The 819273-nt window shown below is 34.9% G+C and overlaps 3 protein-coding genes across 18 annotated transcripts in view; 1 reads left to right on the top strand and 2 right to left on the bottom strand.

Annotated features, from left to right (window-relative positions):
• Nucleotides 1-2743, bottom strand: part of SRSF11 (serine and arginine rich splicing factor 11) — a 42926-nt gene extending 40183 nt beyond the window's left edge. For 3 of the 7 annotated variants that reach the window (XM_082686455.1, XM_082686457.1, XM_082686460.1), the window contains exon 1: nt 2651-2730. The gene's annotated coding sequence lies outside the window, so the exon portion shown is untranslated. Of the gene's footprint in view, nt 1-2650 lie in introns of all 7 variants that reach the window. The other 4 variants (XM_082686449.1, XM_082686459.1, XM_082686456.1 and 1 more) reach the window with 3 other exon arrangements.
• A 68-nt stretch (nt 2744-2811) lies between these two features.
• LRRC40 (leucine rich repeat containing 40) lies at nt 2812-59961 on the top strand. 7 transcript variants are annotated; one of them, XR_014300097.1, is made up of 17 exons: nt 2835-3035; nt 17113-17294; nt 18363-18436; nt 21103-21232; nt 24526-24649; nt 27922-28064; nt 29477-29649; nt 30923-31010; nt 31128-31173; nt 36919-37027; nt 40273-40380; nt 42691-42801; nt 45902-45979; nt 48263-48448; nt 50672-50784; nt 57419-57494; nt 59404-59961. XR_014300097.1 is itself a non-coding variant. In XM_082688816.1 (16 exons), exons 1-15 carry the CDS (start codon nt 2888-2890, stop codon nt 50775-50777), a joined length of 1806 nt encoding a protein of 601 aa, XP_082544942.1. In that variant the 5' UTR covers nt 2835-2887; the 3' UTR covers nt 50778-50784; nt 57419-59961. The 7 variants fall into 7 exon arrangements, 4 of the variants coding, with proteins under 4 accessions (XP_082544941.1, XP_082544942.1, XP_082544943.1 ...); XR_014300098.1 differs by having other exon boundaries at nt 58940-59961; XR_014300099.1 differs by having other exon boundaries at nt 57419-59078.
• A 7270-nt stretch (nt 59962-67231) lies between these two features.
• LRRC7 (leucine rich repeat containing 7) lies at nt 67232-775674 on the bottom strand. Of its 4 annotated transcripts, XM_082688811.1 has the most exons (29): nt 775666-775674; nt 637190-637231; nt 493945-494042; nt 399812-400014; nt 358657-358774; nt 342359-342437; nt 328874-328963; nt 325807-325863; nt 257049-257112; nt 209400-209474; nt 202869-203013; nt 197046-197118; nt 184742-184871; nt 183563-183678; nt 178174-178243; nt 175910-176009; nt 173340-173464; nt 171104-171352; nt 166073-166273; nt 157575-157686; nt 157182-157362; nt 153821-155501; nt 149803-149943; nt 141353-141472; nt 116438-116659; nt 105695-105787; nt 87007-87081; nt 71871-71961; nt 67232-69986 (listed from the first exon to the last, which is right to left on the bottom strand). In XM_082688811.1, exons 3-29 carry the CDS (start codon nt 494039-494041, stop codon nt 69865-69867), a joined length of 4830 nt encoding a protein of 1609 aa, XP_082544937.1. In that variant the 5' UTR covers nt 494042; nt 637190-637231; nt 775666-775674; the 3' UTR covers nt 67232-69864. The 4 variants fall into 4 exon arrangements, with proteins under 4 accessions (XP_082544937.1, XP_082544938.1, XP_082544940.1 ...); XM_082688812.1 differs by lacking the exons at nt 67232-69986; nt 637190-637231; nt 775666-775674 and adding an exon at nt 617906-617919 and having other exon boundaries at nt 71874-71961; nt 87007-87064; XM_082688814.1 differs by lacking the exons at nt 67232-69986; nt 71871-71961; nt 87007-87081; ... (18 more) ...; nt 637190-637231; nt 775666-775674 and adding exons at nt 291213-292416; nt 456600-456675; nt 618120-619293.
• Between the last annotated feature and the right edge of the window lie 43599 nt (nt 775675-819273).

Raw genomic sequence — 819273 nt, 5'->3', positions numbered from 1 at the left:
TGGGATCATGACCTGAGCTGAAGGCAGAGGCTTAACCCACTGAGCCACCCGGTACCCCACATAGCAATGTTCTTAAGAGTAATATGGACATGTTTGAAAATGTCTTATTAAATTGTAATGGTAGAGGTAAGCCACTCTATCTTACTTTGACAATAGTTTCCGTTATGAAACAGAACAGCATTTTTTGGCTGATGTAATTCTTAGGCTCATATATTTTTTCCTTTTTTCACTTTTTTTTTTTTTAATTTGGCAAAGAAGATAGACCAGGGAAACCTTTCATTACTTTAACAAAATGAATATAATAAATTGTAGCTAGGCAAATTCTGTTACAAAAGGTAATTACACAGTAGACTCCAGTCACTGCACAGGAGTCATCCACTTCATGTTATTTCAAAAATCCATTTTTTAAAAGATTTTATTTATTTATTTGACAGACAGAGATCAGAGGTAGGTAGGGAGGCAGGCACGGAGTGCAGGGGAAGCAGGCTCCCTGCTGAGCAGAGAGCCCCATGTGGGGCTCGATCCCAGGACCCTGAGATCATGACCTGAGCCGAAGGCAGAGGCTTAACCCATTGAGCCACCCAGGCGCCCCTGAAAACTCCATTTTTTTTTTAAAAGCAAGTATTTTTGCTATGCTCAACTTAAAAAAGGGTTGGGTTTTTTGTTTGCAATGCATTCTTCCTAAAGTAATAAAATTGATACAAAGTGTTAAGTCCCACAAATATAAGTATATATAACTATACTCTCTCATTAAAGAAGCTCAATTCAAGTTGCTTAATCTGTATTTGCTACACAGGTATATACAATGTACTATGGATATATACTAGTAAAATTTTTTATATATGTCAGTGTGTATCTATTGAAGTTTACCACAAGTATACAGTCACTTGGATCTTCAGAATTCTTTTGCCATTAAACAGAATTATGCATCTCTTATACAAAATACAGCAATGTTTACTAAAATTACATGCCAATACAAAATATTTAACTTCAAGTAGAAGCACAATAAATGAAAATATTATACCTAGCACGTTATTTTTAAAAATATTGAACTAAAAAAAGAATCAATGATGGGGGAGAGGTGGCTACTGTAAACTTTTATACTTGAGCAGTTCCTCCTCCAAAGGTAGGCTGTTGCGTCCTACAAAAGAGGAAAAGTTTTTTCTCTAAAAAAACCCAAAAAAGCCCCTCTTTTAAAGCATAGCTGAAGTGTCCCTTAAAGTGGTTTTAGGAATAAGGCACTGAAAGTGATGAAGTAAGAGCCAATAGGTAAATCATGATTAACAACACTTTGGAGACCTAGGTTCATATTCTTGCCTAAATCACTTACAGAAAATTGTGACTTTCATTCAGCAAGTTCCTTAATCCCTTTCAGCCTCAATTTTTTCACCTGCAAAATTGGTTATTGTGCTGAATAAGAGATAGCTAAGGAGGTATTATCAGCACTGAGCTTGTCACTTACAGCTGTCACTTACAGCTCAGGAAGGTGACAATAATCATTACTGTCAAGATAAACTTGGGGTGGGAAGGAGGCCTATTAGTGGTCTTGCAAAAACTAGGGTCCTTGCGTTAAAACCCACTCTTCTTGCTTGGTAGTATAACTACTGGTACTTTTCTGCTATTCATTTTTAGTGTAAAGAACTCTAAAGAACCAAGAAGTAAAAACGAGAGGGGGTTAAAAACCGAATTTTACAGGTAGCAAGAACCTGGACTCAGGCAAAACTCTGCTGAGTTTGTCAGTGGGCCATCATCCTATCCTACTGATCCCCAAGTTAATGGAAGATTAGGAGCATATTTCCCGGTATATGCTTCTGAAACAGAATCACTTCAACACAGTACAGAAGATGATGAGTTCCTAATTATTTGTTGAATGAATCAATACAGGTGTACATTTCAGACAGAAACTAACTATCCAGGAATACCGACAATACTGAACAAAATTTTCATTTTCTATCCTGGAGCCCCTTTCCTCATGAAGCACTCAATATTTAAAGCTCTATCTTCACTTATTAAAACAAAACAAAACAAACAAATGAGATAGGAATTACTCCTAAATTCACGAAAAAGAAGTAAGCTTTAAAAACGGCCGAACCAACTCCGAAAGTTAGTCACGTGGCTGGTCAGATACAGAAGCAGCTGGAATTCGAACTCACATTTGGGCTTCACAGTCCAAGCTGTTTTCGCTACACTAAAGTTTGCATCTCCACCTGTCTCTGTAAACTGTCACTATAGCGGAGAGAACATTCATCATTAAGCTTTCCTTTTTCTCCTCTGATGCCAGCCCTTCCATTTCACACTCCCTCCTAATCTGGGCTACAAACTAAATACAACAGCAGGCAAGGCGAACTAATTCTAGGAGTCCGGGTGTACGCGCGAAGAACCGAAATCCGTTTTATTTGTTACACCGGACGAAGGTCCCCGCGCCACCTCCAGAAGCGACAAACACAACACTAGGGTCCGCAGAGGCTTCAGACCGCGCCCAGGTCTCAAGTTTTAGTCAAGGCCCACGTTCAGGCCAAGCGAGGAGAGAAGGTTACCCTTCCCTGACACCGTCGTCAAGGCGGGAGCGCAGAAGAGAAGGTTGGAGTTGCAATAACAGTACAAACAATAAACCCTCAGAACCCCTCTTCAGCCCGTTAAACGCACTTACTTGAGTGAAGTAATTGCAAGACACAAGGCAGGCACTGGCAACGGGAAGGGCTCCTCTACCCTCCACCCCAGGCACTGGCGGTGACGACATCGGGACCGCGCCGCCAAGAGCGAAGGCCCGGCTCAAGGCCACGAGCACAGCGCACGGCGCGCGCTCACGGCAGGGGCGGGGTAGCACGCCGGCGCCACCTTTAAACGTCACGTGCGGCGCTCTGCTTCTGGACTCCAAGGTTTGAACATGTCGCTCAAGGGAGTGGCGGAGAAGAATACCCGAGCGGGTTTTAGAGCTGAGAGGAGAGAGGTCGATGCTGCAGTACCTCAGGGGCTGTTAAAGGCAGCGAGGAAGAGCGGCCAGTTAAACCTGTCGGGTCGGAATCTCAGTGAAGGTAAGATCCAGAGTTACGACCAGATTGCGCTATTAGAAAGCACTTGCCCCTGCCAAGCTCCCTTTCCTTGGCCTGCTTCTGACATCTTTGCCACAGTCTCCTAGCCAGGACCCTCGGGCTCTAATTGAGGCACCCACCATATTCCCACTGGTCAGGTCAGGCCCGTTCAGTTCCTACTTTTTCTCAGGAATAATGAGCATATTTCCTAGATTGAGGATCTAGATAGATGCCATACAAAATCAATTTGGGACCATCCTCAGAAACCTAGTAAAGATCAGCAAGCACCTGTGTACCATGAATGAATAGTAGCCAGATGCACTTGTGATTGTCTCTTGTGTAAGGGAGGAAGTGGGAAGTGGGAAGAGAATATAGCATTCTTCCTGTAATGTTTTTCTCTACTTAAATTCAGGTTTGAGGGGCGGCTGGGTGGCTCAGTGGGTTAAAGCCTCTGCCTTTGGCTCAGGTCGTGATCTCAGGGTCCTGGGATTGAGCCCCGCATCGGGGAGCCTGCTTCCCTCCCCCACTCTCTCTCTGCCCGCCTCTTTGCCTACTTGTGATCTCTGTGTGTCAAATAAATAAATAAAATCTTAAAAAAAAATAAATTCAGGTTTTAGGCTATTTGGGATTGAAACCTTCCATTTCCGTTTTAATGATTGCTTTTTTTATTGTGTCATGTATAGAGTGGACCAAGCAAATACTTTCAGAACAAATCAAGGGGTATATGACATTAAATCTCTGCTCTACTTGGAAAAGCTTTTAATCAAAGGAAACATAAATATCTTAAAGCTACAGCTTTACATACACATTTGTTTTTCGCAGAGCCTGGAACATTTTCCTTGCTACCTGACTAGGGCTTTTTGCTTCCTGTAGGACTCTGCTCAAAGGTCACACTTCCTAACTTGCCCTAATCAATAAATATCATTGCTAACACTATGGTTGGTTGGTTTTTGTTTTTACATGTTTAATTTTTAAATAGCATTTCACTATCAGAATTTATATTATATATTTGTTTATTGTCTTACGTACTCTCCCACTAGAATATTGGTTTCATGAAATCAAGGAGCTTTCTGTTACTCATTGTTGTATCACTAACAACCAAAACAGTTCTTGGTTCGTAATAGATTCTTATTCAATGTTTGTGGAAGGAATAAGTGAGTGAATGAATCTTTCCAAATACTAAGTGCTGTACTAGAATGTACTTTTTATTGGACCCAGATGATTTTGTCTATTAAAAGTTTAAGGGAGCAAATGAATTTTGACTCTTCACTCCATGTTGACATGACCAGGGCTATTTAGGCTATCATTGTATAAGCAGAGCCTACCACAATACCAAAACATATTAGGTACTCAAAAAATTATGTTGAATGAGTGGATGTATAGTATTTCATAGAGGAGAAAACTATAAATGGGAGAAGCACATGGTATTTGTAACTTATAAATCAAAAAGAAGTCCTTGTTACCATAATGTAGAAGATGTTTATCTAGCTATAGCCTTCAACAGCCCTTGTCATTCAACCTTTGACACCCAAACCACTGTAATTCTGAACCATGTATAGCCCCTTATGGAGCCATGCTCTTTATCTGCACATCTTTGCTTATGTAACTTTGAGATGCTTAATCTCACTGTACCTTATTTTCTCATTTATAATGTGGTAGTGATAATAGGGCCTATTAAGGTTTAATTACCAAGTACACAAAGTACTTAGTACATAAAAAGTGCACAGTAAAAATTGTTACCATTTTTATTGCTATCACTGTAAACATTGTAATAGCTTCCTAAATACTTTCCTGGATTTCTTTAAGTCTCACACTCTAAATCAGTGTCATTACCAAGAGTTATCTTTCTAAAACCTGGATCTTATTATGTCACTCACATTTAATGACTCCCCATATATCACAAGATTCAGTATAAAATTCTTAGTGCAACATACAAAAACCTTTTGAAATCTTGTCCTTCAGTATTTACAAGGCCCTCCTATCTTTTCTCAGAATCCTATACTTTAACAACAATAACAGTAATGAAAAATTCTTTTCCCCGAACAACTAACCATTTAAAACGATGTTTAGATTGTAGAACAACAGTCTTTTTAGAATAGTTTTAGGTTTCCAGAAAATTGAACAGATAGTACAGGGTTCCCATATACGCCCTTACTCCAGCTTATGGTTTCTCCTTTATTAACACCTTACATTAATGTAGTGTACTTGTTACATACAGTTGATGAGCTAATACTGATACATTAGTATTAATTAAAAACCATAGTTCACATTACTGTTCACTCTTGGTATTGTACAATTCTGTGAGTTTTGAGAAATGCATAATGTCCTGTATCCACCATTATGGTGTTCTATAGAACAATTTTACTGCCCTAAAAATCCTCTGAACTCTACCTATTCGTTGTGGCAAGACTGATAGCCACCAATCTTTTTGCTCCTATAGTTTCGTCTTTCCCCAAATACCATATAATTGGAATCGCATAATATGTAACTTTTTTGACTGGCTTTTTTCACTAAGTATTCATTTAAGCTTCCTCCGTGTCTTTTTGTGGCTTGATAACTCATTTCTTTTTTATCACTGAATATTCTATGGTTTGGATGTACCATTTTATCCATTTACTTTTTGAAGGACATGTTTGTTTTTTCTAGTTATTGGCACTTATGCATAAAAGCTGCTCTTGGTGCTCAGGTTTTTGTGTGGGTATAATTTTCAATTTTCAACTAATTAGGAGTGCCATTGCTGGATCACATGGTAAGGCTACACTTAGCTTTATAGGAAGTTGCCAGACTGTCTTCCAGAGTGAGTGTACCATTTTGCACTCTCAATAACAATGAATGTTGTTCCACATCCTTGCCAATATTTGGTGTTATCAAGTTTTTAGAGTTTAGCTATTCCAATAGTATGTAGTCTTATCTTAATGTTGTTTTAGTTTCCTATTCCCTAATGACATATGATGTGGAATATCTTTTCATAAGCTTGTTTGCCATCTGTTTATTTTATTTGGTGTGGTGCCCGTTTAAATCTTTTGTCCATTTTTAAATTGCGTTGTTTGTTTTCTTACTTTTTAGCATGGTTGTCCTTCATCTTTTTATGCTGCATATCTCTGTTCAGTAATTTAGGGTTCAATGACTAAGTGATGCATAGAAGGCCAGTGGCCTGTTATTTAGGATTTTTTAAAGTCTGTGTTATATGACGTATAGATGAAAGCTATGTAAGTGTTTATGTTTTTTGACATAAAGTAATTGTAGAAAATTGATCACTATTTTCTGATAAACTTTTACTAACTTGTCCCTTTTACTGGTATACACATTGTTATACTTCTAAAAATATACTCATTTTTAAAAAAGTCTTCCTAGGGTGACTGGGTGGTTCAGTTGGTTAAGCATCTGACTCCTAATTTCTGCTCAGGTCATGATCTCAGGGTCCTGAGATAAACCCCACATTGGGCTCCACAATGGGCGTGGAGCTTGCTAAAGATTATCTTTCTCCCTCTGCCCTTCACCCTGACCCCCTGCTTGTACTCACACACACACACACTCTCTCTCTGTAGCTCCAAATAAATAAATAAAAATAAAAAAGTCTTGTTATTTTTATTATCTCCAAATGTTATTACCATATAATTATGAATTATATACAAAAGCAGTGATCAAACATGGCTTCTTTGTGATTGCTTACAATATGTAAGATCATGAGATATTTTATATGAAAGATATGAGATAATAAATATGAAAGTGTTTGAATACTGTGGGGAGTTACAGATACTTATTTAAATTGCATTTGTTATATACCTTCTATGTTTCGTCCAGATATTGTGAAGAAGTAAATTAACACTTCAAACAATTTATAGTCACATAGGCATTTTAATATGTTTTATTCAGATCTATTTATCAAGAATTGCACGTTAAACAAATTTTTGTGTTGTACTCCAGGTCTTTCTTCCTGCCATATTTATGCAGCAATTTAAAATTGCTCATGTCCGTTATTTCTATATTGGAAAAATAGAACCTGGGTTTTAATTTTGATGTATGTAACCCAAAGCAGTTAAAATTCTGTTTATTCTTTCTCTTAGATGGTGGCCTTCTTGAATTGATTCTTCTTAGTGGAAGCTCTAAGAGTAGTGAGACATTTTATTACCCTAATAGGGTGTTAACTGTACACAGTAATTTTTACCTGTAACGGAAATGAATACTTTTGACAGCTTTTAGTACCATTTCTTTTGATAGGCCATAGTTCTTTTATGAAAATACCCATTTATCGTTTTCTTCTTTATAAAAGCATTGTGTCTATTATAGGAAAAGTATAATCTATAGAAAGCATAAAAAGGGAAAATAGTCATTCAGGGTTAGTCTCTATTGATATTTTGAAGTTCTTCTTCTAAAGTTTTTTGTGTGAATATAAATTGCCTTTTTTTTTTTTTAAACAAACTTAGAATTGTATTGAGTTCTGCTGGACTCCTGTTGGAACATTTTTTGGTGTCACTTGAATAATCTGATTATTCTTAATGACTTTAATATTTTAATAATTTACTAAAATGTTCAAATATTGTTGGTAGTTTTTTTAAGTTATCATTCTTAAGTGTCAGTTCTGTAACTTCCTGATAAAGGTGTGCTGAAACAAAATAGCTGTTAATAACCAACTTCAAAGAAGAATATTAGAAACATTCTGGAAATTTTTGAATGAAAGCTCCTTTTCTGAGCAAGTATACAGAAATATGTCATTGCTTGGTTTAGTATAGATACTGTAGCTTTTTTGATGGGCCAGGTAAAAGAAAGATGGAGTTGATAAGGTGGTATTGATTGTTGCCTTGTGGTTACATGACATTGGTAGGATAGTGGTGTAGAAAATGTTTTTGGGTGATACATCAAAAATTCAATGAAAGTAAAAGGTGCCAGAGTTTGTAACAAAAGAATGCTGTAAATTTTAAAGGAAACCACATGATTGAACTGACAAGAATATTGGTAAGAGGATACTTTTCTAAACCAATTAAATTTGTTTGGAAACCATATTATTTGAAAGGGAAATATGGGTAGAAGCTTATCCCTTATTTTGCAGAGAGCAGTTTGGTTTGTTTCCGTTTGTGGAATTAATAAATAGGTCTAGGGCTTCTAGGCCTCAAGATGTCATGCCATCTGTTTTAAGGTACTGAGAGTTTGCCTTTTTCAAAAAAGTGTGTGAAGTTTGTTATGACACAGTAAAAAGTGTAACATGACCGTATATTTCCCAAGTTTTAAATAACCATCCTTAAATCTGTATTAACTGTGTTCTGCTTTACTATTTAGCTTAACGCTATTTTGACTACTAGTTGTCTTAATTGAATTTAATTGTATGAGCAGCTAATAATAATTAACCGAAGTATCAGATTTTAATAATAATTTCAGATAAAGGGACGCATGGGTGGCTCAGTGGGTTAAAGCCTCTGCCTTCGGCTCAGGTCACGACCCCGGGGTCCTGGGATCAAGCCCTGCATTGGGCTCTCTGCTCAGTGGGGAGCCTGCTTCCTCCTCTCTCTCTGCTTGCTTCTCTGTTTCTTGTGATCTCTGTCTGTCAAATGAATAAATAAAATCTTAAAAAAATAATTTCAGAAAGAAACTATTGAGTGGATCATCCAAATAAGCTATTCTGGAACATTCTTAGAAATGAAAACAAGAGGAAAGTGTTTTAATCTGTATACAATGACAGAATCTTGAGGTAAACATTTGGTTTTTAGTATACTGAAATCCAGGGAAATCTGCTTGTTTGGATTATGAAACAAGGAACTAGGTGGTTAATTGAAAGTACCATTCCTATTTCTTTGTCTCTTAAAATAGTTCTGAACTTCATTGTTTCAGTCTCTTGAGAAGTATATCTCAAGTTACTATCAGTGCCAAAATTTGTTTAATAAATTAGTGCCGAACTTAAACTTATGTTTATATTAATATGTTTACCTAGTTGCATTTTAGTATGCTTTCTTAGGTAGGAAAGGATGGGAGCATTAGTTGAGTGAATGCCATCTGTCATGGATACTGTCACAGAAAAAATACAGATTGAGAAGAATGGAATTATAGTTTCAATGAGTTTTATCTTCACTGTAAAACTGAATATACCCTCAAATTAAAATACAAATTTAAACTTGTTTTTCTCTTAAAGTGATTAGTAAAAAAATGTTTCCTTTTTTATATGTTAAGCATTGTTTCGTATTGTTGGTATTTTTTTTTTTTTTTAAACAGTATCCTGCTGGACTTCAAGAGAGAACAGTTCTCTTCATACATTCTAATATAACAATGACTCAGGTGTTCTAAAACATAAAGATACTCAAGCTGAAACTGAGTTAATGCTTTCTATATAACTATTCGATTTTACTGTGGTGTTATGTGTGGGTATGTGTATGACTGTATTTGTTTCTTATTGAACTTTAAAGATAGTCTGAAAATGGCACTGCAGTATTGTGAATAGTCAGTAGGGGATTCTTTCTTTAATGTAAAGGGGCCATTGGTTGCCACGAATAAACTACTGTGAGAAATTTGGAATGTTTATCAGTGAGCTTTCCCTGATCTCTTGCAAAGTGCTAGTCCTAACTGGTTGATTCTTGTAAAATCCTCATAATTGGGTAAAGGGTTTAGTGAATGGCATTTGTAGGATAAGCTGATATTAAAATATTATTCTGCACCTAGCAAAAGACTTTTTGTATTACTATTGCTGTATCCTAGCATTTAAGTTACTGCGGGGCTCTCTCATTTAATCAACAAGGAAATTGGTAACCAGAGATGTTGGATTACTGGCCAATTTGATTAGTTGCACAGTTTAAACCAAAGCTTAGTTCTCTCTTTGGTCAGTGATACATCCAGGATGTTATCATGTGTATCATAGTTTAACATATTTACAAGCTTTTAGAAGATGGAATCTACGTATATGAGTATATAGACCTTAACAGGAATAATTATGGTTTTCCACCTTAAGGAAATAGCATACACTATGGGTGATCATTATATACATGAAATTGTTCAAAACTGTCCAAAAAGATTTCTCTAACCTTCTTTTATTCTTCCATGTAAAAACCATTTTAAACTTTTAAAAAAAATTTCTTCTCTGTTTCTAACTGTACCTGCCTCTAAGTGCCTTCCCCATATTAGCCACCAGTTCTCTGGCATTAATCCATCAGTAGTCCCTATTTCTATAATTAACTATTATCAGTGAGTAATATGCCCCCCAAAATATGCAAAGAGATCTTTTCCCAGTCTTTGTTAATGGCCATTCTGTTCATTGTGGAAGCCTCTAGTCATGTATGGCTACCTAAATGTTAATTAACCAAAATTAAATAAAATTGAAAATTATGTTCTTCGGTCACCTTAGCCACATTTTAAGTGTTCAATAGCTGTATGCAGCTAGTGGCTACCATATTGAATAGTGCAGCGTATAGGATATTTCCATCATTGCAGAAAGTTGTATCGAGTAGTACTGTTTGTGACAATTAACATCTTGTGAGAAATATATTTATCTGTGTATGTAGGTGTATATATGTGTGTGTATTTATGCATGTATATACCTTGATATATATGTATATATACATACACCTATGTGAATGAATATATGCACACATAAGATTGCCTTGATACATTACATCATGTTTATCTTATTTTGAGTTAACCTTATTGGGATATGATTTACAAACAATGTGTGCATCCATTTTAAGTGTACCATTTGGTGAGTTTTGATGTATATATATGCGTACACACACACACACACATTTACACATACATAAAATTGTGTAATCACTACCACAATAAAAAGTATAGAGTATTTCCAACACTCAAAAAGTTCCCTTAAGCCCCTTTTTTGTCAGTCAACCCTCACTGCTAATTCTACACAATCAGTGATCTGCTTTTGTCAATACAGATTAGCTGCTTCTAGAATTTCATTTAAACGGAATTACACATTTGCAATTTTTGTTTTGTTTTAGGCTTCTCTTGCTTAGTATGTTTTCTCAGGTTCCTCCATGTTGTTTGTATCAGTATATTTTTTTATTGTTGAGTGATAGTCCATTGTATGTATGTGTGTATGTGTTTGTGTGTATATGTACATATATATGTATATATACATACATATATATACACCTCAATTTTTTATCCATTCACCTGTTGATCAGCATTTGATTTGCTTCTAGTTTTTGGCTGTTATGAGTAAAACTACCATGAGTTTTCAAGTACAGTTTTTGTGTAGACGTATGTTATCATTCCTGGTAAGTTACAAACCTGAGAATAGAATTGCTTGACATATAGTAGTAAGTGTATATTTAAGTTTATAAGAATTTACCCAACTTTTTGCTCCTAGTAAATAAGAGATTCAGTTGCTCTAGATTATTACCAACAGTTTGTATTGTCAGTCTTTTTGATACTAGCCATTCTTGTACTTGTGTTGTAGTGCCTACCTCCTTATAGTTTTATTTACATTTCCTTAATGACTCATGATGTTGAGCATCTTTTTCAACTATTCATTGGCTATTTGTATATCTTCTACCAAGTGCTCAGATTTTTTTGTCTCTTTTTAAGTTGGGTTATTTGTATTTAAGTTGTAAGACCTTTTATGTTTTGGGATAGAAGTATTCAGATATCTATCTCTATCGATATCTAATATATTTTTGTGGTCTGAGGATTAATGATTTTTTTTTAAAGATTTTATTTATTTATTTGACAGAGAGAAATCACAAGTACACTGAAAGGCAGGCAGAGAGAGAGAGAGAGAGGGAAGCAGGCTCCCTGCTGAGCAGAGAGTCCGACGCGGGACTCGATCCCAGGACCCTGAGATCATGACCTGAGCCGAAGGCAGCAGCTTAACCCACTGAGCCACCCAGGCATCCCCCCCCCTTTTTTTTTTTAAAGATTTATTTATTTGTCAGAGAGAGAGCGAGTGAAAGCGAGCACAGGCAGACACAGTGGAAGGCAGAGTCAGAGGGAGAAGCAGGCTCCCTGCGGGGCAAGGAGCCCGATGTGGGACTCAATCCCAGGACGCTGGGATCATGACCTGAGCTGAAGGCAGCTGCTTAACCAACTGAGCCACCCAGGTGTCCCGAGGATTAATGATTTCTTTAGAAAAACAGAAGTTTTCAGTTTTGAGGAAGTCCAACTTATTATCTTTTCTTTTGGGATTTGTACTTTTTCTGTACTAAGAAATTTTATCCATCCAGGAGCTGTGAAGATTTTCTCCTCTGCTTTCTCTTAGAATTTTTATAGTTTTGTCTTTCACGTTTAAGACTATCATCTATTTTAAGTTAAGGTTAGAGTGTGTCATAAGGTAAAGGTTGAAGTTCTTTTTTTATCTATATGAATTTACAGTTCCAGTGCCATTTGTTGAAGAAGACTTTTTCTTATTAAGTTGGCATTTCTGTTGAAAATTGGTTGATAATATATTATTGCATGGAATTTTCCTGAACTCATTTTTTCTATTGATTTATATATCCTTAATATTAATACACTGTCTTGACAAGTTTTATAGTTAAGACTTTAAATCAATTATCGTTAAGTTCTGCAACTTTTCTCTACTGTTTCAAAAATTAATTTATTTTAGTTTTTGCATTTTGATAATACATTTTAGAATCAGCTTGTTAATTTCTGTAGCAGCACCATCTGCGAGTTTGATTATGACTGTGCTGAATCTGTAAGTCACCTTGGGGAGAAGTGACAACTTAAATTAGTTTATAATTTGGTATATTTGTCTGCTCATCTAGACCTTCTCTAAATTTTCACAGCAGTATTTTTTATTTTCATACCACAGATTTTGCATTGATTTGTCAAGCTTAGCCCCGAGTATTTCCTGGTTTTAGATGCTGTATCTTAAGAATCTTTAAGCATCTAAAAGTTTTTCATTTATTGATTGCTAATACCTAGAAGCACAATTGATTTTTGTATATTAACCTTGAATTCTGTGGAATCTCGAAACCCATTCCAAGAATTTTCTTATAGGTTCCTTAGGATTTTCTACATAGATGATCATGTTTTCTACTAATAGAGATGGTTTTACTTTTTCCTTTCCAATCTGAATGCCATTTATTTTCTTTCCTTATTGCATTGGTCAGGACCCAGAGTAGAATTCTGAAGTTGTGATAATGGGCATCCATGTCTTAAGAAGACACTGAGAGAAAGCACCTAGTTTTTACCATTATGTATGATGTTAGTTGTATGCTTTTCATAGAAACCTGCTATCAGGCCAAAAGAATTCCCTTCAATACTTAGTTTTTTGAGAGTTTTTATCTTGTTTGTCAGTTTTTTTTTTTTTTTGCATTTCTTGAGAATCATTGTTTCTTTTTTCTGTTAATATGATAGATCTCATTGATCTTTAGATGTTAAAACACTCCTGTATTCTTGATGTAATTACCACTTGGTTGTGATGTATTTTTTATATGTAGGTAATTTGTTAAGGAATTTTGGGTCTGTAATCATTAGGGAGTTTGGCTTGTAGCTTTTTTCTTTTTCTTTCTTTTTTCTTTTTCTTTTAATGTCTTTGGTTTTGGTATCGTGGTAATGCTGGCTTTATAAAATGAGATAGAGATTGTTCTTTCCTCCATTTTCTGAAAGAGTCTGTGTAGAATTAGTATCATTTCTACTCCAAATGTCTGTTAGAATTCACCAGAGAAGTCATCTGGTTCTGGAGTTTTCTTTGTTTAAGTATGTTTTAAATATTTAAATGGCAATATTTAAAATAGCAAATTCAATTTCTTTAATAGATGCAAGGCTACTCAGATTTCATATTGTTGTTGTGGATTTTTCCCCCATTTCAGGGAATTTGTTCATTTTATTTAAGCTATTGAGTTTATAGATGTGACGTTGTTTATAATAGTCTCTTCCTTTAAACATCTATAGGATCTAAGGTGATATTTCAATTTTCAAAGAACCAGGTATTGGTTTAATTGCTTTTTATCTATTCTGTTTCATGGATTTCCCCTCTTTATTTCTTTGCTTTTGTTTACTTTGTGTTTAATTTCTTCTTTTTCTAGTTTGTGATTGTAGCTTATATCATTATAAAATGATATAAGGCAAGACTGGACTTGAGTTGATAATTGTTATAGGTGGGTGGTGGATAATGGAGTGTACTTCATTATACTGTTCTTTAAATTTATGTATATATTTGACTTTTTATATAATATTTTAAATATTACATAAAGTAAATGAAGGACACTTGGGTGGCTCAGTTGGTTAAGTGTCCAAATCTTAAGATTTCTTATTTATTTATTTATTTGCCAGTGATAGAGGGAGAGAGAGCGAGCAAGCACAGACAGACAGAGAGGCACGCAGAGGCAGAGGGAGAAGCAGACTCCCTGCCGAGCAAGGAGCCCGATGTGGGACTCGATCCCAGGACGCTGGGATCATGACCTCAGCCGAAGGCAGCTGCTTAACCAACTGAGCCACCCAGGCGTCCCAAGTGTCCAAATCTTGATCTCAGGTCTTGATCTCAGGATTGTGTTCAAGCCCTATGTCGGCCTCCATGCCGGATGTGGAGCCAAATAGATAAATAAATTACCTGACTACATCGTAATTTTTGTCACATTTATATGCCTATTGACATTTATCTTTACCTGATAGTATCTGTTTTATGCATTGGTAAGCTATTTTAAGGATAACTCTAAAGAATTCCTCTATAATTAGGACTTTTTGTAACTTTTAGTGGTTCTTTCTGTTTTTGGGTAGGAGAAGAAAAGTGATATAAATCTTGATGCTCTAAGCTCTTGAAGAAATTGGGATACCTCACAAACAGTAATGGGGAAAAGAAAGAGCAGTATGTCAGTATTTCTGGAAAAGCAAATTGATTACATGTTCAGGAACACTGGAGTATCAACCTTGATAGTTCCCACAAGGACAAATTTTGCTAACAGAAAAATCTGAAATAATGATAACATTGTAACATTCATTTAGTGTAGTTGACAGGTAACAGATATTTTCATTATGTTGTCTGTAAATTTCTTGTGCTCCTTGCCTTCATCCCCACCAAAATTTGTTATTACATTGCTTATTAATTATAATCATCTTAATGTACCTCTATATAGGTATCAGAGAAAAATAGATGCACAAATGCTCTATATATTTTCTTAGGAGTAGAGTTGTACATATCATATAGTTTCTTCTGCCTTTTTGTGTGTGTTTTGTATTGTTTTGTCTTGCCTCTTTTTTTGTTCTGTAAATGTTTGTTGGTAACTAAACCTGGATGGCTCATTGGTAACTTAAAAAAAATTTTTCTCAAGAGTAACACTGATATTTAGTCAAATACATGAACATCCCCATTTATATGGACTCTTTTGGTGTCAATAAATTCACATTCTAATCTGAGTTGATTTGTCATTTCTTATTCTTACTCAACCATCTATACCTATATACCAAAATAATAATAATAATAATAATAATAATGGTAGCAGTAGTAATAGTAATAGTAGTAACAGTGGCACATTTTATGGTGCTTTTGCTCTCAAAAAAGTTGGGGAGAGTGAATTCTTTTTATTTTTCTTTGCTTTAAAAATAAGCCATAATCCACAAACAGAAAAATGAATGGGCTTATATTCTATAATATTCATAGTAGCTAGATTCATTTGTAAAAGTATAAAGTGACTACCTAACCAGAGAGAAGGGGTAGGAGAGGGATCTTTTCTTTCATTATAATATGAATATAGACACTCCATTTTTTTGAAGGAGCGTAAGTCTCCTGGATTTCAGAAACTCTGCTTTGCTTCTATAAAACTATTATATCAGATTATTAATCCTGAATTATACTTCAGTGTCCTGAACTTGAAACTTAGACAACATCTTTCCATTTAGTCGCATTCTGAAATCTTCATCAGTGACTGCAGGATATAATCAATTGTTGCCTTGATGAAAGTTCTTATCTACTACTGTATAGTCCTACTTTTATGCAGGAATGAAGGACCCCCCCCCCTTTTTTGGTAAGATTTTATTTATTTGAGAGAATGAGAGAGAGAGCACAAGTGGGTCTGGGTAGGAGCAGGCAGAGGGAGAGGGAGAAGCAGGCTCCCCACTGAGCAGGGAGCCTGATGTGGGGCTCAGTCCCAGTACTCAGGGATCATGACCTGAGCTGAAGACAGAGGCAACTGAGCCCCCCAGGTGCCCTGGAATGAGGGACTTTAAAATAGTTTTGGTGTAACACTATAGCAAGTTAATACCTTCTGGAGTTTCAAATTTTTTAGTGGTGAACTTGGACTCTCCCTGTTCAACATATATGGTCTTATTTGCTATGTTTAAGAAGTTATTGTGTTTGCTGCAGTAGAATTCACATGATGTTGTGTGATGGAGTAAGAAATAAAATTGTATGTTGGGTAAAATAGCAGCTACCAGAATTAGTTATGCCTTCCAGATGTCCACTGAGAGTCAAGGCAATATAGCAATGCAGGTGTTTGAATCCTGTTTCTGCTACCTAATAGCTATGTAGCCCTGGGTAAATTCTGTGCCCATTTTTCTTGTCTATAAAATGAGAAGAATAATAGCATCTATGTCACAGAAATATTATGAATTTTAAATGAGTATGTTGGAAAATTACCTCTTACTTATTAGTTATTACTATTACCAGTGCTTTCTCAGACACTATATACTCCTGTTGTAAAACTCATGACATCCTCTTATAAATGTTGATTTTCATGCTTTTATTGTGTTAGCATAATGGTAAAGTCTCTTCCTTATTGTCTTATATATCTACTACAATGTGCTATAAAGAGTATGTGTATAGTAAATATAGCCGAATGACAATAAAATGGCTCAGGTTGTGATCTCAGGGTCCTGGGATCAAGTCCCATATTGGGCTTCTTGCTCAGCAGGGATCCTGCTTTTCCTTCTCCTTCTGCCTGACCCTTGCCCTTCTTGTGCTCTTTCTCTCTCTCTGACAAATAAATAAAATCTTCAAAAAAATATGTAAGATTTAATATATAAAATACATACTCTGTTTTTTAATAAAATCAACTTCGGATGTAAATTATTGCTTTTTGAATTGTTAAAAAGTTTTACTGTCTCAGAAAATGCTTTTCAATAGATAAATTGAATGGCTATTATAGAAGTATGTCACTTAGTATGTCATTTCTTTTCTTTCTTCTTGGTGTGGTGGTGATGGAAATAGTACCTCAGTGTGTCTGGAGAATAAATGTGGATATTCCTGAGGAAGCTAATCAGAATCTTTCATTCAGTACTACTGAGCGATGGTGGGAGCAGACGGATTTGACCAAACTAATCATATCCAACAATAAACTTCAGTCACTTACAGATGACCTACGACTCCTGCCTGCACTCACTGTTCTTGATGTAAGTTAATGGATACGAATATGGGTCATTAGTTAAAGAGACTCTGAAGGTAAATTTAGGCTTTGATAAGCAGAAAATGTGTTTAATTAAGCAGAAAATGCAAGGAAGAATAAATTATTGATAGGCAGAGCCTAATGGTTAAGAGTGCACTTATAGAACATCAGGTTTGCAATTCTGACTATGTCACTTGATAGCTCTGTGATCTTGGGAAAGTTACTTCATTGTACTTCAGTTTCCACATCTATAAACCAGGACTGACACTACTTATTTTTAAAAATTGTTATTAGAATTTAGTGCAGTATTACATGCCAACAATCCATATTTGCTGTTGCTCATCTTTTTTTTTTTTATTGCTATTATTTTCCTCTTCATTATTCTAGACATTAAAGCAGTACTTGAACTTACTTTTTTTTTTAAACTTCAATACTGACTTAAATTATTGAACTTAACTTTTTGTGTGTTTATTCAAGGGCAATTTTTTAGTGTCATTGCCATGTTATACAGTAAAGCATGAGTAGTTTATTGCACAGTCTCTGGAGTTTGGATGTACTTTACTTAGTAACATCAGAAATCTTTCAATTCATGTCAAAAAGTGTTAGATCTGGTCAAATTTCTAGAGAAGATTTTTATTTTCTTCATTTACAAAATGCATGGATTGGCTTAGATGTTCTCTAAGGTTCCTTGTATCTTGAAAATAATATGAGAACATAATAGAGGTCCCCCCTCCTCTTGTTTTTTTTTTTTTTTTTGATATATGTTGACATGAATCATACCATCAAGTGCTAATTGTTTCTAACCCTCTCATCTCTCATGTAAGACTGAGATTCTGCTCAGTGATTTTAATTGTAATATCTAAAATTGATGACTTACCATTTCATGATTTTTGAACAGGAGTTTAGTCAACTTCAAATGCCTTTTCTTCTTCTGTACATAGAATAAATTAATACTCCAACTATGCTATTGAATTAGAATAATAGAATTATTGTTGGAAAGCTTTGTACAATGGCAAACTCATATGTGGTTAATTATAAGACTAAGATAATTGAAATTTTTTTAAAAACATTTTAGATACATGATAACCAGCTGACATCCCTTCCTTCTGCTATAAGAGAGTTAGAAAATCTTCAGAAACTTAATGTCAGGTAAAAATTAAGCTTATTTAATTTCAATATTGCTAATATAAGAGTATAAATCTAATATCCTTTAATATTTGTTTTAATACTAGAAAATATTTTTGTATTATCTCAGGAAGTAGTAAAAACAGTGTAAGATTTTTTTTTTTAATTTTAAGATTTTATGTATTTATTTGAGAGAAAGAGTGAGATAGAGAGCAGGGGAGAGGGGTAGAGGGGGGAAACAAAATCCCCACTGAGCCGGGACCTTGACGTGGGACTTGATCCCATGACCTGGGATCATGACCTGAGCCAAAGGCAGATGCTTAACTGACTGAACCACCCAGGCACCCCACAGTAAGAAATTTAAATTTTCTCAGATTATTTTTGTTTTAGAATTGCCTGCATGTTTTTCTGATTATACAAATGTAAAGCCAGTTGATTTTTAAAGTCCTTTTTGTTTTATTTATTTATTTCATTTTTAAAAAGATTTTATTTAGTTAGTTGAGAGGGAGACTGTGAGAGAGAAAGCATGAGTGTGCAGGGGCCAGAGAGAGAGACAGGCAGACTCCCTGTTGAGCAGGGCTCCTGAGGACCTGGGGCTCAATACCAGGACCCTGGGATAATTACCTGAGGCAAAGGCTGATGCTTAACTAACTGAACCACCCAGGCATCCTCTTTTTGTTTTATGTTTATGTAACAATTTTTACTGGTTATTTTAGTAACCTTTTATTGATATCTCAGGTTTTAAGTTACTTTGATATTTAAAAAACATCTCGGTTAAGCAATAGGAAAAAATTGGAAATAATTCTTTCATTAATGATGAAAAATGTCATGGTTTTAGTATTAGTAGCTTTTAAACTTTTCTGAGGATTCCTGGAGTTCTACAGATATGCTTCTGGCACTTGTTGATAGGTATTTTGGAAGCCAGGTGGCTAAAACTGGCTAACTTTGTTTGCCCTTCAATATACACCTAGACTTCCAAGAAATAATAAATACCTTAGATACATTTTATATATACAGATTAGGGGAAAGGGATTTGGGAAGATTTCATTTAGGAGATAAAAAGGTTTATTAAGTGTTCAAAACATGTTTTGAAAAACTGGTTTATAAAATTGGTAAGGTTACAGATCTACATCAGTGTTCTGTGATTAAGTCAGTTGCTTTGAGGGAGAACGTTTCCTTTAGTTAGAGTTTTCATCTGTTGAAAAAATTACCACAAATCAGCAAAAATATCTATACATAAAAGCTGCTAATCGTTTAGAGCTACATCAGAACCTTTTCCCCATACAAGTCCAAAGCATGGGTGTGACCTGCAAAGGCAAGAATGGGTAGGGTTGAGAGAATATGTGAGGAAGCATGGATTAGGTATGGCTTTAGCTTTAGCTTCCAGCACTTCAGACTATTAAGCTTTAGGGTGGACTTCCCAGCTATTTCAGTTGGGAAACAAATGGAGGAGATATGTAGCTAGGATTGCATCTCTGCCCAACTACATTCCTGTGAAATCTACGAAGATTTCAATTAGGTGACCAACAATAATAACCAATTTTTATCATTTTTTTTAGTGTTTTTTATTTATTTAATTGACAGAGAGAGAGATCACAAGCAGACAGAGAGGCAGGCAGGGTGTGGGGGAAGCAGGCTCCCCACTGAACAGAGAGCCCGATGCGGGGCTTGATCCCAGGACCCTGAGATCATGACCTAAGCTGAAGGCAGAGGCTTAACCCACTGAGACTCCCTGGTTCCCCTAGTGTTTTTTATTTATTTTAGATGACATCTTTTGGTATTTTTGTTTCAGCTAGTTTTATTTTTATGTAATTTAAGGTTATTTTTACCCCATTATATTTCTTATTCCACCCTGTTATTTGTTAAGTAATTGTAGATGGCATGAAAATAGAATGGAATTCCTGAGTGAATAGTTGAGATAAATCTGGGAACAAATTAAATCAGGTCATCTCTTAATTATTAGGGAATGTATCATCTTCAGTGACTTGGGTCTTCTAAAACAATAAACTGAGTATCTCTACAGAAAGACTGAGCTGAAAAATTAAGACTAAGTACAAAGAGTGGAGTTGCGTATTATATTTAGCTGGACATACCAGGCCCTTTAACAGAAATAGCTATTTTTGTCTCGAGTGCTAGTTTAAAAACATAATCCCCCACAGAAGCTGTTACTCCACTGTAATGTATATGTGCCCATATCTGTGTCAGAATCCTAAAATTCAGATACAGGGGCGCTTGGGTAGCTCAGTTGGTTAAGTGTCTTAGGCTTAGGTGATGATCTCGGGGTCCTGGGGTCCTGGGATCGAGTCCTGCTTCGGGCTCCCTGCTTAGTGGTGAGCCTGCTTCTCCTCTCCCTCTGCCCCTTCCCCAACTTGTGCTCTCGTGAGCACTCTCTCTCTCTCTCAAATAAATAAAATCTTTAAAGTAAAATAAAATAAAATTCAGATACAATATAAAAAATTAAAATTTATGATTTGGTTAAAACTTTTGTTCTTTTATTTTCTTTGAAACTCTCAATTTGATTACTTTAGATGACTATAATCTTAATGAGCTATATGTGAAGTTTGATAACTTTTTAGAACTAGTAACCATATTTCATTTTTATAAATGAGCCCATGTATTGGTTAGCAAAAATACCTTTACAAATATTTATTATTACCAAATTACTTAGCATTTATTTTATCAATCAATAGCCATAACAAACTGCAAATACTACCTGAAGAAATTACAAAGCTAAGAAACCTGAAAGGCCTATATCTCCAGCATAATGAACTAACTTGCATACCAGAGGGATTTGAACAACTTTTCAATTTAGAAGATTTGGTAAGTTGTGATTTTCCAATTTTTATATAATTTGGGGCTGATGTGATTTTTCCTCAGGCTGAGAAATTGGATGTATGATTGAAATCATGAAAAACATGGACAACTGGTTATATGACTAGATTCTCAGAAACTGCATTTCAATAAGATTGCTAAATTAGTAATTGTTAAATTTGTTTTTCCTATTTTTTCTTATAAAATCATGTCAGGTTTTAATAAAGAATAGAGTGTGGGAAGGGGGTGATAAGGAATGGCTGATATTCAGAGGATTTTATGGCTTTGCAAAATAGGGAAAATGTGTCTTTAGCATACAAATTCCCATTTCTATACCCGTTCCTTCTTTATTGTCCCTATAACCCTCCTGTCCTTTGAATGTCCAAACAGTCCCTTTAATGCCTGCCTTTTCTTCCCTATTTTTCAAAATGTCCACCTTACCTTGCAAATTTTCATTCCATTTATGTCACATCCAGAATGGAGATAACCATAAAGCAAAAGAGAGATTATTATTTTTTTTAAAGATTTTATTTATTTATGTGACAGAGAGAGAGATCACAAATAGACAGCACAGCAAGTAGAGGGAGAGGAGGAAGCAGGCTCCCCACTGAACAGAGAGCTAGATGCGGGGCTCAATCCCAGGACCCTGAGATCATGACCTGAGCCGAAGGCAGAGGCTCAACCCACTGAGCCCTGGCAGCCCAAAATAGATTTTATTTTAAGAGTAATGAAAATAATAAGCACTTTGCTTTGTACTTTACATATAGCAAGGTACATAGTTTTATCCCCTAATTCAGATATGGAACTACAGTTTATTTAAAAAAAAAAAAAAGTACCTTATCTGAAGCCATGTAATCTAATAGATAATGAATTCAGGATTTTAAAATAAGTCGGTTTGACTCCAAAGTGTATCCCTTTTTTTCTCCTACTGTACCCCTGAAGGAGTAAGATTCCACTAAAATATTCGATCTGAAAGACTAGCTAGATTAGATTAGTTGTTCTGATATATAATCTATACTGCACATAGTTATTTCCTCTTACATTCTTATTGTTTTCCCTATTACATGTTTTCAGAAACTAATGTCACTTTAGTCAAAGTTTATTTCTCATTAAAGGGGAAATTAATTATTTTACCTCCTTTTTCCCCTATAAATACATCTTTCTTGGTATTTCTTTCATCCGTTCTAGTGTTTGAAATCAACATATATAACTTTCCTTAACTGTCCTTTAGTACCTGTCTTTGTCTTTCAATGTGAGCAGATTGGAAATATGGTTTGGAAAGTTAAAGACATAGGTAGATAAGATGAGTGGCTAAGGAAAGGGCCATCAGATTTTTTTATATTCTAATGGTAAAAGATAACAATTGGTATATTAAAAAAAGAAGAGTATTTAGAAAGAAGATCTAATAAACTATAGCAGTTCTCAGTTATTTCCTTTTCATGGGTTCTTAGATAGTCATTTGCATAATGAAAGGATAGTTCAGTTCAAAATTGTGTTCTTAGGGACTCAGTATCCCAATCATAAATGTAAGCAAAAGTACATTTTATTTTAAGAGTAATGAAAATAATAAGCACTTTGCTTTGTACTTTACATATAGCAAGGTACATAGTTTTATCCCCTAATTCAGATATGGAACTACAGTTTATTAAAAAAAAAAAAAAAAGTACCTTATCTGAAGCCAGATATATAGACATTAGAAATATAAGCATGTTTAATAATTTAAGCTAGTAATTTTCCTTAAATGTATATAAAAACTGCTTATCAATGATACTAAATATTTATTGAAGAAATGACAGCATAAATACTGATTAATTTATGTATAATGTACTTATATTTAATTTAATTATTAGCCACAATAATTAAATGTTTAAATTTATTAGTAATTTTGTTGATTTGGGTTCTCTAAAAGATCTTAAGAATTTGTGAATTAATATCTTCTGTATCAAAAACTTTTAAAAGTTTTTTATTTTGAAATAATTCTAGATTTGCAAAAATGTTAAGAGATTACAGAGAGTTACTGTATACTCTTCACCTAGCTTTTCTTAATTTGATATTTTACATACCCATGGGACATTTGAAAAACTAAGAAATTAATATTGATACAGTATTACTAACTGCAGTATAGATTTTATTAAGATTTTCCCAGCTTTTCCACTAATGTCCTTTTTTTTTGTTCCAGGATCCAATCCAGAATACTACATTGCATTTAGTGTCAGTAATTTTTGATATTACAAAATATTTATTCAGTAGTAATCTGTTCATTCTTAGTGTTTAGAGTATTGGCGTTGTAGATTGTTGTTTCCTGTTGTTGATTATGATATGTTATTTTGTGTTATTTATAATTGTAGCCGTGTTTTATAAAGAATAGCTGATCTAGAGTTTTATTTTTTTCTGTCTTCTTAATTGACTTAGAGAATGTAACTGTTTAATGTTAGGCTAAATGAGTCTTCAGAGAACAAGTTCCCTTAAGTCATTTTTTTTTTTTTTAAATTCATTATTACAACTGGCCCTACCTAACAGTTTGCTGATAGCTAGTGGAGTACTTACCCCTAATTCAGATGTCATAAGAGTTATTTGTCTTTTAAACAGAGTCTCAAAAAATGTTCTCTTCAAAACTGTGTTTATGTTTTAAAGAAACAGAAACAATGACTTAAAAAAACAGGTATAGACACTAATTAGGCAAGCTTAAATGAAGGAAAAGCAGAAAGTAAACTTCTGGACTTAGTCAAAGCAGACTTGCTGAGGTCGGCGGAAGAACCAAGAGGGAATATATTTTTCCTTAAAAATTAAAACATCTATTTTCTCAGGTTTATTTTTTTTTCTTTGATTTTTTTTCTCTTGCAATGGCATTTTTCATTTCCTACTACTGTTTACCTAATCAGTTTGCCTAATTTATCCTATGTACTCAATAAATATCAGATGGACAGATAGATTTTTTTAATTGAAAACATGATACATGATATAGCATGACTTAGTAATAACAGAAACCTTTATGTAAAGTATTTCTGAAGTTAGAATTAATTCTGATTCCTTTGTGCTCCATTACTGGGCACATGGTCTGAGGTCATGAATGACAGACATCTTGTGAAATTGTCAGTGGATGAGAGTTATAAAAATTACCACCTCTAAAATAGTCTTTGTGTTGTAATCTCCTCAAACCCTCGAATCTCTTTGAGGGAGCAATTATTTATTAATTTATTTATTGATCGATATATATATATATTATTTATCAATGATTTATTGATAAATAAATTGATTTATTGATGGATGGATGGATTGATTGATTCATTGTCTTTCTAAAGGATATTTCCAACAATCGTCTTACAACTGTTCCTGCTAGTTTTTCTTCTCTCTCCAGTCTGGTGCGACTTAATCTTTCCAGCAATCAACTGAAGAGTTTGCCAGCAGAAATAAGTGGAATGAAAAGTAAATCTTCTCTATTTTAAAATATACATGAATGTGAAGTTGGTGCAACTTATACTTAGAAAAGTAAATTTTAATATTGTTAGTTACAGGGAAGTAAAATAATAGATTTTATGTGGGTAAAGCAAATAATAGCAAATAGTAAGATTTTCTCCAGACCATTATTGTCTAGCTTAACTTTCTAAACAGTTATTACCAAAAGCATATTTTGGCATATCAAAAAGAGGAAAATAAAATATAATTATAAATTATGGTAAAATTATATACTGGAGATATTGATTAAGGTTTTGAGCTGTGTTATCTGTTCATTTATTCGACAATCACTAAGAGGTTATTCCCCTCTAATTGGTGATTCTACTTGTGGTTTTGTTATAGCTGTAGCTTCCTCATGGTCCATAAGTAATGACGCCAGGAGATAGTCTAGTTTTGCCCAAATGGTCAATCATTTTTTAAAAAAGAAAAGGTTAAAATTGTGGTTCTATTGAAGTTTACCATTGAACTATTGTATTTAACATATTCTAGAACTAATATTAAGGGATAAAGAAATTGAAGGCACATTTCAGTACCTTTTAAATAATTATAATTCATTACCTCAGAATTCTTGATTTAGAGGGCAAGATCATTTTTTTGTAAAGGCAAACTGCTATTTCTTGGTTGATGAGCATTCTGTATATCAGCTAACCACTATTTACTTTATCTGGTCTTTTCTGCTAATCATGTATAAGCCCTCTTCATTTTTTTTTTTTTTTTAAAGATTTTTTATTTATTTGCCAGGGAGAGATCACAAGTAGGCAGAGAGGCAGGCAGAGAGAGAGAGAGGAGGAAGCAGGCTCCCTGCTGAGCAGAGAGCCTGATGCGGGACTCGATCCCAGGACCCTGAGATCATGACCTGAGCCGAAGGCAGCGGCTTAACCCACTGAGCCACCCAGGCGCCCCAGCCCTCTTCATTTTTTTAAACCTCCTTCTTGTGGAGGTTATAGGAGTGATTTTGTATAGTTGATTACAGAACATTTTGAGATAAATTTGTAAGATTGTGCTGTTTTATTTTAGATTAGTAGTCATTTGTCATTTGTAATAGGAGTGCATATGTTAAATCTTCCATAAATCGAGTTGATATTTTAGGGAAGCCTTTACTTAGGATACCGGTAATTAAGACTTTGCTCATATTTGCCATTTTTCAATACAGGTAATAAAAAATAGAACTAAACATAAAATATGTTACCTTAGTATGTAAGAAGCTTGAAATTTTTTTTCATAATTTGGATGAACATATCTTGAGAGATGGGAAAAGAGGGAAATCAATAGGAAAGTACTTTGAATTTATAGCAGTTTTTCCAATATATTATATAATTAATGATCAGATGCTTTCTTCCTTTAGCCATGACAATGATAACCATGACTTTTAAACTATGACCAGTAGGACATTTAGTTGTTACTTCGCTCTTAATTACTGGACCCTAAGAACAATATCTAACATTTGTGTGGTTCTTGGGAACTCAAATGCTTTTACGTATATTGTTTTGCCATCACAAAGTTGTGATGTTAGGGGAATGTAAATTAGGGGAATGAGTATTTTTTACATTTCAAAGGTTCATAAACCTAGGCTTAGAAATTATGTTATATATCATAGAGCCATGGCTGGAATCACAACAGTTCTGTAAGAGCTTGAATCCTTTTACTCCATCCCTGTTGTTCTTTCCACTATGCACTGCTTATATTCTCAGTCAGTACTCTTAAATGCAAAAACAAACAATTATAAAAATTTAGTGTCTAACTTTTAAAACTTTCTTTATAGAATTTACTGGATTTGGGTGAATCACATTGTGACTTTAAAATTTTTTTAATTTTATTGTTATTTTTAAAAATTATATTTATTTGAGAGAGAGAGAGCACAAGCAGGGGAAAAGTAGAGGCAGAAAGAGAAGCAGACTCCTCAGTGAGCAGGGAGCCCATACGGGGCTTGAACCCAGGATCACAACCCAAGCTGAAGGCAGACATTTAACTGACTAAACCACCCAGACCTCCAACTGTGACATTTTTAAAAATGCTGTAGCCAACTAATACATAAATTATTACAGTATTTGTTGAAAGTAGTGCTATTATATTTGTTTTGAAAGCAGTTAGCTTCTTTAAAAGCAGTCTAAGGCAATATCAACTCAGTCTTGCATTATGTTAAAATAGGCTCAAAGTACAGCAAAAAAGTTGTAAAAGGTATATCACCTATTCAGACCAAAGGGTGGAGAATGAATTGTGGAAAATTTATGGTGGCTACTGTAAGTGGAAGAATCTGTGATATATATTAGGGAAAAAGCAGCTTACTGAATTTTTAAGGGAAAGAAGACCTTTACATCTTTCTATTTTTGTTTTCTTAATATGCTTTTTTAAGAAAGAAAGATCCGGGAGGTAAGAGAGATTCTGCAAGTAAGAACATCCTTGTTGAGCTATAGTATGTATTCTTGTTCATAGTGTTAGCTAAGATGTTAGAGAAAGCCTGTAATTTAAACAAAAATAGGTAAAGAAAGAAAGAAGACAGGGAGGGACAAAGAGGCCATGTGGATAGATGGAGGAATAGGATGACAAACATAGAAATCCAAGGCTTTTTGACAGAAAGTCAACTGGCCAAATTTAAATACATGAATCTAAGCTACTACTAGCCATTCATATAGCTAGTATGCATCCATGTCTATCTTTAACTACCTTAAGCTTTTTCTTTTTAAAGATGTGGAATTACTGGGTTGCTGGGTGGCTTAGTTGGTTGAGTGGCTGACTCTTGATTTTGGCTTAGGTCATGATCTCAGGGTTATGAGACTGAGCCCTGTCTGTGTCAGGCTCCCTGTGGAATCTGTTTGAGATTTTCTCTCTCCCTCTCCCTCTGTCCCTCCCCCTGCTCCTGCTCTCTCTCTAAATAAAATATTTTAAAAAATGCATAATTACTGAGGGAAGTAATATCTCATAGTTTGTAGTTTGTATATTTTAGAATACCTTAACAGAGTACTGAAGTATTTTGTTTTTTACCATTACAAAGATGATTTGGACTATTATTAAACATCATTTTAATGTCACATCTGTTTAGTTATAATTAAATATAAAAGCAATCTCAGTTTGTTTATTTCATTCGGGGTATTGTGGATTCTTGATTATTATAGTAGTATACAGTGGCATGGGTTTGTAATTCTTCATGATGATGTACACGTTCTTTGAATGTATATACAATTATAGACCAATATTTTTCTTTTTATTAAAGAATTTTCATTTTCACTTATTATATATTATAGAATTAAAGCATTTGGATTGTAACTCAAATCTCTTAGAAACGGTACCTCCTGAATTGGCTAACATGGAGTCACTAGAATTGCTTTATTTGCGGAGGAATAAATTACGTTTTCTACCAGAATTTCCTTCTTGCAGATTATTAAAGGTAATATTTAGATGATTATTAAATAACTATATATTTTCCAAAAGTTAATTATGAAAATGAAATTTTTACATTGGGAATATGTATTAGTTATAGTGCTATGTTTTTTGTATATTTTTCAGAATTTTAGTATGACTAAATACATTAATGGTATTGCTAGCACTAGTTTTTTTTTTTTTAAGAAATAATCAACTTAAATATAAGAATTTGTCTATTTCATCTGGGGAGTTGTATATAACTGGAGAAGTTGATGATGAGGCTGACATAGTGTGGTGGAGCCATACTGTAGGACACCCGGAGTACTAGGAAGGAATACGCATCTAACTCTGTTTAAGTTGCCACCTTTTATGTTTACCTGATCATTATTGGGTCTGTTTAAAATTAATTACTTTCTTTTGGTTTTAAATAGATAGCATTGTCTTCTAAATTTAACATGTTTTGTTTTCCTTCATGTATACTTTATGTATTAGAGTTAAAAGGGCTTCTCAAACAGAATGGTGGCAATGATAAAAGGAACTGAAAAAGTGATTTAATTAAAGATTAGTTATACATCTGATAATTATAGATTCCATTAGTGGGAGATCACAGTATTTAAATATCACTAATGAGGGACACCTGTGTAGCTCAGTTTAAGTGTCCGACTCTTGGTTTCTGCTCAGGTCATGATCTCAGGGTTATGAGATGGAGCCCTGTGTCAGGCTCCCTGCTGAGCATGGAGTCTGCTGGAGATGCTTTCTCCCTTTCCCTCTGCCTCTGACCTGCTCACTTGCTATCTCTCTCTCTAAAGTAAACAAAGAACTCTTTTAAAAAAAACCACTAATGAAAATGTTGAATAACAACAAACTGTAACTTTTTATGCTCATTCTGACTTATTTTAAAACTTTAAATTTTTTATCAGCATGGTTCTTGGATGTGTATTTTTATTATTCTGTAAATGTAACTACTAAATCATTTCTCTGCTTTGGTTTGTAAACTTGGAACTTTCTACCAGATTAAATCTTTAATTATTTTTTAAATTATCAGAAAATCCTTGAAAATGTTCTGTTTTTACCATTTTTAAAAAAATTTATTTGACAGACAGAGATCACAAGTAGGCAGAGAGGCAGGCAGAGAGAGAAGAGGAACAGGCTCCCTGCCTAGCAGAGAGCCTGATGTGGGGCTCAATTCCGAGACCCTGGGATCATGACCTGAGCCTAAGGCAGAGGCTTTAACTCACTGAGCCACCCAGGCGCCCCTGTTTTTACCATTTTTAACTTTGAATTAGCTTACTTGTAATTGATAACTTAGGCACATTAGTAATTAGAAACTTATGTTTTTCCCATGTATTTTTCAGTGATTTGAAATTAAGACTTCAATTTTATTTTTATTATCTATTGAGTATAGAAATACATAATGAGTCATCTTTGGTTTTGTAGGAATTACATGTAGGTGAAAACCAGATTGAAATATTAGGGCCAGAACATCTTAAGCATCTGAATTCTATCCTTGTGCTAGACCTGCGGGATAATAAGTTAAAATCTGTTCCAGATGAGATTACACTGCTACAGTCTTTGGAGAGACTTGACCTAAGTAACAATGATATTAGTAGGTAAGTTTAAAGATCAAAGGAATAAAATATCATACCTGCATTTGCTTATAATTCATAAGTTAATAAGTTATTTAAGATTTGTAAAATACATGTAGAGATCTTTTTTCTCAATTGAATTCACTAAACATTTATTGAACACTTATCATATGCAGACTTAAAAAGAATGGTTAGGGTTGGTCCTTGGCATCAAGCTTAAAATGCTAATAGAATCAGATATACTTACAGGTTTCTCTAATCTACTTAGAGCATAAACTAGGAAGTCAGGGTTTTTACCTGTTTCGTTCACTGGTCTATCTCTAACTCTTAGATCAGTGTCTGGGTATATAAAGGGTACCTGATAAATATTTGTTGAATTAAATGAATGTAAAGCCATGGGAGAGATAGAAAATACTTTGAAGGCGTTAAGGAAATATAGGAATCAGCAATTTATTGAGAGGATCAGGGCAAATTTTGTGGAAGAGAAAATGTTCTTCAATGATCATTAGGACTGGGACTAGGATGAGGCAAGTTAAGTGCTTAGAGCACAGAATTTAAGAGCACCTTCACCTTCAGGGTCATGCCTCACTCTAGTCCCCCCATATGATCTTTAGAGGATGACCATGATTTTAAAGTGCATACGTACGGTGGTCAGAATGATTTACTTGGTGGGACAAAACTACACAAAGAAAATCTTGAAAGTTCAGAACTGAATTTAGGGCTTGAAAGGTAAATTGAGGCCGTATAGAAAAGGACCTTAAAATGCCTGTGAAGAGTAAGTTTTCATTCTTTAAGAGATGGGAAGCTCCTGAAAGATTAAGACAGAAGCAATTTGATTATAATGTCATTAAAAAATAAATTGGTATTGTGCATTGATCATAATGTTTGTAGGATGGGAGTGCTTTTGTACACGGGAAATAGTATTAGATTATTAGGGAAGAATTTCATTTGCTTACTTGAAGGATGAAATCAAAACATTTAGTATCCTTGAGTATGGCTGTCTTGAATCACTGATTCATTCAAATTTACTTTTTACAATTTTTTAGCAAATGTTTTGTAGCTCACCTTTTTTTTTTTTTTAAGCAATCACAATATGACAATTTCAGAACAAATCTGTTTTTTTCTCTGACGTGTTCAGCATTTATTTCAAGGGGAGATATATTAGACCTATGTTACTTGAGCTCTCTTTGACACTATTATGTATAGTTTCTTATATGTTGTTGTTTTAGAGTCAACTGTTGGTTGAATTATACTTACTCTTCATGTTTTCCCTGAAATTGATTTAATCTTTTTGTAGTCTACCCTGTTCATTGGGAAAACTTCATTTGAAATTTCTGGCACTAGAAGGAAATCCTTTAAGAACCATACGAAGAGAAATTATAAATGTAAGCATATTTGGAATTCAGTTCTGATTTTTAAATTTGAAATTCAGATATGCCTGTTGGTCTCTGAAACTGCAAGGTATGTGTTGGTGAACATGTGTCTTCTCTCTACCTTTTCAGAAAGGAACCCAAGAAGTCTTAAAATATCTGCGAAGCAAGATTAAAGGTACTTTTCTATTTTTTCCTCTATTTTGAAGGATAATATGAAAGGCAGCGAAGTGCTAACAGTACATAAATTTACATGTATTTTGGGTGTAAATAATTAGAGGAAATAGTCCCTGGCAGGTGTGGTTCTAATTATGAATCCATATTGGTCATAAATATGCTAGAGTTATAAACATATCCTTAAATTCACAATAATAATGATTTATCCTTAATTTCTTTGATTTGTCACAGTGTATCAATTGGAAAATTCAACAAAGATTCAATAAGCATCCTAGTGCTTTAACTTTGAAAAAGCAAAAAACTTGACTTTTATAATATAGTATATGAATGCTATTGACTAAGAAGTATATTAATAGTTACTTGAGGGGTGCCTAGGTGGCACAGTGGGTTAAGCCTCTGCCTTCGGCTCGGGTCGGGTCATGATCTCAGGGTCCTCGGATTGAGCCCCGCATTGGGCTCTCTGTTCAGCGGGGAGCCTGCTTCCCTCTCTCTCTGCCTGCCTCTCTGCCTACTTGTGATCTCTGTCTGTCAAATAAATAAATAAAATCTTAAAAAAAAAAATAGTTACTTGAATATCTGCTTCATGCATAGTTTTGCTATATTCTAACAAGTGTAAAGATAAAACACATTTTCCAGGGTATATTAATTTAGCATGAATGTGTACCAAAAGAGAAAATGATACTATACATTTAATTTTTATTTATCTATCTATTTGTTGATTTATTTTTAAAGATTTTATTTTTATCTGAGACAGAGAGAGGGAGAGCACAAGCAGAGGGAGCAGAAAGCTCCTCTCTGAGCAAGGAGCCCTATGTAGGACTTGATCCCAAGACCCTGGGATCATGACCTGAGCTGAAGGCATATGCTTAACTGACTGAGCCACCCAGTCATCCCATATACATTTAATTTTTAATGCTTCACTAAAATTGTACTATATCCCAATTTTTATTTTATGCATATCATTGTAGGATACACTAGAGGATTAAAGAAAAGTGAGCTATACTAGTGTATTGCTGCATAACAAACACTCTACAACTTAGTGGCTAAATACTGCAACTGTTAATTTAGCTCGTGACTTTGTTGGTTATACACAGCCTAACCTAGCACTGTATTGCCAATCAGTGTATGTAACATGAATAAGATAATTATATATTTCAGCAATGTTCATTTTCTTCCTTGACCTTCAAATCAAGTAACATAATTTTCTAAGACTCTTATTTCCTGCCAATCAAGGAGTTTCCTTTCTTTTCTAGGTATGCTTTCTCTTTCAGAAAAATTTAATTATTCTGATATGAATCAGTTAGAAGTCATATCAGAATAATCAAAAAAATTTTTAAAGACTGAATTTTTTCAGAGTAGATTTAGGTTTACAACGAAATTGAGAGGAAGGTACAGATATTTCCCATATATCCTCTGCCCCCACACACGCATAGCGTCCCTCATTTATCAACATCATTTATCTGAATGGTACATTCTTTACCAAAGATGAACCTACATCGACACATCGTAATCATAGCCCATAGTTAACCTTGGAGTTCACTCTTGTTGTAATATAGTCTATGGATTTGGACAATTGATAGGTATTCCCCATTGTAGTATCATACAATGTATTTTCACTGCCCTAAAAATCTTCTGTGATATGCCTGTTTATCCTCTTATCCCCTCTATCACCACGTATCTGGCAACAATTTCCAGAACATCATGTAATTGGAATCTTTCAGATAGACTTCTTTCCCTTTGTAGTATGCACTTAAGTGTTTTCCGTGCTTTTCATGGCTTGATAGTTCATTTTTCTTTAGCACTGAATAACCTGTTGTCTGGATGTACTACAGTTTATTTATTCACCCCACTAAAGCAAATGTTGGTTGCTTCCAAGTTTTGGCAATTATGAATAAAGCTATTCTTTTTTGCATGTGGATTTCCTGATGTTTTAGCACCATTTATGGAAGAGACCATCTTTACTCCATTGTATTATTGCCTTTGTTTCTTTGTTAAAAATGAGTTGACTGTATTTATGGGCTCTCCGTTCTGTTCTGTTGATCTATTTGTTCTTTTGGCAATTTGACACTGTCTCAATTTCAGTAGCTTTATAGTAAGTCTTTAAGTTGGATAGTGTCAGTCTTCCAACTTTGTTCTCTAATCAATATTGTGTTGGCTATTTTGAGTCTTTTGCTGCTTTTTGTAAATTTTAGAATCAGTTTGTCACCATCCACAAAATAATTTGCTGGGATTTTGACTGGGATTGCATTGAATTTATAGATCAAGTAGGAAAGAAGGGACATCTTCGCAATATTGAGAACTTTTATCCATGAATACTGTCTCTCCATTTATGTAGTGCTTTGATTCATTCATCAGAGTTTTGTAACTTTCCTCATAGAGTTTTTAATACATATTTTGTCATATTTATATGTAAGTATTTCATTTGGGGGGATACTAATATAATTAGTATTATATTTTTAATTTCAGGTTCTACTTTTTATTGATAGAAAGGAAAGCAATTTCTTTATTTGTTTTTAAAAGATTTTATTTATTTATTTGACAGAGACACAGAGAGAGAGAGCGAGGGAACACAAACAGAGGGAGTGGGAGAGAGAGAAGCAGGCTTTCTGCTGAGCAGGGAGTCCAATGCAGGGGTCGATCCCAGGACCCTGGGATCATGACCTGAGCCAAAGGCAGAAGACACTTAACCACTGAGCCACTCAGGTGCCCCAGAAAGCAATTTATTTTTATATATTGACCTTGTATCCTGCAACTTTACATAATCACTTACTCGTTTCGGGAGGTTTTTCTTGTCACATCTTTTCGACTTTCTACCTATGATCATGTCATCTGAGAACAAAGACTATTTTTTGTCCTCCTTCCCAATTTATATACTTTTTATTTCATTTCCTTACTGTATTGCATTAGCAAGGACATTTCAGTATGATGTTCAGAAAGAATGGTAAGAGGAGGTCTTAGGTGGAAAGCTTCAAGTTTCTTATTAAGTATGATGTGAATTGTAGGTTTTTTGTAGATACCTTTTATTAAGTTGAGAAAGTACTCCTCTATTCCTAGTTTGCTGAGCGTTTTTAATCATAAAGGAGTGTTGGTGTTTGTCAGATGTTTTTTATGCATCTACTGATGTGATAATATACTTTTCTTTTTTTATCCTATTGTTGTGAAGCATTACATGATTGATTTTTGAATGCTGAACTAGACTTATATACCTGGGTTAAATCCCACTTAGTCACCAGTGTATAACTTTTAAATACTTTTTAATATTCAATTTGCTAGTATTTTATTAAGGAATTTTGCATATATGTTCATGAGACATCCTTTGCCCAGTATTTATTTTTTTTTAATCTTTTTATTATTGAGTTATAGTAATTCTTTATGTATTCCGGATAGAAATGTCTTGTCAGAAGATGGGATCAGGAGGGAGACAAACCATAAGAAACGCCTAATCTCACAAACAAACTGAAGGTTGCTGTGGCAGGGGTAGGGAGAGGGTGACAGGGCTATGGACATTGAGGAGGGTATGTGATATGGTGAGTGCTGTGAAATGTGTAAGTCTGATGATTCACAGACCTCTACCCCTGTGTTTTCCGTGTTGAGTTTAATATGTTAATAAAAGTAACTAATAAAAAAAAGAAATACCTTGTCAGATACATGATTTGTAAATATCTTCCAGTATTTTGTGGGTTTGATTTTTCATTACTTGGTGGTGTCCTTTGAAATACAAAAGTTTTTTTTTATCTTTTAATTTTGATGAGGTCAATTTATTTTTTTCCTTTTCTTTTTTGCTTATGCTTTTGGCTTTATGTCTAAAAATCCTTTGCAAAAACCTATTTTATGAAAATTGTTTCCTATAGTTTCTTCTGAATTTTATACTTTTGCTCTTATATTTAAGAACTTGGTTAATTTTGAGTTGTTTTTTATATATGGTATGAGATAAAGATCCAATTTAATTCTGCATGTGGCTATCCAGTTTCCTTGCACCATTTGTTGAAAATGCTATTCTTTTCTCACTGAATGGTTTTGTCATTTTTGTTGAAAATCAGTTGACCAGAAATACAAGGTTCATTCTGGACTCTCAATTTTATTCCATTGATCTGTATTTCTATCCTGTGCCAGTACTACAGTCTCTTGATTACCATTGATTTATAGTAAGTTTTGAAATTGGGAAGGGTAAATCCTTTATTCTTTTTTCTCAGTCTTGTTTTAGCTATTTTGTGTTTCTTGCAATCCCACATGAATTTTAGAATCAGTTTGTTGATTTCTACAAAAAGTCAGCTAGGATTCTGATACGGCTTACATTGAATCTGTAGATCAATTTAGGGAATATTGCCAACTTGTGTTTTTAAATTAAAAAGTCAGTAAATTTACATGGAGAAAAAATTCAACCAATATACAAGGATATATAATGAAAACGAAATCTGTCTCTTGCATAGTCCCCTCCCAATGGATTATGGACTTCCTGTTTATATTCTTGATGCTGATTATTAAAAGTGGCTCTTTGGAAAGTAGTGCGAATAGTCTATGTCAATATGTTGTCAATGCGTCTACACATATATTTAAAAACTAAAGCTGGGTTTTGTTGCTGGTTTAATGTTGCCTATCTGCTGATGTAACTTGGCAATATATATTACATCTCTTTAAAATGATGTAACCAAAATGCAAGTGTACTTCTAAATACTAAAGCATTTGCTTAATACTAATAAATACCTTGATGTCTTTTATTTCTCTTTGATACTGTCTTTTATTCTCTGCTCTTTCTGTGAACAAAATATCCATATGATATTTGCATTAGAACTACGAGCTTAATGATTATTGATTATTGAATAATTAATGAGCTCCATGCAAGAGAGATATACTTCATAGTATTCAACAAATGTTCATTAAATGCCTACTGGGCTGAAGCAAGATCAGAGATATTACTAACTGTTTTATGTTCTTTTGGTATGCCTTATGCTGTTAACATATGATGAATGCTAGGACTATTTAATTTTCTTCACATTGTTAAAAATTAATATTTTTTTTTTTTTTTTACTTCTGTCTAGATAGTTTGAAGTCTCTTTTGCCAAAAAGTCACAAAGCCATTTCTTTTTGATGTGTATGAATTGCTTTGTTCTTTATATACCATATAGTGGCAGAGTTAAACAGTCTTTGGAAACTAGTAAGAGGTGTGTGAGTAGGCATGTATGTTAGGAAATACCTATTGAAAATAAAGTCTTGCAATTGCTTAAAAAAAAAAAAACCCTCTTAACATAAATAATGTACCAAAAGCTTACCTGATTATGTAAATCCCTCAGTTTCAAGTGATCAAGGATAATCAGTTGCCATATGTCCTAATTTAGAAGATCAGTATATACCTATTTTGTAGACATTTGTGGGAAGTAATATTTTTCCTTTGTTAATAAATTCCTTCTAATAGACCATAATATTTTTCTTAAGAGGAAGGTTTAGTGTCATTGTTTCTTCTGAGAGATTGTAGTTGTTCTTTGAAGGTTCTTTTCTACTCCTAAATTTTCTTGGTGGGATTTATTAAAAGATTTTAAAGCCATATTGTAGTAATTTTATCTATTTTCTGTTAATTAAATACTAAATTCTAGACCTAGATTTGAGTTATTAGAAATAAAGTATATGACTAAAGGCATTCTTACCAGTAACGTATAGAAATCATGTATTCCATTTTTATATATTTCCAAGAATTTGTAAATGACTTTATAAAATGTATATTCGATTCACATAACTTTTCTCTTGCCAGATGATGGACCAAGCCAAAGTGATCCTGTTATTGAGACTGCCATGACACTACCAAGTGAATCCAGAGTCAATGTACACGCTATCGTCACATTAAAAATATTAGACTATAGGTATGTAATTTTCTCAAACACTACAAAACATATAGAAAACTTTGAGAAATAATCCTTCACATAAAAGGAAAGTTGGTGAGGAAGAATTCATCAGAGTATATTTGCACTTAGATTAATAGCAAGTGATGCAAAAACAGTGATGAGATAAAAGCATATTAAAAGTCAGTGAACTTAAATACCATTCCTTCAGTGATTTATATTTATTATGCTTAAGAGATAGATGTTTATTAATATTGACATTTTTATAATAACATTTTGTTATAAAAAATAAGATAAAAGTACTGTTTGGTAGTAAAGTTTTTTGACTCAGTAAACAGTATCAAGAGAGGATTTTATATTGGGAAAGACTCTACTAGTCAATAAGAAATTAATATCAGTTAGTTAATGAAGACCTTAAGCAGGCAAAGCTTGAGAGGTTGTACCCCATTAATACATCTAAGCCAAGTAATATGCCATAATAATATTATACTCTAGTACATACGTATTAAACCTGAAACAGTTGCTATATTGGTGTATAAGTTGATATAAAAGTCTAAAAATGTTTATATTATGGAAATGTATTTGATTGAGGAAAGAAGATACCTATGCAAATATTGTTAAGTATTCTTTCAGTACTATCTAGGCAACAATGATAAAATTAACCAATGCTGTCAAACCTTCTACAGTGATTGGTTCATGTCTGGATATTGTAATGAAAATACAGACTAAAGTTCAAGTCAGATGACCAGAGTTATTCAGTTATCTAACAGTAAGCATTGGTGTCTGGCCTCTTTTTCTTACTGTGTCAGTAGGAACCACTGACCTTCTCAAAGGTCAGGATACAGTTTCTAGTTCAGATCTATTGGTCTAACACTCTTTGATGTATGTAGAAATCCCTGATCTAAGCCAGCTTCCTTCTTAGACACTGTAACACAAGATGTACTCTTCCATATTTATATTTGTATCCCTCTTTTCTCATAGCATAGCATGGTAGCTTAGCATGCTTCTCTTCCACATAATATACCCATTTATTAATAGATATTTTTGGAACCTACTAGGTTTCAAATCCTATGCTAGGTGTCATAATACACCAAATGATGATGAGACAGACTTGATTCTTGCCTTAGAATTTTTTTTTCTCTGCCTTCATTCCCTCATTCCTGAATGGAAACGATTTATTGTGTCTGTGTTCTGTGCTGGACAATGTACTAGGTATTTTGCACATGCTGTTGCTTTTAATCTTCCAAACAATCTATAAAGTAATATTGATACAATTTTATTTGAGATAGCAGTTCCCACTTTTTAAAGTCACAAATATCAGGGCGCCTGGCTGGCTCAGGTGTTAAGCGTCTGCCTTCAGCTCAGGTCCTGGGCAGGCTCAAGTCATGATCCCAGGGTCCTGGGATTGGGCCCCACATCAGGCTTCCGGCTCTGCAGGAAGCCTGCTTCTCCCTTTCCCACTCCCTCTGCTTGTGTTCCCTCTCTTGCTGTGTGTCTCTCTCTCAAATAAATAAATAATATCTTAAAAAAAAAAATAAAAACAAAGCCATAGATATCACAAAAGTGTTTTAAAGATAGCACTGAAGACCATACATCTTATATTGTTTTGATTCTAAATTTATTATAATTTATTTTCCTCAGAGACTTTAATTGAAAAGTATTCCATTTAAAATATAAATTATTCCCAATATCAAAGCATAAATGCTTTCAACTAAGCTTTTTTGAAAGAGTGTAATCTTCAGTGTTCGATTACAATAAATCAGTTCCCCATGATTTGAGCATTTCTGATTAAAAAGATAAAAATCTTATTGACACATAGAAGATAGGGCCGTACAGCAGAAGTAGAAGGTATAAAAACTGAAATTTAGGCTGTCTTTTTACCTATCTGTATTATAGTGCCTTTCTTACAGGTTTCTCTATATTGGACTTTATATGTAATAATTATTTTCTTATTCATAAAGTCATTAATTTGGCATTCCATCAACAGTATTTCTAAGTGGATGATGTATTAGGTATTGAAAATTATAAAAGAAGAACGTGGGGACAAATGGCTAATTATAACATCAACAAATTGTTAAATCTGCAAATGTCAGAGTACTACTCTACTTTCATTTAAGATTAATTGTATGCTTTATTGAAAATCTTATTGAAAAGGAAATTTATTGGGCGCCTGGGTGGCTCAGTGGGTTAAGCCGCTGCCTTCGGCTCAGGTCATGATCTCAGGGTCCTGGGATCGAATCCCGCATCGGGCTCTCCGCTCAGTGGGGAGCCTGCTTCCTCCTCTCTCGCTCTGCCTGCCTCTCTGCCTACTTGTGATCTCTCTCTGTCAAATAAATAAATAAAATCTTAAAAAAAAAAAAAAGGAAAGGAAATTTATTTACATTTATATTTGCAAAAGGTCTGGCCCACATAACAATCAATAGTTCTTGAGATTCTAATTTCACAGAACTGAGGTTAAAAGAAAGTAAATTTTAAAAAAGCTCCTTAATGGTAAAACCAGGAATGGTTTACTCTAAGGCCACTACCCTGTCTACCTTGTCACATGCTTAAAGATAGAGAAGTTGCTCAGAAACTGTTTAGTATAATGTTGAACTTTTATTTTTTAATTTGTATTTATTTTTTTAAAGGTTTTATTTATTTTACAGAGACAGAGAGAGCACAAGCAGGAGGAATAGCAGAGGGAGAAGGAGAAGAGGCTCCCTTCTGAGCAGAGAGGCCAATGTGGGGCTCGATCCCAGGATTCTGGGATCATGACCTGAGCCAAAGGCAGATACTTAAGTGATTGAGCCACCCAGGTGCCACAGTGTTGAACTTTTAGAAATGATTGTTACCTTGCAGCAAGTTAACTGTATAGCTACATAAAGTTGGCAAATAGTCCCTGAGAAAAGGGATGGCAACAGCTTTAAAATTATAGATTAGTTCTATTCTGAGGTAGAGGAATCCATTACTAATTACTGTCCATTACTATGTGATTTCTAAACATCTTGGACTCTGAAGATATATCTAATTTTATTCACACGTGAGTATGTGAATGCTCAGAAGGTATGGTACAATGTACTGTGATACAATATGTTGTCTGAATTCTTAATGGTGAATATTTTGTGAGTTTGTAGGTTTTTGTGGCATTCTTCTTCAATGTTCTTCATAAGCAACTGCCTTCTGCGTTGAAAACACAAAATCTTTAAGGGCCTTTAAAAGTGAAAAGTAATAATCATATCTTTCTGGACTACTAAGGATGATGCTTTTTTAAACCACTTTTCATTTAGTGATAAACAAACAACTTTAATTCCTGATGAAGTATTTGATGCAGTGAAAAGCAACATTATCACTTCTGTTAACTTCAGTAAGAATCAGCTATGTGAAATTCCTAAAAGGTGAGAATCGTTCATGATGTCATTGCTGTTAAGTTGTGACTCATTTCAGTTGTGTTTGTATCTCAGTGACACGAATAATGATTTTTCATGTTTTTTTAATTTAAAACATATGTAGGGTTTTTTTCATTATTGATATTTGAGGGATTTAACAAGTTAGAATTAAGTATTCTCTGAGACATTAACATCAGTTCTGAGAGGTATATAAGTTTTTTAAAATTTGATTTCTTTTCCTTTTATATTTTAAACATGGAAAATAGGTATTAGAATTATTAAAAGTATAAATTTTTCCATGTAATGAAATACTAGAGGAAAAGTTTTAAGATACTATCCAAAGCCAGGTACATGTGGATTAATAGGAGTTTTTATTTTGGGCTGTATGTTAATGAATTGCTAAGCCACTGAATTTTTCACTGATAGTAAAAGCAATAAAAAACAGATAATCCTGTGAATATTTTCCTCCTAGAAAAGGATTCTTTACTATCAAATACTAGAAGTCATGTGCATTGTACTTGTACTGTTCAATATGTCTTTGTTGATATTAGTTATGGCAAATCTTTAGGTTATGAGAGAAAATAAGTTTAGTATGATATGGAACTTTTAAAATGATTGTTATCTTGCAGTAAACTATATACCCAAAGAAAGCTGACAAGTAAAGCAACATTAGGGCAGACAGAATAGATAAAGAACTTGAACAATGGACTCAATTGCTTCTATCTGTAACCCAGATCAGTGAGCTTTGTGGCTTTCAACAGGCTAACTAGCTGCTCTTAGTTTCCCTACCTATGATGTAAAGATACTAGAGTACATATTTTATGAGAATTAAATTAAATGACAATATCCACACAGAGCATTTAACCAGTACCTGCACTTAGTAAGCACTTAAGTACTTAAAAAAAAAAAAAAAGGTGATTGGGAATATAAAATTTGACTGTCAAAAACATTTTTTCGATGTTTAAAATTTTTAAATAAACAAAATTTAACTTGCTTTCTGTTTTGCAGGGCCTAGTTTGGAGAATATAGATCTTAAAAGTAAAATAACTTTGAGATTCCATAGCAAAAAGAGATCTATTTCATCTCCTCTCTTGTTTAAAGGACTCTGAGAATACTTGATAGAAGAACTGAACAGTTAGATTTGCTCTCAGGATACGTTTGCCTGGGGGATCCTGGGTCAAAACTGGGAATGAAGATGGAAGGAGTTAAAACACATCACCTTATTACTTACTTTTTCATTTTACCTTAACCTGGTAATTCATATGCAAAACAATATGGTATTCTGTTACTCCATATTTCATCATATTTTTGGCAATTTAGATGACCAAAGAGAGATAGTAAGGACATAACTTGATTTAGAGAGTTTCTGAGTAATTTTCCTTTAATTTTTTTTTCACAAGTCATACATTTCCTTATATGATTTCCTGATTGTGAAAATAATACTTACTCATAAAATTTTGGACAAAATCAAGGGACAGATCTTTTGTAGTCCTATTGCTATTCATGGCATGTTTTATTTCAAACTGTTTCCCCTTTAGAATTATATTTACAATTTGTATCTTAACTGGTTTATTTGTCCTAAGTGTTTTCCTATGTTGTAAACAATATTTTTAAAATATTGTTTATATTACAATATACAATATATATAATGTACTATATACTACAAGTTGATTATGGCAATAAATAAAACAAAACATACTGGTTTTTTTCAACCAGATTTCCAGAAGAATTACCTAAAGGAGTATGGCTCTCAATACATATATCAAAAAACTTTCCAAAAAAGTTTTATCAGTTACATATCCAAACTCATCTTTCTTTAGCACAGCAGTTGATAGTCTTTCTTTCATATGGTTTCATTTCTTGGCAAATCATATCTAACATTTCTTGTTCTTTTAGTTAATAACATGCTTTAAAATCACTAAGGTTGAGTAGACTTACTTAGCAATAGTTAAGTCTTCTCTTTAAGTCTTTGACTTAAGTTGTTTAGTCATGACACTTACCAAACCTAGGAATTAACTTAGTATTCTCTTGAAGTCATGATTAATCTAATGATAATTTGGACAAAAAATACTATACTTTAATAATGTTGACATATCATAGTTAAAAAACTTTCTGAAGTACTCAGATACAGAGAATATTATACTAAAAAAAACCTATTATAGAATACAAACTGATTGAAATTGTGAGAAAAGTAAAAGTTATAGAAAATCTTAACTTGCAAAAATAATATAGGATTTTTTCCTCCTATTGTTTGCTTGTAGTTTTGAAGGTCTGACAGTGAATTCAAGAGCTAACATTTTTAAATTACTTTTGTTTCAGAATTGTGGAACTGAAAGAAATGGTTTCTGATGTCAATCTCAGTTTTAATAAGCTTTCCTTTATATCCTTGGAATTATGTATGCTTCAAAAATTGACTTTTTTAGATCTCAGGTATTTATTGATGTTACTGCTTCACTTTTTCATTATAACTTGTCTTTGAGTTTTGCCTAACATTTACTGTTCCCTCATATTTCCTAAGTAAGTGTGGAAATTACTCTTTAGTTTATTAATTACGTCTTAGGACAAATCTAAAATTAAGCATTTAGGAAAGCTTTTAATCAAGTATCTGTCATTTGTAGGCAGTTTGTAAGTTAAATAAGAAATAATTCTTTAAAATAGTAGAGCATATTAACACATTCTTTAAATTCATGCTTAAGCAAAATTACAAATAACCCATGGAAAATGTTTGTTTCCTGTTTTTCCTTTTCTGAAAATAAATAGCATAAAACTGTCAAAAATCCTGTGCTAGCATAGAGGATAGCACGGCTTCTCTTAAGAAGAACCTATTTGGGGCTCCTGGGTGGCTCAGTGGGTTAAGCCGCTGCCTTCGGCTCAGGTCATGATCTCAGGGTGCTGGGATCGAGTCCCGCGTCCGGCTCTCTGCTCAGCAGGGAGCCTGCTTCCTTCTCTCTCTCTCTCTCTGCCTGCCTCTCAGTGTACTTGTAATTTCTCTCTGTCAAATAAATAAATAAAATCTTAAAAAAAAAAAAAAAGAAGAAGAACCTATTTGGGGCGCCTGGGTGGCTCAGTGGGTTAAGCCACTGCCTTTGGCTCAGGTCATGATCTCAGGGTCCTGGGATCGAGTCCCACATGGGGCTCTCTGCTCAGCAGGGAGCCTGCTTCCTCCTCTCTCTCTCTCTGCCTGCCTCTCCGACTACTTGTGATTTCTCTCTGTCAAATAAATAAATAAGATCTTAAAAAAAAAAAAAAAAGAAGAACCTATTTGGTTTCAAAATATTACAGTAAACATTCAAGGTCAGAAAGAAAGAAAAAGACCCCGAAGACTGACAACAAAAGGGAAGAAACTTTAACACTCTGCAGAAGTAATAGGAAGTTTAATTAAAAATGTCCTAAGTTCAAGTGACAGGACCAGAATTGCCACAGTTCTTAGAGGGTAATAATAAATGACTCAGAGGTAGATAGTCAAATATTTATTTGTTTGGGCTTTAAGTCTTTATTTGTAAGCTATAGCTCTATTATCTCCACTTCCTACTCATGTATAATTACTAGGTGTGCTTTTAGTTTATTTCAGCGGTAGTTCTTCTTGATCTGCTCAAGCAATAGGTAAATAACAATAAGCTGAATTATATCTGAGGATTTTTCTACCTATAGACGCTTTTTAATTTTTTTTGGCTTTTGGGATTAAAGCAAATCTACTAATACTCTGCTCCTTTTAAATGTAGAATTGCTTCTGTTTTGGGGTGGCAGTTACACTGGCAAAGCAGTGTAAAACCATATTGTAGGTCAGTATTAATGGAGAGGAGAGAATGGATTAATGCACTCATTACTGCTCTCTTTATTTTTGTCCCATTCTTTAGGGGGTGTGTGTGTATGCCATTGTTTATAGTTTTAGGTTTCTAAGTGAGTAATGTACACTTTTGTTTATTTTATTTTATTTTTTTTTTAATTTATTTGACAGAGAGGGAGAGAGCACAAGTAGGGGAGTAGCAGAGGGAGAGGGAGAAGCAGGCTCCCCACTGAGCAGAGAGCCTGATGCACGGCTTGATCCCAGGACCCTGAGATCATGACCTGAGCCGAAGGGAGTCGCTCTACTGACTGAGCCACCCCGGCGTTTCTAACGTACACTTTTTTCCTGATACCAGTAGATATATAAGACTCTAGGGAAAGGATAGAAACCAGCAGTAGGGTATTTGGTACAGCTTAATAAAGACATTAGCTGTACAGGGAAAAGAAAAAAACATAGGTGTAGAAAGTATGACTAACATATTAGTAGGCTTGACTTCTGAACACAAAAATATTTAGAGAAAATTACCCAGTTGTAAGAGGTAATAACTGTCTAGTTGAATATAATTTTCTCACAATATTTTCTATTATAAGTAATTAAATAGGCTCTAGAATCCTTCCGCCTTCTTGTTGTTAACCTTTCTTTTAACATTGTTCCCAGATCCTTCTAACAATAAATGAGATTCTGTTTACACCCATGCTTCATTCTAAGAATCTTAAAAAATACATGCATTGGGCAAATTGAAATTTTAAACTTAGGGGAGAAATGGACTTACTTAATATCTGCAGTAGAAAGCCCCAAATTTCTAAATATATAGAATCGTATCACTTCCCTCTTTTATTATTTTTTTCCATAAAATTTTACAGTTCTGCTTAGAGTAGAATTTCATGTCTGTATGCAAGATACATGTATTAAACACCAATCAAATATTTGTGGAATCAAACAATGTGGCATGATTTCAAGGGCCCTATCTGTGAGACATATTTCTGAGATCAGTTTGAAAGAAATAGTAATTAGTTCACAATGTTTTGCCCTATTAAATGTATTACTAAAGAGTTGGTTGCTTTATAGGTTGTGTATTGTCTGCCTTTTTTTTTAAATTTTAAAGATTTTATTTATTTATTTGACAGATAGAGATCACAAGTAGACAGAGAGGCAGGCAGAGAGAGAGGAGGGAGCAGGTTCCCCGCCGAGCAGAGAGCCGGACACAGGGCTCCATCCCTGGACCCTGGGATCATGACCTGAGCCAAAGGCAGAGGCTTTTAACCCACTGAGCCACGCAGGCGCCCTATAGGTTGTGTATTGGTATTAGGATTTGGCACACTAATCAAATAACTGAGGCAGTTGACTGATTCAGAATTCTCAGGACTCAGCCTTAATGAGATCAGATCAAGGACCAACAGAGCTATGTAATTTTTTTGTCTGATCAACACTTTATTTTTTAAGATTTTTAAAATTTTTTTATTTTTTAGGATTTTATTTATTTACTTTGAGAGACAGCATGCATCAGAGAGAGAGTACCACCGGAGGGAAGGGGCAGAGGGAGAGGGAGAAGCAGACTCCCTGATGAGCAGGGAGCCTGATGCGTTGTGAGACTCGATCTCAGGACCCTGGGATCATGACCTGAGCCAAAGACAAATGTTGAACCAATTGAGTCACCCAGGCACCCTGATCAACACTTTAATTATAAATTAAAATTATACGTATTTTCAAACTTTGTAAATCATCTTTTTCTTTTCAATTTAGGAACAATTTTTTAAATTCTTTGCCTGAAGAAATGGAATCACTGATAAGACTACAAACAATTAATCTATCCTTTAACAGGTGAGAGGCAGAACAGACTAATCTATGACTAAGGATTTTTATGTAGAGAATTTGAAGGACTTAGAGAATACACCTAAAAGAGCCAAATAAAAAAGCCCCATGTGTTTACTTTATTTAAATATCCAGGTTTATTTTCACAGCTGATATCCAGTAGACTTTTTGTTCCTTTTAACAATTTTAAGAAACTTGTAGCCAAATAGGAAGACAGATATGTAAATAAGTAATGAGGATTGCTGTAGTGAAAATGTTGTGCATAGGTAAAAGTGTTTCCTGAGATTGCCTGAAGGCAGAGGAGACAGCATTGCAACTAAGACTTAAAAATGCGGTATCAGCCAGACACTCAGGAACAGGGCATCCCGGGCGGAGCAACTGGTGTGTACTAAGGCACAAACATAAGAGCATGGTGTGTTTGGGACAGCTCAAGAAGTTTTCTATGGCTTGGGCTATAAAGGAGGTGGGGAATAAAGGAACAGGAAGAACAAATGAATTTGGGCATGTGAGCAGTAGTGAGTCCTGTCAGAGCTTTGTATGCCAACTGATAGATTTTATTCCTCAGTCTGAAGATGCTGCTAATAATTAGGAGTCCCTAGTATTTATTTGGGACTTATTAATCTGCTGACACAGGACTAAGTGCATATATTATCTCATTTAATCCTCACAAAATGTGGTTTTCTATCATTATGAGGATTAGAAGTTAAGGAAATCATCCTGAGTGTCTATAAAATTTCTCCATGTATGTATTTTTCCTTAGTTCGCTTTTACTTCTTGTGAGACAGGATTACTACCAGTATATTAAGTAAATATTAGATATTTATGTTTTGCTAAGGTTCATATAAATACAACATTATAGATCTGGGGTTTGAGCCCTGGTGGCTTGCCTCCAGTGGTTGGGCTCTTAACAACTATATCATTTGTTTTGTATAATGCACTTTGATTCTGGTAACAATCTAAATATTAATAGCTAACGTTTGTTTACTGTATTCCAGTTGAAATATAATCATTCAGTTCTTATAACAAGTGTGTAAGTTTAGTACCATTATTATTCCTCATTTGCAGTTAAGGAAGCTAAGGCAGAGTGATGTGTCTAAAATATTGCCTATCTAAATTTCTATTCTGTCTGCTTCATTATTGCTAGTGATTTTTCAAGTGTAGGTTATATCATTGTTGTCATTATTTAAAAATATATACACTTCTCAGATCTCTGCTAATTTTTATTTGCGAACTGAACTGTCAGTTCTCTGTTGGTCTAGTGAGTGGTCAATCACATTGTCAAGTAATGTCTTAGGGAAGATAGCAAAAGCTAACCCTAACTTCTGTGTCAGCAGGTGAGCTACATCTTTTTGAATTACCTTATTCATGCATTGGTGGGAAGAAGAGGAAGGACTGCTTTGGGGCAGTGTGGTCCCTCTGTACTCCTAGTTATTAACTCTCCAGTCACTCTGGAACTTCAGAGCTGTCTTGAATTTATGCTTGCTACTGATTTTATCTATTTATCTTTCCTCCCTTCTTCCTTCCTCTCTTCTTCCCTCCCTCCTTTCTTCTTTCTTTCCTTTCTTCCTTCTACATCAAGGCAGCAAAAGAAGGGCAGTATAGGAAAGTAAAAAGGCCACAGCTATAAATCTCTCCTTCAGCTCATCCCTGGTCTTTTCTAGTCCGTACCACAGTTCATCTCACACTGAAACCATGCCAGCCTCTGTCCCCCAAAGATCCTCAGTAATGTTGCATTAATTGCTGATACTGCTCTGAGAGCAGTCAGCCTTCCCTTCTTTTTTGTGACATCTTCAGTCTTGCTTTGGATGAGCAAGCAGCAGTCCATGTTAGTCATCTTTTCACAAACCAAAAATGCACACATTTTGAAGCTTCCATCAACGTAAAATACAACTTTCTAATATTTACTTAATATATTGGTAGTAATTCTGTTTCATAAGAAGTAAAAGCAAACTAAGGAAGAATACCTGCATGGGGACATTTTATATAGAATCTCAGGAGGATTTCCTTGTCTATTAAATGTGAAAAGAAAAATATAGGAGAATTTACTCTAACCTTTTGTTGCATTTGCACAATTAATAGAAAATGTTACAAGTCTATGTAGTTAACATATATTTCAAGGTTTCTAAAATCAGTTTATTTTCTTAAAATTTGAATACAACACTTAAACCAAATATAAAATAAATTACCCTAAAGGAAACTATATCATGGTATCAAACTTAAGATCATCTATTTGAAGGAATGATTTTTGCCTTCATCCCAATATAGTTAGGTATTCTGTTCATATTTTAATAGGTTCAAAATACTACCTGAAGTTCTGTATCACATCCCCACACTTGAAACAATTTTGATTAGTAACAATCAGGTTGGATCTGTAGACCCTCAGAAAATGAAGGCAATGGAAAATCTGATGACATTGGATCTTCAAAATAATGACCTCCTACAAATTCCACCAGAGCTTGGTAATTGTGTGACCTTAAGGTAACTACACCATTCTACTAAGTGTTTCCATTTATTTGATCAATTCATAAGTTGTTTCTTTTCTCTTGTTGAGGTACTCTCACATTAAAGTTGAATTAAAAAATTTAATGTTGTGTTAAAAATAACAGGTAGCAAAATCCAGAATCCCAATTCCATTTTTCAAGTTTTACCAAATAATATATTTTCAAGTTTTGTTTGTATAGTATAATATATGTATACATACAATAACTGCTTTTGGATACTTTTGTCATCACTGTGTATGTGTATAACTTGAAACTCCACTGCAAAAAAATGTCAGGGAAATATAAACTCCCCAGTTATGCATACAAAGTTTTTAAAAATCTGATTACAGACTATCACCATTTATTTCAAGGCCAGCATGGTCTTTCTTATTCTTTCCGTTGACTGTTACCTTAGCCTCAAATGCCTCTACCCTGCTTTTATCAGTTATCATCCTAAATATCATCTTTGAAAACCTTCCCTCTTCTCCAAGCAGAGTTAGTCCCTCCATCTGATTTTCCATCCTGCTTTGTTTGGACTCATTTGTATCATTTCTTTTTCCTCCTTTAGAAAAGAGTTGTTGTGCCTAGAACACAGAAAGCACTCAATAAGTGCTTGTTAAACGGATATAAAGAGAGTTTAAGATGTTGATAGAAAGCCAAGTACTTAAGCAGAATGTGTCAAAAGGAATTTAATTATTGAAAACTATATATGAGGGGCATACTTTACTAGGGCAGCACTGACATCTGCTTTGGTGCCTCATATTAGTGAATTTTAAGAGGCAAATACAGTTTGTTCTTGTTATTTGCAGTAGTTATATTTTATAAAGTTTTAGTGAATACTGAACCATTATTGCTAGGGGAAGTATAAAGTTAGGCTCTTTCGAGATTCTGATCACCTTTCATGAACTAGTCAATATGGAACCTTGTTAAATGTGTTTTTCTATATTTCATATTATTTATTCATTAACATTAAACTATGGCCAAACAACACTATAATTCATGTCTGAATGAAGCTTGTCTGGTATATATGTTTTCTCAGAAAGGCACACAACAGCCTTCTTGCGTTTAGGAAAAGTAGACAACACTTCAGCACTACACTTGCAGGCCGTTTTAAACAGTGACATCACCAACACAAAGTACAAAAATGCAAAAACTGTTCCATGACTAAGTAGACCACAGAAAGGACACTTGATTACAGTGGGAGAACTGACACAAGAAGGGAGATATCACCTTTCTGACCTCAGCTGAGAATGTGCCAAGTGATTGACTCAAATTTTTTGCTCTGTGCATATCCAAAAATGACCTCGAAAGTGCCCTGTGTATTGATTTTGGGGTTAATAATAATTTTTAGTGGAAGGCAAATTAGCACATACGGAGGCTGTGAATAATGAGGATTGACTGTAATTCATTCCTTTTTATAAATTAAGAAAATCAACCTTCAAAAGAATCCCCACAGCCCATGGAAATATTGAAGATATCATTTAGATCTGTTGTATAATATGGTATGAATCCTTTGGCTTTTGTTGATACAAACACTTACATTATTAAAAATTAAAATAAAAGTCTCTTTATCTTATAATTTATTTTACTAATTTTATAAAGAAACAAGTCAACCAGTCCTCAAATATTAATTGAACCTCATTTTAGAACATGCAAATAGATTTTCTGTGTGTATCTGGTCAAGGGAGGTAGAGAGCAGGGATTTGTCAGTGTTTGCCATGGTGGAGGGGGCATATTTTGATTACATTATAGCCCTTGGTATACTGATAAATATGCTCATTCTAGTGTATAAATATAATTCGACCATGTATTGTATGGTCATTATAAGATTGAGGAGAAGATGGGTAAAATGGTGGCTCACAGCTCCTCAGTTTAACAGCGGGATGATCTTGGGACATGTCTATCTGTCTTCTCTGAACTTATATTTCCTTATCTACTAAATAGGAATATCAGTGGTGTCTACATCCATAGGATTGTTAAGATAATTGAGAGAGTCAGTGAATATAAATTACTCAACACAATATCTTTCCTATAACAAGTATTCAATTAATGTGGTTTGAATTATTATTGTAGTTCTAATTCCAACTATTGAAATGCTTTGATTTGAAAAGGGACAAATAGAGAAAAATACACAGATTTAATTATAAAATTGCAAATGAAATTAGAAGAAAAGCCTCCCTAATGGAAAATGTTATAATTCTTAATTCTCTCTTTTGTCTAGAACACTACTACTAGATGGAAATCCATTCCGTGTTCCTCGAGCAGCCATATTAATGAAAGGAACAGCTGCTATTCTGGAATATTTGAGAGACCGGATTCCTACTTAAATTGAGAGTTGGTTTTATATCTTGGTTATGTTAATTCTTAGATTTCTTACATTGATAAATAACATTTTTCTAAGGTATTGTGCATTCGTAATGATGATAGCCACATACAGTGTTCATGCATTTATTCTGAAAGTTTTGCATAAGATTTATCCTACTTTCATTCCTTATAAGATAGGAAACAGTTTCTTCAGAAGTGGATTTTTATTTAAGTTAGTTTGATATTTTTATAATGATAAAGCATTTTTGTAGAAGTGGGATTTTTCCCACCTTTTCTGTTTGTGTTACATTTAATGTGACCAGTTGATTTGAATATGATAATCTAATTTCTACCTTTTTGTTAGATAGAAAATTGAATTGAATTTTATTTAAAACTGTTCTTTGGCATTTTAAAAAAAAAGGCTTTTCCTTACCCATGATAAGACTTCTGTGATTTGGTTGGTCTTGGTATAAGTTTTAAATTAACAGTCACTATCTTTTTGTTTTAATCTAGTTGCTTTTGTTTTAATCTAGTTGAAATTTTCTTGTCTAGCCTTTTCCCCACATTTTATGAAACCATTTTTTCATAATTTCTAATGTAACAGAAATGTTACATGTGGTGTAGTTATTGGTAGAGGAAGCAGTAAAAGTATTGTTTAAATTACTCTCACAGTTTTGAATTTAAAACTTGACAAGTTTTTATAAAATAATTTCTTACTCTTAAGTTTCCATACAGTTACCTACTACTTGTAGATTTAAGAAATTTGAAGGAGTTGGATCTGCATATTTTTCCTTCAGAGTGCATTTAAAATACCTTTTGTTCTTCTTTACAAAAGTACTGAAGAACTTATTTTAATTCTATAAATATCAGCAACAAAAAATAACTAATAACATATACCATATAGAAATCTTTGAAATTTCTTAGTAACTTACTAAGCAGATATTTGTTTACATTATCTACTCTGTTGGTGTGTTCTAATCCAGATTTGTGCTTTTTTTTTTTTTTTTTTTTAATTTCCAGGGCCTTACTTTTCAAATTTACTTCTAATCTTCATATAAGACTAAACTTGTAGTCATATGGAAACTTTCTAAAGGGGAATTTACTACAGGTTAACTTAATTTAATAAAAAGAAAATAGAAATATTTCTGTTTACACCAAAAATGTCAGAGGTAGGCTGATCAGTCATTATAAAACTTACCATGTGATTCTGTTAAGTAGCCCATCAGTAGAGTGTATGTTAATTTATATAGATAGGTAGGTAGCTAGCTTTTGGGTGATTGAAGCATGCTCATATGATGAAAAAGTGCATTGCTAATAAAAATACAACATGTTTATAATATTTCCAGTATTGATTATAATGGTTGTTTTGGCTTAAAAAAAAAAAAAAAAACCTTTTCATACTACAACTCTGTTGCTAAGAAATCTGCTTCAATATTAAACAAAAGACACTTTACAATAAGGTGACATTTTATTATTTATACAATAAAGAGACTTTTATGTTATTCAAAACACATTTTTAAATACTGAAAAAGTTGAGTACACCAAAGCCGAAAAATGGCTCTGCTATACACTGCACAGCATTATTTTAGTCCCTGTATTTTGTATCTGTACAGAAAGCATCTTCAAAATGCATTCTAATCACATTGTACACCTTTACCAATTAGTGTCAATACATAAAATAAACTGGAGAGTACAGCTTGCATTTGCAAATTAACTGACAAAGTAATTAATTTCACTGATTCAGTAAATTTAAAATATAGATTCATAGGACTCCTTTGCACATAAAATGAAGCAGCTTTCAAGGTCATTATGGTGTCATACTGCAAAAAAAACCATTAAGTACATTCACAATCTATGTTAATAAAGTAGTAAATATGTCTTCATTCAGTTTTTATTTACATCAATATGTAGTTCAACTAAAAAGTACTGTTAATTGTGATACATTTTTTTAGCACATACAAAAATGACAACTTTTTATATATAATTGAAGCTCAAAATCACAATTATCTCAAAATATTAATTACAATACAGCCATTTCAATTAAACATGTCATGATTTAATTTTTTTTATAAAATGGTAAAATTTTTTACTAAAGTAAGCAATTTATTTTGAATTGGCTAGAGTTCAACCATGTAGAAAACCTTAAATGTTAAGAGTTGTTTCTTGCCCCCTCCCTCCCAAATTTGTATACAGCCACCTAGGCTAGCAAAGAGACAGAAAAGGCCCCAATTTATAAAGATTAAGCCTCTTTTGCTATACTGCTGTGGCTTGTTGTTTCTTCCATAAAAGCTTTACAAGGGGAGTGTCAATAAACTATGCAATGAAATGCATGCATTAATATACAGTATGTCTATGTAAAATGTTAGTGTTTACCAGTGCACATTAAAATGTTCACAAAGACTGCAAAAGAAGTCATAGAGTAGCATTTATAAGATATACCAGTTGCAAACTGTGAACGTGAAAACTACTTGATAACATAATGAAATTTCTTTGAGAACAGATCCCAATTCAAGTTCTTTCTCTGGCTAAAGGAGTTCTAGTTACTTGGCCTTAAGATGTCACTGTTGTCCTGCACATATGGTAGTGAAGTCAGATGTTGAAAAAGAATGAGTCTAGAAGACTGTCTTCATCTTACTAAAATAGTGGCCCGATGTTGCATCACTACATAGGAATTTTTCTTTAAGAAGAGTGAAATATTTCACTGACTGAATTATATGATCTCAAAGGAAAAATGGATAATTTGTATGTATGCATATGGGTTTAGCATATGAAAAATATTAATATAAATAGGTGGAATTAGAACGTCTTTACACAGGAATAAAAAGATTGAGTTTGCCCCCCCCAATAGCTAAGATCCAAAGTAATTAATTGTCAGTTACTTTAGGAATGAAAGAACAATTTTCATGGATACTTAAAAAGTCTAAAAACCTAGTACCTAATATCCTTTTACTTATAATTCTTTATAGACCAATTAAAAATCTATCACTGTCTATTTAGAATTGCTGCTCTTAATACTTCTTCTCTGAGTAGAAAGAGACCATATTTCATATTATGGTTTACTTATATACAGCTGAGGGGGCTGCTGTTGGATGGTTAAAAAGTGGGGAAAAATGAAACTACAGCACCAACAACCTTACTTTTATAAGGTTATTGGAGGTGGTCTTTGAAATTTATAAACAATTTAGTAGATTCACCTCTGATTTTTTAACTAGGAAAAAATTACTCCTTATATGAAGACAATGCCATTGTCCTTAAGCTTCCTTTAGTCCCTTCTACACACTGAGTCCAAAAAGAAACTTGACTGGCTTTGAGACAAAAATATCCAGCTTATCTGCCTATCAGTTATCTTTTTCTTCATTCCAAACAGAAAACAGTAAGGCTAGCGCTTTCAAGGAGAAAAATGCAGTTGAGGATGTTATAGGAAAATACCTAAACATCAGAAAGCAGTATAAAACGTTTATTGCATTCCATTGACACTAGGTGTCATCAAAGCTAAAACCAAATTTTCTAGAGTAAAACTTAACATACAACATTACTCACTGCCCTGAACAGATGTCTTTTCCACATTCAAGACCAATGAGAGTCCTCTGAGTGGAAAGACTCTACAAGTATTGAATATAACATTTATTTTGGCATTACATTCTGAAAATAAATTACCATTCTAACAAGTAGGGGAACTGCTTTATGTTGTATCTGCCTGAGACTTGCAACTTGTTTTTTCTATGGACTTTCCAAAAAATTACATAAGATTTCCTGACTAAATAGATGTTCTTTAGTAGAGCACTGGGGAAGGGGAAGAGAGACGGGAAGATACAAAGAAATATTATGTGATTTCTTTTGTCCATTCATCAAATGCTTTCCTTTAACTACCATAAAAGTTGACCTGCATACCTGGGCATTATTTAATCTCATTATCTTACCTGTGCAAAACAAGTGTGCAAAGAAAAACAGCTATATACCTGTGTCTATACGAGACACAAAACCTGAGTCACAATAAAAAGTTTTTAATATAAGAAAACTTTTCTTAATGTAGGAAAATAATCTTTAAAGGGCCAAAAATACCTTTGTACAATATAATCAGCTGACTTTAAAACTTCGGTGTGCTTAAAGATCACATATTTTTTTAAGACCCAATGAAAAAAAGAAACCGTTACATTTGATCATTCATTTTCTCAACTAGAGATACCCACATTTTTATTTCTAACATCTATTTTCATTCCCCTGAATTCATTAACTTTAAAAAAAAAAAGCACATTCAGCATGTGTTTAATTTCTGATGAACAGTTCCTGATTTTTTTTCTAAGTTCTGAGGACATAGGAGATTTGGGGTTGCTAGGCATATAACTTACTGCCAAGCCACAGTGGAATTCTAGAATTCAAAATAAAATATATAATCTGTTACTAAGGGAAAGATTCCTTGGAAAAATATTTTGTAAATGGAGTTGGGCCAAAGTCTGCAGAAAGCTATTCACTCATTTGCAGGTTCCCTTTCTGCAGATAGTTAACTCAAAAACTCCTTTTTTCACTATGCTCCATTTCCTTCACGTTTGGTAGGTTTCTTACCTTTTCCGTACTTGAACCCTGAATTGTCCCAACTGTAGCCACATTTGAGCCACCACTTCCAAGGTTTCCTTTGCTTCTCTACATCTTTGTTATCTCTTCCTCTTCCTCAGGAGCTCAGTTCTCTAGGATGACTCCTTGCCTTCCCCTCATGTGCCACCTAACTAGTCATTGGGAGAAATCTGTTTAGTTGTCTCCTGTTGTTCTAAAATGAGACACCCGATTTAAGGCCCCATTTGGGACCTACTTATTCCCTGGGCTGTATACATCTCAGATGCATAGGATCTGAGGATAGAGGATAGTTTATAGAAAATTGAGTGCAAGTTGCTTCTCCTGTGTTGCCTCCAAATAGCCATTGCCATTAGTTAAACATTTCTATCTGTAAGTCACTGACAGAAGAGGACGCCATCTGAATAAAAAAGTTCAGTCCTGGCATCTGTAGTTGGGTAGGAGGGTGCTTCGAATACTTGAATCAAAAGGTGAAGGGATTCTGGGCAGTGGGCCTGGTTTGAGAATAGGGTGGGAAAGATCATCAGTGGGGTAGGGGTTTCAAGGCATTAGTCTAGGGAACCATAGGCTCTCTCTGCCTTTTCATACAACACTTGCCTGAGGATCACTAGGAGGATTTTGTATTGTACAGAAGGCTAAAAGCAGAGTCACACTTTCTCTGCCAATAGACCCGTTACCATGGGAACCAATGCAGAAAAATGAACATATGACAAGAAGCTGAGGATTAAATGTGGAGAAAATTGATAGGGAGTTGGTTTCTACATGGCAATTTGATCTTCAGAGATTTAAAGAAATAGGATGTTCCTTGTGTGGTCTGACCAATGAAAATGGACAAAATGACTTGCTGGTAGCTGGTCCTGGAGGCTGAAATGTGGGGAATGTGGAGAGAAAGCAGTAAGCATGTTGTAGTTTGGATAAGGGGAGCTCAATAAAATCCAGTGCCATCTGGTGAGGTTCAATTCCTCAGCCCAAATGTCAGGTTAACTATATAATCAGAGCTGCCCTTTGAAAGGCAGACAGACTGCTGTTTCAAATTCTCTTCTCACCCTTCCAAAGCCAGGACACTTCACCTGACAAAAGTATTGCAGGCCTAATATATTATTGCTTGAAACATTTTCCCAAACATTAAAAAAAAAAACCCACAACTTTAAATTTGTGGTTCCCTTCCCCCAACAAGCAGCTACTGTAAGTAGCCTAGAATTTAAATTAGTTTTTAATTAAGGAAATAATTATTTCACTTCACCTGAGACAAGTCCTCTCTGTGTATACTCCTCTGTTATTCTGGAGTTGATAATAAACTGATTAAACCAGACTCTAGGATTCCAAGGCACTCTGTAACAAAGACTTGGAAGTTTCAGCAAGACTTGAAGTTTCAGCCTAATCTGAGAAAGGCAGACCTGCACATTGTACTTTTAGAGCTCTAGCGCAACTGCACCATCCTGTCCCAAGCTTCCCAAAAGGCTGTTCTCTGAAATCCTGTGAGTAAACCTCATTTCTGTGACTTAAGCTTTTGGCCCATATTTAAATGCAATTGTCCTGAGGAGATGAAGGGAAGTCACACTCTAGATGATTTGATCCTACCTGGAGAGTTAGGTACTACTTTCAAAAGTAGTAGGGACACCCTTTCCCTGACTCACCCTCCTAACACACACAAAAACTAGAAACAACACCAGTCAGGAAGTAGGAGACAAACCGTTATTGGATAGTGGTCTTTAGGGTACATCTAATTGCATATGATCTGGATAAAATAAGCTCTTTGTGCTTAGTACACTGGACATAGATTTCACTAGAAATGCTTATTGCTTTCTCACTAGTGATTTGCTATTCTATTTGTTTGAGTTTCTTACTGAAGACTTTGATAATCCCAACAATGATATCTAAAATGCCAAAAGCCCATTAATTTCTGTTTTTCCAAGAGTGCTTGGAGAATTCTGAAATCCATAAAAATGCCTGAAGTTTCCTCCACTTGCAGAGTTTGGAGGCAAACTTGATAAACAGAGATTTGAGTACAGTGGTCTAGCTTATGCTAAAATAACTTTTGATAAATATTCCAGTGAATTTCAGGATTTGAGACTTATATGGTTGGCTTTTGCAGAGAGGAAGCAATATAATAACCTGACATGGGACTAATCTTTAAAGCCACATGAAAGACTGCTTTATACTAGGGACAGGTAAGTGCATCTCTTTCTGAGGGAAGTAAAGCACAGTAGGGTCTTCACAAGTTATGCCTTAGAATTTGATATATGATAAATAAGACACTGCTTCTTTTCATTTCTGATATGGTCTCCAAAATCAGGTAGCAGATGCCTGGAGGAAGACTAATTGGTGTGTATTAAGCTAAAGAATGATTAGCTTCTTTGTGACTTTGTACTGGTCTTGGACAGAGTTGAGTTCCTCCTGGCTGGGAGGCCCCCTGACACAATTGTATTTAATAGTTTTACCACATCCGTTCATTCTTCACACAAGAATTTAAAACTGTTGTAACACGTGTCATGATGTATTGAGAATTTAAATTTGATTCCTTCAGTTTTTTTAGTCAATTTGGTTTCTCCTTTCAGTTTTCTTTGAGGTGTGTGATTCCCTGCTTTATCATGTACCCTAAGGAGTTAGAGACATAACTTTCATAGAGTTTTCTCTAGTTTAGCAGACAGTTCAGCACATAGTTCACAAAAGAACCAATCTTGGCACTATTAGGAAGTTTATTGCTTTCAGCTCTCACAAGAATTTGGAAATACAAAAGCTGACTTAATGAGTGGAATTATGATGTCTGCATAGTAGGAATGTGGTAAGTCTAGAGTTCAGGTCCCGACTGTAGTTAATAAAATTGTATTAAATAGTGGAGATTCGCTAAAAGGATAGATTTTGGGTGCTCTCACCACACATGCATGCACACACACACACACACACACAAACACAAACATAAAAGGTAACTGTGAGGAGATGAGCTAATTATCTTGAGTAGTAATAATTGCACTAATGTACTTATATATCGAATCCTCATGTTGTACACCTTAAGTATACACAATTTTATTAAAAAAAAAAAAACTAAAAAACAAGGGCATCACACCCCATAGCTGTTAAGTAAACATTTCCATTTAATAGTGCAAAAAAAAAAAGAAAAAAAAAGATGGCTTTTTCATGTTGGCCATTGAATATATATATAGATATTGGGCTTTTCCCAGTAGTTTTCAACTTCATGTCCAGCAATATGCCCAAAGTGGTACTTGAGGGTCAGGAGCCCACTGGTTAAGTACTGAAGAAGCACAGTCTCATTTTCAGCTGTAAGCATGCTTCACAATTCCTTGCAAATTGTTTTAATAAACTTACATTTTCTAATTTGATGCACAGAGACACTAAATGGCTCCAAGGGAAAAGCCAGTACTTCATCTGGCAACCTATTTTCCAGACCATGGTTGAACTGCCATACTTTCTGAACTCATCTTTATTATACAGTTGTTTCACTTCTAGGCTAATTCTAACCTGAGTTTAAAAAAAAAAAAAAAAAGCCTTAATTAAAACCTCAAAGAACAAACAAAAACGCTGGGATTTTGTTCGATGTAAAACGTATCTGCTATTTCTATTGCAAGTGTCATTCCTGGTGATATTTTTCCCTCAGAATAATTTACGGGAATTTAGATGGCTACTGCTTCCTAGTGCTTAGAGGTGTTGCCCTGTGGAATTGCAGACAGTGAAGGATCTGGGATAAGCTCCATGGGCACCTCCACTCTCTCTCTGGACGGCATGCGTGAGACTTGGTCTGTATCTGCATACTTCCAGGCACTCTTTGATGTTTTACTTCCTAAAAAATTTTATTACAAGTGCTGCTCAGGTTGCTTTACTTACCGAACTCTAATGGGTCCTGTTCTGTTCATAAACACAAAGCATCCTTCTAACAGTGGGGCGCTTGCTAACAGTAAAGAGTGTGATTTTTCCTTGTCTGTAAGTGCATATGTATTTAGAATATCTAAGTTCACCAGAATTATGTGCATTTTTCTTGTGTTTAAAATACAAATGAATTATTTTAGAGCAAAGTTTCTTGAAACACCAAAGATTCACTGTTCTATTCTCTCCTTTCCTCAGATTGATCTCTTTAAGCGGCACAGTAGACCTTTGTTGGTAAGCTTCAGTGCTCTCCCTCCAGAAAGAAGGAGATGCCCTTCAGCCCCTCTGACTGGCCCTTACAAGATAATCCCCTGGAAGGACAAAGCCAAGTGAAAGTGGAAGGTCAACTCAATTAGCGTAGTGACGATTCCTCCCTGCTATGGAACATTGTAGATGAGGACTACAGTTATTTCTATTCCCATTGTCACCTGAGACATTGTCCCTTCTTGGAAAAGAACATACATGTGGGACAGGAGCCTGCCTTCCTAAGGGAATAGAAAACTTCCACACCCACATTATAAAAACAGTAAAACTTAATGGGTGTTTGGGTGGCTCAGTTGGTTAAGCATCCAACTCTTGATTTTGGCTTAGGTCATGATTTGAGGGTCTTGGGATCTAGCCCCACATCAGGCTCTGAGCTCAGTGGGGAGTCTGCTTGAGATTCTCTCCCTCCTCTCGTGCCCTTCCATCCCCAGTCCTCTTTTTCTCTTTTGCTCTCTAAAATAAATTTAAAAATAAATAAATAAAAACAATAAAGCTGAAAGGAAACAATTTGCCATCTTATTAGACTAAGAGAGAAAGTGATAATACGTTGTTCTTTGTTCTCCCCTCATATTTTATACCTACACAGCATGTATTAGATTTTCTGTGTCTGTCTCCCCACTACACTGTTTCTTGAGAGGGGGGACCGTGGCTTACTTCTGTCTCCTACTGTTCTCAAAATCCCTTGCTCATTAATAATTTTGATTAAATTGGATGGTACAGCAAGACAAGGATAAATGGTTTCAATTACTGATAACTTTTTAAAAGGATAAGCACAGAGATTGGCTAGAGAGCAACTCTCAGGATGGTCCAGAGGAAGACCTGGGTGAGAATGCTTAAAGAGCTCTCTAAGCTAGCTCTGTTCTAGCCCACACATAGGCCTGGATGTATCCTCTCAGTATGGGTACATATTGGAGGGGGGGTGGTAAACATGCTGGAAGTATTTATGGAAAGTTTAAAAAAGAAAAGAAGAAATTATAGTATTTTAACTTAGAGTAGTTTATGATGATCTAGGTCCCTAGATCACAGGGATAGTCACTATCATTTTTCAGAAATAAGCAAAAACCTAAAAATAAAAAAAAAAAAAGTGACTGACGTGTGTGTGTGTGTGTGTGTGTGTGTGTGTGTGTGTGTTTAAGAGACAGAGTCCCAAGTTTGAATTTCTCTGGGAAATGGTGACAAACCTATATTTGTGATGTTTGCCAGCAACTTTCATGTTTTTAAAAAGAATGTATCTACCATAGTGATGACCTTCTAGAGAAATCTGTCTTGATCATAACAAGACTATGTGATTCTATCAAGTGCAAAATAATTATTGCTAAGTTGAACGACACCACAAGTATGGCTGAAGAATTGTGTTCAAAGGTCAATCCCCAAAGAAGGTTGAATGAATTTCTTAAGAAAGAGCACACTAAATTTGTGGTTCCTGATCGTGGGGCTAGAAGGAAATGGTTTCCTTTGGAGGAAAACACCAGAGGATTTAATAGTTTCACATAGACTTCAGAAAAGAAGAACATGTTTTCCTTTTATTTTTGCTTGGGGTTGGAAGAAGAAAAGATAAATGGTTGGAAGAGAAACACCATGAACCCACAAATACATAGGGCTTTGATGGAATTAACAAAGGAGAGTCCCAAACAAGGGTGCTGGCTAAGCTGTGAGGGTGGGGATATAATTAGCTTAGAAGAAGTAAACAGTAACATCTGGCTTTTAAAACTATGATCCAGCCATCAGAGGCCCTTGCAGTTCCAAATATTTAAGAACCAAAATAGCTTGAGGACACATCACCCAAACTGCCAGAGGCTCTCTACCTCCAGTACCTAGACATTCTGACTGAAAGAAGGGAGGAGGCGAAGATTTTAAACCACCCTTTGAATCTGATTATCACTTTATGAGATATCTTTTGCAACACATTCCTTAATTTATATTTAGGTAAAATATGATTATGCTAATTACATAGTTAAAATGAAAAATTAGGAGTTGATATTAGATGCTTATCATTGCCAGATGTCATCTGGAAGTAAAGCCACACACAGATAGACACATATTCAGACTCGACTAGTTGTAGAATTATGTAAGGAAGCCTGTGCTAGGCACATTTAAATCCCAATGTTTAAGTTTTAAAGAGCTCATTTAAAAATATGTATTGTAAATAATTTATAGCAGCTTATCTTTCACATATTTAGAATGAGCATATCTGAAGGAAGCTTGGTTAAAATAACGGCAGATAGGCACAAAATATTTGAAAATCAAAAGCAAATTAGAGGACTAATAAAATGGCAGGTGTAATAACCTGAACAATTGGGAATATCAAAACTAAATCACACATTTCACCAAGGCTTAGAGAGCAGTCAGTCTCTCTCTCTCTTTCTCTCCCCTTATGATTGGGTCTCTCTATGACTGGGATACAACCAGAGAGGTTTAGTCAAAAAATATAGAAACTACTTAAAATACGGCCAAAGCTCTTACTGTATTGTCTTACATTGTTTAAACCTAAAGGGTTGTTTCAAATTAATTATCTCAATAGAGTATAGAAATGGATGTTAACAGTTTTATCAACAGTTGATTAACAGTTATTCACAGTTACATCAGCAAAACAGGTATGAGAATGGACTGTCCAGTGTGTGTGGTCATCCAGGCTACAGAATTGCCAAGACAAGGAAATAAAATAGGGATATAAGGGCTCCATCTAGTGGCGGCTTTTCCTAAGTGCAGATATGTCCTAAAAAGTGTGTGGCTCTGTCCAACTGTAGATGAGGATAGTATATATCAGATTTAAGCCCTGCAATTGAAATGGAGGGTCTTATTGGGATGAAACACATGTTTTGTCGCTTTATCAGGACGGGTTACCGAGTTAAGAAGCAGCCTCTTCTCTGGAGGAAATTAAAAATAACATTAGTTCTTTCCAGAAGGTAGACAGATGAGCCAGATCCTCTCAAGGTCATTTTTTGTTTTATGATAGAGCAATAATTTTCCTCATTTCCCCCCAGAATTTACCTATGGCTATATTATTTGATATTAGCCTTTATTTCAGAAAACTACCTGGTTGTTTTTTTTTAAATGGGATAACTTTAGTGGGTGATTTTCCTTATACTGTGAAGTTGCATGTCTAAAAAATTATTCACTACATTATGAAAGTAGTTTCTGAAAATAAATAGCAGTGAAATGAAATGTGATTCTACTATATGTCTTATTTTTCATTTTGAATTCTTTCTACTTCTAGAAGAGTGGGAGGGAGGCCAGAAACCAAGGAGGAGAGGGAAAGATAGGGAGTTCTGGGGCTGTCTGAAGGACAGCTTATTAGAGGGTGTGTCTGAATCTGAGTCTCATTTCTGTCTTCCAGTTTCTCCCTGTCAGCCCTTTATCTCCCTTCTTTTCCCCTTTTTGAGTTCTTCTCTAATAACTTACTAATTTCTCTTGAAGGAATTTCTCTAGAAACCCAGCCCTCAAGTCTACTCTCACTCTTATATCCTAAAATACCCTTACTTAAAGTACTCTTACTATTCTGAAATATTCTTACTACTCTAAAATGTTACTCTCTCAACTAATAATTTGTTTTTCATTTTTCACTTCAGTTGGTTTAACAGACCGTGACATTCTGTCCATCTGTAAATATATAAACACTGGGCTATAAGACCCAAGTGTAGACCTCTGGAGAATTTGAGGCACCATACTCTTAAAATGATGATGAAAGTTTCCTTCAAGGTATACTTATGGCTTCTAGAATTTTAAAAATCCTGAAAAGAAGCCATCATCAGCCAGCCTGCAAGCTCTCTTCATGTAAAGAGATAGCAAATTCCCTTCACACAAAGAAATGAAAAAAAAAAAAAAAAGAAAGAAAGGCAGATGGAGTAATTAATATTATTTGTGTAAGCATAATAGTAGATGAGAAATGGATTTAAGTTTGGGAATATTTCACTAAATTCTGTAGTCAATGTGCTTTGCAACTGAAATAGAAAAATATGGGAAATATTTCTGAGAGAAAGCTAAAGAAATGCTTTACTTGCAAGGAAATCAAAATCCTATCAGGTAGTAAAGGAGCTGTGGTTAAGAGCAGACCAACCCAGGGTTTTCCCCTCTTACACACTGTTTCGTTTTTTTCGGGACTAGATTCCCCTCTTTCCCTCCTATAATGGAAGTATCCAGTGAAGTTACTGCTAATGACAGTATAAATAGTTTTCTCTCTACTTTGATATCAATAGACAAGATTCTGACCTCTGTAACAGTTTGGCAGGTGGCATGTGGTTTTATCAAGTAATCCAGATTTTCTGTGATCTATCTAAGTACTTATCATATTAATGCTACAGCTTTCTGCAGCTTTTCTTGATAATTTTGGCTGGAGTACATGACATTTTCACTTTAGGGATACAGGTGGTGGAGTCTGTCCATGAAAAGATGCCAAAATGCAATGTGTAAACATTGTCAGACTGAACTACAGCCAAAGGCCTGCGGACAGACTCTTCCTTATTCTAGAAGAGGCAGCATGAAGCAGAACTTTAGGTAAAAAATAGGATTGGGGACTCCCTCTTCCCAACTACCTTTCCCTAACCCCATTCCCAACCCAACTCTCTTTACCATTCCTCATGCTTCCAAATTTAAAAAAAATAGCTTGCACAAAGTAATCTACCAAGTCACAATGGACAGGTGGAAGAACCTTAAAAAGGGTCTACAACCAGATCTAACCATACACTTTTGTCTTCTCAGTTCACAGAGTCACATCACCTCTCTAGGCTTTGGGCCTCCGAGAAATGAAGGAACTGGGTTTGATTATCTCTAAGATGCCTTTAAGGTCAAAACCATGGCTCTGTAAATTCAAACTCACGCATCCACTTCTCTGAAATATTTCTGGAACCTATATGCATGACTTTTACCAAGATGAGAAGTAAAATCCAAACAAATCAAAAGGATAGATGTTATGTATTCCAATTCAATTAAAAAAAAAAGCCACTTGTTAAACTTTTTGGACAGTGTTCAGGTCCTTAGAAAACATAAAAGAGAAATTAAACACAGTTGCTGATGCACAGCAGAAGAGCCCAAAAGGTCTTAGAAGAAATACTGAGGAGGGAAGGAGAATTAGATTAAAAGGGAAAATTAAAAAAAAAAAATTAATTAAAAAACGGGCATAGTGAACGAACTAAGAAAGTGAAATGGCTTAAGATTGTGCAGACTGGACACCAACTTCCCATTGGATTCAATATTTATAGTGTTTATGTGCTAGGCCTGTCATCCATTTCATCATTGTGTAAACATTTATTGAGCACCTACCATGACAGGCACTAATGATACATGGTGAGCAAAACCAGATGTGCCCTCTGGAAGCTCTTGTGTCTAGAATACCTCTTTGAAGTATTGTCTGATCCTCTCAAGGAGTATATAGTTGATAGGAGAGAAAGCACAAATACCAAATAGCTATGACCTTTGGTGGAACGTGGTAAGTACTATAAAATTTACCAAAAAATAATACGACTTATTATCATAAGAGAAATTTCTTCCAGGTAAGATTAGGGAAAGCTTTATGGTGGTGGTCATGCTTGAGCTGGACTCTGAAGGCTGCGTCTAATTTTGATGCTTTAGAAAGGGGATGGGGAGAGGAAGACATTACAGTGGAGGGACCACTGTGGGCAAAAGCAGAGGTTGAAAAGCACAGGGAATACTCAGGGAAGTTTAAGGATTTCTAGGTGTCGAAAACACTGATTATGTATAGACAGAGTGAAGAAAAAATAAGCAGTTCCCAGATTCAGAGGAATCAAGCTTTCCTTGGAAGAATGAAGGGATGCCTGCAGTTTGTAAATATGTATGACCCAACATGCAAACAAGTGTTTTCATGGGATGGGATAAACAGCATGCAGTGAGAATGCCCTTCACCCCACCAAGGGAAGTGAAGTAAATAAACAGGAAATGCAGCTGGTGAAATGCAGCTGGTGAACTGATTGCATTTCTGAGTGCCTCATTCTAATACTGGATCTTGAGGACTCCCAAGCTCCCTGTTAATCTATAAGAGACAGAGGTCATAGGAACAACTCTTTGGGGTGGCAGCACAGAAGAACCTCTTCAATCCAGCAGTCCATGCCTTTTAACGTCCTACCTTCCTCCTCTTTCCCCCGACATGTCAGGAGCCTATAGATAGACACAGGGCTGGGCCAGGCAGAACACCACCACTTTTCATCGTGTTCTCTCTCTTCTTTAGAACAAACCAACTGGCAAAATTCTCTTCTACAGATTCAAAGGAATCTGTGGTTGCTACTTACTCTGTCCAGTAAGTCTCCACTCTTGCCACTTCTAGCCTATCAAATATTGCCCTACACCTTGGTGAACGTTGATAATGGCCTCCCAAAGGCCCTAAGACCCAGTATGGAGAACTTAGCTCCCAATGGAATAGCCACCCTCAAACCCAGAAGAGATTTGTCTAGATAACGATGCTACTTCCTTTTGCAATACATGGGCCGAGAGCAGCAACAAAGGGACTCACCACATTGCCTTGTACTGCCTTTTTTTCTGGAAGCTCTCTCATCTTCCCATTTGATTGTGAGACTCTGTGCAGAGGAGATCATGTCATGCAGAGCCTGGTATATACTTGATGCTCAACAAATATTTATAAACATTGCACTTACTGTTTCCATCATATTCTTCAATAAAATGCCCCCAAATGTTTTGAATTTTGAGTGACATACCTTAATCCTCTGAGATTCAGCTATAGGAATTGTTTCCCTGTGGAGGAAATATGGAGTTTTCTGGTGAGAATAAAAGTCTCTGTACTAGGATATTTTACTCCAGGTATAGAGAGACCTGACTGTAGGCTGCTAACTCCTGTTATTTTAAAGACGGGGGGGGGGGGGTAAAAATAGAAACAAACCTGGCACAACTAATACAACTGTGCAACACTGGTAGTTTTAAGAAGAAAATGTATCTACTTTTCAAACTAGAGAAAGATTGGATGATTTATTTAACTTTTTCCTCAGTAATCATCCCCACATAGGTTGTAAGTTATGCTGGGTTTGAATATAGTATTTGTAAAAGTTCGACCCATGGCTTTTTCTTTGGGCCCGGCTCACACTGGTTCCAACACCAGACTAAGAAGAGTCACAGGGTTTCAGTGCTTTCTACATAAACACTGCCTGGATTTCATAATCTTCCACTCTTTGAGGCGCTGCTATTAACAAAATTAGGCCAAGAAAAGGTGTTTTGGAGCATAGTCTGGGGAGATACCAGGACAGCTGCAGAGATACCCTTCTCTTTGTGCCTGTCTTACATCCAGCCCTATTTCTCATCCTGCTTCACGCTCAGTGGGTCGTTACAAAGTGTGAGCTCACTGCCCTAGAACAAAATCCACTAGGGAAACCCTAGCAGATGGAGTAATGCTTCTAAACCTTCTAAAGCTGGAAGCAGTGAATTATTTCCCTCCCCTCTGTTTTTCCTCTTTACTTCCCCTAGAACTGCTCTCAGGAAAGATTATGATAATCACATGTTAAGAATCCAGAGGAATTCAACATTCCTAGGTTTTCGTTTATTCTTTTTAATCAAAAGCTGAGTGTATCTTTCCCCTCCATAGATCAGAAATCTCTGAATTCTCCAAAGTAGAAGTTGTGCAATTTATACCCTCATAGGGGCATGTTTCCAAACCATTCTCTTGTAGACAGTGTCAAAGGTGAGGAAGATTGGAACATTTCCCAGTAACAATCAGCTGACAGGCTTAGAGTTGTCAATACAGCAAGAGTCAACATTTTAAAAACAGAAGTGGAACCATGGTTCTGTTAAGGCATTGCCCCCCCCCCCCCCGCACACAAGGTTGGTTTGTCGTCAGAGACATAAATGCGCCACCTTTGCACCTGGGTTAATGCTACCACTCAAGTTCCTTGGTCATCTAAGGAAGTTCTTCCCAAACTGGAAGCTGGAACCATGCGTAGATACTCAAAGGTCTCCAGACAATTAGTACTCTAAGGGGGCCTCTTATCCTTATGTCAGCAGCCATCCTCTGCCTTTGGAACATCATAGCGAGTCAGAGGGACAGGCCTATAGCAGCTACAGCAGCAATGACGAGAGGTCAGTTTTGCATACAAGAAATGGAAATGCCCCCAGAAGGTTCAGAACGCAGCTGCACCAGTCGACTGAATCTGCTTTGAGTTCTGTACAGTGGGGGGTTTCAGAAAACACATTCCCTGGGTAGTTTAGATCAAATGAAACTGAAGGGATGCACAGGGGAGCGGACACCGATGGTCTCCTATAATGGTGCTTTCTAGAGTACACGTCTGTTTTTCCCCAGCCCATATTCTAGTTTTTTGCTATCGTATATACCTGGGCGACAGTCTAACTGAGTGATGGGGCAATATTCTGGGGCAAGGCAGGATGCTTTTCATAATGGGAAGCAGTTATATTGCTAAGGAACATAGTTCATGCAGGTGATCTAAAATCTGGAGATTCCCACCCCCCTCAACCCCCAATTCCCAGATGATCCGTTAACTACAACCATAAGATAGGGTGCATCATCAACCCAGTGTTTGAACATTTTATTGAGCCTCAGAAAAATTTAGCATTTCTGTAAGAGGAACTTTCCTGGAAACTCAACCCTGCTTTTCTTGATACTAGATAAAGGACCCATCTTCTGAACTGACTGGATTTCCTTATTTGCATAACTTTTTACTGACCCAATGTTTCAGCAAGCCCGCTGTTTGGTCAGTATTTCAAGAATCAGTCAAACACATTGCCTGATTGAATTTACCAAAGGCTTAGAGCAGTGGTCCTGTACCAGCATGCCCGTTTATCTGATTATGGTGTATTGTTACCTCTTGATAACAGCAGATTCATCAGAATAGACATTCTTGATCTGGGTGCCAGTGAGGGGGCAGGAATTGACCGAGCACAGCATTAAAAGCCAATGAAAAGACAAGGTGACAAACACACTATATTTTCCAAATATTTAAATTTTGGTGGAGGTCTTTGATTTGATGATTTATGGTAAAATGTTTTTCTTGCTCCCTTCATCTAATCATTCTGGCAAATCAAATACTTTCACTTAATATTTGAAGGTGTAAATCTAATTTCTTCATTTTCCTCTCTTTGGGTATACTATCTCTTTAGTTCACCCACGGAAAGATATTTCAGTCCTATTTCTTAAATAAGCAATTATATTAGTAATATGTGTGCAGTCATCTTTCAGATTAAAAACAAATTAATGCTGATTTGTCATCCTCTCTGTAAAACTGCTTTCATCTTGAAAGTGGTAATCCAATGTAAGACCCAGAAACAACTAGGATTGTTTGATGTTTTTATGCAATTAAGAGTTTTAATGAACCGAGACACACATATTTTATAGGTTTCAATGAGCAATCAATTAGCATGATGTAAATATCAGTATGTTATACTGATTTTGAGTATTCCTTGTCAAAAGTACACTTATATTTTGAAATTATTCTCTTTGTTAAAGTGAGTTATATTGTCTAGAAGGTGGAAATTATTGTAAGAGATCTTTTGTGGCAATGTATTTTTAAGCCATATAAAGTTTTAAAAATTGACCACGAATGTCTATTTGGCTTTGCAAAATCTGCAGGAATTCTACCAGTACTTTTCGCTCCTTGTTCTTTCCACCCTTATCTTTCCCATTCTCCTTCCTTGTGTCTTACTGATTCACCAGATTGAGATCGCTTCCTCAGCAGAAAGATCTCAGTAAAAATCAAAGACCAAGAGGCAAATCTATTGGAATCATCATGAATTTCACTCCTTTGTTGTCGTCGTTTTTCTTTTTTAAAAAGGCACACCTTTAACTTTATTTCCCCTTTTCTTTCTTTCTTTCTTTCTTTCTTTCTTTCTTTCTTTCTTTCTTTCTTTCTTTTGGTGGGAAGGGGTGGTTAACATAAACCAGATTCTTATTTCAGGGAGCAAAGCCAATGACTCCAAAAGTCAATACTCAGAAATTAATGTATTTTTGGTTTTGGTCGCCTATGGAATAAATTAGATTTTTTAACCCCTCGAGTAATTAGTAATTTTTTTTTCAATCAATCTAAAAAAAATGTCTCTTTTCATTATTACCTGCCTTTTCTCAGTATGCAGCATGGCAGAACAATTGACAATGAGGTGCTTTGAAACATCATATTTCTTTTCCAGTGGGTCAGGAACCCCATTTCTTTTCCTCATTTCCTGTAGAACAGTAAGGATGAGAGCCCTGGGCCAGGACAATGGTGTCCCATCAGGAGTGGAAGAGGTGTTTACTATGATCCTTGTAGCTCTGTGCCTCAGAAGCCTCTCCTGGAGCCCTGGGTCGATGGGGAGACCTGACATAAGAGATGAGACTTGGGTGGTCCTCTGTCTGACTCTTCTTCGACCTCTCCCAGAACAGATTAAACAGAACTGATGGGATGAGTTGAGATGCTTCATTGCCAACACTACACCCAGGAGTTTGTTTTTCTTTTAAGTGATCTTGTGAGGCCAGTGGGGGCCTCCATCTTGATTAATGATGATCATCCTATAATAGCAGCTAGAAACCGTGGTACCATGGTTTGGTGTCAGTTTTTGACAAAGGAAATTAGGCTCTGAAAGACATTTCTCATCAGAAACTGTTGATATATTAAAATGCATTTAAAACTTACTTCTGGGAAACGTATTAAATAGGCCAATCATTTAATCATTTGCTAAATGTCAAACCCTATAAAATCATGGTATAATGTCACCCTGACGTAAAGCAACATCAAAATTAGTGCATCATCTATAAAGTGAAGTATCATTTGCCTTCAAGTGACAAATTCTATTGCCAAAAAATACCACTGTACTTCTAATAAGTGACACTCATTTTAATAGACCCTACAAAAATACAGTATTTTCAATGTCCCCATAAAACAGTTAACTTACAAATATTACTCTCAGAGCTTTGGTGACACCAGTACATGATACTATTGTGAAAATCCTAATAGAATACTTGAAACACTACCATGTAAACTAAATCCATTATACATACATCTATATATACATATATATATATATATGTATATATATATGGCTATGTGGAAATATGAGAGCATGCATACAACCAACTCTGGGAAATTATTCTGGAATTTCAAATTAATATTTTAATCAAATTAATGACTAATATAAAAAAGAAATATTTTTAAAGGATTATAAAATGAATTTTGATTATTTATAGAGGAAACAATTCTAATGTAAAAATAACAAATTCTCTATTAACTATGCTTGTCTTTCTCTCAATAAGAGAACCCAGGATTATACTTTGAAACATTTTTGGAAAAAAAGTATTTTCTCTATTTTTGCCCACACAAAACAGGCACTGAAATTAATAATACAGGTAGACCACAGCTCTGAGAAATTATATTTGAAGTTTCATTTTTAAATGCCAAAGTTTTTTAATCATCCACCATAACTTTCTAACAACGATCTTCCTTAATGATAAATTTTATCAATCTCCAAAACTCATTTTAAATTATTTAAAAGTAGCAAATTAGATAAAGCAACACACAAATAAATTCCACATTTACAAGTAAAGAAATCACATGGGCTCCACTTTATAATCAACATAAACTTGAAAGAAATTAAGCAATATCTTTCCTGCCACCCATCATTCACTGCTTAAATTTGTGGTGAAAAAGATTTTTCTGTAATGACCTTTAGTCTGTTTCTTAACTCTTTGTGTGTATTGTAATTAGCTAAAGGCATTGAACAAATTAGTTTGTCCTATTTTTATTCCGGTCCCAGAGATAAATGGCTAATTTATGAAATATTTCACTCTGTGTTATGAGAATTTAGCAAATGAATATGGAACCAAATATAAACACTTTATACCATATGTACAGTTACTTTCATAAGGCATTATCATGTAATTTTTATTGAAAAAGATTCAATATAGTAAAGTCTTATTTTAAGATATAGTTTCTTTCTCAATCCGAGATGTTTAGTTTATGAAAATATTGTTTTTCTCTATATTCTTTTTGTATATATGCCAACATATACCTGTGCTAGAAATATTTTATGGGAATTACAATTCTTTATATTTGTATTTTCTATATAAAGGCATATACAACTTTGAGGCAGTGTTTCTGATGGAGAGCAGAATTCGTAAAGAGCTTGTATGTGCTTCCGTGCTCCGAAATTATATGAAATCCACTTCGAGAAGAAACTTATTTGATTAAAAAAACAAAACAAAAACAAAAACAAAACTGCACCAATGCACAGCCGGAGGCTGACAAGTAAAACTAATACATAACCACATGAACATCATATTTATATAGTTAACATTTTTAAGGATGATCAGTGCTAACATATAATATTATACATTTGGCACTAATGTTTGCCATTGGTCCAGCAAATGGCAAAATTTGTTTCTATGTATAAATTTATTTTTGAACATTAGGTCTGGCTAGACGTATCTTCACTATTTATAAAAAATATTTAGACAGTAAGCTCACGTTGAATAACTAGGTCTACTGTATTCTGGAAACTCTTCAGTAGTAATACAGCTTTTTCATGTTCCATATGTACAAAACTATGTCCATTTGCCTGTAAACACACAAATAAAACAGGGCAATCAATGCAAGATACTTGTTTGTAATCTCATCATTTTTTCTAATCCTAAGATTAAAGGGACTCTTGAGCAGCCAAAAACTATTGGTTTTCAAAATTCATAATAGAATTATAACTATGGAAACAGCTAATTAATTTCACCCACCTTTGATTCAGTTTATTAACTCAACAATTATTTAACAAGCTTCTAGTACTTCCTAACTAAGACTGTCCTGGGCACTGTACTAATCATAGAGATGCCCTGGTGAATAACAGATAGATACATTTTGAAATATGGCAGTTGTTCTGTGGTCATTCTTTTGATTTGTCTTGTATGTACAGATACTTAGTTGAGATGTTTTGGAAGTGTCCACCGGACTGGACCATTGCCTTCTTGCTATATAATTACTGAAAAGAATAATCCCATCAGCAAGGTTAAATATTTCACTCATGACACACATGGTTGCACACTTAGGGTCTTATTAGATCTTATTTTGGCTCATTGAAAAGTTCTTAGTTTATACATTTTTATATTTTTTTAAATTCTTTAAAAAAAAAGGTTTTATTTATTTATTTGGGGGAGAGAGAGAGGGAAAGAGAGAGAAAGCACAATCAAGGAGACGGACAGAGAGAGAAGCAAGCTCCCTGCTGAGCAAGGAGTCCAATGCAAGGCTCCATCCAGGACCCTGGGAACATGACTCGAGCCAAAGGCAGATGCTTAACTGACTGAACCACCCAGGCACCCCTACATTTTTTTTTTTTTTAATTTTTAAATTTTTTTAAAAAGATTTTATTTATTTATTTGACAGACAGAGATTACAAGTAGGCAGAGAGGCAGGCAGAGAGGAGGAAGCAGGCTCCCTGCTGAGCAGAGAGCTCGATGCAGGCTGGATCCCAGGACACTGGGGATCATGACCTGAGCCGAAGGTAGAGGCTTTAACCCACTGAGCCACCCAGGCGCCCCACCCCTATATATATATATATTTTTTAAGATTTTATTTATCTATTTGACAGAGAGATCACAAGTAGGCAGAGAAGCAGGCAGAGAGAGGGGGAAGCAGGCTCCCCACCGAGCAGAGAGCCCAATACGGGGCTCGATCCCAGGACCCTGGGACCATGACCTGAGCCGAAGGCAGAGTTCTTAACCCACTGAGCCACCCAGGCGTCCCCACCCCTACAATTTTATATTAAAGAGATAATTTTTATTTCCCCCATTGCTAAATGCAAATATATTCATTATTTATACCGGTGGTTCTCAATGGCATCCAATATACCTAAGATATCCATCCCTCAGAGGTGAAGCACACTGATATTAGTAACAGTGAAAATGCCTGTCATCTTCTAGTTAAGAATCATCAGTCTAAGCATTCAAAATCCATTTTAAACACAGTTAGGCTAAGGTTAAAATTTTGGGATTCAACTGGTTAGTATTCGACTCTTCACGTGCTTTTCTGCTGTGAGTGCTCTTTTTTTTCCTGTATTAAATTACAGCTTCTCTTGATTGGAATGATTTCTACTATTAATGTATAAAGAAGTGGATCCCATAAAACTTGACTGTCATTAAGGCCCAAATAAAACACAACCTTACAGAAACTTGGTAGGAATAATTCTTGGAAACTCCATGACTAACAATTATGTAAGTTTTCCTCGCATCTGGGACTCCGTTGTTTTCGAAGAGTCAGCCAAACTGACTAGGTGGCAAAGTACCGATAACAGAGCCAGTTAATTGGTTGATGTTTTCAGTTTTCAAATGACTGATACTAATTTGGGGAACCTATTGCCTTTGTTGTTTTACTTTTTTAATGCTTTCTTAAAATATGGTTAATATTTCAAATAACCACTTTAGATATTTCACTGCCTTTGGCTTTTTAAAATTTAAAACAACAGATCACAGTACTGTGTAGTCTTTATAACTTAGATGAAAGTCACCTGACACATTATATTTTATCAGTAGTTTGTTAAAATTGGTTGACTAATTATATGATTAAAAAAAAGGAGGTCCTAAAATACTGCATTTCTTAAACCTCAATACATCTAACAGGGAAAATACAAGGACACAGAAATGTAAAACCATGAAAGCCCATATTACTAGAAGTATACATTTGTTTGTTTGTTTTAAAGATTTTATTTATTTATTTGACAGACACAGCTAGAGAGGGAACAGAAGCAGTGGGTGTGGGAGAGAGAGAAGCAGGCTTCCCACGGAGCAGGGAGACCGATATGGGGCTTGATGTGGGGCTCAATCCCAGGACCTCAGGATCGTGACCTGAGCTGAAGGCAGACACTTAACGACGCCCCCAAATTTATTTTGAATAGAAGAACCTCCTTCTCTCTCCTAACCTCCCTCCTCTCTCTAAATATATTTATCTCCTTTAATGTATATATTAACATTTAATTAATGGAAATGCTTATCATATTAGCATCAGCTGTTTGGGTGGCAGGAAATTATAGTTGGGTAGAACTTTGGGTTTGTTCCACAGCCCACATTTCTTGCTTCAGTTGTAGTTAAAACCAGAGAATTGGATTCCATGTGATGTTATTTCTAGTCAGATGAAGATGTGGGATAGAGAACACAGCATATGGTGCATTCTTCTTTTTATTCTCAATCTGTATCTGACATCAGGAAAATAGCAAAATTGGGTGAAATGTATGCTTCTTCCACTGTATTTTTGAGGAATATACTAACTGCCTTAATGTCCCCAATTTGACCAAAAGACATACCTGAGTTGAGAATTAAATTTATTTATTTATGTATTTACTTACTTATTTTAAGCAAGCTCAATGCCCAATGTGGGGCCGGAACTCACAACCCAGAGAGCAAGAGTTGCATGCTGTACTGACTGAGCCAGCCAGGTGCTCCTAAATTTAATTTTAATAATGGAATTCTTAAATGTCCTTAATAATAACTTTGTGAATGCTCAGATTTCTCTATCGGAAGACTCAAAACCTAGAGTTGCAATGAACTCCAGACCCACCAAGAATTTTCAGGGAATTGTTTAAAATTTCAGTATCTTAGTGTTTCAGAGAAAAGGAATTCTCTAGGTTTGGAGGTCATGAATGGTATATTGTCCACCATTAGACCTCACCATTCCTGGTTTTAGGAACTACGAGTCCCAAAATAATATCAATTTTAAGAGCACAAGTGAAAGAGAGCCCAGATAGCAAATTAATCACGGCTGTTAATTTTGAATGATACTTTTATCAAAAGGTCTTCAAAAAAGGGTGTTTTACTTCTATCATTTTTTTCCTTTTTTTTTTTTCAATCAAAAACGCCTGTTATATTAACTGTGCTCAAGGCGTTGTGCCTGGCACTGGGGATAGGAATAAGAAAGAGATGAGACAGGGAACGCTTCCCTTAAAGAAGTAACCATCCAGAAGGGGAAATTAGCCATGGACATAATGTAAAATAATGTAGAAAATGCCTTACCCATAGAAGGCACTCAACATCTGGATTATCACCAGAAGAGATAAAAAAAAGTACTAGGGTAGCTCAGTGGAACAGAAAGGGAAGAGGGAAAATTTTCAGGGACCCGATTTCTCTGAGGTGAATTAGAAGAGTTTTCCCCATACTCACACCTGGCAAGAGTGTGGTTAACGAAAGGGCCACAATCTTGTCTCACTCAAGCCTAGAGCCTCCTCCAGCTCTAGACATGTGAACAGTTGGCTCTTTCAAGTAAATTCTTCAACAATCGTGTAAGGAAAATAATTTTAAGATGATCTCAGTATGAAATCATTTTTATGAGAATTTAAAAATAAAATTATCAGTGAACTTAGACCCTAGGCTTTAGCATAGGAAAGAACCATAAAAATAAGCTAATGTGTGTGTGTGTTGGTGGGGGGGTTGATGAAAGCTGGGGTTAGTTTGTAGATTATTTTCTTCAAAATGATTATTTTCTTCAAAATGAAGAGAGATAGCCCAATATGTGAAATATTTAAACAAAACTTCTCTGGAGAGATAGAAAGAGGCAGTAAGAGAGTGAGAGAATGAGAGAGTGAGAGCAAGGATATTCTAGGCTAATGCTCTTATTTTGTCAGTGAAAGAGCTACACCTCAGAGAGGCCAAGCCACCTGACTAAGGCCACACATCCAGGGCTGAATAATCTGACACCGTAATATTTGTGCTTAATATTTCTTTCAATACTTCACTAAAATAAGAAGACCACTGTTGCTTCCATTGATCTGAACTGACATTTCATTGATTATGATAAAATAATGACCATTTCCCCCTTAAAGTTGTTGCTATATCATCTCCTGACATAATTTGTTCTTTACAGAGATTGCAAAACCTTAATTCTCATTCAGATTCCTCTCAGGATTAACATAAGTCATTCCAAAAATACTGGTAGAAATAACATTTGGTCCTAAATTAGAATCTCCAGAAATGCTGAACCTCTCATTCTTATTATAGTGTTAACTCTGGCTTAATTGGGTTTTTGTAGCCATATGTGAGCTTTCTCTCTCAAAAGTGGAAAGACTAAGTCAAGCTATCTGCTAGGACAGTGCCAGGAAAGTTGGGAGGAAATGGATTAAAAAAGGAGAAAACTTTTAGGGTAGAATCTATAAATTTGGCATTTAATTGAACAAGGGTAGAAGAAACAAACGAATCAGATTGTGATATCATTAACGGAAAATGGAAACAAAGTAATAGCTTCGTTGGGAAGACAATGGGGTTTGTGGCCATGGCAATGCATGCAAAGGAAATGTTGATCATATATTTAGAAACAAGAGACTGGAGTTCAGGAAGGAGGTCAGGGTGGCAGCATTAGCAACAGAGGTTAGGCTTTACTGTGGTATTCACCACAGGGAATGCTGAGAGATTTATCAGAAGATAAATTTAAAAGGGAGCATTGTGAAAGAAGGGAAATCAAACCAGGGGAGTGGGATGGGGTTGCAGCTTGTGACATTTAGAGCAAAGCTGAAAGATAGCATTTGCTGTTGCCCTGGGCATCTAGGAAAATCTGCCTGAGGTAAGAGGGCCTAATCCTTCCTGCAGAAGGATGGCAGAAAGCTGGCTCCAACTCAGTGGCCTAATTGAAGAACAAGATCTCAGGGGACAGAGGCACGGAGGGGAGAAAACAGGACAGAGGGGCTCCTGGGAGATCCAGACAGAAGGATAACAGGGAAGAGTGAGCAGGAAGGGGATCATGGTACTGTGCTCACAAAAGCTGCAGAAAATCCAAGAGAATCAAATCTTTTCCAGTGGCCCCAATGAACCCTAGCTTGCTGCAGCAGAGAGGGGAAAAAAAAAAAAAAAACAGGGAAAAGATAAAGCTTGCTGAAGTCTGGCTTTGTATCTGGCTCAGTTTCCAATAAAACTGGCTTCAAGATGTTCTGAACCACCGTCCGGGCTCTGATTCAAGGCTAGAAAGATCCAGCGTATAAACTAGCTTTAATATCGCTTTAAACCATCAGCTTTTAGTTTTCATACTTTGTAGTGACAAATGAGAGTTCTACACTTGGAGACTCAAGTGCAAAGCCGATTTCCCAGAAGGAAATAAGCAGGTTGATAACTTAGATCACTGAGTCAAATAAACATCAGGGCTCTACCGGTAATTTTAGTCCCCAGAAATATCTGGTATCTAAAAACCAGAGCTTTCGGAAACCTCAAGACGCTTATTTAAAACGCCACAACTAGGGACTATCTGGGAATGTCTTCAAATAACAGGAGAACTCTGAAAGATCAGAAAGCACGTTATCTTAGCAAGTTTATTAAAGATTAAGTGGGTTAATATATGCAAAGGCATACATCGGAACCTCCAACTGGTCTGGCACACTTTGCCTGACACACTACGAACCAGTGAAATAAACCCACTACTAATTAAATATTACTTCACTATTACTTTCTTGAGTTTTCATTAAGTCACAAGAATAGAAGGACAAAATGTCATATGGGACCACCTTTTTCTTGTTTAGTTAACCCTATTTTTTTTTTTTAAAGATGAAAATGTGAGGATCGGAGATAATACATGAAGTATCCAGGCTCACAGAGCTAGTGACTAGGTGGGCATTTATGTTACAGTAGTCAGCTCAGTAACTTGGCAATCCGTTTCATTGGATGTTGTGAGATTGTTAATGAATGTTTTAGGTTCACTAAATGAATTGAATTTTTAATATGAATTGAGTCATTTCTTGACATGGAACATTGGGTTAGGCCTGTTGCGGGGGGAAACAATGACATAAGGGGTTGGAAGAAGGGTTTGAATGAAAGGAGATAAAATTTCAGTTCAAGAGAACCTTCTTTTTCCATTGTTAGGACTGAAGAGCAAAGGGAATTTATATTGTTGAAATGAATTTTGCTATCTGGCTCACATCTTGGATAATTCAGACAGGAAATCAGAAAATTACGTTACTATGTTTGTGTAGAGATTTTCCAATTAAAATGAATATGAGAAGAATCATAATATTTCACCTAGTAGTATTTTGTGGTTGTCTTATGTGTGTGAATGGAAAAAGAGCTGAGGAAGTAGAGGTTACTACTAGGCAATATTTTTGAGGGCAGGTTATAAATCCAATGATGCTTTCAAAAGTAAATGTAGGGGCGCCTGGGTGGCTCAGTCGGTGGGTCTGCCTTTGGCTCAGGTCAGGATCTCAGGGTCCTGGGATCAAGCCCCATACTGGACTCCCTGCTCATTGGAGAGTCTGCTTGTCCCTCTCCCTTAGCCCCTGCTCATGTGCTCTTTCTCTCGCTCACTCTTTCTGTCAAATAAATAAATAAATAAAGATCTTTAAAACATTTTTAAAAAAGAAAAGAAAATGTGTATAATCTACGTTTGTGCATTTGATATTTTGAATATATGAGTATTATAAATGCAAAAGATAATTTGAAGAATCAATGCTAAATTAATGAAACTTTAAAATACATTGTCAAAGTTGGTCACATATATGTTTTATATAAACACAGTCTATTATAATAAATGTGTGCACTTTAGGGGAAATAGCAATTTAATGAAAAATGAGAAATAAATGAAATGGCTTATTAAGTTAAAATGAAGTTAATAAGAAAAAAATTCGGGTAGGAAAAGATATTCTGAAAGTTTTATGCTTCGAGAATATATAACTAATGGGCTTGGCTTTAGCTGATTTGAAAGTATAAAGGAACATTTTATTGTATAATCTTGCTATTGTTTCTAGGAGATATCCTGCCTTTTTAAAATTCCACTTGACATTGGTGCCATAAAATGTTTTTTAGTTGTCCCTTTGCATGATTTAGACATGGAAAGATGGAAAGTTAATGAAAATCATATTTACAATTAAAACAAAAAGTAGAGCCTTGCAATTATGGCCCATCAGTTTACTGTAAAGCCTACTTGGTTTTTGGATTCCATCCTCTTGTTCCTTCCAAGATTTATCTTTGATTTCCTTCTGGTAACTGTTTTGTTAAATGGGTAAATTATAGATGTTTATACTACAGAAATTCTACAGAGGATGCTGTAATTCTCCCAGGAATTTTGTTGTATCCTTATTATTCAAAGTTTTAACTTTAAAAACTAATTGCTAAGAAGGCTTGGCCACAGGGTTGGTGGTATTTTCCAGTAAGGAGGACAGCATGACTCCTTTAGAATCCAAAAAACAAATGGTATTAGGGACTAGGTGAGTGATTCTTGGTTGATTGAAACTCACCCTCAGGACAAACATTTAAAAGGGGCAGTATACATGTATTTTGTACATAGATATACATTAGTACATTAACATCTCTAAAAGACTATAACTCTTGGAATGAGGGAAAACTAAAAAATACAGCAATCGTTTTAGAGCTACAAGGGCAAGCCTTCTTGGTGTTTGATCCTGATAGCCAGACATTATGAGGAACAGTGGGAATCTTAAATAATCATAATTATGTTTCACATTAGCTACCTGGAATTCAGTCTCATTTCAGAGTTTTAATCTGATAGAGTACTCTCATTAAATACTGGCATATATTTGGAGCTGAAAATACTGCATAATCAATACTACCTTGACTTTAAGCCAAGTCATTTGAAAAATTTTCCTTTCTATCAAAAATCTGAACTATAGACCTTAAATTCTTGGAGAGTTCCCATGAAAAATTTACATTGCACTTCTTAAATGTGAGAAAGGTTGAAGTCTTAATGGCTTTTACTGAAGTATTTAAAAAACTTCATAGAATTAAGCATAAATAAGAATTTTTCTTTTATCTTAAGTGCACACACGTACTGCAGTTTGAATGTTTCATGAATTCTGGCTCAAAAAAAGACATGGAAAACTCGAATAGACTCAACTACAGACTTTGTCAATTATTTGTTTAGGAATTTGGGCAAGGAACTGGTAATAAGTAGTAATTCTGAAGACATTTACTTATTATTTATCTGGTCTGATTTTAGAATGCCCGTTTTCTTCTTATCAAGTGTGTTGAATGAACATGTCTAACAAATGAATTCCCTACCTTGGTTTGCAAAGCAATTCCCTGACAAGCTATACTTTATTTCTTTTTAAAGAAATAGAAACTGTAAAATGAACAGAACTGCAAAATGAATCTCTCATTTTCAGGAGGCTTGTGTAGCCCTGTTGGTCTCTGTGGGGTAGAGCACTCACTCTTAAAAGAGGACAGACTGGAAGTTGCTTTTATTAAATGTTGAAGTCATCTTCTTTCCTTTCTTCTTCATTCATTTTCTGCTCAGATAATTTTGGGCATGTCTACTTCCTGGGCTAGGTTAGGTAAAGCCCGGGACTTAGCTATAGTCTATTACATTGTTCACATTGCTTGGCACAGTACTCCCTACACAATGGGCATTTAATACATGTTTTCCAAATATGTAAATAGAAAATCTGATGCATATGATGCTATCAATCAAATTTGTTCCACTGGAATCAGTACTGTATAATGTAAGAAGCTCAAAGAAGTCATTTAGCCTCTGTCAATAGTAGATATTTTGCAGAATTGTTGCCTGATATAAATGGCACAATATAGTGCTTAATTGTTATTTTTATTTCAGCCAAATTATGGAAGTTAGAGCCAGTCTAATGAACTTAACTTGTTCTTATTGGTTTTCCTGTTTTACTTACTCTATATAATATTCCTGCTTTGATTCACAATATGTAAATTAAACGCAATCTTTTATTAATTTACTGAACTGAATTTCATAAATTGAATGAGATATGTAGTGAAACTCTGGCATATAAAACCATACACATTTTTAAAAAATTATTTATTGTCTTCTAATCAAATTGTATTAAAAATCTTATTCTTCAAATGTATTATATCATTAAAAGCAATAATTTCTCTGAACATTAAGAATTATGTGATTACTGACCCTTTCCCCCAACCTTTTCCCCAACCTCTCTGATGTTTTTGATTTTCAACCACCAAGTAAGATCAACTAAAGAAAAGTGTTAACTCATTTGACTTTGTTGGAAAATGCTTTAATGAAATTTCCAAATAGCTTAAGTTCATTTTTTTAAGGGTCCCATACTTCATTTTAACCATAACAAAAATTTCTCACTTAAGTTTTTGTAGCATTTTTGGGAGAAATTTTTAAAAATTCAGAGACATGAATATACTCTAACCCATTCCAGATGACTCATGATGATAATTATGAACATGAACACTGTGGGATAAAGCCGTGGGCCCAGTTAGAAGCTTCTGTAAGAAACATTTCCCAAAGTGTATTCTGTGGAGGTAGTTAGTTAATGTTCGTAAAGAGGGCTGTATGGTTAAATATTTTGGGACATGTAAGTTTGTAAGATTTCTCAGGTTCTGAAATTCATAATACATTGTGAAATCCTGAAACAAGGGATAGAATCTGAGATGGGTCTGAAACTTCTTTGAGTAAGGAACTCCTTTTGAAAAGATACTATAAGGGGTGCCATTGGGAAACACTCTATAGTCTATACTGAATGACTCTGCTGTACTCTTTGAATTTTGGTTCTATCTTTTAAAGGAAGGAAGTTTCTCTCTCTTCTTGGACAATGAAACTGTTAGCTATGACTTTTGCTTCTGGCTATGTGCCTGGATCCAGAGGCTTTCCCCTTTGTGGTCTGGAAAGCGAGGTAAGACATTCTAAGTATGAAATAAAGTCTTCTTTTTGAGTGAAAGGTATGAAATTTAGTGCATGGACTTTGTGACATTAATTATGGCTTCTCGGAAGCTCTTTGCTTTGAGATTGTTGAAGAAATAAACTTTAGCTAAGTAAGAAAATACTGTTAGCAGCTCACCACACCTACTGGTCATTTGAAGAAGCACAGAACTTCCATTCAGACAAGGAAGGCTTGATCCGGTGGCCAAATACAGACACAGTACTCTGTCTCTGTATATAGTAGATTTAGGCCTCTGCGGATGTTTTAGTTAGACTTTAGGGAAGGCTACACTTCTCACATTCTCAGCCTTGAAAGCTGTGTCTTAGTACCTCCTCCCCAAGCCCTCTGCAGGTTTCAGTTCTCCACCTCAGGGCAAAACCTTTTCTTTTTTTTTATGCCTGTGGTCTCCCTCTCCAGTATTCTCTCTTTGAACTCCACACTAGCTCATTCTGACAGAAGTCTCTCCCCTCTGCTCCTGAACACTGCTGCCAGGTTCACCCAGTTAGTCCTTCTGCTCATCCTCCTTTTTCTTCTCTGTTAAGCCTGGAGTAACTCCTGCTCCATCAAGAGTAAACTCTCTTGATAAGGCACTCTGAGCCAACAACCTACAAACGGCTGACTAAAATTTCAGACACGTATTCATTCAGAGTGGGTTCTTGATTTGTCTATATGAATTGTAGAACCAGGTTTTTTTAAGACTAGAAAAAAAGGGGAAATACCTGATTTGTTCGAATTACATCTCTTTGATTATTCTATTTCGGTATCTTAGAGATTTAAGATGAGGAATATATTTTGGAAAACACTTAAAATTATGGTACAGTAGAAGAGACTCTGAAATGATCTTCAATTAGGTATGATATTAGTATACCTTATATGAGAAAACTGTTTTGATAACTGGTAAAACCTGGATGTTATTGACAAGTATTTATAAATTATTTACTTTTGTTTTTCCTGCCAAATTAGCTTCCTGTCCAAGGGAAGGGGTGGGCAGGTAAATGAAGAGGATAGGGTTTGACTACAGTGATATAATAGAATATTATATGTATAAATATGATATGTAACATAATGTGTAATGTACTTACAAATGAGTGTTAGGCTATAACTCTGAACCATGTTAACTATCAAGTATAATAAATTCCTATTATCCAGTCTATTCATCTTTTCAACAGAGTAACGATAATTAATAGATTTTCTGTATTTTAATATATTTTGATATTAAAATGCATAATAAATTAGATTGAATTGTTTAATTGGAAAGAACATTAGAAAAAAACTTTGATGTTAAACCAACAAAATTACCACTTCAAAAATGGTCAAATATTGGCAAATTCACATGGTTCAATCTAATAACATTTTTTTTATAATGCATGTGCTCACATTTGTTCTCTCTCACCCCTGTGTGCTTTGACTTTGTGGAGAAGGTGGGTGGGGCTGGGAGGGATTAGTTTTCCCAGCCTCATGGCTAGCTCCTCCTCCAAAGTGTCTTAAAGCAACATGACTCGCTAAACACAGTAGGTCATATGAATATATTCATTAATTATAGTGTATTTATTCTGGGAAAATGAACAGTAAAAGGATGGAAACATCATGTGAATATGTCTTAATTAAGATTATCTTTTTTAAAACTAACTCATAATTTTAATTTAAGCTTTCTGTTTGAATGATATTTATAAAGTGATTTGTGAAAAATAAAAGTCCTTAAAGTGTATATGTGATTATTTGATTGTTTGAGAACATAATATTTTTTTCCATTTTTATGTCTCTCTTTCTTATTGATACTCTACTGTTAGATTATTCAATTTATTCTTGAACTTGTAATTTTTCAGTGTTCCAAGATCCATTGTTTATGCACCATACCCAGTGCTCCATGCAATACCTGCCTTCCTTAATACCCACACCAGGCTCACCAAACGCCCACTTCCTCCCCTCCAAAACCCTCAGTTTGTTTCTCAGAGTCCACAGTCTCTGATGGTTTGTCTCCCTTTCTGATTTTCCCCAACTCACTTTTCCTCTCCATCATGATCTCTTAAAAAAGAAAAAAGATTATCTCTTAATGCACACCTCTTTATGTAATTCCAGTAACATGTTCATGATCCCATAACAGAATAAGAAGAGATAGTGGGTAAAAAGAGTTATAGACAAAGAAAGAGAAAGCTCTTCTATAATAAATTAGGGGCTTGGGGGAGATTTGGGAAAAGTGTATCTTTTTTTTCTATTTGCTACTGGGTTAGATCAAACCCGGCAACTGCCATCACTTAGGAGGCTCATTCATTGCGGGGCGGGGGTGGGGGTGGGGGTTGTTGTTGTTATTGTTGTAGTTGTTTATTTCTTTGTTCCTTTTACCTTGATTTTCTAGGCTGCTACATTGTCATCAAAGCTAGTAAACAAATTTGCTCCAGGGATAACATATTTTAAGGATCTTCTAAATGAGAGGCAACTCATTTTTTCCAGTGTTCTTTAAACAAAGAGCCAATAGCTTTATAGACAAAAATATAATTTGCCCTCTTAACATCTGATGCTGACAATGATTTCAGTTTAGAATTAGCCATTCTTATCTCTTTCAGAAAGTATAATTAGCCACTTGTGCTTTTTAACTAGTATGAGTGAAACTGTAAATATAGTAATTTGTCTGATTACGGTTATGTGCTTTTTTCTTTTGCTGAAAATGGACTTTGATTTTATTGTACTAGATACAAATGAGTTCTAGAGCAAAAATAAAGTGCTACACCTTTTGTAGTCATTTGTGGAGTGAAGAGCCAACCCAGGTGCAGCTCTCCTGCAGTTTTGTGGTTTTTACAGATTGAGTTTATAATTCCTTCCTACTTCTTGCATTAGGAATTGATTTCTCGGTGCGCTTTGCCATTGCTGTATACCTCTTAGGGACTAGAAATACTCAACCCTCATGTCCCCCCATGAAATCCTTCTAGAATTGCACAGTCAGGAAAGAGTATTCTAACCCTGCAACTAGACACTAACTGAATTCTCATTTCCCTTCTCCAGGATATCTATATTCATCTATACTGATTATCTATCTATCATCTATCACTTGTCTATAGATATATGGATATATAACATTTTAACATATAACATATACATTTAACATTCATATATATATATATACACATATTATTCACATATATACACATGTGTATGTATGTGCGTGTGTGTGTGTATACATATATATATAAATATTTATATATATATTTAATTTATATAATATTTAATTTATTATATATATATATATATAAATATATATAAATATTTTCTGAATCCGAGAGAAAAACCTTTCTTTTGCCAACTCTGTCATGGATGAAGGCTACTCCCAAACTGTCTCAAGCTATGGAAGGCCTCTCTAACCGGTATGGCATTCAAATAGATCAGAGATCTGAGATTAACTGGCTACATTTTTTTTCAGACTCAGAGGTTCAAAATAACTTCTTTGAAATTCAGTAGAGGAAAAGACTATCCACTTCTTCTGCTAAACAACAGCATTTACCAAGTGTTAGAGAACTACATTGTGAATTTATTCTTGACTGTTTTTCATGGAAATTTATAGAATTATTGAACAGTTGAATTTTGAAGCTGAGGGGACATCAGTTAATATAATGTAATATAATATAATATAATATAATATAATATAATATAATATAATATAAACCACAGTTCATTTACACAAATAATTGTGAGTCCTATAGACATGATATAAAATGCTTAAGATCAGAGAGCTAGCTAGGAAGTAAAAAATATAGAACTTCCATAACCAAATGGTAAAAATAAATTCAGAATATTTTATGTGTCTTTTATGTTTCAAGATTTTAACTCTAAAGATCAACTGCTGGCTTGGTCTTCTGCCTGCATGGAATGGACTCAAATCTGCTGGATGCTATTTCTATTGTGACATTATCACTGGTTCAGGCAACCTGTGGTCTTCAGAGAATTATTATTTTTGAAAACTTGAGTTTTCATGATCTTCCTAGTTCATTTAAAATATTTCTGAGAATAAAATATTAAGGCTATATATATAATATATAAAAATACATAATTATATAGGATTTCTACTTCTCTAGGACTTTTTGAAAGTGTTCAGTAAATAAAAGATAGAATATCTCCTTAGAGCTGAGTTGTGTGGGGTCCTTGCATTGTTGTAACTGTTTGTAGTTTAACAAGAAGGTTCCTTTCCCACATGTCCTATCTTCTCAATGTCCCTATATCTTCAATATATTATGTGGAACCATTTCATAATTGCTTCAGTGGTTAAATATCTAAAATTTCAGATAGTTCCACTTAGTTATATAGTGGATAATTTCAGGGTAATAAGTCAAAACACTGAATCTTAAATAAACTGAAGATACTTAAGGGCCTTTCTCTGGAATGTAGGAAATGACTAAGCAGAAGTGAATTCAGAGAGAATAAAAACAGCAAAATGGTTACACCAAGAATTTTCTTAACTGTTTTCTGGAGTGACCCTTTTCTGTTACATAGAGCTTTAAGTTAGAAAGTCCTTTCCATCAGACAGTACATTTTAATAAGTCACCTTATATTTGGTAAACATCTGTTCAAGTATTTAAGAAGGGGGAGTAGGGGCATACAACCATGCATTTCACAGTATTCAAACTGTAATAAGCTTACTGTTGAGAAATTAAATATGGATGAGTCCCTTCCTCATCCAAAGTCACACAGATACCCTGGTTTAGTACTCCAATACTCTTATTTATACTTGATAGCTCTGCATAGATCTTGTATGTTTCAGTTCTTCTTGTATCACCAAAAACCCCAGTATTCATATAAACAAAAATACACAGAACATCTACCATGTGCCAAAAACTGAAATAGACAGGATTATATCAGATTGACTTTGCTTCTGATTTGCTTCTCAACCGCCCAAAATAAAGGCAAATAAGAAATGTGAAAAGGACTTACTTCCAATCATTTAATTCAAGTTACTCTATAACGTGGGTACATATTTGTTTTAGTGTGGCAGTTGAAAACGGTGCTTCTTGTCTCTCTTACCTGAAGGATCTTATCGCCAGGCTGCAGCAGGTTGGATGCTGGTCCATCAGGCTGAACCCTAGTAACAAAGATACCCTATAAGTCAGAAGTAACAGAGGTTAGGATTGTATCATCAAGAACTAGGCCTAGTTAAAAAATTTCTCATTCACATAGAAAACAATGAAAACAGACTAAAAACAGTTTCCACATATAAGCTTCAAAGATTTTTATAGTATTTTAAGCAGCGCACCACTCTTCAAGTCAAGTTTAAGAACAGTAACATCTTTACTTGCATAACAAAAGCTGATCTTGTTTTTTAAAGTACATTTATGATTTATAAAGTAATCTCATGGCATAGTCTTAATTTCTTTCTTAAATAATTTGAAACATGGCATTACACCATCTTTTATATAATTCCGAAATCATCCTAAGTTATTCTTCATTGAAAATGTCTTCTATTTGACAGGTTGTAAGTTAAGTGTACACTTTAAAAACCTTATCAGATTACATACAGATGCTATTTTATTTTAATCAGTATTACTTTGTATATTACTGGTAATTTTAATATAAAATATATCTGAACAAATTAAACATAAGAAAATTCCAATATGCAATTTAAACATAATGTTTCTGCCAATGTAGTTACAGAATCCTGAAACTGATTAATTTAGTTAATAAAAAAGTCAAATTAATTTTGTTGCCCATGTATATAAAGCAAACATTTATTGAATGCCTACCATATGCTAGGGCTTGATTACTAGTGTTACAGAGATACACAGAATATAATTTTTGGCTTCAGTGAGCTCATAATATAGTAGAAGAAAAGTCAAGAAACCAACAGTTATGAAATATTAAAAATATAAATAATTTACATAATAGAATGTATTAAATAATAAAGATGATATCTCAATACAGTTGACATTATTTTTTTTTCGTTCCTAAATAAGTATTAATAGAATAGAAAATAATATTGTAATGTCATTGCCTGTTATTTAGGGAATCATCTTATTTGTTGATTTGTAAACTTAATAACTCTCACTTAAACCCATTAACCTTATGCACGTGTATTTGAATGGTTTAACAAGAAGGCCCTAGTTGAAATACTTCTATGTGTGTTTTCATTTAGCATTTCAGATCTTTTTGAAAGTTATTAATTTACAGATGTTGAATGATTTTTATCTTTCTGATTTTAATCTGTTTTCCTTCCCATTTAAAGATGAAACTATTGACAGCCATTAAAATCCTTAGAAAACTGTGTAACTTTTAACCAGCAATTCAACTTCTAGAAATTAGCTTAAGGACATAACTAGACAAGTTGCAACATTCATTTACTAATATTTCATCATAGTATTATTTGTAATAATAAAAGTTACAAACCACACTTAAAAGTCTAATAACAGAGAACTGATTAAATAAATTACAGTAAAGTCACACAATAATATGATATGTGATCATTAAAAATGAAGTTCTAGGTGGCAGCTACAAAAGTATACTAGTCCTTAGTGAAACAAGGAAGTTATAAAACATTATACCCTACGATTCTATTACTATGTTATCATAGTATTTTTGCTGAAACATGTTTATATACATATTTGTGTAAAGAGTATATTCCTAAATATTAGCAGTGGTTATACTGGGTAATGAGACTTCTTTGTATACATGCATATATGTATGTATACATACATACACATACATACATACATATATATACATATGTTTTTTTCCTTTTTGCTTTCTGTCTTTTCTAATTTTTCTACAATGATTATGTACTACTTTTAGCCTTAAGAAAATAATAAAAACTAAAAAAATTTTAGGTTAACAGTGTCACTATTCAGATCATGTTCAGCTTGTTAATTTTGTCTATTCACTTGTACAAATGGTCAATTCAAAAGGAATAAGAAAACAGGTTATTTGGAAAGGACAGCAACATAAGGAATGATGGTGAATCCACCAGACCAGGGAATGGCACTGGTTATGAAAACAAAAACAATCCCTATGGCCCTTTACACACATAACACTCATTCTATCCGTCCAGAAGACTGTATGTGCTTGGTCCTCCTGGCAGACCCCCCCTTTCCTATTGGGTCTCCATACAACAGACAGAATGCCACTGTTGCTCAAAATAAGCCACTACATCTCTGGGTGGTAGAGGTGAAGTTGTTCTGACTATTTATCCCAGCAGTCAACATCTGGGCTACCTAGTTAATATTGACTGCTTTTCTCCAGCTTATTCTGCAAGAACCATTTTAATAATGTTTGTATGAATCCAGACCATAGGAGCTAAATTATGATCGTGTCTACAATGCTTGGAGGAACGGGTAATGCTCCACAACCTGACTGCTGGAAGAATATGAGTGTACTGTATGTGGCAGGTTTAATTTCATCCATCACAAAGCTCTGTGGGATTCAATCTCTGTTCTGAAGGCTTGTTTTCTTGTTGTTGTTTTTAAAGGTTTATTTATTCCGGAGAGAGAGAGAGGGAGCAAGCATGGAGCTGGGGAGAGGGAGAGAGAAAATCTCAAGCAGACTTCCTGCCGAGTGTGGAGCCTGATGTGGGGCTGGATCCCATGACTCTGAGGTCATGACCTTAGCCAAAATCAAGAGTTGGGTGTTTAACCAACTGAGCCACCCAGGCGCCCCCTGAAGACTTGATCTGAAGCTACTCTTAGGACGGCCTGAGTCTTCCAAAGCATTTATTGCTGCTTTCTAAAGCTTTAATATTTCTTTTTCAATCAATACATTTCATCAACTAAGAAACTGCTACTGCCCCTTGGTATAGTTTTTTTTTTTTTTCTATATTTATACAGATATACAGCTATATCTTATCAGGCAGCAAACTGCCACTTTAGTCAAAGCAGATAGCAACGAGTGTTACATTTGATAAGGGTCTGTGGCATTCATAATTTGTGGAGGTGGAATGCTTCCCAAAAGACTGCCTGCAAAGGCCAGTGCCCTGATTTTTCACTGTATTTGTGTATATAAATACAGCCATATGAGAAAAATAACTCAACCCATTTTGTGGTATCTCTTATGGTGAATATTGATGACTTTGGTACAGTTTTGGAAAAGCTCGTTGTAGTAATGTACCAATCTCCCTTTTAATAAATTCATTTTATTGTGAGACTTCAAAAAATACTTTGGCCCTGATGACGGAATTCGGTAAAGAATGAGATTATTTGTATTCTGAATGTTAGAACAGTAACTTCCCACTGTTTGGTAAAAAGCCATCATGTATGTTATCAAAGATCTATATCATGGCATCTGGTCAGTTGTATAGCTCTGCTGCAAGACTTAAAGTATGCTCAATTTCTGTAACATTTGGTTGAGTGCTAAATGTGGGACAAATAACCACATGATATGTTCAAAACAAGAGAAACAACACATACACCTAAGCTTATAGCAAAACCATTTTGCCCAAGGAAAGAAAATGCTTCAGTAACTCTTTTTCAGCAAGGAGGTATATATTTTCTGCTGCTGTCAAGTTATCACAAATTTAGTTGCTTAAAACATCACAAATTTATTATCTTAGTTCTGTAGGTTAGAAGTCCAAAACCAGTTCTACTGGGCTGAAACAAAGGTGCTGGCAGGGTTGCATTATTTTCTGGAATCTCTAGGGGAAAATCTGTTTCCTTGCTTTTCCCAACTTCTAGTAAATGTCCACATTCCTTGGCACATAGTCCCCCTTTTCCATCTTCACAGCCGGCAACTGTGTAACTCTCTGACCGTTCTTCTATATTCACATTTCCTTCTGACCATAGCCAAGAAAGATTCTCTATCTCTAAGGACCTGTGTGATTAGATTTGGCCCACTGGATCCAGGATAATCTCCTCATCTCAAAGTCCGTAATTTAAACTCACCTGCAAAGTCCCTTTTGCCATGTAATGTAACATATTCACAGGTTCTAGGCATTAGGATGTGGCGATCTTTGGCAAAGGGGCATTTTTTTCTGGGTGTATAAGAAGCAAGAGCATAGCTCTGGAATTAGTCTGTGTTCCTCACTTAAAAACTGGGCAAGTTAATTAACTTTTGTGTACTTAACTTTCCCTCATCAGTAAAATGGGTATAGTAAAGGCACATACCTCATAGTTAATACATTGAGTAAATATATACAAAAAAATACTTAGAACAGTAGATGGCATTCAGTGTAGCAACAATAAATGTTATCATATTTATTGAAAGTTGAGCTACAATCCAAGGTCTTTATCTTTAGTAAAACCCATATCGAAAGTTTCTGAGTCTCTAACAGTTTCATATTTATTGTCTGGAAATATTCAATCTGGAATATATTGAAAGGCCAACATTTGTTATCTTTCTCTCGAATGCCCAGCAGATAAAAGGATTTGCATGTCCTATTTAGGAAAGATGATGGGAAGATGGCTGGGAAGTCTACTGTTTCATCTGTGGTTTTCTAGTGGTGGCTGTTAGTGGTAACCGTTCTAATTATTGTTCTCTCTCAGCAGTGGACATGGGTCCCAACTAGAGGGCTTTCTGATAGTTCTTAGTAACTTTCAGGGGCTACTTCCTTCGGTAGCTCGAAGTCAGGATCAGTTGCGCTTTACAGTAATAGCTGCTACAATCTAGTTTTGGCATCTCTGAGTATATTTTTTAATGTCTGACATCTCATAATCAGCACAATCGTTTATCCCTAGCACCACCTCTAGAGAGCATCCCACAACAGAGCAACAAAATATATGCTGCAACCTTTTCCAAAGAATATATGTTTGCTTTCCTCAGACACCAATACCTGGGTGTGCTTGAGTCAGACACAGCCCCCCTGGACCATGCATTACAGTTGGACCCACACAAGTTTGCACCAACGCTAATCTAGAGAGGGCTGGCCAGGTGTTGCTAAGAGGCAGGACCTTTTGCCATTTCATTTTTCTTCCCCATTTTTTTTTTTTTTTAGAAACAGTTTTTATGCAAGTCCCAAATAGTTTTGTTTTCTTAAAAGTATCCAGACTAGGTTCTTAAGAAAGTTTTACTTTTCACAAGTAATTTTAAAAAGTAGTGAGTATGGGAGGTTTTTCATAGTGTTAAGATCTGATCTTGTCTAACTGGTTACCCAGTCTATACACCTCTAGAGGTAAACTTTAATGGACTCAGAAAGTTAATCTACAAGGCCAACGTTTCTAACTTTAGAGGAGAAAGGAACTTTCTATGGCTTTTTAATGATGAAGGTGAATGAGTGTGACAGTCTCAGCTATTGTAAATGTAGACCCCAAAATAGAACTTGTCTTAAGGGAACTGCAACTTCAATTTATGAAATATGTTTTTCTTTAAAATTCTGCAAAATCCTGGCTCTAGCTTATGCTAAGAAATTGGTTTCTAGGAAGGCCATATCTCAAATAAAAATTGTATACTGTTACCATTACAATTCAGAACACATTGGTTAAATATTATAGAATATAGTATTTTATGCTTTCATATAATTATGAAAGTTCAAAAGTGTTTCTGGAGAAAAAACTGACTCATAAAGAACAAACACAGCTATAGATTGAATAGATTTTAAAGGTTTTTTTTTGTTTGTTTGTTTCTTTTGTTTTGTTTTGGGTTTTTACTTTCTGCCAAAAGTGTGCAAATAATTTGTTTTTTCATGAACCTATGATGTGGCTTATGGAAGCAGAATTGGATCTATGTAATAGAATGCATTTACTTAACTGTTGTGATTAGTAGAAGACTTGACACATCAAGGATATAAAGGTATTATCAATAGTTCTCCTCTCTATGAATCAGAAATGTGATAAAAAATATTTTAAGATTAATTGATGACACTTTGGAAAACAGTGTGGAGATTCCCTAAGAAATTAAAAATAGAGCTACCCTAAGACCCTGCAATTGCACTACTGGGTATTTACCCCAAAGATTCAGATGCAGTGAAAAGAAGGGCCATCTGTACCCCAATGTTCATAGCCGCAATGGCCACAATCACCAAACTACGAAAAGAGCCACTATGTTCTTCAACAGATGAATAGATAGAGAAGATATGGTCCATATATACAATGGAGTATTATGGCTCCATCAGAAAGGATGAATACTCAACTTTTGTATCAACATGGACAGGTCTGGAGGAGATTATGTGGAGTGAAATAAGTCAAGCAAAGAAAGTCAATATCATATGGTTTCACTTACTTGTGGAACATAAGGAATAACATGGAGACATTAGGAGAAGGAAAGGAAAAGTGAATTGGGGAAAATCAGAGGGAGAGAAGAACCATAAGAAACCGTGAACTCTGAGAAACAAACTGAGGATTTTGGAGGGGAGTGGGGTGGGGTGTTGGGTGAGCCTGGTGGTGGGTATTAAGGAGGGCACGTATTGCACGGAGCACTGGATGTGATGCATAAACAAATGAATCTTGGAATACTGAAAAAATAAAATAAAAATTAAAAAAAAGATTAATTGCTAAGTGTCAAATCTTAGGCTTTGAACAGTTTGCTACCTTAACAACTGAGGAATCTATATGTAGCAAAAGAAGATATTTATCCATGGCCATTAGAAACCAAAGGAGAGTGGGGAGGGAGGGAGGAAGAAAAAGGGATATTAGCAGTGACCATGATGCTTCTGTGTATTAATGAGCTTTAGTCAACAAAGCAATGAAATGTAAAATCCATAAGCAATGAACAGAAATAATTGTTTAGAAGCCTAGGAAATCTGACCATCAAAAGACAGAAATATAAATATGCTACAACTGACCAAAGTCCTCTAAAATTTCTCAAAAATCTTATGCACAGATGTTTAAAGGAATAACATATAGTGTATATATTTATTTATTAAACTCTCTTTCACGCATTTTTAAATAATGTAAACATTAAAAAAGAAATCACCTGGCTACATTTGTAAAAAAAATTTATTAACAATTCACTGGAGCCACAAGAAGACTGGTAAAACTCATAGAAATTGACTTACACGATTGCAAATACCTTAATGGCAATATAATGGACATGGTTTTTTTTTTTTAATTAATATATAGTGTATTATTTCCTTCAGGGGTACAGGTCTGTGAATCATCAGTCTTACACAATTCACAGCACTTGCCCATAGCATATACCCTCTCCAATGTCCATAACCCAGCTACCCTAACCTCCCCTCCAACCCTCTACAGCAACCCTCAGAGTTTGTTTCCTGAGATTAAGAGTCTCTTATTGTCTCCCTCCAGATCCCATCTTGTTTCATTTTTTTAACAGCCATGATCTTAATGGATGAACTATAAGTTTTTCAGGCTTGCATCCTTCTTTTAGGTCATTTTAAAGGTTTGTTTAGTAGCCAAATTAAAAAAAAAAAAAATATATATATATATATATATATATATATATATATACCCACACAAAAATATATGTATTTATATACATAAAATATATAAATATATATATAAACACCATTGTAGAAATAAGTATATATACTATACATATATAATGTTTAGTAGTTAAATAACATAAACATAATATATAGTTTTCAAGATACTGCTTTCTGACTTGCTAAAAGTATCCAAAAAGTAAGCTGTTTATTCCCCTTTACTTGAGATTCCTGTAAGAAATGACAAATTGACTACTAGAATAATTTTTATAGTTTCATGCCGACATAATGCACTATTCTTTTTGGGGGAAAATTTGAATGTAAGGGCTAAAATTATGTTTGGCTTTGGTTACCTTATCATTATAACTTTTCTTTTATTAATTGCTCCAGTACTCCAAGTATTAACAAAAAATGAAACATCTCTGGGATGTCTGTCCATTATGACTGAAAGTACCTTTGTCTCCTATTCATTTCTTAATGAAATTCTTTTCTTTTTATTTTATTTATTTTTTTAAAAGATTTTATTTATTTATTTGACAGACAGAGATCACAAGTAGGCAGAGAGGCAGGCAGAGAGAGAGAGGAGGAAGCAGGCTCCCTGCTGAGCAGAGAGCCTGATGTGGGGCTTGATCCCAGGACCCCGAGATCATGATCTGAGCCAAAGGCAGAGGCTTTAACCCACTGAGCCACCCAGGTGCCCCTCTTAATGAAATGCCTGAACTGAATAAAATTTTCTTTCATTTGATTTTCACATTTTCCCTTAAAGGCAAATGCTCGCACTCCTTTACATATTGTGTTTTCAGATTTCTGCCTCTTTGGAAAAAAATTTTAAAAATTCCATTTCCTTTATTTCATGAATGCTTTAAAGCCTATATTTAATATGCCACCTCAAGCGGTAGTGAATTTTTGGATTGCTGAGCTTGAACCGTTTACTGATTCTGTTAGAGCCCTTCGAACAGAGGGTTTTCTTTTCAGCTTCATATATAGCATAAAGAGTGGAAACTATTAGAAACAGGAGTAGGGGACTATAGGTGGCTGTGGATTCTTCTTTGTAGCAATGCCCAAAATAGTACTGGTAATCAGCTTCCTGGTTATCATCACTGCAGGCTTCTTTAAAGCCTCTACAATGGTATAATTTTTTACTCTATTTCAAAATAATGAACTTCAAAGTGAAGGATTCAGTGAAAACTTTTTGTCATTTATGCTGAAATAAGGTTTTTGAAGTGAAGAATTATTTTGTGGAAGCTAGATTGAGTCAAACTATGATTCCTTTAGACTTAGGTTTTGGTTTTATTTAATGGCTAACACATCGTTGTGTAGTTAGACCATGCTAGAAGTATTGCTCAGAGGTGGCAGGGAACTCAGAGGTCAAAATGGCCAGTGATAAATGCCCAGAAGGCACATAGTTTTGAATTCCTAATACACTGACCTATGACGTGGCTCTTAGGCCAAGGCTGTGCATTGGCTGTATAGTGGGGAATGACAAAGATGGTAGGTTTGTTTGTTTGTTTTTCCCACTTTGGAGATGCTCTGTTCATCCGTTATTTGAAATTTTATAGTGGCAATGTTTTCATTTATTATCTGTGTAACGTTTTAACAAGTGTAAGTTAAGGAAAAAGGACTTTGCTGTTGTAGACATTTGAGACTAAGAATGTGGTACAGTTTCACAGGATGATGACTGATGTCACCCCGAGTAAATGCACTGAGACAGCCATGCGGCTGATGAATGGAAGGGAAGCTGTTCACACTCAGTCAGAAGGCACATAAGAATAAGTGGTTCTTGATTCTGTGTCTCTTTGACCACTAACATTTTATAGTTCAGAGATGGAGTCCTTCAGAGGACTGAAGCCACCCCAGCTGGAGTGTCAGACAAAAACCAAACATACTATGGAGTCTTTCTTGCAGTAAAAGAACAAGTCAGTCTTCCCAAGTCTATATTATCTCACTAAATATGCCATTCAGAGTCACGATAGAAACATTTTTTTTTTTTTTTTTTTTGGTCAAGGAGGAAATAGAGTAAACATGATTTTCCTTAGTCAGAGACTTTGGTATACTTCAGTAAACAAAGAGACAAAGGAAAGTAAGATAGGATTCTTCTTTAATCACCTTAATGTTTAGTTCCACACTAAAAGAGGTTGCTTCATACCTCCTGTTAATGCGTGTCTTTGGGGGTTCAATGACAGTACCTTGTTATGGAAATGTCATTTATATATGGTGATGGGGTACGATCAATGAGGTTTCAAATATAGGAAGTAGTTTTCTACTCCATTATACTCAAGACAGTAGAATTAGTTACTAAGACCATGTACAGCTGTACTAATTATATTGTAAAGGTGACAGGCAATTAAACAAATGCATATTTGCAGAAGCAATTATCATATGATCTCACTGATATGAGGAATTTGAGAAGCAAGACAGAGGATCATAGGGGAAGGGAAGGAAAAATGAAACAAGACAAAACCAGAGAGGGAGCCAAACCATAAGGGACTCAATCTCAGGAAACTGAGTGTTGCTGGAGGGAAGGGAAGTCGGAGGGATAGGGTGGCTCAGGCACGGACACTTGGGAGGGTATGTGCTATGGTGGGCATTGTGAGTTATGTGAGACTGATGAATCACAGACCTGTACCCCTGAAATAAATAATACATTATATGTTAATAAAAACAAAACAAAACATGCATATTTGCAATTTTGTGCTCATATAATAACCCTTAACTGTTATTATCTACTCACTGCTTAATCTAATTCTGGCTTTATTTAAATAATAATTTAAGTAATAAAAATAAATAATTATTTAAATAAAATATATTTTAAATATATTATTCTAGTCAATTTCTAATATAAAATATTTTAATATTTAAATTTAATATTAAATTTAAATATACATTAATATATTACAACTCAAATAATAATTTAAATAATAATAAATAATAACTAAATAATTAAATAAAACTATTATATACTTAAAATACTTAAAATATTTTAGTCAATTTTTTATTCTTAAAAAATAACACACTGTAAATTCTGATCTACAACTTAATTTTCTGGCTTAGTTCTTAAACTTTCAGTTAAGTTGTCTTAGTTTCTCCTGGAAATCTATTCTCATCTGTCTGTGGCTTTCTCCTGATTTATTAGAAGGATCTTAGGGAGAATTGAAGTCAGAATTTGCAGAACTTAAGAATCAGCTCTTTAAGTTTACATGATTTCTTCACACACCCAAAGAGAAAACTAAGGGTGTTAACTCTGAACTTCCCTGTTCCTTCTGATCTAGTTTTGCAAACGTTTTCTTTAGTTACCGAAGAACACAGATTTGTGTTCTGGGACTCTATTTGTAGAATACAGCAGTGTCTTTTTTTGTAAGAAAAAATATTATTCAGAAAAAAGACAAGGATTTGAAAGCAGATTTAAATGGGTCTCACTGCAAAAAGCCTGACATAGTCAATTTCTGGGTCCATACTGAAATACCGGTTGCTTTGGCGATCTCAGTTAGATACCGTGGTTGAAAGCATGCAGGTTCTAGGCAGTGCCTCTCCTAGATGCAAGCATGTTGGAATCTCTAGTACTAAGGGGCTTTCAGTTTGAAAGATGAAAAAAATCTACTGTTTTCATGATAGTATAATAGACACTTTTGGGGACCTACCCAGATTCTCTTTATCAAATTGGTGTTCTTATCCTACAGGTGTTCCTGATGGCTCATATCTGACACTTCTCTTGAAAATTACCATCAGCTAGAGCCTACTTACTGTGAAATGCTTGGCAGGTTATACCATCGCCTCTTCTCTGGGAATAACTACATCCAATCCCTGATACTGGGGCACACAAGGCTGTTTTCTTCTTCAAGGTGAGACATCTAGTGGAACTACTCATCTCCCTGAGCACTGTGCCATCACAATTCCCGGGTCTTTGGCCAGTTTCTTCCTCGCCCTCGGGCCTTTCTTTAAGATTTCACTGGAGAACAGCTCTTCCATTAATTGCTTGTATACAAGCAATCCCCATCTCGAGTTTTGCCTCAAGGGAAACCAACTTTAGACAAATGCAAACTACAAAAGTTAAAGCTCTGCAGTATCTTCTTGCTTGGTGGGGATATGTAGAGTCTATTATTTTGCTTACCAGTGATTCTTTGGAGGTCAGAGTCAGCAAAGAATAACTTTGGGGTTGGAATGGAGGAAAAGTGGATGATACTGTTTTTAAATACATATTTTTGAGACATATCTCAAATATTATGTGGGTAGAAAACATTTAGATAGTATTGCTACAGGCAGAGACCTAGTAACTATTCCTTTTTATTTATTTTCTGTTTTATTTCTCATAACATTTCCAAGAATTCTAGTAGGTTTCTAAGCTTTTCAAGCAAGAAAAGAGAAATACTGTGAGACCCTGGAATACCACTTAAATAATGTTGGAGTAACTTTATAAATGGAAAAAAGACTTCACACTTTCCAAATATATGTTTGACCCTTAGTAATTAACTTTCTTTCATTGATGGGTCTGTCAATTCTTGTTAGTTATCACAGGTATTATTTATGAATTAATTTTACATGCTTTCATATTTTGATTGAGAAGTGTCTGGCACTTTTCCAGTAAATAGTAGCAAACTTGGACATCTCTAAATCTTTTCCCACACCATTTTCTGCCTGAATATTTTATTTACTTTATTCCTTACTAAATGGCTAAAATGATGCAGCAGATGGAAAATAAATAATGTACAACTCTAGCAACCAGTACAACTACTAATGTAGTAGCTATGTACTTGGGCTTTAATTTTACTGATTGTTATAAAATATCATAAAGTGATAGCAATCTTAATTCCAGTGATTTTTCTAAATCTATTGTTGAATTAAAACTTTCCAATCAATGTTCTTATTTAATGTGGTTCTTTTTAATTGCCTTATATTTTTCACATATATACCCCAGTGATATTTTTGGGAAGAACCAAGCCTGTGTTGAGTTTTATTATATTCTTTCAGAAGTGGAATCCATGTCTTGTCTCTTTATATTATAATGTCTCAAAGCTACATTGTTCTATTGGATAAAGCACAGTGCCATGCCTTTAGAAAGTTTCATTTAAGTGAAATACCTGTAGGAATCCTACTGATAGGAGACTACTTTTCTATCAATATTTCTGAATAGATTCAAGCTTTTTCCAACACAAAGAACAGAATATGGAAAAATACACTTTTTATTTTAAAAAAATTTCACTTTTAATGTCCTCAAAGTGGCGCTCTGGACCTCAAATTACAATTTGACTAAGATACAGCCAAAATAATCAGTTATGTTGTAAAATAATTTATGCTTGGTATTTATTTTAAAAAATTTAGTTTTATATCTGGGGACCTGAGTAGCTCAGCCAATTAGGAGTCCAAAGTCTTGATTTTGGCTTAGGTCATGATCTCAGGGTTGTGATACCCAGCCCTGCCTTGGGTTCCATGCTGGAGCCTGCTTAAAATTCTTTCTCTTCTTCTCCCTCTGCCCCCCACCCCACACACATATCTTCACAAAAAGAAAGAAAATAAAAAGATTAGAAAATAAAATTTGGTTTTATATCTAAAAAAAAAAGACGATTTAATCCTTCCTTAGTCCAAAATGCAGTATGTAAACAGAATTATTTCTATCCCTTGCTCCTGACTGTTACTTTCACATAATTTGTTGAGTCTTCAAATTACTTTGCGTTACATAATCACTTGAAGTAGAATTAAGGATCGGACAGGTATATAAGTTATAGTATAAAGTTAATTTCTAAATCTAGAAAATAAATCATATGTATCTGGTAGATGTACAAAATAAAGGAAATGTGTTACATGCAGTTTAATAATTATGCAGTAAATATAAATCATATGCTGTGTGGCGTTCTAGACAAATGTGTTTGCTATTCTTGATTTTTATATCTATGAAGAACACATGACAAGAAATAGACATGTCGCATGTACTTTTTTGTAAGTTAAAAACATATCTTCTGCCAATTACCCAATGGCACAAGGCTGAGCAAACCTGGAAGATTATTCCTGTGCTTTTCTAACAACACTGCCAAGCGTCCTCTGGCTGTTATGATTCCTGGGTAAAGGTATCAAGGAAATGCTTTGATTCCCAACATCTAGTCCTTCTTCTCTTGATATTAATCATATACAACATATAAACTTTTATTTGATGCAATACCCATCTCCACACAAAGAAAAAGTCCCATTGTTTTTCTAGGTGAGAAAGTAAGGGTGTAAAGATGTTTAAGTCCTGTCTGCAGGCTGTTCTGGCATCTGGAGTCAATCTTTTAGAAGTCATATCGTATAAAATAGAGTAAGGTATTCTAAATTCCAGGGCATTTACTTAGGGTTTATTGGCAGTTATATTTTACATTTGCCATGATTCTAGTATTTTTCCTGTGCTAGGGATTTTACCTGTACTGAAGGCAAAGATGCTTAAAAATTTTAAGAACATGGATTTATTCTCCTATCATTTCTGTGTCTACATGCAGATTGGTCAAATCAGGAAAAATATGGCATCTGCTGAATGTAGTTATTATGTTCAAACTGTGGAGAATTGGTGATTGTTCAGGCCCATTGCCCCAGTAGGTATATTTCCTGATGTCCAGTGTTTTGAGGATATCCATAGCATGGATTTTATTTTGATATTATGACTAGATAATTGTTCATGGGACTGTTCAGTACTGTACTTTTAGAGTATATAGGGAAAGGGTGTATGAGTTTTCTTTGATATCTTTTTTTTTTAAAGATTTTACCCATCTTTTGACAGAGAGAGAGAGAGAGTTCACAAGAAGAGGGAGAGGCAGGCAGAGGGAGAGGGAGAAATAGGCTCCCTAGAGAGCAGGGGACCCAATGTGGGGCTTGATCCAAGATCATGACCTGAGCCAAAGGCAGAAGCTCAACCAACTGAGCCACCCAGGTGCCCCTTTTTTATATCTTTAAGCTTTAGGAGCTTAGTCTTTTCTCCTTAAATGAGACAAGGAGGGTTATCAGTCTCTGAAAGATGAGCTATGTGAATGCATCATTAAAAATCCACTCATCTTCAGGGTCTTGGGCTGACTTTTGAAGTCACTACAATAACATGGTATCAGTCATCCATTTAATCCAGTCTCTTCTTTCTAACAACATGGGCTGGAAATTGCATTGCTTAATTATTTGAATTTAGTAAACATGGATTATTATTCCATGAACATTTAAAAATGGGCAAAGATTTTGTGGTTTATTCCATTGGCAAAATCACAACTATAATGATACCTTAGTCCAAAAGTTATGAAATTGCTTAGTAATCCACTGTGTACAGTGCTGTTCTAATTATCTAGATTCAATAGAGAATACATGCTGACTTCCAAGGACTTGTTGAAACAAATATCTAGACTATGACTAATTAGAGGATTTTGTAATACTTTCAATATTAGAATATCATATTAGTCTCAACTCTACAGGGTATAAATTTATCATGTGGCTCTTCTGCTAAGTGGCATTTGCAGATAGAGGCGTACATCAGAGTGTTTATTAAGAGAAGAGGATTTAGAGTCAGATCAATTTGTGTTCAAATCTTGCCTGCCACAGATCACCTAAATGACCTTGGACAAGTTAATTAACCCCTCTGGGCCTCAGCAAAATGAGGGATAGTAATACTCAACTAACACAAGTTGTTATGAAGATCAGATAAGCATGTAAAGAGCCTAATAGAGTGACCAGCACATTATAGACACTCAATAAAAGGCTATTATCTTTATTACTGTTATTATTATCATCAGATATGTTAGATTAAAATCTTTCATCTCTCTCTAGCATATGGTTTTCCTGACAGCAATGTTTCCTATGATAATAGAACAGATCATGGCTTCCAACCACTTTATTGGAGGGCAGAAGCAAGCATTACATAGGACCATATTCTTCTGGTTCTCTGTCATTTTCCCTTTCCAAGTATGTAAAAGCAGTTTTCCCCTGGCAGTGAACCCAAAATAATGAACTCCATGGCAAGTGAATAGGTCTGTTCAATTATTAAACCTTGTTCTGTCAATGACATAAGCTGCAGGACTATGTTCCATCAATATAGTCCCAGAAGACCATATTCAATTAGGACAACCTCCGAGTCTTTGAGAGTAGTTAAGTTTGTAAGACCAGATGCTGTTAGAAGCTCTCAAAGTCCAGTATAAAACAGTCCCCATGTCTGGCTTAATCCTGACTTCCCTCTAAAGTCTCAGTTAACTTTTGGACTGTCTTAAGTGTTTTCTGCATAATCTCATGCTACCCCAGAATTTAAATGGGAACTTCTGCCAGATGAATGATACAACTCACTTTTGCCTCATACCCAGACTCCCAGCCTTTTAGGATGACTACTTTGTACTTCATGTTTTCTCTGTCTGACGACATAGCAGGTAATCAGTTTGGGATCCTATCTCACAATGGTCCTTGGCATTTGGTGAAATGGTGGTTCTCATCAATCATAATGAAGAGGATGGGATAAATCTACTGGCTACTTTATATATAAAGTCCTGAATGCCTCAAAGACATTCAGTTATCTAGAATTTTACAAAGCATTCGAACATTCATGAGCAGTACGTAAAATAATATAGTGTGCTTCTGAGAATATAGTAACCCATGAGTTGTTTGTTGGAAGAGAATATGTATCATATTAAAGTTTAAGCTTTTGCTTGACTGGGACTCCTTATAAAACATCCAACTCTGACTCAGATAGTATCTGTTCATTTTAAAAATCTGTTTAATTTGGTTTTTCTCACCCTCAGCTGTAAATTAGCCAACTCATGAAAAAACAAAAAACAAAAAACAGTCTCTTTTTCAGCAGTGGAAAGAGGAGTATTTTTAAAGTTCATTTTTATTTTCTTCCTTTTTGGCAATTTTGGTTAGTTTAGGTACCGGATTCTACTCTAAATTTTATGCAATGGCTAAATGAATGGGACATGGGGCTAAAGAAATGCAACTGAATTTCCAAGAGATTAATCCCTTTCCTTGTGAGTGAATTGAGTTCTTGTAATAATTGTCAAACCCAAGGTCTTCAGATCCTCTGTACACTTTTAACTAAATATCCACCCTATGTTTGCCATTACATCAAAAGTGGTCAATCAATTAAGAGCAATCTTTAGAGTCTTCTGCAGATTTGCAATTTTTAATTACTCTCATCAATATTGCAATAATAGAGATTCACTTTTTAGATTGTGAAGTGTGTTTTAGAGAGTAATCAGGTGAAGGAAAGTGCTTTTGAGGGGAAATCTTTCAGTGGACACATCATCAATTCAAGCTTCATATCTATTGCATTTAAGCAAAAGAGCAAATTATAATATCATAGAAACAGTTCAGTCTCACTAGAGTCATTAAAATGTTACAAATGTGAAATTAAGTTAATAGTTCTAAAACATTCATATTTGTCAGAGTGGAAGAATTACAGGCAATAATTTTAAAACCTTCTATTTATTATCTCCTTGAGTTGAAAATAGCAGCAGAAAAGCAGTAGCATTCAGACTTCTTGACTATTTAGCAATCTGTTCATTCTTAGTTTAAACATTTATTATCCTGTGCCTTCCAAAAATAAAATGAAAAGTTGTATTTGCTGGTGAGAAAGGAGAGAAAACATGTCTTTTGGATTTTAACTATCTTAAGAATGATATGATTATTAACTTCTCATTGAAAGAACTTGGTGGAGAAAATGTGACACTGGAGAAAAAGAGAAGGGTCAAGATGAATAAAACATAATGATTTGAGGCTTTTAAAAATACCATCATATATTTCTGATAATTTTGAATTTTCATACTTTTTGTCTTAAACTATACTGATAATTTGTTTAAAATTAAATAAACACTTGATCCTACAAAACCATGAATACTTTAATTCTACTATATCAATGGTTATCTTCAACATCATTTCAAAATAGAAAGACACTAGTCATTTATGAATAGACATTGCTAACTGGCATTCCCCTAATTATGTAAGGCTGCCTCATGCACATTTCTTTGTAGAATAGCTGCTCCAACCAACCAGCTGACCAAAGGTATTTCCATCTATAGCCACTGGGGATTTCTTTCTAGTCCCTACCCTCTAAATATGTATGGTGTGAAAAATTCTACCTTCTAGTCCGCTCTTCTTCTTTTCCAAAAAGGAAAGGAAGAAGGGCATAAAGAATGTGAGAAAACAAGAATATTGGGAAGAAGTAGAGGAAAATAAGGGATTAAAGGCTCTGTTTCAAGTTTTAGAAATCTCCAGAGTAGGGACACCCACGTGTTTTCAGAATGAGGTTTCATGATCAGAAATTGATGTGTGGGTTATTTTTTATAATAGTGATAAATTGAAAGAATCTGTCCCAGGTTGTAATTCAAAAGTAAATTGAGAACCTGTGGAGGTTTTACTCATATCTAATTTCTGTCTTTTTTCATTATCCCAAAGTTTTGCGATGTCACTTCATACAAATACATTTGATGAGGTCAAAAGCATACAGTTTCAATTATTATCAAATTATAATTACTAATTGATTCAAAGCTGAGAGCATTAAACACTGATGGTAGCAGGGTAGGTTATAAAGCTCGGGATAAATTTTTTTAAATAAAAAAGTCAGGTAGTCCAGGTCCACAGTGGGATCAGACAGGCCAGATGTCAGTATGGGCACATGTTGGGTGTTCAGCGTGGAGGTGGTGGTGACCTTTTACCCATGGTTTGAGAAACAGGTAAGCATGAGAGGATGCCTTTAATTATCTGCCATGGCTAACTTTGATTTTCCCATAGAATGTTTGTTTTCTGTGGTCTTTCAGTTCTATACTTCTACTAGTGAAATATTTTATCAACATAATTACTTAAAGAGATTTCAGTCAGCTGGCCCTGGCAATAAAGCATTATTTAATCATTCTGTTACCATGAGGAAACATTTTCCCGGATAACTGATCTACAAGGAAACTTTTGGAAACAACTTGTTATAAATTGCATATATAGTTTTCTTTATTTTTTGTGTGTGTTTCTTTTTTTTTTTTTTAATGTTGATTCCCATTTTATTTTTTTCAATTTATTTATTTTCAGAAAAACATATTCATTATTTTTTCACCACACCCAGTGCTTCATGCAATCCGTGCCCTCTATAATACCCACCACCTGGTACCCCAACCTCCCACACCCCCGCCACTTCAAACCCCTCAGATTGTTTTTCGGACTATAGTTTTCTTTAAAAATATATACGATTATGAGCAAAACAAAAAGCAAAAAAACCAAAAACAAACAACTTTCCTTTGAAAGAGAATGCTGATTTTTTCCCTCCTATTCTTAGGATTTGTCAAGCACTGCAGTGAATTTTTTCCCGTGTGCTGAAAGTGTATCTGATTGGCTTCATAATTAACTATTTTATTAAGGCCCAGTACGTTTTTTTTCTGACCTTTTTTTTCTGCAGTAAAAGACAGTGTTTTTCTAATTAAAACCATCAATAAGAAAGTCACTTCTTACCTTGTCAGAAGGTTTAAATGGATTTCCTTGTCCGCTAATTCCACCACTGATACTAAATCCAAGGCCAGGATTTTTTTCTATTCTCACACAAAACTATATAAAAAAAAATACAAAAAAGTGATCAAATATATATGAAAGCTAAATATTTTCAAATAACTGCCTCACAGTAGAAAAGATCCACATTTCACTTTAAGTTCCCAAGGTTAGTCTATATTATCTCAGTACACAAAAGACAAAGTACTTAGTGCTTCTTTAGGCATAAGTCGTGACTGAAATAACCTGAAATTACCTGGGCAAGCAAATATTACTACTTACTCATTATTGTGGGTAGAAATGCACTTTGATTAGCAGTTTTTAAAAAATGAAAAGCTATCATTATAACAATAATAAAATTATGCGTTATTTCAGTTACCTACTTTAAATGCACATATATTCTGACCAAGTAGAAGAGACCGTATGAATAACTGAAAGAAAATTTGCAAATGTTCAGTGAGGGAAAATATGGCTGTTTAAATAAGTTGCTACTGCTTGCTAGGAGAGTAGCACAATTTATCTCCTTGGTAGGTGATTCTGTTGTTTGGAAATAGCAGGGTTCTTATTTTAAGAAAGGGGAGAACTTTTTTTTTTTAAAAGATTATTTATTTATTTATTTATTAGACAGAGAGAGATCACAAGTAGACAGAGAGGCAGGCAGAGAGAGAGAGAGGAGGAAGCAGGCTCCCTGCTGAGCAGAGAGCCCCATGTGGGACTCGATCCCAGGACCCTGAGATCATGACCTGAGCTGAAGGCAGCAGCTTAACCCACTGAGCCACCCAGGCGCCCAGGGGAGAAGTTTTGATCAGAGCTCAAGTGAGGGTGGAACAGTGAGAAAATGAAATATCCAGTAATAGAAGTTTTGAGTTTGTCACCAGCTCCTGGAGAGGCAGTTAGAAGCCTTGGAAGACAGAGAACACTGAAAACAGAAAGAGGTCAAGACTATGGAGAAACAGACAAGGAATAGTTAAGGATTTAGGACTGTGAGGGCTAATATTCTAGTATTCAGTGCTGTATTATCTCCCCAAACCCTAAACCATCGTTGAAAATCTGTTAAACACAAGAGCCTTGTGCGTTAAGACCGATGGGGAAGCGACGGCACGGGAGTAGGTCCAGGTCACACTAAGGCTGTAGTATAGACGAAGCTATTATAAGAGTGAACGCAGATCAAGAATTCAGCAGAAGGGAAGTCATTGCCAGGAATGATCTGGAGAGATGATAACAAACCTAGGAATACGCTTTTTTTTCCCCCTAAGATTTTATTTATTTGTCAGCGAAAAAGAGAGAGAGAAAGAGAGTGTGTGCACGAATGCACAAGCAGGGGGTAGTGGCAGGCAGAGGGAGAAGCAAGCTTCCTTCCCACTGAGCAAGAAGCCTGATGGGAAATTCTATCCCAAGGCCCTGGAATCATGACCTGAGCCAAAGACAGACTCAACTGACTGAGTCACCCAGGTGCCCCCAAACCTAGGAATTGTTGATGATCCTGAGCTGGGATATGTATGAGGGCCATGGTGAAAATGCTAGCTTTCCAGGTAAAGGAGGATGGGGTGACCTGAGATGATTCAAAGACTTGGGACTCTAGTGGGTGCAGACATTTTGGTTACAGAAAGAAAGAAAGAAAAAAAGAAAGAAAAGAGAAAAGAAGGGAAAAGAAAAGAAAGAAAAAAGGAAGGAAAGAAAGAAAGATTTTTAAACTTTTAGGTACAGAATAAATACTGGAACTAGGTGAACCATGTCTTTCCAGAGATTAGCAGGCCAAAGATTAATAAGGAGTTAAGAAAAATAATCTAAAGAAATACATTCACATATATTTTGTATTTATATAAACATATACTGAGAAAGTTCTTAAAGGTGATTGTAGATGTTTGCTTTCTTAGGTAGCGTAATGTCTTCCCCAGCAATCTTGCTTAGTTAGACTATTACTTTCCTTGTGGACAAATGTAAATGTCTAGATGCTCTCTATATTTTCATTTTCAAGATACCTTTAATCCCTACCTTTAGATAGTCCAAGGCAAATTTGAGTACTGTTCCTGGCTTAATTAGCATATATTAAGAGTCACTGGGAACTGGATTAATTAGGTTTGGCCACTTAATGAGACTATCCTTAATTTACTGTCATATTTCTTAATAATAAATGTAATGTTTAACTATTACATAGTTCACTTGCAACACAAGGGCAAAACACTATCCACTAATGGGATTTTTATGGTAGAGTCTTTAATGAATAGTTCCTAAATTATGGGTAACTGCAATTACCATAAGTACTTTTCCATATTTTTATTTTAAAGATATGTTTAATTATAACTTTTCCTCTAATTGAGCTACGTTTGTTAAAACTAGTTATCATAGGGTAATAGCAACAACAGTTTATAATAGTTTTGTCCTTACATGGCTCACCATCTGTGGATATGAACATAAAATAGCTTGATATAGCTCAAAGGAATATTTTAGTTTTATTCAATATACCAATTTACCTTGTATCCTTTTTTGTTATTAGTGGTTAATTAGAAAATAGTAAGGAAGGAACTAATATGGTTTAAACATTTTACCTTTGTGCTTCCCCTACATGTTTCCAATTAAATTATTTGAAATTTGGGTTTTATCTTTCTAATGTGAAAATTTTATATTGCAAATGAAATATGTGGAAAGTATATACACTTCTGGTTTTCCCCAGGCCACTCTAAAACCTGAAAGGAAATGTATGCAACAGATTTTATTTACAAATTAAATTGCTGAGAGTACTTTTTAGTACTTCTCTTTCAAGGCACTGACTATATCTATTTTATATTATTGTCAATCTGGAAGGCACTACAAATCTAAGGGAAACAAATTTCGTATGTGCCAAGTATGTGAAGAACTGCCTCAATATATTTTTTAATAATAGAAATAATAAAGATGACACTGTGGTTTTATAAATGTGACAAACAACCCTAAATTCTGATCTGAAGCTAGACCGCCCTTGGGCATGCTATGGTATGGCTAATAGGTTGTGTTGTGATCGCTGTGTCCCATAAAGCATGTCACAAAGCGTATTCATCTCACATATAAGGAGTTCTACCTGCCTGGTAACAGGGCCATAAAATGTAAGAGGAGAGAATAGCTCACAGCCAAGAAGCAGTCAAAAACTAATGAGAATTATCAAAGAGGAAATGCAGTGTTCTAGCAAAAGGTCAGAACTAAGAGGCTAATAAATAGCTTATGTAATGAAAATCAGCATTTCAATGTTCTATTAAGATACTGATATCAAGGAATGAAGTTTCTGGCTGAATATACAAGTAATGGGCTGGAAGTCAAGGGTGTATTTGCTTCTTTGAGAGTCTGCTTCCATCATCTGACTTGACTTCATGCTTCTGGTCCGTGTCAATCTTGCTCTATTAAAATACTGAGTCTTATTTTAGAGAGGTCTACGATAAAATGGGTTGTTATGTAGCAGCGAGGCCCTGTGAAGTCATAACCTATAATCTCTTGAAGGTAGTAATATGGTCTTGCAATGCTCTACAACCTAGTGGCAAGAATAAAGGAAATGGTAGCTCTTGTGTGTACATGTGCACATACGAACAACTTACGTGTTTGTGTGTGTGAGTGTGTATGTGTTGGGAGGAATTGGGATTAGGATCAGAATTAGGGAATTGCACTGCAGAAAAATATTTGGTGGTGCTGTAATGAATTGATGTCCTATGATATGTTCTAATTATCATTATCTTTCCTAGGAGTGTGTGTAAAAGCTTTTAATGGATACCTTTGTTTTTGCTGTCCAAGATCCACTCATGCTAATTCTGGTAGCTATAACCTTAATTTCTCTCTGAATAACTCACCAACTTCTTTATTCTCAGCCTATATACTTTAGGTGAATCATGTTATCTAGGCCTCAAAAAAAACACTGTATTCCCTAGAAATGTGAATGTTTATAAGATGGGCAGGTAATCCAATCAAAAAGGAGTAATGAGATGCCCACTATGATTTCCAGGAAAGAGAATCTTGCTCACTCCTGCTAGTTTTAAAAACTACCATGAGGAGAAAGCCTTTTTTGAGACAGGAACCAACCCATAGAGAGGTCATGAGCCCACTTTAAGCCTCATCTGAAGCTTGCCCATTCCTGTAGTTTTAGCTTAGTATGTATTCATGCCCTCCTCCTTTTTTTTTTTTTTTTTTTTTTTTTTTTGCTTAAGTCTTATTAGGTTGAGTCACTTATAATCAAGAGGGCTACTTGGTAAAAATTCAAGGGGACACTTGCTTATTTGTTATAAAACAATTGGCTTTTCTTGTCTTTTACTTAAAAAAAAACAAAATATAGTTGGTTGTGGAAAATCTTTTTGGGAAGTGAAGTAGGCAGAATCTCAAAAATTCTGTACTGATTGAAATTCAAGGTGAGGTTTTGATCTACTAGAGGGTTGTTAATTGTTGAAGCATCAAGAAGGAACTTTATCATCAAGTATATTAAGCTTCTGAGGCCATTTCTGTGCCTGACTCCGGAGAGTATTACCAGAGAGTATTACTGAAGACGTATCCACATCCACATGGATTTTTATGCAAGTAGGACACTTGGATCACCTGTATTAATCATATCTATTATGTTATCTCTTCATTGACATTCTAGGGCAATGGCTGACACATGGTTAGCACTCAACTTTTATTTTTTAACTATGTGCATATATGACAAAAGATACTTTCAAATATGCTTTGTCAAACGTATATAATGGCTCCTTCTTAAAATATGTCACAAGCTGTTAGAAGGTATGCCAGTTGTTCAATGGCATGCTCCAATTATGTAATTAACTGCTTGGAAAAACCATTATGGCTTTGAAAATGAAAATTGTTATAGAAATCATTATTAACACCTTTATTCCCCAAATATTTACTGATTTCCTACTAAGAGCCAGGTACCTTGTCAGACAGATAAAATATCCTTGCTGTCATGGAACTTACATTCTAATGAGAAGACATATTAAACATGTAAACAAGAAGTAATTTCAGATAGTGAGATGAACTGTGAAAAAAATAAAGCAAAAAAGGTAGTAGAGAGTGGTGGATCAGAAGAGTGGAGCTGTTTTAGGAAGAATAGCCAAGAAATGATATTTCAAATACTCAAGTGACATTTTAGCAGAAATACAAATAATGTAAAGGATCATGCAACAGTTAAAAAGAAACACAAGAAAACTGCCATCCCAGAAAGTCAATGATTTTAAATGCCCTGAAGGTAGATGGGTCTTTATAAGATCAAGAAACAACAAGATGGCATAAGGGTAAATGTATAGATCTATGAAATAAAATTGAGAGTCTAGAAATAAACCCCAAAATTTATGGCCAGTAGATCTTCAACAAAAAGTCCAAGGTAATTCACTGAAGAAAGAATAGCTTTTTCAACAAATGGTACAGGGACAACTGGATATCCACATACAAAATAATGACTTTTATTCCCATCTCACACCATACACAAAAATGAACTCAAACTAAATCAGAGACTGAAATGTAAGAGTGAAAACTACAAAACTCAAAGAAGAAATACAAGAGTAAGTCTCTATGATCTTCAATTAGGTGATGATTTCTTAGATATGAAACCAAGTATGATAAAATGATTGATTGATTTTATAAAAATTAAAAACTCTGATGCTTCAAAGGAGACTACCAAGAATTTGAAAAGACAACTCAAGGAATGGGAAAAAAAATATTTGCAAATAATATATATGATTAGGGTCTTATATCCAGAATATATGAACAACCCTTAAAGTTCAGAAATTGAAAACCCAAATAACTTAATTAAAGAATGGGCTGGAGCACTGGGTGGCTCAGTCAGATAAGCGTCTGACTCTTGGTTTCAGCTCAGGTCATGATCTCAGGGTTGTAAGATTGAGCCCTGCATTGGGCTCTCTGCTCAGTGTGGAGTCTGCTACAGATTCTATTCCCCTCTCCCTCTTCCTCCTGCTCTTTCTCTCTCTCTCTCTCTCAAATAAATGAACAAGTACTTTTAAAAAAATATAAAAAATGGGTGAAAATTTTTAATAGACATTTATCCGAAGAAGACATATGAATGGCTAATAAATGCATGAAAAGGCACTCAACATCATTAATTATTGAAAAAATGTACATTAAAATCATTATGACATACTAAGACAGACAATAAATAATGGTAAGACTGTGAAGAAATTAGATACCTCATTGCTGGTGGGAACGTAATATGTGGCATCCACCATAGGCAGAGGTTTAGAAGCTTCTCAAAATTACAAATATAATTACCATTTTACCAAGCAATTTCATTCATAAGTAACTACCCCTCCAAAAAAACCTACCCCCCCAAAAAACTACCATTTCACAGACTTGTATATGAATGTTCATAGCAATATTATTCATAATGGCCGTGAAGTGGAAATAATCCAAAAGTACATAAACTGATGGATAAACACTTTGTGGTATATCCATATCATGGAATGTTATTTGGCAATGCAAAGGAATGAATTAGTAATACATTCTACACTTAGCACATTATGTTAATTGAAATTAGTCCAGAAAACCCTCACATATTGTATAATCTCATTTATATTAAATACACAGGAGAGGCAAATGTATAGAGACACAAAGTAGATGAGCCATTGTCTAGGGCTGGGGGAAATGAAGGGAAGGGAGTATGGAAAGTTACTGTTATTGAATACAAAGTTTCTTTTTAGAATAATGAATCTGTTTAAATATTACATTATGGTTGCATAATATGGTGCACATTCCCATTAACATAACTTTTATAACAGTGTATTGTTATAATTGTTCTATTTTGTTGTTTGTTATTGTGGTTAATCTCTTACCATGCTTAATTTATAAATTAAACTTTATCATAGTTTTGTGTGTATGGGAAAAATAGCATACAGAGAGTTCCATATTATCCATGGTTTTCAGGCGTTCACTGGGGGAATTGGAACACATCCCCTGTGAATCGGTGGGGGAGGGCTACTGTGTATCCTATACATAGTATAACAGACACTAACTGCCCTTTCTTTTCTTAGTTTCATTCAGACTTCTTTTCCTTAAATTAAAAATGTATTTTTTGTAATTGGATATTTTTTCAACTATAGCACTGCAATAAGTGATTATTTTTTTTTTTAATTTACAATCTCCCAACTTTAATAGAAATTAGTGTGCTTCGTCATGCTGTGTAATCTCTCTGTACTATGTTTATAATGTCTCTTTGCACTTAAAAATTGTGAACAATTTAGTTTTTTTCCATATTGTACAGATCTTCCTTGACTTACAATGGGATTCTAGGCCAACAAACCCAACATATCTTGAAAATATTATAAGTCAAAAATGTTTTGAATACACCTAACTTACTGAACACCATAGCTTAGCCTAGCCCAATTTATATGTGCTCAGAACACTTACATTAGCCTGCAGTCGGACCAAATCATCTAATGCAAAACCCATTCTATACTAAAGTGTGGAGTATCTCATGAAATTTATTGAATGCTGTACTAAAAGTGAGAAACAAAATGGTGGCAAGGGTACAGGACTATTAAATTTGAAGTACAGTTTTTTACTGAATGTGTCTTGCCTTTGCACCATCGTTAAGTTTAAAAATCTTAGTGAAACCATTGTAAGCTGGGAAATGTATGTACTTGACCAAATTAACATTGTTGTGATCATTGAAGAAAACTCTGTTTTCCTCTTTATGGCTCTTTTGTTGCAGCACTAGAAATGCCTTATTAAAATAGCATGTCTATAAAAAATAAAAATTAAAAAAATATATATATATACTTTAAAAAAAAAAAATAGCATGTCTTGATTTAAATGACTGAGCCCATATTAGAAATTTTTCAGTGACTTCCTTGGTCTTTGCACTTCAGTCACTACTCTATAATTTTCATTTGAAACTGTATAGCTTTAAATATTTCTTTAGTGCTCCGTATTGCGTGCAGCACTGGGTGTGGTGCCTAAACAATGAATCTTGGAACACTGAAAAAATAAAATTAAATAAAAATATAATAAAATAAAATATTTTAAATATTCTTATCTATTTTTTCCTTGTTAAATGTGGGATAAAAGTCTTTAATGTGTGGATGCACACACATATCAAGAGGTTTGTTTTTAAAAGAAATATAACTTAGAAAAGTAAAAAATACAGGCAATATTTTCATCATGAGAGTGATATTCAGAAACTTTTTCAGGCTCTCTCTCTCTTTTGTTTTATTTTGCTTTACTTGCTTTTCTATTTGAAGATTAGGGAAGTTGGGACTGATAACCGTGAAGTTTCCTCTGATATTTAAATTCTTAAAATGTTGTATTTCTACTTCTGTTGCCTATGTCTATACTCACAGAGCCGGACTTAACTGTGTGTGTGTGTGTGTGTGTGTGTGTGTGTGTATAGAATTGTATCATTTGGACTCTTAAAAAACTTTCTGAATTTTGTTTGTGGGTGGTAATGTTCTCATTTTATAAGGAGGAAAACAGAACCCCCAAAAGAGTTAAAGACTCAGCCAGGGTCACACAACTTCACATGAGAGTCAAAATCCAAATTCTGAGACCCAGGTATTCTCTTTCTTGAGTGCTACAGAGCTAAATGGAAAAGTGGGGAAGTTATGAGGGGGTGGGGAAGAGAGATGAAAAAAAAACCAGAGTGGAAGTTGGTGATGATGTGCTGGGAGATGTTTGGGGGCTGCCTGGGGGTAGGGAAGAGCTTGGTTTATAGTGTTTGTCAATTTCCCTGATGTAATTTTGCCCACACTCTCATTCTACTGTGTGGGGTCGCTGAAGGTGGAGTTGGGAGGAAAAACACACGGTCATGGGCCAGTGTGAATCTAGCACGCCACGCGTGGCGGACAAATGTTACCCTGAACTGTGAAAAAATGTTGAGAAAATGTCTTCAGATTCGTAACTCTGGAGAATGGGTGGCAGAGTTTGCAGACTAGTACTCATTCTTTAAAGGCTCCTTAGGCTTTCACATGGTCTCTCCAAAGTGCTTTCTGCTTTGGTATCTGTCTCTTCCACAAATATAAATGTACTTCATCATGGATTATACATTTGCAAAAGAGAAAAACCAAGTTAATGTCAGTTATTTTTAGCAAATTATGAACAAGTTATGAATCAAATTAGTGATAATAACAATATATTCTTATTCACTTGGCAAATTTTTACCTCAGCATTCCAAAGCATTTCAGCCTGAAACCAAGGCAGGAAAAAAAACTGGGAAGCTGAGAAGAATTTACTTAAGTCCCTTCCTTAACACAGCCATTGAACGTTCCAGTTTTTACCTCTCAGATTGAAAGGCACCTGATGTTGCAGCTGTGGACCAAAACACCTGTCAGCGATAAGTATGTAAACTTTAGAATTTAGTAATCCTTTCATTAGTCAAACTATACAATTGATGTATTTTTAGAAATAATGTAAAAAAGGCCCTTAAATTTAGAGTGCTCAAACCTACTGTTCAAAGTAGGTGAAACAGAGGGCATTGATCTCAGTGGATTTTTCGATGTAGCTTCTAATAGGAATCATGAAATCCAAGAGCTTCACTGAGGTTGTGATATTTTGGGGGGAGGGAATATGAACAATCTTTAACCTTTTAGGTGCCTGTAGTAAAACATAATTTAAAACTTTACTAACTTTAAAGACTATTTGGAGAGTTAAAAGCCTTATATCATTACCTGATTAAAGGCACCTGTCTGATTTCTTTATCTTAAATCCAATACTCAACCTAGATCAAGGTAGGACAAGAAAAAAGTTGTCTTCAATCCATCTCAAGTCTGAGAATGATTAATACCTAATCTAAGCCTCAAGAAGGGTATTAAGAAGTAAAGGCAATGTTTAGAGCAGCTGGAATCCAAATAATAAATGGCTCTTAACAGTGTGAAAGAAAAAACTGGAGAATGATAATGTCTGAGATGTTCAGAAAATAAGGCAGGGTGATATCTGAAGCTTTGAGTAGCCAATACTAAGGCGAAATCTTTATTAACCATATTAAGGTGTTAGTGAAGTCAGTAGGAGCTTTGCCCAGTTATCTGAAGAATGAAATAAGAGAAATTAATTTTATGGGAGTATTAAGATCTTAATGCCTATTTTCTAAGCATAATATAAACCAATAGATAAGACTCTATTCAGTGTTCTGGTTCTAAGGAAGAAAACATTCTATAATGGAAAAGTAAATCCCAATTTTAGATAGGTCGGGAGAGCAGCAATTTTTTTTTTTTTTTTCCTACAGGGTACTTATCAGTGGTTTTTGGATCATTTCAGAAGTGTTTCCCTTTTAACTGTTCTTTATCACTTTCTTCAAGCAAAGCTTTAACTTTGTCCTATTCAATAACCAAAAGATAGGATTTTTCAAAAAGGTTCTCACCAATAGTTTACTTTTTACACTGTGAGTTTCACCAGAGGCCTTGGTAAACATGCCTAATCCACTGAAGCTCTGTATCATTCAAAAGCCAAGCTACAGCACTAAATTAGAGTTGAAAGTGGATAGGAGAAGGGATAGGATATACAAGAAAAAAACTTTCAAATTCATCAGTTTCTCCTTATGTGAAGTGGGCATTTTACCAACTATCAGTTTTTATATCTTGTAGTGCTTAACCACTGAAAATAATGGTAAAACCCCTAGAAAGAGTTCTCCACTCCATTCAACATGGTGGCAACATTAATTTGTCCCAGACTGCCTTAGTGAGGGAAGGTAAACCACGGATCCACTGGATTTCCCTGAACATTTCCTGAAAATTCATCAACAATCATAACTCTTCTCACCTGCTCCGGATAGCCATCCATACTCCTTTGCCCTTTAGTTTGAATTAAGCACCGTCCAGGCTGAGGTCCCCGGGTGGCCTGTGAAGAGGGGATCTGAATAGGCAATGGTGACTGAAATTGCTGGATGGTCACTTTGTTTATATTTCCCTCATATGGCTGCTGCTCCCGGCTACGGTGCTGAAGGCTTTGGGACCCCATCAAAGTCTGGATGTGGCTGCCTGCCTGTGGAGAAGATAATTTGTCAGACAAAGATTCGTGGTGTTGAAAGGATGTGATTAAAGTCAAACACACGTACAGAATACCTATCTGGTAAAGTGGCATCACTTGGGCTCTCAGCCACTGCTGGAAAGGATAATGAAAAAACAGTAAGGGTCTGCCTACTGTGGTTTGTGAAAATGTTAATACTGGAGCAAGGTTGCATTAAATACATTCGTAGTCATCTAGTGTCTTGTCAAAGATTATTTTATCCCCCATTTTAAGGAAGCAAAAATCTCTCCGAAAAATCTCAAGAACAAAAAGAAGTCACAGCTTAAAAATAAAGTGGAGTTCTACCTGGCGTTTTATTTTGACTAAAAGCAGGGAGAGAGATATAATATAGAAAACATCAGAGGGAGAATGATAGAGGCTGGATCCTGATTCTGAAGCAAAAGAATCAAAGTGTGCATTTTCCTTTATGTCAAAGGTGCAAAATGAGGTCGTTCAGGTGAGGTTAACCAATATCCATTCATGTTCTGCATTATTAGATCAAGAGTATGGTTTATGGAATCTTTAAGTCACATTGAAAATGAACCATGTGGTAAACTCCTATGAGAATCTGTAGTTCCTGGAGGCACAGATGTGGAAGGGTCTTCCAGGTGAGGTCTGTATGTAGATCATCCCACTGTGAGCTTTCAGAGACATTCATGAGTATCTCATTGAAAGGAACGATGACCATTTCTCACTCCTTAAGGGTGGCTGTCGGAGGGAGAGGGCATGCTCACTATGTCTTCCATCTTCAAATGCTATGGTGTGCACCACTGTTCCTTACTCACTCTGATTTTCTCAGCTTTGTCTTATCATCGTTTTTTTGAGTCATTCTACTTGATATCTTTTCCACCACACAAGTGGTTCTGCTTGTGGACTGGTAACCCACAACATGCCTTTTATAATTATGGATGGTTTAACATGGAGGTCTCACACGGGAAGTAAATGATTATTAATACTTTTAAACACTTATTCCACTGCTGTGCTTCGTATTCTACCTATTACTACAGAAGTGTCAGAGGGGTTACTTCTTACATTCATTTTCTTTCTTGTTGATCTTTTAAGGGTAGATCATTTGGAATTCAAAACTGAATTTCACCTTTGAATTCATTAGCTAGGAAAGCCTGTGAATTTTGCTATTTGTAACAAATTTGTAATTCATTACCTAGGAAAGTCTGACTAATCATGATTTCTGATTAAAAATTCAGATTGGAGGAATAAAGGAAAAATTATTAAACATGCATTCAAGGAACAGATTCATTTGAATTTTTAAAAGCTCTTTAAAAAGAGCAACATTAAGAGAAATAAGGAAATGACAGTGATCATGGAAAATCATTTGCAGAAGATGGGAGGCATAATGGTTCCAAACAAGAGGTGATTTCAGTGAAGAAAATATTTAAAATTATTATTTGGCAATTCATATGGGAAAGTAAACAACCATTTGATTATATTTTTAGATGCCCAACTGGCTGTCTTGTTATCATGTAAATGTTTACATTCAGAAATAGTAAAGATATTTCAGTCATGAGAAATTGGAGGAAAAGATGCAAAAAAAAAAAAAAAAAAAAGAGTCAGACTATCCCAGCACAATGTGAAAATAATGATCAATCCAACACTACCCAACACAATTAACCAGCAATGGCAAGGCTATAATATCATAAACACAACTAAGATAACTTCATAAAGGACTAATGTACATTTCTTTATTGCATCTATGCCTTTTTCAGAAATCTAAATGAAAGGAGGTGTTGCAACTTTGAGGGCTGTTCTAGATGGTCAAGTTTTTCCCCTTAGTTTGATTCTCTTCAACCTCCATGGAATCTCATGTTCTCTTGTTTGGTAGGAGAGAAACACCATGATAACTGTGTGACATTTTGAGCTGCTATACTCTGAATGAACTTACTAGCATGCTAAGTCATAGTTGGAGACAATGACTTCTTAGAGTCTGAAATGCTGACAGTGGAGGCTGACTAAAACTGACTAGCCTGGCTATGGAACAATAAGTTAATTTACATTTCAACCTGTTTGTTACCTTCACTGGCATAATACTGATGGGTCTTCAGTCAGTGCTTGAGCCAGTGTACAAAAGGAAGACCAGCAGTGTAATTGAAAGTGATCATGTAGACAAGCAAAGAATTGTTAACATTCAGAAAAAATTAGAGGGATCCAGAACATGGATACATAGTCTACATGAGAAAATTAATAAGGAACACTTAACAATCTCTTCATTGATTAGATTATTCAGGTAATGGTATATCCAAGGGTGAAAAACTGTTTGCATATATTATGTAACTATTATAGCCTGTAGACTTATTTTTCTGGTTTAGTTTTCCCTTCTGATGAGACAGTTGGAGCCCAGAAATATGCTTTGATTTGGAACTCCTTGAAGGCAAGTAGCATATCCTACTTAACATCTTTAATGATGAGTGCAATAACTGGCATTTAATAATGGCTACTATCGAATACTGTGCCAAATAATGTGCTAAACAATGTGCTAATAAAACTTACCTTACATATATTACCTCCTTTAGTCCTTACAACAGTATTAGAGGTTAACTATTATGAATTATTATTGTCCGATTTTACTAATGAGGAAACAAAGGCTTCTAGAAGTTAAATAGCTTTCCCAAGTAGTTTTCACTACTGGTAAACTGACAGGATGAGGACTTGAACCAAGGCTGTCTAACGATGAAAGATCATGCTCTTCCCACCCCCTCCATCTTTTTTTTAAATTATTTACGGTTAGCCAACATAGAGTACATCATTAGTTTTGAAAGATCATAGGCTTAAACACAAAATGATACTGCAATCCCCTAATCACCAAATCGACTCTCTCTCCCAATAGGTGAACTGTGAATTGAAAAGAAACCATGAAAAGAACAAAAGAATCAAATTGTAGGATATATTACATTTCTTTAGCAGCTCTTTAATTTGCCAAAGGGCCATTCCTACTTATTGAATTAGATCTGTTATCTATTTTAGATCCTATGGGTGTGACACAGATCATTATAGTTAAACAAATAAGTGTATTTAGTAATTTTCCCACAATTATGAAGTGACAAAGCTCATGTTCTCAGATAGTTTGATAAAACATCAAGTGGGCATGGAAGGAATGTGCTGTAAAATGATTCTGTTTGCAGTACTGTTTTTTCACTCTGTATTGGGATTACAGGCTGTACTGAATGGGGATGGGGGGTGACAGCTGTAGAAAGCCAAGAATTAACACTAAATTTTGCATGAAGTTAAGCAAACATAAATGACACAAGACATCTAAAGGGACAGTTATGGTGTTGGAGGGACTGTAAAGGGGAAGTGGTTTTTTGTTTTTGTTTTTGTTTTTGATTGGCACAAAAGTTTAAGAAAGGTAATGAGGATGCTCATGATGAAGTACAAAGGGCTAATGAAAATGTTGAAAATGTCAGAGACTGGATTTGTTCAAGCAGAGGGTTAGCTTTGAGAACACTGACTCATACTGAAGGGGAATTTGAACGTAAAGGTTTCTGTAAAGACTGTGCTACACATTTTGAATGATAAAATGAAATAGAGAAGATCTGACATTTGTTTTGAACTTTCAAGGGGAGGTTGGACAAAATAACATGTATTTGAGAGGAATAGTGATGAAATATAGTGTTTTCAAGTTGACCCAAAACCATACTGTCAAAATTTACAGAGAAAAACTCCAATATCCATAGGACCCAAGAAAACATCAATGTCAACATCACAGAAAAGAAATATTGATTTGATACCAAAGGGCACTGTTCATGCAAAATTCAGCCCACAGCTAATCAGGCTTATTATGTAGAAATTTAAAGTGTTTGGGAAGTTTTATATAATAGAAAAGAAATGACTTTCTTACTATAAAATACTTTGGTTCACACTATTCTCTTAGAAAAGACTGTTAGACTGAGAAGTATATTACCCAATATGGTCATCTGTTTTACTAGCCATCTTGGGTCTTTAACCACTTGAGGTTGCTTCCAAAAATCAAACGTAGTTTCAAAGGAGGAGAGTTTATGCCAATGAGAATATTCAAATGACACAACTCATTCTCTCAAATTAGAGTTCCATAGAGTTCAAAAAATGTTTGGGAGCAGTGTCAACAATACAGAATTACATACAAAGGATAACTCAGTAACTAATTTCAAGGAACCAGTGACACTCATTTAAATGAATCAGTTTCAGTAATTTTGTAAAGAAACAACAATAACAACAAAACAGTCCCATTATATTCTTTTTATACCATGTGTTCTATAGTGACCTTTTTTTAGAAAGCAGGTTAAGTTTTTAAAAATATAGACAGTTGGATTTTTGATTTTAGGTAGATGGAGTAGACATACTAGTTCCTATTCCCTGCAAGAACAACTAAAACCTTGGATATTTTATGTAAACAAATATAAGAAAGCTCTGGAAAGAAGACAGAAGAAAGTAGATCAACTCAGATATGGAGACCAAGTAACAGCATGGCAGCGAATCTCTTAGGTTTTATTTTTGGGTCATATATCCCAGACTTGGAGCTGGGAAGTAGGCAACTTCAAAATGCCAACAGATGCAGAAGAGACAAGCTCCAACAGTATCTTTCTCTCTTTATCCAAGGGACCAGAAAAGGGACAGCCTAGAAAAACAAGACTTTAGACAATGACTATTCTCTTATAACCAAACATCATGGAAAAAACTGTGGCCTCATCCTGACAATGCCAGCAAGAGTCAAGTGTGGACCATAGACTTCTACTTTTATAAAGGTGTAACAAAGCACACTCCTGCCTAGGTAGTGTCCAAGAAGGCCAAGTTAGATACCACTGCATTCATTCCCATCTGCCTGTAGCAAGTCTTCCCTCACTCCAAAGATGTCAATGGAGATCACACAAGGAGCCTGGGCTTCCATACCCACCCATCAGTAGTGAGGCAGCCCTCTACCTTAGCAATAGTATGATTAGAGAAGTCCTAGTATGATGGAGTCAGGACCTTCTCCATCAACCAGTGAGGCTACCCCCACTGTATCATTGGAGACCATCTGGGGAGATGGAAATTCCATTCTTGCCTAGCAAAAACAAGAAGACGTTGCCTTAAGTGTCAACGAAGACTGAATGGGAAAATTGGACTTCTCCCTACCTGGCCAGAATGAGGCAGTGACCCATTCTCCTCCAACTGGAGTGGTATTAGAAGAAGCCAGCTAAAACAGAAGGTTTAATACAATCCAGATTTTATAACATTATATGAAAATGTCCAGGTTTCAGTCATACCAAGGACCAGGAAAATGTCAAACTGAATGGAAAAAGATAATCAGGAAATACAAACACTGAGAAGACAGAGATGTTAGCATTATCTGACAAAGATTTTAAAGTAGCCATTAAAAAAATGTTTTGATGAAGAATTATGCATGTGCTTAAAACAAATGAAAAAGATAGAAATGCAGCCAAAAATATAAATTCTCAGCAAAGAAATAGAAGATACTAAGAAGAAACAAATGGCAATTTTAGAGCTGGAAAATACAGTAAATGAAAAATCCAGTGGAAGGGTTAACAGAAGAATGCAGAGAGGAAAGGAGACAATAGGGCAATAGCAATTATCATGTCTGAATTACAGAGGTCAAAATACACTGAAAAAAAAAAAAAAAAAGAACAGAGTATTAGGGACCTATGAGACCATACAAAACTTCTGACAATCATATTATCAAAAAGAGAGAAGAAAGAGAATGGGGGTGAAAATTAAATGAAGAGATAATTGCTGAAAAATTCTGAAATTTGTCAGAAGACAAAAACCTATAGATTTAAGAAGCAGAGAGACTAACATTACACAGATTAAACCCAAAGAAAACCATGCATAGACACATTGTAATTAAACTTCTGAAAACTAAAGAAAAAGAAAAATATCTTAAAGGTAGCCTGAAAAAAATGACATCTTACCAGAGAAGAACAATTCAAATGACAGTGGATGTCTCATCAAAAACCATGGAGAAAGGAAAGAAGTGGCACAGTATTTCAAGTGCTGAAGGAAAAGAACTGTCAATCTAAAATTCTATCCCAATGAGAATGTTCTTCAGGAATGAAAAGGGAATTGAGACATTCTTAGATGAAGACAAATGAAGAAAATTTGTCACCGCCATACCTATCCTAAAATAATAGCTAAAGGAAGTTCTCTAAAAAAATGGAAATAATAAAAGAAAGAAGATGGAGTAGAACTTCAGGAAGGAACTTTAGGAAGGAAGAAAGAACATGGCAAACAAACACATGGGTAAATATAATGCATTTTATCTTCTTGAGTTTTCAGAAATATGTGTGATAATTGAAGTAAAACTATGGCACTATCTGAGGTGGTCCTAAATGTATGTAGAAGAAATGTCTGAGACAATTATAAATAGAGAAGGGTGAAGTGATGTAAAGAGTGATAAAGTTTCTACATTTCACTTGAACCCTTAAGTGATGAAACTAGCAGACCCTTGTAATTTATGTATATTCAATGTAATAGCAGGAGCAACAATTTAAAAAGCAACACAAAGAGATTTGTTAGGAACACTATACATAAATAAAAATGAAATTCTAAAAAATAACACACAGGAAACAGGTAAGAGAGAAAACAAAAGAGAGGAGCAAAACAGAGAGAGAGAGAGAATAGAAAAGAGCAAAAAAAATACATTAAAACTTAAACTGGGGGTCATGGGGGGAAGGGAGGTAAAAATGATACAAGATGGGACAGGGGAGGGAAACAAACCATAAGAGACTCTTAATGTCAGGTAACAAACTGAGGGTTGCTGGTGGGTGGTGGGGGAGGTAGGGGGTGGCTGGGTTATGGACAACTGGAGACGGTATGTGCTATGATGAGTGCTGTGAATTGTGTAAGACTGAGGATTCACAGACCTGTACCCCTGAAGCAAATAACACATTATATGTTAATAAAAACAAAACAAAACAAAAACTTAAACCTTAATGTGTCAGTTCTTAAGTTAAATGCAAGGAGACTGAATGCACAAATTAAAAGACAGATCTTGGCAGAGGGGATTAAAAAATATTACTCAATTATATGCAGAGTATAGAAACTATATGTAGATATTACTTCAGATATAGCAATAGAGGCAGATAACAAGTAAAAGGATTAAAAACATACACCATGCAAATATTAATTAGGGAAAAGAGAAGAGGCTGTATTAATACTAGACAAAGTCAATTTCAGAACAGTAATTATACTAAAGATAAAGAGAGATCTTATGTTATGAGAACATCAGTCCACTGAGAGGATACAGTAATCTTAAATGTGTACACAACAGACAACAGAGCTGCAACTGTGGAGAGCAAAATTGATCGAACTTACAGAGAAATAAACAATTATAGTTGGAGATTTTAACACTCTTCTCTCAACAATTGATAGAACTACACTAAAAATCAGTGAGAAAATAAAAGAATTCAATAATACCATCAACTAACCAGAACTAATGATCATTTATAGGACATTCTACCTGACAGCAGCAGAATACACAGTATCTTACATTCCCATAGAATATTTACTAAGAATATGCCATGAACCAGAGAACAAATCTGAATAAATTTAAAAGAATTGAAATAACACAATGAATTCTCCAACCACAATAGGATCAAACTAAAAGCCAATGACAGAAAAATAAAACTATCTGAATACTTGGAAACTAAACAGTGCAGTTCTAAATAATCCATGGGTCAAAGAAGTCTCAAGAGAAATAATACATTGAACTGAACATAAATGAAAACAGAGCACATTAAAAATTTGTGGAACACAACTAAAGCAGTGCTGAGAGGGAAATCTATCACCCTAAATGCATGTATTAGAAAAGAAGAAGTTTCAAATCAATAATTAAGATCCTGCATCAAGAGTCTAGGGAAAGAAAAGCTAAATGAATCCAAAGCAAGTAGAAGGAAGGATATAATAAAAAGAATAGAAATTAATGAAATGGAAAGTGAATAACAGATAAAATAGATGAGAAAATGTGGTGCTTTGAAAAAAAATCTATAAAATTGACATGCTTCTACTAAGATTGCAAAAGAAAAAAAGAATACACAAATTACCAAAATTAAGAATTAAGAAGGGAATATGATTATAGATTGTGTAAACATCATGAGGCTAATATGGCAATACTACAAATAACTCTATACTCGTAAATTTGAAAATTCACATGAAATGGGTCACTTTCTCGAAACTCAAACTACCATAATTCGTCCAATATGAAATAGATAATTTCAACAGCCCTATAACTATCAAGATTGTAATCTATAATTTAAAAAATTAGGAAAGAAATCTCCAGGTCCAGATGATTACACTGGAGAGTTCTACCAAACATTTAGATGAGAATTAACACCAGGTCCCTGGGTTGCATAGCCTGCTAAGCTTCAGGCTCTGTTCAGTTGGGAGTCTGTTTGAGATTCTCTCTCTTCCTCTCCCTCTTCCCCTCTCACTTGTGCACACATGTTCTCTCTCTGCCTCCCTAAAATAAATAAACAAATCTTAAAAAAATAATTAAACCAATTTTACACACTCTTTTCCAGAAAATGGAAAAGGAAGGGTCACTTCCCAAGTTATTTTATGAAAATACTGTTACTCCAATAACAATACCAGACAAGGATAGTACCAAAGAGAGAGAGAGAGAGAGAGGAAAAAGAAGAAAACTACAGACAAACAAGGATAAATGCAAAAATCCTTAACAAAATACTGGTAAAAGGAATTCAGCTATATAAAAAAAGAATTCTACACTGTGACCAAGTGGGCCTTATATCAGTGGTTGAAAGCTTGTTCTATATTTCAAAATCAACCAATGCAAAGCACCATATTAATGGGCTACAGAGGTAAAATCATGTGATGCCTATCATTGGAAGCAGAATAAATTTGACAAAATTCAGCACCCATTTATAATAAAACCCCCCAGAGACAGAGGGATGGAGGGGAACTTCCCCAGCTTGATAAAGAACATTAACAAAAAACATACAGCTAACATTATACTTAATGTTGTAAAACTGAATACTTCTGCCATAAGATGAAGGACACTCATAGATGTCCACACTCACCACTCTTTTTCAACATAGAGTTGGAGGTTCTAGTCAACAAGATAAGACAAGAAAAGGAAATAAAAGGCATACAGAATTGAAGAGGAAGAAATTAACTGTTTTGATTTGCAGATGACATGATTCTCTACATGTGAAAATCAGAAGAAGCAACAAAAATAAATTCCTAGAACAAACAAGTGAATTGAGCAAGTTTGCAGGATACAAGAGCAAATTATACCTATGTATGTTAGCAACAAATATGTGCTCATCATAATTTCAAGCGATACCATGTACAATCACTCAAAAAAAGTGAACTACTTAGGTGTAAATCAAATGAAGCCTGCACAGGACTTCTATGCTGAAAACTACACAATGCTGATGAACGATATCAAAGAAGATTTAAATAAATGAACACATACTTGTGGATTGGAAGACTTAACATAGTAAAGATGTCATTCTCTCCAAATCAATACACAGGTTAAACAAATTCTGGTAAAAATCCCAGCAAGATTTTTTATGTACCTGGATAAGATTATTCTAAAATTTATACTGAAAGGCAATGAAACTAGAATAACTATAATGACTTTGGGAAAGAAGAAGAAAACAGGAAGAATAAGACTATCTGATTTCAAGATTATTATAGTTATAGTAATCAGAACTGTGTGGCACTGGCAGAGGGACAGACAGATTGATAAATGGAATAGTTCAGAGAGCCTATAAATAGACTCACAAAAATCTGCCCAAATGATTTTTGGCAAAGGTGCAAAAACAATTCAGTAGAGGAAAGAGCCTTTTCAACAAATGGTGCTGGCTCACGTGGACATCCATCGGCAAAATTAATGAAACTTGACCTATATCTCACACCTGATATATATAAAAATTAGCTCAAAATAGATCACAGACTTAAATGTAAAACACTGAGAATGAAACACAAACCACAGAGTTTAAGAAAAGATTGGCTGGTCACATAACTGACAAAAATAGTATTAGGAATAAAGAACTCTCAGAAGGCAGAAGTAAGAGACTAAATTATCCATTTGGAATAATGTCAAAAGGTATGAAGAAACATTTCACCCAAGACAACAGAGACAGCAGCTAATAAGCACATGGAAAGATGTTCAATGTCATTAGCTGTTAGAAGACTTAAAATTAATACCACAAAGAACTATCACTACACACCTATCAGACAGCCTAAATAAAACATAGTGACAGCAACGAATGTTGACGATGATGAGGATGGACTAGATCGCTCAGAGGCTGCTGCAGGAAACAGGAAATGGTAGAATCACTCTGGAAACATATTTGGCAGTCTCTTCAAAAATTAAATATGCGAGTGCCATATGATTCAGCAGTTACATTTCTGGACGTTTATCCTAGAGATGTAAGACTTACATTCAATCAAAAACCTGTCCATGAATGTTTAGACCACTTTTCTTCATAACAGCCCCAAACTGGAAACAGCCCAGGTTTCCTTCGGTGTGTGAATGGTTAAACAAACGGATGCATCCTTACCATAATACACTCATCAGCAATAAAAAGGAAGAAACTATTAACACACACACGATGACGGGGAATGAATCTTCAGGGAATTATGCTGAGTAAGAAAGCTAATCCCCTAGAATTACATACTGTAGGATTCCATTTGTATGGCATTCTTAAAATGACAAAATTATAGAAATGGAGGGTTGTAGAAATGCCAGAAGTTAATTTAAAAAGTAATAGAGGCAGTGCAGATAACACACACAATCTTTGGAGTCGGATGACTCGGCTTTATTTCTCGCTCTATCCCTTTTTAGTTATGCAATCTTCTGCAAGTTACCTAAGCCCCCTCTGCTTATCATATGAAAGTGATAATGACAAGTGCTTCACAGAATATTCTGAAGATTTAAGGTAACATAATAAATTGAGCATATTGCTTGGTACATAGTAAGTACTCAATAATTGCACTGAGAATAAAAAATTCTCTGCTAAGGAAAGGTCTGATTGTTCTTTGAACATAGCAGTAAATAATCATCCAAGAAAACTCTTTTTTAAACCTGTTACAATTAATTAATGACAATTTGCATGAGAAATTGCTCCTGAAAGTTAGCCAATCAGCAATAGTCTCTTTCAAATAACTATGCTTCACCAGTTCAAGGTCAATGAACCCCTAAATATTCCAACTTTTGAAAATCCAGCAATCCTAGAACTCTAGGCTTACCTAGACTCCAATTTACTGAGATTGTGTCTTACAAGTTATTTGTTAGCAAGCTGTAAGTCATGCATTTTGCTTCAAATATTGAAAAATGACCTCTTTTATGGAGGCGTACAACATACACAAATTTAAAAAACACAATTCTGTCATAAGTAGAGATGATACTACTCACTCTTCACTAATATGGCTAGTATTTTAAGTTGAGGTGATTCACCTTCATTTTTTTCCCTTAGACACCTCCATCCCCATTCTTTATATGATTTCAAGAAAGTGTACAGGTGAAGAGTGCAGCCTGTGTTCATATAGTAATTCAGAAGGGATACTAACTAAGTTATGACCTTGGTCTCATTAACAGGCTATTGTTAGGAATAACATTAAGTGAAAATTTACCTTGCCATAATTAACTCTGTGTTAATTGTTGACAATGATGTCAGAGTTTTTTCTAAAATAATAAATGTCATAATATCTACCAATAATTAAATACATATGACAGGCACTGTGATAAGTATTTTATATCACCATCTTAATTTTTAGAACCATTCTAGAAGGTACGCATCAATGTCCTTTCTTCCCTAAGATGGAAACTCAACAGCAAAGCTTAAAATTCACGGGGTGCCTGCGTGGCTCAGTGGTTTAAAGCCTGGTCATGATCCCAGGGTCCTGGGATCCAGCCCCTCATCTGGCTCTCTGCTCAGCAGGGAGCCTGCTTCCTTCTCTCTCTGCCTGCTTCTCTGCAGAACTGTGATCTCTGTCTGTCAAATAAATAAATAAAATTTAAAAAAAAATAAAAGCTTAAAATTCCTAAGGGCCAGTTAAAGAAAGTTAAGCTCACAGTTTCTTTTGCACTCCTGACAAAAAGAGAGAGAGAGAAAGAGTACAAGTTCTTAAAAAGACAGATCTCCCCCCCCCCCCACACACACAGGTTAGTGCATAGCTTAGTTTTTATGCTTTAGTGTAATTGTCATTTTCCAGTGATTGATTCAATATTCAGTGCAGTTTTGTCACTTTTACCTGTGGTTTTTGGTGACAGGATTTAGGTTATTTTTTGGAAGATGGAGACAATATTAAACAGGAAGTGGTGGCTGAAATCTTAGATGATATAATTAGGAAGTTTGACAGGCTAAATCACTGAGAAACAAAATTAACAAAATGAACTAAATTCAACATGATGGAAGAATCCGTAGGTAGTTTTTGGTCCTGCTTAGGGCTCCTGATTCTGTTCCTTCTGAGATTCACAAAAGTAAAGAATTTGTAAATGTGTCAGATTAAAGAAAATGAAGATTTAGTAAACATTTGCATTTAAGAATAACTAATATACTGCTGGGTCAAGAAAAACAAGTTGAAGAGGACTCAAAATTCATTTTTAAGCACATCACTGGTGCCAGAGTTTCTTTCTTTCTTCTGAACAAGGAACAGAAGAAACAGTACCAACTTGTGGCAAAAAGTCCTAGCTAACTATATACCAGATATATTCCTGATATTGAGGGTTACTTACTATTTCAACAGGGCTTTGTTATAATGTTTTCTAAATTTTTTTGGTTGAGTGGAGTGGGAGGGATATAGTAAGAGTATAACATAGTGATTAGACCAGGCTCTAGAAGACGACATTACTGGGCTCCAGTTTTGCGTTCCTCAATTCTATGCCTTGTTTTGAAGATGATATGAGAATGTCTTGTTAAGAATGTCTATGTTAAGCATCATGATACAGTCCACCGTGTATTAGAGATAATTGTTCTACGATCATGATAACCAAACTATTAAGCTTCGATAACCAAATGTGATAACCAAACTATTTTTCCTTCTCTCTTTCTCTCTCCTTTTTAATATTCAGTTAGGGCAGTTCTGACGCCAAAAATCTATGTTCTCCCATTTGGGCATTAGGGGGCAACTTGGAACGGGGCTCTGAAGCTTAAAAGAAAGGAGGCAGGAAGATGTTCTTTCCTCTGCCCTGAGGACTGTGTGACATTACATTCTGCCAGCACAGTGCAAAATTTTGGGAGGGGCGTTACTCAAAATATTCATTGACAAAGTTTTTTAGAGTAAAAAACCGGTCATATACTCCAGTGCTCCAAATGACAGATAAAAAGGGCAGTAAGGCCTTTCCCTTCAGTGCATGGGCCTTAGGATGAGAGCTGGCTGATGTGTGCAGACAATCGTTTCCTGCTTATTGAAGCTCATAAGCATATTCTCTTATGATTAAATGTCAGTTTATAAAACACAGCTATGAAACTGGAAATTATTAACCAAATGGAAAAACAACAAAGGATCCATAATAGCAAAAATGATGACATTGGAGCTACCTGACATTTTCAGCCTACATTTTGTTTTGTGATGGTGCTAACTTACACATTCTTGAAATAAAATAAAAGAAAGATGTTAATAGTAACAACAAAAAATTGACAATTATTCCTTTCACCCTTAAGACTTCTAAGAAACTTTAGATAGTAGACTAAATCAGACAAAAACCAAGTGGCAAGAAATGGTGGAATCTTAGTATTTTGATATCTTCTATTTGGCAATAATCCTTGATCATCTGCCAGGTGTCATGTTGTTTAGGTCTTCAAATTACATACAGTCATGGACATTTTTATCACATTGGGTTAATTTTGCACTTTTCTTTTGCTTTTATATTTCTTTTAAAATGAAGACAGTATAAATCTTATTGAGTTATTTCAATTTTCTGAAGTAGAACAGTCATTTGTCTGAAAGAACACCTATGTCAGGATTTTAAGAAATAAATAGTTTTAGCCTGCTATTCTATTGTTTTATTTTTATTTTATTTTTTTTTAAAGATTTTATTTATTTATTTGACAGAGAGAGATCACAAGTAGACAGAGAGGCAGGCAGAGAGAGAGAAGGAAGCAGGCTCCCCGCTGAGCAGAGAGCCCGACGCAGGACTTGATCCCAGGACCCTGAGATCACGACCTGAGCCGAAGGCAGCGGCTTAACCCACTGAGCCACCCAGGCGCCCCTATTCTATTGTTTTAATTTGTGGCAAGGTATTTTTTTTTTCCTCCTTTACTTCTGACTTAATAGTCATTTGATAGACACTCTTTGGGTTTGCACTTTAATTGAGGAAATAATTTAGGGTCAATCCGGATGAGAACAATCTCCTGATTTTATGACAGTGATGTTGTGATGTCTTTCACTACTGGACACAGCTGTATTGTGGTACTGATATTAGGAGATAGAGGGATGTACTCTGGAAGTTAAAGAACTAATGCTGTTTGAGTAAAAGAATTTTAAAAAGCGACTGTGAAACTGAACACTATTTTATTCAACTGTCACTTTTGCTTTAAGTTAGAGACTTTTTTCCATTCACATTTCCACAACCTCCTATCTGCATTATTTTTGAGAACAAACTTCATTCCATAATAGTAATATAGTAAGTTTTAAAAATCTGAGTTAAATAGTACTAAAATTAATTGATTAAAAATACATCATCTGGGGCACCTGGGTGGCTCAGTGGGTTAAGCCTCTGCCTTTGGCTCAGGTCATGATCTTAGGGTCCTGGGATCGAGCCCTGCATCGGCTCTCTACTCAGCGGGGAGCCTGCTTCCCTCTCTGTCTCTGTCTGCTTTTCTGCCTACTTGTGATCTCCCTCTGTCAAATAAATAAAATCTTTAAAAAAAAAAAACATGACAACTAGTTCAGAATTAATCTGAAAGCTCTTAAAATGTTTTTTTTAAAATACATCATCCTGTTTGCATTAATAAAATATATATTTGAAATGGGTCATTAAATAGAGAAAATTATGTCATTGATTTCTTCAAATCCTTCCTGATTCAGGTGTTACCAAGGACATGGTACTGCATCTGGTGCATGCCCTTTTCATGAAATTTTTGATTTCCTACAGGCCACATACTCTTGCTTTGACAATTAGTTATTGTTTAACAAGCAAATCTTTATATTTATTTCGGCTTCTTTCTCTTATAAGAATAATTCACAATTATGGGGGCATTGGATCTCATAGGATATATTCATTCTTATTTCTCTAATTTAGGGAAAGACATGGCCACATTGGTTTACTGGAAAAGGTAACATGTTAGTCAATCAATAAGCTGGGTTTTAAAAGAGTCCATCTGAATAACAGTTCTGATTCTGGTGACATAAAAGGAGTGCAATGTGAAATTCTCAAGGCTAGATTTGAGCCCTTAGCTTACAACTCCTATTATTGCTCTTTGGATTGGCGTATGTATTTTAACTTAACCTCTAGTAGTTCATTTTTATCTTGTTCTGGAAAAATAACTAATAGTTATGCCATTAAGACCATGTTGAGACTATTCTAGTAGAGAAAGAATATATGTTTTAAGCAGGGGAAGATAGTGAATGTTCTCAATACAGTCACTAAATATAAGCATCAGAAATTTCAAAGAGCCTCCAGGGAGTAATTGGTGGATGCCTAAAAATATTATCACAAATTGCTACCTAGCCACAAAAGCCATAGAAGAGATAATTTTTACCTACCTACTTCTACTCATCACCCCTTTTAACCTGGAAGGATATTTATGTGAGGGTGGCAATGTGTGCCTCCTAGGCAACTGGTATGTTGCTTAAAACTTGTTTTACAATCAAAGGGTAAAATTAATGAGTGGCTACTTACTGTTTATGCAAATAATAAAATAATAAGTTTCAAATTATTTCTGGACACCAAAACTCTAAGAAAAGCAGGGTTGCATTACTGTAGATCTGACAGTCATTTTCAGGGTCCTGCTAGGGATAAAGGTTCATATATTTGGTATCTTCCCACTGTTCCCCTCTCCTTTTTATAATTTAAAAATCTGTAATTGTATGACTTCATCAATTTGCCCTTTCAATGACTCAATTCTTGTTTGGGCAGAGCTCACTGACAGTAGATGGGTTTGGCTGCTACTTCTTCCTGAAGCTCAGCAGCCCTGTGGAAGACTGCCATCACCGTGGATATCACTGCAGTCTTCACATTGCTCAATACAGAGCCCTAAGTGACGCCACTGCCAGTGAAGGAGACAGGAAGAGGATGAGGGAAGCAAGGAGAGTCTCAACCTACCAGGTGACTCAGAAAGACCTTTTCCTAATGTTCAGAAAAATGTTTGGAGTTCAAAATGTCTATATAAAGGAGTCCAATCTGTTCTTGAGTTTCAGTGATGGCTCAGTCTACCAAAAAAATTGAAGAAAAATTTACTCTGACCAGTACAAAATTTGCTTCTAGCAGAGGAGAAAAAATGAGGACTGGGAAAGAGAAGCAAAAAAGTGGGAGCCAGGATTGTGCTTGGCATTACTCACAGTGATTGGGAAAGTTGTTCTCATTTGCTTATGGACTGATGAAGTCAAGGCATTGCTCCTGGAGGTTCTTCACTGTCAATAATGTACATTGCTTTGGGAGGGAAAAAATACAAAGTCTCAGGCAAAACCTACTCTACCTGATATATTTCTTTCTGTATAAAAGGAGAGTTTAGCTAAAGAATTGACAATTACTAAGGTTTCAGAATTTTTTTTTTTCATTTCAGTTTTATTTTAGACTAGAACAGATATTTCTGACTCTGACATAGTTGATGGAAATGAGAAACATTTCTATTTCTCCTTATCTTATTATCCCTTATATGCAAGGTTTACTGGGTTGATCTTCCTGTTTCTTCCACATCTTGACTGGCTCTCTCTCTCTCTCTCTCTTTAAAGATTTATTTATTTGGGAGAGAGAGAAAGGGAGATCGCACAAGTGGGAATGTAGAAGGAGAGGGAGAGAGAATCTCAAGTAGGCTCCATGCTGAGCACAGAGCCTGTGAGGCTTCATCCCAGGACCCTGAGATCTTGACCTGAGCCAAAACCAAAAGTCAGATGTTTAGCTAACTGTGCCACGCAAGCATACGTTGACTCGCTCTTTTACAGTGTAGATCCCACTCTACTTTCTGCCATCCCTACTTTTTCCAGTATTTAAATATTCAACTTTCTTATCTATTCTAGACTTTCCACTCTTTCCATGTAAGCAAGCTATATCCACTCTCTCCCTTGCATTTGATATAGGGGATTCCAACAGCACTATGTGTCTCAGCAAAATTACAAAAGCCAAGAATTGTTGTTATTTTTATTTTTGTTCCATATATATATAGAGTGTGGGTAGCAATATTTGCTTTTAATACAAAAGGTCTGGAGCAAGTTACTTGTTAATGACTACAACTTTTAATGGTTATATGATTTAAATAAGATATTTGTGGCATAACACTAGGATGCTTTTATTTAAATTACTAAATATAATAGGTTAATTTTCATATGTCACATTTTAAAATGTCTACTTCTTATTTAAAAATGATCAATTTATTCTCACTTTTTTGAAAAGTTCTTTTTGAATAGTTTGACTTTTGTTACCAAATGAAAAACCAGTTCTAATAGAAATTTGATTCAGTTTTTTTGTTGTCGTTGTTCTTTGGTGGGGGCAGGGGAGGGGCAGTAGGAGAGGGAGAGAGAATCTTTTTTTTTTTTTTTTTAAAGATTTTATTTTATTTATTTATTTGACAGGCAGAGAGGCAGGCAGAGAGAGAGGAAGGGAAGCAGGCCCCCCTGCCGAGCAGAGAGCCCGACACGGGGCTCAGTCCCAGGACCCTGGGATGATGACCCAAGCCAAAGGCAGAGGCTTTAACCCACTGAGCCATCCAGGTGCCCCGAGAGAGAGAATCTGAAGCAGGCCCTGAGATCATGACCTGAGCCAAAATTGAGTTGGATGCTTAACCAAATGAGCCACCCAGGTGCTCCTAATTTAGTTGTTTTAAAACAAAAATTATATCTTGACCATATGGTCAACAGCAACACAACATGAGATTTTCAGAAGGTATTTTGAATCTTTTCTTTCTAAATATGTATAGAAAGAAATGGTAAAATATACTAAGATATAGGAGAAATGCCAAAATTAAAATAAGGAATGAGTATTCCTTCACAGAAACTTAATTAAATAACTTTTTAATAATTCATATGATCTGAAAAGCAAAAATTTCAGTTTGGGAGCCTGGGAAAGAAAGGATAAAAAGGACATGAAAATGATCAAAAAGCCCATATAATTCCTCTTACATTTATTTAAGTTTCTCCTAATGAGTTCCTGGGCATGCCTCAGAGATGACAAGCAGCTGGCAATCATGAAACCCTTAATGGCTGGGCTGGCATTGTAGAGGGGAGAAAATCACGGGCAGATTCAGCATGAGGGTAAAGTTTGTGAGCCAAGACTAAATTAGCTGCATTTTTATGATTTTCTTTTCAACTGTGTCCATTCTGATGTTGACCCTTGATACCGATCTTTATTATCCTAGCTGCCAAGTCATTATCTATTTAACCTAGGAAAACAGACACATGGGGAGCGAAGAGTCGCTAAAACTAAAAGAGACTTTTGAATGTCTAGTCTTTACATATAAAAAAAATTTTCAGATTTAATATCAGTAGGATTTTAAAGTTTCTTGGTTATCCTTTTCAGGAGGAAATGTTTTAAGTTTCATTTGTTTTAATACGCTGCTTTAGCCTTTTTGCTGCAATGCTTTTCTGCTCCAGCATTGTTTTATCCTTCAGTTTTATATCTCTCAGGGATATTCAACCTTAAGACTCTCCACATTTTTTTTAAGACTCTCAATATTCTCAAAAGAGTTTGTCATTTCAGAACTAAGAAAAACAACCTTGTCATTCCTATGGAAGGATTCTGCCAAATCAGGGTATAATGTCTGAATTTATTTTTTATTATTTTTTATTTTTCTTTGAAGATTTTATTTATTTATTTGAGATACAAAGAAAGAGAGAGAGAGAGAGAGAGAAACAGAGTAAGAGCAGGGGGAGGAGCAGAGGGAGAGGGAGAAACAGACTCCTGCCTGAGCCGGAGGTGGGGGCTCGATCCCAGGACCTTGAGATCATGACCTGAATGGAAGGCAGGAGCTTAACCAACTGAGCCTCCCAGGTACCCCTAATGTCTGACTTTAAAATGAAAATTTTTTCACTTATGTTTTATACTATGACCTTCCTACTATTTTTTCTTATGTGTAGGAGAGTAATCTAAAATATTTAGTCACCTGTGAAATCTTGGCAAGTAATCTAACCTAAACTCCATGTCTCTGAGAAATTCAGTTTCTTCATACAATGGATGAAAATAATAGTACTTATAGGATATGGTTGTCATAGGAATTAGATGAAGAAATACATGAAAACATCTATGCCTGACACAGAGTAATATTTAATATATGGTACATAATAGTTCTTATGAAGGATGATTTATGCAGTTCTTATGTAGGGTGACTGCAGCATAATCCCAGAGACTACAGCAGTTAATGCAGAGATGTGGTGGGAGTCTAACATACAAATGCTCCTGAAACCACTGTTGTTTTCAGCCACTGAAGAGTTTTTAATAACAACTCTTAAAGTGCTTGAGTAGTACGACTTGGAATTCAGAGGGAGATTTACATAGCTGTGACATGTTCTTCTAGTAATGACTCCCAGACTTTTTGAATTAATGGACATTTAGAATTTGAGATTTTGGACACTGACAGGGCAAGAGAGAATTGAAAACTACCACCTACTATTACATCATCAAAAAATAAGTCACTTAAATTCCACCTCTTGCCACTCAGAAAAAAAGAAAATGAACAAACCAAAAAACCAACTCAGGATTTAACACACTCAACATTAGCCACGCTCAGGTACTCAGGACAAAAACAGGCAATAAAGAACAAAATTTTTCTGGTTGATGATCTTTGTCTAATTATTTTGTGTGTCTAAAAAATTTTATGTGTTGGAGAGTACCCAAATCTGTGCTCCTTTAGTGCCTGGAGTACTTATAGGCATACCCATGAGTACTACCAATATTGGATCAACAAAAGAGCTATGATAACCAGAACAGAGAGCCACAGTTCAATCAAAATCTTTCTAAAACTGTGTTTCCCACCAAATCTCTGAAGCATCACAGTGGTTTCTGAGCACAGCAGTATCACAGCACTAATGTCGCACAGTTGGAGTATCACAGTAGTAACAGAGGTGTATCTCTAGGCATAGCAATAACATGAAAAAAAGTTTAATACAGAGACTTTAAGAAATACACTCAAATGGAACTGGCTAAGACTTCTTCACTACTTATTCTCTTTTGATTTCCTATTCTATTTGTAGTTCAATTTTTAATTTTCCATTCTCAGTCTGTCTAGCTTAATGACTACTCACTTCAACTGCAAAAGTAATATTGATTTTTAAAAACATTCATTGTATAATGAAATATAAAACCAATAAATAAGAGTATAATTTTCATAGCTATCTCAGTAAATTCTGCAGCACAGACTAATAATTCCATTATCATTTTCATTTTTTAAGTTTGCTTTTCACTAAATATTAACTTACTATATTCAATTATTATATAATAAAAAACTATATTTGAAAATTTAGAGCATTCTTTCTATTTTCTACTCTGTATGATAATAGGTGAACATCTGTATGTTCTACAGTCTCATATTTTAGACCAAAGAGCCATAACTTGGGGGTAGTCTGAAAATGCACATCATGATAGTAAGAAGAAGATACAAATGAGCTTATATATGAAAGACATGCTATGTATTTCATATTTGACAAGACATATAAAAATTATGAAGTTCTCAGATAGATTAAGCAATTATTTAGTCTTCAATAAGATCAACAACCTCACAAGTGTTTAATCAATACAGGATTGCATGGGGTTCTTAAAGTAAATAGAGAAGCAAACAAATGATCATTATGATTTGTATTAATGATATGATTAAACATAATATTAGGGAGTTTGAAGATAGATTTCAGATAAAATGGATATATGGAGGATAATGTAAACACCTGTTAATTCCACTTAGAGTAATAAGTGAATGAATCTTCTTCTTTTATGGGAATATTATAGTAGAACTTTGCAACTATGCAAGTGGATATAGTTCCTGCCTTTGGTCAGGCAACCTCCCCTCGACTCTGATAGGTATTCCTTCAACTGTCTGCCATCACATTCATCCTCTTATCTTTCCTCATTAATAAGTAGATTCCCCTCCTTTCTTCTCTGAGATTTTCAATTTTCTCTTCATCAATAGCTTCTCATCAGTCTTCAAATATGATCAGGAGTCTGTCATTTTAAATATTCTTTCTGGCTTCCTTACATCCTTTTTTAGATTTACTATAATTGTCTCATTCCTTCCAAGTGGAAGCTCCTTTCTTGAGTTTTTTAGGTTTCTATGTTTATCTGCTCCTTAATGTAAGTTCCAATGGATTCCACTCCATCAGTTAAGTAAACTGCTTTTGCCAAGGCCACCTATGACCTCTATGTTTCTCAATCCAAAGAGCCTTTAGTCATACTTACCTTGCTTGATTTTTTTCACATCATGTGAACTGCTGACCACTCCTTCCTTAAAACATTTCCTTCTAGTTTTTTAGTGGTCATTGGAGTTGAGGGCCCTATATATTCTACTCCAACTGATTAGTCAAAGCCAATAATATAATTCCATAGACTTGCTAGGGATAGGAAGTCCTTAGTTGTTTTGGATCAGTGAGATATAAGAAGAGGTTTGTTGAGAGATTTAGGGTTGAAATGTTCCTCTTGTAACAGACAGCTATTGGGAATTTGGTTCTCTCCCTCGATGGATTTGAAAACAGAAGCTTGTATCTCCAATTGTCATTGGCAGCCAACATAAAATAATGAGAGAAACCAATTTTAGGATAAAACCAACAGTATGATTATGAGTGGAGAGGGAAAAAAGCCCTAAGTATTTAGATTATAAAACTGAAGACTAGATCTGAGGCTTACTCTAGATATTGATAATCAGCTAAGTATTTAACATTCAAGGCTATTTCCCTTGAATTTCCTATAACTCGTGTCAGAAAGAACCCTACTGGTAAAATCTTTAGTTATTCCTTTCCTGTTCCTCCTAAGAACATCCTTTAAATGTTGGTGTTCCATGGAGTTCTGTGTCACCTTTCTGTCTCACTCACAGCTAATTATGACATGTATCTGATAATTACTAGGTTTGTATCTTCAGCTAAGATTTCTCTTCTGAACTTCAGATAAATATATCCAAATAAGCAGTAAACATTATCTCAGATACTCTACATAGACCTCAAATCAACACATTAAAACTTAAGTTAACCTCCCCTCCTCCACTTCTACCTATCACTCTTTTTGTACTTCCAATCTCAGTGCATGGCACAATATCAATCCCTTGTCCAAATTAGAAACCTGTGTATCAATCATGGGACTTATATCTATCTCCTATATCCTATGTCCAGCCAATCACAACATCATGTTGGCTCACCTTTGAAGAAGATATTGAATCTATGCATTTCTTGTCACCACCCATTGCTTCCATTTACTCTCCCCTGTATTACAAAAGAACTTTCCTAACTGGTTCCATCACCTTCAGTCTTTATCCTCTACAATTCATTCTCTGTAAAGCTATCAAAGTGTTATTTAAATGAAAATTTAATCTTGGCTTTCCCCTGTTTAAAACACTTCACTGTTCTTCTTATTTCCTTCAGAATAAAATGCAGCATGATCAAACTTCTATTTATCCTCCAGCCTTATTTCACATCACTCCTCTCAACTTCCTTTAGTTTCTTTACGGAACAGGTGCCCTTTCCAGATTCTTTCATAGCGCTAGATCCCAACTTCATAGCACTAATCACACTACATTATGTTTATCTTCTATGCTTAATATTGCCCAATAGGCAGATTAATAACGTGTAATACATGCAAATCAGGTCATTAACAAACATTTTAGGTAAAATAATGTGATAGGTAATATATATGTATATTTTAAAAAACATTGAAGGAGTCATCAAGAGGAAAATCATCACCTAGGTTACAAAGAAAGTATGTGATTATATATGCAAGTTATGAAACATAATTATAAAATAAACACTCATGTACTTAAGAACTAAATGTAAGAGCCACCATTCAATTTAAGAAATAAAACAGCAGCAAGAATAATACAAATTTCTTCCCTAATCCTACCTCCAGCCTCCCCTTCAGAGATAACCATAATGATAAATTTTGTTAACCATTCCCTTATAAAAATAGTTTTCTGACTCATGTACTTATGCCTAAACAATATATTTTTAGTTTTGCTTGTTTTTGAGATTTATAAATATGATAGTTTTGATGTGTTCCATCTTCTGAAACTTGTTTTTTGCTCAAATTATGTTTCGAAAGTTTATACACATTATCATAATTATGATTAACTGATTTTCATTGCTTTAAAATACTTTTCTGCATGAATAGCAGAGTTTTTTTTACAAACTTTCCTGGTGGTAGGCATTTGGGTTTTTCCAGTTTTCTACTATTATAAATATTACAAGTGTCTTGAATAGTATCTCAGGAGGGCAATTTTTGCATAGTAGGGTATGTTCATGTTCAGTTTTATAAGATAATTTGATACCAAACTGATTGTGCTTTTTATTCCTGTGAGAACTATAAAAAGGTTTCCATTGCTCTTATAGTTGCAAACAACCTACATTTTTCAGACTTCTTAATTTTTGTGACTAGTAGCTATAAAATAGCATCTTTTTTTTTTTTTTTGTATTTCTGATTGACAAAAGTATTTCGTTTTTATTTTTTTTTTATTTTTTTTATTTTTTACAAACATATATTTTTATCCCCAGGGGTACAGGTCTGTGAATCACCAGGTTTACACACTTCACAGCACTCACCAAAGCACATACCCTCCCCAATGTCCATAATCCCACCCCCTTCTAGTATTTCGTTTTTAAAAATGTTTATTTACTCTCCTAGTTCCCCTTGTATTTTACCATTCTTTTTAGTGTTGTATGTCTTTTGTTGTTGACTATATGAGTTTCCAAAAATATATTCTGGGATACCAATCCCTTGTCCCTCATATATGCTACAATTATCTTCCCAAGGTTGTGGCTTCTTTTCTTCCCTTCATGGTGATTTAATACATGATATTATAATTACCTACCTATCACTTAGCCTACCTCACTAGACTAAAAGGTCTTCAAGGTAAGACACCATCTTACTCATTTTTGTTTCCCAGTATCTAGCAAGTGCTCAACACATAGCTGAACACATACTGTTGCTCAGTAAGTATTTATTGAATGAATGATTGGATGAATGAACTGCTATGACTTTAAAAATGGTAAATCGAACTTTTTTTAGTCAAATTGCATTTTACACAAGTTGACTGCACCAGACCGCTACACTAAAGAGGATCAGAAGTATGCATTACCCACAGTCCTGTGCTTACACTTCAAAGGTGGGGCATCAGGAAGAGGTGACAGTATCTGCAGAGAGGTGGCAGGATGTTGCTTACAAAAATTTGTTACCAATTCTTAACATTTGGTAGTGTTCATTTCTAATCCTTTTTAATGCACTTACAGTTAACTGAACTCCCTATAGTGGGGTAATATTTAGCCTAAATTTATTACAAAATTAGAAATGATGTTAAGACACAAGATAGGGATTACATATTACAATGGATACGCAAGGTTCATGGTTTGTATCATTAATTTGAAATTGGTTACCTTTTTAGTAATGGTGTCCGGAGGTACATCCCGCCTCCCAAGAGGATAAGGATTCCATTGGCCACTAGGAGATACATCTTCTTGTCCATTGTCTAAAATGTTGCTTTGCTGGGACGGGGTCTATTGCGAAAATGGTATGGCATTTCTTTAGTGATGAAATAGACGTTTATCATAGTTTTCTGAAAAGAGTCCCTAGTGACTATGATAAAATTAATTTTGTTTAATTGCAGAAACACAATATATCCTGAACTGGAAGAATTGTTATACACTAATTACTCAGTAAGAATTCTAAATTGACAGCTTTTTGGAAGCAGTGAGAAATTCAATTAAAATAACCACCTTAGAGTTATTTACTGAATTTTAAAGAAAAGTTTAGGTTATTTACAGTACCTGAATAAAAAAATAATCAGAATAAAATTAACCAATTGTTAAAAAAACACAACATATAAAACTTGCTTAATTCAATTCTTTAGTATGATCTTACCATTTAGAATATAAACGGAAACAATATAATACATAGTATGTAGCTTTCAATATTTCAAACCATAACCTAAAACAGATTTTATAAGGCTGTACTGATTTTGGTAGAACATGCCTTGAACTAATCCAACATAGTATTAATACTAACATAGTGTAAGACTTATGGTACTATGACATTATCTACAGATTGCTTTTAGGGAAATATGAAAGGAACATAAAAAATATTGTGCTATTAGAATCACAGTATAAATAAATGACTTTTGATTTTAAATTTATTTATATAGATCATTTACGATTTAAAGTTTAAACTTTTCATATAGTTCTAGCTGATTTATTGCTTATTATTTTTAACAAATAATAATAATACCTGTCATTATTATTATTAATATTAAATACCAGGGAGGGCTCCATAGTCTGATCTGAGTAATAGCAAGTAATTATATACCATCAGAAAGACAGCCTCCAGTGGAGGATATAGTACTGGTATATTTTTCCTGTGGAAACAGATCAACTTTCCTGAAAGACTTTCTCCTCCCCTAACCTACAGGATATCCAGGTACTCCTTGATTTCCTGGGAAATTTTATATAGGTGGGAAATTCTGCCCAGTGTTTCCTATGCCATTTTCTGCCCATGGTTTGAAGTATCCCTATAGACAAATAAAGCCTAGTTAGAGGCTGAATGTACAGCTCTACTCTGTGTGAGGAATTGTCCAACCCCAAGATGGGAGAACTGGGCCATTCTCTTCACAACATGGCACAGATGGGCTGCTTGGCAGCCCTCATCTGTTACACAGAGTGGTCCTAGTTGTTTTTTTAAAAAACAATTATATAACCATGCAATCTGCATTCTGACTGCATGCATTTTTTAAAAAGAGATTTCTTAGAACTGTTTTAAAATAAGATTATGACACTAGATGAATTTTTCCTAAGGTCTAATGGATATCATGAAAAGTAAGGAGATAACTCAATTTTCTTCTTGTGGTTTGGCCATAAGAATTCCTTTTTCATGAGTCTATCAGAAAGTATGAAAAAAGAGAAAACAGGTACTGAATTGAAGCATGTGGGTTAGAGGAATGAATTCACTTGCGTTTGTTTAAGAAATTACATGTAGGTAACACGTTAAAACTACATACTACTTGAAATAAAACCAGATAACTATTTAATGTCTGTTTGTCTGTTGTTAAGCATTAATTTTCTAGTCTTTTCATTTTTCAGATTAAAACATTTGCATATGGCCACACACAATTTTTCTACATATTAAAATAAGACAAGTCAAATTATTAAAATTAAGCACTTAAAATATAAATTTTCAGCGTAAGCACTACTCACCGGTGTTTTTTGTTTGTTTGGTTTGGATTAAATTAATGATTTAAACTAATATCCATGTCTTTCTGGCTTGATTTCTTTGCCAGGGAAGTAGGATAATGAATGTATTCATCTGGTGAGGTGTGTGTGCAAAATCTATTTTTGAGAAGAGGACAGAATGTAACACAAGTATTTTTTTTTCCCTCCATATCATCCTCATCTCCTTCCTATTTCCTCCACTAGCCTTGCTTCACTTGCCTAGACAGGACTCCTAGTCACAGAGAGCAACTAAGGATTGCAGAACTCTTTCTGGTGTTTAAAAAAAAAAAAAATCCTTTAGTCAAAATCCTAATATCATTATGGTGTAGGCTCTTCCTTAGTTTAAGAATCAATCTTTCTCTTCTTAAAATTAGAACTAACAACCACACCGCTTCTACAGTACAGGGGTCAGAGGAAACATAAACATGCAGACACATGAAAAAAATACTTTCACTAGACAACAAAATTAAAAGAATTTCCTGAACGCAATTTCCTTTCTTCATTTCAAGAATGCTCTGGCCTTTTTGGTTTTCATTAGTGAGACTCCCTGGGGCTTAAGTTTGGAGAAATAAAAAAACCATGAAAACCATTTATTAACATAGGGTGGGGAGGTGGTCCAAAAAAACCCTATATAGTGGGTTCACATTCTGTCTCGAAAGATGTACAGCTATTTACAAAAAAATTATACTTTTGATAAAGTGCTACTGACTTGTATATAAATGCAGATGCTTTGTTGTTAAAATTCTATAAAGGATTAAAAGGAACAACTGAAAAATATAGAAAAAAGTAATGAAGCTATCACTGTTGAAATTTGTTATTGCAGAGATAATAAAACTGAGGTTCAGTTATTTACTCAAATATTTCTAGTACCACATTCTAGATATTTTCTTTAGATACTTTAAAATAGTAAGAATGTCTTCTTTTCTTTGGCATATATAACTAATTAAATATAAAAGACATGGAAAATCACCATAATGCACCATTTTCTCAGCTTCTAAATTCTGTAGGTCTTTAATGAACACCCACAGATTATGTTTGTTAAGAAATACACTAATGCTAAGGAGAAGTTTTGCTGAAGGGATACAGCCCCAGAAATGACTGTGGACTTTATAGATTTAACATTTATGTTTTTGACTACCATAAAGGATCACAAGTGTCTACTGGAAGAAGTAATTTCTAATTTTGCTGAGGCATAAATGTGAATGAAAATCTGTGATATATATGTGCATGTGTGTGAGTGTGTGCTTATGGTGTGAGTATGTGTGTATGTACAGGATTCACAAATATGAATAAATGAGCTTAGCAGATCTAGTAGTTTTGCTTTGGTTAGCTAATTAATGGGTGCACTGAATGCTTGAAAAATTATACTTACTGCATTTAGCTGGAAAAATTTTATGAGGGTGGTATTAACATTTGGCACTTTGCAAAGCTCTTGGGATATATGCCTTAAGAACTCAAAGATCTGTTTTGCTTAGTAATTGGCATATAGTTTACAAAAAGCATTACCATAGATTTAAAAATGTTTTAAAAATAATCTTCCTAAAAGTATTTCTCATGAAAATTATTATTAGATTATTCATTTTCTGCACATATTTAAAAAATAGGTATTAAAAATATACACCAAGTTTCAATATAAATGATTATGATGTCGAGGGGTTTATTCTGAAGGTCTCAATATAATGTTCAGATGAGTTTTTAAACCAGCATTTCATTGTCATCTTGAAAAAGCATCTGAATGAATACTAACATTATTATTTTGGTAATTTTAGCCATTGTCCATAAGGATTTATGTGAATTTACAGGCCGGAGGTGTTTTTTTTTTTTTTTTTTTTTCATAATTAGAAAGATAAGTGAATCTTTCTTGAGTGATAGGTAGCCAGTAATAAATGCAGCAGAATCAGCTATAGGCCTAAGTTGCCCCAAGGTGCCCACCCTTGAGATTAAGGTGAATAAATGCATATTAAATATTGTTACTATTTGATCCTGAGTCATCTACATAGATGTGGCAAGATAGGACATTAGAAATTTAAAAATAATTTAGGTGCACACATTTCTGTCCAAATTTTTCTAATCCAAAAGATAGTGGGATGAGTATCAACTAATAAAACAGATAGCAAGGCCATCTTCTTCCAGGCAAAATTCTATGAAAAGATTATTTAATACATACATTTCCATAATTTCCTGAAGTTGTAATTTATAATAGTGTCTATTTCAATAAGCCAGTAAGCAGTAAGTGCTATGGTATAATATTATGGTGGTAGAAGTTAAAAAGAAAGGAACAAAAAAAAAGTGTCACTTTCTCCAGCGTGTAAGAGATCACACTATACTGTCAGCCACACACCTGCAAGAGGGGATCTAGCAGAGGCCAGTGATTTCTTCCCCAGTCCCACTTGTCTCTGGGGCTGCAATAGCAGGAGTGATTAACTTGGGTTCACAATCTTTGACCTTTCACTGCCTTCAAGCGTATTTTTGATAATACCGAGTGCCCAGGAAATGCAAATGAATCTTAAAAAGCGTGAGGTAACTGTGAGCATTTATTAGGTTCTGTTAACTGAGAAAGCCCTGTATCTGTAGCACATGGGGAATGATTTGGGTCATGATAGGTTTTAGATCAGTTCATATACTCTACTGTGTAGTGTTTTCTCCATCCCATAAGATCTGTTTTTCTGGATTATTATGAAGATGATGTAAGATAATAATGTACATGAAAGAGCTCTATCAAAAATGATGAGTTATGTTCTCTGAAAATGTCAGGTTTTATAAATAGTTGAGAAGGCTTCGTTGTATGGTAAAAACAGCAGGAAACCTGGTGCCAAGCAGAGTCCGATTCAGATTCTACCTGCTACTACTTTTAGGTGCAAGGGTAACAATAGGAAGTTGGTAGAATGTAGGTAAATTCCTTTGTGTGACACATGAGCCTCAGTTTCCTGGTCTGTACAAGGGAGATAAATACTTCCGTTGAGGGTCTGTGAGGCTTGTGTGAAAAAACATATTTAAGGTACCTAATGGTACCAGGGACAGTGTAGATTCTTAATAAATCCTTGTCTTAATTCTCCTGGTGATATATTTATTCTACCGTTAATATGAGTTATAAAAATGGCAATTTGAATTGACATTTTACAATATTATATTTCTCTCTAATAACATAAAATTTCAAGGCAATAACTAAGCTCAATTACAACAGAACACATCCGAAGAAGCACATGGAACCATCAATAATGTCATAGAAAGTTGCCTTAAATGCTTTTTGGAGAGGCAGGAAATAAATGATAAATGAACGAGTGAATGAATAAATAAATGGATAGATAGAAAATAGTAATAATTTTATAATTTAATAATGATTTATACATGTTAAGTGTTTGGTTATAAGTACTACTAATTTTTTTTTAGGAAATTAGAATAAACATCAGTAAATAAAAAATTAAAGGAAATTAAATATTAAAATAACTGTGTTGTATATCTTGACATTTTGTTAATATGTTGCCTAAAATTACCATAGAACATGTAATTTACTGTTTATAGTATAGGAAGCCTATATGGAGCTTGTAATTCATTAAAAATGTACAAAACTTGACCTGGCATGTAATAAATATGAACAAATTAGAAATATTCAAAAACACAGAAAAATTTGGGAGTCCTCTCTCTTCATTTACATCAATATTCACTTTGTAAATAGAAGAACAGATTCTTCAGTCTTCATTTACAAACAACTATCTTTTTTAATTAGTTTATTATAAATTTGTTTAAAACATTTGAAAAAAAAAAAAAAACTAGATATGTTTGGTAACCAAACAGAAACTCAAAACAGAAAATAAGTAACACCCTCAGTTAGGACCGCAGTTAGTACAAATAGTGCCTTTCCGTCAGGTACCAATATGGAGGATGGGAAAGTTAGAATCACAGAAAGGTGCCCTTTCTGGGTACACAAGCTGCAAAAATAGCATCTCCGTGTGACAGAGAAAATACGAAAAACTGCCTCTCTTAATTGCAAGAGGTACGATTTGCCAAGCAGAGTATGGGAAAGGATGTGGACTTCAGCCCCTGAACATTCCCTGAGGAATCTCTGTAACTCCATTTCCATCACTTAACTGGTAATATGTGAAAATGTTAATTTAGGTTCCTCAGGACACCCAGAGGTATTTGCCACAGCACCTACCTAGAGATGGCTAGTATTGTCATTCAGAAATTTTATAAATAAAAAGAGCTCCCATATTTCCATGGAAGAATGAACAGTTTTATCAGTTTTATATACAGAAAATACTTCTTTATAAATTGATCTTACTTTATATTTTCAGTGCAATTCTCATGGCTAACAAGCATTTAGAGACCGCAAAGAAATCTTAAATTGCTGGTACAAATTTTTATTATCTTAAGTAGCAAGACAAAAATGTTGTAATAGGTTTTTATGCATTTGTAAGTCAAAGGAAAATAATTTTTGTCTCTGTCCTCTCCCAGTGAGGACTCGGGGAAATTGAACCTCACCATAAGACCTGTTAGCGATGGTCAGTGGAGCCAAGAAAGGAAAATTTTAAGAGAGGGTGACTCTAAAGCTTGGCAGAAAAAACAAAGACATTTTCAAATTAAAGCAGCTCTGCAGAAGAGCTGTCCCTGAGCACAAAGACGAGGGGGCAGAGAATTAGAGTGGAATCCATGGGAATAAGTAGAGTCTGGAGTATTCCTGAAACATCAAGCACCCAGTGCCCATACCTGACAAGGCTCTTACACTGGCAGCAGGATAGGAAAGTCGCCCCAGATGCCTAAAGCTGAAAGTTTATATGCTTTAAACTGGTAATTTAGGGTCATGTAATCTTTTAGGAGTAATGGAGCCAACTGTCCTGTCTATATTCCTTTTCCCTCCCTTGCTTTCTCTTCTCTCTCTCTCCACACTCCCTGCCTCGTGTGGATAACATATTGATGATAATTCATTTTAAGATGGAGTCTTTCAATACTCAAATTATTTTTGGCTTGCAATTTAATGTACCTTCCAAAGAGAATTCCTTTAGGTCATCTAACTGAGGAGGGTTGAAAAGTCTCTAAATATTAGAACTCTGTAATATTTCTGATATAGATTCTCTTAGAGCTATAGTAACAGTTAATGAATCTGTTCCCTTGGGTACCCCAAACAAGATCAGAAAGTTAATAGAGCAACATAGAGGCACCAAATTGATACTTGGGGAACAATTTAAACATTGAGAAACAGTTTCAAGTATATCACCATTTTTCAGGCACGGAATATATCCATATTGTTCTATAGATGGCTGCGTTTAATAGGGATAAACATTAGCAAAATAAGGGGCTTTCCATACAATTTCAAGGGGTGCAAACAACAATTCCTTCCTATCAAGATCTTGCTGATCTGCTCACTAAATTTTGAAATTCCATCCTATTAGTTTAAGGGCTTGGTTCCTATCAATTGCAAGCCCATCAGGAGAGGGGCCTAGTTAAATGGTGGGTGTCTTATCTATTCCTCCGTGCAAATCCAACGTTCTTCTTAACTTAGTTAGCCCCCCCCCCAACAACTGTGGGTGATGAAAAAGCTGTGAATATAGATGTCTCTTTGGTTTTATTCCTCTGTTGACACTATGAAGAAAACTAAAAAAGTTAGGGATTGTTATTAAGACTAATTTAACAATAAAACATGGATTTGAGGTCTTTGGCCTTCATTTTGCTGGGATGGGAATTCGTTCCTCATGTTCATTAATTTTATTATAAGAGAAGTTTTTGGAGGCTACTGTCACTCTGTTATCCCTACTTTGCATTGTTTTTCTTCATAAAACTTACTAGGCTAATGACTATATTAATAATATAGTCATAATGACATATTGCATGAAAATGACTCATTAGCCTCTAACAAGATATAACTAAGACAGAGGCGTTAGTCAATTTAAACAGGTAAAATGTGCATTCTCACTTTTGCCTGAATTAAACAGCAGAAATATTCCTTTGACAATGGAAATGTTTTGTCTTTCACTATATTTCATTTCAAATGAGCCTACAATTACATTGAAAGCCCTGTTAACGTGTTCCTTTTCCATTAGTCTAGGATGAGTAACAATTTGCTAGCTAAGCCATGAGGTTGTTTCTCATGTTTTATTTCTGTGTGATATTTTCCACAAAGACAATGGGCTAAAGAAGCATTTAGGAGTGCCAACCACTTCATTTCCATTGTAATTTAGGTCTCTATGTCTTTTCCAAAGGGATCAGCTGAAATTCAACAATAATTTCTAGCTCTGTTCTCAGAATGCATCAGCAAAGGAAGAGAGGGCTATCTCCAAAAACATTTTTAAAAATATACGTTTATAAATCTACACACACACAAAAGAAAGGAAAACAAAGAATAAAAGAAAAAGAAATGAGTAATAAGAAAATGAGCCTTAAAGCAACTCAAAAGCCATGTACCTGCTCAATCCAAAAAGCAAGCTGTTAAGCAGGAACCTGAGAATCATTCTAGCTCTCAATATTCGTTTAGCAGCTAAGAGTTTGGGCTCTACATTATTTGCCCTTGTGCTTTTTGGACTCGGGAGAGTCTATAAGCAGGGTTGTATGTACAGCCTAAACACATTAAGTGAACAAACAACATTAATTGGCTTTGGTATGCTGACACATGTAAGGCAGTCCATACTTACTTTCTGAAGAGGTAGTTCTTGTAGATCAAATTTAGACTTAGTCTGCAAGTTTAAAGTCATGCTTCTGCCTGCATGCATTGCTGAAATACCTCCATAGGGCAGCATGCCAAGGTTAACTGTGTTGTGTTTGTAAGCAGCATTCTGAGTAGAGGAAATAATCATGTGACAGGGTGTGAACACATGCTCAACAAACTGATTATTACATGAACATGTTTAAATTTATAACATTTAACTTTAAGCGGGCAAACAGTAACTTTCTTTTAAACATGCACTTGATCAGACAGAAGCATACAGTAAACAGTGTTAGTTATGCACATAATGAGTACCATCCAAAACTACAGAAAAGACAAAAAGCAAGGATACATTCTGTTTTACATTTGCTGCTAACTCAAGGGCATAGAACCTATCTCTCATATATCATGATTGTGGTGACGTTGGACAAATGTTCGCCTGTGGTAGTCTATTCATTAAAAAAAAAAATTCAAAGAGGGAGATCTTAATCAAATTTTGCCAGCTCCAGATCTCATGGTCTCTTTCACATTGTGAGTAAACACATACAAAAGACAGATACCAGCTTCTAATTCTGCCTTAAAACGAAGGCACTACAAGGTTAAAGCCAAAATCAGTGTCCATTATTGCTTGGCCTATCGACATAAATACAGCAACTCAGAAAAAGAGCTGGTCAAAAAAAGTCATTCAACCTGACTACTGGCTCACTGAATTTACTGATTAATTTAATTAAACCAGTCAAAAAAATGGCACGTGGATCCAAAGTTTCTGACTTTGTTTCTTAAAAACTACATTTTAAACTGGAGAAATTTCATAGTGATACTAAAGGAAGTATGATTTGAGCTGTTACGGTTATTTATCTAATATATCTAAGTACCTATAGAGCACTCTGGTGATATCTGAATTGTGGCTGTCTTTCAGCAGGTGCATCTCAGGTTACTCCAGGGATTGGAGAGCTAGTTAATTTTTCTTCTACAGAACTTCATTTAAATTAAAACATTTTGTATGTCCCGTCATCAAATAGTTTTCATTAGTACAATCTCCACTTTCCACCTTCCATAAAAAAAGTAGGAATTGACAGTATTTGGTCCCTTTAAGTAATTCGCTTATTTTGGGAAAAAAAAATTTACACAAATTAACTTAGTAAACTTTTAAAAACTGAGTGTTACTGAACAATAACAGCAGGCAGCTATTCTATTCTAAAGGCATTGTTTGCAAAATAATGATTTTTAGCATCAGTTTCCTTGAACTCAACTGAAAGACAATTATACTCCTGACGGTGTGCTGGTCTACCAATCAAACTTGTTATGGATCCTAGATTATTTCATCCAGTGATCTTTTATTGCCACCATGCCAAAGTTGGAAAGGACACCGGACATTTCAATCTAGCACTTAAATGATTCCTTAAGGTTTAAGATTATTCCAGGGTAGTGCCCTCTAAGCTCCTGTAGAAGGGTAGCAGTCTCGGACATACGCATTCATGTTTTAAATTCTCTCACAGTGGGACTCTGTTGTGGAACATGAGCCTTGAGGTTAAACTATGGCAGTATTCGGAGCTGCCTCTCCAAGGTCAACAGCAGGCAAGATCTTTAACCAACATTATCTTGGGTGGTTAAGCTTATCCAATGTCCAGTCCTCTGGGCATTTCTCTCTTATGAAGAACGGACAAAGGGCTTGTAGTTTTTAGTGTAACTATTTGATTTCCAGGTTTAAATCCTCAACTAAATTTCACTGGGAAGGAAACAGACCATATCTCCGGTGCAGTGTGACTTTGAACACTATGTTAAGAAGCACAGCTATGTCAAAACTATTCTTACATAAAAAGTCTTTGCTTCCGTACCCTGAATTAATCTTTTTGAGTAGCTGGGAAGTTCTAAGTAAGCTACAGCCTGAATAGCTCAGTCATGCACTTGAGAGGAGAAAAGAAATGTTACTTGGAGAAAGTAAGAGGACAAGCTTTCAGGATCTAGTGCCCTGAAGCAATACTGTCCGGTAACTTAATTTCTTGGAATTAAATAAGAAGCTATGGACTATACATTGAAATTGCTCTGGGAAATGAAAGACAGACTAAGAGAACTATAAATGAAGAGGGGAAGCATGGAAACTAACTGAAAAGGAAGATGTTGTCACAGTAATAGAAAACACACATGAGTTTACTTTTAGTTTTCTGGATCTGGGCCGGGCAGGGCTCGCAGACTTCTGCCAATCTAAATCCCCCTCCCTGGTCCTATTTTCCTCTCTCCAAATTCCTGCTCCAGCTAGAAGAGTAGCTCCAATCAAAGGAGAAGAACCATTATCTGGGAAACCAGTAAATACATGATGGTACCAAATGCTTAGCATTTTGTCTTCTTTTTCATGCTTTGTTTTCACTCACTCCTCTGTTGCCTCAAATTACTAGTCACGTACATATGCTCTGAAAAGCTTCTCATAACCTTTCTTGACTAGTTCATCTTACCCTGTTACGTATGGTCGTGTCTACACGAGGCCAGAGTTCCCAAACTGTACTGTATTATTTGGCCCCAAATATTTCCGCCCTCCAAGTTATCTGTCTACATGGAGGGTATAAGTTGAGGTAAGGCATGGTGACAACTGACCAGGTGTCTCCCACTGACAGCCAGTCATGAGGCTTTGATGAGGCTCCCTTCAATGGGACTGAGCACACCTATTTGAAACAGACATTCTGATGAAATAGTTTGCAAGGCAGAACCAATCTCCACATTGAAAAACTAACACCCACACCCACATTTGTTAGTTCACTTGTTCCTAAAAATAATTGTTTTCTTGTCATGTAGACACGACCTACAAACAATATAATTATTTAAAAAGACTATACCTGAAAACACAAAATTCAATATTAAGGAAATATATAATAAGTGCCGTGGCCTGTGCTTTTAGCAGGACACCAAATAAAATCATAAACTATTGAGCAAAACTTTCTAAAGGTATGTTATTACTCAGATCCCTGTTTCACACTAAGTATTTAAGCCCTAGAAAATGAGAGCCAAAGGCCCTATTGACAAAAAGGACCTTAAGGTTTCAAGGTCAATGCAGAGTACACAAGGCCCTCTACACCAAAGCCACAAAGTACATTCAACGATAAGGGTCAATTGATCATATTTCTAAAAAATGAAGTATCGGTCTCTTAAGGAGATATAAATAGGCAACAAAAAGTAATTCTAGGCTTTGAAACAAAATATATTTATATATATTTTTATCCTCCTCAAGCACTATGATTCCATGCTGTATTGTGACTCAGTCTGTAACTGAATTGGGATCAATTTTCTTTTTTTTTTGGTTGCAATATACACACTAATTTGTGCCTTTATAGTCTTCATAAAGACATCATCTATTTTTGTTGCCTATAGTATGCTTTGAATTTAAACATTTCTTTTTGTATAAAAATCAACATTCTAAGTGGCAGGATTTTTTTTTTTTTTATTAAGTCAAATAATGTGTAGGAGGGCATTCAATCTCTGCTTATTTTATTTTTCTGTTTCTTGCTGGGAAGATTATCGCTCATTAGAAGTAATAACTTTAGTAGTCCCATAGCAGTAACTGTATGCAAATTTTATAAACAAATTAGGCCTGACTTTATTATAAGTGAGTCTGTGCAGAAAGGGGCAAAATACTCACTTTTTATAGATTCAATAAAAATCATACTCTTTAGGTCGCTAGAGAACAGTTCTGTGTCCTAGGAGAGGCATTCCACCTTAATGGCTAGAAAGCAATTGAAGCACCATCCCACATAATCGAGTCAAATTCTTTCTTACTAACAATATTTAGGCTAGATTTGATAAATCATTCACCTACAGGTTATGGACTCTCGAAGAGCATTAAACAATATCCACGAGAAACTATTATGATCAATTTCCCCACAATAGCGAGAGAAATAAAATGCTGATCATCTATTCGTTCATGTAGTTCATGCTTCACTACATGTGCTTAGAAATGCCAATAAAGGAAAACTAAAGGCAGGAGGGATATTCTTACAGAGAAATGCCAGACATACCCTGTCTAACCTTCTAGCTTCTATATGTCTAAGCAGCTGTTGTCTCCAGTCTGCAGGCATTTTACCACAGCTCTCCTCTCCCTTCACAGGAGTGGGCCTCGTCTTTATATCACTGTTATCTGATGGCTTGTCACCATAGTTACCCAAGTTATAGTCAGATGGTATTTTTTCCAAAAGAGCTGCCATAGTAGGCCTAGCTGAAACTGGCCTGGTCTGGGAGGCACCGTAACTCTCTGTACTGTAGCTTCTTGCAGACAATGGCCTCCTCTGGGTAAGGTTTTTAACTGGAAAACTTCCCGCCTGAGCTTTCACTTCTTGATATGAAGGGTGTTCATCTTCATACCTGCCATTCCTTTTCAGGAACTGGGACTCAGTCACTGAAACGCTGCTTTGGCGATCCAGACCGCCCCTATATGGAGGTCTGCCGTACCTATCGCTCGGAGGCAGCTCATGAGGTTCACTGACCCTTCTAAACATGGCCATTTCTGTGGAGCTCGCCAGGGAGTCGGCTCTTCTCAGGAAGCCTGCCCTGGCACCTTGGCTTGCAAACTGGGCATTCACCACAGCATCCTCATTCACAGATGGCTGAGAAAATGAAAACATTTGCTCCATGGGTGGGTATCCTCTGTAAGCTCTAGGACTAACCAAATCCTTGGCGATGTTTTTGCCGGGCTGTTGCACGTACTCGGAATTGTGTTGAAAGGGGGGCGGTATCCTCTTTTCGGCTTTAACTTCCACTGCTCCTTGGGGATTGAAGCTTTGGTCAAACTGATAGACTTTTTTGGTCATGGACGCTTTTTGTTGCTGTGGCCCTTTACTACTTCCATAAGTGAGCATCTCATCATCCAGCATCGGCACTGACTGGCTTCGAGACATACTGGACATACCATGCTCCGGTCCCAACATTTTATCTGGCCGTTCATGACTTCCTAAGTGATCACTCCCAGTGGCATAGTTTTCTAATGGTATATTATACACCTTGTATGTACCAATGTCAATCTCATCGATACTCTGTGACTTTTTGAATTTATTGGACTTGATATCTTTCATGAGTGGGGAAAGCCTCTCTGTGCTTTTACTAATGGAAATAACACCTTTAGATGATTCTGGGCGGCAGTGGATCTGAGAAAAGACATTGCTAAGACTCCTGTTGGGATTGGAATCGTGATACTCCCATGGTACTCCTGGAGAAAAAGGACTAGGTATTTCAGCAGATTCTTTTATATGCTCTTTCCTTTCAGGCAATGGGCTGGTGGTGGGGGTTGTCTCTAATTTGGAAGGGAAAGCGGTCCTGTCTTCAAAAGGACTAGGGGTTCTGGTCCAATTCTGCCAAGGATTGGAAGGAGGCACTTCTGTTTCTGGCGTGTGTCTGTGTGTAGACTGCTCAAGTTCCAGGGGAACACCAACAATCCTATCCTGCCTAATCAAAGGCCTGCGTCCGTGAGAAGATGTGCTTCTAGATTTCGAACTTAAGAGAGGATTGTTGTTGGCATTCTCGCCTGTGGTCTCCTCTGCAACAAACCCTGTGTTATCATAATGTGAACCGTCAGTCCAGTTGTCAGTGAAGGCGTCGCTCATTGGCAGCCGGTCGGGACGCTGTGGTAGATTCCCTGGGGGAACAGCCTCCCGCTGGGTGAGCAATGGCTTTGAATCAAGAGGCTGTGGGAAAGATTGTGCAATCCTGTAAAGACAGTGGGAAGAAGAAATATGAAAACGAGGAAGAGCTGAGTCTTTGCCAGAAAGAGAACAAGCAGCCCAGAGTGCCACAATCCTTTATCGGATGTTTAACAGGTCATTCATCCATACCTCATTTACAATTAAGGTGCACTGTTATTTCATGTCCGCCCTCCCCAAATCCATCCCTTTACCTTGCTCTAATTTTTATTTTCCCCTTGTAATCATTACCTTATAACATAGTATATCATTTACTTACCTATTTTATTTATTGTGTATTGTGTGTCCTCTGCCCTCCGGAGGGCAGAGATTTATTTATTTATTTATTTTCTCTTCAGGCCTAGCATAGTACCTGGCACATAGTAGCTATTAAAATACATATTTGTGGGATGATTAAATGAATGAAAGAAATAGATAGGTTTTCAGTAATGGTCCTAACACTTGTTTGATAATTAGAATCGCCCGATTCTTGGTCCTCATTCCTGCAATTTCTGATTCAGTACTTTTCCAAACTATTACTGGTCAAGAGTACCTTTCCTATAAATACTTGATATAGCCCCTGAACCCAAACTGTCTTCAGGTTACATTTATTTGAAGGCCAGGTATTGAAAACACTGAATTCATTGTTTAGGGAACATGTTTTCCTAGAATATAAATTATATCATGACTTTTGGCCATTGGTTTGTTTACACCAGTGAGCACAGTGTTTCTAGAAGATGCTCATTTTTCTAGGCTTATTCTAAACTGTTTGCACACTAATAACATTAAATTATATATATATTTTTTTATCAGTGAGAGAAAGACTTTTAAGTGCTCTTGCTAATTAAAAACTAGTACATTTAGAAAGAACCTTCCAAAGCACCTCATTAATCTCAGCTTCTATCACAAATAATGAACTTACAAAGTGAAAGAGTTAAGATTTTTATGATGGGCACTGATAGGGAGAAATAGTTATCCATTAGTTACCAAAGAACATATTGCTAACAGTACTGATATTATCAATAAAATATGAGTGATAATCATTGACTATCTTTATCATATGATGATTTGTATTTGTTGCCTGTACTGTAAAACATAGCCACAAGGTAAAAAACAAGAGAATAAGAACTGGGTAATTACTACCTTATTGGGTCGCTTTATTGTGCTCTTTGGTTTTTGATTTTTATCTGTAAAATGGAAGTAAAATAAGGTAGGAACCATTTTGGAAAGAGTAAATACTTTTGCTTAGAACCTAACTTTTCCATGTGGTAAAAAAACAATGATGATGATGACAATGATGATGATGATAACAATGAAAATTTTACTGAATATTTACTTGTACTAGGCACACAACTGCTTTCCATGCATCTTAGTTTAATCCATTTGGGATAGTGAGATGCCCACGTGTGTCATAAATAAGTATTGGGCAAACAGGATTTTTGGTTTCTGATTTTTAAAATTCTGTTTCTTTTATCTCGACCTGATAATCTCTTACCAACTCTCCCTTAAACAAAGGTTTTGCTGTATAAAATGGATCCATCATCTCCTGGAAATCCCGGAGGGACTGTGTTTGCTTACCTGACCCATCCATCTGTCTTCTACACCATTCATGTGCTGAATATAATTCAAAAATTAAGATCCCATTTTTTTAAAAAAAGTTGTTGAAAGTAAGCACTTGGGAACAGAAAAAAGGGAATTCTAAACACACCTGTTACCCCATAAAGAATTATGTACTGCATCTTTAGCTGTTGTCTGCAAGGACCCCACTTTAACCCGCGTGTTAGAGGATCCTGAGGAAGCCTGGGAAGGCGAGTAGTCTGAGTAAGTGCCTGAGGAAACACTGTTATTCAGACAGTGAGTTTTGTCAACTTCAGACTCATCAGTTGATTCTGAAATGTAAAGGGGAAAATGTTATAATGCTATGAACATTGACAATAATGAACACAGAAAAGCAAGTATGAGAAACAGATAGTATAACAATGTTAGGAATATATATTTGTAAAATATTTCTATAGACTATGATGAATCATAAGTTACGACTGGAGATTAATCATGCACATGCATTTGTGGCACATTTTCCACATCAGGTTCGCAATGTTACCTTTTTTGTCCTTCCCTAGCAGAACAAGTTTGGGTGGGTACAGAGGGGTCTCAGCTAATGAAGGGTGAAGTTCCCCAATCCTCATTTCATTAGCTGGATGAACAAAAGAATCCTGAGAGATATAATAATATAGGACAAGGAAAGTAAACATTTAAACATTGGTTAACCAAGATGGCAGTATCTTTATTTGGCTCAGATTTAAAGACGGGGCTCTAGACTATAGGTCACCGTGGAGCGCTGGGAGAAGTGAGTCACATGTTTCTCTGAGGTAAGTACTAAAATGTTTTGTTTTTCTAATTTAAATGAGTCCATTTGTTCATCAGACATATTTTGAATGCCTTTTTATATGCCTGGCACTGTGCAAAGAACTGTAGAGTTTCCAAAGAAAGACAAAATGTCACCCATGTCCCTCGGAGACTTACCATCTAACTGGGGAGATGAGATACATCTGTATTAACACAGGACCGAATTATGATAAGCGGTATGTGAGTATATGATACATACATGCATATACATGTTATATTTATAAATGTAAGAATCTAAGGGGGAAGCTCCATTAAAAGTTCTAAGAGGAAAGTCCATCATGGACCAACTAAATTTCTTTTTATCCTCAGCTGTCCTCATGAACAATTGGGTCCTTTAAATCCCACTTTTATTGCCAGCCCCCTCTTAACTTCTGTTTCCCAAGTGATCTTATCCTCCATTTCTTTAGTTCTATGATGACTTCCTCCTAAGGTTTCTAGTTGTCTCGTGATTAATCTAGCTTGCTAAATCTTCATCTAAATCCATTCATTGAGTGTAATGAGCAACACAGGTACAAGAATGTAACTTTATAAAGACAAATGAACATGTTAAAAAAGCCCATGAATTTTAAACTTCTATAATCAAAATGATTATTTCCAGTTAACCAGATAGTGAGAGAGCACTGAGGGAGGTAAAATACCAAATTCCCACTTTCTTATGCCTATAAAAATGTCTTGTCTATGCCCATGGGGAGGTAGTGGTATAAATTTATGCATGGCAATTATCTTTATGTCTTTTTTACTTAAACTCAGGTTAATTTGAATTCAAAAAACTAACTTTCAGTATATTCTAGTTTTCTTATTAATTAGTACTTGTTAGTTTAAAACATTAAGGCAACATATTTAGAAATATTTTATTAAATCAACGGAAGAATATACTTGAGCACAAAAATATAGTAATGAAATGTGTCCTACCTTCTAACTAATTAATTACAAACAGAAAATCTTATTATATATTTTAATGTCCCACATAATGAGTGACAGGCTCACGTCTTTGGGTATTACAAATAGCCATTTCTTTAATTCCTGGCTTAAGTTCAATTTTTTGGTTTGGTTTTGGTTAGGTTTGTATAAGAATATTTGCCTGTGAAAAGCCTGGTTATATATATCTGATACTTGTTAATTATTTTAAAAAAATATTTCTAGTCGAACCTTTCATTTCCTACAAGTGAATTTTGAGACTCAGCAAGGTCAGGGTTATAGAGATAATTAGACCAGATCCAGCATAGAGGCTTCAATTCTCAGGTTTCTGTCCAATAACCTTCCCTTATATTGAGCTGTCTTCTAGTGAGCTCCACTGTGAGCACATTACAGACATTTAAAATCCCATTCCAGATTTGAAGAGAGGTAGGAAAGACAGAGGGATTGATGGAAATTCCAGAGATGAAGAGGGAAATCTGTTTTCATGGATTTTGAAAAGTATTTCAAGATATTATGATAAAGTTTTAAGGTGACAGAATAGAGGGTAAATGCCTTTACACATCTTTGTAGAAATTTATAAGTAGAAGCAGACACAAGTTTGAGAAAAGTCATAAAATATATTAAGGTTTATAAAAAAATATTCAATTACAAGGTGGCATATTTCTATTCCATTCCTGTTTTATCATTTATTAATCAGGTTATCTTGGGTAAGTCAGTGTACCTCTTTGTACCGTATTCAATTAGTCAATAAAATGAAGGTAATAGATGAAGGTAATAGATGGAATTAGTGCTATTTTCTGTCTAGTATTAAGTCTATGAATCTAAATATAACTTATTTGTTGAAATAATACTTTAAAAAGGAAATATTTTTATGATACCTGATACTGAAGGACAAGAATTTTGTTTTAGTCAACAAAAGAACTAAAAGAGCTATACAAGCATAGAAATGTAAATTAAAGGTTTCATTACTTTGTTTTCCTCATGATTTATACATTCAGTTTCCAAGTTATCTTGCATGTATGGATCAATTTTTCAAATTTGTTTCCCAAGACTGTGGCTGGAGCTTGTCGTGGTAGCTGTGATCTAACTCGGATCCAAGTCTCTTGCTCTGCTAAAGAATTTCTACTTTTAATCAAAAAGAGTGACTCTAGTGACTAGGAAGAGATGATGATATCAGCTAATCATGAGTTTGCACCTGTTCTCTAGAGTTCTGTAGCCCTCCACGTAGGAGGAGTAACACTACTGAAGCAAGAACAGTGGATTCTCACTAACCCAGTTAGACACTTATCTTCATGAGCAAAATGATAATAATGATGATGCTGATGTTGAAGATGATGATGCCATTAGTTATGGAGAATCTATAACATATCTGCTACTGCTCTACTATGTTCAACACTTAATCTGTATCCTCTCTGTTAATTACTTAATTGCTAACCTAGTTCTTTACTGTTATTTATCATTTTTAAGTTATTCATTATCATCATCTTTGTTTTACAGTTAAGGAATTGCAGGCTCAGAGAAGTAAAGTCATAATTCCAAGTCCCAAACTCAGTGAGCGGTAGAGCCAATATTTTAACTGAGATTTGTTCTAGTGGAAGACCTTCTGTGTGATACTACGTATGCTATATTGTCTACCCTAAGAAAAGCTCACCTTTCCTAATTGGACTTCACAGAACAGACAAGTTAACTGTCCAAAGAAGGAAACGAGTTGTTGATTTCATCTCTATAAATTCTTTTATAGAGACTGGAGGAGTTAAATTCATGTCGGAAAAGTGGGTGAAGCTTTTGGGGCTACTTCTATGGTGAAGGCAGTGGACGTTATTGGTCAGGAATCAAATATAATGAGGGTCCCATTTTAAGCACATTGAACCATATTTGCTTCTGGTAAGAAGACAGAAGAGGGGGGAAAGAAAAGGTACGATCTCTTTTTTCTTTAACCCATTGACCTTGTGAGTTCAAACTAAATCGCAGCTGTCACTGCTGTAGGGAAAGGGAACCTAAGGTAGAAGTGAGGTGGGGAACAAAACTTATGACTGAGCTTTCAAGAGTCTGGGTCTGGTATTAATAAAAGCATTTAAGGGGGCGTTTGGGTGGCTCAGTGGGTTAAAGCCTTTGCCTTTGGCTCAGGTCATGATCCCAGGGTCCTGGGATCGAGCCCTGCATCGGGCTTTCTGCTCGGCAGGGAGCCTGCTTTCTCCCCTCTCTCTCTGCCTGCCTCTCTGCCTACTTGTGATCTCTCTCTGTCAAATAAATAAATAAAATCTTAAAAAAAAATAAAAAAAATAAAAGCATTTAAGGACATTTACCCAATTAAAGGTAATTGACTACTCATTATTACCAGGAAATAGATGTGTTTCCTCTATAGAAAGAAATTGGGCAGAGTCTCCTAACAAAGGAAAAAGTTCAGAACCTTTATGAACATGGCGGACATAGTAAATAAGTAACCGGGGAGAAGTTTTCTGTAATGCAGAATAATGGCTCATAAAAGGGTTAAAGGCAGATGGGCAGGATTAGCACATCATTCTCTTGTGGAAGGGAAGTTCTTTGCCAAGAACTGTGCTTGCAGCTATGTAAAAATACTTGTTTTCATCTCTACAAAACTCTAAATGTTATTGTTACCTGCATTTTTAAAGATACACAAAGCAAAGCTCAGACAGTTTTCAATGACTTGTCAAGGTCACAAAATTGGTTAAAACATAGACTCAAGATTTGAATTAATGTCTCCTAGACTTGAATGCACTTCCTCTTGTTCCCAAACTGTGCTCCAAGGTACCTGTGATGCTGTTATTAATGCACAGGGGTGCATGAGTTGTTTTAAAAATTTGAGGGAAACAAAACAATACTTGAAATCAGTCAGACACTATATGAATTGGTGGCTCTCAGTTTCAGTATTAGAATGCACTTTCCTTTTGATGACAATCTTTGTGAAGTTGGGTTTTTGTGTTGCTGTGATCAAAAATCAAGTGCTATTTGAAAATCAATGTGAAACAGAATTGTAGTACCTGATATGATTCAAGGTTTGAGAAGATAAGTGGTGTCCCACAGGTGCACAAATTTCATTAATCAGTTTTGTTATTTAAACATGAAATAAAACTACTATTTTCCCTTTAAATTTATGTGCATTATTTTTCAAATGACCACTGAACAGGGCATAAATATGTATGAAGTTGCTCAAACCTAATACTTAATGAATGGAGCTGTTTGGTACTTTTTTGGTCCATGGTCCTTGCAACAAAATTACTAAGACACTAAGTATTTGTATACCAAGATTTTTAGAACCCCTAGCCTTTACTTATTTTAAGTCATAATTTATTTACCATACCATTCTCCTTCCTTTCTTCCTTCCTTCCTCTTTCCTTGCTTTCCTCACTCTCCTAATATTCTTCATCATGATGTTTTGCCTTTACTCATAATATTGTATTAATATATTAATATGGTAAATTGTTGTTTTTAAAATACATGCTATTCAACATATAGGTGATAAAATATAACCAGGTATGGCATTCAACACTCAATAATGATTAATTTGACAAAAACTTAAGAGAAATTGTTCTTCCCTCAATTAACTTCTAATTTGACAAAGAGACACGTTATCAGTATTACAACACTAGACTCTATCAGTTGTTCATGTACTCAGCAAATATTTATTGTGTCTGACTCTGTACTAGGCACTGTGTTACACACCAGAAAGACAATGATAGACAAGACATACCTGGTTCTTGCCCTCATGAAACTCAGTCTGAAGTTAATAAACAACATAATCATAAATGCTTTCATTATCTTTAACACGAATTAACAGGATGATGTGATAGAGGAATCAGAGGTTCTACTGACCATGGTGCTCAGGGAAGACCTTCCTGTTGAGGTCATCTTTAAACTCAAATTTGGAAAGATGCAGAAGTGCTAGTCCTATAAAAAGCTGGGTGCTAAAGACTGAATGGTTGTGTCCCCTCAAAATTCATAAGTTGAAACCTATATGATGTTATTTAGAAGTGGGACATTTGGGAGGTGATTAGGTCATGAGTGAAATTAGTGCTATTATAAGAGACCCTAGAAAGCTCCCTATCTCCTTTCAAAACTGTATGAGGTCAGAGAGAGAAGATGGTCATCTATAAATCAGGAAGTAGGTCTTTACTAGATGCTGAATCTGTTAGGACTTTGATCTTGGACTTCTTAGCCTCCAGAACTATGATAAATAAATGTTTTTCTTTATAAACCATGTAGTCTATGGTATTCTGTTATAGAAACCTGAATGGACTAAGACACTGGGAAAAGCAAATGTAAGCTTCATAAAACTTATATAAAGGAATATGGAGGTAGAAGACAACCTTCATACCTCCTTGTCCTGCTTATTCATATGCCCCTCCCCACTGTTTTCTTTGTCTAGCATAACACATACTAAAACTCTTGGCATAGGGTTGACAAATAGAAAGACATCAAGAAATGTTGATTTACTTTTCCTTTTCCTTTTCTCTGCTGCATTTATAATCTATTTACCTTGTTTATTCTTATCATTTTCTGCTTCTGGTTCTACTTACCTTATTCTTTTTTCCTTGGTTTTCCATATTTAACCATATGGATAAATGTATCATGCAATGTGTGATATTTTCTTCCACATTCTTGACAGTATGAACTAAATAATTACTTTAAAATGTCATACAAGTGCAAAACATACAATAAAATGCTTAATATACACTGATCAGCTGGACACTTGGCTATCTATGTTTATTTTATGTGGAAGTTGAAAATATGGAGTGTGGCCCCTTTATCTGGGTGAGCAATTCAAAAAGGGAGGATGATAAAAAAGCAACAGTTTCGCTTTATTCTAGGATGGATAAAAGCTGGGGAAAGAAGATCTAGAATCTCAATTTTAGAAAAAGTATTGAAATTACCAGTGAAATTTCTATTCAAGAGAAAAGGCCAGGAGAAGAAGAAAACTAAGAAAAGTTGGGGTAAATCACTGAAATAATTATAAAGCTTAAGACTGAGTTTCAATTAGATAGGAAACAAGTGTTTTTAAGAAGGGAAAATTAGATTTGGGTCTTAAAAAGATCATTATTAGGGAATGTTAACTGAACTGGACTGAATTAAAAATTCGTATTCTCTGGGGTACCTAGGTAGCTCAATCAGTTAAGCATCTGCCTTTGGCTCAGGTCATGATCTCAGGGTCCAGAAATTGAGTCCCTCATTGGGCTCTCTGCTCAGCAGGGAGTCTGCCTGTCCCTGTCTCTTTGTTCTTCCCCCTGATTGTGCTCTCTCTCACTCTTAAATAAATACCATCTTTAAAAAAACCAGTTTATTGACAAAGTAATGAGGGGGCTGGGGACAACGTGAGCCAAGAAGTTGACAGTTTTTATAATAATGCAGAACAGAATTGAGGGCCTGAGGAGGTTGAGGAGATACACTTAGATGAAAATACATAGATTTAGGTGACTGGAGAGGCAGTGAGTAGAGAGAAAGAAGGAAAAAGAAATCAAGATACCTTTCAATTTCTAACTCGAGTAAGCTAACAAATAATGGTGTTAGTTAGCAGAGATCAGGACTGGGCATATAGGAGCAGAAGCAAATTTGGGGAAGAAACATTAAATTTTATTTTGGATTTTTAAAGTTTTAAATGCTTTTGGAATAATTTTAAGATTTATTTTCTCTAGTAGGGTTATCACTAAATTTATGGCCCAAACCATCTTTTCCTTGCTTCACCTATCCTAACCCTGTATTAAGCAATTTTAGAATCTTCTTATTTAAAGTAAAATCACTCAATTTATGGGTTAAGCATGACCTCACAATCATTTTAATGTTAAACTGTGATTGCATGAGGTTTAAATATGAAGTGTAGTTGTAGTTAGTGTGTACCTCCTAAATGTCGGCTTTGTTCCTTTTTATAAAATTATTGCAGTATCTTAGAGATAAAAGAAAAGTCTGTTTCTCTTCTATCGCCTATCTCTGATATTTTAAAAGGAAAGAGTACAATAATACAATAATATTGATTTCATTCATGTCATTTGCTTATTTTGCAAAAACCCCCCTAAAAGTAGGGAAATGAGTATTTACCAAAGTTTTCCTCCCTGGATACCAAGCTGTAATCTTCTTTTCTGGGGCAGGCTGATCCCTCCACTGGCAGGTATTCACACCGTGCTTACTTTTGCTCAATCTTTTTTCCCTTTGTTTGGAATGACTTCCTCTCTTTCGACTTTAAAAGAAGCACCCCATTTTCAATATGCACTGCAACCTTAAATTGTTTCACACAACTTTTTAATTGAGTGGCAGTGATCAGGTCTCTTTCCAATTTCTTAAAGTACTATTATACGCTCCATCCCACAACTAATCACGCGATCGTAGTTCAGATACTGTGTTCTCTAATCACTGCATCTGTGGTAATTTTACTTGGCAAGGCTCTAAATTAGTTGGGGACTGTGTGCACATTTTATATTTCTTTTCTCTCTCTCACAGTGTTTAGCACAGTGCTAAATATACAGTTGGTGCTTAATCAGTGCAACAAATTGACGCTGTGAAATGCAGATTTGTAAAAGAGTTTCACGAACTTAGATTTTTGAGAAGTAGATATAGTTACTTCTAGATGTACTCATATCAGGTATGTCTCTAATGAAGATAAAAAGGTGATAACCAAATTAGCTGAAGAGTGGATGAGATAGTACAGAGGTGGCATAAATGTAGTTGAATTCTTTTCAGACCACACAAATGGGTAAGGATGAACATCTAGTTTATTCTAAAATATAGGAATTAAGTTTCACAAGGCTAGATCCAGAAAAGCTAAATTTCAAACTTATCTCCTCTTTGTCATGTTTACAGTAGTGTTTCTTATAAAAGTTTTAATCTAAACACAGAAACAAACAAAAAATGGCTCTAAATCTGATCGAGAATTTTACTGAGATTTGCAGAGTAAAAAAAAAAAAAAAAATCTTCATTTAGTCTTTTCTAATGACTCATACAATAAAAGTTTGGGGTAGCCAAAAGAGTATAGTGAAAATGATATAATGCACTTACTGGCAAGGCCTAGCTGAGTGAGCAAGTTATTCCTTCTGTGTGTATTGGAACTTTTGGAGCTGTATTAATAATTTCAGACCATGAGGGTGTCATTTATCTGTAATTGATTAAATGCAACCCTCATAGTTTGAAAAAGTAGAGAGACTCATTTGTATTTCAGGGGAATAAATGTACTTATCAGAGAAGATCTAATCAGTTAAAAAAACCATATAATTTAGTAATTCCAAAAAATCCAAACCACACTGGCAATTACCAATAACCTTGAAATACCTCCACTGTTATCTCCTTTGGGGCTACAGGCCACTTGTGTTCATATTTTTCTTTCACAGTTTGCTCCGTGTTAGCAGTTGGATTTGAATTCTCAACACGCACTCCATGGCTTGGCTTACCCACCAGATTTTGTACAGATTTTACCATATTCTTTAAATCCTCTGGGTAAGGAGTTGGATATCGTTTTAGGTTTATTTCAACCTAGAAGTTTATAAAAAGAAATTTAACATAAAAATACCTTCGGCAAACATGTTCATAAAACTATTCCATTTTATGTGCAGTAGTAAAACCAAATGCAATATAGTGAGTGTTGAGCTGGCTGAGAAAATGTAGAGCAGAGCACATAGTGTTCTTTGCAATTTTGCCCTCATGGGGCCTCTTCCCACCCTGCCACCTTCTAGATTAAAAACAATTTTGGGGTTATATTCTATCGTTAGACCTACCCTGCAGCTGGTTGCAATAGCAGTAGGTCAGATACATAAGTAACTGGTAATCCAAAGATTTTCAGTGTTCTATTAGGTGTTTTTACACTTTAGAAGCTGTTCCTTCCCTATCTTAATTATTTATTAGTAGTTATTTTCATGTTAAAGCTGTCTTTGGAATATCAACATAGATGATAAGAGAAGACCCCAAAAGATTTACAAGAAGAGTTTATCATGGATTAAAAAATGGGGAATTGACAGTATCTGCTACCAAATGTTCATTAGCTCTGTGTTAATTAGCATGTTATACCAAAAGGTCAGGCAGCTAAGTCTTGTAAATACCTAAAAAGAATAGGCTTCAGGGTGACTTTTACATTTAGCTTTTACCCTAATAAAGTGACATGCTTTGTGGGTAATGTCTTAAAATAAGAGGAAAATTAAAAATTGAGGAGATTTTCTAAGATATTCTAGATAAACATGTAAATTTTGGTTTATATTACCCAGTTATTTATTTCTAGTCTTGAATTCATTTTTGTTGTGTCAAGCAGACTTTAGGGAACATATATATTAACGATTATTCTTCACATTTAATTCAGAAAGAGAAAATATGAGACATTTCCATATAGAAAATCCCATTATCAGAATATTTAAAATTTCCTTAAATTGGAATAAATACAAATTATCCATGGCGAGTAAAAAAGAGTGGGAAGGAAAACAAGGAGCAGATTTATTTGTCCCGGCTTATTCCAACTGTCATATCTTTTTGCATCTGAGTAGAACCAACTTTACAAAATGGAATGGTTTATGTGATTGTGGTGACTATGTTTCTGTGGAAAGTGTGTCGGGGGGTAGGTTGAGAGGAAGGGAGAAGAAAGCAAATCTGAAGAAGGATGGAGGGGAATGAGAGGAAAGGAGAAAGTGGGGCGGGCATACACATACCACCCACCCACACCCATGTATTTCATGGGATGTAAGAAACTATGATGGTGGAATAGATCTGAGGATTATAAATATGAATTCAAACACTTTTGCTCATCTGCAGTTTTAACAAATCCACCAACTTTGTTATATTTATTCTTCCTTGTGGCTCATTTTCCATATCAAATACTGGGATTGGACTCCACATGATGACTTCTAACATTCCTTTCAGTATTATACATAAAAAATTCTTTTTCCAATAGCTTTTTGGAAAGTTGAGGAAAACCCAGATAATTTTACTAGTATAAGTACTGTTGTAGTCTTTTACACTTCCAAACAAATAAGAATGAAATTAATAATATATATAAATAAAGCTACCGTTTAAAAATATAACCCAAGAAAAAGTTAGAGTTCTCAGAAAAAAAAGTGTAAGTTGTTAAAATGTAATATAAATATAGCTCAGGGTACTTAATTTGTAAAGCATTCTTAAATAAACATAAAAAGAATGATATCCATGCTAGACAAAGTCCATTGGGATGCATGCATTCTTGGATCTGCTGTTTAAGTTGGTATTAGAAATGTTAATCACAGATTAAGTCTAATTTTAAATTACATTGTTGAACTCATTTAAAAGTACTTGATAGCAAAGGCCTAAAAGTCAAAAAACTACATTTAAAAAAATATAGATTGTGGAGTGGTATGGCTATAATGCCAATTAAGAACATCTTTTAATTTTTAATGACCAATGGTATATGAATGAAAAGTAATTTTCATGTAAGACAATAGATTAAAATTTTATGTACCTTAAAAAATACTCATTGCTAAAATTACACTTCTAAAGTGAATAATGTAATTTATTTTTTGTAGATGCTATGTCTCATCTGACACAGTGAGATGACTATATACTAATGGTCATAGTGCCAATATTTTCTGATTATTTTATAAGCATGTTAATATAATATTTTAGTCACATCATCAGAATATGTTTGGGTACTTTATCTCAGAAAAATATTTAAATTTAGAAACAGAAGCAGATTTGTCAGGCTAATGAAGCTTAAGCTTTAGAGCCTATCACCTGTGTATGCTTTTTCCATAGTCGTGTGAGGGGTCCTACTTTTTTATTTACATGATTATTTCATATTCTTTTCCTTAAAGAAGCCATTCTCTGAACTGTGGGAGTTTCAGGTCTTATAAAACTTGGATTTTTTTCCACCTAGACAACAAGCTCCTTGCTTCCCATTTACTAGTCTACCAACAGAACTTGCTGGACGTGGAGTCAGGAAACCTAAATCTAAGCCACAGATTTACCCCTGAGAAGCTGTCAACCACTAATTTTTCTGTCCAGTTTCTGTTCGTGTAAAATGGGAATGATAATATCTTTAGTTAATCTAGAACTAAAATGAGATAATAACTATGAAAATCTTGGAAATGTGTAAATTCTATACAGAGATTAGATACTATTTTCTAAAATCAGATTCTACTTAGGTATTTTTAAAATCTGAATTTTCTTGGCAGTTTATATTTTACTATATATAACATATATATATGAATGTGTATATATATATATGTGTGTGTGTGTGTATATACACACATATATATATATACACATATAAAACTCCATACTACCTGTAACAGTTTGGACTTTTTCCAGATTGCGTATAGCAACAACTATCATTTAGTCAGTATCTGCCATCTGCCAGGCACATGCAAAATGTTTAATAAAGATATTTAAATTATTAATAGTTATTTATATAATAAATAATTCTTATTTTATTGTTTATTGTTTACCATAGATTTGAATATAAATAAACTATAAATAATTATAATTATTAACATTCATTAAATATTTATAATTAATTATAATTAAATATAGTTTAAATTTTATAATCCATGGTAGCAGCTGTTCCTTTTCCCCTGGGAAAATATGGGCTCAGGCACTGAATAGGGCTCAGGCACTGTAAGTTCCTTGCCCAAAGTCCTACAACTCAGGTCTTTGACTCCAAAGCTTATGTTGTGTTACTCGGTTCAAGGCTATTCTCTGATATAAGTAAAGCACATATTTGTATAATCTTGTAGAAAAAAGTGTTGTGTAACTCTAAAATATAAATTTTATTGAGTTAAATAACAAGATAATTTCAAATTTTTAAGCAGTTATTTTATAATTTCTTCTTAAAAGAAACTATAATATTTTATAATTGTTATGTTTGTAAGCTCTGTAAAAGCACATTTTATACCCTTTTACAGATTGTTTTGCCTATGCCTTCCTACTTTTTAACTCTTATGCAATGCTTCAGAAATAAAAAAAATGACGATAATACAATATTATTAATACTTCAGTCATGCCCAAATAAAAGTAGTTTCTTTATATTTCTAAATACATAGACTAGAAATATTCTCTCATTCTAATATGGGATGGAGAAATAATGTAAATTCATTTATGGTATAAATAGGTGGGAAAAAACTGTCAATTGTTCTTATGATAATGTTGCATATATCACTCACCATAAAGTATTTGTTCATTTTACATATACATTTTATTAAAATGCAAGATTTTCATTGCAATGTTACTTCATTTTAATTTTAGAAAAATAGAAATGTTTCACAACATTCTATATATCTCAGATCTTTAAAAAAAAAAAAAAAGTGCAGTAAATGCAAATAGCAGCTGCAAGATGTTGGAGACTCCCAAAAGTTTAGCAATAGAAGAATTTGTGTTAATAGCTAGGGCATTTAGACATGGTATCTTGAATTCTCAAAGAACTGTGGTTTTCTTATATAATGATTAAATTCTTATTTGGTTTGACTATAAATTCCAGTAAGAGAAGTAATAGTTAATGCTTTGATTACTGATCATTAGGGATCTTATTCTGGGAATTAATCAGAACATTTTACATAGAAAGGAAGCCTATAGGAGTTTTAGTTAGGATTCTCAGCTGGCCTTATATTGCAGAAATAATATAAGACACAGAGTAACACTCTAGTCCATTGCATGTGGATGGTAAAGCTTACCAAAAATGTAGTGTCCTTTCTCATCCCATGAAGACATTTTTTTTTTCATTGAATTTTAAACACCCAACCCACTGAGATAAGGAAGCCCTATTTGCCACAACTCCCAAACCAATCTTCTCTTACAGGAATTGTCATCATCTGTGCCTTCAAATTGGAGGGAAATTGATGCTTTTCAACAATGTCCATCTTTGTGCTCAAAGTCCACTCAAAGCAAATTTCAATTCAAAGCTCATGCTATTTTAAGAATCAGGTTTTAGTTACTTAATCTCCCTCTGAATTGATAATACAAAAATGTGTGTGTGGTGTGGGGGCAATTTAGATTTTATCAATAGTGTCATCAACATTCTGCCCAACTATTGGTATTCCCACACTTTAAAGAAAAAGAAATCTTTAAAAATAAAAACATAAATAAAACTGAAGCACCCAAATAAAAAAATCATGCCATATATCCCACCATTAGGCACCTCATTATTGATGTTCCCTCCCCTCTGACTTGATCTTCCCACCCCATTGCCAATGTCAACGAACAAAAACTTAAACTGAGGTCAAACATTGGCAATTGGATGGTTCCTATAGGATCAACATTTCTTACCCCAAATCATGCAGAACATACCCCATAAAACCACTGTTCCAAGGTTGCCTCTACATGGGGGATTCTCCTACCCCAAACACCTAGGCCTACCTGTCTGCCACTTAGAGAGGGAAGAGTGGTGGATTGTGCTGCAACTGGCAATGGAGTACACATGCTCCTTTCCTGCTGGAGGCCACTTATACAACCCCATGCCAGCTGTGGGTCATTCTGGGGGACGGGCATATCTTGGATCTGCTGATCACACCTGGCCCATGGTGTGCAGCAATCGCCAGACAGTCTGGCAGGTTGGAGAGTAATCCCACGCTGGCCCCTTTCCCAGGGGGCTTGGCAGGGGTGATCCTGTGGGAGAAGGAATCTCCATTTTCTGGGAGAAAGAGGAGCACTGTAGCAATACTTTCACTTTATCATTTTTCTACTCTTGATATTTTTTTTCACTCTGGGTAATGCATTTAAAACAACCATCAAAAAATTAGTTCGAACTCTCTGTAATAAAACAGTACCAATATCATATGAAGCTAACGGGTCACAATTTTTTCACACAATGCAGCATTCACACTACACTATACGCTCTATAAGTAGGGCATTATACTCTAGTCCATTTGGAAGCTGATGGCATAGGTCAGTAGTTCCTTTCTTAATTTTATATAAATAAAAGGTAAAATGGTGTTAAATTTAATGTATATGTAATGAACCAGAAAAGTGTGATTGATTTGGTGTAAGATTTCTGTATATTCCATTCATCATGCTTCCATGATGATTTATTTAGAAGTTTGTTTGTGTTCTAATTTGTCCAATAGCCAATGGCATTGGAAATATTCAAATTAGTCAAAACCAAGTGTTTGAGGTTTTCGAAACAAATATTGTTTCACCAAAATATAAATAAATCAAATATAAATAAGTACAAAGAAAATTCAATCTAAAGTATAATGAGCCTACTCTGATTATAAACACACCTGACCACATAACACACAAACAGGGCTTCTAAATAACTGTTTGCATTTTATGTTTTCATTGACACATATACCAGAGTATATAAGAGTACTATTTTCTTGTTAGAGCCTTTGAATATGGATTTTTAGGAATAAGCATGTAGTTTTTGACATTCAGTGAGGTAAAAGAATGAATCAGAGGTCCAGTATAGAATGCATCATCCATTGGTTCTAGATTTAATGCACGAAATCTTAAAAGTAGAACTGAAATGCTGTAAGGGTCTTTGTTTATTTTTAGTTTGGCAATGCTATTTCTAGAAATTCACAAATTTAAAAAAAATGTTTCTTTGGTTATTAGATAGCATTAACCAAGCATCCAGAAACATTTTTTTAAACCCAAATCATTAACAAAACTATCATTTTGATTTGGGAATCCATTTTGGATTTTCCACAATGATGTAGAGGTAAGCCTTGTCAATACCTTACTGTCTAAATCTAATAAGGTTCCAGGGTGTGTTGGTTTAAGAAAAAAGTTTAGAAAATGTGGGAATGAGGGGACAGAAAAAACACATTACACCATCTAGATCTGTTAATAGGATGCACATACATTTACTTAGGCAATTAGTCACTCAGAATGAGAGCTGTTAGTATTCATGATAGAAAAGGTACACAAATATTGCTAGAAATGATTAGAGATTCAAGATGTTGCCATGATGACAATCTGATGATCTGATGATAAAATCTCTTTAAATATCGTTTAAATAATGAAAAAATATGGATTTTAAAGCTCCACTTTCTTACTTGACTTAGATTACTTCCAATAAAGGATTTTTAAAAAGATGTTTGAGGTGAAAAAATTGAGTATCACCTGCTATTAGGCACTTGCCTCCTTTAAAACTTGTTTTCTCATTTAAGAAAACTCATAAATTCTTCTCAGATACCCTAGAGACCTAAAATCTTTCGGAGATTTTAAAGCCAATATAACATATTAATCCACTGGCTCCTCCATAAATGTATATTTTGGTCCCATATGGTCTGCCTGGTGCCTTGCTTTGTGATTAAAAGAAAACAATTTCACTGTTTCAAAAATGTAATAAGGTTCGTAGGTAAAGCCTATCACCCAGATTAGTCTGTTTTGGTTTTCTCTCACCTTGAATCTCTTTCATGTTGTCACTCTGTAAGATGGGGTGGTATATCAAATTTGCTCATTCAGAATTGGGACATTCTGAAGGACACAATGCTTTTCAAATTACCATCATGCTCTAATGAAGGAGACACAAAGATGTATCTGACCTTTAAGCAGAGGTCACTCAATTTGTCCCAAAGTCTATTTTAATAATAACAATGGATAAACAAAAATAATGAGAGGAAAGAAGAAACAAAATGAAAAGTTTCACCTTAACTTTCCCAGCATTTTCGTCATCTTCCTTTTTTTCTTCAAATTCAAAGGCAACAGTCATGCGTTGTTGTCTCTGCTCTTCCCACAGTGTAGGGTTAAAGCTGTCACTGTCTGACTGGAAATCTACAGTTAGATTCCAAAGTATTATTGCTTTTTTTACATGAAGTGTTATTTATAGAGCTTAGTACACTATGCAAAAAATGGCAATAGGTACTGCAAACAAGTACAAAAATTTTTAAAAAGGGGAAAATAAAGAGAAAGAAAGAAGGAAATAAAGGAAAAAAGAAGGAAAGAAAGAGAAGAGAGGGAATAAAATACCCTTGATATTTGTTACGTGTTTTCTTACATCTTAATTCAAATTCAGCTTTCCTAAGTACACATAAATTATATACTGGGATTGGGAAGTTTTCTAGTGTGGAGAACAGGTTCTCCAAAGGATAATAATAATAATAATAAAAAGAGAGTTGGAATATACATTTTTAAAACATTATTTTTTAATCTTCACACTAGCACACCAGTAATAGTACTAATATATCCTCAGTTTGTTAATGAGAAAACTCTCGCTAGCTTTAAGAGATTTGCTCAAAGTTGTACAGCTTCTCTGGGTCAATGCACAATTCCGTTCCATGTCTGTGTGATTACAGAGCCTTTACCCACATTTGTAGCCACTAAATTCTATCAGGATTTTATAAAACATACTACATAACATTGGCTTTTCAGTAAAATGTGTGTGATTGCAAGCTTTTCTTTTTGGTGTGTGTATGCGGTTGTGGGGATAATGAAGGGGAGCTTGTTTTTAGGGTAACTTTAAAATTACAGTCTCAAAACTAGTCTAAATATGTCTCAACAAAGAAAATAAGTGGCTTATAAATCTTTATTTTATATCAAAATATAGGCTGATCGTAATATCTTCCTTACCAACATTAATTGTGAAGATCACATGAAAATGCAATACAAGTACTTAGTTTAGTCTAAATTCTTTCCCAAAAGATGAACTTTATCATGTATTTCCTTTTTTTGTTGCAAGGGATTCTGAAAATTCATTTATTATACTTCTGTCTGAAAAGCCAAAGGGTAACTTACTTAAAGTTCAAGAAATTTTTTATTACCACTCTTCTTTCCTCAAAGGAAAACAGAACAGAACATAAATCAGGCTAATTCCTTAACGTCATGACTTGCCTTACTAGATCTACCTTACTCCCTGCAATAAATGAGGAATTTAATCTACGAGACTGTATCTCAGAAATTACCAGGAAATCTGAGACTCTTTCCACTTTTTCTTACATTTAAAAAAATACTTTCATAATCTTAGGATACTAATATGAAAATATAAGTAAAGTTACATGAATAAAAACAATCCTTACTTAAGGTTTTTCTTATAGCATAAGTAGACATGGTGACTTCTCTTGTAAAAATTTAAAAGCTCAGTTTTACTGAAGACTGAAAAAAATATGAAAACAATCTACCCTTTTCCTACTTTTGTAAGTCAAAATTTGAATAAAATATTCTAAAGTATCCCCAAATGATTCACTTATATTTACAAGTCAAAGACTAAAGATGTTTAACATAATTATCCCTGAAAATAGATCCATAAACAATGGATTCTGGACACTGAAAAGAAATAAAATAAAATAAAATAAAATGAAAAAAAAAAAGTTGCTCTCATTCAAGTGAATTGGGTGGATTTAATCCATGGGTATATTAAAGTGGATCTACTCTTCTAAGAATTACCATTACTGTAAGACTAGAAAACACGTGTAGCTGCCTGTTCTGGCTTGGGCTAAGGAGCCTATTTGGAGTTCTAAATGGTAAAGGACAAACTTCCTTTAAAATTTTTGTGAAATTTGTCATCAGAAAGTATAGAAGATTGATTTTAAAAAAGGTTTAGATTTGCAATAACTATTCCTATCAGAGCTACTGACATCACTTAGAGAAACCAAACTTGGAAGAGAAAGAATGATCATTATTTTCAAGTCATCCCTTTATCGTTGACTGTTAACGTGAAATGATTTGGGGCCTGCAATCACTGGGCAAAATGTTTAAATTGTGTTCGTGAAATTGGTGAACACAGAAAATAAAAAGGTTTGTTGAACCTTCCTTAGGTCTGACTCTTAGCTCATTTCAGTTAGCTGGATACTCTAGTTAATGACCTAGTCTTGCAACCCACCAAGGGAAGTTGTTCCTAGAAATCAATATTTTCATGTAAGATATGAAAAGCGAGAGTTACATTTTTTGGATTCTTATTTAAAATAATATAGTTGATGTTGATTTTGTATTGCGCAACTTTAGTGAATTCTTTATCATTTCTAGTAGTTTTTGGTGGAGTCTTTCAAGTTTTCTATATAGGTTTCGTGTCTTCTGCAAATAGTGAAAGTTTGACTTCTTCCTTGCCAATTATGAAGATAAGATTCATGCTTAGGGTTAACCCCTGGATGATTTATATGTGCCATGTAATTATTTTTATAGCCTTGCCCATGGGCCAGGATTCCTGGACAGAGATCAGAATAAAATTAGTTCCTTTAATCCATAATTGTATAAGCATAGAAGAAATTTTTACTGACAATTTACCTTCATCACCACGAGGTTGCTGGGGAAACATGTAGTTAGTCAATACTCTTTGCTTTGTTTCTGGATGGGCTTCAGTTTGTAAAGGGATAAGAGCTTTGGACTAGAAGCAAAGAACACATAAATTAGAATAATAAGATAGCAAATATGAAGAATACTACTTTTATAGAAGATAATGGTCAATAGTCTGGCCTCAGTGAGCTGAATGAACAATTAAAAGAAAGACAAGGAAAAAAGTAGTCAAATAAGAAAGGATTTCATAAAACAAGACTATTGCTGAGGAATAATCTCAAATTCTAAGGTCTTCATATTGAGAGTTTCTTTTTCTCTAGAATACACTTGTACAAAACCTATTCATCTTCACTGGTAATGTCACTTTTAATCTTAAAGAGACCCAGATGTATTACATTAGTTCAACTAAGTAAGATTTTGGTGTGGTTCTATACGCTTGTTCATTTTCACAAGCTGTTGCCTTAAAAAGATAAAAGGAAATTGCTATCAAATTCATGCTTTTGCAAGATTATCTATGAGTTTAAATAGGTTAGAACATAAGCATTTTTTTTAAGAGAGATTTTTGTAACCAAAGACAGAGTCTGTGTAAAAATAAAAAGACCTGTAGTTTTTTATCTGCTATATCAACAATATATTTCTTATGGAGAGTAAGATTCCATTCTTTATTATTAATTTGATTTTAGAAATACTATCTGAAGGGTGTTTTAGAACTCTGATATTATACACTATGCATATTAATATACTACATATATAAATATACTGGAAATGAGGATATCTAATGTTCAAAAAATCCACTTATTTCATGACATTTATCAATAGGAGTGAAGCACAAAGGGGATTTGGGATACCAATTTGCCTCATGAAATGGAGTCAGAAACACATTAAGTCATTGTTCTAAATAAAAGTTAAATGATGCAGTCACTGTTCAGTTCATTCTCCCACAAGAATAATAAATCATGAAATTAGTGGATGTTTTTTCACAATGCAGGACTCTAGCATTGACTGCTCTATTAGCAGAGCTCACATTGAATCCAGAAATGACTTATTTATAATGATACATTAATGCCTTGAAAAATCTATAGTTCGGGACGCCTGGGTGGCTCAGTTGGTTGGACAATTGCTTCGGCTCAGGTCATGATCTCGGAGTCCCTGGATCGAGTCCTGCATCGGGCTCCCAGCTCCACGGGGAGTCTGCTTCTCTCTCTGCTCTTCTCCTCACTCATGCTCTCTCTCCCTGTCTCTCTCTCAAATAAATAAATAAAATCTTAAAAAAAAAATCTATAGGTCATTGATTAGATTTGAATTTGAATGACAACCTAATGTTTTTACTTAGCAGATGGAAGCAAGTGCTATAATGACTATAGGAGCACAAACATTATAGCGCTTACATTTTGTAGAGATTCATTTTATTTTTTCACAAAAAAAGCCCAACACCTAGAAGTCTGAACAATTCATTTACCAATAACGTTGATTTTATTTTCAGGAAATAATGATAAGAAACTAAATTCAAGATGATTTGTTTTTATTTGGCCATTCATATTTGGGGATAGATGTTTCAAAATTTAGGATTATAAGAAAAAAGTTAAAAAAGACCAATAAACTATGTCAAAATTTTCTATTGCCAGGTTTTTTTTCTGGTGGCAAATCAGATGTCTTCAACTGTTACTTGTTATTTTTCTTATGAAAATTATTCATTAACACTCAATTATGGATTCAATTATCATCTATTTTCCTGAGTATAAAAATAATATACAATCAATTTTACAGAAAGTACTCATAATATTTGCAAAAACTATCTGAAAACTTCTTGTATAAAGTTTTAGAATTAAGTTGATTATAATTAAAGTATGAAAAAAAAGGAACATGCAGGATAATAATTCCCTCTGTGGGGACTGCGTTAATGATTTCTTATCCTTTACCTTCAGAGGTATAATTAAAGAATGTCCCCTCAGGACACATATGTACTATCAAAAATAACAATGTATGAAAGTGATCATTTTGTGTATTAGATCTCTCAGAATGAAATAGATGCCAAATCAAAGTATTTAAAGATGGTGGGGATTATAGTACTGAATTTTCTGTAGCAATGAAATACATACTTCAATTGCTATCATTACAAAAATCTCTCTTCTAGAAGATAATCTGTATTTTGTAATAATTGTCAAGGGTATCTATTGGGAATAAGTTAGTAAGTCAAAGTTTCAATTATAGTTTATCTTAATAAATAAAATAAATCAGGTAATAAAATTTTTTACCTGATTGTCAGAAAGCCACAAAGCTGCAAGCTCTTTCAGTTTGGTAAATGAGAATGGTAAATTCTTCAATCTGCAAAAACAAGAAAATTCTAATAGCATGGGTGAAGGGGGATGTAGTTCATTTTTATGAAGAATTATTTTTAAAATAATGTAACATTCATTTCATTCTTCTGAGCAATCTTTACAACGTGAAAATTTTCTGCTTACAACCCTTTAAATGCTTCCTATCAGATCTAGGATAAAATCCAAAATTGTGGACATGCCCTGTCAAACCTTGTAAGATCTGACCCCTAAGGCCTCTTCAGAAACTTCTGCGACTTTTCCTGACTTAGTCTTCCCAGTGCCACTGATGGGCATTCTATCAGCCCACTAGGAAGATTAGCCAAACTACTGCCTGTCTGGAATACTCTTTCTCCCCGAGTTCACTAAGCTAAATCACACATATCCTTTAGCTCTCAGCTTAAATGTAATTCTCTCAAAGAGGCTTTTCCTGACTCTTTATTTAAATTACTTTCCCCAATGTAGTCTCAAAGCACCTTATATTTTCTCTAATGGAACATACTGTAGTTTGTAATTATGAATTTATTTTTGTGATTATCTTTTTTACTGGCTGATAGCCCCACAAAATTGTTACCTCCATGATGGGAAGGGGTTATGCCTGTCACATACTAAAGGTATCTACAGCTCCCAATGTTATTTTGACTCCCGGAATTGTGTCCTTTTGTTCTCTCGCGCTTTGTATATTGTGTAGTAAATATTCCAAGAGGAAATCTTAAAAAATGCATTTTGAGGTACCTGAAGTTTGGCATAAGCTTAGGTATTCAATTGAAATGATCTAGTTTTGGCTTCAGCCTTTGGAGGACCAAATCACCAAATGCCTACTTAACACATACTATCTGATATCCTTGAAAGTGTGCATGATGAATGAATTGTGATTACATAGGTTACCATAATAGCTACTCAGCAAAGTGCTAATACAACCAAAGCATGCTGATGGACTTATTGTTAATTTCTGCATGTTCACTTTTGAATATAGATACCCCCTTTAGAGAGAACTTGGAATAAAAATTTTCTTAAGTCTTTAATATGTTGGAACTCTTTCAGCCAACTGATTAGTACATGTATTTTGATAACAGAAATAAAAAATGTTATAATAATTAATAGGATTGTGGAAGTAATTTGATATGTAAAAGCTGCTAAACATTTTCAAATAATTTAATAAATATGAAAAGATATTGACAGCCAATACGAATGTCAACAGTGTGTATTAGCCAGAAAACTTTGGGAAGAACATAATAACCTCTCTGATCTCATAAATATTTATAAGAATATAAAGAGTAACTAGACTAACATATCGTAATTCTTTTTTTATAGAACAATTTGTTATATTAGTGTTTGTAGCATGAAAACAAATTACATAAAAACTGTTTGTAGTTGTTAGTTATTTAATTTCATTTAAGCCAGGAATTATGAAGTAAGGTACTACAGAAAGCATTTTTCACGTTGTATGGAGATGAATTATAGGCAGAATATAAATTCCACCACATCAAAATTACATGAGGGGGACCTCTATAGAATCATATGCAATAACATGTAAGATAAATCATCATCAATTCAGTTATAAACATAGAGCATAAAGGGCGCCTGGGTGGCTCAGTGGGTTAAGCTGCTGCCTTCGGCTCAGGTCATGATCTCAGGGTCCTGGGATCGAGTCCCATATTGGGCTCTCTGCTCAGCAGGGGGCCTGCTTCCCTTCCTCTCTATCTGCCTGCCTCTGTCTACTCGTGTTCTCTGTCTGTCAAATAAATGAATAAAATCTTTAAGAAAAAAAAATGAACATAGAGCATAAAGAAAAGAAATAAACTATTAGAGAAGGATGAGTTATCCTCATTTCTCCTTGCACTTCCAGTAACCTGCATTGAAAATTAGCCTTTGTTTAATATCACAAATGTGCAATAAATCGATCATAGGAACAATCTTGTAGTTGACAGTGCTAAGGCATAATTGTTCTTAAACTATACAAACTTTTAAAATCTATTCCATTCTAAGTATGAAATTGTGATAGTCAAGACATTTGGATAGCATTTCATATTTAATCTTTTATCCAGGCAGTTCTTTCTCTAATAGTAGTGTTCAATTTTGGCCTCCGCTTCGGCTAAATATTGATTTCTCACTCGAGGCTGAGATTCATGGATTAATTCATTAACTTAAAATATTAATTTGGCTCTACACTGTGTTCCAGTGACTGTACTAGGAGAAAACTTTAGCTAATATAACTGGCCTGATGAAATATTTTAAGTTCCTGATATTGTGAGATTCTCAATGTCTTACTCATATCTTTTATCCTAGCATCTAGCAACATGTCTGTCCCTTGGTAGTTACAGAAATATCTTTTATGTCTTGAATAAATAACTTCATTAGTAGCCCTCTACTTTCTTACACCATACCCCAAAATGAACTCAAAATGGATCAAAGACTTAAATGTGAGGCCTGAAACCATAAACCTCCTAGAAGAAAACAGTAATTTCCTTGACATCAGCCATAGAAACATTGTTCTAAATAGTTTCCTCAGGCAAGGGAAACAAAAACAAAATTAAACTATTGGGACTACACCAAAATAAAAAAAAAAACTTTTGCACAGTGAAGGAAACCATCAACAAAACAAAAAAGCAACCTGCTGAATGGAAGAAAATATTTGCAAATGATATACCTGATAAAGGGGTTAATATCCAAAATATATAAAGAATTTATACAACTCAACACCAAAAAACCAAATAGGCCAATTAAAAAATGGGCAGAGAAACTGAATAGTCATTTTTTTTTTTTTTACAAAGAAGGCATACAAAATGCCAACAGACATATGAAAATATGCTCAATATCATTCATCATCAGGGCTGCACATCAAAACTACAATGAGATATTACCTTATACCTGTCAGAATGGCTAGAATCAAAAAGGCATCATGAAATAATCAGTGTTGGTGAGGATGTGAAGAAAAAGCAACCCTGCTGCACTGTTGGTGGGAATGCAAACTGGTGCAGCTGCTGTGGAAAATGGTATGAGGTTTCCTTAAAAAATTAAAAATAGGGGCGCCTGGGTGGCTTAGTGGGTTAAAGCCTCTGCCTTCAGCTCATGTCATGATCCCAGGGTCCTGGGATCAAGCCCCACATTGGGCTCTCTGCTCAGCAGCGGGGAGCCTGCTTCCTCCTCTCTCCGCCTGTCTCTCTACCTACTTGTGATATCTGTCTGCCAAATAAATAAATAAAATCTTAAAAAAAATTAAAAATAAATATGCCATATGATCCAGTAATTCTACTACTGGATATCTACTCAAAGAAAATTAAAACTCTAATTAAAAAAGGTATATGTACCTCTACATTTATTGTAGCTTTATTTACTATATGTGCTGCCGAACTGAGCACTGTAGCTTTATTTACAATAACCAAGATATGGAAACAACCCAAGGGCCTATCCATAGATTAATGGATAAATATGATTATAATAAAGAAAATGTGTACATATACTGGACTATTACTCGGCTACAAAAAAGAATGAGCTCTTGATATTTGCCAGGTCCCACAAGGATGGACCATGGACCTAGAGGATATAATGTTAAGTGAAATAAGTTAGACAAATAAAGATAAATACCATATCATTCCACACATGTGTGGAATTGTAGAAACAAAGCAAGCAAAGGAAAAAAGAAACATTAAATAAAAAGACCTTTATATACAGAGACCAACCTTGTGGCTGCCAGAGGAGAGGCAGGTGAGGGGATGGGTGAAATACATAAAGGAGATTAAGATTACACTTATAGTGATGAGCACCAAGTAATGTATGGAATTATTGAATCAATATATTGTATACCTGATACTAATGTAACACTATATGTTAATTATACTTGAGTAAAAGGAATAAAAAATAACTTCACTTGTAGTACTTCTGATTTTGGGTCATTTTAAATATTTGATAAGCATATTTTCTATATCATCATGCAGATTATTAACAAATAAAAGTTGAGTGGACTGAGAATTTAAGAGACTTCTCTAACTAACTCATCATGCAAAACCTCCCTCCAGGTTAACAGTAATGGAGCTCAGTCCTATTGGGTATTGTAATGGAATCTACTGAGAATCCATTTCTTCTTATGATTTCTCCATGACCATATTTCCCAATTTTATTCATAGGAATATCAGTTAGCACATTTAAAAAATGTTTTGCTAAAAGTCAGCAACATTCAATGCATTTCCCTCATTTTTCTGTCTGGTAATCCAGTCAAAACAGGAGATAACTGTTGGTTTGATATGACTTACTCTTGTTTTACCAAGCTATGAATCTTCGTTGTCATCTTGATTTTAAAAATGAAAACCCAAACCTTTCAATAAAATGTTTTATTCCCTCACATGGGAATATTATTGAATTACTAAGTGAATAGTCTTTGAAAATCACATTATTATTAATATTTGTCTTAAACAAACAAATGAGAACTCATACACTTATCTTGAAACTTACAGAGTTGAATATTCTTAATGATTCCATAAAAAAGTTATCTTTGACTTTTATGTTGCAGGCTCTCAGTTTCTCGTTCTATCATTTGTCTGACTGAAACTTACTGAAAACAGAGTTCGTACATTCTAGTCTGTAGAATCACTTTGTCTACTTAGCAATTATCTTCAGTCAATATTAACTTTTTTTCCTTCCCTATTTGAGAACAATTGTGGAAACAAAGATGAATTCAGTTTTGCTCTTTCTTTTTGCCTCTCCACCACTATAACACCTTTGTCACAAGAAGGGCACCTATCTTTTTGGGGTTTTCTTTGCCCTATTCTGAACATGACTAAATAACCATTTGGTTGTCCTTAAAATGATGTACAAATTTTATGACTTTTGAGTATTACTTGGCAATATTCTTACTGGCATTCTGGTGGTGTTGACAATGCACTCATTGCCCCGTTAATTTACTGGAGACATAAATGTGTACATGAAAACATACACACACACACACACACACACATGCACGTGCGCATACATGATTCATACCTACATACATGATTTTAATTAATATGATTTATAACTTTTTATTATAACTTTTTTCAGGTCTTCATAATATGCTTTCTGCATATAGGAGGGTTTTGGTATATAAATTTGGTGTATAGATTTTATATAATTTAAACATACAACATACTAACTGATCTGAATTTACTCAAAAAATAAAATTTAGAAATATCAGTTTGTAAATAATTTGGTTTCTGTCATTTTCTCAATAAAACATTGATTTGCATCCTATATACTTCATAAGACACAGAAAATGTTTCTAAAATCATTAGTAATGAACAATGATTTGCTTTCAGTAAATAACTAATGTCATTTTGAAATGTTGCAGAAATACCTGTTGTCACTCAAATTTAAGACTCTTAGCTTCTGCATCTGTCCAATCTCTTCAGGAAGAAATTCCAGTTTATTGGAACGTAGAGACATAACTGTTACATTCTTACAGCTTCCAATCTGTGGGTAACAAAAGAAAGTAAATAAGGAAATACACAGTAAACGATTTTTGTACTAATTTTTAATATTAAAATAATTTATAGATTTCCTTATTACTTTTAAGATTCTCTTAAAACAATGAATACTGTTACACTGAAAAGAAATTAAAAAGACTCTCTTAATATGTCTACTGCTTTATTTTTTATAATCACTTTTTAAAAATATATGTATATATTATATATATTCCTTTAGATGTTAAGATAATATGTATCTCATTTTCTTTTGCATATTAGAAAGAAAGAATTTTCTTTATAATTTTATTGTTAGAATGCTCATTAGCTTCATTGTTTTCATTAATAACATTGTTTTTACACTACAACCAAGTGAATTCTAAGATATCTATGTTTCTAATGGATCACTCATTCACAAAAGATAAAATATTGTTGACATTTCCATGGCCAAGTTAGTTTTATTTTGTGTTACAATGATACTTGTCATGTTTATTTATAACTTTTTGCTCTAAAATAATGACATATTGACTACTGTTTCTCTTTATGGAAGTGGTTAGTAGAAAATATTAAATTGAAAATATACTTCGCATTTTGTTCTTGACATTAATAAGTAAAAATCCCACTTAGAAATAAAAACTAACAGAATCTTTCGGTGAATTCTAAAATAAAAATAATATTATCATGCCACATGATAGTTTAAAAAAGTTATTTACAGTAAAAGTCTTTCACTTCAGAAATGGAAATGTAATTATCTCAGAATTTATTATTACTGTTCTTAAAAGTGAAACATTTAAATTAAATTATTTGAAATTGTATTCCTTAGCATTGATTAACTTACAATATTTTATTACTTTTCTTTGCTAGTAATGTTTAAGTCAAATGGGTTTTCTGGGTCAAATATAAGAACTTAGCACTTATCATTTAAAAAAATAATTAACACATACATATGTAGATAATTCCTATACACATTGACAGCTCAATTCATGAATCTACATTGCCATTGCACTTATTAAGTCTTAATCCCAAAACATATTCGTTAAAAGTTAATTAACAGAAACAAGTTTATTCCTCACTTCTCGGGGTAATTCTGGAAGGAAATTCTCATCGACTGCTAACGTTCGAAGACTATGAAGGTAGCCAATAGTAGAAGGTAAAGACTCCAGTTCATTACAGCTACAGTCAAATTCTTCCAACAAAGATAAACTGAAAAGTTAAATACATTAGTTAGATATATTAAAAGGTGAAATGGTGAAAGAGCTTTTAAAAGACACATATCCAAGTTCACTGAACAAAAAAACCTTATTCATTTAGTGACAATAGTATCATATAAATTATTTTATCAGTTTAGCCAAGTGGTTCAATACCATTTAATGAGTGGTTCAATTTAGTAGAATAAATTTGGCTTATTTTTTCCCTTTCTAAATTCCCCTGCCATTTAACTGAGCCACTGAAAATGATACAAGGTTTTGTTTGTTTGTGTTAATACAACGGAAGCATCAGTTATAGCCTAATGTTCATAATGCATGTCCTTGGAATGGATGCATATAACTGGAATAGCAGAAATCTGTAGAGAGCAGGTCCACAAAAGGGAGGATAAAGGGGGCAAAATATTAACAACAAATCATTGATTAAATTTTAGGTATTTTACTAAGCATTTTAAAGATAAAAATAACTAATCTTTATCTTATAACAACAAAAAAATATTTATTTATTTATTTATTTGAGAGAGAGAACATGAGAGAGGTCAGCAGGAGAAGTAGACTCCCTGCTGAGCAGGAAAGCTCCATGTGGGACTCCATTCCCGGACTCCAGGATCATGACCTGAGCCGAAGTCAATTGCTTAACCAACTGAGCCACCCAGGCACTCAAGATAGTCACTATTTTTAAGCCCATTTTTACAGATAAGGAAATTGAAGCCTACAGAGGCTAAATAACTTGCCCAAGGGCAAACAAAGTAGGAAAGCTTGGACCCAAAATGCACACCGTGTGCCTCCACTGTATTTTCTTTCCTCTTAGCCAGTGCATCTGAAGCAGAGGCTATGGATAGGGCTCATTTCAGCCAGCAGATGTGTTTAGTTTGATTTACATAGAGGAGCAGATGGAGATAATCTCAAGAAGACTCTCCACTGAGTGCAGAGCCCGATGCGGGGCACAATATTATGACCCCGAGATCATGACCTGAGCCAAAACCAAGGGTCAGATGCTTAACCAAATAAACCACCTAGGCATCCCTATTATAATATTTTAAAAAGTGGTAAACTCTACATAATGACCCAGATGTTTGGTGCCTCTTGAAAGAGGGAAATCTGGTATTACCAGTCTGGTATTCTTCCATGATAAGCAACAGAAACAGAGTAATGGCTGCTGCCTTCACATCAACACAGTTCTTTAGCTGGTCACAATCCCTACTACTTCACATATGGCCAATTTTAACTCACATCTACAAACAGAAATTGTATAAATGCACATTCATGTTATCATCAAGAAACAAGACATTTCAATATCTGGTTTGAGATAGCTGGGAAAGAAAGACGGCCCGTCACTGAGGGAGCACTATCTGTAGTTAAGTTGTCATTGATACTGTTGTTAATATTATCACACTGTTATTACCATTCATATTATTGTTATTACTGTAACAGGAAGTGTGAGGATCTCGCTGTTGTAAAGGGAAGAATGAATTAGAGTTAGTAAGAGTTAGAGCTGTAGAATCAGCTTCCTATTTTTACATCTTGGAACTATCTGGCTGGAATGCAATTTATTCCCATCATTTAATTAATGAGTAAACAAAGAAATTAAGCATATGGGTTTTAAGTCAGTCGGAACGGATTTGTGCCCCAGCTCAGTCACTTACTAAGTGTGTTATCTTGGGTATCAAACAATAAAACAATGACCACAGCTCAAAAACTGAAGCTGATTTTATTTACCTGCCAGGCAAAGGAACATACTGGGGAAGAAATTCACTGAGTAGTGCTCTGATGGGGAAAAGTCAGTGCCAAAAGGAGAGTAATCACAGTGGAATACGCCCATTAAAGATTAAATATTTGCATTACAGATTGGGTGAATGAGTTCACAAGTCTGTGTACAGTTAAGTAAATCAAGTCTCATGCACCATGGGTCAGTTTGACCCTGACTAAGGTAACTCGTGGTTCCTGGTTCTTACCATCTTCAGCTGGTTAGAACCAGTTGCAGTGAAACACGGCATTCAGCTTTGAATAGTATCTCTTAAGCAAATGCTGCTTTAGTGAACAACTGTCCTTTTATATAGACAAGGCATGTAGCTTTTTCTCTGAGTCTTAGTTTCTTCACATTTGCAAAGAGGATACTAATAATTCCTGCTTCATGTAGTTGCTCTCAGTACTTTATGAAATACTGTTTAAGAATTTAGTACAAGACCCATCATAAAATACATGCTCAGGAAGTATTTTCCCTTTGTATCAGTGAACCCTGATAAATTCATTTCTAAATCCTCTGAGGCCCCATATGCAGGGGTGAGTATATTGCTGGGTGCCAGGTACGTATTGCTGTGTGTGTGTGTGTGTGTGTGTGTGTGTAGTGTGTGGTGTGGGCAGAAATCAATGTATGTGCGAAACCCAGTAATAGTTTATTTCTTAGAAAAAAAGTCTAGCCCAGTGCTTCACATATATAATGCACCAAAATTGAATAAACCATTTATCGATGGTTTAAGATTATGTACTCAGCAAAAGGTCATAAAACTACTGGAGACGTTTAAAAATAAAAATTTCAAATGCATGTTCAGAGGTAGAAGTCAAAGACTTAGTTCAAAATGTAATAAAGTTTTCTCATTTTTCCTTTCTTTTATAAAAACATTTTTAAAAATAAAAACATGTTTTGAGGTTAGTCTTGAGTCCCAGTTAAGCAGCCCTTATTTTGCATAGTTCTGATGTGAATGCATTTCAGTCATCATGGTTTCATTAGATAACATTATTCCCCCATCACCAAGCTCAAACTTCAGTATATTAACTGTGAGTAACTGCATAAAACGTAAACTTTGCTTTTAATTCTTGGGCTCACAAATCACTATGTAAATAACGGATGCACATCAGGTGATTCATCACATTCCCTCTTTCTAAGGCTGTCAGTGATTCGTCCCTAAACATCTGTCATTGGGTTCACACCACAAATAGTACATCATGTGGTTGTTTTTCCTTCTTGTCAATCAGTAGAGAGATACTATAGGTGCACTAATTTAATATTTATACTGTTGGAAAATGCTCTTGATCTCCCTAATTCTCTTGGTGATTTAAATGAAAATGTGAAAACTTAAATAACTTCATTGACGCTGCCAATGGACCAAGGAGTTATTTCAACTCTAAAGACCTGTTAGCTTACACAGACTTTGGAATAGGTTATCATTGCTACAGCTGGAGATCATATAATTTCTTTAGCTGAGTTGTGGAAAAAATATGACATAAAGTGTACAAATAAAAATATGCAAGCATCATGACAGGAAGTCCTGGCAAGTACTACGCATGCATTACAGCAGAAATTTTCACCACAACATAACTGCACAAACATAACTGGAGTTACAGAAGAGGCAGCTGACTGTGGGGATGCTGCCTGTCACTTGCAAAGGACCATACACATGCTCCTGGAGGAACTTAACAGCAAGCTTGTTGACGTAAATGAGGAAAGTGGTTGTAATGAAAAGGATGAAGATGTCTTAGAGAAAGTGACGCTGGTAATAAACTTCGCATTAAAGGAACTCTCAGGGATGTTTCATGACATGGAAAGCACAAAGGATGCTTCTTTAAGCTTAAAAAGACAATTCACCAATGTACAGGAACAATGTTCACTCTGAAATATGATTTACATGATGAAAAGAAGGCAAGTATGTTCAAAATAATCTTGATAACTTTTTTTTTTTTTACAAAAAGCCCACTTTAATTCTTGATGTTCATACTGTCTACAAAGACAGCAAACTAGACGAATATTAGTTTTACTATTTTTCCATTTCCTTATACACTTATAATCAACCCTAATAGTGTTTAATGTTTTAAAAAGGTTTTAAAGATCTTCGGACAGAACTATTATAGTTTTGCCTCTTGGATTATTTTTTTTTAAAAGACAGTATTTATTTATTTATTTATTTGACAGAGAGAGAGAGAGAAAGCACAAGCAGAGGGAGTGGAAGAGAAAAGGGGAGAGGGAGGGGAGGATGCAGGCTCCCTGCTGAGCAGAGAGTTGACCCATGGGTGCTCTATGGCAGGTGCTTAATTGACTGAGCCACCCAAGTGCCCCTCCCTCATTGATTAAGACTGTAGCATGATTTTAGCTTGAATGGTTGTTTTCACAGTCCTTCACCTCTGTGCAAAGTGAGAATTTCCTGCATTGAAATAGACAATGTTTTGACTGCACTATGGGCGTCCTCAAAGAATTTTACATCTGAAAGAATTTTACATCTTTGGGTTATAGAGAAAGCTAATAGATGCAAAATACACACTCTTCAAGGATCTCAGAAATTCAAAAGATTTAAACTCATAACATTCCAGCTGGCTTTGTTAATGGCAATCTTGTTAGGAATCACTTAAAGTATTTTACTACAGGATCCTTGGCAAAAACAGTTACATGACATTATTCAGATTATCACTGGCTTTCAAAAGATAGAGCAAAACAAGTGAAGTTGGTCACCACAGAAAGACAAGCACTGTATGATCTCACTTGTATGTGGAACCTAAAACAAAACGAAACAGCTCATAGATACAGGGAACAGATTGGTGCTTGCCAGAAGTGGGGATAGGGAACGGGAGAAATGGGTGAAATGTGGTCAAAAGGTGCAGACTTCCATTTACAAAATAAGTAAGTCATGTGGATATAACGTCCAGCATGGTGGCCATAGTTAGCAGGACTGTATGTATTGCATATTTTAAAGTTGTTAAGAGAATGGATCTTAGACATTCTCATCACAAGCAAAAAAATCAAACCTATGTATGGTGACGAATGCTACCAGACTTATCGTAGTCATCATGTCACAATATACACAAATATTGAATCATTATGGTGTATACCTGAAACTAATATGTTATGTCAGTGGTATCTTAATAAAAATACATTCATTTACTTTTTGCAAAAATAAGATAGACCTAAAGGTCCTCCTTTTTTTTTTTTATTTTTAAAGAATTGTTCTCAGGAGTCTATAATTGTATACATTAAAAGGAAAAACACACTGCAAAGAAAGTGTAAAAAACAGCACTTCCCAAACTTCAGAATGCCTATGAATCAGCAAGAGAACTTATTAAAATTCAAATTCAGAGTCAGCGTTGTGGTGGGCCTAGATCCTGCATTTTAAAAAAGTTCATAGGTGATTAAATTCTGCTGGTCCTAGGAATACACACTGAGTTAGTTGTAAGGCTTTAAATAAAGTCCCTGCAAATATTTCAAGAGTAGCATTTAAACACACAGACACACACACAAAATAGACTTGCTCATAAAATCTATATAAATATTACAAGAATTGTGTGCAGTAAAGCTTTGTCTTAGTTCACACATAAGTACAACTATTAAAGTAGGCTACTAAAGGTAGTAATGCTTGAAATTAAACAAAAATAATAGTATTGACTTAATTTTCTAAAAATACTCTCTACATTTTTCTCTAGTTTGGTCTTCATGAATTAGTTTTGTCTGGGAAGATATTATTGTATCATTAACCCTCAATTACCTACCTAATAAGTAAGAAAGATTATGAATATGTTACATGGATAATCTGTAATTTCACTTTAACATCATTCATGACTTTGAGAAACCATTAGATACTATTAAATGTTCTATTAACATAGATGCTAACAAACATAAAAACAAATGGATTTGGGCTTCACTTTCTTTGTTTAGTTTTAAGTCAATAGAAATAATGTAATTCAGTGGAAAATATTCAGACAGGCTAGGGTTCCAATTCTAGTGTAACCACTTAATAGCTGAGCAAATTTTGTTTATGATTAATTCTTGTTTTCCCATCTGTAAAATTGGTTGATAATGTCTAATGCTGATAGTTTCAAAGAAGATTAAATGTATGCTAAGCCTATGGTATATATATATATATATATATATATATATATATATATATATATATATATCACTTCAATAAAATGACCTGTTCTAAGGTGGAGGTACCCTGAAAAAAGATCTTTTTTTTTTTTTTAAAGATTTTATTTATTTATTTGAAAGAGATCACAAGTAGTCAGAGTGGCAGCCAGAAAAGAATGGGAAGCAAGCTCACCGCTAAGCAGAGAGCCTGATGCGGGGCTTGATCCCAGGACTCTGGGAGCATGACGTGAGCTGAAGGCAGAGACTTAACCCACTGAACCACCCAGGTGCACCTCAAAAAAAATCTTGAGTGATATTTCTGAAATATGTGAAAGTTATCCTGTGATATTTCCTTTTTTTTTTTAAGATTTTATTTATTTATTTGACAGAGAGAGATCACAAGTAGGCAGAAAGAGAGAGTGAGAGAGAGAGAGAGAGAGAGAGGGAGAGGAGGAAGCAGGCTCCCCACCGAGCAGAGAACCCAATGCGGGACTCAATCCCAGGACCCTAGGATTATGACCTGAGGCAAAGGCAGAGGCTTATCGCACTAAGCCACCCAGGCACCCCGATATTCCCTTTTTAAAATACATTGTTTCCTATAAACAAAACCTTCTAGTAGGTAAAATGTAAAACTACCTGCAACTGATTAGTAAGGCATTGGAGATGCCTTAATTTAAGATGATGTGTAGAATTTAATTGTATTTGTGAAGATTTAGTAGAAAGGGATATATAGGAATAACTTGGAGATACTGTGGGTTGGGTTCCAGATTACCAAAATAAAATTTATGTCACAATAAGGTGAGTAAATTGAATATTTTGTTTTTTACATAATATTTTGGTACATGTAAGTTATGTTTATAGTAAATTACAGTGTACTGTTAAGTGTACAATAGAATTATGTCTAAAAAATGTACATACCCTATTTATTTATTTATTTATTTATTTATGGCTATAAAATACTAACCATCATCCGAACTTTCAGCGAGTCATAGTTCTTTTTGCTGAGGGTCTTGCTTTGATGTTGATGGCAGCTGATGTTGATCAGGGTGATAGTTGCTGAAATTTTTGTAAAATTTCTTAAAATAAGACTACAGTGAAGTTTGCCATATCAGTTTACTCTCCCTTTCATGAACCATTTTTCTGTAACATATGATGCTGTTTGATAGCAGAACTTCTTTCAAAATTGGGGTCAGTCCTCTCACACCCTGCTGCTGCTGTATCAAATAAGTTTATGTAATATCCTTTGATGTCTTTTCAACAATCTTCACAGCATCTTCACCAGGAGTAGATTCCATCTCAAGAAACCAACCTCTTTCCTCATCCATAGAAAGCAACCCCTTAGTCACTGAATGTTTTATCATGAGAATGCAACAATTCAGTCATATCTTCAGGCTCCACTTCCAATTCTCTTGTGACCTCTACTACATTTACAGTTACTTCTCCACTGAAGTCTTGAACTCCTCAAAGTCATTCATGAGAGTTGCAATCAACTTCTTCCAAACTCCTATTAATCTTAGTATTTTGACCTCTTCCCATGAATAACAAATGTTCTTAATGGCATCTAGAATGATGAATCCTTTCCAGGAGGCTTTCAATTTACTTTTTGCAGATCTATCAGAAGCATAACTATCTATAGCAACTGTAACTTTACAAATTGTATTTCTTAAATCATAAGACTTAAAAGTAAAAAGGACTCTTGGATCCATGGGCTGCTGAATGGATGTTGTGTTAGCAGGCATGAAATCATCCATCTCATTGTACATCTCCATCAGAGCTCTTGGGTGAAAAGGTGCATTATCAATGAGTGAGCAGTAATATTTTGAAAAGAATCTTTCTAAGCAATAGGTCTCAACAGTGCGCTTAAAATATTCAGTCAATCATGTTGTGAATTTATGTGCTCTCAGCCATGTTTTGTTGTTCCATTTATAAGCACAGGCAGAGGAGATTTTAGCAAAATTCTTAAGGGTCCTAAGATTTTTGGAATGATAAATGAGCATTGGTTTCAACTTAAAATCACCAGCTTGGGGTGCCTGGGTGGTTCACTCAGTAAGCATCTAACTCTTCAGTTTGGATCAGGTCATGATCCTCTTGTTGAGGCATTGAGCCTTGCCTCAGTCTCCACACTGAGTGGGGAGTCTGCTTCTCTCTCTCCTTTCTGTCTCTCTCTCTCCCCTCACTCTGTGTGCATGTATGTGCCTGTGCTCATGTGCTTGTGTACTCTCTCTCAAGTACATCAATAAATCTTTAAAAAAATGAATAAAATCACAAGCTAAGTAGCCCCTAACAATAAAGCCAGCCTGTCTTTTGAAACTTTGAAGCCACACATTAGCTTCTATCTAGCTGTGAAAGTCCTAGGTGACATCTTCATTCAATAGAAGGCTGTTTCATCATTTTCACTGAAAATATGTTGTTTAGTGTAGCTGCCTTTATTAATTGTTATAGTTAGATCTTCTGGATAACTTATTGTAGCATCTACATCAGCACTTGCTGCTTTACCTTGCATGTTTATGCTATGGAAACAGCTTCTTTCCTTAAACCTCATGTAACAACCCTGCTAGCTTCCAAGTCTTCTTCTGCACCTTCCTCACCTCTCTCAGTCTTCAAAGAATTGAAGAGATTCTTGCTCTGGATTAGCCATTGTTGGGGCAGGGAATGTTGGTGCTGGTTTGATCTTCTAACCACACTATGAAAACTTTCTATGTATCAGCTATAAGACCGTTTTGTCTTCTTATCATTCATGTGCTCACTGGAGTAGCAGTTGTAATTCCCTTGAAGAACTTTTCTTTTGCATTCACAACTTGACTGTTCAGCACAAGAGGCCTAGCTTTTGGCCTGTCTTGGATTTTGACTTGCCTTCTTTGCTAAGCTAAATCATTCCCAGCTTTTGATTTAAAGTGTGAAATGTGCAACATTTTCTTTCACTTGAATACTTAGAGACTGATGAAGGGTTAGTATTTGGCTTAACTTCAATATTGTTGTGTCTCAGCAAATAGAGAAAGCCAAGGAAAGGGAGGAATATGGGCAAACAACTGGTTAGTAGATGAGTGGGAACAAATGACAATTACCGATAAATTGGCTGTCTTGCATAGAGGCAGTTCATGGTGCTCCTAAACAGTTACGGCCATAACATCAAAGATCGCTGATCACAGATCACCATAACAAATAGACTAATGATGAAAAAATCTGAATTATTGTGAGAATTACCAAAATGAGACATAGAGTCACAAAGTGAGAAAATGTTGGACAAATGGCACTGATAATGCTGCTCAGTACAAGGTTACCACAAACCTTCAATTTGTATAAAAAAAAAACCTCAGTATCTGTGAGGTACAATAAAATGAGGCATGTCTATAATAACTAAAGAAAGAGATATAAAATTTGTTTGGAACGGGCAAGTTGCTCAAACAGCTACTGCCTGAAAGCATCAGGATACCCCAGGAGTTAAGAGACCAAACTGCAGCCAGTCAGCTGGGATTAGAGTCTGGACTAGAACAATTACTAGTGGCAATATCCTTGTCAAGTGACTTAATTACTCTGTACCTTAGTTTCATCACTAGGCACAAGAGGGTGATATCGGTAGTTAACCATGTGTTATGAGGACTAAATACAGGTAAAACACTTAGAATGGGCCCATAATGAATGCTAAGTAACTTTGCAATTATCCTTATTTTCAGAGATTGTAAAATCAATTTCATTTAATGTAAGCCAAGAATCAAGTTTTAGACTCTACCCTTAATTTTGTCATTAATATTAGGTAAGTTGTTTGTGCTGCTTCTAAACAATGCAAGAAATTAACAAAATTGAAACAATTCTTTTCGGTAATGTTTACTCACTGAAACCACTCAGTTTTTGTTCTAAATCCTACAGGTGAAGATGAATTCACTCAAATCATGGTGGAAATTTGTTACCCATTAAACAACCATGTTGACTGATTTTGAACAGAGTTACCATCATTGTCAAGACAATATACTTTTCCTTTGACCCATTTTCCCATTCTTCCAAAGTAATTACTTATCTTTCCCTTCCTTTGGACTCTTTGGAAGTTAATTAGGTTGATTGAAAAGAATATCTGTAATTTTTTTTTATTATAGGAGAAAAATATCACCCAAATATAAAATTCTATTCAGTATTTTTTTAAAGTGAACATTTCTAAAATCTATGAGTAGAAAAAGCTTTGTTCATTGCAAAAGACCATAAAAAAGATTCTATATGCCTCAAGATAAGATTCTAATTTTTTTAACCAACCAAAATATAGAGACATTTATGTTGCATTTATAATTTGGCCACAACACATAAATGGTCACAGTCCTAAAATACCGAGGCAGGGAGTGCAGGAGAAAATAGGCAATAAAAGACAATGGCTTTTAAATGGAAATCATTGCTGGCAGAGGGAGAAGCAGGCTCCTTGCCAAGCAGAAAGCCCAATGCAGGGCTCTATCCCAGGACCCCAGGACCTCAGGACCCCAGGATCATGACCAGAACCAAAGGTAGTTACTTAACTGAAGGAGTCACCAGGGGCCATACGTGCAAATACAAAACATTTGTATTCAGGTGTTACCTTGAAGTAAGAATGTAAGTTAGACAATGGCTCTCATAATTTTACTATATAAAACATGATGTGATATAGAACAGATATCTTCAAAATTGGTTGGTCTTAGGACCCATTTGCTCTCTTAAAAATCCCTGGTAACTCAAAGAACATGTGTTTATATTTTTTATATTTATTGATATCACTATATTATAGATTAAAACAGGAGTTTTAAAAAACAATTAGTATCTATTAAATAATAATAGTAAACCTTTAACATGTTAATTAACATATCTTTATTCCAAGTAACCATATTTTTTCTAAAAAATATTTAGTGAAAAAGGTGACAGTTTTTATTTTTGTAAATCTCTTGAATATTTGGCTTAACAGATCTCTTCTTTGCTTATGTATTCGATCTGCTGTGACATATTGTTCTGACTGAATTATATATAACAAAATCCAGCCTCACATAGATATATAGTTGAAAAAAGAAGGAATATTTCAGTAGTTTTTTTTGATAATTGTGATTTTTTTCTTTGATATTACACCAAAACTCAACAACCACCAGTTTTTTAGGGGTAACTGCAATGTAGAATCTGAAATTATATCAATGAGTTTTCTTAATCTTCATACCAACACATTAAAATCAACCAGTCTATTTTGCATTTTGAATGGGTCTTTCACTCCTGTCTGATTTTGTAATTCATGCATTGGTCATTTGGAAATACTGCTTCACTGAGTTATATAGATTTTCAAGATGTTCACACATTTATAGCACAATATCAACAAATTACATTAATTTATATCACACCAGTCTTATCAGAAAAGCTTGTAAATAGTGGGAAGCTGTCAGGCTCACAGTGGCAGATAGGAATTTTCCAAAATTCCAATTTTTGCTTGATAGCTCAAATTTTACTGTGAGTGACAAATACTGTCAGTTGTTCTCCTTGAAGAGACAAGCTCACTTAGTTCATTTTCGGCAAAATGTCTGCCCCCAAAAACCCAAGTTTAAATAACCAGTTTGTTAATCCTTCTTCTTTTTCTTAAAAAGACTATTTTTTTTTTTTTTTAGAGCTGTTTAAGGATCACAGTAAAATTGAGAAGAAGGTACAGAGATTTCCCATACAATTCCCACTTGCTTCTTTCTGTCTTTCTGTTTGTTTATTTTTTTTCACCAGTTTTTGTTTTAGTTCATTCCTCTAACACTTCTCTTTCATTTTCTCTGAAACAATAATCAAAGGAAGGTAATGGCACTTAAAGAAATCTAAAAACATGAGCTTTATAATAAGATTCTTAACCTTTATCCCTGCAAGCCAGTAATCAACCTTGAATTGAATAGGCCCATTTATCTTTGATGAGTCATTTTCTTACTTTTAAAGGCAAATAACTTTATTTTTTAGAAATAACATTTACAGTACTATTTTATAGTACTACTACTATAAATAACAATCACTAAATATAATATATAAATCACTTATGGTATAATGATAACATATTATAAACTATAGGGCTTTATACAAACTGATTTGATTTCACAAGACACGTTCAAGTGAATTTTGAGTTGCTACTCAGTTAAAAACATCAAATTAATAGTATCTGGAAAATAACAGGCAATAACATAATTAATGATCTGGGTAACCCCTTTGCTTATGAAAGAGTCATAGCTATTTCTCATGATATTATATAGTGTCAATGCAATGTTCAGATAGAAAACTAAATTAAGATAAGAAATGTTTTGAAGTAAAAAGATTCAGCATATCCTTTTGTTTCTGGCTAAGAGGGGCTGACTGGTATGAAACTTTGGCACTTACTTTCCGATTGTGTTGGGTAGTATTGTAAGTTGATTGTCATCTACTTTTAGAGTTGTTAATTTTTTCAACAGTCCTAAAACAGAGAAGAAGCTTTATTAATACACAAGAACAGATCTCTGACAGGAAATACAATAAGAAAGAAAAGAATCACTTGTGATGACCATTTATCATGCCAACTGGCTACACTCTGCTTATATAAAGTTACAGCTATATTTGTGTGTAGTCTAATCTCGACTTTCCAGTTTTAAAAACTTCACTTGCATCAGTGGGAATTCAGGTTCATCAATGCAGACAAATAAACACAACATAGCGCTCCGCAGAAACGGAAGACAGCAACACTACCACATTTCCCTTATCTAGTATACCACAAATGGACCAGATGAAAATTTTTGAGCCAGCTGTGATTTAATATTTAATTAACTCCTAAGATAATAACTAACATCCCTGTTGTGATACAAATTAAAAACAAATCTGAAGTAAGCCTAATATCAACGAATGGGTATTGAAATATTGTGATGCAGCGGTTATAATTATGTACTTGGAAAATTACAACATATGACCTCATACTCTTTGCTACCATAAATCCTTGAGTTGGATCCACAGAAATCACAAAAACTTGCAATTTTAATATACAGAACAGAACTGGCCAAGAATCGAAGTTTCAACTATTTATATTTCACTGTCAGATTTACGCCTCCCATACCCTTACTGACTGCTCTATTCCTAGGGTTTTAATGAGTAATAGTCACAGAGTAATTGAAGACAGCTTCCTTTACCCAGCCATGATGTAGCATCAGTCTGGCTTAAATAGCCAAGGCCCAAGGACAAAGCGTGGTTAATTTTTGTTTTGCATTGGAAATATGCCTATATACTGTCGGTTACTTTTTTTGCAGAAAACTTGTATTCATGGATAGAGTGGATTCCATGGTCAAATGTGTTTGGGAAAAGCTAAATTAAACAACATTAAACATATCTCTTTAATGAAGTTTTTCTAGGACATTTTAATATATTAATGAAGCAATGTGACTTTCCAAAGTTATTGCGGAATGCCTGTGAGTGTGCGGCATACCTTGTACAGCCAGTGTTTTGTGAATAGGCTTTGAGAAGCACTGCCGTGGACCAAGCCCACCCACATCACGTATTCTGCAGATTCCTTAAAGTCATAGAGTAAGTCAGAATAGATCGGAAATAAAAAGCGATTATTGCACTTTAAATTTCAGTATGCTCAGTTACATATTCTGTAGAAGCACTCAGAATCTCTGCTCTAGTGGGGAGAAAGGTTCTCACTGTCAGACTGCTGTGAGAAAATATCTACAAAATATTGGAGCTTAATACATCAGCTTGTGCCCTCAGGATACAGCACAAAACAGCAGCACCTGGGAAAGAGGACAATTCTCACTGGGGTCATTTATCTCTGAAGTTTGCTCCCCCACTGCCATATTCATCTATGTTTCAAGGGTGACTGAATCACTTCAGCTTCGCTGGTATGTATGTAAGAAATATCAACCTTGGAAATAGAAAAGAGCTTGTTCGTCAATTGTGGCAAGAAAACAGGGGGTGATGGATTAGAGCTAAATTTTTTATGACTTGGTAGCCCTTATCAAGCTACTGCACCTGCCCACCAGTGAAGCTAGAGGAGGTTTGGCGGTCTCAATGTCACCTGATTGGGTTATAGGAGGTTTCGGGTGGGGTCGCAGATCACTGGGCAAATACCATGAAACTGAGTTGCTAGGTAGCCTTTAAGAGAATCACAGCACCAAAGTCTGAAAGTAGTGGTGAAAATCTTGAGGCATGCTAGAGACAAAAACCAAAAGGTTGATGCAACAGGGGTTTTTGAAGAATGGAGTGGTGGCTCTGTCACCCCCTGGAAGCTTCTGCAGCTTTACAGGTGGAAGCAAGTTGATTCCCTATGCTTAGCTCCATGTCCGTGGATTTAAAGGAAGTTTGTTCAGTTGTCGCTCACATATTCCATCCAAGGGAACGCTATGGAGAGATTGTGCAGCTTCTATAGGAATATGGTTGATCTTGGTGCAGAAATAGGGCATCAACCTTATCTTCATTGCTCATGACTTCTTCCAGCAGGTAACTCCTTTACTGCATTTCTATACCATATCTGTTTGGACTTTCTTCTACCCCAGCAGGAATCAAAGATATTCTATTCTCTTCCTTCCCTCTATTTGTGTCCTTCCTTAACTCCCTACCTCTTTATTCTATACTCCCAACGAAGGAGTATTGAAGGGCAAGAAAAATGAGGACTTTTACTATGATCTTTAGCTACTTATATAAAAATATAATAAGCAGCTATATATTAAATATTAATATGATTTGTTAGAGAAAATAGCTAGCATTTTCATGTTATTTACACACATATGATAGAATTCTGAAAGCCAAATAGCTGTGTGATCATGAAATTTAAGATTATAATAATTATTATATTATTATAATAGATGCCATGAGCACTTACTATGTGCCAGGTACTGTCCTAAGCTGTTTTAAACATATGAATCCATTTATTGCTGGAAATAACCCCATGATGCAGGTACTACTACTACCCTACTTAATAGATGAAGAAACTGAGCACAGAGAAATTAAGTAGCTGGTCTAAGTTCTCAAAGCTAGCAAGGTAGAAAATCCAGAATTTGAACACAGGTAATTTGACTACAAAACCTGTGTTCTTAACCACAAAGTGAGTATGATAAAGTATTTTGGAAAGTAAAAATAAATAAATAAATAAAAAGAATAATTTATATATATCTATATCTATCTATCTATCTATCTATCTATCTATATATATATATCTATATTAAAGCTCTATCTAGAAAAGGAAAAGAGCCCTTGTCATAGTCCTTGGAACCAGACAAGGAAAGGGACTCAGCACATAGGTTTTGTGGAGTGTATCACTCCATTCAAATACCTCGTAGTTGCAGAAGGACTAAAAGAGATGTGGAGGAAATAAAGATGTTAATTTTAGTTGCTATTTTTCTTAATTGATACTATGAAATTTCCTATCTTTTGTTCTCTTAAATGTTGGTGGTGCAATAATGTCCAAATAAAGAAGATAAGATGCAATTTCCCATCCAATCAGAATCAATGAATTATTTTAGGGCCTTAGAACACAGCTCTCAGTCTCTTATGCCAGATCTTTCTCTTGACCAAGAGGGGAATTTTTGGAGTAAAGTCAACCCATTCTACATGTATTATCAGGGATTCTGGAAGCTCTGCAGATGCATAAATGTAATTTTCAATGAAAGGTCAACAGGGCCCAAAGGTAGAGTCTGAGGCTGAATAAGTTGTTATAACAAAGTTACTTTCCTCATTTGAGAGCCATTCAGATTCTTAGTGACGGTGTTAAATACATAGTACTGCCTATCTATATCCTAGTCTGCTTTATGCCAACCAAATACCTAATCTTTTAGGTATAACATACCTAATGTTTTCTATCACCCATCCATGCTGTCTTCCCCAAAGCAGAAGGCTAATTTCCTAGTCTGCTTCCTTAAAGGAAGATATTTTAAACAAATACTTATATCATCTTTTATTTTACTATGGGCCATTTTCATTTCCAGGATTTCTAATTTTTTTTAATAGCCACCTATTCTTAGTCATAGTTCTTGTTTTTTGTATTTTACTAACATATAATGTATTATTAGCCCCACGGGTATAGGTCTGTGAATCGTCAGGCTTATATACTTCACAGCACTCACCATAGCACATACCCCCCCCCCAATGTCCATAAGCCATAGTTCTTGTTTTTGCTTTATAAGTTATTATTTTTAGGACCATTACTGTAACTTTTGTCTATTTGAGGATCTACATATACTTAAAAACCTTTTTTTTATACTGCTTGATGACTTTGGTTTTCTTCCTGGGTAAATTTTCCCATTTGAGTTTTTTGTTGTTGTTGCAACATTAGTTTTCCTTTGAGATTTCTGTTTGCATGCTCATTTGTGAGGGTGACTATTTTCTCCTTATCTGTGCTTACCCCTCCCTGTCTGGCAGTTGTGGGGTCACCTACCGCTGACACCAGGTTTCTGGAGTTCAGAACCAGGTCTCCTATTAGCAACACGGCACTCTCATCCCATGTGGGTAATGCAGATCCGATCTGATCACAATAGCTGTGACTTGCCACAGTTTTCAGCAGTGAATCTGTATCTGTTCTCATCAGTGTCAGCTCCACATACTAGTTGTAGATTGTTTCAGGCTCTCTTCACAGAAAAGGAGCTGCTGCCTCAGTTTCCTGTGCATTTTAATTCTCCTGCTATGCTTAAGGTACTCCCCGTCCCCTGCATGAATGGAACTCATAACACCACTGCTGATGTGGTCTGGAGCCCAACAAGTGTGGGGTCATTGCTCGATTTCCATTCTAGCTCAGGTTCGTGTAGATGTTTATTCTTCTTAAGCATAGCTAAATTATCTTCTTTGCTGAATATTTAAGGAACCCTTATTATAAACTAGACACAGTTCTTGGTACTGAGGAGGCAGGAAGGAACAAAAATATGTCCTTCAAATATAAATCATTTTTCTATTCTCATTATGTCTTTGAAGAGATATGGAGTGGTGATTGAGTGGGAGTCCAAGGCCTATAATTTGAGTGGTTATCTTAGCCAGAGAAGGTCATCTCTGTCTTCTTAATCCAAGGATGCACTTTTAACCATTATACTTCCTCACTTCTATGACATAAAAGCGTATTTCCTAACCTCATCTGATTATAAGTTTCATCAAAGATTTTAATAAAAACAAATCAGAGGGCCCATCACAAATGTACTGAATCAGAATTTTCAGAGAAAGAAACTGGAAATGTGTAAGTGTTCAATAAAGCTCTCAGGTAAGCACTACAATGGAATGATCTGGAAAAAATACTGTTATAAACTATGTGGTTACATAAAAAAAATTATCAATTAGAAAGAAAAAAAGCCTAGCCTGCTTTGTTAAAACTAGTATTTTCTATCAGCAATGAAAGAATGATGAAAGTGGAGACAATAAAATATTGAAAAAATTTGAAATACTGCCTTGTTTTCTTGCTCCCTTTCAATCAGAGTACCTAGGTTGTAACTTAATTTTCAGAGGCTTTAATAAGTTCCAGAATATATGACACATTGAATTCAAAGAGAGTTAAAAACTAATTTCTGAAGTTAAATAATTGGCTGATTACCCTCCTGAGTCCTCTCATAAATAATAGTAAGATGCCCATACAAAAAGATTTGCTCATTGTTAAATTAGAAGGAGTCTTTAGTTATTTTACTCATATAAAAATTTGTAACAAAAATGGATTGTGTGCTTGACATATATAACACACAAATTCTCTACTGTCATGAATCTTAACAGCATATAAGACAATGTATCTGTTTTAATAATAGAATCACAAAGAGATTTTTATATTTATTATACATCTTTATGTTATTTCTAGATTACAGCAGTATTATGATAGTATTGAAAATAGCGTATGGCAACACTCTGTGAATAGAAGCTAATTCTATGGTGATAAAAGGAGACATACATGGTTATCAAATTACTCTAGGTCTAAGAAATACACTTTTTATAATAACATTTTACAATTTAAAAAATATGAATTTTAAAAATATGTTAATTTGGTAAGGTCTTTTTAATGAGAACCTTCTTGAATTTGACAACTAGGGTTACCATTTCATTTCAAAATATTGGTAAAATACTATTATTACATCTTGAATAATGAATTTGATAATTTATTAATATCAGTCAGGCTAACAGTATATTCTCTATATCTACTAATAAACTAGGACTATGGCAAAAAAAGCAAATGATATATTTTATATAAACATTCATCACATAACAGAATATTCTCACCTATAGAGTCAGGCAACTGTTGCAACATGTTGGATGACAGTAAGAGGTCCTCAAGGGCTTCACATCCAGAAATGTCCATGTCAACTGTTTCTATTCTGTTTTTTGACATATCCAGGTATACCAACATCTTTAACTTCCCTATAGACTTGATAACATTGCATAAACTCAGGATTAGTTGAGAAACTTTCATAAGACATTCGAAAGTTATAAAAACCACAACACTGTAAAATTAATTTTAAAAGCAACTACAACAAGCATTGGCAAGAACATGGAGAAATTGCAATCCTCATACACTGCTAGCAGGAATTCAAATTGTACAGCCGCTTTGAAAAACAGTTTGCTAGTACCTCTAAACATTAAGCAGAGAGTTACCATATGACTGAGAAATCCCTCGGCATATCCTCAAGAACACATTATATGTTCACAAAAAAATGTAAATGTTTGAAGCGGAATTATTCACAACAGCCAAAAAACGGAAACAACCAAAATGCGCATCGATTGGTGAATGGATAAACAGAATGTGGTAGATCTACATGTTTTAATATTATTTTGCAATAAATGCAAATATGTGCTACAAAATGGATGAGCTTTGAAAACATAGTGGTGAAAGATGCCAATAGCAAAAACACCTGTTGTGTGATTCTATGTACATGAAATGTCCAGAACAGGCAAATCTATAGAGTAAGAAAGTAGATCAGGGTTGCTGGACATTGTGGGAAAGGGGACATGGAAGTGATTGTCAATGGCTTCAGGGTTTCTTCTGGAGATAATGGAACTGCTCTATAATAAGACTGTGGTGATGGCTAGACAATGTTAGTACACTAAAAACCACTGAACTGTATGTTTTAAATGGGTGAATTATGTGGTATCTCAACACAACAATCTCAAAGCTGCAGAAGAATAAATAAATAAATAAATAAAGATGGATTACCACCAAAACAACATATGTTGACATGTTGATTCTTACAATTTCAAATGCATAAGAAAGGTTTTAAATCATGATTTGGGGGACGCCTGGGTGGCTCAGTTGCTTGGACAACTGCCTTTGGCTCAGGTCATGATCCCGGAGTCCCGGGATCGAGTCCCGCATCGGGCTCCCAGCTGCATGGGGAGTCTGCTTCTCCCTCTGACCTTCTCCTCGCTCATGCTCTCTCTCACTGTCTCTCTCTCTCAAATAAATAAATAAAATCTTTAAAAAAAAATCATGATTTGGACATTATCCTACTAAAGAGATTCAATATTTTGTTCATTCACCAGTTCTTTTTGAGAGTCCACTGTGTCAGGGCTTGTGTTATACAGGGCTTGTGTTACACATGGAGAACAATCATGAACAAGTCAACTAAGTATGAGAAGAGACTCGTAATACAGACAAAGTCTTTATCCTACGGAGCTCAAAGTAGTGAAGGAAACTGTCAAATAAACTAAGTATAATACCCTATAATATATAAAAGAAAACAAAGCATGTAGAGAATGCCATGGACACACAGGGCTGCAAAATGCCTGGAAGAAAAATCTTGTCAAGGGGGTGCCTGGGTGGCAACAGTGGGTTCAAACCTCTGCCTTTGGCTCAGGTCATGATCCCAGAGTCCTAGAATCTAGCTCCGCATGGGGCTCTCTGCTCAGCGGGGAGCCTGCTTCCTCCTTTCTCTCTGCCTGCCTCTCTGCCTACTTGTGATCTCTCTGTCGAATAAATAAATAAAATCTTAAAAAAAAAAAGAAAAAAGAAAAATCTTGTCAAGAAAAGGAGAACCTGGAGTGCCTGGGTAGCTCAATCAGTTAAGCCACTGTCTTTGGCTCAGGTCATGATCCTGCTGTCTTTGGCTTAGGTCCTGGGATCTAGGCCCACATCGGGCTCCCTGCTCAGGGGAGAGAGCCTGCTTTTCCCTCTTCCTCTGCCTGCTGCTCTGCCTACTTGTGTGGGCGCTCTCTCTCTCTCTCTCCCCGCCCCGCTTCAAATAACTAATTAACTAAATAAGTAATCTAAAAAAAAAGGAAAGAAAAAAGGGGAACCTATACCTGGAAGAGAAAACAATATGTAAGTTCACAGCAAATGTGAAAAATCATGGCATGTTTGCTGAAGAGTGGGAAATTCAATTTGTAGGATTATAAGAACCTAGGCATTAAATGTCCTTCCTTACATGTTATGTAAGAAGATGTCAATTCTACCGTACAGGCAAGGAAAGCTGCTCAAGGTTTTTACGATGGAGAATGACACAATCAGATTTGTGCTCTAAAATATCAGCATCAGGGAACTGTGGAAGAAAGATTCTTTTGGGGAGTGGCAGAGACCTATCACAAGGATCCGGAAACATGTATCTGCGGACATGAGAAGGACCTGAACTAAGGCAGCAGAAGTGAGAATGAAAAGGGGATGGGCTCAAGAAAAATTTAGAAGTGGGGGAAATGGATGAGCAACCAATTACTGAGGACAGGGAGGAACAAACTCACACAGTACGGTAACAGGAGTAACAGGGGCTGCTTAGCTGGGAACAGGAGTCAGAACAAGATGAAAGTCCCCATTTTCATTTTCTTTCAGGGCATGTTTTGCAAACAAATGCCCTACACATATCTGTGTTCACTGGGTTATCTGTTCATCTAATCTACTGTGTATGCTTTAATATATTGTCTGTAATTATTTGACAATATAAATAAATAAACAAACTTACTACACACACAAGCACAACCTTTGCACTTGCACTACACACACAAGCACAACCTTTGCTAAGCACTTTATATATATTATTTGATTTAAGACTTCATATCCTTGCTACTCAGAATGTGTTTTGCAGACCAGCAGCGTTGGCACCACCTACACGCCTGTCAGGAATGTAGAATCTCAGACCTGTTCCAGACCTACTGACTCAGAGTCTGCACTTCAACACACATTATAGCTTAGTAAATTAAGTAATGGCATACACGTTCCTGGGAAACAGAGACAAAGAGAAGCTTATGAGAGAGTGTTCTTAGGATCAATGCCAGGGAAAGACATAGGGGAGAAAGGAAGCACGATTGGCAGATGAAGAAACTGAGATGATGTCTTGAGAAGTCTGCAGCTGGCCCTTTAAGACTCACGAAATTGGGATTGCCTCTCAGTTGTCCTGAGGAAAGGTGAGGAGCCAGACCTTTATCACTGGTCATTGGGTGGAAGTCTTAGGGAATAGGAATGTGACCCTGGGTAGGGAAGTTCTCTTCAGCTGGAAGAACTCCTGAGGAGGCTGGAGAGCTGCAAGTAGCATTCCCAGAAGCTTCAGAAATAGAGTCAGTTCTTCATTCCAGGAGGATGATGCATACCAGCATCTATTACAAGCAACTTTCCAAGGTTATCCCATCAATAAGGGGTGGAGCTACAATTCAAGCTCACTTTTCCCAGATTACAGACTACAAAGTCTGTTGATTATCTTGTCAGTTACTGAACTCTAACTCCCTAATAAACCCAGCACACATCGCTAGCCCTGCTCCCTTACTCCGTGTGGAGGCAGAGAATGTGAGCAGGGTCTTGGAGTAGATGAAGGGTTGCTAAGGTAGGAACTGAGTACTTTGGGTGACTAGGTCAGAGCTCTGAATTCCTCCCATGCCTGGAAATAAGTCACTTGGAAAGATACTGTCACGTCCCTAAGGAGCTATTATGTTACCATGGCTCATTCTTCTCTTCTGGCGAGCAAAAAAAGAATGATGTATGTGTTTGTGTGTGTGTGTTTCTTTTTTGTTGCTTTATCGTGAGAAAATATCTTTACCCCTTGAAAGCTCCTTCATTGTTATCTGCAGTACAACTCAATATTTTGGTGTAAAATTTCTAAACATCCTTTTTAGAAGCAAAATAACACTTTGGTGTTTATTTTTGAGTCTTTCTAAACCCTCACTTTCAAACCCTTATAAGGACAATAGTAATCTGGAGTGATAAAGGCTTTTGAAGTTCAATGTCTCAGAGTCCTTGAGGGGGATACTGAATCTTGCTCCAACACCCCTTGACAAAAAGGGGTCTATAAGTGAGCAGTAGACAGCAAATGAAAGGAATGCAAGCCGTCACAAACAAAAGAAGATACTGAAGTTTGTTTAAGAACAAACACAGGTTCAATGGGTTGTTTAGTGACATGTTGACTGATCTTAGAGGGACAGTCAAAAGACAGCTATGTAGAAGACTAATCTTTCATCATCTACTTGCTTCTCTGATTTATGAAAAACAGAGTAGCAAAATGATAGCTCAGGCCTCCAAAAGTATTTTGCACGTAATTTAAAATATTATGATACGTGAAGTAATAACAAGATGAACTTGCTTTTTTCCCCTGTGTCTTGTGACACTAAATATTTAGGAATGATCATTCTGTGAAACTGATAGACACGGGATAGCTAAAGCTTGCATTCGAGATTAGCTTTCAAGGACATGTGTTTCTAGGTACTTGCATAGCAACTATTTGCCAGCATAGACATTCAGAAAACTATGCCTCTTTATGGCAAGGAGGTGGGGGTATTCCCACAAGGAACAGAGCAAAATATGAAACTCAAGTGTACTAACTAAAATGAGAAATCTACTTTTATGGGGCACCTGGGTGGCTCAGTGGGTTAAAGCCTCTGCCTTCAGCTCTGGTCATGATCCCAGGATCCTGGGATCGAGCCCCGTATCGGGCTCTCTGCTCAGTGGGGAGCCTGCTTCCCCCTCTCTCTCTACCTGCCTCTCTGCCTACTTGTGATCTCTGTCAAAATAAATGAATAAAGTCTTAAAAAAAAATAAAATGAGAAATCTACTTTTAAAGTTGTGTATAAGGAAAATCTACTCTTGAAACAGACAAGTTAGGCAGCACTATCTGTTTCATGGACAGTTTGACCACCACTTTTCCATTTAGATAATAAGCTTACTAAAGAATTTGAGGTCTGAGCTGACTTTCAAGGTTGGATTTGGGGAATGTCATGACTATGAAAAGTAAGATGAATGTAATTCCCATTTTGCTTTCTGTTGATTCTAGAGCAGTGGCATTCTGGAACATCATATTGAACAACAGCTTCTGGTTCTGGTTTGAATTATCATCATCTATCCATAACATGGGGATGGTAATAAACCCTACTTTATAAGCTCATTATGAGGATTCAGTGAATAAATATTTGTAAAACACCTAGCATTTATCATGAGCTAGGCATTATCTAGGTGTTTTTGAATTAATAAATATGTCAAAGAGGCAGGTATAGACTTTTCCAACTAGACATACATTTTGATCCTCAGTGTCTGCATAGGGAATCGATAAGTGTCTTACCTGTATTGCCTCAGGATCTGTACATGCCTTGAATATGGCACAAATCAGACTCTACTATGTGTAGTGGAATCTATATCTATCTTTCCTGTTATGTGTGAGCTCCTCAAATAAATATATTCAAGGTCATTGATTATATTACCTTTGTAACCCTTTGTAACTAAACATTAGCTTAGTTTCTGGTTCATAGAGGTGTATTTATAAATAGTTTTTAAATAAATCAATATATAAGAGATGTGCATGCTGTTTTGTTTTGTATCCATGATAACAGTATAAATGTATTCTTTTGATAAGAGAAGAAAGCATTTTCTTCCTTAATCTTTTGCCAGATTTTCTCCTTTATGTGGCTTCATGCTTGTTCAAAAAAGAAAAACCTCTTGTTCTAGTTGCTTTCACAATCATTTTAAGGAATTTTTAATGTCGAGTCAAAAGAATTAAACTGGCTTTGACAACACACATCTAAATCTCAGTGGCTGAAGAGTTATTAAAAATCCAGCTGCCCTGTCTGCTTAGCCCAATGCAAGGGATTTGGAATTGGCTATTACCACCAGGAACACTGTGGCTGATGTGTGTGTGTGTATGTACATGCTTATTTGAGTGTATATTATGAGTGGCAAGAGGCAGTATTTCATGCAGCCATTCTTTCTCTAAATGGAAAAGGCAGGAACGTTCACACTCAATGAGTTGACTGGTAAACCTTCTACTTGGGAGGTATTACTGTCTATTAGTGTCTATTAGATATTACTGTCTATTAGATTGTCTATTAGTTGAAAAAAATGGACTCTAGTTTAATGGTCTATTTTTAACTTTTTGTAATTTCAAAAATTTAAATGTATTCTATTGGAAATTACCCAAACTGAGAGAAAGATTTTTATTTTGTGGAAGAGCACTAACAATATGAGCAGAAACAATTATCTAGTTACCTATAGGACTATGTTTGATTCTGTAAAAACAAGATTTGGATTTTATATGTAGCATTTTCTTTTCCCATATAGCAATATAAATTTCTCATCTTTTAAAACTCAGTATGTGGAGAGATGAATAATGGAATCCTGCGAGAACAAGAAAAATCTTTCATACATTATATATACCTACATCACTCACAGAAGGTATGTGGGGGATAAAAAAACCAACAAAAAAAAACCAACTAATGAAAAACACTTGGTGACCAAATAAATGTTTAACATTGAAAGGCAAACACTGAGATTTATAAATGAATATTATTATTAATTATAACTAATATATAACATAGATTCTAGACAACATGTCATAATAAAAACTTACATACCCCAGGTAGCACTTGTAATGCATTATTATCCATCCATAACTCTCTTAAATTTTGTATTTGATCCAGAACTTCAGGCTAGGAGAGAGATAGGGAGAAAGAGAACAAAATTAGTCTTTTCTTAGCACAATATAAGTGTAATTTCTTGAATCTGGAAACATTATTTGGGAATCTAATATTAATCCTCCAAGTAGTCCTAAATTTAACAGACCTCCATCTAAACTGGTAGTCCCTGAGGTAGTCAACCTAGAGCTGATCTGGAAACAATCAGAACAACAATCTGGAGGGAGACAAACCATAAGAGACTCTTAATCTCATGAAACAAACAGGTTTGCTTGGGGGAGTTGGGGTAGGGGTAGGGTGGTTGGGTTATGGACCTTGGGGAGGGTATGTACTCTGGTGAGTGCAGTGAAGTTTGTAAGCCTGATGATGTACCCCTGAAGCAAATAATACATTTTATGTTAATAAAAATAATGGATAAAAAAATTTTTAAAAATCGATTACTCTTTCTTAATACCCTATAATTATCATTTAGAGCATTTATTATAACCTAATTACTCAGTGTATTTGTCTTCATTAGAATATAAGCTTTTGAAGGGCAGAGCAATGTTTGTTTTTTAATTACTATTCCTCATCCCCATTGTTTACTATGGTACTTAGCATACAGTTTTTATTATGTGTGTGTAGTAGAACCTTACACACATACTCCGCATAGGGATTACGTTACCATGAAATGATGACAGTACGAATTAGACCCATTCATTTCTTATCCCTTCATTTACTCGGCAAATTATTATTATTGGTTGAATACTGGGGATGTCTCATATGTGAAAGACACAAGGCAGGATCCACAATTTTCAAATCTGGTTCCTGCCTTAAGGTAGCTGATGATATAATCAAGGAGACAAATACATACAAATAACTGAAACAGAAGGTAGCATATGGGAGAATAGAATAATGTAGAGAAGTTCAAAGAAAGGAGAGAGAGAATATGATCTAGGTATAACACACAGGGCATAATGAAAAATTCTAAGTCCCTAGATTGAAGTTGTCTCTAAATTCCAGCAAAATATATAGAGAGGATAAAGGAAACCGTTGCTACCAGCATCACCTCTTGATTTGTGATGAACTTTTTATGATTTCTCTCCAAAAATTTTCCCTTTAGGCTCCTTCAGGCCACCTGTGTCCCTTGAAGTTCATTCCTTTTTGTCACTTCAGGGAAGTGAGAATGCCTAAGCTAATTAGTGGGTTGTATTCAGTTGGCCCCAGGGGTTGGCTCAAGGATGGGAACAGGATCCATTCAGAGCAGATAAGAATCAAAGTTTCTTTCACTGAGACTTCAGGAGCAGAGACTCTTGTTCTTTTCTGCTGGATTAGAAACTGGAAGGGTACAGCCCTGGGAGCTTTGGGCATGAAAAGCAGGGAAAAGCCTGTTTGAGTTAAAAGATCCTGATAACATATTAGGCTGAAATTAAGCCACACCTAAAGTCAGGTGTTTTGTCTCTTTCAGTGGAAAAAAAAAATTATCACTAAAAAAAGATACAGCCATAGTCTAATAATATTTGAGACCTAGTTAGGAAAACCAGTGTATTTAATAGGATAATAGTGGAAAAGAATGGAATTATTCCTAAGTTATGATGAGAATATTGGTAATTGTCGGTTAGCAGAAGTTATATGCACACATCTTTGACACTTTCGGAAGGCTTCAGAGACTGCCAGGACTACTTTGGAGAGAGTCTCTGATGCCCTTAGACTGCAATTGCAATGGAATATGTTACTATTCTTTGGAGAAATTTCAGCTATAACAAGGATGAAAGGATAAGAAAGGTGTGATGTATATATATATACAATTGAATATTACACAGAGATTGAAAAATTGAGATCTTGCCATTTGCAATCATGCGGATGGAACTAGATAGTATTATGCTAAGCAAAATAAGTTAATCAGAGAAAGACAATTTTCATATGATCCCACTGATATTGTGGAGTTTAAGAAACAAGGTAGAGGATCATAGGGGAAAAGAGGAAAAAAATGAAACAAGATGAAACCAGAGAAAGAGACTCTTAATCATAGGAAACAAACTGAGGGCTGTTGGGGGGCAGGGTGGAGGGATTGGGTACCTGGGTGATGGACACAGGGGAAGATAAATAGTGTAATGAGCACTGGGTATTATATAAGACTGATGAATCAGACCTGTACCCCTGAAACAAATAATACATCATATGTTAATTAACTGAATTTAAATTTTAAAAAGTTAAAAAAAAAAATCTCTCAATAAACAGAAAAAAAACCAAGATCAAAATCTAAAGTTAGAGCATGGCATTCAGCTATAGACTCAGAGGCATGTGTGAATAAGTGTGGGAGATTTTTTTGTGTAGGAAAATATTCTTTTACTTAGATGAACTACTCTACCTGTATGTTAAGCTGGGCAAGAATGGAAAACCAATCAAGGTCGAAGCCCACTTTGATGTGCAGAGGCTTTGAGGCAGAGGGCTGGCTAGGAACAGTCAGGCTAGTTGGGAAATATCAGTCACATGGTGCAGATTTCCCTAAGCCTACATTCCGTGCAGACTTTAGAAAAAGAGTTTCATACTGTAACTTCAGTAGAACCTTATGCTTGTAATAAGATGGTCATTAATTTATAAATGTTGAACAATGAGCGTTATTTAAGATAACCTCGATTGTTCTGTGGTAACAAATTAATCCTGAAATCTCAGTGGCTTGCCGCCACATGGCTTACTTCCCACTCCCATTACATGTCCATTGTCCTGTGTTTCTGTCCCCAGAGCATTGTGTTGCCACCATCTCAAGACTTCCAGAAGAGTCAAAGCAGAGAAGAGAGTATAGAAAACCAGCCACTGCTCTTAAAGATCTCAGACTGGAAGTGACCCATATCATCTCTGCTTAGAGTCCCATGTCTAGAACTGTTTATAAGGCTGCAAACTAAGTTCAAGAAAGGTTGTGAAGTATAAGAGAAATTCATGGAATATTTGGTGAACATTACTGTCCATGCTACACAATGACATCATTAAAAAAAAAAAAAAAAAAGAATGACCAGAATGGATACAAAGTACTTTAATAATTTAGTTATCCCTTTATTCAGTAAATACTTACTAAATATCTCCTCAGTTCCAGGCATAACACTAGAGTCATAATGCCCTCTGCTCTCAAGAAACTCCTGTTCTATTTCTAAGGCAAACACAGAAAAAGTAAATACATCTTATTATGGAAATATAAAGAAAGGGGGACCTACATACTGTAGTAATGAGGAAGCCACATAAGTATTCATGGAGCCACATACATATTCATGAGAAGGGGTTGCTGAGTAGAGAGGAGAGGACAGGAAGCACATTTTAACAGAGGTGAGAAACAGCATGATGAATGAATGGCAACAGGCCGTTTGTTCTACTGAGTGTTAAGTTTGGAATAGAATGAATAGCAGAAAATGAGGCTAACAAAAGAGGGTGGGGTCTATGAAGTCCTTATATGTTGTAAAAGAGCTAGAACTTTATTTTACAGGTGAAAGAACATCACTATGCTATTGTTAATAGGAAGTGATTGTGGCAGATTGGTGTTTTATGTATATCTGTCCTGGAGGGAAAAAGAAAAGAAAAAAAAAAACTGGGAAACTTAATGGGGCTAGTAATGAAAGAGATAATGAGTATTAAAGAGAAGAAGTCGAATTAAGGAAACATTTAGAAGATGAAAACAGTAGGACTTTGTGCTTTGATATAGGGGTGAAAGTGGGGGTCATGGGTACCCCCCAATTTCCCAGCACCTGTGGTGCCGCCAATGGAGATGCAGGATATTGAGATAGAAACCGATATATGGGAGAGACTGAATTCAGTTTTGACCATGATTTAGCTTTAGGTCCCTATGGGACACCGGTGAAGATGTCCAGGAATTGGTTAACTATTAAAATCTGAAGCTAAGAGAATAGGTCCCAGCTGAGGATACAACTTAGGCATCTTTTGGGAGTCGAAACACATGAGGACAAGTTTCCTATGGAGGAATGGGGAGGAATCAGAGGTGCTGAGGGAGGAACCCTGGGGAACACTAACGTTTGAGAGCTAAAAACAGGAAGAGCAAACTCAGAAGGCAAGAAGGAATAGAGTCCAGGAGAGTAAGGGGTTATTAAAGTCCAATGAATAGTGTTGTATTAAGAATAAGGAAGTGTATAAGAGCATCATTTACAGCAGAGGTGTCCAGTGAATTAAGAGACTGAAGATGCCCACTCAATTTTGGAAACAGCAATATACTGATAACCTTAGCGATAGAAATCGAGGGACTAGGATGAAATCAAGGAAGTCAAGCTGGTAAGAAGACACTAGCAAAGAGGGTCAGATGAAAGACAGATAAAACGCTATAAAATTAATGGAGTAAATTCTAAGAGGTGACAAATAAGATGAAATTGATAACACAGGAAAAGGAGCAGGCCTTGAACAGAAGTAGGACACCTCTTTCACTGAGACTTAAGGGAAGATGTTAAGGATGATTGTAGGTGAGCTTGATGGGGGGAAGAGAAGAAGTAGAGAGAGGGCAGGTCTGAAAGTCTCAATGTTTCTTGATGAAGTAGAGAGGAAGGTAATCTGTTGAGCAGGAGAGGTCAAGACTTTTGTATATATAGAGCACTTGGGGAGAATGGTGCATACGCGTATAGTTTGAGAAGACTCATAGAGCAAGTTAAGGGCAATCAAAAGAGCTCTATCAATGGTAATTATTTAAAGTTTTTTGGGGACCAGGTGCAGGACTGATAGGCTAGGAAAAAACAGAAGAAGCAAGAGATTTCAGGTTTGCATGAGGTCAGCGAGCAGTGTAGTAGAAGAAAGGATTGAGAGAAGTAGGAGTGTGAAAAATTCTGAGAGCAGAATTTAAGAGTTTAAGATTTCAAGATTTCTGGATTGGTTCCAGGCAATGCCAGACTTGAAGCTCTGGGCAGTATGAAATGTTGGTGTGTGGGCAGGAGAGGATGCTGTGGAAACAAAAGGCCTTGTGTGGTCTCTAAAAATTTGGGTTGGCTCTCATGCACTGTATAATGTGCTCCCTTAGCTGTGTCAGAGAAGGTGGCAGATAAAGCTGACCAATTATACCTGTAAAATAGCTCTCACAGTGGGTTCTACTGGGAATCCTAGACTTCTATGACTACTTGAAAGGGATAACTAATGCTAACCTCTATATCTACTTTATTTCAAAGGTTCTCATTTAATTTGTTTAATAACACCATAAGGTAATAATAGTCCTACTTTATGGGTGAAGAATCTGATAATAATTTCCTGGGGGAAATGAGAATGATTTTATGAGGGTTGCATAACTACAGCTGGGATAGTTCCTCAGGTCTTCTGGCTCCAAAGATGACATCATGTTACAGCTTAAAACTGAAATTCTGAAATAACGAAGAATGCTGGTGATCACAGATGCCCAATAAAGAAAGTAAAGCATATGCTAGATTTAAAAAAAAGTTAATATTTTTATTACTGGATTTTATAATAAAATGTGCCACAGAAGAAATTTCAGCCAGTTCCTAATAATAGCAGAGAGAAAATAAATTGATTAGATCAATACATGACCTTGCTGAAACAAAATCTATAACGTGAAGATGATGAAATGGCATTTCACGATCAATAAACAATCTTAAGTGGATCTTTGAACTAAACTAAATGACTTACACCACCCAACCTTATACATAAATTGTCCTTTTTCATACTACAGATCTGCCTAGATTTATCATGGGGTTACATCCTTATAAACCCATCATAATTTGAAAATATATTTCAAAAATGCATTTAAAGCACCTAATCTATTGAGAATCACAGCTTAGCCTAGCCTACCTTAAACATGCTCAGAACACTTACATTAGCCTACAGTTGGGCAAAGCCATCTAACACAAAGCCTATTTTATAATAAAGTGCTAAATGTCTCTATTGAATACCATATTGAAAGCAAGACACAGAATGGTTGTAAATGTATCAGGTTGTTTACCCCGGTGATCCCCTCAGTGACTGGGAGCTGCGGGTCACTGTCACTGCCCAGCATGGCAAGAGATCATCCCCCTGCATATTGCTAGTGGTATGATCAAAATTCAAAATCTCAAGTCCAGTTTCTACTGAATGAGTACCATTTTTGTACTGTTATGAAGTTGAAAAATTGTATGTTGAAACTTTGTAAGTCAGGGACCATCTGTAATTAATTTCATAGCAATGTCAATTGTTTCCATTAAAAATGAATGGATTTACTCAAAATGGCTTCGGGTATTCAAATCTGGTGAAAGTGTGTGAGTTGAGGATTACAGATTAGCATATTCTTCTAAGGAAAACATTTTCAAATATCTTTTTAAGTCTCAAAAATATTCATATTTGCTTTCAGGCAACTATCCTTATTGAGATACTCTGAAATATAGAAAAATATTATGGTAGAAAAATTTCACTGCAAGAAGTAGGTCACATTCTAAGTAAACAATGGCCTAAGGGAACAGATAAGCAAATTATGATAAAATCATATGCTGGTATAGAACACAACAATAAAAGTGAATAATCTATATTTTTAAGTATGCTGATGGATAAATCTTGTGGACACATTGAATAAAATAGGTATAAAAATTCATATAGCACAAACTGATTTCTATAAATTACAAAATAGTGATATATATATATATATGTGTGTGTATATACATGCAGTTAAAATAGGAATATATGGCTTAGAAGCACATCAAATTCAAAGTTGTCATTGTGCTGTGATGGGAACAAGATTAGGACGGACAGCATAAAAGACTTCCATTTGATCTACAGTGTTTTATTTATTTCAAAAAAAGATTAAACTCAAATATAAAAAGTAGTTAATGTATTCATTTTGTTTAGTAGGAGTTTGATATATTTCTTTAAAATTTTATATTTTATAGCCTTATAAAATATGCATTTTAAAATATAAATACTTATAAATGGAGAAATATTTATATATTTTACAAAAATATCCTTAAAAAATTTTTTTTCCTCTCTTCCTCCATGATCCTCTGTTTTGTTTCTTAAAATCCACATATCAATGAGATCCTATGGAAATTATCTTTCTCTGATCAACTTATTTTTTTTTTTAAAGATTTTATTTATTTATTTGACAGAGAAATCACAAGCAGATGGAGAGGCAGGCAGAGAGAGAGAGAGAGGGAAGCAGGCTCCCTGCTGAGCAGAGAGCCCGATGCGGGACTCGATCCCAAGACCCTGAGATCATGACCTGAGCCGAAGGCAGCGGCTTAACCCAATGAGCCACCCAGGTGCCCTCTGATCAACTTATTTTGCTTAGCAGGTATACCTTTATATGTTTTCACTTTTTTTAAAAGTTAGAAAAATATCAGAAGAAACTAGATAAAAATGTTGATTTAAAAAATATCAATGGTGGGCTTATGAATAACTATATTTTCCTTCTTCACATTTTTTCTATAATTTCCAAATTTTCTATAGCATACAGGCACCACATTTAAATAATAAAAAATATTAGAGAACATTTTAGTCTTCCACATTTATACTCACCTAAACCACTTTAGAATTCTTTTTGAAGTGACCTTAATTTGATTAGTTAAAACGAGCTAAGAAAATGATTATATCAGTATTAACATAAATGGAACATATATTTTGCATGACTGCAACAAATTGCAATAACTCCTGTCATGTACACACAATTTTAGGCTGTTGCATGTGTGACTTTTATTCGACTAATTTGCATAATAGTTTGACTGTACTTAAACATCTATTAATTTTTTTCTTCTGAAAGGTTAAGAGAAATATAAACTGAAAAGTATAACATTTGTCACTTATTTAATTTTGTCAAAATTAAATTAAGAAACTTTAAAATTTTAAAATTTAGAAAAAGACTTTAGGGGGTCCCTTGGTTGCTGGGTCTGTTGGGCATCTGACTCTTGATCTCAACTCAGGTCTTGATCTCAGGGTCATGAGTTCAAGCCCCACACTGGGCTCCACACTGAGCGTGGAGCCTACTTAAACACAAATTAAAAAAAAATTAAATTTTAATTTTAAAATATAAATTTTAAGTGTCTTAATGTTGATGAGATGATCTGGTGATATAATAATAACTTGTTATGCCAGACACTGTGCAGAACTCGAAGGCAGTAGGATAGAATCTGTTTCAAAATGCAGATAAATAAAAGGCTTTTTTTCAAATTAACCAATGTAAAATACCAAATGCAATTCTGAAAAATTATATTTTCTAACCATAGTGATGCAATTATTATATTTCATTGACATATTTCGGTTACTACATTTTTTCTTAATTTTGAGATCATTGCTTAAAATTACTATTTTTTTATGTTTGCCTTCTTTGATAATCTTTAGAGTTTGCAATTTGCCAAGGAACCAAGATGACATTCTGAGAAACTTTCTCCCATTTCTCTTTACATTTTTTATTTAATAATACGCTTGGTGTACTACAGCCCTTTAGCTCTCATAACTGGGAAAATTTCCATTCATGTATTTCATAGTGCACAGTTGAAACCCTTTCTGATACACAAAATTGGATGATTAAAATTGTTCTGCTCTAATGATGAGCCTGCTTGTTCATTCTCTCAATTGTTCTGTCCTACATGCCTTGAGACCGTTTAACTTCTTTAGTTAATTTCTTGGGAGATGAAAAGTTTAGCTCCACAGTCGCAAAGATTATTTCCACTTTATGCTAGTTTATGTTTCCCAATTTTATTTCAGATGTCATTCCCACTAAAATGTTCATGTTTTAAAGCTTTATTTTTAATTTAATTACTGCAATCAGTTAACATTTAAGAAAGTATATTTATATTCTAGGAATTATCAAATGAATAAATAAACAGGTATTCTTAACAATTAATAATAAGATGCACTGCTGAGAAAATGTGATTAATTTATAATTAATTGAAACACTTTCAGCCATAAAGTTTAATGAATATTTTAATATGAATATGAATGTAATATATTCCATTTAAATACTCAGATGAGTATATTGATGGCACACAGGAAGAAAATCTACAGATGACATGATGTTGAGAGGGAGAGACAATATATGAAATGATTGAATTAGTGTTCAAAATGATCTGAAAATGTTAGAAGACTGGATAGCTCTAATCATGTGAAGTTTAATAGGGACAAATATAAAATCCTGCCATATGTCTCCCAAACCAATTATACACATGTAAATTAGAAGCAGAAGTAAATGTGAAGAAAATTGTGGATTTAAGTCAAGAGTAAGCTCAGTGTTGACTACTTCATTTCTTTATAGGTACATTCATTTAGTCAAGAAATACTACCTGCCCCATGCGAAGACACTACAGTGATCTCTGGGGATATGACTCGGAATGTGGAGGGCTGTTCCAAGATCGTTTCTGTCAGTATCCTGCTTCATATACAACCATGAGCCCACAGAAGGACTATAGTATTCTGTTCCCCTCTAGGTGTCCAAGTGTAAAGGTATCTTCAACAAAGCAGAGTGTATTCGGAATAAGCCATAGGAGAAATGGCAGAAATGATACAAACTGTTTAGACTGGAGAACAGAAGATGTAGGCATAAAAGATGCCCATCTGAGTATCTGAGGGGTGTTGTACAGAGAGGAGCTGGATTTCTCCTATCTTTATCCCCAGTTCAGAATTAGAATCAGTGAGGAAAGTTGCAGGAAGGTAGATGTAAGTCAGCATGATAAAAGAAGTGATTTTTCTCTCTAATTAGATCTAAAATGAAATAATCTAATTTCCAGAAGGAGAGAGTGACTCTTCTAACAGATGATCAAATAGCTCCCTAAGAAGATAAAATTAGTAAGAACAAAACAATAACAACAACAAAAGCTAACTTCTTTTGGTCACTTACTAAAACAAAGCACTTTTCAAGGTGCCTTTACTAAATTATTCTTACTGAATCTTGACACCTATCCAATGAAGTAAGCATGATTATTGGACAAGTAGTAAGCAGGGTGATTAAGAGCACAGTTTCAGGAGCTAGACAGAGTTCAGCTCAGGGTTTTGTTGACTATGTGCTATAAAATCATCGTTTGGGTTCCTTGTCTGTAATAGGTGAATGACAGTGGCTCATTAATGAGGATTAACTATATTCAAGTATTTAAATGCTTAGAACACTGACAAGTTTTAAGTGCTTGTGCTCAATGCTCAATGAATATTAGCTATTATCCCTACCTTACAGACAAGGGGATTTAAGCATAAAGACGAAAATCACTGTGCCCAAAATTTTATGACTAATATATACAGGGAAGACAAGAGCCTCATCTTGAAGGTTTGTTAGATGATGAATAAAGATCAAAAGGTGTATCCCAGAGAATAATGCTAAGTGGTTCATATCTAGCATGGTGCTACTTGGGCAAGGCAACTTTAAGATGAAAGTGCCAAAGGAAGAGATCAGATGCTCAAGAGAGACTTTAATTCATTCAACACATGTATTCCATCAGTATTTATTAAGCATCTATTTTGTACCAGGCACTGGAGAAACAGCAGTGAACAAAACAAGCCCTCACAGAGATTACATTCTGGTGTTGTGTATTTCCTGGGGTGAACCCCATAACACGTTAACAATTAGGTAAGGGAAGCAATTCTGATTACACGATTTCCATTTTTTTTTTATTTTTATTTTTTTAAAGATTTTTTATTTATCAATTTGACAGAGAGAAATCACAAGTAGATGGAGAGGCAGCCAGAGAGAGAGAGAGAGGGAAGCAGGCTCTCCGCTGAGCAGAGAGCCTGATGCGGGACTCGATCCCAGGACTCTGAGATCATGACCTGAGCCGAAGGCAGCGGCTTAACCCACTGAGCCACCCAGGCGCCCACGATTTCCATTTTAATGTACTATCCACTCCTGCACAGAGATTATAAGGTTGGATGATTTTGTCTGAATCTAAATTTGAGAGGGAAAATTGTGTAACACATACACACTTATCTCATAATTCAAACCGGTCTTCTTTCTAGCCTTCTCCAAAAAACCACATCCCCTTCCTTCCTCTGCCCTGTCTCTACACTGCAAACACTATGTCCACTCTTGCTTGAAACAAAGTTTTCCCGCTATTCAAAGGATATAAATTCCAGATTCCTTTACCATAGGATACAAAACAACTCTCAAGGGACCCTTTTCTTTCCCTACACCCTCATTCACACTTGAGCCTCAAGGAAAACCTAACCCTGCAGTTCCTAAAGGTATCATGCTTTATCTTGCGATCAGGTCTTGGCAAATGTTGTTCTCTAAGCCTGCTGATCTGATCATTGATTGAGTTAGGTATCCTTCCTTCCGTGTAGGGATTCCTTCTAGAGCATGTTTTATATTTTACTGTGAGCTCCTTGAAGCAGGGACTGAATCTTGTTTACCTTTGTATCTCCAGCTCTTTCCAAAATAATGTGCTAGTGCTTTACACATTTCATCTGAATTGAACAACATCACCAATCCTCATGCAGAACCAATCTCTTTATCTATTTCATTTCAGTAACTCACTCCCAAAACCCTGCTGAAACTATCAGCACAATTATCTGTACCAACTCTGAAATCTCAACTGCAACTATACCCCTGATGACCACCAGCGCCTAAACTTACAGTCTCTTATGTCAGTACCCTAGAACTCCCTGGAGCAGCTCCTGGTATGGCTGATATGCTGTGTCTACCTTCATTCATCTATCTTTCCTTCATTACTAAGCTGAGAGTCATGATTAACACTCCACCATTATAAATAGTTTCTTGCAAATATCACTCGGCAAATTTGTCCTCTTTCCTTTTGCCACATTCACCCAACCGAACTTAACCTGGGGTGAAGCCAACTTTCTGCCTTTTCTGCTACTGCACTGAGCTTTGTTTGGAAGAAATCACAAGCTGGCTGATTGTCTCACTTTAAATTCATGACAAATACCTGAAACGGGGACGGAATACTGCCAGACAACCATATTACTTTTCCTTGAGAAGTTGCTTTTCAACTGAGACGATTTCAGAGCTCTTCAATATTGTCAAAGATTGTATCCTCCTTTAACCCCAGTTCATAGCTTACCTTATTGTTCACTGAAACAAACAAGCAAGCAATCAGAGGAGGATTTGGTCCAAAGGTAATGAAGCTTAAACTTCAAGGCTCTCCCATGCATGTTGAGGCAAATTGGCAAAGGAATATATTGTAGAGACAATTGCTTAAGATTGCTCTGGTTTGCCACACAGACTTTCCCTCCATCATACTTCTTTGTGTATAATGGGGCACATTTGAGATCTGGCTTAGTTGAAATTGAGTTGGGGATACAATTTGGATGTAGCTCAATATGTTTATGTGTTTTGTAGTCACCTCTGTGGTTCTCTGGCGGTTTGAAAGGCATATTCCCTTCCTGCCCATTTGAGCTCTAAATCACATCTCTCCCATTTCTTCTTATCTTTGCAGGGATCCAAGCCTGGACTTAATTCTTTCCCACACACGTCAGTCTCTGTCTCCACTGGGCCATACAAACATGCCTCTCCAGCCTCTTCCAGTTACTTTCCAACTTGTTGCTCTTCCTCACAGAGCACCTTTAATTTTTTTAAAATATTTTATTTATTTAATTAGAGAGAGAGAGAGATAGCAAGAGAGAGCATGAGCAGCAGGGAGAGGGAGAATCAGGCTCCCTGCTGAACAGGGAGCTCAACATGGAATTCAGTGGGGCTCGATCTCAGATCCTGGGATCAGGACCTGAGCTAAAGGTAGGTGCTTAACTGAGCCACTCAGGTGCCCTCAGAGAGACTTTAGAAAAAGTTTGGTGTCTCTTTGCCTTTGCTCCCTTATCTCCCATTCACCCTTCAGGCCAATCTGAGATAACTGAAAACTGCTTTTGTGAAAGTCATCATGACCTCTACTTCGGAACTGGGGTCCCTAAAATATGGCTACATAAGTCAGACTTAGTACTTAGTTGTTAAAGTCAGATGATATAGGACAAATAGCAAACCAGGGAAGAAAAATAATATTAAATGTACAAATGGAGCTCAACTGGCTAAAGGAAATTTTATAGTTATAATTATTTTCAAGGCAGAAAAAAAACTGCAACTGCTAATGCAATTTTCAAATTCTAGAATCTTTAGGTGACATATAGGTGTTCTTAAATCAAATTATAATTACAGTAAATTGTTATACCTATTTTCCACGATATGCCTATTTTCTCTATGTCTTATTAATGTTTGAAGTGTTGACAATACATCCATACATTTTAGTTCCAACATATTCCATAATTTACATATTTTTAGGAGCTAATCTCTGAAAATACCTAGAGCTATTTTTATTTCTTTTGTATCAGATAGGTATCTTTCCAATATAGATATTTCACTGAATGAAAAACAAATCTGAGTTACTATATTTTATTTACCACCTTTGGCCAATCCCCTGATATGAATTAACTTACAATAGTGAGAATTTTTTTAAAGATTTATTTATTTTGCAAGAGGAAGTACATTTGAGTGGTGAGGGGAGAGGCAGAGGGAGAGGGAGAGAGAATTTCAAGTAGACTCTGTGCTGAGCACAGAGCCTAACGTGGGACTCAATCTCATGACCCTGAGATCACAACCTCAATCAAAACCAAAAGTGGGATGCCTAGCTGACTGCGCCACCCAGGTGCCCCACAGTGAGAAATGTTTTTAATGAACCTGCTAATCTGTATGTAACAATCTATTACATCATTACTCTTATTTTCTGTAGATACTGGAAAACTTCTTTTTGTCTTGGTTCTTCGTGATATCATTACTGGATTTTACTTAAATATAGTGAATGTTAGTTTATCTGGCAAACCCCAAACCTGAAATTTATTTAAACTTTTAGCTCTACCCTTGCTACTGTAAGCTTCTGGAGCAGGTCTTGAATCTTTGAATCCCTAACACTTAGCAGGGTGCCTGTTGCAAAATAGTCCACCAATGACCCTTGAATGTCATAAGGATATACTGCAAAACCGAAATACCTTCTTAATCTAAGACTACTTCTATTCAGAGTGTTTTCAGTGAAAATTGGTAATCAAAATCTGGTATAAATGATAATTATTAGTTCTCCATAAACTGTAGAATGACCAATTCCTTGAACAGAAAATAACAAATTGCTACTAATCTGCTGAACAGTAAGGGTTGTAGCAAATAAGAATCTGAACTCTCAAGTGTGTATGCATTATCTTTTACTGCTTGGAAGTCCATAAACAATAAGGAAGATCATTATGTTTTATGCCAGTGTCTTAAATTTGTTCAGTGGAAGTGAAGACCTGTATTAAAACTGTAAATCTTTTCACAGGAAGACCATTTTGTTGTGTTTTGTAGCAAGAGTAGTGCGTTAGAGGCAGACAAGAAAGGAGTGAAGACAAGACCCATTCATATTTGGGTTCCAAAACCATTCCGTCTTCAATTTATAACAGTTACAAAGTTCTGAAACTGAGTTGTAACCATTGTATCCTTACCACTTAGCCTAGTGGATGTTTAATAAATATTTGTTAAATGAAGACCAAGAGTAATTAGTATTATTGGTGGAAACCTTTACTCTTGCTGTGCTTTAATTTTCCCATTAGAGAAGTGGAAAACCTTATATTTATCCTGCTTTACTTCACTACATAGTAATGTTATGTAAATCAATCACATCTTGCATGTTACGCATCACGGGGTTTTAAACTACTTTTTCTTTTTTTTCTTAGAGAGAGAGGCTGGGGAGTGGCAAATGGAGAGAGAGAGAGAGATTGAGAGAGAGTGAGAGAATCCTAAGCAGGCTCCTTGCACGGTACAGTGACTGCCATGGAGCTTGATCTCACAACTCTGAGACTGTGACTTGAGTCAAAATCGAGAGTCAGATACTTAACTAACTGAGCCACCCAGGCATCCTTAAACTACATTTTGAGAACACAAATATTTAAAAACATTATTAGAATTCTATGGGTTATTTTAAGTAGAATTTGAGTTATTAATTATGCATATTAGTCCTTCATATATTAGTGTTTAGTTATTACTCCTGCATAATGTCATCTTCTACTTTTAGAATATATTCTGATATTTATTCTCTAAGTGTGCATTTAATATCAATTAAGAATCAGATCAGAAAACAAATGGTAGAAGAGTTGCTGGATATTTATAATATTTTTTCCATATCCCACATAAACAATATAAACTGATAAAGAAAATATGATATTTTACAACATCTATCCCTAAACATGGTTTCTGTAATACTTATTATCTAAGTAATAATACAAATAAACTAAACCTAGTAACTTATTCTACTTCTCATTATTAGTATTAAAACTTACACTATTTATTTATAAATACTCTAACTGGCCACTTCTGAAGGTTTAATAAATACTTATCAAGCACTCACTTCATCTCCAGCACCATGGTATGGAATATAGGAGCAGGTGCATGTGGGGGAGGGAAAACCAAAGAGTATTACAATATAATCTCAGACAAAATATAGATACAGGTTCAAGGAGAGAGATATAGGATCCCAAGATAAATACTGTGGTAAAAACAATAAGTAGTAAACAAAGCCAAAGAAAAAACAAAATGAACTGAGGAAAATATTAGTCTCCCTGACCAAACAATTTATAGGAACTAGTGAGAATATAAAGTCACTTATCTCTTTAGTCAGAGTTTAACATTTCAATTGTTTCCACACTTGTTCTAAAGCTCTTTAAAAGTCTCAGCTTAATCTTTCCTGCACAAATTCTATCATGTGAATTACACCATTAAATTATATATTTTTTTATTAGTTTTATACAACAATTGAATGAGCTGTTTGCCAGGGTATATTAAACTGTCAATACAGTTCTACATCAGTACACCCAAATTATTCTTATGGTACTGTGTTGATTCCTTTTATTAACCCCCATTTGAGGGCTAATTGCTACTATGTAATTTAGTAAAATTATAATATTTATTGGTGCAATCTACAGAGATCACAGCTATGTAATTTGAAATTACATGCTTGATTGTTTTGCTTGTCACTGTAAAAAATTGGTATGTTTTATTGGACAATTTTTTTTATATTACAAATGAGCAACGAGTTTTGAGGTTGTAATTCGAAACAATTTATATTGTATCAACTTTAAATAAGACAATTCCCTATCTTTATAATCTTGCCTACTATTTATAATTCTGGAACTCCTTAAGAGTTGTCATAACATACTTTCACCTTACCTACCCAGCTTTCCACCCACAGTTTTGTGAGTCCCTGTCCAACTATTCTGCAGTCACGTTGCACTCACCATGCTCCTTCCTGTCCCCTCTTCTGCCTAAAGTGTTTTTTCTTCCTTCTCTTTGCCTGGTTAATTTCTAATCATCCTTTAGATTTCAATTCAAGATCACTTCTTCAGGAAAATCTTTGGCCAAGTTCCATTATAGACTCCTCAACACTAGTCATGGATGGAATTTTATATGTGTGAGTGTACTTGATTATTTGTTTTCCGTACTAGACTATAAACTCCAGGAGGGCTGGTATAAACTTTGTTTTTACTTTACTTTTGTATATGAGAGTTTGATAGAGTGATCAATAAATGTATTCATCCCAAAGATATTTATTGACCACTTAACATATATCAAGCACTGTGCTTAGTGTGGGGGATATAACAGAGAAAAAAAATAAACTCATAGAGTTGCCTTCATTCATCAAAGAGTTGTTCAATGAATGAAGGAATGAATGATAACTTGTTGAAACAAATGATTCCATATCAACCTTTCTTCCATGTAAGGATGAATCTTTTAATTTGTATCATATGCATGGTGCTTTACTATTAACATTTTGTGTACAGCACCTTGCAAGTAGTAGACTGCTAATGACAATTTGCTGGATTGGCGAATGAGTTAATTTCCAAGTGGGTTCATTTTAGATACATAGTTGATGCTGGCTATGTTATAACACCAAAGGAATATATTTTAATTGCAAATTTATTATCCACTTAGTAACAAGTTAATCTTTTCTTCATGTGTGAACAAGAATGCTTTTTTAAAAATCTTGCTTTATCGTTATTATGATTATTCAATATTCAAATTCACTTGAACAAGTCAATAAGGGATTTCGCTAAAAATGTGAATTCCAATTAACATAATATGAAAAAAAAGTTGTCCAGACTTCAACTTGTAACATATGCTTTGGTCTATTTTTTTCTTTTTCATATGGAGTTGTGAACAGATGCTTGGGCAGGTTAGTTCTGTATTAAATCTTGTACTTCTGCACGTGTTATGGAGGTGGATGCTTGCCAAGTCAGCACTGTATCTCCCTTGTTGGTCATTAATCACATCAGAGCCACTTATTTTTGCTTTTATTAAATTAAAATGAAAATGAGAGTTCTGCTAACAAAGGTTGATTTTATAGAGTGGGGAGGCAGCCTCATCTTTCATTCCTCTGCCACAAGAACCTCTGCTCTTGTTAAAATAATCTAATCACCAACCCTCAGCATGCTTGTGTTTCCTCATCTCCGTCCATTCCTATGATCTTGTCAATCCTCTGGCTTGGATGCTCTCTTCCCTCCCCACCTATCCAAATCCAACTCATTCTTCAAAGCCCAGCAAGTCTTGTGTCTGATGGAAACTTCTAAAAATTATACCAATCATCAGGAATCCCATTAACATACACCAATCCACAGAGTTTGAGAATCTACTATGTTCAAATAGCTATGCCACAGACAGGAGAAACACAAACATTAACTATTTCCCTTATGATGCTATAGCTTAAGAGAGAAAATAAGTCATCATTCATTGAACAAATACTTATTAACTGCTAACCATTTTCAAATTTACTGTGAATAAGAATCGTTTAGAAGTTTGATAAAATTACAGACCTGAACTCCTGGGGATAAAAATATATTATATGTTTATAAAAAATAAAAAATTTTTTAAAAAGAGGAAAAAAAAAAGAATTTTGATAAAATGTAGATTCCTGGGTGTCTGACTCAGTGGGTTGAGCCTCTGCTTTCGGCTCGGGTCATGATCCCAGTGTCCTGGGATCAGGGTCCGCCTCGGGCTCTCTGCTCCTCAGGGAGGCTGCTTCCTGCTTTCTCTCTGCCTATCTCTCTGCCTACTTGTGATCTCTCTCTCTGTCAAATAAATAAATAAAACCTTAAAAAAAAATGTAGATTCCTTAGCTTCACGTGAAACCCACCGAATCAGAATTTCTAACAGTGTGATCTAGAAGTTAAGTTTTTAAATTTTTAAGTGTTGATGGTAATTTGAGAGTGCTTCTTTAATATACACTGCTTATACATAGAGGTTACTAAGATGAATGTACATATTGTCTGCCCTCAAGGAGCTCACATCCTAGTTAGGGCAGATGGTTAGTCACAATATAAATGAAAATTTTGTAACTATTACGTTAAAAAAAATAGAACAGGCTTGTGAAATGGTTTCAGAGACCAGAGAGGATAGAAAGAAGCAATAGTAGTGGATGCACTGCCACCACACGTTAGTCTCACTGGGTTCTGAGGGATTGAAAAGAAATCCTTTTTAGGGGCCATATTCACCAAGCACTGAGGGTGGGAGAAGGGAAGGCTTTGTATTGCTATCACGTGCCCACATAGACAGGGACGACTATAAGAAAGCAATGAGTGTAGTGGAGAGCACTTTATAGAGGAATTTACAAGAGGGAAAGATAATTTCTAGCTAGTAATATTGGGGAATTTTTGAGGAGGTGCTATATTTGAGCTGAGCCTTGAGGAAGGGTAAGATTTATAAACTGTAATATAGATATGGAGATGAGGGAAAGCAAGGATTTTCCAGAAGGAAGAAATAGTACAAGCAAGGAGAGAGAGGCAGGAAAGCAAGCTGCATGTAAGAAGAGCAAGCAGTTCATTTTGCCTTAGTGAAAGGTACAAGAAGGACAATTTTTATTTGTCTTGTAGTTTTAGATTTAAGAAAACATATTAGAAAGGAGAACTGGACCAGAGATCTTACAAAACCCTGGATGCTAGAACTCAGAGTAACATTTATTAATTAGATAACTCATCTGACAGTTAGCATATACTACTTTTTATGCTTTGTCTCCCAGGAAGCTTACTTTTCTTTCTTTCTTTTATTTTCCTTTTCTTTTTTTGAGAGAGAGACAAAAATGCCTGTGCACATGTGGGCATGCACACGAGCAGAGGGAAGAGAAGAGGTAGAGAAAGAATTTCCAAGCAGGCTCAACGCTCAGCACGGAGCACAACATGGGGCTCAATCTCAGGACCCTGAGATCACGACCTGAACCAAAACCAACAGTCAGTTGCTTAGCCGACAAAGCCACTCAGGTGTCCCAAGCTTATACTTTCCTTGAAGAAAGGAAAATGTTGCATACTTCTTATTAAGGACTTCAGAATGTAGTGCAATGCTTGGCACACAGCAGGAGTTCAAAAATCTTTCACTGACTGATTAAGAGTGATTGCTTTTGTCTCCACAAGAAGGCTTCCAGGGCACACAGGAGGATCAAGCACCACTGGGATTGTCTCTATTCTTTGGCACCACATAAGGCATATGAGGAGATTGTCACCATCAACAGTCACAGAGGTCATGCTAGGAGGATGTTGGAGGTGTCTAAACATGAATTATGACATTCTAGCCTACTGGTAACTTTATACAGATGCATGCTCCTTTTTGTTTTTTCTGCATCAACTATAAATATTTTCTTGAATTTGTATTTCTGTCTTATTAGCATAATATAAAAATGTGTTCATGGAATGAAAAAAGTACCTATTCTGTAAAAATGAATTGTTCTAATATTTTAAAAAGTAATATCTGATTGATGTAGCTTTATTTGGACTACATATTTAAGGAAGAAATGTTTTATTTTGTTTGGAGTTTTTTTTTGTTTTTGTTTTTTCAAAGTTAAAGAACTGGCTTTCAAATACTTCATTGATTTTTGACTACTGAAGAGGGTTAAAGAGGCTTCGTCCAGAAAAGCCATGATCCCTAATCCATCCTGTAACAAACACATATATCTAACACATTCAATAAATGCATTCAGACAAGTAGATACAGATTTACTGAAAACCTATCCCTTGTTTGAAAATGCTCTAGGTTCTGCAAAATACTGGTAAACAAAGGGGAAAAAATGCTCTGATTTTGTGAAACTTAAATGCTAGTAAGATATAGTAGTTTGGTTTAATTGTCCCACTAACAACAACAATAATAGAATAATAATAATTATTATATTGCATAATATCTTAAAGTTTGCAAGACTTTAATTTGTTGTGCTATTTTTCATAGCACTCTTCCCTTCTGATTCTATACATTCTCCTCATTTTTGTTTTTTTTTTTAAGATTTATTTATTTACTTGATAGAGATCACAAGTAGGCAGAGAGGCGGGGGGGGGGCAGGCTCCCTGCTGAGCAGAGAGCCCGATGCGGGGCTCAATCTCAGGACCCTGAGATCATGACTTGAGCCAAAGGCAGAGCCTTTAAGCCACTGAGCCACCCAGGCACCCCAATTCTCCTCTGTTTTTAAAAAAATCACTCAGTTTGCCCCTCAACCCTCCTCCCTTCTGTCAACCACAAATTTATTCTCTGTATTGGTGAGTATGGGTTTTGTTTTGTTTTTCTTTTAAGATTCAACATATAGGTAAAACCACACATTATTTATTTTTCTTTTGGACTTATTAAACTCACCATAATTCCTTCGAAGTCCAACCATTCTGTCACAAATGGCCAGATTGCATGCCTTTTTTTTTTTTTTTTATGGCTGAGTAGTGTTCCAGGGTATGTGTGTATGTGTGTGTGTGTACCATATCTCTATTATCCATTCATCTGTTGGACATTTAGGTTGTTTCCATATCTTGGCTATTGTAAATAATACTGCAGTGAAGACAGGGGTGCATATATCTTTTCAAATTAGCCTTTTCATTTTCTTCAGATAGATACCTAGAAGTGGAATTGCTGGATCATATAGTAGTTTGAATTTTTAACTTTCTGAGGAATCTTCATATTGTTTTCCACAGCGGTTGCACCGATTTCCCTTCCAATCAATGGTGGAATTTAACCGTTTAACCACATCCTCATCAAGACTTGTTATTTCTTGTCTTTTTGATAATAGTAATTTTGACAGGTATAAAGCGATGTAAATCTCATTGTGGTTCAACCCTCAGTCCTCAGCACAGATGCCATCCTTAATCCCCGTCACCTATTTCACCCACACCCCCACCAATCTCCCCTCTGGTAAGCATCAGTTTGTTCTCTATATGTAAGAGTATATTTCTTGGTTCTCTTCTGTTTTATTTTCCCCTATGATCATTTGTTTTGTTTCTTAAATTCCACTTGAGTAAAATCATATAGTATCTGTCTTTCTCTGACTGACTTATTTTTGCTTAGGAGAATTCTCTCTAGCTCCTCATCCCCCAAAGAAAGGCAACAGACTTGATTCTTTTACCCTCTTAACCACCTCAACCCTTTTCTGTCAGTTCTTTTTTTCTTAAACTCAACCTTTTGTTGCCTTCATTTCTTCCATCACCATTTCTTACTTCTGGTTATATAATCTGTTTCCTAAACGATTACAGTAATTTTCACGTATCATTGTTTTTCATCTGTTCTTATTGAAGTTCTAGGTCTTCTCAAAATTTCTGACACATAGTAGGCTATCGATAAAATATCATTGATTGAATGATTAATTCAACCTTCATATCAGAGGTAAATTGTAAAATTTAGACTTGCATATTGTAAATATTATAAATTGCTGACATGAATTATTTTCTTGATCCACAATTTTCAGGCTATCTCTCATTTATGAGCTGAATACCAGAGTATTTTTTTTTAAAGATTTTATTTATTTATTTGACAGACAGAGATCACAAGTAGGCAGAGAGGCAGGCAGAGAGAGAGAGAGAGAAAGAGGGAAGCAGGCTTCCTGCGGAGCAGAGAGCCCGATGCGGGGCTCGATCCCAGGACCCTGAGATCATGACCCGAGCCGAAGGCAGCAGCCCAAACCACTGAGCCACCCAGGCGCCCCTGAATACCAGAGTATTAAGCATGACATTCAAAGACTCCAGTCCTCCTGCTTCCGTTCATTTTTTCATGACATTCAAAGACTCCAGTGCTCCTGCTTTGGTTCATTTTTCTAACCTCACCTCCCTTTATCCTACAAAAGAATCTGTACTCCAGCCATATTTGACCACTTCAAGCTTTCCAAGCCTACTCTTCTCACATCTACCCTCCTGTAACTTTCATGAGGTGTCCTCTTGCCTTACTTACCTTTCAAGTCTTTCCTCACCTTGAACCTGTCTTCCTTCCAAAGTCACTCTTCAGTTATATTTTATAATCCATTTCTCCATCTATCTTTTATTTGCTAATTGTGGGGCTATCATTTGCACTTTCAAAATTTCTGAAAGGTAAATTTATGTTTTATTCATCTTTGTATTCTCAGTGCCTGCAGTGCCTGCATAAATACGGTGTAAATGTATGATGAATGAATAAACACAGTAAGTTGATGCAGATGTGAAAATAGGTTTTATCTCCCATCTCTCCCCACGTTCCACTAAAATGACAAAACGGAAACAAAACTGAAAACAAATGAAAGGGGAAAAAATGGTGCTGCAAGTAAACAGGGAAGGGTAAAAATAGGAAGAGAGAAACTTAGAGAAGTTTGTTGAAGATACAGAGTAGATTCAATTATATTTAAAAAAAAATTCAACACCAATCACCCGTGACTTAGTACAAACCAAAAGGGATCCCTCTGGGAACTCAGAATATCTTGGTTTCTCTAATGAGTTCCAAGTTTCTGTAAATTAGTACTGCTTTTGAGAGAGAAAATTTGCAGTACCTATTAAAATGAAACACATATAACCAAAGATCCAACAATTCTAAGAAGCCGTGTTTTGCGGATATTTGCATACATATATAAAGAGTTGGTCATTGCATTATTAAAATAGCAAAATAGTGGAAAAAAGATAGATGTCCATCAATAGGTTATAGATTAAATAATGTGATGCCTACTATAGGAAACCTTTAAAAGTATAAAAGTTGTACAATGCTCATTTTATTTTCTTCAGTGAAAAAAAATGTGTATGCTCATGCACCCTTGTGAATGAATAGACAAAGAAGAGGCAGGACAGGCCTTAAATTGTGTTTACCTCTGGGGAATGAGACTGTGAGGTTATTGAGGAGGAATTTTCTCTTTTTGCATTATATACCACTATATTAAGATCACTTTTGTAAATAAAGAGCAATATAAACAGTTTAACAATTTAAACAAAGAAAATTTCCAGATGTGAAATAATAGCAGGGGATGGGAGAGAAATAGGCCATTGTCAGTCCATAAGGAACAACTGAAGGACTTCAGGATACTTGGGGATTAGTACTTAGGGTTATTTCACTAGCTGGAACTGCTCATTAAAGATCTAACCACTTGCTTCTCATAGCTAACTTCAGGCTGGCACAGTCAAAACAACAGTGAAATTCCATATTGTGTCTATCTTTACCAATAATTCTTCCTCCACACCTTGCAGGCAAGTGCAGCTGTACACCCTAAGTATCCTCTGACAGTAGCTAGAAAAGAAGATGGGTTAAGGATTGCTCTGCAGACCTAGTAACTCAACTAAAGTATCTCATAACAGGTGGTGTCCTCAACATTATCTCAGTATGGGCAACAGACTTTGAATTGGAGGTTTATTACCTGAAGAAGGACCTTCTGCTGCAATATATCTTTCTTGAAGGCCCTAAGAGATATCTGCTTATTTGTCTACCTACTTGCTCACTTACCATAGCCAATATGTAGTATCTTGCTTGGAGTGAAGAAGGAGAGTGAAGAAGGGAAAGAGAAACAAAACTTCATGGGATAAATTATTTTACAGTGGAAGTGGTTTGGCTCTATGTTCATCTCTTGGGGAAGCACTGACCCTTGGCTGAGATAAGGGCAGTGAACTAATTAATGATTTATAATGTACTATTTAAAATTTGAAACTCCCCTGGTGGTACCCAGGGCTGATTTTTTTTTTTTTTTTAATTGGGGCTTATACCTGGCATCATCAGTTAGATAGCGTGGTTTGGCTACATGAAAAGAAGGGCACAAAAAGCACCACTGGAAACTTACAGGGAGTTTTCTTGAAACTAAGATTTATCATGTAAATCATGATGCTTTTATTTGGAGATGAAGCATATCCTTCCATGAATAAGAAGGATCTAGGGAAGCTGTGTTTGAAAGGTTCTTTGTCCCCTGATGTTTGTCAGCATTATCTTTCTACTGCTCTACTATATCATTTGCCTTTATTGAAAGTCTTATGTGCATATGCTCTGTGGAGACTTGCAAATCCTTTCAATTATCCAACATGTTGTAATATTTGCAAAAACAATGAATACAACATAGCTGTATTAGTTTTTCAATGCTGCATAACAACTTACTGAAAACTTCATAGCTTAAACCAGTATTCATTTATTAATTCTCAGTTCTGTAGGTCAAGAATCAGGGCATGGTGCGGTTGTGTGTTCTGTTTAAGGTCTCAAAAGCTAAAGTCGTGGTATTGACTAGCCTGCATTATCATCTGGAGCTTGGAGTCCTCTTTCAAGCTGATGCAGATGTGGCAAGATTCAGTTCCTTAGTGTTATAAGAGAAAGGTCCCTGTTTCCTTTCTTCCTGTCAACTATTTCCTTGCTGGGGTCACAGATCACAGAAGCTAGCTACATTCCTTGAAATATGGCTTCTTCCACTGGCCCTCTTATACTTTTAATCTCTTTAATTAAAAAAAGTCCATTCCCTTTTAATAATAACTTCATTAGGTTAGATCCACCCAGAATAATCTCTATTTAAGGTCAGCTGACTTGGAACTTTCATTATATCAGCAAAATCATTTCCTGGCAGTACTTCTATAGTGTTTGATTGAATAACTGGGAGAAGACATCTATATTCCAGAAGGTACAGATCTTGGGGATCATTTTGGAATTCTGCCTTTCATAATGGTCCCCAATTATTAATTGAATGTATTAATACAAACCACAAAGGAAAGTAGGAGACTGTTGGGAACTAGAATAATTCTATTATCTATTATATATATTTATAGTCATACTCCTTACTTTGGTAATCACATCTAGTCTCACAGTTTTAAATTATATATATGTTTATGTATATATGTGTTTGTGTATATATATATATGTACATATATATACATATATATATATATATATACACACTGACGTTTCTTAAATATATTTATCTGGCCTGAACTGTCTAGATTCATAGTTAACAGACTTCTTGACTTCCCCATTTGCATCTGTAATAAGAGTATTAAAATTCAGACTTTCAGAATAGAACTTTTTATCTTTCCCTTTAAAACTATATCTCTTTTCCTCAAAATTTCTAGCTGGGCTGACTGGTGAAGGTTTTCTCCTTTACAAAATTAGTCTGTGAAAAATGGGGAAAGGAGGGGTTTTCAAATGTTCAGACACCAAAACAAAGTGTCATGGAGCATTAAGAAATAGGGACTATAGCTCACACAAAGGAACAAAATAAGTTTCCCCAACTGATGCTAAATAAATGGGAATATATTAATTAACTGACAAAGAATTCAAAATAACCATCATAAAAATGCTCAGTGAGTTTAGGAGAATAAGATATGAGTAAAATAGATATTTCAAAAGAAAAAATATAATTAATATAAATATATAAAATATTATATATATGTAAAATGCAGAAATTTTTGGAGCTAGAGAATATAGTAACTATACACAGTAACTGAAAATTCTCTATAGGGTTTCAACAGCAGACTTGATCAAGCAGAAGAAAGCAGACTTGATCAAGGAGAAGAAAAGAAAAGTCATTTGAAATTATCCAATCAGAGGAGAAAAAGAAAAAAAAGCAAAAAACTGTGTAAAAGCTTAAGGGACCTATGGGATACCACAAAATATATTAATATATTCATTATGGGAATATCAGAAAAAGAATAAGAAAGAGGGCAGAAAGCATATTTAAGTAAGTAATGGTTGAAAACTTCCTAACTCTGGGGAAGGAAAAGGTCATACAAATTAAAGAAGACATTAAAGAAGAAATAAATGTCCAAATAAGATGAACTCAAAGAAATCAATACCCAGGCACCTTGTAATCAATGTATCTAGTCAAAGACAAAGAGAGAATTTTGAAAACAGCAAGAAGGAAGTGACTTGTCTCATATAAGATACATCTATCCATTTGACTGTAATGGATTTCTCAGAAGAACTTACAGACCAGAATAATGTGTGATGGTATAGTCAAAGTGCCAAAAGAAAAAAACTGCCAACTAAGAATACTGTATCTGGCAAAACTATGCCTCAAAAATGAAAGAGAAATAAAGACTTTACAAAAAAATAAAGTAGATAGAATTCAATACCTGCCTTACAGAAATCCCAAAAAGAGTCCTTTAAGTTGAAATGAAAAGATGCTAAACAACAACATAAAGCATACAAAAATATAAGAAATATATAGGTAAATGCAGAATACTGTAATTCTCTAACAGTAATGCTTAAACCACTGTTAATTCTGGTATGGAAGTTAAATGGCAAAAGCATAAAAAGTAATTAACTATAAAATACATTAATAGATACACAATATAAGATGTAATTTGTGACATCAATAACAAAGTATAGGGAGGGAAAATAAAAATGTAGTTTTCTTGTGTACAATTGAAATTAAGAGGTTATTAGTTTAACAAATTCTCACAATTATAAGATGGTTTTGTAAGCTTCATAGTAAAAACAAGAAAACACCTGTAGTATACACACACACACACACACAAAATGAATCAAAATATGTCACTACAAAAAAAATTAAAAAACACAAAGGAAGACCGCAAGAGGAAATAAGACAGAAGAACTACAAAGCAGACACAAAAAACTTAACAAAGTGGTAATAGTAAGTCATTCCTCATCAATAATTACTTTAAATGTAAGTGAATTAAACTTCCCAATCAAAAGACACAGAATCGTGGCTTTTGGGTTTGTTTTGGTTTTGCTTGGCTTTTTGACTGAATGGATATAAAAAACTAGGCCCGACTATATGCTGTCTACATAAGACTTATTTTGGATTTAAAGACACACATAGGCTAAAAGTGAACGAATGGGAGAAGATATTCCATACAAATGGTAACCAAAAGAAAATAGGGGCAATCATACATGTATCAGACAAAATAAACTTTAAATTAAATACTGCCAAGAGACAAATAAATAAGTTATATAATGATAAAAGGTTCATTCCACCAAGAAGATATCATAACTATAAATATATATGCACTCAATATCAGAAAATTTAAATGTATAAATAAAATATTGAATGAATTGAAGGCGGAAATAGAGGGTATTGTAATAATTGAGGATTTTAAAACCCTACTTTCACTAATGGATAGAACATCCAGACAGAAGATCAGTAAGGAAAGGACTTAGATAACACTATAGGCCAAATAGATCTACCAGGCATATAGAAACATTTCACCCAATAGCAGCAGAACCCATATTCTTCTCAAGTGCACATGAAACATTCTCTGAGATAGACCACATATGAGGCAACAAAACAAGTCTTAATAAATTGAAGAAGATTAAAATAACATCAAGTATGTTTTATGACCATATGGAATGAAACTAGAAATTGACAGCAGGAGGAATACTAGAAAATTCACAAGTAGGTGCAAGTTAAATAACACTCTGAACAACCTATGGGCCAGGGAGGAAATTAGAAAATATATGGAGACAAAAATGAAAACATAACATATCAAAACTCATGGGATGCAGCAAAAGTAGTAATATGATGGAATTTTATAGTGCTAAATACTCATATTAAAGTAAGAATAAAGATCTCATATGAACAACCTACCTTCACACCACAAAGAACTATAAAAAAGAAAACAAAGCCCAAAGTTAGCAAAAAGAAAGAATAATAAAAATTAAAGCAGAATTCAATGAAATAGAGAACTGAAAAATAATGGGAAAAATCAATGAAACTAAAAGTTGTTTTTCTGAAAGGATCAACAAATGGACATCTGTTTGACTACACTGAAAAAAAAAGAGAACAAATAAATAAACATGAAATGAAAGAAGAGACATTACAACAGATGTCACAGAAATAAAAACAGTTATAAGAGACTACTACGAACAAATAAACCCCAACACTTTGGATATTTCCTAGAAGAAATGGATAAATTCCTAGAAACATAAAAACTACCAAGACTGAATTATGAAGAGATAGAAAGACTGAACAGACCAATAACAAGTAAGGAGATTGAATCAGTAAACAAAAACTTCCAAAAACGAGGGGCGCCTGGGTGGCTCAGTGGATTAAGCCGCTGCCTTCGGCTCAGGTCATGATCTCAGGGTCCTGGGATCGGGTCCCGCATCGAGCTCTCTGCTCGGCGGGGAGCTTGCTTCCCTCTCTCTCTCTCTGGCTGCCTCTCTGTCTACTTGTGATTTCTCTCTGTCAAATAAATAAATCTTTAAAAAAAAAAAAAAAAAAAAACTTCCAAAAACGAAAATGCAGGATCAGAGAGTTTCACTGTTTAATTCTACCAAACATGTATAGAAGAATTAAACCAATCATTTTCAATCTCTCCAAAAGACTGAAAAAAAAAAGGAACACTCCAAACTCATTTACGAAACCAACATTACCCTGATGCCAAAACGAGGCAAAGTATACTGTCAGAAAAGAAAACCACAGGCCACTAGATGTGATGAACATAATTCAAAAAAATCCTCTACCAAATACTAGTTTAACTGAATTCAATAACACATTAAAAGAATGACAAACCATGACCATGTGGGATTTATCCCAAAGATCCAAGCATGTTTTTGCATATGAAAATCAATCAGTATGATACACCACTTTAGCATAACAAAGAATCAAATAAAATCATCTTAATAGATATAAAAAAGGCATTTACAAAATTCAACATCCTATTGTGATAAAAACAGTCAACAGACTAGGAATAAAAAGGAAGTATCTCAGCATAATAAAAGCCATATATGAAAAGCCCACACCTAACATTATATTCAATGGTGAAAAACTGAAACTTTTCTTCTAAGATCATGATCAAGGCAAGGAAGCCTGCTCTCACGAATTCTATTTAACATAGTACAGGAACTATTAGAGGATTGGCAAGAATAAGATTAAAAAGCATTCAAATCAGAAAGGAAGAAGTAAAATTATGTTTTCAGATGACATGATTTAGATGTAAGAAACCTGGACTTCATCAAAAAAACTGTTATGACAAAGAAACAAAATTGACAAAGTTGTAGATACATAATCAATATTCAAAAATAAGTCAAAGGGGGGCCTGGCGGGCTAAGTGATTATGGCATATGACTCTAGATCTTGGGGACTTGTGTTTAAGCCCAAGTTGGGCCTAGAGCTTACTGAAAAAAATAAAATCCTTTAAAAAAATTTGCATTTATTTACACTATCAATGAACTATCTGAAAAGGAAATTAGGAAATTAACCTCACTTAAAATTGAATCAAAATAAATAAAATACTTAGAAATAAACTTAACCAACATAGTGAGATACTTCTATATTGAAAACTCCAAATAAAATCTTTAAAAAAGAAAACAAAACAAAAACCCTCCAAAACAATGATAAAGGAAATTGAAGGCATAAATAAATGGAAAGACACCCTGTATTATTCATGGATAGCAAGACACAGTATTTTTTAAGTGCCCATATTAACCAAATTGATCTGGAGATTCAATGCAGTCACTATCAAAATCACAATGACATTTTTTACAGAAATATAGAAAGCAATTCTAAAATTTCTATGCAACCACAAATGATCCCAATAGCTAAGACAATCTTGAGAAAGAACAAAGTTGAAGGTCTTACACTTCCTGATCTCAAAACATGAAGCTACAGTAATTAAAACAGTAAGGTATTGGCATAAAGAGAGACATATAGACCAAGGGAACAGAATAGAGAGCCCAGAAATAAATCCACTCAAAAATTATTGTCAAAAAGTGCTTAACAATGTACAATGTGGAAAGGACAGTCTCTCCAACAGATGGTTTTGGGAAAACTGGATATCCACATGTAAAAGAGTGCAACTGAATGCTTAACTTATACTATACACAAAAATCAACTCAAAATGGATTAAAGACTTCAATGTTAGTCTTGAAACAATAAAATTCTTAAAAGAAAATATAGGATAAAAACTTCATGACATGGGTTTTGGCAATGATTTCTTGGATAGACTATCAAAAGCAGAGACAACAAAAGAAGAAACAAAGAAAAGGGAGTATATCCAAGTAACTGCACAGCTAAGAAATCAATCAACAGCGTAAAAAGGCAACCTAGGGAATGAAAATAAGTATTCACAAGTCACATATCTGTTAAAGAATTACTATTCAAAATATAGAAGGAATTCCTACAACCCAATTTGGAAAAATGACTCAATTAATATATGGGTAGAGAATTTGAATAGATATTTCTCCAAAGAAGACATATAAATGTCCAGCAAGTATATGAAAAGATGCTCAACATCACTAATTGTCAGGAAAATGCAAATGAAAAACACAAGGAGATCACCTCATATGTATTAAGATAGCCATTATCAACAAAACAAAAAAAAAATACAAATGTTGGTAAGGATATAGAGAAACTAGAACTCTCATGCACTGTTGGTGGCAATGTAAAATGGTGAAGGCACTATGGAATATGGAAAACAGCATGGAGGTGCCTTAAAAAATTAAAAAATAGAAAAGCTATATATATAATCCAGCAGTCCCACATATATATAGATATATCTATATATATCTATATATATATCTCAAAAAGAACTGAAATCTCTCAAAGATTTATTTGCAGACCGATGTTCATCTCAGCTCTACTCCTAATGGCCTAAATGTGGATAACATAAACGTCTATGGACAGATAAATGATAAGGAAAATGTGGTATATTTGGTATAAATATATATAGATATAGATATATAATATATATATTTATATAAATATTAATCAGCCTTAGAAAAAGGAAATTCTGTAATATGTGACAACGTGGATGAACTCTGAGGACATTATCCCATGTGAAGTAAGTCAGCCACAGAAGGACAAATACTACATGATTGTACTTCTATGAGTTATCTAAAATATTCAAGCCCGTAGAAGTGGGAAGTAGAATGGTGGTTTCCAGGGGGAAGAGTAATGGAGAGCTGCTGTGCACCAGATGCAAAGCTTCAGTTACACAAGATGAGAAAGTTCTAGAGATCTGCTGTACAACATTGTGCTTATACTTAATTATAAATATATAGTGAAATACAGTACTATATACTTAAAAATGTGTTAAGAGGGTAGGTAATATTATGTGCTTTTCCCCACAATTAAAAGACAAAAAGATCTGAAAAAATAAATAATCTGGCATCTGGTATAGTAGTCTATTGCAGTAGAAATTTTGTCTTTTAGTTGCTTAGGTCTCAATTCATGAAGTCATTATTAACTCCTACCCCTCTCATTCCTGACATCCAATCTGTCAACAAATGCTGTTGCTTCTACTTAGAGGCAGATGTACTTTAAAGTTAACGAGGTTCAAAGTTTCAGGTCTCTTATTTGCATGAACTCCTTCCCAGATCCTGGAAGGAAGCCTGGCAGTGTGTTCACCTGGCTACGTTTTGTACAATTTGGAAAATTGAGATTGTTTTCTTTTTTAAGATTTCAAAAATGGAAACATAATCCACATACCATAAATTTCACCTTTTTAGAATATAAAGTTAAGTGTTTTTTAGTATACTTACAAAGTTGTGCAACCTTAACAACTATCTAATTCTAGATCATTTTCTTCACCTCTCCCAAAAAACCCCATACTCAATCTCTCCACTTTCCCTTTCCCCTATACCCTGGAAACTATAAATCTATTTTCTGTTACTGAGGATTTTTCTATTCTGGACATTCCATATAGATGCAATCATATAATACATAGCCTTTTGTTTCTGGCTTCTTTCACATACCACACTGTTTTTAAGGTTCATCTAGATCAGTCCTTCATTTTTTTTTTTTCATTGACAAATATTCTGTTGTATGGGTAAACTGCATCATGTTTATCCATTTATTAGTTAATGGACATTGGATTTTTTCCACATTTTAGCTATTAAGAATATGCTGCTATGAATATTCACATATAAGGTTTTATGTGGACATGTGCTTTAAATTTTGGGGGGTAGTGTGGCTCAAGTGAATAATGGCTCCCTATAGATGTGCACATCCGAATCCCCAGAAACTGAATATGTTAACTTACATGGAAAAGGAGAATAGAGGTATGATTAATTCAAAGATCTTGAGATGGAGAGGATGGGTTATGCAAGCGGCCCAATATAGTCCCAAGTGTCCTTATAAGAAGGGAACTGGAAGACCAGAGAAGGCAAAAATGGAGATATGAAGACAGAAACAGAAACTGAAGTGGTGAAAGGAAGTGGTTATGGGCTCAGGAATACAGGTGGCTCCTAGAAGCTGGAAAAAGAGAGAATACTGATATTTCTCTAGCTCTTCCTGAAGGAACACAGCCTTAACAACACCTGCAGAACTTTAAAATAATAAATTTGTGTTGTATTAAGCAACTCAATTTTTCATAATTTGTTACAGTTGAATATTGGGAATCGTATGTTGGAACTTGGAAGTGGGTGACTGCCATAAGAAATAACCAAAAATGTAGAAGTGGCTTTGGAATTCGGCAGGCGACGGAAACTAGAAAAATTCTCACTATAAATTTGTGACTGAAAAACCTAGATTGCCTTGAACACAATGTTAGTGGAAGTATAGATGATAATAACTCTCTGCTAAGGAAGACTCTGAAGGAAGTGAAGGAAGAAAACATGGTTAAGAAAATCTGCATCATCTTAGAGAATACCTGAATCATCATGAAAAGATTGCTGGTAGCAACATGGACAGTCAAAACAATACTAGATGATAGCAAAGGAAATGAAAAATTGTGTTAACATGGGAAATGGAGGAAAAGGGGTCTTTGTTATATAATAGCTGAATTGTGTCATACAATTATGTGGAAAGCAGGGTTTGCAAAAGGTAAACTTAATTTTTAGCTGAAGAAATTTCCAAGCAAAGTTTTGAAGGTGTGTCCTGGTTTCTACCCGCTGATTACAGTAAAATGCAAGAAGAAAGAGATACACTTAAAGAATGGTTAAGCAAAAAGAAACCAGGATTTATGACAAATTCTCATCCTATCCAGATTACCAAAATTTTTTTAAAAAAAAGCTAAAATTAGATTCACTGCCAGGAAATAAAGCCAACGATGTGTCTGGGAAAACTTTTGCTAGTGCCTTATAAGTATTAAGAGGTCAGATCATTCATTCACTCATTCATTCACACAGAGGTTCTGAAGAGATTAGGTAGATGTCTCATGGAATCTGTCAGACATCTTAGAAGAAGCCAGGAGTAGAGATAGGATTATCCAAGGAAGATTTGTAAAGGAACTGCTTGTGCAGTGAAGAAATCGTCAAGATATATAAGAGAGACCCACAAGGTTCTTAAGACTATTGCATCAACAGAAATACTGCCAGCATGGGCTGGAAGGGCTAGAGAGAGGACAAAATGAGAGAAGACAGCAAGATCGTAAAATTCTAGAGGTAGGAAAACAGGTTGTTCAATCCACTTGACTGCAAAAACTTGTGCACCTTCCTGGAAAAGGAAGGATGACTCAAAGGGTGGAGTTGTAGGCACAGAGCAATAAATCTTGAACCCCAGATGTTATTCCCAGGCCTTGAAACCTAATGGAGTTTTCCTGGTTGAATTCTGAAATGGTTCTGAGGGTACGCTCCCTTTGTGTATGGGAATTCTATAACTGTTATCCTCTCCCTTTCTGTATGGGAATTCTATAACTGTTATCCCAAGCCTATTCCACAATTGTATTTTGGAAGCAGATGAACTGTCTTCTGGTTTCACAGGTCTACAGATGGAGAGGAGATTTGCTCCAGGATGGATTATACCCAGAACTCACCCATGCCTAATTTAGATGCTTTAGATGATGAAATTTAGGACTTCTGAACAGATGAGATTTAGATGAGATTTTGTACTTGAGTCAAGTTGTGATGGATGAGACTTCTGGGGTACTTGGGTTGGCTTGGGTGCAATTTCATGTGGGTCAGACATGAGTCTTTGAGAACAGAGGCCAGACTATAGTAACCTGAATAAAAGACTTTGAATGATGCCCGTGTCCTGATCCCCAGAATCTGTGAATGTGTTACTTTACATGGTAAAAGAGAATTTGTTTTTATGATTAACTTAAGGCTCTTGGGACAAAGAGATTTTCCTGGATTATTTGGGTGATCCCAATGTAATTGCAAAGGTTCTTATAAAAGGGAGGTGGGAGAGTCAGAGAAGGCAGAGAAAGAAATGTAATAATGGAAGCAATCAGAGTACGAGATGTATCATCTGATACAGAGAATGAAGTGATGTGAGAAAGGGGTCACTAGTGAGGGAAAGTAGGCAGCCTCTAGAAGATGCAAAAGACAAGGCACAGATTCTCTCATGAATCCTGGAAGAAAAAAAAGCCATGATGATATGCTGATTTTAAGACATCTGACCTCCAGAACTATAAAATAATAAATTTGTATTGTTTTAAGTCACTAAGGTTTGTGGTCATTTGTTACAATTCAACAGTAGGAAAGGGATACAGGTATATGCCTCGTTCTGGAATATATAGGTATATGCCTCATCCTGGAATAGTGGGTTGAAAGTAAAACACTTTAACTACAATTTCTATCTTGACTTTCCCTATGTTGTGGTTTTCTTCATGTCATGTCATGATAGAATGGCCACAGGTATTTTGGGGAGCTGAATACAAGGAAGTTGCCTAGGAATATAGGTTTGGTGGAATATATTTATATGATTTTCAATCTTGTTTGCGTATAGTTACCTTGTTCCTAGCTATCTGGGGTAGAAAACACTTCCAGTAATTCTCCTGCCATTGTGCAAACTCCCTTGACCATCATGACATGAAAATGCAGGGCTAGAAGACCTACTGAACATGAACATTCCCTTTGGTTCCCAGCACCAGAAGTGTGTTGGTGGAGGAGGAGGAACGTGCTTGAAACGTATGGAGCCAGAGGTTTTTCTAAATTTGGCAACAATCCTAAAATTTTATAAGGCATATCATTGAAAAATTGTAAAGCTGAAATGAATGTTTCTGAACTATCAGTAGTAGAAATCATGCTAAACATTGGATTATTTTTATTATCTTCATAGAAATTATAAGATATATGTAATGTGAAGACTGTCAAGGAGTATAAAGTCAAAGCATACGGAGAAAAAGAGCATTATAAATGTGATACTATGCTATTTTCCTGGACTTAATGATGTTTACAGCATTTGTTAGCTTTTTTATAATTTCATTAACTTCAGTTTTGTAATTTAAAATTCATCATTTCTTTTTCTATCATAATAAGCATTTCACTTTTTTTTTTTATAAAGAATTTGTTTACTTATTTGAGAGACAGTGAGAGAGAGCATGAGCGAGGAGAAGGTCAGAGAGAGAAGTAGACTCCCCATGGAGCTGGGAGCCCGATGCGGGACTCGGTCCTGGGACTCCAGGATCATGACCTGAGCCGAAGGCAGTCGTCCGACCAACTGAGCCACCCAGGCGTCCCAGCATTTCACTTTTGTAATTAATTATGTATTCCTAATTTTTGTATTACTTGTTGAATGGGAGTATCCCCAGTTTACAAATTCAGATCCTATTTCTGGTTATATCTTTCAGATTTACCCAGAAATCAACTCCTTGCCACCTCTGCTGCTACTACCTCAATCTAAGAGACGATTATTTCTTGCCTATATATTGCAATAGCTTTCTAATAGGTCTCTTGACTTCATCTTGCCCCATTTTCCATTTATTCTCAACACAGTGATCCTGGGAATGGAATAGAATGGAATTCATGAAACATATAATGTAACATGTACTGTAATATAATGCAATGTAATGTAATATACCTTAATATGTCAGACCACAGATTTTACTTGTTCAGAACCTTCCAAAGGGCTTCCATTTTACTCAGAATAAAATGCAAAACCCTTAAAACTTCTTATAGGATTCTTTCTACCCTTCCTTCACCTTTCATCTATTCTTCTAACTTACTCTATGCCACCCATTTTAGTCTTCTTTGCTGTTCACGTGTTAGTTTTTCTCTCATCCCTGGTGCTCATAATTTCTGTTTCCTCTGTCTAGAACTATCTTCCACCCAGATGTTTGCATGGTTCACTCCTTCATCTACTTTAGGTTTTTACTAAAGTGTCACCTTCTGAGTGAAGCTTCCCTACCTAACCTAACTAGCTACACCTTCCATCTATCTCTCCATCCTATCTATCTCTATCCATCCCCCTTTCCTTTATATGTCTCCTTGACGTTTTCATTGTCTTTTAGTTTTAGTTTATTGTGAGACCTGAAATCAAATATATTTTTTCTATTAATTCAATTTCAGATCATATGTTCAAATATTACCCTTTCAGCACATAAGGAAGGAAGAAGTAAATTTTAGTTTAATTACTTCAAATACAGTTTTTTGTTATTTTGGGGGTGATTCACAATCCCTATTCAAAACTCAAGAATATACTCTTGGGTATATGCCATGATTGCATAATACTTCTGTTTGTAAGCCTTGATTCTAAATGTATACTCCTATTTAATGTAGTTTGCCCTGGTTCAATTAGGAAATATTTCTTTTTTTCTTTAATTTCTCTGGTAGAAACTGTTGACAGAAACACCAGGATACTTGACTACATGGAGACATATGCCATTCTTAGAAAAATCTATTTATGGAAAGGCAAACAGAGCTAATTAATTTCAGTTATGGTACCTAGTCGTGATACTGCAGTAACGAGAAATGACAATGAGGGAAAAACTGCTTCCTTTGAAAACAGGCAAAGATGAGTTATTTTATTGCTAGGGAAGGGAAAGTCTGAAAGGAAGAAAAAGAGTTTCTTTATTTGCTTATATCACATTGGAGTTTGCTTATTAAAACCCTAAGTCAACAGCTGTTGTATTTATAAAAGGGGAGACCCCAATCTGATCGTCTTATGAAAAGAATCCTCCACAGTTATTTTCAGTCAGAAAATACATTTTAATTGAATGATTCATAGAGGACTCCTTTCAAATTCCAGACTTAGTGGAAAGAGTATTATTTACTTATTGATCACAGTGGTAAATTGTGTACTTTTGAGTTTCATAGAGAAACTCATTTGGAAGTTTGTCTCAGAGTGAATTGAAATGGATTTCTTAAAGGATATCTAATCGTAGAATGATTGTTTTTCAGGTAAACTAAAATATTTCTCCCACTTCTATTATTGTTTAGTTTGAATTAAAAATTTCCAGTTTATATAGATATGATTCTGATGATGAGAACTGACTGAACTGTTCACTTTTTAAAATCAAATGACTCATTCATTCACTCAGAAACATTTATCAATTTCCAGCTGGAAATTGGGGCTCCACTAAGTGCAGGAAAAACTATCCAGAGGAAATGATGCCGAAGTGGAGTCTGCAAAAGTAAACACTTATTTTATTTTATTTATTTATTTTCAGTATTTCTCTACGTTTGTTTTATTTTAAATGTGTAAACTCTTGCCTTTCAGCAGGGAACTCATTTTTCTCTTTCAACTTTGCAACTCTGAGGTTAACAACATTTCTATTTCAACAGGAGACTCTGTGTCAGGAACTGACAATTGGGTGGTCTGGAGAGAGACTTGGAGGCTAGAGGAAGAAGATGGGGCTGCTTCTTCTATTTAATTCCTGCTCATTTTAGCATTTCAGTAGCAACAATTCTCTCTGTGGTGACACTAAGGTTCAACAATAGCAACAGTCCTCAGTCTGTAGTTTTCCCACACACCTAGAACCAGCCTTACCATGGCCCCTCAGAGACATCAGTACCAGCCTCTTTACAGGTGTGAGTCCCGTACACTACCTTCTTCCATTTGATCCTTACCCTACAGGTGCTAGCTGCTTCCTACAATTATCACCTCTGTGATCCCTCAGTGTCCCCTTTCTGTCCTTTCAGTTTTCTAATCATGAGTTAACTGTTCTTTATATTAAATTTCCTTTTCTAAACAATTGATGTAGTTCCCTGACTGCGTCTTGACTGATGCAGAAATTGATGTGCCTCTTAAAAAAAAAAAAAAAGTTTCACTTCTCAAGTTTCTTTTGATATATTAATACCTCTGGCAATGCTTGTAATGAACATCTACAATCAACATCCTAAGTAATTTTACAAATGCAGGAGATGGAGGAGTTAATAATTAGGATGTATCAAATATTTTCCCTAAAAACATTTAGAAGATTGTAAATTGTATTGCGCTATTTTGTTCTTTTTAATATTTTATCTGAAAAAATAATTGACAAAACTTGATTAGTAGGTATAGCAAACCTATGCTGTAATTACTTATGAAGGAAATTGCTGGATATGCAAATATAGTGCTTGCCTCAGGTAAACATGCATCCTAGCTAATTAAAAATGAGCACAGCTTGGGCAAACTACGGAGGTGAAGCCAATGGCAGCTATGCTTTTAGTAGGGTGAGTTTAATTTAATTCTAGTCAATTTAAATTACAAGTTAAATCATTAGCTAAAGTACTGGATTATTTCAAATTTCTATGAAAACACATTTGTATTATTTATATTGTCCAAATAAATATTCAATTGTAGAAGACAAAGGGAGGTAGCTCAAAATGTACCACTTTGGCATATTTTGAACTAAAAGTTACTTAAGTGTGGGGCACCTGGGTGGCTCAGTGGATTAAAGCCTCTGCCTTCGGCTCAGGTCATGATCCCAGGGTCCTGGGATCAAGCCTGACATCGAGCCCCACATTGGGCTCCCTGCTTGGCGGGGAGCCTGCTTCCCCCACCCCCCAACTCTGCCTGCCTCTCTGCCTATTTGTAATCTGTCTGTCAAATAAATACATAAAATCTTAAAAAAAAAAAAAGTTACTTAAGTGTAAAAACACTCCAATTCCTATTTGTCTCTAGAAACCAGGAGATAAATCTCCTGTGAAAGGTACTCTCCCTATACCAAGAGGTAGAGACATTCTTGTTATCAGAGATAGGGAATTCAGAGCCAAGAAAGCTGTATAAACTAAGCTTGTATTTTTGCTAATTTACTATTTCAGCCTAGCTCAAATTCTGTTTAGAATTCCTTACTTACTGAAACCCCTAAACATAAGTGTTCTTTGTCTTGCCAATTTTATACAGATTTATTATCTTTTCTGTCTAAAAAGCATAAAAACTGCTTGCCTTGAGTCTCTTTGGGTTTCAATTTCACTATTGGGACTCTGTACACAGTCAATTAAATTTTTTCTTTTTCTCCTCCCGTTAATCTGTCTGATGTCAAATTAATTCTTAGACTAGCTGGAAGAATCTAGAAGGCTACGATAAAATCTTTCCACTCCATCAATATACAACTATTGACATTTCTTCTCTGTCTCCATTCTTTATTTATCTGTTTGAAATTTTTATTTAACCCTACAAATAAGGTGATAAAAATCAATAAAAAGAAGTCATTTTTAATATTGATATTAGAAATTCTTGCTTATGGTGATCTATAGCCTTAGTAAGTATTCAAAATGGTGATTTGCAGAGTACAGAATATTTTTCCAGCTTCTCTAAGACGTTTTATGAGATATCAGTCCTCTAATATAGTTCATAGTTAGCTGAATTTATGAAATGTTTTTATAAAGATGCTTGACACACTGTCTCAAATATTAGTTAGAATGATACTGCTCATTTCCTGATGAATTCCCTAGACTTTAAATGCAATCAGTCTTTGCATTATCTTTTAAAAATTAATTTTTATCGCATATATATATATATTACTCTTTAAGTATTTTTTATTACAAAAATTTAGGTGTTTGTTTTTTAAAATTCATGTTGTGTTCTTTAATCCAGAATGAATGGCCTATAATTTAGAAATGTTTCTGTCAGTAACTGGCACATTCACTAGTTCAAAGAGTTGACAATACTCTTAAAAATATCTAACTATCATACCTCAAGTTTTGGAAAATTAATACTGGATAATTTTAGGTAGAGAAGCAGAAAGATTTTTTTTAAGGAGATGACATAAATATCTCTTAAATTACCCCTTATCTTGTTACTTTTCCAAAAAAAGACCTTACTAAATAATTATTAAAATAGGATTTAATATGACATATATATGATATGTATGCATATATATATGTATGATATTAATATGATATGTATGATATCATACTCATATTCATATTTAGTCCAAATTCCAGATGAAGATACAGAACCCATAAATAAAAGGAAACATTTGAAGAGATAAGAACTGATAATTTTCTAAAATTGATGAAAAAAATTAACCCACAGATAATGAAAGCACACAAGAATAATGTATTAAAATCAAATACATGAGCATAGATTTTTTTAAAAATCCCAGAAAAGATTAAACTGAATGCAGTTTATATAGAAGGTCAGAATCATCAACATATCATGATTATGCTGCATTTCTTTCAGAGATGCAAAAGTGGTTTAACATTAGAAAACCTCTATATAAATAAAATTAAAAAGTATGGGAGAAGATATTTGCAAATGACATATCCAGCAAAGTGTTAGTATCCAAACTATATAAAGAACTGATGCAACTCAACACCCCAAAAACAAATAATCCAATTGGAAAATGGGCAGAGGGCTTGAATAGACATTTTCCCAAAGAAGATACACAGATGGCCAAGGGACACATGAAAAGATGTCCAATGTCACTTATCATCAAGGAAATGCAAACGAAAACCACTATGAGTTATCACCTTACAGCTGCCAGAATGACTAAAATGAAAAACACTAGGAACAAGTGTTGGTGAGGATGTGGAGAAAAAGGAGCCCTCTTGCACTACAGGTGGGAATGTAAGCTGGTGCAGCCACTTTGGAAAAGAGTATGGAGGTTCTTAAAAAGTTAAAAATAGACCTAAATTATGATCTTTCAAACATTACTGGATATTTACCTAAAAAACAAAAAACTGCTAATTCAGGTACATGCATCCCTGTATCTATTTCAGCATTATGTACAACAGCCAAATTATGGAAGCAGCCCAAGTGTCCATTGATAGAAGAATGGATAAAGATGTAGTATATATATGTGGAATATTATTCAACCATAAAAAAGAATGAAATCTCACCACTTGAAACTACATGGATAGCTCACAAGAGTATAATGCTAAGTGAAATAAGTCAGTCAGAGAAAGACAAATACTATATGATTTCACTCATATGTGGAATTTAAGAAACAAAACAAATGAACAAAGGGGAAAAAAGAGAGACAAACCAAGAAACAGACCCTTAACAAACTGATGAATAAACTGATGGTTGCCAGGAGGGGGGCGAATTGGGAGATGAGTGAAATAAGTGATGTGAATTAAAGAGCACACTTATGATGAGTGCTGACTAATATATAGAACTGCTAAATGACTGTATTGTACACTTGAAACTAGTAGAATATTGTATGTTTATTATACTGGAATTAAAATAAAAAACTTAATAAAAATAATAAAATGATACATATTAATATCTTAAAAATCCTCTATATAATTTACAGCATTAACAGATGAAGAAGAAAAAACATTATCATCAGAAAAAAATGTTACGGAGTTTGGCATCTTCTCATGATAAATTTTCTCAGTACTGCAGAAATAGGAAGGTACGATCTGGATTCAAGAGTATCTATGCAAAACTTATAGTAAAGAATATTCTTAATAACAAAATATTTAATGCATTCATATTAATATCATAAATCAGACAGTAACATTTGCTTCTAGTCAACTATTCTCAGATTATTTGATTACCTACACAGAAATCTCTAATCTATAGACCAATTATTTATATAAATAAGAGGGTTTAGATGGTAAGAAATATAAATTTAAAAAATTAAGTGGGTTACTATATACCTGCAATAAAACATTGGGACTATAAGTTTTGAAAATGTACATTTATAACTACAACAAAATGATGAAGTACTTAGAAATAAACTAAAAATGTATAAAGCCTTTTTTGAAGAAAATTTTAAAACTTCACTGAAAGATATTAAAATGGACAAATGGAGATATGTCATGCATAGAGACTCAATATCATAAAAATATCAATTCATCATAAATCAATGAAAATTAATTTATAGAATCAATAAATTTCTAATAAAATCCCAATGACATTTTTTCCCTTTTAAAGAACTTCATAAACTAAATCTAAAATTTATACAAAAACTAAGTGTCCAGATGCCCGAGTTGTAGAGATTTACTCTATCAAGTATCAGAAACATTGTGTTACTTAAGATGGTGTGATTTTGGCACCCAGATCATAAACTAACCAATGAAGCACGTAACCTTATGAATATATGGAAATCATATTTCGTTAAGAGGTTGCATTCATTCATGGGGAAAGGCAGGGCTGCTTATAAATGTTGCTTGGAAAACTATCTTTTCAGAAAAAAATAATACATTCGATGTAAAATAATTAAGCCCAGATGGAACTACACCTGACTATACATAATGAAACCTTCAGCCTTTTAGAAGAAAACATGTGAAAAGATCTATTTGACTTTGGGGAGGCAAGAACTTCTCAAGCAAGACACAAAATATGCTAGGCATAAAAAAAAAGTATGCATTTTATTACATTACAATTAAGAACCTCAGGTCATCATGAGACACCAAGAAGAAATGAAAAAGAAAACTGCAGAGACTGGGAGGAAGTATCTGTAGCACATATAACCAACAGCAGATTGGCATCTAGAGTATATAATAGATCTCGGTACATCTACAGGAAAATAGCATCCAATAGCAAAAATACATAAACGGGCATTTCACAGAAGTGGAAACACAAACTGCCACCAATATATGGAAAAAGCACCAGTCTCAGAAGGGATGAGGGATAGGCAGATTCTGGTCACAATGAGATGCTACTGTCAGCCATTATACTGGAAAAAATATGAAGGCTGACAATATAGTGTGGACGAAGATGTGGAACTTGGGGGCTCTTATACAGAGCTGGTAAATAAATACAACTGTTTTGAAAAAAAAAACACATTATTTTTCAAGTTGAATATGTGCACAATTAATGACTGGGAAATTCTACTTCTAAACATATGCCTTAGAGAAATTCTTATAGGAATATTTATAGTAGCAATGTAACAAAAAACTGGACAAAAATGATTGTGAAGAAAAAAGTAAATAAGTTGTAGTATAGTCATATTTTTAGAAAGCCTGAGAACAAGCAAAATGGAACTGCAATATTTAGACATACATATAAATGTAGGGTATGTTAAATGTAATTCAGGATCGTACTTGTCTCTGGGAATGAGGCAGAATTAGGTAAGAGCCTACAGGTAGCAGTATAGGACTGGTGATACTCTAGTTCATAAAAATACGGCAGTGGGTTCACAGAGACGCATTTTATTATGTTTTATATCTTAAACATATACTACATATATCATTTTATATGTATCACATTTGATATAATGAAATTTCAAACCTCTCTGCACTCTTTTCTCTTAAGTTTGAATTTCAATTCACTATTTATTTTTTGGGTTCTATTTGACAGTCTTCCTAATTCAGCTGCAGAGAAAACTTCTAAAACATAATGTTTGTAAAGAATTTATTTGAATTTTATCATCATGCATTAATATAAAATAGAATGCATCCTAGAATTCCAATTTGGTAAACAGAACTACCTCTATAAAAACACCTAGATATTATGCAGCAGTTACAGCGCAATTTCAAATCTCACTTCCCTGACCTCCCTCCACTCCAACAGCAGGAGATCAAGAAATCCGGCCTTTCCTGGGATCCTCCTCCCCAGTCATTCCTTTTAGGAGTGTTTTTGTGGCAGAGAGGTGTGTAGAGACCAGGAAACCTCCCACATTACAGAAGCTTCTGGTCCAGTGACAACCACTCTCTGTTTCCCTTCGCCGCTGCCAACCGTGTCACTCTCCATGCTGCTGCCAGCCGGCTAGAGGCCATGCCAGCCTCCATTGCGTGGCTGCACCCTGAGCACACACACACCACTTTGCAGTCCACTTTTGGCCTCCTCCTGGCTCAGCGCTTTTCTCTTTCTGGTTTGCAAAGAAGCTTTCTTGTTTTGTTTCTTAGAGCTGACACTTGATGAAGGTTCCCGTGATAGATTTTGGGGGCTCTGAGTGACACTTTCCTTATTATCCTTCAATACTGGGAGGGGATAGGGAAGGAAATGAGAGGCTGGGAGCTGGAAGTTGGGGCTTGATTATGGGGATGGTCATGTGTCCTACTGTTCCTGGATCCACCGATCCCTTCTTTCTCCAGGCTCTGCTGCTCAGTCGGCTTCGTTTTCCAGTATTCTCTCTCATGGTGATTTGCTCAGGGGCCTTCGTATTTCCACTACCAGTGCTTAATTGAATACGACTCTTAGTTCATTGGATAGATCTATATATACCTAAAATACACACCTATCACAGGGCTCCTGGGGCCCATAGCAACCACCGAATCTGTTTTAGGGTCCCTGACCATTCTATGATTTTGGAAAGCTTCTGATTATTCTGTGACAGTTAGAAGGCTGTCTACCCAGAGTTTTATAGAGGAGTTTTGAGAACTGATGCTACCCAATGCATCAACCTAATATTTCCCATCTCTGACCTGGCCCTGAATAATACTCATTTGAGCTAACCAAAAAGAAAATGGTGGTGGTAGGGGAAGAATATACCAAAAGTATCAATAACGGTTATAAGGGGAGAGATCATGGATGACTTTTAGTATAATTTTTACAATTTTTTTAAACTTTTTAAATTAAAAAAAAATGGACATGTGTTAATTTTATATTGACAAAAACAAGCCACAATAATAAAAAACCTCTGAGAATCCATCGTGTTCTCAGAACTTTGCCCAGTATTTTCTGGTGGTTACTGCTGTTAGAAATGTAAAATAATTCTCTCTGTTTAGAATCTTTCATTAAGACAGAGGCATCCTTAGGTAGATCTTTCTACTTCAAACCTAATTTAGGATATTTACATTGAGTCTCAAGCAATGAAACTTCTGTTCTTTTTATTAGACTTTCACCGTGTAAAATTTTTTGGGGACTTATTATCATCTTCTCCCCATATCTGTCTCTTCAGAATGTCACACAAAATGAATTCTCTAACAGTAATCTCCTAGGCGTTAATACCTAGTTACAGAATGGAACTTATCCCCTTCCGTACACATGACATTGTTTCTGGAGGCCTCTTATCAAAGCAAATTCTCTTATTTTCTTATTAAAAGTTGTTACTTTCAGAGAAACAATAGATAGTCCCACACATATGACTAATAAAAGCCAGACATCTGATTAAAGTGAATGACAGAAATGTGAAATTCCATAATTATACTCCCCAACTCTCCTCCCTGCTGCCAATGCCGAGTAACTCAGTATCATTGAATAAGTAGTCCAGGAACAAATAAAAAACTTTCTTCTTTTTCTTTTTTTTTTAAGAGACTTGCTTTGTGACTAGCATGGAATATTGGGAGTTCAAAAACAAACAAACAAAAAATGTTTCTCCTCAATGATGATTTCTTAGATACCATAAAGCATGAGTTATTATGTTTTTTAAGGTTATTTTTACTATGTCTGCTTTCAAAAATGTGTAAATATATCCTACTCATCTTTTTGGTTAACATATTTATAGATTTGATTTCCAAAGTCATATACCTGACAGAATCAAAATTCATAGAAATATATATTGAGTGTTTATTATAGATTCTATTGCATGGAATTTTCCCAAAAAGCCTATGAGCCCAATAGCTTTTGTACCCTTATTTTATTGAAGAGGACACTGAGGATAGAGAGTGAGCTATAGACCAACTGTACCTGGCTAGCTAGTGACAGAACTGAGAGTCAAACCTCAGTTGTCTGAATCCACGGTCCATGTTCTTATAACCACTAGACCTAGCTCCTGGGCAGATTGTAGCTTCTTAACAACTGATTTCTAAACTCCCAGTACAAAACAGTTTTGCCATAGCTATTCTCTACCCTTACCAATCTAACTACCTATATTATTAATAAGTGTCTACCTTAAAAAAGCCTGAGGTACATTGGATTATGTACTGAATCATTTTGCCCTCATATCCGTGTTGAGGTCACCTTGAAAACTGCCCTATAACAAAATTGAGTGCATCCAAAATAGGGCAAACCTGGTGGTATGATGTAACAGGAGGAAGGAGGCTCCAGAGTCCATTTTCCCTGGGCCTCAGTTTACACATCATGTGCACTCTCAGAGCCTGCATGTGGGCTACAGGGTCACTAATGTATTAAGTATCAAATTAAAGAGGTATCTTCACAACAGAAACTGGGGATGGATGACATGCCTGACGCTGGAGAGGAGACAAGATATAGACTAATAGATCTAACAGCCAATGACAGCTGAGTGGTGACACTGCCAGCAAGGGGGGAGCCGGCCGGTACTCATGGGGAGTAGTACATGAGCCCAAAGAACTGACTATGGTTTCAACATTCCAGATTTAACTTAAAGGGCAGGATCAGCTGCAGACATCAGGCCAGAGGCCAGCATGGCTGGCAGCACACTTCTGCAAGCCAGGCTGAGACCAGGGAGTCCCCTTTCTTCAGAAAGATGTATAGCCTCCTTTGTACATGCCTAAATTCCATGTTATGAACAGAGGCAAGGGAAGAAATGAAGATACATGACAGAATTGTTATGCAAAAAATATGAACACAACCCAAAGGGAACTTCTTAAATCAGACTATACTTTTAATTTCAGAAGAATAATTATCAGCTTTTACTCTCAAGGAACAGCTGATAGAGGCTTGGATAATAATGGCCAGATTAGTTATGGTCAAAGGCAAACACATCTTTGCACATTCAAGATGAAGTATGGATTATACCATGTACACTGGCATTTACTGAGAATCCCTTTTTTCCAGGCCCTGCACATGCATTATCTCATTTAGTTCTCACACAAACCCTCTAAAGGAGGAGCCATTATAATTTCCGTTTTAGAGAAATCGAAAAAGAGACTTTGAGAGGTTAAGTAATTTGCCTAAGGTCACATTATTAGCAACACAGCTGGGAGAGAATAGTTGATTACTTAATTAAATGTTTTAATTTAAAAATAGTTAAAATACATTTTAGATGAATTGCATTTCTAAAATTTGAAGATGTTCAAGAGGAGACTTCTGAATTATAAAGAGTCTACTTATGAAGGACTCTTTGCTTTCTAATTTGCATTTGAGATTTTGGTCTGCAGGCATATATTAAAGAAAACTTAAGCCTGAAAGGAGCAGTCAGAATTCTGTCAATTTTGGTGGCAACGAGATCGAAATATGTGTTCACTAGAAAGAAACTTTCAGTACAATTGTAAATAGAAGGTCTTTAACCCCTCTCCACTAAGGAATTCTCAAAGGCAGAAGTCTTCAAGGTATGAACTTCGAGTTAATCAAGTCTTTAACTCTTGTCCAACAACATAAAAGCTGTGTAAATTGGTGACCACTTTGAGCTCATTTCCATAAAGTTAACATGGCAACATGTCAAATAAGGGTTAAATGAGATAATATATGTGACATACTGAACTTGGTGCCTGCTCCTATCTGTCAATTTGCATCTGCTTACCTCGGCTGCTTCTCTCTCTTCCTCTCTTTTTTTTGTGAATCTAACACTCTCTAGTTCTCTATGGTTTATCATATAGTCAAACAATCACTTTATATCCCGGGTTTCATTTTATTTTTATATTTCAAAATGCAAATGTGCACTTGGATAATTCAATACCTGGGGTTATAGAGACAAAAGAAATAATCTCCTATAGCGTATTTATAAAGTTTAGAAAATGCATTCGCTTACCAGTTCACTGAATTCATTATTGCCTAGGTCAAGTCTTTCCAACTGGGCCAGTTTGTGCATTGACCTATAACAGATGGAGAAAAATACTATTGTCAGGCAGTCCATGACACATTGCTCCAAAAGACATTCCATCCACTCCCTGTCAGATTTACCTGGCTTTATAGTGCACAGAAATGGGAGTATTTTATAGAGAGGCATAAACTGCAAATACATAACAATATATGCAAACTGCCACCTGCTTTTCATATTTCCAACAGCCAATCTATGGTAGGAATACAGAGCTGGTTGCTTAAAACAAATCCAGAAAGCTTGTAAATATCTATACCAGTAGGAGGTATAAGGCAGGTCCACAACATCTACATTTTTCAGAATTTTCACAGATTTGGGAACCAATGGGTGAAACCAATTCTCAGCAAAGCATTCTAAAACCCCACAATGGGGCCTTCATTTTATCATCAATTTTGTCATTTTCTACTTCCCTAAATAAACTTCTGTTATAGACAGTTTCTTGGATTCATTGTCTCCTAAAGATTTTGGCTGGGATACATCTCTGTAAAACAGAAAACCTTTAGCAAGAGTTGGTGCCAAAATCAGAGGTACATTGGCCTGTGCCACATGTAATCAGCACTTTTTAAGCCATTCTCAAGTACAGCATACCATGTAAGAAAAGAGAGTGTTTTTCTGAGTTCCAAGATTTTTTTATCCTCCCACTAAGCAGAATGCTATCCTTAAGTCCTGACTATACAGAAATTCAGGAGGCATCACTGACTCAAACCTTGGAAATTTTAGTTCCTTTATCTTTAAAATGGCTACTGTAATTATTTCATAGTTTGTGTGTGTGTGTCTGTGTGTTTTTCAACATTAAAATACTATATAATACAGACACTGTCAGGCACTCAGAAACGCAAACCTGTGTGTACCCGTTGTTCATTCAGCAACTATTATTGAAAGATTATGCACCAGGTAATCTTCTGGAGTTTGGAGGACAGCAGTAAACAAACTCTTTACTCTTTACTCAAGAACAAAAACTCTTGCCCAAAGGGATTTCACATGGCATTGGTGGGAGAATTACAATAAATTACAAAAAATAATTAAGTGTAAGTACTAAAATAAGTATAATAGAATAATATATTAGAAGGTTATAAGTGCTATGGTGAAAACTTCATAGAAGAGAGAGATATGAAGAATGGATATGGGGGATTGTAATTTTTAATAGGCAGATCCAGCTAAGGCCTTATTAAGAAAATAAAATTTGAACCAGCTCCTACAGGAAATGAAAGAACATGCTAGTGCATAAACTTTAAAGCAGGAATTTGTTGCTTCTTTGAAGACATTCTAGAAGACTGTGTGGCTAAAGCAGAGTGAGAGATGGGGGGGAGTAAAGAGAGGATAATGAAGAGTTAGATGATATTTGGTCTTACAGCCCCACGTTAAGATGTAGGCTTTCATTTTGACTTAAGATGAAGGGTCACTAAAAGGTTTTGATCAAGGTTGTGACTGAAGTGACTTATTTTAAAAGGATATCTGTGATTGCGGTCTTGTAAATAGACTGAGAAGGACAAAAGTGGAAGGCAGGAGATCACATACAAGGCTAATGGAAGAAGCCAAATGAGAGGAAATAGTAGCTTGGAGAAGGGTGGTGGTAGTGAGGTGATGGGAAGTGGTTGGCTTCCGAACATATTTAAGATTAGAATTAAGTGTTCTGTTGCTGAAATGTCTGTGGGGAGTAGGAGAAAGTAAAGTCAAATATAACTAAAAGTGTGTTTTGTTCTGAGCAACTACAAGGACGAATGAAGGTGTAATTGATGGATAAGGGAGACAGAGTAGAACAGGATTTTGAGTAGATCAGAACTTTGTTTTAAATGTTTTCCACCCCACTGCCACACCTTGCCACAAACAAAAAAGGTAAATATTCGAGGTGATGGATGTGTTAATTAACCAGATGGGAGGACTCCTTCCAGTATATATGTATACATCAAATAATCACTGTGTAGACTTGGAATACCTTATACTTATTTGTCCATTATTCTTCAATAAAATTGAAGAAAAAATTTTTGAATTTGAGATTTCGATTGTTAAGTCAACCAGAGATGTCAAGCACGCAGTTATATACACACACCTAGAGTTCAGAGAAGTCCAGGGAAGAGAGATAATTTGAGTGTGGTTGGCAAAGAGACAGCATCACGTCTTAAGCGTCTGAGATGACTAAGTGTAGATGAGATCAGAATAGGTCTAACATGACATGAGGATGAACCAACAAAGAACACTGAGAAGTGACAAAGGACAATCAGAGGAAAAGCCAGAGGAGTGTGAAATATGTGAATCAAGTAAAGAAAGTGTTTCAAGGTGAAGCAAGTGACAAAAACTGCTGATAGATTTGAGAACTGACCACTTGACTTAATAACATGATGACTGATAGTCACTCTGGGAAGATCAATTTTCTGTTTGAAGCCTTTGCTAATGACATAAATATATTGATTTCCTATTATCTCTCAAATTTTAGGGTTATCAAGATGAAAAGTATTATTAATATTAACGAGTAGCTCATAATCTCGAGAGATATAGCTAAGACAATGGGTAATTTTTACCCAGTGGAATAAGTGTCATAGGAAGTATATGTGTAGGTTTCTAAAGAGCACAGGGAGAGGTACTTTCTCAGTGTTGGAAGTAAAAGTCTCCACTGACACCTCCTTTTGGAACACTGATCAGGCGATAAAATCAGAGGAGATGGTCTTTTTAGAAGGAAATATCAAAGGGGTGTGTTGAAAGAGATCATGGCCCATTTCAAGGAACTATAGGTTAGTAAAAACAATAAGAAGAATAGTAAGAAATAAGAAATAATATGTAGGCAGCAGTCTTATCATAAGGTCATCCATGTCAAGCCAGGGAGTGTGGTTTTAGCTTGAAGGCAATGGAAGACTTTAGAATGTAGATTGGAAGGATTTGTCAGATTTGTACTTTAGAAAGCTCACTCTGGCAGCTTCAAATGGTGTGAGAAATGGAGGGAGGATGTGCTAGGAAAGGGGCCCAATAAGACCGTCCTAAAAGGCATGTGGGCTATAACTGGGGCCAGAAAGAAGACAAAGGGAATATGGATGGCACTGTGGGCAATGAAAGGTGCTCGGCTGAAGACATAGCCTGGTAATGATGATGACTGACTGGGTGTGGGAGGTACAGGAGAGGAAGGAATTTAAAATAGTTTCGGATTGAATACGGGGAAGACTGGAATGGAATTAGAGCAAAGTGTGTGTGTGTGTGTGTGTGTGTGTGTGTGTGTGAGAGAGAGAGAGAGACAGAGAGAGAGAGAGAAAGTTGGGGGTAGAGGGAGAGAGCCCAGAGCTCAGGTAAAGGTCTCAACTGGAAATAAAAATTAAAAAATAAACAAAGGATATTTTTTGTCTAGTCCACCTGAAAATTATCCCTCTTTTTTTTAGTTCACATACCGTTTGCTTTCTTTTTCATGATTTACTTGATATTTACCACTTGCTTCCTTGAACTATCAGTTTTTTTCATATGTATATCCCTCCTTTCTCCACTCAGATCTTAAAATATGTTTCAAGGTGACCAGCAGGGCCTGTGTGTGACACTAGTCCAAAGATGGTTTTGAAACTGTGGCCACCATTGTAAGAAGAACATCGGTCTCACCTCTTGCCAGATCTCTACCACTGAATAGGGGCTTCCAGGAAAGGGGGTGATCGTGGTTGGGCCCCATGAAAAGAGATTTGGATTTTCTTATGAGCCTGGGAAAATCGAGGAATGGCAGATTCTTGCAAATCTTGCTCCTAGACCACACAGTCCAGTAAGAAAATGATGAGCACCAAAGCCTTGAGAGCCAATGTGAAGGAAGTAGCCATGTATGACATATGAATGAGAATCAATCAGAGGAGTAGCAGAGCCACTTGCATCAGATTTAACCATGTAGCCTTAGGCAACAAATATTCTAGTAAGAACCACCATGAGCTGAAGACCAAAGGCCTTTCCACAATTTCCTGGATTTATGAATTCAGTAGTTCTCACTGATCCCCAAGGAAAATATCACATAAGCCCGAGAATATTTTTTTTCCCCAGCTTTAGTGGTGGAAAACCAAGAAAAAATTAATTTTATTAAATAAAGAGATGGGGATGTCTTATACCTGAGTGTCCTAATAGTGACTTCTTAAATCATTCCTGGATTTCCAGGCCCCTAAACACTGTGATTATATTTATCAATATTTCTCATCTAAAACAGGGCCAGCTCAAATCTGGCACCTCTGTTTTTTTGTATGTAAAGATTTATTGGAACACAGCCATGCCCATTTGTTAGCATATTACCTATAGCTGTGTTTTTTTGTTTGTTTGTTTTTGCTTTTTTTTTTTTTTTTTTTTTTTTTTTTTTTTTTTTTTACCACAGCAGTGGAACTGAATAGTTGAGACAGAGATCACAAGGATCACAGAACCCAAAACATTTCCTATTTCTGAGGGCCAACTGGCACTCAGAATTGAACACTACTCTCTAGATGTGGGCTTATTAATACAATGTATTTTAAAAAAAGAAAACCTGTTATTTCTTATCTGTATCAGTGTAGTATAAGTTTGATTTCTGTTGTGAAATGATAGATAGCTGCTATGTCACTGCTAAGAATTTTTCTCTTCCTGTGCTACTTAGGCTACTACTTCTGAAACCCTCGGTTCAGAAATTCATACCTAGAAACCATTATCTTAAATGTATAACACAGTTTCCTACAATTCCTTTGCCATTCTTCTAAATGGGCAGTATTTTTCCTTTTTCCTTGTTGTGGAACAAAAAAAGACTTCCCCATGAGGTTTTTCTGAACTTTTCTTGAAGCTTATTTAAGTTTTGTTATGTAAAATAGCATTTTTTTAATCTTAATTTTATCTTGGTTTATTTTTCTGATCCTTGTTTCCATCAGTGTTTATTATTGTCACCAAAGTTTCCTTCCATTATTATGTTCTTCTATTTTTTAGTTGTCTTTTCAATACATGATTTCTTACATTTTATATCTTTAAAATGATTATACTCTTACTTCTGTTTTTTGAAGTTATCATTCAATATTAGTTCTTACATTTTTATACCTTTAAAATTGACTGCCTCTACCCACAAGATTTTAAACAGTCCATTACGGCCTACTGCTTTTCTTCTTCCTGTGGTAGTTGTTAAACTATAATTGTTCTGTCAAATTGTCCAACAAATGTTCCTTTTAGCTGAATATATGTAATGGGTTTTAAATTTCATCAGGATATAAACAAGTAAGAAGTTGTGAGAAAAAGAAAATAGAATCCATGGTATTTGGCATTAGTAGTTTCTTTGTTAGTCCTCATTCATTCACTTAACTTTGTCCTTCTTACGGCAGGCACCACGTGGACATTGGCGTCACCAAGATTTCTGTGAAGTTACAAAGATTTCTGGGATGAAGAGTTTCTCAACTTGGCACTACTAATATTTTGGACAGGTAAATTCTTTGATGTAGGGGCCTACTGTGTGCACTATAGAATAGTTTAGCACATCCTACACAGTCTCTACTCCAGAAAGACTTCTTTTCTAAATGGGGATAATCTTTTAAAGAATAATTAATTCAAAGTGTTGTAAGTGCTAAAGTAAAAATATGTATAGACTGCCATAGCTCAGAGGAAGGAACATCTAACAGTTCAGTAATTAGGGAAATTTTAAGGAGAGGTGACATTTCGGCTGGGTTTTAGAGCACTTTGCTATATGAATCATATATATTTACATATGTGAAAAAGAAACAATGAAAATACTAAACAATGAAAATCTAAAGCTGAGGTTCTGAGATTGTAGCTTAAATCCACAATATTAACATGTATCCTTGAAGGATATAAAAAATTTTGGTCCAAAGTGAAGAAACTCTATAAAAATTCCCTTTGCAGTTTGTTGCAGAAAACCCTATGTCCTACCCTCATGGCTGGACACAGGGACTTCTAGGATACAGCTATCTTGTGCATTGAGGGATGGTTAGCAGCATATCAGCAGCACCCTCTGCAGCTTTCACAACCAACATATTTCCACACATTGTCAAATGTTCCCTGGTTGGGAGGCAGGGTGAGGCTGGAGGGTGGGAATCGTCTCGAGGTGAGATCCACCATGTTAGGGGAATATTTCAAGTCTTTTATGTTCTCTTCTTACTGATTAGTAGGAGGGTGAGCATCTTATCTTCATTTGTTTCCTCCTTACTGCACCACTGGGTTCCCCTGTGGGCTGTCCCTAAGCAGTTCGAACCAGCCTGCTTGAGGGAGGCCCTCCTTTGACTATGCTCCTTCCTTACCATAAGTACCTGTGGGTCAAGGGGGAGCCTATCTCTCCATCCATTCCCTCAGGGAATCCAACTGGTGTCATTTCCCCTTACAAATGGCTGGCCTTGAAGACGTGATTGTCACCATAGATGAGAGAGAACAATGTTAGGACTCCGTCACAAGTTTGGGCCACATTCTCTACTGGTAATGCCAGCAATTTGATCTTCATTGGCCTGAATCAGATATCTTCTGATTATTTAGATTCATTTGTAAGTTCACCTAGGAATTTTAAGGGGCAACTTCCAAAGTAATTGGTTGTATTAAATAATGTTAACAAGCTATGGTCCTATTAAATAAATGAAAATTGTAGAAATGTTGAAATTTCTGTGATTGTTACTTTTATCATTGCTGTTTCTCTTGACTGTAATGTTCTTCGCCTAAATCTTCCAAAAGATGGTTCCTTTTCCTCAACTCTGCTTATTTGTTTTCTCCTCACAATAGTCCATTCCCCATTACTTAAAATAAAATCTCCTTTGTACCTTCACCTTCTATGTTATTTTTCTCTTAGCACTTACCACTGAAAATATTTAATTTATTATTTAATTAAATACTTTATTTTACTTAATTAAATGTTTAATACTAAAAATTAAAATCTTTTTTGTTTGCTTACTCATTATTTTTACCCTGCTAGATTAAAACTCCATGAAAGCAAGTAACTTGTCGGTCTTATTAGCAGCATAAATAGCTTTTCAATCAGGGCTGTTTAATGAAGACATTCACCCATGCATGAATGAAGGATTCTTTATCAGTGAGAGGTTTGAGTTCCAGAATATTTACAAAGACAAACCGCTCAATTTTTATCAGGTATCTACAATTAATTAACAGTTGCCAAGGAAGCAGCTACAATTAATTAACAGTTGCCAAGGAGATATTCTGATAGGTCTGTTTCAACAAATACCATAATGAACATACCTTAGCACCTTTATTATGAACTATGAATGATGATAAATACAGATAAAGCTGAGGTTCACAAGTCTCTGGATATGTAAATCTTGTGTTAAGTTGACTTAAGGACATTTCTAATAATAAGGGCGTTTTTGAAATTCAAATAATAAAAAATTATTTTGTGAAATATTTAGGTAAGTTTTTTGCACTTTTGAACATCTGAAACTTAAAAACAAAACTATAAATGTGGAGTACTTGAGGGCATGGAGTCTGGATTCGGACTACCTGGGTCTGTATCCTGATGCTACCATTCATTAGCTGTTTGATTTTGACACATTAAAGCACACATTTCCACTCAGTTCTCTCATTCTGTAATAATCCCTACTTCATAGAGTTGTGATGATTAAAATAGCTAATGTAGGAAAAGCACATAGATAGTGCCTGGTATGTGGTAAAAGCTCTATAAGAGTTAGCTATTAAAATAGGGAAGGTTTTCGGAGTTGGAAATAACTTAAGAGATTTTCTAGGTCAGGTTTTCTAAAGTTTTCTTAAGGATTTATAGATGTTGCATGATTTAAAAAAATTTTTGGATGTCCAGGACATTTTGGCAAAGCTTGCTAAAAATGTTAAATGGAATATATCTTGAAATCTGGGATGTGAAACCTCCAGGTTTTTCATAATTCCAGTAAAATTAATGGACAGTGTTATATTAGTTTCAGGTACACAATTAGTGATTTAACAATTCTATACATTACTCTGTGCTTGTCATAAGTCTACTCTTAATCCCCCTCTTCTATTTCATCCATCCCAACCCCTGCCTTTCCTCTGGTAACCTTGGTTTGTTTGGTACATTCAAGAGTCTGTTTTGTTTGCCTCTTTTTTTTTCCCCCTTTTGTTTCTTGAATTCTACATGCTAGTGAAATCATATGGTATTTGTCTTTCTCTGACTGATTTATTTCACTGATACCTCCAGTTTTGTTCTTTCTTCTTAAGATTATTTTAGCTATTTGAGGTCTTTTGTGGTTCCATACAAATTTCAAGATCATTTGTTCCACTTCTGTGAAAAATCCTATTGGTATGCTGATAGGGATTGCGTTAAATCTGTAGGTCACTTTGCGTAGTATGCACATTTTAACATTTGTTCTCTCAATCTATGAGCATGGAATATCCTTCCATTTGTTTATGCCATATTCAAATTCTTTCAATGTTTTTATAGTTTTCACTGTATGGATCTTTCACTTCCTTGGTTAAGTTTATTCCCAGATATTTTATTATTTCGGTGCAATTGTAAATGACATTGTTTTCTTAATTTCTCTTTCTGCTACCTCTTATAGTGTATAGAAATGCAACAGATTTCTGTATATTGTTTTTGTATCCTGTGACATTCCTGAAGTCATTTATCAATTCTAGTCATTTTTTGAAAACTTTAGGGCTTCCTATATATTATATCATGTCACCTGCAAATAGTAAAAATTTTATATCTTATTGGCAGTACTTCTCAGATGAAATGTACAAAGGTTCATTGTGATTCTCCAACAGATGCAACTAATTTAGACTTTTTCCTGTCTATGTGACCAAGGGACATTTATTTTTTTCTTTCCCACAGACTAGGAGCATACTTTGAAAAATTTCTTGTTGCAGATGATGGAATTGAATTCTTGTCCATGAAAACACAGGGCTAGGCATATTAAATAACTTATTTGAATATTTAAATGTGATCAGATCATCTTCATTTGTCTGCTTGAAATTCTGACCTGTTAGACTCTATACCTCAGCTCTCAATATTCACTTTAGGCTCTCTTTCCATTTCTCTGGACTGACTTACATATTTTCCTTAAAGACCACACTGTTTTTTGCCATTTGACCTTATGTTCCATAACTTCAGTAAAGGGATAGGCTCACTTCTCACTAGAGGAGAAATGGTGACTTATTCAAGGTCACATGGACAGTTAGTAAAATGGCTGACTAAGAATAATAGAGTCATTCTTTTCCCAGCACTGGGCAGTCATCTATATCTATATTTAGATTAACCATTGTTTAAATATGAATGTTTGTATGAAAAGCATGTCCTCTACAGGTCCCTATAGTCTCTGTTAAGGGCCAGCAAACTTTTTATGTAAAGGGCCAGAATGGAAGTGTTTCAGACTATATGATCTCTGCTTCAACTACTCATTTCCGCACTGTAGTGCAAAAGTAACAACAGATAATATGTTAACACATGGACATGGCTTTGTTTCAATAAAGCTTCATTTATAAAAAACAGGGATGCCAAATTTGGACCTTAAGCCACAGTTTCCCAACCGCAGGTCTATATTGCTCTTCACAAACTCACATATAGATGGTTTTATGGGTTTTCGATTTAATTCTGGTCCCTAAAAACAGTGAAGTTTTCAAACCCTTGAATGTAAATATGATAAATTAAATTAAGAACTGAGAATATTAGGGAATTTCCAATAGATAACTATTTATATTAATTAACTACTTGAAATTTTCATTTCTTAGTATATATGCTACTGGAATCCAGGGACATTTGTTCTTAAGACTGTCATTTTGGTTGCACTTATGAAAATTAAATCCTTACTAGCATGTTATTACTTTGTAAATTTACCTAATTGCAAATCTGGAAAAATATTCTAACTGAAGTGGAATTTTCCAATGATGGAAAATAATGTAATATCTTGGTGCATCTGCATACAGTGTATGATTTTCTTTTTATCAGATGCAGAGGTTTTATTTATTTAAATGTACAATTACCCCTGAAGCCACATAAAGTTGGCAGGACTATTGTTTCCCCATAAATTCCCAATGTAGTAACTTAGGTTTGCTGACTCTTGCAGAATTCGGCCAATTTTTGGCATGGATTTATGCATCCCAGCTTTTAACTTGTTTTTCAAATGTGCCCAAACACTCTGTCTAATTAGTGGCTATTCATGGCACAAGGATAGGAAAACTCCTCTCCGTTGTTCATGTCCAATGTTTCTCTCTTATTGAAATAGGAAAAGAAAATTACCTTTCCATTTTGCTTAATCTCTGTCTTATGTTTAGTGAACATTTGTATTTTACAATTTAGACCTGACAAGTTAGCAACAACATCACATTCTTCCCTTGTTTATGATTTCTTTTTAAATGACCCTCATATTAAAAATTTTTGAAAAAAATCATTCTTACAGGATAGGTACTAAACACTGGAAGGCCTAGGAATTGACATTCTTTAGAAAGGCAACTATGGGGGTGCCTGGGTGGCTCAATGGGTTAAGCGTCTGCCTTTGGCTCAGTCATGATCTCAGGGTCCTGGGATCGAGCCCCGCATCGGGCTCCCTGCTTGGAGGGAAGCCTGCTTCCCTCTCTCTCTCTCTGCCTGCCTCTCTGTCTATTTGTGATCTCTCTGTCAAATAAGTAAATAAATCTTAAAAAAAAAAAAAGAAATGCAACCATGGGCCCAACTTATTTTGAAGAAAGATAAAGTTATTATCTTTACAAAACAGGAAAAATTAAAATATAGTGTTTGATGGCAGATAAAACATAATTTCTATGATCAAATGTATTATATAAAAATTCTGCCTTAATTATTACTATACCTTAAACCAATGTCATAGCTATAAGTTTTATTGCTTCCCATCATTGCAATTCAACTTCCTCCTACGAATGAGAACAGCAAAATGCTAAACTGGCTTCCTGGAATTTTCCAGATGGATATGTAGCCAAACTAAACATCTATTACTTTGTCAAAGAATACTGGGAATACCATTTTTTAGACACATTTGTTAATAATTCTCATTTAGGATATTCTTCCCTGCAGTGTTTAAATTATTAGAATAAACATTTTAAATATGTAATTGACATAAAGCTGTCACATATTTTGAGCATTTCCTTTGGAAATATATTTTCCTTGTAAACATTGAACATTTAAAGGCTAATGTTGATTTTATGATGACTTATTGGAAAAATTCTTTCTTGTAATTACTTAATTCTATTTCAGTGCAGAACATGAAAGAGATTCTGTATGAAGAAATAGTCCCTTAAGTAGCATCTCAAGAGTACTTCTAGTTTGTACAGTAAGGTATACTTGTCCAGTAAAATAGATTAAAGTAAAAACTATAAGGACGGCAACTGGCTATATAGGACAAATTCTGCACTGTTCCTTTCAGTGAAAAGTTTGCTTAGGTAAAGGAGAGACCCACATTTCATTCTTCTTATTCTCTACAGTCTACTTGGACTTATAATCAGAACTAATCATTTATTCATTCTTTACATGTATTTTCTCACTGGCCCAAAATTATTGGGCATTCCTAACTCACGACAATGCAGAAAGATGTAATGTACTTGTAAGGTTTTTTTGAGCTCTTCGTGAGGGAAAGGCACCATATAAGCAAGAACTATGACAATTATCTCTGTGGATGGCCACCTGTTGGAACTGACACTTCTAGTTTGCACTGCCACAGTCCAATCAAAATGTTATGGAGAACAGAATCAGCTATGAGGGTGCTCATCTTCACTGCCATATAATTGCAGCCTGCATTGTAGGGTTATGAAGAGATTTTGAAGACTACTGAAAAAATACTTAGGAAGGCATTAGCTATTTTAACACTCTTAGAGATAACTGAGCAGGGAACAACAATGACACGTTCTTTGCCTAAGAGATTTCTTTAACACATACACATGTGTGTGTGCATGTGCATGCACGCGCGCACACACAACACACATACTATTCAGGCTCACAGTTTCCTGGCTATACTTCATAGAAAAATTAATCACTGGTTATACTGAATTTTCTAAATATTAATTCATGAATTTTTAAGAAAATTCATGTGCTTTTACATAAACTTGGCCTTAGTTTATTGATACCCTGATGTATAATATGGATGGCTGTAACCCTGTCATGAAGGTGTCAGAGAATTTGAACTTCAGAGGATAAAAGCCTTTGAAAATAATCTGCCAAGTTAGCCATGGCTGGCAATTAATCCCAAACAACTGTCATTATCCTCCTCCCTCTTCCTTGCCAGCAGTATCTGCTCTGCATCAGAGACTGGAAATGCCAGATAATCACTAGGCACACCTCCTATGAAGCTAGGAAATGAACACATGACTCAGTTTTGGCCATTAGCTCAGAAAGAGAAGGAGGAGAGATTATGGGGTTGATTGCTGAGGGAGATTCTGAGAAAAATATTCCTCCCTGATTTAAAAAAGAGAGCTGAAGGAGTAAGATGGTGAAGTGGGAGACCGAGTTATAATCAGAGCCCAGGAGTTCAGCTAGGTTACCAAACCATTCTGAACACCTACAAACTCAACAGGAGACTGAAGAGAAGAAGAGCAGCGATTCTAGAAACAGAAAATCAACCACTTTCCAGAAGGTAGGACGTGTGGAGAAGTGAATCCCAAGTGATGGGAAGATAGACTGTGAGGGGAGGGGCTGGCTCCCGGCAAGTGTTAGAGCAGCTGAGCACAAAATTGGAATTTTTAGAAGTTGGCTCTATTGAGGTACTTTGCTCCAGAGGCTAAGTGAGGGCTGGAGCCCTTGTGGGGACAGTATGGTCTCAGGACCCATGGGGACACAAAAAGACCAGGGGTGTCTGAGTGTGACAGAGCTCCCAGGTGTCAGACTGGGGAAGCTGGCTATAGACTCAGAGCTGAGCAGTGGGCTCTCAGCTCAGAGTGCGGATGGAAACCAGGGAGCTGGGAGGGATTGACTGCTTTTCTCTGAGGGCACACTGAGGAGTGGGGTCTGAGCATTTGCTTCCTATGGGGTGAGAGATTGGGAGGTCACCATTTTCATTCCCATCCTTCAAAGCTGTACAGAAAGTGTTCAGGGAACAAAAGCTACAGGGGAACCCAAGTAGATTATTTAGCCTGGCCCCTGGCAAGGGCAGTACAAGTCCACGTTGGGCAAAGACATTTGAAAATCACTGCAAAAGGCCCCTCCCCTAGAAGATCAACAAGAACACCCAGCCAAGACCAAGTTCACTAATCAATGAGATCTCCCATCAGAGAACTCCAGGGCTAGGGTAAAGCAACACACAGAATTCATGGCTTTTTCTCCCATGATTATTCACTCTTTCAAAGTTAAATTTTATAAATTTCATTTTTTTTCTTATCATATTTTTAAATTATTTCTCTTTCCTATTTTATATTTTTTAACTATTTTATCTTACCAATACCTTTTTGAAAATCTTTTTAAATTTTCATTGTTATAGTCATATTTTATGCTTTCATTGTATTTAACCTTATTTCTTGTATATATGTGGGGTTTTTTTCTTTCAAATTTTGAGATAAATGATACATAAGATGAAACAATAGTAGAATAATTGGGATCCCAGAAGAAAAAGGGGGAGTATATTGGAGCAAATTATAGCAGAGAAATTCCCTAATTTGGGTGAAGGGAAGAAGCATCAAAATCCAGGAGGCACAGGGAATCCCCCTCAAAATCAATAAAAATAGGTCCACACCCTGTGATCTAATGGTAAAACTTACAAGTCTCAGTGACAAAGAGAAAATCCTGAATGCAGCTTGGGACAAGAGGTGTGTAACATACAATAGGAGAAATATTAGATTGGCAATAGACTTACCCATGAGAACTGGCAGGCCAGAAAGAACTGGCATGATATATTCAGAGCATTAAATGAGAAAAAGCCAATAGTATACATAGCTAGGCTGTCATTGAAAATAGAATGAGAGATAAAAAGTTTCTAGGACCAACAAAAATTAAAAGAACTTGCAAATACCAAGCTAGCCCTACAGGAAATATTGAAAGAGGTCCTCTAAGCAAAGAGAGCCTAAAAGCAACAGACCAGAAAGGAACAGAGACAAAATTATACAATAACAGTCACCTTAAGGGCAATATAATGGCATTAAATTCATATCTTTCAATAGCTACCATGAAAACAAATGGGCTAACTGTCCCAATCAAAAGACACAGGGTATCAGAATGAATTGAAAAACAAGACCCATTAATATGTTTTCTACAAGAAACTCATTTTAGACCCAAACACATCCAGATTTGAAGTGAGGAGGTAGAAAACAATTTACCATGCTAATAGACATCAAAAGAAATCTGGGGTGACAATCCTTATAGCAGATAAATTAGATTTTAAGCCAAAGACTATAATAAGAGATGAGCAAAGACACTATATACCATACGTAAAGGGTCTGTCCAACAAGATCTAATAATTTTAAATATCTACACCCCTAACATGGGAGCAGCCAATTATGTAAGTGATTTAATAACAAAACCAAAGGAACACATCAACAATAATACAATAATAGTAGGTGACTTTAACACCCTCCCCACTGAAATGCACAGTCTTTGCAAAAGATCAACAAGGAAATAAAGGCCTTAAATGACACACTGGAAAAGATGGATATCATGGATACATTTGGAACATTCCATCCCAAAACAACAAAATACACATTCTTCTCTAGTGCACATGTAACATTCTCCAAAATAGATCACATCCTGGGTTACATATCAGGTCTCAACCAGTACCAAAAGATTGGGATCATTCCCTGCATATTTTCAGACCACATTGCTCCGAATCTAGAAGTCAGTTATAAGAGGAAGTTGGAAAAAACTCAAATCCATGGAGGCTAAAGAGCATACTACTAAAGAATGAAATTTAAAAAAAAAATATTTTAAGGAAATTAAAAAAATATTTTTTAAAAATCATGGAAACAAATGAAAATGAAAATGCAACCATTCAAAATCCTTGGGTCACAGCAAAGATGGTCCTGAGAAGAAAGTATATAGTAATACAAAGCTTTCTCAAAACCAAGTTCTCAAGTACACAACCTAATCCTATACCTAAAGGAGCTGGAGAAAGAACAACAAAGAAAGCCTAAACCCAGCAGGAGAAGAGAAATAATAAAGATGAGAGCAGTAATCAATGGATTAGAAACCAAAATAACAGTAGAACAAATCAACGAAACTAGGAGCTGGTTCTTTGAAAGAATTAATAAGATTGATAACCCCCTAGCCAGACATATCAAAAAGAAAAGAGAAAGGACCCCAATTAATAAAATCATGAATTGAAGAGAAGAGATCACAACCCACACCAAAGAAATACAATTATAAGAACATATTTAAGCAACTATACACCAGCAAACTGACAATCTGCAGGAAATGGATGCATTCCTAGAGACATTCAAACTACCAAAACTGAACCAGGAAGAAATAGAAAACCTGAACAGACGCACAACCAGTAAGGACATTGAAACAGTCCTCAAAAATCTCCCAACAAACAAGAGCGTAGGGCCAGATGGCTTCCAGAGGAATTCTACCAAACATTTAAAGAAGAATTAATACCTATTCTCCTGAAACCGTTCCTAAAAATGGAAATGGAAGGAAAACTTCCAAACTCATTTTATCAGGCCAGCATTACCTTGATCCCAAAACCAGATGCAGACTCCATCAAAAAGGAGAATTATAGTCCAATATCCTTGATCAACATGGATGCAGAAATTCTCAACAAAATACTAGCCAATAGGATCCAACAGTACATTAAAAGGATTATTCACCACGACCAAGTGGGATTTATTCCTGGGTTTCAAGGTTGATTCAACACTTGCAAATCAATCAGTGTGATACAATACATCAATAAAAGAAAGTACAAGAACCATATGATACTCTCAATGGATGATGAAAAAACATTTGACAAAGTACAGCATCCTTTCTGGATCAAACTTTTCACAGTGTAGGGATAGATGGTAAGTACCTCAATATCATCAAAGCCATCTATGAAAAACCCACAGCAAATATTATTCTCAATGGGGAAAAGCTAAGAACTTTCCCCCTGAGGTCAAGAACATGGCAGGCACGTCCACTATCACCCCTGTTATTTAACATATTACTAGAAGTCCAAGCCTCAGCAACCAGAAAACAAAAAGAAATAAAAGACATCTGAATCAGCAAAGAAGTCAAACTCTCACTCTTTGCAGATGATATGATACTTCATGTGGAAAACCCAAAAGGCTCTAGAACTGCTAGAACTCATACAGGAATTCAATAATGTGTTAGGATATAAAATCAATGCACAGAAGTCAGTTGCATTTCTCTACACTAATAGCAAGACAGAAGAAAGAGAAATTAAGGAGTTGATCCCATTTACAATTGCTCCCCAAGCCATAAGATGACTAGGAATAAACCTAACCGAAGGGGCAAAGAATCTATACTCAGAAAACTCTATAGTACTCATGAAAGAAATCAAGGAAGACACAAAGAAATGTAAAAATGTTCCATGCTCATGGATTGGAAGAATATTGTGAAAATGTCTGTGCTACTTAAAGCAATCTACACATTTAACACAATCCCTATCAAAATATCATCTATTTTTTTCAAAGAAATGGAACAAATAATCCTAACATTTATAACATTATATGGAACCAGAAAAGACCCTAAATAGCCAAAGGAATGTTGAAAAAGAAAACCAAAGTTGTAGCATCCCAATTCCAGACTTCAAGCTCTATTACAATGCTGTAAGCGTGACAGTGTAGTATGGTACTGGCACAGAAACAGATATATAGATCAATGGAACAGAATAGAGAGTCCAGAAATGGACCCTCAGCTCTATAGTCAACGAATCTTTGACAAAGCAGGAAAGAATATCCAATGGGAAAAAACAAACAAACAAACAAACAAAAAACAAAAAAACAAAACAAAACAGAAATCGTGTTGGGAAACAAATGACCAACAGATACATGAAAAAGTGTTCAACATCTCTCGGCATGAGGGAAATATATATCAAAACCACAGTGAGATACCACCTCACACCAGTTAGAATGGCTCAAATTAACAAGTCAGGAAATGCAGATATTGGCCAGGATGTGGAGAAAGGGGAACCCTCGTACACTCTTGGTGGGAATGCAAGCTGGTGCAGCCACTCTGGAAAACAGCTTGGAGGCTTCTCAAAAAGTTGAAAATAGAGCTCTTCTATAACCCAGCAATCACAGTACCAGATATTTACCCTAAAGATACAAATATAGTGATCTGAAGGAGCACATGCATCTGAATGTTTATAGCAGCAATGTCCACAATAGCCAAACTATGGAAAGAAACTAGATGTCAATCAACAGATGAATGGATAAAGAAGATGTGAGATATATATATATATAGAGAGAGAGAGAGGGAGGGGGAATACTATGCAGCCATCAAAAGAAATGAAATCTTCCCATTTGTAACAATGTGGATGGAGCTAAAGGGTATCATGCTAAGTGAAATAAGTCAATCAGAGAAAGATAATTATCATATGATCTCTCGGTTATGAGGAATTTGAGAGGCTGGTGGGGGTTTGTGCGGGGAAGGAGGGAAAAAAATAAAACAAGATAGGATCGGGAGGGAGACAAAACATAAGAGACTCTTAATCTCACAAAACAAACTGAGGGTTGCTGGGGTTGGGAGGTAGGGATAGGGTGGCTGAGTGTGGGCATGGGGGAGGGTATGTGCTACGGTGAGTGCTGTGAAATGTGTGAGCCTGATGATTCACAGAGCTGTACCCTTGGGACTAATAATACATTATATGTTAATAAAACATAAATAAAATAGAAGAGAGAGAGAGAGTCATGTGATTTTTTTTCCCCTGTCACTTTTATTCCTCTTTTTTTCATGGCTAGATAAGAACATGATGTCTAGAGCTGTAGCAGACCTTGTACAACCATATGATGTAACAAGTCCAAGGATGAAAGCCAGTGTGATGGGGAGAGCAGCACAGAAATATGCAAAAAGCCTAGGCGTTTGATAAAATCATTATTACTGAAACCAACTTCGGAGCTACTTACCTTGAAAATTTTTAATGAGCAACAATGGACTTACTATTCAAGGGGTCACTTTTACTTGGAATTTTGTTTCTTATAGCCAAAAGTGTACTTTCTACTACACTCATTCTACCATTTTAGTGTTTGCGGAATCAAGAGATAAATTACATTTTAAATAGTAGAAATAGAAAATAATTAAATTAAATTCTATTAAATAATAGAAATAGAAAATATAAAGGAAATAATGTGCATAGTTTTACATGTTGATCACTAAGGTTAAAAAAAAAAACCACTTCTACAAGTTATTCAGGGTTTATGGCAGTTGATGTTTTTCTTCCTGCATCTGACCTCAATACTCTAGTGTTTCAGTTTTACAATTTCACTTTTATAAAGTATTCTGTGTATTTTTGTGTGATGTCTGATGTTTATAATTTCTGCCTTTCAGGAGCCATGACTGTGATTCTACATATATTCCTTTCTTTCACTTTTTATTACTTTAAAGTTTTAGGACTCAGGTAAAGATGTTAATATTTTTCTAGTCTGTATTCCTCTTCTTTTTTATATTTATTATATCTTCAATGAAAATTACTCCATAAATAATTTTCTATAAGTTCATTTGCTCTTTAAAATAATGTGTGCCTCAGACTCAACTAGATATTTCTTCTTTGTAAAGTTATTGTTAGAGAGTCTTCCCTAAGCACGTGAATACTAAAACCTGTATTAGTGCTGTATTTTTTGGTAGTATCTGTCAATACAAAGAAGTAAAATCAAATTTTATTTAATAATTGGAATGATGCATGCTTTCAGCTGCATAGTAAACTTAAAATAGGAATTTGAGAACAAATTTCACTTAGGATGACTTTCTGGTTGGCCTTCACCAGGACTAATTATTCCCCCCACGGGTATAATTTGACATACAGATTATCACGCTAAAATAGGATTGTAATAGTCAGCACTTAGAAGTTGTGAAAGAAAGTATAATAGAATAGCTATCAGAAATAATGGACTACACACTAGAAATAACAATGGGTAATAAATCTCTTCTAAATGAGACCACTGTGAAATGTGCCTCATAATGGAAACTCATTTCAATCAAAGAACTGTAAAAGACACTGAAGTCTAACTGCATTACTTCTTTTGGTTAATTATACTTATCTAAAGTAAATCTAAATCTTGCTTTGAAATAGTCATAAGTTCAGCCAATGCTTCTCTACATACTCTCAATAACAATTATATTTCTGAACCTGAATTTTATGGAGGAAAGATTAACTTTTCATTAACATGATAAAACACTTAGCTAATTGTCCAAAGAAGAAGAAAGGCCTAATTCTTTATATCGTTCTTGTCATTGTGGAGAAAGTAAGTTTATTATCTAAACTCTTTACTTTTTTTTTTTTTAAGATTTTATTTATTTATTTGACGGACAGAGATCACAAGTACGCAGAGATGCAGGCAGAGAGAGAGTGGTGAAGCAGGCTCCCTGCTGAGCAGAGAGCCCGATGTGGGGCTTGATCCCAGGACCCTAAGATTATGACCTTGAGCCGAAGGCAGAGGCTTTAACCCACTGAGCCACCAAGGTGTCCCAACTCTTTACTTTTGTACTACACTGATACTTCACTTTACAAATGTTCTGTAAATTAAGGTTTTAAATTCATTAAGCAAATAATTCTTTAATAACAAATATCTACTGAGCACATATCAGATATTAGGCTAAGGCCTAGGGCTATGATGGGATTGTTGCCTTCATGTACCTCACAACCCAAAGGAATGATCATTAAAGGTTGTAATTATTTACATTAGTTATGTTATTATAAGCTACATTATTAGTTATACTATTAGTTAGAATTAGTTACATTATTATTAACAATAATAATACTGTGTTTTTATTATGTGTGTGAGAGTGATTCAAGGATTAACAAACACAATCACTGCCCTGATGAAGATTACAACCTCTCAGAAAATTCAGAAGTTAAATGATTATCAAATTAATATACTAATTTATTAAGCCTTGGATTCATGCCACCCAGAAGATGTGAGAAGGCTATGGGAACTTATGATTCAGAGCCCGATCTAGAGATAACCTCATGTCAGGTAATGCCAGAATTAGGGTTTAAGAGAAGAGTTTGCCAGATGAAGAAAGCAGAAAGGATATTCCAAGAAAAGAAGATAATGCTAGTATCAGTCAGTATAAACTTAGATGTTTAAAGTATTAGATGTGCTCTGAAATAGCAAAGTATTTTCTCAATAAAATTCTTTGTAACATGGAGGGGATCAAAGGAGTTCTTTGCTTTCTTAACTAATGCCCAAAGAAGAGACAGAAAGTTCTTTCGCAAGAGCAACTCACTCATACAGGTGACCTTTGAACAACATGGGTTTGAACTGTGATGTCGTACTTATGTGTGGATTTTTTTTTCTATAAATACAGTACAGCAATGTAAATGTATTTTCACTCATGATTTTCTTAATAACATTTTCTTCTAACTTACTTTATTGTAATGTATGCACAAAGTACATGTTAACTCACTATTTATGATATTGGTAAGGCTTCCAGTAAACATAGGCTATTCATAGGTAAGTTTTTGGACAATCAAAAGCTATATGAAGAGTTTCAGCACCTGGGGTGTTAGTTACCAAACCTCTACCTTGTAATTTGATATCACTTTGCCTTTGTAATTTATACATATTATAATCTACAGGCAAAATAAGCCTTTTATGGCATTCTAAGAATTAGGTTTTCTAATGGAGCCATTCTCTGTTAGATTTTGCTTTGTATGTCATAAGACTCAATTTGGTCCTTTTAGTGCATCTCAGAGGACTCCTCAGATTACAAAAAATGCATTTGGGAATAATTGCATTATACAAAGAGAAATTTTTAAATAAAGTGTTTGTTATGATTTCACTTCTTTAAAGATTATTGTTATTAAAGACTGTCATAATTTTTATAGACCACAAGCAAGAAACCCAAAGCTTTGTTTTGTATGAATCCCATATGAAGTAGCTCATGGGAAGCCGACCAATAGAAAATAATCGTTACAGGTCTATGTAAGGGATGTAATGCAATATGATGAGTTTAGTTAATAGTGCTCTCTGGTATATATGTAAGTTGTTAAGGGAGTAAATCCTAAAAGTTCTCATTACCTGGGAAAAGAGTTTTCTTTTTTTTCTCCTTCTTTTTATTGCTTCCATATTAGATGATGCATGCTAACTAAGTTCATTGTGATAATCATTTCATGATAGATTTAAATCAAACCATTATTTCAGATACCTTAAACTCACACAGTGATGAAGGCCAATTATATCTCAATACGACTGGAATAAAACTGAAGAAAAAGAGCTTATTATAAACATGAATTGTATTATATTCAAATAAAAAAGAAGTAAACTTGAAAAAATTTAGGTAAAGAAATTTGTCCTAGAACATCAGCAAATTACTAAGTAGAGTCTGTCAGAGCTCTCCCTCTCTCTGCTGTGTGAGGACACAGCAAGAAGGAGGCACCTGGGAGTCTGGAGGAGGGCCCTCTCAGGGAAAAAGAATCAGCCTGCACCTTGGTCTCGGATCTCCCAGCTTCCAGTACCATGAGAAATAAATTCCTGCTATATAGGGCACCCTGTCTAAGGTATTTTGTTACGGCAATGCAAGCTGACTAATACAATACCTAATAGTTGGAAATTATAGGCTTGAGTAATTTTTTAATTGGCAGACCAGCCTCTAGTGTTTTGGTAATTGCTGCTTGAAGAGTCCTGGTAGGAGGCAAAGCTTACCTACTGAGAAAGGAGAAGGCAGCCCTGACAGCTGACAGCTGGTAGCTAGCTGGGTTACTACCCACAGGCCATGTTATTTCCCTATTGATCACAAACAATTTCATGAACTATCAACTTCAGTGGAGGGCTCTTCATGGTCATGATGGAATAAAGCAAAAACAAGGTATCTACAAAATCATACCTGAATAAAGACAAAAGACAAAAGCAAAGACCTTCTACCTCCACTATTCTGAGAGGGATGACCACTTCCCCAAAAGCAGCTCCAGAAACTCTTCATTCCCCTGGTCTCACAGGGAATGAATCTTCAATAACCAAATGTCCCAATTTTAGAGAATTCCTAAACCCAAAGACAACCATGTTCTTGATCCTTTTCCAAAATCACCTATCCAGCTGTTTCTAACTCCCCCTCTCTGACATGCTCCATTGTTCTCCATGGTGTGCAGCCACTCTTGCTGCAACAATTAATAACCCTAAGGTTGGTGAGGAGGTTCATTCGGTGGTCTTCACCTGCTGGTTATTAAAATCCCTTCTGGAAGCCTCTAAGCTGGTTTTCAAGCCTTTTTGACATCAGTGAATTGGACACCTAGGGTAGGCAAGTCAGACACATGGGCTACTCCACAGTTGAAGCCTGTGGATAACATTATGGTGGGGCAGCAGCAGCAGCAGCAGCGGCAGCAAGAGAGGTGACAGCAACACCGATGGCAGGCCGCTAGTGCAGCAGCCCAGGACAGCACCCTGGGCCGGCAGAGGACCAGCATGGGCAACTTCATACATTTGGGACTGAAATAGAACTCTCCTATCACAGATGCTCTTCTAAGTTCCAGGCCAATTTTTTTTTTTTTAATTTACTGAACAGCACCATTAAATATACAACATGAGTTTACAGTTTATCGTACTGAACACAAAACTAGTCATATTCCCAGATCCCCACTATTTTCTGTTTATGTAGTTGATACTATGGAAATCAGAAACCCCTGACTAATTAGTCACTAAGGCTTATAGATTCTGTCTCTAAAATCTATTTCTTTTCATTTATAAAGTTACTGTTATAGGTCTGGTTCACAACTCTATTTACCTATGAGTTATTTCCATAGCTTCATTAACTGGTTATCATGTCTTCTATTGCGGTCTCCATAATCCACTCTCCACACAGAAATCACAGAATTTTTTTTAAATGCAAATCATATGATGCGTCATATAAAAACTCTTTGGTTCCCCTTTGCCAGAACAAAATTTCTTTGAGAATAAAAATTTACATGACACTAGAATGTCCAGAAATGCTCTTGAGTTAAGATTTCCAGGGCATGTCCAATTGAATATAGAACATAGAATGGAATGTGTATTGGTGTCCATACTTTTGTCTAACGGAGATCTTTTTTGGTTTCTATTCTAAGTAGAAAGTGACTTTGCTAAAAGGGATTTTAAAAACTCTTTGCCATTCCTGTACCATAGTGGCTCAGCATAGGCCGATTCTATGAAGCATTTATTCATCCATTGGACAAATATTTAGTAAGTATCTACTATGTATTAGTTCTTATTCGAAGACAAAAGAATATAACAAAGTAAAACAGATAAAATCTCTGCCCTCACCGAGCTACCACTTTAGTGGGGAGAGATGTATAAAGAGGAAATAGATACAAATATATAAATTATCATGGGGTGGTAAGTGCTATGAGGAAAATACAGCATGATGAGAATGAGTGAGAATATTTGGAGGGCTGCTATTTTGTAATAAAGTGTTCAAAGAAAGCCAATCTGAAGAGCTAACATTTCATCAAAGGTCAGAAAAAAATGAGGAAATATAATGACATAAAATAATATATATATAAATACAGAAATCTATACTGAACAAAAGCATGAGTCTGGAGTTAGACTGGAATCAACCATAAGCTCTGTGGTCTTGGGCAGGATATTTATCTTTTTGGTGCCTCAGTTTCCCTGTTTGTGAAATGGAAACCATGTGAATACCTGTATTGTTTGTGTGGTGCATCTTGAATAAGTTAGTAGATATAAAGTGTTTAGAGCCCACAGTGAATAATAATAGGACATATTACTATTTTGAAAAATGTATGCTAAAACAAAGAGTTGAATGAAGTTAGGAAGAAGGAAAAACTTTCAATATCACAGAATCAAATCAATAATTAGTAGATTATAAGGGAAGCAAAGCTTTTAGTAGAAGCCAATTAATGAAAACTCAGATGCTAAGCTTTGAGCAGGCGCCTAAAAATCCATTTATCCCATCATCCCAGTATTCATTGGATATCTATCCACCATGTTCCAAGCACCTTGCCAGGAAATGAAAGTGAGAAAGGTAGACATTATCTTTCCCCCCCAGGAAGTTTATACTATAACAAGAAAAATAATAAAACAAGCAATTATAGTAAAAGGAATAAAGGTAATGTTATAGGATGTACTCCTAGAGTATGAAACTGGAATAGGAGTAAGGGCTATGAAATTAAAAAAAAAAAAAAAAAAAAGACAAAAACAAGGATGCCCAAAAACATATAGAAAATCTTCTAGACTAAACCAAACTATTTCATTAACCTCACTTTTAACTTTTAATCCAAGTATAAGATACCTATAGAAAAATACATATCCAAAGTATAATGCTTACTGAATTTTTATACAGTGAAACTGTTGCCCATGTAATCAGTATCAGGATGAAGAAACAAAATATTCTAGAGTCCAAAAGCAGCCCCTCTCATGAACCCACTCTTTTAGTCACCATCTTACCTCCTCAAAGATAACCACTATCACACTTTCTGATAGCATAGCCTGTTGTATTCTACATAATGAAAACATATATTCTACATTCCTTGTGCCCAGCTTCTTTTCTTAAACATTCCTACAGAGACTTGTACAGACTATTCATAGCAGCCTACTTGTGATAGTCAAAAGCTGCAGGAAAACAATTCATATATCCATAGAGAGGTGAAGAAATAAAGCATAGTATACTTATACAAAGGAATACTATCAGTGACAAAAATTGATAAACATTACAATATGGACAAATAAAATAACTATGCTCCCAAAAGAAGCCAGAAAAAAAAAAAGAATATATTCTATGATTGCATTTATATAAAATTCTGGAAAATTCAAACTTAATCTGTAGTGAGAGAAAGCAGAATAGTATTTGTCCATGTGGGGAATCAGTGAGCAATGTCAGGAGGAAACTTTTGAGGGTGACGGACATGTTCGTTATCTTGATCACGGTGATGCTTCCACCGGCATAAATATTTCAAAACTTATCAAGGTGGGCATTTTAAGTATGCACAATTTATTGGATGCCAATTATATGTAAATGAAATTTTTTAAAAAGGAGATTTGGGTATTTTACAAACCAGTATCAGCAAAATCTTCCTGAATTCAATATGTATTTAAACCTCTAAAAAATACATCATCACATATTTCAAAACTTTAGTCTACTTTGGATGGATTCTACTCAGCTGTGCCAAGGCTTCTGATTTAGGCTGCCAGCATTCAAATCCTTCCCCCTCACCTTATCAGCATTGTGACATGGGGCAAGTTATTTCCTTATGTTTCAGTTTCCTTATTTATAATAGGGATAACAATAATACCTATTTTAAAGAGTTAATGTGAGGGCTGTATAAGTTAGCATATGTAAAGGGTTTAAAATTCAATAATTATTAGCAATTATATTATGTTTGAAAGTTAAGATTCTGGTAAAATTAAGTGGGTAGAATTCCTTGCAAAGTTGACTGAATTGAGCAGATTTCCTTTATGGATCTTACTCATCCACAGGCATACAACGACTTCTTCGAATAAGCTCTCTTCTACTTTTCAAATCTCATCTCAATCTCATCTCTTGAAATGCACAAGCTAATGCATCCCACCCAAAGTACATGAATTATGTACTTTACATAATTCATCAGTTTCTCTCTCATCTTTCTGCTTTTGCACATGACTTTTGTTTGGCTTAGAATATCTCTTTCAGAGAATCAAGAACTCATTGAGAGGACCAAATATATTTCTGAAATTCTCAACACATGGTATAGCTGTCACCACATTGTAAGTTCTTAACAAATGTTGGACAAGTTTCCCCTGATTCCAATTTTCATTCTTTTATTGAGTTTTCTGTCACTAATGTTAAATACACTGACTTCCTATCCTGTCCCCTAAGCTTAGTGTTGACTGAATGTACAATTTTGCACTTCTGATAGAATGACTAAATGATGAAGTTACAATGACAGTTTACAGATCTGCATCTCACTGGGTCCACATTTACTATTCTTTTTTAATCCTCGTTCCCCCCCAGTCTTCCTTTATAATTATAGGTGCCCACATAAGACTATTAATCAAAGCAGGCTGATAAAATTTTATTGTTTCTCTTTATTTTTTCCCTAAATTGCAAATGCATACCGATTATCTGCATCACAGAAAATGAGGGTTTGATTTTCAAGTATGAGAAATTTTGTATTAAGAAGAAAATTTAAGGGGCACCTAGGTGGCTCAGTGGGTTAAAGCCTCTGCTTTCTGATCCCAGCGTCCTGGGATGGAGCCCCACATCTGACTCTCTGCTCAGCGGGGAGCCTGCTTCCTCCTCTCTCTCTGCCTACTTGTGATCTCTGTTAAATAAATAGATAAATCTTAAAAAAAAGAAGAAGAAAATCTAAAAATTTTACAGAAAAACAAATGCCTTGACATGAGAAGCTACATAGTTTTTGTATTTATCATATCAAGGAATACTGAAAGTACATTGTTTAGTTAATTACTATATAGAAACATCCTGGGCTGCTTAACTGTATTTTATGGTAATTACTGTATAAAACAATTTATATTTCAAAGTTTTACCAGTTTGTGTGAAATCCTTCTCAAAGCATAAACTTAAAATAAAAATTATAATTCTAAATATTTGTCCTCAAGGGGAAACACAATATAAAATTAATATACATCAATAAATAGTATAAACTGACACAAAAATTAGTCCCTGCCTGTGGCACAGAGAATATTATTTATATGATAGTAAATAACATTAAAGTTCTTATTAGCTGAAAGGGAAATATTTTTTATGCCTTCCTTACAAGGCTAATGTACAGGTCAGAAAAACGTATTGTTAAAAGCATTTTTTAATAGGCTTTGAAAAATGTAAAGCACCTTAGCTGTATGATGTATTGCTACCTTTGCAATCTTGTATCTTTGGAAATGAAAAAAAAAAAAAAAAAGAAACCACATTTATTGAAAAGTTTGAAAAGATAAAATTGATAACTATGGACACTGAGCCATACAGCAAAGGTAAGATTATACAATAATCTTACATTATTACAAATAATCTGGCACTCTTATAACCTTATGAAATTCACTGATCATCTTCTTAAGGTATTATTTTGAGGACTGAACACAAAATGTACCCTGACGTACATTTCAAGACAATAAGCAATTCTTGTCATGTGTGACAAATATCTCTAATGTACTAGAAGTATTAATATAATTTGATTTCTAATCAAGTGCTGTGAAGGTAAACCAATCAAATGAGCAACATCAACATACATAATTTGAGGTTGCTAAAATATAATTTTGGCAGAACTATAATCTATAGGTAAATGGTAAAGATGGTATATTATGGAGTACTAGAGAGAGAAGTGGGTTTGAATGGAGGTTTATCAGAATGACATCAGTTTTCCCATTGGTAAAAGCGTGGGAACATACACCTTACACAGTTGTTACAAGGTTTAATGAAATCATATTTGTGGGTAAAGGATCTTGCATATCCTATAAGTAAATATTAGTTTCTCTTCATTGTCAAGGAATACATGCCCACTTGTAAGCTAAATCAATTTTGTGTAGGTTAATGTTTTATTAGAAGGGAAGATAGAGTTTGAGTTGTAACACAGATGACTTCATGCATCTTCAGGTCTATCAAAGCGCCAGATGCTCAGAAGAGATTTAAAAATAAGTATTGTACCATGTTTAAATACACCAATTGCTTATTTGTAGGATGTTGCATTACCATGTATTTTTTCGAGTTTTTAACTCCTGCCTTAAATCCCAACTGTTCCTTGTTACTCACATAGTCAAGAATCCTTTAATAGCAAGCAATTAGTCAGATCCCAATACCCCAGTGTACCTTTACACTTCTATTTCACTCTTCCTTTTGACTTATTTCAACGATCCGCAAAATCACGGCTTTCCTTATTCCGTAAATTGGGCTTTTCTCCATCTGTCATTTCCTCTGACTGGGAGCCTCTGCTTCCCCCCCACCCCCAACATCGGAAATGCAACTTTCCTTTTAAAGCCTAGATCAAATGTTCTCAAATCCGCCCTCCTTTCCTCCCAACAAAAGTAATCTTATTCTCTGTCTCTTTCTTTTTGTAAGTGGTACTTCCTTTCTTTCCTTTCTTCCTTCTTTCCTTCTTTAACCATCACTTGTGACCACTATGCTAGGTACCCTGGAGGATGGACTAAAACGCCAACCCTGTCCTCAAGAAACAATTAGAATATACAGAAGGAAAGGACATAAATAAATAACTAAAATCTAATGGGTTACAGAGGATGGAAGGATAGATGTGTAGGCTAATATAGGGGAAGAAGTGCTGGGTAAAGTCCCACAGCGTGCGCTCCTACAGTGCCACGTTCCCTCACCTCCAGCTTCCACAGGAAGCCCACAGGGGATTACAGTTCTCTTCTGATAACTTTTCTTTGAAAGAATCTTCCAGTGGTTGTTATCTTTTTCTCCTCTCAGAAAACAGAGGTGGAGGAAGAGGCTAAGTGGGCAAAGTGGAAGAAAAATAGAAAAAAATGTCCATCTTATCTCATTCCATTTCAATGAATCTCTTTCTCTCCCCAGCCCCAGAGTATGCAAATATTTGTCCAACAGCTCTGGACCTTTCCCAAAAGAACATCAACTACTTATGATTTAAGTATATGAATTAGTAGTTGATCTTTTCTCTTTCTAAGACCAGAGTTTGAGTTTTGCAGTTGGTAGATGCTCCTTATTACTCTAAAAGAAGGAAACCAACAACATTTAGGGTTCTGGATTGGTCTCATCCACTCTGGGCTAAGCCAGGAGACTCTAACTCTGTGATTTAGGGATTGAATCCCACTCCTTAATCTGGGATGGGTCCACAGGGTCTCTGGCCAGAGCCAAGAAGTCACTCTTCACCTCCAGAGACCACAATGTACCACAGAATCCCTCCAGCAGTGGGGTATGGCAGGGGTACTTCTGGCTTCCAGGGACACAAAGATGAAGTTTCCAGGAAGGGATTTTTTTTTTTTTTTTTTTTTTTGGTAGGTTCTCTGGAAAACTGTTTGTGTTGCTTTGTTCTGAGATTCCAATCTTGCTTTGTTCACTTGCTTCTTGGCCTGAAGCCAACCATGACATGAAACCTGGATATTCTTGTCAGGCTCTCCTACTGAGTTATTTCTTTGTTTCTGAGCTTGTCCTTCCTGGTACACCCAAGTGGTGGGCATATTCCAGTCAGCACTCAGTCTTTTTACTTTATCAGCTGTACTATAATCCTGTGATTTTTAAAAAAAATTTTTGATAATTAGTAGTCCATACAGGTAACTCCAAAACATGCTTTATGTTCAATCCTATAGCATAGCCAGATCAGCATGGCAGCCCTTCTCAGCTAGTGAGGTAAAGCTGGAAAGTAGACCCAGAGAATGTGCCAGAAGCCTTATCTTTCTACCCTTCCTTTGCAGAAAGAACTTTTAATTTTCTCAATACTTGGGTGGCCTCATCATGCCACCTACGTGTTTCTCCAACTGAACAAGAATTCTGAAACCAATCTTGCCTTCTCTAAAAAATTGGAGTTCTAATCTCGGTGTAACAATCGCATTTGTCCCAAGTGGTTTTCCAAGGAAAATACAGCTTGTTCTAGATTCACTTTTGAGCTTTTGTGCTTTAACTGCAGATGTCAGTCTGTCACGATTTCTTGGCTTTGTCTAAGGTATTGCATTCTTCAGGGAAGGGATTTTAACTCAGGAAACTAACAAAGCTTGTGATATCTATAGACACTAACAACCAAAGTCCTATTTACAAGTGTTTACAGTGTTTACAAACACCTGTTACAAATCTTTAAGATGGGGAGGAAACAGAAGTTCAAGATTAAGTCTTCAGCAAATCTTATTAAAATGTCTTGACATGTTTTCTTTTTTTCTTTTTTTTTTTTTTTAAAGATTTTATTTATTTATTTGACAGAGAGAAATCACAAGTAGGCAGAGAGGCAGGCAGAGAGAGAGAGAGAGGAGGAAGCAGGCTCCCTGCTGAGCAGAGAGCCCGATACGGGACTCGATCCCAGGACCCTGAGATCATGACCTGAGCCGAAGGCAGCGGCTTAACCACTGAGCCACCCAGGCGCCCAACATGTTTTCTTCTACTTTCACATTACTGTGCATTTCTGATACTTCCACCTTGACTGAATTGTCTTTTCGTGCCATTCTGTCCTCATCATCTTGGTCCCTCTCTCCTTTGTATCCTCTACACAGTGGCCAGGCTCACAGGACCTCCTTCTTATACCTCGTGTATTCCCAGTATTCACAGGCTCTTTGGGAGTGACATACTGCTGTTCTGTTTGTCTCATAACAATCGGATAGAAATCACAAAAGCATGATGTTAAGTGAAAGATGCCAGACACAAGAGACTACATACATGATTCCACTTACATGAAATGTTCAGAGAAGGGAATTTATAAAGACAGCAAACAGGTTATTGTTTGCTTGGGGCTGCTGTGGGAACTGATACCAAAATGAGGATAGGCTGTAAATGAGCACAAGGAATTTCTGGTGGGGGTGATGGAAATGTTCAAAACCGCAGTGTGTTGATGATCACGAAACTGTGCATTTACTAAAAAATTATTGAATTGTACACTTAAAATGGATGAGTTTTATGTTATGAAATATATACCTCAATAAGCTGGTGAGGGGGGGAAAAAAAAAGAATCTCCTGAGTGGCTTTTTTCTTTTTTTCTTTGCTTCCTTATAGGGGCAGCTACCTGTGAATTCTTACTTTCAGTTTATCCCATTATTCACAAATCTAAATTACCATTTCTCTGCTTAAAACTTTTTCATTAAAATGTTATCATTGCCCACAAAATAAAGTCTAACTATGGCATACAAGCCTCTTTGTGATTATCTCCTCTAACCTATCTTATGGCTATTCCTTCCTCATGCATACTACTTGCACATTTTTTTTTTTTTTACCACATAATACGTATTTAATTTACACAGATTCAACACTCAGACTTCAACAAAAAAATTATTAAAATTTTAAAAACTGATTATACATTTTCTTTTTTTTTTTAAATTTTTTATTTTTTATAAACATATATTTTTATCCCCAGGGGTACAGGTTTACACACTTCACAGCACTCACCAAAGCACATACCCTCCCCAATGTCCATAATCCCACCCCCTTCTCCCAAACCCCCTCCCCCCAGCAACCCTCAGTTTGTTTTGTGAGATTAAGAGTCACTTATGGTTTGTCTCCCTCCCAATCCCATTTTGTTTCATTTATTCTACTTGCACATTTAATCCTTTGATATATTCCTCTTCAAGTAAAACTCCCTTTCCTACTGCCCACTGTTTAAATTACAATTTATTGTCCAAAAAAATCCATTTCTAATCCATACATTTCTATAATCCCATGTAATATACTGTCTTGTATGTAATCCATTGCTTGTCTAGACTGTAATCTGCCTAACAACAGAGGGTCTGCTGTACTTGGTGTCTCTAATATTAGTCCCAAGTCTAATATTAGTCCAATATTAGGCACAGAGTAGGTCCTCTATAAACGTTAACTGAACTGAACTGAATTGAAAATTTGTATTCTCTGAGGTGCCTGGGTGGCTTAGTTGGTTAAGCATCTGACTTTGGCTCAGGTCATGATCCCAGGGTCCTGGGATAGGGTCTCGCATCAGTGGGGAGCCTGCTTCTCCCTCTCCTGCTGCTGCTCCCGCTGCTTGTGCTCTCTCTGTCTCTCTCAAATAAATAAATAAAATCTTTTTTAAAAAGTTTGTATTCTGGGACGCCTGGATGGCTCAGTTGGTTAAACGGCTGCCTTTGGCCCAGGTCATGATCCCGGCGTCCTGGGATCGAGTCCCACATCAGTCTCCTTGCTCAGCAGGGAGCCTGCTTCTCCCTCTGCCTCTGCCTGCCATTCTGTCTGCCTGTGCTCACTCACTCTCTCTGACCAATAAGTAAAATCTTTAAAAAAAAAAATTAAAAAAAAAAGTTTGTATTCTGTCCAAAATTTGCCCAAGCACAGTGGTGACTAAGAATTTGGGTTTCAAATGTTATATCCATATGTATCATACATCTGAAATCAAAGCAAGTTGTGTGTGGGAGGAGGAGGAGGCAATTATTGGTATGACAGATTTTTACTTCGGTGAGATTTGAGCAACTGTGTAGTCTGTACATCCGCAGGCTGTTCTAAACCACTTCTGTTCTGAACGTGTTATTTTTCACTGTAATGACATCCATTTGCTGTACTTTTGCCCTACTAATATTTGCTATTTGTGCCAGTAAATAAATATAAACTATCTGTCTTTATCCAGTTTATGTTAATTGCTAGTGGCAGAAGCAAGCAATATAAAATAACACAACATCTATAATGATTTCTTTACCTTTTGACTAAAAATTGATAGGAAAAATCATAGTTTTGTGACACAATTGAGATCTGCCTGTTTTGCTCCAGAAAAAACTGAATTGATTAAAAAGAAAATAGAAAATGGCAGAAATCTTAGTAAAATTTGATACAAACAGAAAAACAGGGATGGGAGAGTATATGAGATTCTTTATGAATTTGCAGGAAAATAGGAAGATGTACCTTATTTTCTGAGGTATTCCTAAGAGCCACAAAAATTTACCTTCACTTCAGGAGATGTCAAGAGGTTGAAGGACAATTCAGGCTGTTGCCTACATGGTAGTTCAGGTTTCTGGAAGTGTCACTTATCTCACAAGGTAGGAAAGAGCTGTATTGTACTCTGTAATCCGGAAAGTTGATAAGCACATATTGTGCTGCCTTCTTCTTAAAGGGTATGTTTTTGTTTTTATTATTAAGTACTTTTAAGTACTTAATAATAATAAGTACTTTTAGTCAAATTCTGGTTTAATACTAATATCCCACTACTCATGAATTTATAATCAGTATATTTTAAATGATTTCACAATAGAAAATTATTATTATTTCAAGAACTCCAAATGCTTATAAACACATGTTGTCCTTTTACTATTTTACCTAATTTAAAGATACCTATCTTGAGGCTAAACATTATTTAACTACAAAATGAACATATTTAATATTTTTGTTAAGTTGGTATGTGTGACTTCTCTTAGGAGAATATTAGAGCGACATAAACATTATGAATGAATTTATAATCATCTATACTTGTTGGAACATTAACAGTGATGAAGAGCACTAACAGTGGGCAAAAATGGACCAAGTGTTGTGTTCAGCGGTATTAGTTTAAATTTTTACTTTTGTAATCATTTTTGCTGATGCAGTTTTAAACCATTACAGTTTTGACAAGTTATTCAAGTTACTTGTTAATTTTTTCTCATTAAGAAAATTTCCTCCTGGGGCACCTGAGTGGCTCAGCGGGTTAAAGCCTCTGCCTTCGGCTCGGGTCATGATCGCAGGGTCCTGGGATCAAGCCCCCGCACTGGGCTCTCTGCTCAGCAGGGAGCCTACTTTCTCCTCTCTCTCTGCCTGCCTCTCTGCTAACTTGCGATCTCTATCTGTCAAATAAGTAAATAAATAAAATCTTTAAGAAAAAAAAAAGAAAATTTCCTCTATCCTACAAATACAAGCTTTCAACTGTAATTATCATAAGACCAGAAACTCAGCATGGCTTACTGCAGTAAGATCATGCCAACAAAATCATTATCCAACAGAACTACTGCACATTGCTGCAGATTTTAGTCGCAGCTTCATACGACTTTACAGTTTTAACAATGGAAAGTCCAGTTTCTCCCTCGGAACATAGTAGAGGCAGAACAGCAGCATTTCTTTAATCATTAAAGCTACTTTCATGAAGAATGTTTTAAAAATCTCTAAAATGGCATTTGAAGGACATGGTGTGAACCTGTTATAAACCTACGCTAAAGTAGCACAATTCACTTTACAGCAGAGTCAGAGATTTACTTTTGTATTCTTAGAAAAGCAGCATACCTTTCAAAATACAGTTTCTAGAGATAGAGGTAATATATATAAGAATGACAAAAGTTAATTAACATATGGCACACACAGCTAAAAGTAATGTTGTACAATTAAGTAGATTTATGAATTTTTACATACAGATCTTCATAAGTACTCATGAAAAAATCAGCATTCCCATCATTTTAACTAAAAGAAAAAAAATACTTTCATACATATTTGTGCTTTTAACAAAGGGCTAGCATTTTAGAACATAATTTTATTATTTTATATATTTTGTGTAATTAAAATACATTAAAATTAAAAGAGAATACAAATATTCAGAGAAGTGCATTTCAACTCTGTAGGGTAGGTTTTACAAAAAAAAAAAAAAAAATGGGAGTTTGTAATTTCCTAAATGACAAAATGGAATAAAAACAAAACAAAAATGAAGAACTATTAAGCTCAATGTTTCCTGCTCATGTGTGGTTAGAAAAGAACTTTCTAATTATATTTAATCAAGCAATAGTTACAATAGAAAGAGTATAAATTCTTTGTATCTTGCTTTGTTCCAAAAAACAAGTTAAGATGGGGTGAAGAATGAATATGTCGCACTGCACCAAGATGAAGCCCTCTGTAAGTTGAATTTCAAACTCTTCAAAATTTCAATAGGAAACCTAGCCCTACTTCTAAGTCATACATTTAAAGAGTTAAAAGAAAATGCACCCATTACATCGATTATTATTTATTTTGCAAAAGATCATTACAAAGACTCATTTTACATGCAAATTGAAATGCTATAAGTCATTGAACTGTACAGATAAAGCCAATGTGGTTAATTAACAAATGTGTTTACAGTAACAAAATTAACTGTTTCACATTAAATTAAATAAAATGAAAGGATACCAAAACCAAGCAATCACTGGCTTTTCATATTTTGACTTGGGGCTATCTGGGAATAATCTTTCACTTTTCAAAATAAGCTCACAATGGAACGTTTTTAGGAAGTACGGCAGAAAAACTGGGCAACCATATTCAGCCTCTGGAAAAGATAACTGACTAGAAAAGTTCTCCTTGTTAGAGCATTAGGATGGCTTCTAAAATGACCAATTATTCTGATCTATTAAAAAGCACTTATACAAAAATTATATGTGACAGCAGCTTTAGATTACAGATAATGAAATAAATTTGATAAAAATATGGTTAATAATGTTTTCTAAGACTGATAAAATTTTGTATTTACTGAAATTTAAGGCAACTGAACACACTTGTAAAAAAATCAAGTTTCTCTGTATTAGTCAGAAATGTCATTGTTAAAGTTTAACAAAGACCAAACATTTTGCATAAATCTAGGGAGTAAGAAGGCAGCCCCCATCAGCAGGTAGCACACCAAAAATGTTTGGTTTCAATAGTACAGTTTGGGAGAACTACCTCTACAAAGTCTATTCGTGCTGATGCTCCTGATGCTGCCATTTCTGGTGCCCGAAAAGCTGCTGCCTCCACATCCTCTGTTGTAGGTGTCACTCACTGTATAGTCTCAGGCGATTGGGCAAGGGGCACACTCTGGATCTTCAGATGCTAAGATGAGAAAAATCAATTTCAATGCCCAAAAGACGGAACTCCTAAGGCAGAAGGTGACTAAAATAATTACCAACTGGTCTACAGTACAGGGAAGGGGAATGTCTGTTTGTTTTAATGCAATTCCATAGAAATAGGTTTTAAACAAGATTTTTGTAAGGAGGTACAGCTCTAGAATTAGGAAGAATATTATGTAAGATAGAAACAAAATTAAACTGAGTGGAATTGGACCAGATAACTCAAAACATGTAAACTTCCTGAAAGGAGAAAGCAAAACATTCACATAAAGATAATTGAGGGTTATTTTCTCAAAAAAATCACCTGCTTAAACTTTCATTTCCAAGGTTATTTCTGCACATTTAAATTAACTCTCTTCAATAACAAGCATTATTGATGCATGCCCTTTAAGGCAGGATATAAATGCTCCCATTGGTATTTTACACCAAATTTCAGCATCTTTTTTTTTCTTTCTGAATATAAGACTTTATTATTATTACTTTTTAAAGATTTATTCACTCATCCCAGAGAGAGAGAGAGAGACAGAGAGAGAGAGAGAGAGCACATGGGAGTGAGAGCAGGGGTCGGAAGGGCAGAGGGAGAAGGGGAGAGAGAATTCTCAAACACACTCCTTGCCTAGTGGAAGCCCTATGTGGAGCTCTATCCCATGACCCCTTGACCCAGAGATCACAATCACAAGATCAGGATTTGGGCCAAACCAAGAGTCAGATGCTCAACCAACTGAGCTACCGTAACATGAAATTTCTTTCTCAAATAGATCAGTTTCCATAACACATAGAATAATTCAGCTTAATCTGTATAGTTTTTGAAAAAAGCTCTTATATGAGAAAATATTACTGAAGAAAAACCATTGAGAGATACATAAGGGGGATGACATGCTGTAGAAGATTACATTTTATAAAACCAATTTTGACTGGAAGAATGTTTTGGGTTGTAAAAAACAATCTTTCCTCCCAATTTTTAAATTAAATATTTAAACAGCAGATTTTTCCCAGTATGTTTTAATAAAAATATGTGTAATTTGTATCTTGAAGCATATTTGAAAAAATCATTGACTTGAATGCAAAATGATAAGTGCACATATTAGAACAAAATAATTTACAAAATATTTAGCATCTCTGAAGACACAGCAGTAGCACAAATTAATATACCATGGCTATTTTGAATTAAATCAGTAAAGTAACCATCTTTTTTTATCTAAAAAATGGCATTTTTATGACAGTCATTTACACAGCTTGTGCACCTGAATCCATTATATTTGATATACTGTAAAGGGACAAATGATCACAAATTATAATGACAGATACTTATTGAACATAATTTTTCAGCAGGAGCCATCCTGAATCAATTAATCATGCTATTACTCTGTTTCAATTTTGTTCTCCATTTTTTCCAGAAAAACCACTAATCACATTTCACTTAAGGACTTATACATATTTTATTTACAATTTTTGATGTTCTACATTTTTTCAAATTAATTAAATGCTTTACTAACACACAATGATTTAAAAATGGGATATGCTTAAAAAAAGCAAATTATAGCTTCTCAGACAAATGCAATTATAGTTATACATAATATTAAATGATAACTGAATAACTTAGCTACAATATAAATTTCTCTTTGCTCCATCTAAAGATACTTCTATATTTTCAATTAAAAAATAAAAATATAAAAAAAATATATAATTTTACATTATAATACTTTTATATACAACTGAATATAATGCACATTAATATTAAAGCATTTTGTCAGAAGGCAAGAAATAGAGTCCTCAAATCCATATAAATATTAAATATATTAGAGCAAATGTTCTAAAAGTTGAACAATTCCAGGCTTACAATAGGTAGATTAGGAATGCACATGAACTATTTGAAGAAAAATTACCTATCTGCATGTTTAATTGACAGGCAATACATACACAGTTCCTTTGTGAAGGTATTTTGTCTTACAGATTTTGTTAGAATTTTAGTTTCATTTACTTATTTTTTGGTGTAATATTAAGTAGTTACTTAAAAGAGGTGTTTATTTACAAATTGATATATCTATTTCACAGCACTAACTCTCCCAATGTATATTTATTAAATCCATATTCTTAACTTTAATGATATAAGAAAAATAACAGCATATGCAAATATTACAAAAATATTATATTTTATATTTTCTCCTGTATCTTATAAATTAGATGCAGATAATACTATGTAGCTCAAGTTGAAGATAATTGTGCACTTCATCTATTTTTCTTGGATAATTTGAAATATGCAACTGGATAGCTGTCAGATGCAAAACAATTAAATCTTAGTGTTTTGTCTCAGAGCTCTCTGCCTTATCATTTGACCTTCTCAAAGGGCATATAGATTACTCGAGAAGGAATTTGTGTAACAGAATAGTAATATAGCAGTCAGTATTCTCATTCCACTATTAAACCAGCTAAAATTCAATACCACCTGAAAGCTTAAAGTATTACAGCATACAATTTGCCTTTAAAGATAAGGCACAAGTACAAATCATTTCTTAAACATCAGAGGCGATCAATAGAGACATCTTTGGAATGGCAAGTAACATTTTATTCTTTAAATACATTAGATAAATTTTTCCAATCTATGTGTCATTTGCAGCATAAGCTTATTAAAACTTAAGGAATAAAGAATATACTTTCACTATAAAATGTAGTCATTTGACAAATAAGAAAATTTAAGTTGTATACATACTATTTGTATATGAAAGGTTGAACTAAATAAAATGCAATTGTGTGCAAGCTAAAACAAGTTTTTTGTTTTTGTTTTTGTTTTAATTTTTAAAATTTAAATTCAATTAATTAACATGTTATATATTATCAATTTCAGAGGTAGAGGTCAGTGATTCATCAGTCTCATATAACACACAGTGCTCATTCAACTTTTGAAACTCCTTTGTTCTAACATATACCTTATAATAGTTCAGAATATTTTATTGATATGCTAAGGTATTTCAAAGGAATTTAATAAATAAGTGGAAGGGTATTTTATCTCTGGTCTCCATGTGACTACAGAAGGTGTGTATTAAGAGCTATAAAAGGGAGGGAGTGACAAGATTTTGTTCGGTGAATTCAAGAAATACTATGAAGAGATAATCTATGATCTGAGTATTTTTCAATAGGATACTAGCATACAGTGAAAAAGAAGATATTCTAGGCAAAGGGAATTGCATGTATAAATATATAAAAACTTTAAAGCAAATAACTTAGAAATGGTGAGATCTTCTTTTATAAGGGAGCTTGATAAGGAGGGAATTGTTGGAATATGAAGCAGTTTATCCTAAGTCTTTAAATATTTATTTCTATACCCCATTCTTTTTGTTCAACCTAAAAATATATTTCTTTATCTATTCAGGTCAAATTCTTACTTCTGTACTTGATCCCAGGCCCTATCAACATTTTTTCTTTTTTTTTTTTAATTTTTTATTAGTTTTTTAATGTTACTGAAGATCTTCAAAAATCTTGTCAGCCCCCCCCTTTTTTTAAAATTTCTTTTCAGTGTAACAGAATTCATTGTTTTTGCACCAACCCAGTGCTCCATGCAATGCTTCCCCTCCATAATACCCACCACCTAGCTCCCCCAACCTCTCACTCCCCGCCCCTTCAAAACCCTCGGGTTGTTTTTCAGAGTCCATAGTCTCTCATGGTTCATCTCCCCTTCCAATTTTCCTCAACTCCCTTCTCCTCTCCATCTCCCCATGTCCTCCGTGTTATTTGTTACACATGAAAATATGTTCATCATCACTAGCCCTCAGGGAGATTCAAATTAAGACCACATTGAGATACCACCTTACACCAGTTAGAATGGCCAAATTAGCAAGACAGGAAACAACGTGTGTTGGAGAAGATGGGGAACTCTCTTACACTGTTGGTGGGAATGCAAGTTGGTGCAGCCACTTTGGAGAACAGTGTGGAGATTCTTTAAGAAATTAAAAATAGAGCTTCCCTATGACCCTGCAATTGCACTACTGGGTATTTACACCAAAGATGCAGATGGAGTGAAAAGAAGGGCCATCTGTACCCCAATGTTTAGAGCAGCAATGGCCACGGTCACCAAACTGTGGAAAAGAACCAAGATGCCCTTCAACGGACAAATGGATAAGGAAGATGTGGTCCATATACACTATGGAGTATTATGCCTCCATCAGAAAGGATGAATACCCAACTTTTGTGGCAACATGCTTTATGCTGAGTGAAATAAGTCAAGCAGAGAGAGTCAATTATCATATGGTTTCACCTATCAACATTTTCTAGGAAGGATCTGGATTCTTTTTTTTTTTTTTTGGAAGGATCTGGATTCTTAAGTTTTCTTCTCTTTCTTCAGTGTGGTTCTCTCTATTGGCACCTTATTGTGCCTAGCTCAAGTTAACATTTATTTCTTGTTTGCTGAACTAAAATTTACTGAGCAGCTACTTTGTTTCAAGCAATGTACTAAACATCAGAGAGCAAGATGAGCTGGTCTCTGTCTTCCTCTCTCCTCTTCTGAGAAAGGCAGTCTACCTTACTTCCTTACCAAACATTAAGTCATCAGCCCACTGCTCTAGATTTCTTGCCCCTCTCACTTAATGAAACTGCCTTGCTCTTAGGGAGCTCTTAGTTGTCCTAGTAGTTAGTCATGACAGTTTTGAAAATATAGAAAGCAATCTAGAACTGACTCCCACATCTGCTGCTGTCTGCTGACCTGACACTAGTTATTTGACTATTGGTTGAGTCATTTTCTTAATCTATAAAACAGACACAGTGACACTTAACACACTTTGCTGAGTAAAGCTCAAGATGAAATACAATGCATGCTTTACAGCTCTTTGCCCAGTGCCTGGCACATAAAAGTTCAAGGAACTGTTATTAGGTTCACAGTCCAAAAATCTTTCTAATTCCAAAACCAACAATTATTTCTCAGTCTTTATCTTTTTAGGATCTCTTTACTTTTTTTGCCTATTAATTATTCCCTTCAGGAAAGCATTTCCTTAAATTCTACAAAAGGCACTCTTCTGCTTCATTTCATGTGTTGCTGCCTCCTTCATGAGCTCATTTTTCTCTGTTCTGTAAATATTGTTTTTCTGTTCTAAGTCCATTGCTCTTATCACTTAATACACAGGATCTGCTCCCATAACATATGTACTAATGACGCCCAAACCTAGACTTCCAGTCCAATTTTCTTTGAGCTTCAGATTCCTATATTTAACTGTAATCTAGATAGAGAACTGAATCTTCCCACATTGAATTCATTGTTTCTCCTTTAAACCAGCTGCCCTCTCTGGATTTTTTTTAAATGGTCATTTACCTTCACTGACTTACATTAATAATTCTGCAGAACATTGTGATTTCTTACCTGGATTATTACAACAGCCTGTTAATCCATTCCTTCTTCCTGAAATTCATATTCCACATGGTTGCCAAAGGAAATTTAATCATGTCACCCTCTTATGAATTGAATTGCCCTCCAGATTCATATGTTGAAATCTTAATCCTCAGTACTTCATAAAGTGACTATATTTGGAAATAAGTTCTTTAAAGATATAATTAAGTTAAAGCGAGGTCACTAGAGTGGAACTTAACCCAGTATAACTGGTGTCTTTATAAGAAGAGGTGATTAGGATATAGATTCACAGAGGGAAAAAAATGTGAAGACATAGGGAAAAGATAGCTATTTACAAATCAAGAAGTGAGACCTCAGAATAAACCAATTCTGCTGAAACTTTGATTTTGGATTGCTAGCTTTCAGAATTGTGAGAAAATAAACTCATTACACTCATTTGTAACACTTTGTTATAATAGCCCAGCAAATGAATATACTACCCTGTGCATATTTCTTCAGTAGTTGTTCAAAGTGCATGGGATAGAATCTCAACTTAACAAGCCTCCACAGAGCTACTATTCCTTTCTATTTAGTTTCCTCTCTGACCAACTTGTGTCATCACATTATGCTTCGATAACCCTCCACCACTTATAGTTCCTTGCAAACACTGTGCTCTTTACCTTTGTACCTCTGCTACAAATTCTTTGTACCTCTATTACAAAGTACTTTTAATTCACCTTAATCAGGAAGCCATCCTTTACCCTGAGTTGATTTTTAAGTAATATATAAAGAAAAGTTGTAAAACATAGATACATAGAAAAAGGGGGGGGGAAATCACTATAACCTTTAACACTAATACGACCATTATAACTCTTTAATGCTTTTCCTTCCAGCCAGTTACACAATTGAGATTTTTACACAGCTGAGATTTCACTGTACAAGCAATTTGCATTCTGCTTATTTGATTTGATACTGTTTTTTGAGCATTTTCTATTATTTAAAAAAACATAATTTTAACGACTCTATAATATATTTTGGCATGTTGGTGCACCTTGATTAATCTAATCATTCTTCCACAACTAGAAATTCAGAAGTGATTATTGATTGCCCCAGGCTTGTTCATGAATTTTATGTTATGACTCCCAAAGTTTTAATTCTAGACTTCTCTCCTGGTCTTTGCATCTATGTATCAAAGATACATAGGACCTCATTACCAGAGCATTTTATCAAAACTTAGTCCAAAATGAAGCTCAGTATTTTTACCTGTTACCATTCCAACCCTTCCCATATCTCCCAAACCTCTTTGTACCTGTCTATTCACAATAATTTACCAAGTCTCCCAAACTAGCAGCCAGTGGGTCATCCTGACTTTTCTTTCCATCAGTCTTTCCTGATTCAAATTCAGTCATTTACTAAAGGGTTTTGACTCTGTCTCCTAAGTGTATCTGCGGCTTTCTTCTCCACTCCACTGTCATTGAAACTGGTTCACATGATCTCTAAGCAATTGAAATAGTCCCTAAATCTTCCCCTCAGTCCACAGACTCTTCAATTCTATCTTCCTCACATTAGCTTCATAACTTACACTGTAACTGTTAAAGTTGTCACTCCCTAGCTTAATTTTTCTTCAGTGGATCACTGAAAACCATGTTTTAACTGAGATGTTGAGTAAATAACTGAGTTATTTACTGAGATGTTGCCTTTTTTACTTTATAAATACTTTGGAATGCAAATGTGTTTTTTGCTTCCATGAGGATTAATTTTGAAAGGTTTTTAACTGCCCTATTGACTTCAGAGTGTGCTTGAGATTGATTTCAGTAAATTGTCCTGTATTCTAAACTTAAAAACAGATAAACCCATGCTCCAACTATTTCTCATGGCCCTGTAATAAGTGTTTTATACACAAATGCACACACACACATATATATTAGATTATTACTTATTTATGTGTTATTCATTCCTTTTTGCAACCCTCTGAGGAAATCAGCCTGACTTTTCCATATCAGTGTTTCTTAAAGAACTATATTGTGACTGTTTACCTAAATGTGTGTGTGCCTGACTCCATCCCTAAACTGGGAACTTGGGAAAACATACTATAAAAAGTAAAAATTGTTAAAAGATTTAACTATCTGCACTGTAGGTTCAAGGTAGGAAGAATATCAAAAGAGTAAGAGGAAACTGAAAAATAAGGACCTTGTACAAAATCATAATCAGAACTGAAATAAAATATTTTTTCATTTCTAAATTCTTTTGGCATGGGAACATATGGTAATTCTGTGAAGTTCTCTATAATGTACATCTTACTAAAATTGCTTATTTAAATCAATGTCCCGGGATGCCTGGGTGGCTCAGTGGGTTAAACCTCTGCCTTCGGCTCAGGTCATTCCAGCATCCTGGAATCGAGCCCTGCATCAGACTCTCTGCTTAGCAGAAAGCCTGCTTCCCCCTCCCTCTCTCTGCCTGCCCCTCTGCCTCCTTGTGATCTCTGTGTCAAATAAATAAATAAATAATCTTTAAACCAGTGTCCCAAAGGGCCTTAGAAAAAATGTGACTTATTTTTCCTACTCTGAGTATATACATATATATATATATATATATATATATATATATATATATATAAACTCCTCAAGGTTTAGTCAATTTGCAAACAAATTGGAAATTTGTTTGGAAAAACAATGAACATATTGCTAAAAACATTATTATCTTAAGAACAACTCATTAAATCACAAGCAATAATCAATAAAAGTACACATTCATCATCTCAAACATGGAACTTAATGAAGCCTTGATGGTAAGCAATAATTACCAAAGAAGTACTAATGCAGAACTGATATTCAGCACTAACAAATTAATTTTAAAGCTAATTGAAAAGAAAATTTTTTTGAATAATACCACTATTTTTAATAAATTTTTTATTATATTTTTTAAAGAATGTTCTGATGCATTCGTTATATGGGACACTTGGTTATATATATGTTCTTAAGGACTATAAGAATAAGTTTTGTAAAGAAGAAATGATGAGTAATCCTAAGAACCAATGAAGATCCATGACTGAAAATGTGGATGCCATCTGAGCCTAACCTCTAAGATTTATTAAATATACTTTGGGAGAATAAGATATATCTTTCAGATATCTAGTCTGCTGTGGTGTGTCACACATTGCTGGTTCTCCACAATCTCTCCAGTTTTTGCTCTACTTTGTGAAAATTGATAAAGGGAAACTTCACCAAAATGGGATAGAAAGGAAAGAGGGGGAGATAAAGGTGGACACCACTTAACAACAATTATGGCAGGAACTGTCAATTACCAGACCTCAGCAGAAGAATCATCAACTGGAAAGAATCACCAATTGCAATGCCCTCCTCCCTGGAAGGGAGGATGTACACTGCATCTCCTATAAGAAACTGACTACCTGGGTGGTTCAGTTGGTTGAATGTCCAGCTCCTGGTTTCAGTTCAGGTCATCTCATGGGTCATGAGACGGAGCTGGAGCCCATGTTGAGCTCCACACTCATCAGGGAGTCTGCTTGAGGATTCTCACCCTCTGCCTCTCCCCCTTGAGCATGCTCTCTCTTTCTCTCAAATAATAAATAAAAAAACTCTTAAAAAAAAAAAAGAAATTGACTACCATAATCACCCCTGGACTTAGGCTTTTCTCCAGTGGACTCATGCTCAAAACAGCCCCTTCCAAATTCCTCCTTCTTCTCCATTAAATAATATTCCTTGGCTTTGTTTGTTGGACTTGCCTAAGGTCTTGCCATCATTATGTGTCCTGATTTGAAATTCCCTGTTAATCCCAAATAAACCTATTTTTACTGGTAAATTTTTTTTTAAGGTTAAATAATGTCTAGACTCTACAGTTGTCCCAGGTCTGGCATAACAGCCCTGTCTCCCTTGAAAACCGCATATTCCATAAAGGACGTTTAGCTTTAATAGAGAGGAAGCAAGGAAAACATTCCATTTTCTCTCATTTTCTCCATCTGTTATTTTCTTTTTTTCAGATGCAGTGACTCAAAAAAATTTTTTTAAACACAGCAAATCTACTTTTTCCATTAGAATGCTCATCCACTTGGGCTCTTTCATTCCCCAATTTGAGGGTTAAAAATAACAACAGAACTAAAGCAAAAACATCTTGTTGAGTTTAACTTGGATTTCATTCTTTTGCCATTTGAGAATTTGCTATCTTAACAACGACAAATATACTCCTGATGAAAAGTTGGATGAGGTACATTTAGGCCAAGTTTTCCTCTCCAAACATTTAATCTCTCACTAAATATTCTTATCCACTTGCTGGTAATACCAGAGAGCTATATCTTAACTCATTATCACTGGTGAATCTAAAATTATCTTGGTCACAGGCTGGTTTTCAGGTCACTCTTGAAGCAACAGGTGCTTTGTTTAGTTGCTCTGTGTCTGATATTTATATAAAGAGAGCTCTCTTTGGTGATTCACTTTTCTGATGCTCTTGAGGTCTTTAACTCCTTGGCTATTGGAATCCAGTGGCTATTAGTGTTGACTCCAAAAAGTTCACTATGTCTCCATCCCATCACCTACTCTTAGTTCTTCCCTTTGACAGTTAGTGCCTGACACAGAGCACGTATTTAATGAGTGTTTGCTGAATGTTGGACAGATGTTTTGCAGGTGCTCAAATGACATCTCAACTAGGATCATGCGAGGTATGAAAGTACTTACACTGATGCTTAGGTAATCCACTTCAGGCAAGGGAAGTTGTTTTCTTTAGATTTGTTGGGGCAAAGGTGGAAGTAGTTCCTCTCTGCTAGGATGTTTTCAGGAGAATAACTAAAACCACCTCATTTTAATATTTTTGGTCTCTATTCATTCTGCCCCTAATGACTAACTAAAGCAAGTAACTCTGGTTACAAATAGATCCTGAAAGATTCGCAAAAATTATTTTATCTTTGTGTCCTCATACTCCTCTTCTCTAGAAAAAATAGTCAACTTCCCATGAACAGCAAAGCTTGTCATATATTTATTAGTAAGTATCAGCCTGCCTTGTATGTTATTTATTAGTCTAAATATTCGTTTCCCTAACATATAATATGGTATTGCTCAGGTATTCTATGTATCTAGTTTACAAAGAGATTGCAATCACACCTTTTCTTTGGTTACAAAGTCCCTCACCGAAGACCACAGGATGTTAATACCTTTTGTTTTAAGCAGTATTTCATTAGTGGTAGAAATTTTGCAAGCTGTCCTTCAGTCTGATGATGTAATTGCCATACTACCCTCTCTCCCAACACTTCAAATACATGACTCTAGATAGGTGATGTTTTTTCTTAATATCAACAAACATGGAATAAAATTAGTGAATAAATTACTGAGTGCTACATGGAAGATCCAAAATGGATTTCACTAGTCTTCTGTTGTGAACAATATACTTTTTACACACATTCTTAATAGTATATGTTTGAAGCTGTGTTGAATGTCATCCTAGGCTTTTATTTTTAATTTTGTCATGAGCCCATTCATCCAGCAATCATTCTATTTATTCTACACACATTGTACTGCTCTAAGTAGTGGAGAAGGAAATATGAAAGACATTCTGCCATAAAGGAAATCATAGACCTGTGAGGGAAATAAGCAAGTGAATCAACTATATATATATATATATATATACACCATAATCTTATATATAGGATATACTTTCAAATTTTATTTCTTTTTATTGTGAGAACATAGAAAAGGGATAGGTAAGAGAGTCAGAGTGGGTTCAGAAAAGGATTTCTATAGGAGTTTATATCCATTGAATTATAAAGGATAAGTAAACTAGTTAATCAAAGAGTAAAGAAAGCTATACTAGACTGATGAAATAATACACACAAAGGCCCAGAGATAAGAGTGTATAATTAAAAATGACAGGAGCATGGAGTGCTACCAGGGGGAAGAAATTGTGACAAGATAAAGGAGAGATAGTTGAGGGGCAGGTCATGAAGAGCTTTTACCTTAAAGAGGATAGATTTTTTTTTCCGTGAAGGTCATTGAAGTTATTAAGGATTTCAAGGTAGAAAAGGACTTAAGATTTGCACTTCAATTTTGGAAAAACAGAGTAGAGTGTGGCAAGAGTGGAGACAGGAAAATGGATGATTTTAATAGCTGAGGCATGAGATTAACAGTAACCTGAATTAAAGTAATAGTAATGGAGATTAAGAGAAGGAAGAACTTATTTGAAAATGACTACTCATAGTTGTAATTTTACATTGACTTGTGTGGTTATTTGATCAGTGATTGTCTCTTTTATTAAATATAACCTCCATGAGTACAAAGATAGGATATGGTTTTGCCCACCCTCAGGTCTCCTATGCATAACACAGTGCTTGACGAAAAGGTCTTAATAAGTATTTGTTGAATGAATTCTATAATGAGTAAATTCAAAAAGTACATTCATATTAAATATATACAATGAATTGGACAGTAAACTAGGCAGTGAGAATACAGTGATAAACAAACTAGGCAAGATTCCTATTCTCATGGAGAAATTTTAGAAAGGTAAGAATACGTAATATATAAGAGAATTTGCAATAGTAATCAGTGTTACCAAGAAATTAAAATAAGGTTTTAGGAAGTGCTACAGAGGGAGTGGCTACTTAAAATTAAAGGGTCATCAAAGACTTTTGGAGGAAGGACATTTGATTTAAGATTTAAATGATAAAAAGGAGGCAGCCACGGATGGATCTGGGGGCAGAGAGTTCCAGACAGAAGGAAATGAATAAGCGAATTAGACAGATTTGACAGAACTTGTTGACTGATTGAATGTGGGAGTAAGAAATAGGCCTAGGATGATTCACAGGATCTAGAAAATGTTATTTCTATTATTTCTAAATGAACTTGGGGATACTGGAAAAAGCATAGATAGTGATGTAAATGATGAGTTCATCACTGGAACTGTTGACTTTATGGTACCTGTGATGCACTGAAATATATAGATAATTCATATCTAAGATTCATTCTATGAAGAGGAAGAATACACACCATAACTCTCTAGAGGGTTCTTGCAATAGTGTTCTCTAGGTTGAATTCCTTATTTCACAGTATCTTCAGTTGATGACATTCATTGACAGTCTTCCCAATACCTCCTGCTGCTATTCAGGGCAAGGAGATGCACTTCTGTTTCAAAATTTTCTGTTAATGGTGTCATCCAAATACAGCAACACTGTTAATTATTGGTAAACTTTAGACAGGACTAATTATTTCCAGGCAGATCCGAACTCTGCCACTATACTCTTCACTAGAATATTCAATAATGTTTTAAAGTCTGCTTTCTTATAAAAATAGATTCCCTTCTGTTAAAAAAGGCCCAGATCTCTTGGTATTTCATCCAATACTTTTGCCTAGCAAAATAACCTGTATGTCTTATTTAAGGATCTACTACCACTTTTCATGTCCAACCTAGACTACACGGTTGAGTTCAGACCTGTGTTTCAAATACTGTCTTGGGCTATAGGTAGGTCCCATTGTGTGAGAGATGAGAAGGAGGAAAATTAGACTTTTTTTTTGCTGAGGATACTTTGTGGTTAATTTTGAAGGTGTTTAACTGACTAATGTTCATCCAAGGTACGAAATGTCCTTTGTATCAAACGTGCCAGAGATTGCCATTCTATATAAATACATAGACACTGGAACTTCACAAAGAAACATTATTTCAAAAGAGAAGGTTCAAACTCAAAGAATTTGATCTGATAAACCTGTCCTATTTGTCAGATAACTAAAAATGCCAGAAAACTAGATTATCTCATATAAATTCTAAGATTATTTTGTCCAATTGAAAGTCTTTGGAATTATAAGGAAAGATAGGTTAAACAAATTTTGAACTTCATTAATGGGTAATTTTTGGAGAAATAACATTTTCATGATATTAATCTTCCCATGAAAGAAATGACATATCTTTCCATTCATTTAGATCTTCTTTTATGACCTTTGATTAGGATTTTATAGTCTTCCTTCATAAGCATTATGCCTTTGTTGTTAAATTTATTCCTAAATATTACTTAATCTTACTTTCTATTGAAAATGGAATATTTATTTTGGTTTCTTTCATCTTTTTTTTTTCTAGAATGGAAAAATATTGATATTCCTATACTTATTTTTTTTCCAACCACGTTGAAAACTTTAGTAGTAGACTAGGGTTTAGGTTTGCTAAGTGTACATAAGTATGAATGTATGGTTAGCAAGTAATGTAACTGTTACTATTAGTTCTTCTAATTGATTTATGAGTAAGACAGCTCTACCTTTGAAACCTTATCTACCTTTAAGAGTTATACAATATTGGGCAAATTGTTCAACCTCCTTTTGTTTTATTTTCCTCATCTATAAAATGCAAACTGATAATGGTATCGATATTACTGTCATACTATTTGGATTAAATGTATCAATAATATAAAACACTTTTGTACAGTGCCTGACAGGTATAAAACCCTGAGAAATGTTGGATGTGACTAATACTATTGCTCATGAGGAATTCATAGGCAGAAAATCAGTTTTAAGTAACAACTATAAATTGTCCAGCAGTATTGCTTCTTAATAATATTTAAAGGGAGAATAAATATAAGATTTTAAATAGGTAAGCTAGAAGTTCTTGGATTCTTTTGGAGAGCAAGAGGTTCTCCAGGTAATATGGAAAAAATGATCCAAACCAAAAAAAATACAATGACAGCCAACCATTTAGCAAAACAGAATCTAACAAAGAATACATATTTCATTCAATGAACCTTCTCAAATTAAAAACTACAGCAGCAATGAAACAATCTAAAAAAACCTCTTATCAGAGAATCAATGTCTGCATGAAGAAAGAAAAATAAAAGAGAAATAGAATGGTGAATTAAATTTTGTGAACTGTGGGAAACATTGGAAAAAAGAAATGAGCTTGTAAGTTGACAATAGCTTATGACTACGAAATAAATACATTCAGTATAAATGTTTACTCACATCATTTAGCTCAATTTAATTTATTAATAAAAGAAGATTAATAGTTTCTTCAAATATTAACACATCTTATTGAAATATAATTCTCTAGGCAAGTTTTTTGTTGATTTAAAAATGGGTCAAAATTAATGCATTATATTTGTCAGTTTAGAAAATCTTTCTGTGTTGTTTTGGAGCCCTCGTTCCTTTCTCAACTTCGCTAGCTCTTAACAAAATCATTACATTTAAAGAAACACTGACAACATTTAAGTTTTTATAATTGAACTAAGAAATGCTTCTCCAAAAGTGATTAATTTACCTTGTCAAAAGAAAGAGACTTAATATAAGAATTTGTTAACCTTAAATTCCACCACAGGAAAAAAAAAAAAAGGAAGAAAAATTCCTGGCTCAACTTATAAAAAAAAACTTGTACTAAATGAAAAGAGAAGACAGAATATTCAGATTAGCTGTCATTTAATAGAATATTGGATTTGGGAATTATAATTAATATAATAATGACAGTTGTATACATATATAGTAAATCTACTATATAGATATGTAATATTAGTATAATATGTTAGAAAAGCTAAAGGATAAACTTTAATCTGGATAATGCAAGAATTACAATGGATTTGTTGTCTGCAAATTAAAAAGTATTTAAATTTCTCTGCATCTAATTGTTGGAAATGATCAAAAATCAATTCTGATACATTTACTAATGTAATTCTCATATACATAGACGTTACAAACTGAGACACTCTGTGCAGAAACATGCAATATTATGGGTTGTACATGAAGCAGTGGATTTGGGTTTGGGTTGACCCAGCAAATCTTTTTGGGGAGGGGGGACAGTGGAGCTTATTTTTCTTGTGAATAGTGACATTTATTTCCTGATCAGTTCCCTAGGGTTTAAAGTCACTTTATAGTTGCAAAAACCACTTCCTTAAACTTCATCCTTTCCAGATCTTTATAAAGTTTGCCCTTGATTGTTAGTGCCATTTTCTATTGTGCACTTGATTGGAATACAGATACAATCCAAGTTTAACCTTTCTCATTTCTGTGTTAAGGGGTCCTTTGTTGGATGTCAACATAGAAATTCAACTAAACTGAGTTTTGTGGGTACACTAAAAAAATTGTAGTCTCCCTATAAAAAAATAATAGTAAGTTATCTTCAAAGCTATAATGGAGCAGGATTATCATTTTAATAACTATTCTTTCTGTGTCACACAATCAGGAAAAGGGATCTTTGCTAAATGTTTTCCTTACTACCAGTGATCGTTTATTGAAATTGCATAATAGGAAGACTCACCAAGCGATAGTTGCAGTAGGAAAGAATTGGATTCTTTTTTTTAAGAATTGGATTCTGAAGTCAAACATACAGAACCATTTCTTAAATTTTCATAAATTTAAATGGATTATATTATGCAGAAGTTTGTGTTTTTTCTGTATTCTCTATAGGTTTTCTCACACTATAAGCTATGGTGGCATGCTTTGAGCATATTAAAAGATTCATGGAAACATTAAACAAGTCAGGAATAATTCAAAGCAATAACTATAAGAGTGTAACAATATCACACTATGTTTATGAAAGCATCCATAATATTTTTCCTTATTCATCCTTATGCATTTTTCCCTCTTTGAATAAGACTTTATTGCTTTTACTTGAATTAGAATATATTCAGAAGAAAAATTATCACTTGTTTCAGCAGGCATACCATCTTCTTTTGGTACTGGCTTGACTGACTCTATGTCTATCCTCTTATTGACAGAACTTATACCCCATTCCACCCACTGTCAGAGTCCCCAGTCAGGACAATATTCTGCCTGACATTCACTGCCATAATTACAAGAACATTTGATCAAGGCAAAAATAACATTTATATGTTAATCATTTGGCATGTTTGTGAAATGTTGATGGGGTTTTCATGTGCCACAGCATTCTAAGAACAACGTTTTTAAATTAGCCAGATATAATTCTAAATGAAGGTTTCGAATTTATTTCTATATGATTTTCATGATTTTATTTCAAGTAATGATTTCATTTTCAAGTAGTTACATTGTATTTTTAAGACAAAAAAAGTTTGAAAACATGATAGATCTTAAACCTGACATAAAACATGCTATTATATTTACTATCACTTAAGCACAGAAAACACAAAGAGAGCTGAATATTTAACCTTAAAAGTATCACAACAGGAGGTGCCTGGGTGGCTCAGTGGGTTAAGCCTCTGCCTTCAGCTCGGGTCATGATCTCAGGGTCCTGGGATTGAGTCTCACATGGGGCTCTATGCTCAGCAGGGAGCCTCTTCCTCCCCTCTCTCTCTCTCTCTGCCTGCCTCTCTGCCTACTTGTGATCTCTCTCTGTCAAATAAACAAATAAAATCTTAAAAAAGAAAGTATCACAACATGTATCAGTATTAGCAGTATGTAAGTCCACAGATCTTCATTATCCACCAAGTGAACCAAAAACAATAATTTGAAAATTTTCAAACATTATTTCTACAAATAAACACATCTTTCTTCAGTCACATTATTGACGCATAGATCTACTCAAGGAGTTGGTTGATTACTTTTTGGTCTGGGTGAGTTTGCAGGTGTCAGTATGAGACTATGAGACACATGCTGTCTGATTTGGAGTGTGGAGTATAGGGGAACACTGACAAATACTCTCTGGTTGTATTATGTTGTAGGTGTATCACTAGGGCTTCTGGTTCCAGGTTAAAATATGTGTTCTGTGAAAACAAATGACATTTGTTTCCTCGTTTATTTAACAATTACTGATCAGTTGTTCAACTACGTACCAGGAAGTGAACCTTACTGAAGAGGTTACTACAATAAATATAAAGATTCAGAGAAGAGTTCCCAAAGAACAAGAGGTCAGATAACTCAGGAAATGCAAAATGGACACTTGTGCCATAGCAATTTAGCAGAAATACCTTATGACTTGAGGTCAGTAGGCCAGAGGGGGTGATTTTATTATCAGTGCTTTGGCTTCCCGAGCAGTCATTACCCGGCTCCTGCTATGTGGCTACCACTGGGATGTACAACAGACCAAGCAGGAGCTGAATAGATAAACTTAGAATCCAGAAGCCCTGTTAGAGGATGAAAGGGAAAAGAAAAAAGAGAACACCAGGAATGATCCGGCATGGTAATACTGGTGTAGCTTAGGTGGGTATGGCTCCCTTCGCTCTGAATTTCTTTTTATCTTGAGCAAAGAATACTGTGATATTTGATTCCCTGTGATTCCTCGTTTATTTAACAATTACTGATCAGTTGTTCAACTACGTACCAGGAAGTGAACCTTACTGAAGAGGTTACTACAATAAATATAAAGATTCAGAGAAGAGTTCCCAAAGAACAAGAGGTCAGATAACTCAGGAAATGCAAAATGGACACTTGTGCCATAGCAAGTTTCTCTTGGCTTCATTTCTGTTCCTTCCTTCTGAAGCCTAAGAAGCACTTTCATTTAGTGTGCATCAACTATGTGCAAACACTACTGGTTATAGTATACATATTACATTATCTATAATGCCTAAGTACATGATACATATTCATTCTAATGGACACACATACTAAGTAATGAAAGAGATTTGAATTCATGTTTGCCCACTTTGAAGTCCAAGTCTCCTCCACTTGGCCACGGTGTTTTTCCTGTTCCTGAGAGTGAGTTAAGGAAAAAGAACCCAGATTTGATTTTGTAAACTTGAAAAAAAAAAAAATCATCAAGAGAACTTCTGGTTTTTTAAAAAAATGAGTATATTTTGAAAATTCACATTTGATTTTAAAAGATTTTTGATTTTACCATTAAAACTGTTGGAATAGCTCATCTAAAGCTACTTGTTTTTCAAAACAGTAATTTTAAAAAAAACATTTTATTTTTATTATAGAGAAAAAGCCTGAGTGGGGAGGAGGGGCAGAGGGAGAGGAAAAAGCAGATTCCCCAATGAGCAGGGAGCCTGATACGGGCTTGATCTGAGGACCCCAGGATCATGACCTGAGCCAAAAGTGATGCTTAACCAACTGAGCCACCCAGAGGCACTGCATTAATTATTGTTTAATGCATACTTATGAAGAAATAACTTTATTCTCTGTGAATTTACCAAGGATTTCTGGATTCTCACTGTACCGGGTCATCCCAAAAAAGATGGTTAAAAAATAGTTTATGATATATGAAAAAATTCATATTTTTATTTCATCTTCTTTGTCTGGTAATTACAGATTAAAAAGTCAGTATGTATTTCTATCTTAAAATACAGATGGAAAAAAGAAACAAACCAATGGAAGAAACTTAGGAGAGTTTATTATCCTTGTTACAATTATATCCAAAGTCTCAACTTATAAACAGGCTAGAGTTAAAACAAAACTATGTTGATTTACTCATTTAAAAATTTATTTTGCGGGTGGAATAGGGATAGCAAACATAATCAATTTATTTATTGGATTTTATATCATCTTTCCAAGGAAAGTTAAATGGAATACCTGCTAGGTTTTATAAAGAAGTAAACTTGATTTATAAACCAATATGGAATGTTAATCATTATATTTAATAAAGAATATACAAAATAATATGTAAATTACTGAATTACAACTGAAGAAAGAATTCCAGGTTTTTCATTGTTACTGTAAATGGTAACAGCTATCCATTGCTCAAATCAATTGAGTTTACATTTCTTATCTACTTTGTCCCAGTTTGCCAAGTTTTAGTTCAGCCTTCATCTTAGATTAGACTCTTTCAGCGTACTTCTTATGACAATTCAAATACTTATTTTAAATGCAAAATTTTCTATTAGGAATTATATATAAAAGAAAAAAATAGTTGGTAGTTCTATGCTCATGGATCAGAAGAATAAACATTGTTAAAATGTCTATACTGCCTAGAGTAATCTACACTTTCAATGCCATTCTGATCAAAATTCCACTGGCATTTTTCAAAGAGCTGGAGCAAACAATCCTAAAATTTGTATGGAATCAGAAGAGACCCCGAATTGATAAGGAAATGTTTAAAAAGAAAAACAAAACTGGGGGCATCATGTTGCCAGATTTCAAGCTTTACTCCAAAGTTGTGATCACCAAGACAGCATGCTACTGACACAAAAACAGACACATAGACCAGTGGAATAGAGTAGAGAGCCAGATAGGGACCCTCAATTCTATGGTCTAATAATCTTCAACAAAGCAGGAAAAAAATATATATAGTGGAAAAAAGATAGTCTCTTCAATAAATAGTGCTGGGAAAATTGGACAGCTATGTGTAGAAGAATGAAACTTAACCATTCTCTTACATCATACACAAAGATAAACTCGAAATGGATAAAAGACCTCAATGTGAGGCAGGAATCCATCAGAATCCTAGAGAAGAACATAGGTGGTAACTTCTTAATAATTCAAGTAGAAGACAATTCCATAAAAACATGGCTTGTTTTACAATGTCAGATAGATCACGAACCACCAAATAATGGTTCCTTCAACACAGCAATGGAATACACTGTGCTTCATCTATTAGTGGTTTTTGTTTTGTTTTTATTTTTCGTGATATCAGCTCTCTTCAAGGGGATGTGCAGTAGTTGCATTTGGGTATCATGCATGATTTAAAGATTTTATAAACACTGCATTTAGTAGGCCACTGAAACTTTGGTGAAATGTGTCTATCACAAATTATAATTGCATTTAAATATTCAGATACGAAATGTTTTAAATGGTTTGCTTTCCTGGCAATAACATTTGGCAATTTAGAAGAGGCCATATTGCCTCACAATACACTGTGCCTTCATTATTTCTTTCTTTAGAATACATTTTCATTTTACATAATGCTATGAAAATTCATTCCATAAAAAAGTATTATAATAAATTTTCTTATAAGGAAATACAATCAAAGAACATACTCAGAGTTGATATTTCTTTTTATTCCTTTTTTTAAAAAGTTTATTTATTTGGGAGAGAGAGTGAGAGAGAGAAAAAGCGTAAGAAGAGGAGGGTCAGAGGGAGTAGCAGACTCTGCTGAGTGGGGAACCTGATGTGGGACTGAATCCTGGGCTTCTGGGGTCATGACCTGAGCTGATGGCAGTCCTTTAATGGACTGAGCCTCCCAGGTGCCCCCCAGAGTTGATATTTATTTTTTCAGTAGAAATAAATAACGTATTACACTAACACAAGAAAATAAACTCCTTATATAACTAATAGTGTCAGTTTAAGCCATGTCTTTAAATTGCCATCATTTTTTAAAGGAACAAAAAAATAGCAATACCAATTTGACATCTGTAACACACTCTTTTTCAAGGCTAAGGATGGGTGGAATGATGAAAGGGTACACAAGCAAAATGAGAAAAAAGAAAAATAGTGTGCATTATGTGTGAGTTGTTTTCAATAATCAAGAGCCAGCCGCAATGTGCAGATTACTTAATAAAAAAACACTGCAGACATTAAGTTTCTATTCATTTCTGGTCCTTATAACCAATCCGGTATTCGCCAGGTGCCCACCAAGTGCCTGGCACCATTCTAGGCACTGAAGCACTCCTGTCTTAGACAAGTGCAATATAATGTGATAAAGGCTATTACAGAGGAATGTACACAATGCTATGGTAGCGAAGAGTAAGGAAAAACTACTTGTGCTTTAAGTGTTCAAAGATACTTGCTAGAAAAAGTGGCATAGGATTTTATTTTATTATTTTTTAAAAGATTTTATTGATTTCTTTGACAGAGAGACCCAGCAAGAGAGGGAACACAGCAGAGGAAGTGGGAGAGGAAGAAGCAGTTTCCTGCGGAGCAGGGAGCTGGATGCGGGGCTCAATCCCAGGACCCTGGGATCACGACCAGTGCCTAAGGCACACATTAATGACTAAGCCACACAGGTGCCCCTAGGATTGTATTTTAAAGATGAATTTTGATTGCATTTGAAAAAAGAGAAGAACAGATAAACATTCCCTTCTGTTTCACATCCTCGCCCACCTCTATTCTTTCTCTGAGATTCTGTAGTCCCTGATCCTCGACACTCTCCTATCATTAGCCGTAAATCCCCTTGCTTCTGTCCTCCTCCACTGGGAGTACCTGACAAAACCCAGTCAGATGTTTCCTGCTGTGCCTGCAGCAAAGTAACTGACTTTCTGAAGAAGACTGCTCAACCTTGCTGAATGGATTTCCTTCAAATATATAACTTTAAATTTCAAATGGACAGTCAACACCGCCAGATGATTCTATGACATCACCCTTGTATATTTGCTTTCCCATTCTATAAGCTAACTACCCTTTCACACTTTCTTGCATCCCCTCAAATCTCCAACATTTCCTATTCACTCTTAGGGGATAGCTTTTCTTCATATTTCATAGAAAAAATCAAAGCAGTTAATTGAGAATGTTCTTGTTTTTCTTTTCCCAAGCCAGCAATCTCTGTTTATATCCATTTTCTTTAGGACCTGTATGTTTCCACAATAGAAGGATTTTTGCTTTTGTAGCTACATCACTCACTTGTGCTCTCCATCCCATTCCCTCATCTCCTCAAGCATTTGGTCTTATAATTGTTTCTCTTCTCTCCTGCACCTTTGTTTTCTCTCTTTTTACTCTTTTTTACTTTTATTCTTTTTACTTTTTACTCTCTTTTTACTACATATTTGCAAATATGCTTTGACATTACCCATCTTAAAAATCCTTTCCATGACACCATATCTCAATCCAGTTACTGCTGGCTTTTTACTGTTCCATTCTGCAACTAAACTCCTTGAAGGAATTGTCTGTAATTGTCATCTCCTTTTGTTAATCCCTATTCTTTCCTAAACCACTCCAACGAGGCTTCACATAATGCATTACTGAAATAGCTCTTATCTATGATCTATATCTCGCTAATGCCAATGCTTAGTTTTCTATTCCAATTTTACTTGACCTCTAAGTGGTGATACAATTGACTTCTCTCTTCCTCTTTTAGACATCTGCGTACTTCTCGCATTTGATTTCCTTCTAAACTCTGGTTGTTCACTCTGAGGTTCTTTGGTAGGGTCATTTTCCATGCTTAAACTATAAAAGTTAAAGTGTTCGAGATTCAGTTCTGTGTTCTCCTCTCTTTTCTATTTCCTTGATTTTCTTTTCTATTTCTCTTTTCTCTTCCTTGATTACTTCAACCAGTGTCTGAATTTTAAATATTCTCATGCAATGAAAACTCTTATAGTTGCATCTCTGTCTTTCCAAGCATGTGATTTATGTACCCAACTGCCTACACTTGATTGTCTAATAGACATCTCAAACGTCCCACTGCCAATATCCAATTTCTGATTCCCTTTATCTGCTCCTCTTTGAATTTTCTCTGTATGAGAAAATTTTGCCACTATCCATCCTGTTAGTCAAACCCAATCTTTTGGAATTTTTCTTCATTCCTATTTTTTGCTCTGACCACAAATTCTTTCCATAAGTAAGGCTCTTTTCTCCAACAAATTTGACCATTCACCATTTTTACAGATATAATTCTAGACAAAGCCATCATTATTTTTTATCTTTCCTATTGCAATCATTTCTTAATTGGTGTCCTTCTTTCATTTTGTCCACCTAAAACCCCTTCTCTGAAGAACTGCCATACTTTGTAAAGTGTGATCTTTGTAAAGCTTCAGTCACATGTCTCTCTTGCTCAAATCCTCAAATGGCTTTCTATTTCAATTAGAATATAATCCTATTTTTTTTTAAGATTTTATTTATTTATTTGACAGACAGAGATCACAAGTAAGCAGAGAGGCAGGCCGGGGGTGGGGGTGGGGGTGGGCAGGCTCCCCGCTGAGCAGAGAGCCTGTTGTGGGACTATATCCCAGGACCCTGGGATCATGACCGGAGCCGAAGGCAGAGGCTTTAACCCACTGAGCCACCCAGGTGCCTCTATAATCCTAATTTTCAAACATGACTCATAAGGCACTTTATAATTTTGCTCCACCTGACTCTAATCTCATCTCATACTCCTTCACTCCGTGCTCACTATGTTCCAGCTACACTGGCTTTTTTATACTCAAGATACATTGGGTTTACTCCCATCACAAGTGCTTTTATGCCTGCTGGTTTGGTTTGTTTTTACTTTTCCTCTAGAACTTTGAATCATTTTCGTTATTCAAATTTAAGTACAAAATGCCACCTTTTTTTACAAAGGTCTTTCCCGACCAGCCTAACCAATAAACAAATAAAACAAAAACCCAAAAGCAACAATCCACCAATTAAATATAAATCCCCTAAACAGAAACACTTTCTATAAAAACATCCCATTTTCTTTAAAGCAGTTACTTATCTTATTTCTTACTTGTGTTGATTGTCTCCCTCCATCAGACTTGAAAGTATTGAAGAATAGAGAATCTATTGTTCATTTTCTCTATTACTCATTGTCATATCCTCTAGCACCTACAATAATGTCTGGCACATATTAGATACATGCGTATTTAATTAAGTTTATTTTTAAACTGACTTGTTCATTATATAAAGTGAGAACATACCAGTAAATGTGCAGAAGCACAAATCTGAAAGTCTTATTTAGAGACTTAAGCAGGGAGTGTTTCGAGGGAAGGTAGGGGTCAGACTGCAAAGGGTCTTGAATGCTATATTGAGTGGTTTGCATGTTACTGTGCAAGTAACAGAAAGCCAAAGGTTTTAAATTTTATGTTTTCCTCTAAATAGAGCCTTCAGGTATGAGATCTTACTTTCATAAAAATAAAGTATATATTTTAAAATGCATATCCACTTAGTTGGATATAATAATTAAAGAGATCATTTTTATGATTCTATTTAGGATAAGAAATGCCTTTTCTTTTGCTTCTGAAAATTTCATGATATATTCAATCAAAGTTTTCCCTTTTAGAAATTTGTTTAATTTAGAATTGTTTCATTGTAAACAGAAGAATCAATACTCTTCATAGCATTTTAACATAATTAAAACACATAAATTCATTCATTTATCTAAATTGCTACTGAACATTTCTTAGTGGAAAATGTATTCTTTTTTAAAAATTCATTTATTTATTTATTTAATTTAAAAAGATTTTTATTTATTTATTCAACAGACAGAGATCACAAGTAGGCAGAGAGGCACGCAGAGAGAGAAGAAGGGAAGCAGGCCCCCTGCTGAGCAGAGAGCCCCATGGGGGGCTCAATCCCAGCACCCTGGGATCACGACCGGAGCTGAAGGCAGAGGCTTTAACCCACTGAGCCACCCAGGTGCCCCCAAAAATTTATTTTAAAGAGAAAGCACACGCACATGAGTGGGAGAGGGACAGAGGGAGAACTCTCAAGCAGACTCTCCATTAAACTCAAAGCTCCATGCAATGCTTGATCTCAGGACCCATGAGATCTTGAACTGATCAGGAACCAAGAGTTAGACCTCAGCCAACTCAGCCAACTAGATGCTCCCCAAATGTATTATTCTTACCTTTTAACTCATGTAGCATAATATTTTCTATCTTATTTTTTTAGAACAAACATAAATCTGAATACTAATGCTCGGTAAGTAAGAGTCTTATCATTTTAACCTGATTTATTTTATTTCTAATCTTCCTTATAAAATTATAGGGCATTTATTTTATACCATGTAAGTTTATTAATTATGTGGTAAATGTTAACACAAGTCTTTTTAACATATTGAATAAAGTTTAAATATAAAGAAAAAATGAATATAAGTACATTTCTGTTAGATAAAGTTTTGGGATCTTTTTGAGGATAAGTAATATAAAACTAAATACAATGGAATACTAAGTTTGGAAAAGAAGAAATACTAATTATTAAAAGCCATAAAAGGACAACTAAAATCTTATATTACTAAAAAAAATATAAAACATACATTCAAGGGAGTTAATGTCATGAAGTTAATATCTTATGTGAATTTTTATTTTTAATATTGCTCAGGCACTGAACTTAAATGTCATAGAAACTGTAGAAGACAGTAACTCAGAAATATTTCTCTTGTGTCTGTTCAGCAGAAAATCAAGCTTTTTAAGGATCTATTTTGCATACTGAAAGACCTGAATTAACCCTGACTTGAGTAGGAGAGTGGAAACATAAAGAAAGCAAAAAAATCTATAAAGAGCTAGATACATTTCATCTGTCTTATTGGTCTTATCGAGACAACTATGGTTTGTTATTTACTCATCAAGGATCCACTTTAGATGTAAAAATCAAAACGCGGGTGACAAGGAAATCTTTTTAAAGGCTGGAGTAAAAGCTATCTCCCAAAGTTCAGTTTTGTTCTGCACTTACTAGAATACTGTAAAAGGGCCATAGCGAAGATCAATTCACTGGTACAATTTGAATGTCCCTTGTTGTTGTATGTCATTACAAAATTTGTAAATGGGAAAAAAAAGCATATTGCTTAGCATTGCTTACTTGATAGCTGGGCTATGGAATTGAAGCTTGTTTTTTTTTTTTTTTTTTTTTTAACATTTTATTTATTTATTTGACAGAGGGAGAGATATCCCAAGAAGGCAGGCAGAGAGAGAGGGAGAAGCAGGCTCCCCGCTGAGCAGACAGCCCAATGTGCGATGTGCATCTTAATCCCAGTACCCTGTGATCATGACCTGAGCCAAAGGCAGAGGCTTCACCCACTGAACCACCCAGGTGCCCCAGAATTGAAGCTTATTATAAGGTTTTTGAGTCAAACTATAATCAGATCAAAATTTCTGTGAAAACTTTGCCTTGGAAAATCTCTAGCAGATTTTCTAAGCAGAAATGCAGAATCTATGGCTAATTTCACAGTGAAAGTAATGGGAAAATTAGGGATGATTTGATTTGGAATTTTTCAGACAGAAAAGGGGAAGATTCCGAGAAATGCTTGGAAATACAAAGGTGCATTGTCTACTGGATGTAGCAGAGAGATCCTGTGGGATGGTAATGTTGAGAGTTAACGACATTAGAAATGTTGACTCCAAACCAAGAAAGGTCTTGACATATTTGTCTTCTGTAATCTGTGAGCAATCATGTGAGCTTTTAAATGACACGTATCATGGTGTGTTTTAGTAAGGAAGCACTAACAACAGGAGATGAATTCCAGTGGGGGAGATAAGAGGAAGAAGGAGTTATTGGAGGCTAAGTCAAGTAATACTAAGGACCTCAAGTTAGGCAGTGACAGAATGAAAGAAAGAGTTCTTGCGTGTGAAATAAGTTGATGGCCAGTGGATCTGGGGACAGTAAGACAGGAAAAAAAGGACTGAATTTTCTAATCTCTGTAATCAGGTGGATGGTATTGTTATTAGGCAGCATCTAATTAAAAAGCTGGGATTTCTGTTTTGGTTTGGTTGGTTTGGTTTGGCTTTGCTATCAAGTGATGCGTGGAAGAGAGAGATAAAGTTAATTTTGGTTTTGATATTGGTGAAAATTCCATTTCAGAACTGGCTATTAGAATGTGGAGTTGGAATTCATGTAAATATTTACAATTCACCACCACAGAGGTAATATCTGAGACCATAAGGATAGATCTTTTAGCTAGGTCTTTTGTGTCTTTGTGTATTTTTTTGGCCCAAGATTCTGAAACCAAGATCAATACTTGGCCTATGATGTTCAGAACATATCTTTAGGAAAGACACTACATTTATCCATAAAGCAAGAAGCAATCATCCATATTAAATGGCTTGAATTTGCAAATATGGATTTATAAGTACAGGAAGTCATAAATAGTGGATTTGTTCCTCATGGTGCTTTTTGAGAGTTTTGTTAATTTTTTTCTTGTGTCTTTTACCATTTGAGTTCAATTTACCCACTTTTAAAATTTTAGAAATCTTAAAAAGAAAAAAAGTCTTTAAGAATTAATAACTAAATATTTAAAGTTTTTATATACTTTATTAAAGTATATATACTTTATTTACTTATATATTTATATATATTTTTATATATTTATATACTTTATTAAATAATTTATATGAGTTCCATTATTGTACTGCTTGAAAAATAAGAAAGACATATTAATATCACATGTAATTTTTAAGAATTTGTTTTAAAGTAAATTTAAAAAAGCACTATTCCCTTTCTAATAAAGAGATTGTTATGACACAAAATAAAAAGTATATATTTTATGTATTTTTTAAATACACTCAACTTTTCTAAGTGCCATGATATAGCTACTTTTGTTTAAATATGTCTCTAGTTTTAAATGATCACAAGACTCATTGCATCAACTGTTTACCCAAAACATATTTTCCAGTTTAATGGAGGTAATGACCACTGAGCATTTTTTAAAAATGATGACTCTTAAGTTCTTAGAAGTTACATAATCCATAAACAACAAGCAGCAAGGGCTTGAACAGAAACCCAGGTTTGTCTGACTATAACATATATACCTATTACAGTACATATGGCTTTTCTTGGGTGAAATAGAACCACATATAGGCTAATTATTCTGTGAGAGACTAAGCCTCAAGCTCTTATGAAACTGAAGCCATACCACTTTCAACGTCACTATTATACCAGGTAGTTTTCATCTTTTAGTAAAGTTACTCATTAAGGATTAGAATGGCTGTTAATTGAAATACTCTGAAACACAAAAAATGATTTGGTTCCATGGTTTTATTTGCCCTTTGTGCCCTCTCCCTAGCTCTTGACTGGACTTGACATAACCTTAGCTAACCATAATATTCTAAATCTTAAATTTACATCAAGAGTATAAGGCTAAACAGAAGTACAGTTTAGTTCAGAAGACAGAGAGCTCACAGCCTTTCCTTTGGTAAATCTTGGAAAGTGTGCTTGATATTTAAGAAGGGACTCTTATAATTGCATTGCTATAATGTGTCATAATTTATAGAGTGCTTCTAAGTATAGAATGTCATAATTATTACTCATTTCATTTTATTTTAAAATACAAGAACAGGGGAGAAGAATAAAGAAAACACCTTGTTCTAAATGCAACTCTCTAAAGCCAGAGGTCACTAATATGGTTACCCTTGGTTTGTTAGCTTGTCATTATGTCACTTTTGATAAAGATCACCTGGAATGGGATGGTACCATGTGTTTAACAAAACAGCATGCCTTATAAATTGATACACATTCCTAATAGCATAAGGTAATATAATGATAAAAATACATTTTATATAATGATAAAATACATTTATTCATTTTATTATATTATATATATTATTATATATATTCATTTTATTATATAATATAATATAATATATTATATTTTATTTTAAAAATACATTTTATTCATTATATTATAGTCACAAAAACAGAGTTAATAAAACATCAAAAAGCTATTCTGTAAGCTGTGCCTGACAATGGAATTTTTTGTTACAATAGCACTAAGGAACCTATTGATGTATTTCATTGAAACAAGTTGTACAGTAATGCTAATTGAGATAATTTATTAAAAGCATACTGAAATGAGAATAGAAAATGATTTAGTCACACCTGTCCAGTCGGAAAACATATTATTTTATGACTATTTCTTCATTATTCTGACAGTGATAACTGTCAGTAAAATAGATAACAAAGGAAGAGACCTTTTAAAAGAGAAAATGTGACAAGTACATTATATTTTTCTAATCTGCCTGTAATCTTACTTAAAAAGAAAAATGAACATACATGACAACTGAAAACATGTATTTGCAAATGAATACAAATTTGACTGATAATTATAGAGTATTTATTACCATTCAGGTTGGAAAATACCATATATGGAGAAGCTTTATCCCTAAAATGTTCATTTTTAATAGAGTCATTTTAGTACATAAATAAAACTCTCCCCTTGTCCTCAATATATACATGTAGTTCAAGAATGACGCTGATCATTTTCTCCAAGGCAATAGTGTTTCTTTTTATTTGAAAAGGTTTTTTATCTTAAAACAGCTTTTTAAAATAAAGTTTTATGTTAAAACAATCATAAAATTTCAAGTTCCAAAGTATCATACCAAAAATTTTTCTGAACTACTTGAGAATAAATTGCAATCCTGGTACCCTATCATTTCCAAATATTTCAGTGTTTGTTTCCTACAGACAATAATATTCTCCAACCAAATCAAACCACAACTATCCAAATTAGGAAATTTGCATTGCTACTTGGCTACCATCTAATCCTTGGATTCCATGCAAGTGGACTGATTGTCCCAATAATTTTTAATAGAAAAAGAAACAATTCAGAATTACTGAAATAACCCTTTAGTCTTTTCTTGACTTTCCTAATCTAATGTCTCTCATTTAATAATGCTTTAATGTAGCTCTGGTTTTAATTTAGATTTATAACTCAAGGGATCTTCTGTCTTAGAGAGTTTCAGATAAGGTATATATTTCAATGCCATTTATGAATAGTTATATGTATGTTGTATGTGGGTCCTTAAGGCATTCTCACAGACATGGGGCATTTTTATTTAAAAATAAAACTTACCATTATCACTATTTATATGCTGTTAGATTACTTCCTAAATAATTCCTAAATTTCATTTCCTTTTTTTTTTTTTAAGATTTATTTATTTATATATAGAGAGAGGGAGATTGCATGGTAGGGAGGAGTAGAAGGAGACGGAGAGAGAGAGACTCTTTAGCAGATTCTGTGCTGAGATAGAATCCCATGCAGGACTCAATCTCACACCCTGAGATCATGACCTGAGCCAAAACCGAGAGTTGGATGTCTAACTGACGGAGCTAACCAGGCACCTCCTGAATTTCATTTAAATATACTGTTTTCTCCTCTCATTTTTATCTTATGAATATTATGTTTCTTGACTAAATGTATAACATTTTAATAGCAAAGGCAAAGAAATGTTACACTACTTTTGGAGTTTCTTTAGTTGTTATAAATATTAATTTCCTTAATTTGAAATTATTTTCCTCCCTTGATGTGCCTTAGCTATTATGTGTAACTTAAAACCACCAGAGGGAGCATGTGTGTGCGTGTGTATGCGTGTGTGTTTGTTACGTGTAGGTTTAAAGACCTAAGCTCAGCTATCAGCTATTGATAGACTCATCTGATTAAAATATTAGATATTTCTTATAATTTTCAACGGAGAAAAGTAATCAAGTGACACAAAATGTCCAGGTCATATAACAGATATTTCTAATTGTGAATCAATATATTGGCATTCTTATTTATTTATTATTAACTATTTACCAGATACTGTTTTGGGCACTGGAAACCCAGCAGTAGCCAAACAGAGAAAAAAAAGTCTTCGTAACAGAACTTGTGTTCTCCTGAGGAGATCACCTCCAAGTAAACAAAGAGTCAAAACAATTTAGAGAACCATAAATAATATGAACGAAATCAAAAGGAATAGTGGAATGGCATAAAGGCTAAGAAGGGACAAACTTATGTGATGTACTCTGAAGAGGTAAGATCTGAAGAAAGATATAAATCATAAGTAAAGTCGAGCCATGCAAAAATTTTTGGTGAGAGACTTCTAGATAGACAAATAGGTTGTGTAAAAACTCCCAAATGGGAAAAACTCATTTTTTTTGCTTCCCCTCAAAAAATGTAATTTAGGAGATAATTCTGCTATGAGGACAATTATACTGTGAAATCTAGAAGTTTACTTTTTGCTTATTTGTTTTTTTCAGATGTTCAATATCCTCAATTATTACACATAAGCAAGACCTACTGTTTCAGGGATTTTTAGGCAAATGTGTATCTGAGAAATTTAATTTTCTCACTCATTCATATACCTAGAAGAATGATCATAAAGAAACAGTTTATAATAGTAACTTGTATGTAGTAACAAAAAGAATTTGTCCTAGAATCTGCATATATCAAAATATGTTGTTATGTCAAAATATTAGTTTATTTAAAGGATACACATTTTAATGTAGGTTATATTATAATTCTTACACATTTTCACATTTTGCACAGATTGAGTTTTAAGACAAAATGAAAATAAGAGAAAATCACTGAGGATGCAATATAAAAACTGAGCATCTTGTTTATATCTCTAAGGAAAGCATGAGCTATCTCTTGTTGGAGAAATCATTACAAAACTAAAATTGTTGTTCCTAAAATGACATTTTTCCTTTATTTTCTTTGGAAGTAAAAAAAATAAAGGATAGTAGAAAGCTCTCACATTTCTCTTAGTTACGGGTTTAGATTGGTGATTAGAAGGTGTTATATTTAATATGTTGAAACGTTTATTTTTATTCAAGACAAAACTTTATGCAATTCTCATCATATAGACAGCAAAGCTAAAATATATTCTCTGTATTTTATTCATGGCCTTGGTTATTTAGATTATTGTCGATATGTTAAAAAATAGCAGACTAGATCAGATATAACTTTGAAAATGATTTTTTAAATGCAAAACTAAAATAACTATACAACTTATGCATGCATAACGGTTTGCCAAGGAGACCCAGTGCCATTTCTACACATCTCTACAATGTTTTTTAATGCCAGACATAGTTAATATAATTATTATATTATATGAACTATATATGTATTATAGTAAATAGCTATATATTATATATAATATATAACCATATATTATATAACTATATATGATATTAACTATATTATTATATTAACTATAAATATAATAGTTAATAGTCTAGTATTTTTATTCTGTTTGATAGTGTGCCACAATTTAAAATCCTACAGAATGCCCTTGCACCAGCTATGAGCATCATTACTCCTTACTATGAACTGTTAACACAACTACCTCATATTAAGTGCTTATTATCAATATATGGTCAGATTTTAATTTGTATTTAAAATTTCCATTTAGAAATAAACCTGACAATCTGTGTCAGATTTATTTTATACTTACATCAAAACTATTATTTGAAAACAGATGGGAAAGGATTTTCCTCCACATACTCATATTTTCTCCTTGATCTAAACGTATACATTTAGATGAAGGGGACAACTGTTCTTTTACTGTCTGCGATTTGGTTTCTACTTAGCCATATATCCATTCTATTTTAAATGTAGACATTTAAAGCATTACGGATGGCAATGTTAGCAACTAGCTGCATTTGCAGATTACTGCCAAACAAGTAACACTCTCAACCATTTTCTCATCATTGTTTACCCCCAACCTGGGAGAGGTGCCCTCCATTAGACCTATATTGTACAATGCTTTGGCTTAGAGAAAAGCTACTCAAAATTGCAGGGTGTACAGGTTTGGAGACATCTCTTCCTTTTCATGTTCTCTCTTTGTCTTCCACTTATGGGGGAATTAATAGATGTTTTATTTCTATATTTTTAAAATGAAATCATATCATTATTAAAACTTTAATATTGCATTGACAGAATTTTCATATATAATATCATATATGAATGTATTTTAAGGTTTGTATTGATATTTTGGTTAAAAAATCAGTGAAATTCAGTCTAGTTAGCTTAGGGAAAAGATGAAAAAAACTGAGTTTTGGTCCTGCAGTAGAAAGGTCTTAAAGTCCTGTTTATATGTTGGAAAATTAATCACCGTACATAACCTTCTGCAATACTGTAGGAAGGTAAAGATAGCAGTATAGTACTTTCAATAATTTAATTGTAACATATACAAGTCCTTTTGATTTATTTGGGTAAAAAATTCCCCATTTCAAATAATTTTTGACTTCCAAAAATGTTTTTTTCTGTACAAGACAAAATTCTATTATTAGACATGAATAAGGCAAGGCAGGATGAAACAAAGTATTTTGTTAAACTAAACATTGCATACAATTTGGAGGATTACTTTTCCCATAAAAATATCCTGTGCTTTTATATAAACCAAATTTTAAATAGACCAGTAAAAAAAATAGTTTGAAAGAATGTATAAAATTTCTGACAAACCATTTTGGATCTTTAGAAAAATTTTAATCACTTTTATGAAATGTTTTTTCATATTCTTGATTTAAAAATTGAAAGCTATCACAGTCCATAAATTAACTTGAAGAATTAGCAAGTGATTAGATTGAACCTTTTGAAACTGCTGATTGTTTTCAGCTATAAAAATGTCAGTTTCATAAGTTTCAATGCGGTAACTTCCTGGTGTGCATGTTCCGCTATGAGAAGAACCTTAAATGGATTCTGCCTGCATTGACTTGTAATTACACAGTTTTATAAAGCACAATATATTCTTACTTAATATTAATCTTATAGTGTACTGTGCTTTTCAGGCTCTAGGAAAAAACTGTAGAAAAATTAACTCAATCAAAATGGCTAAGCACAGCCAAAATAAAAATAGTCCTTTTTTTTCCTACTACTTAAAGTCACAATTTGAAATTTACAAAATACACAGTCACTTACTTTGGTAGAGTTTTCAAATGATTTTCTCTTAACTCCAAGATCCGCAATTTGACAAGTCTATAAAAGTGAATAAAAAAATTGCTTCTTAATATTTCTGTATAAAACAATATTCCTATGAGAAAGCCAGTAATCATTGCATTATCCAAACAACTATGTCTGAACTTTACATATCATGGTTACAGATTTTAAAGAATTATATATACAGATCAATTATAAGTAGGGTTGCATCAACATTGGACAATGACAAATACTGGTTTACTAAAAATAAAGATCATGCAAAGAGATCATTGGGTCCAAGTTCTAAATTTCATGTTTTATAAAAATATATACACTGTTGTTTAATTGTAGGTAACAGATTCCTTAATATCTACTTAATACTAGGTCCTGTGTTCACTGGAGTATGGCAATACTCTCCCTCAAGAGACTCTAAGTGAACCTGTAAAGCAAATAATATAGCACACTAGTTAAAAGCTTGAGCTTTGTGGTCAGATGAATCTGGGTGAAATCCAGACTGTCGTATTCTATTTCTGTGACTCTGGTGCATTAATCAAACCCTCCTATTTAGGTTCCTACATCTCACACTTACCAACCTGTTAAGCTCTATGGTGTGAGATACACTATTGTTAAAATGTCTATAACTGAGGTTTAAAATGTACTCTGTTGAGGTGACCGTTAGAACAACTGTTAGGGGTGCCTGGGTGGCTCAAAGATACTCAAAGTTAAGTATCTGCCTTCAGCTCAGGTCATAATCCCAGGGTCCTGGGATAGAGCCCCGCATTTGGCTCCCTGCTCAGGGGGCTGCTTCTCCCTTTCCCCCAGCTTATACCCTCTCTATCTCTTTCTCTCTCAAATAAATAAATAAAATCTTTTAACAAAGAACAAATATTAATTGGATTCTCTGAATTCTTGGTGTTTGGGGAATATTTCAGTATTTGAAGTATTTCTCCCACATTTACTTGGCTTTTAGATATTCATCTAGGTCTCTTCCTCTTTTCTTTAAGGTGTTTTGACTGCGACTAAGTTTCTAATTTAATTTTAAATTTAAAGTTTTTAATTTCTATATAAAAATGATTCAGTTATTCAGAGCATGAGTATATTGCTAGTAAAATGGGTTTCTTCAACATCAGTATGTCTCAACTCTTCTCAATATCTGTACTAGTATGAAGTTACTTTGTGACCTACTTTGGCTTTTAGGGGCACCAAATCTCACATTTTGGAAGGAAATTTAATAATTCTCCAGCTGAAGTTTAAAAATCTTTTTAGACTATAATAGGGCATGGTAGACTAAAGTAGACGTTAGTCTTTAAAGTAGACTTAAGTCTTAAAGTAGACTTTAGTAGACTAAAGTAGAGCATATCTTGGCAGACAATTTACACAGAATTAAATTCTAATTCCAAGTGGTTTTGGTACTATGTTTTCTGTTTGGCCAAATATCTCCCTTGACATTAGGACCACTAAAAGAGAACTGAGAAAAATTTAAGACAAAGAAGTATGGTCTAGGGTGATAAATATTCTCTGGTTTGATAATTCAAAAGATTCTGTATTGTCACAGTCAGTACCAAAAAAAAAAAAAATGACAGTTTATATGAACAAATGTTGAAGTGCCAATTCATTTAGAAACTTGGCAAATGCTCTTTTGAAGATCTGTGAATTTTAAAAACCGTCTAACTAGATGGTGTTCATATGTGGTATGATATCATGATCTGCAAAAGTAATGGAACTTGGGAAATGTTGATATATTCTCTGCATATAAAATGAGGCTGGTACATGTTAGACTTAATTATTCTACTGAGATCTTCATAACACCAACAGATAGGTATTGAGTTATTACCCAATTTATTCTTGGAACAATTTCAAAAGTGATCACTTAGAAAAATACAGTTGATGATAAATTTAAAATGTCTTAATTTTTAAGATGTATCTTTTATATATAAAAAATAGTTCATTGTAAAATACCTGGAAAATATTGAAAAATATGAAGATGAAAATAACAAGGCACCAGTCTTTTATCTCAATCATATATTATATTCAAATTGGTGAAATATAATTTATATATTTTATTATAATATGCTCCTAAACAGAACTTATCGGAATTAAAAAAATATTTCCCTAAACCAGATTATAAATTGACATACTATTATCATGGAGGTACCATAATATACTAAACTAATCTCCTGGACTGATTTGTGTTTCCACTTTTTTTCATATTGGAAATAATGACAAATATCCTTATTTATAAATCTTAGCGTAGTATCTGATAAGAATATCATACATTTCTAGAAATAAATTACAAAGGCAGTAGTTGTAAATATTTTCAAATCTTTTAAAGCATACTGTTATGCATGAAAGTCGTAACATTCTGAAATTCCATCAGCTATGTGAGACTACCTTTTTTCCTTGTACTGTATAAAGAATTTTTGTAATATGATAGAACATAAAGCTCTTTATCATTTTAATTCATATTATTTTTATTGTTTGTGAGGATAAACACTTCATGTATTCACTACCAGTATGTACATTTAATCAGGAATTCCTTGTGGATGTCATTTACTCATTTCTTTTCTAATGAGAACCTTATCTTACTCATTTGTAAGAGTTCTTTATATCTTAAGGATATAATTTGCTTCCATATATAGTGGAAATGTTTTCCCAGTTTATTGTTTTCCCTTAATTTAAAAATATTTTCTGATATTATTTTATTTTAAATGTTTTTATGTACTCAAGTCTATCTACCCACTTATTGTAATTTCCTTTGTTTCTAAACTATAGAGGTATTTCCCAACCCAAGAGCCATAAATATTCATGTGCATTTTTTCCAGATTACCTCTGACGTTATTTTTTGTATATTTAATTCTTCAATTCACCTGGAATTTATTTGATTATTAGTGACATGCAAAAACCAAATTTTACTTCATTTTGGAAAATGTTTCATGAAGTAACATTGTCTCACTTAATGAATAATAATGAGTCTTTAATCATAATTGTTACCTTTGAAGCCTCAACTACTAGCGCTGGTAACTACTCATCTAAAGTGAAATAAAATTTCATTTAAATTTTGTATTCTTACCTTCCAAAATTAGCTGGAAGAAATTCAAGAAAGGCGTCATTCAGGTAGAGCTGGGTCAGATTTAGAAGCTGCGTGAAGCCATCGGGGAGTCTAGAAAGGAGTTAAAGGTTTAGTCACTGCATCGATGTTGCCATAGAAACAGAACAAAAATATATATCTCTAAGGAGAGAAAATAGAAGTGTAATACATTTTTCAATTCTCCTTTGGTATCATAGTAATGGAAGAATTTATTGAGCATGTTGTTACAGCTTGAAAATTTTGCTTGTTTTTAAAATAAATGGCATTCATCCACCTCCACACTGTTCTCCTATGTGGAGATTTATGTCACAGCGACATCATCTCCTACTGTTGCCCTAACCTTATGCACACCAGTGAGATATTTTTTGTAGAAATTTCAAGTTGTATGCCATGTTTTGTAATTTTAAATTTAATATTCTTTCTCAACAGAATATTCATATTTATAGTCAGGCAAGGATATCTACTTACTCTTTCATGAAATCATTAACGTGTTTCTATACTTTTTGCAATGATGACTAAAACTACCCAAGAGGAAGGGATAAGTATTCTGACCCCCTAAGTGATAATTCATGTAAACTGCAATTCAAATTTGTTCAATTAATTTTCCACAAAAATGACCACGAACATTGAAACTCTGACTACACAGAACCCGAAATGCTTTGAGTCATTAAAAGAGTTGAAAGAAATATCCTTTGTGAAAATTTACAAGCTGGATGAAACAATTATTTGAAATATTTAAATATTTTTCACCAAAAAGATTTAACTCAATTTTCCTGGAGACTTATTAGAATATTTAAAATTTTCCTATAATTTAAACATTTTTAAATGCCTTTATCAGTGGTCTAGACACTACTATGTTCTTTTACAAAATACCCCTAAATAATGTTCAAATTTGTCTTCATCTCAAATTACAGCCTACCTCCCTCCTTGAGTTTACTGACAAAATTATTTAAAGACTTGCCTATACCCACTGCTCTTCATTACTCCTCAAGCCATTGTTTTCTGGCATCTATCCCAACTCTATTACTGAAACTGCACTCACCAAAGCCTCCAATGACCCCTTAAGTCCCAATTCCATTAACTCCATTTCATTTTGTATCCAGCACTGCCTAGTAACAGTTGTCACCAATGTTCTCTCTGTCTTGGTTTCTGGTACACCTTTTTCCTATTTCCCCACCTCCTTCTTCTGGGATACTGTGGTTTCTCTTCCTATGCCCAATCTTTTGTTATGAAAAGTTATATATCTAAAAGAGTACATGTGTATCTCACAAGCAGTACCTTGAAAGAACCTTTGAATGCCCTTCCCTAACCGCCTTATCCTATTTGTTCCTCAAATGCCTGAATGATGTTAATTATTCTGTTTTTTAGTTTTACTATACTCCACCTACTTCAATCCCTAAAGGAATGTGTGGTTTTTGCATGTTTTAAAATATTATATAAATCAAGTCACACAATGAATATTTTCCTGAAACTTACAAGTTAGTATTGAATTGTGAAATTCACCCATTTTGATGTCAATGACTGATCATCATAGTATTCCACTGTATGACTATACCACAATTTATTATTCTCCTTTTAATGAACATTACAGATGTTTTTATTTTATTATAAATGTTGTTTCTGTAAATATTTTTAAACATATGTCCTGGTGTATAAAGATTACTTAACTTATAGCCCTCATCATAAGAAATTAATGTCCCTCAGGAACAGCCCTCAACTAACGACTAAGCAAGATTATAAATACTTCAGCTCCTTCACCCATTATGTGTGCCACCACTTTGATACATGTTTTATACTGTTTCCCAGAGTTCCCCAGTGAGATTAAGGTCCAGTTGTCCATACTAATAAATAGTTGGATAACACACCCTTGATAAGAATTTCTTGAGACCATATCCTTGAGACCATATCCTAAATCTAGTGCTTACATTCTTTCTAAACACCCACTTCTGAGGAATCCAAACTAAACACAATTAATATTTCTTTACTTTGTACGAATTCTTTACACACTGTTAGGGTACTCTTCTATTGATTATTTGTTGCAAATATCTTGTTCCAGTTTGTTTTTTGAAGTTAGATTGTTTTTTATGGCTTCATAGAAGTTGTTTTCACAAATTTCCTTTAAACTGAGGTAGGATTCATGAAAATAGAAAAAGAGAAAGAAGGCAGAGGAATAATGTAGAGGTGAGAATTCACCTTAAGAGAGTAAGAGAAGATGAGTTCTGGAGAAAAATACTTTCTGTACCACAGTGTTGGGCATTAAGATTTGAGGATATCGGTAGGGGACAGGGTTTAGAGGACAGGGTTTAGAGGGTACTAAAAGCTTAACTCCAAGGTTTGAATTTTATCCTACAGAATTAAAAACAATTCTATGAGAGATTGTTGTTTTTCTCTAAGTTATCTTTTGTTGAAATATATTAGTTCATATCCTGAGAGTATAACAATTTTTATGATAATGGTCCAGATGTCCAACAGATTTCAATATACATTTAATTACTATCTTACCCTAACGTCCTTATGGTTCTTATACTCATTGGAAAGAAGGTATCATTTATGAATTTTAAAAAAGAAGATTAATACATGTAAAATGACAAGAATGTTAAAACCTTTGATCTAATAATTTACTTTAATGTGGTAGCTATTAATACATAAAAAAAGCTTTAAAATGCCAATTTCCTAGTTTTAAGGACAGTTGGAACTAGTCCAGCTTCCCTTAGTCTACTATTCTGCATATGTATGTACAGTAAATGGTATTATATAATACTACTTCTTTGATCAAAAATATATTTGTTTATTGCTGCTTCTCAGGCAAAGGCTTTTTCTTATGCTACAAGGAAATCTGGTTTCTTGTATAGAACACTTTAAGAATTTAAGAATTGGCCACACTGTACAGGCTCCAATTGTAAAATTGGACTGCTAAAAATAAGTTATATGAAAAACCAGAATGCAAAGTAAGATAGTTTTTTCAGTCTGGTAATAAACAAAGATGTGTTGACATTTTATATCAAACTTTTCTTATTTAAAAAAAAAAGATGTAGAATTAAAGTGCTTATTTATGCAATATGTTTTATTTAATACTATGTATATTTTTATTTCAATTCACTTCAACAGGAAATTATTGAATAGTTACTCTGTACTTATATTCAAAATTAGTATCTTCTTTCTCACTTTATCTACAGAATTCTACTCACAGATTTAGCAAAATTTTACCAATTCTTTTATATCAAACTGCTTATACCAAACACTGAAACCAATTGCTTTATACAAGTGTTAGGTATTTTTTATTCCAGGGATAAATTATAAATTGTTTGAAGACAATGAGTTTTTTTTTTTCAGTCCTAACTTTTATTTTAATTAATTTTTTATTTTTTATAAACATATATTTTTATCCCCAGGGGTACAGGTCTGTGAATCACTAGGTTTACACACTTCACAGCACTCACCCAAGCACATACCCTCCCCAATGTCCATAATCCCACCCCGAAGACAATGAGTTTTAAGAATGTCCTCAATGAGCTAGCACTATAGTCTAAAACACATTATTTAAAAAATAAATTTAGTAAGTATGCAAAAGAAAATCATTTCATTTATTTTTAACTTTATGGTACAATTTTGTAGCTTCTAATAAAGAAAATGGCCCCACTTATCAATATTACCATTTCTAGAGGAATTTACAAGGAGTAGTGAGGAAGATCCACCTATCTAGTAGCTATCTAACTATCTAGTAAGCTAGATAAACTTGATGAAGATGACAATCACAGGTTATCCTCCTCCAAGTTCTCCAGTGAAATCCAACATTTTACAGTAAGTTAAGGAGTTCTCAATAAGGAAATGATTTTACTATCCAAAAGTAATTGGTAAGGCTCCTGAGTGGTTCAGATGATTGGGCATCTACCTTGGGCACCAGTTGGTCGTGATCCCAGGGTCCTGGGAATGAGCCCTACATCATCACACTCCCTGTTCAGTGGGAAGCCTATTTCTCCCTCTCCCTCTACTGTTCCCCTTCTTTGTGCTCTCTTGTTGTCTTTCTGTCAAATAAATACATAAAATCTTAAAAGAAAGGAAAAGTAACTGATGGCTTTCCACATTTGACTGATCTAATAAAGAATTCAAAGAAGAAGTTCTTTATGTATATTGGCAAATAATTCACTAAAGAAACACATTCATTTTATTAATCACTTGAAGTCAAAAGGTATATTCAAACTACACAAAGAAAATATAATACAACAGACACCCATATATTGTAGTGATTGAGCATACAGGCATTGATGTTAGAAGACCTGGGTTTGAATTATAGTTCTTTCAACAGTTATCTCTGACCTTTATAAATCTTCGCAAGACTCAATTTCCTTATTTGTAAAATGATACTATTATCCACTTCCAGAGTTTCTTTAGTGATTAAATGATTATTTTTCCCATAGTAATGACAAACTCTACAAATTTTAAATGTATAAATTATAAAATTAATAATATTATAGAATATTTGGAATAAAAAGAGAAAAGAAAAATATTGCTCATAATTCTACTTTCTTAACACAACTCTCATTACCATCTCATGTATTTTAAATCTGGCTTCCAATTAAATGTTTTAACATCACTGCAAAATTGTATCATGTTTTACCCCTTTACTTTGTAATTATCTTTCAATTTTGCTGTATAATCAGAGTGACTACATTATCTATCATTCAAACTAGGACATTTTTGAGAATTAACAATGAGCTATTATTAATCATGTCACATCAAGAGGTTTAAACTGGGATGACTTGAGCAAATGGAGACATATGGTTACCCTATATATAATCTTTGTATCCATCCAGTGGGTGTGCCATAATTTATTAGCAATGTCATTATTATTATGCCTTAAAATGTCTCATATTTTCAAAATGTATCTTTTAATTTAAATCAAAATCAAATGTTTTTTTCAGAATTGGTGAATGGATCTCAGGAATTTCAATGCTATCTTCATGTGTTTCTATCTGTAAAAGGGTATGTAGATAATGTTTACCTACTTTATGAGGTTGTCGTAAAGATGAAAATGAGATAATGCATCTCAAAGTCTGAGACAAGATAGGCTCTCAGTAAATGCTGGCTCATGCTTTTCTCATTAAGTAGTTGTTTTCAATTTTATTATGATAATTTTCACTAATGACTTAGTTAAGGCATTCAGACTACAATAAAGTTCACATCTAAAACTAAAGCTAAGATGATAATACTCAGCACTATATCTATTATATAGAAGTCTACAAAGTAGTAAGTCATGAAGACTTATTTTGTCTTTGTAGACTACTTTGTAGACCTCTTAAGTCAAAGAAAATGAAGAGAAAAGCAAAAAAAAAAATGAAACACAAATATGGTTTTTTTGAAAAGAGCAATTAAATTGACAAATCTCTAGTCAGACTGATCAAGCAAAAAAAAAAAAGAAAAAAAAAAAGAAAATAGACACAAATTGTGGATGCTAGGAATGAAAGAGAGAGCACCATTGGAGAACACACAGATGTTAAAGGGTTGATAAAAGAACACTATAAAAAAAATTTGATGCCAGAACATTTGAAAATTATGAAGTGTACAAATTCTTGAAAATGACAGCTATCAAAGTTCACTCAAGAAAAAAGTTAATTCGAATAACCCTTCTGTTATTATGGAAATTGAATTAAAAACTTTCAAGAGAAGTCCAGGCTTGAGGGCTGCATTGGCAAATTCTACCCATACTTAAGGAGAAAATAATTCCAATTCTATACAAACTCTTATAGAAAATAGAAGGGAATGTCTCCCAACTATTTCTATGAGATTAGTTTTATTTTGTTACCAAAACCAGGCAAAGAAATTACAAGAAAAGAAATTTCAGACTAGTATGCTTCATGAATATAGACAGGAAAATCCTTTACAAAATATTAGCATATCATTAATTAATTTATTAAAAAATAATAGCCATTAATTTATTTTAAAAAGTAATACTTCTTGATCAAGTAGTGTTTATTCCTGGAATGCAAATTTGGATTAACATGAAAAAAACATTCAGTGTTATTCACCATATCATTATACTGAAAAAGAAAAACAAACAAACAGCATATCATCACGTCACTAGATGTTTGGGGAAAAAAAGAGCTTTGACAAAATTCAATATGTCAAATTAATAATAAAAGTTTCAGCAAACCAGATATCAAAGACATGGTGGATAGATTCCAAGGTGGCCTCTATGACTCTCACTTCCTGATGTTCATGACCTTGTATGATTTTCCTTTAAGTGTGAAAAGACTTCTGATTTACTTCTAATCAATGGAGTATGGAAAATATGAGATGTCACTCTCATAACTATATTACACAATACTGTCTTACTAGAATATTAACTCTACTCAGCTGCTGACATTAAAGAAGAAAGCTGCCACATTGTGAACTGCTTATGGAGAAGTCAACAAGGCTGGGAACTGTACCAACCTCTAGGATCCAAGTGTGGCCTTGAGCTAGGAGGCACCAAAAAGCTGGGCTCTCAACTGTATAATAGCAACTAAATGAATCTGCCAATAATCTCAGTTAAATTGAAAGTATATTCTGAAAAACAACTGAAAAAACAACAAGTAACAATCATATGTAATGGTGAAAGATTCAGTGCTTTCTCCCTAAGTTGGGAAAAAGGCAATGTCTCTTTTAACCTCTTCTATTCAGCATTGTACAGGAGGTCCTATCCAAGACAATAAAGAAAGAAAAGGAAATAAATAAAAGACACACAGATTGAAATGATGAAAAAAAAAAAAACCCCAAACCTGTTGACATTCAGAGGTGACATGATAGTCTACATAGGAAATCACCCCAAATCTAAAAAAATCTACTAAAATTAGTGAATTTAGTGAGATTGCAGAATATAGAGTCCATAAAGAAAAACTGGTTATATTTCTATATACTGACAATAAACAATTGAATAATGGAACAATCTTTTGCAATTGCACAAAAAAATGAAATATTTGGAATAATTTGAATCATATAAAAGATTCATATGTTCAAATCTACAAGGCATTGATAAAAGAAATTTTATTTTAAAATTTTTATTATAACTATTATTTTTTAAAGATTTCTACTTATTTAGTTGACAGAGAGCATAAGTAAGGCAGAGCAGCAGGCAGGGGAAGAGGGAGAAGCAGGCTCCCCACCTAGCAGAGAGGTGGAACAGAAAGCCTGACCTGAGGCGCAAACCCAGGACCCCAGGATCACGACCCAAGCTGAAGGCAGATGTCTAACCTACAGAGCCACACAGACACCCTGATAAAAGAAATTTTAAAATATCCAAGTAACTATAGAGATATACTATTCTCAGGAATAGGACTATTCAATATTTTTGAGATGTTAATTGTGCTCAAATTGATTTATAGATTCAATATAATTGCTATTAAAATTCCAGAATGATTTATTATTTTTGTAGATATTATCAAGCTGATTATAAAATTTATATGAAAAAGCAAAAGGTATAGATAGCCCAGGTAATTTTGATAAAGAAGAATAAAGTGCAAGGACTCACACTTCTTGATTGTATGAATTACCATAAAGCTATAGTAATATAGTAATAGTAGACAGTATGGAACTAATATAAGAACAGGCATATAGATTAATGTACAAAATGGGCAATTCAGAAATAGATCCAAACACTTGTGATCAATTGATTTACATAAAATAATACTCAGGTAATTTTATGAAGAAAGGATAATTTTTTCAACAAAAGGTAATGGTATAAATGGATAGCCAAATGCAAATAAACAAGCTAGCAAACAAGCCAGGGGGAGAGGCAGAGAAGAGAAGAACCAGTTTACTCTAGGCTGAGGACTGAGACTGATGCAGGGCTTGAACCTACCACCCTGAGATCATTACCTGAGCTGAAATCAAGAACCTGATGCTCAAGAGACTGAGCCACCTAGGCACCTCTAAAAATTAGCTTTAAATAGATCATAGACCTAAGTGTAAAGCCTAAGTTCCAGAGGAAAGCATAGAGAAAAATCTTTAAGACTATGAATTTAGCAAAGATCACTTATACAGGAAGAAGAAGCATAAACCAATATAATAATTTATGAATAGCTCTTCAACAAAATTAAAATCTTCCTCTTGGAAGTCACTGTTTTAAAAATAGAAGATAAGTCAGAGAATAGGAGTAATTATTTGCATACAAATAAAGGACATTTAGCCAGAATATATAAAGAATTTTTTTAAAGATTATTTATTTATTTGTGAGAGAACACAAACAGGGAGGAGGGACAGAGGGGAAAGGAGAAGCAGATTCCCCCACCGATCAGGGAGCCCAGTTGGGGGCTCAATTCACTTGATCCCAGGACCCCGGGATCATGATCTGAGCTGAAGGTAGAGGCTTAACCAACTGAGCCACCCAGGCATTCCTAAAACTCTTATAATTCAAAAATAATAAGGTAAAATAATAAAAATGAACAAGAGATGGGGGCACCTGGGTGGTGAAGCTGGTTAGGCATCTGAGTCTTAGTTTGCTTTCAGGTCATGATCGTGGAGTCATGAGATGAACCCTGTGTCAGGCTCCTTGTTGAGCATGGAGTTTGCTTGAGACCCTCCCTCTCCTTTTGCCCCTCCCTCTGGGTGTACACTCTAAAATAAATAAAATTAATTTAAAAAAAATGAAAACGAGACTTGAACATTTACTAAAAATGCAATAAAAATTGTAAATAAATACATGATAATGAAAACACGTTACCTGGATATTAAAGATGTAAATTAAAACCACAGTAAAATGCCACAATGAGGTACAACATCTGTTAGTGTGGGTGAAAATAGAAAACAACAACAACAACAATAAAAACCTGATAGCACCAAATTCTTTTTTTCTTTTTTAAGAATTTATTTATTCATTTGACAGAGAGCACAAGCAAGGGGAACAACAGAGGGAGTAGGAGAAGTAGACTTCCCAATGAACAGGGAGCCAGACTTGGGGCTCAATCTCAGGATCTCAGGATCACAACCTGAGTCGAAGGTAGACCCTGAACCAACTGAACCACCCAGGTCCCCTGATAATACCAAAATCTGACAAAGATGAGGAACAACAGAAACTCTAATAAATTTCTGATGGGAAAGACAATGGGACAGCTGTTTTTGAATAGGGTTTGGAAATTTCTTATAGGGTTAGACATATACACACTGTACTACCCAGTATACCACTCCTAAGGTTTTACCCAATAGAAAACATATGCTGATCAATGTGATAGAACAAATTAATAAGAGAAGAGAGAAGAACCACATGGTCCTCTCAATTGATGCAGAAAAAGCATTTGACAAAATCCAGCATCCGTTCCTGAATAAAACATTTCTAAGTATAGGGATAGAGGGAATATTCCTGAACTTCATAAAATCTGTCTATGAAAGACCCACAGCAAATATCATCCTGAATGGGAAAAAGCTTTCAGCCTTCCCTTTGAGATCAGGAACATGACAAGGATGTCCACTCTCACCACTCTTGTTCAACATAGTGTTAGAAGTCCTAGAAACAGCAATCAGAAAACAAAGAGAAATAAAAGGTATCCAAATTGGCAATGAAGAAGTCAAACTCTCTCTCTTCGCAGATGACATGATTCTTTATATGGAAAACCCAAAAGACTCCACCCCCAAACTACTAGAACTCATACAGCAATTCAGCAACGTGGCAGGATACAAAGTCAATGTACAGAAATCAGTGGCTTTCTTATACACTAACAATGAAAATACAGAAAGGGAAATTAGAGAATCGATTCCTTTTACTATAGCACCAAGAACCATAAGATACCTGGGAATAAACCTAACCAAAGAGGTAAAGGAACTAACTGTACTCGAGGAACTACAGAACACTCATGAAAGAAATTGAAGAAGGCACAAAAAGATGAAAGACCATTCCATGCTCTTGGATTGGAAGAATAAACATTGTTAAAATGTCTATACTGCCTAGAGCAATCTATACTTTTAATGCCATTCTGATAAAAATTCCACTAGTATTTTTCAAAGAGCTGGAGCAAATAATCCAAAAAATTGTATGGAATCAGAAAAGACCTCGAATTGATAAAGAAATGTTGAAAAACAAAAATAAAACTGGGGGCATCATGTTACCTGATTTCAAGCTTTATTACAAAGCTGTGATCATCAAGACAGCATGGTACTGGCATAAAAAGAGACACATAGACCAGTGGAACAGAGTAGAGAGCCCAGATATGCACCCTCAACTCTATGGTCAAATAATCTTCGACAAAACAGGAAAAAATATACAGTGGAAAAAAGACAATCTCTTCAATAAATGGTGCTGGGAAAACTGGACAGCTATATGTAGAAGAATGAAACTTGACCATTCTCTTACACCATACACAAAGATAAACTCAAAATGGATAAAAGACCTCAATGTGAGATAGGAATCCATCAGAATCCTAGAGGAGAACATAGGCAGTAACCTCTTCAATATCAGCCACAGCAACTTTTTTCAAGATATGTCTCCAAAGGCAAAGGAAACAAAAGCGAAGATGAACTTTTAGGACTTCATCAAGATCAAAAGCTTCTGCACAGCAAAGGAAATAGTCAACAAAACAAAGAGGTAACCCACGGAATGGGAGAAGGTATTTGCAAATGACAGTACAGACAAAAGGTTGATATCCAGGATCTATAAAGAACTCCTCAAACTCAACACACACAAAACAGACAATCGTATAAAAAAAAATGGGCAGAAGATATGAACAGACACTTCTCCAATGAAGACATACAAATGGCTATCAGACACATGAAAAAATGTTTATCATCACTAGCCATCAGGGAGATTCAAATTAAAACCATATTGAGATACCACCTTACACCAGTTAGAATGGCCAAAATTAGCAAGACAGGAAACAACATGTGTTGGAGAGGATATGGAGAAAGGGGAATTCTCTTACACTGTTGGGAATGCAAGTTGGTACAGCCACTTTGGAAAACAGTGTGGAGATTCCTCAAGAAATTAAAAATAGAGCTTCCCTATGACCCTGCAATTGCACTACTGGGTATTTACCCCAAAGGTACAGATGGAGTGAAAAGAAGGGCCATCTGTACCCCAATGTTTAGAGCAGCAATGGCCACGGTCGCCAAACTGTGGAAAAAACCAAGATGCCCTTCAACGGACAAATGGATAAGGAAGATGTGGTCCGTATACACTATGGAGTATTATGCCTCTATCAAAAGGATGAATACCCAACTTTTGTAGCAACATGGACGGGACTGGAAGAGATTATGCTGAGTGATATCAGTCAAGCAGAGAGAGTCAATTATCATATGGTTTCACTTATTTGTGGAGCATAACAAATATCATGGAGGACAGGGGAGTTAGAGAGGAGAAGGGAGTTAAGGGAAATTGGAAGGGGAAGTGAACCATGAGAGACTATGGACTCTGAAAAACAATCTGGGGGTTTTGAAGGGGCGGGGGGTGGGAGGTTGGGGGAACCAGGTGGTGGGCATTAAGAGAGGGCACAGATTACATGGAGCACTGGGTGTGGTGCAAAAACAATGAATACTGTTACGTTGAAAGAAATAAATTAAAAAAAATATGCTGACACAAACATCCTAAATGTCTATCAACTGATGAATAGATAAATAACTTATAGTATTTCTATACAATGGAATATTACCTAGAAATAAAAAGGAATGTAATACCACTTCTTCAACCAATGTGGATAAATCTCAAAATCACTGTGTTAAGTGAAAGAAGTTGGACACAACAGGATGATATTATTTATATGACATTTGGAAAAGCCAAAATCATAGAAATTAGAGAAATGGATGATTGAGCTGAGGGAACTTTTTGGGGAGATGGAAATAGTCTCTATCTTATTATAGTTGTGGTACACAACTGTATACATTTGTCAAAATTCACTAAGCCATATAGGTAAAAGGTAAATTTTACTATATACGAATTATATCTTAAAAACCCTTTAAAATTAGTATACAACTTAAATTGACTTTTTGTAATTTTTTATGAATTCCCAAACTACTTAATGCTTTTAATGTTAGACATTTTTTAATGAAACAAGTCATATTCATCTTTTAAAAAGCCAAAATATGGAAGGAGTTTAGAGATACAGCCACTAAAACTATAGTTTTGAAAAAGAATTCATTATCTGTCCTGGATTATGACTTCAGTCAAGCATATAGCTGTGGTCTTTATGTGAAAAGCTAGCAATGTCTATTTGTTGAGAGGACTGCATTCTAGATTAAGAGTTTTGGAAAATTCTTTTCACAATTTTTTTTTCTCTTCAATAATCTACTTTTGAGGTAGAAAATTTGTTCCCTTTCAAACACATTTTATTTCTTGATGTTCCACACTTTCTACCAAAGGCCATACGTTATTTTACAAACAATTCACTCTAAAGACCTCCATCTAAACTTTTATCTCCTTTTATAATCTGTTCCTAGTCTCACCTACAGCCTCTTCTCATGACCCTTAAAGAAACCATCCTCATTACTCCCTCTTCTCAACTATGTTGATGAAAAAATTTCCCTTCAAATTCCCTTTGATAAACTTCCTTTGTTCTTCTAAAAGACACTACTCATTAAATGCCTTTCCAGTGGGCTTCAGTTTCTCCCAGTCTCCCCAATTTAATATAAACCGATGACCTAAGTTTTTTCTCAAATCCTACTGTCAGTTTTTGTATAATTATAATGTCAGTCTTACTGAGCCTCATTATCTGCATCCCAATACCACTGATTTGCTTCAGCCTCTCCCAGATATTGCTGCTACTGTCCTTCCAGGTTTTATGTTCACTGCTATTGTTAAGTAAATTTAACTTACAAATTCATGACTTTGCCATTCACTCTGTTTTTTCTTGACCTATTTGATTGCACAGTGCACACTATGCCTATGACATAACCATAATTTACCAACATTGATTGATTCATGTTGGGTCTCATCTTCCCATGCCATTTCTCTACTAACAGATCATAAGCCACAAATGCCCCATTTCTGATCATAGCATCTTTACCATCCAAGTCGCGATTCTGTTTTCCTCATAGAACTGTGTTTTTGCTCTTTTCTGAACACAGATAGTCTCTTTTACTGGTCATAATTCATTTTTCAGCTAGAATTACATGATCAGCTATTTTCATGCACTTATCAATATCTCAAACTCTTGTACTCTCTTGAACTTTCATTAGATCCTTGATGTTAATTTTCCACCGTGATCATAACTAATAACAGTTTCTTTCATTTCAATGCTCTTTCATGGAATGTTGCCTGAGAACCAAAGGTGATGACATAGATTACTTCAAAGTAATGCAATCCTGTGCCAATTAGGCCTTCATCATTATTCAGCAGTGCTTTTAATCATCTTTTATTAAACTATTTTGATTATTTTCCTCATCATTCTATTAAATTGAATTTTAAATGAATCATTTAAAATTCATTTATTATGTGAAGTTCCTTTATCTGTGTACATTATTATCCAATGGAAACATAAATACAAGTAAAATATAAACACTCATACTCACTTAGAAATAGGATTGACACTGGCTTCAATAATTGTTAAACACTTACAACACTTAATGTTTTCTGGAAATTCTTGTACACCTAAAATTTAAAGAAAAAAAAAAAGCACATGAAAATGTCCCAGCAAAAACTCTTTAAACTATAGTTCTAATATTAAGAACAATTAATCAAAACTATGAACACAGTATAGATATCAATAAACCTTTAGGATAATCATTTAATTAAGCATAATAATGTAATAATATATTAGTGTTACATGATATATACACTTTAAATATACACTTTAAAATAAATTTTAATTTAAATAGTATTTTATCACAGTAATAAGAAATTGGATATAAAATTGAAGACAATTGTATATTTGGCATGAGATGGATCTTGGCTCTATACAAATTTAAAGCAATAAAAATAAGTATTTGGTCAGTAAGTGCTGCTACTAGGGGAAGGGGATATCAGATATAAAGAAATCAGAAAATAATTTTTTTCTTTTATTTTATAAGATGGGAAGATTGAAACATATGTGTGAGAAATATCTAAGGATATATCACAAAAAAACCAACAGATTCCCAAATTACTGTGGGTCTCTAACAAATTTTATGCAAGTCTTCCTTGTTGGCTGCATAGAGTGTTGTTCTGCATCTGCCTGAAAGAGTGAAGAGGTGAGCAGCTCATCTTGGGTCCTCTCTGGAGTGTCTGAGATAACCAGTCTGGCTCAGCGCCCTTGGAGAACTGCTCATCTGCTGTCAAAGTTTTGCTGTAGGCTATGTGATAGAAAACCATAGGTCTTTCTACAAAACTAGAAATCAGCAAGCCACAAACCTAGCCCAATAAATGTGAAGGTCAGAGAAATAAAAGATGTGGAGGATATTCCAACTGATATAAGTGAATCAATACAGTGGGCCCTAAAAAAGAAGAGAAGGCAGAAATATGAAGCTATTCTTATATGCCTGCAGTACTATGTGCTCTAAATTTTTGAAATGATTATTAAGGGTGTAAAAAATTTCCATAAGGTACTAGTCTTATTCACTGCTTCATATTTGACAAAAAGATAAGGAACATTTTGCAGTAGGTTTCTGTGGAATGTTTTAATGATAGATACACAAGAAAGAAAACCCTCCCATTGACCTAGACAACCATGTCCACAAAACCTTGAAGTGCAGTGAAGCAGTAGGAGGATGGTCAAACCAAGGTGGGTCACTTACCTACTGCAAATGATAGATATAAAAGATTACATGGGGATGTTTCTCATGCTTTTTCTCCCTACAAATTGAATGGGAAAAGCCAATTTTCTTTTTTAGAAAGACCATAATACCTAAAGATACCTTCATTAACTAGACTTTAACAAAATGGCAAAGAAGTCAATAATTCAATCCTTGAGATGTCCTCAACATTTTCCTTTAGTATTTATATTTACTTTGGATATCAACAACTAAGCGGGGAATAAGACTTCATTTACCCTTTAGCTTTTGCTGTTTGGTCACCAATTTGTGCTCATTGCATACTGGAGAACCTGGTGTCTTATCTCTACAGGTGCTTGCCTTGGGATAAATTTTCCTTAAATTATGTGTAAACCAAGACATAGAAATAGAAGCAAATTTAAAAATGATTTTAAGAAAAACACTGTAATTCTTTATCTTCTACTGAAAATGGAATTCCCTGTTGTGGTGAAAATACTACTAAATTACTTGTTTAAAAAAACTTTTATTAGTTGTTTGCAGTTCCAACTTAAAGTTTTTCAAAGAAGATTCTATTGAATTAAGGTGGAATCCCAACTTCACACTTACTGGCTTGGTAATCTAATGCAAGTCATTTAAATGTTCAATGTCTCAGTTTCCTACTCTGAAAATTGGTGATTATACAAATGGTTTCAAAGAGAGTTGTGAAAAGAACAGGGAGACAAAGCAGATTAAGTAATTGGCACAAAGTGCTTCATAAATGTTATCTATAATTATTAGAAATACAGTTGACCCTTGAACAGCACGGATTTGAACTGCAAATGTCCCCTTATCTATGGATTTTTTTCAATAGATATATGCAGTACCATAAATGTATTTTCTTTCTTAACATTTCTTTTCTCTCACCTATGTAGTTGTAAGAATACAGTATTAATATATTTAACACACAAAATATGTGTTAATCAGCTGTGTGTTTTTGATAAGGCTTCTAGTCAACAGTAGGCCATTAGTAGTTAAGTTTTGGGAGAGTATAAAGTTATATGTGACTTTTTGAGGGTGCAGGGGAATGGCCCCGCTTAACTCCAGTGCTAGTCAAGGGCTGCAGTAAATAGAAGTAGATTGTCTCAGTCAAGAAAGGAACCAAATACCCAAATGACCTGGCTTAAGGTACTACATCTATAAAATTTATCCACCTAAGAGAACAAAGCAAATAAATAGGAATTAGTATGCTTAATGACTATTCTAATATCTAATTAACATATCTTTGAGATAAATGCTCTAAAACTTTTTCAGGGGAACTTTACTATATGTACTATTATATGGGCCATAAGGTTTAGGAAAAGTTCTAGAGCATATCTTTAACTCATAGTTCAATCTAAACATGAAGAGGTAGTTTAGCAAAGAGTTAAATGCACAGATTGGAAGCATGACTGTATCTCAGTGCTGTTACTTAACTAGCCCTATAATCTCATGTGATATAATATTTGAGCATCACATATTCATTTCTTGTCTAATTCACAGGGTTGATCTGCGTATTAGATGGTAGAAAGGTAAAGCAATTAGTATCATGTCTGGCACTTGAAAGTACCTAATATATATTGGATAAAATTCATGTATTAATATGCCACAGTATAAAATAATTTAATTTTCTTAATAATCTTATGAGGAAGATATATTAGGCAATATTGTTTTAATTTTATGGATGAAGAACCATACATTAACAAAGATTAGGTAACATATAAATACCTAAAGGTGTTTATAGATGAGAATGGATATAGGAAGGGATTAATTCAATTTTTTAACACTACATCTTTTATTCTTTTTTATTTCATTATGTTCCTTCCTATTAAAATTAAGATAGATTTGGTTATAGAATCCACACCTTTATTAACAAGTCTTTGTGGCTGATCTGTCTGGTCCTCTGAAACACAATGTTTTCTATTTTAAAAAAAAGTTTATGTTTGTAACTAACACACACACACACACACACACACACACACAATTTTCTACCACGAACTTTGTTTTGATTTTCAAATGCATTCATCCAGAAATAGAGGGATACGTATCCTCCACTTTAACAATATACCTATTTCAACCATTTTTACTTGTGATAACTCTAGGAAATGAGGAGGTCAAGCATTTGTAGACCATTACAATTCAAGTTCTATTCCCTGGTTTTCAGTTGAGACAACACATAAACTTTCTAACACAGCCTGTGAGGAACTCTCTTCCAAGGGTATTAAGAGTTTACTTTCCCAACTCCCTGAAGGTTTAAGCTCATTATATTTAGACTAGATTCAAATCTTGGCTGAAAAACCAATGAGAACTGTGCTATATATATATAAATATATAATTACATGACAAAGTATAGTCAAAATGGTGTATTTAGATTTTAGATTTTAAAAGACTAGATTCACAAGAAATGGGCAGAAGACATGAACAGACATTTTTGCAAAGAAGGCATCCAGATGGCCCACAGACACATGAAAAAGTGCTCCATATCACTCGGCATCAGGGAAATACAAATCAAAACCATAATGAGATATCACCTCACACCAGTCAGAATGGCTAAAATTAACAAGTCAGGAAATGACAGATGCTGGTGAGGATGTGGAGAAAGGGGAACCCTCCTACACTGTTGGTGGGAATGCAAGCTGGTGCAACCACTCTGGAAAACAGCATGGAGGTTCCTCAAAATGTTGAAAATAGAACTACACTATGACCCAGCAATTGCACTATTGGGTATTTACCCTAAAGATACAAACGGAGTGATCTGAAGGGGCACGTGCACCCGAATGTTTATAGCAGCAATGTCTACAAAAGCCAGACTATGGAAAGAACCTTGATATCCTTCAACAGATGAATGGATAAAGAAGGTGTGGTATATATACACAATGGAATACTATGCAGCCATCAAAAGAAATGAAATCTTGCCATTTGCGACGACGTGGATGGAACTAGAGGGTATCATGCTTAGCAAAATAAGTCAATCAGAGAAAGACAACTCTCATATGATCTCCCTGATATGAGGAAGTGGTGATGCAACATGGGGGGTTAAGGGGGTAGGAGAAGAATAAATGAAACAAGATGGGATTGGGAGGGAGACAAACCATAAGTGACTCTTAATCTCACAAAACAAACTGAGGGCTGCTGGGGGGAGGGGGGTTGGGAGAAAGGGGTGGGGTTATGTACATTGGGGAGGGTATGTACTAAGGTGAGTGCTGTGAAGTGTGTAAACCTGGCGATTCACAGACTTGTACCCCTGGGGATAAAAATATATTATATGTTTATAAAAAATAAAAATTAAAACTAAAAAAAAAAAACTAGATTCAAACCTTGGCTGAAAAACCAATGACAGTGCTATATATATAATTATATAATTACATGGCAAAGTATAGTCAAAATGGTGTATTTAGATTTTTAAAATAGACTAAGTTCTATTCATAAAAAGTTGATGATACCAATAAATGTTTACTTGCTCAATGAAGACACTATGGTAATATTTTCACAATATGTTTACTTCAGTAACCATATCACAAGACCATCTTGAATATGTTCACAGAAATACCTTCAAATAAGAAATGACATTTCTGTATCCTGGAACTTAAAACAGAAACAAAACTTTTAGTGTAATGGAACCAATCAAAGTTGCATTAACAGAATATTAATAACTTGAAGTAAAAAAGATACGATTGACTACTTTATCTGATTGTTTTCTTTTTTTTAAAAGAAGTTAGATTAAATAAGTTCCTGCTCAACTTTCAATTATTCAAGAATTTATCCACTTTGTGGATTATTCATTCTTGTTCTCTTTCTTGTTTCCTCCATTTGATCATTACAAATCTCTGTCATTCTTGCAGAGGGTGTGCAGAAGAAGGGAAAGAGAATTCCCAAAACAATCAAATATGGATCTTTCCTGCTTAGCATGGGAGAAATTGAAAAATCACAGCTAAATTTAGAATATCTGGTTGTTTTTATTTGGACTATCTTATCTATTATTAATGCAGATTACTACCTTTTCACAGAATGATCTTAAGCCTATAAATATAATATAGATTTCAACCTTATTTAGTTATAAAAAAGATTATTGGTGTCAAAATAAAACAAAACTAAATTGTCATTAAAATTTTGGGTTAGACTTTAAGTTGGTTTTAAGTTGATATTAAAGAATGAATTCAAATGTTTTTCCCATGCAATAGATAAGTACAGAGTTGAAGCGAAGCAAACAATTTTGTCATTATCAAACATAGAGCCTAACAATAACAATAGCAACATTGATCCTTATGGTCATAAATGAAAGCCAAGCTGGAATGTGACATTTTTATAACATATAAACCATTTTTAACTTATTTTCTGAATATATTTATTTAATGTTATATTTTTTACCTGTCCTCATTCACTCCCTCACCTAAATCCTCAATATAAATATTGATAAAAAACACATATAAATTCTATCATTTGCATGAAAATTTATTCAACTATTTTAGTCCATGTCACTCTCTCCTCTTAATACCTAGTATTTTAGAGTACACTATGTCTGAAATTAAATATCACTAAGAAGTGAGACATGGTACTTCTTTGCAAGTTGAGTTGTCACTGCTTTACCATTTTATTATATATAGTTTTCTGATATTTGACTCACTAATTGTGATTATAATGTCCTCGAGAGAAAAGGGCCATTCATATATTTGACAAATATTTGAGTACCTACTCTGTTAGGAACTGTACTAAACATTGGGGACATGGCATGTAAAAAATGGATACATTCTCTTCATTTGCAGAGCTTTTATTCTAGCAAAAGAATTTGTACAATAAAACATGGAGAAAATTAATGTAAATATATAAAATTATATAGTATCTTAGCAATAAGGAATGCTATGGGAAAAGATTTAAGAGCAGAATGAAGAAGGATCAGAAACACCTGGGAATTTTTAAGTTAACTAGGGTGATTAGGGTAAGCCTCATTATTGATTAGGAAGATGGCATTTGAACAAGGACTTAAACAAGGTGAAAGAGATAAGATACAGATGTCTGGATGTCTGAGAGTGGAAGGTCAGAATATTCCAGGCACAAGGAATAGATAGTGAAGATGCTACGAGGCCTGAGTATGCCTAGTGTATTCTAGAAATAAGTAAGGAGACCAGAATGGTTAAAATATAGCAAAGAAGAGAAAGGTAGCAAAAAGTTAAGTCAGAGAGATAACAGGGGTGTGGATATGGGGGGTAAGATGAGAGTAGCTACACATATAGGGCTTCTCAAGCCATTGCAAGGACTTTGGTTCTTACTCTAAATGAAATATAGAAACACCGAAGGACATAAGGGTAATTTGGTCTGATTTATAGTTTAAGAGAATCATTCTGGTCCTTGAGTAGGGTGGCCTTTCTAGGAGGAAAGCCAACTGGAGGTTTCTGTAAGTAAAATATGAAAAGAGTTGATGGTGGCTTTCCACTGAGAGCAGTGGAAGGAATGATAAGTGAAAGGGAGCTGGATGTATTTTGAATGTAAGACCAATAGGATTTCCTGATAGATTAGATCTGGAGTATGAAAGAAAAAAGAGAATCAAGGATGACTCAGCTTTTTGGCCCAAGCAACTTGAATGAAGGGGTTCTCCTTAATTTAGATGGAAAAAGCAGTATGTGAAATAGGTATTGAAGAGAAGATAAAGAGTTCACTTTTGGACTTGTATAATTTGAGATGTCTGTTAGACTTCTAAGAGGGCATGTCAGGTAGGTATTTGTTTATGAACCTAGAGTTTAGGAGATAGGTCTGGACTGCAGGTCAAAATATTGGGGAGTCATTATTATATAGATAGTATTTAAACCATGGGACAAAATGTGAACACTAATTATGTAAGAGTGAAGAAAAGAGAACCAAGAACTGAGGCATGGAGGACTCCAAAATGAGGATAGGAAGAATCAGCATACAAGACTGAACAAAGTCAATCAGACAGATGGGTCAAAAAATAAGTGAGTATTGACTCCTAAAAGCCAAATGAAGTGAATGTGTCAAGCAGGAAGAAGTGATCAGTTGTTTGAAATTATGCTGATAGGTCAAATGAAATGATGGCCAAAAACTGACTGTGGATTTAATAATAAGAAGATCAGGGTGTCCCTGACTGGAATGATTTTGGAGGAGTAGTGGGCTTGAAGACTGGAATGGTCTAAGAGAAGATGATGGGAAAGAAACTGTAGATAGAGAATATAGACATTCCCACATAGACTTTGGCTACAAGGGGGAGGGGGATATTCAGGGAATAAGAGACAAGAAGCTTTCTTTAGAATGAAAAAAATAACAGCATGGGTGTATACTAATTAGGGTCAACAAGCAGAAAAGTAAATCTTAATGATGTAATAGAAAACAAGGAGAATTGCTGAAATGGTATCTATGGGTAGGAAGGAGAGGGTGATTATTCAGTGGAGAGACTGGCCTCAGAGAAGAACAGGAATATTTCATCTGTGCTAACAGGCAGGAGTCAGAGACTGTGGGTGCAGAGGCTTATAGATGGGTAACTATGATGGTAAGTGTCTGGGGGAGTTATCATCTGAGAGCTTTAATTTTTTTAGTAGAGTAGAATCAGTAGCCACAAAGATGGGAGAGAAGGCATGGTAGGAGTTTGAAGGCAGAGGAGAACAAATGAAATTATCACCAGAAGATGAAACTCAATGGACTAAGGAAATGTAACATGACATTGGGGAAGTGTGTTAAGTCTTCACTTCAGATTTTTGATCACAAATTTAAGTGACATCAGTCAATGTGTTTGAGTGGTTTTTCCAGATCCTTTTATTCAGCTGAATAAAATCCTTTGGATTCAGCCAGGTTTATCATTTCACTGAGCAAACAGATGGATATGAAAAGGGAAAGGGTATCAAGGGTATCATGTGATGAGTTACCACAGGATTCAAGCCATGCAAAAAGGGCAAAAGAAAAAAGACAAGCAAACAAGGCAAGGTTGGAACGATATGTCAGAATATTAATTGATTGGTGGTTCTGATAGGTTAAATGATTGGCATTGTATAAGAAAGTGATCTGAAAAGAGGATGGAGTTGGAGAATGAGATTCATCAGCTGACATTCAATTTCTTGATATTCCTGACAGTACCTTGATCAGACTAAGGAAAACAATGAAAACTCAGCAAGTGTTTATTAAATTGGATCTGATTATATTTTCACATCAATATTTGAGACAATGAACTAAAATATTTTAGAAATATGGAAAGAAATACTTGAATTTAGTACAGAGGCTTAAGATTTAAAAGTATCTCTTTCTAATCAAACATAATATAAAAGACTTCCTACAAATATCAAATTTTGAATGAGTTAGTGCTCTTTCAAATGCATTCAAATTTATGTTTATTACTTATAACTTTTGTATGAATCAGTACACATGATAATAGTTGTGGATAGTGCAGGTTGATAAGCTTATTTTCTGATTTCACAGATATCATCTGTCCAAATGGTTCATTCTGTGATATGTGTCATATGCTGATAAAAGACAAAAACAAAATGTTATTTCTTGTCTAAAATAAAGGAGGAAATACATTTATGAGATTTTGATGTTTTCATCTAATATTTATTTTCATTGTGACACTGATTTTTATAATTTTCTTTCAATTTTGAGAAAACAGGCAGGCTATTTGTATATCTAGTAAACTGGATTAGATTTAGGAGCAGAAAAAAATGGAATTTATTGAGAAAATGTTATAAGTACTTTGCTTTATTTCATCCTCGAAACAGTTTTTTAAAGTGGTTTATTACTCCCATTTAACTAATGGAAAAACTGAGCCTCAGAGGCTAGCCAGGATTTGAAACCAGTCCAACCTTATCCCAAATACTATCAAATCTTACCTCTGTTAAGCTGCCTCCATCAAAACTAGGATTTAAACTACTTTGAGGTATAAGTCCTAGCTACCCAAGATTGGCAGTGTAGGATTTGTAACAAAGCACTCTATGTTGCATTTGTTCCATACATACTCTCTAGGTCAAATACAAACAATCCCACCTTTCTGGAATTCTGAGTTTAGTGCACACTCAGGATTGACTATGCAGCATTTTTACATGGAGCATTGTAAATTGCATTTGTTCTTAATTACCTTCAGTCAAGTTTCAGATAGTATCAACTTCCTGAAACTGAATTGTAGTGGTCAGGAATAAAGTTCCTTATTTATGATTTTAATATATCTGCAACATGTGCTATAAGCCTAGTTCAGAATATTTGTGTTCTTTATATACTGCTCAACTGTTATTTATTACAGGGAAAAAACAGGGGCTACTCAAAATAGGCAAAGTTTAAGTATGAATAAATTATAATGATGTCTGATAATAGAAGGGGAGATGGGGAAAACTACAAAGTTAATAAAAGAATTCTTCATGTCTATCATTCTTATCATGTGTAGAGGTAAGCAGCTACACCTAATGAAAAATTTCAGTTAGACAGCCCATGATGACCTCAAGTCAACCTGGAAAGGTTAAGTTGCATTAATTATACCAATTTAAAGAACATAATGCAATATGAAACATTCTTGGAACAATTTCTAACCAGAATGATTAAAATAAAATACTTTGATATATAAAAGAATAAATTATGATATTATTTTGGAAAAATAGTTTGTGTATAAACCTACATTCCCCAAAGATATTTGATAAATGGGGCAATACTCTACTGAGTAGGAAGTCGTGGTTATAGGGAGATTTCAGAGGGACCAATCTATTGCATATGAGAAAGCCAAAAGCATTCAGCAATTAGGTTAGTTGGGATAAAATGTACAGGTCATTTACACCTTAAAAGAAAGAGAGAAAAAGCAAGAAAAATAAACAGACTGGAATGGTTTGCTTTACCTCTAATTGCTCTAGTGAAGAGAATCAAGAACTCAGTAGGAATGCATGCAAGGAGAATCTAAAGGTCTCCTACAAGACTCTGCCTACTTTACTGGCATTATAAAGAGAAAAACCGAAGGCAGGCAAGGTGATCAATAATCTGAGACAATCATACAATTGATTCTGCCTTAGGGATATGTCTGGCAAAAATTTTGAGAAGTCTTTGTGACCTTGACCAACAATGAGTTGATTCACAGAGAAATTAATCTGACTTAGACAAAGTGAATTAAAAAGTGATATATGTTTATAAAAAATAAAAAATTAATAAAGACTAAAAAAAAAAAAGTGATACCTGATTGCCTCTTCCTTTCTCTCTCTACTTCAGAAACAAACATTATGAAAAACACAACATTCATAATAGCAAAATAAGCTATTTAATAATCTTGCTTCATATTTGACCAATGAATTTTTCCTTCATTATTAATTGAGCACTTTATTAAGCACTTATGCCTGCATATTGATAGTGGCTATTGAAGATCTAGAAATAATGTATGGTGCAGCAGTTCTTGTTCTCAAGGAGTTTATACTGATGCTGGGAGGGAGTACAGAGTAGTAGAGAGAGGGCTCACATGCATCATTACCAGTTTGATTTTGTTCTCTTAGAATTTTCCAGGAGTTACAGAGACACAGAAGACAGGTTAATCACTCAGCTCAGAAAAGGGTCTGTTGCAACTTTGAAAAGTTATCAGTTCATGTGACAGAGCTCAGAACAGACCTCAGAAGAATGAGGGTGTGAGGGAAGTTCCTTTTTTTAAATTTATAGTTAGCTATATAATCAGATTGTAAACCCCATTTCCTGATGATTTAAGTGTTAGTTATACCTGTAAGCATTGCTTATTGATTTTATTTCTTGATGAAGACATCAAAAAACTAGTGAGAATTCCTGGCATGATTCTGAGAAGGTGGCAAGAAAACAGACCTGGTACTTGTTGCCATCATATCCTCTAATGGAAATACAGGGAGTCAATTCTCATTTTATTTCAACACTATAATCTTGGGTAAAAGTAGACTCTATAGAAAGGAAAGGTAGTCTTACAGTAAGGGACGAGCTAGTGATTTTCAGATAAATAACACATTAAGAGTGTTGTAAGGGAGCCATTTAATAGGGCAAAATACCAAGCTTTACTCTAAATAGAAGGTCTCATGATTTGCCAGACACAAAAGAGTATTTACTGTTAATTGATAACAACTGCGTGGTAACATTTTCTCCCCAGCTCACATAAGGTGACCCAAAATAGATTTCCGTAGGAATTTATATACGTACTACTAGAGTCTCTGTTTCTCTTATGCTCAATTTTTTAAAGATTTTATCATTTAATTGGTTACTCATATTTTCTTTTTCTAGTGTGTTTGAGAGAAACTCCCTTTCCTCACTGAATGTTGAGGATATTATCTTTTGTCACTGTTTTGCATGCATTTGGGGAAAGGGCGGAATAATTGGCAAGTCAGTAAAACACATAATAATGCCCTCAACTCTGATTGCCTTTCATTTTAACTAACAATAGTGATTTTGCCCACTATGATGCTGTTCAAATCTGTTCTTGTACAGAAATAAGTTTTAGATGATGAGAGAAAAATCACTTAATTGCTACAGAATTAAGAAGGGCTTTCATGTTAATTCATTTTCATTAAAGTTCTTAAATTACAGTATCAGTCTCTCTGAAGCAATGACAAATGAACAATCAGACTTAAAATTGAACCACTGCCTAATTAAACCTTATCATTCATTGTCTTGCTTTATCATATAAAACAATTTATTATGATTATGTATCAGCTTTACAAACAGGCATAGGCTATTATTCAGAGATCACAATATCATAAAATGCATGGATTTCTGATATATGGGATTTTTATTTTACTTTGAATTAAGATCTGAGGAATAAATGATAAAAGATCCATTGGCATGGAAGGTGACACATTTATCCATGGATTGCTGCAATGTTAACTTGGTAACGGAAAGACTTAAGAGAGGAAGGGTGATCTACATGCAGCATGAATGTTTCTTTACTTGTCTCTCTCTTCTTTCTGTCCCTTTCCCTTTTTGAATATGTACACATGTATCTTATGTAATTCTATACTGCAGTATTAGTAGATCCTTAGTGTATACTCAATAACCAGAGAATATGTAGTTTTAGTTTTTATTATAAACAAAAGGTAGTATTTTAAAAATTGACAATATACTTGGCCACAATGTGAAAGCCAATAAGTAAAGAGATCAGTATCATCAGACCATGTAGTCTACAATATAGATCAATAAACATCATGTGATGACTGAAAAAGCCCCTAATGTATTAGAATACAAAAATCAACTGAGTAAATTCTAAGAAAGTAGAAGTAGCATAATAAAAATTGCTGCAGTAGGAAGTGGAAAAGTAAAAATAACAATGGAAAATAAACCAACCCATACAGAGGCAAAAAGGTTTATTTGAAAGATTAGTAAAATAGAAAAACTTCTGATTGGATGGATGGTAAAAAAAAAAAAAATGGCATGAGCAAACAATACTAGAAACAGAAAGGGAGAAATAGGCACACATATGGTAGAGATTTATAAAATGTGAGAGAAGCCTATGGGCAATGCATGACAATACAATTGAATATCTAAATGATGGAATAGGTAATTTCCTAGGGAAGTATAATTTTTGAAAAAGTAACACAAAAGATATGAAGGTATAAAGATGGGTTAGAAAAAACTGTCATATGCAGAAAATATAATTTTATACATAAAAATTCAAAAGAATCTAGTGGTCATGTATTTAGCACCATGATTGAATGTAAGGTCAAGATATTAAAGTTAGTAACGTTTCTGGGTGCTAGGTGACTCAGTCGGCTAAGCACCTGCATTTGGCTCAGGTCATGATCTCAGGGTCCTGGGATCAAGCCCAGCATCGGCTCCCTTCTCCATGGGGAGTCTGCTTCTTCCTCCGCCTCTGTTCTGCCACGTGCTGTGCTCTCTCTCTCTCACACACACAAAAATAAACATTTTTTTTTTTAAAGTTAGTAATGTTTCCATATAACATCAACTAAAATTTTAAAAAGTACTTAAAAATGAACACAATATAAAACTAATAAACTACTTAGAAATAACTCTAACAAAATGTGTGCGTCTCTCTTGAAAGAAATCATAAAGCCTTGAAAGACACAAAATAAGACCTAGGTAAAGGTAAATAGCGTGCTCATAGATTACAACTAGTTCTCTCTGTGTAAAAAGGGTCAGGAAATATTTCTCAGAATAAATGACATCTTAAATGTCTTTTAAAGGTGCCGAAGACTCTAGCTGAGGAGGACAGCAATGGGGAGGAAGGAATATTTGGGGAAGAGAAAACAGTATTTTTCCTGTGTCACAAGTAATTAGGCTGATGCATTTGGGAACAAGAATTTGGTATAGCTGAGAATGAAATGGAAGGGGACATGAGTTGGTTAGAGTTGTGGTTAGAGAGGTAGAAGAATGTCATTCACACAAACTGTGTAGATAACTTTTCTGTACATAATAGTTCACTTAAATAAAAATTTTAATATAAAAGAGTATTTTTGAATTATGGGGGGAAAATGGTGAATCAAGATGTCGGGTGGCAGAAATGGATATGAAAAGTAAAGATTTGGGGCCACATGGACAATCAAGATCAGACTTAACCCCAGCCTCCAAGTGAATTAGTTTCATCATAAAAGGTCACTTATCAAATTCAAGCACATTTCAAGCAAATTTTTGCCTCGACTGACTAGTACTTGAGTGAGTCACTGCCACAAAATTAAACATTCTACTGTCAGTACCTAAATGCCAATATGGATTATATTCTCACATAACTTGACTTGTCCACCAGGACTATTCCAACCTTGTCAACTGTGATTCTAACACTGCACTTATTTTTTCCAATCTACTGTTTCTTCCCTTGACAGATTCCTAAAGGATGTATTATGTTCTTTAAGTGACTGTCTAGGTCTCTGCGACAGAATTCAGGGACAGCTTTCTTAGGTATAATTTTGTGAAATGACTGATGTGTCAAAATCTTTTGCTGTTTGTGTAACTTCTATCAATGGCTGATATATCATAATGTTCATCAAACCTTTTGTACTATACTAACTTTGCAGATTGCTTCACCATGTCTAGCACATCTTTTTGCATAGATATTTCCAGAATATAGAGATCATAAGCACAGCAAAAACTCCCTAAATAATATTCACAAGGACTTCTAAGGATGCTCATGGACTTCTTTCTGAATCAAAGAAGTGTAACTTGCAATTCATTTTCTGGCAATAAATTTCTTGGTGTAAGAGGCCCACTAGGAGACTATTATAAAGTAACATGTTTCTTAGGAGTTTGTGTTTATTATTTGGGGATGATTTTTTTTTTCTAATCCTCTTAAAAGAAACAGATGTTTATTTACTCAGAATACTCAGCTAAACCTGTCTGAAGACCAATGGATGTGTTATTTTTGGCAACGTGATATCGCTCAGAATTGTAATTTGAAAATAGAATTTGATATGTGAATGTATTTAAATAGGTAAGCAGCATAAGTCAGAAATATCTGTCCACACAAATATGTGGTCTATAAATCTATTCTTAAAATAAAGGTAGACAATGACATCTTTCAATGGGTCTAAATCTAGCTGCCATTATCTCTAAGTCAACACATGTTCCTCTTAGAATTGTCTTTCAGAAAACCCTCTATGTGGTAAGTTAGACTGGTGTAGAAAGATGTGTGTGTCCCTGTTTGTACTTTATTGTTTTCTTCAAATGAAATGTTCTCCTTTATTTGGATGCTACTGTGCCTCATTAAATTCCTCAAGCCATAGCCTTTATTGAACTATTCCCTAATAATAAAATAATATTGAAGTATAATTGATACATAAAGAACTACATGTATTTAATGTATACAACTTGATGACTTTGGACATATGCAAATACCAAAGATACCATCATCACAAATAAGATAATAGACATGTCTCAAACCTCCTAGGATTTCCTTCTGTCCCCTTACTATTTGTGTTTTTTTGTGATAAGAACACTGAACATGAAAATTTGCCCTCTTAACAAATTTAGATTTGCACAATATTGTATTGTTAACTATAGACACGATGTTGTAAAATGGATCTCTATAATTTACTTATCCAGCATAAATGAAATTTTATGCCCATTGAAAAACAACTTCCGTTTGTCCTGTCTAGGCTTAGGTATCATTTCTTAAGGGTAAATTTTCCCTAGCCACACCAAATGGATTTATTTCACTAGTATACATGGCATCCACTCTAATTGTTTATTTAATCATCCATAATTCCTTGTTTAATATCTAATGTATCTACTAGAATGTAAGTTTCATGAGGGCAGAGGTCTGTTTTCATGCCTATTCCTTTGGCACCAAACTTACTACCTGAAAAGTAACACACACATGTACACACACACACACACACACACACACACACACACACAGAGTTTAACCAACTTTTTTAAGAAGGGGTCATGTTTTATATCCTAATTGTGCCTAGACATAATCCTTTTTGATTAACCCTTATTCTAATAAAATGAAGAGACACATTCATTTGGAAGGAAATCAAGATTTATGAATATCTGAGGACACAGGAGACTCCCACAAACATTAAAAAGAAAATGTCATCCACAAGAATATCAACATCAGCATCAGCATTTAACAACATCACCACACATGTAAGTTTGGGTCAGAAATATAACAAACATTACTGAACACTTATTATTTTCTAGCCACTGCTCAAGACATTTGAGATAGATGTATCCATGACTAAAACAGAAAATTCCTCCTATTCAATAACAGAATTTACATCCTGAGGCAGGAGAAGACAGGCAATAACCATAATAAATAAGTAAATTCTGCAATACTGAGAAGATGGTCAGTGCTATGGGGAAAATAGAGCAGAGTAAGGGGAATTGGGAGTTCAGTTCCAAGTAGCATGAAAAGGTAGGTCTCATTGAACACATGGAAAAAATTTTTACTCTGATTATGAGGAAAATAAATAGTGTAAAGGTAATAAAATGTTCTAACAAAAGACTAAATCAAATATCTGAATACAGAGAGGAAAAAAGGCCTGAATGAGTCAGGGACTTTAAGTGGAAGGGAGAGAGATTTTCACTTTGGTTTATAGTTTAAGATTTAACTTTTCAACAAAATTAACTCTGAGTTACAATAAAATTGCATAAAAAGTATTATATCATTTACTAAGAGAAAACGAAGCATATTTTTAATTAAAAATTCAAGGTATTTAGAGATAAGATGAGAATCTTACCATTTTTACTGATGTCGAGTTCTTTAAGATTAACTAAACTAGCAATAGTGGTTGGCAGATTTGAAAGATCATTATCAGGAATACTTAGTTTTCTTAGAGCTTGACAGTTGAACAATTGCTGTAAAAGAAAATAATGATTAATTAGATCTCAATTTAGTTAAATCCATTCATACATAAACTCAGTAACAAAATCCAATTCACCATCTTTATAAATGTGGTAATAAAATGGCCACCTCCCATTTCCGTATTCTCAATTCTTTTCAGAATGCTTCACATACCATCTGCATGTTCATGCCTCACTATTCTCTGCCATTCAAATTCAAAACACAAAGTATTCTACTTTCCCCTTCTGTTTACTATTAATGTAAAATTTGCCCAATCCTACTGATTTTTTTTCTTTCAAATACTTTCTGGAGTTGTCACTTCCTTTCTATTCCCACAGCTACCACAATAACCCCAGTTCTTCACGTATCACTTCCATTTAATCAAGTTCAACAATTATTTATATAACATTCAAGAACTGCAATACAGCTGAATATGTGGGCTTATATTTCTTTTGTGTCCCTCTTCACTGCTTCAAGACTCCCTAGCAAATGAAACACTTAACTTTTGATATTGTTAAAAAAAATCACTAGCAATTGGTTCACTTCTGCCATCAGTCCAAAGTGTTAAAATAGGGAACGAGTCAAGTGTTGAACCAATGGTTCTCAAATCCAGCAGGGTTTTAATCATTGCTAAGTGGAGGTGCTTATTTAAAATGCGAATTCTTGGACTTGGTCCAAAGAAGTATTGACGAGGCGGATCTGGGATGGGAGTAAAAATCTGCAGTCCAGTGATTTAATTATTTTGATATATGTGTTTCCAGTATTTTGGGGGAATACTTTTTGGGGAAAAATGTTAGACTTTTTAGCTATGTCAATCTTATTTTAAATGCCCAAGACATAAACAGTTGGGACAGAATTTCTTATTCACTTCTGGAAAAATTATCTTAATGGGATCTTTTCTATTTGACATTTCTAATTCTATTTTGCTGATTTCCCATAGATAAAGTGTCTGGATCTATGACTGTGCAATTGGCTCACAGTACATTTAACAACCACTTGTTCTTTCATGTAATTCACTATTTATAGGCAAAAACAACGTAGTACACAGTTGTTATTTCTTAACTCATTAGTTTTCTAAAAAGTAGATTGTGCTTATTGTTTATTAAGATAAAATATACAACTTCTTGCTTTTGGTAAGCCATTTTGGCTCCTTACAAAGGTGACTTCCAAAACTTCACGTAATGCTAGAATTTCAACATGTTATACAGAAGTGTTGCTACCTTTTTTTAAAAAATAAAACCTAGAAAAGAGGACTTTGATGGATTGTTTTCACTAACTACTAAGTTTCCCTTTAAAAAATAGAAAAATAGATGTCTATATTTATTGTAGACATTAATTTAAAAGTTTTCTCAGTCTCTATAATTCTCTGAGAACCATTAGATCCACATGCAATGTGGTTAGTTATAGATTTATAGATTTTAAAAATTCAGTTGACTCATGACTGATGTTGGTAAGACACACTAACAACTCTTTGATCTGATTACTATAGCAATTTTTACAGAATTCAGACAAATAATTTTCAAAACCGTTTTTTTAAAATTCAAGTTTAACCATCTCAGCTAAATTCTCAATTTTATTCAAGAATTAATTATAGTTCCTGGTTTTGTCAAAGATTAATTGACCCTATAGTTGTGGGTTCCCTTTGGGGTGTTCTAGTCTGTTCCATTGATTTATGTGTCTGCTTTTGTGCCAGTACTATACTGTCTTGAAGACTACAACTTTGTAATATAACTGGAAGACCAGAATTGTGATGCTTCCACTTTTTCTCTTCTTTTTCAAGATTACTTTGGCTTTTTAGGGTCTTTTTTGCCTCTATACAAATGTTAGGATTGTTTGTTCTAGTTCTGTGAAAAACACTCTTGGTATTTTGACAGGGATTGCTTTAAATGTGTAGATTGCTTTCATTTTCAATTTCTTTCATCAGTGTTTTACAGTCTTCAGAGTAGAGATCTTTTACCTTTTGGGTTAGGCTTATTCGTAGATAACTTATGGTTTTTGTTGTAATTGTGAATGGGATCAATTCCTTGATTTCTCTTTCTGCTTCTTCATGATTGATGTATAGAAACACAACTGACTTTTGTATATTGATTTTGTATCCTGTGAATTTTCTGAATTTGTGTATCAGTTCTACCAATTTTTTGGTGGTGTCCTTTGGGTTTTCTTTAATGGAAAAGGTTTCTTCAACTAATGGTGTAGGGAAAACTGGACAGCAGCATGGGAAAAAATGAAGCAGGATAACTTTCTTACACTATACACAAAAGTAAATAAATTCAAAATGGATTAAAGATCTAAATGTAAGACAGGGAACCATTAAAATCCTAAAGGAGAACAGAGGCAATAACCTCTTTTACATTGGCCATAACAACTTCTTATTATATATGTCTCCTGAGGCAAGGGAAACAAAAGCAATAATATACTCTTGAGACTTTATCAAAATAAAAAGCTTCTGCACAGCAAAGGAAGCAATCAACAAAACTAAAAGGCAACCTTCAGAATGGGGAAGATATTTGCAAATGACATTATGTGATAAAGGGTTTGTATATAAAATATAATTAAAAAACTTAGTAAACTCAGCAACCCAAAACTAAATGATCCAGTTAAAAAATGGGCAGGAAAAAAAAAATAGGCAGAAGGCATAGATAAATACTTTTCCCAAAGAAAACATTCACATGACTAACAGACACATGAAAAGATGACCAACATCACTCATCATCAGGGAAATATAAATCAAAACTACAATGTGATATAGCCTCACACCAGTCAGAATGGCTAACAGCACAAGAAACACAGGTTTTGCAAGGATGTGGCAAAAGGGGGAAACCTCTTGCACAATTGCTGGTAATGCAAACTGTGCAGCCACTCTGGAAAACAGTAGGAGGTTCCTCAAAAAGTTAAAAATATAACCACCCTAGGATCTAGCAATTGCATTACTAAGCATTTACCCAAATGATAAAAAAATATTAATTTGTAGGGATACATGCAACCTGATGTTTGTAGTAGCATTATCAACAATAGTCAAATTATAAAAGGAGTCAAATATAAAAATGTCCTTTGATTGAAGAATGGATAAAGAAGATGCAATGTCTACACACACACACACACACACACACACACTATAATAATACCAGCCATCAAAAAGAATGAATTGAAATCTCGCCATTTGTAAATGATGTGGATGGAGCTGGAGACTATTATGCTAAGCAAAGTAAGTCAGTCAGAGAGAGACAAATACCATACGATTTGTGGAATTTAAGAAACAAAATAAATGAACATAGCATGGGGGAGGGGGAAGAGAGAAAGGGAAACCAAGAAACACACTCTTAATTATAGAGAACAAACTTATGGTTACTGGAAGGGAGGTAGGTGGGAGGATGGGTTAAATGGGTGATGGGGATTAAAGAAGGCACTTGTGATGAGCACTGGGTGTTGTATGTAAGTGATGAATCACTGATTTCTATATCTGAAACTAATTTACACTGTATGTTAACTAGCTGGAACTTAAATAAAAACTTGGAAAAAATGAAATTAAGGAAAAAGAACTAATAGAGATTTCTATATTCTCCTCCAATTTTATTTTATTTTATTTTTTTAAAGGATTTTATTTATTTATTTGGGAGAGTAAGAATGTGAGCATAAGGTGAGGGGAGGGGCATAGGGAGAGAGACAAATAGACTCCCCGCTGAGCGGGGACCCTGATACGGCCTTGATCCCAGGATACTGGGATCATGACCTTAACCAAAGGCAGACACTTAACTGACTGAACCATCCAGGCACCCCAATTCTTCTCCAATTTTAAATTAAGTTATTCAGCAACAAAAGGTATGGAAACTCCTGAACACCCTATTACATGGACAATCTAAGACTCCTGTGGTATAGAGGCTAAGAGCATGGCATTAGGAATCAGCTTGATGTGGGTTCAATTCCCATGCATCTAGTTATTATATTAGCTGTGTGATCTTGGGCAAGTTACCTAACGTCTCTGGACTTGTGAATTTCCTCACTTGTAAAAATGGGAAAAATAACATTCTCTAACTTGAAGGGTACTGGGATGATTCAATGGGTTATTTATTCATATTCAAATATCTCATCAGTTTTAAGTACTGCATTTTTTTCACATATTAACATCTTTGATATTAGGAATGACCCTTATAATCAAGAGCAAGTTATAATTTGGGGGGTTCCTGGGTGGCTCAGTTGGTTAAGTGTTCAACTTTTGGTTTCATCTCAGGTCATGATCTCAGGATTGTGAGATCAAGCCCCAAGTCCTGCTCTGTTCTCACCACAGAGTTCTCTTGAGATTCTCTCTCTCCTCTTCCTCTTTCCCTCCTTGTACCCTCTCTCTAAATAAACAAATAAAATCTTCAAAAAAAAAAAAAGCCATCAAAGATGGCTTTTAAGGAGTGTATCCTTTAAGGAATGCAAACTTTTAAGGAGTGTATCTTCCTTAGTGGTACAATAATGACCTGTCTTATAATCAGTAACCTTGGAATTAATGAAATGAATTACTTGTAAAAGTTTGGCACATAATGAGAACTAATAACTGTTGGCTATTCTGAATATTTATATACACAAATACAGAGGCATACCTATGCAGTAATCTATTTCTTATTTTTCTTTTTTAAAAATATTTTATTTATTTATTTGGCAGAGATAAAGACAGAAAGAGAACACAAGCAGGGAGAACGGCAGGCAGAGGCAGAGGGAGGATCAGGCTCCTTGATGAGCACAGAGCCCAATGCAGGTCTTGGTCCCAGGACCCCTGGGGCCATGACTTGAGCTGAAGTCAGGCACTCAAGAGCCCCTATATCTTATTTTTCTAGATGATGAGGTCTTTGAAGCTGGGAGTCAAGTCTAATTCATTTTGGCATTAACTTGTTTCACCTCTGCACGTGCCAAAGTGGCTAGCACCATATCTTGAACATAGTGTATGCTGCATAAGTATCTTTGGAAGTATACTTAGATAAGTCAAGGGAAAATGAGGACAGTGATAGATTCCAGCTGAGAGTGGTACTTCACTGAACTGGAAGTTTCATATAGGTAAACAATCTCAGTGGAATTTAAATTTCCTAAACAAAGCAGTGAACTTTGAATATGAGTCATGATGTCTAAAAATTGGCAAAGAAATTAAGAAAGCATTTTAATGATTCTTTCAAGATTCAAGCTTTGAATGAAAATGAAATAAAGAAAGATTATGAACTAGCTGTGATTCTTTCATATAGTACAAAACAGCAAATATAATTAATAGCTAATTAGAGTAAGACTGTTAATGGTAATGGTTATCCTGTCTTTCATTTGCTAATGATATTTCACATTTCAAAAACATCAAAACTATTTTGAGTCTTAAAATATTTTTGTACTGAGGTATTCTCTTTCTTGGGTGAAAGGAAATGATTTAACTCTGACAGAAATTGGTTTTAGAAGAGTATGCAATTTAAATTACCGACTCCAGAAAGCAATGGTTAGATATTTTCTAAGGAGCTGCCACAGAAGATAAAGGCCTGAGTGAGGAAAAAAAAACATATTTAGACCCCAAAATGTATATTCTAAGAGGTATATTATTCATTTATTCATGGAACCATGAGTTGATATTTGTTGCAAATGAGATACTATGCTAAGTGCAAGGGACAAAAAGTGAGTAAGACACAGCCACTGAGTTCAGATTGCTTACAGTTTAATATTTATACACTCAATTAATTGCAATGTGAAAAAAGATGCCATGAAGATAAATAACAGGTGTTATGTAAACACAAAATTAGGATATCTGCACCAAATGATGTGGAGGATAGTGGTGGGGTGGATTCATGAAGGTATACCTAGAAGGGGGGATTAAAAAATGAATCACCCAAGAGCAGGCAAAGTTAGACAGATGAAGGCTAAAGGGGGATAACTTTGTAACTTTCTGTAGCATATGAAGATACTCCCAACTCAAAAAATGTGTAACTTAATCTAGTTTCAGATGATTTGTTTTAAAGCACGAGGAGACTTGGATTTTGGAGTGAATACTCTAAGTCTACATTTACATGCATTTAAAACCTATTTAATGAATACCTATTGTATGCTATGGTCCATATTCCACGTTGAAATTAAAGACATCAAATGAGGGGCACTTGGGTGGCTCAGTTCATTAAGCATCTGACTCTTGTTTTGAGCTCATGCCATGATCTCAGGGTTGTGGGATTGAGCCCTGCATGGGGCTCTACTCTCAGCAGGAAGTATGCTTGAGATTTTCTCTCTTCCCCTTCTTCTGCCCCCTTCCCACCCATACACTCTCTCTCTCTTTAAAATAAATAAATCTTTAAAAAAGAAACATGAAATGATCCTGTCAAATTCTGGTTTTTAGTAGTATGGTGGACTAAATATTGAAAGAAAAACATTTTAGAGCAGCAAAGCTACACACACACACACACACACACACACACACGCGTGCACACACACACTCCTTGAATGCATAACTAAGCTTTGTCTGTAAAGTACAAAAATCCTCAAATCCCAGAATACCAAGAAAAGAAAATAATACATAGAGTTAACTAGGTCTACATTTAACTTTTGCTCTGGTGATATCTGTTGGTCTGAGGTGCCTGAAGTCTTAAATACTTTTGCAAACAGAGGAATGGAAAATTCCTTGGTGTCTGAACAGAGTGGGAGATTGGCTTATAGACCACTACAGTTAGACTTGGGATTGCCTAAGGGTGACATCCTCTGTGAGTGAAGTAGAAAAAAACAGTCCCTCAAAGAAGGTCATTGGAAAATGCATGCCTTTCTCAGTTTTGACTCTGTGTGAAGTGAGGAGAAATAAAGAAAAGAAAAAAAAAGAGGGAAGGGGAGAGAAAGAAAGAAAGAAAGAAAGGAAGGAAGAAAGAAAGGTAAAAAGAAAGGAAGGAAGGAAGAAAGAAAAAAAGGAAAGAGAAGACAGGGAGAGAGAAAGAGGAGGAAAAGAAAAAAATATAGGAAAGATAAAGAAGAAACAAATAAGGAAAGTAAAGTAAAGAAGGAAGGCCAGGAAGAAAGGAATGAAGGGAGGGGGGAAAGGGAAGGAAAGGAAAAGTGTACAAAAAAAGAAAAGGAAGAAATAAAAACAAAAACAGAAAGAAAGATAAAAATTAACCTCCTATGGCTTACCAACCACAGCCCATCTTCTTCCCCTGAGTTAAGAGTCTGGAATTCACAATATCTATAAGGCTCCCTAAAACCCAGTTCAGAGTTACAGGTGGTCCTGGATTACTATTGCCCCAAATGCCTGGTAAAAGTAAATACAGATCCTCTCTGAAGGAATGCTTTAAATTAAGACCTCAATGAATTCCCACAGACAAAATTCTAAGAAATATGGGATCATTTTTTTTAAAAATCACTAAATATATAATTAAATAATCAATTGAATGAGATGATGCTGAAAAACAAATAATCCTGCCTCTAATAATGTAGATGTTAGAATTATAAAATGTAAACTACAATTTATATGTATTTAATATGTTTAAAGAAATAAAAGTGTGATTTGAAAGCATGATGATAAAGAGAAGATTATCACAGAGAGGTCACAGATCAGAATAAACATTGCTAGAGAAGGCTATAGTGAACTAGTGTTAAGAAGAAATTAACTTAATTAAAAAACAAGGGGATAGAAAATAGAAAAGACTGATTACATGACATGAAGAACACAATAAGAAGAGCTTTTAAAATTTAAGTAAAACTTATTAGAGAAAAAGAGGGGTGGGGGGTGGGAGTTTGGGGTACTAGGTGGTGGGTATTATAAAGGGCACGAATTGCATGGAGCACTGGGTGTGGTGAAAAATAATGAATACTGTTATGCTGAAAATAAAAAATAAATTAAAAAAAAAAAAAAAAAAGAGAATGAGGTGCCTGAGGAATTCCAAATTTGTTCAGAGACCCTCATCTTGATTGATGACGCTCAAAAAAATCTAAATAAATTAAATGAAAGATAGCCTACATTTAGACTTATATGAATTTACAGAGTATCAAAGTCAATAGATCTTAAAAATTACCAAAGGAGAGATTACCTTCTAGAGATTGAGAATGAGAAAGACAGAAGATTTAACAATTAAAGCAATGACTCATTAGATGTTATTGATAAAGTACTAAGAGTAAATAATGTAATATTTGCAGCAATTTTTTAGAAAAAGGGCAAAATGATAGCATTTTTAGATAAAGACAAACTAAGTTTACTACCAAGATACTCTCATTAAAACAACTACCAAAAGATATATAAATTTTAAGATTTATTTATTTACTTGAGAGAGAGAGTGGGCAGGGGCAGGGGGCAGAGGGAGAGAGAAAGAGAGAAAATCTCAAGCAAACTCACCACTGAGCATACAGCCTGACTTGGGCTCAATCTCAAGACCCTGAGATCATGACCTCAGCCAAAACCAAAAGTGGGATGCTCAACTGACTGAGCCACCCAGGTGCCCCTCAAAAATATCTTTTAGGAAGAAGGCAAAGGACTCCAGCAGATACATTTGAGCTACAGGAGTAATAGCATTAAAATTTTTTTAAATTAAACAGGACACGTGGTTTAAAACCAAACAAACATTAGCTATATAAAATAATGAAAGGATTTCTAATTATAGTATTAAAAATCAATGTAGGTCAAAACAGTTTGATAGTCGCATAAAACAGACATTCAGATCAATGGAACAGAAGTGAAAACCTAGAAACAAACCCACTCATATACATTCAATGGATATTTGACAATGGAGCCAAGAAAAAAAAAAAAAGCAAAAAAGGTAGTCTTGTCAATAAATAATGATGGGAAAACTGGATATCCACATATAGAAGAATGAAATTAGACCCCTATCTTATACCATTTATAAAACTTAATTCAAGGTGGATTAAATACTTAAATGTAATATACAAAACTGTAGGACTAGTAAGAAAAACTAAACGTAGGTTAAAAAGCTCTTGACATTGTTTTTGGCAAAGACTTTTGTGACATGACATCAAAAGCACAACCAATAAAAACAAAAATAAACAAGTGAGACTACATCACACCAAAAAGTTTGTGCACAGAAAAAGAAATGATTTGCAAAATACAAAGTTAATCTATGGAATGAGAAAATATTTGCATACCATTTGTCAATTTCAATAGTAAACAAAAACAAAAACAAAAGCAAAAAAACAAAGCAAAACAAGAAGCAACCTTATTAAAAAATGGATAAAGGACTTGAACAGACACTTTTCCAAAGAGGACATACAAATGGTCTAACAGGTACATGAAAATATGCTTGACATCACTAATCATCAGAAAATGCAAAACAAAACCAAGCGACACATCACCCCACACCTGTCAGAATGGTTATTACCAGAAAGACAAAAACAAGTGTTGGCAAGGCTGTGGATAAAAGGGAACCCTGGCACTTTTGGTGGAATTGTAAACTGGTGCAGTCACTATGAAAAACAGCATGTAGATTTCTTAAGAAATTAAAAATAGAACTACCATAGGATTCAGCAATCCCACTTCTGGATATATATACAAAGGAAATGAAAACACCTGTTTCAAAGAGGTGCATGTTCATTGAAGCATTATTCACAATAGCCAAGGCATAGGAAACAACCCAAGTGTCCATCAACAGATGAATGAATGGTGTATGGTGTATATAAACATTTAGATAAAATGGAATGTTATTTAGTCATAAAAAAAAGGAAATCTTGCTTTTTATTACAATATGGTTTCACTTGAGGGCATTATACTAGGTGAAATAAGTCAGAGACAGAAAGACAAATATTGGATGATCTCAATTATATGTGACATCTAAAGAAGTTGAACTCAGAGAAAGAGAGAGTAGAATGGTGGTTGTCATGGACTGTGGGATGGAAGAAATGGGAAGATGTTGGCTAAAGGGTACAAATTCTCAACTATAAGATAAATAAGATCTGGAGATCTAATGCACAGCATGGTGACTATAATTATGAAAACTATATCATATACTTGAGAGTTATAAAGAAGGTAGGTCTTAAATGTTATTACCATGCACACATACATACACTCACATACTCACAACTCCTAATTATGTGAAGGGATGGAGATGTGGTACCTTACTGATACTTAATTACTTTATTGTGATAACTATTTTGCCGTATATGCATACATTTAGTCATCACACAATTTGTGTATGTTAGTAATAGCTCAATAAAGCTTGGTAGAACTAAAAAATCTGAACAACAAATGCATATGTATCAGGAAAAAGCTACATTAAGACAGCCATATGTTAAAAAACACTAGCTCACCAGGAATATATAAATCTGAACTTGTGTGCACCTACTATCATTATTTTTAGAACATTTAAAGAAAAATTTCATTTATCTACATGGAGGTAACATCATAACAAGGTATTTCAACAAATTTATCTCATAAATTGATTAAAAACAGACAGAAAGAAAAGCTATAGAAGAATTTATGGCAAGTAGATTTCCTGCTGGACACAGAATACTGAACTCAAGCATACATAGTACATTTTTTTAAAAAGTACATATGAAAAATTTGCAATTAACCACATACTAGACATAAAGAAAGTCTCAACAAATGTCAAAGAATTTGTAACAAAAAGACCAAATTCTTGGATCATAATGCAAGTTATAAATTATTCACCAAAAGATAACTTTAAAAGCTTTGTAAAAATTTAAATTTGATAAGTCATGGGTCAGAGGAGAAATCATACTGGAAATTATAAAATAACAGTAAGCAGTAATAAATTATTGCACATTAAAAATGGCAGGATATAGCTAGAGAAATTGGGAGTGATTTGTCACCTCAAGGGCTTACATTAAGAAAAAAATAGAAGGCCGAAATGAATGAGTTAAACATGCAGTTTAAGATGAGAGAAAAATTGGTAACAGAATGTAGAAAGGAAACAAAGATAAAAAAAAGAGTTCTTCACAACACATTTGTCTATGAAGGAAGGACAGAGATTCTGAAACAACCATACCAGGAACCCTTAAGCTAAGGAAGCCTGTATTTTGTGGGTCATTATATGCATCTTATGATTGTTTTGTCTTTTTAAATTTTTTTTATTGTGGAATGTGAATGTACAACTGTATATATAATATGTATGTCCTTTTAAAATTATGATGATAAAACAAAGACCCATATCCCTCAATCTAGCTAAACAAAGCTACTTTATGCCCCTCCCAGTCATGTCTTTTGGTTCCTACCTGACCCATCTTGAAGCAACCAATTTCTTGAATTTTATTTTGCTCATTCCCTCACTTTTATTTATATTTTTGCCACAGTGCCTACCAATCCTAAATATATATATTGTTAAGATTTGTCTGTTTATATGAATGGAATAATACTGTATGCTTTGTTCTGCAACTTGTTTTCTCATACAATATTGTGTTATCAACATTATTCCATGTTGAAGTATATCATCTATTTATTCATTTTTACCACTTTGTGCTTCATAAAACACAACTGTCTTATATATTCTACTCTTGATAGACTTTTGGGCCTTTTCCACTTTTTTTCTAATATAAGCAATATAAGAACATTCTTATATATGTCAGCTAGTGCACATGTACAGAAGTTTCTCTAAGGAGGTAGGCATATGCTCAAATTTACTAAGTAAGAGAACTTTTTTCCCAACGTACCTCTAACAATTTAAATTCCCACTAACAAAGATAAGAACTTTTATTTCTTCATACAAATTTCTAAACTTTGGTACTGTCAGACTATTTAATTTTTCCCCAATCTGTGGTATGTACCATGGTAACATATTTTACCTAATAATTAATAAAATTGAACATATTTCCTTGTTTTATTCATTTAAAAGAGCTCATCACATATTCTGGATACTGATTCTTTGCCAGTTCTCTCAATATATGGCTCATCTTTCCATTCTTTTTATGGTATCTCTTGATAAAAAGGCATTTATAGTAGTCAAATTTATCTCTCAGTTTTAATATGTACAGATGGCCTCCTACTTTTTTTCTCCCAAAAGTTTTAATGCTTTGACTTGACTCATTTGGAATTTATTTTTGAGAATGATGTGAAGTAAGGATCCATTCTTTTCCTTTTATAGATGACCAGTTATTCTAGCATCATTTTTAAAATAGTCCATTATTTCTCCACTGATTTACAAGACAAGTTCTGTTTGTATATCTGATTTCCACATAAAGGTTTCAGCCAGAATGTTAAAGGGTCTGAGTCAAGGCTTTATCCTACAGGAAGTGCTCTAGTTGTAATCTTTAATCATTTGAGTCAACTTTACAGTTGCTGTCTCCAGAAACACACACACACACACACACACACACACACACACACATTTGCATTCAATTTCGACAACTTGCAAATCACTAGAAGCCCATGCTTGGATTCGTGGAGCAGGTTAAGGACCTTGTAATAACGTAACATGTTATTTCCAAAAAAGCAGATGCAATTGGGTCCATCAGCTTTTTGTTTTCATCGTCTTTCTGCTCTCTTCAGGACAAAGCCCAAACTGTATTGTGGCTTTCAATGCCCTTCACCTCTCCAGTTTCTCCTCTGGTCATTCTCTGGTTCCTTGTCTCTTCCTCACGCCCTCCTCTCTACTGGCCTGCATCACATCTCCTGCCACACTCAGCAACTCCAGTTTCTGCACCCACCATACTCTGCCTTGTTTTTGCATAGCCAGGTCTTCAGCTGAAGCTTTTCTTCATCCTACCCCATCCTGCTTCCCCTCTATCCCATTTCTAAGATGAGGCTCTCCCATCTTTCGGGTCACAGCTTAAGACCAGTTGACTTGCTCCCCTTGTGTACTTTCATAACATTCTGTTACTTATTCCTATCAAAGCCCGGATGTCAGTGTTTTGGGACTGTTAGACTGTAAGCTTCTCTAGTTCTAATAGCATCTATAGGGTATCATGCAGTGCCTGACACATTGTCACCTTGTCTCCCTCTGTAAATCCCTTGTTCTTTCATGAATATTCTAATGCAGGGGAATTGCAAATAACAAGATAGTTCAGGCACCATTTCCTGTGCCTGTTATATAGATATTAAAATACATCATCTTTACTTCTAGATTTTAAAAAATATATTTTACAATATGTCATCCAGATTTTAAATTAGATTTTTAGATTTTAAATTTTATTTATTTATTTTTAAAAGATTTTATCCATGTACTTGAGAGAGAGAGAGTGAGAGAGAGAGAGCATGAGAGGGGAGAGGGTCAGAGGGAGAAACAGATTCCCTGCTGAGCAGGAAGCCCGATTCAGGACTCGATCCCAGGACTCCAGGATCACACCTGAGCAGAAGGCAGTTGCTCAACCAACTGAGCCACCGAGGCGCCCCTAGATTTTAGATTTTAAGCTATATTTTAAAATATATCATCTCTACTTCTTACAACAGTGTTGCATACATGGCATTATTCCTACTTTTCACATGAGAAAACTCAGGAGGCTAAATTTTATAATACCATAAACCTAGGAAGTGTTGAAGCCAGCACTCAGATTCAGTTCTGTCTGGTATAAAACCATTTCTACTGCAGTGCTCTGCTCCCTCCTCACCATCAGATATGTGTTTTGAAAAGATAACAGTGACAACTGACAACCTGTTTGGCAGCTGCATAGTAGGGGAGAGTGAATGAGACAGTGGGGACCTTGAGCCGATCAAAATGGTCCTAGGAGGATTTAGGGAAGAAAACCCAGATTCAATGACTATCTTTGACAGCAAGGACCTAAATTAAAGTAAATGTGAGTATATGTTATAGCATTTTGCTATCCCTGGAATGCTATATAAATGCAAACTACTATAATTTGGATTAGCATTTTATTACCACCTTTGTACTCAGGCTTGAAAAAATTAAGGACAAAATCAAAACATAGTGAATGTAAATGACTATATCTGCAAACATAGTTCCTTAGGAAAAATAAGATATAAGATGTTTATTTTTCTACCACAAATAAAAAATATTAGTTGCTTGTGAGTTAAAAAAAAAAACAACACTTTTCCTGAAAAGTTTCATATAACATCATAAATATTCAAGGAGAGGGTTATTGATGCCATATGTTGGCACAAGTGGATTCCAACAGGGAAAAGGACTGTCTAATGAGCTGGCGTTGCTGAATCACTGATTTCTTAGTTCTTTCTTTGAATCCCTTTAAGAGTGTTCAGGCTATGTAATGTTTCCAAGTTCTTTTGAAAGCTCTTTCAAAAAATAATTATTTTATGCACATGATAATAAACGTTTTAAAATTCTTCAGGTTAATACAAATGTTAATTATCTTTAGAAAAGATCCAACTTAAAAATAATAGAGTAAAAAATGGTTTTATATAGGTAATTGGTGAAATGGTAAGCTTCTAATTATGCCATTCATTTGCTTCTTTTTTTTTCCTTCCTCTCTCTCTTCTCTCCTCTTTTCCGTTCCTCCTCCTTTTTCTCTCCTACTTCTTCCTTTCTCTCCTTCTCATTTCTCTTCCTTCCTGCCTGCTGGCAGTCAGAGAGCATCTCTTGAACATCTACTCAGTAGACAGACACAGTGCCAGGACCCAGAGATAAATAACAAAAGTATCTGCTTCCTCAAGTATACAGTCAGCTAGTGGTTATAAATTCAGAAAAAAAGTGCAATTTAATAAATACTAAAATGAAGAGGGGGCTTTGCGAACTGCATTTTACTCCAAAAGAAACATTTCTAGACCTTGCCTTTATCCTAGAGTATTTGGATGTGTGGATTCGCATGCCTTTCAAACTAGTCTACACTGTTCCCACACACTTACATCCACTCCATAAATGTTCATGCGCAGGGGAAGTGACTGACTCAGATTGTTATTTTTGAGAGACAACTGGCACCTGTGACCAGAAGCAGGCAGGTGGGTGATCAGAAAACAGGTGAAAAATAAGGAGAGTCTTAGTTAAGGCAGTGTCAGGAGGGGTGAGGAGGGAGACGCATCAGGAGGGGAAATCTTTCAGATATGGTGTGAGTAGCACACAAGTGGTCAAAAAAGGGAGGGTCTTGTGCAGTAGTGGAGCTATAGGTTGATGTGGATTGTGTGGGGCTAGGCGGTGCTTATAGCATCAGATAAGACTGCAGCTATAGCTAAAGGGAACACTTAAAATCCCTTCTAGGGCATTTGGCAGTATTGAATGTGCATCAGAGAAGAGCTCTTTTCTTCCTCACATAAAGATGGCAACAACAATAAATACCTAAACATTTTATCCCAGAAAACAGTAAATATCACTGCTGTTGTTTTTAAAAAATGGATCTTTTCGGCAACAATTTGTACAAGGGTGTTGTTGAATCATTTCTCCCTTTAGAAAAGCAAGTTTATTTTAGCATTTGTCATTGCCTTAGACGGAAGGAAATATAGATATGTTTTATTGGAATAACAGCTGTCAGTTTGAATATACAAGGCATAGCAACCTTGCCAGACCCATTCTACTTGAGAAAAATATGCATTTAAAAGTTTTTAAATGAAAATGGTTTCTAACTTACAAGCCCCTAATTACTTAACTTGATGGTAGCAAGCTAATAACATCATAAAAGAAACAGGAAAAAAGTGAAAGTTGAATTTAAAAGTAACTCTTCAAATGTTTTTACCTTTGACTCATCTTAATTGCTGCTAGACATTTGGGGCAAATTCCTGATATCTTTATAATACTTATGACAATTGATGTCTGTGTGTACGTGTGTGTGTGTATGTTTGTTTGTGCACATGTGCCCACAGATGCACCTTGGAGGTTTTCTTTTGTTACTTTTTTAGTAACTACTAGTTAGTAAAAAAAAAAAAAAAAAAGGCTGGCTAATTGACATTTATAAAAGTATTGGATTTGTCTATAGAGAGAATGATCAGTATGGTATGCAAGCAATTGGGTTAAATGGTATTCATTTAGACATTCATATATACACACAATGTTCTTGTGCTTTGATCAGTTGTAGGTTACTGATCCAACCTGGGCTGGCTAACCCTGCCCAGGTCAGCAAACCAGACAGAAGATGGTATAGCTAGAGTCTCTTTTCCATTTGTACTGATAGTGGAAAAGTTAATAAGCTTTGGAATCAAACAAACCTAGATTTGAATTCTGACTTCACCCTAACTGGCCACATGCTATTTAGCAAGTCCCATAAATTTTCTCTAAGACTCAATTTAACATTTAAAAAGCTCAGTTGGACTATGTTAATAATGCACTTCTGCCAAGCAGAATTTGCTGATACACACAATCCCTAGCAAAATATGATTAGTTGACTAATCTACACAGTAGATTGTCTACTGTGGTTTTAAATAATCTGTGTAATGGTTCTACAATCCACTTTTACAAAATCGTATTATAAATATTTATGCAACAAAAATTTAGTGAGACCTGAACTTTGAACACAATGTGTTTCCTATTGAAACAAAGATTAAATAGACATAGTCCCATATCCTAGATTCTTTCTTCTTCAACCCCATTTCCTTAGAATCCAGTAGGTATTCAGTAATTAGGTATTGGATGAATAATGGCCTTAGGTTTGGTAAGTATCACTTAGAAATGTACATGGGGTAACATGGAGGCAAAGTGGAGAGTGAAATAGCTGCGCATGAGTGAAGGATGAGGGTTGTGGGAGGACCTGACAACTGGTTAGACTCTGAAGGGGAGCATATGAGGCAGAAGAAACAGCATGAGCTTAGAGGCAGGAAAGAGTTTTGTGTATGAGGGGCACTTCAGAAGACAGCAAAAGTAAGAGACTGGAGAGGTGAGCTGTGGGGAAACAATGCCTCACATTAGAATGATGTACTCAGCAGTGTGCTTTTATTCTGTAAGTTAAAGAGAAGACATGGAATAGTCTTACCTACGTTGCATCCCAGTCATAGTAACATTTGGATATATTACTGTTGACTGTGTGAAGAATAAATTGGACCAAAAAAAAAAAAAAAGCTGGCTTAAGACCCATCAATAGGAGACTGTTCCATTACTCTGCTAAGAGATGCTGAGGGACCACTGACAAAGGCTCTGTTGATAAAGTGAAGAGGTAGACTAGATTTAAAAAATATATAGGTGGAAAAATTGACAGGACTGGCTGTTGGTCTGGTTCAGCAGGTAAATAAATAAGGAGGGAATGACGGGGTCCTGCCATTGCTACCAAATAGACAGTCACCAACTGAAACAGAATATAGACTAGAAGATGGATTTCAAGGAGGAAAACTAGACTTACTGAGGGGTACCTGGGTGGCTTAGTCAGTTCAGCATCTGCCTTGGGCTCAGGTCATGATACCAGGATCCTGGGATCAAGCCCCACATCGAGATACCTGCTCAGCAGGAAACTGAGTCTCCCTTTCCCTCGACCCACCCTCCATGTGTGCTCTTGCTCTCTCAAATAAATAAAATCTTAAAAAATAAAAACGCTAGACTTGTTGAGTATGAATATTTAAGTAAATCCAGAAAGCACATATAAATCGAAAAGAGGGCTGAGCTGGCAGAGGGCACTTGAAGTAATAAGCACTGGGTGATGAATGCAACTGAAGAATCACTGAACTCTGCCTCTGAAACTAATAATACAGTAGATGTAAATAAAAATTTGGGGGGGGGGAAACAAACTATATTGCCTAGCCCTAGTTTTTGCCTTCCTTGGCTTCTCTATTCCTCAACAATTTCATTACCCCCTCATTAGAACTCCTCACTCCCTTGTTCCTATGACTCTGTTCTAAACAGAGTTCAGACTTCGGTTAATATCTCCCATGCCCTGTCCTGTTGGTCTCTGCCCTGCTCCATTGCTGCAGAAAACTAGAACTTACTGGGCAGGCTGGTGACAGTGCTTCCCAGGCAATGACAGAAGGAGACATCATTGATGCTAATGAGTAAGTTCATATGGTGAATGTATATTACAAGCTTTTATGTAGTTAATTCTTAATCATTTAGAACAAAGAAAGAGAAACTAATCTTATTTAAGGCCACTGACATAGATAAGAGACAATTGAGAGCTCTGGGAGTTAAATTTAACACAATTAACCTTTATTGCCACCTCAAAAAAAGAGAACAAACATTTAATTAATTTGCTTAAAATTTAAAGACAACAGAGGTAACTCTCTAGGCAATAAATACCACACACACACACACACACACACACATTCACTCACGCCAATATGAAAAATCAAGTGAGGCTAGTTGTCACTAGGAAATCAAGCAAAAAGATTCTAAAGAGATATACAGATGGAGGAGGAGCAAGATGGTGGAGGAATAGGAGACTTAAATATCATCAGGTTCAAGGAAGTCAGCTAGAGAGCTATCAAACCATTCTGAATAGCTACAACCTCAACAGGAGAGACGAGAGAAGAAGAGCACCAAATCTAGGAACAGAAAATCAACCACTTTCTGGAAGGTAGGATGTGCAGAGAAGTGAATTCGAGGCAACATTCAGAAAGATAGACCTCTGGGGGAGGGACCAGCTCCTGGTAAGTGGTCGAAGAGTAGAGCACAAAATCAAAACTTTTAGAGGTCTGCTCCCCTGATGGATATTGCTTCAGAGGTTAAGCGGGGGGTGGAAACTTAATGGGGACAGTGTGGTCTCAGGCCCTGCATGGTCACAAAAAGACCAGGGGTGTCTGAGTGTGGCAGAGCATCCAGGTATCAGAGCGGGGAAGCCAGCTGCAGAGATGGAGCTGAGGAGGGGCCTCTCAGCTCAGGATTACCTTAAAGCATGACCTGTGGCACAGTTAGGCTACTGCTCTTCAGGCAGGGACCCAACAAGCAGCAGATCTGGGGAGACTCACCTTCCTCCTCTGGGAGGAGCGGTGTGGGAGCATGATGCAAAAATTAGCTGGGTTTGGAGACTCCTAATGGGGCCATGCACCAGAGACAGAAATGCTTGGTAACAGACTGGGTGAGCTCGGAATGCAGCTAAAGACCAGGGAGATGGGAGGGATTGACTGTTTTTCTCTGAGGATGTACTGAGGAGTGGGGCTCTGAGTTCTTGGCTCCTACAGGGCAAGAGATTGGGAGGCCACCATTTTCATTCCTGTCCTCCAAAGCTTTACAGAAAGTGTTCAGGGAACAAAAGCTCCTGAAACCAAGAACAAGCAGATTACTTAGCCTGGCCCCTGACAAGGGCAGTGCAAATATCTTAGGCAAAGACATTTGAGAATCACTGCAACAGGCCCCTCCTCCAGAAGACCAGCAAGAACATCCAGCCAAGACCAAGTCTACAAATCAATGAGAACTGCAGAACTCCAGAGTTAAGGGAAAACAACACACATAATTCATGGCATTTTCCCCATGATCCTTTGGTCTTTCAAACTTAAATTTTTTTATTTTATTTTTTTCTGATTCTATTCTTTCAATTTTTCCACTTTCCTATTTTAAACTATTTTATCTTATCAATACCTCTTTAAAAATCCTTTTAGATTTTCATTGTTATAGTCATATTTTATCCCTTTATTGTATTTAACCATGTTTTTTGTATATAGAGAGGTTATTTTTTCTTTTAAAAATTTGGGATACAATTTCTTCTAATAAATCAAAACACACCCTAAACCTAGGACATGGCTTTGTTCTAGTCTTCAGCTCGATCACATTCTTTCCTCTTTTCCTTTTCTTTTTCCAATGAACTTCTTATCAATTCCTTTTACAGAATCTTTTAAAATTTTCATCTTTACAGTCATATTTCATCCCTTCATGCCCTTATTTTTGTGTATATGTAAGTTTTTCTTTCTTTAAAATTTTGAGAGGCAGCTTCTTCTAAGTTATATATATATATATATATATATATATATATATATATATTTTTTTTTTTTTTTTTTTTTTTTTCCTTTTTCCCCATTCTTCTCCCCATGGTTTCAGGTCTCTTCTGATTTGGTTAGTGTATGTCTTTCTGGGGTTATTGCTACCCTTTTAGTATTTTGTTCTCTAATTCACCTATTCTTATCTGGATAAAATGATAAAGCAGAAAAAGTCACCAAAAAAAAAAAAAAAAAAAAAGAACAAGAGGCATTACCAATGGCTAGGGATCTAATCAATATGGACATTAGTACAATGTCAGAACTACAGTTCAGAATGACCATTATGAAGGGGCTAGCTGAACTTGAAAAAATCATGGAAGATATTAGAGAATTGTTTTCTGGAGAAATAAAATCCCTTTCCAGAGAAATAAAAGAACTAAAATCTAACAAAGTTGAAATTTAAAAAAGCTACTAATGAGGTACAATTAAAAAAATGGAGGCTATTACTGTTAGGATAAATGAGGCAGAAGAGAGAATTAGTGATATAGAAGACCAAGTGATGGGGCACCTGGATGACTCACTTGATTAAGCAACTGACTTTGGCTCAAGTCATGATCCTGGTGTCCCAGGATTGAGTCTTGCATCAGACTCCCTGGAAGTCTGCTTCTCCCTCCGACCCTCCCCCTTCTCATGCTATCTCTCTCTCACACACACACACTCTCTCTCTCTCAAGTAAATAAATAAAACCTTAAAAAAAAAAAAAGACCAAATTATGGAGAATAAAGAAGCTGAGAAAAAGAGAGACAAATAACTACAAGAATCTCATTTTAGAAACAAAAACACCTCCAGATTTAAAGTGAAGGGATGGAAAACAATTTGCCATGCTAACAGACCTCAAAAGAAAGCTCAGGTGGCAATCCTTAGAGCAGATAAATTAGATTTTGAGCCAAAGACTGTAATAAGAGATGAGGAAGGACACCATCATACTTAAAAGGTCTGTTTAACAAGAATATCTAACAATTTTAACCATATATGCCCCTAACATGGGAGCCTCCAATAATATAAACCAAATAATAACAGAATCAAAGAAACACATCAACAATAATACAATAAATAGTAACACCCACCTCACTGAAATGGACAGATCATCTAAGCAAAAGATAAACAAGGAAATAAAGGCTTTAAATGACACACTGGACCAGATGGACATCACAGATATATTTAGAACATTCCATTCCAAAACAACAGAATACACATTCTTCTCTAGTGCACATGCAACATTCTCCAGAATAGAAATTCTGGGTCACAAATTGGGTCTCAACTGGTACCAAAAGATTGGGATCATTCCCTGCATATTTTCAGACCACAATGCTTTGAAACTAGAACTCAGCCACAAGAGGAAAGTTGGAAAGAACTCAAACACATGGAGGCTAAAGAGCATCCTATTACAGAATGAATGGGTCAACCAGGAAATTAAAGAAGAATTTTAAAATTTCATGGAAACAAATGAAAAAGAAAACACAACTGTTCAAAATCTTTGGAACACAGCAAAGGTAGGTGGTCCTGAGAGGAAAGTATATAGCAATACAAGACTTTCTCAAGAAACAAGGTCTCAATTATACAACCTAACCCTACACCAAAGGAGCTAGAGAAACAACAGCAAAGAAAGCCTAAACCCAGCAGGAGAAGAGAAATAATAAAGATCAGAGTAGGAATCAATGAAATTGATACCAAAAGAATTGTAGAACAAATCAATGAAACTAGGAGCTGGTTCTTTGAAAGAATTAATAAGATTGATAAACCCCTGGTCAGACTTATCAAAAAGAAAAGAGAAAGGACCCAAATAAATAAAATCATGAATGAAAGACAGAGATCATAACCAACACCAAAGAAATACAAACAATTATAAGAACATATTTTGATCAATTACATGCCAGTAAATTTTATAATCTGGAAGAAATGGATGCATTCCTGGAGACATATAAACTACCAAAACTGAACCAGGAAGAAACAGAAAGCCTGAACAGACCCATACCCAGGAAGGAGATTGAAGCAGTCTTCAAAAATCTCCCAACAAACAAGAGCCCAGGGCCAGACAACTTTCCAGGGGAATTCTACTTAATATTTAAAGAATTAATACCTATTCTCCTGAAATAGTTTAAAAAAAAAAAAGGAAGAAAAACTTCCAAACTCACTTTATAAAGTAGTACCTTAATCTAAATACCAGACAAAGACCCCAGCAGAAAGGAGAATTATAGTGCAATATCCTTGATAAAAATGGATGAAAAAATTCTTACCAAAATACTAGCCAATAGGATACAACAGTACGTTAAAAGGATTATTCACCACAACCAAGGCGAATTTATTTCTAGATTGCAAGGTTGGTTCAACATCTGCAAATCAAGCAATGTGATACAATACATTAATAAAAGAAAGAACACGAACCATATGATACTCTGAATAAATGCTGAAAAAGCATTTGACAAAGTCTTTTCTTGATCAAATCTCTTCACAATGTAGGGATAGAGGATACATACCTCAATATCATCAAAGCCATCTATGAGAAACCTACAGCAAATATTCTCAATGGGGAAAACTGAGAGCTTTACCCATAAGGTCAGGAATATGGCAGGACTGTCCATTATCATCACTGCTATTCAACATAGTACTAGAAGCCCTAGTCAGGGCAACCAGACAACAAAAAGAAATAAAAGACATCGGAACTGGCAAAGAAGAAGTTAGACTCTCAGTGTTTGCAGATGATATGATACTTTATGCGGAAAACCCATAAGACTCCACTCCAAAACTGCTAGAACTCATACAGGGATTCAGTACTGTGTCAGGATATAACATCAGTGCACAGAAATCAGTTGCATTTCTATATATCTACAGCAAGACAGAAGAAAGAGAAATTAAGGAGTCGATCCCATTTACAATCTTCTCTAAAACCATAAGATACCTAAGACTAAACCTAACCAAAGAAGCAAAGAATCTGTACTCAGAAAACTATAAAGTACTCATGAAAGAAATTGAGGGAAACACTAAGAAATGGAAAAACGTTCCATGCTCATGGATTGGAAGAACAAATATTGTGAAAATGACTATGCTATCTAAAGCAATCTACACACATAAAGCAATGCCTATCAAAATATCATCAATTTTTTTCAAAGAAATGGAACAAATAATCCTACAATTTACATGGAGCCAGAAAAGACCCTGAATAGTTAGAGGAATGTTGAAAAATAAAACCAATGTTGTCAGCATCACAATTCCAGACTTCAGTGTCTATTACAAAGCTGTCATCATCAAGACAGTATGGTACTGGCACAAAAACAGACACATAGGTCAATGGAACAGAATAAAGAGCCCAGAAATGGACCCTCAGCTCTATGGTCAACTAATCTTCAACAAAGCAAGAAAGAAAGTCCAATGGAAAACAGACAGTCTTGTCAACAAATGGTGTTGGAAAAAATTGGACAGCCACATGCAGGAGAATGAAACTGGACTATTTTCTTACATTTCCTTCACACACACTGCTTTTTAATGTATAACAATGAAGAAGAATTACAAGGTTAAAAAATGACAAAAATAAAATGCTGACCAAACAGTCCTGCAAGGCAGATGTTTGCTCTTTAAATAGGGGAGAAAACAAGAAGGGAGAACCTTCCCCTGTCTGTGATTCAAATTCAAATGTGCCTGATTCTAAAGGCCTAGCACAGTCTATACCAGACATTTTACTTCTAATGTTTCTTCTCAAAAACTAGAGGCTTTTAGTGGAATTTTGGATCTGACCTTCAAAGTTAAGTAATACCAGCTAGCAGGCAATAAGTGTGAATTTACATTATCTGTGTCCTTTTTCCTCTTGTTTCCTATTATTTCTCAGCAGTTGGGGAACAGCTCATTATCTCTGAAGCCTAGTGGAGGCTCTATTCAACTCTTCCTCTACAGTACCTCTAACAACAAAACACAGAGAACATGACTTGTTATCTTTGCAATGTAGATGAATTTTGCACTTGATTCCGTAACATATTAATGTTTCAGTCTTAAAAAATCTTTCTAATTAATTGTCTTTCTAGAAAAATGTAGCACATACATTTTTTTATTATGTTACATTAGTCACCATACAGAGTACATCATTAGTTTTTGATGTAATGATCCAAAATTCATTGTTTATATATAATACCCAGTGCTCCATGCAATACATGCCCTCCTTAGTATCCACCACCAGGCTCGCCCATCCCCTCACCCATCTCCCCTCTAAAACCCTCCATTTGTTTCTTGGAGTCCATAGTCTCTCATGGTTTGTCTTCTTCTCCGATTTCCCCTCTTTTACTTTGCTCTTCCTTCTCTTAATGCCCTTCATGTTATTTCTTATGTTGCACAAGTAAGTGAAACCACGTTATAATTGGCTTTCTCTGCTTGACTTATTTCGCTCAGTATAATCTCCTCCAGTCCCATCCATGTTGATGCAAAAAGTTCGCATGGTCATTTTTTATATATAACTAGAAGCTAGTTCTATGGAAGTTCAGCTGCCTAATCACATTGAAGTAATCCCATGTCCCCACAGCAAGCTGAGAATGGCCTGACTTCCCAGGATTCCCTGGTCAACAATTGGATCTTGAAGTGCTACTAATACAAGCAATTTGAACTCACTTTTGGAACAAAATTGGCCTTTAGGGAACTAACAGAGGATTATTTCTCTAGTTTGTAATAAAACAGTTTATAGAGAATTTATGCTCTCTCTAGAAATTTGGGATAAATATATTTAAAAATAAAAAAACAAGAAAATAAGAGAAGAAGCAACTTCATTTATGCTCTAGAGACAAAATCTTCCATCAGTTCCCTAAATGCTGATTCCGCTCCAGAAGTGAAGCCAAATTGCTGCATTAGTAAAATGTCTTCTCTGATTTAGAACTACTTTACATACTACCACAGACTGAACCAGGAAACGAATAACATTAAAACATGTAATAATCAGTTAACAACTGTTGTAAGAACTAATGGAAACAATAGATAGCAGATATTGACCCGCCTTTTTACATTTATATTTTTAATTTTTCATCATTTAATTTTCTCAAGTGAGACTTTATAATTTACTTGAACACTGGACATTTATATTCATCACTGCATCTTATAGATCATTTTCAAAAGAAAGGACCACAATATGGTCAGATCCAGCAAAAGGCTAACCCCTGGCTTTCTCTTCCAGTTCAATTCTTTTTCTTCTAATTAAAATTAAATTTTGTTTTCATAAAACAAAAATCTTTTTTTTTTGTCTTTTTGTTTTTATAAAACAAAAATCTTTTTTTTGTTTTTGTTTTGTCTTCTCCTTTGCCTCCTTCTAGAGGTAGTTACTGTCATTTTTTTAAGCTATTATTTCTTTTATTTTCTTCTATATTTCCAGAGAATACACATGTATTTCTACTTATTGCTTTATCAATTGTAGACAGTGCTTATTTACAGTAACCTTGAGCAACATGGTTAAACTGCACAGGTCCACATATCTGTGTGTGTTTGTCAATGCAGTTCAGTACTTGTAAGTATTTTCTCTTCTTTATAATTTTCTTAATAACATTTTCTTTTCTCTTATTCTGTTATAAGAATTCAATATGTAACACATATAGCATAAAATATGTTGACCAACCATTGTATTATTGGCAAGGCTTCAGGTCAACAGCAGACTATCGGTAGTTAAGTTTCAGGGGAGTCAAAAGTTATATGAGGATTTTTGACTGTACAGGGGTCAGTGCCCCAACCTCTCTGTTGTTCAATTGTCAAGTATATTTCATATTATGGCAGTTGAAAAACCATTACCATTTCTCACCATCCCACCATTACTTTCTTTTTCCTCATCTTCCCAGTATACCCACATCCAAAGTTCTTATTAAATCAGTAGTTAATGCTGATACTAATAATGTTTATTTGTACACTGTTTGTTGTTTACTCATAAGCAATTTTTTTTGCTGAAATTGCTTCATGTTTTATTTGCTTGGTTTTCAATGCATTTATCCTTAATTTTTTCCAGATGCTCAAACAGCTCTGTCAAATGCTCTGTAATTATAGTTCCAAATGCTAAAGCACATCAGATAAATTTTATCTTATTTTGATTCTGGAGGAACTCACTCCTGCACCCTGTGTAGTGGGCTCCAGTCTGGACAGCTTGCTCTCTCAGTGTGATATGCATATGGCTTCCATAGATACTCATTTGCTAGTCCTCTGAACTGGTTCTGGTTTCCCAAATTCCATACCTTCTGTCTTTTGGCTTACTCCCACATCCTCTAGTAGAAACCTGAGAGTCACCTGTGACTCACTTTGCCTCTTCCCTCAAAATATAAATATGAAACAGATGACCAAATCCAGTAAATTTTGCCTCCAAAAAGCATTTCCAACCCATGTCCTTTGTTCCAACCTCAGCATTTGTAACTGTCCCTTAGAACAATGTACTGTTTAAAATCTAACCTGTGAGAAACTATACTAGTTATCAAGCATGCTTAGATATAGCCTGAAGAAAAACATGTACTGGCAACAGCCCTTTGGGGGAGAGGACAATATATGTCCTTGCAGCTGGGATCACTGGGCTTGCTCAGGATGGAGTGCTGCCTGCTTCATTTTTCCAGTGTCTCCCCTTTCCCCGAGAGCATCAGCAGTTAGTCTAACAATCCTTTCATTTGAGCTTGATCACTATAGGTCATGTACTGCGTAACCAGACACATTTTGCCTTTCTTCTTACATACCTACAAGACTCATGGTCAATGTGTAATCTACTCTGGCTTCTTTGTTGGTTGTTACTCACTTTCTAATAAATACGAGACTGAGGAGTTGTTCAGGGTGACAGTCTTTTCTACTGTCATCCCTTGCTCCTATTCTCTTGCAGCTGACTTGTTTGTGCTTCATTCTTCTGTGCGCTGTCAGGAGGCTGCAAGTGTTACTATGGGAGGCCAGGTCATCATCACCTCTCACAGATTTCTTTAAGTTTTGCCTAAATGGTCTCTCTGCCTCTGGGCCCGTTCTTTTATTCTTAGTGCAGCTAAAACTTTCCAAGCTATATTTCTGATCTTGCTATTGCCAAACAGACCCTTAAATGAATTTCCACATATTTCAGGATAAAGTTCAAACTGCCTAGTGTGGAAAGCCTTCATAACTCTCCAGCCTTGTTTCTCATTGTCTCTCTTGCACTGTGTTTAAGCAATACTTAACTTTTTTTCAGTTCCTTAAATATGCCTCATTTGCACTGTCTCTGGAAACAGCTCTCTCCTCTTCTTGTGAACCTTTACTTAAGGAAAATCTTAATTGCAATGGCATTTCTCAGGAAAGATGCTCCAGTGAATGTTTCCAAAACACCCACTGCTTCTCCACCCATCATAATAAACAGCATACCTGATAAAATTTCTTGTTCAATATCTGCCTTTCATGCTACAGAGCGCATACATCTGTTCAACGGCTGTTTTCCTAGTGACTAGGGAAGTATCAGGCACAAAGTAAATGTTTTTTCATGAAAAAATTAATAAATATCTGTAATAGGCTGCAAACTCCAATTTTCTGTAGGCGCTAGATAACTTTAGTGTTAGGGGGCAGCTTGGGTGGAATCTGTGCCAAACTAGATCTGTTTCATCAAAAGAGCGAACAATCCTCAGTTCTACTTAATTGTTACCAATTAGGAATATGGACTCCCTTCTTTCAAAAAAAAAAAAAAAAAAAAGGAGATAAGCCCAGAATCTGGACTTTTTGATAAAATCTGGTATCTTATAAATCGACCACTAATTCATTAAGGAAAAAAAAAAAAAAAAAAAAGAATAGGCAGGCTAAGCAAAACATGGCTGCTTGTTTCAGATCTCTGGGTAAATAATAAATATGTATTTCTAGTCTTGATCTGATGAGGCTGTTTCAGATCTATCACTCTCTTGTGGTATCTTTCTGAGAATCTTAGCTGATATCACATAGTATGCATCTAAAACACAATTTATCATGTTTTTCTACCTAGTAACCACTTCCAATATATTTTTTAATAGTGTTACTTTCCCAAGTCTCCAGGATGAAAATCTTACCATCTTTAATCTCTCCTTGTTCATACCTGAATCTAGTAAAATGCCAAATTCTGAAAGGTTTTCCTTCGGATTAGTGAACTGAAAAGAATTTGTAGGCCAAATTTGTATTTTTTAGTTGTACAACCTTTGGTAAATTCTTCAACCTTACATTTAAAATGTAGAAAACAAAACCTGTTTGTCAAGATTGTGCTGAGGACAAAATAACTATTATTGCATATGAAGCAGGTGCTCAATAAATATCCTTTATACTTCCTGCTTTCTCTTTACTTGCTGTCACTTGTTTTCTTCTTTTCTGTTTCCACAGCTAGCACAGTGGTCCAGGCACATAAACTAATATAATTTTATCCTGCCTCTTACATCTGCTTTTGAACTATTCACCATGTCAAGAAAAAACTTTACAAAATATAGCTACTTTATACATTTAAGGCCCTCAATTCCCTTTGTAAATTATATTCCTCTGTAATCCTAAATATGCACCCCCATTCTTCCACCCTTTCAGCTCAACAAAGGATTGACAATTCTGATGCTATCAGTTCAATGGTTCAAGCATTTCTTTAACACATTGAGACCTCTACCATTTGAATCAAATTTCAATATCATTCCTGTCCCTCAAGTCCTACAAACTATCATCTGTACCTATATTTTCTTCTTTCTTTCTCATTAAAATGGAGGAAGCATGTCTGTGCCTCTCAAAGCAACCCCTTCATGCACTCTGTAAATCCTATGTTCTTTCGCTTTCAGGACTTGGAATTATTTTTTTCTAATTTATTCTCATTAGTATACAAATGTGACTTAATGTCATTGACCTTGGAAACAAACAAACAAAATATTTACCTTTTTTAAAAAAACTTTTTATGTATTTATTTGACAGATCACAAGTAGGCAGAGAGGCAGGCAGAGAGGGGTTGGGGGTGGGGGAAGCAGACTCCCTGCTGAGCAGAGAGCCAGATGCTGGGCTAGATCCCATCATGACCGGAGCTGAAGGCAGAGGCTTTAACCCACTGAGCCACCCAGGTACCCCCAAAATATTTATCTTAACCTCAAATTTCTCTCTAGCTGGTCTCATTTCTCTGGTCTCCCTCACAGTATAACCTTTTAAGAAAGATGTGTATCTCAACCATTTTCTTTTCAATTCACTTCATTGGGTTTTTGCCCTACTTCTATTATCAGAGTCACTAATTACTTCCACACTAACAGATACATTGGTCTCTCCTCTGTCATTTTAGCCAATCTCTTAGTTTACCACTCCCTCTTCTTAAGACACTTTCTGTTCCCTTCTGGCTTCCAAGACAACAACACATGGTTTCCTTCTATATCCACAGCTGCCTTTTCTCTCCCTGTTCTTTTCCTTTAGCAATAGCAACTCTTTCTAAATCTCTAGGCAAGTCCTTCTCTCCAATCTCTCTAATCCATGCAATTAGCAAGTCCTATTAACTTTACTGATAAAGCTTAGTCTAAAATGCTGCTTTTTCTCCACTACTCCCAGCCTAGCTGAAGCCACCAACTTCTCACCTAAATGATTATTGTAGCCTCTCATCTCACCTTCACTCTCCACTAGCCACAGTGTTTTCCCACATTGCAGCCAGAGTGGTATTTTACAAACATAAGTTATTTCACATCACCCTTTTCCTTAAAATCCTTCAGTGGCCCCTGATCTTACTTACTATGAAATCTTAAGTTCTTCCCTATCTCACCTGAATTTGCATGATTTAGCCCTACTACCTACCTCCCTCTCCTCATCTTGCACTGTCCTTCCTCTAACTCATTATACCCCTACCTTCTTTCTGTTCCTTGAACATGCCACTCTCGTTCCTGCCTTAGAGCATTACTTCTCCCGGGAATGTTCTTTCTCATATGTGCATAGTTGACTCCTCTCTGTCAACTAAAACTCAACATAACTGTCCTCCGTTATTTTCATCATGGCACTTCCTATTATCTAACATTTTCTTCTAAAAATTACTTCCATTCTCTCTTTGCAGCAATGTAGATTTTGTGAAAATAGGAACTTGCAGGTTTTGCTCAATAATGTATCTCCGGTACCTAGAACAGTTGTCTCAACATAACTGGTACTCAAGAAATGTTTGCTGGATGAATGAACAAATCAATGAATATGTTTTACCTAATATTTGTTTTTTATACCATTTCAAAAAAGTTGGCAGTAAAAATCAGCAAATGGGTTGGTTTATCAGATCTCAACAAGATTTTATACTGGGTAAAAGATAGAAATAAATGATTAGATGAAAAAAATGATATGATGAGTAAGACTTCAGTTGGAAGACTATAAAAGAGTTCAAAAAAATGACTGGGGTACTCTGGATGTCCTAGTTTTTCACTGACACATGAATAAGAGATGTTGATACTATAAACCTTTGAAACAGTAAAACATTAAGCAAGAATAGAACTCAGAGTGAGACAAAAATGATCTAAAATTTTCCACATATAAACTTTTTTTTTTTTACAAAATTTGTTCTTCATCTCACTTTTTCTTGAGCCCCTATGGAGTCCACCTACACTATTTATTTATTGAAAAAAAAAAAACTATGCATTTGAATGCCAAAGTAATTGCAATAGAAGAACACATTTGGAGAAAGATGCTTCAGGCAAGAGATTAAACAGAGTCACATTTTGATTATGTATGCATCACTCACATGAGTTTCATTCTGGAGGTGGTTTTCTACTCAGATAAATTCTATACCTTTGGCACCAGAGGAGAGTGATATACCATGAATATCTGAGGGAGCAACAGAGTTGAAAAGGTCTTTTTGTTCCCTCCTCCTTATTTAAGCCCAAGGTCTTAGGAGAACCCTCCATAGATATATGCGGTGCTCCTTATGTAAAATGCCAAGGTTATGGATAATTCTGAGTTTCTGAAAGACAGACACTTAAGGAATTATTTATTAATGTGCAATTTTAAAAAACGAGGCAACTTTATTAAACAAGTAGCAGTTTTCATGTTTTCCACTCATAAATATAGGCCATGTTTAATCTAGAGCCAGGCTTTTCATATTTCTCAATCATGACAATTGTTTAATCAGCAACTATAGTGATGCAAGTAGTGTCTTTCACTTTGAAAGATTCTTTTTGAGAAGAAAAAAATCAATTATCATTCAAGTTTTGATAAACTAAAATCAGAATTAGGAACTAATATCTCAAAATTTGTCTCCCTAAAATATTTTTCCTGCGGCTCCTTTGATCTCATGACATTTCTCACAAAACTAGAAAGTGACCTTGATTTCAAGTAATTTTATTTAAAGGCCTGAGAAAAGCATGCTCTCAGACTCCTAAATTAGAGACAGCAAATATTAGTGAATAAAAAGAAAAGAGAATCAATTAAGTTGAAGATATATGATATGTATAACATTGGAGGACACTGTTTTTTGCTTGTTGAGCATCCATTCCTAATGGATGGAGTTCCATTAGAACCTTGACTTTCTTTTTGAGGACATCTCTCACAGTGACTTACTTGGGAGGCAACATAATTACATGAGGTTGCCTGGAGACTCCATTCCTCACAAGAGCAGCAGCATGTGGCCCATACTGCTACTGTGCTGAAGATTTTGTGCAGCAATCCAGAGCTTTCTTATTTCTTAACCTTTTCCCATGTAAAGTTCTCTAGTATCCTATTAAATTAATGAGTCCATGATATATTTCCAATAAATATTCATCTTTACCAAAATAAGCCATTTCTCTTAACTCAAGAGTTATTTTTCATTCTACTGTTTTCAGATACTTTGTATTATTTGATCCTTACTACAATCTTTAGAAATGAACAGAAGCAAATTTGTTAGCCTCTATGGCACATGAAGAAGCTAAAGTTCAAAGAGGTTAAATAATATGTCTGATGTTTCATGGTTAATTAGTACCAGAACTTGTGTTAAACTTAGGACCTCTTTCTCCAGACCTCTCCACATCGTATTGTAGCACTTACTTGATACTAACCAGTGACAGCAATCACTACTCTGTCATAATGCTTCCTTCAGTGGCTTATCATTTTTATCTATTTTTTTCTTCTCTTCTTTTTTTTTTAAAGATTTTATTTATTTTACAGAGAGAGAGATCACAAATAGGCAGAGAGAGAGGGGGGAAGCAGGCTCCCTGCCAAGCAGAGAGCCCGATGCAGGGCTCGATCCCAGGACCCTGAGACCGTGACCTGAGCTGAAGGCAGAGGCTTAACCAACTGAGCCACCCAGGTGCCCATCATTTTTATCTATTTAAAAAGAATCTTGGGGCCGCTGGGTGGCTCAGTTGGTAAATCACTTGCCTTGGGCTCAGGTCATGATCCCAGGGTTCTGGGATCAAGCCCAGCATAGGGCTCCTTGTTCAGCAGGAAGCTTACTTCTCTCTCTCTGCCTGCAGCTCCCCTTGCGTGTACTCTCCCTCTCTCTCTCTGTGTCAAATAAGAAATAAATAAATAAAGTTCTTAGATAGAATTAAATTATATTATAAAATAAATAAAAGGAATCTCAAATGAGTGAATCACAAAACACTAAGTTTGAAAGAGATATTAAAGGATTTATTCCTTCTCCATCCTCATACATGTAAAAGTATGCTCCATGACACCCTTCCTTGTTCCCTTTGTTTTAAAGTCAGAGAATACATTCCTTAACTTGAGAAAATATCATGTAGCAGATCTAATCTATATGGACAAGGTACTCAGAGTTTGATAGGTTAAAAAAAATGCAGAATGCATGGTATTAGGTCATGGATTGCAGAGGAGGCACAAAAATTATCCCACCTCACTTCAACCCCCCCAGAATTGCATCAAAAATTAAACAAACCACCATTAAATGAGAGAGTTTTATTTTCTGTTTCCTGTGCTGATACACTCTAATTTTTCCCGTCCTTCCTTACCTTTGGCCACTGTCAAAAGTCTTATGCTTTGTAAAATAACAGATATCATACTGGAGGAAGCTATCTATGCTGATTTATAACAATGATAAAGTATTAAGGCAGTATTTGAATTCTGGTTAACACAATTGAATGGTATAAGAAATCCAGAGATACACCTAAGTCTTAAATTTTGTTAGAGGGAACAGTGGTGGTGGTGGTGGGTGTTATTATTTCATATAAGATAATGGGAAAAACTTCTCTGGTAAGGTGATGTTTGAGTAAAGAACTGAAGGAGATGAAGAAGGCACAGGCCATGTAGAATGGTAGCAGAGGGAAAAGCGGGGGTCAAGTCTCTGCACACAGAGCTTGCTTGGCTTTTTTGTATAGGCTCAGGACAAACAGCTACAATACAGTTGTCATAGCCCATTTGCCGGTTATTAACTTTGAGCTCTATTTTACCTGCTGGCTGCTGGCACAATTCAGGTGCATTTTTGCTGCTCATTTATTTTCTGAAGAGTCAATGAGGATTTCTGCTATTCATGGCTCAGTGACTGGAGCCACGCCATGGCAAAATTTTCATCAGTCTAAAATATCCTTCCTTTGATAAATTCCTGACTGCTTCATATTGGATGACCAATGCTTCAGTTACACAACCTTGTATGAGTGGAAACATGGAGCAGTGGTCACCAAGCAATGGTTTTTAATGTAGCCCTTGCTTGGCTCCTAGCTCCCCAGTGTTTGTCTGTTTCCCCAGAGAAGCAACTGTAGATATGGGAGGCATTTTTTTCTGGCATCCCTTACTGTTAGCTTACTGACTATATCCTACACTGCATGTATATTGGTAAGAGTTTACTTTCATTTTTTTCTATATACGTCTATGAACTTGAATTTAAACAACTGCTTAATTAAAAACAAAATACTGAAAGAAATTGGATACTGGAGCTCAATGTCATGTGTACTATGGATTATAGAGCTCCAAATCGATGCTTTTGTATTGAGAAAATAATTACACACACATGCATTACAGAAAAATAATATTTTTAGCAATTTGGCTGCATTTCAAAAGGTGTTATATCTTATTTTTTAAATGTGGCATATGATATATCCATACAAAGTTATACTATTTGGCAATAAAAAGGGATGAAGAACTGATGCATGCTACAAGGTTGGTAAAACTGGAAAACCTTATGCTAAGTGAAAAAAGCCAGTCACAGGGGCACCTGGGTGGCTCAGTGGGTTGAGCCTTTGCCTTCAGCTCAGGTCATGATCTCGGGGTCCTGGGATCAAGCCCTGCATTGGGCTCTCTACTCAGTGGAGAGCCTGCTTCCCCCTCTCTCTCTGCCTGCTTCTCTGCCTACTTGTGATCTCTCTCTCTGTCAAATAATAAATGAAATCTTTAAAAAAAAAAAACCAGTCACAAAAGGCCCTATGTTGTATGATCCCACTTATATGAAATGTCTAAAATAAGCAAATCCATAAAGAAAGAGATTTTCAGGGACTAGGGGAAGCAGAGAATGTGAGTGACTGCTAATACGTATAGGGTATTAGGGGGTAATTAAAATTTTCTATGATTAGACAGTGGTGATGGCATTATAGTTCTGCAAATATAATAAAATCACTAAACTGTACATACTTTGTAAGGGTGAATTTGATAGGTATGTAAATTTTATCTCAATAAAACTGCTCTATTTTTTTTTAATTTATTTTTTTATTTTTTTATTTTTTATAAACATATATTTTTATCCCCAGGGGTACAGGTCTGTGAATCACCAGGTTTACACACTTCACAGCACTCACCAAAGCACATACCCTCCCCAATGTCCATAATCCCACCCCCTTCTCCCAAAAGCATGCCAGTCATGCCAAGGGTTGATACAGACAGATATCCATGATAAACTCTTACATGAGAAAAGCAGGTTACCAAAGAATATACTGTGTAGAAACAAATTTTGCCAAACATGCATGGGGGGGTGGGGGAAAAGAAGCCCTAAAATGTTTTAGTGTCATTTCTGAGTGGAAAAATTATATGTAATAATTTTCTTCCTAGGGCGCCTGGGTGGCTCAGTCGGTATCTGCCTTTGGCTCAGGTCATGATCTCAGGGTCCGGGACTGAGCCCGGCATGGGGCTCCCTGCTCAGCAGAGAGCCTGCTTCCTCCCTCTCCCTCTGTCTGCCTCTCTGCCTACTTGTGACTTTTTCTGTCAAATAAATAAATAAAAGCTTTTAAAATATATAAATAAATAAAATGCTTATTTAGCAAAAGAAAGGGAATGTCAGTTCCCACACTTTGCTGGCTTTTGAAATCCAGAAGTGTGGGATCTACTGATCTGTGTCAGCCTGAGGCAACAGAGGCCAAATAAAGACATTATCAATATGCCCCCAAAATAAGCAGTTTTTAAGAATGTATAGTTAAATATTCAAGTGAATACTTGCTTCTTTGGTATTCTTCCTAATTATTTAAAAATAGTTGTATGACTTCCTGTATCTCACCGGTATTGAGTCCCTCTGAGGCATTCAGATAGGAAGCTAGAACCTCTCCTTTCTTATATACAAAACTCATATTTTACAAGTAAAATGACCTTAAATTTTAAATGACGTGGAAGATTGGAAATTTCTATAATTAGCTTTGATAGTACACACAGTTGAGGCTATAACCTTCTATTCATCATGAGACAATAGGTTTTTGTAAGCTATACACATCCATATCAAAATTAATTGAAATTCCTGATATGAGGAATTTGAGAGGCAGAGTGCGGGGTTTGGGGGGTAGGGAAGGAGAAAAATGAAACCAGATGGGATCAGGAGGGAGATAAACTATAAGAGACTCTTAATCTCCAAAACAAACTGAGGGTTGCTGGGGGAAGGGAGGTTATGGAGAGGTGGCTGAGTTATGGACATTGGGAAGGGTATGTCATATGGTGAGTGCTATGAAGTGTGTGAGCCTGATGAGTCACAGACCTGTATCCCTGGGGCAAATAATACATTGTATGTCAATAAAAATAATTCATAAAAAACATAACAAAAAATTAATTGAGATTCCATATTTCTCTTACTCATGGAATTTTTACCTAAATGAGCATTATAAAATTTCCCAATTTTACCCCAGTGACCAGGTAACTCCTTGCCAAGTTCCTATGGTGGGTTTGTACTAAGCTCCTTAGATTATTAAGGCATGCCCTCTCTGCGCAGGGAACTATGCTTCTGGCATTACTACCCTGATCCTTCAAATGTGTTAAAAGAATTCATATACTTTGCCTTAAAGTTCTGTTTTTCTAAGACAAGTTTCCAAATTTTTTTGACCATTTTTCAAAGACATGCTTTCTATCACCATCTTAGTTACACTTCTCTGAACACATTCTAATTATTTAGCTTGGTTTTAGACATTTATATATCAGATAAAAATATCTGTGGGATTAAGGACATTGGGGAGGGTATGTGCTTTGGTGAGTGCTGTGAAGTGTGTAAACCTGGTGATTCACAGACCTGTACCCCTGGGGATAAAAATATATGTTTATAAAAAATAAAAAATTTAAAAAAAATATCTGTCCACATGGAGGTATTCAACAGATGAATAAGCAAAACGTGATGGAATTCAGGAGAGAGGTCAGAGTTGGAGATGGATTTAAAGGTTATCTACTTAGAGGTGAGAATTAAAACCAGGAGACAAGAAAATGTCCCTGAGAAAGTAAGGAAAAAGAAAATTGCTGAGAAACCAATAATTAAACTATAAAAAGCAAAATGATAGTACAAACCCACCATAGGAACTTGCCTAGAAGTTACTTGTGCTTTCCCAGTAGTCATGGCAACTGTGTGTACAGGGATAAAATTGGGAAATTTTTTTGTTCAGTTACACACTGAGCTTTTGACTTGTTACTGTAGCATAGCCTATTCTATCCTAATGAGTGCACAGTCTTTGGTAATAATTTTGGATAGGAATCTAACATCCCATGGGTCCTAAAAGAAGTTAATTAACTTTTCTGGCCTGGGTTTGCTTATTAGTAATAATTGAGGGCTAAATTAAACAATCTCCAAGGTTGCATCTATTCAAATATAATACAACATTGTGATATCTTTGAGTCAGGGAAATTTTCTGTGTAAACCATGGTGTCATCACAAATGTGTTGGTGCAGCTGGTAGAGTCAAAAACCTACACCCTTTACAGACCGGGAATTGATTTCCTAGAAGTTGTCTTTGGAGATTTTAGAGATAAAGTCATGCCACACAATTTTTTTTTTTTTTTAAGAGATCCAATGCCCAGAAATACCTTGGGATGTTACCAAAATCTTACTTTTGTTTTACTCAGGATAATTAACATGGGGATTATCCTTCATCAGTGATGGGAGAATGATGACTACCGATTATTGCGTATTTCTTTATTCCAGGTATTCCATATGCATCATCTCACCCAGTACGCATTTATCTATTTATCTGCCCATCATCTATCACTAGCAACCTCTATTATTTTCCCATTTTTGCTAATGAAGAAACTGAGACTCCCAGAAAATAAAATATCTTCCCAACCAAATAGCAGTGCTAAAATCTAATCCCACGTTTGGGTCCAAAGGTCAGGTTCTTAATCTCTAAAATGTCTCAAGGGTAGATTGTAAAGTTTAGTATGGAGAAAGTTTTCCAAGGTTGCTACTTCAGATTTTGTTCCATCCCCTTTTACATGTGGTTAAATTGACCTCATCTGTCAAATTCACTCTCTATGTCTCTCAATTTTGGTCACATTTTAGCTTTTCCAAATTACTTCTATTCTTTTTTTTTTTTTATTATTATTTTTTAAGGTTCCTCTTTGGTTTCAAGAAGTTTCTCAGCAATTTTTCTCTTTATTGCTTTTTTTTTTTTAAACTTTTGTCTTCCCACACTACTTTATATATAATATGCACCTGTTATGGTCTATTATCCTGTCTATACTTTTAAGTTCCTGATTCAAAATAACAAGCAAAACAGTACTAAATTATAAACTGTGCGGGTTTTCTATTACTGCATAAAAGGCATGTCATTTTGTATTTTTACCTTTTGTATTTTTACCTTTTACTATATTAAATTACTTTTACTATATCAAATTAAGTAACACAGATTGAACCATTCCTAATCAAAAAACTTCCTGTTCTTTCATTTCTATTTTTGCATCTTTTCTGACACAGTCTCGACATATCTTTTTCTAATGTCATTAACCTATTCTATTCTATACCTGTTGTATAGCATCTTAGAGCAGTAATTCTTGGTCACCCTAGAATAGTCTCTGAATAAAAAATCAGAGAGAAAAATTAAAAAAAAAATTACAAAGGTAATTCTTCCGTAATATAATGTCAAAAATACAAATAGCTATCTCATTTACTCAACAAATTTGGAATTACCATGGTAACAACGCCAAGGAAACATAAAGAAAACAGTGAAATAAAATGCAGACAAAAAAAATTAATTTAATTTAAATTTAAAGATTAAACTCCCTAGAAACTCAATACTTCATCTACTTTTCCTCAGGAAACAATGACTATATAACATTTTGTTTGTAATGTACACTGTGGTAATCTCCCTACAGTCCTTCCTACTCCTTCCCTTTATGTTGTGACCAGTAATCACAAATCCACAGAGGTGGTCTACTAGTGTTTAATTCAATCAAAGTAATCTCATTTTTCTTGTCATTGTGGATTCTATAGTAAAGGGGATCAGCAATGAACATGTAACACAATTAGGGCCAATGAAACCTAAGAACAAGTTGAAACTTCCTTATCCTTCTCAGAAAAAGAGAGCTTTTGTTTGACTTACTGTTTTTCTAGTATGCACAAATATATCCATGTACTGCTATGATCATGTCTCAATTTCAGATAACTTAGATCATATCTCTATATCAAATACATTAGAAGAAAGTAACACAGGGCTGTTTTATGAAAGCAACACCTTGAACTTGGGAACTCAAAGAAACCTTGAGAGATTATGTGAAAGATCTTTGAAATATATAAAGCATAACAATAATAAAATATAACAATTTCTCCTCAATTCAACACACTGAGAAATTAAATTGCCTTTGGTTCACTTGTATTATTTTTATGTACCGTGAATCCAAGCTTACGTAGGCTACTGGTGACATACATGATATATAATACTCTCCAATAACACTATCTGCCTAATTCATTGAGTCAAGCAATGCTGTGTGACTCTCAGTGCCTTTCATAACCTGCGTCCTCTACGCTCTACTTCCTCTACTTACATGTTGTTGGTACTCCCTCATGTGTACCTGCATTTCCAGACTCTTCACAGCTCTACTGTGTCTCTCTTCACCCTCTCCATATGTACCATCTTAATTTTTGCATCTTTACCTTTTGGTCAAGCCCTCCCCCACCCCTGCAACAATGAAACTATTCTCTTTAACAGTATTTGGCTCTTTGGCTCTAATTATACATTATCATGCTTCTGCCTCTAATGTTTTAGTTTTCTCTGTGATTAGGTAGCTAGATCCTTGAGAACAAGGATTGAGGCTGATTTCTCTTTTACCTGCCTAAACCTTCAAACACTGTGTAGTAATATAGATATTAAATAAATACTTGATTGATAAACCATTTTTTACTATTTGTCTTACAGAATTTGTTGCATAGCTCTAGAAAAAGGCTTTAAATAACTAGATTGATTTAGGGCTCCCAAGATTCAGCAGATAAAAATACAGCATGCCGAGTTAAATAACTATTTTTTTAAATATATCAAATGCAATATTTTGGGCATAATTATGCCAAAAATTCTGGGTTTTAGTTTAAAATTCAAATTTCAGTGGACGTCCTTTATTTATCTGGCAACCTTAGATGAGGCTGCTCTAAAAAAATATTTATTTTTCTAAATTAGAGCTAAATGTCACATTTATGATTCACTTAAACTTTACACCATTTTGCTAATCAATTCCTATAGTATATGAAGTTCTCTTCATTGTTCTACCTGGCAGGACAAGAAAGAGATTGAATATCCATTATGTGAAAGTCATAACGTGTACAAGGAGGCAAAGATGAGTAAGATGACATCTCTGCCCTCAAGAAGTTCATAGTCTTTGGGAGAAACAGCCCATTTCATGCCAGCCTCTTCTTGATATGCATCTACATGGCAATCAATACAGTTAAAATTTTTTTAGGCCTGCCCCAGATCTCCTGACCCCAAATCTAAGACATTATATAGTTTGGTTGTCAAAAATGAAGTATATTTGTTTTGGAGTACAAATTAAATAGTTCCTGCCTCTGAAGTATTATATTAATAATAATTAATATAATTATATAGTATATATAATTCTATATGATATATGATATAATTATAATTATAACTCATAATTCATAATTATAATTCATATAATATAATTCATAATCCTAAGTGAAAGCAATTATTCATAATTTAGTTTGATCAGCACATTATTCTCAGAATTTGATAACAAAGTGAGTTTTTATTATGGGATTTTCTTTTCCTGGTTTCTGGGTATTTAAATGTGCATTTTTTAACATATTCAATGGAAATGTATAGTAAGATATTTTTTCCCTCTGAGCCTTGGTGTAAATCCTTCACAAGTAAATGCTATGCCTAATATTTAATGTGAGTCATTTATTTTGATGATCATTAATATATAGTGGTTTAGATTTTGAACCTCTCTGCTGTGTGGCCTTGGTTTATGTTAGCTAATCTTTTATCATCCAGTCTTTTCTGCAGTGGAGAACAGGAGACAGGAGAGATTTTTTTTGCCTAGCACGATGTCATAATGGCAGTGTGTGTGCAAAATTTGATATTAGTTAAATTTTTAGCTCTACTCTGTTTATACTTACATGCCATATATTCAGAAATGACTGTAATAATAAAAAATTCCAAATTCAAGAAATAACCGCATGTTTTTCATAATAGTATTAAACATGTAACAGTGCATGTGTGCTATGTGTAAAAGTATTTCTCAGACTTAGAACATACAACTCAAGGTTTTAAAACAATGTCTCCTTAATGATAAAAATTTCACTTCTGGAATACAGTGTCATATCTTTCCATCATTTTCCAAATATGAACTATTGAACTCAACCCACTGATACTGATCTCAATCTATATTTTCATGGAAGCCATTTTCAATTAAAATAAGGTGTAATTCAGGGGCACCTGGGTGGCCTAGCCAATTAAGCATCTACCTTAGGCTCAGGTCATGATCCCAGTGTCCTTAGATAGATCCCTATACTGGGCTCTGCACTCAGCAGGAAGTCTGCTTCTCCCTCTCCTTCTGCTTTACCCCCGATTTGTGCGCTCTCTCTCTCTCTCTCTCTCATATAAGTGAAAAATAAAATCTTTTAAAAATCAAATAAATAAGATATAATTCATAAAATGGTGAATTTCATGGAGTTCAATTGGTCATTAACACATGACATGAAGTTACAAATGAAGTGGTATTAAAAGGTACCAACAAGAATACTGGGGAAAGTTATATCAGTTTGAACTATCTGCCAATTACTCAGATAGAAAGCTGTAATTAACATTATCATTATGCCAAGTCTTTGGATATCATAAAATACTCAGTTATGGTGTATATTTGTGGTTGTCAAAGATTACCTTGGGTAGCTCTTCAATTTGATTGGCATCTAGATAAAGCTCCTCTAACGTCCGCTCAAAGTTAAAGACCTCCTTTGGCACCTGCTGAAGACTGCAGTGGGAGTAGTCTAAAACTGAGATGATTTCTTCTTCACCTCGGAAACATCGGCACGGCACCAGTCGGCCGATGATTTTCCGTTTGGTGGTCATCTCCAGGCACTGCACTAGAGAAAAAAAAAAAAAAAACAGGAAAAAAAACAAACAAACAACAAACCATGCTTAATTGACTGAATTTGGAGGGCATTCCTATAATATTAAAACCTTAGAAATTTAATTTTAGTATATGTTTTATAATTATATAGTGTTTTAAAGTTTATATAAAACATGTACATGCATTACATCATTTAATACTTGAACAGTCCTGCAAGATATGTGAGATAGGTTTTATTCCCATTTAACAAATAAAGAAATGGAATTCAGAGAGGTTAAGATATTTCCTATCATCATACAGTTTTGGAATGGCAGAATCTCGCCAGAATACAATCCTGACTCAGTGCAATGCAATTACCATGCTTACTTGATACACAGAAGTATGTTTTTTCTTTTTTTAATTTTACACAAATTACATGGCAGAATAGAAATATCTGGAATTTGTTGGAAAAAATTATATTTTTTCCATTTCTGTAAAAATATTCAAGTTTCATTTCTAAGGTTTATGATGACCTCTTTTTGGCCTACAAATTCAATACACTAATGAACATATATTTATTAAATAACCACTATGTTCCAGGCACTGATCTAGTTATTGGGATAGAGTGATGAATTAAACAAAGTCCCTATTTTCATGAAGCTTCTATTCTATTGGAGATACAGATCAGAGATGGATTGGCTTTTTGCTTCAGAATGAGAACCTATCTTTATGAATCTTTTGATTTTAATGGTAGAAAGCAACTTATAATCATGGTAGAAATTCCAATAATATATTTCTCTAGGTTAAACTGACCAAATACCATGAAATCTTGCACAGGCTTGTACCATGTCACTTACAACACTTCATTAAATCTATTGATTTTCATGTTATTCTTCTAGACTCTAATTCTTTTGAGAGTAGGAACAATGTTTTATTTATTTTGCATTTGTCTTAAAGCTTGACATACAACAAATATTTAATAACAAATGTAGGATGAAATAAATTTGTATGGAAGCATAAAAGACCCCCAAAATTCAAAGCAATCTTGAAGAAGAAAAGCAAAGCTGGAGGCATCACAATTTCAGACTTTAAGTTATATTACAGAGTTGTAAGGATCAAAACAGTATGGTACTGACACAAAAACAGACCCATAGATCAATGGAACAGAATGGAAAACCCAGAAATGGACTCACACGATATGGTCAATTAATCTTCAACAAAGAAGGAAGAAAAATAGTCCCTTCAACAAATGGTATCGGGAAACTGTATGTCTTCATGCAAAAGAATGAAACTGGACCACTTTGTGAAACCATACATAAAAATATATTAAAAGGGGATGAAAGGCCTACGCATGAGATAAGAAACCATTAAAATCCTAGAGGTGAACACAGGCAGTAACCTCTTTGAAGTTGGCAGTAGAAACTTCTTACTAGACACATCTCCAGAGGCAAGGGAAATGAAAGTGAAAATAAACTATTGGGTCTTCATCAAAATAAAAAGCTTCTGCAAAAGAAACAATCAACAAAACTAAAAGGAAGCCTACAGAATGGGAGAAGATATTTGCAAATGACATATATGAAAAAGGGCTAGTATCTAAAATCTATAAAGAACTTATAAAACTCAACACTAAAAACACAAATAATACAAAATACAAAAAATGGGCAGAAGACATGAATAGATATTTTTCCAAACATGAAAAGTTGATAAACATTACTCATCATCAGGGAAATAAAAATCAAAACTACAATGAGATATCACCTCACACCAGTAAAATGCCTAAAATTAACAACACAGAAAACAACGGGTGTTGGAGAGGACGTGGAGAAAAGGGAACCCTCTTACACTATTGCTGGGAATGCAAACTGGTGGAGCCACTCCAAAAAACAGTATGGAGGTTCCTCAAAAAAGTTAGAAATAGAAATACCCTACAACTCACCAGTTATACTATTATGTAATTACCAAAGGGTACACAATATTAATTTGAAGGGATAAGTGCACACCAATATTTATAGCAGCAGCATCAACAATAGCCAAATTATGGAATGAACTCAAATGACTGATGAATCAATAAAGAAAATGCGGTGTGTATCTACACAGTGGAATATTACTCAGCCATCAAAAAGAATGAAACTTTGCCATTTTCAATGACATGGATAGAGCTACAGACCTTTGTGTTAAGTGGAATAAGTCATTCAGAGAAAGACAAATACCATATGACTTCACTCATATGTGGAATTTAAGAAATAAAACAAATGAACATGGTGGGGTGGGGTGGGGAGGAGAGAGCAAACCAAGAAATAAACTCTTAACTATGGACAACAAACCAAGGGTTGTTAGAAGAGAGGTGGGTGGGAAGATGAGTTAAATGGGTGATAGGTCTTAAGGAGGGCACCAGTTGTGATGAGCAGTGGGTGTAATATACAAGTGTTGAATTACTAATTTCTATACCTGAAACTAATATTACACTGTATGTTATCTAACTGGAATTTAAATAAAAACTTGAAACTAAAAAAAAAAAACAAACATACAAACAAAAAATGAATCCATGAATGAATAAATGAATATAGTTAGGGCTCTCCTCCCTCCCTCCCAACCACCATCAGCTATTGACAATTTATTCGAAAAACTTGTCATTCTAAGTGAAAGGCCACTACTTCTGTGAATGTCTTTCCAAGAAGAATGATTGGAGTCTTCCTCTAAATTCCATAACACTAATCACATTGCTTCCCAATTACATGTTCCATTTTCCTCCTAGGTAAGTCCTTTGAAGAAAATATCTTGTCTTGTTCATTTTTGAATTCGTAGACACCATATAGTTTGCTGGCTACAGAGTAGTACTAAATGAGCATTAATTTGAAACATGAGCCTTTTTGGTTAATTTATTTGACTTACCAACATAAGCTTATTACTAGAAAGTAGTATTAGTTTATAAAAACAACATAGCATTTTGTTTTTTAAATTGCTTAGGTTAAGCCAAATTTGGAAGGAAGTGAGTAGAAAATGTTTAAGAGTTGTTGGAAATTCAGCCCAAAACTTCTTACCCTTTCTTTAACTTCCAGAATTAATAAAATGATATTTTGAGGACAGGTTCATGGGTCAGCACTTTCAGATGGTTATTTACACCTGGCATTCTGTAGAAAGCCAACCAAAATCATTAAAAGAATACTTCTTCATTACTTTCTATCTCTTGAACTCCTACACTTCACATTTCTAGGAGTCTGAATCTCAAGGTTTTTTAATGCTTATTTTAGTTGATCTTACTTGAAATCCCTGATTATGGATTGGTGGCTTCTCAGTCTTTACCTGGGACCTGGCATATATTAGGTAGCAAGTAAATGCATCTAGTAAATATCTGACCTACTTAGGCACCTAGTAAATGTTTTTGGTAGTTATTACAGTTGTAAAGCTAAGTGATGATGGCTTAGACTATGAGAGTAACAGGATGGAAAGAAGTGGTGGATTGGAAAGATATTTAAGAAGCAGAATCCAATGGGTTGGTGATGGATTAAATGAGAGGTGGGAGGGGAGACTAGGGGAGACAGAGGTGTCTCGAAAGTTTCCCAGGGCTTTTGTTTGTTTGTTTTTATTAACATATAATGTATTATTTGCCCCAGGGTTACAGGTCTCTGAATCATCAGTCTTAAACAATTCACAGCACTCACCATAGCACATATCCTCTCCAATGTCCATAACCTGGCCACCCTATCCCTCCCCCCACCACCCAGAAACCCTCAGTTTGTTTCCTGAGATTAAGAATCTTATGGTTTGTCTCCCTTCCCAGGTCCCATCTTGTTTCATTTTTTCCCTCCCTACCCTCCGACACCCCCACTCTGCTTTTCAAATTCCTCATATCAGGGAGAGCATATGATAATTGTGTTTCTCTGATGGACTTATTTCACTTATCACAATACCCTCTAGTTCCCAGGTTTCTAATTGAGTCACTGGTAGTCACATCAACCACACAGCTATACGTCAGGCCCTGTCTGCCTCTCTGAACCACAAATGAATACACAAATGACTTCTGATGCCTGTGTTGCTCAGTGCCTATCACGCACCCTATTGTGTCGAACCATGTAACTATTTCTTTATACCTGTCTGTTGCCCCCACTGTAAATCTTTAAATATAAATTAAGAGGAAAAAAACTATCCAGGCTTGTACCTAAACCATTTGGCCAGAGGGTCCACTGTCCATGAGACTTTTGGAGCACCGTTCACTTAAGACTGTTTTCTATTTCATTGTCCCAAAACTTAGGCTCTTCTGGTCATCTTTTCTGTCCCTTCCCTCATCCCCACAATGTACTGAAGTTTTCCCCTGGCCCAATTTCTCTCTTCTCTACTCCGTCTGAACTCACAGTATGTCTTATATCATGATCGAAAATTCCACCGAGTTTGTCGTCTTCACTGAATGCTCCCTCATAGTCTCAACTGAAACTTGATTCACTGGTAGCCTTTAAAAGTGGAGCATGCTGACATTCTTATCCCATAAATACGTCAGGACTGAAAAGTGGAATTGTTATCCCCCTTGTTCTCTAAAAACCATTATTCTTCTCTCCTGTAAAACCTCTCTTCCTTTGATGGTCTCCTTATATAGTAACACCTTCCTCCCTTAGGACATTGATTTATCATCTGGTTAACACTCTTCTACACCCATTGATAATTTTGGTATCTCATTTCTGAACTATCTCAATCATAACTCCTTCTAATCTAGATTTATTCTCCCTACATTAATAACTTCCAATTTTAAAGCTTTTCTTTAATCTAAATTTCTAAATAAATTAATTATAATGCTACTCCTTAATTTTTCAATTATAGGTTTGTAGCATGTAATGTGGTGGTTTAACTTCCTGCTAACAAATTTCAACATACTTCTAATCAAGCCAAAATACATAGAAAGCAATATTGCTTTAAATTAGTAGTATTTATTTTATAAATAAGGAAATTCTTATTTATAAGATTTATATTTATAAAATAAGAATTTCCTTATTTATAAAAATAAGAAAAAATAAGGAAATTCTTAAAGAAACAAAAAAAAATGCACAAGAAATTAAATGTGATCAAATTATAGTAGTATATAGTCATATATATGACATACATATATATAGTCATATATATTACTATAGTTTCATATATATGACTACTACTACTACATATATATTACTATAGTCATATATATAGTCATAATAGTATATAGTCATATGTGATAATTTGATCACATTTTATTTCTTGTGCATTTTTTTTTGTTTAAGAATTTCCTTATTTTTTCTTTGTTTTATTTTTCTATGTACCTTTCATTAATTCAATTCTCTATTTCCTCTTGATACAGTCAAGTGAATATAATCTCTTGTTTTACCCCTGAAATAATCCTTCAGGAACACTTGTATTTTCTTGTTCTTGTCTGTAATGTTTGTTTTTGTAGATCTGATATGTATTTTTTATCCTAAAATATCTCTTCCCTATTATTCTGTGAATTTTCTATTTCTTTCTTGTGTTACATCTCCTATTTTCTGAGTCCCATGTCTTTTTCTTTCTGGACTTACTGGAATAAAACATCCAAGGTGAAATACAAGATCTAGTAATTTATTGAGGAAGGATGTCTGGTATGTGAATCTCTGAACATGATTTCATTTCACCCACAAACAAGTGAAAGTTTGGCTATATATTTCCAGGTCAGACATAATTTTCTTTCATAAATTTGAAGACCATTTTTTTTTGTTATTTTCTAGCTTTTAAAATTGTTGCCAGGAAATCTAGTTCCATTACTATTCAAAATCCTGTGATTTTCCCTTCCACCTAAACATCTTAGAATTTTTATCTTGTCTTCAGTCTTTTGAAATTTCAGGTAATGTGCTCTGATGTTTTTTTTTTAAATCCATTATACTGGGTACTTGAAAGACTCTTCTACTTTGGAACCCCTTATCTTTTAATCTTGTTAAATTTTCCATTATTATTTAATTGGTAATTTTCTCCTCTTTGTTTTTATTTTCTCTTTCTCTGCAATCTCGATTAGTTGGATGTAGGAGCTATAACCTACTTTTATCCTGCAGTTCAATTATTTTTTTCTTTTGTAATTTCTGTGTCTTTTTCTTGTTATTCTATTTGCTGGGAGATTTTTCTCAGCTTGATCTTCTAAATCCATCTTCTGTATGATCTTCTATCAGAGGCATATTTTTACTGCAAAAGCTACTTGTTGCTTCCTGAATATTACTTTTACATAGTATCTTGTTTGTATTTGAGGGTGCCATCTCATTTTCATTTCTCTCAGAAGATATTAACTATAAGCTTTTTGTCTTTGTCTCCCTGCTCCTTACATCATTTCTGAGTTCTCTTTTCTGTGTTTCTTTTGATCTTTATCTTTCATAATAGCGGTTTTCTGCAAATATCTGGTGATCCCCGACTGTCCTTAGGAACTGAAGAGTGAAGCTCTCAAATGCTAATTAGAAGATTTATATGCATGATAGGTTTCACAACAGGATGGTCTGGCAGCAAGCCAAAGAATATTCTGGACTTCTGCCTGGGGCATAGCTATGTAGCCATATATAGTGAGTATTTTGGTCAGTTTTCCTGTTTTTAGTACTAAGTATCTTCTGTTTCTTGCCTGGTACCTGTTGTCTCCTAGACTGTAAGGAGGTCTGTGCATTAACCCAGTTTTCATACCCCTTCATGTGTACTTTATATTTAGATAATAGTGTATTTTGTATGTAAATAATGATATTAACTGTATCTTCCTTCTATTTCATCTCAAAATGTGTTGAAATTTATTTGCTGATGCTTTCTCTTCTGTTTTCTCTGTCCATATGATTATGCATATTTTATTTTATTTTATTTATTTATTTTTAAAGACTTAATTATTTGAGAGAGAGAGAGAGGGAGACAGTATAGCAGGAGAGACAGAGGGAGAGGAAGAGAAGCAGATTCTATTAAGTGTGGAGCCAGACACAGGGCTGGATCTCATGACTTTGAGATCATGACTTGAGCCAAAATCAAGAGCTGGATGCTTTATCGACTGAGCTACCCAGGTGCCCTGAGTATATGTACTTTAAGTTCTTTTTAGTTTCATAGAATAATCTGGGTTGTAAGAATAAATTTATAAGGAAGGCAAGAGAATAACTATGTTTAAAATAAAGTTCTCTCTTAATCCTTTATATACTTTTCCTTTCTTCCTACCCAATCTATTAGGAACATTAGGCAGAGAACTACATCTTTCTTTTGGAACTGCTCTTTCTCTGGCTCTCCTGACATCATACTCTTCTGACATTTCTTCTTCCACTTTGGTTCTTCCATTTCAGTCTTTTGAGAAGGTTCCATCTTCTCTAACTAAACACTGAGATTTATAATATTAGGTATGCTCCTACGTCCCACGCCCCCCCCCCCGCCCTGCCCCAGGCTTGTTGGCTTTCTAACTCTACACTCTCTCCCTTTACAATTTTCGTTCACTCGACTTCATTTAACTTTGATAATAGGTGGTTGTAAAATTTCTTTTAACTCTTCTCAGATTTATTTCCCTCATCATTTCCACTTAATGTTTTAAGGGCATCTAAACCTAACATGACAAAATTGATGCAATGCTCTTCAAAGGTACAGAGCACATCATCATGGTCAAGAGCTTGGACTCTGGCTGTGTGTTTTATCCTTATGTTTAGTCATCTGCTAAATAACAGAGTACATACAAAGCACTTAGAATTGTGTCTTCAGGTTTTAAGCATTCACTAAGGGTTAGCAATTACTGCTTTGTCCAAACCTCCTCCTCTTCCTGTGTTCTCAATCTCAGTGAACAGCAATCCCATTCACCCAGCTTCTCAAGATAGAAACCTTCGTATTGTTCTTGACTCCTCTAGTTCCCACACTCCACATCCTTAACAATCACCAAGTAACAACGATTAAATAGCCTGAATATTTCCTCAATCAAGTCTATTTTTCTTCATTTCAAGTGCCCAGCAACCTAGCTCAAAATATTATCTCTTGCATTCATATTTGTCTATTATTCTACCACAGGACAGCCAAAGTGACCTTATGTAACACAAATATTATGTCACCCTCTTGCTGCAAATACTTCAATGACTCGTTTCTGCCCTTTAGGCAAAGTCCAAAGTTTTTACTGTGGTGTGCCAAGTATAATATATTCTTATGGTCTGACTCCTACCTTCCACACTCACACTTAGCCCCCTTTGCAACCAGGCCAGGTACCACTTCTGATTGCTTTCTGTGTTCTTTGCATTCATAATTTCCTTTGCATTTCTAAGACTAAATTTTCTTTTTTACACAGGCCCTCGGAAACAAGACTGCCTCTATATAGGACAATTTCCCTTGCCTTAAAAAAAAATTACATTACAGGAAAATAGCCTCTCCCTATTTAATAAAGCAAGCTGAATATGTTCCAACTATATGCTACAATTCTTTTTGATTACATTTCAATAATGTACTCAATATCAGTCTTAATCACTAGATTGAAAACTCTGTGAAGACGGGGACCATGTCTAGCCTGTACAAAAATGTATATTTCCAGTCACTTGCCTAGTGTCTGGCTTAGAGTACTTTAAAAATATTAACAAGTAATGAATATAGGAGCTAAACATAATTATAATGACTTCTGTTTGTACATATTTTTGAAAATTTCAAAACAATTTATAATCTATTACCTTATTTTTCATAAGGCATAAGTATCATATATCATTTTCCATATTTTAACAGTGGACTAAAGTTTAGTGAGTCTGTGATATATGTATAGTCACACACGGAGTAATTAGTAGACCTGAAATTGGATCTCATATCTCCTTACTCCAAAGCCGTTGATTGTTTTTCTCCTTTAGCAGACTCTGTATTACATTAACAGTCAGGTATATAGATTAGCATATGAGAACTTACAGAGACATAAATTTGCCAGCAGTTCTATCACACACATACATACACACACACTCACACATGCAGGCATGCACACTTGCACATATTTGACAGTGATTTACACATAAAATATTCCATAGGTGCAAAGTGGAACAAAGAGTAGCAGTGAGGGAAATATCTAGCAATCAATTTTAAAGACTTTTTTGAACATCAAAGGAATAAAAATATAGTAATAGAATGGAGAAAGTGTTTCAGGAATTGAGTAGAGCACAAAACACAAGAAAGCACATGTATGTTACATACATGATATACAGAAGCACACATAGGCTTTTCTCTGAAACCTGACCAGTGCCCAGGGTACCACAGAGAGTGTGTAGCTTCACATGCAGTGTTTAGACTTTGACTCAGAAGCAATCTGACTTCTTGTGTTAACATAGATCCTTAGTACACATCCAAAAAGTAATTCTTAGAATTTCAGTTTTTCAAAGGGATTTAAAAGGCGAGAGGGAAATAGGTAAACAGGTATTCATCTCTTTCTGTTAAAGTCCTACCAGTAAATTCATTGAAATACAAGAGATTCTCAGGGCACTGCATAGATTCTCCTCTCTCTTGAATCACATGTGTGTGTGTGTGTGTGTGTGTGTGTGTGTGTGTGTGTGTATTCTAAATTGATCATTGAATTGATCTAAATCAATCTAAATTGAATTGCTAAAGAGGACTTTTCTTTTTCTGTACCACAGTATGCAGTCAATAGACTCCCTTTCAACTCTCTCCCAGAGCCAAATCCATTTATACATCAGGGCTTGCTAACCTGGACTAAGCTAGATGAAGTAACAAAAAGATTCATCTTGCTATATTCTTCAAATCCTTTTCTATTGATTAAATCAAAGATAATTTTTACTACTTGAGAATTATGCCTACGGTAATTGACTCAAACAATATGTGTATCAAAATACATGAATTTTAATACCTTAGTGTTCCCTAGGATTTTAAACCCATGTTTGTCCATATTAGCCTTACCTGCTATCCCATACCTGGAAAGATAAAAGGACAAAAGGAAGTCCAATCTTTCCAAAATTTGCGATAAATACTCTGGTTGTTCTCATTCATTGGCACAGCCTTAGATTTTTGAAATGACAAATGTTTCTAATTTATTTGCTGAGAAACCCTTTGCTTCACTAAGTGTGCCACCAGGGATATGGAAACCTGCCAAGCTCTCTCCATGTCCTACTTCAAGAAACATCTTTAAAGCCATTACCTAACCTCAAGTGTGCCTCTGAAACCCCCTTATCCAGACAATATACATGGCGATTCTAGGACCCTAAGTGGAATATCTGAGGCTTCTTTCTTTGTTTTCTGACTTTTGAAATAATTATATTTCAAAAATACTCAGATTTCATGGGTTTGTTTTCATTTTATCATTTTAAAATCTGAAAGCCTGCAACTGTTACACATGGTTTGATTTGCTATCAATACAAAGAAACCAGTTTATCCTCATGACGATCAATGGACTGTTATTTGGACAAACCCCCTTATGGTCTTTAATGCTGATATTATCATACCAGCAATCAAAACACACAGAAATCAAGAAGGAAAGCATGATGCCTGGTACCAAGAAGGAGCTTATTAAATATTTCTAAGTTCTGCTTTTAGACAAGTTATTTATTTTAAGAATAAATGCTCAAATGTTTAAAATGTTCCCTTCTCTCTCTGCACATTCTTCCTAAGAATTTTCATCTACTGACTTCAAAAAGACTTCAAATGGTTTCTATGAATGATTTCTAATATATCCTTTATCCTGGATGTAGTTCCTAACTGCTTAATGAACTACCAATCTTTAACACTCAACTTGTCTAAGGCAGAATTAGAAAATACTTATTAAACTCCTACTCTGTCCCAGACAGTGCTCTCTTTCTTGATTTCTTGTTTTGATTGTGTTTTCATTCTCTCAGTTTTGTACCTTCGAGTCATCTTTAATTGCTCCTTTCTTTTCTTCTGTATTAAACATTTCACATCTTCACCTTCCTTCTTTTACCGTGCATTCAATCTAGTTCAGATCCTTGCCATCTCCTAGGAGTATTACTGAAAGTAATGTTGAACGAAAGTCCAGTACTTCCAGATATCCTTCTTCTACAATCATTTATTCAACAAATACTTATTAAATGTCGGCAATGTGCTAGGTACTGGCCTATATGCTAGGAGATAACAGTGAGTAGAAGAATTCTGGTCACTGATCTAATGAATTCACTGGATTATAAGGGAGATGAATATTAAATAAAAAGTTTTTCAAGTAAATCTGTAATTGCACATTATGATAATTGTTATATAAGAGAATATTAGTGCTTTATCACTTTATGTATTGACACTTACATTAAATATCCTGATTAATTTTCTAAAAGGTGTGTCCATTCCCCTGTTCTAGAAGCCTCACTGCATCTACCTTTTCAACAGCAATATTTCCCAGCCCATGTTCCTGGGCTGTATTTTCCTCCAGGAAGTAAGTAGTGTACATTAGCATATTAAGGGCTCAGAGGGATCTTGTGATAAAGAATTATGTTTATCTTTGTTCAAACCAGTGTTTCCTAAACCACTTTTTAAAAAAATTAAAAAGTTAAAAATGTTATCACTATAATTAGGATTTAGTATTCTGAATCAAACATTTTAGGAAAGGCTAGTCTACAAGATTATTTAGCTTGACATTCAAGCTGTTTTTAACCCAACTTTTCAGCTTTTTTACTTCGACAAGCATGTTTTTCCAATTCTATGCTCTAGCTTACACCACTCCCAATACTGAATGTTCCTTATCCATTTTCTTCATCCTAAATTCATCCAAGCAATCTATGGTAACACCTTTATTTCTTTATAAATCATGTTGAATGATTTTATTTGTCAGCTATTATAATTTGTTTGCAGATCTTAAAACATCATAGTACCAGATATAACAAAAATCTGTGAATTGGAACTTCTTAGAATAATAAATGGAATATTTTATTTTACTCTTTATTTCCTTGCCTACTAGTCAGTGTGTGCAGTTAGAAAAACATTCACAGAATTTGAGTTTGGATCACATGGGAAATCAATTTTTTCTTTATAAAGTCTTCTCTAGCTGTTACACACTATAAATAAGGCTGCTTTCCTTGGCTTCCTTCTCCTTACCATTTATATTGTCATCTTAACACTAACTACCCTATAAAACATGACCTAAGGATTAGAGAAGCGATCTGGAAAAAAATCTATTGAGAGAAGTTTTGTAATAAGTGATGGCCTATACAAGCTTACTCAAAATTTCTCCTTATTGTATCACATAGACGAATAAAAATATTTTACTACTTCTATCCTTTTCTGTCCACATCCTGTATTGGAATTTTTATCTATTGATTTACTTAAATATGTAAATATAACTATAGAAGACAGTAAAAAGCAAACTTCAGCATTAGATTAAATAAAGCTCAAGTTCAGGGAAAAGTTCTAAGTCTTTAAAAAACTGTTTAGTTATATTTCTTGAAGAATGTTGCTTTCAGGCCAAGTTGTGAACCTCAGCCAAGATTAGTATAAAGAAACAAATTTCTAAGCATTAGGACACTCTGAAAGATTTAACTTTCTTAAGGTGATAAACTAAAATAATAAGTTTCTAGGAATAGCATCTGAAGACTTATTTACATAGAGATACAGAGTAAGAGAATAGAATGGAAATAGTCATACATAAGCTATTGATTACTAGAAAGTTAGGTTCAGTTGGAACCTTAGTCTAGTCATTTATCTCACCCTTGAAGAAATTATTCAGATGATGGTTTTATGCCTTAATATCTCCTGAATTATTTTTATACTGTGGTATAAGAGAATGGTTTATGTTCTTAATGATGACTGAGTTATTAAGAAAAGATCTGTTATTCAGCATGATTTACTGGACAGCCAGAGATATGTATAATGCATTTAGATGTAGTTTAATTAAATATTTTACTTAATGAAAATCTGGGTATATGATCAGCAATATTTATTTTTGTAAAGAATCAACTTATGTGAAACCCTTCACATCCTCTGGAGTAAAAGCTTTAGTAGGAGCTAGTAAGAAAGTATTTTCCATGCAGTTGTCTTGTCTTAGGGATTCCTTGTCTTTTGTAATGGTGACACAATGTCAATATGGTGCCCTTCGCAAGACATGATAAAAGACCTAGACTTTTGATCTGATATAAGCAGATGGTAGACAGCATTTTTAAACAGTATTTCATGCTGCTTTATATACATTCTTCAATCATAACTATAGATAACGTCTAATATTATCTATCTTTATTGATATTTTAATTAATGCTAATGATGGTGGCACTTCTGCCTTCAGGACAGAGAAAATGCTGCAATTCTGAACCTCAGCTAAATAAACAGGGCTTGTAATGATAATCTTTTAATCAATTAAGTTGCTTTGGGTATAAATCTAGGCAGTTACTTTATAATTGGAAAGATTTTAAGAGAGTCATGAAACATATAAGCCTACTTGATGTCACCCTAAGGCTGAAAAAAGAGTTAATATAAAAGAAAAATTAATTTAAGAAGCTTTCTGCAAGGAAGTTAAAGACATGTGATAATGCACTCAGAGATTTAATAATTGTTAAATGAAATGTTCACGAAAATTAACATGGCAGAATCAGACTCATTTTAAAATGGAACTACTTTGTTATGGTTCTGAGATTTTTTTAGCCTGTGATACGAAATTAAAAGTGTAATTTCACACAACAAATTAAAACATCTTGAGTATTTAAGTACTTACCTTTATTCATGTAAGTAATAAATAGTATATATGTGATTTTTGCTGTTTGTTTATATTCTTACTGAATTAAATTATTTAGGAAATGGTGAAAGGCAACAGGATTTGCGAAAATTAAGAAAATAAAATCAGGAGCAAAGTTCTGCAAAGAGAATTAGGGAAGGCTTTCAAAAGTTAAGAGAGTTCTTGGAATGAAAGAGCCGACCTAAATGATGGGGTCCTTTTGGTAGACAGAGTGTATTTCTTTGTGATCTTTGTGATCACAGTGCTATCAGAGTAAACATTTTAAAAATTCAAATCTAAACACATGTAAAATTCTTCACAATCCCTCTGCCTCATTCACTATCAATCCTGTATGGCTGAGTCCAGAATATACAAGCCTCTGCCAAAACTACAGTCTCCTTCCAAACCCCACTCCCGCCTTACGTTCCATGCATCTGTGCCTTTGTATTTCCTGTTCTCCGGACCTCTCTTTTTAGGTAATTTCTTCCTTATCATTTTCAGCTATACCCAGGGATTATCCTTGTAGAAGAATTTTCCTCAGCTATGCCTGTTATAAATGAATTGTACCCACCTAAAATTCACATGCTGAAGTTCTAATCTTAAGCACCTCAGAATATGAAAATAAGGTCACTGCAGGTATAATTAGTTCATATGAATTCACACCAGAGTAGGTTAGGACCATACTCTAATATGACTTGTATTCTTATAAAAAGAAGACCATGTGAAGAGAGAGATGCACACAGAGAAAGGTGAAGGTACATGGAGAAGACAACCATCTATAAGCCAAGGAGACAGTTCTGGAACAGATCCATCCCTCACAGGCTTCCAAAGGAATCAACACTGACAAGACTTGATTTAGTATTTCTAACCTCCAGAATTATAAGACAAATGTCTTTTGTTTGAGCCATCTAATTTGGGGTCTTTGTTAAAGCAGCCCTAGCAAACTAACACAAACCCCTTCTTTGCTTTCTGTTGAAAAGTTAGGTGGCTCTTCTCCAATGTCTATAAAACTCAGGGCCCAATAAGGCAAACACTTATTACAATTGTTTTCTTGTCAATCTCTTGAGGTAGCAAGAGTTCTTAATTAGACCATAAACTCTCTTTTGTTGATGCTGCTGTTCTCCTAATCCAAGACGAATATCCAATATGAAATTCTCTTTGTACAGTTTAATGAATAAAGGCAAAGATGGAACTTTTGCTTGGTCTTAAATTCACCATCGATTTGAAGACTTAAAACTGCAATTTCAGGTGCAGCTAAAATTGTCCAACAAAAGTATAAAGTGAGACACTCTGAAGAAAAACATGTGTGACATCACAAAAAAAAACAAAATGGATAGGTTACCCCCTCATCTCAGAAATAAGTATCCTGGAAAAGAAATGACTCTCAATGTCTTTCATCAATACACATTGTAAGTATAATAAGTATAATAAACTACTTGAACCTAAAAATTTAAACTGAAGACTTAAATAAGGATTTCAGATGTCTCTTGAAAATTGATATGGTGGTTATCATAAAAAAATGATGGGCATATCTTTTTTTTTTTTTTTAAGATTTTATTTATTTATTTGACAGAGAGAGATCGCAGAAGGAGAGAGGAAGGGAAGAGATCACAGAGAGAGGAAGGGAAGCAGGGCCCCTGCTGAGCAGAGAGCCCGATGCGGGACTCGATCCCAGGACCCTGAGATCATGACCCGAGCCAAAGGCAGCGGCCTAACCCACTGAGCCACCCAGGTGCCCCAATGATGGGCATATCTTGTTTAGAAGGATCAGTTCTAATAGAAAGGAGAGAGCACTATATGTCAGTATGGACACCCTAAACTGATAATGGAAATAAATTGAAGAACATTTGTAAAAGAATAGAAATAGAAATTATATTACCTTGAAAATACACTACAAACCACTAGATCATGTGAAATATATCTGAGTGATATTTTTCTAATGAGCATTATTATACTGGCAGAGAGAAAACATAAGAATGAGAAAAGAACTGTTTAGACATTGTAGGCACATAATTCTGCTCAATCAAAATATTGTTACTTAGAATCTCCCTTGTTATTTTCTTCAGAATTTAAAAGTATATTTATTATTTATTGCATATTTATTATTAAGAATTTGGAAGATATGAAAGAGTGGAATAAAATCCACTGCATTCATATCATTAGGTCCCACTACATTCCTTTCAACCAGAAATCTATCTATAGTCTAATCTATCTATGGTGTATCTGTCTAATCTATCTATAGTATAATCTAAACTATAAAAAAATTGGAGTATTTTCTATCACTCATTTAAGGTTACACTCTAAATACATGCATACATATATCTACACACATGCACAATCATACAACATACATGTATAGTATTAAAATTAAACATGTTTTGTCTTGTGCTTTTCTACTTAGCATTATACTATGAACATTTTCTTATATCATCAAACATTTCTGAAAACACTTTGTGAAGATAATGAAATATTCTATTGTGAATATGCCTACCAATTTATTTGACCAGTCTTTACTATTTTATATATTTATAAATTTGTAGCATAAATTTATATTAAATATATGAATTTATAAATTTATAAAATCTTATAAATTTTCTATCATAAATTTTCCAGTCTTTTTCTTATGTTATAAATTTATATGTTTGCAATTTCCCCCAATTATAACTAATGCCTTGGGTGCTTGCTTCGGCAGCACATATAATAACTAATGCCTTGGTAAACAATTTCAAATACAAGTTCTTATGCATTTACTAGGTGAAAAGAATTTAAACATTTTTACTTTTCTTCATAAATATTGCAAATTTGCTCAATTATTGTACTAATTAATACTACCCAGAGTATCACATATGAATACTTATTTCCTTGCATAGTAGATGTTATCAGTTTATTTTCAATCATTGTCAGTTTGATAGAGAAAGTGTAATTTGAAGTATTTGTAATCTTTTCCTTTATTTCCTCCTCCTTTAATTAATGCTTCTAAAATCAGTTCTTTGAATGAACTTAACTCAATGGCTTACAAATAGGAAATAATTTCTTTTTCACCAATCACTGTCTTTAAATACCATCGCTGGGAACTCTCTTTTCCCCTCTTGGATAAGGGATTGTGCCAATTCTATAGCTTTCTCATTTTTTTTTTAAAGATTTTATTTATTTGTCAGAGAGAGCGAGCACGGGAAGACACAATGACAGGCAGAGGCAGAGGGAGAAACAGGCTCCCCGCTGAGCAAGGAGCCTGATGTGGGACTCGATTCCAGCACACTAGGATCATGACCTGAACCGAAGGCAGCTGCTTAACCAACTGAGCCACCCAGGCGTCCCTAGCTTCTCATTTTTATGTCACAGAAACAGTCTCCATTAGATAATTAGTCTCATTCTCAGGTATAGTTGCAGAACAATGTGTAAATAAATTTCCAGATTTTTAAAAAATTTTTTAATTTTTATAAACATATATATTTATCCCCAGGGGTACAGGTCCGTGAATCGCCAGGTCCACACACCCCACAGCACTCACCAAAGCACACACCCCCTCAAATGTCCATAACCCCACCCCCCACTCTCCCAACCCCCCTCCCCCCAGCAACCCTCAGTTTGTTTTGTGAGATTAAGAGTCACTTATGGTTTGTCTCCCTCCCAATCCCATCTTGTTTCATTGATTCTTCTCCTACCCCCTTAACCCCCCATGTTGCATCACCACTTCCTCATAGCAGGGAGATCATATGATAGTTGTCTTTCTCCGCTTGACTTATTTCGCTAAGCATGATACGCTCTAGTTCCATCCATGTTGTCGTAAATGGCAAGATTTCATTTCTTTTGATGGCTGCATAGTATTCCATTGTGTATATATACCACATCTTCTTGATCCATTCATCTGTTGATGGACATCTAGGTTCTTTCCATAGTTTGGCTATTGTGGACATTGCTGCTATAAACATTCGGGTGCACGTGCCCCTTCAGATCACTACGTTTATATCTTTAGGGTAAATACCCAGTAGTGCAATTGCTGGGTCATAGGGCAGTTCTATTTTCAACATTTTGAGGAACCTCCATGCTGTTTTCCAGAGGGGTTGCACCAGCTTGCATTCCCACCAACAGTGTAGGAGGGTTCCCCTTTCTCCGCATCCTCGCCAGCATCTGTCATTTCCTGACTTGTTAATTTTAGCCATTCTGACTGGTGTGAGGTGATATCTCATTGTGGTTTTGATTTGTATTTCCCTGATGCCGAGTGATATGGAGCACTTTTTCATGTACCTGTTGGCCATCTGGATGTCTTCTTTGCAGAAATGTCTGTTCATGTCCTCGGCCATTTCTTGATTGGATTATTTGTTCTTTGGGTGTTGAGTTTGCTAAGTTCTTTATAGATTTTGGACACTAGTCCTTTATCTGATATGTCGTTTGCAAATATCTTCTCCCATTCTGTCAGTTGTCTTTTGATTTTGTTAACTGTTTCCTTTGCTGTGCAAAAGCTTTTGATCTTGATGAAATCCCAATAGCTCATTTTTGCCCTTGCTTCCCTTGCCTTTGGCGATGTTCCTAGGAAGATGTTGCTGCGGCTGAGGTCGAAGAGGTTGCTGCCTGTGTTCTCCTCAAGGATTTTGATGGATTCCGTTCTCACATTGAGGTCCTTCATCCATTTTGAGTCTATTTTCGTGTGTGGTGTAAGGAAACGGTCCAATTTCATTTTTCTGCATGTGGCTGTCCAATTTTCCCAACACCATTTATTGAAGAGGCTGTCTTTTTTCCATTGGACATTCTTTCCTGCTTTGTCGAAGATTAGTTGACCATAGAGTTGAGGGTCTATATCTGGGCTCTCTATTCTGTTCCATTGATCTATGTGTCTGTTTTTGTGGCAGTACCATGCTGTCTTGATAATGACAGCTTTGTAATAGAGCTTGAAGTCCAGAATTGTGATGCCACCAACTTTGGCTTTCTTTTTCAATATCCCTTTGGCTATTCGAGGTCTTTTCTGGTTCCATATAAATTTTAGAATTATTTCTTCCATTTCTTTGAAAAAGATGGATGGTACTTTGATAGGAATTGCATTAAATGTGTAGATTGCTTTAGGTAGCATAGACATTTTCACAATATTTATTCTTCCAATCCAGGAGCATGGAACATTTTTCCATTTCTTTGTGTCTTCTTCAATTTCTTTCATGAGTACTTTATAGTTTTCTGAGTATAGATTCTTTGCCTCTTTGGTTAGGTTTATTCCTAGGTATCTTATGATTTGGGGTACAATTGTAAATGGGATTGACTTCTTAATATCTCTTTATTCTGTCTTGTTGTTGATGTAGAGAAATGCAACTGATTTCTGTGCATTGATTTTATATCCTGACACTTTACTGAATTCCTGGACAAGTTCTAGCAGTTTTGGAGTGGAGTCTTTTGGGTTTTCCACATATAGTATCATATCATCTGCGAAGAGTGATAATTTGACTTCTTCTTTGCCAGTTTGGATGCCTTTAATTTCCTTTTGTGGTCTGATTGCTGAGGCTAGGACTTCTAGTACTATGTTGAATAGCAGTGGTGATAATGGACATCCATGCTGTGTTCCTGACCTTAGCAGAAAAGCTTTCAGTTTTTCTCCATTGAGAATGATATTTGCAGTGGGTTTTTCATAGATAGCTTTGATGATATTGAGGTATGTGCCCTCTATCCCTACACTTTGAAGAGTTTTGATCAGGAAGGGATGCTGTACTTTGTCAAATGCTTTTTCAGCATCTATTGAGAGTATCATATGGTTCTTGTTCTTTCTTTTATTGATGTATTGTATCACATTGACTGATTTGCCGATGTTGAACCAACCTTGCAGTCCTGGAATAAATCCTACTTGGTCGTGGTGAATAATCCTTTTAATGTACTGTTGAATCCTATTGGCTAGTATTTTGGTGAGAATTTTCGCATCTGTGTTCATCAAGGATGATGGTCTATAGCTCTCTTTGTTGATGGGATCCGTGTCTGGTTTTGGGATCAAGGTGATGTTGGCCTCATAAAATGAGTTTGGAAGTTTTCCTTCCATTTCTATTTTTTGGAACAGTTTCAGGTGAATAGGAATTAGTTCTTCTTTAAATGTTTGGTAGAATTCCCCCGGGAAGCCATCTGGCCCTGGGCTTTTGTTTGTTTGGAGATTTTAAATGACTGTTTCAATCTCCTTACTGGCTATGGGTCTGTTCAGGCTTTTTATTTCTTCCTGGTTCAGTTGTGGTAGTTTATATGTTTCTAGGAATGCATCCGTTTCTTCCAGATTGTCAAATTTGTTGGCGGAGAGTTGCTCATAGTATGTTCTTATAATAGTTTGTATTTCTTTGGTGTTAGTTGTGATCTCTCCTCTTTCATTCATGATTTTATTTATTTGGGTCCTTTCTCTTTTCTTTTTGGTAAGTCTGGCCAGGGGCTTATCAATTTTATTAATTCTTTCAAAGAGCCAGCTCCTAGTTTCGTTGATTTGTTCTATTGATTTTTTGGTTTCTATTTCATTGATTTCTGCTCTGATCTTTATGATTTCTCTTCTCCTGCTGGGCTTAGGGTTTCTTTCTTGTTCTTTCTCCAGCTCCTTTAGGTGTAGGGTTAGGTTGTGTACCTGAGACCTTTCTTGTTTCTGGAGAAAGGCTTGTAACGCTATATATTTTCCTCTCAGGACTGCCTTTGTTTTGTCCCACAGATTTTGAACCATTGTATTTTCATTATCACTTGTTTCCATGATTTTTTTTCAATTCTTCTTTAATTTCCCAGTTGACCCATTCATTGTTTAGAAGGATGCTGTTTATTCTCCATGTATTTGGGTTCTTTCCAAACTTCCTCTTGTGGTTGAGTTCTAGCTTCAGAGCATTGTGTTCTGAAAATATGCAGGGAATGATCCCAATCTTTTGATACCAGCTGAGTCCTGATTTAGGACCGAGGATGTGATCTATTCTGGAGAATGTTCCATGTGCATTAGAGAAGAATGTGTATTCTGTTGCTTTGGCATGAAATCTTCTGAATATATCTGTGATGTCCATCTGGTCCAGTGTGTCGTTTAAAGCCTTTATTTCCTTGCTGATCTTTTGCTTGGATGATCTGTCCATTTCAGTGAGGGGAGTGTAAAAGTCCCCTACTATTATTGTATTATTGTTGATGTGTTTCTTTGATTTTGTTATTAATTGGTTTATATACTTGGCTGCTCCCACATTGGGGGCATAGATATTTAAAATTGTTAAATCTTCTTTTTGGACAGACCCTTTGAGTATGATATAGTGTCCTTCCTCATCTCTTATTATAGTCTTTGGCTTAAAATCTAATTAATTTGATATAAGGATTGCCACTCCTGCTTTCTTCTGATGTCCATTAGCATGGTAAATTCTTTTCCACCCCCTCACTTTAAATCTGGAGGTGTCTTCAGGCTTAAAATGAGTTTCTTGGAGGCAACATATAGATGGGTTTTGTTTTTTTATCCATTCTGATAGCCTGTGTCTTTTGACAGGGGCATTTAGCCCATTAACATTCAGGGTAACTATTGAGAGATATGAATTTAGTGCCATTGTATTGCCTGTAAGGTGACTGTTACTGTATATGGTCTCTGTTACTTTCTGATCTACCACTTGTAGGCTCTCTCTTTGCTTAGAGGACCCCTTTCAATATTTCCTGTAGAGCTTGTTTGGTGTTTGCAAATTCTTTCAGTTTTTGTTTGTCCTGGAAGCTTTTAATCTCTCCTTCTATTTTCAATGATAGCCTAGCTGGATATAGTATTCTTGGCTGCATGTTTTTCTCATTTAGTGCTCTGAATATATCAGAGCTCTTTCTAAATTTCCAGATATTTTTGTTAAGTCTATGATTGACTATGGTTTTTGAACATGTGGGTCCACCACAAGAGAATGATATAAATGACTATAAAGGATACATCTCTATACATGAAGTGTTAATAGAATTAAATTTCCCACTTTATTGTGTTTTCATGGAAGGATTTTTATAATAACATGAATAAATGGGGAAGAAAAAAATCCTAAGATTTTGTTCTCCATTGTCATTAATATATCCTTTCAAATGGAAATGCCTCTTGATAACGCTTCTGTTAACTGACCCTGGAATTTTGCACCAACCTTAAATCAAGAATATTTACTTATGAATATAGAATGCCACAGAGCAAATATTTCTTACAGTAATATAAATTCAATGTTTTACTTTGTTTCATGAACCCAGTTAGAGTTCAATCCACCTCTAGCAATTATAGTGATATAAACATATGAATGTGGTCAGAACAAATCTTTCCTCTATTTCACATTTTCTAGATGTATGTAGAACAAAACAAGTTACATCAATGAGCATCAATAGAGAGAAAATACACCTAGTTGCTTAGTGAGTAGCAACAACTGTCTTCATAGACTGGCTCTGAACGAAGGGCCAAATCTAATCTGAAGCAGAAAAGGAACATAATTTCATTATTCTCCTGGGCCATCTGCTTAGTTTTTTAAAGAATATTAGGAAGGAATTCATTAAATGAATTTATATGCATAATGTTTGTGTGTTTGTATGTGTAGAGGTTAAGAGCATGCACAATTCAGAGTGGGGAATAAGATGGACAGTGAGATAAATGAATATAACAGATAATTAGAGTAATCTTTTTACCTTCTTAGAATAAGCATTTCATTTATATTTTTAAAATATTTTCCCCATAGTAAAGAGAAAATGTTTAGAATAATTAAATTTTTTCTGCTTGTTGCAGATGAGAACTATGGTCTGTTTTATAAAGATTATAATAGATATAATTGAGGAGAGTATAGAAATTAAAAATAATGTAGTCATATATTTTAGACATTTTCTACTTTTAAATCGAAACAGAATAAACATATACAACTTTACTATCTCAATATAAGAGTAAGATGAAAAGACTATTTTTCTTCTTAAAAATACCATTGACATTTTTTACAGAGCTGGAACAAATATTCCTACAATTTGTATGGAACCAGAAAACACCCCAAATATCCAGAGGAATGTTGAAAAAGAAAACCAAAGCAGGTGGCATCACAATTCTGAACTTCAAGCTGTATTACAAAGCTGTGATCATCAAGACAATATGATACTGGCACAAAAACAGACACATATACAGAATAGAGAACCCAGAAATGCACCCTCAACTCTACAGCCAACTAATCTTCAACAAAGCAGTAAAGAATATTCAATAGAAAAAGAACAGTCTTTTCAACCAATGGTGTTGGGACAATTGAACAGCCACATGTAGAAGAATGAAACTGGACCATTTACTGACACCATACACAAAGATACACTTGAAATGGATGAGAAAGGACTCCATCGAAATCCTAGAGAAGAACACAAGCAACAATCTCTGCGACCCAGTCACAGCAACTTCTTGCTAGACATGTCTACAAAGGCAATGGAAATAAGCAAAAAAATGAGGTAGGAGGAAGCAAGATAGCAACAGAGCAGAAGGCTGACATATCATTAGGTCCTACGAGTTCAGCTAGATAGTTATCAAACCATTCTGAAAGCCTACAAACTCAACAGGAGATAGAAGAGAAGAAGAGCAGCGACTCTAGGAACAGAAAATCAACCACTTTCTGGAAGATAGGATGTGTGGAGAAGTGAATCCAAAGCAATGGGAAAATAGACCATGGTGGGAGAGGCCAACTCCCGGAAACTGAGAGGACAGCCAAGTACAAAATCAAAAGTTTTAGAAGTCTGTTCCACTGATGGACATCACTCCAGAGGCTAAGTGGGCATGGAAACATTGCAGAAGCAATGTAGTCTCAGGAACCACGGGGTCACAGAAAGACTGTTGGTGTCTGAGTGTGGCAAAGGTGCCAGGTATCAGAGCAGGGAAGCTGCCTACAGAGATGGAGCTGAAGAGTGAGCTCTCAGTTCAGGGTTACCTTAAACTGTGATCTGAGGCACAGCAGGGCTACTGCTCTTCGAGCAGTACCCCACAAGTGGCAGATCCGGGGAGACTCCCTCCTTCCTCCTCCAGGAGTAGTGGCATGGGAGCACATGCAGGAATTTGCTGGTTTTGGAGACTCCAAATGGGGCTGTGTGCCAGACGTAGAAACACTTGGTCACAGGTCAAGTGAGCACAGCATGCACCAGAGACCAGGGAAACAGGAGGATTGACAGCTTTTCTCTGAGGGTGCACTGAGAAGAGGAGCCCAAGCTCTTTCCTCCTCTGCTTGGAGATTGGGAGGCTGCCACTTTCATTCCCATAATCCAAAGCTAGACAGAAAGTGTTCAGGGGAAAAAACTACCAAGAGCAAACCCAAACAGATTACTTAGCCTGGCCCCTGGCAAGGATGGTGCAATTCCACGTTAGGCAAAGACATTTGAGAATCACGACAACAGGCCCCTCCACCAAAAAATCAGCAAGAACATCCAGCCAAGACCAAATTCACAGATCAACGAGAACTGCTGAACTCCAGAGCGAGGGGAAAGCAACACATAGATTTCATGACTTTTCCCCCATGATTCTTTAATCTTGCAAAGTTAAATTTTTTAAAAATTTTATTTTATTCTTATTCTATTTTTTTAACTTTTCCTCTTTCCTCTTTTAATGTTTTTTAACTATTTTATCTTATCAATACCCCTTAAAAATCTTTTTATATTTTCATTGAAATAATCATATTTTATCCTTTCATTGGATTTAATCATATCTTTTGTATACATATAGTGGTTTTTTCCTTTAAAATTTTGGGATACAATTTCCTCTAATAGATCAACATATAACCTAAATCAGCACATGACTTTGTTCTATTCTCCAGGCTGATCACATTCTCTCTCTCTCTCTCTCTTTCTCTCTCTTTTTTTCAATTTCCAACCAACTTATCTTATCAATACCATTTTTGGAATCTTTATTAATTTTCACCCTTACAGTCATATTCCATCCCTTCATTGTGTTTACCCTTATTTGTATATGTATGTGTGTGTGTGTATATATATATACATAGATACATATATTTTTTTCTTCCTTTCTTCTCCCCTTGGTTTCAGCTCTCTTCTGATTTAATTAGTGTATATGTTTCTGGGGTCATTGCTACCCTTTTAGTATTTTGTTCTCTCATTCATCTATTCTGATCTGGATATAATTAGAAGGCAGAAAATCTCACCATAGAACAAGAGGCAGTATCGACGACTAGGGACCTAATCATCAATACAGACATTGGCAATATGTCAGAACTACAAAATGATGATTATCAAGGTGCTAGCTGGGCTTGAAAAAGACGTGGAAGATATTAAAGAATCCCTTTCTGGAGAAATAAAAGAACTAAAATCTAACCAAGTTGAAATAAAAAAAGCTATTAATGAAGTACAATAAAAAATGGAAGCATTTACTGCTATGATAAAGGAGGCAGAAGAGAGAATTAGTGATATAAAAGACCAAATGATGGAGAATAAATAAGCTGAGAAAAAAAGAGACAAACAACTTCTGGGCCATGAGGGGATAATGCAAGAGATAAGTGATACCATAAGATGAAACAATATTAGTATAATTGGGATCCCAGAAGAAGAATAAAGAGAGGGGCAGAAGGTTTATTGGAGCAAATTATATTGGAGAATTTCCCTAATATGGCAAAGAGAACAAGCATCAAAATCCAGGAGGCACAGAGAAAGCCCTTCAAAAACAACAAAACTAGGTCCACACTCCTATTACTATCATCTAATAGAAAATCTTACAAGTCTTAGTGTCTATATGCTGTCAACAAAAAATTCATTTTAGACCCAAAGACACCTCCAGATTTAAAGCAAGGGGAGAGGAAAACCATTTACCATGCTAATGGACATCAAAAGAAAGCTGGCATGGCAATTCTTATAGGAGATAAATTAGATTTTAAGCTCAAGACCATAATGAGATTGGAAGGACACTATATCATACTTCTTATCTGTCCAAAAGGAAGATCAAACAATTTTAAATATCTATGCCCCTAACATGGGAGCAGCCAATTACATAAATGAATTAATAACAAAATCAAAGAAACACATCAACAATAATACAATAATATTAGGGGATGTTAACATCCTTTTCACAAAAATGGACAGATCATCTAAGCAAAAGATAAAGGAAATAAAAGCTTTAAATGACACGTTGGACCAGATGGACATCACAGATATATTTAGAACATTCCATCCCAAAACAACAGAATACACATTCTTCTCTAGTGCACATGGAACATTCTCCAGAATAGATCACATCATGGGTCACAAATCAGGTCTCAACTGGTACCAAAAGATTAGGTTCATTCCTGCATATTTTCAGACCACAGTGCTTTGAAACTAGAACCAACCACAAGAGGAAAGTTGGAAAGAACTCAAATACCTGGAGGCTAAATAGCATCCTACTAAAGAATGAATTGGTCAATGAGAAAATTAAAGAAGAATTTTAAAAATTCATGGAAACATATGAAGATGAAAATACAACTATTCAAAATCTTTTGGACACAGCAAAGGCAGTTCTGAGAGCAGAAAAAAGCAATACAAGCCTTTCTCAAGAAACAAGAAAAGTCCCAAGTACACAACCTAGCCCTACACCTAAAAGAGCTGGAAAAAGAATAACAAAGAAAGCCTAAACACAGCAGGAGGAGAGAAATCATAAAGATCAGAGCAGAAATAAATGAAATAGAAACCAAAAGAACAATAGAACAAATCAAAGAAACTAGGAGTTTATTATTTGAAAGAATTAATAGGATTGAGAAACCCCTGGCCAGACTTATCCAAAAGAAAAGAGAAAAGACCCCCATTAATAAAAATGATTAATGAAAGAGGAAAGATAACAACCAATACCAATGAAATACAAACAATTATAAGAACATATTTAAGCAACTATACACCAGCAAATTTGAAAATCTGGAAGAAATGGATGCATTCCTAGAGACATATAAACTATCAAAACTGAACCAGGAAGAAACAGAAAAGCTGAACAGACCCATACCCAAGAAGGAGATTGAAGCAGTTATCAAAAATCTCCCAACAAACAAGAGCCCAGAGCCAGATGGCTTCCCAGGGGAATTCTAGCTAATATTTAAAGAAGAATTATTACCTATTATCCTGAAACAGTTAAAAAAATGGAAGGGAAACTTACAAACTCATTTTATAAGGCCAGTATTACCTTGATCCAAAAACCAGACAACGACCCCAGCAGAATGGAGAATTACAGTTCAATATCCTTAATAAACATGGATGCAAAAATTCTTACCAAAATACTAGCCAATAGGATCCAACAGTACATTAAAAGGATTATTCACCACAATCAAGTCAAATTTATTCCTGGGTTGCAAGGTTGGTTCAACATCCACAAAGCAATCAATGTGATACAATACATTAATAAAAGAAAGAACAAGAACATGATACTCTGAATAAATGCTGAAAAAGCATTTGACAAAGTCTTTTCTTGATCAATTCTCTTCACAATGTAGGGATAGATATATAAATCAATATCATCAAAGCCATATATGAGAAACCCACAGAAAATATTCTCAATGGGGAAAAACTGAGAGCTTTTCCCATAAGGTCAGGAACATGGCAGGATTGTCCACTATCACCACTGCTATTCAACATAGTACTAGAAACCCTAGCCTCGGCAATTAGACAACAAAAAGAAATAAAAGACATCTGAATCGGCAAAGAAGAAGTCAAACTCTCAGTGTTTGCAGATGATAGGATAATTTATGTGGAAAACCCAAAAGACTCCACTCCAAAACTGCTAGAACTCATACAAGAATTCAGTAAAGTGTCAGGATATAACATCAGTGCACAGAAATCAGTTGCATTTCTATATATCAACAGCAAGACAGAAGAAAGAGAAATTAAGGAGTCGATCCTATTTACAATTGCACCCCAAACCATAAGATACCTAAGACTAAACCTAACCAAAGAGGCAAAGAATCTGTACTCAGAAAACTATAAAGTACTCAAGGAAGAATTTGAGGAAGACACAAAGAAATGGAAAAACAGTCCACACTCATGGACTGGAAGAACAAATATTGTGGAAATGTCTATGCTCCCTAAAGCAATCTACACATATAATGCAATGCCTATCAAAATACCATCAATTTTCTTTCAAAGAAATGGAACAAATAATCCTACAATTTATATGGAACCAGAAAAGACCCCAAATAGCCAGAGGAATGTTGAAAAAGAAAACCAAAGTTGTTGACATCACAATTCCAGACTTCAATGTCTATTACAAACCTTTAATCATCAAGAAAATATGGTACTGGCACAAAAACAGACACATAGGTCAATGGAACAGAATAGAGAGCCCAGCGCTATGGACCCTCAGCTCTATGGTTAATGAATCTTTGACAAAGCAGGAAAGAATGTCCAATGGAAAAAAGGCAATCTCTTCAACAAATGGTGTTGGGAAAATTGGACAGCCGTATGCAGAAGAATGAAACTGGACCATCTCCTTACACCACACACAAAAATAGACTCCTAATGGATGAAAGACCTCAATGTGATACAAGAATCCATCAAAATCCTTGAGGAGGACACAGGCAGGCACCTCTTCGACCTCAGCCACAGCAACTTCTTCCTAGAAACATCGCCAAGAGCAAGGGAAGCAAGGACAAAAATGAACCATTGGGACTTCATCAATATCAAAAGCTTTTGCACAGCAAAGGAAATAGTCAACAAAACCAAAAGATGACTGACAGATATTCACAAGTGACATGTCAGATAAAGGGCTACTATGCAATACTTAAGAAGAAAATATCAAACTCAACATGCATAGAAGAAATAATCCAATTCAAGAAATGGTCAGAAGACATGAACAGACATTTCTGCAAAGAAGGCATCCAGATGGCCAAGAGACACATGAACAAGTGTTCCACATCACTAAGCATCAGGAAAATACAAATCAAAACCACCTGTGAAATACCACCCTGAACCAGTCAGAATGGCTAAAATTAACAAATCAGGAAATGACAGATGTTGGCAAGGATGAGGAGAAAGGGGATACACTCTTACATTGTTGGTGGGAATGTAAGCTGGTGTAGCCACTCTGGAAAACAGCTTGGAGGCTCCTCAAAAAGTTGAAAATAGAGATACCCTACCACCTAGCATTTGCACTACTGGGTATTTACCCTCAAGATACAAATGTACTGACCCGAAGGGGCATGTGCACCCAAATATTTATAGCAGCAATGTCTACAATAGCCAAACTATGGAAAGAATATATATATATATATATATATATATATATATATATATATATAATGGAATACTATGCGGCCATCAAAAGAAATGAAATCTTGCCATTTGCAATGACATGGATGGAACTAGAGGGTATTATGCTAAGCAAAGTAAGTCAATCAGAGAAAGACAATTATCATATGATCTCTCTGATATGAGGAATTTGAGAGGCAGGGCAGGGAGTTGTAGGGGTATAGAAGGAAAAATGAAACAAGATGGTATTGAGAGAGAGACAAACCATAGGAGACTCTTAATCTCATATAACAAACTGAGGGCTGCTGGGGAGTGAGGAGGTACAAATAAGGTGGTTGGGTTATAGGCATTGGGGAGGGTATGTACTATGGTGAGTGCTATGAAATATGTAAGCCTGATGATTGACAGACCTATATCTCTGGGGAAAATAATACATTATATGTTGATAAACGCAATTTAAAGAAACATAAAAATGAACTATGGAGGCTTTATCAAGATAAAAATTTTTGCATAGCAAAGAAAACAGTCAACAAAACTAAAAGGCATCTCTGGAATGGGAGAAAATATTTGCAAATGTCTTATAGATAAAGGGCTAGTACCCAAACTCTATAAAGAATTTATCAAACTCAACACCCAAAAAACAAATAATTCATTCAAAAAATGGACAAAAGACATGAACATATATTTCTCTAAAGAAGACATACAAATGGCCAACAGACACAAGAAAAAATGCTCCACGTCACTCGGCATCAGGGAAATAAAAATCAAAAGCACAATGAGATACCACCTCACATCAGTCAGAAGGGCTAGAATTAGTAAGTCAGGAAATAGCAAATGTTGGCAAGGATTTGGAGAAAGGGAAACATTCTTACACATTGGTGGGAATGTCAGCTGAAGCAGCCACTCTGGAAAACAGTACAGACATTCCTCAAAAGGTTCCTCAAGAAGTTGAAAATAGAGCTTTCGTATGACCCAGAAATCACACTATTGGGTATACGATCCAGTAATACGAGGTATTTACCCCAAAGGATACACACGTGATCCGAAGGGGCACCTGCACCCCAGTGTTTATAGCAGCAATGGGTACAATACCCAAATGATGAAAAGAATTAAGATATCCATCAACAGATGAATGTATAAAGAAGATATGAAACACACACACACACACACACACACGAACGCACACATATTACTCAATCAGAAAAGATGAAATCTTACTATTTACATTAATGTGCCTTGAACTGGAGAGTATTAGGCTGACTGAAATAAGTCAACCAGAGAAAGACAATTATCATATGGTTTCACTTGTATGAGGAATATAAGAAAGAGGATTGTAGGGGAAGGGAGGGAAAACAGAATGGGAAGAAATAGAGAGGGAGACAAACCATGAGAGACTCTTAATTATGGGGAAAAACTGAGGGTTGCTGGTGGGGAGGTAGATGGATGAATGGGGTAACTGGGTGATGGGCATTAATGAGAGCACATGATGTAATGAGAACCGGGTGTTATATGTGACTGATAAATTACTGAGTTCTACATCTGAAACTAATGATATACTATATGTTGGCTAATTGAATTTAAAAAAAAAAGAATTAAAAAAAGTTAACATTTCAGTCTATTCTAAAACAGCAGAACATATTCTTTTCAAGTGCACATGGAACATTCTCTAGAGTAGATAGACCACATATTAGGCTACAAAAAAAGTTTCAACACATTCAAAAAGGGTGAAGTCATTCCTGTATCCTTTCTGAACACAACACTATGAAACTAGATATCAACCACAAGAAAAAAAATCTGGTAAGAGCACAAATGAATAGAGGTTAAATAACAGGCTACTAAACAATAAATGGATCAGCCAAGAAATCAAAGAGGAAATTAAAAAAAAATACGTGGAGACAAATGAAAATGAAAACACAGTGGTCCAAATTATTAGGATGCAGCAAAAGGTGTCCTAAGAGGCAATTTTATAGTTATACAGGCGTATCTCAAGAAGCAGGAAAAATATCAAATAAACAACTTAACATTATATCTTAAGGATCTAGAAAAGTAAAAACAAACAAAAACAAAATCAGCAGGAGGAAAAAAATAATAAAGATTAGAGCAGAAATAAATGAAATAGAATTTAAAATGGTAATAGAGTAGATGAATTAAACAAGAAGCTTGTTTCTAGAAGAAATAGGTAAATTCCTAGAACATATAACCCCCCCAAACTAAATCAGGAAGAAATAAAAAACATGAATAGACTGATTACCAGCAATGAAATTGAATCAATAATCAAAAAACTCCCAACAAACGAAAGTCTAGGGTGAGATGGTTTCATAGGGGAATTCTATTAAACTTTAAAGGAAAGATAATACCTATTCTTCTCAAATTATTCCAAAAAATATAAGAGGAAGGAAAGCTTCCAAACTCATTTTCTGAGGCCAGCATTACTCTGATCGAAAACCAGATAAAGGACTGCAAACAATAAAGAACTATAGGCTAATATCTCTGATGTACATAGATGCAAAAATCTTCAACAAAATATTATTAGTAAAGCAAATTCAATACATTTTTTAAAAGATTTTATTTATTTATTTGACAGAGATCACAAGTGGGCAGAGAGGCAGGCAGAGAGGGGTGGGAGTGGGGGGAAGCAGACTCCCTGCTGTGCAGAGAGCCAGATGCAGGGCTCAATCCCAGGACCTTGGGATCATGACCTTGGCCGAAGGCAGAGGCTTATCCCACTGAGCCACCCAGGTACCCCAAATCCAATACATTTAAAAAATTATTAATTTCAATTAAGTAGAATTTATTTCTGGAATACAAGGGTGGTTCAATATTCACAAATCAATCAACATGTTACACTGCATCAATAAAAGAAAGGATATGAGCCATATGATCATTTCAATAGAGGCAGAAAAAACATTTGACAAAGTAGAACAACCTTTCATGAAAAACCCTCAACAAAGTAGGTTTGGAAGGAACATAACTCAACATAATAAAGGCCATGTATGAAAAACCCACAGCTAACATCATAGTCAATGGTGAAAACTGAAAGCTTTCCCTCCAAAATCAGGATCAAGACAAGGATGTTCACTCTCATCACTCCTATTCAACAGAGTCCTGGAAGTTCTGGCTACAGCAATTCAACAATGAGAAGAACTGACAGTAATAAAACACATCCAAATTGGTAAGGAAGAAGTAATACTTTCACTATTTGCAGATGACATACCACTCCATACAGAAAATCCTAGGGGCACCTGGATGGCTCAGTAGACACTCAATTAAGTGTCTACCTTTAGCTTGGCTCATGATCTCAGGGTCCTGGGATTGAGCCCGCTATGGTCTCCCTGCTCAGCGGGGAGTCTGTTTCTCCCTCTGCCTCTCCAACCCCAGCTTTCGTTCACTCTCTCTCTTTCTCTCAAACAAATAAATAAAATCTTAAAAAAAGAAAAGAAAATCCTAAAGAGTCCACCAAAAAACTGCTAGAACTAGATGAATTCAGTAAGTCCACAGGATACAAAATCAATGTTCAGAAATCCATTGCATTTCTATACATTAATAATAAACAACAGAAAGAGAAATTAAGAAAGCAATCCCATTTACAGTTACACATAAAAGAATAAAATATCTAGCAATAAACTTAACCAAAGACATGAAAGACCTGTACTCTGAAAACCATAAAAACTGATGAAAGAAATTAAAGACAACACAAACAAATGGAAAGATATTCCATGCTCATGGATTAGAAGAACAAATGCTATTGAAAATGTCCATACTACCCAGAGAAATCTACAATGAAAGCCTTAGCAAAATACCAACAGCATTTTTTATGTACCTAGTATTAATAACCCTAAAATTTGGATGGAACCACAAAAGAACCCAAGTATCAAGAACAATCTTAAAAAAAAAAAAAAAAAACAAAGCTGGAGGTATCACAATTAAGATTTCAAGTTATATTATAAAGCTGTAGTGATGAAAACAGTATGGTACTAGCACAAAAATAGGCCAATAGAACAGGATAGAAAGCTCAGAAACAAACCCATGATTATAAGGTCAATTAATTTTCAATAAAAGAGTCAAGAATATTAAACAGGAAAAAGACAGTCTCCTCAATAAATGGTGCTGGAAAACTGACTGGCTTTATGCAAAAGAATGAAACTGGGCCACTTTCTTATACTATATGCAAAGGTAAATTCAAATTGGATGAAAGGCCAAAATGTGAGACCTGAAACCATCAAAATCCTAGAAAACAGGCAGCAACCTCTTTGACATTGGCAGTAACAGCTTTTTTCTATATATGTCTCCTAAGGCAAGGGAAACAAAAGCAGAAATAAGCTATTGGGATTTCATCACAATAAAAGGTTTCTGCACAGGGAAGGAAATAAACAACAAAACTAAAAGACAACCTACTGAATGGGAGAAGATATTTGCAAATGACATATTCAAATAAGGAGGATTAGTATTCAAAATACATAAAAAATTTATTGAGGCACTTTGGTGGCTCAGTCATTTAGGGTCTGCCTTTGGCTCATGTCATGATCCCAGGGTTCTGAGATCTAGCCCCACATCGGGCTGCCTGCTCAGCGAGAGGTCTGCTTCTCCCACTCCCTGACTCCCAGTCCCCCTGCTTATGTTCCCTCTCTCACTGTGTCTCTGTCAAATAAATAAATGAAATCTTTAAAAAAAAGAATTTATTCATCACCCAAAAAGCAAATAATCCAGTTTAAAAATGGGCAGAAGATAAGAAAAGACATTTTTCCAAAGAAGACATACAGATGGTTAACAGAAACATGAGAAGATACTCAGCATCATTCCTCATTAGGGAAATGCAAATCAAAACTACAATGAGATAATACTTCACACCTGTCAGAATGGCTAAAATTAAAAGTGCAAGAAACAAAAGGAGTTGGCAAGGCTGTGGAGAAAAGGAACACTTATGCACTGCTGGTGGGAATGTAAACTGCTGCAGGCACTCTGGAAAGCAGCATGGAGGTTCCTTAAAATATTAAAAATAGAAATATCACATGATTCAGATGTTCATTCTTTGGGTAAAATGAAAACACTAATTCAAAAGGATATGTGTACCCTTATGCTTAGCATAGCATTATTTACAATGGCCAAATTATGGAAGCAGTGTCCACTGATAGATGAATATATATATATATATATATATATATATATATATAAAATGACATATATTATATATAATGGAATATTACTCAGCCACAAAAATGAATAAAATCTTGCCATTTACAATATGGATGCAACTAGAAAGCATAATGCTATGTGAAATAAGTCAGAGAAAAACAAATAGCATATGATTTCAGTCATATGTGTGAGTCAAGAACCGAACAAATGAGCAAATGACAAAGGAAAAAGAGAGACAAACCAAGAAACACTTTTAACTATAGAAAACAAACTGATAGTTACCAGAGGTGAGATGGGTGGGGAAATGGGGGAAAGGGGTGATGGGAATGAAAGAGTGCATTTATCATGATGAGCACTGAGTAATATATACAAGTGTTCACTATATTGTATACCTGAAACTAATATAACACTGTATGTTAACTATACTGGAATTAAATTAAAAACTTAATAAAGTTTTTTCTTTTTTTAGATTTTTTTCCATTTTATTTTATTTCTTTTCAGTGTTCCAGTATTCATTGTTTATGTACCACACCCAGTGCTCCATGCAATACGTGCCCTCCTTAATACCCACCACCAGGCTCACCCAACTCCCCACCCCTCTCTCCCCTCCAGAACCCTCAGTTTGTTTCTCAGAGTCCGCAGTCTCTTATGGTTTGTCTCCAGCTCCAATTTCCCCCAACTCACTTCTCCGCTCCATCTCCCAATGTCCTCCGTGTTATTCCTTATGTTCCACAAGTAAGTGAAACCATAAAGTTTTTAGAAAACTTTACATTTCAGGTAAATATCTCAGATTGTTTGCCCCCATGAATTTCGGCTCCTGTACAGATTTTCTGACAGCTACTCTCACTGTCCTTTAAACTTATGCTGTTGTTATTCTTCCCCCAAATCTGATCTTTTTAATGTACTGCCATCTTTCAGTTATTGAATTAATACTCATCCAGTTTCCTAAACTAAATATTCAGAACCATCCTCCACTCTATATTTTCTGCCACTTTTCTCTTTCAATGTCACAAATGAAACAGATTTTCAAATGCGGCGCCTTCTCTGTAATCATTGCTGGTATGTTGGATCATGTTGCCTTCCCCTCTTCCTTTGACTTCTTAAATAGCTTTCGAGTAGGTTTCCACACAGCCTACCACGTAAATGTTGTTAACTTCAACATAACACATCCATGATGCCTCTGCATTCTTCCATGCTTTTGCAAGTTCTTTTCTCTGCCAGGAATGATATTCACTCTTTTGTTTTTTTTAACTTGGAGAAATCTTAATCATTCATCCTCAAGGCAGCTCAAATGTCACTCTCTCTGCAAATCTTTTCCAACTTCCTTATGATGTAAGTTACTTTCTTCTTTTGCCCTTAGAGCTCTTTCTAGCATTGATTGTGGTAAGTTGTCAAAGTTCATTCTAAAGATTTATCATCACCCAACCCTGCTCAGCCCTTACAAAGACAGGCAATTCCAAAAATTTTTTTTTTAAACATCCATCCCTAACCAGCTAACAATTCAAATTTCTTTTTAAATTTCATCAGAAAGGCAAGTCACAGCACTTTCATGTGGGTTTTTCTAGACTTACATATGGATGACATCTAAATGATGAATCATCTTTCTTATGAAATGTCTTCTCTAAACACATTTATGTTCTAAAGAACACCCTGGCAGGTTATAAGACCTGCCAGAAGACCAACTATGCTTTCTTTCTTTATTTATTCTCTTATTTATTTATTTATTTATTTATTCTCCTATTATTTATTTATTCTATTATTTATAAATAAGACCAACTATGCTTTCTTTAAAAGTACAATATCTTGTATACTTATTTGTGGCTCAGAAATGCTATTCTGCTTTAGGCACAAAATAATGCATATGTTTTAAAAAATTCTTTGTCATTTATATGTTTTATATATATAATTATATATATGAATATATAATTATGTCCTGTAAAAAATAACAAAATGACAAAATTGAGAGCATTAGTATAATCATATTTTCTATCAAGAAGATATAAAATAATTAAGGACTATGTCATAGCTCATGAAAGAATTGTCACCTTATTTTTCTGCTTTAATCTGAGAATCGTTGGCCATACTAGGGCAGAATCTGGCTAGTGAACATTATTAAATAAACGGGTCTTATATCCCAAATTATTCATTATATATTCAGCTATTACTGAGCTAGCTCACAAAATCACACACACACATACAAATATACACACATATACACATACATAATATATTTTAATGACCATATATAGTCTAAAGACACTAAACATGTCCAAAATTAATACATAAAAATATATATGTTTATAAAAAATAAAAAATTAAAAAAAATATATATAAAATATTTTACTCATAAAAATACTTTGCCTTTTTTTTTTTTTAAGATTTTATTTATTTGACACAGACAGAGAGAGAGAGAGACAGTGAGAGAGGGAACACAAGCAGGGGAGTGGGAGAAGGAGAAGCAGGCTTCCCGCTGAGCAGAGAGTCTAATGCGGGGCTCTATCCTAGGGTGTTGGGATCATGACCTGAGCCAAAGGCAGATGCTTAATGACTGAGCCACCCAGATGCCCTCCAAAATACTTTGCCTTTAAATCACATTGGTTTGGAAATCTTTCCATGGGAAATATTCTCTGTTAGTTGGTTACACATGAATTATACAAAGTGGAATGGTTAGAGTATACTGCATTAAAATATCAAGAAATATGCATTCTAATTCTAATTCTGAGGCAAACAAATAAGTTTAAATTATTTCATGCTTAGTTCTATATAGGCAAAATAATAATTTTTGACTGGAATTTCTCAGTTCTTTAACAAAACTAATAGCTTATGATTCTTATTATTTTATATACCTGCTCTGTTTTACTCAGTTTAGAATCTGTAAGAATTTTTGGCAATTTTCCCTCTGAGATTTTGGTCACATAATTTGCATTAACACATACATACACACATATATTTTTATATTCCTGTTCTTGCTCTTTTAAAATTGTGTTCAAATCCCTATTAGCTTTTTAAATCTTAGCATCACTTTCTGAATAATTTGTATTGGCTGAAATGAGATCAAAATTCATCTTGAAATGTCCTGAGGGTTCTAAATGGAAAGGATCTGCTCAGATCTTTTTTTTCTATCTTGCTATTCAGTAAAGAATAGTTTGAAGAAGACTGAGAAACCAGTCAGGAGGTTCTGTGGTGAAAAAAGATGTAGAGAAGAGTGAAGTAAACATAGTAAAACATAAAGTATATAAATAATTTAGAGTTACAGTCAGCAAGACTTCGTGATTGGTCACAGTTGGTAAATCTCCTTTAGCTTGCTCTTGTATTAAAATACCTCTGGGGGCTAGGAGAACTTGGTTATTATTTTTTCTATCTTCTCCTCATACATGCCTCTGTTCTTTATTCCCAAATGCCTGCTTCCCACCACTGGTTCTCTCTACTTTGTAACTTGGTGATTTCTCCCTTCACTGCTGGTCTTTAGCATCTTTCTTTTGCCAGGATTCTTTTCTTCTTGCCTATTCTTTTGGTTTCCCATTCTCCTAGTCTTACGTATTCTCTCAGGTCTTAGGTTACATGTTACTTCTGTGGAGCTTTTCTGGTCCTCCCGGCCTGTAGAGTTGCCAGATTTAGAGAACAAAATAATAATAATAATAATAATAATAATAATAACAAAGCAAACAACAAACACAACCAAAAATAGGATGCCCAAATAAATGTAAAAATTCAGATAAACAATGGATAGTGTAAGTATGTCCTGTGCAATCTCTGGTATAGGTTTACCCTAAAAAAAATTATTTGAAATTCAAATTTAACTGGGCATTCTGTATTTTGCCTGGCAAGACTGAGAACTGCTGTTAAATTCTACATAGTTCAGTGAGTTTGGCACTTTCTACCCAATGTTTAAATGGTTCCCTTCACCACTAATCTACAGAATAAGATCTTAATCATATTTTCCTTACTATAGTTCCTCCAGTGCCCAGTGTAGGATCAAGCACATAGTGGATATTTAATAGATATTTGTTGTATAAATTTATGGAAAGATATTTGCTTGCTCTGTTTTGGGGGTTGGCAATGCTATGAAGTGAACTGTGTTCCCCTAAAATTCATAGGTTGAAGCCCTGGTCTCCAATGTCACTGTTTTCAAAGAGAAGGACTTCATACAGGTAATTAAGGAGAAGTGAAATCTTTTGAGTGGGTCCCAATCCAACAGGACTGGTGACTTTATAAGAAGAGGAACGACACCAGGGACCTGCACACACAGAGAAATGGTCATGTAAGGTCCAGGGACCTGCACACACAGAGAAGTGGTCATGTAAAAACCAGGGACCTGCACACACAGAGAAGTGGTCATGTAAGGACATAGCAAGAAGGTGGTGTCTGCAAGTCCAGGAGGGAAGCCTCAAGAGAAAGCAAGTCAGCCAGCACCTTCATCTTGGACTTTGAGCCTCCAGAACTGTGCAGAAATAAATTGTGGCTGATTAAGTCACACATACATGATATTTTGTTATAGCAGCCCTAGCAGATGAGTGAATAAATAGATGAATAGAGCAATCCCTGGTATGTGTAGCCATCATCAATCAATATACTTTTCCCCTTCTGTTTAGAAAATTGACCAATCATACAATAGAGTTGATAACCTCTCATTTATTTTCTCCATTTGGTTGCTCTTTGTCTTAGAGGTCTTTTCTGATATTGCTCAGATCATGAATGCTGGATAATTATGAAACTAGATTCTGACTAACAGCTGACAAAGGCTTTTTTTTTTTAATGAACTCAGTTTGCCTAGTGATTGTTCTTTGTTTAATGGCATAAACCAGTAGCCAGTTTCTCCTCTGGTGATGGACATCTTGAAAATTAATACTTATAGCCTGAATAATTTATTGTACACAAATTAAACTTTGTTTTTTAGAAAAAATGATTTTATACCTTCATTAACTAGTTCTTCATTAGATTAAATGAGGCCTAAATTATCTAGTACAGTTAACCAGTAAACTATTTAGTTAACCAATAAATACCCTGCTTCTCTTTTGATAATAAAAATACAAGTATTCAGAGCAATTAGGAAAAAAAAAATGAATGCACAGGCCTATAGTCAAATTAATTAACTTTCTAAAAGTATACTCCCAATCTTATTTCAGTCTTGTGTTCTCTCTTGTTGTATCCCTTCTGAGACTGTACAGTTTAAATCGTCCTATGTTTGCTAAGCAGCCTTGGCTGTAGAAAAGATAGCCTCAAACCGTCCTGATCCTTGTGAGTTGGAAGAATTCCTTCTCCTATATTCCCAGGCTTACAGTGGACCTGCTGAAAGCCCACAGCTGTCCCCCCTCTATGACTAACACCTTTAATTATCATGCTTACCCTTATCTTGGTCTGCCTTCTGCTAGCCTCAGTGAGGGCAAGGGAAAATATATAATTTAAATGATGATATTTCCTAGCTAATGTCTATCCCTCTATCTTTTCTTTTCCAAGTCAGAAAAAAATACATGGGAAAAACCAACCTGATCTGCTTTCTTTATGGCCCTTCTACATAAGCTCAACTTAATCACCGCAGTGTACTTTGCCATCATCATTATTTCACCTCTGCTTACTATAGTGACCAGCTACCGCTATCTAGAGCCAAGTCTCTCAAACACACTTTATTGTTCAGTATGGGAATTTTACATTATACCCAGTAACCCAAAAACTGCAGTTCAGGGCATAATGATAGTTTGTTTTTCCTCCCTTAGGAATTTCTCACTTGGGCAATTTTTTTTTTTTTTATGTCCTGTTTTTTACCAAGGTATTAAGGGTCCCCCAAGAACTTACTCCTGCCTATCTACTTTTTACTGCATCTCTGGGGTCCACTTAAGTCTTTTTTTTTTCTTTTCAAGCTGCCAAGAATCATATTTGTAATTTTTGGTAGTTTATTAAGTAAAGCAGTCTAGCTCCTTCTGTGTCTTATTTCTCTCACATAAATTACCCTGGGAGGGGGGGGGGTTGCCTTTTACGACTAACAGATCCATCAGTGTGTTGTTTTTGAATAAAAGTAGCATTTTTCCCTCTCTCTCAAAGGGGTACTATTCAATATTTCTCAGCAATTGGCTCACACAGAAGCCTACTATTAAACTAACACTCTGCAAAACAAGAAAAACACATTAAGACAAATTTTAAAAGGTAGGTCTTTGTTTTAGAGTTCCAGGTTTCAATTTTAAAAGATACTTAATGAAGTGAAAGTAGAAAGAAAAAGAAGTAAAAACTGGCAGAAGAAAACTTAAAAAATAGGTGTATATCACTATCAAAGTTCCCATAAACACTCAATTACAGATTAGTGCTAGCTCAGGAGTAGGTAAAGCAGAATGATGAGAGGTCAAGAGCATGGACCATGAAATTATGAGACCAAGGTTCAAATTCACAGCTTTACCAATTAGCTCTATCAATAAAGTTACCTTCACAATAAAATAGAGATATACTCTTCAAAATAGGACTGAGTAAATAGTGCAAAATTTTTCATCAGATCTCAATATATTTTCCATTTTCTATCATCTCAGTGAGACAAAGATGGCTTTTCAAGTAATTCAGCCCTCCTTGGGCACCCAAAAAAGTTCTTAGTAAGCCCAGATGAGATATTTTTCCCTCTGGAATAAAATAAGGCAGTTTCTGCCAAACACAGTCATATTCCTTGTTGGACAAATGAAATGTGAATCTACTATCAAATTCCCTGGGTTGAGGGTGTGAAATAAAGGCAGCTAAACGTTCCTTCTTTTCCTTCCCTCCTGTCTTAAAAAAGGGAAGAGTAAATTCCAGACCTAATATTTATTAAAAGATTCAGCTTCTTAGTCTTTGATCCAAAACTCTAATATAAGACTGTGGTAAGTTTAAATATATCAGGGTTGATCAATGGAAAGGCACAACCAGAATAAAGCAGTACTTTATAAGCTTTACTGAGTAGCACCAGGATAGGTTTGCAAGAGAGTTCTGGGAAATCCCTCTGAAAACGAGAGTTTCCAGATGCCAGAGACAGTTGTGTGGAATCACCACCCAGAAGGGGAAGAGGGCAAGGCATCTCCAGTGGAGAGGGGAATTGAAGAGGGCATTTAAGTCTAGAGTATGTTGCTCAGCAGCAAAATAGGGAATCTCTAAGTTGGAAAGATGCAAAGAGTAGCAGCCATTTGAGGTCTTTGTAGCCATAAGGTTTGTCATTTTCTATAGGTAGCATATATTGGGTGCAGTTTTGTGGGGCATGCAAAGCAGGCAGACTTGAAATGGCTAAAAATACACTTATTTGGCTCTATTTAAAGCAATTGGATATGTAAGAATTTGAATTTGGCTCTGGCAGGCTTTGAGCTAACAGTCCTAGCCTGCTGTGAAGAAATAAATATAGACGCCAATACACAAAGGTCATCTTTAACTCATTTATATAACAAAGATTCATACTTCCAGAACCTTTGTTTACAACTTCGTTGTCTCCAATCAATTCAAAGGTTGATAATATCAAAGGCAAGGTAAAGATAATGATGATGATAATAATAATCATAATGGCTACATTAATCACATGAGGGCCTTCCATGAATATCATAAGAAGAAAGAACTGGATGATTTTTCCTTCCATATTGCAGATAGGGAGACTATATCCCAAAGCAGTGAATGTGTTAAAATTCAAACACAAGAAATATGTTTAACTACAAAATCTGTATTTGTGCTCTACATACCCTCTCTACTTATCATGAGAATGAACTTTTGTATGAAAATTAACCAGAAGAAATTCTGTTTTAGAAGATGTTCTACTTTTCTGAAAGAGGTTCATTACTTAACTTATGCACACACTAATGAACTATTTTTGAAAATCAGCTTCTGGTGACCAAAATGTCTCATTGTCATTGAAATACTGGATTATGTTAAAACATGATAAAAACATTAAATAATTTTTATTTGTGTTAAAAACTAAAAATAGAGAAATAGTAACTATAAATATTTTCTTATTTTCTAAGAGGTGAGGATCCAGCAAAGTGACTTAACACATGTTCAAATATTAAACATCATAGAGCTATTGAATAAATTAATAATTGTCTACTCTTAGTGATTCAGTCAGAAAAAGTAGTCAGAAAAAAGTAAATCTTATGGGAATTAAAAAAGAAGCTACATAACACTTTTTCTGTACTGTTTAATCTAAAAATTCCAAATGCCATTTTTCAAAATAGAAAATTGTGAAATAATTAATTGCAACATATGTCATAGTGAGACTTGCAGAAAAGCAGCAAAAATTTTGTTTTAAAAATAACAGAACAATGCTACTGTTAATCATACTGTATATATCTTCCAAGCACCAATTCTGAACCTTTTACGAGCAAAAAAGTGAGCAAGACCTAGAATTAAATTTCTATTGCTTTTATTGAATTTAAAAAATAAATTGAGTTAAAAATAAACTTGTAAATCCCTAGTGAAGAAAGAAAGAGAGAGAGAGAGATCAAAAAGGGAACTTCTTAAAAGAATGCGAATATAATGTAGAAAAATGAATGACAGGATATGCCCATTTTGCAATCCCTAATGAGAATTCAGTTAAGGATCATCAGTGGATGCTGCAGCTACTGGATAAAAAGTTGCTGGAGTTAGGATATTCATATGCTTTCAGATCCCACACAGTAATCACCAGATGCAAGCAGAAAATGTATAATGGAGGGATCTGACACCACCTAAATTAAATGGCCAAATTTATTATCATCAGTGGTGGGACAAAATGACATTATATGCATTCTGATGTGACAAAAAGCATACAATACCAACAATCTGGTAATCTTACCCAAATGGATTACCTAAATCTAATAATGAAGAAAAGATTAGCAAATCCAGTATCTTGGATATTTTAAAAGATGACTGGCTAAGGCTTTTAGAAAGCCTTCTAAAAGTCTAGGTGGTCATAAATAGAGTAAAGCTAAATGACTTTGAACAAAATGACAATTTAGCAAAGACAGTATTTCTCTGCATAAAGAAAAAAACAGGTCCGGTGTTGATCAATCTGTGGGTGAGGTTTTTCAGGCCAGCAAAGAATAGTTTGATATCTTAAAGAAGAGAAACGCTAGTCATGACATTTATGACAAAAGTTCTGGGGAAACTTACAAGAATGGATGTGGGAGGCACCAGTTTACCACAATTTTCCACTATTATTCAGAAATAAAATTAAAAATAAATTGGGAGTCACTTGTGCCTAAGATAGATGAATCAGGCACTTAGTTAATGCAAATAAAGAAACATGAGCTGAAAATAAATAATCAAAGCATGTTAGTATTCCTGTTTTCTGAACACCTTAAATAAAATTACTTTGCTGGCTTAATTTTTACACTCTCTTCTCTGTCCCTGGGTGAATAATGTGCCATCTTATGGAATCTGAAGAAAGACATATCCACAGAGAAGTGGAACAAGCACCAATTATAAACTTAATTGCGTGTCTAACAGGGAACATCAAGTATCATCAGGAATCTTGCCAGAATTCCATTTAAAAAGCTTCAGATTAAGAGTCAGGAGACCTGAATTCTAGTCCCAGTTCTGCCATTAAGTAGCCACACAATCTGAATCAAATCACTTTTTATTTTTTAAGTGTCTTATAAATACATTGATCTCCATTGCTATAATTCTCTAAATTTACCATGTCTTTAGCAGTTAAAAAAGTACATGTTTCATATTTTTCTTTCTTTATTTCCTACTAAAACCCATCTAGATCTTGTCCCACACCGAAATCTCCTTTAGGAATTATCTATACCTTTAACATCTAGCTGGAACCAAGTCCCTAGATCAATTCCTGAGCCACCGACAAGTTCCCTTTCTCAGGAATGTATGGAGCCCTATTAACCAGAAAAAAATGCTTTATTTCAGTTCATCAGAGAAAGACAATTATCATATGATCTCTCTGATATGAGGAATTTGAGAGGCAGGGCGGGGGTTTGTCTGGGGTAGGTAAGGAAAACATGAAACAAGATGGGACTGGGAAGGGAGACAAACCTCCCTTAAAATGAAGAAAATGCAATTAATTTTCACAGTTTCCTTGGCTAATGATCATGAAAGGAGCTGGAATTTGGAGTCCCGTGTTCTGTCTTCAATTCCCTTATTCTCCTACATCCTTATTTGATGTAGCAACAACTATCCACTCTGTCTCATTCACAAGGAGAGCCCTACAAAGTAGATAAAGCCCGTGGACTGCAGGATTGTTTTACCCTTCTTTCTCTTGCTACATATTTTATGGTCTTTAACATGCAACTCCATCCCTTGTTAAATGCATTCTCCAGGCAAGCGGACAGATGGGATGGGTTTTGTGTGTGTGTGTTTATACGGTATTTTCAAAGCAAGAACAAATCCACCTTTTCAAACAAGTCTCTTGGTTTTTTGTTTGTTTGTTTGTTTGTTTTTGGTGGGGGGAGGGTGTTTTTTAATTAAATGGGAATTTAATACATCAGAACTTCACAGTTCCCACCTCCCCCTCAAAAGAAAGCCCAGCCAATACATCATAAATATTAAACTAAAAATATGGCCCTATATATTCTGAAAAAAGTAATAAAGCTGCCAGTAAATACACATCTCAGGTGACTGCCAGGGGCAGCTGATATTACATTAAGCACCTACAAGAACACAAGGATGCAGGATGATTAAAAAGGGTTTGACATAATGATATAATGCATGCTGATTCAAATTCCTCCTGGGAACTATTTTTATACTATACTTACATTCAGAGCTGCCATATATAAATAATCATCAAAATGATTAACAGCTTTTATTTAACCTTTTCTATATTCATGAGTATTAAATGATAGTAAGAATTCATATTTATAATTGTATAGTCTGTTTATTTAGTGCCTTCTAAGGAAATGCAAACCCTTACAGGGTATGTGTAAAATCAAACTCTTCAATACAGTCAGAGTCCTGCAGTAATACATTAAGTCTTGGTATGTAATTTCTAAATTCCTTAACTTAGAGCTTCCATGGAAAAGCTTCTTTGTAATGGTAACTGATCTAGGCAAAGCAATTTTGTAAAATACAGTTATTTTTCACATAACATGTATTAATGGAGGTGGCTATAGAAATCCACTTAGCTTACTTCTGCCCCTGTGGTAGAGGAGAGGCTAAGAGTAACCATGAAGAATAGTGAAAGAAAAGAGAGCTATTTAATTGCAGACCATATGAGTACATGAAGCCTCTAAGAAGAAAACCTGTCAGTAAAGGAGTCAGCTGGCAGGACAATGGTGGTGGAGAGGAATTTGGAAGAGAGAATTAGTGGCTGCAATCATAAAAATATCTTACAGCAAAATATTTAAAACAGAAGCTTACCCTTCCTATTTCTTTCTTCACTCTCTTCTGGGTGAGGGAGGGGCCCAACCCAGATCCTGTTGTGGATGGAACCATTCATTCTCCCAGCTGCTGGAAGATTGCCTGTTGATGGTTCACAGGTGCATCTCTCTCTCTGGTACTGCCTTTTACCAAAATGAACTATCTTATCCAGGTTATAATTCTGTAATAACTGGTTTATGCTGGTTTAAAAACCCAGCCACCTTCTCTTACTTATCTTACCCAGCCTAATTCTGAAGGGCTTCTCCAGTTCCAGTGATACACACGGGCTTTATGGAAGCCTCTGCTACAAACTCACTGTAGTTTAATTTCTCTCTCTATCCAGCACTCCCCAATAATCCTTATCTTTATCTCAGTGCCTGTTTCCAAGGAGTCCAATCTACAACACATTTGAAACTTACTCTACAGTGTTACAAGTTTCTTCCACAGGTTCCCAACAATGTTTTAACTACCAGATTCCAGGAACCCTTAGACTTCTTGACAGTTTATAGCTAACACTGTTGATTTTTTTCCCCTTTCGTATTCTTGACTCTCTTGCTTCCATGAATCTGCTTACCTTACTCCTCTTTCTACCTTTCTAAGGTTTTTCATTTTTGGTTTTGGTTTTAACCCAAAAACTTTTGGTTTTGGTTTTGTTTTCAGTTATACTCTTACCTCTTGCTTAGTACTTTTTCTTGGGAAATCTCATTTACACCCTTGGCTTATTTCCCATCTTCATGGTAAAACCTCCTGAATCCAAATATTTACCTTAGATCTCTGTCCTATATTTAAAAAATCCAGTAGGTATTGTTCCCCAGATACTGCATGGCTACTCCTGATAGACATTCTTCTTACCTTCCAGAATGATCCCCTTTACACTATAACGAGAGGTACCATATTCAATGCATCAGTACTTACTGGTGCAGCCATTGTCCCCCTATTGTTGCTTTAAGAAGATGTTATTCATTTCATAAACCTAGGACTCTACAGAGTTTTATAATGGTAATAAAATTTTCCAATGTTCCCTCCATCCAACTGGTCTCATGTAAACTCTTTCTTCCTGGCAGTATAGTAGAAAAAGAATGGTTTTTTGAGTCATATAGAAATAGATTGTGATACTGATTATCCCTTTAGTAACTGTGGTAACCGTAGAAGTTACTTAACTTCTCTGCAGCTCAGTTCCTCATCTCTCTTACAGAGGTACAATGAGGGCTAAGTGAGAAAATGTGGTGTATAAATACACTTGGACTGCATAAAAGTTACTCAGTAAATGTCATCTTCCCTCCCTTCCGCCCTTCCTTTCCTCTCCAGGTTTATTGTTCCAGCCATGCTTTAAACAACGAAACCCAGTTTCTAAATTCCACCTAAAAAGTGCTTAACCAGACCAGGGAAGAGGGATTTTTGTTTAGCTTAGGTAATTTGGGAACAAAGTCAGACAGACATGGCAGCTTTGGGAACTCATTCACCTGGCATCAGAACACCTCAGAACACAGAAGCCAGGCTGCTGGGCCGCGCAGAGATCCCCAGGGCAGCACACGTCTGGCCAGGAGCCTGGGGTATGCAGCTGGTCTGAGTCTCTCTCTGCTTATCTTGGCCTCGACAGTCGATTACGATTTGTGTCAACTTCACTGCTTTCTTTTAGCTTCCCTCTCCCAGGATCGCTATTTTGTGGCTCACCCCAGCATTTAGTGACTTCTTTCCTGTCATAATATTCGTAACCTTTAGACATCTAAGTTACATACAGGAATTAAAGGATTTGGAGAATCATGGCATCAATTTCATCCTTTAAATTTTAAAGTTCTGTCCCCATAGTTGCCGCCTGTAATCTGTAATGGTTGGTTATCAATTTCAGGTTCTCAATGGATAGTATTAGATTACTTTTAATTTCTCTTTGGTTGTCTAGCAAAAACTACTGATACACTTTCAGGAAGATACTCATTTGCAGGTGGTTTGGGGTTAGAATTATTTTTTTTAAAGTAGTATAGTCTTATTACATTTTAAGGAAACCAAATCTATAAATCAAATAAAGGTATAAGAGGACTTATTTAAAAATAGCAAATCCCCATAGTACATTGATATGATTTTATTTAAAGAAACTTATTGTATAATTTTTGTATATATCTCTGCTACTCAAAAGTATAGGCCTTTGATTTCTCACCTAAAAAAAGAAACAACCCCTTGAGTGATTTCTACATCTCCTGTTTCTCTCTATTCCAATCCATATTTCACACAGTTGTCAGGATTTATCTTTCAAATTTATAGACCTAAACCATTGCTCCCTTGTGCAAAACACACACATTCATGAGGATGTGGATTTCATCTGTTTTGTTTACTGCTACAACCCCAGGGTTAAACAAGTAGTAGATGCTCAATAAATATTGGTTCAATAAATAAATCTTACTGTAAAATAACATAAATTGGTCCTTTTTTGGTATGATTTTCCAATGTTATATTCTCCTTTACAAACTATAAATGAGAGCTCTTTTTATAAAATAATTTAGAACATGTTTTTTTATAAAATAATTTAGAACATGTTAACAAGTTCTGAATATAAATTCTGCTTTGAATATATTTTCTTTTAAAATAAATTTGTTTAAATTTGTTTAGTTTGATTTCTATTTATTGACCCTAAAGTAATTAATTTATTGATTGATTTTAATTGATTTTAAAAAATTTTTAATTCAACTATAATTAATATACAATGTTATACTAGTTTCAGGTGTACAACATAAATACTCAATAATTCTATATGGTACTCAGTGCTTATCACAGTAAGTATATGCAATCTCCTTCACCTATTTTACCCATCCTCTCACCCACCTTCCCTCTGGAAACATGTTTGTTCTCTATTTGTAAGTCGGTTTCTTTTGTCTCTTTTTTTAGTATCAGGATCTGATGTGCTTACTATGTGCCATGTGTCCTGTTGTTTCTTAAGCCAATCCATTTCTTGTACTGTTCTCAAATTTGTATTTTATTTGAAGCGATCAATCACTTCATTTATATGGCATGAGTTTTGTCATTTTTTGCTGCTTCACTCACAACACCTAGACAATCTTATGAGGCAAGTACAGTTATCATCCATTTTACAGATGAGCAAATGGAGGCAACGAGAAGTTAAGGAATGTGCTCTACTTCATACAGCCTTGAACAGTGGTTCTGGACTTTAAACTAGAAGATTGAACTCCAGAACATGCACTTTAACCACTAGATTCTGCAGCTGTTATGACATATACATCTCTGCTACCCTTCGTGCCTATCTAACACTGTAACTTTAAAGAATAGGGGTCTCTAAATAATGCATAAGATAGTGACAAAAGGAAAAGCTTTAATTTCCCAGTAACCTCCCTAATAATTTATGAGAACTAGCCAATAAAACATGGAGATAAGTAAGTGATAACCCAAAAAGACTTTTAACAACTTATTTAGCATCAGAAAAATTGAAACACACCAATATTCTTCCCCCTTTCTTGGCATTTTGTGATACTTTTTTCTCTTAACCCACTAAGTCTCAGATGAGGTTTACCACCTTTCATTTATTGACATCTCTTATCTAGAAAATAACATTTTCAGATAGCTACAAAAAAGTATGAAATGATCTTGTATTCCACATTAGATAAAATGTTCCATAATTGTAAAAACTCTTTCATAATCACAAGTGAATTAAGATTAAAATAAAAAAATAATTCCAGAAGATAGACTTCCTGTAAAAACTTCCTATAAAAACTACCCACTGCTTCTAGAGAACTAAATACCAATATAAATTATATGTGGAAGAGTTCCAGCAAAAATGAGTTAATTCCACTACAAAAGAAAATGTGTGTTTTCCCTCACCCTAAAAAAATGACAAAAATTCACATAAACAAAATCAGATTTTAAAAGTGAGGAAAATATTTGCAATATATTTAAGAGAAAAAAGGCTGGTTTTTGTGCTATAGAAAGATCAGTTACAAAGTTTCAAGAAAAATCCAACACAAAAAAAGGTGGGCAAAAAGAAATAAATCAATATGTAAATTACAGAAGAGTATGTGACTAATATCCATATGAAACAATGCTTAATCTCACTAGTAGCCAGTAAAATGCAAACTGAGTTTATATCCAGCAGAATGAGAAAAATAAGGAAAGAGGGACTGAAACTTATTTCTGGGTGGCAATGTGGGGAATGGATATTTACATACCTGTGGCAATCTCAATCATAATAGTTTTTGAGTACAAAAGTCACCTATTAATTTTAGAAAGTCATATGCATCACATTATGGATAATGTAAAAATTGGGACAAGCTCTATGCAGGGCAATTTTACAAATTCTACCAAAATTACAAAAGGCATAACAGTGTATATAGCATTTCTACTTGGCTTATGATATGCTTGCATAGATGCAAACCAATCTATGCTTATGGTCATTTAGAGTAACATTGTTTGTGATAGCAAAAGACTAAAAGTGATATAAATCCATACAAATAGGCTATTAAGGAGTTTACAGAAAATGAAAATAAAATAGGAAAGTTCCTTACAAACAGATATGAAATTATATCCAATATTTTCTACCAGGTGAGAAAAAAGGTATTAAACAGTTCCCAAATAGGTTATTATCTAAAAAAGAAAAGAAAAAAAATGTATGGGTGTGTACATATATATACTGGGAAAATATCTCTGAGAATTTATGTAATTGTAATACCAGTTACCTCCTTCTAGAGAGGGAAACTGATTGGTTGTGGGTAGAGTTGGAAGAAACTTTTTTCAATTTATATCATTTAGAAGCTTTTGACTTTTTAACTATATAATGTCATATATTAATATTGATTATTTTTTGTGTATAACAATGCTAATGTACTTAATGTCAGTGAACTGTATACTTAACATGGTACATTTTATATTATGTATATTTATCACAATAAAATGATTTTAAAATTACATACTATATGAAAATAACATGATTTAAAAATTATATATATAATACACATTATATATAAATTTGCACATATGAAGTGTATTTATATCCCAGCAAGCTTATATCTGTTATGTATCCTTTTGGGAATTTTTTAATTTATTTTTTTTAAGATTTGTTTATTTATTTTATAGAGAGAGCATGTGAGCAGGGAGAGGGATATATGGAGAGGGAGGAAAGAGAATTTTAAGCAGACTACTTGCTGAGCATGGAGCCCAACACGGGGCTCAACCCCACTACACTGAAATCATGACCTGAGGTTAAATCAAAAGTCAGGTGCTTAACTGACTGAGTCACCCAGAGGCACCCTTGAGTATGTATCCTTTTGGAAATACAAGTAAATAAATGAGGATATTCAAGTTAACTCATACACCATTATATTAAGAGGTGAAAATTGTAAATAGAGTAAATCATCTCTAAGTGGGGATTGTTTAATAAAACTTATCCAGATATTATAGATCTAATAAAACCGTTAAAAAGAATACAGTATAGGGGCACCTGGGTGGATCAGTCAGTTAAGAGTCAGCTCAGGTCATGAACTCAGAGTCTTGGGATCAACCCCCACATCGGGAGCCCTGCTCAGCAGGGAGTCTGCTTCTCCTTCATACTCTCCCTCTGTGCTCTCTCAATCTCTCTCTCTCTCTCAAATAAATAAATAAAATCTTTTTTAAAAAAGAATGCATTATAAATGGATAAATAAACTATAATATGTCTGTACAAGGAAATATTACTCAGCATTATAAGAAAATAAGCTATCAAACCATAAAGAGACAGGGAGGAAATTTAAATGTATATTATTAAGTGAAAGAAACCAGTCTGAAAAGGCTACATACTTTTTGATTTCAACTACATGACATTCTAGAAAAGACAAAACTACAGAGATAGTAAAAAGGTCAGTAGTTGTCAGGAATTAGCAGGCATGGAAGACAAAGGAGTTTTAGGATAGTGAAACTATTCTGTATGATACTATAATAATGAATGTCATTATACGTATATCTAGACCTATAGAATGTACATCAAGAGTAAAGGCTAATGTAAACTATGAACTTTGGATGATAATAATATGTCAACACTGCTTTTAACAAATGTACCACTCTGGTGAGGGATGTTGATGGTGTGGGAGATTATGCTTGTGTGGGGTCAGGTGAAATATGGGAATTTTCTTTACTTTCTGCTTAATTTTGCTACAAATCTAAAACTGCTCTAAAAAATAAAGTCTACTTTAGGAAGAATTCTAAGAGAAAAAAGTGGAAGAAATGAAAAGAAAAAAAATACATTAGTCTATGATAGTTGACATGTAGAAGTTTCCATTGTACACAAAAACAATATACAAAAAGTTTTTTGGCAGCATCACTGTTTCTACAGATAAAAGCTGGAAAAGCCATATAAATTTAACATCTGCTTTGAAACATTAGAGCGAAAGAAACTATAAAACTAGTTGGGCTAAGTTTTCAGAGTGAGGAGAACCAAAGAGAAGTGAGCTGAGCATCAAAAGATCCTTTCTCTAGAAACATTTGTCAATTTTATGACAGAAAATAAGAGTCTGAAAATCTGGGTTAAGTTTGATCAGAGGGCCACAGTTGGAGAAAAACAAATAACAGGATTGGGTGTTCTGGAGATCCTATAGTAAACACTGGAGAATTGAGGAAACTTAAATGTACAGCTGATCCTTCCTTTGAATCATTTGGTGTATTTTAGTGCATTATGGCACAGAAAACTAGAATTCTAGATAAAAACCTCTGAAACACAGAGTAAAATGTCCTGCCTTATCAATAAATTCATGAGGGGGAAGAATCATAGTAAACACACTGACATTTCAGTTGAAAATCTTAGTGGGCTACATATTAGAAACATAAAACAACCAGAGATAGACTGAAAACCCAAACTCTACTCATCTTAATCCCTGAAAAAATTAGGTGGAATATTTTTCTATTTTCCTTGCCAAGAAGGAAAATAAGGACCAAATAGTTGTTCTATAATAAAAAATGTAGTATCTAAAATTCAGAATTCAATAAATAAATTTAAAATCATATTAGAAATTGGGTAGTGAACTGGAAGACAGGTCAATAGAGAATATCCAATTAAAGTAAAAAGAAAAAGAATATAAAGAATAGAGTATAAGACTCTAAAATTTTGCATATTCCATGTCTGGCATTTAGTAAAACATTACTTAAAGAGATTCAAAATGACCAAAATATGAGTGAATAAACAGACACTAAGAATAGATGTGTAGGTAATCAAAGTGCTAAAGAAAAGAATTTTAGAATAACTATGATTGATATGTTCAAGAAAATAGTGGAAAATGTGGACAAGATAGATTGGATGAAAATAAATAGAATTTTACCAGATAATTAGAATTTATAAAAAAGGACCAAATAGTTGTTCTATAATAAAAAATGTAGTATCTAAAATTCAGAATTCAATAAATAAATTTAAAATCATATTAGAAATTGGGTAGTGAACTGGAAGACAGGTCAATAGAGAATATCCAATTAAAGTAAAAAGAAAAAGAATATAAAGAATAGAGTATAAGAAAAATGTGTGCACAGTGAAAAGATCTATGTAGCTGAAGTTCCAGAAAGAAGGGAGAAAGAATGGGATTCAAACAGTACTTGCAAAGATGATGGCTAAGAATATACCAAAACTGATGAAAGCTCTAACTCAGATATTCAGGAAAATTTGCAAACTATGGGAAAACAACTGGAAAGAAAACCACACCTAGATGTATCACAAAGTGGTGAAAATAAAAAATGAAGAGATAATCTTAAAAGGCTATAAACAACAATAAAAAACAGCTCAATTAAAAATTAGGAAAATGATTTGAATAAACATTTATCTAAAGAAGATATATGCAGGGGAATAGGCACATGAAAGATGTTCAAGCACTCATCACTAGATAAATGGAAATCAAAACCACAATGAGATACCATTTCATATCCATTAAAATGGGGACGATCAAACACACACACACACACACACACACACATACGCACAAATAGGTGTGGGATGTGGAAAAATTAGCTTGCTTTTGTATCATTGGTGGAAATTTAAAATGGTGTAGCCACTATGGAAAACAATAAGGCAATCCCTCAGAAAACTAAAAACAGAATTATCATATAATTCAAAAATTCCACTTCCATATATATAACCAGAAGAACTGAAAGCTGGGATTTGAAGAGATGTATGTACACCTATGTTCATTTGTAATAGACAAAAAATGGAAACAACCCCAGTGCTCATCAACAAATGAATGGATAATTAATATGTACTACATAGAATGGGATATTATTCCACCTTAAAAGGAAGAGAATTCTGACACTAGCTACATCATGGACAAAACTGAAGGACATTATAAGCCTTTCACAAAAGTACAAATACTATATTATTTGATTCCATTTAGTCTACTCCAGAGTAGTCAGATTCAGAAAGACAGAAAGTAGAAGGTTTCCAGGGGTAGGAGAAGGGAAGGAGAATGGGGAGTTAACTGCTTAATGGACACAGAGGTTCAGTTTTGCAACATGTAAAGAGTTATGGCGATGGTTGGTGGTGATGATTGCACAACAAAGTGAATGTACTGAATAACACTAAACTGTCCCCTTAAAAATGGTTAGGATGGTAAATTTTATGTTACGTGCATTTTACCATCATTTAAAATCAATTTTTAAATTTTTTTAAAATCTTTTAAACAACAAAACAATCATCAAAGTAGCACCCATAAGACTGATGACTTTCCTCCCAACGCAAAGAATGGAGCTACAACACAATGGAATGATAACCTCTGAACCACTGAATAAAATTCTATGACCAGTAAAAAATAATGTTCAGAAACAAAGATGAAATAAAAAGTTTCAGAGAAATAAAAACTGAGAAAATTGATTTCTAGCACATTGGCACTAAATGAAATGCAAAAGAGAGAGTCCTTCAGGCATGAGATAATGTATTCCCTAATGGAAACATAGACACATAAGAAGAAATGAAAAGACAGACTGGTGTCAGAATTGTTCGTATGGTAGCCATGTGAAAGCAAAGAAGGAACATAGGAGGACTGGGTTTCTCCCAACAGAGGCAAATAAAGTATTTGTCAACCTACTATGAGAAATCATTTATGAGATTACTGCCTGAAATGGTAATAGGCCATATATATGTGATAGGATTACCCAGTAATAAAAATTTCCTTAGCCAAGATACATTAAATTGAATTAGTTATTCAAATTAGGGGAAGTTTTGGGGAGTTATAATGATATTCTGAGAATAAGTAAAGCTGAGTTAAAAATACGAAACTATGAAAGATAATCTGAAAAACAATTCTATTATTGGATTGATATATGAGAAGATAAGGTAAAGCAAAAAGGAACCATATGAAAAAGGAATCACAAATTCATTTGGCCTGTAAAGTTGAATTATCTCCATCAGGGCTCCCCATGACTGACTGAGATATCTAAAAGCTTTTTCTCCTTCGGTCATCCTCCTCTCAGGCTTTCCAGCAGCATTTCACAGAGCCAACCTTTAGGAATCTTCCTACTTCTTTAGTTTCTTTAAAAAAAACAAGAAAAAACCGAAATACTGGAAGCCAGTTTTCCTTTTACTGCTGACTATTGCTTAGTTTTTGTGGTGGATTTCTCATTCTCTAAACAGAATTTTGATGATTGAATATTGGTTCTAGGAATTGTACCTATGGTAATATTCCCCTTCCATTCTGTACGTGTTTTCTGCCTGGTGTAATCCTGGTGGCCTCAACCACTATGTCTGTTCAGAGAAATCTTCTAGTCCTACCTCCAAGTTCTGTATTTCCACCAACTCTGCTATCCTCAACCTTTTGCTATCCCCAAGGCACCTAAACTTCATATTCCAAACTAAAGTTACTATTTTCACATCATCGACTTAAAGTTAGCTGCTCTTCTCTTAATGTTCCAGATCTCAAATAATGGGGCCACTACTCATCCAAAGTTCCTGTAGAATCCAGCAAAGAGGGTGTTGGTTTCAGTACATGTGCTGCCGAAGCGAGCACAGGGTGTTGGATTCAAATCACAGTCCTATTCTTACTGCCATCACTTTAGTTTGAGTCCTCAATTTCCCAGTTGCATGACTGCAAGCATCAGTCTCCGGGGCTCCCACCACCAGACTCTCTCAACAGCCTTCCAGATGTTTTTCCTTTTTAAAATAATTATTCTTTTAACTTTTTCAGTACCTTTCAATACATACCATACAATAATTATGATCTTCATTTCCTTCTGAGCTAAAACTGATGCTGATGCTGATTCTTACCAAGGTGTTTCTAAAGACATTTTTAGATTTTTCTCTCCTTTAATACAGGACAGGCCAACTAAACTATTTTTAAAAAGTCTGAATTTTGAATTCCAAAATTCTTTCACCTTAAAGTATAAGCTTGTGTATCACTGTGTGACATCCCAAGATAAAAAGTCTAAATTTATAAACCAGATTCATTAGGCTTTCATTCATACTTTTTATCTGAGTTTTATTGAGTTATTGTTTGGCATTCTTATTAAAGTGTGTGATTCCAAATGTATAAACGTTTGGTACAGTTTGTATGTGAGGTGTTTTTCATCCATGACTTGCCATTTATAAAGCCTTAAAAAAAAAGGGAAGAAACTACATTTGGCTTATAAAGTTCTTTAGGAATCTTTACTGTTAAGCAGCTGAAACACAATTTTAAACAATGTGTATAATCATAGAAATTTCTACTACAATAAGATTTTAAATATGAAGATATGTATAATTTCTAAAATATTTTGATTGTGGATACTGCCATCGTTCCATATAGATTTTTCTTTGCAGAACATTTTCTGACTCTGTTACAATCTCCAAGTTACATTTGAGGACAAAGAATCAACTCTAAACACTTTAATACTGAACAATGAGATTTTCAAAGATTCTTCTTGCCATTCAAACAATCTTATTTACCTTTCTCTCATTCTTCCATCTTTTTTTAAAATCCATTCACCCAAACATTACATGTTCTTATCATTGACCCTCCTGTTTCATTTCTTGAAAATGTCAGTGAGTACTGATGAATGGAAAGTTCCTGCTTAATGTCTGGATTTCATTTGATATCGCCTTGAAATTTTGAAATGTAACCTTCAAAAGTGAATGTAATTTCATTCTATTTCTTAAAAGCATGATTATAATATAATTCCTATTAATGGTTTATGAGAGGAATTAACACATTTTTACAGTGGTTTACTGTGTTACCAGGTATAGGGAGATTCTTACTCTTTTTAGAAAGGAATATATTGTTGAATTAGGTCTCTAAGTATAAGTCCTAGAAAACATACAATATTTAAACTCATCTTTCTGACCAAAATCATTTCACTATTATTGACAGAATATTAGTTTCCTGAAATCCATAGTCACCATTTTTCTTCCTATTTTTGTGATGCGATATAGTTAACACAAATAGTACTAAATATGAATTTAAGATTACCAGACTATTTTGTAATTATATAGTAAAATTCCCAGAACACTACTGAATTCTATATACTTAAGCATAGTAAAATAACATAGTATCTACTTGCTAGTTATTCCTGTCTCTGCAGACTTCTAGGTTGTGACCACTTTGACTTGCATTTTTTTCATGTAGCGGGCTCCTTTAAAAAAAAAAAAAAAGAAAATTTAAAAAATTTTAATTAACTGTACTTATAAATTGACAAATGCATCTAAATGAACATAGTAAGCAAGAATGGAATGTGAAGAGCTTAATCAAATGTAGTTCTGATTGTCAGGTTATACATCCTAATCAGAATAATTCCACAAACACTACCATTTTAAATATTTGAGCTGTGAATATATAAACTCAATGTGAAAAAGAAGGGTGATATTATTGTCCAACATTCCTTCTAAAAACAATTCAGTATCTGCAAGGAAAATTTTTTGCATAGTGATTTTCCTCCTTGCCTCTTTTATTCCTAATAACTGAATAATAAATGTGAAATATTATTTTCCCTTGTTCTTAAAAATTATAAAACAGAATTTCTTTTAAAATATTTCATAATTTAGATTCTTACAGGTCTGATTTGCCTTTCCTCTAATTATTCTGAATGAATAAAATTTATGCTCTCACTATTACACCTTAAATCTTGATTTGGTAATCCCCAGTGATCATTAAAACAAAGTGCTTTGACACTGGCATTTAAAATGTACGTGTGTATTCATAGCTAAATGTGTTCAATATATTACAATTAAAATAACTGAGCCTAAAATATCCATTTGCATTTGTAATAATAAAATTTATTTTTAAAAAGTGACTATAGTAAGATTAATGCAGATATGCACATTTATTTAATATTGTAGTTTGTACTCTGTAACATTACAACCCATGATTGACATGGGGGATAAAGAAGAAAATGGCATCTTGAAGTTATTTGTTTGAATACTTAATGTAAAGTCTTTATATTTATAAAACCCAAGAATCTCAGTATAATTATTAAATCTCTAAGTTAGGACGATAGGAAACATCCATTTATCAGTGGAACAGAGAGAAGTATCTAGATGATACATAGAGTCAGGCTGAGCCTAGTGTGTTTTTTAGAAATCATACAGGAAAGCTTTATCAATATTATTTAGTGCTATTTCCTAAAAAGAATTTTTAAAAGGGGAATGAAAGGACCAAGAAAATATTCAGAGTCTGCTTAATAAAGCCAAATGTACATAGTAACACTAAAAAAAAAAAAAAAAATCTTTTCTTGAAATTAGGACTCTAAAGGATACTTTGGAAAATAAAAACTGAATTGAAAATACATAAATTACAGTTACTATGCTGGAGATTATGTTTATTTAATTGATGCAATTATTTACTTGTATAAAATGCACAATCTTAAGAAAAGCTTAGCAAACCACATGTTTAGGCAGAAGTAATTTTCTGATTACAAATGCATTATTAAAATGAAATAGGAATTAATAATTTTATAGTTAGTCTTAATACCTTTGTCTTTTAACTTTTATACTAAAACTAAAAATGATTTACATATCAAAATTACAGGTTACATAATGAAATGCTTACAGCCTGATATATTATCCTGAATTTCATAGAAATACAAAAATACAGTCTGGTTAAATACCATTTAATATAATCTAGAGTCTAGATGAGAAAACTGGAATCATCTATTCTAACTTCTTTACCTGTAAAGTGGCAATAATATTAACCTTAAGTGTCTCATAAATAGTCTTTAAAAAAACAATATAAAATAAGTTCTTTTTTGTAAGATTTTCTTTATTTATTTGACAGAAAGAGCAAGAAAGCACAAGCAGGGAGACAATGGGGAGAGAGAGGGAGAAGCAGATTCCCTGCTGAGCAGGAAGCCCAATGTGGGGCTTGATCCCAAGACCCAGCCAAGGGCAGGCGCCCATAAAATAAGTTCTTAACAGCTAAGTACACTTCTTAGGAGAACATCTTAGCTCTTATTTTGTTTTACTGTAACAAGTAAAATTATAAGCCTAACATGTATTATTCCACTGCCCTAAAAAGTGATATATACTTAAAAGTAAATTATTATATTCTTGTTTTCTGTTCTCGTTGCTACTTTGTTAAATGAAAGCAATATGTCTGAAGTATTAATATTATTATTGTAGTTATATTATTACACTATATGATATTATACTATGTATAGTATACTGTATTATACTATTTTAATAGATATATTAGTATATTATAATTATATTATTATAGTATGAAGTATAGTTATATTATTTGAAGAATGAATAGACTTGCTTTTATTATTTGCAAATCACTGGAATTGGGCCTTGTCTTGGCTAGTGGACAAACACTCATCAGGGAAGAGAAATAATGTTAGGAGGACACACACTCTTTTAAACACAGTTTATTTATCTTTTACAAGAGACCTAATGTACATATTTACAGGTAAGACCACATTTTTAAGGCCAGTGTTGAAGAGGAGTAAAACCATTTCGCTGTAACAGAGATCAGCATAGCAGCCTTGAAGATAACCTTTTACTTAATAACTTAAAATAAGATGCTTAAAAGAAAAATAATTTTCAAGAGTTTTTTTCCAGCATTATCACTGTGACTTTTGGTCCAGGATAAGCTTGGCTAAGTGCCTAAGGCCCCAAGTTAAAGTCCATTTTAAAAGCCTTAGTGGGAGAACTTATATATAGAAGCATTGTGTGTAAGTCTTTTGAAAGTTTTCTTGCTTTGGGCTACACTTATTTTATGGTATTTCTGGTTTCCAGTTTTTTTAGTCAAAAGTCTTGAAATATTACCTCCTCACTTGGTACCTAAACTGTATGTAAATGATGACCAAAAAAAATCATGTTATGAATTAAATAGATGTTAATTCTCACTATCTAGAGCTCCTATTACAACCCTTTTCTTCCCAAACTTTCCATATCTTTTGATGGCCTGAGCTGCATTTAATCCTAGCTTGACCTGACTCTTCTATCTGCTACTCAAAAGTAGAAAGTGCACATCAACAGTCCTTAAAGTATAAATTACTACTTAAAACATGGCCTCCCGAGGGGCAAGTCCTTGTTCCATCAGGCTTCTAACCCGTGTCTGTCACTCTGTAGATGCTCTAATATTTAACAAGTGTTAATACAGCATTTGGGCTATGACAACACAATAAATAAGCCAGATTCGGATGCCAAGCACCACAACTCCAAGCTTTAAATTTCAATTATATTTAAATGAGATTGTCTAATGTGTTTAAATGTTCATTAAAATTAACCTTTCACATCCAAAGGGCACAGTGTGTATTCCTGATAACACTAAAATTTTAGACTTAAGTTTCCCACTACGACTGAATAAATGAAACATTTAAAGGGCTTGAAATGTCAGGAAGGCTCTGAAATAGTGTTTCTGTGATGTGATTACTAATAGTCATGGACTATTTAATGCCAATAATATTCTCAGAGCTAATGAAGTATAGGTGCTGCATATCAAAGAAACTTGGTAATATTAATCCAGGGAAGAATTACAACAGGGAACGTATTTAGGTTGAATTACAAGGTTGAAAGAAATTTTAAATAGCCATAGTCTCTTCATTATTTTAGGGGGAATTTCACCAGAGCCATCCTTAGCAAGTGAGGATATATATATATATTTTTTAATTTTTTATTTTTTTATAAACATATATATTTTTTTTAATTTTTTATTTTTTATAAACATATATTTTTATCCCCAGGGGTACAGGTCTGTGAATCACCAGGTTTACACACTTCACAGCACAAGTGAGGATATTTTGAAGGTCACCAGTATCTTCAGAAAATGCATTAGAATTTGTTGTCACATCCTACAGGTATTGATCTATAAGAATTAGAGTGGGAGGGCTTTCCAGAAAATGTGAGACTATACACCCAACACTGGATTTGTGAGATCTGAGTAGAGCAAAGGATGTCTTAGTAGTGGCAATATAAATCATCTGGCTTTAAAGACAGCTTGAAAGTCAAGATATGAAGATGTTTCAGAAACTAGAGAGCAAAACAGAATTCCCAATATGAGACTAAGGCTTTCCAGGTGCTGCCTGTATAGCCTCTCAAATAAATTATGAATAGACTCCAAAAGAGCTTATCACTGAAGGGCAGAGATCGAAAGCAGATTTAAGCATGATCTGAGACAGGCTATGACAGAAGTGTGCACATTTTACTACAGGAACCAGGGTGGGGGAGCGGTCAGCACACTGTGTAAGTTTGGGAAGCCTTCTGAATCAGCGATCAGTCAGTGCCTTAGATGCCCTAAGGATTTTATACATTTTATTCAATTTTAATTGAATTTCATTGACAAAATCAGGATTCTTTAAGTTTCTTCCATGCACATATTTTACTTTAAAGTCTGGTAAAAAGACAGAAAAAATGGCAGAGCTTCATGAATCACTATAAGCCTTTTGTGTTCTTTTTATATTTACTCCCCTCTCCAAATCCCTTAAACTTTCCAAGGAGGGGAAGGAATAGACAGTATGGAACTGCTTACGTTTGAGGTTTAATTTGTTATTGCCATCTAGTCTATTCTTTCTGTCTTGTCTAATATAAAATTTCATGGGTGAGAAAGACACATAATTGAAGACAAAAAACAAAATTGCTTGGAAAGCAATAAACTGAGTATTTTGAATCATAATAACAAAGGAGACCTTTTGCAGTATATTGGATCATAAATATTCAGAAGTGTCCCCACCACCACCCCAGCATTTCTATGGGAGGCATATACCACTGATGTTGCCTTTGGCTCTGTGACTTGCTCTGGCCAACAGAACAGGGGCCAAGTAATGGAACCAGTTCTGATCCTAGACCTTAAAAGGTCTGTGTGTTTCTGACCATACAATTAGAGCCCTGCCATATTTAAGAACTATGGATTGAACATGTCCAGATTAGCCCACTGGTTCTAGGAGTAAAATGAGAGATCAGAGCAGAGTTATTACAGCAGAGGCATCATAGATCAGCTGACTTCCATCTGACCTCCATACATGAACAAAACCAAATGGTCAGCAGAGCCACCCAGGGAAGCCCAGCCTGGCTTGACAGATTCCAAACCAAGCCCCAGACACTTGGGTTACATAAATGCTCATTACTGTAGGCCATTGAGATTTTTGTTGCTGTCTGTTTTGCAGCATTATTGTAGTAATAGCTAAGTGATACATCTCAGATAAGGAGGTCAAGAAAGGCCTCACAGGAAAGGTAACATGTAAGCAGACACCTAAGGAATAAGAAAGACTTGTGTATGTAAACAGCTGGTAATTAAATTTGAGGAACAAAGATCGACATTCAAAAGGGCACTAAGACACATAGTGTACCCAGGGGAACTAAATAATGTCCAGTATGGCTGAGCCGAATCAGCATGGAAAAGAGTAACCCAATGATAGATTAAGACAGAAGGTCGTGACAGATCAGACCTTGTATGCTCTGGTAAGAAATAATTTTTTTAAATTTTCAAGAGCCAATAGAATCTTCAGATTACCTGCTTAAGCCTAACTTAAAAGTGGAAAACAAGTTATAAGAGAGGACAAGGAATACTTCACTTGAAAATGTACTTATATGGCAAGCATATTGGTTTTACTTTAATTTTAGGCATTATATGCACTGTTGAACAACATGGATTGAAACTGTGTGGGTCCATTTATATGAGGCTTTTTAACAGTACAGTACTGTAAATGTGTTTTCTTTCTTATGATTTTCTAGTAATATTTTCCTTTTTTTATTTTATTGTGAGAATAAAATATATAATACATATGACATACAAAATAGGTATTAATCAAATATTTACATTATTGGTGAGGATTCCATTCAATAGGAAGCTACAGTAGTTATGTTTTGGAAAAGTCAAAAGTTATATGCAGATCTTTTTAAATCTTATTTATTTATTTGAGAGAGAGAGAGAGAGAGAGAGAGAGAGAATGAGCCGTGGGGGGGTGGGGCTCAGAGAGAGAGAAGCAGACTCCCTGCTGAGCAGGAAGCCCAATGTGGGGCTTGATCCCAGGACCTGGAGATCATGACCTGAGCTTTACCGACTGAGTCACCCAGGTGCCCCAAATGCAGATTTTTAACTCTATGGGTATAAGGTGGTTGGTGCCCCTGATTCCCACATTGTTCAAGGGTCAACTATCTATCAGCAGCTTCGAGAGTGCTGCTGTAGATCAGAGACCCTTTCATATTTCCCCAGCACTACTACCTATGGGTCTGGTGTGACAGATAGGAGGAGGAGCCCTTGCAGTCTGACCAGTTTCATAGAATATTTTGCTGATCTCTTAGTCTACTTTTATTGGTGTAATAGTGTATATAATTTTCCTTCCCTGGTGGTATCTTTATGGCACTTCTACTCTCTTTTAATATTCCATTAAATGACATAGTCCAACAGAGTATATAATGTGCAGTGAAGGATACAAAAGAATATAAATAGGCCACTGTAACTAAATTTCACTGGCATTTCACTGGCATTTCACATTGGCTTGTCCGGGTTTTATTGCTTTTTGTCAGTACTAAAGTGGTTGTCTGCTTCCTCTCTGGTCTCTAGGACTCCGATTTTAGTTACTTCCAAAGCTGTAGTATAGTCTAGAGATAACTTTCTAAAACAACTCATCATGCATGCTTGACTTGGGGGAGCAAGGGTGGGGAAGAGTAGAACTAACATTTACTGAGTGCATATTATACTGTGGATATCATCGTGGGTGGTTAAAGATGATACTTCTCTCAGGTTGGTTTTCTCTGCAGTAGATTCTGCGTAAGACATAGATTTGAGAATAAATGCTTTATTTGGGAGGCAATCCAATGGGACACCAGTATAAGAGTAAAGAATTGAAACAGGAAGTAATGAAGCCACTGCCACTCTGGGCAACTGAGCCTTTATCTACATGGAATATAACTCAGGGGGGTAGGAGAGGGGTGAGGAAGGTGAGTTATTTATTCTCCCACTTCCACCTATCAGTGACTGTGGCTGCACCTGGAGGAGTTAACATTCAGGCTGCACTGAACATCAGCTCAGAGAATGTTCTCAAGAGGATTCAGCAATGCTTGTGCTTAGATGCCATGGGCACACAGTAGAATGTTAAAGGTCAAGAGGACATGGAAGGGCCCCCAATAGCCACAGAATCCTTTTCTTATTTATTCCTTATTAATGTCACTATTTCAAAGAGACTTTTTCTGATCAATTAATTTGAAGACATAAACCCCAATTCTGTGTCACTTGTTCCTTTGCTCTTGAGCCTGTATCACAATTCTTTACTATTAATTTGTTTCTTTCCTTACATATTTCCGCATTTTTTCTTAGACTGAGCATAATGAGGTCAATAACCGAGTTGGTTTTGTTCAACAACTAGTACAAAGGAGGAACCCACTATTTGTTGAATCAATTATTTAATGACAGCCGTATGGAGTAGGTGGTGTGACTTTTATTGGTGAATGCGAACCCAAAGGCCATATTGGTTGGTGACAGTGTTCTAATCCAGGATGGTCTGACATAAAATCCCATACTCCTAACCACACTGTGATAATGACATCATGCTGTTTTTCTATTTGCCTCAGCTGCTTCTATTTCTCTGGCTGCCTCAGAAAACTCAATTAATTCCTATCTGCCACATTATTAAATTTAAATTCCTCTGCCTAACTTTCCGATTCCTTCAATAACCTGGCTAGTTAGATTATTCTTGTGCCTTAAAAAACTTGTGCACAAATGCATTATGGGATGAATGAAATGTTGCTTAAAACCGTATGTTAAAAGGACTTCCAGATTGCTTATTGTCAATAACTATTTTAATATGAGAAAACAGTGCCATCTGGTCTCCAAAATGTCCAATGTAAAAGGCTAAATGAATGTAAATAGAGCAGTCAGAGGAGGGTGTGACTTGTCCGGGTTTTTATTTTATTTTATTTTTTACATCAGAATGATGGTGTAATGCAAGACTGTTCCCAAAGCCCAAATAACTTGGACTCAAAGTAACTGAGTTCTTTCAAACAGCAAAATTCCTCTTAACCATGCATAAGTAAGTGATTTTGCTTTAGATAGTTGGGCCTGAACAAAAATCCCACAACTATACAAGCAAAATGGAACCAGGAAGGACAAAGTTTAAAAATAACAGAACCACCACCAAAAAACCCCTAATGTATTCCTTACTTGTATCTGCTAAGGATGTAGAGATGCTTTCATTTGCATTATCTCATTTAAGCCTCAGGACAAGGTCTTTAATATCATTGTAAGGCCTGACAAAAGCAAGAAAAGAATTTAGCATTGAGTAAAGAAGCCACTGAGTACTAGGGTAAAAATTCATGTAAGAAGAAATAATTAGGTAATAAAATGACTTTTTTTTTTCTTTTTTTGGGAGAAAAGATGTTGTAGAAAGCATCGTTTGATCAAAATATTTGAAGCATTTTCCCATGCTATCAGGATCCTATAGGTGCCTCTTCTTTGGGAGAATCATAGCTCCAGTCCCAATGTTAACTGAGGCCATGTGACTTACTTTGGCTAATGGAATATAAGCCAAGGGAAAGTTTTATATCAGCCTCTGCTGCTACTAGTACTATTTGCTGTCTGTGGCAAACCCTAGCTGTAAGCTCCATTTTCTTTCTAGATTCTGGAACAGAGAGAATGCAGAGCAGAACCCCAGCCAATATGTAGCCAACATGTAATAATAGTGAAAAATAAATTTTGCTGTTGAAAATGCTAAGGTTTGGCGTTACTACTGTAATGGTAAAGCTGTCTAAGAAGTAGGTATAAGTGTCTTTCTAATTCTGAAGAAGTTTACAAATTAAAAATTAAGATCATGCATGGACATTGGGGAGGATATGTGCTATGTGAGTAATGTGAAGTGTGTAAACCTGGTGATTCAAAGACCCATACCCCTGGGGCTAATAATACATTTTATGTTAATAAAAAATTAAAACATTTAAAAAAATTTTTTAAATTAAGATCATGAAGAAAACCACTTTCCATTCATAATTTAGAGTTTAACTTAAGAAAAATTTATAAATGATATTAAATGTGTTTATAATTTTCAAAAAAATTGACATATGAGGGCATAAGAATGTGTGATTCTGAATGAAATGAGAAATGAGTTGTAATGTGAAGGGGAGCAGAATAAGCAACCCCAAAATATGCCACTTTGGCATATTGATTATTTCGAATTAAAATCACTTCAGAAAGAACTGATACAAAATGGCCTTTGTCCCCTGAAAACAGGAAACAAATCTCCCATGTGAAAAGTACCAGGAGAGTAGAAGGCATCTTTATCACCAAAGAGAGGGAATTATGGGCCTGAGAAGGCAGTGCAGAGAAATATTATTACCTTTCAATAATTTACTACTCTAAGCCCAAACCTCTTTGTCAATTCTTCACAAATTTATTCTTTCTTTGTTTATTCTTTTTTTTGTCTACAAAATTAATTGTTTTTTGTTAATCTATGTCAGTTTAATTATTAGGTCAAACAAAGCACATGGAAGGGAAGATAGGGAAAGTTTTCTGCCCCTACAGAGGTTTATCTGAAATTGGTAAGGGAATTTTATTTAGCTGGTTAACAATAGTATTGTGATGCCTAAAAGAACTTGAAATATACCATATTTATACATTTAATAGATTAGATTTGCAAGAGTGGTTTAAGTGCCTAGGGAAGTTTTGCTTGTTATATCACGGCTTGAAGAACCTGATAAAGAAGAACCTGATAAAGAAGATAAAATGTATTAGATTTATGAAGAAAATAAAAATATTTTTAAAATTTAACAGATTCTAAATAATTAAGTTTTTTAAAAAAATTATTTATTTACTTGAGGAGGGGGTGTGTATGGCTATGCACAGGGGGAGAGGCAGAGGGAGAGGCAGAGAGAGTGTCTCAAACAGACTCCCTGCTGATTGGGAAGCCCGACTTGGGGCTCAATCTCACCACCCTGAGATCATGACAGGAGCTGAAATCAAGGGATGTTTAACTGACCAAGCCACCCAGGCACCTCCTAAATAATAAAGTTTTAAAGTGATTGTTGGAATGTACCAGATTCATATACAGAATAAGATTTGGATATTTAGCTTTAAAAAAAAATTACTGAGAAACTAGACTTAAATGTAAAAAATTTAACTCATAAAATAAAAATTAATTGAAAATTGCATATAGCCATAAATAGTCCCAACTATGCAGAAAAGTCTTCTTAAAACATTAAAACTCACAATAACGGAAGCACTATGAAGCCGTACTATATTTTCTATTCTATGGATGAGGAAATAGAGACATAGAGAAATTAAAGTTGCCTGAAACCAAAATTATGGTAATTTATTCGATTTAGTAATTCTACAATTTCCAAAATAGCTTTCAAATGCTTCCTAAAATGTATTTTGTTCTCTTTTTTGCCTTAAAATTTATTAAGGTATGTTTACTTATAAAATTTCCTAAATTTTCAAGTATAAATAAAGTTCTAGCTATTATAGATATTTGTTTATTAGAAGAAAATTATTCCTTGATTGATTTTTCTTTTGACAAAAGAGTAAAAAAAATATAGAAATCATAAAAAGAAAAGAAGAGAAAGAAAAGACTGTATTAAGAGACTAGAATTTATGTAACTTTTTGCTTCCTGGAAAAAGGCAACAAAGGAAAAGCATAGGCTACAAATTTTTTTTAGCCTGTTTTAAGGAAGTTCACTAATTCTGACACAAGATTCTTAAAGGGGTTTAATTAATTTATTTATGTATTTTTTTTTAAAGATTTTATTTTATTTTTTTGACAGACAGAGATCACAAGTAGGCAGAGAGGCAGGCAGAGAGAGAAGGGGAAGCAGACTCCCTGCTGAGCAGAGAGCCCGATGCGGGGCTAGATCCCAGGATTCTGGGATCATGACCTGAGCAGAAGGCAGAGGCTTAACCCACTGAGCCACCCAGGTGCCTTATGTCTCTTTTAACCAAGAATACCTTTAAATAAGACCACTGACCAAACACTACTTTTTCAAGTTTAAGAAGAATTGGAAGACATTTTGGTAAACATAAGTGATTAAGTCAGGTGCATGATAACCTCTATCTATACTTTTACGTTCATAGCCTTTTATGATAAATCGTTGTTAATTAAAAAACAAGGCTCACAATTAAGTTAATGTATGTTAACATATGTATTATATATAGTACATATGTATACATACACATACACACATTTATACAATTTTGAGAATTTGAAGCAACAATTATATAATCTGTTGAATAGTTTCTATATATCAGATTTCAAGTTATTCTTACATAGATATATAAATATGTAACTTGTGTGCTATCATAAAAGACTCTAATTAAAAGTATGGCATCTTTAGGTAAATAAGGTAACAAGTGCAATTTAAGATTAAACAGTAACTTCAACTCTCATAGTCCCATTTAAAATTTTTCTAAAACACCTAGACTTGAAATTGGAAATCTAAAAATAGAGTACCAATTTTATAAAACAAAGGGAAATAAGATTTATTTGTTTTTTGTCTTGAAGCATTAAACAATTAGAAATAGTAAATAAACAGCTTTTAACCATGTGTAATCTTTAAAAATGATGTCACAAGAGACTATTTTTGTGGAATGGAAATGTTTATTTCCAAAAAATAAAATCTTTCTTTCCAAGAAAAAAATAAATCAGGACAAAGTAAAAATAAATTGTGGTTTGTGAATATGAAGTCTTCTGTATTTAAAAGTTTTGGTGTTTTATCTCCAGAATCTTCTAGGGATTCACAAGAACTAAAAGGCATTAAGTAATTAAAGACTGTATTCTATGAAGAAGGATCAGTAATCCAGGGAATAGGTCATCTACTGAACTTTATTCAATGGTGGTATACATAATATGTAACACCAGAAATATAAATTACATCTATGTAATAAACATTGCAATTGATCCTAGAAGGAAAAAAAATGTCTGGATATTGCTAGTCATAAAACTGCTCATCCTTTCCCAACTGTTACTGATTTTTTATTGAACATAAAGGTCATTATGGGTATTAAGCACATATTATACTATGCCCAGAATACTATCTACATTTCACATATCATCAAAATATTCATCTCAATAATAAATGTCCCAAGTGCTCTAATTATATATCCAAAAATCATTTTTGCACTATTTACAATTTTTAAGTTCACCTTTCTATCATACTCAGTCTTAATACCCTTCAGTATGCACCGTGTTCCTTAAAAATTGGTAAATATAGCCTTTGAGCCAAGAATTTAAAAGTGAGCTTCAATAGTCACTTTTCCCTTCTTCCCCTTCCCAATTACTTTGTACCAGTTTAGTTAATTGCTTGCCTGAAGGGGAAAAAAAAAAACTCTTGAAAAACAAAAAGCCTTTTCTGAGGCTTAAAAATCATTTTGTGACCAATGATGCAGGAGCTCTCGTTCCACCATCGATTATCCTTGGTAATACAGTCTAGCCAGAGTATTATTAATAACAGGATGCCAGCAAAAATGTTGCTGATCACAAAAGATGTCATATTTACTGTCATCTGCAGTGCTTGGCTCCATAAGACAGCAATAAGAACTGACACCCTTTATGACGTGTTCTTTCTTGCATGACAATAAACTGATAGGCATGTGACATGTCAAATACCAGAGGTGAAAATATGTTCTTGATTAAACATGGTGTGTGATGACCCATGAACACATAGGTAACATTAGTCACTCTTCAGGCATGCAGCTGAATGACACAAATCACATATATTTTCACATTTAAAATTAAGAAGAGTAAAAAAAAAAAAAAATAAATAAATAAAAAATAAAATTAAGAAGAGTATTTAGATTTAGTCATGATGGCAGGATGTGTAGACTCCCATGAAAGAAAGCAACACAATGCCTGGTTTTAGGGCATTTGTTGTAAAAAACGTAAATTAATTTAAAAACAGAAATTAGAGCAAGACTTTCTGCACTTTGTATCATATGGACACACCATTAGTTGAAACAGTTAAAACATATAAAATGTATTCTTTCTTTTAGCCTGCACAATACTGACTTTTGTAGACAAAAGAAAGAATAAACAAATGTCATTTTACTTTATTTAAAAAAAATTTTTTTAAGATTGTATTTATTTATTTGACAGAGAGAAATCACAAGTAGACAGAGAGGCAGGCAGAGAGAGAGAGGAGGAAGCAGGTTCCCTGCCAAGCAAAGAGCCTGATTCGGGACTCGATCCCAGGACCCCGAGATCAGAATCCGAGCAGAAGGCAGAGGCTTAACCCACTGAGCCACCCAGGCGCCCCCACAAATGTCATTTTGGAACCTCTTAGAACCTTTTTTTCTTTTTGAAGAGAGGTGGGGCGGGTCACACAGAGAAGGAGAGAAAGGGAAAAACAAGCAGGCTCCATGCCCAGCATGGAGCCCCACGCTAAGCCCATTGCTGGGCTTGATCTCAGGACCCTGAAATTATGATCTGAGCCAAAGTTGAGCAGGACACTTAACATACTGACTCACCCTGGTGCCCCCAATTTAGAATATTTAAATATGAATACCCTCTGTGTACCACTTTGAAAACAAATGAAGCCAACTTTTTCAAAAGGCATGCTCTGATTATTATTGTTTTTTTTTTTAAATAAAACCGAAGAATCTTCCAAAGGGATTATAATACATTCCTTGCTTTTGGAACATTTACTTCATAGAAACAATTAGTCATTCTACATATAAAAACAGCCTCATGTTTTCAGATGTTTTAGATATTAATCAGAGTTTTAGATGTTAATAAGTCCATTAGTAAACTCCAAGGAACATGAATCCGTAAATATACCACTGGCTTTAACATGCTGTCAATTTAATGATTTTCTTTTTCATTTTAGCATCAGTGGTAGATTAAAAAAACAAAAAAACTGAAGTGTTTGTATTTTTTTAATGCAGATGTCTTCTGCTGCTCATTAATTAATTCATTTAATAAGTAAGCATTTACCAAATATCTCCATGTGTCAGGCACTGGGCTCAGCATTGGTGATGCAGATAGAACAGACACACCATCCCTGTCTCCACAGAACTGAGAGTCTAGTGAAGCAAATTTCACAAATCAACATTCTTTTAATACTATTTCTGCTTTTGGAGGGTATCTTATGCTAACTTCATTCCAATAAACCTGAAACATTAAAGCTGCATTGATTTTCTAACTGATATGTTATTCTCTTAATACTCTTCTTGGTTCCTTTCTATTAAATCTGATTTGATGATTCAGAGAGGAAGTTTCTTAAAGCTTGGTCTGTATCTTTTATCCATAATTTTAAAACCACAAGTACAATTTTATCTGGTTCAATTAAATAAATTAATTTGATGCTGTATTTTATCAAAAACTTTTTCTGAATCTATTGAGAGGATCATATGGTTCTTACCTTTCTTTTATTAATGTGGCAAAAAACCCACAAAAAATCAACAATGTAGGGATAAAGTGAACACACCTCAACATCATAAAGGCCATAAATGAAAGACTCACAGCTAATATCATCCTTAGTGTTGAGAAACTGAGACCTTCTTCTTTATGGTCAGAAACAAGACAGGGATGTCCACTCTCACCATTGTTATTTAACATAGTACTGGAGGTTCTAGCCTCAGCAATCAGACAACAAAAAGAAATAAAAGCCATCCAAATCAGCAATAAAGAAGTCAAACTTTTACTATTCACAGACAACATGATTTTCTATGTAGAAAACCCAAAAGACTTCACCAAAAAAATTGATAAATCTGATACATGAATTCAGAAAAGTTGCAGGATATAAAAATCAATGTACAGAAATATGTTGCATTTCTGTACAATAATAATGAAGCAGCAAAAAGAGAAATCAAGGGATCAATCACATTTACAATTGCACCAAAACCCATAAGATTCCTAGGAACAAGCCTAACCAAAGAGGTAAAAGATTTGTACTCTGGAAACTATAGAACACTTATGAAAGAAATTGAAGAGGACACAAAGAAATGGAAAAACATTCCATGATCATGGATTGGAAGAACAAATATTGTTAAGGGTCTATATTATCCAAAGCAATGTACCCATTTGACACAATCTGTATCAAAATACTACTAGCATTTTTCACAGATCTTGAACAAACAATCCTAAAATATTTATGGAACAACAAAAGACCCCAAATAGCCAAAGCAATCTTGAAAAAGAAAAAAAATGGAGGCATCACAATGCCAGACTTCAAGTTATATTATAAAGCTGTCATCATCAAGACAGTATGGTTGGCACAAAAACAGACATAAGTCAATGGAACAGAACAGAAAATCCAAAAAAAAAAAAAGACCCACAACTATGTGGTCAACTAATCTTCAACAAAACAGAAAAGAATATCCAATGAGAAAAAGACAGTCTCCTCAACAAATGGTGTTGGGAAAACAGGACAGCAACATGCAGAAGAATGAAACTAGGCCACGTTCTTGGACCATACAAAAAATAAACTCAAAATGGATGAAAGACCTAAATGTGAGATCTAAAACCATCAAAATCCTAGAGGAGAACACGGCAGCAAACACTTTGAGTTTGGCTGTAGCAATTTCTTACTAGACATGTCTCCAGAGGCAAAGGAAACAAAAACAAAAATATACTATTGGGACTTCATCAAAATAACAAGTTTCTGCACAATGAAGGAAACAATAACAAAACTAAAAGACAGCCTACAGAATGGGAGAAGATATTTGCAAATGACATAGCTGATAAAGAATTAATATTCAAGAAACTTATAAAGAAGTTCCATAGACCTTCTACAGAAGAACTATAAAGAACTTCTAAAACTCAACACGCAAAACAACAAATAATCCAATTACAAAATGGGCAGAAGACATGGATGGACATTTTCCCGAAGAAAATATCCAGAAGGCTATAAGACACATGGAAAGATACTCAGCATCACTCATCATCGGGGAAGTGTAAGTCAAAATCACCATGTGCTATCACCTCACAGCTGGCAGAGTGGCTAAAGTTAACAACACAGGAAACAACAGGTATTTTTGAGAATCTGGGAAAAGGGAACCTTCTCCCACTGTTGGTGGGAATGCAAACTGGTACAGCCACCCTAGAAAACAGTATGGAAGTTCTTCAAAAAGTTAAAAATAGAACTACCTTATAATGCCAGCAATTGCACTGTGACGTAATTACTCAAAGGATACAAAAATACTGATTCAAAGGGTTTATGCACCCCAATGTTTATAGCAGCATTATCAACAATAGCCAAGTTAGGGAAAACCCAAATGTCCACTGACTGATGAATGGATAAAGAAGATATGGTATAGGGTGCCTGGGTGGCTCAGTCCATTAACATCCAACTCTTGGTTTCAGCTCAGATCACAATCAGGGTAGTGAGATCGAGCCCCACCTCTGGCTATACCCTGGTTGTGCAGCCTGCTTACAATTCTCTCTCCCTAAAAAAAAAATAAAAAAAAAAATAAAATATGTGGTATACATATATACATATACAATGGAATATTACTCAGCTATCAAAAGAATGAAACCTTGCCATTTGCAATGACCTGGATGAGCTAGAGTGTATTATGCTATGTGAAACAAGTCAGTGAAAGAAAAACACAGTATGATTTCATTCATATGCAGAATTTAAGAAATGAAGCAAATGAACATAGAGGATGACTATCCCTTTTTAAAGGGATAGAAGAAGACAAAAATAGTGGCATCTCAATGATGTCACGAAATATGGTTGTTCAAAATCTTAATTATAGGGTTGTCTAAAACAGAAATAGAATGCAACATACTTGGTTTTGGGGATAAGAAAGGATTCTAGAAATTTTCTGCAATTTTCTATATGTTCTTGGAGAGCAGATATAATAATAGGAGAATCAGATGGGATTATCAAATTATGGGAGGCTTCTTCTTGATTTAGATAATGGCAGCTTTGCATAGAGCCTTTGCTTTCTGGGGCATGGTTTGGAAGTCATTCTGACAGGGGATCAATTTTGTTAGGTACCAGGGAGGTGGCATCAACATTAGAAAATATGGGGGTTGAAAACTAAATTTAACTAATACAGGACAATCTGCATGGAGTTATGGTACCACATGGATGTGTAAATTCTATCAGGAGAAGCTTTCTGTGTTGCCTTTCATTCTGAAACAGATGTTCTAGGTATTGATGTATAGTCATATCATGGCAGACTGAGACCACAAAAACTTTTGTCAGAGATGTTCATGGTTATAAGTGACATAGAATTGTGGTAGGAGGAGACAGACTTATAGCTTACTTCTCAGGATTCCATGAGGAGGCATTTTCCCTAAACTTCCTAGGCTCTTGCCCTGTGCTCTCCTTTCCATGGATATAGAAAGAAATTTGCTAGGTTCTGAAGAACTGAGCATAAAGGCAGAGCTCAGGCCCTTACTCTCCCTTCCTCCTGGAGTCTGCTTGTGAACATTCAGTTTTACTCTCCAAGGCCTCAGAGACTAGGCGAGCTAATTTTCAGACTGTCGCCACATATTTGATTCACATCCTCCAATGTTGGTTTTATCAGCAATAAGCATAAGTAGACAAAAAGTAGATTTGGTGATTCAAATTATACCTGGAGAAGTTTTTGATGGGACCAGGACACATGGCTATGGGCTTTCAGCTTTAGCAAGTGGGCCATGCAGGATTTGACTCAGGTGTTTCTTAGAGTTCACAGCAGTTTTATTCTCAAGCAAGCGGTTGTTTTCTGGAGCATGGTTGGGAAATGGGACGGTATTGGCCTTGTTAACTTTAGTGAATAGTAGCCAGTGTCAGAGTTACTGCTGTATGACTGTGAGCTTTGGGCTGAATAATCCCATGAGAATTGTCCTTGCCTTATAATTCAGAAAACACTCATTGTGGAAGCACCCATAGAAGGGTAGTGAATATGACTAGTAAACAAATGAAAAGTTAAAGTAAGCCCTTACAATGATGAAAATCTGCCCTCTCCTAGGTTGAACTGAAAAAGATAATAAACAAGTCATTTAAATTACTGTATACCTAAAGGATATACAAGGAAATAGTAAAGCCTGTGTGTAGAGCACTTAGCCTTTAGAAGTTGAATTTGTGTAGGGTATCCAGAAGGAATTAGGGTGGTATGAAAAGAGGGTTCAGTTTTATTATCAGAACAGAAGCAATAGGAAAATAAAAACAAAATAAAGGAAAACTGGTTGATTATTTTGGAGAGAAAAAAGGGATTTATTTAAGAGAAATACTGAGCGTATGAGATAGATTAGGCAGCTATGAAGCAGAAAATGGGATCTTGAAGACTGAAAGAAACAAATACTAAAAGGAAACAGGTAGACCCAACTCTGACTAAACTGAAAGAGATAAGTAGAAAAGTAGACGTTTCAGCTATACTAAGTCAAACAGTTGTGACTGGAACCTAAAGAAATCTAAACAAAGCCGAGTGACAGAATTTCAGCACGCAATCTAGAATGAACCCCTGAGAGAAGGCAGGATCAGAGGAATGGAGGATGGGGCCTTTCACAGCTGTGGATAAAAAGTCCAGAGTAACAGCAATTAGGAATCACAACTTGAAGAATAGAGAACTACACCAACGGTCTAGCGAAACTCATAAATTTAAGAGTAGAAGTCAGAAAGTCAACACAAAATATTTAAAGCATTCTTAGGTGAGTTTCAAATATTTAAATCATTAGAGGTGGTGGTATAGTATTGCTTTGCCTTCAGGTAACATTCCAGAAATAATCAGCATTTCAAAGAAAGATCCAGTGAACATAAGACTTACTAAATGGGGCATATTATAGGAAAAGGCATGCAGAATAATAAGAGATCAAGTCCAGGTTTAAGCCTGTGTAACTTCATGGGAATCTTCCTGGGTGGGATTATCCAACCCAGGAAGGAGAAGATGGATATAATTCATTTAAATAGTGAAGACTTTGAAAGACTCAGTATTGACTGATTTCCTATCTCATATGGGAGATCTCACAGGGCAACAGTTAAGAAAATATATTAGAAAAATATATATTTGCCTCCAAAGCAATGAAAAAAACAAAGCAAAACAAAACATACTAGTAAATAGTACCAGTTTTACATTGTTAAAGAAATAGATCAGCTAAGGAGACAACTTAAACTCTTAGAAACTCAGTTGAGACCCCTGAAATAAGGTTGCCAAATTCAGCAAATAAAAAATAAAGGATACTCTGATGGTTAATTTTCTGTCAACCTGACTCTCAACCTAGTCAGAGTACCTACATGTGTGGTCAAACATTATTCTCGATGTTTCCATGAGGGTGTTTTTAGATGAGATTGACATTTAAATTAGTGAGCATTGAGTAAAGCAGATTGCTGTCCATAATATGAGAGGGTCTCATCTAATCAATTGAAGGCTTTTATAGAAAAAGATTGATCTCGTCTAAGTAAAAACAAATCTGTTAACAGATGGATTTTGGACTTGTTTTGCAATACTGTCTCCTCTCTGGATCTCCAGCTTACCAAACTACCCTGCAGATGTTGGACTAGTAGACCTCCATAAGCATGAGAACCAATTCTTTTTTTTTTTTTTTTTTTTAATTTAGAAAGACAGGGTACACACAGGCAAGGAAGATGATAAGGGTAGGAAGAGGATCAGAAAGAGAGAGAGAGAAACTTAAGCAGGCTTCAGGCCCAGCATGTAGTCTTATAGGAGGCTCGATCTCAGGATCCTGAGATCACAACCTCAGCAGAAATCAAGTGTTGGATGCTTAACCTACTGAACCACACAGGCACCCCAACATATGAGTCAATTCTTTAATATATACACATACATACAAAAAGAGATAGGTCTATATTTAGTGAGAGATCTCTCTATTTAGATTTATAGGTACAGATATTTATGCCTGTATTTTGTAATTAGATATAGTGGGGTTTTTAATGGTTTATTTACTTACTTGGGAGAGAGAGAGAGCACAGTGGGAGGGGCAGAGGGAGAAAGAATCTCAGACTTCACACTGAGTGGAGAGGTGAGGCAAGGGGGGAGTCTCACAACTTGAGCCAAAACCAAGAGTCAGAAGCTTAACCTGCGGAGCCACCCAGTTGCTAAATGTAGTGTTAAAAAAAGAAATAGCAAGCCCCAAATGGAGTCTTTGCCCCCCACAATAGCAAACTAACACTTTAAATATAAAGTTTCAACCTCTTCCAGGAATGTGAGCTTTTACCAATCAGTCTAAAATTTCCTGAGCAGCTCTAATGAGGTAATCTGCATGATAAAAACCCTGCCATTCTCTCCCCCGCCAAAAAAACTTGTGACAATCCTTTCTTGTCTTTGGCTAACAACTTCTTGCCCCACCCTCCTTCTTATAAAAACCTGTTTTATACAGTTCCTCAGAATGCCTCTTTACTTGCTAGATGAGATGATGCCCAATTCAGGAATCACTTAGCAAACCCAATTAAATCTTCAAATTTATTTGGTTGAATTTTGTTTTTTAACAATAGATAGATGGATATCCTGCTATTTCTGTTTTTCTGGTAAACCCTAATACAGACAATCAGTTACATGTGAGTTTCAGATAAGGAATGAATACTATTTTTTTTTAAAGATTTTATTTATTCATTTGACAGACAGAGATCACAAGTAGGCTGCTGAGCAGAGAGCCTGATTCGGGACTTGATCCCAGGACCCTGAGATCATGACCAGAGCAGAAGGCAGAGGCTTAACCTACTGAGCCACCCAGGTGCCCTGGAATGAGTAATTTTTAATATAAATGTATCCTAAATATTATCTGAGACATATTTACACTAAAAAAATTATTTGTTAAATATCTGAATTCAGATTTAACCAGGTGTCTTGTACTTTATCTGTCAACCTTCCTCTAAAAATTATAGAATAGGAAATAAAACACACCATGAGCCTATTACACTTCTATAAAAAAGATACAGTAGAAAGAAATTCTACTAAACACCCATCTGGAACATTCTAATGGGGAAGAAAGCAAGTTTTTTTAAGAGCAGATATTTACCTTCCTTAGGTCCTTATAGGCACATAATCCTCCATTAACAATGTATGCTTTTGGTCAGGAACATGCTGAGGTTAATTTTCCAAATGAGACAGACAAGAATGACATGACTAAGCAATTCCACAGAAATGCATGTGGCAATGGTCACTAGGGTTCTAGGACCAAACACACCCTCTCATCAGACTGTAAAAATCAGGCCATTAGACAGACTCCCATTCAGTACGCTGCTGGCACTCAAAAGTCTGGAGATAGTTCATGGGAAAGAAAGGCACTCTGATGATTAAGATGTTCATTAATACAAATTTCTAAATTTTGCAAAAAGGCAACACTATCTTCATAGCCTCTCTCTGAGAGGAGACTGTATATATACGTGACATATCATTAATGGATCAGGCCATAATAACATCTAAATCGTCAAGTTCTCCCAGTTGAATTTAAATGCAGAAGTCCTGGATTCTAGGTGGCTTATAGAGCCCTGTGGCTAACTCCTCCTCCTTGCTCACCTGTCATCCTTTGTATGAGGTTAGTCTATTCTCTCCACTTAAAATTGTATCGGAATCTCTCTCTAGTCCTAACCCCCATAATATTTCTTGTATTTTTTTACAAAATGAATCACCTTCTAATAAATTATTACTTATTTATTTTGTTTAATGTCTGCTTTTCCCAACTAGAACATAACTCTGTTGAATGGGAAAGTTTCCCTTTTTTGGTTTTTAAATATTTGCTCACTATGGACCACAAGCACCAGAACAGGGAGAGAGGCACACAGGGCAGATACCCAATCAGTATTTGTTGAATAAATGGGTGAACTTAATCATACTGCAGAAGCTTTGATAATCATGTAGGCTATTACTTGCGATGAGCAGAACATAAAATGAAGTGTCAAGATTGGTTTCAAGTAATCTTAGAGAGAAATCTCTATTGCTTCTCCTCTCTGCCCCCAGTGATCCCAGAATGATCCACAAAAGAGTAGCAGGTGATTTCTGGGTTGAAGCTGCTCTAATCAATTTCCCCCTGGTTGTCTAAGGGCTTAAAATTTAAGCCCAGTAGTTTAAGAGATAAAAATTCTTGGGGACACAGTAAATGGAGATTCTTTCCATGCATTCATCTAATTTCTGTGTGGAGACACTTCCCCAACATTCCTGACTTCTTTTTCATTTCTAACTCTTGTTAGGAAAAGCAACAATTTACTTAATTCATAAATTTTAAAGAAGAAGAACTAGGTATGTGTGGCTCAGTTCATTCCTCCATCTTTCTTTATGATGAAGCTGCTTCAGGAGATACATTACATTGATCTGTTCCTCAGTGCTATAAAGTTTGTGAGTGAAATTCCCCATATGAAGAAGCCTGCAGTTTTTCCTTATTGCTGTGGCTAAGTAGATAAGTATGCACACATCTGGAGCGTAGTATGAAGTAGAACATTGTTGCCAAACATCTTAGCTATGACCCCCAATCTAGCATTTAAAAGCAATGAAAAACTGATTCTTGATCTCAGTCCGACATCTTGTCAATATCTGAATGGGTTCCAAAATTGTTCTAGAATACAGAAGTTATTTATCGGATGCCTTTAAACTCTAGCAAGTTTCATGATGTGAATCGAATTGTATATTTTACAATTCCTTGCTTTCTTTGTAAATTTTTATTGGCGTAATGACTACATATCAAACATTGTGCTTAATGCTAATAATAGATGAATAAGGCATGTCTGCTTGCCCTTAAGCTACTTATAACCCAACAGGGAGGAAACAGACATGGAAGCAACAGGATAAAATACCACGCTCTAAGCACTGCATTAACAATCTGTACAAAGTGTTCCAGGGACACATAGAAAGAAGGTCCTGCCCTCTGGCAAGGAGAAGAAGAGAAGCTTTTGTAAGGAGGAATGAATTAGGGGGGGTTACCACAGAAATGAGAGGAAGGATGTAGAAAGGGCTGAAACTTTATGTGAAAAATCCTTTCACCAGGTAACAGAACCAACTTTAAGCAAAATATAGAGCAGGTCAAATTTGTTTTTCAAACTCCTCATCTATGTATTTGTTTTCTGACTTTTCCTTTTCTTCCTGGGCATCCAAACATCTATTGATGTTTGATTCCTTCTAATTCTAAAATCACTTTTATATTAAAGAGTTTTATGATCTGACTGGAGTTTCCCCTCAGAAGAATTTGCATTTTAAAAGAAGTTCAGTAGAGGTTCAAGCCCTTATACAAATGAGGGATATGTTAAGCCAGAGGTACTACAAAAATAAGTGCTGAGAATCTTTTCTTTTTCTTTCTTTCTTTTTTTAAAATATTTTATTTATTTATTTGACACACAGAGAACAAGCAGGGGGAACAGCAGGCAGAGACAGAGGGAGAAGCAGGCTCACCACCTAGCAGGGAGTCCTATGCAGGGCTAGATCCCAGGACCCGGGGATCATGACCTGAGCTGAAGACAGATGTTTAATGACTGAGCCACCCAGGCACCCCACTGAGAATCTTTTCTAAAATTGTATCCTGAGTAGAATCTTGGAGGAAGCTGTTTGCAGAGATAACTAAGCAAGCTGGCTTAAACCTATGGATTTTCCAGAGAAGAGCTTAAGACATTTTTTTTTTTTTAAGTTATTTGCCTGGATTTCTATTACAACTTTGAAAGCTGTCTGAAATATATCAGCACTATACTACATTTGCATGAACCTGATTTCAATTTTCTAATGTCTAATAATGTTCAGGCTGTGAATCAAATTTAATCGAATCTCCCTTTAATCTTATTTTTTATTATGCCAAAATAATTAGTCAGTAACATGTTGATTTCAGTTGTGATGATAAAATTCAACTGAGTGCAACTTCAGTTTTTGTTATGGCACAATCGAAGATATTAATACAAAGTGTAATATTTAGTAAGTTTTCCTGGCCAATGAGAAATCACTGACCACTTGTTTCTCTTGAGTGATCTTTCACTAAAATTGTATACATTATTGGCTTTGTTATAGGACTTAAATGTTCACCTTAAAGATGGACCTAAGCAATGAGGAGTAGGGAAAACTGGGCTCTGGAATGGAGTTACTGAACTAAAAGAGATGATCAGAGGGGTAGGAATGTGCAATTCAACAACTCTGATATTTTAGGTACATGAATGTTAATTTATAATTCTTTAAACACACAAATATGTTATGTGCATTTCTTTGTATGTATGATATTTTATGCTTAAAAAACTTTTAAAGATTAAGGAGAAGGTGAAACCTAAAAACTAAAATGAGGACGTACCAACAGTGGAGTTATATAGAATGGAACAGAAGAAATGAGATGGTTTTTAGAGCCAAATTTATGTTTGTATTCCAGCACTGGCACTTACTAGAGGTGTGACATTGTATACATTACTGAACACGTCTGAGGTTCTATAGCCTGATCTGTAAAATGTGACTAATGATTATTTAAGCTTGAAAGGGAGATGCAGGAGAAATGGGTCTCATTCCAAATCAGAAGAAAATGGAAATGTTTAAATTAAAGGAAAAGCTGAAGATAATTCTAATACATACTGCCCACAAACTACAAGGCGTGGATAGGGAAAAAAGGCACTGAATTACATATGCGGGCCCTTTACTATCAATGCCCAGATTCCTGATCTCTCAGGTAACAACATCTCTTCTATCCCTTATTCCCATTCCCCTAAGCTAATGAGTGCATAACTTTTTCCTGGAATATAGTCATGGTACACGGATAAAGATATAACACAGTTTAGAACAGTGAAATGATAGGGAACATTTTCCAAGAGCTTCTTGGAAGTTTTCTAGCATAAAAAGAAGTCCAGGAAAAGATAATATTTCTTCCTTTGTATGTTGACATGGCTATGCATATGTACAAGGTCTGTAAGTGTATAGAATGAGGATTTCATTAGATTTCTTTATTGGATATGATCTTCATTAGATTCTTCTCCATCCCCAATGTGTAAATCCCTCATCAAATGAGTGAAATGACAGTAGCTCCAGGTCACCAACATCATAGTTGAGTCACTGCAACAACCTAGTAAAAGGATCCAGTACAGACCTAAAGTGAGGTCAGGTAGAGAAAGGGATCTTTCAAAATAAGCATCCCACTTCTGCACTAATGTCTCATAGTTCTTTATCTTGTTTATCATACATCATCCAAGGCTTGATTAGTTTTCAATCCCCGATTCATTAACACTTATTTATTTTATAATTCTTAACAAGGGTGGTTTATCACCTTTCTGAAGAAGGAAAGGAAAACAGGAAATAATATGTCAAAAGAAGGGGTAGCTTAAAAGCAAGAATAATCACAGCAAAAGTGACAGCTGACAACTTGATAGGGAGGAAAGCACAGATGGAATTCTATTACCACACTTTAGAGTAATGCATGTTTATAAAACTGTCCTTGAATCACCAGGAGAAGGTTAAATCATGTTCAGTAACTTCTAACATGAAGGCAGGAACATGACTACTCATCATGATTTCCACCAAACTGGTTAATAGAAGAATATTTTGACATTTGGAAGGTAGTTATTTGAAGACAATATAATTTTAATATTTATTATTTGAAGTTATATAAAGACAGTATAATTTTATATTTAATAAAATAATTTGATAATATCAAATATATTGTTTGCAATGGGAAGTATAGTATGATTGCTATAAGGATAGAATTATGTTATAAAAGGTCAAATAGAATAAGAACCTCTTCAAAGAATTTTTCTTATTATTCTAAAACTCAATGGATAGGCTTTGTGGAATTTTAGTTTCCATAATATTGACTCAGTATAATTCTAAGGGAAGATTACACCTTCATAAAAATTTCTCTATATAAATACAAGTGATTTTTTAAAAAGATTTTATTTATTTGAGAGAAAGGCAGTGAGAGAGAGCACAAACAGGGAGGAGAGGGAGAAGCAGGGAGCCTCAGACATGGGGCTGGATTCCACCGCCCTGAGATCAGGACCTACGCCAGAGGCAGATGCTTAATCTACTGAGACACCTAGGCATCCAAAAACAGTGTCTTTTTTAAGCAGGTCACAATCATAACTATGCTACAAAGAATTTCTTAGCTATTAGAACTAAATTGTAAAAAAAAAAAAAAAAAATTATAACAAAGCTAAACTAAAGGGGAAGTATATACAGCTTGAAGTTACAGGGAAAGTAAGAAAATATAAATTTGTAAAAATAATTTGAAGATTGGTATATTCTCCTGAAGAACTGACCCCTTTATCATCATGGAATGCCTTTATTATGTTTTACTTTGAGCTTAATTTTCCTGATATAAATATAGTCACTCTAGCTTTCATTTACATAGCGTGACATATCTACTTTTTTAACTTTTTATATTTAATCTTTCTACATCTTTACATTTAAAGAAATTTCCTATGGGCTGCAAATGATGTCTTGCTTTTTTATCCTTTATCCTTGCCTTTAATTTGAAAAGTTCTGTGTTTTAACTGAAGAATTTACATTATTTATAATTAATGCAATTAGTGATATCCTAAGGGTTAAGTTCACCATTTTATATTTTGTTTGTTCCCTTGGTTTCTCATTCTTCTGTTTCTTTTTTCTTGTCTTCCTGTAGGTTATTTGGATGTATTTTTAGCTCAATTTTTATTTATTTATGATTTATAATTTATTTTTATTTATTTATAATTTAAAGGATGTCATTTTAGTGGTTGCTCTGATTATTAAAACATACTTATATAACTCCCCACAATCTACTGGGTTCAGTGTTATTACCAGTTAAAGTGAAGTAGAGAAATCTTATTTACACTTAGTTCCCTTAACTCTCCACGCTTTATATATGTACTTATCTTAATTATTTCTTCTACATACATTGTGCACCTTATCAAGTTTTGTGACAATTTCTGCTACAACTATAAAATATGAAATAAAAAATTCTTATTATGTTTAGTTCTATTTTTATCCATTCTGTTGTTCTTTCACCATTATTTGAATTTTTTGGCTCGTCTTTATTTCTCTCTGGCAGTTTATAAGGGTTTCTTCTTTAGTTTTCAGAAGTTTAATTATGACACACCTTGGTGGAGATATTTTAGGGTTTATCATATTTGGAGTTCATCTAGCCTCTTAAACGTCTAAATTTATGTCTTTAATCAATTTGGGGAAGTTTAGAACCAATATTTCTTCAAATACTTTTTATCAAATGCTCTCTTTTCTTTCTGAGACTCTAATGATAAAATACTAGATCTTGTGTTATTTTTACACAAATTCTTGAAATTCTGTTCATTTTTGTTAAGCCTATTATTCTTTTTGTTGTTTAGATTGAGTAAATTTGAATAATCTGCCTTCCTGCTCACTCTATTCTCTACTATTTTCACTCTACTATTAAGTCTATTCAGCAAGATTTTTATCCTGGTCATTAAATTCTTCAGTTGTATAATTTCTATTTTTAAATAACTTTTATTTTATTGTTGAGATTTTCTATTTTTTTGTTTCGAGAGGTTATGTAATTGTTTATTGAAACATTTTTGTAATGCCTACTTCAATTCCTTGTTAGATTATGTCAACATCTGATTCAATCTGATTCATCTTAGTATTGGTGTCAGAGAGTTGTCATTTCTCATTCAGATTGTGGTTTTTCCTGATTCCTAATAGAATGGTATAATACCATTTTTATCATCTTTCTTTTTTAAGATTTTATTTATTTCTTTGAGAGAGAGAGAGCAGGAGTAGGGGGAGGAGCATAGACACAGGGCTGAATCCCAGGACCTGGAGATCATGACCTGAGCTGAAGGCAGGTGACACTTAACCACTGTGCCACCTAGACACCCCAATACCCATTTTTGTCTGGCAAATACATAATAATACTATTGGTATAATACAATTTTCAATTGTATTTTGGACATTTTGTTTATTACATTAGGAAATTCTTCAATGTATAAGAATCTTCTACTTTTACCAGACCATAGACTCTGGCCTACTTTTGGGGGCTTCAGTTACAATCACAGTTTTCTAACTCCTTATAATGATAATACTAATCTGATCTACTTTATTCTTCCGGCATTGTTGGGCTATCCCTCAAACCCTACTGGTGACATCTACCACAGTGAAAGTGCCTTTCTGGCTCCCTGAGTGTACCGAGTTATGTTCTGGGAAGACAGAGAAACTGTTGTGTCTAGGTCTCCTTATGCCACTGGGTGCAAGGTAGGGAGACACAGGGTTTCACTGAGACCAGATAGGTCTACTAGCAGATAGGTGTGTGTGCCAGGGAAAGTAGGGTTGGATGGCTGGGCCCTCACTGATCTGCTACTGAAGACGGATTAAACTGCCTGTCAGCTAGGATTTTAGAATAAAGATTAGGGCTCTCTACAAGGTATCTATTGGGCCTCTCCTGTCCTATTTCTTCGGACTGGAAGAGCAGACTTTTCTTGATGGTGATGATGATGATCAATGTCTTTTGATAGTGCCAGTCTGCAGTTATCTCTGGTGCCCAGGGTATATGGATAAAAAGAAATACTCAAAAAATTCACAATGTTGTCTTTCCTTAATTACTGAAGTCCCAATTTTCATCCTTCTTTTAAGCTTTTAGGGACCTTTCATCATGGTCCACTGAAAAATTTCAAGGTATTCATTTGCATTAGAAGGAGAGAACAGGAAAAATGAATTCATAACAACATCTGCTTTAAAATAAAAAATTTGTTCTTCCATTTTTTTTTCGTCCCTCCCTTTCTTTCCTCCTTCCTCACATTCTTCATTTCTCTCTATTTGTGTTTCTTGGTTTCTAATTCTTTCTCTTCTCTTCCCCTCTCTTTCTTTCAAGACAGATTCCTTTGGTGTACTTTATTTTAAAAGTTAAGCAATTAATTTCTTCACTCTTCTGAAGTATTTGTTAAATATCTCCCACGTTCCAGCCACTACACTATGTGCTATTGATGTAATGGTAAATAAGACAGATATCTTCTTGTAAAAGAGCTGATAGTGTAATTTGAAAATGTTTGTCTCGATGTGTTTGGATGCAGATCTCATTTAAGTGATTGTATAATACACTGAAAGACATTTTGGTATGTGGTCACCTGTTTTTACTGCCTTGAAAAGTACATTCAATTAAGTCTTTGATGACTTTTTCCTTTGAATCACTTGGACTTCTTTCTTGGAACAATTTGTAATTCTTAGGTTGGTTCTCACCCTTTAATTTCTCCACATTTGTCATTATTTCCCTTCATCTTTTGTTGTTGTTGTTGTTTTGGCCTTATTTCCTTTGTATTCATGAGTTTTCTATATTTGTTTTTCAAATATCTTGAATTTTACAATGTTAAGTCTTCTTTGACTGACTCCAGTGAAGATTTTGTCCAGTTTTCATGTTTAAGTTTTTTGTAGTATCTTTCCTCATCCATGTTGATTTTTATTTCTTTCTTTTGCTTTTTGAGAAAGAATGATGTTTTTCCTTATTGCTACTTTGCAGTTATTTCAGAGTATTCATCTTCTTGTGATTATTAAAAATTTCATTCAACTTTTGGGGCGCCTGGGTGGCTCAGTGGGTTAAAGCCTCTGCCTTTGGCTCAGGTCATGATCCCAGGGTCCGGGGATCGAGCCCCACATCAGGCTCTCTGCTCCACAGAGAGCCTGCTTCCTCCTCTCTCTGCCTGCCTCTCTGCCTACTTGTAATTTCTCTCTCTCTGTCAAATAAATAAAATCTTTAAAAAAAAAAATTCATTCAACTTTAAAAATTTTTTTTCTGCATTCAATATTTTCCAAAAATATACTCTTCCCTTAAGGTAATTTTTGTCATTCCTGTCATCCCATCATTTCATATCATTTAAAGCTATTTATATTCTGCTCCCCTATTGCTGAATGTGTTCAGGAATTCAAAGAAAGTACATGTAGTTGGAATACATAGAGTAAGGGAATAGACTATGAGATGAAGCTGAAGGGATAGGTTGCAAGTTAGACTCTGCAAGGTCCTGTAAACTATAGTAAAGATTTTGTCTTTCTTGAATGAACAATGGAAAGCCATAGGATCATTTTTAAATGAAAAGTTTTCAGAACACTATGTAGGAAAACAACTTCTATTTGGTCGAATCTTAAAATTTTTGCAGAAATGATTTGTGAATAGATTCACAACATTTTCAGAAGGTAAAGTTAAGAAGCCTTGAGACTATGGTGGATATAAAAGGAAAAGGAGAAGATATGAAAAAAAATCACTCCAAGATTTGTGTCTTTCAAACTTGGATGATTAAGAGTATACAACATTAAGACAAAAAAAGGAAAAAAGAAACAGTGGAAGAAGTTCAGGTTTTGAGGGAAAGATAGTGGATTTGGAGGCTTTGTGGTACTTTTAAGACAACCAGGAGTATGTATCAAGTAGACATTTGGATATATGGGGAGAGGTCTGGGTTAGAGTTATCAATTTGTGAGACATCTGATAAACTGATTAACTGATTAAGGATTAACTGATGCTGTGGATGGGTGCAATGAGATTGTTCATGGAATGACTATACTTGGAAGAAGATGACTTCAAACAGTATTTGGAAATTGTAATATGTAATGGCTAGATAGAGCAAGTTGAACATGCAAAAGAATAACCAGAGAGATGGAGGAAAATGAGATTATTATATTATGATAGCCAAAAAATTATATTTTCTAAAAGGCATAAATAATCAATAGTATTGATTCTTGCTAAGAACTTAAATGAAAAGAGCATTACAAAAATTGCCTGGTGGATTTAGTAAATGTTACATAGAATTCTAACATGGACCCATGATCATCATACCTCCAAGTGCTCAAGCCCTGTAAAATTCCCTTCTCTTGAATGGGGGTAGGATCTGAGACTTGCTTTTAGCTAACAGAAAATGGAAAAGGTGATGGTGCAAGTAAAGTCCCAAATCAGTTGACTGTGAATTACACAAAAGTAGATTTTCTTGGTTTAATTACTGAAAGTCCTTAAAAGATGGGCAGGGACTTTCCTGAGGACAGGGTCTCCTTGTTGGCTCAAAGAACTGAGCAGCCTTATAGAGAACCTATATACAGCAATAACACCTCTAACACCTGAAGGTGGCCTTCAGCTATAAGATAGCAAAAAGCAGGAATTTGGGTCATATAACCACAAGAAAGCAGAGTCCAGAGTGCTCATCATTACACTATGGAACTGCCAACCATGAGGAAACAAATCCTTCAAAACAGCCTGGGTAAACTCAGAAATAGATGCTTCCTCAACTCATGATAAGACTTTACCTGGTAAGACCCTGAAGGAGAGAACTAGGCTAAGCCCAGCCGGGACTGCCAACCCTCAGAAACTGCAAGATAATAAATGAGTGTTGTCTTAGTCACTAAGTTTGTATAATTTGTTACAGGGAAATAGAATACAAATAACAACACAAAGTGATTATTGGTGGTCTGAATGAAAGCTGTTTCAGTTGAGTGGCTGGGTAGGATCCAGATGGCATGGCTTTGGAGGAATGAGTGGGAGATAAGTAGGTAACTCTTTACAGAGGCTTACACAGGAATAAAACTAGAATGTAGTGCTGTAGCTGAATGGGGCTGTGGCTTGGAGAACGAAATTTATGTATTTGTTTTTTTAATGGGATGTAACTTGAGCATGTTTCAAAGTCAGTCTTTTATAGGAAGCAATTTATTTTTACTGAAAGTCTGCTTGACTATGCTAGATGTAGAAGAGCGAGATATAATTCACAGGAAATAATTGGTTAAGAGCTATGTCTGGTGACCTAATGTTGATCTTCACATTGAAAATACTGCAGAAAAGTATAAAAGATTATAAAAGAGAGCAGTATGAATTATGCTACTTAGTAAAAATCTTCTGTATGCAGTATCTCCAAATGAAAGCGGGCTCTCCTTGCATCCGAAGGAGTCAAGTTTTATTATTCCAACTCTCAGAAAAGGGAAGACACTATCATTTGGCTTTCTATGATGGTTTTCTAAGATGGCAGCTTTCCATGGGAATTAACCCAGCAAGTCAGGTCAAGATCCCATATGGAATTTGTAGAATAATAGAGAAAGAACTATGTCGTTATGTGAGAAAATTACTACCTAACATGAATTACTATCTAACACTATTGCAAGAATTTCAGATTTATGTCATTTGTGTACAACCTTTGCTTGCTATGCATTATTGTGTTTAAAAATAGTGGTGGTAGTTCCTATTAATTTCCGTTTCTGATTTATTATCTTCACACAAATACTTACTTTAGAATAAGAAGAACAATAATAACAAGTGAAAAGAAGGAAGAAGAAAGAAAAGAAAGCTTGCTATGTCTCAGGTTCTATGCCAAATACTTGCTACAAGCATACCTCATTTTTTTTCCCATTTTATTTTTTTTTCAGTGTTCCAGAATTCATTGTTTCTACACCACACCCACTGCTCCATGCAATAGGTTCTCTCCATTATACCCACCACCAGGCTCACCCACCCCCTACCACCCTCCCCTCCAAAACCCTCAGTTTGTATTTTTTGCACTTTGCTTTATTAGGCTTCACAGATAAGTAAAGGTTTGTGTTGAGCAAGTCTCTCTGCATCATCTATAAAACAGTATTTGCTCATTTCACATCTCTCAGTCACATTTTGGTTATTCTCACAATATTTCAAACTTTTCCATTACTATTATATCTGTTATGCTTATCTGAGATCAGTGTTGTTTGATGTTATTATTATAATTGTTTTGGGGAGCCACAAACTCTGTCCATATAGGATAGTAAGTTCACTCTATAAGTGTATGTGCTATGACTGCTTCACCAACCACCATCTTTCTCTTTCTCCCCAGGTTTCCCTATTCCCTGAGATACAACAATATCAAAATTAGGTCTAATAACCCTATCATAGCCTCTAAGTGTTCAAGCAAAAGGAAAAATCTTATGTCTCTCACTTTAAAAATCTTATGTCTCTCATCTTTATGTCTCTCACTTTAATCTTATGTCTCTCACTTTAATTAAGCTCAATGAAGAAAGTATGCCAAAAGCCAAGATAGGCTGAAAGTTAGGTCTCTGGTGCCAAATAGTTAGCTAGGTCGTAAATGCAAAGTTAAAGTTCTTGAAGGAAATTCAAAGTGATATTCCAGTGAACACATGAAAATGGTAATAAAGTGGAATAACTTACTGCTAATATGGATAAAGTCTTCATGGTTTGAATAGACCAAACCAGCCCCAACATTCCCTTAAGCCAAAGCCTAATCCAAAGCAAGGCCCTAACTCTCTTCAATTCTATGAAAACTGAGAGAGGTGAGGAAGCTGCAGAAGAAGTCTGAAGCCAGCAGAGGTTGGAACATGAAGCTTAAGGAAAACAGCTGTTTTCCTAACATAAAAAGTGCAAGAGGAAACAACAAGTGCTGCTGTAGAATTGTAGCAAGTTACCCAGAAGATCTAGCTTCGATAATTAATGAAGTGGCTACACTAAACAAGAGATTTTTAATGTGGACGAAACAGCCTTTTTTTTTTTTTAAGATTTTTTTTCATTTACTTGAGAGAATGAGAGAGAGCAGAGGGAGGAGCAGAGGGAGAGGGACAAGTAAACCCCCAGCTAAGTGCAGAGTTCAACGAGCAGCTGAGATCATAATCTGAGCCGAAATCAAGAGTCAAAGCTTAACCAAATAAGCCATGCAGGCAGCCCTGAAAAAGCCTTCTATTGGAAGAAGATGCCAGGTAGGACTTTCCTTGCTAGAGAGAAGTAATCAATTCCTGGCTTCAAAGCTTCAAAGGATAAGTTGATTCTCCTATTAGGGACTAATTCAGCTGGTGACTTTTAAGTTGAAATCAATGCTTAATGACCATTCCCAAAGTCCAGGGTCCTTAAAAATTATGCCACATCTACTCTGCCTATGCTCTATAAATGGAACAAAACTTGGATGACAGCACATCTATTTATAGCACAGTTTACTGGATATTTTAAGCCCACTGTTGAGAACTACTGCTTAGAAAAAAAAATTCTTTCAAAGTACCACTGCTCACTGACAATACACCTGGTCACTGAAGAGCTCTGATGAAGATGTACTATAAGATTCATGTTGTCTTGATTCCTGCTAACACAACATTCACACTGCACTACATGGATGGAGGAATCATTTAGACTTTTAAGTTTTATTACTTAAAAAATACATTTTGTAAGATTATAGCTGCCGTAGTGATTTCTCCGATTTTATCTGGGCAAAGTCAATTGAAAACCTCTGAAGAGAATTCAACATTCTAGATGCCATTAAGAAAATTTGTGATTCAAGGGAAGAAGTCAAAATTGTCAACTTTAACAAGAGTTTGAAAGAAGTTCAGTCTAGCACTCATGGATGACTTTGAGGGATTCAAGATTTCAGTGGAGGAATTAACTGAAGATGTGATAGAAATAGCAGGACCATTAGAATTAGAAATGGTGCTTGAAGATGTGACTGAATTGCTACAATCTCATGATCTCATCTTAGAAGATAAGAAATTGCTTCTTGGGATGCCAGGGTGGCTCAGTATGTGAAGTGTCTGCCTTTGGTCAGGTTGTGATCCCAGCATCCTGGGATCAAGTCCTGCATCAGGCTCCTTGTTCAGTGGGGAGCCTGCTTCTCCTTCTACCTATTGCTCCCTCTGCTTGTGCTCTCTCCCTCTCTCTCTCTCTCTCTCTCTCACAAATAAATAAATAAAATCTATTTTTTTTGGTAAGTGTTTCTTATTGATGAACTAAGAGAGTGGATTTTTGAGAAGGAATCTACTCCTGGTGAAGATGCTGTGGATATTGTTGAATTGACAACAAAGGATTTAGAATATTACATAAAGTTAGTTGATAAAGCAGCAGTAGGGTTTGAGAGGACTAACTGCAATTTTGAAAGAAGTTCTACTGTGAGTGAAGTGCTATCAAACAGCACTGCAGACTGCAGAGAAGTGGTCCATGAAAAGAAAAGTCAATCAATGTGGCAAAATTTTTTGTCGTCTTATAAGAAATTGCCATGGCCACCTCACCCTTCAGCAGCCAGCACCCTGACCAGTCAGCAGTCATCAACACTGAGACAAGATCTTCCACCAGTAAAAAGATTACAACTCACTGAAAGCTCAGATGACAGTTTGCAATTTTTAACGATAAAGTATTTTTTATTAGGGTATATACATCACTTTGTTAAACATAATGTTATTGCACACTTGACAGACTACAATATAGTATAAACATAACTTTCAATATGCACTAGAAAACAAAAAAAAAATCATTTGACTCATTTTATGGCAATAATTGTTTTACGGTATTTCCATTGTCTGGAACCGAACCTGCCTATCTCCATATAAATATCTTCCTTTAATTCTCAAAGCAACCCCACAAGGTAGATTCTATCATTATCCTCATTTTTCAGATAAGTAAATGGAGTCTTAGATTAAAAAAATAATACCCAGTTTCCTGCAGCTGGTCGCATTAAGTGTCACATTGGAGAATAAACCCTTCTGTGTGACTTTAAAGTTAATGTCTTAATTAGCTAATGTGATATGCTGCTTCCGTTCTGAAAAAGAGCCTTCTTACTTGGGGAATTAACACTGGTCTGTAACAAGGCAAGAGGAACTGCTCATTATACTAACAAGGGATAATGAAGACCTCTCTGAAAGAAAATAGCATTTTATAAGTTTCTTATTTCTCATTATGTCTTTCCATGTTCAATAACTCAGTCAACCCAACTGAGTTCCTGTAATGACACTTGAAAAATTGACCTGACTTCCACAGCCCAGTTGATGAGGACTTGTTTTGTTATAATACCAGCATCAGTTATGTTATGTACCTTAATTAAACAGCAATAAGACTTAACTCTAAAATATGCCTACCTTTATTAGTCTTTTGGATCCATGATAATTTACTATAGTCTGCAGCCAGTTATTTGACTTAGTCTAGAGATTTTCAAATTTGAGCTTGCATCAGAGTGTTCTGCAGGTTTTACATAGATTACTGCACCCAACTCAGAGGTCTTGATTCAGTAGATATGGGTTAAAGCTATTAAAATTTGCATTTCTAACAAGTTCCTAAATGCAGCTACTGTGGCTGATCTGAAGAGCACACTTTGAGAAGCAATGGCCCAGAGCTGGGTTTAAACCCCTTCCTGTAAAGAGCCAGGTAAATACTTTTGGCCTTGTGGGCCATATAGTCTCTGCCATAACTACTCAACTTTTTCTCTGTAATATGAAAGCAAACATACACAATACCTAAATAAATAAGAGATAGCTATGTTTCAATAAAATTTTATTTACAGAAGCAGGTGTCAGACTGGATTTGGTCAATGGACCCAGTGCTCAACCTTCAGTCTAGACTAACTCAGAGTTTTAAGAAATCACTTTATCTATATTAAATAGCAGTTCTGAGAGAATCAATGATAGATTTATTCACAAAAATCCCTTACAAAATTTTGAAATAAAATCTGAAAAGACATATACCAGAGACTAAGCTAATTGTGTTAAAACAGCATAAAAGAAACCCCACAGCTTCCCTATGAAGCCTTTTTGGGCAAGAGTCTGCATCTTATAGTTTTAGTTTTATGATGCCCAGAACTCAATCTTCATTTTCAAATTTTAGTTTTAATTGGGTATTTTATTTATAGTGTTAAAAGTTGTATTTCTATTGGTTAATAGAAAACCAGCATTAAGAAAAAGGAAAGAAAACTAACACTATACTGAATGACATAGATTATAACCCAATCAGGTTGTTTATTAACTCTATAATCAAACAAAATATAATGAAAACACTCTACTTGCCATGAGTGTGCCCAGCTTTAATGTACTTCATCTGTACTCAGAATGGTGTACTTCAAACTAACTTAAAATGTCAATATAATCTTAAAGGTCTATTAAACTATATATGCCAATAAAATCATGGCATTAACTCTATCCTTATAAAATGTAAGTTTCTGTATAAAAACAAGGTTCACATACATTTTTGCCATAACAGAATGTGCTTTAGTTCCCTGAAAATAATTATTCACAAATAGCATGAGGAAAGTTAGTATTACTGGTCATCTCATAAACTTAAAATGCAAATATTTTGTCAAATGTCTCCAACAATGCTACAGACTAGAAATATTAAAATTAAAGTCCTGAGAGACAATTACATATTTGAATATTTACTAACTTGCAGATGGAGTAAAATGATTTTATGGTAAGATATATAACTTCCATCTTTCAAAATCTTTTCCTAAATTTGATTAATCAAATGTTTCCTTTTGACCGATGGCTTTATGTTTACCATTAGATATTTATTCTTTAGTCTAATGCAGTGGTTTTCAAAGAGTCCTCAGGTTAAAAAAAATGTTGAAAGAGTGTTGTGGTCAAATGAAAGTGGAATCTATTGAATTTAAACACATTTCAAAAGTTTTCTTTTACTTCAGGACTCCTCAGAAACATTAATATTCATGGTAGGAAGATATGGTAGATTATTTAGCAGTTTCCAATTTTATTTGAACATGGAACTCAATTATCAGTAGAAGATCTTGAAGTACAAGAGAAACACTTAAGAAAACAATGTTCCTAGTGTCTTAATCTAGATATCATTTATCATTATGTTTTGAAAAAATAAATTTAATTTAACAAATATTTATTAAGTACTTCTATCATTTGATTAATCACTTAAAAGTTAATCCTATATTTTAAATGTTACTCACCAAAATCTACCAGAACTTATTTTAATCCTATTAAACATACTTACACTCTTCTTCAGGCCTCTTCCGAAGTGCTGCACGAACTTCTTTACAAGGACTTCTCTGATATTGTGGGGGATTCCTTCCCCTTATTAGGTTCTCCATCCTATAAGAGCAAACCAAAACTAAGTCTTAATACTGAAACTTTGATAAAATTTGACTTTTTAAATTGTCTAAATCAAGAATCAATGGTTCAGGAATCTATTGAGGTTCAGTACACAACACTATTTATTTAGTACCTAGCAGAGAACAAGACAGTAGGGAGTCCAGGGAATCTGGTAAACTGGAGAGTGACATTTCCAAGGAGTTCTAAATTTAAAAAAAATTAAAAACACCATATAGACAAAATCCAAATGCCCATTCTCCAAGTAGATTGCTATGAATGGAATGTTTGTGTCTGTCCCCTATCCCCAAATTCGTATGTTGAAGCCCTAATCCCTACGGTGATAGAACTCAGTTACTAGCAACATTAACGAAGCTGACAACATAGCAATGATGACAACTAGAAAGTAACAGTAAATGGATCAAATTCAACTTGAGTTGACATATTTTATAGGACATTTTTTGTGATTTTTTCTTTTTGGTTTCAGTGAACCTTACAGTTTTGTGTCACCTATACATAATCTACTCATTTTGATAGCCCTAAATAACTACTGAGGATAGACAAAAGGAAACTTCTTATGTATTATTTTTCCTTTTGTATTTCTGACTACTGATGATATGAGATTGATTCCATATAACCCTGTTTGTCTTCATAGAACAAGTTAGAAAGCACTACTAAGACTCCAAGAGGATTTTACTATTACGGTTCCTATTGGAATCAAATATCTGCAGGTCAACTCCCACATGAATTGTGGGGCCCAAAGTTTGCATTCTGAGAACACTCACAAGCAGATCTGTAGATACTATGCAATGAAGTGTGGCTTAAATATAATGAGACTAGGTTCTAGAAGCAGACTGCCTATGTTCAAACTCCCATTTAGTCTCTTAAAGGATGATTTAGAGAATGTTATCTGCTTTTGGACCTTAATTTTTCCATAAGTAAATGGGGAAAACATAAGCCATCTCATAAGACTGTTATGAGGATCAAATATGTTAAATGCTTTACATACATTGTCCATCACAATTTGAGAGCTCAACAAATGTAACTGTTGTTTATCAAAATTATCTCAAATAAAAATGAAATCATATACTAAAATTTAAATGTCCAGTATGTTAGGAAAACTATGAAAACTGGCCTTTTTACAATAAAGAAAAAGAACAGATTACAGTGTTGAGGAAAAAAAAATTCTGACTAAATTAATGTCCTGGTTATTAGAAAAATACAAAACATCCATGCACATGAACTGCCAGTTTTCAGAAATAAATAATAAAATATACTTCATTTTATTTAATAAGATTAAAGATTTACTATATGTTAATCTTTCAAGGATAGTGAGATGGATAAAAGTGAGTTGTTATCTTCATGAACTAACTAAAGTGTTACATGCTGTATTCTTTCTTAGAGAATTTAGAAGATATTTCAGAATTGTATAGTGCCCTGTGACCTTAGCAACAACAATAAATATATTTTAGAATATATTATCATTTATCATTTATTACATTTTTTATTTATAACAACCTCCTGAAAGATCATTTTGAAGATGAGGAAACTAAGGCTCAGAAATATTCAGTGACCTGGTCACAGTTACACATGAAATAAAAGGCTCAAGTGAGATTTAATCAGGATTCTCGGACTTTTCATATTCTTCTTATTGTTTCTTCATCTATTATTTCTATGAGTTTTTTATTATAATTCTACTAGGAGACTGATATTTGGGATTCTACTGTGTAATGAATAATAAATGATGAAATTCTTCTTTTTTTAATATTTATTTATTTGAGAAAGTGTGAGCAGGGGGGAGGGACAATGGGAGAGGGAAAGACAATCTCAAGCAGGCTCCCTGCTGAGCATAGAGCTAGTTGCCAGGCTCAATTTCACAGCCCTGAGATCATAACCTAAGCTGAAATCAAGAGTCACTTAACTGACACCCAGACACCCTTAATGAGGAAATTCTTCTTAAATTCATTAATATATTAATCTATACCTATATATAAATGGTATACATGTTAGATATTTATATAAATATAATACCACACAAATCTATATGTTTGTCTATAAGGTTATTTGCTAATTACATGTTGATTTTTGACCATTTAGCTATTTTCACTGAAGTGTTTATTCTGTCAGTGACACTTTGGAAGGCAGATATACTCAACACTATATCACCAATGCTGTACCTACCAGTGACATTTTAAGCTTTTGGGAACCACCAAAAAGGTAACAGGGACAAAGAAACTCACTACAAATTATATATACAACACACTAATGGACAAAAAAAAATTAAAGCAGCTTTAAAAGTTCTTTTTTCCCTGGAATGCTAAACATTATGTCCAGTAGAAAACACACTTTGAATTAAATTAACACTTTCAGAACAATGTTCATGTCTAAACTATTATGTAACTGTGTGACTTTCATCTTCCTGAGATTACATTCCTGGCTGCTTGAACTCTTCCACCAGTGTCATCTATGATCTACAGTTTGCATTAAATGGTCAGACAAAGAGACCAAAAATGAAGTTTTGGAGCAAAGCCAGGACACAGCAAAGGAGCTATTCTTGCTACTTTCAAACTTGGCAAGCCACCAGTGGGAATGTGTTAACAGTGCCAGCAAGGAGAGATTAAGTGTGATGACCACAGGCAAGACAGATGCTCTGACAACTCATTGAAGAGCTCTGAAAAGTGCAGCCTACGTGTCAACTGCTGGGAAGAAACAGAGGCAGCCACATTAATAATAAAGAGCATCAAAAAGCAATCAGAGATTATGAGTAAAGGTATCTACAATTCTCTTGGTGGTATCTCCAAAATTTAGGTCATAATAATAATCTGAGTAGCCTTAAACAAGTACAAATTTTGCCATTCCCAGTACTAAAGATTTTCATTCAGTAAGCAACAGTCAGGTCCCAATAGATGTACTTTTTAACAATCAAATACTTCTGAAGTAGCCTTACATTGATCCCAATACTGGCATTTGGCAACCCCTACAAATAAAAAATATACACCTAGATATACAGGAGAGGGAAGTTCAGTGAATTCATTCCAGGATATAGTCATCTGGAGATACAAAGGTGAAGAGAATGCAGTTAGGACAGATACTACAAAAATGGAAAGATTAGTCAAAGAAGCATTGTCAAAGGCTTGCCAAGTACACTGGTAGTCTACCAGATGAACTAGAAGGCTGCCAACTGATAAGGCTGATAATCTCAATAGTGAAGTGATTTTTTTTTCCAACAAGATTTGGCAGATTCAGCTGGATAAGAGAACAAGTTTAGATTAATCTAGAATTGTGGATTGGGTTAGGAGTATGACTAGTTAAGAAAGGAAGTCAAGTTGGGTGTAAATATGGTTGAATGAATTTATACTGGATGAAGGAGGAGGAGGAAGAACAACTGAGTCACTGGAAGACAAAGGTGTTGAGTTAAGAGAATAGAGGTATCAGGGATAAGTATTTCTAAAATGCCTATTATGTGCCAGGTGCTATGTTAAGTTCTTTATATGTACATTATCTATGTCATTCTTATTTTACCTGGACACAAGAGCCCAGGCTATTGGCTACACTGTGAACTATGCATATAGAACTTTCTGTGGTGATGGAGAAGTTCAATATCTATATTGTCTCACATAGCAGCTGCTAACCTTATTCAAATTGTTGAACATTTAAAATGTGACTAGAGTGACTGAGGAACTGAATTTTTGAAATTTTATTGAGTTTAATTTATTTAAATTTAAATAGTCACATGTGACTACTATGGTAGGCAACACAGCATACCTAGAAGTCTCCATATAGCACACGACTGGTAAAGATACGATTTTCCACTGAAGAATTCTGAATTATTCAACAAGAGCAGGGAAGTTAAGTTTGGGGGAAGTGTTCCATCTGAGGGTCTTTAGAGACAAATGAACAATTTACTCCTCTATGTGGAATTGGTTCACAGTAACCTCCTAAGAGCTCCTTTGCAGAAACACGGTTTTCCACGCAACTATGGTTTTCAACTATGGAGCTCTGTGTCTAGTACTTCTAAGTGCCTTGAATATACACTTAAAATGCATTCCTCTCTGTTGGCCTCTATGTATAATGCTCCTTTTGACTCAAATGAGTCCTCTTCCTACTCTATCTGAATTATACTTAGTAATCTTCCAGTCTTCATTATAATATCACTTTTTGAGATAATACAGGATCACTCTGACACCTTAATCCAATGAGGTCCCAAATATGGCTCCACTTTACAGCCTAGAGTTTTCCATCCTAACAGCTATCACAAATAGCAATTATATATTAGTCTTCCAGAATTTCTATTTAATGTCTGCCTCCCTCCTGTACTGTGAAGTTCCATGAAGGCAGGATTGATATTGATTTTATTCTACACTTTATCAGTGGGATGAAGAAGTTGTCATAGTGTTTGTCATTCATGAATTATATGTTGTTTGAATGAATGAATGAACCTCTCTCTCCTAAACCTGCCATGAAGGAAACTATGTTCTGGGATCATTGGGTGTGAACCAGGTAGTTGAACTCATGAGTGACCTTCTACATATTGTTGTTATTGCCTTACCTGCAGCCCATGTCCTTTCCCTCAGTCATTCACTGGCATTTCCTGACACTTTCCTAATAAGCCATCGTCTTGCACCCAACAGTAGCCTCTCACAACTGCACTTTCCACCTGCTACCAGACAACAGAGAGCAGGGCAGATGATCCCTTATTCCCTTTACTGCAGGGCCTAGAGATGGGAGGAGAGGAAGATGGAGCTGCTCTCCTTAGTGTGATGCTGCTCTGTGGCGACTTTCCTCAGCAGAACTAAGTGTCCTGATTAGTATGTATGGAGGAGGGGAGTGATTTAATTGTGCCATAAAAGAACTGGATTAAAAAGTAAAATCAACTTGTTTTGCTCACAAGATAACAAACATACTGAGGCTAATTTTTCCCTTCTCATTGAGCTTTTACTGTATTTACTACTTTGTAAGCACAACCCAAACTGGAAAAATGTAGTGCTATATGGGTTTACTTGATGACCAGACAACCTAGATAAGCCCCTAAATGAAGTTCAGTGCACAAGCAATGAATTGACTATTAGCAAGCCCCATTGTTTGTGCTCTATAGTCTCTCTAAGACTCCTAAAGGAATTTTTAAAAAAGATTTTATTTATTTATTTGACAAAGCGAGAGAGATCTCAAGGAAGGAGGTCAGCAGGCAGAGAGAGAGGGGGAAGCAGGCTCCCTGCTGAGCAGAGAGCCTAATGCGGGGCTCGATCCCAGGACCCTGATGTCATGACCCAAATTGAAGGCAGAAGCTTAACCCACTAAGCCACCCAGGTGTCCCCTAAAGGATTTTTTTTAAAGTCAGCTAAGTAGATAGAAAATAAATTATAAAGAATATATATCCTTGACTTAGTTTCTTAAAAAGTAAAAATTTCAAATATGTTTTTAATAACTATTGTTAATTAAACCATCTTAAACAAATGCAGACTTTTTTTAAAAAAATCAGACTAGGTAAAAGAAACAAGATGGCAGAGGAGAAGGACACCTAAATATCACTGGGTCCCTGGAGTTCAGCTAGACAGTTATCAAACAGTTCTGAGCACCTACAAACTCAACAGAAGATCAAAGAAAAGAGTAACGATTCTAGGAAAAGAAAATTGAACACTTTCCAGAAAGTAGGATTTACAGAGAAGTGAATCTGAGGCAATTTATGGAAAGAGAGACTGTGGGGGGAGGGGCCAGCTCCCAGCAAGCAGTAGAGCAGTGGCGCACAAAATACTTTTAGAAGTCAGCTCCACTGAGAAACATTACTCAAGAGGCTAAGCAGGGGGTGGAGCCCTTGCGGACACAGTGTGGTCTCAGGCCTTGAGGCGTCACAAAAAGACCAAAGGATTGTGGGAGGGCTTCCAGGTATTGGAGCAGGGAAGCCGGCTGGAGAGATGGAGGCGAGGAGAGGGCTCTTAGCTCAGGGTTGTCTTAAACTGTGATCTGAGGTATATTCAGTCCACTGCTCCCCACAAGTGATAGATTCAGGAAGACTCCCTCCTCCCTCCTGAAGAAGGAGTGATGCCAGAATGCACTGCAGGAATCTGCTGAGTTTGGAGACTCCAAACAGGGCCACGTGCCGGAGATAGAAACACTTGGTCACAGGCTACGTGAGCACAGATTGCCACCAGAGACCCAGGAGGTGGGAGGGATTGACTGCTTTTCACTGGAGGCGCATTGAGGAGTGAAGCCACAAACCCTTAGTTCCTATGCACCGAAAATTGGGAGGCAGCCATCTTCATTCCCATCCTCCAAAGCTATATGGAAAGTGTTCAGGGAACCAAAGCTACCAAGAGCAAAACCGGGCAGATTATTATCCTGGTCCCTGACAAGGACCTGCAATTCCACCTTGGACAAAGACAGTTGAGAAGCATGGCAACAATCCCCTCCCCCAGAAGATCAACAAGAACATCCAGCCAGACCAAGCTCAACAATCAATGAGAACTGCAAAATGTCAAGCTATGGGAATACAACACATAGAACTCATAGCTTTTTACCATGATTCTTATGTCTTTCAAAGTTAAATTTTTTATTTTATTTTTTCTTATTCTATATTTTTAATTTTTTCTCTTTCCTATTTTAATGTATTTTAACTATTTTTTCAATACCAGTTAAAAAATCTTTTTAAACTTTCATTGTTACAGTCATATTCTATCACGTCATTGTATTTAACATTATTTTTTTTGTATACATATAGGTTTCTCTTTCTTAAAAATTTTGGGATACAGTTTCTATTAACAGATCAAAATATACCCTAAATCTAACACATGGCTTTGTTCCAGTCTCCAGTCTGATCACATTCTTTCCTCTTTTTTTTTTTTCTTTCTTCAACCAACTTTTGAATTCCTTTTTTAGAATCTTTTAATTTTCATCTTTACAGGCATATTCCATACCCTCATTGTGTTTACCCTTATTTTTGTGTATATATATAAGCTTTTCATTCTTTCAAATTTTGGGAGGAAGTTTCTTCTAACAGACCAAAATATGCCAAAAATCAAGTGTGAGGCTCTGTTCTATACACCAGTGTGTGTGTGTGTGTGTGTGTGTGTGTGTGTATAAATAATATATATAAATATACTATATATGGTTATATATTTTTACATTTATATATATATTTTTTGCCTCCTTTCTTCTCCCCCTGATTTCGGGTCTCCTCTGATTTGGTTAGTGTATATCTTTCTGGGGTCACTGCTACCCTTTTAGTATTTTCCTCTCTCATTCATCTATTCTTATCTGGATAAAATGACAAGGTAGAAAAACTCACCACAAAAAAAAAAAAAAAAAAAAAAAAAGAACAAGAGACAGTACCAATGGCTAGGGACCTTATCAATATGGACAGCAGCAATATGTCAGAACTAGAGTTCAGAATGACAATCATCAAGGTGCTATCTGGAATTAAAAAATGCATGGAAGATATATTAGAGAACCCCTTTCTGGAGAAAAAAAATCCATTTCTGGAAGAATAAAAGAACTAAAACCTAACCAAGTTGAAATCAAAAAAGCTATTAATGAGATACAATAAAAAATGAAGGTTCTTACTGTTAGGATAAATGAGGCAGAAGAGAATTAGTGATCTAGAAGACCAAAGGAAGAAGAATAAAGAAGCTGAACAAAGGAGAGACAACCAACTACTGGAAAATAAGAGGAGAATTTGAGAGATAAGTGATACCGTAAGATGAAACAATATTAGAATAATTGGGATCCCAAAAGAAGAAGAAAGAGAGAGGGGCAGAAGATATCTTAGAGCAAATTATAGCAGAGAATTTCCTTAATTTGACGAAGGGAAAAAGTATCAAAATCCAGGAGGGACAGAGAACCCACCCCTCAACAAAATAGGTCCACACCCCATCATCTAATAGTAAAACTTACAAGTCTCAGTGACAAAGAGAAAATCCTGAAACAGCTCAGGGCAAGAATTCTGTAACATATGATGATAGAAATATTAGATCAGCAGCAGACCTATCCACAGAGACATGACAGGCCAAAAAGGACTGGTGTGATATATTCAGAGCACAAACGAGAAAAATATGCAGCCAAGAATACTATATCCAGCTAGACTGTCAATGAAAACAGAAGGAGAGATTAAAAAAAACTTCCAGGACAAACAAAAACTAGAAGAATTTGTAAACACCAAACCAGCCTTACAGGAAATATTGAAAGGGGACTTCTAAACAAAGAGAGAGCCTAAAAGTAATAGATCAGAAAGGAACGGAGACAAAATATAGTAATAGTCACCTTAGAGGCAATACAATGGCACTAAATTCATATCATTCAATAGTCACCCTAAATGTAAATGGGCTAAATGCCCCAATCAAAAGACACAAGGTATCAGAATGAATAGGAAAACAAGACCCATCGATAGGTTGTCTACAGGAAACTCATTTTAGACCCAAACACCTCCAGATTTAAAGTGAGGGGGTGGGGCGCCTGGGTGGCTCAGAGGGTTAAGCCTCTGCCTTCCGCTCAGGTCATGATCTCAGGGTCCTGGGAACAAGTCCCCCATCAGGCTCATCAGGCTCTCTGCTCAGCAGGGAGCCTGCTTCCTCCCCTCTCTTTCTCTGCCTGCCTCTCTACCTGCTTGTGATCTCTGTCTGTCAAATTAAATAAATAAATAAATAAAATCTTTAAAGTGAGGTGGTGGAAAACAATTTACCATGCTAATAGACATCAAAAGAAAGCTGGCATGGCAATCTTTATAGCTGATAAATTAGATTATAAGCCAAAGATTATAATAAGAGATGAGGAAGGGCATCCAAAAAGAAAACCGAGCAATTTTAAATATCGATGCCCCTAACATTGGAGCAGCCAACTATATATACCAAATAATAACAAAATCAAAGAAATACATTGACAACAATACAATAATAATAATAATACAATAATACAATAATATAATACAATAATAATGATAGAATAATAGTAGGGGACTTTAACAGCCCCCTCACTGAAATGGACAGATAACATAAGCAAAAGATCAATAATGAAATAAAGGCTTTAAATGACACATTGGACTAGATGGACATCACAGATATATTTAGAACATTTCATTCCAAACAACAGAATGCATATTTCTTTTCTAATGCCCATAAAACACCCTCCAGAATAGATCACATCCTGGGTCACAAATCAGGTCTCAACTGGTACCAAAGACTGGGATCATTCCATACATATTTTCAGACCAGAGTGCTTTGAAACTAGAACTCAATCACAAGAAGAAAGTTGGAAAGAACTCAAATACATGGAAGTTAAAGAGTGTCCTACTGAAGAATGAATGGGTCAACCAGGAAGTTAAAGAAGAATTAAAAAAAAAATCATAGAAACAAATGAAAATGGAAACACAACTGTTCAAAATCTTTGGGACACAGCCAAGGCAGTCCTGAGAGGAAAGTATATAGCAATACAAGCCTATCTCAAGAAATAAGAAAGGTATCAAGTATACAACCTACCCCTACACCTAAAGGAGCTGGGGAAAGAAAATCAAAGAAAGCCTAAACCAAGCAGGGAAAAAGAAATAATAAAGATCAGAGCAGAAATCAATGAATTAAAAAACAAAAGAACAGTAGAACAAATCAATGAAACTAGGAGCTGGTTCTTTCAAAAAGATTAATAACATTGATAAACCTGTGGCCAAATTTATCAAAAAGTAAAGAGAAGAAAGGACCTAAATTAATGAAATCATCAATGAAGGAGGAGAGAAACACCAAAGAAATACAAACAATTATAAGAACATATTATGAGCAACTATGCACCAGCAAATTTGACAATGTGGAAGAAATGGATGCATTCCTAGTGACATATAAACTACCAAAACTGAACCAGAAAGAAATAGAAAACCTGAACAGACACAAAACTAGTAAGGAGCTCAAAGTAGTCATCAAAAATCTCCCAACAAATAAGAGTCCAGGGCCAGAAAGCTTCCCTGGGGAATTCTACCAAACATTTAAAGAATTAATAGTTATTCTCGTGAAACTGTTCCAATTATAGAAATGGAAGGAAAACTTCCAAACTCATTTTATGAGGCCAGCATTACTTTGATTCTCAAATCACACAAAGATCCCATCAAAAAGAAGAATTACAAACCAATATCCTTGATGAACATGGATGCAAAAATTCTCACCAAAATACTAGCCAATAGGACCCAAAAGTACATTAAAAGGATTATTCACCACAACCTAATGGGATTTATCGCTGGGCTGCAAGTTTGGTTCAACATCCACAAATCAATGTAATACAATACATTAATAAAAGAAAGAAAAAGAACCATATGATACTCTCAATAGATGCTGAAAAAGCATTTGACAAAGTACAGCATCCATTCTCGATCAAAACTCTTCAAAATGTAGGGATAAGGGGTACCTACCTCAATATCATCAAAGCCATCTATGAAAAACCCACAGTACAGTTCATTCTCAATGGGGAAAAATTGAGAGTTTTTCCCCAAAGGTCAGGAACACGGCAGGCTGTACACTATCATCACTGCTATTCAACATAGTACTAGAAGTCCTAGCCTCAGCAATCAGACAACAAAAAGAAATTAAAGGCATGTGAATTGGCAAAGAAGTCAAACTCCCACTCTTTGCAGATGATATACTTTATGTGGAAAACCCCAAGACTCTACTCTAAAACTGCTAGAACTCATACAGGAATTCAGTAATGTGTCAGGATATAAAATAAATGCACAGAAATCAGTTGCATTTCTATACACAAAGAGAAAGACAGAAGAAAGAGCAATTAAGGATCGATCCTATTTACAATTGCTCTCAAAACCATAAGATACCTAGGAGTAAACCTAACCAAGGAGGCAAAAAATCTGTACTCAGAATATTATAATGTACTCGTGAAAGAAAAGGAAGAAGACACAAATAAATGGAAAAATATTCCATGCTCATGGACTAGAAGAACAAATATTGTGAAAATGTCTATGCTACCTAAAGCAATCTACACATTTAATGCAATGCCTATCAAAATACCTCAATTTTTTTCAAAGAAATGGAATAAGTAACCCTAAAATTTATATGGAACCAGAAAAGACCCTGAATAGCCAGAGGAATGTTGAAAAAGAAAACCAAAGTTGGTGGTATCCCAATTCCAGACTTCAAGCTCTATTACAAAGCTGCAGTCATCAAAACAGCATGGTACTGGCACAAAAACAGACACATAGATCAATGGAACAGAATAGAGAGCCTAGAAATGGACCCTCAACTCTATGGTTAACTAATCTTTGACAAAGCAAAAAAAGAATGTCCAATGGAAAAAAAGTCTCTTCAACAAATGGTACTGGGAAAATTGGACAGCCACATGCAGAAGAATGAAACTGGACCATTTCCTTATACCACACACAAAAATAGACTCCAAATGGATGAACGACCTCAATGTGAGAAATGAATCCATCAAAATCCTTGAGGAGAACACAGGCAGGCACCTCTTCGACCTCAGCCGCAGCAACTTCTTCCTAGAAACATTGCCAAAGGCAAGGGGAGCATGGGTAAAAATGACCTATTGGGACTTCATCAAAACTTAAAAAAAGCTTTTGCACAATGAAGGAAACAGTCAACAAAACCAAAAGACAACTGACAGAATGGAGAAGATATTTGCAAATGACATATTAAATAAAGGGTTACTATCCAAAAACTATAAAGAACTTATCAAACTCAACACCCAAAGTACAAATAATCCAATCAAGAAATGGGCAGAAGACATGAACAGACATTTGTGCAAAAAAGACATCCAAATGGCCAACAGACACATGAAAAACTGCCCAATATCTCTCAGCATTAGGGAAATACAAATCAAAACCACAGTGAGGTACTACCCAACAGCAGTCAGAATAGCTAAAATTAACAAGTCAGGAAACGACAGATGTTGGGAAGGAAGTGAAGAAAGCGGATCCCCCCCTACCCTGTTGGTGCGAATGCACTCTGGTTGCAGCCACTCTGGAAAACAGCATGGAGGTTCTTCAAAAAGTAGAAAGTAGAGCTACCTTATGACCCAGCAATTGTTACTGGGTATTTACTCTAAAGATACAAATGTAGTGACCTGAAGGGCACATGCACCCGAATGTTTATAACAGCAATGTCCACAATAGCCAAACTATGGAAAGAACCTAGATGTCCATCATCTAATGAATGGATAAACAAGATGTGGTATATATATATGCAATGGAATACTATGCAGCCACCAAAAGAAAACCACAAAATCATGCCATTTGCAATGATATGGGGGGAACTAGGGTATTATGCTAAGTGAAATAAGTCAATCAGAGAAAGACAATTATAATATGATCTCTCTGATATGAGGAATTTGAGAGACAGGGCAGAGGGTTTTGGGGGTTAGGGAAGGAAAAGTGAAACAAAGTGGGACCAGAGAAGGAGACAAACCATGAGACTCTTAATCTCAGGAAACAAACTGCGGGTTGCTAGGGGGTGGGGACGGAAGGACAGGGTTGCTGGGTTATGGACTTTGAGCAGTGTAAGTGCTTTGGTGAGTGCTGTGAATTGTGAAAGTCTGATAATTCATAGAATTGTACCCCTGAAGCAAATAATACATTATATGTTAATTAAAAAAAATAGAACAAATTTTATTTTATTTTATTTTATTTATTTATTTTTTAAGATTTTATTTATTTATTTGACAGAGAGAGATCACAAGTAGGCAGAGAGGCAGGCAGAGAGAGAGAGAGAGGAGGAAGCAGGCTCCCTGCTGAGCAGAGAGCCCGATGCAGGACTCGATCCCAGGACCCTGAGATCATGACCTGAGCCGAAGGCAGTGGCTTAACCCACTGAGCCACCCAGGCGCCCCATAAAAATAGAACAAATTTTAAAAAATTGATCAGATTTACCTTCCATTGAGCTTTTATTTAATTTGATCATAAGCAGAATTAGACACAATAAATTACATACCTATAAATAAACATAACCTCTTATATTTAAAATAATAACCAGTAGGATTAGGAAGCTTAGTAAGATACATTGTAAAATGGTAGCTTTTGTTGCCTTTGAATTTAACAGTGAATGTACAAGGAGCATTTCTGTTAGAGTACAAAGCCATACGATATTGCCTATGATCTGAAAACTCATCCAATTTTTGTGATAAAAAGGTTAATACCTTTTAATTCATCAGAATCCAAGGATTAAAATGTGTATCATATGACAAAAGTTAAGCATCTTTTTCATTCCATAGCCACTGTATCTTCCATGGTATTCCTTAGCACCATGCATAGACTATAGTAAACACTCCATAAATACTTAATAAATGATTTAATAAATGATGAATGAAGTCTGCTCTTCTTAGCAGGAACATTTAGAAGATTGTTCTTTTTCATTTCAAGTTTCACCCATTCTTGCAAGGCTATTTTTAAGAACCAGTTCCACTCAAATAAATCCAAACATTTCAAATATACTCAGTGCACCCTTCTGAATTTTCCATATTATATCTATTAAGCTCTGGAAGAATAACCAGCAATTTTCAAGCTAGTATTAGTCTCCATGTCAGTTTTTGTGCCCTTCACTCGCATAGATTCTAAACCATTTGAGGGCTTTGACACAGTGCACTGCAGTTGTTAAAATACTTTCCCATAATTTATTTCATTTCATTTTCATGACAATTCTGAAATTTATATTAGCCTCTCACTGTTTTATAGATGGGACAAGTGGACATCTGAACTATTAAGTGACATATACAAAGTAACAGAAAGGCCAGAGTCAGGACTTGACCTCTCTTCCTTTAACTCCCAAATCCCAGTCTTCATTTCAAATGCCCCCATGCATAGAAAATATTTATTCTTTTCTTTCTTCTAGACTGTCATGTGGTAGGATTCATAAGAAGTGAGTCATAGATGTAAAAAAAAAAATCTTAAAATATTGAATATTTAAAAGTAATTATCACTTTGATTTATGCTTCTGTATGGCTAAGAACTCAACAGAAGGAATTCATGGCAAACTAAAATAAATACAAATAATGAGGATTAAAAAATAAAACTGTGCTTAAGCATACATATGGAAAAAGGAAGAATAAGATTGTCATTATTTTTGGAAATCATGACTAGTAGTCAGTCCTTCAAGGGGGAATGAAAAGAAGAAGAGAGTAGTGTTCTGTGACCATCCATCCTCACAAATTTTAAAACCAAGTAACCCCAAGTGAAGCCAAGCTTCGGAATTCCTTATTTGGTTCAGAATTCAAGAAAAAAAAAAAAAAGGAAAGAGTTGAAGAAGCAGTGGAAGTGCTCTTGCTTTATCACCAAATGGCTATTTTCTTTTAAGTGAAGTTGAGCCTGAATTCAGCACAGTGAACCAAACCCCAGACTAAAACTATGCATGCATGTTGAGCAGACAACTGCCATTATAATGTCTCAAATGTTTATAAAGATCCAATTTAAACTACAAATGACATCGCAAAAATAATCAATACCCAATTATCTCAGACAAATGTTTTGAGATGATAGTTAATAAGGACATACTGAAGTTAAAGAGCAAGATTACTGTGAAAAGAGATCACTTCTTAACTACATTTGAAGTGCTTGAAAAGAGAGCAAAATGCTTAACAGAACAGAAAGATAGACACCGTATGGTTGAGTCAGAAAAGTAGACATGCCTGAGTTTAAGGGCCAGTGATAATTTACCAAAACTGCAAGGATCATCAATAGTTTTGGAGAAGAGAAACTTATTTTTACATTGTCTTGTCATACATTTAAGGGATGACAAATGCTGTAGTATATTGTTTTCACCTTTTTCCAAAGAAACAGAATTCAAAGCAGATGAGTATTATTATGGACTTCTTGAAAATCTAGAGTTCACCTTTTGTAAACAACAAATCAGGAATGGGAATGGCATATATAATTTACCCTATAGAGGCTGTAACAGACAACTCTTCTATGAAAAATCTCTGAAATCAATGGAAAGAGCATGTGTAGCAATGGAAAAAAGAAAGTCAAGCTCCTCATAAATTCATGAACCACACTGACAAAATTCTAGTTTAAACTGATTCACTTCTCATTTTTGTGTTTTTTACCCATACACAAAATAATATTGTATCAGAAGTCTGTTACCTATACAATGGTATTTTATTGACAAACTGACAAATTTTATTTGTCATTTATTGACAAAATTTATTTGTCAAAATATTGACAAATTTTATTGACAGTTGGTATAAGGAGTAGCAAGCTTCCCCTAGTGAAAGTTCTTCCAGAAATTAATAATTACATGCAAGATTTAGGAATATGTTCATTAATGAAATTACAAAGGGATAATCAACAATGTTGACTACACTCAGTTATTTTTAAAAGTCCCTTAAAACTACATAAATTAAGTGATTAATAGAAACATTTGCATATAAAAATGAATGACATTCACAGGATGACAAATATGCAGAGAAGGCATAAAAAGAAATAAATCAAACATCCAAAATGCTCAAAAATGTATATTTTACTCTCAAGAGCAAAAACAGAGAGCTGGCAATGAGGAAGAAATATATCAATTAAAAATGGTAAGAATTCTTAAAGAAGTCTTAATGTTCATTCAACATAATTATGCAAAGATGAATTTGATACTAAAAAATACCCTAAAAATGATATGTTCTTGAATGTTACCACTTAGATTATGATAATATTACAAATTATATCTGAATCACCCATCATTCTTAAAATTTCATAACATATGGAAATAATTTCTTAAAAAATTTGTATTTTGGTTATGGGAAAATCCAGATATACAATTATCTGTCATCTAGAAAGTATTACCATTTAATACATTTATAATCCCAGTATGATTCCTTTTCTACATTCTCTTTTCTTCCCCCCATACTTTGACTTTAAAGGAAGAGAAAAATACCCAAGTTACCATTTATGAAATGAGAAGACTAATGCCACCGAAATACAGAATCATCTCTCTTCTGGAACACCTTCTGATTTTGCCCGCTTCCCCAATTATCCTGTCTCTGTCCTATTAAGTGTCCTACACATACATCTTATCACCCCAACCTCCACCAAAAATCCTTGAAGACAGCAGTTATCTCATCTGCAAGGATCTACTACAATTCACAGAATACAACAGAAATTAAATATTCCTTTTTAAATGATTACATGAATAAATGTGTCAGAAATAAATGTATGCCTTATACAGCTCTAATGTGATCTACAGTTATACTACATCTTCATATATATTATTTATTCCTCAGGCTCTTTCGTAGGAATTAGCCTAGGAATACTAAGCTCACAGGTTTAGTATTTTATAGATGAAGAAATTGAGACTCATTTACCCAAGGTCAGCACAAAGCCAGACTCATGTCCGGATTTTCTGATTCCTGCTGATCTTCCCACCTCCGCACAGCTGCCTAAATGAAGGAACTGCTCTGCTCATTTTCAGCTTATTCCACTTTGACATGGAGCCCTCTTAAGTCTCAGAAAAGGGCCTCCTATCACATATAGTAGTTGTTCAGATGCAGAAAAAAAAATGTGTGAAAGCGTTGTAATTATTTTGTAAGAAAAGCATGTATTTCTTTCTCAAAATAAAATGGGGAGAGTTGGCAAACATAAATACTTATTATTCTTTTCAAAATGAGCATAAATATCTAAACATGTATTATAATATGTAAATTAAGACATCATATTCTTTATAAGGGAGGGATGTGAAGACCCAAGTTCTTCCCTGTTGCTCTCTGCCTTTAGTCTGTTCTTCTGCATCCTATTCCTGATGAATCTCTTTTAATTGCAGTTATCTCCCACAGGCCAATGGTTCACAGCGACTAACCTGAGATTTCTGAATGTGAGGACAATGTTCTCCTAGTAATTTCTCTAGACTGTTGCCTGTGAGTCACAGAAGATACTCAAAACTTTCAATAAATGAACTGCTATGATATATCAAGTGAGTCCTGTTTGATGGTGATGCTCTTATCGATGACAAAAGCAGGTAACATCCTAACCAGAACCACATTTATAATTTCTAGACTATTTTGAAGTAATAACACTTTGAATCTCTTAGTATCTTATACTAAAATGAAAAAAAAAAAAGGAACATGTGGTTTGTTTTACTAAGAAAGAGGAGTCAAGATGATTCATCTAGGAAGATAGATTTCTGGGAAAAACCCAATTATGTTCCTATTTGAGGCTGAATGAGTACCCGAACAGCCTGAACTACTCAGATGGACATCACATAATTATGTGCTAATTCTAGGAGCATTTAAAAAATCTTTCTGCTTTTTCTAAAAATTTATGGGATCACAGGAAAGGATCACATCACATGGTGTTATGGCTATTTCACCTCAGAACTCCTCACTGGGCATTTCATTCAGTGTCTTTGCCCTACAAGTCCAGAGGGGTTTATGTTTTTTTTTTTTTTTTTTCTTGTTCCTTTTGCTTTTCTTCTATTGGCATCATTTGTGGGTATGTAAATATATCATCCATTAAAAGAATAGGACAGCTCACATTCACAGTCTCTGTGGTACAACCCTCGTCCCTATGGTCTATTTCCAATTCAGCAGCCAGGGAGTCTTTTTAAATCAGGAGTCAGATCTTGCACTGCACTGCTCCTAGCACTCTGAAGACTTCCATTTTACTCAAAGCAAAAGCTCAAGTCTTTACAATGGCCCATGTGGCCCTTTGCATTATGCTGCTTCATAACATTTTCTTCCCCTTTTAGTCAATCCACTTCCCTATATACAGTATGCTCCTGCCATGGGCCTTTACTCTGGCAGAGTCCTCTGGAAACTCTTCATTTTGGTCAAAACTCTATTTAGAGGTTACTATTTCAATAATGTCTAGCCGAGCAATCACATTTAACACCATACTTTGAGTAGCTCTCCCAATATTTCCCTCCTGTACCAATATTTCTTGCTCTATTGTACTTTACCTTTACTTTAGTGCTTATCAACTTCTAATATGATCTCTTAATCTACTTATTTATAGAATTCACTGTTTATTAACCTGTGCTCACATGTGCTCAGAAAAGAATGTATATTATCAAATGTTGATGATTTTTATTTTTGCTTATATATTAATTGGTTAGAAATATATGAATACTTTCCTAACATGCTGTGAATTTGTCTATTTCTCTTTGTACTTCTGTCATTTTTTTGTCTTATATAATTTGGGTCTATAATACTGAATATATAGAAGCTATAACATCCTGATGAGTAGGATGCTCTACCATTTTGTGGTGATCTTAAGATCTAATAAGGCTGTTTGCTTCAAACTCAGTTTATCTGATAATAGAGTTGCAAGAGGTCCCAGGCATAACAATCACCTAGAATATAATTTTCCATAATTTAGATTAAAATTTTTGGGTCTTAATATGTAAATTGTTTCTTGGAAAGAAAATACTATTATATGTTTTAAATCCAGCTTTTTACAAACTCATTTTTAAGCCAGAACATTGTATTTGCATTTATCTGATTTTACTGATAATAATTTGGATTTATTTTTTTTAATAACTTGGATTTATTTCTGCAATTTTATTTTGTGTTTTCTATTTATACAGAGTTTCTATTTTACTTTCTTCTTTCAAATTAGGGTGCTTTTTTTTTTCCTGTTTTCATTTTATTTTTGTCTTCCATTTTGGAAATTATGATTTCTGTGTTTACATATATCGACATATTTAATGTTTGCTTTATGATTCTTTATCCTATCTCAAACATTCTACCTTTGGTAAGTATCCTTCTTCCTAAAGTTCATCCTTTAAAATTATTTGTGAAGTGAATCAGGACATCTTAAACTACTTACTTGTTCATGTGCATTTTGTACCTCATTTTCAGAGATAGCTCTATAAGATGAAGAATTAAATGTGGAAAGATAACTTATGTAATTGTGTAATTGTGTAATTTCTAACTTGTAGCCCCACTGTTGCTGTTAAAAAATCAGTTATGACTTTAGCGACTTGTCTTTGGGAAGTAATCTTTCTTTCCTATCTAGCTGATTTTAACTTTTTTTAAATTGTTCTGTTTTTCAGTTTTACTATGATATGTATATTTGTAAATTTCTTTTTATATTGGGTCTGCTTTTAGATTCAAAATGTATTGTCTTTTAACAATTCTAAAAATTATTCATTGTACTTTCGATTATTGCTTTTTCTTGTTTTTCTCTTTTTATAACTATTTAAATGTAACTTGGGCCTTTGCACTTTAACCTCAATGTCTCTTAACTTCTTGCATTGGAAATTCTCTCTTTGCCCTGCTAAACCTCCTTCCTCCACTCTATTCTGTGTCCTGGCACACCAGGATGTATAACCTCTATGTTCTGCATCAACATAGTACCCTTGCTTTGAATCCTGGTATGTTTGACCAGTGAAAGGTATTAGCAGGAAAAATGAGTGGGAGAGGACAGAGGTAGAGGTATTTATTTTCCCCACTGCATTCTTCTACCAAAACCTGCAGTCTTCTCAGATGATACATTGCTATGACTATAATGACAGCTCTCTTAAGTTTCTCAAAACCTGTCCTTTTCCATGCTACTTTAGACACAGTGGTGAAAATGGTTCTTTGCTGTTGTTAGCCCCAGGATGCTTCATCATACCTTGTTGGTTTCTTTAATTCTGCCAAATGTTTTTAATAATGTTAATAATTTTTATATATTTTTATATTATATATTTATTTATAAATTTATATAATACACTATATATTATACATGTATACATTTATACAATATTGCATATTGTATAAATGTATACATGTATAATTTATGTTCTCATAAATCCACTGATTATTTTTATAGACTGCTGTTCTTTTCTGACATTTTCATGTCTTGTTTCTTAAAACACGTACATTTAAGGTAATTCTAATACCTGAAAACTTTGTGATCTGATTCTTTTGGTTCTTCTTTCTGCTGATTCTGATTCATAGTGCCATGTTTTTTATGGTTTTTTGTTTCTTTATGCATATTGTGATTTTATAAGATAAGCTCATTTTTCTTGGAAATTTTATCTTTAAGGTCTTTGAGGTCCTGATTAGAGTGTATTTAGCTCACAAATTATCTAAGCTTTACTTTCTTTTTTTTCTTTTTTTCTTTTTTTAATTATTATTTTTTTATAAATATATAATATATTTTTATCACCAGGGGTACAGGTCTGTGAATCACCAGGTTTACACACTTCATAGCACTCACCATAGAACATACCCTCCCCAATGTCCATAACCCCACTCCCCTTCTCCCAACACCCCTCCCCCCAGCAACCCTTAGTTTTTTTTGTGAGATTAAGAGTCACTCCTGGTTTGTCTCCCTCCCAATCCCATCTTGTTTCATTTATTCTTCTCCTACGCCCTTAACCCCCCATGATGCATCTCCACTTCCTCATATCAGGGAGATCATATGATAGTTGTCTTTCTCTCATTGACTGTGTGGCCATTTCCAGACACCAAAACAAGAGCTCAAGTTTCCTATAGTTTAGCAGATGGTCCCAGGGCAAATCTAGCTTCAATCCTTACCTACCTTCCTTGGTTTTCTCCTTCGTTTAGCTTTTGGCTACTTCTTTATTATCTAGACAGCTCAGCAATTCATTTAAATAAATGTAATTTGTTTTTCAGCCAGATTTTTTAGTTGTTTTCATGGGAAGGTACTTTCAGGGTATGCAGTGCTTCACGCTAACAATAATATAAGTTACATTTTTTTTTTTTTAAACAAACTTTCGGGGCACCTGGGTGGCTCAGTGGGTTAAAGCCTCTGCCTAGGATCCCAGGGTCCTAAGATGGAGCCCTCTGCATTGGGCACTCTGCTCAGCAGGGAGCCTGCTTCCTCCTCCTCTTTCTCTCTCTCTGCCTGCCTCTCTTCTTGCTTATGAGCTCTGTTAAATAAATAAATAAAATCTTTTGAAAATATAAATAAATAAATAAACAAACAGGCTTTCACTTGTCATGATACATTTTGGAAGGGAAAAAGCAAACCAATAGAAATTACTTAAAATATTACCATTGTATTCAAAATTTGAGGAAATTAGGCCTTAAAAATGCTAAGTATGTGAGCTGCAGGAGATGACCCAGAGGAAGAAGGAAAGATAGGATTCAAATTCACATTTCTTTAATTCCAAGATCTCTATGCTATAAGACTTCTGTTCACCCTGGCTTCTTTGCATTATATCAAAATAATATTGTTAAGAATGTATACATTCTTAACAATATTATTTTGATATAAATATAGTTATATATATATAACTGTATATATAGTTACTTTAAGATTAAGTAAGAGCCATTAAATGCTCATGCTAGTAGTATAAAAGTGATGAATTAAAAAAAGTTACTAAAAAGTATACTAGAGAACATTAGTAAAATAGTATACAGAAATTTTTAAGCAACAGATTTCCATAATTTTTAATATTAATAAATCAAAGGAATTTATTTTACTTGATAGAAATTTTCTATAAACAAGCTTCTAAGATAAATCAATCTTTGTATTTGGTGAAGAATGTGAAATAAATGAACAACCTGCAAGGTAACATGATAAAAATCCAAGACTATTCCTAGAGAAAAAAATCCATGTGCATGAACCCTCAAATATCTTTTTGTTTATTTTCCTCATTTCCCATGCTTTCTCTGCATTTATTCTATTTATATTCTCTGTGGATCTAAAGGTGAATCATCTTATGGTGAAGTCATTTAATATTGCTCCTTATAATATTTTATAGAGAAAAAACCTATTAGGGAAAAGATATTATCTATGCATTTTACTTATGGTTGTTCAGAAACAGCATCTGGATGAAGAGGATCCTTGGGAATCTTTACTTTTTAAAATTGGACAACAAAGATATCCTTCTAATCTGGTTCCACATGTAGTTCTGTGTGTCATTCTGAAGTAATTCTACTTATAGGAATTTTTTTGAAGCATTGATCATTTTTTTAAAAGGTTTTCTTTATTTATTTGAGAGAAAGACAGTGAGTGAGAGAGAAAGCACAAGCCAGGTGGGAGAGGCAGAGGGAGAAGAAGATTTCTGCTGAGCACAGTCTGATGCAGAACTTGATCCAAGGACCCTAAGATCATGACCTGAGCTGAAGGCAGATACCCAACTGACTGAGTCATCCAGGCGCCCCACATTGATAATTCTTTACATAAAATCATCTGTGCAAAAGACAGTGCCATTAAGAATCCAAGAAATTATTGTTTTAAACAAATAATTATAATGTTATTGACTAGTCCTTTTATTTTAAAAATATTAAGTTTAATTAGTTCTCTTGATATTTACTGCTTCTCTTTTCTTCTGTTATGTTTTCCCAAATTTTGGACTATGGGTGACAAAGATTTCACTGGGGAAATGAGAATAATAAAGTTTTGAGGTTTGCATTGAGCAATCTTTTTGGTGTTGAAATGTTCTTTCTCATAAAAAGGCATTGATAATAAGTGATAAATTTATCATTATTCTAATAAAATGTTCCAACTTTTTAAAAAAAAATACCAGTGCTCTGTGAAATTCCAGTGTCTGGAGACCACTGAATTGCATGATCTTGGAGAGGATCTTTTGGGGAAACATGGTATTCTTGACCAACGTGATAAATTAGACATTGGTAATACTCTTACTTATAGAAATAATACTAAAAAGCAAGAGGAAGAGCTTAGCACTGTGGGTGGCACATGGTAAGTATTCCAAAAATATGGCTGGACTGCATGTCTAATAAATGAAAGTACAATTGTAATTATAGGTGGATATATTTGAATATGTGTTACCCAGTCAGAAGTTTTGCACACTGAATTGATTTGGAGGACTATGTGCCTGGCAGCACTATAATGATAAGCACATAGTAGGCCCAAGTGAATCCTGAAGCAAACAAATACCAATAGACAACATAAATACTCTTAACCAAAATTTATCTGAAGATGTAGGAGAGAAAAAAGGTAACTTCCTTTGTAAATCCAGATCAATTTCAGTACAAAATTTAGAAGTTAATAATCACAACAAATAAAATATTCTTTCTTCCTTTGTTAAAGGTTTATTTGTTTGTTATTTGAGGGGGGGAAGGGACAGAGAGAGAGGGAGAAAGAGAGAATCTTAAACTGGATCTCACTACCCTGAGATTATGACATGATCTGAAATCAAGAGTAGGCCCCTTAACTAAGTCACCCAGGCACCCCAAAACAATCTTTCTTGAATGTACTATCCTACATATAAAAATATTATCTCATTTTAAAGCAGTATTATTTTACATAGGAGTCTTTAAAATAATGAATCAGAACTATTTTGCTAATATAGAATAAAAGTTATGTTTGCTAGCAGAGAATGATACAAGTCCTAAATTTTTTTACCTAGAATGACACTTTTTTCCTACACTGGCTAGCATTATTAAATAGATATTGATAAAAATATAGTTAGATTAATAGATGCATTAATAACACATTATATGTCAATACAGTGATCTAATCTGAAATTGATTTTATCACAAAAACCAAGATCTTGTATTTAAATAAATTGCCCTCTGTATTTGTTAAAATAATAGCATATTCTTCATCAGAAAAACATGGTGTATTACTACAATATGAAAAGATATATTATTTCATGTTATTACTTGTTTCATACATTTTAGCTGAAGTCTAATGTCCAATAAATAAGAAGGTATGGGAGAAAAGTGGTGTCTAAATAGATTGTGTTATTGTCTGAATTGTGCCCCTTGTCCTTAAAATTTATATTGGGGCACTTGTGTGGTTCAGTTGGTTAAGTGCCTGACTCTCGATTTCCACTCGGGTCATGATCTCAGAGTCATGAGATTGAGCCCCACTTCCAGCTTCACTCAGTGCAGGGTCTGCTTGAGATTCTCTCTGTCCTTCTGCCCCTCCCCCCTTCAGTCTCTTCTCAAATAAATAAATATGTATTTTTTAAAAATAAAATTCATATGTTAAAGCACTTATACCAAATATGCCAGAACATGACTGTATTTGGAAATAAGGTCTTTAAAGAGTTGCTTAAATTGAAATCAGGCATTAAGATGGGCTTTAGTCCAATATGAATTATGTCCTTATAAGAAGAGGTAGTCTGTACACACAAAGACATACCAGGAGCACGCACATGAGGCAAGACCATTTAAGCATTTAAGAACACGGTAAAAAGGTAGCAATCTGCAAATCAAGGAGAGAAGTCTCAGAAGAAATCAAAACTACTGTCAATTTGATGTTGGGTTTATAGCTTCTAGAGCTGTGAAACAACAATTTTCTGTTGTCTAAGGCATCTAGTTTGGGATAGTTTGTCATGACATCTTCAGCAAAATAACACAGATTAGTCTTTTGTGTTAAAGATTAATTGATTATTTTATTAACTTAGATTTTGTGGTCTGATTACTGACAAATAAGAACTGTTTATGGTACTTGCCTCTGTCACTTTGGATTGAGATCAAGACAGAATGACTTTATGGTGTGGGTATAAGACAGGATTTTCAAATATTAGAATCCTGTGTTAATGCAAAAGCTTAACTCTTAAACAATCTCCTCCATAATTTTGGAATTTTATATTGATATTAAATAGTTTTCCATGGATGGGAATTTTTTTAATGAAGTACTGCACTGGTCAATCATAATTTTTCCAAACATCCTAAGCAGTAATTTTCATTAGGGAGCAAATCATACAGCTACAGTTGGGGTGGGTGTGGGTAGAGTTAATTTTTTAGATCAGAATCATAGCGTCTCTTTCTATGGGGAGATGTCTATCCTGGAAAAATCACAAAGAAACATTATGCTAGAATGTTTCTGTGGGCTTAGTCAGCAGTGTTCATTGCAAAATACTTAAAATATTCATTTTTACTTATCTTGTTTTCATTTATTTAGAAGTCTCAACTACATGAATTATAGCTGAGACTTTGCAAAGAAGCCAATAATAAAACAAAATAAAACCTCTAAATTCGTAATAGCAAACTTAGTTCTGAGACTTAAGTGATATTATACATGTGAGACATTTACATGAGTCTTTGTGCTCAGTAAGGGCACCTGGGTGGCTCAGTCAGTTAAGCGTCTGCTTTCATCTCTTGTCATGATCTCAGGATCCTGGGAACGAGTTCTGCATCAAACTCTGCTCAGCAGGGAGGCTGCTTCTCCCACTCACTCTCCCTCTGTGCACTCTCTCTCACAAATAAATAAAATCTTTTTTAAAAAAGTAAACAATGAATAAGTGTGAGCTTATTTTATTGTAGTATATCAATATTTGTAGTCATGGTATTTAAATATGAGGAAAAGTTTAAAAGATATTTATTTTATTAACAAAAGCAAAGTGCATAAAAAACCTGTGAAAATGACTATCAAATACTGCTGAATAAAATGGATGCTGAGTCTTAATAATAATTCAGCTTCAATTAATAGGCTAATAACCAAAAATATTGAAAATGTATGATTACAGGAATTACATAGCACATTTATCCTCACAGAAACCCTAGAAGGTCAGCAATTCATAGAGGACATTTCTCAAAGTCATCCACAGCTAGAAAATGATCGAGTGAGGATTGGAATTCAGGCCATGTGGCTCTTGAGTTCACATTGTTAATGAAGAGAACTAAACATTTCTTATAAAACTAAAATTTACTGGGCCTATATGATCTCTATATGTTATTTTATTTAATCCTTCAAACAACATTATAACATTTTTCCCCTCCAGAAAAATCCCATTTCCCAATTATGGTAGAAAACTGTGAAGTTATTGTAATATTCATGTAGTTAACCTCGAGCCTTCTCCTAACAACCTGGGGAAGGCATCTTTCACTTAGAGTACAATGAATGGTGGCCTATGGAATTGTGGATCTTGGCAACCATGAGCTACCACTGGTATCCACTAGATCAGACTATCAACTCCTGAGAGCAGAAAGTAAGCTACATTCACTACTATAGACTTAATACCAATCAAAGTGGTTGGGATAAATCAGCATTCAATTTAATGAATATTAAATAAACAAATGCTGTTATAAGTTTTTGATAACATAAGATCTGCAGTTTTTTAAATTATAAAGCATTATTTCAAAGGGAGCGGTTACCTAAAAATATATGAGTCATTGAACAAGAAAGTCATTATTCCACATAAAGTGAATTAAACCAACTACCACATTGTTGCAAAAAAGCATTAGTTAGCCCTAGTGTTGTAGAAGCTCATTTAATAGATGTTACATGATACTTTTCTATTTTCAGGACAACTCATCAGGCTTTGTTAACATTATTGAAACATTTGTAGTTTTGTTCATGTTATCACATTATATATTATTCTTACAAAATACATTATGTCAATGTATAGCTTATATACCATCTCATTAATATGAGCACTCAAATTTGCAGCAATTCTTAGAATAATATTTGTAGGTAACATTTCAAAATTTGACAAATAAGAATGTTTCCATTTTGGTGATTACTGTACTTGGAATGCTTCAAATATTTCTTTTAAAAAATTTTTTATCATTTAAAAAATAATTCTAATATAATCAACATACAGCATTAGTTTCAGGTGTACAATATAGTCATCCAACAATTTTGCACATTAGTCAATGCTCATCATGATAAGTGCACTCTTAATCTCCTTCACCTATTTCACCTATACCCCCCACCTCCCCTATGGTAACCATTGTTTGTTCTCTATAGTTAAGAGTCTGTTTTTTGGTTTGTGTCTCTGCCTCTTGTCTTTTTCTTTATGCTAGTTTGTTTGTTTCTTAAATTCCTCATATGAGTGAAATTATATGGTATTTGTCTTTTCTCTGACTGACTTATTTCAGTTAGCATTATATTCTCTGCTCCATCCATCTTGTTGCAAATGGCAAGATTTCATTTTTTATGGCCGAATAATATACATACATATATCTCACACACACCACATCCTCTTTATATACCTACACATACACCACATCATTATCCATTCATATACTGATGGACACTTAGGTTGATTCCAAAATTTGACTTTTGAAAATAAAGATGCGATAAATATAAGGGTGCATATGCCTTTTAAAATTCACGTTCTCATATTCTTTGGGTATATATCCAGTAGTAGAATTATGGATCATGTGGTAATTCCATTTTTAATTTTCTGAGGAATTTCATACTGTTTTCCACAGCAGCTGCACCAATTTACATTCCCACCCTCAATGCATGAGGGTTCCTTTTTCTCCATATCCTCGCCAACACTTGCTGTTTCTTGCGTTTTTAATTTTAGCCATTCTAACAGGTATAAGATGATATCCCATGGTGTTTTTTTAACTTTTACTTATTTATTTATTTGACACAGAGAGAGAAAGAGAGAAAAAGTACAAGCAGCAAGAGCAGCAGAGGGAGAGAGAGAAGTAGACTCTCCACTGAGCGGGGAGCATGATGCAGAGATCGATCCCAGTACCCCAGGATCATGACCTGAACTGAAGGCAGAGGCTCGACCAACTGAGACACTCACTTGCCCCTCTCATTGTGTTTTTAATTTTCATTTCCCTGATGATGAGTGATGTTGAGCATCTTTTCATGTGTCTGTTGGTCATCTGTATGTCTTCTTTGGAGAAATGTGTGTTGTGTTTTCTGCCATTTTTTTAATTGAATTATTTTTCGGTGTTGAATTGTATTTCTTTATTTTTTTTAATATAAACCCTTCATTAAATATGTCATTTGCAAATATCTTCTCCCAATCAGCAGCCTCTTTTTTAGTTGTATTCATTGTTCCCTTCTCTGTGCAGAAGGGTTTTTTGTTTTGTTTTGTTTTGATGTAGTCCCAGTAGTTTATTTTTGTATTTGTTTCCCTTGCCTTAGGAGACATACCTAGAAAAATGTCCTTAAGGCCCATGTCAGAGAAATTACTGCCTGTGCTCTCTTCTAAGATTTTTTATGTTTACGGGTCTCACATTTACGTCTTTAATCCATTTTCAATTTATTTTTGTGTATAGTATAAGAAAGTAGCCCAGTTTCATTGTGTTCCATGTAGCTGTCCAATTTTTCCAATATCAATTGCTGAAGAGATTGTCTTTTTCCTATTGCATATTCTTCCTTCCTTTGTTGAAGATTAATTGACCATATAATTGTGAGTTTATCTCTAAGTTTTCTTTTCTTTTCCATTGATCTAGGTCTCTATTTTTGTGTCAATATCTATACTGTCTTGATTACTGTAGGTTTACAGTATGTCTTGAACTCTGAGATTATGATACCTCCAGTTTTGTCCTTCTTTTTTAAGATTGTTTTAGTTATTCAGGGTCTATTGTGATCCCATACAAATTTTAGGATTGTTTGTTCCAATTCTGTGAAAAATGCTGTTGGTATTTTAATAGGGATTGCATTAAATCTGTAGATTCCTTTGGGTAGTATGGACATTTTAACACTATTTGTTCTCCCTATCCATGAGCATGGAACATCTTTACATTTGTTTATCATCTTTAATTCCCTTGATCAATGTTTTATGGTTTTCAGTGTACAGTCTTTTACCTCCTTGGCTAAACTTATTCCTAAGTATTTTAATATTTGTGAAGCAAATGTAAGTGGAACTGTTTTCTTAACTTCTCTTTCCATTGCTTTATTATTAGTCTACAGAAATGCAAAGGATTTCTATATATTGATTTTGTATCCTGTGACTATACTGAATTCATTTTTCAGCTCTAGTAGTTTTTTGGTGTATCTTTAGAGCTTCCTATATATAGTATCATGTGTCTACAAAAAGTGAAAGTTTTACTTCTTCCTTGCCAATTAGGACGCTTTTATTTCTTTTTTTTTTTTCCTGTCTGATTGTTGTCACAAGGACTTCCAGTACTATCTTAAGTAAGTGCGGTGAGAGTGGGCATTTGCCGTGTTCCTGATCTTAAGGGAAAAGTTTTTAGTTGTTCCTCATTAAGAATATATACTCTTGGGGCGCCTGGGTGGCTCAGTGGGTTAACGCCTCTGCCTTCGGCTCAGGTCATGATCCCAGGGTCCTGGGATGGAGCCCGGCATCGGGCTCTCTGCTAAGCGGGAAGCCTGCTTCCTCCTCTCTCTCTCTCTGCCTACTTGTGATTTCTGTCTGTCAAATAAAATTTTTATAAAAATAAAAAAGAATATATACTCTTTATCATGTTGAGCTATGTTCCCTCTAAACCTACTTTGTTGAGGGTTTTTATCATGAATGGATGTATTTTTGTCACATGTGTTTTCTGTCTCTATTGAAATGATCTTATTTTGTAATAGATATCCTATTTTTTGTTGATATTATGTATCATTTTAATTAATTTGCAAATATTGAACCACCCTTGCATCCCAGGAATAAATTCCACTTAATTGTGGTGAATAATTTTTTAAATGTATTGGTGGATTTGGTTTGTTAATATTTTATTGAGGATTTTTGCTTTTATGATTATCAGATATATCATCCTGTAGTTCTCTTTTTTTAGAGTCTTTCATCTGGTTTTAGCATCGGGGGGGGGATTCTGGCCTCATAGAATGAATTTATAAGTTTCCTTCCTATTTTTGGAATATTTAAAGAAGAACAGTTATTAACTTTTCTTTTAATGTTTGGTAGAATTCATCTGTGAAACCATCTCATCCTGGACTTTTGTTTGTTGGGAGTTTTTTCTTATTGCTTCAATTACATCGTTGGTAATCCATCTGTTTAAGGTTTCTATTTCTTCCTGATTCAGTTTTAAGAGGTTATATGTTTCTAGGAATTTATCCATTTCTTCTAGGTTGTCCATCTTCTTGGCATATAATTTTTCATATTTTCTTTCAATCCTTTGTGTATCTGTGGAGTTGGCTGTTATTCCTCCTCTTTTGTTTCTGATTTTGTTTGAGTCCTCTCTCTCTGTTTTTTTTTGTTTGTTTGATGAATCTGGCTAATGGCTTATCAATTTCTTTGATCTTTTCAAAGAAACAGCTCTTGGTTTCATTCATCTGTTCTATTGTTTTAGTTTCTATTTCATTTATTTCTTCTCTAATCTTTATTATTTCCTCTCTTCTGTTGATTTTGGGGTTTGTTTGTTCTTCTTTTTCTAGCTCATTTAGGTGTAAGGTTGTTATTTATTTGATATTTTTCTGCTTTTGAGGTAGACTTGTATTTCCATAAACTTCCCTCTTAGAACAACTTTTACTTCATCCCTAAGATTTTGGACCATGTGTTTTCATTTTCATTTCTTTCCACATATTTTTTTAAATTTCCTCTTTGACCTCTTGGTTGTCCCATTGATTGTTTAGTTACATGTTATTTAACCTCCATGTGTTCTTTCCAGATTTTTTTCTTGTGGTTGATTTCTAGTTTCATATTGTTGTGATTGGAAAAAAAAAATAACTAAATGGTATGGAACTATTCTCTTTTTGAACTAGTTGAGACTTGTTCTGTGGTCTAACATGATCTGTTCTGGAGAATATTCTATGTATACTTGAAAAAAAATGTTCTGCTGTTTTAGGATGGAATGTTCTGAATATATCTGTTAGATCCATCTGGTCCAGTGTGTCATTCAAAGCCACTGATTCCTTTTATATTTCTGTGTGCATGATCCGTCCATTGATGTAAGTGGCGTGGTAAAGTCCTCTACTATAATTGTATTACTACTGAGTACTTTCTTTATGTTTTTTATTAGCTCCTTTATATGCTTGTGTACTCCCATGTTGGTGCATAAAAATTTATAATTGTTTTTTTTTATTATTACCTGTATGATTATATAGTGTCATTCTTTGTCTCTTGTATACTCTTTGTTGTAAGGTTATTTTGTCTAGTAAAAGTATTGTTGCCCTTAGCTTTCTTTTCACTACCATTTGTGTGATGAATGCTTTTCCATCTCTTTACTTTTAATCTGCATTTGTCTTAGGGTCTGAAAGGAGTCTCTTGTAGATGAATGCTTCAAATTCTCAGAAGCATTCTAGTACCCATATCCCCTCTTCTTTACTAATAGAGTTCCAATTTTGTTCAGGGTAGTAGTTCAATAAATATTAAAATCCTCCATCTCCCCAAATCCTTTGAATATAAGGTTGGCAATGTGAACCAAACCAGGCTAAAGTTCTATAAGTCAATGTCACTAGGGGCTTAACTGTTTAAAAGAGACAGGTACTGTTGCCCTCTTCTCCATGCCTTGTCCTTCTGCCCTTTCTCATCTTTGTGATTATAATATTAATATGATGTTAAAGATGGCACATGCAACATGCTGGCAATAAGCAGGACAAAATCCATATGGCTGAGTACACAGTTGGAAGAAGCTGGTATTTCTGGTGTCATCTCTGAGCTACTTCACCAGCCTGATATTGGTACTTATAGTGGAGATAAGATTAGGAAAATAAAACACCTATTCATTTAAGTCAGGGTCAGTTTTGGAGGACTTGTATTACTAAAAATTGAGTGCATTCCATAACTTACACAAATATCTTTTAGTAAAAAATGTATTCAAGTAAGTATATATCTCTGTGAATTCTTTTATTTAACTTCCTTAAATATTTATCAAATAGAATTTTATTATAGAAATCTGAGCAAGTCCATAGCTTTCTCAACCTGCCTAATTGCTCTAGGGATTCATTTGCTAACTGGCTTGAGGAGACAAATTAGTTGTGAAATATGGAATATTATTCCATTTTAGAAGAAAACCTTCATCATGATGAATGGCAACAGGGTACACAAATTGAAACCAATCTGTTTAAATACTGGCCAACACATCGTATATGGTAATTCTGACCATTTTTTCATCAAAAATGTATACTTTTTGTTAATTACACTTATGAGAAGTGCAATCCATTTATGTTATTAAAATAATTTATTACTTATTAATGGTGAATTAAATGGCAGGCAAATGGCCATATTCACTATTAACTCACCTTAATCTTTCTCTCACTTGTTTGTAGGCTAAATATCATCTTTCTAAAAATGAACCTGTAATGCATAAAATAAGTACATTCAGCAAGGGTTCAGAAATGACTTATTAAATTTGAAAAGTTAGATGTTCTAAGAATTGTATCTTGTTGTTTCATTATACAAGTGTACCAACAGGGAGTCATCTGGAGGTCTATTTGGCACATACTCTGTGTGATAATACTGACTGCTTCAAGAAAGGTTATTGTTTCTTCTTACAACAACTCTTATTTGGGAAGCAGGTATCTATTAGGAATTTAAAATGGAATAAACACCATTAAAATATATCTTTTCTTATGTGGATGTTTTTGAATAAAATGTAAAGATAATAGAGGTTTACATTTTCATATTTCATTTAAAAATGTTCTTTGAGTCATATATATACAGTTTTCTTTTCTTTCTTTCTTTCTTTCTTTTTTTTGATTATTTATTTATTTATTTGAGAGAGAGAAAGAGACAGGACACAGGCAGTTGGGAGGAAAAGAGGGAGAGGGAGAAGCAAGCTCACCATTGAGCAGGGAGCCAGACACAGGGTTGGATCCCAGAACCCTGAGATTGTGATCTGAGCCAAAGACAGTTGCTTAACTAACTGAGCCACCCAGGTGTCCCTACATACAGTTTTCTTTAGCAAGATGAAGGAGATATACTAAAAACAAACATACAAAAAAAGAAAGTGAAGTAACAACCTAACTAAGCCAGTAACATAAATTTAAAACTTCCATATTCTGGGAATTGTTCTCAAGTTTCTTATGCTGCTATTTTTGATAATTTATCCTGTTTCTAAAATGAACATGTGGTTCTTAATATCATATCTGTGCTTTTCCTACTGTGCTTCTGACTTTTAAGTAAATCACCCAGTTAATTTCAACTGCTATTGCTTTTTAAAATAACTCTGATAGATGTTGTGAAACAAAATAAATAATCTTTGAATTGACAGATAGATGTTAATCGGATTTTCAAAATTTCATTATGACCTAAAAGGATTCATAATTTTGGTCTCAACTACTAAGAAGGTTAGTTACTTTTCTTGCAAACTTTAATTTTTTTAAATCAGTATCATAACAGTGTATAAACTAGGTCAAACTTACCTCAGCAAACAACTTTTGTAAGTATATTTATTTCTTTAAGTAGACTTACATATTTAAAACTACATACAACAATATGAATAAAATATTTTTAAAGTTACCATTATTTATGTTCTCTTAAGTTTATTCCAGAACTTAGTTATACTCAGGGGGTACCTCTGGCTTGTCACCTAATTAGAAAGAGTTGACATTCATCACTTATTTTTACGAATCTAGATGTGCCAAACTGTCTTGGGGATGATTTAGCTGGAGGCCTCAGTCCATAATTCTGGAATTGACATCTATACTTGTCATCACTGCTGTAACTTTCACATAAGGATAACATTCCTATCTGTGGCAGCTATAATCGAATGAAAAATGTGCTAAAATATACCCATTAAATTAGGTAAGCTATTGACAGTGCCAAAGTAATGATGCTTGCAATCTGCTCCCAAGTTCTGCCAAAATGTTCCTGCAAATTTGAAGCATTCAGAATACATTTAAAAAGAAAGAATAAAAATTTCCTGATTATAAGAAACTATACATTGCATCTTATTCAGAGAGAATGGTTAGAATAAATCAGTCAAATACTTCACAGACAACCCACAAAAGGTGGTTAATAAATATCTGCTTTGTGTATGAAACAATGTATTCCTGTATACAAAGAAGATATATGTTTGGCTTTCTATCAGGAAGTTTTTGGACAGTACTCCAAAGCATTTTTTTTAGAAGTAAATTTGTTCTTTGTTTAAGAGGAAGAAACAGAATTATCAGTAAGGTGACAGGGAAAGAATTTGCCTTGAAGAAGAAAAACACAAAATAAATAATAAAGTAATATTTTTACTGTTGTGCTACGTCCTTGAGTTTCACTAGCAGTGAGTCATACTGACTTTAACATTTGTATGCAAAATACTGATGGATTTTTTTACTATATATTTTTAATCAGGCAAGGTATGCTTGCCTGATTATATATGTATAAGAGGCAAGGTATACTTGCCTGTCATCATTCCTAAAGGATTCATTTTTTGTTCTGAGATTAAACCTCCTTGAAGAATGAGCCCCATCCTCATGTGAATTCACAATCACTGAAAGGCAAGAGTTAGCCTACAGGGGACTCGTTTTGAAATCCAACTTATGGGGCTCCTGGGTGGCTCAGTCAATTAAGCGTCTGCCTTCAGCTCAGGTCATCATCCCAGGGAACTGGGACTGAGCCTGGCATTACACTCCATGCTCAGCAAGCAAAGAATCTACTTTTCCTTCTGCCCCCCTCCCCCGCTCTGCTCATGCGCTCTCTCTCTCTCTTTCTCTCATTTCTCTCCCCATCTCTCTTAAATAAAATCTTTGGGGGGAAAAAAAGTTTTAAAAAAATGAAATCCAACTTATTCTTTACTCCTTCTTAACCGCCTCTGCCAGGTGCTAGGTAAAGTCTAGGGTGCTTACAGTGTAAACTGGGGCAGTTTGTTAACTGCATAAGGACTCTTGGCTTGGAAAGTCTGTTCACCAAACCATATGCTCCTGCATGACGCTCCATCTGCATGGAGAAAGGGGAGTCTCCTTTCAGTTAGCACAAAGACACCATATGGGTTAACAGCACCTTTCCTGATATCTGTACTGAAGTGTTTCTAGAGCTTTTTTACACTCCTCTCAGTTTCCACGCTCACCTCCTTCCAATTCCATTACCCAAAAGCTTCAGATTATTCTCTTAAAAAATAATAATTATAAAAAAATGAATGTAATTATTTCCCTTAACCATTGATAGTTCCTAACCTCCAGATACTTAATGAAATTTTATATGTCATACAAGATTCTTCAAAACCTTTGCAGCACTCACTTCCATTCATTTTTCCACAGCCCTAAAAGTCTGCTTAAGGTCTAGGTTAGGCAAAACAAAAAAAAATCATTCCTCACTTTCCAGAACAAAAAGTAGTTTCCCTGCCTTTAAAATTGGCAAGTAACAATAATAATAATAATAATTCATAATTTTAGTGCACTCGTATGCTAGGCACATCATTTAAAGCTCTTTATGAGGTAAATAGTTACTATTTAAGCTCTTTATGAGGTAAATAGTTACTATTATTATTTCCATTTTACAATTGAGTAAACTAAGGCACAGAGAGATAAAGGAACTTAACACAACATCGGGTGACCAGTAAGTAGTGGAGCCAGGATTTGAAGAGTACAGAGTCACGGTGAGACAGAGAATCCAAGAGTATCTGTATGCTCACATTCCAGTAAAAATAACCTCTTAAAAAACAAAAATTTTGAAAAACTGCAACTTAAGATTATTAATAAGTATTTACATCTGCATCAGTACATTATCATTTTCTCACAATAAGAATAATATATGCTCAACATTTTCTAGTGGCTTTCTATGATACATAGAATCAGTATTATACACTCTGTTTTACCTAGAACATACCTCTTTGTGCTATCTAGAACATGTCTCTGCCTACTTTTTACCTGGTGTTTCATGGTAAACAAATAAGCAAACAAACACCCAAACCAAACAAAATCCACTTTGAATATTTATAACAAAGAGAACAGAGCAAAGGGAAATTGGTTGAACAGAAGGTGGAGAAGCTGAGAAGCCCTACAGGGGAGGGAGATTAGCAACTGTCAACACTAGTGTGTAGTAAAAGAGGAAGAAGGCATGTTTATGAAACCCATGATATCAATTCATCTGGCAGAAGCTGGAACTACAGTAGGCCTATTTTGCATAACCAGATGGAGGAAATGTAGCTGCCACCAGGTAAATTCTTTTGGCAGAGGAGTGGAAAAGAACTACATTGGCTTCTTCATTTCCCCCTTCTCTCTTCTCCAAACAGAATCTCCCACTGGTTAACTCCTTTCAGAAATCAGCCAATAGGGTGCCTGAGTGGCTCAGTCAGCTAAATGTCTGCCTTAAACTCTGGTCATAATCCCAGAGTCCTGGGATCAAGGAGTCCCACACAGGGCTCCCTGCTCAGCAGGAAGCCTGCTCTTCCCTTTCCCTCTGCCTGCTGCTTCCCCCTGCTTCCGCTCCCTCTGTCTCTGTCAAATAAATAAATAAAATCTTTAAAAAAAAAAACAAAAAAGAATAAGAAGAAGAAGAAGAAGAAAAAGGAGAAGGAGGAGGAGAAGAAGAAGAAAAAGAAAAAGAAACCAGTCAACAGGTCATTCCATGGAGCATGGAACAATGCAGAGGAAGAGCAAGGACTGATTCTAAGGGCACATAAGCCCAGGCCCTGAACATTCAATGAATGCCTCATTCTTCGACTTTCCTCAGAGAGATCTCTCTGTTCCTTATTTATTCTTCGACGAAACCATACAATTCACTTCTCATAACACTTTGAGTATTATTGTTTTAAATTAATAATAGTTAACAATTTGTGAGTAATGGACATGGACAGACACTAAATCCTATACACATTCTCCTCTAAACCTACCAACAATCATGACAAACAAATCTGTATTTTCTTCTAATGGGGACCTTGCTTTCTATTATTAGCTGAGCATTTAGAATAGATCCTAACATATAGTAGGGAGCCCACAAGTTTTTATTGAATCATTAAAGTTCCTTGAAATAATATGGGAAAAAAAAAGATTATGGGTTAAGCTTAAAATATTTTTCATATTAGCTAAAGATATTTTCATTTATATTCAGACAAACTTACTCAAAGAATCACTGAATTTAATAACCTAACCTGTAATAAATTAGTGTGCACAATACTTAATTCAATTCCAGATGATAAAGCTATGTATTAACATTTGAGAAAAAAATTGTCAAAATGTGTATCTTGATGAGTCCATAGTCTCTCATGGGGGGTGGGAGGTTGGGGTACTAGGTGGTGGGTATTATAAAGGGCACGAATTGCATGGAGCACTGGGTGTGGTGAAAAATAATGAATACTGTTATGCTGAAAATAAAAAATAAATTAAAAAAAAATGTGTATCTTGATGAATGTAATTTGACTGTTTTAGAGTCTTTCTGAAGCAAATTTTTGTATAAAGTTTGTGACTAGTGGTTTTTATTCCTCTTTAAAATTGATGGAATTTCTTCAAGTGCTTAACTCATTTTTATTATTAATACCTATAAGTATGTAAAGGATAGCAAAATCATTTCACAAATAAAGTTTTCTAAGTCTTAAGCAGTTTTTCTTTAGTAGATTTTTATCTAAAATATTAAAAGAAAGCCACAGCTCTTTTGATAATCAAGAAACCAAAAAAAAAAAAAAAAAAAAAAAATGTGAGCCAGTAAGTATGGGAAACCCTATCACTTGTCAATTTAGCAGCTATTCTCATTTCTTTAAAAACAAAATTCCAAATTGGTTTGGGAAAGTGACATGCTTAGTCTCAGGGTGTAAACAATGTTTTTTAAAGCAAATATGGAAATCCAATTCTTTCCCATGTGTACATTTTCCAAGCCTCTTTAGGTATTTGCATATGGACTGATTCTGACCTATGGGTGGTTTAAAACTATTGAGGGGTTTCTGGGAATGATATCCCAACTCAAAGGAAGAAAAATCCTTTTTCTTGTAGTGATGCTCAGACTAAGGAACCTGTATGAGACTTAGATTCAGAAAGGCAAAGAGAATCATAGAGTTTTGAACATCACTAAGCCCCTAAAAACTGACAAACTGCAGAGTCTCCCACCTTCAGACCTCTTGCTAAGTTAGTTTAAGCTCTTGTTTGTGTCTTTTGGCTGAATAAGAATAAACAAAAAGTTACATATATTCTAACAACTAAGATCAGAATAATCCTTAACCAGAAATGTACTTTCTATGAAAAAAATAAAGGAACTAAGTATATGATATACAGAGAATAAATGTTGGGTGTAGATATAACTATTCAATGTAAATTCAAACAGAAATCATGATTGATACATTTTTATTATAAAATATTGCAAACTAATAAATGCTGCCTGATCAACAAAAATATGTGAATTACAGTGACTATTACCTTTCATTCTTTCGTTATTTCATCAGTATTTATTGATAATATATCAGGCGCAGTTCTATATGCTGAGAATATAGAGGTAAACAAAGCAGACAAGATTCCTATTCTCTTGCGCTATTTTCAGGAAAGGTGGAATTAAGCATCTAATGACTGGAGGGTAGAATGCAGCGCAATGCATATAGTTGGAAACTATAGGAGCTTTCTATTTACAAGACATGGAATAGGCTGGGGTGGCTTTTTGCTTTGGCCTGGGGATGTGGTAAACTCTCCATCCAGGGTAGTGGTAGGAAAAAAGTGCAGTGAAAAATTAATAGCGTAAGCCTTGAATCGAAAGGAAACAGGATCACTCTGTTTTAACTTAAACCTAGGCCAATATATTGATGAAACATGAAATATGAAAATAATGACTCCTGGCTGAAAGAAATGCAGAACTGCACACCATATAGAGTAGTCTGTCATCCAGAACAAGTGAAACAAGTGAGATTCCTGTGGACAGTAACTCCAACTGAAAATAAACTCAAAGTCTAAAATTCCTCATGTCAAGATGAAACAAACTACCATATGAAGGGTCCGCAAACCAACCAATGGCACAATTTACTCCACAGAATTGTAGATAATAGAAGCCGCAGAGTAAGAACATTTTAGTGTTCAAGGGTAGAAAGATATAAAGGAAAAATATTATTTCAGAAAGCAAGAATGTGTGTGTGTATCTAAACCGTATCTAGCCAACTATTGAGCTATCTTGGATGATTTGGAAAAGTCAATAGAAATTAAATATATATAATCTCTGAAATACATAAACACCAATGGAAAGTTAAGCAGTAAAAGAAAACCAGTAGAAGAGAAAAACTAGTACATTATAAGTATATTGTTCTGAAAAATCACCCCATATGCAGCATGCAGACTAAGGTACTTGTTAAATATTAGAGAGATATTAAGGAGCATGGATGATTGCTTGGATATAGTTAATATACATATAATGAGATTTTTAAAAAAGAAGAGAATGAGAGAGAAACAGTATTTGAAGAATAGACAGAGTTTTCCAAAAGTAAATGCATGCAATAAGTTTCATGTTAAAGAAGTCCACAATCTCTAAGTAAAATAAATTTTTTAAAATATACACCTAAATAAATTGTACTGTGAATACAAAACATTAAATAAAGAGGTAAGTTCTTAAAAGATACCAAGGAGAAATCAATACCAATCAGAAAATCAGTAATTAGAATGGTAGCAGACTTCTCATAAGCAAAAATGATAGCTAAAGTTAAATAGTTTCAATGTCAAAAAAATTAATGTAAAAACTTAGAATTTCACTTTACAACCACTGTTAAAACATTCAAGCCTAAGAGAAAAGTAAAGCCACTTTCATTTAAAAGTTGTGATTCTTCTTCAAAAACGTCTAAAGAATAAGCTGCAAGAGAAAAACTAAATTTAGTATAGGAAGTCAGATGTAAAGAAATTTCAGTCAGCAGAAAAAAAAAAACGGTAAAATATATTGGTAAATCTAAAATGTATCGACCTTAAAAATTAAGCAAGACAAAATTGGCAGCCTTTCAGACAAATAATGGAACTACGATGCTGGGGAAACATTAACATACAAAATTAGGTAACAATTATTCTAAAGAGGTTTTTTTTTGTTTTTAATTTCAATCAAATCTTACCCTAAAATTTTCTCCTTCCTTCCTTCCTTTCTTTTTCTTTCTCTTTCTTTGAGAGAGAATGAGAGCACAGTGGGGGAGTGGCAGAGGGAGGGGGAGATACTCCCCGCTGAGCAGGGAGTCAGATACAGGACTTGAAACCAAGACCCTGGGATCACGACCTAAGCAGAAGACAGATGCTTAACCCACTGAGCTCCCCAGCCACCCCTCTTCTTCTATTCTTATAGGCCATAACTCTTCAATCAATATTTGACAACAAATTTTTTAAAATGTTTTCACAACTAATCATTTTCTGAGTTCTTCTCCTCTACTGAATATTCAAAATGATATTTTCTTTCATATTTTCTAATTTATCCTACCCATCCCCATTCCATGGGCCTCATCCAGACCTAGTGTTGATCAATCAATAAATAAAATGTGTAGATGACTTTTGGCCCATTTTGTACTCTTGGATACAAACCCATTCCCTACCAAAGACCCCACCAAAGGCCCATTTTCTGCTGTTTGATACAAACCCATTCCTCACCAAAGGTGTCTGCCACAATGAGGTAAAATATCTCTTACCCTCAGCTTCTGTTCCTCCAATTAGTGGAAGAGGTGAAGGACCTGAAAATTTGCTATTTTACATTTTAGCATTAATAACAGGTGTTTTTGTCTCTGCCTCCAGTGCCTTATATGAAACGACATACATTCTAGGATTCTGTTCCCTACTAGGACTGTTCTTTATTTCTCCCAGATTTTTCTCTAGGAACTGAGGTCTTCTAAATTGATGTGAAGAGGCTCTAAAATGCGGCTGGTGGACTATGTAGTTCTCGATGTGAATGACCAGCACGACTTCCGAAGAACAGAAATACTTAAGCCCCATTTCAAAAGCACCAGAAAAGACTGGTGGCATCAAATCCTTTCAGGATCATACGCCATATTTTAGAGTACCCAGGACTAAAAACCACTACTCTAGAGGTTCAGCTGCACTGATTTTAGATGGATACAGATTTTTCAGAACCAAAGATAACATGGGGAACAGTGAATGTGCACTGCATCAGGAAGCCCTATGCAGAAAACCACAAAGATGAACAGTCCTGCTTTTCAATAGAGTGGTTTCTCTGTAGCAGCATAGCATAGCAGCCCATGAGAACCCCTCTCTTTATAGAATGTGAGCACTAATTTTTTCATATTTCAAATTTCCTTGTCTTCATAGCTAATTTGTGGTATGTTTAAGGAGACTGCATGAAGGACTGCTAGCTAGATTAGAAAACATGGACATTCAAATTGGAAGTCAACACTTAACTTTCATTACGCCAAGAAACTGCAAAGCCAAATATCTCATTTCTGCATCACTGTTATTCTAAATGTTATATATGTGCCACTTGTTATTACAACTGCTTGAAATAGAATAAATTTGTTTATTTACACTATTTTATTGCTTTAGACCAAAAAAATGAAGAAAAATAGAAAATAATGGCTTAGGTGGAAATTTATACAAAAATACTCATCAGACTTTCAGATCTTTTTAAAAATACTCCTTAGGGGCACCTGGGCGGCTCAGTGGGTTAAAGCCTCTGCCTTCGGCTCAGGTCATGATCCCAGGGTCCTGGGATTGAGCCCTGCATCCGGCTCTCTGCTCAGTGGGGAGCCTGCTTCCTCTTCTCTCTCTCTGCCTGTCTCTCTGCCTACTTGTCTACTCTGTCAAATAAATAAATAAAGTCTTTAAAAAAATAAAAAATAAAAATAAATAAAAATAAAAACACTCCCTAATGGGTAGAAAAAAGAATAAAATCAACAAATATATAAGGCTTTAGTACTTAAACATAAATTCTAAGTTATTATTACAGCTACATAATAAAAACATATGGCATATATTATCCATACTTCTGTTTTAAAAAAAGGGAGTAGAGTTAAAGCATATTGGCTACTGTGTATACTTTTTAATGCTAATTGGCTACTGTGTATACTTTTTAAATCATTAACATAAGTACTATAATTTTCAAAATCTCAGAATATCAATGATGCAATATTCATAGGGAACGATAATAAGGTATCCACTACAAGTTATGAAACATTATGTAACATGGCTCTGAGCTTGAAGATTTTGCAATCTGGGTTAAGAAAAAAATTTCCCACATTGTATTTTAAATGTTTACTCAGGGGGCACCTGGCTGGCTCACTCAGTTGAGTGCCCAACTCTTAGTTTCCATTTGGGTCACGGTCTCATGACCCTGAGATTGTCTCTCCCACTACCCCTCCTCCCGCTCTCACTATCTTTCTCTCTCAAGTAAATAAATAAATCTTTTTTAAAAAAATATTCACTAGAAAATCTTTTGGTCACCGAGATATATCATAGTTCTAAATCAAAATGAGCTGGGACCTTTAATATATGATTTCTAGAAAATATAATCTTTAATATAGCATTACAAATGCATAGTAATATCTCTTTGTGGGTTCTCTTCTTTTTTTTTTTTTTAAAAGATTTTATTTATTTATTTGACAGAGAGAGATCACAAGTAGGCAGAGAGGCAGGCAGAGAGAGAGGAGGAAGCGGACTCCCTGCTGAGCAGAGAGCCCGATGCGGGACTCGATCCCAGGACCCTGAGATCATGACCTGAGCCAAAGGCAGCGGCTTAACCCACTGAGCCACCCAGGTGCCCTGTAGGTTCTCTTCTTGATAAGACATATTTCTTAATTAAACATCAAGTTACGTATTACAAAATATTTTCTCTAAAACACAGTAGAATGTTTTTGGTTAAGATTGCATGCTCCCGAGTCACACAGCGGGCTTTCACATAGCAGTTCAAACACTAGCCGAATGATCTGAACAATTACTTGTGTTTCTGTGCCTCACTTTCTTGATCTATAAACAGTAAAGAATAATGAAAATCATGAAGAAATTGTCCTGAAATTAGGTTGAGCAAGTACAGAAAAGAAAATCAGATATATCAATTTTGAGGGATAGGTATCCTGATTTACTGAAATTCCATACAGAACACACAAAATAGAGAACAATTAGGGGAAGAAAAGGCAATTTTCCAGAACTGAAGACTTGAGCTTCTGTGTTGTGAAAGCTTGCCATATGACTAAGTATTTTATGATGTTTGGTGCCATAGTAAATTCAATTTTAAAGCTTTTCATCTTGAAAAGCTTTGTGGGTAGTGCATAGAAATGTAATTTAGTTTCATATGTTGAACTTATATATTTTGAACTTGCTAACTTTTATTATAGATTCCTTCAGGTTTTTTTTTTAATTTTTTATTTTATATAAACATATATTTTTATCCCCAGGGGTACAGGTCTGTGAATCACCAGGTTTACACACTTCCATCTTTTTCCTTCAGGTTTTTTATAAAGTCAATCATGTCATCTGTGAAATAAGAAAAGAGGGAGTGACTTTCACTTTTTTCCAAACTTTATGTCTGCCTTTACTGCAGTGGCTAGAATATCCAGTACAACATTGAATACAAGTTATGGAGAGGATATTCTTGCCCTGTTCCCTATTTTAGGTGGTTGCATTTAATTTATTAAGTATAATGTTTGCTGTGGAGTTTTATGGGTGCCCTTATTTAATGGAGGACAATTTTTTCTATTTTTTTTTCTATTTCTTTTCTTTTCTACTCCAGAATTCCTAAAGATTTTTATGATTAAAGGGCATTGAATGTTATCAAATATTTTTTATGCACCTGTTATGATAGCTATATGATTTTGCTCCTTCATTCTATAATGTAATGTGTTATATTGATTTTTTAATGTTAAGTCTCAGATAAGCCTCACTCATTCATGATATATTCTCATTTTTATATATTGCTAGATTCAATTTGCTAACATTTCGTTAAGGATTTTTTGTGGTCTATTCCCTAGTGAGGTATCAGTCTTTTCTATCAGGTTTTGGTATCAGGATTAGTTTGAGAAGTATTTCCTCCTCCAGTACTTTTTGAGAGTCTGCTTAATACTTACATTATTTCTTCTTTTAATACTTCATAGAATTTGCCAGTCAAACCATCTGGTTAAAAAAGCAATATCCAATTTTATCTGTTTATAACACACCTTTGTAAGATAAAAACACAGTACACTGAAAGTAAAAGGATAGAAAATGATAATCATGCAAGTTGTAAAAATAAGAAAGCTTGTGGAACTAGAGTTACATCAAAAAAAGTAAAACATGAGACAAGAAATAAAACCAGAGACAAAGAGAGACTTTTGATAATGATGAGAAGGATGATTTACCAAGAAAATATACAAATCCTAAATGTGCATGCACCAAGAGACCTTCAAAAGCATGAAGCAAAACCGACAGAATAAAAGAGAAAAATAGAGCAATCCACAATCATAACTGAAATTTTAATACCCCTATTTCAGTAACTGAATAAGTGGAGAGAAAATCAAGAAGACAGAAGATCCAAGGGTGCCTGGGTGGCTCAGTTTTTTAACCGTCTGAATTTTGGTTTCCACTCAGGTCATGATCTTATGGATCATAAATAAATATATATTTTTTTAAATGTACTCAATTTGTTTTAAAATTAAAAAAAGAATACAAAAGATCTGATCATCACTCTTAATCAACTTAATCTTATTGACATTTATGGAATATTATACCCCAAAACTTCAGAATACATCTTTCCAAGTGCACATGGGACATAATTCAAGATAAACCAAATACAGGGCAATGAAATAAAATCTTTCAAAGCTTAAAGTTTTGCTCTAAGCACTGCTTTTGCTACATCTCACAAAATTTGGTATTTCTTTATTTTCATTCACAAAATACTGAAATATTATCTAATTTTTGTTTGTAATTTCCTTTTCATCATTTAAAATATTTGGGGATTTTCTGGTTTTAATAAATTGATTTCTAAATTAATTCTGCTATAATCAGAGAACATATCCCATAGACCAAAAAAGGGTTATGAATTATGACAGTTTATAAGTAGAATTAATTATAAAACAAAATTTAATATAAAAGCTGTAAAATGGTATGAGAAAATGGTGTAAGAAAAGATCAATTTTACTCTTATATGGGGGAAAACAGTGCATATGATTATAAACACATAATCACATCACCAGTTAAAAGGAGAAAGAGCTAGGGGTGTCTGATGGCTCAGTGGGTTAAGCCTCTGCCTATGGCTCAGGTCATGGTCTCAGGGTCCTGGTATCAAGCCCTGCATCAGGCTCTATGCACAGCAGGAAGCCTGTTTCCACCCCTTCCCCCCACCCCCGCCTGTCTCTCTGCCTACTTGTGTTCTCTCTCTCTTTCTGTGTCAAATAAATAAATAAAATAAAATTTAAAAAAAGAAGAAGAAAGAGCTACATCATCTTTGCTTTTACAAGGCATTTCAGTAGAATTTTGTAAATGCTATCCCATGCAATTTTCAGTAACCTTTTTTTATCCATTAAACAGATGAAGAAATAAAGCCTCAGAAAACTTAAGTAATGAAGTAATTAAGCCTTAAATTGGAAATGGCAGGACTGGATTTGAATGTTCACGTGACAGATTTTAATCTGTGCCCCTTGACACTGTTTATTATTTCTATATGTAACTTGGAAAGACATATTCCAAATTGTTTAATGTGTCATTAACTACTCTGTTAGTTCTTAGTTTGTGGATCTTTTCAATATATATAATAAGCCAAGTTAGATCTTTTGTCCCTTAGATAAAAGATTTAATTTTTTCTTCTTATATGAATTAAATATATCACTCTATACATTGACAGCTGATTTAACATTTTGTCACCCTCAGTCCACTAATTGAACTACAAGCTTACCATTTAAGGACTATCCTAGAACTACCACTCAAACATCAGTTTAAAGTGAAGCTTCTCCTACCACTCATTCTGGAGTGGTATTAAGAAACACATTACTAACTTAGGATAAGTGGTGGGATTGTTGGTACAGCATATCAGTTAGTGGCAGATTGCTAAACCAATAAGCATGTCAAACTGCCCAGTGAGTTATTACAACTATTAATAAAATAAACCAATGTGATCTACTATAAGAAGAACCAACATTGTTTATATTCCAATATATCAGGGTTTTGGGTTATAGGTTGATTTACAATGTAAAATCTGCATTCTAAATAATTAAAAACATTTTCAGTATTACTTTCACATTATGTTGAACTTAAAGAATATATTTTTCTGTTAAAAGAGTGAAATTCATGTGATTGTGAATAACTTTCCTTGTTAATAAAAGAAAGAAATAACAGGCAATTCAAAAGTCATTGAGATTTAAATTAAGATTACATTAAATTATTTTTTAACAGATTGGTCTTCTAACATAGATATACTTCCACTAATGTTCAGAATGGAAACCAACATAATTTTCTATTTCTATGTTTAATAATTCTGGGTGCAGACATATCTTCCTGTCCCTATGTTAAACAACAACAAACAACTTGTTACAGGAAGTAGTTGTCACTATAAAATGAGACTGTGAATAGTAAATGAGGGGTGCCTGGGTGGCCCAGTGGGTTAAGTGACTGACTCTTGGTTTCGGTTCAGGTCACAATCTCATGGGTTCTGGGATATAACACTCAGCAGGGAGTCTACTTACAGATTCTCTCCCTCTTCCCTTCCCTGCACTTGGGTACATACACTCTCTCAAATAAATAAATAAATTTTTAAACATGAAATAGTAAATGAAAGTAGCTTATATATCAAGCCTATAAGCTTACTCATCAAGACTGATCCAAAATACTTGCTGTACCCAATAATTTAAAGCTATTGTCATAAACTGACAAACTCTAATCAATTCTCCACCTTGTAATTCACTCTAAAATTAGAGTAATGATTACTCTAGTTAGATTACTCTAGTAATCATTAATCACTAGTAATGACTAATCCAGACCTGTACTTCTGTTTGATGGCTTATATTGCAATGTAGGGTTAGAAATGACCAAAAGAATGTGACTAAAAACTGCAATAAGTATAACATCTTGACATTGTGTTAATAATAGGAGTAGGAGTACTTTCGTGTATCTAAATTAAGCAACGTTGAGATACTGTGTAGTTTCCTGTCCCTGTGTTAATATTAAGAACAAGCAATAAAAACCTTGGTTGTAGTTCTAGGAAATACTTAGTCCTAAAATACAATTCTGTGGTTTAACCAAAAATTTTGTTTTTCAAGATTATTATATTGTTTACCAACACTCACTTCATTTTGCACTCCGATCCCAATTTTTCTCTGCTTCCAGAACCTACCTGAAAATCTCAGACTAGTATCTTAAAACCTGAACGATCCCACCCTGACCTCCCTTTTCTGAGACACTACTAAGATTCTCTCAAAGTGGTATTTTATTATTTATTGTACTTGGGCTTAAGAAAGTTAACTTTGTTTGATCAAGACATACTTTTGCTTATCTTTTAAGAATGTCTTTTAGAAAATCAACCACTGGGGTACCGGGTGGGTCAGCTGGTTAAGCATCTGCCTTTGGTGCCAGTCATGATCCCACAGTCCTGCAATGGAGCCCTGCATAGGGCTCCTTGCTCATTGGGGAGCCTGCTTCTCCCTCTTCCTCTGCCTGCCATTCCCCTTACCTGTGCCCTCACTCTCGTGCTCTCTCTCTCTCTCTGTGTCAAATAAATAAAATCTTAAAAAGAAAAGAAAAGAAAATCAACCATTCGTGTATTAAAACTATTCTATGTATCCAAGTATAAATACATAAGATGAAAGAAATAGACCAGGAAGTATGGCAGCTCTAGGGAGTGGGATTTTATAAGGTAAAGAAATCAGTGAAGGTAGTTCACAGAATAGATACCTGTAAATATCCATAAAAGGGAAGAAAAAGGGAGAAAAAGAAAATTAACATGATTGTTGATCACTCTCTTAGAAAGAGTCTGATACTTTAAATGAATTATCTTATTTAATTTTCAGAACTAGATCAATTTTCCAAAATTTTAGATAAGGAAATAGAATTGATGAGATTAAATATCTTGCCTAAGGCACCATGTATAGTTAGTGACAGAGCACTGATAAGAAATCAGGTCATATAACTACCAGTCCCATGTTAGTATTTTCCTGCCTAATTCTGCAATACTGAATTGTTTATTGAGAAATAACCCCAAGATTACAAACAATACTGTTCTTTTAAATTTGAAATGTAAAGGAAATGACCATTTTTATGGAAAATGCAAAAAATTCCAGGAGGAATTAGAAAATCTAAATTTATTTAGACCTAAAAAACATCCATCCAGTAGTTTAAAATCAAACACAATATCAGACAGCAGGACAAAACCCCCACTAAGCCTAGCTGGTTTGAATGACCTACTTTACCCAAAATATTCTAGGGAAAGGAAAGAGAGGAAGAGAAAGTAAGAGAAAAGAGAGAGAGAGAAAGAAAGGAAAGAACAATGAGGAAGAAAGAGAAAATATTCCCCAATTAATATGAATTCCCCATAAACTTTATGTCAAAGAACAAGACAAAGACAATATGAAAAAAGAAAATTAAAGTCTTATTTAATTCAGAAGCATAGTTGAAATATGAATAAAAATTAGCAAGACAAATCCATTAAGATATAGATATTTGAAACTTTATGATTACTCTCAGTTTATTCCAAGAATGCATTGTTGACTCCATTTTATACAGTCTATTATTGCAGTTTCCCCAATGAACATATTAGAGGAGAAAACCACATGACTACTTCAATAGTTGCAAAAAATTCTAGATAAATTTCAACTCTGAATTTTTCATATGTCAACAAACTAGGAATACCAAATTTATTCAACTTGAAACAGGTATATATCTAATACCTTCAGCAAACATCATGCTTAATGGTAAACATAGGAAAATTTCCTTTATACTTAGAAACAAAACAATATATATCCACCAACAATATTTACATTTAACATTGTACTAGAGTTCCTCAATATCCCATAGTAAGAAAACAAATGATCAAAAGATTCAAGAAGTTCTTTAGATAACCACAGCTTTCTTCTCCTGCGAAATTTATTTCTGATAAAAAAAAAAGTATGTGTGTATGTGTGGAGAGAGAGGAAGAAATCCATTGGATCTATAGTGATGTTATATTTTATATAGTTAGTTAGGAGAAGATATTCTGAAGTTTACCATAGATTTACATTCTCTTTTTGCCTAAGAAGAATGCAAGCTTCCTAACAGAAGAAACTGTCATATGCCAGGAAAAGAAAAAGTATTCAATAGATTTGGAGTAGCATAGAATTGAATAAAATCATATACATGGTTGCATGAATCTGGCCACTCTTTTTTTTAAGAAATGGGTAACTCTACACCTTTCCTAGGTAGTACTAAATTGGTGCATGGTGGATTCTTTAAAATCAGGAAGGAGGCTCAGCATTCATTCATTTATTCAAGCACTAATAAATATGTTCACCAAAAAAGCCTACAACTGAAATGAGAAATTAATCCTACATATTAAGGGAACTTTTTAAATCCAGTTTTATTATCTCTATGGTTTGTGGTTAAAAATTGATATGCATTGTCCTCATTTTCATAATAACCTCATTGGATTCTTTAATATGATTCATGCTGTCGATATTGATTTGTAATTGATATATTGTTGACCTAAAACATTGTATAAATTTAAAGTAAACAATGTATTGATTTGATACAGCTGTACATGGAAATATGATTATCACCCACAGCATTAGCTAACACCTTTATCATGTCACATAATTAGTATTTCTTTTCGATAATGAGAACACTTAATATCTAGTTGCTTAGCAATGTTGACAGATACACAGGCGCACATTGGGGATATTGTGGGTTTGGATCCAGACAAAGGAAATACAGAGAATATCACAATAAAGTGAGTCAAATGAACTTTTTGGTTTTCTGGTTTGTATAAAATTTATGTTTACACTATGCTGTAGTCTGTTAACTGTGAGGTAGCACTGTGTCTGAAAAAACATGCACAACCCTTTGTAAAAAAAAAAAATACTTTATTGCTAAAAAATGCAAAATATCATCTGTTTTCAGTGTGTTGTAACCTTTTTGCCGGTAGAGGGTCTTGCCTCAGTGTTGATGGTTGATGACCGATTAAGGGGGTTGTTGCTGAAGACTGGGGTGGTCATGACAACTTTTTAAAATAAGACAACAATGAAGTTTGCTGCATCAGCTGACTTCCTTCCATGAACCATTTCTCTATAACAGGCAATGCTGTTTTGATAGCATTTTACCCATAGTAGAACTTCTTTTAAAATTAGAGTCAATCCTTTCAAACCCTGACACTGCTTTCTCAGTAACATTATGTAATATTCTAAATTCTTTGTTGTCATTTCAACAGTCATCATAGTATCTTTACCAAGAGTAGATTCCATCTCAAGAAACCGCACTCTTTGTTCATCCATAGAGGCAACTCTTTATCAGTTAGGGTTTTATCATGAGATTGAAGCAGTTCAGTCCCATCTTCAGGCTCCGCTTCTAGTCCCCTTGCTGTTTCCATCACATCTGCAGTTACTTCTTCCACTGAAGTCCTGAACCCCTCAAAGTCACCCATGAGGTTGGAATCAATCAACTTCCTCCATACTCCTGTTGAGTCAAGCATGTCCTTAATGACATCAAGAATGGTGAATCCTTCTCAGAAGATTTTCAATTGACTTTGCCCAGATCCATGAGAGATATCACTGTCTAGAGCAGCTACAACCTCATGAAAGGTGTTTCCTAAATAATAAGACTTGAAAGCGGAAATTACTCCTTGATCACAAGGAGCCCATTCTGGGCTGCAGAATGGACGTTGTGTTAGAAGGCATGAAAACAAGATGAATCTTGTTGTATGTCTCCACTGGAGCTCTTCAGTGATCAGATGCAATGAGCGGTAATATTTTGAAATGAATCTTCTCTTTTTCTGATCAGTAGCTCTTGACAGTGGGCTTAAAATATCCAGTTAACTGTGACGTAAACAGATGTGCTGTCATCCAGGCTTTGTTGTTCCACTTAGAACAGCAGAGGCAGAGAATATTTAGCATAATTCTTAAGGGCCACAGGATTTCCAGAAGTTAATGAATGATGACTTCAACTTAAAAGTCACCAGCTGCAATTGTCCTTAATAAAAGAGTCAAACTGTCCTTTTAGGCTTTAATGCCAGGCATTGACTTCTCTCTAGCTGTGCAAGTCCTAGATGGCATCTTCTTACAACAGAAGGCTGTTTCATCTACATTGAAAATCTGTTGTTTGGTATAGTTGCTTTCAGTAATCATCTCAGCTAGATCTTCCAGGTAACTAACTGGCTGCCACTGCTACATCACCATTTGCTGCTTCACCTTGTACTTGTATGTAATGAAGATGGCTTCTTTCCTCAAACCTCATGTTACCAACTTCTGCTAGCTTCAGACATTCCTTCTGCAGCTTCCTCACCTCTCAGACTTCATAGAATTGAAGAGAGTTGGGGCACCTGGGTGGCTCAGTTGGTTAAGCAGCTGCCTCTGGCTCAGGTCATGATCCAAGGGTCCTGGGATTGAGCCCCATGTTAGGCTCCCTGCTCAGAGGAGAGTCTGCTTCTCCCTCTGCCACTCCCCACTGCTTGTACACACACACACACACACACACACACACACACACACACACGGTCTCTCTCTCACACTCTTTCTCTCTCTCTCTCTCAAATAAATTTAAAAAAATCTTTTAAAAAAGAAAAGAATTGAAGAAAGTTAGGGCTCTAATCTGGGTAAGGCTTTAGCTTGACGGAATATTGGGGCTGTTTTGATCTATCTAGATCACTAAATCTTTTCTATATCAGCAATAAAGCTATTTTGTTTTCTTATCATTCATATTTCCCTGGAGTAGCACTTTTAATTTCCTTCAAGAACTTTTATTCTGCATTCATAACCTGGCTGACTATTTGGTGCAGGAGGCCTAGATTTGGGCCACTTGACTTTTGACATGCCTTCCTCAATAGGCTTAATCATTTCTAGCTTTTGATTTAACATGAAAGACATTTGACACTTCCTTTCACTTGAACACTTAAGAGTCCATTGTAGGGTTATTCACTGATCTAATTTGAATACTGTGTCTCAGAGAAGGAGGTCTGAGGAAAGGGAGAGAGATGGGGAAATGATCAGTGGAGCAGTCAGAATACACAGATACTTATTCATTAAGGTCACTATATGGTGTCCCAAACAACTACAATAGTAACGTCAAACATGACTAATCACAGATTAGCATAACAAGTATAACAATAATGAAATATTGCAAGAATTACCAAATGTAACACAGAAACAAGATGTGAGCCATTGAAAAAACGGTTCTGATAGATCTGCTCAACACAGGGTTGTTATAAACCTCCAATTTGTAAAAAATGCATTATCTGTAAAGCAAAGTGCAATAAAATCAAGTATGCTTGTAATATAGTATTGTTGACTATAATCACTATGTCAGACATTAAATCTCCAGAACTTATTCTTTTTTTTTAAAATATTTTATTTATTTATTTGACAGACAGAGATCACAAGTAGGCAGAGAGGCAGGCAGGGGGGGTGGGGACAGGTTCCCTGCTGAGCAGAGAGCCCGATGCAGGGCTTGATCCCAGGACCCTGGGATCATGACCTGAGCCGAAGGCAGAGGCTTAACCCACTGAGCCACCCAGGTGCCCCTCAGAACTCATTCTTCTTCTAACTGCAAATTTGTACTCTTTGATCAACATCTCCCCAGGCCCCCCAGCTCCCAGTCACTGGTAACTACCATTCTACTTTCCGTTTCTACAAGTTTGCCTCTATTGGATTACACATATATGTGACATCATACAGTATTTGTCTTTGTCTGACTTATCTTACTTAGCATACTGCCCTCAAGGTCCACCTATGTTGTTGCAAATGGCAGAATTTCTTTATTTTCATGATTGAATACTATTTCATTGTTACTGTGTGAGTGTGCACATGTGTGTGTGATTGTGTGTACACACATATCTTCTTTATCAATGCATCCACTAATGGATCCTTAGGTTGTTTCCTTACGTTGGCTGCTGTAAATAACCTGCTAGAATGGCTATCATGAAAAGACAAGAAGTAAGTATTGGTGAGAATGTGGAGAAAAGGTAATCTTTGTGCACTGTGGTGGGAATGGAAATTGGTGCAGTCATTATGGAAAACAATACGGAGATTCCTCAAAAAATAAAAAATAGAACCGTCCTATTATCCAGCAATGCCACTTCTGATATATATCCAAAAGAAGTGAAAGCAGTATTTTTAAATGATTATATCAAAGATCTTTGAATATCACACAGTAATTATGTAAGGTACGGTCTAAAGTTTTCAAAATCAACATACAACTTCTTCATAATAAAGCCCAGTGGTTAAAGCAGGCTCTTCTACCAAACTGCATAGATATACTTCCTGACTCTTCAATTTTTTAATCCCTGTAACCTTAGCAAGTCACTCAGAATCTGTCTCCCAGTAAAATGTATATATTAATTAATGTATATATTAATAAATCGATCTGATTGGGCTATTATAAGGATCAATGTGTTATTAGATAAAAGTATTTAGAACAGTACAAGATATCTTAAGTGCCTTTAAATTATTGATTATCATTAGACATTAGCTCCTATGTCATTAATTATATATGAGTCAAACCCTATTATACCGCAAAGACTCTAAGATTGGCTCATAAGACAAAGTCTAACTGAAAGCTATTTAAGGATCCCACTCAAAGAAAAATAACAGAAAGGATTCAAAATAAAGTATTAGGAAAGTGAAATCCAATAAAATAAAGTATTATACAAAAATATTCCAGAAAACATAAACAAAATAAATATTAAAATAATATACAAATATTTTAAAGAAAGTAGCTTTAAATTGAACAGATGTGGTGAGTTAACTTTGACAGAAGATATGGTTCATAATCACAAATCTTAATGTAACAAATAACAGGATATTAATATATAATCTGCAGAAATGTTGAAAATGCAAGAAAATTAAAATAAATGGGATAAAAGAAGATAAAACTCCTTTTTTAAAAATTTCTTTTCAGCATAGCAGAATTCATTGTAAAACTCCTTTTTGAGAATTTTTTTCCAGAACAACAAAGCAAAAACTGAGTAAGTAATGAGATCTGAATTCTGTATTAATGATTTCATAGTTGCAAGTAAAACATGGTAACTTATGGAGACTTTATATTTAAGTAATGATGTTAAGCTTAAAAAAAATACTTATCAGATGGGTGCCTGGGTGGCCCAGTGGGTTAAGCTGCTGCCTTCGGCTCTGGTGGAGATCCCAGGGTCTTGGGATCAAGTCCCACATCAGGCTCTCTGCTTCAGCGGGGAGCCTGCTTCCCCACCTCTCTCTCTGCCTGCCTCTCTGCCTACTTGTGCTTTCTGTCAAATAAATAAATAAAATCTTACTTATCAGAAACTATCCCACAAAGAAAGCCCCAACAAGTTTTCAAAAGCACAAATTGCAAATGCTTTATTTTTGTGATTTCATTGCAGCAAAATGATAAGGTAATAATACAAAATAAAGAAAAAAGAAAAACTTCTCCACTATTTGGATATTATATATCCAAATTATATTAGATACCAATATCTTAATACAAAATAAAGAAGAAAGAAAAACTTCTCCACTATTTGAATATTATATATCCAAATTATATTAGATACCAATATCTGACTTAACTCTAGGAGTGTCTGGGTGGCTCAGTTAAGCATCTGACTCTTGACCTTGGGATCCAGCACCCATTTGGACTCTGTGCTCAATGGGGAGTCTGCTTGAGAATCTTTCTGCCCCTCCCCCCCACTCATGTGTGCTCTCTCTCTCTCAAAAAATAAATAAAATCTTTAAAAGAATACTTAACTCTTAAGGTAGAGAGAAAATTAAAATAGAAACTTCAAACTAGTTAGTAAAATTACAGCCTTAAAATTAGGTATTTATTCATTAATTCCATATATATTCATTATTCTAGTCACTGAGGTTCCAGTGATGAACAAGACAGCACAGTTCTTATTTCAAAGAGGGAAAAAAATAACCTTGAGAAAGGCAATACCAAAATACAGTGACTAATAAAATAGTGATTTGGAGTACTAAAAGATGTAAAAGTGAAAAATAAATATAAAATGACTTTTTGAAAAATAAAAATCAGGGGCACATGTGTGGCTGAGTCACTTAAGCATCTGCCTTCAGCTCAGGTCCTGATCTCAGGGTCCTGGGATCAAGCCCCACTTTGGCTTCCCTGCTTAGCAAGGACTGTGCTTCTCCCTCTCCTTCCCCCACTCATGCTCTCTCTCATGTTCTCTGTCTCTCTCTCTTTCAAATAAATAAATAAAAATCCTAGAAAAATCAGTAAAATGGGATTTTACAAAGGAATTATGTAAAAAGATTCATCAAAAGCATGCAAAATTAATAGTAAATGATATAGAAAATTTTAAATACTATAAAGGAATACTTGGCACTCAGTTATTTTTAATTCTACAGATATTTATGGACGACATAATAGTTTCCGGGTACTATGTTAGGTGTTGGGGATGCAATGATGAACAAAACTGATTTCCTCATATAGCTCAAAATCTAGTGTGGGGGCTACAAAATGTGTTCAAGGAAGAAAAATAAAATGTATTAAGTGTTAGAGGATGAAAAGAAGCAACAGATGCTATGCACACACCTAAGGGTGGCCATTCACCCTGTCTTTGACGTCCAAGAAAGGGTTACAGAAAGAAATGCATGGGGTCCAGGATGGAAGGAGCAGCTTGTGAAAAGTCCTAAGGTTAGAGAGAACACAGTTTTGTTAGAAAATTTAAACAAGATTCAGACTGCCTGCTGCACAGAGAAGAAAAAATATTAAGGAAGAAAAAAAGGAAACAGAGGTCAATCAGAAAGTCTTGTAAGGCATGATAAAGGTTTCAGATTTTAACCTTAGGTCAACAGGAAGCCTTGGAGTGATCAGATTTAAGATTAAGATGAACACACTAGCTAGCTAGCTACAGAGTTGAAAATAGGTTGTGAACACACTGAGAGAAGACTGATCTTCAGGTTGAGTTTCTTTCCCAAGCAGCCAGCTAGAGCATAGTAAGATACAAAGGTAGGGATTAAGGTTTTGGGGAAAGGTGGTGGCAGGAACCTAAACAACCCACTGTTACCTAACTTAACAGAACTCTTTACTGAGGGGTATCTGACATCTTTGATTACAAAATGGCATCTTCTCTTCCCTTTTTTGGCTCTTGTCCTTTGTCAAAAGCTCTCTCAGAGCATTATGGAGAAAAGAAAAAAGGGAAACTGACAGGGTAGGACCTTGGCGTTCCTGAATCTCTGGCCACCATGATATCAAACAGAATAAGGACATCAACCTGATTGCAAATCATCAAAATAACATCAGGCTCAAGGATGATTTTTATTGTCATAGGGAAGAGTGTGTGAAATGAGGACAGATGAGGTCCTGTGGCAAAACTCTGAGGAATATCAACAATTCCGAATTTTGAGTTAAATTAGTGTATAGACAAAGAGGTAGTCAGAAAGTAAGGAGCAAAATAAGTACAGTATGGTATCATGTGAAAACAGCAGAAAATGGGATTTCATGAAAGCTGTAGTTACTGTGGCCATTAGTGATTTGACATGAGCACGTTCAGTAGAGTGAGATGAAAATCCACACTGCTATAGGTTAAGGTATAATGAGGTTTCAAAAAGTGCAGGCAATCAATGTACACAATTCTCTCAAAGAAAGTGATTTTTGAAACATGTCACCCAGGAGTCAAAAGAAATTTGGCTACATAACTATCAAGCAATTTATAAGCCAAATAGATAAGTATTTATAGTTCCTATTTATGCATTTACTAATATAGCCTAGAAACATAAAAATAAAAGGCTAAAGGATATACACAACTGATAGAAAAAGAAATAGACAATGAATATGTCAGAAAGTACCAATATCATTACGGGGGAAAAAAAAGTACAACATTCAGCTTTCAGTTTAACCAAAATTATTTATTAATAACAATGTTAAGTGTGGCAAGTATAGGTAAATAGAACTGTTTATGGGTTGGTAGTTGTTACAGTTATTTTTCTAAGTCAATTTGGCAGCAGCTATAAAACCTTTAAACACTAAAATCCCATGGTTTATTGGTAGCAATCCTGTACATCTACCCTACACAAATATGTACTAATTTCACTATTGTCTGGATCGCACAATATTGAAAATAGTCCTCAATGTGGAACTAATTTACCCTTTTAAGAAGGTTTGTTGTAGGGATGTTTGGGTGTCTTAGTTAGTTGAATGGCTAATTCTTGGTTTTGGCCCAGATCAGGATCTCATAGTCATGGGATCAGCCCAGCACTGGGCTCTCTACTCAGCACAGAGTCAGCTCCAGATTCTCTTGTCTTCTCCCTCCAGTTCACTCTCTCTTTCAAATAAATAAATAAAATCTTAAGAAGAAGAAGAAGAAAAAGGAGGAGAAGGAAGAGGAGGAAGATAAGGAGGGGGAGAAAGAGAAGAAGAAAGTGATTTGCTGTAGGAGTGCTTGGGTGGCCCAGTCAATTAAGTGTCTGACTCTTGATTTGTGGCTCACATCATGATCTAAGAGTCAAAAAATCAAGTCCCACATCAAGCTCTCCACTAAGCTGAGTCTGCTTGAGATTCTCTCCTTCTCCCTCTGCCCTTATACCTTGCTCACTCTTGTTCAAAAATTAATCAGTAAAACTTAAAATAAAAAGTCTTGTTGTAAATAGGAGAGAAATAGATGGTAAACAGTAGGGACAGAAACCAAAGTACGGAAGGACAATTTTTTTGTCTTTTTTTTTTTTTTTAAGATTTTATTTATTTGACAGAGAGAGATCAAAAGTAGGCGGAGAGGCAATGAGAGAGAGAGAGAGGAGGAAGCAGGCTCCCTGCCTAGCAACAAGCCTGATGTGGGACTCCATCCCAGGACCCTGAGATCATGACCTGAGCTGAAGGCAGAGGCTTAACCCACTGAGCCACCCAGGCAGCCCCTTGTCTTTAATGAAAAATCCTCTTGGAAGTTAAAAGAGGAAGGGAATGAACAAGAGAGAGATATTAAAATGCAAAGACCACATGTAATGGATGATGGAGGTAGAAGATAATATAATCCCAGACATGAGGAGAAGAGTCACTTTATAAGAACTGTGATGTAAGAAGGAAGAGAAGGGAATGGGTACACATGCCAGTGTGATTATAGATTTAGTAACAAGGGTTTGAAAAGCTTCAATCTGATGATGTCTATATTCTCTCTGATTTAAGAAGAAAAGTAGTTTAAGTTGCTGAGAGTTAGAAGAGATATAGTCAAGTTACATTTTGGGGAGTTAAAAAAGATAATAAAGAACTAGTATATACATAATGATAACAAGAGCATAATAGTAAAATACAGAAATGTTAATTCTTATGGCGCCATGGGTTATTTACTTTTGCCGGTAGTTAATAAAAGTAGAGAGAGAACTTGTCACTGACTAAGAAGAACAAAGAAAAAGGAACTGAAGATAATATTGGAGAGACAGTGATTAAAGGTTACAAAGAGATGGCATTTCCAGCTCATAATGCCAGCAAAGGTATGAATAACATACTCTTTGAAAGAAATTACTCTACCAAATATATAAAACTGTCAATCAATCTTAATGTACAGTTTTATTTTAAAGTTTAAACAAAATTCTTATGCAACTAAAAATATTTTCAAAGTGGTCATTATAAAGGCTTTTTGAGAAGAACAAATAGATTTTTATTTCAATAGATTTTATCTTTTAGAGTAGTTTTAGTTTTACAGCAAAATGAGCAGAAAGTGCAGAGTTTTCATACTCTTGCTGCCCTGATGTAACAACCACAGTCTTCCCTACTGCCCTCATGCCACACCAGAATGGTACATTTTTTACAACTGATGAACCTATGTTGATACATTGTGATCATTACCACCCAAAGTCTATGATACACATCAGGGTTCACTCTTGTTACTGGACAATGTGTAGGCTTTGACCAACAGATAATACATAAATTATTATGTAGGCATTTTGTATTTTTATATAAGTGTATAACACAAGTGTATAACAAATGTATGTACCTACCATTATAGTATCATACTGAATAGTTTGCTGTTCTAAAAATCCTCTGCGTCTGCCTATCCATCAGTTCCTGCACCCCCAATAGCCTGGCAATCATTGATCTTTCACTATAACCACAGTTTTGTCTTTTTCAGAATATCATATAGCCATACTCATACAGTATGTAGCTTTCTTTGAACCAGTAATACTCATTTATGTTTTCTCTGTATCTGTTCATGATTTGATAGCTCATTTATTTTTAGCACTGAAAAATATTTCATCATCTGGGTGTACCACAGCTTACCTATTCACCTCCCAAGAGACATCTTGGTTTGTTTGAAATTGTGGCAATTATGAATAAAGCTGTCATAAACAACCAAATGCTGGTTTGTGCAGATATACTATTTTCCAAAGTGGCTATAACATTTGCATCCTCGCTAACAATAAATGATAGTTCCTGCTGCTCCACAACTTCAGTTGTCAGTGTTTTGGAATTTTGCCTTTCTAGCTAATGTACAGTGCTGTCTTATTGTTGTTTTATTTTGCAATTTCCTAATGGTATATGGGGTTGATCATCTTTTATATGCTTATGTGATATCTGTATACTTTTTTCAGTAAGGTATTTTTTCAGGTCTTTTGCCCAATTTGCAATCTGGCCATTCACTTTCCTACTGTTGAATTTTAAGAGTTCTTCATATATTTAGACAAAAGTCTTTTATCAATATGTCTTTTGCAAATATTTTCTTCCATCTTATGGTCTGTCTTCTCATTCTCTTGACAGAGTCTTTTTGCACAACCAATAGAAGATTTTAATTTTAATGAATTCCAACCTATCAATTATTGCTTTCATGAATCATGCCTTTGGTGATGCACCTAAAAGGTCATCATCAAATGCAATGTCATTCAGATTTTAATCTATATTGTCAACTAAGAGTTTCATACTTTTGCAGTTTACATGTAGGTGTATGACACATTTTAAGTTAATTTTTGTGAAGGGTGTAATATCTATGTCTACTTTTATCTCTTTCTGTTTTGTTTTTGGTTTTTGTTTTGTTTTGTTTTGTTTGCATATGGACTTCCAGTTGTTTTGTTTTGTTTTGTTTTGTTTGCATATGGACTTCCAGTTGTTCCAGAATTATGTAACAAGAATATTTGAGTATTCTTTCACCAATACCACATTCTCCTGATTACTGTAGCTTAATACTAAGTTAGAAGTTTGTGGTGCCACTCCTCTAATTTTGTTCTTCAAAATGACTTGGCTAGGTAATGAACTTTAGAATTGATTTGTCAATATCCACAAAATAACTTGCTGAGATTTTTATTGAGATTGTGTTGAATCTATAGATTAAGTTGAGAAGAGCTGACATCTTGACAATATTGAGTCTTCTTATCAATAAATGAGGAATATATTTCCATTTATTTAGTTCTTTAATTTCATCAGAATTTTGTAGTTTTCCTTGTATAGAACTTACACATACTTTGTTATAGTTATATCTAAATATTTCATATTTTGGGTGCTAATGTAAATTGTAAATTGTGCTTTTAATTTCAGATTCCAATTGTTCATTGCTGTTATATAGGAAAACAATTGACTTATGTGTACTATCTTGTATCCCACAACCTTCCAATTATTGCTTCTTAGTTCCAGGAATGTTTTTGTTGATTTGTTTGAATTTTGTATATAAATAATTATGACGTCTGTGAAAAAGGTTAATTCTTCCTTTTCATTCATTCTGTATACCTTAATTTAATTTTCTTGCCTTATTGCATTAGCTAGGGTAACATTGAAAATGAGTGGTAAGAGGGAACAACTTTCCCTTGTTCACAGTTTTAGCAGTTTCTCACTATTGAGTATGATGTTAAAGAATCAATAGTTTGTTTGTTTGTTTGTTTTTTTAAAGTAGGCTTCACTCATGTCCATGAGATCAAGAGTCACATACTCTACTGACTGACCCAACCAGGTGCCCCCAGTAGTTTTTGAAAAAGAAAAAATCCCAATGAGAAAAGTCAAACACCAAATATATTAACTGTAACAAAGCTAACATATTAAACTGTGGTTTTTGTACAAAAATATAATAATGAACAAATATATAAAGCCAGAAATAATCTGAAAATATTAGTATATACTAATATGGGTTATAATTATGAATTAGTATATTTATACTAATATAAATTTCATATATACTAAATAGGGGTTTCAAGTCAATGAAAAAACAAAATATCATTTAATAAAGATATTGGCAAAATTACTTTCCTTGGAGAAAAAATTTAGATATTTACTTGTTGGAAAACCATAGAGTAACATGCAGAAGAATGAAACCGGAGTACCTCCTTACACCATATACATACAAAAAAATTCAAAATGGATGAAAGACATAAATGTGAGACAGGAAACCATAAAAATCCTGGAGAAGAATACAGGCAGCAACCTCTTTGACCTTGGCCGCAGCAACTTTTTACTAGACACATTGCCAGAGGCAAGAGAAACAAAAGTAAAAATGAACTCTCAGGACTTCATCAAGATAAAAAGCTTCTGCACAGCAAAGGAAACAATCAACAAAACTAAAAGACAGTCTACAGAATGGGAGAAGATATTTACAAATCACGTATTTGATAAAGGATTAATATCTAAAATCTAAAAAGAACTTAAAAATCAACACCTAAAAAATATATACTCCAGTTAAAAAAAATTGGCAGAAGACATGAATAGACAGATGGCTAACAGACACATGAAAAGGAGCTCTTCACTCATTACCAGGGAAATGCAAATCAAAACCATGATAAGATAGCACCACATGCCTGCCAGAATGGCTAAAATTAACAGATCAGGAAACAACAGGTATTGGTGAGGATGCAGAGGAAGGGGAACTCTCTTGCACTATTGGTCGGAATGCAAACTATGAAGCCACTTCTCAAAAAAGCTAAGAATAGAACTACCCTAGGATCCAGCAAGTGCAATACTAGGTATTTAACCAAAGGATACAAAAATACAGATTCAAAGGGGTACATGTGCCCCAATGTTTATAGCAGCATTATCAACAATAGCTGAATTATGGAGAGCCCAAATGTCCTTGGACTGATGAATGCATAAAGAAGACGTATATGTATTTAATGGAATATTACTCAGTCATCAGAAAGAATAAAATCTTGCCATTTGCAATGATGTGGACCGAGTTAGAGTGTATTACACTAGGCAAAATAAGTCAGAAAGAAACAAATCCCATACGATTTCTCTCATATGTGGAATTTAAAAAACAAAACAGATGACCATATGGGAGGGAAGAGAGAGGGAAACAAGTCGTCAGACACTCTTAATGATAGAAAACAAACTGAGAGTCAATGGAGGGAGGTAGGCGGGAGATAGGCTAGATGGATAATGGGTATTAAGAAGGGTACTGTTATGATGAGCACTAGGTGTTATAAATAGGTGATGAACCACTGAATTCTATTCATGAAAGCAATATTGCACACTATTTTAAACTAGAATTTAAAAAAATTTTTGAAGAAAAAATCTTTGAATAATAAAGGTGATGAGGATTGAGAAGTGCACTTGCTCTGATGAGCACCCAGCAAGGGTTGTGTGGAAGTGTGGAATCACTATACTGTATGCCTAAAACTAATATTACACTATATGTTAACTACCTGGAATTTAAATAAAAAAACTTTTTTTTAAAAAGGTAAGGCAGGACTAGAAGACATGACAACAAAAAAATGAAAATTCTGGAGAAAAGAAGGTATAATAACATGGTAACATAATATAAAAACAAATCTTTCAATATTAATAGCATTAATCCATACCAACCCTTCTAATTGAAAACAGCCAAAAAATTTGCCCAAAATATTTTTAAACACCTAATTGAATTACCATAGAAAGAACAAGGCAGTAAAGAAATACAGGGGTCAAGATCTAGAATAATAATGATGCAGACAGATGAGTCTAGCCTTTGGAAAACTTTTCATTAGGGGCAACTCTAAAAAGGGGACAGAAAATTGAGTAGAGTATTTTTGGTAGTCCCTTGAGGCTAAGAGGAAAAATAAGATCATGGTCCTCAAGCAAGGTGTTCTTGGGGGTTATATCCTAGGAATAAGAGCAAATCAAATATAGACAGTCCTCAGCAGAGACTGAAACCCATCCTCGAATCATCTCATACTTTATGGAACTAATAATACAGCCTCAAATAAGTTTATGAAAAAGTTGGAAGTTCTAAAGGCAAGAAGAGTTAATCTGCAATCACAGTGAGAGTTTTTCATTCAACTCTTTCAGAAATTGATTGAATAGGAAATCAGAAATCACTCTTAACTATAGAGAAGAAGCTGATGACCAACAAAGGAAAGGAGGGTGGCTGGATGGGTGAAACAGGTGATGGGGATTAAAGCATCCACTTATCAACAACAGAATTTGTTAAATCACTATATTCTACACCTGAAACTAATATAACACTGTAAGTTAACTATACTGGAATTAAAAACCATAATAAAATTCTAAAAATAATTGAAATACACACCAAAAAAATAAAAAATCAGTTAGTATAGAGGAGATTTGAAGAATATGATTCTTAAAATGATCTTATTTACACTTACAGGACACTGTCTCAATAATTGTACAATATACATTATTTTCAAATATACATGGAATATTTACAAATTTCTTCACATTTCAAAGGATTGAAATCTACTATTCCCAGCAGAATTTAGCAAATTATTAGCAGGAATAAACAACTAAAATAAATTATTGGGATAAACAACCTGTGCTACCCCATCTCCACTTTTTCTTTCTTTGAAAAATACCTAAACTATAGACTTTTACATTTTAGGGCCTGTGACAGGTGTAAAATAGCATATCACTAATTTTTTAACAAATTGATTCAATAATTCTATACCTTTTGCAATGCTCAACACAGTAAGTATAGTTACCATACAACATTATTACAATATTATTGACTATATTCCCTATGCTGTGCTTTTTATCTCTGCCATTTATTTATTTTATAACTGGAAGTTTGTAGCTCTTAATCCCTTTATCTATTTTACCCATCCCTCCCACCCACCTTTCCTCTGGCAACCAACAATTTGTTCTCTACTTAAGAGTCTATTTGTTCCATGCTTGGCTTTCTCCTCCTCTGGAATTCTACTGCTCTCCTTGGTATTGAAACCGCACTCCTTGGTAGGTGGAACTTGGTCCCAGCTGGATTTCTTGTTGATCTTCTGGGGGAGGGGCCTATTGTAGGGAGAAGGGGGTGGGATTATGGACACTGGGGAGGGTATGTGCTTTGGTGAGTGCTGTGAAATGTGTAAACCTGGTGATTCATAGACCTGTACCCCTGGGGATAAAAATATATGTTTATAAAAAATAAAAAAAAATTTTAAAAAAGAGTCTGTTTGTTTTGTTTTGTTTTTAAAATTACACATATAAGTGAAACCATATTAAAAAAAATTCTAGATGCTTGCAAATTCAGAGTAAGTATTCTAAAAAAAAAAACCCATGGGTCAAAAAAAGAAAGCAAAATGGAAATTAGAAATATTTTAACAGACTAATAAGAAAAATGTTACATGCCAAAACTTATGAAAAGTTTGTAGATACACTTGCTTATAGCTAAACTTATTTATAGCCAAGCTTGTGAGGAATTTATACCCATGAATTAATGTATTAATTAACCAATACTCAAGCATCCATTTACAGAAATTAGAAAAAGAACAAGAAATTAAACTTCTCCAAGTAAAATGTTAGAAATATTAAAGAGACTAGAAGAAATTATTGAAATATCAAGTAAACACAAAGTTAGGAAAATTAACAAAGCTGAAAGGTGGCGCTTTGAAAAGACTGACAAAATTGATAAAGCTGAGACTGATTCAGAAAAAACAGAGAAGACATATATAATACCAGGAATGAAAATGAAGGCATCACTAAACATTCTATAAACATTAAAAAGCGAAGGCTATTATGAACATAATATATTATGCTAATATATTTGTACTTAGAGAAAATGATAATAATTGTAAGAGATGGTATAAAGGTAGATGATATAAATCCCCCCAAACTGAGAAATAAATCTAGAAATAAATGATTTTAATTAATAAGAGAGCTTATCGAGGTTGCTGGATATAAAATTAATATTCAAAACTCAATTTTATTTCCAAATACTAGAAAAAAATTTTTTCTTACCTTGTGACAGTATAAGTGCAACTAAAATATAAAAAGTTACAGTGAACACTTTTGTCTGGCTTTTAAGAATCAGGATAAAATTTCAGTATTCCACCTTTAACTACAATATCTGAAATATGTCTTTTTTAGATATGCTTAATCAGATTAAGGAAACTCTTTGTTATTCCTACAACTAGCAATCAAATCATCATATTGTATATTTTAAATACACAAATGTTTTGTCAATCATACCTCAGAAAAAATGTTTTAAAGTACCATTCACAATAGCATACAAATACATGAGATTAGAATGAATTATGCATGTAATATCTTACAAAATACCATAAAACATTATTGGGGAAAAGTAAAGAAGATATATAGAGCTAGAGGATATATGGATTGGAAGATACAATATTATTAAAGATGTCAGTTCTTTCCAGGTTTATTCACAGACTCCATAAATCTTAATCAAAATCTCTTCCCAGATTTATTCAAAGACTCCATAAATCTTAATCAAAATCAAAGCAGGTTTGCTTTTTTAAAGGATTTGGCAAATTGTTTTTAAGTTGTATATGAAAATAGTTTACTCTCATGTAATAGAGATGGGGCCTATGCAAGTATAGGCAATTATAGACTACTATATAAAGTATACAGCCAAGCCAATATAGAAGAACAAGAAAGGAGGGCTATTCTCACAAATAGTATGATTATAAAGCCACAGTATTAAATATGTACTAATAGCTTAAGGATATAGAAATAGATCAATGAAAAAGAATAGAGTTTAGGAACAAATGATGCCTATGTGGATTAGTAATAACTGCTAGATTAACTAGGTAGTCATATAATAAAAAATTAAATAAAGCTTGATATCTACTTTATAGTACATATACAAATAAAATCTAGATGAGTATAGATTGTAATATAAAAAGCAAAGAAATAAAATTTCTAGATTGTAAAATAAGAGAATATCTTCATGAATCTGATAGCCACATATTTCTTAAAGAGAATACAAAATGCATATTTTACCCAAAAAAGACATAGAAATTAGATTTTAAAATTGTAAAAACATTCTGCTTACTAAAAGACTAGTGGAAAAAACAAACCATAGAGTAGGAGAAGATATTTAAATCACATATAATCAACATAAAATATTTATACAGAATATTTAAAGAAATCTTACTAAGAAATAAGAAAAGAATGACCTATAAAAAAAATACATGAGTCCTGAGCAGGGACTTCATAAATAAATATATCCAAATGGCTAATAAGCGTACAAAAAGGTGCTCAACATCATTAGTCATCAGGAAAATGTTAATTTAAATCACAATGAGATTCTATTACATGTCCACTGGAATGGCTAAAATTAAAAATGACTGACAGTACCAGGCATAGGGGCCAATAAATAACCACAGAAGTTCTCTGCTGGAGTGACTGTAAATAGTTCAGCAATTTTGAGAAACAATTTGGCATCATCTACTGAAGTTGAATATACATACTTCTTATTACCAAGCTATTTAACTACAAGGTTTCCATACCCAAAAGAAATGTGTGCACATATCCCACTCTTCTTCCTTTCTCAAAGGTCCAAAGAGCAGCAGACCTGGACTCTGACTTAGGGAGACTGTTTGAGCATTCTCAGAGATGGCAGACAAATTGGTTTCTGCCCTGAGTAGGCAGACCAGGAACCACGGACTTAAGATAGAGCCTTGAGTTTTCATTTGCTAAATTGAATATTGTGTATGGTCTCTGATATGTTATGGGGAGTTTTGAAAAGATTCTTCTTTTACTTGGACAAGCAATGCATATGATTAACATATTGTTCTTTTCCCTGAGACACTGGGCCTTTTCAAAATCCATTATGGCCCATTTCACCACAACTTCAAGGTGGATTTCTGTACAGTTCTCCAGAATTTCTTCATTGTGAACATTACATCAGGTCTTGGGTTTCATTGAGAACCAGTATTTCCTAGGAGTTCCACACCTGTGGATACTGATGTATAAAGTCCATCATATCTTCTTCCAGTTCCAGAATGATCATAGGTTGTCCTGAAGTTCATATCAGAGATGCAAAGTCCAAACAGAATTATACATTATAATCAAGTTATAAGAAGAAAGACAGATTTTGCCTTTTTATGACTTTTTTGAATATACTAGCATGTAGGAAATGGTCCTGAACTAATGAAAAACCACAGGCAAAGAAAAGTCATTTATAGAATAACTATGGTGAAGATGTGGTCCACATGTGAACAACAGTTTCTGTCCCAAATCCAGTGCCAAAAAAATAATTTTAAAATTTAAAATTTATTTTAAAAATAAAATTGGAATTAAAATTTTTTAATTTAAATTTAAAAATAATTTTTAAAACCATCTACTTTCTATATGATGTTCATTCTCATAGAATTTTCCACCTGTATTAGATAATTAGTAAACTTAGAAGAGTAGAAAATATATTTACATACAGCTACACAGAATGAGGAACTCATACATAAGGCATTATTAAGATAGAAGATGAGCAAGGCAGGATTTCTTTGTTCAAAGAAGTTATGAGTGTAATTTCAGAGTAAGCCAAGTACACAAACAGATAAAATAAAATAAAACATAATAGAGGCTCTCAGAAAGATACAAATAGAAAACTGGGAGTTCAGAGAAGGAAAATATTATATATAATAGTCTGGTAAAGCTTTGGGTAAAGGTCAGGTTTCAGAGAGACATTGAAGAATCAAAAGAATTTAATTAGGTCTGAATAGGTTGGAGAGGACATCCTATTCCTCTGACGAAAGAAAAGACATAGGCAGTTGAAGGGTTGAGAGAGGACAACAGAGTGGTCTAGTCTGATAAGGGCTTAGAGAAAGTCCATGGCAGTAAGGGAAGAAGTGCCAAGGCATGCCACGAGGCTTCAAATACATTCCAAGTTGGAATTTGTACTTAATTCAGTAGCCTTCTGAGGGGCACTGAATGTTTGAAGTATGGGAGTGGTTCCATCAGTCACTAACGAGTAGGAAGAGTTGGAATGAGAAAAATAGAAAAAAACTGAGGAAAAGCAGGTGAATTGTGTAGTATACTTACTGCAACAGTTCTAGAGGACGGGGATGAGATTCTTAACAGGCAGGGTGGCAGCAAATAAGGAGAGAGGTGGTAAATTTACCTCTTCCAGAGACGGAACTTGCCAGGCTGCTATACTGGTTAGAAAGTCTGGTGCAAACATCTTTACAAATAAAAATGATAGAAAGTGACAAGGCAATTTGCAAGTTCAGATTCTGGAAGTAGAAAAATAAATGCCAATGTCTAGTAAAGAGACTGAGTATAATTATTGAACAACTATGATATTTCAGCCAAGATATCTCTTGTATGTATCTGAGACAAGAACATGTTCTGAATTAAGTTCTAAAGATGTCCTAAAATCCCAAGATTCCAGACAATGTGTGTTAGAGTTGAAAATCTATCAAGACAAAAAAATGTAATAGAAAATCAGATGTCCAGGCTTTGACTTGAAACAGTCATTTTTCTATAACGGAATATAAGAAAGTGGAAAGTACAGAGACAATGGAATTGAAATAAATCTAGATTTGAATTCTGGTTCCAGAGGATATTGGGTAAGTTTCTTCACCATCTTGCACCTAGATTTTCTCACCTGTAAGATGGAGATAATCCTTCCCCATGGGAATTTTATTCAAGTATTTAAATATACACTTAAAGCACCATGTCAAGTCCAATTTATAGCTAGGGTTCAATAAATGGTAATCACAGAAAAAGAGGACACATATTTATAAAACAAGAAAATAACTAGTAGAAATGAATAGAAAAAGATGAGAACAATCCTTGTAATAGGAGGAATATTGTCAAGAACCTTCTAATTGTAGCCACATTAAAAATAACCATAATTGCAAACACACAAAAAAATGTTGAGAAGAGTGTCATTACTTACAATTTTGTGAATTTCTTTAATGTTGACCTAATATAACTACATTTTCATATCTGATTCTGCATATGAAAAAATTTGACCTCATGTAGATAAGTGGTTGGAAAAGGAAGTATTTTAAGATGACTGAATATTCTTTGATACTTTACAAATCTCCTGGTTTCTTAGGGCCTCACTGCAGCTTAAAGCCTCAAAATACAGAATTTGAAACTATACCAACAGACTTGATATTCACTACATTAAAACCCATGGCTCTATCTTGCACTCTGAATGGACAGTTTACTGCTATATGATTTTGCAATATTAAGTGTTAGTCCTTTGGAAAACAATGGATTATTGAGTTGTACAGTATCTTCAAAACATTGACACATCTCATTATACAGTATAAATATCACCACCAATCTCATCAGAATAGTCTTTAAACACTAGGAAGACTTCAAGCTCACCATGGCACAAATTTCTAAATTCTGAATTTCTAAAACTCTAATTTTTACTTGAAACCTTGAATTTTACCATTTGTGACAAATACTGATCATTGTTGTCTTTGAAATAATTGGCTCATTTTGTTCATTTTTGAGGAAATTTCCACCAAATACCAAAGTCTGAATTGTCTGTTCTTTCAGGTGGAAATCATATTCTAGAAAAAAAGACAAGTCTATCTTGAAACTCAACTAGAAAAAGAGCTTTTCCTTGAGACTGCCATTGTACCTTGGTGCACAGCAAAAGTTGCTTTATGCACACACCCACTCCTTCATGAAGAATATGAAAAAGATTTGCACTCAAAAGTCAAGATTTATTAAAATAATTATTCTTCCATCATCAAGGATGTTCTTAAGAAACTGATGATGTTTTGCCTGTAAATGAGTGGTGGTAAAGAAGACAGTGACTACAATTCAATTTTGATGCCATTGCTTTGATTCATGTGAAGTCACCAGCAATCCTTTCACCACCACTTTTTTTTTTTTTTAAAGATTTTACCCATCTATTTGACAGACAGAGATCACAAGTAGGCAGAGAGGCAGGCAGAGAGAGAGAGAGAGAGGGAGGGAAGCAGGCTTCCTGCGGAGCAGAGAGCCCGATGCGGGGCTCAATCCCAGGACCCTGAGATCATGACCCGAGCCGAAGGCAGCAGCCCAAACCACTGAGCCACCCAGGCGCCCCTCACCATCACTTTTTTACATCAGTACAAATGCCAACATATTGAAAAAGGAATATAATGTCCACTAATAACTTAAAAAAAAAAAGAAGTTTGGCTTTCTAGGCCACCACCTTCCTACAAAGGTCCATGGACCATAATTTGAGAACTGCTAGTCCAGGAGTAAGAAAATAACTGGGATAGGAATGTCCGAGGCACTAAAGCAGAGCTTGCAACGTGTCAACCCCTCTGCCAAATAAAAAGATACATTGAATTGTGACAGGAGTGAGAAATAAACTTTTGTTGTTGAAGCCATTCAATGTTGAGGTTGTTGATTACAGCAGTAAGCCTCTGAATGTAGAGATTGATAGTTGGGTGCTACCATGACAAAAACTAAATATTGGGGCATTAAACTAATGTTAGGTGTGTGGGCCACAGATGGCAAGGTGTCAGAAGCTACAAGGCTTAAAAGCCTGATTCTGCTTTTCAAACATTTGGTAAATCTATCTCCAGGATAACTTGGAGAGCAGGCACATGTTCACACAGCCTACATCTCTAAGAAAGTAATGAGAAAGAATCAACATGACCATTGTTGATTGTTACTGCTTTATTTAGCAGAATCTTGAGAGAAAGAAATGAGCTTAAAAATGGGCAGGTTTGTTAGCAGAAGTGATATTTAGGAGAAAGTCCCCAAATTTGAGGCCTTGAAGGAATGCTATATTTAACAACCACTTCTAGGTTCCATAAAATAGGAAAAAATTTATCTCTGGGAGCCAAAGGCCTACTAAGTCTTAATCCTTATGGCAAAGATCAGATTCAGGATATAAGCTCCCTAGCCTTGTCTGATCACCTAATGTAACTACCATCTGGTGAAGAGAAACCAACATGCACAAGAAAGAACTTTGGGTGTACTTACTGACATAGAATTGACTAGAATCAAATAGATCAAAGCCTAATAAGTTTTCAAGATTTTTACAGCTAAGGAAACCAGAAGCCTAAATTTAGTTGATATTTAAAATAACTGTTTGGGGTGCCTGGGTGGCTCAGTGGGTTAAAGCCTCTGCCTTCGGCTCAGGTCATGATCTTGGGGTCCTGGGATCAAGCCCTGAATCAGGCTCTCTGCTCAGCGGGGAGCCTGCTTCGTCCTCTCTCTCTCTGCCTGCCTCTCTGCCTACTTGTAATCTCTGTCTGTCAAATAAGTAAATAAAATCTTTAAAAAATAATAAAATAACTGTTTGGCCCCAATACTTGCAATTGCCAGACAATGCTGTGAACATGGGATAGCTATCAAGATAGGCTTACTCTGATCTGGTCATGGAAGCTAATGCAAGAGGAAGAACTTCCTAAAGCCTGGAGCCAGGAGTCAGGAAAAAGTGCATGAGTATGTTCTTCTTAATAGAAATGGAGTCTAATTAAGGAACATCCCTCCCACCCACACCACAGTAGGGGTCTTCACCTCTTGCCTAGTCATACTTCATAATTGTTATGGACAAGAGTCTTCTGTCTCTCACTAAAAACAAGTTTCTGGTCTGTTTTCCTGATTATGTTCAATCACTGCATATTATCGTGTATGAAAGTGTGGATTACTTTTCCTTTTAGTTTTTAGGCTGCTGGCCCACAAGGAAGCGCATCCAGATCTATGGAGAGCATTGCCTACCACCCAAGTACTGCTCCTGGCAGTTGACCTGGATCCAGTGACTAAATGAGATCCTTTCTTGAAGAGAAATGAATATATTCTATGCATGGGAAAACAAACAGATAAGTGATGTTCAGAAGAGTGGACTATATAACAGATGCCGCTGGGGCTGACCAATTTGCATGTTCTATTCTTGTTCCTGAGCAAAGTGAGAGTACATTTTCCCTACCCTTTAAATGTGGCCTTGTGACTTGTTTTTAAACAATGGAATGTGAGTGAAGTGATGTGCACTAAGTTCTTAGGACATGAATACCTCATTCTCTTTCTTCACCTGTGGGCTAATGGAGAAATATCTAAAGATTTAGAGGAAACAGAAGCAGAACAATAGAAGGAGCCTAACTCTGGATGACTGCTTGCACTGAGTGCATCCTATGGGCCCGCATGGAACATTTAGAAGAATGTGAAATAAACCTTTCATTACAATTATCTGCTGAGCTTTGGGGAGTCTTTTGTTATAGCATTCAGCTACCCTGACCATAAGGGCTGAGGCGCTGAGTTCTGCAGACAAAATAATTTTCTTCATTTGTAAACTTAAGCCCCAGTAGCTCTCAGAGTATTTTTGATTTTTGACTCAAAGAATATAAAACATCTTTTCGCTTAAAAAGATTTTTGCACGGTATTCTACCCTTGTTGCTAAGGTGTTCTTCTAATAAATAATACTCCCTCCCACAATATTTCTGACCTTGTTTTTTGTTTGTTTGTTTTTTTGTTTTGTTTTCTAAACTGGAGATTCAATAGCTATTGATTGGGAACCTACTATGTGCCAGGCATTGTAGTTGGTGCTGTGATACAACGATAAGCAAGTCAGATGTGATCCATTCTCTCATAATAAATGGTATGCTTGCTTTGCTGATTTATTTGCATTTGACTTATAGTTTCTTGATTTGTGTTAGATGCCGTCCTAGTCCTTCCTGGAGCTGAACTTTAATTTCTAGCTGCTGCCACCCATATTCCAATGTAACTGGGACATCCATTCAATCGCCACAGCTGTGAGTAAAATGCATTTAAAAAGGGGCACTAACAATGAAACTGGACACCAGACAATTGCTGGTTGTGTTACTGATTAGAAATTGAATTCTTTTGTCATGTAGCCTGAAATAGATGGAGGATTAAAAATGCAAATACAATATGGAAATTAAACTCTTCTCAAAGAACAATGAATAACTTTGACCTCCAACATTTAAATATTATCAAGTGGTTTAAAGTTAAGCACAAGTTCTGACAGAATTTCTTCAGGAACACATGTTCCTCTCAATTTCCTGCAGTACATTACATGATGAACATGGAAGTTTCATTGAGTATAAAATAGTTCATTGAGGAAAAATGCTTCAATTACTCTCATTGCCCCTACTCTGGCCCAGCTCTTCCCAGTCTAAATGTGTCCCTTCCACTATGAAATATAGGTCATGTCAATTCTCTGAAAACTTGGCAAGGCTAACGTTTTTGACAACATATCTTTAAGGCTGAAGTCAGACCAACATTGGTTATTCATTAGCAATACGGAGTATTTTTTTTTTAAGATTTTATTTATTTATTTGACAGACAGAGATCGCAAGTAGGCAGAAAGGCAGGCAGAGAGAGAGCTGGGGAAACAGGCTCCCTGCTGAGCAGAAAGCCCGATGCGGGGCTTGATCCCAGGACCCTGGGATCATGACCTGAGCTAAAGGCAGAGGTTTTAACCCACTGAGCCACCCAGGCGCCCCAATATGGAGTATTTTAAGTGAAATTTCTTTTCAGATGGTCTTTCTAGGCTTTAGATTATTATTTCCCCTTATCATAAAGTCCATGAATGTTGGAAAAATTCTTTCCCACTGAATTTTCTATAATAATAACTCTAAATAAAAGATTACTAAATTAATCAAGAAAGCAAACACAAAGGACTTGAAGGCTTGAGTAAAGTACAGAGTATTTTTATTTTATTAAAAATTTGTTTATGAAGGTGCTCTGATTTATATGTGCTATGGTATTACTAAAGGTTTTGTATTTAATAGAGAATAATTGACCTTTTTTTTTTTTAAAGATTTATTTATTTATTTGACAGACAGAGATCACAAGTAGGCAGACAGGTAGGCAGAGAGAGACAGGGAAGCAGGCTCCCTGCTGAGCTCCATGCAGGACTGGATCCCAGGACCCTGGGATCATGACCTAAGCCGAAGGCAGAGGCTTTAAAGCCACTGAGCCATGTAGGTACCCCTTCACCTATTATTTTATTTTATTCATTTATTTTTTAAGATTTTATTTTAGAGGGAGCACATGCAGGAGCAGGGTTAGGGGTAGAGGGAGGGGGAGAGAGAAAATTCCACGCAGATTCCACGTTGAGCACAGAACATGGTGTGGGGCTTTATTTCATGATCCTGAGATCGTGACCTGATCCGAAATCAAGAATCAGACGCTTGACTGACTGAGTCACCCAGGCACCCCTCTGTAAATTATTTTAGAATATAAGCACAAAAGGTAGGCATACTTTTTTTTTAACAAAAACAAAAAGGATCTTTATTTAACTAATAAAAAACTAATACTTTTACTGATTTAATCTTTTTACTAATATACATTTTATTGTATTTTACTAATAAAAATCCACTTTCTAAGTAGCTGAAATGGACATTCAATTTTATTTACTGCACCATATTTACACTAAAGATTATTTTAAATAGATTCGATGTTTACTATAAGCTTCTTCAAGGCAAATATTAAGAATTATACTTTGGTAAACATTGCCGTGTGAGCACAGCACTCCTTTCAAAGATGGCACTTGAGAAACATTTATTGAATGTCTTTGATAATCACATTTAAATTTTGCTTTGTCTTTTAAACATAGTACATTAATAGTTTCATTAATAGGAATCTTCTAATACATAATCCGTGATTAAGTCCCATCCTCTGATCAGCCCCAAGGGAGTAAAATTTCTTACCTTTTGTGTGGTTAGGGTGTGAAGGAGGGGTGCCATGAGATGTTAGGAGATGATAGCTGCTTGATCAGTGGGATTATCTCAATGACAGTATTTATGCTATTTTTGCTAAAATAGTGATTTTCATTAACATCATAGTAACCTGCATTTCATACAATTCAATTTTTTGCACCCTCTTCAAATGTTTTGCTTCATTAACATATGTATATTCATATATATAATATTGCATGTACATTTATACTCTTTCCTTGTTTCAGGAATGTGTACTGTTTAAAACAAATCTACTTACAATAGTTCAAATAAATAACGGTTTGTTTTTCTTCATGTTGTTAAAATTCTTAAAGTAAGTAGCTCATGACATTGATTTAATAGCTCAGCAAAGTCAGCTCCTTGTTCTTTGTTATTATTTTGGTCTTTTCCTCAAGATGGTTAATGGAGATTTCTTTCAACATGATAAAAAGGCTATCAGTAGCCTCTGCTTCTTTTACTAGAAAACTCCCAAATCATTTCAAGAACCACCCCTAGTAATCTGCTGTTTTATTGATCAGAATTATTGTTACGAGCCTCCCTAGATGCAAGGGAGGCTGGGGAAATGAGAAATTACATTTTTAACCTCTATAGATACACGTGGCAAGAGAGAAGGGAAGTAAGAGTTTTTTCTACAAAAGTGTTTATAAATTCTTTACAAAAGGATTACATTGTTGGTAAAACCTAACAGGATACTAAAGCAAGAAGAGTAATTACATAGACCTATAGTCCAGCATATTTATATTTAATCTGAATATTTGATGGCAAATATTTGGCTAAAAGAATGTGCTTAGCTTAAAACAAAATATTTGGCTATTAAGTAAAAGTAGGGAAAACTACTCCAGGCTCTTGCCAAAAGACAAATACAGTATATCTGAGCTAGTTCTTAACCTACCCAGTGGGGTACATTGTGGAAATATCTGTATGTTACATATAGAGACTTTTTATATAACCCATGTCTAGTCTCCAAATTTGTGGCAAATTGTTTCCAGTAATTTAAGTAATTAGAGTTGCCTGGCATTATTAGGTATTCTGCTCATTCCACAGTAAGTAAATTAGTTGCATTTTACAAATGAGAAAGATCAAGCAAGTTGTTAAATTTCTGTATCCCTCAAGTCACACAGGAGTGAATAGGAGAGCCAAGATAAGTAATCAGTGCCAAGAAAGGGAACATGAATGAAGACAATGAAAGTTGCCTAAGGGTGATTTAAATTGCTCCTGTTCCTTCCTGCACAAAAGAACACAGCCTAAATTGGTGTTTGGCCAGTGATCTCAACATGCCACAGAGGCCAGGACAAATGAGTTTTATCTGCCTACAGCATTGATAGGTAAAAATAAACACATTCCCTAGCTAGTTTGCCTTCAGTTTTAGTGACATTAGAATAGTGATACACTGTTATCACATACTCCAGTGTTGTATTCCAATTGTATTTAATATTGCTTGAAATATGTTGACAATGGAATTGGGTTTGGAAATTGTTATAAGGAACAGTTTCTTATTGTGCTCCTGGGTGTTTCTCTTAACAATAAAGTTCTCTGAGAAGTGGATCTGCCTTTATCACACTTATTTCATGTGGGGGTCCCTCCCATGTGCCATTTCAAGCACAAAGGTGATTAATAAATACTCATAGTAAGTGTAAATAAGCCAGTAAAATTTTACAAAAAAGAGCTTATGTGTATATATATATATATGATATATTCATGGATCAATCTTAATTAATATGAAATAAAAAGTAAACTAACTGGTTTGTCAAGAAAAGAGCTATTACTAAAAGATTAAAAAAAAAAAGAAAAGAGCTATTAGGTGTTTTGTTGATGAGATTAATTTTTTCTTATTGCTAAAGTTTTATGAATGATAATATTGTGTTCTCACAATCATATGTCAGATAAATATTTTTGCACATTAGTTTTTACTGTTTTCCAGGCTTTTAATGAAAAGCCATATTTTTTATTATCCTTTCCTCTTGGGTTATGTGTGTGTGTGTGTGTATATATATATTTATATATAAATATATATATATATATGTGTGTATATATATATATATATATATATATATATAATGTTTTCTGTCATTTAACTGTAAATATAACTTAACGACACCAGAAAGACATCTTTCCAAAATAATTCCTGTCCTTTAGCTTTCTCTCATAAGTCAATTATAATAGTTTTGGGATATCCACCATCATAATACTTACAGAAATGCTTACATTTATTGAATCTAGAAACATGTTGCTTTGCTCAATATTTAGAAATATATGTTTATTTAAACAGCAAATATTTCAAATCAAATGGGCTCACTATATGCTAGTCAGTGTGAAGGGATTGAGAATACAACAATGAATGAAACCTACTCCCTGACCTCACTAATTGTACATACAAGCATGAAAAGCCCAAACTTAATACAATGTGGTCAATATCAACATGAATGTGCTTAATGTTTAATGTCTATGTTTGAGAGACATCTCACACAGACTGGAAGATGATGCTTGGGTTGAAAACTGAAGGACAAGGAAAAGAAAACTGAAGGATGAGTGAAAGTTCAGTAAGAGAAGTTAGTGGGAGAAGGTAACATTGCTTGAGAAGAGGAGGTAGCATATGCAAAGGCCAAAAAGTGAGAAAGAATATGCCAAACTAGAGAACGCAAAATTGTTTAATATGACTAGAGCTGATAGTATGTAGGGTGAAAAAAGAACTCTTGGTTTTAGCACTTGCTATGTGATCTTGGGCACTTAATTGACTTGGGTAAGTTCTTTAAGCTCCTGAACCTTACTTTCCCCATTTATATAGTAGAAATAATGGTTTCTTCAATACAGAGTTGTAAAAATGACTATGTGTGTGTATACATATATTTATTTTACATAATCAAATTAGGAATGTATTACATAAATTACATACCTGTTGTAAAATATACAAATCAATTTAAGAAAAGAGTTCCTCATACCAACATTCTAAAATTCCTGATGTGTTCCTTCACCATTATAGGAATGCACGTAAGGCAAAAAGAAGCTCAAGTAATAAGAGTTTCAGAATAAACATAAATTTCTCATTATAAATTTTTCACTATGGCTTATTTTCAAGCCAGAATATGACCTTTTCTAGTAATTAAACTCTGTATATTAAAACATAAAATAGCAGAACATCCAAAAACCAAATTCTTAAAATTCTCATAAATTTAATTTACACGTATTCAAATGTTTTCCAAGTATTAGAATATTAATTCCAACAAAAGACTACAAAAAATTATGTAAAACATAATTGTTTTTGATTAGAAAAAAGCATGAATGATAATTTTTTAAATCTCATATCAGATCAAGATTTGATGTAGTCACTTAAATTTTTAAATTCTTTTTTTTAAAGATTTTATTTATTTATTTGACAGAGAGAGATCACAAGTAGGCAGAGAGGGAATCAGAGACAGAGGGGGAAGCAGGCTCCCTGCGGAGCAGAGAGCCCCATGCGGGGGTCGATCCCAGGACCTTGAGATCATGACCTGAGCCAAAAGCAGAGGCTTTAACCCACTGAGACACCTAGGCGCCCAAATTTTTAAATTCTTATTATTTTATTGGAGAAAATAGTGGTTTTACCTTACACCAGTTAGAATGGTCAAAATTAACAAGACCATATACAACAAGTGTTGAAGAGGATGTGGAGAAAGGGGAACCCTCTCAAACTGTTGGTGGGAATGCAAATTGGTGCAGCCACTTTGGAAAACAGTGTGGAGATTCCCTATGAAATTAAAAATAGAGTTACCCTATGAGCCTGCAATTGCATTACTGGGTATTTACCCCAAAGATAAAGATGTAGTGAAAAGGGCCACCTGTATCTCAATGTTCATAGCAGCAATGGCCTCAGTTGCCAAACTGTGGAAAGAACCAAGGTGCTCTTCAACGGACGAATGGATAAAGAAGATATGGTCCATATATATAATAAAGAAGATATGGTCTAAATATACAATATATACAATACCTCCATCAGAAAGGATGAATATCCAACTTTTATATTAACATGGACAGGACTTGAAGAGATTATGCTGAGTGAAATAAACCAAGCAGAGAGAGTCAAGTATCATATGGTTTCACTTACTTGTGGAGCATAAGGAATAACATGGAGGACATTGGGAGAGGAGAGAAGAAGCGAGTTGGGGGAAATCGGAGGAGGAAACAAACCATGAGAGACTGTGGATTCAGAAACAAACTGAGGGTTTTGGAGGGGAGTTGATGGGAGACGGGGTGAGCCTGGTGGTGGGTATTATGGAGGGCACGTATTGCATGGAGCACTGGGTGTGGTGTATAAACAATGAATTTTGGAACACTGAAAAGAAATAAAATAAAATGAAAAAAAAAACAACAAAAAAGAAAATACTGGTTTGGTATATTATTTAAATTGCAGAGCACTGAAATACAATTATTTACCTTTTTTTTTTAAAGATTTTATTTATTTATTTGACAGTCAGAGATCACAAATAGGCAGAGAGGCAGGCAGAGACAGAAAGAGGGGGAAGCAGGCTCCCTGACGAGCAGAGAGCCCAATGTGGGGTTTGATCCCAGGACGCTGGGACCATGACCTGAGCTGAAGGCAGAGGCTTTAACGTACTGAGCCACCCAGGCGCCCAATTATTTACTTTTAATACAATATAAGTCAATAACATTAGACCATGTTAGGATTATTCAAAGACATCATTAAAATGTGGGTGACTCAGAAAAGCAAAGGTAGAATCAAAAAGAAAAATACAGTCCATCCTCACTATTTGGATATTGTGATTTTATGAAGTTGCCTTTTCACAAAAAAAAAAAAAAAATCATAATACCCAAGCCTTTATTTTTTCACCATTCATGATCATGTGGATACAGAGTAACAAAAATTTTGAGTTGCTCCCTGTGGACCATTTCCACCTGAGGTGGAACAAGGCAATGTTTTACCTTCTTGTTTCTCTTTTCATATTTCAAACAAGGTAGAACAAGGCAATGCTTTGCCTTCTTGTTTCTCTTTTCATATTTCAAACAAATATCCTTTCTGTGGTCTTTAGTGCAATTGTTTTTCATTTTTGTACTTTTTATCAGTAATTTAATCTTTAAAATGTTCTACCAGCGTAGTGCTGAACTGCTGTCAGTATTCCTAAACAGAAGACTCATGAATCTTAGAGAGGAAATACATTGGGTAAGTTTTGTTCAAGCATGAGTTAGAGTGCTACTGGCTACAAATTTAATGTTAATGAATCAACAATATATATCAACTAAAGTTATATAGTGATTGGTGAATAAAACTGTGACCAGAGGTTCACAGAAACCTAAACTGGTATTTCCTCTAGGAGCAATGATTTAATATTCATTTATTCTGTGTTTGCAGCAACTTAATAAGAACATACCTACTTGAAATAATAAAAATCAACTGTTCTGACATATTTTACTTCCTATATTTTAAAAAGTATTACAACTCGAAAGGATCGTAAATCAGGTGAAAGGCCAATGACAACCTAGGAAAATAGTCACAGTACTTAAAGCAGCAAAGGCTTATTATCAATGATGTATAAAAAATTTAAAAGTGTGAAAATAAAATATGTTAGCTAAATGACTATAATCTCAGTTTTGTTAAAATTGTATAATAACATTGGTCACAAATTTAAAGAAATTTGAGAAATATGAAGTAAAAAAAAAAAAAACCTGTTGACACAGTGTTTTGAGAATAAAAGCACCAGGTTGCTCATTATCTTCTTTTGGGAAAAAAAAAAATAGCAAATATCTATGTACATTTTCCATAATATTTTAATTAAATTTATGCTTATTTTCAATATTTCTATCATAAGTTGAATTTCTTGCTAAAGTATATTAAATAAGACAAAGATCTTTCCTGTAGTCAGATTTAAAAATTCAAGAAGTATTGATGCATAATTGTGAGTCTGAAGATGTTTATTATAGGAAACTATATTTTTAAAAATATTTCTGTATAAGGGTATCTGGGCAGCTCAGTTGGTAGGTAGCTGCCTTCAGCTCAGGTCATGATCCCAGAGTCCTGGGATCAAGACCCGAGTCGGTCTCCCTGCTCAGCTGGAAGCCTGCTTCTCCCTCTCCCTCTGCCTGCTGGTTCCCCTACTTGTGCTTTCTCTCTCTGTTAAATAAATAAATAAAGCCTTTAAAAATATATTTCTGTATAGAAAACTATATTTTCCCTTAAATTTGTGAAACATTTTTGTCTTGAAGATTGAATAAATTTACCAGTGTTATATAGCTTAACCACTATGTGGTATAATAAGTTAAGCCATATAAAGAGATTTCTTGTTAGATTAGAAGCAGTTTTAAAGCACTCTTAAAAATGTTATATGTAAAAAAATTAAATATGTCTCTAGTCTAGTTACATTAAAATTTAACAAAAGACTTGTTCATTCTTCCACAATGGCAAATAGCACAATGAACAGAAGAAAAAGAAGCAATTTATTAAGGCAGTTCAAAAGGCCAATCAATAAATGTGAAAAAAAATCATTATAACTAGTAATCCTGGAAATCGAAAACAACAAGTTACTAATCTCAAGCTATGAGATTGCAGTATACTAGAAAATAAGAAAGGGATGGGCAAGAAAGGAAGGAAAAAAGGAAGAGAGACTAAAAGACATGTGCCTGAAACCATTGATGACCAATCTTGTCATTGCTAAAAATGGGGCAACCTGAAATTTTATACTTCCTAATATGGTACACGGTGCCATATTCTTGCCAAAACAAAACAAAACAAAACATCTATACCTGAATTTAAATTTCATAAAGCTTTTAAGTCTAACCACCAGTTCACAAGAAAAATAAGGTGGGGAAAAAAAAGATGGAAAATGAACAGGCTAAACAATACCATAATAGATTAGTAAAATCCAGGTCATAAAATTTTCTTGAAGAAAAAGGTTCTATTTCTTCAACACATGAATTGCAAGAGGAAACAGAAAATCGTTACGAAGTTCAATTTTTTTTTTTTTTTACAAAGTTCCATTCTTATCTGTTGGAGATACACACTGAAGTTTTCATATGTAAAGTGGTATATTCTCTGAATTTTCTTTAAAACTTATGTAAACAAACTAAACAGAATAAATGAAACAAGAGTAGTAAAAATGATCACTGTTGAAAGCTAGCTGATGGAGATACACTGGGGTTTATAATATTCTTTTTATTTTTTCTCTATATATAAACAGATTGTGGGAAATAGTTTACAAAATGTCTTTGTAAAAATTCTCTCATTTTTAGGCATTTTCTGTATAAAACTGTGGCAAGATGTCCAGTGTTTACTGTTCTACTGTATAAGAAAAAAAAAAAGTAACAAACTAAATATCCAAAAATGGAGTATTGGTTAAATAAAACACACACACACCATAAGACACTACAATATATCTTTTTTTAAAAAAAAAAAAAGGGCACCTGGGTGGCTCAGTGGGTTAAGCCTCTACCTTCGGCTCAGGTCATGATCTCAGCGTCCTGGAATCGAGTCCTGCATCAGGCTTTCTGCTCAGCAGAGAGCCTGCTTCCTCCTTTCTCTCTGCCTGCCTCTCTGCCTGATCTCTCTCTCTCTCTGTCAAATAAATAAAATAAAAATCTTAAAAAAAAAAAAAAAAGAAACCATAATATAGGATCAATTATTCACATTGGCTTGAAACAGGGCTTTGAAGTAGACAGGTTCAAATCTACACCACTTACTATCTCAGCCCCACTGTGTAACTGGCTTAACACATCTCGGCCTCAATTTCTTCCTCCATAAAATGGAAATTATAATAATACTCAGATTAGTGAGGTATTTTTAGTATTAAGTGTTATTAGTGTTTATTTCCTGGTGATAGGATCAGTGTTGATTTTTTTCTTTTTCTTCAGTTTTAGTTTTTTCTGTTATCTATGTATATGCATAAAAAATTAAGAGCCTCATAAATTTATCTAATCTTTATTTACACAGTAAAATTTTTCAGCTAAAATTAGAATAATGTAAAGATTAACATATTTAATAATTTTCTATCATTGTTCTGTATAACTAATCATTTCTATGAATATGTAGAAGTGGGTTAGATTAGAATAATGAGAGGGTAAAATATACTATCTGGCTGAATTGCAGAATAGAAGCAATATTATAACAATTGTAATAAAGCAAGGTTTGTTCAAGGTCAAAATGTGAAGTCCAAAGTCTCTTTCCATTCTCCTTTGTCTTTTACAGTCTGATTATTTCTCATTACAACTAAAAAACCCAGTGTTTTCATGCTGCCTCTGTTTACCATCAGATATCCCATTTATCTGGAAATATGGAAATATGGAAGAATATCAATTTCCTAATACTTATGTTATGTTAGACGATCTGATAAATTCTATTTTTTTTCCAGTATGTAAAGGTGAAGATATACATGGCAGCTTAGATAAATTCCCACTTTTTATTTTAAAACTATTTAGGTAAAACATTTGGTAGAATATACATCCCTGAGGACAGGGTTCTTACATATCTTGTTCATTTCCATACTTCATCACCCAGCAATGTCCAGTAAATTCTCTAGTACATTGAAAACGTCTAATGAGTTTGTCAAAGAAGCTGAAAAGAAATTAAGTTAGGGACTACATATGGCAAGGTAACTGGTGTGGGATATTTTTTATTAAATTATATTAAGGTGTGATGGGATGCTGCCTGTCAGAAAAGGACTCCCCCTGAGTGACTGGCAGCACCTTCCCATCATGTGATGTGACATGATAACCAGACAGCCAATGGGTGAGTGAAACAGAATATCAAATGTGATTGCAGAAGTCCAAGGAGACAGGAGATGGTGTCAGAGTCTTTGGGGGTGAGGGCCACGCCAGCAGCCTCACAGAGCCTTCGGATGTGAGGAGGATGGCTACAGCAGACATGATGACCAAATACAAATTGGATAAAAAAAGGTGCCTTAAAAAGTCTTTACAGGTTAGTCTTGAAGACATAAATGAAAAGAGAAAGTTATAATAACTTAGCAGAGATCAGGAAATTCCAACTCATATGTAGCTGTGCTGTACCAAATAATCAGTAACATTTCTATAATGTTTAAAAATGATCTGGGGGCACCTGGGTGGCTCAGTGGTTAAGCCTCTGCTTTCAGCTCAGGTCATGATCTCAGGGTCCTGGGATCGAGCCACATCGGGCTCTCTGCTCAGCAGGGAGCCTGCTCCCCCGCCACCCCGCCTGCCTCTTTGACTACTTGTGATCTCTGTAAAATAAATAAATAAAATCCTAAAAAAAAAAAAAAATCTGAACTATAGGGATGCCTAGGTTGCTCAGCCATTTGAGTGTCTACCTTTGACTCAGGTCACAGTCTCAGGGTCCTGGGATCCAGCCTGAGCCAGCATCCATCTCCACGTTGCACTGGGCTCAGTGGGGAGTCTGCTTCTGCCTGTTCCTCTGCCCTCTCCCTTGCTCATGCTTGCATGCTCACTCTCTGTCTCTCTCTCTCAAATAAATAAATAAAATCTTTTAAAAAAGTGATCTGAACTACAATAGAATGTTTTAAGATTTGGAAAATGAAAAATCCAAAATGAGAGAGGCCCAAGGTATCATCTTACAGCTGAGAAAAGAATGTTACATCTTGAATTTCAACTATTTGCTTTGAAAGAAAAACATATTTCAGAACAAAGAGAACCTGCTCAGGACCAGTTGATATGTCCTTTTGGAATGGTATCCAATAGAAATGATGACTCCAAGACCTTCTTTATGAAGATGTTTGCATCAAGTTCACCCTAAGAAAGCTGACCTTCCAGAACAAGGAGAACCATTACAAATAGAAGAGTTAATACCAGCTATTGCTCAAAACAGTCATTTTTGTTTTTAATATTCCAGTTCAACTGAACATAATCTACTAACAATGTCTCTCACAGAACTGGATCTGTCCATCCTTCATTTGAAAGCAAAGATTTCATGATCTTAATAATTTTGATAACTTGGATAACTATGAAATGACTTACTTGTCAAGGAAATGTTTTGAACCGAAAAGAATTATATTTGCAGACCCTCTAGTAAACATACATATACCTGAAAGTGTAGAACAAAATATTTTTTAATGTAATAAGGACAAAATTAACTAATTACCAAGGCTTATTCACCTAGAAAAAATTACCAATGCAAAAGAAGCTATCTCTAAGACTACATTTGGGCAAACTAAAATGAAACTTAGAAATTCACAAGGAAGAAAAATAGAAAAGAAAAGCTAACAGAAGTAGAAAATCAACACATATATCAAGGTTTAGAGGGAGCCAAAATGAAGATTTAAAAAATAATAACTATTTCTAAAAAATATTTGGGGTCACCTGGGTGGCTCAGTGGGTTAAAGCCCTTGCCTTTGGCTCAGGTCATGACCCCAGGGTTCTGGGAAGGAGCCCCGTGTCGGGCTCTCTGCTCGGTGGAGAGCCTGCTTCCCCCCCTCTCTCTCTGCCTACTTGTGATCTCTGTCTGTCAAATAAATAAATAAAATCTTTAAAAAAAAAGATATTTGGATGGCTCTTTCAGTTCTAGTAATGCTTACAATTTTAATTTGGTTTTATGTTACTACTTTCTGACAAAACAAAATAAGAAATGATTCTAAAGAAAGGCAGTAACAATGAGTCTGAAATGAGCACTAGTGAATTAAGTCCAGGAGATGATTATGATGACTTCTATTCACCCTCCACAATGCTTGCTAATACTTCAAAACCTTGCCAATAAATCATAGAGCAGCCTGATCATTGGGTCTCTATCAATGGAGAATAAAACATACCAAGGAAAAATAAACTAAAAATTCCAAAACAACACAAATTCTTACCACACACTACCTGAAACTCTTCAGTCCCCTGGTCTTATTCTGAGAGATATCATCAATGTCTATTTGTCTCCTTTAGTAAAAATCAGAAAATTAAATCTTTTTATAAAAAAAGAACAAAGAATAAAAAAGCACAATATTGACCTTGCTGAAGTGTAGGTACACATCCAGCATGAGCTATAAGGCTCTAACTGACTTTGAAATAAAAAGAAAGGTAACTTATTTAGGTGTGTTTCTTGAAATCTATTTCTTAACAATACAAAAACCCACCACTCTTAAAAAAATATAAATCAAATAAAATGACACTTTTGTTAGATGATTGCTGTTGAAATATGTCCTATATCTCTCCCCTTCCTTTGCTCAATAGATAATCTGTAAGATGGTACATAAGTGGGTAAAACTGCCATGGACTCTATAGATTATGAAAATCTCCCAAAACTGCACTGAAAATATGATGTTTTATTTTAAGCCTTATTTTTAAAATATACATAACTGGACTTGAGTACTGTTGTAGTACTATAAATAGATTCCTTATAGTCCCTAAAACTTTATTATAGTCAAAATATATATTACTTCATTGGAAATCATAAGAAGTTTTATTTATTTTTTATTTACTTTTTAATTTAATTTAATTTAACTTAATTTTTCAATAGACAAGTTTATACATTATGTTATGTTCACCACAAGTGTAGCTATCATCCGTTACCATACAATGTTGTTACAACATCATTGACTATATTCTTTATTTTGTGCCTTTTATTTCTATGACTTATTCATTCCATAACTAGAAGCTTGCATCTCCCATTTCCTTTCATACATTTTGCCCATCATCTGTTTGTACTCTGTTATCTATATATATTTTAATTGTTATGGTTTGATATCTTCATTTTTTCCTTAAGTGAGAAATATGAGAGTGAATGACTTTTTTAAGAAAGATGGACGATCTTTTGAAATTCCTTACTTTAATATTTGAATAAAGTAATTACTGGATGTTCAGAGTATGATACACTGTAAGTTTCATGTAAATCCCTTATGCCACTGTTGTACTTAATTTTTAAAATAATACGTGTTTGAGATCAGGATTAGAAAATTGATTTCTCAGGCTCAGGAACTAGGCAAATGACTACCTTTGAATTAGCTCCAAATATATGTTAAAGTATGCCTCAGCAAAACCACAATTTAAAAAGTGCTGCAGACTTTCAGGATACCACTTATCAAGTCAAAAATCTAAAATGTCAAATGTATGAATGTCAAGGACATTTTGTTCTCGCTTTATATGATTTTTTTTCATCAACCAATGAGAGGGAATTAGTTTAGTTCAGAAAGTTTTGAGACCTACACACACACACACACACACACACACACACACGACTTAAAGCAACTATTGCTTGTCCCTTTACAATAAAATTTTTATAAGATAAAAAATAATTTTGAGTTTGATTTAAATTTAGCTTTTAGATAATATTACTCTAGATCTTTGCCTAGCATTAAGATCATTTCCTACACCTGGCACACTTATTTTTTCAGCTGTAATCCTCAGTGAGCCTTACATTCTAGGCAAAATAGATTTTCTTTCTAAATAAACAAATAAGTAAATAAATAATAAAAACCATTGCCCTCCTACTTGTGTGTGTTTTCATACCATGTCTTTATCTCATCTTAAACTACTAAAAAACATTCCTTCTTTCAGGACCTACATCAAAATTCCCTTTTCCAAGGACTATCCTTGAGAACTTGAGCTGTCTAATCAGAATTACAGTCACATAGCACTTAACTTTCTACCTCAGTTAAGACTATAAGTACACAAATTGTACACCCTTAACAGACCTAACCACTTCTAAAGAAGACATTTTGTCTTATTAATTTTGATCCTTTACAATATATAACAAGGGCCTTACACAAAGCTGGTTGTCAGTAGCTTTGTTGAATGCAACATATACATTTAACAAAACAGTCCAGTTCTATCAGGACAATCATCCTCACTGAGGTGAGAACACACCTGCCTAGCTAGCCAATCAGGCAGATACCTAATGAGATGCCCTATATTAAAACCAGATCGTTTTCACACTTTTCTGGAATGATTGATTTTTAATATTTTGTTATTAAGATATTTTGTTATCATATACATTAGGTATCTTTTCTACCTTCTCTGTGTAGTACCACTAGCAGTATAAAGGGTTTTGTTTTTTGTTTTTCTGGTTTTTTTTTTTTTTATGAGATTTATTTATTTCACAGAAAGAGAGAGAGACAGAGCACAAGCAGGGAGTTGGGGGATAGAAGGAGAGAGAGACAAGCAGACTCCCTGTTGAGAAGGGAGACCCATGCTGGGCTTGTACCCAGGACCCTGAGATCATGACCTGAGCCAAAATCTAGAGTTGGAGGCTCAAACAACTAGACACCTAAGTGCCCCAGTAGTAAATTTTTGGCTTTCCTTTACAGAGTACACATCACTAATTTGTATTATATCTCAAATCCTGAAGTGGCAGGAAGTTTCTTAGCACTACCCTATACTGGTTGTGATAAAAATGTTGGCAGATTTAAAACTAATTATAGCAAAACTCATGAAACAATAAAAAGTGACCATAGTGACTCTTAATTTCACAAAACAAACTGAGGGCTGCTGGGGGGAGGGGGTTTGGGAGAAGGGGGGTGGGGTTATGGACCTTGGGGAGGGTATGTGCTATGGTGAATGCTGTGAAGTGTGTAAACCTGGAGATTCACATATCTGTACCCCGGGGGTTAAAGATATATTACATGTTTATAAAAAATTAAAAAATAAAAAAAAGTTACGCCAAAGACATCATAGTCCTTCATCAAAGCCTAATCCATCAAGCATATAATTCTCTAGGGGTTCTGTTCTCTACTAGAGCTAGTCCAACAAACCAAACCAAGTGGTTAATTTTTTTTTCTATTTCCACACAGCAACTGAATCTTAACAGAAGACTTCTGTAACACATCTGTCTCTCACTAACCAAGAGGATTATTTGGGGATTTTACAAATTTTAAATTATTTTAAGTTATATTTAAAATTTTTAAAGTAATTTTTAAAATTATTTTAAAATAAAACATGTTACTTTTAATTGACACCTAATTAAAATTAAAAATGATTTTGCATTGAAGACCACAAATAAAATTATGGTATTTAGCTCTGTGGGCTAGGATCAAATCCAGAATGACTCAGCCAAATAAAATAAAATCAGAAAATGTATAATTTTTTAGAGGTTTTAGATCTTGAATTGAAAGCAGCATATCCACCTATGTAAAATACTATAAAGAACAATAGAAAGTCATAATTTTCATTCCAAAAAGTCCTGGATAAAATTGGCTTCTCCAGGTAAAAAAGAAAAGAAAAAAAGATCTTAAAATATTGAAGAACTTGATACAGTTAAAAAAATTACAAGGCTGCTATAAAATGAATTTTTTACACTACTAATATGTTGGAAAAATAATGCATTTATTTTGTAACCAAATTTTGGAGAATAAGACAAGGCATAAGCAAAGCAACTACAAAGGAGAGTGGTTACTATATTTCCTAACTTATCATCTACAATCTGATATTCCAGAGCATATACAATAAATTTAAATTTAAAAACATATTTAAATTTAAAAACAAATCAGAGAGTTGAATATTATTAAAGAGATATAATATAAACATAAAAAAATTAGAGCTCTTATAACAAACATCTAGCCCCTAGGATCTAAAAAGCAACAAAGGATACAAAAATTTCTGCTTATTTTTTTTGCTTAATTTTAACTTATTTTCACTTTTAACTTGCTTCCATTAGTCTTTTGGGTTAAGATATTAGTCTAGCAGAAGTTATAATGTGTAAAGACTATCTGGTAGATTGGGGTTTCAACAATGAAATATAATTAATATGAGTTACAGTAAATGTAGGAGATACATTTTTATGAAATGAAAAGTTATAAAATATAATTATTAATACATATCAAATTATTTTCAACATACGTAAGCTATTTCCCTAACAAGCAAGGGAGCTCTTTCATTTATCATATCCGTCATCAGCATTACCAAATTTCACCAGGTTCGCATAACTTACAAAGTTTACTGATGTTATTCTAAGTCATCTGAATTCTACTATCTCAGCCAGATACTTATAGTAGACTGAATACTAGCTTCAAAAAGATATGTCTAAGTCCTAAACATTGATAATCGTGAATGTGACCTTGTGTGATAATAGGGTCTTTGGCTTTCAACATGATGCAAAATGTGGGTAGGCTTTGCAACCAACCATGAGCGTCCATAGAACAGAGACAGAAAAAGAGAAAAGAGACAATGAAAAAAGCCATGTGAAGATGGAATTAGATACTGGAGTGATACATTGTATAAACCAAAGATTGCTAAAGGCTGCCTGAGTGTCTGATTTTTCTTCTTTGCCTCCAAGAAGGAGCCAATCCTGCTAACACCTTGATTTCAGACTTTATTGTCTCCAACTATGAGGAAATAAATTCTGTTGTTTTAAGCCACCCAGTGTGTGGTAACCTGTTTATGGTAGTGCTAGGAAACTAATATAATACATGGGATATGTTTATGGTATAAAAATGATAATGAATATCAATAATTTTTAAGTCAATTTAAATTTACTTTACCAAAATCCTTCTTATTTGAAATTTTCCATTTTAAGTCTTTTTAAAGTCAAAATATATATCATAACATCTAGGTATATAACATTTGTAAGAATCATGGTTTATTTCAGAGTATATTTACTCTTGTATCTTTGTTTATAATATTCTAATTATTAAGCATTATGATTAGTCTTAGACTGTTGACTAGGAATACTGCCTATGTCATTTATTTTTTTTAATTTTTTTATAAGCAAGATTTTTTTTTAAAGATTTTATTATTTTTTTTAAGATTTATTTATTTATTTGACAGAGAGAGATCACAAGTAGGCAGAGAGGCAGACAGAGAGAGAGGAGGAAGCAGGCTCCCTTCTGAGCAGAGAGCCCGATGTGGGGCTCGATCCCAGGACCCTGGGATCATGACCTGAGCCGAAAGCAGAGGCTTTAACCCACTGAGCCACCCAGGCGCCCCATGATTTTATTATTTTAAGTAATCTCTACACCAAGCTGGGGCTCGAACTTACAACCTCAAGATCAAGAGTCACATGCTCTACAGACTGAGCCAGCAAGGCATACTTGCATATGTCATCTAGTACCATCAATTAATTATGAAAATGTAAAAAAAAAAATTGTATGTATTAGAATGAATCCATTTGGAGATGACAAGAAGATATTGTCAAAATTTTAACTGAACCAGGAGACAGAAGATCTGGGTTTTGTTTCTGGCTTTGGCATTTTAAAGTTTTAAGGTAGCATAAACATGGAGTTAACTAAATCTCAGTTTCTTTATTTGTGAAGTAAAGCTGAGAAAACTTGCCTATCTAACTCCTTAAGATTCTCTTTGAAATAAACTTAAATGTATATTAGCATGTTTTACATATTATTGAGGTTGTACACTTCAGTGTTTTCTTAATTAGGTCATGTTTCTGATCATAAAACTGCAAAGAAACTAGGAGTGTGAACTAGTGGAACTAGTGGAAGTAACCTTACAAAACTGAATCTAGCTGTTAAAACCAGCATCCTCTTCTAATGTTGTAAAAGTAATACATTGGACCAACAACACTTTAGCAGTTCTGAAGCCACTATGTCTATATGCATATGTGTACCTATAGTGCGACTGAACCATTAAGTAAATGGATAGTGAATAGTGGAAATCAATTTTCTTACTATTGCAATGGGAGATCTCAGAAAAACAAGAGGAGGTTAGAATGATCTATGTGGTAATAGGTTAGAGTTGGGAGATAGCAAGAATTCATGTTTAACTTATTATAGATACAGATAGTAACACACAGATATATTTCTGGAGGTTATATATATGTGTGTGTGTGTGTGTGTGCGTGGAGATATATATACATACACACATACATACATACAAGTGGTATATATATGTGAGTATTATGCATACATTTCCTTGCTCTGTCAGCTGAGAGGGCCCAGAGGCAGTAATACCCCAGTAACAACACCGCAACTAGTGCTCTGATTTTGCTGATCCATTCTTTTTCTTATTCTTTTTTTTTTTTTTTGTAGATTTTATTTATTATTTGAGAGAGAAAAAACACAAGCATGGGGGGAGGGCAGAGGCAGTGGGAGAGGGAGAAGCAGACTCCCTGCTGAGAAGGGAGACCATGACTCTGACTCAGGGCTTGATCCCAGAACCCTGAGATAATGACCTGAGCTGAATGCAGGTACGTTTAACCTGCTGAGCCACCCAGGTGCTCTTCTGATACCATTCTTTACAAAATGTACCAGAGCTCCTTAGAAAAACTGCTGTTTCTATGATTGGGACAGAAAATATAAAAGATAAGCCTGGAGCATCTGGTAGGGATACAAAGTCAAGTGTTTAAACGCATTTCAAAGGAACCTAGGAGTCCAATGAGAGTACCTAATGGTTAAAGCTGAAACAATGTGAGCAATAAAATAAATAAGTAAATAAATAATGTGAACAATAAAATAAATAAAACAAATAAAATAAATAAATAAATAAATAAAAATGTATTATAACCCAAAGTTTAAAAGAAAGAGCCATGAGCTCGTACTGATACTTATAACTGTATTCTTCCTCCCAAAATCCTATAGATCTAGGCCAATCATAAAAAAAACAAAAACAAAAACAAACAAACAACAAAACCCACAAGTCTCAATGGAGGGATTTCTAGAAAATACCTGACCAGTGTACCTCAAAACTGTCAAGATCATCAAAAGTAAGGAAAATCTGAAAAAAATGTCACAGCCAACAGTAACCTAGGGAGATATGATAATTGAATACTTTGTGGTATCCAGAATGATACTCTGGAAGAGAAAAATACATGAGGTAAAAACTAAGGAAATAAGAATAAAGTATGGGATTTAATCAATAATAATATATCGATATTGATTAACTAATAGTAAGACATGTACCATTCTATAAGGAAAGGAAAAGTGGCCAAGGGGATATAAGGGAGCCCTCTGTAATATCTTTGCACTTTTTCTTTAGAGCTTAATATACTTACTGTTAAAAGAATTTTTAAAAAAATTATATTTATGACATGCTAGAGAAAGAAGCCTACTCAATAAATCCCCCATTCCAAAGACCTCTCCTTATGTGGGAAACTAAGGCATACATTGGCTCATGGTCACAAAAATCATTAAATGAAATAAACTGAGAATTTATACTTTGTTCAATATATTGTCCTCTGTACTACAGTATCAATTTATTTCTCTAGACAAATATAAAATCTATGGGTTTAGTTTTCTATTACTTGGTGATCCCATTTCATAGACTCTGAACATAATTCAAAAAATTTATCTACATGGCAGCATTTCAATGGAGCTCATAGTGATTCGTTACTACTATATGCATGTATAGTTTTAAAGATTTTTAATTTATTTATTTGACAGAGATCACAAGTAGGCGGAGAGGCAGGCAGAGAGAAAGGAAGGGAAACAGGCTCCCCACTGAGCAGAGAGCCTCATGGGCTCAATCCCAGGACCCTGGGACCATGACCTAAGCCGAAGGCAGAGGCTTTGACCCATTGAGCCACCCAGGCTCCCCTCGTTACTAGTATATTTAACTGGAAAATACTAAACAGCATTTAGAAAAATATCATATTTATATGTTACTTTTTTAGTTAACAGAATACACTAAACACCATCTTTTCTAAACATCATATATGTGACTTTTCTCTAACTCCGTGATTCCTTAAGGAGAGTTTGTGTGTGTTTTTTCTTGCAGTTCTAAACCTGATTCTTGCAATCACTTTGAGGTGATCATCTATCTGTTCCTCCATGATCACATTTCTAGTTTTCATTTTGTCATATACTTTGCCTCCCTTTAGCAGTCAGTTCCCTTCTTCAATCCTGTTACTTCTGGGAACTCTGTTATACAGTATGAAGAGCACAAATAACAGAGTTAGAGGTCTTGGGTTCTGCCACTTTTTCACAATTTGAAACAAATCTGTAACTTTTTTGAGCTTCTAAGGATTGTATAAAGTTACAGTCAGATACATGCTAAAGTCTGTATATAGTTACTTTGCTTTCTTTCTTTTTTTTTTTTTTTAAGATTTTATTTATTTATTTGTCAGGGAGAGAGCGAGCGAGAGCGAGCATAGGCAGACAGAGTGGAAGGCAGAGTCAGAGGGAGAAGCAGGCTCCCTGCGGAGCAAGGAGCCCGATGTGGGACTCGATCCCAGGACGCTGGGATCATGACCTGAGCCGAAGGCAGCTGTTTAACCAACTGAGCCACCCAGGCGTCCCAGCTACTTTGCTTTCTATAGGAAATGAAAGATAACTAAGCTTTATAAGAAAAAAATTTGAAACAAAAAGTACAGTAGAAATTAGGAGTACAGGCAGCCAATAAACATTTATTGAGAATTAGCCTTTATGTAAAGCTTAAGATGCATAAAATGAGCTTAGAGCATAAGATGTCCAGTACTATATTAAGTGATTTATATCCATTATTATATTAAATCCTTACATAGTAGATTTATTATCGTTTCCTTTGACAGCTAAAGAAATTGAGCCCTAGAGAGGTTAAATGTCTTGCCCATATGAGCGTTGGTGCTGGAATTACGGGGGAATTATTTTTTCAATTTGGAGTAATATTTTGTTTTATTTTATTTCATTATTTTTTGCTAAATTTTAATTTTCCTAATATATCTGGATAAACAACAACAAAAGAGAGAGAGAAATAAAAATGATACAAGTCTCATATAATCACTCCAAAGAAGTGGTTGTTTCTTCTTCATTAAAGTCAATTGTATCTTTTAGAATGTATTTGGCTGAAAGTGATAGAAAACTTGGCTTCTTTGGCTCAAACAATAAAGAATACTGTTTTAAGCTGACATATAAGGTAAATCTATTAGACCTGGTCTGAGCAATGTCTTGGAAGTGTCACCAAAGAACTGGAAATCTTCTATCCCCCTAATCTGTTGACTCCTAAATCAAATTAATTATAAGACAGGCTCATTTTCTGGTTAGATATGGATGCATCAATTTCAGATATAATATCTAAATAGGAAAATATGCATAAGAATAAAAGGGGCAGTTTTTCTTTTGTGTATCTTCTTAGGAGTGAGGAATTTATTTATTTATTTTTTTTTTTTGCAGACCTCCTTTCAATGTCTTATAGTCCACAACTGGGCCACTGATAATAATCACTGATAATGAGATTGAAATGGCCACATAATTGGGCTAGACCAATCATGACTGACCCTGGAGCTGGAAAGGGCTACATCTCTCCTAAGATTTGTGTGGGAGGGCAGATACCCAAATAAAATACTCAAATAAAATCAGGGCTCTTCCAGCAAGGGAAAAAAAAAGGGACTGGATGTCAAGTATATAAACAGTCATGTGTGCTGCCATCCCCAAATCATGTAAATGGAAGAACCAAGACTAAAAAACCCTAGGCTCCAACTATCATTACTTTTCATTTGTAGCTTGTTGCTTCAGTTTATCATATGTGACTCAATGAATGAAATATTATTTTCTGAAGCTTATATAATCAAAAGTCTTATCATGGTTTTACTGTACTAAATTTTTAAAAAATGATGAATAACTTATAACATGGCTTAGGATGCAGACTGGAGACCTTTCTATATTCGGTCTAGTCTTCTGCTATAATTTACATAAATTATTTCATGAAAATAGAAGGTCCAAAGCAATGCAGTGAAGCTCTCAGTGAAAATTTAGCCTGTATATATGCTCACAGATTAAAGAAGCACTGTAACAAGATAAATGATCAAGAAAGCTGCCTATGCACTTCCTCAGGTGTGTACAATTCTTGGTAATTGTAACACATCCTTGGTATTTGTTTGGTACCAGTTCTTGGCAATGGTAACAAAATTAACAGGACATGTATGCCAAAAAGGAATTGGTATGAACCACATCTGCACTCCAACTATTTGTGTAATCCTCTCTGGTCCCTTGATTCCTCCTTTGCAAACTGAAATCATTTCTACCTCACACTTGTGAGGTTCACATTAACTAAATATAGGAAATGAGCAAGACTTCTTTTTTTCTACTTTCACTATAGAGACTCTTCCTAAAGTTTCAGGCACATTTGTGGCAATTATTATGCTTCATTTGTCATGCCAGTTCAGGTTAAAAAAAGTGTGTGAACAAAGTATACGAAATCCATGGTGATTCTGAAATTGTTGGAAATATGGGACTATGAGAGAGAAAGAGGGAGGGAGAGAAAGAGAAAGCACTTTTCAGCGGAACCAAAGTTAATAATGTTCAGTAGACCCCTAAAAAATATGTTCAGTAGAATACTGAAGAATGTGAAATTTGTAGGATATTGGATCATTGACTTTGATAATGGCATCCTTGACTTAACCAGTTGTATCCAATATCCTTTTGTGCATTTTGGCTGAAAACACCACGGTATTTGGGATGGTTAATTTTATGTGTGAACTTGGCTGAGCTACAATGCCCAGATATTTGGTCAAACATTATTCTGGATGGTTCTGTGAAAGTGTTTTTTGGATAAGGTTAACATTCATTTAAATTGGCAGACTTTGGGTAAATAGATTACCCTCCATAATATGGGCAGACCTCATCTAATCAGTTGAAGACCTTAATAGAAAAACACTGACCTCCTCTCCAAGCAAGAGGAAATTCTGTCAGAAACTGGCTTTGGGCTCAAATTGAAACTCTTCTCTGAGTCTCTAGACTGCTGGCCCATGCCATGAGATTTTGGACTCACTAAACCTCCACAATATTCATGTGAGTAATTCCTTAAAATCAATCCTTTCTCTTTCAATGTGTGTGTGTGTGTGAGTGTGTGTGTATACACACACACACTATATACACTTGTGTGTATGTATACATATATATACAATTATCTATATGTATACATATATATACAATTATCTATATGTATACATATATATACAATTATCTATATATGTATGTATGTACATACATATATCCTGTTTGTTTGCTTTCTCTGGAGAACCCTAACAATGTATGAATCCTGAGACTGTCTTAAACATTTCTTGATATGGGTAGAAAGGCACATATAATAGGAACAGAAAACTTGGTTTCAGTTGGAGCTCTGCCATATCTTAATTCTTGATAAATCTCTTTGATTGCTTCTTGGTTGCTTTACTTCCCTGGGCTTCTATTTTCTATATTTAGTGCATGGTGGTAATCCCATCTACCTTACAAGATAGCTATAGATATCAATGAACATGAAATTCCATTTGCTGGCTGGAAAGAGTCCCTCAAAGAACATTCTCTACTCATTGTTTTTTCTGTCAAGTATTCCTTGCTTTCTTTCTCCCTGTTTTCGAAGATTATGATTAAAGTAAGTTCACTGAGTCACAAAACTATTTGCAAAAATGGGAATATAAAAGTGATCACATTGCTACACGTTTTTATATGATATTATTTGATTCAATATGCTAGTAGTCTACATTGAAGCAAAAAGCAAATGGACATCACCTGAAATAGTTAATCAGGCTAGTGGATTGCTTCTCACATATTTCTTCTTAGTATCTTCTCCACACTCACCTACTTTGGGGTTTCAAGTCAATAACTTCTTTCCAGTATACAGTAATTTACTGAACATTTATTATGGATCTGGCATTTTCTTGGGTGCTAGAGACACTGTGCTTGATGCTGGAGTTCGAATTAAATCTGGAAGATTTATTACTTAAATTTTAGCTAGTGGGACCAGTCTCATTCAATGGAAATTTTATTTATACTATATGGTAGAAGGGGACAGAAACTAGAAAATGTGGGAAAGACAGTAAGTTTTCCTACCTTATACATGCCCTAGGAACCCAAACCATTTAAAGGATAATGGATTCAAATCATTAAGAAAATCAAAGATAATCTTTGTAGTCTCTGAACTTTTATACACAAATTTTTCCTTAATCTATGAGTGTTTCTCCAGCTTCCTCCTCTTCTCTTCCCAAAATGTAAATGTCACTTCCTCCCAAACAATTTTCTCTCTTTTGGAGTCTTGGTTACTTGACTATGTTCTTCTCTCATGTCACCATGTACTTTTTCCTTAAAATTATAATGCTTGCTTTGGTTTTATTTGTCTTTCCCTCAAAACTGTTAACATTCTGACAGCAGGAGCCATCTTGATTGATGTTTATGTCCAGGGCACACAGTAAGTACTCAATAATTATTTTTCAGATAAATATATGAATGGATCAGTTAAGCCACAATTGATATAGAAATTACAGATGCTTTCCCTAAATTTAATGATCTTCATGTCTCTACCTCATTCATTCTTTCCTGTCATTCAGCAATTATGTAATAAACTTCAAGTCTGTATATCAAAATCAGAATTAAATACTCAACATGTTCTGCTTATGAAAGCATATCTGGATATGAATTAAGTTACTAGTTATTGATGTTGAAATACTTATTCCCAATATAATCTATAAATTACTTATTTTTTTTATACTCATCACAGTAACACTATGTTCTTACTATGAAAAAGGATTAGACTCAGAACAGAAAACAAGAAAGTTTTTGCTTTAAAGTACCTGGACAGTCCTTCTTCACCTACAAATGCAGATCCACAGGTATGATTGATTGTCTGTGTGTATAGTTGATGATAAATTCTTACTTAGAAAAATCAAGTAAAAGGTAATTAAAGCAAGTGTCAAATAACACAAGCTACTCTATATGAGACTATTTGGTAGCCTAAGGGTAAGCAATCACTTACTAAATATTATTACTAAATACCTTTTTAGAATAACAATATGTGTTATATTAGAAAAGCTAAGCAAGTTCAAGAAAATTTGCTGAAAACATTTTTTAAAAGATCTTATTTATTAGACAGAGATGGCACATGCATCAGAGAGAGAAGGGGAGAGAAAGCAGGAGCAAGGGAAGAAAAGACACAGTCTCCCTGCTGAGCAGGGAGCTGGACTTGGCTAGATCGCAAGGTCTTGGGATCATGACCTGAGGTGAAGGTAGATGCTTAACCAACTGAGCCACCCAGGAGCCCCTAAAAACTTAAATAGTATATCGTAGCTAAATATTTTCAGAAGAGACAAATGATGGAATATCTATATAGATTTCATAATATGCCATCATATATTATTGAAGTGACATCTGGCAGAGTTAATTGTTGTTGGAATGAGTAATGTGATACACAATTTCATCATATCTGACATGCAGTGAAGCCAAAATAGGTTGAACTTTACGAAATGACTACATTTAGTCTTTTGCACTTGTCTATTGCACCATTAGAGCAAGGCGACCTGGTTAAGGAAAACAATGTTGTAAACTTACCAGCTGCAATCATAATTACTGAAAGAAATGAGTTGCCAGGCAGCTATCTACCCTGTAGTGGTTAAAAGCCAAATTTCCTAGGTTTGAAACTCAGCCCTATCCATTACTAGCTGTAAACCTTGGGCAAGTTACTTAACCTTTTTATACCTTACTTTCTTCATTTGAAAAATAGACACAATGATAGTACCCACTTCATGAAGCAGTTGTGAGGTTTGAATGAATAAATCTATGTAAAATGTTTAACAGAGTATCTAATACATGATGAATACCAAAAAAAAAAATGACAATGATCATTTTTAATAAAATTCTCTTTAGGTTCAGTGACATCATCTTCTATGTATGTTGATATTAAAAGGGAATGATGTAAGACTCCTTCTCATCTTTTAAGATAGTTTAAGTAACACCTCCTCCAGGTTGAGTAGGAGTTAGCCAGGCAAGCTCTTAGCAAAGTCACTGAGGAGAGAAGCAACATAATGAATGAAAAAGAAATGCAGGATTTGACGAGATCTAGGTTTTTGGAAAGATACATGTTAGCACCAGAGACTATGACTTGGGGGAAGGAGGAGATATGGGTGGCAGAGAGCCCATGTAACATGCTAGTAGAATATGTCAGGCCAGAAATTATGAGGATCTATACTAGGGCATGGCAACAAAAAGAGAAAAACAGTGGTGAGCATGAAAATTTGCAAGGAGGGTATGGACAGGACATAGCAATGAATAAGATATAGGATGCTAAGGGGAGGGAAAATTCAATAGCAAGTTCTGAGAAGCAAGTAGCAAGAGTAATTCTAAAGGCATTTCAGGACCTTTAGGAGCCATAACAGAATTGTTAGCATCAGAATAGGGCCTTCCTAGGGGTTCTTTTCAAGAGGAGAGTACAATCGCATTTATTGTTAGTGTTTGTATTCTGGAATGCTTGACAAATAAAACTGGTCACAGTAAGCACCCGACATTAGCATAATCCATTTGGAAAATAATTTGATGGTATGCATAAAGAGGCATAAAACTATTCATAATCAATCATATTAAGACTTTTACTTCCAATAATCTATTTCAATGAGTTTAGTCAATAATGGAATAAAAACTGTGTATACAAAGATATACTTTGGACGTAATTGATACTAGGAAAATTGTCTGTATAGCCCGAATGATCTTCAGGAGACTAGTCATATTGCATATCAACTTCATAGAACGTCATACAAACAATAACAATTATAGATTGTAATAACTCCTACTACTTTCTGGGTTTATTGTACTTTATAGATGATCTCATTTAACTGTCATAATTCGCAACCCTAAGTACTGTCATCCTCATTTTATAAATAAAAAAATTAGGCCTCAGAGAATTTAAGAAAATTTCCCAAGGTCACCCAGCTAATGAGTGGCAAAGAGACTGGAGATGTTGCCTGTGGATAATTGCGTTAAAGGATAGGGCCAGTTGTGGTGTTCCCGGATGTAAGAAGCTCCCAGTCAATCCTTCCACCAATGAAAAATAGCACAACAAGGATTTCAGGTCAGATCGGTTTTATCTGACTTACAAAGCGCTCTGCTCTGAACACTATGCCGACCAAATAGTGTTTAAATAAGAAGAGATAAATGTCATACACAGTCTGTGGTTTCAATTGTAAAATGTGCATGCCCAAAAGTAAATAGACGACGGATAAAAGAGAAGCGAGCCACTGTGTTTTATAAGTTTTAACAATTTCCTTAGGTTGCAATCTGATTTTACAAAGAAAGGATATTAAAAATAAGTGGATATTAAAGGATATTAAAAATAGTGGATATTGGGTGGCTCCGTTGGTTGAGCAACTGCCTTCAGCTCAGGTCATAATCCTGCAGTAGCGAGATCAAGTCCTGCGTCAGGCTCCCAGCTCCACAGGGAGTCTGCTTCTCCCTCTGACCTTCTCTCTCATGCTCTCTCTCATTGTCTCTCTCTCAAATAAATAAATAAAATCTTTAAAAAAAATAAGTGGATATTAGAGTTGGGGGGAAAAAAAAAAAACTCTTTTATATTCCATTTTATGCACCCAAGTCTCTTGATGACATCTTAAATTGTCAGTACATTTTTTTAAAAATCAAAGGATAGAAGCCCTGGGGTGGCACAGTCAGTTAAGCCTTTGGCTCCTGGCCTACTGGGATCAGGCTCTCTGCTCGGTGAGGGCAGGGGGCCGGGGTAGGGGAGCCCGCTTTTCCCTCTCCCTCTGCCTGTCTCTCTGCCTACTTGTGCGCTCTCGCTCTCTCTCTCTTTAATAGATAATAAAATATTTTAAAAAAATTAAAAATCAAAGAAGTTATTCAATATCTACTATTTGCTTAAGAATAAAAAAGAAACATTCTTTTAAATACCTGTGAATTATTTCTAAAAGCGGAACAATACAAAGCACGTGTTAGATGTCCAAATATAGTCTTATTATTATTAAAACCACTTGGATTCTATTGTGGGTTTTTCATGAACTTAATTATTTTTCACTAATTTGCTTATACTAGAGTATGCTTCTTTATTTCTCAATTAACTAAAATTCCAAGAATCAAATTTCTAAATGATCCAAATTAAAAAACTCTTATTTTCTATGCTGCATTTACTCAGCCTTTCTTCCATGCTACATACTATACACCTAAATAAACTTAATTCTCTGAAAACCTGATTCTTTGAAAAACCAGTATATAGAATAAAGCAAGGTATTAATTAGAAATATTACATAAAAATTTTAGAAAAAGAAACTAAAGGCTTTATGAGGCATTAAAAGGTAGCTTTTAAATGTCAGGATTCCTAGGCTTGGATCATAGCTTTGCCTCATAAGACCCTGAGAAAATCACTCATCCTCTCCAATCATACATCTACATTTTCTTCATTTGTAAAACTGGGAAGATAAAATTCCCTTTCTCCTAGAGATATTGTAAAACTTAAATACATGTTGGTCATTAAAGTATGCCTGATAACTGATTATATTAGCTGCTACTTTTAAGTCTAGAATGCCTGACATTTATATTCCCAATATAAGTTCTTACATTTCTACAGTGTTCCCTAATGCTCACTGCCATAAATTCAGTCCTGAACTCAAATCAGGCAATCTTTGCCCTATAGATAGAAAATTTACAGTAGTGTTTGGCTAGCATTCAGTTCTTACAGTGGAATGACTTAAAACTCAAAAGTTATGAAAATGAACAAGTGTTGCCAAAAAGTCAGCTTTTTTTGAGAAAAAATATTACTTGTTCTGTCTTCTTTTTCCTTTTTATTCTTTTGTTAGAAATAAAATATAATCCCTCTAAATTTTTTATTCTTAATCCCTTTCAAGTAATGTTCTTATGTTCTTTTGAATCAGCAGATTTTATATAATGATTTAATTTCATTTAAAACTTTCATTAAATTGGAACATCTGCTCCATTTTAAAGACTGAAGAGCTATGGTATTTGTGGTTTGGGGTGTGTGTGTGTGTGTGTTGATTTGTGTGTGTATTGTGCATGTGTGAGGGAAGAGGGAGGGAAGCTGGAAGAGTTTAAGGGAGGGAGAAGAAAGAAGAGACTATGAAGCAAGATAACCTATGCCACCCTACTGTATCATGTGGCACAAAATAACCTCAACTGTCTTTATTCCTCTAGACAGTAAGATGTTTAAGATACTAAGTCCATCCCCAGCATTTGACATAGTGTCTTATACACAGGGAACATGGTTAGATCAATGTATTTTTAAGTAAGTGTTTACAGGATAAGAAAGGAAAAAAACTAAAAGAAGAACTGATAACACAAAGATATGAGGAAAGTTTGTGTATTACTGAGGTAAGATGGTAGATTAACTTTAAAGAGATACTGTAAAAATAGATGGGATAAATTTGCTAATGTCTTTTTAATGAAAATAAAAATGTCCACTCCTTGCTTTATCTAGGTTTTTTTTTTTTTTTGTCATTGGATGAAGAAATGGGTAGTTAGGATCATCAATCTTGAATCACAGATGTCTGGTGAATTTCCAGATAATATAGAAAAATAAAGAATATTTATCTCTGTGATACTGGGTTATGAAATCAGAGGGAGTTGTCAAAATGCTAAGGATCAGATATTTAAACGTCCATAGACTAAATCCATCATAGAAGCTACTGTTTTTATTATACTTTTCTATAGGGAGATTATTTGAGGATCATATGGTTTTACTTCAAAGCATGTATGATTTATGTTTGCCAGGTAGAGAGATTTTTCCTCTTGACATCTATGAGACAACCACTGTTCAGCCAAATAGTTCTTACCCCCAACCTTTCTATGTGGCAGCAATATAAAATGTTCCCAACATGAGATATCGGTGTGAACAAACAGAACTAAAACTTATGTAAAGTGGTCTCCCATGTTAATTGGACACCCTACAATTTTTTTCTCTTTGTCATTGATTATCACTGTTTTTGGTTTTTGCCTGTTTTGAGGAAATCCTCAGAAAATTGCAAGGAATAAAGTAAAGGAAGACCTATAACTGCTGAGCACAGCGTTTCCCTCTGGTATGCTATCCAGAATCAAAGGTCAAAGATTATATCTTGCTGTTTTCATGGGATTTTTTAGAGTTTATTTTCCATTTCAATTAATCATTATCATCCTCATCAAATGAAAATTAAACTTCAATTTATGTATGACTAAGGCTTTCTACATTTAAACAAAATACCTATAGTTTCTGAACACCACTTCTTAATATAATAATTATAAATGATTATCTATGATATTTTGTTGCATCTTATATTTTTAAATGTTTTCATATTTATTTTCTCTCCATCTTTACATCTCTACAGGAGTAATAGAATGTAAGAAGATTAAATTTCCATAAAAATCATGTATATTTGTGTTTTTTATATCTGCAGCTCATATTTGATATTTTTTTTTTTAAAGATTTTATTTATTTATTTGAAAGACGGAGATCACAAGTAGGCAGAGAGGCAGGCAGAGAGAGAGAGAGAGGGAAGCAGGCTTCCTGCGGAGCAGGGAGCCCGATGCGGGGCTCGATCCCAGGACCCTGAGATCATGACCCGAGCCAAAGGCAGCAGCCCAAACCACTGAGCCACCCAGGCGCCCCTCATATTTGATATTAAGCTTAGACCAATGAGATGTCTAGAATACACATGCTCAGAGATAAATAGCACATCTGTGGCAGATGCAACTAGGTCATGGCTGGAATTATCAGGATTAACTGGACACACCATCAAATTAGAAACCTAGAACATGATGTCCACTACTTCCGAAATACTCCAAAGACATTTCTTCACATGACATTCCAGTCAATTTAATATTAGTTTACAGCTTCTCGTGGTGGTGACTTCTAGAAAAAGCTTTTCAGTTCCCACTGTTGCCAACAATTTGGGGGGGTGAAGTAGGCTTATTTTGTGCAAAATGTCATATTTCCTTAAGCTTCTGCAAAATTTGCAAAAGTCCACCACAGCTGGCTGATAAAACTATAATTATTAGTGGACACATCATTGTTAATATTATTAAACTTTGCTAATTCTGATCACTAGTTAGCTCTGTTAAGAGCTATGGAAGGAAACAAGATGAAAGAAAGATTAGAGAACTAAATTTATTGAACACTGACCACATGCTAGGAATTAACTGGGTGTTCCATGTATATTATCACATTTAATACTCAGAGTAACTTGATTAAGATAGATATTATTAGCCTCAGCTTGTTGACAAAGAAATTAAGTATAGTTTTTGCCTTCAATTTCTACTTTAGTTGGGGATACAGAACAAATAGAACAAACAAATTTGTTACCTTATTTTGGGGGGAAATTTTAGGATATAATTGGTAGTTTATTTTAAAGAAACAGTAGAAAGTCTAAACTGCACAGACTAATAATATTATGGCTATATAATATTAGAGATATTTTGTGGATAATAATCTTTCCTATATTTTCTTTCTATAACTCCTATGTCCCTTGAAACTTTGGAGCCACTTGCCTTCATTATAGGGGAAGAAGATGAATATAGCTGAAACAAAGAAGTTATTGTTCACCCTTAAATTTCAAAATAGAGTGCTTAAAGCCCTTGTCTGGCACAATAGTCAGAAAGCCAAATACTTGTTGAGATAAAGGTTCTTTTTGGAATTTCAAAAGCTGGACATTAGGTATCAAGGATAAGCTAGGAGAAATGGCAAAGTTGTAACTGTCAGCCACAGAATACAAACAAGTATTTGACTACTTAATATTTGATTTCCTACCCCAAAGGAAACAGGCATTTTACCGTGTAAGAAGGGAGAATGACTCGAAGTGAACAAAACCAGTGTGTGCACACCACAGCTGGCTAATGATCATCCCATTATTAGGATTAAAATCTCAGGTGGATATGAAAGAAATATCCAAATAGCTTTAATGGCATCTCTTCAGGGCTTGTGCTTCTATTTCTAAAAATATAACCTTAAAAGCCAAAAAGCTTCTTAAAACATCCCAAATCTACAATTGGTTTCTGAGCAAAAGACTCTAAGGGATCTTTATGGACATGGGGCCAAGGACCACCTCATAGCTTGTGCTTCTATTTCTAAAAATATAACCTTAAAAGCCAAAAAGCTTCTTAAAACATCCCAAATCTACAATTGGTTTCTGAGCAAAAGACTCTAAGGGATCTTTATGGACATAGTGGCCAAGGACCACTTCATACCTCACAGTTCTTTGTGAAAGTTTCTGAACTTAAAGTCTCTGAGGTGAGCATGAAGTGCTGAAAGGTTGGGTATGTCTGTAGAGATGGAGAGCTGAGATGCAGAGAACATGAAATGCAGATACCTGAGCTATTAGTAGTCCAGGAGGGAGACACAGAAATGTTAAAGGCAACCTTAATGAGGGCAGTTAACTCAGTGGTTGGAAACCTCAGCTCAGCAGAGACCAGAAAGACACAAACACCCTTACACACTCACATGCACACACTCCAGCAGTAGCAGGCAGAAAAAGGAAAGAAGAATATACTATTTAAGACAAAAACTGACTTGGTAAATTTGTCAAGGAAATATAAATTCAACAAACACAAAATGAGACCCTGTGAGATACTTTGACATAAGGTGTGACTAGATTTTAAGAGTTATATTTTGGCACATGAGAGTTTGTGAACTGTAATTACAAATTTCAATTCATCAAAATATTAAATTAAAAAAACCCAGTTTTTAATAGTTTCTAAAACACTTTAATATATTAATCTTATTTGATGCTTATGGCCAAATGGTGAGATGGATATTAATATCTTCTTCTTTACACAGATGAAAAGACCAACACTTAGAAAAATTAGGCAGCCTGTTCCAGACTTGTAATTCCTAGTTATAACTTAGTAAAGCTAGAACCCAAATCCAGGTTTTGCAATGATAAAGCTCATACTTTCTCCACTATTCTATACTGGTTTTATTTTACTTAATGTTGATATATTCAATGTAGAAAACTAATTGTTTAGTATATTCTTTATCTGCATCTAATAACAAGAAGAAAAAGGCAATTTAGAACATAGACCTGGTCACATTATGCCTAAAATGATTAGTAATATGTGTAGACAGGTTAGTTGTCAATTTTTTATCAAGTTCATTTATTTTTTTACTATCTTTTTACTCTCCAAATATTTATTGAATAGGAACTATGTCCTAAGAGCTGAGTGTACAAAAAAAAATAAATAAATAAGGTGCTAGCTTTGATACCATAACCCTTCCTACTGCAAAAGACACATAAACAATTAAAATACAATAGAATCAACTTTCTGATAGGCGATATGTGCAAATTACTTTCACAACACAGGGAAAAAGCCACTAATTTTCTCTGAAATGTAGAAGGAGAAAAGTTATAGAAAGCCTTCACAGAGAAAGTGACATTTGGAACTAGAATATAAAAAATAGGTAGAAGAAGTTTCCCAGTATTTCTGGCAGATACCATGGCTTAGGGCAAAGCACGGTACGTTTTTTGCAGCTTCTAGTAGCTCAAAATGGTCAGAATATGAAAGGCATTTGGGAGAAGAGTTAGGGCAGAAGTCACTGAGTGTATATGCAATCCATGTCAAAGAGTCTGAGCACAGGGAGTCAGGGATGGTTTTTAACCAGAACTCTCCTAAGCCGACCTTGTTATTTCACAAAAATCTCAAAGCCAGGGAGCCCCGCCGAGGTTGGAATGGAAGAAGAATATAGTCGAAAGTTAAGGGCCACTGCAATAGGGCATGGGAGACCTAAAGAGGCCCTGAACTAGGAGAGCAGTAGTGGGACCAACGAGGGGAAAGGAACTTGAAAACTATTTAGGGATTAGAAATCATAAAATGGAAAGATAAAGTATATGTTGATAAGGAAGAGAAGAAGTACGGGAAGAAAGAAGTAAGGGATGTCAGGTTTGGATAACTGAAGAGGCAATAGAAACAATAATTAAAGATAAGTGATTTAAGACAGAGGACATTATCTATTAGTAAAGTAGTCTAGGATATTATACCATATTTTAACACATGCAAACTTAAAAACATTCCAGACAATAGACATCAAGGTATACAAATATGTACAATGCATTCCTTCAGGTAAACAGACTAAAGGCAAGAAAATAATACCTCCTACAAATTACATTATTTAGATATAATCGTGAAGAGGGCATGAATGTGTTAGAAATTATTAGAATCACTCACTTTACATTTTGCTTCTCAGAATTCAGAAAATGATAAATCCAATGCTTAACAATGAATGGAATTTTTTAGGATCTTAATTTTATTGCTTAACAATGGACAATGGACTAATTTTAGAGAAATATGTAATATCCATGAAAGCTTTAAGTAACACTTGAAATGCCAAGAATAGCATTCATTAAAAATATCTTTTTTACACTAATAGTTTGACTAAAAAAACAACATTGTCATCTAATAAACTGAGAAAACTTGTTTGTCAAGTACAATGAAAAATACATAATATGTATCAAGACTTATTGGAATTATTTTAAGTATGTGGCATGCATTATGTCATCTAATCCTCCCCTACTCCACTATCAGAACAGGATATTTGCATATTTTACAGATCAGAAATGGTGTCTCAGAGAGACTAAACTGTCCATTGTCTCACAGCGGGGGAGAAGTAGCACTAGAGCCTGTTCCAGACCAGCTGAAGCTGAAAGCCTTGCTCCTAACCACAAAATGTACAAAATCTCTCTTCTCATGTTGTCTTCATAATCAATAAAATATGCATCTCACTATGACCTTGAGCAACTCACTGGTACTTTTAGAGAAATCATGTACTCAATAAAGTAAGAGGTATGAGAACTAGCATCGATTAATTCTTGACTAGCAGTGCTGGGCTCTTCACTTGTTACTCTGTGTCTCATAACTTTAAAAGACTCCCATGAGGGAAGTTATTATTGTAGTTGTTCCCATATGAAAGAGGGAAACAAAATCAGAGGGGAATGGAGAAAGCTGTGGACCTACAAAGCTCACAACGTAACTGGTAGAGTAGAATGGAGAACCAAACACAACTGCACAGCCTTTGTCCCACCCACGCCTCAAGATGTCTCCTTGGGGTAACATAAGCAAGGTCTCTTGGGAGAACTCAGCTCAGTTTAAACAGAGAGCAATATTTGTATAAAGAAGGAGCAGAGAATAAGTTTGAGAAACTTGTAAGTGGAATCTGAAGGTTTGTGAGCTTCAACTTAAGATGTTAAGACTTTTTATAAACAGTGGGAAACTACTGGAGCTCTCCCAGAAGAAAAATTAATTTTGCAAAGGAGGCGCTCACAAAGATTACCTTGATGGATGGGTGAGGGAGACTAAAGTCAGAAAGACCAATTACAATAATACACTAAATTCTTACACACTAGGAAGCAGGCAGGCAGAACAAGGACAACAATAAAACAACTTCTGAGTGGGGCAGTATTTTAAACTGACAAAAACTTACATTTATTTTGGAATTTTGTTTTATCATCTAGTATAAAGGGAGACAATAAGCCTGGCTGAATGGCAGATCAGCTCTTAGCACCTCCGCTAAACAATAGTAGATTTAAGTCCACAATCACCCTCCATTCTCTACAAATTCATATAAGAATCCACAGTCCTTCCATTTTAAGAATCATTTTTGTAAGCAAAGATTTTCCTCTAGTTGACATTAACCATATTTGTGGTATAAAGAAACCAAAGCCATGATCTCATAAAATATATAAGATAAACAATGGAACAGTTTGCTAATTAAAAATTTTAGAGGGATGTATTTCCTGGTAATAGTTCATATAGCTCTTTCTGAATTCCCCGGTGGCTGGCTATGTCATTTTGACAAGGTCAGTGGCCCTCATTTAACAGGCTGCAAGTGCTTTATCACATATTGTACTTCTAAGAAATGTTTATTACTGTGATGGCCCACAACTTATTTCTGACCTCTGCAGCTTCTTTCAAAGCTTCTCTTTTTATCTTTATGGTGCAAATGAATGTCTGTATCATAGATACTTCCATATGTGATGGGAATTATTTTTATAATAGTTGCTTTATTTACAAATATATATGTATATATAGTATGCACAAGATATAGACTATCATCTTTGTAAAAACTTTATATTTCATCTAGTCTGAAGTAGTGGTAAATGTATCCCTGGAGAAAAAAGAAGGATTAAAATATTCCACAATATGAAATTATCCTTATGTAATAAAACTTTCCTTTAACTCTCTAGCTTTTCAACAAGAAACAAAAGTACTTTTTTATTTTTATCCCAAAAGAAATGGAAAATCAATAAATTATTGTCAATGAGGAGGAGATAAGGAAATGTGACTTACATGTCCAAAATATCACTATAACAGTGGTGTGCTAGATACTTTCTTTTACATAAATTATTTAATCATTACAACTATAACTACAATGAGCAGTATTACATTCATTTTCAGGATTAATGAATTATGATATAAGAGTTAAAAATAATTGTCCTAAGGTTGCCTAGAAAGGAAGTAACATAAGAAACTTTAAACCCATATATTTGTTCTGCCTGCAATTCAACTATGCATGTCACTAAACCACAGATGCCAGCAAAATTAAATTCTGACAGGTATCTAAAATAGAAGACCCCCAAAAAACTGTTAAATATTTTTGGTATATATGATAGTAGAGAAAAGAAATAATCATTCTGTTTACCTTTGCCTCTGAAGCTTTTTTTTGCTGCTCAGCCTGGAGTCCACTTTCACAAAAAGTGAAAACTGCCTCAATAGGATATTTAGGATGAGAGAAGTCATCTCAAGGTCCAACAAGTACAAAAACCAAAACCATCCTAATGAGCTGTATTCAACAAAATGAGTCTTTTCATCTGCTTCAGATTATCCTGGAGTTGTGTTTTCTCTACAATTTTGCTTATTTAGCTGGGCACAGAAGATATTCATTAAGAGGCAGAATTGGCAGTCCCAAATACTTTCTGTCTTGAAGCCTCAAATATACACTGATAATTGGTGTGATAAAGTGAAACCCTCTTGAGAGTTTTTGTGTGGATATTATCACCCTTTGACAATCGAAGAAAAAAATGAAGAGCTAATGCGACGCAGCCCTACTTATAATCATTGAACAATTCAAATGACTTTGCTTGACTCTAAATTTGTTCGTAATCTGCAGCTGAAATTAAATGATATCTACATTTTCTTGCAATTTCCTCAATTGGGGGTAAAGTATTTTTTTCTGTTAAAAAAGGAAGTGAGAGATTATAAAATAATTATACTTTGGCATGATAATTCTTGAATATAAAACATAATTTTCAAGCACAGCAGTCTTACTTGTCTTTTATGCATTGGGGTTGTTTGTGCTGTTTCATTTGCTAAAAGAGTGCCACAATTATAAAAGTGTTTGAAAAGCACTCATCTAGTGGAGATTGTGTTACCATCCAAAGTAGGAGTCCAAGTGGCTTCAAAAAAACACCCAAGGAAGTTCAACATGAATGATTTAATCTGTTTATTTTTGAAGAATTTATTTTAATTAGAAATACTCTCAATTTAAGTGATTCCACCTGTCAATACAACAAAACAAAAACTAAAAATTTTCTTTGTGAAAAGATGGTTCATGAAATAATGGTATTAATTCAAGGTGCTAGGTAAAGTGGACACGAACAAAAATATATATATATAAGGTTTAAACATTAAAGGGAATTTCAGATTATAGCTTTATCAACTGAGTGTAATCTCAAAAACTCCAAAGTATATCCATTCTTAAAATCTAAATCATTCCACAGATCCTCCAGGTTTTCATTAAAAAATAAAACCTTATTTCATAACTAAACTTCAGTACTTTGAAAGAAATTCTGTTTCCCCAAGCTAAAACCAAATTAGTATTAATCTAAACGTTGATTTTTTTTTAAAGATTTTATTTATTTATTTGACAGAGAGAGAGATCATAAGTAGGCAGAGAGGCAGGCAGAGAGAGAGGAGGAAGCAGGCTCCCTGCTGAGCAGAGAGCCCGATGCGGGACTCGATCCCAGGACCCTGAGATCATGACCCGAGCCGAATGCAGCGGCTTAACCCACTGAGCCACCCAGGCGCCCAGTATTAATCTAAATTTCAAGATGAATGCTATTTTTTTTCCCAAGGGCCACATGCTAGGAAAATAGCCATGGTAGGGAAATAGCAAGACAGAGTAAAAGTAATCCATCTCAGAAATTTATAAAATACATTTCAATTCAATCAAAGGACTAAAAACCCAAAACGTATTTGCAAGTACTACTGTATTAAATAGATCTTCATGCTGGCCAGGATAAACAACAAAAACCAAAAAAAAAGGGGCTCCTGGGTGGTTCAGTGGGTTAAAGCCTCTGCCTTCGGCTCAGGTCATGATCCCAGAGTCCTGGGATTGAGCCCGCATGGAGCTCTCTGCTTGGTGGGGAGCCTGTTTCCTCCTCCTCCCCTCTCTCTCTCTCTGCCTGCCTCTATGCCTACTTGTGATCTCTCTCCATGTCAAATAAATAAATAAAATCTTAAAAAAAAAAAAAAAACCACCAAAGAAGAGAGAGACTAGAGAACTCACAATTGATACCCATTGTCGCTATCATTGTCGCTATCATCTTTGGTGCCAGTCCACCTGAAAGCAATTATGTTAAGGTAGGAAAACTCAAGAGTGTAAGTGCTGAGAACACTACAAAGGTAGGCAATAATTGGAAAAGATTCAGAGTTCCTAACAGCATTACTGAGCCTTAATCCCAGCGTGGATGTTTAGCCGTCTATTCTCTTTCCATGCCACTCTTGATTGTGTAACTTGCTGTGGCCAACGGAAGTGAAAGAACACAAAATATGCTGTGTGTGAGAAGAAGATTTCATGGAACTTGATGGCTGGTGTGGCCTCCTGTTCCTGCCCTCTTCCAGGGGAACAACACATCCCAGATAAGGGCTACTCCTTCAGGTTGGATACTGGAGGTTGGAAGATGGTGAACACAGCCAAGCAGGATTGTGGCTACCCACACATCTCCAAGTGAGAAATAAATCTCTGTGGTTGTAAGCCACTGAAAGTTTTGGCTTGTTGGTTACCGCTGCAAATGCTAACTGGAAGGAGGAGTAAAATAACTATCTCACTCAATTAAGCCACTAAGTGTTGGTTACTTGCAGCTGAACACATTCCTAAAGAATGTATCCATAATATGTACATGAATGAATGATTATCACCTATACATGCACTCTCTGCAGCAACTTACAGTGTGTCTTAACTGACAAAACTTTGTGCCAGGAAATCATAAAGGTAAAGGCCTCTAGGAAAGGGACAGCACACAGAGGATAACTTGCAAATGTATGAGGCCTTGCCTGGAGAAGTCCACAGTACAGACACCTGGATAGTTACAGAGCTACAAGGTGCTACAAAGTACTTGAGATGAGTTGTTTAAACAAATGCTACCAATGGGTAATAACATTTTGCTCATTTTAGGAAACCAAATATAGAAGTATCAGGAGTAGATGGTTCTTTTCAAACTTTAAAGCATAATGGAGAAAGATGGAAGAAACTAGAATTCCGAAGGAAAGGATATGCACTGATGTTTTCTTTTCATGCCAAAGAATAATTAGAAGAAAAACTATGATAGCAATATAAGGTGAGTCACTCAGTGGGTTAAAGCCTCTGCCTTCAGCTCAGGTCCTGATCCCAGGATCCTGGGATCGAGCCTGCATCGGGCTCTCTGGTCAGTGGGGAGCCTGCTTCCCTTCCTCCCTCTCTGCCTGCCTCTCTGCCTACTTGTGATCTCTGTCAAATAAATAAATAACACCTTAAAAAAAAAAGAAGCTTTAATTGTTTCCACCACAAAAGTAGTCACTGCATTTCCAGTAATTTTTATATAGGGATTTTTCATTTTATAGATTGATGCACTGATTCATGTTTCCTCAATATGTCAGCCACTTATTCAGTTTCCTTTATATTAGTGTCAATATTCTAGTTGTACTTGAATAGATTAGCTCCCTCTCCAAGTTTCCCCAGACAAGAAATTGTTCCTGTGTGTATCCAGTTGTTCCTGTCAGAAATCTTACACTAGGTCTTGATACTACACTTTTACTTACTAGCCATCTCCCAATATCAATTCAGCAATGAATCCAATAGGTTGTACAAAGCACATCTCAGCTCTAGCCACCTTTTTCCTTTCCACTACCATAATCCTAGCTTGAGACACCTTAAAGTCTTGCCCAGCCTACTGTAAACATCTCTTAATTTACAAAGCCCCACTTCTACTCTGGCCTTCTAATATATTGTAAACATAGCTGTCCAAATGATCACTTAAATATATCAATCAGTTCATAACCACTCTTCCATTTAAACATGCTTCATGACTTTGCATAGGATGTATGATAAAAAAAAAAAATCTTACACTTTTAACCTGGTCAATGAATACTGAGATCATCTGGCTCACACCTGGCTCATTTTATACCAGTCTTCATCTGATCCCTAATATCCAGCCACACCAGCTTCTTTCCAATCACTCTGCCCTCCAGCACACCATCTCCTCCTGACTTACAGTCTTTGCATATGCCATTTGCTTGGCCTAAAAGTTTCCTGATTCCTCCCTTTGCCTGGCTAACTTCTATCATCTTTGAGGTCTTATTTAAATAACAGCTCCTGAGAGATGCTACTTCTCCTGCTCAGACTTTATTATATTCATTCTCAGGACCTTGGTCTTATCCTTCTTAGTTCTTTGCATAACTTGAAATTCTTATATCCCTAGAATGATTATTTAATGTCTGCATACTCTATTAGTGCCATGGAAACAGGGGTCACATTTGTAATCAGCCTTGACTAGAACAGGTTCTGGCACAGAATAAGAGCACAATAAATATCTAGAATGAATTAGTTAATATATAAACATATAAAATTTATCAAATGGAGAAAATTTTGCAGATTCCAATGGATATATATATATATATATATATTCCAATGGATATATATAATTTTTATTATAAATATTGTTCCAACCATCTGCAGAATGGGAAAAAATATATCAAATAAAAAAAATTCATCTGTTTACAAATCAGAGGAAGGGTTACTGCACTGTACAAGAATAGTAGCAAAGTTCTTGGACTTCTGGGGTACCAAAATATGAGTGTATACTAAATTAAAAATTGAGAAAGTCAAAGTGCTTGAAACCTTAAAATTTTCTCAAGTAGACTGACCTTTGTGTTTTTCAAAAATAACTTTGCTAATTGTTATAATTTTAATCAATCATTAAATAGAATGCATTTTAGTATTAAATTCTAAATAAAGGCATGTTTGAATAATGTCCCATAAATTGGACATCAGGATTTCACCTGCCCTAGAATTTCATTCAGTAAATGAGTGAAAGGTTAACAATACCTCCATCCCCAAATCTTAACACAATACTTTATTTCTTGTTCATAATACGTATTGAATACATGTGTGCAGGAATGACTTTATTTGGTGGTGTTGTTCAGGGACCATGCTGATAGAGGGTACATCATGACACATGCCTCTATAACTGCTATATCAGGAAAAAACAAAGAGCGTACAAGGCCATAAATTCTTCTATTCAAGAGACTCCTCACTTTTTGCTCCTATTGCACTGGCCAAATTAAGACATTTACCATGGCTCACATCAAAGATGAACTGGGAAGTATAATCCTATGATACTGGGTGACTTGGTGGCTCAGTTGGTTAAGTGTCTCCTTTGGATCAGGTCTTGATCCCAGAGTCCTGGGATCAAGCCCCAAGTGGGGTTCCTTGCTTGGTGGGGAGCCTGCTTCTCCCTCTGCCTGTTGGCCCCGTTTGTGTTCTCTATCTCTCTGAAAAATAAATAAATAAGAACTTTTTTAAAAACCCCACGATGGTCTTAGAAAGAAAAGAGAAAAAGAAATCAAAGGGAATGCCAATGGCTACAAGAGTCATTTAGACAAATTCAGAAGCATAAGTGAAACCATTCATTTGCACAACATGCACTTTTTCTGCGCTATGCTGTGAGCTAGTTTGCCAGGGATGAAAAAAAAAAAAAAATCAAGTAAGCTACTATATAGGTGGTGGTTTTGGAGATAGTCATTCAAGAAAACAGTTACTTAACAATGCTAAGAATGACACATATTCACATATTGAATTATCCTGAAAAGACCAACTACCCACAAAACATATAATTTTTAAAAAGGGGGACCATTTTAGAAAGCTTAATCAAGGAACTCTAAAGTTTCATTAAACTACATTAACATCCTATATATTTCTCATTCAGACAAGCACTCTAAAAAGAACTGATCAACTTTACAATGATCTTTACTCAGCTAAAGGGTAAATTTCTAACTTGATTCAGATCCAGAAGGAACCACAGAAGGAACTACTTCAAGCAGTTCTTCAAGTAGCAGCATGTTTTTTTTGTTATCTTCCTTTTCAGTGCAAATACCAGAAGCTATCATATTAGTTTTTATAATGTGAGCATCAGACTGTAATTCTTGACTCCCAATAAAATATTCTATCTTCTATACCCACTAATAACACTATTATGCCCATTGTTAAGCAATAATATGAGAAATATTAGGTAACATTTAAGACAGAATATTCATCCATACTCCCCGAATCCACGTTCGACTGTCTTTTTCTGCATTCCTGTTTTTCACATATGATCAAATAAAAAGAAATTCTATCAGGAAAAAGGGGAAGAAGATTAAGAACACATTACATTCTTAAAATTATGGATAATTTTACACATGCAAAGAAGACATGCACCCTCGAGGCTTGTGGCTGTCCTGGCCCCATGCAGAGCCAAAAAGAGTGCCAAGGGCATCCTCAAGACTGATCACAGAGAGTTATTCTGTTAGCAGTCACTGTTCTACCATGTCTTCAGGGCTGAATTTATGTTAATTTTTAAATATTAGAGAAAGTATATACCTTATAACTGCTACAGAAAACAAGTGCCCTTGGCCCACTCAGAAGACAAGTGCCCTTGTAGATTAGACAGGGATCGACCAAAAGTGTACCTGGAACTAAGAGCTTGACATATATACCATTATATTTAGGAAAAACAGACATTAAACACTGCTTATACAAAGATTGTTCTAACTTTTTTAGACCACCGGCACATTTTAGACTTCAAGAGAACTGATCCTCAATTACCATCTCCCTAGTTTTTCCAACATACTTTCATAAATGAGCATGTACCCTATGCCAGTACAGAATGTGATCCTGTTAATCTATATTAACTATTAATAAATACTGTTTTCTTTATGATTTTTACATAGAAAATGGATGTGTGTTGCAGTTCTGCTAGTTTCTTCTTGTTCCAAAGTGCAGACACCTCACCTTTGCACCTCTCCTCCTTTGTTCATATCCTACGTTAATGTCTACTGTTTTTTAGTTTCAGCAGCTTGTTTATTGTCTGCATCAAGCAAATCTTAGCTATGTTGAAGTGGAAAAAGCAAGAAAGCAGGTTAAGTAAGCAAGTAAGGAAGCAAACACAAACAAGCATACTCCTTGTATTACACGTCTAAATAACATCTCTTTAATGAAGTTAGATACTTGGAAAGATAAAACGGTATTATTATGGAGGCAATTCAAATCCTCGACTGGTGAAGGTTGACATCTTGTCTTATCTTTAACACCAAGTTTTAGGACATTCAGATTTTGTCATGTAAAATGGTGTGTGGGATTATATTCACAGATACAGAAATATGTTCCGTTCTATCACACCCACGAGTCCCAGAACAGTACACTGAAAGCTGGCATGAATAAGAACCATTCTACAAATGAAAAGCATAGCTAATGTGCTGATATGTAATGCACTAATTTAGTCATCATGGTTTTTCTGCAATTTTAAACATCATTGCGGCACTAAAAAGTTCTAATCTGTCTTTTAAAGAGGGTCCTTAGATGTGAAGTATGTAGGTATATCTTGTTAAATCAATACTTTAGTTTGTAAATATTTCTCTATGTCATTGCTTATGAACCAAAGGCATATTTTAAGAGATGTAGATCATAATTTCCAAGGTGTTTTATTATCTTTGCAAATACGTTTTGGCAGTAAATTAAAAAAAAAAAAATCCTGCCCTAAATTTCCCAGTAACCAAACTTCTTGATAAAGTGGACTCAGAATTTTAGCATTAGAAAAAAATTAAGTGAGAAGTATTTATTTCAAATTTGTTTCATGAAAGAGAATTAAGCCATAAGAGTTATATAAACAGCTATTTAACAGTAAGAGGGAACTTGTTATTTCAAAGGACACTTCAAAATGTAATTTTGTAATGCAAAAATATTCACAGAAATGAATATGCTTCACAAAATTCCTATTGTATTACATTTTGTTTTCTTGACTAAAATTTTTTCTTATCAAAATCTAAGACAATATTATATAGAAAGTCCTAACCTCCATTCAAATCATTCTTATTTTTTGGTAAGAAACCTCAGTGATTGATCCTTAATGAAATTAGCAAATTTAGGAAGTAAATCATTTTTGTAAAATGAATTAAAAATTTCTTCATTATCCAACACTAATTTAGTGGGTATTACATTAAAAAGATCAATAATTTAAAAGAACACTTTAATATTCATTAAAAAGGACATAGCATCCAAATTTAGAATGGTTTAATATGAGTGAAATTAATTCCATATTTCTTAAATAAAGGTATCTTTAAAAAATAAAATAGCTAATAGACATGAAATTTATAGTATTAAACTGCTTAGACAGTCAAATCAAAATGGTAAGATAAGATGATCATCCAAAACACATAGCCCAAAATTCAGGCCAAAAATGACATGAGAAAGAGATGCATTTTGGACAGGGTCATCATATTGGCTGGTTTCATTAACTGGATTTATTTGGGCTAAGCTTATTTTCCCTATTTCCTTTTTCTCAAATGTAAAGGACTCCAATTGTTCCAAGAGTGTGATTTTTTACTGGCAGAGGTTGGGAGCCAAGAGATCTGGTTCTATTTCTATTTCTCTCACTAACAGCTATGTGCCCTTGAGCAAGAAAACAAACTTAGCAGGGCTCAGTTTCCTCTTTCGTAAAATAGGACCAACTAGAGACCTTGCTATCTCTAAAGTGTTATGAACTCATGAAATAAGATTATAGTTCTCTGTGTGTGTGTCTGCGTGTGTGCATGTGTCTCTGTGTGTTGCAAAATGGAGCAATTATAGCTGTATGTGTATGTGTGTGGTATGCCAATGTTCAATATGGTATTACCCTAAGGACATTGCTAATATTTAACAATCACTCAAAGTTTAAATAGGTATTTGATTTAATTACAATAGCTTTTATAATTGTCTTAAGAAATTAATCACACTTGAAGTAAGGAAGAAAATTTTTTCATGTCTTGAATTATACTGACTCAGAATAACACCAGAGTAAAGATCCAATATGGTATCAGTGCTCAGAATACGTATTCTGAGGGGCATCTTCATCCCACACGACTCTGTAAAATGCCCATTTGTGAAAAGAGCTACAATGTTGAATATATTCACTGCAGAATACTCAAGAAGCTACTACTCAAGAAATCTAATTATTTTCACTTTGAAATAATTTTAGTTGCACTGTCACCTTAATTTTTTAAATTCACCTGACACATTTTAGGTTTATGTCCACTACTCATCTTTTTGGTGCAACACAGTCTTCATAACAGTTAAGCACTATCTCAGGAAAGTTTATTTCTTGCCTTGCTACTACCAAAAATTTTGATAATGCAGCCAGACATCTATAGGACATTTTGCCACTACACAAAATTATCTTTATCTCTTTCAATATGATAATAGTATTTAAAAAATTGCAATTTTTCTTGGTGAGGTAAGCCAAACAGCTCATTTTCAACTGTTTTTCTCACCATTTCCTCTGCAAGGACTGTGTTTCACCATGCCACCTGTGAAAATTTCCTCTCGCCCTGTGAAAATTTCCCAATGATACTGATAGTACTTATAATACCAGTATTTTTCTCTTCAGGTCAGCTACCTCTTTTCCATAATTGAATTGAAACTTATAATGTCTCACGTGTTTACCTCTTGGATAACACAAATTCAATTATCTCTAACTGAACTCTCTCTCTCTCTCACACACACACACACACACACACACACACATGTTCTACAATTCCCTTGTTCTTTAACAAATTTGTTATGCTACGACTTTGGGCATGGTATCACTATCTTCTGATGTTAAATATGCTCTCCATCTTACTGAACTTCAGATAGGGCAAAAATACCCTGGCACAACTGAAGAAACCACATCTTTAAGAAGAAAGTAAATGAGTTCCTTTTAACAATGTAAGCATTTACTCTATTGTTAAAATATTTAAACAGATCATGTTAATGCTAACATAAATTCCAATACTTCATCTGTGGTAACTGCAATTGCCTCCATGTGTATTAAAGTAAAATAATAATTTTGTATAGATTTTAAGTAATTTATCAAGCAGTGAACAATGTAATGAAAATGAGTATATGCAGGAAATCCTTCGGGTTATTAAATTTATTTAATATTTTTTCCATGTGTTATTGAATAATAAATGATAATTTTCTATTATGGTTAATAATTTAAATAGCACATACCTCTCCAGGGGATTATATATCAAATATATCATCACAGTTTCAAAGTAGAGATGACAGCTCTTGACTTAAAACTTGCTTTATTGAAAACTTCCTTAATGTACATTTATATGACAGATTCTAATAGCTTATTAAATGTTTCTGTCATGAATTAATTATCAGGAAGATAAGCAGCAGATCTTCTGTACCATATTAAATTGTGGTCACAAAAGTAATATAGTGCTTTATCACCAAATATGTAAATATCTTTGAAAAGCTTTTTCAAAATATTAAATTTTCTTTATTTACTAGGAATAACTCTATGATCTATAGATTTCAGTCATTTAACAAGTGTTGATTTATGTTTATGAGGGAGAGAGCATAGTATGAAGAAAAAGGTATAGAGGCCAAATCTAGATACAAAGCTCTATCACTTTCTAGCTGTGTGATGTGGACTTGTCATTTCTGTCACTGAACCTTAATTCTGTAATCTTTCAAATGGTGATAATAATGCATTTTATGACTATTTTGAAGTAAAGCATCTGTTTAATAATTGATAACTGCTATTATAATTATGATTATAGTTCATGCACTATGTTAAGGGAAGCAAGATGACAAAGAATGGCTTCTGATCACAAAAGCTCATGGATTTCTGAGCATAATCATTTAATTCCAAGATAGGAAATAGATATGTTTAACTTTCAATGGCACACCTTAAAAATATACTATGCCATCACAATATACAACACCTCCCACACAAACATTACTATAGAAAAACTGATTTGTATCAAAAAGTTTATGTCCCACTCCTCTAAAGTATTTCCAAATCACTCCTCATGCACCACTTTGTCGTCTTATTGGCTATGCACTAGAATTATAAATCAGAGATTATTACTACCTCAATTTTATAGCATTAAAAGCGACTAATTACCAAAGATCGATGTTTATTCTAGAAGAAAACTAGTTTTCTAAGGTTTTCTTACTCCTCTTTCACTACTTTAGGATAACTCACTAGAGCAGTTTCTATAAAATATGACTATTTGAATGATTCAAACCTGATTAACCAAACATGCCTAAAAACTACATAAAGGAAAAATATTATTGATTTGGGGTCATCCTCTTCCAAACACTGTTGATTTACAGTGCCACTTTTGAGTCTTCCTTGACAGTTCACAATTCAGTATTTTAACAAACATGCAGAAACTACCATCTTTGCCTCCCCTGTCTGCTTTTGTGTGTCCTCAAAATAGAATTTAATTGTTATACTATACATTTTAATATTAAAATTCAATTTTTTAAAATCCTGAGGCCCTAAAACCTCTCCATTAAGTAGTGATGTGGCCCTAGTTTTAAGAGATGGAACATTTAAAAAAAAAAAAAAAGACTTCAGGGTTCTCAGAAGATCCTAGAGTCATCTCCAAGTAATTTCCTTGGAAATATGAACTACTTAATGGCCATTTGGCTTGGCACAAACTAAAGGTCTGTTCTGTGTCACAGATTTGAATTAATGATCTTCCTGGGGACATTGCAAATTCACATGACTGACTAGAGTGGCCCAAAAAAGAATATGGGTAGTACTCTACAAAGCAGTCATTGTTACTGGAGAGAACAAATTTCCAAATAATGTCTTTTATTGATGGTGTGATTGCTACAGCTGTTATACTCAATGAATAGCATATATTTTTTAAATGAAGAATTTTCTGAAAATTATAAAATAATTTATTGAAAGAAGAAAATGTAAGAGGAATCCAGAAATAATTCAAGTGGTAATTCACCAATAGTTAGTCTTTGTGTATTCTATTAATTTGGATATGGAATGAAGTTGTAATGTCATGGAATGTGTGATCCATTCTTTTGTTAAGACCATAGTCATCCTATGATGTAATTTTGATACATCAATTATCAAGTTATCAGTCAAGTTAAAATGTAACTTATCTTCAAATTTTTAAAGGTTTTAAGTCATGATTAAAGAGACCAAGTTTTTATATCAATATTACCATGCACTATGAACTGCAAATAAGAACTAAGCAATACCCCTCATATGGGTAAGACAGTTTTTTAATGACGTTCATAAATGATAAAAATTCATAGTATATTTACGTGTATCTTCACAATTTTTTTTAATTCCAAAAGCAAACAAAAATTTAGACACACAAAAACTTTAAGCTATGTACTGTATTTTATAAAGGAAGCAGAAAAATTAAAAGGACTTTGTAGGAATACTTCACTTTTGTAGGAATACTTCCTACAAAAGTAAGTATTATAAGATTTTAATTAAGAAAATTTTAATGCCAGCCTAAAGCAGTGCTGAAATTCTGAATAAAACATGGCTACTGTAACTGGACCAGGTTTCTTTCTTTAAGAAGTTGTTTCTAATTCTGAAGCTGCATATGTGCAGGCACACGTGATGGAGAATAGAAGGGTTGCCATGGTAAGTACACATCTTTTCTTGGACGGTGAAGTATAAAAAAATATGTATAAAGAACTCTCACTTCATAATATGTCATGGAAATTGACTCTGCTTTCCCTACCACCACATATTATATGATGCAATGCAGTATAGTACAGAAATAGCCCGCATTTTAAAAACTTCAACCCATTAAGATGGCTTATAAAACACGGAGTGAAAAAGGAAATAAGAAATCTCCAGGTCAGGTAACTCTATTTAAATGGTGGGTCTAGAACAAGTTCTACTTCCATTAAATTAATAAATAATCACACGTCGGGACTATTTCACAAGCCTGCAGACATCTCCCCTGGAGTCCAAGTGCAAATACTGCTACCCACTCATTTCAATATACTTTAGCCCTACGGACTCTTATTTTCAAGGGAAAATAAAAGCATTCTAACATCCCTACTTTCTCATCCTTGCCCAGGGGCGATTAATGATTTTCAGGAAGCAGAGATTTGACCTCGTCTACTGTCTTTTGCAAAAAGATCTTGGGCTGATTTTCCTGGAGTCGGTGAAGTCAGCTCGACGCCTGGATGGAGGCGTGACACGGGCTGGGGAGGTAGAGAATCTGTTGCGAATAGCAGCAGGTTCTGAGGCGCTGGAGAACCCACGTGTGCCGGGGCTGAAGAACTTTTCTGCCACGTCTCCCGGAAGGAATGCCTCACTTTTAAATAGGGGACTAGCTGGGGCAAGGGGTGGGACGGGAAGTGGGCGGTAAAAATGGAGAAGTGGGCGGCAGAGAAGGTTCAAACCCTTCATAGGTACGTGTCTACCTGTGCTCTTCTACCTTATATTCTCGCCCCTGGTCAACTTTATTATTTTTCCCTCTAATTGGAGGACTTAAGCGACCGGATGCTGAGCATCACATAGGCTCAGCCTGGAACAAAGAAAATCGAGTTCCTAATACTGTCTCTCTCCCGTCGGAGAGATCACGTGTCCTGCTTTCGCTGGAATGCACTCTTCTCGCCCACGCTATAAAATCTCTATTGTGCTTAGAAATTTTGCCAAGGTTAAAATGTGATCACATACGAATTGTTTTTCATTTATCAAGACCGCCACATTTCATCGTAGACAGGTACACATATTTACGTACTGACCCAGTTACCACGGCAGGTAAACTCGATGGGTTTAAAGTGTGGTGGGAAAGTAATCAGAAAGAGCAGGTGGAGGACCTTTATGCCTCCCTGACCATCCCCCCGCCCCCCACACACACACACCCTGCATCATTTCTAATCCCTTTTGAAGGAGAACTTCGAAAGGAACGTGGGAGTCGCAGATGGTTCCATTCTGAAGCCGATCCCCGGGAGTTGTGAAAGTGACCCCTTCCCTTTTCTGCCTGGCGCTGCGCCCTTTCGCCCAGCCCGCTCGCTTTGTGACTTGGTGGGGAGGAGACAGTGAGGGAGAGGGCGGAGGCGGGTCCTTTATTCAGCCCTGATGGCCAAGAAGTAGTATAATGAAGCAGTTTTGCAGCCATCGCCGTTATGAAGTCACACTATTTTTAAAGGCATTTTGTTCAACCCTTATCCCCTCACCCGCATTCCTGACTCGGCAAACAGTAAGACTAGAGACCTTCGGGAACCAATCTAATTGTCCGTGAGCCAGGATGCCATGATTACCCTAATGTTAATGTGCTTCCCTCTCTCTTTCATCTTAGGATCCGAAACTAGTCCTGCATCCTTAATGAGTCTAAGAGAAGGATGCTAGATGCTGAAGGGGGCCCAGCTCTGGGACTGGGAATAGTGCAGGTTCACCAGCTTCGCCTTGCAACACAAAGGAGATGTGTGGGCAGGAGTTCTCTGGCTTAGGGGGAGAGAGGTATCGTTCTCCCTGACTCTCTGGAAAAGCTTTCACTCCATTGCTCCCCCACTTCTTTCTGTCCTCCAATCTGTCATACTCCTCTTCTCCTCCATTCCCCAAACCCCACCCTTTCCCTTCAATCCCCAAGGCATAAAGATCTTCTAATTGCATTTTCCAAACAAACGGACATCAAACAGTAATGCTACACCATCCAAGATAAAGGAACAAATGCGACCTGCCACAAGTGTGTGTGTGTGTGTGTGTGCGCGGTGTGTGTGTGAAACAGAGAAAGATAGCGAGAGACGATCAAATGGGGCTTCATCCTCCAGATACCTCCGAGAAAAAGCTCACTGAAGATACCCAAGATAATAAAGAGGAGCTAAGACTACCTCGGCTAGATCAATGGTCCCAGTACCGGCGCCCAGCACTCGCTCTTTACCTTTCCTTTTCGCAGTATGTAACCCTTTAGGGTCTCCCGCCAGCCCAGGCCACTCGGTGCTCCCATGCACCCACACAGCTAGCACCCATTTCCAAATGCTCCGCAACCTACCACATCCCCGCCGCCTCCGCGGGCCACCTCGCGAGCAGCTCCCTTGAGAGCGCTGAAGGCTCTTGTCCTCCCACTCCCGCCCCCCTCCCCGCGGGCGCTTGTGTCCCACACCTCGGGCGCTCACTGTCACCGAAGCCACAAACGGCGACCCCCCCCCCCACACACACACCCCGCAACCTCCCTCCCCGACACGAAGCAAGAGTGTGCTACTCACATCGCCGGGAGAAACTGCCCATGAGGTTTTGGAGAGAGTGAATCGTGCAGCTGCCAACGCTTATTCCTTAAAGTGTTCGGGGGTCCGCAGTGGAGTGGGCACGAGGGTCCTCGCAGGAAGAGAGGAGGGGTGGAGTAGGTGGAAGAAGACCAGGAGAAAGGGGATTCCAGGCAGGTGCCGCGTTAGACCATGATGCTGCTGCCCTTCAGGTGGACCGCTGGAGAGGTTCCGGCGGGAAGCGGCCGAGGGGAAGCCCAAAGCGCTGCCCGGGAAGGCAGGAGCGCATTCACTCCCTTGCCTCCGCCTGCCCTGCGCGCCGCGCTAGCGACCGCAGCGGCGGCGGCGGCGGCGGTGGCGGAGGCGAAGCTCCTTCCCCACCCCCAAAAGGCTCCACAGACAATAAATTCCAGGCGGAGAAAAGACGAGCAGAAAAGGCGAATCTTGCACCCAACTCTAACACACCCTGCCTGCTGCTGGGCGAGAATCCCCGGGGACCCGGCGCAGCCGCGGCTCTGAAGAGCCAAGCGCTCCCGGGTCTGCAGGCGACGGCGGCGGTCTTTGTAGGTGGCTGCAGGTCCCTTCGGCGAGAACCCGCTGCCCAGGGACTGGGTGTCGGTGGCTTCAAGCCCAGGGTTCGCCCGGAGTAGGGGTCCTCCTGCGTGCAGTGGCTCGACGCACAGGTGCCAGGCTTGGCAGGCGAGGAGACGCTGCTCGTGGCTCTTGGCTGTGTCTCCCCGCTCTCCCCGCCCCCTCTCTTTTTTCCCACCCCCTTTTCCGACGACACCAGCTGCAGCTGCTTCAAAGTGTGAAAAATGTCAAGGAGATTTTCCAGCGATAAGAGGGGGTGCCCACTTTCACAGCCCTCGGCCCCTTTTTGAGATCCTCCCCTGCCTCTCTGACCTCTACTTGGGCTCCCCCAAATTGTGAGAAGAAAAATCCCAGTCCGGCGGAGAACTGAAATGCTCGCCTCCTCCGGGCTTGGTCACAAGCTGCTTTTAGAGAACGGGACAAAAGGCCGAGCTCTCTGGGTTCCTTTCGTCGCCCACGATGCTCCAGGCAGGTGCTCGAGGCACCGTGCCTGGCAGCGCTCCGCCACCGGCTCCTCCTGCTGCCGGACCGGCCCGTGGCGCTGGAGTGGCGCGGCGCGGCGTCCTGCAGCGCGGGCGACTCCGCGGCTGTAGCGGCTCCGGGCCTCTGCGCCTCCCGGAGCGCCCCTGCACCCGCACCAGCTCAGTGACGCTGCGCTCGTGGCTCCGCAGGCTGCTGCTCCTGCTATCTCAGCAAAGAGGCGGCCGGGAGCGCCTCCTCGGGGTTTCCTCCCCCGCCCGCCTTTCCTGCTGCAGGTTGTTGGCTGCCAAGGAGAAAAGTCTCTGCTTGCGGGTCGGTCACTTCGTATCAGTCAAGCCAGCGACCTTTGTGCCTGCTCTGACATTCCCTTCTCCTTCTGGGGCCGCGGATGCTAGCCTGAGAGTGCGCAAAAAGAGAAGGGGTTTCCCAACTACCCTTCATGGTTTCACCGCCACTCCTCTTGCTGTGAACACACACTCTCACTCACACACACTCATATGCTCCTTTACATAAAGGCACACAGAGACACTTTATTCTCACACACTTCTCTTCAAACTCTTATAAGCAGCAATATGTTAAGAAACATAGATGAAGCTAGTACTACATTTAGACTTTTCTTTTATTCTCAACACCCATCTGATGAATTCTTTCTTTGACACTGGATTTATTGTGTTGGAATCATTCTTTTGTGAAATATAGGCGATAGGATTTGTTTGTTTGTCTCCTCCTTATGGAAGAGAAAGAATCTCCCTTTCCTTATACAGTCAGACCACACGGCATTCAGTTGCCACTCTGGGTGGGTGTAAGCTCACAGCCTGCTAAAAAGAAAATGCACTTGCTTATATTCTTAGATTTGCAATGCTAAAATCTTCAAGGTCAAAAACGTTTCTGACTGCTAGGGATTATCTAGGAAGAGATTTTGCAGATTACAGATTTAATCTGCATAGCGCCAAGAATGAGGATTATTTCCCACATTACCTGGGACATGAAGATGGGCTAACTTATAAGGACAACTTCCCAGTATTTCGTATCATTTGCATGTGGAAAGGAAAATATATTTTAAAAAGTCTTATCGTTTTTACAATGTATTATAAAACACCACGGGTGGGGGGGGGGGGAACTGTCCCGAAATGGCAAGGAGATTAAAAAGAAATTGTTATAGTGATAGATTTTTGAGCTGACCTCTGTGGAGCTCTGTTTTTGTTTTTGTTTTTTCTTTTTTTCCAATAGTTTTGTCCTTGCAAATATATTATCACATCTCAGTGTCTCATCTCGATGGAGTGAGATGAAAAATTTTAGGTACTGATTGAAAATATAAAAAACTAACCTCACACAACAATTATACAATTGTAGCAATATTTTATAAACTTCAGTTCTTTTAAATAAGTTTACATAGAATTTTCACTTTTCTAAAACTACCTGGTGGATAATGTTATCTACACTTATAGGAAGGGCACAAACGTTCAACCAGAAAGGTACCCAGCTGCCTTGTATTTTAACTCAGAATTTCTTATTTTAACTCCAGGATTCATTTCCTCGTATCAAAATATTTGAGAAAAGGTCTTCTACTTAAAATCATAATTAATTATGAGTAACTGCAGATCCTTACAAACAGGCAACATACCTACCAATGAAGTCACCTCCCATGTGTTAAATGAAACTGTTTTCCTAACTCACTACAAACTTGTGAGGAAATGCCTTTCCAATGGGGAGAGATATTTTTTGCAACTCCAAATTAAAAATTGATGATGTTCTTATAATATATTTCAAAATATATGTCCTCCTTTTCCCTTTATTTTATGTTAGAACCTTGATTTCAGGTCATAAATACTCAAATAGATAAAAGATTTAAACTATGTACAGATGTGATGTAGTGCCTATGGTTTTTAACAACATGATTTTAGCATTTAAAAAAAAGGAAAAGAAGGAAGTAGAATATTTTCTGTAGAATAGGCTTTGGATACAATGGTCCATTTTTTTTTTTCCCCCTAAGATTCATGAATCTGGAACAAAATGTGGCTACCTTCACTATTTAAACAATGAGGCATACTGAAGAGATTTCAATGCTTTCATAGAATTATGGAACTATTGAAATGCAAATGCAGATGCTGTCTTTAAACTCCAAGTTGCCCTGTCATCAACCCTCTGGAAATGCAGATGACTGTCTGAAAATTGGAGAAAGAGAAATGAATATCCTCAAGCTGTCATTCAAGCAGAGGTCTAACACTAAAAATAGCAAAACTTCAAAAGTTAGACCAAGGAAGTTTTAACAGATTAGCTGTTCAGATTACGTCTATGGATGGCTAGACATTATTACTCTCCATAAAATTTTGTAAATTGTTCATCAATGCTTTTGACCCACACTACTACAATTATTGAAATGATCATCTATTCCCAAGTCTAAATTACTTGAAAATAAAAGACATGTGGTGATATTAAACAATGTTTAATGTTTCTCTTTGGAGGCCTGGAATGTCACCCTGTCTTAAATATTTTCTCTCTGGCAATTCCTGATTAAAGTAAAATTACTTAGGGAAAGCACAGCACTTTTTGCTTTACCAACTGTTAATATCTCAGATACTGGTTAGAGACTGGTCCTTGGGGAAATAGAAAAACATTGTTAAAATTTGATGTATGGAAATACAGATCTGAAAAGCTCATTGCTGGTAGAGTTTGGTAGGACAGGATCTTTATCAGTGGGGTACTAGAAGGGTAGAGGATGCTGCATTGTTGTGGTCAATCTTTGAAAAGCCTGGAGAACCTCTGAATAGGAAGTAGGAATCATTAAGATTCTTTCTCTTAGAATTTGTTAGATGGCCTTTACTGTGAAACCAATTTCTCAGATTAACAACCTGTCTAGCTGAAGAGAATGCTTCTTTATTGTGTTTTTAATTTATCTGGATTTTTTTTTTAATTTTTAAACCTTAATTTGCACACTTAAGATATACAAAATACAATGAACACCAATGTACTCACTACACACCTTAAGAAGGAAAGATTGAAGTTTCCTCTCCCACTCTTCTATTTCTGCTCCCCTCATCCCACAGAGGTAATCTCATTCTTAAATTGTGTGTTAATTAATTAATATGTCATTATTTAACTAATTTCATGCACTTTTACTGCCAACAATATTTTTGCATTGCTTTGGAAATTTAACCCTTACACAAATGATATAATGGAATATGTATTCTTTTGCAACTTGCTTATGATTTTTAAAAACAATTATGTATCTAAGAATATAGATATGTATCATATAATAATTGATATTCATGTGTGTCACTCTGGTTCACTAATTTTTACTGTTGCATGATAGTAGATTGTATGAATTTATCATCTTCACATTCTGATGACAAGTTTTGCTTTTATAATAATGCTGTTGTGAAAGTGTTTGTATCTTTTTATGTATGAGTATAAAAGTTTTTCCAGTCGATATACCACTTGGGAGTAGATTTCTTGGGTTGTAGAATATATTCGATATTAAATTGTTTTCAGCTTACATTTCATTTGAACCATATCTTGGCAGTTCTTGGAATTATCAGACATTTCATGTTGCCCAATCTTAGAAATATGAAATGGTATTTCATTATGGTTTAAATGCATAATTCCCTGGTTACTTATGAGATTATCTTTTAATAAGTTTATTGATAATTCACATTTCTGATATGAATTTCTTGGTTTATATATATTTCACTCATTTTTCAATTTGGGTTTTCTTAGGTGTGTGTGTCCTGTATTATAATCCTTTGTCAATTATTTTTTATCTTTAGTTTTCACTGTTAATATGGTGTTTTTATGAAAAGAAGTTTTAATTTAATATAATCAACTTTATCAGTACTTTCCTTTATGATATGTGCTTTGCTTTTTTTAAAAAGAAAAAAAAAACCTTTGCTATTCCAACATTAAAAATATATTTTCCTCTATTTATTCTAAAAGTTTTATAATTTTAATTTTTTACATTTCAGACTTCAAAGATTCTGAAATTATGCATATGGTGTGAGGTAAGGGATCAATTTTTGTTTGTTTCCATTTTTTTCCCTCATAAAAATCTGATGCCTCCTTTGTCATATGCCAGCTCATTGGTCAATTTTTGGCCTATGCATTTGGTTCCCCCTGTCTTGTTAATACTGTCTCAACTGGAAACTGCTCTAAATTCCTTCAATGCTTATATATAGGAAGAACATGGCATTTTATCTTGTTCTTCAAAATGTCTTTGAGTTTTCTTCAACCCTTCTCTTTGGGCTATTGATTTGTAAGCATGGTGTGGATCCATGATAGTTTCTTTAATTTTTTTCACACCACAGATCTCTTGAAAACAGACTGTGAAAGCATAAGACCTTGCTCTGTCTAGTACTATATCAAATTGGCAATTCTCTCTCTCAAGCAGTTCCAACTAAATTTATCATGCCAGTACTCTAACAGGAAGGTTATCTTAGATAAAATATGAGTAAAAAGACAAGCTAACAGGAATGAAATATCTTTTTTCAAAAGTAATGCATATGAGTTCACTAACACATTATAGTGTAAAAACTTCATAAGAACTTTGCTATCTCTAAGTAGTTTCATATCTATATAAAAAATTTACAATACAGTTTTCATTCTAACATTAATATGTGTTGTTAAAGTATCCTACAGGACTTTCTGATTCTAAAATTGCAGTATCCTATGTTCTTAAATTTTAATATAGTACATTATTATTAACTTGAAGAGATAAGAATTCTAAAAAAATAACAAGTAGGAAATTGATGTTTTTTTCTAGCAAAGTTTTTTTTAAATCTTTTTAAAGCTTTTATTTATTTATTTATTTGACAGATAGACAGAGAGTATAGCCAAGGGGAGCAGCAAAGAGAGAGAGAGAAGCAGATTCCCCACTAAGCAGGGAGCACTGTAGGGGACTGGATCCCAAGACGCTGGGATCATGACCTGAGCTGAAGGCAGATGTTTAACCAATAGAGCCACCCACGTGCCCCACAAAGTTTTTTTTTTTTTCTTTAATACAACTATAAACTACCAAAGAACTTCCAGTGATTTGCAAATATATTAATTCAAACTGCATAATTAACTCGAGTTCAGAAGATTGCGTAAACACTCAATCCAGAACATATGCAACATTCAACTTCCCTTAGATAACATAACACTTTAATCTAACAATCTGTTCATTGTTAATATTAATTTTTTTCTATACTAAATCAATCAGTATAGAAACACCAATTATCTTTCCTTAGAAGTTAGGACAATGGGGCACCTGGGTGGCTCAGTGGGTTAAAATCTCTGCCTTCCGCTCAGGTCATGATCCCAGCATCCTGGGATCAAGACCCACACTAGTCTCTCTGCTCGGTGTGGAGCCTGCTTCCCCCTCTGTCTCTGCCTGACTCTCTGACTATTTATGATCTCTGTCTGTCAAAAAAAAAAAAAATTAGGGCAAAATAATATTTATTGCTTTTTTTTCTGCTTTGTTCTTTGTCATAGCTTCAGATGGATAACTGAAAAATTAGCTACCATTAAAGTCTTCCAAGTTTTACTTTTTCAAATAACTGCTAGAATAGTGCCTTGTTATGGTTGTTATTATGCAGTCATATTGGTCCATCTATAATTGCTTTCTTCTTTAACACAAGTCTTGGACTTCAACTATAGTATCATGAATTTCCTTTGGTCCAGAAAAATAATTCCTAGGAAAGAATATCTTTCCATTCAATGATGAGAGAATAGACATAGCCATAAGAATATTATGAGTATATTTTTTCAATATTTAAGATAACCCTTAAATATAGATGGAAATGATGAAGGTAAATACAAATAGGATTAAATCGTAATTTAATTATGGCAAGTTATACTGAACTGTGATAACTCTGATAGTTTTGTTTAACAAGTTTTTTCCTTTTTCATTCTGCACAATTTTGTCAGTCTATTTGCCTGAGAGAATAGTCAAATGATGATGCCAAACAATTTGATGAGTTTATTAAATTACTTGTTTTTAGTAAAAGCAGCATGATGGTTTAGATATCTTACGTAGTCAGGAGCCCAGGACTTTTTGGTTAGATTTCACTATTTTGCTTACTTCAAAGCCAAAGAAATGTCTTTCGGTATATAAATCATTCTGGAACATGGTATGCTTAAGAATGGTGATATTTAGCATGGAATTTAATCAAAGTTCAAGGTAGAGACTTGATACTATTGATTAATAAGATTGACTTCCTATTACCAGATTCCCTCCCTCCCTTTCTTTCTTTCTTTCTTTCTTTCTTTTCTTTCTTTCTTTCTTTCTTTCTTTCTTTCTTTCTTTCTTTCTTTCTTTCTTTCTTTCTTCCTTTTAACATTAATTTTATTTTTTTGACAGAGAGAACAAGAAACCACAGACAGGAGGAACAGCAGAGGTAGAGGGAGAAGCTGTCTCCCCACTTAACAGGAAGCCTTTTGCCTATGACCAGGCTCAGTCCCAGGTCCCTGGGATGATGATCTGAGCCAAAGGCAGATGCATAACTGACTAAGCCGCTCAGGTGTCTCTAATTATATTTCTTTAAAATGTCTCTACTTTATCACCAGAAAAGAATAGTGTTTGTTGAACATGAAACAAGTAGAGATTTATTGAGATTCAGGGTAACATTTTATTTCAGTGAATTTTTCTCTCCAATAGTTTTCAGCTGATATCTTATAATCTATAGCTATGAAAACCCCAAATTCCAATATTTTATGTTAAATGAAAATCTTTTTTACATCTCACTCTTCGATAATAAGTTAGCTAGTATACAATTCAAAGTTGTTATTATTTCTCAGTATTTTAAAGATACTGTTCCATGGGTTTTGGCATTCATTGTTGCTGTTGAAATATTTGCCCTCAGTTTAATTGCCATTTCTTTGTAGCCAATCATTTCTTTCATTGCTGTTATTGTTAGATATTTCCTGTCTGTGAGTACTGATGTTTTTAGGAATGATTTGATTCCTTTTATTTCCTAATTTTTATCTGATTTTATTTCCTTTATTTCTTTTTATGCTGCTAGGAATTAAAAATTCATTTTGGGGAAAAATAATTAAGCCTTTATCTCTTTACATATTATCTCTCCCTCATTCACTGTATTGTCCCCTTATTTTATCTACCAAGTCTCTTAACCACTTTTTAACATTTTTCTCCTTTTGTGTCTCTGTGCTACATTTTATGGAAACTTGTGTGCTTTATCTTCCAGTTTGCTAATTCTCCAACTATCTAATGTAATGTTTTCAATCTCATTAACTATATTTATATTTCAAATTCTATTTTTTTTAAAGATTTTATTTATTTATTTGACAGAGAGAAATTACAAGTACACTGAGAGGCAGGCAGAGAGAGAGAGAGAGGAGGAAGCAGGCTCCCCGCTGAGCAGAGAGCCTGATGCGGGACTCGATCCCAGGACCCTGAGATCATGACCTGAGCCGAAGGCAGTGGCTTAACCCACTGAGCCACCCAGGCGCCCCTCAAATTCTATTTTATGTATCAAAATTTTCTGATCTTTTCTGAAAATGTCATGTTTCTCGCTAACGCTTTTGATTCCCTCTTTTATATTACATGCTGTGTCTAATAATTTTAATATCTAAAGTTCAAGGTATCTAATTTGGGGTGCTGACTTATTTTTCTCCTGATGCTTGCTAATGGTGTTATATTACCTTGGATTCTGAGCTCATTTTCAGTTGGATGTTCTGTATGGAAATAATGTAAATCCTGGGTTGAAGATGTTTTCCTCCAAAAGGATCTGTATTTGTGTTTTTTGGCTGCCTTGGAGAGTGAGCTTTCCAAATAACTTCAATTTTTAGCTGTGGGTTTCCCAGGCTACCCGAGTGATAAAAAAGACATGCCTATGATTATAAATTCTCAGAGAAAAACTTTCTTCTCCACTCCTAGCCAAGGGTGAAGCTGATAATGTACCTTGTAATTTCTATACCTGGGTATTAACCAAGGATAGATAATTTTAAATTAGGCTTTTAGCGAAAATGTAGGTCTTCATGTTTCCCATGCTTAAGTAGAGGTCTCAGTTGACTCCCATCTTTCTTGGGTGAAAGGTCTAATATTCTATTCAGCTGCCTGTTAATAGACATATTCTAGAATATTCAGTGTCATTCTTTCAGAGGAATTACATATTTAATTTTGTTTTGTTTTGTTTTGTATTATCTGCATCCAACATGGGGCTTGAACTGACAACCACAAATCAAGAGTTATATGTTCTGCGACTGAGCCAGCCAGGCAGCCCTCGCTCTTCAATTTGATGCTTCTTATCACTGTGATTTTCTGTTTTCCTTTCATTTTTTGGCCTCCAAGAACCTTCTTTTTGGAATTTCACTGTCCATAAAATAATAAATAAAAGCAGTTTGTTACTTTTATGCAGCATTTCTAGATTTTTTTTCTAAAACTATTTCCATGATATTTAGGCTGCCATAGTTTGGAAGTGGAACTAATTTATCTGTTTACATCACAATTTTTGAGGTGATATTTTTCACTGTCAAAATGTTGAAGCTCGCTGAAATAGCATTTGTGTATTTCCTTTTTGTAGAGCATGCTATTATTTTAAATGGTGGCGGTGAGAATGAGCCTTGCCATCATGAAGTTGTTAGAAATGGCTCTGCTGACTTTACTGATTGGTAGCTTTTAAGTAAAACAAACAAAAACATGTTTGGTTATCATTTTTTGATCTTCCTAATATATTTTCAGGGTCAGTGTAGGCAAATATTTCAATACCAGTTATCATCTGTCAGATAATGAATACATTCATCTAAATGAGTTATTATTATTATTGTTATTATTATAAGGCCCAGTATTAGATAGCATTCATGGTTATTATTTGATAGCAGTAACACAAACAACTCGAAGTATAAATATTGTTCATCTACCAATTAAAAATTCAAATATGAGACATAAGAAAAAAAAACAAGAAAATTTACCTCCTTTTGGAATAGATGGACTCTTTGATAAAGGGCAGTGAATTAACTAAATATCTTATATAGTAATATACATATAATAATATAGGAAATAATTATGTCATGATTATTATATTGTTACTGAAAACTATAATGTGTGAAAATTGATAGTACCAAAACCCCTCCAAAAAATGTTAAATTATTTTATGTTATCATAAGTCGTCTATCAAAATACTTGTTTTTCCACACAACTACTGACATTGAGTACTAGCCATCTTTTAAAACGTCCCAATCTAATAAAAAAGCGTGTTTGATTCCTTCACTTGTTTATCTGCAATAATTATTAGGTTGAGGTTAAGCATGTCTTTGAAATTTGAAATGCAGACAGTTTACCTTATTACTTGTAAATGGATAAGACGATCTCGTTCCATCATATCTTCTACCTGTGGCAAGAAAATAACCAAAAATGAGGTAACAGAATGGAAATCAAAGTCTTTCCTACAAAAAATCAGTTTTTAGTTAAGTCCCATGAGACTTTAGTGGTAAAAGGAAAAGGTGTTGAAGTTCTCTCAATTCATTACATATCCCCACAATCCCAACCCCCAGTTCCTTCTCATTTCTCTACCAAGAAAAAGGTCACGGATCTGAGAATGTCTGATATCCTCCTGGATTTAAACCACATCAATAAACTAACCTTCACCTAGTTGACTGAAAGGAATGTTTTAGTGTTCAGACAGGAATTTGGACATTACACAGAGGTAGCCAAAGTGTTTTTGATAACCTTATTCTTCTTGCCCGACACTGACAGTTCACATTCTGTGATCTTCAAACTCAATAGCATTTCCCTGGTTTCATTGTCTGCAAATGCTATAGACCAGTATCTCTGAGCATGGGTTACTTAGTGTATTTGTTCCTACATAGGAAAAGAAAATGAAATGCAGTTCACCGTCAAGCATTTTATCTTAAACTTGATTATTTCAAATAAAAAAGAACAATATTTGTTTCTGTACAGTTTCTTTATGCAATATAAGGCATTTAAAAAATAAGTAAGAATCTGGGAAGGTTTGGAATAAATAGATAATATGAAAATCATTATGAATGTAATTTATTTATAGTATTAAACCAGTGAAGATATGTTTTGTTTTGTTTACTTTCATTATATAAATAGATAATGGATCGCTATGCAGACACTATCTTCTTAAAGCCCAACAAAATTTTATAATGTTAAACCCATATCTAAAATGACCAGGAAGATTTTACCATTGTTATTTAAACTTTCCGTATTGTATACCTTTAAATATGTCAAGATAATATTCCTGTTTCTCTAAAATACATACCTGGGTAATTTAAGATTTCTATGCTTATGCTAACATCAAATTTAAGGAGATTATTTTACTTCCATGGAAACACTCAACATTTTATACACGTAGCAGAGTTGTTACATTAAAAACTCCTTAATTTAAAATTGAACTTGATCGTTTATATTACCCACAATGTGTGTTTAAATATCTTTGTAACTGTAATCTGTACCAAAATTATTTAACCAAAAAAAATTCCTTTTTATACTTCCATGATTGTTTTAAAAAATATATCCTGTTAGTTGATTTTCATAAAAATGACTACAAAATGAAAACTTTCAGGTCTGTTTTCAAATTCTACTTCATACTGAATGTACAGTGAATTATGTAAAATGATATTCAACCCATTTATTGAATAGCTATTATATGCAAAACACTTTAAGTGCAAAGGAGAATATAAATCACAATATCAAGGTTCCCTGATGGGCAATGACTACTGTGGGCATTTGACTCTCTTAAAGAATAGGAAGAAGGTCAAACACTCCATTCAACTGATGAGGATTATTCAACAATCTAAACAGCTGATGCAAATATCTGTTACCTTGCCCATTATGATGTGGAGAATTTGAAGCTAGAAGGTAGACTCCATTTTAAATTTGTTGTTTTCCAAGAAGGAGTCCATTATCTCCACCTCCAGCCGGCTGCTCTTGGATGCGCCACCTCCAGACACCTGCTCTCTGATGATGGCACCACAAGAGCTTAAAGATGTTTTGCCTTAAATTGAATAACTTCTCTCGCTGGCAAGGTAAATCAAAGTGCAACACAGATAAGCTTTTAAACATGGGCAGAACATGTGCATGTTCCCTTACTCTTCTTGTTTCCCATCTTGGTTTTACTTTCCTCATGACACAGCACAGCAGTCATGTAAGTTTTATCTTTCATAAACCGCATCCATTATGGATGTGTCTATCAATTCTTGCCTCTAAATTCCCATGACCTTTCACAGTGAAGATGAAATAGACCAAGACTCTGTCTTCTAGGAGCTTGAAGTCCAGTAAGTTCACATAGATATTGTTTGAAACTCCTAACAAAAGGGATTACTGGATTCTCTCCATTTCAGTACATAAAACGCAATAATTTACCCCTTTCCAGAAGTGTTGGAGATAAGATATCTTTCCTTTACTAATTTACCTCACCTGGTGGTCTATTCTATTTAAGCAAACTAAATAATATGTAATGCAGTGTTTACCCAGTGCAAGGAATTATGGATAAGATAGAAAAGTATTTTGAAATCTTTCAAATATATTCAGTCTCTCTTTCCTCCTTCTCTTTCTCTCTCTCTCCATATGTGTGTATGTGTGTATACACATACATATATTTGATATTTGAAAAATATTTATAATTCTCATTGTTTTCCCAGGTCTGATGATTCATAATAGCTAAATAAGTTTATTATTATTGTCATTTTTCTGAGAACTGGAATGGGCATGGGTATAAGAGCTGAGGATAGAAGCTAATATGAGATACACTGCTCTGTGAAAAAAAGCAGGTATTGGCAGTGCTGACAACTGATATAAACAGGAAATCAAAGAAGAAGGTAGAAGAAGCTAGGATATCAGCCACTATTTGGAATAGAATTATAGAAGAGATTCCACGGAACGAGATAGTGTGGGGAAGAAAGAAAATCAGATGGTGAAATTATGGGAGTCAAGTAACATGATTCAGCTACATGACTCCATCAAATCTTCACAAAAGAAGCTGAGCTGAGGAAATGCTGACTGTGTTTCGATTTCTCATACCAAGCAATGAAGGGACTGATGACCACATACTGACTTCTGGAGGGAGGAGACAAAATCAGCCTATGAGCATGATCCACTTATCTGTGAACATGTAAATTAATAATTGATGAGGGGACACAGTCACTTCTGAAAGAATACATCAACATGAAGTATTTTATGAGTTCCTAACAAGAATGGTCAGGAAATTTTTCAAACAGGAGGGAAGATTTCTAAGTCCTTGCCAATTTATATTGAAAATCTCCCACTGCTAAATAGTAACTCAAGCGGCACTTTCCTATATGCCTTGCAAAGCTCAAGAACTCTTAAAGCTCCTTAGGAGAGCATGCTTGTGTACACCTATAGAAAATATGCATAACAGAATTTATATTCTAGAGAACATGAGAATATGTTCCAGCCTCATTCATAGCCTAGGCATCAGGGACTAATTATGATTGTTGTGCATGAGACAAATGTCTATCCCAGAAATCATTATTAGCCTCTTAAACTCTGACATCAAAGCATTTCTTTTAAGGTTTTTGGCAGGTCCTTGTCTACATCATGGGGTAGAGAAGCAAACTGAGTTGTTTTATTTTTCTTTTGGAGTTCTCAGAAGCATATGTTATCAACTTAAGACATGGTCTCTTAAATTACATTCCAATTTAATTTAATTTAATTTAATTTAACTGATCCAAGCAACCACAAAACATTTATAAAGGAATATGAAAAGAGCCTCAAAACAACAGCTAAGCTTATTATCCTCACTAAAGTATTACCTAAAGTACTAGGTATTATATTTGGTATCCTCACCAAAACTTAATATGCTTGGACTATCTTTGCATTGTCCTAGGTTTTTCTTATACTTTTTCTGACCTCTTAAACTATGACCATTCATAGTCATTTTCAATATCTTGGTAACTTCGATGTTGTAAGGACATTTGTAGTACTAGCCATTATGGAAAATTGAAATATGACAAATCCCAAACTTTCCCTGCCATATAAAATTAATTAATAAATAAAAAAATTCCAGAGGATACACTGAAGAGGTTACCAGTTGGAAGTACTCTGGTTAAGAGGTTAAAAACAAGACACTAAAGTCAGGCAGATCTTGGTTTTGATCCTGGTTCTACTAAATATTGCCCATATTTCGGCATTTTAAAAAGATCTGTCAGTGCCTCAGTGTCTTCTATAAAATGGAAATGATATCTGATTATCTATGTTCTATGAATGGTGAATAAAATAACACCTAAAAAGTGCTTAACAACTACTTGGAACATAGGGATTCATAAATGATAGTTATTATTTATCATTAACTGACATATTTCAATGGTAATTCAGTCTAGAATCAAAAATAATCACTTTTGCATAAGAAGTACTATAACTACAAATAATGAGTGCCTTTCCCACTGAAGTATAAGTGTTATGCAGACAGGGGTGTTTATCAGATTTACCATTCTATCCCCATAAGCCTTAGCACATAGATGTCATTGAATTGTACATGTTGACTTACTGGAGATACACACACACACACACACACACACACCCCTGCGGAACTTTGATGGTACATTAATGGTCCCAAATCGAATTTGGAAAACTGCACATCTGCAGAGAGTCAATCAGGTATTCAGACTATGACTGAATACAATTTGTTGAATTTCACCAAATCTTGCTTTGGCTCATGTGAAGGTGGAGCCAGGTTTGTGGCCATCTATTTATGATAAAAATACTAACGAAAGTCAATTCAGTCATTTGGATTTATTCTCATATATTTATAAGCAGCCACTGTGCAATGTAATATTGTAAGGTACAAAATAATAAATAAGATTTATTTTTTCAAAGATTTTGTTTATTTATTTGAGATAGGGAGCAACAGGTGGGGGGGCTGGGGAAGGAGAAGCAGACTTCCTTCTGAGTAGGGAGACAGAAGGACCAGGGCTTGATCCTAGGAGCCAGGGCTAATCCCAGGACCGAAGGATCACAACCTGACCCAGAGTCAGATGGTTAATGAACTGAGCCACCCAGGGGTCCCAATAAATAAGATTTAATCTTACAATCTAATAAAGAAGAGAAGCATTGGTAGAGGAAAATAATGATAAAGACAATTTAAAAGTACTATTAAGGAAGTACCATCAAAATGTACTGTGAGTGCTCAAGTATGGAAATATTTCATTATTAATTATAAAAAGTAATTACTAATAACTGATTAACACATTTGGTAAATAAATCTTAAATGATCTATATATCTGTTCTCCTGTGACCTCTTGATTTCATTCTCTACTTACTACCCTTTCTGACAATTCTGTGTAGTAGATAGAATTATATTGAGATAGAAGAATCACTGAAAACTTCTTATGAGAGCTAGCCCATGAATAAGATTTTGAGGCATGAGAAAGTTAGCTGGAGAATAATATAGAAAAGACTACCTTTCAAAATTAAAAATATTATTTAAGAATTTTTATGGATTCCACCATTTGATTAGAAAGAAATCTTATCTATGTAATTGTGATTATTGTTTTGATAGTTCAGGTATATTTTTCATTCATTTGTGCTTGCTAAATCAACTTCTGCTCCATGAACATGTGACATCCCAAATGGTCCTGATTGTACTCTGCATGGCTTTTTACTCTTCCAAGCATTTCCTCCAGTTTCTCTATTCCCTGAATGACTTTTTAACAGTAAAGCATTATATACTTTTAATTTTTTTTTTTACATTTTAAAAAGATTTTATTTATATATTTGACAGAGAGAGACAGCGGGAGAGAGAAGGTAAGCAGGGGAGTGGGAGAGGGAGAAGCAGGCTTCCCTCCTCCCACTGAGCAAGGAGCCCAATGCTGGGCTCAATGCTGAGCTCAATGCTGGGCTCGATGCTGAACTCAATCCCAGGACCCTAGGATCATGACCTGAGCTGAAGGCAGATGCTTAACAACTGAGCCACCCAGGTGCCCCAGCTTTGATTTTAAAATAAATCAGTTTCATTATGTTTAAACTGTATTTAAAATAATCAAAAAAAGATGATATCCAGAGAGTGATATGTATGAGAGATCAGTCCTGTTAGGCACCAGTGTGGCCCGTTTTAAAAATCAGAATCAAGTTTTTAAATGTGATCAAATAAGTTTCATTGTACTGTGAGCTCCTTGAGATCACAAGTTTTATCTTCCCATTGCCTGGCATGTAGCACATGCTCACTCAGTCTTTGCTTAATGAATATTTATAGTGTTAATATACATTAATCACTGATTAGTGGAGAATGGAGAACTTAATGTTGAGTAATATTAAAATTCATCCACTATTCCTTCAACAAGAACTAGCTCAGTTCTGGGATACCTGCGTGGCTCAGCTGGTTAAGCAACTGAATCTTGGTTTTGACTCAGGAAAGGATTTCATGGGTCATAAGATGGCAGGCCGTGCTGAACGCAGATTCTGCTTGAGGTTCTTCTTCTCTCTCCCTCCCCTCCCATTATGTGCACACGCGTGTGTTCTCTCTCACACATAAATAAATAAATTAATAAATTCTTAGACGATGACAACAACAAACCAGTTCAGTTCTAACAATTTTTAAAGAACTGTTCCTGGTACTGAAGATATGATAATGAGTAGCAGGTTTCAGTTGTGCCCTCCAGGACATTCCAGGCTAGAAGGAAAAACAGACCCGCACTTTAAGTCTTTTTGTGGCAAGTCCTATGCAGGAGAAAGCACCCAGAGCAAATGATGAGAGTCTGTTTCTGATTGTAATGCTGACATTAAAGTTAATTTTTTAAAAATGTTCTTCTAAATATAGAAAAGAACATGCTTATTGTTAGAACTTAGAGCAGATTTGGAGTAAGTAACATAAAAAAAATGAAACAAGAAAAACTAAGATGAAAAGTACCTCCTTTTCTATGATAAGTTTTAGAGAAGATTTTTTAAAAGTTTTTGTTTGTTTGTTTTTTGTTTTTAACTTGAGAGAGGGAGTAAAAGTGGAGGGGCTGAAGGGCAGATGGAGAGGTAGAAGTGAGAAGCAGACTCCGGGCTGAGCAGGAGTCCAATGCGGGGCTCATTTCCAGGACCTGAGCTGAAGGCAGATGTTAAACCAACTGAGCCAACCAGGCACCCCTAGGCAAGATTTTTAATACCTGGAGGAACTGTTGTAAACCTGAAGGGACCTGAAGAATTGAGGAATAAGATAATGGGGAAGGTAATTAAATGGACTAATTCTAAACATTATATTGCTAAAGCACCTGTCGCTATGCTTTACATGCAATGTGTGTTCAAAAATGTGTTAAGAGACTAAATAAATTAATTTATGAATAAGACAAGATGATGGGTTAAATGACACTTGGAAGAGATTACCAAAGTTAGATTATTTTAATTAGGAACCAAGAGTGAATTTAGAAAGAAATGATATGACAATGACTTGGATAAAGGAATTTGTATTTCTTTTAAATCTTGCTCTTCAGTGTTTCAGTTTGTTCAGATATTACTTCTAATGTCCCACAGCTTACTTATACTTCTGGGCTGAGGGTCAGTGCTGATCCAGAAGGATTTTTTTTTTTTAAAGGGTATCTGTCCATCTACCTAGTATCAATGTAGATTACAACTGCACTACTCTTCATTAGAACTCACATTTTGAGATTATACTGTTTCTAAATTTTAAGTGAATATGTCATTTTTAAAAGAAATATGCATTATTTATTAAATCACAAAGTGTCGACTACACTGGATTAGGTCACGGTGACTGATTTGTAGAGACACTTTTTTTTTTTTTTTTTTAGATTTTATTTATTTACTTGAGAGGAGAGTGAGAGAGCACAAGCAGGGTGAAGGCCCGAGGGGAAAGCAGGTTATTTGCTGAGTAGGGAGCTCAACGCAGGGCTTGATGTCGGGACTCCAGAATCATGACCTGAGCTGAAGGCAGATGCCCAATCCACTGTGCCACCCGGGCACCTCCAGACACTGATTTTCATACAACTCCTCTCCCCTCCCCTGCTTTGTACTAACAACCTGCTTGCCTTCAGAAGTAAATTAAAGTACCCCAATGTTTATAGCAGCAATGGCCACGGTCGCCAAGCTGTGGAAAGAACCAAGATGCCCTTCAACGGATAAATGGATAAGGAAGATGTGGTCCATATACACTATGGAGTATTATGCCTCCATCAGAAAGGATGAATAACCAACTTTTGTATCAACATGGACGGGACTGGAAGAGATTATGCTGAGTGAAATAAGTCAAGCAGAGAGAGTCAATTATCATATGGTTTCACTTATTTGTGGAGCATAACAAATAGCATGGAGGACAAGGGGAGATGGAGAGGAGAAGGGAGTTGAGGGGAATTGGAAGGGGAGGTGAATCAGGAGAGACTATGGACTCTGAAAAACAATCTGAGGGGTTTGAAGTGGTGGGGGGGTGGGAGGTTGGGGTACCAGGTGGTGGGTATTATAGAGGACATGGATTGCATGGAGCACTGGGTGTGGTGAAAAAATAATGATACTGTTATGCTGAAAATAAATAAATGAAAAAAAAAAAAACAACAACTCTGATTTTCCCAAGTTAAGTGATAGGTTTTGGGGGGAGTAGAGCTGTTCAGAAGAAAAAGGGTTAAATTACATCTCATACAGGAGATGGAAAGGGATATATATTGTTGATTTCCTTATGCTCAGCCATTATCCTCTTCTACTTATTAATGCAATGATTTTAAGTCACTTTTAGTAGCACATTCTCTAACCTGAAATCAAAATCATTCTGATTAATGGTGAGTTTGTGTGGATCTGGTGTAAAATAAGTTATGCCATTAGTTTATATTTTAGTCTATTGGTACAATACACAGTGAGTATTATATAGAAAACATAGATCGTATACTTTTTTTTTTTTTAAATAGTAACATCCTTGGATAGTCATCAATGTAATACTTGGTTTGGTATAATGGTGCTCTCAAAGTTCTCAACAGTGCTGGAAAGATAAGGTATTTGTTAAAGCTATAGCAATTGTAGTTAAACAGCTCATCTGTTAGTGCAGCATCATAAATTTTTATTGCTATGAAAAATATAAAGCCAAAGTTTTAAAAGACCTTACCTGAGGCCTGAATCAATCAGCCAAATGGGTGGGGAGGGTGTTCTAGACAAATGGAAGAATATGAAAATCAGTTGCCCTGCAAATTATTCCCTTTGGCCAGAAAGCAACAGATGAAGGTCAAAAATCTATAGCATTCTACTTAATGGGAAGTTTGAGAATAAAAAACAGCTATCTTATTGAACTTAGGATGCTTTTGGCTACAGAGATCAGAAAATAGGACTCAGATTAGTTTAACTGATAAGGAAAGTCATTTGGAGCTCAAATATGAGCTCCAGATGGAGAGAAGTTCTCAGGGGTGGTTGACCTAAAATGTCAACAGCGTTATCAAAAACACAGGTTCTTCCTGTATCTTTACTCACAGCACCCTAGATGACTAATGGTTACTGAGGCTGTATTCTTTCTTCTTCACATGCAGACACAGAATGAGAGGAAGAAGGGCTTTTCATGACTCTTTTTTAAATGTTAGGAATCATTTTTCAAGAAACTTCTATCAAACTTCTCTGGTTCTTACCAACTTGAATCCAATCACTTATCTATTCTATGATTAATTCCAAAAAAGGGGGAACAGGTCTTTTAAAACAATCAGGATTATCATAGAACTAAGAGACAGGGACATTTTTTTTTTTCCTGGGGCATGTGAGCTGCATGGAAAGGATTACTATACCTGAATAAAAGTCAGGTTCTGAGAGGAAGAAACAAGAGATAGTTGAGTTAGAATAAGCAACAAAGGAAGCCAATTGCTTTTTATTTATCAAGAGCATCCTATATTCAGATATGCTAGTAGGAATCTTTATTTAGTAAATTATTTAACTAGCATATTATCTACAAATAAAAATGGTATTCTGTGGGGGAAGAAGATTTTTTTTTAAAGATTTTATTTATTTATTTGACAGAGAGAGATTGATATCACAAGTAGGCAGAGAGGCAGAGAGAGAGAGAGGAGGAAGCAGGCTCCCTGCTGAGCAGAGAGCCCAATGCAGGGCTCGATCCCAGGACCCTGGGACCATGACCTGAGCTGAAGGCAAAGGCTTTAACCCACTGGCAACTTAAAAAAATTATGTAAGTCCTTTTCATGACACAAATATATTTTGTTGGGGTGCCTGGGTGGATCAGTCATTAAGCACCTGCCTTCAGCACAGGTCCTGATCTCAGGGTCCTGGGATCAAGCCCCGCACCGGGATCCCTGTTTCATGGGAAGCCTGCTTCTTCCTCTCCCACTCCCCCTGCTTATGTTCCCTCTCTTGCTGTATCTCTCTCTGTCAAACAAATAAATAAAATTTTAAGAAAAATACACTTTGTTGTTATGCAGAAGTGTTTTGGCATACGTCATGTTTTTGTTACACAGAATATATTTTAAAAAGTATATTCAAAGGTTGAGATTTAATTTAATAATTTTTATTTCTGCATCAAGAACATCTTTTTTTTAAAAGATTTTATTTATTTATTTGACAGAGAGAAATCACAAGTAGATGGAGAGGCAGGCAGAGAGAGAGAGGGAAGCAGGCTCCCTGCTGAGCAGAGAGCCCAATGCGGGACTCGATCCCAGGACCCGGAGATCATGACCTGAGCCGAAGGCAGGGGCTTAACCCACTGAGCCACCCAGGTGCCCCTGCATCAAGAACATCTTAAGTAAAACTGTAATTCTTTTTATGTTTTATTTTTAAAGATTTATTTATTTATTTTAGAGAGGTAGAGTGGAGGTGAGGGACAGAAGGAGAGGGAGAGAAACTTAAGCAGACTCCCTGCTGAGCACAGAGCCCAATGTGGGACTCTTGATCTCACAACCATGAGATCACAATTGGAGCTGAAACCAAAAGTTGGACACTTTAACTGACTGTTCCACCCTGGTGGCCCTGGAATTCTTTTTTTTTTTTTTTTTTTTAATTTTTAAGAGTGTGAGTTCTATATTTAGTTATTATTTAATGAGAGTAGTGAAATACAACTGACAGTACAGTTTGGTGCCACTGCCCTTATTCCTGCTACAAGGATGGCAATTTTACCCACCATTCAGTGTGAAATTCAACAGTCTGAACAAAACAAATAATGTCATCATATTATTACAAATATATTTTTGTCCTTATGGAATCCTTATAAAAGCTTTAAGACGCTTGGATGCAAGGGTCTACAAACAAGTCTAAGAACTACTATTTTAGGGATGCCTTGTGGGGTCACGCCCGTTGCGCCCCTAAGATGGCACCGGAGCAGTATGGACAGCCTAAAAAATATCCACCCTGGCCACACGTGACTTCGTGCTCGTCACATGAGCAACGGGTGCCGCCACTCCCTGAGCGCCCCAGATACCTCCACGTGAACAGCCCTGTGATTGGCTGTATACTCCCTGTTCACGTGAACACCCCTGTGATTGGCTATTATGCCCTATATAAGGCAAGGGAACTTCCCCGCAGGGGAAGAAGGAAGAAGGAGAGGGGAGGAGGAAGATCACCAGGGAATAAAGAAGAGCTTGTGCATCGACCTGTGTGTGTGTTGCGTCATCTCTGCGGGCAGGGAGAGCGCGTCAATGCCTGGGTGGCTCAATTAGTTAAGCATCTGCCTTTGGCTCAGGTCATGATCCCAGAGTCCTGGGATCAAGTTCTGCATCAGGTTCCCTGCTTCTCCTTCTGTCTGCTTCACCCCGCTTGTGCTTTTCTGCTTGTGCTCTTTTTCGCTCTCTCTCACAAATAAATAAATGAAATCTTAAAAAACAAAAAAAACAAAAAACCTACTGCTCTATAGAGACCTTATAAAGTCGGCCAATTTAACTTACAAATTAAGGTTAGTTAAAACAAAACAAAACAAAACAAAACTGCAACCTTGTTCTTCTTTTGGCACTGTGATAGATATTAGGGCAAAAAAGATGTAGAATACAACGTTCCTGCTCGCGAGAAGCAGGGGTATTCAAGAATCATTCTAGGCTTGAGAGTTGAATTATGAACACATAACTACCTCTCAGTGTTCTATGTATTCTGATCTTTCTCGCTAATCTTCACTCTTCTGGGTAGTCAGGGGGTTGCTTTTTATTAAAAACAAAACAAAACAACAACAACAACACAAACCCTACTTTAAATTTTTAAAGATTAGCTAGTTGTAATAATTTTCAATTTAAGTTAGTCTCTTACTCATAGAAGGTGTTTTCTAAACTTTTACATCCTTCCTCTGCTCTTCCCCAAAATGGCATTTGGAATTCTTAGAGAGAATACTGCGTCCTTGTGGTGCTAACAGGGGTAGAAAAGGCGCTGTATCCATAGGGCAATCAGGTGTCTTTTTGAACTCTGTATTGACTATTTCCTTGCTCATTTGGTCATTGCTTTTGTAGCTGACACTCAGTGACCAAGTTGAAATTATGTTTTTCCTGTATTGACTATTTCCTTGCGCATTTAGTCATTGCTTTTGTAACTGACATTCAATGACCAAGTTGGAATTATGTTTTGCCTGATTAAGGGACTGTCATCCTCCCAGATAACTTGGCCCCACCTTAGTCCTCACTGGCACTTAAGCTTGATACAACCTAATTAAACCTTAATCTATAGCTTTGGTTTACTTTATTCTATTGCAGGGATGTTTGTAGTAAACTCACCAGCATGTTACTTTCTGTGCCCCTGCAGGGGATGTCCAGAAGCCTGTGAAACCCCAGAGCATTTCTGGACACTGACATTCTGGACAAGTAACCATTTAGCATCTGTCCAAACACACCTAACATTGCCTTTATTTTGTTTAACAGGGTTGCCTCTGGTTGTGCGGTAGCATTCTGTGAAAGCTTCACCTCACCAATACTAGTGAAGGAATACCTTTCAGCCCCAGAACTGATACTCATTTCTGTAGCAAACAACCCTTCTTCAGCCTGGAGATGAAAGTTCAGGACACAGAGGTCCTATTGCCTAATTCCTTTACTTCAGGATTTCTGCACTTTTCCAACATTCATCTGAGGTCAGAAGAGGTAAAATTTCCACTTACCCCAGACTTCACCAGGAATTCTTCTACATCACTGTACGGTTCCAGAAAAGCCGTTTAACATCTACTCCCTTTCCAAGGCTATACCAGTGGAAAGACTGCATTGAGCACAATTTATATGACAGAAGAGTAAAGACATTCCCTCTTACATTTTGATATAATAATGTATCAGAAACCCCAAGAAAGAAGTCAGTCGTGTGGTTTGTTTTTTTTTTTTCTTTCTTTCTTAAACTTGGCCACAAACCTTTAATGAAAAGAGTATTTCAAGAGATAAATTTCTTGAAATTTTGGAAAACATTAGAGACTTTCAAAAATGAATAAATTAACCATAAGATCAGATCCAGGAGAAAAGTCCAGAAAGATGAACACTTAGAATGTGTCACCTACTGATCATTGGGGAGTATCCTGGAGATGTTAAGAAGTTTTCATTTACATTTTTAAAGAAATTGTAGAGAGCCAAGGAATAAGCAAGAGATGAGAAAATGGCAGTAAGTGACACTGTACTTTCCAAGGAGATGGGTTGAGAAGCGAGTAAATTAGAGCATTGGCTAGAGGAAAGACCCATTCATAGAACTTATTTTGGTGGCTGAGGCATGAGCTTGTCCACACTAAGGTCAATGAACTACTCAGAAGAAGTTATTGAAGGTTGAGGAGAAAGGAGAATGGAGCAAGGCCCCAAAAGCCATAAAGATGGATCAGATAAGGATTACAGTTAGAGGGTTACTGTGGAAACAGGTTGAGGGCCACCTGTGCCCTTGAAGCAGGAAGGATGGAATTGTGAATGTGTGTAAATATCCAAATGTTTCTACATAGAGAGAAGAGATGATGGTGGTTTAGGCCAGATTGCCTTAAATTTTGTGAAAGTAGGAAACAAAAATATTTGCTGAGAGTAACTATCATAGAGGGTTTGAAGAAAACTGGAAGGAAAATAATGAGGATCTGGAAAGTTCTGTAAAGGAAGTGACTAAAGTACTAGTCGAATATAAAAAGTGATTAGGTGCTGAGACTCGAACCCATGAATTTGGTGGCACCAAGGTTGATAGACATAGAATTTTTATCAAGTAGCACTCAGCAGCCTGGATCAGAGAAAGTCAACTGTGGAAGTAATCAAGAGTTGGGATTTTCCTATACGGATGACACAAAAGAACATGAATTTGAAGAATCTGAGCATTTTGGCAAGAGAATAGTTGAAGTAATCAACTGAGAAATCCAGGGAAGAAATTGAGGTTAGAAAGGGACAGATAAAATAGGTACTATAAATAGAAAGATCAAGTATCTCATTGTATTCAGAAAGAAATATAGTGTAGGCAAATAGTAATGATAAAATTAAAAATTTAAAAAAATCCAAGTTGAAGGATTGTGAATGTGTGTAAATATCCAAATGTTTCTACATAGAGAGAAGAGATGATGGTTTAGGCCAGATTGCCTTAAATTTTGTGAAAGTAGGAAACAAAAATATTTGCTGAGAGTAACTATCACACTGGGTGATAAAAAATTCCTGGAGTGAAAACAACTGAAGTGCATTCTAAGTGAGTTTTTCTGGCAATTAGAAGTAACAATAGTTAATTATTGTCCCAAACATAAAGCTAGTTTTCCCAGGGCTATGCATTGACCACTTGATCTTTACCCTACTGATTTCCAAAAGTTGTTATGAATCAAGTTCCCCTGCACGTGTGAATCCACTTCTGTTCTACTCTCATGATTGACTCTATGTCAAATGAGTCTATAATAAAACAAATATAGTGGGTTTCAAAATCTGATAGGATAAGTTCCCTTCCAATATATTTCAAAATACTCTTGGCTCTTCTGGTTTAATCATTAATATAAATTTTCTTTTTTTTTTTTAGTTAAGCTTTTCAAAATCAGTGAAAACCCTGATGAAATTTTGATTGGAATATTATTGAATGTGCAGATTAAATTGGGAGAATTTATCTTTTAGCAAAAGTGAATGTACCCATTCATGAATAGTTTGCTAAATTTATATTCTTATATGTTCTTCATGACCTTGCTTATCACAGGTATTTATTGTTTTTTTTACAGATTATTTTTCATATTGTGAATACAACTATTTCTTTAAAACTTATTCTCCAACTGATGCTGATATTGAATGGAAATTATGGATTTTTTATGTTGATTTTATATTTAGAAGCTTATTGATTAATAATTAGAAGCTATTAGGTTTTAGTCATTAACTCTCAGAGTTTGTAGAATCTACTAGTTTTATATCCAGTCATACTGAAGCAGAATAATATGAAATTACTTTTTTCCACCCAAATACCTACATCAATCAGTTGGGAGGAACATTTGGGTAGAGAATAAATATAGTCAAGAAGCAAATGGTGTAGGTATTTGTGGGAAGAACATTCTAGAAAAGTGTGTTTTATTTTACAGTATTATTTTTATAGTCATTTTCCTTCCAAATATTTATATTCTCTCTCTCTCTCTTCTTTCCCTCTTTCTAACCATAGCTCTTTGTTAACTTTCTCATTTTTTTGTTGTTTAAATATCTAGTTTTTGCTTTCATTAATTTTATGTTCCCTACTCAATAATTTCTCTATATATTTTCATTATCACCTTTCTCTTATTTCCATTTGCTTTGTTCTTTTTATAATTTCTTGAATTAACCTCTTACCTCATTAATTTTCAATCTTTTTACCTTTTTAATGCCATTGATTTCCCAAGGTATCTCATAAATTTTTTTTAAGATTTATTTATTTATTTGACAGACAGAGATCACAAGTAGGCAGAGAGGCAGGCAGAGAGAGAGGGGGAAGCAGGCTCCCTGCTGAGGAGAGAGCCCGATGCGGGGCTCGATCCCAGGACCCTGGGATCACGACCCGAGCTGAAGGCAGTGGCTTTAACCCACTGAGCCACCCAGACACCCCGGTATCTCATAAATTTTGATTTTTAGTGTCTTTATTGTCAAATTCTTAACATTATGCAACTTATATTGTGATTTCTCCTTTAAGATATTTTGATAAGATATTTGAAAGTATGTTTTTTGATTTAAATCATGTGAATGTTAGGGTGTGTTTTCTTATTGACTATAAGAATGTTTTATGGTCAGAAATCATTGAACTTATCATTTTTATTTGATTTTTTGGAGATTTTCTTTCTAGTAGATGACCACATTTTAAGGAAATTTTATATGAACTTGAGAATAGAAATTCTCTAATTGATGAATTCTATGTTCAATTTAATAATTATGTACCTTAAATCTTCTGTTTTTTTCACTAATATTTTTATGCTCAATGTATGTTACTAAATAGGTCTATTGAAATTTATTATGATTATAGATTAATCATTACCTTTTTTGTAATTTTCTAATATTGCCATATGTATTTTGAAATGTTATTCCATGTGTTTACATTTAGAATTATACTATCTTCATGGTGAATGTTATCATTTTTCCAGATACTTCTTTTTCCCAAATAATATTTTTGCCATTATTTCAGTTGGCTCAGTTTTAGTATCGCAAGCAATATTTTTGTCATTATTTTAGTAATGGAACCATACCATCTATCACTATTTGTCAGCTACTATTTTTCCATCTCTTCATTTCCAATTTTTGTCAACCTTTATGTGTTTAGCGTATGTCTGAAACAGCAGATGTCCTACTAATATCCAATATATTGGATATTAGTACTTTTAATACATCCTGAGACCGTCTTTTAATAATTTTATTACATATATACTTATTGTCATTACTGATAAACTTTGACATACATTTAACATCTTACTTGTGTTTTCTTTTTACCACACTTTTAGCTTTTTTACTCCTTTCCTGCTTTGTATTAGATTGCTCCAGTTGTGTTCATAACCATTTTTATTTTATTTTCCTCTCCTCTATTGATTAGAAGTTTACACATTACATATTTATTCTTTAGGTGAATACTTGACTTAATAAGTTTCTTCTTAATTCATATTTCTGGCTTACTCCAGAAGACTACTGAAACCTTACAGCATTTAAACTTTCCTCTTCATATTCCATGCTGAGATCTAGTATTTTAGTTCTAATTGATCTTATACCTTCAGAATTAGACATCATCATTACTGTGCTTTATATAATCAATGCTTATTCAGACTTGCCCGTGCCAATTACTATGTTTATCATATTTCTCATATCACATTCTTTCTTTCTGAATTTGAATTTCTCCATAGTAAAGGGTAGACTTTGGTGGCTATTTCAAACAGGGTCTATAAGTGGCTAAGTCTTTAGGCTTTGTCTGACATGTACTTGTTTTGATTTTTTTTTTAAGATTTTATTTATTTATTTGACAGATGGGAGATCACAAGTAGACAGAGAGAGGAGGAAGCAGGCTCCCTGCTGAGCAGAGCGGGGGGGGGGGCGCGGGGGACGGGTTGGGGAGGTTTGGGGGGCTCGGGGGGTGAGCTCAAACCCTGGGATCATGACCTGAGCCAAAGCAGAGGCTTAACCCACTGAGCCACCCAGGTGCCCCCTTGTTTTCATTCTTGATTAACAATTTATATGGGAATGGAATTTTCAATTAAGTTATTTTTCAGCAGCATTTTGAAGAAGATATTCCAGTATTTTTCTGTCTCTATGACTATTGTTATTATTGCTTTCTGCCTAAATATCATTCCTAAAGGTAATCTGCCTTTTGTTTAAAGTTATTTTTAAGTTGTACATGCAATTATAAAATTAAAGAACTTAATGCATGTAAAACAAGTAGAACGGAGTACAGCACATAGTTCAAAATAAGCCTTTATCACTGTTGTTCTCATTTAAAGAAAAGTTTTTTTTTTCTTGAAGTTTTCTTTCTCTTAAGTTCTTAAGTTGCAGATTCTTTTGTTTATATTTTCTGCTAACTCTCCCTTTTTGATGAACTGTTTCCTTACATGATCATGTTTTATCAGTTACATTTTGTTTTCTTGGGTGGAGGGCTACAGAATATGACTGGAGCCATTTCCCAGTAGGAACTTCCAGAACCGGTTGGTTTTTGTTTGTTTTTTCTTTCCTGTGGGGAACCCATGAATACTAGGTTTTCAAACTTTCCGTAATGCAAAGCTTTGCTTTTTGTTGGACTCCCTAGAGTCTTCCTAGTATTGGGCCAACATTTATACTTAAAATCTTAGAATTCCTATTCCATAAAAGTAGTGTCAACATGAACCCCACACCATGTAAGACTCAGCATAGGATGGGAGCTTTTCTTTTTCTCAGTTTAGAGCAAAGATGAGCTCTTACTGGATACCAGCTCCTTTTAAGTATCTAGGTTTCAAATCCTCACCTTACTCTGGTCCAAGTCTCATCTGCTTCCTGTTGTTTGTTAAAATCACACAGCCTAACCCCTAGGGTTTATAACTGATTAATACCTGTCTAAATTCCCACAGCATCAACTAATGTCCATGTTGAAATGGCATTTGGTTACTTCTTTTCTGTCATCTGGGATTTTTTTCATCTCTTCCAATAGAGGTTGTTTATGTATTTAAAAATTGTTATATTTCATCAAATATTGCTACATATTTGGGCAGGAGTCTTTTCTATGCCAACTCAGTCTACCATAATGTTGGAAATCTGTTTTTCCTGGTTTTTTTTTCTGACACATAATTTATGTGATAAAAAAAAACAGATTAAAAAACAGTTTTTTATCTTATTATTGAGCAGCTGGGTGGATGTAGAGATCTAGTGCTTAAGAGAGAGAGATCTGTATTCATTTACTATATTCATTTACAAAGAAGATCATACATTTTTAGCTAATCAGGGACTTCATAACAACAACCATGTTTGACAAGGATCATCCTTATCTTCTTTTTATAGATGAGGAAACCAAAGATGAGATTAAATTAATAACCCAGAGGCAACAGATACAACCAGGATGATTATTCAAGACACTACTTCCAAATACAGTTCTTTTCTTCATAAGGCTGCTTATAAGTTTAGTTGAAATTTCTCAGATAACGTGACTATTATTCTGTGTAGTGACAGTTTGAGTCATCACGTCAATGAGTATTATAAAATATCAAAGCCATATCAGAAAGAAACCAAATTTCTCTCAATATTTTGTGTGGTGTCTGTTTAACCTGTTCTGAGATCTAAAATGTGGTCAAAGCCTTTAGGTCAAAGTGAGTTCATGATAAGGAACTACTTGCATTAGAACTCTGTAAGAGAAAATAAAAACTTAATGTGTGATGGTTTTGTCCTCCAAGTCAAGAAGTTAAATTTACTTTTTCTTTCAGATTGACTGGAATCAAAAAAGGGAACCATAATTGAGATTCAAAATTATATAGCTGTCTCATATTTTTTTTGAATATTAGTAAAACTCTTTATTTATAAGACATTTACCCCAACTTTGGGTATAAGATAGAGAAAGCAATCTGTTGAATTAATACATCAATACATTATCAGAAACAGTATGTGTGTGTGCATACACACAGACATGCATACATGTACATTATATATAAACATATATAAATGTATGTTTTAGATGTCTAAAACATAATCATATTTTAATTTCATACAAAACTAAACTGTAGGAACTAAACTATACATTTTAAATATTTTATCAATTTTCTATTTATGAATGAATGCAAGAGCTAGAAGCAAAATTAGAGATAATTTAATTCTTCTTCTTATTTCAAAGATGAAATAATATCAGAACAGAGCCAAAGCTGAAATGTTAGTTTTAGCACCTTTCAAATATATTACAATTCTTCTTAATATATTGAAATATGAAGGGTTAAGTAATTTAACAAAATAAAATGTTTATTTATTCATTCTATACCTGGGTGTTAAAAATAACCATTACCACTGAGTTCATTTATTCTGTATCTTATTAGATCAAGCTGTATCTATTTAAGAGTCTCATGCTCTACCGACTGAGCTAGCCGGGCGCCTAAGTTGTATCTATTTAGACAACAGAATTGATTGTTTGAAAATTCCTTATTTTTAATGTGGCTACTTGACATGGTGAAATCAATAGAGTTAATGATACAAAGCTCACATTAAAATATTAAAAAAATGTGAGACCTAGCATTTTTGCTTTAGTGTTTGTCACTAGATTTGAAAGTAGAAACAACACAAATATTGATTTATTTTCAAAATAATTCTTTTGAGATAAAAAAAAAATAATGAAATGGATAACAGTTTCCCACTGGCATAGCAGTAAGGATTACGGACTCTGGAGTGAAGCCATCTGGCTTCAGTTCTGGGTGAGTCATTTAACCTTTTAGTGCCTCAGTTCCATCTGTAGAATGGAGATCCTAACACCATTGTGAGAACATGTGTTGAATATGTATAGTGCTTAGAAGAAGAGTACCTGGCACAGAGTTAATAGTGAATGAGTTAACTATTATTGTTATTGTTGGTGATGGTATTATTTTTAATTAATAAATTTTATTTTAGTAAGAACACTTAACATGAGATCTACCCCCAGAACAGATTTCTAAGTGTGCAGTACATTATTGTTGACTGTAGCTACAATGTTGTACAGCAGATCTCTAGAGCTTATTCATCTTGCTTAAGTGAAAATTTAACCCCATTGATAAATAATTCTCTATGTCCTCCTCCATTTCCTCCTTTCCCCAATCCTCAGGAGGCACCATTCTATGCTTGGAATCTATGATTTTGACTATTATTTTTACTACCACTATAATAACTCTGACAGTAACGAGTCTTCAAGATGGGTTAGACCATCTGATAAGTTGGAGAAGAAAATGTATATTGAATTGTTTAGACCACTAAGGTTTATAGGGATTTATAGGAATTTAAGCTAATGTAGAAATTATTAACCAAATCAAATATGCTATTTTCAAATAGAAATTTAATTCCTGGTCAAGAACAGAATTGAAAAATTGTGATTCCAGATGATCGAAGTCTCTTTTCATGTTCTCTATATTGAGAAAGAGGTTAACCTAATCAAAGATGATATCAATACTATAGATCACTCTCAAACCCAAGTATTTGGTAACGCCCAAAGTGAAAATAATAAAAACTTACTAATTCAAAGATGGTATAACTATGATGGACTGAGACTTACTAAGGCAGCCTTCTCTGCAGAACATGGGGGCTTAAGTGGGTAGGAGAAGAATAAATGAAACAAGATGAGATTGGGAGGGAGACAAACCATAAGTGACTCTTAATCTCACAAAACAAACTGAGGGTTGCTGGGGGGAGGGGGTTTGGGAAAAGGGGGTGGGATTATGGACATTGGGGAGGGTATGTGCTTTGGTGAGTGCTGTGAAGTGTGTAAACCTGGTGATTCACAGACCTGTACCCCTGGGGATAAAAATATATGTTTATAAAAAAATAAAAAATTAATGAAATGGGAGACCAGGGATTAAATGACCTCAGAAAAAAGTACAGCAAAAAAATAAATAAATAAATAAATAAAAATAAAAAAGAAATGCCTAATTGACTTGTAAAGTATGAATAATAAACTCTTTACTTAAATTATTATATATGATTAGATTCTTCTTATTTTCTTTTCTCATTCTATATGTGACTTTGTGTGCTGTTCAAAAAAAGCATTCATAATTGGCAATTGGAGGATTAGCAATTTTCATGGACTATATTGTGACAATTTATTTTATATCTGACTATATTTACTAAGGAAGCCATAGGTCTGTGGGTTGAAAATAATTTTTAGAACACAGAATTGGATTTGTAGTAGACAATGTGTTTTCCTTGCTAGTATCTATTTTACCCATTTTGTGGCCACCATGCTAGTCAGGTGATTCTGACCATACCATGAACAGCAGTTGGGTTGAACAATCAGAGAAATTCTGTTTCCTGCCAGAGTTAATGGTTTAGGAATGGGCACATAACTCATGCCTATACCATCTTGTGTAAGATATTCTCCTGATTACAGTAGATGTACAAGTTATTTCATTCAGAAAGGGAGCTTAGCACATTACTGGCAATGAGTAAATGAAAGAAGCCCACTTTTTCTCCTGGATGTTATCAAGGAAGCATTAATCTGCTGTTTTTCTACCATGGGGAGAGCACTCTGAAGAAGCAGCTAGTCCATAATCATGGCTAAGTTGAGAGAATTAAAGAGAAATGTAGCTGCAAAGAAATGTAGATGCATTTTAAAGATATTTGTTCTTTGAAAAAAAAAGTTCCCAGGACATCTTTTGACTCCTCTATCTTTAAAATGTACTTGGGATCTGACCAACTTGTACATTTATTGCTATGGCTTAGTCTTAGCCACCTCCATCTCTTCTTGCTTGGCTTATTGCAATAGCCTTCTAACTTGTCTCCCTGCTTCTACCCTTGTCCCCATCCAGTCTATTCTCAGCACAGGATCCAAGTTAAAGTTTATGATCTGGCCAGTTCTCTACTGAGTGTTAGCTAATAGCTTTCCATCTCCTACAGAGTGAAATCTAAGCTTCTTACAATAGCCTCTAATGTTCTATGTGCTGTGAACACTCTTTTCGTGACCAATGCTCTCTACCTTAACACTCCCTCACTCTGCTCAGACCAAAGTGGCCTTCCTCCTGCTTCTTAGCATCCCAGGCAAACTCCTACCTTTTACTACTTATTTCCTATGCCTGGAATGCCTTCCTCCCAGATATTCTCCTACGTATTCTCATGGATCACCTTGTCATTTTGTTCAGGTCTTTACTCAGATGTTACTTTTTAAATGAGAACTTTCAAGACCAAACTATTATTACTAGCACCACTGCTTGCCACATGCATATACTCACCACAACTCTACGTGATTCCTCCTCAGCATTATTTTTTCCCCATTATCTTCATTATCATGTATTGCTATTCATTTACTTATTGATTTTACTTTTTTGCCTTCTCTTAATTGAATATAAGTTCTAGGAATGTTTCTGTTCGGTTTGCTGTTATATCACCAAAACAGAGTACATTTCCTGGCAGAGTTGGCACTTAATAAAAACTTTGTTGTTGAGTGACTCATGAATCTCTGAATGAAATCTTGCCTAAAGTCTGATCTCTTTTTGAATTTTTTGTTTATATAAAGCAATGCATTCCTTTCGTTATGCAAGTAAATTTAAGTTGAACTATCTTTTATTTGCAGCTGACAGCATTGCCACTGAAACAGTAATTAAATATTTGATGGACAGAAGCAAACTTCGAGAAAGAGAAGAATTCATGTGAAAGTGATTTATTAAGAAAAACTTTGTTGTGGGTTGAATTGTGCCCCCTCCACCCCCACCAAAGATGTTGAAGTCCTAACCTCTGGTACATGTGATGTGAATTTGACCTTTTGGGGAATAAATAATCACTCATGTAATTAGTTAAGGTGAGATCATACTGGAAGAGTGTGGGTTTTTAATCTAATATGCCTAGTGTGCTTGTGAGAAGGGAAGATTTGGACATAGCCATGCTGTGTGAACACGAAGGCTGAGATCAAGTGATGCTAGCGCAAGTCAAGGAACAACAAAGATTGTCAGGAAACCATCAGAAGCTAAGTCAGAGGCCTAACACAGATACCTTCATAGTCCTCAGAAGGAAGTAACCCTACCAACACCCTGATCTTGAACTTCTAGCTTCCAGAACTGTGAGATAATAAATTTCCACCCAGTTAGTAGTAGTTTGTTAGAGCAGCCCCAGGAAACAAAGATAAAGTGCTGGGGTATTTAGGAAGTAGAATTGAGACGGGAAGGAAGGCAAGCAAGGAGACAAAGGTCCACACAGGGTGACTTTGGTTCAATCTCACAGAACTGTGTAAACACTGCAAGTGCCACTTCTGAGTTATCTGGGGCAGAGGCAGGAGAGCAGGAGTTTTGAACTCCTGTACACAGCTGTTATTGATTAGGTTTACCTGAAGGCATTGGGTAGGCGGAAGGGGCACTTCTGGTTTTCCTTGTGCTCAAGGAAGAGCTGCTTCCAGCAGTTAGCAGCCAGCCTGTGAATCAAGATCCACGGATGTTAACTGCTAGCTTTTGGAGGAAAAGAACAACAGCAAGTTCTATGTGGAAATTTGGTAAAGAGCCCTGAGGATGGGGCACCTCGGTGGATCAGTCAGTTAAGCATCTGCCTTTGGCTCAAGGCCTGATGCTAGGGTCCTGGAAGACAGCCCTGAGTCGGGCTCCCAGCTCAGCAGGAGAGTCTGCTTCTCCCCTTCCTTCTGTCACTTACCCTGCTCATGCTGTCTCTCTTGCTCACTCTTTCTCGCAAATAATTAAATAAAATATTTTTTAAAAATAACATAAAGGGCCTGAGAATATAGGCAAAACCTGAAATCATCTGGCACAGTGGGTTAAGAGACAATCAATGAACATTGAATAGTTGAAGAAAAGGGGGGAAGTAAACCAGACATTGCTTTTCTGTATAGTAAGGTTTGGGTGGTTATTTTTATTTACATTATTTGAGGTAATAAACTTAAAAATGACTATTATAAACATGTGTATTGAGTTGATAAATAACTTCCTGATGTTTAAAATAATATTTGATTTGCACATCATGGAATAATAAAAATAAACAAATAAGGAAGCAAATATTAAGATACAACAATGAAAATTATATGAAGGGCACAACTGTCCTTTAAATGATATGTGTGTATGGTGGTGCCTGGCTGCCTCAGTAGGTTAAGCGACCAACTCTTGATTTCAGTTTAGGTCCTGACTTCAGGGTCATGTGCTTGAGTCCTGCATTGGGCTCCACTGCAGGTAGAGAGCCTGCTTAAGATTCTCTCTCTCCCTCTGCCCCTCCCCCTCAATAAAATAAAAAAATATATATATGTGGTGTGGATGTGTGTGTGTGTGAATCTGTGTGCGATTTGAAAGGATTCACATTTAATTTGTCTGCAAAGCCTTAGAATCCAGAATAAGCAAAAAAGAACCCCAAAAGATAGTATGCTGATTTAATAAAGTATGTATGGTGTTGGTACTCAGGTACAGAGCAGTTTCATTTTGAGATATTTTCTTGCCTGCCTACAACTGAGATACCAAGAGGGATAGGTCTCTAAAAGTTACACAAGAAGCTCTTGACTCTGCTGCTTATTAAAAGAGATTCTGTTTCTATGGGTATCTAAATCCAATAAAGTTAAAGAATTATAGTAGTAAAAGATATTGTTACCTACTGTAAGGTGATTTCCTTTATGCAAGAATCCACTGTCTTTCCTACTGTGCTAAGGTCAAGATTGCATTTTAGTTTTCATTGTGACTTTCCTTTAGAACACTTTTTATTTCATGGAGGTCATTACTTTTGATACATTGGATCAAACCTATGAACTGACTCAGAATTCTGACCCTAATATTTATACAAATAAAAGTTTTTGTAGTTATCTATCATTGCACTGTTTTATTTCTTTGTATTATAAGGTATCTGTGTATAAAAAGCATAAGAAATATTTGTTTTTCTATTATTTTGGAAGATTTTACTAGTGGCTTAACCAGCAACCATTTATCCTTTCCTCCTTTCTAGTCAAGCCATAATTTTGTTCAATGTGTCTGGCCACATAGATGAATCAACATTTGTCCAAGCCTAACAATCCCATTCCTCTTGGTTACTGTTTTGACCAATGAAATGCAAATATCTATGAAGGGACTTCTGGGAAATATTTTTCACCCTGGTAGAAACTTACTTAAGGAAGAAAGAAGAACCCTTCCCTCTCTTCCTCATTTAGACACTTGTGACCTTGAGAAAACAAAGACAAGAAGCTAGCAAGTCATATGTACATAAGAGGAAGAATTGGGACCTAAACAAACTCTGGGATCTTAACAATGTTGTTGAGCTGCTATAAACAAATGTGGGACCAGCCACTTTTAGTTTTATTAATAAATACAAAATGTCCAGTATAAGCTACTATCATTCATGTTCTCTTTTACATTGTCCTAGGTGAGACAATAATCTTTTCACATGTTTGTCTAAAAAGTTTCTTTTCCTCTGATATGTAAACATGAGGTTTGTGCACCTGTGTTTATTTTTCAATATTCTGGCTATGAGTTATTCCTTGAAGCATACATTTGGGGTGCATGTGTGTGGGGGTGTGTGTATGTGTGTGTGATCATCGTATCTTTTTTCACATAGCCTCTCTGTTTGAGCTCACCTTCTAAACCTACTAAATGTAGGTAGGGCTCTTGAGATAGACAAAGTTGAGGTCAAGCCCTTATTGTGCTATTTAAGAGCTGTGTTAAGTTAATCAAGGTACTCAATCTCTCTTAGGCTTCAATTTTCTTATCTGTAAAATGAGGAAACCAATGGCATCTTCATATCTTTTATTATGATGATTAAAAAAATGCTCAGTCCATAACCAGCAATGATGCTTACAAAGATAATACTTCTATCCTAAACATATGCATTAACCATAATCTGGTTAGCGTTTGCTTGTTTGCCAATGGACTCGGTACCATGAGCATAGAGATTTTGTTTACTTTCACTACTATATCTCTAGTACCTTGAATAGTGCCTGAAACATGGTAGGCACTAAATAAATGTGTTAAAAGATTGAATGGACTTAGTTAATGACCTTGGTTTTGGTGGTTCTGTAATCTAGGGCTAACAGTCTTAGAGAAAATTACACAATTTCATGGGATATAATTTACCTATATAATAGCATTGATATACAACAGGCACTGTGAAAAGAAATCTGAAGATCAGGGGTTGCCTAGCTGCTGGATGGGGCTGGCAGACAAGTTTTGTCTGTCTTAAAAATCGTTTCAACATTTTTGCAATTAATTGTCTTTTTTTTTTTTTTTAAAGAGAGAGAAAGTCTACATAAAATAAGTTTCTCTTTGAAAAGAGAAGATTTTAAATCACTGAGTGGCAATGAGCTAAAACATAGTAGCTATTCATTTTAGATTGTTTGGGATCTCAGAATTCTTGCCCCTCAGTCCCATTTTTCTGACACTGGTGGCCATCCCTCAGTTCTCTTGCACTGCAGTTTTTTTGTTGTTGTTGGTTGGTTGGTTGGTTTTTTGTCTTTTCTTTGTTTGTTTCAGCTTTGCTGAGGCATAACTGACAAAGAAAATTTCAGGCCCCTTTAAGTGTAGTTCTGTGATACTATAATGATTTGCTATATGTATACATTGTAAAAGAATATCTCTTATCTAGTTAATTACACGCATCAACTCACCTATTTATCTTTGGGGTGGGGGTTAGAATTTCACCACGTTTTTGTTTATGTTACCCTCCTTCATTACCCTCCTAGGTCTGGTCTGGTAGGTGCCCGAGTTTGCAACTTTTGCAGATCAGACTAGATCAAGAACTAGTACTTAATTTATACTGTGGGGTCTCATTAGTTTTCCTTTTTAAACAAAAATTAACTTTCATTTTTGATCTAAATTTTTAAAAGTGCACATAATTTAAAAAGTGGAACTAAAAAGTTGTGCATAAATGAAAAATTAAAACTTCTTTTTCAGTTTTATTCAATGTCCAAATAGCCCTGTATTCAGAATCTGCTTATTGACTTATGTTATATATGCTAACCAATTGTGGAACTGATTCTCCCAGCTTTGATGATCCCCTCACACCCTGCAAGAGAGGGCAGGTAAAAGAGTTAGGAGAGAGAATTCCTGGAGAATGCTCTTATGTGCTGTGTAGTTTTTAACCTCTAGAAGGTTGAGGGTGAGAAATGCCTCCCTCTCAGCTCAAGATGAATGAGAGGGGCCTTGAGAGGGATCACCTGGACAACTTGCATATTATCTTTTAGATTTTATAGGGATGTACATCCTGGTAACTGACTCATATCTAGGTTGAAATAGAAAATCGTATGTGGAGTTGCCTGCCAGGCTGCAGAGCAAACTGAAGAGGTTTTTCCCATTTTTTCTTTCCTTGGGAGGAAGCTGCATTTCCATTCTGGTTGGTAGGAATGTGAGACTTTCCCAGGAGCCCAGTGGAACCATAAGATGGACATGCTAAGCAGCCAAGTTAAAACAGTATATCTTAAAGGCTGAAGGTCTTACTGGATTCCTAAACAGAGGGTATCAACCTCAGAGGGCAGGTTACTAGTGGAGAACCACTATTGTCCACAGCAAAAAAGGGAGCTTTTATTGAGCAAGCCCCAGAAAAAGCATCCTTGAGAAACTCTCAAAAGTGCCACAAGAGAAAAAAAAAAAATCAGAGAGTAAGGAAAAAGGAAAAGTAAGAAATAGAGAAGTTTTCCTTTGTCTCCTGTCACTGTTTCCCAGCCTTCCCTGTAGGCTTCCCAGCCTAAAACATCCCTGAAGATGAGGGAAAGATTTCAAAATGGGCTAGACGCTGGAGATCTGCAATAATCACTTGAGTCTGGACAATGTAAATTCTATGCTTAGATCTAAAAATGACCAGAGAACATGTTATTGTTAGAGAATAACCTAAAATAGTTATTATATCTACCAGAAATTTTACCTGAAGCAATAGAGAAAAAGAGACAGCAGATAGTATTTGAAATAGGAGGGGAGACATCAATTTGTTTTCCATTTGCACCTTATTGAATCTTGCCCATATATCTAAAATCAAATAGTCACCCTTATATCCAAAAGTATCTGTGCCCAGAATGTCTTCTCTATTGTCTATATTCCTCTAGTACCAAAGGCAGCCACTTGTCAAGCATCTTAGCTGCTTCTTCTGGTATTTACATCCATAGCTGCTGCTTCTTCTTCTTCTTCTTTTTTTCTTAAGATTTTATTTATTTATTTGGCAGACAGAGATCACAAGTAGGCAGACAGGCAGGCAGAGAGAGAGAGGGAAGCAGGCTCCCTGTTGAGCAGAGAGCCCATTGTGGGGCTCCATCCCAGGACCCTGGAATCATGACCTGAGCTGAAGGCAGAGGCTTTAACCCACTGAGCCACCCAGACACCCCACATCCATAGCTTCTAGATACAACTCTGATTTCTCTTGATTAATTAATTTGGATAGAAGCTACTGAACTTTTCATTATGACAGGTAAGAATTTGGATGAGCTAACTTTCCTTCTCTTATATTCTCAATACAACTATATCATAATTTTTGGTAAATTGTTAGTATTTACATTACTAGAATTAAGCAAATTGCTGAGCCAGGTAGCAGACTCTGAATATGTTTCCTTTTTTCAAAAACACATTTAAGTTGACCTAGTGCTAATTATTGTCCTATTTTTATTCATTTTCTCAGTGTTATATGTACCAATTATTTTTTTTTCTAACTTCTCTAACAGGTCTGCCAAATACCTGTCAGTAGTCCTCTTAAGCACTGCTAAATATCAAATGATTTATCTTTTCTATGCTTTTATTTTCATCTGTTTTTTCCCTCTCTCCCCTCCTCCAGTTTTCCTCATGCAATTCTTAGTTTGCTGTTTTTTGTTTGTTTGTTTTTTCCTGCTCCTATTTAGACAGATTTCTTTCTCAGCTGTCACCCAGGAACTTCCTTCACTTTTCTTTTGGAAATGCCCTTTGCATAACTTCTTTGTTGCTTAGGGTTTTTTAAATCTCTCTTTATTTCCTTGTTCTGCTGAGATTCAACAATCATTGGTCTACTAAGAAAATGCATTAAATATAATTTTTTTTTACACTCTTCACATGTATAAAACTTTTATCCTCACAATTGAGAGCTTGGTTAGGTATATTATTTTAGGTTGGCACTAATTTTCCCTAAATACATTGAAAACACTGCTGGTTGTTTCTGGTGTCTGGAGTTGCTGTTGAAAGTTTAATGCCACATTTTCTTCTTATTCCTTTGTATCTGACCTGTTTCTCTCATCTGAAGATTTTTAGGCTCTTCTTAGTATTCAGTATTCTGATATTTTATAATGCTGTCTTGTTACCGATAATTTTTATCTGATGTGTTAGATCCTTGCTGAGTCTTATCAATGGAAAGACTCGAGTCTTTTGGTTTTGCAAGTCTAGTTTTATTATTTTTTGATAGTATCTCCTGTTTTGTCTATTCCATCAAGAGTTTCTATTATTTAGATGTATAGCCCCTTAAACTGACTCTAATTTTCTATCTCTTTCTTCCTGTTTTTGAAATCTTTATCTTTTTATTTGCCTCCTAAGTGATGTTTTTTGTCAATACTTTGAACCATTATTTTTTAATACTTTTATTTTGGTCATCATATTTCTCATTTTCAAAAACTCATTCTTCTTGCTCCATTTTTATAAAGTTCTCTTTTATCAATGCAATGTGTTATCTTTCTCAAATTAATTATAGTTTTTCATTGATTTTTTAAAAACAAATGGGCCATAAGATGTAAATTAAGAATGATTTCCTGAGTGATCATTTCTTGATTGCTATGCTTTAATTTGATGGTTTTCATTTTAAATATAAATAAAACTTACCTGAATGCTAAAATGTCTACTCACCTCATTCTATTATTTTTATCTAACTATAGGACTATTTATCATACAGACAATGTAAGTAATACAAGATAGCATTTACTTACACCATTTAATAACATGAATTATTTCTTCCCTTTGCATGTATAATGTTTTGTGGATAAGACCTTTGGTATTCTGGTCACAAAACCCACTATTTTAACAAATTGAGATTAACATTTTAAGTTTCACTCAGAATCTATATTTAGGTCATGGATAATATAGGATAATGAAATTTTCTTGCAGATTAGCATATGTGGAGAATTATTGAAATCTTCGGTTTATAGACTATCATAACTGTTACAATCATACTTGTGTTTATGTTTTGTTGCTGATTTGGGGACCATCCTTTCCCAAAAAAGCATGCAATATTTCCCCTTTGGATAAAAGAGCAACATATATTTGCCATTTGCTGAAGATGAGAGATGTGAAAGTCTGCAGCAGTTGGTGCCAATACGCTGCCGATGCCACAGCGGTGGTAATGTATTCATGATGTGAGCAACTACATTTCAACAGCAGCAGTTTCTAGATGTGTTTAGTCAACTTTTGACCTTTGCAAGGAACATAAATATAGATTGCTTCGTACACAATGCACATCCATCAAACTGGAAATAGAATGGACCCTTACAAATGGTAACATAAAAATCCATGAATGTGATGGGGAACAAAGTAATAAAAGTTTTATTCATTATAATTTGAAATCTGGTGGGTAGCCTATGAAGTATTTATTGTTTGGATGTAGAGTGTCTACTTAATTCATGCTACAATACATTAGCCAAGGAATCCAACAAGTCAAAAATGTTCCATATAATACCTAATGCTAAGTATAATGAAAGATGAGGTTAGCCCTGCCCCCAAATCAATGTAATTCTTTAGATGGTCAATGGAACTAAAGTTTATATAGCTTTAAAGCTTTTAACTGTGCTATAATTGATAGATTTCAATGAATATAATTATGAGTATTTTCTCTTATTTATTTTTAAAGATTTTATTTATTTGAGAGAGAGAAAGTGAGCAAGCGAGAGAGAGCACATCAGGGGGAGGGGCCGGGGAGAGGGAGAAACAGACTCCCTGAGGAGCAGGGAGCCCACCGTGGGGCTCAATGTCAGAACTCTGGGATCACAACCTGTGCTGAAGGCAGATGTTTAACTGACTGAGCCACCCACACACCCCAGATATTTTCTTTATAAAAAGTGTAGTATAGACTTCCAATTTCCACTTGTATTTTTTTCTCCCCTCTTCCAAAGTAATAGAGACGTTAGCTAGGTAGAATGAAACACAATAAAGATGATACTTCCAAACCTCCATTTCAGCTAAGTTGTCCACATGACTAAATTTTTGACAAATGGAGTGTTCATAAAAGTGATATTTGTGATTTTTCAAGTCTTGCCCAGGAAGAGATGATCCACATTACCCTCCCTTTATCTTTTCGGTAGCAGCAATGTCAGCATAATGGTGAAACATCTACTCCTCAGGCAAGAATAATACTTTACAAACCATAGAGCCCTTGATGAAGTCGTGCAATAGAGTCAAAAAACAAATTCACACTTTTGAATAAACAAGAAATAAAATACTTCTGTTAAGGTCTTTCACACAATCTTGCTTGGTATTGTGTGACCATACCAGAATTAATTTCTCCCATTCTTATAGTCCCTTATTATATAAGTAGAGACCTTCTTATATTTTATCTTATTCTGTTTAGCGTTCATTATTTTCACCTGTGCATATTTGTTACCCTCTAATATAATGACAAGGCTTTTCCTCTATCGATTCCATTAAGAAACAACTAGCATATTATACTCAGTCCTACTGCACTCCTTGAACAAGCTAAGAATATTTTTCTTCCAGCATCCTTGCATTTGTTATCCTCACTCTTTGGAATACTATTCTCACAGATATGTTATAAATACCATATAAGATATTATGACCCATTTTAGGTTTCTGTTGAAATGTTACCTCTCCCAGATGTCTTCCCTAGTCCATTTTCATTTTAACCCCTTACTTGCCTTATATGAAATCAGCAAGGACACTAGACCAGAAACCTTGAGGAATAGCTGAGCTAGAGAGAGGACATATCAGGGAAAGATTCCTGGGGGTGTCAGGAGTGATTTAGGGAAACCGAGCTCAGAGCACATGGACAGAACTGGAGAAAAGAGAAGTTAGGGTGATCTCTGAATAAGCTGCATTTGAAGCAGTCAAGGGATTGTCTCATGGTTGGCTGAGTATTTGGTGACTAGATTATTTTTCCACAAGTTTAAAGGAATAAAAGTTGAAACCTGGGGAACAGAGAGTACCCACAGTAGTTAATAACCCAAGCTGGAGCGTGGCACCCAAACTCTAAAGACAAACTTCTAGACTACCTAACCCAGTATTCCATCACAAGTACCACAGGCAGGCAGGCAGGCAAAAAGAAAACCTCAACACAAATATGAGAAAATAACCAAGAATCGTTGACAATTCAAGAAAATTGACACCATGAAACAGACACCAAACTCAACCTCAGTATTAATAAAACAGAAAAATAAATGTGTATATTATAATTTTATATTATTTTTATAATGATACAATATAATGGAGAGTATTTATGAGCCTACCATGTATAATTAAAAAAAAAATTGATGGGCACCTGGGTGGCTCAGTGGGTTAAAGCCTCTGCCTTCAGCTCAGGTCATGATCTCGGGATTCTGGGATCGAGTCCCGCATCAGGCTCTCTGCTTGGTGGGGAACCTGCTTCCCTCTCTCTCTGCCTGCCTTTCTGCCTGTTTGTGATCTCTCTCTCTCTCTCTCTCAAATAAATAAATAAAATCTTTTTAAAAAATAAAAACCTTTCCTGTTTGAATAAAATATTTTTTTAAAAATTGAAACCCTGCATATCAGAGAGAAGGCAGATAGATACAGACTAGAACAAAGAGGGCTTTTATTGTTCAATTTTAAGATAGAGATTTAAATTCCAAGTCTGGGACAAAGGTTTTAAGGCCAAACATATTTGATTTTAGATGAAAGGGGAAGATTGTCCTTGTTTTCATAAGCTGAGCTTTAACTATACAGAACAAAGTGTAGAGGACTGAAAAAAAAATTTGCCATAGAGCAAAACCACAGAAAGGGGAAACTCAGAAGGGAGAAGCCTATCAATTATTAGCTGGTATATGTAGTAGCAATCTCTGTACTACCTCTGGCAGTTCAAATCTCAGTACGCATGCATGTGTGTATATGGGTGCATATGTATTTGATAAAGATGCTCCGAGACCTCCCAAAATGTTCTTATACAGAGTAGCAAGGATTTGGATTCACATCTCCAAATGCAGAGAGGATGCAAGCTTCTTAGAGATGCCCAGGAAGATTAAGGAATGATGGAGGGGGGATATGTAGCTAGACAGATAATTTGAAAAGAAATGTCACTTGGTGAAATCAAGTAGGCAAGTAGCTAGGAAATTCTGAGACCCCCTTTCCTTCCAGTCTTTCTACCATCAGCAGTGGTAGAAGGACAAGGATATTGAGAAGCAAAGGAAGGGGATATAGAGTCTGTAGAATCTTGGATGAAAGCTCAAGTGACACCAGACAGCAGCAGCTGATGTCAGTGCAAAGTGAGATCCAAGTTTAGGTGTGACGTATGTGTAGCAATGAATGTCAGTAAAGACAGGGTGACATTCATAGCAGATTGCACTTCCCTGATACATATATATGACTCTGTAACAGTTTTCAGTTGTAACAGAAACTCCCCTAGCTAGTTTAAGCAGAATATTAAATTATATGCACATTCTGTTTTATAGCTACAATTGCCATAAATATTAAAATTATTTCTTAAGTAGAATTATGAATAAATATTTTATGAGTAAAATAAATATAACATTTCATCAATAAATATTTTATTTTTTCAGTATTTTACTTTATAATATTACTACATAGATCCTTTATTTTGATTCATCTCTCATTCAACTGGATTACTTCAAACATCTTTAAAAATATATTTATTTATTTATTTGAGAGAGAGAAAGAGCAAATAGTGGAAGGGGCAGAAGGAAAGGGGAAAAGAGAAACCCAAGCAGACATCATCCTGAGTGTATTTTAAAATGTATTTTTATTGTCAACACATGTGAGTGACAATCTAAATGGCTAAAGCTCTTGATTTGCACTCATCCTTCAGCTTTGGACACTGCTCTATTGTCAACATCTAAAGTTGCCAAAGAGAAGTATGAGTAAATCTATTGTTTTTCTTTGTAAGAGCCCTACTTATTTTAGCTGAATGTTTCTTAGATAAGCTAAATATAAAATTAATGACAAATAGAATTTGCGACTGCCAATTTTTACAATTTCTTTCTGACAACTAGACTTCAACGAGTCCTTTCAAGGTGCAGATTTATGTCATTTTTTATTTCAGGGACTTTTTTTTTCATTAATACTTTGACTTTTTTTTCTTGTTTATTAGATCAGTTCTCTTTTCTAAGCATAACCCTAATCTTTGTGTTGGATATCTGCTGTCTTTTTCACCAGTTACCCTTCTTTAATTGTTTTCCAGTGTATTGTGTGTGATTTTCTAAAATCTCTATTGCATGCCATTGATTTGATCTGAAACATGACTGTTCTTTGGCTTGTCTATAAGTTCTGGTGTATCTTTCTTGTTCCCTTTAATTTTTTTGTCCTTATTCTGCTTTAATTTATTTCATTTAATTTATTATAATAACTTCTATTATATAAAATCTGTTTTCCTCAATGTCCTTAATTGCAACATAAATATTGCTTCTTAAATATATGTTGTCAGTTTTTTGCTGAAGTCCTACTTTTTTTCTGTTTATTTTTGTTTAAGTAGGGTAAATTCTATTTAAATCCATGTCACAAAGTCACAAGTAGAAACTCCTTGACTATCTTTATGTTCATCTGTTCATTTTTTTTTAGAGATTCATTTATTCCAGAAAGTGAGAAAGCAGGAACGTGCGTGCGCGCACGTGTGCGCGGACACACACACACACACACACACCCCTCTAAGTAGCGGGGAGGGTAAGGGAAAGGGAGAGAGAGAATCCCAAGCAGACTCTTCATAGAGCACAGAACTGAGAAAGGGGCTTGATCTGGTGACTTGAGGTCACGATCCCAGTGGAAACTAAAAATCAGAAGCTCAATGGACTGAGCCACCCAGACACCCTTGTTCATCTGTTCATTCAACGCAAACACATTTATTGAGTGTCTATGCTGTACTAGGAATTCTTTTTCACCTTGGAGACATAAAAGTTAACAAGATGGGCAACAGGCCAGCTCTCTAGGAGGTTATATTCCAGTGTGGAAACTTAGGCAATTAGATAAATACACAGGATAATTTTTAACATCAATAAATACTATGGAGAAAATTGACATGTGGGAATGTAGTAGAGCATGGCTGTAGGACTGATTCATATTTAGCTAATATTAGATAAAGCTTTCCTGAATATGCTAGAAACTAAATTATAAATTCAGTGTTTAGTATTTTGGCTGTTGAATGAAGTCTCAATGAGCTGGGACCCTGGGCAATACAGTCCAGCTTATCTCAGTGTTTTAATTATCAGATTTGTTTTATTAAACCAGGAATATGTTTTTCCCTTTGATGGTGAGTTGCCTTGAAATTCAGTTTCTTCTTTCTCTTGTGACTGGCCCAGTTATTTCAAAATTTAAGTGAGGGAGATTCCACGTAATTAGTAAAACTTTTTAATATCATAGTCCAGATATTATTTATCTCTACAGTTATTTCTAGAAGGTGTACCTCTAGTTCTCTTTTTTTTTTTTTCATGAAAAGGGTGGATTAGATAATAAATGGTCTTCTAGTCCTGTCTGATTTTATGACTTAAAGAAGTATGGGTCTTCTACATTCTACCACAAAGCCCACTTTTATTTTTAGCCTTCGTCTATTGGAACCTAAAAGTAGAAATTTCTAACCTATCCTTTATAACACTGCCCCACACTCATGAAAAAATGAGATGTACATTGGTTGTCAGCATCCTTCCTTAAGCTGGTTCACAATTGTTTTGTATCAGGTGGGTTTTCAACAAAATTTGTGGCAGGAGGTTGAGCTTTTTACTGATTTTAGAATAGATAATATTTTTATCTAGTACTTGGACATTTTCATTGTTGTTTAATTTCTTGGTTTTTAAGGAGGGTTATTTGCTAACATGCATTTATTCCAAAAATTTTACTGTGTTTATTAAAAGTCCTCCCTTTCAGTGCTCTTCCCTGTACATTTAGAATATTTGTTATTATTTTATATTTTACATACATGTTACTTATATATGTTATAATATATATATGTTTTGTACATATGGTATTCTAACATTTAATTACCAAAATATTTCTGTTGGTCATATAGGAAGAAATAAAGCACAATATTGTCTTCCCTTTATGAAAAAAAGAAACCAGTTTATTTGGTCTATCTGCTTAAATATGCTACAAGAAATATATATTAAAAAAACACCAGAAGACAAACACTTTATAGCAATATATTTAGTTCAGTAAATTCTCATCTTCTTTCAGCCCTACTGAATATTAAAGTATGCATACATGTATGCAGACTGTGAACAAACTATAACTCTCAATCACTATATATTCTGCAGGGAGATATAATGAAGAAAGTGTGAGGGGAGACTGCTGATTAGGAAAAAAATGTATGTTTTGCTTTTCTGTGCTCTTACCACTACAACACTCGTCACACATATTTTAAATATAATGAGCAAACCCAAGATTCTTCACATTTCTCTTGCCTCCAGAAACTGGTTAAAGTTTCCACTATTAATAATACAGAAAATATTCTCTAGAGAATTCTAGTAGATTCTAATACTTGAGAATGTCATTTATATTATGTAGTCCTTTGTAATATTTGAGGGCAGTGATTTTAGGGAAAAAAAATTAAAACCAAAAGTGCTACTAAAACAAAAGAAAAGAATCCTTTAAAAACTGCTTTTTGTTTACAATTGGCCATCATCAGATGGTGGTTCTTGCATCACAAGATGATTCACTGCAGTATAGAAATAATTCTTTAAAATCCTTAATTATATATATTTTTATCTTATACTTTAAAAATTTGTATAGTTGGTTTGTGTTTTTCACAAAAAGTTAATGTAGTAGAACACACATTTAATTTATAAAGAATTAAATGGGTCCACAAGTCTTAGAGGTACGTGGTCAGACATTTTTACTAACAGAGCGTATAATGAGGAAAAAAATGGATATCCCTGGAAGCAGATCAGACTGCCCCTCCATCCTCCACTGAACTGTGTTTGCACCTTTGCCAAAAACAATGTACTGTACTTGTATGGGCTGCTTCCTAGATTTTCTATTATGTTCCATTGACACTGGAGTCTATCCATTTATCAGTATCATACCGTCCTGATCAATGGAGCCATGTAACAGGCCTTAATATCAGATTTTTTCCATTTTATTTATTATTTCAGCTATTCTAGACATCATATCTCCTGATATCCATTTTAGAATAAGCTTGTTTATGTCTACAAAAGAACATTGAAGGATTTTGATAAAAATTACTTTAAACCTATGGATCAACTAGGGGAGAATTGACATACTTAATATGAATATTCCAATCCTAAACACAGTATTAATCTTTTTTCCTCAAATATTTTTTCTGTGAATATTATTGACATAAAATACCAAATTAATATGCATATTATTCACACAATATGGTAACAAACAGAAGCTTGGTCTTATTAATTTAGATTTCTATTTGTCTTTTCCCCACTACTTTCCCCATCATTTTCTCTATAAAGTTACATTCAGATTAGTTTTTTGGTTTTTTGTATAATTGACATTCAAAGTGCTGTCTATATTTCATGTATACAGTTTAATGAGTTTGGAGATAGGTATTCACCCATGAAACAATCACCACAATCTATGAGCCTCTGTATACTTTGGCTATTACTCCTTATTCTCCCCTAACCCCAACCCCTGGCAACCACCATTATACTTTCTACTTTTTAGAGTCTATTTTACATTCTTTATATAGTGGTATCATATGTGTTTGCCTTTTTGTGTCTGGCTTATTTCACTCAGCAGAATGTCCTCCAGTTTCCTCCACATTGCCATAAATGGCAGGATTTTCTTCTTTCTTAAGTATGTATAATATAACATTGTATGCATATACCACATTTTCTTTATCTATCATCTACCAGTGGACATTTAGGTTGCTTCCATGTCTTGGTTATTGTAAATAATGCTGCAATGAAATGGGAATGCAGACACTCTTTGAGATTCTGACTTCAGTTCTATTGGATATATACTCAGAAGTGAAATTGCTGGATCATATAGTAGTTCTATTTTTAATTTTTTGAAGAATCTCCATACTGTTTTCCATAGTGGCGGCACCAATTTACATTTTCACAAGCAGTAACAAGGGTTCCTTTTCCTCCATATCCTTCTTAACAATTATCTATCTATCTATCTATCTACCTATATTCTACATGTGTATGCATTTATAAATATTTAATTTATATATGTTGCATATATAAATTTATGTGTACTATACATAATTAAATTACTATATATAACCATTCTAACATGTGTAAGGTGCTATCTCATTGTAGTTTTTTTTTTTAAGATTTTAAAAGATTTATTTATTTGACAGAGATCACAAGTAGGCCAAGAGGCAGGTAGAGAGAGAGAGGAAGGGAAGCAGGCTCCCTGCCGAACAGAGAGCCAATGCAGGGCTTGATCCCAGGACCCTGAGATCATGACCTGAGCCAAAGGTAGAGGCTTTAACACACTGAGCCACCTAGGCGCCCCTCTCATTGTAGTTTTGATTTGCATTTGCCTGATGATAAGTGATATTAAGCATATTTTCATATACTTTTTGGGTGTTTGTATACCTTCTTTGGAGAAATGTACATTAAGTCCCTTCATATGTTTTTAAATTGGATTTTTTTTAAACTATTCAGTTGTAGTTCTTTGTATTTTTTGTGTAGTAATTTTCAATTTTTTGGATAGTAACCCTTTATTGGATATATTTTGTAAATATTTTCTTTCTTTCTGTGGGTTGTCTTTTATTTTGTTGATGGTTTACTTTGCTGTGTAGAAGCTTTTCAATTTCATGTAATCCTGTTAGTCTAATTTTGCTTTTGTTACTTGTACCTTTGGTGTTTTATCCAAAAAATCATTGCCAAGCTGTGTTAAGAAGATTTTTCCTTATGTTTTCTTCAAGAAAGTTTAATGGTTTTAGGTCTTACATTTAAAGTTTTAACCCATTTTGAGTTTATTTTTGTGTATGGTGTAATAAAGGTCAATTCTTTTGCATGTGGGTATCTGGGTTTTTTTAGCATCACTTATTGAAGAGATTGCCTTTCCCCATTGTATGTTCTTAGCACTCTTGTTGAAGATAATTGACCAAACCTGCATGACTTTATTTCTGGGCTCTCTATTTTGTTAAATTGGTCTGTATACCTCTTTCTATACCTGTACTTGTTCTGATTACTATAGCTTTGTAACGTATTTCAAATTAGAAAGTGTCTCACCTCCAGCTTAGTTTTTTTTGTTCAGATTACTTTGGTTATGAGAGAGTTTTGGGTTACAAAATAATTTTAGGATTTCTTTTTTCCTGTAAAAAATCCCACTGTGGTACTGATAGAGATTGTACTGCATCTCTAGATTGTCTGTTGAGTGGACATTTTAACAAATTTTAACAAATAATTCATCTAATCCATTAACATAGCAAGTTTTTCCATTATTTGTCTTTTACAATTTCTTTCACCAATGTTTTATAATTTTTGATGTATATATCTTTCACCTCCTTTGTTAAGTTTGTTCCTAAGTACTTTATTATTTTTTATGTGTAAATAAGGTTGCTGTCTTGATTTCCTTTTCCAGTTTGTTGTTGCTAGTGTGATTTTTTAAGATATTGTTTTTCTATACTGTAACTTTTCTAAATTTATTTTTTTATGTGGAGTCTTTAGGGTTTTCTACATAAAAGACCCTGTCATCTGTAAACAGAGACAATTTTACTGCTTCCTTTCTGATTTGGATAACTTTTATTTATTTGTTTTGCCTAATTGCTCTGGCAAGGATTTCTAATACTGTGGGCATCCTTCCCCTTGTTCCAGATGTTAAGAAAAACAAGTTTTTTTTGCCACTGAGTAAGATGTTAACTGTGCCCCTTATTGTTGACATAAGCTTTTTTTTTTTTAATTTTTATCATGAAAGGGTGTTGAATTTTGTCAAATATTTTTCTGCATCTGTTGATATGACAATGTTATTTTATCCTTTGTTCTATTAATGTGGTATTATCACATTGATTAATTTTTCCATGTTGAGTGATACTAGTATCCCAGGATAAATCTCTCTGGATCATAGTATATGGTTCTTTTAACATGCCGTTGAATTTTATTTGCTAGGATTTTGTTGAATTTTTTGCTTCTATGCTTATCAGGAATTTCGACCTGTAGTTTTTCTTTTCTTTGTCTAGCTTTGGTATGAGGGTATGCTGGCTTCATAAAATGAGTTTAGCCCTCAGGTTCCATGGTGTAGTGTTTAGCACATCTGCCTTACATAAAATGAGTTTAGAGTTCAGACGTGTTTCCTCTTCTATTTTTTGGAAGAGTTTGAACCTCTTTTTATCCCCTTTCTCCCCCCTCACGATTTTGGATCTCTTCTAATTTGGTTAAGAAGGATTGGAAATAATTATTTAAATGTTTGGGAAAACTCACCTGTGAAACTGCCTGAGCTTTTCTTTGTTGAGAGATTTTTGGTTACTAGTCAATCTTTTTATTGCTTCCTGATCCCTTCAATTTTTTTATTTCCTCTTGATTCGGTCTTAGTATATTATATATTTCTAGGAACTATGCATTTTTCCTATGTTGTCTAGTTTGCTGGCATATGATTATGCATAATGGTCTCATGATTTTTAAAAATTTCTGTGGCATCAGTTACAATGTTTTCTCTTTCATTTCTGATTTTATTTGAGTCTTTCTCCTTTTTATTTTTTAAAAGGTTTTATTTATTTATTTGTCAAAGAGAGCAAGCACTAGGGGAGCAGCAGGCAGAGGGAACAAGAAGCAAGGAGCAGAGCAAGGAGTTGAGCAAGGAGTCTGATGGATCTAAGACCCTGGGATCATGACAGGAGCCAAAGGCAGATGCTAAATTGATTAAGCCACCCAGGCATCCCTAGTCTCTTTTTTCTTATTCTTCCTAAGGTTTTGTTGATTGTATTTATCTTTTAGAATAATCAACTCAGTTTCATTAATTTTTTGTATTGTTTTCTAATTTTCTATTTCATTTATTTCTTCTCTAATCTTTATTATAGCCTCTCTTCTGCTGACCTTGGACTTAGCTGGTTCTTCTTTTTCTTGTTTCTTGTGGTGTAAGTTTGGGTTGTTTATTTGAGGTCTTTCTTCATTTTTAATGGAGGTATTTATTGCTGTGAACTTGCTTCTTAGTATGGTTTTTGCTATTATCCCATATATTTTGGTATGTTGTGTTTTCACTTTCATTTGTTTTGATATTTTTGAATTTCCATTTTTATTTCTTCTTAGATCCAAAGGTTGTTTAAGAATGTGTTGTTTAATTATCATATGATCTCTCTGATATAAGGAATTTGAGAGGCAGGGTCTGGGGTCACAGAGGGAAGGGATGGAAAAATAAAACAAGATGAAACCAGAGAGGGATACAAACCATAAGAAACTCTTAATCTCAGGAAACAAATGGAGGGTTGCTGGAGAGGAGGTGGAAGAGGGATAGGGTGGCTGGGTGATGGACATTGGGGAGGATATGTGCTGTGGTGAGTGTTGTGAATTGTGTAAGCCTGATGGTTCTCAGACCTATATCCCTGGGACAAATAATACATTATATGTTAATAATCAAAAAAGAATGTGTTGTTTAATATTCATTTATTTTTAATTTTCCAGTTTTTCTTCTATTGATTCCTAGCTTCATTCCATTGTGTTTAGAAAAGATTCTTGGTATAAAATTAATATTCTTAAATTTATTGAGATTTGTTTTTTAACCTAGCATATGATCTATCCTGGAGAATGTTCCATTATTGTTTGAGAAGTATGTGTATTAAGCTGCTGTGGGATAGAATGTTCTCTGTTTTTCTTAGGTACTTCTGGTCTTCAGCGTCATTCAATTTACTGTCTCTTTATGATTTTCTACCTGGATGTTCTTTTTTTTTTAAAGATTTTATTTATTTATTTGACAGAGAGAAATTACAAGTACACTGAGAGGCAGGCAGAGAGAGAGAGAGAGAAGGAAGCAGGCTCCCTGCTGAGCAGAGAGCCCGATGCGGGACTCGATCCCAGGACCCTGAGATCATGACCTGAGCCAAAGGCAGCGGCTTAACCCACTGAGCCACTGAGTCCCGCATCCGGCTCTCTGCTCAGCAGGGAGCCTGCTTCCTCCTCTTTCTCTCTGCCTGCCTCTCTGCCTACTTGTAATCTCTCTCTGTCAAATAAATAAATAAATCTTAAAAAAAAAACTCCAACTATCGTTATCTATTTCTCCCTTTAGATCTGTCAGTGTTGCTTTATATATTTAGTTGCTCCAATGAGAGAGACCACCTTTGTCTCTTATGACTGTTTCTACTTTTTTTTTTTTAAGATTCATTTTTTTCTTTGAGAGAAAGAGAGAGAGTGAGCAAAGTGGGGGAAGGGGCACAGGGAGAGAATCCCCAAATAGACTCCCTGTTGAGTGTGGAGCCCAATCCTGGGCTTGATGTGACCCATGAGATCACAACTTGGGCTAAAACTAAGAGCTGTATGTTCAACTGTTTGAGCCACCCAGGTACCCTTCTTATGATTATTTTTTACTTAAATTCTATTTTGTCTCATTTAAGTATAGCCACCCCTGCTTTCTGTCAGTTATATTTGCATGAGATATCTTTTCCCATTTTTTTCACTTTTAGACTATCTATATACTTAATTAAAGTGAGTCTCTTATTAGAAAGCATATTGCTGCATCCTGCTTTTTTTTTTTCTTGATCTATTCAGTCACTCAATGTCTTTTGATTAGAGTTTAATCCATTTACACTAAGAGCAGTTATTGGAGTGCCTGGGTGGTTCAGTCAGTCAAGTGTTCAACTCTTGATTTTGGCTCAGTTCATGATCTCATTTTGTTCCTCCTTTCCTTTGCTGTCTTCCTTTGTGATTTGCTGATTGATTTGTATTGATATGATTTGATTCTTTCCTATTTTTCTTTTGTGTATCTTCTTTAGGTGTTTTCTTTTTGGTTACCATGATGCTTACATAAAACATTGTATAGTTAGAACGTTTTATTTTAAGTTTTTAACAGATTTAGATATGTAATTCTCTAAGTATTCTCAAAGCCACATGCACACCTTATTGTGCTTCCTATCATATTGTATTGCCAGTGTTGGTTTCCTTTATCATATCTTCATCTAGGCTGAGAGAGTCTTAAATGAAGGGCTTCTGTCTTACTTTCTTCATCTCTTGAGTGGTTGGCATATAATGTGTGTTTGGTGTTTGTTGATTGCAATTAAGAGGGCTTTACAGTTTTCTAAAATCCTTTACACTTATTATCTTACTTGTTATCTCAATTACTATCCACTCCTGCACTAATTCTAAGAAGTAGATTGTTTTATTCTTATTTTCTAAGTAAGGAAAATGAAATTTAGAGAGTTTCAGTGCCTTATTCATTGTTATAAAACTTACAATGATGTACTATTTTCCTAATCTAAGATGATGTGTTCTGTGTTCATATTTATTTTGAGACTAGATATATATTTTACAATTTTTGTTTTTTCAACAAGAGAAAGGTAAAAGGAGATGTAAATCAATTAGAAAATTCATATTATTGAAATGTTTCCAGCACATTAGTTCAGGGTCTCTATATGGAAAATGTGAACAATGGTAAAGAAAGTTATAATCACCATTGCTAAATTATTTTCTATTTCCAATCCACTATATTTAAAATGGAAAATCTTGTGGCAGAAAGAAAAAAAATGAGGTATTGATTTATATTGTGCTGCCTTGGTTAAAGTTGTGTCAATAAAATGCCACAGATAAAAGTAAAACACACATTTCATTTATATTCATAATTGAAATCTCTCATCTGAGTTTTGATAAACAGCTGGATGCTCTAGAACAACTGAATGGTTGGTATCCTGCAATATAGAAAGTCATAGGGAAATTCAATTTCTTTGAAGAAAAATCTGCTAACATTGAATTGTTGATTTGAGGTAGTATTTGCAATGTCCCTGGCTCATCCAAATTAACTGAACGTTTGACCTCAATATGGGTGCTGACACAGCCTAAGAGGAATGAATGCTGCTTGATTTTGATGAAATCAAAGCAATGAGCTGAAGGTTTTTTAAAATCCTTTTTAGACAACATTTTAACTAAAACAAATATAAACCATTATATAATATATGAAACTTGTGGTCTGCAAGTGTTCCAGCAATAAGAAAACTAAAATATCTTTCTATTGGGTCAGAGAACCTTACATTGAAACCAAACAAATCTTTGAATAAGCTTTAAACAAATATAAAATCTATAACCAGGTTTAAAAGATAAAAGCTTTAAAGAGATATAAAATATTATGGCTCTAATATTTTCAGTTAAAATCTTTCAAAATACTACATTTTTATCTGGGTTAAATTTCAACATAATAATAATAAAATCTTTAAATGAGCCATAAATAGAGCTAATATGAAGCACAGAGTATTTGTTTGCTATAATTTTTTAATGATTAAATAATTATCTTCATAAGATTTCTTAGAACTTTTGGTTACTGTGTATACTTAGCTTTCATCTGAATGGCTTTTATGATCTTATAACCCTAATTATTCTTAATTTTTAAAAAGATTTATTTATTTATTTATTTGAGAGAGAAGGAGTGTGTGCCCCAGCTAGGGGCTGAGGTAGTTTGGGGGCTGGCAAAGACAGAGGGAGAGGGAGAGAAAGAACCCCAAACAGACTCCACACTGAACACAGAGCCCGACTTGGGGCTAGATCCCACAACTCTGAGATCATGACCTGAGCTGAAACCAAAAGTCATATACTCAATTGACCGAGCCACCCAGGCGTCCTTGTTCTTGATTTTTTTTTTTTAACCTTTCTTTTAAATCTGTTCACCTGTCAACACAGTCCAAATCTAAGCTTCATTCCAAGTGCCTTCCCTTTTCTCTGTATTCCTTCTTAACTTCCAAGTACTATTCTAGCCTGATACTTCCAGGTATTTTAACGTATCTTTTCTCTATCACCACATCTCCTCTTAGTTCAGTTCTTATCACTTGTTAGCTAAAACTTCCCAATTGTCCATTTCCTTGCTGCTAGTCCTGCTCGTACCAAAGCAACTTCCATCCATTGCTTCTGAAATTAGGATCTGTTCATTGGAGCATTGGACTCATATAGGATTTTTTTCACCTGGCTTCACAAAAAGATAAGTGTAGAAGTAGAACATGACTGCCAAAACACTGATGTGTCTTCAGATAAATACATTTCTTGTGAATTAACAAAGTGCCAACTCTTAGAAATAAATTCAATTATATATAATTATATATTAATATATATAATTTATAATATACAATATTTTATATATACAACTTATATATCACAAAGCATATATTTATATATGATTTTATGTATACAATATACATACATTATAATCTATATGTTACTCATATAAATATCATAATCGTGGCTGCATTGCAAATTACCCCCAAGGGACAAGATGGACAATTCACTGCAGCTTGGTGACTCAAAATTCTGATTCTTAAACCTGGTATTTATGTTTTCTCTTTGCTGTCTGAATTTGATTTTTTCTTTGAACACTGCTTGACTCAGTATTTACAGCTCTTAAGTTCTTACTCAGCTTCTAAGAAAATAATAAATATTACTTCTTTCAAGGAAAAGTAGCAAAGCATAGTATAGTAAAAATTTTGGCTTATAAGTCAGACAAAAGTAATCCAAACTTTTCAGAACTGAGTGCAGAACTCCTCCACTGTTCACTGTCTGCACATTTAGTTTTAGGTCTGACAGATTAGGTTCCTTTTCCCACCTCTCACAAGAGAAGGGAGGAAGCTGGAATGCCATAATAAAAGTCACTCAATAAAAAACAAACAAACAAACAAACAAACACAAAAAAACACTGGTCTGTTTAACAATACCATGTGAAAAGCAACCAAAGCCAAAATGTATGAGAAAGCAATTACTACCTTCCTTTCCCAATCCATCCAGGATACAGAATATTCAACCAGCCCTCTTCCTAGAAGTGAGGTGCTGTTTCCATAATCATTCTTAAACAATAATTATGCTTAGGTGTTGTGGGAAAGCAAGAGACAAACAAAGGAAGATAAGAACAAGAAGTGATAGGAAAGCATGACACATTTGGATTTCTAGACCGGGTTTTAAATTCTGAAACTTCAATTCCACTTAGATTTTTTTTTTTTTAATTTTTATTTTTTATAAACATATATTTTTATCCCCAGGGGTACGGGTCTGTGAATCACCAGGTTTACACACTTCACAGCACTCACCAAAGCACATACCCTCCCCAATGTCCATTTTTTAAGTTACCTAAAATCTTTGAACTCTGGTTTGTTACTGATATGAATGGATTTAAAATACCTACAGCTTCAGAAGTAATTAGTCAAACAACCATAATAGCTAATATTTATTTACTGTTTCCTCCATATCAGCATAATCTAAGTGCTTACATACCTTATTTTATTTCATCGTTCATTAACATTGTTGAATAGGTTCTGTAATTATGAAAATGGAGAAATTTAGTATTATTTTGCCTATAATAAATTATACAAAAATTGGTAAGCAGGCAATTCAAATCTAGGACTGTTTGAATCTGGAACATAAGCGTCTACCATCATACAACACTGCACTGGATTAAATGAAAATATGTGTGTGAATGTAACTGACACATACATGTGCTAATTATATGTCGGTTTATCTTATTATATCTAATTATATATCTATAAAATAGAAATATTTTATATTTATAATGTTCATGACTCTGCAATGAAATTATAATGCTATTAATTTTGCAGACCCCAGTATCAACAAGTCTAAAAAGTTTTAAAATATTTTCAAAGCATAAAAAGTAGAACATAAGATTATAATAAATAATCAAGGAAGGCTTCTTAAAGAAGATAAAATGTAAGATGACTTTAAAGGAGATGGTACATATAGACCAAAAGGAAGGACGTGAGAAGGTAATTTGCCCTCCACATAGATCCATATGTAAAAATTTATTATTTTAGGCAGAACTAGTTTTATTATAGTTTTCATTGATTTTGTAGTCTCTGTTAAGTTCTTCATTTGCCATTAGAAGTAAAGTGCTTTATTTTCCCAATAAAATTGGCTTTGAGTTGTAATAACCTATTTGAGTTCTATGAGCCATATTCCTGTGAACTCTTTAAATTTGAGTGTTCAGTTCTTCATTAACATCCTGATTTACATGTCCCTAGCGCTGCAAAGGCAGCTTGACTCAGCATAGGCCCGTTAGTGGAAATGCTTTGATGAAATCAGAGGCAAATATTCTTTTGCTTCACTGGGCATATGTTGAACAACTAGGGGTATTCATAAGCAAAAATGCTTAGTAAGTAAAACACAGGTGACAAAACTAGACATTCGCAATTTTTTTTTTTTTTTGGCAGAAATGATATGTTGCTGTGAGACCACTTACCAGACTACAGAACTTGATTTATTGTCATTTTATTAACTTACTTATGAGTAGTTTGCTGTCTGAATTGGGCTGGATCCATGTGTATAAAATTTGTCACTTTTGACTTATTTGACTTAAGTCAAATTATAGTTTCTTCTTTATCCATATCCAGACATAATAAGTGTTTGAGTGTAGACTCCATATTAAAGTTCTATATATAATTAAATCACGAACTGTGCCACCATTTTGTTATGGCAATACGTTCAGCAAAACACCAGGTTAAACGTTTGTACTTATAAAATGTTCCCGAAACGTTGATAGAGATATGTTGATAACCACCAAGGAATCCAATTTTACTATATATTTATGAATAAAAACCCAATATGTTTGCACTTCTTTTTTAAGATTTTATTTATTTTTTTGACAGACGGAGATCACAAGTAGGCAGAGAGGCAGGAAGCAGGCTCCCTGCTGAGCAGAGAGCCTGATGAGGGGTTTGATCCCAGGACCCTGGGATCATGACCTGAGCCGAAGGCAGAGACTTTAACCCACTGAGCCACCCAGGTGCCCCTATGTTTGCACTTCTAAGCCAATAAAGTCTATAAAGGATGAATAAAAGGAATTCCTGAAAAGCATACTTAATGGAACTGATGATTAGCATTAATATGGACCACTTACTGTGGTAGATGCTGTGATGGAGACTGAAACTCTCTTGAGGCCCATTTTTTTCTCTTATTTCTTTTGGCGTTAAACCCCAAAACTCCAAATAAGACTGAAAACCAGGCTACTGCTAGAGACTATAATAGCCATGTAACTAAATTTGGGTCAGCGGGATGGGTGTTGAAATAATGTGTACAACCTGTCTTAACTTCCTGAAGACAAGCGTTCTGACCTGGACTTCTATTCTCTCTTGTCCCCCAAAACATGAATGAAGACGCTAAGGTCAGCCAGCTTGAACCAGGAGCATGACCATGCCATAGTATATGAGAAAACATCAATATGGAGAGAACTGATGTCCCTGAATGACCTTGCAAAAGCAGGCCTCACCTAACCATCTTGGTCTCTCAGATGGCAGAGAAATACATTTCTTTTTTGAAAGTAACTATAATTTTAGGAGTTTTGCTATAACACCTTAGCCTATACTGTGAATAATAAATGGGCTTTACGTATTGGTCCCTTGACTATCTTTAAGACAACCGGTTGGCATGGGTATTATTACTTTTATTATTATTATTATCTCTATATTAATGATGCAGTCTTCAGCTTATACATAATTTAAAAAAAATTTGAGTACAAAACTTGTGCCTTTTAAACAGTCATTTGTTTATTTGGGTTTTTTTCTGGATTCACATCCCCCTTCAATGCCCATGTAATTCGCAACTGAATGCCTTTCTCTCCTCTACTCCTAGGTGTCTGGCTCCTCTGTGACTTCACTGCTGCTGTCTTGCTACCTCAGCAGCTATTCTCAGTCATTTCTGGGTTCAGCATTTCCCAGAACTGCAGTTGTGAGGTGTTTTGATTTGTAATGTGTAAATTTTCATTCACATAATTGAAAAACTATATTGAAAAACTTCCATTTTTCATGAGTTCATGTTAACCAAAGAAAAATAAATCTGATTACATTAAAAAGATCAATTCAATGAAATAAATGTGCTCTGTAGATGTAGCGATGGAAATCTGGTTTATTGTACACATCTGAAAACTTCCATTCCTGGCTCACAGTCTTCTTCCTCTCCTTTATCCTTAGTGACCTAAGTATATCAATGATCTCTATGGAAACTGGAATCTCAATTGTTTTTGTTTTGTTTTGTTTTTCCCTCACCACCTCCCAATGACATTTCTTCCACTTCACCTCAGCCACCTAGTCTTCTGGGTTCACCTGGGTGCTGTTTTCAGAAACCCAGTCTTCTCTTACATCTGGGTTTCAGATACCCCAATATTTCATCATAACTTTCTATACTTCTAAGACGTTTGTTGTAGAACCACAACTTCTCTAATTCAACTTCCATGAGACCTAAAACAGGACTTCACATTTTCTCACTACCTCTGTGCCTTTTCCCTCTTGTCTTTACTACATTCCTTGTTCAAGTTAAATTCCCTGGTCTATAATTATAATCACACCTTGGCAAACATTCTTGGCTCACTTGCTCTTCTCTCCCTCTTTTGTTATAACATGATCTATCCTCAACCCTAGAGAAACCAAATTATTTTCTCCTCTTTGCCTGTACTCAAGGAAGTGAATATTGTCAGAGAAAGCCACAGAGCACTGGTTTCAGTTTAAATTCATAACCACAAACCTCAAACAGGTCCCTGGTTCTGCACATCAGTTCTGCTTTGTTTTTCTATAAAATTCATTTCTCACTCTGAAATAATTATTTCACACACTGTCCCATCTGTTCCTGCTTTCCCCAGTTATGGTAGATAAAGTCTCCCTCCTCTTTGTTTTCTCTACCGCACCCTTTCCGTCTTGAGCAACTGACTCCTTCCTTTCACCTTTAACTTTTCATTCATCACCTCGTTCCTTCTTGATATCTCTACTTCAGCCAGGTAGCAGGATGCTCTGACAATAACCCCACTTTTCTGAATCATCATTTTTCTCTTTCTTTTGTATATCATTCTAATCAGTATATATAAAGCTTCCAGAGCCCTTTTCATCTTACAAAACAAAACAAAACAACAAAAACTTCCCTTGATTCCACATGTGCTGCCTAGTTTCTCTACATTTCTTTGTTTCTGTTCATAATAAAATATTTTGAAAGTGTCATCTACAGTCTTCATTTCTTCTCACCCTGTTATTTTGTTAACCTTTCTAATCAGTATTCTATACCCACCAAGCCATTGAAATTGCCATTTCCTAAGCTTATCACAACACACCTTGAAGAACCTTTCAACATAATTAGACCACCCTCTTTTCAAACAGAACTTTTTCTCAGTTTTTATAACACTGCTCCATTGGTTTTCTTACAAAGGTTTTAGTTGCTCTTTCTATATACAACTATTGAAATTCTGTGTGGAGCTCGGATCTTGGTTCTTGTCTTTACATTTCCTTGCTATATGAGGTCATCCATTCCTATGACTTAGAAAATTATCTTCCATACATACATCTACAGTCCTGACATTTTAGATATCTTGACTTCTTTAACTGAAGAATATTTACTTTGCCACTTCCCTATTTAACAAGCACCTTAGAGTTAACATATCCTCAACTAAAACTATTGCATTTTCCCCAAAACCTATTTTACCCCCAGGCCTTCCCCATCACACTAAAGGGCACTAAAATTGAATTAGTTGCTCAATTCAGAAACCTGAAAGTTCTTCCTGATATCTCCATCTTTAGTAGATTGCATAAGCAATTCAACCCTGTCCCACTGGTTCTCTACAATGTATTTCAAATACGTCTGTTCCATTCCATCATCATTGCTTCTCCCCTGGTTTACATCATCATGTCCAATTTGAGTGATCTCTTAACTTGTCTCCACAGTTTCACATTGTGCCCTTGCAATCTACTCACTAAACCTTCATATGAGCAAGGTATTTTCTAACTTAATACTCTTCTATATCTTCCCATTGTCCTTAGCAAGAAGGTTTTTATTCTTTCATCACGACACACGTTGCCTGCCTGTAGGTATGCGCTATTGCTTGCCTACCCACCAAACCCATGTTGTATCCTTCCTCTTCCTTCACTTCTGAATTTCAGCCACATTCAGTTTTTGATACTCTCTATACATGAAGCTCTTTCCTAGCTCAGACTCTACACTCCTCTTTTCCTATAACTAGAATCATCTTCCTTGGATTCCATGAAATCTCTTTGCTTATAATTTAGGTTTAGGTTTAAATATCTCTGAAAGCTAGTACTTTTTCTATGTATTGATTTATGTAAAAAAATAGAAGATTTTGAGGTTGCTGCTGTTGTTAATGCACATCAGCCTACCCAATTAACTTCAAGGTATATAGCATTTAATACAGGGGAAGTATTACAGAATTTGCCCTCTGTTCAAAATAATTTACTAGGAGAGTGCTAATGAAAAGAAGACTTTATGGACAATTTTTTTTTTTTTTGAGAAATAAAAATTCTCCGTAGTTGTTCAAGGTGAAAATTAATGCAAGTTTATTTTTTTGATTATTCAGGTCACAGTCAAGTTGCTGCAGCTTGTGCTTTGCTGTGAAATAGCAACAAAACTCAGACTGTGTTATGGTTTGCATACTACTATTAGACACTGTACTGTGTTGTTTGTCTATTGTCACATGTTCTCACTCCAGATTTAATACTGGAAAGAACCCTAGGGAACAGAGCTAAAGCCAATATGGATTAAAGTCCTTAGAAAACTATTCATGACACAGAGTACATAATCGAGTGTGTATTCTCTACAAAACACTCTTAAAAATTCAAGTTGATTGATAATATGTGTTACTGAAGGTTATTTTGGAATGGCGCTGCTCTTGTGATAATAATTAAATGTCTGCCTTGGTTTTACAAAACCTTCATAATTTGGTTGGAAAGAATTGTCTAAAGGTAAAGTTGGACTCAGCAGGACAGTAATTCTATTTTACTACCTTTCAAAAAATATAGTTAGCTTTCTGTTTAAAGTATAAACAACATAGACAGCGATGCTTCAAATGCTGTCTTTAACTAAAGGAGTTTTGCTTAAACCAGTTTGGATGTATCTTTGCATAACAATGCCCCTCCTGCCCCATGCCTGAATATTTGGAATCATACACTCCTACTAAAATTGGTTGTGAATAAGCCATATGTTAAAAGTATCTAGATATTTCATGAAACTTTCTTTTCGTTTTCCTATGATTCTACCTTATAAGGATTTCATCTCTTTGAAAGAAATTCTATGAATTCCATTCCTTAATGGCTGTGATATTTACTATCTACTAATTCAACATTAAATAATAATGATGTTATGTCATCACAGCCTTTAATAGCCGCAAGTTCTACTCAAGACTTGTTTTTATAAAGCTGTTTTGAAAAAAACAGTTTCTATAATTTGATTTTCTCTTTATGAAAGAGCAATGCTAAATGGGTAATCTTAAATAATATAATGTGTGTTTTAACTAGAACAGAAAAGCTTTTATTCCTTCTATTTGTGAATGTACTAATATATGCAAAAATCTCAATTCTAAAATGATTGTAGCATATACTTGTATCAATCATTTCTTAACAAAATAAACACAAAGTTAATTTGCTCTTTGAACCCATATTTATCCAATGCCCACTGAACATTGTGCTAAGTGTAGAATCACACACACGATGTTATTACATGATGTCAAACACAAAAACAATTATGTAAAAAAATTATAGGTGACCACAAAACCTTTGACATTCCTCCTATTGCATATTCTGTGTAGGATAGATAATTGCTTTTATTGGTAGAGTAAAATGGAAATATTTCAGAGTATACACCCCAAAACTGACCCAACCATTGGGCCATTTCCTGCCTCCTGGTTTTCTTGCCTCTTATTTCTTTTGAGACTTAGTCATCATGCAGTGTGGAAGCCCAAACAGGCTTATCAAAACACACAGGTACCAATATGCCATCTGTGGTAGCCAGCCTCTAAAGTGACCCACAATGATCTTTGCTTTCCTGGTATTCATCACCTTATGTAACATCCTTCCACACTGAATAAAGTTGAACTGTGTTTAACTAATCAAATGTTACAGGAAAAACAGTGTGTGACTTCTTAAGCTAAACATTAAAAGGCATTGCAACTTCTGTTTTGTTCTTTCTCAGACTACACTGGGGAAAGCCAGCTGCCATGTCATAAGGTCATTCAAGCAACCCTATGGAGAGGTCCACAGAGTGAGGAACTAAGGTTTTCTGCCAATACCCAGTACGAACTCGCAATCAATGTGAGTAAGCCACTTAAAAAAAGATTTTCCAGCTTCAGTCAAGCCATCAGGTGACTGCAGCCCTTGTCAATGTCTGGCTGTAACATCATAAGAGACCAGAAGAAAAACTCAACTAATTCTCTCTCAAATACCCGACCCACAAAAGCTATATGGAACAAACAAAAAGATCCACAAATATTTTTGTTTTTCTAAGCTGCTAAATTTGAGTTAAATTGTTATGCACTAATAAATAACAAATATATCAGACATTCATAAGACCATCTTGGAAATTTATTTTCCTGCCTTTGTTCAGCCACTCCACTGCCACTTTGTGAACAAAAACAAACCATCCTTGCTGAGTTCTGTCCAAATAGCAGATTTGTGAGCAAAATAAAAGATTATTGTTTTAAGTTTTAGAGTCATTTGTGCAGCAATCAATAACTGGAACATATAAGGATGAAGTAATATATATTCCTACCATCTTACTTAATCTTACAGATGCAGGTAAATAAATTCACAAGTCTTATAATGGGGTAATAAATTGTGCCACTGGAGCATAGAGCACAGACCTAACCTAAGCATAGAGTAGGGATTTTGAGAAGGCTTCCCAGAGTAAATAAGTCTTGCAAGTTTGTCTGGTAAGATAAGAAACTTTTATTCTGATATTTGGAAATATGGCACACCCAGATGGATATTATTTACTTCTTCATTCCTCATTATCCTTGGAAATCCAAGTTTATGGTCTTCTATAAATATCAACAAATAATAACTACCTTAACAGAATACAACTTTATAAAATTGATCAGTATTATTGTCATACAAAAAATAAAGCCAATATTTGATAGGAACAAACACATTTAATATCTTTGATTAAATTATGATTTGTGTTCTAGCTGTAATTAATCATTACCATGTTTATAGAGAAGGCTTCCCAGAGTAAGTAAGTCTTGCAAGTTTGTCCAGTCCCTTATCAAAACAAAACCTTTTTATGCTGATAACAGATCTGGATTCAAACTGTTTGGTTTTGGAATCTGTATTAAATCCTTACAATTTCCACAGAGTGTTGTCTCTTTGTCTTATTCCCACTGTCTTTCTGGGCCATTCTAATCCCCCTGGTTGATAGCGATCAGTTTGAGGAAAGCAATATAAGCAGCAAGATTCTACAATCATTTTGCACAGGTTATCAAGAGAAAGAATTTATATCATTTCTCAGTTTTAAAGGATTTTTAAGACAATGAGACCAATATGTTGAATTGATGAGACTACATGAATATGCAACTACGTATTTATTATATACCTTAACTTTTAGCAAAGTCATAAGGAAAAGTAGGTGTGCCATTCAAAAGATTTTTTCAAGCACAGATTCAAATTAAGCATTCTGTATATAGTTAAAGTTCTTTCACTCATGACCTTAGTTTTTGTTGACTATTCTGACATGGTGTTGATTAGACAACGTGTGGCTAGTTCTATCTCTAAGTTACTTCATTTGCATATAATATTATTCACCAGAATGGCATTAGTCTAGACAAGTCCTACTTTCAGGAGCAGTACAAGGGCAGCACAGCTTTAACTCATATTTTAAGATACTAATGAAACATCCACTGTATTATTTATTTACTTCATTGTTGTGGTATTAAGAGCACATAAAATTTGTGCAATTTTCCCCTTCCTGTCTTCTTTTCTTTTCCCAAACAGACTTCATTCCACTGAACTACATAGACTATTAATCCAAATGTAGTATTTGTTTGTTTGTTTGTTTGTTTTTAGGATAAAAAGACACAACTTTTATTATTTTAGTACAAGCCATAGGAGCATAATATAACACTAGGAAGTAATCATTTGCAATTTTAACATAGTTTAGTTGATTTCCTATATATCCAGAGGTGTAATTTTTTGCCCATTGCTTTCAACATTTTGCTGAAATATGCACTTGGTACTAAATTCCAAAACTAATCTTATTTAACCTAATCACCTTTAATAGTTTTTCCTTCCTCCTTTTAACAAAATCCCTTTTCATCAAAACTGTCTTTGTTTGTTAAGATATCTCTTTGGTTGTTATAAAAAAGGTAAAGTAACATGGCTTAGATAACATAGAAATTTCATGCTAAAAGTCAAGTATAAAGAGTCCAGATCTTAAATTGAAGATCCATAATACCAGAGACTGTCATTATCATAGTGAAATTACCATGTAGCCCCAGATGATTGCTAATATGAAGGATACCTTCCAGCCAATGGAAAAGGGATAAGGAGGAATTGGGAGCATGCTCCCTTCTGTTAGAGAATCAGACTGGAATTTGCACAGATCACTTTAATTTACAATCCTAGCCTCACCTAGTTGCAAGGGAGATTGAGAGATACAGAACTTACCTGGAACATGTGACATAGGAAGATGTGGGAGTTCTATTTCTAAATAGAAAGAAAGAAGTGATGATAGATGCCATCCAATTCTGTAAAGAAATAAAAATGGGAATATTCTACTTCTATTTATGATTTGTGGGGAGATTTTTTATTTATAATAGACACTAAATAAACATTATTTTGACTAGTTATATAAAATATATGTTAAGGTGTAATACAAAAAAAAATGTAAATATTCTTCCTTCTGAAGCAGAGATTTAAGAAACTCATAAGACTTTTCTTGTATTAAGGGACGGAAAGCCACTCAAGAATCTCATGCATCTTAGAGGTGAAAGTGGAACTAGGAATTTCAAACTAGAAAATTAGGAGCTTCCTCTGCGTCTCTCAAGCACTGTATCATCTGTCTGTACTCAGCTATGCCCCAGAGCTGGCTGCATTGTCTCCACACCAGTCCCCACCACATTCTTATTTGATCAATTTATACACATGCATATATTCAGTTAATGGCTAAAAACTTCAGCTTTACATCATGGCCTCCTAGCTATCACATATTTTATTAACAAAGCCTTTCAGTTTCCAAATTCCTGAGACTGGAATCAGAATGAACCAAGTTCAATTTTCCAACAATTCCACAAGTCCCTGTCCAGCCTATATGTGTTTTCTCTGAGTCAGGTATTCAACCATGGCTTCATCAACAATATCAGTGTCATTCTGTTTGTTTGTCCATGTTAGAATAAAAAGCAAAGTTCTAAAGTCCATGTTTTTCAAAGGGGAGCTATTATAGCAAGATGAGAGAGGACAGGGTAGGTAGTGATAACTGACAGTAGTTCACTCCGCAAGTCATTTGCCATTATTATCATCATGACATCATCATCATCATCGACAACCATCATCATCTTTATATGCCTGAGATTAACTTTACACTTAGTCAATAGATATTTACACTTCCTGAATAGACATTTAGATAGAACCCTAGAACTTTAGATAGAACTTTGAGACAGACACAAATGCAACTAGCAAGACAAATGAATTTAAAATCACTGAAAAGCTTGAGAACTTCTTAATTTCAAGTGCTTGTAAGAAGACTAAATAATACAACAGGGGATAGGAAAGGGTGATGTCAAGCTTAAACATGGCAAAGTTAAAAAACAGAAATGAGAACTATAAATAGGAAAGAATAGTAAGGAAAAAGAAGAAGATGAATTAGAGAGAAGAAAGGAATACATTATAAAGAAAACAGAAGTGCCTAAAGTTGTGCTGAGAATCGGGTGGGCACAGGCATGTACTAAGAGATGAATTTCAAAACTTAAAAAAAAAAAAAACGTTCAATATATCAAAGACACAAAATCCAGACTGATTAATTGATTGATTGATGTAAGATATTCATATCAGTGACATCAAATTTTCAGTAGATTTGGCTTATGCTGTTTCAAGAAGCAAGGAAGAATGTATGCTATTCATAGCCATCTTCCATTCATGTATTCCTTGTGCATTGATTGCATGCATAGTACATGCCAAGCACTACTGGCCTTCAAGTTGGACTTCTTACTCAGCAGTTCTTTCGATAAACTGGCATAGCATGTATGTCAAATATTAGTAAATGCTCGAGGTGCTTTGAACATAAAGTTATATGGAGAAAGATTAATTTTTTGAGAAATAATAATCTCTCATACTCACTTTCTATATTTGATAAGAGACATAATTCTGTAGTAAATTTTTGACCTAACTTACTGACCATTTAGAAAATGCCAGAGGTATGTACATCTGAAGTACTGAAACTAATGGGGCTGTGACAAATTTATTATTTATTTAATAATTATAGGCAGTCAGTGAAATATTATGTATTTATGAGGTCTTTTCTCACAACATGTTTATGATTTTGGAAAGAAAACCTGAATTTTAAAAATCAAAGGATTATCTTTCTCTGATTGACTTACGATATGTGGTGAGTGCTATGAAATGTGTAAGCCTGGCAATTCACAGACCTGTACCCCTGGGGCAAATAATACATTGTATGTTAATAAAAATAATTAATAAAAAAATTTTAAAAATCAAAGAATTGTATCAGTACTGTGATGGCTAATTTTATGTGTCAACTTGGCTGGACCGTGGTGTTTAGCTATGTGGTCAAATGTTATTCCTATGTTTATAAAAAATAAAAAATTTAAAAAAATGTTATTCCAAATGGTTCTGTGAGAGTGTTTTTGGAGGAGATGAATATTTAAATCAGTAGACATTCAATATTTAAACTAGTAGACATTCAGTAAAGTAAATTGTCCTCCTTAATTTGGATGGGCTTCATCTAATCAGTTGAAGATGTTAACATCTCCAAAGCAAGACAGAATTCTCCCAGAGATCACAGCATTGGCTCTTTCTTGGTTCTCCTGTCTGATGCCCTTTCAACTTGAACTGCAACATCAGTTCTTCCTGAGTCTCAAGCCTGCATACCCACCCTGCAGATTTTAGACTTGCCAGCCTCCATACCATGTGAGCCAATCCTTCAAATAAATCCCTCTATAAATGTGTGTGTGTGTGTGTGTATCCTACTGCTTTGTTTCTCTGTAGGATCCTGATTAATATAGAATACATACACTTTCTATGGATATTTTTACTTCATTTACATGATATATATTTTTATTTTTATTTTTTATTTTTTTTTTTAAAGATTTTATTTATTTGACAGAGAGAGATCACAAGTAGGTAGAGAGGCAGGCAGAGAGAGAGAGAGGAGGAAGCAGGCTCCCTGCTGAGCAGAGAGCCCGATGTGGGACTCGATTCCAGGACCCTGAGATCATGACCTGAGCCGAAGGCAGCGGCTTAACCCACTGAGCCACCCAGGCGCCCCGCATGATATATATTTTTAAAAAATAAGCATTTTAAGCTTGAAACCTGCATTTTATAAGTCTTCAGTTCTGAGGCATTTTTCAGTTTGTCTAAAGAATTTTTTTCTGACACCATCTCCAAAAGAAGATATTTTGTCTTCCCATTGAATATTACACAAAAACTTGCAGGATAACAAATGATGACTTATATATTCCCTAGGAGAAAACACTGAAGTATTCTTATAGTCCTTTCCAAAGAAGAGAGTCTTGGCAAATTTCCTGTGAAACTGAACTGATATGGACCAAAGATAGATCCACATGTTAGATCTAGTACTTAAACCTCAGTTTGGCTGATCTTTCTTTATCTTTTGCTGAATTAAGAAAATTAAGCATTAATTACTTAAAATTTTATTCAGAGTTAAGTAAAACAATGCGATGTTTATAAATTCATGAATCTTCACTGAAGAGATCTATGTATTTTCATATTCTTTTGCTTTTAGCCTTATGACTGTTGATTTCTTTCTCTAAGAAACACTACCCACCCACCCCCCGAACATATCCATTTGATTGTTTTTAGGTGTATTTATTTTGTGTCTCTTGCATCTTTGGAGCATACCATTTATGAAATATGTGAATAACAGGAATGGTTTGAAAAAGCACATTTGGGGGGCACCTGGTGGCTCAGTGGGTTAAGCCTCTGCCTTCGGCTCAGGTCATGGTCCCGGGGTCCTAGGATCAAGCCCTACATCAGGCTCTCTGCACAGTGGGAAGCCTGCTTCCTCTCTCTCTCTCTCTGCCTGCTTCTCTGCCTACTTGTGATCTCTGTCTGTCAAAAAAAATAAATAAAATCTTAAAAAAAAAAAAAAAGAAAAAGCACATTTGGCTCCAAGTTCAACACAGTGAGAAAAATGAGACTCAAGTCTCTTTATCATCCACCAGTGTTTCTGGTAAAGTCTCCTTGTCCCCCATTTTTGCTACATTTATCATTCATATTGTTACCCATTTTATCCTAATGACCTAGAAGTGTCACTGTTATTCTTCTAGTTTCTACTGGTGACCTGAAGTGCTTAATGTCTTTTGTGAGGGTAATTTTCTAAAAATTCTACCTGTGGTCTCTTTCCTCCATATTAGGATTTTCAAAAGATGACCTTGTTAATTTAATGTTTTTGTCATATCATCATGTATTCTACTAAAGTTTCAGAAAGATCCACTTGAAACTTCCAGTTTCTTCTAAAACCCCTCACTCTAGGTACTTGGGGCTACTCCCAAGGAAACTAAAACAAAAGTATATTTGTGTGATACTCATTTCCTGTCAATAAATGTCCTTCACCACCAAGCACACAAACTCTCAAGACGTGTTAGGATGTGCTTAAACGTCCTGAGATTTAAAGAAATATTTACCTATTTTGGGCCCTTTATGCCCCATTTTATTAGAAAGTTTTAATCCAGGCATCCTGGAGCCCATTGTCTATATTCTGGAGCACCTTTTCCCAACAGTATGTCCCTTTTGGCAAGTAGATTTCTGTTGAGATGGAAAATTTCTCTTAAGCAGCTTTATTTTTTAGGTACAGGTGTTGGTTTCACAAGATCTTTATTCACTTCAAACCACTGAGCTTCTATAGGGCCTCTAAAACTCTCAAAACACTCATTAAGGGAAAAGGTCTTTTCTCAGTTTTGTCGGTTTGCCTCCTATCCCTCTACATTAATACTATGATCCAGTAAGATTTTGATTGTATAATAACCCCTCATTATACTTGAATGTTAGTCCATACTTTCTTTTCATTTGATATGCTTGGTTGTCAAAAAAGATGTTGGACAAATAATAAACTGAGGCACAAAAAGGCTAAGTAGCTAGGCCTTACACAACATTAAGTATTAGAATTGGGAAATTATTTCCCCCTACAAAGGTACAAGGCACTATTGTTGAATAGAGTGAAACTATAATAACACACATACACACACACACAAACACACATATACTCTCTTCTCTCTCTCTCTCTTTCTCAAAAATAATATGCTCCTTCACTTCTATGGATTATTTTAAGACTTCTAAAGCCCTACTGAGAGATTATCTCTAATCAGATAAACAGCAATGAACTGCCCATAACCAAAGAAAAATAAACTGGCATATAAAGAATATTCTTTGGGGCGCCTGAGTGGCTCAGTGGGTTAAGCCTCTGTCTTCTGCTCAGGTCATGACCTCAGGGTCCTGATTGAGCCCGACATCAGGCTCTCTGCTCAATGGGGAGTCTGCTTCACCCCTCTCTCTGCCTGCCTCTCTGCCTACTTGTGATCTCTCTCTCTCTCTCTGTGTCAAATAAATAAAATAAAATCTTAAAAGAAAAAAAGAATATTTTTCAATTTTATCAGTTCTGGTAAAAGTGGTGGATCATTCACTGAGAGTATGGCCTGCCAATTTAATGAAAAAAGTATAAACTGCTGAATTGTGGTTTATGAAAATAGTTCCCAATTGCCTGTCCTTTTTGGGAAGTAAAATTATAATTGCTTCCCTAGTCAAAGTTATCATCAAGTGAAATAAGCAAACAACAGAGTAAGTTGGCTTAAAATCACTTTGGCCAGGTAAGACACAGATCTAAACAAATTCACAGTCAGTATATCAATGTGTTCCGAATTTTGAAAATTATGGGTTTTCTGCACATTATTTTCACATTTACAGAATAATTTTGGTAAGTTAACATTACAGTACATGGTCTGTGCTTATTTTTTAAAAAGTTTTATAAACTTTACTTTTTTTAGAATAGTCTTAGTTTCACAGGAAAAGTGAGTGAAAAGTATGGAGTGTTCCCATATACTCCTTTGCACATGTGCGCAACATCTCCCACTACTGACATCCTGCATTAGATTAGCACATTTGTTGCACTTGCTGAACCTACTACACTGATGGATCATTATCATCTCAATTCTGTAGCTTATATTAGGGATCACTTAGAGCGTTAGATGTTCTATGTGTGTGGACCAATGTATAAAGACATGTATCTAGCATTTACAGAAGAGTTTCACTTGTTTTAAAAACCTGCGCCCTGACTGTTTATCTTCTCTCCATTCCCTATCCCCTGACAACCACGGATCCTTTTACAGTCTTCACAGTTTTGTTTTTAACCACAGTGATAGATAGAATTATATAGAATGTAGCCCTTTTGATATGTTTTTTTAAGAGCAGTGAGATCATGACCAGATACCTCTGGCACACCTTTGCTCCTATGTCATTGGGCAGAACCAAGTCACTTGGCGGACCCTAAACAAACCCACTGGAGGTTATCCTGCTCAGTGTGGGCACGCACTACATGAAGATGAAATCACAAGTGAGGTGTCTTGTGTAAAATATGACACGATGAAATGAATAGGGGCTTTCAAGTTACTTTGACCTGGATTTTGCCCTGGATTGGCTATTTACTTGAGCCACATTTTTCTCCTTTGTAAAAAGCAGATATAGATACCTATAGGATCCTTGTAATGATTGGATAATCATGTAATGAAACTGACCCAATGTTTGGCAAAGAGTTAGTGCTAAGTAAACATTTCTTTTGCAAGATACTCTGCCTCTGTACATGCTACATTCACAATACAATACAATACATGTGATTGAATACAATTTAGAATGATGGAACCTATTCAACTAGTCATATCTATAGCAACAGATTTGCATAGACTTACAAAGGAAATTTATTTGGATTATTTAAATTGAAATGGGTGGTCTCTATAGATTGTTACTAATAGGTTATTTCTTTTTCTTTTTCTTTTTTTAAAGATTTTATTTATTAGTTGGCAGAGAGAGACCACAAGTAGACAGAGAGGCAGGGAGAAAGAGAGAGAGGAGGAAGCAGGCTCCCTGCTGAACAGAGAGCCCGATGAGGGGCTTGATACCAGGACCTTGATATCATGACCTGAGCCGAAGGCAGAGGCTCAACCCATTGAGCCACCCAGATGCCCCACTAATAGGTTATTTCTAAGTAAAACAAACAAACAAAAAACCCATGCGTTGTTTTTACGATTCTCATTGGCAGCATTTTTTTTTTTTTTTTATTTTGCTGCGTGAAAAAGAAATAATGCATGTGATTGTGGGTATAAAGTTGGGATGATCCTATGCAGAGAAATATCTTTTGTTTTTTCTCCTTAATCTAAGTGGCATATGCCCTAATGGAGACACTAATTTCTTTCATCCACATTTTTATTTTTTTAATTTTCTGAACTTCATTAGATTTTGAACTAGATTTGTGAAGCTTTGCTGAATTTTCCTTGTGAGAAAATTATTTTGAGCTTGTCATCCATCAGCACGATGACTGGGAAATATTTTAAAGAAAATATGAACTGTACTCACCAAGAAGCTGAAAATATAAAACTGTGGTTTTGACTTGTCACTGTAAAAGAGCATGACAAATTTATTGTTATCCTGACTTCACAGTCGTCAGCTCTTCTACATAAAGTGGTCACATAGGTGCTATGGTTGTCACTAGAAGTAGAGCTCGATGTATCTTTACAAAAATATCAAACATTGCTGCACTAACACAAAGGGAAATACCCAGTACTCCTGGGCAGACAGGGGATAGCAAAAGGTCTGTGATTTAGTCACTACGTGATTAGACAATTTTAACAATGCAGTTAACTGTGTTGTTTTGATAGGTATAGGGGGCAGGTAGGTTTGTTTCTCTCAATTTTCATGCCAGTTTCTTGTCAGTTTTCCTACAAAGGTGTGCAGCTATTTGAAAAAAAGGATCCTACGAAAACACATTTATCAATTATCAAAGTAGAAGAGAAGAAAAATACATTTTCCAGGGAGACAACCATATGCTAGGCACTGTGCAAAATGCTGAGGATACACAGGTGGATACAATAAGATCCTCATTCTTAAAAACAATCTATGGGTGGGCAAAGCTGAAGCTCTGATACAAGTGTGGTTTTTGCTGGCACCGAGCTGCACACAGAGCATTGTGGTAGCGCAGAAAGGCACGGCAGTTAGGGGAAGCTTGTTTGATAATTACTGGTGTACATAATGCAGGAGAAGCATGGTAGGAGAGGGCATTTTAGGCAAGCACAAGGACACAGAGGTAAGAATGAGGGGGGATCTTTGGAGAGCTGGTGGTTCAGTGCAGTTGCAGTTTTCAGTTGCAGGGGTGGGGGTCATGGCAAAAGATCAGAGATCTTGAAGATAGGTCAGGGAGGAATCAGGTCAGGAAGTTTCTCTAGGCCACAAGGATCTTGTATTTTACCCTGAAAATTACAAGATGCCAGTAAAAAGGCAATGGACATATTTGTAGAGAAGTTTTGTAGCAGCGTTGAAAATAAATAGGCTGGGAATAATATTAGAACTAAATCCCTTGGTTAAGTACTATAATACTGTTACTCAGCTCTTACTCCCCCCAGAGTGATTCCTACAAATGTTGCAGAAGGAGGATGTTAAATTACACAGGAAAAGATCATCACTATTTCTGTAACCAAGGACAAATAATACAACTCACAAAAGCAAGCAAGATTCATGTCTGCCTCCAGGGACACTTCTCATTAGATAAGGGCTATGTTATTAAGGTCCTCAACAGGATAGAAAACCAGGCTGCACATGAGAACTCATGGTGGAAAGGTATTTTCAGCAGTTAGAGAACAGAGTACACCGTTAGCTATTTGATCTGGGAATGCAGTCTCAGATGCTGCCAAGAAAAGCCTTCTGGCACTCTGTGGGTAAGGTCTCTGATTATTGCTTCTTGCTTCAAAGATGTTGGCCATTATCTTAAGCTCACCTATCTGCTTGAATTCAGACAAAATAAAAAAATGAAGGGGCCATTAAATTAAAGAAAGTTGCTTTCAATATATTCAAGCTTTGGGTTTCAGGAGTCTCTGAAAATGATAAAATGTGGCAGAAAGACATCTGGAAAATACTAATATTATTTTAACCTTTTAATTTCAATAATAATAATAAGTTTTCTGTGGCTGGAGGTATTTAGATTAGGTATATGTTAGTCTGGGAATTGACTCTAGCCTATGAAGTTTTTTTTCTTTTAAAGATAATTTTTGTATTCTGAGGCAAAGTGAAACCACCCTATAACCAATGCTCAGTTCTAGAAATAAAATATCATATGATAAAGATAAATGGAAAAAAATAAAATCTAAAAGCTATAATTACTTTTCTACAAAGTGAAACATATTCAATAAAAAGCCTTTATTTTACTGAGACTGCATCTTTTTCTTTCTTTTTTTGATATAAGATATTGTTTCTATTGAGAAATTATATTTGTAGACATTAGGTTTTCTTAGTTGATGTTTTTATTGTCTTCAATTTGACAAAATGATAAGGTAGGAAAGTAACACTGACTTCCCTAGATACCTCTTGAAATGTATGTCTTTCACCAGCCAGGAAACCCCAGAGTATAGATAACTACATAAAAGAAATGATGCAAAGAGTATATATTCATTGAATAGTGGAGGAATAAAACATATTTAAATTTTTTTCTAGTCTGAAAATAAAACCAAATAAATGCAATTTTATTTTAAGAGTTAAATGACTTTTTTTACTGTATTTTTTTGGCTCATTAAAAAAAGTTATTTTTTACCTGTCTGTTTCTCTGGAAAAGTGTATAGCCAAAGTACATATTCTTTTTTTTTAAATGTTTATTTTTATTTAAAAATATGTCTTCTTTTTTTCACAAATTTTAGCTTGCTTCTCAATACCTCAAGAGATTTTGAAATCTTAAATGTTAAGTAGCTTATGTTTTCAGATTTTAAAAAAAACAACAAGACTGCAGGAAAATTTAATCAGGATATTTGTAGTTATTGCTTAAATAAACTATACTTCTAAATTTAATATAGCAAATATAATGGTTTTATGAGAAAACCGAGATGCATGTATTTTATGCTTCCAAGTAACTTTAAACATATTAAGAATTTTTAAAGGGTATTGTATATTGTACATTTTAAAGTATTTTGTGAAAATGTTTTTTCCTGAAGATATCATTAATAACAATAAACTACTTTGCCATGAGTTCAGCTTGTCGAGAAATTTTACAATATAAGAAAAGATCATGGCAAATTGATTACTACTTCTAAAAAGGCAACTCAAAACCATATTACTGATGACAAGTTGGCTACATTAGTTTTGCTTACAGAAAGATAGGAGTTAAGAGAATGATGGCCAAGCAGAGCTGACTGTTTTTCCAATCAAAAACTCAGGCTGACATGCTTTATCTAGCAGCTATGAATAATGTCCTCATTTTTCAAAACTGTTATTATGTGCCTGCTCAAGTCCAGGAATACAGTTGTGTTCCCTTTGCAGTTTGTTACAGATAAAAGAAAAACCTACCAATATAATTCTAGATAGATATTCTAGATCACAGATATACAACTAATGAATATTATTTCTCATGATGATAAAATAGATCAGAATGAGGCATCCAGGAAAGAAAGATATTGGACACATGGTAAATGGTTTAAACCGATAAGACACAATTTTATACAATGTACAACTAAAGCCTCTGAAATGTTACTCAAAGGCTGTCTAAAATTATTAAAAAAGAAAAGTAAAGATGTATTCAGGTTAATAAATGTTGACTGGGTACATTTTATGTCTTAGATGTTGTACAAAATTCTGAGAAGAATACAATGGAAAACATACCACAAACAACTGGAGAAATAGATTGACCCATTGATATAATTAAGGATATTAACCTAATAGCTCTATTGACATGCATCCTTGAAATTACTCCTCATGCCCAAATATAACACAATTTTTAACTTTGTAAGTGATCAAAGAGAATTCAAATTTATTTATATTTTTAAATAGGCTCCACACCCAATGTGGGGCTTGAAATTATGACCCTGAGATCAAGAGACTCAACTCAAGAACTGAGCCAGCCAAGCACTTCCAGTGATACAAGAGAATTCATATTGAAATAAGATGTAATTTATAATTATTAAGTCATATAAAATTATTTATTATAAAAGCCTTTAATGCTGGGGAACTAGAAAGAAAAATGCAACAATTACACTTGTAAGTGGTATTACAGATGGCACAATATTTTTGAATTAATTCTGAAAAAATAATTCTTCAGAAAAAGCTATATAAATTTAGATGTCAACTGCAGAAAATTTTAAGGCACATCATTATACATATCAAAGAAGGATATTGAGAAAGTTATAGAACACCAGTTCGGAGTGCCTGGATGGCTCAGTGGGTTAAAGCCTCTGTGTTCAGCTCAGGTCATAATCTCAGGATCCTGGGATCGAGCCCCGTGTTGGGCTCTCTGCTCGGCAGGGACCCTACTTCCTCCTCTCTCTCTGCCTAACTCTCTGCCTACTTGTGGTCTCTCTCTGCGTCAAATAAATAAATAAAATCTTAAAAAAAAAAAAGAACACCAGTTCAATGAAATATGATGTGATCATAGACATCTGTTATAAAATTAAAGGTAACCTTGGAGATATTGCAGGTTCAGTTCCAGAACACTACAATAAAGCAAATATTGCAATAATGTAAGTGAAATGAATTATTTGGTTTCCCAGTGCATGTAAAAGTTATATTTTCACTGTGCTGTAGTGTATTTAGTGTGTAAAAGCATTATGTCTAAAATCCAATGTACATACCTTAATTAAAAAATACTTTATTGTTAAAAGATGCTAAATATCATGAGCTTTCAGTGAGTTGTAATCATTCATCACAGACTACCATAATAAAAAAAATTTTTGAAAAGTTTGAAATATTGCAAGAATTACTAAAATGTGACACAGAGACACATATGAGAAAATGCTATTGAGAATTTGTGCTGATAGACTTGCTTGACATTGGGTTTCCGCAAACCTTCAGTTTGTAAAAAATACAATGTCTGTGAAACACAATAAAGAGAAGCTCAATTAAAAAAAAAAGTATGCCTGTAATTAAGCGATTTCCTAGAAATATTCATTCTATGTAAGTCTCTTGGCTATGATGGTTAATGTGTAGCAGACCAATACTTTCACCTAGAATAATTAAAAAACAAAACAACAATGACAGAGTTCTAATGTACTGGTGTGTGAGGGGCCATATGAAACAGAGAAGGGAAATTTATTAAAGTGTGCCTAACTTTCTGCAGGAACATTTGTTCATATTCTGCATAGATCCAGAGACCAAAACACCAAAAAGCTTGCCAGAGTAGATACTGGCAGAGAAGCCAGTAGAATTTCAAATGATCTCTTCAGTCTGGGAAGATAAAAGTTGAGTTTGGGGAAGCCAAAGCAGACTGAATTTGAAAGTTTAAGATTTCAGTGAGAAGAAAGGTGCAAATAAGTCATCTTGACACGAAGTACATGTTTAGTGCCCAAAACATTTGCTATTTCAGCCCACATGACAAGAAGCTAAGAAATCAAGCAAAAAGTGATTGAGAAGCAGAGTAGAATTTTGGTAGTCTTCTGCTTTTGAGCAAACAAATGGAGTTTAGAAGCCCCTAGGAATAAGGGCTTTAAAATATAGCCTAGACTGTCAGCGGGGCTCCCTGGAGGGCTATACTGTAGGAACATGGGCAAAAAAGAGAAAGTTTGAGCCTAATAGACACTGAAAACCAGCTTTAAGTCAGTTCACTCCATGAATAGATTGAACTGATAGACCTTCTGTTGCTTATCAGAGGATAGGGTAAACCATCTCTAAAGGTAAATAATATTATCCAATCCCATAAATTTTCAGATGCAACATATGACATTAAAATACATGTATTTTTGACATATGAAGAAATAGGATCAAGAGAAAGAATAGGCAATACAAATAAATACTAACCCTTTAAGAGAAATCAGAGTTACAAACGCAGCAGTCACAATGTCCATAATGATATAAAAATGAAAAACAGGAAAATATGATCCAATTGTAAGAGAAAAGACAAAATGGAGTCTATCTGCAAAAAGACCTAGATGTTTGAGTTACCCTTCAAGGATTTTATAGCAAGTATAAAGCCATCCTCATTGATGAAAAAGAAATGCCACTGACGTGTGTGTGTATGTGTGTGTGTGTGTGTGTGAGAGAGAGAGAGACAGACAGACAGACGGATAGACAGACAGACAGACACAGAGTTTATCCTGACTCTTCCTTTCTGGGTCCAGGTCCATGTACTGACTGGTAAGTGGGCTCACTCAGTGCTCAGGAAGATGCTTTTGTGTGAGGTGTTAGTGTAAGAGTACAAGATAATTCCATGTTTGCTGTGGTTCTCTTGCTCCACTGTACCCAGGTGGATCATATGCATGAAAGGAGAGGTAATTATATTGGTTTAAAATGGTGATGACCAGGTGTCTGTCATCTTTGGGCACAGGGAACAGGTACCAGAATATGTCAGGTATTCTCTTGCCCAGGTAGAGAGAGAAGCCACATGTGATGAGATAAGGCTTGGCTTGACATGGTGTCCAGGCTGGAGACATCATGACACATGATCACATTCACAGTATGGAAGAAGCAGTGAGGCTGAAAGGCAAATAGCTGACAATGAACCCCACAGGTGGGTCTCCATGTCCATGAACAACTAGCATGTTGGTGACCTTGCTGGTTTTTCAGGCTTACACCAGTGCTTCCATCTCATGCCAGCCATAGTTCATGCACTGGGCATCCCAGAACACCAACTTCAGCTCCTTTGCAAACATCTTGAGGTGGGAACTGGGGAGATAGTAATCATGATCTCAGAATTCTGACCCCTGACTATCATTAAAAACTATGGAGTCAAGAAGATAAAGGGTAAAATTTTCAAAGCGTTAAAAGAAAAATAAAATTCACCAAACAATTCTACAGGCAATGAAAATATTCTTCAACATAAAATGCAAAATGAAGATATTTCAAAATAAAAGATAACTAAGAGAGTTTATCACTGGCAGATCTATATTATAAGAATTTTTAAAAGAAGTCTTTCCAGTTGAAGGGAAATTATACCAGATAGGAATTTGGTTCTGTAAGAGAAAATAAATAGCATCACAATTTGTTAACTATTTGGGAGATTGTAAATATCTTATAATTACTTTAAAATAATACTTAACATATAAAACAAAGTTATGACATTTTCTAGTGGAAGTTATAATATATGTTAGAAATATTACTATAGCATAAAGGATGAAGATTGATAAGTGAATGTGGTTACAGTGTTTCTACATTTTTTTGTATGAAATAGTACAATATTAATTCTAAGAACACTGCATAAAATTATGGATGTATATTGAAATACTTTGAGAAGCAACCAGAAATAACAACACAAAAAAGTATAACTAAAATACCAACAGAGAGATTAAAGTGGAATTCTAAATATATTCAAATAATCTAAACAAAGGCAAGAAAGGAGTAACAGAGACTAAAAACGCAGAGTGGGAAGCAGTGTCAAACAGCAAATGAAAAATAAAACATACGGCCTAAATTCAATCACATTAATAATTGCATTAAAGTTTAATGTAGTAAACACTCTAATTAAAAGTCAGAGATTATCAGAATGGATTTAAAAAAGCAGGACCAAACAATTTTTGTTATAAGAGAAGTACTTTAAATATATAGACAGAAAAAAGTTGAAAATAAATAGAAAATATATAGTATGTAAAGATATATTATGTACGCTCTAGTTCCATCCATGTTGTCGCAAATGGCAAGATTTCATTTATTTTGATGGCTGCATAGTATTCCATTGTGTATATATACCACATCTTCTTGATCCATTCATCTGTTGATGGACATCTAGGTTCTTTCCATAGTTTGGCTATTGTGGACATTGCTGCTATAAACATTCGGGTGCACGTGCCCCTTTGGATCACTACGTTTGTATCTTTATGGTAAATACCCAGTAGTGCAATTGCTGGGTCATAGGGCAGTTCTATTTTCAACATTTTGAGGAACCTCCATGCTGTTTTCCAGAGTGGCTGCACCAGCTTGCATTCCCACCAACAGTGTAGGAGGGTTCCCCTTTCTCCGCATCCTCGCCAGCATCTGTCATTTCCTGACTTGTTGATTTTAGCCATTCTGACTGGTGTGAGGTGATATCTCATTGTGGTTTTGATTTGTATTTCCCTGATGCCCAGTGATATGGAGCACTTTTTCATGTGTCGGCCATCTGGATGTCTTCTTTGCAGAAATGTCTGTTCATGTCCTCTGCCCATTTCTTGATTGGATTATTTGTTCTTTGGGTGTTGAGCGTATCATGCTTAGCGAAATAAGTCAAGCGGAGAAAGACAACTATCATATGATCTCCCTGATATGAGGAAGTGGTGATGCAACATGGGGGCTTAAGTGGGTAGAAGAAGAATCAATGAAACAAGATGGAATTGGGAGGGAGACAAACCATAAGTGACTCTTAATCTCACAAAACAAACTGAGGGTTGCTGGGGGGAGGGAGGTTTGGGAGAAGGGGGTGGGATTATGGACATTGGGGAGGGTATGTGCTTTGGTGAGTGCTATGAAGTGTGTAAACCTGGTGATTCACAGACCTGTACCCCTGGGGATAAAAATATATATTTATAAAAAATAAAAAATTTTAAAAAAAGATATATTATGTAAGCATAAAAAGTCTACAACCACTGTATTAATATTAGATACAATGGACTTCACAATAAAGCGTGTTGTCTGAGATAAGGAAGAACACTTCACAATGATAATAGTCAAGTCATAAGAAGAAGCTAACCATCATATATGTCTCTGCAGCTAATACCAAATCTTGAAATACTTGAAATAAAAATTGACAAAATTAAAGGGAAAAACAGACAATTCTGCATAATGCCTTTTGCTTTTTTCTTCTGTCAATTCATATATTTATTTATTTATTTATTTATTTATAAGATTTTATTTATTTATTTGTAAGAGAGAGAGTGAGAGCGAACACAGGCAGACAGAAGGGCAGGCAGAGTCAGAGGGAGAAGCAGGCTCCCTGCAGAGCAAGGAGCCTGATGTGGGACTCGATCCCAGGACGCTGGGATCATGACCTGAGCTGAAGGCAGCTGCTTAACCAACTGAGCCACCCAGGCATCCCATATTTAGACAGAAAACTCAGTAAAGCCATAGATGTTCTGAACAGCACCATTAGCAATCTTGACTTAATTGATATTTATAAAACCCTGTATCCAGCAATTGTACAATATACTTTCAAGTACATATAGTGTGTTCATCAATATAGATTATATGTTAAAATAAGTCTCAATAAATTAAAACATAACTAAAATTATAGAGTGTACACTGTCTGACACCAATGGAATTAAAGAACATATTAAGAGGTATTAGATAACAGTAACATATCTAGGGAAAACTCAAATACTCAAAAATTAAATTACATACTACTAAATAATCCATGGGCCAAAGAATAAATCCAAGGTAAATTATAAAATATGTCCAACTAAGTGATAAGGAAAATCTAGTATATCAGAATATATGGGATGAAGCTAAAGCGGTGCTTAAAGAGAAATGTATAGCTTTAAAGAGAAATATTAAAAAAGAAAGATTTAAAATTAAGGACCTAAGTTTCCAACTTAAGAAGGTAGAAAAAAAAATTTAACGCCAAGGAAAGTAACAGGGAAGACAACAAAGAAAAGGATAGCAATAAAGAAAAGTAACCAAACTAGACTTAGCACAAGAGACAGTACAGACTCTCAGTATCAAAAATTGAAAAAAAAAAAAAAGATCATCATCATAAATTCTACAGATACTAAAAGTATAATAAGTGTACTTTATGGCCAAGTTTGTAGGAAGAAATTTGTTAACTTAGATGAAAAAAATGAGTCTCTGAAAAATTTAACTAGCTTAACTGACGCAAAATAACACACACACACTCACACACACACACACACACACATCTTTACATACTTTATACTACATATTTTCTAAAGGTATAAAGGTATCAAAGATGTTTAATTTCTTTTTTTCTAAGATTTTATTTATTTATTTGGCAGAAAGAGCACAAGCAGGCAGAGAGGCAGGCACAGAAAGAGGGGGAAGCAGGCTCCCTGCCAAGCAGAGAGCCCAATGAGGGGCTGGATCCCAGGACCCTGAGACCATGACCAAGCCAAAGGCAAAGGCCCCACACAGGTGCCCCAATGTTTAATTTCTTTTCCAAAATCTACAGACACTCCAGAATCACAGGTTCTCACTGGAAAATTTTCTCGAGTATTTAATAAAGAAATACCAGTCTAAACATTTTTCAAGAAATAAAATAGTAGGGAACAATTACCAACTTATTTTATAATATTAAAATCTTACAAGGAGAACTCAAAAAAGAAAATTCACCCCCAAATCTTTATTAATATTGGTAAAAGTACTACCAAAGTATTAGCAAATCAAATATAGCAATATATCAAAATCATGACTAAGTAGGTTTATCCCAGGAATGCAAGATTGATTTAAAATTTGAAACCAACCATTTTAATATTTTAATAAAAAAGAAAAATATATGGTATATTCAATGCTGTAGAAAAAACACTGAAAAAATTCAACACTAATTTAAAAAAATAACTGTCAACAAGCTAAAAATAGAAAAGAATGCCCTCACTCTATAAAAATATCTTTGAAAAATTATTTGAAAAATATTATATTCAATAATATAACATTTAACACTTCCAAAATTGAGAACAAAGATTCACATTCTCATGACTTCTATTTAACATTGTAGTAGAGAAACTAGCCGTAAGACAAAAAAGAAAAGTAACAGGCACAGATCAGCAAGGAAGAAAAAAGTGTTCTTACACATAACATGATTACTTATGTGGAAAATCCTATGAAGTCTACAAAACAAATACAGAACTGAATATTGAATTTAGCAGTGTTGTAGGGACACAAGATAAATACAGAAAAATCAATTTTATTTTTATATGCCAGTAGCAAACAATCAGAAAATAGTATTTAAGAAACTATTCCCTTTACCATAGCAACAAGAAACTCAGCAGTTAATGTATTAAAAGATGTACAAGATTTCTACTCTGAACTAAAAAAGAAAAAAAAAAAAACAACAACTTTTGAGCAAATTTTAAGAAGACCCAACCTAAAAGACAACACGTCATTCATTGATTGGAAATGTGTAATTTTATGTGGGAATATAAAAGAAGGAATATCCAAGGTATATTGAAAAAGTACAAAGGTAGAGATCTTCTAGTACTTTCAAGTGTGGTGCTGGTATAAGGTTTGATAAATACATCAGTGAAATAGGATAAGGAGCTAAGAAAAAAATCCTCACTTTCAACAAAGGTATCAATTCCAGTGGAGAAAGGAAAAACTTTTCAGCAAACAGTTAACTAGATATATATGGCAAAAAAATAACCTTTAACCCCTACCTTATATCATAAACACAAATTAGTTTGGGATGTATTATAGATGTAATCATTAAAACTAAAATTTCAAAGGGGAAAAATATTTCAAAGAGAATATATTCTTAAACAATAGGTGGGTTGAAGTTCCTTAGGCAATCACAAAAAATTAATGACCACAAAAGAAAATTTAATAAATTAGACTTTATTATCACTAAACATTCCTGCTCATTGAAAGATACCATTAAGAAAATAAATAGGCAAACTAAAGACTAACAGAAAAAACTTTTTTTAAAGATTCTATTTATTTATTTGACAGAGTGAGAGAGAGATCGCAAGTAAGCAAAGAGGCAGGCAGAGAGAAAGGGGGAAGTAGGCTCCCCACCGAGCAGAGAGCCCCATGCAGGCTGGATCCCAGGACCCTGGGATCATGACCCAAACCGAAGGTAGAGGCTTAACCCACTGAGCCACCCAGGTGCCCCTAAGAGAAAATATTTCTAAAACCGTATCTAACAAATAAGTGGTATTCAAGATACAGAAAGAACTTCTACAACTCAGTAATAGAATGGCAAACAGTCCCTTTAAATATTTTGGTAAAGAAGGGCACCTGGGTAGCTCAGTGGGTTCAGCCTCTGCCTTCAGCTCAGGTCATGGTCTCAGGGTACTGGGATCGAGCCCCGCATCACGCTCTCTCCTCCACGGGGAGCCTGCTTCCCCCCTCTCTCTCCCTGCCTCTCTGCCTACTTGTGACCTCTGTCTGTCAAATGAATAAATAAAATCTTATAAAAAAATTTTTGGGTAAAGAATTCAACACTTTTCAAAAGATACACAAATGGCCGGTAATTCCTATTCTCAGTATTTACTCAAGACAGATATTTAAAAACATGTCTATGAAAATATCTGTACTAGAATATTTATAGAAATTTTATTCATAATATCCAATAAATGGAAATAAATCAAATGTCCTTCACTAGGAAAATGGATAAAAAAACTGGTACTGGGCTACTTGGTGGCTCAGGTCATGATCCCAGGGTCTGGGGATTGAGCCCCATGTCCTGGGACTGAGCCCCCCGTTGGGCTCCCTACTCAGCAGGGAGCCTGCTTCTCCCTTTCCTCCCTACTCATGTTCTCTCTCACTCTCTTTCTCTTTCTCTCTTTCATATAAATAAAATAAAATAAAATAAAATAAAATAAAATAAAATACTGCAGTTCATTCAACAACTGAATGTTACTCAGTCATAAAAAGAAATAAATTGATGATATCAACAATGATATGAATGAATTTCCAAACAACATACAATTTCATGGGTTATGTTACAATCTTATAAAAATATCAATTGTCTCTAAATTATTCATAGGTTTACTGAAATCTCAATCAAAGTCACACTAGGACTTTATTTTTGTGGAAACATCAAGTTATTCTAAAATACAATGAAAATGCAAAGATTAAATGATAGACAACACAATCTTCTTCTTCTTCTTCTTTTTTTTCTTTTTCTTTTCAGAGAGAGAGAAAGAGCAACAGAGGGAGAGAATCTTAAGCAGGTTCCATGCTCAGTGCTGAGCCTGAGGCAGGGTGAGATCATGACCTGAGCCAATATCAAGAGTCGGTTGCTTAACTGACCAAACTCAGGTACTCCTAGGAAAGACAGTCTTAGGACAAAGCTTGAGGTCTACCATGAGTCGGGGTTTAATAGAAAGGCACAGTCATAAACAGAGTACCAACAGTACCAAAAAGAGTACCAAAAAGGTACTCTTGTATCTTGGACAAACAGACCCATGGAATAGAGTCCAAAAGCTGATTGATATAGACATGCTTATACAGATGACACCAGCAGCATGGAGAAAGAATGCTTTTTTTTTTTTTTTTTAAATAAATAGTGCTAGGTCATTTGTATAGAAAACAATGCAGCTTGAACTCCTCCTCAAATCATATACAAAATTTCATTCAGAATGTACTGTTGAGGAGGACCTGGGTGGCTCAGTCGGTTAAAGCAGCTGCCTTCATCTAAGGTCACTATCCTGAAATCCTAGGATGGAGCCCCATGTGGAGCTCCCTGCTCAACGGAAAGCCTGCTTCTCCCTCTCCCTCCACCTTCCACTCTGCCTACTTTCTCTCTGTCAAAATAATAAAATCTTAAAAAAAAATTACTGTTCATATAAAGCAACCTTTAAAACTTCAAGTTCTAGCCATGAGATATTTTAGGAATATCTTTATGTCTTTAAGAATTGCTTAAATAGAATTCAGATCCCTATCATCAAAGGAAATGCCAGATAAATTCGATGAGATTAAAATTAAGGCCTTTTTTTCTCCAAAGGACATCATTGAGAGAGAGAGAAAGCAAACTGTAGAGTGGGAAAAAAAAAAAACAGTGGTGCATATATCTGGAAAAGATTTGGACCCAGAATTAAAACAAAGCAAGAACACAATAAAAAATAAAAATATTTTTACAAGTGATTAATTAAAAGGGGCAAGAAGCCAGATAGAAAAAAGAAAAGTATAACACATACACTGTCACAATTAAAATGAAAGTGATCAGTAACACCAAGTGTTGGCAAGAATGTGAAGAAACACGAATTTATGTTCACTCACATACATTGCTTGTGGAAATGTAAACTATGTAAAACCACTTGGGAAAACTGTTTGATAAGATCAGCGGGTGAAAGCATGCATGCCTAGTAACCTAGCAATTCCTTTCCTATATATATTAACAGAAACTCATTCATATTTGCTGCAGAGTCATGCACAAGAATTTTCATAGAAGCTTTATTTTTAATAGCCCCAAGCTTGAAACAGCTAAAATATCCACCTATATTAAATGAAAAAAATTTATATTCATGTAATATAATGTTATTCAGTAATGTTAATGAACAAACTGTTCATATATGCAAGACATGTATGCATTTAATGTGCATAATGTTGAACAAAATAAGCCCAACGCAAAATAGCATATTTACTCTATGATTCTGCTTACATATATTTCAAAAATAGAAGAATAGAAAAAGCTAATCAATGGTGATTATATATTGATTACCTTAGGGTTAAGGACTGAGTATAAGGAAACTTTGATGTGTTTGATAATTAAATCTATGGAATAGAAAGATGTGTTTATATTACTCTATGAACAGTTTAGTGGCTAACAGCTCTCTGATGCTTTTAAACACTCTACTCATTCCCCCATCACCTATCTTACCACATCTTCATTGCAGATGATGTTGCTTCTGATTTTATAGAGATGACTTAAAATATTGAGAATAATCTTCTTTAGCTTCTTTTCCCACATGTAAGAGCACCTAAATATGTACAAATATCAGTTTTCCTATTCAAACTAATCACACCACTTATGTTCTCTATCTGATACCCTTTATATTCACCAGGATATGGAATTGGCACCAATCATTTTTTCCCGTTCTTAACATGCATCATATTACATCCTATATGGTTCCTGGTGATCTTATTTTCATAAGCAAAGGAAAAACTGAAACATTCTTGACCCTCTATGCTCATCTGGCTTTAATTTCTTTTTCTCATGTAATTCTTTGATATTAACTACTTCCAAAGAATAATTTAAATTTATGGTTTCTTTCCCTTTATGTCTACACAATTTACTATGGCTGTGTAAAATATTATCCAAAACTTAGTAGCCCAAAACATCTAGAACATTTCATCTACAATTTGAGACGGGCTCAATGGGGATAGCCCATCTCTGCTTCAAATGTATTAGCTGGAACAGCACAAAGCCCAGGGGCTAAAATCATTGAAAAGATTGCTTACTCAAGCAGTTGGTGCTGGGGTTAGCAGAGTGATGTTAGATGGGTCTGTTGGCCGGAATACCTATCAGGAGAATCTTCATGTGACCTATGCTTCCTCAAAACATGGTTGGTGGGTTTTAAGAACTAAAGATGAGAGAGATAGAGAGAGGGAGAGAAAGACTTGGGGTGGGGTATGGGGGTCTTTATTTCCTTTATGATCTAATCTTGGAAATCATGCCCATCACCTCTAATTCATCCTGTTTATTGAAACAGTCACAAAGTCCTACTCTGATTCAAGGGAATAAGAAATAAGCTCCACTTTTGATAGGGTATATCAAGATTCTGGAAGAAGATTTGGAATCAAAACTATGTCTGTGTCCAATTTTGGAAAAAAAACATCTACCAGAGTTTCATTCATACTTCAACCTTCTACAGTCTGATTACAATGCCCATTATTGCAATAAAACTCCTCTGCAAATAACACGAGCAACCCAATAATTGTTCAGTCACATGGTATTTCTTCTCTTCTTATCTTACTTTACTTGCCCACGACATTTAGCAGGGTTGACCACTTCCTTCTTCTTGATAGACTTCCACCTTTGTTCTGTTGGTGTCACTATCTCCTGATCTCTTGGTACTATATGGATGTGCCTTCTCAGTCTCCATTTTAAGTCCCTTTTCTTCTGCCTTTTATATTTTGAAGTTTCCTAAAGTTCAGCTCTTAGCTCTCTTCTCATCATTCTATCTAATCTCAATAAGCAGTTATTTATGGTCTTATAACTTCATTTACCTAGTATAAGTCCTGAACTCCAAGCTGAAACTAGTATAACAAATTATGTGATAGATTTCTGTGCTTTTATGTCCTATAGGCAACTTGAACTCTACTTCTTTACCTTATGCATTTAGTTCTACTCTTTCCCCCTTGCACCTTCCAACCTGGACTTCCTTTTGCATTTGCCGTCCTGACCATCTTTTGGGAGGCTAGGTGTCATTCTTGGCTCCTCCCTTTTCCATGTGGCAAAGTTATGTTAGTAACAGTGCTCCATTATTTCCAGATCCTTATAATCTCATACAGATTCTATTCTCTCCATTGTTTCTGTGGTTGACTTGTTCTTAGCCTTTATTATTTTCTCAAGGACTATTGAAAAGGTCTTATAACTGCTTCCAATTCACCCTCCGTACTGTAAGCAAAATGATTTTTGAAAATGCAAAGTGTATCACAGTGCTCTTCCAGGTAAAATTCTTCTGTAGCTTTCTTTTGTCTACCACAGTATGAAATCTAAAGTCCTTACGTGGCAAAACACATTTTGGAACCCATGGCTCTGACTCCTCCAGTTAAAATCTGATTTTTAATCTAACCAAAGTAATAATAGTATCTACCACTTACAATGCACAATGTGGAGATAGAATTCATTATTTCATATTAGTTTTATAGCATTCCTTTATGTTGGAAACTAAGTAATATTTATAGATAGTAATATATAATTTTAATATATATTTCCTAATGACTATTTATAATCACTATGATTTTATATAAATTTACATAGATTGAGATTAAGAAAAGTGAAGTTATTAGCCCATTGTTCCATAATGAGTTAGTGACATAGCTGAGTACAATTCAGATACAAGTTAGCCTACTGTTAGAGCCCAGGATCATATGTTCCACAAAGTGGCCACAACAAACTACTTGAAGTGCTCTAAATGTGCTGTTTTTAATTCAGGTATTGTTGACACTGTGTTGTTGTTTCCTTGCATTTATATAAATAAGAGAGAGCTGAATTGCATTTCTTTTTAGTTTGCATAGTTTGTATTCAAAGGAAATTTAATTGTCATGCAAGAATTTATCAAATTTTAAGCAGTAGATCTAAATCCTAGAACAAGTGAGAAGTGAACTAGAAGTTTTTCTTCACATTTTCATGATAATTAATGCTGGATACTTTGAATATAAACTTGGATTTTTCTTGACAATTAGTTGATGGGTTGTCAACCTTTACAATGAAATAAACAGTACCCGATGCGTTGTAAAGATTTTTTTCTCAAATAGATAAACTAAGATGTAGAAGATTTCAAGAGGATAATTACAAAGTCATGACATTTATTTATTTTGCTCTGTGGAGACAGACTCTTTGCAAGCTTCTTACACAGAAACTGAAAAATAATGTGTTTTCTGTTAAAACTTGAATGTATTGGAGTGATTTCAAAACATGCACATGGATAGGAGGTATATATTTATGCTGTTTGGAGGTTGCTCCATGTATTTTGATAGGGAGACCAGATGTAAGTAGATACAATAAGAAATCACTATAAATTTTACTCTGACAGTTCCTATAATTGCAGCAGTGGTTCAAAGACCTATGCTTAATTTAGAGATGTTCACATACCTGCATGGGAAATATCAAATTATGTAAATGTTCATTTCATAATTGTTTGTCCTATTTAGTACATACTAAAGCAACTTCCCCATGTTTTGTTCTTGAGATAAATGAATCCATAATTAGCCTTTGCACAGTTAAATGAGCATTAAGAAAAAATTCCCATTAAAGTTTTTTCTGAATTATGTTTTGTTTTTCTAGCTCAGCACTAGAGACCTGCCTATGTTTGATAGCTTCATATGTGTCTACCATTACTACTAACATTTCTTTCTCTAGCCTCAGTGGCAAAGGTATGGGTATTTCATGTTCAGATGATATTTTGGCCCATTTTTAAAGAGATAAGTGGACCATTTTCATTGTGAACATGGATAAGTGAGTTAATCTCACTGACCTTCAATTTGCTTCTATAACACAGAATAATAAAAGCAACTTCATGGGGTTGGTGAGTATCAAAAGAGAGACCACTTTTCATGTATAAACTGACAAGTTGTGACTATTCATTATCTGTAATCTACAAATTATTCTTTCCAGCTGTCCCATCTTAGAAAGACTCTTGTTAAAGGACTATTTTCTATGTTGAAAGAACTAAAATATTTCCAGTATTTTAAAAATATTTTAAAACTCTAAATTTGCTTAGTAAGAGAATACATTTTTCATTATTTTTCCTTCTATAAAAAAGGTATAACAATACCTAACTTGAGGATTCTTGTAAGAATTCAGTGAAAAAATTACACTAAAATCAATAAGAAGAGCACAGGGCATATGGTAAGCACTCAGTAAATATGCTGTTATTATTAATATTGTGTAACCAAGTCCACAAGCAAACATTTGGAGGCAAAAGGGACCAAAATAGAAAATAATCTGCTATTCTCATTACATAAGGGTAGTTGGGTTTCTCCAGTGAACATGCCCCAAGATATTGAATATGAACACAAGTTGAAGATTGTGTTAAGAAAATTTTCTCTTCTCCTTTTATTTATTCACTCCACAAACACATTTTGTTAATTTCCCAAACATGATATTTAATAAGTGTAAACCCAGTGAGCTTGAATTTGTAAAAAAATTTAAAAATGGATCTCTTAATTGGAGGAAGGTAATCCATCAACTATGAGACCCAACAAAGACAAAGAATTGTGAGAATTATTTATTTATACACGTAAGTACTTTTTTTTTATGTGCTACACATTGTTCCAAGTACTTTAACAATACTAATTTAGTGATTATGATATGTGATTATGGGCGCCTCTATTACTATTTCCACCTACATATAGCAAAATTTAGGCACATAGAGATTAAGCAAAATTTTCAAGGTCACACTTGTAGTAACTGAAGTTGATTGAAACACAAGTAGTCTAGGTTCACAGCCTTTGTTGTTAACTACTACATAGGGTTTTTCTAGAAAAATTTGTTGCCCTCTCTATGACAGCTTCTTTCTTTGACTTACACAAAAAAGGTCAATATCCCACCTTTTGGTCTGTTGCCTTACTGGGCCATGTACCTAATCTTCATGTGAAAATAACTTTACATCCTTTCTATTACTTGGCCAGGCAAGTACAGTTAGTCAAGAGCACTCAGATTTCAGAATAAAAACTTGGGTGTTATTTTCTTTGCTGTGTGAACTCTAACTTAGTCCACTGTTTTCCATAGTATATATTTGTGTGTGTGTGTGTGTGTGTATTTCACAAGGGAGGATCTATGGTTAAATAAGTGGGAAATGTTAGACTAAACAAACTTAAATAGAGTTTTTAAATCAAAGGCTCCTCAAAAGTTTTGATATTTCATGCATATTGGGATTATCCACAGAGGGAATTAAGGAATAAGAAAAAAATATTCACAAACTCATTTTGATTTAAACTTTTTTACAGAAAATCTAAAAATCTCACACACATAATGCTTTGAAAAAATTTTTTGGAAATGTTTTGTTACTTTATCTGTGAGACATAGTTTTTAAATTTTTATTAAGAAAAATTTATTTTGGGGGGTGCCTGGGTGGCTCAGGGGGTTAAAGCCTCTGCTTTTGGCTTAGGTCATGATCCCAGAGTCCTGAGATAGAGCCCCTGCATCTCTGCTCTGCAGGGAGCCTGCTTCCCATCCCCCCTTCTCTGCCTACTTGTGATCTCTGTCTGTCAAATAAATAAAATCTTTAAAAAAGAAAGAAGAAGAATTTATTTTTTATATTTAAACTGGGCAAAAATCCTATAATTCTGAAGAAGAAGAAAAATATTGTATATAGATTACTTTGATTCACTGCTATGATCTGATGTAAAATCTGTTAAAATATATAGAAAACTTCTTCCCTGGGAACCTGAAGATAAATTAGAATACCAGGATGAAATTCATATTTAAACTAATACAGTGCATCCTCTTGCAAATTTATGTTTCATTTCTTAATGGCAGGAAATCTATATTACTCATCTTTGTATCCCTTGTGCCTAACAGAGTTCCTTGCACAGAACAGCTCTGGATGGAATGAAAATAACAAGGCAAATTTTAAAAGAAATTCCAAGTAGAAATGCCCACTGAGAGTGCCATAAGATTATGTTTTCCAAAAACACTGTAATCCTTTTGTAATACAAAAACACATACCTCTTAAATTCAACAAAAACTTGACTATTGACCAAATACAGAGAAGTAATTATCCTTACTGGTAAATAGAAAAGAACTTTTGAAGACATGAATATAAGTAGTCAATATGAAATATTTATGAAGTATTTTTAGTTTATCATTTTCTTATCTTTTCCTAGTCTTATAAAATAATTCTTATTCTAAAAATTAACTTTTTTAAAAAATAGGTTAATTTTCTCATGATAGTGTGATGATTTTTATACCTGAAATGCCTCTTGAAATGTAGGAACTTCAGTCTATAATGCTCAATGCTTTATATGTAATTTCTACAAGCAACATCAAAGATTTACTTAAGATTTATTGGGTGTCTATCTTGTAATCATTCACTCTCTTTTTTTCTTTTCACTCTTACCAAAGTTCAATATTTTTTAGGAATCCTAAAGTTAACAATCAACACCTTGACACATAATCATGTTAATATAGACCATCAAAAACATAACTTTGGGTTTTGGAAAAAAAAAACTGCTTAACTATTTTGTAGGACCTAGGATGACACAGAACATTAGTTTTATTCACATAAGTTATGTCATTGTGTAATTAACAGCACTGCTACTAAAAACAGTAAGATCCTGCAATATCCTAGTCCACTGTCCCTAAAGCCATATAGGTCAATGTCCACTGTCTAACCATTGAAACATTTGAGATACTCCAAAGGAGAGAGTAGGTGTTAAGATTATATTGCAGTAGTTTCAAGGTGAATTAACTCGGTCTGACAATGCTGCTTATGAAAAGTGCTGCTTATCTACACCCACAGAAAGTATAGATATAGAACTAGAACATAGGAAGAAAATACCTTCTTCCTGACTCAAATCTGAAGACTGCCTCTGTTAACATTCAGGCCCAAACACTTCTACTTTAATACCTTGTCTTCAGCATACCGAATTGTTCTATTATATTTAGATATGACTGGTATAAATATAACTCTTTCCCAATGGTGTTCATTGAAATATTTATCTTTTGTTAAATATCTTTTCTTTTTTCTCTCTCTTTCCCCATCTGTATTTCTCTTTCTCTCCACAGTTGTTTAAAGATTTTTTTTCTCCACAAGTATTTTTTCAAAATATAATGCTCTGACTTTAAAACAGTAAGTGATGATGACAAAGACCCCAACATTAAATATCTATCAGTGACCTATGTGTTACTGACTTAATAAAGACTATAAAAATTTCAAATCCTTGGTAGATTTATATTCATTTTAATAGCAATTAGTAGACTTAAAACATAATTATCTGCTCTATATTTATATCATGAATGCCTCAGGACAAAAACATATCTCTTCCAAATGTAACCCACTTCCTTAATAAAGATGATATTTATTTGAGATTCCTTTGGACGAGCCTTTCAAAAAATGCATTTCATGAAGTCTTAGATAGAAAGGTATTAGAAGATGTCAAAAAAAAAATAACATAATAAAGTCAATAATGAATATATTGTGGTCTAAATAGTAACTCTAATTATACACTTTAATTCTAGAATTATACCTTACATTTGCTTTTGGTATGTGTACTTTAAAACCTTAAGAATAACCAGAGAAAAGGGACATTGCTTTCAAAGAAACATGAATGAGATGAACAGCTTACTCATAAATAGAAATGATAAAGCCAAAGATAACAAATTCCATTGTTAAAGTGCTGAAAGGAAGGTAGGTTCAACCTCAGATTCTACACAAAGCAAAATTATTCATTACTAAGTAATATAAAATAAAGCATTTTTAGACAAAGATTGAGATAATTTATTTTCAGCAGACATGCAGTTTGAAAAATACTGAAGGGTGCTCTTCAGACAAAGAAAATTATCTCAGATGAAATCACAGAAAGGAATAAAGAGCACCAGAAATGATAAACAATGGGAAACACTACTGGGAATTAGAGCATATTAATCAGGATCAAGCCAGAAGACAGAAACCAAACCAGTTATTAGAGCTGAGAAAATTTAATGTAAAAATTTGTTCACTAGTCAAAGATAGCTAACTATTAAAAGAAGTAAAATAGGTTCGTAAGTAGAATGTGCAAACAAAACAAAACAAACAAAAACAGCTGTTGCTTCTAGGCTGAGGGAGAATGAAAACTCAAAGAACAGAGGACTTAAGAGTCTCTCCCTACCAGCCCCTGTTTCAGCCCAAAGCTGAAATTCAGGCTTTTAAAAAAAGACCAGGGCTCCCATAGGAACAGGTTATATCACAGTGGTGAAGAAAATTTCCAGAGGGCACAGACCAGAACTGGTCTTTACAAATGACCAACCATGGTTAGAAAACATAAGCAGGTTAGAGCTCTTCTATGGAGCTTAGATCTCTATGATGGAAAAAGTACCTTGAAAATGTAACCATTGCTGCTAAGCAAGCAGCCCACAAGAACTTCTCAGGAGCAGCCATGGGGTGGGGCAAAATGGATAGAGAGAGGGTTACCATAAAAGCACAAGGGAGCTCTGAGAAATAACCAGTAGGTGGGAAGAACAAGAAGGTGTGGTTGAAACTGGTCTGTGAGGTCTATAGGAAATCTAAATATAAACATGAAGGTCCTGACCCAGAAGAAAAGTGTCTTCTTTATGCTATTGCCTTCCATTGTCACTAGGGGTTATGTCCTTGAAAATGATAAACAAAACTTAACACCGTTTCCCAAGGGGTGCCTGAGTGGCTCAGTGGGTTAAAGCCTCTGCCTTCAACTCAGATCATGATCCCAGGGTTCTGGGATTGGTCCTGGGATCGAGTCCTGCATCAGGCTCTCTGCTCAGCAGGGAACCTGTTTCCTCCTCTCTCTCTGCCTGCCTCTCTGTCTACTTGTAATCTCTGCCTGTCAAATAAATAAATAAAATCTTAAAAAAAAAAAAAAAGTTTCCCAAAATTGGTATGAGGTTACCACTAACCAATTCCTTACCATTTAAGAAAATTCTGATATTATAATCAAACAATGTGAAGAATAAATAGTAAAAAAAAAAAAAAAAAAAAAAAAAAGGAATAAACAGTCACTGCCTCCACACTATAAGTTGTATTATAACAACATTTTATAATATACTTTATACTCCTGAGCTTCATTCTGTGTTTTGGTATGAGTGCTCCTGGTTTGCCAAGTGCCTTTTTGGTGGGTGCACAGTACACCTTTATGAATTACTACTTTGGTGATTCATTGGTTTTACTTCTGTTATTTCTGAACTTTTGATAGAACTTACTAAAAGGGTAAAAAAAGTCATTATGGCTGATAAGCTTAATAAGGGAACAAATAGAATAATGAAACATGATTGATCCTACAAATATTAGAAAATGAATAGAAAAAAAAGAGATTGGACAAGAGCAAGAAAGTAATATGGTAGATCAAAACCCAAATAGAGTATTATTTATATATGGGTATAAACCAAATGCCCAGTTTAAAAAAAATACATTAGAACTGGAATGAAAAATACAAAGACAGGCCAAGATTGAAAGTGAAATGAAGAAAAAAACATTACTGTAAAAACTGAGTAAAAGAAAGCCAGGGATACTATAAAACAGAAAACTTGCACTTGGAGACATAAAATATTATGAGGGTCAAATGGAACTTTTTACAATAACTAAGGGTTTATTCAACAGAAACATAACATTCCATAATTTATATTATAATGCAATTAATAACATGGATCCAAAATACCCCTAGCAAAAAGCCTCACAATTATATGAGATATAGGAAAACATTTAATTACAGCTGGAGATTTTATCAGACCTCTGCCACTAACTGAAAGAAAAAGCAGACCAAAATTCAGTAAGGAATAAAAGATTTAGATATCTTGATTAACAAAATGTCCTAATTTATATGCTTGTAGTGCAGCATCAACAAATGCAGAATACATTTTATATTCAAGTACACATAGAACATTTACTAAAACTGACCAATTATTGTGCTGTAAAGCAAGTCTCATCATAATTCAGAGCATCTCCTGACCACAGAGAAATTAAGCAAGTATTCAATAATAAAAAGATAACTAGAAAATCCCCAAATACTTTGAAGTTAAGCTAAATATGAGTATGTATTTGAATAAATTAAGATTCCACATATCAAAACATGTGGGACTATCTAAAGGGATATGTTTATATATAAACCCATAAACTAGAAAATCAGAAAAGATGAAAATTATTATAATTCTCTACCTCAAAAAGCTACAAAAAAGAACAGCAGCAAATTATCCTCAGAATATGGGGAAAGGGAAAAATACAATGCCTAAGTGGCTCAGTCGGTTAAGTGTCTGCCTTTTGCTCAGGTCATGATCATAGGGTCCTGGGACTGAGTCCTGTAGAAGACTCCTTGCTCATCGGAGTGCCTGCTTCTCCCTCTGCCTGCTGCTCCCCTTCATTGTGCTCTCTCTCTCTCTTTTATATAACTAAAATCTTTAAAAAAAAAAAAACAAATAAAATTATTTATCTTTTAGCAAGACTGACCAAGAGAAAAAGGAGAGAATGAATGAAAAACCAATCCCAGGACTAAAAAGGAGGATAGTAAAAAAAAAAAGAAAGAAAAAAAGAGGTTATAATCACATATTCTACAGATATTACAAAGTTAACATGAGGATAGTATGGAGACTTTATGCTAACAAAACTGAAATTTAAATAAATGGAAATTTTGTCCAAAAAATTTTAATCAAATTAAAATAAGAAATATTAATAATTTCATATTCATTAAAGAAATTCAATCCATAACTAATTGCCTAACAATGAAATCAATTCTTTCACTTATGATGTAACAACAATCTTACATAAACTCTTTCAGAGGATAGAAAAAGAGGTAAAACTTCCCAAGTTTTTTTTATGAGATCATATTATGTTTATAAAATTCAAAACTCATTCATAATAAATACTGTTAGCAAATTAAGAATAGATGGGCATGTCCTTAACCTAATAATCTGTAAAAAAAAATTTGGCAAAAGTTTCTTGTGTATAGAAAGAAGATAAAGATGTTTGCTATCACCACTTATTCAATGTTGAACTGCAGAACAAGCCTCTCCAATAAGGTTGGAAACAAATAAGAAATATAAATTTTGGAAAGAAAGAAGTAAAACTTCCATTATTAACAGAAGCCTTGAGTATGGGTATAGAAAACCCAAAATAAACTATAAATAAATTCTTGGAGTTAGTGAATAAATTTAACAAAGTCACTGGATACAAGGTCAATATAAAAAATCATTTGCATTTCTAATCACTTTTAATAAAGTAGAAAATGGAACTGAAAAAAAATCTTTGAAAATTGTTTTTATATATTCTTGGAGAGCATGGTAGGAGGAACCTAGCCTTTCCTCATCTCACAGATACAATTGTAACACAATCATCTTAAACATCCCAGAAACTGACCTGAAGAATGACAGAACAAATTCCACAACTTAAGGTAGAGAAAAGCCACACTGAAGAAGGTAGGAAGTATAAAGATGTGGTTTGGGAGAGAAAAGGATTACAGCCACTGTAGTGGGGTGGGAGATGTGGTTGTGGAGAAGGGACAGAGACAGAGTAACACAGGGGAATGCACAGGGAAAATGAATCCCCATAACAATTGCCTTGGATAGCAAGAAGGGTTGCATTTTAGAATTCTAGCATCAAGCAGGGCTTAGGGCCTGGAGTTTTAAAAGTTAGTACACTTGTCTCTGGAAGAGCTCAGAGGACATTGGGCTGCTCTTGGAGAGAAGACACAGCAAACAACCTGGGAGAATACAGCATGGAAACAGGGATCTGAAGAGAGCTGGGACAAAGATGGGAGCTTAGTTGCTCATCTCAGATCATATCCGAGAGAAATAGCATTCTTGAAGAAACTTCTCCAGGAGAAAAGGAACTGGCAGGCACCATTTTCCTCCCCTACTCCCCAGCTTAAGTACAGGGCTACCTGCGGGAACCAGCATAGCACCAACACTTGCTGCCTAACTTGCTTACACCAAGGCCTTCACACACACACACCCATGCTCAAGGAGAACTGCGCCTCTCAGTTGCACTTGCTGAAGCATGATGGGTTCCTTTTCCCAGAAGACAGGTCCTAACCTCTGCTCACACCATGTTTCCCAATGTAGAAGTTTTGCAGAGCCTTGGTTCCAGTGACAGTGACAACAGGTCTCATTTCAAATCAGAGCACACCTAGTTAAAATGTGTAACATTCAGGCCAAGAACCAAACACTCCCCACAAAAGGCAAAGATAGTTTTGCAGATAACCAGCCTGAAGGATAAAGCAGACAGAACAAAATAGCAGAACATATGCAGCACACATTTGAGACACTCCCAGAAGCACCAGGCCTGGGGAACAGGAGATATCACATAGCAGGGCATGACAGGACCTCTTCTTCATAAGCTTATTACCCTCAAGAACCAGGGGTATAGCTGAATTTCCTAACACAGGGAAACAGGAACAGAGATTTATACAAAATAAGAAGACAGAGAAATTTATTCCAAATTTCTGGTTATGGCCTTGTGCTGTTCTTTCATTTGGAAAGAACAGCACAAGGCCATAACCAGAAATCTCTTAAATAAAATGCCTGATAGAGAATTTAAAGTAATGATCATAGAGATACCCATTAGACTTGAAAAAAGAGAGGAAAACATGAGTGAGACCCTTAACACAGAGATAAAGAATAACATAGGAGAGATAAATTCTCAATAAATGAAATGAGAAACATGTCTCTTAAGATAGCCTGTATTGCTATAAACATCTTTCTTATAATCAATTTTGCAACATCCCAAATGTTTTGCACTGTTGTGCTTTCATTTTCACTTATTTCCATGTACTTTTTAATTTCTTCTTTTTTTCCTTGTTGACCCACTCGTTTTTTATTAGTGTGTTATTTAACCTCCATGTATTTGTGTTCTTGCCAGATTTTTTCTTGTGGTTGACTTCCAGTTTTGTAGCACTGTGGCCAGAAAAGATGCATGGTATGACTTCAGTGTTCTTGAGTTTATTGAACAGCAGGATGGAAGAAGCAGAAGAATGAATTAGTGACCTTCAACAGAGAGTAATGGAAAGTAATCAAGCCAAACAAAAGAGAGTAAAAAGAGTTATGCAAAATGAGAATAAACTTAGGAAACTCAGTAATGTCATCAAAAATAGTAACATTCATAATAGTAACATTCATCAAAAATAGTAACACACTAATAAAGAAGAAGAAGAAAAAGAAGGAGGAGGAGGAAGAGGAGGGAGAAATGGGAAAGAAAATGTATTTGATATAATAGTAGCTAAAAACTTTCCTAGTTTGGGGACGGAAACAGATATCCAGATCCAGAAGGCACAGAGAATTCCCATGAAAGTCAACAAAAGCAGATCCACACCAAAACATATTGTAAGGAAATTAGTAAAATATGGCAGTAAAGGAAAAAAAATTAAAGCAACAAGACAAAAGAAGACAATAACTTATAATGGAAAACCCATAAGACTTATAGGAGATTTTTCAGCAGAAACATTCCAAAGCAGAGAGAATGGCATGATACATTCAAAGTGCTGAATGGAAAAATATGTGGTCAAAAATATTCTATTCAGCAAGGCTAGCATTCAGAATAGAAGGACCAATAAAGAGTTTCCAAGACAAACATAAAGAAAGTAAAGGAGTTCATGGTCATGAAAGCAGCATTGCAAGAAATATTAAAGGGGACCTTTTTTAAATTTTTTTTTAATATAATTTTTTATTTTTTATAAACATATATTTTTATCCCCAGGGGTACAGGTCTGTGAATCACCAGGTTTACACACTTCACAGCACTCACCAAAACACATACCCTCCCCAATGTCCATAATCCCACCCCCTTCTCCCAAACCCCCTCCCCCAAGCAACCCTAAGTTTGTTTTGTGAGATTAAGAGTCACTTATGGTTTGTCTCCCTCCCAATCCCATCTTGTTTCATTTATTCTTCTCGTACCCACTTAAGCCCCCATGTTGCATCACCACTTCCTCATATCAGGGAGATCATATGGTAGTTGTCTTTCTCCGCTTGACTTATTTCGCTAAACATGATACGCTCTAGTTCCATCCATGTTGTCGCAAATGGCAAGATTTCATTTCTTTTGATGGCTGCATAGTATTCCATTGTGTATATATACCACATCTTCTTGATCCATTCATCTATTGATGGACATCTAGGTTCTTTCCATAGTTTGGCTATTGTGGACATTGCTGCTATAAACATTCGAGTACACGTGCCCCTTTGGATCACTACGTTTGTATCTTTAGGGTAAATACCCAATAGTGCAATTGCTGGGTCATAGGGCAGTTCTATTTTCAACATTTTGAGGAACCTCCATGCTGTTTTCCAGAGAGGTTGCACCAGCTTGCATTCCCACCAACAGTGTAGGAGGGTTCCCCTTTCTCCGCATCCTCGCCAGCATCTGTCATTTCCTGACTTGTTGATTTTAGCCATTCTGACTGGTGTGAGGTGATATCTCATTGTGGTTTTGATTTGTATTTCCCTGATGCCGAGTGATATGGAGCACTTTTTCATGTGTCTGTTGGCCATCTGGATGTCTTCTTTGCAGAAATGTCTGTTCATGTCCTCTGCCCATTTCTTGATTGGATTATTTGTTCTTTGGGTGTTAAGTTTGCTAAGTTCTTTATAGATTCTGGACACTAGTCCTTTATCTGATATGTCGTTTGCAAATATCTTCTCCCATTCTGTCAGTTGTCTTTTGATTTTGTTAACTGTTTCCTTTGCTGTGCAAAAGCTTTTGATCTTGATGAAATCCCAATAGTTCATTTTTTCCCTTGCTTCCCTTGCCTTTTGCGTTGTTCCTAGGAAGATGTTGCTGCGGCAGAGGTCGAAGAGGTTGTTGCCCGTGTTCTCCTCAAGGATTTTGATGGATTCCTTTCGCACATTGAGTCTATTTGTGTGTGTGGTGTAAGGAAATGGTCCAATTTCATTTTTCTGCATGTGGCTGTCCAATTTTCCCAGCACCATTTATTGAAGAGGCTGTCTTTTTTCCATTGGACATTCTTTCCTGCTTTGTCGAAGATTAGTTGACCATAGATTTGAGGGTCTATTTCTGGGCTCTCTATTCTGTTCCATTGATCTATGTGTCTGTTTTTGTGCCAGTATCATGCTGTCTTGATGATGACAGCTTTGTAATAGAGCTTGAAGTCCGGAATTGTGATGCCACCAACGTTGGCTTTCTTTTTCAATATCCCTTTGGCTATTCGAGGTCTTTTCTGGTTCCATATAAATTTTAGCATTATTTGTTCCATTTCTTTGAAAAAGATGGATGGTACTTTGATAGGAATTGCATTAAATGTGTAGATTGCTTTAGGTAGCATAGACATTTTCACAATATTTATTCTTCCAATCCAGGAGCATGGAACATTTTTCCATTTCTTTGTGTCTTCCTCAATTTCTTTCATGAGTACTTTATAGTTTTCTGAGTATAGATTCTGTGTCTCTTTGGTTAGGTTTATTCCTAGGTATCTTATGGTTTTGGATGCAATTGTAAATGGGATTGACTCCTTAATATCTCTTTCTTCTGTCTTGCTGTTGGTGTAGAGAAATGCAACTGATTTCTGTGCATTGATTTTATATCCTGACACTTTACTGAATTCCTGTATAAGTTCTAGCAGTTTTGGAGTGGAGTCTTTTGGGTTTTCCACATATAGTATCATATCATCTGCGAAGAGTGATAATTTGACTTCTTCTTTGCTGATTTGGATGCCTTTAATTTCCTTTTGTTGTCTGATTGCTGAGGCTAGGACCTCTAGTACTATGTTGAATAGCAGTGGTGATAATGGACATCCCTGCCGTGTTCCTGACCTTAGTGGAAAAGCTTTCAGTTTTTCTCCATTGAGAATGATATTTGCAGTGGGTTTTTCATAGATGACTTTGATGATATTGAGGTATGTGCCCTCTATCCCTACACTTTGAAGAGTTTTGATCAGGAAGGGATGCTGTACTTTGTCAAATGCTTTTTCAGCATCTATTGAAAGTATCATATGGTTCTTGTTCTTTCTTTTATTGATGTGTTGTATCACATTGACTGATTTGCGGATGTTGAACCAAACTTGCAGCCCTGGAATAAATCCCACTTGGTCGTGGTGAATAATCTTTTTAATGTACTGTTGAATCCTATTGGCTAGTATTTTGTTGAGTATTTTCGCATCTGTGTTCATCAAGGATATCGGTCTATAGCTCTCTTTTTTGGTGGGATCCTTGTCTGGTTTTGGGATCAAGGTGATGCTGGCCTCATAAAATGAGTTTGGAAGTTTTCCTTCCATTTCTATTTTTTGGAACAGTTTCAGGAGAATAGGAATTAGTTCTTCTTTAAATGTTTGGTAGAATTCCCCCGGGAAGCCATCTGGCCCTGGGCTTTTGTTTGTTTGGAGATTTTTAATGACTGTTTCAATCTCCTTACTGGTTATGGGTCTGTTCAGGCTTTCTATTTCTTCCTGGTTCAGTTGTGGTAGTTTATATGGTTTCTAGGAATGCATCCATTTCTTCCAGATTGTCAAATTTACTGCCGTAGAGTTGCTCATAGTATGTTCTTATAATAGTTTGTATTTCTTTGGTGTTAGTTGTGATCTCTCCTCTTTCATTCATGATTTTATTTATTTGGGTCCTTTCTCTTTTCTTTTTGATAAGTCGGGCCAGGGGTTTACCAATTTTATTAATTCTTTCAAAGAACCAGCTCCTAGTTTCGTTGATTTGTTCTATTGTTTTTTTGGTTTCTATTTCATTGATTTCTGCTCTGATCTTTATGATTTCTCTTCTCCTGCTGGGCTTAGGGTTTCTTTCTTGTTCTTTCTCCAGCTCCTTTAGGTGTAGGGTTAGGTTGTGTACCTGAGACCTTTCTTGTTTCTTGAGAAAGGCTTGTACCGCTATATATTTTCCTCTCAGGACTGCCTTTGTTGTGTCCCACGGATTTTGAACCGTTGTATTTTCATTATCATTTGTTTCCATGATTTTTTTCAATTCTTCTTTAATTTCCCGGTTGTTCCATTCATTCTTTAGAAGGATACTGTTTAGTCTCCATGTATTTGGGTTCTTTCCAATCTTCCTTTTGTGGTTGAGTTCTAGCTTTAGAGCATTGTGGTCTGAAAATATGCAGGGAATGATCCCAATCTTTTGATACCGGTTGAGTCCTGATTTAGGAACGAGGATGTGATCTATTCTGGAGAATGTTCCATGTGCACTAGAGAAGAATGTGTATTCTGTTGCTTTGGGATGAAATGTTCTGAATATATCTGTGATGTCCATCTAGTCCAGTGTGTTGTTTAAGGCCTTTATTTCCTTGCTGATCTTTTGCTTGGATGACCTGTCCATTTCAGTGAGGGGAGTGTTAAAGTCCCCTACTATTATTGTATTGTTGTTGATGTGTTTCTTTGATTTTGTTATTAATTGGTTTATATAGTTGGCTGCTCCCACGTTGGGGGCATAGATATTTAAAATTGTTAAATCTTCTTGTTGGACAGACCCTTTGAGTATGATATAGTGTCCTTCCTCATCTCTTATTATAGTCTTTGGCTTAAAATCTAATTGATCTGATATAAGGATTGCCACTCCTGCTTTCTTCTGATGTCCATTAGCATGGTAAATTCTTTTCCACCCCCTCACTTTAAATCTGGAGGTGTCTTCGGGCTTAAAATGAGTTTCTTGGAGGCAACATATAGATGGGTTTTGTTTTTTTATCCATTCTGATACCCTGTGTCTTTTGACAGGGGCATTTAGCCCATTCACATTCAGGGTAACTATTGAGAGATATGAATTTAGTGCCATTGTATTGCCTGTAAGGTGACTGTTACTGTATAAGGTCTCTGTTCCTTTCTGATCTACCACTTGTAGGCTCTCTCTTTGCTTAGAGGACCCCTTTCAATATTTCCTGTAGAGCTGGTTTGGTATTTGCAAATTCTTTCAGTTGTTGTTTGTCCTGGAAGCTTTTAATCTCTCCTTCTATTTTCAATGATAGCCTAGCTGGATATAGTATTCTGGGCTGCATGTTTTTCTCGTTTAGTGCTCTAAAAATATCATGCCAGCTCTTTCTGGCCTGCCAGGTCTCTGTGGATAAGTCAGCTGCCAATCTAATATTTTTACCATTGTATGTTACAGACTTCTTTTCCCGGGCTGCTTTCAGGATTTTCTCTTTGTCACTGAGACTTGTAAATTTTACTATTAGGTGATGGGGTGTGGGCCTATTCTTATTGATTTTGAGGGGCGTTCTCTGAACCTCCTGAATTTTGATGCTCGTTCCCTTTGCCATATTGGGGAAATTCTCCCCAATAATTCTCTCCAGTATACCTTCTGCTCTCCTCTCTCTTTCTTCTTCTTCTGGAATCCCAATTATTCTAATGTTGTTTCGTCTTATGGTGTCACTTATCTCTCGAATTCTCCCCTCGTGGTCCAGTAGCTGTTTGTCCCTCTTTTGCTCAGCTTCTTTATTCTCTGTCATTTGGTCTTCTATATCACTAATTCTTTCTTCTGCCTCATTTATCCTAGCAGTTAGAGCCTCCATTTTTGATTGCACCTCATTAATAGCTTTTTTGATTTCAACTTGGTTAGATTTTAGTTCTTTTATTTCTCCAGAAAGGGCTTTTATATCTCTCGAGAGGGTTTCTCTAATATCTTCCATGCCTTTTTCGAGCCCAGCTAGAACCTTGAGAATTGTCATTCTGAACTCTAGATCTGACATATTACCGATGTCTGTATTGATTAGGTCCCTAGCCTTCGGTACTGCCTCTTGTTCTTTTTTTTTGTGTTGAATTTTTATGTCTTGTCATTTTGGCCAGATAAGAGTAAATGAAGGGGCAAGTAAAATACTAAAAGGGTGGCAACAACCCCAGGAAAATATGCTTTAACCAAATTAGAAGAGATCCAAAATTGTGAGTGGGGAGAAAGGGGATAAAAAGAGGTTCAAAAAAAAAGAATAGAAAAAAAAAAAGAAAAAAGAAAAAAAAAAAAGAAAGAAAAAAAAATTTTTTAAAAAAAGAAAACACCTGAGAAAAATGTAAAAAAGAAAAAATATATATATATTAGATAAACTAGTAAAAAATCGTTAAAAAAGAAAAAGGTAACAGTTAAAAAAAAAAAATTTACCCGAAGGTGAGAAGAAAAAAACAAAAAAACCAAAAAATGAAAAAGAAAAAATTAAATTAACTGCAGACTAAAAAAAATCACAGGAAGGGGCGCCTGGGTGGCTCAGTGGGTTAAAGCCACTGCCTTCGGCTCGGGTCATGATCCCGGGGTCCTGGGATCGAGCCCCACATCGGGCTCTCTTCTCAGCAGGGAGCCTGCTTCCTTCTCTCTCTCTGTCTGCCTCTCTGCCTACTTGTGATCTGTCTGTCAAATAAATAAATAATCTTTAAAAAAAAAAAATCACAGGAAAAAAGCCATGAGTTCCGTGCTTGGCTTTCTCCTCCTCTGGAATTCTGCTGCTCTCCTTGGTATTGAAACCGCACTCCTTGGTAGGTGAACTTGGTCTCGGCTGGATTTCTTGTTGATCTTCTGGGGGAGGGGCCTGTTTTAGTGATTCTCAAGTGTCTTTGCCCCAGGCGGAATTACACCGCCCTTACCCGGGGCCGGGGTGAGTAATCCGCTCGGGTTTGCTTTCAGGAGCTTTTGTTCCCTGAGCGCTTTCCGTAGAGTTCCGGAGGATGGGAATACAAATGGCGGCCTCCTGGTCTCCGGCCCGGAGGAGCTGAGAGCCCAGGGCCCCACTCCTCAGTGCGCCCTCAGAGAACAGCGCCCAGTTACTCCCGTCTGCCTGACCTCCGGCCGCGCTCCGAGCTCACCGAGCCTGTGACCGGTTCAAGGTAACACCGAGCTGCGAGCTTACTGTCGGCTCTGTCTCTGCAGCCGGCTTTCTTGTTCCAATACCCGCAAGCTCTGTGACACTCAGACACCCCCGATCCTTCTGTGACCCTGCGGGACCTGAGGCCACGCTGACCCCGCGTGGGCTTTGCCCCGGTTTAGCCTCTGGAGCGATGTCCCTCAGCGGAACAGACTTTAAAAGTCCTGATTTTGTGCGCGGTTGCTCCGCTGCTTGCCGGGAGCCGGCCCCTCCCCCCGGGGTCTATCTTCCCGTCGCTTTGGATTCACTTCTCCGCCGGTCCTACCTTTCAGAAAGTGGTTGTTTTTCTGTTTCCAGAATTGCTGTTCTTCTTCTCTTCGATCTGCCGATGGATTTTCAGGTGTTTGCAATCTTTAGATAAGCTATCTAGCTGATCTCCGGCTAGCTGAAGCAGTCTCAGCTTGCTACTTCTCCGCCATCTTGACTCTGATCCAACAACTATCATTTAAATGAATATCAAAAGAAACCTGGAGTAGCAATATTTATATAGGACAAAATGGACTTTATTTATTTTTAAAAGATTTTATTTATTTATTTTAGAGAGAGAGAGAGCTCAAGCAGGGGGAGTGGCAAAGGGAGGGAATCTGAATCAGAATCGCATCTGAGTGTGAAGCCAAACCTGGGGTTCAATTTCATTACCATGAGATCATGACCAGAGCTGAAATCAAGAATTGAACACTTAACTGTTTGAGTCACCCAGGCACCCCTGGGCAAAACAGACTTTAAAACAAAGACTGTAACAAGAGAAAGAAAAGGATACTATATAATAATAAAGATGACAATCTAACAAGAAGATATTATAAATATTTATGCACCCAACATAGGAGCACTTCAATACATAAAACGGTTAATAACAAACATAAAGGAACTAATTGATAATAATGTAATAATAGTAGGGGACTTCTACACTCCCTGTACATCAGTGGACAGATCACCTAAACAGAAAAATCAATAAGGAAACAATGGTTTTGAATGACATACTGAAACAGATGGCTTTAGCATTTATAATCATAGCATTCCCATACTGAAATAGAATACACATTATCTTCAAGTGCGCATGGAACATTCTCCAGATTAGATCATGTATTAGCCACAAAACAAGCCTCAACAAATTTAGGAAACTCAAAGTCATACCATTAATCTTTTCTGACCACAATGCCACAAACTAGAAGTCAACCATAAGAAAAAAATCTGGCAAGACCACAAATACATGGAGGAAATGACATCCTGGTAAAAAATGAATGAGTGAACTAGAAAATGAAAGAAGAAATAAAAAAGTACATGGAAACAAATGAAAATGAAAGCACAACAGGATGTTGTAAAACTGATTATAAGACAGAAGTTTATAGCAATACAGGCCTACCTCAAGAAGCAAGAAAAATCTCAAATAAACAACCTAACTTTTACCTAATGGAGTTAGAAAAAGAACAAGCAAAACCTATAAAGGAGCTAGAAAAAAAAAAAAAATAAAACCTAAAGCCAGCAGAAGGGAGGAAATAATAAAGATTAGAGTAGAAATAAATGATATGGAAGCTAAAAAAATAATGGAACATATCAATGGAAACCAGGAGCTGGTTCTTTGGGAAAAAAAAATCAATAAAATTGATAAACTACTAGCCAGATTTACCAAGAACAAAAGAGAAAGGACTCATATAAGTAGTGTCACAAATGAAAGAGGAGAAATAACAACCAACATCACAGAAATACAATTATAGGAGACTAATATGAAAAACTATATGCCACCAAATTGGGCAACTTGGAATAGACAAATTCCTAGAAACATGTAAACTACCAAAATTAAATCAGGAAGAAATATAAAATTTGAACAGACCAATAACCAGCAAAGGAATTAAATCAGTTATCTAAAAACTCCAAACAAAAGTTTAGGACCAGGTGGCTTCACAGGAGAATTCTACCAAACATTTACTTTTTAAAATATTTTATTTATTTATTTATTTATCTATCTATCTATATATTTATTTATTTTTATTTGACAGAGAGAGAGAGAGTGAGAGAGAGAACACACAAACAGGGAGAGCAGCAGGAAGAAGGAGAGGGAAAAACATGTACCCCGTTGTGCAGAGAGCTTGACATCGGGTTTGATCCCAGGACCCTCAGATCATGACCTGAGCCAAAGGTCTTAACTGACTACGCCACAGAGGCACCCCTCTGCCAAACACTTAAAGAATAGTCAATACTCTTCTCAAACTATCCCAAAACCTAGAAAAGGAAATAAAACTTCCAATTCATTCTACATCCTGATACCAAAACCAGATAAAGACAAGACTAAAAATGAGATCTATAAAGCAATATTCCTGATGAACAGATGCAAAAATCCTCAACAAAATACTAACAGAATTCACCAAAACATAAAAAAAAAAAAAAAAATTCACCACAACCAAGTGGGATTTATTCCTCGGTTACCAGGGTGTTTGATATTTTCAAATCAATCAGTGAGATACATTGCATCAATAAAAAAGGATAAGAAACATCTGATCATTTCAATAGACACAGAAAAAACATTTGACAAAGTGCAACACTCATTCATGATAAAATCCCTCAACAAAGTAGGTTGAGAGGGAACATACCTCAACATAATAAAGGCCATATAAGAAAACCCCATAGGTACCATCATGCTTAATGGAGAAAAACTGAGAGCTTTTCCCCCAAGGTCAAGAAAAAGACAAAGATGTCCACTTTCAGAGCATGTCATCAACATAGTATTGGAAGTCCTATCTACAGCAATCAGACAACAAAAAGAAATAAATGACATCCAATTTGGTAAGGAAGATATAAAACTTTTACTATTTGCAGATGATATGAAACAATATATTGAAAACGCAAGACACTCCACTAAAAGCTGCCAGAACTGATAAATGAACTTAGTAAAGACACAGGGTACAAAGCAGATCTCCAGAAATCTGTTTCATTTCTATACAACAATAATGACACAGCAGAAAGAGAAATTAAGAGTATTAATAGTATTTATAATTGCCACAAAAATAACAAGATACCTAGGAAGAAATGTAAACAAACAGGTAAAAGACCTATACTCTGAAAACTAGAAAACACTGATGAAAGAAATTGAATACAATGAAAAGAAATGGAAAGATATTCCATACTCATGGATTGGAAGATCAAATATTGTTATAATGTCTATACTACTCAAAGCAATCTACACTTTTTTTTTTAAAGGTTTTATTTATTTATATGACAGAGAAAGAGAGAGCAGGAGAGGGAACAGAAGCAAGTGGGACAGGGAGGAGCAGGATTCCTGCTGAGCAGGGAGCCAGATATGGGGCTCAATCCCAGAACCCTGGGATCAGGACCTGAGCCCAAGGCAAATGCTTAAAGACTGAACCACCCAGGTGCCCCACAGTCTACACATTTAATGCAATCCTTATCAAAATATTAACAGCATATTTTACAAATCAAGAATAAGCAATCCTCGGGCACCTGGGTGGCTCAGTGGGTTAAAGCCTCTGCCTTTGGCTCTGGGGGTCTTGGGATCGAGCCCCACATCAGGCTCTCTGCTCAGCAGGGAGCCTGCTTCCTCCTCTCTCTCTGCCTACTTGTGATCTCTGTCTGTCAAATAAATAAATAAAATCTTTAAAAAAAAAAAAAGAATAAGCAATCCTAAAATTTGTATGGAAACACAAAAGACTTCAAATAGCCAAAGCAAACTTGAAAAAGAAAAGCAAAGCTGGAGGCATCACAATTCTGGACTTCAAGTTATAAAGATGTAGTAATCAAAACAGTTTGGTTCTGGCACAAGAATAGACACATAAATCAATGGAACAGAATAAAAACATCGAGAAATAAACTCACAACTATATGGACAATTAATCTTTGACAGTAGGAAAGAATATCCAATGGAAAAAAGACAGTCTCTTCAAAAAATGGTGTTGGGAAAACTAGACAGCAACATTCCGAAAAATTAAATTGGACTACTTTCTTACACCATATACACACAAAAAAATCAAAATAGACTAAAGACCTAAAAGCAAGACCTGAAACCATAAAAATCCTAGACAAGAGCATAGGCATTAACTTCTTTGACATCAGCCATATCAACTTTTTTCTACATGTGTCTCCTGAGGCAAGGGAAACAAAGCAAAAATAAACCTTAAAGAAACATCAAAATTAAAAGTTTCCGCACAGTGAAGGAAACAATCAACAAAACTAAAAGGCAGTATCTGGAAGGGGAGAGGATAATTGCAAATGATATTTTTAATAGAGGGTTAGTGCCCAAAGTATATAAAGGATTTAGCAAACTTACTACCCCAAAAACCAAATAATCCATTTAAAAATGGGCAGAAGATATGAACAGAACAGACATTTTTTCCAAAAAAGACATACAGATGGCCAACAGACATATGATGATGGTCATCATCCTTATCATAAGGGAAATGCAAATCAAAACTACAGTTAGATATCATTCCACACTTGTTAGAATGCTAAAATCAACAACACAAGAAACAACAGGTGTTAATGAGCATGTGGAGAAAAAGGAAACTTCTGAGCTGTTGGTGGGAATCAAACTGGTGCTGCCACTCTGGAAAACAGTACGGAGCTTCCTCAAAATGTTAAAAATAGAACTACCCTATGATCCAGCAATCACACTACTGGGTACTTAACCAACAAATACCAAAACAAAACACTAATTCAAAGGGATATATGTATCCCTATGTTTATAGCAGCATTATTTACAATAGACATGATATGGAAGCAGCCCAAGTGTCCATCTACTGAGGAATGGATAGAGATGTGGTATGCATCTAAAGTGGAATATTATTCAGCCATAAATGAAATGAAATCTTGCCATTTGCAATGACATGGATGAAGCTAGAGAGTATAATGATAAGCCAAATAAGTCTTACCATATGATTTCACACATACGTGGAACCCAAGAAACAAAACAAATGAGCAAAGGGGAAAAAAAATAGACAAATCAAGAAACAGACTCCTAATTATAGAGAACAAACCAGGGGAGATGGATGGGGGATGGGTAAAATAGCTGATAGGGATTAAATAGTGCACTTGGGATGAGCACTGGGTGTTGATGGAATTATTGAATTACTATATTGCACACCCAAGAGAAATATAACCCTGTATGTTACCTAACTGGAATTAAAATTAAAAACTTAAAATATCAGATACCTAGAAATAAACCTAATGGAAGACCTCTATAAATAAAACTACTAAATACTGAGAAAACCAAAGATCTAGATAAATGAAGAGGTACTGGTATCCACGTATTGGTAAACTCAATGTTCTAAAGATGATATACCTTCCACAAATAATCTACAGAATCAGTACAATCCCTATTAAAATTCCAAGAGGTGTTTTTTTGGGGGGAGGAAGAAAGGATAGAAACTGATAAGGCAGTTAAAATTGTTTATGGAAATCGAAAAAGCCAAGGATAACAAGAAAATATATTTTAAAATATTTTATTTATTTATTTGACAGAGAGAGAGAGAGACAGAGAGAACACAAGCAGGGAGAGCAGCAAAGGGAAAAGGAGAAGCAGACTCAGTGCTGAGCAGGGAGCCCAACATGGGGCCTGATCCTAGGACCCCAAGATCATGACCTTAGTGAAAGGACAGACACTTAACTGACTGAGCCACCCAGGCATCCCTAACAAAAACAATATTAAAAAGAAAAAAGCCAAGTTGGGAAAGAACGTACACTACCAGGTATAAAAACTTATTACAGACGTACTGTAATAAAAACAGTATGGGTACTTGTTCAAGGAGAAACAAATAGTTGGATGAAAGCAAACATTGCAAACACTGCGGTGCAATGGAGGAGGATGGTCTTTTAAGTAATGAATACTGTGTTGATTGATGTCATTATAGGAAGAAAATGAACCTTAACCTCTAATTCGCACATACAAATACAATTTTACGTGGTTTGTAGACCTTGTGAAATTTAAAATAAACCTTCCAGAAGATAACATTAAAGAATATCTTTGTGGCCTTGAGATAGGCAACTTTTTTTTAAAATGGGAAACCAAAAACATTTATCATAAAGGAAATGACCGACATTGAACTATATTAAAATTTTAAAAGTTCATCAAAAATTCCACTAATAGAGTGAAAATTCTAGGCACAGACCAGATAACAATATTTGGAGTACATGTATTTTACAAAAAACTCATATCTAGAGTATATCTAATACAAAATTTGTATTAAGCCATTAAAAGGGGATAAGTGGCACAATATTAGAAAAGACCAACGAATATAGTGGCTTGACTGTAAACATATTAAAATGTGTGCAGTATTAAAAAATGCATTCCATGTCATTAATCATAAGGAAAATATAAATTACACTTTCAATCAGATGCCATTCCAGTTAAAATAGTTGAAAAATTCACAATACCCACTGTTGGTGCAGATGTGGATCAACTACAACTCCCATACATGGCTAGTGGGGAATTACAAATTGGATCAATGATTTTGAAAATGGTTTAACAACATCTACTAAAGCTGAAACTGCACCTTATGGTCCTGCAATCCTAGACTATATATAGGTATAAACACAACAAAATGGAGAATAAGACATAAGAATGAACATAAGAATGTTCAGAGCAGCATTATTCAAAATAGTCCCAAACTAGAAATAAATGTTCCAACATTTAACAGAAAAATGCTATCAACAAAAGAATGGATACAAAAATTTTATATTGATGTAGCTCAGAAATAACAATGAACAAATTGCTGCTTCAGGCACTGACACAAAGAAATCAGAAATATAATCTTGGGAAAAGAAAGTGAGATGCAGAAAAGTACATATAATGTTATTCTATTCATGTAAATTACCCAAACAGATAAAAACTAACTGATGGTGATAGAAGTAAAAATATTATTTCCTTGAGATAGTTAAGACTTGGATGAAAGCATGAGCAAGGATTTGGGGTACAGATATCCTATATTTGAGTGGTATCTTCATGGTTGTGGTCATTCACTTTATCAAGCTGTATACCAAAGGTTTTTGAAGTTTTTATTTTATATTTAATTAAAAACTTTATAACAACAATAGTAATAGCAACAACAATAAATGTGACTATCATTTGTGAACACTTATTCTAAGTTAAGGACACAGGGTTTTAAGTAACAGTTTCACTTAATTCTCCCATTAGTCATATAAGATAGTGCACTAATTTTAGTGATGAAAAATTGATTGTAGAAAGGTGAAACAACTTCCCTGCCAGTGGCAGTGCTGGTCTTAAAACCCAGGTCTGCTGACTTCAGAGAGTAAACTCTAAATCATTCCGAAGTACCATTCTCAAGTGCTCTATTAGATTGTGTACATTGAAGGGAACAGCTGCATGCTGAAGATCTGTCTATCTTAGAGAAGATACAAATGAGGAGGGTGATAAAAAACATTTAGGTTAGAATGACTGAGTACCACTTAGGGCACAATTGCTGCAATCAAGTTATGAAAGAAACCATATAACACTGGAAGAATTATTGCCATTGACTCGGATGAAATGAGGTCTGAGAGTGTGTCATTGGTTATTTTCTAATGTCATCTGGGCATGAGCCCCATCCAAAGGGTTTACTGAGTCACAGCAAGCAGGGTAATCCAAGAGGTAGGAAAAATGGCAAGAGTCAGTGAATGTTAGTGAAACATTTGCAGGCAGCACAAGGGTGGAAGTCGATGGTTTGTTTTCATCTCCTCAGAGCACTTATTCATCTATGTGGTCCAGGGAATACCCAGCGTTTTACAGGTAGAGAGTGAGAAAGGCAGGAAATAGAGAACGTGACTTGAAAAATTTTAAATACTTATCCCACTACCATAAAAATCACCCTGATCCACTTAGTAAAATTAAGTTTATATAACTCATAGGCTTCAAATGAAATAATACATATCAGTGTATTTCAATCTTTCTCCCTAAATGACCTCAGTGGCAGAAGATAGTGAAGGCAAAACCCCCATGGATCTGGCTAAGCAGCACAAATTAGCTGAAGCAAGTATAATATTTCTTTAAAACTGGATGTCTCATTTAATGTTTTTTACACTTAAAAAATAGTAACTACTTATATTACTTTCTGGCTTTATTTTTCCAAATTTTCTGAATCAGCATGTTTATTAATGGAATGCGACCAGCAAACATATTTATTCTGCTATTGATTAAATCTAATCATTACCAAATCATAATATACATGTGTCTATTATCACTTAGTTGTGTGCAAGCATGTGGACAAGCATGTCATTTTACTGTCAGTGTAGTAGCTAATACTGTGTAATTACTGAGGGAAAGTCTCAATGAAAAGTGCCTTGGGGAGTAAGTATGGGAAATGCAGTGGCATCTGTCCCCATGGAGCTAAGGATGTTTTGTGTGGAAAAAAACCAAAATGTACATTGCATGAAATAAACCATAGCTATACATAAATAAAAGAAAAGCTGAATATGGTGAGTGGTCTCACAAAAGATAAAAAGATAAATTTGATCTGATTTAGGGAAGAAGAGACAGTTTAATAAGGATGGCATTTAAGCGGGACAGCAGAATTTCAAGGAACAGTGAAAATTGGACACATGCATTTTAGGTGGCAAAGACATGTCTAAAGGCATAAACACAAGAAACTACAGCATTTGCATGTAGAATGATAAATTTTGGCCCAGATACTATAGAATTTGGCCCAATTATCTGTGTATACTGAAAAAACTAAACTAATAGGAACAGAGTAGGATAGTGTTTATTGGGCCTGGAAGGTGGAATATTTGGGGAGATGTTAAAAGGCATAAACCCGAAACTGGAGGATAAGTTCTGGACAACAAAATGATTATAATCAATAATATTGTATTATAAACTTCAAAGCTGCTAGGACACTAGATCTTCATTGTTCTTACTACAAAAAAGAAATGATAATTATGCAGCATGATAGAAGTTTCAAATAATACTACGTGAAAGTGGAGAACATATTACAATATATGTGTATCAAAACAACACCATGCACACCTTGTTACACAATGTTTTATGTCAATTACATTTCAATAAAAAAAGAAGAAATTGTCTTCTACAGTGTTAAGTGGTCCCGGTTTAGTTTTACTAGAGCCCAAAATGTGTGTTTTTTGTTTGGGTGAAAACTGAACCTAAGTAAATTAGTGGCAAAAGAAAAGGAGGGCCAAAACAATAGTAATAACGAGGACTTATTTCAATGCGGGATTTTATCTTTTTAGTTTTTTTTTTATATGCAGTAGGAAGGTTTGAAGGTCTTTTTAAAGCAAGTGAATGACAAAAATGGGTTTGAATTAAACATGACAAATATTTATAATATATATAATGTACCAGGAACTGCACTAGACACTAGAGGTATAAAGATAAATGAGATCTGAATCTTGCCTTCATTACACTTAGAATTTAACAACAGAGACAAGCATACAAACAGAATTGCAAAAATAAAAGTTTAGATAAGTGTCAGAGACTTCATTGATTAAAAAAGGCAAAGCATTCTATTGGGAGTATGAATGTGTGGGGCAAGGTGGTGTTTAAAAGATGAAAGTGCAGATAGTAAAGTAAAGCCTACTAAGGAGGAGGAAGCAAATGCAGAAAAACACAAGTAGTTATCAGTGAGTTGTGTTATGAGAACTACCAGCAGTTTTATATTTCTGAAGCCTGAAGAGTGTGTATGTGTGTGTGAGCATATACTCACATACATTGGGGAAGCTCAATAAAGATGAGAGAAGAGACTGGAGAGTAGTTAAGAATCCATAGTATGAAACTGAATTATAAACTATATCCACTATAGTGGATTAGAAAATTATAAAATATTAGCTTTATAGGCAGCATATCCTCTTGGTTAGTAGCCTGGCCTCTGGAGTCAGTGATTTGACTGTAGTTTAATCAGTGACCTTGGGAAAGGAGAGGAGAGGGGAAAGGAGGGGAGGGGAGGGGAGGGGAGGAGACAGGATGGGAGGGGAAGGAGAGGGGAGGAAAGAAGAGGGGGAGGAGGAGAGGCGGGAAGGGAAGGAAGGAATAATTTGTGGACAGAAGAGGCAATGGTCAGCAAAGACACATTGAGTCCAGAGAAGCCGTGAGGATTAGCCTTTATTGGTTGTGCTAAGTTTGCAGAATCACAGCAAGAGGAAGCTCTGTGTAGAGCATTCTAAATCAAATATCTGTAACTGTATATATTGGACACCTCTCTAGACTTACTTCTTTAAACATATCGCTAAATTTGAAAAATACTGTAAGAAAAAAACAAAAAATAAATACTGTGGAAAAGCATTTCTAGAGACTGTGGGAGGTACTTCATTGAGATTAGAAGATGGGAAGATGTAGAAGCCATTGTGTGAGCTCTTGGGTTTCTGCAGAGTGATGATGACTTCTTACAGTTCTTAATCTGAGGGTAATAACACAGACATTTTTGTGCCTCCAGATCTTTCAAAATTTTCATTATCTAATAGCCTGAATTAAATTTCTGTGTACTTTAGAAACCTTTAGTTATTTCTGCTTTTCTCATCTGGTGCTTTGCTTAGGACCAATATTCTTATACCTTGGGTAGTCAGGCTTTTTGTGTTTTATCCCACTCTGTTAAGCAGTAGTTATGATGAAGGACATCTTGAGAGACTCAATAGCTACAACACTGAGGATATCATGGACCTTTACATGTTATCAAATTACAACATAACTTAAATTCGGCTTTTCCATATTGCTATTTTTTACAGTGTAATATTAGTTTCAGGTGTAGACTTTAGTAAGTCAATACTTACATACAACACTAGGTGTTCATTTTTATCCCCATCAGCCATGTCTCTGATATTAAGAAAATGACTGAAGAAGTGGGACCCCGAGGAAAGAATAATTTCATTTGGGTAGATTTGGATGACTTTGAGAACTTTGAACTCCCATAATATCATGAGCCTTACCTTTTAGGAGTGGCCCTTTATTTTCTATTTGAGGATACTAGACTTTGCTTGAAGAACATAAGTGACCTTATTTATCTATGTCTATTCACTTCAAACTCCATTCTGTAACCTGCATTTCTACTTGTCTCTCAAATGCCCAAGATATGTCCCAGTGGAATAAGTATGGAGGAGGAATGTACCCACTAATAAGTTTTGCAATATTCTGGCTTATAGCAGTAGATACGCGGAATCAAGAAACCATAAAAGACTCACAATGGGGGCACCTGGGTGGCTCAGTGGGTTAAGCCTCTGCCTTCAGCCCGGGTCATGATCCCAGAGTCCTGGGCTCGAGCCCTGCATTGGGCTCTCTGTTTAGCGGGGAGCCTGCTTCCCTTCTTCTCTCTCTGCCTGCCTCTCTGCCTACTTGTGATCTCTGTCTGTCAAATAAATAAATAAATAATTAAAGAAAAAAAAGACTCACAATGTCAGGAAACAAACTGACAGTTTCTGGAATGCAGGGGGTGGGAGGGAAAAGGCGACTTGGGTGAGGGACATTGGGGAGGGTATGGGCTATGGTCAGTGCTGTGAATTATGTAAGACCGATGATTCACAGACCTTACTTCTGAAACAAATAATATATGTTAATAAAAAATAAAATAAATTCCTAAAAAAAAAAAAAAAGAATGCATGCTATGCTAGATCAGGGAGAATGAAACCACATTACACTAGGATGATTTAGCTGTACTTAGCTGTTATGAATTGAATTATGCTCCCTTTACATACATATGTTGAAGTCACAACCTCTAGTACCTTAAAATATAATCATATAGACCTTTTACAAAGGTAATTAAAATTAAATAAGATCATACCTATAGGCCCTAATCCATGTGATGGTAGTTGAGGATACAGACTTCAAAGGGACAACTGAGTTAAAATGAGGTTATAAGGGTTGGAATCTAATCCAATATGATTTGTATTCTTATAAGAAGAGGTACAGACACTAGACATGGATGTGCAAAGGCCATATGAGGACACAGTGAGAAGGTAGCCATCTGTAAGGCATAGAGAGTTCTCAGGAGAAATCAAATTTTTAAACAGCTTGATCATGGATTTCTGGCTCCAGAACTATGAGAATATACATTTCTGTTGTTTAAGACACCTAGTCTGGGGTATTTTGTTTTGCAGCCCTAAAGAACTAGCCAGGAGTGGATGGAAGAGTTCTTTTGATTGATTTGAAACCTTTGAGGTCATTCTCAACCTAATGATGACCTAAATTCCATACCAAACTTTTCTGGCATAACGTAGAATGATGGTCCTTGGGGTACATATAAGAATCACCTGGAAGACTTGCTAAAACACAAATTGCTGGGACTCACTCCCAAAGTTTCTGATTAGTGAGTGTGGGTTGAAGGAAGAGGATATGCATTTTTTTTTTCTTATTTGACAGAGATCACAAGTAGGCAGAAAGGCAGCCAGAGAGAGAAAAAGGGGAAGCAGGCTCCCCGCCGAGCAGAGAGCTCAATGCAGGGGCTCCATCCCAGGACCCTGAGATCATGACCTGAGCCGAAAGCAGAGGCTTAACCCACTGAGCCACCCAGGGGCCCGGAGAATATGCATTTTTAACAATCTCAAATGATGCTGCGACTTTTGGTACAAGGACTTAAGTGAGAATCACTTAGGCAAGTACACAGGCATTTCTTTCATCAAGGAACTTCTCAATTCTTTGGTGAAGGGAGCATCAGCATTCATTAAAATCTTTAGAGTGAATTTCCTCCGCATGTCAGGAATGATTTTGAAGACCATAGAGATAATAGGATGCCAGAGAAGTGAAGCCCTGGTGCCAGTTTTTAAAACACCAGGTATGAGATGGGATATAGTTAATATAATAGGCAGCAAAGTTAGAGGACTATCAAAATGTTTTACCCATAGGGAGTTTTAGAAAAGGCTAAGTAACCACTTTGTTCCTAGGAATGTAAGAGAGGGACAACCTATCAAAATATTATTTGATCTAAATAACATAAAAATAAAACTCTTGATCTGATGGCCAAAACTCCAACGTGAGTTGTCACAAAGGGTTATGCCCCCAACCCCGCCCCAAGTTGCCATATCTAAGCCAATTCAGAGATCAGGAGTCACTTTATTGAAGGAGAGGTTAAGTTCCTTTGTACCAATACAAGTAATACTGTTAATCTTTAAACATTTACTAAAACAATCAAGGAAATGGAGGGAGATAGACTTGGAGAGGGTCACTAAACAATGGCTCAGGTTTGACACTAATCCCCAGACCTAAAATGACACTGTGGTCTAATAGTCTAACTAGGTACTTAAAGACGTCAGGTATTAAATAAAATTTTGGTTTAAGACTTTCTCAAATAAGCCCCAGTGATGAAATAGACATAATCAGTTCCTGGAAGTATAGTTGAAATAGACTTTTTTTTTGGCAGATAGTAAGACCCTGCATTGGCTTCCTGACTTGAACATTAAGGTCTATCATATGAAACAACTAAATAGAGGCCACTAAAATGTCAATAACAATCAAAACAGAAAATCAAATGTAATCCTGCATCCCTGAGGGCATTTCAGAAAGCAGTATCATTATCAAATATTTGAAAGATGCAAGGTAGTGATTCCTGTAACATCTTCATTTACTTTACTTTTTGAATTATGAAAAAGACCAATGGTTCCTGGAGAATGACTATGCATTATCATAAACCTAACCAGGTGGTTACTTCAATTGCAACTTCTGTTCCAGATTGATCTCCTAATTGGAATTATTCAACACACTCCCTGATATATGGTACAGAGTTATTGAACTGAAAAATGCTCTTCTTATACTGTTTAGTAAGAACAATCATAAGTAGTTTGGTTTCATTTGAAGTGACATTTGTACACCTTTCCTGTCTCATGTCAGGGTTATGTCAGATCTGCAGCTTTCTTGTAAAATCTAAACTACAGGAACGTTGACTGGTTTGCCTTTACAAAAAAATCACACTGGTTACCCACTTTGATGACATCATGCTATTTGGACATCACAGCAAGAAGTATTCTAAATGACTTCGTAACACATAAAAATCCTAGTGTGGAAGATACATTTATGAAAACTAAGGGACATTACATAAATTTTCTTTCAGTTTCATAATCTGGGACATGAACAAGTTGAAAGACAAATTTCACTTCCTACATAACCTACGGCTAAGGAAGAGGCACAATGCTTGGTGGAACTATACGGATTTTAGAAACAACATATAATTGCATTTATGGCTTCTTCTCTGATTCAGTTACTAATTAACCCATATACTTAACAGTTTTGAGAAGTACCTAGAAAAAGAGAAAATTTGCAACAAATCCAGTATGCAATGAAAGTCTTCCTCACTTGGTCCATATGACCCAGTAGATTGGATGATGTTGAAAGTATATATGACAGAGATTATATTGTTATAAGCCTAAATGGGGTGAATCACAATGTTTAAGGAACAAATTCTTTTTATCAACTATTCCTTTTTAGAACAAAAGCACCTCACTCGTTATTGGCCACAAGTAATGTATAAATGCTAGACCATAGGACAAGTGACAAGAATTGGGCTTATCTAATCCATCAACCCAGTGAGTGAAGCAACATATCATCATCAAGTGGATGTAACTAATTCAAGGCTGGGTTTGAACAGGTAATGAAGGCACAAGTAAACTGCATGACTTTAAACCATTATTGTGGCTATATTGTTTACTCTTTCTTGTTCATTCATTATTTCTATGATCCCATGGAACAGAGGTTGGCAAATTTTTCTCTGTAAAGGGCTAGATACTAAAAAGTCTAGGCTTTGTGGGCCTTAATGGCCGTAATCATACCTATCAAAATGTTTTACCCATAGGGAGTTTTAGAAAAGGCTAAGTAAAGGCGCAGTAACACTGCCAATGTAGTGTGTAAGCAGTCAAAGACAATATGTAAACAAATGAATGTGACTATGTTTACATAAAACTTTATTTATTTATTTTTAAAGATTTTATTTATTTATTTATTTATTTATTTATTTGACAGATCACAAGTAGACAGAGAGGCAGGCAGAGAGAGAGGAGGAAGCAGGCTCCCTGCTGAGCAAAGAGCCCAATGTGGGGCTCAATCCCAGGACCCTGGGATCATGACCAGAGCTGAAGGCAGAGGCTTTAACCCACTGAGCCACCCAGGTGCCCTAAAGCTATATTTATAAAAGATGGCTGGATTTGGCCCCTGGGCCATAATTTTCCAATCTCTGTTATAGGCAGTTCCTTACAACTAGTTGTACTTATGAGAGAAAGAAGAGAAAGATCTGAGACACAGAGACAAACAGGGAAGAAGCCCACATGAAGATAGAAGCAGAGACTGGAGTTTTTGCCAAGGAACACCAAGGGTTGCTGACAAAGTTCAAAAATAGAAAAAAGGCATGGAACAGTTTTTTCCTCAAGGCCTCCAGTAGGAATCAACCCTGAAAATAACATGATTTCAGCCTTCTGGCCTCCAATACTGAAAGAGAATAATTTTCTGTTGTTTTAAGCTACCCAGTTTGTGATGTTTTGTTGGTCCTCGGAAACTTATATATGGTGTTTGCTTAATGAAAAAGTGGACTTGGCATCAGGATTGAAGACTTTGCTCAACCATCAAGGCTGATATGGTGACTGCTCATGCAGAGTTCCCAGCTTGCCAACAAATGAGACCAATATTGAGTCTAGAACACAGCACCGCATTGGGGAGAGATCAAGCCAGCCATGCAGTAACAGAATGATTACATTGGATACTTTCCCTTATGGAACGGGCAGCTATTTATCTCAACTGGTTAGACTTTTTCTTGGTGTGAACATGCCTTCCACACTTGCAATGCTTCCACATGTGAACTCATTGATTACCTTATTTATGGTCAAGAAACATTGCTTCTGATCAAACAGCTATTTTTACATCAAAAGAAGTATAGTAATAGTTTTACACTATGTAATTCATTGTTTCTACATTATCCTGTTGCACCTGGCCTTATAAGATGTAGGAATGGCCCAGTAACTAATCAATTATGGTGTCATGTGGGAGGCAAAACCTTGTAAAGCCAGAGTGTTGTCCTGTAAAATTTGGAATATGTTTTGAAACATGTTGCTGTTGTTTCCATGGCCATAATTGGACTTCCAAAAAAAAGTTGAGGAAGGGGGTAGAAGAATTAAAGTTCACTAAGATTCTATAAGGAGGGATAACATATGTTGTAAATGGTAAAATTTCATTTCAGCACATTTGCTCTCAGAAAATTTCACAGGGATTCTTGTCTTTAAAAGAAAAAATAATCTTCCTATTTTTAAAGAGGTGGAAGCTAAGGTAATTAAAAAGAAAAGAAACACTTTCAAAATTAAATTAGCATAATGAAGCAGAATAGGAGTAATATTCTATCCAGCAGATGTCAATCCCTGTTAATGTAAATTTAAAGCTATTCCAATATCAACAGTTGTGTGAAGTAATAGGGTGTTGTATTTTGGTTAAGTAATGATGGCTTGGTAAAATATTACATTAGAAATCATATGCCGGGGTTCCTGCATGGCTCAGTGGGTTAAGCCTCTGCCTTCTGCTCAGGTCATGGTCTCAGGGTCCTGGGATCGAGCCCCACATCGGGCTCTCTGCTCAGCAGGGAGCCTGCTTCCCTTCCTCTCTCTCTCTGCCTGCCTCTCTGCCTACTTGTGATCTCTGTCTGTCAAGTAAATAAATAAAGTCTTTAAAAAAAAAAGAAAGAAAAAAAAGAAATCATATTGCCAATGACGGCTTTTCAGTATTCTTACTCTACTCCTAGTACCATTACTTTTTTATAGTTAAACTCAAAATTGTATATAGTTTTCTATCTCTTCCGCTTGATTTTTTTTATAAGCTACCACATTCTTGTAATATTGAAACTTGGGAAATTTTATTTTCTGGCTTTCTTTTTAATTTTAATTGTGTACTCTATCCTCATTGTTATAGGCATAGCTACCTCTATTCTTTAAGACAATGACAGCTCAGACAGAGAATGATGAAGCACACATATTACCAACCGTAAATATCACTTTCGAAAAGTTATTGCGTTACATTGAATATCAAAGTGTTTCTAATCACATCTATAAATCTTAGGGGTATGATTAGAATATACAAGCCCAAAATAATGATTTCCATAATATGCCTAGAATTGGAACATAATGAAACATCCAATTTATAAACTTACAGAACCTAAACATTCTGGTATTATATAGTAGAATATCAAGCCAAAGAACAATATCATTTTTTAAATTATGCTTTATTTTAAAAATGAATGTATTGTATGTTTCCTTGTACAGCAATACCTCAATTAAGAATTACTCTGAAAAGAGAACTGCTTTAGCTAGAATCATACAATTGAAACAAAAATGTCATCAATCATGCTAAATAGAGCTGCCTATGATTCTACCCACCACACAAAATCACCCAGTGCTCACATCTATATGTCAGGGCCCAACTGAAGGTAAGTAAAACAATTTTTTAAAAGCCAGTATAACATTTGTATTAGAAAAAATTTTATAATTTTTTGTATTTTTCTCTGCAAATCCTGAGGGACTATCCCCAAAATTCAAGTGCTAATACCTTATATCTCTACCTATTAAAATTAAGAAAGTTATGATGATTGGTGACTACTCTTGTGTATTGACTAGATCCTGTGACTAAATCTCAATCATCGTGCATATTATCTTATTTAAGCCATCACCTTTTAACTCAATTCCCTCCAATTTTGTTAAAGTAGAATGACTAGCACATTCCTTGGTCCATAGCAGAAACCCCACTCAGTGAATGATAGGTACTTTGTTACTCCCCTCATCTCTCTGTACTTAATAGATTTTCATGAAGACGAAGGTTCTGATGGTTCTGAAAGTAGAAACTACTGTAAAGTATCAGTGTATTTGGAAAAGAAGAAAACTATGATTTTCTTTTTATCTTCTTTTTTGCTTTGGTGGATGGAGAGTAGGATAAGCAGGTGAGCATGAGTGGACAGTTGGACAGAAAATGCCTTTTTGCAATTAGCCATATTTTAGAAGTTGTTAACTGATGGGGGTGGGGGGAGGATTGTCCAGGTTCCAATGAAGAAGTTTAAGCTCCCAATGCTTACTTAAGCTCAAGCCAAATTCAGGGTCCTGGGGGAAGTAGAGAAGCCTGGCTACAGTTTGGTCAAATTAAATTAGTGGACATTTTGTCCAGATTGGTCAGTAGAGATGAACAGATTAGCTAATCATTTATGTGACAGGTAATGGGAATTTGGAGGTTGTGTCTGGCCTTGTTGTAGACAAACAAAGTGGTCATCTGGGAGCTTTATCTAGGTCATATGGGGAAGAGTGTCTTTTTGCAATAAACCATTTCCTGGAATAAAAAAGAAAGAAAGGAAGGAAGGAAGGAAGGAAGGAAGGAAGGAAGGAAGGAAGGAAAAAGAAAAAGAAAGAAAGAAAGAAAGAAAGAAAGAAAGAAAGAAAGAAAGAAAGAAAGAAAGAAAGAAAGAAAGAAGGAAAGAGGTAAGGGGATTTCTTAACCATTGGTGCTTTTTAGGAATGCAGGGCTCAGGTAAAGCTGAACAATGTCAGTCCTTACTATTTCCTCTAGGTGAAATAGTAAAATATTGGGGAGGAATCCAGGCCTTCTTTGAATGGCCACTCTGTTATGCAAACAAAGTTTGGCTGCAAATCCCAGGTAAATCCACAAATCATCTACTCCCATAGACATGTGAATTGTACCAGCTGTAGCACACAGGAACTGTTTGGGATAGAGAATTCTACCTTCAGGCAAAGTTACCAACAGTTCAGGTGATACCTGGATTATTCTGGACAGTGTATTTAAAAGGGAGTAAGTAAAAATGGAGCCCCTTTTCACCTTTGACCTCTGCAACGTCTTGTAATTTCTGTTTCATTGAAATCAAATAAAGAGAAAACAGTTCAATTTTGTCAGTTTAACATTTTCAAAATAACATTAATAATATTGATCTATTAGCCTTATTATGAAGATTGAGATAATATCCAATGATAGTATGTCAGATAAGAGCAGAAAGCTTGTGGAGGAAATATTTTGTCACATAGAAGTGACCTAAATCCTTAAATAATCCCAAGTAAGTGACTTTCTCACTCTCACTAGTTTCTTCTTCTGGCCAGTGAATACTTACTGAGTACCTAACATGTCTCAGGACATGGATAATGGTAATACAGAAATGAAGGGGATGCTTTTCCTGCTTGCCATGACTTTATAGTCTAGTAGATAGATAAAATAATCAAAATTTGTTTATAACTTAATGCCGCAAGTACATGTACAAGTCAGTACAGAATCTTACTAAAATACAGAAAATATAAGAAACTGCTGTCTGGGAAAACACAGGAATCTCCTCACATAAGAGTGATATTTGGATGAAATGCTGAAAGCTGAATGAAATTAGCAAGACAGAAAGTGTGGAAGGACCTTCTGGGAAGTAGAAATTAGTGGTTGTAGAGGCAAAAAGGCCTCTACAAAAGGCAAAAGGGAAATATGTCATATTTGAAGACCCACCTGTTATGTTGATAGGGTGGACAGAGAGTGAGATAGTGGAGGAATGACTATGGGCCATAGCACAGGATGTGTCTCAAAAGGAGATCTTGGAAATCTTGCATCAGAATTTCCTGGATTGACTGCTGAAAATTCAAATTTGTGGTATATATGTATGTATGTATGTATGTATGTATTTAATTTAGATTTATGGTCTTTAGCTGAGACCTACTATACAAGACTGTTCATGGAGTAAGGATATAAAATGTGCATTTTTAATGAACAATCCAGGGGACTCTGATGCATTCTGAAGTTTGATATTCATTGCTATAGAGGTTTGCAAATTTGAATGACAAGGTTCATATTTACTAAACTGTAGAGGTTACATTTTACCTTATACGTATTTAAAGGTTTTAAGTATTTTAAAATGAAGGTTTTAATATAGAAGTTACACTGATCACATTTTCCATAAAGGAAGATCATTGGCTGCAGTGTCAGTGAAAAATGGGAAAAGGTACGTGTGGACAACACAACGATAGAAATGAATTAAGATGTGATTACCCCTCCAGGCAGGAGATATTGTTGAAGATTTAAACTAAAGTAGAGTGGAAGATTTGAAAGACATTTAAAATGCATAATTGCCCAAGTTTTGTGAGCAACTGGACATGAAGGATGAAGTGGAGGAAAGAGCCTGGAATAAAAGAAAACACATTCTCATTTTGGTGACTGATATTTCATAAAAGTGCATATGTATTAATGCACACATTTGTGTGTGTTTAAGTGCTTTACACACTTCACCTTAATAATGATTTTAATAACTCAAAGGGAAGCAAGATATCTGTCTTTATTTTATCTCTTACAGTTCACGAGACAGAACCTTAGAAATGTTGTGTCAAGAGGTCCCAGATCCCAGATTACAGTAAGTGTCAGTGACAGGATACAAATGCACATAGGCTGAGTCTAGACTATACTTTTACCCACTACACCCACTATTTCTCCATTGAATTAACCAAAACGTTGTTTAGGAATGGAAGCTTGCTATTGTTCTACTCATACACTTCTCTAAGGAAGTCTGTAGTGTCTTGGCCAGAGTATTAAACTAGGAACAACAATAATTTGTTTCTCTGTACACTTTACTTTTCAGCTTGCTTCTATATTAATTACACAGTTCTCTCTTTTATGAGGTTAAGATTTGAGAATTAAGGAATTGTTCTTTCTTTGAATAGCATAGTACCAAACAAATTGGTCTGTTTAGAATCACAACATTGGCCACCCCTTCTGTCCCTATGGGAATGGCATCATTTTTTTTTTCATAGCAGATGATCTTTTATTTAACAAAATGTCTCTGTTCCACAGTGGCTGAGTATTTAGGAGTCACATTCTCCAGTTTTCTTGATTCCAGGGTTTAGAATACAATTTATGTTCTACCAATGAGAGACATTTGAGCATGATTTGAAGGGTGGAAGAGAGACAGAGCCATATTCTCCCCCCACCCCCCTTTTGGCAGTGGCAGGCAAGTGCATGGGCTTTAGCAGATGTAAGATGCCATAGAGGTTTTGTTGTGATCATCAAGAATAGCTTCCTATAATTTTCTGTCCTTCTTGGCAAAACCCAGTTGCCACCTGGTTCTCCACACTACACCTGTGGTGGTAAAGCTGAGAGCTAGTTAAGTTTCCCCTGGTGTTTCCATCGTCAGCCCTTTCAATGGTTTTGTAAGCAGTTAAGTACCCTTTTTGCTAAAAATACTTAAAGTGATTTCTATGTCTTGACTGAAACTTGGATTTGGAATTGATGATATTGAACTTTATCTAAGCCCTATTTGCCTAGAAAATATGGATAGTTATGAATTACACTTACTCATTGGTTCTCAGCCATTTCTGCCCTTACAAACTCCAAGATAAGACCTTCCTTCATCCTTCCTGAGGACTCCCACAAGACTGCAAGACTTCTTTGTTTACCTGCCTCTGTAAAACCTAAGACCCTTCCTTCTGAGATATTCTTTAACAAATGTTATCCCTATTTACAAAATAGCCTGACCAAAATTATCTCTTTGATTGTCTGATCCATTTTGTCTTTCACAGAATCATGCTTTGCTAATATCACTCTACACAAAGACTACTTATATAGGGAATTCATAAGGACTATACCAGCAATTCTTTCAAGATCAATGGATAAGAGTTTCTCATTTTCAATCATCCTCCTCAGACACGGTTTAAAGATATTTGCAAATGACACTATAAACAAAGGGTTGATATCCAAGATCTATAAAGAACTTCTCAAACTCAACACACAAAAAACAAATAATCAAGTCAAAAAATAGGCAGAAGACATGAGCAGACACTTCTCCAAAGAAGACATACAAATGGCTTATGGGTATTAGAAAGTGTTCATCATTAACCACTTCACAGATGTAGTGAAAAGAAGGGCCATATGCACCCCAACGTTCATGGCAGCAATGTCCACAATAGCCAAACTGTAGAAAGAGCCAAGATGCTCTGAAACAGACAAAGGGATGTAAAGTAGATGTGATCCATATGCACAATGGAATATTACTCAGCCATCAGAAAGGATCAACATGGATGGGACTGGGGGAGATTAGGCTAAGTGAAACAAGTCAGAGAAAGTCAATTATCACATGGTTTCACTATTTGTGGAACATGAGGAATAACATGGAGGACACTAGGAGAAGGAAGAGAAGAATTAAGGGGCGAAATCTGAATGGGAGATGAACCAGGAGAGACTATAGACTCTGGGAAAAAAACTAAGGGTTTTAGAAGGGAGAGGGGGTGGGAGGATGGTTGTGCCTGGTGATGGGCATTAAGGAGGGCACAGATTACATGGAGCACTGGGTGTTATATGCAAACAGTGAATCATAGAACACTACATCAAAAACTAATGATGTACTGTATGGTGACTAACATAACATAATTTTTAAAAAAAGAAAAAGAAGAAATTTCCTGATACCCAGATGTAACTGTGCATTCAAATGACATCATGATCAAGAATTTATTACGACTTATTCTAGGATAGGAAACTTACCCCAATCTTTAGTAATAATAATAATAATAATAATAGAAATATTAATAATAATGGTCTACTATACTAAAATTGACATTTGCATATCAGGAAGCAGATTATTAAAATAAAAGCCATTGAGATCTTGCTATTTTTTACAACATGGATGGATCTTGAGAATATTTTGCTAAGTGAAATAAGTCAGACAGAGAAGAACAGTATCATATGATTTCACTTAGATCTGAAATCTAAAAACAAAACAAATGAGCAAACAAATAAAAGGAGAAACAGACTCATACAGAAAGCAAACTGGCAGTTGCTGAGAGGAAGGGGTTGGGGGGTGGGTGAAATAGGTGGAGGAGATTAAGAGGTACAAACATTCAGTTATAAAATAATGAAGTCATAGGAATGGAAAGTACAGCATAGGGAATATAGTCAATGAGATTGTAATAATGTATGTGACAAATGGTACTTCTACCTGTTGTGGTGAACATTGAATAATGTATAGAATTACAAAGTCACTACGTTGTACATCTGAAATTAATACAACACTGTAGGTCAACTATACATCAATAATAAAAAATTAAATAATCTAAACACATCAGTTAAAGATCAATGATTTTCAGAATGTATTAAAAATAAATATGCTAACTATAGAAAGGAAAAAAAAGAATTGAGAGCTTCTATCTTTAAAAAAATATATAACATAAAATAAAAGCCATTCTGAGACTGAGTCATATTATTTTTAAAACTTCTATTACTTGCATTTGGGTCCTAGAGCAGGTCACTTACCTCTAATGTTCAGGTCCTCTATAAAAGAAAAATAATTTCTTAAAAATTTGTGATAATATATGACAAAGGAGCAGTCTTCTTTAGAAAGGTATGTTTCTATATATTGTATATTAATATAAACTTCCTCTGTGGGAATGCTTATCTAATAAAAGTACTGATTTTAACATAGAAAAGTTTACCTTTATAATCATAGCCTGAAACCCAAACTTTTTTATTAGTTGCATTCATCATCTTGTCTTTGTTTTATAAATAATTCTTGAAATAAACAACACATGTCTATAGGAATTTGAGACTGTAGTATAACATTCATGGCATTTTACACTTAAAATAAGGCTAAATCCTTTATTTTTTCCCAAGAAATGTATTCTGTTATACCTCTATGTTTTCACTGAATAAGCCTACCTCCATATTCAATTCATAATAGCTAATTTTCCCCATCAATGATTTTTGTCTTCGTTTTGCATGTGCATAAATTATGGCTGATGTTCTAAGTAGGGGGTACAGGAAGTGTGATGCAAAGAATAGTGAGAAGTGAATCATTGTAGAGAATTTTTATTAAACATATTAGGCTGGCTATATTGAAAAGAAAACAAAGGTACTATCAGAATAGACTGGTTTATGCTGTGATAACAAATGACCCCAGTTCTCAGTGGTTTAAATGCCCATGGTTTTATTTCTCATTAATATAAGTCATCAGGGAACTATCTTCACCATTATGTCTGAGGGACCCAGAGGATAAAACAGCAGCATCTCAAATTCAGTAAATCCTCATACTAGAGTAAAACAAAAGACTCCCAAAGTCTTACTTACATAGTCAACTAAATGCTCTGGCTCTGAACTGGCCATTGTCACTTTCCCTCAAACTCATTGGTCAAAACTTGTCACCTGGCCCTACATAATCTCAAATTGTGCCTGGAAGGTAGATGGAAGAAAGCCAGAAATATTTGGTACACAGCACCAGTAATGACTACCACAGAAACTGAAGGAGGTGATCAATTCTGTAAGATTTTTGTGAATGGTATTATATGGGTTGGCCAATTTGAGTTATACTCATAGGTGGTATTCGGGTTATATCTATATGAAGCAATTTAGAAAACTTGACACCTTTTATTTGAGAGAAGATCAATATACACAGGTAGTACTTAATAAGATTGCTTTTGCCTTTATAACTATTATATCCTATGATTTTCTTATTGTAAGATCATCTACGTATTAACTAAATATATACTATATACAAGGTACTCAGAGAATAGGAAGATGAATCAATGTATCATATACTTGTGGAACTTATAGTGTACAAAAAAGCGATGACACATACTACATATTACAGATGTTATAAAACAATAAATGTGATGTTTGAAGGATAAAATGATTACTTTGGCATAGGCAGGGAAATGACAGTAGAAAAAAATCATGTTTTTGTTGGATCTTGAAGATCCCACCTACACCTCTCTTGCCTTCCCTTGGTATCGATAATAGAGACAAAATTATAATCCTAAATTGGATATAAACAACATTAGAAGGATGTAAATTATGTTTATTTTTCCCTAGAAAGTCCTCCTTTGACTCTTAGATAAGGTCAGGTACCCAAGCTACATGTTTCTATAGCATGTCCCTTTCATAAGTTACCAAGGAGCTAATAGTGAGTAGTATTTGAACACTTGTAGAAGGAGGAAATGAGTATTCTAGGGAAAGGAATGGTATGAGTAAAGGTATGAGTGAAGGTAAGGTGGTTGAACATGGTGGTCTGTATGAGTAACAGAGGAGATTAGCAAAGAACATGTGGAGGCAAGGAGAGAGAATATTGGAATGCAGTAAAAACATGGCAATAAGATAGAACTTAATTGTAAACATCATCTAGGAATTTCATCTGGTAGTATATCAAATGTCATAAAGTTTGGAAAATGATTTAGGGAATCTCAGGTAGGCGCAAAGATGAAACAATATCTATAAGGCAACAGAAACAAAAGCAAAAACAAACTTTTGACATTAAATCAAAATAAAAAGCTTTTGTACAGCAAAGGAAACCAATAACAAAATAAAAAGACAACCTTCTGAATGGGAGAAGATATTTGTAAATGACATATCCAGTAAAGGAATAAAAACCAAAATATATAAAGAACTCATACAAATCAACACCAAAAAAACCCAAGCCAAAACAAAACAAAACAAAAAACCAAACCCACAGAAAAACAAAACAAAACAAAGAAGCCAATACTATTAAGAAAGCAGAGGATCTGAATAGACATTTTTTTTTCCAAAGAAGATATACAGATGGCCAAGAGACATGGAAAAATGCTCAATGTCACTAATCATCAGGGAAATGCAAATCAAAACTGCAATGAGATATCACTTCACATCAACTGGAATGGCTAAAATCAAGAAGAAAAGAAACAAGTGTTGGTGAGGATGTTGAGAAAAAGGAACCCTTGTGCACTGTTGATGGGAATGTAAATTGGTATAGCTACTATAGAAAAGAGTATGGAGGCTCCTCAAAAATTAAAAACAGAAATACCACATGATCAATAATTTCACTATTGGGTATGTACCCAGGGAAAATGAAAACACTAACTAAAAAAGATATATTCACCCTTATGTGTACTGCAGTATTACCTACAATAGCCAAGACATGGAATAAATCTGTGCCCATCAATAGACATATGGATAAGGAAAATGTGGTATATGTAGACAATGGAATATTACACAGCCGTAATAAAGGATGAGATAATGACATTTGAGACAACATAGATGGACCTAGAAGGTATTATGCTAAAGGAAACAAATCAGACTAAGAAATAAGTACCATGTGATTCCATTCATAAGTAGAATCTCAAAAATGAATAAATAAGTAAAAGCAGAATCATAACTATAAATACAGAGAATAGATTGGTGATTGCCAGAGGGGAGGGTGGAGTGGGGTTCGCAAAATGTGTGAAGGGGAGAAGGAGATACAGGGCTCCAGTTATAGAATGAATAAGTCATGGGAATAAAAAGCACAGCATAAGGAATATAATAATATTGTAATAGCAATGTAATGTGATAGATGGTAGCTATACTTGTGGTGAACACAGCATAATGTGTAAACTTGTCAAATCACCAAGTTGACATTATTTGTCAACCATACTCAAACACAAAAAAAGATGAAATAATAATTCTATTTTTTATATGACTTTGAGGAAATTAGGAAATTAAGCTGTGAATGAATATTGAAATATCATTCTAGGAGAAAACCTTCAAAATAATCTAAGAAAATGTTAACTCTAGCACATTTAACATGTGTAGCTTCCAAAAGGTGGTCACAATTAATTACTATGTGGATCAGAACTATAGAAAATGTAATAATATAAATCTATTAATCCATTCACTCACACATTCATTATTTCAGCAAACACTTAAGAAACTCCACTGATGTACCAGGCAACTAATTTAAATGCTGATGATATCTGTAGACAAAAAAAGACTTTGAGTCTAGTAGGAAGGGACATGCTATAGAAACATGTTGCTTGGGTACTTAATGTAAGAGTCAGAGGTAGCCTTTCTAGAGAGAAATAAACATATTTTACATCTCTTCTAATGTTGTTTACATCCAGGTTTAATGATCATTATTTTGTCTCTATCGTCTAATTTAAGGAAAGGCAGGAGAGGTGTAGGTGGGCTGGAATCTTAGAAAACAATTTTAACTGTACTGTGTGTATCAGTCAGGGTTCTTGATTACACACAGTGGAAACCAAGTCTGGTTAATTAAAGCATAAAATGAATTCATTGGAAAGTATTCAGGTAACTAAAAAAATCACCAGGTTGACCAAAGAAACAGGCAAATAAAATAAGCAGAAACAATGGAGATTTTATAGCCAAAGTTATAAACAAAATCATGCTATAGAATTAGTGTGATGACAACACCACTTGCTCTGCTGATAACCACAATTCTCAGTAGCGTATCTACCAAAAACTGGCAACACTGGATCCTGCAGACTGCCTCTGATGGCTGTCACTAGAACCTGCTGCTGCTACTACCACTACTACTTACTCCAGAATAGATTTTGCACTCTCTCTGATTCTCCATGTCACCATTCCCCAATTTAAAGAATAGGTGTGTCTGATTGCCTATGCAGACAGACTCTAAGGTGGCTGCAACAATCCCTGCTTCCTGGCATTAATGCCTTTGTGTAATGCTGTCATCTTCAGCATGGACAGGACCTGATACTTGCTTGTAAGCAACAGAAGAGACAAAAATCACAGATGTATTGATTGCATGTACATGGTTATGTTATATAAGATTGAAATACCCGTTTTCTATAGAAATACTCTTCTTTTCTGGCTTTGAAGATATAGGGCCATATTGGAAAGGCCCACATGGTGAAGACTAAGGGTTACCTCCAGCTGATAGCCAGCAAGAAACTGAAGCTCTCAGCCCAACAATTCACAAGAAGGAATCCTGCCAATAACCTCATAAGCATGGAAGCAGAACCTATCTCAGTCAAGCCTTAGACGAGATTGCAGGATATGGAACAAAAAAGGGACCTTCATATACTGTAGATGGGAAAAAATAGCAATTTATTTTGTAAATTTTGGAGGCTAAAAGTCCCAGCACAAAACTCCCTTCAAAGACTCTAGGGAGAATTCTTTGGTTCTTTGAACTTTTGGTGGCCTCTGGCACCCATTGGATTGTTACAGTATAACTCAATCCCTGTCTCTATCTTCAAATCACCTTTTCTGTGTCTCTGTCATTTTCTGTGATGTGTAAGACAACTCTTACTAAATTTAAGGCCCACCAAATCCAGTATGATATTATTTCAATTCTTACCTTAACTCTTCACATTAAATTCCCATAAATGTGCATTCTGACTATGAAGTAGTACTCCAAAAGCCTCGCTATGAGATTAGTTAACTGTATCTTGATTTATCTGGCAAAAGGTGACCTGGCCACTTTCTTCAGTATGATTTGAACTACTTGTCTATAGTTCAGTCAAACCACATTTTGAGAGGACTTAGGTGAGATTCATCCCTGCAGAATAAAATGTCATAGAATCCAATACCAAACCCATGCCTTTTCTGTTTTACAGTTCCCACCTTTGCTTTACCTATACTTATAAGTGAAGAATGAATTCACATTGAAGTCCACTGAAATAAAGAATGGAGTAAAACTCTACACCGACAGGAAGACTGAAAAAAATGCTCTGAAGGAAAAAAGGGAATGAAAGGTTTTTTTGTGAGTAAGTTGTTTGTATTCTGAGGTTCAAAATTTTGCAAGAGCTTTTTGAAGTCAAGTGATTCTTTTGCTTGTGAATTTTGGCCAGTAAGGTCTTGTTTATTGTTTCAAACTTCAATCTAGATTCTTTTTTTTTCTTTCTTATTTTATTTATTTGAGAGAGAAAAAGAGAGAGAGCTTGAGCAGGGGGAGGGGTAAAGGAGAGGGAGAAGCTGATTACCCACTGAGCAGGGAGCCCAACATGAAGGTTTGATCATAGGACCCCCAAGATCATGACCTGAGCCAAAGACAGATGTTGAGCCAACTGAACCACTCAGGTGCCTCTAATCTAGACTCTGATAGCGATCCCTGATAAAGAACTCTCCATAAATTTTCTTCTGAATTTCTACATGTTCAGCAGGATTGAGTTCTGTAGGGGAGGGGGAGTTTATAAAGGAAAAAAAAATAATTTGGGACATGGTTTACTATAAGACACAATAGAAAATTTTTCTTATATGAAAGAAAATCAATTTCAGAAATTCTACACAGTTTTATATGAATTTGGATATGAATTCAATAGTCATAGGTTGACCTTACAAGAAGATGTTGAAGATGGATATGACCAATCCCCAAACTGCCACCTATATACCCTGCCATTTCTTAATGGCTGTCTTTTCTACATTCCTCTTTATCTGATGTTGGGTATTATCTTCTGTTTATGCAACAAACTCTTGAAAGTAATATTGATTTGCAATGATTAAATGTCAATCTTCCTTCCACATAAAATGACTGATCCTCTGCTTTATTTTCTTTAATTATTTTATTTATTTATTTGAAAGAGAAAGCAGGAACAGGGGGAGAGGGATGAGGGAGAGGGAGAAGCAGGCTCCCTGCTGACCAGGGATCCCAAACTGGGGCTCAATCCCAGAACACCAGGTTATGAACTGAGTCAAAGGCAGATGTTTACCTAACTGAACCATATAAGTGTTCCTGATCCTTTGTTTATTTAAGTATTAAATTAAGAAATATTTCTAGTATCAGTCAACATCATCCTATAGTTTAATGATTACCAAACAGAATCATGATATAGCAGGGAGCCTTTACAAACACAATTTTGAATTTCCTGTATAATGTCACAAGTTGTTAGTATATTCTACTATCTATACATTAAGCTCTTAATGCAAATATTCAGAAGAAATATAATCTTGGATCACAGAAGACAAAATGATAGTTGGCAATCTTCTAAGCATTATAAAATCATATCGGCATCAAATTTGATGTTCATCACCAGTTCATCACCAAGTTTGATTTAGTATAAAATTACAGTTTTATAGTAAATCATAATACTTTAATTCTAGATCAAGGGAGAGAATCCAAATCCAAGATGCGGTTTCAGTCATTTGGTTTAGACATAGACATAATACTGATTTCCAAATCAATATTTGGACTGGTACCAAATGTTCTGATCACCAATAGGATTGTTCAGAGATAATCAGGCAACCCAACAAAAACTTAGTATCATTCATATAAGCTTCTTAGAAATATGTTTTATCCATTCATTCAAAAATATTTATTAAATTACCTATCAGACCACGTGATAGGTGTTTTTATCCTGTATTAGGTGTTTTATTGCTCTTTGTCCTCATAATTCTTCAGAGTAGGCGGTAGAGATAAGATACAGAATTCAGCAAGTAAATTATTTGACTTTCACCAAACATAGTAAGAACTTTTAAACTTTTTGGTAGCAAGAAAATAAAAGGGAAGTAAGCAACTTGAGATTTACTTTTGTCATATAATTGGTTATCTGGAGATACATAAAATATCTGCTGATATTGATTCAGTAGCTCAAATACATCAAAACCAGTATTCTGAAATTCTCTTGATCTATTCCTACCCCACACCCCTACCCCAGCTAAAGCGTCAACATAACCAGGTTCTAGGAGAAGAAAATAGAAAGAAAGTAGTGTGGGTGATACTAATCCGATGGCTTTAACCTAGAAAACAAAATCTTTCTTAGGAAACATTCTACCAGATTTCAGCTTATATACCAAGATCTGTAGCACATGGTACTTTCTATTGCAAGAGAATCTGAAAAAGTGATTATTTATTCCTTTCAGTCTCTGTGATAGAAATAGCAGAGAAAAGAGGTGTAGGAAATTGGTGTTGGATATCCCATACAACGCAGCCAGAAATCATCACAATACTTTGTTTTTTTAAAAAGATTTTATTTATTTATTTGACACACAGAGAGAGATCATAAGTAGGCAGAAAAGCAGGCAGAGAGATGGGGAAGCAGACTTCCTGCTGAGCAGAGAGATCAATGCGGGGCTCCATCCCAGGACCTTGAGATCAGGACCCGAGCCAAAGGCAAAGACTTAACCCACTGAGCCACCCAGGCACCCCAAATCATCACAATACTTACCCAAAACTATTGCCCATATTCTTGTGAAAGGAAAACACACACACACACACACACACACACACACACCCCTGAACAGTAAGTCAGTCTGGAAAAGAGCTTGCCAGAGTGTATGTACACGTGTTCATTATACATGTGCACATGTTTATATGTATGTGGGAAGAGTAAGTGAAATACGGAGATCAACATCTGGAACTAGATAAAAGATACAGACATGGGAAACAAGACCAAGAAAGAATAGTAAGAGTTAGTTTTTATATGTAGCCGCTTATTTGTAATCCAGAAAAAGCTGCAGAAAACACATTCTACATGGTATCATTCCCTTAGTGGTTTCTCACTGCTTAAAAATTTTGGTAGATCCTCTTAACTTGATTTTTAAAGTCCTTCACTATCTGGCTTCAGACCCATTGTTTAACTTCTGATCTTAATAACTGCATTCTAGCCACACAAGTCAAACAAACCTATTCCTTAGTTATGCCCCATATTTCTCTAATACTCATGCTATCTCCCATCTTAATGATCTTTGTTTATATTTTCTTGTTTTTACTCACAATTTCCATTGTTCAAAGTCATTTTTTTCTTTTTCTTCCTTTCCATTCTTTCTTTTCTTTCTTTCCTCCTTCCTTCCTTCTTCCTTCCCCCTCTCTCTCTCTCTCTCTCGCTCTCTTTTAAGAGGAAGAGAGCATGAGGGGGGTGGGGGAAAGAGAGAGTATCTTAAGCAGGCTCTATTCCCAGTGCAGAGCCCCACATGGGGCTCAGTCTCACGATCCTAAGATCATGACCTGAGCTGAAATCAAGAGTCAGAGGCTTAACCAACTGAGCCACTCAGGAACACCTGCTATTCAAAGTCTTAGGCATCTTCTAAAAAACATCTTAGATGACAACTTCCCCATAAAGACTTTGATTTCTTTACTTAAGTGTAAACATTCAAACAACTGAAACTTCATAACACTTAAAAAAAATACTCCTTATATGATGTCTGATTTGCATTTTTAAAATTTAAATATGTACTTGTTTTCTTTTCGTAAGAATGCTTTTCCTGACCTTTTGTTACCTTTAGCACCAAGTGTGATATCCTAGATAGGAAAAGAAAATGAATGAAATAAATGTGTTTATTTGAGGAAAAACACGGAATTTTCTCCTGATTATTCTACTGATATTTAGTTATATCTCATCACACCTTAAAGATTATCAAGAATCTTTAATAAAGTTAAGCAGTATTCAGAGTTGCTGGATAGCTTTCAACAAAATATTTAAATGGAATAATAGATTTTGAGGATAAGAATTGTACGATGGACCTATTGAAAACATAAATACCCATTTATAAGCTTGAACTTGTAGGAACAGTATTTGCAGCATCCTACCTCCTTTCTCTCCCAAATATCCTATGTTTGATATAAATTTAAAATGCATATAATGTTTCAGGGGCCTCTGGGTGGCTCAGTTGGTTAAGTATCTGCCTTCAGTTCAGGCCATGACCTCAGGGTCCTGGGAATAACACCTGGGCTACTTGGGCTCCTGCTCAGTGGGGAGTCTACTTCTCCCTCTCCCTCTGCTTCCTCTTGGACTGCCCCCCACTAGTGCCGCCTTGTGCTCTCTTTAATAAATAAGATCTTAAATAAATAAATAAATAAATAAAATGACTGTAATGCCTAAAGTCTATGGAATAAGATCAATTGTTAAACATAAAAGAAACAGTGATTTTATTTTAACAGTGTTTTTCCAATCAAAAGGTTTTTATTAGGTTTTAGGAGGAATTTGTTTTAGAGAAAAAAATATTTCAGCTTAATTAATTCCTACCTGAAGGGCAATTTCATATAAAATTTATGTATCATCCATAGTCTTCCTATTACATGTTGGAGGGGCTACCAGTTACTTATTAAGCATGTTTCTCTGTTGCAATTAATGTTAACATCTGCACTATGCTCACTAGAAGAGTCAATTACTGTAACGCTCTTGATATTGAATGACTATATGTGAACCTTCCTCAACAACAGCAGTTTAAATTGGATTTCATCCTATTAAACTAGCTCATTCTTTGATCCATAGTGATTATTTGGCATTAAGCATATCGATAGCATTTCAAAGTTTATTATATGCTTCTGAAGCTCATATGATATTGAGTGTAATATGATTACATGATAATTCTGCTGAGCTACCAAAGCCAATAGGATGAGAGTGTGTCAGAATGGAGAATGTTTAATGACAGTTTAGTCAGTATCACAGTGTAATATTTATTCCCAATGTGTGTGTCTGTGTGGGGGCAATAATATCATTAATAGAAAACTGAAAATCAGTTCTTTCATAGGAAAAGTAATATTACCTCCTCTTGCCCTTTATGTAGGAAACAGAGGCAACTGGAGGAGAAATACACATATATGAAACAGCGCTGGGAAGGCACAGCAGGATGTATGCAAAGCATTTTAAAGGAAAGTAAATATCAGGGCTAGTACTGAAATACTTACCAAGGAGTTTTCTGAAAATTGTTTTGTACCCTTTAAACTTCCCCCTTTTGGAGGTATAATACAGCACAAAAGCATGGAAAATAAATCATTTAAGATTAAAAAAATCAAATCCTAAGCTTTTCAAAAGCCTAGACTTTAAAGACTTTGAAGAACTCAGATATATCATGCCATGGATGATAACTTTGAAAGGAAAAGTGAAGAAAGAGATTATCCCCTCATCTCTCTCTAGATTAGATGGATGTTCTCTGGAAAAAAATGAAAACCCAATAGATAAAACAATAACTTAGTCTAAGGTGTCTCTCCAAGATGTAGATTTGTACCTTGCCCTTGTCTTACCACATACAGAACTCTTGAGGAAGAATATGGGAGAATATTATGGATATATTTAGAGATCTAAGAGAAGAGAGGAATTATAATTTCTTCCTCAGAGTAAAGCCTTGAGCAACTACACAGCAAGCACACAGCTAGAGCAAAAGGCAAAAAAGTACTAAGCTAACATCTTTCAAACTGGAAGTACGAAAGGTACCCATAGCCTGATGAGTTTATAGTTAGCAGAATCTATCTTTTGTACATCGTAAGGCATAGGTGTTAGTGCTCTAAATTTGGAACAAGGAGAGAGAACAACAGACTGTATTAATCTATATCTATACATCAGATGGGCACACATGTGTGTCAATGGTTGCCAGAATAAATAAATAAAAATGTAGACTTATTGTGCTAGCCTACTCCTAATATGGCAAGACCACAGTGCTACAGAATCCCCTTCTCCCATAGAATTTGAGAATAACCACTGTGGAAGGATGGTAAGACGCCAAATTATTTGCATATTTCTGGAGGAATATGGATTTAAAATAAAGTTCAAAAAATAAAATAAAGTCCATTCATACAAAACCTAAACAGTCCACTTTTACACACTTCCGTTTATGGTTTACTCATAAATATAGTATACCACTGATAGGGACTACTTGGTATTCAACCTGAGTTTTAATGATAGATAATATGCCTTCTCTACTTAGAAAGCAGAGCCACATATAAGGTATTAGCATTCGTTTTTTAAAAATATTTTTATTTATTTATTTGTTTGACAGAGAGAGAGAGTTTGATCTCTCTCTCTCTGTCAAACAAATAAATAAATAAAGTAGGCAGAAAGGCAGGCAGAGAGAGAGGAGGAAGCAGGCTCCCCGCTGAGTAGAGAGCCCGATGCGGGGCTCGATCCCAGGACCCTGAGATCATGACCTGAGCCGAAGGCATTGGTTTAAACCACTGAGCCACCCAGGCGCCCCAGGTATTAACATTCTAATGCAAGTAGGTTTAATCAAGAGTATCCCATGATTCAGAATATAGACGATGTAGGCAGGAGAAGAATGGGAAGATCAGGAAGTAGTCCTTAGGGTATAGAATCTAATTGTTATCATTTTCTTAAAAAAGAGAAATTTAAAAATATTTATTGTAACCCAAATACATGTTATTTAGAGTAAATTGTATGTAATTGCATACAGTAAAATACACTGACTTCTACTTCTACATTATGAATTTCTTAACAAATCAGTTTGTCTTCAGATGTCCTGAGATTAAGAACAATTTCAAGCATTGTTGCAGATAGGTAATTGACCAATGCCCTCTCCCAGGATTTTATAATTAGGAAGTCCCTGGGTGGGCAAAATAAGTTAATAATACACTTTACCACATATATTTTATCAAGACGTCCTTCTTTCTACATTTTCTGAATACTAAATATCCATTCTGGAGTCCTTAGATTTAACTTGTTTGACATAGATGTTGGGCCATCCTGACCTTCTAATTATATATGAATGGATATAACTTCCCTTTACTCTTTCTGAAGTACATATCTGAAAACAAGCAGAGTTCATAGGTCATTAAAAATGGCATAAAAGTTCCATCTCCCATCAACCCTTCTTTAACCTTAATCTGCTGAACAAAATATTTTGATACTTAACCTACATCCCTCATGTAGAAACCTATATTTCCTCAAGTATATTCAGTGTGCAGCGAAGATTAGAAGAAAAAAAAATCAATGTTTACTGAATACACTGTTCCACTTAGGAAATGAAGTGGAGGGGAAATACAATTTCAAAATGTAAAAGAAATTAGAAGAAGAGACTGAACCATCCACATGTTTACCCCCAAATAAAAGTATCCCAGTATAAACAAAATGATGTCCAACACAACACATGGTACACTTGTTTAAACCAGGAATGTATTAACATAGGACTGAGGGATGATTGGAGGCATTAGCTGGAGTATGCATAACCAGATAAAAGAGATTATCTTTTTTATTCGGTATCTTAAAGTACAATTTTAAGATTGAGAAAAATGATTTTGAATTAGTCTTGTATTCAAGGCCTAAGTAAGTTATCCTTGGAGAAATTTTTCAAAAAATTCTAAAACCCACTAAATAAAGGAAAACAGCATCTTTACATTTGTTTTCGTCATCCCTAGGGTAAGTACATGATTTCGAAATTTTCCACAAGCTAGAAACCCATAGAAAATGTATTTTGCTATGAAAGTTTGGTATCAGAATCTGTTGACAGCTTCTATATTCTAAGGCAAGCAAATAGGCTTCTGTTATGGACTGTTATGGACTATATGCTTCTGTTGTGGTTTGTATCCCTCCCCCATCCCCCAAATTCATATGTTAAAGCATTAACCCTGAATATGATGGTATTTGGAGATCTGTCCCTTTGGGGGATAATTAGGATTAGATGAAGTCAGAAAGATTGAAATCGCATAATGGGATTAGTGTGTGTATAAGAAGAGATATCAGAGATCTTACTCTCTGTCAACAAGCATGAAGAAGAGGTCATATGAACACATAGTGAGATAACTACTATCCGTAAGCCCGGAGGAGAACTTCTACCAGAACCTCATCATGCTGGCACCCTGATCTCAGACTTCTAGCCTCAGAGCTGTAAGAAAATAAATTTCTATTGTTTGAACCACCCAGCCTATGGTATTTTGTTATGGCAGGCCCAGCTGACTATTACAGGTTCTTAAGTAATGAGTGGGATCAGAACTACAAGAGTTCAGAGGAGGGATGGAAGTATTTGCAGTCGTAATTTCCTGTGTTGTCCAGGCCTAAATCTTCTCAGTCCTCAGGGTCCTACACAATCACCTCTTCTATTTCTACCTTAAAGCCTCCTTCCCTTTTCATTTTATGACTTCTGGCTTTTTGATCTTTGATGATAGTAACCAACAGGTGTTCCCTTTTAATATTGCTACTTATGTCTCCAAGACCTAAGGTCTACTCTACTTTTTAGATCATGCAGCCATCTGTCCATTGTTATTTCACTGAAGAAGCAGAAAGGGACTTCACGTATTTAATGGGATTTGAGATTGGAAGTGAGGGTGAGGAAAAAGAAAAAAACTGGAAATTAATATTATTAATTGACTGTATGACATGAGAGAGGGAATTTGAGGAGGGACACATTGTTCTTTAAGGATGATTTAATAGGAGATAAATAAACAAAAGAGCTGCAATTTAACATAGTTCAGACTAAAATCATTTGGGTTCTCAGAGATGGGTTGAGTTCCCTGCCCACATTTCAGGGGTATGACCTTGATGTGATCTGCGTAAGATCACATCAACTCTCTAGGCCTCAGTTTCCTCATTGGTAAGATTATAAGTTTGAACTAGATGAATTCTAGGATTGCTTTCAAATCTCTTTGGAATAAGATGCTTTTATTTTTGCTTTGAATTTTGTCAGAGAAAGTTTCTATTTCAAAAATAATATAGGTCACCTTTATTCATTTTTTTTTCCTGGCACCAGCTGGGTTTCTTTACATCAGAAACCCAGAATCCTAGACTCTGAGTTCAAAGGAAGTTTAGGTCATGTAGCCCATTTCACCCAATGCAGCCACACAAACATTGCAGTCTCGATATCTAATGGAGACTTGATAGGCTCTTAATAAGCTCGCTTAGAAAATGTTCACAAATCATTTAGTAGAAATAAATTTATTTTGTTGAACAAATCAAAGTCTTAGAAATGCCTTGCAAATAGTGATTTGTATTTCATGTCTACCTATTGGTACCAGTCCATTAGTGAACACTAAATGTGCTTCATTTCCACCTAATTAAATGTCCTTCATTTCTTTAGTCATTCCTCATATAACATGGTCTCAAGATCCCTCAGGTCTATGTCAAAATTGCTATAAAAATGTACTGTTCTTGAAACTGATTTCTAATTAATTGGATGGTCTATGGTTGAGTGCTTATGCCAGAATTCAAGAAACTATATAGTCAATGGAGCCTAGGAAATTCATTCACATTGTAAGTGCAAGACATGCTGCCATCAGTTATGATGCAGGAGGCCATCATTTGCTAAAGAAACCATGACAAGGTTTTGGGGATTATAAAGCATGTAACTCTGGAGTTTGTTAAACAAAGAAAAAAATGACCTTATTATAACTGAATATACGGTACACTAAACTTTTGTGATAAATGACATCCTTTGCAGTTAAAATAAGGGATAATTCATGGAAAAAAGGGTTTTCCTAATTTGTATTAAAAGTTGTCATAGATGCAGTATTGATGAGACACTTGCCTTATATATGCGAGGCATAAATAAACATACGTTCGTTTAGACATCCTTCCTTGACATAAAGGGGACAAAGCTAGTAATTTATAAAACATCAAAGAGTTCCTCACAAATATTTCCAACCAAAAAGGCAAATTCCAAAATGATTAATGAAGAAGGACCTTTCTATTTCTCTTCAGAGGATCTTTACATCTGTAGGATCAGCCCTGACAAGAAACTAAATCTCTTTGATATCGAGACCATTTTATAGTAATTTTTTTCATTTTCTGAAGGATGTTTTATTTCACACACAAAAGTCCTGAATTACTGTGTCACAAGCTCTTCCATTAGGCATTTCTTGAACTTTGTCATTTTTTAAAAATGTATAAATTCTCTGTGATTCCCCATTGCCTATGGAATACCCACTTCTTATCCTAACCTTAAGATGCTACACATTTTCAGTCTACCCTATTCCTTCCCCTTCTACCTCCCAAGGTGACTAGAGGTCTCATCCCATAACAGCATCAGTTTAAAATCCAAAATTGCATCATCTAACCTATCTAAATAATGTACCAGTGAGTAATCAATTAAGACGAAAGTTATGGCAACAATTCCTCTCCATCTCTGGACTTTTGAAATGAATGAAACAAATTATCTTCCCTCAACACTCCTAAAGTATGATCAGCATGCAGGAATATAATAATTATGGGCATTACTGTTTAAAAACAAGACAAAACAAGACTTCCACCTTTAGAACAGAGGCACTAGCCTAATGTAATTTTGAATCCAGGTAGGCAAAGTCTAGCTAGACTTCCCTGATTAGGCTTCATGGCCTAGATGTAATCCTCTGTCTGTCGCTCTCAGTTCTGCCTTCTGGGCACTTGGTAATATCCTTGGGCTCTTGTTTCTGCCCTCTAAGTCATCCTTTCTTTTTCATAAATAATAGAAAGTGTTTACAGCTGAGAATTTCTATCAGTCTGCCAGTAGAAACTGTGGGGTTCAAGAGTCTCTTTTAATTTCACACTCTTTCTGTGGAAGAGTTTCTGGAAGTGTTTCTGCTTATAGAATTTCTCAAGAATCTTGTGGGTACATATGTGTCCTATGTAGATTTCACAGGGATTCATTTCGTTAGACAAAAGTCACATCCACAGATTTTTAAGACAATATTATTTCTACCCTGGCCTCCTGTTGAAGTGGCTTAATGACGACACTCTAGCTTCCTAGGGTTTGAATGAGAAGATCTGCAAAGTATATCCTTAAGTTCTTGTGAATGAGTCTTCTGATCTTTCTGAGCTTCACCAGAGGACTGGAGAGTCACTCCTTTAGCCTTTTCTCTAGAGTATGCTTTCTAGACAGTGAATCGTTCAGCTATATAGTTCTTCCCTTAATCTGTCTCCTCTTCCATTTTATTATAAGTAGCAAGAATAAGTGAGACATCTTGCTTGGAAATCTCCTTAGCTAAATATGCAGGTTCATCACTTAGAAGTTCTGCCTTCCACATCACTGTAGGACACAATTACTACCACTACATAACAAGGCTCCATCCTTCTTGCTTTAATTTCTCAAATACATACTTCACTTCTTTCTGAGCCTTCAGCAGCAGCATTTTCAATGTTCATGTTTTCCCTAACTTCTGTTCAAGGTAATTTATGCTTTGTCTTGTATGACCCTCAACATTCTCCTCAAACTTCTTCCTGCTTCCGGTCATTGCTTAGTTCCAAACGAATTTTAGATATTTGTTATAGTAGTACCTCCATTCCAGGTACCAAAATTTGTATTTGTTTGCTTTGGTGATGTAACAAATCACCACAATTTAGCAGCTTAAAACAATACCCATTTGCTAATTCATAATAATGTAGGTCAGATGTCTGGATATGGTATGGCTGGATTCCCTGTTTAGAGTATCACAAAGCTAAACATCAGGTTTTTACTGGAGTTGCAGTTCATATCTGTGGCTTGAGGTTCTCTTCCAAGTGATCACTGGGAGAACTCAGTTCCTATTTATTGTAGGTCTGAAATCCCCCTCTCCTTGCTGATGGTCAGAGGGGGCCACCTTCAGCTCCTTGAGGTCAATCCTCTCCATAGGCCATTCAGAACATGAATATCTGCTTTCTTCCAGGTCAGTATGGGCACAAGTCTCTTAACATTTTCTGCTACCAGTCAGAGAAAACAGTGTACTTTTAAATGGATTATATAATTATGTAAATCCATCTGAATGATCTCCCTTTCTTAAAGTCAGCTGTGTTATATGATATAACCTGATCACTGGAATAAAATATATTATCCTCATTATAGAAATATAATTTAAAATCCCTAGGATTATACAGGACATATACACAAGAAGGGTGAGAAATTGTGTAGTTCTTCCTACCATTATGGTAATACTTAAATAACCTTAACAGTATCATCTAAGCCAAAGTCTGTTTCTAAAAACCTAATATAAGTCAGTTTTAATTATTTTTTTTCCATCTGAATGTGTATCAAGGAGACAATAATAGTTGCAATGTTCCTAGAATTATTGTATCCTCAACTTTATAATTTTAAGTAATACTTGAGATATCCCAGGAACTCTATAATATTATAAGACCAAATTTAATAAATATATTACAATAAACCTAAATTTTATATATAAACCTTTTATTAAGAAAAAACATTTAAGCACGGGTAAATCAATTGTACTCAAAGATCAATCATCTTTTCCTGTAAAAATTGAGCTTACAAAAATCCTTATGGAAGGAATTATGGATGTTCTCATACTATACATACTTGTATATTAATCAATATAAATACAACTACTGAGTACCATATGTGAAAATAGCTTTGGTATATAGATGCAACTGAGAAAGACTTGGAAGGCTTTGTGCAGTAGTGCTCAATCTTGGCTGCCAAAATACACCCAGGGAATTGAAGATAATAAACTCCTGGGTCCTATCCCTAAAGATTTGAATTCAATTGCTGGTTATGGCCATAATAAATTTTATAAATGGCCCTAACTGTGATCCTGAGGGTTTTGACATCTAAAGTGACAAAAAGCTACTTCAAAAATCAGCTCTTTCACCAAGGATATAATGTTAACTTAAAAAACTGAAGTTTCATATAGAGAAAAGTACAGTCACAAGTATATAGCTTAATGAATGATCAAAAAGGAGGACACCTGTGTAATGCCCACTCATGTCAAGAAATTTAAATAACACAGAATTGGAACCCCCCCCCCGTGACATTTCTAAAGTATTAAACACTTTCTTCCCCAGAGTAAGACTTTTTTTTTGTATTTTAATACCAAAGATTTATTTTGCATATTTTGGATTTCATACATACAAAATAATAGAATATTTTTAAGAATTTGTATTCTTTCTCTTAATATTGTTTTTGAGGTTCATCCATACTATTACATATAGCAGAGATTTTACTTCCCCCCACACTCTATATTTTCTGACTTGCACAAATATATTCTAATTTGTTTATTCCTCAATTTGTAACAATTATAAATAATGTTGCTGCTATAAATATTCTCAAATTATACATACATGTCTTGGTGTACCTATGTACACATTTCTAGGTCTGGAATTTCTGGGCCATTAAATATGCAGATGTTCACTTTAATAGCTCTTTCTATGTAGTTTTCTTAGTGTAATTGTACCAATTTATATTTCTGCCAGCAGCATGTGATAATTCTCATTGTTCACATTTACCAACACTAAAGTCAATTTTTTAAGTGTTTAGCTAGTATTGTAGCTGTGTAGTGATGCAATGAAGCATCGTTTCCTTAATGATAGCAATTTGGATATCCTCCCATGTAAAGTGCCTGTTCAGGTCTTTTGCCCACTTTTCTGCTGGTTGTCTGAATTTTTCTTATTTATTTGCAGAAATTCTTTACATAATCTGGCCACAAGTACCTATTTGGGCATATATTTTTCAAGTTTTAAAAACAACATAGATCGTTTTTGCCCTCTTTTTAAGAGTTTCTTTCATTTAAGATAAATTGTAATTTTAGTGTAGTCAAAGATGTTCTCTTGGATAGTTATCTATAGCTATGTTATATTCTATACACTTTATTTGCTTGCCTTTACTTTTAGGTTTATTAAACATTATTTTTATATGTAGATCATGAAATATCTTGCAATTGTTTTTCTGTATGGACATCCAATTATCCCAGCACCACTGGTTGGAAACATTAGATGATATCTTCTAGAGAACATTTCACATTCTAAATAATGTTATCTTATTCTAGTAGATTTGCTTCTGTCACATCCTAGGTTAAGGGCATTTAATGTTAAAGGAAAAAGGCATTGAGATTTGAAGCCCTAAGAGAGCTAGTATATTTCAGATTGACTATTAATCCCAAAGCTTAAACTTTTGTTGTCCAATTTGGGACCCCTCACTCTTGGTAGGCTCTGACCTTAATCTTTATTCTCCTAGTCTATGAGTCTACCAAAAGTTTCTGACTACTTTCTTAGCTTCTCAGCTACTACTTTCAAATTAGCAAATGCTTTGAAGGGAAAAATTGCTCTCAGTGTCAGATCTATATTTCTGTGTTTTCCTCGTCTTTGGGATCTTAGTCTGGTGAGCCCATTTGTTTGGTAGCTTATAAATAATACTTATATACAGATCTTACTTGATTATAAGGAGAATTGGCTTAAAACAGTCAACATTGTCTGAAACAAAACTTTAAAAATGTAATTTAAAGTCTCTAATGGCTATCTAACTTCCTAAAACAAATAGGAAACCAGTAAATGTCTGCTTACTTGACTCCTTTTGATATGGATGAAATACCTATTTAATTTAATTCATTATAAGTATTGAGTGACTTCTAAATTCTATTTTTAAAAAAGCTATGTAGAATCAGCTGATGGCAGGTCTGTGTCACCATTTTTAGCCAGAGCACCATGTCTTTTAAGCATCTTTCAAATGATAACCCAGAGGTAGATACTGACTTTGTCTCTGAAAAGTCTCTCTTGTTAATGGGGGTGGTAGAAATTATCTGTGTTTGTAATAGTGGTATCTGGAAACTGATGACAACAGCTTTTTCTGGAGTATAATCTGTACAATGACAACTATGGTTCAGAATCTGATTTGGGGAAAAGAAAAACACCATGATATCCTTACACATTTTGGTTTTCCCCCATTTATTGTTTTGTCTAATGTCTTTGATATTGATTAAAAGAAACAGGTTATTTTGGGGGATATAGCTATATGGTTAAGTGGAAGTTATAGATCTGTGGCACTAGCTAGCTTACTCAGGCCAAAACAAAGATCAATTTTGTATGTATTGCTCTATATTCTTTCTCTCCATCATTGTATTCACATTCAAGCCTTAAATATGTTTAACCACATGACATTATGGTGGTTAGGGCATTAGAATGGGTCTTTACTTATTGGCATGTTCATGTTTTCATCCCTTGTTTCACTCTGGATAACAATAATTATGCTGAAAATAGTTGTGGGGGGGGACATTATGAATCCATACATTTCTCTCAGGGGTTTTCACATTTGGTTATTTTCAAAGATTACAGAAAATAATTTGTGACTGTTCCTTCTTTTACGATCATCAGTGGGATTAAACAACTTAAATGTACACGGTCTACAAAAATTAAAACATTTCTAAAAGTGTGGTCTATAGCTTACCTGAAGAGGGTCTGAGGATCTGCAGAATGTGTGGTCAATATTTAGGTTTTTAGCAGTCCATCGCCTTAACCACAGAAGACATCCAGATGGCCAACAGACACATGAAAAAGTGCTCCATATCACTCAGCATCAGGGAAATACAAATCAAAACCACAATAAGATATCACCTCACACCAGTCAGAATGGCTAAAATCAACAAGTCAGGAAATGACAGATGCTGGCGAGGATGCGGAGAAAGGGGAACCCTCCTACACTGTTGGTGGGAATGCAAGCTGGTGCAGCCACTCTGGAAAACAGCATGGAGGTTCCTCAAAATGTTGAAAATAGAACTGCCCTATGACCCAGCAATTGCACTATTGGGTATTTACCCTAAAGATACAAACGTAGTGATCCAAAGGGGAACATGCACCCGAATGTTTATAGCAGCAATGTCCACAATAGCCAAACTATGGAAAGAACCTAGATGTCCATCAACAGATGAATGGATCAAGAAGATGTGGTATATATACACAATAGAATACTATGCAGCCATCAAAAGAAATGAAATCTTGCCATTTGCGACAACATGGATGGAACTAGAGCGTATCATGCTTAGCGAAATAAGTCAAGCAGAGAAAGACAACTATCATATGATCTCCCTGATATGAGGAAGTGGTGATGCAACATGGGGGCTTAAGTGGGTACGAGAAGAATAAATGAAACAAGATGGGATTGGGAGGGAGACAAACCATAAGTGACTCTTAATCTCACAAAACAAACTGAGGGTTGCTGGGGGGAGGGGGTTTGGGAGAAGGGGGTGGGATTATGGACATTGGGGAGGGTATGTGCTTTGGTGAGTGCTGTGAAGTATGTAAACCTGGTGATTCACAGACCTGTACCCCTGGGGATAAAAATATATGTTTATAAAAAATAAAAAATTATATTAAAAAAAAATTTAGGTTTTTAGGTCTTACCCCAGATCCAAGTCCAAATCTCTAGAGAAGGGCCTAGTAATTGGCATCTAACAAGTTTTCTATGCAAACACAATTCTTATACCCATTAACTGATGTTTACAGTAAGAAAATCTGTCACATACATACCTCCCAAAGCCTTCTACAACAGGTATGATTATCTCCAATTTCCCAGATTGGAAACTAAGACAGAGGAGTAAACCACTGGAACAAATTCACATGAAAATTGAGCTGGCATGCCACCCAGTTCTCCTGACACTAACTTCAATGTTTGTCTCACTGCATCAGCTTTATGCTCTAGAAAGAATCTCTGTCTCAGAAAAGAGATTTTTTCCCCCGCCCCATATAGCCTCCTAAGCTGTACTAGCCCAAACAGCCTAATATTTGCTCTGTGACAGCAATTATTGAAATAGTGTATTGTTAACAACTTTCAATACATACCTTGGGCTCTTAATTCTCAGAGTGCTTAATTTTGGCAATGCACTTCCGTGCTCACTTGAATTTTCTGAGTATAAAAGCTCTGCCCTGGAGAGAGCACATTTAACACCCATGAGTGATAGTGCAACGTGAGGTTACCAGGAGCAGGGATGTTCCCACTGTTAGAGCAGATCTAGATGACTTCTAACAGCCTCTGATGAATGACTCAGCCTCAATGCCACAGAGGTGAAGCTCATCAAATCCACTTGCAACTACCTTCTGTAATGGACAAGAAAAAGGGACATTTTTCCTATCCAAGGTCTTGAGCATTTTTTTGGCCAGCAAATTACTGATAAAGACCTACCTTCTATAATTTATTGGACTGACTGGAATTGGGGGTATTTTTGTTTGTTTGTTTTTCTCCCAAGCAAAGACATGAAGAAAATAAGCATGGCCACTATTGACATCTCCTGATATTAAACACTTACTATATGCTACAATACTCAGCCTAGAGCCTCATATAAACTGCCTAACTTTGCTTATCACAACAAACTTATTCTTTGATTTCATAAGAGAAAACTAAAGTCTAAAGAAGTTAAGGAACTTGCCCTTCCATCTTGGCTGGTAAATCCTTATCTATCTGAATTTTAACCACTGTATTACATTTTCTTCCTTGATGTAGTAAAGATCTACTTTTAAGAGAGATGCATGTATCATAATTTAAAACAAGACCATGGAAGCATCTCTTATTTTTTTCCCATTGCATGAGAGTTATTCCGGTAGTATAGTAACAAACAAATATTCTCATTGAATCACAAGGAAGATGGGGGGAAGAGAAGTCATTCATTAGTAATTCTGCCCCTTTTGCATTCCTGCAAATCAGAGTAGTTTGAAATTGGATTAACTGCTCACTCAGACTAAAGAAATATACTGGCCAGTAATGGGCTTGTATCTTTATGAGGCCAACTGGCCACTAGAACAAGTAGAGTTTTAATATGGTAGACAAGGCAAGGGAACTTAGAGATTAAAGGAGGATAAAGACTCTTACAAGTCCAAAGAAAAAAGCACAGTTTTGAGACTATGTGCCACTAAAGTCAGGACAAAAAAGAATGCAGGGAAACTGAGTCCTGCATAGTTGAGTCTAACCCTCAGATGTGCAGAGGACAAAGGAAAAAGAAATGCAATGAATGTAGCCCAGGTAACAGTATCAATAAAAGTATTTTGAGGAGAGTTTCCCAAATCTGTATTAGGAGGCAGAACCATATCTTCAGAGGGAATTAGTTATAATTTAGGAACTATATCTCCTGAATGGCTCTTATTCAAGCATGCAAAACAACTTTGCAACCCTGCTGGGCAGCAGGAGGTTTTATTCTTTTATAGTATTATTTTCTGAACTGATACAAAACTGTCTATTTGATAATGTTATTCATATCTGTTATTTATATCCGCACTTCACTTTTTCCTAAATTCACAATGACCACTGTATCACTTAGTCTCAGTTAATAGTTTTATATAATTATGTTCATTCATATTATTTTTTCAGATAAGAAATTAAATTAGCTTATATTCTTATCATTATAAAATAGTTGAGCAAACGGGAGAATAAAATGTCTTAAAATGAATGTGGATAAAATATTACCTACTGGCACTACTAATACTAATTACTAATTAGTATATTAGTATAATAATACTATTAACACTCTACTAATACTATTGGGGATTGTGCTCTTAGGATATAGCATTACCAGAGACTGCCCATGTATCAGTTTGCTGTACTAACCACTCCAGAATTTAGCAGATTAAAAAACTACCTTTTATTTGTTAGTGGTTGGTTAGGTTCCCTGGGTGGTTTTTCTGGCGTGCATTCACTTACACAACTATATCCAACTGGTAGGTTTGCTGGGGACTGGGCGTTGGGCGTTGTAGGGATGGCTGGAAAGCTGGGCCTCTCTTTGATTGTAGTGATTCATCAATGGAGACTAGACCGACTTCTCTCTTTTTTAAAGCTTTAATTCAAATTCTGGTTAGTCAACATACAGTGTAATAATAGTTTCAGGTGTACAATATTCAACACTTCCATCAACACCTGGTGCTCATCACAAGTGCACTCCTTAGTCCCCTTCACCTATTTAATCCATCCACCAACGACCTCTCCTCTGGTGACCATGAGTTTGTTCTTTATAGTTAGAGTCTGGTTCTAGGTTTGCCCCTGTCTCTCTCTCTCTCTCTCTCTCTCCCTCTCTCTTTCTCTAGGCTGAGCTTCTTAAAATGCAGTTTCAAACAGCATTGCTAGAGTGTAATTTTCAATTCCTTTTCAGGAGCTACTATGTCCAGTTTGTCCTACTGAACAAAGCAAATGACAAGGCCAAGACCTGTGTCAGTAGTGACACAGAGTATGATTACTAGGTGTAATTCATTGGGGGCCTTTGACATAGCAATCTACCATAATCACTCTCCTTTCTGTCTTCATATGAGAGTTTTAACCTAGCATTTCCATGATTAAAGACTGACTACTGTCCAAATAGAAAAGATAAAAGTCCCATGGCTGAGGCAAAAGTTACTTCATTTGTCAAAGTTTCATTTGATTATTCTTGCCTCTAATCCAGTCCTTGGTTCCTTTATCCACTTCCCTCCCACTGACTTATTTCTTGCTATGAGCATCCTTTTCCCTCTTTTTTAAAATTTTAATTTAATTTTTTTCAGTGTTCCAAAATTCACTGTACATGCACCATACCCAGTGCTCCATGCAATACATGCCCTCCATAATACCCACCACCAGGCTCACCTTACCCCCACTCTGGTTCCATACAAATTTTAGGATTGTTTGTTTCAGCTCTTTGAAAAATGCCGGTGGAATTTTGATCGGGATGGTGTTGAAAGCATAGATGGCTTTAGGCAGTATAGACATTTTAACAATGTTTATTCTTACGATCTATCAGCATGGAATGGTCTTCCATCTTTTTGTGTCTTCTTCAATCTCTTTCATGAGCATTCTATAGTTCTACAAGTACAGATCCCTGACCTTTTTGGTTAAGTTTATTCCCAGGTATCTTATGGTTCTTGATGCTATGGTAAATGGAAGAGATTCCCTAATTTCCCTTTATATTTTTTCATTGTTAATGTATAAGAAAGCAACTGGTTTCTGTACATTGATTTTGTATACTGCCACATTACTGAATTGCTGTATGGGTTCTAGTAGTTTGGGGGTGGGTCTTTGAGTTTTCCATATAAAGTATCATGCCATCTGTGAAGAGAGAGAGTTTGACTTCTTTGCCAATTTGAATACCTTTTATTTCTTTTTGTTGTCTGATTGCTGTTGCTAGGACTGCTAGTACTATGTCAAATAACAGTGGTGAGAGTAGACATCCTTGTTGTGTTCTTGATCTCAAAGGGAAGGCTGTCAGCTTTTCCCCATTGAGGATGATATTCACTGTGGGTTTTTCATAGATAGATTTTGTGAAGTTGAGGAATGTTCCCTCTATCCCTATACTTTGAATCATTTTAATTAGGGAGGGATGCTGTTATCTTGTCAAATGCTTTTTCTGCATGAATTGAGAGGACCATGTGGTTCTTCTCTCTTCTCTTATTGATTTGTTCTATCACATTGATTGATTTGCGAATGTTTAACCATCCTTGCATCCCATGGATAAATCCCACCTGGTCATGGTGTCTTCTTTTAGTACTTGTATTAGTTAGAGATCAGGCAGAGAGGCAGAACCAGTAGGAGACCGTATATTAAAAGATTTACTGCAAGACTCATGCTGATTGTGGGGGCTGGCTAGAAAAGTCAAATCCATAGAACAGGCCATCAAGAAAGGCAAGCTTGCTCTCTGCAACATGAGATGAATCTACAGTCCACAGACGGAATTACTTCTTTAGGGAAAATTCAGCTCTTATTGAATCAAGCCCACCCAGATTATTTAGGATAATCTCCTTTACATCAAATCAACTAATTAAAGACTTTAATAACATCTATAAAATATCTTTTTTTTTCTTTTTTTTTAAATTTTTTATAAACATATATTTTTATCCCCAGGGGTACAGGTCTGTGAATCACCAGGTTTACACACATCACAGCACTCACCAAAGCACATACCCTCCCCAATGTCCATAATCCCAGCCCCTTCTCCCAAACCCCCTCCCCCCCAGCAACCCTCAGCGATTGCACTATTGGGTATTTACCCTAAAGATACAAACATAGTGATCCAAAGGGGCACGTGCACCCGAATGTTTATAGCAGCAATGTCCACAATAGCCAAACTATGGAAAGAACCTAGATGTCCATCAACAGATGAATGGATCAAGAAGATGTGGTATATATATACACAATGGAATACTATGCAGCCATCAAAAGAAATGACATCTATAAAATATCTTCAGAGCAACATCCAGATTTGTGTTTGACAGAATCACTAGAGACTGCAATCTAGCCAAGCTGACACATTCAAAGACCACCACATCACCTTTCAATACTTGCTTTACAACAGCAAATTTGAAACTTTGTAGGCCTTAGTCACTCCTTGCCCCTCCTCCAAAGAAACGTGTATTTTCTCTAAGTTCTACCCTAGCTGCCTGTGACTCACAGTATCTACCTAACCTTATATTCCTGCAACATTTTATTCTCACAGATTTAGTGGCAGAATCTGATCATGTAAATTTCTAATTTTTAGGTTATTTTACTGTTTTTTTTTTCTTTTCCAGTTTTCCAACACCTATAAGTGATTATAATTGTGTAACTGATTCCCTACATAAAACACCCTCTCTTTAAATACTTGATATGTTTGTTCTTTTCATGACAGGACCCTGACTAAGACAGTATTGTATAACATCAAATTCAAATATAAATATAAAGTTTATAGTGTGTGTGTATAAATATTTATATATATATATATATATAGTATAACATCAAATTCAAATATAAAGCATAGTATAACATCGAATTCATTATAGCAACTCAGTACATAGTAGTTATATATATATGTATATATATACATATATATATATATGTATATATTATCTGAGTGCAGCCTTGGTAATGCATATGTACATGCTTTCATTTGTTTTTCCTCAATAGATATCTTTCTACTGATGCATCAATCCATCTGCCTTTCATTCTGTTTTTTCCTACAGAACCTAATCTACTATAGTCTGCCATCTCTGTTAACAACTACTCCATTTTTATAGTTACTTTGGTGCAAACACTGGGATTAATCTTGACTTCTCTTTTCCTCCATACCCAATATGCCAGTAAATTTCATTGGTCTCCTTTCAAAATATTTGCACCTCTGAACACCTGCCCTGTCACTACCTTGGTCTTAGCCACCTTCATTTTAATTCTTTAGAGGACATTGCTTGCAAAGGTCATGGTACTCTTTTAGAAGTTAGTAAAAAAATCATATAAAACCTACATGAAAATCTGGCGCTTTTTTTTTTTCCTGTGTCTTCTGGCATTTGCTTTTCCTTCTGCCTAGAATGTTCTCTCCTAGAACTCACCTGGCTTATTCTCACAATTCCTTGAGTTCATTACTCAAGTCTGCTTTTTCAGTTTAGCTTTCCTTAGGGTCCACATTTGCATTTCAACTACCAATCATTTCTTACTTCCTTTTTTTTCTTTAGTATTTTTCTTGTTTACTATCTGTATTCCCCTCATATAGCAAGTTAGCGTCATGAGGGAATAATTTTGATGACTTTGTTCCTTGCTAAATTCCCCAATCCTAGAAAAGTGCCTGTTATGGAAAAGATGATTTTCAGTATTGGTGTAGTACTTAAGATCCTCTCTCTTCACAGAGCAGAGAGGCTTGAAATATTTAAGGCTAAGAAACAAATTAGGATTTTGCATGAAATTTGAGGGTATTTTAAAATTCCTGAAATTCAACCAGGGACTAATCCTCTGCACCACAAGTTAAAATTTGAGGAATGGAAAAAAAAAAAAAAAAAAAAAAAAGCAGACTGACTCATTAAACCAGTCTTATGGAAACCAGTCTTAAAGTCATGAAAAATTAAGTAGCAAGGGGAAAACAAATGAATGGATTAATGAATGAAAGAATAATTGCACACATATATACATGCATATGTACAAAAATTCTAGAAGGGACTATACAATTAATAGCTAAATGAGAGGAACTATATTAAGTGCTAGCAAATTAGGTAACAAATACACAAAAACTAAGTTATGTGTCAGTTAGTTGACCTATAAAATAAATTAATCCAGCATATCAATATTAAGCTTTAAAAAGAAAATATACCCCAAACAGTACTTGAAGTCCATCCAAACTTCCTAGATATGATAATTCTACTCTGTTGTCCTTGTTGATATTGCTGTATGTAGAATATAAAAGGCAACATAATAATAAATGAGCTCCCCAGTCAAGCCAATATTTGGTTTTTAAGTAGTATGACATAGTGGCAAGAGTTTGAAGTAAAAACAAAAAAAAAAACACTAAATTTTAAATATTTTCTATCATTTGTTAAATGTTTTCTTGATTGACCTTTCTGAGTCTGTTTCTTTCTCTATAAAATGGGGATATTCTAGCTATTTATTGCTGTGTAGCAAATTAATTTACTCAGTGGCTTAAGACAAAAACCATTAACTATTTTATTTTATCTTATGCTTTTATGTGTCATTAATTTGGATAGGCTCAGCTGGATAATTTTTCTGTTGACTCCCTCAGTGTTGACTGAGATCACCCACTGGTATTGATGTGGGAAATGGTTTTGACTGTGGGGTCCTAGATGGCATCATTCCCTTGCCTGATACCATGTGGTATGTTTGGACTCAGCTGGTATTAGTTAATTGGAACGCCTACATGGTAGTTTCCCTAACATGATACCCTCAGAGTAGCTGGATTTCATTGTGGTTTAAGACTGGAGTGAAAATTTTCTAAGAGAAAGGAAATGAAAGGTGTTAGTGTTTAATGAGTCAGTCTAGAAACTGGTACAACATCACTTCTGTGTGTTCTTTCCATTATGGCAATCACAGAGATGACCTACATTCAAGGCGAGGACACACAAGCTCCATCTCTTGATGAATGGAATGTCAAAGGGTTTATGGTTATCTTTTATCTGTTTTAAGGAATAATATTTCCTACCTCATTAAAGTTATTATGAGTTAAATAAAATTTAATATATATGTATTATATATATATAATATATACATGAATCAAGTTTATTGAAATACTAGAAAAAGTTAGAAAGTAAGTATACTGCATGATTATCTCCCAACAACTACTCCTACAAACTGCCATCTATTCTAAGGTTCATTTTTCCTCATTTTCCTCTAATTCTGCAAAAAATATTCAGCAGGTATCATAGAATGGTCCCTCTTATCGAAAAATACCTCTGTCCCCAAGTTTTAATAACAAGTCAATCCATAGGCATTTGAAACATTGAATTTTCATTCAATTAGTATCTTTTCTTTCCCCTTATCCTCTAGTTGGGATGAAGGGAAGACTTCCATTCTTATTTTTAGCTGGCACTTTCTAATACCAGATTGCTGTTTTGGGAGACAATAGAAGATAGCAAAGGTATGAAGCAAAGAAAGTCTTACTTGTACTTGTAATTACTGTTAGTGATATTTACCAGATGTCATAAATATTCATAGTCATTTCCTTTGTCACTTCTGTGGATCTCTGACTTCAGTTCCTTGATGCATGTGATAATTTTCAGTGGGCCACATCCATCTCCATTTAGCTTTTTCCTCTAACACCTCTGTCCTTAATCTTTGAACAAAGGAGATTGGCCTAAAGTCATTTTCAAGACAACTTATAGTTATCTCTTTTCTGGTACATGGAGATCACATAGGAATCCTTGCCATGGTGTACTCTGGAGGTATATCTTATTTTCAGTGAAGACTTTTTAATTCTTCTGCTCTGGGCTACTTTAGTTAGTCAAAGCTCTCAACCTTTAGACTTTTTAGACGGGAGTCAGATGCCAGTCACTGCATCCTTCAAATTTCAGGGCGTGCATTCAGACTCTCCAAACTCTTATAACATCTCTTCTCACGTGAGACCAAAGTAATCTCCTCCCATTCCCTGTGCTTCACAGTGATTGACATGGAACAGTGGAATCCAGGACATACTGACAATTTCTTTAAAGCAATCCCAAGATCTACTTTCTCTAATTCCTCACATCTCTTTTTTTATCCTTGACTTCAGTAATGAGCTAAAAATTTCAATGCAATTTTTACACTTTCTTAAAGCATGTTCTGCCTATGTAATCTGATATTTTGGCTTTTTGAAAACATAGCACCACAAATTTGACTCCCATTAAAAGGAGGGTCTATGTTATCTCCCTTTAAATGTGAGAAGTTTTAATTAATAAAATATGGTTGAAATAACATCATGTGGCTTTTGGTGCTGAGTCATAAAAGATGATGAAGCTTCAGCCTTGTTTGCTGAAATATTTGCATTGGAATCCCTAAGTTTCCATGTAAGTGGTCCAAATACCGAGAGACAGCCAAACTTTGAGGAAGCCGGACTCACCGAGAGTGAATACATGTAGGAATTCTAGTCTGCAATTCTAGTTTTTGAGTCCTCTCAGCTCAAGTGCCAGACATATGTGTAAGTAAGACTTTAGATGACTTTTGTTCCTAGTTTTTGAGTCACCCCCAGCCTTGGAATCAGCTGAGATATCATATATTGTATATAAATTCCTGACCCACAGAATATGTGAGCATAAGGAAATGGTGTCTTTTTGCTTCTGAATTTTGGATTATTTTGTCAAAACTGTACTAACTGGAACAAGCACTTGACGTATGTGTGTGTATGTGTTTTATCCAGTGCTGAGATCTCATTCAAACCTGAGGAAGAAAGAGTTAATGTACTGTTTCATAAAGCCTTCAGAATACAATATGTATTTAATAAAGATAGTTGTTATTCTTCTTGAAAAGCACAAGAAATAAAAGCTCTACAAGACTCCTTTACTCTCAGTATGACAGGATCCAAAAATCTTTAAAATAATTTTTCTAATACATGCCAGTAGGACTAAAAAGCGGCTACCCAGCTAGTCTGTATTGTTCCATGTTTTGCCAAAACATTCGCTTGTTGGCATGTCAGACTACTGCACCATTCATATGAGATGTAATCTGACCCATGACTAAGGATTATATGTATTTCTCCTACATACAGCCTGTCTAATGCAGATGATGGCATCTGGGAGAAAGCTTCAGAGCTCCATCCAAAATTAAATATTAGAAAATCTCATTAAATCAGAAATCAAAATGCTAAAAATAAATAAAATGCTTAAACAGTGTCTGCTCCCACCCATTACTTCTCCGAACTCAGAATCATGAAATCATGAAGAGCTCTGTGGGACCAGTATGGTATGAGAATTGGTCAAGTCTTCAGACTTGGTGTCAGAGTCACACACAACAAAAGGACTTGACTCATCTGTTTAAGAAATTCATCTTGCTTTCACAGTGATTTTGCTCCTGACAAGTTGTAAGCAAATGGATATCTTGCAATTATCGAACACACTAGAAGTGCACACTAGTTCAAGAATTATTTTTTTCTTTAACCAAATGAAGGTTTTTGACAGTTTGATAAAGCCCATATTTTTACATAATGGAGGTCAAATTCCTCAATACTGTTTACTATATTGTAGTGGATTATCTACAGAGTTGTTTGCATAGCCCCTCACCTTATCCTAAAAGAGCTTCCTCTATAGTATTTATGGTGATATGCTGGTCCTATATCAATCAAGCTTAAATTATTTCCGTTCAAAAGACCAACCAGGGAAAACATTCTTATTATCTTATCTTGCACCAACTGCCTATTTGCAACAATTAAGTACAAAATGAATACTGGGGCTTACCATGCCAACTGTATAAGAAGTTTTTTTTCACTATAATGACAGGGACTGAGCAAGCAACTTGAGTATCTCCTCTGTGAAGCAAAGAAAGCAAAATTATAGCCTATCAAGTAGAGAAAGCATTCGCAATGAGCATGGAGTATGAATGAAGTCAACAAAGAGAAGAACAAAGATGAATGATAAAGAGGAATCCAGTATCATTTAAGTTCTGATCTCCCTTGGTTCATGGGAGATCACATTAGGTGTATAATATATCCTTCCTTTACTTTTTTAAACTACTTACTTAAGCTATGTCTCTGCATGTTGTTCCAACAAAATCCTAAAACATTACAGCTTCATCTTTTAACATTGTTTTCATACTCTGAACTTTAGCATACAAATGTCTCATAGATCTTTGAATTTCAGTCTTTCCTCTTGCTAGTTATTTGCACATATTATTCTTTCTGCCTTCTCCCTTCCTACCTCTACTGGTCTGACCCAGCCTATTCCTGTACATACTCCAGCTCCCAGCTTAAAAAGCATTTATTTTAGAGGCCCTTCTTCACCCCTCACATCAGGCTTCAATTCTCCTCAATGATCCTCAATTCCCAGTATACCTCCTATGATATGAGGTACTGCACTAAATTTGTCTGTGTCTTCCAAGAGACTGTTTAGTCTTTAAGACACAGGGACCTGAGCCATTCTTGCTCACCATCTTATCTCTAGATCCTATAATATTGTCTATCACATGGAGGTTTTCAATGGCAATCCCTCAAATAAATGTACAGGTTTACATAAAGCAAGCAATACACACACACACACTAAAGATATATAAATCACATTGGTTATAAGGGCAAAATACATAATAAAAATTGTGAAGCAAACAAAATCTGTTCCTTTTCTTTTTTTTTTTTTAAGATTTTATTTGTTTATTTGACAGACAGAGGTCACAAGTAGACAGAGAGACAGAGAGGGAAGCAGGCTTCCTGCTGAGCAGAGAGCCCATGAAGGGCTCAATCCCAGGACCCTGGGATCAGGACCAGAGCCAAAGGCAGAGGCTTTACCCACTGAGCCACCCAGGCACCCCCAAAATGTGTTCATTTTAATCTGAATAGTTTGTGCTTATCTCTTCTTCCAGGTGTGGTTTCCTTATTTTCTTCCAAATGTGGTACTTCATTTTTTTTTGTTTGTTTGTTTGATTTCTTGGATCTGCCTTTAAGAATTTTTAAATACTCGAGACTCTTTCTTTTCCCTTTTTTTAAGCAAAATGTAACAATTTCGTGTCCTATTTCTTCATATCCTACTTTGGGCTGGGCACCCACTGACACATTATCACAATAGCCATTGTTAACATGCAAATGAGCTTTCCTTTTCTAGTACTTGTATAGTAAGAATGACTTCTGAAGAAAATGTCTTAACCAAAAAATACGGCTTACATCATAAGAAATTCAGGCAAAGGCAGTCCAGAAAGAAGGTAATATTTTTAAGTAAGACTCTATGTTCCTCAAGTCAAATTAATAGCTGCCTATCTCCCTCTTTCATAGAGTCAATCCTACCCATACATAATTATCAGTATATCTCATATATGAAAAGAGAATTAATCAATTATCCCTTTTAAGCTCATAAGACTAAGCCCCTTGTAGATGATTAAACAAAATAATATATAACATAAATATATATGATGGCAATAATAGGACCTAAATAATCCTTCCACTGCTTCTACTCTATTTAGTAAATTCTTTCTTTCCAATATCTTTTAGTATATAGCTTAGTCAAAGAAATATGGGGGATAAGGAAGAGACAGCCAATAAAACTTGCTACTTCTAGCTGAAGAGAGATGAATAGTGGCTAAAACTCTTTCAGGATGGGTCATATTCTCCAATCTCTTTACTAAGCTCTTTGAGAATTTTTTTTTTTTTTTTTTGGTGAATTTTAAGGTTATCTCTGCTTCACTTTATTCATATCCTTTTACATCATTTTACCATATCATGTTATAATTTATTTCTGTGTTCATGTCCCTTGTGGCATTGTTATGTATTCAAAGACAGGGTTATTGTTTTGATTTTGTATACCCAGAGTTTGTTACTGTCTATGAAGTCACTAACGCTGTGTGGTAAAATAAAGAGAATACATTCTCATATTACTATTTACATGGGTGCTTTAGTGACTTAAGTCTAGACCTCAAATGATCTTTATTGCTTCCCTTTAATAATTGTTTCCTTCTGAAAATACAATGGAATGTTAACCAGGGTTCTGTTACATATTATCCAGAAAGGAATTAGCATGCACACCTTACTTAATGTTAAAAACCAAAGGCCAATGGTGAGGCTTTCTCACTTTCTTCCTACCTATGAATAAGTTTACTTTCATAATTTCTACTTACTCTCTTAGGGCTTCCTTGAGATGGCTATTTGCAATTATACATCCATGAAAATTGTTTAATTAAGAAAGGTGCCTCTGGGGCGCCTGGGTGGCTCAGTGGGTTAAGCCGCTGCCTTCGGCTCAGGTCATGATCTCAGGGTCCTGGGATCGAGTCCCACATCGGGCTCTCTGCTTAGCCGGGAGCCTGCTTCCTCCTCTCTCTCTCTCTCTGCCTGCCTCTCTGCCTACTTGTGATCTCTCTCTGTCAAATAAATAAAATCTTTAAAAAAGAAAAAAAAAAAGGTGCCTCTGTAAGATTTAAAATTGTCAGATCCTTATGGCAGTTTGAAATTATGAAATTTTGAAACTTGTTCTCCAATTTAACCTTTATCTACCCACTTGTTTGTACCTTTATTTTGTAATATTCTTTATGTTAAATCCCAACAGTTTTTCTATATTTTTATGTATGGTTGTTTTAAATTTGCAATTAATTTTAAATTAGCTCCCATACATTCTTCTTTATTATGTCCCACAGGCACATTTGTTCCCCCACCTTTCTGTTCATTCACTCCTTTTAAAAAAATTAATTAATTTTTAATTTATTCATTTGAGAGAGAGAGAGAGAGAGCAAGAAAAAACACGGGCAGTGGGGAGAGGGAATGAGGAGAGGCAAGGGGCAGAAGCAACTGGGAAACAGATTTCCTGCTGAGCGCAAAGCCTGATGATCAGTGCCATCCCAGGACACCGGGATCACAACCTGAGCCAAACGCAGAGGCCTAACTGACTGAGTCACTGAGGTGCCGATGTTCATTTACTCCTTAAACATTTAATAAATACCTGTTTTTCAAACCATTAAGAAACTCTTAATCTCAGGAAACAACTGAGGGTTGCCCGGGGGGTGGGGAGGAGGAATATGGTGGCTGGGTTATGGACACTGGGGAGGGTATGTGCTATGGGGAGTGCTGTGAATTGTGTAAGACTGATGATTCACAGACCTGTATCCCTGAAGCAAATAATACGTTATACGTTAATTTTTTTAAAAGTATCTGCTTTGCAGCTGGCATTTGGGCTACTTGTTCAGGATATAAAGAACAAGATGGCAGTCAAGGATATTGCAGATTTGAAAAAACAAATAAATGCACTACAGTGTTTATATATTTTAGAAGAGTTTTTGTTGTTGTTGTTGTTTTTTTTTTTTTTTTTTTTTTTTTTGGTCATGAAAACTCAGCTTGAACTAGCGTAAGCAAAAGTGGGAATAAAATATGAGTGGCCCATTCTGGATCATGTGCCTATCCTGAAATGATGGACTATATCCCAGTGGCAGCCAGTGCATGAGAGCTTCTGACTGAGTCATGAATCACTCCTCATCAATGAACTGTGACCATTGATTCATGTCATTGTTGTGTAGAATAGCTATTTCCAAGGTAATCATATAAATGGGAAAGGAATAAGTACTAGAAATGAGCATGTGTAAGCAAAACTATTTTCCCAGCACAGTGCTTCAGTGATATTTTAGGAAACTGGTGTCACAGTAGCTTAAATATTAGGAGAAAGAGTCAAAGGAACTTCATAAATATGGTTGGTATATCTAGAGTTTAAAATCTCAAGTATGAAGTATTTGTTAGTTGGGTAAAGATTGAGAGTAGAAAACTACTCCAGGCAACGTAGCAGCTGGGAAAAAGCCTTGGAAAGTAAAAGAGCCTGAGGAGTTAAGAGCACAATGTGTGATCAGAACATAGTTTATAATCTGTGAATGGGTGAAGGGTAATTGCAGAGGGGGATTCAAGAAAAGACACAGGTTGGATAGGCAGGGGTGGATTAGCTACTTTCAAAATTTTAATCAAGTAACTTTTCTTTCTGAAATTAAAAGTTTACATGGAAATCTAATACATACAATAGATAAAACACTGGTTTGTTCTGATTGAAGGCAGAGAAGTGAGTACAGAAGCAAAACTGGTTCAACCTACTCTTGCAATCCCTTTAGATTCTACTATAATACCTTGAGAACTACTGAGGTGGACAATGTGGTGGTAGGCCAGGGCCTGACAAAATTCTATTTTTGAATGAGCACTTTTAAACCATATGGTTAGTATGGCTGAAACTCAAAATGAGGGTATTAGTTAGGAGACAATTTTAAAAGCCCAGACTTAGTTTTTGAATAAAAAATTAAAACTGTTTAAAGTTGGATAAAGGGGAAAAAGCACTATAGAACTGTTCCTTAGAAATAATAATTACCTAGCATTCAAACATAGCAGTTCATAATGATAAATACAGTAAGATGAATGAATCTCAAATACATACTTAGCAAAAGAAACTGCAAACAAAAATGTAAATATTGCAAATATTAATTTGTATGAAATTTTAGAAAAAGCAAAACCAATCTCTAGGAACAGAATTCATGTCAGGAATTGCCTAGAGCCATGTCTGTTTGGATTGTGGGGAAGGCGGGGAGGCAGGGGATTGACTGCAAAGGGGCACAAAGGAATTTATTGGATTGATGTAAATGTTGCCTATTTTGATTGTGGGGGGGAGTTTCATGGAGGTATAAAAATTTTTAAAAACCATCAAATGGCATACTTCAAATTATACCTCAATAAAGTTGATTAAAGAAAGAAGAAACTCATAATTCAGATTTGGGTCTATTACTAAATAACTAGGTGACTTTAATATATCCAGCATATCCTCTGAACTTCATTACCTACAACTACATGAGAGGAATAATGAATAACTGTCCAGTCTACCTAACAAGCTTGCTTATAAGCTAAAGTCAAATAGATAAAGAATGCAAAAGCAATTTTTTAAATGTAAAGCACTATAACATAAGTTATGAGATATTATTATTAGATAAGAAATTTTTAAATGGGATTATTCTTATAATAATTGTTCTTATAAAGGGTCTAGAATTAAGTATATTTTAGAGAGCAGGTAAAGTGTTTGCCTACAAATCCTGTAACAAACCCCTGCTACTGATTCAAAACTGCATCAAAATTATTCTGATCTTTAAAAGAACTAAAAAGATTAAGTGGTGAAAAATATGATTCATTTCCCTCAAATTCAGCTACAGAGTAAAATCATGAAAAAGTACAATTCATATATTATTCCTCTTGGAATAATTTTGTTTCACCATTATCAAGAAGCATTTATAAACCATTTACTATTCAGAAAGCACTGTGTGCTTAAAAAGAAATATGAACTGTTTTAAGTTTAAATTAAATTTTATCTTAGCGTATTCATGATTTAATGTTCAAGCTATCAGGAAGCATTCAGGACCCTATATCTAGAATAATGAAATCGATGTCAAATATTTACTGTCATTTTCAACTACCTATAATATACCTTGGAATAGCATGGATAATTACAACCAGATTTCAATATATTTGTACAAGAAAAGGAGTTTGGACATACCCTTAAAACTTCAGAAATTCAGGGGTGCCTAGGTGCTCAGTTGGTTAAGCATCCAACTCTGTTTCAGCTCAGGTTATGATCCTATGATCTTGAGATCCAGCCTTCCATCAGTTTCCGTGCTCATCTCAGAGTCTGCCTCAGATTCTCTGTCCCACTCCACCTCCCCTGCTTTCTCTCAATCTCTCTTCCCTCTCTCAAATAAATTAATTAACTACAATCTTAAAAACACACACCAAACTTCAGAAGTTCGGATGAAATGGGTAAACAGAATAGGAGTTCTAGGAGTTGTTCTCTTATGTTCCTGGAAAAGTAAAACTATTGTAAGAAACAAAGACAAACAAATCTTTAATTCTACTTATGGTCATATATAATGTCTGGTTTGTTTCTGTTTCCTATGGAAAGGTGCATTTGTTATCTGAGAAGAGGTATTGCAAGCTGGCATTGGTAGATTTCCCATCATCCAGGCAGTAACCTTCTGTGTTTACAGTCTCAAACCTTGGTCTCATAAAGAAATTAAGAAGTAATGTATTTTGTAGCAATAGATCCCTATAAAGTGAGTTCAAGAGTAATGAATGGAGCAGGAATACCCATATCAAAGTTTATTATAATAAGTAGAACTACTGCAACCAGACAGATAATAGGTGAGCATTATAAGTCTATTTCATCCAAAACATAATTAGAATCTCAGTTGGTGGGTGTCGAAATAGAATAAGAGGCATGGGGGAAAATGGAAGTGTAATAGTATCAGGCTAAAATAATTTGACATGACTGTGTGATAATGAGAATGGTCTTGTCAATGGGATAGATACCAGAAGTACTACAAGGCCCCTCTATTTAGGCCCGTGCTTTAATGAGATGGACACTCTTGTCCTTGCGACCCTTCTTTTGTCATTCTGCTGTGGCAGACCAATCTCTCACCACTTCTAATTGACGGACTCTTTTTATATAATTAATATATTCAGTTAGATAACTTAGAATATGAATATTCTGAATCATGATATGTTGGATCCTACAGATTTTTGTGGAGGGCAAACATTTCTGTCATTTTTATTTATTTTCTTTAAAATGACAACAGTTACAGGTTTTTAGGGAAGAAGTTTTGCTTTTGTTTACCACAAAGCAGCTACCTCACAAATAAATGAAAATTTAATACCTTTTATCTATTTTAAATAAAAGACAATTGTTATCATCTATAGACACCCAAAAGAAAAACAAATACTCTGACACCATAACATTCAATAATCTGCTTCTTATTTTTCTTTGTTCAAGAATGCCAGTAGCCATAGAAACATGGTTACTAATCAATCTAATTCATGTTATAACCTCTAGTTACTCTATTTATCATAACTAAGAAAGGAACTATATTCTCCTGTAATTGAGAGAGGCATTTCTCATAAATGAAATGTCAAAAACAAACAAACAAATAAGCAAACAATCATGATTCAGTCTTTGTGCCCAGCCGGAGAAAATATAATCAGAAGAAATTGCTATAGTTTCAGAGACAGATATTGCCAGATATTTGGATACCACTGAAAGTTTATTGAAGTGCTTTTCCCTTTTGACAGAGAACACTCAGAGAGTTCACCTAGGATAATAATATACACAAAGAGAAGACAGAATCAAGTCTATTTGCTTCTAAAGTAATATCTCAGTTGATCTATAAAAGCAGAGATCCATACTCAAGGGAAAATTCTCCTTAATAAGACATTAAGAAGAAAAATATGCATATTACATATTAATAATTCTTTTTTAAAAGATTTTGTTTATTTAAGAGAGAGCAAGAGCGAGAGAGATCACAGAGGGAGAGGAAGAAGGAGAAGCAGACTTGCCATTGAGCATGGAGCCTGATGATCATGACCTGAGCTGAAGGCAGACACTTGATAGACTGAAACAGCTAGGTGCCTCAATTGCCAATACATTCTTGTGGCAAGAGAGAAAGAAAGAAAGAAAGAAAGAAAGAAAGAAAGAAAGAAAGAAAGAAAGAAAAGGAAAGGAAGAAAGGAAGGAGAATGAGGAAGGAATACAGGAAGTATCAAGGTGAGGGTAAGAATTGAAATTTTAGGTGAGGTATCCTGACAAGGTATTACTGAGAAGGTGGCTTTCTATTAATAACCCAAAGACTGAAGGAAGAAGAAGTAATCTATGCTGATATCTCAGGAAAAGGGTGGATAATTCAACAGAACTAAATTACTGAAGCAGAAGCATGTCTGGAGTGTTGCAGGAGTAAAAAAATGTGGTGTGCCTGGAGTTGTGAGTGTGATTGGTGTAGTAAATGAGATAACATAGAGCCAAAGCATGGGAGTCTGGCTTTGACCATTTGTAAGAACTAGTCCTAAAGGGGGAAAAAAAAAATCCACTCAAGACTTAAATAAATAGATTAAAAGAGACTGGACTTCTTTAAGTTGGAAGACTGGAGCCCTCAAAAATATCTAGATTATGTATCACATTTAAAGTGAAATGTTAAGATCATTCTCTTAAACATCAGGGATGAGTCAAGGATGTGCACTCTCACATTCTCACCACTTTTCCTTATACATTGCACTGGAGGTCCTAGTCAGAACAGTTAAAAGAACAAAACAAAGAATCACGAAAGAAACATCATTGGTTATCGGAGTAGCAAGATAATAAAGCATGTTGCCCAGTGGCATCCAGAAGTTCCTAGTCCACAACGTCAAGGATCTTCAAGTACTGCTGATGTGCAACAAATCTAACTATGCAGAGATCGCTCACAATGTCTCCTCCAAGAGCCACTGTGGAAAGAGCAGCCAGCTGGCCATCAGAGTCACCAATCCTAATGCCAGGCTGTGCAGTGAAGAAAAGGAATAGATAGACAGCTTGTGTGCATATTTATTTTTGTCAATAAAACCATAAAACTACAAAAATTATTTGGAGTAAAGGATCAAAAATAGAAGAAGATTTTCTTTCCCATAACAAAAATTACTATGAAGCTATGATTACTTTAATAGTATAGTATTGGTCAAGGATAGTATTCTAGATAAATGTAAGCAAATAGAAAAGTCCATAAGTGATTCTATCTACATATGAAAATTTAATTTAATTTATGACATAGTTGTCAGCACAGATCAGTTAAAACAAATGGTTTTGGATCATTATTTATCCATTTGGGGGAAAATGTCAAGTTAGCCCTCTACATCATTCAAAAGAATCAATTCCAGATAGATTTAAATGTGAATGGAAACCTCTATAAGTATTATAGAACATTTGTGACCTCAGGACAGAAACGAGTTTATTAAACAAAATTCAGAAAATCCAAATCATAAAACAAAAAATTAATAAAATCTATTATTAGATTAAAATGAACAACTTCTGATCATCACAAGACTTCATAAAGACCAAAACATACAAGCTAAGGATTGAGAAAATTCTCACCATATACAGATTACAAAGTATTATTACCATACCAATCAATCAATAAGAGAAAGGAAATACCCAATTAAAGTTGAACAAAAACCACAGAAAGACATTTCATAGAAGAGGTACACGAATAACCTTTGAATACATGAAAAGATGTGCAAACTCATTAGCAAACCCAGAAGTGCACTGATGTCTCAATAACTCTTCATTTTAAAACACAGTGTTGGCAAGAATGTGGAGCAATGGGAAATATTCATCCATTACTCATGAAGTGAAAATTTTTGCAAACACTTTGGAAGAGAGTCTGCCAGTGTGCTGTAAAATGGAACAGGTACATTTCCACTTTCTTGGTATACATACTAGGGAAAATCCTGCACAAGTGCAGAAGAAGGTAATTTATAAGGCTTCTAACAATGTTCACAAAAGAAAATAAATGTTAATATTTTAAATGCTGATCAGTTGTAGAATAGATTAACAATTGTATTATATTAATACAGTATTACTCAGTAGTGAAAATAAATTACAGCTATAAACTGGGTCAATCCAATTCCCCAAATATAATGGCTGTAGAAATACACCACAGAACCACACACAGCATGATTCTATCATTAAAAAACTTTAAAATAGGAAACTCTAATTATATATTCTTTAGAGTCATTTATATACGTGACAAAAACTATAAAAAAATTTAAGAGGCTGATTAGCACACAAAAAAAACGATGTTCCTTCTTGAGGTGAATGAGGTTTGTGTGATTGAGGAGGGACACACAAGGGGTATCGGTGAAGTTTTTAAAATACTAGTCATCTCTTACCTTTGGCTGTGGGTTCTAGTTATGTCTTTTCTTTAAATTTGAATGTATGTTTAAGAACTCTCTAAATCTCTAAACTGTCCACGCTATAATAATAAATGTCATTTTTATTTATTAATCCTTGTATCATAAAAACTTTGAGGTTTCTAAATTACCTCAGCACACTTTTATGATACAGACTCACACATCTCCAGCTTTATTTGATTAATTTACATAACAAAAGTTTTCATATTTCCTCAAAAATCTCCACCCATGCATAGAACTGTACTCTTTGATCACCTAAGAAACTCGTCTGGTAGAGGAAAAGTCAAATGAAATAAATTTTAGGTATATAATTATCCTCAGTTTTGCTTGACTCAACAGAGTCTAAGAACTGTTGAATTTTGGATCAGATGTTCTGCCAGCTGTTTACGGACTGCATCTCAATTAATTCTCATGAACTCATGAAACATCTGTTATCACTTCTATTTTGCAGATGAGAAACAGTCTCAGCAATGATTAAGCTATTTATGTATCACTACCCAGCTAATAAAGTTTAGAAGAGAGAATTAATCCCTGGTTGTCAGATTCTGAGGCCAAGATTCTTCCCATTACACCCCATAAGGAGAGTGGGATCGCCAGGTACCAGAGACATGAAGCACAGTACCTTCAGTGGAAATAGAGCTTAATAAGTATTTGAGGAATGAGGGATAAATAAATGAATTTCCTGCAAATATGGTTCTTACTTGAACATTGATTATTTTGTTTCCAGTCTCTGATTTTTTTTCCACCTTCAGTTATGTCTCTGTATAATTCTGGACTACAAAAATTCATTTAATAATTGCACATCACTTTCTCATAAGTGGAACATTTTAGACAACATGCTAAGTAAACAATATTATCATAATCCAATTATTTTAACTGTTTTCTTCTTTCCTTTTTTTATGATATTGTATTTTGCCTAAGAAAACAGGGCGATAGCAACACACTTTACTAGTAGTAACTACTAATGATAAACTCTGCTATGAAAATTTCACAGGATAAAAATTTAAAGTTATAAAAAATTAATTAGATCTTTGGGTTATGAATTCTATAATTCCAAAATGCTGCAAATGCATTTTATAAAAGTCACATTGTGCTACATAAGGGAACTTAGTTTTTAGCAAAATTGTTTCAATCTCCAACTATTCTTAGTTTAAGAGTCTAGAGATTATCACTCCCTTTCCACTGAAGTAGCTATGCATGTTAAATAATCACTGTGCATCAACAGCTCCTTAATTTCTAAGCAAGATTAATTCGATAAGCAAGCCTCTATACTATTCCTCAAGATCTCTATCCATCAGCTTGGGAATATTTTGCTAATAGAATCACAGAGTTTTTATTGTAGAATTAGTGAAGTAGAGAAGAACATTTATTTGCATGTCATACGTGTAGTATTTTTATACCTTACAAATAATGAAATAAAATACTTAGGTTTTATCTAAAAATAATTTTTAGCTGATACAAGGGAATTGGTGCTGAGAAACAGCCTGTTATAGGATTTGCTGTTAGTTTTCATGTATCATAAAACAACTACAAATTTGGTGTCTTCTGTGTTAAACAGTGAAGAAAGACAGACTTTTCATTTCCTGGGTAATTTATACTTAATGTTGATAGAATAATAAATCTCAACAATCTCACAATTCCTTCCTTTCTCCCTCATCCCCTCTCTTTTCTACCTTACTTCTTTCCCTCCCCCCCTCCGTCTCTCTTCTTTCATTCTCTTGCCTTTACTCACTTTTTCCTTTCATTCTATTCTAAGGCAACAAAAGCAGAATTTTTAAACCCTATTATTGCAATAGGAAAAATCTGGAGGTTTTTGAATAGTGATGTAGCTTTAATAAAAATTTAATACTTAAACTATTGTCTTAATTTGCCATACAATTTAAATTTTGCCATAACATACTCTGAAAATAATAGGGAAAATTCAATGTACAGAATATCTCTAGAGTAGGAAGTGGAGCTGACATCTAATGCTGACCATAAACTCATCCCATCTCTATGAAATAGAGTGTTTATTAAAGGAAACTCAAGTGAGATTGCTCATGTTTAAAAATGGCAAAGCTTCATATCAGTTGAGAGCAAGAGAATGTTTCTTTCCTACCCTTCAGTGTTTGGCATTACAATGTCTGTAACATTTCCTGGATTTACTATAAATTCTATTTGGTTATTTGGAGAAGAGGAGTAATTTGGTTTTTTGTTTGTTTGTTTTTTTTTTAAAGACCCTATTCATTTATTTGACAGAGATCACAAGTAGGAGAGATGCAGGCAGAGAGAGAGAGAGGAGGAAGCAGGCTCCCTGCGGAAGCAGAGAGCCCGATCGATGCGGGACTCCATCCCAGGACCCCGGGATCATGACCTGAGCTGAAGGCAGAGGCCCTAACCCACTGAGCCACCCAGGTGCCCCGAGGAGTAATTTGTAAACGGAAGTCTTCCAAACTGGTCTTTTGATAACAAGTTGATATATTTGATGTTGGCAGGGGTTGGGGGAAACTAATGAGAATGTCATTTTACCTAAGGCAAACCAGCAGAATGCTTTGCCTTATAGCGGTAACCATATTCAGTATTCAACTTGTCAGCCATATCACCATAGGGAATATTTTAAACTGATTTTATATTAAATTCAAACGCATAATGCAGAGTACATAAATATTTATCCAAGCTATCAAATGAACCAAATTCTTAGAGTGACAGTAAATATATACGTGTATATCTTAAAAGATTAAGCCTATTCTGGCTTCATTTTTACTGTGTTTCCATGATTCCCTCTCATGTAACTTGCTTTGTTGGTCTGTATTTATAAGTAAGTGTAAGCTTCCAGAGTGCATGGGCTCAAGGACACCAAAATGTTCTGTTGGCAAATTTTACTTGCTAATGGAAGCAGACTGGTGGGGTGGGAGTGGGGGTGGAAACAAGTCAGAGATGAGGTGTCAAAAAAGGATTATGGAGATATTTAAGGCTTTACTAAGTATGTCAAAATTAATTAATTATTTGTAAAATATTACCCAGATATTCATCCATGACGGTATTTACGTTGATTAACATGTTGGAATACCATTTTCCCCCCTTGCTACTGATCAATTCTTGTGGAGATTCTTATTTTGAGTTTTAGTTTTATTAGTTATTCCCATAAGATTAGGCGAATCCCATATGCCCTCTGAACTTCAGCTTCATCTGTAATATTATAATAACACTAAGCACAAGAATGCTGAGATTTCCATTATTATTCTTTTTTTAGATTCTACATATAATAGATATTATACAGTATTTATATTTCCCTAACATTTCTATTAGCATATGCTTTCAAGTTCTATCAATACTGTTGCAAATGGCAAGAGTTCATTCTTTTTTATGGCTGAATAGCATTCCAATATTTATTTATCCATTTGTCCATCCATAGACAATTAGATTGTTTCCATATCTTGGCTATTGTAAATAATGCTACAGTGAAACAGGGGTTCAGATATCTTTATAAATTAGTGTTTTGTTTTTCTTCAGATAGATACCCAGAAGTGAAATTGCTGAAACATATGGTAGTTCTATTTTTAATTTTTTTGAGGAGCCTCCACACTGTTTTTCATAGTACCATTTTAACAATTTACATTCTCACCAGCAGCTGACAGGGGTTCCCCTTCTCCACATCCCCACCAATACTTGTTATTTCTTGTCTTTTTGATTATGAGCATTTTAACAAGTGTGAGGTGATATCTTGTGGTTTTGATTTGCATTTCCCTGATGATTAATGATTCTGAACACCCTTTCATGTACTTGTTGGCCATCTGTATGTTTTCTTTAGAAAAATGTCTGTTCAGATATTCTGCCCATTATTTAATTGGAATGTTTGTTTTTTGCTATTGAGTAGTATGAGTTCTTTATATATTTTGGGTATTAGCCCCTTATCAAATATATGATTTGCAAATGTTTTCTCCCATTTAGGTTGCTTTTTTATTTTGTAGATAGTTTCCTTTGCTAGAAGATTTTTAGTTTGATATGGTATCACCAGTTTATTTTTTCCTTTGTTGCTTTTGCCTTTTGTGTCAGATTCAAAAACTCATTGCCAAGACCTATGCCAAAAAACTTACCATCTACTTTTTTTTTTCCCCTAGATTTATGGTTTTAGGTCTTACGTCCAAGTCTTTAAACCATTCTGAGCTAGTTTTTGTGCATGAGGTAAGATAGTCATCAAATTTCATTCTTTTACATGTGGCTATCCAATATTCCCAACACAATTTACCAAAGAGACTGTCTTTTCTCATTGTATATTCTTGACTTTTTTGGTATAAATTAATTGACTGTATGTGCATGAGTTTATTTCTGGGTTCTTGATTCTGTTCCATTGATCTAAATGTCTATTTTTACACCAATGCCATGCTGTTTTAATCACTATAACTTTGTAATATAGCTTGAGATCAGGTACCATGGTGTCTCCCGCTTTCATCTTACCTATAAACACTTGAGGTTTTAATAGATGAATAATTTTTGCTTAATATATTTTATTTTATTCTTATAAATAAGTTTTAGTCCTCAGGAATCATCAAAACAGCATGCTTCATTTATATGAACAACCATGCAACCTTTAAGATACTTTATAACTTGAGCCAAGTGTGTAGTTCCAGTTTGATATATCCATGAAACAAAAGAGTGGCAATGCAATGATCTTGCTAGTACAAAAGAATACACAAATCAAGATTACAACACTTCTGGGTATTTAAAAAAGAATCTGTTGTTATGACTGCCCTTTCTACCTTGGTGTGGTAGCAAGACTCCAGTTTGTCACCACCTCTCTCCCAAAGCAGTTTTTAGTAAGTGAGTGAGCCATGACTGCTTCGTGGGTTAGTTCAAATTGATCAGTTGAGGGTTGTGGGTGGGACCTAAGTTAGATAAAACAGCCTTCTAATAAGATAGGAAATTAAAAATAACCGGAAGACATTCTAATACACCATATTCATGTCTTTAGAAATTTCCCACTAGCCTCCATATCCTAGAGAAAATAGAAGATTGAGAGATATCTGATAACACTGGCATCAAGAATGAAAAATCATGGTTAAAAGACATTGTTAGTAACTGTTATATTCCATTTATAGCATTTTTAAATTTCATTTCTATGACACATATATTTCATTACATTAATTTCTTTGAATGAACAAAACTAATTTATTAAACAGAGAATGTCTAAGGTGCTTGCCTTAAGATTTCCCAGGTTAGGGAAGTAGCCCTTGGCCTTGAAGTCATATGGGAAGAATAAAAAGCCTCAACCACAAGTGAGAAAGAGAGGTAACTAATTCTTGTTCTGAAAGATTATATCCTTATTTAGCACTCAGTGTGTCCAGGTGGAAGAAGAAGAAGAACAATAGTCCACATCCAAGTTAGCTAGAATTCTACGTGCTTTGCAATCTCCATCTCAGAAACCAATGTCCTCAAACTTAAGTAATATCTTAATTCATGCAGAGGGATTGTCTTGTTTAGCTACAGATTCATTCCTGGATTATGATAAGCAAGAGAAGGAAAAGGCTTGATCTTCTCTAACAGCAAATTAGTTTCCCCCAAACAACCATGTTTTACATATTCCCAGCTTAAGTACTGGAAGATATCTCTACCTACACTTTTTTCCCTGGTGATCTCATTAGTTGTTGCTTTTAAATCTTACCTATATACTGATGAAATTATACTGCATAATTTCAGCCTTAGATGTTTCTTAATTCAAGATTTGAGTATCCAACTTTCTATATTCCCACTTGGATATTTAATATTATGTCTAAAGAAGAACTTCTATTCTCCCAAGTTTTCCTTTGCAAAGTAACTACCTTTATGTTCATGCTTATTTTGGGAAAAGTCTTTTATTTACCCATTGAAGTCCATTAGTCCTATAGATTCTGTGAGATAAAATTTTCTTTTATGCCACCATCTCTCTTCCTCCCTCTGCCTCTATCTCTCACCATGTGCCTCTTTCCCTCACTTTCCCAATAAAGGGAACATCATCCTTATTATCTAGATTTTGTAAGCTTTCTAATTGCTTCCATACAATCTAATTTCCTCACACAATCGTCAGAGATTTTTTTTTCAAGTATATGATAAAATCCAAATTCCTTAAATTGGAATGCAGTGCCCCTAATGATTTACTTTACCTTCTCTTTAACAAATATTTTTCCACAAATATTTTTCCACATGACCCACAGTGTAGCCATAGTAAAGAATATCCATTTCCCATAAAGTGTTGTGCCTTTTCCATATGCTGAAACAAATGCCTGAGATTAAAATCTCCTCATTCATTTCCTGATGGATTTTCACTTATCTTTTAGGATTCAACTCAAGCATCACTTCTTCTCTGAATTCACCCTAACCCTTGGGAACTGCCGCCTTTTGTTTCTATCTCTGTCTACCTCTATTAAGGTTATTTTCACTTGGATTCTAACAGTATAAGACAATATGAAACTTTGCCTTTCTTCTCTACATATTAGACTATGAAATTTTGACACTAAGGATTTTTCTTCTCTTCTTTTTTGTCGTGCTTATCTCCAAATCAATATGAACCTAGCACAAAGTCTAGCAAAAATTGGTGTTGAAAAAATTTTTATGAAAGAATAAATGTTGTTACATAAAAAGTATTATTTTGATTTAAGATAAATAATTTAAGAATTATTTAACATAATTATGTTATGTAATCTATTAGGTGTTTAGTAGATATATTCCTCCATTAACACCATCTTTACCCTAAAATATCTAACAAGACTGCAATCTAAGATGTAATCTAGCTTTTACTTTGCTGTGGAGAAATGAAATAATATGTATGGAAACTGCATTTAAAGAGAGTACTATTAAATCTCTGGTATAGTTACAAAGTGTGATACCTTTATCTGTGAGTTGAGGATTGAGGCATTTTCATAACAAGAAATTTTAAGTTTGAGTGTGGAGTGGTGTTAAAAAGGAGATCCCTGCAAGTGAGATGTTTTAGTCATCTACAGTTACAGAAGAAAGCCCCTGAAATAATTAAAGAAAACAAGCATCTCTGGCTTTAGTTAATGCAGGCTTAACTCAAAAGTTTTGCAGGTTTTGTTCTAGACTACTGCAATAAAGCAAACACTGCAAAAAAATGAGTGAAATTTTTTTTGTTTCCCGGTATATATTAAAGTTATGTTTATATTATCCTGTAGTCTACTAAGTATGCAATAGTATTGTGTCTAAAAACACGTATACATCCCTTAATTAGTACTTTATTACTAAAAAATGAAAACTATGAGATTTCAGTGACTCATAACCTTGTTGGTGGAGGGTCTTGCCTTGATGCTGCTGACTGATCAGGGTGGTAGTTGCTGAAGGTAGGGTGGCCATGATAACTTCTTAAATTAGACAAAAATGAAGTTTGTTACATTGATTGACTCTTCCTTTCACAGACAATTTCTCTGGAGTATGCTATGCTCTTTGATAGCATATGGCCCATAGTAGAACTTCTTTCAAAATAAAAGTCAAGCCACTCAAACCGTGCTATTTCTTTATCAACTAGTTTTATGTAGTATTCTAAATTATTTGTTGTCATTTCAGTAATTTTCACAGCATCTTCACCGGGAGTAGATTCCAGCTTTTTGAAACCACTTTCTTTGCTCATCCATAAGAAACAATTTTTCATAGTTAAAGTTTCATCAATAGGTTGCGGCCATTTGGTCACATTTTCAGGCTCCAGTGCTAACTCTAGTTCTCTTGCTTTTTCTACCACAACTGTAGTTACTTTCTCTACTGAAGTCAAAGTCAGCCCTGAGGATTGGAATCAACTTCTTCCAAATTTCTATTAATATAGATATTTTCAATGCTTCCTACAAGTTATGAATTTACTTAACAACATTTAGAATGGTGATCCAAACTGTTGTTAATGTTGAATGCTGACTTCTTTCCATGAATCATAGATATTTGTAATGACGTCTAGAATGGTGAATCTTTTCCAGAAAGTTTTCTGAGAAAGTCTACTTTCTCAGACCCATCAGCAGAATCTCTAACCATGGCACCTAGAGTCTTATGAAATGTACTTCTTTGAATTATGAAATGTATTTCTTCAATAATAAGACCTGAAAGGTGAAAGTACTCCTTGATCCATAGGATCCACACAACAAAGGATGTTGTGTTAGCATGCATGAAAACGTTAATCTCATTGTACATCTACATCAGAGCTCTTGGGTAAAAGGTGCATTATTAATGAGCATTAATGTTTTGAAATGTATCTTTTTTTCTGAGCAGTAGGTCTCAACAGCAGGCTTAAAATGTTCAGTAAACCACATTGTAAACATATGTGCCATCATCTAGGTTTTATTGCTCCATTCATAAAGAATTGGCAGAGGAGATTTACTATAATTCCTAAGGGCAATAGGATTTTCAGAATGGTTAATGAAATGATGACTTCAACTTAAAGTAACCAGCTGCATCAGCCCCTAACAAGAGAGGCACCCTGCCCTTTGAAGCTGGGCATTGATTTTTCCCCTCTAGCTGTGAAAGCCATAGATGGCCACTTCCAAAAGAAAGCTGTTTCAACTCCATTGAAAATCTGTTGTTCAGTGTAGCCACTTTCATTAATTCTTTTAGCTAGGTCTTCTGAATAACTTGCTACAGTTCTACATCAGCATTTGTTGCTTCACCTTGTACTTTTATGTTATGAAAAAAGCTTCTTTCCTTAAACCTCATATATCAATCTCTGCTGGCTTCAGACTTCTCTTCTGCAGCTTCCTCACCTCTCTGAGCCTTCACAGAATTGAAGAGAGTTAGGTCTTTGTTCTGGATTGCGTTTTGGCCTAAGGAAATGCTGTGGCTGCTTTGATCTTACATCCATACCACCAAAACTTACTCTATTTCTGCAATAAGGTTATTTCACTTTCTTATCATTCATGCGTTCACTGAAGTAACACTTTTAATTTCCTTCAAGAACTTTTCCTTTGCATTCACAACTTAGTTAACTTGATGCAAGAGACCTAGCTTTCAGCCTGTCTTGGCTTTTGACATGCCCTCCTCACTAAGCTTAACCACTTCTAGATTTGATTTAAAGTGAGAAATGTGTGATTTTTTTTTTCACTTGAACACTTAAAGGACACTGTAGGGTTATTAATTGGTCTTATTTTAATATTGTTGTGTTTAAGGGAATAGGGAGGTGTGAGAAGAAGACACATGGGAGAACAGTGGTCAGTAAGGCAGTCAGAACACACAGACCATTTATCAGTTAGGCTTGCTTTCTTATATGGGTGTAGTTTGTGACACCCCAAAACAATTACAATAGTAACATTAAAGATCATTGATCTCAAATCACCATAACAAATATAATAATAAGAAAGATTGAGATTTACAAAAATTACTAAAATGTGACACAGAGACACAAGGTAAGCAAATGCTATTGGAAAAATGGTGTTACTAGATTTGCTCAGCAAACAGATACCACAAATCTTCAATTTGTGAGAAACAAAATGTTTTTGAAGCAAGATAAAATAAAGTGCGATAAAATGATATAGGTCTGCAGTGATCATCCTAGGCAAAATAAAAGGTTAGAAATCTAAATCTGGAAGAGGTCCATATGCTAAGAAAAATATTTTAAAATATTAATGAGAAAATAGAAAAAGCAATTTGAAAAAGGAACATAAAGGTAGAATTCAGTAAGACCTTGAATCAGCACTTTGCCTTCTGGGGAACTTATGCCAAATTTCCATTTGCCCAAAGGATCTCAATACAGTAGATATATCTGCCATCACTTTCTACTTCATAATGAGCCAAGGATAGGTGGGAAAATAAGTGAGGAGACAGTTTTTAAAAAGGGAAGCCCTCTTTTACCTCAAGCAGTTATTATTTTTATTATTAGCATTAATAATGGAAGTAAACAGATTAAAAAGAAAAGCAATATTAATAAAATAAAATAACCAATGACAGTCTTCAGGTTTAGGGTGAGCTTGCCAGTGGATACCAACTTTGAAGGGCAAGTTGCACCCCAGATACCTGAAACTATATTTCTTACCTTTTCCATCCATTTGTATTCTGCTATACATTCAAATTCAGATCAAGTTAGAGTTATTGGGCCTTTTAGAAGTTATTATCTAATTGCTCCTTTACTTAATAGCAAAGGCAGTATATAAAGCCCAGAAAAATTACATAATTTGCTCTAAATTACCCTGCTGGAGAGGAGTAGCACTACCAGATCATATATTTGCCAACTACCAATTTGATACCATTTTTGCCCCATGAATTTTCCAGTCTATTTCAAGCATGAAGTCTGACCACTTGAGTGCACACAGCAGAAGACTACAAGTAAGAATTAAATCCCATCCCTGTTACTGACTACTTGACATAGGCAAATCATGTCTGTGAGCATCTACTTCTCATTTGTAAAGCAAGAATAATAATGGAAAAAATTAAAGAAATATTTATAGAATGCCAGATTCTGTGTGTGGTTCTAGAGATATAGAATTGATTGGAACATAGACCATACTCCCAATGACCTCACAACTTTTCAGTGCCACACTTTCTAAACTGTATTCTGTATCATTCTCATCTTATAGGAGGTTAATGATGTTTTGATGAAATGGTATGGGAAATGATTAATTTTATGTCATCTTTTGGAGATTTGCAATGCCTATTGGCATATGGAAGGTGTTCAAAAATTCTGCTTAAAATCAGTTTAGTATTAACAAATACAGATCTGTTGCTTTCATAATGCTTATGAAAGTGGCTTGGTAAGTGTACAATAGAAGACAGATATAATATTCATCATGCCTTTTTCCAAATTCTTATTAGTCTATTCCATCATGCCTTTTTCCAAATTCTTATTAGTCTATTCCACTTCACTATTTTTTTTTCCTATCATTATTTAATTTCTCCAAAGTAGTTAGTCATTTATAGATACTAGAGGCAAATTCAGATTCAGCTAACATCATTTGCCAGGCACTGAGCTAAGCACATTCTCTATGCTTTCTGTCTCAGCATATAATAACCAGTGTAAAAATACTGGCTACTGTGAGGATGATATTGAACTGCAGATTCTTCTGGTCACCCATGAGCTGGTGATCACTAACTATGGTATCACGGATGAATCAGAGCAGTTACCTTAAATATCTCTCAGAATTAAATTGTTACTCATTTCTGGGGTACCTGGGTGGCTCAGTTGGTTAAACGACTGCCTTCGGCTCAGGTCATGATCCTGGAGTCCCAGGATAGAGTCCCACATCAGGCTCCCTGCTAGGCAGGGAGTCTGCTTCCCCTGCTGACCTTTCTCCTCTCATGCTCTCTCTCTCAAATAATTAAATAAAAACTTTTTTAAAAAAATTACAGGGGCACCTGGGTGGCTCAGTGGGTTAAAGCCTCTGTCTTTGGCTCAGGTCATGATCCCAGGGTCCTGGGATTGAGCCCTGCATCGGGCTCTCTGCTCAGCAGGGAACCTACTTCCGTCTCTCTCTCTGCCTGCCTCTCTGCCTACTTGTGATCTCTGTCTGTCAAATAAATAAATAAAATCTTTAAAAAAAATTACAAAAAAATTTAAAAAATAAATAAATTGCTACTCATTTTCTCATCAATACTTATGAAACTTGGTCCTTAATGAAATAAAAGATTTTGTTCTGAACGTCATAATAAAATAAGAACAATAATAAGGTGAAATAAAGGGGATTAAGAGTACACTTATTGTGATGAGCACTGAGTAATGTATAGAATTGTTGAATCATTGTACAACTGAAATGAAAATAACACTGTATGTTAATTATACTTTAATTAAAAAAAAGGAAAAAAAACTGCTTCAGAATGTTTAGTAACAAATGCTGATATTAAATAAGCACTTCTATGTTCAGACTCTGTATTATACAAGAGACAATATAAGCATTTATTCCTTTCTATAATCCTATCAAGTTATTGTTGGGTTTTCCCATTTTTCAGGCAACTATTGAGATAGTCCTTTTTGGGCGGTATATCTCATTAACATGGTAAAATAGATTTATTGATATTTAAATGTTAAACCAAAGTTATATAACTGTAATGAAACCGGTTTGTACATGATGTATTTTTCATTTATTTCTGGATTTGGATGGCTAATATGTGCTAAGAAAGTTTATAGCAGTGTTCATGAAGGATACTGGTTTGTATTTCTCTTTCCTTATGATGTTTTGCTAGGTTTTAGTATTGAAGATATGCTGGCCTTATAAGTAAACTGGGAAATATTCCCTGGTCTTCTATTTTCTCAAATAGATTATGAAGATTGTTATTTTTTCTTCCTTAAGCATTAAATAGAATTTCATAAGAAAATCTTCTGGGACTGAAGTATTATTTAGGGAAGGCTTGGATAATGAATTCTTTTCACATCTATTTGTTATTTGTATTTTCTATTTCAACATCTTGTATCAGATTTTTAAATTCTGTGCTTCAAGAAATTTGCTCATTTCATCAAATCATCAAATTAATTGGCTTTATGTTGTTCATAATATTTTCTTATTATTCTTTTAGTATCTGCAGGATCTGTAGAGATGATCCATTTTTTATTCTAGACATTGGTAATTTATATTTTCTTCTATTTTGTTATTTATTGGTCTACCTAGGGTTTTATATATTGTATTGATTTTTATCAAAGGATAAACTTTTGCCTTTGTTATTTTCCTTAATTATGTCTGTTCTATATATCACTGATTTTTGTTTTGTTTTGTTTGTTTGTTTGTTTGTTTTATTTTTTATAAACATATATTTTTATCCCCAGGGGTACAGGTCTGTGAAACACCAGGTTTACACACTTCACAGCACTCACCAAATCACATACCCTCCCCAATGTCCATAATCCCACCCCCTTCTCCCAAAACCCCTCCCCCCAGAAACCCTCAGTTTGTTTTGTGAGATTAAGAGTCACTTATGGTTTGTCTCCCTCCCAATCCCATCTTGTTTCATTTATTCTTCTTCTACCCACTTAAGCCTCCATGTTGCATCACCACTTCCTCATATCAGGGAGATCATATGATAGTTGTCTTTCTCTGCTTGACTTATTTCGCTAAGCATGATGCGCTCTAGTTCCATCCATGTTGTTGCAAATGGCAAGATTTCATTTCTTTTGATGGATGCATAGTATTCCATTGTGTATATATACCACATCTTCTTGATCCATTCATCTGTTGATGGACATCTAGGTTCTTTCCATAGTTTGGCTATTGTGGACATTGCTGCTATAAACATTTGGGTGCATGTGCCCCTTTGGATCACTACATTTGTATCTTTAGGGTAAATACCCAATAGTGCAATTGCTGGGTCATAGGGCAGTTCTATTTTCAACATTCTGAGGAACCTCCATGCTGTTTTCCAGAGTGGCTGCACCAGCTTGCATTCCCACCAACAGTGTAGGAGGGTTCCCCTTTCTCCGCATCCTCGCCAGCATCTGTCATTTCCTGACTTGTTGATTTTAGCCATTCTGACTGGTGTGAGGTGATATCTCATTGTGGTTTTGATTTGTATTTCCCTGATGCCGAGTGATATGGAGCACTTTTTCATGTGTCTGTTGGCCATCTGGATGTCTTCTTTGCAGAAATGTCTGTTCATGTCCTCTGCCCATTTCTTGATTGGATTATTTGTTCTTTGGGTGTTGAGTTTGCTAAGTTCTTTATAGATTCTGGACACTAGTCTTTTATCTGATATGTCGTTTGCAAATATCTTCTCCCATTCTGTCAGTTGTCTTTTGATTTTGTTAACTGTTTCCTTTGCTGTGCAAAAGCTTTTGATCTTGATGAAATCCCAATAGTTCATTTTTGCCCTTGCTTCCCTTGCCTTTTGCGTTGTTCCTAGGAAGATGTTGCTGCGGCAGAGGTCGAAGAGGTTGCTACCCGTGTTCTCCTCAAGGATTTTGATGGATTCCTTTCGTACATTGAGGTCCTTCATCCATTTTGAGTCTATTTTTGTGTGTGGTGTAAGGAAATGGTCCAATTTCATTTTTCTGCATGTGGCTGTCCAATTTTCCCAACACCATTTATTGAAGAGGCTGTCTTTTTTCCATTGGATATTCTTTCCTGCTTTGTCAAAGATTAGTTGACCATAGATTTGAGGGTCTATTTCCGGGCTCTCTATTCTGTTCCATTGATCTATGTGTCTGTTTTTGTGCCAGTACCATGCTGTCTTGATGATGACAGCTTTGTAATAGAGCTTGAAGCCCGGAATTGTGATGCCACTAACGTTGGCTTTCTTTTTCAATATCCCTTTGGCTATTCGAGGTCTTTTCTGGTTCCATATAAATTTTAGAATTATTTGTTCCATTTCTTTGAAAAAGATGGATGGTACTTTGATAGGAATTGCATTAAATGTGTAGATTGCTTTAGGTAGCATAGACATTTTCACAATATTTATTCTTCCAATCCAGGAGCATGGAACATTTTTCCATTTCTTTGTGTCTTCCTCAATTTCTTTCATGAGTACTTTATAGTTTTCTGAGTATAGATTCTGTGTCTCTTTGGTTAGGTTTATTCCTAGGTATCTTATGGTTTTGGATGCAATTGTAAATGGGATTGACTCCTTAATTTCTCTTTCTTCTGTCTTGCTGTTGGTGTAGAGAAATGCAACTGATTTCTGTGCATTGATTTTATATCCTGACACTTTACTGAATTCCTGTATAAGTTCTAGCAGTTTTGGAGTGGAGTCTTTTGGGTTTTCCACATATAGCTGATTTTTTTGTTCTTAGTTTCCTTTTCACTTTCCACTTACTTTGACTTAAATTTTCATGGATTTTTCTAGCCTCTTATGCTGGAAAATTATAATACTGAATTTAAACCTTCTTCTTCGCTAATATAAGCAATCAGAGCTATAAATTTCCCTCTAACCACCGCCTTAGTTGTCTATCACCAATTTTGATATGTTGTATTTTCATTATCATTCATTTTGATATAATTCTAATTTTGTCATTTCTTTTTTGACCCTTGGCTCATGTAGAAGTGTGTTGTTTACTTTTCAAATAAATGAAGATTTTGCAGATATTCCAGATACATTTATTGATTAATTACCAAATTCATTTAATTCTCTTATGGTCAAAAAAACTCCTCTGCAAGAATTAGTGTTTTCATATTAATGAAAGATATTTATTTTATGGCCTAGCAGGTAATTTATCTTGGTAAATGTTTCATGTGCACTTAAAAAGAATGTTTATCCTGTAGTTGTTGGGTGAGGTATTCTATACTAATTAGATTCACTTGCTTAATTTTAGTATAATTGTTCTGTCAATTACTGAGAGAGTGGTGTTAAAATATCCAACCATGATTGTAGATTTTTTTTTCTATTTCTGTCTTTTATTTTGCTTCATGTATTTTGAAGTATGTTATTACATATAACATTATTATATACATATGTATGTGTATAGATATATAATATGAGAGAGACAAGAAGTGTGTGTGTGTGTGTGTGTGTGTATACCTGTTTTCTTTGCATGGTGTATATTTTCTATTCATTTACCTATCTGTGACCATGTTTAAAGTACATCTCTTACAGACAGCATATAGTTGGGTTACAAAATTTTACTCAGTTTGATAATCTCTGGTTTTTAATTAAAAGGCTTAATTCATAAATTAAATGAAGATATGTTTAACATAATTTTTATATTGTTTAATTCTAACATCTAGCCAAATGCATTTTTTGTTCTGTGTTTTTTCCTCTTTTGTTTCTCCTTTTTTATATTCTGTTCAATGAATGAATAATTTTGAGTATTCTATTTTAATTCTCTTAATGAATTTTTGATTTTCACTACTGTTCTTTAATATGTTTACATATTGTACTCCAGTATGCATCTTTGACTTATCAAGTATTCCTAGAGTTAATATTTTATCCTTCACAGTAAGTTATGAAAAACCCCTAAAACTATAACAATAAAACTCCATTTTCCATCCCATTCATTGCTTTGTTGTCATCATATATCTTACTTTTGTAAATATTAACTTCACAAGGCAATGCTGTTTTTTAAACAGTCATTTATTCCAAAGAAATGAAAAAAAATATAGTAGTCCATTATATTTACCCAGATGTTTATATCTCTCAGTGATCTTTAATCCTGCTGGTTATAATTTGAATTTCGTCTCATCAAATTTCATACGTTGGATTTCTAATTCCCAGTACTTCAGAATATGACCTTATTTAGAAATAGGGTTGTTGTAGATGTAATTAGTTAAGAGGAATTATTAGAATGGGCCCTATTGATTGGTGTCCTATAAAAAGGGGAAATTTGGACACGCACATACAAGGAAACTACCATGGGAAGATGCAGTCAGAGATCAGGATGATGGTCTGCATATCAGAAAACCGATTGCCAGAAAACCATCAGAAGCTAGAAGTCGTGAAACAGATTTTCCCTCAGAGTCTTCAGAAGGACTCAATGGGCTGACAGCTTGGTCTTGGATTTCTAGGGTCCAGATCCATGAAGCAATTAATTTCTCTTTCTTAAGCCACTCAGTTTGTAGTGCTTTGTTACAGTAGCCCTAGGGACTAATACTCTGCTCTTAGATTCAAGTTTCCATCTAGAGATTTTCCTCAACTTATGATGGGGAATACCCTAATAAACCCTGAAGTCAAAATACATTTAATACAACAACCTACCAAACATCATAGCTTAGCCTAGCGTGCCAAAACATGGTCAGAACACTTACATTAGCCTACAGTTGACAAAATCATCTAACACAAAGCCTATTTCATAATGAAATGTTGAATATTTCATGTTATTTACTGAATACTGTACTGAACATGAAAAACAGAATGTGTGTAAGTATATCTGTTATTTACCCTTGTGATTATGTCGTGGACTGTTAGCCGCATCTCGCTGCTACTGCCCAGCATCATGAGTGTATCATACTGCATATTGCTTGACTGGGAAGAGATCAAACTTCAAAATTCAAAGTACAGTTTATTTTCAATGTGTTATTACTTTTGCATCATCACAAATGAAACCATCATAAGTTGGGGACTGTCTATGGTATCATTTTCGTTAGCCTGAGAAAAATGTCATTTGGTATTTTGTGCAGTGTTAGTTTGCTGAGTCCAACACTGCAAGCTGGGTCCCTCGGCTTTTGTTTATCTGAAAATGTCTTTATATTACTCTTATTTTAGGAATATTTTCACTACTACAGAATTCTTCTGGGGGATGATTTGGTAGATAATATGTTTTAGAGAGTCTAAATTATGATGTCTTCCTTTAATGGATAGGGAGTTTTGTTCTAGCAGATAATTAAATTGTTGGCAGATACTTCTGATCCCATTGCCCATTGAGCTTAGTTTTACTGTTTTTTTGTTTTTTTGTTTTTTTTTAGGGGGATTACTTATTTTAGTTCTGTATTTTAGTCCTATGACATCGGCCATTATGCTAGGGTTGGGTTCTTACTCCTCCCTACTTACTGAATCTCTGAGGTGCCTGCCCTTGCTGTCTAGTCTCGAACTGCTGCATCTCCCAACAATGTAATACTTCAGGTATCTCATTCAGCCCTCAACTCTTGGACCCACAGCACTTACTCTCTGCCAGGCATTGGAAATCTTGCAGCATAATCCTTGTCAATATGTGGTATACCATTCTCTTCTGACTTCTGGGGCTTCTTCTCTCCACAGCTACCTTTGTTTGGTTCTCTGCCATGCATGTTGGAAATATTTAAGAAGCCTCAAGGTCAGGTCTCTGCCTCCCCCTGTGCTTTACTTTGGGCCCATCTCCAGGGCCCACTCTCAGAAGAATGCCCCCAGGTAGACAGCTTTGGTGAACAGAGGGCTCCCTTACCTCAAGTTTTATCTTACTTTAAGAACCCAGTCCTGTACTGCCTATTTTACACTGCCTGAAATCAATTGCCTCACATATTTTGTTCAGTGTTACAGTTGTTTACATCAAGATAGTAATTTCAGTCTACTTACTCAAAAATTTTCTGTTATAGCTAGAAGTAAAAGTTCCATGATCATTTATATTTAACTTACCTAAACATTGGCATTTTAAATTGATTCACTGAAAGTCAAGGGTAACAGTACACTCAAAGAATGATATCCTAGCTTCTAAAATAACATAATTGGAAAATCCAAATTATTTCAAATTTGATTACTTTTTGTTATTAACAATAGAAGAAAAACAATTTAATTGCTGAACATGTGACCATGGATTCATATTTTATAAAAACAGATGGCTCAAACATGAAGTTATATATAGACTACAAGTTCCATTTGATAATTACACTAAAGAAGCCAGTGAGTTTTCTTAAATTTGGCATATCCATCCTGAGTTTTGATTATATCTTATCTTACAGTGTTTCCATCAAAACATCTATACTTTGATTCATTTATTCTTCACTAAAACTGCCTTCCTTTCTTCTTTTTATTTTTCAAAATCTATCTCAACCTAATATTGTCCCTTTTTATATCTGCATGCTCCTATCCTCTTCCCACATTTTGCTTTTAAATCCACCCAATAATTTTATTCCTATTTTCCAGAATTGTATGTAGAATCTGTTTCTCTAGAATGGTATTTCCCTGTCTGATTACAAATTGTACCCCACCACCTCACACATTTATGGCTCAAAATACTGTGGGCTTGCTGTCTGTATTTTCTGTAGGTACATCCAGTTCTTTAAAATTAGTGGAAAACAAGTTTTCCCACAGTCCTTAATTCCCCCAAATTTAGCCACTCCCTTTTTCCTGTAGTTCTTTCTGATCTCTTTTTGGGAATATTCCTGACATAAATAAATTAATCCCAGAACGTTTAAGAACGCCATCTCAGAAAACTGGCAAGAGCTGCAGTTTTAAATTAACCTTCTGAAACTTATTTTGCAGATGAATATTTAAATAAACAAGTCCAAACTGGAGGAAATAAGCAATCTTCTGAAATGGGCTTTCCAAATAATGATAATAATAAAAATGACTTTCATCCCCTATTCCTTTGTGTAGCGTCCATGCAGGCATTGAAATTACTGCTGTTAACTTAGGTACACATTAATTTTCAGAAATATTTCCTTTATAAAGAGGCAAGAATAGTCCTACTTCCTGATAAGTACTTCAAATTTCCAGTTCAAGTGAACAGAAATTGAATGGAAATACAGTTCATAAAAAATGTAAGCTGAAAATAAGTAAGTTCCTGACATTCAGTAGAAATGGCAGCTTAGATGAAAGAAGAAAATTTTGTTCATACCCAGCATCAAATGTATCTGTAATATGTTTGAGGAAGTAATGAGAATTTATCTCCTGAGGTCATATAATACCCGTTACTAAAGAAGTTTCAATTACTTGTTCTGTGGGTGAACACACACCAGGGCCTTCAGTAGGTATACCGAAAGAAACATTGTAATTGTGTGAATCATCTTTTCTAAGCTTAACATCATTTCACATGGTCTGATTACAATACTCAATACTGCAATCAAGATTATTTTATAGAATAATGTTATGACCATACTACATGTATGTTTGTGTGTGTTTTTTTATAATATATAATCCAACTGAAAGTGTAAGCTAACATAAGTGGATACTATTATGCATTAGACTTATTGTATATTGATTTGTAACAATAGTGTTATTCCTAGGTAAGAATTTTTAGTCTTTCTTAAATATAAAACTATAAGATACAACAAATAGGGATGCCTGGGTGGCTCAGTCAGCTAAGTGTCTCCCTTTGGCTCAGATCATGATCCCAGAGTCCTGGGATTGAGCCCCACATCAGGATCCTTCTTCAATGGGAAGCCTGCTTCTCCCTCTCTCTCTCTCCCTGCCTGTTGCTCCCCTGCTTGTGCACTCTCTCTCTCTGTGTCAAATATATAAATATAATCTTTTAGGAAAAAGATAGAATAAATAAGTAAAAAGATAGAATGCGAATCTAAGTCAATATAATTCCAATGCCTGTATTTTTTTCATTTTATTTTATTTCTTTTCAGTGTTCCAGAAATCATTGTTTATTAACCACACCCATCGCTCCATGCAATACGTGCCTTCCATAATACCAATGTCTATATTTTTTAAGAGCCTCACCTTTCAAGGAAAGACTCTGAGCATTCAGATCAAGAACATGGAAATTGAGATACAGGCAGTAGTTATTGAAAAACATGATAGAATAATCATGAAAGTAAAATTTATAGAATTTGGTAAATATTTGCATGTTGGTAGATGAAGAAAAAGAAGAATTTAGAGATTTTATGCCAACAGTTCTCCATTCTCAGACCCCAAACTCCCCATATATAAAAATATTACTAGTAATCCCCCCTTGTTTATGATGAAACAAAATTTCTAGATACTTAAAAACTATGTGCACCCATTCATTAAACAAAACCAGTGTAATGATTTAGTTATAACATATAAAAGAGAGATTAAAGAAAAATAATTTTAACAAATGTACTTCAATATGTAAACCACAACACTACCTTGGGAAGGTATAATAAAGTTGTAATGTCTTAATGAATGAATGAATGCAGTGACTCTTCAGATGTTCACAGCCATATGAATAATCACTTCAACTGCTAACGCTATAAGTGAAGATATATGGGATGGTTGTGTATTGGTGACTCAAACACTATGAGCTGTGTTGCTAACAGTGACATAATTTTCCATAATGGTGAAAAACTTTTGGCAGTGTTTAGGAAAGAGGACAATTTACATAGTGTATGAATTTCTGGAAATTCAATATATATTAAAACTGCCAAAAATTCTTCCTGTTTAATGTAAAACAGAGTTGAATTCTAAGCTGTAAGAATTTTTTTTAAACATTTTTTACTTATCTGAATTTCTGGTAGGACATTAAGAATTCACTCAAGATGTCAGACAATTTTGGGAAATGATAGCCTAATCTGCAGGCTCTCTAGCATCTCTAGCCCCTACACACTAAGTAGTACTAGCAAACTTCAATCCTTATATCAACCACAAACCAAAAGGCTCCACAAATATCCCAAATGCCCCCTCCAGAGAGTTCCTCTTCTTTGAGAACTGCTACACTAATATCTTGAGTCTAGGTATTGGGGATTATGTAGACGCCATTAATGAAGACAGGAAACATGTAAGAGAGCACAAGTTTTGGAGGGGCAGATAATAGGACCAGTTTTAGATATATTGAGATGTAATTAATATAGTATATTCATGTAGGGCTACCTATGAGAAGGTGAAAATGTAGAACAAAAATTTAAAAGAGATTAGACAATAGTTTGAAACTATAGGAATGGTAGCTAGTCAAAGGGGGAAGATGTAGAAACTAGAAGGAGAGAAATATGAAGACAGATCCATCATAAATTACATTTAATGGAAAGATAGTTGAATGGCAAACAGCAAATGAGACAAAGAAGATACAGAGGGATAACAGAAGTTGGACATATACATGTTAAGGAAGAAAAACAAAAAGATTTAGAAAAAATAGTGATTGGAGTTCTCAAATACTCGAAAGAAGTGAGGGAGCTGAGCAACTTAGACAGTTGGGCAGAATTTGGTAGTGTGATATAGCTAAAAGCATATTTGCAAAGGATTGAGGAACAAAAAGTGAAGACTTGCAAACAAAAAGATGCATTGCTTTCTTCATCAGTTCTACTTGGCATCAGAATCTGGTAACATTCAAGCTTAGTTTAGGGCAGGGAAATGTTAAGAAAATCTAGACCATTTAGAAATTAAAAAAATCTGGTAATATTATAGAGCCCACATTTCCATTGGCATATACATTTGGAATTCATCATATTATCTTTGCAGTCTTCAGTGGGTCACAGATGTGCAACTGGTCTCCACATCATGTAGAAAAAGAAATTCTTCCTTGCCATGCTTACCTAAGCTCCTGTGAGAGCTCAGCTTCCGAAATCAAACCATTTCCAAAAACTCCAGTGCCTAATTAGAATACTGGTTCTCACTGAAAGGGCCTTGTGGTACCTATGCGCCTGGGTCCAAATATCACTACTACCTAAAGGCATCTCTGAAACTCTGACAAGGCCACATCATCAGGTAACATTAGCATTTTTCCAGCGCCAATAGCAAATGCCCTTGTGGACGCTATATTTGAATGTTAGCATTACACCCAGAATTTTTGCATCTTGTTTTTCTCTAACAGCCCTTGTGCTCCAGCAAAAATTGGGACCATTCATTGATGAATGAAATTACCTAAAGAAAAAGAACTAATGATAGAGAATATCCATTCAAGAAATTTGGAGGTAAAAAGGGATAAGGGAAATGCCTGGCTGGCTCAGTCAGTTAAGCATCTGACTCAATTTCAGCTCAGATCATGATCTCGGGATTGAGCCCTGCCTTGCTCAGTACTGGCAGTGGAGACTGTTTAAGATTCTCTTTTTCTCCCTCTGTCCTGCCCCCCAACCCCCTCCACAGACCCCTGCTCCTGCACTATCTCTTGCTCTCTCTCTCAAAAAAAAAAAAAAAAAAAAAAAAAAAAAAAAAAAAAAAGCCCCAAAAGGGATCCATACAAATTTTAGGATTGTTTGTCCCAGCCCTATGAAAAATGCTGGTGATATTCAGAGTACAGCCCCTTTATCACTTTGGTAGGCTTATTCTTAGGTATCTTATGGTTTTTGGTGCAATCGTAAATGAGATTGATTCCTTGACTTTTCTTTCTTTTGCCTCATTGTTAGTATATCGATATGCCACTGACTTCTGTGCATTGATTTCATATCATACACTTTTGCTGAATTCCTGTCAGTTCTAGAAATTTTTGTGTGGAGTCTTTTGGATTTTCTATGTAGAGTATCATGTTGTATGGAATCAGAAAAGACCCTGAATAGCCAAAGGAATGTTGAAAAAGAAAATCAAAGCTGGAGGCATCACAATTCCAGGCTTTAAACTGTATTACAAAGTTGTAAACATCAAGATAGTATGGTATTGGCACAAAACAGACACACAAAAGCAGACAGAATAGAACCCAGAAATGGACACTCAGTTCTATTGTCAATTACCTTTTGACAAAGCAGGAAAGAATATCCAATGGGAAAAGGACAGTAAATCGTTTTGGCAAAATTGGATAGCCACATGTAGAAGAATGAAACTGGATCACTTTGTTAAACCATACACAAAAATAAACTCAAAATGGGTGAAAGACCTAGATGTGAGATAGGAATCCATCAAAATGCTAAAGGAGAACACAGGCAGTAACCTCCTTGACCTAGGCCACAGAAATTTCCTACTAGATATATTTCCAAAAGCAAGAGAAATTAAAGCAAAAATGAACTATTGGGATTTCATCAAGATAAAGAGCTTTTGCCCAGGGAAACAGTCAACAAAACTAAAAGGCAACTTACAAATGGCAGAAGATATTTGCAAATATCTTATCAGATAAAGAGCTAATGTCCCAAATCTCTAAAGAACTTACCAACTCAACACCTAAAAAGCAAAAAAATCCAATTAAGAAATGGTCAGAAGACACAAACAGGCATTTCTCAAAAAAGACATACAAATGGTCAACAGACCCATGACAAAATGTTCCAAATCACTGGGCATCAGGGAAATACAAATCAACACCACAATGAGATACCACGTCATACCTGTCAGAATGGCTAAAATTTACAACTCAGGAAACAGCAGATGTTGGCAAGGATGTGGAGAAAGAGGAACCCCTTTACACTATTGATGAGAATAAAAACTGGTGCAGCCACTCTGAAAAACAGTATGGAGATTCCTCAAAAAATTAAAAATAGAATTACCCTACAACCCAGCAATTGCACTACTAGATAATTACCCCGAAAGATACAAATGTTGTGATCTGAAGGGGTACCTGTACCCCAATGTTTACAGCAGCAATGTCCACAATAGCCAAATTATGGAAAGAGACCAGATGTTTATCCACAGATGTATGGATAAAGAAGATGTGGTGTATATATACAAGGGAATATTACCCAGCCATCCCAAAGAATGAAATCTTGCCATTTGCAATGACATGGATGAAACGAGAGAGTATTATGCTAAGTGAAATAAGACAGTGGAATTTAATTTTAAAAAACAGATGAACATAGCAGAAGGGAAGGAAAAATAAGACAAAAAAGGAAAGGGAGGCAAACCATAAGAGACTCTTAACGTTAGGAAACAAACTAAAGACAGCTGTAGGAGAGGTGGGTGAGTGGATGGGGTAATTGGGTGATGGACATTAAGGAGGACATTTCAGGTAATGAGCACTGGGTGTAGTATGCAACTGATGAATCACTAAATTCTACCTCTGAAATTCATAATAGAGAATATGTTAATTAAATTGAATTTAAATACAAAAATTTTTAAAGAGAAAATAAGGGAGTTTTTATTCACAAATCATTACTATTAGATAACTGAGAGGATATTCTGTGACAAAAACTCAGATACTGAATAAACGAAAACATTTTTTCAAATGCAACGAGAGAAAAAGAGGGAGAGAGAGACAGAGAGACAGAGAAATAAACCAAAAATTCAGAGTAAGATAATTCTTGGGCAGTGGCAGGGAGAGGGACATAATTGTGTAGTGTTGTCAAAGGCAGTGGTCATGTTTTATTTCTTAAATTAGGTGGTAGGCAGGTGTTTATTTTGTTATGTAAAATACATGTATTACTTAGATATATTTAATATTTCACACAAATAGAAGATATATTTTTAATGGGATAACAACTATAACATCATCAACAATGCAATCATTTGTTAATTGTACATCATATTCCTAACATTGTGCTACTTTCTATTAATTTTTACAGAAACTCTGTACAGATAGTGATTATTACCTGCAAGCTATATAATCAGGTAATAGTGATTATAAGCAAGGGCTCTGGAATGAAGTTTATAATTTGCCCCCTACCAACTGTGTGTTCTGAAGTAGTTTACATGCTCTCTCTGTGCCCTCATTTCCTTATTTGTAAAATGGGGATAATAAAGCCATCTACCTCAAAGACTGACTGTAGAATCATCAATGTACAATAGTGTTATTATTCTTATTTCTTGGATTGTTCTTAACTGATGGTGTCAAGACTTACAATTCCAAAGTCCTTAATATTGCACTGTTTAATTTATCAGCTGAGACTTCTAGATAGCAAAAAAAATAGATTATTTAAAGGAATAAAGATAATAAGTCAAAGTCTTAGGCAGTAGGAAAGAATAGAGCAATCTCACTACTTTTTCAGTTTAGGCTAATATGTAAAATAGTACAGAACAGCTAATTTACTTTCCAGAAATAATTTTTAAGCTTTCTATGCCCTTTGTAAACCCAGAGATTTCATATGAGATACCTCTAATAGGCTCTGCTTGGTACCAGGAATTAGCATATTTAATCAGTTTTAACAGGAAGAATAGCAATTCCTTTGCTGAGCTCTCAGTCAGACCATATTTTTTCCATTCTTCAAATATCATATTTAATATCCCATTGTACCAGAAGAGAGATGTGCAGTTTTCCATATCTTAAACACTGTGTATGAAACCAGTCTATGTTCCTACTATGGGCCACAGGTGGCCATTACTTCCACCTGAAAATATTTTATTTAACCTAAAAAAATTCTGCAAGAACTTTACAAAAATTGGAGAAAGGTTCTTGATATAATTTGAAGAATGCTGAAGAATACCAAGTGTCTATAACAATCAATAGATAAACTAGTTATTCATACCATGATGGGTGTTTTAGAGGCAGTGTAACATAGTGGTTATTGATATGGTCTCAGGAGAAAATGCATTTAGCTTTGTGAACCATTTCTGTCTCTTACTGGCTGTGTGACCATGGACATGCTACCTAACCTCCAATTTACAAAAAAAAAAAAAAGAGATAAAATGTACAGCATAGAGAATATAGTCAATAATATTGTAAGATCATTATATGGTGACAGATGGCATATATACTTATCATCGTGAGCTCTGCATAACGTCCTGAATTGTCACATCACTATATCATATTCCTAAAAATTCTAATATGTTGATTATCCTTCAATAATATACTTTAAAAACAATAAGGATATTAATTTTGAAAATATAATATCCAAAATGGAAATAAAAGTAAATATAAACATGTTTTCCCCTTGACAAATTCAACAAACATAATCCAGATGGTTTAACAGTTCCAAAGATGACAGAAATTTTAAAGTAAATAATTCATTTGAAAAGCATCATAGACCTAAATTTTGAAATGGATGAATATCATTGGACATTAGCCATTTTATGAATTTAACTGTGATTTTATTATTCATAATAAAGAATAACACAGTTTTATGTAAATTATTATATGGATTATTTGTGTGCTGAAAATACCGATGTTCATTTCATTACCTGAAACTTCATCTACTAAAAATATGAATATTGTAAAAGTCCTTTATATTTATTGATTCATGTTTTCTCAGAATCATTTACCAAATACTTTCTAAATTATTAAGGTTCTCGACCAGGCAATTGAAAGAACAAAATGAACTGCATGGTCCCTGCTATAAAGACAAGTACACATTGCATTGTGTGTATTTTATAAATAACAGGTGGTATGTAGTTGTATGTAGTTATAACACAATATGTTGTGTCTGTGTCAACACTTAAAATGAAATTATTTTTGCTATATTTCATTCACTCGTGTTAAAAGCCTGCATCATTAGTACTGAGAAATTTGATTCAACTCACTCAATAACCACATCCAAATAGATATATTTATGAAATGTATGATACAGTAATTTTTAAAATTTGAGAGTCAAATATTCTTTCCTTTATCATTGCAATTCACCAAAATCAGCATTAACCTACTTATTAGTCACTTATGGATATGGAAAAGTACTTCTAAATTGATTAAGAGAATGACACCTGAAATTCTAAACTGAAATGAAGGAAAAATTCTTGTCTACAACCCATTGGTTTTAAATTTTTTCTAGCTCTTCACTTCACATGTAGATGTCTAGGAGCTTGACATAATCAGGATTAAATGTTGTAAAGTATAAAAGGATGAGAGTATATTTGGATTTTTATGTCATTGACATTCCATGGGATAAGAGTATACAATCAATCAGTCATCATTTTGAGTTGGAAAGAGATTTTGTGATTCAAATCAGGAAAAAAAAAATTCACTGAATCATCACAATTATAGAAGTGGTTTTGACTTTAATGACACTCAACATTAGTGAGTTCAAAAAAATCTCAAAATCATGTGGTAACATCAAAATATTAGCATTGCATCCGCCAGCATAGCTGTCTACCTATTTCAGAATTGTGTTAGCTTCATATTTCAGGTGAATTCATGAGCTGTTATCTGCTGAGTACACTATTTCAACCTTTCTGGGTCTCTGCCAGTCTGTTGGATGGACCTGAGCTGATTAGTGTCCCTGAAAGTTGTAGCCAGAACAGCTCACAGCTCAGAAGCAGTTCTGCCACCTTGAACACAGTTATGACAAACTATGAGTGTTGTGGAATAAAAAAAGAGAATCAAGAATTCTTGATCACTAATGGACAAAACACCTCAATGAAAAATAACACACAGTAATTTTGATAGACAAATCTTTCACTTTGTTCTTCTCACATCATAATCAATTTCCCATGTCTACTATCTAAAGGGACTATGGCCAGAACTAATTGGCAAGCATATTAAAAAACACACTAAAGAAGCTCCTGGGAAAGGAATTTATAAGAGCATGAAATAAAGTGGCTAACCTCAAATAAAAAAAAAAAAAATCTGTTTTCTGGCTTCTTCAAAGAAGGCCCTACATTTGAGGAGAAGATGATAATGACAAAGGTGAAAATAAGCATTTATGTAGTTCTCACCAGCTGATAAGTGCTGTTCTTAACATTAAGTAAAGGGAATCCCACCATGGTATTTGCTCTATATCTTACTCTTAACCCCTCTGTTTCACTATCAGGAAATATAGAATGGAGCAAATGGAAATGTTTTCAAATATTTCAAATATTATGTAGCAAAATCTTTTAAGAGCCATGTACACACATGCATGCACACACTCACACACACATTCGTAATAAACACTGAAATTGCTGCAGCTCTTAGCCCTTTTAGAGACCTCAACAATGATAAGCAATTTATAATCCACAAAATCCAATTTCAAAAACAAGAGAAAAGAAACTTAAAGCCAATACAATGTAAGTGTTGCAAATGAAAAAGAAAATCATTGCAAAATGATATCAATAGTTTTGCAGCAAGTTTAATTACTAAAGGCAATTTTAAGGATCCATCCTTCATGTTTCTTAATTCTCTAGGAAACAAAAGTTCTCATCAATGTTTCTTCCTCCAGCATGTGAGTCTGCTGAAATCCCTGCTCATCTTCACAGTTCTACTTTCTTTGACTCTCAGCGGCTGACAAGGAATCAGCCAATGTCTGGTGGGGAAAGCATATAGGACTGTTGGGATCACCGGCTGGACTTTCTTTACCTCTGAGATCTCAGTCTCCCAATACTTGTGTCTTGGTGGCCCTCTGATAACTAAAAATAGATTTTAAAATATTTTTTCAGTGACCCCCAACTCTTCTAAATGGGAAGATCATTTCAGTGCAAAGCGAATTAGTTCAACCATTGAGGACTGAAGACCTGCTCTTCCACCTAACTTCAAAGGGAGATTTTTCCTCCTCCAACACAGAAAATATAGTCCATCAATGGAATACTATTGAGCCACTTAAAAAAAAAAAAAAAAAAAAAAAAAAAAAGTAAGAAAGAAAGAAAAAAGAAAAGAAAGAAAGAAATCTTGCCATTCACAATGACATGGATAGAGCTAGAGAGTGTGATAATGCTAAGTAAAATAAATCAGTCAAAGAAAGATGAATACCACATGATTTCATTCATCTGTGGAATTCAAGAAACAAAACAAATGAACAAAGTGTGTGGGGGGGGAGACAAACCCCAAACCAGACTCTTAACAAAGAGAATACATAGATGATTACCAGTGAGGAGGTGGGTGGGGGATGGGCGAAATAGGGAAAGGGGATTAAAAGTACACTTATCTTGATGAGCACTAAGCAGTGTATACAATTGTTGAATTACTATGTTGTACACAAGAAACTAACACTGCACGTTAACTATACTGTAATTAAGGGGAAAAAAAAAAACAGAGACCTTCAATCATTTGACTGGTAGGGCAAATCTCTGACTCTCAAACGCTCACAAACCAGCCCTGGGCAGCTAAAGCGGTACATCCTTGAATACTACTCTAAACTTTTTTTCCTTCTTTTCAAATAGGCTTCTTTTATGGCAGATATTCTTTGGAGTTTATAGATTATGTTAACGGTTGCTTAGCTTTATTTATCTATTAGTCATGGAGTTCTGGAATATGAGACCCAGCATGAGAACCTTATAGGAGTAAGGTACATCATTCAGGGGTGGTGAATTGGCAATCAGATGCAACAACTGCATGGGATTTTGGTTATCTCCTTGTGGAGAGAGGGAGGCCATTTTTAGTTAAAGAAGGAGATGCATTATACTACTAAGAGCATTATTTAAATTGTAGGTTTGAGACAAGATTTTTGTGTATGTGTACATGTGCATGTGTCACCCACAAGCTTAATGTTTCATGTTTGTTGCTTTTGCAGCCAGTCTTCTTGTGCTTCCTTCTATTAATTGAATACAAAATTTTGTTTGAATACACCTTACCCCCATTCTCCCAATTCAAGTGATAATGGTATAGCTAGTTCTAATACTACCTACCAGCTCTAAGGTGGACATAGGTCCAAGCAAAGCAGAAAACTTTCCAAACACGGTGATTGATACAATAGCTGGACCCAGAATCCACACTTTGACCCTGACAGTTAGGTACAGGACGCTTGCTAGAATTGTTTAAAAAAAAAAAAAAAAAAAGACAAAAGCACTCTGTCACTGCCGTTGCTAAGTTGAGATGATATAAGTTTGAAACTATTCTGAGCTACCACAAAAACAGACCCTACCTGTGAAAGAAACAGAGTTAGGAGCCATCATCTCAATGATCTGTACAGTTTCTGATACCCACTTTTACCTAAAGGAAGGGAAATATTATTATATAAGGATCCCAGGGATTAAAAAGAGTAGACTGCATATCATCATTTCCTTTCCTTTTTCTTTTTGTTTACTTTGAATTGCATTTCTGTTATTTGTATCTGAAAGAATCTTGTATAATACAGCTCAACACTTAATGAGTAAGAATTAAGATGTGATAAGTCACACTAAAGCTAGAATTGGACTTCATACGGGTGTATATTTTATAAATTAAAAAAAAAAAAAAGAAGTCTATGGCTACCTCTGTGTCGGGTTTGACATTGTGTAGGGTTAATAAGAATG

Source organism: Mustela nivalis, assembly GCF_964662115.1.
Source record: "Mustela nivalis genome assembly, chromosome: 10".
Lineage (NCBI taxonomy): Eukaryota > Metazoa > Chordata > Mammalia > Carnivora > Mustelidae > Mustela > Mustela nivalis.
This window is presented reverse-complemented; position numbering and strand designations above follow the sequence as displayed.

What these genes read in the sequence shown, in the direction of transcription:
- LRRC40 (XM_082688816.1), top strand. Translation starts at nt 2,888, where the DNA reads ATGTCGCTCAAGGGAGTGGCGGAGAAGAATACCCGAGCGGGTTTTAGA. An exon ending in CTTCTTGCAGATTATTAAAG is followed by an intron (nt 28,065 to 29,476) that starts GTAATATTTAGA and finishes TTGGTTTTGTAG; the next exon opens with GAATTACATGTAGGTGAAAA. An exon ending in GGTAATTGTGTGACCTTAAG is followed by an intron (nt 48,449 to 50,671) that starts GTAACTACACCA and finishes TCTTTTGTCTAG; the next exon opens with AACACTACTACTAGATGGAA.
- LRRC7 (XM_082688811.1), bottom strand. Translation starts at nt 494,041, where the DNA reads ATGGAGAACCTAATAAGGGGAAGGAATCCCCCACAATATCAGAGAAGT. An exon ending in AAGAACTACCTCTTCAGAAA is followed by an intron (nt 141,473 to 149,802) that starts GTAAGTATGGAC and finishes TTTTCGCAATAG; the next exon opens with ACCCCGTCCCAGCAAAGCAA. An exon ending in CTGGCGATAAGATCCTTCAG is followed by an intron (nt 71,962 to 87,006) that starts GTAAGAGAGACA and finishes GTGTGTTTACAG; the next exon opens with GCAAATGGACATAGTTTTGT.